At 40.5% G+C, this 1,034,161-nt stretch overlaps 2 protein-coding genes across 2 annotated transcripts; both read right to left on the reverse strand.

Annotated features, from left to right (window-relative positions):
• Positions 1-19,902: 19,902 nt before the first annotated feature.
• On the reverse strand, positions 19,903-927,647 carry LOC126249022 (uncharacterized). Its single transcript, XM_049950624.1, has 37 exons — positions 927,436-927,647; positions 854,208-854,278; positions 773,875-774,147; positions 696,604-696,667; positions 685,534-685,611; positions 677,156-677,233; positions 635,680-635,757; positions 610,781-610,858; positions 597,895-597,972; positions 569,522-569,599; positions 544,468-544,545; positions 532,447-532,524; positions 509,443-509,520; positions 494,797-494,874; positions 451,786-451,863; positions 430,674-430,751; positions 407,986-408,063; positions 385,072-385,149; positions 370,950-371,027; positions 368,408-368,485; positions 364,137-364,214; positions 353,546-353,623; positions 341,848-341,925; positions 339,406-339,483; positions 313,274-313,351; positions 311,607-311,681; positions 311,424-311,501; positions 281,375-281,617; positions 196,760-196,804; positions 194,691-194,897; positions 145,188-145,305; positions 128,896-128,980; positions 128,630-128,820; positions 74,912-74,967; positions 73,823-73,899; positions 49,124-49,225; positions 19,903-23,035 (listed from the first exon to the last, which is right to left on the reverse strand). The coding sequence occupies exons 1-37, from the start codon at positions 927,461-927,463 to the stop codon at positions 22,943-22,945; spliced, it is 3,444 nt and encodes a 1,147-aa protein (XP_049806581.1). The 5' UTR covers positions 927,464-927,647; the 3' UTR covers positions 19,903-22,942.
• LOC126249023 (uncharacterized) lies at positions 327,720-331,185 on the reverse strand. Its single transcript, XM_049950625.1, has 2 exons — positions 330,144-331,185; positions 327,720-328,139 (listed from the first exon to the last, which is right to left on the reverse strand). The coding sequence occupies exons 1-2, from the start codon at positions 330,421-330,423 to the stop codon at positions 327,985-327,987; spliced, it is 435 nt and encodes a 144-aa protein (XP_049806582.1). The 5' UTR covers positions 330,424-331,185; the 3' UTR covers positions 327,720-327,984.
• Positions 927,648-1,034,161: the final 106,514 nt, after the last annotated feature.

Below are 1,034,161 nucleotides of genomic sequence, written 5' to 3' on the forward strand. Positions count from 1 at the left end.
AGCATCCTCCAAAAACAGCATTAACTGCCCAGTATTGACCGACCAAGCACAGCAAGCATGGAACTCCATCCCACCAACTGACATCCAGCACCTGTACAACACAACGCATGCACATTTATTCTTGTATTCAACATTCTGGCTGTTATACTGGTTATGAAAGTACCAGCATTTCATTTTTTCAATGGCTTATCTCACACAATGTTAATCACTTAAATATGATACCTGCACAAATATATTCCTGAAATTTCATTACTCTACATTAATTATTTTTTAGTGTTGTGTTTTTCTTTACATGAATGTATTATCACAATCAGAGGAGAATGTTGTTGATATTGTCTAAACAAAAACATGCTGCCTCTGTTTGAACTTTTTTGATGTCCTCCATCAATTTTACCTGATATGGATCTCATACTGCTCAGAAATACTCCAGAAAAGGATGGAGAAGTGTAGTGTAGGATGGCTGTTTAGTAGATCTGTTGCATCTTCTAAGTGTTCTGCCAATAGATGAACTTTGGTTTGCTTTCTCCACAACATTATCAATGTGATTGTTCCAATTTAAGGTATTTATAACTATAATACCTATGTATTTTGTTGAATTTTCACAGAAATGTGTTGCAAATATAGTACGTGGTGTCCAAATTTGAACTTCATGTTAGTAAATGTTTAACAAACAAAGTAAACTAACAACAGTTCTACAACACATATACACTTAGGAAGTTTATTGTGAAGAAATACTCAAAATTTGAAAAGTAACACTAGCATTTAAATAGCACCTACTGTAAACTATGCAGCCTTATGTTTGTGCAGAAAGGAGCAAAGTATGCAGCCACAACATGTTTTGCCCACCTACCTTGTGAAAAATAGATGCTGGCAGGAAATTCAAATAGGTTTCAAACACATTTAAATAATTTCTACTTATAACTCTTCCAAGTCCATACATGAATCTCTGAACAGGTAAGATATGTGTATGTTTGACTCATATATATCAAATCTTATGATACGTTAAGATTAACATAAAACTCCAATTTCAAAAAAGATCAGCATCTAGTCATACTTTCACTGAGAAAATGTGTTGTTGTTGTTGTGGTCTTCAGTCCTGAGACTGGTTTGATGCAGCTCTCCATGCTACTCTATCCTGTGCAACCTTCTTCATCTCCCAGTACCTACTGCAACCTACACCCTTCTGAATCTGCTTAGTGTATTCATCTCTTGGTCTCCCTCTACGATTTTTACCCTCCACACTGCCCTCCAATACTAAATTGGTGATCCCTTGATGCCTCAGAACATGTCCTACCAAACAATCCCTTCTTCTAGTCAAGTTGTGCCATAAACTTCTCTTCTCCCCAATCCTATTCAATACCTCCTCAATAGCTATGTGATCTACCCATCTAATCTTCAGCATTCTTCTGTAGCACCACATTTCGAAAGCTTCTATTCTTTTCTTGTCCAAACTATTTATCGTCCATGTTTCACTTCCATACATGGCTACACTCCATACAAATACTTTCAGAAATGACTTCCTGACACTTAAATCTATACTCGATGTTAACAAATTTCTCTTCTTCAAAAACGCTTTCCTTGCCATTGCCAGTCTACATTTCATATCCTCTCTACTTTGACCATCATCGCTTATTTTGCTCCCCAAATATCAAAATTCATTTACTACTTTAAGTGGATCATTTCCAAATCTAATTCCTGCAGCATTACCCGATTTAATTCGACTACATTCCATTATCCTCATTTTGCTTTTGTTGATGTTCATCTTATATACTCCTTTCAAGACACTATCCATTCCGTTCAACTGCTCTTCCAAGTCCTTTGCTGTCTCTGACAGAATTACAATGTCATCGGCAAACCTCAAAATTTTTGTTTCTTCTCCATGGATTTTAATACCTACTCCGAATTTTTCTTTGGTTTCCTTCACTGCTTGCTCAATATACAGATTGAATAACATCGAGGAAAGGCTACATCCCTGTCTCACCCCATTCCCAACCACCGCTTCCCTTTCATTTCCCTCGACTCTTATACCAGCCATCTGGTTTCTGTGCATATTGTAAATAGCCTTTCACTCCCTGTATTTTACCCCTGCCACCTTCAGAATTTGAAAGAGAGTATTCCAGTCAACATCATCAAAAGCTTTCTCTAAGTCTACAAATGCTAGAAATGTAGGTTTGCATTTCCTTAATCTATCTTCTAAGATAAGTCGTAGGATCAGTATTGCCTCACGTGTTCCAATATTTCCACGGAATACAAACTGATCTTCCCCAAGGTCGGCTTCTACTAGTTTTTCCATTCATCTGTAAAGAATTTGCGTTAGTATTTCGCACCTGTGGCATATTAAACTGATAGTTCGGTAATTTTCACATCTATCAACACCTGCTTTATTTGGGATTGGAATTATTATATTCTTCTTGAAGTCTGAGGGTATTTCGCCTGTCTCATACATCTTGCTCACCAGATGGTAGAGTTTTGTCAGGACTGGCTCTCCCAAGGCTATCAGTAGTTCTAATGTAATTTGTCTACACCCGGGGCCTTGTTTTGACTCAGGTCTTTCAGTGCGCTGTCAGACTCTTTACGCAGTATCATATCTCCCATTTCGTCTTCATATACAAAGTCTTCTATTTCCATAATATTGTTCTCAAGTACATTGCCCTTGTATAGACCCTCTATATACTCCATCCACCTTTCTGCTTTCCCTTCTTTGCTTAGAACTGGGTTTCCATCTGAGCTCTTGATATTCATACAAGTGGTTCTCTTTTCTCCAAAGGTCTCTTTAATTTTCCTGTAGGCAGTATCTATCTTATCCCTAGTGAGATAAGCCTCTACATCCTTACATTTCTCCTCTAGCCATCCATGCTTAGCCATTTTGCACTTCCTGTCGATCTCATTTTTTAGACGTTTGTACTCCTTTTTGACAGCTTCATTTACCGCATTTTTATATTTTCTCCTTTCATCACTTAAATTCAGTAATTCTTCTGTTACCCAAGGAGTTCTACTAGCCCTCGTCTTTTTACCTACTTGATCCTCTGCTGCCTTCACTACTTCATCCCTGAGAGCTACCCATTCTTCTTCTACTGTACTTCTTTCCCCCATTCCCGTCATTTGTTCCCTTATGCTCTCCCTGAAACTCTGTACAACCTCTGGTTCTGTCAGTTTATCCAGGTCCCATCTCCATAAATTACCACCTTTTTGAAGTTTCTTCAGTTTTAGTCTACAGTTCATAACCAATAGATTGTGGTCAGAGTCCACATCTGCCCCTGGAAATGTCTTACAATTTAAAACCTGGTTCCTAAATCTCTGTCTTACCATTATATAATCTATCTGAAACCTTTTAGTATCTCCAGGCTTCTACCATGTATACAGCCTTCTTTTATGATTCTTGAACCAAGTGTTAGCTATGATTAAGTTGTCTACCAGCTGGCTTCCTCTTTCATTTCTTAGCCCCAATCCATATTCTCCCTTTTCCTACTACCGAATTCCAGTCACCCATGACTATTAAATTTTCGTCTCTGAATAATTTCTTTGATTTCATCATACATTTCTTCAATTTCTTCGTCATCTGCAGAGCTAGTTGGCATATAAACTTGTACTACTGTAGTAGACGTGGGCTTCATGTCTATCTTGGCCACAATAATGTGTTCACTATGCTGTTTGTAGTAGCTTATCCGCACTCCTATTTTTTTATTCATTACCCCTATTTGATTTTGTAATTATAATCCTGTATTCTCCTAACCAAAAGTCTTGTTGCACCTGCCACCGAACTTCACTAATTCCCTCTATATCTAACTTTAACCTATCCATTTCCCTTTTTAAATTTTCTAACCTACCTGCCCAATTAAGGGATCTGACATTCCACGCTCTGATCCGTAGAACGCCAGTTTTCTTTCTCCTGATAACGACATCCTCTTGAATAGTCCCAGCCCAGAGATCCAAGTGGGGGACTATTTTACCTCTGGAATATTTTACCCAAGAGGACGCCATCATCATTTATCCATACAGTAAAGCTGCATGCCCTTGGGAAAAATTACAGCTGTAGTTTCCCCTTGCTTTCAGCCGTTCGCAGTACCAGCACAGCAAGGCCGTTTTGGTTAGTGTTACAAGGCTAGATCAGTCAAACATCCAGACTGTTGCCCCTGCAACTACTGAAAAGGCTGCTGCCCCTCTTCAGGAACCACATGTTTGTCTGGCCTCTCAACAGATACCCCTCCGTTGTGGTTGCACCTACGGTACGGCTATCTGTATCGCTGAGGTGCGCAAGCCTCCCCACCAACGGCAAGGTCTATGGTTCATGGTGGTGATGGTGGGGGGGGGGGGGGAGGGGGGGGGGAATGTATGATTTTGTAAATATAATGATACATTCCACATCCTAGTGAGGCCACAGAATGTGCAAATAACTGAAATAAATTAAGCATAACACATCTACTGATACTCCATTTGCACTTTTATGTTCCTGTATTTATATTACATGTTAATCTATCATATATTTATGACAGTTCTTATATCTTGGTGGAAGATAACAAATGCATGTTCTTTCAGCTCCCCACGTTCACTGCTTAGACGATGTTTAACTGGATAGTACCTTTTCCAATTGTGGTTACATTTACCCAACTGCTGTTGAAATTATTGTTATAGCACTGATATTACTTTGGTCAGATATGATGCCTCTGGTAATCATTTGTACAAGCAGTCTCTTAGTAGAAGTGTTCAGATGCATCTGTCTGCAGCTCGTGGTCTAGTGGTTGTGTCACTGCCTCTGAAGCACGGGGTCCCAGATTCGATTCCCGGCCAAGTTGGGGATTTTCTCCGCCCAGGGACTGGGTGTTTGTGTTGTCCTCATCATTTCATCATCATCATCATTTGTGATAATGGCTCAATTGGATTGCGTAGAACATTGGAGTGTGAAAAAATTTGGACTTTGTACCGGCACCGATGACCGCTCAGTTGAACACCTCACAAACCAATCATCATCATTGTCATCAGATGCATACAAAAGCTTGTATGATTAACAACAGCTCTTATGATTTGAACAAGTGAGGGACAATGCATCAGTCACAACTGTGTGTGAATCCTCCTCCCCTCTGAGTGAAACATCAAGCTCTGCATTTATCCACAGTGGTGTGAAGAGACCAAGGCTCAAATATGGTAAACAGTTGCAAGCAATTGTCGGTTGGTGTAGTTACACAGAAATGAAGAGACTTCCACAGGATAGACTAGTGTGGGACCTGCATTTAACCAGTCTACAGACTGAAGACTCCAATGCAACACCACAAATAATAAACATTGAAAATACTGTAGCTATGAACTTTCACATATCCTACAAAAAGCATCAAAGTGCCCACTCCTTAAAAATAAACAACAGAACTGTAGCACCGATTGACAATGTGAACTTGGTGAAACAAGGAAAAAATTTAAGCATTTCCTGGTAATATAGAGAAGTTTCAAGTGGTCATAGAGGACTCTGTTGAAGATATTAGAAACTTTGATGTTTGTCCATAGTAATTTTATAGAAGGAAAATATAATCTTTCTGAAAAGTATTTCTGTATGTTTATGAAGGAATGTTAAGTCGCATTTTAAATAAATCAGTAAATACACTCTTCCCATTCACTGAAGAAAGCATACAACATTAAACAAACAGTTTTAAATGCATTAGATTTACTAATTTACCATTCTTTACTAATTTACCATTCTTTAAAATGTTGGTTACAAGAAAATAGGATTACATAGTTACAAGAAAGTAAGACAAAGTAGACCACTAAAATTCATTGCAACATTGAAAAGCAGCACCCTTTCTTCACACAGCAGTACACTGTTGGATAAAAAAATTTCAGCACCACGAATGAGTTGTGCGACATAAATTATGGTTGTTAGGCATGTTTCTACAACTAGAAGATGTCTGTTCAAATTTTCTAGTAGCACAACTATGAGTATCCAAATCAGCTCTGATTTGAATACATGCAGTAATGATTGTGAGCATTAGTTACCTTTGAGATTGGACGTGGTGAGTTGGATGTTAGTCAAGAATGCCTTTAACCCTTAACTACTATCGTCCATCTCTCAGACCGCTACAAATTTTTGTGTCGAGATATTTCTCACACCCCTGCAAAGCCAAATGGACTCTTCCGTGTACCTTCCTACTGGCTGTCAAGCTACACATGCCAGCATTCTTGCATTGTTGCTGCTCTCTGTTTCGTAATTATTAGCTTTGAGAGGTCTCACAGACGCATTTTTGTCGCATGTTACTGTTTCTTCATGGCGGGGAAAGCTGGGCCTTCTATGTGACATGTGTTATATGAGACACATGTGGATGTTCAAGACCACCCCATTGAATCTTCGGATGAAGACTTTGATGACAGCGATAATGACCGTGATTTTGAGATATTTAGTGATCATGACACTAATTCAGAGCAGGAAACTGAAAGTAATGAAGGTGTGATAGCTGATGACGATGGAGCTTACATTTTCGGTAAGAACAGATGTTTTTGATGGAGAAAAAAGCAGCCACCAGCTAACATAAGAACAAGGCAACACAACACTGTCTTGCAGCTTCCTGAACTGTGACAGATGGCAAAATGTCTTGGAGAAATCCCTGCTGTTTTGGAGGTATGGAAACTGTTCTTTACACCAGACATTCTAGACGAAATCATTCGATGGACAAATCTGAAAATGTTAGCTTAGAGCACAGTATGCTAATGATCACTTATCCTGTCTACAAGATGTTGATGTCATTGAATTGAAGGCTCTAATTGGTCTAATTGGTTTGTTAGTGTATTCAGCCATTTTCCAGTCGGGGAACGAGTCTGTTTACAGCTTGTTTGCAAACGATGGAACAGGCAGAGATTCTTTCAGATGCACTGGTAGCAAAGAAAGATTTCTGTTTTTATTGTCTGCATTACCATTTGACAATCCAGATGATTGGGTGGAAAGAAAGAAAATAGACAAATCAGCAGCAATTACACAAATCTTTTTGCGTTTCATTGAAAACAGTCAACTTTGCTACTCTGTAGGTGCAACAGTGTACGTAGATGAAATGCTTGTTCCTTTTTGTGGAAGGTGTGGGTTTAGAATGTACATGCCAAACAAACCGGCAAAGTATGGCTTGAAAGTTCAGTGTTTGTTGCTCATACAAATTACTTGTACAATGCATACATTTATTCTGGAATAGGCAGCGACGGTAACACCCTTCCCAGCCATGAGAAAGTTCACAGTGTTCCCACACAGGCTGTTCTTTGATTGGTGAAACCCATTGAAAACACAAGGAGAAATGTTACAGGTGACAACTGGTACTCATCAGTAGAACTAGTCAATGAACTTTCAAAAAAAAAAGGTCTCACATACATTGGTACGCTGAAAAAGAACAAAAAGGAGATCTCACAGAACTTCTTACCTAATAAGAAATGTGGTGTGAAGACATCTGTTAACGGTTTTACAGAAGAGATGACTCTGGTTTCCTTCATGCCCAAGAAGTCCAAAGCTGCAATACTGATATCTCCTATGCGCCATTCAGTAAACAATGATCCTGAATCAGGAAAACCTAAGATCATCCTGTCCCGACCAAAGGTGTGCAGCTTATTCGTCAAGTTGCCGGACGAGAAGAGGGCCTTTGGCCATTTCCTTCAAATTAGTGGATGTTGCTTGCGGTGTAAATTGTTATGTGGTACATCAATATTATCCAAAGGCAGAGGTAATGATGAGATTGGGCTTCACGAAGACTCTAGCAATAGACCTAGTTGAACCTCATAATTATGAAGCGCAGAATTTCTATTGGACGCTTGCCACGATAGCTGAGTAACACCATCAGCAGAATACTTCACTTACAAGATGAGCCTCAGACACCGAAAGAAGAATTCGGAGGTCAAAGTGTTTAAAATACTGCATTGTTTAAAAAAAAATCAAATTTCTACAAAGGCCACCTCTAAGAATTGTAATGAATGACAGGAAGTCAAGAAACTATATATATTCTGCAAAATTCTGGTTCGATATATAAAATATAAAAATGCGGCCGTGAGACCCCTCCATAGTAATTGTGTTCCTGTGAATGACCATAGCAGTTAAGGGTTAAGGCAACAAAAATGCCATTATCAACATCTCACTGAGTTTGAACAAGGTCATGTGACACAGCTACAAGAAGCTGTATGGCCACCTGGCACTACTGAGTGAAAAGACCGTCATGTTTGAAGTATGACTCTGTTGCAACATACTGCATCTGCAGCAGCAACTTGAGTATTGGTAGGCAACACAGTGACACAACGAACTGTTATAAATTGGTTACTTCAAGGACAGCTCTACGTCAGATAACCTGTAGTGTTCTTTCTGCTGACTCCAAACCACCACCATTTGGGGCTTCAGTGGTGTCAAGCAAGAGCTCATTGGAGGGCCAGATGGAGGTCTGTTGTGTTTTCTGATGAAAACTGGTTCTGCCTTGGTGCCAGTGATGGATGTGTGTTGGTTAGGAGGAGGACAGTTGAGAACCTGCACCCAACCTGTCTGCATGCTGGAGACACTGGACCTACACCTGGAATTATGGTACGGGATGTGATTTTGTATGACAGCAAGAGCTCACTTGTGGTTATCCCACACACCCTGAGTGCAAAACTGTACATCAGTCTGGTGATTCAACCTGTTATGTTGCCATTCATGAACAGTATTCCAAAGAGTATTTTCCAAAAGGATAATGCTTTCCCACATACTGCTGTTGTAAAACAGCACGCTTTACAGAGTGTCGACATGTTGCCTTGGCCTGTTCAATCACCAGATCTGTCTCCAAATGAGCACATATGGGACAACATCAAACAACAACTCCAGCATCATCCACAAACAGCATTAACCAGCACTGTATTGATTGACCAGGTGCAATAGACGTGTAACTCCAATGCACAAACTGACATCTGGCAATTGTATAATACAATGCATGCACATTTGCATGCTCAAATTCAACATTCTGGCAGTTAAATCAATTGAACCAACATTTCACATTTGCTGTGGCTTATATCGCACTTTCATTAATGTGTGATCTTGCAATTTTAATCACTTAAATATGTTACCTAGATGTATGTATTCCTGAAATTTCACCACTCTACATTCATTTTTTGTGATTTCTTCTGTCAGTGTGTATTTAACAAAACACTGAAGTTAAACCATAGTGTTATGGAAAGGACAGATTGCTATTCACCATACAGAGAAGATGTTAATTTGTAGACAAGCACAACGTCACAGACATCGTGACCGCAACTCAGTGTCTCCTCTGTATGGTGAGTCACAATCTGTCCTTTTCAAAATACTGAAATTGTATGCTGGTTTCATAGAGGCCCTTTCATCAGCGCCCTTTATCAGCTGTATATGATATAATCTTATTTGCAGGAAGATTGGTATATACAAAAGTACTGTCCATTTATAAGAATATTGATTAAAATGTAATCTCTAATTGTACAGCCATCTCATCCTTCCAAATACATTGATGAGCCAAAACATTATAACAGCCATCTTAATAGTGTGTTGATGCACCTTTCGCGTAGTCGTCTGTCTTCTGGTTTTGTTTTGAATGGCCAATGTCGGTTGGTCGCAGCCAGTGTACTCCCTGCCGCCGTTGGATAAGCAGCTGCCAGCAGAAAGTCGTATACTCCTAGCTCAATCATCTGTTACATAGTTTAATTCTTAATTTCTTTGCGTGTTTTTGGTACTTGCATTGTTTAATTCATAAATTTCGGGTGTATTATAGTATTTGAGAGTTGTAGCATCGCTTTTTAGTACCTGAATAGTGTAAATTCGTGCAGTCGTCTGTCTTCTATTCATAAATTTCGGGCATATTATAGTATTTGAGAGTTGTAGCATCACGTTTTAGTACCTGAATTGTGTAAAATCACGTAGTCTCCTTCCGCCGCTGAGCAGTGTGTCAGCAGTGCAGAAGTAGCAGCATTACTGCATTTACTAGGCAATCTTGTATTTTAATAACTGTTCAAATTTGATGTCAATTTGTTTTGCACAACAGTTTTTAGCATGGATATGGACTGCAACTGCTGTGTTCGGATGCAGGCTGAGTTGGCATCCCTTTGCTCCCAGCTTCAGGCAGTGTTGGCTTCGGTCACACAGCTTGAGGCTGTTGCCAATGGGCATCACTGTGGGCGTCCGGATGGGGGTTTGTTGGGGACGGCCAGCTCGTCCCACGCATCCCCCGATCAGACTATGACTGTGGGATACTGCCCACATTGAGGCTGATCCCTCACCTGTGGTAGAGTGGGAGGTCGTCTCGAGGTATGGCAGGGGGCGAAAGACATTCCAGAGGGCTGAACGGAAGGCCTCTCCAGTTCGTCCGACGAACCAGTTTCAGTCTCTGTCTCAGGCTGATACTGATCTTCAGCCGGACATGGCTGCTTGTCCTGTTCCAGAGGTTGCCCCTCAGTCTGCAAGATCTGGGCGGTCGCAGAGGGTGGGCTTACTGGTAGTTGGGAGCTGTAACGTCAGGCGCGTAATGGGGCCCCTTAGGGATATGGCAGCAAGAGAGGGGAAGAAAACCAATGTGCACTCCGTGTGCATACCGGGGGGAGTCATTCCAGATGTGGAAAGGGTCCTTCCGGATGCCATGAAGGGTACAGTGTGCACCCATCTGCAGGTGGTCGCTCATGTCGGCATCAATAATGTGTGTCGCAAATGGATTGGAGGAAATCCTCTCTGGCTTCCTGCGGCTATCAGATTTGGTGAAGACTGCCAGTCTCGCTAGCAGGATGAAAGCAGAGCTCACCATCTGCAGCATCATTGACCTTTGGTACAGAGCCGAGTGGAGGGTCTGAATCAGAGGCTGAGACGGTTATGCGACCGTGTGGGCTGCAGATTCCTCGACTTGCGCCATAGGGTGGTGGGGTTTCGGGTTCCGCTGGATAGGTCAAGAGTCCACTACACGCAGCAAGCAGCTACATGGGTAGCAGGGGTTGTGTGGCGTGGACTGGGCGGTTTTTTATGTTAGATGGCCTCGGGCAAGTACAGAAAGGGCAACAGCCTCAAAGGGTGTGTGGCAAAGTCAGGACAGGCGGGGACCAAGCAGCAATCGGTATTGTAATTGTAAACTGTCAAAGCTGCACTGGTAAACTACTGGAACTTCAAGCGCTGATAGAAAGCACCAAAGCTGAAATCATTATAGGTACAGAAAGCTGGCTGAAGCCAGAGATAAATTCTGCAGAAATTTTTACAAAGGTACAGACGGTGTTTAGAAAGGATTGATTGCATGCAACCGGTGGTGGTGTGTTTGTCACTGTTAGTAGTAGTTTATCCTGTAGTGAAGTAGAAGTGGATAGTTCCTGTGAATTATTATGGGTGGAGGTTACACCCAACAACCGAGCTAGGTTAATAATTGGCTCCTTTTACCGACCTCCCGACTCAGCAGCATTAGTGGCAGAACAACTGAGAGAAAATTTGGAATACATTTCACATAAATTTTCTCAGCATGTTATAGTCTTAGGTGGAGATTTCAATTTACCAGATGGACACTCAGATGTTTATGACGGGTGGTAGGGACAGAGCATCGAGTGACATTATACTGAGTGCACTATCCGAAAATTACCTCGAGCAATTAAACAGAGAACCGACTCATGGAGATGACATCTTGGACCTACTGATAACAAACAGACCCGAACTTTTCGACTCTGTAAGTGCAGAACAGGGAATCAGTGATCATAAGGCCATTGCAGCATCCCTGAATATGGAAGTTAATAGGAATAGAAAAAAACGGAGGAAGGTTTATCTGTTTAGCAAGAGTACTAGAAGGCAGATTTCAGACTACCTAACAGATCAAAACGAAAATTTCTGTTCCGACACTGACAATGTTGAGTGTTTATGGAAAAAGTTTAAGGCAATCGTAAAATGCGTTTTAAACAGGTACATGCCGAGTAAAACTGTGAGGGATGGGAAAAACCCACCGTGGTTCAAGAACAAAGTTAGGAAACTACTGCGAAAGCAAAGAGAGCTTCACTCCAAGTTTAAACGCAGCCAAAACCTCTCAGACAAACAGAAGCTAAACGATGTCAAAGTTAGCGTAAGGAGGGCTATGCGTGAAGCGTTCAGTGAATTCGAAAGTGAAATTCTATGTACCGACTTGACAGGAAATCCTGGGAAGTTCTGGTCTTATGTTAAATCAGTAAGTGGCTCGAAACAGCATATCCAGACACTCCAGGATGATGATGGCATTGAAACAGAGTATGACACGCGTAAAGCTGTTTCACAGAGGAAGACCACACTGCAGTTCCTTCTCTAAATCCTCGCACAAACGAAAAAATGGCTGACATCAAAATAAGTGTCCTAGGAATAGAAAAGCAACTGGAATCACTCAACAGAGGGAAGTCCACTGGACCTAACGGGATACCAATTCGATTCCACACAGAGTATGCGAAAGAACTTGCTCCCTTCTAACAGCCGTGTACCGCAAGTCTCTAGAGGAACAGAAGGTTCCAAATGATTGGAAAAGAGCACAGGTAGTCCCAGTCTTCAAGAAGGGTCGTCGAGCAGATGCGCAAAACTATAGACCTATATCTCTGACGTCGATCTGTTGTAGAATTTTAGAACATGTTTTTTGCTCAAGTATCATGTCGTTTTTGGAAACCCAGAATCTACTCTGTAGTAATCAACATGGATTCTGGAAACAGCGATCGTGTGAGACCCAACTCACTTTATTTGTCCATGAGACCCAGAAAATATTAGATACAGGCTCCCAGGTAGATGCTATTTTCCTTGACTTCCGGAAGGCATTCGATACAGTTCCGCACTGTCGCCTGATAAACAAAGTAAGAGCCTACGGAATATCAGACCAGCTGTGTGGCTGGATTGAAGAGTTTTTAGCAAACCGAACACAGCATGTTGTTATCAATGGAGAGACGTCTACAGACGTTAAAGTAACCTCTGGCGTGCCACAGGGGAGTGTTATGGGACCATTGCTTTTCACAATATATATACAGGGTGTTTCAAAAATGACCGGTATATTTGAAACGGCAATAAAAACTAAACGAGGAGCGATAGAAATACACCGTTTGTTGCAATATGCTTGGGACAACAGTACATTTTCAGGCGGACAAACTTTCGAAATTACAGTAGTTACAATTTTCAACAACAGATGGCGCTGCAAGTGATGTGAAAGATATAGAAGACAACGCAGTCTGTGGGTGCGCCATTCTGTACGTCGTCTTTCTGCTGTAAGCGTGTGCTGTTCACGACGTGCAAGTGTGCTGTAGACAACATGGTTTATTCCTTAGAACAGAGGATTTTTCTGGTGTTGGAATTCCACCGCCTAGAACACAGTGTTGTTGCAACAAGACGAAGTTTTCAACGGAGGTTTAATGTAACCAAAGGACCGAAAAGCGATACAATAAAGGATCTGTTTGAAAAATTTCAACGGAATGGGAACGTGACGGATGAACGTGCTGGAAAGGTAGGGCGACCGCGTACGGCAACCACAGAGGGCAACGCGCAGCTAGTGCAGCAGGTGATCCAACAGCGGCCTCGGGTTTCCGTTCGCCGTGTTGCAGCTGCGGTCCAAATGACGCCAACGTCCACGTATCGTCTCATGCGCCAGAGTTTACACCTCTATCCATACAAAATTCAAACGCAGCAACCCCTCAGCGCCGCTACCATTGCTGCACGAGAGACATTCGTTAACGATATAGTGCACAGGATTGATGACGGCGATATGCATGTGGGCAGCATTTGGTTTACTGACGAAGCTTATTTTTACCTGGACGGCTTCGTCAATAAACAGAACTGGCGCATATGGGGAACCGAAAAGCCCCATGTTGCAGTCCCATTGTCCCTGCATCCTCAAAAAGTACTGGTCTGGGCCGCCATTTCTTCCAAAGGAATCATTGGCCCATTTTTCAGATCCGAAACGATTACTGCATCACGCTATCTGGACATTCTTCGTGAATTTGTGGCGGTACAAACTGCCTTAGACAACACTGCGAACACCTCGTGGTTTATGCAAGATGGTGCCCGGCCACATCGCACGGCCGACGTCTTTAATTTCCTGAATGAATATTTCGATGATCGTGTGATTGCTTTGGGCTATCCGAAATATACAGGAGGTGGCGTGGATTGGCCTCCCTATTCGCCAGACATGATCCCCTGTGACTTCTTTCTGTGGGGACACTTGAAAGACCAGGTGTACCGCCAGAATCCAGAAACAATTGAACAGCTGAAGCAGTACATCTCATCTGCATGTGAAGCCATTCCGCCAGACATTGTCAAAGGTTTCGGGTAATTTCATTCAGAGACTACGCCATATTATTGCCACGCATGGTGGATATGTGGAAAATATCGTACTATAGAGTTTCCCAGACCGCAGCGCCATCTGTTGTTGAAAATTGTAACTACTGTAATTTCGAAAGTTTGTCTGAGTGAAAATGTACTGTTGTCCCAAGCATATTGCAACAAACGGTGTATTTCTATCGCTGCTCGTTTAGTTTTTATTGCCGTTTCAAATATACCGGTCATTTTTGAAACACCCTGTAAATGACCTAGTAGATAGTGTCGGAAGTTCCATGTGGATTTTCGCAGATGATGCTGTAGTATACAGATTAGTTGCAGCATTAGAAAATTGTAGCGAAATGCAGGAAGATCTGCAGCAGATAGGCACTTGGTGCAGGGAGTGGCAACTGACCCTTAACATAGACAAATGTAATGTATTGCAAATACATAGAAAGAAGGATCCTTTATTGTATGATTATATGATAGTGGAACAAACACTGGTAGCAGTTACTTGTGTACAATATCTGGGAGTATGCGTGCGGAATGATTTGAAGTGGAATGATCATATAAAATTAATTGTTGGTAAGGCGGGTACCAGGTTGAGATTCATTGGGAGAGTCCTTAGAAAATGTAGTCCATCAACAAAGGAGGTGGCTAACAAAACACTCGTTCGACCTACACTTGAGTATTGCTCATCAGTGTGGGATCCGTACCAGATTGGGTTGACAGAGGAGATAGAGAAGGTCCAAAGAAGAGTGGTACGTTTCGTCACAGGGTTATTTGGTAACCGTGATAGCATTACGGAGGTGTTTAGCAAACTCAAGTGGCAGACTCTGCAAGAGAGGCGCTCTGCATCACGGTGCAGCTTGCTCGCCAGGTTTCGAGAGGGTGCGTTTCTGGATGAGGTATCAAATATATTGCTTCCCCCTACTTATACCTCCCAAGGAGATCATGAATGTAAAATTAGAGAGATTCGAGCGCGCATGGAGGCTTTCAGACAGTCGTTCTTCCCGCGAACCATACGTGACTGGAACAGAAAAGGGAGGCAATGGCAGTGGCACGTAAAGTGCCCTCCGCCACTCACCGTTGGGTAGCCTGCAGAGTATAAATGTAGATGTAGATGTAGACAGCAGTGATTCATTGTGACTTGGATCTGTCAACTTCTGGGTAGGTTTACAGAGCTGTGTGGCACCATATGTCTATCTACAGAGCACACGATTCCTGTAAATCGCAGGCCAGTCATTTGTGGACCCAGAGCTGCTGTCCAATAGTAGATTAGATGTTTTCCACTGGTTTCAAATCAATTGAATCTGGTGGCCAACACATCAACATGAACCTACTGTCATGTCCTTCAAATCACTGTAACATGTGATATGAATAGTTATCGTGTTGGGTAATGTTATCACCATCGGGAAAACATTGACCATGAAGGGGAGAATGTGCTTCACAATAATGTTCACATAGTCTGCAGTTTTCATGGTGTCCATTTCTACCACAGATCCCATGGAAATCCAGCTGAATGCCCCTATAGCATAATACTTCTCCCACCGGCATGTGTCCAAGGCACAGTGCACATTTTGAATAGCCATTCATTCACAGACAGTGTACTAACACACAACCCTGCATAATGAGTAATGTGATTCATCCAATCAGGCTACACAGTTCCACTGATTGACAGTACAATCTCAATAAATCATAATTACTGATGTCATTGGTTTGACACAAGATCACACAGGGATGTTCGGCAGTGTGGGCTCAATGGTGTGTTCTGAAACTCGTACCTATACCAGTATTACACTCTGTCATCAGATCTGTTACAGGTCATCACAACCTATCCTGCTTTACAGAGAAGGCAAGCCTCTGATCTCCACATTCATTGCAAGGCACAGATGGCCAAAACTTTGTCATTTACACAGTCCTTTGTGAACATTTGACTGATGCTCAAAGCAGTAGTATGCAAACAGCTGACCAGCTTTGCTGCTTTAAGGATACTCATTCCCAATTGCCTGGACATAACAATCTGCCCTTTGTCAGGCCATCATTACTACAATGAGCTGCCATTCATCTCTGCTCTGTTTATCTATTTTCCTTTCCACATCACATGCCTGCAATGCCAATAGGTGACATTTGGTCCCGTGGTGGGGCAATGGTCATAATGTTTTAGGAAACCAGAGTAGGTGCCACTGTAATAAGTCATACAGTAGAGTCACAGATCTACTGTACTGCAGTAAAATTTCCACCTATGTCCTTACGAGAGGTGGGTCTCTCTTATCCTGGGTTCTGAGTGACCTGTCCCTCCTGTTTAACCTTCCTTGCCCTATCCCTCTCTCATCCCTAAGGTAGGAAATATTAGATCCAAAAGCTAGAATAGTGTGCCACTAACTTGATATGTGCTTACTGGCAATACTATGCATTTCACATCTTGATGGTAAGTAGCGAACAGCAATTCTGCTACATAATTTGTTATTTTTCTCAATTTGTTTGTTTTGTTTGCTACAATAGAACTACTACTATGACATTTCAGTCTTTGATCGCCCATTTTTTTACAGAACTATTGGTTCTGTCATAACTGAGTTATGACAGCGAACCAATAGTTCTGTACTGACAGGTTACTCTGTAACTGCAATACATGATCTGAAGATGGGCAGCTAGCCTGAAACCGGTCATTGAAAATAAAAAATAGTGATCAAAGACTGAAATGTCATATAGTTATTTAAAGGACAATCATGGCAATCCCAATAAGACAATCATGTCTAGTTTTGAAGGACTAATACTGTCCATGTTTTATACAAATCACTTGATCGATAATATAGGTGCAATTTCAGACATTCTGAAGATTTTGTTATCCATTACAAAGTGTTATCAAAAAAGGAAGCATTATGTCCAGCAACTATTAAGAAGTTTAAAATTGGTTCACAAGTTGGCAAGTGGCTATGAATGCACAATAATATAAAGGTACATTTTGACAAAACATAGAAATCATGAAAACTCCTAAAACTGTAAATCACAGAAAATACATAGATGATACAGTACTGCCTATTAAAGAAGGTACTATAGATATAATGCTTCAAAAGTTTACTCAGTAAAATAATATTCATAATGGAGCATGAGCACTACAAAACCATTATCTTGACTTGCAGGAATATAAACAATGAATGAATCTTTCTTCAAAGCTATTGAGTACATGTACACCTGTAAGGTTACATCATCCTGGCTGACTACATTAGGCTCATGAGTCAAGTTGCAGTGCTGACACAATGAAGTCAGCAAGGGCACTGTAACTATGCAAATGGAAGTTTGTGCATGTTTACTCTACAGTTTTGGTGGAGGATTTGTCCATTCTCTGTCTTGTTCACTTGCCCATCAATAACATAATTCCTCACCCATTTGGTGGTTTGTTATCTTTACTTCTGAAATTATTTATACTACAGCAAGTCAGGGTATTATTTTTGTTTTGATCATGCCCCACTGTGTAAACTTTTGAAGCCTTATAATTTTCTTCATCTTCCTTAATTAGCAGAAATGTATCATCTATATATCTTCTGTAATATACAGTTTTGTTCAGCTACCTCTACATAGCTGAATAATTTCTGTTCCATTTGATAAATGTAGATAGCAGCTGTAGTATCAAATATGCAGGATTCCATCGCTAGGTCATTAAATTATTATAAGTGTTAAAAATAAAAGTGAAGCAGTTATTATTTACGATAAGGTAGACAAATTCTGTAAATCTGGCAATCAGAATATGGGGGTCTATGGTACTTTTTCCGATAAACTATTGAGAATTACTGCTATGGGTTCTTGTATGGATATGGCTTCAAATAAAGTAAACAAAATGCACACTTTTAAAAGTTTATAATATTATCATTTTAATTGATAAACTGAAATGAGTTTCAGATTTTTTTATTCCACTTCCTTGAGGACCACTTGACTTAGGATCTGTTAAATTGATGCAATAATAAGCACAGTAATTAAAATATAAAATATGTATTCTTTATTTTGTTGCTCATCAAGTACAAGATACAAGAGGAGCTGAATTAGGCAAACAAGAATATAGATATGGCATGCACACACACACCCACACACACACACACACACTCTCTCTCTCTCTCTCTCTCTCTCTCTCTCTCTCTCTCTCTGTGTCTGAGCTGTGTTCACACTAAAAGTATCTTTGTGCTTGTATACGAACACCTTACTTGCAGCCTACCCTCCTTGATCAAAGACACAAACCATTTCCTGCACCAGCTACCAACAGTCTGTTTGTTTGTCATAGGTGTACCACTTGCTGAAGTCAGTGGCACCCTCATGTTCACTACCTCTGATTCAGTTGGAGTTCCGCATAAGTCATTGACTGGGTTTGAAACTGTTTAATGTCCAATTATGTAGCCAAAGCCCATCAGTTAATAAAGAAGTTGATTAAATGGCATGAAAGATTGAACTAATCTGTAACATGAGCTTCGTCTTGGCAATACTAATGATTGCTGAAGTCAGGACATAGTAAACTTTTTTTGTACAAGGATAGGCATTATGCAAAGCACTTGGGAAAACTAACAATCAGAAGGAATACTAGCAGCTGTCTTATGGATGAATAGGTAATGTGAGCAAACAAGTGACACTGATGTAATGCCAAACTTTTGGTGTTCAATAAGACAGCATGCATGTTTTCCATTTTTTAGTGTGGAAATATTTGTGTTATCCACACACGTTTTGTGCAACTATTTTCTACTGTTGAAACTCCTGGTTGGAATATCAACAATATTAGGAAAAGGATAGACTGTTATTCACCACAAAGATGATCTGCTGAGATGTAGACAGGCACAACTGAAAGACTGTTACACATTATAGCTTTTGGCCAAACCCTTCTTCAACAAAAGAAACACACATATTCACACAAGCAAGCACATCTCATGCACACATGAGTGCTATCATTGGCAGTGTTGACACAAACCATTTCCCACTCCAGCTATCCACAGCTTTCATCTACTTATCACATGGTGTACCACTTGCCAACATCAGTGGCACCTTGATATTAGCTACCTCTAATTCAGTTGCTGTTCAGCATAAGTCATTTCCTTTGAAGACTATGGCTGAAACTGCTTAACCCTCAACTGTCTTGTACTTTTTCATTATTTACGCAGTTTCAACAGACCTTCTCTCGAGTTTGATTGCAACCATCCCAAGTCCCATCAACCTTCCTAAAATATTTTATCTGTTCCTATGACTACATACTGAGTTGTTGTTTCTCTTCATCCATTCTTTCTTTTTCTTTCCAACACTCTTCCATTACTCCATTGCTCTTCTCTGCCATTTCTCTCACTTACTAAACATTATCTGCTAAATTTCATTTTTGTAAGTGAAAAACTCATAAGGAAACAACAAGCACTTGTAAATTAAAATGGTCATTCAACAGGTGTTATGTACGTAAATTGGGTACATCTCACCGAGAACCACAGAAAAAATGATTTTTGAATCTTGCACAATGATTTTAGCAGACACTGTCATTATTGTTCACAGCACCTGTCTAATTTGGAAGAAACCCTTTAAAGAAAGCAATGTTTGGTTCAGATATTAAATACATGTATTTCATTATGAAAATCCTTTAATACATCATTATACAACATCCAAAATTTATAAACATTTACATACAAAATTAATGACACAAATAACACATGCAATATTCATGCAATTCTTGATTTCCATAATTTCATAATTTATAAGTGAAAAATACAGTCTTCTTTTGATACTTCCCAGACCTGAATAAATTTCTGTATGAAATGAATTCTAGGTCTACTAAAACATACATAAAATAAACTTAAGAATATACTACATGAGATAATGAACATATTTCATACATTTTGATACTGCAGGTGACACAGAACATCAACCACATTTAAATATGAGCACATAATTTTGATACTACAGGTCACACAAAACATCAATCTCATTTAAATATGAGCACATTTTTGGCATCTCCTGAGTACTTAGAAATTAAAATCAGCTATTATTCTCACAGTCAATAAAACATGAACATATGTAATGTTCCACAAGACATGGAGAGAGGCTTGAAGTAAATACTGCATGGAGTCTTTGGTACAATAGCGAAGGTACTGTGGGAACAGTTACATCTCAGCTAAAGATGTTAATTTTGTGACACTTCTTTGTACATTAGAAATGTTTGACATAAGAGCTGTTACTGTGAATTGTGATTTGAAATAATATCATTTCCAGTTGTGAATTAACCTATAACTTCCCCAGCCAAACAATTATTAGTTCTGAATAAATGTTTGAATAAATGAGTGAATGATAATGTAACAAAATCAAAACTTCATCTTCATTTTACTGGAATTTAGACACAGAAATTTGTATCTCACATAACATCATTTTCTAATGAAATATTATGTGCAGACTGCTGATCAACATTAACAGCTATGTGACAAATGTATCTACAGCTCAACGGAATGCAATTTGATGCCAAGCTTGCAAGACTAAAAGCTTGTTCAGGTTTCACTCAGTTCAGACGTACTATGCACTAAGATAATATGAAGTGGAGGTTTTGAAATGGATTGAAGAACCAATAAACCCACAAATGCTGTACACAAGGACACAATATGTTTCAACTTTGAGCCTGTTGAAAGTGTTATCACATCACCTTTACAGTGTCATACAATCACTTAACCCAATCTGTGTTACCCACTCTCTCCAGGCATAGATCAACAGTAATAACTATCTATACACTAGAAGTTTTTTTTTCCTATCACCACAGAATTAAATTAGAAGCTCATCCAAACTTCCTGTACTGAATAAAAATAAATTCTTTTAATGTACTGGAGATAGAGTGTAATTACTCCCTCACTACCAGAGCAGATCTCCACCTAATTTCTGAACAGAATACAGCTGGAAAGTATAGAAAATTTCTGAAGAAACTTAGACTTTACCTGATTTTGGCTTGGAACATATGTTCATGTGTGATCAGTCTCATGACAAATACAAATATGAGAAAAAAAAAACAAGACAATGATGTGAGACAGATATGATTTGGAATCGTACACTGTAAACATAATTGTGATTATAATGGCACATGTCTGTAATCACAAGAATAGTTGCTCATGTCTGCAACAAAGCAACCAGTGCACAGGGAGCAAGTAAACCTCAAAAACTATGTGTCAAGTGTTGTAGGGAGTCTGACATTACAAAATTCTATTGGGCAAAGCACACTGTGTACACATGCAGCTGCTTCCAGTTTTAATGAGTCTTAAGTTTTTAAATTAAACTTTCAAAGTCTTTGAGAACTAGTCTCTTAGGAAAGTAATTGAAATAAATCTCTTGTAGGGTACAAGCCAATTTTCAACTACAAGTATAAAAATGAATGGTCACAATGATAGCAAACATTCAGCTGTCACCCTCTTTCACCTTTTTCTTCAAATCCCCAATTAGCCATATCCTGCTGTTTACATAATGCATAGGACAGTTACATGAAAGTGAGCACTGTAGAAGTCAATGGAAGTTGCAGTCCATAAATTTTGTATTATGGCATTAGATATACTGTCTCACAGAGATTTAGTGCAATACAATCCCTATGAAATTACCTGAGCTTGATATTTGAACAAGCAAATTACAATTTAAGTTTTCTGACAGGTGTGAAAATTATTACAGTATTTGTTTTTGTGTACCAATGGTAAATGGGCAAAGAAGGAAGCAAAAGAGCAACAACACCAAATGTTTGTGATAGCAATGAAATTAAATATTTGTGAGTTAACAGTACCAAATATTCCCAATGAAACAAGTGCAACATTTTCAATGTTGTCATTACAAATAGTAACTAAATACACTGAGGCAGTTATGTTACTTTGATGTTAGTCACAATAAAGTAGTATTGGAATTTACAATCTGTTCAATATCAAAATGTGTTTCAAAGCAAATAACAGAAAAAGAACACTTTGTTTTAGGTACATATCAAAGATGAAGTATTTAATCCATCAGCAAAGCCACTGCTTCAGTTGAAAATCTTCAGTTTTTCTTTTAAGTGAGCCACGTAAGTTGTAACAGACTAGTATCTCCCTTCTTTCCATAAGTACCACAATAATATATAAAATGCCAACTTATGGATATCAAACACACTTGTCTTGCCTAACACTCTTGTCTTGTCTCGCACCACTATAAAATCTTGAGGATAAAATAGCTCTAACTCAAGGTATTACAATCAAATTGTCCTTCCCTCTCCCACATGGTAATATCTGCTCAGGATGACCACATCATTTATTAAACAGAAATTGGTATCATTGACTTAACACCCATTACACTTGTTACTAAAGTTTTCTGGCAATGAGCAAACAGCAGATCACAATGAACCACTTCATAGATATCTAACACTTCTTGATACTACTAACATTGTGGACAATACATTAAAGATGCATGTGTCAGCACTCTCCATTCACCAACAATGCATTTTCACTTGTAGAACAGTCAGTCAACACATATAACACTCATTTTACACATATAGCACCCAATACATCAAGTAATATCAACTATATTTATGGTACACAGTGGCTGCAAACTAATATGGAATGTTGTATAATGGCTAAGCAGGTTTTCTAACAATTGACAGTTTCACTCAGACTCAACAAAATTTCAGTAACCTTCAAATTTAGATCAAAGAAAAGCACATTGACACAACATTTAGAATTTTAAAAAACACAGTAAGATATTCATAGACACTATGTCTTAATCAGTGGATTTCTTTTCATTGTGATCTTCATCGCTCGTATGTTTTCCTTTTGCTGTTTTACTTGGGGAATCTTCTGCCAGTTGGTCATACTGGGGATAAAAAATTGCAATTAATGTAGAAAAGACAAAAAATATTGCTGCTACTTAAAACAGTCAACTGGTAAAAATAACATCAGGAAATGGCATTAAATACAGAAACTTAGCTCCAAATTTGCATCTTATGCAGGCACATGTTAAAGATTATACATAAACTTGAAAATGATTAGTACAAGTTTTGTTCTAAAGTTAATCACAGCAAAATGAAGTTATTTGTGTATTGAACTGCAGGATTACAGAATATTTCTATGGGTAAAATATTAGGCATGCACAGATAGTAAGTAAAAATTGGAGCTCACATATTTTGATTACACAATTCACACAATATTGCAGAGAACACTATACATGTTCCAACACAAAAGAAAGTGTAACTGCTACCAGCTTAAATGAAAGCCACCATACAGTTACACATTGTTACACTAAAATTAGTGTTATAAATATATGCTTGAATCTGCAAAAACAGTGAAAAAATCATTACATACATATATAGTTTTGAAATAACTGTCATGCTCTTCGTATGCTATATACAGTTTATTCACTGACATTTTTCAAATGCAGAACGTTGAACTTGGCAGATCCTGGACATACTTCGAAGCTCTTAACAAAAAAATGGTTCAAATGGCTCTGAGCACTATGGGACTTAACAGCTATGGTCATCAGTCCCCTAGAACTTACAACTACTTCAACCTAACTAACCTAAGGACATCACACAACACCCAGTCATCACGAGGCAGAGAAAATCCCTGACCCCACCGGGAATCGAACCCGGGAACCCGGGCGCGGGAAGCGAGAACACTACAGCACGACCACGAGCTGCGGACGAAGCTCTCAACAACCTAGTACAATACAGTTTACTTATTAATTAGAAGAAGAAAAATGCAGAAGTTGGCGAGACTACACTTATGAGGAGCAGTCAAATGAAAATGAGGCAGATGGAAAAAGGTAAGTAAACTGTTTATTATTTGAAAAGTAGTCACCATAACTGTTAATGCATTTATCACATAGTGAGGCAAAATGGTCAATGCCTTCATGTAAAAATGTTTGCAATTGCCTACAGAATGATGAGCATGTCTAGGTGGGCAACACTTCATCTGAAGTAAGGCGATGGCCATAAAAGCCTATCTTTAGGGCTCCAAAAATATGGAAATTTCATGACGAGAGATCACAGCTGTATGGAGGATGTGTAAGGACTTCCCAGAGAAACTTCCGCAGCATAACTGAAATAACCTTTACAACATGTGGGTAGCCCTTAAGCTGCCAAAGTTGTTTTGATTACACTGCAGAAGTTTCACTGGGGAGCCCTTACATAGCCTCCATACAGATGCAATACCTCACCATGCAACTTCCATATTTTTGGAGCCCTGAAGATTGACATTCATGTCTGTCAACTTCAGACGAAGCGGTGCACACCTGGGTACAATCATGGTTCTGTAGGCAACTGCAAACATTTATCCATGAAGGCATTGACCATCTTACTGCACAATAGGATAAATTCATTAAAAGTTATTGTGATTACTTTTGAAATAATATACATGTTACTTACTTGTTTCCATCTTTTTTGTTTTCATTCGACTTCCACTTATACAGAAGGAGAAAACCATGACACACTGGATAGTCCACTGGTGTGTCTCCGAACTGATACCTAGATCTAACAGGCTGCTCAGGTGTTTTCTCAGTAGTATTAAAGAAATATTAGTGGTAACAAGAATGGGCCAAATAGACTTATGGCTAGTCTTTGGTGATGACGTCCTAGGCTTCAATGTTTTTTACTTCTTCTCATGTAGAACTGTGTAAAAAAAAGTCTTGCTTTCAAGTCTGCATGTACCACTTTTATCATGAGCAAGTAACTGAGAGCCAGTAATTCCCTGGGATTTTCCTTTCATAGGGGTCAACCAACAATTGGCAAGCATATGGTATAATGGTGTCACAGGCAGAGAAATCACAGATGCATATATTTGATGATTTATGGTCTGATGTAATGGCGTTGAGCTTCAAGTAACCATATACTTGTGGCACTGACCTTATCTCCGGTCTTTTTGTGATGTTCACACAGCATTCCTCACCATATAATATTTAAATTACCACAATACATGAAAGGCAATTCAGGACAATACTGAAAGCTTGAGGTATAATGCAAATTGGACGGGGCAAGAGATAAATATGTTTTATTCAATGATGAAATCTAATCATTTTGTTTAATGAATATTGTGCAAATGTATACTCTTACAAATCTATTTTGATTCACAGATTATTAATGAATGAAGGAAATGACTCACTGAAAGGTAGAAGCACTGCGTCATCGATAAGTATCCAAACAAAAGGTACAGAGCTTTGCTAGCTTTTGGAATGAACTGCCTTTTTTGAGCTTGAAGGAAAAACATGCAGTCAAACACATACACACACACTCACTCTCATGCACATGTCTGTCTCCCTATATTGCGCTCAGTCGACTGCTAGCTCTTGCCTGGCCCATGGTGAGTGTCCTCTGGTGAGGTGGGGGTGCAGGGTGGGGTTAGGTAGGGGTGCAGTGTGGGGTGGGGTAAGGATTGGATAGAAGTAGGGGGGAGGGAAGAGGTTGGGGGGAAGTGTCTAAGGGTTTGTAGGAGGATGGGAATCCATCTGTGGGCTAGCTGGGAGTGCAGGTAGAGGGGGCATGTGGCAGATGGCTGGGCACGTGATTTCACAGACTAGGGCATGACATAGAAGCACTCATTCTGAAAGCTAGCAAAGCTCTACAGCTTTTGTTTGTGTACCTATAGATGAAGCAGCACTTCTGCCCTTCAGTGAGTCATCTCCTTTATTCCTAAATAGCTCATAATCTCAACCAGAACTTTCCATACATTATTATACTGCCTAGTGGCTCTCCTCAATCCAAACCTCATGTTGTCCATCCTTTGTTACTGTCTCCTTTATCTAGCTCCCACTCTATTGTCTGTCCCTTTCTTTCTCTTATGTTTCTGCCCTCTCACCTTTATGACACACTCCATAATGGCCCCAACACGTGTGGTCACATGCGACTTTTGTTACACCCTGTTTCTACGGCTGCATCTGTTATAACAGCCATGCATGCAACTCCATGTGCCATGTGACTCCCAACAGCATAACACAGTTCTAGCAACACAAAATTCTTCCCTCCTTCACATATTGCTCCCAATTTGCCTGTCCTTGTCTTCTTTTTATCTCTTATGTGTGATGATAAATCATGGGCAATCAAATTTATTGTGTGTGCATGACGATATATCAAGCACGATAAGATATACTTCAGTCACAATACTACCCTCTGCCCCCATCACAATTCCTTTCACTCCTTACACCCGCCAACATGATTCAGCTCCCCCTGAAATCACCTGACACCTTTATTAGCCATTTCCAATGCCAACTTCTTTCCCCAGTTAACCGCCCCCCCCCCTCCTCCACAATGGGAACCTGCTCTATTTATTTGCATCAGTTCGAAAAATTTCTCTATCTGTAGCCAAAACCCTGTCCCACATCCTGTTCCTTAAATGCTGCCTAAGCCATGGAATCTCCCCCCCACCCCAATGGCCTAACCATAAAAATCTCTATTTCTGGATCCCACCCCTCCTTCCACAATAACCTTCACCTTTTCAGATTCCGCCAGCCCCTTTCCCTCACAAACGTGGTTCTACAAAAACACGTCTCTGTGGCACAGGCATAACTGAGCCACCTCTATTCCCTCAGCAAAATACTGGTACAATGCAATCCCAACTATATACACCTCATCACCCAAATTGAGATCCTTACACTTTAACACCAAGAAGAACATTCCAAACACCCCTCCACAAGTTATCCATCCTGCTGACATCCTACTCCCACCTTGGGGCACCACTATTCAACCCCAAACCTGCCCACAGTATTCCTCATCAACCCTTCATAGCACCTAGACCCTGCCCGGCTGACCTTTTCAACCTCCCACATCCTCCAAAACCCCTACAAACACTCCACAAAATTCAGAGCCAAAACATTCTGAGAACACTGTTGTTAACTTCTCCACCAAAATCCTCACTTCACAGAAGTTTCAGTCCTATCCAAAGGCTTCACAGTCAGCCTTACTCCCAGTTTTAACCATGTTGAACTTGTGAAAGACCTACTCTCCTTCTCCCGCTCCCTACAGTGGAAACACTTCTTTTCCACAAACCAATCCAGCAAAAACCAATTCAATCCCAACATTGAACCCTGACTGCCCCACTTCATAACACATCCAACTGTGACCCTCCAATATGCCTGACTAACAATCCCCGAGTCACCTTCCAGGAATTCGTAACTTCCAACTTGACCTCACCATCCTTGCCCAGGTTCCTCCCTAAGAACAGCAACCTTTCAGCAGAAGAAAGGACTGCCCTACACAACTTAAAAATGGATGCTGACCTGATTATCCTCCCAGCAGACAAAGATTTCACCACTGTTGTCATGAACCAGTGTAACTACCTGGCAGAGGGCCTCTGCCAGTTGTCCGACACATCCACCTACAAACTCTGCCAGAGTGACCCCATCCCAGAAGTCCAACATAACCTCCAATCAGTTCTGAAATCCTTAGGCCTTTCCCACAACCTCTCCTCAGAAACCATCTCCCTACTCACCTCAATAACAGACCAAACACCCACCTACACGCTCCCCAAAATTCACAAATCTAACAATCCTGGGTGCCTCATTGTGGCAGGTTACAGTGCCCCCACTGAAAGAATCTCACCCCTTGTTGACCAAAATCTGCAACTGATTGTCCAAACCCTAGCCTCCCACATGGAAGATACCAGCACTGGCTCTCCACCATCCCCACACTCTTACCTCCCAGGTCCCTACTCGTCACTGTTGATGCGACCTCCTTATATACCAAATCCTTTATGCCCATGGCCTTGCAGTGATTAAACACTCTCTCTCCCAATGCCCTGCAGATTCCAAATCCACCACTTTATTCCTAGTACACTTGAACAACTACATCCTAATCCATAACTACTTTCCCTTGAAGGTAACGCATACAAGCAAATTTGTGGCACAGCCATGGGCACCCACATGGCACCCCATGGGCCACCTAGAGGAAACATTCCTAACTTCCCAAAACCCCTGGTCTGGTTCAGGTTTATTGATGACATCTTTATAATCTGGACCCAGGGCAAGGACACCTGATACTCATTCCTCCACAATCTCAATACCTTTTCTCCCATCCACTTCACCTGGTCCTCCACCACCCATCATGCCATCTTCCTAGATGTCAATCTCCTCCTCTCAGATGGCTCCATCCACACCTCGGTCCACATCAAACCCGTCAATCACCAACAGTACCTGCAACTTGACAGCTGCCACCACTTCCACACCCAAAAAATCCCTCAGATATAGCCTGGCCACCCATGGCCGATGAATCTGCAGTGATGAGAGCTCCCTCGCCCAGTATGCTGAAGGCCTCGCAAAGGTCTTTGCAGATAAGCAATATCCTCCAGACCTAATTCATAAACAGTTCTCCCACACCATATCCCTCCCACACACCTGATTCTCATATCCATTCCAAGAACCAACCACAAAGAAGCACCCTTCTTGTTACCCAATACCAACTGGGACTGGAACAACTGAACCATCTCCTGGTCAGGCCTTTGATTACCTATCATGCCTGAAACTACCAAGAAACTTCCGTCCCCTCCCAAAGTGGAGTTCCATCACCCACCCAACTTCCACAACATCCTAGACCATCGCTACACCACTCCCACCCCCAGTCCCTGCCACAGGGATCCTACCCTTGTGTAACACCCAGATGCAGGACCTACTCAGACCACCCACTCCAGTTCTGTCACATGCTTATCCTAACCCTGTCAGAGGCCAGGCCACCTTTGAAAGCAGCCATGTTATATAACAGCTCTGCTGCAACCACTGTACAGTGTTCTACATTGGTATGACAACCAATCAGCTGTCAACTAGAATGAATGCCCACTGCCAAATTGTCACAATAAGCAAGGTGGACCCAGTGGCACAACATGCAGCAGAGCACAAAATGTGAGATCTCAATGGCTTCTTCACAACCTCTGCCATCTGGATGTCCCCCACCACCACCAGCTTCTTTTATCTCTCTCTCTGTGTGTGTGTGTGTGTGTGTGTGTGTGTGTGTGTGTGTGTGTACACCATCCCCTGCACCAGCAACCCCACCCAATTCACGTCAGGTAGTTGCGTGCTGCTATCTCATGCCCTAGACTGTAACCGTGTGCCTATCCGTCAGCCACCTGCCCCCTCTATCTGCACCCCAGCTGTGCCACAGATGGCTCCCCACTCTCACACCAGCTTCCCCCCAAATCCTTCTCTGCCTCCCACCTCTTTCCATCTCTCACCTCACCCTATCCCACACCCTCAGCTCATCCCAGTACACTCATTGTGAGCCAGGCAAGACCTGGGAGTCAACTGAGCACAATTTAGGGAGACAGGCATGTGCATGTGAGTGAGTGTGTGTGCTCATGTGCATGTTTTTCCTTCAAGCTTGAAAAAGGTAGTTCATTCCAAAAGCTAGCAAAGCTCTGTACCTTTTGTTTGTGTACCTTTTGATGATGCAGTGCTTCTGGCTTCGGTGAGCTGTCTCCTTCATTCTTAAATAATTCATAATTCTCAACCAGAACTTTCCATGTGTTATCATTTCACTTTGCAGATAATCAAAATTTTTAAAAACATTCTAAATGGTATAGGGCATACTTAAAATCTAAATAACTATTTCCAAATTTCAGTAAATATTCACACAGAGGTACCCAATATTTTAAAGTGCCATTAAATCTGCTGTAAAATATACTGCTACGATATCAGTAATATAACAAATACACTGATAGGTCAGTTAAACAGGAAATTATGCATAGTTGGCAAGATGTATGAGACAGACAAAATACCCTCACACTTCAAGAAGAATATAATAATTCCAATATCAAAGAAAGTAGGTGTGAAAAATACTGAACTATCAGTTTAGTAAGTCATGGCTGCAAAATACTAACAAGAATTCTTTACAGATGAATGAAAAAACTGGTAGAAGCTGACCTTTGGGAAGATCAGATTGGATTCTGTAGAAATGTTGAAACACATGAGGCAGTACTGACACTATGAGTTATCTTAGAAGGTAGATTACGGAACGGCAAACCTAGATTTCTTGCATTTGTAGACTTGGAGAAAGCTTTTGATAATGTTGACTGGAATACTCTCTTCGAAGTTCTGAAGGTGGCAGGGGCCAAAGACAGGGAGCGAAAGGCTATTTACAATTTGTACAGAAACCAGATGGCAGTTATAAGAGTCAAGGGGCATGAAAGGGAAGCAGTGGTTGGGAAGGTAGTGAGATAGGGTTGTAGCCTGTCTCCGATGTTATTCAATCTACATAGTGAGCAAGCAGTAAAGGAAACAAAAGAAAAATTTGGAATACAAATTAAAATCCATGGAGAAGAAATAAAAACTTTGAGGTTCGCCGATGACATTGTAATTCTGTCAGAGACAGCAAAGGAACTGGAACAGCAGTTGAACAGAATTGACAGTGTCTTGATAGAAGAATATAAGATGAACATCAACAAAAGCAAAACGAGGATAATGGAATGTAGTCAAATTAAATCAAGTGATGCTGAGAGAATTATATTAGGAAATGAGACACTTAAAGTAGTAGATGAGTTTTGCTATTTGGGGAGCAAAATAACTGATGATGGTCGAAGTAGAGAGGATATAAAATGTAGACTGGCAATGGCAAGGAAAGCGTTTCTGAAGAAGAGAAATTTGTTAACATTGACTATAGATTTAAGTGTCAGGAAGTCATTTCTGAAAGTATGTGTATGGAGTGTAGCCATGTATGGAAGTGAAATGTGGATGATACACAGTTTAGACAAGAAGAGAATAGAAGCTTTCAAAATGTGGTACTACAGAAGAATGCTGAAGATTAAATGGGTAGATCACGTAACTAATAAGGAGGTACTGCATAGAATTGGGGAGAAGTGGAATTTGTGGCACGAATTGACTATAAGATGGGATCGGTTGGTAGGACATGTTCTGAGGCATCAAGGGATCATCAATTTAGTATTGGAGGGAAGCATGAAGGGTAAAAATCATAGAGGGAGATCAAGAGATGAATACAGTAAACAGATTCAGAAGGATGTAGGTTGCAGAAGTTACTCAGAGATGAAGAAGCTTGCACAGTATAGAGTAGCTTGGAGAGCTGCGTCAAACCAGTCCCTGGACTGAAGACCACTACAACAACAACAACAACAACAACAACAATTAATAATTTCATGAAGTTCATTCTAATTTTCATTATGGCTCTCATTCATATAAACAGAGGGATTCACACTGTGTGACCGTGTATGTTTCTAAATTTTTGACCAACAACATTTTCTATAAATTAAAATCACATTACTTCTTGTAGTTCATCATAAACAGTAAAATCCAATATTGACAAATTTCAAAGCATAATGCAGTTTTCAAAATAAGTTTGTTCTTACACTTGTCTATAAGTAGTCAGATGTCAACCAAAACTGCCAGTCCATGGTTTGGAAGTACACGAGTAATGTCTATGATCATGTGTGCTTTCAGTGTTGGCTCATGCCACATACATGTCCATTCTGTACATGAAGATTTGCATACCGGTCAATGCAGAACTCAAAAACTGTAATTTTTAATTACTTTTAAGTGAATTTTGTTACTTGAATGAATTAATAATTTCATTGAAATGTATTGAATCAACAAGTACTCTGTAATGTAATTGTCATCAGGTTGTGTGACCATTGAGAATGGTGAATCTCATTAGTGACTGACATAATTGAACTACTACCATGTGATCTTCTTCTATAAACCCACGCAAGATAGTGTTAATTGTGAGCTTTGATGGTTTTGCATAAATGTGAACTGTTTATTTTGTACCACAATATAACAAGTAACTTCACCATTGTAATTGTGGGCCCTGTTTTGGGATAGTTGTGCGAATATTTTTTTGTAATATAAAACAGATCACCAAAATTAATGACTGAACTTTGAAAAGCATAAAATGTGTGTGGTGAGGTTATCTAAAATATGGTGTTGTGTACATTGTTATGCAAACACCATCTGACACTCATTTAAACTTTCAGCTTTGAGGTGATCAAGATTGGTGCTACTTCATGTGACTATGAAATGCAAGTCAGTACCGCCTCAAAGTGTAGTGGGATTTGTATCTTCTGAATATACTAGCAAATTAGTTATTTAACAAATTTTAGAATGAGGTTTTTTTAAACATGCATGACACATTCAAACTAATGTTGAATATTGTTATTTTCCTGAGATTGCCTGTTTTGTCATAAAGTGTGATTACACGTACTGAATTAAGTAGTTGATCTTGAATGTCAGAAGACTGGCCACCAAAAGTTTTCATTGAACTTGAGTTTAATTGTGCTTTCCCACAGGTATTTATTTATTTATTTATTCCATGTGATCTGATGATACACAGTGTGTTGCAGATGTCGGAAAATATCAGTTAGCATTGTTAACATATATTAACATAGGCCTATAGTATCCTAATGTATTATATTGCTCAATGTTTTCAATTTAACACAAGTAGCAAGATTACTGTTCTAAGTATTCATTTACAGAGTAAAAACAGTGACACAACAAATATGACTTCACAGCTTTGCTAAATTTTATGTTGTCTTCGATGGACTTAATACTAGTGGGAAGATTGTTGAACAGTTGGAGGCCCATGTGGAAAGCTCCCTTTTTACACAATTTGTGTTTGTACGTATAACATGCAGATTTGCGTTTTCCTGCTGTTGTGTTCATGTATTTCATTATTTTTTACGACTCTGGTGTCAGTTGGCACTATGTGGTTTCTGAAAAATTTTTGAGTCTCAAGAATGTAGAGGCAAGGCAGTGTAAAGATTTCCAACTTTCTGAAGATGGGTTTGCAGGAGTCTCTGGGTTTGCTCCCAGTAATAATCCTCATTGCTCTCTTCAAGATTCTGAATGTGCTCAGAGCAGTTGGAGAATTTGCCCAGAATATTACACCATATTTTAGGTGGGATTGTATGTAAGCGTAGTACGCAATGGTTAATGTTTTCAGGCTAGCACATGATTTCAGTACACTCAATGCATAACAGCCAATACAAATCCTGGCACTTACCTTTCCTGTATGTGTATTCCATTTCAGGTTATCTTGAACCCACAGACCCAGGAATTTGAAAACAGTGTCAGTATCTATTGGCTGGTTATTTACAGTGACAAATGGCTGAGAGGAATTTGCATTTTGTGTTGTGTGAAAGTTCATGGAAGCTGTCTTTTTGGTGTTGATAGTTAATCTGTTGAATTTAGCCCAGTTGCTGAGTTGTTCAGTGGCCAAGTTCACAGCTTTTTGCACAGCCTCTGTATTCTCCCCTTTGAGAAGTACATTTGTGTCATCAGCAAATACTATTATTTTGTGTGCATCAACAGTCAGGCTCAAGTCATTAATATACAGGAAGAAAAGTAGGGGTCCCAATACTGAGCCCTGTGAAACACCTTGTTTTACAGTTTTATTACTTGATAGTATTTCGGTTACTGAGTTGCTTTGTCTATTAGTGTATTTCATGCTGACTCTCTGCATCCGATTGGTTAGGAATGTAGCAATCCAATTGTTTGCAATTCCTCTGTTACCATATGCACAACAGCTTTGTTAATAGTCCAATTGTGGTGAAGCACAAAACATGAGACATAGCTCAGCTTTCCTTGGAGTTGGGTGTGGGTTTGGCGAACCTTGGGGACCCGAGATTGGAGGTGGTGAGTGCTGCCAGTCTTCAGGAACTTATAAGCTATAGGTATGGTTCAGGGATCTTTACATTATGGAACATTGCACTTCACAGGGAATGGCCAGACAATTAGGAGTGTTAAAACTGCTATTTAGAAAAATATTAATTTTGAGAGAGGGTTGTTTAGGTTTGAGTTATTACAGAGTTACTTTGGATCACCTGCTCCATCTCAGTTGCATTGGCGCTGTGCAGCTGATGCAGATCCCTTGCCTTTCCTCACATGATATGCTGCAACTCATTAATGAAGAGCAACAGGTGGAATCTACATTGATCAGCCAGTACATTATGACCCCTGCCCACTGCAACATTGGATGCCACCTGGTGATGATGTGGGCACAACATGGTAACAAAGGTATGTAAGCAGAGCAGACATGGATGGGGGATCACACTAGTGAAGATATGGCCTGAAAAAGGAGAAATCCATTGACATAAGCAACTTTGACAAAGGGCAGATTATTATTATGCAGAGCCTGTGAACGATTATCTGAAAAATGGCAAAAGTTGGTCAACTGTTCACATGCTACTGTCATGAGCATCTACGGAAAGAGGTAGAAGGACAGCAAAACTATCACTAGGCTCTAAATCATTGAGTGTCCACGACTCCTCACAGAACATGGGGTTCAGAGGCTTGTCTGCTCTATAAAGTAGTACAGATGGCAATCTGTGGCATCTCTGCTGAAAGAGCACACTGCTGGTGTCTGCACAAGTGTTTCGGAGCACACCATTCATCGTACATTGTTGAACACGGAGCTCCGCAGCAGACCATACCCATGTGTTCCCATGTTGATCCAAAGCCATCACCAATTAACACTGCAATGGGCACAGGACCATTGGGATTTGCCCATAGCTCGATGGAGATGTGTCGGCTCTACTGGCGAATACCTTTTTTGGTACACTACGTCGATGGTCATTTGCACAAAAGCCGTCATTGAGGTGAATGGTGGCTTAAAATGTGCAGTATGCCACGAGTGAAAGCTGATGGGAGCAGTATTACGCTATGGGAGACATTCTACTGCACTTGCATGGGACCTGTGGTAGTAATTGGAGAGATGCTGATAGCTGGGTCCACTTGCATCCCTTCACGCTTGACGTCTTCCCCGACAGTGATGTCATCTTTCAGCAGTCTAATTGTCCATGTCTCAGAGTGAGAACCATGCTACAGTGGTTTGAGGAGAATTATACTGAACTCAAGATGATGTCTTGGTGACCAAATCTGCTTGATGTAAATCCTATGGAACCCATCTGTGTCACTATCTGGCACCTTTGCAGTACACCCAAATCAGCAGTCCATTATTTACACAAATTTCATGACCTGTACATAGACACCTAATGATACATACCTCCACAAACCTACCAACAAACTGTTGGATTGCTGATACACAGAATCAGTGTTGTATTTCATCCCAATGATGGACAAATAAACTATTAAGCAGGTGGTCATGATGCTTTGGCTCATCAATGTATGCTTATGCTCATGCTCATGATTTCCAGAAGGCATTTGACATGGTGCCCCACTGCAGATGGATAATGAAGGTCCAAGCATACACATGGGGTTCCCAAACATGAGAATAGCTTCTTAAGTAACAGAACCCAGTACACTGTCCTTTATGGTCAGTGTTCATCATTGAGAAATATATTGTCAGGAGTATCCAGGGATGTGTGATAAAGCCACTCTTATCCTCCACATACATAAATGATCTTGTGAACAGTGTCAGTATCAATCTGAGGCTGTTTGCTGATGACACTGTGGTGTACAGGATGGTGTTGTCATTGAGTGACTGCAGGAGGATATGAGGTGACCTGGACGAAATTTCTAGTTGGCAGGAAATGGAAACTTGCTCTAAATCTAGATAAGTTTAAGTTAACACAGATGAGTAGGAAAAAGAATCTGATGATGTTTGAATGCAGCATTGGTAGTGTGCTGCTTGACAAATTCACATTTACTAAATATCAATATGTAACATTGCAAAGTGACATGAAATGGAACGAGCACTTGTGGGTGGTAGTAGGGAAGTGAATGGTTGACTTTGGTTCATTCGTAGACGTTTAGGGAAGTGTGGCTCATCTTTAAAGGAGACTGCATATAGAACACTTGTGTGACCCATACTTGAGTACTGCTTGAGTGTTTGGGATTTCCAGTAGGTCAGATTAAAGGCAGACATTGAAGTAATTCAGAGGAAGCCCGCCAGACTTGTTACTGGTAGATTAGATCTACACACAAATATTACATAGATGCTTTGTGAACTGAAATGGGAATGCATAGAATGAAGACAATGTTCTTTTTATAGAACACTATTGGGAAATATGAAATACAGAAGTAAAAACTCCAACAGTCCAGATTAATAATTGTAATTTTATTTTTAAAAAAATAAAATAAAATTATAATTAGCAATCTTTGCTGTTGAAGTTGGTACTTCTGTATTTCATATTACTTTAGATCACCCACATACTCACATGATGTTGACCGTGTATGAACCACTTACTGCAGAAAGGCAACATGTACACATTTCCTACTTTTACAGTACAGACAAAAAACTAAATAAAACCTGTTTGATTCAGTTTGTCTCCTGGCATGTATTTCTTGTTTCTTGATGGAGATATACTTTCTTATTATATATGTGTAAAAGTCAAGTATGACATAAGGCAAAAGAGGGGTATGGCTTTGTTGATGTTGGGCAAATTCCCTTTCTGCAGTACATTGGATTTTCAAATTAATTTTAGGATTCAGTTACTTGTTTTAAAATAGAATTGTACATAGCCAGACACGTGTTATTGTGCAAATAGATTTCCTTTTTGTGGTAAACAATGCATTGAATTGCTCAGAACCAAAATCAAGAAAAAACAGAAAGTTATAAATTTTGGACTAGTTATCTTTCTGCAGTAAGGATTCATGTACTATTGAAAAAGATGAGAGAATCTGCATTTGAAGCTGACTGCAGAACAAGTCTAGTGCTCCCAATGTATGTTCTGCCTAAGGGCCATGAAGATAACATAAGACAAATTAGGACTCGTATGGAGGCATACAAACATTCATTTTTCCCTCACACTGTTTGCAAGTGGAACAGGAAAGGAAACGACTAGCAGTGGTACAAAGTATACTCCACTATGCACCATATGGTGACTTGTAAACTATTTATGTAGATGTAGACAGATTCTTATTTCCCTCATTAGGAACTAACTGCCGGCTGCGGTGGTCTAGCGGTTCTGGCGCTGCAGTCCGGAACCGCGGGACTGCTATGGTCGCAGGTTCGAATCCTGCCTCGGGCATGGGTGTGTGTGATGTCCTTAGGTTAGTTAGGTTTAAGTAGTTCTAAGTTCTAGGGGACTTATGACCTAAGATGTTGAGTCCCATAGTGCTCAGAGCCATTTTTTAGGAACTAACTCCAAGAAGTAATGAAAGTGCCTCAATTTCAGCCATATGTCTGTGATGTGTAGGTCAGGCAGCTTGCAGGAAGTTGAATGGTTACTGTTTTCACAGCTCATCTGAGTATCAAAATGAGCAAAGCAAGCAATAGCAGTGTTGAGTTTTGAGACTAAGTAACACTGTAAATCTCACCACAACAATGGGAGAATTTACCCCCGTGTTTAGCACCACGGGCAGTAGAAGATCATTGGCAGAGTCATTGGAAAGTGGTGATAGTGAATGACTGTATGGCTTGATCATGACAATTTGACTTTGAAGTGATTCATCTGTGGATCATAAGAAAGTTTGCAGAATGAAATGGTTCACGGTTCAATTAAATTACTAATCAGACAGCTCAGTAGAAAGCAGTGGTATGTGGTCTTCTGCGAATTTTCTCCTAGTGGCGAAAGTTAACAGTAACAAAAAATGGTTATTACCATTCAGAAATGTCATATAAGACAATCAAATCAGTCTCCCTATTCATACCACGTTCTGCTTTAGAACAAGAAAGAAAGAAGAGATCTATGAGATGGCAAGCATCACTCCACCAAGGGACAGGTTACTAGAATGAGGACCCGAATCTGTGGCCGCTCATTAGACCTCACAGGTGATATGGTCCACCATCTCCTGGACATAGTCCTGTTATTGAAAGATGGCCTGCTGACTGTATCACAACCAATGTGCTCTTTGTACCAACCATCTTCGCAGTCTCCTGTTGACCACCATCTGAGTCAGCAGACAAATCCACACTGGAAAGTGGTCACTGGAATGCAAATCTGTGGCCACTTCCCACTTAACTGAGTCTGGAAAAGCTGTGGAACAAAAACAAAGGTCAATGGCTGAAATGACCTTGTAGCTGTAGAAAAGTGTGTCATCTGACCACAGTTCAAAAGGCACATATTCTCCGACTGGACAAGGCACTCGATAGTTCGACACATGGAGCAAGTCATAGCTGAGCACCACAGCATACTGTGTGCACTGAAGTCTTCCACGAGGAGAAATCAGCGGGGCAGTGCCAAGAAGATTTCTGTCAGTACATCTGCTTTTAGTGGATCATGATGTGGAAGATACCAAGAACAGAGAGTGATTTTAAGTAGTCTGAGAACTTCCGCTGCAACTGCTTGTATGACCACGGTAAGTGGGACAGGAGAGGCGTCTATTAATCTGTTATTGTCGAAAACAGCTACTCCACCCATAGTGCTGTCTCCAGTAACATCGTGCCTCCTGTAGGGCTGGTAGCCCCTTAATACAGGTCTGTCAGTGAGTTTAAAATGAGTTCTGGGCCACGAGCTGTAATTTTCCAAATGTGACTGGCATATGTTTAAGTTCCACTGTGACACAGAAATCCCTGTGGCAGCCAATTGTTAGCAGTGGTGGTCCTTGTCCTTGTCCTTGTCCTTCTCCCTCAGTGGTGGTGATTTAACCAAGAGGTCAGAGAGAACAATAGACAGCTCTCAGCTCTCTGGTTCCTCCACGTGGATATTGATATCCTCAATAGTAAAATCACTATGAAAAGGAAGAGCGCTCACAAATCTGAAGGTGTAGCTGCCAGTTTCTTTGATTTCAAATGACTATTTTTGTGACATTTTCCTAACTGATGGGAGGAGTTGCTTGCATGGGTAGAGAGGATGGCTCACTGGGTTTCTGATGGAGTGCAGTGGAATATGGCTGAGGTTCCAAGTCCATCTTCCATCGCTTCCGAATGATTTCGTATTCCCGTATGGCTTGTTCCTCACAGGTAAACTGACAAATACATGTGCTCATACTTCAATTTGTGGTTTGGGTGTATGTGGAGGCATCACACTTGGCAACTGGCATCTTAAGGGCCAATGCAAAAGAAGTAGCAAACACCGCAGGTGGCATAGCTTTGAAAGCAGTTTTGGCATCACCATGGGGTATGTGTCTCATAACTTTCAAATCCTGACTTTTTCATGCCTTGTTATAAACCCCATACTTCCTGCTTCATAATGGGCGAAATACAGAGCAGCTTATACATTTTGGAGGAAGTGTAAAAGAATAGCCTTACTTGCGAGCTGAGCTTCCACAATTTCCACTTGTAGCCCTCCCATTACATGCCATAGTGGCATGACCCAATCTCTGACATTTGAAGTATTGCATTGGGTTGGGAACAAATGGTCAAACTTTGAGATGGATATGGCCAGAAAGAATATGTTAAGGTAATTCTGGAGTGTTGAATGCTAGAATAAATGTTGCAGTTTTTTCCAAGTTCCATTGACCCTCCTCATATAGTGTTGTACTTCCAAGGCATCCCTATTTTTCCATTCTTCACATAACTCCTCAGGGTCCATCTCCATTATATCATAACAAGTAACCATGCCTTTACAGAAGTTATGGGTGTTGTGCAATTCAGCCACAGCATGATAGTTACCTAGGACCAGTTTCAACTAGAAGTGTTCCATTACAAAGTCATGTAACACATTTTAAGGGCCCTCCAATGCCTTGTGAATATAGAAAGAGGAGACCTTATCAAACATTCCATTTGCTCTCTTGATTGCAATGAAAAGGTTTTGGTAGACTAGTGCCCTGTTACTATAAATCTGACACTTCTTGGGTTGACTGACCAAATGAGCTCTCTTTGTTAGGTGGGTACACCTGTCCCATCAGGAATAGGTATTAATTTAAGTTGCTCCATAGTGATTCCATGAGCTGCTAGGGAAACAAATGTCACTCAGAGAGAGCCCCCCATTCCTGAGCAAGCCTTATACAACTGAGGGTTGGCAGGTGCCTCACAGGTTGCCTGTTGGATATTGGTTTATCTCAACAGCCATTCACCTTATCAGCATTTAGCACACTTTGAGGTTAAGAGATTTTTTTTTTTTTTTTTTAAAAAAAGTATGTACCTTTATCACAGTCCAGGTGATGAAGCCAAAGCCCCCATTCTCTGGAACATACAATGTTCCACCGCTGTGCCTAGCAATGATCCTTGAAGTATGCTCAGAGTTTATCGTAGAGGACATCTGGCAGCACTGGTCAGTCCCAAATTTGGGACACCTGGGATCACTATACCCTTACCCAACCATTGCTGGCAGATCTCCCTGGGAAAAACACAGCCTCCTATTTACAAAGTTATGGGACACTCTTCATCAGGCCCCTCCACTGAGGCCCATCCAGCTTGGAAGACCCTGCAAGTAGCTGTGCTATCACCGGCACAGCCCTCAGTGTCACTAAGGCACACAAATCGTCCCACCTGGCACTAAAGGTGCCTATGAAAAAGCGGTGTCCCCCAGGAGGGGGTATCAAAAGACGCAATTGGCAAGAAATGTATGATGCAGAAAAGTAGAATGACAAAAATAACTGATTTGTACAAGCCATAACTTTTAACGATATTTCTTTTCCATTAAAACATTGCAAACAGAAATGGAGTATTTGTAAGCAACCAGTTTGAGTAACTAAGGACATTAAAACACCATGCAGAAGAGAAATGAGATTGTACCATAATATGCAGAGCAGAACTTCAATATGGACAATATGGAGTGAATAAATGCAGTTTCAAGGCAACCTCAAAGAAAGCAGACTAGAATGTTGTTTATAATGTAAAAGATCTCAATTCTATGTTTACTGTATTTCTACATGGATACCTATCAATCTTTAACAGCTGCATTCATCAGGAAACAGTAAAATATGGCTCCAATAAGACATCAAAAAAAGAAATAGAGGTATACACAAGGGATTAGTATACAACGCACAAGGAAAAGGAAATTGTATGAAATGGTTAGGATAAGCAATTTCTATTTATATTCTTACTGTCTTGTTCCACATGCAAGTAGTTTGCTCACACATACTAATCTATGGAGTATTTGCACCATAACTGAAGAAAGTAAAAATAATAATGGAAGCAATAAAGGAAACAATTCAGCATACCATTGAAACACCCCCCCCCCCCCCCCGTCCAACCTCCCACACACACACACACACACACACACACACACACACACACACACACACACACTGAACCTGGGTGAGGAATTGTGCTGAGTGGAGTTGGTGAAAGGAGGCAAACAGGGGAAGGCATGAGTGGAGAGAAGGATGGCTGACATAGGGAGGCATCATGAGTACAGGACAGGCACATGACACATGTGATCTTACCCTGGTGCAGGTCAGGAATTTGCGTATGGCACACAATGAAGTGCAGGAGTGATTGTACAGAGGATAAGGGAGAATGGGGGATTGGGAGAATGAGTGCAGAATGAGTGATGTGGGAGGGATGGAGGTGGGTGTGGGTAATGGAATGTGGCCACTAGAAAGTGAGGAAGGTGTGGGTGAGGGAATGTGCCAACTAGAAAGAGAGGAAACTTATTTTCCTTATTTCTTCACCCATATCACATGAAATAAATATGGGAACAATGTGTCTGGTTAAGGTTCGCCGATGATATCTTCATGACCCTGACTGAGGGGCAAGACACTATCGTCATTCATCCACAGTCTCAATATAACCTTCCCTCAAATCCAATTCACCTGGTACTTCTCAGCCCAATGTACCACCTTCCTTGACACTGACTTTCATCTCTCTGTGGGCTCTGTAGAAACATCTAACATTATCATGTGCATTAACCACCAACAGTATTTCCATTTTGATACCTGCCGCCCCTTCAACATTTAAAAGTCCATCCCATAGTGTCTGGCCACCTATGGATGGTGCATCTGTAGTGATTACTAAAGCTGTCACATATAGGTTTTACCCTATCAATACAGCCTGCAAACAGATTTCCCATACCATATCCACACTTACCTCTAATGCATCCAATATAAAAAAATATCCTGGTCCATTCTTATGGCATACCTGCTCCCAACATCTTGCCATACCCCTTTGGAATGACCAGGTATAAGACTTTCCCCACCCAAGTAACCAGCATATTAAATTCCAGTTCCATCACATGTATATTCTATTCTATCAGAGACAAAGTCACTTGTGAAAGTAGTCATATTGTATATCAGCTTTGTTGTGACTTCTGCACAGCCTTTTACACTGAAGAACCAAGAAACTGGTACACCTGCCTAACATTATCTAGGGCCCCTCAACTAATGTATGAAGTAATGCTGGAGGGAACTGACATCATGAATCCTGCACTGCTGTCCATAAATCTGTAAGAGTACGAGTGGGCAGAGATCTCTTCTGAACAGCACGTTGCAAGGCATCCAAGACATGCTCAGTAATGTTTATGTCTGGGGAGTTTGGTGGCCAGCAGAAGTGTTTAAACTCAGAAGAGTGTAACGGCAGCCTTCTGAATGTGTGGGGTGTCACATTGTCCTGCTGGAACTGCCTAAGTCCGTCGGAATGCACAATGGACACAAATGAATGCAGGTGATCAGGCAGGATGCTTATGTATGTATCACGTGTCAGAGTCATGTCCAGACCTATCAGGGGTCATATATCACTCCAACTGAACATGCCCCACACCATTACAGAGCCTCCATCAGCTTGAACAGTCCGCTACTGACACGCAGGGCCCAGGGACACATGAAGTTGTCTCCATACCCGTACATGTCCATCCGCTCGATACAATGTGAAACAAGACTCATCCGACCAGGCAACATGTTTCCAGTCATCAATAGTCCAATGTCAGAGTTGATGGACCCAAGTGAGGTGTAAAGCTTTGTGTTGTGCAGTCATCAAGGGTACAGAGTGGGCCTTCAGCTCCGAAAGCCCATATCGATGATGTTTCGTTGAATGGTTCACATACTGACACTTGTTGATGGGCCAGCACTGAAATCTGCAGCAATTTGTGGAAGGGTTACGCTTCTGTCATGTTGAACAATTCTCTTCAGTCATCATTGGTCCCATTTTTGCAGCATATTTTTCCAGCTGCAGCAATGTCAGAGATTTCACAGTACACTTGTGAAATAGTCTTATGGGAAAATCCCCACTTCATTGCTACCTCAGAGATGCTGTGTCCCATCACTTGTGTGCAGACAATAACAACAAGTTCAAACTCTCTTATGTCTTGATAACCTGCCATTGTAGCAGCAGTAACTGATCTAACAACAGTGCCAGACACTTGTTGTCCTATATGGGCATTGCTGACCACAGTGTCATATTCTGCCTTTTTACATATCTATGTGTTTGAATATGCATGCATATACCAGTTCCTTTGGCACTTCAGTGTATATGTGAATACCACTAACCTACCACTGACCCGAACAAATGGCTTCTGCCAAATTGTGGCCAAGAGCAGAGCTGACTACCCAGTGGTGCTCTATTTCAATGGCTATCCATCTGGATCCTCCCTTCCAATACCAGTTTCTCTGAACTCGCAACTGTTCTTTGAACACATCCCCCAAATCCATTAACCCTCTCAGACTCAATCTCTGCTAGCCCTGGTCCCAGATCCAGCTCTATCCCTCCCCCACACTCTCCCTCTGCACATTTGGATTATTCTACACTCATATTCTCCCCTACACAGCCTCTCTCTCCCTTCCTCTGTTCTGTTTCACTCTCCCAGTCCACTCCTCAACATCATTGTGTGCAACAACACCATAGCAAGGTGACAGGTGCCAAATTCTTACCCTATGTGTTTGCTGCCTCTCACTCCCACCTGTCAGCTACCCTTTCCTCTAGCTCTTCCCCCTCCTCCCAAACCTCTTACCCACTCACTCATCCTACCTTGTACAACTGCTCACCCAGCAGAGCTACAGTGTAAGTGTCATGAAGTTAACCAGGGCCATGTATCCGTGCAGTATATACATGTGTATATATGTTGATTCTGTTAGCTCTGAAGGAGGATCTGTCTGAAAGCTCAACAAAGTTTTTGGTCTCTCTATGTGGCAATTAAGCACACAACTCCTCAAGTCTACAGTGAGTTGTTATCTTTGCTATTTCTGTTAAAGACTTTTCCTTGCCATAATGAAAATTAATATAAAGCAATCAGTGTTCGTATCAGAATTGCACAAAGTTAAAAATGGTAGAAACATTTTGTGTGACACTTGGTACAGGAAACCACAACTGGTAAAATATGAAGTTCAGAGTAGAATAAATAGGATATATAGGTTATATACAAATGGTGGTGGCATATTTAATACCTTTAAGAACTCAGTAATATGAGATAAATACAGCATCAGAAAGAGGGATAATCAGGATGAAGATCAAATGTCAAAGTTAGGTTGAAAACAGAAATCACATTTCTGTCATCTGCCTAGCATAAGTGTTATAGTGGTACAATGCTTCACAGAAAATCTGAGAAACATTGCATATAAATTCACTGATCATGCCATAGTGATAAACAGAGATTTCAGTCTCTCATCTATAGACTAGAAAATACTTGCACATAGTACCAGTTGTCAGGATAAAAATTCTTGTAACATTGTACTAAACATATATCCTTTAAATTACATTGAGCGATTGCTTATACAACTCATAAGGAATGGCAACTGCTATAGCTAGACTATTAGATTCTGTGCCTGTAAATACAGAAGTCAGTGACTATAATGCTATTATGGCAGTGCACATCTCTTGTGTAGAATAAAACGTTAAGAAATCAAAGAAGACACCTCTACTTAAAACAGATGGCAAAAATGATTAGAAACTATCTCAACAGGCAATGGCAAATATTCAGATCTGAAAAGAAGAATGTGGATATGAAACAGAGAGCTACATGGCATACTCAGATTAGATTACTTGTTTCATAAGAGAGGTCCTCACAAATATAGATGATATCAGAAAGAATACTACTTAAAATAACCTTAACTACTGTAGCCAAACAATACCAAACTGGGGGAAAGGTGGGCTATATGTTTGCCTTATTACTGTCATGAAGTTGTGCAGAAGTCTTATAGTACAAAGCAGTAATGTTATGTGATATTATTAGAGAGCTCATCAGTAGAGTAGGAGAATTTGGCCACCAATAAATCTTACAGACTCTTCTTAATCTGTTTTTATGGAGAATTGAAGTTTTTATGGTTGTTGGGAAGTTATTGAAAATGCATGTTTCCGGATACTGGATACATTTTTGAACCAAAGTAAGTGCCTTTGAGCCAGTTGAAAAATTAGACATTTAAACCAAATGCCATACATATACAGAGAAGCAGTAGTTATTATATCCAATTCTTTGAACAGTTTTTTGCAATATGTACTTCAAATTACCCCTGTTATAGTTACACAATTACTGCTGTGTTGTTTCTCGCATTTCTAATGTGACATAAGTTTTAAAAGAGCAAATTTAAGATGTATACAACTAGTTTGAGGAGCATTATATATGTGGATCAAGTTGGGAAGGTAGAGATTTAAGAACTACAAAAATATGGAAAGGATCAATTGGTATTCACCGTGTAGAGGAGGTTGTTGAATGGCAGGCACATTTAAAAAGACTCCTATATACTATTCAGCTATTGGACTTAGTCAATCAGATGTAGACAAAACAAAAAACATGCAATTCATACAAGTACAGCTCACAGACACAAGTCAACTAAGAACTGGCAATGAAGCTTGGTATCTGTGACATCAGCTTATGACACATCATTCACTTCAACAGTGGACAGTTGTGGACACTTACTAACAAGGAGAGATCCCCAGTAGTGGGATCAACTTTTTGAAACTGTCTGTACAGTCATGTAGGTTAAGATCCCAGGTATCGCACATCCCAGCTGTACACCCTGATGGGCCCTTATTTGTGAGTAATTGACAAAAAAAATCAGAATTTTGTCTAACACTCAATAGCATTGAAGAGATAAATTGTGTAGTGTGGTTGCATGGTGAATGGTAAGAATAGTAGCTTAACATGAGTCTTTTGGTTTGAATCTCACTACATACAGTAATTTTTTTTATTTTTAAATCTTTATCAAATGCCTTTGATCATCATTTGTAATCACTTAACAGATTTAAATGTAATTTTTTTATTTCTATTCCTTTGTCACATCATTTGACTCATAATATAACTTCTTCGTTTGCTCTCATTTTTCTTCTTATCATTCTTTTTCTGCTTAAAATATTTCTTCATTTGTCTTTAATTAATTTTGTGTATTCATTTTTGTTTTATCATCCTGCTTTATTCCATTCATTATATCTATTACTCATTTTGTTTGAATTTCGTTACTTACAAATCATTCTTTTATTTAAATCTTCATCTGTGCTACTTTGTCCACAGTGCAATAGCTATTTACGTTATGTTTTAAATGTTTGTATGATGATAACAATGCATAAAAATGGTACATCTGGTAATGAAAAATACATTTTTCTCACCACTGCACAGCCAACATAAATAGAGTATTTGGATTTTTTTTTAACTGATGGATCATAATTTTCAAATAATTGAATATTATAACAGATAATTATAATTAAATACATATTCACAAAAATTCCAGTTAGAGAAAGAATGATATAAAGAAAACATTTAAAAACTTAAAAAAAGTTCATATGGTGTTTAAAACAATGTGCAAAGGAATAGAAATAAAAAATTACATTTTACTAATTAACTGTACAAAAATAATGATCAGAGTCATTTTGATAAAGATTTAAAAATAAAAAAATTATTGCATCTATTGAGATTTGAACACACACAACTTCTTGCATGAAACTGTTATTGTACCCATTACACCACACAACCATACAATGTAATTTGACATTTTTAATGTTACTGAGCATAACACAAAGTTCACTAAACAGAACCAGAAGCTCCCCCCCCCCCCCCCCCCCCAACACCACACCCACACAAATCTGCAGTCTTTGATAGCAATATGCACATATATAGGTCGCAGTAGTATCACATACACAAGGTACAAAAGGGCAAGGCATTGGCAGAGCAGTACTTTTACTCAACCGAGTCTTGTGAAAATGTTTCTGATGTGATTATGGCCACATGACAGGAATTAATGGACTTTGAAAACAGAATGGAAATTCGAGCTAGATGTATGGGACATTCCATTTTAGAAATCATTAGAGAATTCTGTGCTGGTGTAAGCTGTCACCTACACACCACTTGGCAAAGATGTAGCATGAAGTAGGCGCTCGATCAATCATGCCTTTCACAAGAGAGGCCAGAGACAGACTCGCAAGCAACATGCCGCCAACGACCTCCCAACACCACAAGTATTTAGGCTGCTGCCACTGACCAGAGGGCCTCATTCAGTAACTAGCGCAGTCACTAGCTCAGTCAATCCAGTCTCTGATGGACTAACTCACTGTCACTCACATTCAAGTTTGTAGAGTGGGCTTAAGCTATGACAGTACATAGCGGGACCAAATTAGTTGTAGCCATGGACTCAAGTTGTCAGCAAGGCACTACACAAGTTGGTAGTGGTTCCATAATGGTATGGGCTGTGTTTCCATTGAATGGACTGGGTCCTCTGGTCCAATTGAACCAATGATTGGCTGGAAATGGCTATGTCCAGATAACTGGAGACCCTTTGCAGCCATTCACGTACTTCATGTTCCCAGACAATGATGCATCACATCAACTGGACACAATTTTTCATGATTGGTTTGAAGAACATTCTGGACAATTCAAGCGAATGATTTGGCCACCCAGATCATCCATCATAAATCGCATCAAACATTTACGGGACATAATTGAAAGGTCGGTTCACACACATAATACTGCACTGGCATCACTTTTGCAGTTGAGGTACTGAAATAAAAAATGAGACTTGTCACCATTTTTGGGGTGTATGATTTATTACTTCAGTTGTTATTTTCACACAATTCTGCATTTGTTGGTTCTAAACCAGTGTTGAAATTTTGTTTCATGCAGAAAGAGGACTTGCCACAGAGACAAGTCCCTATATTGGATGAAAGAACTTGAGACATGATGGCAGCACTATCATGTGATGCAGTAAACAGCTCTGAGTATTCAAAATGACTTCAGCGATGGAACCATTAGTTGAGTCCAGAGATGATTTACATGAATTTAGAAGGAAGACACACATAGCAGGAACTGATGTGTTTTATTTGTGGCAGCCATTGTTATTTATATGTGGAATTCATAGATTTTCTGATAACATAGCATTCATCTATACATACAATGAAGGAACTGCAAAGAAGGATCCTAATACAGTTGTTTCTCTCTTTATGGATTTCATAACGAAAGATTTGGCCACTAGTAGGAAAACCCTGCATGCATTTTCAGATGCCTGTACAGGAAAGAACAGGAGTTGCACAATGGTTCAATTTTGGTACACTTTAGTTCATAGTGGTAGATTTTCAAGTGTTTTCCACATGTTCTGAACCCAGGGACATTCATACTATTGCTTGTGACAGGAATTACTAAAAAGGAAATAGGACATAGTGTATATTCCCCACCATTGATTCATAGTACTACAGAAAGAAAGGAAACATATGCATGTTGAACTGTGCACACAAGTTGCATTTCTTGAATATCAGAAATGTATAGATTCATTTTTTAAGAGGTCTGTAACTGTGAAAGGAGAAAAATGGACTGTTACACAATATAAAACATTTGAGTACACCGTTCAGTCAAAACGCATCTCTCTTTCACCCAGTAGCGGTGGAATAGTGAAGTATTCTGGTTAAGACTGGGATAGTCCCTCATTTGCATAATGTGCTGAAAGTATATATGGACATCACTCCTCCAAAACCTGAGAAACTACAAGATGTTTCACGCGTGATTTATATTATCCCTTTGCAGTTTTGAGAGTATTTTGATATTTTAAAGAAATGTGTCATCAATAAGGTGACTGGTGGAGAGGAATACAATGAATCTGGAAGTGACATTTGGTACAATGATAAAGAGTGACAAGTTTATTAACATATGTGTGTGTCAAAATAAACAGGATTGTTTAATAAGTAAAAACTGTGGAATTAACTCTTCTGTATTACAAGCAAGGGTGGTAACAAGAATGCTAACATCCATTATATTGTCTATTTCGAGATGTATTGTTCAATTATGAATGTTTATACAAATATAAGAGTGTGTATGAACATGTTCAGATGATAAAAAACATACTCACCAAATACTTATGTCTGTTGTGGGTTCTCATACTAGGATAATATTCTGGTAGAGGTGCTCCATCATAATAGCGTGGATACTGAGGCTCCACAGAATCATCAACCTATGGTAAAAGATGATGCATATGAACTGCCATTTCAGCAACAAGTTGTTCAACATCCTGCTTCACATAAGATGATACAGTTACAGAGGTGACATTATCTACAACTTGAGTGATGCAACTTAGTTAATCCTTTATCAGATTATTCATAGTTAATATTCACTAAAAGGAAAAATTTAAAATACAGAAAAAAATCATTGAAGTTCATAATGCTTAAGTGAAAAAATCATTAAAACTCAATGACTGAGACTTCTAAAGGGAACTTCTTTAAAGAAAACACAAAAAAATGTGATAGCAGTCAATCAAGCTTTTATCTACATCTGAAAAATTAACACAACAAAGTACAGCATATCAAAAATGCATTACACAAAGTACCAAAAGGACATGCTATGAACATTCTGGAAGAATTAGAGTTATATACTATGGGTGTTTGGAAATTCTGTGCAAAAATAAAAACTACTTACGTGTTTGGGGTAAACCTTTTATAATTTTTCAACATAGTCTCATTCTAAACTTATACATTTCATCCAGTGCTGTTCTAATTTGTTGATCCCTTCTGAATAATAGGAATTGTCCAAGTCTGCAAAATAGCTATTAGTTGCTGCAATAATCAGACATTTCTTCAAATTGGGGAACAAACAGTAGTCTAAGGGAGCCAAGTCTGGAGAATAGGGGGGATGTGAAATGAGTTGGAATCCTATTTCCATTAATTTTGTGACCACAACTGCTGAGGTGTGTGCTGGTTCATTGTTGTGATGGAAAAGGATTTTTTTGTGGTCCAATTGCCTGTCTTTTTTCTTGAAGCTCGGTTGTCAAACAGTCCAATAATGATGAATAATATTCACCTGTAATAGTTTTACCCTTTTCCAGGTAGTCGATGAGGATTACCCCTTGCAAATCCCAAAAGACAGTCGCCATAACCTTTCCAGCCGAAGGAATGTTTTCGCCTTTTTTGTTGCAGATTCTCCTTTGGTAACCCATTGTTTAGATTGTTGTTTGGTCTCAGGAGTATAGTAATGTATCCATGTTGCATCCACAGTAACAAAACAACACTTAAAATCCTGTGGACTTCTCCTGAAATGATTCTTGCAACACTTCACACGATTCCATTTTTGGTCAAGCGTCAGCAATCATGGAACCCATCTTGCGGATAGCTTTCTCATGTCCAAATGTTTATACCAAATATTATTTACTCATTCATTTGAGATGCTCACAGCAGTAGCAATCTCACGCACCTTAACTCTTCTGTCATCCATCACCATATCATGGATTTTATCAATGATTTCTGGAGTCGTAACCTCCACAGGGCGTCCAGAACGTTCAGCATCACTTGTGCCCATATGGGCACTCCAAAAATGTTGAAATCACTTATAAACTGTTCTAATCAAAGGTGCAGAGTCACTGTAATGTTTATCAAGCATCTCTTAAGTCTCCTAAGGCATTTTGCCTTTCATAAAGTAATGTTTAATCACCGCACGAAATTCTTTTTGGACAATCATTTGACTTCCTTGATTCACACAAATGCCAAACACAAAGAAACTTGGTGTGTGTTCTTTGCAAAGATGCTACTAACTAGGCATGACCTCGATACGATCCAGTGGTGCCATCTCTTGGACTTTGCATGGACTTTTCAAACACCCCTCGAATACTCACGTGAAAAATCATCCAAATGACATTCTCAATGAACAAACTGATTTTAAACATAAAAATTATTTACAAAATTTTATTGATATTTTGGAAAATGAGACCAGATATAAACACACAGTAAACAAAAATGAAAGATAGCCATAGATACAAATCATAACAAAATTATAATACCAATGAAATACAACCATTATCACTGGCTGGCAAAAATTATACTGTAAACATAAAGCATCAATGGGAACAAATTGTCAATCTAGCTGTCTAAAAAATTCTATGCAAACAGAAATTACAAGACTTATAACAGTCTAGCAACAAACAGACAGTCAACAGTTTACTCACTGATGCAACATGGGCATCTATTCTGATATTTGTAAGTATATACATAAGCTGAGCCTTATGTACAACTTTTATAAACGTAAGTTGACCCACCAACTGTAACATCTACGGGCTTACTTGAGAATGGCACTATAGCTGAAACAAGTTTGTAGTATGGAAGAAGCACTACTAATTAAACTATATGCAGCTTGCTATACTATGGGCCCAACCAAAAAGAAAATAATTTGAATAGGATGGTGAGGTCCGTATCTGCAACACTAGAAGAAATATGACATTTATTATTCATGATTAAAACTGTCAGTGACTCAGCAAGGTGTGCAATATGCATTTACAAAAATTTTTGATCATTTTTCCAATAACATAAAATGTCTTAACAGGCAGAAAAGCAAGTTTTAAACCTAGCTTAAAACCATTTCTTGTTGACAACTCATTCTATTCAACAGGTGAATTTTTATCTAAAACTGACAGCCTGTACAAAAATTAACTCAAAAAAATAATTTTAAGTGTATTTGCATGAGTAGGGCTGAAAATAATATCTTCATTAATGCTGACACTTATCATGTATACATATACTGTAAATTGACTCATACCACAAAATTTTGATTAAAATAATCATTCAAACGAGCTATGGAACATGTAACTCACTGACTAACTTACTAACATGTAAATAGGAAACACATACAAGCTGTTATAAACAGCACAGCAAACTCATTATCATAAGAAAGACAGACAGAAGGACAATATTGACCATAACAGTACAGGTATGCATGGTGTGGCAGCTGAGAGCATCCACTATAAATGTATTCATAATGAGTAAATATATTGAGGTACAGTTCCACTTAGTTGTAGTGAGCAATGTTAGGAATTCCCTGACATATAGAAGTAATTTTTAACATTTATAACTGTGAAATTATGACAAAAACTTTCTTTATTTTTTAATGAAACTATATACTTTTTTCTGTTGTATTAAAACATTCAGAGAGGGTTTCAATGACATGGCACATGTAGAACCTGTTATTCTTTGTCAATACAGGTACTGTTTTTTGGAAACTTCACTTCTTTTATTTTTATCATATTTAATTGCTTCTTCTTTTTCTTCTGCCTTTGTCCCACATTGGCGCAGGGTCAGCATTGTTATATATGAATGTGGTGTGGTTAATTCTGCCAGTACATCGTCTCCTACCTTCCAAACTTGCTTTGAGGATGGGTGGTGAGTCATGCTTGGGTAGTTCAGTTGGTAGAGCACTTGCCCACGAAAGACAAAGGTGCCGAGTTCGAGTCTTGGTCCGGCACACAGTTTTAATCTGCCAGAAAGTTTCATATCAGCACACACTCCACTGCAGAGTGAAAATGTCATTGTGAAAACAACCCCCCCAGGCTGTGGCTAAGCCATGTCTCTGCAATATCCTTTCTTCCAGGAGTACTAGTTCTGCATGGTTCACAGAAGAGCTTCTGTGAAATTTTGAAGGTAGGAGATGAGGTACTGGTGGAATTAAAGCTGTGAGGATGGGTGGTGACTCGTGCTTGGGTAGCTCAGTTGGTAGAGCACTTGCTCTCCCGAGTTCGAGTCTCGATCCAGCATGCAGTTTTAATCTGCCAGGAAGTTTCGTTTTCATTATGTGCATTGGTTTTATTTTTATTTACTTATTTATTTATTTTTGGCAGAGGCTATTAGAGCAGTGCCTGCTGTTGAAAAGAAGGTATGACCTACACGTCAGGTAGTGTGAGCCTTGACAGAAGAAATGATGTTAATCATGTCACTACTGTTCAATTTGAGAAGAACACCTGGCTCTTACTGAAGAGGTGGCAAACCTATAATTAATAAAAATAACTTTTTACAGGCATTTTAGATACAGTGCATTCGTTTTATGGCTAGATGAATATCAAAGCTGGCAGCCAGACCTAGATAGGATAGATAGATAAAGATCTCCTGGCTTAATCATAAATGCACAACTACATCATGATTGTTATTCTCAGGACCAATCAATCAGACAGTTGGGTCATAACATTCAAATTTTAGAGTTTATGTTAAAGGACATAGCCGTTCCAAATCCCAACACCTCTCTAGTACACTGCTTGAAAACAATGTGGATGTGGCGGTGATTCGAGAGACACACATATGTGCTGAGGATAGCCTATAATTGAGAGGACATATAGCTAGTTACAAAGTCCTGGGAGCTATGTATCATCAGATCTATGGCTGTGTTACTTATTTATGCACCAATATTGAAAATACGCACCTGATATCTGCGAACTGTGTGCAAAATATTGAGAATATCTCTGTTGAAGTTGAAGGTGCTGGTATAACAAATGTCTATAAGCCTCTAGCAGATAACTGGACAGCTCAGGTTCTTCCCCTTTTCCTGGCATCCAAAAATACACACTGAAGAGCCAAAGAAACTGGTACACCTGGCTAATATTGTCTAGGACCCTCACAAGCATGCAGAAGTGCCGCATCACAGTGTGGGATGGACTCGACTGACGTCTGAAGTAGTGCTGGAGGGAACTGACACCAAGAGTTCTGCACCACTGTCCATAAACCTGTGAAGAGTACAAGGGAGTATAGATCTCTTCTGAACAGCACGTTGCAAGGCATCCCACATATGCTGGATAATGTTAATGTCTGGGAAGTTTGGTGGTCATGGAAGTGTTTAAAATCAGAAGAGTGTTCCTGCAGCCACTCTGTAGCAAATCTGTATGTGTGGGGTGTCCCTTTGTCCTGCTAGAATAGCCCAAGTTCTTTGGAATGTACAATGGACATAAATGGATACAGATGATCAGACAGGATGCTTATGTATGTGCCAACTGTCAGAGTCATATCTAGATATATCAGGAGTCGCATATCACTCCAACTGCATGCACACCCCCCACACCATTACAGAGCCTCCACCAGCTTGAACAATCCCCTGCTGACATGCAGGGTCCATGGATTCATGAGGTTGTCTCCATACCCGTACACATACATCCGCTTGATATAATTTGAAAGTAGACTTGTCCAACCGGGCAACATGTTTCCAGTCGTCAACAGTCCAATGTCAGTGTTGAGGGGCCCAGGCGAGGAAAGGTATAAAGCTTAATGTTGTGCAGTCATTGGGAATACACGAATGGGCCTTCAGCTCCAAAAGCCCATGTCAATGATGTTTCATTGAATGGTTCACAAACTGACACTTGTTGATAGATCAGCATTGAAATCTGCAGCAATTTGCTGAAGGGTTGCAGTCCTGTCACATTAAACATTTCTCTTCAGTCAACATTGGTCCCATTCTTGCAGGATCTTTCTCCAGCCACAGCAATATCAGAGACCTGATGTTTTACCGGGTTCCTGATATTCATGGTAGACTTGTGAAATGGTCATATGGGAAAATCTCCAGTTTATTGCTACCTCAGAGATACTGTGCTGTGTCCCATCACTCGTGCACCAACTATAACACCACGTTCAAACTCACTTAAATCTTGATAACCTGCCATTAGAGCACAGTAACCAATCTAACAACTAAACCAGACACTTGTTGTCTTATACAGGTGTTGCCGACCACAGTGCCATATTCTGAAAGTTTACATATCTCTGTATTTGAGTTTGCATGCCTATACCAGTTTCTTTTGTGCTTCAGGGTATTTTGGTAATTTCAGTACTCATCAGAGTGATTGGAACTACAATGATAAAGATGAAAATGGTAAGGACCTTATAAACTGAGCTAAACATAACAACCTTAACCTAGTTTTTTACTCAAAGGACAAGGGGACATTTAAATCTGCAGCTTGGAAGAAGGATTCCAAACCTAATTTATGTTTTGTAAGTCATAATTCCCAGCGACAACCTCTCAATACATTAAGGATGGTCCTTGGAGGCATTCCAAATAGCCAACACTGTTCTGCAATTCTTGCTGTAGGAGTTCAAATACCTGTAATTAGATCAAACCCTACACCAAGGTGGAACTGCATGAAAGCTATCTGGGCTAAATTCTTCAAAGAACTTGATAAAATGATCAGATGGAGTGTCCCATTAAGCAAAAAATATGAGATTTGATGAAGTAGTTTCAGCAACAGCAAAAAAGTGCATGCCTAAGTGATTCCAGAAAGAATATATTTCAGACTGGAGTAACAGAGACCTATATCGGCCCTATTTAATGATCAATGATTGTGACACTGTCAAAGAATTGTTAAAACATCTTGGTGGAGCTCATAAAAATAGTGGGGAAAAGAAACAGAGAATATGGATTTTCAAAGGTCAAGCAGAGAGACATGAGTACCTGAAGAAAACTAGTAGAAAGTTGATAGCCTACCTGCGAAGTTTCTGAAGCAACACCAGACCAGATTTCAAATAGAATAACTTCACTCTCCACAGCACGCTAATATAAGACACATACATGAATTGTTATGAAAGAGCTTATCAATCTGAAGCAATATGGTACACAATAAATCAGAATAACCCAGCCCCTTATAAGAGGTCAAATCAGCACACACAGAAATGAGAAAAGGGAAAGCTCCAGGATTGGATGGGATACATCCATATTAGGTCATCAGTTGTGGAAACAAGACACATAAAAGACGTATGGGCTTCTTCACCAATACTATGCTATTGGGTACAATACCAAGAGTCTTCAAAAGAACAAAATCCATAGCTACACTGAAGCCTGATAAACCAGCAAATAAATGTTTTGATGTTATTGTGAGGCCTCTTTTGTTGTTTGCAATTTTGGTGATACATTGTGGCTACATCTATTTGTTTATTCTTGAATGCCACACAGCATGTTTGTTGGTGCTATATGTCATGATTTCTCCTAAATATATACTTTACATATGATTTTGATTTTTTGTGTCCTTTTTTGTGATGGATGACTCGGTTAAAAAAATGACAGTTTTTTCAAAGGATATACTGAACCTCATTTTCTTCACTATTTCCTGTGGTGATTTAACTTTTTGCTCTGATTCATAAGTGTTGTTGGACATCTGTATAGTCAGGCAGTTAAATTTAATCTTATCTTTAGACATTCCAGCTTCGATGTTCTTCTGGTTAACCTTGTACCATTCTCCCATCATGTATCATAATATACAGTTAAACAGAAGTGGTGACAAGCAGCCTCCCTGTCTTACAACTGCCTTTATGAAGTGTAGCTCCAAAAATTCTTCTCTTAACTTGGCTTTCAATTTTGTCTTGTTTAAAATAAGTTTTATTAATTTGATTAATTTAAGGTGAGGTCGAAAATTTCTTAAGATTTTCATGGACACAGTCATGCCATCTTAAAAGTTACAATGGTTATTGCGAAAGGCTTGTTTTGTTTCTTGTGATATGCTGTCACTAATTTTAAGGTGGTAATCTTTTCTGCTCAGCTTCTCAATAGTCTGAAGTCCCCCCATCCCTCTCGCCTGGCAGGCACCTACTTCCGGCTGTAACAGTGTTTTACTCTGTAATATCAAACTCAGAAAAAATTTTGCATGTAAGGGAGTTATACCTTAGTAATTACCTATATTTCTCTTCATCTCCTTTTTTTGTGGAGTGGGGTGGATTACAGCCATGATGCAATATATATGGACTGTTTCTGTTACAATATTATGAAAAGGATAGTTATTCAATTTTTTGTACAGCCATGTCTAGGGGTGTCCAAACTGTAGCACTGGCATATTTCCATGTTTCTATGAAAACTTGTTTGTCTTTTCCACACACTTTATAAGTTTTCAGCTCCTTAACACTGCTTCCACACCTTGGGATTTCTTTCTTTCTCTTTTTTTTTTGGGGGGGGGGGGGCATGGAGGGGGAGGGAGTTTATGTTTTCATGGTTGGCCTTTATTAGCATGTTAATGTCAATACACAAATTTTAAAAAGTTCCCGGTGTTCTTTGCAGTTCAAAAGTTTATCAAATGTTTTTGTCATTATTGCAGCACTTTTCTTATTACTGTATGCCATTTTTTTGTCCTCACTTTGTAGCATTGATGCAGGGACTTTATTTTTGTATTTATATTTCAAAGGGTTTGTATTAGTTTCCACTATTAACTTGATCACCTATTTTTGATATTCTCTCTTGATTCACCTAATAATTTGGGTGAAATTTTTCAGGCAGTTTTGAGGTTGCCACTCCTGGTGACTTTCTTCGTGAATTTTGTCTCTTTCTGAGGTCTATCAGCAAGTACTTAACATGAGTCTATGGAGATTAAATTTTCAACTTGTTTCATAATTGGTAAAGTTCTTTTAAACTGTCCATTAATTTTATGGTTTGTGTAATTTCTCAACAACTATTATTTCTGATTAATTGGTGTGATCATAATTCCTCTCATCTTCTTTGGTTTTCAGTTTTTCCTTCTTTATAGGTGGGAAACTAATTTTGATCTTGACATCATAGATTTTTCTGTGAAAGGATGTGTCCATGTATATTTGCTCCACTTGTCATCTTCCTTTATCTGGTCAGGGCGTTTCAAAGTTTTAAGTTTGTTTGGTCTGCTTTGAATTATTTGGGTTTGGAGATGAGATATTGCTGTCTACAGAGTTCAACAAGTCTCTGGGCATTCCTGCTGGTGTATTTCTGTGGAGCCTATTTCCAGATTATATCTCAATGTCTTGTGTTTTCTTTCTGGAGTTGCATACTGAAATCCTCTAATAGTAACTTAACCATGTTTTATTTAAAGAGACATTGTGTACTTCAGTACATTTCACAACTTTTCTACTTCTTTCATGGTTTTTGTTAGAAAATTTCTCTCTTTACCTCAGGCATGGGCATTTATGATGTTACAAATTTTGTTTACTCACCAAGTGGTGGCAGAACACACAAATAAAAGACTGTTGTAATTGGCAAGTTTTTGGAGCCAGTCACTCCTTCTTCAGGCAGAAGGGTTGAAGGGGAAGCAAGAGGGGTGAAGGAAAAGGACTGTAGAGGTCTAGCAAAAGTGGCAGATTTTGGGAAAGTCACCCAGAACTGCAGGCGAGGGGAGACTTACTGTATGGGATGAGAAGAAAAGACTGACTGTCGGGGACTGCATCGGATGAGATTTGAAAACCTGAGAGCTTAAAGGTAGAAGACAGGGTAATATGCAGACAGAGATTACTGCTTAAACATCATGCATGACTTAATAAGAGTGAAAAGCTAAGTGCATTGTACATAAAAGAGGTAGGAGGGGGGCAGTGAAAATAGACGGAAAGGACAATGAAAGATGTAGAAAACTAAAATGGAGAGAAGCAAAGGGTAGTTACAGTGAAGAAATGCTGATACAGAAGAAGTAATGTAAATTAAGGCCAGGTGGGTGGCTAAAACCAAAAACATGCTGTAGTGCTAGTTCCCACCTGCGGAGTTCTGAGAAACTGAAGTCCAAGGTAAGAATCCAGATGGTGCATGTGGTAAAACAGGTGCCGAGGTCACAAATGTCATGCTGTAGAGCATTCTTTACAATAGGATATTGTGAGTTGCCAGTATACACCCTCTGCCTATGCCCATTGATCCTAATTGATAATTTGATGGTAGTCATTCCGATGTAGCATGCTGTACAGTGTTTACATAACAGCTGGTACATGAGATGTGTCGTTTTGCCAGTGGCTCTCCCTTTGATAGTATATGTTTTGCCATTTATAGGGCTATTATAGGCAGTGGTAGGAGAGTGCATATGGCAAGTCTTGCAGCAGGGACCATCACAGGGGTAGGAGCCATAGGGTAGGGAGATGGGTGCAGAAGGAGCATAGGGCCTGACAAGAATATTGCGGAGATTGGGAAGGTGATGGAAAGCTATTCTAGGTGTGGTGGGCAAAAGTTCCAACAGAATGGATTTAATTTCAGGGCATGATTTTAGGAAGTCATGGCCCTGTCAAAGTAGGTGATTAACACATTCCAGACCAGGATAATACTGACTCACCAATGGCATCCTCTGAAGCTGTTTTGTGGTGGGATCAGGATAGGATGTGATGGCCCGGGAAATGTGCTTTTTAACTAGGTTTGTGGGGTCACAATGTGCAGTGAAGGCTGAGGTGAGAATGGTGGTATATTGCTGTATAGAGTCTGCATCCGAACAAATATGTTTGTCTCAGATGCCCAGACTGTATGGGAGGGAACGTCTGACACGGAAAGAATGGCAACTGTCAAAATGTAAATACTGTTGTTTGTTGGTAGGTTTAACGTGGATGGAAGCATGTAGATGGCCTTTGGCGAGGACAATATAACATCAAGGAAAGTGGCACAAGATTCAGAATAGGACCATGTGAAATTTAATTGGGAGAAGGTATTCAGAGATTCCAAGAATTTTAACAGGTCAGCCTCACCATGAGTCCATATGGTAAAGATGTCATCAATGTATCTAAACCAAACTAAGGGCTGAAGACTTATGGATCCCAGGAAAGCCCCCTCCAAGCGACCCATGAAAAGGTTGGCATAGAAAGAAGCCATCCTGTCCCCATGACCATACACAAGATCTGTTTGTATGTCTGCCCCTCAAAGGTGAAGTAGTTGTTGGTAAGTGCAAAGTTGATTAAGGTAAGTAGGAAGGATGTCATAGGTTTGGAATCAGGTGGCACTTACCGAGGAAATGTTCAGCAGCAGACAGACCATGTACGTGGGAGATATTGGTTTAGAGGGAGTTGGCATCAATGGTGACATGCAAGGAGTGTGGTGGGAGTGAGACGGGCACAGATTTCAGATGATCTAGGAAATGGTTGGTATCTTTGATGTAGGAGAGGAGTCTTTGTACTACTGCCAACAAACAACAGTACTTACATTTTGACAGTTGCCATCCTTTCATGTTCCCTCCAATACAATCTTGGCATCTGAGGCAAATCTTATTTGCTCGGATGCAGACTCCTTACAGCGATACACCACCATTCTCACCTCAGCCTTCACAGCATGTCATGACCCCACCAAACTAGTTAAAAGGCAGATTTTTTGGGCCATCATATCCAATCCTGGTAGTGCTGATCCCAGCACAAAACAGCTTCCGAGCATGCCATTGGTGACTCAGTATTATCCTGGTCTGGAATGTGTTAATTACCTAAATCGACAGAGCCATTACTTAATAAAATCATGCTCTGAAATGAGATCCATTCTGTTGGAAATTTTGCCCACCACACCTAGAATATGAAACTTCCTGGCAGATTAAAACTGTGTGCCCGACCGAGACTCAAACTCGGGACCTTTGCCTTTTGCGGGCAAGTGCTCTACCAACTGAGCTACCGAAGCACGACTCATGCCCGGTACTCACAGCTTTACTTCTGCCAGTATCTCATCTCCGCTGCAGAGTGAATATCTCATTCTGGAGACACCTAGAATAGCTTTCCATCACCATCCCAATCTCTGCAATATTCTTGTCAGGCCCTATGCTCCTTCTGCACCCATCTCCCTACCCTATGGCCCCTACCCCTGTGACCATCCCCACTGCAAGAATTGCCCTATGCACCCTCCTACAACCACCTATAATAGCCCTAGAACTGGCAAAACATGTACTACCAAAGGGAGAGCCACCTGCGAAACGACACGTCATATGCACTCTATTATGTAAACATTGTACAGCCTGCTACAATGGAATGACTACCACCAAATTATCAATTAGGAACAATGGGCATAGGCAGAGGGTGTATACTAACAACACACAATACCGTGTTGCAAAGCATGCTCTACAGCATGACATCTGTGACCTCAGCGCCTGTTTCACCATATGCACCATCTGGATTCTTCTCCCAGACACCAGTTTTTCAGAACTCCGCAGGTGGGAACTAGCACTACAGCATGTCCTTGCCGCCACTTGGTGAGTAGATTTTTATCTATCCAATTAAATAATTTAGTCAATAATTGATTGTTTTCATTGTTAAAAATTTTGTTTGTAGTTTTTAAGGTTAAGGGTGAAATTCCTGATGGAATGGCTTGGAAGTCGATTATAGAATGTATTATTTTTACATTCATAGTAAACTCCATTTAAAATTGGGTGTTTTGCATCACAACCATTTGACCAGGTTGCCTGTGAAACACTGTATCCTCAAAATTTGAATGGCTCCTCTGTGATAATTCTCATCTTCTGAAGCCCCCCAATAAAAAATATTTTGGTTCATCAAATTCAGTGGTACAGTTCTTGAGGTTTTCAGTTCTTAGCAGAGAATTAATATTGTGTGTGGCTGGTTAATGATGGGCGACTGTGAATGCTCCGATTCATTGCTGCCTTCTAGGCATATACAAAAGGGTCAGTTACTTAAAAAGATAGACAGGTAAACAGTAAAATATGCCCAAGTTTTAGAGAAGTCAAAAGAAAATGAACTTTCAAATGGAACAAAACAACAGTTAAGGAGAAACTGAGCATTCCAAACAAATGATAATAGGCCATGTTAGAGTTCGCTGAAATAAGCAAAACAATTTGAAAAAAAATCTTTGACAGGAAGTAAGAAGGTACAACAAAAATTAGTTGAGAGAAAAAATGCAAACAATACTGGTCAATCATACGCTTATCTTGCATATACATCTCATTTTAACAATTAACATTGCAGATTACACAGTAACTAATATCAGGAATAAAAATTGTACAAACATTCAAAGATTTCTATAGACAATGGATTAGTTCAACAGATAGATTTAAAAAAGATAGTAATCACGAAAATAATGACATACAAGAAGCTATGCCAGATGTAGCATGCAATATATTCTATGTACAAAGGAAGGAAAAATGCCAACAGAAAATGGTATTTCAATAGAAATAATTAAACCCACAAGAAAAAACAATACAAAAGGAACCTGGAAAATAACTTTACACTATGCCTGCAGAGGAAGTTATTTCCCCAAAAACTTCCTGGCAGATTAAAACTGTGTGTCGAACTGAGACAAGAACTTCAGACCTTTCTCTTTTGTGGACAAGTGCTCTAACAACTGAGCTACCCAAGCACAACTCACAACCAACTCTCAGAGCTTGACTTCTGCCAGTATCTCATCTGCTACCAATGTTTTAATTGTTCTACTTCACATGAAATAAGAGAGACACCAAACCTGAAAAACAATAGGCCTGTCATTCTCCCCTTCATAGCATATGGGACATTCTCTAGACTTACAACTACCACACAGAAAAAACAATTGAATTCTAATAAAGCAAGAGAACAAATTGTGTTTAGAAGTAGTTATAGCATGAGGGCTTGCTCAAAATATGAACAAAATTACAGAACAGAGCAATGAGTGTGAATTCCCATTCTGCATGGGATGCATAGATTATGAGAACGCTTTTGGCTCAGTTTCAACAAAATCTGTACTATCAGCATTTGAGAAATAAGGCATCAATTCAATTACTATTACTTGACAAAAAGAGTCATAGTCCTAGGCATAGTGGGAAATGACTCAATCACTTGCCTAAGCACAGCCACATCCCAGGTTAAAGTAGTGTGTGTCATTACCTCACAGTGGAGCACAGAAAGTGACTGCAGGGGAACGCCTCTGTGGACAGTCGTGGGTTCTCACTGTTACAGCCGTTACATTTATTAATGGTGAGAAGGATGAAAAAAGTGAATAACATGTAATGCAGGGAAAATGTTACAGTGGAGTAAGCTGATTAATGCAAATTGCTATCGGAAGGGTAATATGCTGAGCAGAGTGGTAAGTATCAACCCTAAAGAAGAAGCAAACTGCACACAATAAATATCTCATTCATATAGTTAAATCTGTAATTAGGCAGCAATTTCAGCTATGTTATGAATATTACATGGAAATACCAACTCTGTGAAAACTTCATAGCATTTGTCATGCAGAAGTGGACTTTGAGTTGCAAAGGATCTCTGAGAAAAATTGCTGTCTATGAGGCCTTGTTTCAAAAAGTGCCAGAATCAACAAACTGTGGAAACAAGCTGAAACAGTTTCAAAAAAGGCATTCTACATTAGATTTTTATGAAAACATTTAAATTAAAGTGTCCAGTGGTTTATTTAGACAAAATGTGTATTTTTATGTATTATACTGAATGAGTAATGGGAAGGTGATAGTGCCTGAGGAGTAATTATTGTGCTAAGAAGGAAATTGGCATACAGACTTGATGTGCATGACAGCATTCCACTGGTAAGAATACGGGAGTGTACTCTATTAATACCTCCTTCATCTATTTCTCGAGCATAAATATAACTGTGCTGTTGCCATGCCCAGGCACTTCAGTTTAGTTTTCTTGGTAGCTATTAGTGGAAATAAATTTCAAAAATGAATGGAAGAATTAAACAGAGCAAGTTCTGAAGTAGGCCTGCAAAGCAATATAGAACAAAACACAGGCAATGACTTCTTGTGTCTAGAGCAGCTTAATACAGCGACTACATGGATGAAAATTTTCAATTAGTGTGAATTCCCAGTTTTAACTAATGGCAGTCAGACCTAGACTTTCAGTGTGAGAACAGTTCAAAAACTGAACACAGCTCAGTGATCCATGATGGAATTAATTGTATCAAAAGGACATAATATCACTTGAAAAAACCACTCAACTGGAAGGTAATAACACAAAGTGTGGTAAAGACAACCTACAATCTTACCAGAACCATAATAAACAAAAATCACATGGAGGTAGAGATGTGGGAGCATGTGGGAACAGATTACCAAAAAACACATGCACACCAGAAAGTCCAGGGGGAAACCTACAAGCTGCCAGCAGAATGCCCCCTCCATTGTCAAAAGTAGGAGGAGGGTAAAGACCAGCAAGATGAAATCTGCAACAAAACTGTATTGGCTATTTTCAGGCTGTCCAGATGAACAGGCATCATGAAACAGCAAAAGAAGAGAGGCATCACAGATACACAAGAATGCCTAGAATTAAGCACCAGAGGAAGAAACAAATGTTCGAAACTGGAAGTCAGTGAAGACACTCAAAACAAAACTGAGAGACAGAAATTATGGGCAGAAGGAGTAATCTTCTGTCCCTTCCCGTTTTGCAAATGACTGTTAAACAGATAATGATGTTGAAACCGCTATGGAATGTAAAAGGCTGAAAATCCATACTCAGTATTTTACCAGACAAAATGATGTTGAGCAGTGATATTCCTATTTTTGCAAAACCTTTCTCCAAGAAACATGGAATACAAACAGTTTCTATATCACAAATGCACTGGCTAAAGCTGAGATGGAAGGGAGACCATCAGTAGGAGTGACTAAAACCCAGCCTTAGGTCAAGCAAAGCATGCAGAGATAAAAGACTATCATAATACAGTTGAACAACCCCAAATCATAGGAATCTATATAAGACCCCAATGTTCAGCACATGAAGTGGTAGAAATCATTGGACCAGAATGGCTCAAGAGACCCCAACCTACTGGCAAGAGAACCAAACTGCTGAATAGACAGGTCGAACAACAAAACAAAGGTCCTTATGGAGCTCACAGAAGAGGACGGCTTTACCCACATCAAACGGAGCACAGAATAAAACCTACACCTCACAAAATGCTTACAGTGCCATGAATCTTATATTTTACTGAGGAAATGAGATAATGCCCCAAAGCTTAACAACCACCACAGATTCTCCCAGCATGCATATAAGGAAACACCTCCTAGTAAGGACATAATTTCAGATCATGACAACAAAGAGAGAGAGACAAAATGAACAGCAGTGGGCTCCAAGAAAAATCACCCCCAACCTACCAGCATAGAACATAAGTGACGGAAAAATAGTAACCACAATAGAAAGACGCAACACTAATGATGCACTGCAGAGATTAACTGAATCCCTGATGCAGTCTTAGAAAAACTGAATAAGCTGAGAAAGAAAAACATGAGCAACGAAAATCTGTGATGAAGCTATATACTTACAAGAACAATATATAGCTCACTGCTGAAAAATAAAAGAAACAACAATATACCCTCATGAAAGAAGAATTACTACAGGAAGAAGAAGCGAAGCCCTGGAACCAGGGAAGCCAAAGACTACAAGCATCTTCATGACAACACTTCATAAACCTACTCAAGAAGCAGAGCTGGCATTATCAGCTTGAGGGAAACAGTCTTTACCTGAAAACAAAATAACAACAGAAGCTGAAGTCTGATGAGTAACTGAAAGAAGCAAACCAAAAATGTAGTCAGTTCAAACAATAACATGTATGAGCTAATGAAAGGAACAATGCTATATGCTGTGAAACTCTGGACAGCACTATTCAACAAGTGCCTAGAAATCGTGGACATCCCTAAAACATGGAGAGAATTAACAGTTAAAGTTATGTACAAAGGAAAAGGATAACAGAACTCACCAGATTCATGTAGACCAGGGATCCCCAAACTATTTTGGACAAGTGACCCCTTTTCCAAAATGAACTGTTACCTCAGACCCCCATGGCCAAATTACCTACTTTTAAGATCAACCCCCTTATTCATAATGGTCCGCTAACTTAAAACAGCTGCTACAGAGTGTTATTTTTCATTCTGACTTAGGTCAATGGAGGAAGACAGAGTGAGAATTAGCAATGCTTTAAGTTAGCAGACTATTATGAATAAGGGGGCCTATCTTTAGTTTTTTCCTATTGATACAAATTACCTAAGTACTAAGGTACCAATTGGAAAACTTTGCACTTGGTTAAGTGAGTAAAGTTGACTTCATTTTCTCATCAAAATTTAACAAAATAAAAAGACATACAATTCAGTAAATATCAAGTTTAGTTTATAATGATTATTACAAATTAAGTACTTAAAGAATCTTAAGTAGGTAGGAAATTATATTAAAAAAAGTATTAATTCTCAAAGAGAAAATAAAACATTCAGTGTGATGGATGAATCTGGTGACTATCTACCAATCTAGATACATCTGGTTCAATATTGGTGAGTTGCAGCCTTAAATCTCCACGTTCGTTGATTTTCAAACAGTTTCTTTGTTTCGTCAAAATGTTTGTTACCACACTGAAGCTTTTTTCAAGTAGGTATGATGATGGAAAAGCGATAAGCTATTTTTCAGCAGTGTTCCACAATGTAGGATACTGTGTTTCAATGTTGTGTTGCAACCAGAACTTCTGATAGCCTTGGTTGAACTTCTGCTTAAGCTCTTCATCTGTGCTGATGGTAATCAACTCTTGTGTTAATTTAATAGGGGTCGATTTTTAGACCTCTCCGACCCCCAAAATCAGTTTTCGTTTATGTCGACCCCTAGGAAACCGATATCGACCCCAAGGGGTCAATATCGACCACTTTGGGAATCCCTGATGTAGACAGATTGCCTCTGAATATGCATCACTCAAGATATGGACAGCAAACTTGAAAATATCCATGACAACACAATGACTGCAACACCCTGGGAACAGCACAGCTTCATTCCTGGAAGGTCAACCACCCAAGCAGTGGACATGTTCTCCAGTTCATAGTCGAAGCCCTGTCTGAACCTAAAGGATGTGTAGATGCAGTCTTTGTTGAGTGTAAACAAGCTTTTTATGGGATAAACAGGAGTAGAGTATTGAAAAAATTAGAAACAATACTAGGTACAGAAAGTCAGATCCTCGAGTTCATAGCAAGCCTCCCCCAAGAAAACAAAGTCACAATTCAGATGGATTAATTCAGGCCCAAGGAATCCAGTGAACAAATGTAGTACTGCAGGGAGACCCTACCAGTCCTACTGTATTCAATATAATTACCCATGAAGTGATCTCAAGGATACAGTCAGAAGAAGTGAGAAGGTGGCTGTATGCTGCTGATATGGTTCTGTCATCAGAAAGAAGAGAGTCCCTGCAAGAAGACACTAACAATCTGGAAAAATTGTCCCAAGAGAATGACCTGGTTATAAATAAAGATAAGATAAAATGAATGAAATTCAGGAAAGGTGGAGGCCTGGCAAACAAAGGCAAATTTACATGTTGGGAACAAGATCTGGAAATAGACAAAAGCTAGGAATTACACTGTGGATGACAGATCAAACATTTTCCAAGCACACTGAAGCAGAGTAGTAAGAGCAACAAAGGCAACTATTGAGTCCACTACCTGTAAGAACAGCAGTGAGATTATTCAACAGAAAGGTTGTGCTGAATGCATCATATGGCATGCAGCTTATACAAAGACACCTCATGTAATGAAATATTGAATGGCTATAAAGAAACACAAGTCAGCATACCTGAAAAGAATACTGTGTGTCTCAAAATACACTCAGAACAGAGTAACCTACATCTTGGCAGACACAGCCTACTTCACTGAAGACCTGATGGTGGCTCATAACCAGATATCAACCTCAGGAAGCACCAGACGACTGGAAGACATGAGGCAAAAAAACAAGAGATACACATCATGGACTCCTCAACTCTCCAGCAATGATAAACAGTGAATGGAAGGAAGTCACCTTCCAGCTGTACCACCTGTACATGAGGGTGGCAGTCCAAATACGCTCATCCAAAGCATATCATAACCCCACTGATAGTTGACAGTGCACCACACACAGAAGATATTGCAATACATATCACATCATTGAGAGTAAACAAAAAACTTTGTCACCATTTCACTATGCAAATGTTGATAATTTTAGTTAACTAATAAATCCTTTTACACATTTTATTTAATAAAATATTAATTTTAAAAGGGTGTTCATGAAAATTTGCAACATTTAAAAAACTGTCTAACTGAAATTCAGTCAACATCAAAGGCAGGTCAAACCATTGCAGAAGCAACAAGAATTGTAAAACACCTGAATGATGATAATTTCAAGATATGGTTAGGGCATATTCCTCAGATTATATCTCATACTGAAATAATTTACAACCAAATGCAATCTTGAGAAATTACTGCATTTAAATCTGAGTCATCTAGCATCAAAACTGGCCAGGACACTGTAGGCATATTTCTCATGAAAATCCTCTAGAGACAACACAATGAGGATCAAAAACATTTTTTTGAAATCTGCTTCATAAGTAACCCATTTTTTGGTTAACTTAAAAGTTTTGACTTGGCCATATTTGTTGCAAATTTACATAATCCCTCTCTTTTTTATAAAAATGTATTCTTTTTATATCCCAAAATATTGTGAAAAAGCAGTTAAATTAAAATAAAGTGACATTGTAATTACTCTTGTTTATAGCAATAAAAAAAAGTTTTTAAATTGGATAATAACATATCAGGGAGATGGGAATATGAAACAGGATTTCTCTCACTAAAAGTTTGTAGTTCACTTAGATCTTGAATACAATAAAAAGAAAATGATCTGCACATAACCAAGTATGTTAATAGAATCATTATTATGACAGACCTCTTCACACTTACTGAGTTATATTGTTGTCCTCAGTTTGCTCTCATTTAGATTACAATACAAGGAATTTCACATGAACCACTAATGCAAATTTCAGAGACTTTTCTGAAACTCTCATAACTAGTGCAAGCTATTCCACTTGATGATGACTTTTTATAGAACTGCAATGACAAGATCTTCCTAGATTGGACCAAAACATTTCTTGCAGGAGATTTTTTACATCTTTTGTTTTAGAGACAGAATGAGTAATGCCTTTGATCACCATGTGAGGTGCCATTTGAGCCAGTGGTTTTCATTTTTTACACAGACTTTGGTACTTCCCAATATCATTACTGTAAAATACCTCACATTTTACATGGACAGAATTTCGTGCCTTCTCTGTTTTCTTCTTAATAATTATTTTGGTCACAGCTAATGGAATATGCCATTGAGAAGGAGGCTTCAATATATCAGCAGCCTGTGATTTCCAATCATTCAACTCACAAGCCACACCCAGATGAAAAGCAGATAATATCTGTTCATATTCATCAGAGTAAGAAGACCATGAACACAGTAATTAGTGCAAAAGATTGGTGTTACCCAACAAACAAATGAAATATTATGACTTCAAAGAATATAGAAAAGAAGGATTTGTTTTGTCTACTGAAATGGTCACATTGTTGCATAATATAACAACACAAAATTACAGACAAAAATCCTATAACGCGAAGCTCGTTGCTTGTTCCTCGACTGACGGGTTATGAATTCACTGCCTGTAAAACTTGGCCCATTCTGTTGCACAACCAGGAATTCAGCACTCTGTAATATGAAGACATGGCCGATTTTTAAGCATATTCTTTTTTTCAGTTGACAGTGAGACACTTCTGCATTAAACTGATAACTTAAGCTCATTTTCAAAATTTTGTGACTTGGCCGGTTTGTTACTAGGTGCCTCAGTTACTGAATATATAACAAATTTCAAAACAGCTATTTCTGAATTACAAAATTCAAGGTACTTTGAGAATCCTTCAAAGCCATGGATGGCAGTAGCTAAAGAACAGTGTGACTGTTCAGAGGTTGCACAAAAATATGGAAACACTATGAGAATTGCATGCTTGAACATAAATGATGATGTTAGCCAAGCCTGCAGGCTGCACTGTTGTATTTGACCATGAATGGCACCTGCACAAAGTCCTTAACCTGTTGAAAGTGTCAGTTGTGGTCAAAACACTGCTCTGTGTAATTTTGAGTGCATTATGTTAGAGCTAAGTGATTTGAATGTGGGAAAATTGTTGTTGCTTGTATGGCGGGTGCTTACATAACCAAGGTAGCAAAAATTTTTGGTGTTTCAAGAGGCACTGTGCCAGAATATCTATACCACATAGTGAAAATTAAACTCTGCCCAAACAGGCCATGAAGGTCCAATGGTACCGACCGGCCACCATTTCATCCCCAGCCCACAGGTATCACTGGATGCAGGTATGGAGAGGGGCATTGTGGGAAACTGGAAGAACATCAGCTGCTAAGTCACAACATGAATGAAAGTGTGTGTTGGGTGGTCATGATGGGCAGTCATTGAAGATGGTTCTGACAAAAAATAAGATGGTGACAGCTGCAAAATTCACTGCAGAACTGAATGTCACATTGCGAACCCTGTTAGCATTAAAAAAAACATGAAGGGAGCTCCACAAGCTGAGACTTGTAGGGCAAGTTGGAATTTCAAAATCAGTGATGAAAACGCTGTAATAGTAAAATATGATGGCAAAGCCATAAAACCTGGACTACTAAGCAGTGGAAGAATGTCATTTGCTTGGATGAGTCTTGTTACACTGTAATGTCCAACCAAGTTTGTCCCAAGAATGAAACATGGCGTGGGCTCTGTGATGATTCGGACAGCCATATCATGATATTCAATGGGCTCTATGGAAATTCTGCAAGGTCACATTACTGTCAAGGATTATGTAACCATTTTGAGTGATCAGACCCAAGTTTGGTCCCCAGTGGTGATACTGTGTTTCAAAATGACAGAGTTCCCATCCACACAACTTGTATCGTCCAGGACTGATTTTGAGAGTATGAGCATAAATTGTCGCATCTCCCCTGGCCACTACAGTTGCCAGATATCACTATTATTGAGCCTTCGTGATTTACTTTGGAGAGAAGTGTGTGTGATGAGTATCTGCCTGGAGAACAGTCACACAAACTTGTCACTCAAAACCACACAGGACCTGTATTTACACATTCTGAGGTGACTGGAAGATGTTTTGAATGCCAACAAGTTTCCTACACTGTATGAGGCATGGTAATGTGTTGCGTTTGTGGTGTTCCCATCTTTTGCACAAACCCTATGTTGATGTAATGGGCAGATATTATTTCACTAAACACTTAGTACCGGCTAAATTGTTCTACATTAAATGCTTCATTAGTTTTAAGAATTAACATCATACAAAAGAGAGTGTACTGGCCACTGAAGTGCAGCCCATGATTGACACTGAAAAGCTTGAAGCTGAACTAAAAGTATTCTAGTGTATGGTTGATATTCATGAATATTGCAAAATTATTGAGCTGCTGAAATTTATCTTCAAAAATAATCTAAATGATGTTCTGAGTGAAGTTATGAAACCGATAAAAATCCTTTTGACAGTTAACATGACTAGATCTGAGGCAGAATGCTGCTTCTCAACTGTTATGCCAACATCTTCCTAGTGACCTCTCAGCCTGTGGGTAGACAGGCTAGCTTGCTGCCTATTCAGTTCTGATGTGAGGAGCGCAAAAACACTTGCACTATAGTGAGTGTGTTTACCACATACCAGGCCTTTGCTGCCTGATCTCCATATGTGAAAAGAAGTGGCGCTTTTTCATAACAACACCAGGGCATGCCTGTATAAATAATGGTCACCCCAGCCATGCAGTATCTATTGTCTATTGCTACTTACACCAGGAATGTCACCATGTCAGCAGTAGACACAATGTGGGTCATCCAGTCTCACCTAAAACTAGCTGCCACTAGTCTTATGGGCCACACCTAGAAATAATGTCACTGGGGTCTGAACTTTTACCTTCCAGCTGGGACCTGGTACAGGTGGGCATCAACTGACTTCTCGGCTCTTACAAGGCATCTTTGGTTCACTACCCATGCTGTGATGCCTCCTGCACCCAACAAACTGAGAGCTTCTAGCTGGCTGCTGCATTCATGCCTAACAGTGTGGCTGGTCTGCTTATGAGAGTGCTGCTGCTTTGCACCTGATGTCTGCAGGTCTGACGTAGCCATATGCCCACTGAGGCACTCGCACTGCTCCTTCACTGGTGACCATCTACTGCTGCTGTGCACTAAGCTGGACAAGCACCACTGCCTGGGGTCATTGCACACCACTGGGAAATTTTCTGCTTCAACTGTATGAATTCTGTTGAATAAATATGCTGCTGTTACCACTGCACTTATGATTCCACAATGGCCAAGGAACTGGTTCTTTGTATTTGCCACCCACTCAACCTTCCTGACCCATAATATAACACTGAAAAGAGTAAAGACTTTTTCTGAGAAGCCCAGTGGATTCTGAAAGACTAAATACACTTTCAATGGGCACTGTCATCCAAAGGTCAAGGGGAAAAATACTGATCTTGTCATGCAAATTAAAATAAGAAGAATGGATTTCATTTTGAAATGAATAGATCAAGCTTTGACTACAACAATTTAGGTTAATGTTATTTTCTTTTTGTTCTTCTAGGATTTTATCAAGTTTCTGAGTAAATTGAGTTTTTATACATGTTTCTTTTCACACAATTATAAACCAAAAGGGTAAAAATAATTTTCTGGAGAAACACCCCCATTTATTTTAGCTATGAGCCACCACTGAATAGGAATATAGTATTAGTAGCCTAAGTATTAGTACTAGTAGTGGTGGTGGTGGTGGTGGTGGTGGTGGAGATAATCATTAATCAAGTGATAGAACAAACAACAGAAGGGTGACAAAACTAAATGTAAAACACATACAACCTAAGAAAATCTACTGCTCTTTTTCTCAAAAATGACACCTGACTGTGGATCGGTTGGTTCAAATGGCTCTGAGCACTATGGGACTCAACTGCTGAGGTCATTAGTCCCCTAGAACTTAGAACTAGTTAAACCTAACTAACCTAAGGACATCACAAACATCCATGCCCGAGGCAGGATTCGAACCTGCGACCGTAGCGGTCTTGCGGTTCCAGACTGCAGCGCCTTTAACCGCACGGCCACTTCGGCCGGCTGTGGATCGGAAAATGAAGTCATAGAAAACAGCACATCAATTAGCACGAAGGTAATAAATAAAATGTTAGCTATGTAATTGCAAAGTAAAGAATTACAATACATTTAATATGAAAAATAAAGTAAATTTATGTTAAAATTCAGCATGTAACAAACCCATTACTGTAAATGTAATATTGTCATTATATAATTCAAAACTGGAAACATCATAGTCCATCACCATTTTCCAGAAACTAGACTGTAATACAGCAATGAAAGAAAGAATAAATGAATGAGGGAACTAACACAGATAAGGACGTCTTCCTGCATATGAAAACCACTGGCAAAATTACAACTGTCTGTCTTCAGTAATAGTTATTCTGTTCCGCATCCACAGTAGTAAGCTTCAGTGAATTAACACAATGATATCATCAGATACAAATTGGGGCAAGTCTAGAATGAACAGATAAATTGTTGTAACCTGAATGTAATGGGGCTGAAAAAGAATGTAAATGACACCAGTATGAAATAACTTGTGACATCAAGTACTCAGGAAAATGGAATGGCTGCCCAGAGCTTACCATCAGAAGGGAAAATTCATTATTGCTAATATACACATTTAGAAGAACAGAAAACTATTCACAGCTTTTAGAACTGTTTGTTCCTTCCTTAGGGAGACAAGGTAAGGAAATATAAAAACAAAGCAGCCACGTATATACAGCTACATGAATTACAAACAAACCATTTATATCAAAACGCAAAATTACAACTGTCTGTCTTCAGTAATAGTTATTCTGTTCCGCATCCACAGTAGTAAACTTCAGTGAATTAACACAATGATATCATCAGATACAAATTGGGGCAAGTCTAGAATGAACAGATAACCTGAATGTAATGGGGCTGAAAAAGAATGTAAATGACACCAGTATGAAATAACTTGTGACATCAAGTACTCATGAAAATGGAATGGCTGCCCAGAGCTTACCATCAGAAGGGAAAATTCATTATTGCTAATATACACATTTAGAAGAACAGAAAACTATTCACAGCTTTTAGAACTGTTTGTTCCTTCCTTAGGGAGACAAGGTAAGGAAATATAAAAACAAAGCAGCCACGTATATACAGCTACATGAATTACAAACAAACCATTTATATCAAAACAACTTATAAAGCAATTGAAAGAATACAATGAAGAGGATGTAAAAGAGTTTATGTACAAATTAAGCATGGTTGCACATATCATACTATTAATTACAGCCTGCTTTGGTTTTATATTATATGTTATTGTATTATAAGTCTTGCTTACTTCTTCATTTTCCTGTTGGTAATGCTGTGGATGCCGATCATGTCTCTCTTTCTTCTTGGAGCTGCCAGGAGATAACCCTACAAAAAATAGCATTTCCCACTTTTTATTGAATCCATCAGCAACAGGCACAATCAATAGCTATTACATACTAAATTCAAAATGTATTTATGAAAATCAATGTAGTCACTAATAAGACAAAACATAGAAATTCAAACTCATATGGAGGCTTACCGATATTTGTCCTTCTGATATTATTTGTAACTGGAACAAGAAAAGAGCTAAAAATCAGAATGTTAACAGAATTACCCTCCCCAACACATCAAATGTTGGCCTGAGAAGTACAGATGCACATGTAATACTGGGAGTAAACAAATAAAAATATGCCAGACAGCAAAATGTGTTGCTGAAAGTTTCAAGCTTAAAAGTAGCATCTTTATGTGTTGCAACATGTACAAACCTAAAATACAAGACTTTCTTTCCCCTTTGCACATAAGGCTCTAGAATTCTAACAAAAATGAAATCACACTCTTGTCTCTTAAACTCATACAGTGATACAAGTTCAAATCAATGTGTATTATAATGTTGTTGTATGGTATTATCTTTACTCATAGTTAGATCTCCCTACACATTCTAAAACTAATGAAATGTGGGTTGCAATCAAAGGTTGTGGCTGAGGAATACTTCACCATGTGACAGCCACATTTCTGAAAACGTGAAGTAAGGGATTCACTAATGTGAGGCATACCACTCTAAAAGTTGAGTTCTTTTAGCAAATCAGAAACTTGAAAAAAATGTCTCACAACTTATGAAGAATTATTATTTCAAAAATAATCTTCATCAACACTTCATTCCACTGACCCATTTTCAACTGATTGTCTGTAGCAACTATAATCAGATGTACAGAAGGAAGTACGAAAGTAATTAAGTAAGTATGTAAATAAATAAATAATGTGTACTACCACATTAATTTTCCAACAGATAATTTTCAATGATGTGTAGCAGTAGAAAGAGATTCTTATGAAAGTTTTTGGATCAACTGCTTATTAACTTAACTTGAAATCACCATCATGTACACGAGTAATAGCATACCTCTTGCTTTCTTGGCATGCTTCCTGGAATCTGGTTCGACATGTCCCCATGTTCCCCTGGTGACAACAAATATTAATTAATATCTTTGAATGATGCTTTAGCATTTAAATCACAAAAAGGCATATAACAATGACATACTTATGAAGATGTAATAAGAAATGGAATCACGATAATTAATCCTTAGTAGATAAAAATGTGGAGAATGAAGGACAGAGTCATTTGACACTGCCCTTTAGCCAGAATACAAAACACACATGACATAAAACTGAAATAGACATATTACAGGCAACATAAAAAGGTGTGTCCTCTCAAAAGAGTAGAAAACCATGGGTCAAAGGGCAATGTCCTGCAGGAAGATTGATCAGTCACATTTTGTCCCATCGTTGTGAATGGAAAGAGGTGCACCGAGATTGGACAGTTGGTTTCAATGACTGCAGTTTGTTGTGCATCACTTTAGGTCACTTTCTATCAGAAGATTACCTACTGGTTAAACAATGAGTCGGCAGCTTGTGGACAGACATTTTCATGCACTGTATTCCTGACGAGTTTCTTTGGCTATTAATATACATTGGATGTCATGCTCTTGCCGATCAAGCAAAAAAAAAAAAAAAGTCTTTGAAATGCGTCACAGGTAGTCATGCACACCAAGTCATCTTAACCTGTGTACATCAATGATATAATAATTCCACAAAATTCAAACCTAAATTGGTTCAAATGGCTCTGAGCACTATGGGACTTAACTGCTGAGGAAATTACCTAGTACATTATGCTGACGATATCTCTTTCATAAGCTGTGGCTTTACAAAACACTTGGCAGTGCAAAATAATACAAAGAACATTAGCCTCATCACAGAATATCTCACAAAAAAAAATGGACTAAATAAGGGCAAGACAATTCTGATGGAGTTTCTGCTAAATAATATATCAAGACAAGTGGATGTTGAGCCAGGGCTATCAGTTGAAACAATTGATAAACATAAATTCCTGAGTGTTATAGTAGATGAACATCTTACATGGAAGGAGCACATCAGTTATATATGTACAAAAATCTCCTGTAAAACCTACCTGCTAAAATGCCTTTCTAGTATAACAGCACCACCTGTCTTAAGACATCTCTATTTTCAGGACTGTACTACAGTTCAATTCTTTTATCTTGGCGGCTCGCGACGCGAGAGATTGCTGCATTGCCAGTTGCAAACGACGCACATGCCAAGAGAAGCAGCGCCATCTGACTGCTTTGTCACACTTATCATTCGATTTCCCAAAAACTATTTGGCCCAAAAATTTGATTTTTACACATCTTCTTGACTGATACCTGTTGTTGTTGTTGTGGTCTTCAGTCCTGAGACTGGTTTGATGCAGCTCTCCATGCTACTCTATCCTGTGCAAGCTTCTTCGTCTCCCAGTACCTACTGCAGTCTACATCCTTCTGAATCTGCTTAGTGTATTAATCTCTTGGTCTCCCTCTACGATTTTTACCCTCCACTCTGCCGTCCAGTACTAAATTGGTGATCCCTTGATGCCTCAGAACATGTCCTACCAACTGATCCCTTCTTCTAGTCAAGTTGTGCCACCAACTCCTCTTCTCCCCAATTCTATTCAATACCTCATCATTAGTTATGTTATCTACCCATCTACTGCTTGCTCAATATACAGATTGAATAGCATCCACTGCTTCCCTTTCATGTCCCTCGACTCTTATAACTGCCATCTGATTTCTGTACAAATTGTAAATAGCCTTTCGCTCCCTGTATTTTACCCCTGCCACCTTCAGAATTTGAAAGAGAGTATTCCAGTCAACATTGTCAAAAGCTTTCTCTAAGTCTACAAATGCTACAAACGTAGGTTTGCCTTTCCTTAATCTTTCTTCTAAGATAAGTCGTAGGATCAGTATTGCCTCACGTGTTCCAACATTTCTACGGAATCCAAACTAATCTTCCCTGAGGTCGGCTTCTACCAGCTTTTCCATTCGTCTGTAAACAATTCACGTTAGTATTTTGCAGCTGTGACTTATTAAACTGATAGTTCGGTAATTTTCACATCTGTCAACACGTGCTTTCTTTGGGATTGGAATTATTATATTCTTCTTGAAGTCTGAGGGAATTTCGCCTGTCTCATACATCTTGCTCACCAGATGGTAGAGTTTTGTCAGGACTGGCTCTCCCAATGCTATCAGTAGTTCTAATGTAATTTGTCTACACCCGGGGCCTTGTTTTGACTCAGGTCTTTCAGTGCGCTGTCTGACTTTTCACGCAGTATCATATCTCCCATTTCATCTTCATATACAAAGTCTTCTATTTCCATGATACTGTTCTCAAGTACATTGCCCTTGTATAGACCCTCTATATACTCCATCCACCTTTCTGCTTTCCCTTCTTCGCTTAGAACTGGGTTTCCATCTGAGCTCTTGATATTCATACAAGTGGTTCTCTTTTCTCCAAAGGTCTCTTTAACTTTCCTGTAGGCAGTATCTATCTTATCCCTAGTGAGATAAGCTTCTACATCCTTACATTTGTCCTCTAGCCATCCCTGCTTAGCCATTTTGCACATCCTGTCGATCTCATTTTTGAGACGTTTGTACTCCTTTTTGCCAGCTTCATTTACCGCATTTTTATATTTTCTCCTTTCATCAATTAAATTCAGTATTTCTTCTGTTACCCAAGGAGTTCTACTAGCCCTCGTCTTTTTACCTACTTGATCCTCTGCTGCCTTCACTACTTCATCCCTGAGAGCTACCCATTCTTCTTCTACTGTATTTCTTTCCCCCATTCCTGTCAATTGTTCCCTTATGTTCTCCCTGAAACTCTGTACAACCTCTGGTTCTTTCAGTCTATCCAGGTCCAATCTCCTTAAATTCCCACCTTTTTGCAGTTTCTTCAGTTTTAATATACCGTTCATAACCAATAGATTGTGGTCAGAGTCCACATCTGCCACTGGAAATGTCTTACAATTTAAAATATGGTTCCTAAATCTCTGTCTAACCATTATATAATCTATCTGAAACCTTTTAGTATCTCCAGGCTTCTTCCATGTATACAACCTTCTTTCATGATTCTTGAACCAAGTGTTAGCTGTGATTAAGTTATGCTCTGTGCAAAATTCTATCAGGCGGCTTCCTCTTTCATTTCTAGCCCCAATCATATTCACCTACTATGTTTCCTTCTCTTCCTTTTCCTACTGTTGAATTCCAGTCACCCATGACTATTAAATTTTCATCTCCCTTCACTACCTGAATAATTTCTTTTCTACTCAATTAATTGTCATTTTACAACGCCCTCCGCTCCTGACTTCTATCCTGACGAACAATCTCATCATACATTTCATCAATTTCTTTATCATCTGCAGAGCTAGTTGGCATATAAACTTGTACTACTGTAGTAGGTTTGGACTTTGTGTCTATCTCAGCCACAATAATGCATTTACTATGCTGTTTGTAGTAGTTTACCTGCACTCCTATTTTCCTATTCATTATTAAACCTACTCCTGCATTACCCCTATTTGATTTTGTATTTATAACCCTGTATTCACCTGGCCAAAAGTCTTGTTCCTCCTGCCACCAAACTTCACTAATTCCCATTATATCTAACTTTAACATATCCATTTCCCTTTTTAAATTTTCTAACCTACTTGCCCGATTAAGGGATCTGACATTCCACGCTCCGATCCGTAGAATGCCAGTTTTCTTTCTCCTGATAACGACATCCTCTTCAGTAGTCCCCGCCCGGAGATCCGAATGGGGGACTATTTTACCTCCAGAATATTTTACCCAAGAGGACGCCATCATCATTTAATCATACAGTAAAGCTGCATGCCCTCGGGAAAAATTACGGCCGTAGTTTCCCCTTGCTTTCAGCCGTTTGCAGCACCAGCACAGCAAGGCCGTTTTGGTTATTGTTACAAGGCCAGATCAGTCAATCATCCAGACTGTTGCCCTTGCAACTACTGAAAAGGCTGCTGCCCCTCTTCAGGAACCACACGTTTGTCTGGCCTCTCAACAGATACCCCTCCGTTGTGGTTGCACCTACGGTACGGCTATCTGTATCGTTGAGGCACATTAGCCTCCCCACCAATGGCAAGGTCCATGGTTCATGGGAGGGGGGACTGCTACCTTCCACCCCCCCCCCCCCACCCCTCCCCCCCCATAAATGACTTAATTTTGTTTCGATGTTCAGTGCAGTTATGGTGCAGCATTAAATGTAATAAGTCATTGCACGAAATTTTGAGGAGTTTGCAGAGGTAAAAGTCCACAGTGTATCCTTTCCATATGGTCGATTTTACTTGCCACAATGTTGAGAATTAAATGTGGGGAAGATACCTAAGTTTCATATAAAATTTACTGTATAACAATATCTCATTTAATTTAAGCACCAGATAGGTGTGGTATTTAATATTGAGAAATATTCCATCTTTTGCGACTGTAATAAAACTTTTATTTATACCAGAGTCATTTCGCTTTTTTCTAAAGCATTCTGATTAAAACAAAGTTGGCAAAGTACATAAAACTGAATTGTGGACGTAATAAAACATAGAAAATAAAATATATTGTCAGTGAAGCACAGTGCACAAACAATTTGTGTTTGTCACAACAGAGAGCAAATACTTGCCAAAACATAGGTAGACGAAAACATTGAATATGATGTTGTCTAAGCAGTGAAGCAAAGAATCGCATCAGACAATCAAGTAGCTCGGCAACGTACTAGCCGAAATTCTGCTCCAAATAATACTTTTAATACTGTCGCAAAAGAATATATCTCAATATGGATAGTAAAACAGCGACTGCAGAAGAGAAGATATACAAACAAAACAGCTAACATGAATATTGTATGTATGCCTTTTCATTGTTTTTAATTCCTGTGAAAAGAAATATTGGAGGACCAAATTAGAAAAACCAAAAACTTATTGTGATTATAATGAAGAGACAAAGCTCTAGAAATTTACAAAATTACATTCAAATGAATAAAATTGATGACGTAAGACACTTCGATATTGTTTTTAAATAAAGAAAATATTAAGCGTCGAACGAGGTTTGAACTCTGAACCTTGCACTTAGCAGCCAAACACCTTAACCATTATGCTAATGCAGCTCATCATTCAACCAAACTCCTGGAGGAGTATAAAACATCACGCAAAATACTAACAAACACTGTTGGTAGGACTATGAATTACTGACGTTTTGTCGAAGTACAATAGGAAATAAACAATTATCACCATTCTTTATTGTAAAAAAGCAGTTCATGAGAATGATACAAACACCTTTCCTTGCTTCCAGAATGAAATTTTCACTCTGCAGTGGAGTGTGCGCTGATATGAAACATCCTGGCAGATTAAAACTGTGTGCCGGACCGAGACTCAAACTCGGGACCTTTGCCTTTCGCAGGCAAGTGCTCTATCAACTGAGCTACCCAAGCATGACTCACGCCCGGTCCTCACAGCCTTACTTCTGCCAGTACCTCGTCTCCTACCTTCCAAACTTTACAGAAGCTCTCCTGCGAAACTTGCAGAACTATCACTCCTGAAAGAAAGGATATTGTGGAGACATGGCTTAGCCACAGCCTGGGGTAGCTCAGTTGATAGAGCACTTGCCCGCGAATGGCAAAGGTCCTGAGTTCGAGTCTCGGTCCGGCACACAGTTTTAATCTGCCAGGAAGTTTCATATCAGCGCACACTCCGCTGCAGGTTGAAAATTTCATTCTGGAAACAAGCCTCTATTATAAGACCAGAATTAAGTACTGAATAAGTATAGACAAATTATTTGAAATATATTGCTATAAGCGCAATATAAAAGTAACTGTGATTAATTTAATACAGACGTTACAACAACAACCATAATAGCTCATGGTAGCTTGAGGTCTAGGTGTGAACTGTTTATATAGAGCAATTAGCACAAGGAAGGATTTCAGTAGTATGAAGTATATCAATAACATTTACCGCAATACAGTGTCTGATTGACATAATATCAGGGTATATTGGAATAACAAAATTCCTTTCTTAAATTTTCTTTTTATTTAAAGTTTCTTCAAAATTAAAATTATTATAAAATTATAAAAAAATGTATTGTATGCCAGTTGTACTAATTATTTCCTATATAGTCACAATAGTCATAAGGCAAGTTTAATGTGGAAAATATATCACCAATGAATAAGCTTACAGAAGATCATTTGAAGTCTAAGTGATAAGAATACAGAAACAATGCATGAAGCGTATGACATAATGTATGCAGATAACAAAGGAGAACCACTAAAATATTTCATTCTTAAAATATCATATACAAATCACAATATTATGGACCATCATACGCTCTAGGTGATAATGTAACATGGTGTTCGAAGTCTTGGTGTAATAAGCATTTCATATAACACGAGATATTAAGTAATGACTAAGTGTATACAAATAATTTACAATGTAGTGATATAAGTACAATATCAAAGTAACTGTGATTACACTCTATGCTGTCATTTTGAAATACTGTACAACATCAAGGTCTAGGTGCCATTAGCACGAGGCAGGGGCACCAGTAATGTGAAGTATATTGATAACATGTACAGCACTACAATGTTCAGTTGTCATAATACCAGAAAGGGGAAAACATAATATGCAAGAAAATATATATTATGACACAAGGTGTCAGTGCTGACATAACATGGTGCTCAAAGTCAAAGTTAAGGACTTTTTTAAAAATTAAAATTTCTTATAAAATGTATTGTGTATCAATTGCATTATAACTATCATGAATATGTAGGCAATACATAATACAATTAATATATAACACATTCTTTTATAATATTATATGAATTTTAACTAAAAAAAAAAATTCCTTAACTTAGACTTTGGGCACCATGTTATATTAGCACCGACATTTTGTGTCATACTATATACTTTTCTTACATATTATGTATTTCTCTTTCCTAGCAATAAATCAAATGAACACTGTAGTGCTGTGTATGCTATCACAATGGTGTCCTTCCCTGTGCTAATAGCACTCAGACCTCGAGCTCCCATGGCCTTGTATGGTGTTTAGCATCTGTACAGAATGTTATCACAGTTACTTTGATATTGTACTTACTTCACTAGATTGCAAATTATTTGTATACACTTATGCCAGAAGAAGGAGCCACAGGTTACAAAAGTTTGCAAATTTACTTTAACTTTATGTGTGTTTGTGTGTGTGTGTTCTCCTGCCACCGCTTGGTGAATAGACTTTTTTCCCTCTCCATTTACATGTGATTTGTATGTAGTATTTTAAGAATGCAATATTTGAGTTGTCACCCTCACTACCTACATACATTATGACATGTATTCATGCACTTTGCCTGTACTCTTAACATTTATGCTTCAAGTGATCTTCTGTAACCTTATTTTCCACTCCTTGTACTTGCCTTATAATGATTTGACTATATAGGCAGTAGGTAGTACAACTGATATACAAAAAGTTATTTTCTAATTTTATAAGAAATGTAATTTTTTAAGTAATTTTTTTTTGCCAACTCCTTAGATGTAGCTTCTTCTTTACGCATTATAATTTAGGATTGTATTTCTGTATGTTTATTTCTACAGTGCCACCTCCTGGTAGTTCATAGCATCTCTGCTTTGTCTTGTAACCCTCAGTCTGCTTTCATCTGTTGTGTTAACATGAGCTTGTGCAGGCGGTGCAATATTTGTGATATTTTATGTAAATCTTGTTTTATAATTGACATGATGATGCACCATTTTCTGCATATGATACTGCGTGAAGAGTTTGACAGAGCACTGAAAGACCTGAGTCAAAACAAGGCCCCTGGAGTAGACAACATTCCATTAGAACTACTGACAGCCTTGGGAGAGCCAGTCCTGACAAAACTCTACCATCTGGTGAGCAAGATGTATGAGACAGGCAAAATACCCTCAGACTTCAAGAAGAATGACTGTTCACAGCATTCATTACTGGACAACAACATCGTTCTTCCATTTTCTGATGGGCTGCACATGAAATTTTTTACAGATCTATTAGGACTGACATTAAGATAATGTGTGAAAAGTTATTGTCATGATATTATCCTCAGCATCATGAATCTACATAAAGTGAATTTTCTGTAAGGTTAAGCTCACTACACCACACTGACTGGGTTGATGCGGCCTGCTACGAATTCCTCTTCTGTGCTAACCTCTTTACCTCAAAGTAGCACTTGCAGCCTACGTCCTCAATTATTTGCTGGATGTATTACAATCTCTGTCTTCCTCTACAGTTTTTGCCCTCTACAGCTCCCTCTAGTACAATGGAAGTCATTCCCTCATGTCGTAACAGATGTCCTATCATCCTGACCCTTCTCCTTACCAGTATTTTCCACATATTCCTTTCCTCTCTGATTCTGCACAGAACCTCCTCATTCCTTACCTTATCTGTCCACCTAATTTTGAACATCTGTCTGTAGCACCACATTTCAAATGCTTCTATTCTCTTCTGTTCCAGTTTTCCCACAGTCCATTTTTCACCAAAATACAACACTGTACTTTGCACGTACATTCTCAGAAATTTCTTCCTCAAATTAAGGCTGATTTTTACTGTCATTCTAACCATAAAGGTGGAGGAGTGGCTATCTACCTGAGAACAAATAACTTAGTAGAATCTTATGAAAATATCACTTGGGTAAAAGAGTATTCCACTGATTTGCACTGTGAAATTGTAGCAATTAAGTTAAAATTCTTGTCTGTTGTATACTTTATCTTAGCATTGCGTAGATCACCAAATGGAAATTTTGAATTATTTCTTAATCCCCTTGATACAGTATATGTAAATTAATGTCCAAACAAGAACATATAAATTTTGTATTATTAGGGGATATAAATGTCAACACGTTACAAGATTCCCAAGAAAGTAAATGCTTCAAAGACTGCATCTATTCTTATGGCGCAAAAGATCTGTTGGGAGACATACCCACTAGAATCACTCCAGCTAGTATAAGCTCTATAGACCATGTTATTACTAATTGTGAAAATATTACCACAGCTCTGTTGTAAATGGTCACATCTCTGACCATCTAGGCCAACTATTAGTGCTAAAGGGAGATCCATGTATAAAACCAAAGAAAATTTATGAATACAGAAGAAATCTCTCTGTTATCAACATTGCCAAACTGAGAGAGAGCCTTGGTCATGAATCTTGGCAGCTAGTATTTCAAGCCGAAGGAGTGAATAATAATTGGGATGCCTTTATAGATACATTATCTTATCATCTAAATAATACTGTTCCCATCTGAAAGATAAATATTAATAAGAATAAGGCAAGACAGTCAAGACCCATTGAATTTGATAATTCTACCAAAGAACAGAAAGAAAACATGGAAGAAATGTATATGATACAAAGGGAGACCAAAAACAATGAGCACAGGGATAAATACAAACAATACAAGTACCAGTTTTGCAAGCAAGTCAAAAGATTGAAGGCTGAACAGATTAACTTGAAAATACAAAATTCAAATTGTATCTCCAAGACCTGCTGGTCAATAGTAAATGAAATAAGAGACAATAAAACAAAACTAAAAGGTAATATCAACATACAGATATCTAATAACAATATTGATGTCACCAATCCTCAACAGATCAGTAACACTTTTAATGACGATTTCATAGATATCATAGAATCTGACTTTTGTACCACAGATAAAGTACCTGCTGGAAGTCTTGCTGAGGGAAATTCTGAAGCTAATCAACTCCATGAACTTGTAATCAAGGATATTTTGCAGCTCATCAGAGAATGTAAAAACAAAAAATCCACTGGCTGGGATGAAATTTCTCCATTTTTACTTAAACAGTGCGAAAAAAATCTTGCATATCCTTTGGTGCATCTAATAAATAGTGTCTTAAAAGAAGGAGTGTTTGCTGACACACTAAAATTAGCCATTGTTAAACCTTTCTACAAAAAAGGTGATAAACAACTAGTAGAAAATTACAGACCACTCGCTTTAACTTCCGTTTGAAATATATGTTAGAACATTATAATAAGCACAACATCCTGGGAGATTTTCAGCATGGTTTCAGAAGTGGTCATAACACCATGACTGCAACACTTCAATTTACGTTGAAAGCTCTTGACAAAATTGATGAAGACATGCAAGTAGCTGAAGTTTTCCTAGACCTATCAAAGGCTTTTGATAGGGTTGATCATAAGGTACTTCTGACAAAACTGACCAGAGGTGGCATAAGTGGAAAACTCCTCATCACATCATATTAAAAAAAAAAAAAAAAAAAAAAAAAAAAAAAAAAAAAAACAGAAGACAGTGTACCTCAATCTCACACAATAATGGAGAAACATTAAAAAGTTATACATCAAGGGTCAGGAATATTAAATATGGTGTGCCTCTTGGATCGATAATTGGTCCCTTCCTTTTTATATGTTACGTTAATGACTTCACAAAGATAGTAAAAAATGACACCTTCATTACAATGTATGCAGATGATACTTCAGGCCTTTGTTGGGGAATTGATATTCTTAATCTTGGCATAGAGGTAAAAAAAAATTATAGATATTCCAAAGGAAAAGTTTGAAAATGACAATCTAAAAGTCAACTTACAAAAAAGAGTTGTAATCCCCTTCAATGTCGGTGATTTGCAAACTTGTATTGATTCTCAAGATAGTAATATTTTAGGGAAAATCTGCAGTGAGTGTAAATTCCTAGGTATATGCATAGATGGCAAACTACTATGGACACAACAAATTGACAATGTATGTGCAAGGCTATCATCTAGCCTAAATGTTTTAAGAAGAATAGCTCCATATGTCAATACCCAAACAATGAGGATACCGTATTTTGGTTTAATACATCCATTTCTAGCATATGGCCTTGCAATGTGGAGTGGGGCTTCCAAAACTCATGTAGATCAAGTATTTAAACTCCAGAAAAGAGCCTTGAGAATAGTAAGCAAAAAAGATGCTAGAACATCATGTAAGGGTTTGTTTATAGAATTTCAAATTCTATCTATTCTATGTATATGTTTGAAACAACAGCATTAACTGTAGAAGATAAGAAATATACATATCGTAATGCAGAAATTCATGATCACAATAGTAGACAAGTACAATATTACCATATAATACACACAAGACTGAAAAACTGCAAACAGTCCATATATTAATGGAGCAAAATACTGCAATGCACTGCCAAATGAACTGAAGGTAATAACTGGAGAGACATTCAAAAAACATCTAAAATCGTGACTCATTGAGCACTGCTTCTATAGCCTACTGTAGAAACTAAAATCTAAAGTACTATTATGTCAAAAATTTAGACTACATTCTTAAGTTCCTATTATGAAGTAAAATTAGATTGTACATTGTTGTATTGTACTACCAATTGCTATTCATCTAATTACGTTTCACGCAAATACATTACAAATTGCAAATGATATCTGATATTAGTAGACTTCCCTTGGCCAGGAATGCCCTTTTTGCCATTGCTAGTCTGCTTTTGATGTCCTCCTTGCTCCGTTCACCATTGGTTATTTTACTGCCTAGGTAGCAGAATTCCTTAACTTCATCTACTTCGTGACCATCAGTCCTGATGGTAAGCTTCTTGCTGTTCTCTTTCCTGCTACTTCTCATTACCTTCATCTTTCTTCAATCTACTCTCAGTCCATAATCTGTACTCATTACACTGTTCATTCCATTCAGCAGATCATGTGGTTCTTCTTCACTTTCGCTCAGGATAGCAATGTCATCAGCAAATTGTGCCACTGATATCCTTTGCCCTTGAATTTTAATTCCACTCCTGAACCTTTCTTTTATTTCCATCATTGCTTCCTCGATGTACAGATTGAACAGTAGGCGCAAAAGGCGACATCCTTGTCTTACACCCTTTTTAATATGAGCACATTGTTCTTGGTCATCCACTCTTATTATTCCCTCTTGGCTGTTGTAAATATTGTATATGGCCTGTCTCTCCCTGTAGCTTACCCCTATTTTTCTCAGAATTGTGAACATCTTGAACCATTTTACATTATCAAATGCTTTTTCCAGGTCAGCAAATCCTGTGAACGCATCTCGGTTTTTCTTTAGTCTTGCTTCCATTATTAACAGCAATGTCAAAATTGCCTCTCTCATGCCTTTACCTTTCCTAAAGCCAAACTGATCATCATCTAGCACATGACCAAATTTCTTTCCCATTCTACTGTATATTACTCTTGAAAGCAATTTCGATGCACGAGCTGTTAAGTTGATTGTGCGGTAATTCTTGCACTTGTCAGCTCTTGCCTTCTTCAGAATTGTGTGGATGATGCTTTTCCGAAAGCCAGACTTATACATTCTACACACGAATGTGAACAGCCATTTTGTTGCCACTTCCCCCAATTATTTTAGAAATTCTGATCTTCAGTCCTCCAAAGCTCTTTTAAATTCTGATTCTAATACTGGATCCCCTATCTCTTCTAAATCGAGTTGTGTTTCTTCTTCTATCATATCAGACAAATCTTCCCCCTCATAGAGGCTTTCAATGTATTTTTTCCACCTAACCACTCTCTCCTCTGCATTAAAAGTGGAATTCCCATTGCACTCTTAGTGTTATCAGCCTTGCTTTCAATATCACTGAAGGTTGTTGTGACTTTCCTGTACGTTGAGTCTGTCCTTCCTACAATCATTTCTTTTTCAATGTCTTCACTTTTTTCCTACAGCAATTTCATCTTAGCTTCCCTGTAGTTACAATTTATTTCCTTCCTCAGCGACTTGTATTTCTTTATTCCTGAGTTTTCCAGAAAGTTTTTCTACTTCCTCCTTTTGTCGATCAATTGAAGTATTTCTTCTGTTACCCATGGTTTCTTCACAGTTACCTTCTTTGTACCAATGTTTTAGTTCCCAACTTCTGTGATGGCCCTTTTTAGAGATGTCCATTCCTCTTCAACTACACTGCCTACTGAGCTATTCCTTATTGCTGTATCTATAGCCTTAGAGAACCTCAACCGTATCTCATCATTCCTTAGTACTGCCGTATCCCACTTCTTTGTGTATTGATTCTTCCTGACTGATGTCTTAAACTTCAGCCTACTCTTCATCACTAGCATATTGTGGTCTGAGTCTATGTCTGCTCCTGGGTATGCCTTATAATCCAATATCTGATTTTGGAATCTCTGTCTGACCATGATGTAATCTAACTGAAATCTTCCCACATCACCCAGCCTTTTCCAAGTATACCTACTCCTCTTGTGATTCTTGAACAGAGTATTCACTGTTAGTAGCTGAAACTTGTTAAAGAACTCAATTAGTCTTTCTCCTCTCTCATTCCTTGTCCCAAGCCCACATTCTCCTGTACCCTTTTCTTCTACTCCTTCCCCTACAACTGCATTCCAGTCTCCCATGACTATTAGATTTTCATATACCTTTACATACTATATTACCCTTTCAATATCCTCATACACTTTCTCTATGTCTTCATCTTCAGCTTGTGACATCGACATGTATACCTGAACTACTGTTGTCGGTGTTGGTTTGCTGTCAATTCTGATAAGAACAACCCCATCACTGAACTGTTCACAGTAACACACTCTCTGCCCTACCTTCCTATTCATAATGAATCCTACTCCCGTTATATCATTTTCTGCTGCTGTTGATATTACCCTATACTCATCTGACCAGAAATCCTTGTCTTCTTTCCACTCCACTTCACTGACCCCGACTATATCTAGATTGAGCCCTTGCATTTCCCTTTTCAGATTTTCTAGTTTCCCCACCATGTTCAAGCTTCTAACATTAGACACCCCCACTCTTAGAATGTTATATGTCCATTGATTATTCAATCTTTTTCTCATGGTAACCTCCCCGTTGGCAGTCCCCTCCTGGAGATCCAAATGGGGGCCTATTCCAGAATCTTTTTCAAATGGAGAGATCATCATAACACTTTTTCAGTTACAGGCCACATGTCCTTCAGATACACATTATGTGTCTTTAATGCAGTGGTTTCCACTGCCTTCTGCATTCCCATGCCATTGATCATTGCTGATTCTTCTGCCTTTAGGGGCAGTTTCCCACCCCTAAGACAAGTATCACAGGAAGAATTAATAAATACAATGCCCATTCATGAAATAGACAGGTTGCCATTAAAATTGTAACACCATGAAGACAGCATGCAATGAATATTAAATTATCATGAAGTATACTACATGGTTGGATATGCAAATGTTTACCTTTTCAGTGCAACCACACAAATTAGGTAGGACAAACATCATTTATATTTTGTGTATAAGGAAAGATTATGCATCACTCTCTTATTAAGAAACTGCATTCAAATGTCTGTCATTTGTGAGAAGATCATGTTACGCCTCAAGTAGGGAGGCGAAATGTCCACCAGCACATGTCATAATTCAACAGCAGCAAGATTATGGCCTGTTGAGACTGTAGTTTGATGTTTCACAATATTGTTGATTGTGATCCCATGCATGTATGGAATCTTTGGGTTCAGGAGAGCCATAGTCAACACCATGGAGCTTCTCAGTGGCTGCACATTGCTAATGCCTGAGAGGGCAGACAATGTTTATTCCACCCTGCAGGATGATGCAGCCAGGTCTCATACACTGAGTCAGGAAATGGGTTCATTTGCAGCATGACTAGTATCTGTATGAGGCTCCCTATGATGCCTGGGGCACCGCTGACTGCAAGCACAGTGACCACTGATAAGGCTTTCCCTGACACAGTAACAGAGAGAGGGGTGCTGAAAGTGGTATGCCCAACATCACTGGACACAGGAATGGGAATACATCATCCTTTCAAACTAATTCCTGCTTTGTGTACAGTATCACGTGTGGAAGCTTGACTGAGAGTGAACCCTAACAGATAGCATCCCTCATTAGTGGTATGAGGTGCCATTGGGTACACAACATAATCACATCTGGATTGCACAGCTGGTAATTTGTAAAGCAGCTGTGTCTTATCCTTGATGTCTCCGTTTTCAAGAAGATAACGCAATACCACATTTTGATGGTGCTATCATCACCTGTCTCAATGCAGAGGGGGTTCAACAGCTGTCTTGGCCAGTATATTCTCCAGATCTTTCACCCATTGAAAACGCCTGATCACGAGTTGTCAAACTGGAAGAGCACCACTTTTCAGTCACTGTGTTAGATTGATTAAAGTCTGGATTGGAGTTGAAGCAGCACATAATGATGTAATCATATCTGCCATCCTAGAGTAGTTTGATTCGATGTCCAGCCTGGATAGAGGTATTGTTGATGCCAGATGTTGCAGCTCTGGGTACCAAATTTCACATCCTGCACACCTCCAAATCACCTACAAATTTAATCATGTATTTTCCCAACTATACTGGATATGTGCAATAAATAAAATTTTGTTTCACAAGCTGTGACAGCATCGCAAAAAAACACAGTGACCCGTATATGTAATAAGTTTCCTTTAATTTATGTCTATGGTCACAATCTTTTCTGTTTAACAGATTACCAGTTTTGGTCTTTAATGACCACCATCAGATCTGCAGCAAAAATGGAAAAAAATATAAATACACTCGCAAACTGTATACAGCTTAAGAACAATACATAGAGCATATTGAAAAGTAGTACTGACAAAATTTACATTTGTGCGCTTTAAATATGAAGAGGCATACCTGCCTCATAAAAACAAAGTCCTAATGTACTGCAGCCATAGTGGCATCATCAAATGTTAAATGTGGAATCAGCACCAGCATCGTCAAATACATATAAATCACATCACATGCACGAGTCATGTTGTCAGTAAAACTACTGTTTAAAACAAGCTGCTGTACAGTAGCCACAAGATGTTTGTGCAGTAAGTTGACCATATGTCGCTAATGTCAGCATACACTAGTTTTCAATAATTAATTGGAACAGCGAAAATAAGAGGGTGGGGGGGGGGGGGGGGGTGGTCTGTCGTAAGCCAGACATGGCACTAGTTTCACAAGCTGTGACATTGTCGCGAATAAACACAGTGACCTGTATATGTAATAAGTTTCCTTTAATTTACATCTATGGTCACAATCTTTTCTGTTTAACAGATTACCGGTTTCGGTCTTTTATGACCATCATCAGATCTGCAGCAAAAATTTTCGCTGTTTCAATTAATTATTGAAAACTAGTGTCTGCCAACATTAGCGACATCTGGTCAACTTACTACACAAACATCTTGTGGCTACTGTACGGCAGCTTGTTTTAAACAGTAGTTTTACTGACAACATGACTCGTGCATTTGATGTGATTTATATGTATTTGACGATGCTGGTGCTGATTTAACATTTAACGATGCCACTATGGCTGCAGTACATTAGGACTTCATATTTAAAGTGCACAAATGTAAATTTTGTCAGTACTGCTTTTCAATATGCTCTGTGTATTGTTCTTAAGCTGTATACAGTTTGCAAGTGTATTTATATCTTTTCCCATTTTTGCTGCAGATCTGATGATGGTCATTAAAGACCAAAACCGGTAATCTGTTAAACAGAAAAGATTGTGACCATAGACGTAAATTAAAGGAAACTTATAAAATTTTGTTATTTGCTATATTTCCTGGTGCTGCAATTTTAATGGCCGGCAGTGTAGATGATTTGTGCAACAGCACATATGAATGTATATTATCATCTAAACAAGGTTGCAAAATAATTTCAATGCTCATACAATACTGAAGTGAAGTACTCAACATTAAGCACTTCTAAGAGTCATCACCACAGACAATAGATCACAATTCAGATTTAGTAATTTCACAGAATCCAGGAGAAATAACGGTACCCAGCACTTCCTTAGCCTGTTGATCCACCTACAGTTAAGTGTAGAGGCTGAGGAAATGCTCACAATTTCAACATTCATATGAACGCCATGTGTGAGGAGTCATCTGGCAGAACTGACACTATTTCTTAACACTACTGGGCAGTGCCAGTCAATGGGGGCAGTCCGTATGAAAGCTCCCTGTCTAGTACCATGGGATGCTTCTGCACATCCTGCATCTACAGCTGCAGACAGCCACTACTTGACATCCTGGTTTCTACCATCTAAGCACTCATGTCTTGATGTGCACAATCTGGTGTCAACCAGGTTTAGACCTGTTGCAGTTGGAACAGGGTGGAGGTCAAAACAACAGGTGGTTGGGTCACCCACCATCGTAACCAACTGCCTATGTAGTTGACAGTTTACCGTTAGTACCTTCTACCACATGAAGCTCTCCACTGCACACACATGCTGCACCAAGAAGATCCAAGCACTCAATGTCCTAGTAGAAAACTATACAACCCATAGCCACAAGTGGCTACCCTGAACAATTGCAAGCACAGTGCTCCCTACTTATATCAGACCATGAGTACCAACCGATTCAGTCCTCTTTAGTTTTTGGGTCTCAAAAGGTTTCCACTGTCTACCAGTAGAGCCCAACCAGAGCAGCCCCATGAAACACTATTCTTAACCATTAGAACCCAGTACATTGTGCTTCATGGCAACTGTTCTTCAGAGATGAGGATATCGTCAGAAGTGTGACAGCGACATGTGATAGGACTGCTCTTGTTCTCTCAGTTCATAAATGACCTGGCCGATAGGATGAGCAGTAATTTGCAGCTGTTTTCTGATGATGCAGTAATGAGTAGAAAAGTGTTGTTAAGTGATTGTAGGAGGATACAAGGTGACTTAGGCAGAATTTCTGCTTTGTTTGATGATTGGTAGCTTGCTCTAAATGTAGAAAAATGTAACTTAATGCAGATGAGTAGAAAAAACAATCCTGTAATGACGAAATACAGCATTGGTGGTGTGCTGCTTGACACAGTCATTTCAATTGAATATCTGTGTTGCAAAGCAATAGGAAATTCATAAGCAGTGGGGAAGGTCAATGGTTGACTTTAGTTTATTGGGAGAATGCTAGGAGAGTGGGTTCAGTCTTGAAACTGCTTGAGTGTGTGTGATCCCCACCAGGTTAGATTAAAGGAAGCGGTTCAGAGCTGTGGCACTAGATTTGTTACTGATAGGCTCAATCGACATGCAAGTATTATGGTTTGTGGACTAAGATGGGAATTCCTAGAGGGAAAGAGATGGTTCTTTTTGAGAAACACTATAGAGAAAATTTAAAGAACTGGAATTTGTGGCTGACTGCAGAACAGTTCTGCTGCTGCCAGTGTACATTTCCCATATGGACAGTTAGACAATAGTAGTAGCAGTATAAGGTACCATCCACAATGTGCCATATGGTGGTTTGTGGAGTATGTATGTAGATGTAGCTGTAGACTTGATGGCTTATCTCAAAGAGAACTCTGTGAACTGCCGGTGTCCGAGCTGATGGAAACTACCCCAGATGTTGAGATGGTAGCCTTGTCACCACCTTATACAGAATATCAGAAATTGAAATGCATAGCTCAAGAGCATGAAAACTGAGCTTCCTGTGGCATTTCACAGTTGTTAGAGCTGACACAGCAAAATCCAGTAGCATCTCTGATAGGTCAACTGCTCCCACACATTACAATTTATTGAGGTATTCAATGGCCTCCCATCAGTCTTTCTGGCAGCATTTCTCTAGTGTTAATGGGGATCAACGTCCACACTTCTCTCATCACACAATCTGTTGACATAAACTGAATCCCACCTCCCTTCAGCTTCTCCTGCAATTTTGGCATGATCCTACAAATTTCAGTGTGTGTGAAGTTAAAGAAATAATTCAGCACTTCAATATCGGTTGTCAACACAAAACAGTAGTTTATCATTATTAATGCATGGCCACTTTTCCCAGTATTACTGAACCAGATTTCTGCTTTTGTTCCTGTATATAGAATAAAATACAAGACATAACTAGTCCACTGTTGCAAAGTACAATTTTTTAAAAACTTACAAATAAACTTTGTTTATGTGGAATAAACTGCTTTAAAGATAATCATCCTTGCAACAGGATCCTTTCCTCAACTAGGAACTCTATTCACATGACTTAGCCCTTTCATGTTGACAAGCCATACTGGCACTTGCCTTCTTGTTTACTCTTCATTTGGTGGCTCTGTACATAATAAGTTTGGTGTAACACAGGCGATTTTCTGTCACATAAGGAAAAGCAATGCTGGCACACTGTTCTATAACCAGTTTTAATATGAACTGGGCCATTCTTAGTTTATGCTGAAACTTTCACAAATGTTAGTGAACTACCTACAATAGGCAAGAATCTTTCTACACAAAATATTAAGAAACTTGTTCATCACAGCTGAACTGATTCAGATGTTTGGCCAGATCATGTGTCACAGTATCTGAGCTGTAGTGTTTGCTGTAATAATTGGTCTGTCACCCTCTGGAAAAACCCCTAAAATATGCCTAGTATTTGCATACCAAATTTTATCTTCCGCCCTTAGACATTCACCTATTACAGTTGTAATATTAGAACACTAAGCATGCCCAAGATTCACACTTCGACAACTAAGAATCTAATACACTAGTTACTTCATAAAATAAATCATGTATGTAAATAATAGGTATATTTTAGGAGTTTTCCCAGAGGGCGACACACCAATTAATACAACAAACACTACAGCTCAGATAATGTGACACATGATCTGGCCAAACATCCGTTCAGTTGTGATGGTAGTAGGAAGTACATATGCAGTGTGAAGCAACTTGCAACACCGATGAACAATATGTTGTAAAATTTTTAAAGCATAAGATTTGATGATGACAGCATAGCTCTGTCAAAGTAAAATGTTTTTTTAGTAATCCTGGCTTGTGAAGTTTCCTTTGGTTATGAGACAGTACTAGACTGAATCATAGTGGCTTGGCCCACGTGACATGCTGTGCATGCCCCTGGCAGTGATCATCAATGCTATGTCTAGTGCCTCTGAGTTGTGACTGTTGTTGGTCCGTGTGTGTGTGTGTGTGTGTGTGTGTGTGTGAGAGAGAGAGAGAGAGAGAGAGAGAGAGAGAGAGAGAGAGAGATGGGCTGGGATGCTGCAAGTGTCTGAAACAAGAAAGTTCAAAAGTTGCGCCCCTTTATAGTAACAAAATTGCCTCACCCCCTACCCCAGTCAATACTATTTAACATGAAGCAATATAATTAGGTTATCAGTAGATAGTTTTCTACCCGTATATTCTGATCAGTTTCAAAATTTTCATTTCACATGTGGTCTATAGGCATAGTTATTTGCATTACATCCACGCCTAATGCAAATTACACAAGAAAGGTATAATAAATAGAAAAAAATGTCAAACTCTATCACACAAAGATGTCAGCTAATTTCTGTCTCAGAATTCAGTACTGAAATGCAAAGTTTAGTGTGGTTGAATACAGGTAATTCCCATCACTATTTAACCTTCCAATGAATGACCAACAACAATCACATCTCAGAGGCACTAGGCATAGTATTGATGATTTTCTACACACAGTCAGGTGGCTTGCGTAGTATGGATGTAGATGTAGATGTAGATGATGGCCACCAGGGGCATGCACAACATGCCACATAGGCCAAACGACTATGATTCAGTCTGGTACAGACTCATAACTGAAGAAAACTTCACAAGCCAAGATTGCTAAAAAGAGCAGTTATCTTCCACAGAGCTATGCTGTCATCATCAAATATTATGCTTTAACATTTTTACAACATACTGTCCATCAGTTTTGCAAGGCACTTCACACTGCATATGTACTTCCACTACCATGAAGATCACTACAAACTGGCACCTCAACTTGCAATACTGATGGACAATATGTTGTAAAAAAATTTAAAGCATAAGATACAACAATGTCAGCATAGATCTATTGAAAGTGGGCATCCAATGAAATGCTTTTTTTTAGTGATCTTGGTTTGTGAAGTTTTTTTCAGTTATCATACATTACAGATCACCCCCAAACTGACAATGTCAGGAATATGTAACTAGTACAGTCTGTTGCATGAGCTACTATCAATCACACCATTCTGCTTATTTGATTTCAGTCCCGCATTGTGCCTCAACTTTCTTGTTCTTGTTATTGGCTTTTATTCAGTCTTCTGCTCTTGATAAATATGGCTTGTTTATGGATTATCCTTTCACACAGGCAGCAGACAGAAAAGTGGTGATAGATCATACTTTATTGTGCTTTTGGTAACATGTTCACACCTGGTGCCAATATTATTGATCCCAAGTTTCTGGAATTTGGGCAGCAACAGCTCTAACAACAACAGCAACAATCTGCAGCTCATGAGGATTGGTACCAGCAACAGCTGTCACTGTAACATCATCACTACCCAGAACAATGGCAGGAACATCAAGAAGAGCATGTTGTTCTCATGCAGCTCCTGTCTCAGCTGCCTTTTCAATGCATATTCAGAGAACTGGGAAGCTTAATTCTGTCATTTTGAACCATATTGTTTTGCTTACAGAATTTCTTGAAGAATCAAAGTACTGTGGTCTCTACTTCTAGTAGTTCTTTATATCAAGAGGTGCAGAAATTGCAAGCACCCTTGGACCTAAGTGCTTTGTCTTTCACTGATTTCTGCACTGTGTTAACTGAATACTATAGTTATCAGACACCCCTTGTTGTGGCTTGTAATGTAATTAACTGTTGGAGATAAAGTTTATCGCATGTGAAAAGTACAATGCCCACAGTAAAGAGTTACGGTAATTTCATTATGTTGCCAGAAAATGTGTTTAATTTATTTAATTATGAATATTGTCTTTTATGATGAGTAATGGATTAGTTTGAGATGTTAAATGCTGTATATTTATATGTATTTATTTATATGTATCTTTGGAGTTTATTAAGGTCAGCAGACCAAAGAATCTAGAATGCAGGAATGTCTGCAACTTCCGGGCACATGTTGGCTTGCCCGCCAGTTCTTTGTTGGTATTGGAGGGAGATGGACGTGTTTATGTGACAAGTGCAGTATAATGGATTTAGAATATCAATGTTCATAGTGAAAATGGTGTAGTTACTAACAAAAAGTACGAATAAATATAATTTTTAGCAGAAAGTATTTCAGATCCGGTAGTGTTTATTTCAAACAGGAAGAAAACCCAGGCCATTCTTGTTGGAATGATTATTTTGCAGACAAAACTTTGAGAACCCCTAGACAAACAAGATCTGCAGTGTGTAATCTTTCAGCAGCTGCTTATAAATAAGTCTTGCTGAAATTGTGCTGGAACTACTTGTATTATTCTCATTCAAAAACACATGGTGAGAGTGTGATCCTACCACAATATACCACGCAAGATTCCACAATTTTTCAGTTATCTAAGAAACGAGATAGGTAACAACCAGTACAGGCTAGGCTAAAGTTTAGTCAGTGTCATAAACAATATGGATAGTCTTATACTGCATGGGCTGCTGACTTGCAAGGCCTTGCACTTAGGCGTATTTCACGTGTCAGAAGTGTAAGGTTTAGTATGTGGAATCACTGATTCTGAATGGGATTGTGCACTTTGCCTCCAGGGAGATCACAGCAAAAGCTTTTGTCACATCTGACCAGAATCTTTGTGAAGTGCTTGACATTGTTAAATCTTTAGAGGTGCAGAAACTGCAGATTTCACAAATGAAATTCATGTTTCAAAAGTAGTTAGTTGTCATTGCAAACAAAGGCTAGCTGATGATTCTAATTCACCATCATCTAATTACCTCATTTTGCATCTAAGTCCATAGTCATCTGGGTTGCCAGTGTCTCGTGAGAGACTTAAATAAATTGATCATTCTGCTCCCTCTCTCAGTGTCAAGTGACTCTTTTTTTTTTAATGTTAACTGGGTAGGTCAGAAACACCCTCCTTCCTTTACCAGTTTTAGCTTCAAAGTAGCAGACCAAGTCAATTTAGTGTCTGAAATGGTGCTTTATTCTGACCTTGACACTCCCTGTGATTCATATAAAGAGACTTTTGAACCAACACTCATGTGAGGATCTAATTTTACTGCTCACGTCTCTATGAAGTCTTTAACTGAGATAAAATTTTGTAGAACTCACATGGTACTGTTTTTGGTTAAAGAAGCTGTTCAAACAGAACTCACATGGCTTCTGGACCAAGGTATCATATACCCAGTTTCAACCAGCCAATGGGTGATGCCTAGGGTTGCCTTAAGAACCTAATAGGCCTTTGTGCATTTGTGACAATTTTAAGTCCACCATAAATGCCTAGTCTAACAATGATCTCTTCTATTCCTCGTCTGGAAGATGTGTTAATTAAACTGGCCAAAAAACACAACTTTTCAAAGACAGATCTAAAGGAAGTGTATCAACATCAAGTCAGCTGCTAGTCTTAAATGTGCAATTAGGTACCACCACTTACTGTTTGGAGTTGCTAGTGCGCCCACTCTTTTTCAAAAACATATAGAATGAGTGATTCAAGGTAATCCAAGCTGTGTTAATTATTTTGATGATATCCTTTTTATGATGTCAGGACACGTGGAGTGCAGCAGAAACCTCAGATTGCTTTTCAAATGGCTCCAGGAACAGGGCTTAAGTTTTCAGCTGGAAAAGTGCAGTTTCTTTGCTGTCAGCATCAATTAGCTGAGGCACATTTTAAGCCACAAGGGTATCACACCCATGTGTGACCATTCCGACATAACCACTAATATGCCAACCCCTACTAACCTTAAAAGGTTGCAATTGTTCCTGGATAAAATCACATACTATGCCAAGTGTATTCCTGAAGCAGTGCAAATCACAGCCCCCCTAAATCAGCTACATAGGAAGGACATCAAATCTGTGTGGTCACCTGCCTCTCAACAGGCTTTTCAGCACCTTAGGATGGTCTCAAGGCAGGGCCATGTCTGATGCCATACACACCAGGACTGCCGTTGACGCTCACAACAGGCATGTCCCAGTACAGAATTTTGGTACACTGATGTGCCAAAGAAACTGGTACACCTGCCTATATTGTGCAGGGCCCCTACAAGTACACTGAAGTGCCACAATGCAATGTGGCATGGACTCAACTAATGCCTGAAGTAGTGCTGGAGGGAACTGACACCATGAATCCTGCAGGGCTGTCCATAAATCCATAAGAGTACTAGGGGGTGGAGATCTCTTCTGAACAGCAAATTCCAAGGCATCCCATTCATGCTCAATAATGTTAATGTCTGGGGAGTTTGATGGCCAGCAGAAGCGTTTAAACTCAGAAGGGTGTTCCTGTAGCCACTCTGTAGCAGTCCTGGATGTGTGGGGTGTCGCACTGTCCTGTTGGAATTGCCCAAGTCCATCAGAACACACAATGGACATCAATAAATGCAGGTGAACAGACAGGATGCTTATGTATGTATCACCTGTCAGAGTCATATTTGCAGGTGATCAGACAGGATGCTTAATTATGTATCACCTATCAGAGTAATATCTAGGCGTATCAGCTGCCCCATTTCACTCCAATTGCACATGCCCCACATCACTACAGAGCCTCCACCAACTTGAACAGTCCCCTGCTGACATGCAGGATCCACAAATTCATGAGGTTGTCTCCATACCCGTACATGTCCATCCGCTCGATACAATTTGAAATGAGACTCGTCCGACCAGGGAACATGTTTCCAGTCATCAACAGTCCAATGTCGGTGTTGACAGGCCCGTTCTTGCAGGATCTTTTTCCAGCCACAGTGAAGTTGGAGATTTGATGTTTTACCAGATTCCTGGTATTCATGGTACATACGTGAAATGGTCATATGGGTAAATCCCCACTTCATCACTACCTCGGAGATGCTCATGCACTGACTATAACACCACATACAAACTCACTAAAATCTTGATAATCTGTCATTGTAGTGGCAGTAATTGATCTAACCACTGTGCCAAACACTTGTTGTCTTATGTAGGCATTGCCAATTGCAGTGCCGTATTCTGCCTGCTTACATATCTCTGTATTTGAATACACATGCCTATACCAGTTCCACTTCAGTGTACTTTTTTGTACCAAGTTGTAAGATGGTTCTGAATGGCCAATTGTTGTTCAGGCATAATTCTGTGCTCCCTGACAAGCCAGCACAGTGTATGCAGCACTAGGTGCTGTTTTAAGCAGGTACCAGTATGAAAAACACTTTTTGCCTCTGCCTAACACACTGACACAGACTTCTTGGCCCCAATGAGGAATTCTGTTACAAGGAAACTGTTTGTTTTGTCTTGGACCAACACTTAAAAAAGTCCTTAATAAATTCCCACTTTTTAATTCCACAATACAAGACCATGGAAAGTTTTGTCTGCAGCACAGAAGGGACAGCCAGAGTATGTTCCCAGCTAGGCCAAAACAGTCTTTCACAATTATTTCATATTGCACGAATGGCTCACCAGAATGAAGGGCACCCTTACACTGGCCACAGAGTGCCCTCCAGCATCCTCTATCTTCACACTGGGAGATGGCGCACATGAAGGTGTGGCCTAGCTGTATGCCCACTAGCCCGCTGTTGATACCAACATTGAATGCATGTGCTGTTCCTGTCGTGCCTGCTATATCGATCAGGCAGCCCCCACACAGTGTTTCTCACCATGGTCCTGCCATTATCACCCTTGGGAGAGGGTCCATATTGATTTTGCCAAGCCATTTCTGGGTGCTATGTGGCTGATGACAGTGGGCACCCTCTCGAACTTCTGTTGTGTAGCACAGATGCCATCCACTACCAGCCCTGCAACCATCCATGCTCTCTCAATGATATTCACCATAGAAGGAGTGACATGCACCCTTCTGTTGGATAATGAGCCCAAATTTACATCACTGCAGTTCCAGTCCTTCTGTAACCATAGCAACATCAAACACCTGACCACTAACCCCTTTAACCCTGCCTCCAACACAGAGCCGGAGCATGTGATCTGCAGGTTCAAAACATAGATGTGGTAGGCCTTGCAGATGTTGTCCACTGAGGAAGCTCAGCACACATTTTCTCTGTACATATTGATCCACCTCCATTAGTAGGGTCAGTCCAGCCAAAATACTGCACGAGCTCCGGCATCACACCCTGTTAGAACTCCTGCACTCCATGCAATGTGCCCAACCTGAGTACAGGTTTGCACAGGGGGTGACAGTTGTCTGACATCATGGCCAGGAACACCTGACTGACCCGCCACTGTCATCAACTTCGGCCATGACCACAGTAGTCGCAATTGTTGCCCCTGTCCCATGTGTTGCCACCAATGCCCAGGTTGAACACTAGAGTTGCCCCCAGCTGTGCTTCTCATCCTCACCCAGCACCCCAATATGACCTCTGCCCCTGCACTACCACTGGTCAGAATGTCAGTGAGGAGTCATGGTGTGGGTGCTTAGAGTGGTGGAACTGCTCCCTCCACCTGCCCTGACCTTTTCTCATCCTTGTTATGCCTACAAAGTCTGCTGCCCAAGGCATACTGCAGCCTCTGCTGTTCTCATCACTCAGGCTGCATGGGGTGACTGGCCCCCAATCCATAGTTCTGGATCTATTGGCTGGGTGTTCTGCCACTCCCCCCTCTCCATCACCTCTTTCTGCCAGAATTAGTATCAGCCCAGAGAGCCTACTTCAAGAGAGAAGGATTTAATATTCCCTCCGAGAGCCGATAACAATCGCAGCTCAGAAGCACTGCAAATTGCAACTGATGATCACCACCAGAGTTGTGTGAAGTATGGCACATGGATGAAGACGCTCTCAGTAACAGGGCTAATCAGGGAGCAATAACTGAGTCTAGTACAGTCAGGCGCATGAGGGGCTATCAATCACATGATTCTGCTTATTGGATTTTGATCCTGTACTGTGCCTGGACTTTATTGTTCTTGTTATTTGCTTTCATTCAGTATTATGCTCTCAAACTTGGCTTTCTTTATGGATTACACATTTTTATGGGGTGGAAACAAAACTTAACTGTGTTCCAAAACTACTGTCTCTGTAAAAATACATTCAATAAGCATACAATTGGCATCATCATTCATCCATATCAGCATTTTTGCCTTTTTTAAATGAGTATGCTGTCACAAACTAGAAAATACATACCTCCAGACAGACATCCCTAATTTAAGTGAGAAGTAGTTGAGTGTCAACAACAGAAACAGTAACACATGAGATCCACACATCAGTGAAGATGTTTGAAGGTAATAGTTAACATCTAGATAGTACCACAACAATGAACTTGGATATCAAAAGGACCCAAAATATAAAAATATGAATGAAATTTAGCAAGTGTCCAGTTAGTAGATATTAAAAAATATCCATTATCCGATATCCATAATGCTAAGAAGGAAAACAATGAAGCAGGCTGAAAATAGAGAAAACCACTGACTATGAGGAGGGACAGACTGGTACAGCCCAGAACCAGGGACTGAGAATCTCAGAAATGGAGAAGCTGGTTGGCTGTTCGCATGTTGCTATAGTGAGCACCTGTGGACAGTGGTTGTAGGACACTGGAATCGCAAGTAGGCAACAAGGTGTTGGACGTCCATGCCTCATCGAAAAGTGCCAAGATCAGAGGCTTGTCCACTCCATAAAGGAGGATAGAGAGTGGTCTGTGGTAAGCCTGACAGTTGGGTACAATATAGAGTACAAATGCTGCAGAGCACACCGTTCAGTGCACACTGTTGAAAGTGGGGCTCTGCAGCCCCTATGTGTTCCCATGTTGATCCGACAACATTATCAATTACAATTTCAGTAGGCATGGGATCATTGACACTAGACTATGGATAAATTGAAACAAGTCATCTAGTCAGATGAATCACATTTGTTGTTACAACATGTCAACGATCTGTCCAGATATACTGTCTTCCAGACAAACAGCTGCCCAAAATATGAATCACACCACAGCAGGTAAATGTCTTCACTGAAAGGCCAAAATCATGTTACATTGAATTGATGTGCATGATAGTGAACTTGCACTAATGTCGTGGCCACCAAATTCACCTCATCTGAACCTGATGGAACACATCTGGTGCACTACAGCATACCATGTCAGCACCCCCTAACAAACAGCCCATAGATTATGGGAACTGCATGACCTGTGCATAGACATCTGACACCACATGCCTCTGGCAACCTATAAAGGAGTTGTCAAATCCGCACCATGTAGAGTCACTGCTGTATTATGATCCAAAGATGGATCAACACTCTATTAAGTAGGTGGTCACAATATTTAGGTTCATCAGAACATACTCAATCAGTGAGTGCGCAGTGCATTGTACACAATATTTCATGCCAGTCTTATTAATTTTCTGTGCCATTACACTTACAGAGGGATGGAAGAATGACTCATCCTGATACAATCTATTTTTCACTTGCGCTCTCCCTATGGGATATGCAGTGGATGCAGCAGAATTGTTGCAGCCTTTCATGAACACATTTTGTAAATGGTTTTGGAAAAATAACATTGCCCTTCTTCTATAGCTACCTGAGTATTTCTGTTACACCTTTGTATGAGCTAACCTGAGCTGTCACAGCCCTAGTAGTGCATCTTTGAATTCATTTGATTTCTATCATGCCTAAATGACGACAATCCTAAATGTTGGAGATGTACACTAGAATAGGTCACACCAGAATATCGTATGGAACTTCTTTTACACATGAACCTCACTTTCACAGAATCTTCCCAATAAATCAGATTCTTTGATTCACTATCCTAATATCAGTTTCACATGTTCATCCCAGTCCATCTCTCTTGTCTTGTACTTGAAGAATATTAGGCTTTAACATCCCACTGACAACAACATTATTACAGATGCACCTCAAGCTTGGGAAGCATGTGGCTAGGGAAGAAAACCACCTACATTCTTTCAAAGGAACCATCCTGGCATTTCCCTTAAGTGGTTCTGTTAAACTACAGAACACTTAAAATGGGATGAACCAAAGTCCTCCTGAATGTGAGACTGGTGTTTTAATCACTGAGCCCCTGGCTCAGTTTATTTTGTAATTGAGTAACACTGGGATCTTTCACATTATTATGAGAATCATCTTGTATTTCCCCACATTTAAAGAGGGATGCCATTCACCAAATTTGAATTCTGACTAACTCATTCAGCACGTCCTTACTGTTATCCAGTGACGATATTCTCCTGTAAACAACAGTATCATCGGAGAAAGTTATGAGTAGCTGCTGACCCTATACAATGAACCAATGTGAACATCAATGGTCTTATTATGCTTGCCCTGCACACATCTAATGCTATTATCACTTCTATGACACATTCACAATCTGATATATGTACTGGGAAATGTCACTTGATATTTCTCTGAAAAATCCAACATCCATGAAGATCATAATAGCTCTGATAGTACTTGACAACAAGATGCAGTATCAAATTTTTTCAGAAGTACATGAGTACAAACTACCCATTCACCTTCATTCTACTATGTGGAAGGTGAATGGTTTTTCCAGGAAATGATCGGATTCTATGACAAAGCATTTCTTAGAGAAACATTGTAGGGTACATTAGCTTGGCAGCAGGGCCAGAAAGCAGAGCTTTCCACCACAATGTGAGCTGCTGTCTGTAAGGCTCCATGTACACAACATGGTGAAACATTTCTTTTTATGTGTAAATAAATGTAAGCCCCAAAACTAAAGTAATTTATGTAAAACAATGTAAGAAACCACGTATTTTTGTATTAATTCCATGTATTGTCTTTAAATTGTCTTATAATGTAAAATGATAATTACTTCTTAAATGTGAGAGAGCATACAGATGTTAAAATTAATGAAAGAGAGCAACTGTATTTTTTAATCAGCAACTAATTCATCAGACACAGTGCAAGTGGCAACAACAACCAAGTTTTATGCAATCAGCCACACTGGAGAGGTGCGCAGTGAAGTCTCTGAAACATTGTTCCACACAAGAGGCTTCCAGAACAGGAAGAGATTGAGGAAAAATGACAGTAAAGTTGCCTTCAGTTTTCTACTCGTATATAACCACAAGTGGCATCTGGCTTGCTCTCTCTTGATATCTCTCTCTCTCTCCTGAGGCATGCTCTCTATTGGTGTCTTCGCTCTTGTTGATCGCTTTCTCTCATTGATTGCCCTCTCAAATGATTTTGTAACAGGCAGTTGTACTCGAAAGATATTTTCAATGGGTGTAAAGTATTTATCTATGTAAAAGTATTGCCAATATATGAATAACTGGTACTGTTTACCAATGTTTCATGTCAACAATATTAACCTCGCCTGCCAACTTTTCTACATTTCAGCTACGAGAACTGCAAAAGTGCCAACTTACCATTTGCTGGCTGATGCTGAACATCATTGATGTTTCTGGGCAGCACTTCTGTGCATAACGCATAATATTAACAATCAGCATACAGGCAACAAATGATGTGCATGGTCAGTCCACTCCACAGTATCAAAGCAGGTTAGACAAAATCTTGAATTATTAATTTTCTCTCTCTTAGTGGTAAATTTGTCTGTACCATGTGATAATTAAAACTTGGCTGCTTCTGTTAATTAATGGCACTCCAGTTAATTTCCTCCCATCAAAATTTATTTTTCAGTTACCACTAAGGTGTGCCACACAAAATAGAGAAAAATTTCTTTTTTAAAATAATAATTCAACTGGCACCCAGGGCCAGAACTAAAATTCATGAATGTACTAATCTTTTGTTTTTATTTCATTTTTCATGAATCAACTGCACCAGTGGAAATAGACGTTGAAGCGGAAAATAGATTCCTGTAGTAGATGATGTGTTTCACCTCCACTCCATGCTGCAGTTGTGCATAAAAGGTACGGTCGCCTGCATGTTGCCATCACAGTATATTTCAATAGTTTTGCCGTGCATAGTCACATCATTCTGTGGTCAGTAGAATCATTTTATTGTGCTTTCAGCATACAATAGTGCAGCTATTGTTGCACTGTGCCATAGAATTAGAGCTATCGCTAGCTAAGCTGGGCGCCAGCTGCAAGCAAATTTTCATGTGTTATGTTAAAGTTATCTTGTTATTCTGCCAGTTAGGTAATTTCATTGTTGTGTCTATACAGTTTTGTTTTGTTATTCAGGTTAGATAAAAGGAGGGTTCCATTTCTAGCCATAGTTGTTTGTGAAATGACGAAAATTGGTAAATTCGCAAACATGGACCCTGTACAAGAAACTACTAATGAAAATGTAGCTGATGTTAGCAATGTTGCATCTGACACAGTAGTAATTGAAACTGAGCCAGATAATACAGCAGTTGGTATGACTGAGCAGTCTCAATCTGCAGGGGGTGCCAAACAAAGCCTTGCACCCGCTGTAGACACTATTGCAGCTTTATTACACAGAATCAGGCACTTGATGAACAAACATGATGAAGTGCAAGCTGCAAAAGAAAGAGAATGTGAGAAAGCACAAGCTGCTAGGGAAAGAGAACATGATAAAGCACTCATTAAACAAACCACAGAACAAAACACGGAATGTGATTAAATGCGAGCGGCGAAAGAAAGAGAACACAATGAAATGGAAGCTGCAAGAGAAAGAACGCCATGAAGCACTAGCAGTGAAATTGAATGCTGGCTTCAAAAGTATTAAGAAAGAAGTCTCAGCAATGCAAAATATCACTGAAGACCTGGCTGAAACAGTAACTAAATTAATGGGTGATGTCAGTGCTGTGCAAACTGCACAGAAAACCATTGAAGAGACAATAGAATCAGTGCAAATGGTGCAAAAGTAGATGGAAGAGTCCATTACACAATTAGCACAGGTAGTAAATAGTTTATCTCTCAAACCAGATCCAGCTGCTATTGCCAAAATAACTGAGCAAAGTGAGAATATAAATGAAGAATACAAATGTCTAAAAAATGAGATCAACAGGAAGTGTAAAATGTTTAAGCAGGGATGGCTAGAGGACAAATGTAAAGATTTAGAGGTATATATCACTAGTGGTAAGACAGATACTGTCTACAGGAAAATTAAAGAGACCTGTAGAGAAAAGAGAACCTCTTGCATGAATATCAAGAGCTCAGATGGAAAACCAAGCAAAGAAGGGAAATCAGAAAGGTGGAAGGAGTACATAAAGGGTCTATACAAGGCCAATGTATGTATATTATAAAAAAGGAAGAGGATGTAGATGAAGATGAAATGGGAGGTATGACACTGCATGAAGAATTTGATAGAGTACTGAAAGACCTATGGCAAAACAAGGTCCCAGGAGTAGACAACGTTCCATTAGAACTACTGATAGCATTGGGAGAGCCAGCCCTGACAAAATTCTATCATCTGGTGAGCAAGATGTATGAGACAGGTAAAATACTCTCAGACTTCAAGAAGAATGTAATAATTCCAATCCCAAAGAAAGCAGATGCTGACATCAGTTTAATAAGTCACAGCTGCAAAACGCTAACACAAATTCCTTACAGCCAAATGGAAGAACTGGTAGAAGCCAACCTCGGGGAAGATCAGTCTGGATTCCATACAAATGTTGGAACACATGAGGCAATACTGACCCTATGGCTTATCTTAGAAGATAGACTAAGAAAAGGCAAACCTATGTTTCTATCATTTGTAGACTTGGAGAAAGCTTTTGACAATGTTGACTGGAATACTCTGTTTCAAATTCTGAAGGTGTAAGGGGTCAAATACAGGGGGCGAAAGGCTATTTACAATTTGTACAGAAAACAGATGGCAGTTATAAGAGCCGAGGGGCATCAAGGGAAAGCAGTGGTTGGGAAGGGAGTGAGACAGGGTTGTAGCCTATCTTCAATGTTATTTGAGATTTGCCAATGACATTGTAATTCTGTCAGAGACATCAAAGGACCTGGAAGAGCAGTTGAATGGAATGGACACTGTCTTGAAAGGATGATATAAGATGAACGTCAACAAAAGCAAAATGAGGATATGCAATGTAGTCTAATTAAATCAGGTTACGCTGAGGGAATTAGATCAGGAAATGAGACACTTAAAGTTGTAGATGGGTTTTGCTATTTGGGGAGCAAAATAACTGATGATGGTCAAAGTAGAGAGGATATAAAATTTCCACTGGCAACGGCAAGGAATGCTTTTCCAAAGAAGAGAAGTTTCTTAACATTGAGTATAGATTTAAGTGTCAGGAAGTCTTTTCTGAAAGTATGTATATGGAGTGAAGCCATGTATGGAAGTGAAACATGGACAATAAATAGTTTAGACAAGAAGAGAATAGAAGCTTTTGAAATGGTTGAGAGAAAAAGGCAAAATGATAGGTGATCTGATTAAATCCAGTGTAAAGAGCATGATAGCCAGTGCTAGCAGTGAAGAAGTTGCAGAATTAAATAAAACTAAGAAAATAATAGCTACCAGGATAGAGCAGCTTAAGCAGGTTCGACTAACAAAATACCAAAGTGGCACGAAGAAACCATGACACAAATGTAGAAAGTTCATCATGTTGGGGAAAAATTACCGCAACAATCACATAGTGTACCGCAGCCTGACGTACACATGTGTGAAGGGTATGAATCTGATCTGGAAAGTGCAGGATCAGTCTATGAAGAGTATCAGAGAGAGCACCCCCACATACAACAATCACCTAGGGTGATGGGGGCAACAATGATTTGATGGGTATTTTACTGAATGAGAGTCTATTAAAATACCAGCAGTTTCAAATATTCATACCAGATAAGAATCCAGTGCACCCAGTTGTATTTACCCAGTCACTTAGGAACATGATTCCCCCTGTGGGCAACAGGAGATGTGCTCCAGCTGTTAAAGGCAAAATTACAATAATTAATTACTGTTCCAGACAAGGACTTAGAACATTTCCTTTTGGTCCTGGACAATACTGATTTGATACAAGAGGATGCAAGAAGTAGCAACCAGTACCAAGAAACATGGAATGACAGACATAATGGACATGGCAACAATCGCCATAACACCAGTGGTTCACACCATAATGGTTGTGCATCGCATTGCAGCACAAAAACAATTGTATGTGCAAAGATCATGCAAGAATAACAACAGACACCACCCTGAGTACAATAACGGGAATAAGGGAAATGGTTATAGAAACAATAACAACAATCTGGTGAGCAAGATGTATGAGACAGGCGAAATACCCTCAGACTTCAAGAAGAATATAATAATTCCAATCCCAAAGAAAGCAGGTGTTGACAGATGTGAAAATTACCGAACTATCAGTTTAATAAGTCACAGCTGCAAAATACTAATGCAAATTCTTTACAGACGAATGGAAAAACTGGTAGAAGCGGACCTCGGGGAAGATCAGTTTGGATTCCGGAGAAATGTTGGAACACGTGAGGCAATACTAACCTTATGACTTATCTTAGAAGAAAGATTAAGAAAAGGCAAACCTACGTTTCTAGCATTTGTAGACTTAGAGAAAGCTTTTGACAATGTTAACTGGAATACTCTCTTTCAAATTCTGAAGGTGGCAGGGGTAAAATACAGGGAGCGAAAGGCTATTTACAATTTGTACAGAAACCAGATGGCAGTTGTAAGAGTCGAGGAGCATGAAATGGAAGCAGTGGTTGGGAAAGGAGTGAGACAGGGTTGTAGCCTCTCCCCGATGTTATTCAATCTGTATATTGAGCAAGCAGTAAAGGAAACAAAAGAAAAATTCAGAGTAGGCATTAAAATGCATGGAGAAGAAGTAAAAACTTTGAGGTTCGCCGATGACATTGTAATTGTGTCAGAGACAGCAAAAGACTTGGAAGAGCAGTTGAACGGAATGGACAGTGTCTTGAAAGGATGAACATCAACAAAAGCAAAACGAGGATAATGGAATGTAGTCAAATTAAATCGGGTGATGCTGAGGGAATTAGATTAGGAAATGAGACACTTAAAGTAGTAAAGGAGTTTTGCTATTTCGGGAGTAAAATAACTGATGATGGTCGAAGTAGAGAGGATATAAAATGTAGACTGGCAATGGCAAGGAAAGTGTTTCTGAAGAAGAGAAATTTGTTAACATTGAGTATAGATTTAAGTGTCAGGAAGTCGTTTCTGAAAGTATTTGTATGGAGTGTAGCCATGTATGGAAGTGAAACATGGACGGTAAATAGTGTGGACAAGAAGAGAATAGAAGCTTTCAAAATGTGGTGCTACAGAAGAATGCTGAAGATAAGGTGGGTAGATCACGTAACTAATGAGGAGGTATTGAATAGGATTGGGGAGAAGAGAAGTTTGTGGCACAACTTGACTAGAAGAAGGGATCGGTTGGTAGGACATGTTTTGAGGCATCAAGGTATCACAAATTTAGCATTGGAGGGCAGCGTGGAGGGTAAAAATCGTAGAGGGAGACGAAGAGATGAATACACTAAGCAGATTCAGAAGGATGTAGGTTGCAGTAGGTACTGGGAGATGAAGAATCTTGCACAGGATAGAGTAGCATGGAGAGCTGCATCAAACCAGTCTCAAGACTGAAGACCACAACAACAACAACAACAACAACAACAACAACCAGAACCATAATTATCAGGGCAATGTACCACATCGAACATGCATGCCAAAAATCAAAATGATGACCGAGCTGACAGACAAGAAGTCCACACAGTTGAGGTGGCAGAGGTGCCAACCTCAACTACGACGCCATCAACAAACTAAGTGCAGCTGAGCTGTGCTCCCTGATGGCAGCTGCGGGACAGACTGGGGACAGAAATGTTCTAAGAGTATGTGTGTATGCTCCAGTACAATGATGACCACGTCATGAGGCAGGGGTTGTTTACAGACAATGGAATGCCTTCTGAACAGAATTGTGAATTTGTACAGGCTGCTGTGCAAGCCGTAGCAGAAAGTAGTAGTAGTAGTAGTAGTAGTAGTAGTAGTAGCTTTATTCATCCATAGATCTCTTTTTATAAGGATATAGGACATGTCAAAGTATTTAAAAGTTTAAAACAATTTAAAATACGCTAATTCGTATACACATACTTTTCCAGACTTCTAGTAGGAGACAATCATTAGATTTACTCATGGTATACAATAATTTTTTTTATAAATAACTTATTAAATAATGTAATGCCACACTGTTCACTCATATCTCACTATCAGTCATTGCACCACCAGGCACTTAGTTTTCTCTGTATCAGTGACCAGCTTAGTGGTGGCTGCTACTCCAAGAATATGATTACGAGATTGTGCATATAAGTGGTGGAGAGAACATTGTAGCAAAGGTGCTCTCTTGTTTACCACAAGGTTTACCTGAGTATTCAGACTTAGTGGAACAAATGTCCAATTTCAAAATTATGTTGATGGAAGAACCTTTACACCACCAGTACTATTTAGAAATGTGTAGGAACATGGCTAATTTACACGATACAGATGACAGGTAGGTCCAAGTGAAGCGTACGCTTGCCGAGCAGCCGCACCACAAATTGTCACAATACTTTACAGTCCATAATAACGTGCTTTTCCACCATCAACACAAGCAGCCAGAGTCATGGTGTGTGTGCATACCGGACAGGTATAAGGAACATGCGATATGGTAGACCCATATCACATGGCGGCACTTTGGGGTGAAGAAGTGTAAGAGAAAAATTCAGCAGCACTGTTACATATCAAACCTGCAATAGTGTGTGCATAAATTACTTCATGCCTGTAGAGGTTGTCAGAAAAGTAAGCCTTCTAATCTTTCCAATAAAATAGCAATGCATCCAATTATCACTAATAAACCAGGAGAGGTGGTGGCCATTGTTATCTCCGGTCCCAACCCCCAGGTGAGGGGAGGTGTCAAATACATTGACACCTTGTATGACCTCTTCTCAAAATATATATGTTTGTATGCCACTAAGTCAGCAACAGCAGTGCCCATCATTAAACAAATCTGGGAAGATTTCTTTCCCAGGTTCGGGAAGCCAGATGCTATTCTATCCAATAATGCACCAGATTTCAATGGCAAGAGATGGAGAAACTTCTTAAAGGAAAATGGTCTCTGCCAGATATTAATAATCAATTTCCATTCAGAATCAAATCCCATGAAAGGATTTTCCAGGAATTCAATAGGTTCATTCGAACATACAGACCGAATGAATAAACCAAATGGGTGCGATTGGTTTCACCATTCGAGCAGGTGGTAAACAATCTTCCCCACATGATGACACAACTTACGCCAGCATGTATTATATTCAATACTAAAAAGAGGAATGAATGGGTCAATCCTCTGCCAAAATATTCTGATGCTGAATTATCCAGAGGGGAATGAATCAGTCGAGCACATTGCTATTAATGCTGCGGCACAGACTAGGAAGTGTACTTATGACAGGAAGCTTGGCAAAGTGCAAGAGTATAAAGTCAGAGACCATATCCTCCTGAGATCGTATCCAAAATCTTCTTTACATCGACGGCAGAAGTATGCATTCCTCATGAAGGCAGTTATTTGCTTGCCTACCTAGAATTTAGGAAAATCAACAGCTTATATCATCAAAATGATCTCAAGAAATATGTACAATGATGAACAGAATTCAAATTTATCTATGTAAACAAGGGCATGCAGCATTTTGTATTATTTTCATTATTATTATTATCTATGCTATCTTATGGATTTCGTATTAATATCTTTATTAACATAGACAGAATATGGACTATATAAGGAACAAACAGAGACTATAAAGTTGTACATAAACAAAAGAACCAGATTTGACTAATTAATGAGAAAGCACAGTAGTGCATACAATGTACACATTAGTCTAATGCAGATACGTATTTCTATGTTTTCTCTTTGTATGTATATTTTATACTTATTCCTCCATCAATAACTGTCATTCAGACACTGTCACTAATGAACTGAACAAAGACAGCATCTTCAGTGCTTACAGAAAATAAATGTGAACTGAAATGAACTGAGAAATGTTGCCAGTAAAGTAAACTGTCAAAACAGCTCTATGACTATACAGTCGTGTTACTGACTCCTATTAATGTTTCATTTTACTAGGATTAAAGAACCTTTGCTGAGTTATTTAATGAATGTTTTATTAGAAGGTTTCTTATTGATATATTTGCTTCACGAATAGAATATTCTCATATTTGCCACCAGAAATGTGCAACAGAACTAATAAAATGCACAGATCTATGTAAATATTAGCTCTAAGTTTTTGAACTCACAGTTAGTAAACATTTAGTTAATTTTGGCTCATTTTTCTTTTTACTGATGTTTGTTTATTACATATATCTAAATTTGTTTTTCTGTGAATACAATTCATGACACAGACAACACTGTAGTAAAGGAGTATTAACAGCCATTTATGTGCCTTGCTGTAAGCATAATTTTGTCAGACCACGAGATGAACCATTTATACTAGATGAAACACAGGCTTGACATATGTGGCTTTGAGACTGTTTAATTTTGCAAACATGAACTTCAGGTTTAGCTTACCTTTTTTTGGGAATCTCTCATGTTTTGTTCTCTGCAGTCATTTTTCCTTTGCCGTGAATAGGAATTTCACCTGTACTAGTCAACATGGAATAGTCATGGCCTCATATATGTGTTGACAATGATCTTGCACATATGAGCCACTCAGTAGCAATGTTAAAACAGACCACTGGAGTAAATTCTATAGCAACACGATATTTCTATGCAGACATGGTTTCAATGTAAACAAGTTTAATATGCATATTTTTGTAAATAGTTAGATATTCAGTATATGAATAATTGTTATTGTTTACCAATGTTTCATTTCAACAACATTAACTTTGTCTGCCAACTTTTCTATGTTTCAGTTAGGTGAACTGCAAGATTGCCGACATATCATTTGCTGGCTGCTGGAGAACATCACTGATGTTCGAATTTGTAGTGGCCACTTGGACATACCTGAGATCTGTTGAGCCAGTCTGTAAATGCAGTTTGGAGGCAGCACTTCTGTGCATAACACATAATATTAATGATCAGCATATGGCCAACAAACGATGTGCATGGTCAGTCCACTCCATGATATCAAAGCAGGTTATATAAAATCTTGAATTATTAATTTTCTCTCTATCAGTGGTAAATTTATCTGTGCTGTGTGATAATTTAAACTTGGCTGCTTCTTTTAATTAATGACACTCCAGTTAACTATCTCTTATCAAAATTTATTTTTCATTTACCACTAAAGAGCGACACACAAAAGAGAAAACTTTCTTTTTTAAAATAATATTTCAATGGGAGGGGCTCATTAAATAAGATGAAACTATGGGGTAATCTGGTATGAACATTGTGGAGTTGAGATAGGCCAGTGGATTTCTCCTTGGAAGAATGAAGGAAGAATGTGATGGAGCCAATCTCCTTGACAGTGCAGAGTTTATTAGAGGGCACCGTAGCTTGCCAGATGTTGTTCCATCTCTGAGTTAGTAGAGATTTTATCTGCACCCACAAATCTGTGGCTGAGGTCATCACAGTGAATGCTGGGTGAGTAATTTCTTCTCTAGCCAATGGTCAGCCAATGCATTACCCAGGATATGCACATGACTTGAGATGCAGAGAGAGACAACTGGCCAGGTGGTATGACTAAGGTCAGGGAGAAGACTGAGAACAGCAGATCACAAGGTGAGAAGAGTAACATCGAACAACGGCCAGGACACTACTCATTGTGTCAATACAAATTAAAATGCAGTTGAGGGAGATCTGTTTAATAAAACATCACACTATATTAACAGCTATCAGATCAGCTCCACCATAAAAACACCACATGTCCCCAGCAAAGAATGTTGTTCCTGAGCAGCATGAGAAGTAAAAGCATCCTTTTCATGATTTTAGGGTAGTCAGTGTAAATGACGGTAGCACCCTGATACTCCAGAAGAACTGAGAAGAACATATCGTGGTGGTAACTTAAACTTTAGCTCCTTGAAAAAGATCGGTCCTAAGTCATGGTCTGGGTACCAACTAAAGAGGAGTGCACAAGAATATTCTCCAAGAGAGGTGGCGGAGAGGTTGGTAGGCAGATGTCGCCACAAGGGGTTGTCACCCACTGTATGAAAATGAAATCAATAAGTTGGTAATCAAGAAATTATTGTGTGGTAATAGCATAAGAAAGCAAGGGTTGGTATGGTAAGTTCCTCACTTTGGCAAGGAGATAATAATGATGATCAATAATTTCAAGGCTGAAGCTGCCACACAGAAGTAGACCTGGCAACCACAGTTCAGTTGTGATGGGACTAGGGCCTGGTATATATGGAACAGAGTAGCATGAACCACACTCCAAGAAGTATGAGTGACGGAGCAGAGAACATTCAACTGTCATATACACCTAGTCTTTAATAATATAAATATGAAGCAGTCATGTCAGCTTTTATCAAAGAAGAGCCTCAAAAATCAGAACTGCACAATATCTTAGTGCTAGGTGCCCAGGTAGAGGCTGGGTTATGAAACCATTGTAAAGAGCAGGAGTAGAGGCCCTTTGAACATGCCATTCAGCCAAAGCTACAGTCTGGGAGTTAAATCAAATACAAAAGACATCAACTTACAGCACAGGGTAATCACTGGACCGAAAGAGGTCACTAGCACATCAGTCGTCAAAAGCGAGGATGTAACACTCATCATGGAGCCCTGACAGATGTCTTTCTCTTGTAGCCATGGGGATAAGACGAATATATCAAATTCATCAACTCTAACTCAGAATTATTAGAGGGATAAAAGCCAACAAATAAAAACTGAAAGGGAACCACAAAAGCCGCAGTCATGGTATGTAAGGAATGTAATGGTGCCAAGTGGTGTTGTATTTCTAATGTAGGTCAAGAAAGACTCCAATGACATGTTGGTGTTTGCAAAAAACCTGTCAAATTGCTGTTCCCAACATAACTAGATGATCAGTTATGTATCATATCTCCCAGAAAGTACACCGATAGGGGGAAAAAGACCCTGTGATTCACATTCAGATGTTGAAACATCTGATTATGAATCGAATCAGGGATTGTGGTATTATCATGAGATGAGTCAGTGAAACATTCATTATATAATTCAGAGTTATGGAGGGTACAGGGCAGACAGCATAGTCAGTTTGTCTTTTATATGTTTGAAAGGTAACCGGGTACGAAAAGGGCACCAACTTTATAGCAATGTGTGTCATGAGGTGTTCAGCAAAAACAGAGACATGGATAGAACCACCATGATGAAGCAAACCTGAAAATTTTTTTGCCCTGTTGTGGCCCAATAGACCATGCAGCTTAGCCCACATCTGAGATGAAGAGGCATACGTTCTCAAAGAGGAGACATAGTGTTCCAGCATTCCTTCTTACTGTGTTTAATCAGTTAGCAAGCCATTACAAGGAGCCTCTTAACACAGATGAGAGTGGTCTGCGAAAAATGTCATTTGAGACTGAGTAGTTGTTGGCAGATTGGGGGAGGGCTCCAGAAAGGATGATGGCAGTTCCAATGGAGCAGGTGATTGCAGTGGAGATGTCCCGAACAATTTCATTTACACAAGTGACGCAAAGGTGACAGCAGAGGTATAACACAGCCAGTTGGCAATCAGAGATCCACCAACATGACAATTGGTCCATTAGATGGTAACAAGAAAGTGACAGAATGAGGGGAAAGTGATTGCTGTCACAAAGATCATGGTATAGCAACCACTGTTGCAAAGTCACAAGCCTGGGGGAAGATATCATAAAATTAATAGCTGCAAAAGGTTTGTGAACAGCACTTAAGTGGGTAATGGTACCATGATTGAGACATGTATCACGGAACAGGACATTAGATACTTCATTTACAGTAGGTAACATATCCCTTGCAGTTTCACTGAATTACCATGTTAAGGTCATCCTGGTGGTCATCCTGGTTAACCAAGAAGGACCAAAAGGACTGGTCACACTCCAGGACGACCATCTGTCACATTTGGGGTGGAATATCTACACCTACATGATTACACTGCAGTTCATACTTAAGTGTTTGGCAGAGGGTTCATGGAACCACTTTCAGCCTATTTCTCAACTATTCCACACTCTAGTAGCACATGGGAAAAATAAACACCTAAATCTTACTGTGCAAACTCTACTTTCTCTTATTTTATTATGATGATCATTCCTCCCTGTGCAGGTGGGAGTCAACAAAATATTTTCTATATTTGGAGGTCAAAGTTTGTGACTGGAATTCTGTGAAAAGATCTCACCACAACAAAAAAGCCATTGTTTTAATGACTGTCACCCCAACTTGCATATCCATAACACTCTCCTCTCTATTTTGCAGTAATACACAATGAACTGCTCTTCTTTGGACTTTTTCAATGTCCTCTGTCAATGCTATATGACAGAGATCTCAATCCATACAACAATACCCCAGAAAAGGACAGATAGTAGATTTGTTGCATCTTCTAAACATTTTTTCAAATAAAGTACAGTCTTTGGCTCATTTTGTCCACAACATTTTTTTATGTGATGGTTACAGTTTAAATTGTTCATAGTTGCAATCCCTAGATATTTATTAAAATTTTTGAAAACATTTATCATAACAGACTCAGTTGCAAACAGCCACACTTTCACTAGTTTCAGTCATGTTTAACAATCATCTCCATATCTGATTACTCAACAGTTGTGGAAAATCAAAATTCTTCAAAAGGAAAATATTTAAAGCTGTAAAAAAAGATGACACAGAATGTATACTACAGTACTGTTCCCTTTATTTTACAGCTTTGTCTATTTTCCTTTTAAAGAATTTTGAGTTTTCACAACTCATGATTAACCAAAACTGAAGATGACCATTCATTGTGACTGAAACTGGTTATCAACTGTGAATCTTTGCAACTGAGACTGTCATAACAAATATTTTGAAAATTTAAACAGTCGTATAATGTCACATGACAATATGTCATATAATGCAAACATCTGAAGAATTACAGCACAAGCACTTGTGTATCCTGTCACTGAATACTGTTCTCCTCTTTGGAGTAGAAGTAGCCAAGTCAACAACAGATACCCATCTGAATGATGTGATGATGAACATGAAAGGAACTCTTGAATCACACCAACTCCATGAATTTCAGTACTCACCAATATTGCCCCTCCAAATCTCCAACAACAACAACAAGCAGCAATGCATGAATGAATGGAACTCAAAAGATCCAGAGACTTACTAATACATAAAACATAAACAAAACTTACCACACATTCAATTAAAATCTAGAGAATTAATTTGGATTAACACTGGCCAACTCACCCACGAAAGCTATAATCTAACAAGTGAATGGAGAAATCAGTGGATGTCCTTCCATGGTCATAAGAAGTTGGGCAACATAGATCTGACCATCCAACTCCTGAGTATGAACCAAGTAAGAACAGTATGGAGCTCCCTCAACCATATCACAACAGGTTACGACATGACCAAAGCAACGCAACACAAGTCGGGAATAATCAATGATGACCAATGCAACTGCAGAGCATCGGAACCAACACTGAAGCACATTTTGTATGACTGCCCAAAAAGAAAATTCATGGGCACATGGAAAAACTTCATAGATACAACACCTGTATTCTTGTGGGGGCTGTCATACACTTTACTGTTGAGGATCAATTGCCACTTTTTGCCAATGCAGATATTATGGGTAAATCATGTTGCAATTAGTTTTATGACTTTACTGGAAGTTAATTGATGGCATCATCTGCAAACACTGTAAGAGGGTTGTTCAGTTTCCCTCTAAGATGCTTATATAGATTAGGTGCAGCAGAGGGGCCTGCCTTTAACACCTCCTTGGTGCACCCTAGAATCACTTCTGTTCAATTAGATGACTTCTCATCAATCACTACAAACTGTGATCTTTCTGACAGGGAATCACAAACCCAGTCACAACTGAGATGATACTCAATAGGCACATCCTTTTATTAGAAGCTGCTTGTGAGGAATACTGTGAAAAGCCTTCTGTAAATTTATAAATATCAAACCAACTTAAGATCCCCTGTCAGTAGCACTCATTACTTCATGTGAATAAAGAGATGGTTTTGTTTCACAAGAATGATATTTTCTGAATGTGTCAATACACTGATTTTTAAAAACACAGTACATGTTCTAACAATACTGACGAACATAGGTTCTGAATCTGTTGACAATGGGGGAATCTGGTGTCGCCAGTCACTGGAATAGCCTCTCTCCCAAGATTTCTTCTTTTTCTTAACTAATACAGAAGAACAGGACTCTTGTGAGTGCAGATGCATTGTGAGGGTAGGAGTTGATGAGATGTGGACAGCCAGGGAAGGGGGCGGGGGGGGGGGGGGGGCTGCAATTTGTGGCTCCTTTAGCCACGTACAGGTATCAGGTAGCTGGTCTGTAGATATCCAGGGAGAGGGTTCCCTATCTCCCACCACTAACTGCCAGAAGAAGTTGCTGTTCCTCCTGTACGGTGCAAGGTGTCCCGTACCTAAAAGATGGTGCTCCAGGAATCACATGAGGCCAGGGCGTATCTCACCCATGGACTAATTTACTTGCATGACACCAGAAGTTGATGATGAGGGAAATGAGAAAGTAAATACTCAAGGAACTGTCAATGACCTGGCCACAATAGCAACAAAGATCCATACCATTAGAAATGGATATAAGTGCTCATAATTTTTCAGGGCTTCAAAATATGTGTTATCAGAGACCTTAAGTTAGTGGACTTTACATTTCTTAATTAAGATAACACACTTTGGGGATTCAGAAGAGTAATGGGGAATCCACAGTCTCCACAAATTTGATTGTTCACATGATGGGTAGATGGACACCTGAAGTGCTGGCATTTAAAGCAATATGTCGCTGAGGAGAAATACAGTACCACATCACAATGGTAGGTCATGATTAAACAGAGATCAAACCCAGATGTGGGGACCAAATATGAGCTAACATAAATGTGTGTTTCAAAATAAACAGTAATCCATGTACTATATACAAGTTAGGTTGTCACCAAGGAATCTGTGCTATAGACCAAGCCTGAGAAAAGATATAGTCAGAGAGTAACATTGTAGCACAGGAAAGAAAGAAGTGCTGCAGTAGCTCAGGACCCCATGTTCAACATGCACATACTTACAAATGAGTTGTGAGTAACCTGAGGCAGGACCTGTTTTGGTAGAATATTTCAACAAAAATGCTGCTCATAGTCTCCCTCTCACAGTCATACATAATAATATAGAGTCAATAATGATAAAACTCGAGATGGTGGAGCATATACATGTAGGATATAGTCATCACTCTTGTGCAGCATCCATGGATGCTATGAAAAGAGGCAGAGGGTGCAGTAAAAACTAGTACGTGGTTACATCCGTCATTTACCATGCAGTTAATACTGAGTATGTACATGTAATGTACATATGTGGAAACACTGATAGCACTGATGGACAAAACCATCACCTACCTGAAGAAAACATGCTGGCATTCACTTAAATTCCAAACATCATTTTTTGAGATGTTTATCTATGAGGGATTGCTGGAAAGTAGCGCCTAGGAATTTTTTATATGAAAATTCTTAAGACTATTTTAATAAAACAAATGTTATTAACATTCTACATCTTTATTCTTCATGCATACATATTTATTTCTCAACACAGTAACCCTAACAATGAACAGAGTTCTCTTGACAAGAGACCAGTTTGTTGATATCGTCACAGTAGAATATTTGAGTGTGACTTTGTTGACAGAGCCAAAACCTCACCTCTGTTTGCACCACTTCACAACTATCAAAGTGAAGTTCTCAAAGGTGTTCTTTAAGTTTTGGAAACATATGAAAATTGTATGGGGCCAAGTCATGATGGGTGGAGGATGAGGGATGACAGTGAACCTATGGTGTCTGATTGTTGCAGATGTTGCAGTGCTCATGTGTGATCTGGCATTGTCATGCTGAAGAAGTGTGAGGTGTGGACAAACTCTTCAAATTCAAAACTTGATTGTAGCACACCGTTTCTCAGGCAATAATGTAGTGAAGTTACAGAACACCATTTTACATGCTAAAACTCAGAGCCCTCTAGTGGCAGAGGTCTGCAAATATGTAGACATGAGGAATAAAGGGGTAGAAGGTTAATAACATTCATTTTATTTAAAAAGCTTAAAGAGTTTTTAAATAAAAAATTCAGAGGCATTAACCCTCATGTTGAAGAGCTTACATGACTCCAGGAATATATCTACAAAAAGGCTGCTAAAACAAATTGCTATTTGGATTCCATTTCACACCAGTCACTGAACTAAGAATCATGCAGTGCTCAATTCTTATCTTCTAGAGGATTGTTCACATTAGTGTTTCAGTGAACAGATAAAGTTTGTTCTTGCTCCAGGAACTTAGTGTGAAAACATTTACTGCAAGCATATGTGCTCTGCCATTTGGCAATATACATCTGTGTGATAAATTGCAAGGAAAATCCCAACAGTGGAACTAAACATCGAGCTCATGATGGAGAAGAAGAAAATAATGTGTCCTAACAACATCAGAGATTTTACTCATATTTATAATGGCCATGAAGACTGGTAGACTTCTATGAACAACCTTCATGCTCATACAAGTATTTCAGTTGTCACAGTAGGTGGTGATTTCACAAAATAAGATGACATTTTTCCATTACAATGGACTTGTCCTGTGCACAGATATCTCTAACAGCAATCAATTCAGCAAATGAAGTGGTCAACTCAACCTCTTGACCTCAGTCACATAGGGCATTTCTAGAACTGTTTCAACCCCCCCACCCCCACCCCCCACCCCCCTCCAACCCCTCATTTTTATTTGATTGAAAGTTGCTACAAATCTCTCCTTTGCTTTTGTTTCTTAACATATTCCGATTCAAAACTTTCTGAACTTAATATGTTTGCAAGTGTGGGTATGTGGCTCACAGTTTTGAATCAGTATTCACTCTACAGTCTACAGCATGCTATCTGACAGACATGCAAGTAGAATTTCAGTTTAAATTGATGACAGTGCAATATTATATTTCTGTGTGGCACACATGCAGGGGAATGGCTCCAAAATTGTAGCCAAACTCTTCATATTTCCTTTCCAATTTTACTCATAATTGGAATAAAAGTGTTCTCAGAATTGGAGATAATGGATTTACTGGTATTTCAAAATAAAAGCGTTTTCATTGGAATTTTTAAAATTTTGTTTTTAGATATTTGCCATAAATTTTGCACTATTCCATGAAACTGGAATTGTGTACCAACAGTTTTACGGTTAAGAGAAAAAATTAAAAGCAATATTACAAGTGTTCTATTCTGAATTCCATTCTTATAGCAAGATAAAACAATGCAGAACCATTTTAAATATAATTATTTTATTACAAAAATATTCAAACTTAACAAAATAGAAACATCAGTTTCTCAGAACAGAGTTTGTCAAAACGTGGTGGGCCACACGAAAGATTACTCTTAGTTCATACGAAAAGTTTAATCATGAGAAAATTTTGGTTTAATTGCAACCAATGTAGATAATGCTGTCTTGAACAAGTACATTGTAATATTTGCAACATTATTTGTTACAGTAGCTGCAGCCTGTGATGGTGCTGCATATTAATGGTAGTGTTTCCTTGTGGCTGATTGATATGTCGGTGAAGAGGTACTGAGAATATGAGAGGATATGGCACATATTTGTCTCACCAGACACTAAATCAGTGATTAGTGTGTCATAGATGATCACAATCTCATGAAAAAACAAGATATTCACTTTTGCAACTATAACTGAAGCACTCAAAAGGGAGGATGAATTACACAACATTTTACCCTCAAAATTCTGTATAGAAACTCAGTTTCTATTTCAGCATGACTAAGTGTCCCTTGCACAATGACAAACACATGAACTCAGTTTTCAGCTATTTCAGTTACATTGTGCATTTCCCCCAAAATACTTACAATTTATGTAATCTTTCACAAATAACATCTGACTATAAAAATACTGATGCTCAAATCTACCAGGTAAATTTTTTAAGAATTGGACAGATTTTTCACATGTCATTTACTTCAAATTGTTTGTAGTGAATCACACCCAGAAAGTACCTTGCATACGCACTCATTTACATCTTATGTGAGAACCATGCCATCCCATCACCCACCATTCCAGAGAGGCATACTACGTGCACATGCCTGCACACCCACAAACCCACCCATGCCCATGCCCCCACCCACGCCCACAGACATGCGTGTTTGCATGCAATCTTGATAGACATTTCACCTATTTATCATACAGCACATGAAATGCTAATCCCTACCTAGTTTTTCACTGAATCAGTCTTATGTGATAAAAACTTTGGTAAGAACTTTGTACTCTGTTGAATATTTCAGCACTGTTGGTTAATCTGGGGACATTGTCAAACATTGTAGGCAAGAATGATTTTCTCCACTTCCTACACCAGAGATCAGAAATACCAAATTCAAAACCTGAAGTTTAGTGAATGGCACAATTGATCTCAATGTGACCCTAAGACTTTTGAAGTCTGACTATTCAATAGTTTTATCAACATGTTGAGTGTTTTCTGAGCTTGAAGTATAATTGCGAACTGTTACTTCGCCATCTCATGCAGTACCTTTTTGAAGCTTGACTAATCATCACAAACTTAGATCACAATTAAACTTGAATATAACCCCTGTTCACCCTCGTCAGAAATTAGTCGGTGCCCATGTAAGCTAAACTGTCCTTTGGGTTAAGTCTGATGAACATTCCACACTGCTTATCAGGACAAATAGATATCATTTTATGCACTGTACTGACACCATCAAGTACAGAACATGACTAGTTTTGGCAAAGATGGAAAAATAACAACACACAGTAATCATGAACTGACTGAAAGCCAGATTTTGTCAATCATGGTTACATTGCTCTGTATGATACCTAGCCTCTATTCAACACTGATGCATTCTGCCTGTACTAGTCCCCCCACAAACAGAAGCACTTCACACACACACACACACACACACACACACACACACACACTGATCTGGCCTTGTAACATTAGCCAAAATTACCTTTCTGTGCTGGTGCTGCAAATGACTGAAAGCACGGAGAAACTACAGTCATAATTTTTCCCGAGCCCGTGCAGCTCTACTGTATGGTTAAATAATGATGGGTTGCTCTTGGGTAAAATATTTCGCAGGTAGAATAGTCCTCCATTCAAATCTCCAGGAGGGGACTACTGAGAAGGATGTTGTCATCAGGAGAAACAAAACTGGCACTTTACCGATCAAAACATGGAGTATTATGTCCCTTAATCATGCAAGTAAGTTAGAAAATTTAAAAAGGGAAATGGATAGGTTGAAGTTAGATATAGTGGGAATTAGTGAAGTTTGGTGGCAAGAGGAACAGGACTACTGGTCAGGTGAATACAGGGCTATAAATACAAAATCAATTACGTGTAATGCAGGAGTAGGTTTAATAATGAATAACAAAATAGGAATGGTGGTAAGCTACTACGAACAAAACAGTGGATGGCATAATTGGTCTAAATGTGACTCTACGACTGCCACCTGTTGAATTTTGATTCTTCAATGGTTTTATCAACATGTTGAGTGCTTTCAGGGATTGAAGAATAATTGCAAGTGAAGACAGACAAAAAACCAACACCAATGACAGTAATACAAGTTTATATGCCAACTACCTTTGCAGATGATGAAGAGACTGAAGAAATGTATCATGAAATAAAAGGACTGGGGGAAAGGAATGAAAGAGGAAGCCACCTGATAGAATCTTACACAGAACATAATTTAATCATCACAAACACTTGGTTTAAGAATCATGACAGAAGGTTATATACCTGGAAGAGATCTTGAGACACCAGAAGGTTTCAGATTGATTACATAATGGTAAGACGAGAGATTTCAGTAACAGATTTTAAATTGTGAGAGATTTCCAGGGGCAGATGTGGACTATGACCACAATTTATTGGTTATGAACTATAGATTATAGCTGAAAAAAATGAAAAAGGAAATTAAGGAGATGGGACATAAATTGACAGAACTACAGTTGTTGAAAGTTTCAGAGGGAGTACTAGGCAACGGATGACTGGAACAGGGGAAAGGAGAACTAGAAGATGAATGGGTAGCTTTAAGAGATGAAATAGTAAAGGCAGCAGAGGATCAAATAGGTAAAAAGAGCAGGTCAAGTAGAAATCCTTGGCTGTTTATTGATGAAAGGAGAAAATTTAAGAATGCAGCAAATTAAGTAGGTGAAAGGGAATACAAATGTCTAAAAAATGAGGTTGACAGGAAGTGTTAAATGGATATGCAGGAATGACTATGGGACTAATATAAGGACTTAGAAGAATATTTCACTAGAGGAAAGTTAGATACTGCCTACAGGGAAATTAAAAGAGGCCTTTGGAGAAAAGAGAAGCAGTGGTATGAATATCAGGGTTCACATGGAAAACCAGTCATAACCAAAGAAGGTAAAGCTGAAAGGTGGAAGAAGTATATAGAGGCTCTATATATGGGAGATGAACTTGAAAGCGACATTATACAAAGGGAAGAGTGAGGAGAATTTGACAGACCACTGAAAGACCTAAGTTCAAACAAAGCCACCTGGTATGCAAGATGTATGAGACAGGTGAAATACCATGAGATTTCTAGAAGAATGTAATTATTGCAAATTCAAAGACAACAGGTTCCAACAGGTGTGAAAATTACTGAACTATCAGTTTAATAACTCATGACTGCAAAATACTAACACAAACTCTTTACAGAAGAATGAAAAAACTGATAGAAGCCAACCTTGGGGAAGATCAGTTGGATTTTGGAGAAAAGATCAGTTGGATTTTGGAGAAATATAGCAACACACAAAGTGATACTGACTCCACACCTTCTGTAGAGGATAGATTAAGGGAAGGCAAACATATGTTTATAGTATCTTTAACATCGCAGCACGTCATCAACAGTTGGTTAAAATATTAAAAAACTAAAAACCCGCCGCGATTGCGAAAAAAGTGCCTAGTGTTAAGTGTTGACCCAGGTTTTGGCGTAGATAACTACACCTTCTTCAGTACAACAATAAAACCCACAAGTGCCTAAGAAGACCTTTGTCAATGATTAAAGGAACACCATAGCTATACATTTCTAAACGAAAAAGAAAGGGAAAACACAAACAGTACATATGTACAAAGCCAAAACCACTATTTAACTTAATGGTGTATGCTCCACCTCACACCAGCCTATGTTCGATGGGCCATGACTCACCATAAACTGCAGCTACAAACGGTCGCTTGCTTACAAGCCTGACCCACTATCTATGCACATGCGCAAGACAAGGGAAGTTACTTGAATGCGCATGTGCATACGAATACGAGAAAGTTTATACATGGGTCGGGGCTAAATAACCCATGTATTCCCAAGCGTGGATCAACGTATATCAAAAAATTAAATGGATAGAACAAGAGACGAGATAATTAGGGGATAAAACCTAAAAATAACCGCACACGGTTGCTTATGCTAGTAAAGAAACTTATATATGAAGCTACCTATGACAACAGGAGGAACTCTTAAAAACTATACCAAAAGCCAGTACTTAGTCTGGGGAGGGCGGAGAGGGGGGGGGGGGGCTGAGGGGACGTAATCTAAAGACGTCGTGGTAATAAAGATATAGGGATAAAACATGAGGTGTTCAACGGGCTAAAATCACCTTCATTGTAAAAGGAAAATGAGGATAAAAATAAAGAAGATGAACAGCTTGACCAACCGCACTCGCCAATCAGTGTGTGCATGTGATAATCACCAGATCATCAGATTTGCAAGTAGGAAGAACAAAGTATAGGTGCAAAACCTTCAAAAAATTTTCTATTTCTTAGCAGTAGTTGGTCATTGAGGATATTGTCTTTAACATGTTGCAGATGCTTAAAGATCTACATTTCTTCCAAAACATCCAGTTTTAAGCACTTAACCTCGGCATGAAGTAACTTGATATTAACTGGAGGGCTCGGTGCATGAGCCGTTTGCACAAGGTGTTCCAAATAAGTAGAGCCCTTAGTACCGTCACCGCTTTTAGTAGGAATATGCTCTTTATACCTGAGACTCAGAGCTCGCCCCATTTGTCCAATGTAAAATTTTGGACAATCCCCGCATGTAATTTTATATACTCCTGATTGGGAAAGTTTATCGCTCTTAATCTGCAAGGAGTGAATTAAATTCCTATGTAAACTATTATTAGTAGAATATGTGACTCTGAAATTATGGGCTCTGAGAAAACGCCCCAATTTGTAACTTATATTGCCTATGTAAGGGATAGATATCACTGCCACCTGTTTGTCATCTAATGCATCCCCTAGGGTCGAAGACATAATATTATTTTCATTTATTTTTTTGTTATACATCTGTCTTACCAACTGAGGCCTATAGCCATTATTTATAGCAATATTCTCAAGTGTGACCAGTTCAGTTTCTACTGCATCTGGTGCAAGAGGGATAGCTGTAACTCGATGAATATTAGAATGAAAAAAGGGCATCTTATGGGCGTATGGATGGGCTAAGTCTGCAGGTATAATATTGTCGGAAAACGTGTTTTTCCAGAAAATATTAAATTCAATGCGGTTGTCAACCACATTTAAAGTGCGGTCCAAAAAATTTAATGACCTAGTATCAGATTCTCGCTCAATTGTTAAACTGATATTATGGTGAAGCTTCATGACATCATTAGGGGCAGATCAGAAGTGCAGATTAGGGTACAATGGGGAAGGAAATCAGCTGTGCCCTTTCAAAGGAACCATCCCGGCAGTTTCCTAAAGTGATCTAGGGAAATCATGGAAAACAAACCAGGATTGCCGGATATAGGTTTGAACTATGATCCTCCTGAATGCAGGTCCAGTGTGCTAACCACTGTGCCGCCACACTCGGTTGCTCCTATATTCTGCTTTTATTCCCTCAATGGGATGGCACCATATTGCTCTCTCATGTAAGGCAAATTTTAGCTCTGCAGTCCCATTATTCCAGATTAGAGGCTACAGACAGTTTACCTAAGCAGGCTTATTTCAGATTTTACTAACGGACACTCACTCAGGGAATATGGCACCAGTGTTGCTGTGCACACTCATCTAGCACCCCTGCACCTCATTTCTACATCTAGAGTACCCTTCTGCTGAATAAAATTAGTAAACAAACTGGATCTTTCCTGCTTCAAACAAGTAATACGACTGATACACAATGTAGGATCCTTTATTGTATGATTATATGATAGCGGAACAAACACTGGTAGCAGTTACTTCTGTAAAATATCTGGGAGTATGCGTGCGGGACGATTTGAAGTGGAATGATCATATAAAATTAATTGTTGGTAAGGCGGGTACCAGGTTGAGATTCATTGGGAGAGTCCTTAGAAAATGTAGTCCATCAACAAAAGAGGTGGCTTACAAAACACTCGTTCGACCTATACTTGAGTATTGCTCAACAGTGTGGGATCCGTACCAGATCGAGTTGACAGAGGAGATAGAGAAGATCCAAAGAAGAGCGGCGTGTTTTGTCACAGGGTTATTTGGTAACCGTGATAGCATTACGGAGATGTTTAGCAAACTCAAGTGGCAGACTCTGCAAGAGAGGTGCTCTGCATCACGGTGCAGCTTGTTCGCCAGGTTTCGAGAGGGTGCGTTTCTGGATGAGGTATCAAATATATTGCTTCCCCCTACTTATACCTCCCGAGGAGATCACGAATGTAAAATTAGAGAGATTCGAGCGTGCATGGAGGCTTTCAGACAGTCGTTCTTCCCTCGAACCATACACGACTGGAACAGAAAAGGGAGGTAATGACAGTGGCACGTAAAGTGCCCTCCGCCACACACCGTTGGGTGGCTTGCAGAGTATAAATGTAGATGTAGATGTAGATGTAGTCATCTTCTTACTTCTTTTTGGCCACAGTATATGCAGAGAGGGAGAAATAATAATACGTCACATTTCATCTGGATCACAATTAAATCAAGTTGTGAGAAGGGACTAAGCAGACCACTGAATGTGGAATCTCAAATGCTAAATTTGTACTACATCAAGTTGTGAGAAGCGACTAAGCAGACCTTTGAATGTGGAATCTCACACACTAAATTTAGACTAAAGAAATTTTTGATTCACTTATTAACTGTCCAAGAGGAAATAGAGCCCAGTTTGATTCAGACCCATACAACAACTACAGAGTACTTCATACCTCCCAAAAGAGTGGCTGTGCCCATAGGTATCGAATTCTCTTTCTTCTTGTTCTATATACCGGTGCCTGGAATGGCTACTTCTGTGCCTTCTTCTTGGAATCTTTGACTTATGTAGGATTGCTGTTATGTCAATTCCTTCATCTATGGGAAATAATCTGCACAGCTCCTTCCCAACATAGGGTTCAATTTCCTGAAACAAACAGAAATCTTAAGAAGGTTGAAATGCAACTTGTTAACACAAAAAATTTGAAAATAGTTTACAAACCTGCCCATCTCTGCTTATTCTAACAGGTTTATCTTCATTCCATGGGTTGCACAAATGGTTTGTTTCTACGAACAGAAGGCTTTTCCTACAAAAAAGAGAAGAAACATATAAACAGGGTTACAGGATCATTGATTTACATCAACCATAAAATTTTATTTTCCTGCAAGCTGTATACTATTAAACATCTACATTGTTTCAGAAAGTGCCCGGCTCTTCAGCTTCTGTTCTCACAGGAAACTGCAATTAGGACCAATGAAGATGGCTAGTGAAATTATGTCACATGAAGATCAAAAATGTTTCAGTTGACAAAGTAGAGGGCAAAGCCTATTCTATAAGTCATTTACTGCATTATTTACCTTTGGCAATGATTTGTACCTGTGAAAATACCAAGTTGTATTGTTGTTCAGGAACCGTATTTAACTGTAGGTTCAGATAACTGGGTATGTTGATTACCTAGTACAGCATTGCAGGTTACAGATAGTTTCACCTTTAAATATTCACATAAATACACTATTTGTGTCTCAGTTGTATATAGCAAAGAGTTATTGTCATGAAACAGTTGCTACAAATAAACTATGTATGCAAAATAGCTGTCTCTCATCACTACTGTGTGACTGGACTTCCCTGATAAATTTGAAACACATTTTCTATGCACATCAGTATAACCCTCAGCAAGAATGATACAACAATATTAAATATTTTACTAACATAGTAATAACTGTATCATTGTCACCAACTGTAATATACAGTTAAGCTAATAAACTTAATACCTGGAAGTAATCACTCTGATTATGTATAATAACTTTTCAAAAATGTGAGTGTCATACTACACATATCAATGCATATAAGCAAAGTAATGTAAGCACCACTATCCCAACTTTAGAGAAGACAATAAAAACTGAATATGTCTCCAGGTCAACAAATAATTACTGATGCTCTTTTCTAATATCCACAGTGACATATTTGAAGTAACTGAACAAATCATTTGATGTAAAAGATTAAATTCACTAAAACTGCTGAAATAAATGGTGCTTACAATTTTATTAGATAACACTGGAATCAATAGCCAGTGATGCTTAAGGTATGCTTTACTGGAGCGTAATTAGATAGTTAGTTTCATGTTCCATGGATGATTTGCATGATAAATCATAATGATGTGGAATGAGTCATTTTATGTTCACATCAGAACTTAATTTATAAATATGGCTACATGCTGATCATTAATAAGAGTTTTTAATATTAATTATATTAATAATATAATTGTATTATTATTATTATTATTATTATTATTATTATTAAAAATGCATATGTGAGTTAGTAGTTCCTACTAACCACCTTTTACACATTACACCAATGGAAATTCTTCTGCGGAATAAAAGGAGTAGTCAAGGAGAAACAGTTCAGTTTGTTTTCAAATTTTACTTTGCTGTCTGTCAGACATTTTATATCACTGGGTAAGTGATCCAGAATTTTTGTTGCAGCACTGTACATGCCTTTCAGTGCTAAAGACAAGCTTAATGTGGAGTAATGAATGTAATTTTTCCTTCTGGTATTGTAATTACGTACATCATTGTTCCTCCTGAACTGCTCTGGATTATTTGCTACAAACTTCATGAGGGAATAAGTCTACTGTGAAGCAGTACTCATTATGCCCCAACTACTAAATCTGTGTCATTTACCAGCCATGACTGGACAGACTGCATCAAGATCAATTACACATATACATTTAAAAAACTATTCACAAAATTAAGACATTTATACTTAATAGAAACAATATTTGTTTGTAGATTCACTTTGATCACTATTAAAAGAATTCACCAATGGAGTACAATGGACGTTCTCTCAGGTCCTGTGCTACACTCCTTCTGAATGTTCCTAGTGGCAGGGAATCCTTAAACAGACATGTAGAAGATGATTGTGGGACAGCACCACATAAATTTCAAATGACATTACTGAAAGAAAATTATGCAAACGATATCAACTTACTGATTTGTGTCTCCCAAGATTTTAAATGATTCTAAGTGCAGATGTGACTAAACTAAGTTTTTTAGAAGTTCCAAAATGTGTTTTTTCCATTTTAAATTCGCATTAGTATGGACACCTAAGAATTTTGAAGTTTCAACCCCATTTATTATTTCTTACTGTGTGTTACACTTATAATTGGTGTAATACCCTTAGATGTGCAGAACTGAATAAGTTCTCTCTTTTAAAAATTGAGGATGAGTCCATTTGCAGAAAACCAGTCAATGACACTTTTAAGAGCCTTGTTTGCCATTTCTTCTGTTACTGTGTGTAGTCTTTGATTGATTACAATACTAGTGTCACCTGAAAAAAGAATTAATTCAGCTTCTTGTATGTTAGACAGAAGATCATTTGCATATATGAAAAACAATGGTGGACCTACGATTGAGCCTTGGGGAATCTCATATGTGATTTCTCCCCAGTCAGAATAATGTCCTCAGACTACATTGGTTTCTGCAGTCTTTTGGTTAGATATGTCATTATTCATTGGTTGACTATACCATCACTCTCATAAAACGTCACTTTATCTAGCAGAATGTTGTAATTTAAACATTCAAATACCTCAGATAGGTCACAGAAAGTACCAACTGACACTACTTCATTATTTAAGGATTGTAAAATTTGATGAGTGAACATGTAATTGGCCTCAGAAACCAAAATTGTCATTTGCTGACGATGTTACTGTTGCTAAGGTGAGATACTATTCTACAATACACCACCTTCTCAGATATTTCAGAAAATGAAGTCAGTAGTGAAACATGTCAGTAGTTATTGACATCTCTCGTATCACCTTTCTTAAAGAAAGGTCTGACAGTGGTGTATTTCACTCTCCCTCGAAAAATGGCTTAAGTTGGAGATGCAGTACATAATTCAGACAAGGCAGGTCTTACTACGTGGGAACAAATCTTTATTACTATGTTGGAAACACCATCAAATCCAGATGAGCTTTTATTCTTGAGAGAATTTATAATTTTCTTAATTTCAGAAGGAGAAGTTGGTGATACATTCATATGACTGAATTTTATAAGAGTTGCTGTTTCAACACACTCCTGCCATTTTTGTCTTGAACTGTTTTTCCTTATACTTTCCACCATATTTACGAAATGATTATCAAATATATTTGCTACCTGTGACTCATCATTATAGCCCTTGTGTTTGTTATCCTGTTCTGTGGCTATCCTGTTCTGTGGCTATCCTGTTCTGTGGCTGCTTATCCTGTCTTTCATTTCACTACATTCCAACATTTGATATAGCCTTAAGCGTGTTGTCAGAATTTCTCAATTATGTGCATGTTCCTTGATTTTTAATACCTTTTCTTAGTAATTTTGAGTAATTTTTATAGTGTGCAACTACTGCAGAATCTCTACTTGTTCTTGCCAACTGATATATTTTCATTTCATTTCACAAGATACTTTCATCCCTCTAGTGATCCTTCTTTTTTTTAAAACATAGTTGTTTAATGTCCTTTCCGATTACCTTACGCTGAAAGCTATTTTCATATAATGATCTGAATTTATCATATAACAGATCAAATTTTAAGTTAGCATTTGTTTAATTACAGATTTCATCCTGGTCATCTCTTGTAAACTACTCTTAAAAATATTTGTCATGGAGTCATTACTTATTCTAACTGATTTCTAATGAGGAGTATGAATACCGTAAGGCACTATGTTATTTTTCCTAAGTGACCATTCATCAAGATCAGAGGGAGCATTGTAAATGTAAATGTCGTGGGACTAGGGGAAATTGGAATTCTTGAAGAGTAACTTTTCTTCACTCTTAATACTTTTACACCATCCAAAAATACATTCCACTGACCATTTACGTAACTGTTTTTCATAAACGCTGATTTACAGTTTTTGCTCACTGAGGTCAAATTAATGGTTAAAATATGCAATGGTGTCCCAGTACATTTAAATTTCGTTTAGGCAATGACTTTTCCTTTCGTGGTTTGGATTACAGTTGTTTGTTCAGAAACAGACATATCTTCTTCTATAGGCAGAGGTACTGAGGAGTTTGATACACATTTAGATTCTGTTTCAGATGAAGCCCAGTCATCAAAATAAGTAAGACAAAGAGGACTTTGTATGGTTCAGGTTCATACCTTGCCAGGAAGATATCCATTAGCCATTGAGATGGTGCTTAAATTATCTTCTTAGAGGTAAATGAATCAACTGAAGAGTGAATGGAATCTGTAGTCATGTACATATGACCAACAATGAGATACTTTAGGTCAATTTGTTTTATATATTTAGATGTTTTCAGAAATACTTGTAACATGACAAGGAACTGCTTGATTTAGTTCTGAACAGTGCAGTTGTCACAATAAAGAGAAATAGTTTCAATTTGTGCCATATCTTGTGGGATCTTATTTTTACATGTATGCCAACCCCAAATTTTTGGTTTTACTTTGTGAGTACTCACAGCATTTTTAAACGTATGCCTTAAATTAATCTGGTTAATGTTTAAAGTTTTCAACAAAAACTCCTGACACACCCTTTCTTCTGTCCCATGCACTATTAACTTCATATCCTATTGTATTACTTCTTCAAGGCACTGCAGTTTTTGTTCTCTTTCTTCTAATTTTTCCCTATGTCATGCAATTTAACAGCCAATTTTTCTTTAATTTATAAGTTTTAAATTTACAGTACTCACTAAACAACAATAATTGCTCATCATTACTAACTGATAAGCAATCATTTTGACATCTTTTTCCATAGCAAGGATCTGGTTTCATCGGTTTTCCTTTCCCCACTGTACGTTTCTTTTTTCACCTGTCCTTTGTTTAGATTCTTTTTTTTTTTTTTTAATTTGGACTTACCCATATTATTAACAATGTCTTGCTTACCTCTACCTTCTGCTTCTTCACATTCTCACAAATTTGTTGCTGGACAGACTATGATATGTTGATCCTCAAGTAAACTTGATAAACAACAATCCGGAAGTCGAAAACATTTTGAATAATCATTTTTTAAATGTTGTAGAGAAAATAGGATCTAAATGTTCATTAGAAGAAGCAAGGCAGTTAATGGAAGAGGCCTTACCCACACCATTTGATACAATTGAAATTCCACCCACCTCTCCTTCTGAAATTAGGAAGATAATAAACTCTCTCAAGAATAAAAGCTCACATGGAATTGATGGCATTTCCAGCAGGATAATAAAAGCTTGTTCCCAAGAAATAAGTGGGATTCTTAGCCACATATGTAATAGCTGTCTGAAGCAGGGTATTTTCCCAGATAGACTGAAGTATGCCATTGTTAAACCACTGCATAAAAAAGGGGATACGTCTGATAACAACTACCGCCCAATCTCTCTTCTGACTGCCTTATCCAAAATTCTTGAAAAAGTAATGTATTGTAGAGTAGCTTCACACCTTTGTAAAAATAAAGTTTTAACAAAATGTCAGTTTGGTTTCCAGAAGGGTTTTTCAATGGAAAATGCTATATATACTTTCACTAATGAAATATTAAATGCTCTGAGTAACTGGAAGTCACCCGTTGGGATTTTTTGTGATCTATCAAAGGCTTTTCATTGTGTAAATCTTTGAATACTTCTAGATAAGCTCAAGTACTGTGGTATGAATGGGACAGTGCTCAAATGGTTGAAATCATACCTAACTGGAAGAGTGCAGAAAGTTGAAATAAGCAGTTCACATAATATGCAAAAAACTGGTGATTTCTCAAACTGGGGAACAATCAAGAATGGGGTGCCGCAAGGTTCAGTCTTGGGTCCACTGCTGTTCTTAATATATATTAATGACTTGCCATTCTATATTCACGAAGATGCAAAGCTGGTACTTTTTGCCTATTATACAAGTATAGCTATCACTTACCTAATAGCATCAAAAGTCTGACAGATAGCCATATAGCATTTAAAAGGAAATTAAAAGAATTTCTTAATGGCAACTCCTTCTACTCATTAGATGAATTTTTGGATATAGTAAGTGGGTAATTTCCTCACCCCAACCCAAAAAAAAAAAAAAAAAAAAAAAAATTAAAAATATTAAGTGTCATGTTATATTTTGTGTAATGTAATATCTTGTATAGACACCTTTTATTAACCTGACACGTTCCACATCATTACGAAATGTCGTATTCATGATCTATGGAACAAGTACTAATCTAATCTAATCTAATCTAATCTAATCTAATCTTTAATCTCTAATCTAATCTAATCTGTATTTCTTTATAGCTGGGTTGTAATACTGTTTGTATGCCACAGTTTTCTTCTCCATCATCACTCAATGGTTTCCAGGTAGGATCATCAATACCATACTCTGAAGCACTTGTATCTTCTTCGCTATTGCCCAAAATTACTGATGCAACAGCTGGAATGTGTTGATCGCCTTGTACTTCTTACAGGAAAGCTCAAGTGTTGTAATTTGAGTACCACCATTGTTTTCTTTTTTTCCATCACTACTAGACAGCTTCAGTGTTCGACTACCAACTGTTTCTGGTTTCCCATTGACAACCATAGTACTTAATATAATATTCAGCAATTCATTATCTGGCATCAAAATGAAAGATACATTCTATTCTAAATTTTTATCATCACAGCTGTTTCCACTTGCACTAATACTTTCATTATGTGCATTCTTATTCTATGAACACGGTTTACTTTCAGAATGTGGTATCATTAGTTCTGATGCCACAGTGTAGGTTGTCACTAAGAGAGCGGAAGATCTTCGCCAACCACAGCGCCCTCTAGCCAACACTGTGGAGCTCTACAAGCTCTGCTCGACTTTCGGCAGTTCTTCATGAGCAGACGGCCTGGACACTTCACTTCAGCTTCGCTTGGAATAGAGACTTTGCACTACTTACGACGTGTCTAAGGCTTCACACCTACATGCTCATCTGTACAAAGTTGTGTGTGTGTGTGTGTGTGTGTGTGTGTGTGTGTCTCTCTCTCTCTCTCTCTCTCTCTCTCTCTCTCTCTCTCTCTCTACTACTACTACTTTACTTGCAGTACCGACGTGTTTTACCTCACCTGCTCCTACTCGCTCATTCATTCAGCCAACCTTTAAGATTTCAGACCCACGTGCCCCCTTCCAGGTGGGATACAAAAATATTGGTGATGAGTATTGCTGACGAGGATTCAAAAAAAATTTTTTTTCTCTCGTCTTATGTGTTCCCCCGCCCCCTCCCCCCCCCCCCCCCCCCCCTTTCATTACTGCTTTAGCTTTGTCCATTTCCCAGTGTGACAGCGTGTATGTGTGTTTCCACCTTTCACTATAAGACTTTTAGTTGTATCAATGATGGCTTCACCACAGGAACAGGTTTCACTGTCTGATCTTGCACGGTTTCAGGCTCAGCAAATGATGCAGCTGCTTGCTGCTGCAAATGGATTGGTCACACTACAAACTGCAGCTACTATGGCACCTTCGACGCCACCACCTCTATCGCCGATGACGCCTCCAATGCCGCCATTTCGTGCCTTCAATCCTGACGTAGAGTGCCGGCCAGAATACATCGCCCAGCTCAAGGCACACTTCGCAGCATACAACATACCAGGTACAGAGCAGCTTGCCTTCTTCATTGCCAACGCAGGTGTTGTGTTATGCTGTGTGCTCGTAAAATTGTTTCCCACCACCCACCCAGAGACTAAAACTTATGCAGAAGTGATTGATGCTTTGAACTCCCACTTCCATGACAGTGTAAATGTGGTAGCTGCATGCTACAAATTCTTTTGTCTCTAGCGTGGTCCTACTCAGTCAAATAAATCATGGTTAGGTGACCTTCAGGGACTAACATCCAATTGCGACATTAATTGCTCCTGTGGTGCTCATATGCGGATATCACTATTAGAGACACTATTGCGCAGAATGTGGCAGACCACCGCATCTGCAAGCAAATCTTACGGTTTAAAAAGCCGTCTTTGCAGGAAATAGTGGACTTGCTAGACAGACAAGATACATTAGACATGACTACCTCTGTGTTCGATGTGACCCCGGGAGTGTGTACTGTTAGTGAGGTGCAACACGTGCCCTCCTGCCCTGGCCCGGCACAGCGGGCCATGCCACGCTGCTCACATGCAAGTAAACAAGTTTCAAGCCTGGCACCCACTAAGAAACTGAAATCATGTCCGAACTGTTTTTGTGCTCACCCACAGGACAGTTGCCCATCCCATCAAGCGCAGTATTATTTTTGTAATAAGAAAGGACATGTGCAAGCTGTGTGTAGCAAGAGAAACTCTCCTTCCCAGCCTGTCTCCCATTCGCGTGACTCGCGTGGGTGTCACCACAAATGGGAACCACTGTGATCATGATTCACATCAGCCTATGTGTGTTAATGGCATTTATACTAAACCTTCGGCTTCATGTGCTTCTACAGCTCGTCGTGTGAATAAACAAGTTTTGCCTGACACTTCCTCTCGCATTCAGCACAATGTGAGGAAACTTTCTCTGACTTTGAACATTTGTGGATGTTCTGTTTGCATGCAGCTGGACACTGGTGTGTCTGTTTCTTTACTGAACAGATCAACATATGACTTGCTTGGTACGCTCCTGCTTTGTCGTTCACATTCCACACTAACTGCATTTACTAGACAGGAAATCTCTGTGCTCAGCGTGTGTAGTTTGCAAGCCATGTATGGTGCAATGACATGTACAGTGTCTTTCCATGTGCTCCACTCTACTGATGCCATGAACATTTTTGGCATGGACACATTTGAACTTTTTGGCCTCGCAATTAAGGACAATATACTGTGCATCAACGCTAGTGACCATGCCGACAGTGTTGCCCCACTATGCAATGATTTTGCTGAACCCTTTTCTGATGGCCTTGGTTATGCCACAGACTATGCAGCACATGTTGTAGTTAAAGACAATGCCATGCCTATTTTCCGGAGCACACGCCCGGTACCGCACGCACTGCGCGACACCATAGCAACTGAACTTAAGCATTTGCAAGACAGTGGTGTCATTGAACCAGTTTCTGCTTCACAATGGGCTTCGCCTATAGTGTGTGTGAAAAAACCGAATGGTCATCTCTGTATTTGTGCTGACCTTAAGTCTACAGTAAATCCCCAGACAGTGGTCGCTATGTTCCCTTACCACGTACTGAAGACATTTTTGATAAGCTTGTTGTGGGAAAATTCTTTTCCATGACTGACTTGCAGGATGCCTACTTTCAAATTCCACTCGACAGACAGTCGCAGCACTATTTTGTGATCAACACTCAACTTGGATTGTTCAAGTTTCGCCACCTTCCGTTCGGCTGTACTTCAGCTCCTGCTATTTTTCAGTCTTACTTGCAGCAATTGTGTGTGCCACTGCCCCTGGTTGTTCCAATCATCTGGACAATATAGTTGTATCAGGTCACACCCCTGACAAACATTTGCAGAATTTGTGTGCCTTATTTACTGTACTTTTGCAGACAGGACTCAAGTGTAACAGAGACAAGTGCAGATTTTTTGAAATTGAGATTCAGTATTTAGGACATATGATTAACAGACAGGGTATCCACCCCTCGCCATCACATCTCAGTGGGATTAGAGACTTGCCAGCACCCAGGAACTTGAAAGAACTACAGTCTGTGTAGGGCTAAATTACATATTATATTCAGTTTATACCAAATGCAGCACACCTTGCAGCACCTTTGCATCGCCTTAGGCATAAGAACGTTCCTTTTATTTGGTCTTCGGAATATGAGGCTGCTTTTCACAAGCTCAAATCTGCTTTGTTGAGTGATCGTTGTTTGATTCCTTTTGATCCCTCCAAACCAGTTGTTTTGGCTGTCAATGCATCTTCTCACAACATCAGGGCGGTTCTCATGCACCGCATTAATTCTATCAATTGCCCGATTGCTTTTGCATCTAAGTTGCTCAATTCTACCCTGCAAAACTATCCTCAAATTGAGAAAGAAGCTTTAGCTATTGTCTATGGAGTGGCCAAGTTTCATGATTTTTTGTACAGTCACAAGTTCTATTTGGTCACCAACCATAAGCCTTTGATGTCGTTGTTTCACCCGTCGAAGCCAGTTCCAGCCCGTACTGCACAAAAGTTGAAAAGTTGCAATGTCTGTCTTTGATTTTGTCTAACTACAATTATGAAGTTTTGTTTTGGCCTACAGCCCAGCATGATAATGCCGATGCTTTGCCTCGTCTACCTATCGGCCCTGACAAAGTGTTTGATTCTTCCGAATTGTCATGCATGTTAAATGATTCACAAGATAAGGAATTAGCTGATGATTTTCCAGTGGATTTTTGTCGCATTGCTTCTGCGACAGCTGCTGATGCTTCTTTGCAGATTCTTTTGCAGTATATTCGTACTCACTTGCCTCCATCTGCAATGCAGATTAGGGTTCCCCTTGTTCAACATTACTTTGCGCAACGTCACAACTTGTCCGTACACCACAGTGTTTCTTTTTAAGAACTGACAATGATCAATCTCGTGTGGTTGTACCTCATTCGCTGCAGTTGGAAACAGTTTGATTACTGCACACTGGTCACTGGGGTATAGAGCGGATGAAGCAATTAGTGTGTCGTCACTGCACTTGGGCTGACATTGATAAACAAATTGAGAATTTGCTTGCTAATTGTTGCTCTTGTGTGGAGCAGGAATCTGCTCCCCGCCAGTGCTTCTTTGTGCGGCCAACTCCTACTGCACCTTGGCAGCACTTTCATATTGATTTTGAGGGTCCTTTCCGGGACATCCGCTGGTTCATAGTTATTGATGCATACAGCAACTTACCATTTGTTGTGCCTATGTCTTCTACTACATCTGCCCATACTATTCAGGCTTTGATGTCTATTTTTTGCATTGAGGGCCTTCCTGAAGTTATTGTCTCCAACAATGGCCCCAATTTGTGTCCTCCAAGTTTGAAGCATTCTGTGCTGCTAATGGCATTCGCTATCTGACCTCAGCCTCGTTCCGCCCCCAGTTGAACGGTGAGGCTGAACGCTTTGTGCGTATGCTTACATTGCAGATGAGCAAGTTGAACCCCATGCACTCTCGCTAGCACGCGCTATGGACTTTCCTTGCTTCCTATCACTCCCAGCCATGCAGCACCCTTTCCCCAGCAGAATTGGTACATGGCCATGCCCATCGGTCACTCATGCAGCTATTTCACCCGCCGCTGCACACTCTCACTGCTTTGCCTCGTTCTGGCTTGGCGCCGCAAAATTTTGTGTTCTATCACGTTTTCTCTGCCTGGCAGCACTGGGAGCAGGGGTGCATTCTTTGCCAGCTTGGCCGCACCTTGTTTTTAATTACTGGTCCCTTCAGCACTGTCAAGTGACAGTGGAACCAGATCCGTTTGTGCCGCCCTCATTTTCTGCCACTGGTTCTTTTCCGGCAGAATTGGAGGCCTTGCAGCTTCCACTGCCTCAGCCCACAGCTCCACCAATGGCGCCTCCACCGCTCGCACCTCCGCCGCTCGCGCCTCCGCCGCGGGCGCTCTTGCTGCCGCCGCGAGCACTCGTGCCTCTGTCAGTCCAGTCTCCTGAGCTGGGCGAGTGCCTTTCATTACCATCATGGCCCCACACCCGGCCACCGCCGTTGCTGTGTTCCTTCGTGGTGCCAGTACCAATGGACACTGAGGCTGTAGTCGTGCCACTGCCGCCGCCGCCCATGGAGGTTGTTGCTCCGCCTCCTCATTCGACCATACCCAGTGGCGGTGCACATCCCTGGGAGGTTTTCAGTGGGGCGTTTTCCTCGCCCCCTCACAAGCAATTCGAGGATACGGTTGGGCAGCATGCCCCAACAGATCTGCTGTCCGCCCCCTCAGTTGTGCTGCCCCTGGGTCCCTCCACCCGCCATCGGAAGCCCTATTCCACAGCGGTGTGCCGTTTCAGGGGTGGAGGGATGTGGTATCGATAGTTCTGATGCCACAGCATAGGTTGGCACTATGAGAGCGGAAAATCTTCACTGACCACAGTGCCCTCTAGCCGATGCTGTGGAGCTCTACGAGCACCTACCGACTTTCGGCAGTTCTTCAAGAGCAGACGGCCAGCACACTTTGCTTCGGCTTCACTTGGAATAGAGACTTTGCACTACTTACGATGGGTCTACTTGACTTTCACACCACCCCTTTTTAACATCTCTGATGCTCTAGACATGTTGACTGACTGACTATTACGCAATCCCAACAACATACAAATTTAGATTTGGCAAAAATGAGTACCAAGAGTGCCACCTCAATTCAGACTGTCAATGTACCAATATTTCTGGCACATTTGTGGTGGTTATGATATAGTAGTTCAGTTAGTTATGATATTCCACGTTACTGTCAAGGTACATATAACATTTTTACTGGGTGTTCTTATCTAACATGATGGTGGAGATGACAGTTCAAGTTCAAACCAGTAGTAGTAGGAAAATCAAGATCTAGGCTGTTGAAACTTTTAACAATCAATGCTCAATGTCCAGCGATTCATCGTATATGCCATAACTGATTTTCACAAAAAATGTCACTTATAGTACTTTGACTTGCAGGAGACAACATTCAAAGGTGTTATAATTGGCTGAGTATATCAGTTCAAGCAAAGAAAGGGCATATTATGTGCAACAGGCCCATGCCTAATAAAGCAGAGTGTTGTTCAAACCAGCATTAAGGTTGAGGGAAGCTTTACTTTTAATCTTTGACATTTCAAGATCAATATCCTTGTCTCTTACATAATTTGATACCACAGTTTTAATTAGCAAATGTAAATGGGAACATTCTTGTTTCACTAGTTAAGAAGGGCATAACTGGCAGTAAAATAACAATTTTAAAATAATAAGTGATTTAACGGCAATTTTCAGTTTTTTCGTAGGTTGCTTCACTAAGCTGTCCAAAACAAGTGAACAGTAACAGTACTATAGAACTTCTATTTTTTTTAGCACAATCATAAGACTGTCCATATTGAGGGGAAACCAACAACTGGGCATCCAACTGTGTTTATTGTCACTAATTTTAGACACCTTACAGTAACAATTTCATTCTGAATACGACTTCATTCAGAGTAAGGACTGAGTGGAAAGACTACCATGCACCCTTTGGGTTAGATGCCTAGTGGAAGATTAATGCTGAACTTTCTTTAGAACACAAGCAGTACAACAGATGTGACCAATGATCTAGACTGAGCAGGGAAAGATAACAAGTAGAAAGAGGGGAGGGGGGATGATGATGATGATAGAGGAAGATGCAGAATGAAAAGTGTGGTTATAAAAGAAGAAACCAGCTAAATGTACTAGCAAAATGGGACCAAGGCTAATAAAGAAATAACTCTTAAAAAAGGAATACAGAAAATGTAAAACAGGCTATGTACACACTACGACTAAATAAGTTGTTTTACACTCATTGACAGTTTGGCAGTAGTTATTTGTGTCAGACAAAATCTAGTTGGTTGTCATTTCTGTATAGAATGATTTCAGGAACTAATAGAGAATTCATTTCTTTTGCATGTCAACAGTTTTCTGATGATTTAGCTGTTAACACACATCTTTCTTCCAGCATACAGGGTGGTTTATTGATAGTGACCGGGCCAAATATCTCACGAAATAAGCATCAAATGAAAAACTTCAAAGAACGAAACTCGTCTAGCTTGAAGGGGGAAACCAGATGGCGCTATGGTTGGCCCACAATATGGTGCTGCCGTAGGTCAAACAGATATCAACTGCGTTTTTTAAATAGGAAACCCCATTTTTATTACATATTTGTGTAGTATGTAAAGAAATATGAATGTTTTAGTTGGACCACTTTTTTCGCTTTGTGATAAATGGCGCTGTAATAGTCACAAACATATAAGTATGTGGTATCACGTAACATTCCGCCAGTGCAGACGGTATTTGCTTCATGATACATTACCCGTGTTAAAATGGACCATTTACCAATTGTGGAAAAGGCCGATAATGTGTTGATGTATGGCTATTGTGATCAAAATGCCCAAAGGGCATGTGCTACGTATGCTGCTCAGTATAATGGACGACATCATCCAAGTGTCCAGACCGTTCGCCGGATAGTTACGTTATTTAAGGAAACAGGAAGTGTTTAGCCACATGTGAAATGTCAGCCATGGCCTGCAACAAATGATGATGCCCAAGTAGGTGTTTTAGCTGCTGTCGTGGCTAATCCGCACATCAGTAGTAGACAAAATTCCGTGAAAATCAGGAATCTCAAAAACGTCGGTGTTGAGAATGCTACATCAACATCAATTGCACCCGTACCATATTTCTATGCAGCAGGAATTGCATGGAGACGACTTTGAACATTGTGTACAGTTCTGCCACTGGGCACAAGGGAAATTACGGGACAATGACAGATTTTTTGCACACGTTCTATTTAGCAACGAAGCATCATTCACCAACAGCGGTAATGTAAACCAGCATAATATACACTATTGGGCAATGGAAAATCCATGATGGCTGCGACAAGTGGAACATCAGCGACCTTGGCAGGTTAATGTATGGTGCGGCATTATGGGAGGAAGGATAATTGGCCCCCTTTTTATCGATGTCAATCTAAATATGGTGCAATGTATGCTGATTTCCTATGTAATGTTCTACCAATGTTACTACAAGATGTTTCACTGCATGACAGAATGGCGATGAACTTCCAACATGATGGATGTCCGGCACATAGCTCGCATGAGGTTGAAGCGGTATTGAATAGCATATTTCATGACAGGTGGATTGGTCGTCGAAGCACCATACCATTGCCCGCACATTCACCGGATCTGACATCCCCGGATTTTTTTCTGTGGGGAAAGTTGAAGGATATTTGCTATCGTGATCCACCGACAACGCCTGAAACATGTGTCAGCGGATTGTCAATGCATGTGCGAACATTACGGAAGGTGAACTACTCGCTGTTGAGAGGAATGTCGTTATACGTATTGGCAAATGCATTAAAGTTGCCGGACATCATTTTGAGCATTTATTGCATTAACGTGGTATTTACAGGTAATCACACTGTAACAGCATGTGTTCTCAGAGATGATAAGTTCAAAAAGGTACATGTTTCACATTGGAACAACTGAAATAAAATGTTCAAATGTACCTATGTTCTGTATTTTAATTTAAAAAACCTACCTGTTACCAACTGTTTGTCTAAAATTGTAAGCCATATGTTTTTGACTATTATAGCACCATCTATCACAAAGCGAAAAAAGTGGTCCAACTAAAACATTCATATTTCTTTACGTACTACGCGAATATGTAATAAAAAATGGGGGTTCCTATTTTAAAAAATGCAGTTAATATGCATTTGACCTATGGCAGCGCCATCTAGCGGGACAACCATAGCTCCATCTGGTTTCCCCCTTCAAGCTAGACAAGTTTCGGTCTTTGTAGTTTTTTCGTTTGGCGCTTATTTCATGAGATATTTGGCCCGGTAATGATCAATGGACCACCCTGTATATATGATATATCGTACTAAAAAATCATTGAGGATATCACACACAGACGTCTGTACATATAATAATGAAGTGAAGAGGGAAGTGGTGTATATTGGTCACACATGCTCTGAAAGATCACTTTTCAGATACACGCAGGTACATAGTTAGATGAGTAAAATACACTCCTTTCTAATGCACACCATTTTAATCTAACTCTCAGAGCTACATATTCATCATGGCAAAAGAGACATTACTTATTCCATAACACTAGTTGTTTAATTTTTGACTCCAACATGGAAGTTTTGGATCTCATGAAGAAAGAACCTGCTTTCCATGATATGGATTGTACATCAAACATTTATCTTCCTTTCATCTAGTCACTACTTTTGTCCCAGTTGGTGTTGTTTAACCAGGTAACGTTCTTCTTTTTAAAATAGTTATTTAGTTTGTTGGAACTCATGATATCTACCTGCCAAATTACCATATGTTTTAGAAGGTTTAATATTTACAACAGCATCAACAGTCTAGTCACTTAGAGGCTGATGCAGTTCATTGAGTTAGGCAATACCATTAAAAAATGAAAAATAAATAAATGTGGGGGGAGGGGGGGGGACACTGCAGCAAATAATGACAAAGGTAGCACATGTGTGTATGTGGCATTCTGTCTGCCAATAGTCTTGCTGAATTGGAAACACTGGTTTTCACCCAATCACCTAATGTAAGCAACATTGTGCCTTATTCATACTTGGATGGCAGGGCATGCCAGATGTCATTGGCTCATGAACAAACAAATTACCAAATTGGCATCTCACTAAAAAAACTTGCACCAGACTGTTGGCATCCTCTCTCTCTCTCTCTCTCTCTCTCTCTCTCTCTCTCACACACACACACACACACTCATATGCACACAGACAAATGCATATATAAATTTAGGAGTAGTGTATATCACTCACCTGCACAGCCAGTCGATTTTGAACACACCTCCAAGTGATGCTGCTGGTATTTGTGGAGGTAGCATCCAGGATACAGGCAGAATATCCCACTGAGATTCACGTTTGAGTCTTGCAAATCCTGAATTAAAACAGATGAAACAAACATACAGAATATTTTCTTTTTGTACCTCTACTAAGGAGATCAAACAGTTAAAGGCTATGATGGGGTACACTGTTTAAAACAGCCTTAACATAGTTCATACTTTTATTTCGGTATTGATTTCCTGGACTTTTCATGACTAAATAAATAAATAAATAAACTTCCCCTAACCTTCAACTCTCAATACACACATTTTCAGTCACTTTCTAAGGACTTTTTTTTAAAACTTTTATTTATCAGCCTCCACAATCCCCACAGCCATCTGACACCCTTCTTTCTATAAGTTCTTGGGGAGTTACATTTTTCATATAGTTTATTTGAAACTGTAGCCTACAGAACTCAAACACAGAACTAACAGTAAGACGTACATCAGTTTTATATCACATATATAGTACTAAATTACTAAAAGTAATAACATAAATTTCAGTATCTGTAACAACAAACAAGACTGAAACATGCAAACATCACTGCACCCACAAAAATTCATTATTGTTGTTTTTTCTCCTCCAGAATTTTAATTTTTGATTTTATGTTTTCTTCTTTTATTAAAGCTTTAAGATTGTTCACTTTCCTCATCTTCTGAAGTTTCTTTACTTCTACTGATAACTTTTTCTTTTCCTCTTCTTTTTCAGATTTTCTTGATTCTTGGAGGTTTTCCTCATATCTTCTGTGGGCAGCTCTAAACATTGTCAACATTGCTTGGGTAATGTATATTGTGAATGCTCTGATGGAATCTTATTACATTTCCTACTGTCCTATGGATAACTAAATGTTGTTCACATTAGTTTTCAACAACTACATTCTTATTTATAGAAAAAAAACAACTCCCAACTCTTGCATTCCCATGTGAAAAGACTAAACTCAGTTTCATAGCTTGCCAAAGCTCCTGGTATTTTTAGCACATGAAACATGAATAAAAGTCATCTAGTCTTGAAGACAAATTTGCATTTTCCCAAATAAGTTTTCAAATTTAGTCCAGTATAGGCTTCACTGTAGTCCTACTACTATTCTGGATTTTGGATTTTTCAACAATGCTGTCACAGATTCTGTTAGCAACGTATAATCATTCTAGTACAATGTTAACCCTCAATTATCCTTGGTCTGTTCATTAAAAATTCTATTAGGCTCTAATAATGTTAAACACTGTGCAGCTCCGTAATTGATTGTGTATTTTTCTAATAACTTTTCAGTCTGCTTTGACACTCCATTCATTTGAATATGAGAATAATTTCCTTTTACTTCTTCAAGAAACCTTTTCATTTGAAAATCAATATCTATATATTTTACATCATGTAAGTTTGTCTTTTGGTTTATTTTTAAGAAGAATTTGTAAATCTGAAAATGAATAGGGAACACATGGGTCAGAAGTTTGAAACTATCTTAAAACTGATTCATGTTCTTAAGGAATAGTATTGGAAGATTATGGTTTACATTTAATCTAAATTTCTTATGTTTGTGGTGAAATATTTCTTAATGGTTTGGTAACTAAGACTTTTTCTTGAATCAATCAATGACATAATATCATTCACAACTGGCAAAACTATCAACAAATGACAAATTTCCAACAATCAAGTAGTACAGTGTTTTAAAAGAAACCTTGTTTTCCCATTTAATTATGTTTCATGTGGCAGGTAGGAAAGTCACTGATAATACAATACACATTTTGGAAAAAAATCATCCCCATCCCACTCTGCAGTTTGCAGAGCAGACTTTCTCGCTTCATTCACAATATGTAGCCCACAAACTCCAATGTTAATGAGCTTTTTTCCATCAGTATTCTCTTCCATCATGGTCTCCTCTAACCTACTCAAAAGACTTAAGATTCACATTAGGTCAGTCCAAAAAAAGCAGAAGAATTATATTTTTTTCCTTATCTAATGGTCAGATTCATACAATATAACTTCAATGTAAATCTTGTGCAGTAGCTCCACCTAAAACCACACTGTTAAACTACTCTGTATGAACTCTGCTTCTACTAACATCAAGAAACTTCATGACTCTTCAAAACATAAGACAATCACAATGATACAGCTTATTTTTAAGATCATCAGGGAAATTGAGAGTGTGACAATAGTTTACAATATATTTGCACTTTGTTGCACCCACTGTGAATTCAGTAGCAACTACACTGTTTGGAAACATCAGTTTGGATGCCTTGCCAACATCTCAACACAAATTTCATGAAAATTTCAAAGTCCATATTGCTTCAGTTTTTGTAACATCACCCCTCATAAAACATGATTCAACTGACTGTTGGGTAGGTTTTTGTCATTAACACACTGACTATCTAAAGTTTGTTTGAAACATCAGTACTTGCTTGTAATTGACTGTGTGGGTGGATTTCTAGTTTGCTGTTACTAGTAACATTTCCTCTTTCTCTTGGGAAATTTGTAGATTTACAGAAAAAAGTTTTTAACAGAAGGTTGATCCTCTGTTAAGGAAAATCATATGATCTACTCTTCTAGTATGATATATTACAAGTCACATTCCATGTTGGATAAATAAAAAGATATTTTCCTTTTGTCACAGTAACCTTGTATATTGGTTGGTCCTTTCCTTAACTAATAAATTAAGGGTTTGTTTCAGAATCTAATTACTCTTCATTGAAAATTGTTTCCTTTGTTGACATTTTGATAACACACCCAAAGAAAAAAATGATTAAAATTTAATAATTACAAGTTTAGAAAAGTATGCCAGACTGGGGCTTAATATGATATTTGTAGAGGGCTTAATACTATATTCATAGATCTATTAACAATTCATACCATACCTCAATTTCATGCATGCAAACAATCAAATTTAAAACATTCCTGGACTTCTATGAAAAACTAGCTGTTTCCATTATGGTCGTAAGTTGTGTTCCAAAAACGAGCAGCATAGAGACAGAAGTGATGACACTTTCTGCAGGACCTGACCATCATTTTGCAGGATAATGCTCAAGCATGTACAGTGCAAGATGTTACTGATTGTTTGCCTGATGGGGCTGCTAAGTGCTATACCACCTACTGCAATCCCCTGACTTAAGCCCTCATGAGTTCAACTTGATTTCTAAACTGAAGGAAACACTTCAAGGCATTCGCTTCAGAACTGCTGCAAATTTGTCAGGCAATAGACTGCACTGCTCCAACTGTCAACACAACTGGCACTTATATGAGTATCCTACGACTTCCACATCACTGGCAACAGGTTATACACAATGCTGGTGACTACTTTGAAGGTCAGTAAAGCTTTGAAACATGTATCTATTTTGTATGAGCTGTTAATAAACAGTTGCCACGATTAAAGTTCCAACCCTCGTACAGGTATTGCATGCAGAAGCAGCACCTTAAAAGCTACCCATGGCAGATATCTGTGGCAGGAAATATACCATCTGTATCCATCCCATGCTGACATTGCTAAAGTGTACATCAAGATGGACCATCAGATTCACTGTGACTAAAATGGAGCAAGAAAATGAAGACTTGTATGCACTACAGATCTTATTGGGTGACACTCCTGGAAATGAACTCGCTGGCAAAACAGCTATATAAGTAACCACAGGAGAAAAAGCTGAACTTGGAGTATCAGTCACAGACCTACGATTGCAACTGAGACACCAAATTTTGAAAACCACATGGCTAGGGGTCCACATGAATGTTAGGGTGACTCCTAAGCTGTGGAGATCAATTAATATGCCTCAGATGTTAGTGACCAAAACATCTGTGTGGTAGCACTGATATATTCCTTGTAAGCAGCTGATGAATTTGCTATAAGTGAGGTGGTCCTTTGTAGAGAGAGTTTTAATGTATTGGAAAGCGCGAGATTTAGCTATCAACTCTGCAGTGAATATACTGAAGGCACTCAGCAGAGAATGCTTTTCATGCCACCCTGTGTATGCACAGACCTAACCAACTGTGTCACTGACTTTCGATTCACCTATGTAGATGCATCTTGAAGATGGGTAGTGGTGGAGAACCGAACAGTGTAAGTATACAAGAATTGCTGAGTCTTCATTTTCATCAGGGGTCTCAGAAGAGGTGCATCCCAATCACAGGACTGGGCATACCCCACGGGGAGTGCCACGAGCAACCTCCTTGTACACAGACAGGAGGGGAAAATTGGACATCCTTGCACAGAGCTTCCAATGGTACCCCATTTGGCTACCAATTTTTGGGTGATTTACTAGCAATATGAACTGCTGGTTGTGAAACAGGCTGAAGTAACATGGCTGGGTGGGCATCTGACGAATTGTGACAATAAAGGACACCAAGAGTTTCTGGTGTCTTTCTTTCATTTTGAGATACCAGCTTCCATGAGGAAACTGTCTATGACACTTGTATGACAGGCTCCAATCTCCAAACATACAACACTGTGGTGCGCAAAATCTAACAAATTCAGTACTGACTGTGCTACCTGTCTGTCAGCAACACATCCATAGTCCATGGGAGGCAGGGGGAGGGGGGGGGGGATAAGATCAAAGCTTTGTAGAAGTGCAGAAGAACTGTATGGTCTGCTCTCCAGGAGGCATTGCTCATATATCTTTGAGTACTAAGTTTCCTCATGTAATTTGCCTTTAGCTACTATGACTGTGGTAGCTATTTAAAAAAAAACATACTATTGAATAAAAGGACCAAAAATTTGAAATTTTCATCAACTTTAAGCAACTAGTTACCTAGGTTATGTTCTGTATGAGTATACACAGTCCTGAGTCAACAAAACTGTATGACATGAGTTTTTGGGGGAGAAAACTGATACCCATGCTTCAGGGCCCAGGCTGCCTGAAGTTGGCACTATGATGTGAACCATCTTCTCTCCCTCACTCCTTTTCAAGTTTTGTTCCAAAACGAAAACTACACCTTTTCATTACCACCTTGACTGGTTAATGGCCTAATACACTGACTCAGACACATACCAAATGTATTCCATATCAGAGAAAATATTAATCTGGTTTCACATTAACTCTGTTATTTAAAAGGAGTGATTTCAGGAGTCCACATCTTGCCAGAGATCCAACAGCTGTTGAAGAGAAAACAATGCATTTTCAGGTGATGAGCGCACGGAAGAACTCCTAACATATTTGCACATTTGTGTTTAAATATTTGCTGTATATTTTTTGTTAGTAACTTTAGTGAGCAAAATGTCTATTACCCACTTGCAGATTGAAGGTACAATATAAGCAGACTGTAGTAGTTTTTTTAAAGTGTTGCAAGATCAGATATCATTTCTTGCTTTTCTTGGTATTGTGGTCTTCCATCTGAAGATATGTTTGATGCAGCACTGCAAGCTGCTCTATCATGTGCAATCTTCTTCATCTCTGAACAACTGTTGCAACCGACATCAATTTTAATCTACTTACTGTACTCGCCTCTTGTGTCCCACTACGAGTTCCGCCCCCCCCCCCCCTCCCCCTCTTTCCATCCAGTACTAAACTGATTTTTACATCTACATCTACATCTACATGGATACTCTGCAAAGCACATTTAAGTGCCTGGCAGAGGGTTCATTGAACCACCTTCACAATTCTCTATTATTCCAATCTCGTATAGCACGTGGAAGGAACGAACAACTATATCTTTCCGTACAAGCTCTGATTTCCCTTGTTTTATCATGGTCATCATGGTGTCAACAAAATATTTTCACATTGGGAGGGGAATGTTGGTGATGGGAGTTTTGTGAGAATATTCCACCACAATGAAAAACTCCTTTGTTTTAATGATGTTCAACACAAATCCTGTATCATTTCAGTGACACTTTCTCCCCTATTTCGTGATAATACAAAATGTGCTGCCCTTCTTTGAAATTTTTCAATGTACTCCATCAATCCTATATGGTATGGATCCTACACCATGCAGCAGTATTCTAAAAGAGGACAGACGAGCGTGTGTAGGTAATGTTCTTAGTAGATCTGTTACATTTTCTATGTGTCCTGCCAATAAAACGCAGTCTTTGGTTAGCCTTCCCCACAACGTTTTCTGTGTGTTCCTTCCAATTTAAATTGTTCATAATTGTAATTCCTAGGTATTTAGTTGATTTATGGCCTTTAGATTTGACTGTTTTATCGTCTAACTGAAATTTAACGGATTCCTTTTAGCACTCACATGGATGACCTCACACTTATTGTTATTTAGAGTCAACTGCCAATTTTTTCAGCATACAGATATCTTTTCTAAATTGTTTTGCAATTTATCACTCGATAAATGACAGCGTCATCTGCAAACAACCTAAGAGGGCTGCTCAGATTGTCTCCCAAATTGTTTATACAGATAAGGAATAGGAAAGGGCCTATAATACTACATTGGGGAACACCAGAAGTCACTTCTGTTTTACTTGATGACTTTCTATCAGTTACTATGAACTGTGACCTCTCTGACAGGAAATCATGAATCCAGTCACATAATTGAGATGATATTCCATAAGCACGCAATTTCAGTACAAGCTGCTTGTGTGGTACAGCATCAAAAGCCTTCAGAAATCCATAAATATGGAAACAATCTGAAATCCCTTGTCAATAGCACTCAACACTTCATGTGAGTAAAGAGCTAGTTGTGTTTCACAAGAACAATGTTTTCTAAATCCATGTTGACAGTGTGTCAATAGACCATTTTATTCGAGGTAATTCATAATGTTTGAACACAATATATGTTCCAAAACCCTGCTGCAGACTGACATTAATGATATGGTCCTGTAATTTACTGGATTTAACCTACTACCTTTCTGGAATATTGGTGTGAACTGTGCAACTTTCCAGTCTTTTTGTATGAATCTTTCCTCAAGCAAACAGTTGTATATGATTGTTAAGTATGGAGCTATTGCATCAGCATACTCTGAAAGGAACCTAATTGGTATACCATCTGAACCACAAGACTTGCTTTTATCTACATCTGCAGCTACATGGTCACTCTGCAATTCACACCTAAGTGCCTGGCAGAGGGTTGTTCGAACCATTTTCATACTACTTCCCTACCACTCCACTCTCGAATGGCATGTGGGGAAAAAGGAACACCTAAATCTTTCCATTTGAGCTCTGATTTCTCTTATTTTATTGATGATGTCCCATACTCCGAGAAGCGTTGTGGACGATGCGGGAGACCTGCAGCGCCGTACTAGGCAAGATCCTAGTGGAGGTGGTTTGCCATTGCCTTCCTCCGACCATAATGGGGATGGATGATGATGATGATGATAATGAAGACGACACAACAACACCCAGTCGTCTCGAGGCAGGAAAAATCCCTGACCCAGCAAGGAATCGAACCTGGGACCCCATGCGCAGGAAGCGAAAACGCTACTGCAAGACCACGAGCTGCAGGCCTTATTTCATTATGATGATAATTTCTCCATACGTAGCTGGGTGTCAACAAAATATTTTCACATTCGGAAGAGAAAGTTGGTGATTGAAATTTCATAGATAGACCTCACCACAAAGAAAACCGCCTTTGTTTCAGTGACTGCCACCCCAACTTGCATGTCGTATCAGTGACACTCTCACCCCTATTGTGCGATAACATGAGATGAGCTGCCCTCCTTTGCACTTTTTTGATTTCCTCCATCAATCCTACCTGGTAAGGATCCCACAACATGCAGCAATATTCCAGCAGAGGATGGACAAGTGTAATGTAGGCTGTCTCTTTAGTGGGTTTGTTGCATCTTCTAAGTGTTCTGCCAACAAAGCGCAGCCTTTGTTTTGCCTTCCCCTCAACATTATCTATGTGGTCTTTCCAATTCAAGTTGCTCGTAATTGTAATTCCTAGGTATTTAGTCGAATTGACAGCCATTAGATTTGTGCAATTTATCATATACCCAAAATTTATCAGATTTCTTTTAGTAGCTATGTGGATGACATCACACTTTTCTTTGTTTAGTGGCAATTACCACTTTTCGCACCATACAGAAAATTTCTCTAGATCATTTTGTAATTGGAATTGATCATCTGATGATTTTACTAGTTGGTAAATTACAGCATCATCTGCAAACAATCTAATGGGGCTGCTCAGATTATCACCTAGATCATTTATGTAAATCAGGAACAGCAGAGGGCCTATGACACTACCATGCGAAACACCAGAAATCACTTCTGTTCTACTCAATGATTTACCGTCTATCACTATGAACTGTGACCTCTCTGAGAGAAAATAATGAATCCAGTCACACAACTGGGACGATACTCCATATGCACACAATTTGATTAATAGTTGCTTGTGAGGAATGGTATCAAAAGCCTTCTGGAAATCTAGGAATATGGAATCGATCTGAGATCCCTTGTCAACAACACTCATTACTTCATGGGAACAAAGAGCTAGCTGTGTTGCACAAGTATGATATTTTCTGAATCCATGTTGATTAAGTATCAATAAGTCATTTTCTTCAAGGTGATTCATAATGTTCGAGTACAGAATATGCTCCAAAATCCTACTACTGCAAATTGAAGTCAGTGATATGGGTCTGTAATTCAATGGGTTACTCCTATTTCCTTTCTTGAATATTGGTGTGACCTGTGCTACTTTTCAGTCTTTAGGAACAGACCCTTCATCAAGTGAGCAGTTGTATATGATTACTAAGAAAGGCGCTATTGTGTCTGCATACTCTGAAAGGAACCTGATTGGTATACCATCTGGGCCAGAAGACTTGCCTTTCTTAAGTGATTTGAGTTGTTTCGCAACACCCAAGATATCTAATTTTATGTCACTCATGCTAACAGCTGTTCTGGTTTCAAATTATGGAATATTTACTTTGTCTTCTTTTGTGAAGGAATTACGGGAAAACTATATTTAGTAACTTCCTGGCAGATTAAAACTGTGTGCCCGACCGAGACTCGAACTCGCGACCTTTGCCTTTCGCGGGCAAGTGCTCTACCAGCTGAGCTACCGAAGCACGACTCACGCCCAGTACTCACAGCTTTACTTCTGCCAGTATCTCGTCTCCTACCATCCAAATCTTACAGAAGCTCTCCTGTGAACCTTGCAGAACTAGCACTCCTGAAAGAAAGGATACTGCGGAGACATGGCTTAGCCACAGCCTGGGGGATGTTTCCAGAATTTAGTAACTCTGCTTTAGTGGCACCATCATCGGTAACATTTCCATCGCTATCACGCAGTGAGAGTATTGATTGTTTTTTGCCACTGGTGTACTTTACATACGACCAGAATCTCTTTGGACTTTCTACCATATTTTGAGATAATGTTTCATTGTGGAAACTATTAAAAGCATTTTGCATTGACATCTGCACTAAATTTTGAGGTTCTGTGAAATTTAGCCACTCTTGGGGAATTTGCGTTCTTCTGAATTTGGCATGCTTTTTTTGTTGCTTCTGCATCAGTGTTCTGACATGTTTTGTGTACCATGGTGGATCAGTCCCATCTCTTATTAACTTATTTAAATTGCTTCACTACTCTGAGGATATTTACTTCAACGTTACTCATGTTGGCAGCTGTTATTGATTTGAATTCTGGAATATTTTCTTCATCGTCTTTTGTGAAGGTGTTTTGGAAGGCTATGTTTAGTAACTCTGCTTTGGCAGCACTGTCTTTGATAATATCTCTACTGCAATCATGCAGAGAAGGCATTCATTGTGTCTTGCCGCTAGCATACTTTACATACGTCCAGAATATCTTTGGATTTTCTGCCTGGTTTTGAGATAAAGTTTCGTTGTGGAAACTATTGTAAGCATCTCGCAATGAAGTCCACGATAAATTTCGAGCTTCTGTAAAAGGTCGACAATCTTGGGGATTTTGAGTCTATTTAAATTAGGCATGTTTGTTTCGTTATTTCTGCAACAGTATTCTGAACCATTTTGTGTGCCAAGGACGATCAGCTCCATCGTTTGTTAGTTTATTTGGTATAAATATCTTAACTGCTGCTGATACTATCTCTTTGAATTCAAGCCACATCTGGTCTATACTTATATTGTTAATTTGGAAGGAGTTAAGATTGTCTCTAAGGAAGACATCAAGTGCATATTTAACTGCTTTTTTGAATAGGTATATTTTTCATTTATTTTTGGAGGATTTGGGAGTTATAATATTCAGTCTCACTAAATAACCCTGTGTTCACTAATCCCTGTATCCGTTTTCATGTCTCAGAATGTGCCTTATTAACTGATCCCTTCTTTTAATCAAGTTATGCAACAAATTTCTTTTCTCCTAAATTCTCTTTAGTAGTTCCTGATTAGTCACATGATCTGCACATTTAATCTTCGGCCTACTTCTACAGAGCCACACTCGAGGTTTCTGTTCTCTTTTTGTCTGAACTGCTTATCATCCATGTTTCATTTCGATAAAAGGTTATACTCCAGAAAAATAACTTCAGAAGAGACTTCCTAACACTTAAATCTATATTTGATGTTGACAAATTTCTCATCAGAAATTCTTTCCTTGCCATTCCCAGTCTACATTTTATATCCTCTCTACTTTGGAAATCACCACTTTTTTACTGCATAAATAGCAAAATTCATCTATTACTCTTAAGGTCTCATTTCCTAATCTAATTCCCTCAGAATACTCCGATTTAGTTCACGTACTTCTCATTACCCTTCTTTCGCTTTTATTGATGTTCATCTTACATCCTCCTTTCAAAACACCATCCATTCCACTCAAGTGCTCTTCCAAATCCTTTTCTGCCTCTACCAAAATTAAAATGTCATCAGTAAACATACAAGTTTTTATTTCTTCTCCTTGTAATTCTTTCTCCAAAGTTTTTTCTGGTTTCCTTTCCTCTTCATCTGGGATAGGCTACAACCCTGGCTCACTCCCTTCTCAATCTCTACTTCCCTTTCATGCCCCTCAGCTCACATAACTGGCATCTGGTTTCTATACAATTTATATACACCAAGGTGGCAAAAGTCATGGTATACCCCTAATACTGTGTTGGACCTCCTTTTGCCTGGCATAGTGCAGAAACTCAATGTGGTATCGACTCAACAGGTCACTGGAAGCCCACTGCAGAAATATTGAGCCGTGCTGCCTCTACATGTTACTGGTGCAGAATTTTGTGCATGAACTACCTCTTGATTATGTCCCATAAGTGTTCAATGGGATTCATGTTGGATGATCACATTGGCCAAATCATTCACTCAAATTGTCAAGAATGTTTTTCAAACCAATCACAAACAATTGTGGACCAGTGACATGGTGCACTGTCATCCATAAAAATTCCATCATTGTTTGGGAACATGAAGTCCCAGAATTGCTACAAACAGTCTCCAAATAACAGAACATGATCACTTCCAGTCAATGATCAGTGCAGTTGGACCAGAGGACCCTGTCCATTTCATGTAAATGGAGCCCACACCATTATGTAGCCACCATCAACTTGCACAGTGCCTTGACAGCTAGTGTCCATAATTTCATGGGATCTGTGCCACACTCGAACACTACCATCACTCTTACCAACTGAAATTGGGACTCACCTGACCAAGCCATTGTTTTCCAGTCATCTAGGGTCCAACTAATATGGACACAAGCCCACGAGAGGTGCTGCAGGCAATATCATGCTGTTAGCAAAGGCATTCACATCAGCTGTTCACTGCCATAGCCCACTAATGCTAAATTTCGCAGCACTATCCTACCGTACATGTTTGCTGAACATTTCACATTAATTTCTGTGGTTATTTCATGCAGTTTTGCTTATCTGTCAGCACTGATAACTCTATGCAGATGACACTGCTCTCAGTCATTAAGTGAAGGCTGTTGGCCATTGTATTGCCCATGGTGAAAGGTAACACCCAAAATTTGGTACTCTCAGCACACTCTTGACACAGTGGACCTCAGAATATTGAATTCCCGAACGATTTCCAAATTTGAATGTCCCACGTGTCTAGCTCCAACTATTATTCTGCATTCAAAGTCTGTTAATTCCCATCGTGTGGCCATAATCACATCGGAAATCTTTTCATATGAATCACTTGAGTAGACATGACAACTCTGCCAATACACAGCACTTTTATACCTAGTGTATGTGATATTACAACCATCAGTATATGTGCATATTGCTATCCCATGATGTTTGTCACCTCAGTGCATAACCTTTTGCTCTTTGTGTTTTACCCCTGCTACCTTCACAATTTCAAAGAGTGTATTCCAATCAACATTGTAAAAATGTTTTAAGTCTACAAATGCTATAAACATAGGTTTGCCTTTCTTTAACCTATGACTAAAGTAAGTTGAACTATCAGTACTGTTGTCTTGCATGTTCCCACATTTCTTCAGAATCCAAACTGATCTTTCCCAAGGTCAGCTTCTGCCCATTTTTCCATTCTTCTGTAAAAATTACATGTCAATATTTTGAATCGCATCTTATTAAACTGATAGTTCAGTAATATAATCACAACTGTCAGCACCTGCTTTCTCTGGAACCGAAATTATTATGTTTATCTTGAATTTTGAGGGTATGTCCCCTTGCTCATATATATTTCATACCAGGATGAAAAGTTTTGCAAGGCTGACTCTCCCAAGGATATCAGTATTTCTATGGTGATGTTGTCTGCTGCTGCTGCTGCTGCTGCTGTTGTTGTTGTCCTCAGTGTGACGACTGGTTTGATGCAGCTCTCCACACTACTCTATCCTGTCCAAGCCTCTTCATCTCCAAATAACTATTGCAACCTACATTCTTCTGAATCCACTTACTGTATTCATCTCTTGGTCTCCCTCTACAACTTTGACCCACCACACTTTCCTCCAATGCTAAACTGGTGATCCCTTGATGCCTCAGAATGTGACCTAGCAACTGATCCCTTCTTTTGGTCAAGTTGTGCCACAAATTTCTTGTCTCCCCAATTCTGTTCAGTACCTCCTCATTAGTTACATGCTCTGCCAATCAAATCTTCAACATTCTTCTGTAGCACCACATTTCAAAAACTTCTATTCTCATCTTGTCTAAACTGTTTATCACCCATCTTTCACTTCCACACATAGCTACACTTCACCCAAATACTTTCAGGAAAGACTTCCTAATATTTAAATCTATATTTGATGTTAAATTTCTCTTCTTCAGAAATGTTTTCCTTATCATCACCAGTCTACATTTTATATCTTCTCTATTTCAGCCATCACCACTTTTGCTGCTCAAATAGCTACTACTACTTTAAGTGTCTCGTTTCATAATCTAATTCCCTCAGTATCACCTGATTTAATTTGATTACATTCCATTATCCTTGTTTTGCTTTTGTTGATGTTCAAGTCAAATCCTCCTTTCAAGACAATGACCATTCTCTTCAACTACTCTTCCAAGTCCTTTGCTGTATCCGACAGAATTACAACATCATTGGAAAACTTTAAAGTTTTGATTTCTTTTCCCTGCACTTTAATGCCTACTCCAAATTTTTCTTTGGTTTTATTTACTGCTTGTTCAATGTACAGAGTGAATAACAGCAGGCACAGGCTACAGCCTTGTCTCACTCCCAACTACTGCTTCTCTTTCATGCCCCTCGACTCTTATAACTAATGTCTGGTTTCTGTGCACGTTCTAAATGGCCTTTTTACCCCTGCTACTTCAGAATTTTGAAGACAGTATTCCAGTCAACATTTTCAAAAGCTTTCTCTAAATCTACAAATGCATAAATGTGGGATTGTCTTTCTTTAAAAACGCTTCTAAGATAAGTTGTAGCGTCAGTATTGCCTTGCATGTTCCTACATTTCTCCAGAATCAAAACTGATCTTCCACGAGGTAGCTTCTACCAGTTTTTGCATTCTTCTGTAAAGAATTTATGTTAATATTCTGCAACCATGACTTATTAATTTTCACACTTGTCAGCAACAGCTTTCTTTGGAATTGGAATTATTACATTCTTCTTGAAGTCTGACAGTATTTCACCTGTCTCATACATCTCACACACCAGATGGAAGAGTTTTATCATGGCTGGCTCTCCCAAGGCTATCAGTAATTCTGATGGAATATCATCTACTCCTGGGTCCTTGTTTTGACTTTGATCTTTCAGAGGTCCGTCAAATTTCTCCTGCAGTATCATATCTCCCATCTCATCTTCATCTATGCCCATTTCTTCCCCTTCTGCTCTTAAGTTCATGGAACTGTGGGATCAGCTGCAAGCAAAACAACCGCCAACATCTGATCAAAAAGTACACTTAAGCCTTCAGGCAACTCTAGGCATGTCCATTACCCATGATGAAACTCATTCACTTCTATCACAACCTGATGCGATAAATAGTTTTCTCACTGTTAATTTCATACTTCCATTCTTGAGGAAGACATCTACAAATATCATCACATTTTTGGAAAATGTGTGTGATGTTGGCCACTTGTGTTCTTGTCCTGATAAGTTTCAGCTGAATATTGCATGTCTAAAGTTGGCTGGAGATGCAATATCCTATGTGGAATCAGTAGAATCACTATGGAACTCCAGTAGCTTAGATGCATTGACCAAGAGGTTTTCTGACAATTTTGTCAATAAAAGGGGTATGAGATTTTGCCATGACGAATTGCCCACTGTTTGTCAGTGGCCCACGGAAGGTTTTGAGCCAAACACATCCAGTCATATTTATGTCCTGGAATTGGACAAAAGGAGTAATAATGTGCTTATTGAAGGAGCAGATATGAGAGCTGTGGACATGTTCATTTACGAGATAAATTCACAAATTGGCAGAGAAATAAAGTATTGTCACTTTTGTCTTTACAAAATGCTGTGCACTACGCACTACTCTCACAATAATGATTCCCATTGTGTACTGAAAGCAGAGACCAGTTTTAGGCATTGTAATCACTGCAGGCACACAGTCAATAGTTGGTGTACTCCTTGCTGTTCTCACTATAGAGAGACTGACAACATAAGTGCCAATTCCAACCACTCACAGAATAGGGGAAACAGAGGCCACAGAGGATTTTGATTGGATTAAGATATGGGAAGGGAGTTAACACAGCTACCTCTCCAAGCTGTCATTAAAATTTGTTAATCCCATCTGATTTGATTTAATTATGGAGACAATACAGTAACGGCCTTAGCCTCCTGTTGCCCACACCAAACTAAGTTTATTGTGCAGTTTCTCTCCATATCATTCTAGTGAAGTCAGACAGTACCCTTGAAGAGAAGTATGAGACCCTTAACTAGGTCTTTGTTAGACACAGTCTCTTGAGGAATTAGTGACCCAAATATTGTGTGTCATGTGGCCTTCAGTTCATCGCATTACAATGTTAAATGTGGTGTGGTTTCATTCCCCACAACACACTGTGTGCAGGTGTTTCTGAAATACCTATGGCCAGTCATCAGACATACAATGAGTTTAATTTGCTTTTTGTTCCAGCTCAAGATTGCAGAACTTGTTTAAAACATGGTTTCAACACCATCAGCTTGCCATATTTTTGTTTCTGGATTTTAGTCTGATATTATATGTGCTTCCTCCTGATCAGCTATGTTGTTGACATTTTACCATCGCCCTAGTGATGGTTAAGACAGGTTCCAGTCCCCAGCCAGCCTATCTCCTTGTTCACTCCCGCCAGTTCCTGAGAGACTTTGACAGTTGATCTTGTAGCTAGGTCTGATAAAGATTTCAGAGCTACCTGGCTGTCTCAATGAATGCAGATTCTATTATCCTAATAGCACTGCTATAGATTCTCCTCTGCGCACACACTGACATTAGATATCTCCTCCTGGAATATGGCAACCAGCTTCCCTACACATACCGCACTCTCTAGTCTGTGCTGTATGCAGTATACCCCAGCCTGAGCATCTTTGTCTGTTCTTCACCCATCAGTAAACAAGGTCCTCATGAAGGGTATCATGGTTCAGTCTTCTACTGTTCCCTACTTTCAACAGTTACTTTGAAAGGTTTGTTGAAGCAGCTGGAAGATTTTGTATAGTTAGCCGGTATTACTCCAACCATTCCTACATTGATCACATTTATTATATTAGTGTGGGAGTCTGGAGTGCTAAAGGTTTCCAGTTTTTTTCCCATGTTTAACCATTGTAATCCAACAGTGTACTGGAGACATGTCCACCATGGTCTCCAGACCAGCATTGTGTGTGTCAGGCTAATCTCTGCACTTTTCTTAGCAGCCACCTTTTGTTCTACTTCATTCCACCATAGTGTAACTGCACAAATTATCATAGGTCTAATTACAGAGTTCTACATACAGTATAGCTCCTGCAGCTTGGATCCCAGTTTTTGCTATAGGCCCTTCTAGTGCTCATGAGAACACATTTCCTTGAAACTTGTCTTTTTTATGTGAGGAATCCATGTTAGTTTCACATCCAGGGTTACTCCTAGTTACTTCATTATCATCTCTACTGGTAGAATTTCAATGTTCATAGCACATTGTGCTATTGTCTAGCAGAAATTGCAAATTTTCTAAGTATTACCATGACACTTGTGTACCCTTGGATATAGTAATCTCTAGCATTTAACTCCTTAATGAGCTCATAACCGGTAGGTTACACAGTAGTGGAGATAAAACCGCTCCTTTCAAACACCCTCTGGTACTGTTGATCACAGTTTACATATCCATCATCGTGGCTTTTACCTTTTGTCTGCTCAGAATAGTTTTAAATCACCTGCATACAGTTGTCTTAAATCATGCAGAGGAACCTCAGTTAGCCTCCTTTCGCTAACATGCACATTAACCAGTTTTTCTAAGATCTTTAAAAGAAAGAAGAACAGACAAACTGCTCTAATATCCTTAGCATCGATATGATCAGTTCTTCATGGTTTCAGAATGAGAACAATCTTTGCTAACCTCTATGCGTTAGGAATGACTCCTATTGCTAGACTAACTCCAAACAGACCACACAGGAGTCTGATTAATCTCTATCCTTCTTGATGCAATTCAGTCAGGAATTTAATCTCTATCCTTCTTGATGCAATTCAGCCACAAAAATTCCTTCTAGGTCTGGTTGCTTGAACAGTTAAATCATTCCCACTGCCCAAAGTATTTTCTTTGAGTCAAGATCTGGCAGATTCACAGTTCTCCCATTGGTTACCTGTAAACCAATACCTCACAGGGACTGAATCTTGGTCTGTACCATCTGCCAGAGTGCACTGAGGGAAGTCAGACTTGAGGAGCAGGGCCACCGTCTCTTGCGCTGTCCTTGTGTATCCACCTTCTTCTTTCCTTTGCATACTTCCTGGATTTGATGGTATTCTTGGGAGGATTTTGTGAAGTCTTGCCCTGACACCTGTACCATCCAGTCCTCACAGAATACCTACCACGATGCTTGTTTCACTCACTCAACATGTTCTGATCAGTGCCCTTTCACTTACTTAATACATTCTGATCAGTGCCCATAAAAATTATGGGCACATTGTGATTGCCCTAAATGTCAGTGTTTGAAGTATCTCTGAGTGTGGCTTTTCGGATTGTAACCTCACGATGCATTATTTCTTAACAGTGATAGCTTGAAGTCAGTTGTTTGCTCTTTTAGAACTTTGGAGAGCTGCTAGATGAATTTTTCTGCTTTAACATGTGCTACGGGACTTGATAAACATATTACAGGTGTGACCAGTTCCCGCACAATCATTGTCGCAGTGTTCTTCCATAGGTGTTTTGATCGCAAAAATTTGTCATAAAATGGGAACAGTTTTACTGATGAAGCTGCTTGAAGAATCTGGTTCTGAAATTGACAATGATGGTTTTGAAATCGATGTCAGTTTTTCTGAAACAGATGGTACTCTCCTTTGCTCCTTCATCTTAAAAGCAGGAGCCAAACAAAAAAGCTGAAAAAGTTTACAACTGCTGGGGGACTACAGCAGTCACTGTGGCCTGACTGGAATGTGTTAACAGCAAAATTGTATTTGGCAAGGGCCTCCTAATATTTTTACCCATTGTTCTTTCCGAGTTGAACAGTCTTCTTGATTACTTCTTTTGCAACTCAAAAATTATTGTTACAATGAGGTATATTCCTGCTTGTGCATTTCTTGGTGACTGGATAATTTTCTAAGCATGAGGCCCATATGGCAGAAGCCACTTCATCTGCCATTTCCTCTAAATCTGCTAGATTTCTTATCAGTGTTTTAATTTCTTATAAGTGTGAGTTTAGGTCTTTCCTGTATGAGTCCTAGTCTGTTTGCCAAGGATTCCTGCAGACCATGGTTTGTTTAGCACCCATTTGAACCCCAATTTAGTATATATGTGGTCGGATAAGGGTGACTCCATTGCCACATGCTATTGTTGGCATTACTGCCCATTAAGATGGACCCAAAAGTTGTGTAAACTACTTCTTCCCTTCTTCTATTCCTGAAGGTAGGTTCCTTATCCCTATTCAGTATCTCTATATTGCTCTCCAATAAGTATTCAAGTAGGTACTCACCTATGCTGTTGGTGTCGCTGCTTCCCCACACCAGGTTGTGGGCACTGGCATCACAGCCAAACAGGGCTGTTCATTTAGCTGCAAGCAGTTGTTTATCAGTCTCCTAACTTCCTGGGAAGGAGGAGCACTGTCTGTTAATCCTGTTAGTCTCCAGAGTTAACTGAGGTGGCAAATGTGATTGTCAAAGACAACATAGAATGAAAACCAGTAAACATTTTAATAGTAGCCTTTGGCAATAAGGAGGTATTACAGCTGTCTTCCTGTTGCATCAGTTGACTGGTTACAGAAACTATATTAGTCCACTGGGGTCATGCCATGTCAGAATGGTGATCAGTGAAAGGAAGCATAAATTTGATATGGAAGTACTATGAAAAAGAGAACAGGATTCCATTTCCTGCACCATTTTATGGTAATTGTACACTTTCAGTCACAAGCTTTCTAACACAGTAATTAGTGTACTGATTTGGTAGTGATGACACAGTAAAATCATGAGTAGTCCTCAGAAAAAGTACTGTTCCTGAATTTTATGCCAAACTGCATACCTTAGTGTAGGAAGTATACACTCCTGAAATTAGCCTTGGTGCAACCGGGAGAGGTCTCTGGATGACAACTGATCTCCCTGTTCAATCAGCTCACTGCTAGATCACCTCCAGGTACATGGCAAGAAAGAGAGAGAGAGAGAGAATTTGCTAAGCCAAAAGTATTAACCCTCCAGCAATGGGTGATGCACATGTGTGCATTCAGCTACTTCCATACAATTTCCCATAGCACACTGTAATGATGTCGGACATAATTTCTGGGCTATTTGGGCATCAGAGTTCATTATTTTCCCATTGAATCTTAATACAATTCTTATAACTATCCTAATTATTGAATATACCTGGCCCCAACAGTAACTAATGAACAGTATCAAATGGAAGAAATAGTATCCAGGAAATTTCAACAACTCACAATTGTGTTAGAAGACACAGAGAGCAGTCTGTGAAGAATCAGAAAAGGCTGCTGAACAGAAGATGTATACAGCATTCCAACTATTAAAAGAAAAAAAAATGACACTGAGAGCGAAGTTAATGCATTTGCCAGAGATGGGCAGGAACTTGTCATATCTGGTGTTGTAAGAATTTGCATGGCTGTTTGAGGGAAGACAGTATTTACTGGCCACAGATATAACACAGCATGAAATTCCACCTGGGGATGTGTATGAACTGATAGCTCATAAACCTTACCATATTCCCTATCATTTACAGTCAAGTCATAAAAGAAAGTATTCAACAGTAGTCAGACTGGGAATTATTCAACATTCTTCTAGCCCATGGGCACTGCCCATTGTCACAGTAACCATGAAAAATATCACTGGAGAAAAATACTTACATTAACGCAGCCAGGTAACATCATTGATAATCACCGATATTTTGACAGCCATTTTCAAGGCAAAACTGCAGTGAGAAAGTGATGTGGACAGAATTTAAAAACTCTCTCTCTCTCTCTCTCTCTCTCTCTCTCTCTCTCTCTCTCTCTGTCTCTCTCTCTCTCTTTCCCCTCCCTCCCCCTCCCCATCTCTCTCTTTCTTTCTCCCCCTCTCTCTGTAAACACTTGTATCATCACAAAATAAAGATGACCAATGTCAGGAGTTATTGATAGTGAAATAGCAGGAATCCTGTCTGTTATCTTTCTGGAGATTCTCTGCAAACTGAGGTTTTAAATTACTTTGCAAAGTGCTTTCTTGCTGCAGTTCTGTCTTTAAAATGGAAGGGTGTGCTCCTACTGAAATATCAGGGGTGGATGTTGACAACATCCCTTACCTGAAACTCTGCAAGTTACCGGAGCATTGCATATGCTGCAAGAAACTGATGTCTCACATTACCAACTCTGTACTGAGACATGAACAGTAAAGTGCACATGATACTGGACATGTGCCCACTACCCCATGTCAATGAAACACTAACACTTGGGAAATTGCAAGCATTATACCACACAAGATACATGGTCAGGTAACCATCAAGTACCCACCGCTCCTCAGAAGAGACCCAAGAAGATATTTGTTCTGCCTTCTGGGCTATACGAATCCCTCAGAATGCCTTCCGGACTAAGAAAGGCACCTGATACTTTCCAGCAATTCATCTTCTCTTGGTCAATTAAGGAACATGTAAAATAGTTACGAAGCATTCTGTTGTATTTAGAAATAGCTAACCTGAACCTAAAATTAAAGACAATATCAAACTGCACTGCCTGTGTTGTTCAGAAGTACGATGCAATATTCTTTTGGAGATGCATGCATATCCAAAGGATTGGTTGATTGGTTTGGGGGAGGAAACCAAACAGCAAGGTCATCAGTCCCATCGGATTACCGAAGGATGGGGAAGGAAGTTGGCCGTGCCCTTTCAAAGGAACCATCTCAGCATTTGCCCGAAGCAATTTCGAGAAATCAAGGAAAACATAAATCAGGATGGCAGACATGGGTTTGAACCATCGTCCTCATGAATCAGAGTCCACTACGCTATCTTCTACATGTCTGAAGGAACAGGCACTGTGGTGACTACAGCCATTATGAAATACATTAAATGTGTCTGCAGTTGCAAATATGGACAACCATCTACTGTGCAATGGAATGATGACAATGAAAATTTGTACTGGACTGGGAATCGAACTCGAATTTCCTGCTTACTGCTAGTAGACACCTTACCATTAGGTTATCCGAGTATGACTCACATCCAAACCCAAACTCCCATATGTCACCAACCATGTGTCTACGACCTGCAACCATACACTCATTGTGTTTATTCTGGTTCAGGGAAGACATTTTAAAAGAAAATCATGCAAGCATGCATGTCTGGAGGAACAGTTCATTGTACTTCTGAACAACAGAGGCACTGCAATATTATCACTCAGGACACCTCACTGTGGCCAGTTACTGTGCCCCCACTGTGAGACTCTCTGCTCTCTTAGACCAACACCTTCAGCCTATTACATGCAACCTACCCTTCTATATAAAAGATACAAATCATTTCCTCCACCAACTCTCCACATTTCCTGTTCCTTTACCACACTGTGCCCTCCTTGTCACTTTTGATGCCACCTCCCTTTATATTACCATCATTAATGCCCATGACCTTCCCGCTTCTGAACACTACCTTTCCCAACTCCCAACGGAATCCAAACCAGCAACCTCCTCCATAGTCACCATGATCACCATGATCAACCATAACCTCACCCACAATTACTTCTCCTTTGAAAGGATTACCTGCAAACAAATCCAGGGTACAGCTATGGGCACCCAATCATGCGACCTACAAGCTAAGCTGCAACCACTATGCTGCATTCTATGTGGGCATGACAACCAACAAGCTGTCTGCCCATATGAATGGCCACTGACAAACTGTGGCCAAGAAACAGCTGGGCCACCCAATAGCTGAGCACGCTGCCCAACATGACATTCTTCATTTCAATGACTGCTTCACAGACTGTGCCTTCTGGATCCTTCCAGCTTTTCTGAGTTGTGCAGGTGGGAACTCTCCCTGTAATATATCCTACATTCCAGTAATGCTCCAGGCCTCACCCTTCATTACTCATTGTCCTTACCTGTCTAGCCCCTTCCCTGTTCTCATTCCAGCACCACACAACTCTCTATTCCACCAATGCACCCTCAGTCCTTTTACTTCTCTCCTTTTCGCTGCCCCTCTCCCTCTTCTTCTAACCTTCCGATTGCACCTAGCTGCCCTACCCTCTCTCCACCTCATAACTGTATGTTACCACAAGCAGTACTTTACTGTCCCCCATCCCTACCCTGCTATCCCTCCCACTCCCTGCCCCAGCATGATCCTTACCCCCACCACACAGCTGCCTCTTCCATCATGCGCTGCTGCACGCAGTCTGGCTTCAGTTACCAGAGACTGTGGTCATGTGGGTGTGAGTTGCATTTTGTGCTGCTGCACGCAGTCTGGCTTCAGTTACCAGAGACTGTGGTCATGTGTGTGTGTGTGTGTGTGTGTGTGTGTGTGTGTGTGTGTTGGATATTTTTGATAAAGGCCTTGTTGGCTGAAAGCTCACTGTCTATCTGCACCTCAGCACCTCCACTATATGGTGAGTAGCAACTATCCTTTTCATAATATTGTTACATTTATGTGTAATTTGCACACTCACTCTGAAGCAATTATGATTCCCAACCCCAATTACATTGCATTTTTATGTTTTATGATTATTTTGCCTCAGGGAACTTCAGTTTAGCTTTGTTAAAGTTTAATTTTGGCTGGTTCCCAGCCAAATCTTGTTGCGTATGTTTATTTATACCTAAATTTGTAATTTCAACATGCTATTTTTAAACAATCTTGTTGATTGTCCTTAATACGCATGCCATTTAGACAATTTACACCAGTTCAACAGAGGCCTTAGATCTCACTATGATCACACCTTTTAGTAACTAATGGGATTAATTGGCTGTCTTCTGTAACTCAAGCTTTAATAACTTTAAAAAAAGGATTTTTCCACCTCAATTAGATCTTTACTTGCAACTTACCAGTTTAATTTCTGCTTACTGTTCCACACTGAATTTTTATATCATAAAATCATTTTCATTAAACGTTTATATAGTAAGTGTGCTCACTTATGTTGCCCTCATTCTTAGTACTTGATTTAGCTGTAATGAGTTTTTAGGAATTGACCACATTGATCTGAATGCTCCGTTTTATGCTATGGTTATGAGTAAATAGACTGACATTTTCTTTTTTGCATTTTATAGTCATTTAATTGAATGTTTATGTTATGGTAGTTATAATGTTTCATAATACTTATGATATAGGCAATTGATTGGCACTGTTAGTGCAGTTTTATGCTAGTATCTTGACTTTCTTTTGTATGGCCTTCAATGTTTAAATTTATGAGTAAAATTAACTGACAGAATTTAAACAATATATGACTTGTTAAGTTTTGCCTCATTACCCAATGTCCATACTGATTTGTAATGTTTTCCCCAATACTCTCTCTGATGGTAACTACACAATTGTTGCAGGAGACTAACTGTACCTGTTGCACATGTTACTCAACTGCTGTGCATGTCTGACACCCATTACTTCATGTGTCCAGCAACCACCAGAGCATCCTCTGGTCATTGTTCAGGTCAGTCAAATAGAAAAACAAATATTGTTGGAAACAATTTTTGTAGCAAACCTAGCTGGCAAATTTACCTAATAAGGCTTGCTACCCCATGCTACAAGCCCCCAAAATGGGTCATCACCTGCAACTACACCTGGACTTACAGAAAGGGGAAGGAATGCACAGATCACCTAGCCAGACTAGGGGGTATTATGAATTTTTATTGTTATTTCAAAATTTTTCTCACTTAAATTTTATTCTGTAACATAAAGTAAATTGAGTAAAATTCACTGTGGCTTACATGCCGGGCAGTATTGCCACTTCAGCAGAGGTTGTTCATTCCTAGAAAACTTGCTGAGCAACAAGATGCTATGTACCACTTTCAATGGCCACTAGAGAGTGAGGAAGAGAAATTGCGTTGGGTACCTGTCATTGCTAGAACATCGTACTAAGACAGGACGTTCTTTCTTGTTCTCACTTTCAGCTAGCTATGAAGTGAACCATATCCTCTTTCTCCTTATTTTTCAGACTTTGTTCTGACAGCAAAACTAAGTCTTTTCATGACCACCTTGACTGACTAACAGCCTCACAGACCACATCAAGCATGCCCAAATGTATTCTGGATCAAATAAGATATTGATCTGGTTTAAGATTTAATTATTTTATTTATAAGAACTCCCTTCAGATGCCTAAATCTTCTTCTGTCCTGGCCAGGACCCACTCTGATTGGCACAACAGCATAGATTGCAATGGCAAAGAGGGTAATGCTCAAAACTGATCCCTAAGGGACTCCATTTTCTTGTTATATTGGTTGCTGAGGGCTGAAACTATCTAGGTCCAGAACAGTTGGATCAGTAGGAAATTCTGTACATAAATGGGTAAGCAACCCTTGATACACCACTCGTGCAGTGAATATGGGCTGTGATAGGGCCAGGTGACGTTGTACAAACCCCGCAGGTAAAAGAAGGTGGTGATCTGGCTTTGGCAATGTGTGAAAACATTGTGCACTGCAGAGTCCAGATGTACAAAATGGTCTGTAGTAGATCAGAGTGCCAGAATGCCACTTTGAAATTGTGATAAATGTCCTCTGGCCTCCAGGCTACAGACCACTCTCTCAAAAAAGTTACACAATCCATTCAGTGAACAGATTGGTTGTTAATTAATGAAAATTTGTGGGTATTTCCTGGTTTCAGGATATGAATGTTAATATTCATCTGCCATTAGTAGGAAAATTCTCCTTCTCCGCAAATATGATTAAAGAACCTGAGGATTTGTTTTACATTGTCAGTGCTAAAAGTTTAAGCATTTTTGGTTGAGGCTTTATTGGGTCCATGGGCTGTTTCTCGACACTCTGCTATAGTGCCACACAGACCCCATTCACTAAATGCCACAGTTTATGATTCGAGGTCTGGCACGCATCTGGGTAAGTAGTTTCACTCCATCAAGCATTTATCAGTGAGGAAATTTGGATGGTAGTTACTAAATGAATACACTTGGTCAAAGTGTGCCGCAAAACATTCAGTAATGACTGAGGGATCAGTAAAAACTGAAAGAGATACCACGAACTAGAATACCACAAGTGCATGCCCTTGCTGTGAGGAGTTCAATTGGCTGTAGTGTGCAAGAAAGACAGCAAATACATTCTGCACAGCTTGGCAGAAGTTGCTGATGATAACAGACACAACCTGTCCTAATGACATACCCGCTCGCATGGCTTGCATAGCAGCACCTTGGCACAGTTTCCTGGCAGGAAGGGCCCAAATAACAGGGTACTGTTGCTTCTGCAATGTGTATAGTCACATTAACAGTATCTTGTACAACTACTTTGATAGTCTTCTCTTGATTGGCTTTAAAAGTTGCTTTGGATGTGACAGCTTGCCAGCTGGCTTTCCAAAGTGACCAATGTGGTTTCTGGTCCACTGGTTGGTGGTTTTAGAAAGAGAAAGTGATAGGAAAGTGGTCACTGTCACAGAGGTCACCACTGACATTCCACTGTATCAAGGGTGAAATGCTCAGGTTGCAGAATGTAATATGGAGAGTCTGTTCTCTGGGTCATACTGAAATGTGTTGCAGTTATAGAGCTAAGTAGGCTTACTCTGAGTCCTGAAATTAACTGTTCTGTTACTTCTACCCAGGGATTTTTGCTGTCCCAAAGAGGACTGTCAGCATTAAAACCCTCTTGTAGGTGAGAGGGTGGAGGTGGCAGTTTCGCTAGCTCCAGCAGCTCAAGATATGGTGTGTATCTGTCTAGGGTAGACAGATATTACATACTGTTAACCTAACTCATTGTTTGATTGTAAAAAGGTTCCAATACCATAAACATCTTAAAACATTATTTTAATGGTTTTCTGAGCATTTTAAAAGTGTGAATACAATGGTTTTTGCTTCAATCACAGCAAACGTTCTCTTATACCACATCTCAAAATCTGCAGTTCTGATTTTTTTTTTCATCAGAGGTACTAGTATGGGGTACTGGTGTATATCTACACCACAAGTGGACATGGACTGCCACAGTTTCTACTGCAGTGTCAAGAGACATGTGTTCACTGAAACTGTCCACAGACATGAGCATGCACACTCCTCTGGATGCCCTCTTAGTAATAATGTGATGTTTTTTAGAGTAGCATTTGTAATTTTAATGTTAGGGAGTTGAGTTTCTGGGAACCATATCTCCGTAACTGCCATGCTAACTGCAGGGTAAGTAGTCAACAGGTGATGGAATTTGGCCAGGAGTAAAGGCACCTATTACAATCTCATTGAAGGACTGAGCAAAGTGGTGCAGTGGCTAGCACACTAGACTCACATTCGGGAGGGCGATGGTCCAAACCTGCGTCTGGCCAACCAGATTTAGGTTTCCTGTGATTTTCCTGAATCCCTCCAAGCAAATGCTGGGATAGTTCCTTTGAAAGGGCATGGCCAATTTCCTTCCCCATCCTTGACACAACCTGAGCTTGTGCTCCATCTCTAATGACCTGGATGTCAACAGGACATAAAACCCAATCTTCCTTCTAGTTTCATTGGAGGTACATCAGGTTGGGATCTGGAAAGGCAGCAGAGGGGAAATGGGAGTACGGATTACTTTGCTGTTGATTCATGCCCCACCTGAATGTGTGTTTCTACGTCTGTGTTCATAGGCTCGACCTCGAGGGAGGGTGTTAGGAGGGGAGGTGTGCAATGGTACAGAACAGCATAAACTGGTTGCACTTTTGATTTTTCCTTTTTCGTCTGCGAGGATTTTCCACTCTTAACATCTGGGATGAAAGTGAGAGCTTTTTTCTATGACCTGCAGCCTATGGCTCTTTCAGTCAGTGGTTGGGATTGGACTGTTTGTCTATTCTGTTCTGGGTGAGGGCACTTTGGAAGGTGCCTTCTTCCCTGGTGTGCTGGAGGAAAATAAGATGTTGTGGTTACCATTGGTGCTGTGGTTTTTGGGGGCTCTAGGGAGTTGATGTCCTCTCCCTCAACTGAAAAAAATGGCTTTCTACATGTGTTTAGAATCAGATACTAGTGTTTGAGACCCATCATCATTGTTCTAGGTGGGTTTTTTGTCACAGTGTTTGTAAAGTTTGACATCATATCGAATAGATGGATTCATTCAAACTTTTTCACAACATCTTGTTATGACAGGCAGTCAGGAGTTTTACAATCATTGATTTCTTCTCCCTCTTAAAAACTGGACATTTTGGTGAATAAAGTTTATGCATGTAGGGGGTTGTTCAGAAAGTCTGCCCTCATGTGTTGTCTTTCCACACATCCCATAGATAGGTTCATTAGTTCAGTGGGAAGATCACACTCGGTCTTCAGGCCACGAGTGGCCTACCGGGACCATCAGACTGCCGTGTCATCCTCGGCGGAGGATGCGGATAGGAGGGGCGTGGGGTCAGCACACCGCTCTCCCAGTTGTAAGATAGCATTCTTGACTGAAGCCACTACTATTTGGTACAGTAGCTTCTCAATTGGCATCATGAGGCTGAGTGCACCCTGAAAAATGGCAACAGCACATGGCGGCCTGGATGGTGACCCATCCAAGTGCCGGCCACGTCCGGCAGCGCTCAACTTCAGCAATCTCATGGGAACCAGTCTATCCACTGCGGCAAGGCCGTTGCCTCAGTGGGAAGATACCGATCCAAATCTTAGGCACCTACAAGTATCCCTTAGATTGAAGAAAATAGCTTTTTAGATCACACCTATAAACCATGACCTTTACTTTCTCAGACAAACCATTCACATCGCTGGCTAGGCTAATGGTTCTAAAGTCCATCCTATCACAAATAGGTCCTCCCCAAGGGACACTGCCTTATAGCACCATGGACCATGCATGCAGAGTGGTTTGCATGTTCTTGTTCAACTGAGGGCTATGATGGTGGTAGTGCAGCTACTGGTGGGGTCTCCCAAGCTGGACAGGTCTCACTGGATGAACCTGATGAAGCATGTCCCACACTGCTCCATTGCTTCCTATAGTGCTTTCCCCAAACCAAGGTGTGATGAAATCTGCAATGAGGGATGTGTGACACACAGGAAGATGTGTCATAAGCAGAGCCTATGGGATACTGGGTGATCTCCCTGAGTAATTAGCCTTAGTGTAGGGCCCTGCTGGTGTTGACCTGATGTATCCACAATTATAATGAGACCAAAACAGAGAACACAGACACAAATTTTAAAAACTGTGGAACTTGATGATACCTCAAATAGTCAGACATTGGGTGTGGAACTGACTGAAGCTGTTTCTGCAAATGGATCGAGAGACAGGCCAGTCCAAGAGGTGGAAAAAGTCACTGAGTAGTTGGACAAGATCAAGATCAGACCCTTGTCTGGGGCATGGAGGTGGAAACATCTAAGAGAAAGATAAAAGGAAGGGAAAGAATGGCTTCCTAAGGACAAGTTAAGAGAATTAAAAGATATTTAAGACTTCCAAGAAAAGAGTGTCTCAGAGTGAAGGGGCTAAACAGATCTCTCCCATTTCAAGACAGGGAATAAGAGAATGAGGGAGGAGTCTGTTACTCTCTTTTCCATGAATAGCCAGACCCAGAAAAAGTCAAGGCGGGAAACAGAGAAACAGACTCATAGTATTGCAGACTCAGTTTTTAGGATGGTTGTAATCTCTAACATGGATATCTGCTTGTTAACATCTCCTTACAGCAGGAGAAGCTAGTTCAAATAGCCCTCTTTGAAAAGATTGGGGAAGATGTGAGCAAGTCATGCCCCAAAATCAAGAGGGTCTACCTGGATAAACGTGTATAATCCTTGTTTGTGAGGGCATGTCAACAATAGAGTGGCTGAAGGAGATCATGCACAAGATAACTCCATGGAGGGAGGTGACGCTGCTGGTCAATACACTAAAGGAACTCTTCAAGACCATGAAGATATCAATCTGGATACCTAAGCAACTAAAATCTGTTATCAAAGCACCCTGTTTGAGAAAGTATGAATGCAGAAACAGAAAGTCTCAACATGTGATTGGAACATAAATAACCAGAAGACTGCATCTAATGGCCAAACCCTTGTGGGGGAAATCTATGAAAAATCCCTGAAGGCAATGCAAGGTAGGACATAGAATAGTATTATTTAGAGTTGTAGCATCTTACTATCAAGGTGATTAAGGATCAGAAGCAACAATAGTGACAAGCTGGTGGATGGAAGTGTTCCAGATTATCTTGCAAAACATTAAGGGGGCAACTGCCACATCAAGTCACCTTCTGAGAAGATAGGAGGTGGACATGGCCCTAATCCAGGAGCCCTATTTATATTCAATGGGGTCTCAGAGGAACTACAGATAAACTTATTTACACAACAAATCTAAAAACACCCAGAATGTGAATTTATGTTAAGAATGGTCTACCGACACACAGTCAACGTGGATTTAGAAAAAAAAATCGTTCTTGAGGATTAGAGCTAGCTATTTAATCATACTAAGTGCTGAGTACTATTGATAAGGGATTTCAAATTGATTTCATATTTCTAGATTTTCAGAAAGCTTTCTGGTGTTCCACAAGGTAGTGTTATAGGTCCTCTGCTGTTCATTATCTATAAAAATGATTTAGGAGACAATCTGAGCAGCCATCTTATTTCTTTGCAGATGATGCTGTTATTTTATCATCTAGTAAATTCACCATTAGAAGATCAAAACAAATTGCAAAACAATTTAGAAAAGATAAATGTCTGGTGCAAAAATTGACAATTGACCCTAAATAATGAAAAGTGTGATATCAACCACATGAGTGCTAAAAGGAATCCTTTAAACTTGAGTTAAATGATAAATCAGCCAAATCTAAAGGATGCAATTTCAACTAAATACCTGGGAATTACATTTATGAACAACTTAAATTGGAAACTAAGCATAGAAAATGTTCTGGGGAACACTGCATTTCATTGGCAGAGCACTTAGAAAATGCAACAGATCTACTAAAGAGACTGCCTACACTATGCTTGTCCATCCTCTTTTGGAGTACTGCTGTGTAGTCTGGGATCCTTACCAGATACAATTAACAGAGTGCATCGAGACAGTTCAAAGAAGAGCAGCATGAAACTTCCTGGCAGATTAAAACTGTGTGCCGGACCGAGACTCGAACTCGGGACCTTTGCCTTTCGTGGGCAAGTGCTCTACCGACTGAGCTACCCAAGCACGACTCACGCCCCGTCCTCACAGCTTTAATTCTGCCAGTACCTCGTCTCCTACCTTCCAAAGCTGTGAGGATGGGGCGTGAGCCATGCTTGGGTAGCTCAGTCGGTAGAGCACTTGCCCACGAAAGGCAAAGGTCCCAAGTTCGAGTCTCGGTCTGGCACACAGTTTTAATCTGCCAGGAAGTTTCATATCAGCGCACACTCCGCTGTAGAGTGAAAATTTCATTCTAAGAGCAGCATGCTTTGTGCTATCGGGAAATAGGGGAGAGAGTGTCACTGACATGATACAGGATTTGGGGTGGACATCATTAAAACAAAGGTGTTTTTCATTGTGGTGGAATCTTCTCATGAAATTTCAATCACAAACTTTCTCCTCCGAATGTGAAAATACTTTGTTGACACCAACCTACATGGGGAGAATCAAACATCATAATAAAAAAAGGGAAATTGGAGCTCGCACGGAAAGACATAGGTGTTTGTTTTTTCTGAGCACTGTTTGAGATTGGAATAACAGAGAATTATTGTGAAGGTGGTGCAATGAAACCTCTGCCAGGCATTTAAGTGTGATTTGCAGAGTATCCATGCAGATGTAGATGTAGATGCTGAACTTCTGTTCCAGGGATTTAATGACAATCAGAATGAAACAGTGTGAGGAAGGAAGCATGGGGGAATTTCTACTAGCCTCAGCTTAACTTCCTTAAGAGGACAGTGCTCCTCCTTCCGAGGAAGTGAAGAAACTGGTAGACAGTTGCTTGCAGTAGAATGAGCAACTGCTGATTGGCTGTGATGCCACTGCCGCAAACTGATGGGGCAAGCGGCAACACCAGCTTCTAGTGGTACAGCCTGTCAATTCATGGTTAAAGCTGCAGAAGATCATGCTGTAAGGACCACATCTGAACAGACAAAAGGCCACCATGATGGATTTGAAAATGGTGATCAACACCAACAGAGGGTCTCCACAAGATCACTTTTAGTCCCAACTACTGTGAAATTTAGTGATGAATGGGCTCATCAAGGAGTTAAATGCTAGAGATTACCTTTACCAAGGATACGAAGATGACTTAGTCATAGTAACACTTGACAAATTTGCAAGTATCCTTACAATAATGGCGCAATGTGCTCTGAACATTGTGCAAAACTGGGTGCAGGAAAACTGTTGTGGTATTGTTCATGAGAAAGTATATCCAGGCAACAGCACATGGCGGCCTGGATGGTGACCCATCCAAGTGCCAGCCACACCCGACAGCTCTTTCACAAAATTCTACCAATAGAGGGAGTAGTGAAAGACCTAGTGGTAACCCTGGATGAAAAACTAACACAGGCCCTTAACATAAAGAATATATGTTAAAAGGCAAAGGGTGCTCTCATGTGCACAATCTCTGTAATAAGACATATGGCAATTTACAAGGCTACACTATAGTACAATAAAGGAAAATACAAGTTGACCGCAGAGAAGCTTTGGAAGGTGCAGAGACTTGTTTGCGTAACTATAACAGGCATAATTAGAAGCACATCAACTGCTCAGGTGGATACAATGCTGGAGATGCATCCATTATATCTTTCAGTTACAATAGAGGCAGTGGCAGAGGCATGCAGTTTGAAAACTGGAAACCTTTAGGATACCCAGAATCCTACGCTAATATAATGAATACAGTAAATATAGCAATAGTTGTGGAAATGCTGACTGACTATAGAACTACATAGGTCCTACAAGAATTGTAGGATCTTCATTCATTCAGACATCTAAACAGCTATGAAATCCCTGTCAGCTCTTACAAGGCGATCAAAAATTGTTGCAAAATGTCATCAATTCATTGTGAGGCTATGGGAAAGCAACCTCCTGTGGGTCCCTGGTCACTCAGGAATAATTAGCAATGAATAAGCAGATAGGCTGGCTATGGCAGGGGTGGTGACTCAATTTTTTGGATAATAATCTGTCTTAACCATCACTATGGTGATGGTAAAATCTAAACTACGTAGCTAGATGAGGAGGCAGCACATTTAATATTGGAATAAAATCCACAAACAAAATCATGGGAAGCTAATCATGCTTAAACCACGCTTTAAAAGTAGTTGTGCTATCTTGAATTTGAAGAGAAGGCAGATTATATCAGGGGGGATCAAAAAGTTTCTGGTTGAAGGTCATACAGTCCAGAACCAGTGTGCCAATTAGACAAAATCAGTGTGGGTATAGAGGAAATTATCCCACTGATGCACCAGGTAGAAGATAGCCATTTGGTAAGACACCATGTCCCGTTACGTGAAAAAGTCTGTAACTGCCCACTGCACATCCTTGTCTGACAGCAATCATTGATCCTTCAACGTCTTTTCTAAGGGAACAAAGGAGTAATAATCATATGTTGAGAGATCAAGACTACATGGCAGATGCTTGAGTGTCTCCCATTTGAGATGGCATAACTTCTGTATTATGACATTTGTGATATGGGGTGTGTGTTATAATGAAGCAGCTGCACTCCTTGTCATAGTTTTCCCCAATGTTTCATCATAATTGCACACTGTACTTTCTCTAGCATTGTGCAATACCATTCCCCAAAGAGGAGACCTAGGTTCCTTGAAATCAATAATCAATGGACCCTGGTAAACACAGATCATGGTATCACCTTCGCAGCAAATGACTACCTCTTAAACTTCTTGGGATGAATAAACAATGGACGATGTCACTGCACTGTCAATGCTTTCAACTCCAATTCCCACTAGTGGCACCAATTTTCTTCACCTGCAACAATGCGCTCAAGGAATGTGTTGCCTTCAACATCAAAATGCATCAGATGCTTCAGGCAAACAGCCATTCAGTTTGCCTTTTGTTCATTGTTCAACATGTGGGTATACACTGGCTGCAAATTTACAGCAGCCAAACTCCGGTCAGGAAACGTGTTGCACACTATCGAAGTTGATGTCAAGATCCATTGCTAGTACACAAATAGTTATTCACTAGTCTGCCCTTATCGCATCAGCAACTGCCTGCTTGCTGTCGATAATGGATGAAACTGGCCTCCCAAGTCAACTGGTTTCTTGTGTCAAATTGTGACCAGCACGGAAATCGGTGCACCATTCCACAACAGTGGTTTTCAGTAGACATGCTGCCCCATGCACATTCTCCACTCTCTGATGGATATTTACCAGTGTTTACCCTTCTGCAACCAAGAAAAGAATAACAGCATGTTGGTCCTTTTTGGATGCATTTGATAATAACATCACCATAGTTCCCATTTCCAAATTTTCCACACGCATTTCAGAAAGACACATATGCCACACTAATCCCTTGCCTACATGTCGGTGCTTATACACTCACACTGGAGTCCTGCTGGGTTGCATATACATTGCAACAACACCCACAAACGAAAAATTTTTGATTGCCTTTATACTAATGGTAGGGCTAATGACTGGAAAGATCTGCACACAGAGAATCTACATAAAGAAGCCCTAAGTGAAAACCATACGGTGTGGGGGGGATGAAACTATATCACATTTAATCTTCCAGTGTGAAGCATTGTAGACCAAAAGAGACAAAATATTTGTGTCTAACAAAGACCTAGCGAATGGTCTCTTACTATTATTCAAGGCTACTAGCTCACTTTACTACAACAGGGAGAGAAACTGTACAATAAGCTTCATTTTGATGTGGTCAACAGGGGGGCTAAAACCACTGTTGTTTTGTCTCCCTGCTTAAATCAAACCAATCTGTAGGTATTTGCTAAATGTGATGATAAAATGTACTTGTGTCACTCCACTTTAGTACACAGTTTTTCGTCTGTTTGTAACATTTGTTTCCAGTAGAAGATGAAACCCAGAATATTGTTGAGTTTGTTAGGATGGGGGATTGTAACTGGTATATTCCCAAGCATGTCACAAACCTAAAGTGCCTGTGATTGATTAGCATTTGAAGTTTTGATCCACAGAAATCCACTTCTCTTTTTGTCTATAGCAGCTACTACTCCAAACCTATCCTTAACATTTTCAACAACAAAAATGACTCCCATGTTTTCTTGCCTGGTCTCATCCCATAGTGTGGCCAAAGATGCAAATGCCTTAGGGTTTTAAGTATCTGCATTGAAATCTTGTTTCCTGTCTGCTGAGATGGCTGTGTTGGCAAAGACCCACGCATGGGTCCATTTCATTGTGGATCTTCTGCGCTAAGGTCCATCACTCAGATTGCTGGACCTTCCCATGGGTGCCACCCCACCACAGAAGAGGCTACCTTGTGTAGTAGCAGTTGTTCGAAGTCCTGGTGCTGCAGACCAGATAGGCACCTACTCTAAGCACATGTGGGAAGTTTTCAACATGGCCATCAGCAGTGCAATTCCTCTATTGTCAGGGGACTACAACTGCGAGGGTGTTTGAATGTATTGGCTACCACATTACAATGTTGGATTTTGAGTTCAAACATAAATCCAGTTAATAGTAGGCATACGGGATCACAGTGTATGTGGATAGATTATGCACAATATGCCATTGCCCAAATGGCTCACACTTCTCTAAAATTTAGAAAAGTGGAGGTCATACCCTGAAAAGGGATCATTATTAATCAGGAAAAGAGGGTTGAGAGAGAGGTTATAATGTAAGCTACTACTGACCATTGTCCTGGTGACAGATGAGCCATCAATGTGAAAGCCTCTTATGACAGGAAGAAGTTACTGTGGCTCTATTGTAGCCTCCAACAATGCACGGTGGCTAGGGCTACAAGAAAAAGGGTAACGATCAACACTGGGCCCTGAGTGACTCTTATCTTGGACCCGTGAAGATACGAGAGATGTGTATAAAGCCAGGCAATATCATATGTTTTATGCAAATTAAAAGGAACTGTGATAAGGTGTTGGTGCTTGGTAAGAGGCTGCCAGATTGTGGTTTCCAATCAGACCAGGTGGTGAGCAGTGACCATCCCTCTCAGAAGCCACAGTTATACACTACTGGACATTAAAACGGCTACACCATGAAGAAATGCAGATGATAAACAGGTATTCATTGGACAAATATATTATACTAGAACTGACATGTGATTACATTTTCACACAATTTGGGTGCATAGATCCTGAGAAATCAGTACCCAGAACAACCACCTCTGGCTGTAATAATGGCCTTGATATGCCTGGGCATTGATTCAAACAGAGCTTGGATGGCGTGTACAGGTACAGCTCGCTATGCAGCTTCAACTCGATACCACAGTTCATCAAGAGTAGTGCCTGGCGTATTGTGATGAGCCAGTTGCTCGGCCACCATTGACCAGATGTTTTCAGTTGGTGAGAGATCTGTAGAATGTGCTGGCCAGGGCAGGAGTCGAACACTTTCTGTATCCAGAAATGCCCGTACAGGACCTGCAACATGCAGTCATGCATTATCCTGCTGAAATGTAGGGTTTCGCAGGGATCGAATGAAGGGTAGAGCCACGGGTCATAACACATCTGAAATGTAATGTCCACTGTTCAAAGTGCCGTCAATGCGAACAAGAGGTAGCCAAGACATGTAACTAATGGCACCGCATATCATCACACCAGGTGATATGCCAGTATGGCGATGATGAATACATGCTTCCAATGTGTGTTCACCGCGATGTTGCCAAACACGGATGCGACCATCACAATGCTGTAAACGGAACCTGGATTCATCCGAAAAATGATGTTTTGCCATTCCTGCACCCAGGTTCGTCATTGAGTACACTATCGCAGGCACTCCTGTCTGTGATGCAGCATCAAGGGTAACCGCAGCCACAGTCTCTGGGCTGATAGTCCATGCTGCTGCAAATGTCATTGAACTGTTCATGCAGATGGTTGTTGTCTTGTGAACGTCCCCATCTGTTGAATCAGGGATCGAGACATGACTGCAGGATACGTTACAGCCATGCGGATAAGATGCCTGTCATCTTGACTGCTAGTGATATGAGGCCGTTGGGATCCAGCACGGCATTCCATATTACCCTCCTGAACCCACCGATTCCATATTCTGCTAACAGTCATTGGATCTCGACCAACGCAAGCAGCAATGTCGCGATATGATAAACCGCAATCGCAATAGGCTACAATCCGACCTTTATCAAAGTCGGAAACGCGATGGTACGCATTTCTCCTCGTTACACGAGGCATCACAACAACGTTTCACCAGGCAACGCCGGTCAACTGCTGTTTGTGTATGAGAAATTGGTTGGAAACTTTCCTCATGTCAGCACATCGTAGGTGTCGCCACCAGTGCCAACCTTGTGTGAATGCTCTGAAAAGCTAATCATTTGCATATCACAGCATCTTCTTCCTGTCAGTTAAATTTCGCATATGTAGCACATCATCTTCACGGTGTAGCAATTTTAATGGCCAGTAGTGTAGGTGGGCTGAAGGTCTTGTGTTTCAATGGCACAGCACAACTGATGGGCGAACATGCTCTTGAGCAATCTCCATAGTATGTTAGTGCAACTGATTGATCTATAACTGTCAAAGGAAGGTAGTTTTTTGTGTGGCTTAGAAATTGTGAAGATGGAACAGTCTTGTCACTTCTTAGGGAAGTCTCCTATGCCAGATACAATTAAAAACTATGTAATATGTAGTGTGTATGATCAATAGCCATGTGTGTAATCATTTGATTGTGGATTGAATGTGTGAAGATAAAAAGTAGATGTTGACATTGCTGCTCCTTAGTGATGGCATACTGTAGGGAAGCAGCCTACTCACGCCATAGTAAATTCACATCAGTCTTTCCATTGTGTGCCAGCCAGTCCGCTGTAACTAGCTCTGACGTCATAAATGTTGCGCAATACTTTAAAAATCAAATAAATAACCTAAAATGTTTCTAGCATGTCAGGAGTAATACTAAATTAATATGTGTTGAATATCAGTTCGATAACTTTAGCGATTTTCGAAATTGGGACGTTTTTCTGTAAAAATCATTGGCGCAACAGAAAAGAGCTAGAGACTTATAAATTTATAATTAGATTCATTTTTCATAATTATTTAATAAAAACAGTACTTTGAATTTCACAAATTAAAATTTTAGTGGAAATTCATGATTTTCTGGTTTTCGTCTTAAAACTTAAGGAAGCAAGATAGATTAAGTAGGCTAATAAATAAGGCTAGGATGTTTATATTTAAGTAGAATGGAGATCCGCTATCACCATAAGGATGTGAGAAGTTTCATTTGAATACCTATAAAACTATAGCGATAGCATATCTCCAAAGGGCCAGTTCAGAGCTCATCTACTGCGTGCAGTGTAATTAAATTAATTCTCTCGCCCAAAATATTTAACTTAGCCACGTCAAAATTTTATTATAATTACTTACCTGTGTGCTGAATGCTCATTTAAATTAAGAGCTTCATCGGCCATCAGCAAAAGAAGCTATGATTTATTCGGTAACTTAAAGTGGTGCATTACTAGCCCAGCGGCTAGTCAGGAGAGCCGATTTGATCAGGCGTTCCCTTAGCCGTCCGCACCGCGGCTTTATATATAAGAATGCTGCGTGAGGAAGGAAGGCCCCAGTTCTCTCCAGATGCTGAATAGCACGCCGTATGTGTCGGGAGTCGCGTCACGTCGGTATCATTGCTACAAACAGCCTCGGATGCCGTATTAAGTTACTCGAGATACGCGTAACATGAAATCATTTTCGAGTGAAGTGTTAATTCTGGGTTAACTTTAGTTATCGATCTTCTGTTTGCGTATTGTCGTATTTTCACGTGCCGTCGCGGGACAAACATTCTACCATTAGTTAGCGTGGCGTTTGATGAACCTAATCATCAAATTATGACGAGCATTCATTTAAATATTTAACTTGGACAGTTATAGTGGCATCAGTGCATTAGACTCTGAACTGCTCGGTTAGTTACATGGTGTGGATTCTTTTGTTTTTCATCTGTGACTTTCAGAATATACTCAACTATTTTAGAAAATCGTTTTTGATTATAAATCCCATACAATCTCCTAATTCATCAGAGCTATAAGCTGTAACTATAAGTGTATTCTCAGATGAAGTGGGCACTAGGAATTCTAATTACAGGCTTCACGTTTTGCTAATCACTTTCTGGTTGCCAATATTGTAGTTAGAGAGCCAGTGTTGAGAACGGCGAAAGACAGCATAAATAATAGGAACATTTTTAATAACAATAATTCCACTCGCCGCCGCACATAGGGTTAATCGGCCGGGAAATGCAGTGCTTCTACATTCAAACAAACATTTATGCAACAGTTAAACAACTGACTATATCCGTCGCCCCATAATACACACTTCTTCTTAGGGACAAGAGTACGGTAACTGATCAAGAGTCTTATATTCCTGTATTTTCCTCTCCTTTGTATAAATAAAGCACATAGGCTACGAGAAAGGGTATTTAACTCAGTTCATAGTACATTCACATGGTGCTGCATTGTGTAGGAGGCAATCACACTTGCCACAGGTGGGTCCTCAATTGTATTGAGTCAACATGCAGTCTGAGTGAAAGTAAATAAGTCACTGCATAGGTAGTGGTACATAAGTGTTTACATGACAATGATAGACCATAATGTTCACTTTCTCTAGGACTTTGGTTCCTTAAAATTCTATGATGTAAACTCCTGTGTCTGTGTGTCTACTTGGGTGACTTTTGGCCCTTTCTGCATTGGTAGTCAAACAGTGTCATCCTCCCTCCAACTCAAGGTTGGTACATAATTCCTCACCTGATTGCAGGTTAGAATCATGGTGCAAAATAATAACCAGAATCATGTTAAGACTTTTGTGCGCATGTGTATAAAAGGGGGGGGGGGGGGGGGGGGGGAATAACTGGAATACCACCTTACTACCTAGTGAGGTATAGGGCACTAAGTATGTCACTGAATGGGGAGGGAGGAGGGAGGAGGGGGGAGGGGGAGGGGGGAGGGGGAGGGGGAGGGGGGAGGGGTGGGGAGGGTGGAGGGGAGGGGGGAGGGGGAGGGGGAGAGGAGGGAGAAAGTGAGAGTGAGAAAGAGGGACAGAGAGAGAGAGAGAGAGAGACAGGAGGAAGAGGAGGAGGCTGGCAAAGCTTATAGGTGACAGTGTAGTGGGTGGTGGTGGTGGTGGTGGTGGTGGTGGGATCACTCATGGAAAAATTCCTGTAGTAGTTGGCAAGAAGGAGGAGGTATTCAGACAGTTATACTTTGTGTATATGCAACAGATTTGACTAACTGTCAGAGTTGAATGGAGAGGAGCCTCCTGTAGCTGCAGATATAGGTAACATGCAGCAGTCCTTAGTAGTTACGAGGCCTAGGTCAGTTGCAAAGTCTAACAGAAAATAGAAGGTTCTTCTGCTAGGTAGTTCGCACAGTAGAGGTGTGGGCCAGCAGTTGTAGGAAGTGTTGGGGAGTGAGCATCAGGTCACCAGCATTGTGAAGCCTAGTGCAGGGTTGGTTCAAGTGACTGACAGCACAAGTGAGTTACGTAGGAATTTTATGGAGTATCAGGTAGTGACAGTGGGTGAAGCAGGGAACAGTCTTGATAGGGACGGGGAATATGATGTAGGTGGTGACCTGGTAAAGATAGCTACTCAAACTGGCGGCACTAATGTGCAAGTCATGCAACTGTTTCAGTGTCATGATCAGCCTCATCTTGATATGACTGTTAGGAGCATTAACACAAGGCTGGAGAGGGCACTGATGGCAGAGGGTATGGGTCATGTTTCAGTGGTGCCAGTTGGGTCTATCAGTAGATCGGGTTTCATTAGGTATGGCCTAACCCCAGTAGGTATGGGAAGGGGAGGCTGGCAAAGCTTATAGATGACAGTGTGGTGGGTGGTGGTGGGATCCCTCACGGAAAAATTCCTGTAGTCGTTGGTGTTAGAGTTGCACCTTTTTTAGACTGAAGTCAGTTGATACGTGTACCTGCTTAAAGGAAGTCCCTCTAACTAAGGGCTCACCTTCAGAGGATGTCATGTTTCCACGCAGACAATGAATTAGCATATTTCATCAAAATATAATAGGTATTAGAGATAAAGTTAGTGAACTGCTCATAGATGTTGACTCTGAAATTATTGGTGTGTCGTAGCACCACTTAAATAATTTGACTATTCAGAGGCTTCCTTTACAGGATACAGATTGGCTGGATGTTTTTCAAGGAGTTCCTTGTCGGGTGGGGGAGTGGCCATGTACGTAAAACAGTATTCCATTTGAGTCCATAGATGTATCATGGCACTGCACTGAACAGATATTTGAACGTTGTGCAGGAGCAGTTGAAATTAGTGAAACTAAACTTCTAATTGTTGTTTACAGGTCCCCTAACTCTGACTTCAGAGCATTTCTGCTCAAGCTAGAGTGTGTTCTGGATTCACTTTATATGAAGTACCAGAAATTATTTGTATGTGGTGACTTCAATATTGTATATATGGTGCAAGAAAAAGGATGTTGGTAGATCTCCTAAATTCATATGATCTGATGCAGACTGTGTTTTTTCCATAGACAATATTTTTATTCATTATTCATTACTAGATGGGCATTCTGTTAGTAAATGGGTAAATGGCCTTTCAGACCATGATGCACAAATGTTAACACTAAAAGGCTTTTGTACTCAAACAAATGTCACATACAATTGCAAACTATGTAGGAAAGTTAATCCAATAGCAATAGAGAGTGTTTTACACCTTGTCAAGGAACAAGATTGGCAGGATGTTTACAGTGCTGATAACAGAGATGATAAATATAATGCTTTCCTTAACACATTTCTTGTGCTCTTTGAGAGTTTATTTCCATTAGAACCTTCTAAACAAGGTACTAGCAGTAATAGACAGCCTGGTTGGCTGACTAGTGGGATAAGGATATCATGTAGAACAAAGTGGGAATTACATCATAATGTTAGAAGTAGTCACAACCAAGCTACAGTAGCCCATTACAAACAGTACTGTAAGGTGCTTAAAATGTTACTAGGAAGGCAAAGAGTACATGGTATACAAATAGAATAGCTAACTCACAGGATACAATTAAAACCATATGGTCAGTTGTGAAGGAAGTGTCTGGTCAGCAGCACGAGGTCGACGATATAAAGTCAGTTTGTGGTAAAAATATTTCTTTTACTGATAAATCAGATATATGTACAGTATTTAACAACCATTTCTGAGCAGTGCTGGTGAATTAAATAAAAATTTAGTTTCTGCAGGAAATCATCTAACTTTCCTGGGAAATGCCTTTCTGAGATTGATGTCTGAAATATGCCTCTGTGATAGAGACAAGGGGAGATTGAGTCAACAATTAAATCACTGAAGACTAAGGACTCTCATGGTTATGATGGAGTGCCTAGCAGAATATCAAAGTGCTGTGCTGCACATGTTAGCCCTGTATTTAGCCGTATTTGTAATTTTTCCTTTAGGAATGGTCAGTTTCCTGAACAATTAAAGTACTCAACAGTAAAGCTGCTTTATACAAATGGAGAAAGGAATAATGTAGACACTTTTAGACCTATTTCTATGCCATAAGTTTTTGCTAAAGTTATTGAAAAGGCTGTGTCTGTAAGGATAATTGATCATTTTATATCACACGATTTGCTTTCAAATGTACAGTTTGGCTTCAGAATTCATTCCGCAACTGAAAATGCTATCTATATTCTATTTTCTCCATGAGGTACTGGATGGGTTAAACAAAAGGTTTGAACACTAGGCATATTTTTTTTATTTAAGTAAGGTGTTTGATTATGTTGATCACAAAATATTGCTCCAAAAGTTGGACCATTATGGAATGCAGGTAGTAGCTCACAATTGGTTCACCTCTTACTTTAGCAACAGACAGCAAAAGGTCATTATTCAAGATGTTGAGAATAGCTGTGATGTAGGGTCTGAGTGGGGTATGGTCAAGTGGGGGTGCCCCAGGGATCAGTGCTGGGGCCACTCCTGTTCCTTATTTATATAAAGGACATGCTTTTTAATATTACAGGTAACTCTAAAATATTTCTGTTTGTTGATGACACTAGCTTGGTGGTAAAGAATGTTGTGTGCAACACTGGCTCGGTTTCAAATAGTGCAGTTTATGAACTAAGTTCATGGCTTCTAAAAAATAAACGAACACTAAATCACAGTAAGACTCAGTTTTTACAGTTTCTAATACAAAATTCAACAAAACCCGACATTTTAATTTCACATAATGGGCATATGATTAGTAAAACTGAACAGTTCAAATTTCTACATATTCAGATACATAGTAAACTGTCGTGGAAAGCCCACGTTCAGGATCTTGTTCAAAGTCATAATGCTGCTATTTTTACTATTCGAACGGTATCTGAAGTGAGTGATCATTTGACACAAAAATTAGTCTACTTTGCTTATTTTCATTCACTTATGATGTTGGGTAATATATTTTGTAGTAACACTTCCAATTCTAAAAGATATTTTTGGCTCAGAAACAGGCGGTTTGGGCAGTAAATGGTGTAAGTTCATGAACCTCTTGTCAACCCCTGTTCACGAGTCTGGGTATTTTGACATTGGCCTCTCAATATAGAATATATTCCTTACTGTCATTTCTTGCTAACAATATTAGCTTATTTCCAAGACTAAGCAGCTTTCACTAAGTTAATACTCGGCAAAAATCAAACCTGCATTTGGATCAGACATCCTTAACTCTTGTGGAGAAAGGTGTGCAGTATACTGCTATATCCATCTCCAATAAGCTACCATTCGAATTTAAAAATCTTGGCAGTAATCCACGTGCTTTCAAATCAAAACTGAGGAGTTTCCTCACGGGTCACTCCTTCTATTTTGTTGAGGAGTTCTTTGAAAAATTAAGCTGATTCTTGTTGCATTGTTGATTGCGTTTACTTAAACTTATTGATTGACCTTTTTTGGGTTCATAAACATTTTATTTTTATCTGTTATTACTTTTATGTTGTAATTTCATGTACTGACACATTCCATGACCTTGGAGATTTGCTCCTCAATTTGGTCCTATGGAACTTGATTTAAATAAATAGAGAGAGAGAGAGAGAGAGAGAGAGAGAGAAAGAGAGAGAGAGTAACCATTAACAAGGAACAAAAGGGGGCAGATCAGGCATTGAGTAAACAACCTTGTAACACTAGTGAGCCATGTGAGCATGCCTTATGGCTGGAGACTTTCACATGAACCCATCAGATCAGGAAATTCTACTATGAATACCTAACTCATGTTGATAATTTGCAAAAAGATGTAGTTGTTGCCTCAACATAGGAAACTGCACAAGCCTGTCCAGTGTAAACATTACTTCTGTTCTCACACTGTTCTATTCAGTTTTCAGCTGTCCTGTAAAGAGGGAAAGCCCATGGTGGTCAGCCCTCTGCTCGTCTAGTCACCTTTGATCTTCTATGAAGCAGCAAAACCTATCTGGGAGGACTTAGGTGATTTGATCTGCAGCACTGACTACCAAGTCAAGACTGATGGGGAGTTGTTGCCATCACCAGTTGGTAGGTTTCCTGGAGGCATAACTAGTAGGGCCTGAGAGCAGTTCATCATCCATCATCGCGAGAGTGTTCTGCTGCTGCTGTCCATCTTTGTTCCCGTAGCAGACCTCGATGCTGCTAATCTCACTCTTATTGGAAGGAAACAGCACTTCTCTACACAACTTCATGTATTCCAAGCAGAGCTGCTAAAAACTTACTCTGCATGGTGTGTACAACAGGGTAGTGGATGTCATGTCCATCATCTCCTGGAAGCTGTGTGCAGCCTCACTTGGTGTGGGCATGACTTCACACTAAATCAGGTGAGGTCACCGGCTCCAATCTGTTATGATAGTTGAGTCGACATGCCACCCAACTGCAAGCCTTGTGCTGACCAGCATACTGCACAGCAGGACACCTCCACTTGTCCTACCAGCACTGGTGCCTTAATGTTGATATCTCAATTGTTGCATGTTGTCGATAATAAATGTTTTATGTTGTAATACTCTTTTAATAATGCCTTCAGGCATCAGAACTGTTGGCATACAATGGCATTAAATGTCAGAGGTGTGTTCAGCTCCAGGATTTCCACTGCTGCATCGCCTAGCAGTCCAGCACTACAGTTTGGTGAGTGTGCAGAGAGTGTTTGTGTGTGTGTGTGTGTGTGTGTGTGTGTGTGTGTGGAAGGGGGGGGGGGGTTGGGCAGAGGAGAGTGGCAGGAGTGCATGCACATGTTTCTGTTTGACCACAAGGGTAATGATAGGTCAATGGGTTTTTCATCAGATGTCTAGTTGCACATGTACACACAAGATGAAGGACATGGACGCAGATGCTGTTCAAAGATAGTGTGTGTCAATCTGTACCATGAGGAATGGGTGAAGCATTTTCATTTGAGCATCGGGCTCATTGTATTGCAGTATGGATTAGTGATGTTCATGAATAGCCATTTGGGCAGAATGTTAGACTGTAATAAGTTTTTATAACAGAGTATTTAAATGCCTGCAATGTTGGTTCAGTTTTTTCTGTTTGTTGAGTGACTGTTAGAGTGTCAACTGTATCACTGTCAATTCCACAGGGGGCTAGCCGAAAGGAAACACTGCAATTTAATCAGTTGAAGTATCAAATTTACAGGTGAACAATGCAAATATGTTTAAGCAAGTACAGGCTAAGAATACAGATGTAGCAGCTTTAGAGTAGAAAAGGAGAGGAAGTGAGATTGGCATTCTGCCATTCCAGAGGGAGTGGAGAAGAGATAGGAGGAAAAATCTGAATGCTAGGTTTGAGGAAAATACTGATTATTTCTGTTCAGCAGTAAAGAATGCTAGGACTATTAAGAAGCAGGAGGATTATGGCTAAAAGGTGCTTCTGTGGGAGTAGACAGTCCGAACATGCGTCAGGAATCGAAAGTTGTGGAAGCTTCAGTAAGTTTACTTGACACACAGAGTACTGGCATTGTGGAAGTTACAGAAAGTAATGTAAAAGTATCAGTTTCAATATATTGTGCAACTGTAGAGATGAAGTGGCTGTACTACCAGATGGAGTGAATGTGTGCTGTAATGAAGTAAATAAGTGTGTGATTAGCACCAAGCATGATAGTGATTTACATGCAGTAGTAGTCTATATACCACTGGATGATAATTGTTATTGTTTTGAGGTTGTGGAGCCTGGACCAGATGTAGAGGGAAGCACATGTGCCATTGACTTTAGTGTCATGCAGAGGAAAGCTGCAGACAGTGATTTTATTGTAGATACAATGGGCACGGAATGGACAGTGTCTTGAAAGGAGGATATAAGATGAACACCAACAAAAGCAAAACAAGGATAATGGAATTTAGTTGAATTAAGTCGGGTGATGCTGAGGAAATTAGATTAGGAAATGAGACACTTAAAGTAGTAAAGTAGTTTTGCTATTTGGGGGGCAAAATAACTGATGATGGTCGAAGTAGAGATGATATAAAATGTAGACTGGCAGTGGCAAGGAAAGCGTTTCTGAAAAAGATAAATTTGTTAACATCGAGTACAGATTTAAGTGTCAGGAAGTCGTTTCTGAAAGTATTTGTATGGAGTGTAGCCATGTATGGAAGTGAAACATGGACGATAAGTAGTTTGGACAAGAAGAGAATAGAAGCTTTCAAAATGTGGTGCTACAGAAGAATGCTGAAGATTAGATGGGTAGATCACATAACTAATGAGGAGATATTGAATAGAATTGGGGAGAAGAGGAGTTTGTGGCATAACTTGACTAGAAGAAGGGATCGGTTGGTAGGACATGTTCTGAGACATCAAGGGATCACCAATTTAGTATTGGAGGGCAGCGTGGAGGGTAAAAATCGTAGAGGGAGACCAAGAGATGAATACACTCAGCAGATTCAGAAGGATGTAGGTTGCAGTAGGTACTGGGAGATGAACAAACTTGCACAGGATAGAGTAGCATGGAGAGCTGCATCAAACCAGTCTCAGGACTGAAGACCACAACAACAACAACTATGGAGAATGCAATGGAAGCTATTGATGATGTTAGTTCTGTTGCAGATGAGTAAAAAGTACAGATACTTTTATTTCTGTAGGTCACAGATTTGTTGCCACTTGTGGTGGCACTGCCTTCTCCAAATGGAGGAGGGAGGAAGAGGAGGAGAACAATGCTTCTAAGGTAAAAGATCGAGCCCATAAGACTGAATCCTATCATGAATGTTTGCCTGGGGAGCACTGTTATAGGTAATGAGGGTAAGAAGAAACATCATGTGTTCATTCTTAAAAGCACAGTCAAACTCAGAGAGAAATTGTTTTAGCCAAAGGAGACAATCATAAGTTTTACACTTTCACAAGAATCTATTATCCCAAAAGCAGAACCATATAAACTGTGTATGGTAACACTAAGATTCAGTGCAGATGGTAAATTGCCGAGGAGCACAAGAAAGTTTACTGTTGAAGGAAATGTACAACAACCTGTAACTAGTTGTAAAGGAAATAGTTGGAACTACTACTGACCAGCGTATTTTATGTGGTAATACTGTAAGCAGCTTTTGTCTAAGCATAGTTTTAAAGATGGTTGTTTTAAGAAAGCAAAGGAAAACTTCTATTTCAAAGACAAAGTTCCAAATGATGTACCAAGATAGTGGTTTAAGAAATCACCTGACAGATGAAGGAAGATGCTGAACATAAGGAAACACTAAAGGAAAAATTTGCTGATGAGAAAGAGTTTTGTAATTTTATTGTGCTAGTTCTTTACGTGATTATTTAATAGAGTAATAACTATGTGTGGAAACAAGAGAAGTTGACTGATTTACTGAAGTAGTTAACAAATAATTAGAGTCATGAATTACTAGTTAAAAGTGGATGAGTGCATGAGTTTGTGAATTGTATGTTTGTGGGTGGTATGTGAAAAATGATTGTATTTGTGTATAAATGGTAATTTTGGATAAAAGTGTTTTCTTAAGAATATGAGTTCCCTGAAGTGAGTTTAAGAAAATAAGGTTTCAGAATTAAAAGCATAACTGAGGAACCATGTGGTTCAAACTATAGAGAATGAGAGAGGAACTAAACCAGTAACATTGTATAAATTGTACTCTGTGCATGTATGTCACAACTGTTTCATAGGCTCCTGAGAGAAATCTGAGGCAGATTTCTTAAAGGCTGGTGGAATGTTCCACAAGAATAGTATACTTGGTGCATCTAGAAATATTTCAAAGACCTACCTTTGCAACCAAGAATCAGAGGAAAGTGGATCAACAGCCATGCAGAATTCCAGCAAGAAAGGATTGCCAACACAGCAGTGAATACAGAAGCTGTTGTGACACCCTGAATGAGCTGGGCACTCAAGCCAGCAACATAGCAAAATGACCTCATAGGGACAGACAGATATTTTCATAATCATGACTGCATAAAGTCTCGCAAGAAAGCTTAGTCAAATGCAAGAGTAACTATTTAGTATACTGACATTGCAGAGAGAGTGTCGGAAAGGTGAAGTTGTGAAATCGTGAAGCAAAGAAGAGAGCTGAAGAGCTGACCAGCAGGACAAATAATGTCATTGCTACCACACTCCAGCAGAGCACATCAGCCTGTCCTGCATAAATATTACTTCTGTTCTGATAGCTATGGCTGCCACTATCTGGAAAGCTTTCTGGAGGCCGAACTAACAGGATATTGGAGCAGACTGTCATCTGTCATTGCACGAGTGTGCTGCTGCTACCGCCCGCCTTCATTCCTGTGGCAGACTTCGATAATGCCATTCTCACTCCTATCAGGAGGCAAAAGCACTTCTCTGTGTGACCTCATGTACCCTGAGCAGAGCTGGTACAGACCTAACCTGTGTGCTGTCTATGACAGGGTCATGGGTGCCCTGTCCATCATCTCCTGGAAACTGTGTGCAGCCCCACTTGGTGTGGACAAAGCTGCATTCCAAAGTGAATGAGGTCACCAGCCTTGTGATATCATGGTAGCTGAGACAATGCACCACTCAACTGTGTGCTGAGTGCTCATTGGCATATCCCATGACGGAATGCTGCTACCGGCCCTCTCCATGCAAGCTGAGTGAAAGTTGATATCTCAACTGCTATATTTTGAGTACAATAAATGCTTTAACTTGTTATACTGCTTTAATAATGCCTTTGTGTACCAGACAGGTATCCACCCTCCAAAACTTCACTGTGGTTTATGTACTTGGGTGGTCAACCACTGACCTTCTGACCTTGAGACACCACCCACCATAGTGTCCTAGCCCCAGAACTGAAGGCGACAGCAACTCTACAAGCAACCAGTAACTCATATGCATGCCAATATAAGTAAAAAACAAGGTTGTGTGTACCACATACATAGTGTTTCTTAGTAGTTTTGTAAATCATTTGAAAAGTGGAATCTTTACTCATCTAACAAGTAACCCATCAAACAGATAAGCTGAGATTCTACAGCAATACTTACATCCTATTCTGCTTTGCATGAATTAAATGTGACACATGGATGTTGTTATGTGACACAAAAAGAACCATTTTTGATCAAACCTTGTACCTTTGAATGAGTACTCTGAAACTTAAGTAACAAGCCACCTTGAACAGAATCCAATTGGTACTGAAACTTAGAAGTTTTTCCTTTATTATATTGCTCCACTGCAAATCCCTGAATACAGTCTTAATCATACCTTAAGTGTGTATCACAACTCTGTCTCAAATCTTCATGGGCAATTTGTGTAAATTTACATTTGATACATTCCTATGTATACAGGGTGGTCAGAAACAGTTTGAAAACCTTGTAAGGGTGATGCAAGATAGGTTGTGCTGAGAAATAATCATTAAGAAAAAAATTGATACATTTCACTGTTTCTGAGTTAGTTAGCATTGAATTTAGTCAATCAGGCCATTGTGTGCACAAATTCAAGCGGTCTGCCAGATACATTTAGTGTTAGTTGTTCGTATAGCATAGATGATAGCACGGGAGACTGCTCAGCCTTTAGCTTGGGTTCAGTCCTTACTACCATCCCATGTCCCATTTTTGTATTACTCTCTTGTTTGGTTTTGGGAAACCAAACAAAGAACACATTTGGTGATCTGATAAAAAAAATGTCGTGTGACTAGGGCCTCCTGTTGGGTAGACCGTTCACCGGGTGCAAGTCATTCGATTTGACACTGTCTTTCATGAGCTCCTTGAATTTACATGTGCTGAATGGCTATCTTCAATGCTAATCAACTCAGAAATGATGCAATGTATCACAATTTTTTCTTAACAGTTATTTCTCAGAACAACCTATATTGTAACACCCTAGCAAGCTTTTCTGACCATTTCCAATCACCCTGTAGAAATCCATACATACCAATACACAAGATTAAGCTGCTAAACAAATAACTTTGATTGCAAATGGTGCCATATTTCCTTGCAATCAGTTTGCACTAGTTCCAGTCACACTGTCACTTCCTTAGCACTTCAAGTTTCATTTAGTTTGATTTTGCCCAAAGCTATACATGCAAAAATATGTAATATCTCTCATTTTAAAGTATCCTGGCATCAAATAAAGTCCAACAATCAAAGCTGAATGTACTTGATCATGGATTTAGAAAGACAAACATCTTCAATGCAGCAAAAATACAAACAAAACTATAGAACTTATTATTACCTGCAAACCTTCCACTCCCCTTAATTGAAAATATAAGAAACACATTAGAATTTTCCTGGAAGGCTTCATTCAATTTGACTTCATTTTGTGGTAAAGTTGACCACACTCCCTTTTCTTTTGATAATGTTATATTTTCAACACAGCTGCTCTTCATAACAAAAAATCTTGCATCATGTAAAAGGTAATTCAATTTCCTCATGTAGTCATCTAGAACAGAAAAATAACCTAAGGTACTATCTTAATTACAATACAGAGGTAGAAATTACAAAATAAACAAGCTATCCTTCAGTTGTTATTTTAAAATGTTTTACACAGCAGATATTGCATCAAAATTTTCAAGAAAACTACTGTCATCATTAAAAAATCTCAGCTGAGGAAAGGAATTCTTTCAACAACTGTTGAGCATGACATGGAAGTGACTAGGCAGAAGGCAATCACGGAAAAAATTAAGAAATTACTGGCAATTGCAGCAGTTTTTTATTCTATAAATATCTTCCTCAGCTGTGGATATGCACTTGATCAAATATTTTGATCCACATCAAAGTTGAAAAGTGCACATTAAAAACACATTACCAGAGTGTATCATTTCCTTAGGTCCTAAATTACACAACTGTAGTTTACAAACTAATTAGTTGTTTTTTCAAAATCTGAAAATGAGAATATCAACACAATATATAGTTCAGAAAATAGCCTTGTGGAATTTCTCTCTCTCTCTCTCTCTCTCTCTCTCTCTCTCTCTATCTGTCTGTCTGTTTGGGAAAAACACTCTTTTAATTCACAATTTTAAAAATAAATTTGTGTATGTATGTTTGTGTGGAGGGGGGTTTCATGTATGTCAAATGAGATTTTTTCTCAGTAATTTTTTCATTGCAATATCATAAATAGTTATCCTCAGACCTTTAAACAAAGCCTATATATTAAATAGTCATGGTAGGTTAAAATGGATAGCAGTTGGGAATCTCCAATCAAGCCATCTGGGAGCAACTCTCTTACTGGCACATTCCTTAACTTGACAGTACAGCTCTCCTTCAGTTCCAAACACTGTAGACATTCTGTTGATAAGCCAGCATTTAAAGTACCTCTGAGTGGGAAAATATTGTGAAGAGACTAGATTACACACATTTTTGGGGCTGTTTACAGATTCACGTCTTTTAATTCTGAAAGGCCGCAGTGAAGCTCGGAATGAAAAGAAAAAGATCGTTGCAGGTCAAAGCTGTGAATCTATTCTTCAGTTGTGCCCAAGTGACTTAAATGCAAGAGCACCTCCATTGGAAGCTACTGTTAGGTTCTCAGATTAGAATGAAGTTTAACAAGACCTAACAATTTGCCAGGAGTATAAGATTTTAGTATATTAACAGCCCTGAGGCTTTTGGAGAGTCAGCCTCTTCAAAGTAACCTCTAGCCTTACAGATTAAGCAGATGAGCTTGATAAAGATCTCAAGAAGTAGTGATAAGCTGAATCAGTGAATTGGTCAATGAAGAATGGCAGATGGCTCAAATGGAATTTGAAAGATAGGAGCCCAGATTTGACTCATAGTCCAGCACACAGTATGCAGCTTACACAAGTAGTCAACAGAGTATGAATATCACCAAAAGTATAAAATTTCAACTAATAGATAACTTATTCAGTGACTTACTAGTTTCATGTCTTTCATTTCAAACATTGTAGATGGAATATAGTCAAACACAGCAAGCTGTAGAAATATTGACACAATGTTCACAGTAACTGCATTCTTCAACAAGGTAAAAAGGTTAACAGACTGAGATAGTCATGCATTAAAATTGAAAACTGGTCATGTATTAAGACTGAAAACTGGATGCATACTTACCATAATATTTTGAGTTTCAACTAATAGACAACTTATTCAGTGACTTACTAGTTTCATGTCTTTCATTTCAAACATTGTAGATGGAATATAGTCAAACACAGTTAGCTGTAGAAATATTGACACAATGTTCACAGTAACTGCATTCTTCAACAAGGTTAAAAGGTTAACAGACTGAGATAGTCATGCATTAAAATTGAAAACTGGTCATGTATTAAGACTGAAAACTGGATGCATACTTACCATAATATTTTGACTTTCTTGATCTCGAAAGCATGAACTGTGGGTCTAAAATCATAAGATAAATCAAATGAATGAGAGAAAAGCCCCAACAATTCTGTAACTACTACACAATATTTGAATATTAAGAGAGAGAGATACTTATACAGTGTGAACCAGAACTCCATCAAAATAATTTTGGAGGTTGGTCTGGGATAATTTGGTATGAGGAACCTGTGATTTCTGATGGATCATTAAAGACTAATTGCATTTTGTTTGTTATTCCCATTTAGCTTTCCATCTGTGCTGCATTGAAGACATCCATTCAACAGTGCAAATGTCAGTGGCACAGAGTGTGTGTCTTGTTTGGACACAAATGTGTTTCAATCACTCAAAGTACTGTTACAACATTAATACCCAGTTCAGCCTTTTCCCTCAAGCTTCAATTCAGTACTGATCAGTTCTGCCTCAGCTGTGTTTTTCTGCCAGTGTAAGTTGCATATTAATTGTGATACACAGCAGTATGAATAGATCTTCTGATGAAGAATTTGCCAACATGCACCTCATATACGGGTTAACTGAATGCAGTGAAAGAGCAGCATGACAATACTATGCTGAGCTCTTCCCTCAGCAACAGCCACTACTTCATAGTACATTTGTATCTGTCTGAGTGTTGTTGCACTTTACTGTGTTTTTTGTTGTACATTTTGGAAATTGCATATTACAAGCTTTTTCTCTACTGTCAACATATTTTCACAGAGAAAAAGGTAATTGGGATGACTAAATGAATAAATCATAAGTATCTTGTATAATAATTTATTACTCTGCAAAGAGCCTTGGACAGATAATATCCTTGAACAACTTCAGAAATTTTGTTGGTGGAGTTCAGGTTCAGCTTGCATTCAAGGAAACACAGAATGCAGTCTGAGGTTTCTATTATGTTAATATTATTCCATAAAAATTTATAAAGGAGATTATACTTGTATCCAGTTGACTACATATGGCTTCATGGCTGTAATGCCTGAAATAAAAGTAATTCAATAAACTCTCAGACCTCACTTCCACTATGTGCTTTTTTCCACACTTTGAAACAAAGACACCAGCTACTCTGAACATGCACTTTCCATAATACATGTTTTATTTCCACATGATTCTGGAGAGAGGGAGGGGAGGGGAGGGGAGAGAGGAGGAGGGGGAGAGGGGGAGAGAGAGAGAGAGAGAGAGAGAGAGAGAGAGAGAGAGAGAGAGAGAGAGATATGTAATTCTGTGACATAACTGCGGTAACAGAATGCTACTGCAGTTACAAAATAGTTAAAAAATGTAGCAATAGATGGTGCTGTAAGCATCATAATTTAATAGTGGTCAACTACAAATGACAAATGAATCATACAGCAATGCCTAAGGTGTACTTTTCACACTAAACAAACTGTGGTTTTTAATTGTCCTGTGGCTAAAAACTGCATTAAAAGCATCACTAACATCAGTTTTTAAGTGTCCTGAGGCCAAAAAATGCATAAAAAGCATCACTCAGAATCAAATCAGATTACTAATTTCCATGTGACTGGCACAAAACATGTTCAATATACAGTCCACCAGTTTCTGCAACAAGTTGAAATTGAGAAACAGCATGTTCCACAACTGATCAAAGTGTTTAGATGGTCATGTTCAGCACGTGTTGCGCAGTGGTGCCTCCAATGCAGCTAAGTATGCAATCGGAACACTGGACACAACATCTTTCAGATAGCCCCACAGCCAGAAGTCACACGGATTAAGATCAGATGATTGGGATGGCCAGGCAGTAGGGAAATGGCGATTGATAATTCCAGCATTTCTGAAATGGTGCTTCAGCAACTGCTTAACTGGATTTGCGATGTGTGGAGGAGCGCCATCTTCCATAAAAATGATACCAGTCACACATACATGTTGTTGGAGAGCTGGAATGACGTGGTTGCACAGAAGACACTCATAGCACTTACCAGTGATGGTAAGGGTAACAGGACAGGAAGCACCTGTCTCTTTGGAAAAAATATGGCCCTATGATAAATGATGTCATAAGCCCGCACCACACAGTGACCTTTTCAGGATGAAGTGTCACTGGCTGATTTGTGTGTGGATTTTCTGTTTCCCATATTTGACAATTCTGTGTACTGACATATCCTGTCAGATGGAAGTGGGCTTCATCTGTCCACAAAATCTTTCACAGCCAATCATTTTCCACTTCCACATGAGCAAGAACTTCTATAGCAAAGGTCTCTCTTGCTGGCAGGTCAACAGGAAGCAACTCGTGCACATGGGTAATTTTGAATGGATACTAAAGAAAGATATTTCATAGGATTTTACGCACCATGCTCATGGGTATGTCCAATGTTCGGGCAGTTCTCCGTGCGCTACACATTTACACACCACCACTCATCTCCTCCTGCATTGCTGTGGCCACTGCTTCCACTGACCCCGAATCAATTCGTTTCCTCCCTCTACCAGGTTGCACAACAAAAGAACCAATCTTTTCGAATTTCTGAATCATTTTCTTCAGACCCATGGCAGTCATCAGACCAATGCCTTTTTACAAACCCTTCAGTGTCCAAAATTTCTGCAGAGCGATGTGTGCACAGTCATCATTCTTGTAACACAGCTTTACAAGCAGAGCATGATCCTGCGTTGAGACAGTCGTGGTGAACGTCGCAGATGCGAAAGGAGGAAAAGCCATGAACCCAGCATGTTTATACCAACTTCAATGGGGCGTGCACATGACAGGTGTTTTCATTTACATATTCTGACACATATGGCGCTATCTATTGATCAATTTTCACACAATTTTTTTTCTTCTGCGATAGGTTTTCCCCCTTCTCCGATAGTATTCCATTGCAATTTGATGTCATTCTGGCCAGTGGTGTTATTTCTACAGTGTTTTGAAGGTTTAACTTCAATTATAATCACCCGGTACATCTACATGTACATTTACATAGACACTCCGCAGTCTATCATACGGCGCATTGCGGAGGGTACCCTGTACCAATACTAGTCATTTCCTTTCCTGTTCCACTCACAAACAGAGTGAAGGAAAATGGTTACCTATATGCCTCTGTACTAGACCTAATTTTTTGTATCTTATCTTCATGGTCTGTACACGCAATATGTGTAGGTGGCAGAAGAATCATTCTGTAGTCAGCTTCAAAAGCTGGTTCTCTAAATTTTCTCAACAGTGTTCCTTGAAAAAAATGTTGCCTTCCATCCAGGGATTCCCATTTGAATTACCAAAGCATCTCCATAACACTTATGTATTGTTCGAATGTACTGGTAACAAATCAAGCAGCCTGTCCCTAAACTGCTACAGTGTCTCCAATTAATCCAACCTGGTGCAGATCCCAAACACTTGAGCAGTACTCACTAATTGGTCACACTAGCATCATATATGCAGTCCCCTTTACAAATTAATCGCACTTTGCTAAAAATCTCCCAATAAACCGAAGTCAGCCACTCACCTTCCCTATCACAATCCTCACATGCTTGTTCCATTTCATGTTGCTTTGCAATGTTACACACAGATATTTGAATGATGTAACTGTGTCATGCAGACACCACTACTCCTGTCTCCAAACATTACATGTTTGTTTTTCCTACTCATCTGCATTACCTTGCATTTTCCTACATTAGAGCAAGCTGCCATTCATCACACCAACTAGTTGTTTTTTCTAAGTCATCTTATATCCTCTTACAGTCTCCCAACTCTGATACCTTGCCATACATTACAGTTTCATCAGCAAAGATCCACAAAGTGCTGCCCACCTGGTTTGACAAACCATTTACGTATGTAGAGAATAGTAGCAGACCTATCACACTTCCCTGGAGCACTCCTGGCGATATCCTTGTCTTTGATTAATACTCCCTGTCAAAAACAAAAATACCGGGTTATATAACTTAAGAAGTATTCAAGCCACTCACATATCTGTAAACCTATTCCATATACTCATAATTTCTTTAATAGCCTGCAGTGGGCACCATTTAAATGCTTTCCAGAAATCAAGAAATATGGAATCTGCATGTTGCCCTTCATCCTTAGATTGCAGTACATCATGCGAGAAAAAGGCAGGCTGAGTTTCACACGAGTTATGGTCTAAAACCATGCTGATCTGTGGACATAAGATTCTTGGTCTCAGGAAAATTTATTATATTCAAACTGAGAATGTGTTCAAGGATTCTGCAGCAAATAGATGTTAGCGATAGTGGTCTGTAATTCTGTGGGGCCATTCTTTTGCCCTTCTTATATGCAGGAGTCACTTGTGCTTTTTTGCATTCACTTGGGACTTTACACTGGGCGAGAGATTCATGATAATGCAAGCTAGATAAGTGTCTGCTGTTGTAAGAGTACTCTTTGAGAAACTGAATTGAGGTTCCATCCAGTACTAGTGACTTATTTGTTTTCAACTCTTTCAGTTGTTTCTCTACACCAAGGATGCTTATTACTAGGCTGTCCATAAGGTAGTCTGTTCAATGGTCAAATGTCTGGTTTGTTTGTATGATTTTCCTGCACGAATAATTTCTTAAACGCGAAATTTAAAACTTCAGCATTTGTTTTCTTATCTTCAACTGCCACACCACACTAGTCAACAAGTGTCTGGATGGAGGCCTTAGACTGCCTTAGAAATTTTACCTAAGACCTGAATTTTCTCAGGTTCTCTGCCAGATCTTTTGCTAAGGTATGACAGTGGTAGTAGCTGTATGCTTCACACATAGATATTTTCACAGATGCAGAGATCTCTACTAACCTTTGCTTGTCATCATTTGTGCATTCTATTATGAACTGAGAGCGTAACAGCCTCTGCTTTCCCGACATTTTCCTAATCTCATGCCGGCCGGTGTGGCCGAGCAGTTCTAGGCACTACAGTCTGGAACCGTGTGACCAGTACGGTCACAAGTTCGAATCCTGCCGCGGGCATGGATGTGTGTGGTGTCCTTAGGTTAGTTAGGTTTATGTAGTTCTAAGTTCTAGGGGACAGATGACTTCAGCAGTTGAGTCCCATAGTGCTCAGAGCAATGTGAACCATTTTTGAAACTAATCTGATTATTAAACCATGGTAGGCCTTTCCCATCCTCAATTCACTTACTACGCACATAATTCTCCAGACCATGATTTACAGTCTGCTAAAACTTTGCCTCTAATTCCTCTATGTCCACCTCACTGCAACTAAGTGGTGTCAGTTGAGTGTCTAAGTGAGATGCTAATAAGCGCTTACCTGCTCTTTTTAGTAAAACCACTCTCCTAGCCTTCTTAACTGATTTATTACCTTTTATAACCATTGTTGCTATAATGACATCATGACCACTAATCCTTGTTTCTACACTGAAGTTATTGATAAGGTCCAGGTCCGTAGCTACAAGGTCTAAGATATTTCCACCGTGTGTGGGCCGCCGAACTAGCTGCTCGAGACAGTTTTCAGAAAACATGTCCAAAAGTACTTTACATGGCCATCTGTCTATATCCCCTGCAATGAATCCATAGACATCCCAGTCTATGCCTAGTAGGTTTAAGTCGTCTCCAAGTAGTATTGCACGATCTGGGTATTAATCGCTACTGACCATAGACTTTCTTTAAATGACTCCAGAACTGCAACAGCAGAATTGAGTGGCTGGTAAAAACATCCAACCAATAACTTGGGTTCCACCTAAATCTGTTATACGTGACCAGATAACTTCACTGTCACGCTCAACTTTGACATCAGTGGAGAGAATATTTTTGTCAGCTGCTATGGCCTCAGATCTGTCTTTCCAATATACATTACATGGCTCAAAACTTCCTGGCAGATTAAAACTGTGTGCCCGACCGAGACTCGAACTCGGGACCTTTGCCTTTCGCGGGCAAGTGCTCTACCAACTGAGCTACCGAAGCACAACTCACGCCCGGTACTCACAGCTTTACTTCTGCCAGTATCTCGTCTCCTAAAGTTTGGAAGGTAGGAGACGAGATACTGGCAGAAGTAAAGCTGTGAGTACCGGGCGTGAGCCGTGCTTCGGTAGCTCAGTTGGTACAGCACTTGCCCGTGAAAGGCAAAGGTCCCGAGTTCGAGTCTCGGTCGGGCACACAGTTTTAATCTGCCAGGAAGTTTCATATCAGCGCACACTCCGCTGCAGAGTGAAACCCGCGAAAGGCAAAGGTCCGAGTTCGAGTCTCGGTCGGGCACACAGTTTTAATCTGCCAGGAAGTTTCATATCAGCGCACACTTCGCTGCAGAGTGAAAATCTCACTCTGGAAACATCCCCCAGGCTGTGGCTAAGCCATGTCTCCGCTATATCCTTTCTTTCAGGAGTGCAAGTTCTGCAAGGTTCGCAGGAGAGCTTCTGTAAAGTTTGGAAGGTAGGAGACGAGATACTGGCAGAAGTAAAGCTGTGAGTACCGGGCGTGAGTCGTGCTTCAGTAGCTCAGTTGGTAGAGCACTTGCCCGCGAAAGGCAAAGGTCCGAGTTCGAGTCTCGGTCGGGCACACAGTTTTTATCTGCCAGGAAGTTTCATATCAGCGCACACTTCGCTGCAGAGTGAAAATCTCACTCTGGAAACATCCCCCAGGCTGTGGCTAAGCCATGTCTCCGCTATATCCTTTCTTTCAGGAGTGCAAGTTCTGCAAGGTTCGCAGGAGAGCTTCTGTAAAGTTTGGAAGGTAGGAGACGAGATACTGGCAGATGTAAAGCTGTGAGTACCGGGCGTGAGTCGTGCTTCAGTAGCTCAGTTGGTAGAGCACTTGCCCACGAAAGGCAAAGGTCCGAGTTCGAGTCTCGGTCGGGCACACAGTTTTAATCTGCCAGGAAGTTTCATATCAGCGCACACTTCGCTGCAGAGTGAAAATCTCACTCTGGAAACATCCCCCAGGCTGTGGCTAAGCCATGTCTCCGTTATATCCTTTCTTTCAGGAGTGCTAGTTCTGCAAGGTTCACAGGAGAGCTTCTGTAAAGTTTGGAAGGTAGGAGACGAGATACTGGCAGAAGTAAAGCTGTGAGTACCGGGCATGAGTCGTGCTTGGGTAGCTCAGTTGGTAGAGCACTTGCCCACGAAAGGCAAAGGTCCCGAGTTTGAGTCTCCGTCAGGCACACAGTTTTAATCTGCCAGGAAGTTTCATATCAGCGCACACTCCGCTGCAGAGTGAAAATCTCATTCTGATTACATGACTCGCTAAATATCTAAGACATTTCCACTTCAGGTTTGAGACAGCTCTTGGTCCAGAGAATAATTTGGGTGTGAAAACTTTCCTGGAGGGCAGTAAATTCAGGAACTTAGTTAGGAATACTTTGACAATGTACTGATAAAATTTTGGCAGTCTAAATGTCTTTATTCTGAATATCGACTGACTTCCCTTGCTGCATATTGACTGGTGAGTGTTCATCACTGTATCTGAAACTACCACTTAGCCTAAAGAATCCTCTTGTGCATTCCACAAGCATTCCACTACCCAAGTGTGTAGTGCACCCTGACCTATCAAGGGGAGTTCTACAAATTCCCAACCAATAATGCAGGTTTGGAAACATGCAGCCAATACCACCACAGAGTTGACAAATCCTTTGACTGAGATCCTCCACTCAGCTCCAAACCAAAGGACAAGCAACACATGAGGTATCCCATGCAATGTGTCAGACTCTCTTACACTTCTACACCCGGAGGTAGCAGACTGGAGGTCGCTGATCATAGCCAAAAGTGCATTCAGCTGTTCGTGAACTGCAGCCAGTTTCTCCTGCATCTGCACACAGCATGCACACATCCTACCCATCCTAGCAAGACTAACTGAAACTTTAAAAGCAAACAGAATCCTAGACATGAAACTTGCTGCCCTCCTGATGTGTCACCAATGGATGCAGATGCCTTGATGACCAATATACATGGCTTTTCATAAGAAATAAAAACTGTGTGACAGACTGCCTGAACTTACACTTACAAAATGCAAGCTTATATCTCTTAAACAGAAAAATACATATGAAATTTAAGAACTACATTATGAGGAAAAAACAAGAAAATAATGCAACTACAGATGCCATATATGCAATGCAATGCTTTTTGCCTTACTGCAATGAGATTTTAATTTGAGAAAATGACTATTTATGTTCCAGTTTGAGATTATTTTTAATTTACCCACAAGATACTATCATTACTAAAAATGACTTTGAATATAGAGGAAAGTTGCTCATTATGGGAGGGTTCAATATTGTGAGGAAGCTAGAACCTGACTAAAGTAAGCACTCAGCTCTGTTGGGAGGTATCAGAACTTTGTGTTCACAATGTTCAAGGTGTACAGCAGTCACAATAAGACAATTATGGAGCGGGATTTTGTAAAGAGCCCTTGATTTTAAAAGTTTTGTGTTTCAAGTGTTTTGAGTAGGTGTACTTGTAGGATTTTAATATCTGAAGTTGAGTAGCTGTTGCAACAATATCCATAAGTCTACATTCTTCACACTGCACCCTTTCATTCACTATAATGAACTGTCCTTCAAACCCAGCAGCATAACAATGTGGCTAGGATTCTAGCATAAGATGGCTTATTCCTAACATGCGATACCGTGGGTATCCTAATATGTGACACTAACACTGCATCTCATATTAGGATAATTTCATGTTGCCACCCTAGTACATTCTATCTCATATTAGGGTAATTTCATCTTGCCACTCTAATAGCTGGATTCAGACTGATGCTTTCACTAAATGAGTTGACATTTTTGTGAAGCCATCTGAAGGTGATCCTGTTGTGCTAATACTCGATGGAAATCATCTCTCATCTTCGTGACACACAAATCAAGGGAAAACTGTTCACCTTGTGTGATTATTACCCCATTCCACATGTAAAATACAGTCCCTTGTGTGGAATTCATGTGATCATTTAAAACACATTGTCTCCGAGAAATAGAAGCCTGGTGGGCAAATAACCCAAGTCAAGTAGCCATCTCATCTTTTATTATGAAGTTACTTGAAGTGGCCTACTTGAAAGCAGTAACAAAGGAAAATGCTATAAAAGACTTCTGGAAAACTGGACATACTAGATTCTAACAATAGAGTAAATGTGAGTCCAACTGGTATCTGGCCAGCTCCCAAAATGAAGTTACCTCAAGAGCCACCTTATCTAGTAAAATGAGCAGATTCTGACACTGTTAAGTAACTAACATAATCTAATGTATGCAACAATTCAAAAAGATAAAACCTGTAGAGGAATCATAGGAGGCAGAAGCAAGATTTCTTCTTGACAAGGAAAAAGAGGTAAAAGCAGGAAACAGTCTTCCAGTCATTTGTAGTCGGTTACAAATTTAATTGAGGACAATGACAGGAAGTGCAAAATGGCTAAGCAGGGATGGCTAGAGGACAAATGTAAGGATGTAGAGGCTTGTCTCACTAGGGGTAAGATAGATACTGCCTACAGGAAAATTAAAGACACCTTTGGAGAGAAGAGAACCACTTGTATGAATATCAAGAGCTCAGATGGCAACCCAGTTCTAAGCAAAGAAGGGAAGGCAGAAAGGTGGAAGGAGTATATAGAGGGTTTATACAAGGGCGATGTACACCTCATCCCAGTCTAACTCTTGCAAGCTTTCCTTAAAATTTTAAAGTGTTAAATCGTTAATGGAACACACTATTTTGGAGGACTGGTTTTCATTACTGTATGGAGCTATATCATATACTGTAACTAGATGTGCATCCTGATCAGACAGACCATTCTTAACAGGAAAAGTTTTTATTTGATTGAATTTATCTTGGTCTATGAAAACGTTATCTATCAGTGCGCTGATTTCCTGTACCACCCGAGTAGGAAAATCAATAACTGATATCAAATTGAAAGAACCAAGTAATACTTCAAGGTCAAGCTTTCTATCTGACTCTCAGAAAATCTACGTTGAAATCACCACAAACAATAATTTGCTTTCCTTTGTCTGACAGGTAGCACAACAAAGAATCCAAATTTTTCAAAAATAGTCAAAAATTTCCCAATTGGGACCTATACATGGCAACAATTATTAAAGTACGTTTATTTAATTTAAGCTCACATGCACATGCTTCTATGTGTTGCTCTACGCAAATTTTCTTATTTTTCAATTTTCCACACTATGACTGATTTTAACATATATGGCAACTCCTCCTCTATCCATAGTGTCTCTATTTACATGTGTTGAAAGTTTATATCCACCTGCATTTACCATTTCCATACCTGTGACTATATGATGTTCAAACAGGCATAGTACATCTATTCCACCCTCAGTTTCTAAATCTTCTCTACAAACATGAAGCTCATCTACTTTGTTTTTTAATCCCCTGATACTGTGCTTTTATGTGAATCTTGTGACATACTAACATTAATTTTCACTGTACTGTTATGAGAATTTTGTGATATTTTCACATCACTAGTACCTGCCTGTCTGAGGTTTTCATTAAGCTTAATTTCAATCAATGTAGGATGATTGGATATTGATCTTAGCCTAAAAGAGTACTCCCATGAGTTTCAGTGCCCTTCCCCCCCCTCCCTCCCCCCCAAAGATCTTGCTACCATCCCACCCAGTTTACCTTCCCTTTCCTATTGAGATGCAGACAATGTCTTGTGAAGTCCCACCTACTAATATCATCAACAGGAACCAAACTTACGCATGACAAAGTAGCCGCCCGAAGCAGCTGATCTTGCTCCATATTGACCCTTCCGACAGAGGTGTTCAATTGGGGCCGGTCATACCGCATGAAAACAGGAACCAAGCCAACATTTGTATGGTTCGTTGCAGATGCTATTTTTACCAGGTCACACTCAATATTGCCACCTCATTGTTAGCTTTGTCGTGTCAGTGTGTCAGTCGTGAACTAAGTTTCGGTGCCCCTGGGCGTTCGTCGCGTATTGAGTGTATTTGTGGTCATATTTGGTGATATAATTATTAGTGGAATAAATAATGTCTGACGTACCCTCAATAGCAGTGACTAAGAGGAAAATATGTGAAGAGAAAAGAAGTTTCCAAGAAATATGGGAGGAAGAGTTTTGCTTTATAAGTGGACACAAAGAATGTACTGCTACTTGCTGAATATGCTGGGATACGATTGTGGGACTGAAGAGATACAATTTATTTCGCCACTACAAAAGTAAGTACAATTAATTTACAGTAGCTTTTCCTCTGAATGCAATTGAAAGAAAGGAAAAAATTGCTCATCCAAAATCTACCATTCGTCGTCAACAAAATGTTATGTTAGCAGTAGTTGGGCAAAGACAAGAGCACCATACCAAGTATGTAATATTCTGGCAAAAGATATGAGAGCTTTTACTGATACTGAATTAGTGAAGCAGTGTATGATGACTGTTTCTGAAACTTTGTTTCACAATTTCTCCAACAGTAAACAAATATCAGCTAAAATAAATAAGCTCACACTTTCAGAATCTACCTGTCCACATCGTATAGAAAATATTTCATATGTTTGAGGCAGTAATTAATAAAGTCAAACTATGCAAATACTTCAGTCTTGTATGTGATTCCAGTACAGATTTAGCTTCGATGGCTGAGTTTTCATTATATGTGCGTTACTGCACAAATGATGTGGCAATAAAGGAAGATTTTTTAGCAATTATAACCATGAAAGGCCACACAAAAGGATGTGATTTTGTGGATGCAGTTAAAGAATTTGTAAAAAAATGACTTATCTATTTAAAAATCTTTTTCCCTGCATTGCAGAATTTCAGTGTCATAAACATGTTGTCGGCCACTGCATATCAAAGTTATTTGGCGAAGGAGCCACATACATCAAACAGTTGCGAGTGGTTTGTTTCCGAAAGTACTATTTCATTTTAACAGGTGCTAATGTTTACAGTTTCTGAAAAACGATAAATGATATATATCCAAATCCAGTAAAGAATAAATGGTTTGCAGCTGTCGGCTGTACCTGCCTCCTTCGTCAAATGAAAAATATACTGGAAGAATTGTAAGTATGAATTTTATACACTACTATGCCCACCAATTCAACCTCAGTGTAGAGCGCTGTGCAACACAACCCAAAAAACTTGGCTTGGCAATTTACAGGATTCTCAGCTTCCTTCTTAAAGTCAGAGCAGAGAACTGCCGTACTATATAATGTTATGAAGAAAGTTATCCAATGAAATGGAGCCAGCAGATGGAATTTTAGAATGTGATATGTGAACACCTATTTAAATATAACAAAGAAATAGCTCAGTCCCTTGGGATCATCGAGGATAATGATGGCAATAAATATTCAACAACCAGGAAAGCACCTGGACTTCGGAAACTTCTCAACAACGACCAACAGTTCCTCTCTTTTGGCCTGAGTTTTTCAATAAGGTCTTCCCATACTGCGACATTTTGTTTGAACAGCTGCAACTTACAAATGTTGATGCTGTGAGAGCTCTCAGTGGACATGGACATATTTGTATGGGTGCACGACAGCAAGGTCTTTAGCGCCCCCGCGAAAACAGTTTGAGATGAGTGTCAGTAAAATACACAAAACAGGAAGATAAAACAGCACGAAAAACGCAGGAAACAAAAGTTGGAAAACTATGTGCGTACCCGCACAGAACCACGGCACAAAGTATTGCGTCAGTAGTAAAACATTAACGACACAGGAAGAAAGTGGTATAAGGAGCTAAAACAATATAGCAGATGGCTGTGGCTGGCTGACAACAAGAATAAAAAAAGGAGAAGCCGCCACTCTGCAACACACTAAAACACCCACCCTAAAAGTTTAGGCTGGAGTCCACACACATCACAAAACTTTAAAACCTTAGTCACACTCGTCTCATCATCAGCTAAAATAGAGGGCAGATATAAACCAATATTTGCTTCTGCCCTTGCATCACGATATAAAATGCACTGCGTTAAAATATGACGGATAGAGATGTGCACGCCGCAAGCATCACAAAATGGGGGATCCTCTCGCCATAGTAAAAGCTATGTGTGAGAGCGCAGTGCCAAATTCTAAAACGCGTGAGGGTCACTTCATCTCGCCTGAGCAACTGGCAGGAGGATCGCCACAGCCGCATTGTTGACTTCACCAATTGTAGCTTATTAGCCGTCACCGACAGCCATTCCTTATCCCACAACTGCATGCACTTCCTGTGTAGTGCAGAAACGACAACCTGCAAGGGAATAGGACACTGTGCCACATCCTGTCCTCTGCAGGCCTCCTTGGCAGCCCGATCGGCCTGTTCATTTCCCCATACCCCTGTATGATCTGGCACCCAGCAGAATGAAACCTACTTACCCTGCCATTGGAGCAAGTACAGTTGGTCATATATCAGCCGCGCCAACTCCTCAGCTTGCTGTTGGAGCAAGTACAGTTGCTCATATATCAGCCGTACCAACTCCTCAGCTGGGTACAGGTTCTGTAATAACTGTAAGGCACTAAGAGAATCTGAGCAAATGAGAAATTGTTTGCCCCAAATACGACGCATCTGCTCCAGTGCCTTGAGGATCGCGCGGTGCTCTGCTGAGAAAACGGTATACTCGTCAGGAAGGCGAATCCTGGTGACATGGTCGTGGGACACGAAAGAGCAGCCAAGGGAATTCCCTGTTTGGAGTCATCAGTGTACACTACTGTGAAACCGTGATGCATATCTAAAATGTTAAAAAACAGAGATTGAAATGTAAAATCTGACGTACGATCTTCTCTAAAATTAGTCAAGTCTAAAATACGCCTGGGTCTCTGAAGAAGCCAAAGTGGAAATCTGCTCCCACCGCGATGTAAAACATGAAGACCGACCACACCGATTTCTAGAAGGCAATCCTGTGCATGAATCCCATAGGGCCTCGTTGCCTTTTGACAGTTACAAAAAAGCCTTTCCAGTGGAGGCTGAGCAATGGTACGGTAGGCGGGTGTGTATGGTGTGGACAGTGCCTGGCGCACCGTAAGTGGCTGTCGCCTGTCGTGAATTGACGGTTCCCCAGCCTCTGCACAGAGGCTTGGGATACAGCTTGTTCTGAATGCTCCAGTGGCCAACCGAAACCCTTCGTGGTGCGCCACGTCCAACATCTTTAAATAAGAGTTCCAACGTCTTTAAATAAGAGCATGTCGCAGACCCATTCACAGTTGACCCCCAAAACATCCGAGATCGCGCAAATGCCCTGTAAAACCAGAGCAGACAAGTCCTGTCTGCTCCCAATGTACTGGGGCTAAGACATTTTAAAATACTTAAAGCCTTAAGTGACCTTCTTTCAGGTCCTTAAGATGTGGTAACCACTTAAGCTTAGAGTCAAATATGAGGCCCATAACCTCACGGTGTCTTTAAAAGTAAGGACAGTGTCCCTCATCCTACGCTCAGGAAAGTTTAAAATGGAACAAGAACGGTTAAAAAACAAACAGACTTCTTGGTGGAAAACTTAAAACCGCTCTTCTGCACCCATTCATCCAAACATCGAAGAGTTAGTTGCAACTGACGTGTTGTTGTTGCGAGGCTTGAAGAAAAGCAAACCACAGGGAAGTCATCCACAAACACAGAGCACTGGACAGCACTTTTCATTATGGACGTAATGCTATTAATAGGTATGGTAAAGACAGTCACACTTAAAACGCTACCTTGAGGGACACCGTTCTCCTGCTCAAAGTGATCAGACAGGACGTCACCGACTCGGTATCTACAATATCGTGGCGAGAGGAAGGACTGAATAAAAATGGGAAGACAACCACGAAAACCCCATTTGTGAAGCTGCTCCAGGATAAGACGCCTCCAAGTAGTATCGTAGGCCTTCTCGGTGTCAAAAAATATACCTAGAAGGTGATGCCGGCGTAGGAAAGCCTGTTGTATAGACGTCTCCAGGAGGGCAAGGTTATCAAAGGTGGAGCGATACCTCCTGAACCCACACTGAAAGCGACTAAGAAGTTGCCTGGATTCTAAGATCCACATGCAGCTGGTGAGGGCAACACTATGATAACTACTTGGGCATGTACGGTCTTTCCCAGGTTTTAAAAGAGGAATTAAAATTGCCTCACGTCACGAGTCAGGAAAGTGACATGATGACCATATAGCATTAAAAACTGCGAAGAGGATATTTGTTTCACCTTCTGAGGTGTTGAAACATACTGTAATGGATCCTGTCGTGACCAGGGGATGTGTCAGGAGTCGCAGACAATGCAGAATCGAGCTCACACATGGAAAATGAGCAGCTGCAATCTCCAACAGAGGTTAACCAGAAGTCCAAACTACTTCTCCCAGCAACCGCTCTATGGCGCTGGAAACCTGGATCCTGACTGGCTGTTGCAGTAACTGTGGCAAAATACGCCGCCGTAGTCTGAGGGAATGTCTCGCGGATTGGTTTGGAGAGTGCTGTTCTCCATTATAGCAGCCAGGGGTCACCTGCCTCCCTTCCAGAAATTCTCATGATGGTCTCCCACACAACAGAACTTTTGGTGGAATGATTAAATGGTGTTCAGGAACTGTTGCCACGACCTCTTCTTCCTCTCTCGAGTAATTCGGCGACACTTTGCCCTCGCCACCCGAAAGGCTGCAAGATTCTCTGCAGTTGGCCGATGCTTGAACCTTCACAGAGCCGCACACCTGGTCCTGATTGCAGAGTGGCACTCGGCACTCCACCAAGGGACAATTTGCCTCTTCTGTTGTCCTGTGGAGTGTGGAATGCATGCTGCAGCGGCGTGGTGGATCATTTTGTTAATATGATCCACCCATACCTCGACAATTGAACTGGGCCAACTAGCTATAAAGTGTCCAGTTGGCTCTACTGAGCACCCATTTTGGTGGTTTCCTTTTGGATTCCACCACATCTGGAAGGTGAATCCAGATTGGGAAGTGATCACTTCCGTGCAAGACATCGACCACTTCCCATTGAGTAGTGTGAGCAAGAGCTGGAGAGGAAAGCGAGAGATCCATGGCAGAGAACGACCCAGTTGCTGGGCAGAAGTTTCCTGCATTTAGCAAGTATATGCATGATGACGCAAGAAGCCTCTCAATTGCTTTACCCCTGGGGCAGGTAGTGCAGAGCCCCAAAGCAGATTGTGTGCATTAAATGCACCACTCAGGATGAAGGGGAGGAGTAGCTGTGTAATAGGGTTGGTTAGGGCCTCTTCATCAAGTGAATCATGGTAGTCGGTACTGACGAAAATACCTACATCCCCTCTAGCTCTCTCTCCACTCAGATCATCATTTTTGTGGCGTACATAGCCTCATAGCTTAGGGGTATAGGATTGATGGAAATGAGTCTCCTGGAGGTACAGACATAGTGGTCTACCCTGACATAAGAGACGGAGTTCCTCCTCATGCATCCTGAACCCCTGAAAGTTCCACTGCAGGACAGGAGCGATTTCATCGACGTGGTTTTAATTTACCCCTATCTTTGCACTGTGGAGGTGAAGCACTTATAGAGCGAGGTGGAGTGGAGGGGTTGCCTGGAGCCAAGACATCTAACTCTATGATGTCCTCCTCATCACTCAGACATGAAAGAATGATATCTGATGGCGCTCAGGACAACGTTTGATCCAAACATCGAGAACCTTTCTTTCCCTGCGCACTGTCTCTTCGAGGATGAGGGGAAAAGGGGGCGTTATGCCTTGGCATGTACACATGCAAGTATATGTGCTGGTGGTGGATGGTTGTACACTGGACGACGTCAACGTCGAAGGGTCGAACATAGGAACAGATTTCTGCGCCATGGAAGCATAAGAAGTGGTAAAGACAGGTGGTTTCGTCGCCTTATATTCCTTTTTGGCTTCAGCGTAGGGGAACCATTAGGTGACTTTTAGTTCTTGAATTTTTCGTGCCTCTGCAAAAACAGGGCAGTCTCACCTCCAGACTGGGCAACTCCCAGAGCAGTTAACGCAGAATGCTGAAGATGAACAGCCAACCCAAGCTTCATGGGCTGCATTTCGACATTTCCCACAGGTCGCTCCATCCCCATAACTCAGTATTGTGTGACCAAAACGCTGGCATTTGTAGCACCACATACAGTTAGGTACACAAGGCTTAACCCTAAGTCAGAGGAAACCTGCAATGATGTGGTCAGGCAACGTTGGAGAATTAAATGCAGTTCAACAGTTACATCATAGTCACCCAATTTTTCAGTCTTTGTAAGTAGTTCAAACTGGTCTTCCTTGATAGTCTCGACCAGCAGGGAACTATTCCACAGCCGCTTAATAGACTTCAGGTTTCCTGCAAGTCCTTCCCAGTCTTTATGGATATAGAAGGGGGCCACTTTTTCAAACGTCCCCTCCTTCCTCTTAGTGACCAAAAACACGTTTTGATATATCACTTCTTGAGCCCTATTATTATAAATCAACTGATGCAGATTACCAGGAGGGCTATCCTCCCTCATTCGTTTGGAGAATTGGGTGTGAATACTCCCAGGCGGTACACCCTTCCAGTGGGAGGAGAAGATGATTTCGAGAGTTCCGTCTTGGTCCCACGAGCGGCTAGGGAAACAAGGGTCCACTCAGAAAGAACCTCGCGTGCCTGAGTAAGCCTTACACAACTGAGGTGCGGCAGGTTCTCCCGAGGTTGCCTGCTAACGACTGTTCCGCCTCAACAGCCATGCATCTTTATCACTCGCAGCACACCCTGAGATTGAGGGGTTTTTATTTATAGAGGTTTTTACCACCCTCGCGATCCGGGCAGTCAAGCCAAGATTCCCATTCCCTGTGATACACAACGTTCCGCTGCTGCACCATACAGTGGTCACTGAAGCATGCCCAGAGCTTACGGTAGAGATTGGCGGCGCTTACCAATCCCCTGTTCACGAATACCGCGATCGCCAAGCCGTACTCAGCGAACGAATGCTGAGCCCCTGAGGGCACGAAAACTCTCTAGAACGTCTCTGATTTCAAGTCAGGGATACAAGTGACGAGAAATTCTCTTGACCGCAGTCATCACTGGAATAATAGGAGTAGAAATGAAGAGATTCCGGCCCAAAACCTTTTCGTTTCGTAGACTTCCATAAAACTGTTGCAATGGAATTCTTTGACCTTATTACGGCTAACACTGACGAGAGTTTCGCATTTAGCAATCACTTGTCAGTAGCTATATTATTCCAGCCCAGTTGGTTTCTAAAACAAAAACTGTTATTGCCTAAAAAAAAAAAAAATCCTGACCACGGTTAAATTATTTGATTTAAGCGAAAGTGAACTGCGACAGCAATTGAGAGTCATATAAAGTAGAAGTGATTTCCAAACTGCAAACGAAGATTTAACATATCTGAACTGTTCAAATGGCTCTGAGCACTATGGGACTTAACAGCTATGGTCATCAGTCCCCTAGAACTTAGAACTACTTAAACCTAACTAACCTAAGGACATCACACAAAACCCAGCCATCACGAGGCAGAGAAAATCCCTCATCTGAACTGTATCTGCGACAATAACTTAGAAACTGCTTTTTCAGATTCGGAGAAATTTTTGCGAATTATTTGTAGAATACCTGTGATAACAGCGGAAAGCGACAGTGTTCCTCAACACTGAAAAAAATGAAGACTTTCAACTGAAATACAATGAAAGAAGACAGACTTGGTGTGTTAGTTATTTACTCTATAGAAAACCACTTTTGAATGAGCATAATTTTAATGAACTTGTAATTGACCACTTTGCTGGCAGGAAGGAGAGGAGAGTAGACTTCATCCACAAACCTATTAATTAGGGTAAGAACGTTGTTTTAATTTTATATAATAAATTACTCTCTTGCCTACAAAAAATATTAAAAACTGCATACCTGTGCGTAAATTATTATATTCGGGTACCAGAGTACATGCATTATTTGGACAGTTTACGTGTACTGAGCGTGTTTGCAGATATGTATACTGCATTATTTAGGAGCAGTTTGCTGTAGTGTACTGATATTAGGAGTTGTTTGCGCGTCTGTGGGCTGTGCAACATGACCCCAGGCACATCTGGGTGGGTGATTTGTGATAAATATAATCCATGCCTAAATAAGTTGTTCGAAAATAAATAGAGTACAGTCATTCGTTGCTCTCCCCAGCAGCACAGAGCAGGCTGAGTCGTTTTCCCTCACAATCTTGGTTTACGTCAGGAAATGGACGACAGCATCCTCATGGAGAACACACTGTTTGCCGCCATCATGAATAACTGTACTTGTGTCATCAGTTGGTGTCACTGTGGCATCCTCTGACGGCGAGGAAATGTACTAAGTCACTTGGGATCTGGAGCTTGTGGTGAACCCACTAGGTGACGCCATCTTAGATTACGGTACTTGCGTCACTACAGCGTCCTCTCGTGGCATCGTTATGGGCTCAGTGGCGAATACACTTAGTGGTGGTGCTGTCTCTAATTGTTTAAATAAAGGCTGGTGTATGATTTCGACAGTTGAGGATTAGCAAGCAGAGTCTTTTACATGGATTATTATTTTGACAATTTAGGAGTTGTTTGGCTATCTGGACGTAAATGCTCTGCATTGTTTTTGAGTGGTTTGCATGTCTGTAGGCTATGCAATGTGTTATTTTTGATGGTTTACAATTAGCAAGAGTGTGTTATGTTGGAGTAGTTTGCAGGTCTGTATGATGTGGGGCATGTCAGAGCGTGTGTTTCTTGATAGATATAATCCACCCATAAATAAATTGATCCCAATTAAATAAAGTACACTCCTTCCTCTCTCCATCAGCCTAGTGCGGGCTGAGTCGTTCTCCACCCGCCCCTAGGAAGAGGTGGCGGCCTGGTGACTTAGGTTAGTGATGGTGGTGCGCTTCGTTTGCAACAACTTTCTTATGTTGGTAGTGAAAGCACAAGTGATCTTTCTTTACTGCCAGAACTCAAACTTGGCACCGGTTCCTAGCAGGATGTGGCAGTCAGGTGGCTGAGGTTAGTACAAGTGTCCTTTCTTTCCCACAATTTTCTTACGTAGAGTCACATGACTATTGGTGCAGCGTTCTAGGGCTGGGGGAGTGCTAGGTCATGACTGATCGCCTCGCTGATAGTGAGAAAATGTGGAACTTTTAATTTCATCATTGAAGATTGAAATTGTAAATTGAATTATTGAAAGTGATTAAAATTGAAATGCAATTAATTAGTTATCTAATTGATAGGTTAGATGCACGATGTGAGTGTTAGCATATTTACAGAAGACTATGTCCAGCGCGTTTATGGAGGGGCAGCCGAGGGTGTGTGACGTAAGCAGTTAGACGCCCGCGGGTCGGTGGCACGGCACGTGTCCGGTTATAACGCGCGCACGAGAGAGAGCAGACGATCTTGTGTCATCATGCGACATCATGGTAGCGTCCTCTGGTGGTCACGATATGAACTAAGCCACTTGAGCTCTGGAGCTCGTGGTGGATGCATCAAGTGCACCCATCTTCAATAACGATACTTGGATCATTATCTGACGTGAGGAGAGCGCCCTCTGGCGGCACCGATATGAACTAAGCCAGTTGGAGTCCAGACCCAGTGGAGAACATATCTGCTTGAAATTGGTTAAATAATAAAGACAAGTCCGTTTTTACCGCCATTATCGTAGTTGTGCCGCATTATCATGTTGGAATTTGAACTTAGCGCGATTTTATTGGGGAGGGGGTTAGGTTAGTGGAGGTAGACCAAGTGTCCAATCTTAAACCACATGGTGGATACACTGGGCGCAGCCATCTTGATTGATGTCACGGTTGCCATCTTGGATGACATCACAGTGATGTTATCTGGTGGCGAACGATATAAACTAGGCCAGTTGGGCTCTAAAGCTCGTGGAGAACACACATGCTTGAAATTGGTTAAATAATAAAGACAAGTCCATTTTTCCCGCCATTTTTCTTGGTGTGATGCATTATTCTGTTGGAATTTGAACTTCCCGCCATTTTTCTGGGCGAGCGGGGCGTTCACTTTCCCGCTAAAATTCAACCCTCACGCCAAAACCGCCATCTTGAATGACGTCACAGGTGCCATCTTAGATGATACCATTGCCGCCATCTTGAATGACGGCATCGCAGCCATCTTGGATAATGGTACTTGGTGGGGTGGTATGCAGGTTGTTCCGATACTGATATCCACATATACAGATAGCGACAGTTTCGCGTCACAAGGTATAAAAGGGCGGTGCATTGGCGGAGCCATCTTTTGATGTACGTGAAAAGGTTTCCGACGTGATTATTTCCGCACAACGGAAATTAATAGACTTTAAATGTGGATATTAGTTGGAGCTAGACGCAAGGGACATTCCATTTCGGAAAAAGTTAGGGAATTCAATATTGCAAGATTCACAGTCTCAAGAGTGTGCTGAGAATACCAAATTTCAGGCATTACTCGGACCACGGGCAATGCAGTGCCCGACAGCCTTGGCTTAAAGACCAACAGCAATGCCGTTTGCTTTGAGTTGTCATTGCTAACAAATAAACAACACCGCGTGAAATAACCACAGACATCGCTGTAGGATGTACACCAATTGTATCTGTTAGGGCAGTACTGCGAAATTTGGCGTTAATGGCTATGGCAGCAGACAACCGATACGAGTGCCTTTGCTAACAGCAACACAACATCTGCAGTTGGCATCTCTTGGGCTCATGACCATATCTGTTGGAACCTAGACGACTGGAAAACCGTGGCCTGGCCAGATGAACTCCGATTTCAATTGGTAAGAGGAGATGGTAGGTTTCCAGTGTGACAAAGACGCCACGAAGCTATGGATCCAGGTTGTCAACAAGGCACTGTGCAAGGTGGTGGTGGCGGCTCAATAAAGGTTTAGGCTGTGTTCACATGGAATAGACTGGGTTCTTTCGTCCAACTGAACCGATCACTGACTGTAAATAGTTATGTTCTGTGTTTTGGGGTCAATCTGCAGCAATTCATGGACATCATGTTCCCAAACAAGGATGGAATTTTCATGGATGACAATGTGGTGTGTCACTGGGCCACGGTCGTTTGTTGTCGGTTTGAAAGACATTCTCGATAATTCGAGGGAATGATTTGGCCATTCAGATCGTCCGACAAATATCCCAATTGAGCATTTATGGGACATCATAGGGAGGTCAGTTCGTGCACAACATCCTGCACTGGTGACTCTTCCACAGTTATGGCTCCACATTTCAGAAGGGGACTTCCATCGACTTACTGAGTCCATGCTATGCCGAGTTGCTCCACGGTGCTGGGAAAAAGAGGCCCGACATTATATTAAGAGGTAGCCCATTACTTTTGTCACCTCAGTGTGAACTGCCTATTTCCCTATATACAGCAGTGTAATTTTAGCACTAAATTTGTTATTTGGGGACTGGTAGAACTTTTGGATTGCAACATTTTGCTATTTCACAATTGAGCTATGGCTTGGTTCAAATGGCTCTGAGCACTATGCGACTTAACTTCTGAGGTCATTAGTCGCCTAGAACTTAGAACTAATTAAACCTAACTAACCTAAGGACATCACACCCATCCATGCCCGAGGCAGGATTCGAACCTGCGACCGTAGCGTTCGCTCGGTTCCAGACTGTAGCGCCTAGAACCGCACGGCCACTCCGGCCGGCAATTGAGCTATCAACATCATTACAAATAACATGAAATTAAAATCATTGCATAAAAATACTACTGGATTTACCTGCGTTTTCCAAAAACCGCGTTGATCAACAAAAATATCGCCCAAGCGGCGATGGTTGCATGTGATTAAAAAATTTGTTCAAAATTCTCTCATTAGTAGCCCAAATATTAAAATATCGTCCAGTTTCGTCTCCCGGGCGGTGCTTAATTATGAAAACCGGTACCGAATATACGGAACGATGGAGAAAGGGTCTGTAGAGAGCGAAAGGGGTACGGTTCGTTCGTCTCTAAAATGTTTTTTCAGGGGGAGTACGTCCGAGCCTAATGCGCCCTGCATCTCCCCCCCCCCCCCCAACCCCGTTTACGTGCTGATCCATTCACGCTCTTGTAATACTGTATTAACTGAAGCTTTTTTAAATTTGTTATGATTATCATTAAACTGTAATGTTTTTAAGTTGTAGAAACAAAGATATAAAAATGTTTTCGTTACTTTTGTAATAGTACTTATTTTGATTTCGGGAATAGTTATTTCTTTCTCGGGCAGACAATATTTAATTATAATGTTGGTTTGCGCAAGATTTCGCCAAGATGCATGGTTCAGGGATATTTAAACTGGAAGGCAGATAGCGATCGTCATTTTTTACAACGTATGTGTGCAAATGGATGGCTCACTTGTGGAACAGCGATATATCATGTCTTCAAATTTTACTACGAGAGCGATGCTCTACTGTGAAATATCTTATTTGTAATATCCTCAGAACAATGAGTCCAACCGTCACAACTCTAACGTATTTGTAAATAAACGTCATACAAACACCAAAGGATGTCATATATCGGAGAGGAGTTTATTAGCATCAAAGACTGTAAAGCCACATTATCAGGGATAAATGCGATACTATCATCGATATAAACTAACTTATTTATAACTTCGCATAGATTAGAAGTCATGTAAACAATCCGTGAATCAACGTTAAGATTCCAAAATTGTAGCGCACAGTGTTCTTGTATTCAGCCTTATTTTATAAACAAATAGTTGGACTCCGTAGCCGAGAGCTCAACACGACAGTCTCTTATGTGGAGGACCCAGGTTGTATTCACGGCACTGCCCGGGATTTTTACTTGGTGGTAACTGGACCGAGGTGCACTCAGCCTCGTGGCGCCAACACAGGAGCTACCCGACTGAGAGGTAGCGCCTCCAAGATCGGAACGGTAACAACGGCCAGGAGTGCGGTGTTCTCACCCCATGCCAGTGCATTTCGCATCCGATGATGAATGACTGGGAATGACACGGCTGTCGGTCGACTATTGCGTGTTCTTCAGGGTCTGATCGCCAGTTGGTTACCATAAGTTCAAGCTGACTGTTGAAATAATCTTTTAAAATGATCATCTTTATAAAAGTGTCTGATCACTTAAGGAAACTGAAGAATTTTAAGGATATTAAAGATACTTTGATAAAATCAGAGACTGAATTGAGGAAATTAGGATGCTTTCATGACAGAATTGTGACTTGATTTCAGATAGGTCGAAAATTTAAATGCAAGTTTGTAGTTGGAGAATGATAGGTAATTGTCAAAAGAGGTTTGAGCCCGTTAGTAATAGTGTTCCTCGAAATGAATATCGTGTTCCCTCGATGGATTTCCAGTTGTCGTAGCTGGCGAGTGTAATCCGACTACTAAAAAAAAAAGAAAAGAATGCAAAATGACTCTCAGGTTAGGGCGCCACGGAATCATTCTTGACAAGAGTTTATTTTTCTTTTCTTTTTTCTTCGTTGCGGCGATATCTTTTAACGAAATTTCAATCCCCCACCTACACAGGGCAAGACAGGCTCTCAAAATTTGTTTCGTTAACGAAAGTATGATATAGCATCGCATTGATAAAAGGGGAACTGTCATAGTGTACAAAACAGCTATGTTCCCTTGAATTGTGGATTGTTGTTGTCGAATGTAAAATGATCGTGTTTTTTCTGACTTGTGAGCCAATGGCCTGATAGGCTGTATTATCTAATGTTATTTCACGTGCATGACAGTTTATTTACAGACACTGAACGCGAAAGACGCTCTCAGGTCATGTAATTCGTCCATCAAGCTGAAAGAAATTCTTTTCTGTGTTTAAATTATCGCCTTTTCTTTACTCTGGTGATGGTTTCGAGATAACGAGGCCATTCTGCGGTGATCGGTAATTTTCGCAGCAAAATAGTCGAAGGTTTTTTTTCCTGGTTTTCCGCAGGATGGACATGTCTTGCTGATCATTTGAGACGCTACGGTCGCAGGTTCTAGTCCTGCCTCGGGCATGGGTGTGTGTGATGTCCTTAGGTCAGTTGGGTTTAAGTAGTTCAAAATTCTGGGGGACTGATGACCTCAGATGTTAAGTCCCGTAGTGCTCAGAGCCATTTGAACCATTTTGATCATTCGTGATTGGTGACACCGCACTTTGCTGGATGTCACCAAATAATGAGATATGAATCGTATCTTGCAGTCCAACATGAAAGCTACACCGATTTTACTCATAAAACTAAAAGAAAATGGACTTCGTCTATTTTCCTAGAAAGAGGACATTTAACTACGCAGCAATTGTGTTTTCCTTTTTTAATAGATGTTTGATTATAGATGCATTCACATCAAATACAATTGTTCTCCAACACAGAACGGCGGTCGGGATAGCGCTCATTTATCACGGTTTTGTTCTGAGGAATGCCGGCGTCGCGCCCTGTACTGAAGGCACTGAGGTGTGAGGCTGCGGTCGCTTCAGGCGGAAGGCGCTTCCTGTTTTGCAAACAGTCGACTTCTGAAAAAGTCATCTGCAGCGTTCTCCAGAGGGGCGGGGTTGTGCTAAGGGGCGCCGCCTCAAGGCATGCCGCGTATCGCGAGTGATCACGGAGGGCCAAGGGCGGCCAGCGGCCGCAGAGGGTTGGCAGAAAAACAGCGAACGGCGAGCAGCGGAGGCACAGAAAGACTGCGAGATGCTCGGCGGAGCGGCTGACCGTTCTCATCTCTGTCCAACACCTGCATCCCATCAGTTGAACATACACTCCTGGAAATTGAAATAAGAACACCGTGAATTCATTGTCCCAGGAAGGGGAAACTTTATTGACACATTCCTGGGGTCAGATACATCACATGATCACACTGACATAACCACAGGCACATAGACACAGGCAACAGAGCATGCACAATGTCGGCACTAGTACAGTGTATATCCACCTTTCGCAGCAATGCAGGCTGCTATTCTCCCATGGAGACGATCGTAGAGATGCTGGATGTAGTCCTGTGGAACGGCTTGCCATGCCATTTCCACCTGGCGCCTCAGTTGGACCAGCGTTAGTGCTGGACGTGCAGACCGCGTGAGACGACGCTTCATCCAGTCCCAAACATGCTCAATGGGGGACAGATCCGGAGATCTTGCTGGCCAGGGTAGTTGACTTACACCTTCTAGAGCACGTTGGGTGGCACGGGATACATGCGGACGTGCATTGTCCTGTTGGAACAGCAAGTTCCCTTGCCGGTCTAGGAATGGTAGAACGATGGGTTCGATGACGGTTTGGATGTACCGTGCACTATTCAGTGTCCCCTCGACGATCACCAGTGGTGTACGGCCAGTGTAGGAGATCGCTCCCCACACCATGATGCCGGGTGTTGGCCTTGTGTGCCTCGGTCGTATGCAGTCCTGATTGTGGCGCTCACCTGCACCTGCACGTCTCCATTCGTCCCTCCATTCACGCCTGTCGTGACACCACTGGAGGCGGGCTGCACGATGTTGGGGCGTGAGCGGAAGACGGCCTAACGGTGTGCGGGACCGTAGCCCAGCTTCATGGAGACGGTTGCGAATGGTCCTCGCCGATACCCCAGGAGCAACAGTGTCCCTAATTTGCTGGGAAGTGGCGGTGCGGTCCCCTACGGCACTGCGTAGGATCCTACGGTCTTGGCGTGCATCCGTGCGTCGCTGCGGTCCGGTCCCAGGTCGACGGGCACGTGCACCTTCCGCCGACCACTGGCGACAACATCGATGTACTGTGGAGACCTCACGCCCCACGTGTTGAGCAATTCGGCGGTACGTCCACCCGGCCTCCCGCATGCCCACTATACGCCCTCGCTCAAAGTCCGTGAACTGCACATACGGTTCACGTCCACGCTGTCGCGGCATGCTACCAGTGTTAACGACTGCGATGTAGCTCCGCATGCCACGGCAAACTGGCTGACACTGACGGCGGCGGTGCACAAATGCTGCGCAGCTAGCGCCATTCGACGGCCAACACCGCGGTTCCTGGTGTGTCCGCTGTGCCGTGCGTGTGATCATTGCTTGTACAGCCCTCTCGCAGTGTCCGGAGCAAGTATGGTGGGTCTGACACACCGGTGTCAATGTGTTCTTTTTTCCATTTCCAGGAGTGTATTTCTAGTCAGAAAGAATAAAGGTAGTACCTTACTAATATATTGAAAAATCCGCCTCAGTTGCGAAAATCTTCTGGTCTTTACTAGGTTTCAGCTAGAATAATCTAGCCTCCTTCAGAAGCACAAAATTACTATAACATGCCATAGTAAGGCACAGTCAACATTAAAAATTAAGACCTATAGTACCGTGGTGGTGGTTTAACGTCCCGTCGACAACGAGGTCATTAGAGACGGAGCGCAAGCTCGGGTTAGGGAAGGATTGGGAAGGAAATCGGCCGTGCCCTTTTCAAAGGAACCATCCCGGCATTTGCCTGAAACGATTTAGGGAAATCACGGAAAACCTAAATCAGGATGGCCGGAGACGGGATTGAACCGTCGTCCTCCCGAATGCGAGTCCAGTGTGCTAACCACTGCGGCACCTCGCTCGGTAGTACCGTGGTACCGTGTCGAATTAAAACTACTTAACTGAAGTCCAGCCCCGGCATCACTTCACCACGCGGTCGTTTGGCAGCAGCAACTACGTTGGCACTGACCTTTGCACACGGAATTGCTCTGAGCACATAGCAACTCGTGCGTGTGCGCATACGGAGAATCAAGGCTGTATATCATTGGCTGTCTGTATATAACGTGTTGGGAGCTGATAATCGTAATTGTAAGCAAACTAAGCACTATGTAGATGAAGTTCCTATGTGTATTACCTATACGCAAATTGTATTAAATGGTAGGAAATTTACTTGGTTGGGTATATAAAGTTTAAGGATTACCTTTACGACTTTAAGCTTCTAGCCGAAACATAGGTAAAGACCAGAAATTTTTCGCAACTGAGGCGGATTTTTCAATATATTAGTCTATCACAGTTGTTGACGGGGCTGCAATACGCTAAAAATTCTTATAGTACCTTACATCCCAGTCTTTTTTCCCGCTAGCTTGTAGGTGTAGGGTAAAGTTTGAGTATGTCTGTAGCTAGTTTCGAATGGTATTGCGAAATTTTGTCCCAGCAGGATAACACCAGTTGTATGGTATCGTCAATTTATGATTAATTACATAATTATGACCAATCTTTACTTCAGTTTCCCGACCGAAATAAATAAAGTACAGTAACCTAACCTTCATCTCCTGTATCTGGACAGTTTCAGTGTTTTGGGGGATGCACTTGGGCTTTCCATCTAGGAGGACCAGGTATCAAGTCTCGTTAAGGGCACGGCCAATTTTAATTTCCCGTCAATTCCCGGGTAGGGTGGGACGTCAGCACAGCCCTGGGCCAAAGAAATTCCCGCCAAAATTCCCACCAATATGGTAGGTTTCCAGAATGAGATTTTCACTCTGCAGCGGGGTGTGCGCTGATATGAAACTTCATGGCAGCTTAAAACTGTGTTGGACCGAGACTCGAACTCGGGACCTTTGCCTTTCGCGGGCAAGTGCTCTACCAACTGAGCTACCCAAGCACGACTCACGCCCCGTCCTCACAGCTTTACTTATGCCAGTATCTCGTCTCCTACCTTCCAAACTTTACAGAAGCTCTCCTGCGATCCCTGCAGAACTAGCACTCCTGAAAGAAAGGATATTGCGGAGACATGGCTTAGCCACAGCCTGGGGGAGGGGGCGTGAGTCGTGCTTCAATAGCTGAGATGGTAGAGCACTTGCCCGCTAAAGGCAAAGGTCCCGAGTTCGAGTCTCGGTCCGGCACACAGTTTTAATCTGCCAGGAAGTTTCATATCAGTGCAAACTCCGCTGCAGAGTGAAAATCTCATTCTGGAAACATCCCCAGGCTGTGGCTAACCCATGTCTCCGCAATATCCTTTCACATACTTGCCACAGTCCCACAGCATCTACAACTCACAATTATTTGTAGTTGCCCAAGATTTTCGTAGTATACACCAGTGGAAAATGATAATTTATAGAGCAACAGTATCTGGTAGTTGTGTTAAACGTTTGTAAACAATGAACAACTTACACTACAACAATTTGGTAGTAGTCAAGCAGACACATATACAAGATGCAGCATCGGTTATGGTTTGCCAACAACTGTGCTCGTTAGATGATTCTGCTTTATGTACGCAAATGAGAATACAACAAAAGGTAAGTCTGGTCTTCATGATCTGAGGCGTAGAGTACCGTGTTTTATAAGATTCACCAAGTGAAACAAGCTACTCAAAAAGTAACAAATCTGAGGTAACATGTAGAGGACTTTAGTGTTATTCTGTCGTATAATGGCAGCATAACAATTAATTGGAAGTTTTATGGGAAATTACGAGTTGTGACTAAAGGCCTATGACAAACAAACAGCTGTGACCCGTGCTGACAGCCCTCGGCGTCTCACGTGGCCCGCTCCACAACAATTCTGGCAGGGCGTGGCCACTGGCCGCTTTAGCCAGTCACAAGATATCAGATCGAGATAGCGTGTGCTACCGCTAGCTCCGTCCACTACCAAACCCACGTGTCGCTCCCGACTGCCGAGGAATGAAGATCAATAGTAATCCATTACCGAGATGACACAAAATAAGACTCGCCCGAACTGTGAGCTACCCTGTAAAACTAATTATCCTAGAACAAACCCCTGGATATACTACAGCCCCCTGTCATTATCAACACTGTAATCTGTATTAGAAATTTTCTGTTGTTGGGATTGCTTTGCTTGCTTTTCATTGGGTTGTTCAGCGTTGACTGTGGTCACCAATCCTCATTTTTTGTGTACAACACATAAAACTCATTGCTAAATTTAAAACTTCGATGAACAATTTCAGATCAACTAATGTGTGCCTAGAGTATGGGCAGTGGATTCATTTACTCTAGTGGCGAAAATGACTGTCAATTGCTGTTAGGTCCCTAAATGCTCGACAATTTTCGTTAGATTCAGGGTGCTTTTTTGCCATTTACGACAGGAGTAAGTAGCAGAGATCCATATGTCAGCGAAGCAAGCCGCTATGATATGCCCTTTCATGCTCCATCGGGCAGGTGGTAAACACACTGCAACAATAGGCGGAAGGGTCCAGGCAGGAGGAGGGAGCATTATGGTCTGGGAAATGTTTTCTTGGCATTCCTTGGGTGATCTCGTCATTCTGGAAGGCACAGTGGATCAATGCAGGTATGCACCTATCCTTGGCGGCCATGTCCACCTTTACATGCAGCTTGTTTTTCCTCAGCACGATGGCATCTACCGTCACGATAATGCAATGTGTCACATTGCTCACAGTGTACACACGTAGCTCAAACAGCACCAGGAAGAGTTTAACGTACTCTCCTCGCCACCAAACTCTCCTGATTTAAACCCAATCGAGAATCTGTGGAACCACCTCGTTGAGCTGTTTGCACCACGAATCTTCAGCCGAGAAATCTAGCGTATCTGGCCCCAGCACTGGAACAGGCATGGCTCCACATCACTCTCGGTATCTTCCAGAATCTCACTGAATCTTTTCCCACACATCTTGCAGCGGTCCACCCTGCAAAAGGTGGTTATTTCGGCTTTTGACAGATGGTCATATTAATGTGACTGTAGAGGGTAACTGCACAATGACGAGCTAACTGCTCATGTCCCTGCTCCAGTTACTTTGCAATGCATGATATGCTTATATATTTCATTTGTGTCATTTTAAATGGTATGAGCCTCTGCTTTACTATTTTGAGTTACACTGGTGAGCCAAAACATTATGACCACTGCCCACCGCAATGTTAGATGCTACCTGGTGCCGTTGCGGACACGTCATGTGGTAACAAAAGCATGCAAGCAAAGCATACGCGGACAGAGAATCACCCTAACGAAGATGTGGACTGAAAAAGGGGAATCAATTGAGATAAGCTACTTGACAAATGGCAGATTATTGTTATTATTATTATGCAGAGCCTCAGAACGAGTATCTCGAAAACGGCGAAGCTGGTCGAATGTTCATGTGCTACTGTCATAAGCATCTACAGAAAGAGGTAGAAGGACAGTGAAACTACCACTAGGTTCAAATGGTTCAAATGGCTCTGAGCACTATGGGACTTAACATCTTAGGTCATCAGTCCCCTAGAACTTAGAACTACTTAAACCTAACTAACCTAAGGACATCACACACATCCATGCCCGAGGCAGGATTCGAACCTGCGACCGTAGCAGTCCCGCGGTTCCAGACTGCAGCGCCTAGAACCGCACGACCAACGCGGCCGGCCTAGGCGCTAAATGGTTGGACATTCACGACTCTTCACAGAACGTGGGGTGCGGAGGCTTGTCTGCTGTGTAAAGTAGAATAGATGATGATATCTGGCAACTCTGCCCAAAGAGTGCAATACTAGTGCACGTACATGTTTTTCAGAGCACACAGTTCATCGTATATGGTGAACATGCAGCTCCGCAGCAGACCACCCTAACGTATTCACATGTTGACCCGACGACGTCGTCAATTACGATTGCAGTGGGCACGGGACCATCAGTATTCGATCGTAGATCAATGGAAACATTTCAGCTCTTCGGGTGAATTAAATTTTTGCTACACTAGGTCGCTGGTCTTCTCCAAAAACGGCATCATCGAGGTGAATGGCAGTAGGGGGACAAGTGTGGTATCGCCCCACATTGCAGCTCACCTATATCAGGGGCAAGTATACATCCAGCGGCAAATCTATTGTTCTCTTTAGATTGACAGGTCCTTAACCTATTGTTCTACTAAAGGTTTATGTCCCGCTGGGGACAATCTGTCCTTCTGATTGACAGGTCGTTAACCTATTGTTCACTTAAGTGGTTTTCCATGCCACCTCTCCCCCACAACCTTGCACATCTCTCTGGGAACCCCCTGTCGCCCTCTCCCACTTTTGATATCAGTTTGATTGGCTAATTAATTAAATGGATCAATTAATTAACCCCACCTCTCTATGAAAGCCCAGTCTTGTCTTCCCCTCCCCTCCCCCAGCTGGAGATTGCTGGGAAAAAGACTCAGTTGAGTCATTATTTGATTCGAAACAAATTGCAGTGTATGGAATAGCGTCCAAACAATTTACACAATGTGTGGAATATTGTTTAAATAAACAATTGATGGGATATGAGACCATGTATGGAATATAGTTTATTTATTTATGTAAAGAATCTGGCGGAATATCGATTGCAGTGTATGGAATATTGTTTAACAACTTTAAACAATGTACAAAATATTGTTTATTTAAACAATTTATGGGATACAAGGTGATATATGGAATATTTAATCAACTGCGATGATTTTTAATTCAGATTACGTAAGGAGGCCGGCCACTGGTGGCCGAGCGGTTCTGGCGCTACAGTCTGGAACCGCGCGACCGCTACGGTCGCAGGTTCGAATCCTGCCTCGGGCATGGATGTGTGTGTTGTCCTTAGGTTAGTTAGGTTTAAGTAGTTCTAAGTTCTAGGGGACTTATGACCTCAGCAGTTGAGTCCCATAGTGCTCAGAGCCATTTTTTTACGTAAGGAAACACATATTTCCACTGTCACAGACCACTTAAAAGTACACAACTGGCCATTCAAATGCTACACCACGAAGATGACGTGCTACAGACGCGAAATTTAACCGACAGGAAGAAGATGTTGTGACATGCAAATGATTAGCTTTTCAGAGCATTCACACAAGGTTCGCGCCGGTGGTGACACCTACAACGTGCTGACATCAGGAAACTTTCCAACCGATTTCTCATACACAAACAGCAGTTGACCGGCGTTGCCTGGTGAAACGTTGTTGTGATGCCTCGTGTAAGGAGGAGAGATGCGTACCATCACGTTTCCGACTTTGATAAAGGTCGGATTGTAGCCTATCGCGATTGCGGTTTATCGTATCGCGACATTGATGCCAGCGTTGGCCGAGATCCAATGACTGTTAGCAGAATATGGAATCGGTGGGTTCAGGAGGGTAATACGGAACGCCGTGCTGGATCCCAACGGCCTCGTATCACTAGCAGTCGAGATGACAGGCATCTTATCCGCATGGCTGTAACGGTTCGTGCAGCCACGTCTCGATCCCTGAGTCAACAGATGGGGACGTTTGCAAGACAACAACCATCTGCACGAACAGTTCGACGTCGTTTGCAGCAGCATGGACTATCAGCTCGGAGACCATGGCTGCGGTTACCCTTGACGCTGCATCACAGACAGGAGCGCCTGCGATGGTGTACTCAACGACGAACCATGGTGCACGAATGGCGAAACGTCATTTCCTCGGATGAATCCAGGTTCTGTTTACAGCATCATGATGGTCGCATCTGTGTTTGGCGACATCGCGGTGAATGCACATTGCAAGCGTGTATTCGTCATCGCCGTACTGGCGTATCACCTGGCGTGATGGTATGGGTACCATTGGTTACACGTCTCGGTCACCTCTTGTTCGCATTGACGGCACTTTGAACAGTGGACGTTACATTTCAGATGTGTTACGACCCGTGGCTCTACCCTTCATTCGATCCCTGCGAAACCCTACATTTCAGCAGGATAATGCACGACCGCATGTTGCAGGTCCTGTACTGGCCTTTCTGGATACAGAAAATGTTCGACTGTTGCCCTGGCCAGTACTTTCTCCAGATCTCTCACCAATTGAAAGCGTCTGGTCAATGGTGGCAGAGCAACTGGCTCATCACAATACGCCAGTAACTACTCTTGATGAACTGTGGTATCGTGTTGAAGCTGCATGGGCAGCTGTACCTGTACACGCCATCCACGCTCTGTTTGATCCAATGCCCAGGCGTATCAAGGCCGTTATTACGGCCAGAGGTGGTTATTCTGGGTACTGATTTCTCAGGATCGATGCACCCAAATTGCGTGAAAATGTAATCACATGTCAGTTCTAGTATAATATATTTGTCCAATGAGTACCCGTTTATCATCTGCATTTCTTCTTGGTGTGGCAATTTTAATGGCCAGTAGTGTATCTGAGAAACTTCTCGCACCTCGCCACGCGAGCTGGTGGCAGTGGCGGTAACCATTCGCTATTGATACCGGAGCAACTCGTGACGCCATCACCGCCCGCCCCCCTTCCCACCTGAGCGCATCATCTCAAGTGGTCTGTATGCATAAACCAACCTGTCAGATACCTGCGCAAAGGCCTTCCATCCAAAGCAAATACTTGGTTGGGAACCGATCCTGAAGTACTGCTGAAGCTAATAATTGATTTCCAATCACATGATTCTGACTGTAGGGGATATAATGCGAACACAGTAGCTACTTCACACACACAAATTGACTATCTCATGAAGCTTGTAGCAGGCTGACTCGAAATACACTTTTAAAAAGATCGCTGCACACACACACACACACACACACACACACACACACACACAGAGAGAGAGAGAGAGAGAGAGAGAGAGAGAGAGAGAGAGAGCTGTAGTTTGCTTTGCAGATGATTTAGGAACTAGCATGGGATATTTCATTCCACCATGGGGTCTAAACTGCCCCAGCCTTTCTGGCGCACTTTCTTGTGCTGCATTTAACGACTGCTTCAGGAGTTATTAAATCTGGTGCAGAGTATCACATCTTGAAGACGTCACAAATGTTGCTTCAGATGATATGCCAAGGGAAATAGTAATTAAGTCGTTAATATAGTGGTTACATAATTTGCTTCACACAGTTTACAACTACTCGGAATAAAAAATATCAACAATGCACATTAGTTTGAATGCATAAACAACGGCGTTATGTTTTTGACTACAAATGTTATTAAATAATCCAAACCTATTGTTATCTGACGTCACGATTATACGTGGTGATATATGAAATGATAGTTGGAATTTCAAATTTCGACGTCATTTTTTGTCGACAGCTACAAGACGGTTGGAATAGACTGTTTAACGTGGATGACCACCAAATGTAGAGTAAAAAATTTATATGTATATATCGGATCACAACCCCCATTTTACTCAAAAGTTATTGGCAAACGCCTTATAGATTTTTATAAAGTGTACTTAGCTACAGAGCGTTGTATTACCTGGTGGTGTGACTGCAGTATACAACTACAGAATGGATCCTTTGTTTGATCCTGCACAGGACGGTTTAGGTGTTTTTAACCCGGACAAACAGTATTTACAATGTGCTTCTCTGTACTTTCTTATCAGTCACAATCTTGCAGGGTCAGCTAACAAACAGTTGTTGAATGGCAACATTCTATAGCATCTCTATTGAGGTAATCGTCATACATGCAAGATGACTGCTGTCTTTGATGCTTTCCTGGAAATGGATCTCTGTTAAAGGACGATAGGAGGTAGAGGAAGTGATCAACTGAGAGGGAGAGAGAAAAATGTTGCTGCATGTAATTTATCACGCACTTAACCATTTTTTCCGCTGTTCTATTGGTGTGCCGCAGTTGTATGTTATAACCTGCGATAGACTTGTATACAGCAGCCAGTTTTGTGTGAGACTTAGAGCACTATCTACATGTGATCGTTAACAGCAAACCTCTCCAAACCAAAATCACCAGAGGACTTCCAGTTCATGTGTGATGAAACATGTCCATCGATGGGAAACCTGTTTCGGTACCCTCCTAGAGACGAACGAAGATCTACGCAAAGTAGGCCATTTCTCTGCCACATCTTGGACGTAAATTGAGTCTTCAGTTTCATATAGGTACGAAACGACTGTTACTATACTTCTCATGTTCGTCCTATCCTAACTGCATTCAAGTGGATCATTGGGGAAAGGGCAAGTCTTAGGACTTTCTGGTAGGTGGGTGTATAAGAAGCGCATATATTCTCGCAGAAAATCAAACAGCACATAGGTATGTCAGCAACATGACCACATAAATATGGAAAACTGTGGAAAAATATGGAAGGTGACATAAAATCGGTAAAATTCGAGGAAAACGTGGTATAATCACGAAAAATTGATGTGAGATAAGTAAAAGTTCACGGAAAGTCCATGAAATACGTAAAATCGTGAAGACCTAGTAAAATTACGGAATAGAGACAAATACCATGAAAAGAGTACTGCGAAAAATCAATAAAACTGCGAGCTCTGGAGGAGAAGGGTACTGATGCTACATATACACACCTTAATAGTGGAGAGAGGAGGCATTCTAGAGACATGACGTCAACACGAAACAGCAATATTATCCCGCACATGAGCAATACAGCCTAACATCGGACCATGACGTCTGTGTGCAACAGGAAGGTTACCAGGGGCAGTGGTAAACTGTAGTAAGACTGTTACACCTCCCCTGGCTACTGATCGTAGTGTTTATTTACTCCTTAAGATGTCACTGTTTCTTCGTATGCATTTTCGGCTGTCAGCGATCACTTTATAGGGCTATTGTGAACATATCAATTTCAGAACCGTAATCGCGCATGAACTTCATAAACAGCAGGTATCATACATCTCTGGAAACCTTTATAGTTTTGTGTTACAAAGAATCAATGTTTTCTTTGGAGTGCAAGGCAGTTATTTTTTCATTTACAGTTTGTCACCATGGTTTATCGTAGAGAAACTTGCAAGGAGAATGAATGTCAGGCACTGAAGATATAATTCTTACATTGGAATATTAACGGCGTTGCGTTCCACACGGCTAATAGGTCGGGAGCAGCACTGCTGTAGTGTTAATAGCAAGTTTTAAGTGCAGAACCATGTAGCCATAGGAGTGCATGTGTTTATGTTCCCTCTGATCAATACCTTCTTGGTACTGACCTCGGACACTAGAACAATACTTCTGAACTGATAGCGCAGTTGATTTACGTAAAATGCTTCAAACTCTGTCTGGAACTCCATCATGCATTAACACACGTTTATTCTTCATAACCATCTGTTGTATCACCACATCACTCTCATATCTCGGTAAACATTTTTGGAATACAGTGATCAATTAATTGTTATATTTTGATTAAAATTCAGTCTTGATCACGCTATATCTGTTTTAATGGGTAACCGGTTTCGGTTTTCTCTATAAAACCATCCTGAGACCCATTGGCTCCCTTGGGTTGGTAGGTGGAGCTCTCCTTGTTGCTGTGCAGTCAACAGTTGACTGCACAGCAACAAGGAGAGCTCCACCTACCAACCCAAGGGAGCCAATGGGTCTCAGGATGGTTTTATAGAGAAAACCGAAACCGGTTACCCATTAAAACAGATATAGCGTGATCAAGACTGAATTTTAATCAAAATATAACTCTCATATCTACTATACACCGTTAACAGGTGCTAACCTCCTCGACATGTGCAAATATCGAGAGGTCTTGTTCACCCGGATGTGTGCTGTGAGTAAGATTGGTGAGGAACAGCAGTTACCAATTCGGCTTGCTCTGTTCCTTCACGACACGCGGAATGTAGCGATCTACTTCTGGTCAGCTGCAAATTAAACCGGTGACAATGTTGCAGGGAATGATGGTCAAAGAGAACGTGAGGAGGTCTTTTAATCTCTAACTTTATCCTAAGAAAGCGAGAATGCTCTGTGACTGCCACCCATATAGGGAAAGATGATAAATCGTAACGTAAATTACACCCTATGATCGAAGTGCTAGAAATATGTAGATCGCTGACTGGTATACTTTGGTCTATATGTTTGAGAATTAATAATGAATGGACGTACTGCACAGTCATCTATCTAAATTCGCAATAGTACTCGTAAAGTAGTGCAGGGTTTAGTGATGATACAGAAACTGGGAAGCATGCTGCCTTGTCATTGGTCAGCACTGAAATTACAGAAAAAAACTCGTAAAATTTCTAGAATTGATCGCTCTATCAACTGTGGCACTTATTACATCGACAGTGTCTTTTCCATCCCATCCGTCCACCGGTATGCTGTTCATTACACACAATGATTGATTGGTTGATTGACATTACTTGTTTGAGATGGAGAGTCTTGGTGGGGACAAGACCTTCCGGGGATATCCAGCACCAAAACAGTGATCACGTGCATGACTGCAATATAAGGAATCAATTGAAACAGAACAACGAGTCATCTGCTACCCCGTCACGGTGAGAGATGAGTTTAAATGTAGAGGTCATCAATCGCGTTTGTACAGTTGTTTGGAAACGCTACGCAATGGCGCGAAGCTCTTTCAGTTTCCTTATGTTGTGGTTGTTTTTTATTTCAATCATCCAGCGTGTGTGCTGTGGGAGCAGCAGCAACATGATCTACACCATGCGATGTCCAGTTTTCTGTGACAGCCAATGGATCAAAACATGTTAATGTGAGTTTAGAAACTGACACAGGCCTCGCGTCATGGTAGAAAAAAAGAAAATGTATGGCGGTGTTCAAAGCTGCAGTAATACACTTCTTGGACAAGTAACACCAGAAAAAACAATGTATCAGACAAGGAAACAGGGACCCTCTCTTGCGACTGATAGTCTGTGGGGTTTTGGCCTCCTACAGTACAGGCTATGAAACTTTACACTGGTCTGTGTAAGTGACCTCAATCAATGGCCACCTTCTCCAATGGATCAATACCTGCATATTTAATAGGATCGCCGCATATACTCGATGCCAGCACACAGACGGTATTTGTTTTCGATACATCGTAAGAGAGAGAGAGAGAGAGAGAGAGAGAGAGAGAGAGAGAGATGCGGTAAAATCTTAACGAGTTTTCTGTTGCATGTGGTTAGCGCAGCTTTCACAGTTCGTAGTTTTTCTCTGTTGGATGGTACAAAATAACGATGATAGAGAGAATTTTTGAGTGACAAACGTGAATGCACCCTGAGGGGCACAGATGTCGTTTGGACTGTAGTATCTTTAAGTAGTTTAGAGGCACGCAGCAATACAGTAGCAAAATCCTCGTCCACCTTTCACTGCCTGTACTGTCTTTTGTGCTACCTCATGTTGCAGGTGAAAGCTTCATTCTGGCGCTGGCCTTACACATTGTACAACATTGGCAAAGCTACGACAAAATGTCAAAATTTCCACCGAGTGGTCAGTAAAGACAGTCCTGTCGCATTTCCTCAGCTCAACCTATTTCTCCATCGGATGCCGAAGGTGGTAGATACAGCGCATTCCGACTTAAATTGGGACAACCACATGGACGAAGTTGCAGGAAGGACAGGCAAAGGCTGACGAACAGTTACAAAAACGCAGAGGGACTGTCTAAAGCCATACCGGAGTTTTGCTGAAGCAAATAGGTTCAAAAAAGGTGACTCGTTTCGAGATATAAGAGTGGCATGAATATGATTCACCAGTGGTTGGCTCTGAGCACTATGGGACTTAACAGCTATGGTCATCAGTCCCATAGAACTTAGAACTACTTAAACCTAACTAACCTAAGGACAACACACAACACCCAGTCATCACGAGGCGATTCACCAGTGGCTGTAATCATTAAAACATATATCCATAGGATCCACACAATTATGTGGTTGACTGGACAGACTTGATTCCAAATCGCAGATAGCATTTCTACTAGAAAGCATAACGCTATCAGCGACTCTTGTTTGTGCCTGTAGAAAAAAAGACCGGTTTCTATGAAGGGTGACGGTAACATAGTCGTTGTCATGATGTTTTTAATAGAGTGCTACTCACACGAAATGAATGTTGTTGGTGGTAGAGTCCTTCTGTGGTCAGCTTCAGATGTCGGTTCTCAATAGCGTTTCTCTAAAAGATCATCGTCTGCCCTCCAGGGATTCCCATTTGAACTACCTGTTGAGCGTAATCCGACTACTGGAAAAGAAAAATTACTCGCCATGCAAAGTGATTCTTCTGATCAATTTAATAGCTTTAGCTTATCAATTTACTATCAGTTACATGCCACCTGTCAGATGGAGGCGATGACTAGGGCACCACGGATATGATTACTGACTTGGCGTTTTTTTCGTTGCGAAGTTACCTTTTAATGATGTTTGAATCTCTCGCCTACACAGGGAGAGACGATCATCATAATAAAATCAAATGTATTATCGAATTTATAAAGTGATATATAGCATAAACTTTATATTTACAACTTCCCTGTGCTGCTACCATAAGAAAGAGTCCGAAAGTGAGGAGGCGTCCTGTGATAGTGGTAGATTTGAGCAGTCCATCATGAGCCAAAAATGAGTTTAATATTCTAGTCCAGTGGTGCAGGATTTGACGGATAAGAAAAGGTGTTTTTTCTAGAAAAGGTGTTTTTTCTGCACGATGAAAGAAAACTTAGAGGGAATATAGCCTATGCCATAGTTATGAACAGGATTTTCACAGGAAGTAACGATACTTACGCGATTTAAAACGCACGTATTGTCCAATTTCTTCTATCTTCGAAAATAGCTCGTATAAACAGGAGGAATCTATATTTCACGTGATAAATTAGAGGTTTATGGTCAACACCATCGCTATTTCAGATTGGGTAAAGTGGATTTTTTTAAACTGGTGGGTCTATGTCGGGATGAAATTGTTTAGAACTACCGTATACGTGCAAGCGGCAGCTGCTTGTTTCACAGTGCACCACAAGTGGCTGCAGCGACAGTCACGACGAGTCGGCAAACGGGAGTAACTTATTAGCTCCGCCTGGGCTGGGTACAAAGGATGCAGCGACCTGTCTGAACTTACCCATGGCAGCAAGACTTGGTGAAGTGACAAGTGTGTTGGATCAACACCGACTCAAAGGAAGGCCTCGGCGCTTGGTGACGTCACGTCAGCTAGGCGCGGCGAACGCCAGGTCTGTTGCAGGCAGAAACGTCTGGGCGTGCTTATCACTATAAATCTCTTATTTTTGGACAAAATGCTGGTATTGTTTTGGATTCTTCAGTTTTATTTAGATGAGATCCTCTTACTATCGTAAAGCTACAAATGAAGATCATGGTGCTGTATTACTGAATCCTGGCGAAACAAACGTAGGTCAATATGAGAAGATGATTTGCCCCATCGCAAGCTTCGGAAATTTTACATTCAAGTAACTATATTTACTTGATGCATTTTGCTATCGAAACTTACCCCAACCCCATTACAATAAACTCGTTTCTTTTATTTATTTATTTATTTTCGTTTGACATCGTCACTGGAAATGTGAACTAATTTACATGTGTAAATGTCCAACTGTTGCCAGTCATTAGATTACAGTCGTTTTCAACGAAAGGAATTCTAAACAGGAAGCAAAACAGTTTCACACATCGAAAATACTACTGACCTTAAACTTATTTAAACATGCACATCAGAAAAGATAAATATTCCCCTCTTGCAACTGAAAGGAGAAACTTTATAAGATAAAAAAATTTTATTTGATAAAACAAGTATCTCTCTTTTGCCTCTTCTTCTGTCCCCCACCCCATCCCCCAACGTGTACAATCGCAAGATATTTCATTAACATTCAGTGCTCCTCACCCCATAGTCAACCAAGATACCTAAAAAAGAGAACCGATATGTTCACAGTTTCTTGTAAAAGCAACCCAGTACAAACCTAACTTCCTCAGATTTACAAATAAGGTAAAGAAGCACGAATTCTGCTGCTGCTGGACCATGAAGTTGTTTTTTATGTCAATCCTTAAAACAGGTGGAAATTTAAGTACAGGAGTACACTATTTGTTAAGAAGTGTAATGAGTTGCACAATTAATTGATTGTAGAAATCTCTCAGAACAATGTGTGTCAGTCAACTACGGCCAATAGCTTCACATTTTCCTGTGTCAGAGAGGGAGGCACCACCATTATGAGTATACCTGCAACAGACCTGGCGTTCGCCGTGCCTAGCTGACGTGACGTCACCAACAAGCGCCGAGGCCTTCCTTTGAGTCGGTGTTAGTTGGATGCGCGCGACAGAAGCAGACGTATTTGTGTGTGTGTGTGTGTGTGTGTGTGTGTGTGAAGATTCAAAAAGATGCGCTGGGGGTATTGATAATATTCGAATTCCTACCACTCCAGTTATCCCTTGATGTCCTACAGCCGGCCGGAGTGGCCGTGCGGTTCTGGGCGCTACAGTCTGGAACCGAGCGACTGTAACGGTCGCAGGTTCGAATCCTGCCTCGGGTATGGATGTGTGTGATGTCCTTAGGTTAGTTAGATTTAATTAGTTCTAAGTTCTAGGCGACTGATGACCTCAGAAGTTAAGTCGCATAGTGCTCAGAGCCATTTGAACCATTTGATGTCCTACAGGGCGGGGGATGGTGAACTCTTGCAAACACGTGAGTGCACGACTGTGACTGCAACTGCTGCAGTACTTCCCTCTGGTCCCTGAACGTCGGCGTTGGTGGTGTACGAGGCGACGTGCGCACTGTATGTGAATCTCTGAAGGTGAGGCATGAGATGTGCGAGTGTTGCAGCGATCTTCGAAATCTGTCTACAGCAACTACCGCTATGGACTGGGTCGTGGTTTAAGTGTGTCGTGTTTAGTGCTCCTGAATACATCACCGTGGACTCTGTCTTGCATAGGTATTTGTTGCTGTTGTTGTTGTTGTTGTTACTATTATCCCCTCACGTGGTATACCCTCTCCTCCCTCCTTCTTCGTTCTGCTGTAGCGGAGAGAACCAGTCAACATAGGAATTCTATAGCGCTTTAAAAAAGAAAATACACTTAGCAGACCTATAGTGGTCCAGAATTCTACAACCGTTACAGTATAAATTCCAGTTATCATTCCATACATCATCACCAGTTCCAGTCATGACGTCAAATAATAATAGGTTTGGAGCATTTAATGAAATTAGTCGTTAAAAACATAGCCCCGTTGTTTATGCATGCAAACTACTGTGCAGTGTTGATCTTTTTTATTCCAAGTACATCTACATCCATACTCCGCAAGCCACCTGACGGTGTGTGGCGGAGGGTACCTTGAGTACCTCTATCGGTTCACCCTTCTATTCGAGTCTTGTATTGTTCTGATTTTATCCTCATGGTCTCTTCGCGAGATATACATAGGAGGGAACAATATACTGCTTGACTCCTCGGTGAAGGTATGTTCTCGAAACTTCAACAAAAGCCCGTATCGAGCTACTGAGCGTCTCTCTTGCAGAGTCTTCCACTGGAGTTTATCTATCATTTCCGTAACGCTTTCACGATTACTAAATGATCCTGTAACGAAGCGCGCTGCTCTCTGTTGGATCCTCTCTATCTCTTCTATCAACCCTATCTGGTACGGATCCCACACCGGTGAGCACTATTCAAGCAGTGGGCGAACAAGTGTACTGTAACCTACTTCCTTTGTTTACGGGCCGGTCAGTGTGGCCGTGCGGTTCTAGGCGCTTCAGTCTGGAACAGCGCGGCTGCTACGGTCGCAGGTTCGAATCCTGCCTCGGGCATGGATGTATGTGGTGTCCTTAGGCTAGTTAGGTTTAAGTAGTTCTAAGTTCTAGGGGACTGATGACCTCAGATGTTAAGTCCCATAGCTCAGAGCCATTTGAACCTTTTTCTTGTTTTTGTTTTGTGACTGCATTTCCTTAGGATTCTTCCAACGAATCTCAGTCTGGCATCTGAATTACCGACGATTAATTTTATATGGTCATTCCATTTTAGATCACTCCTAATGCCTACTCCCAGATAATTTATGGAATTAACTGCTTCCAGTTGCTGACCTGCTATATTGTAACTAACTGATAAAGGATCTCTCTGTCTATGTATTCGCACCACATTACAATTGTCTCCATCGAGATTCAATAACCATTCCCTGCACCATGCGTCAATTCGTTGCAGATCCTCCTGCATTTCAGTACAATTTTCCATGCTACAACCTGTCGATATGCTACAGCATCATTGGCAAAAGTTTTAAACTGTGTGAAGCAAATTGTTGAAACGCTTTACTGACGGTTTAATTAATATTTCCTGTGGCATGTCTTCTGAAGCAACATTTGTGACATCTTCAAGATGTGATACTCAGCACCAGATTTAATGAGCCATTTGAACCATTTGATTCATGCATACAGACCACTTGAGATGGCGGAGCGGGGTGCTGGCGACAGGAGTTTCTCAGGTAACAATATCAAAGGGTTGCCGCCACCCAAAGCTTTTGTTTAGGGATTAGCACGGTACTTCACGTAGCTGTGGAACCGCCGACAGCGGTGCGGCGAGCCCACTAGCGCGTGGTGTGGCCGCCGATGGACACGTCGCTTCACGGGGGGCCCGTGCGCGTGGCGAGACGTGAGAAAGTTTTTCAGACATGCTTAAGTGGTCTGTAACAGTGTAAACACGTTTCCTTACATGATCGTAATGAAAAACCGTCGCCATTATTTAAATATTTCATACATAACCTATTGTTTAAATAAACAATATTAGACACACTGTCTGATTTGCTTAAACAATATTCCATTCACTCTAATCGATTTCCCACAAAATTCTTTATATAAATAAATAAACAAGATATTTTCATAACCAGTCTTGTATCCCATATTTTGTTTAAATAAACAATATTCCACACATTGTGTAAATTGTTTAAACAATATTCCATACGCTGCAATCGGTTTCCCACCAAATCTGCAATCAACTGAGTCTTTTTCCTACCAATTTCTCGGTGGGGGAGGGGAGGGGGATAGTGGGGGTTTCCCAGAGGGGTAGGGGTTAATTAATTAATCGATTTAATTAATTAGTCAATCAAATTGATATCAAAAGTGTGCCTGTAACAGCGAGGGGAGTCCCAAGGGAGGTGCGGGAGGAGGAGGAGGAGGAGGAGGAGAAGGAAGTGAAGGATCGGCAGAGTAGGGGGAAAGGGAACATGGAAAACCACTTAACCGAACAATATGTTAAGGACTTGCCAATCAAAAGAGAATAATAGGTTTACCACTGAATGTATACTTGCCCCTCACACAGAAACCCGCAATGTGGACGGTGCCGTCCTTGTCCCCCTACTAACGGTGGCTCAAAATGTGTAGCGCACCATCGATGCAGGCTGGTGGGAGCAGTACTATGCTATGGGAGACATTCGTCTGCACTTGCATGGGACCTGTGATAGGAATCGAAGACACGCAGAAAACTGCGAACTACCTGCATCCCTTTATGCTTGATGTCTTCCCCGATGCCGATATCATCATTCAGCAGTATAATTCTCCATGTCTCGGAACTAGAACGGTGCTACAGTGGTTTGGGGAGCATTACAGTGAACTCACGTTGATGTCCTGGCGCCAAAATTCGCATGATGTAATTCGTATGTTGCCCATCTGGGTCATTATTGGGCAACATCAACACATATGCAAATAGCAGCCCGTAATTTATGCAAATTACATGACCTGTGCATAGATAACTAATGCCACATACCTCCACAAACCTACCAACAAATTACCAGGTCCCTGATGTGCAATCCGCAGCTCGTGGTCGTGCGGTAGCGTTCTCGCTTCCCACGCCCGGGTTCCCGGGTTCGATTCCCGGCGGGGTCAGGGATTTTCTCTGCCTCGTGATGACTGGGTGTTGTGTGCTGCCCTTAGGTTAGTTAGGTGTAAGTAGTTCTAAGTTCTAGGGAACTGATGACCATAGATGTTAAGTCCCATAGTGCTCAGAGCCATTTGAACCATTTTGAACCTGATGTGCAGAATCAGTGATGTATTTCTTTCCAAAGACAGACAAACAAGCTATTCAGCGGGTGGTCATAATGTTTTGGCTCATCACTGTATTATTCTACATTTTGCCACACAATAGAAATAAGGCTATGACTCCATTTCCACTGAGGCTAGCCAAGACTAGTTCTGTAAGAATATTGCGAAAGTACTTTAAATGAAATTCTACGTTTAAGTTTGGGGTTTATAGAAACTATTACATATACTGTTAGTAAGTTCAGGGTATTGGTATGTGTTACACTACTGGCCATTACAATTGCTACACCAAGAAGAAATGCAGATGATAAACGGGTACTGATTGGACAAATATATTTTACTAGAAGTGACATATGATTACATTTTCACGCAATTTTGGTGCATCGATCCTGAGAAATCAGTACCCAGAACAACCACCGCTGGCTGTAATAACGGCCTTGATACGCCTGGGCATTGAGTCAAGCAGAGCTTGGATGGCGTGTACAGGTACGGCTGCCCATGCAGCTACAATACGATACCACAGTTCATCAAGAGTAGTGATTGGCGTATTGTGACGAGCCAGTTGCTCGGCCACCATTCACCAGACGTTTTCAATTGGTGAGAGATCCGGAGAAAGTGCTGGCCTGGGCAGCAGTCGAACATTTTCTGTATCCAGAAAGGCCAGTACAGGTCCTGCAACATGCGGTCGTGCATTATCCTGCTGAAATGTAGGGTTTCGCAGGGATCGAATGAAGGGTAGAGCCACGGGTCGTAACACATCTGAAATGTAACGTCCACTGTTCAAAGTGCCGTCAATGCGAACAAGAGGTGACCGAGACGTGTAACCAATGGCACCCATACCATCACGCCGGGTGATACGCCAGTATGGAGATGACGAATACACGCTTCCAATGTGTGTTCAACGCGATGTCGCCAAACACGGATGCGACCGTCATGATGCTGTAAACAGAACCTGGATTCATCCGAAAAAATGACGTTTTGCTATTCGTGCACCCAGGTTCGTCGTTGAGTACACTATCGCAGGCGCTCCTGTCTGTGATGCAGCGTCAAGGGTAACCGCAGCCATGGTCTCCGAGCTGATAGACCGTGCTGCTGCAAACGTCGTCGAACTGTTCGTGCAGATGGTTGTTGTCTTGCAAACGTCCCCATCTGTTGACTCAGGGATCGAGACGTGGCTGCACGATCCGTTACAGCCATGCGGATAAGATGCCTGTCATCTCGACTGCTAGTGATACGAGGCCGTTGGGATCCAGCACGGCGTTCCGTATTACCCTCCTGAACCCACCGATTCCATATTCTGCTAACAGTCATTGGAATATCAACCAACGCGAGAGCAATGTCGCGATACGATAAACCGCAATCGAGATAGGCAACAATCCGACCTTTATCAAAGTCGGAAGCATGATGGTACGCATTTCTCCTCGTTACACGAGGCATCACAACAACGTTTCACCAGGCAACGCCGGTCAACTGCTGTTTGTGTATTAGAATTCGGTTGGAAAGTTTCCTGATGTCAGCACGTTGTAGGTGTCACCACCGGCGCGAACCTTGTGTGAATGCGCTGAAAAGCTAATCATTTGCATATCACAACATCTTCTTCCTGTCGGTTAAATTTCGCGTCTGTAGCACGTCATCTTCGTGGTGTAGCAAATTTAATTTCCAGTACTGTATATAGAGTCATATTGAAGATTAAGGACTAGTTATCTGGTATGATGCATAAGCAGTGTACACCATTTCTCGTGTGTTTAATTTTAACAGCGGATAATTTACACTTAAAATACTTTGATGTGCTAATATTCTTTCTAACACTCCTTTTAGTTCTTTCTTTTATGGATAACCCGATGATTGTGATTTAATATCCCTTGGCAAAATTTATTTTGTGTATTAAATCGATACATGTTATCTTTCCATCGTGTTTTGGTAGCGTGAACTAGACTACATGTACTATGGTCGAGTAACATTTTCCTGTTTTCTCAACTGTAGTTACGCTAATCAGATCAAGACCTGGCAGTAGTTACTCATACTACAAAAATCTAATGTTTGAGTAGCCATTATGTTGATACTACCCCGGAGCTATGAATAAACATACGAGTGGATCCATGGATGCACCGTTTTGCTGTCAGGCCATCTTATGATGCTAGCACGTGAACATGGGGACTGCGTTAGCCACTTTTGTCCTGGTTACCCGCTAGCTAGTTTGCGTAGTTCTTACCCAAGGGAACAGGGACGAACGGGGACAACTTCTCAATGACATGGTTTATTAAGCTATTGACAAGGAACCAAATACAGTCGCCTGTATTGCCAGTGTAGCCCCGGTGCTATCGTAGTCGAACGTCGTTGCAGTTATTTTTTTAGCTCCCTACGTCATTTTTTACTCTGCTACTGTGTCATGGAGCCTATTCTGTTTTTATTCTTCTTTTGAGGGGAGACTAGTCTGGGCTAATCTCGACTACGTCACTCCAACATTACCAGTTCTATGTTACTTTTCCAGCCATTACCACTGAGGTATTGCCCCTCCCATTGCACTGTGTCCCTTTTTAACTATTCTCCGAAGATTTATCGTGAATTGTGAACTTCATCTCAAGTGATTAGTTAAGCAAGGAGTCAATGTTAGTTTCAAGCAATAACGCTTCAGTATATCGATGATCAATCGACTGTTGGATAAAATTTCTTGCAGCCACACACCCACTTGGGCTCTTACCATTTTAGGCTTCATTACGCCTTGATACAATCATGATATGATGAGAGACGTAACATTCATCTCGAAACAAGCTCATGTGATCCCTTTTGTTCCTCTGTGTGGTTAAATATACGGGCACATAGTAACTGCGATACATTACATCTCGTTTTTCTATTTCTGCACTTCTATTTTTTGAACTAATATTGTCATGTTTTGCCAGCTGTTCTTTTCATCTGATTTAATTAGTACTGGCGTGGACTAATAAGGTCCCCGAGTAGTTGCAAGACTAGATTCCTTTTCAAAAAAATTCTGTGACTAACCCATCATAACCATGTACATCTCATCTCTGTTGTGAACACCTGTATCCATATCCAGTTTGTCACATAGTGGGCTACCCGGTGTGGTGCGCAATGCGCTGGTCTGCTTAGGACGTTACGAGTTTGGACAGCTGATCCCAATTACCTTCCTAGCTTATATCTTTATGCACCCTTCGATATATTCCAATATGAATCTAGTAGTAACATGTTTCATACACTTAAACAATGTATTCATTACTAATCGTCGCCATCCTTTTCATAACTGAACAACAAACTTATGAACCTGTGCGAACAGTATGCTTACGTTAGGAATTATTAGTTCCTGCCAATATTCTGTAAATTCTGTTAATCGATCAGTTCGGCCCCAACTCAATAAAATCTCAGTATCCTGTTACACTCGCCTCCACCTGGGTGCTGAGTACCGTGACTTGCAAGCAAAAATGACAAGATAATATCTCTGTCCAGTCCTGTTTGTATGCTGACTTCATTCCCCTTTATTATATTTCGGACATTGTTCGATCTGTAAATATCCAGTTGATTATTTGAGTGTGGAGCCAATTCAACAAAATGGTTCAAATGGCTCTGAGCACTATGGGACTCAACTGCTGTGGTCATAAGTCCCCTAGAACTTAGAACTACTTAAACCTAACTAACCTGAGGACAGCACACAACACCCAGCCATCACGAGGCAGAGAAAATCCCTGACCCCGCCGGGAATCGAACCCGGGAACCCGGGCGTGGGAAGCGAGAACGCTACCGCACGACCACGAGATGCGGGCCCAATTCAACAGACTGTCATGAATCGCTTTACTTGTTAACCGCAACAACCCACGGGTAACTACCAACATTTTATCTACTGTTCTAAGATATTTCGGGATTGCAGCCGGTCGTCGTTAACTTCGTTCCACGATATTTCTACTGGACACCTATCAATCATCTTCAGGTGAGCCATCGAAGGTAGGCGTCCAGGTGAAATATCGTGGAATGAAGTTTACGACGACCAGCTGCAATCCCGAAATTTCTTCGAACATTTTCGCCGGGAAAATCTTCAATTTCATATTTTATCTACTATCAGATGCCTCTTGTGGATCATATTACCATACTGTCCGAGACACATTTTAGTTGAAGGAGATTCTGTTGACTCCCAGTTTTGCACCAAAATAAGCTAATCCATGTGATCCACTCTTGTCACTCCGCACTAGTGCTGTGGATTGTGAAATTGTATTGTTTGAGAGGAAACTGCGGCATCCCTCTGCTCTCGCATTGGCGTCGTCATGCGCGAACCATGGTTCACATCTGTCGGGAACAGCTTCCTGTATTCAGTACCCTGGCTAACTGCAGTACAGTGGACTTTTATTCAACAGTGTAATCACACTCACTGTTAGATTATCTGCTCATTTAACTTGCACACAAAAAGTATTTTAAAATCTTTTCTGCTCTATGTGCCTGAAACATGTCAGTCAGTCTCGGTTGGACCTTCAGCGAGAAAGTCCGCCTTCTGTTGCTGCTGAGGATAAGTCGAGTACATTGTTTGTTTGTGAATTATATTTACCAGCTTCAAACAGGAGCATCTTATTTTCAGTTATCTGTGTGGATACTACTCTCTTAATTTCTTGTATGACTGTGGGCTTACGAGGCACAGTAGAGCGTTCTAATAACTGTATAGTGTACAGTTTAGCCGTCTTTGCTATGGATAGAGACTGTGACTTCAGACATGAGCTGAGTTGGTGACCCTTCGTGCACAACTCCACGCGGTGTTGACTTTGGTCACACTGCTCGAAACTGTTGCCAACGGGCATCACTGTCGGAGGCCAGACGTGGGGACCCAGGGCACATGCAGCACAACCCACGGATCCCCCAATTGGTCCACCATACCAAGGAGAGGCAGACAACGAAAGACTTTCTGGGGCCTACTCGGAGGGCCATCCCGGTTCGTCTGATGAAAAAGTTTCGAGTGCTATCTGTGGCTAATGAAGTCATTAACCAGATGAAGCCGCTTGCCCTGTTCCAGAGGAAGCCGCTCACCCTGCAAGGTCTCGGCATTCACAGACTTGTAGTTGGGAGCTCCAGCATTACACACATAATGTCGTCCCTTAGGGAAACGGCTCCCAGGGAGGGGGGTGGATACTGGGAGGAGTCATTCCAAATGTCGCAAGGCTGCTTCATGCCATATAGAGCACAGGTTGCAGCCAACTGCAGGCGGTGGCTCATGTCGGAAATAATGATGTGTGTTGCTTTGGATCGGAAGAGATTCTCTCTGGTTCCGGGTGGCTAGTTGAAGTAATAAGTACCGCCAGTCTTGTTGCGAACTGGAAGTGAAGGTCACAATCTGTAGGATCATCGACAAAACCGACTGTGGTCCTTTGGTACAGAGCTGAGTGGACGGTCTGAATCTAAGGCTCAGGCGGTTTTGCGACCGTGTAGACTGCAGATTCCTCGACTTGCGCCATAGTTTGGTGGATTTCCGGCTTCCACTTAATAGGTCAGGGGTTTACTACACACAAGATGCGGCTACACAAATAGCGAGGGCTGTGTGGAGAGGACAAAGAGGTTTTTTAGGTTACAGGGTATCGGGGAACTACAGAAAGGACGTCAGTCTAAAAGGGTGCAAGACAAACACAGGAAATCGGACATAGAAGCAATCGGTATTATAGTTGTAAATTGTTATAACTGTGTTGGAAAAGAACCAGAACTCCAAGCGCTAATAGGAAGCACTGAAGGTCAAATCGTTATAGGTACAAAAACCTGGCTAAAGCTGGAAATAAGTTCAACCGAAATTTTTACAAAGGACCAAACCGTGGCCGGCCGCGGTGGTCTAGCGGTTCTAGGCGCGCAGTCCGGAACCGCGGGACTGCTACGGTCGCAGGTTCGAATCCTGCCTCGGGCATGGATGTGTGTGATGTCCTTAGGTTAGTTAGGTTCAAGTAGTTCTAAGTTCTAGGGGACTGATGACCACAGAAGTTACGTCCCATAGTGCTCAGAGCCATTTGAACCTAACCGTGTTCAGAAAGTATAGATTAAATACAGTTTGTGGTGGAGTGTTAATTGCTGTCACAAGTAGTTAACCTTGTGGTGAAATCGAAGTAGATAGTTCCTATGAGTTAATATCGGCGGAGGTTATACTTGACAACCGGAATAAATTAATAACTGCCTTCTTTTACCGGCCCTCCGACTCAAATGATACAGTTGCTGAACAGTTCAAAGAAAACTTGAGTCTCATGTCAAATAGGTAGCACACTCTTACAGTTATAGTAGATGGTGACTCCAATCTACCCTGGATATGTTGTCGAAAACACATGTTTAAAGTTGGAGGTAGGCATATAATGTCGTTCGAAACCTTTCTGCATGCATTCTCAGAAAATGATTTTGAACAATTAGTTCAGGAGCCCACTCGAATGCAAATGGTTGCGAAAACATACTTGACCGTTATTTTTCTTTTGAGTCATCAGTCTTGTGACTGGTTTGATGCGGCCCACCATATATTCCTTTCCTGAGCCAACCTCTGCATCTCACAGTAGCACTTGCAATCTACGTCCTCAATTATTTGCTGGATTTATTCCAATTTCTGTTTTTCTCTACAATTTCTACCCTCTACAGCTCCCTCTAGTACCATGGAAGTTATTCCATGATATCTTAACACATGTCCTACAAACCTGTCCCTTCTTCTGGTCAGTGTTATCCATATATTTCTCTCCTCGACAGTTCTCCGCATAACCCCTTCCTTACCTTAACTATAGACCTTATTTTCAACATTCTTCTGTAATACCACATATCAAATGCTTCCATTCTCTTCTGTTCCGGTTTTCCCATAGTCCATATTTCACTATCACACAATGCTGTGATCCAAACGTACATTTTCAGAAATTTCCTCCTCAAATTAAAGCTTATGTTTGATACTAGGAGACTTCTCTTGGCCAGGAATGCCCTTCTGCCACTGCTAATCTGTTTTGGTGTCCTCCTTGATGGTCTGTCAAGGATTATTTTGCTGCCTATGTAGCAGAATTCCTTAACTTCATTTTCTTTGTGCTCACCAATGCCGATGTTAAGTTTCGTGCTGTTCTCATTTCTGCTACTTCTCATTACTTTCGTCTTTCTTCGATTTACTCCCAATCCACATTCTGTGCTCTTTAGACTGTTCATTCCGTTCAGCAGATTTTATAATTATTCTTCACTTTCACTGAGGATTGACAAAATGATCGTATGGGGTTCCCAGGCGGGAGGTTCGGCCGCCGAGTGCGTCTTACTGAGTGCGACGCCATATTGGGCGACAATGGGGATGAAATGATGATGAGGACAGCGCAACACCCAGTCTCTGAGGGGAGAAAATCTCCCACTCCAGCCGCGAATCGAACCCGGGCCCTCGTGCGTGGCATTCCAACGCGCTGACCATTCAGCTAATGCGGCAGACTTTCACTGAGGATAGCAATGTCATCAACGAATCTAACCACTGATATCCCTTCACCTTGATTTTTAAATCCTCTTAGCAGCAAACAATCCTGAGCAGGTACGAAGCATGATGACGGATACAGGGATAAGTGACCACAAGGTTGTTGTAGTGAGACTGAATAATGTTACATCTAAACCCACCAAAAATAAACGCAAAATACATCTATTAAAAAAAGCAGGTAACAAATCGCTTGAGGCCTTCCTAAGAGACAGTCTCCATTCCTTCCCACCTGAATATGTAAGCGTAGACCAGATTTGGTTTAAATTCTAAGAAACAGTATCGACAGCTATTGAGAGACACATACCAAATAAATTAATAAGAGATGGTACTTAGCCCCCATGGTACACTAAACAGGTAACAATACTCTAGCAGAAGCAACGAAGAAAACATGTCAAAATCCAGAGAACGCAAAACCCTCACGACTGGTGAAGTTTTACAGAAGCTCTAAATGTATCGCGAACTTCAATGCGAGATGCTTTTCATACTTTCCTTAACGAAACTCTGTCTCAAAATCTGACGCGAAATTCAGAGAGATTCTGGTCGTATGTAAAGTTTACTAGCCGATAGACACACCCAATACCTCCACTGTGCTATAAGAATTGTGACGTTTTTGATGACAGTGCTACTAAGGCAGACATACTAAATACAGTTTTCTGTAATTCCTGTACCAAAGAAGACGAAGTAGATATTCCAGAATTCGAACCAAGAGCAGCTGCCAACGTGAGTAACTTGAAAGTAGATACCCTCGGTGTAACAAAGCAGCTTAAATCACTAAATAAAGACACGGCCTCCGGTCCTGTTTGAATACCAGTCAGGCTGCTCCCAGAGTATAATGATACAATAGCTTCATATTTGGCAATCATATACACCCGTTGAAAGATCCGTACCTAAAGGCTGTAAAGTTACACAAGTCACACCAATAAACAAGAAATGAAATAAAAGTAATCCTGTAAGTTACAGACTCATATTGCCAACGTTGATTTGCAGTAGGATTTTGGAACTTGTACTGTGGTCGAATATTATGAGTTATATCGTAGAAAACAATTTCTTGACAAACAGCCAACACAAATTCAGAAAATATCGCTCTTGTGATACACAACTAGCTCTTTATTTTCATGAAGTAATGAGTGCTATTGACAGGGGATGTCAAATTGATTTTAAATTTCCATAAGACTTTTGACACCGTACCTCGTAAGCGACTTCCAATCAAATTGCTTACCTATGGACTATCGTCTCAGTTGTGCGACTGGGTTCGTTGTTTCCTGTCAGAAAGATCATAGTTTGTAGTAACTGACGGTAAGTCATCGAGTAAAACAGAAGTAGGCCTAATATCTGGCGTTCCCCACTGAAGTGTTAGAGACCCTCTGCTGTTCCTGTTCTACATGAACGATTTAGGAGACAATCTGAGTAGCACTCTTATATTGTTTACATATGGTACTGTCTTTCACCGTCTTATAAAGTCATCAGATGATCAAAACAGATTGCAGTACGTTTTAGGTAAGCTGTCTTTATGGTGGGAAGAGTGGTAATTAACTCTAAATAATGAAAAGTGTGAGATCATGGAGATGAGTGCCAAAAGGAATCCGCTATATTTCAATTACACGATAAATCACACAAATATAAAGGCTGTAAATTCAACTAAATACTTAGGGATTACAATTACGAATAACTTAAGCTGGGATGATTATGTTGTGTGGACAGCAAACCAAAGACTACGATTTATTGGCAGAACACTTAAAAATGCAAAAATGCAAAAGGCTACTAAAGAGACTGCCTGCACTACGCTTGTACATCCTCTTCTGGAGTATTGTGTACGGCGTGGGATCTGTATCAGATAGGATCAACAGAGGACATCGCGAAAGTTCAAAAAAGAGCAGTTAGTTTCGTACTGTTGCGAAATAGGGAAGAGAGCGCCACGAATATGATACATGAATTGGGGTTACTATAATTCAAGCAAAGGCGTTTTTCGTTGCGGCAGGTTCCTCTCATGAAATTTCAATCACCAACTTGCTCCTCTGAGTGTGAAAATATTTTGTTGGCGCCCACCTTCATAGGGCGGAATGATCATCGTAACAAAATAAGAGAAATCAGAGCTTGCACTGAAATACACTCCTGGAAATGGAAAAAAGAACACATTGACACCGGTGTGTCAGACCCACCATACTTGCTCCGGACACTGCGAGAGGGCTGTACAAGCAATGATCACACGCACGGCACAGCGGACACACCAGGAACCGCGGTGTTGGCCGTCGAATGGCGCTAGCTGCGCAGCATTTGTGCACCGCCGCCGTCAGTGTCAGCCAGTTTGCCGTGGCATACGGAGCTCCATCGCAGTCTTTAACACTGGTAGCATGCCGCGACAGCGTGGACGTGAACCGTATGTGCAGTTGACGGACTTTGAGCGAGGGCGTATAGTGGGCATGCGGGAGGCCGGGTGGACGTACCGCCGAATTGCTCAACACGTGGGGCGTGAGGTCTCCACAGTACATCGATGTTGTCGCCAGTGGTCGGCGGAAGGTGCACGTGCCCGTCGACCTGGGACCGGACCGCAGCGACGCACGGATGCACGCCAAGATCGTAGGATCCTACGCAGTGCCGTAGGGGACCGCACCGCCACTTCCCAGCAAATTAGGGACACTGTTGCTCCTGGGGTATCGGCGAGGACCATTCGCAACCGTCTCCATGAAGCTGGGCTACGGTCCCGCACACCGTTAGGCCGTCTTCCGCTCACGCTCCAACATCGTGCAGCCCGCCTCCAGTGGTGTCGCGACAGGCGTGAATGGAGGGACGAATGGAGACGTGTCGTCTTCAGCGAGGAGAGTCGCTTCTGCCTTGGTGCCAATGATGGTCGTATGCGTGTTTGGCGCCGTGCAGGTGAGCGCCACAATCAGGACTGCATACGACCGAGGCACACAGGGCCAACACCCGGCATCATGGTGTGGGGAGCGATCTCCTACACTGGCCGTACACCACTGGTGATCGTCGAGGGGACACTGAATAGTGCACGGTACATCCAAACCGTCATCGAACCCATCGTTCTACCATTCCTAGACCGGCAAGGGAACTTGCTGTTCCAACAGGACAATGCACGTCCGCATGTATCCCGTGCCACCCAACGTGCTCTAGAAGGTGTAAGTCAACTACCCTGGCCAGCAAGATCTCCGGATCTGTCCCCCATTGAGCATGTTTGGGACTGGATGAAGCGTCGTCTCACGCGGTCTGCACGTCCAGCACGAACGCTGGTCCAACTGAGGCGCCAGGTGGAAATGGCATGGCAAGCCGTTCCACAGGACTACATCCAGCATCTCTACGATCGTCTCCATGGGAGAATAGCAGCCTGCATTGCTGCGAAAGGTGGATATACACTGTACTAGTGCCGACATTGTGCATGCTCTGTTGCCTGTGTCTATGTGCCTGTGGTTCTGTCAGTGTGATCATGTGATGTATCTGACCCCAGGAATGTGTCAATAAAGTTTCCCCTTCCTGGGACAATGAATTCACGGTGTTCTTATTTCAATTTCCAGGAGTGTATTTAACTGTTCGTTTTTTCTGCGCGCTATTCGAGATTGGAACGGTAGAGAAACAGCTTGAAGGTGGTTCGACGAAACCTCTGCCAGGCACTTAATTGTGAATTGCAGAGTAATCATGTAAATAAAGATGTAGGTGTAGAAACACCTTTCGTGCTTCCACAATCTGACAGCTTGCCTATACTACCAAGTAACTCAGAAGGCTCAACTTCTGCAATCCACTGATGAGTTGTTAGCTTGGGATCTGGGCCAAATAACCCTTGATCGTGCCACCGCGCACATCGCTCAGTAGAATACGCAAGAATACCGGCAAGAGTGGTTATCCCCAGTGTCGTATCTGTTCCATGAACTCTATTTATCCTTATAGTAGTTATATGGACCATCTGTAACCAAGGATACGGTAAGCGAATTAAATCGACAAAACCAGCAGTGCTCGAGCAGCAGCCGTGGGGTGATTATCATACTTACAGGCATTCTGGAAGATAGTGATTTCCAGGCGTGGTCCTCGTTTATGGCTAAGCATTGGGCAGAAAACTACCATTCTGCAATTTATTCTACATAGATTTATGAAATTCTGTAACTTGTAAGTAAAGTTCAATAAAAATTAAGCGTTAGTGAAAAATTTTAGTGTGGTTTTAGGAGAGACAGGTCAACTAGTGATCACCTATTCACTCTCCGACAGATAACTGAGAAAGCATGAGAACATAATGCTGACATCCACATGACGGCTCAACAGAAAAGTTTTATTTCAAGTATAGATAGTGTTGAGGATCAGTGGACAAAGTTCAAAACCATCGTACAATATGCATTAGATGAGTATGTGCCAAGCAAGGTCGTAAGAGATGGAAAAGACCCACCGTGGTACAACAACCGAGTTAGAAAACTGCTACGGAAGCAAAGGGAACTTCACAGCAAACATAAACATAGCCAAAGCCTTGCAGACAAACAAAAATTACGCGAAACGAAATGTAGTGTGAGGAGGGCTATGAGGCGTTCACTGAATTTGAAAGTAAAGTTCTATGTACTGACTTGGCAGAAAATCCTACGAAATTCTGGTCTTATGTCAAAGCGGTAGGTGGATCAAAACAAAATGTCCAGACACTCTGTGACCAAAATGATAGTGAAACAGAGAATGACAGACTAAAGGCCGAAATACTAAATGTATTTTTCCAAAGCTGTTTCACAGAGGAAGACTGCACTGTAGTTCCTTCTCTAGATTGTCGCACAGATGACAAAATGGTAGATATCGAAATAGACAACAGAGGGATAGAGAAACAATTAAAATCGCTCAAAAGAGGAAAGGCCGCTGGGCCTGATGGGATACCAGTTCGATTTTACACAGAGTACGCGAAGGAACTTGCCCCCTTCTTGCAGCGCTGTACCGTAGGTCTATAGAAGAGCGTAGCGTTCCAAAAGATTGGAAAAGGACACAGGACATCGCCGTTTTCAAGAAGGGACGTCGAACACATGTGCGGAACTATAGACCTATATCTTTAACGTCGATCAGTTGTAGAATTTTGAAACATGTATTATGTTCGAGTATAATGACTTTTCTGGAGACTAGAAATCTACTCTGTGGTAATCAGCATGGGTTTCGAAAAAAAACGATCGTGTGAAACCCAGCTCGCGCTGTTCGTCCACGAAACTCAGAGGGCCACAGACACGGATTCCTGGGTAGATGCCGTGTTTCTTGACTTCCGCAAGGCGTTTGATACAGTTCCCCACAGTCGTTTAATGAACAAAGTAAGAGCATATGGACTATCAGACCAATTGTGTGACTGGACTGAAGAGTTCCTAGATAACAGAACGCAGCATGTCATTCTCAATGGAGAGAAGTTTTCCGAAGTAAGAGTGATTTCAGGTGTGCCGCAGGGGAGTGTCGTAGGACCATTGCTATTCACAATATATATAAATGACCTTGTGGATAACATCGGAAGTTCACCGAGGCTTTTTACCGATGATGCTGTAGTATATCGAGAGGTTGTAACAATGGAAAATTGTACTGAAATGCAGGAGGATCTGCAACGAATTGACGCATGGTGCAGGGAATGGCAATTGAATCTCAATGTAGACAAGTGTAATGTGCTGCGAATACATAGAAAGAAAGATCCTTTATCATTTAGCTACAATATAGCAGGTCAGCAACTGGAAGCAGTTAGTTTCATAAATTAACTGGGAGTAGGCATTAGGAGTGATTTAAAATGGAATGACCATATAAAATTAATCGTCGGTAAAGCAGATGCCAGACTGAGATTCATTGGAAGAATCCTAAGGAAATGCAATCCGAAAACAAAGGAAGTAGGTTACAGTACACTTGTTCGCCCACTGCTTGAATACTGCTCACCGGTGTGGGATCCGTACCAGATAGGGTTGATAGAAGAGATAGAGAAAATCCAACGGAGAGCAGCACACTTCGCTACAGGATCATTTAGTAATCACGAAACTGGTACGGAGATGATAGATGAACTCCAGTGGAAGACTCTGCAAGAGAGACGCTCAATAGCTCGGTACGGGCTTTTGTTGAAGTTTCGAGAACATACCTTCACCGAGGAGTCAAGCAGTATATTGCTCCCTCCTACGTATATCTCGCGAAGAGACCATGAGGATAAAATCAGAGAGATCAGAGCCCACACAGAGGCATACCGACAAGCTTTCTTTCCACGAACAATACGAGACTGGAATAGAAGGGAGAACCGATAGAGGTACTCAAGGTACCCTCCGCCACACACAGTCAGGTGGCTTGCGGAGTATGGTTCAAATGGCTCTGAGCACTATGGGACTCAACTGCTGTGGTCATCAGTCCCCTAGAACTTAGAACTACTTAAACCTAACTAACCTAAGGACATCACACACATCCATGCCCGAGGCAGGATTCGAACCTGCGACCGTAGCAGTCCCACGGTTCCGGACTGCGCGCCTAGAACCGCGAGACCACTGCGGCCAGCCTTGCGGAGTATGGATGTAGATGTAGATGTAGATCATAGAATACATTAAGGCACAGTCTAATAATTGAGCATACAATCCTCATGTAAACATTAGTCTGTCCAAGGGCCCAACACTGGCTTATATAAGACTGTGTGACTCAGGTTGCAGTGCTTGCTGTGCTCTCTGTGCCAATACAAGGTGACCTCTTTAGACCGGCCATGGAGGCACGCATTGTTTGATTACACTCTCTCAATCTGTAGCGTTACAACACTCCTTCCCCCTTGGGAGCTTGCGGAGAATGGATGTAGATCTATTTGTTGACTTCAAAAAAGCTTACGATAGCATACACAGGAGCACAATAACCAGGGTTCTAGAAGAGTTTAAATTTCCTGGAAAGTTAATATGCCTAGTACAGATGTGCTTGGAGGAATCCTACTGAAAAGTAAAGACCAACACAGGAGTGTCAAAGGAGTTTCAAGTCAGAACATGCCTTAAACAAGGACATGCTTTATCCCCAATACTTTTCAATCTGGTTTTAGAAAAGACAGATAGAGAACACCAAAAAGTAAACCCAGTAGGAGTCAAGATGGGTAGGAATAAAATACATCATCTTGCTTATGCGGGTGATATTGTCCTAATCAGTGGAAACAAAGAAGAACTACAATTCATGACATGTTCCTACAGAAACATTGCAAGGAAAGCAGGATTAGAAATTAATGAGAGTACATGGTCGTGAGCAAGGTACCCAATGATGGTAGTCCACTGACAGTTGATGACCTCACTTTTAAAAGAGTAGACGCCTTCAAATATTTGGGAAGCATCATCAATCAACAGAATAAAATGAAAATTGAAATTAAAGCGAGGATAGCAGCAGCGAATAAAGCTTATTTTGGCCTACGAGATGTGTTATCCAATAGAGCTGTTTCCAGAAGCTTCAAACTTAGGCTATATTAGAGTGTAATTCTGGCAGTAGCTCTATATGGGCTAGAAAGCTTCACATTTAGAAAAGCAGATGAACAAAAATTATTAGCTTCTGAAAGGAAAATATTAAGGAAAATTTTTGGATCCAAGAGAGACACAGATATACAGGAGTGGAGAATACTTAAAAACCATGGACTGAAGGAGCTATATCAACAGGCTGATATTGGTCAAAGGATGAAGAGGAGGAGAGTGATGTGGGCGGACATCTAATTAGGATGGAGGGGGAACAACTACCTAAAGTAGCATATTCCGGATCCATAGGGGGCAGAACGAAGTGAGGAACGCCACGAACCAGATGGAAGGGTGACATCAACGAGGATACGGTGGCAATGGGCCTGAGTAAAGGAGAATGGACTACAAAAGCCAGGAACAGAGAGCACTGGAAGATGACTGTAGAGAACGCATATGGTGTCCAAGGCCCAAGTGACAGTTAAGAAGAAGAAGAAGGATAAATGAGATATATATTAACGTTATTCGGAATTTGACGTGTAAATAAAATAAATAAAATAAACAAATGAGTCGGAGGCTGTATAGTGAAAACAGCTCAAGGGATCATAATGACATTTCCTATGGGAGAATGTGTGATCCCTACAAGGCGCTGAGGTCCCAAACTCGCCGTTGGAGGGTCATTGACGCACACCCACATGAGGTGCACGCTTCGACCATCCACTGCACTCAGTGCTGAAAACAGATAAATGGAGGCTTCAAAAGAAAAGCAAAGGAGTTAAGTCTGTTTCCTTAAAGTTAGCGGAGGAGTGCAGGGAATGGAAATTCATCGAAGAATGGCACAAGTGTACGAAATGCACTGCATGTCCGTTGCAAGGATCAAGGAGTGGCGTAAGTAATTCAAAGCAGTATGAATGACATCGGTTGATGATGCACAATCTGGAACGCAATGCCGCATTACTGATACCGTTGTCCAGAATGTGAATGGAGTTACTATTGAATGGCAGCGAGTTATGGTGGCAGCCACTAACCCAGAGGTCGGGCTGAACATGGGAGTGTAACAGATATTCAGTACTGTCTATTCATGTGTGCCAGTCTTCGGTGAATTTCCGTTTCTCAGACTCTTTATGCTGTCAGGAAATGAACCACACCCCTTTCCTCTTCTTCTGAAACCTACGTTTCTCTCTTTCAAGCAATACTGTGTGCAGAGGTCATCGGCATGTGCACGAGCTCGCCCTATGTCATGTCGGTAGTATTGGGACAAAGTATATACCACCGCACTCTGCATTGTTGCCAGATGTATCCAAGATGGCGGCGATGACGTCATCCAAGATGGCGGTGCGTAGACTTGGCAACAGCACATGAGGTTATCCAGGATGATGGCCACGACGTCATTCAAAATGGCGGATTTTGGCGGGAAGTTTGAATTTTGGGGGGAAGGTGCCATGCCTCCTCTACTCCACTCCCGCAGAAAAATGGTGGGAAGTTCAAATTCCAACAGGATACTGCATCACACCACTGTTATCTCTACTAAGCTAAGAAAATCGTGGGAAGATAGCTCACTTGGTCTACCTCCACTAACCTAAGTCCTCAGACTGCCACTTCTTCCTATGAACTGGGGCCAAGTTTGAATTTTGGCGGTAAACAAACATCAATTCGCATATCTCTGCTAAACTAAGAAAATGGCGTGAAAGAAAGGAGACTTGGACTAACCTCAGTCACCCAACCACCACCTCCTCCTAAGGATTTGTCGGAAAACGACTTGGGCATAAGTCTTTATTTAAACAATTCCATGCAGTACAGCTATCCGGTGTGTTCACCATGAAGTCCGGCCTTCAACTGACTTAGTACACAGTGCCACCACCAGAGGGCGCTCTCATCTCTGACATAATCCAAGATGGCGGCATACACTATGTTCACCAAGAGCTCCAGACTCCAACTAACTTATTACACAGCACCGGCACCAGAGGGCGCTGTCGTCTGTGACATCATCTGATGATGCGACAACCATTATTCAAGATGGCGACATACATTGTGTTCACCACGAGGCCTAGTACATATTGACAACACCAGAGAGCACTACTGTGGACTTGGAATGAATTTTCGCGAATGCCACACCCACCTGGACATGGAAGGAAATAGTTAAAGTCCCCACCATGATCCTCAACCGACAGCAACGTCCCCTTACCAACCTATGTTGTTGGGCTAATGTGTACTAATTTGTACAGTGCATGACGTAATGAAAGCTGTTGGGCGGAAATAGTGGGAAAATACGACTCTGCCTATGATAGACATAAGTTTTTATTTTGCAAGCAGTGTCTCCACCACGAAATCTAGACTCCAACTGACCTAGTACACATTACTGCTACCAGAGGGTACTGTCATCCCTCTTGTGACCTAATGCCAGTGGTGGTCTGTAGGACGAAAATGGCATGAAAATGACTCAGGCTGCGCTGGGTTGCTGGGGAGAGTAAGGAAGGAGTGCACTCTATTTATTTTGGAACATTTTATTTAAGGATGTAGTATATTTATCACACTGACACAAAACACTCATCCTGATGTGCTTGAGGTCACAATACACAGAATGCAGACATGCAAACAACTCCTAATCTTCCAAATAATATCAGCACAGACATGTAGACTCCTCCTAAATAATGCAGTACACAGATGTGCAGACACGAAATCAACTTGTAAACTGTGCAAGAAACGCACAGTGCAGCTTACAGACCTGATCGCAAAATACTACAACAAAACACGTACAAACACAGTCCATGCCGCAGCCGTCAGCTGTCAAACTACACACAGGTGCCGTCAGACATGAGGTGGCGACACCCCTTTCGTACTTGACACTAGAGAAATTCCTATTGCAATACCTGTTCACCTAGACACCAGTGCTGACGTGATCGGGCAGGGACGTGTGTACTGTCACAGTCACGAGCTACTGCTGGACCCAGGTGAAAGTTGCATCTATTTTCGAGTATACAGCCACTGTTATACTGACATCACAGAACTCCAAGGCGCATCCCCCTTATGGGAGACATCTCCGGACATAATTTGTATTTACTATTAATGACAGAGTAGTATAGGGCACATTGGTCCTAGTGCGACATGACACACCCGTTTAACGCAGCTTAACAGCCCAGTGTGACTGCCACCTCGCCGCAAAACGTCCACGTGGTGACTCGCCATCTAAAACATTCTCAATCTTATACTCATATCACGTGACTGTCTGCCTGTGTCTGTATATGTGCGGATTGGTGTGTGTGTGTGTGTGTGTGTGTGTGTGTGTGTGTGTGTGTGTGTGTGTATATATATATATATACCTGTCCCTTTTTCCCCCTAAGGTAAGTCTTTCCGCTCCAGGATTGGAATGGCTCCTTACCCTCTCCCTTAAAATCCACATCCTTTCGTCTTTCCCTCTCCTTCCCTCTTTCCTGATGAAGCAACCGTGGGTTGCAAAAGCTTGAAATTTGTGTGTGTGTTTGTGTGTTTTTTATTGTGTCTATCTACCAGTGCTTTCTTGTTCGGTAAGTCACAGAATCTTTGTTTTTTTAATATATTTTTCCCATGTGGAATGTTTCTTTCTATTATATATATATGTATATCAGTGCAGTAATGTGTTCATTGTAATTATAGTAGTTCTATTGCATGTTTATTACCTTATAAACAGAAAAAAAATTATTTTAAATTCAGTGCATTAGTGTTTGTAAAATGATTCTGTCATATAGTGTTCACTAAAAAAAATGACGATCATTCCACTTGGGACCTGTGGAATGGTACATTAGCTTATTTGTTTGAGTTGGAAATATTTGTGATCTATTATTGTTCTTCTGACATGTTCTACATCCTGGAGGACCTCCTCCCTACGGATCAATTGGAATGAAAGTAAATCTAATCTAATCTAAATCCCAGTATTGATTCCATGAAATGAGCTGTTGGTTTGAAAAAGATATATATTATTAATGACAAATTTAATGTATGAATAAATGTACTGGAAAGCAGTAGTTATTATCTTTAGTTCACTAAACAGGCCTCTAAAGGATGCTCTTTAGTCCATACCATAAATAATTCTCATTACATGTTTCTGGACCCAGAAAATTTCAGCTTGGCTAGATGAGTTACCCCAAAAATAATACCATATGACATTGTGGAAATGTTATGCTATGAATGAAAGATGCAACACTATTAATAACATCCTTTCCTTATTTGAATACCATTTTTCCACCAAAGCTAACCCATATTAGGCCAAAGTCTACAAAGAATCCATGGATTATTCAAAGAATAAAGGTATCTTGTAAAACAAAGAGGAAACTATACCAGTAAGTCAGAAACAATTCTGTTGTTGATGTTATAGCTCATTATAAGAGTTACTGCATCATATTACATATAGTAACATAAGACTAAAAGAAAAGTATTTTGAGAAAGTGATAATCACATCAGATAACAAAATGTAATACTATCTGGAATACAGTGATGGAGGAGACTCGTAGAACCAGACATGAAGAGGAGTAGATGGCATTAACAGTAAATTATACATTGTAACAGATGTGCAAGCAGTGTTGCAAAACTGTTTAACAGGTATTCAGGATGAGATTTTCACTCTGCAGCGGAGGTATTTCTTAACTGTTATTGAAAAGATGGGGTTGTCAGGTTCAGTAGATGCTACCACTGAATATCTCTCACACCAGTCATTACAAATAACTTAAGTAATATGAATATGACCCTTAATACACCAGTAGATGTAATGTCCTCCATAAAATGTTTACAATCAAAAAATTCTAGTGGTTATGATAAAATACCAACAAAGTTGATTAATCAGTTTAGTAAGGTACTAACTTATCAGCAACCTGGACAATTATGGAAAATGTAATAAACAATCAGTTTCTTAATCATCTGACAGCAAAACATATATTATCAAAATCACAGTTCAGATTTCTAATGGGTTCTGATAATGAGAAGGCTGTCTACACATACAGCAAGAATGTACTTAATTCACCAGGCAATAAATTACAGACCATTGATATAATTTGCGATCTGTCAAAGGCTTTCAACTCTGTAAATCACAACATCCTTTTCACTAAACTGCAATAATACAGATTAACAAGAAATGAAGCAAAATGCTTCAAATCATATTTCTCTGATAGGAAGCAAAGTGTGTCAATAGAAAAAAAGAGTCCAGCATTAAGATATCAGGCATCATTGAAGTGGAAACAAATTACAGGTGAGGGCTGGTACTTTTTCTTGTGCATATCAATCACCTTTCATTAGTAACATTACCAAATGCCAAGTTTGTGTTGTTTGAAGATGATACAAACATTGCAATAAATAGCACACACACACACACACACACACACACACACACACACAGTGGGAGAAAACATGATGACAAGCAGATAGATGATGTTGACAGTCTTAAATTTTTGCAATTACAGCTTGATATTAAATTCAAAAGAGAGGAGCATACCACAGAACTGCTGAAGCACCTTAACAAATCTGTATTTGCAATGTTGCTGTTGTCAGAGGTGTGTGATATAAAAACAAAAAAGCTAGCATACTTTGCTTATTTTCTTCCAATAATGTCACACAGGATCATTTTTTTGGCCGACTCATCTAGGCAAGCAAAATTAGTTTTGAGTCTAAAAGTGTGTAATATAAATTATTTGTGGTGTGAACTTAACAGCACCCTGCTGAGGCCTGTTCAGACAGGTAAGGATACTAACTACTCCTTCCTGATATGTTTATTCCGTAATGAAATTTGGCATAAAGATATGTCTCTTTTTTTCTAACCAACAGTCCATTTTATGGAGTCAATACTAGCAATAAGAATAATCTTCACAGAGATTTAAAGTTACTTACTTTGGTCAAGAAGGGAGTGTCCATTATTCAGGAACACACATTTTCAATAACTTTCCACTGCCATAAATAGTTTAACTACCAATAAAGTCCAGTTTAAGAGGAGCCTAAAGGATTTATTGATGGCCAACTTCTTTGACTCCGTGGATGAATTTCTTGGTAGAACCAACTAAAGTCTGTACGTTACTAATAATATCAAATAATACAAGTATTAGTACAATCTGACTTCTGTACAAATTTAGTGCAGTAATGTGATCACTGCAGACAAGTGATGTAAAATGATTTTTCTCTTATTTTGATGATGTATGGGTACAATAGCCTAAGAATTATCATAATCACCTCTATGTATAGAACATTTTGTGACAAGTTGTTTATTATCTTTTAAATGAAATTATGTTTAAGATTTTTTAAAATTTATTCCACACCGATGAGGTATATTTCATTTGAGATCTATGTGAAGTACATTAGCATATTCAATTTCCTTTGTAAATATTTATTGTGTATTCTTGTTTTTCTGATATACAGGTTTATTAAATGATTTACCCATTTTCAAATCTTCGTATTTATTCGAGTACAAATCCAAAATGAACAAGCTTTATACCAATGAACAGAGGAAGTTTCAAAGCTTTTTCACAATGTTTGATATCATTTTAATAATTTGTAATTAATTAGTTCTTAAACATTATTTAATAATTATAAATGTGATAAATGTTATAAATGTTCAATGTGGTCACCACCGGTTGCATAACAAACATCGATGTGGTAGCTAAACTCGTCCCACACGAGCGAAAGCATATCTGCTGTTACTGAGTGCACGGCAGTGGTGTTCTGGTTCCACAGATCATTCAGAGTGGTTTGCAGAAGTGGGACATAAACAGCTTCCTTCATATAACCCCATAATAAATAGCTGAAGGGTGTGAGAGCAGGAGATATTGGCGGCCAGAAGTGCAGAGCCAGATCCTCAAGTCCCCTGCAGCCAATCCAGTGCTGAGGAAGGTAGTCACTCAAAAAGCCTTGTACAACAAGGTGCCAGTGGGGCAGAGCTCCATCCTGTTGGAAAATGAAGTCCTGGGAATCTTCCATAACTTTTGGAAAAGCCATTGTTTCAATATGTCCTGGTACGTGATTTGCGTTACTGTTCTTTCAGCAAAGAAAAATGGTCCATAAACCTTTGTATGGGATACGACACAGAAACCGTTGATTCTCAGTGAGCCTCTTCTGTATTGCAGTGGTGAATGTGGATTTCTCAAACCCTATATATGAATGTTGTGCCTGTTGACTTCTCCACTAAGATGGAATGTCGCTACAGTGCTAAAAATTACACACTGTAGAAATGCGTCATCCTCCATCTTTGCTAGCACATAATCAAAAAATGCAAGACACTTCTCTTTTTCATTGAGGTCGAGAGCCTGTACAAGTTGTAATCTATTGATACATAATCGGCACGGTCTCAGAAAACATCGTTCTTGTGTAACCCAGCTAGCTCTTTATTCGCACGAAGTAATGGCCGCTATCGACAGGGGATCTCGAGTTGATTCCGTATTTCTAGATTTCCGGAAAGCTTTGGACACCGTTCCTCACAAGCGACTTCTAATCGAGCTGCGGGCCTATGGGGTATCGTCTCAGTTGTGCGACTGGATTCGTGATTTCCTGTCAGGAAGGTCGCAGTTCGTAGTAATAGACGGCAAATCATCGAGTAAAACTGAAGTGATATCAGGTGTTCCCCAGGGAAGCGTCCTGGGTCCTCTGCTGTTCCTGATCTATATAAATGACCTGGGTGACAATCTGAGCAGTTCTCTTAGGTTGTTCGCAGATGATGCTGTAATTTACCTTCTAGTAAGATCATCTGAAGACCAGTATCAGTTGCAAAGTGATTTAGAAAAGATTGCTGTATGGTGTGGCAGGTGGCAGTTGACGCTAAATAACGAAAAGTGTGAGGTGATCCACATGAGTTCCAAAAGAAATCCGTTGGAATTCGATTACTCGATAAATAGTACAATTCTCAAGGCTGTCAATTCAACTAAGTACCTGGGTGTTAAAATTACGAACAACTTCAGTTGGAAAGACCACATAGATAATATTGTGGGGAAGGCTAGCCAAAGGTTGCATTTCATTGGCAGGACACTTAGAAGATGCAACAAGTCCACTAAAGAGACAGCTTACACTACACTCGTTCGTCCTCTGTTAGATATTGCTGCACGGTGTGGGATCCTTACCAGGTGGGATTGACGGAGGACATCGAAAGGGTGCAAAAAAGGGCAGCTCATTTTGTATTATCACGTAGTAGGGGAGAGAGTGTGGCAGATATGATACGCGAATTGGGATGGAAGTCATTACAGCAAAGACGTTTTTCGTTGCGGCGAGATCTATTTACGAAATTTCAGTCACCAACTTTCTCTTCTGAATGTGAAAATATTTTGTTGAGCCCAACCTACATAGGTAGGAATGATCATCAAAATAAAATAAGAGAAATCAGAGCTCAAACAGAAAGGTTTAGGTGTTCGTTTTTCCCGCGCGCTGTTTGGGACTGGAATGGTAGAGAGATAGTATGATTGTGGTTCGACGAACCCTCTGCCAAGCACTTAAATGTGAATTGCAGAGTAGTCATGTAGATGTAATTGGTAAGGCTTGTACAGTAAACACTATCTCAGAACTTTACACACAGTTTGTTGGGGTATTCCAAGTTCTCGACTGGCTCTGTTGGTAAACTTACTGGGACATTGCACCAAACTTTCTTCAATTCATCGGACATCATCCTCTGACACACGCAGTCGGCCTGTGCTTTTTCCTTTGCACGCACTCCCAGTTTGTTTCCATTGCTTAAACCAATGGCTAATGCTTTTTCGAGTTGGTGGTTGAATACCAAATTTAGTACGAAATGCCCACTGCATTGCAATTTGTAACTCAATTTTCATGAACTCAAGAATGCAGAAAACCTTGTTGTCCACAGTTGCCCTCTCACTCACAACTGACAGTGAACGGAACGAAGGCCATATTGAAGCGCAATCTCTACCAGCCATTTCTGAAACAATCACTGTCCACCCACCACCTACCAAAAACTTTGAAACTTCCTCTTTTCATTGGTATAAAGCTTGTTCATTTTGGATTTTTACTTGAATACATACAAATTTTTGAAAACAGCTCCATCTTTTAGAATAACCCTGTATTCTACATCCTGGAGGATCCCCTCACTATGGTTCCATTGGAATGAAGAGTACATGTAATCTAATCTAACCTCATTAACAGTCACTGTCTGTTCAAAACTAACAAATGACATCTGCACAATGGGCTACATGAATCTACAGTCAGAAGTTACTAAAATGTAAGGCTCCCATGCCAGCAGGCCCAGGTTCAATTCCCGGCTACGTCGGAGATTTTCTCAGCTCAGGGATTGGGTGTTGTGTTGTCCTCATCATTGGCAGGCAAGTTGCCCAATGTGGCATTGACTGAAATAAGACTTTCACTTGATGGCAGAACTTCCCCAGATGGGGACTCCCGGCCAATGAAGCCATACGCTCATTAACATTTTTACCTCTTAAATACAAAACACACAAGGAATTTTGGAATTTAACTATGAAACCGCAAAGAAATTGTGAAACATAAATGTTAATTTTTTTAAAATCTTTATTAGCCAAGACTGCATATGCGAAAATCAATAACTAGTTTCCAGTCATCTTCAGATCTGAAAGACACTGAAATGGAAGGTTACAAGACAGGAATTGCATTCAACATTATGGTGTATACAAAATCTTTTAAGAAAATTATACAACAGTACATACCAGAATATAAAGAGCCATGTCTATGATATAAGGACATTTTGTCAATAACTGGCTGTTAACAACACTAGACACAAATATCTTCTCCAGTTCAAGCATTGTGTGACAAGATTGCAGAAACAGAACACACAAGTGAGAGCAGTTATGAGATAAGTGCAGTTCTTACAAATTCAGGAAGGTGCTGAAAAGGTGATATAGCCCGTGCTTCCCGGGTACTTTCTAAGTCAGAGATGAAGTCCCCTACAATTGAGAAGTAGTGCCTTGCAGTTGTTTAAGACATCAACAAGATTTGGCCATACTTATTTGGTAAACCATTCAACACTGTGAAAGACCACTGTTCTTTATGCTGGCTGACTAGCCAGAAGGATCTGTCAGGTTGACTGGTAAATAGACTGTGAGACTTCATTAGAATGATGTCATGGTGGGATATAAAAGTGGACACAAACACCTGGATGCCAACTGCATTTCAAAAATCCTTTAGCAGAATACAACAGTGTGGGTGAAACCTCAGCAATCACTGCATTAAATGCACTGCTGAATACCATAAAAGTCTTGAAGGAGAATAAACCGACAATAAGAAACTTCTAATTAACAGGTGAAACAATGTGTGAGAGAAACTATGATCCAATGGGGCAGAAAGAGTTGATCATCATGCTACATCATACAAAGCCAGCTACCCTGAAGTACTTCCACAACACTACAACATCTAAAAACGTGAGATTGAATAAGACCCTGGACAGAATGAAATGCAGGTATCATTAGTCAGGTCCATATTGATTGTTTAGACACTTGTGAGGCACTGTAAGGAATGTCAGTGATGGAAGCATGTGGTGTAATGAGCTCTGGGGCACCTGACACCAATTCTCCCGGCAGCTGTGCCATTTCACTCAATTATGTTTCTGAAGTTGATAAATGGGAATCAATGGATACTAATCTGCACTGATTGTCTCAACCCCTATCCTGTCAACAAAGCTGTGCAGCTCCAAAAATTGCAAAGTTTTGTTGTAGAACACCCCATTTTGAAGCACAGAGAACACCATATGATGATCTCTTAATCATAAAAAAGTTTTTAATTGAGACAAGCATCAGAGATAACTTCACATTGCAACATCATCCACAGGATGAAAACTGCCTTCAACACACAGGTGAATGGTGTCACTGAATACTTCAATAAGACATTGGCAAATATGTTCTCAATGTACGCTGATGTTGAGCAGAGAGATTTGGATACAACATTGCCTGCCATGACATTTGCACATAATACAGTGAAGCAAGATGCTACGGGCTTCACTCTTGTCTTTCTGCTCCACAACCCCAAGGCTGAAACAACAATGGATACACTGTTCTAGTTTCAACTGGATGCTGGATGATACTCAGGATGATTATGTAAAACACCTCATTACCAGGACTGAAGAAGCAAGACAGTTGGCTTGCATACAGATGCCCAGCAGGATGATTGAGGGCCTATAGTGCCATGCACCAACCAGTGAGGTATAGAATGGGAGACATGGTACCGATTTTTATGCCTGGGTGGAAAGTGGGAGTATTGGAACAGTTACTCAAATGCTACTTTGGGGTATTCAATGTTCTATCTGATGCTGGGGGAGGCTGAGCCAGATCAGAATGTACCTTCTGCCAGGATAGTGGCTGCTCCTTCAGCAAGGTCCAGAGAGGCATGTGGGGGTAGAAGTTTGTTAGTTATTCGGAGCTCCAATGTTAGGCGGGTCATGGAGCCCCTCAGGAACATAGTGCCTAGGGCAGGGAAGAAGTCAAATGTTCACTCGGGATGCTTGCCGGGGGCCTTGTCCAGGATGTGGAAGAGGCTCTTCTGGTGGCTATCGAGCGTGCAGGGTGCAGCCAGCTGCAGATTGTTGCACATGTCGGCACCAACGATGCCTGTTGTTGGGGTTCCGATGAAATCCTTGGGTCCTTTCGACAGCCGGCGAAGGCGGCCTCCATCTCTCGAGGAGTGGAAGCCAAGCTGACGATCTGCAGCATCGTACCCAGGGTGGACTGGGGTCCTCTGGTTTGGAGTCGAGTGGAGAATCTAAACCAGAGGCTACATTGACTCTGTGACGAAAATGGTTGTAGATTCCTCGACCTACGCTATGGGGTGGAAGGTTGTAGGATGCCCCTCGATAGATCAGGGGTGCACTACACACAGGAAGCAGCTACATGGGTAGCACAGTACTTGAGGCATACACATGAGGGTTTTTTAGATTAGGTTCCCCTCGATAGATCAGGGGTGCATTACACACAGGAATCAGCTACATGGGTAGCACAGTACGTGATGCATGCACATGAAGGTTTTTTAGATTAGGTTCCTCCCCATGGGAAACAAACCGTTGGCCTGAAAAATAACGAGTTCGTGTCACTGATGTGGGTGTGCCAGCTGCAAAAATTGTTAGTTAACCTAAACAGGTCATTCCAAAGGATTTAAATATGCTTAATCTCATGTTAGTACATTGTCAAAGTGTCTGTAGCAATATCCCTGAGTTACCCTCCGTAATAAACAGTAGCAATGCCAATACTGTATTAGGTACCGAAAGCTGGTTGAAATCAGGCATAAAAAGCAGTGAAATTTTGAACTCGGATTGGACAATGTTTAGGAAGGATAGGTCTCATGCTATGGGAGGTGGTGTGTTCATTGCAGTTAAAAGCTGTTTAAATGCAGTTGAGATCAATACTGGGTCGAACTGTGAAATAGTCTGGATTATGCTGTCAATCAGACAAGGACTGACCATTCTATTAGAATGTTTTTATAGACCACCAGCATTTGCAACAAATGTCGCGGAACATTTCAGGGAAAGTCTTGAGTACATAGGAAGTAAATATCCAAATTATCCATTAGTTATAGGTGGAGACTTTAATCTGGCATCCATTGACTGGGAAAATTACATGTTTATTACAGGGGGCAGAAGCAAAGATTCATGTGAAGTTATTCTAGGAGTGCTCTCAACATACAACCTTGAGCAATTGGTTAGAAAACCAACTCATGATGGGAACATATTAGATATCTTGGCGACAAACAGACCTGACCTTTTTGAGGAAGTTAAGCTAGAAGAAGGTACTAGCGACCATAATGTCATTGTGGCTTCTATGTCAGTGGAAGTTGCAAAAATAAATAAATAAATAAATTAAATTAAATTAAATAAAAACAACCGAAGAAACAGTGTAGAGTTTTCTTGTTCGAGAAAATAAAAGTGTCATTAATGAACATCTTCATAGTCATCTCCAAGCATTCACCACGGGACACAAAGATATTGAGCATCTTTGGTTGGAACTTAAAGGTATTGTCCACTGTGTGCTAGAGAAGTATGTGCCTAGCAAAAATATAGGAGAGGGAAAGGATCCACCTTGGTACAACAAACATATTAGAAAGTTGCTGAGAAAGCAGAGAATTTTGCACAGTTGTTTTAAATGTAGTCACTGCCCCGCTGACAAACAGAATTTACGTGTAATGAAAGCAGCTGTCAGAAGGGCAATGAGAGATTCTTTTAATGAATTTGAAAGCAATATTTTATCTGTAGATTCTTAAAAAAAAAAAAAAAGTCATACGTGCAATCTATGAATGCTACAAATAATTCAATACCTTCTCTTACTGACAGTATGGGTAATATAATGGATGATGATAAACAGAAGGCCAAAATTCTAAATCTAGCTTTCAAAAACTCATTTACAGTAGAGGACAGCAGCACCATCCCCCTTTCAATTATCAAACAAATGCAAGGATGGCTGACATAGTGTTTAGTGTATCTGGGATTGTAAAACAGTTAAGATCCTTATATGCCAGGAAGGCATCTGGCCCAGACGGTATCCCCGTAAGATTGTATGTTGACTATGCTACAATTATAGCACCATTCTTATCCATCATCGACCAGAGATCATTGGAACAGTGGAAAGTTCCATGGGACTGTAAGAAGGCCCAGGTCATAGCAATCTATAAAAAGGGTAGAAAATCGGATGCACATAATTACCGGCCAATTTCACTGACGTCGATTTGTTGTAGAATCATGGAACATATTTTGTGTTCAGACATAATGACCTTTCTAGACTCTGAGAAGCTCATCTGCAGAAACCAGCATGGTTTTAGGAAACAGCGGTCATGCGAGACACAGCTGGCCCTCTTTGTGCATGATATACAATAGTCTCCAGATACCGGCTCCCAGGTTGATGCCATATTTCTCGACTTTCGAAAGGCATTCGACTCAGTTCTGCACTGTTGCTTGTTCCAAAAAGTGCACGCTTATGGTCTATCCAATGACGTATGCAGTTGGATAGAAAGTTTTCTAACAGACAGGGAGCAGTATGTTATTCTGAACAGGGTGACTTCAACAGTAGCAAGCGTAACTTCAGGTGTGCCTCAGGGTAGCATAATGGGTCTGCTGCTTTTTACGATTTACATAAACAATCTGGTTGATGGTACTGACAGTGGCATTAGACTGTTTTCCAATGATGCTATAGTCTACAGGAAAGTAGTATCACACGAAAGTTGTGAACAAATCAATGAGGATTTACAGAAAATAAAGGTATTGTGTAATGACTGGCAGTTATCTCGCAATATTAGTGAGCGTAACCTACTGTGTATAACAAGTCGAAAATCCCCATTAATGTACGAGTACAAAATAAATGCCCAGACTTTGGATGCGGTAACATCCGTCAGGTATCTGGGTGTGACTATTCAAAATGATCTCAAATGGAATGATCCGATTACACAAGTTACTGGTAAGGCAAACTCTAGATTGTAGTTTATTGGTAGAACCTGAAGTGATGCAGTCCTTCAACAAAGGAAATAGCTTACAATATGTTAGTCTGTCCAGTCTTGGAGTACTGTTCGTCTGTATGGGACCCTTACCAGTTGGGTATGATTCAAGAGATTGAGAAGGTCCAAAGAAGTGTGGCAAGATTCGTGACTGATTCATTCAGCCATTGCGAGAGCATTACAAATCTCATAGAAAGTTTGAAGTGGGACACGCTTGCAGATAGACGGTGCACTAAACGGAAGGGGCTGCTCACTAAATTCCAAAACCCGATCTTTGCTGAGGATGTAGAGAATATATTATTACCACCAACTTTCAACTCGCGCAATGATCACCATTCAAAGATAAGGGAAATTAGAACTCATACTGAGGTGTTCAGACAGTCGTTTTTCCCTCGCGCGATCCATGAGTAGAACAGATGGGGGAAATATGACTTTGGCGCGAATTGTGCCCTCCGCCACACACCGCTTGGTGGCTAGCAGAGTATATACGTAGATGTAGAAGTAATTGAGGATTATGTCCCTACACCAAAAGACTTTGTCCAGCAAATTTTCATCTCTCTTTCTTCTAGTGCCTTCCTCCAATCCTCCAGCTTTTCCTCAAGTCTGTCAATGCTCTGTTCACAAAGAACCACATCATCCGCAAACATCGTACTCCACGGCACTTCCTTCTACACATCTTTCACCAGCACATCCATAATCAGGTCAAAGAGGTAGGGACTAAGCGCAGACCCTTGATGTAAACCTACTTTTACTGGAAACTCCTTTGTCATGCCCACACTACTTCTCACCTGTGTCACTGCTCCTCTGTACATTTCCTTCACTAACCTCACATACTTCTCTGGCATGCACTGTTCTCTCATGCTTCTCCATATTTCGTCCCTTGGGACTCTTCATATGCTTTCTCCAAATCAATGAAAGCCATATGTAGATCGGCTTGTAGCTCCCTGTGTCTCTCCGCTATCCGCCTTAAAGCATGCATTGAATCAGTCATTCCTCTTCCAGGCACGAACCCAAACTGTTCTTCACACACCACAGTCTCCTTGCGTAGTCTTGCTTCTGTAACTCTTTCCCAAATTTTCATTGTGTGTGCCATCAGTTTAATACCTGTATAGTTACTGCAGTCCTGCACATCACCTTTCCCCTTAAATATTGGGATCAGTACACTAGTTCTCCACTCGTCTGGCATCTCCTCCTGTCACCAAATCTTCTTCACTAAATCCCAAAGAAGCTCAATTCCCCTTTCGCCGAGACACTTCCATACCTCAATGGGGATCTGGTCTGGGCCAACTGCCTTCCCATTTTTCATCTTTTCAACTGCTCGTTCAACTTCATCTTTACTTATATCCATAATTAATCCTTCATTTGCCCCTCCTTCCTCTGTTTACACTCTTACATTTTCTTCATTCAGCAATTTCTCAAAATAATTCAACCACCTTTGGATTATTTTTCCATGGTCATGCAGAATTATTCCTGTTTCATCTTTCATTTGTTTTATTGCTGTTAGATCCTTAGAAGCTTTATCTCTTGATTTGCCTATCTGTATCAGTTGTCTCATATCCTGATTTTTCTGTAGTTGTTCGTATGCCTCCCTTACTGATTCAGCTTTAGCCACGGCTTGTTTTGCCTCCTTCTTTGCACTTTTGTATGCTTGCCCATCCTCCGCACTTCCAGACATATCCCACTTCCTCTTAGTGTCTTTCTTTTCCTTGACAACCTTCTGCACCTCTTCATTCCACCACCATGCTTCCTTATCTTTTGCCAACTGCTTCACGTAATGAAATTTTTTCCATATTTCTAGATTTTCCGAAGGCTTTTGATATTGTCCCTTACAAGCAGCTTCTAATCAAATTGCAGGCCTATGGAGTATCATCTCAACTGTACAACTGGTTTCATTATTTTCTATCAGAAATGTCAAAGTTCGTAGTAACTGATGGAAAGTTAGAGAAAAACAGAAGGGACACCTAGCATTCCCCAAAGAAGTGTTAAAGCCCCTTTGCTGCTCCTCAGCCACATAAATGATTTTGGAGGCCATCTTAGAAGCCCTCTTAGATTGTTTTCAGATGGTACTGTCAGTTTTCATCTAATAAAGGCATCATAAGATCAAAACAATTGCAAAATATTTTAGACTAGATATCTTTATGGTGTGAAAAGTTGCAGTTGATCCCAAATAATGAAAAGTATGAGGTCATCAACATGAGTAGTAAAAGGATTCCATTACATGACAGTTACACTATGACACACACAAACCTAAGGGTTGTCAAATACCTGGAGATTAGAATTACAAACAACTTGCATTGTAATGATCACACAGATAATGCTGAGGGTAAGGCAAACCAAAGACTGAATTTTATTGGCAAAACACTTAGAAGATGTATAACATCAACTAAAGAGAGTGCCCATATTACACTTGTCCATCCTCTGCTAGGATGTTGCTGGGCAGAATGGGGTCCTTACCAGATAGGATTGATGGAGGAAATCGAAAAAGTCAAAAGAAGAGCAGCTCATTCTATATTACCACAAAATTGAGGAGCGAGTGTTATGGATATGATACACAAGTTGGGGTGGCAATCATTAAAAAAAGACATTATTCATTATAGTCAGCACTTTTAACAAGAATTCAATCATCAACTTTCTCCTTTGTATGTGAAAATATTCTGTTAATACTGAGCTACATAGGGAGTAATGATCACTGAAATAAAATAAGAGTATCAGAGCTCACAGAAAGATTTAATTGTTTGTTTCTCCCATAGACTGTTCAAGGATGGAACAGTAGAGAAATAATGCAAAATTGTTTTGATGAATACTCTGCCAGAAACTTATGTACTGCAGTCCACAGACACAGATCAACAGTAAGGGCTGCTCATTCAAGAAAACTGAAGACTGTTTGATGATCCTGATGTTTCGATGTGAGGGGCTACTTTCAATGCTTACCATCGTGTAGAGGGTGTGACAATATGATCTGAATGAGAGGATCTCCCAACACTGCCATACAGAGGACTACTAACAAGCTCTAGATCTAGGAGATTGTAGTCAGCTCCATGGAGAATGTATGAAACAGTGAGGAGAGGGAAAGGTGCTGATATCTGTGCTGCATGCAATGAGGAATAGTGGCTAGCATCGCTGGCTGGTGTGTTGCGTGGCAATAGTTTGAATCTGATCATTGACAAAAAATTGTTATTTACTATACATCAGTTCTAAAATGTGAGGAGCTCCCAACACTGCCATACAGAAGACTACTGACAAGATCTAGATCTAGGAGATTGTAGTCAGCTCCATGGAGAATGAAACAGTGAGGAGAGGGAAAGGTGCTGATATCTGTGCTGCATGCAATGTGGAATGGTGGCTAGCATCGCTGGCTGGTGTGTTGCATGGCAATAGTCTGAATCTGATCATTGACAAAAAATTGTTATTTACTATACATCAGTTCTAAAACATTCTCTAAATTTCTTATGTTTGTAATATTTGCAAATTCTGGAATATACAATGTTTGTATAAATAGCACTACTCTCCATCCAGAAGACAGTTCTATTCTGTCTATATGTTTGTGTTGACAATAAACACACTTTCAGTGCTGTGTGTTCTACTTCACTGAAGACCCTGCTTTTAGATTTAGACATGATTGTGGTAGTGATGTGACAATATAAAATCATATGAGGTAATACAGTGAAAGTAAGCAAAATAAATGAGCCCTCACATTTCAGAGTCAACAACAGTGGAGGTCATTCTTATAGTGAAGATTGGAGCAGCTCAGTTTTGGCATAATTTCTTGAACATGATACTTCCTGGAAAGCTTTTGGCTTACCTGTAGTCCCAAGAACTTAAAATGGTCAACTTCACTGACTAGCTACCTTGCAACAATAAACATTTGTTTTTGTATGAGTTCCATGTCAGAAAATGTATTCATAGCATGTTGTTGGAGTTAAGCAGTAATTTGAAACTTCCTGGTAGATTAAAACTGCGTGCAAGACCAGGATGCAAACCTAGGAAGTTTGCCTTTTGCAAGCGAGTGCTCTGCTGACTGAGCTATCTAAGAATTATTCATAACCTGCATTCACAACTTTACTTCTGCCAACACCTTGTTTCCTACCTTCCAAACTCCACAGAAGTTCTCCTGTCTAATTTGTGGGAGTAGCACTCCTGCAAGAAAGGATATTGTAGGGAAATAGCTTATCACAGTCTAGGCAACTGTTTCCAGTGAAGTGTGCACCAATTTGAAACTTCCTACCAGAACAAAAGTTTCCTCAAGGCTGTAGCTATGCTATTTCTCTGCAGTATCTTTCCTTCCTACAAGGTATGCAGGAGAACTTCTGTGAAGTTTGGAAGGTAGGAGAAGAGGTACTAGTGGAAGCAAAACTGTCAAGGCAGGTCACAAGTCACCTTGGTAGGTAGAGCACTTGCCCACAAAAGGCATGGGTCCCAGGGTCATGTCCCAGTCCTGCAAACAGTTTTAACCTGCCAGAAAATTTCAAATTGGCACACATTCCGCTCCAGAGTGAAAATTCAATCTGGAAGCACTAATCTCTTCTCTGCAAGAAACATGCTGGTGTTACCGACCATCCTATTCAGTAGATCATTTACATTATGCAAGTATATGTTATGAACCACAAGTCTTTTCCTGAATATGATAGGTGTTATGTAAATGATGCATTGCTCCTAGTAAATGAGAATGAAAAAACTACACTGTCACTATGAAAGAACAGTGAAAAACTTAACAAAAAGTCAATAAAATCTGCTCAGGAAGACCAAACAAACACCAAAAATTATCTTTTAACTTTCCAAATAAGCATATTCAATAACATAAATACAATGAGAATTTATGAAAAATGATATGAGGAACTTCTACACTACCCTCAAAAATTCACTTTTTTTCTGCTTCAGTGTCAGTAAAAGCCTCATTTACATCTGTTCTTTCACAAGTGCAATTGCAGTGCAGTTTATGTCTGAAATGGTGCAGTTGTTAATTCTATGTTTTTCTTGAGTACCACTGCAAGAGATGCTCTAAACATAAGGAGCTGAAGATACTTCTGCCTGCTTTGACTCAGTGTACAGCACAGACTTAGTCACCTTCAGTTCCTAGATTTTCTTCTCTACCACTAATCAAGCAAAGTGGCACAGCAGTTAGCACATTGGGCTTGCATTCAGGAGGGCTATGCTCTAAGTCACTGTGCAGCCATCCAGTTTTAGGTTTTCCATGATTTCTCTAAATTGCTTAAGGCAAATGCCAGGATGGTTCCTTTGAAAGGGCATAACAAATTTCCTGCCCCTTGATTGCCTAATCTGAGATTGTGCTCAGTCTCTAATGACATCATTGTCAATGGGAGGTTAAACCTAATCCTTCTTTCCTTCTTCCAATAAGATACAGCATTACCTGCTCCACAGCGAGTGTCTTCCAGAGCAGCTAGCACAAAGTCAAGAGGCAGTGCACTTTTTTACTTCAGCAAGAGCACCATTATGCAAGTTTTAATGTAATTCTATTATACCCTCTTTGCTTGCCACCTCATAGATCTCTTCTTTCTTTCTTTTCAAAGTCAAATTGTTATGACCAACCCATACAATCATTCACACTATCACCACTTTCCAATGACTCTGCCAACGATCTCCTACTGCCCGTGGAGCTAAACACAAGGGAAAATTCACCCATTGTTGTGTTGAGATTGAAAGTGTTACTTATCCTCAAAACACAACACTGATATTGCTTGCTTTGCTCATATTGATACTCAGATGAGCTGTGAAAACAGTAACCATTCAACTCCTTGCAAGCTGCCTGACCACTACACATCACAGACGTATGTCTGAAATTGAGACACTTTCATTGCTTCTTGGAGTTAGTTCTTAGGGAATGAGGGGAATAAGAATCTGTCTACACCTACATAATTAGTTCACAAGTCACCATATGGTGCATGGTGGAGTGTACTTTGTACCACTACTAGTCCTTTCCTTTCCTGTTCCACTTTCAAACAGTGTGAGGAAAAAACGAATGTCTGTATGCCTCCACACAAGTCCTAATTTATCTTATGTTATCTTCATGGCCCTTAGGCAGAACATACATCAGGAGCAGTAGAATTGTTCTGCAGTCAGCTTCAAATGCAGGTTCTCTCATCTTTTTCAATAATATATGAATCCTTACTGCAGAAAGATAACTAATCCAAAATTTATAAATTTCTTTTTTTTTTTTTATTTTGGTTATGAGAAATTCAATGCATTGTTTACCACAAAAAGGAAATCTATATGCACAATAACATGAGTCTGGCTATGTAAATTCTATTTTAAAACAATTAACTGAATCCTAAAACTAATTTTAAAATCCCATGTACTACAGAAAGGGAATTTGTCCAACACCAACAAAGTCATTCTCCTCTTTCGACTTATGTCATACTTGACTTTTACGCATATATAATAAGCAAGTATATCCCCATCAAGAAACAAGAAATACGTGCTAAGAGACAATCTGAATCAAACTGGTTTTATTCAGTTTTTTGTCTGTACTGTAAAAGTAGGAAATGTGTACATGTTGCCTTTCTGCAGTAACTGGTTCATAGACGGTCGACATCATGCGAGTATGGGGGTGATCTAAAGTAATATGAAATACAGAAGTACCAACTTTAACAGCAAAGATTGCTAATTATAATTTTCTTATTTTTTTTTATAAAATTACAATCAGCAATCTTGCCTGTTGGAGTTTTTACTTCTTTATTTCATATTTCTCAAAAGTGTTTCACAAAAACATTGTCTTCATTCTATGGATTCCAATTTGAGTTCACAAAGCATCTATGTAATACTTGTGTGTTGATATAATCTGCCAGTAACAAGTCTGGCAGGTTTCCTCTGAATTGCTTCAGTGTCTTCCTTTAATCTGACCTGCTGGAGATCCCAAACACTCGAGCAGTACTCAAGTATGGGTCACGTGAGTGTTCTATACGCAGTCTCCTTTACAGATGAGCCACACTTCCCTAAACTTCTACCAATGAACTGAAGTCAACCATTCACTTCCCTACTACCGCCCTCGAGTGCTCATTCTATTTCATGTCACTTTGCAATGTTACACCTTGATATTCAGTAAACGTGAATTTGTCAAGCAGCACACTACCAACGTTGCATTCAAACATCATCAGATTGTTTTTCCTACTCATCTGTATTAACTTAAATTTTTCTACATTGAGGGCAAGTTGCCATTTCCCCCCCAACTAGAAATTTTGTACAAGTCACCTCGTATCCTCCTGCAGTCACTCAATGACATCATCATCCTGTACACCACAGGGTCATCACCACATTTAGATACATAGAGGATAAGAGTGGCTCTAGCAGACTTACCTGGATACTCCTGACAATAAATTTTTCAATGATGAACACTGACCATAAAGGACAGTGTACTAGTTCTGTTACTTAAGAAGCCATTCACATGTTTTGGAACCCCATGTGTACATTTAGACCTTAATTATCTATCTGCAGTGGGGCACCATGTCAAACGCCTTCTGGAAATCCATGAACATACACTGATGAGCCAAAACATCATGACCACTTGCTTAATAGTTTGTTTGTCCATCTTTGGAATGAAATACACCAATGATTCCATGTATCAGCAATCCAACAGTTAATTGGTAGGTTTGTGGAGGTATGTAGCATTAGGTGTCTATGTACAGGTCACGAGATTCATGTAAATAATGGACTGTTGATTAGGGTATACTGTAATAGTGCCCAATAGTGACACAGATGGGTTCCATACAATTTATATCAAGCAAATTTTACCGCTGAAAGCTGACATCGTTGTCGGGGAAGACATCAAGCATGAAGCGATGCAAGTGACTCGCAGATATCAGCAGATCTTCAATTACTACCACAGGTCCCACGCAAGTGCAGGAGAATGTCTCCCATAGTGTAATACCGAGTAGTTCGCCTTCCGTAATGTTCGCACATGCATTGACAATGCGCTGACACATGTTGTCAGGCATTGTTGGTGGATCACGATAGCAAATATCCTTCAACTTTCCCCAAGAAAGAAATCCGGGGATGTCAGATCTGGTGAATGTGTGGGCCATGGTATGGTGCTTCAACGACAAATCCACCTGTCATGAAATATGCTATTCAATACCACTTCAACCACACGTGAGCTATGTGCCAGGCATCCATCATGTTGGAAGTACATCATCATTCTGTCATGCAGTGAAACATCTTGTAGTAACATTCATAGAAAATTATGTAGGAAATCAGCATACATTGCACCATTTAGGTTGCCATCGATAAAATGGGGGCCAATTATCCTTCCTCCCATAATGCCGCACCATACATTAGCCCACCAAGGTCGCTGATGTTCCGCTTGTCGCAGCCATCATGGATTTTCTGTTGCCCAATAGTGCATATTACGATGGTTTACGTTACCGCTGTTGGTGAATGATGCTTCGTCGCTAAATAGAACGCGTGCAAAATAATCTGTCATCATCCCGTAATTCCCCTTGTGCCCAGTGGCAGAACTGTACATGACATTCAAAGTCGTTGCCATGCAATTCCTGGTGTATAGAAATATGGTACGGGTGCAATCGATGTTGATGTAGCATTCTCAACACCAACATTTTTGAGATTCCCGATTCTCGCGCAATTTGTCTGCTACTGATGTGTGGATTAACCGCGACAGCAGCTAAAACGCCTACTTGGGCAACATCATTTGTTGCAGGTCATGGTTGACATTTCACATGTGGCTGAACACTTCCTGTTTCCTAAAATAACGTAACTATCCGGCGAACGGTCCGGACACTTGGGATGATGTCATCCAAGAAAAATAGCACACGCCCGTTGAGCATTTTGATCACAATAGCCATACATCAACACGATATCGACCTTTTCCACAATTGGTAAACGGTCTATTTCAACACGGGTAATGTATCATGAAGCAAATACCATCCACACTGGCAGAATGTTATGTGATACCACGTACTTATACATTTGTGACTATTACAGAGCCATCTATCAAGAAGCAGAAAAAGTGGTCCAACTAAAACATTCATATTTCTTTATGTACTACACGAATATGTAATAAAATAATCAAAAAGTATGATGCCAACAGTAAAGAGTAAGGTAAATTCATTATGTTGCCAGAAAATGTGTTTTATTTATTTAATTATGAAAATGTTCTTTTATGATAAATAATGGACTTGTTTAAGATTTAACATCTTAAACAAGATGAGGTGTGTGTGTGTGTGTGTGTGTGTGTGTGTGTGTGTGTGTGTGTGTGTGTGTTTTAGCATTTAAAATCTTAAACAAGTTCATTATTTATCATAAAAGAACATATTCATAATTAAATAAATAAAACACCTTCTCTGGCAACATAAGGAAATTACGTTACACTTTACTGTTGGCATTGTACTTTTCACTTCAGATATACCATATCTCCAATGGTTGATTACATTACAATAATTAAGAAGTTTCTCTGCCATGAAGTTATGGAAGAATCAATCAACAGAAGGAAATAAGATAATCACATCAGAGCAAGTGATATTTCCTTAAAGTATTAACAGATGAGGTATCTACTAGTTATCACCAACTACTTTCTCAATTCCTTCTTCTTGTTTCCACCAACTCTTCTACAGCTTTGTTTGCCTTTCGTACAGTACTTTTCAGATGTCTACCCTGTAATCTCTTCCACTTTTTCATGTTTATCACTTTTCATTTTTTGTGTCATATTTAATTTTCTTTTGTTTTTGAATACCTGAACCCATAACCCGTGCTGTATCTATTACTGCTTCTTCTGGTACTACTTTTCAGAATTTCTCTTCCCCATAACTGTAATACAGTGCCTACTGTCTCAGCACAGCAATGCTCCCACATCTCTGGCTTTCAAATCTAGTCTGTTATCGTAAAGTTTTAGTGTCTATTTAATGCTAATTCATTACATCTCTTTCAACCTGTGGTCCTGAGAGACTCTTTGGCGTATTTACTAAGTTTCTAAAATGTCTTCTTTCTTCAGTTTGCTCTGTTATCTTCAAAACATATAACCTACATGTTTAAACATGACAACACAGAAACTTTTGCTCATTTATTGAGCTGCTGTCTTCACTTTCTCTGTTTTCTAATTTCCAAGTTTTTATTTGAAACTGAGAAAATGAAGTTGCACAGTGATCATAGAATCATGAAAAAATGAAGATAAATGTTCAAGTGATCTACCACAAATTATAGGTGCACTGACCTCAGACAACTTACTCTCACATGGATATGCACTCTATTATAAAAAAAATGTAATTTTTTTCAGAGATGTATATATTAAATATGGAAGACTGCTGCAAATGTTCTCTAATTTCAATACAAACATATATAATTACCATTTCATTATACAAACCTGCATGTTTTGCACCTCTCAATTCCTTGATGTGCTTTTTTGCTGGTCTCTTCCCTGAATTTGAGTGTGATTCTGCACCAGAGCTTGAATAGTTCATTTCATAATTACTCAAGTCTTCCTCAATATACTCGTCACTATTGTTTAATTCCTCCTGAAACTCCTCTTCCAATATGTTGTCTTCAGTGACATTAATATGTTCCTCTGTGTTGCTTCTCCTACTTTTCTCAACTGCCCAATCATCTTCTGGACAAGAAAGAAATATTAATTACAACTAATTACTCACTGACAGCACAGAAATAAAAATTATAATGTAATAATATCATACTGGTTAGACCACAAGCACTGACAATATGGCTCCTTCATTCAGAAGTCACTGGCATACATTATCATCACATAACAACAGTGTCATATTAGTTTTATGATATTAAAAATAGCATCAAGCACTGTTGTTTTATCAATGATGGAACTTGTTGAACTCTATGGCTGTTATTTGATGAGTGGTCATTGATGAAGCATCCTAGAAGCCAGAAACACTTTTAAAAAGGTATTATTTTATAGCCATTACCAGTTTTGGGCCCTCGTGCCCATCATCAGATGGCTACATTTGTCTTAATATAGTATTATATTCGTCAGTAGCATGCCTCCACTCCTGAACTATGTAAGAATAATTCTGAAGTTAGTGCTACTTTATACACTGTGTGGATGACTTTAATACTGTAGAAAAATATTCTAACGTTTAACAACTGATAACATAAAAAAGTGAAAGAGTTGTATACACTTCTATTTGTCATGCTTGATCATCATTTTGTCAATCTTTTCCTTCTTTTGCATTCCTGGGAGGATTCACATATTCACTGGCTGACCAAAAACTGAAGCACTCAATATAAATGGTCAGATTTAAATGAAGCTTTGTACATGTACACACCAGCAGTAGGCATGTACATGATTATATTTTCAGTTCTCTGTGACAAGTAGAACATCTACTAGCGTGTATTACTGTTGTTAAGGTTTACTGTTGCTACTAGGACTGATATTCTACATATGGGGCATGGACAGCATTGGATGTTGAATGATCACTGTGTAAATACAGAGATCCTGTATATTCATGTGAGACAAAATTTCCAGCACTAGACAGTGCTTGAAAGGAGCCTCATTGTGAGTCTCTATGCGGCTGGCTGGTCGAACTGTGCAATATGCAGATTTTTGGGGCATTCAGATGTGACAGTGGATTGGACTGCATGGGAATGTGATGGAAAGTATACTCATTGTCAGAGGTCTATTCAACCACATCTGATGACCACAAGGGAGGATTGCCATTGATTCCCTGTAACATTCTGCCTCATCCCACAGAATTGGTTGGATACTAATGATATCTGGACTGGGGAATTACATCAACATCTACATCTATATTCTGCAAACCACTGTGAAGTACATGGCGGAGGGGATTTCTCCCATTCCACTCATGTATGGACCATGGGAAAAATGATTGTTCAAATGTCTCTGTGCATTTCTTAATTAATTTAATACTGTCCTCAAGACCCCTTTGGGAGTAATATGCAGAGGATTGTAGTACATTTCTAGAGTCGTCATTTAAAACGGGTACTTAAAACTTTGTTAGCATACTTTCTCAGGACAAGAGTTTGTGAGTTCACTTTTTTCAGCATCACAGTGACACTTTCCCATGGGACAAACAAACCTGTGACCATTCATGCTGCCCTTCTCTGTATACGTTTAATATCCCACACTAGTGTCATTTGGTAGGTGTCCCAAACACTTGAGCTATATACACTCCTGGAAATTGAAAAATAGAACACTGTGAATTCATTGTCCCAGGAAGGGGAAACTTTATTGACACATTCCTGGGGTCAGATACATCACATGATCACACTGACAGAACCACAGGCACATAGACACAGGCAACAGAGCATGCACAATGTCGGCACTAGTACAGTGTATATCCACCTTTCGCAGCAATGCAGGCTGCTATTCTCCCATGGAGACGATCGTAGAGATGCTGGATGTAGTCCTGTGGAACGGCTTGCCATGCCATTTCCACCTGGCGCCTCAGATGGACCAGCGTTCGTGCCGGACATGTAGACCGCGTGAGACGACGCTTCATCCAGTCCCAAACATGCTCAATGGGGGACAGATCCGGAGATCTTGCTGGCCAGGGTAGTTGACTTACACCTTCTAGAGCACGTTGGGTGGCACGGGATACATGCGGACGTGCATTGTCCTGTTGGAACAGCAAGTTCCCTAGCTGGTCTAGGAATGGTAGAACGATGGGTTCGATGACGGTTTGGATGTACCGTGCACTATTCAGTGTCCCCTCGACGATCACCAGTGGTGTACGGCCAGTGTAGGAGATCGCTCCCCATACCATGATGCCGGGTGTTGGCCCTGTGTGCCTCGGTCGTATGCAGTCCTGATTGTGGCGCTCACCTGCACGGCGCCAAACACGCATACGACCATCATTGGCACCAAGGCAGAAGCGACTCTCATCGCTGAAGATGACACGTCTCCATTCGTCCCTCCATTCACGCCTGTCGCGACACCACTGGAGGCGGGCTGCAAGATGTTGGGGCGTGAGCGGAAGACGGCCTAATGGTGTGCGGGACCGTAGCCCAGCTTCATGGAGACGGTTGCGAATTGTCCTCGCCGATACCCCAGGAGCAACAGTGTCCCTAATTTGCTGGGAAGTGGCGGTGCGGTCCCCTACGGCACTGCGTAGGATCCTACGGTCTTGGCGTGCATCCGTGCGTCGCTGTGGTCCGGTCCCAGGTCAATGGGCACGTGCACCTTCCGCCGACCACTGGCGACAACATCGATGTACTGTGGAGACCTCACGCCCCACGTGTTGAGCAATTCGGCGGTACGTCCCCCCGGCCTCCCGCATGCCCACTATACGCCCTCGCTCAAAGTCCGTCAACTGCACATACGGTTCACGTCCACGCTGTCGCGGCATGCTACCAGTGTTAAAGACTGCGATGGAGCTCCGTATGCCACGGCAAACTGGCTGACACTGACGGCGGCGGTGCACAAATGCTGCGCAGCTAGCGCCATTCGACGGCCAACACCGCGGTTCCTGGTGTGTCCGCTGTGCCGTGCGTGTGATCATTGCTTGTACAGCCCTCTCGCAGTGTCCGGAGCAAGTATGGTGGGTCTGACACACCAGTGTCAATGTGTTCTTTTTTCCATTTCCAGGAGTGTACTACGATGGGCTGCATGAGTAATTTGCACGCAATCTCCTTTGTAGACTAATTGCATTTACCTAGTATTCTACCAATAATCTGAAGTCTGCTATCTGCTTTACCCATGTCTGAGCCTATGTAATCATTCCACTTCACGTTGTACGAGTTTACAGATTCCAACTGTGACTCACTAATACTATATTCATAGGACACTATGTGTCTTTTTTTCATTTTGTAAAGTGTACAATTTTTCAATCTTGAAATTTAAAGCAAGCTGCCAATCACTGGACCACTCTGAAGTCTTACCAATATCTTACTGAATATATGTACAGCTTTGCTCACTCTGTACTTAATTGTAGATAACTGCATAATTTGTGGAAATTCTGAGATTATTATTAATATTGTCCACAAGATCATTAATATACAACATGAACAGCAAGGGACACAACACACTTCCCTGGAGTACACCTGAAGTCACTTCTACATCTGTAGAAGACTATTTATCCAAGATAACGTGCTGTGTCCTCCCTTCCAAGAAATCCTCAATCCCATCACAAATTTCATCTGATACCCCTTATGATAGTATGTGTGACTGTTTGATAACAAGCACAGGTGTGGTACTGAGTCAAATGCTTTTCAAAAATCAAAAAATACTGCATGTACCTGACTGCACTGATCAATGGCTCTCAGGATCTCACATGAGAAAAGTGCGAGTTGGATTTCACATGATCTGTGTTTTTGAAACCTGTGCTGGTTGGCATGGACCTCATTATGTTTGAGATCAGAATGTGTTTTAAGATTCTACAACATATGGCTGTGAAAGATATCTACAGTAGATTATAGTTAACAGAGGTGCTAACTTGGGTGCGAATTGGGTACAGAATCTAATAGAGATTCCACCGGGCCCTGGGGCTTTGTTCAATTTTAACAATTTCAGCTGTTTCTCAGTGCCACTGACACTATTTCACTCACCTTTTCAGGGATGCCAGACTTTAGTTGGGGGCAATACTCCTGGGTTTTCCTTTGTAAAGAAAAATTTGAAAACAAATTTAAGGATTTCTGCTTTTGCTTTGCTATTCTGAACAGTTCCAGTCTCATCCACGAGTCACTGGAGACTAACTTTCGTGCCCCTAACAGCCTTTATGCATGACTGTCCCCCGTGTGGGTTGCTGTCAAGACCACAAAACACAAATGGTGGTGTCTGGACTGGTGCCGTGACCAGGAAGCACAGATGAATGGCATTGCATTGTGTTCAGTGATGACTCAGAGTTCTGCACTACCCACGATGACCACGAATGGCGAGTGTGGCAGCTACCTGGAGAGAGCTCGCATTTTTCCAATGTTTTGGAGAGGGACAACTATTTTACTCCTGACATCATGGTGTGGGGATCCATCAGGTACAGTTTCAGGTCGTGACTGGTAGTGGTTGATGGAACTGACAGCACAGTGGTACATCACAGTCATCCCGCTTCCTCACATGTTATCCCTCATGCAACAGTATCGTGGTGCCATTTTTCAACTGAACAATGCTCATCCACACATGGCACATGTCTGTGTCATTTGTCTGCACGATGTTGAGGTACTCTTGTGGCCAGCAAGATCCCAAGATCTGATCTCGATAGAATGCGAGGAGGACCAGCTCAGATGTCAACTCCATTCCAGTGCCAGTATCCAGAATATCAAGGACCAGTTACACTGATCAGCCAGAACATTATGATCACCTACATAATAGCCAGTACATCCTACATTGGCACAGATAACAGTGGCAATGCATCATGGCATGGAAGCAATGTGGCCTTGGTAGGTCACTGGAGGGAGTTGGCACCACATCTGCACACACACACAAGCCACCTAATTCCCACAAATTCCAGGCAGGGGAGCGACGAGCTCTGATGCCATGTTCATTTACATCACAGAAATGTTCAATTGGGTTCAGATCTGGCAAGTTTGGGGGGGGGGGGGGGGGCAGCACATCAATCGTCAATTGGAACTCATCATTGTGTCCCTCAAATCACTCTATAACACTCCTGGTCTTTGGCACATTATTTTGCTGAAAAATGCCACTGCCATCGAGAAACATGATGATCATGAAAGGATCTACACAGTCTGCAACCAATGTATGATAGTCCTAGGTCATCATGGTGCATTGCACGAGCTCCACTGAACCCACGGATGCCCATGTCATTGTTCCCCAAAGCATAATGGAGCCACTGCCACCTTGGCTCTATCCTGTCAAGGAGCTGTTCCCCTAGAGGATGATGGATTTGCGCCCTCCCATCAGTATGATGAAGACAGTATTGGGATTCATTAGACCATGCAACACATTTTCACTGTGCCAACATCCAGTGTTGACGGTTATGTTCCAATTTACATCATAGTTTCCAATGTCATGGTGTTAACATTGTCACATGCATGGGTCACTGGCTGTGGAGGCCCATCGTTAGGAGTGTTCAGTGCACTGTGTGTTCAGACACACATGTACTCTGCCCAGCATTAAAGTATGATGTTATTTCCGGCACAGCTCACCGCCTGTCCTGTTTTACCAGTCTGCCCAGCCTACAATGTCTGACATCTGTAATGAGGGGTGGTCGCCCAACCCCACGATGTCTGGATGAGGCTTCGCCTCTGTTTTGCTATGTGTTGAACACGCTCACCACAGCACTCCTCAAAAAAACAACAAGTCGTGCAGTTTCTGAAATGCTCATGCTGTGGTGCTGGGCCATCACCATCTGCCCTCGGTCAAACTCAGATAGACTGCATGCCTTCCCCATTCTACACACAGATAGCATGCTCACTGATATTACACACACCATGTGTGTGTGTGTGTGTGTGTGTGTGTGTGTGTGTGTGTGTGTGTGACACTAGCAGTCATTCCTCGCCAGATGACACTGCTATCACCTGGGTGGGTTTATATCAATAGTAAGTCAGTGCTCATAATGTTATGGCTGGTCAGTGCATAATGAAACAGTTGTGGGCATTTGATCCTCAGGAGAGGATACAATGGTTTTATGACACAGTTACCAAATGATTCACTGCATTCATCCAGGCCAGAGGGGGTGTGAAATCATTCTGATAACTGGGCTGATACTGCTGAGTTCTTTCTAAATTTGACTTGATTTTGTAATCACTGCAATAATGTCATACTCTCTCAACCTTTGAAGTTTCATTTCATTTTCTTCTTCCCTTCTGGGTGCTTCATTTTTTTAATTACACTGTGTATATCACCCACATAACTGTGGCACAGAAACACATCATGAACTTATCCAGGTCAGTTGCCGCATGTGCTTTACACACAATTTTTCTGTTTATAATCCAAACATAATCTGTTAAGCAAAGATATCATTCATTTTCCTGCAAGCAAAGATCTCAGATGCCTAAAGTAAACAATGACTATGTGTAGATGCACCTTATTAGTAACAGACAGGATACTTAACATATAAGAATGGACATATTATTTAGTGAATAGAGGACTAGTTGTCTTACAGAGATTTTATGTGGTACGAGGGTTGAATGAAAAGTAATGCCTCCACCTGCATTAATTGGGTTTGGATGGGAATATTTTAATAAATCAAATGCAGAAATAATCCTTAGAATGTGATCTTTAGTTACCAATATTCACTTTTCCATATAATCACCAGCCAACTGGATACATTTCTGCCAACGATGAACAAGTTTTCTGAAGCCACCACACAAGAAGTCAACACTCTGTTTCCACAACCACAGTCTCACAGTACTCTCAATGTCTTCGTCAGAAGCATAATGATGTCCCCGAAGATCATCTCTCATTATCGGGAACAGATGGAAGTCAGACAGTGCTAAAACTGGACTGTATGGAAGATGTCGTACTGTGGTGAGATTCAGTCTCTGAAGTTCTGCTGTGGTGGCACATGAAGTGTGTGGTTTGGCATTGTCATGCTGCAGGAAAACATTTCCCTTTTCCTTTCGGAACCTTGTTAGCCATAGTTTCACAGTTCACAGCATTGTGATGTAATGCTCTGAATTTGTTGTTGTTCCACGATCAAGGAAATAGATATGGATAACACCATATGCATCCCAGAACACTGTGGCTATGATTTTTCCAGCTGAGGGCTGCATCTTGAATCTCTTCTTCCGGGGCGAGTCTTTGTGTCGATATTCCGTAGACAGACATTTCATCTCCGGGTTGTAATGGTGCACCCGCATTTTGTCTCCTGTCACAACTGAATGGAGGAAGGCATCACCTTCATTCTCATAATGCAAGGGGAGTTCCTGGCAAAATTCAAGTCTGTGTGCTTTCATTTCAGGGGTCAGCATCCAGGGTACCCATCATGCACACGTCTTCCAATAGCCAAGCAAAGCAATAATGTGACCCACATGTTCTTGTGAAATGCTGATTGTGATTGCAATTTCTCTCTGAGTGATACGACGATCATCCTGAATCAATCTGTCAACATTTTCCTTGTGAAGCTCGGTGGTTGCTGTCACAGGATGCCCAACTCTTTGTTTGTCCATTCTCTGATGAATCTCCTTTGGGGCGACACCTGCTGTCAAGAATTCAATGACTGCATGTTGCTTAAGTCGCATTGACCTATCTGTAGAGAAGAGGCTACAGAACAGGCCAGTACCTGCCACATACCAATGCTGCCAACTGTTGAAGAGTTACAAAGGTGGAGGCATTACTTTTCAGTCATCACCTGTAATTTACAGTGTATAGGTTCCTGGTCTCAACCCTAAAAATGATCTTAGCATAATAATTATAAAGAGAAAACTGTTTAATTTTCTTAACAAAGACTGCCAGAAATTAGTTTTATCTTGAAAAACCATTTCATAATTTATTCAAGTTAAAAGATATCTAAATTTTTCTGTTTCATACTACACTAAGAGAATCAGATCCTCATGAAAAGTCAATCAATAATCAAAGTAACTTTATTCTGACAGCGTTATTTAACAAACATTCAAGTAAATTATTAATTTTGTTCTTTAGCATTACACTGCTTACAAAGTGTGTAAATATGTTTTCATTTTATGTACTTGTGTTTATGGTGCACCTATATAAAGAAAGTATGGCTGGAGGTTAATTTCCTTCGTTACTCTGCTCAGCACCATAGTGTTGAAACCTTATAGAGCACACATAATCAAACACAGTGTGCCTCCACAGACAGCCTGAAGTCGCTTCACATCAGCACAGATGGTGCAGCAAGCACTGTGCCATGTACAAAAGTGACTTATATAAGCTGGCACACTGGGCCCTCAGCCAAACTAATGTTTACATGGCTATTGTATGCACAACTATTAGACTGTGCTTTAATGTATTATATAGTGATTGTTCTGATTCCTGTCGCATTCAGTGTATTTGTGTATCCTTTCAAACGGAAGTGGAATAACAGTTCATTGGTGGGAATTCTGAAACTGTTTCTACAACGTTAGAATATTTTGGCAACGAGTGTGCCAATATGTCAATCTCTTGTTGAACAGCAATGAGCTCTCACCAAGCAGCAGTGGACTCTTTTTGTGGCACTATATAATTTGGCAACATAGTTGATGCACCAGGGCTCACCACCTTTGATGCAACACCCAACATTTTCTCCATATGATGATTCTGCAGAAGACTGGGATGCATATGATATACACCTTGAGCAACATTTTAAGATTGTGGAATCGCTCACCCCAACATGTCTACAGATTTCTTTCTGTCATATATTTATCCCCATTTTTATCACCTTTTGTTTCATCTAGCTACTTGCCAGGAACCTGCCAGTCTCTCTTTTGATGAAATGAGTCAGTCGCTCTCTACATATCACTGCAAATGTACTCATGCTATTGTTGTTCGAGTCAAGTTCTACCATTCTCAAAAGTGGCCGCAATAGTTGTACAGAGCTTGGGCAGTGGAACTTCATGGGCTAAGCAGTCACTGTCAGTTTGTTACTGAAACTCACCAGGACTCATATGCTGATTCGGTGGTTCATGTTGCTACAATACTACACCTGGCCCCTGATGGGAAACTTTGTGAACATGCTTTAAAATGTGAAAATCCCTGTCTCACAGAGGTTTTGAACATTGCCCAATACTCTAAGTATCTAGGGCAGCAGGAAGTCAGATAGAAGTTTGGTGTGAAGCAGCTGTCATTGCTTCTTCTCCTTCTCAACTGCCATTAGTTAGCTTATGCAGGGAAAATGATGTCACAGCCATGCAACCTTGGTCTCCGTGCTGCATGGGGCAGCACAATGCTAAGCAGCAATAGCAGTCCGTGTCACAGTAGTGGCCATGTGCTCCTCTCCTACTGTGTCCTCATTGTTTTATTCAACATGAGTGGGCCACGTGCCCAAAGCACTGGCCGATGTGCAACCACTGGAAGAAAAGGGTACATATTGGATCTGTGTGTAACTCTCAACCTCCTTCATCAGATTTGAACATGGATGTGAATAGTGGTTCCCAAATGATGGTAGCCCCAGACAAACTCTATATAGAAGTATGTGTTGTGGACAAGACGTTAAAAATGCAAGTAGACATAGGTGCAGCAGTGACTTTGTTGAATTCTCAAACCTAGGTGGATCTCGGATCACCAGCATTGTCCGCTTTCTCTCATCAGTTGGTGAGTAACAACAAACAATAAATACCCACACTGGGACAATTTTCTACTCCCATAGTTTATAAAGCAGTTGTTTGGCCTTTGACCTTTCTAGTAGTCGATAAAGCCAAAATTGAAAAGTTATTTAGGTTAGATGCCTTCAAAATTTTTGGATTCTCTATTATTGATGAAGTGCATGTGGTATCAGTTCAAGTTCCATAGCAACAACTGCATGCTCTCTGCCTGGAATATTTCTCCTTTTTTTCAGAAGGTTTAGGGTGCGCTTCCGATTTCAGGGTTCACATCACATTGAAACTGATGGCATGTTCCCTTTTTTTTTCATCCCCCCCTCCTCCCCCCCAATCCCATAGCTTTATGGGAGCAAGTCAAATTAGAACTAGATTGACTGAAGTCTTTGGGTGTTACCACATTTGTCTCTTCTAGTGAATGGTCTACTTCATTGGTAACTGCTGTAAAACCTAACAGCAACCTTTGGCTCTGTAGTTATTTTAGGAAGTACGTATATTGACAGTCTCTAATTGATACCTATGCTATAGTCTGGCAGGAAGAACTCTTAGCAGGGCTTTCTGTGGGCCAATATTTTTTTCAAAATAGGCTTGTCAGAAGCCTACCTGTAACTTGCTGTGAATAATGATCCCAAATGTATCCTTTTAGTAAATACCCCTTCGGGTTATACTGATATCATTGGTATCCATTCAGCATGACTAACACTCCTGTCATTTTGGAACTCACGGCCTCCGTGCCGAAGAGCATGATGGGTGGATGATACTATCGTCTCAGGTTCCTCAACAGATGAACACTTGCAGGACCTTTAGGCTTTGTTCATGGTGCTGCACACCGCTGGGTTAAAATGTAACTTGTACAATTCGCAATTTTTTCAGCCTACTATTGTCTATCTTGGATTTGAAGTCTTGCATGCAGGTGTCAACCCTTTATGCCAGCATGTTGATGCCATTAAGGATTTGCCACATCCTACCAATGTCAAAGAGTTGCAGGCCTTTCTCGGAAAGATTCTGTGCTACCATAAATATCTTCCTGATGCAGCCACAGTGGCTCACTGACTCACTGCACAGCACACAAATGCAGATACAAATTTTGGTGGCTTTCATGGCCAATCTTGTCTTAATGTCAGGTTGTTTAACTTGTCCACCAACGTTGGCCACCTAAACCACCAGGCCAAGCAGCAGATCCCTTGTGTACATATTATGCTCTCCGCCACCACCTCTCAGTACTTGATGGTGTGTTACTGCTGGCTACTGAGGAGTTGGCATCCAGGGTTGTGATCCTGACCACAATGCAGTGGGACAACAGTTGCCTTCACTGCCTGGACCATTGGGGTGTTGCTCATACAGAATTGCTGACTTGTCACCATGTGTTTTGCCTGGTTGTTGACAATGAGATCACACATGTTGTGTCAGCCTGCATACAGTGTGCCACACATCAAGTGGCACCACTGGCATCTCTTTTCCCATGTAGACCCCCCCACACCCAGCACACATGGGTGCATATTCATGCCAATTTTGCGGGTCCATTCTTAACTCCTTTTGGTTTTTAGTAATTGATGCATTCTTAAAATTTCCATATGTGGTTTATTGTCTGTCCACATACACAGCAGCTATGGTCACAGCACTGCCGATTTTCAGACAAGAAACCTGTATTGGTTAGATCAACAACAATGCCTCAACATAACCACAAAATAAGTGTAACACAAACAGGCCATGTGTTAAAACAATGACAGTGTCTCTCAAACAGTCCACGGGTATACTGCCGGTTCATAGTGTACAACAGGCACAATATTTCAGCTATCACACATGTCGCCATTGTCAGGTGCGCTGACGAACTGAGCTCCTGAGGGCGGGCGGTCGAATTAAATCCCGTCCCCCCACAGGCCACTCTCTTCGCCGTCCGCGCCCGGGCGCCGGCAGTCACGAAGACATGTGCGTCGGATTCTGTCGGAGCGTCGATGTGCTTGCTACGTCCGCCCTGGTCGCCAGTTTGTGCTTTTTGCTGAGAGTCTTCTCAATTACATTCAATGCCAGTTCCCAAGCCTTGCTGAGATTGTAGCTGCAATCTCAGATGATAAGATCTTCCCTGGTGCGAATTTCGATAGCCTCCCTTATAACGCTGTCCCAATATTTAGAGGTCTGAGCCAGGATCTCGGTACGCTCATAATCCATCTCATGTTTCTCGGACGAACAGTGCTCTGCTACCACCGACTTATTTGGATATTTCAGTCGAGTGTGCCTTTGATGTTCTCGGCAATGATCATCGATGGTGCGTACTGTTTGTCCAATATAAGTCTTCCTACACTCACATGGAATTTGGTATATCCCGGCCTTCCTCAAACCGAGGTCATCTTTCACACTTCCCAGTAATGACTGTGTTTTATTGGGCGGGCAAAAGACGGTTTTAACTTAGTGTTTCTTTAATATATGGCTGATTTTCCCCAATAGTGTGCCATTGTACGGAATAAAGGCAATGGCTACCTCTTCTTCCGTGACTTCATTCCTCTCCACAGGTTGTGCTGTGGTGGTGGGATGGAGAGTGTATCTAATCTGCCATTCCGAGTACCCATTCTTTCGGAACACGGTTTTGAGGTGTTCCAATTCTTGGGGCAGATTCTCTGCATCTGAGATGCTTCGTACCCTGTGTACTAGTGTTTTGAGTACTCTATTCCTCTGAGAAGGGTGGTGGCAGTTGTCTGCACGTAGGTACAGGCCAGTGTGCGTTTTCTTCCTGTACACACCGTGGCTCAGGGAACCATCAGCTCTTCTCTTGACCATGACGTCCAGGAATGCTAATCTTCCTTCTGCTTCGGTCTCCATAGTGAATTTGATGTTTGGGTCTATGGAGTTTAGGTGTGTAAGGAAATCCAGGAGCTTGTCCTTACCATGGGGCCAGATGAAGAACATGTCATCGACATAATGGAAGAAAATTAGGTTTCCAATTGGATGACGCCAAGGCTTCCTCCTAGAAGTACTCCATGTACAAATTCGTGACCACCGGCAAGAGTGGGCTGCCCATTGCGACTCCATCCATTTTCTCATAGTATTCCCCACTAAACAGAAAGTACGTTGAGGTCAAGACATGCCTAAAGAGTTCGGTGGTCTTCTCGTCAAATTTCTACCCAATAAGCTCGACTGACTCTCATAGAGGCACATCGAAGCTCACTAAGATATCAGTGTCTTTCAGTCTGAAGTTGTCGAGACGTTTCACAAAATCCACAGAATTACCGATATGGTGAGAGCATTTACCAACATAGGGGCTAAGTAATTCAGCCAGATATTTTGCTAGCAAGTAAGTAGGTGCCCTAATGTTGCTGACAATTGGGCACATAGGTACCCCTCTTTGTGGACCTTAAGGAGCCCATAGTCTTGGTGGTACAGGTCCTTGACGTGACAATTTCTTGGCGTCTGAGCCACGATATCGGACAAACAGTACGCACCATCGAAGATCGTTGCTGAGAACATCAAAGGCACACTCAACTGAAATATCCAAATAAGTCAGCTGTAGCAGAGCACTGTTTGTCCGAGAAACACGAGATGGATTATGAGCGTAACAAGACCCTGGTTCAGACCTCTAAATATTGGGACAGCGTTATAAGGGAGGCTATCGAAATTCGCACCAGGGAAGATCTTATCAACCGAGATTGCGGCTACAATCTGAGCAAGGCTTGGGACCTGGCATTGAATGTAATTAAGAAGACTCTCAGCAAGAAGCACGAACTGGCGACCAGGGTGGACGTAGCAAGCACATCGACGCTACGACAGATTCCGATGCCCACGTCTTTGCGACCACCGGCGTGCGGGCGAGAACGGCGAAGAGAGCAGCCCGCGGGGGGAGGGGATTTAATTCAGCCGCCCGCCCTCAGGAGCTCAGTTCATCAGCGCACCTGATGATGGCGACATGCCTGATCGCCAAAATATTGTGCCCATTGGACACTATGAACTGGCAGTATACCCGTGGACTGTTCAAGCAACAAATACACTGGGAGAAACTGAAGAATCACAATGACAGTGTCTGTTCAATACTGTCACACAAACCGTATTGTTCTGCAAGAACTGTGTGGTTAGGTTTTTACTGCTCATAGATGTTCAATGGTAAACTATTGTAGCAGTATGCTGATGTTTGCCTGCAATCTATTAATGAGGGTTATCGAAAGTTAACTGTGAACTGGCCAGATTACTGTGTAATATTGTGTGTTGTGAACAGTGAAAGTAAAGAACTGTGAAATGCAACTGTGCAACTGTCGGCTACATCACTTACAGTAGTCAGTGTTGAACTCCTCCCCCCCCCCCTTTCCCCCCCACCGCCCACCCCCCATTTTTCAGTCAGTGTAAAAATGCAGTAAGTCAAAACCGAGGACTATCAACAAAGAAATAAAGCGTGGCAACGCCACAACATCACTGCATTAAGAACTTGGCTTACTTCACTGTAGCCTATACATACATGCAGAGCCATTGATTCAGCTGAATGTTGGAATGAGTCCACATTGGTAGACAGATAGAAGAATGCCACCATGGATGTGGGCACAGAACTCACTTCTCAGAAGCCAAATATGGTATCAGTTGAGAATAAGTGCACAAAAGGAAACAACAAAGAGGAGTGTGATAATAGTAATCCCCTAATGTTAAAATCAGCTAATAATAGTGAGGAGCAAAGATATAATTCATTAACTGAATGAAACAATCAATAATCTATATTGAGGGTTAAAGCAATGTGAGTGGGATGATAGAATGAAAGAGGTAATTAGAGAGAGAGGGAGAGAGAGGAAGGGGGAGGGGGATAGAATGAAAGGAAGGGTGGTTGTAAAATGATGACACTCATTCTGAAAGAAATAGTGTGTAGGAACATCGAAAGTGTTGTGCAAAGTAAGCTAGAAGCTAATAAAGTTGAAAATATATTTAATAAAGTAATGAACAGCACAGAAAGTATACAAGCAGAGGATGTAATTGACCGCACTACAAATTGAGTATATCTTGTCACTAAAGATAATTCATTCACTTAATGACCATACAGGCACCAAAACAAAAGATAACAGAGATAGAAGGTCAAAATACTGAAATCTCTCTTTTCAATCATCATACAAATGCCAAAATGGCAGATAATGAGATAACCATTAGTGGAATAGAAAAGCAACTACAATCGCTTAGTAGTGGAAAATCATCAGGACCAGACAGGATACCTATAAGATTCTATAAAGATTATGCAAAAGAACTTGCTCCCCGTCTAGCAGCAGTTTATTGAAGATTGCTGGAACAATGAAAGGTACCTAGTCACTGGAAAAACCTGCAGGTCATTCCCATTTTCGAGAAGGATTATAGGACAGATGCACATAATTATAGGCCTATATTATTGTCATTAATCTGTTGCAGAATTATGGAACATGTTTTATGTTCATGAACTGTGACGTTTTTGGAGAATGAAAATCTACTCTATAAAAATCAACACATATTCCGCAAACTGATATCTTGTGAAACTCAGCTCGCTCTGTTCCTCCACGAGGCCTGTAGCAGTGCAGATAACCAGCTTCATGCCATGTTCCTTGTCTTCAGGAAGGCATTTGACACCATCCTGCACTGCCATTTAGTGAAAAAAATGGGAGCTCACTGAGTATTGGACCAGATTTGCAACTCAATTTAAGACTTCTTTCCAGAGAGAGCTCAACACCTCACTCTTAATGGAACAAAATTGACTGGTATAAATGTAATTTCTGGAGTACCCCAAGGAAGTGTGATAGGACCATTCCTGTTTACAGTGTGCACAGGTGATCTAGTAGAAAGGGTCAGAAGCTCTTCAAGATTGTTTGCTGATGATATGGTTGTCTATAAGAAAGTAGCAATGCCAGAAGACAGTACCAATTTGAAGAATGATCTGCAGAGGAGTGATGAATGGTGCAGCTCTAGCAGTTGACCCTGAATATAAATAAATGGAACATAATAACATACATAGTAAATGGAATCCACTACTGCACAATTACACTATTGATGACAAATTACTCGAAACTGTATCCACTGAAAAATATCGAGGAGTAACTACCCACAGTGACCTTAAGTGGAATGACCATGTAAAGCAAATAGCAGGAAAAGCAGTTGTCACACAGATTCATAGCAAGAATCTTATGGAAATATAATTGATCCACATCGAAAATGGCACATGTTAGACTGAATCTTGAGCAATGTTCATTTATCTGGGATCTTCACTAGGTAGGAATGATAGAAGATATAGGAAAGATCCAATGAAGAGCAGCATATTTCATCACAGGATCATTTAGTCGACAAAAGAGCACTACAGAAATGCTTGACAAACTTCACTGGCAGAGGTTACAAGAGAGATGTTGTGCATCATGGAGTGGCTTATTACTGAAAGTTTGAGCGAGCACTCTTTGGTTAGAGTTGTACAACATATTACTTCCTCCTACATTTGTGTTTGTTATTGTGGTCTTCAGTCCAAAGCTCTCCATGCTATTCTATCATGAGTAAGCCTCTTCACCTTCAAATAATTACTGCAACCTACATCCTTCTGAATCTGCCTACTGTACTCATCTCATGGTCTCCCTCTATCATGTTTACCCCCACACTTCCCTCCAGCTGTAAATTGTCAGAATGTGTCCCTCCTTTTAGTCAGGTTCTACCACAAATTTGTTTTCTCACCAACTCTACTCAGTATCTCCTCATTAGCCACATGATCTACCCATCTAATCTTCAGCATTCTTTTGTACTACATGGTTAGACACTATACAAATATTTTCAGAAAAGACTTCCTACCTCTTAAATCTAAATTCAATGTTAACAAATGTCTTTTCTTCAAAAACGCTTTTCTTGCAGCAATTGCCAGTCTCCATTGCCATCAGTTCTTTTGCTGCCCAGGTAGCTAAACTCATCTACTATTTTAAGTGTCTTTACCTAGTCTAATTCCCTCAGCATCATCTAATTTAATTCGATGGCATTCCATTACTCATGTTTTGCTTTTGTTAGCGTTCATCTTATATCCCCCTTTCAAAACTATGTCCATTCTGTTCAACTGCTCTTCCAAATCCTTTGCTGTCTCTGAAAGAATTACAATGTCATTGGCAAACCTCAAAGTTTTCATTTCATCTCCATGAACTTTAATTCCTTCTCCAAATTTTTCTTTCATTTCCTTTATGGCTTGCTGAATGTACAGACTGAACAACATCAGGGATAGGCTACAAGCTTCTCTTTCTCTCCCTTCTCAACTGCTGCTTCCCTCTCGTACCCCTTGACCCCCATAACTGCTGTATGGTTTCTGTACAAGCTGTAAATAGCCTTTCACTACCTGTATTTTACCCCTGCTACCTCCAGAATTTCAGAGTGTCTATTACCATCAACAGTGTGAAAAGCTTTCTCCAGGTGAACAAATGCAATAAACTTAGGTTTGTTTTTCATTAGCCTATCCTCAAAAAGATGTCATAGGGTAAGTATTGCCTCATATTTTCCTACATTTCTCCAGAATCCAAGCTGATCTTCCCTGAGGCCTGCTGCTACCAGTTTTTCCATTCTTCTGTAAAGAATTCATGTCAGTATTTTGCTCAGTACAACAAAAGCATTAAAGAGTTTCTGCGGGTTAGTCAGGTACTACAGATTCTTCCTATGTGACTTTAGTGAAGTGGCAAAACCACTACATAAGTTGTTGAAAAAAGGTGTTAAGTATGAATGGGGCATTAAGCAAGAAGAGACATTCCAAAGGCTGCATAGCATCTCAGAAATACCTTGGTATCATTATTCGTTCTGGTATTTTCTAGGAGTTGTAGTACTTAGTATTATGTTTATATGTTGTTTGTGCACATACTGCTTGCTTTAAGTACACGAGGAAAGGCACGGATGATGATTGTTGTGGCAGAGTGTGTGGGAGGATGACCATAGTAAACACATGTGAAGTGTCGGAAATGACACACATTCATAGTAAATGGCCTCTTTGGTTAAGCAGAGGAAATAATGAAGAGTAATGATGGCTCTGTTACATTTGAATGCAATGAGGAAATAGCCACATTACCTATGTCACCTCCATGCAGAGATCAAAGATAGTGCAAGGCACTGCAAAACTCCCTTAGTGAGTAAGAAATTACTGTTGTGAATCACCTAAGTAAAATGTAAATAACAATTTTGTAAGATTGTGTGTTCTCTTTCATATTTATTATTGTAATGATAATATGTAATGTGATGTATTGATATGTTTATGTATACGTGGTGTGACGAAAAATAAACATAAATTTGGATGTGTGTATGTAACATAAAAAAAGAGAGAAAATATTTTGTTTTTGTTGTTTATTTGTATCTGTAATGTAAAAAAGGGAAAAGTTAATTACCCAATGATTTAAATTTATGTTCTATGTGGTGTATGTATTCATGAAAAATGAACTGATCTTTTAACAATGATTCTTCTATGTGTATGTATCCAGGGGAATACAAGTGCAGTGAAAAATGAAACAGTGTTTCATGTTGATGTTCACGTGTGTCAAAAATCGAAGTGAAATACAAACTTTACAAAATTCAAAATGTAAAGAGAACTAGACTCATTAACCAAGAATGTCTATAATGTCATTTTTAAAGCTAAGTTGTTTTTAACTACAACAGAAGCCAGATTACAAATTTATGGTCAAATAATTATCAACAAATTTTTCCCGTTGGGGGACATGTTGTATATTGACAACATAATAACTTATACATTGCTACATTTAAGGCTGTTGGGAGACATCATGGGTGCTCCAAGATGGGAAATCAAAGACACAATGCAGAGAGCAGGCAAAAGTGAAGTGGTAGCATTTAGTTTACTGGAGCTAAGTAGTAACACTAGAGCCCTGCAAATTGCAGAGGCTCTGCGCAACTGTCCCAGGGCACAAGTTTCACTTCAGAGAATTAACTGGTAACTCCACCACTGCCTAGATGCTGTTCTAAGGTGTCATAGTAGCAGATGTCCATGAAAGGGCACATCTTAGAAGAGGCAGCAAGCCTGATAATTGCTCCTGAGAACTGCAACATAAGAGGGATTACACATGTTAGAGTGCTACTACAGCAGTCCCCACTCACAAAAGGTGTGAGGGCAGAGCCAAGTGACATAAAACACTGTTGCTGCTGGCCATAATAGGAGTGGCAGTGGTGTTTAGCTTTCAGCTGAATACTGTTGCTACAAAGTAGTTTGCTGCTAGTGTTTGCTATTTCTATTAGCGCTCACCCCTGTGGATTCAGACACTGACTTTTGCCATCTTTGTGAACTAATGATCAAGCAGTTTGGTACTCTCCCCCCAACCTTCTTTGCTTTTTTTCTAATGTTTAGAATTAACCTTTAGTGTAGTAGTTAGTCTGATCGCTAACAAATAGCGTTAGTCAGACCCCTGAGTGCCACAAGTCTCCTGTTGCAAGCATCCAATCAAGTCCCAAAATCCACACCCCTCATAGGTGCCCTGTGACAGTGTTTGGCCCTGATCCAAGTCATCAGCTGTCTTCACTGGGAATTTATCTTTCTGCATTTGCTTCTCACCACTTAAAATTGCAGATGGACCTCAAACCCCTTGTCTTACCTCTACCCTGTGGTAGGTCATGACATACTTGAAAGAATATTATTTTCTTCATCCCAGGTAATTTTCCAGAGTCATATTGTTAATTTGAGAATAACTGTATGCTGTATTAATGTTCATGTAGTATTGATAATCTGACTTAACAAACCTATTAATTAAATGTATTCTGAGTACAGAAAAAGGTGATTACTTAATCTATAATTGCAGCCTGCTCTTATCTGGATTCTGAAATGTAACTGAAAAACTCTGGTGCTTAAAGATAAATCACAGTTTTACATATTTACTGGAATCAGTGGTTAATTTAAGTATTAAGATTTTGTGAGATTAACATAAATTGACAAAATTAAGAACTGATATAATTTTTCTTCGAATAAGTTCACTAATGTTTGTTGCAACATTATATAAACGAATTTGTGCTTGCTTGTGGCATTTTCTCACTAAAGTCAAGTTGAAAATTTTCAAGAAAAAAATCTGTTAGTTATTTTGAGTGCAGATACAAAAACAGTTTTCAATTTTAACCTTCAGAACATGTGCTCAAATTATTTAGCAAGTATTATGCTTCTTTCGGCTGAAAAGGGCACATGGTATGGTTTTACTGATTACATCCCAGTTTTCAATTCAAGCACTGTAGTTTAGCAGATCTAAATAGAGTAAAGTAACAAGTACTCTTTGTCTGTGAGTGGGGAAATGGAACAACCAACCACGCATCTGTTAAACACTTTGGAATACAACTACTGCCTTTATAGTGATCCAATCTCTCTTAGGTCAAAGTTAAACATTTCTTAAATTCAAAGTCATTTAAAAAAAGGTTTATTATAAATCAATAACTACAGTATCTAGGAATCATGATAATAATGTACGCGAGTGTGTGTGTGTGTGTGTGTGTGTGTGTGTGTGTGTGTGTGTGTGTGTTTTTTTCTTTCTTTTTAACCAAGAGCAAATGCATTTGCTTAGTGTAACTAAATCACATGAGTATAGAAGGTGTGACCAGACACATGAAAATTAAAGTCTCATTCAAAAAATGTTTGCGCAAACAGACATTTGTTTTGAATCTGTTTCTTGAAGTGAGTTGTCATTATCCTCATATTGTGTTTGTAATATAACTCAACCAGTCTCTGGCCATTCTTGTTATTGAATGTATGACTTGGATATTGTCCTATCTTTCCTCTTTCTATCTTTTCTCTAATTGAGAATTTAAATAAATCACTAAAATTTTAACACCTCCTTTAGCAATTTTGCTCAGGGTTTTCTCTAGTTCATCCCAGTGCTTACTGACTACTCCTTTGTCTCTCATTATCTTGGTTTATTGGTGCATATGCACTGATTATTGTGTAAGACTCATTAGCAAATTTGAGGCCCATTGTCATCAGTCCGATGTTATTGTTTGGAGTACATCTTGTTGACTGCAAAGACCGTTCCCAAGAGCAGAGATCCTTTGCCTATTTTCCTATCTGTTTTGATCCTGATTAATCTCTAGGCACCAAAGTCTATAGTGTTGTCAACCGTTATGTGGATTCTTTGATTCTCAATATCAGAATCGTTTCCTTGTGCAGCATCTTTTCTAATTAATGTACTTTCCTGCTCTGATTAGCATACTGATTTTCAGCATTCCTATGCATATCTATACTTTTGTGAAAAGTTAGCCACAGGTCTCCCACTCCCTATGTTTCGTGGTAGGCCAAACTCCACAGAATTTGACAGCCCAGCTTAGAGTGGGCACTGGTGCATTGGTTGCCACTGGGGTACTGATAGCATTTCTCTCATGATTCATGTCTACACTTGGGTTGTGAGCCCACTTTTCAATGGTATCTTGTAGACTGATTCAGTTGGAAAAGTTGGAGTGATGTGAGGCTTGAGAAAAACAAGTAGCAGAAATATAAGTTGGTGTAGAACTGTCATAAATTAACTGATTATAGGTTGAAACTGAGACTGTCTCATTATTTCCTTGAACAGTTGATTGGCAAGTTTTTTTATGACAGTTTGGTCACCAGCTTTTGAAGTCCATCACAACTGTATATTTGGTTACTGATATTGTAAATGCCTTTAATTTGTGACTGCTTATAATCAGGTGCTGATAATCTTCTGGTAGATAAATTTAATCACGTCTTCTTATGACTCATTTGACATTTCCAAATCCTCTGTCCCATTATATGAAGGAGTATCCATGAACAGAGAAATACTGAAAAATTGTGCAAAAACAATTGCTTTGTAAATGACATAAGGGAACTCTCAAAACTGTATGACTACGATTCTGCCCCAGACAACCATCCGGAAAAAAAAACATGAAGTTCCTGTATCTCAGGAGGCTTGTTTTGATGTAATTATAAATAAAGCAACAAACTTCATTTGGATCTTTCAAAGCTTGTCCTTCATGACATGCATAGAAATGTCGAGTATCACTTTTCACATCATCTGTCTCAAATCTGTAGAGCCATAACTGTTGGTAGTAAAACATTTCCTGCACAGGTATCACCAGAAGTGGCATATTCTGAATGTGATAAAAAACTATGGCACAAACAGCTTCTTCTTCTTCTTCTTCTTGGCATAAGGCTTAAAGTTTTAATTTCTTTTGAGTTTGGCACAAAACTTAAATGCTTTTCATTTGTGTATCATCATTTCTACTGCAGCAACTCACTTTGCATTATCATTGAGACTGTGATCTTTAGTTTTGTACTGAGTTGTTTGCATTCACCTCAAACATCAATCTGTGGCCTGCTGAAACTCAAAGTAAAATTTTCTTTGAAAAACTTCAAATAGAATTCATACTTATCTTTCTTCCTTTCTTCTCCATATTTCTTTGTGAAAAGGTGATACACAATCTTCATATTTAGAGAGGCATCAAGGTAGTATACTCCTTTGGAACTATAGAGAGAATTCTTTGTGGGGAATAATTCTATGTGACTTTTTATTTTGGCAATTATGCCAGGTGACAAGTATTGTCACCTACTGCTATGCTTGGCATGCAGATATTAAGGATACTGTCCAGAAATCAATAATTGATTCAGTCACTGAAGATGTGAATTAGTTATTGAAATGTAGATTTAAGAAAGCAGTCTTACAAACAGAAAGTCCTTCTCAGCCATTTCATACCCACACATCAAAAACAGTTTTGCATCACCCAGGTTCCCAGAACTCCTGGAGATAGATGTTGACTGTAGATATTGTATCACAGACACAGTCCCTTTGACTGTTCAGAGATGTCACTAAACCCACCCAAAGATGTAAACAATCATGCAAGAGCAGCAACTATTAGATGGAGGGGGTCCGACAGCTGATCAGTTCCAGTCATTCCACCAGGAAGGAGGTACACAGCTCATGTTGTCTGTAGTTCAACCAAGCCTAGATGGCCAATACCGTGTTTCTATCATGCGTGCATTGTTACTTTGTGCCAGAAAGGGCTCTCAACAAGAGAAGTATCATCTCGGAGTGAACCAAAGTGATGTTGTTCAGACACGGAGGAGATACAGAGAAACAGGAACTATTAATGACATGCCTCGCTCAGGCCGCCTAAGCGATACTACTGCAGTGGATGACCACTACCTATGGATTATGGCTCAGAGGAATCCTGACAGCAATGCCACCATGTTAAATAATGCTTTTCGTGCAGCCACAGGATGTCATGTTATGACCCAAACTGGGCGCAATAGGCTGCATGATGTGCAACTTCACTCCCAATGTCCATAGTGAGGTCCATCTTTGCAACCACGACACCATGCAGCGGGGTACAGATGGGCCCAACAATATTCTAAATGGACCACTCAGGACTGGCATCATGTTTTCTTCACTGATGAGTGTCGCATATGCCTTCAACCAGACAATTATCAGAGACGTTTTTGGAGGCAACCTGGTCAGGTTGAATGCCTTAGACATAATGTCCAGCGAGTGCAGCAAGGTGGAGGTTTCCTGATGTTTTGGGGTGGCAATATGTAGGGCCAACATACACCACTGGTGGTCATGGAAGATGCGATAACGGCTGTACGATACGTGAATGCCATCCTCCGACCAATAGTGCAACCATATCTGCAGCATATTGGGGAGGCATTTGTCTTCATGGATGACAATTCTCGCCCCCTTTGTGCACATCTTGTGAATGACTTCCTTCAGGATAACGACATCTCTCAACTAGAGTGGCCGGCATGTTCTCCAGAAATGAAACCTATCAAACATGCCTGGGATAGATTGAAAAGGGCTGTTTATGGACAATGTGACCCACCACCTACTCTGAGAGATCTATGCTGAATTGCCGTTGAGAAGTGGGACAATCTGGACCAACAGGCCTTAATGAACCTGTGGATAGTATGCCATGACAAATACAGGCATGCATCAATGCAAGAAGACGTGCTACTGAGTATTAGAGGTACCAGCATGTACAACAATCTGGACCACCACCTCTGAAGGTCTCACTGTATGATGATACAATGTGCAATGTGTGGTTTGCATGAGCAATAAAAAGTGTGGAAATGATGTTTATGTTGGTTGGTTGGTTTAAAAGAGGGGGTCCCTTATTCCTAATAAAACAATGCCACAAGTCTGAGAATAAAACAGACGAGACATATAACACAAAACACAAAAAAAGGAAGACCACAAGAACAAAGGAAAGGCAACGAACACTAAAAGGAACAAAAGAGGACAAGATAACAACAGGGAGATGCAAGAAACAATAAGAAGAGAGTAAAACAAGGAAGCATATTACAGTGGCTGGCCGACCACAGAAATAAAAAGTAAAAGCCAGCCACTCTGCAACACATTAAAACCACCACCCTAAAAGCAATAGGGTGGAGAACACAGACGGACAAAGGACATGCACTAAAACTCAGATTAAATGATAAAACCCACCCTCATGGATGAAACGTAAAACCAAATCAGCTGATGTGGCGTTGTCCGCTAAAATCAATGATAATGAGTCTGGCAACCGAAGATGAAGTCGCAGGGCAGCTGAAGATGGACAGAGCAGAAGAATATGGGCCACTGTCAACAGGGCACCAAACCGAGGTGGGTCTTCACAGCGCAAAAGGTTGTTATGGGCTGCCCAGGTATGGCCAATGTGGAGCCGGCAGAGAACCATGGAGTCCCTGTGAGAGGCCCTCATCGTGGTCTTCCACACATTTGTGAACCCCTTAATGGCTTGCATTTGTTGTGCGTACTAAGATTTTGCCATTCCATCTCCCAAAGCTGAAAAACCTTGCGGCGTAATAATGAATGCAGGTCAGTTGCGGGGATGCCTATCTACAGAAGTGATTTCCGTGTAGCCTGTTTGGCCAGCCAGTCAACAAGTTCATTTCCTGGGATTCCAACATGACCAGGGATCCAGACAAACACCACTGAACGACTGGACCGTTCCAGGGCATAGATAGACTCCTGGATGGACGCTACCAAAGGAGGAGTCAGTACATAAAAGAAAAGACTCCCCAGGGCATGAACAGAGATATTGAATTGCACGAGAAATGAACAGAGATATTGAATTGCACGAGAAATGGCCACCAGCTCTGCAGTTAATACACTGCAGCCATCGGGTAAGGAATGCTGTTCAATATGGCCACCATGAACGTAGGCAAAGCCAACGCGACCATTAGCCATCGAGCCATCAGAGTAAACCACTTCAGAGCCCTGGAACACGTCAAGAATCAAGAGGAAGTGACAGCGGAGAGCTGCAGGGTTAACAGAGTCCTTAGGGCCATGTGAAAGGTCCAGACAAAGCTGCGTCCGAGGTGTACACCATGGAGGTGTATGTGAATGGACCTTGAGGAGAGGTGGTACAGGTAAGGACTCCAGTTCAGACAGAAGCGATCACACACGAACCACAATCGTTAGCGCCAACCTGGGCTGCCGATACGGGAGATGGACTGCCGCGGGCAGGAAAAGGAGATGGTAATTCGGTTGCTCAGGAGAACTACGAATGTGTGCTATGTAAATGGTGAGCAGCTGTGCACGTCTGATTTGCAATGGAGGGACCCTAGTCTCCACCAGTATGCTGGTCACCGGACTCGTCCTAAAAGCTCCTGTTGCTAATCGAACACCACAGTTGTGCACAGGGTCGAGTAAATGCAATGCTGAGGGCGCTGCCGAACCATAAACCACACTCCCATAGTCAATTCAGGATTGGACAAGGGCTCTGTAGAGCCGCAGCAGTGTAGAGCGAACTGCACCCCAATTAGTGTTGCTCAGACAACGGAGGGCACTGAGGTGCTGCCAGCACTTCTGCTTAAGCTGACAAAGATGAGGAAAGCAAGTCAATCGAACATCAAAAACCAGTCCTAAGAATCGATATGTCTCCACTACAGTGAGTGGACCATCATGAACATAAAGTTCTGGGTGTGGATGAACGTTCCGATGCCAACAGAAGTCCATGACACACGACTTTGTGGCTGAAAACTGGAAGCTGTGGGCTAGAGCACATGACTGTGCCTTGTGAATGGCTCCCTATAGGTGACAATCAAGCAACACCAGTACTGGAGCAGCAGTACAGAAAGCAGAAGTCGTCTGCATACAGAGAAGGAGAGACGGAGGGCTCAACAGCTGCTGCTAGACCATTAATGGCCACTAAAAATAGAGAGACACTCAATACAGAGCCCTGTGATGCTCCATTCTCCTGGATATGGATGGAACTATGGGAGGCACTAACTTGGATGCGGAAAGTATGGAGCGACAGGAAGTGTGTGTGTGAAATCTTATGGGACTTAACTGTTAAGTTCATCAGTCCCTAAGCTTACACACTACTTCACCTAAATTATCCTAAGGACAAACACACACACTCATGCCTGAAGGAGGACTTGAACCTCCGCCGAGATCAGCCGCACAGTCCATGACTGCAGCACCTCAGACAACTCGGCTAATCCCATGCGGCTAACAAGAAGTTTTTGATAAAAATCAGGAGAAGGCCCCAGAGACACCACTCATATAAGGTGGAAAGGATACGATGTCACCAGGTCATGTCACACGCTTTTCGTAAATCAAAAAAGACAGCAACCAGGTGTTGGCATCAGTAAAAGGCTGTTCGGATGGCAGAATTGAGGGGCACAAGATTATCAGTGGCAGAGCATTCCTGGTGGAAGCCGCCCTGACATGGAGCCAGTAGACCACGTGACTCCAGGGACCCAACCGAACCGCCAACATACCATACATTCCAGCAACCTACAAAGAATGTTGGTGAGGCTGATAGGCCAATAGCTATCCACATAAAGCGGGTTTTTACCGGGTTTGACCACCGGGATGACGGTGCTCTCCCACCACTGCAACGGAAAGATGCCATCGCACCAGTTCCAGTTGAAGATGACGAAGAGATGTTGCTTGTAGTCAGATGAAAGATGTTTAATCATCTGGCTATGGATCCAACCAGGCCCAGGAGCTGTGTGGGAGCAATGCGCAAGGGCACTGAGGAGCTCCCACTCTGTAAATGGGGGGTTATAGAATTCACCGTGGCATGTGGTGAATGAGAGGACGTTCCCTTCCAGTCGCTGTTTGAGAGTGCAAAAGGCTGGGAGGTAATTCTCCAATGCACAGGCTTGAGCATAGTGCTCAGCAATCGCGTTTGCATTGGTAGATAACACATCATTTATGGTAACACTGGGAGCACCTGTTGGGGTCTGGTACCTGAAAAAACATTTGATCTTTGCTCAGACTTGGGAAGGTGACATAGGGCATCCAATGGTCGAGACGTATCTTTCTCAACGCTCCTGTTTCCATCGTTTGATAAATTGGCGAATGCAGGCATGGAGCCATTTAGAGGCTATGAGGTGCTCCAGGGAAGGGTGCCACTTATGCCACTGTAGAGCTCACTGACGCTCCTTATTTGCTTCAGCGACTTCCAGCGACCACCTACAGACTTCCTTATGCCTCGGGCACCCTAAAAAGCGAGGGATCACGTTTTCTGGTGCAGAAACAATTGTGCTAGTCACCTGTTCAACCATCACACTGATGTTACCGTGTGGGGGAATTCAGTGGTGACAGCAGAGGTGAAAGTTCCCCAGTCTGCCTTGCTCAAAGATCATCTGGGCAGGCATCCGTGTGCCAGACGCTGAGGCTGTGACAGGAAGATGGGGAAGTGGTCACTACCACACAGGTCGTCATGTGCTCTCTAGTGGATAGATGGGAGAAGTCCTGGGCTGCAAATTGATAAATCAATGGCCAAGTAACTACCATGAGCCACACTGAAATGTGTGGCGGCCCCAGTATTTAAGAGGCAGAGATCGAACTGAGACAGTAAAGTTTTGACATTTCTGCCTCAACCAGTAAGCACGGTGTCACCCCACAAGGGGTTATGGGCATTAAAATCTCCCAAAATTAGGAAAGGTTTAACGAGTTGATCAATCAGCGCAGCTAATACACTCAGGGGTACTGCACCATCTGGAGGAATACATACTCTGCAGACAGTTATTTCCTGCATTGTCCTTATTCTGACAGCTGCAGCTTCAAGAGGGGTTTGAAGAGGCACAGGGTCACTATAGACTGAGTTTAGGACATAAATGAAAACTCCACCTAACACTCGATTGTAGTCGCCACAGTTCCTGTAATCTCGACATGTGCTGCTGGAAGTACAGCGAGAAGACATATGGCCAAACTTCCAGCACTTAAAGCACCTCATTGGGGGATGGACATAGGGCTTTACATCACAGTGGCAGACCATCACCTTGACCTTCTCGGGCAATGTATCACACTTGAAGGACAAGATGAAGGCACTGTTGGCAACCTGATTATCCCTCGGACCCCGGTGGACATGCCAGACAAAATGTCTACCTTGTCACTCTAAATAAATGCGCAACTAATCGTCAGACTGCAAAAGAGGGTCCCTGTGAAATATGATACCTTGGACCATATTTTAGCTCTTATGGGGCGTCACGGTTACAGAAATGTCCCCCACTTTGTCACAGGCGAGTAATGCATGTGACTGGGCAGAGGATGCTGTCTTGATTAAGACTGACCCAGATCTCATTTTGGACAAGCCCTCCACCTCCCCAAACTTGTCCTCTAACTGCTCAACAAAAAACTGAGGCTTCATCGTCATGAAAGATTCCCCATCAGCTCTCGAACATACAAGGTACCAGGCTGAATAAGATCTGCTGCCATCCTTAGCCTGACGTTCCTCCCATGGTGTGGCCAGGAAGGGGAATGATTTGGGGTCATACTTCTGTGCATTGAATTGAGCTTCTGAACGCTTAGAGACTGCTGGTGTTTCACCACCAGCAAGAGATGATGGACTACGTTTCATCGCATGTCATCTACCCTGATGCCACCCACTCCGACCAGGGGCCCTCCCCACAGGTGCCACCCAGCTGCAGCAAAGGCCACCTGGCAGTATAGCCATTGCTGGGAGTCCTGATGCCCCAGGGGGATGGGCATCTACTTCTTGGCATACGTGGGGATTTGATGGCGCATGCATCAGCAGAGCGATCCCTGTGTGGTCAGGGGGGCTACAACCAACAGGGTATGTCGCAGCCCCACCACAAGGGACTGGCTACCATGCTATCAGGTGCAAAGAAGTCCATGGTCATCATCGATGCAGAAAGTGACACTGCATAGTGCATGGTAGAAAACGCACCCAGGAAGGTGTCCTCGCCCAAGAGATGGAGAATGGGCGGGACAGCAATGCGACGGCGAGAAAGTGGGCTAAAGGTCTCTATGCACAATGGATACAATGCCCCATGTAAGGTGCCATTCCCCAACTGGCTCACTCTTCAGGAAAATTTTGAAGAATGGATGTCAAACCCTACAGGGGACCATCACATAAAGGCCAAAATGTGTGAAACTTCATTTAGCCGCCTCTTATGACAGGCAGGAATACCATGGGCCTATTCTAACCCCTGGACCTGCAGGGGTGGATGTTTATGTTGATCTCTATTCCAATTTTCTGTACAGGTTCCAGAACTCTCAGAACTGAGGTGATGCAAAACTTTTGTTGATGTGTGTAAAATACGAGAATGTTGTGGTCCTATTTTTTTGCTTGGTTTCTCCTTTTAGATGATATCTAGCTACTTTGCAGCATTCCATTAGGCCAATCAAATACATATCTTGCTGGTCCTTAGAACCTCCTTGACACAAATTAGTCAAAATTGATACCTTTTCTGCTTGATTTATATTGAAGATGCCCTTCTTCTTGCACCGCACAAAAAGGAAAAAATAGACATTTAACTCATTAATTTTCTTTGTTAACATTTTACATCATTTAATGGTATAAAGAAAGAACTTAAGTTCAATCTGACCCAGCAGCTTTCTTCCCACCTTTCTCCTTTCAGTGACATACTGTTCTCCATGAAGGCGAGTTTGCTTTCTTGCAGTTTTCTCCCATGCTTCAGGATAATTTCATGTTTTCATGTATTTGCATTTCTCTCTTTATCTTCACTATTATCTGAACACTTACTACTAGACATTATGTAGGTATTTGATTATTATACAGGTACACACCTTAATGGTAACTACCGTTGCCTCTTTCAACTGAACAAACACCACTGATAACCTCCAACAAGGTTGCAGGTTTACAGGTATGTCTGTGCATGCCAAACTCTAGTGGCAAGAACAACATACGATATTGGGTAGAAGAAAATTGTAACTCCCAGAGTTGTATCATTCTTCCATTCAATAACATACAGCCTCATAAATGCACACACAATATATTAGTTATAGTTTGCTTCAACTCATCAGGAAGACCCGAATGTGATTTTGGCTATCTCAATTAAAAACTGACAATTTCAGTGCTGTACTGTTTCTCCACTCACTGATTAAATAGTGAACTACTTACAATCATCTAACAGAAGGATTTACCTGAAATTTCATCACCATCAAACCAGCCAAGAGATCTACGGTCATGTTCCAGATGAACTGGTTTTGTGTACTCCGCACCTGTGAACCATGTAATAATTTTCCATTAGTGTTTCTGATCTATTTACTAGCTGATTAAATATATCACAAGCAAAGAAGACAGCTTAAACGGTGAGTGCTATTTACCAAATATTTCGGCTTCATCAGACCAGCTATGAGATTTATACTGTCTTTTTGGCGTCTTTGGCGTGCAGAAAGTTTCTGTCAATAAAACAATACCTTAATAAACATAAAAAGTTGTGGGTAAACAATTTTTACATAAAAAATACAAACAAGAAGAATAATTGTAGGATTAGTATTTTATCCATCTGCAGCAATTGTAGTTGTATGTAATGAAATAATAAACAACCAGTTGCGTATAAGAAATCTAATGTCTTTACTGGCTTCAGACACTTAGTGCCCTTCTTTAGAAAGTTATTTCTATCATGTTATTTGCAAGTTTCAATAATAAAGTGCATACAGCAAAATGCCATGGTCATGCAGTTCACAGTATCTGCACAAACATGTATTTGCATGGAAATCTGGAAACTAGTTATTACATATTTATCTCAAAAAGTGAGAAACTCTCAGAGACTGGTGATAATTTGAAATAAAATCATCAAAATAACAAGGAACTTTCACACATGAACTTTGTAGTTGTAGAATTAATTAATGCAGGCTTCCAAGTTTCACATTTATTTTGTCCTAACATTTCCATTACGTAAAGAATCAAATGATCCAACTAACAAGTATAAATAATATGAGGTGCTAACCAAAATTTTCGAGACTGGTAGGGCCATCTGTTGAAAACCTCATCTTTGGACAAATGGTCACCATCAACTTCGAAGTAGTTCCCATCCGCACGTACACACCGGTCCCAGCACTTCTGCCACTGGTAAAACATTTTCTAGAAGTCCTGTTCTTTGAGGATGTTTATTACCGCCAGTGATGCTTCTTGAAACCTCTCTAGAGTGTCGAACTGATGGGCTTACAACTTGACTTTCAGTTTTAGGAATAGCGCGTACGGTGGGTGGGGTACAACTGGCATGTTGTTTTTTGCCAAAAAGGTCCTGGTGAGCAGGGATGTGCGACAGGGCGCATTGTCGTGATGCAGCAGCAAGTTCCCTTGATGCCAAAGTTTGGGCCGTCATCGCCGCACGTTTTGACAGAGCCATCGCAAAACATCACAGTAGTATGCGGAATTCACTGTTTGGTTGGGTGGAATGAATTCTTTGTGGACAATTCCCTTGGTATGAAAGAAAACGATGATCATGCTCTTCACTTTGCTCTCCACCTGTATCACTTTTTTTGGGTCTTGGAGAACCCGGGCTCTTCCACTGGGACGATTGTTGCTTTCTCTCTGGGTCAACTGTAAATGCAGTTGAATCACTGCAAGGATCTCCATAGCACTTTTCCCGAGATTCAAACAGAATCTGATACATACGTGCTGTTCTGCGTGCAGATCCATCGTAAAATCGCCACGCACCAAACACAGAGTATTACAGAAATCACTGTGGACACACAACACATCCTCCCAGCTGAATGCCACTCCGCACACTGACTCATCAGATATACAGCTCTCGCCACATAGCGGTGCAAAGATCTACTACTCCTACTTTCCAGATGTCCAGATGGCAGCGCCAGTCCCGAAAATTTTGAATTCCACCTTGTATTTGACTGAATTTGAGAAAAATGTTAGCTGTAGGCTATACAAACACAATTTCATGTATTATTCTGTCAGTATTTACAGAAATCAAATAAGTGAAATACTAATTTCAAACCATGGCTACAGCATAGGTGTAGTGAAAATGTACCTGATTCATGGTGATCTGTGGGCCACCTGCTGGGTTTAAGAAATTTCTTCTGTTTAAACGATTTACCATATGGTTCACCTGTTAGAAAATACAATATTTTTCAATGTAACTATGCAACTATCAAAAACATTCTTTTACTTTTGTAAACAAAGGAAATGGATAGAATGAAATATCGCAGCCATGTGAATGGCAGACATGAACATTACCTGGAAAAATTTATGTAAATTAGGATTATGAAACCCAAATCACCAAAATCAAAATCATCATCATCATCATCATCATGACAACAACATCAACAGTTCTATTTTGTTAAGTACTACCAAGTGCATTATCACAACTACAAATATGCATCAGAGTAGCTAACACTGTTTGTGGCTTTCCTGAAGATAAAATAGTGTACATGTTCCGGAGGTTATAGATGTTTTATTACTCCCTGTGTTCATTTCCTCCTTGTGTTTTCACAAATACTACAATCAACCATTTAATTGTACAGTGCCATCTTCTCCATAGGCCAGCCTTATTGACAGCAACTCCTACCTGTGAATGATCATACTAGAGGTACTGATGCCTCTCAACTTTGAAGTGTTTCAGTTGCATTCTAATATTGTACTGTCTCTCTCCCTCTGATTCATTTACTGTCTTTTATCACCTTGAAGCAGACTATGACCCCTGTTCTAGGGTTCAAGGGTTCAGAACGAAGTTTCCTACTCTGGTGCAAAAGTCTACAAAAGACTGTCAGTAGGTATTAGGCATAAAAATTAAACATTCCTAGTTATTTAAGAACAAAGTAAAAGAATGTTACATTGACCACTCCTCCTAAAACTTATCAGAATACTCGGACTCAAGAACGTAATTCTGAATAACTCAAATTATTGTATTACACAGATCTTGACTTTGCCAGTATATGGGCAGATGACAATTGGTTGTGTAAAGTTACATAAATCATTTGTTTAAAGTATTACATACTAACAGCAGCTAAGTAGTACAGAGAGAGCAGCAGTAGCTGTTTCTCTTCTGACATACCCACAGAAACTAATCTAGCAGTAATTACCATAATTATCAATTTGAGTAGATTAGGGATAACAATAATTTGTTATTGGTGTATGTAGTATCTGTTATAACGTCAAGTTGAACACATATATTTCAAACAACACAACACATATAAGTCACTGAGCAATTTGACAAAGCAAGACATGTGAGCACTGTAACATTCGAATGAGCACTGTGTCCAAGTCTAGCGGCCGCTGGCTGGCTGGCCGCTTAGGTGGCGCAGCTGCTGCATGGCTGGCAGACAGCGCCGCATGTAGAGGACGCACGTAATTGCGTGGCGGCACTTTGAATGATCGGCGAGTCACAACACTTTTTCCCCCTTTGAAATTTTTTCACTGGTCTTGATGGAGGTGGCCTGTAGAGTGCTAACGTCCATAGGCATTGTGTGACTGGCCGTAAAGTCTCGAGGAGGAGGCTTCCCGTACGGACGGAAGTGTCCCCGATGATAACGGGTCGAGATGACAGGAGATGTAGGGGTCGAATCTGCTAGGGCCCCGTGCGCCAATCTACCCGATGCGGCAAGTCCAGTTGATATAAGAGGAGACATGGGCGATGTGTCGGTGACCGTAGGAGAAGGAGGCAAGTAGATTTGCTCCAACAAATGATGGTCATCCGGTTCCTGCATGGGCACGTCTCATGGTGGCGTCCGTTCTTGTACTGGCACCGAGATGACAGTGAGAGGGCTGCATTGTGAGTAATGAGAGACGCCAAAATCCTGAGCATGTGGTAGAGCTGAAGGTGGTGTAGCGGCATTCGGAACAGGCATTGCCGGCACACAAGGCCGAAGCTGGTCCGAATGACGCACTGCAACACCCGTGTCCATCTGGATTTCATACAGACGTCGGCCACGGTGTCATAAGATGCGGCCCGGACTCCATTTTAGCCGCCTGCCGTATCCCTGTACTGAGACAAAGTCATCGGCAGTGAACCGGCCCAGCAAAGGCACCAACGGCCGTGAGGTGGAAGGCCGCAGAAGATGAAGTAGCGTGCGGGGCTGTCGGCCATGTAGGAGCTCAGCCGGGCTGTGGTCGCCCATGGGGTGAAATGGTAAGAAGCCAGAAACTGGAGAAGCGCATCATCAGCAGCAGAAGAATTCAGGAGTTTCCGCATCTGAGCCTTAAAGGTGCGGACCGGGTTTGATTGTGGATGGAACGGAGGGGCCGTGACATGCATAATGCCATGACGAGCACAAAAATCCGCAAATTCGGAAGAGGCAAATTGCGGACCATTATCAGTAACAAGTGTAGAGGGAAGGCCATCCAAAGAAAAAATGCGGGCGAGAGCACTTGTGGTTGCTGCGGTGGTAGGCGACGTTCAACGGACAATGAAAGGAAAGTTAGAGTAGGCATCAATTACGAGGAGCCAATAAGTACCTAAAAAAGGTCCCATGAAGTCAGCATGAATGCGCTCCCAGGGCATCTCAAGCGAAGGCCACGGTGACAAAGATGACTTCGGGGCGGCAGCCTGTAACGCACAAGGGCTGCAGGCAGCGACCATGTGTGCTATTTCAGAGTCGATGCCAGGCCAGCACACATGACGGCATGCCAGAGATTTTGTGCGAGACACACCCCAGTGCCCTTGGTGAAGGAGGCGCAAGACCGAAGCACGCAAAGATGCAGGTACCACACCACGCGGCGAAGCATTATCGGTGGAAAGGAGGATAACACCATCCCTAGCTGTGAGGCGGTAGCGCAAAGCGTGGTAGTTCCGCAACGGGTCAGAAGTCTTAGCGGACGGACGATCTGGCCAACCCTTCTGAATACAGTGTAAAACCTGGGAGAGGGTAGGATCAGAACCCATAGCCGCTGCCACCTGGTCCCCCATGATGGGGAATCCGTCCACAACCCGCTGCTTGGCAACATCCAGATGGAAACACAAAAGCTCGTCCTTATTGAATGCAAGATCAGGACCCATGGGAAGGCGAGACAGTACATCAGCATTCGCATGTTGCGCCGTCGGCCGGAAATGAATCTCATAATTGAAACGAGACAAGTAAAGAGCCCAACGCTGGAGGCGGTGTGCAGCCTTGTCGGGAAGTGACGATGATGGATGAAACAAGGAAACAAGCGGCTTGTGATCCATAACAAGATGAAATTTGGATCCATAGAGAAAAACACCAAACTTATGAAGAGCATAAATAATGGCCAAAGCTTATTTTTCAATTTGAGAATACTTTTGCTGGGCGTCCGTGAGCGTTTTGGAGGCATAAGCAATGGGTTGTTCAAAGCCGTCTGAAAAACAGTGCGTAAGGACTGCACCGACCCCGTATTGAGAGGCGTCTGTGGCAAGAACAAGATGTTGGCCAGGTCGATAAGTAGCCAGGCACGGGGCCTGTTTCAGCATAGACTTCAATTTCTGGAAAGCCGCATCACATGACGCAGACCAGTGAAAAGGCACGTTTTTATGCAACAGGCGATGCAAAGGCTGAGCCACCGAAGCAGCAGACGGTAAGAACTTGTGATAGTATGCTATTTTCCCAAGAAGGCCTGCAGTTTCTTAACAGATGTAGGGCGAGGAAGAGCATCGATCGCAGCGATAGTTTGCTGAAGCGGACGAATACCATCCCGAGAGAGTTGAAACCCCAAGTAGGTGATAGATGCCTGAAAAAATTGTGATTTCTGAAGATTACACTTAAGACCGGCAATCTGTAAGACATAAAAAAGTGTGCGGAGGTTCTGAAGATGTTCTTCAGTGGTGGAGCCAGTGACAACAATGTCATCCATGTAATTTATACACACAGGGACAGGGAGCAATAATTGTTCCAAGAATCACTGAAAGAGAGCAGGGGCGCAGGCAACCCCGAATGGCAATCGTTGGTATTGATAGAGGCCAAAAGGCATGTTAAGGACCAGAAACTGCTGGGAAGCAGCGTCGAGAGGAAGTTGATGATAAGCTTCTGACAGGTCAATTTTAGAAAAATACTGGCCTCCCGCAAGTTTAGTGAATAATTCTTCAGGTCGGGGCATAGGGTAAGTGTCGATGAGTCATTGCGCATTTACAGTGGCTTTAAAATCGCCACAGAGACAAATGTCACCATTGGGCTTAGCAACAACAACGACAGGAGAGGACCACTCACTGGAAGTGACAGGAAGCAAGACCCCTGAAGTAGTGAAACGATCCAGCTCCCGTTTTACCCTATCATGAAGGCCCACAGGAATGGGCCAAGCCCGAAAAAACTTAGGCCGAGCAGTGGGTTTTAGCGTGATATGAGCTTCAAAGTCGTTTGCACAGCCTAACCCAGGAGAAAAAAAAGAGACGAAAATGTCGTCGACAAGGAATCCAATTGAGCATAAGGAGTAGCATCAGAGACGATATTGACAGAGTCGTCTATGGAGAACCCAAAAACGTGAAAGGCATCGAAACCAAAAAGATTCTCTGCATTACTCTGGTCAACCACAAATATGGGAACCATGCTAACGATGGATTTGTAAGATACCTCAGGATTAAATTGTCCCAAGAGAGAAATCTTCTGTTTATTGTACGTCCGTAATTGCCGAGTGACAGGTGATAGGAGTGGAGAACCCAACTGAAGATACGTCTGAGAATTAATTATAGTGGCAGCAGAACCAGTATCCACCTGCATGCGAACATCCTGACCAAGGATTTGGACAGTGAGGAATAACTTCCCTGAAAGGGAAGAAGTGCAATTGACAGACAACACAGAATCAGAATCAGCGTCATGTTCATGAACATGATGTATGCGGTCGGATTTGCAAACGGAAGACACATGACCTTTCTTTTTGCAATTGTGACACACAGCCCAACGTTGGGGACAATCCTCACGTGAATGTTTCGTAAAACACCTCGGACATGAAGGAAGTTGCCGGGGGTTTTGCTGCAGTTTCTTAGAGGGTTGTTTACGGTTAGGCTGAGGCTGTGCGTGGGAGCGTACTGCGGCCACGTCGGCCGACAGGGACGCACCGCACGCGTCGTCAACAGCGCACAGAGGTTGTATTTCCCTGACGTCACCGCATGCCTCTATTTGCGCCCCAGCAGCGCGAGAAATTTCAAAAGACTGCGCAATGGACTTCATCTAGAGTCGGATTTGCCAACTGAAGGGCACATTGCCGAACTTCTTTGTTGGGTGCCGACTGGATAATAGCATCCCATACCATGGAATCGGCATAGGATTCTTTGTGAATTTCAGTAACAAATTAACACTTTCGACTGAGGCCGTGAAGTTCAGCAGCCCAACCGCAATAGGATTGATTCGGTTGTTTTTGACAACGATAAAAGGCAACACGAGAGGCTACCACATGCGTATGCTTTTGAAAATAGATGGACAGAAGTGAGCACATTTCAGCAAAGGACAAAGACGCAGGATCTTTCAAAGGAGCCAATTGCGACAACAACGCCGATACATTTGAGGTGAAATCCAGGAAAGGAACAGAGACTTACACGTTTGTTTGTCCGTGACATGAAATGCCAAGAAGTGCTGTCAAAGACGTTTTTCATAATCAGACCAGTCTTCCGCCGTCTCGTCGGAAGGAGGGAAAGGAGGTATAGACAACAATGAGAAATGCCCCGCATTTGACGCCGCGACGAAATCGCGAATCGCCGATGTTAGAAGCGTTTGCTGTTCAATGAGACCTTGCAATAGTTGCTCGACAGTAGCCATGGAAACCTGTGTGTCAACGATGAAAAGGAAAAATCCACTACCTCGTCGCCAATCGTTATAACGTCAGGTTGAACACATATATTTCAAACAACACAACACATATAAGCCACTGAGCAATTTGACAAAGCAAGACATGTGAGCACTGTAACATTCGAATGAGCACTGAGTCCAAGTCTAGCGGCCGCTGGCTGGCTGGCCGCTTAGGTGGTGCAGCTGCTGCATGGCTGGCAGACAGCGCTGCATGTCGAAGACGCGCGTAATTGCGCGGCGGTACTTTGAATGATCGGCGAGTCACAACAGTATCCCCGTGGGATCCAATGGTATGAAACACAGATGGGTACTGCAGGCTGCCACCTCTCCAGGCCACTGGCGACACCACGAAAGAGATGCCGGGTAAACTATATAATCACAAACATTCAAATCGTATTTGTTGTCAACTGAATCTCCGACAACTACAACAATAATATGTGGTACCACAGTCTCACTGTCGGCATTGTGAGAGGCACCACAATTAGTGCTGCAACTGTGGGTGTTCGTTCTCTTCCATACATCACGTGCTCACTGTTCATCAAGAAAGCTTCTGCTGGGTGGCTATAAAGGGTGCCATCCAACTGACCAGAGCTAGTTAGCACTGGGAGTTGCTCCAAGGCATAGTGCCGGCTATGATCACCAGCCCCTGAATCAAAGATTCCGGTGCTCAGTGCTGTCATATGCTCGGAGTAATGTATGAGTCTTCACTCCATGTCCTGTTCAAGTTTGCCGTACTGGCTGCAGACTTCTTTACTCCAAGCCGCATTCTAAGTTCTCCATACTGGCTCCTAATTCCTTCACTCCACCTCACGTCTGAGCCATTACTCCACAACTTTTCTGAGTCCTGCTTACTGGGACCACTGTTGGCTACAACCGTGGCTTGTCTATGCATAACCCAATGTCGCACCCTTTTCCATCTTCCGAGTCGTCAGTCAGTCTGATGGAGCCATTTCTGTGAGATGGCCATGTCTATCTCCAACATGCTATGAGTTTCTACTTCACCAGGACCTCTCTCCACAACCTCTCTTTTCAGCTCTACCACTCTCCACTGATGTGATTACATCAGCATCATCTTTGCAAGAAGTCTCTAAGTGCAATGTCAGTGACTATCAGTGGACTGGTACCAAGTAGCATGTATTCAAGTCCAAATAACTATTGTGTTGCATTCAGTTTACTTATATTTAAAGTTCATTTACTTTTTGGTAGCAGGATTGCAATATTTGGATTGTAGTCAGCAGTGGTTGCTTCTGCCTGTTGATTTATAACTTGACCTGCTTCACATCCCTGAAGGCTCTCCTTCATGTTGGGTTTTACAGAATATGATGAATGAATGAATGTGCTGTCACTCTTACAACAACACTTTAGAGAAGACAGATCATGCCAGCTGCTAACTGGTCAAAGCAGATGAAGAGCGTTTTGAAATCCAGTTTACATTGAATACTGACTATTGCTTTCTTTAAAAAAAGAAATGGGTTTTACAAAGTAAATTGAAACACTATACAGAAAAGAAATTTGTATGTCTGCTCTCTTTATGATTTCTATAAAGTGTTGAACCAGCTTTCAGTTAACCTTGAAAGTCAGTAACTCAACAAGCCAACAAAATAGTATGGTCACATTTAGATTAGAGATTAGATTAGATTAGTGCTTGTTCCATAGATCATAAATACGACACTTTATAATGATGTGGAACGTGTCAGGTTAATAAAAGGTGTCTACACAAGATATTACATTACACAAAATAATACATGACACTTTTTTTGTGGGGGTTGGGGAAATTACCCACTAACTATATCAAAAAATTCATCTAATGAGTAGAAGGAGTTGCCATTAAGAAATTCTTTTAATTTCCTTTTAAATGTTATATGGCTATCTGTCAGACTTTTGATGCTATCAGGTGAGTGACCAAAGACTTTTGTGGCAGCGTAATTTACCCCCTTCTGAGTCAAAGTTAGTTTTAGCCTTGAGTAGTGAAGATCATCCTTTCCCCGAGTGTTGTAGCCATGTACACTGCTATTACTTCTGAATTCGTTTGGATTGTTAATAACAAATTTCATAAGTGAATATATATTTTTTGTGAGGCTACAGATCTCTAGCTCTTTAAATAAGTGTCTACAGAATGATCTTGGATGAGCTCCACCAATTATTCTGATTACTTGCTTTTGTGCAATGAACACTCTTTTACTCAGTGATGAGTTACCCCACAATATGACGCCATACGAAAGCAGAGAATTGAAATGGGTGTGGTAAGCTAATTTACTGAGATGTATATCGCCAAAATTTGCAATGACCCTAATAGCATAAGTAGCTGAACTCAACAGTTTAAGCAGATGTTCAGTGTGTTTTTTCCAGTTCAACCCCTAATCATTGCATACACCTAGAAATTTTGAATATTCTACCTTAGCTACAGATTTCTGATCGAAGTCTATATTTATTAATGGTGTCATTCCATTTACTGTGTGGAACTGTATCTACTGTGTTTTGTCAAAGTTTAATGAGAGCCCATTTGCAGAGAACCACTAAATGATTTTCTGAAAAACATTGTTTACAATTTCACCAGTTAATTCTTGTCTGTTGGGTGTGATAACTATACTTGTATCATCGGCAAAAAGTACCAGCTTTGCATCTTCATGAATATAAAATGGCAAGTCATTAATATACAGGGTGTTACAAAAAGGTATGGCCAAACTTTCAGGAAACATTCCTCACACAGAAAGAAAGAAAATATGTTATGTGGACATGTGTCCAGAAACACTTACTTTCCATGTTAGAGCTCATTTTATTACTTCTCTTCAAATCACATTAATCATGGAATGGAAACACACAGCAACAGAACGTACCAGCATGACTTCAAACACTTTGTTACAGGAAATGTTTAAAATGTCCTCCGTTAGCGAGGATACATGCATCCACCCTCCGTCGCATGGAATCTCTGATGCGCTGATGCAGCCCTGGAGAATGGCATATTGTATCACAGCTGTCCACAATATGAGCACGAAGAGTCTATATTTGGTACCAGGGTTGCATAGACAAGAGCTTTCAAATGTCCCCATAAATGAAAGTCAAGAGGGTTGAGTTCAGGAGAGCGTGGAGGCCATGGAATTGGTCTGCCTCTACCAATCCATCGGTCACCGAATCTGTTGTTGAGAAGCGTACAACTACTTCGACTGAAATGTGCAGGAGCTCCATCATGCATGAACCACATGTTGTGTCGTACTTGAAAAGGCACATGTTCTAGCAGCACAGGTAGAGTATCCCGTATGAAATCATGATAACGTACTCCATTGAGCGTAGGTGGAAGAACATGGGGCCCGATCAAGACATCACCAACAATGCCTGCCCAATTGTTCACAGAAAATCTGTGTTGATGACATGATTGCACAATTGCGTGCGGATTCTCGTCAGCCCACACATGTTGATTGTGAAAATTTACAATTTGATCACGTTGGAATGAAGCCTCATCAGTAAACAGAACATTTGCACACTGAAATGAGGATTGACACAGTGTTGGATGAATCATTCACAGAAGTGTACCCGTGGAGGCCAATCAGCTGCTGATAGTGCCTGCAAATGCTGTACATGGTACGGAAACAACTGGTTCTTCCGTAGCACTGTACATACAGTGACGTGGTCAACATTACCTTGTACAGCAGCAACTTCTCTGATGCTGACATTAGGGTTATCATCAACTGCACGAAGAATTGCCTTGTCCATTGCAGGTGTCCTCGTCGTTCTAGGTCTTCCCCAGTCGCGAGTCATTGGCTGGAATGTTCCGCGCTCCCTAGGACATCGATCAATTGCTTCGAACGTCTTTCTGTCGGGACACCTTCATTCTGGAAATCTGTCTCGATATAAACGTACCACGCCACGGCTATTGCCCCGTGCTAATCCATACATCAAATGGGTATCTGCCAACTCCGCATTTGTAAACACTGCACTGACTGCAAAACCACGTTCGTGATGAACACTAACCTGTTGATGCTATGTACTGATGTGCTTGATGCTAGTACTGTAGAGCAATGAGTCGCATGTCAACACAAGCACCGAAGTCAACATTACCTTCCTTCAATTGGGCCAACTGGTGGTGAATTGAGGAAGTACAGTACATACTGACAAAACTAAACTGAGCTCTAACATGGAAATTAAGCGTTTCCGGACACATGTCCACATAACATCTTATCTTTATTTGTGTGTGAGGAATGTTTCCTGAAAATTTGGCCGTACCTTTTTGTAACACCCTGTATATTAAGAACAGCAGAGGACCCAAGACCAAACCTTGCAGCACGCCATTCTTGATTGTTCCCCAGTTTGAGATATCACCAGTTTTTTTGCATATTATGTGAACTGCTTATTTCAACTTTCTGCATTCCAGTTAGGTATGATTTAAACCATCTGAGCGCTGTCCCATTCATACCACAGTACTTGAGCTTATGTAGAAGTATTCCATGATTTACACAATCAAAAGCCTTTGAGAGATCACAAAAAATCCCAACAGGTGACTTCCGGTTACTCAGAGCATTCAATATTTCATTAGTGAAAGTATATATAGCATTTTCCATTGAAAAACCTTTCTGGAAACCAAACTGACATTTTGTTAAAACTTTATTTTTACAAAAGTGTGAAACTACTCTACAATACATTACTTTTTCAAGAATTCTGGATAACGCAGTCAGAAGAGAGATTGGGCAGTAGTTGTTCACATCAGACGTATCCCCTTTTTTATGCAGTGGTTTAACAATGGCATACTTCAGTCTATCTGGGAAAATACCCTACTTCAGAGAGCTATTACATATATGGCTAAGAATCCCACTTATCTCTTGGGAACAAGCTTTTATTATCCTGCTGAAAATGCCATTAATTCCATGTGAGCTTTTATTCTTGAGAGAGTTGATTATCTTCTTAATTTCAGAAGGAGAGGTGGGTGGAATTTCAATTGTATCAAATGGTGTGGGTAAGGCCTCTTCCATTAACTGATTTTCTTCTTCTAATGAACATTTAGATCCTATTTTCTCTACAACATTTAAAAAAGGATTATGCAAAATGTTTTCGACTTCCTGCTTCTTGTTTGTCAAGTTTCCATTCACTTTGATGGTAATGCCATCATCCTGTACTCTTGGTTGCCCTATCTCCCTTGTAATAATATTCCAAATTGTTTTGATTTTGTTATCAGAGGTATTAATCTCAGACATGATGCACATGCTTCTGGACTTTTTAATAACCTTTCTTAATGTAGCACAGTAGTTTTTATAATATTTGGCTGTTTCTGGGTCACTACTCTTTCTTATTGTTAGATACAGTTCCCTTTTGTGGTTACAAGATATTTTTATTCCTTTAGTAAGCCAAGGTTTTTTGCATGGTTTCTTATAATTAGATGTAACTACTTTCTTGGGGAAACAGTTTTCAAATTCTCTTACAAGTGTATCATGAAATAAGTTATATTTTAAATTAGCATCAGGTTCCTTGTAACCTCATCCCCGTCTAGCTGCTGAAGATTTTCTCTGAAATTTCTAATTGTTGAGTCATTAATGGAACTCAAAAATTAGAAATTTAAAAGCAATTAACAATAAACAAACTGACATTGCACTCTGAAAACTGATACCTTGTATCCTTCCTTCTTTTTGGAAACAACTGAGTATTAAAACACACATAGCAATACCCCTGATGCTTCTATTTTCCTACAGGTGTGAGTGGAATAAATTAATATGTATTTTCACATAAGCATACATTATCAAAACGAAAATGTACTGGAGTTTCATTACCTCTTATATGACTTACTACATCATTGAAACTATTATCTTCACCTTCACTTCACAGTGTGATAAATAACTCAATTAATGCGGAAACTTCTCTTTCACTATGACCAGTGTAATGAAATGATGCCACTCTGTGCAACTGCAGCACATGAACAACAATGCAACTGCAGCACATGAACAACAATGAATAACACAGTACAACTAAGCAATTTTTTGGTTTAAAGTGAAGTAAACAGATCTAACAGAGAACAGTACTTACAAATACAATGGAATGTAAGAAACCAATTTAAAACAAGTGTAGCATATGAAATTGAAAAGTGAAACATATATATATGAGCGTACCACCTAATTGCACAGTTTTCAAATATGCTATTATATTAAACTGTGTGAAAAACTTCGATTGTAAGTTATGGAGATTCTCTGAGCACCTCAACTATTTAGTGAGTCAATACCTTTACTTATTAAATTATTCATAATGTTGTTGCTAGTGTCCAGATTTACATGTACTACACATTCACACAGCATAGATGCACTATCATATCATCAAACATGCACAATAAGGAAGCAAAACAATAAAAATTTGTGGTATTCAGTTCTATATTGATTTTTACTATCTTAGAAAACAGCACACACTAATCAATTTCTCCTCCTTTTCTTCACTTAGGCTCATGCGTTTACCAGACAGAATATTTTTGTACACAGAAAATGATATTTCAATATCACAAGATGTGACAGTTGCATACTTAAGTGAAGAAATTTTGGATGATGTGGGGTCAAGTTGAGAGTCTCTTACACTTCAGCCACAAAATATTTTCTTGTCGACTTCATAAAATCCAACCTGGGAATTGTTCTGATAACTATGTTCATCTTAAAACCAGCAACACCCCCTTCTCCACAGGATGACTGCAAAGATTTTTTCAACATTACTGAAGCACAATTTGCAAAATTTGATTTGATGTAAATCTGGTCTTGCTTCAGATCTCTTGTATTGAATAACACAAGCTGCAATAGTGGTTTCCAAATTGTTCACAACCCAAAAATGGAGGGGGAAAAAAGATACAGGTTGTTGTAATTCAGGGCTTTGCAATACAGCGAAGACTTGTCAACTTCAGTAGATCTGTGCAAATTCATGGTCTCTTACTGACAACTTAATCAAAATTATCACAGTAAAAACATTCTGGTGGCAAAGCTAAATTTGGCAGTATGTTTCTAAATGCAGCAACATGTACAGGTGCTTCTCAGAAAAACTTCAATTGGGAAAACAGTCAGCAGTATCAACCCTGTGTATTTTGTGCATTCAATTACCTTGTCTGTATCAGTGTATTCACACTGTGAAATTTTAAAGTACCATTAGAACTACATGATGTATAACATGAGCCAAACATGTAACACACTTTAGGTTAGGATAAAATATAGTAACTGCTTTCCCATCTTTCATCACATATGTGGCAGCAACATATAACAACAATTGGGTCTTTCTTCAATTTAAATTTATTGGCGCAAATTATACTGACTTCCACCAACATCTACTGAGCTGAACTACGGCACTTGATCTCACTATGAAGTTTACAGACTGTAACAAATTCGCAAAATTACTCATATACTACACTTTTGATTTTCATATGAATAAAAATCAATAAAATATCATGCATATAATAGCAAAATACACACTCAGGCCACAAAAGTGATATAATATGCATTGCAAATCTCAATTCATGCCATCTTCATAATATGCATTTACACCATAAAATAGCTAAACTTGCAAAAATTCATGCAACATGTGTTTGCATGGAAACCCGGACTCTATTATTTACATACATACCCTGGAAACTGCAAAATTCTCACAGACTGGTGATAATTTGAAATATAATCATCTTAATAACAAGGGACTTTCGAACACAAATTGAGTAGTTACAGAATTAGTTAATGCTGGCTACCACACTTCGCATTCATTTCTTCCTAACATTTCCATCATGGAAAAAAAATCAAACTGAAACCACTAGCAAGGGAACTTCATAAACTCTACCTCATTTTTCTTGAGGAAAAACAAAAACACACACACACACATGAGCTAGATATCAACCCTAGCAATCAATCTCGTGAAAATTCAGGCCATTATGCTGATACTATGCAGGTATGGTCTTCTCGATGTACAGCTTATAAGAATTTTTGTGTGCGGGTTGTCTGTCACATGCTCCGGTACACTGCGGTTGCCTAATGCCCAAACACAATTTACTGTGCAATGAAGTGACAACGTCAAGTCCCCCAAAATGTGAATAGCTAGCGAAGTGAAAGAGGGAATAACAGTACGAAATGCAACCCATATGGTGTAACACTAAGTGTACTCCACTTTAATATTATCAGCTTTACACATCACAGAAAATAATGCACACTGATGATATTAAAAACTAAATTGCGCTACACTACATCTTGAAAAGCCTTCTCATTAGTGTCCACTGCAATTCTGAATTGCAATATAACAAGTTTCAAAACAAAGGGATCTTTGACACCAGCTACTTGTTAGAAATCACGCAGTTCGTCATAATGAATTTAGTGTCTAGGAAACCTGCATACTCAGTTCACTAGAGAAACAATCAAACAAGTCATATTAATGAGTTTTATTACAATAAGAAAATTACAATACTTAAATTTAGAAATTACACAGATGTGTTGCAAGCAAAGGGTGGCATAGAAAATAATCCATCTTCTTCAGTATAGATAATCTCAAGTTTGTGCTATATAGAGAGTATAAGTGAAAGGCCTAGTTTTGATACTGCTATAGAGGTTGCTAATCTTGAGGATGGTATTGAACTGGGCCATCTCCAGTCAATCACAGCACTTTTGTCCTCTTCACATAGGAGCCACTAGTGACACTTTGTCGTCCTGGAGAGAGGTCCAGTCAGTGTGCGATTGACTGACTTTTTGTCACAGCCTTATCAGCTTCGTCATTCATGACTGGCATGCTGGTGCTTGAATTTATGCCATAACATTCCCCCCCCCCCCCCCCCCCCCCCCCCCCAGTGACTGAACGTCGTTGTAGTATAGGGAGCATGACAGCAGGAGGGGATGCAGGAGCATGGATGCTCAGAGGGACCAGAAGCTCAGAGGGACCAGAAGCTCAGAGGGACCGGAAGCTGTGGCTGCAGGAGGGAATGTCAGACTTCCGGTCATACCCCACCATCCAGCCTTTGCTCTGGTGGAAATGTCCCTCAGAAAATGCCCAGAAGGATACGTGTCCACCTCCTGAGGCTCATACCCAGATGTCAAAGGCACTGTAGTGTCGGTGGGCCCAGTTCCATCAGTAGGACAAAAGGAGGTGGAGGAGGTGAAGGCCCTGTCTCCATGGTGTCATCCTGTAGTGTCGTGATGACACCCTCTGGCAGCTGCTGTGGCCACACTGTCCTCGGGATCCATAAATCTGGGGAAAGAGATACAGAAGGTTCACTGTGCACATGACTGTGTTGAATTTGATTGTGATGTTGGTGCTGTAATCCGTCTGGGTCTGAAACAAGATACATTCATGCGCCAAGTCAACGAAGGACCTCGCTTCATGCCCACCGTGTCTTGCCACTAAAAACCCTGAAAAACACAATTTCATGCAGCGTATAGTGATACTTGTGGCTTTCCTTTGGTGGTGGATGCTGAGGACGGTGGAGCAGGGTCTGATGGCAGCAGTTGTGAAGCAATTCTGCCGACAGTGATCCATCTCGTGGACGCGAATGATAGGAGGCGAGAATCAGATGCAATGCTCGATCCCTGGAGTGTGCGGTGCTAAGTTTGGCCTTCTGCTGCTATAATGTTCTGACAAAATGTTTCGTTTTGCTGTTTGACTGTGGATGGAACAGTGCACTAGTTAGATGCTGTATGCCATGCGTTCACAGAATGTTTCGAATTCATTTGACGTGAACTGAGGGCTGTTGTCCGACACCATGGCTTCATGCAAACCTTCAAGACAAAAATAGAGGACAATGCCTGAACTGCACTATGCGATGTTGTTGAGTTCATTGGCACAGCAAATGGAAATTTGCTATAAGAGTCTACCAAATCAACCAATGAATGTTCCAAAAAGGTCCCGCAAAGTCTATGTGCACACATTCCATGGTAATTGCAACTTAGGCCAAGAAGAGATTTTTTTGTGGTGGAGTGGACTGATTTTCCACACATGCGTGACACTGTGACATCATCTGTCCCATTTGGGTGCCCATACCCTGCCAAGTACAGTGTCGACATGCTACCTGTTTCATACGAACAATCCCCCAGTGTTGTTGGTTAAGTAACTGCGACACTTCTTTTTGCAAAGCTTTGGGGATCAACATACATGACTGTCCACTGTCATTTTGAACAAGAATCACATCTTGCTATGCCGATGTGACAAGTACTGGTGCACTACAGAGTACTTAATGCTATGCAATGAGCGAGGCCAAGATGTGTGAATGTATTTTAGCAATATGTTCAAATCTGAAGCAGCATCTGTGGCCTGTGCAATTTTCATATAGTTCAGAGGAAAGAATAGAAGCAATTCAGAATTCTGAGCATCGATGTGGCAACAAGATGCAGCAGAAGTGTCAAAGTCTGTATCAAGGTCAATCGGAAGACGTGAAAGTGCGTCTGCATTACCATATTGAGCTGTTGGACGATACACAATCTCGTACTGGTATTGAGAAAACAACAAAGCCCATCTTTGCAATTTTTGATCCTTGTAACGAGAATTATGTGAGTGGGCAGAATTCCTATGTTTGTTCTGTTGCAGAATTCTTATGTTTGTTGCGTTGCAAACATATGGATTGTACGTGACCTTTCTTGCCACAAGTATAACACTGTGCTTGTCTGGATGGACAGTCTTGGCATTTGTGCCCTGAATGGCACTGAGTGCATGACTTAATGCCATTCACCTGTTTGGAGAGCTGTTTACATGGCCCGACGCGCACTTGCTATTGCTGCCTATTAGGCCGGTCGAGAGCAAGGGACTACTCAATCCGACAAATTGGTGGCTGCTCAAATTTATCGGCCACTGTGGCACCTGAATCATACTGATCTAGAGTTTGCACAACGTGCTGAAATGATGGACCTGACTGTTTCAAAATCTGTTCTCTAAGTTTGACATCAGTTGCATTGTACCTGACCACTTCATATAAAATAACATCTGAATATAAAGCACCACATTTATTTGAATTTGCATTTCCTTGTCACACCCTGCAAATTGTTACCCACTCACGATAAGTTTGTTCTGATCATTTCTTGCAATGAAAGAATTGATTCCTAGCTGCCACCACATTCACTCATTGGTCATAATAGTTAGTTAGCGAATCTACAACCTGATCATAGGAATGTTCATGCGGAGTGGCGGTATGGAACAATTTCTGAATGAGGCGAAAGATGGCATTTCCTTCCATTGACAAAAAGTAATGTTGTTTCACAGTACCTGATACTTTGTGAGCAATGATGCGGGCTTCATACTGTTGCAACCACTCAAGCCATTCCTCTTCTTTTTCGTTAACCTGTAAAAAAGGTGGTATGGCATCTGGAGCTAAAGTTGTTGCCTGTTGCACCAAATTTGCTTGATTTGCCAGTAACTGCTGTACTGTGTTCAGAAGAGGTGTAATCTGCTGTGTCTGAAACTGAAACATGTGTGTCAGCTGCATTGGATGTATTGCTTGCATCTGAGGCACCTGAGCAGGGGGTGGGAGAGATGGGTTGGTCATTTTCGAAGAGGCAAATGCAATAAACAGACAATGCAAGCAATAAAAACAAGCACACAAGCAAAGCAAATTTCTGCAATACACCTGAAAACACTGAATAGAAAAAACACTGTTAAAACATGTAAACACACCTCTGCAAAGGAAAGACAAGGGAGAATTTAGGTGCCAGCAAAACACAGAAGCCCATGACAGAACAAAATTGTGGCACGCAGGCTCTGGTTTGTCACTATGGGATTTGTTCACCTCACAGCCAGATATGTAGGTCTAGGAAGCCTGCATACTCAGTTTGCTAGACAAACAATCAAAAAGTCATATTAATGAGTTTTATTACAATAAGAAAATTACAATACTTAACTTTGAAAATTACACAGGTGTGTTGCATGCAAAGGGCAACATACGAAATAATCACTCTTCTTCAGTATAGATAATCTCAAGTCTGTGCTACACAGAGAGTACAAGCAAAATGACTAGTGTCGACACTGCTATAGAAGTCGCTAATCTTGAAGCTGCTATTAAACTGGGCCATCACCAGTCAGATGCAGTGCTTATGTCCTCCTCACATAGGGGGCACTGCTGTAACATTGTCCAGGGTGTATACGTGACCAAGGAAAAAAAAAATCCTGGATTTTTCCCGGATTCCCCAGTTAAAAATACACTTTCTTCCAGGTGAAAATACACCTTTTCTGTGTAAAGTGACAGTATACGTTTCCTCATAACTGCAAAACTTATCAATCCTTTGAATTGTTATGGTTTTATGCACCAGTGTAGAACTTGCCAGCACTTTAGAAGACAAAATTCAATTAAAAAAAAATGTTTTGGAAAGATCTTTGATGTGCACCAACATGTACACTGCATATTTTCATATTACTAAAGTATAAATTTGAATTCCACCAAACACCAAATGTTACTTTCCAAAGCATTGAAATTGAGATTGCGATGTGATTTTGGAAGCCAGGTATAGCTCATGTCACGTGATCTCGACAGCTGATAACAACGGATATTTAGAGCATAGGACACATGATGTAGTCAGCCAATAGCAACATCACTGTTAAGTAGTGCAAACACAAAAATAGTAAAAGTTAATGGTTTAAATTAATATGCACAGTGTTACAACAAGAAAAAAAAAAGCTTTCACATATAATATTGGTCTCTAAGATTAATAAGCTGCAAGATAAGCTAAGTTTTCACATATAATGTTGATCTTTGTCACATGTGTTACATTTAAGATAAATCGCACAAATGATCCAGTAAAATTTTTAACAACGACATAAATGTTTGATCTTCTGGGCGCACAATTCTTCTAAATGGTCGTCCTCAAAGAGTTGATTTTAAATTGAGAGTCAAGCGCTCTGTGATTTAAGAAATTCATTGTACATTTTCGCACACAGTTCATCCTGCGTAAAAGGAAATTTACTTTGAAAGTAACGCTTTTCAAACAACCATTCGCAATATTTTCCCGCGACTTGTTAGAAACAGGTTCGTTTCAGCTGTCGCCAGAGAGCGCCAGGTAATAGGCATCACTACACTTGCACAACTACAATGACGCAGGAAGCTTGAATGTTTGTATGTGTAAAACATTGAAAGATCTTACATTATATCATAAAAGAAACAAGATATCAGAGGATACTCCAAGGAGCATCAGAATTTCATGAACCATGCTAGAATGCGTAATTTGACTTTAAAGTGCAGATTTGGACGTAAATTTTCTTGGAATACCAGTACTGTATTATCTTATGTTTGGTTCTTTATTATGGCATAATGCCACACATGTTAGAAGATGAAAACATGCACTTGAAATGCAGAGAACAGTTGAAACAAGCCAATAGTGTGGAATTAAACACTTCGTTTCAAATAAATTGACTGCCTCAGGGGAAAAGATTAATAAAAGCCAAATTTCTTTAGCAAACGAACAAAAATAACTTCACTGTTCTGCAAGGCAATTAATGCTTGACTGTCAGAAAGGTGGAAATAAAGTAAAATCTGAAACTAATAACATATTTTAGCCTTCCATAATTATGTGAATGTATTTTAATTCACTTGATAGCTTCTGGTCACAGAAATCTGTTTTGTTTTCATTTGACTTGAGAGCATTAAATGAAGAGGAAACAGCAAAATCACTAAACGCAAATACAGGTCACGTGGAGACTACCCACCTCCCCACTACAACTCAGACTGCTCTGTGCATTAGCACCAAATCTACACCACCTCACCACTGAGCATTTGAGGTACAACACCAAAAATTTTAAAAATTGACTATTCAAAAAAATATGTTCATTTTGTAGTCCACATCTTTCTGAAGTGTCTGACACATAAAACATATGTCTCTCAGGAAATGTAAGACATGTTATTTGGTCATAAGTGTACAGTGCCATGCCTCTTCACACAGCACTGTTCTATCACATGTCACTGTATTTCACTCTGTGAAATTCAAATGTGTAATATTTTGTAATGCATGCCATCAAACTAAATTCAGGACAGTGGAAATTAAAATGTCCTGTGGTGCCTCACCTGCTCCCAGTCAGCCAGTTTGACATCCTGCCCCTCTTAAAACAAACTCACAATTAATACTGGATGGGATTATTTGTAACTAGGAGAACAAGAACTCTTCAGAAAATTTGCACACTTTATTGCCTATCAGCCAACAACTTTCTATTCTGTGTAACATAAAATTAAATATACACTCCTGGAAATTGAAATAAGAACACCGTGAATTCATTGTCCCAGGAAGGGGAAACTTTATTGACACATTCCTCGGGTCAGATACATCACATGATCACACTGACAGAACCACAGGCACATAGACACAGGCAACAGAGCATGCACAATGTCGGCACTAGTACAGTGTATATCCACCTTTTGCAGCAATGCAGGCTGCTATTCTCCCATGGAGACGATCGTAGAGATGCTGGATGTAGTCCTGTGGAACGGCTTGCCATGCCATTTCCACCTGGCGCCTCAGTTGGACCAGCGTTCGTGCTGGACGTGCAGACCGCGTGAGACGACGCTTCATCCAGTCCCAAACATGCTCAATGGGGGACAGATCCGGAGAACTTGCTGGCCAGGGTAGTTGACTTACACCTTCTAGAGCACGTTGGGTGGCACGGGATACATGCGGACGTGCATTGTCCTGTTGGAACAGCAAGTTCCCTTGCCGGTCTAGGAATGGTAGAACGATGGGTTCGATGACGGTTTGGATGTACCGTGCACTATTCAGTGTCCCCTCGACGATCACCAGTGGTGTACGGCCAGTGTAGGAGATCGCTCCCCACACCATGATGCCGGGTGTTGGCCCTGTGTGCCTCGGTCGTATGCAGTCCTGATTGTGGCGCTCACCTGCACGGTGCCAAACACGCATACGACCATCATTGGCACCAAGGCAGAAGCGACTCTCATCGCTGAAGACGACACGTCTCCATTTGTCCCTCCATTCATGCCTGTCGTGACACCACTGGAGGCGGGCTGCACGATGTTGGGGCGTGAGCGGAAGACGGCCTAACGGTGTGCGGGACCGTAGCCCAGCTTCATGGAGACGGTTGCGAATGGTCCTCGCCGATACCCCAGGAGCAACAGTGTCCCTAATTTGCTGGGAAGTGGTGGTGCGGTCCCCTACGGCACTGCGTAGGATCCTACGGTCTTGGCGTGCATCCGTGCGTCGCTGCGGTCCGGTCCCAGGTCGACGGGCACGTGCACCTTCCGCCGACCACTGGCGACAACATCGATGTACTGTGGAGACCTCACGCCCCACGTGTTGAGCAATTCGGCGGTACGTCCACCCGGCCTCCCGCATGCCCACTATACGCCCTCGCTCAAAGTCCGTCAACTGCACATACGGTTCACGTCCACGCTGTCGCGGCATGCTACCAGTGTTAAAGACTGCGATGGAGCTCCGTATGCCACGGCAAACTGGCTGACACTGACGGCGGCGGTGCACAAATGCTGCGCAGCTAGCGCCATTCGACAGCCAACACCGCGGTTCCTGGTGTGTCCGCTGTGCCGTGCGTGTGATCATTGCTTGTACAGCCCTCTCGCAGTGTCCGGAGCAAGTATGGTGGGCCTGACACACCGGTGTCAATGTGTTCTTTTTTCCATTTCCAGGAGTGTAGGATACATAGAACCAGCAAAGACAAGCAAGACAGTACACATTTCTTCAATCTTTAAGTCCTGTCATTTTTTTTTCTATAATCTTGCTACAGCTTTACATGGTATGCTTTCCTTTCTGGGAAAGGATCTGTTACCTCATCAAAATTCGTCAAACGTTTTGCTACATGAAAAAACGAAATGTCATTCTCTAATACTGAATAAGCTGTTAATACAAGCAGTACCCAAGACTGGTGTGGTTTCTCAATCTCATTACATGAATTTTGTCACTGTCTGTTACATAAAATGAAATAGGGCTGCCAAATATTGCAGCAGATGTAACACACACCAAATAAATGAGATTGTTTTGGTGCAATTGGTCATTTTTATAATGCCTATTAGGCCTATTACAAGCAAAAATCTTTATGTTAGAAAATAGTTTCACAGTTCACTCACATGCTCTAGCTTCTCAAGCATGAGATGGAATAATAGTAGTACAAAATTTTTATATAAATTTGGAATAATTATATTCTTCCATAATTTGTGTGATGTCCCCATTTCATCTCCTTCATCATTCTAATTAACAATCTTGTCATCAATAATTCTATAACTTTCTTTCCAGTGTCAAAACTTATTCTCCAGTTCAGCATTATTACATGTTCGTACAATGTGTTTTCTGTGCTACTTCTAGAATAGAACTTAAGGGGCTGCTAGCCAGGGACTGTACAACTGCCCCTTACTAGTGTAGTGGTCTGGTCAAAAATCTTCTGTAAAAATTTCATTTTCTTGGATGCAATAAGAAGATAATACATAATCTTTCTTACTTGTTATTCCTGTTAGTTGTTTATTTCCATTCTGGTAGTCTGAATCTATGGATTTCACTAGTAATTATAACAATGTTGATCACTCGCAAACCCGGTCAACTACATAAACAGCGATTGGCATTGACCCATTTGGCTTTATTCTGCTCAGCTCATACAGCCCTGCCCCCTTTTGTCTGCAGGAAAGTTTATTTCTAGATGTGACACGGATTCCCCTGGCAGAGACATCATGTCCACTACGCATGCATTCAAAAATCAACTTATGATTCATTCAGAGATCAACTTAGATTGTGTTAAAAAATGTTCAAAAACCAACAGGGATGTGTTTCAAAGTCATATAAATAATCGATAGACCAACGTGTGCTGGATGCTAGGCACTTTGTGAAACAAGGTTTTTTTCCTAAAGGGTATGAATTTGGCAACCGCTCCCCACCCACACACAAAAAAAAAAAAAAAAAAAAAAAAAAAAAAAAAAAAAAATGCTGCTCGGGTACAATAACCCAGTTAGACCCCCACCCCCTAAATCTGGGCCTGTTACGCATGCGTGCATCTGGCAGCTTGGGAGCATCAGTAAATTTTTTTCCAAGTAGCATCTGGCTGCTTGCTGTGACTGCCTATACAGACACACTTCTGTAGCCAGAATCATGAGAAGGTACTACTCGTACACAACTCAACTGCGATGCGTACGAGCTTGCTTGTTGTGACATCATGCTCATCGGATACTACTTGTTGTTATCAAGCATTGCATAGTCTTACTAAAGCATTTGATACATTTTGCTGTAGAGGGACACTTGTAGGAGCACTGTGTTCTGTTGTTGTATATGGCGCATTTCCTTTACAACTTAAGGTTTTTTTTTTTTTTTTTCTCAGTATTATTCTGCAGTAGTGAAAAACAGTAAGCCCTTTGTTACAGTACTGGTTCTTACCAGTCAAAATTACAAAAATTTCACTGTAAACTAAAACAATGAAAAGTTCCTGGAATTCTAAAAATTTTCTCACAGCCTTCCCTGCTTTGTTGCTCTGGACGTAACAATGAACACAGCATGTGACCAGCATCAAAACAGTATTTCACTGGATGTTCACAGTATTCTGACCGGTTGCTGGTGTAACCACTTTGATACTAACAAGGGGAGGCCGCCAATTGTGAAATTCAGATTCGATTCATACTGCGCATAATAAAAGCTCATGGCCAGAGGTGTAATGTGGCAAAGCACCAAGATGCACTTCTCAGCCGTTGTCGAGAAAATCGACAGTTAAAAAGAAAGCGTTGCGATGAAATACTCTCTACGATTAACAATATTCTGCAGCGTCGTGGCGCAGCGGAAAGTGCTCGGATTCGTAAGCGGAAGGTCGCCTGATCGAATCTCGCGCCATGCAACTTTTTTTTATTATTTGTTTTTTGTACTTCAAATGTACACACACACACACACACACACACACACACACATATATATATATATATATATATATATATATATATATATATATATATATAATTTCCGGCAATCAGTTGCAACAATTGTGCATATAATAAGTTGTTGAAAGTCGGTTGTCGTGGAAAAATAATACTTGAAATAAAACACAATATCACAAATAATATTCAATTGGATACAATTTATTGTCAAGTTTGGTACACACTTGCACATAAGTAGCTGGAGTATCGCACGAACCTGAGTGATAGTTATCACAGAAACATGGAAAACAGAAAACAGCACGACATCGAGCACATCTGATAAACAATGCGTTTTCACAAGAACAATTGTTTCTTTAAATTATCTGTTGGGAAACACACCTGATTGACATTCTGAAAAATTGTTCTATCGTGTGTGTGCGTGTATATATACATTTGAATTTCAAAAAACAAATAATTAAAAAAATTGCATGGCGCGAGATTCGATCCGGCGACCTTCGGATTACAAACCCGAGCGCTTACCGCTGCACCATCACGCTGTGGAAAAATATTAATCGTAGAGAGTATTTTACCGCAACGCTTTCTTTTAACTGTCGATTTTCTCGACAACGGCTGAGAAGTGCATCTTGGTGCTTTGTCACATTACACCTCTGGCCATGAGCTTTTATTATGCGCAGTATGAATTGAATCTGAATTTCACAATTGGTGGCCTCCCCTTGTAAGCACACTGGAAGACTCACCTAAACACTGGTGTGTGTAACTACCTGTGAAGAAGCAACTGCATTTGCAGGATGGTGTTCCACTCACAGAAGTTTACATCGACACCCAGAAGTCGTACGGAGTTACTAAACCTATGGACAAATCCCTTGAACATGCAGAAGCCGCAAACATCTAGCGGTTAGCAGTATCTGGTGTCAAAGGGTGGTATTGTAAATATGGAAATGATGGTGTCTTCTACTCCGTGCCCTTCAAGAACTGACCTACTTTTGTGACCAGAAAATGAATCCACTATTAAAAGTGATCTGTTGTCCTCTCAGATGATTTTACAAAACACCTCTTCTCATCACTTCTGTAAGTGTTTCTTGTTCACTTCCCTACAAGATGAGGCAACAGTCACAAAATTGTCCATGTAAAACAAATTTTGTTTGATACGTGGCCCAAACAATTCAGTCATCTCTTTTAAAACAATAAACGAAGGTAACTGTACATGTACATCTGCAGGTATTGTTGGCGTTATTGTGTAGCTATGAGTCGTGTTACTGATTTACTGCACAACTGTGACAACATTTTTTGTCCCCTTTTTCACAAGAGTTTAACCAGATATCATTTCTAAATTAAATACTCTCTCATCCATATCGTAAACATTCTCTTTACAGACCACTTCCACAACATCTCTGGTGTCAGTGACAAATTTTTCATAGGTAATAGTTATGGCTGCCTCATTACCTAGGTTTTTGTCATCGTAATATAGTTTACCTTTCATGACAGAATACTGTATTTCTTTTGAGGATGAAAACCTACACAGGAGATGCCTTGAAATTACTTACACCAACCTCCACTGCATCTTGAACACACTACTGCTGTATGTTTATGTTGCGGACCACGAACTTATCGCTGTATGCATTGTTAAATTTATCTAAACAGATTGTATTTAATTTTGCAGGCTTTTGGTGATGAGTACCATAGTTTTCAATGTATATATTCCAAACAGGTTCCTTTTCTATTTTAACAATTTAAAACTCTTCAAGATGGTCTTGGAAGATGGATTCCCCTTATTTCCAACTTTCCAAAAAGCAACAGCCGGTTGCAAATACTTCACTTCTATAGACACAGGGAAAGTCATATTCGAAGATTTTACATTGTCAAAGCAGCCCTCACCATCATTGAAGTCCTTGATTGCATGCTCGATGAAGCAATGAAAGTGTTTGACAAATGTAACAGTGGCGAAATGGCAGCTTCCCCATTAATGCCATCTTCATACCCTTATACACATGCAGCCCAAGTCAATCCATTATTTTCTTCTATATTTAAAATGTCCTCATCCATACAATTGTCTATGAATGATATAAGGAAAAGCATAAAGTAAGCATCAGGTGCTCAGTTTACAGTGTATAGAAGTTCATCCAATAACCACAAATATCGATGCTTACAAATTACGACTTTCAAGATTTCTAGTTCTCTGATGTTTATATTAAACAGTTTAGCCATCATTCCATACTGCACCCAGAAGAGTCACATAAAAGCTTTCAAGTTTGCTGACATCATGAACACAAACCTCTTACTAAACTAGGTGCACACTACCTTGCATTAGGGCATTACATGACTACAGTGAAGCAGCATGTGTGACAAACAACCTAAGCACACAAACGTTTAAAAGCTGCATGTTGAGATGGCCATGCCTTCGTAGTATTTGCTTAATGGGCCAAAGTTCTGCACAAGATCAATTGCTAGGGCTGATACCCAGCTCATGTGCTTTTTCTCAAGAGAATACAGTGTCAAGTTGATGATGTTCCCTTGTAAGAAGTATAAATAATATTTCACTGCATTTGAGCAAAATAGTAGCTGCAATTGAGACAAAGCCCAGCTTACAGCATTACCCTGTCAATATTTACAGAAATCACTTACTGAAAAACTAATTGCAACCATGACTAAGGCATAGGTGTAGTGAATACATACCTGATTCATTGTGATATCTGCGCCACCTAGTAGGATTAACAAATTTCCTCAGTCTAGATAATTCAGCATATGGCTCAGCTGTTAAAAAATGCAACATTGGTCAGAGTAATTGCACAACTAGGAACACATTCTTTTCTTTTGTAGACCAAGGAAATGAAGAGAATGAAATATTGTAGTCATGTGACAGACAGAAATAAGCACTACCTGGTGATTTCTATGTAAATCAAGATTATGAACCCAAAGTCAAAATTACCACCACCACCACCATGACCATCATCATATACAAATATGCATCGTAGTGGCTAAAACTGTTTGTGGCTTTTCTGAAGATAAAGTAGTTCATCACTCAGGAAGGTTATAGATGCTGTGTTACTTAGAAATTTTGTACATTTCCTCCTCATGTTTTGGCAAATTCCACTAGGTTATGCTTCAGCAAAATATGTAAAAACTGTAACAATTAAGATCAATCAAGGCAATTATTGAATTTTGCATCCAGAATCTGTTTTTCACTTTGCAGGTGATTGTGCATAGTTTTGAAACTTCCTAGGAGACTTAACTGTGTGTAAGACTCCGTCTGAAGGCTAGCAGGGTTCCCTGCCTCCTTTGTGTGTCTATCAATGACTCAGCACCTGAACTATTTAGTGAGTTAATACCTTTAGTTATTAATTTGCTGACAATGTTATTACCAAGGCCCAGATTTTCATGCACTATTACATCATAAAACTTACATGCATTCATACAATACCATATTAGTAAACATGCACAATAACACAGCAAAACAATAAAAGTATGCAGTATCAGTTCTATATCTATTTCTACTTTCTTCTGAAACAGTACACAATCACCAATTTCTCCCACTTTTCTTCTCTTACACTCAAGCGTTTACCAACAGAACATTTAGTTACACATAAAATGACCTTTCTGTGTTACAAGAAGTGACAGGTGTATACCCAGGCGAAGAAATTATGAATGAAGTATGATTAAGATGAGAGCTTTTTTACATTTCTGCCACAAACTATTTTTTGTCATCTTCATAAGCTCAAAATCAGGATTTGATCTAATATCTTTGTGTCTTCTTAAAAGCTGCAACACCCACTGCTTCATACGATAATGGCAGATTCCACCTGTGGCTAAAAGCTTTGTTATTGCTGAAGAAAAATGTGCAAAATTTGATTTGATGTAAAGCTTGCCTTGCTTCAAATCTGTTTTCTTGACTATCACTTTCCCATCTTTATTGCAAATTGCATTAACGACTTCGAAAGTCTACAGCCTAAAAGTGACTGAAAAAACCTAGGTTGCAGTACATTAAGGATTTTCAACAGAATGAAGCAAAGAGATGTCAACTCCAATAGATCTGTAGGAATTCAATGTCTCTTACTGCCAACTTAATCAAAATTACCACACTAAAAGATGGCAGCATTTATCCTGGTACCCTATCTCGTTAAAGTAGGTTTCAATAGCAAAGCTAAATCTGAGAACGCATCACTAAATGCAGCAACATGGACAGGAGATTTTAAGAATACCTTCAATTGGAAATAAGGTAGGATATGCCTTAATTAATACTGTCAGCAATGTCAACCTTTCTAATTTGTGCACCTATTTATCTTGTTTGTATCAGCATATTCACAATGTGAAATTTTAGTCTACCATTTCAGCTACATGATGTAGTGCATGAACCCAACACGTAATGTACTTTAGGTTAGGATAAAATATTTTCATTGCTTTCCCAGCCTTCATCACATATGGGGCAGCATCACATAACAAATACAGGATTCGTTCTCAATTTATTGGCACAGAGTACACTGACTTCTACCGACATCTACCGAGCTGAAGTAGGGCACTTAAGCTGACTATGAAGTTCACAGACTGTAACATACTCGCACAATTACTCATGCTCTGCACTTTTGCCACAGCTCATATGAATAAATCAATAAAAGATTCTATCATGCATGTTATTAGAAAATATACACAAAGCTCACAAAAGTGATACAATAAACATTATAAATGTCTCATTTCATGGCAATCTTCAATCTTCAAGATATGCATTTATCTCCCAAATGGCCACACATGCAAAAATTCATACAACACGCATTTGCATGTAAATCTGGACTCTAGTTATTACAAATCTGCCTCAGAAAGTGAATAACTCTCACAGATGGGTGATGATCTGAAATAAAATCATCTAAATAACAAGGGACTTTCACACATGAACTTTGAAGTTAAAGAATTAATTGATGCTGGTGACCAAACTTTACATTCTTTTGTTTGTAATATTCTCATTATGAAAAAAGCAAATAAAGCAACTATGAAGTATAAATAATATTTGACTGAATTTGAGAAAAATGTAGTCTGAAGGCTATACAAAGCAAAGTTCACATCATTACTCCATCTGTATTTACTAACTGCAACTGTGACTACAGTGTAGATGTAGTGAAAATATACCTGATGCATTGTGATCTGTGGGCCACCTGCCGGGTTTAAAAAATTTTTCTTGTTTAGATGATTCAGCATATGGTTCACCTGTTACAAAATACAACATTGGTCAATGTAACTATGCAACTATCAAAAACACTCTATTACTTTTATAAACAATCAAATGAAGAAAATGAAATATCATAGCCATGTGAATGGCAGAAATGAGCACTACCAGAAGCAATTTATGTAAATTAGGATTATGGACCCCAAATAGTAGTAGTAGTAATAATAATAATAATAATAATAATAATACTGGAACAGAACCATTATAACAGATAAAAAAACACCACATAACAAACATGACATCATACTCACCAATAAAAAGAAGAAATTAACACAACTAATAAAAATATCCGTACCCAATACAGCAAATGTACAGAAGAAAACAGGAGAAAAAATTGAAAAATACACTCCTGGAAATGGAAAAAAGAACACATTGACACCGGTGTGTCAGACCCACCATACTTGCTCCGGACACTGCGAGAGGGCTGTACAAGCAATGATCACACGCACGGCACAGCGGACACACCAGGAACCGCGGTGTTGGCCGTCGAATGGCGCTAGCTGCGCAGCATTTGTGCACCGCCGCCGTCAGTGTCAGCCTGTTTGCCGTGGCATACGGAGCTCCATCGCAGTCTTTAACACTGGTAGCATGCCGCGACAGCGTGGACGTGAACCGTATGTGCAGTTGACGGACTTTGAGCGAGGGCGTATAGTGGGCATGCGGGAGGCCGGGTGGACGTACCGCCGAATTGCTCAACACGTGGGGCGTGAGGTCTCCACAGTACATCGATGTTGTCGCCAGTGGTCGGCGGAAGGTGCACGTGCCCGTCGACCTGGGACCGGACCGCAGCGACGCACGGATGCACGCCAAGACCGTAGGATCCTACGCAGTGCCGTAGGGGACCGCACCGCCACTTCCCAGCAAATTAGGGACACTGTTGCTCCTGGGGTATCGGCGAGGACCATTCGCAACCGTCTCCATGAAGCTGGGCTACGGTCCCGCACACCGTTAGGCCGTCTTCCGCTCACGCCCCAACATCGTGCAGCCCGCCTCCAGTGGTGTCGCGACAGGCGTGAATGGAGGGACGAATGGAGACGTGTCGTCTTCAGCGATGAGAGTCGCTTCTGCCTTGGTGCCAATGATGGTCGTATGCGTGTTTGGCGCCGTGAAGGTGAGCGCCACAATCAGGACTGCATACGACCGAGGCACACAGGGCCAACACCCGGCATCATGGTGTGGGGAGCGATCTCCTACACTGGCCGTACACCACTGGTGATCGTCGAGGGGACACTGAATAGTGCACGGTACATCCAAATCGTCATCGAACCCATCGTTCTACCATTCCTAGACCGGCAAGGGAACTTGCTGTTCCAACAGGACAATGCACGTCCGCATGTATCCCGTGCCACCAAACGTGCTCTAGAAGGTGTAAGTCAACTACCCTGGCCAGCAAGATCTCCGGATCTGTCCCCCATGGAGCATGTTTGGGACTGGATGAAGCGTCGTCTCACGCGGTCTGCACGTCCGGCACGAACGCTGGTCCAACTGAGGCGCCAGGTGGAAATGGCATGGCAAGCCGTTCCACAGGACTACATCCAGCATCTCTATGATCGTCTCCATGGGAGAATAGCAGCCTGCATTGCTGCGAAAGGTGGATATACACTGTACTAGTGCCGACATTGTGCATGCTCTGTTGCCTGTGTCTATGTGCCTGTGGTTCTGTCAGTGTGATCATGTGATGTATCTGACCCCAGGAATGTGTCAATAAAGTTTCCCCTTCCTGGGACAATGAATTCACGGTGTTCTTATTTCAATTTCCAGGAGTGTATATCCAACTGGCTGAGGAAGTCAAGGACATGTGACATCAGGATAAAGTTGACATCATACCAATTATACTATCATCTACAGGAGTCATACCACAAAATATCCACCAGTACATCAATGCAATACAGCTACATCCAAACTTATATATACAATTACAGAAATCTGTAATTATTGATACATGTTCAATTACCCGAAAGTTCCTAAATGCAATGTAACATATACCGTACAGTTAAAAGGAAGTCACGCTTGATCAAGGTCCGCGTCACTTTCCATTTTTGACCAGACATAACGTCTGAGAAAAGAAAGAATAATAATAATAATAATAATAATAATAATAATAATCATCATCATCATCGAGAGTAATAACAACAACAGATATATTCTGTTAAGAACTTCCATGCACATTATCACAATCACAAATATGCATCAAAGTAGCCAACACTGTTTGTGGGTTTCATGAAGATAAAATAGTGTACAAGTTGGAGAGGTTATGGATGTTTTGTTATTTAGAAACCACCCTTTGTTAATTTTCTCCTTACCTTTTGACAAATATTATAACCAACCATTTTATTCTGCAGTGCCATGTTCTCCACACGCATACTGGGGGAATCATCAACAGGTGAATAAGCCGCCTTGATAGAAACTTCTAGCTGTGGAGCATCTCTCTAACTAGAGGTACTGATGCCTTTCGTTTTTGAATGTTTTTAAGTACATTCAAAGACTGTACTGTCTCTCTACCTCTGAATGATCTTCTGTCTTGTATGACCTTAAAGGGGACTATGCCATCCAATTCTAAGGTTTAAGTCTTCTGAAGTAAGTTTCATATTCTCATGCAAAAGTCTAGAAAAGGTTGTCAATGGTTATCAGGCAAAAAACTGAACATTCCCAGTTATTTAAGAACAAAGTAAAAGAATGCTGCATTAATGACTATTCCAACAATTTATCAGAAAACTTGGACTCAAGAATGTAATTCTACATAACTTAAATAATTGTATTAGACAGATCTTGACATTGCCAGTATAGAGACAGCTGACAATCGTTAGTGTAAAGTTACATAAATGCTTTGTTTGATGTATTACATAGTAACAGGTCCCTAGTAGTATGGGGTGGTGACCTTCTCTGAGTAGCTGCTTCAATTCTAACATCAATATAGGAATTAATTTGACAGAATTATCATAATTATCAGTTTGAGTAGATTACAGCTAATCATACTTTGTTAGTTGGTATATATAGTATCCCCCTGGGATACACTAGTATGAAAAAGAGACATGTACTGCAAGCTGCCATCTATCCAGACCACTGGCAACACAATCGTAGATATGCAGCGTAAACCCTATAATACCAAACATTATCAAAGTGTGTTTGTTGTCAGCCGCATTTTTGACAACTGACACAGTAATACATGGTGCAGGTCTCACCACTGGAGGTGCAAGGGACACCGCAATTAGTGCTCTCCAGGCCATAGTGCCAATTGTTATTGCCCATCCCTCAATCAGGGCCCTTGTTGCCCAGTGCTGTCATATGCGCAGACATGTGAATGGGTCTTCACTCTTGTGTCCTGTGAGTGTTCATACTACTGGCTGCTGATGCCTTTGCTCTGAGCCATGCCCTGAATTCTCCATAATACCTTTACTCCACACTGCAGCCAAGATATTACTTGGCATCTCGTCCCAGTTCTCTATACTGCGCCCACCATCGGCCCCACCTGCGGCCCATCTGTGGTGTGCAACTTACTGTCACTCCCTACTCTGCTGGCTGTGTTATTGGCCCATGTAAGGGATCCATCTCAACCACGCAGCCATGTCTATCTCCTACTGTCTATGAGCTTCTGCCTCAATGGGACATCACTCCTGCACCATCTTCAAGCTCTAACAGTCTCCACCAATACTGCCACATCAACATCACCATCGTATGAAGTCCTCCAGTGCAATGTCAGTGGATTGGAACAAAGTGGTGTGCATTCACGACCAAATGACTATTTTGTTGTGTTCAGTTTGAGTATAAATAAAGCTCATTTATTTCGTGTTGACTGGGACACATTACTTGGTTTGTAGTCATCAGAGGTTGCTTTTGCCTGTTAATGTATAACTAGACCCATTTCACACCCCTGAAGGCTCTCCTCCATGTTGGGATTTACAGAACATGATATGTGAATGAACAAATGAATGCATGAACTGTCACTTTTGCATCATACGCACTTTAAAGATGACGTGCCAGCTGCTGGCTGACTGCTCAAGGCAGGTGGATGGAGATTTAAAATTCATTTGACATTAAGTATTGATGATTGCTTTTTTTAAAAACTGGATTGTACAAAGTAAATTGAAGCACTACAGGGTGTACATAAAGTCTGGGAACACTTTCAATTATTTATTGCACAAGAACTAAACATTGTACAGATGTCATACATATTGCATTTTGAAGAGATACTCTGAAAGTTTTTTTACCAACATTTGATATGAAAACCATGAGTGACCTGGCAGACGTCAATACCGTAATCAAATTCTTGCCATACCTGTCCCAGCATGGCATTGTCGACTGTTGCAGTCACTTCCCATGTTCTAACCTGGAGCTCTGCTACATTACATGGTAGAGGCAGTACATACACCCGATCTTTAATGTGTCCCCACAGAAAAAAGTCACACGGAGTGAGATCTGGTGATTGGGGAGGCTGTTTCATAAAATAGCTGTCCCCTTCTGTAGAACAGCCATCCATCAATGCGGCAACTCTGTTTTCAGGTACCCATGAACTTCATGATGAAAAATGGGTGGATCCCCATCCTGCTGCAAGATTGACAGAGAGTCTGATTGCATTTGAGGCATCAGCCATACCAGCAACATGTCCAAGTAGGAATATCCAGGGACAGTTCTCTCGGCAAAGAAGAATGGCCCATACAGTTTTCGATGTGACAAGGCACAAAAAACATTTATCTTTGGGGAATCACCATCAAATTCAGTGCATTTGTGTGTATTGTGGATGCTTTGTATCCAAATTTTGAAAATTATGCCTGTTCACTTTCCCACTGGTGTGTAAAGAGGCTTTGTTGCTAAAAATTAAGCGATCAACAATACCAAACCCATCCTCATTCAATTGTTGCAACTGCAAACAAAACTCAAAATGCTTGTCTTTGTCATCATCACTGAGCTTCTGCACTACCTCCAATTTGAATGGTTTCAGAGACAGCTTCTGTCACAGGACTTTCCACACTGCAAAAAAAAAAAACTGTTTATCACAGCGCACAGTGTCCTGTTATAGCATATGAAGCAATATACCCGACACAACAATATCCATACATTCTTGTATCAGATCATTTAAATCTGTAATGCTGAACTAGTCTCACTATCCACCATGGTATTAACTGCTGAACTCTTGCTTTGTACACCAATTTCTTGGTTTAAAGCTTGAAGTTGCATTAATCCTTTCACACAGCACCAAGAAGGCAGTGCCAGAAACAGACTTTCTCGCAGACTCTCCCTCCCCCCCCCCCCCCCCCACCCCTATTCATTGTTTAGGTCATGAATAAGCAATTAAACTCATGGGCATATAAATGTAACTCACACATATTTATTTTTACTGTTTTACAAGAACAGTTACTTATAGTTTCATCTACATAGGGCTACTTCTGGAAACAATTAAAATATATAAAGAGACATTACACTCTGAAAATTGATATCTTGCATCCTTCCTTCATTTTGAAGCCAACTGGTTTCTTAAAAAAATGCAGAAATATCTTTGATGCTTTTATTTTCCTCCAGGTATGGATGGAACAAATTAATATGAATTCTCATATATGCATGCATTACCAGAATAAAAAAGTACTGGAGCTTCATTATTACTTATATCACTGTCTACATTATTAAAACTATGATCTTCACCTTCACTCCCCAATACGCTAGATAGCTCATTTAATGCTGAAACCTCTCTTTCACTAATAACAATGTAAGACAAAGATGCCAATGTGTACACTGAAGCACATGAACAACCATGAATAACACAGTACTACAAAGCAGTTTTGGCATGGAGTGAGGTAAACACACCTAACGCAGAACAGTACTCATCAGGGCAAAGATATATAAGAAACCAATGTAAGACAAGTGTAGCATACGAAACTGAAAAGTGAAACCATATATATATGCGCATACCACCTGACGTGTAGCAACTGCCACCTGTATATACATGAGTGTAGAAGTGAAATGGTTAAATGCATGATTTACCTTCAACTACATATGTAAAAAATGTAACCATCAAGATCAATCAATACAATTATTAAATTTTGCCTCTGCAATCTATTTTTCACTCTGCAGATAAGTGTGCATGGGTTGGAAACTTCCTAGCAAATTAAACTGTGTGCCACACTGCCTATAAGCAAGTAGGTTTCTCTATCTTCTTTATGTGTCTATCAATTACTCAACACCTGAACTATTTAGTGAGTTAATACCTTTACTCATTAAATTACTCATAATGTTACTACTAGACCCCAGATTTTCATGCCCTATCAAACTGTGAAAAATGCATGTATTCACACAATATCATATCATTAAACATGCACAATAAGGTAGCAAAACAATAAAATATTCAATTCAATATTTATTTCTACTTTCTTCTAAAATGGTACACAGTAACCAATTTCTCCCACTTTTCCTCACTTACCTCCATGGGTTTACCAGACAGAAGATTTTTTACACAGAAAACGACTTTTCTGTGTCACAAGAAGTGACAGGAGCATCTTTATGTGAAAAAATTTTGGAGAAAGTCTGATCAAGGTGATAGTTTTTTTACACTTTTGCCACAAAATATTTTTTGTCAGCTTCATAAACTCAAAATCAGAATTTGGTCTGATAACTTTTATATCTTTAAAGCTGCAACACCCACATCTCCACACAATGATTGCAAGGATTTTTAACCTTTTCAGTAACTGTCTGAGACTCCACCTACAGCTTACAACTTTGTTATTGCCAAAGGAAAATATGCTAAATTTGGCTTGATGTAAATCTGGTCTTGCTTCAAAGCTGTTTTCTTGAACACCACTTGCAAATCTTTAATGCAAGCTGAAGTAAGGGCTTCGAAAGTGTACAGCCCGAAAATGAAGAAAAACACCTTGGAAGCAGTCTCTTAAGGCTTTTCAATACAATGAAACAAGGAGATGTCAACTTCAATAGATCTTTAGGGATTCTTGGTCTCTTACTAACAATTTAATCAAAATTATCACAATACTATATGGCAGCATTTATCCAGGTACCCCACCTGGTTAAAACAGGTTTTGGTGGCAAAGCTATATCTGGCAGTATATCTCTAAATCCAGCAACATGAACAGGTGTTTCAGAATACCTTTAATTGGAAAAACAATCAGCATATGACTTAATTAATGCTGTCGGCAATATTGACCCTCTGTGTTTTGGGCATCCATTTACACAGTTTGTATCACTGTATTCACACAGTGAAATTTTAGACTACCATTTTAGCTATAAGATGTAGAGCATGGGCTAAGCATATAACACACCTTAGGTTAGGATAAAATATTTTAATTGCTTTCCCATCCTTCATCACACAGGGGGCAGCAACATATAACAACAATAGGATCTTTTTTCAATTTAAATTTATTGCCACAAAATATAGACTTCTGCCGTCATCTACCAAGCAGAACTAGGGCAACTGATCTCATTATCAAGTTTACAGACTGTAACAAATTTGCAAAATTACTCATGTTCTGCACTTTTGGTTTTCCTATTTAAAAAAAACAATAAAAGAAGATGTCATGTATGTAATTGCAAAACCATGATAGGATATAATAAGCATTATAGTGTCTCAATTCATGCAATCTTCAAAGGATACATTTACACCCTCCCCAAAATGGTTAAACATGAAAAAATTCATGCAACATGTATCTGCATGGAAAACTAGACTCTAGCAATTACACATATATGCTGGAAACTGAAATACTGTCAGAGGCTGGTGATAATTTGAAATAAAATCATCTAAATAACATGGGACTTTCAAACACAAACTTTGTAACTATAGAATTAATTAATGCTGCCTGCCAAGCTTCACATTCATTTCTTCCTAACATTACCATCATGACAAAAATTCAAAATGATCCTACCAGCATAGGAACTTCATCAACTCTAGCTCATATTTTCTTGAGGGGGGGGGGGGAAAAACACACACACACACACACACACACACACACACACACACACACACACACACACACGCTAGATATCAACCCCAGCAATCAAACTCATGTGTAAATTCAGGCCATTATGCAGATACTATGCAGGTATGGTCCTCTCAATGTACAGCTTTTAAACATTTGTGGGCTCACATTGTTTGTCATGCGTCCCACTTCACTGTGGTCATGTAATGCCCAAATGCGATGTACTGCACAATAAAGTGACAGTGCCAAGTGCCCCAAAATGTGAAATGTGAATAGCAAGCGAAGTGAAGGAGGGAATAATACTATGAAATGCAACACATATAATGTAACTCTTACAAGTGTACTCCACTTTAATATTATCAGCTTTACATATCAAATAAAATAACATGCATCAATGATATTCAAAATTAAATTATGCTACACTACATGTTGAAAAACCGTCTCATTTGTTTCCACTGCAATTATAAATCACTGTATAAAAAGGTTAAAAACGAAGGGATCTTTGACACCGGCTACAAGTTACAAATTGCACACTTTGACACAATGAACATAGCACTTGACCAGACTCGAAAAAGTATTTCAGTGGATGTTCACTGTATTCTGATGGTCACTGGGGTAAGCACTTTGATACTACACATACTGGAAGATTGACCTAACCGCTGGTGAGCATAAGTGCCTGTGAAGATGCAGCTGCATTCGAAGGATGGTATTCCCCTCACAAAAGTTTACATCGGCACCCAGAAGTCATACCGAGTTGGTAAAGCTCTGGACAAACCCCTGGAACACCCAGAAGCCAAGTATGTCTAGCAGTTGGCAATACCTCATGCCAAATGGTGGTACTGTCAACACAGAAATGGCAGTATCTTCTACTCCAAGCACTGACCAACACTTGTGACCAGAAAATGAATCCACTATTAAAAGTGATCCATTATCCTCTCAGATGATTTTACAAAACACCGCTTCTTGCCACTTCTGTAAGTGTTCCTTGTCCACTTTCGTAAAAGATGAGGCAATAGTGACAAAATAGTCCATGTGAAACAAATTTTGTTTCATGCGTGGCCCAGAGGATTCAGTCCACTCTTTTAACAATAAACAGAGGTGACTGCAAGGGTCCATCTGCAGATATTGTTGGTATTATTGTGTAGCTATGAGTTGGCATTATTGTGTAGCTACGAGCCATGTTACTGGCAGACTGCACGACTGTGACAACATCTTCTGTTCCTTTTCTCGTAAGAGTTTGACCAGACATCATTTCTAAATTAAATACACTCTGATGCATATCATAAACATTCTGTTTACTGACCACTTCCACAACAGATCTGGAGTCAGTGACACATTTTTCATAGCTAATTATTATTACTGCCTCGTTCCATAGCGTTTTGTCATCGTAACATAGTTTACCTTTCATGACACAATATTCTATTTCTTTTGAGGGTGAAAACTTATGCAGGAGATGCCTTGGAATCACTTACACCAATCTCCACTGCATCTTGAACACCCTACTGCTGTATGTTTATGTTGCGGACCATGAACTTATCGCTATATGCATTGTTAAATTTATCTAAACAAATTTTTTCCAAACAGATTCCTTTTCCGTTTTAAAAATTTAAAACTCTTCTTGATGGTCTAGGAAGATGGATTCCCCTTATTTCCACCTTTCCAAAAAGTAACAGCCTGTTGCATATATTCCTCTGTTATGGAGAAGGTGAAACTGATATTCAATGACTTTACATTGCTAAAGCAGCCTCCACCATCATTGAAGTCCTTGATTGCATGCTGCAGCCCTGTTCAGGCAATGAAAAAGTTTGACAAATGTGACGGTGGTGAAATGGAAGCTTTATTATCACCATCGTGATCCTCTTGTATGCATCCACTGTACATCAATCCAATATTTTCTTGAATATCTAGCACATCTTCATCCGTGCAGTTGTCTATGATATTTGCAACAACATTTCAAGATATAAGGAAAAGCATAAAGAAAGCACCATGTGCTCATTTCATCCAATAACGACAAATATCGATGCTTACCGGTCACGACTTTCAAGAGTTCTAGTTCCTTGACATTTAATCATTGCAGTTTAGTTGTCATTCCATACTGCTCAGAAGGGTTGCACGACAGCCAGTAGGTTCACCAAGATGGTGAACACAAACCTCTTCCTAAACTAGGTGCACAGTATCTCACGTTAGGGCATTACATGACCACAGTGAAGCTGGGTGCATGACAAACAACCTATGCACATGAATGTTTTAAAGCTGCATGTTGAGACGGCCATGCCTGCATAGTATCTGCATAATGGGCCAAAGTTTTGCACGAGATCAGTTGCTACGGCAGATACCCAGCTCATGCACTTTTACTCAAGAAAATAGTGTCAAGTTGATGAAGTTCCCGTGTAAGAAGTATAAATAATACGGAAAACCCCTTTTTAACGAATCTCAGGGCACCGAAAAATTTGTCCCTTAAAAAGAGAGTTTTCCTTAAATAAGGGTTTAGGTCAAAATGCACTAAATAAGTGTTCCAGAATCAAAACTGGAACCTAGGTTATTTAGGCCATATAAATACTCCATAATCACAAACTCACCTTGTGCTGTATACAAAAATGCAGTGAACATGAAAATGTTTCTTGGCAAATTTAAAACTACTCGATATATTTATAATACTTTTTTTTTTAAATTTCAAGATATTTTGGATGTTAGGTTACATCAAAAGTCATCAACTAGTATCTTGATTTAAAAGGAGAAAATTTTATTTAGCTAATGGCACTCAATGAATTAGATTTCACAATAATGAATAAAACTGCTATACTGTCTTTATTTCTGAAAAAAATCTAGAAGAGTAGTCTGCTGCTTCCTTCCAGCACAGCATACTCCTAGAAGTTGTTGTTCCAGCTGGTTAATACTGTTAAGAACTGACTCATCCATAAAGAAGGATGAGAAATACCTTCTAACAGTCTCAAGTCCTTCCACAGCTGCAGAAAAACTTGGTGTTTGTGAGTCCACATCATCTTCATCATCATCATCATCATCGTCGTCGTCATCACCACCACTGTCACCACCAACTTTTCTTTGTTTGCTGGCCATATTACACGTACAAAAACACTATTGTAAGTAGACTACACAACTACAGTATACACTTAATGCTGTCACTTTATAGCGTCAGACATGACAGCTGGAGTGCGGTTGTGAGGAAGAATTGTGTTTTCAAATTACCAGTTTAACATTCACCAATCTTGATAACTTCACAACTATTGATACGAGACCAATATCTGAACGCTAACACAGACATCGATTTTAAGAATACATATGATCAAAGCCTAAAGTGACGATTTAATGTCCGAAAATAAGAAGTGCAGCTGCAGACCGTATTTTAATTTGAGAATTGTAACACACTTATTCCTTAAAAATAGTATTTAAAAGAAAGCACAATTCATTAGAACCGAATTTCAGGAACACTGTTTTTATGGCGTTATCACCGGGACCAACAAAAGTATTCCTTAAAAGTGGGATTTCCTTAAACGCAGATCCATTAATACGGGGTTTTACTGTATTTCACTGCATTTTAACAAAATTGTAGCTACAATGTAGACAAAGCAAAGCTTACAGCAATGTCCTGTCAATATTTACAGAAATCACTTACTGAAATACTAATTGCAACCATGACTAAAGCATAGGTGTAGTGAATACATACCTGATTCATTGTGATATCTGGGCCATCTGCTAGCTTTAAAAAATTTCTTCTGTCTAGATGATTCAGCATATGGCTCAGCTGTTAAAAAATACAACATTGGTCAGAGTAACTGCACAACTATGAACACATACTTTTCTTCTGTAGTCAAAGAAAATGAAGAGAATGAAATATCATAGCCATGTGAGTTACAGAAATAAGCACTACCTGGTGATTTTTATGTAAATCAGGATTATGAGCCCAAAGTCAAAATTACCACCATAAACACCACCATCATCATCATAAAAAAACAACAACAACAACAATAGTTCTACTCAGTTAAGTATTACCAAGTGCATTATCACAATTGCAAATATGCATCGAAGTAGCTAAAACTGTTTGTGGCTTTTCTGAAGATAAAGTAGTTCACCATCCAGGGAGGTTATAGATGATGTGTTACTTAGAAACTTTGTCCACTTCCTCCTTACATTTTTGCAAATTCTACTATGTTAGGCTTCAGCAAAATATGTGAAAACTGTAACAATTACGATCAATCAACAGCATTATTAAATTTTGCCTTCAGAATCTGTTTTTCACTCTGCAGGTGATTGTGCATAGTTTTGAAACTTCCTTGCAGACTGAACTGTGTGTTAGACTCCATCTGAAAGCTAGCAGGGTTCCCTGCCTCCTTTATGTATCTATCAATGACTCAGCACCTGAACTATTTAGTGAGTTAATACCTTTAGTTATTAATTTACTGACAATGTTATTACTAAAGCCCAGATTTTCATGCACTATTAAATCATAAAATTTGCATGCATTCATACAATATCATATCATTAAACATGCATAATAATGCAGCAAAACAATAAAAGTATGCAGTATCAGTTCTATATTTATTTCTACTTTCTTCTGAAACAGTACACAATCACCAATTTCTCCCACTTTTCTTCTCTTACACTCAAGCGTTTACCAACAGAACATTTAGTTACACATAAAATGACCTTTCTGTGTTACAAGAAGTGACAGGTGTATGCCTAAGTGAAGAAATTATGAATGAAGTATGATTAAGTTGAGAGTTTTTTTACATTTCTACCACAAACTATTTTTGTCATCTTCAAAGCTCAAAATCAGGATTTGATCTTTGTCGCCTTAAAAGCTGCAACACCCACTTCTTCACAGGGTAATGGCAGATTCCACCTGTGGCTAAGAACTTTGTTAATGCTGAAGGGAAATGCACAAAATTTGATTTGATGTAAAGCTTGTCTTGCTTCACATCTGTTTTCCTGAATACCCCTTCCACGTCTTTAATGCAAACTGCAATAGTGGCTTCAAAAGTCTACAGTCCAAAAAAGAAGGAAAAAACCTAGGATGCAGTAACTTAAGACTTTTCAACAGAATGAAGCAGATAGATGTCAACTTCGATAGATCTACATCTACATTTATACTCCGCAAGCCACCCAACGGTGTGTGGCAGAGGGCACTTTACGAGCCACTGTCATTACCTCCCTTTCCTGTTCCAGTCGCGTATGGTTCGTGGGAAGAACGACTGCCAGAAAGCTTCCGTGCACGCTCGAATCTCTCTAATTTTACATTCGTGATCTCCTTGGGAGTTATAAGTAGGGGGAAGCAATATATTCGATACCTCATCCAGAAATGCACCCTCTCAAAACCTAGACAGAGAGCTACACCACGATGCAGAGCGCCTCTCTTTCAGAGTCTGCCACTTGAGTTTGCTACACATCTCCGTAACGCTTACCAAATAACCCTGTGACGAAACATGCTGCTCTTGTTTGGATCTTCTCTATCTCCTCTGTCAACTCGACCTGGTATGGATGCCACACTGATGAGCAGTACTCAAGTATAGGTCAAATGAGTGTTTTCTAAGCCACCTCCTTTGTTGGTGGACCACATTTTCTAAGGACTCTCCCAATTAATCTCAACCTGGCACCCGCCTTACCAACAATTAATTTTATATGATTACTCCATTTCAAATCGTTCCGTACGCATACTCCCAGGTATTTTACAGAAGTAACTGCTACCAGTGTTTGTTCTGTTATCATATAATCATACAATAAAGGATCCTTCTTTCTATGTATTCGAAATACATTACATTTGTCTATGTTAAGGGTCAGTTGTCACTCCCTGCACCAAGTGCCTATCCGCTGCAGATCTTCCTCCATTTCGCTGCAATTTTCTAATGCTGCAACTGCTCTGTATACTACAGTATCATCAGCGAAAAGCCACATGGACCTTCCGACACTATCTGTAGGAATTCATGCTCCCTTACTGAAAGCTTAATCAAAATTATCACAGTAAAAGCTGGCAGCAGTACCGGGAGGTTATAATTAAATTTTCCCTGTTTAACATGTTATAGAATGGAAGCTAATTACCATATGAGTACCAAACTTGGTAGCGTTAATGTCCAGAGTATGGGATGCATAATTTCCATTTGTCACAGTGCCACCATCCGGATCCATCTATGGCCAACTGGTGCCGTGATCAGTAATCGTGTTTCATAGTTTCACACACCTGACCAGTCACAGTGCACTTGTTGACTTGAGCTTTGACAAATGGAGCAGGGAATTATTGGTGAACCTCTATTATCAAAATAGCAGTAATGCTACAGCTGTACTTTGAGAATATCGCTGAAAGAATTATGGAAGTGTCCTCTTTCTCTACGTGCTATGATGATGTAGTTTGAATCAACTGGAGAACTGGGTGTTGCTCTGGGAAGAGGCCAACAATGGGTTGCACTACAGTTGTTTGTTTGTTGGTTTTGTTTTGTTTTAGGGTGTAAAAACAAATGGGGTCATACACACCCAACTTTAGAACACGAAGACAAAGAAGAGTTAAAAAACAACTATATGTCAATCCCAATTGACATACAAGAAGACAGCTAAAAAGAGGGACGAAGAGAAAGGGCTGCAAAAGACACCATACAGAAACGGGAGGCCCAAAACTAAAAATTAAATGGCCTTCACCATATTGCTTTGATGGATAAAAAGTACAACAAGGTCGACAGCCTGCACATCATTTGCTAAAACGGCCGATAATTCAAACAGCAAACCCAAGTGGGAACATAAACAGTTAAAAAATGGGCATTCCATCAGGAAGTGGCAGACAGTTAAAAGTTGGGTGCAATGTGTACAAAGTGGTGGCGGAGTGCCACTTATCAAATGATGATGGCTAAAAAGGCAGTGCCCAATATGCAACTTAGTTTAAAATGACCTCCTCCTGAGGGCTGAGAGAAAGTTGTCCAAGCCACTGGGAGAGGTTAATTGTCAGGAACTTATTCCAATGAAGGGAGAACCAATGGCAATGCCAATGGGACACCACCTCCTGACAGATGGCAACTGAGGTATTATCAGAGGGAATATAAGAACCAGTGGGCTGACGTACGAGGATTGCAGGTTTGGCAGCAGCATCAGCAGCCTCATTTCCTGGCAGACTGATGTGACCAGGAACCCACATAAACATCACAGTGGCTCCATCAGGAGTGAGCAAGTGACAGTTTTCCTGGACCTGTTGCACTAAGGGATGGGTGATGTACAGCACACACAGACTTTGAAGGGTGCTGAGAGTTTCTGAGCAGAGGATGTACTATGTGGCCTGATAGAGGGCAAAGATCTCAGCTGTAAACACTGAGTAGTGTGCCAGGAGTCATTATCGAAAGATGTGGGCACCAATGACGAAGGCACACCTGACACCAAGGTCAGTGTGAGAGCCATCAGTGTACAAAAAAGGTACTATCGCGAAGTTCCATGCGAAGGTCATGAAACTGAAGACAATAGAGCGAGGCTGGAATAGTGTCCTCAGGAAGCAAATGAAGGCCTAGGTGAACATGGGACACTGCATAAATCCAAGGTGGTGAAGGGTTCACAGCTACTGGGAAAGTTGCAGGTAGTGTGAAGTTAAGCTGTTGAAGCAAGTGCTAAAAGCAGACTCCAGGAGGAAACAAAAAGTTCAAATGAGTGTGAATTCCTAAGGGACCAAACTGCTAAGGTCATCGGTCCCTAGGCTTACACACTACTTAAACTAACTCATGCTAAGAACAACACACACACCCATGCCTGAGGGAGGACTCAAACATCTGGTGGGAGGGGCCGTGCAATCCATGACATGGCGCCTCAAACTGCTCAGCCACTCTGTGCAGCCAGGAGATGACAGAAAAGGATGCACCCCATACTGGGGATCAAAGGAATCATTGAAGGAGGCGGCACAGGATGGGTGGCCACACATGGCATACAAATGGCATGCATACCTGCTGAGGAGAAATTCACAGTGTTAGGGCAGTGGTAGTTCAACAGCTTCAGCATACAGACTCTCAATTGGGCTGGTGTAAAAGGTGGCAGTGGCCAAATGGATGCCATGATGTTGGATAGTGTTCAGACGCGTAAGAGGGACGGACGTGCAGATGCATAAACAAAGCAGCCATAGTCCAGTTTCAAACGGACAAGGGACCATTGCAAACGGAGGAGGGTGGTTCAATCTGCACTCCAGGCAGTACCATTGAGGGCATGTAGGGCACTGAGGTACCGTGTACAGCAGGCTGCCAAGTAAGACACACAAGAGGACCAAGAGTGTTTCCTATCGAGCATGAGCCCCAGGAATTTTGTAGTTTCAATTAATGGAAAATCAACAGGCCCAACATGTAAAGATGGTGGGATAAAACAATTGCACCACCAGAAATTCATACAGAACAGCAATAGATGGCAAAATCATCAACAAAAAGGGAGCCGCAGATGCCCGGCGGGAGACAGGCCATGATAAGGTTAATGGCGATAGCAAAGACGACAATGCTCAGAACAGAACCCTTGGGCACACAGGTTTCCTGGGTAAAGGTGTCTGAGAAAGGGGAACACACATGCACCTCGAAAAAAATATTCCTGAAGGAAACAGAGCAGGCAGCCACGGAAGCCTCATGTGTAAAAAGTACAGAGGATAACAGTTCTCCAGCAGGTGTCATAGGCCTACTGCAAATCGAAAAACATGGCCACAGTCTGAGATTTCTGCAGAAAACCACTCATGACATGAGTGGGCAAAGTAACAAGATGGTTAACTGCAGAACGGCACGCTCAAAATCCACACTGTGCAGTCGTTAGTAAATTGCAAGACTCGAGCCATCATACGAGCCGGGCATGAATCATATGTTCCTCCACATTGCAACAACAGCTGGTGGGAGAGATGGGGTGGTAGCAAGAAGGAAGGTTTTTGTCCTTACCAGGCTTAGGTATGGGTATGACTGTGGCTTCATATCAACATCCAGGGAAATGTGCCCTCTGACAGATGCAGTTGTACGTATTAAGCAGAAAGTGCATGCCCGCAAGAGAAAAGTACTGCAACATATGAATGTGGGCAGCATCTGACCCAGGGGCGGAGGATCAGGATGAACTGAAAGCAAGGTCTAGCTCCCTCGTAGTAAAGGCGGCACTGTAGCACTCATGATTCTGAGAAGTGAAGGGTGTCGCCCGAGCCGCCTCCACTCGTTTCCGATGGAGGAAGGCAGGGTGACAGTGGGAAGAGCTCAAAATTTCTGCAAAATGGCAGCCCACAGTGTTGGAGATAGCAATATGGTCCACAATGACATCTTCTGCTACTGTCAGGCTGGAAATTGGCGAATGGATCTTGATACTAAAGAGCCGTCGGAGGTTGACCCACACAACAGAGGAAGGGCTGGAACTGTTAAAAGAACTAGTGAATGAAATGCAGCCAGCTTTTTTGCTATCCTGAAGAACATGATGTCACTGTGCACACATCTTTTTATAATGAATGCAGTGTGCCATCATAGGGTGATGGTTAAAAATACAGAGAGCATGTCTCCGTATGCGGATTGCATCGTGGCATGCCCCAGTCTACCAAGGGACTGGGACACAGCATGGTAAAGAGGAAGTGCAAGGAATGGAACATTCTGCAGCAGTAAGGATAATGTTTGTGAGATATTCCACCTGGTCATCACAACTGGGGAACTCTTGTTCTTTGAAGGTCGTCAGGAATGAGTAAAGCCACTAGGCAGCCTTAGTAAGCTGCCATTTTGGTATGCACACAGGTGGTGTAGAAGTCAGCAAATGGATAACACATGGGAAATGGTTGCTCAAGTAGGTGTCAGAAAGAACAGACCACTCAAGACAATGGGCAACGTGGGCAGTATAGGAGGATAGGTACAAATGGAAATAGGTGTGCGAGGAGTCGGAAAGAAATGTGGGTGCTCCAGTAGCTCCATGGTCGCTCGAATAGGTGTCAGAAAGAACGGACCACTCAAGACAATGGGCAAGCTGGGCAGTGCAGAAGGACAGGTTCAAATGGAAATAGGTATGTGAGGGGTCGGAAAGGAATGTGGGTGCTCCAGTGTTAAGGCAGAAGAGGTTGAGTTGATTAAGAAACTCAGTCAAGAGGGCACCACTCTGACAGGTTCTAGGAGAACCCCAAAGGGGATGATGCGCATTAAAGTTACTGAGTAGCAGAAATGGGAGAGGTAGCTGCCCAATAAGCTGAAGGAAGTCTGCCCTGGTGACACTGAATGACAAAGGGACATAAATGGTACAGAGGGAGAAAGTCAGGTGAGGAAGGAAAAGGCAAACTGCAACAGCTTGAAGATGGGTAGTCAGGGAGATAGGTTAACTATGAACATAACCCCATATGAGCAGCATGACACCCCCAGAGATGGAATTACAACCTCAGGGAGAAGGTCAAAATGAACTGGGAAGAAACATGAAATCTCAAAGTGGTCATGAGAACGCAATTTGGCTTCCTGAAGGCAGAGTACAAGGGGATGCTGCAAGGCTAAAAGCAGCCACAAATCCTCTTTGTGGGACTGAAGACCATGAACATTCCATTGGAGAAGAGTCATGATGAGGAAGAAATGAACAGGTGTCACCTTGGTGACTGCTGAGTGACTGCCTGCAAAGGCTCACTGCTACAGGGCACAGAAGCAGGAGGCTCCTGCTCCATGAAGTCCACAGAAGAATGGGCTTGCTCAGCTTATGCTGTCGGTCTGTGGAGTCCAACACTGAAAAATGGCTGGTGGTGCGCACCGGCAGCACGGAGGCCAGCCGGGCTAAAATATCACGTGGCAACACTGTCAAAAAGGATCTCCAAGTCGGCGAAGGAGAAGACCGTTTGCCTTTGTTCAACTTCTTCGAGCCTTTCCAGTTAGCAGACACTGACTCAGGTGTTGTTTGGCTTGATAGACGTAGGAAGTCTTCATGGGTGTACCCCTACTGTCCTTTCCAGCCTACTGGTTGTGTAGCTGGTGGCTTCGCCCCTAGAGGGAAGAGTTTGATGACTTGTTGCACAGCTGAATGGAGGGATGGTGATGCTACCTCGACACTGGGCAACTTCACAACCTCAGAGCTGAATTTGAGGTCACATGTCTGTGTGGCCATGTCCTTGATGGAGCGAGAGGTAACAAGAACAGAACTGTAAGTGCCAGATGGGGAGATGCAGGGTTTGTGACTAGCCAATAATTTACGAGTGACTGGTAAGGCACTTTTTCCTTTACCTGGATGTCCTGGACAGCCTGCTCATCAAGATACACAGGACAATCGTAAGAGGAGGTGGCATGGTCGCCAGTGCAGTTGATACAGTGGGGAGAAGGAGGCAGGCCTTCCACGGGTTACACATTTGGCTGGGTGTCGACAAGCTTTTCTAGTGTGGTTGAAATGACGACACTGGTAGCAGTGCATCGGGTTCGCAATGTACGGTCGGACTGTGATAATTTCATAGCCTGCTTTGGTCTCGGGATGGAAGCACGACTCTATCATTGGTGAGAAGAAGAGTGCAGGTGGGCACTAAGGAGGAATCTACCTTTTTCATCACCCAATGGACACAGCGACACCCTGGTCAGAGAGGTAAGATTGGATTTCAACCTCGAGCAGCCTAGTGCACATAACACCACGGGAAGAATTCAGAGTTCTATGGTCCTTGACATGAACAGGATAGTCGTGGAGAAGAGAGGTGGCAAGCAGTTGTCATGCTTGAGAATTAGAAGCAGTCTCCAAAAGCAAAGTGCCATTCAATAAACGAGAACAGGATTTCACAGGGCTGGCAATGGCATCAACACCTTTCTTAACAAAAAACGGAATGAGTGACCATCTTCAGTACATGAAACCACAAAGAACCATGGTGCAACTGGAAGGGTCTTTGAATCAGCAGCCTTATTCTGTTTATGTTTCATAGACACTGACTGTGAAGATGATGGGCTCATTGTGAGAAAATCCCCCACGATTGTCAGCATCTACGATAGTGTGCTCCTTCCATTTGGGGGACCCTTCATAAGAAGGTGCACCTGCCTTAGGTGATTGTTCACATCTCAGGTCACACCTCCCAAACACCTGACTGAGCGACCAATCAGCAATTTGGGAATGTAGCAGCTAAGGCAATCACTCCTCCCTGGGCCTGGCCTGTAATAGGGGGTATGTGCGAACCCTACCTGTCGACCCGGAGCTCGGAATTGCGCATTACCAAGTCATTTGTTACATGTCACAATGCATGGGCCAGCCATCAGGAGTGCACAGGGAAGAAGAAGAAGAAGAAGAAGAAAAGAAGAAGAAGAAGAAGAAGAAGAAGAAGAAACTCAAGTGCCAAAGTGCTGGAACAAGAGGAAACAAAGAAATGAAAAGGGAATGAAAAACAGTGGTGAGACTGTTCTTATCTCAGGGAATGCGGAACATTCCCAGTAACACCCCAGATGTGTTCCCCAAGGGAGGGGAAAAAGATTAGCAAGAGGATAGACATGCAGCATGGAAGGGAAAAGATGCTGCAAAGGCTGTGCCCCTGTGGTAGCCAAGCACGAACCCGCCGAAGAGTGGCGAAACCCCTGGGAGGACTATATGTGGTTGATGAAATCCTGTTCCTATGGCAGACAACACTGTGTGCAATTCCCAATTGGCAGGCAGTGTGTGTGCTGTGTCTCGAATGTTGAACATCCTGTGGTCCACTATATGGAAGGTGCTTCGAACCATTCTCAAATGACTTCTGTACAAGATCCATATCATGCAGCAGCTTGCATCACAGGAGCAGAACAATGTGTTGACTTTGCTCTCCACTTTCTCGACATTAACGAGGGCTTGCCCTGTACCATCCTATGGACAGACGAAGCTCATTTTTAATCTAACAGGTGAGGTGAACACACAGAATTGCCGAGTGTAAGGATCTTCACCTCCAGTCGCTGTGCATGAAGTTCTTCTGTATGGCGAATATGTCACCGTATGGTGTGGCTTCATTGCTACGTTCATCATTGGCCCATTCTTTTTTGAACAGGATGGCACTCAAGGACCAAAGACGAGCAGAGTGACAGGTCAGTGTTACTATGATATGCTTTGCCAGCATGTCATACCTGCCCTACAGGACAGAGATGCATTGAACTCAACACTTTTCATGCAAGATGGGGCCCCATCACACATCACTCATGTTGTTCACCTGCTTCTCCAAAACACATCTGGAAATGATCAAATTATCGACCGAATGTTTCCAAATGCTCGGATGTCACAATCACTTTATCTCTCATTCTGTGATTTCTGGTTGTGGGGCTACCTGAAGGACAGAGTTTACCACAGGAACATTCACACATATGCTAATCTGAAGCGTAGTATATCAGGAGAGGTAGCGAGCGTACCTACAGACATGTTTCGTTCTGCTGTGCATAATGCAATCCTGTGCTTTCAGACTCTTCTGGACACTGATGGACGCCATATACAGCCTCCTTTGTACCAGTAATGGTACTGGAATTTAATGATATGATGTACCATAGCAGCACATCAAAAGTGTTTCAACTGAACTGATTCTGCATTATTTCTCTTCCCCATGTCCTTGACATTAATGCTACCAAGTTTGGTACTCATATGCTAATTAGTAGCCGTGTTATGTGTTCAGTGTGGAAAGTTTAATTATAGCCACCTGGTATTTTAATTGATTTTACACCATATATCACATATGCACAAATACTGTATAACAATAATAGGGTCCTTTTTCAATTTGAATTTATTGGCACAAAGAATACTGACTCCTACAAACATCTACTGAGCTGAAGTAGAGCACTTAAGCTCTCTATGAAGTCCACAGATACTGTAACAAATTTGCACAATTACTCATGTTCTGCACTTTTTGCTTAGTTCATATGAGTAAATCAATAAAAGATGCTATCATGCATGTTACTGGAAAATAAACACAAAGGTAATGAAAGTGATATAATATGCATTATAAATGTTTCAATTCAAGCAGTCTTCAAAATATGCATTTACTGCTCAAATTGCCACACATGCAACATGCATTTGCATGCAAATTTGGACTCTTAGTTATCATAGATCTGCCTCAGAAAGTGAATAAGTCTCACAGACAACTGACAATTTGAAATAAAATCAACTAAAGAAAAAGGGGCTTTCAAACATATGATTTGTATTTATAGAATGAATTAATGCTGGTGACCAAACTTCACATTTATTACAAAAAGAAATCAAATGATCCCATGAAGAAGTATAAATAATATTTGACTGAATATGAGAAAAATGATAACTGGTGGTTATATGAAGCAAAGTTCAAGCACTACCCTGTCAATATTTATAGAAGGAAAACTAATTGCTACCAAGACTACAGAATAGATGTATTGAACATATACCAGATTCATCGTGATCCATGGGCCACTTGCCGGGTCTAAAAAATTTCTTGCATTTAAATGATTCAGCGTATGGTTCACCTGTTACAAAATACAGCATTCATCAATGTAATTGTGCAACTATCTTTTACTCTTGTAAAAGAATGGAAATGAAGAGAATGAATTATGATAGCCATGTGAGTTTCAGAAATGAACACAACTGAGTGTGTTTATGTACTGGGTGATCAAAAAGTCAGTATAAATTTGAAAACTCAATAAACCACAGAATAATGTAGATAGAGAGGTAAAAATTGCCACACATGCTTGGAATGACATGGGGTTTTCTTAGGGAAAAACTGTTTATCACTATGCCAAATCTTATTTGCCTTTGCCCAGTGATAGCAATATATTCATGACAACCAAATCCAAACATTCTGGTGGTACAGGATGTACCACATGGACCAAACGCATAATGCACTTTAGGTTATGATAAAATATTTTAATTGTTTTCTGGCCTTCATCACATACACGGCGATATTGTATATCGATAACAGGATCCTTTTTCAATTTGAATTTATTGGCACAAAGTACATTGACTTCTATCAACATTTACCAAGCTGAAGTAGAGCTAGTCAGCTCACTATCAAGTTTACAGACCAAAACATTCACAAAATTACTCATGTTTCGTACTTTTGGTGTAAGTCATATGAACAAATCAATAAACGATGCTACCATACACATTGTCACAAAATATACACTAAAGCCTAAAAGTGATATATTATGCAGTATAAAAGTCTCAATTCATGCCATCTTTAAAATATGCATTAACCCCCCAAATGAGCACAACATTCCAATATTCATGAAACATTCATTTGCAAGGAAATCTGCACTCCAGTTATTGTGAATATACCCCGAAAAGAGAATAATGTGTACAGACTGGTGATAATTTGAAATAATAGATGATTTAGCATATGGATCACCTGTTAGACAATACAAAATTAGTCATTGTAATTATGCAGCTATCAGGAGAATGAAATATCATAGCCACGTGAATTGCAGAAATGAATATACCAGGTGAAATTTATGTTAATAAGGATTATAAAAGTCAAATCATCAAAATCATCATCAGCATCAACATCATCATCATCATCATCATCATCATCAACAACAACAACAACAGTTCTATTAAGTTATGTACTACCTAGTGCATTATCACAATTACAAATGAGTATTGGAGTAGCTAATACTGTTGCAACTTTCCTGAAGAGAAAATAGTGTAAATGGTTTGGAGATTATAAATGTTTTGTTACTCAGAAGCCACACTGTGTTTGTTTACTCCCTATGTGTTGACCAATACTGTATCCAACCATTTAATTCTACAGTGCCATGTTCTCCACAAGCATATTGGAGGAAACATTAACAGGTGAGTAAGCCTTCTTGATACCAACTTCTAGCGGTGGAGCATATCTCACACTTGAAGTACTGATGGCTTTCACCTTTAAATGTTTTTCAGCTACATTCTAAATTGTACTGGCTCTCTTCTTCTGATTCAAGTTCTGTCTTGTATGACCTTTGAAACAAGTGTAGCATATGAAACTGAAAACTGAAACCGTATATGTATGGGCATACTACCTTATGTGCAGCTGTTGCCACTCATACATACACAGGTGTAGCAGTGAAATGGTTAAATGCTAGGTTTGCCTTCAATTACATACATAAAAAAAATTAACAATTAGGACCAATGAACACAGTTAAAAAATTTTGCTTTCAGTATCTATTTTTCACTCTCAAGAGGAGTGTGCACAGTTTTGAAACTTCCTAGTTGATTAAAATGTGTGGCAGACTTTGTCTGAAAGCTAGCACAGTTATCAATCTTCTTAATGTATCTATCAATGACTCAGCACCTGAACTATTTACTGAGATACCACCTTTACTCATTAGGTTAATTATAATGTTATTAATAGAGCCCAGATTTCCGTTAACTATCAAGTTATAAGACATGCATGAATTCATGCAGTATCATATCATTAAACATGAACAATAAGGTCAGTTCTATATTTATTTCTACTTTTTTCTAAAACAGTACACAATAACCAATTTCTCCAAATTTTCCTCACACTCATGCATTTACCAGAAAGAACATTTTAGTACACAGAAAATGAACTTTCTATGTCACAAGTAGTATCAGGTGCATACATAAATGAAGAAATGTTTTACATTTTTGCCACAAAATATTTTTTGACAGCTTCATAAACCCAAAACTAGAATTTTATCTAATAAATCTGTTATCTTACAAGCCGCAACACCCACTTCTCCACAGGATTTTTAACCTCTTCAATAACTGTCCGAGATGCCACCTGTGGCTTGCAACTTTGTTACTGTCAAAGGCAAATGCATAAAATTTCATTTGACATAAATCTGGTCTTGCTTCAAATCAGTTTACTTGAATATCGCTTTCCCATCTTTAATGCAAGCTGCATTACTGACTTCAAAAATATACAGAACAAAAATGAAGGAAAAAACATAGGCTGCAACTTAAGGCTTTTCAACAGAAGAAAGTAAGGCGTTATCAACTTCAATATATCTGTAGGAATCATGGTATCTTACTGATAACTTAATCAAAATTACCACATTGAAAGATAGCAGCATTTATCCAGGTACCCCACCTGGTTAAAATAGATTTCAGGGGCCAAGATAAATCTAGCAGCATATCTCTAAATCCAGCAACATGGACATGTGTCTTTAACAATACCTTCAAATGGACAAAAGACAGCTTATGACTTAATAATGTCAGCAGTTTCCAATTTTTGTGTTTTGGACATCTTTTTACCTTATTTGTATCTGCGTATTCACACTATCAAATTTCAGACTACCATTTCAGCTACATGATGTAGTGCATGGACCAACATGTAATGCACTTTAGGTTAGGATAAAACATTTTAATTGTTTTCCTGGGCTTCATTACATACAAGGCTGCATCGTATTACAAAAATAGGATTTTTTCAATCTACATTTATTGGCATGAAGTATATTGACTTCTACCATCATCTACTGAGCTGAAGTAGTGTACTTAAGCTCACTATAACTAACAGACTGTAATACATTTGCATGAGTACTCAAGTTCTGCACTTTTGACATACTTCATATGAATAAAACAATCAAAGATGCTATCATGCATGATACTGCCAAATATACACATAGGTCACAAAAGCGATATAACACACATTATAAATGTCTCAATTCATGCAATCTTCAAAATATTCATTTACTCCCCCCCCCCCCCCCCCCAAATCACCAGACATGCAAAAACTCATGGAACATGCACTTGCATGCAAATCCAGACTCTTGTTATTATATACGAGGGTTGGAACTTAAATAGTGGCAACTATTTATTCACAACCGATACAAAGGAGTTACATGTTTGCACCTGTTACTATCCTTCATAGTAGTCACCAGCATTGTGTAGAACCCATTGCCAGTTATGTGGAAGGTGTAGTATACTGTTAGCAGAGCCTAATCTGTTGATGGTATGAATGGAGCAGTGTAAAGTTATGGTGATTCTCGTGTACAACTGTGATGGTGTTATCCTAAAACATTACATTCCTCCATGTCAGACCATCAATGCACAGTATTACTGTTCATTTTTGGAGCATCACCTTCGACCAGCTTTGCAAAAGAAGTGGCAACACTTTCTGTGCAACCCACCCATCATTTTGCACGACAATGTGTGGGTACATACAGCGCAAGCTGAGGCTGCTCTGTTCATTCGATGGGACTGGGAAGTACTGTACCATCCACCGTACTCCCCAGACTTAAGTCCTTGTGACCTTGACTTGATTCTGAAGATGAAGGAACCACTTTGTGGCATTTACTTCAGAACTGTTCTAGAGATTCAACACGCAGTAGACAGCTCCATTCGCACCATCAACAGAACAGGCTCTGCTAATGGTATACTATGCCTTCCACATCGCTGGCAATGGGTTCTACACAATGCTGGTGACTGCTTTGAAGGACAGTAACAGGTGCAAACATGTAACTCTTTTGTATCGGTTGTGAATAAATAGTTGCCACTTTTTAGGTTATACATTCATTTCTTCCTAACATTTACATTATGAAAACATTCAAAAAATACCACTCAGATATATAAATAATATTTGACTGAATCTGAGAAAAATGTTAGCTGAAGGCTATACAAAGCAAAGTTCATAGCATTACTCTGTCAATGCTTACAGACATCACATAAGCCAAAAACTAATTGTAACCACGACTACAGCATAGGTGTAGTGAATATATACCTGATTCATCGTGATCCATGGGCCACCAGCTGGATTTGAAAAATTTCTTCTGTTTATATGGTTCATCATACGGTTCATCTGTTAGAAAATACATCTCTGGTCAATGTAACTATGCAACTATCAGAAACATTCTTTAACTTTTGCAAACAAAGGAAATGGAAAGAATGAAATATCATAGTCATGTGATTGACAGCATTGAACACCACATGGTGCAATTTGCTTAAATTAGGATTACGAACACCAAGTCTTGCCAGTCATCATCATAACAACAACAACAACTTATACTACTACTACTACTACTACTACTACAGTTCTATTCAGTTAAGTAGTACCAAAGGCATTGTCACTATTACAAACACGCATTGTAGTAGCTAACACTGTTTGTGGCTTCTCTGAAGATAAGAAAGTGCACAAGTTGCTACTTATAAACCTCTCTTTGTCCATTTTCTCCTTATGTTTTGAAAAATATTACAACCAACAATTTCATTCTACAGCGCCATGTTCTCCACATGCACACTGGGGGAATCATCAACAGGTGATTAAGCCATCTTGACAGCAAATTCTAGCAGTGGAGCATGTCTGATGCTAGAGATACTGATTTCTTTCTCCTCTGAATGTTTCTCAGTGACATTCAACCATTGTATGGTCTCTCTACCTCTGAATGATTTTCTGTCTTGTATGACCTTGAAGGGAACTATGCCATCCATTTCAAGGGTACAGAACAAAGTTTCATATTCTGGTACAAAAGTCTATAAAAGGTTGTCAGTGGATATGCGGCAATAAATTGAACATTCCCAATTATTTAAGACCAAAGTAAAAGAATGCCGCATTAATCACTAATCCTACAACTTATCAGAATACTCAGACTCAAGAAGGTAATTCTGCAAAACTCAAATAATTGTATTAGACAGATCTTGACTTTGCCAGTATATAGACTGACAATGGTCTGTGTAATGTTATACAAACGCTTTGACTGAAGTATTACATGGTAACAAGCCCTTAGTAGTATGGGGGGAGCTGCAGTGGCCTTTTCTGAAGTATCTGTTTTCCCTCTAACATACACATAGGAACTAATGTAGAAGTAATTACCATAATTATCAGTTTCAGTAGATTATGGCTAGTCATAGTTTGTTGTTAGCATATAAAGTATCCCCCTGGGAGCCACCAGTAAGAAGAAAGATATGTACTGCAAGCTGCTGCCTCTCCTGGCCACTGGCAGCACAATCGCAGATATGCAGGGTAAACTGTGTAGCAAACAAACTGTATCAAACCATATTTGTTGTCAACCACATCTCTGATAGCTGCCACAGTAATACATGGCACAAGTCTTGCCAATGGAAGTGCAAGAGGTACCGCAATTAGTGCTCCGGGGCATAGTGATAATAAAACTTAATTCCTCCTAACAGGCCATGAAGGCCCAATGGTACCAACCGACCGTCATGTCACCCTCAGCACACACATGTCACTGTATGTGGATATGGAGGGGCATGTACTCAGCACGCTACTTTCCGGCCGCATGTTAGTTTATGAGACCAGGCATAGCGCCGATAGTGATTGAAAGTTCCTGAATCAGGAATCTTCACGTCATGTCGTGTCTGTGTTTGCCACACTGGCTGCTGACGTCTTTGACTTGAGCCATGTTCCGAGTTCTCCATACTATCCACTGAAGCGTTCACTCTTCATCGCACTGAGCCATTGCTGCATGTCTCATCTGAATTCCTCATACTGTGCCCATACTTTGTATCAGCATATTAACACTGTGAAGTTTTATACTATAATTTCAGATACACAATGTAAAGCAAGGGCAAAACACCCTTTGGGTAGGATAAAATATTTTAATTGCTTTCCCAGTCCTCAACACGTATGCGGCAACATCGTATAACACCAATAGGATATTTTTTCAATTTAAATTTATTGCCACAAAGTATATTGACTTCTACCAAAATCTACCGAGGTGAGGTAGGGCTCTTGAGCTAACTATCAAGTTCACAGACTGAACAAATTTGCAAAATTACTTGTGTTCCGCACTTTTCGCATAATTCACATAAACATATCAATAAATGATGCTATCACACATATTATTGCAAAATATACACTAAAGCCACAAAATCAGTATAATATGCCTTTTCATACCATCTTAAAATATGCATTTACCTCCCAATTGGACACAACATGCAAATATCCATGCAACATTCATTTGCATGGTAATTTGCACATTAGTTATTACATATCTACCCCAGAATGTGAGTAACATTCACAGACTGGAGATAATTTGAAATGAAATCATCTAAATAACAATGGACTTTCACACATATGCTTTGTAGCTATAGAATTAATTAATGCTGGCTCCCAACCATCACACTCATTTCTTCCTACCATTTCCATTATGAAAAAAAATCAAATGATCACACTAAGAAGGATTTGTCTCAATTTGCCATACGAAGCAAGATTTACATAATTACCCCATCAATAGTTAAAGAAATCACATAACTGAAAAACTAATTGCAACCATGTTTACAGCATAGGTGTAGGGAATAAATACCTGATACATCGTGGTCTGTGGGCCACCTGCTGGGTTTAAAAAATTTCTTCTGTTTAGATGATTCAGGATATGGTTCACCTGTTAGAAAATACAACATTAGTCAATGTAACTATGCAACTATCAAAAATGTTCTTTTCCCTTTGCGAACAAAGGACATGAATAAAATGAAGTATCATAGCCATGTGAATAGCAGAAATGTACATCACCTTGTGAAATTTATGTAAAGAAGGATTATAAATGGCAAATCATCATCATCATAATCAGCACCCACCACCACAATCATAAAAGAGAAAAAACAACAACAGTTCTATTCTGTTATGTACTACCATGTGCATCATCACAATTACAAATATGCATCAGAGTAGGAACACTGTTTGTGGCTTTCCTTAAGATAGAATAGTGTAAAAGTTCAATGGGTTATAGAAGTTTTGTTACTCAAAAGCCTCCCTGTGTTTATTTCCTCCCTATGTTTTGACAAATACTAGAATCAACCAATTAATTCTACAGTGCTACACTCTCCACTTGCATGCTGGGGGAATCATCAATAGGTGAGTAAGCCTTCTTTACACAAACTTCTAGCTGTGAAGCACCTCTCACACTTAAGGTACTGAAGCCTTTCAACTTTGAATGTTTTTCAGCTGCATCCAAAATTCTAGTCTCTCTCTCTCTCTCCCTCTGATTCATTTTCTGACTTGTATGATCTTGAAGGAGACTTCAGAACAATGTTTCATGTTTGATGAAAAAGTCTATAAACATTATCAGTGGTTATTGGGCAAGTAATTAAACATTCCCAGTTATTTAAGAACAAAGTAAAAGAGTGCCACATTAATGACTAATCCTACAACTTATCAGAATACTCAGACTCACGAATGTAATGCCACATAACTCAAATAATTGTATCAGACAGATCTTGACTTTGCCAGATTATATGCAGCTGACAAATGGTCTGTGTAAAATTATACAAATGCTTTGACTGAATTATTACATAGTAACAAGTCCTTAGTAGTATGGAGGAAGTAGTTTACGGGACTGGCCATAGGGCTGATAGTGACTGGAAGTTGCTCTATAAAGGTTCTCATTGTCCAGTTCTGTCATACACACAGACTTGTGTATGAGTCTTCACTCCATGTTCCGTCAGTGTTCACCACACTGGCTGCTGACATATATGCCCTGAGCCATGTCCCAAGTTCTATATATTGTACAGTGATTTCTTTACTCTGCATCGTGATGAGGCATTGCTCCATGTCTAATCCGAGTTCTCCATACTGTGCCCACTATCACCCACAACTGCATCCCATCTGTGTACAACGCACTATCACTTACTCCTCTGCTGGCTGCGTTATTGTGTCATGTGGGGGAGCTATGTCTATCCGCAACACGCTATGAGCTTCGCCTCAATGGGACATCCCTCCTGGACCATCTTCAAGCTTTATTGCTGTCCACCAATACCGCCACATCAACATCACCATCATATGAAGTCCCCCAGTGCAATGTCAGTGAACTGGTACAAGTTAATGTGTATTCAAGTCCAAATGACTGTTTTGTTTTATTCAGTTTGAGTACAAATAAAGTTCATTTATTTCTTGCTGACTTGGACACATTACTTGGTTTGTAGTCACCAGTGGTTGCTTTTGCCTGTTTATGTATAACTAGACCCATTTCCCATCCCTGATGTATCTCCTTCAAGTTGGGATTTACAGAATATGATTTGTGAATGAATGAATGAATGAATGAATGCATGAACTGTCACTCATGCATCGTCGGAACTTTAAAGACGACATGCCAGCTGTTGGCTGACTGCTCAAGGCAGGTGGAGGGAGATTTGAAATTCATTTGACATTAAATACTGATGACTGCTTTTATTAAAACCTGGATTATACAAAGTAAATTGAAGCACTTTGTATGAAAGAAATTAGTATGTCTGCTGTCTTTATGATCTCTATCATGTCCTGAAGCAACCTTTCAGTTATACTTGAAAGCATATGAAAGATCCAGCAACTGAAGAAGCCAGCAAAAAGGTAGCAAAAGTATTTTGGATCAAGAGCTTCAGAGAATCCAAGATACAGAATGTATGGCTTGCAACTGGATGCAGTTAATGCCAAAAAGAAAGATAGCAGTAAAAATCAGTTATTAGAGGTTACAACAGCTTGACTCAATCAGGAACTGGTGAAGACATAACCTTGCATAGAACAAATGAGTGGTGTTTCTTCTCAGCAAACATCAAAAGAAAACAATATTGTGATGGTATGCAAGACTATTTGTGAAATGCACTTTCACAGATAGCATACGAGCACACTGGCTCAAATGAAGAACTGTACCAATTTCCTGGTGGTACACAGGCTGATGTAGTGAAATACAAATAGAAATAATATTTTTTGGAGTTTAGTCTTTTTATAATTTATGATATGTTTAGAGAATCTGTGATTGACCTCTTACGCTGATGGTGCAAGTATGAAAGCCAAAACCATTCAGTAATTAGACATAATTATAGTGAAAGTAGTTCCCAGTCATTTCTGCTGGATCCTGGAGGAGGGGGGGCGGGGCGGGGGGAATAATATATATATATTTATCACTATGCCCAATCTTATTTGCCTTTGTCCAGTGATAGCAATATATTCATCACAACCAAATCCAAAGATTCTGGTAGCATGGTCAGTTAAATCTATACTTTTCAACTATTCACCATGGAATTAACTGTTGAGTTCTTGCTTTTTACACCAATTTCTTTGTTTAAAACTTGAGGTTGCATTAACCCTTTCACTGTGGTGTGGAGAAAGTGGTGCCAGAAACAGACTTTCTCAGGGTCAAATTTTTTCTTTTTTCCTTTTCTATCTTTAAATCGTTAATAAGCAATTAAACACATGGCCATATGAATATAGCTCACATATTTATTTTTAAAGTTTGACCAAAATAATTACTTATAATTTCGTCTATGTACAGGTGCTTTTGGAAACAGTTAAAATATGCAAACTGACATTGCACTCTGAACATTGACTATGTTGCATCTTTCCTTCGTTTTGGAGCCAACTGGTTTATTGAAACACATGCAGCAATATCTTTGATGCTTTTATTTTCCTCTGGGTATAGGTGGAACAAATTAATATGAAATGTCATATTAGCACTCATGACCAGAATGAAAAAGTATTGGGGTCTCATTATCACTTATATCTCTGCATACATTATTGAAACTATGACCTTCATGTTCACTTTTCAGTGAGCTACATAACTTGATTAATGTGGAAACTTCTCTTTCATTATGGCCAACATAAGACAGATGCCATTCTGGACAACTGAAAGAGATGAACAACAATGAATAACACAGTAGTACAAAGCAGTTCTTTGGCTTGGATTGATGTAAGCAGACCTGTTTACCTTCAACTATAAATGTATAAAATGTAACACAATTTCTAAATTTTACTTTCAGACTCTACGTATTTACCTGATTATAAGACAAGGTTTTTTCTGTAATTCTTAATTCAAAAAAATATGCAGTCATCTTACATTCAGAGATTAAACTATTTCTGCTGAGGCCAACATTTTTACATCATTGAATAGATTTATATGGGACTCATCTTACATTTACAGATAAAGCTTTGGCTATTGAGGTTTTGTAAAAATTTATTTTGAGCAGTCTCAAAGGGTGGGGCATATCAGACAATACTTGCATTTGAGTAGACTCAAAATTTCCCTATACGCTGTTGTGCTTGATGCAGTATCGACCTAGCTTGAAGAATCATGTGATGTTTGAAGCGCAGTGCTGGTGCAAGGGATAGGCGAGGAACTATGAACTAGCCACTACAACAATCTAATGTTCTGCATAAAAACTGGCAATTTTGTGAAACACAGGAGGAAACAACATTAAATTCAATCAACTTACAAACTTTTGTTGTATTTGAACAGATGTGTAATAAAAGTTCTCATACATGTATGGATACCGCGCACACACACATTAATGCTGTTTTTTAAGAAAAGGTAACATTCAAAGGCAAAAATCTTATCCCTCAAAAACTGTTACTTGATCCTGAACCTGAGTTGATATTTTGTTTAGCTATGAGAAAGTTACCAAGAGGTTGCAAAATGAGAAATTCGGTCTCTGTACACATATTAGAATATAGTAGAAAATCATCATCAGCTTTTTGATCAGGTTATGAACAAGATTATGACATTCAGATGAAACAAGAAGGAAAATTAACTCACAATGAAATGTTTAACAAATGAAATAAATCATATTAAACAGTCGGTAACTGTTATCGTGAGAACAAATTACAGCAAAAAGACCCACTGTGGAGATAGTAAGAACAGACACCACTAGATTGCAGGATGAGTGAAAATTCTACAATTGGACTGACTAGTGATTACAGTCTTTTATTTGTGTATTAGTTGCTACTTTTCATATGATCTGCATCCTACAAGATATTTCCATCAAATGTTTATCTGTTGCTCAAGTACAGCAATACGGAAAGTTGGAGGATGAGCAGAACACAGCGCACCTGAGGACTATGATGAGTGTGTAGAGAGGAGTGTTGAGGAGACAGATATTGTGCCATGCAAACATCTACTACTTTTATAAACTGCAGCTTGCCTGAATCCATTTGCACTCGCAATTGAATTGACTTTAAAACTGAAGTAATACTCAACGATAACATACATTTTTGCAGGAGATAAAAAGTCTCAATGAGGACCAGTGACACACTTATGTGTTTCATGCAGCAGTGTTGTCAATGCTCACCATGAAGTGTGACAGGAATGATTGGGGGGGGGTGTCAGCTGCCGGTTCTACACAGTCAATCAGAGAGTGGTGGGCAGATGATATGTTTGGAAGCAAGTGTCATTGTAACATTTTCATGTCAGGATAGAAACAAAATGCTATGTGTGTTCAGGGAAAAAAAGAACAGCTGTGTTCTAGAATCCCACTGTAACCACCACCTGAGATATCAGAACATATTTGGAAGAAACAGCCAAATATTTGTAACAGTGGAGATATAAGATTCACAGCTGTCCTGTTAGGATGATGACAATTTTTATTATTATTATTATTTTTTTTTTTTTTTCTTTCCTTTCTCAGACGTTATGTCTGGTTAAAAATGGAAAGGGACGCGGACCTTGATCAAGCAAGATTTCCTTTTAACTGTATGGTATATATATGTTTGGATGTAGCTGTATTGCGTTGATGTACTGGTGGATATTTTGCGGTATGACTCCTGTAGTTGATAGTATAATTGGTATAATGTCAACTTTATCCTGATGCCACATGTCCAGGACTTCCTCAGCCAGTTGGATGTATTTTTCAATTTTTTCTCCTGTTATCTTCTGTATATTTGTTGTATTGGGTATGGATATTTCGATTAGTTGTGTTAATTTCTTCTTCTTATTGGTGCGTATGATGTCAGGTTTGTTATGTGGTGTTGTTTTATCTGTTATAATGGTTCTGTTCCAGTATAATTTGTATTCATCATTCTCCAGTACATTTTGTGGTGCATACTTGTATGTGGGGGCTAGTAGAAATCCTTGGGTAACAGAAGAAATATTGAATTTAATTGATGAAAGGAGAAAATATAAAAATGCAGTAAATGAAGCAGGCAAAAAGGAATACAAACGTCTCAAAAATGAGATCGACAGGAAGTGCAAAATGGCTAAGCAGGGATGGCTAGAGGACAAATGTAAGGTTGTAGAGGCTTTTCTTACTAGGGGTAAGATAGATACTGCCTACAGGAAAATTAAAGAGACCTTTGGAGAGAAGAGAACCACTTGTATGAATATCAAGAGCTCAGATGGCAACCCAGTTTTAAGCAAAGAAGGGAAGGCAGAAAGGTGGAAGGAGTATATAGAGGGTTTATACAAGGGCGATGTACTTGAGGACAATATTATGGAAATCGAAGAGGATGTAGATGAAGATGAAATGGGAGATAAGATACTGCGTGAAGAGTTTGACAGAGCACTGAAAGACCTGAGTCGAAACAAGGCCCCCGGAGTAGACAACATTCCATTGGAACTACTGGCGGCCTTGGGAGAGCCAGTCCTGACAAAACTCTACCATCTGGTGAGCAAGATGTATGAAACAGGCGAAATACCCTCAGACTTCAAGAAGAATATAATAATTCCAATCCCAAAGAAAGCAGGTGTTGACAGATGTGAGAATTACCGATCAATCAGTTTAATAAGCCACAGCTGCAAAATACTAACACGAATTCTTTACAGACGAATGGAAAAACTAGTAGAAGCCGACCTCGGGGAAGATCAGTTTGGATTCCGTAGAAATACTGGAACACGTGAAGCAATGCTGACCTTACGACTTATCTTAGAAGAAAGATTAAGGAAAGGCAAACCTACATTTCTAGCATTTGTAGACTTAGAGAAAGCTTTTGACAATGTTGACTGGAATACTCTCTTTCAAATTCTAAAGGTGGCAGGGGTAAAATACAGGGAGCGAAAGGCTATTTACAATTTGTACAGAAACCAGATGGCAGTTATAAGAGTCGAGGGACATGAAAGGGAAGCAGTGGTTGGGAAGGGAGTAAGACAGGGTTGTAGCCTCTCCCCGATGTTATTCAATCTGTATATTGAGCAAGCAGTAAAGGAAACAAAAGAAAAATTCGGAGTAGGTATTAAAATCCATGGAGAAGAAATAAAAACTTTGAGGTTCGCCGATGACATTGTAATTCTGTCAGAGACAGCAAAGGACTTGGAAGAGCAGTTGAACGGAATGGATGGTGTCTTGAAGGGAGGATATAAGATGAACATCAACAAAAGCAAAACGAGGATAATGGAATGTATTCCAATTAAGTCGGGTGATGTTGAGGGTATTAGATTAGGAAATGAGACACTTAAAGTAGTAAAGGAGTTTTGCTATTTGGGGAGCAAAATAACTGATGATGGTCGAAGTAGAGAGGATATAAAATGTAGACTGGCAATGGCAAGGAAAGCGTTTCTGAAGAAGAGAAATTTGTTAACATCGAGTATAGATTTAAGTGTCAGGAAGTCATTTCTGAAAGTATTTGTATGGAGTGTAGCCATGTATGGAAGTGAAACATGGACGGTAAATAGTTTGGACAAGAAGAGAATAGAAGCTTTCGAAATGTGGTGCTACAGAAGAATGCTGAAGATTAGATGGGTAGATCACATAACTAATGAGGAGGTACTGAATAGGATTGGGGAGAAGAGGAGTTTGTGGCACAACTTGCCCAGAAGAAGGGATCGGTTGGTAGGACATGTTCTGAGGCATCAAGGGATCACCAATTTAGTATTGGAGGGCAGCGTGGAGGGTAAAAATCGTAGGTGGAGACCAAGAGATGAATACACTAAGCAGATTCAGAAGGATGTAGGTTGCAGTAGGTACTGGGAGATGAAGAAGCTTGCACAGGATAGAGTAGCATGGAGAGCTGCATCAAACCAGTCTCAGGACTGAAGACCACAACAACAACAACAACAACAACTTGTATGTGGGAAGTGTTGTTTTATTGGTTTATGTTGTATGGTAAATTGTTGATGTATTATTTTTGCTACATTGTCATGTCTTCTGGTGTATTCTGTATTTGCTAGTATTGTACATCCGCTTGTGACGTGATGTACTGTTTCTATTTGTTGTTTGCAAAGTCTGCATTTATCTGTTGTGGTATTGGGATCTTTAATAATATGCTTGCTGTAATATCTGGTGTTTATTGTTTGATCCTGTATTGCAATCATGAATCCTTCCATCTCACTGTATATATTGCCTTTTCTTAGGCATGTGTTGGATGCGTCTTGATCGATATGTGGCTGTGTTAGATGATACGTCTGCTTGCCATGTAGTGTTTTCTTTTTACAATTTACTTTCTTTGTATCTGTTGATCTTATGTGATCTAAAGGGTTGTAGAAGTGGTTATGAAATTGGAATGGTGTAGCTGATGTATTTATATGAGTGATTGCTTTGTGTATTTCGCTGGTTTCTGCTCGTTCTATAAAGAATTTTTTTAAATTGTCTTCCTGTCCATACTGTAGTTTTTTTATGTCGATAAATCCCCTACCTCCTTCCTTTCTGCTTAATGTGAATCTTTCTGTTGCTGAATGTATGTGATGTATTCTATATTTGTGGCATTGTGGTTGTGTAAGTGTATTGAGTGCTTCTAGGTCAGTGTTACTCCACTTCACTACTCCAAATGAGTAGGTAAATATTGGTATAGCATAAGTATTTATAGCCTTTGTCGTGTTTCTTGCTGTCAATTCTGTTTTCAGTATTTTTGTTCGTCTTTGTCTCTATTTTTCTTTTAGTTCTTCTTTAATATTTGTATTATCTATTCATATTTTTTGTCTGTATCCTAGATATTTATAGGCATCTGTTTTTTCCATCACTTCTATGCAGTCGCTGTGGTTATCCACTATGTAATCTTCTTGTTTAGTGTGTTTTCCCTTGACTATGCTATTTTTCTTGCATTTGTCTGTTCCAAAAGCCATATTTACACTCCTGGAAATTGAAATAAGAACACCGTGAATTCATTGTCCCAGGAAGGGGAAACTTTATTGACACATTCCTCGGGTCAGATACATCACATGATCACACTGACAGAACCACAGGCACATAGACACAGGCAACAGAGCATGCACAATGTCGGCACTAGTACAGTGTATATCCACCTTTCGCAGCAATGCAGGCTGCTATTCTCCCATGGAGACGATCGTACAGATGCTGGATGTAGTCCTGTGGAACGGCTTGCCATGCCATTTCCACCTGGCGCCTCAGTTGGACCAGCGTTCGTGCCGGACATGCAGACCGCGTGAGACGACGCTTCATCCAGTCCCAAACATGCTCAATGGGGGACAGATCCGGAGATCTTGCTGGCCAGGGTAGTTGACTTACACCTTCTAGAGCACGTTGGGTGGCACAGGATACATGCGGACGTGCATTGTCCTGTTGGAACAGCAAGTTCCCTTGCCGGTCTAGGAATGGTAGAACGATGGGTTTGATGACGGTTTGGATGTACCGTGCACTATTCAGTGTCCCCTCGACGATCACCAGTGGTGTACGGCCAGTGTAGGAGATCGCTCCCCACACCATGATGCCGGGTGTTGGCCCTGTGTGCCTCGGTCGTATGCAGTCCTGATTGTGGCGCTCACCTGCACGGCGCCAAACACGCATACGACCATCATTGGCACCAAGGCAGAAGCGACTCTCATCGCTGAAGACGACACGTCTCCATTCGTCCCTCCATTCACGCCTGTCGCGACACCACTGGAGGCGGGCTGCACGATGTTGGGGCGTGAGCGGAAGACGGCCTAACGGTGTGCGGGACCGTAGCCCAGCTTCATGGAGACGGTTGCGAATGGTCCTCACCGATACCCCAGGAGCAACAGTGTCCCTAATTTGCTGGGAAGTGGCGGTGCGGTCCCCTACGGCACTGCGTAGGATCCTACGGTCTTGGCGTGCATCCGTGCGTCGCTGCGGTCCGGTCCCAGGTCGACGGGCACGTACACCTTCCGCCGACCACTGGCGACAACATCGATATACTGTGGAGACCTCGCGCCCCACGTGTTGAGCAATTCGGCGGTACGTCCACCCGGCCTCCCGCATGCCCACTATACGCCCTCGCTCAAAGTCCGTCAACTGCACATACGGTTCACGTCCACGCTGTCGCGGCATGCTACCAGTGTTAAAGACTGCGATGGAGCTCCGTATGCCATGGCAAACTGGCTGACACTGACGGCGGCGGTGCACAAATGCTGCGCAGCTAGTGCCATTCGACGGCCAACACCGCGGTTCCTGGTGTTTCCGCTGTGCCGTGCGTGTGATCATTGCTTGTACAGCCCTCTCACAGTGTCTGGAGCAAGTATGGTGGGTCTGACACACCGGTGTCAATGTGTTCTTTTTTCCATTTCCAGCAGTGTATATCATTGCTGAATACTTCTGTTATCTTTCGTAATTGGTTGAGTTGTTGATTTGTTGCTGCCAGTAGTTTTAGATCATCCATGTATAGCAAAAGTGTGATTTTGTGTTGGTGTGTTCCACTAATATTATATCCATAATTCGTATTATTTAGCATGTTGGATAGTGGGTTCAGAGCAAGCCAGAACCAGAAGGGACTTAATGAGTCTCCTTGGTATATTCCACACTAAATCTGTATTGGCTGTGATGTAATATTATTTGAATTTATTTGGATATTAAGTGTGGTTTCCCAATTATTCATTACTATGTTTAGGAACTGTATCAATTTACAATTTGCTGTGTATATTTCCAATATTTGTAGTAACCATGAGTGGGGTATACTATCAAAAGCTTTTTGGTAATCAATGTATGCGTAGTGTATTATTATTATTATTATTATCATTATTATTATTATTATTATTATTTCTACATGTGTTATCAAAATATCAACAATAAATAAATGGTATAAATATAGAATATGTGTACTGTTAACTTTTTACACAGAATAAAAGAATAAAAGTCTGTAATCTTCGTTAGTTGCATGTGTTCAGGGTTGTCTTACACTAAGCTAAATACAATATTTTTCACTCTGCAGACAAGTGTGTGTAGTTTTGAAAGTGCCTAGCAGATTAAACCATGTGCCACACTTTGAGTGAAGGAAAGGAGGGTTCTCTGTCTTCTCTATGTGGCTATCAATGACACAGCACCCCAATTATTTAATGAGTTAATACCTTTACTTATTAAATTACTCATAATTCTATTACTAGACCCCAGATTTTCACACCCTACCAAACTGTGAAACATGCATGTAGCCACACAATATATATCATTAAACATGCACAATAAAGCATCAAAACAACAAAAATATGCAGTATTCACTTCTATATTTACTTCTTATTTCTTCTAAAACAGTAAACAGTAACCAATTTCTCCCACTTTTCCTTGCTTACCTCCATGCATTTACCAGACAGAACATTTTTGACACAGAAAATGACATTTCTATGTCACAAGAAGTGACAGATGCATATTTAGGTGAAATAATTCTGGAACAAGTCAGATCAAGCTGGTACTTTTTTACACTTTTGCTACAATTTTTTATTTTTGTCAACTTCATGAACTAAAAATCAGGATATGATCTGATAACTTTGTTATCTTAAAAATGGCAACAACCACTTCAACACAGGATGATTGCAAATATTTTCAACCCTTTCAATAAGTGTCCGGAATTCCGCCTGAGGTTTGCAACTTTGTTATTGCCAAAAGAAAATGCACAAAATTTGATTTGACGTAAATTTCCTCTTGCTTCAAATCTGTTTTCTTGAAAATCACTTTCGTGTCTTTAATGCAAACTGCATTAGTCACCTCAAAAGTCTACAGCCCAAAAATGAAGCAAGAACCTCCTACACTGGCCTAAACCTGATAACTTCTGACTGCAGGTGTGCTACTTATATACTGTAAATTTGAATATATTCTCTTTATTTTACCTAATTTCCTGTTCCTACATGTAACAGCAGCCCTGGATGTCCACTTACAAGTCCTGACCAATTGACCTGCTGTATGGTGTCATTGTAAGCCATATGTAACAACCTTCCCCCCCCCCCCCCCCCCACAACACCACCGCCCACCCTCCAAACCATGTACACATCTGCAGAGCACGGGTGAAAAACATACATTTGACGGAACTTATGTGGACAGGTAAGAAAATACAAAGTATAGGATTCCAGATAGACCAGCAAGAGAATGCAGAGTATAGTTACAAAAATTTCCTTTTGTTTATTTAATTTCTACATGTCATACCAAAATGTCAAGAATAAATAAATTGGATGAATACAGAAAAAGCATAATGTTAACTTTTTAGACATATCCCTTTCATGAATAGGAGTTTGTAAATTTGATTAGTCAGAGTGAGTTAAAAAACAAATTTTTCCCAAGAAACCACTTATAAAGGGGGATTCTCATCTTATATTCAGGGTTGTCTTATACACGAGTAAATACCGTATTTTTCACTCTGCATGGGACTATGTGTAGTACTGAAACTTCCCATCTGATTAAACAATGTGCCAGATTTCCTCTGAAAGCTAGCAGGCACCTCTTTTATTCTTTATGTATCTATCAGTGACTCAACACCTAAATTATTTGGTGAGTTAATATCTTTACTTATTAAATTACTCATAATGTTATTACTAGAGCCCAGATTTTCATGCACTATCAAATGGTAAAACATGCATACATTCATGCACTGTCATATCATGAAATACGCATAATAAGGCAGATAAAGAATTAAAATATGTGACAGAAAATGCTGTCTCTATATCACAAGAAGTGACAGATGCATACTTGGGTGAAGAAATTTTGGACAACGTCTGATCAAATTGATAGTTTTTGTTACTTATTTTGCTGCAAAATATTTTTTTGTCTTCTTTGTAAACTCAAAATCTGGACATGATCTGATAACTTTGTATCCTAAAAACAGCAACACCCACTTCTCCACAGGATGACTACAAAGATTTTTAACCTTTACAATAACTGAAACTTTCTGGCAGATTAAAACTGTGTGCCGGACCAAGACTCGAACCCGGGAACTTTGCCTTTCGCGGGCAAGTGCTCTACCAATTGAACTACCCAAGCACGACAGTACCTCGTCTCCTACCTTCCAGACGTGGTACTGGCAGAAGTAAAGTTGTGAGGACAGGGTGTGAGTCGTGCTTGGGTAGCTCAGTTGGTAGAGCAATTGCCCGCGAAAATCAAAGGTCCCGACTTCGAGTCTCGGGCCGGCACACAGTTTTAATCTGCCAGGAAGTTTCATATCAGCGCACACTCCGCTGCAGAGTGAAAATCTCATTCTGTTTACAATAACTGCCCGGGGCTCCATCTGTGGATTGCCACTTTGGTATTTCCAACTTAAAATGCACACAATTTGATTTGATGTAAATATGGTCTTGCCCCATATCTGTTTCCTTGAATATCACTATCGTGTCTTTAATGCAAACTGCATTAGTCACCTCAAAAGTCTACAGCCCAAAAATGAAGCAAAAAACCTTCACTGCAGTACCTTAAGGCTTTTCAGTAGAAAGAAGCAAAGAGATGTCAACTTCAATAGATATGTAAGAATTCAATGTCTCTTACTGACAATGTAATCAAAATTACCACAGTAAAAGATGGCAGCATTAATCCAGGTACCCCACCTGGTTAAAAAAGGTTGTAGGGGCACAGCTAAATCTGGAAGAATATCTCTAAATCCAGCAACACGGACAAGTGCTTTTAAGAGTACCTTCAATTGGAAAAAGGGGCAGCATATAACTTAATGCTGTCAGCAGTTTCAAACCATTGTATTTTGTGCATCAATTTTCTTTGTTTGTATCATTGTTTGTAATAGTGTATTCACACAATCAAATTTTAGACTACCATTTCAGCTACATGATGTCGCACATGGGCCAACCATGTTAGACACTTCAAGTTATGATAAAAATATTTAATAGCTTTCCCAGCATTCATCACATATGGAGCAGCATTGTGAAATGACAATAATCATAATACCCTAATTTAATTTAATTATATTGGCACAAAGTATACCAACTTCTAGTGACAACTACTGAGCTAAAGTAGAGGACTTGAGCTCAGTATGAAGTTCACAAACTGCAACAATTCCGCAGAATTGCTTATGTTCTACACCTTGGCGTAGTTCATATGAATAAATCTATAAAAGACGGTGTCATGCATGTTACTTAAAAACATACACAAAGGTCAAAAAATGTGATATAACATGCATTACAAGTGCCCCAATTCATACCATCTTCAAAATATACATTTACCCAGCAAATGGCCACACATGCAAAAATTAATGCAACTTGTGTTTACACAGAACTCTGGACTCTAGTTATTATACACCTGCCTTGGAAAGTGAATAACTCTCACAGACTCATAATAATTTGAAATAAAATCATCTGAATAACCAGGAACTTTCACATGCGTGCTTTGTAGCTATAGAATTAATTAATGCTGACTCCCAAACTTCACATTCATTTCTTCCTAACAATTCCATTATGACAAAAATCAAACAATCCCATTAAGAAGTATAACTAATATTTGACTGAATCTGAGAAAAATTATAGCTGCACACTATACAAAGCACAGTTCACAGCATTACCTTGTCAATATTTACAGAAATCTCATAAGCGAAAAACTGATTGCGACCACAAGTACAGCCGGGGTATAGTGAATATATACCTGATTCGTTGTGGTCTCTGTGCCACCAGCTGGGTTTAATATATTTCTTCTGCCTAGCTGATTCAGCATATGGTTCACCTGTTAGAAAATACAACACTGATCAATGTAACTAAGCAGCTATCAAGAACATTTTGTAACTTGTGTAAACAAAGGAAAGGAAAAGAATGCAATATCATAGCCATGTGATTGGCAGAAATGAACAGTACCTGGTGCAAATTATATAAATTAGGATTATGAACATGAAATCATGATCATTATCATCATCATCATCTACTACAGGGTGATTGTAATTAAAGTTAAGCTTCCAAAATGCTGCAGAAATTACACCACTGGTCAGAATCACATCAAATTGCAATGGAATATTATCGGAGAAGAGGGAAAACATACAGCAGAAGGAAAAAAAAGTGTGAAAATTGATCAATAGATGGCACTGTATGCTACAATATGTCAATAAAAACACCTGTCATGTGCACAGCCCACTGAAGTTGGTACAAACACGACGGGTACATGGTTTTTCCTCCTTTCGTATGTGCGATGTTCGCCATGACTGTCTCAATGTAGGATCATGGCACACATCGTTCTGCGGAAGTTCCAGATTCTGAAGGGTTTGGAAAAATGCATTGGTCTAATGACTGCCGTGGGTCTGGTGGAGTGCAACATGGTAGAGGGAGGAAATGAATTGATTCGATGTCAGTGGAAGCAGTAGTCACAGCAATGCAGGTGGAGATGATTGGTGGTGTACAAACGTGTAGTGCAAGGAGAATTGCCCTAACACTAGACATACAAATGAGCATGGTACGTAATATCTTATGAAACAACCTTTTGTGCTATTCATTAGAAATTATCCATGTGCACGAGTTGCTTCCTGTTGACCGGCCAGGAAGAGAGACCATTTCTTTAGAATTTCTTGCTCACATGGAAGTGGACAATGATAGGTTGTGGAAGATTTTATGGACAGACAAAGCCCACTTACATCTGACAGGATACGTGAATACACAGAATTGTCGAATATGGGCAACGGAAAATCAACATGCAAATCAACTAGTCCCACTTCATCAAGAATGGTCACTGTGTGGTGAGGGTTTATGGCATGATTTACCACAGCGCCGTATTTTTTTGAAGTGACAAGAGCTTCGCGTCCTGTTCCCTGAACCATCACTGGTAAGCGCTAAGAGTGTCTTTTGTGCAATGATGCCATTCCAGCTCTACAAAAGTGTGGATGTGTGGATGGGATCATTTTTATGCTATATGGCACACCTCCGCACATTGCAAATCCAGTTAACCAGCTGCTGAAGAGTTATTTCAGAAATGCTAGAATTATCAGTTACCACTGCCCTACAGCCTGGCCGTCCCGATCATCTGATTTTCATCCGTGTGACTTCTACCTGTGGTGCTATCTGAAAGATGATGAGTTCAGTGTTCTGATTGCAAACTTAGCCACACTGAAGGCATGCATTGTGGATTACATCCTGAACATGATCCTCAGGAACACTTCCATCAGTTGTGGAACATGCTGTTTCTCAATTTGAACTTGTTGCAGAAATGGTGGACAGCATTTTGAACATGTTTTGTACCAGATACACAGAAATTAATAATCCAATTTGATTTTGATTGATGCTTTCCATGCAGTTTTTGGCCTCAGGACAATTGAAAACCGATTTTCCCCATCTTATATGATATGACCTTGCCATGGTGGATGGTCTTACATAACTAACAGTATCACACCTGTAGGGCCATGCACACTGAGTAGTACAGTTTGTTTAACGTCAAACGTATACCTTAGGCATTTTTGTATGATTCATTTGTCATTTGTAGTAGAGCATCATTAAATTATGATGCTTACAGTGCCATCTATTGCTACATTTTGTACTATTTATTTTTCTTCTGCCATATATTTTCCCCCTTCACCAATAATATTCTGTTGCAATTTGATGGCATTCTGACCAGTGGTGTTACTTCTGCAGCAGTTTGATTATAATAATCCTGTACTACATTTCTATTCAGTTAAGAGTGGTCTAGTGCATCATCACAATTACAAATACCCAGTGAAGTAGGTAACACTGTGGTTTTCATAAAGATGAAGTAGTGCACAAGTTGATGAGGCTATAGACTCTTTGTTAGTGAGACACTTCCCTTTGTCCATTTCTTCATGCTCTGACAAAGACTACATCAACCATTTAATTCTACAGCGCCATTTTCTACACACCATCCCATCTGTCTCTAGGGTACAAGGGTTCAGGAAAGTTTCGTATTCTGGTGAAAAAGTCTATAAAACATTATCAGTGGATATCAGGCAGGAAACTGAACATTCTCAGTTATTTAAGAACAAAGTAAAAGAATGTTGGATTAACCACTATTACTACAACTTATCAGAACACTTGCCCTCAAGAATGTGATCTGTACAATTCAAATAATTGTGTTAGATTGATCTTGATGTTGTCAGTATAAGGAAAGCTGACAAGGGTCTGTGTAAAATTAGATAAATGCCTTGTTTGAATTATTAAATAGTGACGGGTCCTTAGTACTATTAGGGGTAGAGATGGTAGTAGGAAAGGGGGGGGGGGGGGGGGTGTGAACTAATCTACAATTAATTACCATAACTGTACATGTGAACAGATTAGGTCTAGTCATAGTTTGCTGTCAGTATATGTAACAACCAGCATTGGATCCATCAGTATGAAACACACGTGTAATTGTAGGCTGCCACCTTTCCAGACTGCTGGTGACATAAAATCACAGATATGCAAGGTAAACTGTTTAACTACAACCATTAGCACACTGTATTTGTTGTCAACCACATCTCTGACAGCTGCCATAGTCATACATGTCACCAGTCTTGCCACTGGAGGAACAAGAGGCACTGCAATTAGTGCTCTTCGGGCCATAGCGCAGAGGGTGATTGCCACTCCCTCAATCACGGCTCTCATTGCCCAGTGCTGTCATACACACAGATTTGTGTACAAGTCTTCACCCTGAGTGCTGCCGGTGTTCACCACAGTAGCTGCTGATGTAATATTTCTGAGGGAAGGTATTTATCATGCAAATTTAACCCACCCCCTTTCTCTCTCTCTCTCTCTCTCTCTCTCTCTCTCTCTCTCTCTCTCTCTCTTCTCTCTCTTGCCATACATGGCAACCCTTGTGGGGAATATTTCTGAAGTTGAAGTGCTTTCAAATGAAGGGGCTAAATTTTATGCTTTTATTAAGAAGAACTGTGAACTGTACCCAATTAGTGAACTGTAAATGGCCAGAGAACTGCATGAGAACTGTGATAAATAGATAATGAACTGTGTTTGAATTGTTATTGAAGTTTTGTTGAACTATAATAATTGACGACACTAAATCAAATTTTTTGTTGCTATGAAAGTGATGTTAGTGTAAACCGTGAATAGGAAGTGCTGAAGTGCTATGAGAATAAAAGTTAATGTTGTGTGCATGGTCAATGGGATTACATTGTAAATCATCACTTAAAGATTCGTCATACTACAAAATGGTGCAGCGTGCATAGCAGCATGAGACATCCATGGACAACATGTGCAGTGACAGCACATAGTGATGAGTGCAGTTAGCAGTATGGGGCACATCTGATGTGGGTTTCAGCACTCAACAACAGTGGAACTGCAGCTAGGGGTGCAGCCAACAGCTGTGAGAATCAGCAATAATATGTCAAGGAAGAAAAGTAGAGTAAATTTAGTGCTTGCACATAGCATTGTAAGATTTGTTATTGGAACACCAGTATTAGTAAAATATCTGGGTAAAAGAAGTGAAATATAATCTTGGCAGTACAAAAGGAATTCATTCGCACAGCAGTAGGGACGATTTGGTGGGTCAGATACAAATAAATGGTAGTGAAATCAGATATGGGTTTAATTTTATGTCAAATTCAGTCAAAAATAATTTTAGTGAAAACATAGATTTAGACTTTGGTGTTAAATCTGAAATAGAGAATTAAAAAACCAATGATCTCACTGAGAATTTTGAAGCAGCCACAAATGATTTCAATGGTAATGTAGAATTAATTAATACTGAAGACAATAAAAATGTAGATTTAGTTTCAAACAATGACAATGTAAACCCAGGATGTGTAGTACTTAGTCAGAATGACGTGATTGATTGGAATGATGATATCAGAGAAAATGACTCTGACGTCAACATTACTAATGAGCCAACAGATGAGTTACACACATTAAGTTAGCATACAGCATCCGCTGACACCTTATCAATTCAATATGATTATCAGTATATGAAGTCTACACTAAAATTAATTTTGCAAAAATAAAAAGTAGAACAAAAGAAAACAGATAATGGATTAAAGGAAATTAATTTGGGAACAGCACAACTTAATACCAATATTGATGCACTGCAACAAAAGGTTATAAACATTGAAGTGAAAACTGAAGGATGCTGCAAGAAACTAGATTATGAAACACAAGAATGGCGTAAGAAATTAGAAGTTTGTAAGTCAGAAATTAATAAGTAGATTGACCATGAAATCAAGGATTTGCAGGATCAAAATGGAGAGACACAACCAGCAATTAATGACATTAGTAACACACAGCAAGAGCAAAGCAAATCCATCAAAGCATGTAGTGAGAAACATAGACTATACTCTAATAATTTATGAAGTATCAAAATTGACCATGAAATACTTCGTCGTAATATTTCACATGCAGAATCTTCTTGTAAAGGCAACACAAGTGTGATTCATGGAAAACTGAGATTAATACAGCAAAAAGCACTTCCTGAGATGCCATACAAAACAGAAAATGAAGGTAAACAAAAGTCCAAATTTGGTGTGAACAAGAAATAAAAAAAAAATATTGTTCATGTATGTGACATAGAAAATCACGCCAGTGTGTATAAATTGCATCATTTCTCTCGTAAGAGAACTATACACTCATTAGCCTTCATTAGACAGTTTGAGGGTACCTTGCCTGAAAACACAGCAGAACAACAAAAAATCAAACTCGTGATGAGTAGGTTTGAAGGAGAAGCAAAATCATGGGGAACAGGGGACAGCAACACATGTAAATCATATAAAGAATTTGTTGAAGCATTCTTGAATAAATACTGGTCTTGCAGCACACTAAACAGAGTGAGGGGTGAAGTAGTTGCACAAAAAAGGTTATGTGGTGAAAAAGGAGAAAGGTACTTGGGCTGGGACGGCAAAATTGGTACAGCTGATTCATGAAAGTATACGGGGTAGATCTCAGGCCACACATGGTCAAATACCTGTTGTCATAGGTAGGAAAAGTAGGTCTTCTGTAGGATAAATCCAGACAACAGGTTCCCCTGCCTGTAAAGTATCTCCAGGACTTTAAAAAATGCTGAAACTATCACTCACAAGGCAGATTTTAACACCTCAAATTTGATATACAAAAGATGTCACAAAGAAAAACAAACCATTGGAAAGAGTAACATGGGGCAATTCACAGACTTTACAATCCTTCATCAAAAGATGCAATCAATAAAAAATAAAATACAACTATTAGAAGTTGAGCTCCAATCTCTAAACTGCACAGTAATTTGTATTACGGAGCACTGGTGTAGAGACACAGAAATCCAACACGTAGTATTATCACTGTATGAAAAGGCAAATTCTTAATGCAGAACTATCTCAAGGGGTGGAGGAGATGCATTTATATCAGTAAAGGAACACAGTTCAAATCAAGACATGACCTCAATACAGTAAGGTAAGACAAGCTCTTTGAAATATCAGCTTTTGAATTAACAGGGCTTGATATCACCAAAACATTAATCATTTTGTGTGTATATAGATCTCCCAGTGGTAGTGTGGACACTTTTTTCAATTAGTTAACAGAAGTTCTAGATAAATTCTCAAGTATAAAGGTCAACATAATTCTGTGTGGGGACATCAACATCAACACAAATACCATAAATGAATCCAGCAGCACCTTCATAAACATCCTTGAGAGTTTTACCTTATCCCTATTGGTCAATAGTGCAACACAGGTTACGACGACAACTTAAACAGTAATTGACTACGTGGCCACAAATATGGAAAGGGAAATATAGGATGTAGCTGTAAAAGATCTCTGACTATTAGATCATCTCATCTCAGTCAAATAACAACAGTAAAATCAGGCATCAAATCATTCCCTAAACTACAAACCTACAAACGACATCCATCAGAAACCAAAATAAAAGATTTTTCAAAAGAACTAGAAAAACAAAGCTGGGATGAAATTATCTATATTCTCCACATTGTTCAAATTCAACTTTGAAAAGGCATTTCCAAAAGTATGCATATCTGTATCAGCATCTCGCAAAAGCAGGTATTAAGAAGTCCTTCCAAACACTTAAACACCTCAGTTCCATGAAAAAGATTCACAATGATCCAGAATTCTTAAATTTCTATCATAGATAAAAAATACCTATAGGAAGATGCTGATTGCTGCAAAAAAGTCATTTAATGACAAAATAATATACAATGCAGAGAATAAAAGCAAACCAGTCTGGGATGTTATCAAAAAGGAAACGGGGGGAGGCAAACAATCACAGACTAACATACTGTTAAGGGAGGGGGATAAGGTAATAAATGATCCACAGCTCTTAGCAAATTATTTAAACAAGCTTTGTTCACGTATTGCAGAGAAGTTACAGCAAAACTTCCCCAAAACAAATAAAACACCAGTAAATAATGTTGCACTAAATACAATGATGTTACTTCAAACACAAGATAATTAAGTCAATAAAATTGTTCAAAAAATAAAAAATAAAAAGTCAGTAGTCTTAGATGAAGTACCAATGTGTGTACTGAAACAATACATAGGGACTATAAAAGGCCCCTTAACAAAAATAATAATTGAATCCCTTCACATCAGCAACATTTCCAGAGCCGTTAAAACACGCAAGAGTTGTACCTCTGCTTAAGAAAGGTAATGCAGAATACATAGAAAATTACTGGCCCATTTCCCTGCTGTCAGAATTCTCAAAAATAATAGAAGCAATTATGAAAGACAGATAAATGAATTACCTGAATAAATACAATCTTTTAAGCAAATCACAGTTTGGTTTCCAAAGTGTAAAAAATACAGTCAGCCATAGTGGAATTCACAAAAGTTGTACTTGATGCTCTTGATAAAGACGAGTGTGTCACAGGCATATTTTTGTATCTTTCTAATGTGTTTAATACAGTCGATCACAAGATTCTATTAAATAAATTAAAAGCATTAGGAATAAGAGGGGTAGCTAACGACTGGTTTCGGTCATACCTAACAGATAGCGTACAAAGAGTAGAGGTAACACATACTTCAAATAGATCTAAACAGTTACTGAAACTCTTATCAGAATCAAAATACATTAATACAGGGGTTCCGAAAGGTAGCATATTAGAACCAATTCTGTTCCTGATATACATCAATGACTTTTCAAGAAGTGTTACTCATGGTGAAAAAATTCTCTTCACTGATGACAGCAAGATTATAGACACTGAGAAAACAAGAGAACTCCTTGCTGAGAAAGCAAATGAAAGTCTCAAGGAAGTTTATGATTGGTCAAGAAGATATTAAGTGACATTGAACATAAAGAAAACTAATGCCATGAACTTCAGTTTGAAGAGGAAAAATGACAATGTTAAATTAAATGTAGATGGCACCTCTATAGGCTGTGTAACAAATGCAAAATTTCTAGCAATACATACTGATTCTCAGTTGAAGTGATGTGAACACACAAAAGTACTTGCAAACAGAATGTTACCAGCGTGTTATACCCTTAGAATCCTATCATCAGTGTGTAACAAGCAGTGTCTTTTACTTAAATATTATAAATATGTACATTCAGTTCTTAGCTATGGCATTCTGTTTTTGGGGAACAAATGCACAAAATATGAACACAATTTTCTAACTCCAGAAACGAGCCATAAGGATAATAACCAAAAATACTTGTCAAGCTCATTGTAAAGATCTCTTCAAAACACTGGTGATTTTAACTGCTCCATGTGAATACAGTTATCAGTCAGCTGTACACATCAAAAATAACATCGGTAATTACTGCATAAACAGCTCTGTCTATGACCTTGCAACAGGAGATAGACTCAACTTACATTGAGAAGAAAGAATAAACATAAAACTCAAAACAGCATTTTATACCACGGAACAACACTGTACAATAAATTACTAAAAGAGATTAAAGAAATTTCAAAAATTCACTTATTTAAAAAGGCAGCTAAAAAGTACCTGTTATGCAATACATTTTATACATTGAAGATATACTTAGATAAAACAGAGTACGGGTCTTATAAAAAAAGTTATACAAATAAACAATACAGATAATAATAATAATAATTATTATTATTATTAGTAGTAGTAGTAGTAGTAGTAGTAGTAGAAGTAGGATTATAATGATTATAAAACATGCAACATTCCACATAACATCTTCACTTTATGTTTTTTTCCCTTCGTTTTTTCCTTTCTAGAAATCCTAACCCCCAAGCTATGCATAGCACAATCCTTACACCTCTTCCTCTGTCTGAACTCAACATCTCACTCATTATGGAGAGATGCTGAATCAGACTTCCAGGATAGCAAATGGGAAGTAGTGGTACAGAAAATGGCCCAGAGTTACCCAGTGTGTGTGTGTGTGTGTGTAGCGAAGGAAGTGCTATGAAACAATGTGTGCATAGTGTGTGCAGTGACTGATAGTGAAATATGAGTGAACAGTGTGGCATTACATTATTAAATAAGTTATTTGTAAGAAAGTATTGTATATCAGGAGTAAATCTAATGATTGCCTCTAACTAGAAGCCTGTAATTATATGTGTATATGAATTAGCTTATTTTAAATTGATCTAAACTTTAAATACTTTGACATGTCCTACATCCTTGTAAAAAGAGATCTACAGAGGAATAAAGCTGATACTACCACTACTTCTACTTCTACTACTACTAGTAAGATCCCGTGCTAATGTTCAATATCATCAAGATACCAATAAACACAGACTTGATAGTCACTTTCTCTCAGAGACTGCTATCAAGAAATGGTCAAAAGTATACTGCATTCGGCTATGGGAGACGAAGTTACCTGTTCACTTCTAAGAAGCATCTTATGGGGGTAGATAAGGTGGCTGCTTTTGAGAAAGTTGTGAATGAAGCACCTCACTCCATCACAGAAAAACCACCACAAAAAAATTTTAGATGAAATATCAGTCAATGACATGACATAATATTATGACTGCTAACCCTAAGGGGGCAATAAAGTATTGATAGGTAATTGATGGTTACCAGGTGTCCAAGTTAACTGTCTGTTTCCTCCTGTTAGTTCTTCCCCTTCTTTCATTCAGAACTATATCTGTCCTCTTTAACATTCTTCACTATTATGGTTACGATGAGAATATTTCTTTGTACTGAATGTGAAAACAAATTAACCAAGCAGAATAAACATCTGTACAGGGTGGCAAACAGTCAAGGAATATTTTAGGGAATTGATTTTAAAAATTTTATTTAGAAGTCCCCAGTCAAATCTGTACACGTTTTCTCCCACAGCAACTTCTGCTGTGCCTACGTGCCAAGTTGCCTGCCTTTCAGAACAAAGGCAGTCTGTCCACTTAAAGCTGCTGACAAGAGACACCCTCAGCACTCTGCTGAAACTGCTAGTGAATTCATGCCATCAGTTTTAGCTAATAGCATGCATGGGATACAGGCCATGTGTATGGATGCTGGAGCATTCTGCAGTGCACAAATCAGTTGTCTCAGTCTGTTGTGATCCAGATCGTGAGCAAAACAGACATCTTTCATGGCAGGCAATCCTCTGGCTCTGCATTTCATAACCGGCCACCAACATAACTTAACATGAACCGCCTCCTCGTCCACTGCCCATTTATTTAGTTGTTCGTCTTCATAGACTGGCCGAAACCTGGTAACTTCCTCCTTAGGCATGCTCTTTGTATACTATACATTTGAATATATTCTATTTAGTTACCTAATTTCCTGTTCTGTCATTTAACAGTAGCCCTGGATGCCCACTTGAAAGGCCTGATCATTCAACCTCCTGTACATCATAGTCATAAGCTGTATGTAACAACCTACTTCCCTCTCCTCCTCATGTACTTTGGTATCAGAAACATGATTCGTTCCCACAAATCGGTCCATAGGTCAGCTGTTTACTTTTTGTTCATGTTACATATTGTGTGGTCACTGTTCATATTTGATATTGTGTGGTCAGTCAGAACTCATGGCTGTTATTCTGCTGTGAGCCGAGTCTGGGTGCTGCAGTGCATCGGATACAATGCCATACCAGATACTACATCTGCACATACCAGTGTCTGGGGCAATGTGTACTGCCACCCTGTCGCAGCACACCGCTCCAAGATGTGCACACTGACTACACTGAGCTGCGTCTCAATGCACAAGTACATGTTGTGAGAATGGCGGCCCCATTTGACTGTCACTTCCATTGAACCTGTTTACTGTAGTAAATTTCTTACACATGATTTAAACTCTGTTGTTGTTGTTGTTGTTGCTGTTGAAGCATTTCATGCTTCGTTCTAGTGATGAGAAGTTTCTTAAGATATATTTTTGAGAGTTTTCTATTAATCTCCAGGGATGTGCAGATAGCACATTGTGTTTGATAACCACAGAGTCCACAGCTGTTCGTGACACTTTTTTCCATTTCATTTTCACACCATGAACCATTCTTTTTTTCCCTTCTGTTCTGTAGCCGCATTTCTGGGCTATCTGATGAAAGTAGGCTCCTATTCCTAGCTCCACAGATGTGAGGACCTTAAGGGCTCTATAGACCCTATGCCTCCAAACTGCACCTGCAAGGTTTCTGAAATCGTTGGCACACTAAATCTTTTTACCTTGATGGGCATTTGTTTTATTGAAAGACCAGGCACAGATGTAAAATCAGCGTCTACACATTGTAAGAAATGTGACAAACCATAGAGTCTAATGATCCTTGTACTGTCTATCAGTTTACTATTGGTATTAGGTGACTTGAGACGCCAAATGCACACACAGTCATAATTATACAATGAGCACTTGTGTTGCCAAATCTGATAGGATGCAGTGTGACATGCTGGATTGCGGAACGAAAGGAATGAACTTTTTCCGCCTTCTCTTTCTCTTGTTTCTGCATCTCTCTACTTTCTCTTTGCTGACCTTTTATTCCTTTTCTGTCCATGCCTTCTGTTTTTCATAAGTGATAGCTTCTCGTTTGGTTAACTCAATGCACGGAGCAAAAATTTATTAAGTTATGTACCGTAACAAGAGTTCTAATGAATGATGATGAAGAATTGATCTGTTGTACCCCTGTAAGTTGATAAGAGAGGGTATGATAACTTGTGGATGTTATCTCCCAGAGGGTAATGAATTTTTGTTGATATGAGGAGATGTAAGACATTGTTTTATTTAGCTTCCTTGTGAGCGGACAAGAGGTCCTGTCATTCATGTGATCAAAGGCAATTATGCATAGGGAAGAGTTCTTCTGCCAGTTGTTTCAAGGGATGTTCTTTCTGTTGTACAGATAATGTTTTGTTGTGGAAGCTGAGGAGGATAAAATAAATGCTAATTATGTTGCTAATTTTATGACAGAAGATGATTCAGTGATGTTAAATTGTCTCTTTTATGCTGCCACACCAACAGCTCAGTGCAGAACCATTAACCATGATTCATTTTACCATGCAGCCAGCTTCCAGTTGAGATAATGTTTTCAGAGTTGTTTAAATTGCAGGTTATGTTACCAGTGAACGATTACTAAACAGAGGCCACATGGTGCAAACACACGGACTGCCACAGCTGTCGCCTAGTGATAAGCCAATCACATCCCAGCACACTACCATTTATCTTACCCATCATCATCTTGTCTGTCATAATTAAGTCTAATTTTCATATTATGGTACGATTTATAAGTAACAAACTGCATAGCTTTTCAGTGACAATGTACTGAGAGTATTATATAGAGTATAAATATTAAGTGGTTGTCACATTGCAGTGGTACCAGTTGAGTCTAACAGCAGATTGGGTTTCACTAGACATGACCTGCACCTCAATAGGTTAGGGAACGGGAGGCTGGCAAAGCTTATAGGTGACAGTGTAGTGGGTGGTGGCAGGATTACTCATGGAAGAATGCTTGTAGTAGTTGGTGTTAGAGCTGCACCTTTTTTAGGTTGAAGTCAGCTCATAGGTATACCTGCTTAAAGGAAGTCCCTCTAGCATAGGAATCACCTTCAGAGAATCTCAGGTAGCCAAGTAGAGAAGAATTACGATATTTCATCAAAATATAAGAGGTATTAAAGATAAAGTTAGTGAACTGCTTATATATGTTGACTCTGAAATTATTGATATTTTGGAGCAACACTTAATTAATTTGACAATTCTGAGGCTTCCTTTACCAGGATACAGATTTGCTGGCTGTTTTTCAAGGAGTTCCTTGTGGGGTGGGGGAGTGGCTATGTACATAAAAAACAGTATTCCATTTGAATTCGTAGATGTATCATGGCACTGCACTGAACAGATATTTGAATGTTGTGCAGGGGCAGTTGAACTCAGAAAAACGTAACTTGTAATTGTTGTTGGTTATATGTCTGCTAACTCTGACTTCTGAGAATTTGGTCAAGCTACAGGTGGTTCTTGATTCACTTTATATGAAGTACCAGGAATTAGTTATATGTGGTGACTTCAATATTAATTTTGTATATGATGGTGTGAGAAAAAGGATATTGGTAGGTCTCATTCATATGAGATGATGCAGACTGTGGTCTTCCCAACCAGGGTGCAGGGGAACAGTAGCACAGCCATACACAATATTTTTATTCATTTTTCTTTACTAGATGGGCATTCTGTTAGTAAAAGGGTGAATGGCCTTTCAGACCATGATGCACAAATTATGACACTAAAAGGCTTTTGCATTCAAACAAACATTACAAATAATTACAAACCATGTAGGAAAGATACTCCAATGGTAAAAGAGAGTTTCTCAAACCTCGTTAAGGAACAAGAGTGACAGGGTGTTTCTAATGCCAATAACATAAATGACAAATGTAACACTTCCCTTAACACATTTCTCATGCTCTTTGAGAGCTGCTTTCAATTAGTGTGTTCTAAACATGGTATTAGAAGTAAAAGACAGCCTGGGTAGCTGACTAGTGGGATAAGGATATCATGTAGAACAAGGTGGGTTTTATATAAAAATGTTAGAAATAGTCACAAACAAGTAACAGTAGCTCATTACAAACAGTATTGTAAGGTGTTTAAAATGTTATTAGGAAGGCCAAGACTATGTGGCATGCAAATAGCATAGCTAATTCAGAGGATAAAATTAAAACCATATGTTCAGTTGTGAAGGAAATGTCCCTTCAGCAGCACAAGGTTGACAGTATAAACTCAGTTTTTAGAAAACATATTTCTGTTACTGGTAAGTCAGATATATGTACAGTGTTTAACAATCATTTTCTGACCACTGCTGTTGAATTAAATAAAAACATAACATCTCCAGGGAATCATATTACTCTCTCGGAAAATGCCTTTCTGAGACTAATGTCTGAAATACTGTTCTGTGATTTTGACAAGGCGGAGATTAGGTCAATAATTAAATCACCGAAGACTAAGGACTTTCATGGACATGATGGAATGCCTAGCAGAATATTAAAGTGCTGTGTTGCACATGTAAGCCCTGCACTTAGCAATATTTGTAATTTTTCCTTTAAGAATGGTCAGTTTCCTGAATGACTGCAGTTCTCGGTAGTAAAGAGACTTTATAAAAAGGGAGAAAGGGATAATGTAAACAATTTTAGACCTATTTCTATGCCATCAGCGTTCGCTTAGGTAATTGAAAAGGTTGTGTATGTAACAATAATTTATCATTTTATATCACATAATTTGCTATTAAATGTACAGTTTGGCTTTATAAGTGATTCACAATTGAAAATGCTGTATTCTCTTTTCTCTGTGAGGTACTGGATGGATTAAACAAAATATTTCAAAAGCTAGGCATCTTTTTTTATTTAACTAAGGCGTTTGATTGTGTTGATCGCAACATATTGCTCCAGAAGTGGGACCATTACGGAATACGGGGAGTAGCTCACACTTGGTACACCTCTCGCTTTAGCAACAGAGAGCAAAAGGCCTTTATTCACAGTGTTGAAAATGGCTGTCATGTGGGGCATAGTAAAATGGTGGGTTCCCCAGGGATCAGTGTTGGGGCCACTTGTGATCCTTATTTACACAAATAATATGCCCTTTAGTATTACAGGGAATTCTAAAATAATTTTGTTTGCTGATGACACTAGCTTTGTAGTAAAGGATGCTTTGTACAACCGTGGCTCAATATCAAATAGAGCAGTTCATGAGATAAATTCATGGCTTGTAGAAAATAAACTAACCCTAAATCACAGTAAGACTCACATTTACAGTTTCTAACACACAATCCAACAAAAACTAACGTTTTTATTTCACATAATGGGCATATGATTAGTGAAATTGAACAGTTCAGATTGCTTGGTGTTCAGATAGATCTTTTTCGAAGGCTTAATGTTGCCATTTTTACTTTTTGAACGGTATCTGAAATAAGGATCATTCAACATGAAAATTAGTCTAGGTTGCTAATTTTCATTTGTTGATGTCATATGGTATTATATTTTGTGGTAACTCTTCCCATTCTCAAAGGATATTTTTGGCTCATAAATGGATAGTGTGGGCAATAAGTGGTGTAAGTTCACAAAACTCTTGTTGACCCATGTTCACTAGTCTGCAATTCTGACATTGGCGTCTGATTGCTCTCAGCTTACTCCCAAGAAATAGCAGCTTTCAATCATTTAATATTAGGAAGAAATACAATCTGCATTTGTGTGCAGTATACTGCTACATCCATTTTCAATAATCTACCACAAGAATTCAAAAATCTTAGCAGTAAACCACACCCTTTCAAATCGTAACTGATGAGTTTTGTCATGGGTCACTCCTCCTATTCTGTCAAGAAGTTGCTTGAAAAATTAAACTGGTTCCTATTTTAAATTGTTGACTGCGTTTACTCAAACTTATGGCTTGACTTTTTGGGTTCATAAGTATTTTATTTTATCTGTTATTACTTTTCTGTTGTAATTTAATGTACTGACACATTCCATGACATTGGAGATTTGCTCCTCAATTTGGTCCCATGGAACTAGATGTATAAATAAATAAATAAGAGACCATTAATAATTTTTGAGGATGGCTCAGATGGACTCCCATTTGAATCATGTAGGAAGTTTATGTATTTCTAAAGAGTTTGAGGTGTTTAAAGGTACCCTCTATCATCTACTGTATAGATCTTTGTCATGTGGTGAATTTAAGTACTTTTGTTGTTCACCTTTGTTGTAGAATTTTGGTTCTTATACTATATTTCACTTTTAGATCTCGTTTATTGACAAAATTTTTGTTTTTTCTTTCAAATGAATGTATCAAGTTTACCATACTAAAGTTTTTCTAAAATGCTACTTATTACAAGTCTGCTTCATTGAATGTTACGTTTTGTTGTGAAATCTAGAATGTGGAGCCCCTCTTTGCAGTGTCTATTTTACTTATTTTTTTATTGTTAAAAGGAGAATTATACTTCAAATCTTCAACTGATATTCCATTGCTCTGCAGATGAGCTTAGTCCACAGTCAGTTCAAAAGCATTTATTTCCCTGTGTTCTTTCCAGGTGTCACTAAGAATTGAAAATAATTGCACTTTTTAATTCTTACATCCATTGAATTGACTGTTTTCCTTCAGTCTCTCTTTACAAATCTTTCCTGTCCTGTGTCCACACAAATCAACATTTACTTTTTCCTTACCTATGCCTTTTACCCAGAAAATGAAGTCCTGCAGTACTCTATCACAATCTCAAACAATTACGTATTAAAATTTCCGTTGGCTTGAGGTGACTGTTGTACATTTTATGCAGACAACTAATTCCTACAACCACTGGCCAGTGTTTTCTGAATTTTGTGTTTGCTGAAATTTAACACAGAGATGCACTCTGCCCCATATTTCTGTTTTAAATTTAAAACAAGTACAGTACTAATAATCTGAAATAACCTGCTATATTTATCATCATACAAACATTTAGATCACTTCAGTACAAATCTGGTGTCGCTCTGTGTGGATTATTACCGGAGTTTGATTGTCTGTTAGCGAGCACTGTCTTTCTCTATTTTTATGCACACTTAGTGTTATACTGCTGGTACACACCACCAGCTGTGCTTCAAAGAACATTTGCTTCTAGATCGCCACCTCCCCCTCACCCTTCTCACTCTTCCTCCTCCTTTGCGCCTACCTCTCTGCTGTTTCCCCTCCCACAAGACATGCACTACACAGCAGATAATACCCCACCCTAATAGAGAGAAGTGCCATTAAATTTTGTCATAGCCATACACACATAGCTCTCCCCTGCTGGATAACCCAAATATTCCTCTCCCATCAGTCGGAAGTTTGTTTAGGAACAATCCGGTTGATTCTGTCACACAGAACCACATTCTAGCTGAGAAGCTTTTCATACTTTATTAACTGATTATAAACTCACTGCAGTCTTTCCCTTCCTCATGTGAAGTTTTATGGATGGATGAGGATAGGGAATTATTTTTATTAGAGTTTGCCTCGTGTTTCTCCATGCCTACAACATTGTTCTACAAGCTTATTGTATGCCATGTGACAGTCCCATGATAATCTGAAAACAGTAAACTCTAAGATCAGTGGACAAGACAGATAGTTTTTCCAGAACGCTGTCATTTCAGAGGAAAAAATATGGTTGTAACCAATCCTCATTTTCAATTGACAATCAAACAAGTGCTGTTCTGGTCCTTTCCTTCAGTTTTTCAAGTTGTAATTTTAATTATAGAGAACAGTTTGTTGATAATTGTTGTTTGTAAAACACTGCAGTTGAGTGACACTACTGGGAAAAATATTATATCTATGTGTTACTCTGAGCATTATATCTTGTACTTTCTTTTGTATTTTGTATTTTTATGTACTTCTAATGGATATTAACGATTTATGAAAGATCTGGTCCCTCAAGTACTTTTGCCTTATGTTCTTTTTATAAATGTTATGAATGATTTGACACACATTGATGATTTTGTTTTGTGCTTCTTGTAATTAGATAAGCATTTAAAACTCTATGTGGTTTCTACAATTAATGAGTGTAAGTCAAAACTGTGTTATGACTACAAAACCCTTAAACACAGTTCACTCACCCCACAAATATTTAAGGTCATATCAGATCCTCATTTGGCAGCTGGACAATATTGTGTTCTATGTTGAGCACTAACTTATGAGAAATTTTAATTATAGCTACCCATTTTGAGACCTATATTATCACTCATACAAACAAGTCACCCTTCATACCACTACTTGGTCACATTTAAACCTTGTTAATTATCATTTGTCTCAGTTTTAACTAATTAAGTCACATGTAAAACTAAGTGATATACGTACACACTACTATCCCATGAGGTAATTTAAAATGGTTTTTAAATGAATAGGTATATCTTTCGTTTTGCTTTTCCAAGATTTTCACTATGATGTCGCTGCATTGGCCATTTCCCATCATGTATCCAAGTTAAGGCAGTCATAACTCATTAGATGGTCTGGCTAGTTAATGCTACAATTTGTTTCCATTCGAAACTACTGTGGAATTCTAATCTAGGTGTAATACTGGGTGATCAAAAAGTCAGTATAAATTTGAAAACTGAATAAATCACAGAATAATGTAGATAGAGAGGTACAAATTGACACACATGCTTGGAATGACATGGGGCTTTATTAGAACCAAAAAAATACGCAAGTTCAAAAAATGTCCGACAGACGGCGCTTCATCTTATCACAATAGCAATAATTAGAATAACAAAGTAAGACAAAGCAAAGATGATGTTCCTTACAGGAAATGCTCAATATGTCCACCATCATTCCTCAACAATTGCTGCAGTCAAGGAATAATGTTGTGAACAGCACTGTAAAGCATGTCTGCAGTTATGGTGAGGCATTGGCATCAGATGCTGTCTTTCAGCATTCCTAGAGATGTCGGTCGATCTCCATACACTTGCAACTTTAGGTAACCCCAAAGCCAATGATCCCACGGACTGAGGGCTGGGGACCTGGGAGGCCAAGCATGACGAAAGTGTCGACTAAGCACACGATCATCACCACATGATGCACGCAAGAAATCTTTCACGCGTCAAACAATATGGGGTGGAGCGCCATCCTGCATAAACATCGTACATCCCAGCAGGTGTTTATCACCCAGACTGGGGATGATGCGATTTTTTCCCCCCCTAATAAAACCCCCATGTCATTCCAAGCATGTGTGTCAATTTGTACATCTCTATCTACATTATTCCGTGATTTATTCAGTTTTCAAATTTATACTGACTTGTTGATCACCCGGTACTTCTCCCTCTCTCTCTCTCTCTCTCTTTCTCTCTCTCCCTGTATGCCTAAGTATGCCACAGTTCACAATGTTCTGAAGAACTGTTACTCTATGAGGTGATATAAGGTAATGTAAACTGAGTAGGTAGAATGTTATTAGAAATTCATTGGTTTTGATGCGCAGCATTTGCTATCCCCTAATTTCACCCATATCTCCAGGATTTTGTTGGTATAAAAAGAGGCTTTGTACTTCTCTATTTTAACATGAGTTAATGATATGAATATAATAGAGGGAAACATTCCACATGGGAAAAATATATCTAAAAACACAGATGATGTGACTTACCGAACGAAAGTGCTGGCAGGTCAATAGACACACAAACAAACACAAACATACACATGAAATTCAAGCTTTCGCAACAAACTGTTGCCCCATCAGGAAAGAGGGAAGGAGAGGGAAAGACGAAAGGATGTGGGTTTTAAGGGAGAGGGTAAGGAGTCATTCCAATCCCGGGAGCGGAAAGACTTACCTTAGGGGGAAAAAAGGGGTATACACTCGCTCACACACACATATCTATCCGCACATACACAGACACAAGCAGACATTCGTAAAGGCCAGCTTGTGTCTGTGTATGTGCGGATGGATATGTGTGTGCGCGCGAATGTATACCCCTTTTTTCCCCCTAAGGTAAGTCTTTCTGCTCCCGGGATTGGAATGACTCCTTACCCTCTCCCTTAATACCCACATCCTTTCGTCTTTCCCTATGCTTCCCTCTTTCCTGATGCAACAGTTTGTTGCGAAAGCTTGAATTTCATGTGTATGTTTGTGTTTGTTTGTGTGTCTATCGACCTGCCAGCACTTACGTTCGGTAAGTCACATCATCTGTGTTTTTAGATATATTAACATGAGTTAATATAGATAAGGTTTGGGTTATACAAGTTTTATGGTACACTATCTCTACGACTTAGTAAGTGACACCTCCATTTACTGAAATGTGTTAATGTTTTGTAGCCTGAGCAACTTTGTGCAACTACTAGCCACAAAAATAGTCAGACGACATAAGAAGTTTTTACTTAGGTTATTACCCTTTTTCAAATGCACTTGGTCCAGTTCTAACCCACACCACATGTTAATGTTCTGCAGTAAGCTGATTTATTATGTTTTTTACCCAAGTACTTTGATTATAACAGAATTAAGTATTCTGTCTTGTTGTTGTTGCATTTAATATTTTGGTATTAGTTCAACCATGTAGAAATGAGATTAATATTTTCCAGACAATACAAACAACTACACATTTTGGAGGGGGGGCGGGGGCTGTAAACCATTAACAGATCAGTGCTGATCCAGTTTGGGCAGCATCTGCTTTCTATCATGATGAGTTTACTACTGAAACACTAAATTAATAGTAGATTTTTTTTCTCCTCAACCTTACAGAAACCATGATAGTTCATTCCTCCTTTGTGAAGCTTTCTGGAATGATTTTAACTTCGTATATTTTAAGAACTGATAATCTGGACGATGATGATTTCATTTCTTACAGGAACTATTGAATTGCTGCCCAAAATATGAACAGTTAATATTTTACTGTTTTCTTAACTCACTAAATTCGATAAACTTGATTACATCTAAGTCTCCTGCCACTTACACTAAATGAAAACAATTGTAACAGCACCCTCCCACAGCATTAAGGCTCCCACTAGAGCAAACCGTCTTTCCAGCAGTGACTGACATCCTTTTGTAAACAATGTGAATCACCACTCCTCTGGAAGGGGTAAGCAATGTACAGGGTGGCAGCAAGTCAATGAATATTTTAAGCAAATGGTTTAAAAAATTTTATTTAGAAGACCCCAGTCAAATTTTTACAAGTTTGCTCCCAGAGCAACTTCCATAGTGCATACATGACACAAGTTGCCTGCCTTTCAGAACCAACACAGTTCCGTCCAGTTCATGCTGCTGCCAAGAGATGCCCTCAGCCCTCTGCTGAAACTGCTAGCAAATTCACACCACTTGGTTTTGGCAAACACTGTGGGTGGGATACAGGTCACATGTGTGGAGGCTGTAGCATTCTGCAGTGCAGAACACAGTTGCCTCACTCTCTTGTGATCCAGACCTCAAACAGAACTGACATCTTTAATAGCAGGCAAAGCCTCCAGTTCTACGTTTCATGATTGGCGATCAACGTAAGTTAACATGAACTGCCTCCCCTCCTGCTGCCCATTTCAATTAGTAGTTCACCCTCCTACACTGGCCTAAACCTGGTAACTTCCAACCCTAGGCATGCCCCTTGTATACTGTATATTTGAATATATTCTCTTTATTTTACCTAATATCCTGTTCTGTCATTTAATGGCAGCAATGGATGTCCACTTACGAGACCTGACCAAATGATCTGCTGTATGTTGAATTCATAAGCTATATGTAACAACCTTTTTCCCTCCCCATGCCCATGTACATATCCGCAGAGCTTAGGTGAAAAACAAAACAGACATTTGATGAAACATATGTGGACAGGCAAGAAAATACTAAGTATAGGATAACAGATACACCAGCAAGATAATGCAGAGTATAATTACAAAAATTTCCTTTTGTTTATTTAATTTCACCATATCGAATCAAAATGTCAACAATAAATAAATTTTATAAACACAGAATGGGCATAGTGTTAACTATTTAGACATATGGCTATCATGAATAATAGCTTGTAAATTTGATTAATCAGAGTGTGTTAAAAAACAAATTTTTCCCCAAGAAACTAATCATAAAGGGAGGGGGAGGGGGGCACTCATCTTATATTCAGGCTTGTCTTATACACGAGTAAATACCATATTTTTCACTCTGCATGGGAGTGTGTGTAGTATTGAAACTTCCTAGCTGATTAAACAATATGCCAGACTTCATCTGAAAGCTATCAGGCATCTCTTGTCTTCTTTTTGTGTCTATCGGTGACTCAGCACCTAAATTATTTGGTGAGTTAATTCCTTTACTTACTAAATTATTCATAATGTTATTACTAGAGCCCAGATTTTCATGCACTATCAAACCGTAAAACATGCATACATTCATGCAATGTCATATCATTAAATACGCATAATAAAGATAAAGAATTAAAATATGTCACAGAAAATGATGTTTCTAAGTCACAAGGAGTGACATATGCATACTTAGGTGTAGATATTTTGGACAAAGTCTGATCAAGTTGTTAGTTTTTTTTTACACATTTGCTACAAAATATTATTTGTCTTCTTTGTAAACTCAGAATCAGGATACGATCTGATAACTTTGTAATCTTAAAATCAGCAAAACGCACTTATCCACAGGATGATTGCAAAGATTTTTAACCTTTTCAATAAGGGTCTCGGATTCTGCCTGGGGCTCGCAACATTGTTATTTCCAAAGGAAAATGCACAAAATTTGATTTGATGTATCTCTAAATCCAGCAACACGGACAAGTGCTTTTAAGAGTACTTTCAAATGGAAAAAAAGGGCAGCATATGACTTATTGCTGTCAGCAGTTTCAAACCTTTGTATTTTGTGAATCAATTTTCCTTATTCATATCATTGTTTCTAACAGTGTATTCACACAATCAAATTTTAGACTAACGTTTCAGTTACATGATGTAGTCATGGGACAGATATGTTTGACACTTCAAGTTATGATAAATAAAATTAATAGCTTTTCCAGCCTTTATCACATATGGAGCAGCATTGTGCAACAACAACAACAACAATAATAATACCCATTTTTAATTTATTTTTATTGGTACACAGTATACTGACTTCTACCGACAACTACTGAGCTGAAGTAGGGGACTTGAGCTCACTATGCAGTTCACAAACTGCAACAAATTTGCAGAATTGCCTATGTTCTGCACCTTGGTGTGGTTCATATGAATAAATCAATAAAAGATGGTGTCATGCACGTTATTGCAAAAAGAGGACAAAAATGTGATATAAAATGTATTACAAGTGTCCCAATTCATACCACCTTCAAAATATATATTTACCCAGCAAATGGCCACACATGCAAAAATTCATGCAATTTGTGTTTACAAGGAAATCTGGACTCTAGTTACACACCTGCGTCAGAAAGTGAATAACTCTCACAGACTCATAATAATTTGAAATAAAATCATTTCAATAACCAGGAACTGTCACACGCGTGCTTTGTAGTTATAGAATTAATTAATGCTGACTCCAGAACTTCACATTCATTTCTTTTTACAAATTCCAAAAATGTGCATATGTTCAGATGTGTGTGAAGTCTTATGGGACTTAACTGCTAAGGTCATCAGTCCCTAAGCTTACACACTACTTAACCTAAAATATCCTAAGGACAAACACACACACCAATGTCCGAGGGAGGACTCGAACCTCCGCCTAACAATTCCATTATGACAAGTATCAATCAATCCCATTAAGAAGTATAACTAATATTTGAATGAATCTGAGAAAAATTATAGCTGCACACTATACAAAGCACAGTTCACAGCATTACCCTGTCAATATTTATAGAAATCACTTAAGTGAAAAACTAATCGCGACCATGACTACAGCATAGGTACAGTGAATATATACCTGATTCATTGTGGTCTCTGTGCCGCCAGCTGGGTTTAAAATATTTCTTCTGTCTAGTTGATTCAGCATATGGTTCACCTGTTACAAAATACAACACTGGTCAATGTAACTAAGCAGCTATCAGGAACATTTTGTAACATTTGTAAACAAAGGAAAGGAAAAAAATGCAATATCAGAGTCATGTGACTGGCAGAAATGAACACTACATGGTGCAATTTATATAAATTAGGATTATGAACACGAAATCATGACCATCATCATCATCATCTACTACAGGGTGATTATAATTTAGAGTTAAGCTTGCAAAACACTGTAGAAATTACACCATTGGTCAGAATGACATCAAATTGCAATGGAATATTATCGGAGAAGAGGGAAAAGGTAAAGCAGAAGAAACAAAATAGTGTGAAAATTGATCAATAGATGGCACTGTATGTCACAATATGTCAATGAAAACACCTGTCATGTGCATGACCCACTGAAATTGGTACAAACACGACGGGTACATGGTTTTTCCTCCTTTCACATGTGCGACGTTCACCATGACTGTCTCAATGCAGGATCGCATTCTGTTTCTATAGCTGCATTACAACAATGATGACTTTGCATACATTGCTCTGCAGAAGTTCCAGACCCTGGAGGGTTTGAACAAAGGCATTCGTTTGATGACTGCCATGGGTGTGGAGAAAATGATTCAGAAATTCGAAAAGACGGGTTCTTTTTGTGTGCAATGTGGTAGAGGGAGGAAATGAATTGATTCAACGTCAGTGGAAGCAGGGGTCACAGCAATGCAGGGGGAGACAACTGGTGGTGTACAAACATGTAGTGCATGGAAAATTGCCCAAAAACTGGACATACAAATGAGCATGGTGCGTAAAATCTTATGAAACATCCTTCTTTGCTATCCATTGGCAATTATCCATGTTCACAAGTTACTTCCTGTTGACCCACCAGCAAGAGAGACCTTTGCTTTAGTATTTCTTGCTCACATGGAAGTGGACAATGATTGGCAGAGGAATATTTTATGGAAAGATGAAGCCCACTTCACAAAATATGTGAATACACAGAATTGTCCAATATGGGCAACGGAAAATACACACGCAAATCAACCAGTACCACTTCATCCTGAAACGATCACTGTGTGGTGAGGGTTTACAGCATCATTACCATAGTGCCACATTTTTTGTGAAGTGACAGGAGCTTCAGGTCCCGTTCCCTGTACCATCAGTGGTAAGCGCTGTGTGTGTCTTTTGTGCAATGATGTCATTCCAGCTCTCCAACAGCGTGGATGTGTGGATGGGATCATGTTTATGATAGATGGCACACCTCCGCACATTTCAAATCCAGTTAACCAGCTGCTAAAGCACTATTACAGAAATGCTACAATTATCAGCCAAGCCGGTCACGGTGGTCTAGCGGTTCTAGGCACTCAGTCCGGAACCGCGTGACCGCTACGGTCACAGGTTCGAATCCTGCCTCGGGCGTGGATGTGTGTGATGTCCTTAGGTTAGTTAGGTTTAATTAGTTCTAAGTTCTAGGGGACTGATGACCTCAGAAGTTAAGTCCCATAGTGCTCAGAGCCATTTTGAATTATCAGCCACCATTTCTGTTGTATCCGCGGACCCAACCAACCAACCAACCAACTCGCACACATGTGCCCTGACCGTGACATTGCTGGCCACAGTACCTGTCACGGCCGTCGGTGTCTCAGGGCATTACCGCCAATGGAAGAGGATCGCCGTGGCTAAGCTTGGGTCCGCAGCACCCTCTGCCTTTTGCATATAAGGAGAGGAGCACTGGCCCCGAGATGGACAGTCTATTGTCGATTGCCTATTGCTAGCCTTTCGTGGAGTTTGTAGCGGAGCCACTGCAGTCTGATATTTGCTATTGTATTCGAATAGGCTCAGGACACAGATTACTCTTGGATATTACTTGGACTTGTATTGCTGGTACACGTTTCGTCAGAAATAAAGATAAGTTATCTTTTCATTCTAGTGGGCGCAATTCTTGTCATTAAATATTTCTCGGCCAACAGACATAGCTACATCCTCGTCACTACCCACGCTTTATACAATTTGTGGTGGCTGCCCCAAAACTACCACCGAGGACCTTGGGTTTGGGAGCCGTCACAAAAATTTCCCTACAGCCTAGCCATCCCAATCACTTGATTTTAATCTGTACGACTTCTGGCTGTGGGGCTATCTGCAAGATGTTGTGTTCAGTGTTCCGACTGCCAACTTCACTGTATTGAAGGCACGCATTGAGAAAACACATTATGAACGTGACACCGGAAACACTTCCATTAGTTGTGGAACATGCTGTTTCTCCATTTCAACTTCTTGCAGAAAACGGTGGACAGCATTTTGAACATATTTGGTACCAGACACACAGAAATTAATAATCCAATCTGATTTTGATTGATGCTTTCCATGCAGTTGTTGGCCTCAGGCAGTTAAAAACCGATATTTCCCATCTGATGTGACATGACCTTGGCATGATGGATGGGCTTACGTAACTAACAGTATCACACCTGTAGGCCAATGCACACTGAGTAGTACAGTTTGTTTAACGTCAAACGTACACCATAGGCATTGTTGTATGATTCATTTGTCATTTGTAGTAGAGACTCATTAAATTATGAAGCTTACAGTGCCATCTATTGGGTCTGCGTACTATGGGACTTAACTTCTAAGGTCATCAGTCCCCTAGAACTTAGAACTACTTAAACCTAACTAACCTAAGAGCATCACAGACATCCATGCCCAAGGCAGGACTCGAACCTGAGACCGTAGCGGTCGCGCGGTTCCAGACAGTAGCGCCTTTAACCGCTTGGCCACGCCGGCCGGCACAGTGTCATCTATTGCTACATTTTGTACTATTTATTTTTCTTCTGCCATATGTTTTCCCCCTTCTCCAATAATATTCTGTTGCAATTTGATGGCATTCTGACCAGTGGTGTTATTTCTGCAGCAGTTTGAAAATTTAAATTTAATTAGATTAATCCTGTACTACTACTACTACATTTTTATTCAGTTAAGTGTGGTCTAGTGCATCATCACAATTACAAATACCCAGTGAAGTTACCTACACTGTGGTTTTCATAAAGATGAAGTAGTGCACAGGTTGGTGGGGCTATAGACTCTTTGTTACTGAGAAACTTCCCTTTGTCCATTACTGCATGTTTCAACAAATACTACAACCACCATTTGATTGTACAGCGCCATCTTCTCCACGCTATGCCATGTGTCTCTAGGGTATAAGGGTTCAGGACAAAGTTTTGTATTCTTGTGAAAAAGTCTATGAACCTTTGTCAGTGTATATCACGCAGGAAACTGAACATTCTCAGTTATTTCAGAACAAAGTAAAAGAATGCTTGATTAACCACTATTCCTACAACTTACCAGAACACTTGGCCTCAAGAATGTGATTCTGTACAACTCCAATAATTGCATTAGATATATCTTGATGTTGTTAGTATAAAGAAAGCTGACAAGGGTCTGTGTAAAATTAGATAAATGCCTTGTTTGAATAATTAAATAGTTAGGGGTCCTTAGTACTATTAGGGGTAGAGATGGAAGGGGGATGAGGGCGGGGGGTGGGGTCTGTGAACTAATCTAGAAGTAATTACCATAACTGTGCATGTGAATAGATTGGGTCTGGTCATAGTTTGCTATCAGTATATATATATATATATATATATATATATATATATATATATATATATATATATATATATATATATATATATATATAGTTATAATAGAGGGAAACATTCCACATAGGAAAAAATATATCTAAAAACAAAGATAATGTGACTTACCAAATGAAAGTTGAAAGTGCTGGCAGGTCGACAGACACACAAACAAACACAAACATACACACAAAATTCAAGCTTTCGCAACAAACTGTTGCCTCATCAGGAAAGAGGGAAGGAGAGGGAAAGACAAAAGGATGTGGGTTTTAAGGGAGAGGGTAAGGAGTCATTCCAATCCCGGGAGCGGAAAGACTTACCTTAGGGGGAAAAAAGGACGGGTATACACTCGCACACACACACATATCCATCCACACATATACAGACACAAGCAGGCACTGTCTGCTTGTGTCTGTATATGTGTGGATGGATATGTGTGTGTGTGCGAGTGTATACCCGTCCTTTTTTCCCCCTAAGGTAAGTCTTTCCGCTCCCGGGATTGGAATGACTCCTTACCCTCTCCCTTAAAACCCACATCCTTTCGTCTTTCCCTCTCCTTCCCTCTTTCCTGATGAGGCAACAGTTTGTTGCGAAAGCTTGAATTTTGTGTGTATGTTTGTGTTTGTTTGTGTGTCTGTCGACCTGCCAGCACTTTCATTTGGTAAGTCACATTATCTTTGTTAGATAATGTGACTTACCAAATGAAAGTGCTGGCAGGATATGTAGATGTAGTATGAAGTGATTGATTGGAATGACGATATCAGAGAAAATGAATCTGACGTCAACATTACTAATGAGCCAACAGATGAGTTACGTACACTAAGTAATCATACAGCATCAGCTGACACCTTATCAATTCAATATGATTATCAGTATATGAAGTCTACACTAAAATTAATTTTGCAAGAACAAAAAGTAGAACAAAAGAAAACAGATAATGGATTAAAGGAAATTAATTTGGGAACAGCAAAACTTAATTCTAAGTTTGATGCACTGGAACAAAAGGTTATAAACTTTGAAGTGAAATCTGAAGGATGCTGCAAGAAACTAGATTATGAAACACAAGAATGGGGTGAGAAATTAGAAGTTTGTAAGTCAGAAATTAATATGTAGATTGACCATGAAATCAAGGATTTGCAGGATCAAAATGGAGTAACACAAAAAACAATTAATGACATTAGTAACATAAAGGAAGACCAAAGCAAATCCATCAAAGCATGTAATGAGAAACATAGAACATACTGTACGAATAAAGTATCAATAATGACCATGAATTAATTAGTCGTAATATTTCACATGCAGAATATTCTTGTAAAGGCAACACAAGTGTGATTCAGGGAAAACTGAGAAAAATAGAGCAAGCAGCACTTCCTGAGATGCAATAAAAAACAGAAAATGAAGGTACACAAAAGTCCAAATTTGGTATGAACAAGAAATAAAAAAACATATTGCTCATGTATGTGACATAGAAAATCAAGCAAATGTATATAAATTGCATCATTTCTCTTAAGGTAACTATACATCCAGTAGCTTTCATTAGACAGTTTGAGGGCATCTTGCCTGAAAACACAGCAGAACAACAAAAATGAAACTTGTGACAAGTAGATTTGAAGGAGAAGCAAAATCATGGGGAACAGGGGTCAGCAACACATGTAAAACATATAAGGAATTTGTTGAAGCATTATTGAATAAATACTGGTTTTGCAGCACACAAAACAGAGTGAGAGGTGAAGTAGTTGCGCAAAAAGGGTTACGTGGTGAAAAAGTCATTATACCACAAATTAATAGGAGTAAGGTACTAGGGCTGGGAAGGGAAAATTGGTACAGTTGATTCATGAAAGTATAGAGGGTGGATCTCTGGCCACACATGGTCAAATACCTGTTGTCACAGGTAGGAAAAGTAGGTAACAGCAAAAATTCCCTAAAACAAATGAAACACCAGTATATAATGTTGCACAACATGCAATGTTATTACTTCGAACCACAGATAATGGAGTCAAAAAAACTGTTCAAAAAATATAAAATAAAAACTCAGCAGGTTTAGATGAAGTACCAATGTGTGTACTGAAACAATGCATAGTGATTATACAAAACCCGTCAACCAATATAATAAATTATGCATATCCATTACGGATATTTTAGAACCGTGACTGTATATTGAATGTAAATAAGTTATACCAACTGCTACCAGTCACTTTTTTGAATAATAATGCTTTATTCCATAAACTGGTTTTCAAACCTTTTCAGGTTCATCTTCAGATGGTTTCGGGAGGATCCAGGAAGTTACATCATTACTGGTAGTAGCATAATACTGGGTGCTGGTTTGTGACAGTATATGCGGCTTTTTTCAGATATGTCTGCGTCCATTTTGATGTCCAGAGCACTTTCACACAAACTATATTATAATAAATGAATCCCTTTACATCAGGGACATTTCCAGATCAGTTAAAAACATGCAAGAGTTGTACCTCTGCTTAAGAAAGGTAATGCAGAATACATAGAAAATTACCAGCCCATTTCCCTAGTGTCATCATTCTCAAAAATAATAGAAGCGATTATGAAAGACAGAGTAATAAATTACCTGAATAAATACAATCTTTTAAGCAAATCACAGTTTGTTTTCACAAAAGGTGTACTTGATGCTCTTGATAAAGATGAGTATGTCACAGGCATATTTTTGGATCTTTCTAAAGCATTTGATACAGTCAACCACAAGATTCTATTACATAAATTAGAAGCATTAGGAATAAGAGGGTAGCTAATGAAGCTAATGACTGGTTTCGGTCATACCTACCAGATAGGATACAAAGAGTAGAGATAACACATACTTCAAATAGATCCAAACAGTTAGTAAAACTCTTATCAGAATCAAAATACATTAATTAATATAGGGGTTCAGCAAGGTAGCACATCAGGACCAATACTGTTCCTGATATACATCAATGACATTCCCAGTAGTGGTACTCATGTTGAAAAAATTCTCTTCACTAATTACAGCAATATTATAGTCACAGAGAAAACAAGAGAATTCCTTGCCGAGAAAGCACATGAAACTCCCAAGGAAGTTTATGATTGGTCAAGAAGATATTAAGTGACATTGAACATAAAGAAAACTAATGCCATGAACTTCAGTTTGAAGAGAAAAAATGACAATGTTAAATTAAATGTAGATGGCACCTCTATAGACTGTGTAACAAATGCAAAATTTCTAGGATTGAATATTGATTCTCAGCTGAAGGGGTGTGAACACAGAAAGGTACTTGCAAACTATCAGCATGTTATGCCCTTAAAATCCTATCATCAGTGTGTAACATGCAGTGTCTTTTACTTACATATTATTCATATGTACACTCAATTCTTAGCTATGGCATTCTGATTTTGGGGAGCAAATGCACAAAATATGAACACAATTTTCAAACTCCAGAAACGAGCCATAAGGACAATAACCAAAACTACTAGTTGAGCTCAATGTAAAGATCTGTTCAAAACAATGGGGATTTTAATTGCTCCATGTGAATATATTTATCAGTCAGTTTTATACGTCAAAAATAACATTGGTAATTACTGCACATACAGGTCTGTCCATGACCACGCAACAACAGATAGACTCAACTCACCTTCACCAAAAAAACATAAAACTCAAAATAGAATTTTTTTTACCAAAGAATAAAACTGTACAATAAATTACTGAAAGAGATTAAAGAAATTGCAAAAACACACTTCTTTAAAAAGGCAGCTAAAATGCACCTGTTATGCAATACATTTTATACATTGAAGGTTTACTTCGATAAAACAGAGTAGCGGTCTTACAAATAAATAATAATAATAATAATAATACATGCAACATTCCACATAAAACCATAACTTTATGTTTTTTCCAAACTTTTTCCTTTCCAGAAATACTTACCCCAAGCTATGCATAGCACACTACTAACAACTCTTCCTCTTTCTGAACTCATCATCTCACTCATTACGGATGGATGCTGACAAAGCGTTCCAGGATAGCAAATGGGAGGTTGTGGTACAGAAAATGGCCCAGAGATCACCAGTGTGTGTGTGTGTGTGTGTGTGTGTGTGTGTGTGTGTGTAGTGAGTGAAGTGTTATGAAACAACGCGTGTATGGTGTGTGCAGCGACTGATAGTGGGATATGAGTGAACAGTGTGGCACTGCATTATTAAATAAGTTATTTGTAAAAAAAGTATTGTACATCACGAGCAAACCTAATGATTGTCTCTAACTAGAAGTCTGTAAATATATGTGTACATGAATTAGCTTATTTTAAATTGATCTAAACTTGTAAATACTTTGACATGTCCTATATCCTTGTAATAAGAGATCTACAGATGAATAAAGCTGCTGCTGCTGCTGCTACTACTACTACTACTAGTACTACTACTAGTACTAAGATCCCATACTGAAGTTCAATGCCACCAAGATATCAATAAACACAGACTTGATAGTCAGTTCCTGTGAGAGACTGCTAGCAAAAAATTGTCAAAAGCATACTGCATTCGGCTATGCGAGACGAAGTTATCACTTCACTTCTAATAAGCATCATATGGGGATATATTAGGTGGTTGCTTTTGAGAAAGTTGTGAATGAAGCACCTCATTCCATCACAGGAATACCACAACAAAAAGTTTTACATGAAATATCAATCAATGACATGACAAAATATTATTACTACTACACCTCAGAGGGCAATGAAGTTCTTTGTATTGTTACATAATAGAAGGTTACCAGGTGTCCAAGTTAACTGACTGTTTCCTGGTGTTAGTTCTTCCCCTTCTTTCATTCAGAACTATATCTGTCCACTTTAACATTCTTCACTATTATAGTTAAGATGAGAATATTTCTTTGTACTGAGTGCGAAAACAAATTGATTTAAAAAATTTTATTTAGAAGTCCCCAGTCAAATCTATACAAGTTTTCTCCCACAGCAACTTCTGCTGTGCCTACGTGCCAAGTTGCCCGCCTTTCAGAACAAAGGCAGTCTGTCCACTTAAAGCTGCTGACAAGAGACACCCTCACACTCTGCTGAAACTGCTAGTGAATTCACACCATCAGTTTTAGCCAATACCATGCATGGGATACAGGCCATGTGTATGGATGCTGGAGCATTCTGCAGTGCAGATATCAGTTGTCTCAGTCTGTTGTGATCCAGATAATGAGCAAAACAGACCTCTTTCTTGGTAGGCAAGCCTTTGGCTTTGCGTTTCATAACCGGCCACCAACATAACTTAACATGAACCGCCTCCTCATCTTTTGCCCATTTATTTAATTGTTCGTCTTCTTAGACTGCCCTGAACCCGGTAACTTCCTCCCTAGGCATGCTCTTTGTATACTATACGTTTGAATATATTCTATTAAGTTACCTAATTTCCTGTTCTCTCATTTAACAGCAGTCCTGGATGCCCACTTGAAAGACCAGATCATTCAACCTGCTGCACTTTGGAGACATAAGCTGCATGTAATAACCTTCTTCCCTCTCCCTCCCCATGTACAATGGTATCAGAAACATGATTCATTCCCACTGTCTGGTCTATAGGGTGGCTGTTTACTTTTTGTTCATGTTAGATAGTGTGTGGTCTGCCAGAACTCACGGCTGTTATTCTGCTGTGAGTCAAGCCTGGGTGCTGCAGTGCATCGCATACAATGCCACACCAGATACTGCATCTGCACATACCAGCGTCTGGGGCAATGTGTACTGCCAACCTGCAGCAGCGCACCGCTCCAACATGTGCGCACTCACTACACTGAGCTGCGTCTCATTGCACAAGTACATGCTGTGAGCATGGCAGCCCCATTTGTATTTGACTTCCATTGAACCTGTTTACTGTATTAAATTTCTTATACATGTTTTAAACTCTGTTGTTGTTGTTGTTGAAGTATTTCATGCTAAGTTTTTCTGACGAGAAGTTTCTTAAGATATATTTTTGAGAGTTTTCGATTAATCTCCAGGGATGTGCAGATAGCACATTGTGTTTGGTAACCACAGAGTCCCCAGCTGTTCATGACACTTTTTTCCCTTTCATTTTCATGTCTTGATCAATTCTATTTTTTTTTTTTCTTCTTCTTCTTCTTCTTTTCTGTGAGCATCATTTCTCTGCTCTCTGATGAAAGTAGGCTCCTATTCCTTGCTCCGCAGATGTGAGCACCTCAAGGGCTCTATAGACCCTATGCCTCCAATCAGCACCTGCAAGGTTTCCGAAATCGTTGGCACACTAAATCTTTTTCCCTTGATGGGGATTTATTTTTATTGAAAGACCAGGGACAGACGTGAAATCAGCATCTATGCCTTGTAAGAAATGTGACAAACCATAGAGTCTAATGATCCTGGTATTGTCTATCAGTTTACACACACAGTCTTAATTATAAGATGAGCACATGTGTTGCCAAAGCCGATAGGATACAGTGTGACATGCTGGATTGCAGAATGAAAGGAATGAACTTTTTCTGCGTTCTGTTTCTCTTAATTCTGCATCTCTCTACTTTCTCTTTGCTGACCTTTTATTCCTTTTCTGTCCATGCCTTCTGTTTTTCGTATGAAGGTAGCTGCTTGTCTGGTTAAATCAATGCACGAAGCAAAAGTGTATTAAGTATGTACCATAACAAGAGTTCTAATGAATGATGATGAAGAATTGATCTGTTGTACCCCTGTACGTTGATAAGAGAGGATATGATAACTTGTGGCTGTTATCTCCCAGAGGGTAATGAACTTTTGTTGATATGATGAGATGTAAGACATTGTTTTATTTAGGTTACTTGTGAGCAGACAAGAGGTCCTGTCATTCATGTGGTTGAAGGCAATTATGTACAGAGAAGAGTTCTTCTGCCAGCTGTTTCAAGTGATGTTATTTCTGTTGTACAGATAATGTTTTGTTGTTGAAGCTGAGGAGGACAAAATAAATGCTAATTATGTTGCTAATTGTATGACAGAAGATGATTCAGTGATGTTAAATTGTTTATTTTATGCTCCCACACCAACAGCTCAGAGCAGAACCGTTAACCATGATTCATTTTACCATGCAGTCAGCTTCCGGTTGAGGTAATGTTTTCAGAGTCATTTAAATTGCAGGTTATGTTACCAGTGAACGCTTACTAAACAGAGACCACATGGTGCAAACCCATGGACTGCCACAGCTGTTGCCTTGTAATAAGCCAGCAACATCCCAGCACACTACCACTTTTCTCACCCTTCTTCATCTTGTTTGTCAAATTAAGTCTAATTTTCTTTTTTGTGTACAATTTATAAGTAACGAACTGACTAGGTTTTCAGTGACAATGTACTGAGAGTATTATATAGAGTATAAATATTATGTGGTTGTCACACTGCAGTGGTACCAGTTGAGTCTAACAGCAGATTGGGTTTCACTAGACATGACCTGCACCTCAATAGGTTAGGGAACGGGAGGCTGGCAAAGCTTATAGGTGACAGTGTAGTGGGTGGTTGTAGGAACACTCATGGAAAAATTCCTGTAGTATTTGGTGTTAGAGCTGCACCTTTCTTAGATTGAAGTCAGCTCATAGGTATACCTGATTAAAGGAAGTCCCTCTAGCATAGGAATCACCTTCAGAGAATCTCAGGTAGCCAAGTAGAGAAGAATTAGCATATTTCATCAAAACATAAGAGGTATTGAAGATAAAGTTAGTGAACTGCTTATATATGTTGACTGTGAAATTATTGGTATGTTGGAGCACCACTTAAATAATTTGACAATTCTGAGGCTTCCTTTACCAGGGTACAGATTCGCTGCCAGTTTTTCAAGGAGTTCCTTGTGGGGTGGGGGAGTGGCTATGTACGTTAAAAAACAGTATTCCATTTGAATTTGTAGATGTATCATGACACTGCACTGAACAGATATTTGAATGTTGTGCAGGGGCAGTTGAACTCAAAAAAGGAAACTTCTAATTTTTGTTGTTTATAGGTCTGCTAACTCTCACTTCTGAGAATTTCTGCTCAAGCTACAGATGATTCTTGATTCACTTTATACTAAGTACCAGAAATTAGTTATATATGGTGACTTCAACATTAATTTTGTATATAATGGTGCGAGAAAAAGGATGTTGGTAGATCTCATAAATTCATATGATCTGATGCAGACTGTGGTTTTCTCAACCAGGGTGCAGGGGAACAGTAGCACAGCCATACACAATATTTTTATTCATTCTTCATTACTGGATGGGCATTCTGTTAGTAAAAGGGTGCATGGCCTTTCAGACCATGATGCACAAATTATGACACTAAAAGGCTTTTGCACTCAAACAAACGTTACATGTAATTACAAATTAAGTAGGAAAGATACTCCAATGGTAAAAGAGTGTTTCTCAAACCTCGTTAAGGAACAAGAGTGGCAGGGTCTTTCTAATGCCGATTACATAGATGACAAATGAAACACTTTCCTTAACAGATTTCGCATGCCCTTTGAGAGCTGCTTTCCATTAGTGAGTTCTAAATGGGGTATTAGCAGTAGGTAGCCTGGATAGCTGACTAGCGGGATAAGGATATCATGTAGAACAAAGTGGGTTTTATACCAAAATGTTAGAAGTAGTCACAATCAAGCAACAGTAGCTCATTACAAACAGTATTGTAAGGTGCTTAAAATGTTATTAGGAAGACAAAGACTATGTGGTATGCAAATAGAATAGCTAATTCACAGGATAAAATTAAAACCATATGGTCAGTTGTGAAAGAAGTGTGTGGTCAGCAGCACAAGGTTGACAGTATGAAGTCAGTTTGTAGTAAATGTTAGCTCTGTACTTAGACATATTTGTAATTTTTCCTTTAAGAAATGTCAGTTTCCTGAATGACTGCAGTTCTCGGTAGTGAAGTCACTTCATAAAAAGGGAGAAAGGGATAAGGTAAACAATTTTGGACCTATTTCTATGCCATCAGTGTTTGCTTAGGTTATTGAAAAGGTTGTGTATGTAACGATAATTTATCATTTTATATCACATAATTTGCTATTAAATGTACAGTTTGGCTTTATAAGTGATTCACAATTGAAAATGATATATTCTCTTTTGTCTGTGAGGTAATGGATGGATTAAAGAAAAGGTTTCAAAAGCTACGCATCTTTTTTGATTTAACTAAGGCATTTGATTGTGTTGATAACAAAATAATGCTCCAGAAGTTGGACCATTACGTAATATGGGGAGTATCTCACAATTGGTTCACCTCTTGCTTTAGCAACACACACCAAAATGTCTTTATTCAGTGTTGAGAATGGCTGTGATGTGGGGCATGGTCAAATGGTGGGTGCCCCAGGGATCAGTGTTGGGGCCACTTCTGATCCTTATTTACACAAATAATATGCCCTTTAGTATTACAGGGAATTCTAAAATATTTCCGTTTGCTGATGGTACTAGCTTTGTAGTAAAGGATGCTGTGTACAACACTGGCTTGATATCAAATAGTGCAGTTTATGACATAAGTTCATGGCTTGTAGAAAATAAACCCTAAATCACAGTAAGACTCAGGTTTTACAGTTTCTAACACGCAATCCAACAAGAAAAAAGTTTTAATTTCACATAATGGGCATACGACTAGTGAAATTGAACAGTTCAAAATGCTAGGTGTTCAGATAGATAGTAAACTGTCGTGGAAAGCCCATGTTCATGATCTTATTCGAAGGCTAAATGCTACCATTTTTACTTTTTGAACGGTATCTGAAATAAGGATCATTCAACATGAAAATTAGTCTACATTGCTTATTTTCATTCGGTGATGTGATGTGGTATAATATTTTGTGATAACTCTTCTCATTCTCTAAGGATATTTTTGGCTCACAAATGGGTATTTCAGGCAATAAATGATGTAAGTTTATGAACCTCTTGTTGACCCCTGTTCACTAGTCTGGAAATACTGACATTAGCCTCTCAATATAAATATTCTTTGTTGTTGTCAGCTTATTCCCAAGACATAGCAGCCTTCACTCATTTAATACTAGGAAGAAATACAATCTGCATTTGGATTGCACTTTCGTGCAGAAAGGTGTGCAGCATACAGCTACATCCATTTTCAATAAGCTACCACAAGAATTCAAAAATCTTAGCAGTAAACCATACCCTTTCAGATCGAAACTGATGAGTTTTGTCATGGGTCACTCCTCCTATTCTGTCAAGATGTTGCTTGCAAAATTAAAATGTTTCCTATTTTAAATTGTTGACTGTGTTTACTCAAACTTATAGCTTGCCTTTTTGGTTCATAAATATTTCATTTTATCTGTTATTACTTTTCTGTTGTAATTTAATGTACTGACACATTACATGACCTTGGAGATTTGCTCCTCAATTTGGTCCTACGGAACTAGATGTATAAATAAACAAATAAGTGACCATTAATATTTTTTTTGAGGATGGCCCAGGTGCACTCGTATTTGTATTATGTAGGAAGTTTATGTATTTGTGAAGAGTTTTAGGTGTTTAAAGGTACCCTCTATCATCTAATGTATAGATCTTTGTCATGTGGTGAATTTAACTACTTTTGTTGTTCAACTTTGTTGTAGAATTTCGGTGATATATTACATTTCACTTGTAGATCTCTTTTATTGGCAAGATTTTTGTTTTTTCTTTACAAATCTTTCCTGTCCTGTGACCACAGAAGTCAACATTTACTTTTTCCTTACCTATGTGTTTTACCCAACATATCAAGTCCTGCAGTACTCTATCACATGCTCCAACAATTACGTATCAAAATTTCTGTTTGCTTGAGGTGACTTTGTTGTACATTTTATGCAGACAACTAACTCCTAAAACCACTGGCCAGTGTTTCCTGAATTTTGTGTTGGCTGAAATTCAACACAGAGATGCACTCTGCCCCATATTTCTGTTTTAAATTTAAAACAAGTACAGTACAAATAATCTGAAATAACCCACTATATTTTTTATCATACAAACATTTAGATCACTTCAGTACAAATCTGGTGTCACTCTGTGTGGATTATTACCGGAGTTTGATTGTCTGTTAGCGAGCACTGTCTTACTCTATTTTTATGCATACTTAGTGTTATGCTGCTGGTACACACCAGCAGTTCAGGTATACATGCCGACGTCGCAAGCTGAAGATGAACAGATAGAGAAAGTGTATGAGGATATTGAAAGGGTAATGCAGGATGTAAAGGGGGACGAAGATCTAATAGTCATGGGCGACTGGAATGCAGTTGTAGGGGAAGGAGTAGAAGAAAAGGTTACAGGAGAATATGGGCTTGGGACAAGGAATGAAAGAGGAGAAAGACTAATTGAGTTCTGTAACAAGTTTCAGCTAGTAATAGCGAATACCCTGTTCAAGAATCACAAGAGGAGGAGGTATACTTGGAAAAGGCCAGGAGATACGGGAAGATTTCAATTAGATTACATCATGGTCAGACAGAGATTCCGAAATCAGATACTGGATTGTAAGGTGTACCCAGGAGCAGATATAGACTCAGATCACAATGTAGTAGTGATGATTCTATTTGCATACCACATAGTCTTTGTCTTCCTAATAACATTTTAAGCACCTTACAATACTGTTTGTAATGAGCTACTGTTGCTTGATTGTGACTACTTCTAACATTTTGGTATAAAACCCACTTTGTTCTACTATACAGTATGAAGTCATCACTACTACAGTATGAAGTAGCTATAGATACAGCAATAAGGAATAGTGCAGTAGGCAGTTCAGTTGAAGAGGAATGGACATCTCTAAAAAGGGCCATCACAGAAGTTGGGAAGGAAAACATAGGTACAAAGAAGGTAGCTGCGAAGAAACCATGGGTAACAGAAGAAATACTTGAGTTGATTGATGAAAGGAGGAAGTACAAACATGTTCCGGGAAAATCAGGAATACAGAAATACAAGTCACTGAGGAATGAAATAAATAGGAGGTGCAGGGAAGCTAAGACGAAATGGCTGCAGGAAAAATGTGAAGACATCGAAAAAGATATGATTGTCGGAAGGACAGACTCAGCATACAGGAAAGTCCAAACAACCTTTGGTGACATTAAAAGCAACGGTGGTAACATTAAGAGTGCAATGGGAATTCCACTGTTAAATGCAGAGGAGAGAGCAGATAGGTGGAAACAATACATTGAAAGCCTCTATGAGGGTGAAGATTTGGCGGATGTGATAGAAGAAGAAACAGGAGTCGATTTAGAAGAGATAGGGGATCCAGTATTAGAATCGGAATTTAAAAGAGCTTTGGAGGACTTACAGTCAAATAAGGCTGAAGGGATCGATAACATTCCATCAGACTTTCTAAAATCATTGGGGGGAAGTGGCAACAAAACGACTATTCACGTTGGTGTGTAGAATATATGAGTCTGGCGAAATACCATCTGACTTTCGGAAAAGCATCATCCACACAATTCCGAAGACGGCAAGAGCTGACAAGTGCAAGAATTATCGCACAATCAGCTTAGCAGCTCATGCATCGAAGCTGCTTACAAGAATAATATACAGAAGAATGGAAAAGAAAATTGAGAATGCACTAGGTGACGATCAGTTTGGCTTTAGGAAAAGTAAAGGGACGAGAGAGGCAATTCTGACATTACGGCTAATAATGGAAGCAAGGCTAAAGAAAAATCAAGACACTTTCATAGGATTTGTCGTCCTGGAAAATGCGTTCGACAGTATAAAATGGTGCAAGCTGTTCGAGATTCTGAAAAAAGTAGGGGTAAGCTATAGGGAGAGACGGGTCATATAAAATATGTACAACAACCAAGAGGGAATAATAAGAGTGGACGATCAAGAACGAAGTGCTCGTATTAAGAAGGGTGTAAGACAAGGCTGTACCCTTTCACCCCTACTCTTCAATCTGTACATCGAGGAGGCAATGATGGAAATAAAATAAAGGTTCAGGAGTGGAATTAAAATACAAGGTGAAAGGATATCAATGATACGATTCGCTGATGACATTGCTACCCTGAGTGAAAGTGAAGAATTAAATTATCTGCTGAACGGAATGAACAGTCTAATGAGTACACAATATGGTTTGAGTGTAAATCGGAGAAAGACGAACGTAATGAGAAGTAGTAGAAATGAGAACAAAGAGAAACTTAACATCACGATTGATGGTCACGAAGTCAATGAAGTTAAGGAATTCTGCTACCTAGGCAGTAAAATAACCAATGACGGACGGAGCAAGGAGGACATCAAAAGCAGACTCGCTATGTCAAAAAAGGCATTTCTGGCCAAGAGAAGTCTACTAATATCAAATACCGGCCTTAATTTGAGGAAGAAATTCCTGAGGATGTACATCTGGAGTACAGCATTGTATGGTAGTGAAACATGGACTGTGGGAAAACCGGAACAGCAGAGAATCGAAGCATTTGAGATGTGCTGCTATAGACGAATGTTGAAAATTAGGTGGACTGATAAGGTAAGGAATGAGGAGGTTCTACGCAGAATCGGAGAGGAAAGGAATATGTGGAAAACACTGATAAGGAGATGGGACAGGATGATAGGACATCGGCTAAGACATGAGGGAATGGCTTCCATGGTACTAGAGGGAGCTGTAGAGGGCAAAAACTGTAGAGGAAGACAGAGATTGGAATATGTCAAGCAAATAATTGAGGATGTAGGTTGCAAGTGCTACTCTGAGATGAAGAGGCTAGCACAGGAAAGGAATTCGTGGCTGGCCGCATCAAACCAGTCAGTAGACTGATGACCCAAAAAAAAAAAAAAAAAAAAAAAAAAAAAACCACCAGCTGTGCTTCAAAGAACATTTGCTTCTAGATCGCCACCCCCCCCCCCCCCCTCGCCCTTCTCACTCTTCCTCCTCCTTTGCACCTACCTCTCTGCTCTTTCCCCTCCTGCAAGACATACGTTACACAGCAGATAATACCCCACTCCATCACCCTAATAGAGAGAAGTGCCATTAAATTTTGTCAATGCCACACACGCATAGCTCTCCTTCCCTGCAGGATAACCTACATGCTCTTCTCCCATCAGTCAGAAGTTTGTTTAGGAACAATGCATGTGCTTCTGTCACATAGAACCACATTCTAGCTGAGAATCTTTTCATACTTTATTAACTGCTTATAACCTCACTGCAGTAGTTCCCTTCTTCGTGTGAAGTGTTACGGATGTATGAGGATAATGTTAGCTGTTTCATCACTGTGCACAAACATTATAATTATCTCTATTGGAGTTTGCCTTGTGTTTCTCCATGCCTAGAACTTTGTTTTACATGCTTATTTTATGCCACATCACAGTTCCATGATATTCTGAAAACAGTAAACTCTAAGATCAGTGGACAAGACAGTTTTTCCAGAACTTTGTCATTTTAGAGGAAAAACTAAGGTTGTAACGAATCCTCATTTTCAATCGACAATCAAACAAGTGCTGTGCTGGTCTTTTCCTTCAGTTTTTCTAGTTGTAATTTTAATTATAGAGAACAGTTTGTTGACAATTGTTGTTTGTAAAACACTGCAGTTGAGTGATGCTACTGGGAAAAAAATTAAATCTATGTATTACTCTAAGCATTAGATCTTGTACTTTCTTGGTGTATTTTCATATTTCATCTCCTTAAATTAATGTCAATTAATAACTTTTCCTGTGTTTTTCTGCTAAAGGGATGTAGGGTCGTACCATGGTGTTGATGATTTAATGAGCAGTATTTTTACGTAATCCTAATGGATATTAATGATTTATCACAGATCTTTAAATATTTAAGGTCATACCAGATCCTCATTTGGCAGCTGGACAATATTTTGTTCTATGTTGAGTACTAACTTATGAGAAATTTTGATTATAGCTACCCATTTTGAGACCTATATTATCACTCAGACAAAAAAGTCACCCTTCAGACCACTACTTGGTCACATTTCAACCTGGTTAATTATCATTTGTCTCAGTTTTAACTAATTAATTCACATGTAAAACTAAGTGATATACGTACACACTACTATCCCATGAGGTAATTTAAAATGGTTTTTAAATGAATAGGTATATCTTTCGTTTTGCTTTTCTGAGATTTTCACTATGATGTGGCTGCATTGGCCATTTCCAATGATGTATCCAAGTTAAGGCAGTGATAACTCATTAGATGCTCTGGCTAGTTTATGCTACAATTTTTTTCCAGCCAAAACTACTCCAGAACTCTGATCTGGGTGTAACACTTATCTCTCTCTCTCTCCCCCCCCCCCTCTCTCCCTCTCTCTCTCTCTCTCTCTCTCTCTCTCTCTCTCTCTCTATGCCTAAGTATGACATAGTGGACCATGTTTTGAAGGACTGTTACTCTATGATGTGATACAAGGTAATGTAAATTGAGTAGGTAGAATGTTAATATTAGAAATTCATGGGTTTTGATGCACAGCCTTTGTTATCCCCTGATTTCACCCGTAACTCCAGGATTTTGTCAGTATAAAAAAAAGGCTTTGTACTTCACTACTTCAACATGAGTTAATATAGATAAGGTTTGGCTTATACAAGTTTTATGGTACACTATCTCTACAACTTAGTAAGTGACACCTCCATTTTACTGAAATATGTTAATGTTTCGTAGCCTGAGCAACTTTGTGCGACTACTAGCCGCAAAAATAGTTTGACGACATAGCAAGTTTTGAATTAAGTTATTACCCTTTTTCAAATGCACTTAGTCCAGTTCTAACCCACACCACATGTTAATGTTCTGCATTAAGCTGATTTATTATGTTTCTTACCCAAATACTTTGATTATAACAGAATTATGTATTCTGTCATGCTGTTGTTGCATTTAATATTATGGTATTAGTTCAACTATGAAGAAACGTAATTAATATTTTAAAGCAATACAAACAACTACACATTTTAGCAGGGGGGAGGGGGGGGGCTGTAAACCATTTAAAGATCAGTGCTGATCCAGTTTGGACAGCTTCTGCTTTCTATGACAATGAGTTTACTACTGAAACAGTAAATTAATAATAGATTTTTTTCTCCTCAACCTAACAGAAACCACAATAGTTCATTCCCCCTTGTGAAGCTTTCTGGAATGATTTTACTTCGTATATTTTAAGAACTGATAATCTGGACGATGATGATTTCAGTTATTACAGGAGCTATTGCATTGCCGCACAAAATCTGAACAGTTAATATTTTACTGTTTTCTTAACTCATGAAATTTGATAAACTTGACTACATCTAAGTCCCCTGCAACTTACACTAAATGAAAACAATTGTAACAGGACCCTCCCAAAGCATTAAGGCTCCCACTAGGGCAAACCGTCTTTCCAGCAGTGATTGACATCCTTTTGTAAACAATGTGAGTCACCACTCCTCTTGAACGGGTAAGCAATGTACAGGGTGGCAGTAAGTCAAGCAATATTTTAAGCAACTGGTTTATAAAATTTTATTTAGAAGACCCCAGTCAAATCCCTACAAGTTTGCTCCTAGAGCAACTTCCATAGTGCATACATGACACAAGTTGCCTGCCTTTCAGAACCAATGCAGTTCCTTCCAGTTCACGCTGCTGACAAGAGATGCCCTCAGCCCTCTGCTGAAACTGCTAGCGAATTCACATCAGCGTGGGTGGGATACAGGTTACATGTGTGGATGCTGGAGCATTCTGTAGCGCAGAACACAGTTGCCTCACTCTCTTGTGATCCAGACCTCAAGCAGAACATACTTCTTTCATGGCAGGCAAAGCCTCCAGTTCTACGTTTCATGATTGGCAATCAACGTAAGTTAACATGAACCACCTCCCCTTCTGCATCCCATTTCAATTAGAAGTTCAATCTCCTAAACTGGCCTAAACCTGGTAACTTCCAACCCTAGGCGTACCCCTTGTATACTGTAAATTTGAATATATTCTCTTTATTTTACCTAATTTCCTGTTCTGTCGTTTAACAGCAGCAATGGATGTCCACTTACAAGACCTGACCAAATGATCTGCTGTATGTTGTCGACGTAAGCCATATGTAACAACCTTTTCCCCTCCCCCTGCTCATGTACATACCTGCAGAGCACAGGTGAAATACAGACATTTGATGGAACATATGTGGACACGCAAGAAAATACAAAGTATAAGATTACAGATACACCAGCAAGATAATGCAGAGAATAATTACAAAAATTTCCTTTTGCTTATTATTTTCCCCATATTGTATCAAAATGTCAACAATAAATATATTGCATAAATACAGAATAGGCATAATGTTAACTATTTAGACATATCAGTTTCATGAATAAGAGTTTGTAAATTTGATTAGTCAGAGTGTGTTTATCCCAAGACACCACTCATAAAAAGGAGGGGGGGGGGGACTTATCTTATAGTCAGGCTTGTCTTATACACGAGTAAATACCATATTTTTCACTCTGCATGGGAGTGTGTGTAGTATTGAAACTTTCTAGCTGATTAAACAATGTGCCAGACTTCATCTGAAAGCTAGCAGGCATCTCTTGTCTTCTTTATGTGCCTATCAATGACTCAGCACCTAAATTATTAGGTGAGTTAATTCCTTTACTTATTAAATTACTCATAATATTATTACTAGAGCCCAGATTTTCAGGCACTATCAAATCGAAAAACATGCATACATTCATGCAATGTCATATCATTAAATACGCATAATAAGGCAGATAAAGAATTAAAATATGTCACAGAAAATGATGTTTCTATGTCACAAGAAGTGATAGATGCATATTTAGGTGAAGAAATTTTGGACAAAGTCTGATCAAGTTGATAGTTGTTTTACACTTTTGCTAGAAAATATTTCTCTCTTCTTTGAAAACTCAAAATCAGGATTTGATATGATAACTTTGTTATCTTAAAAACAACAACACCTACTTCTCCACAGAATGATTGCAAAGATCTTTAACCTTTACAATACCTGCTCGGGACTGCACGTGTGGCTTCCAACTTCGGTATTTTCAAAGAAAATGAACAAAATTTGATTTGACGTAAATGTGGTCTTGCCTCATATCTGTTTCCTTGAATTTCATTATCACGTATTTAATGCAAACTGCATTACTGATCTCAAAAACCTACAGCCCAAAAATGAAGCAAAAAACATACATTGCAGTACCTTAAGGCTTTTCAGTAGAATGAAGCAAAGAGATGCCAACTTCAAAACATCTGTAGGAATTCAATGTCTCTTACTGACAATGTAATCAAAATTACCACAGTAAAAGATGGCAGCATTAATCCAGGTACCCCACCTGGTTGAAAAAGGTTGTAGGTGCACAGCTAAATCTGGAAGAATATCTCTAAATCCAGCAACAAGGACAAGTGCTTTTAAGAGTACCTTCAATTGGGATAAAAGGGCAGCATATGACTTATTTCTGTCAGCAGTTTCAAACATTTGTATTTTGTGAATCAATTTTCCATGTTCGTATCACTGTTTGTAACAGTGTATTGACACAATCAAATTTTAGACTACCATTTCAGTTACATGATGTAGTGCATGGGCCAGCAATGTTAGACACTTCAAGTTATGATAAAAAAATTTAATAGCTTTCCCAGCCTTCATCACATATGGAGCAGCATTGCGCAGCAACAACAACAACAACAACAACAATAATAATAATAATAATAATAATAATATCCTTTTTAATTTAATTTTATTGGCACAAAGTATATTGACTTCTACCGACAACTACCGAGCAGAAGTAGGGCACTTGAGCTCACTATGAAGTTCACAATCTACAACATATTTGCAGAATTGCTTATGTACAGCATCTTGGCACAGTTACTATACACCTGCATCGGAAAGTGAATAACTCTCACAGACTCATAATAATTTGAAATAAAATCATCCGAACAACCAGGAACTTTCACACGCATACTTTATAGTTATAGAATTAATTAGTGCTGACACCCAAACTTCACATTCATCTCTTTCTACAATTCCATTATAACAAATATCAAACAATCCCATTGAGAAGTATAACTAATATTTGACTGGACCTCAGAAAAATTATAGCTGCACACTATACAAAGCACAGTTCACAGCATTACCCTGTCAATATTTATAGAAATCACATAAGCAAAAAACTAATTGCGGACATGACTACAGGATAAGTATAGTGAATATATACCTGATTCATTGTGGTCTCTGTGCCACCAGCTAGGTTTAAAATATTTCTTCTGTCTAGCTGATTCAGCATATGGTTCACCTGTTAGAAAATACAACACTGGTCAATGAAACTAAGCAGCTATCAAGAACATTTTCTAACTTTTGTAAATAAAGCAAAGGAAAATAATGCAATATCATAGACATGTGACTGGCAGAAATGAACACTACCTGGTGCAATTTATATAACTTATGATTATGAACACCAAATCATGATCATCATCAGCATCATCATCATCATCATCATCATCTACTACAGGGTGATTATAATTAGAGTTAAGCTTTCAAAACGCTGTAGAAATTACACCACTGGTCAAAATGACATTAAATCGCAATGGAATATTATCGGAGAAGTGGGAAAACGTATAGCAGAAGAAAAAAAATAGTGTGAAAATTGATCAATGGATGGCACTGTATGTCACAATACATCAATGAAAACACCTGTCATGTGCATGGCCCACTGTAGTTGGTATAAACACGACGGGTACAAGGTTATTCCTCCTTTCACAATTGCGACGTTCACCATGACTGTCTCAATGCAGGATTGCGCTCAGCTTCTATAGCTGAATTACAAGAATGATGACTGTGCACACATAGCTCTGTAGAAGTTTCAGACCATGAAGGGTTTGAAAAAAGGCATTGGTCTGATGATTGTCGTGAGTCTGGTGAAAATGATTCAGAAATTCAGAAAGATGGGTTCTTCTTGTGTGCAACATGGTAGAGGGAGGAAATGAATTGATTCGACGTCAGTGGAAGCAGCAGCCACAGCAATGCAGGAGGAGACAATTGGTGGTGTACAAACATGTAGTGCATGGAGAATTGCCCAAAAACTGAACATACAAATGAGCATGGTGCGTAAAATCTTATGAAACATCCTTCTTTGGTATCCATTGGTAATTATCCATGTCCACAAGTTGCTTCTTGTTGACCCGCCAGCAAGAGCATTTTGCATTAGAATTTCTTGCCCACATGGAAGTGGACAATGATTGGCTGTGGAAGATTTTATGGACAGATGAATTCCACTTCCATCTGACAAGATATGTGAATACACAGAATTGTCAAATATGGGCAGCGGAAAATCCACATGCAAATCAACCAGTAACACCTCATCCTGAAACGGTCACTGTGTGGTGAGGGGTTTACAGCATCATTTACCATAGCGCCAAATTTTTTCGAAGTGACGGGAGCTTCAGGTCCTGTTCCCTGTACCATCACTGGTAAGTGCTGTGAGTGTCTTTTGTGCAATGATGTCATTCCAGCTATCCAACAGCGTGGATCTGTGGATGGGATCATGTTTATGCAAGATGGCACCCCTCTGCACACTGCAAATTCAAACCAGCAGCTGAAGCACTATTACAGAAATGCTAGAATAATGTCACCATTTCCCTACAGCCTGGCCGTCCCAATCATGTGATTTTAATGTGTATGACTTCTGGCTGTGGGGCTATCTGAAACATGATATGTACAGTGTTCTGACTGCCAACTTCGCTGCACTGAAGGCACTCATTGTGGAACACATCCTGAACGTGACACCGGAAAAACTTCCATCAGTTGTGGAAAATGCTGTTTCAACTTCTTTTGAACATGTTTTATACCAGTCACACAACCCTATTTTTCCCATCTGATGTGATATGACTTTGCCATGGTGGATGTGCTTATGTAAATGAGAGTATTACACCTGTAGGGCCATACACAGTTTGTTTAACATCAAGCGTACACCTTAGGCATTGTTGTGTGATTCTTTTGTCATTTGTAGTAGAGAATCATTAAATTATGAAGCTTACAGTGCCATCTATTGCTACATTTGGTAACTGTTTATTTTTCTTCTGCCATATGTTTTCCCCTCTCTCCATTAATATTCTGTTGCAATTTGATGGCATTCTGAACAGTGGTGTTATTTCTGCAACAGTTTCAAAGTTTAAATTTAATTTGAATAATCCTGTAGTACTACTACATTTCTATTCAGTTAAGTGTGATCTAATGCATCATCACAATTACAAATACCCAGTGAAGTAGGTAACACTATGGTTTTCATGAAGATGAAGTAGTGCACAAATTGGTGAGGCATTAGATTCTTTGTTAGTGAGAAACTTCCCTTTGTCCATTTCTGCATGTTTCGACAAATATTACAACAACCATTTAATTCTACAGAGCCATCTTCTCTGCACTATGCCATCTGTCTCTAGGGTACAAGGGTTCAGGACAAAGTTTTGTATTCTGGTGAAAACGTCTATAAAACATTGTCAGTGGATATCAGGCAGGAAACTGAACATTCTCAGTTATTTCAGAACAAAGTAAAAGAATGCTTGATTAACCACTATTCCTACAACTTACCAGAACACTTGGCCTTAAGAATGTGACTCTGTATAACTCAGATAGTTGTGTTAGATTTATCTTGATGTTGTCAGTATAAAAAAAGCTGACAAGGGTCTGTGTATAGTTAGATAAATGCTTTGTTTGAATTATTAAATAGTAACAGGTCCTTAGTACTATTAGGGGTAGAGATGGTAGTAGGAAGGGGGGGGGGGGGGTGAACTAATCTACAATTAATTACCATAACTGTACATGTGAACAGATTAGGTCTAGTCATAGTTTGCTGTCAGTATATGTAACAACCAGCATTGGATCCATCAGTATGAAACACACATGTGTAATTGTAGGCTGCCACCTTTCCAGACTGCTGGTGACATAAAATCACAGATATGCAAGGTAAACTGTTTAACTACAACCATTAGCACACTGTATTTGTTGTCAACCACATCTCTGACAGCTGCCATAGTCATACATGTCACCAGTCTTGCCACTGGAGGACCAAGAGGCACTGCAATTAGTGCTCTTCGGGCCATAGCGCAGAGGGTGATTGCCACTCCCTCAATCACGGCTCTCATTGCCCAGTGCTGTCATACACACAGACTTGTGTACAAGTCTTCACTCAGAGTGCTGCCGGTGTTCACCACAGTAGCTCCTGATGTAATATTTCTGAGGGAAGGTATTTATCATGCAAATTTAACCCACCCCCTTTCGCTATCTCTCTCTCTCTCTCTCTCTCTTCTCTCTCTTGCCATACATGGCAACCCTTGTGGGTAATATTTCTGAAGTTGAAGTGTTTTCAAATGAAGGGGCTAAATTTTATGCATTTATTAACAAGAACTGTGAACTGTACCCAATTATCGAACTGTGGAAGGACTGTGTACATGTGAACTGTAAATGTCTAGAGAACTGTAAAAGAACTGTGATAAATAGGCTATGAACTGGGTTTGAATTGTTCTTGAACTTTTGTTGGACTATAATAATTGATGACACTAAATCAAATTTTTCGTTGCTATGAAAGTAATATTAGTGTAAACCAGGAATAGGAAGTGCTGAAGTGCTACGACAATAAAAGTTAATGTTGTGTACATGGCTGATGGGATTACATTGTAAATCATCCCTTAAACATTCGTCATGCTACAAGAAGGCACAGTGCCATAGCAGCATGAGACATCCATGGACAACATATGCAGTGGCAGCACATAGTGGGGAGTGCAGTTAGCAGAATAGGGCACATCTGATGTGTGTGTTGCAGCACACAACGACAGCAGAATTGCAGCTAGGGGTGCAGCCAACAGCTGTGAGAATAACAATAATACATCAAGGAAGAAAAGTAGAGTAAATTGTATGCTTGCACATAGCACTCTTAAGATTTGTAATTGGAACATCAGTATTAGTAAAATGTCTGGGTAAAATAATTGAGATGTGCTCTTGGCAGTAGAAAAGGAATTCAGTTGCACAGCAGTAGGGACGATTCAGTGGGTCAGATACAAATAAATGGTAGTGAAATCAAATATGGGTTTAATTTTATGTCCAATTCAGTCAAAAATAATTCATGTAAAAACAGATTCACAGATTAAATCTGAAATAGAGAATTAAAAAATCAATGATCTCACTGAGAATTTTGAAGTAGCCACAAATGATTTAAATGGCAATGTAGAATTAATTAATACTGAAGACAGTAAAAATGTAGATTTAGTGGCAAACAATGATAATGTAAACCCAGCATGTGTAGTACCTAGTCAGAATGAGGTGATTGATTGGAATGACAATATCAGATAAAATGACTCTGTTATCAACATTACTAATGAGCCAACAGCTGAGTTACATACATTACGCTGACACCTCATCAATTCAGTATTATCAATATATGATGTCTATGCGAAAATTAATTTTCAAAAACAAAATGTAGAACAAAAGAAAAAACATAATGGATTAAAGGAAATTAATGTGGGAACAGCACAACTTAATACTAAGTTTGATGCACTGGAACAAAAGGTTATAAACCTTGAAGTGAAAACTAAAGAATGCTGCAAGAAACTAGATTATGAAAAACAAGAATGGGGTAAGAAATTAGGAAGTTTGTAAGTCATAAATTAATAAGTACACTGACCATGAAATCAAGGATTTGCAGGATCAAAATGGAGTAACACAAACAACAATTAATGACATTAGTAACATAAAGCAAGAGCAAAGCAAATCTACCAAAGCATGTAATGAGAAACATAGAATATACTGTAATAATTTATAAAGTATCAATAATGACCATGAAATAATTAGTCATAATATTTCACATGCAGAATCTTCGTGTAAAGGCAACACAAGTGTGATTCAGTGAAAACTGAGAAAAACAGAGCAAAAAGCACTTCCTGAGATGTATTACAAAACATAAAATGAAGGTAAACAAAAGTCCAAATTTGGTTTGAACAAGAAATAAAAGAATGTATTGTTCATGTGACATAGAAAATCACAACAATGTGTATATATTGCACCATTTCTCTCATAAGAGAACTAGCCTTCATTAGACAGATTGAGGGCATCTTGCCTAAAAACACAGCAGAACAACAAAAAATCAAACTCGTGATGAGTAGGTTCCACGGTGAAGCAAAATCATGGGGAAAAGAATTCAGCAACATATGTAAATCATATAAAGAATTTGTTGAAGCATTATTGAATAAATACTGGTCTTTCTGCACACTAAACAGAGTGAGAGCTGAAGTAGTTGCACAAAAAAGGTTACATGGTGAAAAAGTCATTATCATACAAATTAATAGGGGTAAGTTACTAGGGCTGGGAAGAGGAAATTGGTACAGCTGATTCATGAAAGTATAGGGGCTGGATCTCCGGCCACACATGGTCAAATACCTGTTGAAATAGATAGGGAAAGTAGGTCTTTTGTAGGATAAATCCAGACAACAGGTTCCCCTGTCTAAAAAGTATCGCCAGCACTTTAAAAAATGCTGAAACTATCACTCACAAGACAGATTTTAACACCTCCAATATCACATACAAAAGATGTCACAAAGAAAAACAAACTATTGGAAAGAGTAATATGGGGCATTTCACAGACTTTACAATCCCCCATCAAAACATGCAATCAATAAAAAATAAAATAAAACTATTAGAAGTTGATATCACCAAAAAATTCATCATTTTGTGTGTGTATAGATCTCACGGTGGTAGTGTGGACACCTTTTTCAATAAGTTAACAGGAGTTCTAGACAAAATCTCAAGTACAAAGGTCAACTTAATTCTGTGTGGGGGCATTAATATCAACACTAATAACCTAAATGAATCCAGCAGCACCTTCATAAACATCCTTCAAACTTTTGGCATGTCCTGTTGGTCAATAGTGCAACAAGGTTACTATGACGGCTTCATCAGTAACTGACCATGTGGGCACAAATATGGACAGGGAAAAATGTGATGTAGCTGTAAAATATTTCAGACTATCATACCATCTCTGTCAAATAACAACAGTAAAATCAGCCATCGAATCATTCCCCAAACTACAAGCTTACAAACGACATCTATCAGAAATCAAAATAAAACATTTTTCAAAAGAACTAGAAAAACAAAGCTGGGATGAAGTGTATAAGGGAACCAATGTGGATATGAAATTCCACATTGTTTAAATTGAATTTTGGAAATGCATTTCAAAAATTATGCATGTCTGCATCAACATCTCACAAAAGCAGGTATTAAGAAGTTCACTTAAACACCTCAGTTCCATTAAAAAGATTCACAATGACCCAGAATTCTTACATTTCTATCACAGATACAAAAAGATCTATAGGAAGGTGCTGATTGCTGCAAAAAAGTCATTTAATGACAAAATAGTATACAATGCAGAGAATAAAAGCAAACCGGTCTGGGATGTTATAAAAAAGTAAACGGGGGGAGGCAAACAATCACAGAACAACGTACTGTTAAGAGAGGGGGATAAGGTAATAAATGATCCAAAACACTTCGCAAATTATGTAAACGAGCATTTTTCAAGTATTGCAGAGATGTTACAGCAAAAATTACCTTAAACAAATATAACACCAGTAAATAATGTTGCACTAAATTAAATGTTGTTACTTCAAACCACAGATAATGAAGTCAATAAAACTGTTCAAAAAATGAAAATAAAAAGTCATTACGCATAGACAAAGTACCAATGTGTGTACTGAAACAATGCATAGGGGCTATACAAGGCCCCTTAACAAATACACAACTGGCCAATAAAATTGCTACACCACGACGATGATGTGCTACAGAGGCAAAATTTAACCGACAGGAAGAAGATGCTGTGATATGCAAATGATTAGCTTTTCAGAGCATTCACGCAATGTTGGTGCCAGTGGCAACATCTACAACGAACTGACATGAGGAATGTTTCCAACCGATTTCTCATACACAAACAGCAGTTGACCATGATTGCCTGGTGAAACATTGTTGACATGCCTCGTGTAAGGAGGAGAAATGCCTACCATCACGTTTCCGACTATGATGAAGGTCGGATTGCAGTCTATCGCGATTGCGGTTTATCGTATCGTGATATTGCTGCTCGCGTTGGTGGAGATCCAATGACTGTTAGCAGGATATGGAATCAGTGGGTTCAGGAGGGTAATATGGAACGCTGTGCTGGATCCCAATGGCCTCGTATCACTACCAGCCGAGATGACAGGTATCTTATCCAAATGGTTGTAACGGTTCGTGCAGCCACATTTTGATCCTTGAGTCAACAGATGGGGATGTTTGCAAGACAATAAACATCTGCACGAACAGTTCGACGACGATGCAGCAGCATCGACTATCTGTTCGGAGGCCACGGCTGAGCTTACCATTGAAGCTGCATCACAGAAAGGAGCGCCTGAGATGGTGTACTCAATGCCAAACCTCGGTGCACGAATGGCAAAACGTCATTCTTTCGGATGAATCCAGGTTCTGTTTACAGCATAATTATGGTCACATCCTTGTTTGACGACATCGTGGTGAACGCACATTGGAAGCGTGTATTCGTCATCGCCTTACTGGCGTATTACCCGGTGTGATGGTATGGGGTGACATTAGTTACACGTCTCTGTAACCTCTTGTTCGCATTGACAGCACTTTGAACAGTGTACGATATATTTCAAATGTGTTACAACCCGTGGCTCTACCCTTCATTCGATTGCTGTGAAACCCTACATTTCAGCACGTTAATGCACGACCGCATGTTGCAGGTTCTGTGCAGGCCTTTCTGGATATGGAAATTGTTCAACTGCAGCCCTGGCCAGCACATTCTCCAGATCTCTCACCAATTGAAAACGTCTGGTCAATGGTGGCTGAGCAATTGGCTCGTCACAATACGCCAGTCACTACTCTTGATGAACTGTGGTATCGTGTTGAAGCTGCATGGGCAGATGTACCTGTACATGCCGTCCAAGCTCTGTTTCTACATCTACAGCTACATACATACTCCGCAATCCACCATATGGTACATGGCGGAGGGTACCTCGTACCACAACTAGCATCTTCTCTCCCTATTCCACTCCCAAACAGGACAAGGGAAAAATGACTGCCTATATGCCTCTGTATGGGCCCTATTCTCTCTTATCTTATCTTTGTGGTCTTTCTGCTAAATATAAGTTGGCGGCAGTAAAATTGTACTGCAGTCAACCTTAAATGCTGGGTCTCTAAATTTCCTCGGTAGCAGTTCACGAAAAGAACGCCCCTTTTCCTCTAGCAGCCCGCCTCTGAATTGCTTCTGTGTCCTCCCTCAATCCGACCTGATAGGGATCCCAAATGCTCGAGCAGTACTCAAGAATAAGTCATATTAGTGTTTTATAAGCGGTCTCCTTTACAGATGAACCACATCTTCCCAAAATTCTACCAATGAACCAAAGATAACTATCCTCCTTCCCCACAACTGCCATTACATGCTAGTCCCACTTCATATCGCTCTGCAATGTTACGCCCAAATATTTAATAGACGCGACTGTGTCAAGTGCTACACTACTAGCAGAGTATTCAAACATTACGGGATTCTTTTTCCTATTCATCTGCAGTAATTTACATTTATCTATATTTAGAGTTAGCTGCCATTCTTTATACCAATCACAAATCCTGCCCAAGTCATCTTGTATCCTCCTACAGTCACTCAACGACGACACCTTCCCACACACCACACCATCATCAGCAAACAGCCGCACATTGCTATCCATCCTATCCAAAAGATCATTTATGCAGATAGAAAACACCAGCGGACCTACCACACTTCCCTGGGGCACTTCAGATGATATCCTCACCTCCGATGAACACTCACCATCGAGGACAATGTACTGGGTTCTATTACTTAAGAAGTCTTCGAGCCACTCAAATATTTGAGAACCAATCCCGTATGCTCATACGTTAGTTAGGAGTCTGCAGTGGGGCACAGAGTCAATCGCTTTCCAGAAGTCAAGGAATATGGCATCCATCTGACACCCTTCCTCCATGGTTCGCAAGATATCATGTGAAAAAAGGGCGAGTGGCATTTCACAGCAGTGATGCTTTCTAAAGCAATGCTGATGCATGGACAGCAACCTCTCTGTCTCAAGGAAATTCATTATATTCGAACTGAGAATATGTTTGAGAATCCTGCAACAAACCGATGTTAACGATATTGGTCTGTACTTTAGAGGATCCGTCCTTCTACCCTTCTTATATACAGGGGTCACCTGCGCTTTTTTCCAGTTGCTCGGGACTTTACTTTGGGCAAGAGATTTGCGATAAATGCAAGCTAAGTAAGGAGCCAATGCAGTAGAGTACTCTCTGTGAAACCGAACAGGAATCCCATCACGACCTGACGATTTATTTATTTTCAACCCATTCAGCTGCTTCACAACCCCAGGGATGTCTTTCACTATGTCCTCCATACGGGAATCTGTATGAGACTCAAACGGTGGTATGTTTGTACGATCCTCCTGCGTGAAAGATTTCTCAAATGCTAAATTTAAAATTTCAGCTTTCGTTTTGCTGTCTTCCGTTGCCAGACCAGACTCATCAGTGAGTGACTGGATGGAAGCCTTCGACCCGCTTACCAATTTTATGTAAGACCAGAATTTTCTTGGGTTTTCAGCAAGATCTTTTGCTAAGATATGACGGTGGTAGTGGTTGTATGCTTTGCGCATCGCTCTTTTTACAGCAGCATGAATCTCTACTAACTTTTGCCTGTCCTCATTCTCCCTATCTTTCATGTACTGTGAGTGCAACTGTCTTTGCTTCCTGAGCATACTCCGAATTGCTCTGTTGAACCACGGTGGGTCTTTTCCGTCCATAACCCACTTTTTCGGCACATACTTTTCCAATGTGAGATTTACAATGTGTTTAAAATTTGCCCATAATTCTTCCACGTCCATAGTACCAGAAGTAAATGAAGTCGACCCATTTACTAAATGGGATGCTAACAACTGATTACCTGCTCTTTCTAGTAGGAAAACTCACCTAGCCTTCTTGACTGACTTTTTAACTTTCATAACCATAGTCGTAATGAAAACATCATGATCAATAATCCCGGTCTCAACACTGACACCGTCAATGAGCTCTAGTCTGTTCGTGGCTACCAGATCTAAAATATTTCCATTACGCGTTGTCTGTCGATTTAGCTGCTCAAGACAGTTTTCGGGTAATGTGTAAAAAGTAATTCACACGACGGCTTGTTTGTACCACCTGTAATGAATCCATAGACATCCCAATCTATACTAGGTAGGTTGAAGTCGCCTCCGACTAATATAGCATGATCCGGGTACTTCTGCAGTATAAAGTGTAGACTCCCTTTGAATGATTCTAGAACTGTCACAGTGGAAACTGGTAGCCAGTAATAACATCCAACGAATAACTTTATTTCTCCTATCCCTGTTACACATCCCAACCCTCACTAAATATTTCAGAACTTCCTATCTCAGGGTTCAGCCAGGTCTCAGTCCCGAGAATAATTTGTGTGCCACACGCTTCCTGGAGGGCAGTAAATTCAGAAACTTTATTCTGAACACCCTGAAATTTACTGCTAATACCTTGATACCTGAAGTGTCTTTACACTGAGCGCGTCCTGATTTCCCTGCCTGCACATCGACTGGTGAGTGTTCATCAGGACACCTTGCACTATTGCCTAGTCTAAAAAAAACCATGTGCATGTCACAAGTACTATGCTACCCGAGTTGACTCAATGCCCAGGCATATCAAGGCCATTATTATGGCCAGAGGAGGTTGTTCAAGGTACTGATTTCTAAGGATCTATGCACCCACATTGCGTGAAAATGTAATCACATGTCAGTTCTAGTATAATATATTTGTCCAATGAGTACCCGTTTATCATCTGCATTTCTTCTTGGTGTAGCAATTTTAATGGACAGTAGTGTTTAATAAATGAATCCCTTCACATCAGGGACATTTCCAGAGCAGTTATAACACGAAAAAGTTGTACCTCTGCTTAAGAAAGATATTGCAGAATTCATAGAAAATTACTGCCCCATTTCCCTGTTGTCAGCATTCTCAAAAATAATAGAAGAAATTACGAAATATGGATTAATAAATTACCTGAATAAATACAATCTTTTAAGCAAATCACAATTTGTTTTCCAAAGTGACAAAAATTAAAATTCAGCCATAAAAGAATTCACAAATGTTGTACTTGACGCTCTTGATAAAGATGAGTGTGTCAAAGGCAAATTTTTTGGACCTTTCTAAGGCGTTTGATACAGTCGATCCCAAGACTCTATTAAATAAATTAGAATCATTAGGAATAAGAGTGGTTGCTAATGCTGGTTTCGGTCATGCCTAACAGATAGGGTACAAAGAGTAGAGATAACACTTACTTCAAATAGATCGAAACATTTAGTAAAACACTTATCAGAATCAAAATACATTAATATAGAGGTTCCGCAAGGTAGCATATCAGGACCAATACTGTTCCTGATATACATCAATGACATTCCCAGTAGTGGTACTCATATTGAAAAAATTCTCTTCACTAATTACAGCAATATTGTAGTCACTGAGAAAACATGAGAACTCCTTGCTGAGAAAGCAAATGAAACTCTCAAGGAAGTCTATGATTGGTCAATAAGCAATAAAGTGTCATTGAACATAAAGAAAACTAATGCCATGAACTTCAGTTTGAAGAGGAAAAATGAGAATGTCAAATTAAATGTAGATGGCACCTCTATAGAATGTGTAACAAACGCAAAATTTCTAGGATTGAATATTGATTCTCAGTTGAAGGGGTGTGAACACACAAAGGAACTTCCAAACAGAATGTTCTCAGTGTGTTATGCCCGTAGAATGCCATCATCAGTGTGTAACATGCAGTGTCTTTTACTTACATGTTATTCATATGTACATTCAATTCTTAGCTACTGCATTGTATTTTTGGGGAACAAATGCACAAAATATGAACACAATTTTCAAACTCCAGAAATGAGCCATAAGGCCATAACCAAAACTACTAGTTGAGCTCACTGTAAAGATCTGTTCAAAACACTGGGGATTTTAGCTGCTCCATATGATTATATTTATCAGTCATTACTAAAAGAGATTAAAGAAACTGCAAAAACACACTTATTTAAAAAGGCAGCTAAAAAGTACCTGTTATGCAATACATTTATACATTGAAGGTTTACTTCAATACACCAGAGAAGGGGTCTTATAAAAATTGTTATACAAATAAATAAGTAGTAATAATAATAATAATAATAATAAAAATAATACATGCAACATTCCACATAAAACCTTCACTTTTTGTTTTTTCCCAACTTTTACCTTTCTAGAAATACTTACCAACAACCTATGCAGGGCACAATACCAACACCTCTTCCTCTTTCTGAATTCAACATCCCACTCATTATGGAGGGATGCTGACTCAGTTTTCCAGGATAGCAAATGGGAAGTTGTGGTACAGAAAATGGCCCAGAGATCACGTGTTTGTGTGTGTGTGTGTGTGTGTGTGTGTGTGTGTGTGTGTGTGTAGTGAGTGAAGTGTTATGAAATAATGTGTGTATAGTATGGGCAGTTACTGATAGTGAGATATGAGTGAACAGTGTGGCGTTACATAATTAAATCAGTTATTTGTAAAAAAAGTATTGTATACCAGGAGTAAATTTAATGATTGCCTCTAACTAGAAGCCTGTAAATATATGTGTATATGAATTAGCTTATTTTAAATTGATCTAAACTTTAAATACTTTGACATGTCCTACATCCTTGTAAAAAGAGATCTACAGAGGAATAAAGCTGATACTACCACTACTTCTACTTCTACTATTACTAAGATCCCATACTAATGTTCAATATCATCAAGATACCAATAAACACAGACTTGATAGTCACTTTCTCTCAAAGACTGCTAGCAAGAAATGGTCAAAAGTATACTGCATTCGGCTATGGGAGATGAAGTTATCTGTTCACTTCTAAGAAGCATCTTATGGGGTTAGATTAGGTGGTTGGTTTTGAGAAAGTTGTGAATGAAGCATCTCATTCCATCACAGGAATAACACAACAAAAAATTTTAGATGAAATATCAATCAATGACATGCAAAATATTATGACTACTAACCCTCAGGGGGCAATAAAGTTCTTTGTATTGATAGGTAATTGATGGTTACCAGGTGTCCAAGTTAAATGACTGTTTCCTGCTGTTAGTTCTTCCCCTTCCTTCATTCAGAACTATATCTGTCCTCTTTAAAATTCTTCAATATTATGGTTAAGATGAGAATTTTTTTTTTGTACTGAATGCGAAAACAAATTAACCAAGCAGAGTAAACATCTGTAGAAGGTAGGAGCCAGTCAAGGAATATTTTAGGGAATTGATTTTAAAAACATTAGTTAGAAGTCCCCAGTCAAATCTGTACAAGTTTTCTCACATAGCGACTTCTGCTGTGCCTATGTGCCAAGTTTCTTGGCTTTCAGAACAAAGGCCTTCTGTCCACTTAAAGCTGCTGACAAGAGACACCCTCAGCACTCTGCTGAAACTGCTAGTGAATTCATGCCATCAGTTTTAGCTAATAGCATGCATGGGATACAGGCCATGTGTATGGATGCTGGAGCATTCTGCAGTGCAGAAATCAGTTGCCTCAGTCTGTTGTGATCCAGATCTAGAGCAAAACAGACCTCTTTCTTGGTAGGCAAGCCTCTGGCTCTGCGTTTCATAACCGGCCACCAACATAACTTAACATGAACCGCCTCCTCATCCATTGCCAATTTATTTAGTTGTTCGTCTACTTAGACTGGCCTAAACCTGGTAACCTCCTCCCTAGGCATGCTCTTTGTATACTATACATTTGAATATATTCTATTTAGTTACCTAATTTCCTATTCTGTCATTTAACAGCAGCCCTGGATGTCCACTTGAAAGACCAGATCATTCAACCTGCTGTACAGTAGTCGTAAGCTGTACGTAACAACTTACATCCCTCTCCCTCCTCATGTACTTTGGTATCAGAAACATGATTCGTTCCCACCAATCAGTCCATAGGTCAGCTGTTTACTTTTTGTTCATGTTAGATATTGTGTGGTCTTTGTTCATATTTGATCTTGTGTGGTCAGTCAGAACTCATGGCTGTTATTCTGCTGTGAGCCGAGTCTGGGTGCTGCAGTGCATTGGATACAATGCCATACCAGATACTACATCTGCACATACCAGTGTCTGGGGCAATGTGTACTGCCACCCTGTCGCAGCACACCGCTCCAAGATGTGAGCACTGACTACACTGAGCTGCGTCTCAATGCACAAGTACATGTTGTGAGAATGGCGGCCCCATTTGACTGTCACTTCCATTAAACCTGTTTACTGTAGTAAATTTCTTACACATGATTTAAACTCTGTTGTTGTTGTTGTTGCTGTTGAAGCATTTCATGCGTCGTTCTAGTGATGAGAAGTTTCTTAAGATATATTTTTGAGAGTTTTCTATTAATCTCCAGGGATGTGCAGATAGCACATTGTGTTTGATAACCACAGAGTCCACAGCTGTTCGTGACACTTTTTTCCATTTCATTTTCACACCATGAACAATGCCATACCAGATACTGCATCTGCACATACCAGCATATGGAGCAATGTATACTGCCACCCTGTCACAGCACACCACTCCAAAATGTGCGCACTGACTACACTGACCTGCGTCTCATTGCGCAAGTACATGGTCTGAGCATGGCGGCCCCATTTGTCTTTCACTTCCATTGAACCTGTTTACTGTAGTAAATTTCTTATACATGTTTTAAACTCTGTTGTTGTTGTTGTTGTATTTCATACTCAGTTCTAGTGATAAGAAGTTTCTGAAGATATATTTTTGAGACTTTTCTATTAATCTCCAGGGATGTGCAAATAGTACATTGTGTTTGGTAACCACAGAGTCCCCAGCTGTTCATGACACTTTTTTCCATTTCATTTTCATCTCATGATCAATTCTATTTTTTTTTTTCTTCTTCTTCTTCTTTTCTGTAAGCATCATTTCTGTGCTCTCTGATGAATGTAGGCTCCTATTCCTTGCTCCACAGATTTGAGCACCGTAAGGGCTCTATAGACCCTATGCCTCCAAACTGCACCTGCAAGGTGTCCGAAATCATTGGCGCACTAAATCTTTTTACTTTGATGGGGATTTGTTTTCACTGAAAGATTTGGCACAGACGTGAAATCAGTGTCAAGGGCTTGTAAGAAATGTGACAAACCATAGAGTCTAATGATCCTTGTACTGTCTATCAGTTTACTATTGGTATTAGGCGACTTGAGGCCCCAAATGCACACACAGTCTTAATTATACAATTAGCACTTGTGTTGCCAAAGCCGATAGAATTTCTGTCCATACCTTCTGTTTTTCGTAAATGGGAGCTGCTTGTCTGGTTATCTCAACACACGAAGCAAAAATGTATTAAGTATGTACTGTAACAAGAGTTCTAATGAATGATAATGAAGAATTGATCTGTTGTGCCCCTGTAAGTTGATAAGAGAGGATATGGTAACTTGTGGCTGTTATCTCCTAGAGGGTAATGACTTTTTGTTGATGTGATGAGATGTAAGACATTGTTTTATTTAGGTTACTTGTGAGCAGACAAGAGGTCATGTCATTCATGTGGTTGAAGGCAATTATGTGCAGAGAAGAGTACTTCTGCCAGCTGTTTCAAGCGATGTTCTTTCTCTTGTACAGATAATGTTTTGTTGTGGAAGCTGAGGAGGATAAAATAAATGCTAATTATGTTGCTGAATGAATGACAGAAGATGATTCAGAGATGTTAAATTGTTTATTTTACACTGCCACACCAACAGGTCAGAGCAGAACCGTTATCCACGATTCATTTTACCATGCAGTCAGTTTCCAGTTGAGATAATGTTTTCAGATATTAAAGTACTGTGGTGCACATGTTAGCCCTGTACTTACCCATATTTGTAATTTTTCCTTTAAGAATGGTCAGTTTCCTGATAGACTGCTGTTCTCAGTAGTAAAGCCACATTATAAAAAGGGAGAAAGGGATAATGTAAACAATTTTAGACCTATTTCTATGCCATCAGTGTTTGCTTAGGTTATTGAAAAGGTTGTATATGTAAGGATAATTTATCATTTTATATCACATAATTTGCTATTAAATGTACAGTTTGGCTTTATAAGTGATTCACAATTGAAAACGCTATATTCCCTTTTCGCTGCGAGGTGCTGGATAGATTAAACAAAAGGTTTCAAAAGCTAGGCATCTTTTTTGATTTAACTAAGGCATTTGATTGTGATGATCACAAAATATTGCTCCAGAAGTTGGACCATTACGGAATATGGGGAGTAGCTCACAATTGGTTCACCTCTTGCTTTAGCAACAGACAGCAAAAGACCTTTATTCAGAATGTTGAGAATGGCTGTGATGTGGGGCATGGTCAAACGGTGGGTGCCCCAGGGATCAGTGTTGGGGCCCCTTCTGTTCCTTATTTATATAAATAATATGCCCTTTATTATTACAGGGAATTCTAAAATATTTCTGTTTGCTGATGACACTAGCTTCATAGTAAAGGATGCTGTGTGCAACACTGGCTTGATTTCAAATAGTGCAGTTCATGACATACGCTCATAGCCATTAGAAAATAAACTAACCCTAAATCATAGTAAGACTCAGTTTTTACAGTTTCTAACACACAGTCCAACAGAAACTAATGTTTTAATTTCACATAATGGGCATATGATTAGTGAAATTGAACAGTTCAAATATCTAGGTGTTCAGATAGATAGTAACTGTCATGGAAAGCCCATGTTCACGATCTTGTTCAAAGGCTAAATGCTGCGAATTTTGATTTTTGAACAGAATCTGAAATAAGGATCATTCAACATGAAAATTAGTCTACTTTGATTATTTTCATTCGCTGATGACATATGATATTATATTTTGTGGTAGCTCGTCCCATTCTCAAAGGATATTTTTGTCTCAGAAATGGATAGTTCGGGCAATAAGTGGGGCAAGTTCTCGAATCTCTTGTTGACCCCTGTTCACTAGTCTGGCAATTCTGACATTGGTGTCTCAATATATATATTCTTTACTGTTGTCAGTTTATTCTTAAGAAATAGCAGCTTTCACTCAGTTAATACTAGGAAGAAATACAATCTGCATTTGGATTGCACTTCTATAACTTTTGTGCAGAAAGGTGTGCAGTATACTGCTGCATCCACTTTCAGTAAGCTACCACAAGAATTCAAAAATCTTAGCAGTAATCCACACCCTTTCAAATTGAAACTGATGAGTTTTGTAATGGGTCACTCCTTCTATTCTGTCTAGAAGTTGCTTGAAAAATTAAACTGGTTCCTATTTTAAATTGTTGACTGCGTTTACTCAAACTTATGGCTTGACTTTTTGTGTTCATAAGTATTTCATTTCATCTGTTATTACTTTTCTGTTGTAATTTAATGTACTGACACATTCCATGACCTTGGAGATTCGCTAGACGTATCAATAAATAAATAAGTGACCATTAATATTTTTTTGAGGATGGCCCAGGTGCACTGCTATTTGTATTATGTAGGAAGTTTATGTATTTCTGAAGAATTTGAGGTGTTTAAAGGTACCCTCTATCATCTACTGTATAGATCTTTGTCATGTGGTGAATTTAAGTACTTTTGTTGTTCACCTTTGTTGTAGAATTTTGGTGTGATACTATATTTCACTTGTAGATCTCTTTTATTGACAAGATTTTTGTTTTTTTTCTCTTTCAAATGAATGTATCGAGTTTAACTTACTAAAATTTTTCTAAAATGCTAATTATTACAAGTCTGCTTCATTAAATGTTTTGTTTTGTTGTCAAATCTAGAATGTGGAGCCCCTCTTCGCGGTTATTTTTTATTGTTCACAGGACAATTACACTTCAAATCTTCATCTGATTTTTGCAACTGATATTCCATTGCTCTGCAGAAGAGCTAAGTCCACTGTCGGTTCAAAAGCATTTATTTCCCTGTTTTCTTTCAAGGTGTCACTAAGAACTGAAAGTAATTGCACTTTTTAATTCTTATGTCCATTGAATTGACTGTTTTCCTTCAGTCTCTCTTTACAAATCTTTCTTGTCCTGTGTCCACAGAAATCAACCTTTACTTTTTCCTTACCTATGTGTTTTACCCAGCATATTAAGTCCTGCAGTACTCTTATCACATGCTCCAACAATTACGTACCAAAATTTCTGTTCGCTTGAGGTGACTCTGTTGTACATTTTATGCAGACAACTAACTCCAAAAACCACTGGCCAAAGTTTCCTGACATTTTTTGTTTGCTGAAATTCAACACAGAGATGCACTCTGCCCCATATTGTTGATTTAAATTTAAAACAAGTACTGTACTAATAACCTGAATTAACCCACTAAATTTATCATCATACACAAATTAAGACCTCTTCAATACAAATCTGGTGTCGCTCAGTGTGGATTATTACCGGAGTTAGATTGTCTGTTAGCCAGCATTTTCTTTCCCTATTTTTACGCATACTTAGTGTTATACCACTGGTACACACCACCAGCTGTGCTTCAAAAAGCGTTTGCTTCTAGAGCGTGGCCTCCCCCTCACCCATCTCACTCATCCTCCTCCTTTGCGCCTTCCTCTCTGCTGTTCCCCATCCCGCAAGACGTACGTTACACAGCAGATAATACCCCACTCCATCACCGTAATAGAGAGAAGTGCCACTAAATTTTGTCTCAATGCCACACACGCATAGCTCTCCTTCCCTGCCGGATAACCCACATGCTCTTCTTCCATTAGTCGGAAGTTTGTTTACAAACAATACGTATGCATCTGTCAAACAGAACCACATTCTAGCTGAGAATCTTTTCATACTTTATTAACTGATTGTAAACTCACTGCAGTCTTTCCCTTCTTCATGTGAAGCGTTATGGATGTATGAGGATACTGTTAGCTGTTTCATCACTGTGCACAAACATTATAATTATCTCTATTGGGGTTTGCCTTGTGTTTCTCCATGCCTAGAACTTTGTTTTACATGCTTATTTTATGCCACATGACAGTCCCATGATATTTTGAAACCAGTAAACTCTAAGATCAGTGGACAAGACAACTTTGTCATTTTAGAGGAAAAAGTAAGGTTGTAACTGATCCTCATTTTCAAATGACAATCAAACAAGTGCCGTTCTGGTCTTTTCCTTCAGTTTTTCTGGTTGTAATTTTACTTATAGAGAACAGTTTGTTGATAATTGTTGTTTGTAAAACACTGCAGTTGAGAGACGATACTGGGAAAAATTATAAATCTGTGTGTTACTCTAAGCATTAGATCATGTACTTTCTTGGTGTACTTTAATATTTTATCTCCTTAAATCAATGTCAATTAATAACTTTTCCTGTGTTTTTCTGCTAAAGGGATTTACGGTCGTACCATGGTTTTGATGAGTTAATGAGCAGTATTTTTACGTAATCCTAATGGATATTAATGATTTATCACAAATCTGGTCCCTCAAGAACTTTTGCCTTATGTTCTTTTTATAAATGTGATGTATTGATGTGACACACATTGGTGATTTTATTTTGTGCTTCTGCTAATTATATTAGCATTTAAAGCACTATGTGGTTTCTACAATTAATGAGTGTAAGTCAAAACTGTGTTATGACTATGAAACTCTTACACAAAGTGCACTCACCCCACAAATATTTAATGTCATACCAGATCCTCATTTGGCAGCTGGACAATATTTTGTTCTATGTTGAGCACTAACTTATGAGAAATTTTGATTATAGCTACCCATTTTGTGACCTATATTATCACTCATACAAACAAGTCACCCTTCAGACCACTACTTGGTCACATTTCAACCTGGTTAATTATCATTTGTCTCAGCTTTAACTAATTAATTCACATGTAAAACTAAGTGATATACGTACACACTACTATCCCATGAGGTAATTTAAAATGGTTTTTAAATGAATAGGTATATGTTTCGCTTTGCTTTTCTGACATTTTCACTATGATGTGGCTGCATTGGCCATTTCCAATGATGTATCCATGTTAAAGCAGTGATAACTCATTAGATGCTCTGGCTAGTTTATGCTACAATTTTTTTCCAGTCGAAACTACTCCAGAACTCTGATCTTGGTGTAATACTTATCTCTCTCTCTCTCTCTCTCTCTCTCTCTCTCTCTCTCCCTCTCCCTCTCTCTCTCTCTCTATGCCTAAGTGTGCCATAGTGGACCATGTTTTGAAGGACTGTTACTCTATGATGTGATACAAGGTAATGTAAATTGAGTAGGTAGAATGTTAATATTAGAAATCCATGGGTTTTGATGCGCAGCCTTTGTTATCCCCTGATTTCACCCATAATTCCAGGATTTCGTCAGTATAGAAAAAGGCTTTGTACTTATCTATTTTAACATGGGTTAAGATAGATATGGTTTGGGTTATACAAGCTTTATGGTACCCCACCTCTACAACTTAGTAAGTGACACCTCCATTTTAATGAAATGGTTAATATTTTGTACTCTGAGAAACTTTGTTCAACTACTAGCCGCAAATATAGTCAGATGACATAGCAAGTTTTTACTTAGGTTATTACCCTTTTTCAAATGCACTTAGTCCAGTTATAACCCACACCACATGTTAATGTTCTGCAGTAAGCTGATTTATTTTGTTTTTTTAACCACATACTTTGATTATTACAGAATTAAGTCTTCTGTCATGTTGTTCTTGCATTTAATATTTTGGTTTTAGTTCAGCTATGTGGAAATGAGATTAATATTTTCCAGACAATACAAACAATTACACATTTTAGGGGGGGCCTGTAAACCATTAAAAGATCAGTGCTGATCCAGTTTGGGCAGCACCTGTTTTCTATAACAATGAGTTTACTACTGAAAATTGTAAATTAGTAATAGATTTTTTTCTCCTCAGCCTAACAGAAACCATGATAGTTCATTCCTCTTTTGTGAAACTTTCTAGCATGATTTTAACTTCGTATATTTTAAGAACTGATAATTTGGACGATGATGGTTTCAGTTATTACAGGAGCTATTGCATTGCCGCACAAAATCTAAAAAGTTAATATTTTACTGTTTTCTTAACTCATGAAATTTGATAAAAACTACATCTAAGTCCCCTGCCACTTACACTAAATGAAAACAATTGTAACAGGACATCAAATAATCCCATTAAGAAGTATAACTAATATTTGACTGAATTAGAGAAAAGTGATAGCTGCACACTATACAAAGCACAGTTCAAAACATTACCCTGTCAATATTCACAGAAAACACATAAGTGAAAAACTAATTGCAACCATGACTACAGCATAGGTATAGTGAATATATACCTGATTCATTGTGGTCTCTGTGCCGCCAGCTGGGTTTAAAATATTTCTTCTGTCTAGCTGATTCAACATATGGTTCACCTGTTAGAAAATACAACACTGGTCAATGTAACTAAGCAACTATCAAGAACATTTTCTAACTTTTGTAAACAAAGGAAAGGAAAAGAATGCAATATCATAGCCATGTGACTGGCAGAAATGAACACTACCTGGTGCAATTTATATAAATTAGGATTATGAATACCAAATCGTGAGCATCATCATCATCATCATCATCATCATCATCATCATCATCATCATCTACTACAATTTAAGCTTTCAAAACACTGTAGAAATTACACCACTGGTCAGAATGATGTCAAATTGCAATGGAATATTATCGGAGAAGAGGGAAAACGTATAGTAGAAGAAAAAAATAGTGTGTAAACTTATCAATAGATAGCGCTGTATGTCAGAATACGTTAATGAAAACACCTGTCATGTGCACGAGCCATTGATGGTTCAAATGCCTCTGACCAATATGGGACTTAGCATCTGAGGTCATCAGTCCCCTAGACTTAGAAGTACTGAAACCCAACTAACCTAAGGACATCATACACATCCATGCACGAGGCAGGATTCGAACCTGCGACCATAGTGGTTGTGCAGTTCCAAACTGAAGTGCCCAAAACTGCTCGGCCAAACCTGGCTGCACACCCAATGAAGTTTCTATGAAGATGATGGGTACATGGTTTTTCCTCCTTTTGCATGTGTGATGTTCACCATGACTGTCTCAATGCAATGAACTGATTCAACATCAGTGGAAGCATTGGCCACAGCGATGCAGAAGTAGATGATTGGTGGTGTACAAACATGTAGTGCATGGAGAATTGCCCAAACACTAGACATATAAATGAGCACGGTGCATAAAATCTTATGAAACATCCTACTTTGCTATTCATCAGAAATTGATCATGTGCACGAGTTTCTTCCTGTTGAGCTGCCAGCAAGAAAGACCTTTGCTTTAGAATATCTTGTTCACATGGAAGTGGACAATGATTGGCTGTGGAAGATTTTATGGACAGACGAATCCCACTTCCATCTGACAAGATATGTGAATACACAGAATTGTCGAATATGGACAACGGAAAATCCACACACAAATCAACCAGTACCACTTCATCCTGAAATGGTCACAGTGTGGTGAGGGTTTATGGCACCATTTATAGTAGAGCCATATTTTTTCGAAGTGACAGGACCTTCAGGTCCTGTTCCCTGTACCATCACTGGAAAGCGCTATGATTGAGCAATGATGTCATTCCAGCTCTCTAACAGCGTGGATGAGTGGATGGGATCATGTTTATGCAAGATAGCACACCTCAGCACATTGAAAATCCAGCTAAGCAGCTGCTGAAGCACTATTTCAGAAATACTAGAATTATCAGCCACCAGTTCCCAAAAGCCTGGCCGTCCCAATCACCTGATTTTAATCCGTATGACTTCTGGCTGTGGGGGAATCAGAAAGATCTTGTGTTCAGTGTTCTGATTGCAAACTTAGCTGCATTGAAGGCACGCATGGTGGAACACATTCTGAATGTGACACCGGAAAATTTCCATCAGTTGTGGAACATGCTGTTTCTCAATTTCAACTTCTTGCAGAAGATGGTGGACAGCATTTTGAACATGTTTTGTACCAGTCACACAGAAATTAATAATCCAATTTGATTTTGATTCATGCTTTCTTTCAAGTTTTTGCCTCAGAACAGTTAAAAACCGATTTTTCTCATCTGATGTGATATGACTTTGCCATGGTGGATGGGCTTACGTAGGCCCATGCACACTGAGTAGTACAGTTTGTTTTCTGTCAAACGAACACCTTATGCATTGTTGTGTGATTCATTTGTCATTTGTGGTAGAGCGTCATTAAATTATGATGCTTACAGTGCCATCTATTGCTACATTTTGTAACCATTTATTTTTCTTCTGCCATATGTTTTCCCCTCTCTCCAATAATATTCTGTTGCAATTTGATGGCGATCTGACCAGTAGTGGTATTTCTGCAGAAGTTTGAAAGTTTAACTTTAACTACAACAACCCTGTGCTACTACTACAGTTGTATTCAGTTAAGTATGATCAACTGATTCATCACAATTACAAATACCCAGTGAAGTTACCTACACTGTGGTTTCCATAGAGGTGAAGTAGTGCACAAGTTGATGAGGCTATAGACACTTAGTTTCTGAGAAACTTCCCTTTGTCCATTTCTGCATGTTTCGACAAATATTACAACAACCATTTAATTCTACAGAGCCATCTTCTCTGCACTATGCCATCTGTCTCTAGGGTACAAGGGCTCAGGACAAAGTTTTGTATTCTAGTGAAAAAGTCTATAAAACATTGTCAGTGGATATCAGGCAAGAAACTGAACATTCTAAGTTATTTCAGATCAAAGTAAAAGAATACTGGATTAACCACTATTCCTACAATTTACCAGAACACTTGGCCCCTAAAATGTGATTCTGTATAACTCAAACAATTGTGTTAGATATATCTTGAAGTTGTCAGTATAAAGAAAGCTGACAAGGGTCTGTGTAAAGTTAGATAAATGCTTTGTTTGAATTATTAAATAGTAATGGGTCCTTAGTACTCTTAAGGGTAGAGACAGAAGGGGGACAACGACGGCAGGGTGGGGGGGGGGGGGGGGGGGAGGTGTGAACTAATCTAGAAGTAATTACCATAACTGTACATGTGAATAGATTAGGTCTAGTCATAGTTTGCTGTCAGGATGTATAACTATCAGCATGGGGGTCCACCAGTATGAAACAGATGTGTACTTGTAGGCTGTCACCTTTCCAGGCTCCTGGTGACATAAAATCACAGATATGCAAGGTAAAATGTTTCATGACAACCATTAGCAAACTGTATTTGTTGTCAACCACATCTCTGACAGCTGCCACAGTCATACATGTCACCAGTCTTGCCACTGGAGGTGCAAGAGACACTGCAATTAGTGCTCTTTGGGCCATAGCACTGAGGGTGATTGCCACTCCCTCAGTCGCGACTCTCATTGCCCAGTGCTGTCATACACACAGACCTGTGTACAAGTCTTCACTCTGAGTGCTGTCCGTGTTCACCACAGTAGCTGCTGATGCAATATTTCTGAGGGAAGGTATTTATCATACAACTGTAACCCACCCCCTTTCGCTATCTCGCTATCTCTCTCTCTCTCTCTCTCTCTCTCTCTCTCTCTTCTCTCTCTTGCCATACATGGCAACCCTTGCGGGGAATATTTATGAAGTTGAAGTGCTTTCAAATGAGGAGGCTAACTTTTATGCTTTTATTAACAAGAACAGTACCCAATTAGCGAACTGTGGAAGGACTGTGTACACGTTAACTGTAAATGGCTAGAGAACTGCATAAGAACTGTGATAAATAGGCTATGAACTGTGTTTGAATTGTTTTTGAGGTTATGTTGAACTATAATAGTTGATGGCACTAAATCAAATTTTTTGTTGCTATGAAAGTAATGTTAGTGTAAATCAGAAATAGGAAGTGCTGAAGTGCTATGAGAATAAAAGTTAATGTTGTGTGCATGGTCAATGGGATTATATTGTAAATCATCACTTAAACATCCATCATGCTACAAAATGGTACAGTGTGCATAGCAGCATGAGACAATCATGGACATCATGTGCAGTCACAGCACATAGTGGTGAGTGCAGTTAGCATTATAGGGCACATCTGATGTGGCTGTTTCAGCACACAACAACAGCGGAATTGCAGCTAGGGGTGCAGCCAACAGCTGTGAGAATCTACAATAATACGTCAAGGAACAAAAGTAGAGTAAATTTTATGCTTGCAGATAGCAGTTTTAAGATTTGTAATTGGAACATCAGTAATAGTAAAATGTCTGGGTAAAAGAATTGAGATGTGCTCTTGGCAGTAGAAAACGAATTCAGTCGCACAGCAGTAGGGACGATTCGGTGGGTCAGATACAAATAAATGATAATGAAATCAGATATGGGTTTAATTTTATGTTAAATTGAGTCAAAAGTAATTCAAGTAAAAACATAGATTCACACTTTGGTGTTAAATCTGAAATAGAGAATTAAAAAAACCAATGATCTCACTGAGAATTTTGAAGTAGCCACAAATGATTTCAGTGTTAAATCTGAAATAGAGAATTAAAAAAACCAATGATCTCACTGAGAATTTTGAAGTAGCCACAAATGATTTCAATGGTAATGTAGAATTAATTAATACTGAAGACAGTAAAAATGTAGATTTAGTGGCAAACAATGATAATGTAAACCCAGGATGTGTAGTACCTAGTCAGAATGAAGTGATTGTTTAGAATGACGATATCAGAGAAAATGACACTGATGTCAACATTACTAATGAGCCAACAGATGAGTTACATGCATTAAGTTGTCATACAGCATCAGCTGACACTCTATCAATTCAGTAGGGATTCTTTGGTGTGACGTCATAAGCGCATGACTGCGTGTGAGTTCGCTGTCTAAGTTTTTATATATTTTTAGGTTTCAGATACATATTTTAACAGTTTTTGGATAATATTTGCTTTATAAGTGACTTATTAGTGGTTTCTTCATTCATATCTGCCTTTCTTGTGTTGTGACCTGATATTTGTGAGTGTTTCGTATCGAGCAACTTAACCTCTTGCCTGTGTTTACATTCCGTGCTGACCAGTTGCAGCTGTAGCGGCACAATGAAAGCTAAGTACTAATTAATTGTTTGTGTATAGTGGTTTATCTAGGAACTTTAGTAGTCTTCAACCGGTGTTCTTGGTGTTTTCTGGTGAAATAATTTCAAAAGAACTTTTTGAGAACTGTTTCCAGTTTCGTTACTGTGTCATTAGACGTTTGATTTTCTTTCTGTGTTAGTCTTTTGTTATATTCTCATTTGTTGTTGATTATACTGTTAATAATAGTAGTTACTTCCCTTGTAGTGTAAGTCTGTGATTATTGCAGTCAGTTTTTTAACATCTACTTATTGTAGTAGTGGAACTTAGATAAAGTAGTTTTCTTGTTTCAATAACTAAAATTTCACCATGAGGGAGAACTGTGGGCTTTGCCATAGGTTTGTGAGTAGTGGATCATGGTGTGAGACTTGTTCGAAGTATTTTCACTGGGGGGGAATGCAGTGGGGAAGCCAGTGGGCATTCTGGTGAGATCCTCTCCTGGAACTGCAGGTTATGTAGCAACAGTAAGTTGATAGAGGAGCAGGAGCATAAGATCTGTGCCCTTCAGGTGCAGTTGAAAAACGCACAGGAGGAGCTAGATAGGATGTGGAGGGAGAAGGGGGTTGGGGAATGGCTGTTGGCAAGAGATCTGCTAGGAGAAGGAGATTTTCAGATAGTTTTACTATTGGTGTTTGCAATAGATATGACCAACTGTCAGAGTCTAGTGGAGAGAAATCTCTAGTGGCTGTAGATGTAGGAAGTATGCAGCAGACCTCAGCAGTTACAGTGGCTAGGACAGTTGCAAAGCCGAAGAGAAAGAAGAAGGTTCCGTTGTTAGGTAGTTCTCATGGCAGAGGTGTAGGCCAGCAGTTGCAGGAAGTGTTGGGGAGTGAGTACCAGGTTGTAACGACAACTGTACATATAATAATGTTTTTCTTTATGAATTTCTCTAAATTAGTGTGAAAAATGGTTGATTTAATTTCTTGCTCTTTTCGTGTCATGTTAAAGAAACAGTGAGCAACTTTTGAAATGAATATTATTATTTATGTTAGATTTCAAATGATGTGATAATCAAAAGAAAGTGTACTTAATGTTAAAACTATTGTAAAATATGGAAATTGTAATTTAAACACTTGGTCCATACGTAGGTAATGCATTAGGATATGTGTAGTAGAAAACCTGTGGTGAATACCCTACCTGTAGGGGAGCGGGAAAAGGTGGAGGCAGGCGAGCGCGGGAAAACGCACACTGGGCGCGGTTCGGCACAACGGGCTCAGTAGTCAGTCGGAGGCGAGCAATAGTAAGAGTCGGAGTTGTGAATCGGTCAGAGGAACACGTACTGTACCGAGGCGGCTACCCAGGAAAAGTGGATTCCATTGAGCCTCGGATGCACCGATTCTGGCGACTACTTGGCATGGCTATATTCTGAGGCACAAAGTTGGAAAGATTACGACGCTAAGAAGATGGAAAGTGCCAATGTAGTGTGAGCCTTAGCCGTGCTTGTATGTGTGCCGTGCTGCCCGCTATCTCGCTGCCCGCCAACCGCCGCACCGACTTGCACAGGTCAAACATTTATTTCATCTTTAGAAGTGTATCTGTGTGGACCAGTGTCGAAACTGTTTCTAATTGTTCAATAATAATGTGACTTTTACCAGAATTGCTTTAGCCATGACTTATCCTGATCACTGACCTAGACAGGATCCTTACCTCGTATTGTGCAACCCGAGTATCCTGAACTGAAAATCTAAAATCAGTGTTAATAAGAATTATCAGTAGATCTCTCTATGCTATAAAGAAGTTTAAAAAGTCTATGTGTTATTGCAAAAGTTGGTAAAGAACAATAGTATGACTAACTTGGAAGAGAGTTTTCTTGAATTGAGTTAGCGATGTTATTTAATTAATTTGAGACAGAACTAACGACAGTTAAATTATTCAGAAGTAAGACAAAAGAGTAGTTATCCATAAATAGATAATTTTGAGTGTTAATTTGCCTTTTAGTACTTAACAGTTTCAGTATAACGACCATAACAGTTTCAGCCCCCCCCCCCCCCTTCTCTTGTCCATTCTTTCAAACCTTGAAATGTGCTGATCAGTTTTGACCAGTAAAGCTAAATTCTATGTTAATCCTAAGTGCATTAGTGTTGTTTTCCAATTTTAATAGTGACATTGTATGTGTGTTTTCAGAACTGCTTATTCTAGGAAAATCTATGCCCGATTTCAGTCTGATCAATATACAAAATGCAGTTCGTAGTAATCATTGATGTGTGGTGTTGTGTGAATTTAGCTCGTCCAAATTAGTACAAAAAGAGAAAGCTTTAGTTCAGTGGATTTTTCTGGTTCCAAACTTTGCCATATAACGCATCATTACTACGTGTTACTATGCTTGTACATGCACCCACTTGTACAAGGAAAAACTCACTCATTGCCTAAGTAGGCTGGCGACCGAATTATTAATTATAGGTAGCATCTACTGTGTATACTTCTGGTCCATGCGAACGAGCAATTATACTTTACATTTGCTTGATACATCACTGTAGTTATTGACTGAATACAAGTCCGATCTTGCTTCTATTAGGTACACGCGGTCAATTTATGTACTAAAATCCTTGTTTATAAGGTGAAGCCCGTGAACTTATTACAGTACAGGCTTTATACAGATAACGTACGGCCGATTAAGGGCGGTAGCGTTACACGTGGCTTCCCGGTGACAGGACATCCAGTTGTTGTCGATTACAAATTAACGTAAAGATCGAACAGTGGATGTTCAGTGGCACGAATAGCAATAAAAGTTAGTAAAATAAACTGCAGTGGGAGTCAAGTATAATAGTGTGGTATAGTTGGCATTTAATATGGACAGGAACGTGGGCAGGATAGATGCGCCAAGCGAAATGGAGAATGCGGCTGGCAGTAGCAGGAGTTTACGTGGCCAGATAACAGATGGCGTTAGCGGAAGACAATTGGCGTACATACAATACCATGAACACGTCAACGAACAGATTGAAATGTCGAGATCGTCTCGAATACAACAAGGGATAAAACAGGAAGTAGAGGGTGACTTTGTAGATGATAGTGGGTACGTCAACGAATCCACTGACATGTTTGATTCACCACAGATAAAGAAAGAACCGAAAGAAACTTCTGAAGTAGAACCGGAACACACGGATTCCGTAGAACAAAACAGTATAAAAATTTTAAGTATGAACGACTTATTTGAACAATTAACCAAACAAATCGCAGGACAGAGTGAGCAGCTCAAAATACAGAACGAGCAGCTTAAAACACATGTTGACGAACAACTTAAAACACAAAATGAGCAACTTCAAAAACAAGTCGGCAATCAGGTTAATCAGCTTAAAACGCACGTTGACGAGCAACTCAAAACACAAAATGAGCAGCTTAAAACACACGTGGATCGAATTGAAGCACAGGTTGAAGGACAGGCAATTAAAATTAGTAAACAAATAGAACAGGTAGAACAAAAAGTGGGTAATTTAAATTCTGTGGTAAATACTCTGAAACTTGAAGTTGATACCATTAACGAGAATATGGATACTATGCAGGGGGAAATTGTTAACATTAACAGTTGGTTCGATGTTGAAATTCTCAACATCCAAGAGAAAGTAGAACCTCTGGTTGAAACTAAGGTAGACGAAAAAGTTTTCGGTCTTAAAACTGAGATCGTAAACGAATGTCAACACGGAATTTCACAGTTGAAAAGGGCAGTTTCAGAAACTGAAAGGGATTTAGATAAAAAAGTAACCGGATGTGGTCAAAACTGTGAACAGAATACTACGAAAATTCAAGGCAGAATTTTCGATCTGGAGAGCAAAATTAAAGACAGGCCTGGTGTTGTCTGTAATGGCACACCGATTACGAAGCTGTTAGAAGGCGAGGAACGCTTTGATCCCGCCAAGAAACACAACGGATGGCATCCGTTAGATTTCATCAAAAATTGTGAGAGAATATTTCCTGAACACTTGTCTAATCAGGAAAAGATAAACGTTGTAATTAGCGCCTTAGCAGGTGACGCTAAGCGCTGGGGAATTAATTTGGACACCGAACGAATGACGTTCGAAGAATTTAGGCAAAGATTTACGGAAGAATATTGGTCTGAACAAAAGCAGGACCATTTGTGGCGGGAGTTCATCATGGCCAAACAGCATGATAACAGGGGCAGGAATTCCTTGAAAGAATTCTGCGAGCATTGGTACCGGAAATTGACGCATTTAAGAGGCAGAAGATTGGATTCAGAAATTATCTGGGAGCTATATAAAAAGCTTCCGGAGGATTCAAAGAGGTATGTAGGAAGCAATCATCGTAGCTTCCAAGCATTTCTCGAAAGAGTCGAAGACGAAGATCATTGGCGCGAAAGTCGTGCCAATTATCAAAATTTTGGTAACCGTAATAATCGTAATAATGACGAACGAAATGACGGCGATGGATTTCGCGTCAATATAATACAGAGAGGAAGAGGCAGAGGAAGAGGTAGAGGAAATAATTCAGGTCGCGGTAGAGGGTATACCGCGCAAAATAATAACGACGCGGGAAACTAATTTCCGCGAACGTTGCGGGCCAAACGGAAGCGGACAATACATACCGGCCCCGATTTGAGAAAAGATACCGGACCGACCGCAATGTAATGAGACAGGCTAGGGACAGGCACGGAACGACGCGACGTGTTGTGGCGAAACAAGCGTCAGGTGCGAGCCAGAGTGAGTCATCCCTGCCGCACAGAGCGCTACATGTTAACAGGCGAGTGGAGCATCAGAGGGCAACGGCCCAGCCTAGCGGAACATCTGTTAAGAAAGAAGCCGCTAGAAATACGGCAGCAGTAGATACGAACATAGCCGTCAGGGCTAATGAAAATTTTACGAGTGATAATTCCGTGGCAAAGGAAACGATACAGGAAACTGTGAATACACAGAGAGGTGCGGTTAGCAGTGTTTGCAATGAAATTAAAGGCGGGGATGAATTAGCCGAAGTAACTGATTGGCGTGTGCAGATCGACGATCTGTACAAGGGCCTAAAGCAATGTGAGTGGGAGGATTTTAAGAAGGAGTATGAGGCGAAGAAAGTAGTTAATAGGAGAGAAAATGATAGGGACGTCGATAAGGTGACGTGGCCCGAATTGGAAGGGGAGAGAATAAATAGCGCCGCGCAAAGTACGCGTGCCGCCAATAAAATGCAGATTAAGGATAGGAAGGATTTGGAGGATGAAATCCTCAGCATTGACGAAGAAATAACTTCTGCTAACAGTCCGCCAATAGTACAAGCTGCTACCGATAGGCACCGTGGAGAAGGGGCAGATGATTACCTGAAAGTAATTAAAGTCCACGAGGATTACACCGAATATGAAGTCACAGTGGATGTGAATAAAGCTGAGGATGAGGCCGTATTGCCAAAAGAGAAGATTGAGTTAAAATCCAAGCCTGACGACAATACAGAGGAGGAACTTAGTCCCTGTCTCAGAAAAGCTTTTATGTTAGAACCTGAAAGCGATCCGGAATGGTCGGATTCCGACGATAGTTCGGATGATGAAAGATACGCAAATACAGACGAAAATGAATGTACTAACTCTCCCTATTGTGCAAAAGTAGCGTACTTAAGTGAATCTGATGTTGAGGAAGAAGGTAGTGGTGATTCTAGTGAAGATGAATTTTTAGGTGTAGACGAAAGTAAATATACTTTTACTGAAAGAGGGTATGAGAAAATCAGTGAAAGTAAAGGGGATGCAATCAATGCCGATATTGTACCTAACGAGGACAACGTATCAAAACAAAATCCAGACGTTGAAACAGAACAGAGAAAGAAAGAACCACCAGATGACTCAGGGTTTATTTCGCAAAGAGTTCAGGTAATTAATAACTTTGAACTTCCGGAACCCAAGAAACCGCCAGATATATGCAAGGTGAATGTGAAAAGCATATCTTGGGACGATGTTATCGTCGACCCGGATTTGCTCAAGGAAGACTACGGTAATGAAAAACATTCGACGGTTAAACAAACTATAATACCAGTTGAAATTTATAACGTGAAATTGCAAGTACTTCTTGATACTGGGTCTCAGATAAGTGCAATTTCTCAGTCATTTTTCGAACACATTTGTGATAAGCCTGGGCTAGTAATTATGTCAGTGACAGGTGTAAAAATTGTTGGTGCAACTGGTAAGGCTAGTAAGCCGGTAAAGAACCAGATTTTGGTTGAATTTAGTATAAAAGGACAAAAATTTGAACACGATTTTTTGGTTGTGCCAGACTTGAGTGCTGAAATGATTTTGGGGATAGATTGGTTGGATAAAGAAAAGGCCAGGGAGTGATCAAAATTAATAGTATATTTGGCAATTTGGAATTAAATTTTGAGGAAAGTGGGAAAGTGTTTGATTCAGAAATCGATTCTTTGTTGTTGGAGATCGACCAAGGGAATGATGGGTTGACAAACAAGTACGAGGTGTACCATGTCCAGAGATTATTAAATGAGAGTGACAAGCAGGGGCATGAATTTATGGGAATGGTGGAAAATTTAGAGGGAATATCTCCCGAACAGAAAGCAGAATTGCTTGAAATTTTAGATAGTAACAGCCCCGTATTTTCGGACAAACCTGGCCTAGTTAAGAACTTTGAATACCAGATTGAGACAATAGAGCATAAACCTTTCTTCGTAAGACCGTTTTCGATACCCATATCAAAGAGGCAGGCTGTTCAAGTGGAAATAGATAAAATGATAGAGTGGGGGGTGATCGAACGAAGTAGCAGCGAGTATAATAGTCCCCTTATCATAGTGAACAAAAGGGATGGGGGAGTGAGAGTAGTTATCGACGCCAGGACCTTGAACAAAATTGTAAAGAAGGAAATAGACAGACCTGAAAATCTGGACGAAATGCTCCAAAAATTTTATAACATGAAGTATTTAACCAGTCTGGATATGACAGCCGGATACTGGCAAATCCCATTAAGTAAAGAATCCCGTAAATATACCGCTTTTCTATTTGCCGGGAAATGCTATCAGTATAAAGTAGTGCCATTTGGGCTTAGCACATCTGTGGCAGTATTTATTAGGGCACTGGACTTTGTGTTAGGGAGAGAACTGAGTTCCCGGCTAACCATTTATGTAGACGATTTACTGATTGCTACAGAAACATGGCAAGAGCATTGCGAGTTATTGCGGAAAGTTTTTGTTGCTCTACAAGCAGGGGGCATGACGCTTAAGTGGAAGAAATGTGAATTTGTAAAATCGGAAATAAAGTTTCTGGGGCACATTATTACTACAAACGGCATTGGAAAGGATCCGGAAAAGTTAAGTGCAATATCAGGATGCCCAGCTCCTAGAAATAGAAAACAGTTGAAAGCCTTTTTAGGTTTATGTGGATTCTATAGAAAATTCGTCACGGGACAAGCTTTTAATAGTCCTCATTTGAATAATCTACTTAAGAAAAATAGTGCTTTTGTGTGGACTGAAGGGTGTATGAGGGATTTCGAAAAATTGAAAAACGAACTTTTGAATGACAATATTTTGCATCACCCCATACTATCAGAACCTTTCCATATGAGTACTGACAGCAGTGCTTATGGAATTGGTATAGAAGTTTTCCAAGAAATCTGTGAAGGTAAAGAAATCGAACACAGGACTATCGGGTTTGCAAGTAGAACTCTAACAAAATACGAGAGAAACTACACTATTTCGGAAAAGGAAGCTTTAGCCATTATATGGGGGCTAAAGAAATTTAGAAATTATCTGTGGGGCCATAAGCTCATCATACATACTGACCACAAAGCTTTAACTTTTCTTAAAGATTGCCGTTTACTTAATGGTAGGCTAACTCGTTGGGCTTTATACCTACAACAATTTGATTACGATATTTGCTATGTTAAAGGTACTGAGAATTATGTGGCAGATGCCTTATCTCGATTGCCTAATGGTATGAGTGAAGTGCCAAATGAAAATGGTGAAGAGGGTGCTTTTCAGATAAGATATATGAAAGAGGTTTCAGGAAAGAGGAAAATTGAGCAGATATGTAAAAATATGAGATACCATCAGAATGAGGATTCAACCTGGAAATCAGTGAAGGTAAATTTTGACAGTGTGCAGTATCCTCAAATTAAGAAGTATTACAAAATCTTTAAAGGCATTTTATATAGGAGGAAAGATTTAGCCACTGAGGAATGGAGAGTATGTTGGCCACACCAGTTTGATACCGAGGTCATAGACTACTTTCATTTAGCATTGGGGCATAGTGGGCCAAAGAAGTGTTTGGATAAATTGAATAATGTAGTAGTGATTGTTGGTAGTGTTAGTAAGAAGGTAAAGGAACGAATTAAGTCGTGTGATGTCTGTCAAAAGGCCAAAGTGCCGAATAAACCTAATAGAGGTCCAATGCAAAGCACATTACCTGAAAACACCCTAGAATTGCTATCGGTAGATTTATATGGTCCCCTCCCAAAGACTTCGGGAAATTGTGCACATATTTTGGTGATTTTGGAAGTATTTTCAAAATTTGTGAAGTTATAACCCTTGAAAAAAGCGACAGCAAAAGCTGTATTTAGTAGGATGGTCGAATACTTCAGGACCATCGGGAAACCCAAAGCAGTACTATCTGACAATGGACCCCAGTTCATATCCAAAATTTGGAAAGAAGGAATGGAGAAAGTTGGGGTGGAGGTTAAATATATCTCAGCCTACCATCCTGCAAGCAACCCAGTTGAAAGGTACATGCGAGAAATCGGGAGATTGTGTAGAACATACTGCAGTCACAATCATAGAGCCTGGGGCAGATTTATATCGGATTTTGAGAATGTCATGAACACATTACATCATGAAACTACAGGATTTCCACCGGAAGAAATTTTGTTAGGCAGAAGTAGTAAAAGTTTAATTGAAGAAAAACTAGAGTTTCCACCTTGTACAAGTTTGGGATTGGATCAAAAGAAAGAATTGGTGATAAAAAGGTCAAAGCAAAAAGCTGAATATAGATCTAAAAGACACAATAAAAATTTAATAGTTTCAAAATTTAAAATTGGAGATTATGTTCTTTTAAAAACCCACGAAAAGTCTAGTGAACTAAACCATGAAATTTCAAAATTTAAATATATTTATAATGGACCATATATAATACAGAATATTCCACACGACAATGCTTACTACCTGATCTACCCAAAATCCAAAAGACCTTTAGGTGTAAGAAATATTGTGGACCTGAAACTGTATGTTCCTAGAAATGAGTGAGATAAGAATAATCAGAAAGCGACTGGCAATAAATGTGCTGTATCTTATGCTGAACCCAAGTTATTCTAAATGTAACTAATCTTTGTAAATGTCTGTATACCCTTGAAAGTGTGCTAATGTAGTTATGTGAGTTTCAGATTACCAATTGTACTGTAACTGTAAAAATGTATGGAGAAAAGGACTGAAATGAAAGGATGAATGCTATCAGCCAGATAAAAGATGGAACTGTCAACAATGAAAATGGGCAGTGTATGAACCAAAATATGAAGGACTGCCATATACCAATGAGAGCAGATAAATAATCGATGGAAAATTATAAATGTGATCCAGGAGATGAAGTGAAAAGGACTGCCCAAATCCGCATAATAGGCAGCAAATATGTGTAGTTAATTTTCTGTATATATATATGTGTGTGTGTGTTTTGTTTAGTAAGTAAGGAAATGGACTGCTATTCAAAGCAAGCAGCGACAAATTACATTATAGTGTATACAAAATATGCTATTGTTTTTGTAGTTTGTAATGTTTGTATTCCAGAATTTTAAATTATCTCATTGAAAAAAAAATGATTAAATTGCTAATTTAGTGATGTTATGATGGGAAGTTGGACTGTGCAAAAGACACTTGAGTAAATAACAAATAATTATTCTTGATGGGTTAAAAGAGTGTAAACTTATATACAGGGAGTAGGACATATGTAGTGTAAACCCTTTGGACATTTAAGTAAAGATTCAGAACCACTGTATAATTGTAAGATTAAGTGTTCCCATAAAATTTGGACTTAAGCAAAATTTTCTGGAAACAGGGGCATGTGTAACGACAACTGTACATATAATAATTTTTTTCTTTATGAATTTCTCTAAATTAGTGTGAAAAATGGTTGATTTAATTTCTTGCTCTTTTCGTGTCATGTTAAAGAAACAGTGAGCAACTTTTGAAATGAATATTATTATTTATGTTAGATTTCAAATGATGTGATAATCAAAAGAAAGTGTACTTAATGTTAAAACTATTGTAAAATATGGAAATTGTAATTTAAACACTTGGTCCATACGTAGGTAATGCATTAGGATATGTGTAGTAGAAAACCTGTGGTGAATACCCTACCTGTAGGGGAGTGGGAAAAGGTGGAGGCAGGCGAGCGCGGGAAAACGCACACTGGGCGCGGTTCGGCACAACGGGCTCAGTAGTCAGTCGGAGGCGAGCAATAGTAAGAGTCGGAGTTGTGAATCGGTCAGAGGAACACGTACTGTACCGAGGCGGCTACCCAGGAAAAGTGGATTCCATTGAGCCTCGGATGCACCGATTCTGGCGACTACTTGGCATGGCTATATTCTGAGGCACAAAGTTGGAAAGATTACGACGCTAAGAAGATGGAAAGTGCCAATGTAGTGTGAGCCTTAGCCGTGCTTGTATGTGTGCCGTGCTGCCCGCTATCTCGCTGCCCGCCAACCGCCGCACCGACTTGCACAGGTCAAACATTTATTTCATCTTTAGAAGTGTATCTGTGTGGACCAGTGTCGAAACTGTTTCTAATTGTTCAATAATAATGTGACTTTTACCAGAATTGCTTTAGCCATGACTTATCCTGATCACTGACCTAGACAGGATCCTTACCTCGTATTGTGCAACCCGAGTATCCTGAACTGAAAATCTAAAATCAGTGTTAATAAGAATTATCAGTAGATCTCTCTATGCTATAAAGAAGTTTAAAAAGTCTATGTGTTATTGCAAAAGTTGGTAAAGAACAATAGTATGACTAACTTGGAAGAGAGTTTTCTTGAATTGAGTTAGCGATGTTATTTAATTAATTTGAGACAGAACTAACGACAGTTAAATTATTCAGAAGTAAGACAAAAGAGTAGTTATCCATAAATAGATAATTTTGAGTGTTAATTTGCCTTTTAGTACTTAACAGTTTCAGTATAACGACCATAACAGTTTCAGGCCCCCCCCCCCCCCCCCTTCTCTTGTCCATTCTTTCAAACCTTGAAATGTGCTGATCAGTTTTGACCAGTAAAGCTAAATTCTATGTTAATCCTAAGTGCATTAGTGTTGTTTTCCAATTTTAATAGTGACATTGTATGTGTGTTTTCAGAACTGCTTATTCTAGGAAAATCTATGCCCGATTTCAGTCTGATCAATATACAAAATGCAGTTCGTAGTAATCATTGATGTGTGGTGTTGTGTGAATTTAGCTCGTCCAAATTAGTACAAAAAGAGAAAGCTTTAGTTCAGTGGATTTTTCTGGTTCCAAACTTTGCCATATAACGCATCATTACTACGTGTTACTATGCTTGTACATGCACCCACTTGTACAAGGAAAAACTCACTCATTGCCTAAGTAGGCTGGCGACCGAATTATTAATTATAGGTAGCATCTACTGTGTATACTTCTGGTCCATGCGAACGAGCGATTATACTTTACATTTGCTTGATACATCACTGTAGTTATTGACTGAATACAAGTCCGATCTTGCTTCTATTAGGTACACGCGGTCAATTTATGTACTAAAATCCTTGTTTATAAGGTGAAGCCCGTGAACTTATTACAGTACAGGCTTTATACAGATAACGTACGGCCGATTAAGGGCGGTAGCGTTACAAGGTCACCAGCATTGTGAAGCCTAATGCAGGATTGGCTCAGGTGACTGTTAACATAGGGGGTTATGTAGTGATTTTACTAAAGCGGATCAGGTGGTGATTGTGGGTGGGGCTGGTAATAGTATTGATAGGGATGGGAAGTATGACATAGATGGTGACATGGAAAAGATAGCCACTCAGACTGGCAACACGAATGTGCATTTCATGGATCTGTTTCAGCGTCACAATCAGCCTCATCTTAATACAGCTGTCAGGCGTAATAACATCAGACTTCGGGGTGTGCTGATGGCAGAAGGCATGGGTCACATTTCAGTGGTGTCGGTGGAGTCGATCAGCAGGACGGGTTTCACCAGACATGGCCTGCAGCTCAACAGGTATGGGAAGGGGAAGGTGGCAAAGCTTATAGGTGACAGCATAGGTGGGGGCAGTAGGATCACTTATGGGAAAATTCCTGCAGTAGTGGGTGTTAGAGCTGCACCTTTTTTAGATTGAAGTCAGCTGATAGGTATTCTTGTTTAAGGGAAGTCTCTCTAACAAAGGAACGACTTTCGACAAAGCTTAGGTATCTGAGTAACGGGGAATTACTATATTTCATCAAAATGTATAAGGTATTATAGATAAAGTTTGTGAACTGCTCATAGATGTTGACTCTGAAATTATTGGTATATCTGAACACTTCTTAAATAAGGAGATAATTCAGAGGCTTCCTTTACCAGAATACAGGTTGGCTGGCAGTTTTTCTAGGAGCTCTTTGCGGTGTGGGGGAGTAGCCATGTAAGAGGCTTTTTGGTTCACTTTATAGGAAATACAAAAAGTTAATTATATGTGGTGATTTCAATATTAATTGTATAAGTGATTGTGCAAGGAAAAGGATGCTGGTAGACCTCCTTAATTCATATAATCTTATGCAAACCGTATTATTTTCAACAAGAGTACAAGGGAACAGTAGAACAACCATAGAGAACGTTTTTGTTCATTCCTCATTACTAGAAGGGCATTCTGTTAGCAAAAAGGTGAATGGCCTTTCAGATCATGATGCACGAATTTTAACTCTAAAAGATTTTTGTGCTGCAACACATGTTAAATGTAGTTATCAACTGTTTAGGAAAGCTGATCCAGTTGCTGTAGAGACCTTTGTAAACCTTATCAAGGAACAGGAGTGGCAAGATGTTTACAGTGCTGATACAGTAGACAATAAATATAATGCTTTCCTCAAGACTTTCCTTGTGCTCTTTGAAAGTTGCTTTCCATTAGAACGTTCAAAACAGGGTACTAGCACAAACAGGGAGCCTGGGTGGCTGACTAGAGGGATAAGAATATCTTGTAGAACAAAGTGGCAATTATATCAAAATGTGAGAATCAGTCAAAATCTAAATGCAGCAGCCCATTACAAACAGTATTGTAAGGTGCTTAAAAATGTTATTAGGAAGGCAAAAAGTATGTGGTATGCAGATAGAATAGCTAAGTCTCAGGATAAAATTAAACAATATGGTCAGTTGTAAAGGAAGTAGCTGGTCTGCAGAGACAGGTCAAGAATATAGAATCAGTGCGTAGTGGGAATGTCAGTGTTACTGATAAGTCGCATATATGTACAGTATTTAATAATCACTTTCTGAATATAGCAGGTGAACTAAATAGAAACCCAGTTGCAACAGGGAATCATATAGTGCTCTTGGAAAAAAGTGTTCCGAGACTGTTACCTGAAATGTTCCTCCATGATACTGACAAAAGGGAGATTGAGTTAATAATTAAATCACTTAAGACCAAGAACTCTACATCTACATCTACATCCATACTCCGCAAGCCACCTGACGGTGTGTGGCGGAGGGTACCTTGAGTACCTCTATCGGTTCTCCCTTCTATTCAAGTCTCGTATTGTTCGCGGAAAGAAGGATTGTCGATATGCCTCTGTGTGGGCTCTAATCTCTCTGATTTTATCCTCATGGTCTCTTCGCGAGATATACGTAGGAGGGAGCAATATACTGCTTGACTCTTTGGTGAAGGCAGGTTCTCAAAACTTTGACAAAAGCCCCTACTGAGCTACTGAGTGTCTCTCCTGCAGAGTCTTCCACTGGAGTTTATCTATCATCTCCGTAACGCTTTCGCGATTACTAAATGATCCTGTAACGAAGCGTGCTGCTCTCCGTTGGATCTTCTCTATATCTTCTATCAACCCTATCTGGTACGGATCCCACACTGCTGAGCAGTATTCAAGCAGTGGGCGAACAACCGTACTGTAACCTACTTCCTTTGTTTTCAGATTGCATTTCCTTAGGATTCTTCCAATGAATCTCAGTCTGGCATCTGCTTTACCGACGATCAACATTATATGATCATTCCATTTTAAATCACTCCTAATGCGTACTCCCAGATAATTTATGGTATTAACTGTTTCCAGTTGCTGACCTGCTATTTTGCAGCTAAATGATAAAGGATCTATCATTCTGTGTATTCGCAGCACATTACACTTGTCTACATTGAGATTCAATTGCCATTCCCTGCACCATGCGTCAATTCGCTGCAGATCCTCCTGCATTTCAGTACAATTTTCCATTGTTACAACCTCTCGATACACCACAGCATCATCTGCAAAAAGCCTCAGTGAACTTCCGACGTCATCCACCAGGTCATTTATGTATATTGTGAATAGCAACGGTCCTATGACACTCACCTGCGGCACACCTGAAATCACTCTTACTTCGGAAGACTTCTCTCCATTGAGAATGACATGCTGTGTCCTGTTATCTAGGAACTCCTCAATCCAATCACACAATTGGTCTGATGGTCCATATGCTCTTACTTTGTTCATTAAACGACTGTGGGGAACTGTATCGAACGCCTTGCGGAAGTCAAGAAACACGGCATCTACCTGTGAACCCGTGTCTATGGCCCTCTGAGTCTCGTGGACGAATAGAGTGAGCTGGATTTCACATGACCGTCTTTTTTGAAACCCATGCTGATTCCTACAGAGTAGATTTCTAGTCTCCAGAAAAGTCATTATACCCGAACATAATATGCGTTCCAAAATTCTACAACTGATCGATGTTAGAGATATAGGTCTATAGTTCTCCACATCTGTTCAACATCCCTTCTTGAAAACGGGGATGACCTGTGCCCTTTTCCAATCCTTTGGAATGCTACGCTCTTCTAGAGACCTACGGTACACCGCTGCAAGAAGGGGGGCAAGTTCCTTCGCGTACTCTGTGCAAAATCGAACTGGTATCCCATCAGGTCCAGCGGCCTTTCCTCTTTTGAGCGATTTTAATTGTTTCTCTATCCCTCTGTCGTCTATTTCGATATCTACCATTTTGTCATCTGTGCGACAATCTAGAGAAGGAACTACAGTGCAGTCTTCCTCTGTGAAACAACTTTGGAAAAAGACATTTAGTACTTCGGCCTTTAGTCTGTCATCCTCTTTTTCAGTACCATTTTGGTCACAGAGTGTCTGGACATTTTCTTTTGATCCACCTACTGCTTTGACATAAGACCAAAATTTCTTAGGATTTTCTGCCAAGTCAGTACATAGAACTTTACTTTCGAATTCATTGAACGCCTCTTGCATAGCCCTCCTCACACTACATTTCGCTTCGCGTAATTTTTGTTTGTCTGCAAGGCTTTGGCTATGTTTATGTTTGCTGTGAAGTTCCCTTTGCTTCCGCAGCAGTTTTCTAACTCGGTTGTTGTACCACGGTGGCTCTTTTCCATCTCTTACGATCTTGCTTGGCACATACTCATCTAACACATAATGTACGATGGTTTTGAACTTTGTCCACTGATCCTCAACACTATCTGTACTTGAGACAAAATTTTTGTGTTGATCCAACAGGTACTCTGAAATCAGCTTTTTGTCACTTTTTCTAAACAGAAAAATCTTCCTACCCTTTTTAATATTTCTATTTATGGCTGAAATCATCGATGCCATAACCGCTTTATGATCGCTGATTCCCTGTTCTGCGTTAACTTTTTCAAATAGTTCGGGTCTGTTTGTCACCAGAAGGTCTAATATGTTATCGCCACAAGTCGGTTCTCTGTTTAACTGCTCAAGGTAGTTTTCAGATAAAGCACTTAAAAAAATTTCACTGGATTCTTTGTCCCTGCCACCCATTATGAACGTTTGAGTCTCCCAGTCTATATCTGGCAAATTAAAATCTCCACCCAGAACTATAACATGGTGGGGAAATCTACTCAAAATATTTTCCAAATTATCCTTCAGGTGCTCAGCCACAACAGCTGATGAGCCAGGGGGCCTATAGAGACATCCAATTACCATGTCTGAGCCTGCTTTAACCGTGACCTTCACCCAAATCATTTCACATTTCGGATCTCCGTCAATTTCCTTCGATACTATTGCACTTCTTATCGCTATAAACACGCCTCCCCCTTCACTGTCCAGCCTGTCTCTGTGGTATACATTCCAATCTGAGTTTAGGATTTCATTACTGTTTACGTCTGGTTTCAGCCAACTTTCTGTCCCTAGTACTATATGGGCGTTGTGACGGTTTATTAATGAGAGCAGTTCTGGGACCTTTCTATAGACGCTCCTGCAGTTTACTATTAGCACATTAATATTGTTATTCCCTGTTGCATTTTGCCTACTCCTACATTGCCGCGTCTCAGGAGGCGTCTTGTCGGGCCTAGGGAGGAGATTCTCTAACCTAAAAAAACCCCATGTGCACTCCACACGTACTCCGCTACCCTTGTAGCCGCTTCCGGCGTGTAGTGTACGCCTGACCTATTCAGGGGGACCCTACATTTCTCCACCCGATAGCGGAGGTCAAGAAATTTGCACCCCAGATCTCTGCAGAATCGTCTGAGCCTCTGGTTTAAGCCTTCCACTTGGCTCCAAACCAGAGGACCGCGATCCGTTCTGGAAACGATACTACAAATAGTTAGCTCTGATTCCACCCCGCGAGCGAGGCTTTCCGCCTTCACCAATTCCGCCAACCGCCTGTACGAACTGAGGATGACCTCTGAACCCAGACGGCAGGAGTCACTTGTGCCGACATGAGCAACAATTTGCAGTCGGGTGCACCCAGTGCTCTCTATCGCCGCCGGTAGGGCCTCCTCCACATCTCGGATGAGACCCCCCAGCAAGCAGACAGAGTGAACACTGGCCTTCTTCCCCGACCTTCCCGCTATTTCCCTAAGGGGCTCCATCATCCGCCTAACGTTGGAGCTCCCAATAACTAATAAACCCCTCCCCCTGTGTGCCTGCTCGGACCTTGCTGAAGGAGCAGCCACATGTCCACTCACAGGCAGAGTGGGCGATGCCACACAGCCAGCCTCCACATTGACCCTCCGCCTCATGCGCCGTGAACGCCGCGAACCAGCCCCTCCCCTTGGAGAGAGGGTGGCCCAACCATGCCCGGTACCCGCGAAGATGTCTCGACAGCAGGGACAGTGGGTGAAGCATGTAACACCTGGGGTGTACCTTGAGACGCACCAGAATCCCCACTGCCGCTACACTCCAAGGCAGCAGCCTGAAGACAGCTGACCACGGCCATTGACACGCTCAGCTGTTCGCGAACAGTGGCCAGCTCTTCCTGCGTCCGTACACAGCAGTCACACATCCGATCCATCCTAAGGAATCAATTTACTGAAGAGAGTTAATCAACCTTTAACTAGACTGCTAATTCACTAAAGGCGGCTGTTTATTGACTAAACTGTGGTTGCTAGCCACTTCTTGTAGAAAACAATGAAAATAGCACTACCTGTCTCTGGACTGTATTGAAAACAAACACTAGCACTGCTGGCACTATGGTTGACTAAAGGGACTCTCTCTGACTGTATTCAAAACAAACACGAAGTCTATGGAACTATTAATAGCACTCGACAATTAAAGCTTCCTAAAAGCAAAAACACACTGAAGAAGAAGTGACAAGTAAGAAAAATACAGTTAATACTTAAATTAAGGTAGCTCGCTGCACAGCAGACGTGAAGCGGACGGCAGTTACGACGACACTGACACTACTGGCACATGACGGGGTATCTAGCAGAATACTGAAGTATTGTTCTATGTATGTTATCCCAATACTTATCCATATCTGTAACTTTTCCTTTAGGAGTGGTCAGTTTCCTGACCGATTAAAGTACTCAGTAGTGAACCAACTTTATAAAAACGGAGACAGGGATAATGTTGACAATTTTAGACCTATCGGTGTTTGCTAAAGTTATCGAGAAGGTTGTATATACAAGGTTACTGGAGCATTTAAATTCACATAATTTGCTGCCAAATGTACAGTTTGGTTTTAGAAATGGTTTAACAACTGAAAATGCTATATTCTCTTTTCTCTATGAGGTTTTGGATGGATTAAATAAAAGGTTGTGAACACTAGGTGTTTTCTTTGACTTAATGATGGCTTTTGATTGTGTTGACCACAAACTATTACTGCAGAAGTTGGACCATTATGGAGTAAGGGGAGTGGCTTACAATTGGTTCGCCTCTACTTTAAGAACAGAAAGCAGAAGGTAATTCTCTGCAATATTGAGAGTGGTAGTGATGTTCAGTCCCAATGGGGCACTGTTAAGTGGGGTGTTTCCCAAGGGTCGGTGCTGGGGCCTCTGCTGTTTCTTATTTATATAAATGATATGCCTTCTAGTATTACAGGTGATTCAAAAATATTTCTGTTTGCTGGTGACACCAGCTTGGTAGTGAAGGATCTTGTGAGTAATATTGAAACAGTATCAAATAATGTAGTTCATGAAATAAGTTCATGGCTTGTGGAAAATAAATTGATGCTAAATCACAGTAAGACTCAGTTTTTACAGTTTCTAACTCACAATTCAACAAGAACCGATATTTTGATCAGACAGAATGGGCATATTATAAGCGAGACGGAACAGTTCAAGTTCCTAGGCGTTCGGATAGATAGTAAGCCCATGTTCAAGATCTTGTTCAGAAACTAAATGCTGCATTATTTACCATTAGAACAGTATCTGAAATAAGTGACAGTTCAACACGAAAAGTAGTCTACTTTGGATATTTTCATATGTTTATGGAATATGGTATTATTTTTTGGGGTAATTCTTCTGATTCAAAAAGGGTATTCTTGACTCAAAAACGGGCTGTTCGATATATATGTGATGTAACTTCGAGAACTTCTTGTCGACCCCTATTCAATAGTTTGCGAATTCTGACATAGCCCTCACAGTATATATTTTCTTTAATGTCATTTGTTGTTAGCAATATAAGTTTATTCAAAAGAGTTAGCAGCTTTCACTCAGTTAATACTAGGCAGAAATAAAATCCGCATGTGGAATGCACTTCCTTGACTCTTGTGCAGAAAGGAGTGCAGTATTCTGCTGCGTCCATTTTCAATAAGGTACCGCAAGAACTCAAAAATCTTAGCAGTAGCCCAAACACTTTTAAGTCTAAACTATTATGTCGAGGACCTCCAGGAAGAGCTGGAAAACTAAGCAAATCCCAGTGTTACATTGTTGATTTTCTTTATTTAAACTTACGACATGTCGCCTAAATATGTTTCATTATATCTGTTTCTAATATCGTGTTATAATTTCATCATTTATTGACATGTTCCAAGACCATAGAGACTTCTCCTTCAATTGGTCCCACGGAACAATAAATAAATAAATAAATATGATCATCAGTATATGATGTCTATGAAAAAATTAATTTTGCAAAAACAAAAAGTAGCACAAAAGAAAAAAGATAATGGATTAAAGGAAATTAATTCGGGAACATCACAACTTAATACTAAGTTTGATGCACTGGCACAAAAGATTATAAACCTTGAAGTGAAATCTGAAGGATGCTGCAAGAAACTAGAGTATGAAAAACAAGAATGGGGTAAGAAATTAGAAGTTTGTAAGTCAGAAATTAATAAGTAGATTGACCATGAAATCAAGGATTTGCAGGATCAAAATGGAGAGACACAACCAGCAATTAATGACATTAGTAACACACAGCAAGAGCAAAGCAAATCTACCAAAGCATGTAATGAGAAACATAGAATATACCGTAATAATTTATAAAGTATCAATAATCACCATTAAATACTTAGTCATAATATTTCACATGCAGAATCTTCTTGTTAAGGCAACACAAGTGTGATTCAGGAAAAACTGAGAAAAAAAGAGCAAAAAGCACTTCCTGAGATGCAATACAAAACAGAAAATGAAGTGAAAGAAAAGCGCAAATTTGGTGTGAACAAGAAATAAAAAAACGTATTGTTCATGTATGTGACATAGAAAATCACGCTAATGTGTATAAATTGCATCATTTCTCTCGTAAGGTAACTATACACCCAGTAGCTTTCATTAGACAGTTTGAGGGCATCTTGCCTGAAAACACAGCAGAACAACAAAAAATCAAACTCATGATGAGTAGGTTCGAAGGAGAAGCAAAATCATGGGGAACAGGATTCAGCAACATACGTAAATCATATAAAGAATTTGTTGAAGCATTATTGAATAAATACTGGTCTTGCTGCACACTTAACAGAGTGAGAGGTGAAGTAGTTGCACAAAAAAGGTTACGTGGTGAAAAAGTCATTATACTACAAAGTAATAGGAGTAAGGTACTAGGAGTCGGAAGGGAAAATTGGTACAGCTGATTCATGAAAGTATACGGGGTGGATCTCTGGCCACACTTGGTCAAATACCTGTTGTCATAGGTAGGAGAAGTAGGTCTTTTGTAGGATAAATCCAGACAACAGGTTCCCCTGCTAAAGAGTATCTTCAGCACTTTAAAAAATACTTAAACAATCACTCACAAGACAGATTTTAACACCTCCAATATCACATACAAAAGATGTCACAAAGAAAAACAAACTATTGGAAAGAGTAATATGGGGCATTTCACAGACTTTACAATCCCCCATCAAAACATGCAATCAATAAAACATAAAATAAAACTATTAGAATTTGATATCACCAAAAAATTAATCATTTTGTGAGTGTATAGATCTCCAAGTCGTAGTGTGGACACTTTTTTCAATAAGTTAACAGAAGTTCTAGATAAAGTCTCAAGTACAAAGGTCAATATAATTCTGTGTAGGGACATTAACATCAACACTAGTACCATAAATGAATCCAGCAGCACCTTCATAAACATCCTTCAAACTTTTGGCATGTCCCTATTGGTCAATAGTGAAACAAGGGTTACAATGACATCATCAGAAATCAAAATAAAAGATTTTTCAAAAGAACTAAGCTAGGACGAAGTGTATAAGGAAACCAATGGAATATGAAATTCTCTAAATTCTACACATTGTTTAAATTGGACTTTGACAAGGTAGTATGCATACGTATCAACATCTCACAAAAGCAGGTATTAAGAAGACCTCCCAAACACTTAAACACCTCAGTTCCATGAAAAAGATTCACAATGATCTAGAATTCTTAAATTTCTACCACAAATACAAAAAGACATATAGGAAGGTGCTGATTGCTGTAAAAAAGTCATTTAATGACAAAATAGTATACAATGCAGAGAATAAAAGCAAACCAGTCTGGGATGTTATAAAAAAGGGTATGGGGGGGGGGGTGGAGGCAAACAATCGCAGAAAAACGTACTGTTAAGGGAGGGGGATAAGGTAGTAAATGATCCACTTAGGAAATTATGTAAACAAGCATTTTTCAAGTATTGCAGAGAAGTTACAGAAAAATTCCCCAAAACAAATATAACACCAGTAAATAATATTGCACTAAATACTATGTTGTTACTTCGAACCACAGATAATGATGTCGATAAAACTGTTCAAACAAAAAAAAAAAAAACTCAGTAGGCTTAGATGAAGTACCTATGTGTGTACTGAAACAATGCATAGGGAATATATAAGGCCCCTTAACAAATATAATAAATGAATCCTTCACATCAGGGACATTTCCAGAGCAGTTAAAACACACAAGAGCTGTACCTCTGCTTAAGAAAGGTAATGCAGAATACATAGAAAACTACCAGCTCATTTCTCTGCTGTCATTATTCTCAAAAATAATAGAAGCAATTATGAAAGACAGATTAATGAATTACCTGAATAATACAATCTTTTAAGCAAGTCATAGTCTGTTTTCACAAAAGTTGTACTTGATGCTCTTGATAAAGATGAGTGTGTCACAGGCATATTTTTGGATCTTTCTAGTGGTAGCTAATGCTGGTTTCGGTCATACCTAACAGATAGGGTACAAATGGTAGAGGTAACACATACTTCAAATAGATGTAAACATGAAGTAAAATACTTATCGCAATCAAAAGAAATTAACATAGGGGTACCGCAAGGAAGTTTATGATTGGTCAGGAAGCAATAAAGTGACATTGATCATAAAGAAAACTAATGCCATAAATTTCAGTTTGAAGAGGAAAAATTAAATGTAGATGGCACCTCTATAGACTGTGTAACAAATGCAAAATTTTTAGGATTGAATATTGATTCTCAGTTGAAGTGGTGTGAACACACAAAGGCATTTGCAAACAGAATGTTATCAGCATGTTATGCCCTTAGAATCCTGTTATCAGTGTGTAACATGCAGTGTCTTTTACTTACATATTATTCATATGTACACTCAGTTCTTAGCTATGGCATTCTGTTTTTGGGGAAAAAACGCACAAAATAAGAACACTTTTCAACCTCAAGAAACAAGCCAAAGGCTTAATAACCAACAGTACTAGTCGAGCTCATTGTAAAGATCTGTTCAAAACACTGGGAATTTTAACTGCTCCATGTGAATACATTTATCAGTCATTTGTACACGTCAAAAATAACATTGGTAATTACTGCACAAACCGCTCTGTAGATGACCATGCAACAAAAGATAGACTCAAGTTATATTTACCAAAAAAAATTAACATAAAACTCAAAACAGAATTTTCTACCAAGGAATAAAACTGTACAATAAATTACTAAGAGAAATTAAATAAATTGCAAAAACACACTTATTTAAAAAGGCAGCTAAAAAGAACCTGTTATGCAATATGTTTAAGGTTTACTTCAATAAAACACAGTAGGGGTCTTAAAAAAATGTTTTACAAATAAATAATAATACATGCAAAATTCCACATAAAACCTTCACTTTATGTTTTTTTTCCAACTTTTTCCGTTCCAGAAATACTTACCCCCAACCTATGCAGAGCACAATACTAACACCTCTTCCTCTTTCTGAACTCAACATCCCACTCATTATGGAGGGATGCTGACTCAGTTTTCCAGGATAGCAAATGGGAAGTTGTGGTAAAGAAAATGGCCCAGAGATTGTGTGTGTGTGTGTGTGTGTGTGTGTGTGTGTGTGTGTGTGAAGTGTTATGAAATAATGTGTGTATAGTATGGGCAGTTACTGATAGTGAGATATGAGTGAACAGTGTGGCATTACATTTTTAAATAAGTTATTTGTAAAAAGTATTGTATATCAGGAGTAAATCTAATGATTGCCTCTAACTAGAAGCCTGTAAATACATGTGTATACGAATTAGCTTATTTTAAATTGATCTAAACTTTAAATGCTTTGACATTTCCTACATCCTTGTAAAAAGAGATCTACAGAGGAATAAAGCTGATACTACCACTACTTCTACTTCTACTACTACTAAGATCCCATACTAATGTTCAATATCATCAAGATACCAATAAACACAGACTTGATAGTCACTTTCTCTCAGAGACTGCTATCAAGAAATGGTCAAAAGTATACTGCATTCAGCTATGGGAGACGAAGTTATCTGTTCACTTCTAAGAAGCATCTTATGGGGGTAGATAAGGTGGTTGCTTTTGAGAAAGTTGTGAATGGAGCACCTCATTCCATCACAGGAATACCACCACAAAAAGTTTTAGATGAAATAACAATCAATGACATAAAAAAATATTATGACTACTACACCTTAACGGGGCAATGAAGTTCTTTGTATTGTTATGTAATTGATGGTTACCAGGTGTCCAAGTTAACTGACTGTTTCCTGCTATTAGTTCTTCCCCTTCTTTCATTCAGAACTATATCTGTCCTCTTTAACATTCTTCACTATAATGGTTATGATGAGAATATTTCTTTGTGCTGAATGCGAAAACAAATTAACCAAGCAAAATAAACATCTGTACAGGGTGGCAACCAGTCAGGGAATACTTTAGGGAATTGATTTTAAAAATTTTATTTAGAAGTCCCCAGTCAAATCTGTACAAGTTTTCTCCCACAGCAACTTCTGCTGTGCCTACGTGCCAAGTTGCCTACCTTTCGGAACAAAGGCACTCTGTCCACTTATAGCTGCTAACAAGAGACACCCTCAGCCCTCTGCTGAAACTGCTAGTGAATTCACGCCATCAGTGTTAGCCAATAGCATGCATGAGATACAGGCCATGTGTATCAATGCTGGAGCATTCTACAGTGCACAAATCAGTTGCCTCAGTCTGTTGTGATACAGACCTTGAGCAGAACAGACATCTTTCATGGCAGGCAGAGCCTCTGGCCCTGCGTTTCATGACCGGCCACCAACGTAACTTAACATGAACCACCTCCTCATCCATTGCTCATTTATTTAGTTGTTCGTCCTCTTAGACTGGCCTATACCTGGTAACTTCCTCCCAAGGCCTACTCTTTGTATACTACACATTTGAATATATTCTATTTAGTTACCTAATTTCCTGTTCCGTCATTTAACAGCATCCCTGGATGCCCAGTTGAAAGACCTGATCATTCAACCTGCTGTACATTGTAGTCGTAAGCTGTATGTAACAACCTTCTTCCCTCTCCCTCCCCATGTACAATGGTATCAGAATCTTGATTCGTTCCCACTGCTTGGTCTATAGGGCGGTTATATACTTTTTGTTCACGTTCTATATCGTGTGGTCAGTCATAAATCGCGGCTGTTATTCCGTTGTGAGCCGTGCCTGGGCGCTGCAGTTCATAGGATACAATGCCACAGGATATACTGCATCTGCACATACCAGCGTCTGGGGCAAAGTCTACTGCCAACCTGTCGTAGCTCACCACTCAACCATGTGCGTGCTGAGTACACTGAGCTGTATCTCATTGCGCAAGTACATGCTTTGAGCATAGCGGCCCCATTTGACTGTCGCTTCCATTGAACCTGTTTACTGTATTAAATTTCTTATACATGTTTTAAACTCTGTTGTTGTTGTTGTTGTTGTTGTTATTCAAGTATTTCATGCTTAGTTGTAGTGATGAGAAGTTTCTTAAGATATATTTTTGAGAGTTTTCGATTAATCTCCAGGGATGTGTAGATCGCACATTGTGTTTGGTAACCACAGAATCCCAAGCTGTTCATAACACTTTCTTTCATTTCATTTTCATGTCATGATCCATTCTATTTTGTTTCTTCTATCCTGATGCATCAATTCTGTGCTCTCTGATGAACGTAGGCTCCTATTCCTAGCTCCACAGATGTGAGCACCTTAAGGGTTCTATAGACCCTATGCCGCCAAACTGCACATGCAAGGTTTCCGAAATCGTTGCCGCACTACATCTTTTTACCTTGATGGGGATTTGTTTTTATTGAAAGGCTTGGCACGGACATGAAATCAGTGTCTAGGCCTTGTAAGAAATGTGAAAAACCATAGAGTCTAATGATCCTGGTATTGTGTATCAGTTTACTATTGGTATTAGGTGACTCGAGGCCCCATACAATGAGCACTTGTGTTGCCAAAGCCGATAGGATGCAGTGTGACATGCTGGATTGCGGAATGAAAGGACTGAACTTATTCTGCCTTCTCTTTCTCTTCTTTATGCATCTCTCTACACTGTCTTTGTTGACCTTTTATTCTTTTTCTGTCCATGCCTTCTGTTTTTTGCAAGTGGTAATTGCTTGTCTGGTTAACCCAATGCACGAAGGATATGACGACTTCTGGCTGTTATCTCCCAGAGGGCAGCGAACTATTGGTGATATGATGAGATGTAAGACATTGTTTTATTTAGGTTACTTGTGAGCAGACAAGAGGACTTGTCATTCATGTGATCAAAGGCAATTATGAACAGGGGAGGGTTCTTCTGACAGCTGTTTCAAGTGATGTTATTTCTGTTGTACAGATAATGTTTTGTTGTGGAAGCTAGGGAGGATACAATAAATCCTAATTATGTCGCTAATTGTAAGACAGAAAATGATTCAGTGATGTTAAATTGTCTATTTTATGCTAACACACCTACAGGTCAGAGCAGGACCGTTAACCATGATTCATTTTACCATGCAGTCAGCTTCCAATTGAGACAATGCTTTCAGAGTAATTTAAATTGCAGGCTGTGTTACCAGTGAACGCTTACTAAAGCAGAGACCACATGGTGCAAACCCATGGACTGCCACAGCTGTCGCCTTGTGATATGCCAGCTACATCCCACCACGCTACCACTTTTCTTATCCTTCTTCATCTTGTCTGTCATAATTAAGACTAATTTTCATATTATGGTATGATTTATAAGTAACAAACTGCATAGCTTTTCAGTGACAATGTACTGAGAGTATTATATAGAGCATAAATATTAAGTGGTTGTCACACTGCAGTGGTACCAGTTGAGTCTAACAGCGGATCGGGTTTCACTAGACATGACCTGCACCTCAATAGCTATGGGAAGGGGAAGTTGGAAAAGCTTATTGGTGACAGTGTAATGGGTGGTGGCAGGATCACTCATGGAAGAATTCCTGTAGAAGTTGGTGTTAGAGCTGCACCTTTTTTAGATTTAAGTGAGCTCATAGGTATAGCTGCTAAAAGGAAGTCCCTCTAACAAAGGAATCACCTTCAGAGAATCTCATGTATCCAAGTAGAGAAGAATTAGCATATTTCATCAAAATATAAGAGGTATTACAGATAAAGTTAGTGAACTGAAATGTTGACTGAAATTATTGGTATGTTGGAGCACCACTTAAATAATTTGACAATTCTGAGGCTTCCTTTACCAGGATACAGATTAGCTGGCTGTTTTTCATAGAGTTCCTTGTGGGATGGGGTAGTCGCTATGAACATAAAAAACAGTATTCCATTTGAATTCATAGACCTATCATGGCAGTGCACTGAACAGGTATTTGAATGTCATGCAGCGGCAGTTGAACTGAGTAAAACATAACTTCTAATAGTTGTTGTTTATAGGTATGCTAACTCTGACTTCTGAGAATTTCTGCTCAAGCTACAGGCGGTTCTTGATTCACTTTATATTAAGTACCAGAAATTAGTTATATGTGGTGACTTCAATATGAATTTTGTATATGAGGGTGTGAGAAAAAGGATGTTGTTAGATGTCATAAATTCATATGATCTGATGCAGACTCTGGTTTTCTCAATCAGGGTGCAGGGGAACAGTACCACAGCCATACACAATATTTTTATTCATTTTTCTTTACTAGATGGGCATCGTGTTAGTAAAAGGGAGAATGGCCTTTCAGACCATGATGCACAAATTATGACACTAAAAGGCTTTTGCACTCAAACAAATATTACATGTAATTACAAACTATGTTGGAAAGATACTCCAATGGTAAAAGACTGTTCCTCAAACCTCCTTAAGGAACAAGAGTGGCAGGGTGTTTCTAATGCCAATAACATAGATGACAAATGTAACACTTTCCTTAACACATTTCTCATGCTCTTTGAGAGCTGCTTTCCATTAGTGTGCTCTAAGCAGGCAGTAAAAGGCAGCCTGGGTAGCTGACTAGTGGGATAAGGATATCATGTAGAATAAAGTGGGAATTATATCAAAACGTTAGAAGTAGTCACAATCAAGCAACAGTAGTTCATTACAAACAGTATTGTAAGGTGCTTAAAATGTTATTACGAATGCAAAGAGTATTAGGAATGCAAATAGAATAGCTAATCCACAGAATAAAATTAAAACCATATGGTCAGTTGTGAAGGAAGTGTCCGGTCAGCAGCACAAGGTTGACAGTATAAACTCAGTTTATAAATAAAACCATAACATCTACAAGGAATCATATTACTCTCTTGGAAAATGCCTTTCTGAGACTAATGTCTGAAATACTGTCCTGTGATACTGGCAAGGAGGAGATTAGGTCAATAATTAAATCTCCAAAGACTAAGGACTTTCATGGATATGATGAAATTCCTAGCAGAATATTAAAGTACTGAGATGCACATGTTAGCCCTGTACTTAGACGTATTTGTAATTTTTTCTTTAAGAATGGTGAGTTTCCTGAATGACTGCAGTTCTCAGTAGTAAAGCCACATTATAAAAAAGGGAGAAAGGGATAATGTAAACAATTTTAGACCTATTTCTATGCCATCAGTGTTTGCTTAGGTTATTGAAAAGGTTGTGTATGTAAGGATAATTTATCATTTTATATCACATAATTTGCTATTAAATGTACAGTTTGGCTTTATAAGTGATTCACAATTTAAAATGCTATATTCCCTTTTCACTGCAAGGCACTGGATAGATTAAACAAAAGGTTTCAAAAGCTAGGCATCTTTTTTGAATTTACTAAGGCATTTGATTGTGTTGATCACAAAATATTGCTCCAGAAGTTGGACCATTACGGAATATGGACCATTACGGAATACGGGGAGTAGCTCACAATTCGTTCACTTCTTGCTTTAGCAACAGACAGCAAAAGACCTTTATTCAGAATGTTGAGAATGGCTGTGATGTGGGGCATGGTCAAACGGTGGGTGCCCCGGGGACCAGTGTAGGGGCCACTTCGGTTCCTTATTTATATAAATAATATGCCCTTTAGTATTACAGGGAATTCTAAAATATTTCTGTTTGCTGATGACACTAGCTTCGTAGTAAAGGATGCTGTGTGCAACACTGGCTTGATTTCAAATAGTGCAGTTCATGACATACGCTCATAGCCATTAGAAAATAAACTAACCCTAAATCATAGTAAGACTCAGTTTTTACAGTTTCTAACACACAGTCCAACAAAAACTAATGTTTTAATTTCACATAATGGGCATATGATGAGTGAAATTGAACAGTTTAAATATCTAGGTGTTCAGATGGATAGAAATCTGTCGTGGAAAGACCATGTTCATGATCTTGTTTGAAGGCTAAATGCTGCCATTTTTACTTTTTGAACAGTATCCGAAATCAGGATCGTTCAACATGAAAATTAGTCTACTTTGCTTATTTTCATTCACTGGTGTCATATGGTATTATACACTCCTGGAAATGGAAAAAAGAACACATTGACACCGGTGTGTCAGACCCACCATACTTGCTCCGGACACTGCGAGATGGCTGTACAAGCAATGATCACACGCACGGCACAGCGGACACACCAGGGACCGCGGTGTTGGCCGTCGAATGGCGCTAGCTGCGCAGCATTTGTGCACCGCCGCCGTCAGTGTCAGCCAGTTTGTCGTGGCATACGGAGCTCCATCGCAGTCTTTAACACTGGTAGCATGCCGCGACAGCGTGGACGTGAACCGTATGTGCAGTTGACGGACTTTGAGCGAGGGCGTATAGTGGGCATGCGGGAAGCCGGGTGGACGTACCGCCGAATTGCTCAACACGTGGGGCATGAGGTCTCCACAGTACATCGATGTTGTCGCCAGTGGTCGGCGGAAGGTGCACGTGCCCGTCGACCTGGGACCGGACCGCAGCGACGCACGGATGCACGCCAAGACCGTAAGATCCTACGCAGTGCCGTAGGGGACCGCACCGCCACTTTCCAGCAAATTAGGGACACTGTTGCTCCTGGGGTATCGGCGAGGACCATTCGCAACCGTCTCCATGAAGCTGGGCTACGGTCCCGCACACCGTTAGGCCGTCTTCCGCTCACGCCCCAACATCGTGCAGCCCGCCTCCAGTGGTGTCGCGACAGGCGTGAATGGAGGGACGAATGGAGACGTGTCGTCTTCAGCGATGAGAGTCGCTTCTGCCTTGGTGCCAATGATGGTCGTATGCGTGTTTGGCGCCATGCAGGTGAGCGCCACAATCAGGAATGCATACAACCGAGGCACACAGGGCCAACACCCGGCATCATGGTGTGGGGAGCGATCTCCTACACTGGCCGTACACCACTGGTGATCGTCGAGGGGACACTGAATAGTGCACAGTACATCCAAACCGTCATCGAACCCATCGTTCTACCATTCCTAGACCGGCAAGGGAACTTGCTGTTCCAACATGACAATGCACGTCCGCATGTATCCCGTGCCACCCAACGTGCTCTAGAAGGTGTAAGTCAACTACCCTGGCCAGCAAGATCTCCGGATCTGTCCCCCATTGAGCATGTTTGGGACTGGATGAAGCGTCGTCTCACGCGGTCTGCACGTCCAGCACGAACGCTGGTCCAACTGAGGCACCAGGTGGAAATGGCATGGCAAGCCGTTCCACAGGACTACATCCAGCATCTCTACGATCGTCTCCATGGGAGAATAGCAGCCTGCATTGCTGCGAAAGGTGGATATACACTGTACTAGTGCCGACATTGTGCATGCTCTGTTGCCTGTGTCTATGTGCCTGTGGTTCTGTCAGTGTGATCAGGTGATGTATCTGACCCCAGGAATGTGTCAATAAAGTTTCCCCTTCCTGGGACAATGAATTCACGGTGTTCTTATTTCAATTTCCAGGAGTGTATTTTGTGGTAACTCTTCCCATTCCCAAAGGATATTTTTGGGTAAGAAATGGATAGTTCGGGCAATAAGTGGTGTAAGTTCGCGAATCTCTTGTTGACCCCTGTTCACTAGTCTGGCAATTCTGACATTGGCCTCTCAATATATATATTATTTATTGTCGTCAGCTTATTCCCAAGAATTAGCAGCTTTCTCTCATTTAATACTAGGAAGAAATACAATCTGCATTTGGATTGCACTTCCTTAACTTTTGTGATACTACTTCATCCATTTTCTATAAGCTACCACAAGAATTAAAAAATCGTAGCTGTAATCGACACCCTTTCAAATTGAAACTGATGAGTTTTGTCATGGGTCACTCCTTCTATTCTGTCAAGAAGTTGCTTCAAAAATTAAACTGTTTCCTATTTTTAATTTCTGACTGTGTTTACTTAAACTTATGCCTTGACTTTTTGGGTTCATAGACATTTTATTTTATCTGTTATTACTTTTGTATTGTAATTTAATGTACTGATACATTCCATGGCCTTGGAGATTTGCTCCTCAATTCGGTCCTATGGAGCTAAATGTGTAAATAAACAAATAAGTGACAATTATTAATTTTTGAGGATGGCCCAGGTGCACTCCTATTTGTATTATTAGGAAGTTACATATTTCTGAAGAGTTAGAGGTGTTTAAAGGTACCCTCTATCATCTACTGTATAAATCTTTGTCATGTGGGGAATTTAACTACTTTTGTTGTTCAGCTTTGTTGTGGAATATTGGTATTGTACTATATTTCACTTGTAGATCTCTTTTATTGACAAGATTTTTGTTTTTTCTTTCAAATGGATATATCAAGTTTACCTTACTAAAGTTTTTCCAAAATGCTCCTTATTACAAGTCTGCTTCATTGAATGTTATGTTTTGTTGTCAAATCTAGAATGTGGAGCCCCTCTTTGTGGTGTCTATTATACTTAATTTTTATTGTTCAAAGGACAATTACATTGCAAACCTTCATCTGATTTTTGTAACTGATATTCCATTGCTCTGCAGATGAGCTAAGTCCACTGGACAATGTTGTGTTCTATGTTGAGCACTTACTTTTGAGAAATATTAATTATAGCTACCCATTTTGAGACCTATATTATTAGTCAGACAAACAAGTCACCCTTCAGACCACTACTTGGTCACATTTCAACCTGGTTAATTATCATTTGTCTCAGTTTTAACTAATTACTTCATGTGTAAAACTAAGTGATATATTTAAACGCTACCATCCCATGAGGTAATTTAAAATGGTTTTTAAATGAATAGGTATACCTTTCCTTTTGATTTTCTGAGAATTTCACTATGATGTGGCTACATTGGCCATTACCAATGATGTATCCAATTTAAGGCACTGATAACTCATTAGATGCTCTGGCTAGTTTATGCCAGGATTTTGTCGGTATAAAAAAGGCTTTGTACTTCTCTACTTCAACATGAATTTATATCAGTTTGCCACGAAGAAAAATGATCCTAATCCTACTCCTAATGATCCAACTCCCCAAGACACTATCCAAACTGAACCCTGACTGGAACAATTCCGTCCTCCGTCACACCTCCTCTTCCTCAAAATCACCCTCTCCAAACCTTCCAGGAATTTCTGACTTCCAGCCTTGCCTCTCAATCCTTCTTAAAAAACCTTAATCCTACTCCCAACATCACCACTGCTGAAGCCCAGGATATCCGTGATCTGAAGGCTGACCGATCCATCGTCATTCTTCCGGCGGACACGGGTTCCACGACCATGGTACTTGATCATCGGGAGTATGTGGCTCAGGGACTGCGTCAGCTTTCAGACAATACTACATACAAAGTTTGCCAAGGTAATCCCATTCCTGATGTCCAGGCAGAGCTTCAAGGAATCCTCAGAACCTTGGGCCCCCTGAAAAACCTTTCACCTGACTCCATCAACCTCCTGACCCCACCGACACCCCGCACCCCTACCTTCTACTTTCTTCCTAAAATTCACAAACCCAATCATCCCGGCCGCCCCATTGTAGCTGGTTACCAAGCCCCCACGAAACGTATCTCTGCCTACGTAGAACAACACCTTCAACTCATTACATGCAGTCTCCCATCCTTCATCAAAGACACCAACCACTTTCTTGAATGCCTCGAATCCTTACCCAATCTGTTACCCCCGCAAACCATCCTTGTAACCATTGATGCCACTTCCTTATACACAAATATTCCGCACGTCCAGAGCCTCGCTGTGATGGAGCACTTCCTTTCACGCCGATCACCTGCCACCCTACCTAAAACCTCTTTCCTCATTACCTTAGCCAGCTTCATCCTGACCCACAACTTCTTCACTTTCGAAGGCCAGACATACCAACAATTAAAGGGAACAGCCATGGGTACCAGGATGGCCCCCTCGTACGCCAACCTATTCATGGGTCACTTAGAGCAAGCCTTCTTGGTTACCCAGGCCTGACAACCCAAAGTTTGGTACCGATTTATTGATGACATCTTCATGATCTGGACTCACAGTGAAGAACTTCAGAATTTCCTCTCCAACCTCAACTCCTTTGGTTCCATCTGATTCACCTGGTCCTACTCCAAATCCCATGCCACTTTCCTTGACGTTGACCTCCATCTGTCCAATGGCCAGCTTCACACGTCCGTCCACATCAAACCCACCAACAAGCAACAATACCTCCATTATGACAGCTGCCACCCATCCAACATCAAACGGTCCCTTCCCTACAGCCTAGGTCTTCGTGACAAACGAACCATTACACTAACAACCTGAAAACAGATTCCGCAACTACGCTCCCGACCTGGTACAGAAGCAAATAACCAGAGCCACTTCCTCATCCCCTCAAACCCAGAACCTCCCACAGAAGAACCCCAAAAGTGCCCCACTTGTGACAGGATACTTTCCGGAACTAAATAAGACTCTGAATGTGGCTCTCCAGCAGGGATACGACTTCCTCAAATACTGCCCTGAAATGAGATCCATCCTTCATGAAATCGTTCCCACTCCACCAAGAGTGTCTTACCGCCGTCCACCTAACCTTCGTAACCTCTTAGTTCATCCCTATGAAATCCGAAAACCACCTTCCCTACCCTCTGGCTCCTATTCTTGTAACCGCCCCCAGTGTAAAACCTGTCCCATGCACCCTCCCACCACCTACTCCAGTCCTGTAACCCGGAGGTGTACACGATCAAAGGCAGAGCCACATGTGAAAGCACCCACGTGATTTACCAACTGACGTACCTACACTGTGAAGCTTTCTATGTGGGAATGACCAGCAACAAACTGTCCATTCACATGAATGGACACAGGCAGACAGTGTTTGTTGGTAATGAGGATCACCCTGTGGCTAAGCATGCCTTGGTGCACGGCCAGCACATCTTGGCACAGTGTTACTTCCGCCTCGACTGACATCTCTGCCCAAACTCTTTGCCTTTACAAATGTCTGCTTGTGTCTGTGTATGTGCGGATGGATATGTGTGTGCGTGCGAGTGTATACCTGTCCTTTTTTCCCCCTAAGGTAAGTCTTTCCACTCCCGGGATTAGAATGACTACTTACCCTCTCCCTTAAAACCCACATACTTTCATCTTTCCCTCTCCTTCCCTCTTTCCTGATGAAGAAACCATTGGTTGCGAAAGCTTGAATTTTGTGTGTATGTTTGTGTTTGTTTGTGTGTCTATCAACCTGCCAGCGCTTTCGTTTGGTAAGTCACATCATCTTTGTTTTGAGATATATTAACATGAGTTGATATAGATAAGGTTTGGGTTATACAAGTTTTATGGTACACTATCTCTACGACTTAGTAAGTGACACCTCCATTTTACTGAAATGTGTTAATATTTTGTACTCTGAGAAACTTTGTGCAACTACTAGCCACAAAAATAGTCAAACGACATAGCAAGTTTTTACTTAGGTTATTACACTTTTTCAAATGCACTTAGTCCAGTTTTAACCCACACCACATGTTAATGTTCTGCAGTAAGCTGATTTATTATGTTTTTTTAACCAAATACTTTGATTATTACAGAATTAAGTCTTCAGTCAGGTTGTTGTTGCATTTAATATTTTGATTTTAGTTCAGCTATGTGGAAACGAGTTTAATATTTTCCAGACAACACAAACAACTACACATTTTATGGGGTCCTATAAACCATCAAAAGATCAGTGCTGATTCAATTTGGACAGCGTCTGCTTTCTATGACAATTAGTTTACTACTGAAACAGTAAATTAATAATAGATTTTTTTTTTCCTCAACCTAACAGAAACCACGATAGTTCATTCCTCTTTGTGAAGCTCTCTGGAATGATTTTTAACTTCATATATTTTAAGAACTGATAATCTGGACGATGATGATTTCAGTTATTACAGGAGATATTGCATTGCCGCTCAAAATCTGAACAGTTAATATTTTACTGTTTTCTTAACTCATGAAATTCGATAAACTTGACTACATCTAAGTCCCCTGCCACTTACACTAAATGAAAACAATTGTAACAGGACCCTCCCACAGCATTAAGGCTCCCACTAGCGCAAACCGTCTTTCCAGCAGTGACTGCCATCCTTTTGTAACCAATGTGAGTCACCATTCCTCTTGAAGGGGTAAGCAATGTACAGGGTGGCAGCAAGTCAAGGAATATTTTAAGCAACTGGTTTATAAAATTTTATTCAGGACACCCCAGCCAAATCCTTACAAGTTTGCTCCTAGAGCAACTTCCATAGTGTATACATGACACAAGCTGCCTGCCTTTCAGAACCAACGCAGTTCCGTCCAGTTCACGCTGCTGACAAGAGATGCCCTCAGCCCTCTGCTGAAACTGCTAGCGAATTCACACCTTTGGTTTTGGCAAACAGCGTGCGTGGGATGCAGGTCATATGTGTGCATGCTGGAGCATTGTGCAGTGCAGAACACAGTTGCCTCACTATCTTGTGATACAGACCTCAAGCAGAACTGACATCTTTCATGGCAGGCAAAGCCTCCAGTTCTACGTTTCATGACTGGCCATTAATGTATGATAACATGAACCACCTCCCTTCTGCTGCCCATTTCAATTAGTCGTTCAACCTCCTAAACTCGCCTAAATCTGGTAACTTCCAACCCTAGGCGTGCACCTTGTATACTCTAAATTTGAATATATTCTCTTTATTTTACCTAATTTCCTGTTCTGTCATTTAACGGCAGCAATGGATGTCCACTTACAAGACCTGACGAAATGACCTGCTGTATGTTGTCGTCGTAAGCCACATGTAACAACTTTTCCCCCTCCCCCTGCTCATGTACACATCTGCGGAGCACAGGTGAAAAACAGACATTTGATGGAACATATGTGGACACGCAAGAAAATACAAAGTACAGGATTACAGATACACCAAGAAGAGAATGCAGAGTATAATTACAAAAATTTCCTTTTGTTTATTTAATTTCCCCATATCGTATCAAAATGTCAACAATAAATAAACTGCATAAAAACAGAATAGGCATAATGTTAACCATTTAGACATAATGTTAGCCATTTAGACAAATCCCTTTCATGAATAACAGTTTGCAAATTTGATTAGTCAGAGTGTGCTTTTCCCAAGAAACCACTCATAAATGGTGGGTTGGGGGGGGGGGGGGGGGGGGGGGAGCTCATCAAATATTCAGGATTGTCTTATACTTGAGTATATACCATACTTTTCACTCTGCATGGGAGTGTGTGTAGTATAGAAACTTCCTAGCTGATTAAACAATGTGCCAGACTTCATCTGAAAGCTCACAGGCATCTCTTATCTCTTTGTGTGTCCATCAGTGACACAACACCTAAATTATTTGGTGAGCTAATATCTTTACTTATTAAATTACTAATAATATTATTACTAGAGACCAGATTTTCATGCACTATCAATCGCATCCATTCATGCAATGTCACATCATTAAATACGATAATAAGGCAGAAATAGAATTGAAATATGTTACAGAAAATGATGTTTCTATGTCACAATAAGTGACAGATGCATACTTAGGTGAAGATATTTTGGACAACGTCTGATCAATTTGATAGTTTTTGTTACAATTTTGCTGCAACATATTTTTTGGTCTTCTTTGTAAACTCAAAATCAGGATATGATCTGATAACTTTGTTATCCTAAAAACAGCAACACCCAATTCTCCACAGGATGACTGCAAAGATTTTTAACCTTTACAATAACTGTCCAGGACTCCACCTGTGGCTTCTAACTTTGGTATTTCCAAATGAAAATGCACACAATTTGTTTTGATGTAAATATGGTCTTGCTTCATATCTGTTTCCTAGGATATCACTACCGCATCTTTAATGCAGATTGCATTATGACCTCAAAAGCCTACAGTCCAAAACTGATGCAAAAATCTTACATTGCAGTACCGTAAGTCCTTTCAGTAGAATGAAGCAAACAGATGTCAACTTCTGTAGATCTGTAGGAATTTTATGTCTCTTACTAACAACACCCAGGTACCCACCCGGTTAAAAAAGGTTGGGGGGGGGGGGGGCACAGCTAAAACTGGAAGAATATAGCTAAATCAAGCAACATGGGCAAGTGTATTCACACAATCAAATTTTAGACCACCTTTACAGTTACATGATGCAGATTAGAATAGATTAGATTAGATTTACTTTCATTCCAATTGATCCGTAGTGAGGAGGTCCTCCAGAATGTGGAACATGTCAGAAAAACAACAATACATGACACATATTTACAACTAAAACAAATAAGCTAATGTACCATTCCACAGGTCCCAAGTGGAATGATCGTCATTTTTTAATGTACACTAAGAGTCATTTTACAAATACTAATGCACTGAATTTAAAATAAAAAAGTTTTTTATTTATTTATAAGGTAATAAACGTAATACAACTACTGTAATACTTATTTAGAATGAACACATTACTGCACTGAAATGGTGCAGAAGTTAGATTATACTTACACACACACACACACACACACACACACACACACACACACACACACACACAAATTTTCAATGAACACATTACTGCACTGAAATTGTGCAGAAGTTATGTTGTACTTATATACAAATCAGTTGGTGTTACTAAGAAATTCATCAATGGAGTAGAAGGAGTTGGTCACCAATAAATCCTTTAGGCTTCTCTTAAACTGAATTTCATTGGTTGTTAAGCTTTTTATGGCTGCTGGCAAGTTATTGAAAATGTGTGTTCCTGAATAATGCACACCTTTTTGTACTAGACTAAGTGACTTTAAATCCTTGTGAAGATTATTCTTATTCCTTGTATTGAGCATGGGCCAGCAATGTTAGACACTTCAAGCTATGATAAAAATATTTAATAGCTTTCCCAGCCTTCATCACATATGGAGCAGCATTGCGCATCAACAACAACAACAACAACAACAACAATAATAATACCCTTTTATAATTTAATTTTACTGGCGCGAAGTATTTGGACTTCTACCGACAACTACCGAGCTGAAGTAGGGCACTTGAGCTCACTATGAAGTTCACAAACTGCAACAAAATCGCAGAATTGCTTACATTCTGCACCTTGGCGTAGTTCATACGAATAAATCAATAAAAGATGGTGTCATACACGTATACCATTTTCAAAATATACATTTACCCAGCAAATGGCCTTAAATGCAAAAATTCATGCAACTTGTGTTTATACGGAAATCTGGACTCTAGTTATTATACACCTGCCTTGGAAAGTGAATAACTCTCACAGTCTCATACTAATTTGAAATAAAATCATCTCAATAACCAGCAACTGTCACATGTGTGCTTTGTAGTTATAGAAGTAATTAATGCTGATTCCCGAAAGTAACATTCATTTCTTCCTAACAATTCCATTATCACAAATATCAAACAATCCCATTATGAAGTATAACTAATTTTTGACTGGATCTGAGAAAAATTATATCTGCACAGTAAACAAAGGACATTTCACAGCAGTACCCTGTCAATATTTATAGAAATCACATAAGCAAAAAACTAATTGCGAACATGACTACAGCATAGGTATAGTGAATATATACCTGATTCATTGTGGTCTCTGTGCCACCAGCTAGGTTTAAAATATTTCTTCTGTCTAGCTGATTCAGCGTATGGTTCACCTGTTAGAAAATACAACACTGATCAATGTAACTAAGCAGCTATCAAGAACATTTTGTAACTTTTGTAAACAAAGGAAAGGAAAAGAACGCAATATCATAGGCATGTGACTGGCAGAAATGAACACTACCTGGTGCAATTTATATAAATTAGGATTATGAACACCAAATCATCATCATCATCTACTACAGGGTGATTATCATTAAGAGTTAAACTTTCAAAATGCTGTAGAAATTACATCACTGGTCAGAATGACATTAAATCGCAATGGAATATTATCGTAGAAGAGGGAAAACGTATAGCAAAAGAAGAAAAATGCGTGAAAATTGATCAATAGATGGTGCTCTATGTCATAATACGTCAATGAAAACACCTGTCATGTGCACGACCCACTGAAGCTGGTATAAACATGATGGGTACATGGTTTTTCCTCCTTTCACATGTGCAACATTCACCATGACTGTCTCAATGCAGGATCACGCTCTGCTTCTATAGCTGTATTACAAGAATGATGACTGTGCACACATCGCTCTGCAGAAGTTCCGGACACTGAAGGGTTTGAAAAAAGGCATTGGTGTAATGACTGCCGTGGAAATGGAGAAAATGATTCAGAAATTCAAAAAGACGGGTTATTTTGCCATGCAACATGGTAGAGGGAGGAAATGAATTGATTCTACGTCAGTGGAAGCAGTGGTCACTCCAATGCAGGAGGAGACAATTGGTGGTGTACAAACATGTAGTGCATGGAGAATTGCCCAAACACTAGACATACAAATGAGCATGGTGCGTAAAATCTTATGAAACACCTTCTTTGCTATCCATTGGAAATTATCCATGTTCAAAAGTTGCTTCCGGTCGACCCGCCACCAAGAGAGACGTTTGCTTCAGATTTTCTTGCTCACATGGAAGTGGACAATGATTGGCTGTGGAAGATTATATGGACAGATGAAGCTCACTTCACATGATATGTGAATACAGAAAATTGTCAAATTTGGCAACGGAAAACCCACATGCAAATCAACCAGTACCACTTCATCCTGAAGCAGTCGCTGTGTGATGAGGGTTTACAGCATCATTTACCATAGCTCCATATTTTTTTGAAGTGACAGAAGCTTCAGGTCCTGTTCCCTGAACCATCACTGGTAAGTGCTGTGATTGTCTTTTGTGCAATGATGTCATTCCATCTCTCCAACAGCGCGGATGTAGAGATGCTATAAATGCTAGAATTATGAGTCACCATTTCCCTACAGCCTGGCCATCCCTATCAACTGATTATAATCTGCATGACTTCTGGGTGTGGGGATATCTGAAAGATATTGTGTTCATTGTTCTGACTGCCAACTTAGCTGCATTGAAAGCATGCATTGTGGAACACATCCTGAACATGACACCGCAAACACTTCCATCAGTTGTGGAACGTGCTGTTTCTCAGTTTCAACTTATTGCAGAAATCTGTGGACAGCATTTTGAACATGTTTTGTACCAGTCACACAGAAATTAATAATCCAATTTGATTTTGATTCATGCTTTCTTTGCAGTTTTTGCCTCAGAACAGTTAAAAACCGATTCTTCTCATCTGATGTGATATGACCTTGCCATGGTGGATGGGCTTACGTAGGCCCATGCACAATGAGTAGTACAGTTTGTTTTCTGTCAAACGTACACCTTATGCATTGCTGTGTGATTAATTTGTCATTTGTAGTAGAGCATCATTAAATTATGATGCTTATAGTGCCATCTATTGCTACATTTTGTAACCATTTATTTTTCTTCTGCCATATGTTTTCCCCTCTCTCCAATAATATTCTGTTGCAATTTGATGGCGATCTGACCAGTAGTGGTATTTCTGCAGCAGTTTGAAAGTTTAACTTTAATTACAACAATCCTGTACTACTACTACAGTTCTATTCAGTTAAGTATGATCAAGTGCATCATCACAATTACAAATACCCAGTGAGGTTACCTACACTGTGGTTTTCATAGAGGTGAAGTAGTGCACAAGTTGATGAGGCCATAGACTCTTTGTTTCTGAGAAACTTCCCTTTGTCCATTTCTGCATGTTTTGACAAATATTACAACAACCATTTAATTCTACTGTGCCATCTTCTCTGCACTATGCCATCTGTCTCTAGGGTACAAGGGCTCAGGACAAAGTTTTGTATTCTAGTGAAAAAGTCTATAAAACATTGTCAGTGGTTATCAGGCAGGAAAATGATCATTCTTAGTTATTTCAGAACAAAGTAAAAGAATGCTGCATTAACCACTATTCCTACAAGTTACCAGAACACTTGGCCTCAAGAATGTGATTCTGTATAACTCAAATAATTGTGTTAGATAGATCTTGATGTTGTCAGTATAAAGAAAGCTGACAAGGCTGATGGTGACAAAATCACAGGTATACAAGGTAAACTGTTTAACCACAAACATTAGCAAACTGTATTTGCTGTCAACCACTTCTCTGACAGCTGCTGAATTCATACATGTAATCAGTCTTGCCACTGGAGGTGCAAGCGGCACTGCAATTAGTGCTCTTCGGGCCAAAGCGCTGAGTGGGATTCCCACTCCCTCAATCATGGTTCTCATTGCCCAGTGCTGTCATACACACAGACTTGTGACCAAGTCTTCACTCTGAGAGCTGTCTGATACTTTTGAGGGAAGGTATTTATCATACAACTGTAACCCACCCCCTTTCTCTCTCTCTCTCTCTCTCTCTCTCTCTCTCTCTCTCTCTCTTTTGCCATTGTGGGGAATATTTCTGAAGTTTAAGTGCTTTCAAATGAGGAGGCTAACTTTTATGCTTTTAATAACAAGAACTGTATCCAATTAGCAAACTGTGGAAGGACTGTGTACATGTGAACTGTAAATGGCTAGAGAACTGCTTAAGAACTGTGATAAATAGGCGATTAACAGTGTTTGAATTGTTGTTAAGCTTTAAGAGAACTATAATAAATGATGAAACTAAATCAAATTTTTTGTTGCTATGAAAGTAATATTAGTGTAAATCAGAAATAGGAAGTTCTGAAGTGCTACGAGAATAATAGTAATGCTGTGTGCATGGTCAATGGGATTACATTGTCAATCATCTTTTAATGATTCGTCATGCTACAAGATGGAGCATCATGCATAGCAGCACTAGACATCCATGGAAAACATGTGCTGTGACAGCACATAGTGGTGAGTGTAGTTAGCAGCATAGGGCACACCTATGTAAAGGAGTTTTGCTATTTGGGGAGCAAAATAACTGATGATGGTCGAAGTAGAGAGGATATAAAATGTAGACTGGCAATGGCAAGGAAAGCGTTTCTGAAGAAGAGAAATTTGTTAACATCGAGTATAGATTTAAGTGTCAGGAAGTCGTTTCTGAAAGTATTTGTATGGAGTGTAGCCATGTATGGAAGTGAAACATGGACGGTAAATAGTTTGGACAAGAAGAGAATAGAAGCTTTCGAAATGTGGTGCTACAGAAGAATGCTGAAGATTAGATGGGTAGATCACATAACTAATGAGGAGGTACTGAGTAGGATTGGGGAGAAGAGGAGTTTGTGGCACAACTTGACCAGAAGAAGGGATCAGTTGGTAGGACATGTTCTGAGGCATCAAGGGATCACCAATTTAGTATTGGAGGGCAGCGTGGAGGGTAAAAATCGTAGGGGGAGACCAAGAGATGAATACACTAAGCAGATTCAGAAGGATGTAGGTTGCAGTAGGTACTGGGAGATGAAGAAGCTTGCGCAGGATAGAGTAGCATGGAGAGCTGCATCAAACCAGTCTCAGGACTGAAGACCACAACAACAACAACAGAAAATTACCGGCCCATTTCTCTACTCTCAGCATTCTCAAAAATAAAAGAAGTAATTATGAAAGACAGATTAATAAATTACCTGAATAATACAATCTTTTAAGCAAATCACAGTTTGGTTTCCATAGTGACAAAAATATGGAGTCAGCCATAGTAGAATTCACAAAAGTTGTACTTGATGCCCTTCATAAAGATGAGTGTGTCACAGGCATATTTTTGGATTTTTCTAAGGTGTTTGATACAATAGACCACAAGATTCTATTAAATAAATTAGAAGCATTGGGAATAAGAGGGGTAGCTAATGACTGGTATCGGTCATACCTAACAGATTGGGTACAAAGAGTAGAGGTAACACATACAAGTGACTCAAATAAAAATACTGTTGTAAATGAGGACATTCAGGAAAATACCTGTTCAGAATGTAAATTTCTGGGGATATATATAGATGACAGACTTTCATGGAATCAGCAAATTGATCATGTCTGTGGTAAAATAACATCTAGTCTGTATTTACTAAGGAGATTAGTTCAATATCTAGATATTGAAGCAATAAAAATAGTGTATTTTGGGTTGGTGTATCCCCATCTATCCTATGGAATTGTATTGTGGAGTGGGTGTAGCCAATACAATATAAGAAGAGTAATAAGAACTATGGCAAAAGTAAGACTCAGAACTTCTTGCAAAAACCTGTTTATTAATTTTAATATTATGACTATCTATGCAGTATATATGTTTCAATCAATACTATTAGTGAAAAAAGACAAAAAAGTGACAAACAGAAATATGAAAATCCATGATTACAGTACAAGACACAATTCAGACTTTCATATGGTGAGCAGAAGATTAAATCTAACACCAAATACCCCATTCATTAAGGGAAAAATATTTTATAATTCTCTGCCAAACAACCTGAAGTAGTTTTCAGGTAGAATTTTTAAAAATGAGTTAAAAAATGGCTTATATTGAAGTGCCCATACAGTATAGTGCTGACATGATTTGATCTCAGGAATGCTATGTTAATCTCAGGAATGCTATGTTAAATATACGTAAATGATCTTTTACTTAATAACATGTAATCTATATATATTGTGTATCAATAATCTAAATGTAATTATTGTAACATTGCCCATGCATGTTAAATACATGTTTCGATGGGTAAGATAAATAAATACTTCAAATAGATCCAAACATTTAGTAAAACTCTTATCAGAATCAAAATACATTAATACAGGGGTTCTGCAAGGTAGCATATTAGGACCAATTCTGTTCCTGATATACATCAATGACTTTCCCAGTAGTGTTACTCATGGTGAAAAAATTCTCTTCACTAATGACAGTAATATTATAGTCATTGAGAACACAAGAGAACTCCTTGCCGAGAAAGCAAATGAAACTCTCAAGGAAGTTTATGATTGGTCAATAAGTAATAAAGTGACATTGAACATAAAGAAAACTAATGCCATGAACTTCAGTTTGAAGAGGAAAAATGACAATGTTAAATTAAATGTATATGGCACCTCTATAGACTGTGTAACAAATGCAAAATATCTAGGATTGAATATTGATTCTCAGTTGAAGGGGTGTGAACACACAAAGGAACTTGCCAACAGAATATTATCAGAGTGTTATGCCCTTAGAATGCTATCATTGGTGTGTAACATGCAGTGTCTTTTACTTACATATTATTCATATGTACACTCAGTTCTTAGCTACGGCATTCTTTTTTGGGGGAACAAATGCACAAAATATGAACACAATTTTCAAACTCCAGAAACGAGCCATAAGGATAAAATACTAGTCGGCCTCATTGTAAAGATCTGTTCAAAACACTGAGGATTTCAACTGCTCCATGTGAATACATTTATCAGTCAGTTTTACACGTCAAAAATAACATTGGTAATTACTGCACAAACCGCTCTGTACATGACCAATCAACAAGAGATATACTCAACTTACATTTACCAAAAAAAATTAACATAAAACTCAAAACAGAATTTTCTACCAAGGAATAAAACTGTACAATAAACTACTAAAAGAGATTAAAGAAATTGCAAAAAGACACTTATTTAAAAAGGCAGCTAAAATGTACCTGTTATGCAATACATTTTACACATTGAAGGTTTACTTCTATAAAACAGAGTAGGGGTCTTATAAAAAAAAAGCTATACAAATAAATAATAATAATAATAATAATAATATATGTAACATTCCACATAAAACTTTCACTTTATGTTTTTTCCCAACTTTTTCCTTTCTAGAAATACTTATCCCCAAGCTACGCATAGCACAACGCTAACACCTCTTCCTCTTTCTAAACTCAACATCTCACTCATAATGGAGAGACGCTGAATTAGTTTTCCAGGGTAGCAAATGGGAAGTAGTGGTACAGAAAATGGCCCAGAGATCATCAGTGCGCGCGCGCGCGCGTGCGTGCGTGTGTGTGTGTGTGTGTGTGTGTGTGTGTGTAGTGAGATAAGTGTTATGAAACAACGTGTGTATAGTGTGTGCAGCGACTGATAGTGAGATGTAAGTGAACAGTGTGGCATTACATTATTAAATAAGTTATTTGTAAAAAAAAGTATTGTATAACAGGAGCAAATCTAATGATTGTCTCTAACTAGAAGTCTGTAAATATATGTGTATTTTAAATTGATCTAAACTTGTAAATGCTTTGACATGTCCTATATCCTTGTAACAAGAGATCTACAGATGAATAAAGCTGATACTACTACCACTACTACTACTACTACTACTAAGATCCCATATTAAAGTTCAATGGCATCAAGATATCAATAAACACGGACTTCAACCTGCTGTATATTGTTTGCGTAAGCTGTATGTAACAGCCTTCTTTCCACTCCCTACCCATGTACAATGCTATCAGAAACATGATTTGTTCCCACAATCTGGTCTATAGAGTGCCTGTTTACTTTTTGCTCATGTTTTACATTGTGTGGTCAGTCAGAACCCATGGCTGTTATTCCGCTGTGAGCTGAGACTGGGTGCTACAGTGCATCGGATACAATACCACACCAGATACTGCATCTGCACATACCAGCCTCAGGGCAAAGTCTACTGCCAGCCTGTCGCAGTTCACCACTCAACCATGTGAGTGCTGAGTACACTGAGCTGCTTCTCATTGCACAAGTACATGCTGTGAGCACAGGTGGCCCATTTGACTGTCGATTCCATTGAACCTATTTACTGTAGTAAGTTTCTTATACATGTTTTAAACTCTGTTGTTGTTGTTGAAGTATTTCATGCTTAGTTGTTGTGATGAGAAGTTTCTTAAGACACATTAATCTCCACGGATGTGCAGATAGCACATTGTGATCGGTAACAACAGAGTCCCCAGCTGATCATGACACTTTCTTTCATTTCATTATAATGTCATGATCCATTCTATTTACTTTCTTCTTTGCTGTAAGCACCATTTCTGTGCCTTCTGATGAAAGTAGACTACTATTCCTTGCTCCACAGATGTGAGCACCTTAAGGGCTCTATAGACTTTATGCCTCCAATGTGGTAACTCTTCTCATTCTCAAAGGATATTTTTGGCTCAGAATGGATAGTTCAGGAAATAAGAGGTGTAAGTTCACGAATCTCTTGTTGACTCCTGTTCGCTCATCTGACAATTCTGACATTGGCCTATCAATATATATATTCGTTATTGTCATCAGCTTATTCCCAAGAATTAGCAAATTTCACTCATTTAATACTAGGAAGAAATACAATCTGCATTTGGATTGCACTTCCTTAACTTTTGTGCAGAAAAGTGTGCAGTATACTGCTGCATCCATTTTCAAAAAGATACCACAACAATTCAAAAATCTTAGCAGTAATCCACACCCTTTCAAATTGAAACTGATGAGTTTTGTCATGGGTCATTCCTTCTATTCCGTCAAGAAGTTGCTTGAAAAATTAAACTGGTTCCTATTTTAAATTGCTGACTGCGTTTACTCAAACTTATGGCTTGACTTCTTGGGTTCATAAATATTTTATTTCATCTGTTATTACTTTTCTGTTGTAATTTAATGTATTGACACAACACATGACCTTTGAGATTTGCTCCTCAATTTGGTCCTACGGAACTAGACGTATAAATAAATAAATAACTGACCATTAATATTTTTTTGAGGATGGCCCAGGTGCACTCCTATTTGTATTATGTAGGAAGTTTATGCAATTCTGAAGAGTTTGAGGTGTTTAAAGGTACCCTCTATCATCTACTGTATAGATCTTTGAAATGTGGTGAATTTAACTACTTTTGTTGTTCAGCTTTGTTGTAGAATTTTATGTTATACTATATTTCACTTATATATCTCTTTTACTGACAAGATTTTTGTTTTTTCTTTCAAATGAATGTATCAAGTTTACCGTACTAAAATTTTTCTAAAATTCTACTTATTACAAGTCATATTCACTGAATGTTTCCTTTTGTTGTCAAATCTAGAATATGGAGCCCCTCTTTGCGGTGTCAATTATTCTTATTTTTTATTCTTCAAAGGACAATTACACTTCAAATCTTTATCTGATTTTTGTAACTGATATTCCATTGCTCTGCAGATGAGCTAAGTCCACTGTTGGTTTAAAAGCATCTATTTCCCTGTTTTCTTTCAAGGTGTCACTAAGATCTGACAATAATTGCACTTTTTAATTCTTATAACCATTGAATTGACTGTCTTGCTTCAGTCTTCCTTTACAAAACTTTCCTGTCCTGTGTCCACACAAACCAACATTTACTTTTTCCTTGCCTATGTGTTTTACCCAGCATATAAAGTCCTGCAGTACTCTTTCATATGCTCCAACAATTACGTATCAAAATTTCTGTTCACTTGAGATGACTCGGTTATAAATTTTATGCAGACAACTAACTCCTAAAACCACTGGCCAGTGTTTCCTGAATTTTGTGTTTGTTGAAATTCAGTACAGAGATTCACTGTGTCCCCATATTTCTGTTTTAAATTTACAGCAAGTACTGTACTAATAATCTGAATTAACCTGCTATATTTATCATCATACAAAAATGAAAATCTTTTCAGTACAAATATGGTCTCGCTCTGTGTGGATTATTACCAGAGTTTGATTGTCTGTTAGCCAGCATTGACTTCCTATATTTTTATGCATACTTAGTGTTATACTGCTGGTACACACCACCAGCTGCACTTCAAAAAAATGATTGCTTCTAGATTGCCACCTACCACTCACCCTTCTAACACTACCACCTCTTCAGCACCTACCTCTCTGCTGTTTCCAATCCCGCATGACATGTGTTACACTGCATATAATACCCCACTCCATCACCCTAATAGAGAGAAGTGCCATTAAATTTTGTCAAAGCCACACACATAGCTCTCCCCTGCCGGATAACCCACATATTCCTCTCCCATCAGTCGGAATTCTGATTAGGAACAATGCATTAGCTTCTGTCACAGAGAACCACATTCTAGCTGAGAATCTTTTCATACTTTATTAACTGATTATAAACTCACTGCCATCTTTCCCTTCTTCATGTGAAGTGGTACAGATGGATGAGGATACTGTTAGCTGTTACATCACCGTGCACAAACATTTTAATTACCTTTATTAGAGTTTGCCTTGTGTTTCTCCATGCCTACAACTTTGTTTTACATGCTTATTTTATGCCACATCACAGCCCCTTAATTTTCTGAAAACAGTAAACTCTAAGATCAGTGGACAAGACAGATAGTTTTTCCACAACTTTGTCATTTTAGAGGAAAAACTAAGGTTGTAACCGATCCTCATTTTCAAATGACAATCAAACAAGTGCTGTTCTGGTCTATTCCTTTAATTTTTCTAGTTGTAATTTTAATTATAAAGAACAGTTTGTTGATAATTGTTGTTTGTAAAACACTGCAGTTGAGTGACGCTACTGGGAAAAATATTAAATCTATGTGTTACTCTAAGCATCAGATCTTGTACTTTCTTGGTGTATTTTCAAATTTTATCTCCTTAAATTAATGTCAATTAATAACTTTTCCTGTGTTTTTCTGCTAAAGGGATTTAAGGTCATACCATGGTTTTAATGAGTTAATGAGCAGTATTTTTTCGTAATTCTAATGGATATTAATGATTTATCACAGATCTGTTCCCTTAAGTACTTTTGCCTTATGTTCTTTTAATAAATGTGATGTAATGATGTGACACACATTGATGATTTTATTTTGTGCTTCTGTTAATTAGATAAGCATTAAAAGCGCTATGTGGTTTCTACAATTAATGAGTGTAAGTCAAAACTGTGTTATGACTACAAAACCCTTACACAAAGTACACTCACACCACAAATATTTAAGGTCATACCAGATCCTCATTTGGCAGCTGGACAATATTGTGTTCTATGTTGACCACTAACTTATGAGAAATATTAATTATAACTACCCATTTTGAGACCTACATTATTAGTCACACAAACAAGTCTCCCTTCAGACCACTACTTGGTCACATTTCAAACCTTGTTAATTATGATTTGTCTCAGGTGTTTTTTTTTTTTTTTTTTTTTTTTTTTTTTTTTTTTTTTTTTATGAATAGGTATATATTTCCTTTTGCTTTTCTGAGATTTTCACAATTATGTGGCTGTATTGGCCATTTCCAATGACGTATCCAAGTTAAGGCAAACATAACTAATTAGATGGTCTGGCGAGTTTATGCTACAATTTTTTTCCAGTCGAAACAACTGTGGAATCCTGATCTAGGTGTAATAATTCTCTTTCTCTCTCTCTCTCTCTCTCTCTCTCTCTCTCTGTATGCTTAAGTATGCGATAGTGCACAATGCTTAGAAGGACTATTACTCTATGATGTGATACAAGGTAATGTAAATTGAGTAGGTAGAATGTTAATATTAGAAATTCATGGGTTTTGATGCGCAGCCTTTGCTATTCCCTGATTTCACCCGTAACTCCAGGATTTTGTCAGTATAAAAAAGGCTTTGTACTTCTCTACTTTAACATGAGTTAATATAGATAAGGTTTGGGTTATACAAGGTTTATGGTACCGCATCTCTACAACTTAGTAAGTGACACCTCCATTTTACTGAAATGTGTTAATATTTTGTACTCTGAGAAACTTTGTGCAACTACTAGCTGCAAAAATAGTCAGACGACATAGCAAGTTTTTACTTAGGTTAATACACTTTTTCAGATGCACTTAGTCCAGTTATAACCCACACCACGTGTTAATGTTCTGCAGTAAGCTGATTTATTATGTTTTTTACCCAAATACTTTGATTATTACAGAATTAAGTATTCTGTAATGAAGTTGTTGCATTTAATATTTTGGTATTAGTTCAACTATGGAGAAACGAGACTAATATTTTCCAGAAAATACAAACAACTACACATTTTAGGGGAGGGGGGGGGGGGGCTGTAAACCATTTAAAGATCAGTGCTGATCCAGTTTGGACAGCTTCTGCTTTCTATGACAATGAGTTTACTACTGAAACAGTAAATTAATAATAGATTTTTTTCTCCTCAACCTAAAAGAAACCACAATAGTTCATTCCTCCTTTGTGAAGCTTTCTTTAATGATTTTAACTTCATATATTTTAAGAACTGATAATCTGGACGATGATGATTTTAGTTATTACAGGAGCTATTGTATTGCCACGCAAAATCTGAACAGTTAATATTTTACTGTTTTCTTAACTCATGAAATTTGATAAACTTCACTACATCTAAGTCCCCTGCCACTTACACTAAAAGAAAACAATTGCAACAGGACCCTCCCACAGCATTAAGGCTCCCACTAGGGCAAACCGTCTTTTTAGCAGTGACTGACATCCTTTTGTAAACAATGTGAGTCACCACTCCTCTTGAACGGGTAAGCAATGTACAGGGTGGCAGTAAGTCAAGCAATATTTTAAGCAACTGGTTTATAAAATTTTATTTAGAAGACCCCAGTCAAATCCTTACAAGTTTGCTCCTAGAGCAACTTCCATAGTGCATACATGACACAAGTTGCCTGCCTTTCAGAACCAATGCAGTTCCATCCAGTTCACGCTGCTGACAAGAGATGCCCTCAGCCCTCTGCTGAAACTGCTAGCGAATTCACATCATTGGTTTTATCAAACAGCGTGGGTGGGATACAGGTTACATGTGTGGATGCTGGAGCATTCTGCAGTGCAGAACACAGTTGCCTCACTCTCTTGTGATCCAGACCTCAAGCAGAACATACCTCTTTCATGGCAGGCAAAGACTCCAGTTCTACGTTTCATGATTGGCCATCAACGTAAGTTAACATGAACCACCTCCCCTTCTGCTGCCCATTTCAATTAGAAGTTCAATCTCCTAAACTGGCGTAAACCTGGTAACTTCCAACCCTAGGCGTACCCCTTGTATACTGTAAATTTGAATATATTCTCTTTATTTTACCTAATATCCTGTTCTGTCATTTAACGGCAGCAATGAATGTCCACTTACAAGCCCTAACCAAATGGCCTTCTGTATGTTGTCATCGTAAGCCATATGTAACAACCTTTTCCACTCCCCCTGCCCATGTACATATCTGCAGAGCACAGGTGAAAAACAGACAATTGATGGAACATATGCAGACACGCAAGAAAATACAAAGTATAGGATTACAGATACCCCAGCAAGAGAATGCAGAGTATAATTACAAAAATTTCCTTTTGTTTATTTAATTTCTTCATATCATATATAAATGTCAACAATAAATAAATTGCATAAATACAGAATAGGAATAATGTTAACCATTTAGACATATCCCTTTCATGAATAATAGTTTGTAAATTTGATTAGTCAGAGTGTGCTTTTCCCAAGAAACCACTCATAAAAGGGGGGGGGGGGGGGGCCTCATCTTATATTCAGGGTTGTCTTATACTCAAGTATATACCATATTTTTCACTCTGCATGGGAGTGTGTGTAGTACAGAAACTTCCTAGCTGATTAAACAATGTGCCAGACTTCATCTGAAAGCTAGCAGGCATTTCTTGCCTTCTTTATGTGTCTATCAGTGACTCAGCACCTAAATTATTCGGTGAATTAATACCTTTACCTATTAAATTACTCATAATGTTATTACTAGAGCCCAGATTTTCATGCACTATCAAATCGTAATCCATGCATACATCCATGCAATATCATATCATTAAATATGCATAATAAGGCAGTTAAATAATTAAAATATGTGACAGAAAATGATGTTTCTATGTCACAAGGAGTACACATACATATTTCGGTGAAGAAATTTTGGATAAAGTCTGGTCAAGTTGATAGTTGTTTCACACTTTTTCATTTCATCATTTCATCATGTCATCATTTAAACAAAATATTTTTGTCTTCTTTGAAAACTCAAAATCAGGATATGATATGATAACTTTGTTATCTTAAAAACAACACCTACTTCTCCATAGAATGATTGCAAAGATCTTTAACCTTTACAATAACTGTCCGGGACTCCACCTGTTACTTGCAACTTTGGTATTTTCAAAGAAAATTAACGGAATTTTATTTGAAGTAAATGTGGTCTTGCCTCATATCTGTTTCCTTGAATATCTAATGCAAACTGCGTTAGTGACTTCAAAAACCTACAGCCCAAAAATGAAGCAAGAAACCTACACTGCCGTATGTTAAGGCTTTTCGGTTGAATGAAGCAAAGAGATCTCACTTCAAAATATCTGTAAGAATTCAATGTCTCTTACTGACAATGTAATCAAAATTACCACAGTAAAAGATGGCAGCGTTAATCCAGGTACCCCACCTGGTTAAAAAAGGTTGTAGCGGCACAGCTAAATCTGGAAGAATATCTCTAAATCCAGCAACATGGACAAGTGCTTTTAAGAGTACCTTCAATAGGAAAACAAGGGCAGCATATGACATATTGCTATCAACAGTTTAAAACCTTTCTATTTTGTGCATCAATTTTCCTTGTTTGTATCTTTGTTTGTAACAGTGTATTCACACAATCAAATTTTGGAGCACCTTCACAGTTACATGATGTAGCGCGTGGGCCAGCAATGTTAGACACTTCAAGGTATGATAAAAATATTTAATAGCTTTCCCAGCCTTCATCACATATGGAGCAGCATTACGCAACAACAACAACAACAATAATAATACCCTTTTTTAATTTAATTTATTGCCACAAAGTATATTGACTTCTACCGACAACTACCGAGCTGAAGTAGAGCACTTGAGCTCTCTATGAAGTTCACAAACTACAACATATTTGCAGAATTGCTTATGTACTGCATCTTGGCGCAGTTCATATGAATAAATCAATAAGAGATGGTGTCACACACATTATTGCAAAAAAAGGTCAAAAATGTGATATAACATGCATTACAAGTGTCCCAATTGATACCATCTTCAAAATATACATTTACCCAGCAAATGGCAACACATGCAAAGATTCAGGCAACTTGTGTTTACACAGAAATCTGGACTCTATTATACACCTGCCTCGGAAAGTGAATAACTCTCAGGGACTCATAATAATTTAAAATAAGATCATCTGAATAACCAGGAACTTTCACACACATACTTTATAGTTATAGAATTAATTAATGCTGACTCCCAAACTTCACATTCATTTCTTCCTAACAATTCCATTATCACAAATATCAAACAATCCCATTGAGAAGTATAACTAATATTTGACTGGATCTGAGAAAAATTATATCTGCACAGTACACAAAGCACAGTTCACAGCATTACCCTGCCCATATTTATAGAAATCACATAAGCAAAAAACTAATTGCGAACATGACTACAGCATAGGTATAGTGAATATATACCTGATTCATTGTGGTCTCTGTGCCACCAGCTAGGTTTAAAATATTTCCTCTGTCTAGCTGATTCAGCATATGGTTCACCTGTTAGAAAATACAACACTGGTCAATGTAATTAAGCAGCTATCAAGAACATTTTGTAACTTTTTTAAACAAAGGAAAGGAAAAGAACGCAATATCATAACCATGTGACTGGCAGAAATGAACACTACCTGGTGCAATTTATATAAATTAGGATTATGAACATAAAATCATGATGATGATGATCATCATCATCATCATCATTTACTACAAGTTAAGCTTTCAAAACACTGTAGAAATTACACCACTGGTCAGAATCACAACAAATCGCAATGGAATATTATCGGAGAAGAGGGAAAACGTATAGCAGAAGAAAAAAAATGTGTGAAAATTGATCAATGGATGGCACTGTATGTCACAATATGTCAATAAAAACACCTGTCATGTGCACGACCCACTGAAGTTGGTATAAACACGACGGGTACATGGTTGTTTCTCCTTTCACATGTGCGACATTAGCCATGACTGTCACAGTGCAGGATTGTGCTCAGCTTCTACAGCTGCATTAGAAGAATGTGCACACATTGCTCTGCAGAAGTTTCGGCCCTGAAGGGTTTGAAAAAAGGCATTGGCTGATGACTGCCATGGAAATGGAGAAAATGATTCAGAAAGTCGAAAAGACGGGTGATTTTGGTGTGCAACATGGTAGAGGGAGGAAATGAATTGATTCGACGTCAGTGGAAGCAGTGGTCACTCCAATGCAGGAGGAGACAATTGGTGGTGTACAAACGTATTGTGTATGGGGAATTGCCCAAACACTGCACATACAATTGAGCATGGTGCGTAAATCCTTATGAAACATCCTTCTTTGCAATTCATTGGAAAATATCCATGTTCACAAGTTGCTTCCTGTTGACCCGCCACCAAGAGAGACCTTTGCTTTAGATTTTCTTGCTCACATGAAAGTCGACAATGATTGGTTGTGGAAGTTTTTATGGACAGATGAAGCCCACTTCACAAGATATGTGAATAAACAGAATTGTCAAATTTGGGCAACGGAAAATCCACATGCAAATCAACCAGTACCACCTCATCCTGAAACAGTCATTGTGTGGTGAGGGTTTACAGCATCATTTACCATAGCTACATATTTTTTTGAAGTGACAGGAGCTTCAGGTCCTGCACCCTGTACCATCACTGGTAAGCGCTGTGAGTATCTTTTGTGCAATGATGTCATTCCAGCTATCCAACAGCGTGGATGTGTGGATGGGATCATGTTTATGCAAGATGGCACCCCTCTGCACACTGCAAATCCAGTTAACCAGCTGCTGAAGAACTATTACAGAAATGCTAGAATTATCAGCCACCATTTCCCTACAGCCTGGCCGTCCCAATCACCTGATTTTAATCTGTATGACTTCTGGCTGTGGGGCTATCTGAAATATGATGTGTTCAGTGTTCTGACTGCCAACTTCGCTGCACTGAAGGCACACATTGTGGAACACATCCAGAACGTGACACCGGAAACACTTCCATCAGTTGTGGAACATACTGTTTCTCAATTTCAACTTGTTGCAGAAAACGATGGACAGCATTTTGAACATGCTTTGTACCAGTCACACAGAAATTAATAATCCAATTTGATTTTGATTGATGCTTTACATGCAGTTTTTGCCTCAGGACAGTTAAAAATAAAAAACCAATTTTTCCCATCTGATGTGATATGACCTTGTGATGGTGGATGGGCTTACGTAACTAAGAGTATCACACCTGTAGGCCCATGCACACTGAGCAGTACAGTTTGTTTAACGTCAAGCGTACACCTTAGGCATTGTTGTGTGATTCATTTGTCATTTGCAGTAGAGAATCATTAAATTATGAAGCTTACAGTGCCATCTATTGCTACATTTTGTAGCATTTCATTTTTTTCTGCCATATGTTTTTTCCTCTCTCCAATAATATTCTCTTGCAATTTGATGGAATTCTGAACAGTGGTGTTATTTCTGCAGCAGTTTGAAAGTTTAAATTTAATTAGAATACTCCTGTACTACAACTACATTTCTATTCAATTAAGTGTGATCTAGTGCATCATCACAATTACAAATACCCAGTGAAGTAGGTAACACTGCGGTTTTCATAAAGATGACGTAGTGCACAAGTTGGTGAGGCTATAGACTCTTTGTTAGTGAGAAACTCCCCTTTGTCCATTACTACACATTTCAACAAATACTACAACAACTATTTAATTGTACAGCACCATCGTCTCCGCACTATGCTATCTGTCTCTACGGTACAAGGATTCAGGACAATGTTTCGTATTCTGGAGAAAAAGTCTATAAAACATTGTCAGTGGTTATCAGGCAGGAAACTGAACATTCTCAGTTATTTATGAACAAAGTATAAGAATGCTTTATTAACCACTATACCTACAACTTACCAGAACACTTGGCCTCAAGAATGTGATTCTGTATAACTCAAATAATTGCGTTAGACAGATCTTGATGTTGACTGTATGAAGAAAGCTGACAAGTGTCTGTGTAAAGTTAGATAAATGCTTTGTTTGAATTATTAAATAGTAACAGGTTCTTGGTACTATTAGGGGTAGAGATGGAAGGGTGATGAGGGAGTGGGGGGTGAACTATTCTATACCATAACTGTACATGTGAATAGATTAGGTCTAATCATAGTTTGATGTCAGTATATACAGGGTGATTCAAAAAGAATACCACAACTTTAGGAATTTAAAACTCTGCAACGACAAAAGGCAGAGCTAAGCACTATATGTCGGCGAATTAAGGGAGCTCTAAAGTTTCATTTAGTTGTACATTTGTTCGCTTGAGGCGCTGTTGACTAGGCGTCAGCGTCAGTTGATGCTAAGATGGCGACCGCTCAACAGAAAGCTTTTTGTGTTATTGAGTACGGCAGAGGTGAATCGACGACAGTTGTTCAGCGTGCATTTCGAACGAAGTATGGTGTTAAACCTCCTGATAGGTGGTGTATTAAACGTTGGTATAAACAGTTTACAGAGAATGGGTGTTTGTGCAAAGGGAAAAGTTCTGGACGGCCGAGAACGAGTGATGAAAATGTAGCACGCATCCAGCAAGCATTTGTTCGCAGCCCAGGAAAAGCGACTCACAGAGCTAGAAGAGAGCTGCAAATTCCACAATCAACTGTATGGAGAGTCCTACGAAAAAGGTTAGTTATGAAACCTTATCGTCTGAAATTGGTTCAAGCACTGTCTGCAGCTAATAAGATTAAAAGAATCGATTTCTGTGATTTTATCCTTGCTCAAATGGAAACAGATGAATCTTTCGTTTCAAAGATTGTGTTTAGTGATGAAGCAACTTTCCACACTAATGGGAAAGTCAACCATCACAATGTCTGTATATGGGGCACTGAGAATCCGCGGGAAACAACTCAGTATGAACGTGACTCGCCTAAGGTGAACGTTTTCTGTGCCATTTCAGCCAATAAAGTTTTTGGTCCCTTTTTCTTCAAAGGTGCTACTGTAACTGGACTACAGTATCTGGAGATGTTAGAGAATTGGCTGTTCCCTCAGCTCGAACAAGAAGCACAACAATTCATATTTCAGCAGGATGGAGCGCCACCACATTGGCACTTATCTGTCCGTAACTACCTGAACGTCAACTAGCCGGGGCGATGGATCGGCCGCCAGGCAGCCCGTGACAGAGCACTTCATCACTGGCCTCCAAGAAGCCCTGATCTTACCCCCTCCGATTTTTTCTTATGGGGGTATGTTAAGGATATGGTGTTTCGGCCACCTCTCCCAGCCACCATTGATGATTTGAAATGAGAAATAACAGCAGCTATCCAAACTGTTACGCCTGATATGCTACAGAGAGTGTGGAACGAGTTGGAGTATCGGGTTGATATTGCTCGTGTGTCTGGAGGGGGCCATATTGAACATCTCTGAACTTGTTTTTGAGTGAAAAAAACCTTTTCAAATACTCTTTGTAATGATGTATAACAGAAGGTTATATTATGTTTCTTTCATTAAATACACATTTTTAAAGTTGTGGTATTCTTTTTGAATCACCCTGTATAACTATCAGCATGGGCTCCACCAGTATGAAACACAGATGTGTACTTTTAGGTTGCCACCTTTCCAGGCTGCTGGCGACAAAATCACAGATATGCAAGGTAAACTGTTTAACCACAACCATTAGCAAACTGTATTTGTCATCAACCACATCTCTGACAGCTGCCAAATTCATACATGTCATCATCAGTCTTGCCACTGGTGGTGCAAGTGGCACTGCAATTAGTGCTCTTCGGGCCAAAGGGCTGAGTGGGATTGCCACTCCCTCAATCACGGCTCACATTGCACAGTGCTGTCATACACACAGACTTGTGTACAAGTCTTCACTCTTGAGTGCTGTCCATGTTCACCACAGTAGCTGCTGATGGGATATTTCTGAGGGAAGGTATTTATCATACAAATGTAACCCCCCCCCCCTCCCACTCCCACTCTCTCTCTCTCTCTCTCTCTCTCTCTCTCTCTCTCTCTCTCTCTTGCCATACATGGCAACCCTTGCGGGGAATATTGCTGAAGTTTAAGTGCTTTCAAATGAGGAGGCTAGATTTTAGGCTTTCATTAACAAGAACTGAACTGTACCCAATTAGCAAACTGCGGAAGGAAAGACTGTGTACATGTGAACTGTAAATGGCTAGAGAACTGCAAAAGAACTGTGACAAATAGGCTAAGAACTGTGTTTGAATTGTTGTTGAGCTTTTGTTGAACTATAATAATTGATGACACTAAATCAAATTTTTTGTTGCTATGAAAGTAATATTAGTGTAAATCAGGAGTAGGAAGTGCTGAAGTGCTACGAGAATAAAAGTTAATGTTGTGTGCATGGCCGATGGGATTACATTGTAAATCATCACTTAAAGATTCGTCATGCTACAAGATGGTGCAGCGTCCATAGCAGCACGAGACATCCATGGACAACACGTGCAGTGAGAGCACATAGTGGTGACTGCAGTTAGCAGAATAGGGCACAACTGATGTGTCTGTTTCAGCACACAACAACAGCGGAATTGCAGCTAGGGGTGCAGCCAAAAGCTGTGAGAATCAACAATAATATATAAAGGAAGAAAAGTAGAGTAAATTGTATGCTTGCACATAGCACTCTTAAGATTTGTAATTGGAACATCAGTATTAGTAAAATGTGTGGATAAAAGAATTGAGATATGCTCTTGGCAGTAGAAAACGAATTCAGTCACACAGCAGTAGGGATGATTCGGTGGGTCAGATACAAATAAATCATAGTGAAATCAGATATGGGTTTAATTTTATGTCCAATTCAGTCAAAAATAATTTTAGTAAAAACATAGATTCACATTTTGGTGTGTAATCTGAAATAGAGAATTAAAAAACCAATGATCTCACTGAGAATTTTGAAGTAGCCACAAATGATTTAAATGGTAATGTAGAATTAATTAATACTGAAGACAATAAAAATGTAGATTTAGCAGCAAAAAAATGTTAATGTGGACCCAGGATGTGTAGTACGTAGTCAGAATAAAGTGATTGATTGGAATGATGATATCAGAGAAAATGACTCCGACGTTAACATTACTAACGAGCCAACAGATGAGTTACATACATTAAGTTAGCATATAGCATCAGCTGACACCTCATCAATTCAGTACGATGATCAGTATATGATGTCTAAGTGAAAATTAATTTTCAAGAACAAAAAGGAATACAAAAGAAAACGGATAATAGATTAAAGGAAATTAATGTGGGAACAGCACAACGTAATACTAAGTTTGATGCACTGAACAAAAGGTTATAAACCTTGAAGTAAAAACTGAAGGATGCTGCAAGAAACTAGATTATGAAAAACAAGAATGGGGTAAGAAATTAAGTCAGAAATTAATATGTAGACTGACCATGAAATCAAGGATTTGTAGGATCAAAATGGAGAGACAGAACCAGCAATTAATGACATTAGTAACACACAGCAAGAGCAAAGCAAATCTACCAAAGCATGTAATGAGAAACGTAGAATATACTGTAATAATTTATAAAGTATCAATAATGACCATGAAATACTTAGTCGTAATAATTCACATGCAGAATCTTCTTGCAAAGGCAACACAAGTGTGATTCAGGGAAAACTGAGAAAAACAGAGCAAAAAGCACTTCCTGAGATGCAATGCAGAACAGAAAATGAAGGGAAACAAAAGTCCAAATTTGGTGTGAACAAGAAATAAAAAACGTATTGTTCATGTATGTGACATAGAAAATCATGCCAATGTGTATAAATTGCATCATTTCTCTCATAAGAGAACTATACACTCAGTAGCTTTCATTTGACAGTTTGAGGGCATCTTGCCTGAAAACACAGCAGAACAACAAAAAATCAAACTCGTGATGAGTAGGTTCGAAGGTGAAGCAAAATCATGGGGAACAGGATTCAGCAACATACGTAAATCATATAAAGAATTTGTTGAAGCATTACTGAATAAATACTGGTCTTGCTGCACACTACACAGAGTGAGAGGTGAAGTAGTTGCACAAAAAAGGTTACATGGTGAAAAAGTCATTATACTACAAAGTAATAGGAGTAAGGTACTAGGAGTCAGAAGGGAAAATTGATACAGCTGATTCATGAAAGTATACGGGGTGGATCTCTGGCCACACTTGGTCAAATACCTGTTGTCATAGGTAGGAAAAGTAGGTCTTTTGTAGGATAAATCCAGACAACAGCTTCCCCTGTCTACAAAGTATCGCCAGCACTTTAAAAAATGCTGAAACTATCACTCACAGGACAGATTTTAACATCTCCAATATCACATACAAAAGATGTCACAAAGAAAAACAAACCATTGGAAAGTGTAACATGGGGCATTTCACAGACTTTACAATCCTCCATCAAAAATGCAATCAATAAAACATAAAATAAATCTATTAGAAGTTGATATCACCAAAAAATTAAACATTTTGTGTGTGTATACATCTCCCGGTGGTAGTGTGGACACTTTTTTCAATAAGTTAACAGAAGTTCTAGAAAAAATCTCAAGTACAAAGGTCAACTTAATTCTGTGTGGGGGCATTAACATCAAAACTAATGCTATAAATGAATCCAGCAGCACCTTCATAAACATCCTTCAAACTTTTGGCATGTCCCTGTTGGTCACTAGTGCAACAAGGGTTACTATGACAGCTTCATCAGTAAATGTCCATGTGGGCACAAAAATGGACAGGGATAAATGTGATGTAGCTGTAAAATATTTCAGACTATCAGACCCTCTCGGTCAAATAACAACAGTAAAATCAGCCATCGAATCATTCGCCAAAGTACAAGCTTACAAACGACACCTATCAGAAATCAAAATAAAGTATTTTTAAAAGAACTAGAAAAACAAAGCTGGGGTGAAGTGTATAAGGAAACCAATGTGAATATGAAATTCTCTAAATTCTCCACATTGTTTAAATTGAATTTTAAAAATGTATTTCCGAAATTATGCATGTCAACATCTCACAAAAGCAGGTATTCAGAAGTCCTCCTAAACACTTAAACATATCAGTTCCATGAAAAAGATGCACAATAATACAGAATTCTTAAATTTCTATCACAGATACAAAAAGATCTATAGGAATGTGCTGCTTGCTGCAAAAAAGTCATTTAATGACAAAATAGTATACAATGCAGAGAATAAAAAGAAAACCATTCTGGGATGTTATAAAAAAGAAAACAGAGAGAGGCAAAAAGTCACAGAGTAACGTACTGTTAAGGGAGGGGGATAAGGTAATAAATGATCCACAACACTTAGCAAATTATGTAAATGAGCATTTTTCAAGTATTGCAGAGAAGTTACAGCAAACATTACCAAAAACAAATACAATACCAGTAAATAATGTTGCACTAAATTAAATGTTATTACTTCGAACCACAGATAATGAAGTCAATAAAACTGTTCAAAAAATAAAAATAAAAAGTCATTAGATGTACATGAAGTACCAAAGTGTGTACTCAAACAACGCATAGGGGCTATACAAGGCTCCTTAACTAATACACTACTGGCCATTAAAATTGCTACACCACGAAGATGACTTGCTACAGAGACGAAATTTAACCGACAGGAAGAAGATGCTGTGATATGCAAATGATAAGCTTTTCAGAGCATTCACACAAGGTTGGCACCGGTGGCGACACGTACAACGAGCTGACATGAGGAACATTTCTCATACACAAACAGCAGTTGACCATGGTTGCCTGGTGAAACGTTGTTGTCATGCCTCGTGTAAGGAGGAGAAATGCGTACCATCATGTTTCCAACTTTGATGAAGGTCGGATTGTAGCCTATCACGATTGCTGTTTATCGTATCGCGACATTGCTACTCACGTTGGTTGAGATCCAATGACTATTAGCAGAATATGGAATCAGTGGGTTTAGGAGTGTAATATGGAACACTGTGTTGGATCCCAATGACCTTGTATCACTAGCAGGCGAGATGATAGGCATCTCATGCAAATGGCTGTAACGGACCATGCAGCCACGTCTTGATCCTTGAGTCAACAGATGGGGATCTTTGCAAGACAATAACCATCTGCACGAACAGTTACACGATGTTTGCAGCAGCATCGACCTTGATGCTGCATCACAGAAAGGAGCGCCTGAGATGGTGTTCTCAATGCCAAACCTCGGTGCACGAATGGCAAAACGTCATTCTTTCGGATGAATCCAGGTTCTGTTTACAGCATCATGATGGTCGCATCCCTGTTTGCAGACGTCGTAGTGAACGCACATTGGAAGCGTGTATTTGTCGTTCCCTGTTTGCAGACATCGTAGTGAACGCACATTGGAAGCGTGTATTTGTCATTGCCATATTGGCGCATTACCCGGCGTGTTGGTATGGGGTGCCATTGGTTACACGTCTCTCTCACCTTTTGTTCACATTGACGGCACTTTGAACAGTGTTCGTTATATTTCAGATGTGTTACAACCCGTGGCTCTACCCTTCATTCGATCCCTGCGAAACCCTACATTTCAGCACATTAATGCACAACCGCACGTTGCAGGCTCTGTACTGGCGTTTCTGGATACAGAAAATGTTCGACTGCAGTTCTGGCCAGCACATTCCCCAGATCTCTCACCAATTGAAAATGTCTGGTCAATGGTGGCTGAGCAATTGGCTCGTCACAATACGCCAGTCACTACTCTTGAAGAATTGTGGTATTGTGTTGAAGCTACATGGGCAGCTGTACCTATACACACCATCCAAGCTCTGTTTCTACATCTACATCTACATACATACTCCGCAATCCACCATACGGTGCATGGCGGAGGGTACCTTGTACCATAACTAGCATCTTCTCTCCCTATTCCACTCTCAAACAGAACGAGGGAAAAATGACTGCCTACATGCCTCTGTATGAACCCTATTCCCTCTTATCTTATCTTTGTGGTCTTTCCACGAAATATAAGTTGGCGGCAGTAAAATAGTACTGCAGTCAGCCTCAAATGATGGTTCTCTAAATTTCCTCAGTGGCAATTCACAAAAAGAACGCCTCCTTTCCTCTAGAGCCTCCCACCCAAGTTCCTGAAGCATTTTGGTAACACTCGCATGATGATCAAACCTACCAGTAACAAATCTAGCAGCCCGCCTCTGAATTGCTACTATGTCCTCTCTCAATCCGATCTGATAGGGATCCCAAATGCTCGAGCAGTACTCAAGAATAGGTCGTATTAGTGTTTTATAAGCGGTCTCCTTTACAGATGAACTACATCTTCCCAAAATTCTACCAATGAACCAAAGACGACTATACGCCTTCCCCAGAACTGCCATTACATGCTTGTCCCACTTCATATTGCTTTGCAATGTTACGCCCAAGTGCTACACTACTAGTGGAGTATTCAAACATTACGGGATTCTTTTTCCTATTCATCTGCAATAATTTTCATTTATCTTTATTTAGAGTTAGCTGCCATTCTTCACACGAATCACAAATCCTGTGCAAATCATCTTGTATCCTCCTACAGTCACACAAAGACGACACCTTCCCATACACCACAGCATCATCAGCAAACAGCCGCACATTGCTATCCACCCTATCCAAAAGATCATTTATGTAGATAGAAAACAACAGCGGACCTACCACACTTCCCTGGGGCACTCCAGATGATACCCTCACCTCCGATGAACACACACCATCAAGGACAATGTACTGGGTTCTTATACTTAAGAAGTCTTTGAGCCACTCACATATTTGGGAACCAATCCCATATGCTCATACCTTAGTTAGGAGTGTGCAGTGGGGCACAGAGTCAAATGCTTTCCGGAAGTCAAGGAATATGGCATCCGTCTGATACCCTTCATCCATGGTTCGCAAGATATCATGTGAAAAAAGGGCGAGTTGCATTTCGCAGCAGTGATGCTTTCTAAAGCCATGCTGTTGCACGGACAACAACTTTTCTGCCTCAAGGAAATTCATTATATTCGAACTGAGAATATGTTTGAGAATCCTGCAACAAACCAATGTTAAGGATATTGGTCTGTAATTTTGAGGATCCCCCCTTCTACCCTTCTTATATACAAGCGTCACCTGCACTTGTTTCCAGTTGCTCGGGACTTTTTGTTGGCAAGAGATTTGCGATAAATGCAAGCGAAGTAACAAGCCAATGCAGTAGATTACTCTCTATAAAACCAAATTGGAATCCCATCAGGACCTGGTGATATACTTATTTTCAACCCATTCAGCTGCTTCACGACCCCAGGGATGTCTATCACTATGTCCTCCATACGGGAATCTGTACGAGACTCAACGCTGATGACCTCGACGTTGAGCGCCCATAAGCCCCCCCTCCCACACAACAAGACTCAAACGGTGGTATGTTTATATGATCCTCCTGCGTGAAAGATTTCTCAAATGCTAAATTTAAAATTTCAGCTTTCGTTTTGCTGTCTTCCATTGCTAGGCCAGACTGATCTGTGAGTGACTGGATGGAGGCCTTCGACCCGCTTACCGATTTTATGTAAGACCAGAATTTTCTTGGGTTTTCAGCAAGATCTTTTCCTAAGGTATGAAGGTGGTAGTGGTTGTATGCTTCACACATCGTTCTTTTTATAGTAGCCCGAATCTCTACTACCTTTTGCCTGTCCTCATTTTCCCAATCTTTCATGTACCGCGAGTGCAACTGTCTTTGCTTCCTGAGCATTCTCCGAATTGCTCTGTTGAACCATGGTGGGTCTTTTCCTTCCGTAACCCACTTCTTCGCCACATACTTGTCCAATGCGTAATTTACATTGTGTTAAAAATTTGCCCATAATTCTTCCATGTCCATCGTACTGGAAGTAAATGAAGTCGATTCATTTACTAAGTGGGATGCTAACAACTGATTATCTGCTCTTTCTAGTAAGAATACTCTCCTAGCCTTCTGCACCGACTTTTTAACTTTTGTAACCATAGTCGTAATAACAACATCATGATCACTAATCCCTGTCTCAACACTGACACTGTCGATGAGGTCTGGTCTGTTCGTGGCTACCAGATCTAAAATATTTCCATTACACGTTGGCTGTCGATTTAGCTGCTCAAGACAGTTTTTGGATAATGTGTTCAAAAGTAATTCACACGACGGCTTGTTTGTACCACCTGTAATGAATCCATAGACATCCCAATCTATACTAGGTAGGCTGAAGTCGCCTCCGACTAATATAGCATGATATGGGTACTTCTGCAATACAGAGTGTAGACTATCTTTGAATGATTCTAGAACTGTCACGGTGGAACCTGGTGGCCGGTAATAACACCCAACGAACAACTTTATTTCTCCTAGCCCTGTTACACATCCCAACCCTCACTAAATATTTCAGAATTCCTATCTCAGGGTTCAGCCAGGTCTCAGTCCCGAGAATAATTTGCATGCCACATGCTTCCTGGAGGGCAGTAAATTCAGGAACTTTATTCCGAACACTCTGAAAATTTAATGCTAATATCTTGTTAGCTGAAGTGTCTTTACACTGAGTGCATCCTGATGTCGCTGCCTGCACGTCAACTGGTGAGTGTTCATCAGGACACCTCACACTACTGCCTAGCCTAAAAAAACCCCATGTGCACACCACAAGTACTCTGCTACCCGAGTTGACTCAATGCCGAGGCGTATCAAGGCCGTTCTTACGGCCAGAGGTGGTTGTTCAGGGTACTGATTTCTCAGGATCTATGCATCCAAATTGTGTGAAAATGTAATCACATGTCAGTTCTAGTATAATATATTTGTCCAATGAGTACCCGTTTATCATCTACATTTCTTCCTGGTGTAGCAGTTTTAATGGACAGTAGTATTAAATAAATGAATCCCTTCACATCAGGGACATTTCCAGAGCAGTTATAACACGCAAGAGTTGTACCTCTGCTTAAGAAAGGAAATTCAGAATTCATAGAAAATTACTGGCCCATTTCCCTATTGTCAGCATTCTCGAAAAAAATAGAAGCAATTAAGAAAGTTGGATTAATAAATTACCTGAATAAATACAATCTTTTAAGCAAATCACAATTTGTTTTCCAAAGTGACAAAAATACGGATTCAGCCATAGTAGAATTCACAAAAGTTGTACTTGATGCTCTTGATAAAGATGAGTGTGTCACAGGCATTTTTTTGGATCTTTCTAAGGCGTTTGATACAGTCGATCACAAGATTCTATTAAATAAATTAGAATCATTAGGAATAAGAGGGGTAGCTAATGACTGGTTTCGGTCATACCTAACAGATAGGGTACAAAGAGCAGAGAGAACACATACTTCAAATAAATCTAAACAATTAGTGAAACTCTTATCAGAATCAAAATACATTAATACAGGTATTCTGCAAGGTAGCATATTAGGACCAATACTGTTCCTGATATACATCAATGACATCCCCAGTAGTGGTACTTATGTTGAAAAAATTCTCTTCACTAATGACAGCAATATTATAGTCACGGAGAAAACAAGAGAACTCCGTGCTGAGAAAGCAAATGAAACTCTCAAGGAAGTTTATGATTGGTCAATAAGTAATAAAGTGACATTGAACATAAAGAAAACTAATGCCATGAACTTCAGTTTGAAGAGGAAAAATGAGAATGTTAAATTAAATGTATATGGCACCTCTATAGACTGTCTAACACACGCAAAATTTCTAGGATTGAATATTGATTCTCAGTTGAAGGGGTGTGAACACACAAAGGAACTTGCAAACAGAATATTATCAGAGTGTTATGCCCTTAGAATGCTATCACTGGTGTGTAACATGCAGTGTCTTTTACTTACATATTATTCACATGTACACTCATTTCTAAGCTCCGGCATTCTGTTTTTGGGTAACAAATGCACAAAATATGAACACAAGTTTCAAACTCCAGAAACAAGCCATAAGGATAATAACCAAAACTAATAGTTGAGCTCATTGTAATGATCTATAGAAAACACTGGGGATATTAACCGCTCCATTTGAATATATTTATCAGTCAGTTATATACGTCAAAAATAGCATTGGTAATTACTTTAAAAACAGGTCTGTCCATGACCATGCAACAAGAGACTCAACTTACATTTACCAAGAAAAAAATTATCATAAAACTCAAAACAGAATTTTCTACCAAGGAATAAAACTGTTTAATAAATAACTAAAAGAGATTAAAGAAATTGCAAAAACACACTTATTTAAAAGGACAGCTAAAAACTATCTGTTATGCAATACATTTTATACACTGAAGGTTTACTTCAATAAAACAGAGTAGGGGTCTTATAAAAAATTGTTATACAAGTAAATAAGTAATAGTAATAATAATAATAATAATAATACATGCAACATTTCACATAAAACCATAACTTTATATTTTTTCCCCCAACTGCTTCCTTTCTAGAAATACTTACCCCAACCTATGCATAGCACAATACTAACACCTCTTCCTCTTTCCGAACTCATCATCTCACTCATTACGGATGGATGCTGACAAAGCTTTCCAGGATAGCAAATGGGAGGTTGTGGTACAGAAAATGGCCCAGAGATCACCAGTGTGTGTGTGTGTGTGTGTGTGTGTGTGTGTGTGTGTGAAGTGTTATGAAACAATGTGTGTGTAGTGAGATATGAGTGAGCAGTGTAGCATTAAATTACTTATGTTATTTGTAAAAAAAAATATTGTGGTACCAGGAGCAAATCTAATGATTGTCTCTAACTAGAAGTCTATAAATATATGTGTATACGAATTAGCTTATTTTAAATTGATCTAAACTTGTAAATACTTTGACATGTCCTATATCCTTGTAACAGGAGATCTACATATGAATAAAGCCACCGCTGCTGCTGCTGGTACTACTACTACTACTACTACTACTACTACTACTATGATCCCATACTAAAGTTCAATGGCATCAACATATCAATAAACATGGACGTGATAGTCAGTTTCTGTGAGAGACTGCTAGCAAAAAATGGTCAAAAGCATACTGCATTCGGCTATGGGAGACGAAGTTATCACTTCACTTCTAATAAGCATCATACGGGGGTAGATTAGGTGGTTGCATTTGAGAAAGTTGTGAATGAAGCACGTCATTCCATCACAGGAATACCACAACAAAAAATTTTAGATGAAATATCAATCAATGACATGACAAAATATTGTGACTACTAACCCTCAGGGGGCAATAACGTTCTTTGTATTGATAGGTAATTGATGGTTACAAGGTGTCCACGATAACTGACTGTTTCCTGCTGTTATTTCTTCCCCTTCCTTCATTCAGAACTATATCTGTCCTCTTTACCATTCTTCACTATTATGGTTAAGATAAGAATATTTCTTTGTACTGAATGCGAAAACAAATTAACCAAGCAGAGTAAACATCTGTACTGGGTGGCAGCCAGTACAGAGCAAACATCTGTACTGGGTGGCAGCCAGTCAAGGAATATTTTAGGGAATTGATTTTAACAATTTTATTTAGAAGTCCCCAGTCAAATCTGTACAAGTTGTCTCCCACAGCAACTTCTGCTGTGCCTATGTGCCAAGTTGCCTGCCTTTCAGAACAAAGGCAGTCTGTCCACTTAAAGCTGCTGACAAGAGACACCCTCAGCACTCTGCTGAAACTGCTAGTGAATTCACGCCATCAGTTTTAGCTAATAGCATGCATGGGATACACGCCATGTGTATGGATGCTGGAGCATTCTGCAGTGCACAAATCAGTTGCCTCAGTCTGTTGTGATCCAGACCTTGAGCAGAACAGACATCTTTCATGGTAGGCAAGCCTCTGGCTCTTCATTTCATAACCGGCCATGAACATTACTTAACATTAAATGCCTCCTCATCCATTGCCCATTTATTTAGTTGTTCACCCTCTTAGACTGGCCTAATCTTGGTAACTTCCTCCCTAGGCATGCTCTTAGGTATACTATACATTTGAATATATGCTATTTAGATACCTAATTTCCTATTCTGTCATGTAACAGCAGCCCTGGATGCCCACTTGAATGACCTGATCAGTCAACCTGCTGTACATTGTAGTTATAAGCTGTATGTAACAACCTTCTTCCATCTCCATCCATATGTACACTGGTATCAGAAACATGATTCGGTCCCATCGTCTGGTCTATAGGGCGGCTGTTTACTTTTAGTTCACATTTGGTATTGTGTGATCAGTCAAAACTCACGGCTGATATTCCACTGTGAGCCGAGGCTGGGTACTGCGGTGCATCGGATACAGTGCCTCACCAGATACTGCATCTCCACATACCAGGGTCTGCGGCAATGTCTACTGCCACCCTGTCACAGTGCACCACCCCAACATGTGAGCACTTACTAAACTGAGCTGCTTCTCATTGCACAAGTACATGCTGTGAGCATGGCAGCCCCATTTGACTGTCACTTCCATTGAACCTGTTTACTGTAGTAAATTTCTTATACTTGTTTTAAACTCTGTTGTTGTTGTTGTTGTTTTTGTTGTTGAAGTATTTCACACTTGGTTCTAGTGATGAGAAGTTTCTTAAGATATATTTTCGAGAGTTTTCTATTAATCTCCAGGGATGTGCAGACAGCACATTGTGTTTGGTAACCACAGAGTCCTCAGCTGTTCATGACACTTTTTTCCATTTCATTTTCATGTCATGATCAATCCTATATTTTTTTTTCCTTCTTTTCTGTGAGTATCATTTCTGTGCTCTCTGATGAAAGTAGGCTCCTATTCCTTGCTCCACAGATGTGAGCACCTTAAGGGCTCTATATACCCTATGCCTCCAAACTGCACCTGCAAGGTATCCGAAATCATAGGCGCACTAAATCTTTTTACCTTGATGGGGATTTGTTTTATTGAAAGACCAGGCACAGATGTAAAATCAGCATCTACATCTTGTAAGAAATGTGACAAACCATAGAGTCTAATGAATCTGGTATTGTCTATCAGTTTACTATTGGTATTAGGTGACTTGAGGCCCCAAATGCACACACAGTCTTAATTATACAATGAGCACTTGTGTTGCCAAAGCCAACAGGATGCAGTGTGACATGCTGGATTCCTGAACGAAAGGAATGAACTTTTTCTGCCTTCTCTTTCTCTTGTTTCTGCATCTCTGTACTTTCTCTTTGCTGACCTTTTATTCTTTTTCTGTCCATGCCTTCTGTTTTTCGTAAATGGTAGCTACTTGTCTGGTTAACTCAATGCACGAAGCAAAAATGTATTAAGTATGTACCATAAAAAGAGTTCTAATGAATGATGATGAAGAATTGATCTGTTGTACTCCTGTAAGTTGATAAGAGAGGATATGATAACTTGTGGCTGTTATCTCCCAGAGGGTAATGAACTTTTGTTGATATGATGAGATGTAAGACACTGTTTTATTTGGGTTACTTGTGAGCAGACAAGATTTCCTGTCATTCATGTTGTTGAAGGCAATTATGTACAGGGAAGAGTTCTTCTGCCAACTGTTTCAAGCGATGTTCTTTCTGTTGTACAGATAATGTTTTGTTGTGGAAGCTGAGGAGGATACAATAAATGATAATTACACTCCTGGAAATTGAAATAAGAACACTGTGAATTCATTGTCCCAGGAAGGGGAAACTTTATTGACACATTCCTGGGGTCAGATACATCACATGATCACACTGACAGAACCACAGGCACATAGACACAGGCAACAGAGCATGCACAATGTCGGCACTAGTACAGTGTATATCCACCTTTCGCAGCAATGCAGGCTGCTATTCTCCCATGGAGACGATCGTAGAGATGCTGGATGTAGTCCTGTGGAACGGCTTGCCATGCCATTTCCACCTGGCGCCTCAGTTGGACCAGCGTTCGTGCTGGACGTGCAGACCGCCTGAGACGACGCTTCATCCAGTCCCAAACATGCTCAATGGGGGACAGATCCGGAGATCTTGCTGGCCAGGGTAGTTGACTTACACCTTCTAGAGCACGTTGGGTGGCACGGGATACATGCGGACGTGCATTGTCCTGTTGGAACAGCAAGTTCCCTTGCCGGTCTAGGAATGGTAGAACGATGGGTTCGATGACGGTTTGGATGTACCGTGCACTATTCAGTGTCCCCTCGACGATCACCAGTGGTGTACGGCCAGTGTAGGAGATCGCTCCCCACACCATGATGCCGGGTGTTGGCCCTGTGTGCCTCGGTCGTATGCAGTCCTGATTGTGGCGCTCACCTGCACGGCACCAAACACGCATATGACCATCATTGGCACCAAGGCAGAAGCGACTCTCATCGCTGAAGACGACACGTCTCCATTCGTCCCTCCATTCACGCCTGTCGCGACACCACTGGAGGCGGGCTGCACGATGTTGGGGCGTGAGCGGAAGATGGCCTAACGGTGTGCGGGACCGTAGCCCAGCTTCATGGAGACGGTTGCGAATGGTCCTCGCCGATACCCCAGGACCAACAGTGTCCCTAATTTGCTGGGAAGTGGCGGTGCGGTCCCCTACGGCAGTGCGTAGGATCCTACGGTCTTGGCGTGCATCCGTGCGTCGCTGCGGTTCGGTCCCAGGTCGACGGGTACGTGCACCTTCCGCCGACCACTGGCGACAACATCGATGTACTGTGGAGACCTCATGCCCCACGTGTTGAGCAATTCGGCGGTACGTCCACCCGGCCTCCCGCATGCCCACTATACGCCCTCGCTCAAAGTCCGTCAACTGCACATACGGTTCACGCCCACGCTGTCGCGGCATGCTACCAGTGTTAAAGACTGCGATGGAGCTCCGTATGCCACGGCAAACTGGCTGACACTGACGGCGGCGGTGCACAAATGCTGCGCAGCTAGCGCCATTCGACGGCCAACACCGCGGTTCCTGGTGTGTCCGCTGTGCTGTGCGTGTGATCATTGCTTGTACAGCCCTCTCGCAGTGTCCGGAGCAAGTATGGTGGGTCTGACACACCGGTGTCAATGTGTTCTTTTTTCCATTTCCAGGAGTGTATGTTGCTAAATGTATGACAGAAGATGATTCAGTGATGTTAAATTGTCTATTTTATGCTGCTACACCAACAGGTCAGAACATAACCGTTAACCATCATTAATTTTACCATGCAGTCAGCTACCAGTTAAGATAAATGTTTTTGGAGTCATTTTAATTGCAGGTTATATTACCAGTGAACGCTTACTAATGCAGAGACCACATGCTGAAAACCCATGGACTGCCACAGCTGTGGTCTAGCGATAAGCCAGCCACATCACAGCACGCGCTACCACTTTTCTTACCCTTATTCACCTTGTCTGTCATAATTAAGTCTAATTTTCATATTTTTGTATGATTTATAAGTAACGAACTGGAAAGATTTTCAGTGACAATGTACTGAATTATATAGAGTATAAATATTAAGTGGTTGTCACATTGCAGTGGTACCAGTTGAGTCTAACAGCAGATCGGGTTTCACTAGACATGACCTACACCGAAGTTAGTGAACTGCTTATATATGTTGACTCTGAAATTATTGGTATGTTGGAGCACCACTTAAATAATTTGACAATTCTGAGGCTTCCTTTATCAGCATTGGCTATGTACGTAAAAAACAGTATTCCACTTGATTTCGTAGATGTATAACGGCACTGCACTGGACAGGTATTTGAATGTTGTGCAGGGGCAGTTGAACTCAGTAAAACGTAACTTCTAATTGTTGTTGTTTATAGGTCTGCTAACTCTGACTTCTGAGAATTTCTGCTGAAGCTACAGATGATTCTTGATTCACTTTATACTAAGTACCAGAAGTTAGTTATATATGGTGACTTCAACATTAATTTTGTATATCATGGTGCGGGCAAAAGGATGTTGATAGATCTCATAGATTCATATGATCTGATGCAGACTGTGGTTTTCCCAACCAGGGTGAAGGGGAACAGTACCACAGCCATACACAATATTTTTATTCATTCTTCATTACTGGATGGGCATTCTGTTAGTAAAAGGGTGAATGGCCTTACAGACCATGATGCACAAATTATGAAACTAAAACGCTTTTGCACTCAAACAAACATTACATATAATTACAAACTATGTAGGAAAGATACTCCAATGGTAAAAGAGTGTTTCTCAAACCTCGTTAAGGAAAAAAAGTGGCAAGGTGTTTCTAATGCCGATAACATAGATGAAAAATTTAACACTTTCCTAAACACATCTCTCATGCTATTTGAGAGCTGCTTTCAATTAGTGTGTTCTAAACATGGTATTAGAAGTAAAAGGCAGCATGGGTAGCTGACTAGTGGGATAAGGATATCATGTAGAACAAAGTGGGAATTATATAAAAATGTTAGAAGTAGTCACAATCAAGCAACAGTAGCTCATTACGAACAGTACTATAAGGTGCTAAAATGTTATTAAAAAGGCAAAGACTATATGGTATGCAAACAGCATAGCTAATTCACAGGATAAAATTAAAACCATATGGTCAGTTGTGAAGGAAGTGTCTGGTCAGCAGCACAAATTTGACAGTATAAACTCAGGTTTTAGTAAACATATTTCTGTCACTGGTAAGTCAGATATATGTACAGTGTTTAACAATCATTTTCTGACCACTGCTGGTGAATTAAATAAAAACATAACGTCTACAGGGAATCATATTACTCTCTTGGAAAATGCCTTTCTGAGACTAATGTCTGAAATACTGTCCTGTGATACTGACAAGGTGGAGATTAGGTCAATAATTAAATCTCCACCAAAGACTAAGGAGATGATGGAATGCCTAGCAGAATATTAAAGTACAGAGCTGCACATGTTAGCCCTGTACTTAGGCACATTTGTAATTTTTCCTTTAAGAATGGTCAGTTTCCTGAATGACTGCAGTTCTCAGTAGTAAAGCCACATTATAAAAAGGGATAAAGGGATAATGTAATCAATTTTAGACCTATTTCTATGCCATCAATGTTTGCTTAGGTTATTGAAAAGGTTGTGTATGTAAGGATAATTTATCATTTTATATCACATACTTTGCTATTAAATGTACAGTTTGGCTTTATAACCGATTCACAATTAAAAATGCTATATTCCCTTTTCGCTGTGAGGTGCTGGACAGATTAAACAAAAGGGTTCAAAAGCTACCGTTTTTACTCAAATTTAAGCCGCACTCGAATCTAACCCGCACATGAAAAATGAGACTCGAAATCAAGGGAAAAAAAATATCCGAATCTAATCCGCACCTGTAATTTGAGACTCGAAATTCAAGGGGAGAGAAAAGTTTTAAGCCGCACCTCCAAATCGAAACAAAGTTGGTCCGTTGTAATATGAGACACAATTTAGGTTGAATGAATGACGATACAGCTACAGTACTTTGGTTTGAGTCGTAAGCTTAGAAGTTAAGCTTTACCAGGTAGCCAGTGCTATACGTCTGTATTTATACGGGTACCCTTCCTTTTTCATGAGCTTCGTCTGGTTTGAATTGATTGCCCTTTTTTTTTTTTTTTTTTATCTGATAAGTGCCGTTCTTTTTGTTATAGGTGTTTACTAAGCTGAAAATGCATTACTGTACTGTGTCATGGATTATTTGTCACATTCTGATAATGAGTGTTTACCGCCTGTTGCCGCTCGCGGCATGGCTTGCTTTAGTGCGCGCTACCGCCGCTTACAATTTTAAAATTTAAAAAAAAAAAAAAAAGAGAGAGAGAGAGAGAAATCGTCTCACTAGCGAAACAATGGCAAGAGACTGCTACTTGTTGTTACTTACACTGCTGCTTTCTTTGGTAATGATCAACAAGAGCTAAATAATAAATAATAGACTGTGTATGATAGAAGATGTTCTGAACGAGAGTTAAGCGAAAATTTTTCTCCGTTTGAAAATCTTTGCAGACGCCTCTTTAGCACATTACATTCTGGACATAAATTAGAGTCATCATAGATTTAAAACTCTAGTCAATTGCCGTGCTTCATTTCTGACTGTATCACTATTAGGCATTAGAATAATACGGATATAAACATGACACGATATGTATATTCTTCCGCGTTTGCTGTTGTCTCACTCTAGTTTCGTATTTATTAGGCAGACAGGATTAAATGGGATAGCAGCAAACACGAAAGTATACATGGCAAAATGTTTATATTCGTATTATTCTTATGGTGAAGAGAATGCTTCATGTGATTCACAATTCAAGAAGTTCTTATTAGCAACCATCTCTTCTCAAAGGTAGGAAAAAATTCAGAACGTAGAGTTGGTCATATTGACAAACAACCCAGTCTTGCCAGTCGGATTTTCGTAGTACAATGAAATGCTGCTACATTCGAAGATGAACAATATGGAATTAGTATTTACTTCGTTGGATAATGTATGAGAATGCAGTGGTCGAAACTCGGGGCGGAGAAAAAAAAAGCTCATCTTCCACCTTTTTTTGTTTTAATTTATTTACTGACGCAGAGGTTTTGGCGCCAGTATTAACATTGTGCCTGCGAAACATGCCTGTGTAGCGCTATGTATATTCAATGGCAGAAGTTAGTTGTGGTAGCACCTACCAACATTTTTCGGAACTTCCGCTTACTTTGCACTCGATTCTAAGCCGCAGGCAGTTTTTTTGATTACAAAAACCGGAAAAAGACTGCAGCTTAGATTCGAGTAAATACGGTAGGCATCTTTTTTGATTTAACTAAAGCATTTGATTGTTTTGGTCACAAAACATTGCTCCAGAAGTTGGACCATTACGGAATACAGGGAGTAGCTCACAATTGGTTGTAGACTGCCATTTCAGTTACATGATGTAGCGCATGGGCCAGGAATGTTTGACACTTCAAGTTATGATAAAAAAAAATGTAGTAGCTTTCCCAGCCTCCATCACATATGGAGCAGCATTGTGCAACAACAACAATAATAATAATAATACCCTTTTATAATTTAATTTTACTAGCGCGAAGTATATTGACTTCTACCGACAACCACTGAGCTGAAGTAGGGCACGTGAGCTCACTATGAAGTTCACAAACTACAACAAATTCGCACAATTGCTTATGTTCTGCATCTTGGTGTAGTTCATATGGATAAATCAAAGATGGTGTCATAAACGTTATTGCAAAAAAAAAGGTCATAAATGTGATATAACATGCATTACAAGTGTACCAATACATACAATCTTCAAAATATACATTTATCCAGCAAATGGCCACACATGCAAAAATTCATGCAACTTGTGTTTACACAGAAATGTGAACTCTAGTTATTATACACCTGCCTCGGAAAGTGAATAACTCTCACAGACTCATAATAATTTGAAATAAAATCATCTCAATAACCACGAACTTTCAAACACATGCATTGTGGTTATAGAATTAATTAATGCTGACTCCCAAACTTCACATGCATTTCTTCATAACAAATCCATTGTGACAAATATCAAACAATCTCGTTAACAAGTATAACTAATATTTTACTGAATCTGAGACAAATTATAGGTTCACACTATAGAAAACACAGCTGACAGCAGTACCCTGTCAATATTTATAGAAATCACATAAGCAAAAAACTAAATGCGACCATGACTACAGCATAGGTATAGTGAATATATACCTGATTCATTGTGGTCTCTGTGCCACCAGCTGGGTTTAAAATATTTCTTCTGTCTAGCTGACTCAGCATATGGTTCACCTATTAGAAAATACAACACTGGTCAATGTAACTAAGCAGCTATCAAGAACATTTTCTAACAAGGAAAGGAAAATAATGCAATATCATAGCCATGTGACTGGCAGAAATGAACACTACCTGGTGCAATTTTTATAAATTAGGATTATGAACACCAAATCATGACCATCATCATCATCATCATCATCATCATCTAATACAGGGTGATTATAATTAGAGTTAAGCTTGCAAAACGCTGTAGAAATTACACCACTGGTCAGAATGACACCAAATTGCAATGGAATATTATCAGAGAAGAGGGAAAACGTATAGCAGATGGAAAAAATAGTGTGAAAATTGATCAACAGATGGTGCTGTATGTCACAATACATCAATGAAAACACCTGTCATGTGCATGGCCCACTGAAGTTGGTATAAACACGATGGGTACATGGTTTTTCCACCTTTCACATGTGCAACATTCGCCATGACTGTCTCAATGCAGGATCGCGCCCTGCTTCTATAGCTGTATTACAAGAATGATGACTGTGCACACATTCCTCTGCAGACAATCCGGACCCTGAAGGGTTTGAAAAAAGGCATTGGTCTGATGACTGTCATGGGTCTGGAGAAAATAATTCAGAAATTCAAAAAGACGGGTTCTTTTGATGTGCAACATGGTAGAGGGTGGAAATGAAATGATTCGATGTCCATGGAAGCAGTGCTCACAGCAATGCAGGAGGAGACAATTGGTGGTGTACAAACGTGTATTGCTTGGAGAAGTGCCCAAACACTGGGCATACAAATGAGCATGGTATGTAAAATCTGATGAAACATCCTTCTTTGCTATCCATTGGAAATAACACATGTGCACGAGTTGCTTCCAGTTGACCTGCCAGCAAGAGAGACATTTGCTTTAGAATTTCTTGTTCACATGGAAGTGGACAATGATTGGCTGTGGAAGATTTTATTGACAGATGAAGCCCACTTCACATAATATGTGAATACACAGAACTGTAGAATATGGGCAACGGAAAATCCACATGCAAATCAACCAGTACCTCTTCAGCCTGAAGCAGTCACTATGTGGTGAGGGATTACATCATTTACCATAGCGCCAAATTTTTTCGAAGTGACAGTAGCTTCAGGTCCTGTTCCCCGCACCATCACTGGTAGGCGTTATGAGCGCCTTTTGTGCAATGATGTCATTCCAGCTCCCCAACAGCGTGGATGTGTGGAATGGATCATGTTTATGCTAGATGGTATAGCTCCGCACATTGCAAATCTAGTTAACCAGCAGCTGAAGCACTATTACAGAAATGCTAGAATTATCAGCCACCAAATCCCTACAGCGTAGCCGTCTCGATCACCTGATTTTAATCTGTATGACTTCTGGCCTTGGGGATATATGAAAGATGTTGTGTTCAGTGTGCCGATAGCCAACTTCGCAGCATTGAAGGCATGCACTGTGGAGCACATCCTGAACGTGACACCCGAAACACTTCCATTAGTTATGCAACATTCTGTTTCTCAATTTCAACTAGTTGCAGAAAACGGTGAACAGCATTTTGAACATGTTTTGTACCAGACACACAGAAATTAATAATCCAATTTGATTTTGATTGAAATAAAATCTGCAATTGGGTTGCACTTCCTTAACTTTTGTGCGGAAAGGTGTGCAGTATACTACTGCATCCATTTTCAATTATCTACCACAAGAATTCAAAAACCTTAGCAGTAATCCACATCCTTTCAGATCAAAACTGATGAGTTTTGTCATGGGCCACTCCTTCTATTATGTCAAGAAGTTGCTTGAAAAATTAAACTGGTTCCTATTTTTAATTGCTGGCGGCGTTTACTCAAACTTATGGCTTGATTTTTTGGGTTAATAAACATTTTATTTTCTTTGTTATTACTTTTATGTTGTAATTTAATGTACTGACACATTACATGACCTTGGAGATTTGCTCCTCAATTTGGTCCTACGGAACTAGATGTGTAAATAAATAAATAAGTGACCATTAATAATTTTTGAGGATGGGCCAGGTGCACTCCTATTTGTATTATGTAGGAAGTTTATGTATTTCTGAAGTTTGAGGTGTTTAAAGGTAACCTCTATCATCTACTGTATAGATCTTTGTCATGTGATGAATTTAACTCCTTTTGTTGTTCAGCTTCTTAGTAGAATTTTGGTGTTATACTAAATTTCACTTGTAGATCTCTTTTATTGACAAGATTTTTATTTTTTCTTTCAAATGAATGTGTCAAGTTTACCTTACTAAAGTTTTTCTAAAAAGCTACTTATTACAAGTCTGCTTCATTGAATGTTTTGTTTTGTTGTCAAATCTAGAATGTGGAACCCTCTTTGCGGTGTCTATTATACTTATTTTTTATTCTTCAAAGGACAATTATACTTCAAATCTTCATCTGATTTTTGTAACTGATATTCCATTGCTCTGCAGATGAGCTAAGTCCACTGTCAGTTCAAAAGAATTTATTTCCCTGTTTTCTTTCAAGGTGTCAATGTTGTTGTTGTTGTGGTCTTCAGTTCTGAGACTGGTTTGATGCAGCTCTCCATGCTACTCTATCCTGTGCAAGCTTCTTCATCTCCCAGTACCTACTGCAACCTACATCCTTCTGAATCTGCTTAGTGTATTCATCTCTTGGTCTCACTCTACGATTTTTACCCTCCACGCTGCCCTCCAATACTAAATTGGTGATCCCTTGATGCCTCAGAACATGTCCTACCAACCAGTACCTTCTTCTGGTCAAGTTGTGCCACAAACTCCTCTTCTCCCCAATCCTATTCAGTACCTCCTCATTAGTTACGTGATCTACCCATCTAATCTTCAGCATTCTTCTGTAGCATCACATTTCGAAAGCTTCTATTCTCTTCTTGTCCAAACTATTTACCGTCCATGTTTCACTTCCATACATGGCTACACTCCATACAAATACTTTCAGAAATGACTTCCTGACACTTAAATCTATACTCGATGTTAACAAATTTCTCTTCTTTAGAAACGCTTTCCTTGCCATTGCCAGTCTACATTTTATATCCTCTCTACTTCGACCATCATCAGTTATTTTGCTCCCCAAATAGCAAACCTCCTTTACTACTTTAAGTGTCTCATGTCCTAGTCTAATACCCTCAGCATCACCCGACTTAATTCGACTAAATTCCATTATCCTCGTTTTGCTTTTGTTGATGTTCATCTTATATCCTCCCTTCAAGACACCATCCATTCCGTTCAACTGCTCTTCCAAGTCTTTTGCTGTCTCTGACAGAATTACAATGTCATCGGCGAACCTCAAAGTTTTTATTTCTTCTCCATGTATTTTAATACCTACTCCGAACTTTTCTTTTGTTTCCTTTACTGCTTGCTCAATATACAGATTGAATAACATCGGGTAGAGGCTACAACCCTGTCTTACTCCCTTCCCAACCACTGCTTCCCTTTCATGTCCCTCGACTCTTATAACTGCCATCTGGTTTCTGTACAAATTGTAAATAGCCTTTCGCTCCCTGTATTTTACCCCTGCCACCTTCAGAATTTGAAAGAGAGTATTCCAGTCAACATTGTCAAAAGCTTTCTCTAGGTCTACAAATGCTAGAAACGTAAGTTTGCCTTTCCTTAATCTTTCTTCTAAGATAAGTCGTAAGGTCAGTATTGCCTCACGTGTTCCAGTATTTCTACGGAATCCAAACTGATCTTCCCCGAGGTCGGCTTCTACTAGTTTTTCCATTCGTCTGTAAAGAATTCGTGTTAGTATTTTGCAGCTGTGGCTTATTAAACTGATAGTTCAGTAATTCTCACATCTGTGAACACCTGCTTTCTTTGGGATTGGAATTATTATATTCTTCTTGAAGTCTAAGGGTATTTCGCCTGTTTCATACATCTTGCTCACCAGATGGTAGAATTTTGTCAGGACTGGCTCTCCCAAGGCCGTCAGTATTTCCAATGGAATGTTGTCTACTCCGGGGGCCTTGTTTCGACTCAGGTCTTTCAGTGCTCTGTCAAACTCTTCACGCAGTATCATATCTCCCATTTCATCTTCATCTACATCCTCTTCCATTTCCATAATATTGTCCTCAAGTACATCGCCCTTGTATAGACCCTCTATATACTCCTTCCACCTTTCTGCTTTCCCTTCTTTGCTTAGAATTGGGTTTCCATCTGAGCTCTTGATGTTCATACAAGTGGTTCTCTTTTCTCCAAAGGTCTCTTTAATTTTCCTGTAGGCAGTATCTATCTTACCCCTAGTGAGATAAGCTTCTACATCCTTACATTTGTCCTCTAGCCATCCCTGCTTAGCCATTTTGCACTTCCTGTCAATCTCATTTTTGAGACATTTGTATTCCTTTTTGCCTGCTTCATTTACTGCATTTTTATATTTTCTTCTTTCATCAGTTAAATTCAATATTTCTTTTGTTACACAAGGATTTCCTCTAGCCCTCGTCTTTTTACCTACTTGATCCTCTGCTGCCTTCACTACTTCATCCCTCAAAGCTACCCATTCTTCTCCTACTGTATTTCTTTCCCCCATTCCTGTCAATTGTTCCCTTATGCTCTCCCTGAAACTCTGTACAACCTCTGGTTCTTTCAGTTTATCCAGGTCCCATCTCCTTAAATTCCCACCTTTTTGCAGTTTCTTCAGTTTTAATCTACAGGTCATAACCAATAGATTGTGGTCAGAGTCCACATCTGCCCCTGGAAATGTCTTACAATTTAAAACCTGGTTCCTAAATCTCTGTCTTACCATTATATAATCTATCTGATACCTTTTAGTATCTCCAGGGTTCTTCCATGTATACAACCTTCTATCATGATTCTTAAACCAAGTGTTAGCTATGATTAAGTTGTGCTCTGTGCAAAATTCTACTTGGCGGCTTCCTCTTTCATTTCTTAGCCCCAATCCATATTCTCCTACTACGTTTCCTTCTCTCCCTTTTCCTACACTCGAATTCCAGTCACCCATGACTATTAAATTTTCGTCTCCCTTCACTATCTGAATAATTTCTTTTATTTCATCATACATTTCTTCAATTTCTTCGTCATCTGCAGAGCTAGTTGGCATATAAACTTGTACTACTGTAGTAGGTGTGGGCTTCGTATCTATCTTGGCCACAATAATGCGTTCACTATGCTGTTTGTAGTAGCTTACCCACATTCCTATTTTCCTATTCATTATTAAACCTACTCCTGCATTACCCCTATTTGACTTTGTGTTTATAACCCTGTAGTCACCTGACCAGAAGTCTTGTTCCTCCTGCCACCGAACTTCACTTCCCACTATATCTAACTTTAACCTATCCATTTCCCTTCTCAAATTTTCTAACCTACCTGCCCGATTAAGGGATCTGACATTCCACGCTCCGATCTGTAGAACACCAGTTTTCTTTCTCCTGATAATGACATCCTCTTAAGTAGTCCCCACCCGGAGATCCGAATGGGGGACTATTTTACCTCCGGAATATTTTACCCAAGAGGACGCCATCATCATTTAATCATACAGTAGAGCTGCATGCCCTCGGGAAAAATTACGGCCGTAGTTTCCCCTTGCTTTCAGCCGTTCACAGTACCAGCACAGCAAGGCCGTTTTGGTTATTGTTACAAGGCCAGATCAGTCAATCATCCAGACTGTTGCCCTTGCAACTACTGAAAAGGCTGCTGCCCCTCTTCAGGAACCACACATTTGTCTGGCCTCTCAACAGATACCCCTCCGTTGTGCTTGTACCTGCGGTACGGCTATCTGTATCACTGAGGCACTTAAGCCTCCCCACCAACGGCAAGGTCCATGGTTCATTGGGGGGAAGGTGTCACTAAGAATTGAAAATAATTGCACTTTTTAATTCTTATATCCATTGAATTGACTGTGTTTCTTCAGTGTCTCTTTACAAAACTTTCCTGTCTTGTGTCCACACAAATCTACATTTACATTTTCCTTACCTATGTGTTTTATCCAGCATATAAAATCCTGCAGTACTCTATCACATGCTCCAACAATTACATATCAAAATTTCTGTTAGCTTGAGTTGACTCTGTTGCACATTTTATGCTGACAACTAATTCCTAAAACAACTGGCCTGTATTTTCTTAATTTTGTGTTCACTCAAAATCAATACAGAGATTCACTGTGTCCCCATATTTCTGTTTTAAATTTACAGCAAGTACTGTACTAATAATCTGAATTAACCTGCTATATTTATCATCATACAAAAATTAAAATCTTTTTCAGTACAAATATTGTCTCGCTCTGTGTGGATTATTACCGGAGTTTGATTGTCTGTTAGCCAGCATTGTCTTCATATATTTGTATGCATACTTAGTGTTATACTGCTGGTAAACATCATCAGCTGTGCTTCAAAGAACGTTTGCTTCTAGATCGCCACCTACACCTCACCCTTCTCACACTCTTCCTCGTCCTTTGCGCCTACCTCTCTGCTCTTTCCCCTCCCACAAGACATGCATTACACAGCAGATAATACCCCACTCCATCACCCTAATAGAGAGAAGTGCCATTAAATTTTGTCAAAGCCACGCACACACAGCTCTCCCCTGCCGGATAACCCACACATTCCTCTCCTGTCAGTCGGACGTTTGTTTAGGAGCAATGCATGTGATTCTGTCACACAGAACCACATTCTAGGTGTGAACCTTTACATATTTTACTAACTGATTATAAACTCACTGCAGTCTTTCCCTTCCTCATGTGAAGTGTTACGGATGGATGAGGATAGGGAATTATTTTTATTAGAGTTTGCCTTGTGTTTCTCCATGCCTACAGCGTTGTTTTACAAGCTTATTTTATGCCATGTGACAGTCCCATGATAATCTGAAAACAGTAAACTCTAAGATCAGTGGACAAGACAGATAGTTTTTCCACAACTTTGTCATTTTAGAGGAAAAACTAAGGTTGTAACGAATCCTCATTTTCAATTGATAATCAAGCAAGAGCTGTTCTGGTCTTTTCCTTCATTTTTTCAGGTTGTAATTTTAATTATGGAGAACAGTTTGTTGATAATTGTTGTTTGTAAAACACTGCAGTTGAGTGATGCTACTGGGAAAAATATTAAATCTATGAGTTACTCTAAGAATTAGATCTTGTACTTTCTTGGTGCATTTTCATATTTTTCTCCTTAAATTAAACTCAATAACTTTTCCTGTGTTCCTCTGCTAAAGGGATTTATGGTCATACCATGGTTTTGATGAGTTAATGAGCAGTATTTTTACGTACTTCTAATGGATACTAACGATTTATGACAGATCTGGTCCCTCAAGTACTTTTGCCTTATGTTCTTTTTATAAATGAGATGTAATGATTTGACACACATTGATGATTTTGTTTTGTGCTTCTGGTAATTAGATAAGCATTTAAAGCACTATGCGGTTTCTACAATTAATTAGTGTAAGTCAAACAATTAATAAGTGTAAGTCAAAACTGTGTTATGACTACGAAAACCTTACGCAAAGTGCACTCACCCCACAAATATTTAAGATCATACCAGATCCTCATTTGGCAGCTGGATAATATTGTGTTCTATGTTGAGCACTAACTTATGAGAAATAATAATTGTAGCTACCCATTTTGAGACCTATACTATTAGTCAGACAAGCCACCCTTCAGACCACTACTTGGTCACATTTCTACCTTGTTAATTATCATTTGTCTCAGTTTTAACTAATTAATTCACGAGTAAAACTAATTGATATACATACACACTAGTATCCCATGAGGTAATTTAAAACGGTTTTTAAATGAATAGGTATATATTTCCTTTTGCTTTTCTGAGATTTTCACTGTGATGCAGCAGCATTGGCCATTTTCAATGATGTATCGGAGTTAAGGCAGTGATAACTCATTAGATGGTCTGGCTAGTTTATGCTACAATTTTTTTCCAGTCGAAACTACTGTGGAATTCTAATCTGGCTGTAATACTTCTCTCTCTCTCTCTCTCTCTCTCTCTCTCTCTCTCTGTATGCCTAAGTATGCCAGTGTGCAAAATGTTTTGAAGGACTGTTACTCTATGCGGTGATGTAAGGTAACGTAAATTGAGTAGGTAGACTGATAAAATTAGAAATTTATCGGTTTTGATGCGCAGCCTTTGCAATCCCCTAGTTTCATCCATTACTCCAGGATGTTGTCAGTATAAAAAAAGGCTTTGTACCTCTCTATTTTAACATGAGTTAATATAGATAAAGTTTGGGTTATACATGTTTTATGGTACACTATCTCTACGACTTAGTAAGTGACATCTCCATTTATTGAAATGTGTTAATGTTTTGTAGCCTTAGCAACTTTGTGCAACTACTAGCTGCAAAAACTAGTCAGACGACATAAGAAGTTTTTACTTAGGTTATTACCTTTTTTCAAATGCACTTGGTCCAGTTCTAACCCACACCACGTGTTGATGTTCTGCAGTAAGCTGATTTATTATGTTTTTTAAACAAATACTTTGATTACTACAGGATGAAGTATTCTGTCATGTTGTTGTTGAATCTAATATTTTGGTATAAGTTCAGCTATGTAGAAACGACTTAATATTTTCCAGAAAATACAAATAACTTCGCATTTGGGGGGGGGGGGGGGGGGGCTGTAAACCATTTAAAGATCAGTGGCATCTGCTTTCTATGACAATGAGTTTACTACTGAAACAGTAAATTAATAATAGATTTTTTCCTCCTCAACCTAACAGAAACCACAATAGTTCATTCCTCCTTTGTGAAACTTTCTTTAATGATTTTAACTTTGTATATTTTAAGAACTGATAATCTGGACAATGATGATTTCATTTATTACAGGAGCTGTTCATTGTGGCACAAAATCTGAACAGTTAATATTTTACTGTTTTCTGATCTCATGAAATTTGATAAACTTCACTACTTCTAAGTCTCCTGCCACTTACACTAAATGAAAACAATTGTAACAGGACCCTCCCACAGCATTAAGGCTCCCACTAGTGCAAACCGTCTTTCCAGTAGTGACTGACATCCTTTTGTAAACAATGTGAGTCACCACTCCTCTTGAAGGGGTATGCAATGTACAAGATGGCAGTAAGTCAAGGAATATTTTAAGCAACTGGTTTAAAAAATTTTATTAAGAAGACCCCAGTCAAATCTTTACAAGTTTGCTCCCAAAGCAACTTCCGTAGTGCATACATGACACAAGTTGCCTGCCTTTCAGAACCAACGCAGTTCCGTCCAGTTCACGCTGCTGACAAGAGATGCCCACACCCCTCTGCTGAAACTGCTGGTGAATTCACACCATTGGTTTTGGCAAACAGTGTAGGTGGGATACAGGTAACATGTGTGGATCCTGGAGCATTCTGCAGTGCAGAACACAGTTGCCTCACTCTCTTGTGATCCAGACCTCAAACAGAACTGACATCTTTCATGGCAGGCAAAGCCACCAGTTCTACGTTTCATGATTGGCCATCAACGTAAGTTAACATGAACCATCTCCCCTTCTGCTGCCCATTTCAATTAGAAGTTCAATCTCCTAAACTGGCCTAAACCTGGTAACTTCCAACCCTAGGCGTGCCCCTTGTATACTGTAAATTTGAATATATTCTCTTTATTTTACCAAATATCCTGTTCTGTCATTTAACGGCAGCAATAGATATCCACTTACAATCCCTGACCAAATGACCTGCTGTATGTTGTTGTCGAAAGCCATATGTAACAACCTTTTCCCCTCCCCCTGCCCATGTACATATCTGCAGAGCACAGGTGAAAAACAGACATTTGATGGAACATATGTGGACAGGCAAGAAAATACAAAGTATAGGATTACAGATACACCAGCAAGAGAATGCAGAGTATAATTACAAATTTTCCTTTTGCTTATTATTTTCCCCATATCGTATCAAAGTGTCAACAATAAATAAATGTTATAAATACAGAATAGGCATAATGTTAACTATTTAGACATATGCCTATCACTAATAAGAGTTTGTAAATTTGATTAGTCAGAGTGTGTTAAAAAAACAAATTTTTCCCAAGAAACCATTCATAAAGGGGGGAAGGGAGTGCATCTTATATTCAGGGTTGTCTTATACACGAGTAAATACCATATTTTTCGCTCTGCATGGGAGTGTGTGTAGTATTGAAACTTCCTAGCTGATTAAACAATGTGCCAGACTTCATCTGAAACCTAGCAGGCATCTCTTGTCTTCTTTATGTGTCTATCGGTGACTCAGCAACTAAATTATTTGTTGAGCTAATATCTTTACTTAATAAATTACTAATAATATTATTACTAGAGCCCAGATTTTCATGCACTATCAAATCGTAAAACATGCATAAATTCATGCAATGTCATACCATTAAACATGCATAATAAGGCAGATAAAGAATTAAAATATGTGACAGAAAATGCTGTATCTATGTCACAAGAAGTGACAGATGCAAACTTAGGTGAAGAAATGTAGGACAAAGTATGGTCAAGTTTTTTTACACTTTTGCTAGAAAATATTATTTGTCTTTTTTGTAAACTCAGAATCAGGATATGATCTAATAACTTCGTTATCTTAAAATCAGCAACACCCACTTATCAACAGGATGATTGCAAAGATTTTTAACATTTTCAATAAGTGTCCGGGATTCCGGCTGTGGTCGCAACTTTGGTATTTCCAAAGGAAAATGCACAAAATTTGATTTGATGTAAATGTCGGCTTGCCTCATATCTGTTTCCTTGAATATCACTACCACGTCTCTAATGCAAACTGCGTTACTGACCTCAAAAACCTACAGCCCAAAAATGAAGTAAAAAACCTACACTGCAGTACCTTAAGTCTCTTCACTAGAATGAAGCAAAGGGATGTCACCTTCAATAGATCTGTAGGAATTCAGTGCCTCTTACTGACAACGTAATCAAAATCACCAAAGTAAAATATGGCAGCATTAATCCGGGTACAACCACCTGGTTAAAAAAGGTTGTAGGGGCACAGCTAAATCTGGAAAAAGATCTCTAAATCCAGCAACACGGACAAGTGCTTTTAGGAGTACCTTCAATTGGAAAAAAGGGCAGCATGTGACTTATTGCTGTCAGCAGTTTCAAACCTTTGTATTTTGTGAATCAATTATCCTTATTTGTATCATTGTTTGTAACAGTGTATTCACACAATCAAATTTTAGACCACCTTTAAAGTTACATGATGCAGCACATGGGCCAGCAATGTTAGACACTTCAAGTTATGATAAAAAAAATTAATAGCTTTTCCAGCCTTCATCACATATGGAGCAGCATTGTGCAACAACAACAATAAAAATAATACCCTTTTTTAATTTTATTTTATTAGCACAAAGTATTCTGACTTCTACCGACAACTACCGAGCTGAAGTAGGGCACTTGAGCTCACTATGAAGTTCACAAACTGCAACAAATTCGCACAATTGCTTATGTTCTGCACCTTGGCGTAATTCATATGAATAAATCTATAAAAGATGGTGTCATGCACGTTATTGCAAAACATACACAAAGGTCAAGAATGCGATATAACATGCACTACAAGTGTCCCAAATCATACCATCTTCAACATATACATTTAACCAGCAAATGGCCACACATGCAAAAATTCATGCAACTTGTGTTTACACGGGAATCTGGACTCTAGTTATTATATACCTGCCTAGGAAAGTGAATAACTCTCACAGACTCAAAATAATATGAAATAAAACCATATCAATAACCAGGAACTTTCACACACGTGCTTTGTAGTTATGGAATTAATTAATGCTGACTCCCAAACTTCACATTCATTTCTTCCTAACAATTCCATTATGACAAATATCAAACAATCCCATTAAGAAGTATAACTAATTTTTGACTAAATCTGACAAAAATTATAGCTGCACACTATACAAAGCACAGTTCACAGCGTTACCCTGTCAATATTTATAGAAATCAATTAAGTGAAAAACTAATTGCGACCACGACTACAGCATAGGTATAGTGAATATATACCAGATTCATTGTAGTCTCTGTACCACCAGCTGGGTTTAAAATATTTCCTCTGTCTAGCTGATTCAGCATATGGTTCACCTGTTAGAAAATACAACATTGGTCAATGTAACTTTGCAGATATCAAGAACATTTTGTAACTTTTGTAAACAAAGGAAAGGAAAGAACGCAATATCATAGCCATGTGACTGGCAGTAATGAACACTACCTGGTGGCAATTTATATAAATCAGGATTATGAACACCAAATCATCATCATCATCATCATCATCATCATCATCATCTACTACAGGGTGATTATATTTAGAGTTATGCTTTCAAAACGATGTAGAAATTACACCACTGGTCAGAATCACATCAAATTGCCATGGAATATTATCGGAGAAGGGGGAAAACATATAGCAGAAGAAGAAAAAATAGTATGAAACTTGATCAATAGATGGCGCTGTATGTCACAATACATCAATGAAAACACCTGTCATGTGCGCGACCCTCTGAAGTTGGTATAAACATGACGGGTACATGGTTTTTCCTCCTTTCAAATGTGCGACGTTTGCCATGACTGCCTCGCAGAAGTTCGGGACCCTGAAGTGTTTGAACAAAGGCATTGGTCTGATGACTGCCGTGGGTCTGGAAAAATGATTCAGAAATTTGAAAAGACGGGCCCTTTTTGTGTGCAACGTGGTAGAGGGAGGAAATGAATTGATTCTACGTCAGTGGAAGCAGTGGTCACAGCAATGGAGGAAGAGACAATTGGTGGTGTACAAATGTGTAGTGCATCGAGAATTGCCCAAAAACTGGACATACAAATGAGCATGGTAAGTAAAATCTTATGAAAAATCATTCTTTGCTATCCATTAGAAATTATCCAGTTGCTTCCTGTTGACCCACCAGCATGAGAGACCTTTGCTTTAGAATTTCTTGCTCACATGGAAGTGGACAATGATTGGCAGAGGAACATTTTATGGGCAGATGAAGCCCACTTCACAAGATATATGAATACAGAGAATTTTCAAACATGAGCAACGGAAAATCCACTTGCAAATCAACCAGTATCACTTCATCCTGAAACAGTCACTGTGTGGTGAGGGGTTACAGCATCAATTACCATAGTGTCAAATTTTTTTGAAGTGACAGGAGCTTCAGGTCCTGTTCCCTGTACCATCACTGGTAAGCGCTGTGAGTGTCTTTTGTGCAATGATGTCATTCCAGCTCTCCAACAGCGTGGATGTGTGGATGGGATCATGTTTATGCTAGATGGCTCACCTCCGCAAATTGCAAATCCAGTTAACCAGCTGCTGAAGCACTATTACAGAAATGCTAGAATTATCAGCCACCATTTCCATACAGCCTGGCCATCCTGAACACTTGATTTTAATCTATATGACTTCTGGCTGTGTGGCTATCTGAAATATGATGTGTTCAGTGTTCCGACTGCCAACTTCGCTGCACTGAAGGCACACATTGTGGAACACATCCTGAACGTGACACCGGAAACACTTCCATCAGTTGTGGAACATGCTGTTTCTCAAATTCAACTTGTTGCAGAAAACGGTGGACAGCATTTTGAACATGTTTTGTACCAGTCACACAGAAATTAATAATCCAATTTGATTTTGATTGATGATTTCCATGAAGTTTTTCGTCTCAGGACAGTTAAAAACCGATTTTTCCCATCTGACGTGATCTGACCTTGCCATGGTGGATGGGCTTATGTAATTAACAGTATCACACCTGTAAGCCCATGCACACTGAGTAGTACAGTTTGTTTAATGTCAAACGTACACCTTAGGCTTTGTTGTATGATTCATTTCTCATTTGTAGTAGAGAATCATTAAATTATGATGCTTAAAGTGCCATCTATTGCTACATTTTGTAACTGTTTATTTTTCTTCTGCCATATGTTTTCCCCCTTCTCCAATAATATTCTGTTGCAATTTGATGGCATTCTGACCAGTGGTATTATTTCTGCAGCAGTTTGAAAGTTTAAATTTAATTAGAATAATCCTGTACTACTACTGCATTTCTATTCAGTTAAGTGCGATCTAATGCATCATCACAATTACAAATACCCAGTGAAGTAGGTAACACTGTGGTTTTCATAAAGATGAAGTAGTGCACATGTTGGTGAGGCTATAGACTCTTTGTTAGTGAGAAACTTCCCGTTGTCCATTACTGCCCCTTTCAACAAATACTACAACAACTATTTAATTGTACAGCACCATCTTCTCCGCACTACGCCATCTGGCTCTAGGGTACAAGCTTTCAGGACAATGTTTTGTATTCTGGTGAAAAAGTCTATAAAACATTGTCAGTGGATATCAGGCAGGAAACTGAACATTCTCAGTTATTTATGAACAAAGTATAAGAATGCTTTATTAAACACTATTCCTACAACTTACCAGAACACTTGGCCTCAAGAATGTGTTTCTGTATACCTCAAATAATTGCGTTAGACAGATCTTGATGTTGACAGTATAAAGAAAGCTGACAAGGGTCTGTGTAAAGTTAGATAAATGCTTTGTTTTAATTATTAAATAGTAACGGGTCTTTAGTACTATTAGGGGTAGAGATGGAAGGGTGATGAGGGAGTGGGGGGTGAACTATTCTATACCATAACTGTACATGTGAATAGATTAGGTCTAGTCATAGTTTGCTATCAGTATATATAACTATCAGCATGGACCCCACCAGTATGAAACACAGATGTGTACTTTTAGGCTGCCACCTTTCCAGTCTGCTGGCAACAAAATCACAGATATGGATGGTAAACTGTTTAACCACAACCATTAGCAAACTGTATTTGGTGCCAACCACATTTCTGACAGCTGCCATAGTCATACATGTCACCAGTCTTGCCAATGGAGGTGCAAGGGGCACTGCAATTAGTGCTCTTCGGGCCATAGCACAGAGGGTGACTGCCACTCCCTCAATCACGGCTCTCATTGCCCAGTGCTGTCATACACACAGACTGGTGTACAAGTCTTCACTCTGAGTGCTGTCCGTGTTCACCACAGTAGCTGCTGATGGGATATTTCTGACGGAAGGTATTTATCATACAAATGTAACCCACCCCTTTTCCCTATCTCTCTCTCTCTCTCTCTCTCTCTCTCTCTCTCTCTCTCTCTCTCTCTTCTCTCTCTCTCTCTTGGCATACATGGCAACCTTTGCGGGGAATATTGCTGAAGTTGAATGAAGTTTAAGTGCTTTCAAATGAGGAGGCTAGCTTTTATGCTTTTTTTTTTTCTTTTTTTTTTTAGCAAGAACTGTGAACTTTACCCAATCAGCGAACTGTGGAAGGACTGTGTACATGTAAACTGTAAATGGCTAGAGAACAATAGATAATGAATTGTATTTGAATTGTTATTGAGCTTTTGTTGAACTATAATAATTTATGACACTACATCAAATTTTTTGTTGCTATGAAAGTGATGTTGGTGTAAATTAGGAATAGGAAGTGCTGAAGAGCTAAAAGAATAAAAGTTAATATTGTGTGCATGGCCGATGGGATTACATCGTAAATCATCACTTAAAGATTCGTCATGCTACAAGATGGCGCAGTGTCCATAGCAGCAGGACACATCCCTACACAACATGTACAGTGACAGCACATAGTGGTGAGTGCAATTAGCAGTATAGGGCACATCTGAAGTGTCTGTTTCAGCACACAACAAAAGTGGAATTGCAGCTAGGCGTGCAGCCAACAGCTGTGAGAATCAGCAATAATACGTCAAGGAAGAAAAGTAGAGTAAGTTTTATGCTTGCATTAGCAGTTTTAAGATTTGTAATTGGAACATCAGTAATAGTAAAATGTCTGGATAAAAGAATTGAGATGTGCTTTTGGCAGTAGAAAAGGAATTCAGTTGCACAGCAGTAGGGACGATTTGGCGGGTCAGATACAAATAAATGGTAGTGAAATCAGATATGGGTTTAATTTTATGTCAAATTCAGTCAAAAATAATTTTAGTAAAATCATAGATTCAGCCTTTGGTGTTAAATCTGAAATAGAGAATTAAAAAACCAATCATCTCACTGAGAATTTTGAAGCAGCCACAAATAATTTCAATAGTAATGTAGAATTAATTAATACTGAAGACAATAAAAATGTAGATTTAGTGGCAAACAAAGACAATGTAAACCCAGGATGTGTAGTACCTAGTCGGTTTCTTGCATGATTCTCGAACATATTCTCAGTTCGAATGTAATGAATTTCCTTGAGACAGAGAAGTTGCTGTCCATGCATCAGCATGGCTTTAGAAAGCATCGCTAATGTGAAATGCAACTCGCACTTTTTTCACATGATATCTTGCGAACCATGGATGAAGGGTATCAGACAGATCCCATATTCCTTGACTTCCGGAAAGCGTTTGACTCTGTGCCCCACTGCAGACTCCTAACTAAGGTACGAGCATATGGGATTGGTTCCCAAATATGTGAGTGGCTCGAAGACTTCTTAAGTAATAGAACCCAGTACATTGTCCTCGATGGTGGGTGTTCATTGGAGGTGAAGGTATCATCTAGAGTGCCCCAGGGAAGTGTGGTAGGTTTGCCGTTGTTTTCTATCTACATAAATGATCTCTTGGATAGGGTGGATAGCAATGTGCGGCTGTGTGCTGATGATGCTGTGGTGTACGGGAAGGTGTCGTCATTGAGTGACTGTAGGAGGATACAAGATGATTTGGACAGGATTTGTGATAGGTGTAAAGAATGGCAGCTAACTTTAAATATAGATAATTGTAAATTGTTGCAGATGAATAGGGAAAAGAGTCCCGTAATGTTTGATTGCTACACTAGTAGTGTAGCGCTTGACACAGTCACGTCGATTAAATATTTGGGCGTAACATTGCAGAGCGATATGAAATGGGACAAGCATGTAATGGCAGTTGTGGGGAAGGCGGATAGTCGTCTTCGGTTCATTGGTAGCATTTTGGGAAGATGTGGTTCATCTGTAAAGGAGACCGCTTATAAAACACTAATACGTCCTATTCTCGAGTACCGCTCGAGCGTTTGGGATCCCTATCAGGTCGGATTGAGGGGGGATATAGAAGCAACTCAGAGGCGGGCTGCTAGATTTGTTACAAGTTGGTTTGATCATCACATGAGTGTCATGGAAATGCTTCAGGAATTCGGGTGGGAGTCTCTGGAGGTAAGGAGGCATTCTTTTCATGAATTGCTACTGAGGAAATTTAGAAAACCAGCATTTGGGGTTGACTCCAGTACAATTTTACTGCCGCCCACTTATATTTAGCGGAAAGACCACAAAGATAAGGTAAGAGAGATTAGGGCTCGTACTGAGGCATATAGGCAGTCATTTTTCCCTCGTTCTGTTTGGGAGTGGAACAGGGAGAGAAGATGCTAGTTGTGGTACAAGGTACCCTCCGCCATGCACCGTATGGTGGATTCCGGAGTATGTATGTAGATGTAGATGTAGATGTAGATGTAGGTGTAGATGTCAAATGAAGTGATTGATTGGAATGACAATATAAGACAAAATGACTCTGACGTCAACATTACTAATGAGCCAACAGATGAGTTACATACATTAAGTTATCATACAGCATCAGCTGACACCTCATCAATTCAGTACGATGATCATTACATATGATGTCTATGCGAAAATTAATTTTGCAAGAACAAAAAGTAGCACAAAAGAAAACAGATAATGGATTAAAGGAAATTAATGTGAGAACAGCACAACGTAATACTAAGTTTGATGCACTGGAACAAAAGATAATAAACCTTGAAGTGAAAACTGAAGGATGCTGCAAGAAACTAGATTATGAAAAATAAGAATGGGGTAAGAAATCAGAAGTTTGTAAGTCAGAAATTAATATGTTGACTGACCATGAAATCAAGGAGTCGCAGGATCAAAATGGAGTAACACAAACAACAATTAATGACATTAGTAACATAAAGCAAGAGCAAAGCAAATCTACCAAAGCATGTAATGAGAAACGTAGAATATACTGTAATAATTTATAAAGTATCAATAATGACCATGAAATACTTAGTCGTAATATTTCACACGCAGAATCTTCTTGTAAAGGCAACACAAGTGTGATTCAGGGAAAACTGAGAAAAATAGAGCAAAAAGCACTTCCTGAGATACAATGCAGAACAGAAAATGAAGGGAAACAAAAGTCCAAATTTGGTGTGAACAAGAAATAAAAAAACGTATTGTTCATGTGACATAGAAAATGACGCCAATGTATATAAAAGGTAGCACCTTTGCTTGGGGTTGACTCAGTACTGGTCCTCACCACCCCAGGGATGAGCTGAGGAGGTATGCAAGACCTTTGCCTCTGAGGAAGCTACGTCCAAGACCGTCCGTGCGTGGTGAAGAGCCACATCCTACACGAGGTGACCCTGTTAACGCAGAACACGGCGGATCTATAGGAGAAAACCTTGAAAAAAAATCTGACATTCCAAATCCTCAATGCGTCTGTACTCGAGTCGAGCGGCAGCGAGGTCAGCGTCTGTCCATCTAGTAGGTGCGGCTGTATTATATGCTCCAGGAACTGACAATCCCTGGTTCTAAACACCCAGTGGAAACACTGGACCAAAACTTACAAGCTATCATGATTCGTGAGAGTAATGAGAGAATTACCCCAGGTGGTAACCAATCCACTCGTCGACAGACGACAACTGGGTTTTCGGATTCTGGGGAACCCGGGCCATCACGATCAGAGTACTCAAGCAAACTTCGTCCCAAGGTTCCCATTTACATTGGTACCTTTAACATTCAGACCCTAATTCAACCTGGAAAATTACACAACTTAGTAACAGAGCTAGACCAACAAAAAATTAAGATCTTAGCGTTACAAGAAACTAGATTCACGGATGAAAATACAATAGACTATGGAAACTATTGCATCTTCAAGAGCAAGACTGACAAACGAATTGCCAATGGTATGCCACTCCTGGGCGTGGCATTTGCGGTGCACAGAAATATATTAGGCTCAATTAGAGAGGTCTCTTCCATAAATAATCGCCTCATGACCATGCGTATCCAGTGCGCCAACAAGAAATACACATTGATAAATGTTCATGCACCCACAAACATAGACAACAAAAAACGCCAACTACAAACTGAAAAATTCTGGACTAAACTTGAAGATGTCATGGCCAAAATTCCCCGGGATGATATCAAAATCTTAATGGGAGATTTCAATGCACAAATTGGCAGAGAGAAAGAACACCAAAAAACTGTAGGAAAATATCCAGCACACAGATTCACCAACAGAAACGGACTGAGATTTATTGAACTATGCCAACAAAATAATCTAAAAATAATGTCTACATCTTTGAGAAAAAAACCTAGAAAACAAAATACCTGGAGGTCCCCCATACAAGAGATTGGCGAATATCAGATTGACCACATTGCCATCTCCTATTTCGTACAGAAAGAGATCCATGATGTCCAAGTCCGCAGAGGGGCGAACATTGACACAGACCACTACTTAACATGCATTAAAGTTAAATTCACCCCAAAAAAATTCTATCCGAAGAAAACACACATGATGAAATTTGACACACGAACAATCAAAGAAACCAATCTGAAGGAGGAGTGGGAAAAGGAACCAGCTGACTCTTGGGAAAAATTTCGAACAAAAATTACAAAGAAGGCAAAAGAACTGATCCCATTGAAAAAGAACACAAAACACCCCTGGTGGGACTCTGGATGTGAAAAAGCACTGGAAGAAAGAAAGAAAGCCTTTCTGAAGTATAACAGTAAAAAATCCCCAGAAAATCTAGATCATTTCCACAACACCAGAAGACAAGTGGCAAAAACAATCAGACAAGTCAAGAGGAAGTACCTCAAGGAACAGTGTGAGTCTATTGAAGAAAATTTCCGTAACTATAATGTACGAGACTTCTATAAGACCTTTGCTGGGAGTATCAATGGATATGGCTCAAGAAATCTATGTTTCAGAAAACCAGATGGAAAACTAGCGCTCACAAATCGGGAAAATTGTGAGGAGCTGGCAAGATACTTTTCCGGACTCCTCAATTGCCCTGAACCTTCTTCAAGATTCCCTCAAGAAACTGCTGTCTACACAAATCCAGAATCCCCACCACCTACACTAGAGGAGATCCAAAGACATATTCATAGACTGAAAAACAACAAGGCATCCGGAGAAGATAATATCACTGCAGAACTACTTAAAAATCTTGGACCAAATTCCCTCAAAGAACTCACTCAAATCATCACAGACATTTGGCAGACAGAAAAACTACCAGAAGATTGGAAATGCGCCCTAATTCATCCACTGCATAAAAAGGGAGACATGGCAGATATAAACAACTATCGAGGAATCTCCCTTCTCCAAGTCACTTATAAAATCCTCTCAGCTTGTCTTCTTCAACGAACACAAGAACAACTCGAACACAGTATTGGTGAATACCAAGCTGGCTTTCGCCCTCACCGATCCTGTGCAGAACAAATTTTCAATTTGAAGACAACACTAAAATACAAAGCAGTCAGAAACAGTCCGATCATTTGTTCCTTTGTTGATTTCGCAAAGGCTTATGATTCAATCGATAGGCAATCTCTCTTTATTATCCTTGAGGAGCTAGGACTCGATCCGCAAACCCTAAACCTTATCAAAGAAACGCTCACAAACACAACTTCTAAGATAAAATTCCTGGGTGAAATATCAGAGCCCTTCCTGATCAAAACCGGCGTCAGACAAGGTGACGGCTTGTCTCCACTCCTCTTCAACCTTGTCTTAGACAAAGTCATCCGAGAATGGGAAAAAGAACTGAAGAATCAAAATTACTGGAAGCCTATACAACTAGGAAGATCTAAAGATGGTATTAAAATTTCATGCTTGGCATTTGCAGATGACGTGGCCATTCTAGCAGAAAATGAGACCACAGCAATTAAACAGATAGACATTCTCAAAGAATGCGCCGAAAAAGTTGGGCTACAAATTTCCTTCCAAAAAACCAAATTCATCTGCTCAAAATTTGAAACTCAAAAACTGACTACAAAATATGGACAAATTGAGAGAGTTCCATTCTTTAAATACTTAGGCGAGGTCCTAGAACCCACAGGGGGAGAGAAAACTACACAAAAAGTTCAACTGCAAAAACTGAAAAGAGCATACTGGAAAACCCACAACATCTACAATAAAAAGTGTCTCTCCATTCACTCAAAAATACGACACTACAATACAGTAATCAAGCCCGAAGCACTATATGCCAGCAAAACACTCACACTCCATAGAAAAGGCAACCTGGAAGGCATCCTGAAAGAGGAACGCAAAATTATCAGAAAGATTCTTGGCCCAAAAAGAACTGAAGATGGATACAGGTTACAGTCTCGGAAAACTACAGAAAAATTATCTAACCTCGCCGCAGACATCCGGAAAAGAAGACTAAAATTTGACGGTCATATCCACAGACTCCCAACACCCAGACCCTCCCACAAAGATTTAATATACATTGAAAATTTGAAAACCATACCCCGGATACAAGAAACCAAAACAGATCTAGCAAATGCACAAATAAATTCTTCAGAAGTTATAAACAGAAATGTATACAGGCAAAAAATCAATAGTTGGAAAGTACAACCCGAGAATGAAGTTTGCAAGAGACAGGGGACAAAATGGACAGGGGAAAGAATGAGAGAAGTTTGGAGAATTAAAAAATTGAATCGGAAAAGCTTTGTGTGATCCGTATGGGTCCAATCGCACATAATAATAATAATTGCATCATTTCTCTCGTAAGGGAACTATACACCCAGTAGCCTCCATCAGACAGTTTGAGGGCATCTTGCCCGACAACACAGCAAAACAACAAAAATCAAACTCGTGACGAGTAGGTTCGAAGGAGAAGCAAAATCATGGGGAACAGGGGTCAGCAACACATGTAAATCGTATAAAGAATATGTTCAAGCATAAATGAATAAATACTGGTCTTGCAGCACACAAAACAGAGTGAGAGGTGAAGTAGTTGAACAAAAAGGTTATGTGGTGAAAAAGTCATTATACCACAAATTAATAGGAGTAAGGTACTAGGGCTGGGAAGGGACAGTTGGTACAGCTGATTCATCAGAGTATAGGGGGTGGATCTATGACCACACATTGTCAAATACCTGTTGTCACAGGTAGGAAAAGTAGATTACAGCAAAAATTTCGTAAAACAAATATAACACGAGTAAATAATGTGGCACTACATACAATGATATTTCTTCGAACCACAGATAATGAAACAAAAAAACTGTTCAAAAAATAAAAAATAAAAACTCATAGGTTAAGATGAAGTACCAGTGTGTGTACTGAAACAATGCATAGGGACTATACAAAGCCCCGTAACAAATATAATAAATGAATCCCTTTACATCAGGGGCATTTCCAGAGGAGTTAAAACACACAAGAGTTTTACCTCTGCTTAAGAAAGGTAATGCAGAATACATAGAAAATTGCCAGCCCATTTCCCTGCTGTCAGCATTATCAAAAATAATAGAAGCAATTACGAAAGACAGATTAATGAATTACCTGAATAAATACAATCTTGTAAGCAAATCATAGTTTGTTTTCACAAAAGTTGTACTTGATGCTCTTGATAAAGATGAGTGTGTCACAGGCATATTTTTGGATCTTTCTAAGGCATTTAATACAGTCGACCACAAGATTCTATTAAATAAATTACAAGCATTAGTAATAAGAGGGGTAGCTGATTACTGGTTTAGGTCATACCAAACACATAGGATACAAAGAGTAGAGATAACACATACTTCAAATAGATCTAAACAGTTAGTAAAACATTTATCAGAATCAAAATACATTAATATAGAGGTTCCGCAAGGTAGCATGTCAGGACCAATACTGTTCCTGATATACATCAATGACATTCCCAGTAGTGGTACTCATGTTGAAAAAATTCTCTTCACTAATGACAGCAATATTATAGTCACTGAGAAAACAAGAGAACTCCTTGCCGAGAAAGCAAATGAAGCTCTCAAGGAAGTTTATGAATGGTCAATAAGCAATAAAGTGACATTGAACATAAAGAAAACTAATGCCATGAATTTCAGTTTGAAGAGGAAAAATGAGAATGTTAAATTAAATGTAGATGGCACCTCCATAGACAGTGTAACAAACACAAAATTTCTAAGAATGAATACTGATTGTCCGTTGAAGTGGTGTGAACACACAAAGGTACTTGCAAACAGAATGTTATCAGCGTGTTATGCCCTTAGAATCCTATCATCACTGTGAAACATGCAGTGTCTTTTACTTACATATTATTCATATGTACACTCAATTCTTAGCTATGGCATTCTGTTTTTAGGGAACAAATGCACAAAATATGAACACAATTTCCAAACTCAAGAAACGACCCATAAGGATAATAACCAAAACTACTAGTTGAGCTCATTGTAATGATCTGTAGAAAACACTGGGCATTTTAACTGCTCCATGTGAATATATTTATCAGTCAGTTATATACGTCAAAAATAACATTGGTAATAACTGCACAAACAGGTCTGTCCATGACCACGCAACAACAGATAGACTCAACTCACCGTCACTTAAAAAAAACATAAAACTCAAAACAGAATTTTCTACCAATAGAACTGTGGCAATAAATTACTAAAAGAGAATAAAGAAATTGCAAACACACACTTATTTAAAAAGGCAGCTAAAATGTACCTGTTATGCAATACATTTTATACATTGAAGGTTTACTTCGATAAAACAGAGTAAAGGTCTTATAAAAAAAAATGTTATACAAATTAATAATAATAATACTTGCAAAATTCCACATAAAACCTTCACTTTATGTTTTTTTCCCAAATTGTTCCTTTCGAGAAATACTTACCCCCAAGCTATGCATAGCAAAATACTAACAACTCTTGCTCTTTCTGAACTCAACATCAAACTCATTATGGACGGATGCTGACCCAGTTTTTCAGGATAGCAAATGGGAGGTTGTGGTACAGAAAATGGCACAGAGATCACCGGTGTGTGTGTGTGTGTGTGTGTGTGTGTGTGTGTGTGTAGTGAGTTAAGTGTTATGAAATAATGCATGTATAGTGTGTGCAGTGACTGATAGTGAAATATGAGTGAACAGTGTGGCATTACATTATTAAATAAGTTATTTTTTAAAAAAGTATTGTATACCAGGAACAAATCTAATGATTGTCTCTAACTAGAAGTTTGTAAATATATGTGTATATGAATTAGCTTATTTTAAATTGATCTAAACCTGTAAATACTTTGTAAGCGTAGGCTTCCGCGGCCATTGTCTTCTTCAATAAAATTCTTCAGGGTATCAGACCGCATCGTCATAATTTAAAATGCGCCAACGTTTCGGCCAGCGTTGCAGCTAGCCTTCATCAGGGCCTTACGTTAACTGCTAAATGAACACACTTGGTTTCTTAAATAGCTGCACGAGAAAACCGTGTCGTTACTTGATTCCTAAAGGAAATGCGTGTTACGGACCAAGATCTGATGGTCAGTTTTGACGTCAAATCCCTATTCACGAATGTCCCAGTGTCAGATACTGTAAACATCCTAGAAGAACGCGTGGCACCTGATATATGTGAGCTTGTGCGCCACTGTCTGACGACCACCTATTTCAAGTGGAGAGGTCAATTTTATGAACAAACTGACGGTGTAGCTATGGGCTCACCCCTATCGCCTATCGCAGCAGAAATTTTCATGGAGGCATTTGAGGAAACAGCCCTCCAGTCCGCACCATTACGTCCAAATTGTTGGCTTCGCTATGTCGATAATACTTTCGTCATCTGGCCCCACGGTGAAGAGGAGTTACAGAACTTCCACAAGCACCTTAACCAACAGCATAGGAAAATTCAGTTTACAATGGAAACAGAGAAGAATGGGGTGCTGCCTTTTCTCGACGTGGAAGTTTATCGAAAACCTGATGGTAAACTTGGCCACAAAGTGTACAGGAAACCAACCAATACGGACAGGTACCTTCACGCCTCCTCCCACCATCACCCCACGCAGAAGAAGTCCGCCCTGCACACGCTAACGAAGAGAGCGTACAGGATAAGCGACGAAGAACATCTGAAGACAGAACTTGAATGCCTCAGGTCCATCTTCGGAACTAATGGCTATGGGAAGCAGATGATAGACAGCACCATGTCGACAAGGGAGAAGACTAATAGGGAAGAGGAGAAGGAGGCACAGAGCATTGCTGTGTTACCATATGTACAAGGGGTCACTGAACGTATTGGCAAAATTCTACGAAAAGCCGACATCAAACCAATTTTCCGAAGCAGAAACAAAATATCCGACATGCTCGGTTCTACCAAGGATGCAGTTGACAAACTACACACAGCTGGCGTGTATGAAATTGGTTGTGCGTGTGGATTAGTCTACATAGGTGAGACGGGACGTCCGATTAGCATAAGGCTCTCGGAACATGAAAGATATATCCGCCTGAAACAACACACTAAGTCAGCAGTGGCGGAACACCGAGACGAGTGCGGGAAACCAATATTTTTTCAAGAAGCCCGCGTCCTGGTGAAACAGCCTCTCACTTTCAAAAGAAAGATTAGAGAGGCGATAGAAATAGCCAAAAGACCCGTCAACATGAATAGAGAGGACGGGTACAAGCTTCCGAGGTCTTGGCTGCCTGCAATAGCAGGGCTACGGAGCGGCGGCAGAGCCGTGGCGGCCCATGCAGACACGCGGAGAGCCGCAGTAGTGGTCGCGAGTACACAAAGCAATGGCACGCCGCAGCCGGCTTCTGGACAGCATGGAAACAGTGTGACGTCACAGCCATCACCTGTTCGCTATTCGTCCGTCTCCTCCAATGGGGTGGATTAATATAAAGACCAATAGAAAACAGCTATTTCAGCCAATGACAGATAATAAAGGAAACACCAATAAAGCATACCTTTCACCCCTCCTCCTCCTCCTTTTACAGCCAATCAAGTAACGACACGGTTTTCTCGTGCAGCTATTTAAGGAACCAAGTGTGTTCATTTAGCAGTTAACGTAAGGCCCTGATGAAGGCTAGCTGCAACGCTGGCCGAAACATTGGCGCATTTTAAATTATGACGATGCGGTCTGTAAATACTTTTGTTATGTCCTATATCCTTGTAACAAGAGATCTACAGATGAATAACGCTGCTGCTGCTGCTACTACTACTACTAGTACTAAGATCCCATACTGAAGTTCAATGCCACCAAGATATCAATAAACACAGACTTGATAGTCAGTTTCTGTGAGAGACTGCTAGCAAAAAATGGTCAAAAGCATACTGCATTCGGCTATGGGAGATGAAGTTATCACTTCACTTCTAATAAGCATCATATGGGGGTGGATTAGGTGGTTGCATTAGAAAAAGTTGTGAATGAAACATCTCATTCCATCACAGGAACACCACCACAAAAAGTTTTAGAAGAAATATCAATCAATGACATGACAAAATATTATGACTACTACACCTCAGGGGGCAATGAATTTCTTTGTATTGTTATGTAATTGATGGTTACCAGGTGTCCAAGTTAACTGACTGTTTCCTGCTGTTAGTTCTTCCCCTTCATTCATTCAGAACTATATCTGTCCTCTTTACCATTCTTCACTATTATGGTTAAGATGAGAATATTTTCTTGTACTGAATGCGAAAACAAATTATCCAAGAAGATTAAACATCTGTACGGTGTGGCAGCCAGTCCAGGAATATTTAAGGGAATGGACTTAAAAAAAAATTATTTAGAAGTCCCCAGTCAAATCTGTACAAGTTGTCTCCCACAGGTTCAAATGGCTCTGAGCACTATGGGACTCAACATCTTAGGTCATAAGTCTGTCTCCCACAGGAACTTCTGCTGTGCCTACGTGCCAAGTTGCCTGCCTTTCAGAACAAAGGCAGTCTGTCCACTTAAAGCTGCTGACAAGATACATCCTCAGCACTCTGCTGAAACTGCTAGTGAATTCACGCCATCAGTTTTAACCAATAGAAAGCATGGGATACAGGCCATGTGTATGGATGCTGGAGCATTCTGCAGTGCAGCAATCAGTTGCCTCAGTCTGTTGTGATCCAGATCTTGAGAAAAACAGACATCTTTCTTGGTTGGCAAGCCTCTGGCTCTGCGTTTCATAACTGGCCACCAACATAACTTAACATGAACCACCTCCTCATCTGTTGCCCATTTATATAGTTGTTGGTCCTCTTAGACTGGCCTAAACCTGGTAACTTCCTCCCAAGGCATACTCTTTGTATACTACCTATTTGAATATATTCTATTTAGTTACCTAATTTCCTGTTCTGTCATTTAACAGCAGCCCTGTATTCCCACTTGAAAGACCTGATCATTCAACCTGCTGTACATTGTAGTCGTAAGCTGTATGTAACAACCTTCTTCCATCTCCCTCCCCATGTACACTGGTATAAGAAACATGATTCGTTCCCACCATCTGGTCTATAGGGCGGCTGTTTAGTTTTTGTTCATGTTTGATACTGTCTGGGCAGTGAGAACTCACGGCTGTTATTCCGCTGTGAGCCAGGCCTGGGTGCTGCACAGTGCATCGGATACAATGCCACACCAGATACTGCATCTGCACATACCAGCATCTGGGGCAATGTGTACTGCCACCCTGTCACAGTGCACTGCTCCATCATGTGCGCACTGACTAAACTGAGCTGCTTCTCATTGCACAAGTACATGTTGTGAGCATGGCAGCCCTATTTGCCTGTTGCTTCCATTGAACCTGTTTACTGTAGTAAATTTCTTATACATGTTTTAAACTCTGTTGTTGTTGTTGTTGTTGAAGTATTTCATGCTTAGTTCTAGTGATAAGAAGTTTCTTAAGATATATTTTTGAGAGTTTTCGATTAATCTCCAGGGATGTGCAGATAGCACATTGTGTTTGATAACCACAGAGTCCCCAGCCGTTCATGACACTTTTTTCCATTTCATTATCATGTCATGATCCACTCCATTTTTTTCCTTCTTTTATGTTAGCATCTTTTCTGTGCTCTCTGATGAAAGTAGGCTCCTATTCCTTGCTCCACAGATGTGAGCACCTTAAGGGCTCTATAGACCCTATGCCTCCAATCTGCACCTGCAAGGTTTCCGAAATCATTGGCACACTAAATCTTTTTACCTTGATGGGGATTTGTTTTTATTGAAAGACCAGGGACAGATGTGAAATCAGCGTCTAGGCCTTGTAAGAAATGTGACAAGCCATAGAGTCTAATGATCCTGGTATTGTCTATCAGTTTACTATTGGTATTAGATGACTTGAGACCCCAAATGCACACACAGTCATAATTATACAATGAGCACTTGTGTTGCCAAAGCTGATAGGATGCAGTGTGACATGCTGGGTTGCAGAACGAAAGGAATGAACTTTTTCTGATTTCTCTTGCTCTTGTTTCTGCATCTCTCTACTTTCTCTTTGCTGACCTTTTATTCTTTTTCTGTCCATGCCTTCTGTTTTTCGAAAGTGGTAACTGCACGTCTGGTTAAGTCAATGCACGAAGCAAAAATGTATTAATTTATGTATTGTAACAATAGTTCTAATGAATGCTGATGAAGAATTGATCTGAAACTTTGTGGCAGATTAAAACTGAGTGCCGGACTGAGACTTGAACTCGGGAGCACTTGCACGCAAAAGGCAAAGGTTCCGATTTCGAGTCTCGGTCTGGCACACAGTTTTAATCTGCCAGGAAGTTTCAATAGCGCACACTCCGCTGCAGTGTGAAAATCTCATTCAAGAATTGATCTGTTGTACACCTGTAAGTTGATAAGAGAGGATATGATAACTTGTGGCTGTTATCTCCCAGAGGGTAATGAACTTGTGTTGATATGATGAGATGTAAGACATTGTTTCATTTAGGTTACTTGTGAGCAGACAAGAGGTCCTGTCATTCATGTTGTTGAAGGCAATTATGTACAGGGAAGAGTTCTTCTGTCAGTTGTTTCAAGGGATGTTCTTTCTGTTGTACAGATAATGTTTTGTTGTGGAAGCTGAGGAGGATACAATAAATCCTAATTATGTTGCTAATTGTATGACAGAAGATGATTCAGAGATGTTAAATTGTCTATTTATTGCAGCCAGGCCTACAAGTCAGAGCAGAACCTTTAACCATGATTCATTTTACCATGTATTCAGCTTCCAGTAGAGATAATGTTTTCAGAGCCGTTTAAATTGCAGGTTATGTTAACAGTGAATGCTTACTAAAGCAGGGACCACATGGTGCAAACCCATGTACTGCCACAGCTGTCGCCTTGTGGTAAGCCATCCACATCCCAGCACACTACCACTTTTCTCACCCTTCTCCATCTTGTCTGTCATAATTAAGTCTAATTTTCATATTTTTGTACGATTTATAAGTGACAAACTGCATAGCCTTTCAGTGACAATGTACTGAGAGTATTATATAGAGTATAAATATTAAGTGGTTGTCACATTGCAGTGGTACCAGTTGAGTCTAACAGCAGATTGGGTTTCACTAGACATGACCTGCACCTCAATAGCTATGGGGAGGGGAGGCTGGCAAAGCTTATAGGTGATAGTGTAGTGGGTGGTGGCAGGATCACTCATGGAAAAATTCCTGTAGTAGTTGGTGTTAGAGCTGCACCTTTTTTAGATTGAGGTCAGCTCATAGGTATACCTGCTTAAAGGAAGTCCCTCTAGCAGAGGAATCACCTTCAGAGAATATCAGGTATCCAAGTAGAGAAGAATTAGCATATTTCATCAAAATATAAGAGGTATTAAAGTTAGTGAACTGCTTATATATGTTAACTGTGAAATTATTGGTATATTGGAGCACCACTTAAATAATTTGACAATTCTGAGGCTTCCTTTACCAGGATACAGATTCGCTGCCAGTTTTTCAAGGAGTTCCTTGTGGGGTGGGGCAGTAGCTATTTATGTAAAAAACAGTATTCCATTTCAATTCGTAGATGTATAACGGCACTTCACTGGACTGGTATTTGAATGTTGTGCAGGGGCAGTTGAACTCAGTAAAATGTAACTTCTAATTGTTGTTGTTTATAGGTCTGCTAACTCTGACTTCTGAGAATTTCTGCTCAAGCTACAGACGGTTGTTGATTCACTTTATATGAAGTACCAGAAATTAGTTATATGTGGTGACTTCAATATGAATTTTGTATATGATGGTGCGAGAAAAAGGATGTTGGTAGATCTCATAAATTCATATGATCTGATGCAGATTGTGGTTTTCTCAACCAGGGTGAAGGGGAACTGTAGCACAGCCATACAATTTATTTTTATTCATTCTTCGTTACTAGATGTGCATTCTGTTAGTATAAGGGTCAATATCATTTCAGACCATGATGCACAAATTATGACACTAAAACGCTTTTGCACTTAAACAAATGTTACATATAATTTCAAACTATGTAGGAAAGATACTCCAATGGTAAAAGAGTGTTTCTCAAACCTCGTTAAGGAACAAGAGTGGCAGGGTGTTTCTAATGCCGATAACATAGATGAAAAATTTAACACTTTCCTAAACACATCTCTCATGCTATTTGAGAGCTGCTGTCAATTAGTGTGTTCTAAACATGGTATTAGAAGTAAAAGGCAGCATGGGTAGCTGACTAGTGGGATAAGGATATCATGTAGAACAAAGTGGGAATTATATCAAAATGTTAGAAGTAGTCACAATCAAGCAACAGTAGCTCATTACAAGCAGTATTTTAAGGTGCTTAAAATGTTATTAGGAAGGCAAAGAGTGTGTGGTATGCAAATAGAATAGCTAACTCGCAAGATATAATTAAAACCATATGGCCAGTTGTGAAGGATGTGTCTAGTCAGAAGCACAAGGTTGACAGTATAAGGTCAGTTCGTAGTAAAAATATTTCTGTTACTGGTAAGTCAGATATATGTACAGTGTTTAACAATCATTTTCTGACCACTGCTGGTGAATTAAATAAAACCATAACATCTACAGGGAATCATATAACTCTCTTGAAAAATGCCTTTCCGAGACTAATGTCTAAAATACTGTCCTGTGATACGGACAAGGAGGAGATTAGGTCAATAATTAAATCTCCAAAGACTAAGGACTTTCATGGATATGATGGAATGCCTAGCAGAATATTAAAGTACTGTGCTACACATGTTAGCCCTGTACTTCTCCATATTTTTAATTTTTCCTTTAAGAATAGTCAGTTTCCTGAATGACTGCAGTTCTCAGTAGTATAGTCGCTTTATAAAAAGAGATAATGTAAACAATTTTAGACCTATTTCTATGCCATCAGTGTTTGCTTAGGTTATTGAAAAGGTTGTGTATGTAAGGATAATTTATCATTTTATATTACATAATTTGCTATTAAATGTACAGTTTGCCCTTATGTCTGATTCAAAATTGAAAATGATATATTCTCTTTTCTCTGTGAAGTAATGGATGGATTAAACAAAAGGTTTCAAAAGCTAGGCATCTTTTTTTTATTTAAATAAGGCGTTTGATTGTGTTGATCACAAAATATTGCTACAGAAGTTGGACCGTTACGGAATACGGGGAGTAGCTCACAATTGGTTCACCTCTTGCTTTAGCAACAGACAGCAAAAGGCCTTTATTCAGATTGTTGAGAATGGCTGTGATGTGGGGCATGGTCAAATGGTGGGTGTCCCAGGGATCAGTGTTGGGGCCATATCTGTATTACATAGAATTATAAAATATTTCTGTTTGCTGAGGACACTAGATTCATAGTAAAGGATGCTGTGTCCAACACTGGCTCGATTTCAAATAGTGCAGTTCATGACATAAGTTCATGGCTTGTAGAAAACAAACTAACCCTAAATCACAGTAAGAGTCAGTTTATACAGTTTCTAACACACAATCCAACAAAAACTAAAGTTTTATTTTCACATAATGGGCATATGATGAGTGAAATTGAACAGTTCAAATTGCTAGGTGTTCAGATAAGACAGTAAACTGTCGTGAAAACTCATGTTCACGATATTGTTGGAAGGCTACTTTTTGAACGGTATCTGAAATAAGGATCATTCAACATGGAAATTAGTCTACTTTGCTTATTTTCATTCGGTGATGTCATATGGTATCATATTTTGTGGTGACTCTTCTCATTCTCAAAGGATATTTTTGGCTCACAAATGGGTATCTCGGGCAATAAATGGTGTAAGTTTGTGAACCTCTTGTTGATCCCTGTTCACTAATCTGGCAATACTGATATTGGCCTCTCAATATGTATATTCTTTGATGTTGTCAGCTTATTCCCATGAAAGAGCAGCCTTCACTCATTTAATACTAGGAAGAAATACAATCTGCATTTGTATTGCACTTCCTTAACTTTTGTGCAGAAAGGTGTGCAGTATACTGCTGCATCCATTTTAAATAAGATACCACAACAATTCAAAAATCTTAGCAGTAATCCATACCCTTTCAAATCGAAATTGATGAGTTTTGTTATTGGTCACACCTTCTATTCTGTAAAGAAGTTCCTTGAAAAATTGAACTGGTTCCTATTTTAAATTGCTGACTGCATTTACTAAAACTTATGGCTTGTGTTTTTGGTTTATAAATATTTTATTTTATCTGTTATTACTATTATGTTGTAATTTAATTTACTGACACATTCAATGACCTTGGAGATTTGCTCCTCAATTTGGTCCTACGGAACTAGACGTATAAATAAATAAATAAGTGACCATTAATAATTTTTGAGGATGCCCCAGGTAGGAAGTTTGTGTATTTCTGAAGAGTTTGAGGTGTTTAAAGGTACCCTCTATCATCTACTGTATAGATCTTTGTCGTGTGCTGAATTTAACTACTTCTGTTGTTCAGCCTTGTTATAGAATATTGGTGTTATACTATATTTCACTTGTAGATCTCTTATATTGACAAGAGTTTTGTTTTTTCATTCAAATGAATGTATCAATTTACCGTACTAGAATTTTTCTAAAATTCTACTTATTACAGGTCTGCTTCATTGAATGTTTCGTTTTGTTGTCAAATCTAGAATGTGGAGCCCTCTTTGCGGTGTCTATTATACATATTTTTTATTCTTCAAAGGACAATTATACTTCAAATCTTCATCTGATTTTTGTAACTGATATTCCATTGCTCTGCAGATGAGCTAAGTCCACTGGCGGTTCAAAAGCATTTATTTCCCTGTTTTCTTTCAAGGTGTCACTAAGAATTGAAAATAATTGCACTTTTTAATTCTTATATCCATTGAATTGACTGTTTTCCTTCAGTCTCTCTTTACAAATCTTTACTGTCCTGTGTCCACAGAAATCAACTTTTACTTTTTCCTTACCTATGTGTTTTACCTAGTATATTAAGTCTTGCAGTACTCTATCACATACTCCAACAGTTACGTATCAAAATTTCTGTCGGATTGAGGTGACTGTTGTACGTTTTATACAGACAACTAATTCCTAAAACAATTGGCAAGTGATTTCTGAATTTTGTGTTTGCTGAAATTCACCAGAGAGATGCACTCTGCCCCATATTTCTGTTTTAGATTTAAAGCAAGTACTGTACTAATAATCTGAATTAACCTGATATATTTTTTATCATACAAACATTTAGATCACTTCAGTACAAATCTGGTGTCGCTCTGTATGGATGGTTACCAGAGTTTGATTGAGCCAGCATTGACTTTATCTATTTTCATGCATACTTAGTGTTATACTGCTAGTACACACCACCAGCTGTGCATCATAAAACATTTGCTTCTAGATTGCCACCTCCCCCTCACCCTTCTCACACTTCACCCTCCTTTGCACCTACCTCTCTGCTGTTTCCCCTCCCGCAAGACATGTGTTACACTGCAGATAATACCCCACTCCACCACCCTAATAGAGAGAAGTGCCATTAAATTTTGATAATGCCACACAAGCAAAAGTCTCCTTCCAGCCAGATAACCAACATGCTCTTCTCCCTTCAGTCTGAAGTCTCTTTAGGAACAAAGCGTGTGCCTCTGTCACACAGAACCACATTCTAGTAGCTGAGAATCTTTTCATACTTTATTAACTGATTATAAACTCACTGCAGTCTTTCCCTTCTTCATGTGAAGCGTTACAGATGGATGAGGATACTGTTAGATGTTACATCACTGTGCACAAACTTTTTCATTATCTTTATTGGAGTTTGCCTTGTGTTTCTCCATGCCTAGAACTTTGGTTTACATGCTTATTTTATGCCACATGACAGTCCCATGATATTCTGAAAATAGTAAACTCTAAGATCAGTAGACAAGACAGATAGTTTTTCCACAACTTTGTCATTTTAGAGGAAAAAGTAAGGTTGTAACCGATACTCATTTTCAATTGACAATCAAACAAGTGCTGTTCTGGTCTTTTCCTTCAATTTTTCTAGTTGTAATTTGAATTATAGAGAACAGTTTGTTGATAATTGGGGAAAATATAAAATATATGTGTTACTCTGAGCATTATATCTTGTACTTTCTTTTGTATTTTGTACTTTTATGTACTTCTAATGGATATTAACGATTTATGAAAGATCTGGTCCCTCAAGTACTTTTGCCTTATGTTCTTTTTATAAATGTTATGAATGATTTGACACACATTGCTGATTTTGTTTTGTGCTTCTTGTAATTAGATAAGCATTTAAAGCACTATGTGGTTTCTACAATTAATGAGTGTAAGTCAGAACCGTGATATGACTACGAAACCCTTACACAAAGTGCACTCATCCCACAAATATTTAAGGTCATACCAATCCTCATTTGGCAGCTGGACAATATTGTGTTCTAAGCTGAGCACTTACTTTTGAGAAATATTAATTATAGCTACCCATTTTGAGACCTATATTATTAGTCAGACAAACAAGTCACCCTTCAGACCACTACTTGGTCACATTTCAACCTGGTTAATTATCATTTGTCTCAGTTTTAACTAATTAATTCACATGTAAAACTAAGTGATATACGTACGCACTACTATCCCATGAGGTAATTTAGAATGATTTTGCTTTGCTGAGATTTTCACTATGATGTGGCTGCATTTGCCATTTCCAATGATGTATCCATGTTAAGGTAGTGGTGATTCAATAGATACTCTGGCTAGTTTATGCTACAATTTTTTTCCAGTCGAAACTACTGTGAAATTCTAGTTGTAACACTTCTCTCTCTCTCTCTCTCTCTCTCTCTCTCTCTCTCTCTCTCTCTCTCTCTCTCTGTATGCCTAACTATGCCATAGTGCACTATTTTTTGAAGGACTGTTACTCCATGAGCTGATAACAAGGTAATGTAAATTGAGTAGGTAGAATGTAAATTTTAGAAATTCATGGGTTTTGATGCGCAGCCTTTGCTATCCCCTGATTTCACCCATAACTCCAGGATTTTGTCGGTATAAAAAAAAAGGCTTTTTACTTCTCTATTTTAACATGAGTTAATAAAGATAAGGTTTGGTACACTATCTCTACAACTTAATGACACCTCCATTTTACTAAAATGTGTTATGTTTCGTAGCCTGAGCAACTTTGTGCAACTACTAGCCGCAAAAATTGTCAGACGACATAGCAAGTTTGTATTTAGGTTATTACCCTTCTTCAAATGCACTTATACCAGTTCTAACCAACACCACGCGTTCTGCAGTAAGCTGATTTATTATGTTTTTTACCCAAATACTTTGATTATTTCATAATTAAGTATTCTGTCATGTTGTTGTTACATTTAATATTTTTTTTTTCGAAAAGGGGGGGGGGGGGGCGCCAGTAAACCATTAAAAGGCTCCCACTAGGGCAAACCGTCTTTCCAGCAGTGACTGACATTCTTTTGTAAACAATGTGAATCACCACTCCTCTGGAAGGGGTAAGCAATGTACAGTTTGGCAGCAAGTCACGGAATATTTTAAGCAACTGGTTTAAAAAATTTTATTTAGAAGACCCCAGTCAAATCTTTACAAGTTTGCTCCCAAAGCAACTTCCGTAGGGCATACATGACACAAGTTGCCTGCCTTTCAGAACCAACGCAGTTCCATCCAGTTTGCGCTGCTGACAAGAGATGCCCTCACCCCTCGGCTGAAACTGCTAGCGAATTCACACCATTGGTTTTAGCAATCAGTGTGGGTGGGACACAGGTCACATGTGTGGACGTTGGAGCATTCTGCAGTGCAGAACACAGTTGCCTCACTCTCTTGTGATCCAGACCTCAAACAGAACTGACATCTTTCATGGCAGGCAAAGCCACCAGTTCTACGTTTCATGATTGGCCATCAGCGTAGGTTAACATGAAACACCTCCCCTTCTGCTGCCCATTTCAATTAGAAGTTCAAACTCCTAAACTGGCCTAAACCTGGTAACTTCCAACCCTAGGCGTGCCCCTTGTACACTGTAAATTTGAATGTATTCTCTTTATTTTACCTAATATCCTGTTCTGTCATTTAACGGCAGCAATGGAGGTCTACTTCCAATCCCTGACCAAATGATCTGCTGTATGTTGTCGTCGTAAGCCATATGTAACAACCTTTTCCCCTCCCCCTAGCTGAAGTACCGAGCTGAAGTAGGGCACTTGAGCTCACTATGAAGTTCACAAACTACAAAAAATTCGCACAATTGCTTATGCTCTGCACTTCCACATAGTTCATATGAATAACTCAATATAAGATGGTGTCACACACGTTAATGCAAAAAAAGGTCAAAAATGTGATATAACATGCATTACAAGTGTTCGAATTCATACCATCTTCTCAATATACATTTATCCAGTAAATGGCCACACATGAAAAAATTCATGCAATTTGTGTTTACATAGAAATCTGGACTCTAGTTATTATACACCTGCCTTCGAAAGTGAATAACTCTCACAGACTCATAATAATCTGAAATAAAATCATCTGAACAAGCAGGAACTTTCACATGCATACTTTATAGTTAATTAATGCTGACTAACAAAATTCACATTCATTTCTTCCTAACAATTCCAATATGACAACTATCAAACAATCCCATTGAGAAGTATAACCAATTTTTGACTGGATCTCAGAAAAATTATATCTGCACACTATGCAAAGCACAGTTGACAGCAGTACCCTGTCAATATTTCTAGAAATCACATAAGCGAAATACTAATTGCGAACATGACTGCAGCATAGGTATAGTGAATATATACCTGATTCATTGTGGTCTCTGTGCCACCAGCTGGGTTTAAAATATTTCTTCTGTCTAGCTGACTCAGCATATGGTTCACCTGTTAGAAAAGACAACACTGGTCAATGTAACTACGCAGATATCAAGAACATTTTCTAACTTTTGTAAACAAAGGAAAGGAAAAGAACGCAATATCATACCATGTGACTGGCAGAAATGAACACTACCTGGTACAATTTATATAAATTAGGATTATGAACACCAAATCATGACCATCATCATCATCATCATCATCTACTACAGCGTGATTATAATTAGAGTTAAGCTTTCAACACAGTAGAAATTCCAACATTGGTCAGAATGACATCAAATTGCAATGGAATATTATCGGAGAAGCAGAAGAAAAAAAAAAGTTTGAAAATTGATCAATGGATGGCACTGTATGTCGCAATATGTCAATGAAAACACCTGTCATGTAAACGACCCACTGAAGTTGGTATAAACACGACGGGTACATGGTTTTTCCTCCTTTCACATGTGCGACGTTCGCCATGGCTGTCTCAATGCAGGATTGCGCTCTGCTTCTACAGCTGTATTACAAGAATGATGACTGTGCACACATCATCCTGCAGAAGTTCCGGACCCTGAAGGGTTTAAAAAAGGCATTCACCTGATGATTGCCGTAAGTCATGTGAAAATGATTCAAAAATTAAAAAGGATTCTTTTGGTGTGCAACGTGGTAGAGGCAGGAAATCAATTTATTCGATGTCAGTGGAAGTAGTGGTCACAGCAATGGAGGAGGTGACAATTGGTGGTGTACAAACGTGTAGTGCATGGAGAATTGCCCAAAAACTGGACATACAAATGAGCATGGTAAGTAAAATCTTATGAAAAATCCTTCTTTGCTGTCCATTAGAAATTATCCAGTTGCTTCCTGTTGACCCACCAGCACGAGAGACCTTTGCTTTAGAATTTCTTGCTCACATGGAAGTGGACAATGATTGGCAGAGGAACATTTTATGGGCAGATGAAGCCCACTTCACAAGATATATGAATACACAGAATTTTCAAATATGAGCAACGGAAAATCCACATACAAATCAACCAGTATCACTTCATCCTGAAATGTTCACTGTGTGGTGAGGGGTTACAGCATCAATTACCATAGTGCCAAATTTTTTTGAAGTGACAGGAGCTTCAGGTCCTGTTCCCTGTACCATCACTGGTAAGCACTGTGAGTGTCTTTTGTGCAATGATGTCATTCCAGCTCTCCAACAGCGTGGATGTGTGGATGGGATCATGTTTATGCTAGATGGCTCACCTCCGCAAATAGCAAATCCAGTTAACCAGCTGCTGAAGCACTATTACAGAAATGCTAGAATTATCAGCTACCATTTCCCTACAGCCTGGCCATCCTGAACACTTGATTTTAATCTATATGACTTCTGGCTGTGTGGCTATCTGAAATATGTTATGTTCAGTGTTCCGACTGCCAACTTCGCTGTACTGAAGGCACACATTGTGGAACACATCCTGAACGTGACACCGGAAACACTTCCATCAGTTGTGGAACATGCTGTTTCTCAATTTCAACTTGTTGCAGAAAACGGTGGACAGCATTTTGAACATATTTTGTACCAGTCACACAGAAATTAATAATCCAATTTGATTTTGATTGATGATTTCCATGAAGTTTTTCGTCTCAGGACAGTTAAAAACCGATTTTTCCCATCTGACGTGATCTGACCATGCCATGGTGGATGGGCTTATGTAACTAACAGTATCACACCTATAAGCCCATGCACACTGAGTAGTACAGCTTGTTTAACATCAAACGTACACCTTAGGCATTGTTGTATGATTCATTTCTCATTTGTAGTAGAGAATCATTAAATTATGATGCTTAAAGTGCCATCTATTGCTACATTTTGTAACTGTTTATTTTTCTTCTGCCATATGTTTTCCCCCTTCTCCAATAATATTCTGTTGCAATTTGATGGCATCCTGACCAGTGGTGTTATTTCTGCAGCAGTTTGAAAGTTTAAATTTAATTAGAATAATCCTGTACTACTACTACATTTCTATTCAGTTAAGTGCGATCTAATGCATCATCACAATTACAAATACCCAGTGAAGTAGGTAACACTGTGGTTTTCATAAAGATGAAGTAGTGCACATGTTGGTGAGGCTATAGACTCTTTGTTAGTGAGAAACTTCCCTTTGTCCATTACTGCTCCTTTCAACAAATACTACAACAACTATTTAATTGTACAGCGCCATCTTCTCCGCACTATGCCATCTGTCTCTAGGGTACAAGAGTTCAGGACAATGTTTTGTATTCTGGTGAAAAAGTCTATAAAACATTGTCAGTGGATATCAGGCAGGAAACTGAACATTCTCAGTTATTTATGAACAAAGTATAAGAATGCTTTATTAACCATTATTCCTACAACTTCCCAGAACACTTGGCCTCAAGAATGTGATTCTGTATAACTCAAATAATTGCGTTAGACAGATCTTGATGCTGACAGTATAAAGAAAGCTGACAAGGGTCTGTGTAAAGTTTGATAAATGCTTTGTTTGAATTATTAAATAGTAACGGGTCCTTAGTACTATTAGGGGTAGAGATGGAAGGGTGATGAGGGAGTGGGGGGTGAACTATTCTATACCATAACTGTACATGTGAATAGATTAGGTCTAGTCATAGTTTGCTATCAGTATATATAACTATCAGCATGGACCCCACCAGTATGAAACACAGATGTGTACTTTTAGGCTGCCACCTTTCCAGTCTGCTGGCAACAAAATCACAGATATGGATGGTAAACTGTTTAACCACAACCATTAGCAAACTGTATTTGGTGCCAACCACATTTCTGACAGCTGCCATAGTCATACATGTCACCAGTCTTGCCAATGGAGGTGCAAGGGGCACTGCAATTAGTGCTCTTCGGGCCATAGCACAGAGGGTGACTGCCACTCCCTCAATCACGGCTCTCATTGCCCAGTGCTGTCATACACACAGACTGGTGTACAAGTCTTCACTCTGAGTGCTGCCAGTGGTCACCACAGTAGCTGCTCATGGAATATATCTGACGGAAGGTATTTATCATACAACTGTAACCCACCCCTTTTCCCTATCTGTCTCTCTCTCTCTCTCTCTCTCTCTCTCTGCGTGTGTCTCTTGCCATTCATGGCAACCCTTGCGTGGAATATTGCTGAAGTTGAAGTGCTTTCGAATGAGGAGGATAGCTTTTATGATTTCATTAACAAGAACTGTGAACTGTACCCAATTAGCAAACTGTGGAAGGAAGGACTGTGTACATGTGAAGTTAATGGCTAGAGAACTGCAAAAGAACTGTGATAAATAGGCTATGAACTGTGTTTGAATTGTTGCATAGCTTTTGTTGAATTATAAAAATCGATGACACTAAATCAAATTTTTTGTTGCTATGAAAGAAATATTAGTGTAAATCAGGAACAGGAAGTTCTGAAGTGCTACGAGAATAAAAGTTAATGTTGTGTGCATGGCCGATGGTATTGCATTGTAAATCATCACTTAAAGATTCGTCATGCTACAAGATGGCCAGCATCAATAGCAGCACAAGACATCCATGGACAACATGTACAGTGAAAGCACATAGTGGTGAGTGCAGTTAGCAGAATCGGGCACTTCTGATGTGTCTGTTTCAGCACACAACGACAGCGGAATTGCAGCTAGGGATGCAGCCAACAGCTGTGAGAATCAACAATAATACGTCAAGGAAGAAAAGTAGAGTTAATTGCGTGCTTGCACATAGCACTTTTAAGATTTGTTATTGGAACATCAGTAATAATAAAAAGTCTGGATAAAAGAATTGAGGTGTGCTCTTGGCAGTAGAAAAGGAATTCAGTCGCACAGCAGTAGGGACGAGACAGTGGGTCAGATACAAATAAATGATAGTGAAATCAGATATGGGTTTAATTTTATGTCAAATACAGTCAAAAATAATGTTAGTAAAAACATAGATTCAGACACTGGTGTTAAATCTGAAATAGAGAATTAAAAAACCAATTATCTCACTGAGAATTTTGAAGCAGCCACAAATGATTTCAATGGTAATGTAGAATTAATTGATACTGAAGACAATAAAAATGTAGATTTAGCAGCAAAAAATGTTAATGTAGACAGAGGATGTGTAGTACGTTGTCAGAATAAAGTGATTAATTGGAATGATGATATCAGAGAAAATGACTCTGACGTTATCATTACTAATGAGCCAACAGATGAGTTACATACATTAAGTTAGCATATGGCATCAGCTGACACCTCATCAATTCATTACGATGATCAGTATATGATGTCTATGTGAAAATTAATTTTCAAGAAGAAAAAGGAGTACAAAAGAAAACGGATAATAGATTAAAGGAAATTAATGTGGGAACAGCACAACTTAATACTAAGTTTGATGCACTGAACAAAAGGTTATAAACATTGAAGTGAAAACTGAAGGATGCTGCAAGAAACTAGATTATGAAAAACAAGAATGGGGTAAGAAATTAAGTCAGAAACTAATATGTAGATTGACAATGAAATTAAGGATTTGTATGATCAAAAAGGAGTAACACAAACAACAATTAATGACATTAGTAACATAAAGCAAAAGCAAAGCAAATCTACCAAAGCATGTAATGAGAAACATAGAATATACTGTAATAATTTATAAAGTATCAATAATGACCATGAAATAATTAGTCGTAATATTTCACATGCAGAATCTTCTTGTAAAGGCAACACAAGTGTGATTCAGTGAAAACTGAGAAAAATAGAGCAAAAAGCACTTCCTGAGATGCAAAACAAAACAAAAAATGAAGGTAAACAAAAGTCGAAATTTGGTGTGAACAAGAAATTCAAAAACGTATCATTCATGTATGTGACATAGAAAATCATGCCAATGTGTATAAATTGCATCATTTCTCTCATAAGAGAACTATACACTCAGTAGCCTTCATTAGACAGTTTGAGGGCATCTTGCCTGAAAACACAGGAGAACAAGAAAAACTCAAACTCGTGATGAGTAGGTTCGAAGGAGAAGCAAAATCATGGGGAACAGGGGTCAGCAACACATGTAAATCATATAAAGAATTTGTTGAAGCATTATTGAATAAATACTGGTCTTGCAGCACACTACACAGAGTGAGAGGTGAAGTAGTTGCACAAAAAAGGTTACATGGTGAAAAAGTCATTATACCACAAATTAATAGGAGTAAGGTACTAGGGCTGGGAAGGGAAAATTGGTACAGCTGATTCATGAAAGTGTAGGGGGTGGATCTCGGGCCACACATGGTCAAATACCTGTTGTCATAGGTAGGAAAAGGAGGTCTTTTTAGGATAAATCCAGACAACAGGTTCCCCTGCTAAAGAGTATCTTCAGCACTTCAAAAAATACTTAAACAATCACTCACAAGACAGATTTTAACACCTCCAATATCACATACAAAAGATGTCACAAAGAAAAACAAACCATAGGAAAGGGTAACATGGGGCATTTCACAGACTTAACAATCCTCCATAAAAACATGTAATCAATAAAACATAAAGTAAAACTATTAGAAGTTGATATCACCAAAAAATTAATCATTTTGTGTGTGTATTGTGTATAGATCTCCCAGTCGTAGTGTGGACACTTTTTTCAATAAGTTAACAGAAGTTCTAGACAAAGTCTCAAGTACAAAGGTCAACATAATTCTGTGTCGGGACATTAACATAAACACTAATACCATAAATGAATCCAGCTGCACCTTCATAAACATCCTTCAAACTTTTGGCATGTCCCTGTTGGTCAATAGTGCAACAAGGGTTACTATGATGGCTTCATCAGTAACTGACCATGTGGGCACAAATATGGACAGGGAAAATTGTGATGTAGCTGTAAAATATTTCAGACTATCAGACCATTTCTGTAAAATAACAACAGTAAAATCAGCCATTGAATCATTCCCCAAACTACAAGCTTACAAACAACATCTATCAGAAATCAAAATAAAAGATTTTTCAAAAGAACTAGAAAAACAAAGCTGGGATGAAGTTTATAAGGAAACCAATGTGAATATGAAATTCTCTAAATTCTCTACATTGTTTATATTGAATTTTTAAAATGCATTTCCAAAAGTATTCATGTCTGTATCAACATCTCACAAAAGCAGGTATTCAGAAGTCCTCCTAAACACTTAAACATTTCAGTTCCATGAAAATGATTCACAATAATCCAGAATTCTTAAATTTCTATCACAGACACAAAAAGATCTATAGGAAGGTGCTGATTGCTGCAAAAAAGTCATTTAATGACAAAATAGCATACAATGCAGAGAATAAAAGCAAACCAGTCTGGGATGTTATAAAAAAGGAAACAGGGGGAGGAAAACAATCACAGAAGAGCGTAGCGTAGCATTCCAAAGGATTGGAAATGGGCACATGTCATCCCAGTTTTCAAGAAGGGACGTTGAACAGATGTACAGAACTATAGACCTATATCTCTAACGTCGATCAGTTGTAGGATTTTGGAACACATATTATGTTCGAGTATAATGACTTTTCTGGAGACTAGAAATCTACTCTGTAGGAATCAGCATAGGTTTTGAAAAAGACGGTCGTGTGAAAACCAGCTCGCGCTATTCGTCCACGAGTCTCAGAGGGCCATAGACACGGGTTCTCAGGTAGATGCCGTGTTTCTTGACTTCCGCAAGGCGTTCGATACAGTTGCCCACAGTCATATAATGAACAAAGTAAGAGCATATGGACTATCAGACCAATTGTGTGATTGGATTGAAGACTTCCTGGATAACGTAACGCAGCATGTCATTCTCAATGGAGAGAAATCTTCCGAAGTAAGAGAGATTTCAGGTGTGCCGCAGGGGAGTGTCATAGGACCATTGCTATTCACAATATACATAAATGACCTTGTGGATAACATCGGAAGTTCACTGAGGCTTTTCACAGATGAAGTGTGGTTTATCGAGAGGTTGTAACAATGGAAAATTGTACTGAAGTGCAGGAGGATCAGCAGCGAATTGACGCATGGTGCAGGGAATGGCAATTGAATCTCAATGTAGACAAGTGTGATGTGCTGCGAATACATAGAAAGATAGTTCCCTTGTCATTTAGCTACAAAATACGAGTAACAGGTCAGCAACTGGAAGCAGTTAATTCCATAAATTATCTGGGAGTACACATTAGGAGTGATTTAAAATGGAATGATCATATAAAGTTGATCATCGGTAAAGCACATGCCAGACTGAGATTCATTCGAAGAATCCTAAGGAAATGCAATCCGAAATCAAAGGAAGTAGGTTACAGTACGCTTGTTCGCCCACTGCTTGAATACTGCTCAGCAGTGTGGGATCCGTACCAGATAGCGTTGATAGAAGAGATAGAGAAGATCCAACAGAGAGCAGCGCTTCATTACAGGATCATTTAGCAATCGCAAAAGTGTTACGGAGATGATAGATAAACTCCATAGGAAGACTCTGCAGGAGAGACGCTCAGCAGCTCGGTACGGGCTTTTGTTAAAGTTTCGAGAAAATACCTTCACTGAAGAGTCAAGCAGTATATTGCTCCCTCCTACGTATATCTTGCGAAGATACCATGAGGATAAAATCAGAGAGATTAGAGCCCACACAGAAGCATACCGACAATCTTTCTTTCCACGAACAATACGAGACTGGAATAGAAGGGAGAAACGATAGAGGTACTAAAGGTACCCTCTGCCACACACCGTCAGGTGGCTTGCAGAGTATGGATGTAGATGTAGATGTAGATGTAGAATAACATACTGTTAAGGGAGGGGGATAAGATAATAAAGGATCCACAACACTTAGCAAGTTATGTAAACGAGCATTTTTCAAGTATTACAGAGAAGTTACAGCAAAAATTACCTAAAACAAATATCACACCACTAAATAATGTTGCACTAAATTAAATGTTGTTACTTCAAACCACAGATAATGAAGTCAATATATCTGTTCAAAAAATAAAAATAAAAAGTCATTAGGCACAAATGAAGTACCAATGTGTGTACTGAAACAATGCATAGGGACTATACAAGGCCCCTTAACAAATACACTACTGGCCATTAAAATTGCTAAACCATGAAGATGACATGCTACAGACGCAAATTTTAACCAACAAGAAGAAGACGCTGTGATATGCAAATGATTAGCTTTTCAGAGCATTCACACAAGGTTGGCACCGGTGGCGACACCTACAATGTGCTGACGTGAGGAATGTTTCCAACCGATTTCTCTTACACAAACAGCAGTCGACCGGCGTTGCCTCGTGAAACATTGTTGTGATGCCTTGTGTAAGGAGGAGAAATGCCTACCATCATGTTTCCAACTTTGATGAAGGTTGGATTGTAGCCTATCGCGATTGCGGTTTATCGTATCGCGACATTGCTGCTCGTGTTGGTCGACATCCAATGACTATTAGCAGAATATGGAATCGATGGGTTCAGGAGGGTAATACGGAACACCGAGCTGGATCCCAAAGGCCTTGTATCACTAGCAGCCGAGATGACAGGCATCTTATACACATGGTTGTAACCGATTGTGCAGCCATGTCTCGATCCATGAGTCAACAGGTGGCAACGTTTGCAAGACAATAACCATCTGCACGAACAGTTCGACAACGTTTGCAGCAGCATCGACTATCTGCTCGGAGACCATGGCTGCGATTACCCTTGATGCTGCATCACAGACAGGAGCGCCTGTGATGGTGTACTCAATGACAAACATGGGTGCATGAATGGCAAAACATCATTTTTTCGGATGAAACCAGGTCCTTTTTACAGCATCATGATGGTCGCATCCGTGTTTGGCAACATCGTGGTGAACAGACATTCGAAGCGTGTTTTCGTCATCGCCATATTGGTGTATCACCCGGCTTGATGGTATGGGGTGCCATTGGTTACACGTCTCTATCACCTCTTGTTCGCATTGATGGCACTCTGATCAGTGTACGTTATATTTCAGATGTGTTATGACCCGTGGCTCTACCCTTCATTCAATCGCTGCGAAACCCTACATTTCAGCAGGTTAATGCACGATCGAATGTTGCAGGCCCTGTACAGGCCTTTCTGGATACAGAAAATGTTCGACTGTAGTCCTGGCCAGCACATTCTCCAGATCTCTCACCAATCGAAAACGTCTGGTCAATCGTGGTCGAGCAATTGGCTCATCACAACACGCCAGTCACTACTCTTGATGAACCGCGGTATAGTGTTGAAGCTGCATGGGCAGCTGTACCTGTACACACCATCCAAGCTCAGTTTCTACATCTACATCTACATACATACTCTGCAATCCACCATACGGTTCGTGGCGGAGGGTACCTCATACCACAACTAGCAGCTTCTCTCCCTATTCCACTCCCAAACAGAACGAGGAAAAAATGACTGCCTATATGACTCTGTACGAGCCCTAATCTCTCTTATCTTATCTTTGTGGTCTTTCCGCGAAATATAAGTTGGCAGCAGTAAAATTGTACTGTGTCAGCCTCAAATGCTGGTTCTCTAAATTTCCTCAGTAGCAATTCACAAAAAGAATGCCCCCTTTCCTCTAGAGCCTCCCACTAGAGTTCGTGAAGCATTTCCGTAACACTCGCATGATGATCAAACCTACCAGCAACAAATCTAGCAGCCCGCCTCTGAATTGCTTCTATGTCCTCCCTCAATCTGACCTGATAGGGATCCCAAACACTCAAGCAGTACTCAAGAATAGGTCGTATTAGTGTTTTATAAGTGGTCTCCTTTTCAGATGAACCACATCTTCCCAAAATTCTACCAATGAACCAAAGACAACTATCAGTCTTCCCCACAACTGCCATTACATGCTTGTCCCATTTCATATCGCTCTGCAATGTTACGCCCAAATATTTAAGCGACGTGACTGTGTCAAGTGCTACACTACTAGCGGAGTATTCAAACATTACGGGATTCTTTTTCCTATTCATCTGCAGTAATTTACATTTATCTATATTTAGAGTTAGCTGCCATTCTTTATACCAATCACAAATCCTGCCCAAGTCATCTTGTATCCTCCTACAGTCACTCAACGACGACACCTTCCCACACACCACACCATCATCAGCAAACAGCCGCACATTGCTATCCATCCTATCCAAAAGATTATTTATGCAGATAGAAAACACCAGCGGACCTACCACACTTCCCTGGGGCACTTCAGATGATATCCTCACCTCCGATGAACACTCACCATCGAGGACAATGTACTGGGTTCTATTACTTAAGAAGTCTTCGAGCCACTCAAATATTTGAGAACCAATCCCGTATGCTCATACGTTAGTTCGGAGTCTGCAGTGGGGCACAGAGTCAATCGCTTTCCAGAAGTCAAGGAATATGGCATCCGTCTGACACCCTTCCTCCATGGTTCGCAAGATATCATGTGAAAAAAGGGCGAGTGGCATTTCACAGCAGTGTTGCTTTCTAAAGCAATGCTGATGCATAGACAGCAACTTCTCTGTCTCAAGGAAATTCATTATATTCGAACTGAGAATATGTTTGAGAATCCTGCAACAAACCGATGTTAACGATATTGGTCTGTACTTTAGAGGATCCGTCCTTCTACCCTTCTTATATACAGGGGTCACCTGCGCTTTTTTCCAGTTGCTCGGGACTACGTTGGGCAAGAGATTTGTGATAAATGCAAGCTAAGTAAGGAGCCAATGCAGTAGAGTACTCTCTGTGAAACCGAACAGGAATCCCATCACGACCTGGCGATTTATTTATTTTCAACCCATTCAGCTGCTTCACAACCCCAGGGATGTCTATCACTATGTCCTCCATACGGGAATCTGTATGAGACTCAAACGGTGGTATGTTTGTACGATCCTCCTGCATGAAAGATTTCTCAAATGCTAAATTTAAAATTTCAGCTTTCGTTTTGCTGTCTTCCATTGCTAGGCCAGACTCATATGTGAGTGACTGTAAGGAGGCCTTCGACCCGCTTACCGATTTTATGTAAGACCAGAATTTTCTTGGGTTTTCAGCAAGATCTTTTCCATAGGTATGACGGTGGTAGTGGTTGTATGCTTCGCACATCATTCTTTTTACAGTAGCACGAATCTCTACTAACTTTTGCCTGTCCTCATTCTCCCGATCTTTCATGTATCACGAGTGCAACTGTCTTTGCTTCCTGAGCATTCTCCGAATTGCTCTGTTGAACTATGGTGGGTCTTTTCCTTCCGTAACCCACTTCTTCGCCACACACTTGTCCAATGCGTAATTTACATTGCGTTTAAAATTTGCCCATAATTCTTCCATGTCCATCGTACTGGAAGTAAATGAAGTCGATTCATTTACTAAGTGGGATGCTAACAACTGATTATCTGCTCTTTCTAGTAAGAATACTCTCCTAGCCTTCTTCACCGAATTTTTAACTTTCGTAACCATAGTCGTAATAACAACATCATGATCACTAATCCCTGTCTCAACACTGACACTGTCGATGAGGTCTGGTCTGTTCGTGGCTACCAGATCTAAAATATTTCCATTACGTGTTGGCTATCGATTTAGCTGCTCAAGACAGTTTGCGGATAATGTGTAAAAAGTAATTCACATGACGGCTTGTCTGTACCACCTGTAATGAATCCATAGACGTCCCAGTCTATACTAGGTAGGTTGAAGTCGCCTCCGACTAATATAGCATGATCCAAGTACTTCTGCAATACAGAGTTTAGACTCCCTTTGATTGATTCTAGAACTGTCACGGTGGAAACTGGTGGCCGGTAATAACACACAACGAATATCTTTACTTCTCCTACCCCTGTTAAATGTGTACAGATAACTTCACAATCACACTCTACTTCGACCTCAGTAGACACAATATTTTTGTCAACTGCAATGAAGACACCACCTCCTACGGTGTCTAATCTGTCTTTCCGATAAACGTTCCAACCCTCACTAAATATTTCAGAACTTCCTATCTCAGGGTTCAGCCAGGTCTCAGTCCAGAGAATAATTTCCATGCCACATGCTTCCTGGAGGGCAGTAAATTCAGGAACTTTATTCCGAACACTCTGAAAATTTAAAGCTAATATCTTGATAGCTGAAGTGTCTTTACACTGAGTGCGTCCTGATTTCCCTGCCTGCACGTCAACTGGTGAGTGTTCATAAGGACACTTCGCACTACTGCCTGGCCTAAAAAACCCCCATGTGCACACCACAAGTACTCTGCTACCCAAGTTGACTCAATGCCCAGGCGTATCTAGGCCGTTATTATGGCCAGAGGAGGTTGTTCAAGGTACTTATTTGTCAGGACCTATGCACTCAAATTATGTGAAAATGTAATTACGTCAGTTCTAGTATAATATATTTATCCAATGAATACCCGTTTATCATCTGCATTTCTTCTTGGTGTAGCAATTTTAAAGGCCAGTAGTGTATAATAAATGAATCCCTTTACATCAGGGACATTTCCAGAGCAGTTAAAAAATGCAAGAGTTGTACCTCTGGTTAAGAAAGGTAATGCAGAATTCATAGAAAATTACCAGCCCATTTCCCTGCTGTCAGCATTCTCAAAAAAATAGAAGCTATTACGAAAGACAGATCAATGAATTACCTGAATAAATACAATCTTTTAAGCAAATCACAGTTTTGTTTCCAAAGTGACAAAAATATGGATTCAGCCATAGTAGAATTTACAAAAGTTGTACTTGATGCTCTTGATAAAGATGAGTGTGTCAGAGACATATTTTTGGATCTTTCTAATGCATTTGATACAGTTGACCACAAGATTATCTTAAATAAATTAGAAGCATTAGGAATAAGAGGAGTAGCTAATGACTGGTTTCGGTCATACCTAACAGATAGGGTACAAAGAGCAGAGATAACACATACTTCAGATAAATCTAAACAGTTAGTGAAATTCTTATCAGAATCAAAATACATTAATATAGGGGTTCCGCTAGGTAGCATTTTAGAACCAATACTGTTCCTGATATACATCAATGACATTCCCAGTAGTGGTACTCATATTGAAAAAATTCAACGCAAAATTTCTAGGATTGAATACTGATTCTCAGTTGAAGGGGTGTGAAAAAACAAAGGTACTTGCAAACAGAATGTTATCAGCGTGTTATACCCTTAGAGTCCTATAATCGATGTGTAACATGCAGTGTCTTTTACTTACATATTATTCATATATACACTCAGTTCTTAGCTACAGCATTCTGTTTTTGGGGAACAAATGTACAAAATATGAACACAATTTTCAAACTCCAGAAATGAGCCATAGGGATAATAACCAAAACTACTACTTGAGCTAATTGTAGAGATCTGTTCAAAACACTGGGGATTTTAACTGTTACACGTGAATACATTTATCAGTCAGTTGTACACATCACAAATAACATTGGAAATTACTGCACAAACAGCTCTGCCCATGACCATGCAACAACAGACAGACTCAACTTACATTTAGAAGAAAAAATAAACATAAAACTCAAAACAGCATTTTCTAGCAAGGAATAACATTACACAATAAATTACTAAAAGGGATTAAAGAAAACAGAAAAATACACTTATTTAAATATTCAGCTAAAAAGTAACTGTTATGCAATACATTTTATACATTGAAAGTATACTTAGATAAAGCAGAGTAGGGTTTCATTAAAAATGTTATACAAATACATAATAATAATATTAATAATAATAAAAATGATTATAAAACATCCAACATTCCACATAACACCTTCACTTTTTTTCTCTCTTCTTTTTTCCTTTCTAAAAATATTTACCCCCAAACTATGCATAGCACAATCCTAACACCTCTTCCTCTTTCTGAACTCAACATCTCATTATGGAGGGATGCTGACTCAGCTTTCCTGGATAGCAAATGGGAAGTTGTGGTGCAGAAAATGGCCCAGAGATCACCAGTGTGTGTGTGTGTGTGTGTGTGTGTGTGTGTGTGTTGTGAGTGCAGTGTTATGAAACAATGTGTGTATAGTGTGTGCAGTGACTGAAGGTGAAATATGAGTAAACAGTGTGGCATTACATTATTAAATAAGTTATTTGTAAAAAAAAAAGGTATTGTATACCAGGAACAAATCTAATGATTGTCTCTGACTAGAAGTCTGTAAATATATGTATATATGAATTAGCTTACTTTAAATTCATCTAAACTTGTAAATACTTTGACATGTCCTATATCCTTGTAACAAGAGATCTACAGATGAATAAAGTTACTGCTGCTGCTGCTGCTGCTGCTACTACTTCTATTACTCCTACTATTACTAAGATCCCATACTGAAGTTCAATGGCATCAAGATATCAATAAACACAGATGTTATAGTCACTTTCTGTGAGAGACCGCTAACAAAAAATGGTCAAAAGCATACTGCATTCGGCTATGGGAGACGAAGTTATTAAGTTCACTTCTACAAAGCACCATATGGGGGTAGATTAGGTGGTTGCATTAGAAAAAGTTGTGAATGAATCACACCTCATTCCATCATAGGAATACCACCACAAAAAATTTTAGATGAAATATCAATCAATGACATGACAAAATATTATGACTACTACACCTCAGTGGGCAATGAAGTTCTTCGTATTGTTACGACTTTGATGGTTACCATGTGTCTAAGTTAACTGACTGTTTCCTGCTGTTAGTTCTTCCCCTTCATTGATTCAGAACTATATCTGTCCTCTTTACCATTCTTCACTGTTATGTTTAAGATGAGAATATTTTTTTGTACTGAATGCGAAAACAAATTATCCAAGAAGATTAAACATCTGTACAGTGTGGCAGCCAGTCCAGGAATATTTTAGGGAATGGATTTAAAAAATTTTATTTAGAAGTCCCCAGTCAAATCTGTACAAGTTTTCTCCCACAGCAACATCTGCTGTGCCTACGTGCCAAGTTGCCTGCCTTTCAGAACAAAGGCAGTCTGTCCACTTAAAGCTGCTGACAAGAGACACCCTCAGCACTCTGCTGAAACTGCTAGTGAATTCATGCCATCAGTGTTAGCCATAAGCAAGCATGGGATACAGGCCATGTGTATGGATGCTGGAGCATTCTGCAGTGCACAAATCAGTTGCCTCAGTCTGTTGAGATCCAGACCTTGAGCAGAACAGACATCTTTCTTGGTAGGCAAGCCTCTGGCTCTGCGTTTCATAACCGCCCACCAACATAACTTAACATGAACCGCCTCCTCATCTGTTGCCCATTTATTTAGTTGTTGGTCCTCTTAGACTGGTCTAAACCTGGTAACATCCTCCCTAGGCATGCTCTTTGTATACTACACATTTCAATATATTCTATTTACGAGGGCAGTTCAATAAGTAATGCAACACATTTTTTTTCTGAAACAGGGATTGTTTTATTCAGCATTGAAATACACCAGGTTATTCCCCAATCTTTTAGCTACACAACACTATTTTTCAACGTAATCTCCATTCAATGCTACGGCCTTACGCCAGCTTGAAATGAGGGCCTGTATGCCTGCACGGTACCATTCCACTGGTCGATGTCGGAGCCAACATCGTACTGCATCAATAACTTCTTCATCATCCGCGTAGTGCCTCCCATGGATTGTGTCCTTCATTGGGCCAAACATATGGAAATCCGACTGTGCGAGATCGGGGCTGCAGGGTGCATGAGGAAGAACAGTCCACTGAAGTTTTGTGAGCTCCTCTCAGGTGCAAAGACTTGTGTGAGGTCTTGCGTTGTCATGAAGAAGGAGAAGTTCGTTCAGATTTTTGTGCCTACGAACACGCTGAAGTCGTTTCTTCAATTTCTGAAGAGTAGCACAATACACTTCAGAGTTGATCGTTTGACCATGGGGAAGGACATCGAACAGAATAACCCCTTCAGCGTCCCAGAAGACTGTAACCATGACTTTACCGGCTGAGGGTATGGCTTTAAACTTTTTCTTGGTAGGGGAGTGGGTGTGGCGCCACTCCATTGATTGCCGTTTTGTTTCAGGTTCGAAGTGATGAACCCATGTTTCATCGCCTGTAACAATCTTTGACACGAAATTGTCACCCTCAGCCACATGACGAGCAAGCAATTCCGCACAGATGGTTCTCCTTTGCTCTTTATGGTGTTCGGTTAGACAACGAGGGACCCAGGGGGAACAAACCTTTGAATATCCCAACTGGTGAACAATTGTGACAGCACTACCAACAGAGATGTCAAGTTGAGCACTGAGTTGTTTGATGGTGATCCGTCAATCATCTCGAACGAGTGTGTTCGCACGCTCCGCCATTGCAGGAGTCACAGCTGTGCACGGCCGGCCCGCACGCGGGAGATCAGACAGTCTTGCTTGACCTTGCGGCGATGATGACACACGCTTTGCCCAACGACTCACCGTGCTTTTGTCCACTGCCAGATCACCGTAGACATTCTGCAAGCGCCTATGAATATCTGAGATGCCCTGGTTTTCCACCAAAAGAAACTCGATCACTGCCCGTTGTTTGCAACGCACATCCGTTACAGACGCCATTTTAACAGCTCCGTACAGTGCTGCCACCTGTCGGAAGTCAATGAAACTATACGAGACGAAGCGGGAATGTTTGAAAATATTCCACAAGAAATTTCCGGTTTTTTCAACCAAAATTGGCCGAAAAAAAATGTGTTGCATTACTTATTGAACTGCCCTCGTAGTTACCTAATTTTCTATTCTGTCATTTAACAGCAGCCCTGGATGCCCACTTGAAAGACCTGATCATTCAACCAGCTGCACATTGTAGTCGTAAGCTGTATGTAACAGCCTTCTTTCCACTCCCTACCCATGTACACTGGTATCAGAAACACGATTAGTTCCCACCAATCGGTCTACAGGACAGCTGTTTACTTTTTTTTAATTTTCGATATTGTGTGGTCAGTCAGGACTCACGGCTGTTATTCTGCTGTGAGCCGGGTCTGGGTGCTGCAGGGCATTGGATACAATGCCACACCAGATACTGCATCTGCACATCCCAGCATCTGGGGCAAAGTCTACTGCCACCTTGTCGCAGCACACAGCTCCAACATGTGAGCACAGACTAAACAGAGCTGCTTCTGATTGCAGGAGTACATGCTGTGAGCACGGCAGCCCCATTTCATTGTAGCTTCCATTGAACCTGTTTACTGTAGTAAATTTCTTACACGTGTTTTAAACTGTGTTGTTGTTGTTGAAGTATTTCATGCTTAGTTCTAGTGATGAGAAGTTTCTTAAGATATATTTTTGAGAGTTTTCGATTAATCTCCTGGGATGTGCAGATCACACATCATGTTTGGTAGCCACAGAGTCCACAGCTGTTCATGACACTTTTTTCCATTTCATTTTCACACCATGAACCATTCTTTTTTTTCCCTTCTGTTCTGTAGCCGCATTTCTGGGCTATCTGATGAAAGTAGGCTCCTATTCCTAGCTCCACAGATGTGAGGACCTTAAGGGCTCTATAGACCCTATGCCTCCAAACTGCACCTGCAAGGTTTCCGAAATCGTTGGCGCACTACATCTTTTTACCTTGATAAGGATTTGTTTTTATTGAAAGACCAGTCACAGACGTGAAATCAGTGTCTAGGCCTTGTAAGAAATGTGACAAACCATAGTGTCTAATGATCCTGGTATTACAAAATTGTTAACACTTTACTATTGGTATTAGGCGACTTGAGGCTCAATGCGCACACAGTCATAATTATACAATGAGCACTTGTGTGACATGCTGGATTCCGAAACGAAAGGTATGAACTTTTTCCGCCTTCTCTTTCTCTTGTTTCTGCATCTCTGTACTTTCTCTTTGCTGACCTTTTATTCTTTTTCTGTCCATGCCTTCTGTTTTTCGTAAATGGGAGCTCCTTGTCTGGTAAACTCAATGCACGAAGCAAAAATGTATAAAGTATGTACCATAACAAGAGTTCTAATGAATGATGACGAAGAATTGATCTGTTGTACTCCTGTAAGTTGATAAGAGAGGATATGATAACTTGTGGCTGTTATCTCCCAGAGGGTAATGAACTTTTGTTGATATGATGAGATGTAAGACATTGTTGTATTTAGGTTACTTGTGAGCAGACAACAGGTCCTGCCACTCATGTGGTCGAAGGCAGTTATGTACAGGGAAAAGTTCTTCTGCCAGCTGTTTCAAGTGATGTTATTTCTGTTGTACAGATAATGTTTTGTTGTGGAAGCTGAGTAGGATACAATAAATGCTAATAATGTTGCTAAATGTATGACTGAAGATGATTCAGTGACGTTAGATTGTCTATTTTATGCTGCCACACCTACAGGTCAGAGCAGAACCGTTAACCATGATTCATTTTACCATGCAGTTACCTTCCAGTTGAGATACTTTTTTCAGAGTCATTTAAATTGCAGGTTATGTTACCAGTGAAGGCTTACTAAAGCAGAGACCACATGGTGCAAACCCATGGACTGCCACAGCTGTCGCCTTGTGATAAGCCATCCACATCCCAGCACGCTACCACATTTCTCACCCTTCTTCATCTTGTCTGTCATAATTAAGTCTAATTTTCATATTTTCGCACAATTTATAAGTAATGAACTGCATAGGTTTTCAGTGACAATGTACTAAGACTACTACATACAGTATAAACATTAAGTGGTTGTCACATTGCAGTGGTACCAGTTGAGTCTAACAGCAGATCGGGTTTCACTAGACATGACCTGCACCTCAATAGGTATGGGAATGGGAGGCTGGCAAAGCTTATAGGTGACAGTGGGTGGTGGCAGGATCACTCATGGAAAAATTCCTGTAGTAGTTGGTGTTAGAGCTGCACCTTTTTTAGATTGAAGTCAGCTCATAGGTATACCTGTCTAAAGGAAGTCCCTCTAGCAAAGGAATCACCTTCAGAGAATCTCAGGTATCCGAGTAGAGAAGAATTAGCATATTTCATCAAAATATAAAAGATACTAAAGTTAGTGAACTGTGACTGTGTATGTGCGGATGGATATGTGTGTGTGTGCGAGTGTATACCTGTCCTTTTTTCCCCCTAAGGTAAGTCTTTCCGCTCCTGAGATTGGAATGACTCCTTACCCTCTCCCTTAAAACCCACATCCTTTCGTCTTTCCCTCTCCTTCCCTCTTTCCTGATGAAGCAACCATGGGTTGCGAAAGCTTGAATTTTGTGTGTGTGTTTGTGTTTGTTTGTGTCTCTATCAACATACTGTTGTGTACATAGTTCCGCATAGTCAGCGCGTACACAACTTTCCCACTAGAGCACGCCCTGCTAAGCGCAACAGCGCAGGCGCAGCGCTCATCCGTCTCCGCACTACGAAATGGCGCTGCCTTAGAGACAGACCAAATTCTGCTTCCGCCGATCCACGTATTAATATGTAACGCAGCCTATGAGATTGCTTCTAATGTAGAACCTTCTCTCCTCGTGGATCACACTCGCGCAGTGATACCTGAACGCGTGAGGTATTATAACGAGTGTACAGACCTCTGATTAGTCTGTCTGCATTTGTCTGCACCTGTCTGTACCAGTCTACATTAGTCTGTACCAGTCTATAGTCAAGTTTCAGTCTGCACATAATAAGATTTTCATATTCCTGTACATAGCCATGAAGAGAAATGTATAGACACCTTGTCAAGTATCAGAGATATGTGAGAATAAGATTAATGTACCAAGACCAAAGGAACTTCAGATTGTCGATTTTGGTCACCATCAATCTGCTACTCTACACATGCAAGTGCCATTTCTATCGCCTGACCTAATGGCAGAAGATAAACATGCCATGATAACACCACGTGACATATTGCTGACACTCTCCTACTTCGTCAGAGCGTCAAGTCAAATAATCTGATGGTGTGTGTACTGAAGGTCTTACAGTACGCACACCACACATACCAAAGCTTTCGTTTGGTAAGTTACATAATGTTTGTTTTTAGATATATTTTTCCCATGTGGAATGTATCCCTCTATATATATATATATATATATCCCTCTATTATATTCATATCATTAATTTGAACCCAACAATTACGTTTGTTATATATATATATATATATATATATATATATATATATATATATATATATGCTTCATCAGGAAAGAGGGAAGGAGAGGGAAAGACGAAGGGACGCGGGTTTTAAGGGAGAGGGTAAGGAGTCATTCGAATCTCGGGAGTGTAAAGACTTACCTTAGGGGGAAAAAGGGACAGGTATACACTAGCACACACACACACACATATCCATCCGCACATATACACACACAGGCAGACATATGTAAAGCCAAACAGGTGCTTTATTGCTGTCAGATAATTCCCAAGAATTAGCAGCTTTCACTCAGTTAATACTAGGAAGAAATACAATCTGCATTTGGATTGCACTTCCTTAACTTTTGTGATACTGCTGCATCCATTTTCAACAAGCTACCACAAGAATTCAAAAATCTTAGCAGTAATCCACACCCATTCAAATCGAAACTGATGAGTTTTGTCATGGGTCACACCTTCTATTCTGTCAAGAAGTTGCTTGAAAAATTAAACTGGTTCCTATTTTAAATTGCTGATTGCATTTACTCAAACTTATGACTTGACAATTTGGCTTCATATGGATTTTATTTCATCTGTTATTACTGTTATGTTGTAATTTAATATACTGACACATTACATGACCTTGGAGATTTGCTCCTCAATTTGGTCCTACAGAACTACATCTGTAAATAAATAAATAAGTGGCCATTAATAATTTTTGAGGATGGCCCAGGTGCACTCCTATTTGTATTATGTAGGAAGTTTATGTATTTCTGAAGAGTTTGAGGTGTTTAAAGGTACCCTATATTATCTACTGTATAGATCTTTGTCATGTGATGAATTTAACTACTTTTGTTGTTCAGCTTTGTTGTAGAATATTGGTGTTATACTATATTTCACTTGTAGATTTCTTTTATTGACAAGATTTTTGTTTTTTCTTTCAAATGAATGTATCAAGTTTACCTTACTAAAATTTTTCCAAAATGCTACTTATTACAAGTCTGCTTGATTGAATGTTACGTTTTGTTGTCAAATCTAGAATGTGGGGCCCCACTTTGCGGTGTCTATTATACCTATTTTTTATTGTTCAAAGGACAATTATACTTCAAATCTTCATCTGATTTTTGTAATTGATATTCCATTGCTCTGCAGATGAGCTAAGTCCACTGTCGGTTTCAAAGCATCTATTTCCCTGTTTTCTTTCAAAGTGTCACTAAGAACTGAAAATAATTGCACTTTTTAATTCTTACATCCATTGAATTGACTGTTTTCCTTCAGTCTCTCTTTACAAAACTTTCCTGTCCTGTGTCCACACAAATCAACATATACTTTTTGCTTACCTATGTGTTTCACCCAGCATATAAAGTCCTGCAGTACTCTTTCACATGCTCCAACAGCTACGTATCAAAATTTCTGTTCGCTTGAGGTGACTCTGTTGTACATTTTATGCAGACAACTAACTCCTAAAACCACTGGACAGTGTTTCCTGAATTTTGTGTTTGCTGAAATTCAACACAGAGACACACACTGCCCCATATTGCTGATTTAAATTTAAAACAAGTTCTGTACTAATAATCTGAATTAATCTGCTATATTTATCATCATACAAAAATTAAAATCTCTTCAGTACAAATCTGTGTGGATTATTACCCGAGTTTGATTGTCTGTTAGCCAGCATTGTCTTCCTATATTTTTATGCATACTTAGTGTTATACTCCTGGCACACACCACCAGCTGTGCTTCAAAAAATGATTGCTTCTAGATTGCCACCTACACCTCACCCTTCTCACTCTTCCTCCTCCTTTGCGCCTACCTCTCTGCTGTTTCCCCTCCCACAAGACATGCACTACACAGCAGATAATACCCCACCCTAATAGAGAGAAGTGCCATTAAATTTTGTCATAGCCACACACACATAGCTCTCCCCTGCTGGATAACCCAAATATTCCTCTCCCATCAGTCAGAAGTTTGTTTAGGAACAATCCGGTTGATTCTGTCACACAGAATCACATTCTAGCTGAGAATCTTTTCATACTTTATTAACTGATTATAAACTCACTGCAGTCTTTCCCTTCCTCATGTGAAGTTTTATGGATGGATGAGGATAGGGAATTATTTTTATTAGAATTTGCCTCGTGTTTCTCCATGCCTACAACATTGTTCTACAAGCTTATTGTATGCCATGTGACAGTCCCATGATAATCTGAAAACAGTAAACTCTAAGATCAGTGGACAAGACAGATAGTTTTCCCAGAACGTTGTCATTTCAGAGGAAAAAATATGGTTGTAACCAATCCTCATTTTCAATTGACAATCAAACAAGTGCTGTTCTGGTCCTTTCCTTCAGTTTTTCTAGTTGTAATTTTAATTATAGAGAACAGTTTGTTGATAATTGTTGTTTGTAAAACACTGCAGTTGAGTGACACTACTGGGAAAAATATTATATCTATGTGTTACTCTGAGCATTATATCTTGTACTTTCTTTTGTATTTTGTATTTTTATGTACTTCTAATGGATATTAACGATTTATGAAAGATCTGGTCCCTCAAGTACTTTTGCCTTATGTTCTTTTTATAAATGTTATGAATGATTTGACACACATTGATGATTTTGTTTTGTGCTTCTTGTAATTAGATAAGCATTTAAAACACTATGTGGTTTCTACAATTAATGAGTGTAAGTCAAAACTGTGTTATGACTACAAAACCCTTAAACACAGTTCACTCACCCCACAAATATTTAAGGTCATATCAGATCCTCATTTGGCAGCTGGACAATATTGTGTTCTATGTTGAGCACTAACTTATGAGAAATTTTAATTATAGCTACCCATTTTGAGACCTATATTATCACTCATACAAACAAGTCACCCTTCAGACCACTACTTGGTCACATTTCAACCTTGTTAATTATCATTTGTCTCAGTTTTAACTAATTAAGTCACATGTAAAACTAAGTGATATACGTACACACTACTATCCCATGAGGTAATTTAAAATGGTTTTTAAATGAATAGGTATATCTTTCGTTTTGCTTTTCCGAGATTTTCACTATGATGTCGCTGCATTGGCCATTTCCTATCATGTATCCAAGTTAAGGCAGTCATAACTCATTAGATGGTCTGGCTAGTTTATGGTACAATTTGTTTCCATTCGAAACTACTGTGGAATTCTAATCTAGGTGTAATACTGGGTGATCAAAAAGTCAGTATAAATTTGAAAACTGAATAAATCACAGAATAATGTAGATAGAGAGGTACAAATTGACACACATGCTTGGAATGACATGGGGCTTTATTAGAACCAAAAAAATACGAAAGTTCAAAAAATGTCCGAAAGACGGCGCTTCATCTGATCACAATAGCAATAATTAGAATAACAAAGTAAGACAAAGCAAAGATGATGTTCCTTACAGGAAATGCTCAATATGTCCACCATCATTCCTCAACAATTGCTGCAGTCAAGGAATAATGTTGTGAACAGCACTGTAAAGCATGTCTGCAGTTATGGTGAGGCATTGGCATCAGATGCTGTCTTTCAGCATTCCTAGAGATGTCGGTCGATCTCCATACACTTGCAACTTTAGGTAACCCCAAAGCCAATGATCCCACGGACTGAGGGCTGGGGACCTGGGAGGCCAAGCATGACGAAAGTGTCGACTAAGCACACGATCATCACCACATGATGCACGCAAGAAATCTTTCACGCGTCAAACAATATGGGGTGGAGCGCCATCCTGCATAAACATCGTACATCCCAGCAGGTGTTTATCACCCAGACTGGGGATGATGCGATTTTTTCCCCCCCTAATAAAACCCCCATGTCATTCCAAGCATGTGTGTCAATTTGTACATCTCTATCTACATTATTCCGTGATTTATTCAGTTTTCAAATTTATACTGACTTGTTGATCACCCGGTACTTCTCCCTCTCTCTCTCTCTCTCTCTCTCTTTCTCTCTCTCCCTGTATGCCTAAGTATGCCACAGTTCACAATGTTCTGAAGAACTGTTACTCTATGAGGTGATATAAGGTAATGTAAACTGAGTAGGTAGAATGTTATTAGAAATTCATTGGTTTTGATGCGCAGCATTTGCTATCCCCTAATTTCACCCATATCTCCAGGATTTTGTTGGTATAAAAAGAGGCTTTGTACTTCTCTATTTTAACATGAGTTAATGATATGAATATAATAGAGGGAAACATTCCACATGGGAAAAATATATCTAAAAACACAGATGATGTGACTTACCGAACGAAAGTGCTGGCAGGTCAATAGACACACAAACAAACACAAACATACACATGAAATTCAAGCTTTCGCAACAAACTGTTGCCCCATCAGGAAAGAGGGAAGGAGAGGGAAAGACGAAAGGATGTGGGTTTTAAGGGAGAGGGTAAGGAGTCATTCCAATCCCGGGAGCGGAAAGACTTACCTTAGGGGGAAAAAAGGGGTATACACTCGCTCACACACACATATCTATCCGCACATACACAGACACAAGCAGACATTTGTAAAGGCCAGCTTGTGTCTGTGTATGTGCGGATGGATATGTGTGTGCGCGCGAATGTATACCCCTTTTTTCCCCCTAAGGTAAGTCTTTCTGCTCCCGGGATTGGAATGACTCCTTACCCTCTCCCTTAATACCCACATCCTTTCGTCTTTCCCTATGCTTCCCTCTTTCCTGATGCAACAGTTTGTTGCGAAAGCTTGAATTTCATGTGTATGTTTGTGTTTGTTTGTGTGTCTATCGACCTGCCAGCACTTACGTTCGGTAAGTCACATCATCTGTGTTTTTAGATATATTAACATGAGTTAATATAGATAAGGTTTGGGTTATACAAGTTTTATGGTACACTATCTCTACGACTTAGTAAGTGACACCTCCATTTACTGAAATGTGTTAATGTTTTGTAGCCTGAGCAACTTTGTGCAACTACTAGCCACAAAAATAGTCAGACGACATAAGAAGTTTTTACTTAGGTTATTACCCTTTTTCAAATGCACTTGGTCCAGTTCTAACCCACACCACATGTTAATGTTCTGCAGTAAGCTGATTTATTATGTTTTTTACCCAAGTACTTTGATTATAACAGAATTAAGTATTCTGTCTTGTTGTTGTTGCATTTAATATTTTGGTATTAGTTCAACCATGTAGAAATGAGATTAATATTTTCCAGACAATACAAACAACTACACATTTTGGAGGGGGGGCGGGGGCTGTAAACCATTAACAGATCAGTGCTGATCCAGTTTGGGCAGCATCTGCTTTCTATCATGATGAGTTTACTACTGAAACACTAAATTAATAGTAGATTTTTTTTCTCCTCAACCTTACAGAAACCATGATAGTTCATTCCTCCTTTGTGGAGCTTTCTGGAATGATTTTAACTTCGTATATTTTAAGAACTGATAATCTGGACGATGATGATTTCATTTCTTACAGGAACTATTGAATTGCTGCCCAAAATATGAACAGTTAATATTTTACTGTTTTCTTAACTCACTAAATTCGATAAACTTGATTACATCTAAGTCTCCTGCCACTTACACTAAATGAAAACAATTGTAACAGCACCCTCCCACAGCATTAAGGCTCCCACTAGAGCAAACCGTCTTTCCAGCAGTGACTGACATCCTTTTGTAAACAATGTGAATCACCACTCCTCTGGAAGGGGTAAGCAATGTACAGGGTGGCAGCAAGTCAATGAATATTTTAAGCAAATGGTTTAAAAAATTTTATTTAGAAGACCCCAGTCAAATTTTTACAAGTTTGCTCCCAGAGCAACTTCCATAGTGCATACATGACACAAGTTGCCTGCCTTTCAGAACCAACACAGTTCCGTCCAGTTCATGCTGCTGCCAAGAGATGCCCTCAGCCCTCTGCTGAAACTGCTAGCAAATTCACACCACTTGGTTTTGGCAAACACTGTGGGTGGGATACAGGTCACATGTGTGGAGGCTGTAGCATTCTGCAGTGCAGAACACAGTTGCCTCACTCTCTTGTGATCCAGACCTCAAACAGAACTGACATCTTTAATAGCAGGCAAAGCCTCCAGTTCTACGTTTCATGATTGGCGATCAACGTAAGTTAACATGAACTGCCTCCCCTCCTGCTGCCCATTTCAATTAGTAGTTCACCCTCCTACACTGGCCTAAACCTGGTAACTTCCAACCCTAGGCATGCCCCTTGTATACTGTATATTTGAATATATTCTCTTTATTTTACCTAATATCCTGTTCTGTCATTTAATGGCAGCAATGGATGTCCACTTACGAGACCTGACCAAATGATCTGCTGTATGTTGAATTCATAAGCTATATGTAACAACCTTTTTCCCTCCCCATGCCCATGTACATATCCGCAGAGCACAGGTGAAAAACAAAACAGACATTTGATGAAACATATGTGGACAGGCAAGAAAATACTAAGTATAGGATAACAGATACACCAGCAAGATAATGCAGAGTATAATTACAAAAATTTCCTTTTGTTTATTTAATTTCACCATATCGAATCAAAATGTCAACAATAAATAAATTTTATAAACACAGAATGGGCATAGTGTTAACTATTTAGACATATGGCTATCATGAATAATAGCTTGTAAATTTGATTAATCAGAGTGTGTTAAAAAACAAATTTTTCCCCAAGAAACTAATCATAAAGGGAGGGGGAGGGGGGCACTCATCTTATATTCAGGCTTGTCTTATACACGAGTAAATACCATATTTTTCACTCTGCATGGGAGTGTGTGTAGTATTGAAACTTCCTAGCTGATTAAACAATATGCCAGACTTCATCTGAAAGCTATCAGGCATCTCTTGTCTTCTTTTTGTGTCTATCGGTGACTCAGCACCTAAATTATTTGGTGAGTTAATTCCTTTACTTACTAAATTATTCATAATGTTATTACTAGAGCCCAGATTTTCATGCACTATCAAACCGTAAAACATGCATACATTCATGCAATGTCATATCATTAAATACGCATAATAAAGATAAAGAATTAAAATATGTCACAGAAAATGATGTTTCTAAGTCACAAGGAGTGACATATGCATACTTAGGTGTAGATATTTTGGACAAAGTCTGATCAAGTTGTTAGTTTTTTTTTACACATTTGCTACAAAATATTATTTGTCTTCTTTGTAAACTCAGAATCAGGATACGATCTGATAACTTTGTAATCTTAAAATCAGCAAAACGCACTTATCCACAGGATGATTGCAAAGATTTTTAACCTTTTCAATAAGGGTCTCGGATTCTGCCTGGGGCTCGCAACATTGTTATTTCCAAAGGAAAATGCACAAAATTTGATTTGATGTATCTCTAAATCCAGCAACACGGACAAGTGCTTTTAAGAGTACTTTCAAATGGAAAAAAAGGGCAGCATATGACTTATTGCTGTCAGCAGTTTCAAACCTTTGTATTTTGTGAATCAATTTTCCTTATTCATATCATTGTTTCTAACAGTGTATTCACACAATCAAATTTTAGACTAACGTTTCAGTTACATGATGTAGTCATGGGACAGATATGTTTGACACTTCAAGTTATGATAAATAAAATTAATAGCTTTTCCAGCCTTTATCACATATGGAGCAGCATTGTGCAACAACAACAACAACAATAATAATACCCATTTTTAATTTATTTTTATTGGTACACAGTATACTGACTTCTACCGACAACTACTGAGCTGAAGTAGGGGACTTGAGCTCACTATGCAGTTCACAAACTGCAACAAATTTGCAGAATTGCCTATGTTCTGCACCTTGGTGTGGTTCATATGAATAAATCAATAAAAGATGGTGTCATGCACGTTATTGCAAAAAGAGGACAAAAATGTGATATAAAATGTATTACAAGTGTCCCAATTCATACCACCTTCAAAATATATATTTACCCAGCAAATGGCCACACATGCAAAAATTCATGCAATTTGTGTTTACAAGGAAATCTGGACTCTAGTTACACACCTGCGTCAGAAAGTGAATTACTCTCACAGACTCATAATAATTTGAAATAAAATCATTTCAATAACCAGGAACTGTCACACGCGTGCTTTGTAGTTATAGAATTAATTAATGCTGACTCCCGAACTTCACATTCATTTCTTTTTACAAATTCCAAAAATGTGACACACTACTTAACCTAAAATATCCTAAGGACAAACACACACACCCATGCCCGAGGGAGGACTCGAACCTCCGCCTAACAATTCCACTATGACAAGTATCAATCAATCCCATTAAGAAGTATAACTAATATTTGAATGAATCTGAGAAAAATTATAGCTGCACACTATACAAAGCACAGTTCACAGCATTACCCTGTCAATATTTATAGAAATCACTTAAGTGAAAAACTAATCGTGACCATGACTACAGCATAGGTACAGTGAATATATACCTGATTCATTGTGGTCTCTGTGCCGCCAGCTGGGTTTAAAATATTTCTTCTGTCTAGTTGATTCAGCATATGGTTCACCTGTTACAAAATACAACACTGGTGAATGTAACTAAGCAGCTATCAGGAACATTTTGTAACATTTGTAAACAAAGGAAAGGAAAAAAATGCAATATCAGAGTCATGTGACTGGCAGAAATGAACACTACATGGTGCAATTTATATAAATTAGGATTATGAACACAAAATCATGACCATCATCATCATCATCATCATCATCATCTACTACAGGGTGATTATAATTAGAGTTAAGCTTGCAAAACACTGTAGAAATTACACCATTGGTCAGAATGAAATGGCTCTGAGCACTATGGGACTCAACTGCTGAGGTCATTAGTCCCCTAGAACTTAGAACTAGTTAAACCTAACTAACCTAAGGACATCACAAACATCCATGCCCGAGGCAGGATTCGAACCTGCGACTGTAGCGGTCCTGCGATTCCAGACTGCAGCGCCTTTAACCGCACGGCCACTTCGGCCGGCTTGGTCAGAATGACATCAAATTGCAATGGAATATTATCGGAGAAGAGGGAAAAGGTAAAGCAGAAGAAAAAAAATAGTGTGAAAATTGATCAATAGATGGCACTGTATGTCACAATATGTCAATGAAAACACCTGTCATGTGCATGACCCACTGAAATTGGTACAAACACGATGGGTACATGGTTTTTCCTCCTTTCACATGTGCGATGTTCACCATGACTGTCTCAATGCAGGATCGCGTTCTGTTTCTATAGCTGCATTACAACAATGATGACTGTGCATACATTGCTCTGCAGAAGTTCCAGACCCTGGAGGGTTTGAACAAAGGCATTCGTTTGATGATTGCCATGGGTGTGGAGAAAATGATTCAGAAATTCGAAAAGATGGGTTCTTTTTGTGTGCAATGTGGTAGAGGGAGGAAATGAATTGATTCGACGTCAGTGGAAGCAGGGGTCACAGCAATGCAGGGGGAGACAATTGGTGGTGTACAAACATGTAGTGCATGGAAAATTGCCCAAAAACTGGACATACAAATGAGCATGGTGCGTAAAATCTTATGAAACATCCTTCTTTGCTATCCATTGGCAATTATCCATGTTCACAAGTTACTTCCTGTTGACCCACCAGCAAGAGAGACCTTTGCTTTAGTATTTCTTGCTCACATGGAAGTGGACAATGATTGGCAGAGGAATATTTTATGGAAAGATGAAGCCCACTTCACAAAATATGTGAATACACAGAATTGTCCAATATGGGCAACGGAAAATACACACGCAAATCAACCAGTACCACTTCATCCTGAAACGGTCACTGTGTGGTGAGGGTTTACAGCATCATTTACCATAGTGCCACATTTTTTGTGAAGTGACAGGAGCTTCAGGTCCCGTTCCCTGTACCATCACTGCTAAGCGCTGTGAGTGTCTTTTGTGCAATGATGTCATTCCAGCTCTCCAACAGCGTGGATGTGTGGATGGGATCATGTTTATGATAGATGGTACACCTCCGCACATTGCAAATCCAGTTAACCAGCTGCTAAAGCACTATTACAGAAATGCTAGAATTATCAGCCGAGCCGGCCGCGGTGGTCTAGCGGTTCTAGGCGCTCAGTCCGGAACCGCGTGACCGCTACGGTCGCAGGTTCGAATCCTGCCTTGGGCGTGGATGTGTGTGATGTCCTTAGGTTAGTTAGGTTTAATTAGTTCTAAGTTCTAGGGGACTGATGACCTCAGAAGTTAAGTCCCATAGTGCTCAGAGCCATTTTGAATTATCAGCCACCATTTCTGTTGTATCCGCGGACCCAACCAACCAACCAACCAACCAACCAACTCGCACACATGTGCCCTGACCGTGACATTGCTGGCCACAGTACCTGTCACGGCCATCAGTGTCTCAGGGCATTACCGCCAATGGAAGAGGTTCGCCGTGGCTAAGCTCGGGTCCGCAGCACCCTCTGCCTTTTGCATATAAGGAGAGGAGCACTGGCCACGAGATGGACAGTCTATTGTCGATTGCCTATTGCTAGCCTTTCGTGGAGTTTGTAGCGGAGCCACTGCAGTCTGATATTTGCTATTGTATTCGAATAGGCTCAGGACACAGATTACTCTTGGATATTACTTGGACTTGTATTGCTGGTACACGTTTCGTCAGAAATAAAGATAAGTTATCTTTTCATTCTAGTGGGCGCAATTCTTGTCATTAAATATTTCTCAGCCAACAGACATAGCTACATCCTCGTCACTACCAACGCTTTATACAATTTGTGGTGGCTGCCCCAAAACTACCACCGAGGACCTTGGGTTTGGCAGCCGTCACAAAAATTTCCCTACAGCCTAGCCATCCCAATCACTTGATTTTAATCTGTATGACTTCTGGCTGTGGGGCTATCTGCAAGATGTTGTGTTCAGTGTTCCGACTGCCAACTTCACTGTATTGAAGGCACACATTGAGAAAACACATTATGAACGTGACACCGGAAACACTTCCATTAGTTGTGGAACATGCTGTTTCTCCATTTCAACTTCTTGCAGAAAACGGTGGACAGCATTTTGAACATATTTGGTACCAGACACACAGAAATTAATAATCCAATCTGATTTTGATTGATGCTTTCCATGCAGTTGTTGGCCTCAGGCAGTTAAAAACCGATATTTCCCATCTGATGTGACATGACCTTGGCATGATGGATGGGCTTACGTAACTAACAGTATCACACCTGTAGGCCAATGCACACTGAGTAGTACAGTTTGTTTAACGTCAAACATACACCATAGGCATTGTTGTATGATTCATTTGTCATTTGTAGTAGAGAATCATTAAATTATGAAGCTTACAGTGCCATCTATTGGGTCTGCGTACTATGGGACTTAACTTCTAAGGTCATCAGTCCCCTAGAACTTAGAACTACTTAAACCTAACTAACCTAAGGACATCACAGACATCCATGCCCAAGGCAGGATTCGAACCTGAGACCAGAGCGGTCGCGCGGTTCCAGAAAGTAGCGCCTTTAACCGCTTGGCCACGCCGGCTGGCACAGTGCCATCTATTGCTACATTTTGTACTATTTATTTTTCTTCTGCCATATGTTTTCCCCCTTCTCCAATAATATTCTGTTGCAATTTGATGGCATTCTGACCAGTGGTGTTATTTCTGCAGCAGTTTGAAAGTTTAAATTTAATTAGAATAATCCTGTACTACTACTAAATTTTAATTCAGTTAAGTGTGGTCTAGTGCATCATCACAATTACAAATACCCAGTGAAGTTACCTACACTGTGGTTTTCATAAAGATGAAGTAGTGCACAGGTTGGTGGGGCTATAGACTCTTTGTTACTGAGAAACTTCCCTTTGTCCATTACTGCATGTTTCAACAAATACTACAACCACCATTTGATTGTACAGCGCCATCTTCTCCACACTATGCCATGTGTCTCTAGGGTATAAGGGTTCAGGACAAAGTTTTGTATTCTTGTGAAAAAGTCTATAAACCTTTGTCAGTGGATAGCACGTAGGAAACTGAACATTCTCAGTTATTTCAGAACAAAGTAAAAGAATGCTTGATTAACCACTATTCCTACAACTTACCAGAACACTTGGCCTCAAGAATGTGATTCTGTACAACTCAAATAATTGCATTAGATATATCTTGATGTTGTTAGTATAAAGAAAGCTGACAAGGGTCTGTGTAAAATTAGATAAATGCCTTGTTTGAATAATTAAATAGTAACGGGTCCTTAGTACTATTAGGGGTAGAGATGGAAGGGGGATGAGGGCGGGGGGTGGGGTCTGTGAACTAATCTAGAATAATTACCATAACTGTGCATGTGAATAGATTGGGTCTGGTCATAGTTTGCTATATATATATAAAAAAAAAAAACAAAGAGGATGTGACTTACCGAACGAAAGCGCTGGCAGGTCGATAGACACACAAACAAACACAAACACACACACAAACTTCAAGCTTTCGCAACAAACTGTTGCCTCATCAGGAAAGAGGTGAAGGAGAGGGAAAGACAAAAGGATGTGGGTTTTAAGGGAGAGGGTAAGGAGTCATTCCAATCCCGGGAGCGGAAAGACTTACCTTAGGGGGAAAAAAGGACAGGTATACACTCGCACACACGCACATATCCATCCGCACATATACAGACATAAGCAGACATATTTAAAGACCGATATGTCTGCTTATGTCTGTATGTGTGGATGGATATGTGCGTGTGTGCGAGTGTATACCTGTCCTTTTTTCCCCCTAAGGTAAGTCTTTCCGCTCCCGGGATTGGAATGACTCCTTACCCTCTCCCTTAAAACCCACATCCTTTCGTCTTTCCCTCTCCTTCCCTCTTTCCTGATGAGGCAACAGTTTGTTGCGAAAGCTTGAATTTTGTGTGTATGTTTGTGTTCGTTTGTGTGTCTGTCGACCTGCCAGCACTTTTATTTGGTAAGTCACATCATCTTTGTTTTAAAATATATATATATATATATATATATATATATATATATAGACACACACACTCCTGGAAATTGAAATAAGAACACCGTGAATTCATTGTCCCAGGAAGGGGAAACTTTATTCACACATTCCTGGCGTCAGATACATCACATGATCACACTGACAGAACCACAGGCACATAGACACAGGCAACAGAGCATGCACAATGTCGGCACTAGTACAGTGTATATCCACCTTTCGCAGCAATGCAGGCTGCTATTCTCCCATGGAGACGATCGTAGAGATGCTGGATGTAGTCCTGTGGAACGGCTTGCCATGCCATTTCCACCTGGCGCCTCAGTGGGACCAGCGTTCGTGCTGGATGTGCAGACCGCGTGAGACGACGCTTCATCCAGTCCCAAACATGCTCAATGGGGGACAGATCCGGAGATCTTGCTGGCCAGGGTAGTTGACATACACCTTCTAGAGCACGTTGGGTGGCACGGGATACATGCGGACGTGCATTGTCCTGTTGGAACAGCAAGTTCCCTTGCCGGTCTAGGAATGGTAGAACGATGGGTTCGATGACGGTTTGGATGTACCGTGCACTATTCAGTGTCCCCTCGACGATCACCAGTGGTGTACGGCCAGTGTAGGAGATCGCTCCCCACACCATGATGCCGGGTGTTGGCCCTGTGTGCCTCGGTCGTATGCAGTCCTGATTGTGGCGCTCACCTGCACGGCGCCAAACACGCATACGACCATCATTGGCACCAAGGCAGAAACGACTCTCATCGCTGAAGACGACACGTCTCCATTCGTCCCTCCATTCACGCCTGTCGCGACACCACTGGAGGCGGGCTGCACGATGTTGGGGCATGAGCGGAAGACGGCCTAATGGTGTGCGGGACCGTAGCCCAGCTTCATGGAGACGGTTGCGAATGGTCCTCGCCGATACCCCAGGAGCAACAGCGTCCCTAATTTGCTGGGAAGTGGCGGTGCGGTCCCCTACGGCACTGCGTAGGATCCTACGGTCTTGGCGTGCATCCGTGCGTCGCTGCGGTCCGGTCCCAGGTCGACGGGCACGTGCACCTTCCGCCGACCACTGGCGACAACATCGATGTACTGAGGAGACCTCACGCCCCACGTGTTGAGCAATTCGGCGGTACGTCCACCCGGCCTCCCGCATGCCCACTATACGCCCTCGCTCAAAGTCCGTCAACTGCACATACGGTTCACGTCCACGCTGTCGCGGCATGCTACCAGTGTTAAAGACTGCGATGGAGCTCCGTATGCCACGGCAAACTGGCTGACACTGACGGCGGCGGTGCACAAGTGCTGCGCAGCTAGCGCCATTCGACGGCCAACACCGCGGTTCCTGGTGTGTCCGCTGTGCCGTGCGTGTGATCATTGCTTGTACAGCCCTCTCGCAGTGTCCGGAGCAAGTATGGTGGGTCTGACACACCGGTGTCAATGTGTTCTTTTTTCCATTTCCAGGAATGTTTGTGCAGAAAGGTGTGCAGTATACTACTGCACCCATTTTCAGTAAGCTACCACAACAATTCAAAAATCTTAGCAGTAATCCATACCCTTTCAAATCGAAATTGAGTTTTGTTACGGGTCACACCTTCTATTCTGTAAAGAAGTTCCTTGAAAAATTTAACCGGTTCCTATTTTAAATTGCTGACTGCATTTACTAAAACGTATGGCTTGCCTTTTTGGTTTATAAATATTTTATTTTATCTGTTATTACTATTATGTTGTAATTTAATTTACTGACACATTCCATGACCTTGGAGATTTGCTCCTCAATTTGGTCCTACGGAACTAGACGTACAAATAAATAAATAAGTGACCATTAATAATTTTTGAGGATGCCTCAGGTGCACTCCTATTTGTATTCTGTAGGAAGTTTATGTACTTCTGAAGAGTTTGAGGTGTTTAAAGGTACCCTCTATCATCTACTGCATAGATCTTTGTCATGTGATGAATTTAACTCCTTTTGTTGTTCAGTTTCTTAGTAGAATTTTGGTGTTATACTATATTTCACTTGTAGATCTCTTTTATTGACAAGATTTTTATTTGTTCTTTCAAATGAATGTGTCAAGTTTACCTTACTAAAGTTTTTCCAAAATGCTACTTATTACAAGTCTGCTTCATTGAATGTTTCATTTTGTTGTCAAATCTAGAATGGTTGGACCCTCTTTGCAGCGTCTGTTATACTTGTTTTTAACTGATCAAAGGACAATCATATATCAAATCTTCAACTGATTTTTGTTACTGATATTTCATTTATTTCCTGTTTTCATTCAGGGTGTCACTAAGAATTGAAAATAATTGCACTTTTGAATCCTTATATCCATTGAATTGACTGTTTTCCTTCAGTCTCTCTTTACAAATCTTTCCTGTCCTGTGTCCACACAAATCAATATTTACTTTTTCTTTACCTATGTGTTTTACCCAGCATATAAAGTCCTGCAGTACTCTATCACAAGCTCCAACAATTACGTACCAAAATTTCTGTTGGCTTGAGGTGACTCTGTTGTACATTTTATGCAGACAACTAATTCCTAAAACAACTGGCCAGTGTTTTCTGAATTTTGTGTTTGCTGAAATTCAACACAGAGATGCACTCTGCTCCATATTTCTGTTTTAAATTTAAAACAAGTATTGTACTAATGATCTGAACTAACTCGTTAAATTTTTTATCATACAAAACTTAAGATCTCTTCAGTGCAAATCTGGTGTCGCTGGGTGCGGATTATTACCGGAGTTTGATTGTCTGTTAGCCAGCATTGTCTTCCTATATTTTTATGCATACTTAGCAGGTACACACAACCAGCTGGTCTTCTAGGAACGTTTGCTTCTAGATCTTCACCTCCCCCTCACCCTTCACTCTTCCTCCTCTTTTGCACCTACCTCTCTGATCTTTCCCCTCCCGCAAGACATGCGTTACACCATAGATAATACCCCACTCCATCACCCTAATAGAGAGAAGTGCCATTAAATTTTGTCAATGCCACACACGCATAGCTCTCCTTCCCTGCAGGATAACCAACATGCTCTTCTCCCATCAGTCGGAAGTTTGTTTAGGAACATTGCATGTGATTCTGTCACACAGAACCACATTCTAGCTGTGAACCTTTTCATATTTTATTAACTGATTATAAACTCACTGCAGTCATTCCCTTACTCATGTGAAGTGTTACAGATGGATGAGGATAGAGAATTATTTTTATTTGAGTTTGCAATGTGTTTCTCCATTCCTACAACGTTTTTTTACAAGCTTATTTTATGCCATGTGACAGTCCCATGATAATCTGAAAACAGTAATCTCTAAGATCAGTGGACAAGACAGATTGGTTTTCCACAAATTTGTCATTTTAGAGGAAAAAATAAGGTTGTAACCGATCCTCATTTTCGAATGACAATCAAACAAGTGCTGTTCTGGTCTTTTCCTTCAGTTTTTCTGGTTGTAATTTTAATTACAGAGAACAGTTTGTTGATAATTGTTGTTTGTAAAACACTGCAGTTGAGTGACACTACTGGGAAAAATATTAAATCTATGTGTTACTCTAAGCATTAGATCTTGTACTTTCTTGGTGTATTTTCATATTTTATCTCCTTAAATTAATGTCAATTAATAACCTTTCCTGTGGTTTTCTACTAAAGGGATTTAGGGTCGTACCATGGTTTTCACGAGTTAATGAGCAGTATTTTTAGGTAATTCTAATGGATATTAACGATTTATAACATATCTGGCCCCTGAAGTACTTTTGCCTTATGTTCTTTTTATAAATGTGATGTAATGATGTGACACACATTGATGATTTTATTTTGTGCTTCTGTTGATTAGATAAGCATTTAAAGCACTATGTGGTTTCTACAATTAATGAGTGTAAGTCAAAACTGTGTTATGACTACGAAACCCTTACACAAAGTGCACTCATCCCACAAATATTTAAGGTCATACCAGATCCTGATTTGGCAGCTGGATAACATTATGTTCTGTTGAGCACAACTTATAACCACTACTTGGTCACATTTCAACCTTGTCAATTATCATTTGTCTCAGTTTTAACTAATTAATTCACGTGTAGAACTAAGTGATATACGTACACACTACTATCCCATGAGGTAATTTAGAATGAGTTTTAAATGAATAGGTATATATTTCCTATTGCTTTTCTGAGATTTTCACTATGATGTGGCTGCATTTGCCATTTCCAATTATGTATCTATGTTAAGGTAGTGGTGACTTAATAGATGCACTGGCTAGTTTATGCTACAACTTTTTTCCAGTCAAAACTACTGTGGAGTTCTAGGTGTAACACTTCTCTCTCTCTCTCTCTCTCTCTCTCTCTCTCTCTCTCTCTCTCTGTATGCCTAAGTATGCCATAGTGCACTATGTTTTGAAGGACTGTTACTCTATGAGTTGATATAAAGTAATGTAAATTGAGTAGGTAGAATGTAAATATTAGAAATTCATGGGTTTTGATGCGCAGCCTTTGCTATCTCCTGATTTCATCCATACCTCCAGGATTTTGTCGGTGCAAAAAAAGACTTTTTACTTCTCTATTTTAACATGAGTTAATATAGACAAGGTTTGGTACACTATCTCTACGACTTAATGACACCTCCATTTTACTGAAATATGTTAATGTTTCGTAGCCTGAGCAACTCTGTGCAACTACTAGCCACAAAAATAGTCAGACGATATAGCAAGTTTTGACTTAGGTTATTAAACTTTTTCAAATGCACTTAGACCAGTTCTCACCCACACCACATGTTAATGTTCTGCAGTAAGCTAATTTATTATGTTTTTTACCCAAATACTTTGATTATTACAGAATTAAGTATTCTGTCATGATGTTGTTGCATTTAATATTGTGGTATTAATTCAACTAAGTAGAAACGAGATTAATATTTTCCAGACAATACAAATAACTACACATTTTAAGTTGGGGTCTGTAAACCATTAAAAGATCAGTGCTGATACAGTTTGGACAGCATCTGCTTTCTATGACAATGAGTTTACTACTGAAACACTAAATTCATAATAGATTTCTTTTTCTCCTCAACCTAACAGAAACCATGATAGTTCATTCCCCCTTTGTGAAGCTTCCTGGAATGATTTTAACTTCATATATTTTAAGAACTGATAATCTGGACGATGATGCTTTCAGTTATTACAGGAACTATTGAATTGCTGCCCAAAATATGAACAGTTAATATTTTACTGTTTTCTTAACTCACTAAATTCGATAAACTTGACTACATCTAAGTCTCCTGCCACTTACACTAAATGAAAACAATTGTAACAGGACCCTCCCACAGCATTAAGGCTCCCACTAGAGCAAACCGTCTTTCCAGCAGTGACTGACATCCTTTTGTAAACAATGTGAGTCACCACTCCTCTGGAAGGGGTAAGCAATGTACAGGGTGGCAGCAAGTCAAGGAATATTTTAAGCAAATGGTTTAAAAAATTTTATTTAGAAGACCCCAGTCAAATCTTTACAAGTTTGCTCCCAGAGCAACTTCCATAGTGCATACATGACACAAGTTGCCTGCGTTTCGGAACCAACGCAGTTCCTTCCAGTTCACGCCGCTGACAAGAGATGCCGTCAGCCCTCTGCTGAAACTGCTAGCGAATTCACACCATTGGTTTTGGCAAACAGCGTGCGTGGGATAGAGGTCACATGTGTGCATGCTGGAGCATTCTGCAGTGCAGAACACAGTTGCCTCACTCTCTTGTGATACATACCTCAAGCAGAACAGACGTCTTTCATGGCAGGCAAAGCCTCCAGTTCTACGTTTCATGACTGGCCATTAACGTATGTTAACATGAACCACCTCCCCTTCTGCTGCCCATTTCAATTAGAAGCTCAATCTCCTAAACTGGCCTAAACCTGGTAACTTCCAACACTAGGTGTGCTCCTTGTATACTCTAAATTTGAATATATTCTCTTCATTTTATCCATTTTCCTGTTCTGTTATTTAACAGCAGCAATATATGTCCACTTACAAGCCCTGACCAAATGACCAGCTGCATGTTGTCGTCATAAGCCATATGTAACAACCTTTCTCCCTCCCCCTGCCCATGTACATATCTGCAGAGCACAGGTGAAAAACAAAACAGACATTTGATGGAACATATGTGGACAGGCAAGAAAATACAAAGTATAGGATTACAGATACACCAAGAAGAGAATGCAGAGTATAATTACAAAAATTTCCTTTTGTTTATTTAATTTCCCCATATCGTATCAAAATGTCAACAATAAATAAATTGCATAAATACAGAATCGGCATAATGTTAACTATTTAGACATATCCCTTTCATGAATAAGAGTTTGTAAATTTGATTAGTCAGAGTGTGTTTTTCCCAAGAAACAACTCATAAAAGGGGGTGAGGTGGGGGGGTGGGGCTTATCTTATATTCAGGGTTGTCTTATACTCGAGTATATACCATATTTTTCACTCCGCATAGGAGTGTGGCTCAAAATGGCTCTGAGCACTATGGGACTCAACTGCTGAGGTCATTAGTCCATAGGAGTGTGTGTAGTACTGAAACTTCCTAGCCGATTCAACAACATGCCAGACTTCATCTGTATGCTAGCAGGCATCTTGTGTGTTCTTTATGTGTCTATCAGTGACTCAGCACCTAAATTATTTGGTGCATTAATATCTTTACTTATTAAATTACTCATAATGTTCTTACTAGAGCCCAGATTTTCATGCACTGTCAAATCGTAAAACATGCATACATTCATGCAATGTCATATCATTAAATACGCATAATAAGGCAGATAATGAATTACAAAGTGACAGAAAATTATGTTTCTATGTCACAAGGAGACACAGATGCATATTTAGGTGAAGAAATTTTGGACAAAGTTTGATGAAGTTAATAGTTTTTTTACACTTTTGCTACAAAATATTATTTGTCTTCTTTGTAAACTCAGAATCAGGATATGATCTGATAACTTTGTTATCTTAAAATCAGCAACACCCTCTTCTCCACAGAATGATTGCAAAGATTTTTTAACCCTTATCTGGGACTCTACCTGTGAATTGCAACTTTGGTATTTCCAAAGGAAAATGCACAAAATTTGATTTGATGTGAATCTGGTCTTGCCTCATATCTGTTTCCTTGAATATCAATATCATGTCTTTAATGTAAACTGCTGTTAGTGACCTCAAAAACCTATAACCCAAAAATGAAGCAAAAAACCTACATTGCAGTACCTTAAGGCTTTGCAGTAGAATGAAGCAAAGAGATGTCAACTTCAATAGATCTGTAGAAATTCAATGTCTCTTACTGACAACATAATAAAAATTACCACAGTAAAAGATGTCAGCATTAATCCAGGTACCCCACCTGGTTAAAAAAGGTTGTGAGGGCATGGATAATTCTGGCAGAATCTCTAAATCCAGCAACATGGACAAGTGCTTTTAAGAGTACCTTCAATTGGAAAAAAAAGGGCAGCATATGACTTAATGCTGTCAGCAGTTTCAAACCTTTGTATTTTGTGCATCAATTTTCCTTGTTAGTATCATTATTTGTAACAGTGTATTCACACAATCAAATTTTATACTACCATTTCAGTTACATGATGTAGTGCATGGGCCAGCCATGTTAGACACTTCAAGTTATGATAAAAATATTTAATAGCTTTCCCAGCCTTCATCACATATGGAGCAGCATTGTGAACAACAATAATAACGATAATAATAATAACAATAATAATACCCTTTTTTAATTTTATTTTATTGGCACAAAGTATATTGACTTCTACCGAACTGAAGTAGGGCACTTGAGCTCACTATGAAGTTCACGAACTGCAACAAATTTGCAGAATTGCTTATGTTCTTCACCTTGGTGTAGTTCATATCAATAAATCAATAAAAGATGGTGTCATGCACGTTATTGCAAAAAAAGGTCAAAAATGTGATGTAACGTGCATTAGAAGTGTCCCAAATCATACCATCTTCAAAATATACATTTACCCAGCAAATGGCCACACATGCAAAAATTCATGCAACTTGTGTTTACACGGAAATCTGGACTCTAGTTATTATACACCTGCCACAGAAAATCAGTAACTCTCACAGACTCATAATAATTTGAAATAAAATCATCTAAATAACCAGGAACTTTCATACACATGCTTTGTAGTTATAGAATTAATAAATGCTGATTTCGAAACTTCACAATCGTTTCTTCCTAACAATTCCATTATGACAAAAATCAAACAATCCCATTATGAGGTATAAATAATATTTGACTGAATTTGAGAAAAATGGTAGCTGCACACTATTCAAAGCACAGTTCACAGCGTTACCCTGTCAATATTTACAGAAATCACATAAGTGAAAAACGAATTGTGACCATGACTACAGCATAGATATAGTGAATATATACCTGATTCATTGTGGTCTCTGGGCCACCAGCTGGGTTTAAAATATTTCTTCTGTCTAGGTGATTCAGCATATGGTTCACCTGTTAGAAAATACAACATTGGTCAATGTAACTTTGCAGATATCAAGAACATTCTGTAACTTTTATAAACAAAGGAAAGGAAAAAAATGCAATATCATAGCCATGTGACTGGCAGAAATGAACACTACCTGGTACAATTTATATAAATTAGGATTATGTACATCACATCACCACCACCACCACCACCACCACCACCAACTACTACTACTACTACTACTACTACTACAATTCTATTCAGTTAAGTACTATCAAGTTCAACATCACAATTAAAAATTCACAGCTGAGTAGGCAACACTGTTTGTGGCTTTCCTACAAATAAAATAGCACACAAGTTGGTGAGGTTATAAATTCTTTATTATTTAGAAACTTCCCTTTGTCCATTTCCTCCTCATGTTATTACAAATATTACAACCAACCATTTAATTCTACAGTACCATCTTATCCACATGCATACTGGGGGAATCATCAACAGTTCACTAAGCCTCCTTGACAGGAACACCTGGCTGTGGAGCATCACTCATACTAGAGGTATGGATGCCTTTCAGTTTTGAATGTTTTTCAGCTACAACCGAAGACTGTCTTGTATGACCCTGAAAAGGACTATGCCATCTGTCTCTAGGGTGCAAGGTTTCAGAATAAAGTTTCATATTTTGGTGCAAAAGTCTATAAAACATTGTCAGTCAATATCAGGCAGGAAACTGAAGATTCTAAGTTATTCAGGTCAAAGTAAAAGAATGCTACATTAACCACTATTTTTACTACTTATCAAAATACTTTCCCTCAAGAATGTAATTCTGCATAACTCAAATAATTGTGTAAGACAGATCCTGACTTTGTCAGTATATAGAAAGCCGACAAGAGTTTGTGAGAAGTTAGATAAATGCTTTGTTTGAAGTATTATCTAGTAACAGGTCCTTAGTAGGATAAGGGGAGGGGGGAGCAAGGGTGAACTTTTCTGAAGTAATTATCACAGCTACAAATCTGAGTAGATTAGGCTGAGTCATAGTTTCCTGTTAGTAGACATGGTATCAGCATGGGATCCACGGGTACGAAACACAGATGTGTACTGCAGACTGCCACCTTTCCAGGCAGCTGGCAACAAATTTGCAGATATGCAATGTAAACTGTTCAAACACAAACATCATCAAACTGTATTTGTTGTCAACCACATCTCTGACAGCTGCCACAGTCATACGTGGCACCAGTCTTGCCATTGGAGGTGCAAGAGGCACCACAATTAGTGCTTTTCGGGCCATAGCTTTGAGTGTGATTGCCACTCCCTTAATCGGGGAATCAGGGCTCTCACTGCCCAGTGCTGTCATACATGTAGAATTGTGTACATGTTCTCACTCCGAGTGCTGTCCATGTTCACCATATTGGCTGTCGATTTCTTTGCTGCGAGCCATGTGCCGAGTTGTCTATACTGTCCACTAACGGCTTCACATTGCATTGCAGCCCAGCCATTGCTCGGTGTTTCATCCCAGTTCTCCATGCTGGCCCCATCATCAGCCACACCTGCAGCCCATCTGTGTGCAACATATTGTTGCTCCCTCCTCTGGCTGTGTCATCTGCCCACGTGAGGAAGACATCTCTCTGAGGTGGCCATGTGTATCTCCAACTGGCTATGAGCTTCTGCCTTAATGGGACCTCCCTTCTGGACCATCTTCAAGCTCTACCACTCTCCACCGATAGGGCCATATCGACGTCACCTTCGTACGAAGTCTTCTACTGCAATGGAAGTGACTGTCAGTGGACTGGTACCGAGTAGTGTATATTCAAGCCTGAATGACTGTTTTGTTGTATTCAGTTTGAACATAAATAAAGTTTATTTCGTTCTTCCTATCTGGAGCACATTGTTTGGCTTGTAGTCAGCAGTTGTTGCTGCTGCCTGCGAATCTATAACTAGGCCCATTTCACATCCCTGAAGGCTCTATTTTATATTGGGATTTAGAGAACATGATGGGTGAATGAATGGATGAACGCACTATCACTCATGTGTCAACACATTAGAGAAGAAAGAACAAACCAGCTGCCAACTGGTTGAGGCAAGTGGTGGGAGTTTTGAAATTTGGTTGACATTTAATACTGACAATTCCATTTTTTAAATTAGATTGTACAAAGTTAATTGAAATACTATATATAAAACAAAGTAGCTTGTCTGCTGTCTTTATTATTTCTACAATGTCTTGAAGCAACCTTTCAGTTATACTTGAAACTATATGAAAGAGCCAGTAACTCAAGAAGCCAGCAGAAAGGTAGCAAGAGTGTTTTGGATTAAGTGTTTCAGAGAAACCAGGGTGCAGAATGTATGGCTTCCCACTGGATTCAGTTACTGTCAAAAAGAAAGATAGCAATGCAATGCAGTTCTTATAGGCTAGAACAAATTGATTCAGTCACAAACCGGTCACAATGTAACCTTGCATAAAACAAATGGGTGGTGTTTTGTTCTCAGGAAACATCATCAAAAGAAACCCATACTGTGATACCATGCAAGACCATTTGTGAAATGCATTATCACAGACAGTACACAAGCACAATGGCTCAAATGAAGAACTGTACCAATTTCCTGGTGCTTCACAGGCTGATGAAATTTAATATCTGGATATGTTTTGTTTTTTATAATTTATGATAGGTTTAGAGAATTTGTCATGTACCTTTTATGCTGATGGTGCAAGTATGAAAGCCAAAACCACTCAGTAACTAGATCTAATTATAGTGAAAGTAGTTGCCAGATAATTCTGCTGGATCCTGAATTGAAATAAAAAGAAAAAAAAACTGTTTATTACTGTGCTCAATCTCATCTGCCTTTGTCCAGTGACAGCATATGAAGCAGCACAACCAAATCCAGACATTCTGGTAGCATGGTCATTCAAATCTGTATTGTTCAACTATTCACCATGGAATTAACTGCTGAACTCGTGTTTTACACCAATTGTTTTGTTTAAAACTTGAAGTTACATTAACCCTGTCACTGCAGTGTCACGAAAGCATGCCAGAAACAGACTTTCTGGCAGTCAACTTTTTTCTTTTTTCTTTGTGTCTCTTTATGTCAAAAATAAACAATTAAACTCTTGGGCATCTAAATGCAGCTCACACATATTTATTTTTGCAGTTTTACAAAAACAATTACTTACATTTTTTTTATGTATGATTACTTTTGGAAACTATTAATAATACACAAACCTGACATTGCGATTTGAACACTGATAGCTTGCATCCTTCCTTTGTTTTGGAGCTGAATGAGTATTTTTGATGCATTTATTTTCCTCCAGGTGCTGGTGAAACAAATTAATATGAATTGCCATCTAAGCACCCATTATCAGAATGGAAAAGTACTGAAGCTTTATTATAAGTTATATCACGGTCGGCATCATGGAAACTATGATCTGCATCCACACTTTCCAATGTGCTAAATAATTCGTTTAATGCTGAAACAACTCTTTCACTGCGAGCAATGTAAGAAGAAGATGCCATTCTGTACACTGAACCTCATGAACAAGAATGAATAACACAATAGTACAAAGCATTTTTTTTGGCTTGGAGTGAAGTAAACAGGCCTAACACAGAACAGCACTTATCAGGGCTAAGCAACATAAGAAACCAGTTTAAAACAAGTGTAGCATACAAAACTGAAAAGTGAAACCATATATATATGGGCATATCACCTGACATGTAGCATCTGCCACCTGTATATAGATGAGTGTAGCAGTGAATTGGTTAAATGCATGGTTTACCTTCAACTACATATGTAAAAAATGTAGCCATCAAGACCAATCAACACAATTATTAAATTTTGCCTTCAGAATCTGTTTTTCACTCTCCAGGGAAGTATGCATGGTTTTGAAACTTCCTAGCAGATTAAACTGTGTGCAAGACTTTGTTGGAAACCTAGCAAGGTTCTCTGCATTTTTTATGTATGTATCTATCAACGACTCAGCACCTCAACTATTTAGTGGGTTAATACCTTTACTCATAAAATTAGTCATAATGTTATTACTAGAGCCAATATTTTCATGCACTATCAAATCGTAAAACATGCATGCATTAATGCAGTACCATATCATTAAATGTGCACAATAAGGCAGAAAAAATGTGTTATTCAGTTCTATATTTATTTCTGCTTTCTTCTAAAACAGTACCAGTAACCAATTTCTCCCACTTTTCTTCATTTACTTTCATGCATTTACAAGACAGAGTATTTTCGTACACAGAAAATGAACTTTCTATGTCACAAGAAGTAACAGGTGCATACTTAAATGAAGAAACTTGGGACGAAGCCTGGTCAAGTTGATGGTTTTTTACACTTTTGTCACAAAATATTTTTTTACAGAATGATGACACAGATTTTTCAACCTCTTCAATAACTGTCCAAGAGTTCACAATGGCTTGCAACATTGTTATTGCCACAGGTATATGTGTAAAATTTGATGCGATTTAAATCTGTTCTTGCATCCTCTTTAGAGAAACCAGTTCAAAATTTAATTATTTATACAATACCAGTTCCTTGCTAACAGCTTATTACTGCCTCAAGATAACAGACTCATGGCACACATGCTGTTTTCCGTGCAGGGGTAACAACTACAGAAAACTGCAGGTTGGTGAACATTATTCAGAACTTATGCATTCCACACAGACCAGTGGAAGAAACTAGGCACCTCGCGTGTACTGCAATTTTAGTACAAATGAGATCAGTGACATCATCTGTGGTAACACAGAGGAGGAGGAGGAGGGAGGTATAAAGGAAGGAAATTTTTGAGGAAAGGGATTTATCATGCACATGTAAATTCATTCTCTCTCTCTCTCTCTCTCTCTCTCTCTCTCTCTCTCTCTCTCCCCCCCCCCCCCCCCTGTCCCTCACCAACATGGCAACCCTTGTGGGAAATATCTTTGAAGTCAAAGTGCTTTGGATTGATGAGGCTAGACTTTATTAACAAGAAATGTGAACTGTAACCAATCAGTGAGCTAAGGAGGGACCATGTACAAGTGAAACGTAAATGGCTAGAGAACTGCATAAGAACTGTGATAAATAGGCTATGAACTGTGTTTGAATTGTTTTTGAGCTTTTGTTGAACTATAATAATTGATGAAACTAAATCAAATTTTTTGTTGCTATGAAAGTAATGTTAGTGTAAATCAGGAATAGGAAGTGCTGAAGTGCTACGAGAATAAAAGTTAATGTTGTGTGCATGGTCAATGGGATTACACTGTAAACTGTCACTTAAAGATTCTTCATGGTACAAGATGGTGCAGCATGCAGAGTAGGATGAGACATCCATGGACAAAAAGTGCAGTGACAGCAAATAGTGATGAGTGCAGTTAGCAGTATAGGGCACATCTGTTGTGTCTGTTTCAGCACACAACAACAGTGGAATTGCAGCTAGGGGTGCAGTCAACAGCTGTGAGAATCGAATCAGCAACAGTATGTCAAGGAAGAAAAGTAGTGTAAATTTTCTGCCTGTGCAGTAGCCACCAGAAAGATCGCGGGAGGCACACATCGGCACAGCGCGTCACAGACAGTAGTTGCCGCAAGGAAAGTCCCGTCCACCAGAAGGCATGCGAGAATTCGGCCTCACCCTTGGCTGGCGGAACAACAACAACTCAGGCAGCACGGGCCTTGCCCAGTCAGTTCACATCGGGCATGCCTAGCAGACAGTTCCCGGTCTATGCTATGTGAAGTGCGACGGAAAACATGAACTGTGTTACTACACAATTGGCGACAAGTAGGGTCGTTCTTTCACGTGTTGCATCAGTGTTCCGGTTTCGCAGCTTATCCACGGTATGGAGGATTTAGTACGGGTTTTGGTTGAGCAGCAGACGGAGCTCATGGAAACCATGAAACAAGTGCTTCCGGCGTTCCTCTGCACGCAGTCTGCTCCAGCGCCATTCCCTCCTCTCTTTCCCCTGTATGACGAGATAGCGGAAGATTGGGACGCATATGAACATCACCTTTGGCAGCATTTCCAGGCGTTTCATATTGCCGATGCGGAGGTATGTCGTGCTCTTTTCTTGTCTTGGATATCTCCATTGCTGTATCAAGTTTTGCGGCAGCTAGCGCTGTTGCAGGGACCGTCGTCCTTGTCTTTTGACGCATTATGTTCATTGCTGTCTTCATATTATCGCCGCCGCATGGATGTTGTGGCGGCTCAGGTTGAGTACTATCAATGCAAGAAACAGCCCCATCAGTCTTACCGGGCATGGGCCGCTACCCTGCACGGTCTTAGTCGCAAGTGTCATTTTGTCGCGGAGCAGTCGCGAGAGTCGTATGCCCACATTATGGTGCGCGACGTCATTGTTCGTTTGGCCCCTGATAGGGAGGTCTGGCAACGGACCCTGCAGTTGGAAGACCCTTCCCTTGAGGAAGTCCTGTCCATTGCTCAATCGTATGAAGTCTCTCACGCTGCAGGTCAACAGTTGGAAGCGTGGTGCAACGTCGCGGCAGTTCAGGGCGGCACGGCCACATCCACTGCATCCGGGGTGGATGATGTGCGAGCGGTACAATCCGGCCATTACGGCCACTCCCGCACGGCACATAAACAGAGTTCCGGCCGCCGGCCCCTGTTACCGTCCTGTGCATTGTGCTATATCCGTCATGATCGGTCAGAGTGTCCCCAGCGTTGGGCCGTTTGTCGCAAATGTAATAAAAAAAGGACACATTGCTAAAGTTTGCCGCTCAGCCTCAAAAGAATCAAAGGAAGCAGGTACAGAGGACATGGACGTTGACATTCAGGAAGTTTCATCGGGCCAGGCTCCTGACACATCGGCACACAAACTCTTTATCAAGGTATCGGTTCGGTCGCGCCGATTACAACTGCAAGTAGATACAGGCGCAGCAGTTTCCTTGTTGAATGCACAAACTTACTCCGACCTTGGGTCACCCCCGTTGGCACCAGTTTACCATCGTCTATGCGGCTATGGTAAACAGTTCACTCCCCTACTGGGTCAATTCACTACCGACGTTACTTAAAAATCAGTCACTCGGCCTCTTACTTTTATTGTTGTCAGTGATGCGACCTCGGCTAACCTTTTTGGATTGGATGCCTTTCAAGCTTTCAGTTTTTCTATCGCAGACACCATACAGTTGGTCTCCGAAGACGTTCCCTATCAATCATTGGAATCTTTGATCTCTGACTTTAAGGATATCTTTGAGGAGGGCCTAGGGCATGTTTCAGACTTTGAAGCTCACTTAACGTTGAAGGCATCGGCTCGCCCACGTTTTCTACGTGTGAGGCAGATCCCCTTGGCTCTCCGCCCTCAGGTAAAAGAAGAGATAGACCGGCTGACAGCCCTCGGGGTCGTTCTTCCCATTTCTTCTAGTGTGTGGGTTTCGCCCCTGGTTATTGTCAGGAAGCCCTCAGGAAAATTACGTCTTTGTGGCGATTTAAAGGCCACCATTAATTCGCAATTGGTGGTGGACACCTATCCTTTGCCTCGTTCTGATGAATTGTTCTCGACAGTGGTGGGAAGCCAATATTTTTCAAAAATCGATCTTTCGGAGGCTTATCATCAGATACCACTTGATGAGGACTCCAAACGGCTGGCGGTTGTCAACACCCTGTTTGGCCTTTCCCAATACCAGCGGTTGGCCTTCAGAATATCCAGTGCCCCGGTGATCTTTCAGCGTTATCTTGAGCACATCACGTTGACAATCCCTCATTGTATTAATTACCTGGATGACATAATAGTCACAGGCCGCAGCACACAGAAACACTTGCACAACCTTCGAACTCTCTTTCTCAAATTCAGGTCCGTGGGCCTGTGTTGCAACCTGCGTAAGTCGAACTTCTTCCAACCATCCGTTAAGTATGTGGGCTACACCATCTCTCGACATGTCGTCCAGCCGCTAGGAAGTTTGGTCCAAGGTACCGTCGACCTTCTGCGGCCCACTTCGCTGAAAGAGTTACAAGCTTTTATAGGCAAGATTGCCTATTACCACCGGTTCATTCCCAGGGCTTCCACCATAGCCCGCCCCCTGTACTGCCTTCTGTGCAAGGGTGTTCCTTTTGATTGGTCGCCTGCATTTGAGCGAGCGTTCACCTCGTTGAAGGGCCTCCTCACGTCAGCGCCTTGTTTGTCCACTTTTGACCCCAATAAGCCATTGGTCCTGGCTACAGATGCTTCGCAGTATGGGGTGGGGGCGGTCCTGGCCCATTGCAATGCAGATGGCTCTGAGCAGCCACTGGCGTTTGCGTCTAAAACTCTTAGTCCTGTGCAGGCCCATTACTCGAAGGTGGGAAAAGAGGCATTGGACATTGTCTATGTTGTTACCAAGTTTCACCCTTTCTTGTATGGCACGAAGTTTCAGTTAATCACTGACCATAAGCCATGAATATCATTATTTGGCCCCGCCTCTCAGATTCCGGACAGGGCGGCCCACAGACTGCAGCGCGGGGCTTTGTTCCTCTCTGAGTACCATTATGACATTCATCTTTGCCCTACAAGACAGCATGCCAACGCCAACGCTCTTTCCCGTCTTCAGGTGGGCCTAGATCCTCAGTTCGATCGGGAGGAGATCATGTGTTTTCGTTTGGATGTGGCATCCCACCAAGCAGTTGATGGCTTCCCGATCACTAGTTCTAGAGTCACCATGGAAACGGCAGCTGACCCGGTTCTCCGGCAAGTAGTTCGCCTCGTTCAGCGGGGGTGGTCGTGCCGTCCTCCAGGACAGGCCTCGGACCCTCTTCGTAATTATTTTGTTCTATGAGACCACCCCTCAGTCTTCGAAGGAGTTCTCCTTCTGGCTACCGATGATACAGCTCCTTGTGTGGTTGTTCCTGCAAGTTTGCGAAGGGAGGTCCTCACGTTATTAATTGAGGGGCACTGGGGTGTTTCCCGTACTAAAACCTTGGCTCACAGACATGTGTACTGGCCTGGTATTGACAGAGAAATTGAGCACTTGGTGGCCGCCTGTTCCCAGTGTGCGAGCCAACAGGCATCTCCCAGATCAGCGTTCTCTTCATGGCCGCCTGCAATCAAGGCATGGGAACGTGTTCACATAGATTTTGCGGGCCCGTTTCTCAATGGATTTTGGCTCATTGTCATTGATGCTTATTCCCGGTTCCCATATGTGGTTCACTGCTCTTCAACCACTTCAGAAGTTGCAATCCAGGCACTCACAAAAATCTTTTCTGTGGAAGGTCTGCCAGTCACCCTGGTATCGGACAATGGACATCAGTTTATTTCGCAGACCTTCCAGGATTTTTGTTTGCTCTCCCGCCTTTCGTCCACAATCGAATGGGGAAGCCGAGCACATGGTGCGCACATTTAAGACACAGATGAAAAATTATGTGCACAAATTCCCTGCGGAGGAGGCGTTGACGTTTTTCCCGACGGCATACCGGACCACACTGATGGGAGAATGCAGCCCCACAGAGCTCCTCCACTGGCGCCAACCTAGGACTCTGCTGCACCTCCTCCGGCCTGGTCCTCACCAGTCTTCACAAACTGGGGTACCCGGCTTTCCACCGGGTATGTCGGTCTGGGCACGTGGGTTTGGTCGCAATCCACGTTGGATACCGGCAGTGGTCCTGCGCCACAATGGCCACCGACTCTATACGTTGAAGGTGGGGGACCGGGAGGTACATCGTCACCAAAATCAGCTACGTCCACATTTGGGCACCCACCCTCCGACCCCTCAGGCGCCAGCTTCCCCATTGCCAGCACCCGTGTTGTTTTCTCAGGGGACGCTACCACCCCTCCCACCTGTGACTCCGCCACACTGCGATGGTTCTCAGCCTGGGCGGCCTCCAGTAGCTCCAGCACTGGCGTCGCCATCGTTAGAGATGCCCCGGCGAGAGCCGGCCCCCCTCGCAGGTCCGGTTTCTCAGGAGGCTGATTCACCTGTGGTCGTGCCTTCCCCCTCGTCCCCGCCATTGGGTCTTGCCCCTCCCGAGATGGACCGGGATCTGGAGTTGAACGGCTTGTCACCCGTTCTGTCCCGGGCTCCGGTGGTAGGACGATGGGGGCCTCTTCGTGTGGGTCACTTCCAACCGTATTCGAAGGTTCCGGCTCGAGGGTTGGCAAATCCCCCCTGACTCCAGCCTTCCAATGGACATGTAGCCCATCAGTACTGCACGATGCTCCACCTTCCGATGCAGTGGATCACAGTGGCTTCATCCCCCGCCCCCCAGACCCCCGGAAGGAGGAGGAGTGCAGCAGCCACCAGAAAGATCGCGGGAGGCACACATCAGCACGCTGCGTCACGGACAGTAGTTGCCGCAAGGAAAGTCCCGTCCACCAGAGGGCATGCGAGAATTCGGCCGCACCCTCGGCCGGCGGAACAACATCAACTCAGGCAGCATGGACCGTGCCCAGTCAGTTCACATCGGGCATGCCTCGCAGACAGTTCCCGGTCTATGCTATGTGAAGTGCAACGGAAAACGTGAACCGTGTTACTACAGCCTGCATATAGCAGTCTAAGATCTGTAATTGGAACATCAGTAATAGTAAAATGTCTGGGAAAAAGAAATGAGATATGCTCCTGGCAGTACAAAAGGAATTCAGTCGCACAGCAGTAGTGATGATTTGGTGGGTCAGATAAAAATAAAAGGTGGTGAAATCAAATATGGGTTTAATTATAAGTCAAATTTAGTTGAAAATAATTGAAGTGAAAACACATATTCACATTTCGGTGGTGAACCCGAAACAATAAAATAAAAAACCAAAGATCTCACTGTGAATCCTGAAGTAGCCACGAATGATTTCACTGGGAATGTAGAGTTACCTAATACCGAAGACAGTAAAAATGTAGCTTTAATGGCAAACAATGATAACGTAAACCCAGGATGTGTAGTACCTAGTTAGAATGAAGTGATTGATTGGAATGACGATATCAGAGAAAATGACTCTGACATCGACATTACTAACAAGCCAACAGATGAGATACATACATTAAGTTATCATACAGTATCAGCTGACACTTTACCAATTCAGTATGATGATCAGTATATGAGGTCTCTACTAAAATTAATCTCGGCGGAACAAAAAAAAAAAAAAAAAAAAAAAAAAAAAAAAAAAAAAAAAACAGATAATGGGTTGAAGGAAGTTAATGGGGGAACAGCACAACTTAACACTAAGTTTGATGCACTGAAAGAAAAGGTTATAAATCTTGAAGTGAAAACTGGAGGATAAACTGAAGGATGCTGCAAGAAACTAGATTATGAAACACAAGAATGGGGTAAGAAATTAGAAGTTTGTAAGTCAGAAATTAATAAGTAGATTGACCATGAAATCAAGGATTTGCAGGATCAAAATGGAATAACACAAAACAACAATTAATGACATTAATAACATAAAGCAAGAGCAAAGCAAATCTATCAAAGCATGTAATGATAAATGTAGAATATACTGTGATAATTTATAAAGTATCAATAATGACCATGAAATACTTAGTCGTAATATTTCACATGCAGAATCTTCTTGTAAAGGCAACACAAGTGTGATTCAGTGAAAACTGAGAAAAATAGAGCAAAAAGCACTTCCTGAGATGCTATACAAAACAGAAAAGAAGATAAACAAAAGTCCAAATTTGGTGTGAACAAGAAATAAAAATACATATTGTTCATGCATGTGACAGAAAATCACCCCAATGTATATAAATTGCATCATTTCTCTCGTAAGGGAACTATACACCCAGTAGCCTTCATTAGACAGTTTGAGGGCATCATGCCTGAAAACACAGCAGAACAATAAAAAATCAAACTCGCGACGAGTAGGTTCGAAGGAGAAGCAAAATCATGGGGAACAGGGGTCAGCAACACATGTAAATCATATAAAGAATTTGTTGAAGCATTATTGAATAAATACTGGTCTTGCAGCACAGAAAACAGAGTGAGAGGTGATGTAGTTGCAGAAAAAAGCTTTCATGGTGAAAAAGTCATGATGCTACAAATGAATAGGAGTAAGGTACTAGAAGATCCCCTACTGAAGTTCAATGGCATCAAGATATCAATAAACACAGACTCGATAGTTACTTTCTGTCAGAGACTGAAAGCAAAAAATGGTCAAAAGCATACTGCATTCGACTATGGGAGACGAAGTTATCAGTTCACTTCTAAGAAGCATCATATGGGGGTAGATTATGTGGTTGTGCTTTTGAAAAAGTTGTGAATGAAGCACCTCATTCCATCATAGGAATACCACCACAAAAGAATTTTAGATGAAATATCAATCAATGACATGAAAAAATATTATGACTACTAAACCTCAGGGGGCAATAAGGTTCTTTGTATTGCTAGGTAACTGATGATTACCAGGTGTCTGAGTTAGCTGACTGTTTCCTGCTGTTAGTTCTTCCTCTTCTTTCATTCACAACTGTATCTGTCTCCTTTACCATTCTTCACTATCAAGGTTAGATTAGATTAGATTAGTTTTTCGTTCCATAGATCCGTGCTGAGGAGATCCTCATGGATGTGGAACATGTCAATTTTTTTTTAAGCTGAAATAACAATACTAATAGTATGAATATATACATCATTTGTTTCTATTAAAAAATTCGTCAATGGAGTAGAAGGAGTTGGCCACTAGTAAGTCTTTCAGGCTCCTTTTAAACTGATCTTTATTTGTAACTAAATTTTTTATGTTTACTGGCAAATTACTGAAGATGAGTGTTCCTGAGTAGTGGACCCCTTTTTGAACTAAAGTAAGTGCTTTTAAGTCCTTGTGCAGATCATTTTTGTTCCTGGTATTGTATGTATGAACTGAGCTGTTTGTTGGAAAAAGAGATATATTATTTAGGACAAATTTCATTAAGGAGTAAATATAGTGAGAGGCAGTAGTTAGTACACCCAGTTCTTTGAAGAGGTTTCTACATGACGCCCGTGAATTTACTCCACAAATAATACGTATTACATGGTTTTGGACTCTGAAAACTTACCCCAAAATATTATACCATATGGCATTATGGAATGAAAGTTTTTCACTTTTATGTCGCCTATGTCTGCTAACACTCGAATTGCAAATACAGATTTGTTAAGGCGTTTCCGCAGTTCTGTGGTGTGCTCTTCCCAACTGAATTTATTATCAAGTTGTAATCCCAGGAATTTAAGACTGTCAACCTCTTCTATCTGCTCTTCTTTGTATTTTATGCATATGCTGGGTGGAAACCTCTTACAGGTTCTGAATTGCATATAGTGAGTCTTTTTGAAGTTTAATGTCAGTGAGTTGGCTTTAAACCATTTATTAATATCCATGAAAATATCATTAGCAGATCTTTCTAGAACTACACCTGACATACTATTTATTGCAATACTTGTGTCATCTGCAAACAAAACGAACTCTGCTTCTGGCAGTGTAACTGATAAGAGATCATTAATGTACACAAGAAAAAGCAATGGCCCTAAGATGGATCCTTGTGGGACACCACATGTAATTTCTTCCCATTCTGATGATGACTGATGACTTAATTCACTAGTCCATTGCACTGACACCCTTTGTTTCCTGTTAGTGAGGTATGACTCAACCATTTTGCAGCACTGCCCATGACACCATAGAATTCTAATTTACTTAAAAGGATGTTGTGGTTCACACAATCAAATGCCTTTGACAAATCACAGAAAATACCTGCTACTTGTAATTTGTTATTTAATGAATTAAGTACATTTTCACTGTAGGTGTAAATAGCCTTCTTCTCGATATCAGAACCCTTCAGAAATCCAAACTGTGTTCTTGATAATACGTTATTTGTGGTCAGATGGTTGAGCAGCTGCCTGTACATTACTTTTTCTAAAATTTTTGAGAATGCTGGCTAAAGTGAAATCGGTCTGTAGTTTGATGATATCTCTTTATCCCCTTTCTTGAATAGAGGCATAACATCTGCATATTTTAGCCAGTCAGGAAATGTCCCAGTTATAATTGACTGGTTACACAAGTAACTTAGAATTGTACTAAACTCACAAGAACATGCCTTAATTAACTTTGTTGATATTTCATCGTACCCACTAGAATGCTTTGTTTTTAAAGATTTTATTATGGAAGTTATTTCTTTTGGTGAAGTGAGTGATATATTCATGTACTTGAAGCTATTTGTGAAGGCTAGTTTCAGATATTCAAGGGCATTACTTACTGATCCTGAAAGTCCCATTCTATCAGTAACGGATATAAAGTACTTGTTAAATAGATTTGCCACACTCTGCCCATCAGTTACTAATGTGTCATCTACCCTTAGTGCTATTTGCTCCTGTTCCTTTCTGGTTCTACCAGTCTGCTCTTTCACTATATCCCATATTGTTTTTATTTTGTTCCCTGACATTGCTATCTTCTTCTCGTAGTGCATTTGTTTAGACGTCTAAATTACTTTTTTTTAATGTTTTACAGTATTCCTTGTATTTAGCTAAATCATCAGCATTGGAGCTATTCTTGGTCGACAGATACATTTTCCTTTTTGTCTTACAGGAAATCTTTATTCCTTGTGTAATCCATGGTTTTATTATAGACTTCTGTTTAATTTGAGTAACTTTTAGAGGAAAACAGTATTCAAACATGGTACTGACATTGTTCATGAATGTGTTATATTTTTCATTCATGTCATGAGCACTATAAACATCTTTCCAGTTCATATCTTTGAGCAGTTTTCTAAAACACTCAATTTTTGGTTGATTGACTACTCTCCTGTACTCAGATTTAGCAGTCTTGATAATCTGCTTAGAATTTACATCTAAAACAAGGAGCAGCATGTCATGATCTGATAGTCCATTTATAACAGGTTTTATGATATGATTTTGTTCCTTTGATTTGTCTATAAAAATGTTATCAATGGCTGTCCTTGAGGATTTAGTGATCCTAGTTGGAAAGTTTACAGTGTGAGTTAGATTGAAAGACAACATTACTAGCTGCAGTGAATGTTTACTGGAAGATTGCATTAGAAAATCTGTATTAAAGTCACCAGCAATCAAAATTTCTTTGTTTCTTCCTGTTAAATAACCCAAAAGAGCTTCTAGATGATCTAAGAATAGATTATAATTTCCTGCAGGTGCTCGGTAAATAGTTATTATTATATATGATCTGTTATGGAACTCCACTTCTGTTGCACATGCTTCTAGATGCTGCTCTAAACAGAATTTATTAATGTCAATGTTCTTGAATTTATGGCAGCTTTTGATAAATGTGGCAACTCCTCCTCCATCCATATCTACTCTGCAGAAGTAGGAAGCTAGCTTAAATCCTGAAATGTCTAACATATCTATATCAGTGGTCACTTGATGTTCAGAAAGGCAGATTATGTCAATTTGGTTAGATGAATTCATTTCATCGATACAAATGAGTAGTTCATCAACTTTATTTCTAAGTCCCGGAATGGTCTGGTGTAATAAAGATAACTGATACTGCACTCTAATGGGATTGTAACTGCTTTGGCGAAGATGAACTGGCAGTTTCTGATTACTTTCTGTTAAACACTGTTTAAATGGAGGCTGTATGATAAAATCTGACTCCTGTTCATCTGTTTTCTCAAACTGAGTGTGTCTGCCAATCTCTCTTAAAACTCGTTTTCTTTCCCCCTTCCCTATCCTAAAAAAGGCATCCCTCTGACACCTGTGACCACTGGTATTTTACCACTTGTGCCAGTGTCCCCCCTTAAGTTTTCTGCAATCAACCCAGACAGTTTTCCCTTCCCTTTCCTATTGAGGTGAAGGCCATACCTAGTGTAGTCCCACCTATCGATAGCATCCACAGGAATCAAACCAATATGGGACCCTATATCTGTCCTAAGCAGCCACTCCAACTCCAAGTTCACCCTCCCCACGGAAGAGTTCAAATGAGGCCGATCATGGCGTCTCAACACAGACACAAATCCCACACTTGTATGCTTCGTTGCTGATGCTATCTTCACCAGGTCACTCTCTATGGAATATTCAGAGTCTCTGTCAATGCTATTTCCCGGACCATCCACTATAACCACGGCATCCTCCTTTGTAAAATCCTTGCATAAAGCACCTACATCCTCTGTTACCTGACCCAGATCTGCACTAGGCTTGAAAAAGTTTGTGACCTGGTACTCTGGACCTAGCTTTTCCTGCAGTAGTTGGCCAACACCTCTACCATGGGAACTACCTAACAACAGAACTTTCTTTCTCTTTACAAATTTCTCTACCTTTTTCAAGTCCTTGAAAGCTCGTTGTGCCCTTTCTACAGCTTCAGCTACATGAGGCTCATCCGATTCTGACTGAGGCAACAGGTCAAATCTATTTTCAAGATTTATGACAAAGCTGTCTGATGCTCTCCTTTGCCTGTTCCCCCTATTACCTGTTGCCACTTCCCACCTCTGTTCACCCTTCTCCCTCTTTAACCTGTCCAGATCCTCCCTTGCCTTGTCTAGGTCAGCTTGAAGAGCTGCAATTTTCCGTTCCTGTTCCAGTATTTTCCTATCTCTACTGCAGATCCTACAATACCACTGGTGAGCCTCATTTATGTCCCCATTTCCCACGCCACTACATTCACCCCAATGAAAGAAACTTCAGCACCCATCACACCATACCCTGGAACTAACGATCCTACGGCATGTCACACACTTCTCACTCATGGTAAAAACAGAAATCGTATAAGCTGATTTAAGTAGTGACTAAAACGTAAACAAAGGACCCTAGAAACTATTCATGCAGATATAAATAAATTGAAAGAGTACTGAATAAAAAAACTGGTGATTACATACAACTCACTGTTTACTTATGATACGCGTGCGTGAAATTAAGCCTAAAATCCGTGCTATAGGCGTGAGAAGGAAAATAAACTTCTTACCCCGTCTAATCTTCTTTAACACTTCACTAACACTTCCACTAATGTAACAACACTTATATTTATACCAACTGGAAACGTTTATCTATAAGTTTAATTCACTGCTTACTTACGATTCGCACGCATGAAATTAGGCCTAAGATTCGTGCTACAGGCGCGAGAAGAAAAATACGCTTCTTACCCCGTTTAATCTTATTTTATACTTCACTAACACTTCCACTAATTCAACAACACTTATATTATATTTATAACACCTTTACACGTTTAAAAATAGCTTAACAACAACGCATTTTATAATTATTTAGTGCAGCAAATAGTCGAAGAGTCCGCGTCGGCGCGGTTGAGACGAGAAAAGTTCTTTGCACTGAATGTGACAACAAAGAAACAAGCTATGACTAAAACAAAGTAACAAAGCAGAATAAACATCTGCAGAGCACAGATGAAAAACAGACATTTGACGGAATACATGTGGACTGTCCAGAATATACACTCCTGGAAATGGAAAAAAGAACACATTGACACCGGTGTGTCAGACCCACCATACTTGCTCCGGACACTGCGAGGGGGCTGTACAAGCAATGATCACATGCACGGCACAGCGGACACACCAGGAACTGCGGTGTTGGCAGTCAAATGGCACTAGCTGCGCAGCATTTGTGCACCGCCGCCGTCAGTGTCAGCCAGTTTGCCGTGGCATACGGAGCTCCATCGCAGTCTTTAACACTGGTAGCATGCCGCGACAGCGTGGACGTGAACCGTATGTGCAGTTGACGGACTTTGAGCGAGGGCGTATAGTGGGCATGCGGGAGGCCGGGTGGACGTACCGCCGAATTGCTCAACACGTGGGGCATGAGGTCTCCACAGTACATCGATGTTGTCGCCAGTGGTCGGCGGAAGGTGCACGTGCCCGTCGACCTGAGACCGGACCGCAGCGACGCACGGATGCGCGCCAAGACTGTAGGATCCTACGCAGTGCCGTAGGGGACCGCACCGCCACTTCCCAGCAAATTAGGGACACTGTTGCTCCTGGGGTATCGGCGAGGACCATTCGCAACCGTCTCCATGAAGCTGGACTACGGTCCCGCACACCGTTAGGCCGTCTTCCGCTCACGCCCCAACATCATGCAGCCCGCCTCCAGTGGTGTCGCGACAGGCGTGAATGGAGGGACAAATGGAGACGTGTCGTCTTCAGCGATGAGAGTCGCTTCTGCCTTGGTGCCAATGATGGTCGTATGCGTGTTTGGCGCCGTACAGGTGAGCGCCACAATCAGGACTGCATACGACCGAGGCACACAGGGCCAACACCCGGCATCATGGTGTGGGGAGCGATCTCCTACACTGGCCGTACACCACTGGTGATCGTCGAGGGGACACTGAATAGTGCACGGTACATCCAAACCGTCATCGAACCCATCGTTCTACCATTCCTAGACCGGCACGGGAACTTGCTGTTCCAACAGGACAATGCACGTCCGCATGTATCCCGTGCCACCCAACGTGCTCTAGAAGGTGTAAGTCAACTACCCTGGCCAGCAAGATCTCCGGATCTGTCCCCCATTGAGCATGTTTGGGACTGGATGAAGCGTCGTCTCACGCGGTCTGCACGTCCAGCACGAACGCTGGTCCAACTGAGGCGCCAGGTGGAAATGGCATGGCAAGCCGTTCCACAGGACTACATCCAGCATCTCTACGATCGTCTCCATGGGAGAATAGCAGCCTGCATTGCTGCGAAAGGTGGATATACACTGTACTAGTGCCGACATTGTGCATGCTCTGTTGCCTGTGTCTATGTGCCTGTGGTTCTGTCAGTGTGATCATGTGATGTATCTGACCCCAGGAATGTGTCAATAAAGTTTCCCCTTCCTGGGACAATGAATTCACGGTGTTCTTATTTCAATTTCCAGGAATGTACAAAGTATCGGATTACAGATCCACCAGCAAGAGAATGCAGTGTATAATTACAAAAAGGACACCAGTGCCCTATTAGTGCACTTTAGAAAAAATATTATAACATATGTAGTGAAACAATATTAAGAACAATGATTAACAGACCTATATGTTTGAAAATATTATAAGAATATTATATATAACACATGTGAAATAACACGTAAAAAATAAGCTGAAGGCTGCAGAAGAAGATGATGACAAATCACATAAGTGAATATTACAATGTACAGTAGAAGAAATTCTGGTGGCAAAATTAATAGAAATAACTGAATGTTGTCTTGAGAAGATGTAGAGATTGTGTCAAACTAGACATATCATAAACCATTAGTATGGACTGAAATGGCGAAGTAGTTTCCATTGTAATGAAGTATGATACACTGATAGGCTAGGATTAGTCCTGGAAAAGAGGTTTATGGTAAATGGAGAGTTATGGTTATTAGGTGACAGAAAAGTTGGCCAATTATTTGGAGAGAGAGAGAGAGAGAGAGAGAGAGGAGGTAAATGGAGAGTTACAGATTAAGTAACATAAAATTTTGCTAATTATGTAAATGGAGAGAGAAAGGGGAAGTATGGTTACTAGGTGATGGGAAATTTGGCTAATCATTTATGAAGAGTGAGGGAGGAAAGGCAAAAGCCAATGGCTAAGTCAGCCATTAAGTAGCATTTATGGGCGAAATGGCTTCCACAATCTATTTTATGAAGTACATGGGAATAGATACATTGTCAACAGGAGTCACAACACTGACATGGAAATCTCGCACAAAACATGACTGCAGTAAATAAGATTTAAATAGAGGGGCATGTAATACGAAGTATAGAGAGTATTGACATACACTGGTTTTAAATATGAAAGGAATATGGAATGAAGGTGTAGCTACAAAGAAAATAATGTGCCTCCACAGATTGCAAAGTCACATAATGCTCAAATATGAAAGTCAGTAGAAAATACATAATCATTACATGAATATAGTTCCACCAGTAAGGTTTGTAGAAACAATGACACTCAAATATAGAAGGAAAGATATCCCATACTATGGACTGAAGCAATGATTTGGTAAATTAGTGTTTGTGCATTATACTTGAAGCAAGATTCTACAAGGTTCTCTCAAAGTATCTGTGAATCACAATTGTAAGCCTCTGTATGTAAGATTTAAAGAATATAGCAAGAGACGTGGGGAAGCAGGGTGAGTTATTACTGAGGTGGTCAGTTAGTAACAGAGTGTGCAAGCAAGCACCAAGCTCTTAAGAATGCCAAGGGCAGTGCTGCAGCTGTATGTAAAGTGGCTACAGCTGTGATCAAAACTCTTGTGGCACAATGTAAACAGTGGCACTGTTTACAAACAGCCAAAATCAAAACAAAACACTACATAGCATGTATTTATATTTTAACAGTGTATGGAAGTATGTTTGTTTAAAAATTTGTTTAAAGGAAATTAATTTAAGGCAGTTTGTATCATTACATGGAATTGTACTAGAGCTGTACACTAAGGCTGGAGATGGGAGAATGGACTGACACTTGTTGAACTCAACACCAGTTGGGAAAGTCTGGAGTTTCACAATGCAAGACCACATCATGGACAAAGAATCATCAGTATGGGTTTCTGTCATGGGCTGTTAGCCTATGTTCTGGTAAAAATTGTGAGTGTAATCATATTTCATCTCCACATATTTGTGAAATTTATAGGTGTTGTGTTTGTTTTATTGGTAACCATGTGAAATTGACACCTTTATCACACATTCAAATACAAATAAGTGCAGAACGGCATTGTATTGACATAATAGTGAGGAAAGAGTGAAGCGTAAACAATGTTCCACTGAATTGAAAAGATGGCAATGCACCGATACCGGTATTAGTTGTGTGGCAGAGAAACATTTTATGACAAATAGTTCGTCAATTTAAAAAACAGCATTGTGCCAAAACTGAATAACAATGTAAATTCTTCATGAGAAGTATTTTTTTTTTTTTAATTTAGTGGATGCCAGTGCATCTACAGTAGCTTAACAGTAGTATAAATTTTTGCTATTGAAACTTGGCAAGGAGATAGTGGACTGCTATAGAGTATGGTATTCTAGCAGAAATGATCAACTGTAAGTTAAGAAAAGACTGCCAACAACATAAAGGTGCAGAATAATGATACTTTGAAAATATTTACTATTAAAAGAATAATATAATTGGTATAGAATTTGCTTACTGAAGACTAAAGATTTTGGGAATAAGGTTATACATAAATTTATTGACAGTAACAATTAGATTTTTCTCATCACAAAATTATTCAGTCTACGATTATATAAATTAATTAATAAATTCAGACTGAAAAAATAAAAAGCAGCTTCAAGTTTTGAAAAATAATAACAAATTACAAGTATAGTGGAATGGTATGGCTCTTGAAAGATAACTGAAAAATTTATAAAAAACTGAGTAAAAATTTGGTTATATACAAAATTGTTTGTTGTCTGCAAGAACATCTCAATTTTTGGAAATCTCAGAAGGAAGGGGATGTGTAATATTCAGCTACAAGAAGCTTCTTAGAGCAGAAGAGAAGGCAGCAGTGGGAAAACGACATAATGTAGTGTGAGGTACCAGTGACAAATGGTTGATTTGGTATAGGTATCACGAGAAAGACCACTTAAATTGTGGTCCTCCTCTATGACTGGCTGCTGCATTCAGAAGTAGCATGCCAAACTGATAAACTTCCGTTATTAATATTAGAAAAACTAAACAGTTATTTGCATTTCATATACAACCATCTCTCAATAATAGGCTATCATTCTATTACTTCAAAAGTGTTAATTACCAACAGAATAATAAACAATAGCTAAACAAAAAGGCAAATGAGGAACTTTGGAGATCTTTGGATTATGCCTAATTTGGATGATTTGTAAAGTGGTTTGGCTATAAGCTCAGAGCTGGTTCAGCAGTCTTGGTAGACAGACATGTTGTCTACCTTGGTCGGTATCAGTTAAGGACTTAATTACCAATCTCCAATTATTTGGACATGTAATTGTGAACAGTTTGATAGTAATTACGCTACTACTCAGTTCATTTTCTTTATTTTATATGAAAGTATGAAGAATAGAAATTATTTGTAATTCATAAAGTGGACAATAATTGTGCAGTTTCTCGTATTCTGCTAATAAAAAGTTAGTGCCATTCCATTTAAATAAATCAGTTCAATATTTAATTGTTTATAGAATAACAGTTCCTCACTAACAGTTTATTACAGCCTCAAGATAATGGATACACAACCAATGTACTGTTTTCTGTGCAGTGGTCAACAACCAAAGAAGACTGCAGATTGGCGAACATTCTTCAGAACTTGGGCATTTCACTTACGGTGATGGAAGCAACCAGGCACGTCACGTGTACTGCAATCTTAGTACAAATGGGATCAGTGACATGTCATCTGTGGTAACAAAGGGGAGGTATGAAGAAGGGAAATTTTTGAGCAATGGGATTTATCATAAACACGTAAATCCCTCTCACTATCTATATCTCTCTCCCTTTCACTTGCCATAAGAGGGTCCACTGTACAATGGGAAGATATGTACCCAAAATGCAAACACCAAAAACATCTTATGGGCTGTGGGGTGGACAGTGTCACGTCACACTGATAACACATAATCTGACCATCTCTGGGAGGGTATCAAACTCAAATGCCAGAATAAAGGTGCCGGTATCAATGTAATTGTCGTTGCAGCCTTTCACCATATGCCAAACAAAATGAACACCCCATTGTTCCAGATTGACCAAGAATTCCTCATCAGTTTGAGAATGAGATCTGTATGAAAAATGACTCCCTGAACCATATTCACGGAATGGTGAGGAGTAGTGGACACTGAGATGTTGCCAAGATTGTCACAGGCATGAAGGGCTGCAAAAATCACATCTTACTCAGTGAGTACACTTCACCAAACTTGTCTTTGATAGATACAATGAAAAATAAGTGCCTAGTGCCTGGTGCAGACCAGGTAGCAGGAAACAGGTTTCAACTCAAGCCAGTGCAGCCAGGGAAAGGAAGGTCAGAGCGTTACAAGAAGCAGTATTAAAAGATCCATTACCAACTAAAGAGACAACCATAGCGGAAAACCCAGCCTGAAGCCTAATGCATTTCATACACAAAGCATCTGCCCTGATACCGCCCACTCCAATCAGAGGCTTCCCCGTGGGCGTCGCCCAGACACAGCAAGGTTCATCAGGCATGGCTGCCATTGCTGGGAGTTCCAATGTTCCAAATTGACAAGCAACCTCTCCTAGTCACACACGGAGAGGTATTATCTCAGGTATCAGAAGTGTGATCCCTGTGTTGTCAGGAAGCTCAACCAAAAGGGTACATAATGACCCCACCACATGGACTGACCACTGTGCTTGCTATCTAGTGTTCAAGGACAATGGCATGGAGGAAAAGATGGAAGAAGTGATTAGGTCACACACCAAAGATGCTAAATAAGATGTTATCTACCATTTGGCCCACACTATGGAGACAACATTTAGAAGCACAGGTCAAACCACAAAGGAGGATCAAAAATGCTTAAAAGAAAAGGGGAAATGAAAAAGCAGGAGGAAGAAAATCCAGAAGTAATACCAGAAACGAGGATGACAGCCAGGCTGAAGCAAGCAATGGCAAAGAGAAGGGAAGAGGGAGCAGAGAGATAAGAGCAAGGGCAGGGAGGGAGGGCATGGGGAAGGGAATGCAGCCTGGGAAGGAAGAAAGGGCCACAATAGCTCGGGGAATCATGTACAGACTCAAAAGAGAGCCATGATACCCCTGAGGGGTGAATACAATGAAGCAAAGATATGTCAACTGCAACAAATGTAGGAAATCATAATCTCTTATTGACTAATTAATTAAAATTATCTCAGTAAGATATGGCAACATTTATCCAGGTGCCCCATTTGGTTAAAATAGGTTTTTGTGCAAAGCTAATCTGGCAGTATGCCTCTAAATGCAGCAACATGGACAGAAGCTTCCAAGAATACTTTCAATAAGAAAAAAAGTCAACATATGACTTAATTAACACAGTCAACATTATCAAACCAATGTATTTTGTGTGTCCATTTACCTAGTTTGTATCAGTGCATTCACACCATCAACATTCAGACTGCCATTTCAACTACACAACATAGTGAATGGGCCAAACATGTATACAGACATCCACCAAGCTGAACTGCAGCACTTGAACTCACTATCAAGTTTACAGACATAATATAAATGCATAATTACTCATGTTCCGCATATTTCATATGAAAAACCTCAATTTAAAAAAAGATATTATGCATGTAATATATACAACAAGGCCACACAAATGGTATAATATGCATTATAAATGTCTCAATTTGTGCAGTCTTTAAAATATGCATTTAACCCCCCCCCCCCCCAAAAAAAAAAAAAAAGAGGCCACAACATGCAAATATTCATGCAACATTCATTTGCATGGAAATCTCCACTCTAGTTATTATGTATCTACCCCAAAAGTCATTAATCCTTGGAGACTGGAGATAATTTGAAATAAAATCATCTAAATAACAAGGGAATATCAACAATGTAGAAAAGACAGACTGCTACTCACTGTAAAGAAGATTCATCAAGTTGCAGACAGGCACAATTAAAAGAAACTTACATCCAGCCATTGGCCACAGCCTTCATCAGTAAAAGAAAAAGAAAAAGAAACACACACACACACACACACACAGCAAGCACACCTCACTCACACACAACCGCCAGCTCCAGCACCTCCGGCAATCATGTGTGCATGAGGTATGCTTGCTTGTGTGTGTCTTTCTTTTACTGATGAAGGTTGTGAACAAAAGCTATATGTGAGCATCTTTTAATTGTGCCCATCTGAAACTTGACATGAATTCTTTACGGTAATAATAAGGGGCTTTCAGATGTGAACTTTGTAGTTAAAGACTCAATTAATGCTGGCTCCCAAACTTCACATTCATTTCTTCCTAACAGCCCCTTATGAAAAAGTCAAATGATCCCACTAAGAAGTATAAGTAACATCTGACTGAATTTGAGAAAAATGTTAGCTGGAGGATATACAAAGCAGAGTTCACAGCATTACCCGGTCATTATTTACAAAAAAAATCACGTAAGTGAAAAACTTATTGCAACCATGACTACAACATAGGTGTAGCGAATATATACCTGATCCATCGTGGTCCATGGGCCACCAGCTGGGTTTAAAATATTTCTTCTGTTTAAATGATTTAGCATATCGCTCACCTGTTAGAAAATGCAACATTGGTCAGTGTAACTATGCAAGTACCAACACATTCGTTTACTTTTGTAAACAACGGAAATGGAGAGAATGAAGTACCATAGCCATGTGAATGGCAGAAATGAACACTACCAGGTGAAATTTACATAAATAAGGATTATGAACCCGAAATCATCAAAATAATAATAATAATAATAATAATAATCATCATCAACAACAACAACACCAAACCCGACAACAACAGCTGTATTCTGTGAAGTACTACGAAGTGAATTACCACAATTAAAAATATGCATCAGTATAGCTAACATAGTTTGTCCCTTTCCTGAAGATAACATAGTGCGCAGGTTAAGGTTCTCATAGGTGCTTTGTTATGTAAATTTAAGTATTAACTGTGTTTTTCTTACTTGTCACTTCCTTTTCCGTGTGTTTTTGCTTTTAGGAAGCTTTAATTTTTGAGTACTAGTAATAGTGTTCCATAGATTTTGCGTTCGTTTTGAATACAGTCCAGAGACAGGTAGTGCTTATTTTCATTGTTGTCAACAAAAAGTGTCTAGTGACCACAGTTTAGTCAGCTATCAGCCGCCTTTAGTGAATTAGCAGTCTAGTTAAAAGTTGATTAACTCTCTACCGTAAATTTTTGATTTCTTAGGATGGACAGGATGTGTGACTGCTGTGTACGGACGCAGGAGGAACTGGTCACTGTTTGCGAACAGCTGAACATGCTGATGGTCGCGGTCAGCTGTGTTTAGGCTGCTGCCTCGGAGTGTAGTGGCAATGGGGAGTCTGGTGCATCGCATGGTACACACCAGGTGTTACATGCTTCACCCACGGTCCCTGCTGTCGAGCCATCTTCGCGGGTACCGGGCACGGTTGGGCCACCCTCTCCCCAAGGGGAGTGGCGGGTTCAGCAGCGTTTGTGACACACGAGGCGGAGGGTCAATGTGGAGGCTAGCCATGTGGCATCGTCTGCTCAGCCTGTGAGTGGACATGTGGCCGCTCCTTCAGCAAGGTCCGAGCAGGCACAAGGGGGGAGGCGTTTATTAGTGATTGGGAGCTCCAATGTTATGCGGGTGATGGAGCCCCTTAGGGAAACAGTGGAAAGGTTGGGGAAGAAGGCCAGTGTTCACTCTGTCTGCTCGCCGGGAGGAGGGGGGGGGGGGTCTCATCCAAGATGTTGAGGAGGCCCTGCCGGCAGCGACAGAGAGCACTGGGTGCACACAACTGCAAATTGTTGCTCATGTCGGCACCAATGACTTCTGCTGTCTGGGTTCAGAGGTCATCCTCAGTTCATACAGGCAGTTGGCGGAGTTGGTGAAGGCAGAAAGCCTTGCTCGTGGGGTGGAATCTGAACTAACTATTTTTAGTATCGTTCCCAGAACCGATCGTGGTCCTCTGGTTTGAAGCCGAGTGGAAGGCTTAAACCAGAGGCTCAGACGATTCTGCAGAGATCTGGGGTGCAAATTTCTCGACCTCTGCTATTGGGTGGAGAAATGTAGGGTCCACCTGAATAGGTCAGGCGTGCACTACACGCAGGAAATGGCTACAAGGGCAGCGGAGTATGTGTGGAGTGCACATGTGGGTTTTTTAGGTTAGAGAATTCCCTCCCTAGGCCCGACAAGACACCTCCTCAGACGCAACAAGGTAGTAGCAGGCAAAACGCAGCAGGGAGTAACAATATTAATGTGGTAATAGTAAACTGCAGGAGCTTCTATAGAAAGGTCCCAGAACTGCTCTCATTAATAAACGGTCAGAATGCCCACATAGTACTAGGGATGGAAAGTTGGCTGAAACCAGATGTAAACAGTAATGAAATTCTAAACTCAGATTGGAATGTATACTGTAGAGACAGGCTGGACAGTGAAAGGGGGAGGCGTGTTTATAGTGATAAAAAGTGCAATAGTATCGAAGGAATTTGATGGAGATCTGAAATGTGAAATAATTTGGGTGAAGGTCACGGTTAAAGCAGGTTCAAACATGGTAATTGGATGTCTCTATAGGCTCCCTGGCTCAGCAGCTGTTCTGGCAGACCACCTGAAGGAAAATTTGGAAAATATTTTGAGTAGATTTCCCGACCATGTTATAGTTCTGGGTGGAGATTTTAATTTACCAGATATAGACTGGGAGACTCAAACATTTATAATGGGTTGCAGGGCCAAAGAATCCAGTCAAATTTTTTAAGTGCATTATCTGAAAACTACCTTGCGCAGTTAAACACAGAACCGACTCGTGGTGATTACATATTAGACCTTCTGGTGACAAACAGACCCGAACTATTTGAAACAGTTAACGCAGAACAGGGAATCAGTGATCATAAAGCGGTTACTGCATCAATGACTTCAGCCATAAATAGAAATATTAAAAAAAGGTAGGAAGATTTTTCTGTTTAGCAAAAGTGACGAAAAGCAGATTTCAGAGTACTTGATGGCTCAACACTAAAATTTTGTCTCAAGTACAGATAGTGTTGGGGATCAGTGGACAAAGTTCAAAACCATCATACAATATGCATGAGATGAGTATGTGCCAATCAAGATCGTAAGAGATGGAAAAGAGCCACCGTGGTACAACAACTGAGTTAGAAAACTGCTACGGAAGCAAAGGGAACTTCACAGCAAACATAAACATAGCCAAAGCTTTGCAGACAAATAAAAATTACACGAAGCGAAATGTAGTGTGAGGAGGGCTATGTGAGAATCGTTCAATGAATTCCAAAGTAAAGTTCTATGTACTGACTTGGCAGAAAATCCTAAAAAATTTTGGTCTTATGTCAAAGCGGTAGGTGGATCAAAACAAAATGTCCAGACACTCTGTGACCAAAATGGTACTGAAACAGAGGATGACAGACTAAAGGCCGAAATACTAAATGTCTTTTTCCAAAGCTGTTTCACAGAGGAAGACTGCATTGTACTTCCTTCTCTAGATTGTCGCACAGATGACAAAATGGTAGATATCGAAATAGATGACGGAGGGACAGAAAAACAATGAAAAACGCTCAAAAGGGGAAAGGCCACTAGACCTGATGGGATACCAGTTCGATTTTACACAAAGTACGTGAAGGAACTTGCCCCCCTTCTTGCAGCGGTGTACCGTAGGTCTCTCGAAGAGTGTAACGTTCCAAAGGATTGGAAAAGGGCACAGGTCATCCCCGTTTTCAAGAAGGGACATTGAACAGGGTGCAGAACTATAGACCTGCATCTCTAACATCGATAAGTTGTAGAATTTTGGAACAGGTATTATGTTCAAGTATAATGACTTTTCTGGAGACTAGAAATCTACTCTGTAGGAATCAGCATGGGTTTCGAAAAAGACGATCGTGTGAAACCCAGCTCGCGCTATTCGTCCACAAGACTCAGAGGGCCATAGACACGGGTTCACAGGTAGATGCCGCCTTTCTTGACTTCCGCAATGCATTTCATACAGTTCCCCACAGTCGTTTAATGAACAAAGTAAGAGCATACAGACTATCAGACCAATTGTGTGATTGAATTGAAGAGTTCCTACATAACAAAATGCAGCATGTAATTCTCAATGGAGAGAAGTCTTCCGAAGTAAGAGTGATTTCAGGTGTGCCGCAGGGGAGTGTCGTAGGACCGTTGCTATTCACAATATATATAAATGACCTTGTGGATAACATTGGAAGTTCACCGAGGCTTTTTACAGATGATGCTGTAGTATATCGAGAGGTTGTGACAATGGAAAATTGTACTGAAATGCAGGAGGATCTGCAATGAATTGACGCATGGTGCAGGGAATGGCAATTGAATCTCAATGTAGACAAGTGTAATGTGCTGAGAATACATAGAAAGAAAGATCCTTTATCATTTAGGTACAATATAGCAGGTCAGCAACTGAAAGCTGTTAGTTCCATAAATTATCTTTGAGTAGGCATTAGGAGTGATTTAAAATCGAATGACCATATAAAATTAATCATCAGTAAAGCAGATGCCAGACTGAGATTCATTGGAAAAATCCTAAGGAAATGCAATCTGAAAACAAAGGAAGTAGGTTACAGTACACTTGTTCGCCCATTGCTTGAATACTTCTCACCGGTGTGGGATCCGTACCAGATAGGGTTGATAGAAGAGATAGAGAAGATCCAACGGAGAGCAGCGTGCTTTGTTACAGGATCATTTAGTAATCGCGAAAGCATTACGGAGATGATAGATAAACTCCAGTGGAAGACTCTGCAAGAGAGATGCTCAGTAGCTCTGTACGGGCTTTTGTTGAAGTTTCGAGAACATACGTTCACCGAGCAGTCAAGCAGTATATTGCTCCCTCGTACGTATATCTCGAGAAGAGACCATGAGGATAAAATCAGAGAGATTAGAGCCCACACAGAGGCATACCGACAATCTTTCTTTCCATGAACAATATGAGACTGGAATAGAAGGGAGAATCTATAGAGGTACTCAAAGTACTCTCCGCCACACACCATCAGGTGGCTTGCGGAGGATGCATGTGGATGTGATTGTAGGTGTAGAGAAACCTTTTTTCTGTTTCTACTTCTACCTTTATGTGCCAGAATACGTATGAAAGCTATCAAAATTGTCTATCTTCTTTATGTATCTATCAGAAACTCAGTACTTCAAATATTTAGTGAGTTAATAACTTTTCTCACTAAATTAATCATAATGTTATAACTAGTGCCCTGATTTTCATGTACTATCAAATCATAAAACATGCACACATTCATACAGTACCATACCATTAAACGTGCACAGTAAGACAGCAAACAAGTAAAAGTATGTGGTATTCAGTTCTATATTGACTTCTACTTTCTACTAAAACAGTACACAATAACCAGTTTCTCCCACTTTTCTTCAATTAGGCTCATGTGTTTACCAGACAGAACATTTTTGTACACAGAAAATGACCTTTCTATGTCACAAGAAGTGACAGGTGCATACTTATGTGAAGAAATTTTGGACGATGTCAGATCAAGTTAATAGTCTTTTACACTTTTGTTAAAAAATATTTTTTGTCAACTTCATAAATTCAAAATCAGGATTTGATATGAAAACTTTGTTTATCTCTAAAGCTGTAACACCCCCTGCTACACAGGATGATTGCAAAGATTCTTCAACCTCTTCAATAACTGTCAGGGATTGTACATGTGGCTTGCAACTTTCTTTTAGCTAAAGGAAAATGCATAAAATTTGATTTTACACTACTGCCCATTAAAATTGCTACACGACGAAGATGATGTGCTACAGACGTGAAATTTAACCGACAGGGAGAAGATGCTGTGATATGCAAATGATTAGCGTTTCAAAGCATTCACACAAGGTTGGCACCGGTGGCGACACCTATGACGTGCTGACACGAGGAAAGTTTCCAACCGATTTCTCATAGGCAAACAGCAGTTGACCGGCATTGCCTGGTGAAACGTTGTTGTGATGCCTCGTGTAAGGAGGAGAAATGCGTACCATCACATTTCCGACTTTCATAAAGGTCGGATTGTAGCCTATCACGATGGCGGTTTATCATATCGCGACATTGCTGCTTGCATTGGTCGAGATCCAATGACTGTTAGCAGAATATGGAATCGGTGGGTTCAGGAGGGTAATACGGAACACTGTGCTGGTTCCCAACGGCCTCGTATCACTAGCAGTCGAGATGATAGGCATCTTATCCACATGGCTTGAACAGATCTTGCAGCCACGTCTCGATCCTGAGTCAACAGATGGGAACATTTTCAAGACAACAACCATCAGCAGAATGGACTATCAGCATGGAGACCACGGCTGTGGTTACCCTTGACGCTGCATCACAGGCAGGAGCGCCTGCGATGGTGTACTCAATGACGAACCTGAGTACATGAATGGCAAAACGTCATTTTTTTGGATGAATCCAGGTTCTGTTTACAGGATCATGATGGTCACATCCATGTTTGGCAACATCGTGGTAAATGCACATTGGAAGCATGTAATCGTCATCACCATACTGGCATAGCACCCGGCGTAATGGTATTGGGTACCATTGGTTACACGTCTCGGTCACCTCTTGTTCGCATTGACGGCACTTTGAACAATGGATGTTACATTTCAAATGTGTTCTGACCCGTGGCTCTAACCTTCATTCGATCCCTGCGAAACCCTACATTTCAGCAGGATAATGCTGACCGCATGTTGCAGCTCCTGCATGGGCCTTTCTGGATACAGAAAATGTTTGACTGCTGCCCTTGCCAGCACTTTCTCCAGATCTCTCACCAATTGAAAGCATCTGGTCAATGGTGGCCGAGCAACAGGCTCGTCACAATACGCCAGTCACTACTGCTGATGAACTGTGGCATCGTGTTGAAGCTGCATGGGCAGCTGTACCTGAACACGCCATGCAAGCTCTGTTTGACTCAATGCACAGGTGTATCAAGGCCGTTATTATGGCCAGAGGTGGTTGTTCTGGCTACTGATTTCTCAGGATCTATGCACCCAAATTGCATGAAAATGTAATCACATGTCAGTTCTAGTATAACATATTTGTCCAATGAATACCCGTTTATCATCTGAATTTCTTCTTGGTGTAACAATTTTAATGGCCTGTAGTGTATGTAAATCAGGTCTTGCTTCAAATATGTTCTCTTGCATGCCACATCTGCATCTTTAATGTAAGCTGCAATAGTGGCCTCAAAACTGACTACAACCAAAAACTGGAGAGAAATGGAAACCTAAGTTGCACCAGCTTATGGTTTTTCAATAGAATGATGGTTTGTTGGTCAATCGAATAGAGGAGGGAGAGGGGACAAAACAGCGAGGTCATTGGTCCCACACACATGATCTGAAGCAACAGAAACTAAGGGAGGCACAACGCAAACAGCATAGTCCAGTTGATGGGAAACGAAAATGGACAAATAAAGGGCAAGAGGAACATCGGGATGGCAGGAAGAGTAAAGAATGGGAGGAGGGATTAGAGGAGGGGTGGGAGAATGAGAGTAGAGGGCACCTCAGGGGCACTACACATGACAGGGCACCAGCATCACTGCCGACCTATCTGTATCACCACACATACCATGATCCCAACACAACAGGGACAAAATCAGGGAAGAAGACACAAGAAAGGTGGAAAGAACGTCACAAAAGACCAGATAAAATGTAGGGAAAAACCTGGACAGTATGGAGGCAACGCCAAAGGTCTCCCAAATCAATGCCAACTGAGGAACTCCAATTCCAAAATTAAACTCAGGTGCCCAAATCTACGAGCACAAACCATTTTCATGATGAAAACTGAGAAGGGACATGGTCGTGTGAGGGTCATCTGCAAACAACTGTGACAAGAAACGTGTGAGGGCATGCCATGTGCGAAGGGTTATGGCTCACTACAGAGTAAAAAAAACCATGTGTCAACCTGGTATGGCCAATATAAAGATGGCACAGGATGACAGATTTTGACTGGGAGAGGCGAAAGGAAGAATTACATGAGATGGGAGATGCTAGACACTTCATCACATGTAGTCTATTAGACGGCGGTAAGAGAGGGGGGGGGGGGGGGGGGCAAGAGTCAACCCATCACTGAACAAAAAGGGATTTTAATGTGAAGCCTCAAATTCATCCCTGCAGGAGTCACAGAGAATGGGGATAGATGGTTGACCCCCTTCCTCCAACCAGTAAGACGATTGGCAAGCTTATTACCCTAGCTGAGAACCCGAAGGAAATAAACCGAACAGGCAGCAAAGTCAATATTGGAAACAACATCATGGATGGCAGACACCAATGGGTGGTGGAAAAAAACACAGTGTGACGGCCTGAAGGCCAGTCATTGAGTTCTTACATAACAAAACACAATTGACAGTGGACCGTTTAATAAAACTAAGTGCCTGATAGATGGCCATAAGTTCTGCTGTGAATTCCCCACACATGGCAGGCAAGAGATGGTGTTCTGTGCCATCAGAAGACATGAACTCATAGCCCATGTGATGGGCAGATTTAGAGCCATCGTTGTAAAAAACAATAGTATAACTGAATTCCCACAACAGCGGGTGGAACAAACAATGGAACACCACAAGAGTGACGGAGACTGATGAGATCCACCCATAGCCGGGGCTGAGGAACTAAACAAAGATGGTGGTCGCAAGAGAATTTGGATAACAGAAGAAACATGGAAGATGGAAATTGTGGCGGAGAGAAGAGCCCAACTGGTAAACCCAGCAGGTGGCCAACATCCCAAGGCCATGGAAAGTATAGAATAGAAGGGTGTGAGCAGAGAAAGAATAGACAGTGATGGCTTTGGAAACCAGGAGCTGGGACCACAAACCAAAATGGACTTGAGGGGGGGGGGGGGGGGGTTAATCCCAATGTCAACTAGGAGACTATCGACAGGGCAAGTGCAAAAGGCGCCAGTGGCCAAACAGATACCACAATTATGGATCAGGTCCAGGAGGAGCAGCATGGAATGGTCAGCTGAGCCTTAAACTCGACAGCCATAGTCCAGATGTGACATAACTAAGGCCAGATAAAGGTGAAGAAGAGTCGCACGATACTGGCCCCAAAAGGGGGCAACAAGAAAGTGAAGGACAGTAAGTTCATGGAGACAGCCAATCTTCAGATGGCGGATATGGGGCAATGAAGTAAGCTTGTTGTTAAAAAGAAGACCCAAGAAACAGAACTGAGGAACACAGTCAGGCATTGGGCACTGAGATATAGCTCCTGATGAGGATGGACCACAGTATGGCAACAGAAATGCTCTACCCATGATTTAAAGGGGGAGAATTGAAAACTGTCTATGTGTGTGCATGTAGAAGTGCACTGAATGGTACCCTGGAGCTGTCACCCTGCAGATGCGACTGAGTGGGAACTAGCCCACATACAGAAATTATTCAAATACAGAGTATTGGTGACAAATGGTCCGATTCAGGCTGCAAGTCTGTTAATAGCAATAAGAAAATGAAGGACACCTAATAATATGGAGCCCAGTGTAACACCATTCTCCTGGGTCTATGGAGAGCTGAGAATATTGTCAAACCTAATCTCAGAACGACTGGTGGGACAGGCACTGGCGAATAAAAATCGGGCGGGGGTCATCCCCGAAGACCCCACTCGTGCAACGAAAGTAAGATGTGATGGGTCCAAGCCATGTCGTAAGCCTTACAAAAATCAAAGAAAACTGCAAAAAGATCATGGCACTGAGAAAGGGTTTCGATTTCAAGCATATGATCGACTGGAGACCATCGCTCCTGAAAGCCACACGGGTAAGAAGATGAAAAGTCCCAAGATTGGAGGACCTAACTGAGCCAACAAGTCACATTGTGTTCCATTAATCTGCAGGGCACTTTGATCATACTGATCGGCTGATAACTATCCAGGGACGACAAATTCTAACCAGGCTTCAGGACAGGAAACACAATACTGTCCCTCGACTGAGAGGTGAAAACACCATGGAGCCAAATAGGGTTAGGCACTCAGAGGAGATACTGTTGTGGAGGACTGAGGTGTTGAAGCAATTGGTTCTGGATAGAATCAGGGCCAGGGGCTGTGTCACTGGAAGAGAAGAGGACCCGAAGATGTTCCCATTCAATAAAACGTTGATTGTAAGATTCCGCCTGACAACAGGTAAAACATAAGTGGGAAGCTTCAGCCCACTGTTTCTAGAGGAGGAAGGTGGCTGGATAGGAGGCTAATGCCTGATGCTGTCACAAAATAGGTCACAAGTTATTCCGCGAGAACTGATGGACCCATATAAAGGCCACCAGGTAGGCCAAGTCTTGGGACAGAAGACTGACACTGGCAACCTTGGAGGGTGCAGAGCATAGTCCACAGCCTTTAAGAAGGGACAGATGAATCATGGGAGAAGTCAGAGTGTTCCCAACACACTCACTTGCTATTTGATTAAGTAACAGGGTTTGGTGCAAAGAGATTTAAAGGTAATAAGACCCTCAGAGAACGGGTGCTGCTTAAGGGGTTGCAAGGCCTGACAGTGATTCCAGATGGCAATGTCAATGGTGCTCCATCATGGCACTGGCCAATGGCCAAAGGGGCCTGCTGAGTGGGGGATGGCAGTATCAGCGGCAAGAATAATTGTATCCGGCATGTCATGGACGAATTCATGAACACAACCTGACAAAGTAGGGATAAACATGACCTGGGAGATATATAGAAGCAAAATCAGCATGATGGAAAGCCCTACGAGGTAATATGTCCATCGGAAGGTGGGAAAGGAATGAGAGAATCAACAGGAATTCAGGCCTACCGCAGAGGTTATCATGTGGTGACCAGAGCAATGAAGGGAGAAGGGTAGGGGAAGTGAGCGAAATAACTATGGCAGAGAAAGTGCCATAAGCAGCACTGAAATGGGAACCATCATTACGAATACACAGGTCATGTTCTGCAAGAAACTGGTCTATAAGGAGACCTTCAACAGATGAAGATGCGCTGCCCCACAAGGGGTGATGGGCATTAAAGTCGCCAAGGAGGGAAGGAGGAGGTAGTTGCTGAATGAGGGAAATTAGGGCAGTGGCTGTAGGTGGCCTGTCAGGAGGTTGATAGAAATGGACCATGTGGGCTCACACCAGCAACAGCTCCCAATTCAGTAGAAATGGTGATCCTTGTACTAAAAACTTCCATACATACCAACATACAGACAACACCAGAAGCCCTCAAACAGTTCTGACAAAGCATGGAACCCACAAAGTGTCAATGAGTGAGCATCGGTAAAATGAGATTCTTGGAAAATGACACAAGATGCGAAGTAAAAGGAAATCAGGGATTCCAGCTCCAGAAGGTGGCAGTAATATAATTTACAATTCAATTGAATAACATGGAATGGGCATCTACATGGGAGGTGAGCACACCAAAACTATGCATGCCACTGTGTCGCCATCCCTCACCAACAAGACTGGCATGCGATCCAAAAGAGGTCTGACACAGGTTCTGAGGGAGGAGTCAGCATCTCAAGGGGCACTGGTGGGCCTTGTTCCATCACTTATGTTCCTTCTTCTTCTCTTTCATAGATTGAGGATGGCAGGACCCAGAGAGAGGCCAGACTGCAGTATCTGGAACCAAGAGAGAGTGGGCAACCTTGGAGTACATGGACTGTGGGTCCTGTGGCCGACTCGCGGTAGCATGCATCCAGTCTGGGGAATGCCAGGGGAGGGGACCTGGGAGGTGGCCTGGGAGGGGACCCCATCACTGGCAGGTGTCGAAGAAGGGGGACACTATTATGGCCGTATAGGGGGAGTGGCACCCAGAAGGGTGGGAGTAGGAGACACAGGGAAAGGGGAGAGGAGCACGAATGGGGTAAGGAGAAGGCAAGAGGCAGGAAGGACATAACAGAGACATAGTTAGAATTCACAGGCAGAGGGCGAAGATGGTAACATTTCTGATGAGCCTCAGTGTAGGATAAACAGTCATACGATTTATATTCCTGCATCTTTGTTTTCTTTTTATAGAAGTAACAGTCTGGTGAGCATGATTAGTGGCAGTGATGACAATTAATACACACAGATGACAGAACACAGGGCCTCTCCTCAATGAATGGTTGTCCACATTCACCACATAGAGCATCCGCTGTACAATGGGAAATCATGTGACCGAAATGCAAATGCTGGAAGCACCCCTGGTGTGCAGGGTTACAGTTTCATGCCGCACCAATAACACATAACCTTGACCATCTCTGGAGGGTAGCCCTCTCAAATTCAAAGGTAAAGATGCCGGTATCAATGTAATTGTCCCTATGTCCTTTCTGCACATGCCAAACGAAACAAATGCCCTACCATTCAAAACTGGCCAGGAGTTCACCTTCAGGATGACCCCCTGTACCATATTCAGAGACTGGTGAGGAATAGTGGACACTGGCAAAAAAACTGGAAAAGGAAAGGGGAAATGAAAGCGCAAGAGGAACAAAATCCAGAAGAAATATCCCAATGCAGGATGATAGCCCCGCCCACATAAGCAATGGCACCAAGAGCGGGAAACGAGGGGCAGAAGCAAAGGAGCAATGACATGAAGGAAGTGGTATGGGAAAGAGAATGTAGGCTGGGAAGGAAGAAAGGGTCACAATAGCTCGGGGCCCCACGTGCGCCACGCACAGACTCACAAAAGAGCAGCGATCCCCCTGAGGAGTCAATAGAATGAGGTAGAGAGATGTCAACTTCAATAAATATGTGGGAATTCATTGTCTCTTACTGATAGTTTAATCAAAATTATCCCAGTAAAATATGGCAGCATTAATCCAGGTAAACGATCAGGTTAAAATAGATTTTGGTAGCACAGCTAATCTGGCAGTATATCTCTAAATCCAGCAACAAGGAGAGGTGCTTTCAAGAATACCTTGACTCAGAAAAAATGTCAGCATTATCAAACCTTTGTATTTTGTAAAACCGTCTACCTTGTTTGTATCAGAATTTTAACATTGTCATATTTTAGATTTCAGTTTCAACTACGCGATGTAGTGCTGGGCCAAATATGTAACCAGCTTTAGTTTAGGATAAGATATTTTGATCACTTTCCCAGCCTTCTTTACACATGGAGAAGCATTGCATACAAACTATAGGATCCTTTTCATTTTTGAATTTATCGCCACAAAGTGTACTGACTTCTACCAACATTTACCAAGCGAACTAGGGCACTTGAGCTCACTACGAAGTTTACAGACTGCAACAAGTTCGGAAAATACTCACATTCTGCACTTTTCACGTATTTCATATGAAAAAACTCAACGAAAGAAGACATCATAAATGTAACATATAAAATAAGGCTGTAAAAGCAAAGTAATGTGCATTACAAATGTCTGAATTCATGCCATCTTTAAAATATACATTTACCCCCCAAATGGCCACAACATACAAATATTTATGCAACATGCATTTGCATGGAAACACCCAGACAGTGAATACATCTCTCAGATTGGTGATAATTTGAAATAAAATCATGTAAGTAACAAGGAACTTCCAGACATGAACTTTGTAGTTATACAATCAATTAATGCTGGCTCCCAACTTTCACTTTCATTTCATCCTAACATTTCCATTATGAAAAAATCAAATGATCGCACTAAGAAGTACAAGTAATATTTGACTGAACTTGCTATACAAAGCAAAGTTCACAGCATTACCCTGCCAATATTTACAGAAATCACAAAATAAGTAAAAAACTAATTGCAAGCATTACTACAGCATAGGTGTAGCGAATATGTACCTGATTCATTGCACTCTGTGGGCCTAAAATTTTTCTTCTGTTTAGATAATTTAGTATATGGTTCACCTGTTAGAAAAACATTGGCCACTGTAACTATGCAACTATCAACAACATTCTTTTACTTGTGTAAACACAGGAAATGAAGAGAATGAAATATCACAGCCTGTGCATAGCAGAAATAAACACCACCTCATGAAATTTATGTAAATAAGGATTATAACCCCAAATATCAAAATCATCATCAACAACAGCATCGACATCGACAAAAACAAAAACAACATCAACAACAGTTGTACTTTGTTAAGTACTACCAAGTGCATTATCTCAATTACAAATATGCACCTGTACAGCTAACACTATTTGTGGTTTTTCTGAAAATATGGTAGTGTACAAGTTGGGGAGGTTATAGATGCTTTGTTACTTAGAAGCCTCCCTGTGTCCACTTCATCCTCATGTTTTGACAAATACTACAACCAACCTTTTAATTCTACAGTGCCATGTTCTCAATGTCTATACTAGAGGAATCATCAACAGGTGAGTAAGCGTTCTTGACAGCAACTCCTTGCTGTTTGTCATCATTCATATTAGAAGTATTGATTCTTCTCACCTTTGAATATTTTTCAGCTACATTCTGAGACTGTACTGCCTACTTCTCCCCCAAATCATTTTCTGCCTTGTATGACCTTGAAGGAAACTACACCACCCATCTCTAGGGTTCAAAAATTAAGGACTGGAACCACAATAACATCCCTCCACTGAGAGGAGAAAACACCTTGAAAACAAACTGGGTTGGGCACCCAGAGAAGATATCGTTGTTGTGGAGGATTGAGGTGTTGAAGAAATTGGGTTGGATGAAATAAGGGCCAGGAGCTGAATCAGGAAGGGGACAGGACCAGAATATGTTCCCATTCAGTAAAACGTTCACTGCAGGATTCCACCTGACATGGTGCAAAACATGAGTGAGAAGCTTCAGAAAATTGTTTCTGGAGGAGGAAGGTAGTGGATAGGAGGCTGACGCCAATGCTGTCAGAAAATGTGTCGCAAGCTGTTCCATGAGAACTGATGGATACATATAAAGGCCGCCCAGAAGGGTGAGGCCTGTGACGGAAGACTGCCATTGGCTACCTTGGAGGATGTAGAGCATAGTCCACACCCATGACAAAGGGACAGATGAATCACAGAAGACATCAAAGTGTTCCCAACACAACCATTTGCTGTTTGATTAAGTAACAGGGTTTGGTGCAAAGACATTTAAAGGTAATTAAACCCTCAGAGGATGGGTGCTGCTAAGGCACTGCAAGGCCTGACAGTGGTCACAGATGGCAATGGCAATAACAATGGCTATGCTCCACCACAGGGTTGGCTGGCAGTGAGAGGGGCATACTGAGCAGGGGATGGCAGTGAAAGCAGCATGGATAATTGTATTGAGCATGTCACAGATAACTTCATCAGCACAACCACATAAAGAAGGAGTAAACACAACCTGGGAGGTATATAGAAGCAAATCAGCACGATGGAATGCCCAATGAATTATCAGGCCATTGGGAGGTGTGGAGGGAATGAGAGAATCAACACAAAGTGATCACTATCACAGAGGTATGGGAACCATCATTAAGAAGGCACAGGTCATGGTCTGCAAGAAACTGGTCTATGAGGAGATCCCAACTAGACAAAGATGCATTGCCCACAAGGGGTGATGGCCATTAAAATCCCCAAGGAGGAGGGAGGGAGAGGATGGATGCTGATTGAGGGGTGTTAGGGCAGCGCGTGTAGGTGGCCTGTCAGGAGAGTGATAGAAATTGACCAAATGGACCCAGACAGCAATGGCTTCCAATTTGGTACGAACGGGGATCTGTGTACTAAAAATGTCCACATGGACCAATGTGCAGACACCACTAGAAGCCCTCAAAGGACCCACCCGGTTCCAACAAAGCACAAAACACACAAAGGGTCATTGATTGAGCATCAGTAAAATGAGATTCCTGGAAAATGACACAAGCTGCAGAGTAAAAGGAAATAAGGGATTGCAGCTTCATAAGGTGACAGTAGTATCCATTACAATTCAGTTGAATAAGCATGGAATGGGCATCTACATGGGAGGTGAACACACTGAAACTGGGCATGCCACTGGGTCATCCCATCTCATGAACCAAACTGGGATGACATCCATAAAAAAAGTGGTCTGACAGAGGTTGTGAGAGAAGTAGGCTCCTCCAGGGGCACCAGAGAGCCTTGTCCCATAACATATGTTTCTTCTTGTCTTTCACGGGTCGAGGAGGGCAGGGCCCAGAGACATGGCAGGTTTCAGTGAGATATGGAACTGAGAGAGAGTGGGCAACCTTGGAGCACATGGATTGTGGGTCCTGTGAACAACTCGTGGTAACATGCATCCCGTCTGGGAAATGTCAGGGGAGGGGACCTGGGAGAGGTACCCGTCACTCGGAGGCACAAAAGAATGGGGACACTACTCTGGCCAGGTAGGGGTGTGGCACCTGGATGGCAGGGAGTGGGGGCCACAAGGGATGTGGGAGAGGAGAGAGGTATGGGACTTGGGTAAGGAGGAGGGGAAAAGGACATAACACAGACATAGTTAGATGTAACGGACACAGGGTGAAGATGGTCATATTTCTGATGAATCTTACTGTAGGATAGGCAATCATGGGACTTATACTTCTGTACCTTCATTTTCTTCTTATAAACTAAACTGTCCAGTGAGTGCGAAGAGTGCCAGCCGTGATAACTAATACACACAGATGATGGAACACAGGGCCTCCCCTCATGGAGTGGTCGTCCACATTCACCATATAGTGTGTCTGCTGTACAACGGGAACACATGTGCCCAAAATGGAAACAATGAAAACACCTCGTGGTGTGTGAGGTGTATGGCTTCACATCACACTGATAACACATAACCTTGACCATCTCTGAGATGGTATCCCCTCAGATGCCTGAATAAAGGTGCTGGAATCAGTGTAATAGTACCTATGGCTTTTCTGCACATGCCAAACAAAAGTAACACCCCGCCGTTCCAGATTGGCCTGGAGTTCCTCATCAGTTTGAAGGATGAAGTCCCTATGAAAAATGACTTCCTGCACCATATTCAAAGTTTGGTGAGTAGTAGTGGAGACCAGGATGTCGCCAAGATGATCACTGACATGAAAAGCCACAAACTGGGGGCAGAGGAAGTTTTGACTGACAGCCAACCCAATTGCATCTTATACTCAAAGATTCACTTCGTCTAATTTGTTACCAATAGTTTCCATGAAAAATACAGGCTTGGTGGCGGTGAAAGTGTCCCCATCAGCCCTGGTGCATACCAGATAACAGAGAATGGGTTTCACCTCAAGTCGGTGAGCCTGGCACTCCACTCTGGGTGTAGACAGGGAAGAGAAGGTCACAGGGCTATAAGAAGCAACATTAAAAGATCCAGTGCCAATTAAAGAGACAGCCATAGAGGAAAAGCCAGCCTGAAGCTTAATGCATTTCATTCATAAAGCATCCACCCTGATACCACCCCCTCCAATCAGTGCTCTCTCCCTGTCAACGTCACCCAGACACATCTAGATCCAGCCAGCATGGAGGTCATTGCCAGCAGTTCCGATGTTCCAGACTGACAAGCAGTCACTGCCGTGCATATGCGGGAGGTATAAGCTCAGGTATCAGAAATGTGATCCCTGTGTTGTTTGGGACCTCAAAACAGAATGGTAACATATAGAAGGAAAAGTCAAACCCCAAAGTGGGTAAAAATGCTGAAAAGGGAAGGGGAAATGAAAAAGCCAGAGGAACAAAATACAGGAGGAAAAAACCAGGATATAATGGCACCAAGAGCGGGAGACGAGGGGGCAGAAGCAAAGGAGCAAGGACAGGGATGAAGTGGCATGGGGAAAGAAAGAACACCATTAGCTCCAGGCCCCATGTGTACTATGCAGAAACTCACAAAAGAACTGCAATCCCCCTGAGGGGACAATAGATTGAAGCAAAGACATGTTAACTTCAATAAATTTGTGTGGAAATTCATGGTCTCTTATCGACAAATTAATCAAAACTATCACAGTAAAATATGGTAGCATTTATCCAGGTAACTGATCAGGTTAAAATAGGTTTTGGCGGCAAAGCTAATCTGGTAGATTATCTCTAAATTTAGCAACATGGACAGGTGCTTTCAAGAATATCTTCAATCAGAAAAAAGTGAACATATGGCTTTATTAATACTGTTACCATTCTCAAATCTTTGTATTTTTTGCACCCATTTACCTTGTTTCTATCAGCATTTTTAACTTTGTCATGTTTTAGACTGGTGTTTCAGACACGCAATGTAATGCACTGGCCAAACATTAGTCCGCTTTAGGTTAAGATTAAATATTTTGATTGCTTTCCCAGCTTTCTTTACATATGGAGCAGCACTGCATAATAACAAAGAGTACTGACTCCTACCAACATCTACCGAGCAAAGTAGGGCACTTGAGCTCACTATGAAGTTTATAGAGAATAACAAATTATCAAAATTACTCATGTTCTGCACTTTTCATGCATTTCATATGGAAACACTCAACAAAAGACAACAACATGTATGTAAATTATACAAATTCATTTGCGTGGAAATCTGCACTATAGTTATTACATATCTACCCAGAGAGTGAACACATCTCTCAGACTGGTAATAATTTGAAATAAAATAATCGAAGTAACAAGGGGCTGCCAGACACGAACTTTGTAGTTAAACAATTAATTAATGCTGGCTCCCAAACTTCACATTTGTATCTTCCTAACATTTCCATTATGAAAAAAAAATCAGATGAACCCACTAAGAAGTGTAAGTAATATTTAACTGAATTTGCCATAAAAATCAAAGTTCACTGCAGTACCCTGTCAATATTTACAAAAATCACATAAGTGAAAAACTAATTGCAACCATGACTACAGCATAGGTGTAGTAAATATATACCTGATTCCCTGTGCTCTGTGGACCACCAGCTGGTTTTCAAAAAATTCTTCTGCTTAGATGATTTAGCATATGGTTCACTTGTTAGAAAAACATTGTTCAACATAACTGTGCAACTATGAAAATCATTCTTTCACTTTTGTAAACAAAGAAAGTGCACAGAATGAACTATCACAGTCTCTGTGAAAGGCAGAAATGAACAATATCTGGTGAAATTTATGTCAATTTTGTGAATGACAGAAATGAGCATTACCTGCTCATTTTTATATACATTAGGATTATGAGCCCCAAATCATCAAAATACCACCACCACCACCACCACCACCACCACCTCCTCCTCCTCCACCTTCAACAACAACACCAACAACAGTTCTATTTTGGTAAGTACTACCAAGAGCATTATCTCAATAACAAATGTGTGTCTGAACAGCTAACACTGTTTGTGGTATTCTTGAATATATAGCAGTGTAAAATTTGGAGAGATCAAAGATGCTTTGTTACTTAGAAGCCTCCCTATGTCCATTTCCTCCTCATGTTTTGACAAATAATACAACCAAACTTTTAATTCTGCAGTGCCACGTTCTCAATGTGCATACCAGGACAACCATCAAAATGTGAGTAAGCCTTCTTGAAGGCAAGATCTAGCTGTGGATCAATACTCGTACTAGAAGTATTGATGCCTCTCACCTTTGAATGTTTATCAGCTTCATTCAAATTTTGTAGTTTCTCTCCCTCTGGATCATTTTCTGTCTTGTATGACCTTGAAGGAAACTATGCCAACCATCTCTAGGGTTCAAAGATTCAGAATGTAGTTTCATGTTCAGTTGCAAATGTCTGTAACAGGTTGACAGCAGATATAAGGTACGAAATTGGATATTCCCGGTTAATTAAGAACAAAGTAAAAGAAGGCTGCATTAACCACTCCCCCTACAACTTAACAGAATACTCGGGCTCAGGAATGTAATTCCGCATAGTTCAAACAACTGTATGAGACAGCTCTTGACTTTGTCTGTATGTAGACAGCTGACAATGATCTGTGTAAATTTACATAAATGCTTAGTTTGAAGTATTACATAGTAACAGGCCCTTAGGAGTATGGGGAGCAGTAGTGGTGGCCTTTTCTGAAGTAGCTGCTTTCCCCCCTACGAATATACAGAAAGTAATCTAGAAGTAATTACCATAATTAACAATTTGAGTAGACTAGGGATAGTCATAATTTGATGGTTGTATACATAGTAACCCCTGGGATCTAATGGTTTGGAACACAGAAAGGTACTCCAGGCTGCCACCTCTCCAGGCTACTGGTGACACCACCACAGAGATGCAGGGTAAACGGTATAACCACACACACTGAAACTGTGTTTGTTGGTAACTGCATCTCTGACAGCCTCCACATTAATAAGTGGTGCCAGTTGTACCATTGGAAGTGCAAAAGGCACCACAATTAGTGATGCAATAGCATGCACTAGTTCTCACTGATCACCGTGGAAGTATTCCTTTGTTGGGCAGCTATAAAGGACTGTGGCCAGCCTACCAGAGTCAGTTCACACAGCGAGTTGCTCCAGCCATAGAGTCTACTGTGATTATCAGTCCCTAAATTGGAGTTTCCATTGCCTAGTGATGTCATATGCTTGGAGTCATATACTTCATTCCATGTTCTATCCCAGTTTGCTGTATTGGCTTGGCAGCATCTTTGCTCCGAGTCATGTCTCACATTCTCCATACTGGTTGCTGATACCTTCAGTCTGCATTGCAACCGAGATGTCACTCTGCATCTCATCCAAGTCTCCATACTGGGCCTGTCATTGGCTGCACCCGTGACTCATCTGTGGGCAATCTACCACCACTCCTTCCTTCGTCGAATGTGTCATTGATCTGTCTGAGGGAGCATCTCTCAGAGGTGGTCATGTCTATCTCCAACCAGCTACAAGCTTGTGTCTCACCAGGGACTCTCATGGACCATCTTCAAACACTACCTCTCTCCACAGAAATGGCTGCATCAACATCACTTTTGTAAGAAGTCCCCTAGTGCAACATAAGTGAATATCAGTGGATTGCTACAAAATAACATGTATTCAAATTCGAAAGGTTGTTTTGTTGCATTGTTGTTGTTGTTGTGGTCTTCAGTCCTGAGACTGGTTTGATGCAGCTCTCCATGCTACTCTATCCTGTGCAAGCTTCTTCATCTCCCAGTACCTACTGCAACCTACATCCTTCTGAATCTGCTTAGTGTATTGATCTCTTGGTCTCCCTCTACGATTTTTACCCTCCACGCTGCCCTCCAATGCTAAATTTGTATGTGCTGTCACGCTGGCATCAATACTTCAGAGAAGGCAGATCATACTAGCTGACGACTAGTCGAGGCAAGTGAAGGGAGTTTTGAAATTCAATCAACATTTAATATTGAAGGCAGCTCTTTTACCTTTTAACTGAATCCTGGAAAGTAAATTGAAACACTATACATAAACAGAAACTTGTGTGAAACTTCCTGGCAGATTAAAACTGTGTGCCCGACCGAGACTCGAACTCGGGACCTTTGCCTTTCGCGGGCAAGTGCTCTACCAACTGAGCTACCGAAGCACGACTCACACCCAGTACTCACAGCTTTACTTCTGCCAGTATCTCGTCTCCCACCTTCCAAACTTTACAGAAGCTCTCCTGCGAAACTTGCAGAACTAGCACTCCTGAAAGAAAGGATATTGCGGAGACATGGCTTAGCCACAGCCTGGGGGATGTTTCCAGAATGACATTTTCACTCTGCAGCGGAGTGTGCGCTGATATGAAACTTCCTGGCAGATTAAAACTGTGTGCCCGACCGAGACTCGAACTCGGGCACACAGTTTTAATCTGCCAGGATGTTTCATATCAGTGCACACTCCGCTGCAGAGTGAAAATCTCATTCTAGAAACTTGTGTGTCTGTCGTCTTTATGGTTTTTGTAATGTCTTGAACCAGCCTCTCTGTTTTACTTTAAAGTGTATGAAAACACCAATAACTGAGTAAGCCAATAGGAAGGTAGGAGGGGTGATTCAGATCAAGAACAGCAGAGACCCCAAGCTACAATACGTATGACTTGTCACTGGATGCAGTTACTAGTGAAAAGGGAAAACAGCAGTATAATGCTGTTATTAAAGGATACAACATCTGGACTCAGTCATGAACTGTACGAGATAGAACCTTTATAGAACAAACGAGTGGTGTTTCTTCTCACTAAACTTCCAAAGGAAACCATAATGTGATGGTGTGCAAGACCATTTGTGAAATGCACTATCACAGACAGCAGAGGAGCACACTGGCTCAAATTAAGAACTATACCAATTTGTTGGTGACTCACAGACTAATATGGTAAAATACAAATGCAAATTAATATTTGTTGTTGTTTTGTTTTTATAATATACGATCTGCCTAGAAAATTTGTCATTGACATGTCATGCTAACGGTGCAAGTATGAAACCAACCTACTCAGTGACTAGGTCTAATTACCGTAAAAGTTGTTGCCAGACAAATCTGTTGGATCCCCAATTTAAAACAAAAAACTGTTTATCACTGCCCCCATTCTTATTTGCTTTAATCCAGTGATAGCACATGAGGCAACACAGCCACTGCAACCAAATACAAACATTCTTGTAGAATGGTCATTTAAATCCATACTGTTTAACAATCCACCATGGAATTAACTGCTGAACTCGTGTGTTTTACACCAATTTCTTTGCTGAAAACTTGAAGTTGCATTAATCCTTTCACTGCGGTGTTGAGGAACTTTTGCCAGAAACAGACTTTCTTGCAGTCATTTTTTTTCTTTTTTCTCTTTCTCTCTTTAAGTCAGAAAGAAGCAATTAAACTCATGAGTGTCTAAATATAACTTTTGAGTGAAGTAAACATACCTAAAAGAGAACAGTACTTGTAAGGGCAAAGCAATGTAGAAAACCAGTTTACATATTGACACCTACACAATTATTAAATTTTGCCTTCAGAATCTATTTTTCACTCTGCAGGGGTGTGTGCACTGTTTTAAAACTTCCTAGAAGATTAAACTGTGTGCCAGGACTTCACCTGAAAGGTGACATGGTTCTCTGTCTTTGTGTGTCTATCTATGACTCAGAACCTCGACTACATCTTCACTTATTAAATTCCTCACAACATTATTACTAGAGCCTAGATTTTCAGGCACCATCAAACCATAAAACATGCACACATTCATGCAATACTATATCATTAAACATGCAAAGTAAGTCAGTAAAACAATAAAAATATGCAGTATTCAGTTCTATATTTATTTCTACTTTCTTGTAAAACAGTACACAAGAACCAATTTCTGCCACTTTTCTTCACTTAGGCTCATGCATTTATCAGACAGAACATTTTTGTTTACAGAATATGACCTTTCTATGTCACAAGAAGTGATAGGTGCATAACTAACTGAAGGACAGAGTTCAAATGAAGTTGAGAGTTTTTTACACTTTTTTCACAAACTATCTTTTTTTATCAATGTCATAAACATAAAATCAGGATTTGACCTAATGACTTTCTTTACCTTAAAAGCTATAAAATTCACTTCTATACAGGATGATTGCAAACATTTTTCAACCTTTTCAATTCTTTACTACTGTAGTCTGTGCAGCTGTGTTATCCATACTGATATGGTGCTGTAATGGTTAGCACATCTGCCTATGGAAATGTAAAAAGACAGTCAAATGGATAAGGAATATATACTTTTCAAGAGTGAGAAATTGAATGGCACCACAACAGATGTCCTCAACACCTGATTTTATGATGAACAAAGACATATCAAACCTGGAAGAAAGCATAGAAAAAGAAGATGTCCATGATATCATTAAATCCAGCACAGCTGGATGATCACCCAAATCAGATGGGATCCCCTCTGAATTCTACCATACGTATTGGGATATTATTGGGGACACCTTCACCGAAGTCATGAATGACATGATCAGCCATCAAAAAAGGACACACAATCTTAATGCTCAAGAAAGGCACACCACAAAAAACAGAGGATTACAGATCTATCATGTTGTAAACACTTACTACAAAATAGCAGTGTGATGCAAGGCAGACAAGCAAGAAACAGTAATGAAGAAAATTATAAGCCCTCACAAGACATATGCCATGCCCAGAAGGACCATCTATGATGTCATAGCCGAATGTAGCAAACTCATAGACATTACAGAAGTGAATAAATCCGAGGCTGCCATCGTGTTGGTGGACTTCAATAAGGCCTTTGACAGAGTGAGTCACGACTATCTATACAAGATTCTAGAAAAACTTGGCCTCAGATACTTTCATCTGAATAATAAAGAATATACTGAACAGCACCACCTCCAGTGCATCAATAAACCACCGTAACACAAAACCGATACCAGTTCACAGGGCGGAAAGACAAGGCCGTTTTCTCTCTATGGCACTCTTTGGCATAGCTCCGGATCCCCTGCTGTGGAAAATCAACAGTACCATTGCCACAATCATACTGCATTGCACTACAGTTAAATGTAAAGTCTACACTGATGATGTAGGATTCTTCATAAAAGACAAGACAAACCTCCCAAAAATACAAGAAATGCTCCAAAATTTTGAACAAGTAGCAGGGGCAAAAATAAATCAGAAAAAGGCTGCACTAATACCCATTGGAAACGAGAAGATTAATGAAGGTAGCACGTGGTACTCAGTAGTTGAAACGCACACAGCTATACTCAAGTCCAATGAAAATGACGGCCCAAAACTGGCATTCAATTCTACAAAAATTAAGAGGACATTCAAAAGCAAATGGAAATAAGTCTCATCAACAAGCAACTATTATCAAAAGTGTGGTTTCTGGCCCAAGTGTCAAGTCCGCCAAAACACATAGTGAGAACCATAGAAGGGGCTGTACAGTGGGGGCTGTTACTGAATGGATTTAATAGTATAAAAATTTGATTTAATTTTTCACTTGATGTTTGTCAGTGCCTTCTGCCTGGCAGCTACTTGCAGTGTATCAGTCACATTGCACAAAACCGGACAGAACCACTTTCAAACTCACATGTTGAACCATCAGCAGCTAAACTCACGTGTTGCTGACAAAGTAATGCTACCGAACTGTGCATCTACAATTGGCTGTCCAATAGAGAGGGTTGGAGGTGGTAACGTGGGGGTGGAGAAGCGGCCAGCCGCCAGGAGTGGACACGCTGCCCGCTCTCTTCTGCTGGCAGCTTCCGACCCGACCAGACACTCTCCTCTCCTGCTCTCTTGGGCAGTTGCCCATTCAGTTTCGGTGGCTTCTCAAGGTGAGCCTTTCTTTCTTCATGCGTTAAATAACCATGTTCTTAAAACATGTTTGAATTCTTTATTTCAATGGGTGCCCATTGCTTTCCCTTCCTCACCAATCCTGACACTTTAAAATTGATGTCAGAATCACGATTCGTTCCACCGTTCGGTACATGGGGTGGCAGTTTACTTTTGGTTCATGTTTGACGTTGTGTGATCGGTCAGTATTCGCCACTGTTATTCCACTGCGAGCCGAGCCTGGATGCTGCAATGCATCAGCTACGGTGCCGCTCCAAATGCTGCATCCACACATACTAGCACCCAGGGCAAAGTCTACTGCCTGCCTCTTGCATTACGCCGCACCAACACATGTGCACTGAGTACAGCGAGCTGCGCCTCACAGCACATGTGCTTAGTTTGTGCACTCCAGCCTCAGTTGATGGTCCAACTGGCCCAACTTCTTGGTCACCGCCAGCTAACTCTGAACTGGGCGCGGAAGCACAAAAGGAAAACGCACGATTTGTCCTCGCCGATGCTGTGGCTCGCTGAGCACATGGGCACACTGTCCACGGTCGGCACAGCTTCCCTGGCGCTGCTGCCACCCACCTGCCACCCCACGTTGGCCGCCGGTCAGCTCCCCGCCACCATCTATGTTTGGGTCCTGGCCTCAACACCCAAGGCACGTGCTTTTAGCACCATGAAGCCAGCTGACCAACACTGCTGCTACGTGGGTACCGCATACGTACGACCCTTAGCTGCCATCCCACCAGCGCCGCCGCTTCTGCACGTCACAACGCAATGACTGTACTGTGAGTGTTGACATGTAGTGAGGCACTTATGGTCATTCTTCAGAGAAGAGATTGGTAAATTATAGTAAACAGATAAATTTTGCATCTTATGCAGTTATTGCCTGTTTTTGGAGGAGTCTTTACGTAGGACGATTTGAACTTTGACTTTTTGTGAGTCTGATTACTATGAGGTATGTTGAATGCGTATTTGTTCATAGATAAGCACTTCACCTGTTTGTTGGTCGGATAGTTAAAAACTTTTTTTAAGAATTTGTTTTGAGAGCTTTCGATTAATCACCAGGGATGTGCAGCTCGCACAATGTGTTTGGCAAACACAGAGTCTCCCAGATGTTCCTGGCATTTTCTTCCATTTTGTTTTTGTGTCATAACCAACTCTTTTTTTTTTTTCTTTCATCTTTCCTATAAGCATCATTTCTCCGTCCTATGATGAAAGTAGATTCCTTCTCCTTGCTCCACAGATGTGAGCGCTGTAAGGGCTATGTGCCGTCATACGACGTCTGCAAGGTTTCCAAAATCATTGGTGCACTAAATCTTTTTACCTCGATGGGTGTTTGTTTTTATTGAAAGACCAGACACAGATGCTAAATCACCATTTATGCCTTGTAAGAAAAGCGACAAACCATTGGATTCTGACGGTACTAGTGGCATCCATTGTTTACTACTGGTACTAGGAGACTTTAGGCCCCAAGTGCATGCACAGTCTTAATTACACGATTACCACTTGCGTTGCCGAAACCGAGAGGATGTTGTGTGACATGCCAGATTGCGAAATGAAAGGAATGAACTTTTTCTACCGTCTCTTTCTTTTCTTTCTCGTCTCTCTGCATCCTCTTTCCCAACCATTTATTCTTTTTCTGTTCATGCCTTCTGTTTTTCATAAGTGGTAGTTCCTTGATTGGTTAACTCAATGCACAAAGCTATGATGTATTATGTGATGTACCGTAATATGAGTTATAATGATGAAAGAGAATTGATCTGTTCTACCCCTGTAAGTTGATAAGAGAGGATAGATGACTTCCGCTGTTATCCCCAAGGGCAGCGAAGTTTTGCTGATATGAAGATATGTAATACGTTGTTTTATTGAGGTTATTTGTGAGCAGGCATGAGGTCCTGTGGTCATGCGGTTGAAGATGATTATGTAGAGGCAAGAGTTCCTGTGTGTGTTGTTGTAGGTGATGTTAAATGGTCTGTTTTATGCTACCACCCCAGAGATGAGAGCAGAACTATTAGCCATGATTCAATTTACCATGCAGTGAGTTTCCAGTTGATACAAAGCTTTGGAGTAGTTTAAATTGCATGTTATGTTGGATAGGCACAGCTGTTGCCTTGCAATAAGCCAGTCATGGCCCCAAATGCTACCACTTCTCTCCCTATGCTTCGTCTTGTTTGACATAATTAAGTCTAATTTTCATATGATTTATAAGTCATTTATTGTATAAGTTTTGAGTGACAATGTACGGAGAGTATTATATAGAGTATAAATATTAAGTGGTTGTAAGTAACAGTTACTATTTTGTATGAGAAGGATGAGCCAGGTGCACATCTACAGTATTTGTATTATGTGGGAAGTTTAGGTATTTTGAAGAATTTGAGGTGTTTAAAAATACCCTCTCTCAACTACTGTATAGGTCTTTGTGATGTGGTGAATTGATCTACTTGCATTATTCAGGTTTGTTGCAGTGTTTTGGTTTTGTACTATATTTCACTTGTAGATCTAATTTTATTGACAAGGATTTTGTTTTGCCTTCCGAAAGAATGCATCAAATTTACCTTACTAAAGTTTTTCTACAATGCTACTTTTTACAAGCGTACGTCGCTGAACGTTTCATTGTGTTGTCAAAACTAGAATGTGGAGCTCCTCCTTGCAGTGTCTATTCTATCTGTCTTTTATTGTTCAATGAATTGTGATACTTCAAAGTTTCATCTAACTTTTGGAACTAATGTTCCACTGCTTTGCAGATGAACGAAGTCCATTTTCGGTTCAGAAGTGATTATTTCCCTCTTTTCCTTCAAGCTGTCACTAAGAGTTAAAAATGATTACACGAGTTTAACTCTCATGTCTGCCAAATTGACTGTTTCCCTTCAGTCTCTCTTTACAAAACTTTCCTGACCTGTGCCCAATGAAATTAACATTTACTTTTTTGTTACCTGCATCTTGTGCATGGTATATTAAGTCCTGCAGTACTCTGTCATATGCTCCAGCCGTTACAAGTCAGAATTTTTGTCGTCTTGACGTGACTCTGTTGAAGTCTTTATGCAGACAACAAATTCCTAAACAGATGAATTTTTTGTTTGCTGAAAATCAACACAGATATGCACTCTGTCATCCAATATCTGTTTAAGAATTAATGAACGTATTGTACTAACAATCTTAACTGAGCCTTCTTAAACATTGTTTACTGTGCCCCCACGCATTTGGTTTTGCCCTATAACCATTAGTATCTCTTCATGTACAAATTTGGTGATGCTCTGTGTGGATCATTACTGGTGTTTGACCGTCTGTTAGCCAGCATTGTCTTTCTCTGTTTTTATGCATATTTGCATTATACCACCAGTACACACTGCCAGCTGAGCTTCAAAGCATGTTTGCTTCAAGATTGCCTTAGCACATACACCTGTGCTGTGCCAAGTGCTGAAAGTGCCACTGCCACTTCCCCTTTGCCCCTCTCGCCCTTTCTCATTCCTTGTGCTCACCTCTGCGCTCTTTCCCCTCCCGCAAGATGTACGTTACGCCATAGATAATACCGCCTCCATCACCCTACTAGAGAGAAGTGCCATTAAAGTTCGTTGATGTCACACAAGCATATCTCTCCTTCCCCACTGGACAAGCCATGTGCTCTTCTACCGTCAATCAAGGTTTGTTTACAAACAGTGCATGCGCTTCTGTCACACAGAACCACATTCTAGATGTGAATCTTTTCATACTTAATGAACTGATTATAAACTCACTGCATTCTTTCCCTTTTTTATCTGAAGTTTTATGAATAGGATGAGGATATTTTTAGCTGTTTTGTCACCGTGGACACACATTTTAATTATCTTTTCTAGAGTTTTGCCTGTGTGTTTCTCCATGCCTGTAACTGTTTTTACAAGCTTATTTTATGTCATATGACAGTTCCCTAATAATCTGAAAACTGTAAAAGCTAAGAACAGTTGATGGGACATATATTTTTCTTGAACTTCGCCGTTTTAGAGGAAGCGATAAGGTTGTAACCAGTCCTCATTTCCAATTGACAATCAAACAAGGGCTGTTCTGGTCTTTTATTCTGTTTTTCTAGTTGTAATTTTACTATAGAGAACAGTTTGTTAATAATTACTGTAACAGGTTTGTAAAACATTGTGGATGAGTGATACTACTAGGAAAAATATTGAAACTGTGTGACGACTGAGAAGTTCTCAACCATTCAGACCACAACTTTGTCACATTTCAACCTTGGTAATTTTCATTTGCCCCACTTTTAACTAATTAATTTACATGACAAATTAAGTGATGTACATAAGGAATATTACCCTGTGAGGTAATTTAAATGTGTAGCCTTTGCTATCTCCTGATTTCATTCTTAATTCGAGTGTTTTGTCAGTATAAGAAAAAGCTTTGTACTCTTTATTTTAACATGGGTTAATATAGATAAGGCTTGTATTATATGTGTTTTATGGTACTCCATATCTTGGACTTTGTAGGTGAATCCTCCATTTTACTGAAATGTTTTAATATTTCATGGCCTGAGTAACTTTGTGCAACTACTACCCTCAAAAATAGTCAGATGACATAGCAAGATTTTACTAAGGTTATTACTCTTCTTCAAATGTACTTAATCCAATTCTAACCAAGCCAGGTGTTAATGCTCTGCAGTAAGTCAATTTATGATATTTCTTACTCAAATACTTTTATTACCATAGAATTAAATATTTTGTTATAATCGTGGATTTTCCATTGTATTTTGTTATACTAATGATTACAGTTATTACAGAAGACATTGTATTTCTGCACAAAATTTGAACAATTAATACTTTATTATTTTCTTAACTCATGAAATTTGATAAACTTGACTGCATGTAAGTCCCCTCCCACTTACATACACACCAAATGAAATATTGTAATAGATCGCTCCAATAGTATTAAGGGCAAACCATCTTCCTGGGGAGTGACTGACGCCATTTAGTAGACAATGTTTGTCACTACTTCTCTGGAAGTGGTAAGGAATGTACATGGTGGCAGCCAGACAAGGAATATTTTAGGGAACTGGTTTAAAAAATTTTATTTCAAAGGCCCAGTCAAATCTTTACAAGTTCACTCCTAGAGCAACTTATGCTGTGCCTATGTAACACAAGTTGCCTGACTTTCAAAACCGAGGCAGTTCTGTCCAGTTAAAGCTGCTGACAAGTGATGCCCTGAGACCTCTGCTGAAACTGCTAGTGAATTCATGCCGTTGGTTTTAGTCAACAGCGTGGGTGGGATACAGGTCACGTGTATTTATGCTGGAGTGTTCTGCAGTGCAAAACACAGTTCCCTTTCTCTCTTGTAACCCAAACCTTAAGCAGAACAGATATCTTTTCAGAAGGCAGAGCCTCTGGTTCTGCTTTTCATGACTGACCACCAACATAAGTTAACATGAACCACTTCTCCTTCCGTTGCCCATTACAATTAATTGTTCAACCTCCTAGACTGGTCTAAACCTGGTAACTTCTGACCCTAGGCGCGCCCCTTGTATGGCATGCACTGAAAAATATTCTCCTTATTGTACTTAATTTCCTGTTCTGTCATTTAATGGCAGAACCTGGATGACCACTCTCAAGTCCTAACTGCTCGACCTCCTGCACACTGTCATCACGAGGCATATGTAACAACCTTCTCCCCCCTTCCCTGACCATATACAGTACACTAGTGTCAGAAGTGGTCGCTCATCTATTCGTTCCAACCTCAACCATTACTTTGTACCTCCCTCCTCCAGGGCTGTGTACCTTACACATTGTGGTTAGCACCCGCAGAGTGCCCAGCTGATCGGTTTATTCTTTCACTTTTCGCTTTCATAAATGGATCACCTTTCTATCTCTTTCATCTATGCATCACTGACACATCGCAACGAGGCTCACCTTCATCTGCACCCTGGTTGGCAGCCAATGCTACTCAAGACATATTGCCTCCCCCCAGAGGGAGGGGGATGAAAAAACCCTGCGACTAGTGGATATATCACCACTGAATCATTCTTATTCTGAAACCTGTTACCTGAACTTGTTCCTGATTATACCCAATTCCTTATTCTTTAACATGAGCACCCTTCCAGTTCGTCACAAGTGGGTCGCTTGGCATAAATGGCCAATATGTCAGGCTATCCTGGCATTGCGATCGCAACATAATTTTCTCATTGGACAAATCCCTTTTCCTTCTAAGCCACAACATCCATTACTAAAGCTTCCGATTCAGCAAATCACTTACGAAACCACTAATTATCGCGAATTCTTCCTACATGTCAATTGCAGGCATTTATTAATGCAATCCCACATTTTTGCACTCCTGCTTATCAGGATGACGAGTAAGCCTCTTTTCAGCATGACCATACCCCCTCCTGCCCTCACTACCCCATTGCTACTAACTTATACCCCCGCAGTTCTTTGGAATTGCCAGTTTAGATTGCCCAGTGACACAGTGCCCACGAGTCTGGCAACCATTGACTTTTCACCCACCACTACAACCTCAGGTAATTACTTACTACTTTTTCATCCACTGTAATACTTTGCTTTCCTAACATAACTACCAGCTGAAGCTAACCAGATTATTTCGTTGCTATAGGCAACAGTATTTTATACACCATACCCAGTAACAGCCACTAACGTGTGTTACGAGTACCATCAAGCAATCCAGCCCTACCATGTGCTACTCAATGGGACCGGTTTACTATTTAATATCTCTCACTGTGATATCACTATCCCCACACCGAGAGGTGTTTGCATATTTGTCTTACACCCATGATGTGCGACTTCCTCCTCTCCTGTTGTATTTACGAGAGCAACCGATGGTACTACCGTCGCCTGACAATTGGCCATCTCCCCCCAATCACTCACATTCCCAGCTGGTCCAATCTTTAACCAACCTCGTAAACAAAGAGTAAGGGCAGATTACGCTAGACCGTGCCACTGCGCATATCACGGATTGGCACAACCACCAGTATCTCAGTCGTATAGTTATTCCCACTTCTGTATGTACTCCTTTACTAATCATCCTCATTGGTTTATGGCCATGGGTAGCTTTTAGAAAAGGACTTTTTGCATGACTTTGGTCACCCCTTCCTGCTGTCCCTGGGGAAACTCCCTTCCCCCCTTGTGATCTGTGCATCGCACCCCCAGGAACCCCCCCACTTATACACTCCGACAAAAGTTGCAGTACGCCACAGCACACCACTGCCCGCTGCAGCCAGTGATCTTCGCCGCTGCCAGCACCAACAGTTGATCACCACACCTCACACTTCCATTCGCAGCACCCCACACTACCGCTACACCATCAGCTGTCATCCAAATTGTGTCATGCAAGATCTAATTACAAAATTATTGTCATTCTTTCAATGCAAATTAAAACAAATAAAATATGTAGTGTCAAAATTATGTAAGGGTGTCCTCCGCAGAAGCCCCATAGTAACTGTCAATTTCCCCTCCCCTCCCCCCCAATCTATGGTTCACTCATGTGGAGGGGAGAAGGGTGTACAGAGGGGGCATTACTGAATGAATTTAAAAGTATAAAAATTTGATTTTATTTTTCATTTGATGTTTGTCAGTGCCTTCTGCCTGGCAGCTAGTTGCAGTGTATCAGTCACGTTGCACAAAACCAGGCAATCACTTTGAAACTCATGTGTTGAACCATCAGCAGCTAAACTCACGTGTTGCTGACAAAGTAACGCATCCGAACTGCACGTCTACAATTTGGCTGTCCAATAGGGAGGGTTGGAGGTGGTAACGTGGGAGTGGAGCTGCGGCCAGCCGCCGAGAGCGGACACGCCGTCCACTCTCTTCTGCTGGCAGCTTCCGACCCGACCAGACGCTCTCCTCTCCTGCTCTCTTGGGCAGTCGCCCATTCAGTTTCAGTGGCTTCTCTAAGCCTACCTTCCTTTCTTAATGCATTAATTAACCATGCTCTTAAAACATGTTTGACTGCTTCACCTCAATGGGTGCCCTCTGCTTTCCCTTCCTCGCCAATCCTGACACTTTAACAGGGCAATAACTACCTTCTATAGAGTTATGAAATCTTTAAAGTGCAGCGCACCACATGCACACTGGATGTACGTGAAGGGGGAGTGGGCCTTATCGACCTACAAAGGAAATATGCAGTGCTTCTGATCCACTGTTTGAGTGTCACAGCAGAAAAAATTCGAACTGCTTGACAGCTGCTTTGTTAAATGCATATTGGCCAGAGCCAGAGAAAGAGCCAGTAAACCTAACAAAGATTCCCTTCAAACTAAAATACTTAAAGGAATTTACTTTCTAAAAGGATACATACTAGAAACAGATGATAACCCATGCATAAGAACAACAAACATACACGAATAAATTAAACCTGTGATAAAAATATTACTATGCTAAAATGCACCTGATCAAAACACTAAATTCTACTCTGAAATCTCATGCCTTATTATCATGCTAAACATGAAGTGATTGATTTAAACTACCCTTCAATATGTGTTTCCCCATATTCCCTTTACTTAGGTATTACTGTATGCAGATCTGAGAGGAGAAGCATGATGCAACAAAACTGAAATAAAAAACCAAACTTCAAATGGAAAAAAGTGTGGCAAAACTTGGATGAAATTGCCTTTAAATACCAAAGTAAAAGCCACCTGGTATAAGGTAAAAAATAACATCATTAGCACAAATGTAAAACTGGCAGCAATCAACCTTAGACAAATTTGAAAATGCATTAATTGTGACTCCAGTGAGACCTTAGTATATCCCTTCCAATTCAGGAACACAGCAATAATATGACACGCATGCAAAGAAATGCTTGCGCTCATCAGCAGAACCACTCCAGCAAATGTAAACTTAGAGCTACTAACCGCACCAGACAAAACCTTTCCCCAAACAAAAAAAAAGCTAAGCACTATATGGCTTTTAGGCCACACTGTATATTCAATAATCGAATTAAAGCACACAGTGAACATAGAATACCTGTGATACTTATGGGAGGAAAATAAAAAGGCCATGGTCTCCAAAAGATACAGATCAGAATTCATGAACTTTCTGAAAATAGCCCTCGATGCAGCCTTCAAGAAAGCCACTCAGCCTGCATGACGTTGCTGCCTCCCCCACCACTCGCAGACGGGAGACCAGCTGAGGAGAGGAAGGTTGCAGCCCGTGGCCGCCACCGTCACGCCAGCCCCCAGCCACGCCCCACTTGCACAGCGCCCTCTCCTACAAAATGTCTAGAATGCAGTGATTCAGTGTAATATGATGTTTGTTTTTGTGTTAGTGCCATCCATTGTTGTCGCCAGTGCCAATGAATAGTGAATAGCAGACATGGGAGAAAACAAAATGAGAAATTAATATTCCCTCACTGCCAAAAGTGTCTCATATTTTCTCCGAAAAGTTTAGTGCTTTATTAATTGCCACATGTATAAATGAAACCTGTGTTAATAAAATATTGCTATTTCAAAATGCACCCATACAAAAAAACTAAATTCTACTCAGAAACCTCATGCCTAATCATGCTAAATATTCCCTTTATTTATGTATTGCTATGCCTCATAGTCTCCCTACCTACCGTATTTACTCGAATCTAAGTCGCATTCGAATCTAAGCCACACCTGAAACATGAGACTCGAAATCAAGGGAAAAAAAATTTTCACGAATCTAAGCCACATCTGAAATTTGAGACTCGAAATTCAAGGGAGAGAAAAGTTTTAGGCCGCACCTCCAAATCGAAACAAAGTTGGTCCATTGTAATGAGAGACACAATTTAGGTAGAATGAATGACAATACAGCTACAGTAGTTTGGTTCGAGTCGTAAGCTTAGCAGTTAAGCTTTACCAGGTAGTCATTGCTATGTGTCAGGTGCTCCATCCATATTTATACGGGAACCCTTCCTTTTTCACGTGCTTCGTCTGGTTTGAATCGATTGCTTATTTTTCTTTGATCTGATAAGTGCCGTTCTATTTGTTATAGGTGTTTACGTCACTCTAAGCTGAAAATGCATTACTGTGCTGTGTCATGCATTGTTTGTCGCATTCTGATAATGTGTGTTTACGACCTGTCGCTGCTCGCGGCATGGCTTGCTTTTGTGCGCGCTACCGCCACTTACGATAAAAAAAAAAAGAGAGGAATTGTCACATTAGCGAAACAATGGCAAGAGACTGCTATTTGTTGTTACTTACACTGCTGCTTTCTTTGATAATGATCAACAAGAACCAAATAATAGACTGCGTATGATAGAAGATGTTCTGAACGAGAGTTTAGCTAAAATTTTTCGCCGTTTGATAATCTTTGCAGACGCCTCTTTTCTTCATTACATTCTGCACAGAAATTAGAGTCATCTTAGATTTAAAAATCTAGTCAGTTGCTGTGCTTCATTTCTGACTGTATCGCTATTACGCATAAGAATAATATGAATATAATCATGATATGATATGTATATTCTTCCACGTTTGCTGTTGTCTCACACAAGTTTTGTAGTTTATTAGGCAGACAGGATTTAAATGAGATAGCAGCAAAAACGAAAGAATACATGGCAAAATGTTTATATTCGTATTATTCTTATGGTGAAGAGAATACTGCATGTGATTCACAATTCATAAAAGTTCCTATTAGCAACCATCTCTTCTCACAGGTAGGAAAAAATTCAGAACATAGAGTTGGGCATATTGACAAACATCCCAAACAGTCTTGCCAGTCGGATTTTCATAGTACATCGAACTGCTGCTACATTCGAAGATGAACAATACGGAATTTGTATATAATTCATTGAATAATGTATGAAAATGCAGTGGTCAAAACTCAGGGCAGAGAAAAAAGCTCGTCTTCCACTTTTTTTTTTTTTTTTTTTTTTTTTTTTTTTTTTTTTTTTTACTGACTCAGAGGTTTTGGCGCCAGTATTTATCTTTGTGCCTGCAAAGCATGCCTGCATAGTGCTACATATATTCGAAGGCTGAAGTTAGTTGTGGTGGGCACCTACCAACATTTTTCAGAACTTCCGCTTACTTTGGACTCGATTCGAAGCCGCAGGCAGTTTTTTGGATTACAAAAACCGGAAAAAAAGTGCGGCTTAGATTTGAGTAAATACGGTACTCTTACTGTTAAAATTGTAAGCCATATTATGCCCATAAAGTGTTTTTACTTGCATTGCCCCAATGGTAAATGTTGGTGTCACCTTCTCCACATAAAATATGGGCCCCCAAACTATGAAGTGAAGTCTATGAAAGATTAATATATCCTAAACTCCACTGCAAACTAACAGCAACAGTGTAGATGTCAACCTACTCTCATAAATTTGCATCCTATAAAAAGTTGTACGCGAGGAACATAAAATTATTGATTTGTTGACGGTAATCACCACATAAAAACTCGTACATACTGAGGAGAGAAGTCAACTACCCTAACTTGAAAACTTCAGAAAAAGCCTGTAACCATTCCAAAAACAGACAAAAGGAAAAATATCCTAAGTCCAAAACCAAAATGAACTCTCAACACTAAAAAGATATTCAAAGAAATATAATAAAAGAGGAAAGTGAATAAAATGTTCTTGGATTTCAAGCCATGTCAAGTGGTTAACTGCACATGAACATTCAGCACAGATCTTGTCTGCCATTGTCAAGTGGTTGACTGTCTCGTGAATGCCACTGATATGCTTATAGAGCTGTGCCACTGCCAGTGACATCACTTGTGCCCAGTCTTGCAGCATATATGGCAATGTTTTGGTTGTGTGGCTGTCACACCTCTTTAACTTCCCAACCACAGGGTCTCAAGGCCGTACTCAGCTGCAACCCACCGTCTTTATTGAGGACACTGTCCGATATTTTGATCTCTATTGCTTCATTTATTACACTATCCCAGAAGTCGTTGGTCTCTTTAGTAACAGAAATATCATTGAATGCAATTCAGTGTCCATTTGCCAGTGCACGCTCTGCTACAGTAGATTTTTTGGGATAGCGTAGGTGGAAACACCTTTCATGTTCTGTGCAGGACTGTTCAATAGCACAAAAAGCCTGACTGACATAAAACTGCCCTCACCCACATGGTATTTTGCATATTCCAGGTGTTCTGAGGTGCCGGGAGCCTGAAGACTGTATCAGTTTTATGCTTTTTCAGGAGCCAGTTAATCTTCCCTGTTATATTGTGTGGATGTGGGCAGTTTTATGTGGGCCAGACTGTCCGCACTATTGAACTGTGCCACACACAACATGAAAGGTGTTTCCACCTATGCCATCCCAAAAAATCAGCTGCACTGGAAAACAGACACTGAATTGCATTTGATGATTCTTCTGTTATTAAACAGACCAACGGCTTCTGGGATAGTGCAATAAATGAAGCAATAGAGATCAAAATATCAGACAATGTCCTCAATAAAGATGGTGGATTGTAGCTGAGTACGGCCTCGGACCCTGTGATTGGGGAGACGATGAGGGCACAACAGTCACGCAACCAAAACATTGCCATATATGGTGCAAGACTGCACACCAGTGATGTCACTGACAGTGGCATAGCTATATAAGCACAACAGCAGCATTCACAAGACAGCCATCCACTTTCAATGGCAGAGAAAATCTCTGCTGAAAGCTCGTGGGCAGTTAACCACTTGACACAGCTTGAAACCCAAAAACATTTTATTAATGGATATCACCACAAAAGCATGCATATGTATGTAAGAGGAAAGTTTTAAAAGGAAAAACTGTGAAAAACTGAAACAATATATTATGTAACATTTCTCAATAATGTGTGTTGTTTGCATGTATATACTAAAATTAATAAAGTTGCAAAAGTTGGCTTGATGTAAGTCTGGTCTTGCTTCTAATCTGTTTTCTTGAATACTACTTCTGCGTCTTTAATGCAAGTTGCATTAGTGGCTTCAAAAGTGACTACAACCCAAAAATGGATGATAAAAAAAGACCTAAGTCGCAGTAACTTAAGAATTTTCAATTAAATGAAGCAAGGAGATGTAAACTTCAATAGATCTGTGGGAATTCATGATCTCTTGTTGACAAATTAATAAAAATTATAACAGTAAAAGATGACAGCATTTATCCAGGTACGCCATCTCGATAAAATAGGTTTTTGTGGCAAAGTTAAATCTAGCACTATACCAGGTGTTCCATTGATTGTGACCACACCAAATATCTCACGAAATAAGCGGTAAACGAAAAAACTACAAAGAACGAAACTTGTCTAGCTTGAAGGGGGAAACCAGATGGCACTGCCATTGGTCAAACAGATATCAACTATGTTTTTTAAATAGGAACCCCCATTTTTTATTACATATTCGTGTAGTATGTAAAAAAATATGAATGTATTATTTGGACCACTTTTTTTCGCTTTGTGATAGATGGCGCTGTAATAGTCACAAACATATGGCTCACAATTTTAGATGAACAGTTGGTAACAGGTAGGTTTCTTAAATTAAAATACAGAACATAGGTACGTTTGAACATTTTATTTCAGTTGTTCCAATGTGATACATGTACCTTTGTGAACTTATCATTTCTGAGAATACATGCTGTTACAGAGTGATTACCTGTAAATACCACATTAATGCAATAAATGCTCAAAATGATGTCCGTCAATCTCAATGCATTTGACAATATGTGTACCGACATTCCTCTCAACAGCGAGTAGTTCGCCTTCTGTAATGTTCACACATGCATTGACAATGCGCTGACGCATGTTGTCAGGCGTTATTGGTGGATCACTATAGCAAATATCCTTCAACTTTCCCCACAGAAAGAAATCCGGGGACGTCACATCCGGTGAACGCGCGGGCCGTGGTATGGTGCTTCAACGACCAATCCACCTGTCATGAAATATGCTATTCAATACCACTTCAACCACACGTGAGCTATGTGCTGGACATCCATCATGTTGGAAGTACATCGCCATTCTGTCATGCAGTGAAACATTTTGTAGTAACATCGGTAGAACATTACGTAGGAAATCAGCATACATTGCACCATTTAGATTGCCATTGATAAAATGGGGGCCAACTATCCTTCCTCCCATAATGTTGCACCATACATTAACCCGCCAAGGTCACTGATGTTCCACTTGTCGCAGCCATCGTGGATTTTCCATTGCCCAATAGTGCATATTATGCCAGTTTACGTTACCGCAGTTGGTGAATGATGCTTCATCGCTAAATAGAATGCGTGCAGAAAATCTGTCATCATCCAGTAATTTCTCTTGTGCCCAGTGGCAGAACTGTACACGACGTTCAAAGTTGTCGCCATGCACTTGCTGGTGCATAGAAATATGGTACGGATGCAATCGATGTTGATGTATCGCTCTCAACACCGACGATTTTGAGATTCTCGATTCTCGCACAATTTGTCTGCTACTGACGTGCGGATAAGCCATGACAGCAGCTGAAACACCTACTTGAGCATCATCATTTGTTGCAGGTCGTGGTTGATGTTTCACATGTGGCTGAACACTTCCTGTTTCCTTAAATAACGTTACTATCCGGCAAATGGTCTGGACACTTGGATGCTGTAGTCCAGGATACCGAGCAGCATACATAGCGTACACCCGTTGGGCAGTTTGATCACAATAGCCATACATCAACATGATATCGACCTTTTCCGCAATTGGTAAACAGTCCATTTTAACACGGGTAATGTATCACGAAACAAACACCGTCTGCACTGGCAGAATGTTACGTGATACCATGTACTTATACGTTTGTGACTATTACAGTGCCATCTATCACAAAGCAAAAAAAGTGGTCCAGCTAAAACATTGATATTTCTTTACTTACTACATGAATATGTAATAAAAAATGGGGGTTCCTATTTTAAAAAACACAGTTGATATCCTTTTGACCTACGGCAGCACCATCTTTGGGCCAACCACAGCGCCATCTGGTTTCCCCCTTCAAGCTAGATGAGTTTCGTTCTTTGTAGTTTTTTCATTTGATGCTAATTTTGTGAGATATTTGGCCCAGTCACTATCAATGGACCACCCTGCATATCTAAATGCACCAACATGGACAGGTGCTTTCAAGAACGCCTTCAGTCAGAAAAAAAGTCAACATATGTCTGAGTTAATGCTGTCAGCATTATCAAACCTTTGTATTTTGTGCATCATTTACTTTGTTTGTGGAGCATATCAGCGTATTCACACTGTCATATTTTAGGCTACTATTTCAGCTACACAATGTAGCACATGGACCAAACATGTAATGTGCTTTAGGTTAGGACAAAATATTTTAATTGCTTTCCTGGGCTTCATCACATACGGGGCAGCATCACATAACAACAATATGATCCTTTTTCTATTTAAATTTATTGGCACAAAGTATACTGACTTCTACTGACATCTACTGAGTTGAACTTGGGCACTTGAACTCACTATGAAGTTTACAGACTGTAACATATCCACAAAGTTACTCATGTTCTGCACTTTTAGTGTAATTCATATAAAAAAAAATTCAATGAAAGATGCTGTCATGCATGTTATTGCAAAATATACACTCAGGCCATGAAAGCGATACAATATATGTTATACACTGATCAGCCAGAAATATGATGACCACCTATCTAATAGCCAATTTGTCCACCTTTCTCATGGATAACAGTGGCTACACATCATGGCATGGAAGCAAGAGGCCTTGGTAGATCCCTGAAGGGCATTGGCACCACATCTGCACACCCAAATCACCTACTTCCCATAAATTCCAGGGGAAGGGGCAATGAGCTCAGACGTCATGTTCAATCACATCTCAGTTGCGTTCCATCAGGCTCAGATCTGGAGAGTTGGGGGGCCAACACATCAACTGGAACTTGCCACTGGATTCTTAGAACCACTCTATTACACTCCTGGCCTTGTGACACAGCACATTATCTTGTCAAAAAATGTCACTGCCATAATGAAACACGATCATCATGAAGGAGTGTACTCCTTGGCCATCTTAGTGCCTTGCACAAGCTCCACTGGACTTATGTTCCACAGAGAATAATGGAGCCACCGCCAGCTTGCCTCTGTCCCACAGCACAAGTGTCAAACAGCTGGTCCCTTGGAAGAAGACGGATTCGCACCCTCCCATTGGTGTGATGGAGAAGGTATTGGGATTCATCAGACCATGCCATGCTCTGCCACTGCACCAATGTACAGTGCTAAAGGTCTCGTACCCAGTTTGGTCATAGTTGCTGATGTCACGATGTTAACATTGGCACATGGTGAGTTGTCTGTTTCGGAACTCATCATTAGGAGTGTTCAGTTCACTGTGCATTCAGACACACTTGTATTCTGCCCAGCATTAAACTCTGATGTTAGTTCAGTCACAGTACTCCGCCTGTATTGATTTACCTGGTCTGCCCAGCCTACATCTGTAATGAGGGCTGGCCGCCCAATCCCATGACGTCTGAAAGTGATTTCACCTCGGCTCCTCGAACACCCGACAAGGCATGCAGTGTCTGAAATGCTTGGGCCAAGCCTCCAGGTCATCACATTCTCCCCTTCGTCAATCTCAATTACACTGCATGCCTTCCCCATTCTACACCAAGACAGCGTGCTCACTGATACTGCATGCACTTTGCACGTGTCTGACTAACAGTCATGCCTCGCCAAGTGGCAATACTATCGCCTGGATGGGTTTATATCGATTGTAGGTCAGTGGTCATACTGTGGTGGCTGATCAGCATAAATGTCTCAGTTCACACTATCTTCAAAATATGAATTTACCCCCCAAATGTCCACAACATGCAAATATTCATGCAACATGGATTTGCATGGAAATCTAGACTCTAGTTATTACATTCCCACTTCAGAAAGTGAAAAATTCACACATACTGGTGAAAAATCATCTAAATAACAAGAGACTTTCAAACATGCACTTTGTAGTTATAGAATTAATTAATGCTGGCTCACAAACTTTACAGTCATTTCTTCCAAACACTTCCATTATGGAAAAAAATGCAAATGATCCTACAAACAAGGATAAATAATATTTCACTGAATCTGAGAAAAATGTTAGCTCCATGGTATACAAAGCAAAGTCCACAGCATTATCCTGTCAATATTTACAGAAATCACATACATGAAAAACTAACTGCAACCATGATTACAGCATAGGTGTATTGAATATATACCTGTTTCATTGTGATCCATGGGCCACCTGCTGCGTTTAAAAAATTTCTTCTCCTTAAGTGATTCTGCATGTGGTTCATCTGTTAGAGAATACAACACTGGTCAATGTAACTATGCAATTATCAAAAACATTGTTTTACTTTTGTAAACAAAGGAAATGAAGAGAATGAAATATCATAGCCATGTGAATTGCAGAAATGAACATTATCAGGTGCAGCTTATGTAAATTAGGATAATAAAACCCAAATCATCAAAACAATAATAATAACAATCATCATCATCAACAACAACAATGCTGTTCTGATAAGTACTGCCAAATGCATTAACATAAAAAACAGACATGTACTGCAAGCTGCCACCTCTCCAGGCTGCTGGCAACACAATCACATATATGCAGGGCAACATCAAATATAAGCAAACCATGTTTGTCATCAGCCCCATCTCAGATATCTGCCACAGTAATATATGGCAAGAGCCTCGCCACTAGAGGTGTGAGTGGCACTGCATCTAGTGCTGCAATCATGGGAACTGGTTCTCTTCTACAGATCTTGCATGCTGACCATCGTGGAGGTATTCTTCTGCTGAGCTGAGCAGCTTTAAAGGACATCGCTCAGCCACCAGAGTCAGTCTGCACCGGGAGTTATTCCAGGTCACAGAGCCAACTGTTATTTCCAGTCCTTCAATCAGTGCTCCCTCTGCCCAGTGCTGCATACACTTGGACTCGAGTAAGAATCTTCACTCCATATCCTGTCCAAATTCCCCATATTGGTTGCTGAAGTCTTTGCTCCAAAACTTTACTTTGCATCCTGTCCTAGCTGTCGCTCTGCATCTCGTCCAAGTTCACCATAATTGGCCCTCCACCAAATGCACCTTCCACTTCAGGGAGCCATGTCTCTGAAACGGCCACATCTACCTTCAACCAGCTATGAGCTTCTACCTCATTGGGGCCCCCTCCTGGACCCTCTTCAATCTCACTACTCTCCACCAATATGGCTGCATCAATGTCACCTTTGTAAGAAGTTTCTTAGTACAAAGTAAGTCACTGTGAGTGGATACCAAATAGCATGCATTTAAGTCTGAATGATTGTTTTGTTTCTTATATTCAGTTTGAGTATAAAATAAAGTTCATTTTTATTTCTTGCTAGCTGGGGCACATTATTTGGTTTGTCATTAGTAGTGGTTGTTTCTGCCTGTTAATGTATAAGTTGATTTTTCTCACATCCCTGAAGGCTCTCCTGCATGATGGGATTTAGAGAACATGATATGTGAATGAATGATTGAATAGATGCACTGTCAGGCTTGCATCTACATCTAAACCTACATACATACCCCGCAAGCCAGGGTACAGTGCATGGTGGAGGGTACCCTGTTCCACAACTAGTTGTTTCCTTTCCTGTTCCACTCGCAGATAGAGCAAGGGAAAAAAACTACTGTCCATATGCCACTGTATGATCCCTAATTTCTCATATCTCATCTTCATCGTCCCAACGTGAAATGTATGTAGGCAGCAGTACGATTATTCCGCAGTCAGCTTCAAATGCTGGTTCTCTAAACTTTCTCTGCAGTGTTCTTCAAAATGAATGTCTTCTTCCCTCCAGGGATTCCCACTTGAGCTCCGGAAGCATATCTGTAGCACTTGCATGCTGATCGAACCTACTGGTAATAAATCTAGCAACTCGCCTCTGAATTGCTTCAATGTCTTCTTTCAATCCAACTTGGTGCTGATCCCAAACACTAGAGCAGTACTCAAGAACAGGTCACATTGGTGTCCTATCTGCAATCTCCTTCAAGGATGAACTACACTTTCGTAAGCTACTCCCAATAAATCAAAGTTGACCATTCACCTTCACTACCACAGTCCTCACATGCTCATTCCATTTCATATCGCTTTGCAACATTACACCCAGATATTTAAATGATGTGACTGTGTCAAGCAGGACACTACTAATGCTGTATCCAAAAATTACAATTGTTTTTCCTACTCATCCACACTTACTTACATTTTTCTACATTATGAGCCAGTTGCCAATCATCACATGAAATTTTGTTTAGGTCATCTTGCATCAACCTACAGTCACTTATCTTTGACACCTTTCTCTACACCACAACATCATCAGCGAACAACTGCAGATTGCTGCCCACTCTGTCTGCCAGATCATTTTTGTATATACAATATAGCAGTGGTCCTATCACACTTCCCTGGGGAACTCCTGACATTACCCCCGTCTCTGACGAACACTTGCCATCGAGGACAACATACTGGGTTCTATTACTTAAGAAGTCTTCGAGCCAGTCACATATCCGGGAGCCTATTCTGTATGCACATACCTGCATCAACACTTTAGGGAAGACAGAACGTGCCAGCTGCTGACTGGTTGAGGCAAGTTGCAGGAGTTTTGAAATTTAGTTGACATTAAATAGTGATGATTCCTTTTTTTTAACTGGATTGTACAAAGTAAGGTTAGTTGGTTGGTTTAAAGGTGGGAGAAGGGACCAAACTACAAGGTCATTGGTCCCTTGTTCCTAATAAAACAATGCCACAAGTGTGAGAATAAAACGGACGAAACATATAACACAAAACGGAAAGAAAGGAAAAGCCCCAAGAATGAAGGAAAGGCAATGAATACTAAAAGGAACAAAAGAGGACAAGAAAACAACAGAGAGATGCTAGAAACGGAAAGGAGTAAAACATGACAGCAGATTACAGTGGCTGGCCAGCCACGAGAATAAAAAGGGAAAGCCAGTCACTCTGCAACACATTAAAACCTCCACCCTAAAAGCACTAGGGTGGAGGACACAGAGGTACAAAGAACATGTGCTACAGCCTACATAGAAGAATAAAACCCACTCCCACAGATAAAACATAAAACTAAAGCTGCTGTGGATCCATTGTTGCCCAACAAAGAAGGCAGGGTGCTGTGAAAGTTAAAAGTCTGCCACACAGTGGCTAAAAGTGGGCAGTCCAGCAAGAGGTGGATGACTGTCACTTGGGAGCCACAGCAACACTGACTGTCACTTGGGAGCCACAGCAACACTGAGGTGGGTCCTTGTAATGGAGTAGGTAACCATGCGTTAGCCACGCATGGCCAATGCGGAGCCGGCAGAGGACAACTGATTCCCAGCGAGAGGCCTGAATGGAAGACTTCCACACATTTAATGTCTCCTTAATGACACACAGTTTGTTGTGCATGCTGTTACGCCATTCCGTCTGCCAAAGCTGGAAAACCCTGTGGTGTAAGACAGAACGCAGGTCAGCTTCAGAGTTGCCTATCTCCAGAAGCAGTTTCCGCATCGCCTGTTTGGCCAGCCTGTCGGCATGTTCGTTGCCGGAGATTCCGATGTGTCCTGGAGTCCACACAAACACACAGAACGGTGGGACTGTTTGTTGTACAAAGTAAATTGAAGCACTATATATAAAAGAAATTAGCATGTCTGTTGTCTTTATGATTTCTATAATGTCTTTCAGTTATTCTTGAAAGTATATGAAAGAGCCAATAACTCAAGAAGCTAGCAGAAAGGTAGCAAGAGTAGTTTGGATCAAGAGTTGCAGAGAAGCCAAGGTATAGAATGTATGGCTTGCCACTGGATGCAGTTACTAGCAAAAAGGAAGACAGTAGTATAATGCTGTTATTAAAGGATACATCAGCTGGACTCAAGCACAAACTGGTCAAAGTTTAACCTTGTATAGAACAAATGGGTGGTGTTTCTTCTCAATAAACAACCAACGAAAAGTATACTGTGATAGCACACAAGACTATTTGTGAAATACACTATCACAGGCCGCAGACGAGCACACTGGTTCAAATGAAATTTGCTGGTGCTTCACAGGATAATGTGGTAAAATACAAATGAAAATTAATATTTGTTGGTATTTTGCTTTTTTTATAACTCATGGTATACTTAGGAAATTTGTCATCATCCTGTTATCCTGATAGTGCAGAAAGCACCAGTAACTAGGTGTAAGTATATTGAAAGTAGTTGCCAGATAAGTCTGATGGCTTCCCCTCCCCCCCCCCCCCCCCTTTCCTGGCTCTACAACCCTTAATAGGCCTTGGCCTGCTCTAGGACATAATTCCACTCCTCCCTGTCCAGCATCTTGCATCTCCATCCTCTGACAATTTTTAAATTATCTTTTATGTCATCCAAGCACAAAGTCTTTGTCTTCCCTGCTTCTTTGTCCCACTGGGTTTTGCAAGAAGCGCTATTTTTGTTCGATCCTCATGTTCTATGTGAAAAACAAGACTGATTCATTTCAGGCAGTTTATTTTAATGAACTTTACGATTTCAAGACCTTTCTATAATCTGTAAAGTGCAAAATTATAACATCTGTGCCATGCTCCACCTTCATTAATTGCCCCATAGATTTTGCGTAACACCTTTCGTTCAAAATATCCCATTAGCTTTTCACATTATTGTGTCTGTGTCCAGGTTTCTGAGCTGTATATTAATAATGGACGTATGAAAGTCTTATACAGCTAACACTTTGCTCTTCTGAACAAATTTCTGGACTTATGTCATGGGGCCATCCCATAATAGCTAGGTGGATTCACCACTTTATTTTCATGCTAATATCATTCTGTGGTGTTCCCAATGTTCCCAGATAGACAAATTCACTAACAGATTCTATTTATTTGCATGTATTTGGTTTTACTGATGTTCACTTCCAGTCCCATTTCTATTGCTGTCACCACCAATGCCATGTATGTTTCTTTATCAGCTATCTTGCAATACTATTCACATCATCTGAATAGGCCAGAAGCTGCACCACTCTATTGTATATTGTGCCTAATGCATTGATTTGAGCTGTCCTTATTACCTTCTCTAGTGCTCTGTTAAAAACGATACATGAGAGTGCATCCCCTTGCCTCAGTCCACAGTTAGTTTCACAACTTGGTGTTAACTTTCTTGCATCCATACTTTACATATATTTTTTTCCTTATTCAAACTTAGGCATCTAAAATGTTGTGGTATGCTCAGTTCATTCATGGCTTCAATAAGCTAATTTCTTTTAATGGTGTCAAATGCTGCTTTAAAATCGACAAATATATGATATATTTCTATATTGTTTCCCCTCATTCTTTCTAATATCTGCCTCAGGGTGGGTAAATGGTCAACAGTTGATTTACCTGATCTAAAGCCTGTATGATATCTCCCAACTGCTTTTCCTGTAAAAGGTTGCCAGACAATTCTGCTGGGTCCTGAATTTAAAAATCTTATGCACCTTTGTCCAGTGATAGCCTATGAAGCAATATAGTCAATGCAATCATAATCAGAACATTCTTTCAACATGGTCATTTAAATCTGTATTGCTTCATTGATCACCATGGAATTAACTATTGAATTCGTGCATTTTGCACCAATTTCTTTATTTAAAACTTGAAGTTGCATTAATCCTTTCCCTCCAACACTGGGAAAGCAAACAGACTTTCTACGAGTCAATTTTTTTCTTTTTCTCTTTTTAATTCAGAAATGAGCAATTAAATTCATGGGCAGCTGAATATCACACACACATATTTATTTTCATAGTTTTACAAAACATTACTTACAATTTCTTGGATGTGTGATTACTTTTGGAAACAATTAATAATACACAAAAACAGATATTGCACTCTGAGGACCAATATCTTGTATTCTTCCCTTTTTTTGCACCAACTGAGTATTAAAAAGCCCATAGCAATACTTTGATGCTTTTATTTCCCATCAAGTATTGGTGGAACAGATGAATATAAACAGGCATTATCAGAACAAAAAAGTACTCAAACTTCATTATCACTCATACCACTGTCTACATCATTGAAACTATGATCTTCATCTTCACTTTCTAGTGTGTTAAGTAACTCATTTAATGCAGAACTTCTCTTTCAATATGCCCAACATAAGACAAAGAAGGCATTCTGTACACTGAATCACTTGAAGAACAATGAACGACACAGTAAAACAAAGCAGTTTTTTCTTTTCTTTTCTCTCTCTCTTCTTCTTCAATTCCCCACCCCCCCCCCTCCCCCCTCTTAGAATGAAGCAAAAAGACCTAACATCAAACAGTACTTATAAGGGCAAGCCAATATGAGAAACCACTTTAAGACAAGTATAGCACATGAAATTGAAAAGTGAAACCATATATTTATGGGTGTACCACCCAATGCATAGCAATTGCCACTCGTATATACATGGGTGAAGCAGGGAAATGGTTAAATGCTAGGTTTACCTTCAACTACATATGTAAATATATATATAATTAAGAGTAAGGAACACAATTTTTAAATTTTGCATTCAGAATCTGTTTTTCACTCTGCAGGAGAGCGCACAGGGTTTTGAAACTTACTTGCAGATTAAACTGTGTGCCAGACTTCGTTGGAAAGCTAACAAGGTTCGCTGTCTTTTTTTATGTATCTATCTACAACCTAGCACCTCTGCTGTTTAGTGGGTTAATACCTTTACTCCTGAAATTAGATGTTATTACTAGAACCAAATTTTTCATGCACTATTAAATTGTATTGGATGCGTGCATTCATCCACTACCATATCATTAAAATGCACAAGGTAACAAAAAATAAATAAACAAATAAAAATATGCAGTATTCAGTTCTATATTTATTTCTACTTTCTTCTAAATTAGTGCACAATAACCAATCCTCCCACTTTTCTTTACTTAGGCTCATGCGTTTACCACACAGAACATTTTTGTCCACAGAAAATAGCATTTCTATGTCATAAGTAGTGAGAAGTGCATACTTAAGTGAAGAAATTTTGGATGAAATCAGATCAAGGTGACAGTCTTTTACACTTCTTCCACAAAATATTTTTCTATAACTTCATAAAATCAAAACCAGAATTTGATGTGACAACTTTGTTTATCTTAAAAGCTGCAACACACACTTCTCCACAGTATGACTGCAAAGATTTTTCAACCTATTCATAACTGTGTGTGATTCCTCCTGCAGATTACAACTTCATTATTGTCAAAGGAAAATGCACAAATATTGATTTCTGAACGTGTTTTCTTAAATTCTAGTTCTGCATCTTTAACACAAGCTGCACTGGTGGATTCTAAAGTATCTACAACCCAAAAATAGAGAGGAAAAAAAAAAGATCTAGGTTGCAGTAACTTTATGGCTTCTCAATAGAATACACAATAGAGATGTCAGTATCATAGATCTGTGGCACTTCATGGTTTCTCATCGACAAATTAATCAAAATTATCATGTAAAATAGGTTTGGTGTCAAAGCTAAACCTGGGAGTATATTTCTAAATGCAGCAACATGGACAGGTGCTTTTAAGAATACCTTCAACTGGAAAAAAAGTCAGCATATTACTTAATTAATGCTGTCAGTAGTATCAAATGTGCACCCATTTACCCTGTTTTTATTAGCATATTCACACTGTCAAATTTTAGACTATCATTTCAGCTACACGAAGTACATAGGCAAAACATGTAATGTGGTTTAGACCAGGATAAAATATTTTAAATGCTTTCCTGGTGTCTGTCACACATGGGGCACCAGCATTGTATAACAACAACAGGATATTTTTTCGATTTAAATTTAAGGGCATGAAGTACACTGACTTTTACCAATGTCTACAGTGTTGAACTATGGCACTTGAGCTCACTATTAAGTTCACAGATTGTAACAAATTCACAAAATTACTCATGTTCTGCACTTTAGGTGTAATTCATGCAAATAAATCAATGAAAGAGGATATCAATATGTTATTGCAAAATATAAACAAAGGCCACAAAAGCAATGTAATATGCATTATAAACATTAATGAACATAAAGAGTCCCGACAACAAGAAACCTTTATTTTTGTGATTAATAGTTTCGGTCAGTTACTGAACATCGTCAGACACCATATGATGTTGGTAGGCAGTTTCAGCAAACAGAGCAGATTGTATGAAGTCTGAAGATGCTCAATAACTGACCGAAACTGTTTGCCACAAAAATAAAGGATTCTTGTGGTTGAGACTGTTTATGTCCATTTTAAAGAACTAAGAAAAACAGTTTTTCTCCATGAGAAATGCTCTCAAAGTTTCATTATAAATGTCTATCCATGTAATCTTCAAAATATGCCTTTAAACTCCAAATGGCCACATATACAAAAATTCACGCAACATTCATTTGCATGGAAATCTGGATAATTTGAAATACAATCATCTAAATAACAAGGGACTTTCAAACATAAACTTTGTATGTATAGAATTAATTAATGCTGGCTCCCAAATTTCACATTCATTTTTTTCCTAACAGTTTCATTAAAAAAAGAATCAAATGATCCCACTAAGAAAGACAAATAATATGTAACTGAATTTGAGAAAAAAATCACATAAGTGAAAAACTAATTGCAAATCATGACTACAACATAGATGTACTGAATATGTACCATATTCACTGTGATCTGTGGGCCACCTGTCGGGTTCAACATATTCCTTCTGTTTAGATGGTTCAGCACATGGTTCACCTGTTAGAAAAAACAACAGTGGTCAATGTAACTATGCAGATATCAACTATCAACAACATTTTTTTACTTTTGTAAACAAACAAATATCATAGCCTTTGTGAATGGCAGAAATGAACAATACCTGTCGAAATTTACGTAAATTATGATTATGAACCCTAAAATCATCACCACCATCATCATAAAAAACAGCAACATTCCTATTCTGTTAAGTACTGTCATGTGCATTATCACAATTACAAATATGCATCAGAGCATATGTGGCTTTCCTGAAGATAAAATAGTGTACAAGTTGGGAAGGTTATAGATGCTTTGTTACTTAGAAGCCTTCCTGTGTCCATTTCCTTCTCATCTTTTGACAGATACTAGGTCCAACCATTTAATTCTGCAGTGCCTTGTTCTCAACATACATACTGGAGGAATCATCAACAGGTGAGTAAGCCTTCTTGACAGCAATTCCTAGCTATATATCATCATTCATATGCTTCTCACATTTGAATGTTTTTCAGCTACATTCTAAGACTGTACAGCCTACTTCTTCCCTGAATCATTTTCTGTCTTGTATGACCTTGAAGGAAACTACGTCATCCATTTCTAGGGTTCAAAGGTTCAAAATGAAGTTTTGTATTCTGGTGCAAATGAAGTAAAAGAATGCCACATTAATCACTACACCTAAAACTTAACATAATACTCGGACTCAAGAATGTAATTCAAAGCTCTAATAACTGTATCAGAGAGATCTTGATGTTGCTAGTATGCAGACAGCTGACAAAGGTCTGTGTAAAGTTATACATCTGCTTTGTTTGAAATATTGCATAGTAACAGGTCCTTAGTAATATGGGGGGGAGGAGGGGGGGGGGAGGAATGAACTTATCTGAAGTAGCTGTTTTTTTTCTTACATACATACAGAAATTAATCTAGAAGTAATTACCATAATTATCAGTATGAGTAATTAGGGATAGACATAATTTTTTGTTAGTATATATAGTACCCACCTGTGATCCACCTGTATGGATCACAGACTTGCTGCACACAGCCACCTCTCCAGGTCACTGGAAACACCACCACACAGATGCAGGGTAAATTGTATAACCACAAATATTAGCAAACCATGTTTGTTGTCAGCCCCATCTCTGAGAATCACCAGCCTCTCCACTGAAGGTGGTAGAGTCACTGCAATTTGTGTTGCAATCACGGGCACTTGCTCTCTTCCACAGAGCATGTGCTCGCTAATCATCATGGAAGTATTCTTCTGTTGGGGGACTTTAAAGGCTATCTTCACTCAATGTCCTGTCCGAGTTTCCCGTATTGGCTGCTGATGTCTTTGGTCTGAGCCTTGTTCTCTATACTGGCTGTTGATGCCCCCATTCCACACTACGTCCAAGCCATTGCTCTGCATCTCTTCAGAGTTCTCTATACTGGGCTCACAATCAGCTGCACCCATGGCCTGTCTGTGTGCAACCCACTGTCACTCCTTCCTCCACTTGCTGTGTCATCAGTCCGTCTGAGGGAGCCATCTGTCTGAGGCATTGATGTTCATCTTGAGTGGCCACAAGCTTCTGCCTCACCAGGACCTCCCTCCTGGACAACCTTCAAGCTCTACCGCTATCCACCAATGTGGATGCACCAGCATCACCTGCATAAGAAGTCTCCTAGTGCTACGTCAGTGACTATTGGTCGATGGGTATTAAGCAGCATTTTTTTATTTTTTATTTTTTTTATATTGAGTATAAAATGAAGCCCATTTACTTCTTGGTAGCTGGGGCACATTACTTGGTTTGCGCTCAGCAGTGGTTGCCTCTGCCTGCTAATGTACAACTTGACCTGTTTCACATCCCTGAAGGCTCTCCTGCATGAGGGGATTTACAGAACATCATTTGTGAATGGATGAATGAATCAATGATTGCATGCATGCACTATCACTCTTGCATCAACACTTTAGAGAAGACAGAACATGTGAGCTGCCAGTTGGTTCAGGCAGGTGGAGGGAGTTTCGAAATTCAATTGCCATTAAATACTGAAGACCACTGCACCCTCCCTTTTTTTCCAAAAATTGGCTAGTACAAAGTAAATTGAAACACTTGTATATAAAAGGCATGTGCATGTCTGCCATCTTTATGATTTCTATAATTCTTGAACCAGCATTTAAGTCATACATAGAAGTACAAGAAAACATCAATAACTGAATAAGCTAACAGGGAGATAGCAGGAATGTTTTGGGTAAAGTGTTGCAGAGAATGCAAAGAAAAGAATGTACTGCTTATCACTGGATGAAGTAACAGGTGACAAGGAAAGATAGCAATATAATGCAGTTAATAACACATACAACAGCCTGACTGAATCAGGAACTGATCAAGATGTAACCTTGTATAGAACAAATGGGTGGTGTTTCTTCTCACAAAACTTCAATAGAAAACCATATTGTGATGGTATGCAAGACTGTTTGTGTAATGTGCTATCACAGACAACAGATGGGCACACTGGCTCATATGAAGAACTGTACCAATTTGCTGGTGGTTCACATGGTAATGTGGTAAAAAACAATGGAAAATTAATGTTTGCTGATGTTTTATTTTTTTATAATTTATGGTATGTTTAGAAAATTTGTCACTGACCTGTTCTGTTAATGGTACAAGTATGAAAGACAAACCACTCAGTAACTAGGTCTAATTATAGTGAAAGTAGTCACCAGACAATTCTGCTGGATTCTAAATTTTCAAACGCTATTTCTCACTGTGCCTTATCTTTTTTGTCATTTTCCAGTGACAGCATCCATACTGTTTAACTATTCACCAAGGAATTAGCTGTTGAATTCAGCTGTTTTACTTCGATTTCTGTGTGTGAACCTGGAAGTTTCATTAACCCTTTCAATGTGGCATTGGGAAAATGGTGACAGAAACAGACATTCAAACAGTCGATTTTTTATTTTTTCTTCTTCTCTCTTCAAGTCACAAATAAGCATTTAGACTCATGGCTGTCTAAATATAACTCTCACATATTTACTTTTAACTGTTTTACAAAAAGCAATTACTTAGAATTTCTTCAATGTATGATTACTTTTGAAAACTGATAATAGTACACAAACTAACATACCACTTTGAACGCTAATATCTTTTGTGCTTCCTTCTTTTTGGAGCCAATTGATTATTGCTTTTATTTTCCTCCAGGAATTGGTGGAACAAATGAATATGAATTATCATGTAAGCACACATTATCAGAATGAACAAGTACTGGAGCTTCACTATCATTTATATCACTGTTTATGTCATTGAAACTATGATCTTTATAGTCTCTATGCTCAATGACTCATTTACCATTGAAATTTCTCTTTCACTGTGATCAATGTAAGACAAAGATGCCATCCTGTACACTGGTCCATGTGAATAACAATGAATGACACAGTACAACACAGCAGTGTTTTGGCTTGGAGTGAAGTAAACAGACCTAATAAAGAACAGAACTTATCAGGGAAAATCAGTATAGAAAACCAATTTAAAACAAGTGTAGCATATGAAACTGAAAATGAAACCTGATGTGTAAAAGGCATGAGAGAGGTAATGGTGGAGGTAAAGCTGCAAGGGCAAGTCATGTGTTGTGACCAGATGGCTCACGCTAAAAAGCTCAATTATGGACAAAGGATTTGGGAATATCACCAGATATCAAAATAAAGAGATATAAAAAGCTAAAACGCAACCTAAAATGTAAAATAAATTTTGAGAATGGATTTAGAAAACTCATTTCTTTGCTTTCATCAAAATATTTGAATATTACATTTTACTGGCCACCAAGTTTCAATTTTGGACAATTATGGGAATAATCATTACAATATTTTCTTCTTTGCTTCTATCTTGCCCAGTGGTTTTGAAAAACAAACTGCTTCTTTATTTTAAAGATGTAACAGACACAGATGAAAGCTGTATCTGACAGAGTAAATGGCAATTAATGCTATTTTTAATCTCAGATCCTGACTGAAAGGGAGGAATTCAGTTTAAGCAATTCTGCACGGCAAGCCTCAGGTGCACGCACTGGTTGTGATCGTGTATGGAAGTGCATTAATTAAAAAAGTGGGCTTAATTCCATATTTGATGATAATCTACATCATCTACATCTACATGATTACTCTGCTATTCACAATAAAGTGCCTGGCAGGCAACCGTATCAAACTGGACAGCAATGGCTCACTCAGAAGGAACTGTGAAATATTTGAGATTGTAACTGCAGTGTGTATAGTGACTAAGGAACATAGGGAGAGTTTACTTGAGCCTAAAGAGCAATAAATTCAGTGTTCATTTAAACTTTGTGTAATTTGAAGAGAGACTTTGCCTCATTTTAGTTTCGATGGGGCATGTGTCAGTAGATGCATGGTTAGAAACTTTAATAATCTGATGTATGTACCTTGGGCATAAGCCTGTCCTCCAGTTATATTCTCAGAATTCAAGTCCAATGCCTATTAATTCTGACAGCAAAATACCAAACTGTATATAAACATAACTGCGAAATGCTTACAAGTGGTGACTGTGACAGGACCAAAATGTTTAAATTTTTGTCTAGAACCTAGACAATACACTGCATTTTTGTTTTTGTACAAAAGCCACTGACAGCAGCATAGAATGTTGTCATTTAGAATGAATGTGCATGCATCAGGTTTCATCAGGATACCTGACCAAGTATTCGGTGAAAATTTGTTGAAGATCACATTAAGTATAAATGACATTCTTGTAACAAGTGAAACTTGCGAAAAACTTTTAAAGAGAGTTGTGAACTTGTCAGAGTGATGCTTAGTTTTCTAAATGTCAGAATTTGGGCATCAAGAGAGAAACTTTTTGGGGCATATTTGTATTATTGAACCAGAAGAACTTAAACATAATCCAGACAGGCTGGAAGCAATAAGGAAATTCCCTGTACTGATAAACAGGAAACAGTTGAAGAGATACTTCGGTCTCTGAGGATTCTAACATTGCTTTGCCTGGATGATAAAATATTGAACAGGAAGGCATACACAGACTGTTGAAAAAGAACAATGCATGGCCTTTGATGGTGAAATTTATGGAAGGTATCGCAAGAATTAAAGACAAATTGTATACTGCATCAATACTGTCGCACCCTGATATGGCTAAAATATTTTATCTGGGCTGAGAAACATTGGATTATCATCAGCTGTACCAAAAAGAAGAAGACCAGCATGGAGTAATCATAACAGCAGCCTTTGGTAGTCACATGTTGACATAGTATGAACAAAAACATCCAGTAACCAAAACAAGGTGTTAACTGCACTGTTTCGCTTTGCAAAGTTCCAATATTATCTTGCAGAACACAAATCAATTGTTGTAATAGACCATAAGGCTATTTCATTCATGTTCACTTGTAAACTGTCATGGAGGATTGACTAGGAGGACACTTGCATTGCAAGACTTTGATTTCAAGGTACAGTATGTGTCAGGCATACAACAGCTGGTACCACAATGCACTGTCAAATCTGCTGCCTAGCAGAACAATGAGAAGAATGGCGAGAAACATAAGAAGAGAACAAAACAAGGGCAGCATACTGGTAGTAATTAAATGAATATATAGTTGCATGAGCCAGGAGAAAATTTGAGAATTTTATCTTCTGGATAATGGTGTTTTGTATTGCACCACAAATTTGAGTAATGCAGAGTGGAGAGAGCAAATTCCAGATCCAGGTGTAGAGATGATAGTGTGGTAAACACACCTTACTTGTGGACATCTCAGCCCAAAGAAATGCACAGAAAAAATCTAACACAGTTGCTGGTTTTTCAAAATGGCGATATAGTTAAAGAATTTACTTAAAAGCTGTGGGGTACGCCAGGAAAAAAAGTTAAGAATAAAGTTTTAAGCACACAGTATTATGTGCAGAATGAAAAGAAAGAATGGTTGTTGCTTTTCAAGGAGTGATACTAAACCCCATGCAGGTGTGACAAGTCTTAGTAACTAAGAAACTTTTCTTTTGTTTCATATGCTTGTATCTGTTACAAGGATAAGATCTGTTACAGGGATAAGATCGCTGAGAAGATGGCAAAAGAACAATTCATCAATGTGTGTGCACCTAAATGTGCTATTAGCGATAGTGACACTCCGTTCACAAGCAAAGAGTGGATAGAGATGTTGGAGAAATAAAGTGTGAAGCCTGTGAAGGTTTCCCAACATCATCCTGCATATAATGCTCCTGAACAGGTCATGAAATAAATAACCAGACTACGTTGAGTATATTGTCGTAAAAGACACAGCAGATGGGGTATGTAAATTTGTACATTTGAAGATATTATCAACAATGTTCAACATGACTCAACAGGTTATGCTCAAGTGTAAATATTTTTACAAAGAACACTCAACAGCCTGATCAGGGATACAATGCAGAAAGTACTGAAAGATGACATCACATGGAATGAAAAGACTGAGCAAGCACAACAAATGTTAGTTCACGAGGTGGATGATGATGATGATGATGATGATGATGATGATGATAATAATAATGATGATGATTGGTTTGTGGGGCACTCAACTGTGCGGTTATCAGCGCCCGTACAAATTCCCAACCTTTGCTCAGCCCAACCTCACCACTTTCATGAATGATGATGAAACGATGAGGACATCACAGACACCCAGTCATCTCAAGGCAGGTGAAAATCCCTGACCCCATGAAGAGGCAGAGGAAAGAGACAGTATGACAGACTTGTCCAGTCCATAGTGTACAAGGTAGGGGACTTGGTCAGATCACATATGCAATGAAAGCAGGATGATACGAGACCAAGAAGTCTCACCATATATAAAGAACCATTTAAGATAGTGGAATTAAATAAAGAATTCAAGTATGAGCTGAAAGTATACTGATATTGAAGGTGATACAATAGCGAGAATGTAAAGAAATGTTATGCAAATGGGCTACAACTGCCAGAGGAGCATGATGAATAAAATGTTAACACTTATTTGTTATATAGGTAACCATCAGAAATGACCACCAATCAGTTGGGGCAGCAGGTGGTGAGTATGGTGTAACTACCTTGTTGGGTATAAATGTTGTCAACAAAAAGTAATTCAAGGTAAAGGTCTTTACAAAATATGAATTTTTTACATTGTAGATGAAATAAATGTTCCTGAAATTAAGTGGATGTAACTCAGCTTGTTCAAAATAATAAATGTTGACCAGGACTTATTGTCATTTCATTTCTTCGCTGCAGTTGACGTTTCCTGTAAGTTTCTTAAGTGGAAATGGGCCAGAGAACACAATGGTTCTCAAAAAACATGAAAAGTCATTTACTGTTTCAGGCATACAGTTTATTACTGTCACAAAGTGCTGCTTAAGATCTTACATCATACTGCCCCCCCCCCCCCCCCCCCATGATTTCTCGTAAGCTTATGTACCCTGGTTGTGTGTAAATTTGCTAATTATAATCACAGAAGCTGTTGACGATTACAAAAAAAATGTTATCATCTGGTGATTACAATTGAAATGCATGGAATGTTATACAAAGACAATTACATATCTCTTGTTTTCATGAAAAATAAGTAAACTGATAAGAACAAATGATGCTAATTACATTTATGTCAATTAGACTGAAACGGCATTTATCCTGGGCTACTATCGTGTTTCCTGTTTCAAATACAAGTACATTATTTTTTAGTGTGAACAGAATTTCAGTATATAATACAGCAGCCCAAATAAAATCTTTGTTCACATTGATAATAAGGTTTTGTTTTATGAATTACAGTAATTACAAGGTAGTTAGATGTCGTGTTGGTAAATAGCACAGCAAGCTAACAGTATGATAAACAGAACTGTTACAGGTTTCAAACATAATTATAGTATATTTGGTATCTCTCTTGTTACTCAGTTGTTTGTACATGAAAAGTCCTAATTGCAATCAAACAAACTGACAATACATGTTCCTATGAATGGACGTAATATTAGTGAGTACTTCAATATGAAGTTGTTGAAAATTATGTTACACAGCTCAAAAAGTTAAATTACTTTTATGGGTCCCACATAATGACATAACAGTTAATCATGCAATCCAAATTACCTTCAAAATCATATGAAAAAATGAGTTGTGACATTTCATGAACCAGACACTGGTGGCCAGTGCAGTCATTCAATTTGTAAGTCTTGCAACAGTGTACCACAGCAGACTGAGTTTTCAGAACCTTGTATTGTTTGTTTTTTCACACATATGTTGAATCAAGTAATAAGGCTACCTCTGAAGCAACAGACACAATAGCATATGGCACAAATACAAATTTCTGTTTAACATTACAAAAATAATATGAAAAATCTTCATAGAAAGTTTGTTAATATTAATTTTTGATAAATATTTTGATGTCTGACTTTTCTATCAGTATCGTGCTAGTATTTTTAAGGACTGATTAATTTGAGAAAGTTAACTGACACTTGTGAATTTTTGAAAGTTATCTTTTCTTCTTAAATAATTTTTGTGTCATAATGAAACAACTGTAATAATAATTATTGTGTTTTCTGTCATAGAGAATGAATGCATCACTAAGAGTGTGCTTTGTAATATCAGTATTTTATGGGTATTAATTTAAATTAAGAGGGTGTCATTTCCGTTTTATATAAAATTCCTGGGACCTCCTTTCAGAATTGTAGGACTTTTAATCTTTTTTTATCAAAATTTTGGGGTTTTCATTAATTATGGGCACTTGTTTTTCCCAAAAAAATCCTCATTTTTTCTTATATTTTGGAAACAATTAGCAGGGGGTAAGTGTATTAATTAATTAATTACTGAGATTAATTTCATATTTAATGATAAGATATTTAATAGATGGTCACTGTACTAAATTGAATAGCAATGGTCAACTTAAAAGAAACTGTGAAATATGTGAGATTGTAACTGGAGAAAGTAGGAACATTTTACTTGAGCCTAACGAACAATAATTCAGAGTTGATTTAAACTGTGTTACAATTTGAAGCAATGCTTTCCATTATTTTAGTCTTTTGGTGAGGAATTTTAGACACAGATATAGTAAGAGTTTCAATATGGAATGTATAGGTAAGTACATGGTTAGAGACTTTAATAGGTTGACCCTGGGCATAAGCCTGTCCTCCAACGCTGTCTTTAAAATTCAAGCCTGATATCTATTAATTTTTACAGAAAAATATCATACTTTTTATAAACAAAACTGGTGGATGCTTACACTAAATTTATTAGCTGAAGTAATGGAGATCTCTTTGCCAAGTATTTGCAGGATAGCAGCAATTGATTTGATGAAATAATCACCACTTTCATGTAAATACATAAAGGTGGGATCTGGAAAACTTGACATAGGGCATAGCAAGGGATTCAGAAGGTGAAGTCACACACTGCTGAATCAACACAGACAGGTTGGCATCATGTTAAAACCAAGTATAGTCGGCCGGCCGAAGTGGCCGTGCGGTTAAAGGCGCTGCAGTCTGGAACCGCAAGACCGCTACGGTCGCAGGTTCGAATCCTGCCTCGGGCACGGATGTTTGTGATGTCCTTAGGTTAGTTAGGTTTAACTAGTTCTAAGTTCTAGGGGACTAATGACCTCAGCAGTTGAGTCCCATAGTGCTCAGAGCCATTTGAACCAACCAAGTATAGTCCTGTCCTAGACATCATGCGAAGAAAGTGTGGAAATGAACAATATTATTTGAGAGCTAAATGTGTGTCTACCTAACTTTTCCAAAAGTAATAAAGAACCTCTGATTCAGAATTCAGAAGCACATGAAGGATATAGACCTGAGACTTTGTTGGTGTCAAGACACCTTTTTTTCCCTAGATTTCACAACCTGAAATAAAAAGGATGAACATTAGTAAAACTGACCAACTGTAGGAATGGATACTTGACTAGAAATGGAGGAAGAAAGGTCCTTTGAACATGTGTCCAAAAATACATTGTTGCCACGTTAGATGGCACTGATGGATGACAGTTCCTCTGACGATATGCCGTGTGTTTCTTATGTATTGCGGTCAGTGTGATTGACACAGCATATTGTAAGCAGCAGAACGTTCTGGTATTCATGTTGAGAACACGCCAAGACGGTGTTTGTGTATGGTCAAGCAGATGGAAACAGTCAAGAAGCAGCATGGCTACTCTGAAACAAGTACCCTCACAAGCGCCTACCAAATAACACAACATTTTAAGCCCATTTTGGGTGTTTGTGTGATCACGGGTCCTTTCAGATAAGCAAACATGCAGGGTTGCAGAGGACTGTGCGTACGCCAGATTTGGAGGACAGGGTTCAACAGGACTTTGAAATGAACCCTAGTACAAGCTCCAGGCAAGTTGCCTGTCAACAGTGTGTAAGCCAAAGTATGATTATGTGCATCCTGCATGACAACTGCTACTATCCCTATCACCTGCAATGATGGCAAGGACTCGGCAGTGAATTTCCCTCTATGGGAAGGATTCTGTCAATGGTTTTTGCATCAGACCATCATAGTTATGGGATTCTGTCATTATTCCTCTTTACCATATGCTGAGTCAGTCACATAGCCTGCAACACACAAGGTACACACGACACATGGTTAGAGGCACTGTCATTTGTCACATGTTCATAGGACCTTTTTTCCTCCATTTACAATCAGGAATTCATCACTGCAGTTTGTCAGTTTTATTAATGTTCACCCTGTATAGTGAACATTGCTCCCTCTGCACCAAGTATTTCATGTATGCATTATACACTGGGGAGGATACACAGATGGCATGCTAAATGTATACTGTGCATGTTGACTTAGATAAAAACCCAATATTCCACAAACAAATTAAGAAACTGAATCATAAAACTCACACTTTTCTGTTGATTTTTTCATGTCACTACATTTTATCTGGCAGTTGTGGATACAAAGCAAACTGTGATAGAGAAAGTACTGTACCTGTCTTTCACTAAAACAATTGTCATGTCACATAAAGCTAGTTTTTTTCAAAAATAATACAACTGAAAATGCAAAGGCATATACACATATGAGGTACTTTTAATATCTAGTGAAACAGTATACTCACAAAGTGTTGAAACTTGTTCTGGCTTGTTAAGTAAACCATCTCCCCTTGGAACAGGAGCCAACACCTACAATGAGAAATAAATTAACTAACAATATGTCGGTGTTCAGCTGAACATGAAACAGGGAACACTTTCCTGATAGGCTGTAAATTATTATTTACGTGGTCATAACCCAGCTTCCAGCTTCTTAGGGAACTGTCATATTAAAACTGAATATCACAAATACAGATAAAATCACATGTAGCTCACAAGGATATTACTCATAGAGATATCTGTATGAGTAATTTCTGTGTACATCCCATGACAATGTATCTGTGTTTGCAGCATTCAGCTGTAACCTGACAATGGCCTAAGAAACTGGAAACTACATAACTGAGTAATAAGTATAAGTATTTTTAAATAAAGGATTAAAATCATGCTAATAATAATGTCATAGCCAGTTCCCTCCAATGTGTTTATTGTTAGGTGTTTGATACAGCAAGGCCATGGTCATAAGGGATGTTGGTGTATGGGCAGGCGGCATCAACAGTGACGAATAGGGATCCAGGAGATAAAAGGGTGAGGATGGTGGAAAGTCGATGAAGGAAGTGGTTAGCATCTTTAATGTGGGAGATTCTGATCACCTCTCATCCTGTCCTGAAATGAGGGACATCCTACCCAAGATCCTACCCACCCTTTCTAAAGTGATGTTCCATTGCCCACGCAACCTACACAACATCCTAGTCCATTCCTATGTCACTCCAACTCTCAACTCCTTGCCACAGGGATATATCCCTGTGGCAGACCAAGATGCAAGACCTGCCCTATCCACTCCCCAGCACTCCTACTCCAATCCTGTCACAGGCTTATCTTACCCCATCAGGGGATGGACCAGCTGTGAAAGCACCCACGTCATATACTAACTCTGTTGCAAACACTGTACATCCTTTAATGTTGGTATGACTACCAACCAGCTGTCCACCAGGATGAATGACCACTGACAAGCTGTTGTCAAGAACAAAGTTGAGCACCCAATGGCACAACATGTAGCTGAACACAACATGCTCAATTTCAATGGCTGCTTCATGACCTGAGCCATCTGGATCCTTTCCTCCACCAGCAGCTTCTCTCAAATTCACAGATGGGAGTTATCCTTACAACACATCCTCTGCTCCTGTAATTGGCCTGGCCCCAATCTCAGGTAACCCATTGTTCCCACACCCTTCACCCAATAGTTTCCCCTTCCTCTGTCCTGTCACCCTCTCCCAATTCACGTCACCTTCAATGTGCGCTGCTTCCTACAGGCCACTAGTCATACCAGTTCATATACCCGCAACCCCTCTCTCCCATGTTCCTAGCCAGCAAACCAGCCACCTCGTCCGAACTACTAGCCACCCACCCCCAGTCCATCTCCCTGCCCCCCAACACCCTGTCCCACTACCCCCTCCCCCTGCCACCAACCAGTCCACCTGCTGCAGAACAGCATTAGTACTGTCAGTCTAGCTGACTCCAAGTAGGGTTGTGTGTGTGTGTGTGTGTGTGTGTGTGTGTGTGTGTGTTTTAACTCTAGCTCATCAAAGGATAACTCTGAAAGCTTTCCTTCATTTATGTGTACCTATCAATAGCTCGATGCATCTGCTTTTTGGTGAGTTGTCTCCTTTAGTCCAAAAGTATTTACATTCTGCAAAAACTTCCCTAATCAATTTTTGGTCCCGAGACAGTCAGTCCATGCCCAAGTTTCAGACGAGAAACCTGTAATGGTTAGATCAACAACAACGATTCAACTTAACTGTGAAATAAGTGTAACACAATTAGGTCGTGTGTTAAAACAATGACAGTGTCTGTTCAATTTATCTGAAAGGCTGTGAAATGTGCGGTTAGTCTTTCACTGCTCATAGATGTTCAACAGTAAACTATTGTAGCAGTATGCTGACATTTGCTTGCAACCTATTAATGAGACTTATCAAAAGTTAAACCAAAGTGCACTGGCCATATAACTGTGTATTATTGGAGCGTTGTGAACAGTGAAAGTAAAGAACTGTGAAATGCAAATGATCACCTGTCGGCTACATGATTTAAAGTAGTCAGTGTTGAACTTCTACCCTCCAATTTTTAGTCAGTGTAGCAACGCAGTATGTCGACACTGAGGCCAATGGTAGATGAAATAAGGCAGGTGAACATCGCATATGGTGCCCCGGGTGAGGACTATTGTATGTGGGCACAATAAACTAGGACTCGCGAACTTTGAGCAGTGAACTCAAGACCGGTTTACAGTGCAGTGGTGCAACAGCCAATCAGCACTTGGGTTTTATGGCCACAGTAGGACAGCAGCAAACCAGCGAGCGAGTTCTATAAAAGCAGCCATTGAGTACAGGAGCACCCAAGCAGCACGCAGGTGGACACAGCTGACCGGGATAAACAAGACACCTCGCCAAGACAATTACAAATTACAACAGCCGTGCAGATGACAAGTCAAGATGACAGCAGCAGCAGCAGCAGGAGACGAGTGATTTAAAATAAGGTAATTTAATAGCAAAAGCTGTTTTGTATTAAGTGATACATAATGAGTGGCCTTAATGAACTAGGCAGGGTGAAGGAGGACAATGGGCAACAGGGAAGTGACGTGACAAACAATTGATAACAAAGATGTGGAGGTTAAGTTTTTACATGAACATAAAGACTTAATGGGGACTGGTTCTATAGATGATAGTAGTTATAAATCAGACATGAATGTAACTTTGAATGATGGGGATGAAAGTCTTATTGTAGATGGAATGATAAAAGCATCATATTCATTGTATCGTGAGGTAAGCGAAATGGAAGAAAACAGTACATAAGTGGATGAGATAGTTAAGGTTAAGGAGGAGGAATCTAGTAGAGAAAGTCAGCAAGGGCAAATGTTTATGGCAGATGGAAATGTGGAAGCAATGTTAAGGCAAATTACGAGTAGTATGTGTACGAAAGAAGATATTAGCGATATGAAAGTAGACATTAATAGTATTGAAACTGACATGACTAGCTTAAAAGATGAACTGGAGAAAGAAATTATAAAGGAAATTACGGTAGGTGGGACTAGTCTTTCAGAAAGGGAAAGATTGTGATGAAAAGATAAGGAAAGTAGTACAGAATACTAATGAGAAATTAACATTAATGAGCAGTAAATGTGTAGAAGAGAGAAATAAACTTTGTGATGACTAGAGTAGAGGGTGGAGGCTTACAAAAAACAGTGTAAAGATGAAGTCAAAGCTGCCAGGAAATTTTGTGCTGAAAACAGAGTTAAACTTGAGAACCAAATCGATCAGATTAAAAAGATTTAGAAACGGAGGTAGAAACAAAGTGTGCAGTACTGGTAGAGGAAAAACTGGTAAAAGTAAATAAAAATTGGCTGAAGTAGAGAAAAAGATGGAAGTGGTACAAAATCAAAGTCATAGAGTATGTAGTGTCCCAAACAGTTCTTTTATTTGTTAGTTGTAAGAAATTTAATAATTTTGTGCCATATGGGGAAGTGCATCCACCGGATTTCATTAGAGAAATTAATGATTTGACTGAAACATGGAATGGTCTCTGGGCGGGAACTACTCAGGAGGACGTTGTTATCAGGAGAAAGAAAACTCGCGTTCTACGGATCGGAGCGTGGAATGTCAGATCCCTTAATCGGGCAGGTAGGCTAGAAAATTTAAAAATGGAAATGCATAGGTTAAAGTTAGATATAGTGGGAATTAGTGAAGTTTGGTGGCAGGAGGAACAATACTTTTGGTCAGGTGAATACAGGGTTATAAATACAAAATCAAATAGGGGTAATGCAGGAGTAGGTTTAATAATGAATAAAAAAATAGGAGTACGGGTAAGCTACTACAAACAGCATAGTGAACGCATTATTGTGGCCAAGATAGACACCAAGCCCACGCCTACTACAGTAGTACAAGTTTATATGCCAACTAGCTCTGCAGATGACGAAGAAATTGATGAAATGTATGAGGAGATAAAAGAAATTATTCAAATAGTGAAGGGAGACGAAAATTTAATAGTCATGGGTGACTGGAATTCAAGCGTAGTAAAAGGGAGAGAAGGAAACATAGTAGGTGAATATGGATTGGGGCTAAGAAATGAAAGAGAAAGCCGTCTGGTAGAATTTTGCGCAGAGCATAACTTAATCATAGCTAACACTTGGTTTAAGGATCATGAAAGAAGGTTGTATACATGGAAGAACCCTGGAGATACTAGAAAGTATCAGATAGATTATATAATGGTAAGACAGAAATTTAGGAACCAGGTTTTAAATTAAGACATTTCCAGGGGCAGATGTGGACTCTGACCACAATCTATTGGTTATGACCTGTAGACTACAACTGAAGAAACTGCAAAAAGGTGGGAATTTAAGAAGATGGGACGTCGATAAAATGACTAAACCAGAGGTTGTACAGAGTTTTAGGGACAGCATAAGGGAACAGTTGACAGGAATGGGGGAAAGAAATACAGTAGAAGAAGAATGGGTAGCTTTGAGGGATGAAGTAGTGAAGGCAGCAGAGGAACAAGTAGGTAAAAAGATGAGGGCTAGTAGAAATCCCTGGGTAACAGAAGATATATTGAATTTAATTGATGAAAGGAGAAAATATAAAAATGCAGTAAATGAAGCAGGCAAAAAGGAATACAAACGTCTAAAAAATGAGATTGACAGGAAGTGCAAAATGGCTAAGCAGGGATGGCTAGAGGACAAATGTAAGGATGTAGAGGCTTATCTCACTAGGGGTAAGATAGATACTGCGTATAGGAAAATTAAAGAGACCTTTGGAGAAAAGAGAACGACTTGTATGAATATCAAGAGCTCAGATGGAAACCCAGTTCTAAGCAAAGAAGGGAAAGCAGAAAGGTGGAAGGAGTATGTAGAGGGTCTATACAAGGGCGAGGTACTTGAGGGCAATATTATGGAAATGGAAGAGGATGTAGATGAAGATGAAATGGGAGATACGATACTGCGTGAAGAGTTTGACAGAGCACTGAAAGACCTGGGTCGAAACAAGGCCCCTGGAGTAGACAACATTCCATTAGAACTACTGACAGCCTTGGGAGAGCCAGTCCTGACAAAACTCTACCATCTGGTGAGCAAGATGTATGAGACAGGCGAAATACCCTCAGACTTCAAGAAGAATATAATAATTCCAATCCCAAAGAAAGCAAGTGTTGACAGATGTGAAAATTACCGAACTATCAGTTTAATAACTCACAGCTGCAAAATACTAATGCAAATTCTTTACAGACGAATGGAAAAACTGATAGAAGCCGACCTCGGGGGAGATCAGTTTGGATTCCGTAGAAATGTTGGAACACGTGAGGCAATACTGACTCTACGACTTATCTTAGAAGAAAGATTAAGGAAAGGCAAACCTACGTTTCTAGCATTTGTAGACTTAGAGAAAGCTTTTGAGAATGTTGATTGGAATACTCTCTTTCAAATTCTGAAGGTGACAGGGGTAAAATACAGGGAGCGAAAGGCTATTTACAATTTGTACAGAAAGCAGATGGCAGTTATAAGAGTTGAGGGGTATGAAAGGGAAGCAGTGGTTGGGAAGGGAGTGAGACAGGGTTGTAGCCTATCCCCGATGTTATTCAATCTGTATATTGAGCAAGCAATAAAGGAAACAAAAGAAAAGTATGGAGTAGGAATTAAAATCCATGGAGAAGAAATAAAAACTTTGAGGTTCGCCGATGACATTGTAGTTCTGTCAGAGACAGCAAAGGACTTGGAAGTGCAGTTGAACGGAATGGACAGTGTCTTGAAAGGAGGGTATACGATGAACATCAACAAAAGCAAAACTAGGATAATGGAATGTAGTCTAATTAAGTCGGGTGATGCTGAGGGAATTAAATTAGGAAATACGTTAAACTTAGATCAAATGATAAAACCCACCCTCATGAATAAAAGATAAAACTAAATCAGCTGAAGAGGCATTGTCAGATACAATTAGTGGCAAGAAGTTCGGTAAACAAAGATTTCGTTACAGGGCAGTCAAAGTAGGACAGTGTACCAGGATATGGGCCACTACCAAGCAGGTGTCACACCGACACTGAGGCAGGTCTTCAAGGTGCAGCAGGTAGCTGTGGGTTGCCCAAGCATGGCCAATGTAGAGCCGGCTGAGAACCACAGATTCCCTGCAAGAGGCCTTCATCGAGGACTTCCACACAGTCTTAGTCTCCTTAATGACACACAGTTTGTTGTGTGTACTGAGACTACGTGATTCCGTCTCCCAAAGCTGAAAAACCTTGCGGCGTAATAACGGACGCAGGTCAGTTATAGGGACGCCAACCTCCAGAAGCAGTTGCTGTGTTACCTGTTTGGCCAGCCTGTCAGTATGTTCATTTCTTGGAATTCCGACATGACCTGGGGTCAGGACAAACACCACTGAACGACAAAAGCATTCCAGGGCATAGAGGGCCTCCTGCAGCCATCTGGAAAGGAGTGCTGTCCAATATGGCCTCCATGAACATATGCAAACCAACGTGACCATCAGCCATCGAGCCATCAGTGTAAACCACTTCATGCCCCCAGTACATGTCAAGAATCAAGAGGAACTGACAGCCGGGGGTCACAGGGTTAACTGAGTCCTTATGGGCATTTGAAAGTCCAAGGCAAAGCTTCAGCATAGGGTTACACAATGGAGGTTGTACGTGAATGGACCTCAAGTAGAGGTGGTAAAGGGAAGGACTCCAGATCAGACAAAAGGAACCAAATGCAACCAGAGGGCCGTCGACACAGGAGATGAACTGCCAGTGTTGGGAAAAGGAGATGGTAATCAGGATGCTCAGGAGAGCTATGAATGTGTGCAACATAACTGGTGAGCAGCTGAGCACGTCTGGGACTCCAGCCGCCACCAGTACGCTGGTCACCAGACTCGTCCTAAGAGCTTCTGTCACTAGTCTAACGCCGCAGTGGTGCACTGGGTCAAGTAAATGCAACACTAAGGGTGCCCCAAACCATAAATCACACTCCCATAGTCAAGGCGGGATTGAACAAGGGCTCTGTAGAGCTGCAGCAGCGTGGAGCGATCAGCACCACAGTTGGTATTGCTCAGGCAGCAGAGGGCATTGAGGTGCTGCCAGCACTTCCGCTTAAGCTGACAAAGATGAGGAAGCTAAGTCAATTGTGCATCAAAAACCAGTCTTAAGAATCGGTATATATCCACTACAGTGAGTGGATCATCATTAAGGTAAAAGCTGAAGTTCTGGTTACGTATGAACAGTATGACGCTGACAGAAGTGCACAACTCACGATTTCTGGAAGCTGTGGGCTAGAGCCCATTACTGTGCTTTGTCGTTGGCTCCCTGTAGGCACTGCTCAGCAACAACAGTACTGGAGGAGCAGTACAAAATGCAGAAGTCATCTGCATACAGAGGAGGTGAGACAGACGGCCCTACAGCTGCTGCTAGAACGTTAATGGCCATTAAAAATAGAGACACACTCAATACAGAGTACTGTGGCAGGGGGAGGGCTCCATTCTCCAGGATATGGATGGAACTATGGGAGGCACCAACTTGGACACAGAAAGTATGGAGTGACGTGACAGGCAATTTTTGATAAAAATCGAGAGCGGGCACTCACACAATGTGGCAAGGATATGATGTCGCCAGGTCGTGTCATAAGCTTTTCGTAGATCAAAAAAGTCAGTTACCAGTGATGGCGACTGGAAAAGGCTGTTTGGATGGCAGATTCAAGGGACACAAGATTATCAGTGGTAGAGCAAACCTGGCGGAAACCGCCCTGGCATGGAGCCAGTAGACCACGTGACTCCAGAACCCAACACAAATGTCAGCTCACCATACATTCTAGCAGCTTACAAATAACACTGGTGAGGCTGATGGGCTGATAGCTATCCACATCAAGTGGGTTTTTACCTGGTTTGAGCACGGGAATAATGGTACTCTCCCGCCATTGCGATGGAAAGATGCCACTGTACCAGATCCAGTTGAAGGTAATGAGGAGATGTCACTTGTATTCGGACGAGAGATGTTTAATCATCTGACTGTGGATTCAACCTGGTCCAGGAGCTGTGACAGGGCAGTGTGCAAGGGCGTTGAGGAGCTCCCACTCTGTAAATGGGGCGTTATAGGATTCATTTTGGCGTAAGGCGAAAGAGAGGACTTTCCCTTCCCTCCGCCATTTGCGGGGTGTGGAAGGTTGTGGGGTAATTTTCCGACACAGAGGTGCGAGCATAGCGCTCAGCAAAGTACTCGGCAATTGTGTTTGTCGGTAGATAACACGCCATCAACATTAACACCAGGGACATCTGTTGGGGTCTGGTACCCAAAAACACATCTGATGTTCATCCAGACTTGGGAGGGTGACATATGGCACCCAATGGATAGGACGTACCTCTGGCAACACTCCTGTTTCAGTCTTTTTATAAGCTGGCAAACGCAGGCATGGTGCCGTTTAAAGGCTATTAGGTGCTCTAGAGAAGGGTGCCACTTATGTTGCTATAGAGCCCGCCTACACTTTTTAACGGCCTCATCAATTTCTGGTGACCACCAATGTACTGTCTTCGAATAGGGACAAGGAATCGCAATTTCTGCCACAGAAACAATCGTCCTGGTGACACACTCAACCATCAGGTCGATGTTACTGTGTGGGGGAGATTCAAAGGTGACCACCAAGGTGAAAGCTTCCCAGTTAGCCTTGTATAAAGCCAATCTGGGTAGGCATCCGTGGACATGATGCTGGGGCAGTGACAGGAAGATGGGGAAGTGGTCACTACCACATAAGTCATTGTGGGCTCCCTAGTGGACAGATGGGAGAAGGCCTGAGCTGCAAAGTGATAAATCAATGGCCGAGTAACTACCATGAGCCACAATGAAATGTGTGAGGACCCCAGTATTTAAGAGGCAGAGGTTGAATTGAGACAGCTAAGTTTCAACATCTCTACCCCAGCCAGTAATCACAGTGCACCCCACAACAGGTTATGGGCGTTAAAATCTCCCAAAAGTAGGAAAGGTTTAAGGAATTGATCAATCAGTGCAGCCAATACATTCAGGGCTACTGCACCATCTGGACGAAGATCTACATTGCAGACAGTTATTTGCTGTGTCATCCTTATCCTGACAGCCACAGTTTCAAGAGGGGTTTGGAGGGGCACAGTTTCACTACATACTGAGTTCAGGACATAGGCACAAACTCCACCTGACACTCGATTATAGTCACTATGGTTCCTTTAATATCCCTTATCGCTGTGGAGGGCAGGGGTCTGCATTGCTAGGAACCAGGTTTCCTGGAGCACAATGCAGAAAGCAGGTGTAACATTTAACAGCTGCCATGGCTCTGCCAGGTGGTGGAAAAAACCACCGCAATTTCACTGGAGGATGACATCATCATAAGGCTGGGAAGGTACGGAACATTCAATGAGGCAGTTTATGCCTCAGGGTCACCTGCTGCCACAGACTTAGTTCCTGAGCAGTCTATATCCATTGTGTCTGAGGATCCGGTGAGAACTAGGTCCTCATTGGACGCCAGAATCTCCACATCATCCTCAGATGCAGAGCTTGTAGGTAGCGGTCGTGTGGGTGCCACCACAGCTTCCTTGGTCTTGGAGGTCTTCTTTTTGAATTTATCTTGCTGATCCTTGGGTTTTGCTGGCTGGGAGGGCTTCACTGATTCAGTCTCCAGGAATGAGGTGGATCGTGAAGCCGTATGACCAGCTCCTTTTGGGCACTTCAGCCACTGGCGGGTATCATCTTTCCCACTAGTAGATAACTGGGAAGGGAGGGACTCAAGGGACTACTTCCTAGTGAGAGGAGCCAAAGGAGACTTGTGCTTCTCCAGCTGAGAAGTGTCAGTGCTCCCGAGGTAGGTGGTGCAAGAGCAACAGGGAGGAAAGTGCCCCCCACCATCAAGGGGGCAGGTGTTGTCTTGCAGCTCTGAGACCTGACTGGAGTAGGCAGAACAGAAGGAGCTGGAACCATTGTTGTAGCGGTGGTGAAGGCGGATGTCATATGAACAGGATGTAGCCTGTCATATTTTCTCTTAGTCACAGTGAAGGTCAGTCAGTCCAGGGTGTCGTATTCAAATATTTTCCTTTCCTTCTGTAAAATCCTGCAGTCTGGCGAGCAAGGCAAATAGTGCTCTCCACAACTGACACAGATGGGAGGCAGGGCACATGGAGTAGTGGGATGTGATGGACGTCGACAATCTCGGCAAGTGATGCTGGAAGTATAGCAGGAGGACATATGCCCGAACTTCCAGCACTTAAAGCACCACATTGGGGGAGGGTTATATCGTTTCACATCACAATGGTAAACCATCACTGTGACCTTTTTGGGTAATGTGTCACCCTCAAAGGCCAAGATGAAGGTACCAGCGGCAGCATGATTATCCCTCGGAATGCACTGGACAAAATGAACACCTCATCGCTCTAAGTTGGCGCCCAGTCATCATCAGACTGTAAAAGAAGGTTCCTGTGGACGATAATACCCTGGACCATATTTAAGCTCTTATGGGTGTGATGGAAACAGAAACATCCCCCAGCTTCTCACAGGCGAGTAATGCCCGTGACTGGGCAGAGGATGCTGTTTTTATCAAGACTGACCCACAGCACATTTTGGACAAGCCCTGAACCTCCCAAAACTTGTCCTCTAAATGCTCCACAAAAAACTTACGCTTCATGGACATGAAAGATTCCCCATCAACTCTCGTACGTACGAGGTACCAGGGTGAATAAGCTTCAGTGCCATCCTTAGACTGGCATTCCTCCCATGGTGTGGCCAGGGAGGGGAACGATTTGGGATCGTATTTCTTTGCACTCGAGTTAGACCTCGATTGCTTAGAGACTGCTGGTGGTGGACCACCAGCAAGAGATGACGTACTATGCTTCATGGCATGTCATCCGTCCTGATGTCACCCACTCTGACCAGGGGCCCTCCCCATGAGCACCACCCAGCCGCAGCAAAGACCACATGGCAGGATCGCTGTTGCTGGTAGTCCCAACGCCCCAAGGTGACAGACATCTACTCCTTGGCATACATGGGGAGTTAATGGTGCAGGCATCAGCAGAGCAATCCATGTGTAGACGGAGGGCTACAACCAACAGGGTACATGGTGGCCCCATCACAATGGATTGTTTACCATGCTGGACATCAGGTGCAAACGAGCAAAGAAGTCCATTATCGTCATCAGCGCAGAAAGCAATACTGCACAGTGGATGGAGGGAAACACACCCAGGAGGGTGACCTCACCCAATAGCTGGAAATCAGTGGAAGGGCAAATCCACGTCGACAAAGAATGTGAGAGGTCTCAGCACATGATACACCATGTAAGCCGCCCTTCCCCAATTGGCTCACTCTTTGGGAAAATTTAGAAGAATGGATCTCAAACCCTACAGGGGACCATCACATAAAGGCCGAAACGTGTGAGACTCCTTTTTGTCACCTCTTATGATAGGCAGGAATAGCTCGGGCCTATTCTAACCCCTGGACCTGCAGAGGGTGAGTGAATTTTGAGTAGGAGATACATTTGACTCTAGGAAGGGTACTGTGAAAGGCTTCTGTCAGCTTTGGGTAAAAAAACTGGAATATTTGGACATTGAGCTATTTTTTTAGAAACCAAGTTGTCTCAGAAAGTTTGAGAATTGCTTGTACCTGCCCGTAGGGGTAATACACTCCTGGAAATGGAGAAAGGAACACATTGACACCGGTGTGTCAGACGAACCATACTTGATCCGGACACTGCGAGAGGGCTGTACAAGCAATGATCACACGCACGGCACAGCGGACACACCAGGAACCGCGGTGTTGGCCGTCGAATGGCGCTAGCTGCGCAGCATTTGTGCACCGCCACCGTCAGTGTCAGCCAGTTTGCCGTGGCATACGGAGCTCCATCGCAGTCTTTAACACTGGTAGCATGCCGCGACAGCGTGGACGTGAACCGTATGTGCAGTTGACGGACTTTGAGCGAGGGCGTATAGTGGGCATGCGGGAGGCCGGGTGGACGTACCGCCGAATTGCTCAACACATGGGGCGTGAGGTCTCCACAGTACATCGATGTTGTCGCCAGTGGTCGGCGGAAGGTGCACGTGCCCGTCGACCTGGGACCGGACCGCAGCGACGCACGGATGCACGCCAAGACCGTAGGATCCTACGTAGTGCCGTAGGGGACCGCACCGCCACTTCCCAGCAAATTAGGGACACTGTTGCTCCTGGGGTATCGGCGAGGACCATTCGCAACCGTCTCCATGAAGCTGGGCTACGGTCCCGCACACCGTTAGGCCGTCTTCCGCTCACGCCCCAACATCGTGCAGCCCGCCTCCAGTGGTGTCGCGACAGGCGTGAATGGAGGGACGAATGGAGACGTGTCGTCTTCAGCGATGAGAGTCGCTTCTGCCTTGGTGCCAATGATGGTCGTATGCGTGTTTGGCGCCGTGCAGGTGAGCGCCACAATCAGGACTGCATACGACCGAGGCACACAGGGCCAACACCCGGCATCATGGTGTGGGGAGCGATCTCCTACACTGGCCGCCCACCACTGGTGATCGTCGAGGGGACACTGAATAGTGCACGGTACATCCAAACCGTCATCGAACCCATCGTTCTACCATTCCTAGACCGGCAAGGGAACTTGCTGTTTCAACAGGACAATGCACGTCCGCATGTATCCCGTGCCACCCAACGTGCTCTAGAAGGTGTAAGTCAACTACCCTGGCCAGCAAGATCTCCGGATCTGTCCCCCATTGAGCATGTTTGGGACTGGATGAAGCGTCGTCTTACGCGGTCTGCACGTCCAGCACGAACGCTGGTCCAACTGAGGCGCCAGGTGGAAATGGCATGGCAAGCCGTTCCACAGGACTACATCCAGCATCTCTACGATCGTCTCCATGGGAGAATAGCAGCCTGCATTGCTGCGAAAGGTGGATATACACTGTACTAGTGCCGACATTGTGCATGCTCTGTTGCCTGTGTCTATGTGCCTGTGGTTCTGTCAGTGTGATCATGTGATGTATCTGACCCCAGGAATGTGTCAATAAAGTTTCCCCTTCCTGGGACAATGAATTCACGGTGTTCTTATTTCAATTTCCAGGAGTGTATTACTGAGTTGTTGAATTATGTTGATAAAGTGGAGAGGGTGAAGCCATCAGTGCAAGATCGTAGGAGGATTTTTTATGACAATAATCAATGGGGAGAGAATTTCAGGTAAATGGGATGAACAGCACCAATTATAGTAGAAATCCAAGGAATGGTTGGGTGGAGGTTAGCCAGAATGGGCACAGAAATGGTAGGCGAAATTCAAGTAAAAGAAATGGAGGAGATGATTTTAATTCTGGATCAAGCCATTTAAACTAGATAATGCTCCAGGTTTGGTTCATGCTACAGCAAGTAGTGATGAAGAGCAATGTGTATATAAATGTGCTGTAATCACAGGTAAGAGTAATGTAAATGATAGTATTAACACGAGTGTAATTTCTAATTCTAGTGAGATGTTGAATAAGTGTGTTGTTGTTGCTCAGGATGTCCACAGTGTCAAAATGGATGGTAAATTTTTAAGAGAACATAAGGAATTCAGGTGTTTTGCTTTGTGGTCTAATGCTGGAAAAAAGGATCAACTAACTAGCCAAGTATTTGAGGACATTGAAAGTGACAGTGGGTCTAATTCTGGCAGTAGTGGTAATTATGATAGCAGTGACGAATCCAGTAGTGATGAGGATGAAGTATTTCAATTTATAATTGATAATGATGGTAAAGTGTTAAGTAAAGAAAGAATAAAGGAAGATAACATTAGGCCTAATGAAGAATTAGAGCTTGAGAGTAGTAATGAGGAAGAGGACCATGCTATCTGTCATTTGACGGTGTCTGAGAATTATTTTGGTAAGCAGGGTGATAGTTTTCCAGGGAAAGGATTAATGAGGATTTGTTGTATCAAGATCACATGGTAAGTAAAATGGAAGTGTGGCGTCCTATAATAACAGCAAGTGTACAAGGGATACATGTTAAGTGTTTACTGGACAGTGGTAGTGATTTGAATGGCATTTCACAGGCAATTTTTGAATCTATTAAGAACACAGAGGGTATAGTAGTGATGCATGTTTCTGGAATAAAAATTATTGGTGCTACTGGTAAGCTATCAAAGAGTGTGAAACAAGAGGTACTACTAACTGTGAAATTGGCAGGACAGCTGTTGGAGTGCAATTTCTTGGTAATTCAAAATCTCAGCATTGATGTAATATTTGGGATTAATTTCTTGTGCAAATGGTGTGTAAATATTGATTTTGCTATTGGTAAGTTTAGTTTTAAGTGCAACAGAAGTAGGAATGAAGTATCAGTCCTGGAAAGTATGGACAAGTGTGTGCAAACTGAATTAGGTTTGCCATTAAGAGTTTTTATTACTGAGGAGATTACTGAGAAAGAAGAGGAGGAGAAAGTAAGGCTGGAAGAAATAGAGAGTGTTGAGGATATTGAAGGTATTTCAAATAGTCAAAGGGAAGAATTAAAAGGTATTCTCCTGATCAACTGTAAGGCATTTTCAGACAGGCCAGGTTTGCTAAAAGATTTTGAGTGCAAATTAAAGTTTAAGGATCACCAACCATATTTCAAGAAACCTTATATTATTCCATTTTCAAAAAAGGAGGCGGTGAGAAAAGAAATTCAAAAGATGGTCTCATGGGGGATTATTGAAAGGTCAACTAGCAGGTATAATAACCCACTTGTGGTTGTAAAGAAGAAGAATGGTGGTGTCAGGATGGTTCTGGATGCCAGAAAGTTGAATGAAATTGTAATAGGGGAGAGTGACAGACCAGCTAACACAGATGAAATTTTACAAAAGTTCCATGGATGTAAATTTCTGACTTCTTTTGATGTGACTTGTCGCTACTGGAATATCAGTTTGGCCAAGGAATCTAGGCCATGTACAGCATTTTTACTTGAAGTAAGCATTACCAATACTGAGTGGTGCAATTTGGTCTGTGTGTGTGTGTGTGTGTGTGTGTGTGTGTGTGTGTGTAGCTGGTCTGTCACTCTCCCCTATTACAATTTCATTCAACTTTCTGGCATTCAGAACCATCCTGACACCACCATTCTTCTTCTTCTTCTTTTTTTACCAGAGCTACTGACAAGGTGCTAGGCGAGTTATTAACCAATGAAATCGTGGTCTATGTAGATGATATCCTCGTAGCAAGTGCAGAATAGTTCAAGCACTGTAAGATTCTGAATGAAGTACTTCGAGCTATGTACAGGAGAGATATGAAACTAAAATTAAGTAAATCTGACTTTGTAAAGAAGGAAATTTCATTTTTGGGTCACAGGAGTAACGAGGAAAGTATACAACCTGGTACAGAAAAGCTTGCTGCTATTGCAGATTTCTCACCCCCAAAGAACAAGAAGGATCTTAAAGCTATGTTTGGCTTCTACCGAACATTCGTATCAGATCAGTCATTTAACCATCCTTGGCTTGGTAATTTGTTGATAAAGGATGTGGGGTGGAATTGGATGGAGGAGTGTGAAGAGGCATTTCAGAGATTGAAAAAAGAATTAGTAAATAGTAAGATGTTACAACATCCAGATTTTTCACTACCTTTCTGTATGAGTACTGATGCAAGTTTTTGTGGTTTAGGGGTAGAAATTTTCCAATTAGTATGTACTGAGATGGGGGTTGAACACAAAACTATTGCTTTTGCTCGCAGAACATTATAGCCACATGAAAAGAACTATTATATTTCAGAATTAGAGGCTTTGGCAATTATTTTTGGATTTCAAAAGTTTGAGTACTATTTGCTTGGACATAAGACCATAGTGTATACAGATCATAAGGCTTTGAATTACCTTCAGAAGTGTAGACTGAAACACGCCAGGTTAACTAGATGGGCTTTGTATTTGCAACAATTTGATTTAGAGGTAAGGTATGTAAAAGGAAAAGACAATATTTTGGCAGATGCATTATCTAGGATGCTAGCAGGGAAAAAGGATACTGACAGTAGTGAGAACTGTGAAGGACAAGTAAGGTTGTTTTATTTGCAAGGAGTGAAGGATGAGAAGCTTATTAGCAAAATTTGCAAGCAAATGAGAAGGGAGCAGAATGATGATCCAAATTTAAGGTTGGCTAAGCAGTATTAAAATTCAGTCAATATGCCAAAGGCAAAACAGTACTATACTATACATAAAGGGTGGTTGTTTAGGAGGAAAAATTTGAATGATCAGGAGTGGAAGTTTTGCTTTCCTGACCAAATTGTCAATAAATTGATTGACTACTTGCATGAGAGTTATGGACATTATGGGACCAGGAAAATAGTAGCTAAGATACAGGAGATAGTAATATTTAACAACTTCTGGAGAACGGTTAAGCAGAGACTAGAAAGGTGTGATAAATGTCAGAGAGTAAAGACAACTGGTGCGCCATCAAAAGGCTTAATGCATTCTGTCCTTCCTAGCGAACCTAAGGAGCTTATAGTAGTTGGCCTTCTGAGAGTGTAGCCTGCACCTACAGGAGGTTGTAAATATATTTTTGTCATTTAGGACACATTCTCAAAATATGTAAAGCTGTTTCCAATTAAGAGGGCAAATACTAGTACTATGATTGAGAAGTTGACATCTGTTTACTTTTGCAATGTAGGTATACCAAAATAACTTTTGTCTGACAATGGTCCACAATTTGTTTCAGAGAGGTTTGAACACTGTATGGCAATACATAAGATAAAACACATAAATATTTCTACCTATTTTCCACAAAGTAATATGAGTGAAAAGGTTATGAAGGAGATTAATAGACTGTGCAGGACTTATTGTAGTAAGAAACACACTGTTCTGGTGGGTCATATTAGACATTTTGAAAACATTATCAACAACTTATGGAATTAATCAACAGGATATGCCCTGTGAGCTTATGTTCAGCGAGAGACCCAGCAACATCATCAGATGGTTGGTTGGTTGGTTTGGGGGATTAAAGGGACCAGACTTCTACGGTCATCGGCCCCTTTTTCCAAAACGAGAAAACACCCACTCAGAATAAAAACGAATAATGGAGACAACAACAGACGACACAGGACAAGAAAGACACAGACAGAGATCAGACAAAACGAATTAAAATCACACAGAATGTGACAGTGGTTGGCCGACCATAGAGATAAAAAAGGAAAAGCCAACCACCGAGAAACACACTAAAACACAGTCTAAAATTGTAGGCCAAAGGCCAGACTCAAAACAAAAAGGACATAACAAACAGATTAAGTGATAAAAGCCCCTTGCCCGAATAAAACGCAAAACCAAGCCTGCCATAGCAAAGTCATCAGTTAAAAGGGCAGGGAGCGTGTCAGGCAGCACGAACGTCTGCCTGAGCACCAAATGTGGACCACAGACAAAACGGATCCGCAGCAACATAGAGGTGGGTCCTCACGGCGCAATAAGTGGCCGTGCGTCAGCCGAGTGTGCCCAATGCGCAGCCGGCAGAGGACAACAGACTCCTTGCGAGAGACCCGTATGGATGACCGCCACACAGTTGTTGTCTCCTTGATAGCACGGAGTTTATTGGGTGTGGTCAGATCGCGCCATTCAGCGTCCCATAGTTCGAAAATTTTGTGGCGTAAGATTGCCTGTAAATCAGTCGCCGGGAGGCCAATGTCCAGAGATGGTTTACTGGTGGCCTCTTTCGCCAGGCGGTCTACATGTTCATTGTTGGGTATCCCAACATGGCCTGGGGTCCACACAAATACCACAGAGCGGCCGCAATGGGCAAGAGCATGGAGGGAGTCCTGGACAGTCATCACCAGAAGAGAGCGAGGAAACACTGGTCGATAGGTCTTAAACTGCTCAGGGAGTCGCTACAGATAACGAAGGACTCACCTGAGCAGGAGCGGATATACTCTAGGGCACGAAAGATGGCGACTAGCTCAGCAGTCAAAACGCTGCAGCCAGCCGGCAAGGAACGTTGTTTGTAATGGTCCCCTAGAGTTAGAGCATAACCAACACGACCAGCAACCATCGAACCGTCAGTGTAAAACACGCCAGAGCCCTGATACGTGGCTAGGATGGAATAAAAGCGGCAGCGGAAGGCCTCCGGAGGGACTGAGCCCTTCGGGCCCTGTGCCAATTCGAGCCGATGGCTAGGGCGGGGCACACACCATGGGGGTGTATGCAGGGGGCCTGGAAAAGAGGTGGAAGAGGGAAAACCCCAAGCCCAGAGAGAAGCTCTCTGACGTGGACTGCGATCGCACAACCTGACCAGGCCCGACGTTCTGGGAGATGGACGACCGATTGTGGGAACAGAAGACGATAGTTAGGATGCCCGGGCAAGCTACAAACATACGTAGCATAAGCGGCCAGTAAACATTGGCGCCGTAGCCTCAGTGGAGGGACACCTTCCTCCACAAGTATGCTGTCCACAGGGTTGGTCCGGAAAGAACCAGTGGCAAACTGCCTATTGGCTTCTGTCTCGGGTTCTTCGGCCGACGTTCATCTAATGATTTTTCTGACGTTTCGCCAGCACGAGTGGGTGGCATTGTCAAAGCTTCACCCTCCATTGCCGGTGGTGAACTGGAGGCGAGCTCGCGGCCGCAGACTATATGTACCTGGCGCGCCAACGTCCAGCGCCAGCGCCAGGTACATATAGTCTGCGGCCGCGAGCTCGCCTCCAGTTCACCACCGGCAATGGAGGGTGAAGCTTTGACAATGCCAGCCACTCGTGCTGGCGAAACGTCAGAAAAATCATTAGATGAACGTCGGCCGAAGAACCCGAGACAGAAGCCAATAGGCAGTTTGTCAACAAGTGGCCACGAAAGCCTTAACAATTTTGAACCAGTGGCAAGTCAGATCTTGCTGTGAAGAATTGGGTCCAGCACACTCAACGCAGATGGGGATGCTGAACCATAAGTCAGGCTCCCATAATCCAGACGGGACTGGATTAATGTCTGGTAGAGCCGTAAGAGGGTAGAGTGGTCGGCGCCCCAACTGGTGTGGCTCAAGCATCGCAGAGCATTAAGATGCCGCCAACACATCTGCTTAAGCTGCCGAATATGTGGGAGCCAAGTTAACCGGGCATCAAAAACCTCACCCAAAAAGCAATGTGTCTCCACCACAGCAAGAAGTTCGCCGGCAAGATAAAGCTGCGGCTCAGGGTGAACTGTTTGTCGCCGGCAGAAATGCATAACGCAGGTCTTGGCAGCCGAAAAACTGGAAGCCATGCCCGACAGCCCAAGACTGCGCCTTACGGATAGTGCCCTGCAGCTGACATTCTGCAGCTGCAATGCCAATGGAGCTATAGTAGAGGCAGAAGTCGTCATCATACAAGGACGCTGAGACAGACGTTCCCACCGCCGCAGCGAGCCCGTTAATTGCAATTAAAAACAGGCAGACACTTCAAACAGATCCCTGTGGCACCCCGTTCTCCTGAACTCGGGAGGAACTACGGAAGGCCGCAACTTGCACGCGGAAGGTTCGATGCAACAGAAAATTGCGGATGAAAATCGGCAGTGTACCCCGAAGACCCCAACCATGAAGCATCGAGAGGATGTGCTGGTGCCATGTCGTATCATACGCCTTCCGCATGTCAAAAAAGACAGCGACGAGGTGCCGACGACAGGCAAAGGCTGTACGGATGGCTGACTCCAGGCTCACCATATTGTCGGCGGCAGAGCGGCCTTTACGGAACCCACCCTGAGACGGAGATAGAAGGCCCCGAGACTCGAGTACCCAACTCTACCGCCGGCTCACCATGCGTTCGAGCAACTTGCACAGAATGTTGGTGAGGCTAATGGAGCGGTAGCTGTCCACCTCCAGTGGGTTCTTGCCAGGTTTCAAAACAGGGATAACAATACTTTCCCACCATTGCGACAGAAACTCACCTTCGACCCAGACACGGTTGTAAAGGTCGAGGAGGCGTTGCTGGCAGTCCACTGAAAGATGTTTCAGCATCTGACAGTGGATGCGATCTGGCCCAGGGCAAGCGGCTAGGTCACTGTGAAATTCCCACTCACTGAATGGTACATTGTAGGATTCAGGACGGGTGGTGTGATATGAAAGGCTCCGACATTCCATCCGCTCTTTAATGGAGCAGAAAGCCAGTGGGTAATTCGCAGAAGCTGAACTCAGAGCAAAATGCTCTGCCAAGCAGTTTGCAATTACGTCGGAGTCAGTACAAACTGCTCCATTCACTGAGAGCGCAGGGACGCTGACAGGGGTCTGATAGCCATAGAGGCGTCTAATCTTGGTCCAGACCTTCAATGGAGAGACATGGAGGCCAATGGTGGTAACATACCGTTCCCAGCACTCCTGCTTGCTTTGGCGGATAAGGTGGTGGGCCCGTGCACGCAGCCTTTTGAAGGTGATGAGGTGTTCTATGGAGGGATGTTGCTTGTGACGCTGGAGCGCCCGCCGGCGATCTTTAATCACCTCAGCAATCTGAGGCGACCACCAAGGCACAGTCCTCCGCCAAGGGGACCCAGACGAACGGGGAATGGCAGATTCTGCGGCAGTAACGATGCCAGTGGTGACCGAACGAACCACCGCATCAATGGCATCATTAGAAAGAGGCTCAATAGCGGCAATGGAGGAGAACAAGTCCCAGTCAGCCTTATTCATAGCCCATCTGCTAGGGCGCCCAGAAGAGTGACGCTGTGGCAGTGACAGAAAGATCGGAAAGTGGTCACTACCACAGAGGTTGTCATGCACACTCCATTGGACAGACGGTAAGAGGCTAGGGCTACAGATCGAAAGGTCGATGGCGGAGTACGTGCCGTGAGCCACACTGAAATGTGTGAAGGCACCATCATTTAAAATGGAAAGGTCGAGCTGTGTCGATACATTCTCAATGGTGGTGCCTCGACCTGTTGCCACTGACCCACCCCACAGAGGGTTATGGGTGTTGAAGTCGCCCAGTAACAGGAAAGGTGGTGGCAACTGGGCTATCGGCGCAGCCAGGACATGCTGTGGGACATCACCATCCGGTGGAAGATCAAGACTGCAGACAGTAACAGCCTGTGGCGTCCACACCCGAACAGCGACAGCCTCTAAAGGTGTTTGCAGAGGGACTGACTCACTGTGAAGGGAGTGAAGGACATAGATGCAGACGCCACCGGATACACTTTCATAATCTGCCCGGTTCCTATAATAACCCCGATAGCCACGGAGGGCGGGGGTTCGCATTGCCGGAAATCAAGTTTCTTGTAGAGCAATACAGACGAAAGGGTGAAGGCTGATAAGTTGTCGGAGCTCAACAAGATGGTTGAATAAACCACTGCAGTTCCACTGAAGGATGATATTGTCCATGGCTGACAAAGGCGTGAAGGGACTGGGGAGGCAGATTACGCCGCTGGGTCACCTGCTGCCACCGATTGAGCACCTGTGCAAGTGCTATCCATGGTGTCTGAGGAACCGGCAAGATCAAGGTCCTCAGAGGACGCCAGGATCTCGACCTCATCCTCAGACGCAGAGCTCGAAGGGTGGGGTGGGGTCGGTGCCACCCCAAGTTCTTTGGCCTCAGAGGTCTTTCTCTTGGACTTCCCTCGCTGAACCTTCAGTTTCACACACTGGGAGAGCTTCACCGATTCAGTCTCCGGGACTGAGGAGGATCCCAAAGCCCTACGACCAGCCACTGGTGGGAACTTATGCCACTGTCTAGCGTCAGCGTTCCCGCTGGTGGAAGCCTGGGAAGGGAGGGACCCAAGGGACCCCTTACGAGCGAGTGTAGCCAAAGAAGTTGGACGCTTCTCCGGCTGAGAAGTGGGGACGGACGTCCCCAATGGGTGGGAGGGTGTTGCTCCTGAGGTAGGTGGCACAGGAGCACCAGGGAGGGGGCAGGAGGAGTTGTACTGCTCGTCAATCCGGCCGAGTTTCTCGGAACTGATGGGGCTAGCACAGTTGTTGCAGCAGCGGCGTAGGAAGATGTCATTCTCACAGGATGTAGTTGGTCATATTTCCTTTTGGCCTCAGTATACGTCAGTCGGTCCAGGGTCTTATATTCCATGATTTTGCGCTCTTTCTGGAAGATCCTGCAGTCTGGCGAGCAAGGTGAATAATGCTCTCCGCAGTTGACACAGATGGAAGGCGGGGTACATGGAGTATCGGGATGTGACGGGCGTCCGCAATCTCGACATGTGAGGCTGGAAGTGCAGCGGGAAGACATATGGCAGAACTTCCAGCACTTAAAGCACCGAATCGGGGGAGGGATATAGGGCTTGACGTCACATCGGTAGACCATCACCTTGACCTTCTCCGGTAATGTATCACCCTCGAAGGCCAAGATAAAGGCACCGGTAGCAATCTGATTATCCTTCGGACCCCAATGAACGCGCCGAACGAAATGTACACCTCGGCGCTCTAAATTGGCGTGCAGCTCATCATCAGACTGCAAAAGAAGGTCCCTATGGTAAATAACTCCCTGGACCATATTTAAACTCTTATGGGGTGTGATCATAACGGCAACAGCCCCCAACTTGTCACAAGCAAGTAACCATCGTGACTGGGCAGAAGATGCCGTTTGTATCAGTACTGACCCAGAGCGCATTTTGGACAAGCCCTCCACCTCCCCAAACTTGTCCTCTAAATGCTTGACGAAGAACTGAGGCTTTTTGGATATAAAAGACTCCCCATCAGCTCTCGTACAAACTAAGAATTGGGGCGAATAACTGCTACTGCCATCCTGAGACTTACGCTCCTCCCACGGAGTGGTCAGGGAGGGGAACGTTTTTGGATCATACTTCTGAGCATTAAATTGAGCCTGAGAATGCTTAGAGACTGCTGGCGGCTGTCCACCAGCGAGAGATGATGTACCATGCTTCATTGCGGGTCATCTGCCCTGATGCCACCTACTCTGACCAAGGGCCCTCCCCACGGGCGCCACCCAGCCTCAGCAAGGGCCACCTGGTAGGATGGCCATTGCCGGGAGTCCCGATACCCCAGGAGGATAGGCATCTACTCCTTGGCATACGTGGGGAGATAATGGTGCAGGCATTTGCAGATCGATCCCTGTGTTGTCAGGTGGCTACAACCAACAGGGTACATGGCGGCCCAACCACAATGGACTGGCTACCGTGTTGGATCTTAGGTGCTAGAATGTCCAAGGTTGCCATCTCAGCAAAAAGCAACACTGCACAGTGCATAGTTGTAATCTCACCCAGTAACGTATCCTCCCCCAAGAGGTGGAAAACGAGCGGGACAGCATTGCGACGGCGAGAAAGCCGGCTAAAGGTCTCATTGCACGACGGATACAGTGCACCATGTAAGGTGCCCCTCCCCACTTGGCTTGCTCTTCAGAAGAATTTAGAAAGATGGAGGTCAAACTCAAGAGGGGACCATCACATAAGACCGAAACGTTTGAGACTCCTTTTAGTCGCCTCTTACGAAAGGCAGGAATACCACGTGCCTATTCTTACCCCCGGACCCGCAGGGGGGAACATCATCAGAAAAGAAGTGGATTTCCCTCAGGTAGGTGAATCAGCCCAGGATGAAAAGGTCAGATTGGCAAAAGAGGTGATGAAAAAGTAGCAGGAAGGAAGAGAAGGCATGACAAAGGAGTGAAGTCAACTAGTTTCAGAATATGTGACCTTGTCCTCGTTAAAACTCGAGGAAAAATCTAGCAAAGTAAATGATGAGATAAAGAAATTTTTGCATGTGTATCATGGTTCTTTCAGAGTAGTACACATTGCATGTAACAACTCTTATGAATTGGTTTAGACAAAGACTAACAGGAGTTTTGTATTAAAGAATATTATTGACCTGAAACCATATGTATCACTAATTAGATGTATGAATATCGATCCACGACAGTTTAAAACGTTTCTGAGCTTTGGTAGTATTGATTTTCTTAGGAAAATGGGAGTGTGCGTTGAACCAGAAATAAGACCTACAAGCAAGGAGGGGTTTGAACATTCTGTGTTGGATTCATTATGTGGTGATAATGCTTACCCCAGCTGTCTGTCTCATTTTTCATGTTTCCTGAGGCAGTCAAACTCTTCTCCTATCCTATCTGTAGTTTATAAGTGAATCAGAAACATTCTTTCTTTGACTGTCACGTGATTTGGTATAGCAGCATACTTTAGTATAGCAATATTTTAGAAAATATTTCTCTAGTGTGTTCATTCATTCATAGCCCGCCCCGATAGCTGAATGGTCAGCGTGACGGGCTGCTGTCCTAAGGGGCCCAGGTTCGATTCCCGGCTGGGTCGGGGATTTTCTCCGCTCAGGGACTGGGTGTTGTGTTGTCTTCATCATCATTTCATCCCCATTTGGCATGTAGGCCACCCAATGTGGCGTCAAATGCAATAAGACCTGCACCAAGACAACCGGACCTGCCCCACAAGGGGCCTCCCAGCCAATGACGCCAAACGCTCATTTCCATTCATTCATTCATTCATATCATTTTTGCCCTTATGGACAGTGTTTGAACTCAAATATCTCATGATGACACAATTTTCACTTCTTTTCTCTCTTCCTTTTCTCTTCCCAAATTCTCTTCATCCTTTGACTGTGCTCTTGTTTCCTTTGTTCTGTCCATAATGCTCCTATCTTCCTCTTCTCATTTACCATAAATTTTATGTTCCTAATTTTGTTCCTGAATTCCTTTCTGTCTTTTCTCATATGTTTGTTGATCCCCAGCTGCCTTATGTCTTCCTCTATTTCACGACACCAATTTGTTTTAAGGCTTGAATGTTTTACTACATCAAAGATTCTCTTTGTAAGTCTGGTGTTGTCCATTCTCTGTATGTGTCTGTATAAATTCAGTCAGCTTTTTCTGATCATGTCTGTGAGTCTATCAGTGTGTTGGTATAACTCATTGGTAGGTTTTTTCATCCATATGCCACCTTTGTGTATTGGTCCGAATATTTTCCTGAGAATTTTGTGTTCAATTTTTTCTGCCAATATAATGCCTGATGCTCCAATTGTGGTTGTTTCTGATGCATATAGTGCTTCCGATAATACAACTGTTTTGTAGTGTCTAATTTTGGCCTGTCTTGACATACTTTTCTTATCATAATGTGACCATGTTAGTTTGTATGCTTTCTGGAGTATTTCTGTTTGTTCTATGTTGGATGCCTTGTTTGATCCTCCTATTTGTATGTATTCCCCTAAATATTTAAATTTTTAGACTCTTTTTACGGATCCATACATTGTTTGCATTTTGTCATTCCATGTATTGAGTCTTCTCATACGATATCTGTAGACCTGTTTTGGCAGCTATTTCATGTAGGTGTCCCAGTGCTTCCTTTGCCTCCTGTGTGTTATTACTAAGTATGGCTATGTCATCTGCAAATGACATATATTTTATGATTGTTCTTGTTTCACGTGTTCTTCCTAGCTGTATTCCTTTAACTTGTTCTTCCCATTGTTTGACAATTTTGTCTAAGACTAGTTAAACAAGAGTGGTGAAAACCCATCTCCTTGTCGGACATCTGTGTGTATCTGGAAGGGTTCCGAAATTTCTCCCATGAACTTAATCTTCGAGGTGGTGTCTGTGAGCATCTATTGTATAATTTCTCTGGTTTTTCTGTCGAAGCCATATTCTCACAGTATGTCAAAGAGCATTTGTCAGTCTATGGAGTCGTATGCTTTTTTAAAGTCAACAAAGGGCACTACAGTGTTTCTTGTCTATCTGACTTCAAAAGTGTTCTCAAGTTCCAGATATGTTCTGTGCCTGATCTCCCTCTGCTGAAGCCTGCCTGGTATTCTGTTATTTGTGGATCTGCTTGTGGTTCTAGTCTGTTTAATAACACCTTTGAGAGAAATTTGTATGTGACTGGTACTAGAGAAATACCTCTGTGATTATTTGGATCTGACTTATCACTCTTTTTGTGTAGGGGATGGATCAAAGCACATGTCCATTCCTCTGGCAATTTCTCTGTGACCCAAATTTCTGAGACAATCTTACAAATTTGCCTGGTGATGTTTTCATCTTAGAGCTTCAAGATCTCGGCAGTAATACCATCTTCTCCTGCTGCTCTGTTATTTTTCATTTATTTGATTATTCTCTATATCTCTTCTATTGTGCGTGGATTAGAATCTGAGTTGGCTGGGCCTTTTGGAAGGTTAATTTTTCTATGGGTTTCTTGCAAATTCTGAAGTTCATCAAAGTATTGTTTGAGGATTTTGCAATTCTCTTTCGTGTTTGTTTCGAGGGTGCCATCTGTTCTTCGGAAGCAGAGGCTAGGAGGTTGATAACCCTTCATATTTTCTTTGAATGTTCTGTAAAAACTTCTAGTGTTATTTCTCTTGAAATCTTCATCAATTTCTTTCAACCTGTTGTTGTCATATGCCCGTTTTTCTATTCTGATTTCCTTTGTTGATTGTTTCTGAATCTCGTGAAATTCCTTCCATGTTTCTGATGTTCTGTTACTGCTGAATTTCTTCCATGCCTGTGTTCTTCTTTCAGTGGCTAGATCACAATTCGCATTCCACCATCTATGTTTTCATTTCCTAGGAGGTTGCCCTCATCACACTGCCTTCTGAACTGTTTTCGCAAAGTCTTTCCAAGTGTCTGTTGAATGCCTATTAATCTCTTCAACAACTTTGTCCCTGTTTAGCTTCAAGTATTCCGGATCAGGTTTGACTACGTATTTTGTTTCGTGCTGTTTTTTCTTTCTTGGGATTATCCTAATCTTAACTTGTCATAAATAATGATCAGACTCGAAAAATCCCTTACGTGTTCTGACATTTAGAATTTCCCGCGTTCATTTGGTGGAAATGGCCATATGATCAATCTGGAAGTCTCCCCACATGGTGTTGGGTGCTTTACACGTTTTAAGTTTTCATCTTGGCTTTTGAAATTGCGTCAACATAACTTTGAGGTTGAAATTTTGACAATATTTTATGAGGTGTTCTCCATTTTTGTTTGTACGAATGTGTGCCGAGTGCGGACCTATGATTTGTTTGTACTTTCTTTCTTTACCTAATTGCGCATTAAAATCCACCATTAAAATTGTCTCATGCCTTTCTGGAATGTTGTTGGTTACTTCTTCCATGTCTTCCCAGAAGTTTTCAACTTTTTGTGGCTTTTTTTCTATTATGGTCATTTGTTGGTGCATGAGCATTGATAACTGTGTATGCTTTATTACCTGATTTGAAGCAGAGTGTGGAAATATGTTCTGATATGGAACTGAAGCCTATGATGTTATCCATGACTGATTTATGTACAGCAAATCCTGTACCAAACAATGATGACATGTCTGTTCTGACAGCAGGTTTCCCTTTGTAGATCCTGTAATTTTCTGTATTGAAATGGTTTTCATCTCTGAAGCGCGTCTCTTGAATGGTGAGAATTTTGATATGAAAATTTTCTAGTATGTCTGTGAGTTGTTTTAGTTTTCCAAGTTTGAGTAGTGTGTTTGTATTGAGAGTGCCAATGTAGTGTTTGCAAAGAGATCTTGAAAAGCTCCGATTCTTTTCCTCATGATGTTACTGGTCCCCCAGAATCTAATGACCAGGAAACTCCAGTGCATTGACTAGGGCCTGGGGTAGTGGATTAATTTCCTTTTGTTCCATCATGATCACTTCAAGTTGAGTTTAGTTGCAGTGATCTTCGAAAAAGACCACAATGATTGCAGACTTGATTGTTGAGATCAAGCCATATTTCACAGCCACATCAACTAGGTTTCTCTAGTGTTATATACTTAATATTGTGTTAGTTATAAGTAAGGGAGTAAGAGGATGGAAGAAAGTAAACTGGTACCATGGTTAAAGAATTTATGTCAATCAATGAGGTAAGGTAAACAGAAAATGAAAGGTGTCCACAAATGTGGGGGATAATTAACATCTGATGTAATCAGCTCATGAGTATAGCAGCAGAGGCAATATGCAGTAAAAACCATCTTGACTATTAGGTATTAATATTAATTGTGGTATAATAGAAGTGTTTGTGTCCAATTCCATCAGTATATGGAGATAACTATCTACCTATATAACTGTGTCATGGTACGGCCTTTTATAACATCAAGGAATTACAACTTTAACAATAGTTGACTGGAGTAACATGTGGAAAGAATAAGAAAGATCTGTGTGTATATCACCCTTCAGGCTAGAATCTCAAGCAATTTAATGGAACACAGTGAAATAATAGTTTTTCTAAGTGATAATTTTGTCTGATCACTGATGAGAGTTAAGTGTGCCTTAGCATAAGGATCTATTACTGTGCAGTGTTTCTTCAGTTGAATCAATTTTGCATTGGATAAGTAGAGCAGGTGTTTATTTACTAGTTAATGAAGTAATAATGAAATAATAAAACAATGAAACAATGCAACATGTTAGAGTCTTAAGGGTTAGGGAGCCTGTCCCCTGCAGTAGAGATATTTTTTTCGATAATGTACTCCACTGGCTAACAAGGTAAGAAGGATCTACATGTATATGGTTACTCTGCAATTCACACTTAATTGCCTGGCAGAGGGTTCATCGAACCATTTTCATACTACTTCTCTACCATTCGACTCTCAAGTGGTGCGTGGGAAAAAGGAACACCTAAATCTTTCTGTTCGAGCTCCGATTTCTCTTATTTTATTATGATGATCATTTCTCCCTATGTAGGTGCGTGTCAACAAAATATTTTCACATTCGGAAGAGAAAGTTGATGATTGAAATTTCGTAAATAGATCGCGCTGCAAAGAAGACCGCCTTTGTTTCAGTGACTGCCACACCAACTCGCGTATCATATCAGTAACACTCTCACCCCTATTGTGTGATAACACAAAACGAGCTGCCCTTCTTTGCACTTTTTTGATGTCCTCCATCAATCCTACCTGGTAATGATCCCACACCGCACAGCAATATTCCAGCAGAGGACAGACAAGTGTAATGTAGGCTGTCTCTCTAGTGGGTTTGTCGCATCTTCTAAGTGTTCTACCGACAAAGCGCAGTCTTTGTTTCGCCTTCCCCACAATATTATCTATGTGGTCCTTCCAATTTAAGTTGCTCATAATTGTCAAATTGACAGCCCTTAGATTTGTGTCATTTATCACATACCCAAAATTTATCGGATTTCTTTTAGTACCCACGTGGATGACCTTGCATTTTTCTTTGTTTAGTACTAATTGCCATTTTTCGCACCATACAGAAATTCTCTCTAGATCATTTTGTAATTTGAATTGATCATCTGATGATTTTACTAGGCAGTAAATTACAGCGCCATCTGCAAACAAACTAAGGGGGCTGCTAAGATTATCACCTAGATCATTTATATAAATCAGGAACAGCAGAGGGCCTAGACACTACCTTGCGGAGCGCCAGATATCACTTCTGTTCTGCTCGATGATTTACCGTCTATCACTACGAACTGTGACCTCTCTGAGAGGAAATCACGAATCTAGTCACGCAACTGAGACGATACTCCATATTAACGGAATTTGATTAGTAGTTGCTTGTGAGGAACGATATTAAAAGCCTTCTGGAAATCTAGGAATATGGAATCAATCTGAGATCTCTTGTCGACAGCACTCATTACTTCATGGGAATAAAGAGCTAGCTTTGTTGGACAATAATGATATTTTCTGAATATTTGTTGGTTATATATCAGTAAGTCATTTTCTTCAAGTGATTCATAACGTTCGAGTACAGTATATGCTTCAAAATGCTACTGCAAATTGAGGTCAGTGATATGGGTGACGAATACATTAAAAAACAATACTCGACCAAATTTCTTGGCCTGACACTAGATGCAGAGTTAAACTGGTCTGATCATGTGAATGATATTTGCAAAAAGCTATGTACTACTATATATGTCCTAAGAAAACTGACACCTTTTTGTAACATCACCACTCAGGCAAATATATTTTGCACTATTTGAATCCCATCTAAGTTATGGGATAGAGGTATGGGTATCCAGCCGTAAAGGTAATATGAAAAGTGTACTTACCTTACAAAAGAAGGCACTTAGAATTATGGGAAAGAAATGTGCCAGGGAGTCCTGCAGAAATTTGTTTAAAGAATTTAAAATACTAACTGTTCATAACCTGTATGTGCTGAAGATAATCATTATGGCAGTAAACAGTAACAAAACAGTTAATAAAGAAATACACGATCACAACACTAGAGGTAGAGAGAGACCCCACATCATCTCTCATAGAACAAAACTTTATGAGAAAAGCCCTCACTATGCAGGCACAAAACTACTGAATTTCTTCCATCCTAATATCTCCAAATTGCCCATTACAAAACTAAAAATGAAATTAAAATTATGGCTACTAAACAATCCTGTATATTCAATAGATGAGTTTCTAGATTTAGTACACTCGTATGATGGAAGACCATCTATCTAAAAATATTTTTATGTATAGTCCATATATGTAACTCTGTTCTCTCAACTCAATTTAGAAAAAGTTGTGTAGATAAAAGTGCCAGCCAATAATATGTAACCCTAGTAAATAAGGCTCTGACTTATCCAGAGGACTGGAACAAAAAAACCTTTTTTTTTTGTAATCAGTTGATGTTGGATCAAAATAAATAAATAAAATAAATAAATTTCTTTCTTGAATATTGCTGTGACCAGTGTTACATTCCAGTCTTTAGGAACAGACCTTTCGTCAAGTGAGCAGATGTATATGATTGCTAATGAAGGCACTATTGTGTCTGCATCAGGGTGTATACGTGGACAAGGAAAAAACATTCCCGGATTTTTCCCGGTTAAAAATACGTTTTCTCCCGGGTGACAGTATACTTTCCATTATCAATCCATTGAATGGTTACGGTTTTATACCCGGGCGTAAAATATCCCGGCACTTTAAAAAACGAAACTTAGGGAAAAAGACAAGTTTTGGAAACATCTTTGATGTGCAGCAACATGTACGCTGCGTATTTTCGTATTACGAAAGTATACACTGTAATTCCACTAAATACTGCAGTTACTTTCCGAATCATTGAAATCGAGATTTCGATGCGGTTTTGTAGGCCGTTCGTAGTTCATGTCACGTGATCTCGCCAGCCGATGACAGCGGATATTCAGAGCATAGGACACGTGATGTAGTCAGCCAACAGCAACATCACTGGTAAGTAGCACGAACAGGGAAAGTTAATAGTTTAAATTAATATACATAGTGTCGCTACAAGAAAAGCAAAGCTTTCACATATAATATTGGTCTCAAGCTACAAGAGAAGCTAAGCTTTCGCATATACTGTTGATCTTTTTGGCGCTTGTTTTACTTGAAGATATTATCACACAAATGTGCCAGTAAAATTTTTAATGACATAAATGTCTGATCTTCAGGGTTCGAAATTCTGCTAAATGGCTCATCATCAAAATGTTGATTTTTTAAATCTAAATGGCTCGTCATCAAAGAGTTGATTTTTAAATGAGTCAAACGCTCTGTGATTTAATAAATTCATGGTACATTCTTGCACATATTTCAAGATAAAAGGATATTTACTTTGGAAGTAACGCTTTTCAAACCACTATTCGCAATATTTTCCCGCGAACTGTTGGAAATAGGTTCGTTTCAGCTGTTCCCAGAGAGCGCAGACAACAGGTGACACCACGCTTGGGTAGCGATCATGACGTAGGGAGCCCGTATGTACGTACGTGTAAAACATTGAAGCCGGCCGAAGTGGCCGTGCGGTTAAAGGCGCTGCAGTCTGGAACCGCAAGATCGCTACGGTCGCAGGTTCGAATCCTGCCTCGGGCATGGATGTTTGTGATGTCCTTAGGTTAGTTAGGTTTAACTAGTTCTAAGTTCTAGGGGACTAATGACCTCAGCAGTTGAGTCCCATAGTGCTCAGAGCCATTTGAACCAAAACATTGAAAGATCATACATTATGTCATAAAAGAAACAAGAGGATACTCAAAGAGCGTCGGAATTTCGCGAACCATACTAAAATGTGCACATTTAAAGTGCATACTTAAAGGGCACACTCGCATGTCCATTTTCCCAATGAAGGGGACCTCGACCTGATATTAAGCTTTTCAGTATGGTTTTCGGGATGTAAATTTTCTTGGAGCACCAGTGCTGTATTATATCATGTTTGGTTCTTTAGTAAGGTATAATGCAATACGTGCTAGAAAATGAAAACGTGCACTTTAAATGCAGCGAACAGTTGAAACTAGCCAGTACTGTGGAATTAAACATTTCGTTTCAAATGCATTGACTGCCTCTGCGAAAAAGGTTAATAAAAGTCATATTTCTTTAGCAAACAGACAAAAATCACTGTTCCGCAAGGCGATTAATGCTTGACTGTCAGAAAGGTGGAAATAAAATAAATTCTGAAACTAATGACATATTTCAGCCTTTCGTAATTATGTGAATGTGTTTTAATTCACTTGATAGCTCCCGGCCACAGATATCCGTTTAGTTTTCATTTGACGTGAGAGTAAACGAAGGGGAAACAGCAAAATCACTAAATGTGAACTCGGGTCACATGGAGACTACCCACTATAACTCAGACTGCTCTGCGCATCAGCCCCGGATCTAAGACATTTGCGAACCGGGTCAATACTAAAAAAATCGAATTTTCAAAATATGTTCATCTTGTAGCGCACATCTTTCTGAAAAGTCTGAAACATAAAGCATATGTATTCGAGGAAATGTAAGACATATTGAAACTTCCTGGCAGATTAAAACTGTGTGCCCGACCGAGACTCGAAAACTCGGGACCTTCGCCTTTCGCGGCAAGTGCTCGACCGTCTGAGCTACCAAAGCACGACTCACGCCCGGTCCTCACAGCTTTACTTCTGCCAGTATCTCGTCTCCTACCTTTACAGAAGCAAGGTTCGCAGAAGAGCTTCTGTAAAGTTTGGAAGGTAGGAGACGAGATACTGGCTGAAGTAAAGCTGTGAGGACCGGGCGTGAGTCGTGCTTCGGTGGCTCAGATGGTAGAGCACTTGCCCGCGAAAGGCAAAGGACCCGATTTCGAGTCTCGGTCGGGCACACAGTTTTAATCTGCCAGGAAGTTTCATATCAGCGCACACTCCGCTGCAGAGTGAAAATCTCATTCTGTAAGACATATTATTTGGTCTTAAGTACGCAAAAGAGCAGTGCCACGCCCCTTCATAAAGCATTTTTCTACCGCACGTCCAAACTATATTCAGGCGAGTGGAAATTCAAATGTCCTGTGGTGCCTCTCCTGTTCCCAGTCGGCCGGTTTGACAGCCTGCCCCTCTTAAAAAAAAAATATCGCAATTAATAGCGGATAGGATTATTTGTAATCGAGAGAACAAGAACTCTTCAGAAAATCTGAACTCTTTATTTCCTATTAGTTAATAACATGCTGTTTTGTGTGACATAAAATTAAATATAGAGTATATAAAACCAATACTGACAAGAGATAAGCAAGAAATTACACATTTCTTCAAACCTTAGCTCCTAGCGTTTTTTTTTTTTTTTCTCTCTAATCTTGCTACAGCTTTACATGGCGTGCTTTCCTTTCTGTGAAAGAATCTATTACCTCATCAAAGTTCGTCAAACGTTTTGCTACATGAAAAATCGAAATGTTATCTAATACTGAAAACGACGTTAATACAAATAATACCCAAGACTGGTGTGGTTTCTCGATCTGATTACGTCTATTTTGTCACTGTCTGCAAGATAAAACAAAATAGGCCCTTCTAATATGGCAGCAATTTGGAAAAACACCAAATAAATGAAACTGTTTTGGCACAAATCGCCATTTTTATAACACGGCGGAATACAATCCACGAAGTACCAATATCAAATGCCTATTAGGCCTACTACATACAAGCAAAAAGGTTTATGTTAGGAAATAGTTTCACATTTCATTCATACGCACCAGCTTCTCAAGCATGAGATCGAAAAGTAGTATTCCGAAATTTTTATATAAATTTGGAATCGTCTTATTTTTCCATAATTTGTGTGATGTCCCAGTTTCTTCTCCTTCCCCGTTCTAACAAACAATCTTGTCATCGCCAATTCTGTAGCTATTGCTGCCATTGTCAAAATTTGTTCGCCGATTAACTTCACTAACCCTGTCAGAATCACAGGTTTAGTTATCCCACGATTATTTTCCGGTTGGACGTTATTACGTGTTCGAACAAAACGTTTTCCGCGTTATTTCCAGAATAGAACTTATGCGTCTGCTAGTCTGGGATTGTACAACTGGTCCTTACTAGTGTAGCGATCTGGCCAAAAATTTTCTGTCAAAATTTCATTTTCTTGGATACACCGAGAGGATAATACGTAATCTTTCTCACCTGTTATTCCTGTAAGGCGTTTATTTCCATTCTGGTAGTCTGAACCTATGGATTTCTCTAGTAATTATAACAATGCTGATCATTCGCAAACCCAATCAACCACATAATCAGAGAGCAATTGGCATTCATCCGTTTACTCCCTCAGCTCATATTGCCCCGCCCCCTTTTGTCTGCGGGAAGTTTATTTCTAGATGCGACGAGGATTCTCCTGACAGAGACATCACGTACACTATGCATGCATGCATTATGATTCATTCAGAAATCAACTTAAAATGTGTTCAAAAACCAACAGGAAAGCGTTTCAAAATCATATGAATAATCGATAGACAAACGTGCGCTGGATGCTAGGCGCTTTGTGGAACAAGTTTTTTTTTTCCCTCAAGAATATGAATTTGGCGCCCATTTTTTCCGGTAGCATCTAGCTGCTTACTGCGACTGCTTGCACAGCCAACAGTCACATTCCTGTAGCCAGAAGCGGGAGAATCTACTACTCAAACGTGACTCAACTGCGCATGCGCATGAGCCCGCGCGTAACTGCTAAAACAAATCGAATGTAAACAGTTGCGACTTCACGCTCATTGGAGACAATTTGTTGTTATGAAGCACTACAAGTCTTCCTAAAGCCTTTGACACATTTTCAATTGGCAGACGCTTGCATGAGTACTGGGTGTCGTTGTTGTATATGGCGCATTTCCTTTGCAAATAAGTTATTTTCGTTTTTTCCCCTCTTTTATGTTTTATTGTTGAAGAATTAATTCTGCAGTAGCGGGATACAGTAATATCCTTTGTTAGAGATCGGTTCTTACCAGTCAAAATTACAAAAAATTAACTAAAAACTCAAACAATGAAAAATTCCCGGAATTCTACAAATATCCCGGGTTTTTCCCGGTTTTCTCCCGGATGAAAAAATTCCCGGGTTTTTCCCGGATCTCCCGGGTCGTATACAACCTGCTGCATACTCTGAAAGGAACCTGATTGGTATACCATCTAGACCGGAAGACTTGCCTTTCTTAAGTGATTTGAGTTGTTTCGCAACACCGAAGATATCTACTTTTATGTCACTCACGCTAACAGCTCTTCTGGTTTCGAATTCTGGAATATTTACTTCGTCTTCTTTCATGAAGGAATTACGGAAAACTGTATTTAGTAACTCCGCTTAAGTGGCACCATCATTGGTAACATTTCCATGGCTATCCCGCAGTGACGGTATTGACTTTTTTTTTTTTTTTTTTTTTTGCCACTGGTGTACTTTACATACAACCAGAATCTCCTTGGGTTTTCTACCATATTTTGATACAATATTTCATTGTGAAAACTATTAAAAGCATCTCGCACTAAATTTTGAGCTTCTGTGAAACTTAGCCAGTCTTGGGGATTTTGCGTTCTTCTGAATTTACATGCTTTTTTCATTGCTTGTGCAACAGTGTTCTGACGTGTTTTGTGTACCATGGTGGATCAGTCCCGTCTCTTATTAACTTATGTGGTATGAATCTATCTATTGCTGTCGATACTGTATCTTTGAATTTGAGCCATATCTGGTCTACACTTACAAATTAGCTTGGAAGGAATGGAGACTCTCTCTTAGGAAGGCATCAAGTGAATATTTATCTGCTGTTTTAAATAGATATATTTTGCATTTATATTTAATGGTATTGGTTGATATGGTTTTGAGCCTCGCTACAATGACCTTGTGTTCACTAATCCCTGTATCCATCATGACGATCTCTATTAGATCAGGATTATTTGTGGCTAAGAGGTCAAGTGTGTTTTCGCAACTATTTACAATTTGTGTGGGCTCATGAATTAATTATCCAAAGTAATTCTCAGAAAAAGCATTTAGTACGATTTTGAAAGATATTTTCTGTTTACTACCAGCTTTGAACATGTATTTTCGCCAAAAAAAATGGGGGTTGACTGAAGTCTCCATCAATTATACCTGTATGAGTGGGGTACGTATTTGTAATGAGATTCAGGCTTTCTTTGAAGCGTTCAGTCATTATATCATCTGAGTCGGGGGCTCAGTAGAAGGAGCCAATTATTATTTTAGTACGGCTGTTGAGTATAACCTCTACCCATAGTAATTCGCAGGAACTATCTATTTCAACTTCACTACAAGTTAAACTACTACCAACAGACACAAACACACCACCACATACTTTATTTAATCTATGCTTTCTGAACAGGGTTTTGCATCTCTGTAAAAATTTCGGCACAATTTATCTCCGACTTTAGCCAGCTTTCTGTTCCTATAATGATTTCAGCTGCAGTGCTTTCTATCAGCACTTGAAGCTCTGGTACTTTTCCAACACAGCTATGACAATTTACAACTACAATAATGACTGTTGCTTGGTCGATTCTCATCGTTTCTTTGCCCTATACCCTTTGAGACTGGAGCCCATTTTGATCTTTCCCAAGACGGTCTAACCTAAAAAACCGCCCAGTCCACCCCACGCAGCCCCTGCTCCCTGTGTAGGTGCCTCCTGTGTGTAGTGGACACCTGACCCATTTAGTGGAACCCAAAACCCCACCACACTATGGTTGGTTGGTTGGTTTAAAGAGAGAGAAGGGACCAAACTACGAGGTCATCAGTCCCTTGTTCCTAATAAAACAATGCCACAAGGGTGAGAATAAAATGGACGAAACATATAACACAAAACGTAAAGAAAGGAAAAGCCACAAGAACGAAGGGAAGGCAACAAATACTAAAAGGAACAAAAGAGGACAAGAAAACAACAGAGAGACGCTAGAAACAGAAAGGAGTAAAACATGAAAGCAGTTTGCAGTGGCTGGCCAACCAGAAGAATAAAAAGGGAAAGCCAGCCACTCTGCAACACATTAAAATCTCCACCCTAAAAGCAGTAGGTGGAGGACACAGAGGGACAAAGGACATGCGCTAAAACCTACACAGAAGTATAAGACCCACAATCACAGATAAAACGTAAAACTAAAGTTGCTGTGGATGCATTGTTGCCCAACAAAGAAGGCAGGTTGCTGGGAAAGTTAAAAGTCTGCAACAGAGTGGCTAAAAGTGGGTAGTCCAGCAAGATGTGGACGACTGTCATTTGGGAGCCACAGCGACAGTGAGGTGGGTCCTCGTGACGGAGTAGGTAACCATGCATTAGCCACGTATCGCCAATGCGGAACTGGCAGAGGACAACTGAGTCCCAGCGAGAGGCCTGCATGGAAGACTTCCACACATTCATAGTCTCCTTAATGACACGCAGTTTGTTGTGCCTGCTGTTATGCCATTCCATCTCCCAAAGCGGTGTAAGACAGCCAGCTTCAGAGATGCCTATCTCCAGAAGCGGTTTCCGCGTCGCCGGTATGGCCAGCCTGTCGGCAGGTTCGTTGCTGGGGATTCAGACGTGTCCTGGGGTCCACACAAATGCCGCGGAAAGGCGGGACTGTTCCAGGGCATAGATGGACTCCTGAATGTATTCTACCAGAGGGTGGCGAGGGTAGCACTGCTCGATAGCTCGTAGGCTGCTCAATGAGTCAGTACAAAGGAGAAATGACTCGCCAGGGCAAGAGCGGATGTACTCAAGAGCATGAGATATGGCCGCCAGCTCTGCAGTCAAAACACTGCAGCCAACTGGCATAAGTCATCTGCATACAGAGAAGGTGAGAAAGAGGGCCCGACAGCCGCTGCTAGACCATTAATGGCCACTAAAAATAGAGAGACACTCAATACAGAGCCCTGCAGGACTCCATTCTCCTGGGTATGGATGGAACTATGGGAGTCACCCACTTGGACACGGAAAGTACAGAGTGACAGGAAGTTTTGGATAAAAATCAGGAGTGGACCCTGGAGACACCACTCATACAATGTGGCAAGGATATGATGTTGCCAAGTCGTGTTGTATGCTATATGTAAGTCAAAAAAGACAGCAATCAGGTGTTGCCATCTGGAAAAGGCTGTTCGGATGGCAGACTCGATGGACACAAGATTATGAGTGGTAGAGCGACCCTGGCGGAAGCCGCCCTAACATGAAGCCAGTAAACCACGTGACTCCAGGACCCAACCCAACCACCGACATACCATATGTTGCAGCTTACAAAGAACGTTGGTGAGGCTGATGGGCCGATAGCTATCCACATCAAGTGGGTTTTTACTGGGTTTGAGCACCGGATTGATGGTGCTCTCCCGCCATTGCGATGGAAAGATGCCATCACACCAGATCCGGTTGAAGATGATGAGAAGATGTCGCTTGTAGCCAGATGAGAGATGTTTAATCATCTGGCTGTGGAAGCGATCAGACCCAGGAGCTGTGTTGGGGCAATGTGCAAGGGCACTGAGGAGCGTCCACTCTGTAAATGGGGCATTATAGGATTCACTGCAGCATGTAGTGAATGAGAGGACGTTCCCTTCCAGCCGCCGTTTGAGTGTGCTAAAGGCTGGGGGGGGGGGGGGGGGGGTAATTCGCCGACACACAGGCTCGAGCAAAGTGCTCAGCAGTCACGTCGGCATCAGTACATAACTCGCCATTTATGGTAACACCGGGGACAGCTGTCAGGGCCCGATACCCGAAAAGATGTTTGACCTTTGCCCAGACTTGGGAAGGTGACATATGGCACCCAATGGTGGAGATGTATCTCTCCCAACACTCCTTCTTCTGTTGTTTGATAAGGTAGCGAACACGGCACAGAGCCGTTTAAAAACTATGAGGTGCTCCAGGGAAGGGTGCCACTTATGCCGCTGCAGAGCTCACCGACACTCCTTAATTGCTTCAGCGACTTCCAGCGACCACCAAGGGACTGCCTTATGCCTCGGGTACCCTAAAGAGCGAGGGATCCTGTTTTCTGTCGCAGAAACAATTGTGCTAGTCACCTGCTCGGCCATCACATCGATGTTACCGTGTGGGGGAGATTCAGCGGTGACAGCAGACGTGCAAGTTCCCCAGTCTACCTTGTTCAAAGCATATCTGGGCAGGCGTCCATGTGTCTGACGCTGGGTCAGTGACCGGAAGATGGGGAAGTGGTCACCACCACACAGGTCGTCATGTGATCTCCAGTGGATAGATGGGAGAAGTCCTGGGCTACAAATTGATAAATCAATGGCCGAGTAACTACCATGAGCCACATTGAAATGTGTGGTGGCCCCAGTATTTAAGAGGCAGAGGTCGAATTGTGTCAGTAAAGTTTCGACATCTCCGCCTCAGACAGTAAGCATGGTACCATCCAACAAGGGGTTATGGGCATTAAAATCTCCCAGAATTAGCAAAGCTTTTTGGAGTTGACCAATCAGTGCAGCTAATACATTCAGGGTACTGAACCATCTGGAGGAAGATACGAGGTGTGGCTAGAAAAAAACCGGACTAGTACTGGTGAAACAATAAAACGAATGCAATAAGGCTGAGAGTCGCGTGGCCTGTCACGTGACTCTCGCTCCGCCTACTGCTCGAGTTTCATCTGCCTCCTGCACTCAGTCTGCCCATGGCGTCTGTTTTAAGTAGTTGACGTTTTTGTCTGTGCGTCGGAAAATGTTGAGTGTACAGAAAGAACAGCGTGTTAACATCAAATTTTGTTTCAAACTAGGAAAATCTGCAAGTGAAACGTTTGTAATGTTACAACAAGTGTACGGCGATGATTGTTTATCGCGAACACAAGTGTTTGAGTGGTTTAAACGATTTAAAGATGGCCGCGAAGACACCAGTGATGACACTCGCACTGGCAGACCATTGTCAGCAAAAACTGATGCAAACATTGAAAAAATCGGTAAACTTGTTCGACAAGATCGCCGTTTAACAATCAGAGCAGTGTCTGAGTTAACAGGAGTTGACAAGGGGAACAAACACACAAAATATGAACACAATTATATTGCTCAGGCAATAAATCGGTGGCAGCAGGTGACTCTGAGATGTTAACATCCTCTTTGAATGTTCCATGTCTTCCCAGTCTCACGATGTCATTCTCCAGTGGAATTGCGTCGGTTTTTCCCACCGCGTTGCTGAGATACAGCAACTGTTAAGCTTTACACCTACTATCTGCATTGCCCTCCAGGAAACCTGGTTCCCAGCAATGCGGACCCCTGCCCTCGGTGGCTATAAGGGATATTACAGGAACTGTAGTGACTATAGTCTAGTGTCAGGTGGAGTTTGCGTTTATGTCCTAAAGTCGGTCGGTAGTGAACATGCGCCAGTTCAAACCCATCTTGAAGCTGTGCCTGTCAGAATAAGGACGCCGCAGGAAATAACTGTCTTCAATGTATACGAGGTGTGGCTAGAAAAAAACCGGACTAGTACTGGTGAAACAATAAAACGAATGCAATAAGGCTGAAAGTCGCGTGGCCTGTCACGTGACTCTCGCTCCGCCTACTGCTCGAGTTTCATCTACCTCCTGCACTCAGTCTGCCCGTGGCGTCTGTTTTAAGTAGTTGACGTTTTGTCTGTGCGTCGGAAAATGTTGAGTGTACAGAAAGAACAGCGTGTTAACATCAAATTTTGTTTCAAACTAGGAAAATCTGCAAGTGAAACGTTTGTAATGTTACAACAAGTGTACGGCGATGATTGTTTATCGCGAACACAAGTGTTTGAGTGGTTTAAACGATTTAAAGATGGCCGCGAAGACACCAGTGATGACACTCGCACTGGCAGACCATTGTCAGCAAAAACTGATGCAAACATTGAAAAAATCGGTAAACTTGTTCGACACTTTCCTTGTCAACTCCTGTTAACTCAGACACTGCTCTGATTGTTAAACGGCGATCTTGTCGAACAAGTTTACCGATTTTTTCAATGTTTGCATCAGTTTTTGCTGACAATGGTCTGCCAGTGCGAGTGTCATCACTGGTGTCTTCGCGGCCATCTTTAAATCGTTTAAACCACTCAAACACTTGTGTTCGCGATAAACAATCATCGCCGTACACTTGTTGTAACATTACAAACGTTTCACTTGCAGATTTTCCTAGTTTGAAACAAAATTTGATGTTAACACGCTGTTCTTTCTGTACACTCAACATTTTCCGACGCACAGACAAAACGTCAACTACTTAAAACAGACGCCACGGGCAGACTGAGTGCAGGAGGCAGATGAAACTCGAGCAGTAGGCGGAGCGAGAGTCACGTGACAGGCCACGCGACTTTCAGCCTTATTGCATTCGTTTTATTGTTTCACCAGTACTAGTCCGGTTTTTTTCTAGCCACACCTCGTATACATTGAAGACAGTTATTTCCTGCGGCGTCCTTATTCTGACAGGCACAGCTTCAAGATGGGTTTGAACTGGCGCATGTTCACTACCGACCGACTTTAGGACATAAACGCAAACTCCACCTGACACTAGACTATAGTCACTACAGTTCCTGTAATATCCCTTATAGCCACCGAGGGCAGGGGTCCGCATTGCTGGGAACCAGGTTTCCTGGAGGGCAATGCAGATAGTAGGTGTAAAGCTTAACAGTTGCTGTATCTCAGCAACGCGGTGGGAAAAACCGACGCAATTCCACTGGAGAATGACATCGTGAGACTGGGAAGGCATGGAACATTCAAAGAGGATGTTAACATCTCAGAGTCACCTGCTGCCACCGATTTATTGCCTGAGCAGTCTACATCCATTGTGTCTGAGGGTCTGGCGAGATCTAGGTCCCCAACAGACGCCAAAATCTCCACCCCATCCTCAGCCGCAGGCTTGTAGGTAGCGGTGGTGTGGGTGCCACCGCAATTTCCTTGGTCTTAGGGGTTTTCCTTTTGGATTTCTCTCGCTGCTCTTTGGGTTTCCGTAGCTGGGAGGACTTCACTGGCTCAGTCTCCGGGACTGAGGATGAGCGTGAAGCTGTACTACAAACTGCTTTGGGGCTCTTCAGCCACTGGCGGGTGTCTTCCTTCCCACTAGAAGAAACCTGGGAAGGGAGTGACCAAAGCGATCCCTTCCTATCGAGAAAAGCCGAAGAAGACTTACGCTTCTCTGGCTTAGAAGTGGGGACTGATGTCCCCGATGGTTTGGGGGGTGTTTCTCCTGAAGTAGGTGGTGCAGGAGCAACAGGGAGGGAAATGCCCCCCACCATCAAGGGGGCAGGTGTAATCTTCTGGCTCTGAGAAGTGACCTGGGTTGGCGGAGCTGATGGTGCCAGAACTGTTGTAGCGGCGGCGTAAGACGATGTCATATGCACAGGATGCAGGCGTTCAAATTGTTCAAATTTTCTCTTAGCCTCAGTGTAGATCAGCCTGTTCAGGGTATTGCACACCATGATTTTCCTTTCTTTCTGGAGAATCCTGCAATCAGGCGAGCAAGGCGAATGGTGCTCTCCACAGTTGACACTGATGGGAGGCGGGGCACATGGAGTATTGGGATGTGATGGGTGTCCACAATCACAGCATGTGACGTACAGCAGGTATACATATGGCCAAACTTATAGCACTTAAGGCACCACATCGAGGGAGGGATATAGGGCTTTACATCACAACGGTAGACCATCACCCTCAAAGGCCAAGATGACGGCACCGGTGGCAACCTGATTATCCTTAATACCCCGGTGGACACGTCGGATGAAATGTACACCTCGCTGCTCTAAATTGGCGTGCAGCTTATCGTCGGACTGCAAAAGAAGATCTCTGTGAAATATGATACCCTGGACCATATTTAAGCTCTTATGGGGCGTGATGGTTACAGAAACATCCCCCAGCTTGTCACAAGCAACTAACGCCCGTGACTGGGCAGAGGATGCTGTTTTGATTAAGACTGACGCAGATATCATTTTGGACAAGCCCTCCACCTCCCTGAACTTGCCCTCTATACGCTCAACAAGAAACTGAGGCTTCATCGTCATGAAAGATTCCCCATCAGCTCTCGAACATAGAAGGTACCGGGGCAAATACGTTCTGCTGCCCTCCTTAGCCTGACATTCCTCCCATGGTGTGGCCAGGGAGGGGAATGATTTGGGGTCGTGCTTCTGTACGCTGAATTGCGCTCGTGATCCCTTAGCCTGCTGGTGTTTCACCACCAGCAAGAGATGATGGACTACGCTTCATGGCGTGTCAACCACCCTGATGCCACCCACTCTGACCAGGGGCCCTCTGCACGGGCACCACCCAGCTGCAGCAAAGGACACTTGGCAGGATGGCCATTTCCGGGAGTCCCAATGCCCCATGGGGATGGGATGTTCTTGTCACATGATGTTCAGAGAGGCAGATTATATCAGCTGGGTTTGAGGACTCTAATTCATCTATGCAGATAATAAATTCATTAATTTTATTTCTCAGTCCTCGAATATTTTGATGCAATAAAGATAGCTGACATTTCACATTGAGTAGAGTTGAAATATCTGCTGACTGTTGAAAATTCTTAACCAATAGCTGTTTATGCTGATGTAATAAGCTAGAATTATGTTCTTTGATTTCTTTCTCAAACTGAAGGTTTGTCTCAGTCCTAACCTCTCTTAGAATTTGGTTTCTTTCTGTCCTCCCTACCCTAAAAAAAGGTCTTTACTGAACCCTATAACCACTGGTATTTCATCACTCATGACAGTGCCTCCCCCTTTAACTTGCCTCAATGCTGCAGCCTTATGTTGGCAGGATGGACAGTCATATTAAAAATTCAGCTCATTTCATTGACAAGTTAAAGGAAACGAGCATGGGCCCAGATGATATCCTCGTCAGTTTTGACGTTGAGTCGTTATTTACCAGGATTCCGGTAAACGAAGATATCTTATGCATGGTGGATATTTTTCCTACCGATATTGTGGCATTATTCCGACACTGCCTCACCACAACCTACTTTCAATACGATAATAACTTTTATGAACAGATTGACGGGGTGGCTATGGGCAGTCCTCTCAGTCCTGCTGTGGCTAACTTATTTATGGAGACTTTTGAACAACGGGCGTTGCAGACTGCCAGTAAGAGACCAGCCAGATGGTATCGCTATGTCGATGACATGTTCGTAGTATGGACACATGGAGCAGAGGAGTTGGATGCCTTCCAGACACATTTAAACAGCATTAATCCGAAAATCCAATTCACTATGGAGACGGTAAGGAATGGGCAATTGAATTTCCTGGATGTGTCTGTGATTAAACAACTGGATGGAACGTTGGGCCATAATGTGTATAGAAAGCCCACACACACTGATCGTTATCTACATAAAGATTCAAACCACCACCCTAGACAAAAAAGAGGTGTAATGAAAACTTTGGTAGACAGGGCGTACAAGCTTTGTGAACCTGTTTATTTAAAAGATGAAATTGAACATGTACGGTCAACTTTCCTGAAGAAGGGCTATTCTAGCAAGGATATAGATCGAGCACTTCGCTCTACGCAGAGAATCAGGAGCAACGACGAACAACAGTCGCCCAAGGGCAAAGTTTTTCTTCCGCTCATTAGTAAGGTCACAGATCGCATTGGGAAAGTTTTAGGCAAGTATTGGGTGGAAACTATTTTCAGACCCACTAGGAAAATTAAAGAATTTTTAAGGTCAGCGAAAGATGCACGATACCCTTTGGCTACACCGGGGGTATATAAAATTCCTTGTAGTTGTGGACAGGTTTACATCGGTACCACAAAGAGAAGTGTGAACGCCCGTCTTGTTGAACATAAGAGGAATTGCCGCCTGGGTCACACGGATAAATCGGCCGTAGTGGAACATGTTGACCAGGAAGGTGATCATGAAATAAAATTCAGCGAGACGAGCATTATATCAAAAACCTCGCATTATTATGCACGCTTGTATAGAGAGGCTATCGAGATTGATAAACATCGTAATAATTATAACAGGAAAGACGAAGGTGTTAAACTGGATAAAATTTGGATGTCAGCGTTGCACCGCGTGACGATTGATTACTTTCAATTGAGAATGTTGGCATTACCAGAGACAATCTCATAGCCGACGCCACATGATCGACAGTGGCGCCCTCTGTAGTGCCTATATAATCAGCACTTCCTTGAGTTCTCTTCGCAGTACGCCGCTTTACCTCTGAGGATGTCTCCTGCAGTCGGAGACGAAACATCAGGAGAGAGTTTTATACTTCGACCACGGCCTATCAGCCCGGAAGTTTTAAGTGAAGACAATACCAGCCATGAAAGCTTAAATTGTATGACCCTAATTATCTCGTTTTTATTATTTTCCCTCAGACTTAAGGGGACCACACCCATGTTAATTTAGGCAAGGTTGTGACCCATTTCTGAAAAACTATTTGATGCAGGACCTTAATATTTTTACTGTATGTTACATGATGCTAATAGAGTCAACTGTACTAAAATCTACCTTATCCATTTTATAGTTTTTAAGAAATACTTCCCCCTAGTGAGGGAATATTAATGAATGTAGTACCAGAGGTGGCTTTTTATGTAATTCAGAGTCTCTGAAAATTTCATTCATTTATCTATGATAGTTTCTGATATAATGGGGCATATGTACTGAAAATTTTAGTTTGCGGGAAATTGACTTTAAAGAAAAAACTTTTGAAATTTGTTACTTACAGTTAATTAAAACTGTCCTGCTGCATATGATGGCCCTTCTTTTGCCTCTAGCAGGTCTTCCAGTTTCTTTTTCACCTACCTGGATGTTTGTCTTGCTTTCTTGGCCATATTAGATGCAGACCTGTCTGCATCAGCTATCCTCATTTTATTGCAGTGTTGCAGCCCAGAGATGATATTTTCACCAGGATTAATTCCCAGCTTTTTCAGTACCCAACACTTTCCAATATTACCACAACTGAATGTAATAACAGCGTCATGAACTCCTAGTTTCATTGTATGCATGCCTAAAAATACAGCTTTAGGAGGGCGGTTCCAAAATATGCTGTTGAAACATTTATTTGGGTTCTGTGTCTGCCCATGCAGACATTTGCTTAGAATGTCAAGATGAGCCAAGTCTCTTAAAATAGGTTCAATTGCTGTAATAACAGCTGCAGGAAGAGAATGCTAGTGAGAATAAGATTCTTCAGTTGCCTGAGTCCTATTGTATTTGCACCACTAATTTTCTCCTGATGGACACAATCCATGACATGGCTTATCATCAGTAGAGGACGTATGGAAGAATATGATCCAAACATCTCTCTTTATTGCCTCCAGATTTTCTTTATTTTTCCTAACTGCCTGCCCATAGTATACCTGCAAGTTTTCTATTTCAGTTTTAGCTAACCGACCCTGTCCGGTCAACAATTTTCCATCTTCTAATTTTTTCCTCTCATATCAACAGTTAGTTTTCTCAGCCTTGTTCCCAAATGTTTTTGAACATGACCTACACGTTCTATTTTGTTAACAATGGCAACTCCATATGGCTTAGAGTTCACCACATTGTTGTATGCCTTACTGTCACCATCGCCCAAATATTTGGTGTACCGTACGCCTCTTGTTTCTACGGAGCGATGAAATATTTGTTGCACTCCATGACCTTCCATACCACCACTTGTTTCTCTAAAATTAGCCACACAGTTGTGTTCTTTATGTTCATTGACTTTATAACATTTGCAATATTTAGACATTATCTCCACATCTAACACTTTACCGGTGTCTACACTTGTGGCAGTCACTACTCCATTCAGAGAAGTATGTCCTCTTTTCTGCCAGCTTCCATCGAGTGCAACTGTAATATCCGAACATCCATCATTTTCTTCCACTGCTTCCCTAGCAGCTAGTTTCATGCTTTCCTCGCTGACCTCACATACAGCTTTCTCTAATATTGCAGTCAGTTTTTCAAATTTATTTGGTGGTTGATGTACGTTCATCACTGAACAAAATGTTCTCCATGCAGCCATGCCCTTGCCAATGGATCGTAGGCATAAACTAATCTAGTATTGATGTTATAAGGGCCACTTGCATCTGGTTTTGAAGAACTCATAAACGAAATAACAGCTGAGCATTTAGTGCAAATTAAATCCAAAGCAATTGCCAGGCCTTTTCTCCCACTGGCATACTCACAAATTTTCACACACTGTGACTCACCACACTGTCTACATTGTACAAATTTAGAATTTACATCTGATAATATTCTCAAATTTATAATCATGTTACTGCAGCCCTTATCACTTACAGTAAATTCATTGTTAACTCTCTTGAAATGGCGAGAGCTTCTTTGATGATGCACTTGTTGAAGATTTACAATTAGAAACATCGTTGCCAGGTGACATAACCTCTTGTACACAAAGCTTTCTAAACTTGTTTCCTCTGAATTGTCATTTCTTGAAAATGCCTTTACGTTTCGTCATCTTCAATAAACACAACAAAACACATGTAAACAAGCACTGCAAACCTAAGTATAACAACTAAACAACTACTTGCAATCACACTTGAGCAAAACTAACCACATGTTTGAAAGAGTGTTGTTTACAAACAGCAGAAACAAAAGAATACTGACCGTTGCATTCCAAGGATAGCCAACACACTCGGGAGTAAAAAAAAAAAAATAAAATAAAATAAAAAAAACCTAATGTGCAATGTAGGGGATATAAAGATCTAAAATATATGCAGAAAAGTGGGTGACAGGAAAGTGGGCGTGGCACATAAACACACGTGGTAGGAGAATGCTCTTTAAATGCACAAAAAAAAAAAAAATTCTGCAAAATCCTTTTCAGAGTACTTCATAAAACCTTAATCTATCGAAATATGATGAAAACCGAAAATCAATTTTTTTCGACCTGAACAAAGGTGTGGTCCCCTTAAAATCCTGAGTGTACTCAGGTACAATAAGAACAGACCTTCGAAAAACAAAACCCCACTTATATCCACTTCAATAGTGATAGTCATGTATTCCACCACCAGAAAGCAACTGCCCCTACATTTGTAGCCTGGCTGTAGTGTTTTGGTTGGGGTAGTTGGAACTAGACATCGTCTTTACTGTGTGCAGCTTTGGATACTAAAAAACACCTGTGTTCAGCATCTTCTGACTTCGACACTGAATTAGAGGATCAGACAGTGAAGAAACTGTCATGTTACTTCATGAAAGCTGATTCATGAAAGTACAGGGGTGGATCTCAGGCCCGCATGGTCAAATACCTGTTGTCATAGGTAGGAAAAATAGGTCTTTTTTAGAATGAATCCAGACAACAGGTTCCCCTGCCTAAAGAGTATCTCCAGCACTTTAAAAAATACTGAAACAATCACAGATTTTAACACCTCAAATATCGCATATACCAGATGTCACAAACAAAAACAAATCATTGTAAAGAGTAACATGTGGCGTTTCACAGACTTCACAATCCTCCATCAAAACATGCAATCAATAAAAAATAAAATACAACTATTAGAAGTTGAGCTCCAATCTTTAAACTGCACAGTTGTTTGTATTACTGAGCACTGGTGTAGAGACACAGAAATCCAAAATGTAGTATTATCATTGTATGAAAAGGCAAACTCTTACTGTAGAACTACTTCAAGGGGTGGAGGATCATGCATTTATATCAGAAAAGGAACACAGTTCAAATCAAGACATGACCTCAGTACCGTAACTGAAGAGAAACACTATGAAATATCAGCTATTGAATTAACAGGGCTTGATATCACCAAAAAATTAATCATTTTGTGTGTGTATAAATCTCCCAGTCGTAGTGCGGACACTTTTTTCAATAAGTTAACAGAAGTTCTAGATAAATTCTCAAGTATAAAGGCCAACATAATTCTGCATGGGGACATTAGCATCAACACAAACATCATAAATGAATCCAGCAGCACTTTCATAAACATCCTTCAAACTTTTGTCATGTCCCTATTGGTCAATAGTGCAACAAGGGTTACCACGATGACTTCATCAGTAATTGACCATGTGGCCACAAATACGGACAGGGAAAAATGTGATTTAGCTGTAAAATATTTGAGACTATCAGACCATTTCTGTCAAATAACAACAGTGAAGTAAGGCATCGAATCATTCCCTAAACTACAAGCCTACAAACGACATCTATCAGAAATCAAAATAAAAGATTTTCCAAATGAACTTGAAAAACAAAGCTGGGATGAAGTGTATAAGGAAACCATTGTGAATATGAAATTCTCTAAATTTTCCACATTGTTTAGATTAAACATTGAAAAGGCATTTCCAAAGTATGCATGTCTGTATCTACATCTCACAAAAACAGATGGATAACAGCAGGTATTAAGAAGTCCTCCCAAACACTTAAACACCTTAGTTCCATGAAAAAGATTTGCAATGATCCAAAATTCTTAAATGGCTATCATAGATACAAAAAGATCTATAGGAAGGTGCTGATTGCTGCAAAAACGTCATTTAATGACAAAATAGTATATAATACAGAGAATAAAGTCAAAGCTGTCTGGGATGTTACAAAAAAGGAAATGGGGAGAGGCAAACAATCGCAGAATAACATACTGCTAAGGGAGGGGGATAAGGTAATAAATGATCCACATCACTTAGCAAATTACACTCCTGGAAATTGAAATAAGAACACCGTGAAGTCATTGTCCCAGGAAGGGGAAACTTTATTGACACATTCCTGGGGTCAGATACATCACATGATCACACTGACAGAACCACAGGCACATAGACACAGGCAACAGAGCATGCACAATGTCGGCACTAGTACAGTGTATATCCACCTTTCGCAGCAATGCAGGCTGCTATTCTCCCATGGAGACGATCGTAGAGATGCTGGATGTAGTCCTGTGGAACGTCTTGCCATGCCATTTCCACCTGGCGCCTCAGTTGGACCAGCGTTCGTGCTGGACGTGCAGACCGCGTGAGACGACGCTTCATCCAGTCCCAAACATGCTCAATGGGGGACAGATCCGGAGATCTTGCTGGCCAGGGTAGTTGACTTACACCTTCTAGAGCACGTTGGGTGGCACGGGATACATGCGGACGTGCATTGTCCTGTTGAAACAGCAAGTTCCCTTGCCGGTCTAGGAATGGTAGAACGATGGGTTCGATGACGGTTTGGATGTACCGTGCACTATTCAGTGTCCCCTCGACGATCACCAGTGGTGGGCGGCCAGTGTAGGAGATCGCTCCCCACACCATGATGCCGGGTGTTGGCCCTGTGTGCCTCGGTCGTATGCAGTCCTGATTGTGGCGCTCACCTGCACGGCGCCAAACACGCATACGACCATCATTGGCACCAAGGCAGAAGCGACTCTCATCGCTGAAGACGACACGTCTCCATTCGTCCCTCCATTCACGCCTGTCGCGACACCACTGGAGGCGGGCTGCACGATGTTGGGGCGTGAGCGGAAGACGGCCTAACGGTGTGCGGGACCGTAGCCCAGCTTCATGGAGACGGTTGCGAATGGTCCTCGCCGATACCCCAGGAGCAACAGTGTCCCTAATTTGCTGGGAAGTGGCGGTGCGGTCCCCTACGGCACTGCGTAGGATCCTACGGTCTTGGCGTGCATCCGTGCGTCGCTGCGGTCCGGTCCCAGGTCGACGGGCACGTGCACCTTCCGCCGACCACTGGCGACAACATCGATGTACTGTGGAGACCTCACGCCCCACGTGTTGAGCAATTCGGCGGTACGTCCACCCGGCCTCCCGCATGCCCACTATACGCCCTCGCTCAAAGTCCGTCAACTGCACATACGGTTCACGTCCACGCTGTCGCGGCATGCTACCAGTGTTAAAGACTGCGATGGAGCTCCGTATGCCACGGCAAACTGGCTGACACTGACGGCGGCGGTGCACAAATGCTGCGCAGCTAGCGCCATTCGACGGCCAACACCGCGGTTCCTGGTGTGTACGCTGTGCCGTGCGTGTGATCATTGCTTGTACAGCCCTCTCGCAGTGTCCGGATCAAGTATGGTGGGTCTGACACACCGGTGTCAATGTGTTCTTTTTTCCATTTCCAGGAGTGTATATAAACGAGTATTTTTCAAGTATTGCAGAGAAGTTACGGCAAAAATTCCCCAAAACAAATATAACACCAGTAAATAATGTTGCACTAAATACAATGATGTTACTTCGAACCACAGATAATGAAGTCAGTAAAACAATTCAAAAACTAAAAAATAAAAAGTCAGTAGGCTTAGATGAAGTACCAATGTGTGTACTGAAACAACGCATAGGGACTATACAAGGCCCCTTAACAAATATAATAAATGAATCCTTCACATCAGGGACATTTCCATAGCAGTTAAAACAGGCAACAGTTGGACCTTTGCTTAAGAAAGGTAATGCAGAAGACATAGAAAATTACCAGCCCATTTCCCTGCTGTCAGCATTCTCAAAAATAATAGAAGCAATTATGAAAGACAGATTAATGAATTACCTGAATAAATACAGTCTTTTAAGCGAATCACAGTTTGTTTTCCAAAGTGGCAAAAATACGGATTCAGCCATAGTAGAATTCACAAAAGTTGTACTTGATGCTCTTGATAAAGATGGGTGTGTCACAGGCATATTTTTGGACCTTTCTAAGGTGTTTGATACAGTCGATCACAAGACTCTATTAAATAAATTAGAATCATTAGGAATAAGAGTGGTAGCTAATGCTGGTTTCGGTCATACCTAACAGATAGGGTACAAAGAGTACAGATAACACATACTTCAAATAGATCGAAACATTTAGTAAAACACTTATCAGAATCAAAATAAATGAATATAGGGGTACCGCAAGGTAGCATATTAGGACCAATACTGTTCCTGATATACACCAATGACTTTCCCAGTAGTGTTACTCATGGTGAAAAGTTCTCTTCACTAATGACAGCAATATTATAGTCACTGAGAAAACAAGAGAACTCCTTGCAGAGAAGGCAAATGGAACTCTCAAGGAAGTTTATGATTGGTCAATAAGCAGTAAAATGACATTGAACATAAAGAAAACTAACCCATGAATTTCAGTTTGAAGAGGATGAATGTTAAATTAAATGTAGATGGCATGTCTATAGACTGTGTAACAAATACAAAATTTCTAGGAATGAATATTGATTCTCAGTTGAAGTGGTGTGAACACACAAAGGTACTTGCAAACAGAATGTTATCAGTGTGTTATGCCCTTACAATCCTATAATCGGTGTGTAACATGCAGTGTCTTTTACTTACATATTATTCATATGTACACTCAATTCTTAGCTATGGCATTCTTTTTTGGGGAACAAACACACAAAATATGAACACAATTTTCAAACTCCAGGAAAGAGCCATAAGAATAATAACCAAAAATACTAGTCGAGCTCATTGTAAAGATCTGTTCAAAACACTGGAGATTTTAATTGCTCCATGTGAACACATTTATCAGTCAATTGTACACATCAAAAATAACATTGGTAATTACTGCACAAACAGCTCTGTCCCTGACCATGCAACAAGAGATAGACTCAACTTACATTTACCAAAAAAATACACATAAAACTCAAAACAGCATTTTCTACCAAGGAAGAAAACTGTACAATAAATTACTAAAAGAGATTAAAGAAATTGCAAAAATACACTTATTTAAAAATGCAGCTAAAAAGTACCTGTTATGCAATACATATTACACATTGAAGGATTACTTAGCGAAAACAGAGTAGGGGTTTGATAAAAAAAATGTTATACAAATATATAATAATGATTATAAAATATCCAACAGTTCACATAACACCTAAACTTAATGCTTTTTTTCCCTTCTTTTTCTCCTTTCTAGAAATACTTACCTCCAAGCTATGCGTAGCACAATACTAACACCTCTTCCTCTTTCTGAGTTCAACATCTCACTCATTATTGAGGGTTGCTGACTCAGTGCTCCAGGATTGCAAATGGGAAGTTGAAGTACAGAAAATGGCCCAGCGATCACCAGTGTGTGTGTGTGTGTGTGTGTGTGTGTGTGTGTGTTTAGTGAGTGAAGTGTTATGAAACAATGTGTGTATAGTGTATGCAGTGACTGCTAGTGAGATATGAGTGAACAGTGTGGCATTACATTATTAAATAAGTTATTTGTAAAAAAAGTATTGTATACCAAGAGTAAATCTAATGATTGTCTGTTGCTAGAAGTCTGTAAATAAATATGTATACGAATTAGCTTATTTTAAATTGATCTAAATTTGTAAATACTTTGACATGTCCTATATCCTTGTGAAAAGAGATCTACGGATCAATAAAGCTGCTACTACTACTACAAATACTACTACAACAACTACTACTAGAGACTGAAAATGACAGTAGTGAGTCAGCTGAGGGATGTGTGCTCGCCAGAGGTACGAGATAAATACATCCACTGTGCTCCACCCAGCTCCTCCAAGATTTATGTGCACAGGAAACTGTTGCGAAATACAGGGTGATTATAATTCAAGTTAAACTTTCAAACTGCTGTAGAAATAACACCACTGGTCAGAATGGCATCAAATTGCAACGGAATATTATCAGAGAAGGGGAAAAACATATGGCAGAAGAAAAATAAATAGTTACAAAATATATCAATAGATGGTGCTGTACGCATCATAATTTAATAGCGGTCGACTACAAATGACAAATGAATCATACAACAATGCCTAAGGTGTACATCTGACATTAAACAAACTGTACTACGCAGTACACATGGGTGTACAGCTGTGATACTGTTGGTTACGTAAGCCCAAACACCACGACAAGGTAATAACACATTGGATGGGAAAAATTGGTTTTTAATTGTACTGAGGCCGAAAACCACATATAAAGCAAAACGCACATCGGTTTTTAATTGCCCTGAGGCCAAAAACTGCATAAAAAGCATCAATCACATCGGTTTTTAATCCACACTGTTGGAGAGATAGAATGACGTGGTTGTGCAAAAGACACTTATAGCGCTTACCAGTCATGGTGCATGGAACAGGACTGGAAGCACCTGTCCCTTCGAAAAAATATAGCCTTACGATAAATGATGGGGTAAACCCGCACCACACTGTGACCTTTTCAGGATGAGGTGGTACTGGTTGACTTGTGTGTGTGTTTTCCATAGCCTATGTTCAACAATTCTGTGTATTGACATATCCTGCCAGATGGAAGTGGACTTTGTCTGTCCACAAAATCTTCCATGGCCAATCATTGTCCATTTCCACGTGAGGAAGAAATTCTAAAGCAAAGGCCTCTCTTGCTGTCAGGTCAACAGGAAGCAACTCGTGCACATGGGTAATTTTGAATGTATAGCAAAGAAGGGCACTTCGTAGGATTTTACGCACCACGCTCATGGGTATGTCCAATGTTCGGGCAATTCTCCGTGCACTACATGTTTGCACACCACCAATCATCTCCTCCTACTTTGCTGTGGCCACTGTTTCCACTGAGTTGAAACAATTTGTTTCCTCCCTCTGCCACGTTGCACACAAAAAGAACCCACCTTTTCGAATTCCCAAATCATTTTCTCTAGCCCAATGGCAGTCACCGGACCAACACCTGTTTTTCAAATCCTTCAGTGTCCTAAACTTCTGCAGAGTGATGTGTGCACAGTCATCATTCTCTTAATACAGCTATACAAGCAGAACGTGATCCTGCATTGAGACAGCTATGGCGAACAGAGTAGACACGAAAGGAGGAAAAGCCGTGTACCCGGCATATTTATACCAACTTCAATGGGTCGTGCACATGACATGTGTTTTTGTTTACATATTTTGACACATACAGCGCCATCTATTGATCAATTTTCACACTATTTTTTTTATGCTATATGTTTTCCCTCTTCTCTGATAACATTCCATAGGAATTTGATGTCATTCTGACCAGTGGTGTTATTTCTACAGCATGTTGAAAGTTTAACTTTAATTGTAATCGCCCTGTACATGATTGGATTACATAGTTACACAGAAACTAAAAAAGGATTTCAAGTGTCAGGATATTTTAGTCAAAGTCCAGTACATGAGTATAGTTGGAATTTTATTATTGGTGATCTTCAAAATTTTGTAACTCTTTATTTTGAGTTTTGAAAGCTACATATATATATATAATTTCATTTGTTGTGGAATGTTTTTCACTAGTAAAAAAATATTTTTGAAACATAATTTGAAAAAAAAAGATCAATATGTTAAGGGGTTCAAGAAATAGCGTAACACTGTTTGATTATCTTCAATGTGACTAGCATGGTTTTGTAAAACGAATTTCATAATAATTCTTAGCCGGCCGGTGTGGCCGTGCGGTTTAGACGCTTCAGTCTGGAACCGCGTGACCGCTACGGTCGCAGGTTCGAATCCTGCCTCGGGCATGGATGTGTGTGATGTCCTTAGGTTAGTTAGGTTTAATTAGTTCTAAGTTCTAGGCGACTGATGACCTCAGAAGTTAAGTCGCATAGTGCTCAGAACCATTTGAACCATTTGAATAATTCTTCAGGTGCTTAGATATTCTCATTTTGATTTTGAGGTATATACAGGGTGAGTCACCTAATATTACCGCTGGATGTATTTCGTAAACCACATCAAATACTGACGAATCGATTCCACAGACCGAACGTGAGGAGAGGGGCTAGTGTAATTGGTTAATACAAACCATAAAAAAAATGCACGGAAGTATGTTTTTTAACACAAACCTACGTTTTTTTTAAATAGAACCCCGTTAGTTTTGTTAGCACATCTGAACATATAAACAAATACGTAATCAGTGTCGTTTGTTGCATTGTAAAATGTTAATTACATCCGGAGATATTGTAAGCTAAAGTTGATGCTTGAGTACCACTCCTCCGCTGTTCGATCGTGTGTATCGGAGAGCACCGAATTACGTAGGGATCCAAAGGGAACGGTGATGGACCTAAGGTACAGAAGAGACTGGAACAGCACATTACGTCCACATGCTAACACCTTTTTATTGGTCTTTTTCACTGACGCACATGTACATTACCATGAGGGGTGAGGTACACGTACACACGTGGTTTCCGTTACCAATTACGGAGTGGAGTAGAGTGTGTCCTGACATGTCAGGCCAATAGATGTTCAATGTGGTGGCCATCATTTGCTGCACACAATTGCAATCTCTGGCATAATGAATGTCGTACACGCCGCAGTACATCTGGAGTAATGTCGCCGCAGGCTGCCACAATACGTTGTTTCATATCCTCTGGGGTTGTAGGCACATCACGGTACACATTCTCCTTTAACGTACCCCACAGAAAGAAGTCCAGAGGTGTAAGATCAGGAGAATGGGCTGGCCAATTTATGTGTCCTCCACGTCCTATGAAACGCCCGTCGAAGATCCTGTCAAGGGTCAACCTAGTGTTAATTGCGGAATGTGCAGGTGCACCATCATGCTGATACCACATACGTCGACGCGTTTCCAGTGGGACATTTTCGAGCAACGTTGGCAGATCATTCTGTAGAAACGCGATGTATGTTGCAGCTGTTTGGGCCCCTGCAATGATGTGATGACCAATGAGGTGATCGCCAATGATTCCTCACCATACATTTACAGTCCACGGTCGCTGTCGCTCTACCTGTCTGAGCCAGCGAGGATTGTCCACGGACCAGTAATGTATATTTCGTAGATTCACTGCCCCGTGGTTTGTGAAACCCGCTTCATCGGTAAACAGGTAGAACTGCAACGCATTCTCTGTTAATGCCCATTGACAGAATTGCACTCGATGATTAAAGTCATCACCATGTAATTGCTGATGTAGCGACACATGAAACGGGTGAAAGCAGTGACGATGCAGTATGCGCATGACACTACTTTGATTCAGTCCACCGGCTCTCGCAATGTCCTGTGTACTCATGTGTGGGTTCATGGCAACAGCAGCTAACACACCAACTGCACCCGCTTCTCCTGTGGCTCTGAGCACTATGGGACTCAACTGCTGTGGTCGTAAGTCCCCTAGAACTTAGAACTACTTAAACCTAACTAACCTAAGGACATCACACACATCCATGCCCGAGGCAGGATTCGAACCTGCGACCGTAGTGGTCGTGCGGTTCCAGACTGTAGCGCCTTTAACCGCTCGGCCACTCCGGCCGGCGCTTCTCCTGTGACGGGCCTGTTATGGACCCGTTATGGACCCTGTTATGGACAGCTACGACCATACCTGTTGCATACAGTTGGCGGTAGATGTTTTGCAATGTGCTGCACGTTGGATGCACCCTGCAGGCTTCAGCTGCATTTCATCGACACTCGCCATAGATGAGTATCATCTCCGCCTTTTCAGAGTTCGAATACACCATGGTCACAGTTCCTACAACACTACACTATCACAGACGTCTGGTAACACGGTGTACTACAGTTGGTCTGCGTGCGGAGACGAATGCAGAATAACAATAGCAGCAAGCGCTACATGCGGACACTGCGACAGCTACACCAAACCACAACAGTGCACTACAGCCACACTCGTAAACACGGTCGTCATCGTAAACATGTCCCTGCAGATGCTGCTCGCCGACCGTGGCCCATGTTTGTTACAACATGCCACCTGACCTTGGAGGTTTGAAGCGTCAACTTTAAGTTACAATACCTCCGGATGTAATTAACATTTTACAATGCAACAAACGGCACTGATTACGTATTTGTTTATATGTTCAGATGTGGTTCCATTTAAAAAAAACGTAGGTTTGTGTTAAAAAAAATACTTCCGTGCATTTTTGTATGGTTTGTATTAAACAATTACACTAGCCCCTCTCCTCACGTTCGGTCTGTTGAATCGGTTCGTCAGTATTTGATGTGATTTACGAAATATATCCAGCGGTAACGTTAGGTGACTCACCCTGTATATTGCTGCAGTGTATGGATATGAGAATATTGTTAAATTAATACTGAGTGTATGTATGTGTGAGACTGACATGTTACACACTCATATTACTTACTATTTTTTGCACTGAATTATGTGCTCTCAAACAACGTTTCAAAATGTTGGGGAGACGTGTCCACCTCCCCCCTCACCTTCTTTTGCATTCAGTACCTTGCAAACAGGAGGACTCCAGTAGTCACTCTGTTGTACAGTACATCGCATTTGGGCATTAGGTGGCAAAGCTGCAGTCGGGTGGAGCTTATGACGAACAACTGGTGCATGAAAAAGTTTAAACACTGTTTTTTAGAAGGTCATAACTGGATACTATCAGAAATATGGCCCATATTTTCATATGGGATCAATAGCTGGAGCTCATATCTTGCAAGTGTGCTTTTTACTCTCCTTACAATATGGGAACAAGTTGGTGATGTTTCCTTATGATTGGCCACACAAGTTCTGTCTACCTCTAGACATCACCAGAGTGTATCACAAAGATAAACTTGCTTCTATTGCGGGTTACACTGCAACTGTGTGTGTGTGTGTGTGTGTGTGTGTGTGTGTGTGTGTGTAAGGCAAGACAAGCTAATCTAAACTAGCTCTATGTAGAGTGGAGAGGAGCATATTACAGAGATTTACAGGACAATTTCTATGGAATCCCTTCTGACAATATTAAGAATTTGCTCTTTGGGCCTAGTAATCAGCAAGAAGGGAACTCAATACTGGTTAGAAAGATACGTCAGAGAAAAAATGGCAGGGATGTAGGTTTAATGAGCAAACACTAAGCAGGATATCACTTTGAGCACAACAGAAGAATGGTTGAAAGACTGGGAGGTAGGAACAACAGAATGACATAGCTATGAGATTTTTTCCAAACTATTCAAATGAAGAACCTTCTATGTTAAAGGGGTATGATAAATTGGCTTGCTGGACAAGGGTCTTACCCAACATATCTTAACACAATAGGATGTCAACTTAATGGTGATTGTGACTGGAGAATTTCGAACACCAGACCATCCTGTTCAGTTCTGTAGCCTTTTTAGAGAAATTGTCCAGTACAGAAGAGCTGAAACGGAATGAAACAGTACATATCATCATACAGGATGAATCAAAGTGGCATAAGTTAAACAAAATAGCCAAAAAGGTATCCAGGAGAGAGCTGGGGATTAATCTTCAAAGACAAGATAGGAATAACACAAAAGTAGTAAACATAAGAGAAGATTATGATGTGGCACGGTGATACGTGTGGGGAGTGCCCAGAGTTACTTCTATGCACCCCATAGCAAGCATTCATGGCATGCAGCTGTACAGTGACCAAATAAACCAGAAGATTGACCTTAGTGTAGTCATGGAGGCAAATTCAGAGCCAGAGAACATATGAAGTCAATAGCAGCACGAGGTGGAACACATTTCAGTGGAAACTTTTAAAGAGCTGTAGAAGTTGCTGGATTTAAACTATTCGGCCTGGTCATTGCCTTTGGGGGCCCAGAAACACTATTGCTAGTGCTGGAGGCCATAAACCTGACAGTATCTATCACTGAAGTGAATGCAGTTATGGAAGGACCAAGATCTTAATTAGTAATAAATAAGTATTCACTATATTAACAAATTTAGTTCATTAGTGCCATGATCTTAGTAATGTATTATTTGTGTTAAAGTAGATTCTTTTTATTAATGTATTTAAAAAGAAGTTTTGTGTTAAATTATTAATCAACATCATATATGAGCATAATGATTTGTTTATCTCTGGTTTTTTTTTTTTTTTTTTTTTTTTTTTTTTTTTTTTTTTTTTTTGCACAACACTCGAACTTTTACTCTTAGGTGTTTTTAGAAGTTTCTTGGTCAAGTGACTTCTTGTGTAAACAGTGCCTTAAGATTCAGAAATAAATCTAAGTATTTGAAAACCAAAGTCACCACTTTTTGTCGGCACCTGATCTTTATTGAGAATACGCAAGTTTTTTTTTCCTTGTGCAAAAAGTGACAGATACAGTTTTCTTTGAACTCGTATTTGAGAGTGTGTTTTTGGTTTTAGAGTTGAAATGGAACTGGTAAAACATATCAAGCTGTTGAATAGTGAAACTGATTGGCCAATGTGGAAGAGGAAAATATGAGATCTAATTGACTATCATGAAGGAGCGTTAGATGTAACTGATGGCAAGTCAGTAAAACCTGAGCCACTGTCTGAAGATGCTAATGATGCAGCAATAAAGGATCATAAAACCAAGTCAGATTTTTATCATAAAGCATACAGTTATGCCAAGTCGATGACAAGTGCAGTTACAGACACTGTGTATCAGAAGAGCAGGGACAAATAAACATCTCATGAAGCATGGCAGGCATTGAAGCAGAATTTCAAAGCATCATCATAGGACCAGCTGTTCAAGATTTGTTCAGATTTCTTCGCATTTAATTGGACTCGGGGAGAAGACATCTCCACACACATAGCAACTAGTGTGAGTGATTATAAACTGTATTATACCTATGCCGAGTAAGCCAGAAAAGTAGTATATCATGAAAAAGTAAACCAAACTGTTCTTATCTTTGCAATTAACGGCACAGCAACTGGAAATATTTTTGGTGTTGTGTACATAGTTCCACGTAGTCAGTGCGTACACAACTTTCCCACTAGAGAGCGCCCCGCTAAGCACAACAGCGCAGGCACAGCACTCGTCCGTCTCCACACTACGAGATGGCGCTGCCTTAGATACACACCAAATTCTGCTTCCGCCGATCCGCATATTAATATGTAACGCAGCCAATGAGATTGGTGCTAACAGAGAACCTTTTCTCCTCGTGGATCACACTCGCGCAGTAATACCTGAACGCGCGAGGTATTATAACGAGTGTACAGACCTCCGATTACTCAGTCTGCATTAGTCTGCACCAGTCTGTATGAGTCTGCATTTGTCTGCATTAGTCTGTACCAGTCTATAGTAAAGTTTCAGTCTGCGCCTAATGTGTTGTTGTTGTGGTCTTCAGTCCTGAGACTGGTTTGATGCAGCTCTCCATGCTACTCTATCCTGTGCAAGCTTCTTCATCTCTCAGTACCTACTGCAACCTACATCCTTCTGAATCTGCTTAGTGTATTGATCTCTTGGTCTCCCTCTACGATTTTTACCCTCCACGCTGCCCTCCAATGCTAAATTTGTGATCCCTTGATGCCTCAAAACATGTCCTACCAACCGATCCCTTCTTCTAGTCAAGTTGTGCCACAAACATCTCTTCTCCCCAATCCTATTCAATACCTCCTCATTAGTTACGTGATCTACCCACCTTATCTTCAGCATTCTTCTGTAGCACCACATTTCGAAAGCTTCTATTCTCTTCTTGTCCAAACTGGTTATCGTCCATGTTTCACTTCCATACATGGCTACATTCCATACAAATACTTTCAGAAACGACTTCCTGACACTTAAATCTATACTCGATGTTAACAAATTTCTCTTCTTCAGAAACGATTTCCTTGCCATTGCCAGTCTACATTTTATATCCTCTCTACTTCGACCATCATCAGTTATTTTACTCCCTAAGTAGCAAAACTCCTTTACTACTTTAAGTGTCTCATTTCCTAATCTAATCCCCTCAGCATCACCCGATTTAATTTGGCTACATTCCATTATCCTCGTTTTGCTTTTGTTTATGTTCATCTTATATCCTCCTTTCAAGACACTGTCCATTCCGTTCAACTGCTCTTCCAAGTCCTTTGCTGTCTCTGACAGAATTACAATGTCATCGGCGAACCTCAAAGTTTTTACTTCTTCTCCATGAATTTTTATACCTACTCCGAATTTTTCTTTTGTTTCCTTTACTGCTTGCTCAATATACAGATTGAATAACATCGGGGAGAGGCTACAACCCTGTCTCACTCCTTTCCCAACCACTGCTTCCCTTTCATGCCCCTCGACTCTTATAACTGCCATCTGGTTTCTGTACAAATTGTAAATAGCCTTTCGATCCCTGTATTTTACCCCTGCCACCTTCAGAATTTGAAAGAGAGTATTCCAGTTAACGTTGTCAAAAGCTTTCTCTAAGTCTACAAATGCTAGAAACGTAGGTTTGCCTTTTCTTAATCTTTCTTCTAAGATAAGTCGTAAGGTTAGTATTGCCTCACGTGTTCCAACATTTCTACGGAATCCAAACTGATCTTCCCCGAGGTCCGCTTCTACCAGTTTTTCCATTCGTCTGTAAAGAATTCGCGTTAGTATTTTGCAGCTGTGACTTATTAAACTGATAGTTCGGTAATTTTCACATCTGTCAACACCTGCTTTCTTTGGGATTGGAATTATTATATTCTTCTTGAAGTCTGTGGGTATTTCGCCTGTCTCATACATCTTGCTCACCAGATGGTAGAGTTTTGTCAGGACTGGCTCTCCCAAGGCCATCAGTAGTTCTAATGGAATGTTGTCTACTCCCGGGGCCTTGTTTCGACTCAGGTCTTTCAGTGCTCTGTCAAACTCTTCACGCAGTATCTTATCTCCCATTTCATCTTCATCTACATCCTCTTCCATTTCCATAATATTGTCCTCAAGTACATCGCCCTTGTATAAACCCTCTATATACTCCTTCCACCTTTCTGCCTTCCCTTCTTTGCTTAGAACTGGGTTGCCATCTGAGCTCTTGATATTCATACAAGTGGTTCTCTTCTCTCCAAAGGTCTCTTTAATTTTCCTGTAGGCAGTATCTATCTTACCCCTAGTGAGACAAGCCTCTACGTTCTTACATTTGTCCTCTAGCCATCCCTGCTTAGCCATTTTGCACTTTCTGTCGATCTCATTTTTGAGACGTTTGTATTCCCTTTTGCCTGTTTCATTTACTGCATTTTCTCCTTTCATCAATTAAATTCAATATTTCTTCTGTTACCCAAGGATTTCTATTAGCCCTCGTCTTTTTACCTACTTGATCGTCTGCTGCCTTCACTACTTCATCCCTCAGAGCTACCCATTCTTCTTCTACTGTATTTCTTTCCCCCATTCCTGTCAATTGTTCCCTTATGCTCTCCCTGAAACTCTCTACAACCTCTGGTTCTTTCAGTTTATCCAGGTCCCATCTCCTTAAATTCCCACCTTTTTGCAGTTTCTTCAGTTTCAATCTGCAGTTCATAACCAATAGATTGTGGTCAGAATCCACATCTGCCCCTGGAAATGTCTTACAATTTAAAACCTGGTTCCTAAATCTCTGTCTTACCATTATATAATCTATCTGATACCTATTAGTATCTCCAGGATTCTTCCAGGTATACAACCTTCTTTTATGATTCTTGAACCAAGTGTTAGCTATGATTAAGTTATGCTCTGTGCAAAATTCTACAAGGCGGCTTCCTCTTTCATTTCTTCCCCCCAATCCATATTCACCTACTATGTTTCCTTCTCTTCCTTTTCCTACTGACGAATTCCAGTCACCCATGACTATTAAATTTTCGTCTCCCTTCACTACCTGAATAATTTCTTTTATCTCGTCATACATTTCATCAATTTCTTCATCATGTGCAGAGCTAGTTGGCATATAAACTTGTACTACTGTAGTAGGCATGGGCTTTGTGTCTATCTTGGCCACAATAATGCGTTCACTATGCTGTTTGTAGTAGCTAACCCGCACTCCTAATTTTTTATTCATTATTAAACCTACTCCTGCATTACCCCTATTTGATTTTGTATTTATAACCCTGTAATCACCTGACCAAAAGTCTTGTTCCTCCTGCCACCGAACTTCACTAATTCCCACTATATCTAACTTAAACCTATCCATTTCCCTTTTTAAATTTTCTAACCTACCTGCCCGATTAAGGGATCTGACATTCCACGCTCCGATCCGTAGAATGCCAGTTTTCTTTCTCCTGATAACGACGTCCTCTTGAGTAGTCCCCGCCCGGAGATCCGAATGGGGGACTATTTTACCTCCGGAATATTTTACCCAAGAGGACGCCATCATCATTTAATCATACAGTAAAGCTGCATGTAAAGCTGCATGTCCTCGGGAATAATTACGGCTGTAGTTTCCCCTTGCTTTCAGCCGTTCGCAGTACCAGCACAGCGAGGCCGTTTTGGTTAATGTTACAAGGCCAGATCAGTCAATCATCCAGACTGTTGCCCCTGCAACTACTGAAAAGGCTGCTGCCCCTCTTCAGGAACCACATGTTTGTCTGGCCTCTCAACAGATACCCCTCCGTTGTGGTTGCACCTACAGTACGGCCATCTGTATCGCTGAGGCACGCAAGCCTCCCCACCAACGTCAAGGTCCATGGTTCATGGGGGAAGCTGCGCCTAATAAGATTACCATATTCCTGTACATAGCCATGAAGATAAATGTATAGACACTTTTGTCAAGTATCAGAGATATGTGAGAATAAGATTAATGTACCAAGACCAGAGGAACTTCAGATTCTCAATTGTAAATAGCATCCAGAATCAAGTTACGTAAGGTTTATGCTTGTTACTATTTTAATAAATGCGTGTGAAAATTAATCAAGTTCTGTTTAATGTTGGTCACCGTCAATCTGCTACTCTAAGCGTGCAAGTGGCATTTCTATCGTCTGACCTAATGGCAGAAGATAAACATGCCACGATAAGACCACGAGACATATTGCTGACACTCGCCTACTTCGTTAGAGCGACAAGTCAAATAATCTGATGGTGTGTGTACCGAAGGTCTTACAGTACGCACACCACATTGGCGATGAGGTACTAAGGAAACAGATGATTTCAGCACAATTACGGATGACCACGTGTGAGCTTAAAATAAAATGGAATTACAGTGTACTTATGGAAGATGCATACTTGACTGTTAACCCGCTCTCTTGCAGCTAAAATAGCATTATTGCAGTAATCTAGTCGCACTTGGATTTTTCAGGTAACCATGGACCTCACGGCGCAGATCATCGATCTCATGACACAAATACAACAGACGCAACAGGCGTTGCTTACAAGTGTGGAACCTTTGGAGTCGCAGCCTGCCGTAGCATCTCCGCTACAAATTAAACTTCCGCCACCACCTTTCGCAGTTTACAACAGCAAGGAAGAAGCGTGGCCGGACTATGCAGCACGCCTGGAACAGCACTTCCTCACACACCAGATATCAGGCGATGTAGAAAAAAGATCTTATTTTTTGGCAAATTGGGGTGCAGCTATCTACAACCTTCTCTTAAAACTATGTCCGACTTGTGAACCGACAAATTTGTCATTCCCAGCTATTAAAGACTTGCTCGAAAAATACTTTGACAAGCAAACGCACGTCGCTGCTGCAAGGCATAAATTTTACTTATGCAAGAAAAAGGCACAGCAGACGTACATGGAATGGATTACACAATTGCAAGGATTAACTAGGAACTGCAAATTTATTTGTAAAAACGAAACGTGTAAAAAATCCTATGCAGATTCTTTAATACGTGATATGCTCATAATGCATTCACCAGACAAGAAATTAAGGAAAGAGCTCCTTAGTTTAATCAATGCGTCTATGCAAGATTGTTTACCAATCATTCGAGCACACGAACAAAGCCAAGCTTCTGTGAGTGTGGTACAAGACGACAGCTGTGACGTGTTCGCGACACAGGCACGCGACATGGGGCAATGCGGCCCGCGTACCCAAGGCCGTAAACAGAACAGCAAGGCTAGGCTCACGTGATCTAAGAACGGATCACACACCCAAACTCAATGACTAAAGTTGAAATCATGTCTTAAATGTGAAATCAATCATCACAAGGGCAATTGTTACTATCGTAACGCACATTGTGACTTTTGCAAACGTAAAGGGCACAAATCAGAAGTGTGTAATAAGAAAAGTGTACAGTCTAGAAATAAGTTTAGCAATAAGAAAGTGCTTCATTTTAAGAAGTATACCTCCAATGCATGTGACGATATGAATAGGCAAGACTATATTCAGGTTTCAAAAGTTAAACATAAAGTTAATGCTATTGTACAACACAAGAACAAGTCTTTGTATGTCACATTACTGATGAACAAAATACCTATCAAATTCCAGATTGACAGAGGATCATCAATCTCTATCGTGAATCTGCACACGCATAAACGACTAGGTTCTCCTAAATTGCAGCATTTTGACAGCTCACTGTACAGCTACAGTAATGAACAAATTCCAGTCAAAGGTGCACTGACGACGGAAGTAACTTACAAACAGTTTACCAAGACAGCTACTTTAGCAGTAGTTAACACCCATAAGGCATCAAACTTGCTGGGTCTGGATCTCTCTAACGAATTAGGCTTCACAATCCATGAAGCGAAACAGGTCACACATGAAGTTCCGAAAGGAAAATTACAAACAGTGTTGCAGAAGTACGAAGATATTTTTTCCTCCGGGACAGGCAGTGTAACTGATTACCAGGCACACATTACGCTGACACCGAATGCAGTGCCGAAGTTTTGCAAAGCTAGAACTGTCCCTTGCGCAATGAAAGAACGCGTAAAACAAGAACTTGACCGTTTGGAAGGCAATGGTATTATCGAACCAGTCACATGTAGCGCCTGGGCAACACCAATCGTTGTAATAGAAAAGCCAAATGGATCATTACGTATCTGTGGAGATTTCAAGACTACTGTCAATTCACAGTGCATTATAGATATATACCCGATTCCGAAACCGGAAGACGGAAGAACTGATGTATCAACTAGCAGAGGGTGTGTATTTCGCTAAACTGGATTTAAAGGAAGCATATCTGCAGATCCCTTTAGACAAAGATACACAAAAGTTTATGGTCATAAATACTCCATTTGGATTGTACAGTTACTAGCGCTTACCATTTGGTATCGCTAGCGCACCACGCCTCTTTCAACGTTACTTGGAGCAATTAATTAGAAACTGTCCTAACGCAGTTAACTATCTCGATGACATAATCGTCTCGGGGAAAATCTCCACAAGATTTACTAGATAACCTGGAAGAACTGTTCAAGGTTCTCAGAAAGGCCAATCTCAGGTGCAACAAGGACAAATATATATTTTTTGTCAAGAAAATTCAGTATTTAGGACATATATTGTCAAATAACGGAATCAGTCCGACACCACAGCATATAGAAGCAATACAGAAATTGCCAGCTGCAAAAGACTTAAAGTAGCTAAAAGCTTTATTAGGCCAAATTAATTATTACCGGAAATTCATACCGAAAGCAGCTGAAATTTCTGAACCATTGCACAGATTGCTTTGCAAAGGAGTCGTGTGGAATTGATCCCAAGAATGCCAGCACGCATTCGACAAACTGAAACAAAGTTTAGTAGACGCAAAATGTCTTACGACATATGACCCCCAAAAGTTGATCACTATTGCAGTGGACTCGTCAGATTACGGGACCGGTGCAGTCATGTCCCATAAAAATCAAGGAATTGAACGACCGATTGCATACGCATCGAAAACTTTAAACTCAAGTCAACGAAACTATAGCCAAGTACAAAAAGAAGCACTATCAATTATCTTTGCCGTGAAGAAGTTTCATGACTACATATACGGAAGAAAATTTATTCTGCTCACAGACCATAAGCCATTGGTGACAATATTCGGACCACATAATAGTGTATCCACTAAGACAGTACAGTGTTTACGACGTTGGGCATTGCTACTGTCTAATTACAACTACGACATCTTCTATAGATCGACGGCACAACATGCCAATGCCGATGTACTTTCACGTCTACCTGCAGGTCAAGATGAACATTTTGACCAATCAGAGGACGTATGTTTTCAGATAGACGTAATCAGTGAGGACGTAGTGGAAAATTTCCCCGTCAGTGCCACCTTAATAGCTAAGTTAGTGACCAAAGATCCAGTGTTAAAGCAGTATATTCTTACGGAATGGCCAACCGATAAGAACATGTTAGCTCAGCCAGAAGTGAAATCTTATTGGAACATGAGACATGCTCTCACAGTGCACAAAGGCGTCATATTAGTTCACAGTGAAACGGGAAAAACGAGAGTAGTTATACCCAAATCTCTCAGGACTAAAGTGCTAACAATGTTACACCAATGTCACTGGGGCATAGTACGCACGAAACGCATGGCCAGAGAACATTGCTACTGGAAGAGCATTGATAAAGATATTGAAACAATTCTTTCTAACTGTAAATTATGTTAGACGCATCAATCAGCTCCACCAAGACAATATTTTCAGTGGCCACAGGCAACAGAACCTTGGTCAAGATTGCATATTGATTATGCAGGTCCTTTTCTTGGAACTTCTTGGTTAATTGTCATTGATGCATTTTCCAAATTCCCTTTTGTACTACAAATGTGTACAACTTCTTCAGCGAACGATTCGTACGAACATTCAAGGCACACATGACAAAGTTGGTGCAACAGTCCAACAAAGAGAATTCCTTATTAATGTTTCTGTCACAATACAGAGCTACTCCGCACAAGGCGCAGTCACCAGCAGAAAAACTGCATGGGTGACAACACAGGACTTTGATGTCTCTCCTAAAACCCACAATGCATCCAGGAAATGATCAACGAACGTCGAAAGGACGACGATTCCACGTAAACGACAGTCCTCATAACTGTCTACAGTTGAGGAAAACTTACTTGGTCACAAGGAATGATTGTAGAATGCATTGGAAATGTCATGTATAGAATAAGAACGCAAAGCGGCATAGTTATTCGCCATACTAATCAATTACAGCAGCAAAGACAGCAGTCGCATATAGGCAGAACTCCTAGGCTGTTTCATTTTGCAGACTCAGAAGCAGAGGTCAACCCCGAGCAGCTTGCAGAATTCCAGACGCCGTCACCGGCAGCCGCCGTCACCGCCGCCGCTGCCGCCGTCGCCGCCGCAGCCAATGCAGACACCGCCGCCGACGCCGACACAGCACCTTCAGTGGAAGCCGAATACACCAGCCGTCCACAGCCGACATCCCCAGAGAAGATGGACGTCAAAGAAAAATTAAGATTTAAGCTATGACCAATGTACCGATGTTGAAATGCAATTATGTAACAAAATTTTTGCTTCTCCGGTTCCCTGTTCTGTAGGTTTTGAGTGGGTTTTCCTAGCCGACCGCGGGCGAATGCCACGGGGAGCAACATGTGTGCACTCACAGACATACGCACGCCGGAAAGCACGGAAGCAGAAAAAAAAGGCTTTTCAAGCAAACTTCAAAAGCTTTTTTTCTTCCCCCAGAAGGGAAGCACTCGTCCGTCTCCGCACTACGCAGTAATACCTGAATGCGCGAGTGGACAGACCTCTGATTAGTCAGTCTGCATTAGTCTGCACCAGTCTGTACAAGTCTGCATTTGTCTGCATTAGTCTGTACCAGTCTGCATTTGTCTGCATTAGTCTGTACCAGTCTATAGTCAAGTTTCAGTATGCGCCTATTCCTGTACATAGCCATGAAGATAAATGTATAGACACTTTTGTCAAGTATCAGAGATATGTGAGAATAAGATTAATGAAGCAAGACCAAAGGAACTTCAAATTGTCAATTGTAAATAGCATCCAGAATCAAGTTACATAAGGTTCATGCTGGTTACTATTTTAATAAATGCGTGTGAAAATTAATCAAGTTCTGTTTGAAGGTGGTCACCGTCAATCTGCTACTCTAAGCATGCAAGTGGCATTTCTATTGTCTGACCTAACGGCAGAAGATAAACACACCACGATAAGACCACGAGACATATTGCTGACACTTGCCTACTTCGTTAGAGCGACAAGTCAAATAATCTGATGGTGTGTGTACCGAAGGTCTTACAGTACGCACACCACATTTGGGCAGTATCAATTGGTGGTTTTTAATTTGTTCATACAGGACTAAATCTATGTTGTTTGTGAAACAACTCCTTATTAAAAATTTCTGAAAGAGTACTGACAAGGCTATCAAACAAACACGTAAAAATGAGTTGTTAAAGAAATCAAAAGAATGTCTACATGCGTGTATAGTAAACAGCTGCCACAGACAGTGAATGGATGCATTTCATCATACAATTCTGTACACAGTGTTCATAATTTAAGACTGAAGATAACACGTTACTGAATAGTGGAGGCATTCAGAAGTTAACAAGCTCACAAAATAGAATATAACATTTGCTAGCTTTCGGATGAATCCTTTTTCAGGCTAGAGCACCCATATATCAGCACATGAGCACATGCTGCTGCCACACCTCCACATGGGACAGAAGGTGTTAAGGCTGTGGAGGAATGAGGATAGGATGTCTTGGTCCCTCAGTCCAGACTGTGAAGCTATCATCAATGAACCTGAACCAGACAATGGATTTGGGGTTTTGAGAGACTAGTGAGGTTTCCTCTGGATGGCTCATAATCAGATAGGCATAAGAGAGCGCCATGCATTTTGTTTTGTTTTAGGGCACAAAAACAACTAGTGTCATACGCACCCACGGCAGAACTGTGAAACACAATGACAAAGAGAGGAGTTAAAATTGACTATAAGTCAATCCCAATCAATGAAAGATAAGACAGCTAAAAATAGGGATATGGAGGAAGAACCATAAAATACACCACAGATAAACGGAGGTCCAGAACTAAAAATTAAATTGTCTTTGCCATACTGCTACAACAGATAAAATGTAAAACGTGGTTGACAGCCTATGCATCGTTCACTAAAATGGCCGATAACTCAGACAGCAAAGCCAAACAGGAATGTCAACAGTTAAAAAACGAGCATTCCATCAGGAAATGGCAGACAGTTAAAAGTTGGGCACAAAGTGGTGGGGGAGCACCACTTAACAAATGGTAATGGCAAAAACGCAGTGCCCAATACACAACCTAGTTAAAATGACCACCTCGTGGTGGGAGGAGGGGGGGCGAGACAAGGTTGTCCAAGCGACTGGGAGATGCTTAATAACCCTGAGCTTATTCTCATGAAGGGAGGACTAGCGGCGATGGCAAAGTGAGACCCTTTCCAGACAGATGGCTACACAGAGACTATCAGAGGGAATATACGAACTAGTGGGCTGAGGTACGAGGACTGCAGCCTTGGCAGCAGCACCAGTAACCTCATTCCCTGTCAGACTGACATGATCAGGAACGCACATAAACATCACAATGGCTCCATAAAGAGTGAGCAAGTGACAGTTTTCCTGGACTTGTTGCACTAAGGGATGGACGGTGTACAGCACAGAGGCTTTGAAGGGTGCTGAGAGAGTCTAAGCAGATGACAAAATTGGAAAGCCTGTGTCAATGAATGTACTCCGTGGTCTGATATAGGGCGAAGAGCTATGCTGTAAATAATGAGCAGTGTGCCAGAAGCCGATGCTGAAAAATGTTGGCACCAGCGATGAAGGCACACCCAACATCAAGGTCAGTCCAAGAGCCATCAGTGTACACAAAAGTACTATCACAAAGTTCCATGCGAAGGGGATAGAGCAAGGCTGGTGTATTGTCCTCAGTAAGCGAATGAAGGTCAAGTTGAACATGGGCTGCCACACGAAGCCAAGGTGGTGAAGGATTCACAGCCACTGGGAAAGATGCAAGGAGCATTAAGTTAATCTTTCGGAGCATGAGTCGAAAGCGAACTTCAGGAGGTAAGAGGGAAGAGGGATGCGCCTCATACTGGCAATCAAAGGAGGTGGCCACACATGGCACACAAATGGCATGCATATCTGCTGAGGAAAAAGTCATGGCAGTAGGACAGCAGTGGTTCGGCAGCTTCTGCATACAGACTCTCAACTGCATTAATGTAAAAGGTGCCACTGGCCAAATGGATGCCATGATGGTGGATAGTATTGAGACGGTGCAAGAGGGATGGATGTGCAGATGCATAAACGTAACACCCATAGTCTAATTTTGAATGGACAAGGGACCGGTACAAACGGAGGAGGGTGGTTCGATCTGCACTCCAGTAAGTACCATTGAGAACATCTAGGACACTGAGTGACTGCGTGCAGTGGGCTGCCAGGTAAGAGACATGGGAGGACCACGCAAGTTTCCTATAGATCATGAGCCCCAGGAATTTCGTAGTTTGAATAAACAGAAGAGCAAAAGGCCCAAGATGTAAAGATGTTGGGAGAAACCACTTGTGCTACCAGAAATTCATACAAACGGTTTTCTCAGTGGAAAAATGAAAGCCGCTGCCGATGCTCCATGAGTAAAGATGATGGAGACATTGCTGAGGATGCCACTCAATGAGACAGGTCTGTGGAGAGCTGCAATAGATGCAGAAATTGTCAACAAGAAGGGAGCCAGAGATGTCCAACGGGAGACTGGGTTAATGGCAGTAGCTCAGGAGGGAACTCTGAGGCACACCATTTTCACAGATAAAGGTGTCTGACAAGGCAGAACCCATATGTACCTTGAAAACTGTCTTTCAAAAAATTCCTGAAGAAAACAGTGCATGTTGCCATGGAAGCTCCACGTGCAGAGAGTACGGAGGATACCAGTCTTCCAGCAGGTGTCATAGGCTTTCTCCAAATCAAAAAACATGGCTACAATATGGGATTCCTGCAGAAAATTATTTGACATGGGTGGACAAAGTGACGAGATGGTTAATTGCAGAACAGTGCGTCAGAAATCCACACTGTGCAGTGGTTAATCAACTGGCTGGGCATGAATCACCTCGCAAACACAGCTGGTGAGAGAGATGGGGCAGTGGCTAGAAGGAAGGTATTGGTCCTTACCTGGCTTAGGTATGGGTATGACAGTGGCTTCACACCAGCTTCTGTGAAATGTACCCTCTGCCCAGATGCGGTTGTACACATTAAGCAGAAAGTGCTTGCCCGTAAGAGAAAGGTGCTGCAACATCTGAATGTTAACATCTTCTGGCCCCGGGGCAGAGGATTGGCACGAAGTGAGGTGACATTGTAACATTCACAATTCTGAGAAGAGTAGGGTATTGCCGGAGACTCTCCTGCTTGTTTCCAAAGGAGAAAGGCAGAGTGATAGTGGAAGGAGCTTGAAATTTCCACAAAATGGTGGCCCAAGGTGTTGGAGATAGCAATAGGGTCCACAATGACATCATCTGCTACTGTCAGGCCGGAAACTGGGAAATAGATCTTGGTCCCAGAGAGCTGTTGTAGGCTGGCCCACATGATGGAAGAGGGAGAGGAATGTTAAAAGAACTAGCCAATGAAATCCAGCTAGCTTTTTGCTATCCCGAAGAAAGCAAGGACACTGGGCATGCACCTGTTTATAATGAATGCAGTTTGCCATCATAGGATGACAGTTAAAAACGCAGAGAGCACATCTCCATTCACGAATTGTGTTGCAACACATCTCAGTCCACCAAGGGACCAGGAGTGCTATACGGGTGTTCATGGCTGTGCTACAGATTTGTTTGTCTCTCTTTCCCTCAAAGGAGAAGTAAGTGTGTGTGAGGATGTAATTGGTTAGATGTACAGGGAGTTAAGGTGGTAAGTTTGGAGTCTGAAAGACATTGGGATAGGAAGTGTTTGATAGTAACAAATCCACAGGCATGGGGTGATTTAGAGGGAGGTGGCATCAACAGTGATGAGTAAGCACCCAGGTGTTAATGCCATACTTTCACAAAATGCAAGTTATTATACAAAAACAACCAAATGTGAAAATTATTTCATCACCAGTATGATATTTTCTGTCATTTTCTTCCAAAAAACTGTGCCAGTAATGACTTGTTTTAAAGAGATCTTCAATGTACTGGTGCTTTGAAACAGCACATATTCTTACAACTAAGTTATAATATATAACCCACCATATATGGAATTCAACTAATAATGAAAAAATACAATATGGTATCTCCCACGTTCTGCTTGTGGTGTAGAATGCACTCTTCCATTTCATTGGCCGCATTCCTCTCCATGAAAAATCTGTCTTCTTATTCAGTTTTTCACACTATGGAATGCTTGACCAGCTCCTTGCTCATGAACACTTTCTCATCACATGTGATGACAGTTTAAGGATTTGAGTCGGTATTGGAGGTTATGCTGGACTTCAGGGTTGGAATCCCTACAGCAGGTCTTGTAGGAGCAGGAGTCAGATAGTTGGTAGATGCCTTCTGTCAGGATTCATCACTCTTCACTGCAGAGTGAAAATCTCATTCTGGAAACATCCCCCAGGCTGTGGCTAAGCCATGTCTCCGCAATATCCTTTCTTTCAGGAGTGCTAGTTCTGCAGGGTTCGCAGGAGAGCTTCTGTAAAGTTCTGAAGGTAGAAGATGAGATATTGGCAGAAGTGAAGCTGTGAGGATGGGACATGAGTCGTGCTTGGGTAGCTCAGATGGTAGAGCACTTGCCCGCGAAAGGCAAAGGTCCCGAGTTCGAGTCTCGGTCCGGCACACAGTTTTAATCTGCCAGGAAGTTTCAACAGTATTTTTGGTTTGTTTAGTTGGTGTATGATTGGCTATGTCTGGGGGGAGGTTTGAAGGATGTTACAGATGGAAAAGGTTAGAAAGGCAGGGTCTGGATGCTATGATGGATTGACAGGGGGTTCACTGGGAGTAGAATAGGCGTTGACGAGTAATGGTGCTCCCTGTAGAGATTAGGATATCAATAAATTTGATAATTTTTGGAGGTGGTGTCTGGAGTGCTCTTCCAGATCTTGGAGAGCATGGGTTTTGATTTGGGAGATATGGTGTAGATGATTAGGCCTGCATAGTAACAGCATGTTGTGTAGGGAGTAGGGCTGGTCCAGGGATGCCTATGCCATGGATGTTTGTTTCTGTAGGAGCAGGTGTGAAATCAGTCATATCATACACCAGCTGTGATTTCTGTACAGCATTTTATTTGAGCATAACCACCAACCACCTGTCCATATGAATTAATGGCCACTGCCAAACTGTATCCAAAAGCAAAGTTGACCACCCGGTAGCAGAACATGCTGCTAAGCACAGCACGCTTGACCTGAATGGCTACTTCAAAACCTACACCATCTAGATCCTTCTCCCCAGCTCCAGCTTTTCTGAACAACATAGAAGGGAAAGTTGACCACCCGATAGCAGAACATGCTGCTAAGCACAGCATGCTTGACCTGAATGGCTACTTCAAAACCTACACCATCTAGGTCCTTCCCCCCAGCCCCAGCTTTTCTGAACTACATAGAAGGGAATTATTATTCCAACACAGTTTTCATTTCTGTAATCATCCTGGCCTCTATCTCCACTAACCCTTTGCACCTACTCCCTCTTCCCCACAGTCTCCCTCCTCTAATCTGTGACCCCCTCCCAACCCACTTTTATCATCAATCAATCAATCAGTCAGTCATCATGCACTGCATGAACTCAGTAGCTCTGGTGACCTTGTGTTGCATTTCTATCTAATCAATCTGCTGCCTCTCACTTCCATACTCTTTATGTTGCACACATGCTGTCTCCCTCCACATCGTCAGACTCCCTCCCCAACCCTTCCTCTCACTATCAGCCTCTTTTCTCCCTCATCCACTCCACCTGGAACAACCCTTCATGTCAGTTACCTGCTGAACTGTAGTCCCAGAATGGTGTATTTAACCAGCACAATGTAGTTTTAAGTGTGTGTGTGTGTGTGTGTGTGTGTGTGTGTGTGTGTGTGTGTGTGTGTGTGTGTGTGTTTTCGTGTGGAGGGGTGGGGGGTGGGTTATGCATGTATATGTGTATTCTATCTCAAAAAATGGTTAATCCAAAAGCTATCAAAGTTTGTTTGTCTGTTTTTGTGTGTGTGTGTGTGTGTGTGTGTGTGTGTGTGTGTGCTGTCACTGACTCAATGCTTCCACTATTCGATGAGTTGTTACTTTTACTCTTAAATTATTTACATTCTACCAGAACTTTCTAAACCATATTAAGTGTGAACACCTTTGGTTATTTGCCCTTTTATATTTTGCAACTTTTCTTGCTGTCTTCTTTTTCCTTTGAGTTCTTCTCCGCTAAAACATCAACTTTCTTTTCTACAACTGCGTTTCTTTGTCTCATCTTTGACCTGATTTTCAGTGTATCTTTCCCTTGTCCTTGAACTTTCCCCCACCCCACCTAACTCTTCTAACTTCATGTTTTAAATATCATCTGTTGCTGTTACTTCCCTTGTAAGTTACTTTCTCATCCTATCTAATTGCATCTTATTTCAGTCAAGCTCACTGATAATTTTATTACTTAATCCCTCGTATCACATTGCGCTTAGTGTGTCATCTAGACGAAACATTGACTCTAGTTCCCAAATCTGGCTCCACATGTTCATGTCTACATCTGTTATGCTGTGAAGTACAAGTATTTTTCTGTCTTTACTGGAGTGTACTCATTTCGTGTATCCTCCTCTTTAAAAGTCCAGTTTACATGAACAATTTGAATTTCATCAATTTCAATTGCTTACTAAGTCTAAATCCATGTTAATCTGTAAGAGGTGCTATCCAAAATTTTCGGGACTGGTGCTGCCATCTGTTGAAAACTTTACCTTTGGACAAATGGTCACCATCACACTCAAAGTAGTTCCCATCCGCACGTACACACCGGTCCCAGCACTTCTGCCACTGCTCAAACATTTTCTGGAAGTCCTGTTCTTTGAGGGTGTTTATCACCACCAGCGATGCTTCTTCAATCCTCTCTAGAGCGTCAAACCGACGGCCTTTCAACTTAGTTTCAGTTTTGGGAATATCACAAAGTCGCAAGGTGCCAAATCTGGCAAGTACGGTGGGTGGGGTACAACCGCCATGTTGTTTTTTGCCAAAAATTTCCTGGTGAGCAAGAATGTGTGACAGGGCACGTTGTCATGGTGCAGCAGCCAGTTCCCTTGAAGCCAAAGTACGGGCCGTCGTCACCACGTTTTCACGGAGCCGTCACAAAATGTCACAGTAGTACGCGGAATTCATTGTTCGGTTGGGTGGGACGAATTCTTTGTGCACAATTCCCTTGGTATCAAATAAAATGATGGTCATGCTTTTCACTTTGCTCTTCACCTGTCTCACTTTTTTGGGTCTGGGAGAGCCCGAGCTCTTCCACTGGGACTATTGTTGCTTTGTCTCCGGGTCATAAGCGTAAATCCAGCTCTCGTCGCCAGTGATAACCCATGACAAGAAGGTCGGATCATCAGATGCGGTCTGACGAAGGTCTGTGCACACTTCAACATGCTGTGCCTTCTGATCGGCAGTCTAGATCCTTGGAACAAATTTTGCAGCGACACGATGCACGCTCAATTCATCAGTCAACATTCGTTGACATGTCCCATAACCAGTACCTACTTCATCTGCAAGGTCTTGAACGGTTCAACATCGATTCACACGAACCAATTGTTGAAGTTTGGCAACAATGTCTGGCGTTGTGTGGCTAACGGGCCTTCCAGTGTGAGCATCATGTTAAACATCTGTACGGCCGGCCCTGGACCAAGCATGCACCTCAGACACAAGCATACGGCTCATGCTCTGTCCCCCAAACTCTTGTTGAATAATTGCAAGGGTCTCCGTAGTACTTTTCCCGAGATTCACACAGAAATTGATACTCACGCGTTGTTCTGTTCGCGGATCCATCCTAAAATTGCCACACATCAAACACAGAGTATTACGGAAATCACTGTGGACACACGACACATCCTCCCATCTGAATGCCACTCCGCACACTGACTCATCCGATATGCAGCTCTCGCCACCTAGCAGTGCAAATATATACTACTCCTACTTTCCAGATGGCAGCGCCAGTCCCGAAAATTTTGGATTCCACCCTGTATGTTTGTTATAGAACATATAGATTTTTAATTAGTTCTGTATAGTGAACTTTCATATCATAATTTTAAACATTAAAAAAGTGAATTCAAAATAAAAGTGCAGCATAGACAAACAGAATATAATGAAGTTCCACAATTAGGTGTATTTCATCATATTTACCGCTGACTTCAGTCTACGACCAACTGATGGACCAGGCTGCAGATCACATTCTTCTGTCTCAGTACTCTCTGCGCTTTTGCTCTCGCTGCTAGGTTCATTATACACTCTCTTAATGGCAATCTCATTTCTAATATACTGGATTGATGAACTGCACTCAGCGGACCTATTTTTCTTTACAGATATTTCTTCTGCGTGTTTTTTGAACACCCTTTCATTTGTATAAATTTTTTCTCCTTTAACATGTGCATCAGTCCTGAGCTTCTTTGAATGAGCCTGTGGAAATAAATATTCAAGTGATACAATAAAACAGTGTTAAAAAGTGAAAAATGACAAAGTAAGTCACAGCAGTGGAAAATTCTCTCTCTCACACACACACACACACACACACACACACACACTTTCAGTACTATGACGCCCAATTGGTCCACAGCACGGGGGAGAAAGAGTTACACTGTGTGCATCATCTCTTAAGAGGAAAAAACGAGACTTGATTAAAAAAATTAAAGATATGTTAACATAAAACGTTAACAGAAAGATATGTGACTACACTGCTTCCAGTGAAGATACTTGAATACTGTGAACTGTACATTTTGGTGAACAAACATATCAAACAATCATTATCAAGAAATTTTGTTTGTTGCTGTAACATAAAACCACAGATTACTCATAATATGACAAAATAACTGATTGTAACCCAAATTGAGGTTGAGTCCTAACCGAAAAATTAAGCTAGAAACACAATATCTACATCTACATATACAGTCTGGAGAACACTGTTTAGTAGCTGACAAATGATGGTTCTTAATGCACCACTTACTCCTTCCCATTCTATTCCCTTATAGAGCAAGGGAATAATTATTACTTAAATATATGTCTGTCAACTATAATTAGACTAATCTCATCTCTGCAGTCCTGCTGGGTCACGTTTGCTTCAAATTATTAATTGTAGTAATGTACTTAATAAGTCTGTGAAATAGAAAAAAGAAATAACTTTACATACATGTCTTCAGATTTATTACTTCGACAAAATTTTAACATTTTGTATAAATTTCTGATTTAACTCATTGTTGTGACTCGCCGATCATTCAAAGTGCCGCCGCGCAATTACGCGCGTCCTCTACATGTGGCGCTGTCTGCCAGTCACGCAGCAGCCGCGCCACCTAAGTGGCCAGCCAGCCAGCGGCCGCTAGACTTGGACTCAGTGCTCATTTGAATGTTAACGTGTTCACATTTCTTGCTTTGTCAACTTGCTCGGTGACTTACATGTGTTGTGTCGTTTTGAAATATGTGTTCAACTTGACGTTATAAAAATTGGTGACGGGGATGGGATTTTTCCTTTTCATCGTTGACCCACAGGTTTCCATGGCTACTTTAGAGCAACTATTGCAAGGTCTCATTGAACAGCAAACGCTCCTCACATTTTGTTTTTTTTCATTTTGTTCGTTATTAATCGTTGTGTTTAGTCGTTGCAGACGTCGCAAGACATCCTGTTAAAGTTCGGTGGTTGATCCTTCCGCTCAGTTTTTTATTACAGAGGCCAACCGGCTCTCTGACCGAACACGCTGAGCTACCGTGCCGGCATCACATCGGCAATTCGCGATTTCGTCGCGGCATCCAATGCGGGCCGTTTCTCGTCGTTGTCTGTACCTCCTTTTCATCCTTACGACGAGACAGCGGAAGACTGGTCTGATTACGAAAAACGTCTTCGACAGCACTTCTTGGCATTTCATGTCGCGGATGAACAAACATGTAAGTCTCTGTTCCTTTCATGGATTTCACGTCCAATGTATCGATTGTTGTCGCAACTGGCTCCTTTGAAATCCTGCGTCTTTGTCCTTTGCTGAAATGTGCTCACTTCTGTCAGTATATTTTCATAAGCGAACGCATGTGGTAGCCTCTCTTGTTGCCTTTTATCGTTGTCAAAAACAACCGAATCAATCCTATCGCGCTTGGGCGGCTGAGCTTCACGGCCTCAGTCGAAAGCGTCAATTTGTTACTGATGTTCACAAAGAATCCTACGCAGATTCCATGGTACGGGATGCTATTATCCGGTTGGCGCCCGACAAAGAAGAGAGGCAACGTGCCCTTCAGTTGGCAAATCCGACTCTAGATGAAGTCCTCTCCATCGCGCAGTCTTTTGAAATTTCTAGCGCCGCTGGAGCGCAAATAGAGGCGTGGGGTGACGTCGGGGACATACAACCTGTGTGCGCTGTTCACGACGCGTGCGGCGTGTCCGCGCCGGCCGACGTGGCCGCCGTACGCTCCCAAGCGCAGCCTCGACCTAACCGTAAACAACCCTCTCAGAAACTGCAGCGAAACCCGCGGCAACTTCCTTCATGTCCGCGGTGTTTTACGAAACATTCACGCGAGGATTGTCCCCAACGTTGGGCGGTGTGTCACAATTGCAAAAAGAAAGGTCATGTGTCTTCCGTTTGCAAATCCGACCGCATACATGATGTTCATGACCGTGACTCTGCTTCTGCGTTGTCTGTCAATTGTACTTCTTCCCTTTCAGGGAAGTTATTCTTCACAGTCCAAATCCTTGGTCGGAATGTTCGCATGCAGGTGGATACTGGTTCTGCTGCCACTATCATTAATTCTCAGACGTATCTTCAGTTGGGTTCTCCACTCGTATCACCTGTTACTCGGCAATTACGGAAGTACAATAAACAGAAGATTTCTCTCTTGGAACAATTTAATGCTGAGGTATCTTACAAATCCGTCGTTCGCACTGTTCCCATATTTGTGGTCGACCAGAGTAACGCAGAAAATCTTTTTGGTTTAGATGCCTTTCGCGTTTTTGGGTTCTCCGTAGCTGACTCTGTCAATATCGTCTCTGATGCTATTCCTTATGCTCAATTGGGTTCCTTGTCGACGAAATTTTCGTCCCTTTTTTCTCCTGGGTTAGGCCGTGCAAACGACTTTGAAGCTCATATCACGCTCAAACCCACTGCTCGGCCTAAGTTTTTTTCGGGCTCGGCCCATTCCTGTGGCCCTTCGTGATCGGGTAAAACGGGAGCTGGATCGTCTCACTACTTCAGGGGTCTTGCTTCCTGTCACTTCCAGTGAGTGGTCCTCTCCTGACGTTGTTGCTAGGCCCAATGGTGATATTCGTCCCTGTGGCGATTTAAAAGCCACTGTAAACGCACAATGCCTCATCGACACTTAACCTATGCTCCGACCTGAAGAAGTGTTCACTGAATTTGCGGGTGGCCAGTATTTTTCTAAAATTGACCTGTCAGAAGCTTATCATCAACTTCCTCTCGACGCTGCTTCCCAGCAGTTTCTGGTCCTTAACACGCCTTTCGGCCTCTATCAATACCAACGATTGCCATTCGGGGTTGCCAGCGCCCCTGCTCTCTTTCTGCGATTCTTGGAACAATTACTACTCCCTGACTCTCGGTGTATCAATTACATGGATGACAGTGTTGTCACTGGCTCCACCACTGAAGAACATCTTCAAAATCTCCGCACACTTTTTCATGTCTTACAGACTGCCGGTCTTAAGTGTAATCTTCAGAAATCACAATTTTTTCAGGCATCTATCACCTACTTGGGGTTTCAGCTCTCTCGGGATGGTATTCGTCCGCTTCAGCAAACTGTCACTGCGATCGATGCCCTTCCTCGCCCTACATCTGTTAAGGAGCTGCAGGCCTTCTTGGGGAAAATAGCATACTATCACAAGTTTTTACCGTCTGCTGCTTCGGTGGCGCAGCCGTTGCATCGCCTGTTACATAAATCGTGCCTTTTCACTGGTCCGCGTCATGCGATGCTGCTTTCCAGAAATTGAAGACTATGTTGAAACAGGCCCCGTGCCTGGCTACTTATCGACCTGACCAACGTCTTGTTCTTGCCACGGACGCCTCTCAATACGGGGTCGGTGCAGTCCTTGCGCACCGTTTTTCTGACGGTTCTGAACAACCCATTGCTTATGCCTCCAAGCGCTCACGGATGCCCAACAAAAGTATTCTCAAATTGAAATTGAAGCAGAAGCTCTGGCCATTATTTATGCTCTTCATACGTTTGGTGTTTTTCTCTATGGATCCAAATTTCATCTTGTTACGGATCACAAACCATTTGTTTCCTTGGTTATCACTGTTAGCATTCAACCGCGATTCTTATACATATAAACAACGCGTTTCAAGAGACAATGATCTCATCATCAGGTTGTAAAGTCTGTCATGAAATTAAACGGACTAAAAAGACAAAATACCATCACAAATAGTTGGGAAGTCCATAGAGTATAACAGAATTAAAAGTATATTGGACTGTGGGTCCTCGTTTTACATTGAAGTTGTTGACACAAGTCGATGGCCGTCCCATAGCTACCAAGTATGCTGTTGCACTGTGCCGGCTCGGGAGCTGTAGTGGACTGACGTGCCTAGGTGTTGTGGCGTGGTTACAGCCGTGTGCTTGACGGTAACGCTATGCTATTGGGCGCCTTATTTCCTTATTGCATTGGTCTGCCATCGTTAGCCTCTCGCAACTCCGTCAGTGACATGCTACAAGTTTAAAGTCGCATACCTACCCTAAAATAATTCTAAAAACCCGCTAAAAAAGCTCATTTCTTTAAAATTCTTGTGCATTTAGAATATTGCTTTGTTTCTTTTCATGGATAGCTATCTCGAATTCCTCTAGTAAATAAAGTTTCCTCCCTTTCTTTTCTACATGCAATATTTCTACATTATCTTCTATGCTATTAAGGGGATGGCCTGTTTCATATATATGGTTCGGAACAGCTGATTTGTCATAATTTCCTAACCTGGACGCATCTTTGTTCTTTATACCGGATCGCGAATGATCTTCCTGTCTGCCCTATATATTTTGCATCACAAGTTCTGCACTGAATCTTATAAATTCCCGATCTTTCAAACTTATTTCTCTTCTCGCCAATATCGTGCTTAGGCTATACCTCACTAGGTTATTAGTCTGAAAAGCTATTTTAACATCGTATGGCTTAAAAATATTTGCTATCTTTTGTGAGACTGTTCCGTAGGATGGCATCGTGATAATTTTCACTTTCTCTCCATCAGGTTTTTTTCTTTTTGCGCTTATTACTTTTCCGTAACAGTTTTTTAACCATATCTATTTTGTAACCCTTATTCATCGCTATTCTCTTAACGGTATTAATTTCAGTATCCCTATCTTTATCGCTCATAGGTATATTGACTGCCCTATGCACGAGACTACGGAAAGCAGCTTCTTTATAAGCCTGCGGATGGCAGGAATCATTCGGGACCACGGCATCAGTCGTAGTTTTTCTGTAAACGGAGAACGCATGTTTGTTGCCCTGCTTTTTTATATTCAGGTCTAGGAACTGTAAACAATTGTCAGTTACATACTCCACGGTAAATTCTATTTTATTATGTGCGTCGTTGAACTTTTTTTACTATTTCCTCAATGTCCACACGGGAACCATCGACAAGTAACAGACTGTCGTCAACATAACGTTTGTAATAAACAATTTTATCCATAATGTTATCGTCAGAATTTAGAACTTTATCTTCAAGATCGTTGATAAAAATGTCCGCCATAGTTCCTTAAGTACTGGACCCCATAACTAACCCATCGTCCTGAATATAAAATTTGTTATTAAACGTAAAATAATTAAAACTTGTGATGAGCTGTAGGAGTTCAATAAATTCAATTGTCTCTTACGTTGAAATTTTACCGTATTTAAGGAAATTTCTCTTAATGATGTCTATAGTTTTGTTAACTGGAACACTGGAGTATAAGTTCTTAACATACACGGGCGTACAATTTCCCGGCACTTTAGAAAATGAAACTCAGGGGAAAAGACACGTTTTGGAAATATCTTTGATATACAGCAACATGTACGCTGCGTATTTTCGTATTACGAAAATATACACTGGAATTCCACCACAACATCGCATGTTACTTTCCGAATCATTGAAATCGAGATTTCGATGCGCTTTTGTAAAAAGCCGTTCGTAGCTCATGTCACGTGATCTCGCCAGCCGATGACAGCAGATATTAAGAGCATAAGACACGTGATGTAGTCAGCCAACAGCAACATCACTGTTGAGTAGCACGAACGCACGAACAGGGAAAGTTAATAGTTTAAATTAATATACATAGTGTCGCTACAAGAAAAGCAAAGCTTTCATATATAATATTGGTCTCAAGCTACAAGAGAAGCTAAGCTTTCGCATATACTGTTGATCTTTTTGGCGCTTGTTTTACTTGAAGATATTATCACACAAATGTGCCAGTAAAATTTTTAATGACATAAATGTCTGATCTTCAGGGTTCGAAATTCTGCTAAATGGCTCATCATCAAAATGTTGATTTTTTAAATCTAAATGGCTCGTCATCAAAGAGTTGATTTTTAAATGAGTCAAACACTCTGTGATTTAATAAATTCATGGTACATTCTTGCACATATTTCAAGATAAAAGGATATTTACTTTGGAAGTAACGCTTTTCAAACCACTATTCGCAATATTTTCCCGCGAACTGTTGGAAATAGGTTCGTTTCAGCTGTTCCCAGAGAGCGCAGACAACAGGTGACACCACGCTTGGGTAGCGATCATGACGTAGGGAGCCCGTATGTACGTACGTGTAAAACATTGAAAGATCATACATTATGTCATAAAAGAAACAAGAGGATACTCAAAGAGCGTCGGAATTTCGCGAACCATACTAAAATGTGCACATTTAAAGTGCATACTTAAAGGGCACACTCGCATGTCCATTTTCCCAACGAAGGGGACCTCGACCTGATATTAAGCTTTTCAGTGTGGTTTTCGGGATGTAAATTTTCTTGGAGCACCAGTGCTGTATTATATCATGTTTGGTTCTTTAGTAAGGTATAATGCAATACGTGCTAGAAAATGAAAACGTGCACTTTAAATGCAGCGAACAGTTGAAACTAGCCAGTACTGTGGAATTAAACACTTCGTTTCAAATGCATTGACTGCCTCTGCGGAAAAGGTTAATAAAAGTCATATTTCTTTAGCAAACGGACAAAAATCACTGTTCCGCAAGGCGATTAATGCTTGACTGTCAGAAAGGTGGAAATAAAATAAATTCTGAAACTAATGACATATTTTAGCCTTTCGTAATTATGTGAATGTGTTTTAATTCACTTGATAGCTCCCGGCCACAGATATCCGTTTTGTTTTCATTTGACGTGAGAGTAAACGAAGGGGAAACAGCAAAATCACTAAATGTGAACTCGGGTCACATGGAGACTACCCACTATAACTCAGACTGCTCTGCGCATCAGCCCCGGATCTAAGACATTTGCGAACCGGGTCAATAATAAAAAAAAAATCGAATTTTCAAAATATGTTCATCTTGTAGCGCACATCTTTCTGAAAAGCCTGAAACATAAAACATATGTATTCGAGGAAATGTAAAACATATTATTTGGTCTAAGTATGTCAAAGTGCAGTTCTCTTCATAAAGCATTTTTCTATCGCCCGACCAAACTACATTCAGGAGAGTGGAAATTGAAATGTCCTGTGGTGCCTCTGCTGCTCCCAGTCGGCCGGTTTGACAGCCTGGCCGCAAAAAAAAAAAAAAAAAAAAACACCTCGCAATTAACAGCGGATGGGATTATTTGTAATCGAGAGAACAAGAACTCTTCAGAAAATCTGAACTCTTTATTGCCTATTAGTTAATAACTTGCTGTTTTGTGCGACATAAAATGAAATATAGGATATATAAAAACAATACTGACGAGAGATAAGCAAGAAATTACACATTTCTTCAAACCTTAGCTCCTAGCGTTTTTTTTCTCTCTAATCTTGCTACAGCTTTACATGGTGTGCTTTCCCTTCTGCGAAAGAATCTGTTACCTCATCAAAGTTAGTCAAACGTTTTGCTACACGAAAAATCGAAATGTCGTTATCTAATACTGAAAAAGCTGTTAATACAATAATACCCAAGACTGTGTGGTTTCTCGATCTGATTACGTCTATTTTGTCACTGTCTGCTAAATAAAACAAAATAGGCCTTTCTAATATGACAGCAGTTTTGTAACACACCAAATAAACGAGACTGTTTTGGCACAAATGGACAGTTTTATAACACGACAGAATATAACCCACGAAGTACCAATATCAAATGCCTATTAGGCCTACTACATACAAGCAAAAAGGTTTATGTTAGGAAATAGTTTCACATTTCATTCATACGCACCAGCTTCTCAAGCATGAGATCGAAAAGTAGTATTCCGAAACTTTTATATAAATTTGGAATCGTCTTATTTTTCCATAATTTGTGTCATGTCCCCGTTTCTTCTCCTACCCCGTTCTAACAAACAATCTTGTCATCACCAATTCTGTAGCTATTCCTGCCACTGTCAAAATCTGTTTGCCGATTAACTTCACTAGTCCTGCCAGAATCACGAGTTTAGTTATCCCACGATTATTTTCCGGTTAGGCGTTATTACGTGTTCGAACAACACGTTTTCCGCGTTACTTCCAGAATAGAACTTACGCGGCTGCTAGCCAGGGACTGTACTACTGGTGATTACTAGTGTAGCGATCTGGCCAAAAATTTTCTGTCAAAATTTCATTTTCTTGGACACACCGAGAAGATAATACGTAATATTTCTTACCTGTTATTCCTGTCAGTCGTTTATTTCCATTCTGGTAGTCAGAATCTATGGATTTCGCTAGTAATTATAACAATGCTGATCATTCGCAAACCAAATCAGCCACATAATCAGACAGCGATTGGCACTCATCCGTTCGGCTTCACTCCCTCAGCTCGTATTGCCCCGCCCCCTTTTGTCTGCGGAAAGTTTATTTCTAGATGCGACGAGGATTCTCCTGACAGAGACATCACGTACACTATGCATGCATGCATTATGATTCATTCAGAAATCAACTTAAAATGTGTTCAAAAACCAACAGGAAAGCGTTTCAAAATCATATGAATAATCGATAGACAAACGTGCGCTGGATGCTAGGCGCTTTGTGAAACAAGGTTTTTTTTTCCCTCAAGAATATGAATTTGGCGCCCCCTTTTCCCGGTAGCATCTAGCTGCTTGCTGCGACTGCTTCCACAGCCAACAGCCACATTCCTGTAGCCAGAAGTGGGAGAATCTACTACTCAAACATGACCCAACTGCACATGCGCATGAGCCCGCGCGTAACTGCTAAAAGAAATCGAATATAAACAGTTGCGACTTCACGCACATTGGAGGCAACTTGTTGTTATGAAGCACCGCATAGTCTTCCTTTGACAAATTTTCAATTGGCAGACGCTTGCATGAGCAGTGTGTGTCGTTGTTGTATATGACGCATTTCCTTTTGCAATTTAAGTTATTTTCGTCTTTTTTCTCTCGTTTATGTTTTATTGTTGAAGTATTATTCTGCAGTAGCGAGATACAGTAATATCCTTTTTTAGAGTATCGGTTCTTACCAGTCAAAATTACAAAAATTTAACTGACAACTAAAACAATGAAAAATTCCAGGAATTCTAAAAATATCCCGGGTTTTTCCCGGTTTTCTCCCGGATGAAAAAATGCCCGGGTTTTTCCCGGATCTCCCGGGTCGTATACACCCTGTTCATTTACGCAAGATGGATTTGCCGGCCCCAAAAATCTGCCGCCCCGAGCGATGGCACAGTTCGCCCCTCCCACCCCCTCCCGCATGAAGCATCGGGCTGCCACAGAGAAGCTGTACTGAAATTCAAATCCTTAAAATCGAATGTCAATGTATTTAGCCAGATTTCCAAAGAAAAACTGACACAAATGAAAGAAAACCTAGGTTGTTTACTAAGAATCAAATCTTCCCTCCGTTATTTAGCAGTGCAGGGGCTTGCAATACGTGGGCATACTGATGAAACAAGTAACTTTGACACTTTATTACGCCTTCGATGTGAAGATAACGAGGTACTTTTAGTATGGCTCCAGCGCGAAACATACAAATGGACATCCCATGATGTGCAAAACGATATTTTGGCCATTTTAAGTCATACACTTCTTAGAAAATTATTGGAGGATATCAAGAGTGCAGAGTATTTTGCAATAATAGCAGACGAAACAAGAGACATAGCCACCAAAGAGCAATTTAGTATCTGTATAAGATTTGTAGATGCTTCGCTAGAGATAGAATATTCTTTACGGCTATACTCAATACAAAGTACAACAGCTAAGGCTCTGTTTGATATTATTATCGACATTTTAAGACGATTTGATTTGCCTACATCTAATTGTAGGGGCCAATGCTTTGACGGTTCAGCTAACATGGCCGGATTATATAATGGTGTCAAGGCAAAGTTTATCGAAATGGAGAAGAGAGCTATGTTTGTGCACTGCCTTGCACACTGTTTAAATCTACCACTACACGACACTATGAAAGCAGTTCCAGAATGTCGAAATGCATTGAATGTTATGAAGGACTTAATACTTTTGTGAGAGATTCGCCTAAAATATTAGATCTTTTTGGTCACCTGAAGGCAGATGCCTCTACAAATATAAAACCACTCTGTCCTACAAGGTGGGCCGTAAGTTACTTGGCAATGTCTTCAGTATTGTCCAACTACACAGAACGTAAGGAATTTTTTTTCTAAATGTTTCAAGAAATGACAATTCACACATTGGGGTAAAAGCAAACGGCTTTTTGACTAATATGCAGACATATGATTTCTTTTTCACGTTACCACTTTTAGTAAAACTGATTGGTCACATTGATACCGTAAACATAGCACTACAGAGGCAATCCCTACACTTAGAGGAGGCCAATAAGATGATTTACACTATTGTAACTTCTATTAAATTTATGAGAAACAATTTTGAATCATTCTGGGGTGAAGTAACTTCAAAATGTCAAGATATGGATGTTGATTCCCCAAAATTACCCCGCAGAATAAAAGTCCCTAAGAAATACGATGACTCCATCAATTCATCTGTAGACACATTCACTGAAGTATGTCACAAATATAGAAGATCGTATTATGAAACAATGGATACATCCATCAACTTATTGGAATCACGGTTCAAAACTCATTCATTCATGTTTGTAAATCAAATTGAACAATTTCTTCTTGGTGATAAACACTCATTCGATATTTTATCTTTCTACGATTAGATATAGACAAACAACGCTTCCTTCTCCACCGGAGCATGTTGCATGAGAGTATCCAAAGTAGTGATTCTGCGAATATTAGTTCGATGGATGACATAGTGAACCGGAAAACCACCTGTTTGACCTACTTCCTGAACTAATGAAATTCATACGTGTAGTGCTGACGATTCCGGTAACGTCCTGCACCGCTGAGCGATCGTTTTCTTGTCTGCGGAGGGTGAAAACGTATCTTCGTTCTGTAATGATGCAGGATCGTCTTAAGGGGCTCCGGAAAGGCTCAAAATCATGAAAAGTTCAATTTTTACTTTTTTGCGTTTTCTGAAACTGCAGACTATTACCTTTTAATAGATATATAATTTATTCAATTCCGAAGACTACAACTATTTTTAAATTTTTTTTGAAATGTGTTCTACATGGGCGTGACCCACTGTGGCGCTGTTAAACTGCTGTCAAATGGTGTTATTATTAACGTCCGTGTTCATCAGGTACATTTTAGTGATGTGAGATAAAGTACGTGTTGTGGCTAACCTGTGATGGTTCAATATGTATCGCTGGTGTTATTGTCGATTGTTTCATGTTTATTTACTCTGTCGTTATCTCGAAAATATTCGTAATTAATTCTGTTTCTTGAGTCTCTGTTTTGTTGAAGTATAATAATGAGTAAAAGTAAAGTTATTAGAAATCCTCTGAAGGCTTTTAAGAAAAGGAGAAATGTTGGAAAGCCAAAGGTATGTGTTATTACTGTAAACAATAAAGACGATAACCAAGTGAGTGAACCTAACCTCTCAAGTACACCTGCCAATAGCAGTCAAAGTGGGAAAGAAAATACTTCACAGAAGAAGCTTGGTTCAATGAGTGAAAACTATGAATGTTTTATGGGCGAATCGGATGTGAATGAAATATTTGATATGTCGGTTCTCAAAGGAATTTTTTCAAACTGTGTAAGATGTATTCATTGTAGTGAAGTTGGTCTGGAACTCTCCATAATAAAGCACGTAGGACTTGCTAGTGAAATACAACTGAAATGTGATAAGTGTTCATACATGACCACCTTTTGGAACAGTGTTGCAGTAACTGCAACTGAAGACAATGGTAGCAAAATCTACGAACACAACATTAGATTTGTTTATTCCTTGCGTTCAGTTGGTAAGGGTGCTACTGCAGGTGCAATTTTCTGTGGCATCATGAATTTTCCAAATCCCCCAACCAAGTTTACGACCTATAATAAATTAATAGGGTCTAAAGTAGAAGATGTCTGTATAGAATCTATGAAGAACGCTGTGGAAGAGGCAGTAATGGAAAATAATGGTAACAGAGATTTGACTGCAGCGTTCGATGGTACCTGGCATAAACGGGGACACACATCTCTTCATGGTGTAGTATCTGCCACCAGTATGTATACAGGGAAAGTTTTAGATGTAGCAGTAATATCAAAGTATTGTAGATGTCCACAAAAATATAAAGGTACACATGAAAATAATTGCAAAGCTAAATGAGGTGGCGCAGTGGTTGGCACACTGGACTCGCATTCGGGAGAACGACGGTTCAATCCCGTCTCCGGCCATCCTGATTTAGGTTTTCCGTGATTTCCCTAAATCGTTTCAGGCAAATGCCGGGATGGTTCCTTTGAAAGGGCACGGGCGATTTGTTTCCCAATCCTTCCCTAACCCGAGCTTGCGCTCCGTCTCTAATGACCTCGTTGTCGACGGGACGTTAAACACTAACCACCACCACCGCAAAGATAACTATAGTGGCAGTAGTGGAGGAATGGAAGTGGCTGGTGTTGCCAGTATATTCCAGCGTTCTGAGGCGTGTGATAAAGTGCGATATGTTAATTACCTTGGTGACGGTGATTCTAAAAGTTTCAAACATGTTCAAGGACTGAAGCCCTATGGTCATGATGTTGTAGTGCAGAAATTTGAATGTATTGGACACGTACAGAAGCGAATGGGAACAAGACTTTGGCGGCTGAAAGCTTCGTACAAAAAACAAAAACTCAGTGATGGTAAAGGGTTGGATGGGAAGGGAAGGTTAACTGACAGTGTAATTGACAAAATACAGAACTATTATGGAATGGCTATTAGGCAAAATACACAAAGTGTCGACGAAATGAAGAAGGCTGTTTGGGCTCTTTTTTTCATACTTCTTCAACCGATGAAAATCCCCAACATAGCTTGTGTCCCAAAGAAGAAGACAGTTGGTGTAAATATAACAAAGGATTGCTAACTGGTGAAGTGTACACTCATAAGCATAGTCTGCCTAATGCAATAATGGAGGTGATAAAACCTACACTCCTGGAAATTGAAATAAGAACACCGTGAATTCATTGTCCCAGGAAGGGGAAACTTTATTGACACATTCCTGGGGTCAGATACATCACATGATCACACTGACAGAACCACAGGCACATAGACATAGGCAACAGAGCATGCACAATGTCGGCACTAGTACAGTGTATATCCACCTTTCGCAGCAATGCAGGCTGCTATTCTCCCATGGAGACGATCGTAGAGATGCTGGATGTAGTCCTGTGGAACGGCTTGCCATGCCATTTCCACCTGGCGCCTCAGTTGGACCAGCGTTCGTGCTGGACGTGCAGACCGCGTGAGACGACGCTTCATCCAGTCCCAAACATGCTCAATGGGGGACAGATCCGGAGATCTTGCTGGCCAGGGTAGTTGACTTACACCTTCTAGAGCACGTTGGGTGGCACGGGATGCATGCGGACGTGCATTGTCCTGTTGGAACAGCAAGTTCCCTTGCCGGTCTAGGAATGGTAGAACGATGGGTTCGATGACGGTTTGGATGTATCGTGCACTATTCAGTGTCCCCTCGACGATCACCAGTGGTGGACGGCCAGTGTAGGAGATCGCTCCCCACACCATGATGCCGGGTGTTGGCCCTGTGTGCCTCGGTCGTATGCAGTCCTGATTGTGGCGCTCACCTGCACGGCGCCAAACACGCATACGACCATCATTGGCACCAAGGCAGAAGCGACTCTCATCGCTGAAGACGACACGTCTCCATTCGTCCCTCCATTCACGCCTGTCGCGACACCACTGGAGGCGGGCTGCACGATGTTGGGGCGTGAGCGGAAGACGGCCTAACGGTGTGCGGGACCGTAGCCCAGCTTCATGGAGACGGTTGCGAATGGTCCTCGCCGATACCCCAGGAGCAACAGTGTCCCTAATTTGCTGGGAAGTGGCGGTGCGGTCCCCTACGGCACTGCGTAGGATCCTACGGTCTTGGCGTGCATCCGTGCGTCGCTGCGGTCCGGTCCCAGGTCGACGGGCACGTGCACCTTCCGCCGACCACTGGCGACAACATCGATGTACTGTGGAGACCTCACGCCCCACGTGTTGAGCAATTCGGCGGTACGTCCACCCGGCCTCCCGCATGCCCACTATACGCCCTCGCTCAAAGTCCGTCAACTGCACATACGGTTCACGTCCACGCTGTCGCGGCATGCTACCAGTGTTAAAGACTGCGATGGAGCTCCGTATGCCACGGCAAACTGGCTGACACTGACGGCGGCGGTGCACAAATGCTGCGCAGCTAGCGCCATTCGACGGCCAACACCGCGGTTCCTGGTGTGTCCGCTGTGCCGTGCGTGTGATCATTGCTTGTACAGCCCTCTCGCAGTGTCCGGAGCAAGTATGGTGGGTCTGACACACCGGTGTCAATGTGTTCTTTTTTCCATTTCCAGGAGTGTATTTTCAGAGACTTAGCAGCACCTGAACTGTTGAAAAAGTATATTCACGGAAAAACTCAAAACCCCAATTAAAGTGTAAATAGTGTTATATGGTCGAGAATCCCCAAGACTGTATTTGTTGGAATAGAAACACTTCACTTTGGTGTGTATGATGCTGTTGCGACTTTCAATGATGGCAACATTGTAAGGTGCAAGGTATTTAGAAATATGGGAATGAAGATAGGTTCTAACATGGTACGAGCGATGCTTGCGAAGGATCACCTTCGGGCTGCAGACAGGGCTGTAAAGAGTCTAAAAATACAAGCAAGAGTAAACAGGAGGAGGAACAAGAGGAAGCTGGAGGAGGAGTTTGCAGAGTATGAAGATAATCCATCCTATGGACCTGGAATGCACTAAAAAGTTAATCCAATCTTTGTCGCTCGATTCCCAAAACTTTTATTTTCTCATACTAATTACATGTTTTCTATGGATCTTCCAAACATATTTGTTTCAAACTTTCAGTAAATGTTACACAGTACCTTCTGCATAATTTAACACAGCCTTTTTCCAAAAAACTGTATATTTTTGAATATATAAATAAAAAATTGCAAAAAATGTTGTGAATTTTCATTACAATTGAAAAAAATCATCTTTTTGTAAAATCCCTGTGTTAAGTTGTAGCCCATATTCCAATAAATAATCTGTAAAAAGTTCAACTTCCTACCTCAAATACTTTGTGAGGAAAGATGTAATTTATAAGCGTTATTTTAACATTGCAAGTATAGGGCGTTCCGGAGCCCCTTAATGCCATCGCCCTTCTCAACGCCCATAGAGATGAATCGATGAAACTCGACCTTGACGCCATATATGACGAGTTCATATGCAGGAATGATCTGAGTAGGAGTACATTTGCCATCAAAAGTTAAGGTATGTTTCTTCAACTTTATTTATGTATTGCCGACCGTGTGGCCACGTGGTTCTAGGCGCTGCAGTCCGGAAACGCGCGACTGCTACGGTCGCAGGTTCGAATCCTGCCTCGGGCATGGATGTGTGTGATGTCCTTACGTTAGTTAGGTTTAAGTAGTTGTAAGTTCTAGGGGACTGATGACCTCATAAGTTAAGTCCCATAGTGCTCAGAGCCATTTGAACCATTTATTTATTTGTTTTGTACCACTACTGATCTATACTCCGACTGAAATGACATTGTGATTGACGTTTCAGCGAGTCGAGGGGTAGGGGCTAGTCGCCAGCCAATCGTAGTTTGCATGATTTTCAGCTGTTTGCATTTTTCATTATCCTCACAATCTTTTTTGTTTGTTGTTATGCTGTGAGGGGAACTTCCCAAGAATATGATGTCATAACTCAAAAGGGAAAGTATGCGTGCATAATACACCTCTCTCCTTCAGCACTTGTGTTGTTCCATATAATTCTCATTGCATAGGTCATTTTAAATAGCTTAGAATTTAAGAATGTGATGTGGGAATTCCATTTCAGATTGTCTTGTAAGTAAACAAAGTAATTTTGTTTCAGTGACAATTTTTTGGCTTTCCAAAGAAGTATTTGGTTTTAATGGATTTTTAATTTTGCTGTGAGTGGAATTGTACAATGGCGGATTTCTTCTTTTTTTGAAGGGTTAATCAGTAGCTTATTCCTCACAAACCACTCTGAAATCTTTTCATTTGTGATTTCAGCATACAGCCTAAGAGCCTTTTTATTTCCACTTTGAATCAATACACTGGTGTCATCTGGAAATAGGACTGGTTTGGAGTGTCGAACATGTACAGGATGGCGCACGAAATGTGTTACCATTTTATTTTTAAGATAAATTTTATTGTCAATACAATCTGAAAGGAACATATACTACAATGAAGAGGCTTCCAGGAAGATTTGTTCTAACTCAACACATGCTCAATATGTCCACCATTTCGTTACCGAATTTCCTTCAAACGAACACTGAAGTTAGTTATTACCCTACGGCACATGTCTTCCGTAAGTTCACTGCAAGCTTGAAGAATAACTCTTCTGAGCTCCATTAAATCACGTGGACGTTTCAGAAAAAAATTTCCTTTAGGTACCCCCAAAGAAGAAAGTCACATCGATTGAGGTCTGGACTATTGGGGGGGCCAATTTTGTCCGTCATTGAAGCGACCTGGAAATCTGAGTGCAATGATCCGCATGTCGAAATGCTCGTGTAAAAACTCCAACACAGTGTTTGCAGTATGTGGCCTTGCTCCATCTTGCATGAATCACTGTGTGTTGAAGGGCAAGGCAGTAGCAAGAAGCCGTGGAATGAAGCTATTGCGAAGCATGCTCAAATAACGCTAGCTGTTCAGTTTCTTCAAAGAAAAATGGTCCAATAAGTCCGTGAGTGGAAATTGCTGCCCACGCTGTAATCCTCGGAGCATAATGTTGTCGTTCATGAAGCACTTGTGGGTTTTCAGTGGCCCAAAAGCGTACTTTTTGTTTGTTAACCACACCGTCTAAATGAAAATGCCCCTTTTCTGAAAACCAAAATTTGTTGAGAGTTTCTTCCCTATCCTCCGCCCACTGAGCGAACAGTAGTCTCTGCTGCTTGTGTTCTTCAGCGGCTTCTGTGCACAGGTCATCTTGTATGGGTACATATGGAGGTCATTTTTAAGAATGCGTTGAACGGAGCGTCTGGATATTCCCAGTTGCACTGCTGCCTTTCTACACGATTTCCCTGGACTTCTCTGTACAGCAACTCGTACCGCTTCAATATTCTCCGGCGAACAAACAGGCTTAGGCCGAGGTCGCGTCGCTTCCAATACTGTTCCTTCCTGTACAAATACATCGTACAACCTGTGGATGGTCTTTTTTGCAAGGGACCCATCGTGTGCTAAACTGTTGTCGAAAACGCCTCTGAGTCACAACAAGGCTTTTCGTTTCATGAAAAAATAAAAATTGACGATCGTTGCTGTGTCGTCAGTCTTCCATTGTCAGTCATTGCTGCTTACTAGTCTGCTAGCGGCAGTATCGTGAATTACACGCCATTTCGTAACTCATTTGTTTTTCCAAGCTCTGCTGGCACTGCTGTAGAGATCCCAGAGGGATATCTAATATACGTCGTAAATTGTGAAAGAAACAATTGGTAACACAAACGCAAAGTTATCTGTCAAATGTAGTACCTAATAAAATGATTCTTGCCGCCCCACGCCCCCCCCCCCCCCCCTACAGAAAAAAAAAATATTTTCAAGTCGGCGCCTCTGCAAACGTGTATATTTTGTAATGGATGCCATCAAACTATTTCGGGACAGTAGAAATTAAAATGTCCTGTAGTACCTCTCTTGCTCCCAGTCGGCAGGTTTGACATCCTGCTTTTTTTTAATTAAAAAAAAACCTCGCAATTAATAATGGATAGGATTATTTGTAACCAGGAGAACAAGAACTCTTCAGAAAATCTGGACTCTTTATTGCCTATTAGATAAAACCTTGATCTTCTGTGTAACATAAAATTAAATATAGGATACCTAAAACCAGTAAAGGCAAGAGACGGGCAAGACAGTACACATTTCTTCAAATCTTAGGTCCTAGCGATTTTTCTCCGTAATCTTGCTACACCTTTACATGGTGTGCTTTCCTTTCTGCGAAAGAACTATTACCTTATCAAAGTTCGTCAAACGTTTTGCTACATGAAAAATTGAAATGTCGTTGTCTAATACTGAAAAAGCTGTTAATACAAATAGTACCCAGACTGGTGTGGTTTCTCGATCTGATTACGTCTATTTGGTCACTGTGTGCTGGATAAAACAATTTAGGCCTTTCTAATATTGCAGCAACTGTAACACACACCAAATAAGCGAGACTGTTTTGGCAATAATGATAATTTTTATAATACGACAGAATATAATTCACGAAGTACCAATACGAAATACCTATTTGGCCCACTACGAGCAAAAAGCTTTACGTTAGGAAATAGTTTCACATTTCATTCATACGCTTCAGTTTCTCATGGAAGAGACCGAAAAATAGAACAACTAAATTTTTGTATAAATTTGGAATCGTCATATTCTTCCATAATATGTGTGATGTCCCCCTTTCTTCTCCTTCCTTGTTCTAACAAACTAATCCTGTAACTATTCCTACCTCTGTCAAAACTCATTCTCCAGTTAACTTTACCAATCCAGCCACAATCACCGGTTCAGTTGTTGTTGTTGTTTTCAGTCCTGAGACTGGTTTGATGCAGCTCTCCATGATACTCTATCCTGTGCAAGCTTCTTCATCTCCCAGTACCTACTGTAACCTACATCCTTCTGAATCTGCTTAGTGTATTGATCTCTTGGTCTCCCTCTACGATTTTTACCCTCCACGCTGCCCTCCAATACTAAACTGGTGATCCCTTGATGCCTCAGAACATGTCCTACCAACCGATCCCTTCTTCTAGTCAAGTTGTGCCACAAGCTCCTCTTCTCCCCAATTCTATTCAATACCTCCTCATTAGTTATTTGATCTACCCATCTAATCTTCAGCATTCTTCTGTAGCACCACATTTCGAAAGCTTCTATTCTCTTCTTGTCTAAACTATTTATCGTCCATGTTTCACTTCCATACATGGCTACACTCCATACAAATACTTTCAGAAACGACTTCCTGACACTTAAATCAATACTCGATATTAACAAATTTCTCTTCTTCAGAAATGCTTTCCTTGCCATTCCCAGTCTACATTTTATATCCTCTCTACTTCGACCATCATCAGTTATTTTGCTCCCCAAATAGCAAAACTCCTTTACTACTTTAAGTGTCTCATTTCCTAATCTAATACCCTCAGCATCACCCAACTTAATTCGACTACATTCCATTACCCTCGTTTTGCTTTTGTTGTTGTTCATCTTGTATCCTCCCTTCAAGACACTGTCCATTCCGTTCAACTGCCCTACTAAGTCCTTTGCTGTCTCTGACAGAATTACAATGTCATCGACGAAACTCAAAGATTTTACTTCTTCTCCATGGATTTTAATACCTGCTCCGAACTTTTCTTTCGTTTCCTCTACTGCTTGCTCAATATACAGATTGAATAGCATCGGGGAGAGGCTACAACCCTGTTTCACTCTCTTCCCAACCACTGCTTCCCTTTCATGCCCCTCGACTCTTATAACTGCCATCTGCTTTCTGTACAAATTGTAAATAGCCTTTCGCTCCCTATATTTTACCCCTGCCACCTTCAGAATTTGAAAGAGAGTATTCCAGTCAACATTGTCAAAAGCTTTCTCTAAGTCTACAAATGCTAGAAACGTAGGTTTGCCTTTCCTTAATCTAGCTTCTAAGATAAGTCGTAGGGTCAGTATTGCCTCACGTGTTCCAATATTTCTACGGAATCCAAACTGATCTTCCCCGAGGTCGGCTTCTACCAGTTTTTCCATTCGTCTGTAAAGTATTCGCGTTAGCATTTTGCAGCTGTGACTTATTAAATTGATAGTCGGTAATTTTCACATCTGTCAACACCTGCTTTCTTTGGGATTGGAATTATTATATTCTTCTTGAAGTCTGGGGGAATTTCGCCTGTCTCACATCTTGCTCACCAGATGGTAGAGTTTTGTCAGGACTGGCTCTCCCAAGGCTCTCAGTAGTTCTAATGGAATGTTGTCTACTCCCGGGGCCTTGTTTTGACTCAGATCTTTCAGTGCTCTGTCAAACTCTTCACGCAGTGCCATATCTCCCATTTCATCTTCATCTACCTCCTCTTCCATTTCCATAATATTGTCCTCAAGAACATTGCCCCTGTATAGACCCTCTATATACTCCTTCCACCTTTCTGCTTTCCCTTCTTTGCTTAGAACTGGGTTTCCATCTGAGCTCTTGACATTCATACAAGTGGTTCTCTTTTCTCCAAAGGTCTCTTTAATTTTCCTGTAGGCAGTATCTATCTTACCCCTCATGAGACAAGCCTCTACATCCTTACATTTGTCCTCTAGCCATCCCGCTTAGCCATTTTGCACTTCCTGTCGATCTCATTTTTTTAGACGTTTGTATTCCTTTTTGCCTGCTTCACTTGCTTCACTTGCTGCATTTTTGTATTTTCGCCCTTCATCAATTAAATTCAGTATCTCTTCTGTTACCCAAGGATTTCTACTAGCCCTCGCCTTTTTACCTACTTGATCCTCTGCTGCCTTCACTATTTCATCCCTCAAAGCTACCCATTCTTCTCCTACTGTATTTCTTTCCCCCATTCGTGTCAATTGTTCCCTTATGCTCTCCCTGAAACTCTGTACAACCTCAGGTTTAGTCAGTGTATCCAGGTCCCATCTCCTTAAATTCCCACCTTTTTGCAGTTTCTTCAGTTTTAATCTACAGTTCATAACCAATAGATTGTGGTCAGAGTCCACATCTGCCCCTAGAAATGTCTTACAATTTAAAATCTGGTTTCTAAATCTCTGTATTACCATTATATAATCTATCTGAAACCTTTTAGTATCTCCAGGGTTCTTCCATGTATACAACCTTCTTTCATGATTCTTGAACCAAGTGTTAGCTATGATTAAGTTATGCTCTGTGCGAAATTCTACCAGGCAGCTTCCTCTTTCATTTCTCAGTCCCAATCCATATTCACATACCTACTACGTTCCCTTCTCTTCATTTTCCTACTGTCGAATTCCAGTCACCTATGACTATTAAATTTTCATCTCCCTTCACTACCTGAATAACTTCTTTTATCTCATCATACATTTCATCAACTTCATCATCTGCAGAGCTAATTGGCATATAAACTTGTACTACTGTAGTAGACGTGGGCTTGGTGTCTATCTTGGCCACAATAATGCGTTCACTATGCTGTTTGTAGTAGCTTACCCGCACTCCTACTTTTTTATTCATTATTAAACCTACTCCTGCATTACCCCTATTTGATTTTGTATTTATAACCCTGTAATCACCTGACCAAAAGTCTTGTTCCTCCTGCCACCGAACTTCACTAATTCCCACTATGTCTAACTTAAACCTATCCATTTCCCTTTTTAAATTTTCTAACCTACCTGCCCGATTAAGGGATCTGACATTCCATGCTCCGATCCGTAGAACGCGAGTTTTCTTTCTCCTGATAACGATGTCCTCTTGAGTAGTACCCGCCCGGAGATCCGAATGGGGGACTATTTTACCTCCGGAATATTTTACCCAAGAGGACACCATCATCATTTAATCATACAGCAAAGCTGGATGCCCTCGGGAAAATTTACAGCTGTAGTTTCCCCTTGTTTTCAGCCGTTCGCAGTACCAAAACAGCAAGGCCGCTTTGGTTAGTGTTACAGGGCCAGATCAGTCAATCATCCAAACTGTTGCATCTGCAACTACTGAAGAAGCTGCTGCCCCTCTTCAGGAACCACACATTTGTCTGGCCTCTCAACAGATACCCATCCATTGTGGTTGCACCTACGGTACGGCTATCTGTATCGTTGAGGCACGCAAGCCTCCCCACCAACGGAAAGGTTCATGGTTCATGGGGGGGGGAACTGGTTTAGTTATCCAGTGATTATTCTCCTGTTAGCTATTATTACGTGTTCGTACAATGCGTTTTCCGCGCTGCTCCCAGAACGGAACTTAAGCGGCTGCCAGCCGGGGACTCCAACAGGCCCTGTCTAGAGTAGCGATCTGGCCAAAAATTTTCTTTCAAAATTTCACTTTCTTGGATACACCGACAAGATAATATGTAATCTTTCTTACCTGTTATTCCTGTTAGTCGTTTATTTCCACTCTGGTAGTCTGAATCTATGGATTTCGCTAGGAATTAAAACAACGCTGAACATTCGCAAACCGAATCAACAACATAAACAAGCACCAGTTGGCATTCACCAGTTCGGCTTTATTCCACTCAGCTCGTATAGCCCCGTCCCGTTTTGTCTGCAGGAAAGTTTATTTCTAGATGTGACGAGGATTCCCCTGGCAGAGACATCACGTACACTATGCACACATTCAAAAATCAACATATAATTCATTCAGAAATCAACTTAGAATGTGTTCAAAAACCAGCAGGGGTGCGTTTCAAAATCATATGAATAATCGATAGACCGACATGCGCTGGATGCTAGGTGCTTTGTGAAACAAGGTTTTTTCCTTTTAAGAATATGAATTTGTCCCCCTCCCCCCGAAATTGCCACCTGGTTCAGATACCCCAGTTTGCCCCCACCCCTCACTTGATCCGGTCCTGTTGCGCTCGCATGAATCTGGCAACTTGGGCGCGCCAGTAAAATTTTTCCGAGTAGCGTGTGGCTGGTTGCTGCTACTGCTGCTTAAACAGCCAACAGCCACATTTCTGTAGCAACAAGCGGGAGAAGGAACTATTCATACGCAACTGAACTGCGCGTGTGCATGAGCACACTCGTAACTGATTAAATGAGTCTAATGTAAACATTTGTGACGTCACGGTCATCAGAGGCAATTTTTTGTTGTTAAGCATTGCATTGCCTTCTGAAAGCTTTTGACACATTTTTCTGTTCGCAGACGCTTGTACGAGCACTGTGTTTTTTATATGGCGAATTTCCTCTGCAATTTAAGTTTTATTTTCGTTTTTCTTTCTCTCGTTCATGTTTTAATGCTGCAGTATTATTTTGCAGTAGCTGGACACAGTAATATCCTTCGTCAGAGTATCGGTTCTTACCAGTCAAAATTACAAAAAATTTAACTGGAAACTAAAACAACGAAAAATTCCCGGCTATTTCCCGGTTTTCTCCCGGATGAAAAATTCTCGGCTTTTTCCTGGATCTCCCGGTTGTCCCGGGTCGTATACACCCTGACACTGTTTGCCTCTGTTGGGTTGTAGAAAGTCTTTGTGGGAGTATTTCTTCTGACCTTTCTGGCCTCTGGTTGTGCGTCAGGTGATTTCGACGCATAAGGCAAAAATTTGGTGGCTTGTTGCAGATCTGGAGGACGAGATGGAGACGGGGATTCTACCATGACACTGCATGATTTTACAACTGCGGTGCTGAATTTGAGGTCGCATGTCTGCATGACCACGTCCCTTGTAGAGCGAGATGTAGCAAGAATGGTACTATAAGTGCCAGATGGTAAAATGCAGGGTTTCCAAATAGCCAACAAATTCTGAGTGACATGGTAAAGTACTTGTTCCTTCACCCAGATCTCCTAGATGGTCCGCTCATCGAGGTACATGGGACAATCTCGGGAGGAGGCTGCATGGTTGCCATTGCAATTGATACATCCGGGAGGAGGTGGACAATCGCCGTCATGAGCATCCCTACCACACATTACATTTTTGGCTGGGTGTCGATAGGACATTCGAGTGTGGTTGTAACGATAACACTGGTACAAACGCATCATGTACAATCAGCCTTTGATCAGTTCATAGCCTGCTTTAATCTTTTATGGAAGCACTACTCTATCAATTGTGAGAAAAAGAGCGCATGCAGGCACTGAGGATCCATCTACCTTTTTCATCACCTGCTGAACTGCAATGACATCCTGATCAGAGAGGTAACTTTCGATTTCTGCCTCAGTCAGGCCATCGAGCAGCCTGGTGTAAATAACAGCACATGTAGAATTCAGTGTTCAATGGGCCTCAACGTGAACAGGATAGCCATGGAGGAGCGAAGCTGTAAGCAGTTGTTCTGCTTGAGAATCACAAGTAGTCTCCAAAAGCAAAGTGCCATTGTGTGAATGAGAGCACTACTTCAGAGGGCCTGGAATTGCACCAACACCTTTCTGAATAATAAATGGATTAACTGTAGCAAAGGACTGACCGTCTTTAGTATGTGAAACCATGAGGAACCAAAGTGCAGCTAGGAGGGTCTTTGAAACGTTAGCCTCATTCCACTACCGTTTAGGAGGCATAATCTGTGAAGAGGATGTTTGGCTCATTACGAGAAAATCCTCATGAGTGCCAGCATCTCCCATGGTGCGCTCCTTCCAGCTTGGAGCCCCCCCCCCCCCTCAGAGGGGGGCTCACCCACCTTATGTGACTGTTCAACACCACAGGTTACACCTCCCACACTTCTGACAGAGGGACCGATTAGCAATTTGGGAAGGTAACAGCTCAGGCAATCACCCCTCTCTGGGCCTGGCCTGTACCAGGGGTACATGTGAACCCCACCGGTCAAACCAGGGCTACGAATTACGCGTCATCCAAACACATGTTACATGAAAGATGTGTGTGCTGGCCTTCAGAAGTGCACTTGGAGGAGGAAGAAAGAGAGGAACCTTAAATGCCAAAGGAGAGGAAGGATAGAAGAAGGGGAATGAAGAAAGAAACAAAGAACAAAAAGACAGTGGAGGAAGTGTTCTGATGTCAGGCTACTGAAAATGCAGGACACGTTACCAAAAATATCCCCGACATGTTCGCCAAGGGAGTGGAAAAATAATAGCAAGAGGATAGACATGCAGCATGGAAGGGAAAAGATGCTGCAAAGGCTGGGGCCGCATGGTAGCCAAGCACGAACTTGCCAAAGAGTGGTGAGCCCTGTGGGGAGGAGAGTGAGTTTGCTCCACAATAATGCATGTCCACATGTCACCAAGGGCACACAAAGTGTAATGGCCAAGTTCAAGAGAAGAGCTTGAGCAACAGCCCTGCAGCCCAGGCATGTCACTCTGTGACTTCAATCTGCTACAAAAACATCTCAAAGAGAAGCATTTCAACTCAGATGATGAACTGAAGGACACAGTGGAGGTCTGGCTGCTGTCACAGCCACAGGAATTCTGAAAACAGGGAATTCTTTGGTTTATGAAACAGTGGGATAGTTGTGCTCAAGCCTCTGGTGATTACTTTTGAATAAAGACTTGAATTATACCCACAGTGTTGTTTCATATCTTTTCTTTTAAACACCAACTATATGTAGTGAATGTGTCTCTGCTTTCGCAGCTACAGCCTACGACGACTGTTGAACTACAGTGGGTCTTTGTCATCCCTCGTAACTCTGACCAACACACACTTTGCCAAGGTATACTGCACATTAACATTAAATTTTGCTTATTTTTACTCAATGTTTGAGGTCTAAGAAAAATGTCGATTGCCCGGTAATCTGAATTGTGTTTCTTATCTTGCTGAGTAAAGGTACCTCCTTCCTTACCAACTGCCTTAATCATTTCTATCTACTATTCCATAGCTGTTATACTGAAATCTCCCCTCTAGTACTACAGCAGGATTAGGAAATTTACATGTGACCTGTACAAATATTCTTTGAAATGTTCTGTCACTACATCTCCTAAGGCGGGGAGTGTATAAAAGAAACTGATTACTTCAGTATCCAACAGTGATTCACATTCCCCGCCCAGCCCATGTATCAATATGGAGTACAGGCCAAAGATACTTAGGCTACATATTCCAGCCACATGCTCGCTCCTGCGTGAGGTGCCACTGCAGCTGCATGCGTAACACTGGTGCTATGCGCTGATGTGAGACTACCTGTAAATACTGTGGCCACACGCTTTCCAGTCAGTCTTGCTAGTTCACTGAAGTCTCATATGCACCATTCGTTAGGAGAGTGTTTTAACCTTGATTGTATTAAATTCTGATTCAGACTGCTCCCTCAACTGTATGTGTATACTATACAATGACTTTTCTACACTCTCAACCTTGTTTTGGGCTAGCAATTTCAGTTCATGAACTTGCTGCCATCAATATCAGGAACAGTCCTCTTGTTCCACTGGTCTAAGTGTTATCAACAGTGTGAGAGGTTGTAAACAGTATTCGGCCTACACAGAGTATGTGGTGGTGGTGAGGACCTTCTCACTCTGTAACTATTCCAGTGAAGCACAAATCCAGAGTTTTTAAAGTTAACTTCTGCAAAACCAACAAGTCTGCAGATGTCCCCTCATCCATCCCTTCGTTTTGATGAGGCAAACGGGAGTTGGGAGTTCCCTTTAGATTTTTTTGTTCTTCACTAGAAGGCAAGTCAAATAACTGACCCAAAATGTTAGAATGTACTCTTACTGTCTTCTAGCAGTGAACTGTACAAAGTGGTGGAAAAGATATGACTGCTCTCTGACCTGAGTATTTAAGATTTGCTGGTGTTTGTGGTCTGCTGACCAACTACTACTGTCACAAAATTCACATAGTTGTAACTAGGCTCAAATTTAATCAATGTATTAAGCAACATAAGCAGTCTTATGCAGGATGGGCTGCTGCCTTGCAAGGCTTAGCATGCAGGAGTGATTTTTGCCTGTAAATAGCATGGCACATCATATGTGGAATCATTAATTCATGATACTGTTATACATATCACTACTACTACAGAAGTTAGTGTGAAGGCTTTAGAGTCACCTAATCCAACACTGGGTAATGTGCTAAAATTTGCCACACCTGATGAAGGAATGGCATCAGCACAAACAATGTTTGACAATATTTCTTAATTTGACTTTCTTAGTAATCGTAGTAGTAGAAGCTGCAATTGTGTTCTATGATCAGCTGATAACATCCTGTCAATCATCCAGTTTACAGAGCACCTGATCATCCAGTAGACTGTAGACACGGGATTCAGTAATTAGCATGGTAGTCAGTGAACCCCCACCCTCACTGTTGATAGATGCACAAAAATGTAACTGCTTTGTTTTGAAGTGGCATGTCCCAAAGTGAGCAGAGGTTCATGCAGCAGTTTTCTTCCCATCATCATTAAAGGGTCCCAGAAAAGTTCATGCCATCAAATCAGGTCCAGATTGCAGCCCATGGCATTAACAGTATCACTGTCCTTTCCATGACATCACCTGTTTTGCATGCCACAAATGAAGGCATCTCCTGATGTCTATTACAGCTAGTGTACAAAAACAACAGCACCTGTCAGCACGCTATCTTGCCAGTGCCCATAGCAGCATCAGATAGGATGCAGAAGCTCATGTTGCAACTGGAAATTAATGGAGCAGTGGCGGGGCTCAATTTTGACATAGGGGAGGCCATGTCTCTGTTTAATGTGGACACATACCATGACATTGGCTCCCTACAGCTGCAGTATTCTCAGCACAGAATGGTAAGATACACCATGACCAGCTGGTCCCATTGCGTGGTCAGATTACAGTCCAAGCAATGTATAAAAATGTGTAGCTTGGCAGCTAATCCTGCTAGCAGTCCACTTTCTGGTGAAAATTAACATTTCTGGCTTAGACAATTGTGTGATTTTTGGTTTCCAACTTAAGACCAAGTGAATCTAGTTTCAACTACGATATCATTCACAGAACTTGATACCTTATGTGTGTAATACACTGATCAGCCAAAACATTATGACCACCACCCACTGCGATGTTGGATGCCACCTGGTGGCATTGCGGGCATGTGAATGGTAATGAAAATATGTAAGTGGAGCAGACAAAGACGGGGAATCACCCTAGTGATGTGGGCTGTAAATGGGGAAACCACCGAGATACATGGCTTTGACAAAGGGCAGTTTATTATCATGCAGAGCCTGTGAATGAGTATCTCAAAAACAGTGAAGCTGGTCAAATGCTCACATCCTACTGTCACGTGCATCTCTGGAAATTAGGTAGGAGAACAGTGAAACTACCAATAGGCACTAAATGGTTGGACATCCATCAATCTTCACAGAACATGGGGTTCAGAGGTTTGTTCTGTAAGGTGATATGTGGAAACTGTTGAAAGAGTTTTAGAGCACACTGTTCACTGGACATTTTTGAACATGGAGTTCTGCAACAGACCACCCCTATGTGTTCACATGTTGACCCAACGACATCATCAATTCTGACTGCATTGAGCACAGGACCATCAGGATTCAACTGTCAGTCAATGGAAATGTGTTGGCTCTTTGGGTGAATCACACTTTTGCTACACTATGTTGCTGGTCATCTCCATAAACGCTGTTGTCGAGGTGAATGGTGGCTCGAAACATGCAGCATGCCATGGACACAGGCTAGTGGGAGCAGTGTTATGCTGTGGAAGACATTCTCCTGCACTTCCATGGGACCTGTGCTAGTAATTGAAGACATGTTGACAGCTGCGAACCAACTGGATCCCTTCATGTTTGATGTCTTCCCCGATGGCGATATCTTTCAGCAGTGTAATTTTCCATGTCTTGGAGCCAGAACCATACTACAGTGGGTTGAGAAGCATTATAGAAAACTCATGTTGATGTCTCGGTGAACACATTCACCTGATGTAAACAATATGGAACCCACCTGCGTCACTATCAAGTGCCATCACTACATACGCAACTCAGCGGCCTGTTATTTATGCAGATTACATGACCTGTGCGTAGCTATCTAATGCCACATACCTCCACAAACCTACCAACAAACTACCAGATCCGTGATATGCAGAATCAGTGATGTATTTCATTCCAAAGATGGACAAACAAGCTTTTAAGCAGTTAGGTGGTCATCATGATTAAGCAACGGTTTGCACCTGTTTGTGCCACCGGAAGTGAAGCCCACCTATCTTTAAAGCAATTAACAGTACCCAAGTTTCATAGAGCATGTCCAGTGTCTTTTGCCATGAGTGATCAAGTTAAAGCAGAACTAGCTAGATTGGAAAGTATGGGAGTAATATCCCCAGTATTGTCTATAGCCAGTGAGCAACACCCATGGTCATAGTTAAGAAGTCAAAATGATGACTTACGATTTGTGGTGACTACATCTACCATTAACGCTCATGCAAATTTCGATCTTTATCCAATTCATAGAACAGAGGAATTGTTGGCAAAATTGGCTGGGGGCCATTACTTTTCAAAAGACAGATCTCTCTGTCTACTTTCAGTTGTCTGTAGCTGATCAGAAAAAACAGTTTTAATGATTAATATGCCATCTGGCATGCATCATTTTAACAGATTGCCATTTGGGGTCACAAGCACTCCTGCGATATTTCAGAGATACCTCGAGCAACTAATCAAAGGTATTCCTAGTTGTCACTTATTTATATGACTTGTGCCACATAGGGGCAGCACATGCACAATCTACAGATGATGCCTGCGCACTTCCAAGCTCATGGTCTGCATTCTTGCCTTGGCAAATGTGGTTTCTTTGAGCCCAGTGTAAAGTCCTACAAAGTGATAAGAGTCCACTACATAAAGGGGATGGTTATCAGGAAGTTGTGCATGTTGGTGAACTGTACAATGACGAAAGAAGTGTATGACAAGTCTTGGCAACTAAAAGCTGAAAGCCATACGTGAGGGCCCATGACTGCCCATTTTGTATGATTCCCTGCAGTTGATATTCAACCACATCAATAGTACATCAGCAAACGGAAATGCAAAAGTCATCAGCACATAAGAAGGGTGATACTGAGGACCCCACAGCTGCTGTGATACCATTAATGGCCATTAAAAAGAGTGGAATGCTCAGCACAAAGTCCTGTGGGACCCCATTCTCCTGGATATGGGGGGGGGGGGGGGGGGGGAACTGTGTGAAGCACTGACTAATTCTGAAGGTGTGGAATGAAGTTCTGTAAAAAATGTAGTGAGGATGTGATGTCGCCAAGTGGTGTCACAGGCTTTCATCAGATCAAAAAAGATGGCAATAAGCTGATGGCGGTGGGAAAAGGGCCATTTGGGAAGCTGATGGCGGTGGGAAAAGGGCCATTTGGATGGCAGATTCCGGGTGTACCACGTTGCCATTGGTGGAGCAACCTTGGCAAAAGCCATCCTGGAGCCAGAAGGCCCCAAGAGTCAAGAAGCGAACGAAACTGCCAGCTCACCATATGTTGAGCAGCTTGAACAAAATGTTGGCGAGGCTAATCGGATGATACCTATCCATATCTAACAGATACTTGCCATTGTGACGGAAATTTGTCATCACTCCAGATGCAGTTAAGAGGGCAAGGACGTGGTTCTGGTAATCCATTGATAGATGTTTAAGCATTTGGGGATGGATGCGGTCTGGTTCAGGGCACTGAGAAATTTCCACTCACTGAATGGAGCATTACATGGCACAAGGTGGCATGCAGTAAAACATAGGTGTCGTCGTTCTACCCACTGTTTTTGGGTGAAAGACACGGTGATAATTCTCAGCTGCCACACGCCATCATGTGGCTTGCGGAGTATGGATGTAGATACAGATGCAGAGGTTCAAGAATAATGCCCAGCAAAATTTTCAGTGATTGCGTCCATTTGTGGAACTCCCAGGTATACCTGCAGGGATCTGATATCCATAAAGATGCCTGATCTTAGTCCAGACCTGGGAAGAAGAGGTTTATGTTCCAGTGGTGGAGACATATCATTCCCAACATTCCTCCTCCTGTAGTTTGATTAATTGATGGACCTGGGCATGGAGTCATTTGAATGCAATGAGGTGCTCCAGGGATGAGTGCTGCTTATGATATCAGAAGGCCTGTCTACAGTCTCTAATGGCCGCTGTGATTTCCGGCAAACCACCAAGACATTGTCTCCTGCCGGGGGCATCCTGAGGAACAAGGGACTGCCAATTCAGCAGCAGAAACAATAGTAGTAAAAATGTTGTGAATCCCCGCAGCAATGATGCCATATGAAAGGCGAAAGCGTCCCAGTCAGCATTTGTAAGAGCCCATCCGGGGCAAGTGTCTGGGGCAAGCGTCCAGGGCAAGTGACGCCAGGAGACGGATAGGAAGAGTGGAAAGTGGTTACTACTACACAAGTCATAGTGAGCTATCCCGTGGATAGAAAGTAGAAGGCCAGAACTGCAAATGGAGAGATCAATGGCTGAGTATGTGCCATGTGCCACAGTGAAATGAGTGGGAGCACCTGTATTTAGGAGGCAAAGGTTGAGATGAGTTAGGGGATTCTCGGTAGAATTACCATGCCCAGTAATCTTGGTTCCACGCCACAAAGGGTTATGGGCGATGAGACCACCCAAAAGAAGGAATGGTGGGGGGAGTTGAGGAATTGGTGCAGCCAGTACAAGTTGTTTGTGGTATATCACCATATGGAGGAAGTCAGATATTGCAGATGGTAATTTCCTGCGTTGACCTCATCCTGACAGCCACAGTTTCTAAAGGTGTTTGAAGGGGCACAGGTTTGGAATATACAGAGGTAAGGATATACACACATACTCCAACTGACACCCTGTTACAGTCATTAAACTTTTTGTAAGGCTCCCAATAGCCACGAAAGGTGATGACCCACATTACTGGAAACCAGGTTTCATGAAGGGCAACGCAGAAAGCAGGTGTAATGCTTAAGAGTTGTTGTAGCTCAACCAGGTAGTGGAAAAAAAAGGCACTGTTATTCCACCGGAGGCTGACACTTTCTGTGGTCTGGGAAGGCACAAAAGGATCAAGGAGGCAGTTTACATCTCAGGGTCACCTGCTACCACTGGGTGAATACTCGTATCTATTTCCAATGTGGCTGAGTCATCAGTAAGATCAAGGTCCTTGGGGATACTAAAATTGTCACCTCATCCTCAGACATGGATCTGGCAGGTAGTGGTGGTGTGGGGGCCCAAGCGTCTCGCGTTTCTTAACGGTCTTATTCTTGGATTGTCTGCCATCTCACTGCTCTTTAATGGCTTGCTGGAAGGGCTTCTCTGAAGTAGCTTCAGGCATAGATGAAGAGCACACAGCTTGTGGTTCTTTCAATCACAAGCTGGTGTCAAACTTCCGCATGGGGAAGGGGGAGGGAGGGAGGGGGGGAGACCTTGGAAGATAGTCCCAAGGAACTCCTTCCATGCGAGAGAAGTTAGAGAAGGTTGTTGCTCTTACAGCTGGGGGAGGGGACTGATGTCCCCGGCTTTTGTGAGGGTATTGCTCCCAAAGTAGATGTTTTGGGAGCAATGGAAGAACAGGTGCCCCCAACCACCAAAAAGGAGAGGGGGGAGGGGGGTGTAGTCAGGCAGCCCTAAGGTCCTACTGTAGAAGGCTTAGCTAATGGGACTACTGTCGCCAGCAAGGGTGACATAGTTGTAATTGCACCATAAGATGATACCATCTGAACAGGGTTCAACATTTCATATTGTCACATAGAAGAAGGTGTGAGTAGATGAATGATGAACACCAAATTCACTTTATGAAGGTTTATTCAGCACTTGCACATACAAGAAAGTGGAGGGAACTGCCTCCGGCCAAAACACATATCGTATATATACAGCTACAGAACATTCCAGTACAATGATTCTTGCCATTTGTGGATACTTCTAGAATGTACTCAAAGTGAATGTAGAAACTAAAATTTCACAGTTCAGGTGAGTTTTCAACTCACGACTCTCCATGCAACAGCCTAGTATCGTAACCATTACACTATGGCGACTGTGCTACTCAGCTTCTTCTGTGACATTGCTCCCTCCTTAAAAGAATAGCGACTCGGTGTTACGTTCTCCTAGTCCAGGAACGAGTCATTGGTCCTGCATACTCCGACTCCTGATGACTGATGTTCGCCCTGGCGGTGATGATCTTAGAACTTCCTTTGCTGCTAGGCACTTCGTCACCTTTCCGCTTGTTGCCTATCACTGGAGCTTCGAATTTACCCTGGGTTGCAAGATCCTTATAGGGCTGCATTCAAAGGATGTGGACTGTATCTCTGATCCTTCATCGTCTTGTGTTGGGGTCAAAATCTTCAACTTCATAAGTAACATCAGACAACTCTCTTACAACCTTGTAAGGTCCAAAGTAGCGCCAGAGGAGCTTCTCAGAGACACCAATCTTCTGAACAGGTGTGAAGATCCAGACGAGGTCACCAGACTGGTAGACAACAGGGTGGCGGTTTGCGTCATACATTTGGCGATCATTTTCTTGAGCCTACAGCATGCGGAGTCGAGCTAACTGCCAAGCTTCCTCAGCTCTGGTTAACACCTGGCCGATGTAGTCGTCGTCCACATCATCAGGATGTAACAAAGACACAGTGTCCATCGTCGTCGTCACCTCATGCCCCACGAAAAATGGTGTAAATCCTGTGGTGTCTTGTTTGGCGGTGTTGTAGTCAAACGTCACGAAAGGTAGCACCTCATCCCAGTTGCTCTGCTGAACATTCACGAACATTGATAGCATGTCGGCCACGGTCTTATTAAGGCGTACGCCCATTACTTTGCGGATGATAGGCAGTCGTCATGTGTTGAGTAATGATGCACTGACGGTTTGTCTCGGTCATAAGATTCGATTGAAAAAATTCCCTCAAACTGTAATTAATGACCTTGGGGCACCATGTTTTAATTCAATGTCTTCTACGATGAATTTGGCTACCTCGAATGCATCCGTTGTTTTCACGGCTTTTGTAATGGTGTAGCATGCCAGATAATCAGTGAAAACAATAATCCATCTATTGTCACAAGCAGATGTAGGAAATCGTCTGAGGTCAATCCCGACATGCTGGAAAGGCGTTTCAGCTGGTGGAATTGGTATGAGTTGGCCAGGTGGTTTCTGAGCAACTGCCTTTCTCCTCTGGCACACTCAACGGTGCGACACATAGTGACAGACACTCTTAAATAAAACGGGCCAGAAAAATCTCTAGCGCATCCTATCATATGTCTTAATAAATCCTAAATGTCCGGCCTCAGGTGTGTCATGGAATTTCTGTAGAACATCTAAGTGCATGTGTTTAGCAATCACTGGTAGCCAGCTCTTTCCAAACGGATCAAAGTTTTTCTTGCAAAGTAATCCATTGAATACCTTAAATTGTCCTTTCACATCCTCTGACTAATTTAAGGCAAGCATAACTTGAGATATCTTGGCGTTCCCCTCCTGCTCAGCAGAGAGATCCTGGAGTGCAGCGAGACAGCCACTATCTTCATCAAAGTCTTGATGATCTTGCACATGGTTTGTTGAGAGACAGTCGGCATCTAGGTGTTTTCTTCCACTTTCGTACACTATGGTAATGTCATACTCTTGAAGACGTAGTGCCTACCTGGCGAGTCGTCCTGTTGGATCCTTAAGACCTGTCAACCAACAAAGTGAATGATGGTCTGTAACAACTGTGAATGGATAGAGATACTGTCGAACTTTGCACATGGCCCAGATCACAGCAAGACATTCCCTTTCTGTAGTTGAGTAGTTTCTCTTGGCTTTTGTAAGTGTGTGAGAAGCATAGGCTATAACCTTCTCTTTTCCATCTGAAATCTGCACCAGAACAGCTCCAGTCCCATACCCACTGGCATCTGTGTGTAGTTCTGCAGGTGCTCTCTCATCATACAGACCCAAGTACAGGGTCAGTCATCAGAGCTTTTCACAGCACATCGAAAGAATCTTGTGGAGCACCATCCCAGATAGATTTAGCATCGGCTTTTAACAACTCTGAGTGGCCTGGCTTTGATACAAAAATCTTTGATAAAACAACGGTAATAAGAACACAATCCAAGGAAGCTTCTCACATCCCAAATACTTTTAGGACTAGGAAATTCCGTTATAGCTCTCACCTTTTCTGGGTCTGGCCGTACATCTTCGTTCGACACAAGGTGCCCAAGTATTTTGATTACTTTTGCTCCAAAGAGACACTTTCTTAGATTAAGTTTCAGTCTGCCTTGTTGGAGACACTTAAGAACAGCCTTCACTCTTTTTATATGTTCATCAAATGTCTCTGAGAACACTATAATGTCATCTAAATAACAAAGACACATTGTCCACTTCAGGTGACTTAGAAGATTATCCATCATCCGTTCAAAAGTTTATGGTGCATTACACATACCAAAAGGCATTACCTTAAACTCATACTGGCCCTCAGGGGTGATGAATGCAGTTTTCTCACGATCAGCCTCATCTACTTCGATTTACCAGTATCCCGAGTACATGTCCATGGTTGAGAAAAACTTAGCCCCCTTCTGACAATCTAGTGTATCGCCAATTTGTAAACGTCCTTTTTAGTTATCTTAAGCTTCCTGTAATCAACACAAAAGCGCCAACTGCCATCCTTCTCTCTGACGAGAACCACAGGTGACGATCATGGGCTCTGCGAAGGCTGAATGATGTCATTCTTCATCATTTTTTCTATCTCGTCCCGAATTAATCGACTTTCCGTTGCTGACACACGGTATGCTCTCTGGCTTATTGATTGATGGTCTCCAGTGCTAATCCTGTTCTTCGCCGTCGATTTGTCTAATTTGCTCTTCACATGTGGATTGAAGCATTCAGAGAACTCTTGAAGAATGGCAAGTAGCTGCTTCTGTTGTTCCTTAGTGAGATCTGGTGATAGTCGAGCTAGAAGATCTTGTCTCATAGTGGTAGCGCTAATTTCGCCCACAGAATCGGCATGGGAGGTTTCTATGACGCTCAGCTGTTCGGCAATTAACGGCTCAGTGTTTGCTACGCACACGTGTCTCGGAAAGATCTGCGGTTCTCGGCGACAGTTAACTATCCACAATTCACCGAATCCGTTCTTAAACGAGACGACAGAGGCTGGGATGACCAACTTATTCTTCAGTGGTATGCTTCTCTTACATTCCACTACAAGATCCATGGGTTGATGTATGGCATGACACATGACAGTTACCTTTCTAGTGCTGACTGCAGGAATGATCACTTCATCCGGCACACACCGTTTCCACACACTCTGATGCGCATCTTCCTGGCCAGTGTCTCATCTCGTCTAGCATAATCTTCAAGCGACCGTAATCTATAATTGCCTGAGAAGCTCTCAAATAGTCCCATCCGAGAATGACGTCAAGACTACACTCTTGTAAGACAATGAATGGCACATCTTCCTGTAGGTTTTGCATATTTCCCATTAGCCACCTTCAGCAGACATGTTTTGTTGTTGACAAATACGGTTTTCTGCAACCGGCGACGGTACTTGTCCGAAATGACTGGATATGATGCTCCTGAGCCCACAAGAGCTTGGGCTGGTCGGCCATCCATGAGGATATCAACGTAGTTTCCTATCATTTTTTTAGTAATTTTTTTCTCTTCGGTGGCCTCATCTCCAAGGAAGGTCACACCCTTTAGTTTTCCAGGTTGCGGCGGCTAGGTGATCGGCTGGACCTTCTAAACGGCGATGGAGACCTTGAGCGGCATATTGGGGAGTGTCCTCTCCAGCGGCTAGCTTGCGGCGATGGTGACCTACGTCGTCCTGCACCCACACATTCTTTTTAATCTTCATCATCCTGGAGTTGGCGTCGCCTAAGATCGGTCTGTTGTCTTCTAGCATGGGCGTCATCAAAAATCCGCCGCCTTTCTCAACAATAGTGCACCACATGTCCTGGTCATCCGCAGTGGAAATGAACTGGTTGGTTATCCTGGATCCTCCAGACGTCAGTCTTCCTTGGTGCCCAAACACACCCATCATGAGATGTGCAACTGTACCTTCCTCCTTCATTCTAGGATCGGCAATTTTACAAAGCTCCAGAACGTCTTGAATGTAGGATGCTTTCGTTTCTCCTGGATGTTGTCCCCTGCACTGGAATACTTCCCAGCATGTGAACTACTACTTCTTGTTCTCATACCATTGCTTGGCAGTGCACTCCAAGAAGAAAAATACGTTAACCAAATACACGGTGCAATCCCATTTGTTAAATTTGGCTATACGCTCATATACCTTCAGCCACTTGTTTGTATCTTGGCCATCGTCACCAGAGAACCCGGAAGGATGTCTCATGAGGTGGCACACAGTTGCTGTCATCGTAACATCCTCTTCTTCTTCTGTCTCCGATAAATTGCGATCTGTTGAACATGGCTCGAACTCGGGTTTCTTGCCACCTAAACGGCGGCTCTGTCGTGGCCTGATGGGAGCCACTGTCTCGTCAATAATGTGCGCTATCGCAAGTTCCAATACCCAGCGTCTCCACCAGAATAATGTCACATAGAAGGCAGTGTAATTAGATGAATGACGAACACAAACTTCACTTAACGAAGGTTTATTCAGCACTTGCACATACAAGAGCGCGGAGCGAACTGCCTCCGGCCAGAACACAAACGGTAAATATACAGCTACAGAACATTCCAGTACAATGATTCTTGCCATTTGTGGATACTTCTAGAACGTACTCGAATCGAATATAGAAATTAAAATTTCACAGTTCACGTGAGTTTTGAACTCACGACCCTCCATGCAACAGCTTAGTATCATAACCTCTATACTACGGCGACTGTGCTACTCAGCTTCCTCTGCGGCAATATTTCTGTTTATCCTCTTGGTAAGTTTTCCTGTCCAGGGTCTTGTAACCCATAATTTTCCTCTCCTTTTGGAGTACCGCGCAGTCCAGTGAGCTGGGGGAGTGGTGCTCTCCACAGCTGATACAGGTAGGAGGAGGGCACAAAGAGTATTCACATGCAGTGGACGTTCGCTGTCTCTACATGTGGCGCTGGAATTGCACTGGGAAGACATGTGCCCGAATTTTCAGCACTTATATCACCACATAGAGGGAGGGATGTATGGTTTTACATCACATCGGTAGACCATCACCTTGATCTTTTCAGGTAACGAATCACCTGCAAAGGCCAAGACAAAGGCACAGATGTCAACTGTATTATCTTTTGGTCCTCTATATAGATGTGCTGGATGAAATGAACACACTATCACTCACAAAATTGGCACATAGCTCATCGTCGGACTGCAGCAGGTCTTGATGGAAAATAATGCCCTGTGCCACGTTTAGGGTTTTATAGGGGGTGACTGAAAAGTGTGAGGCAATGGGCGAGTTGTGGCACCCTGAAAATATTCTAGGTTCAGAGTTGGCGTGGCCGCGCTGGGGCCTCTCGGTGGGCCGTGGCTTGTCGGCGGCCGCGTGGTGCCGAATGTTAGCTGGAGTCCAGGTCGACCGCATGGCTGGGAATTCCGTGGCGATGCTGTGTCAATGAAGGAGACATGCCGGGAGTGCCAAATACGGCGGACTTCATGAAACCTTAATGGCAGACATTTCACAGTTCGTATAGAAATTAATAGTAGCCAGATGAATCATGATACTTCAAAAAGAAACATGTACATTGCCGTTATTTGCCCGATGATTCTGATGGTGTAATCGGATTTTTAATATCTTTATTAGTTTAAAGTTTAGTATCTGACAATAAATTACACAGGTAGGTTAATACCCAGCAATGAATTTCCAAAATCTAAACGGTTCATCTGATTTTGTCGATCGACATGTCTTTAGAGAGCTATTAGTGTAAACCTAAACTGGTATAAATTACAGGAATGTAACTGGAATAGTACATGTGTTATTGAAGGTCAAAGTGGCCTATTACTATCGATCGCGTCAGGCCATAAGTACTCCACAGTTGCACGAAAAAACGGTAGCAGCATGCTTATTAATATATTTATTCATCTATGTATTTGTTTATATCTGATATATACTATTCATGAAGAAATTACTGTGTTTTAGAAAGCACAGAGACATTAGGTTACTAGCTTACCTCTGTTCTATTCCTTTGATATATGTTTATTTAATTTGTTTATGTATTTAATAATGTGTGTTAGAGCGTGTTTATGGTCCAGCCGTAGGAATATTTATTTGATTTCAAGTTATTTAAATGTGAATCCAGTATTTTTAATGTGCTTCATTATGTTTGTGAGTGTGCGTTGGCTTGGAGACAGAGCGGGAGTGCTCTAACCAATCACAGCGATTGTTTCAAGAGAGGACAGGGGAGTTATGGACAGTACGTGAGAGGACAGCAGAGTCCTGGACAGTACGGCACAACGGACGCAGGAAAGACTTGGAGAGTGGAGCAGTCTGCGCGTGGTCAAGGGAGATAGAAATATTTCGGAGTGCCGACTTCTGCTCTTGTGCGATTTCCGTCGCTTCTGCAGTGAAGACGTAGTATACGTTTGGAAGTGAATATCTTGCAAGCTATGTTGTTGTTCATAATTAATTATGTGAAGTAGGAATCTATTGTTTCCCTGTTATTCAACTTATATTTATTTAACTGCTGGACCATCAACACCAATAAGTGTTTGCAGTAATAAACAGCATTCTTAAAGGTACTTCTGTTATCGTACTCATCATTTAAAGTCATTAAAAATAGTACCTGCAGATTTCATTTAATTGCAATTTTTCATTTATAAATGTTAAATTCAAAATTCACAATTGCCGAGTGATAGGAACCTTCGACCATTCGATTTATATGCATATTCATATTGTATGCTATAGACTCAGCAGTATTTGGCTTGTAATGCAGCAACTATGTATCCCAGCCCCTAGACAAGGAAACCAGCCAAAACTTTTAATATTTCAACTTTGAGTTGGAGGGTCCGTAGTTGTGGGCCACCACATCACATTTCATTTTATAATATAAAAGCCCACAAATCCGCCATTGCTGGTCCCAAGCCCAGATCCTCATCTTACAAGTGATGAGTGAGGAGGAGGGGGAGGAGTAACAACCTCGTAAAAAAACCTGGGTCCATCTGGCTCCGGATGGTAGCACCCTTTGAGGGCCCCTGCCTAGGGTTACGGGTGAAAACCGGTCAACGGTCTCATAGGCGGATGAGGAATTTTTAACTCCCAACGGCTGAGAGAGCGGAGGAACCAAAAATCTATAACTGCAAGCGTCTGTACCCAGATTGGGCGGCTTGTGGGCAGCGGCTGTTTCAAGAAAACCTTCTAACGCTAACAACGTTAGTCGTATTCCTGGTAGGTTACGCAAGTAATCTCCCCAACTTTGAAGAATTTCAACAGTTATAATCTTAACGCATGATGGAAATGTCTTTCAATAACGAAACTACCCCAGGTGGCCAATCCACCGTCGGCAACGACGCAAGTAGACCCAATGGATTCTGGGGAGTCTGCAACACCATGCAAATCCAACAAGATTAAACCCAGAAAAATCTTAAACATAGCAACTCTCAACATAAACTCCCTTCTCAAAGTGGGAAAACTTAAGCACCTTACAGACCAGTTACACACGGAAGACATACAAATTGTGGCGCTACAAGAAACTCGCTTCACTGATGAAAACACATTTGAATCAAACAAATTCAGAATATTTAAAGGAAAACCTGGAAAAATTGTAATGAAGAAATGCCCTCAGCTTGGCACAGCTTTTGCTGTAAACACAAAAATTCTGAACTTTGTCGAACATTTTTGGTCAACATCATCGAGAACATCTTTCCTCACTTTTCGATGTGCAAATAAAAAATACACATTAATCAATGTTCACGCTCCCACAAAGATAAAAATAATGCTAAAAATAGGGAAGAAACAGATGAATTCTGGGAAAACCTTAAGGATCATATATCAGAAATCCCAGAAAACAATGCAAAAATACTTCTAGGAGATTTTAACGCTCAGATTGGAAAAGAATAGAAATTCCGCGATATTGTCGGCAACTTTCCCGCACACAAACGAACCAACAAAAATGGAGAAAGGTTAATTATGCTCTGTAAGCAGTTTAAACTCAAGCTAATGTCAACACGTTTTAAACATCTTCCCAGAAAACAAAAAACCTGGGTATCTCCGATAAAGAGTATCGGAGAATTTCAAATAGATCACGTTGCCATCTCCTCCAAATGTGAAAAAGAAATATTGAACACACGTGTCCGAAAATCTCTAAACCTCGACTCCGATCACTATCTCACGAAAATAAAAACTAAACTGATCCCAAAAAACAAACAGAAAAGCAGAAACGGTGAATATAAAAACAGAAATAAAATTCTGATCTTACAACCCTGAGAAATTACAACCGTAAGTCCAACTCTAACCTCAAGGATTTTCAGAAAAAACTAAAGACATTGTCCCCTTCACAAAACCTCCAAGAATTTCAGAACAACTTGATTGAGGCAACAGAAACAACCTTTCCAAAAAAGAGCAAACCGAGACACCCGTGGTGGGACAGCAACTGTAATGAAGTTCTGCATGAAAGACTTAAAGCCTGGAAAAAGTGGAACTCACATAAAACTGAAAACAACTTTGATGAATTTAAGCAAGCCAGAAAGAATGCCTCGAAAACTATTCGCAACACCAAGAGACAATATGAAAAACAACAACTGGACTCAATCGAAGAGAATTTCAAGAAATGCAACACGGCAGCTTGGTACAAAACATTCAACCAGAAACTCCGAGGATACCAGCCCCCTTGCCTAAACCTTATGAGAAATAATAAGACTCTCGCCACCAACAATACTGAAAACTGTGAAATCCTGGCTGAATATTTTGAGACACTCCTAAACTGCCAAACACCCATCCAGACTCTCAGTTTTACGCAACCAGAAACATTACCAACACATTCAACACCTCCGACACGAGAGGAAATCACAAACATAATCAAAAATCTCAAAAACAGGAAAGCATGTGGAGAAGACACAATTACAGCAGAAATGCTCAAGCTTGGGGGAGAAACATCAGTAGAATCACTACACAAAGAACTTGAACAAGTATGGGAAACCAAGAAAATCCCAAGTCACTGGAAAACTGCCCTAATTCACCCTTTGTTTAAAAAAGGTGACAAAAGGGATGTTAACAACTATCGTGGAATATCGCTTCTCCCAGTCCCATACAAAATTCTATCAAAAGAGCTGCTCAATCGTGTATCACCAATTATAGAGGGAAAACTTGGAGAATATCAAGCTGGCTTCAGACCAGGAAGATCCTGCGCCGAACAAATTTTTAACCTCAAAACAACAATGAACTACACTCCTGGAAATGGAAAACAGAACACATTGACACCGGTGTGTCAGACCCACCATACTTGCTCCGGACACTGCGAGAGGGCTGTACAAGCAATGATCACACGCACGGCACAGCGGACACACCAGGAACCGCGGTGTTGGCCGTCGAATGGCGCTAGCTGCGCAGCATTTGTGCACCGCCGCCGTCAGTGTCAGCCAGTCTGCCGTGGCATACGGAGCTCCATCGCAGTCTTTAACACTGGTAGCATGCCGCGACAGCGTGGACGTGAACCGTATGTGCAGTTGACGGACTTTGAGCGAGGGCGTATAGTGGGCATGCGGGAGGCCGGGTGGACGTACCGCCGAATTGCTCAACACGTGAGGCGTGAGGTCTCCACAGTACATCGATGTTGTCGCCAGTGGTCGGCGGAAGGTGCACGTGCCCGTCGACCTGGGACCGGACCGCAGCGACGCACGGATGCACGCCAAGACCGTAGGATCCTACGCAGTGCCGTAGGGGACCGCACCGCCACTTCCCAGCAAATTAGGGACACTTGCTCCTGGGGTATCGGCGAGGACCATTCGCAACCGTCTCCATGAAGCTGGGCTACGGTCCCGCACACCGTTAGGCCGTCTTCCGCTCACGCCCCAACATCGTGCAGCCCGCCTCCAGTGGTGTCGCGACAGGCGTGAATGGAGGGACGAATGGAGACGTGTCGTCTTCAGCGATGAGAGTCGCTTCTGCCTTGGTGCCAATGATGGTCGTATGCGTGTTTGGCGCCGTGCAGGTGAGCGCCACAATCAGGACTGCATACGACCGAGGCACACAGGGCCAACACCCGGCATCATGGTGTGGGGAGCGATCTCCTACACTGGCCGTACACCACTGGTGATCGTCGAGGGGACACTGAATAGTGCACGGTACATCCAAACCGTCATCGAACCCATCGTTCTACCATTCCTAGACCGGCAAGGGAACTTGCTGTTCCAACAGGACAATGCACGTCCGCATGTATCCCGTGCCACCCAACGTGCTCTAGAAGGTGTAAGTCAACTACCCTGGCCAGCAAGATCTCCGGATCTGTCCCCCATTGAGAATGTTTGGGACTGGATGAAGCGTCGTCTCACGCGGTCTGCACGTCCAGCACGAACGCTGGTCCAACTGAGGCGCCAGGTGGAAATGGCATGGCAAGCCGTTCCACAGGACTACATCCAGCATCTCTACGATCGTCTCCATGGGAGAATAGCAGCCTGCATTGCTGCGAAAGGTGGATATACACTGTACTAGTGCCGACATTGTGCATGCTCTGTTGCCTGTGTCTATGTGCCTGTGGTTCTGTCAGTGTGATCATGTGATGTATCTGACCCCAGGAATGTGTCAATAAAGTTTCCCCTTCCTGGGACAATGAATTCACGGTGTTCTTATTTCAATTTCCAGGAGTGTATTTATCTACAAGGAGCAAGAAATATTTCATAACATTCATTGATTTCAAAAAAGCTTATGACTCAATCGATAGGGACACACTCATCAAAACACTTCGAGAATATGAAATAGATGAAACAACAATCACCATAATCAAAGAAACATTAACAAATACAACATCAAAAGTAAAATTTCAAGGAGAAATTTCACGGCATTTCGAGGTCAAAACCGGCGTCAGACAAGGAGATGCGCTGTCCCCGGTACTCTTCATCTGTGTTCTGGATAAAGTCATAGCAGAATGGAGAAAACTCACGCAAAAACATGGTGTTGAGAAAGTCGAAATTGGAGGGAAGTGCTACAAAGCCATTGAAACCAACTGTTTTGCCTTCGCTGACGATCTCGCCTGTTTAGCTTACACACAAAAAGACACAATAAAACAAATAGAATTACTTAAAGAAACTGCTGAAAAAGCAGGCTTGCAAATTTCATTTGAAGAGACAGAAATCATTACAAATATCAAAATCCACCAAAGAAAATAACTACGAAATACGGGAAAATACAGGTATCTAAACATTTTAAATATCTTGGTGAACTAATTCAGCCTGTGGCAAAAGGTCATCCAGCCTGCAGGGCTAGAATACAAAAACTAGAGACAGCAACTCACTACTGCAGACAAATGTATTCAAAAAAATGTATATCCAAAAACATTAAACTCAGACACTACCAGACTGTCATTAGACCGCAGATACTATATGCATCAGAAACACTGGCAAATTTTACATACGCAGAACAGATAGAAAATCGTGAAAGAAGAATTGTGAGGACAATTCTTGGACACAGGACAATAACAGATGATCAAGGCAAGCCTGTATACAGACTAAAAAGCAACAAAGAAGTGTATACAAAGTGCAGCAAAATTACAGACGAAATTAGAAAAAGAAGATGCTCCTTTTATGCTCACATCATGAGGATGAACCCGAATAGGCTTACAAAACAAATATTTTCGTACATCGCAAATCTAAAAAATAAAAATTTATGGTTTATCAACACAGAAAGAGATCTAAAAGAAATGGACATAGATCAGGAAACAATATTTAACAGAAACCTTTTTAGAAAAAAACTGAATTCGTTCACGGGTTTCGGTGTGAAAATTAAGAAGACTTGTGGAACTAAATGGTCTGAAGAGAGAAAAACCGCCTTCAGCGCAAGAATGAAAGAAGTGTGGACTGGGAGAAAGAAGACTTCCCAGAAGCGCAAGAAATAACTGTTTTCACGGTCTTTAACGGCCAAATTTGTATAATAATAATAATAATAATAATAATAATAATAATAATAAAAGCCCACTAAAGGAAATATCGCCCAGCTTGTAACAGCCAAGTAATGTCCATGACTGGGCTGGGAATGCTGTCTGAATCAGAACTGACCCATTTCTCATTTCGGACAGTGCATCCAGTTCCCAAAACTTGTCCTCCAGGTTTTCACCATAAAATAGAGGCTTTGTAACCAGAAAGGGGTCTCCATCTGTTCTGCTGCAGATAAAATACCAAGGCAAATAGGACTCTCTTTTTCCATAACCCTTGTTCCTCCCATGGTGTATCTAAGTAGGGAAACAACTTGGGATCATACGTCTCTGCATTGTAGTCTACCTTTCCCTTTCTAGAGACGTCTGGGGCCATTCAGTTACCAGCAAAAGACGATTTTGTCCGCTTCATTGCGAGTCATCTGTCCTGATGCCACCCGCTCTGACTAGGGACTCTCCCCATAGGTTCCACCCAGGCTCAGCAAAAGCCACATGGCAGGATGGCCATTGCCAGGTGGTCTGATGCCCCAGGTAGACGGACATCAACTCCTTGACATGTGTGGGCAGTTATCAGCTCAGACATCAGCAGTGTGATCTCTGTGTTGTTAGGAGGTTGCAAACGAGTGGGTGTATGATGGCCCCTCCACAATGGACTGGCTACTGTGCTGGATATTGGGTGCAAAGCAGTCCTGTATTGTCACAGGGTGAAAGAGAACAATGGATGTAGATGATGCACTCCATAACGCGTCCATCCCAAATACCTGGATTACGGTGGAGTTGCAGAGCCATGACAGTAGTAAGTGCAGGAGGTCTCAGCACACAATGGATATGTGATCCACCACATAAGGCACCCTTCCACAAATGGTTTGCACTTCTGAAAAATTTTGAATGTGGGGGTCAAACGCTAAAAGGGGACCATCACTTAGTAGGCTGAGGAGTAGGAAACTTCTTTTAGTTGCCTCTTACGACAGGTAGGAATAGGTTGGGGTTTTCTAGCTCCTGAACCTGCAGGGAGATTTATTTTAGGTTCATTGTACTCCCACACTATTCAAAATAAAAGAACAAAACAAATTTTATTCTTTAAATTATTAACTTGTCTAAACAGTCAACCAGAAATATTTACCAATTTCTTGTTTTTTAGAAGTTAATTTTTTCTCCTAATAATTTAAGAACGTATGACGTGCTCCAGCTTAAAACATTAAATCCATTGTTGAATAATGTGGTTCACTGAGTAAGCAAGCACTATATTACTATTCATGCACAATTTTGTTTTTGTAGTTTTCATAGTGGATGAGAATGATTCTTATGTATGCAAAAATGTTTATTACGGGAAACTGAAATTTAAGATTTGCATGTCATTTTCTTCTCAATGATAACATGTAAAAACATTCCAACTCCATAATGTTGTTGATTCTGAGTGTCTTTTTCATCTTCTTTATATTGTTTCTTTTCTTTGTTAGCCTGGTCTCCTTAGTCATGTTTTCAGCAGCTTGTTCAGCTGCAGCAACTCATTGTCTCTCCACTTGTAGCAACCCTCTTTTCATGTTGTCTCCAGTTTTGATACCTAGTCTGCTCATTGTTTGAATCTGCTTGCCACTCCACTAGTAAAACATGTTATGATATCAATCACACCAATCTGAGAGGCTGACAAGCCAACAAAAACAGTTTTTGATGAGTGTTCCCAATTGCAAATACTGAAGCTTTCATTCAGATTCTGTGTTTTGCCATGTAAAAATTTTCCCATAAATTTATAATCTCTAAGGTCTCTACATTTTGGCTCTAGTTCTGCCACAACATTTTCTGACATGGGGTGTGCATGTATACGTTCTTGTCCATTTGCTTCATACCTATCACACTTGCACCATGAAGTGTTTCCTTTTGGGTACAGACCATACTGTGGATGCTCATCAGTGGATACCCTGTGAAACAGAGCTGCCCAAACTGTTTTTCTCATCTCACTTATATTTTCACTGTTTCTCCTGATGGCTAAGCCATAATGTCTGCAAGGTTTTCTATTTCTGATTTGGTGTGTGTGTTGTCCACCAACTGCTTTGTCATCACAGAGTTGTTTTTTTTCTCTCCCTTCCTGTCATGACCTTGCAAAGTTTCCAAAGTCTTGCCCCTATTCTCTTCTGCTCAGTCCTATAGATTCGATTTTCTGAATTTCAGTTTCACCATATGATTTAGCAGCCACAACACTATTGAAGCCTTTAGAGTCACCATCACTAAGGTAGTGAGTGTACTGCACACCATGTCTAGCAACTGACCTACTAAATATAGACTGCTGCCTTGCTTTCCATACCACCACTGAAACCATTGAAGTTTTTGTCACATTTGTATTAATTTACCTTGTTGGCACAGCCTTGGCAGTGTTTTGTCCAAATTTCTAGTCCAGCACCTTGCCTGTAGCTACAGAAGCAACAGTGACAACTCCATTCAGTGATGTACGGGCTCTTTTCTGCCAGGAACTGTCCAATGCAGCAACAATATCTGCATAGATATTTCACTGACTTCCATTAGAACATTATGCAAAAATTTATAATACATCTAAAATTTGACAGGTGGCAGTGGGAGATTTAACATAACACAGAATATCTAGGCTGCTTTCCTCCCCTTCCCAATACACCTCACGGCATAAGCAAGGCGAATATTCACTTCACTATGTTCTGTGCATGTTACAGGATATGTTATTGTACATTTCATTACTTTATACACTTGACATTCCACTACAATTTTGCTGGATATTCACAACACCACCATCTTGTTCATTTTCAATTAGGTATTTTAACTTTTGTTTTCAAGCATTGCCCAGCGAACTTTCAGGCCTACCCTCACTTCACTTAAGCGTAACAATTTCTTCATTTTTATGTTTATTACTGTAAAATTTAAGACGACAATTAAACTTCTTAATTTTTGGCATTTTATGAGGTAAAATGGTTGAAATACAGAGTCACAACAACTAGTTTGCAAAATGAATACAAGCAAAAAATGTACATAAATTCAAGTAATCTACTTGTATCGACAGAAAGATTCACTGCAATAAATTGTTGCTCACAGTACAGTTGATATGTTCTTCAATGACATTACTAAAACAAGTTGCTATCGAAATAGCAGTACCAAAATTAAATAAGTGTAGGCAAGGTTGTGTGTTTCACAGTAGTGTGACAGCTAAGCATTCATGTGCTGCATCTGTTTTGAAAAGGCATTTAAACACAAAAAAGACATGGTACTATCCATAATGTGCATATTTTTAAAATCAGGAAGAACACAGAATTTTATGAAATAAAAAAATTCATTTTTTGGGCCCTCGTAATGTCCAGGTCCCCTTAAGTGAAGAAAGGCACATGCCCACACAGTATCATGTGGACACAATCACTTAATTTATCAACTCCTAAGAAACTCAATTAACTAAAGCTGTTCCTGGAAAAAATCAATTATTACATGAAATTTACTCCCAATGCAGTCCTCATTTCCTGTCCAATTAATCAACTGTGTAAAAAAGATGTTGCATCTGTATGGTCATAGGCATGGCAGAAAGCTTTTTTGACACTTAAAAAGTGCCTTGTGTCAACATCTTGTTTAGCAATGTTCTATCTTGGTAAATGATTAACACTTGCCACTGATGCACCAGATTGTGGCAATGGTACCATGCTGTTCCACAATTACAACAGCAGCACAGAAAGGTCCACTGCATTTGCAGCAAAACATTAAATGCAGCACAGAAGAAATGTTTGCAAATTGAGAAAGGGGCACTGGATATTATATATGGGATCAGGAAGTTTCTGTATATCTCCATGGCACCAAGTTTCACCTGATGATCAATCACAAGCCCCTCATTTTGCTGTTTGGTCCTCATTAAAAACTTCCCCATAAACGAGAACAGCAGCTTCAATCATGAACATTGGTGCTCCTGAGTAACTATGTCTACAAAATCCATTCTTGGCCCACCAGGCAGCACTCAAATGTGGAATCTGACAGACACGGAGTGCTGCAGTTTGCCTTACACTTAAATTATCAACCTGCCCTCAATTAATTCCTGGTTGTGGAATGCGAAGTTGCAGTGGAAGCAGACTATGACCCATTACTTCCCCAGGTGTGTTCTGCTGTGTAGTGGGGTTGGCCAGAGCGCCTGCCTACGGACACCAACTGGGAATGGTGCACCTATTTTTCATTATAGTGCAGGCTTAATCACACTGTGTCATATTGTTGCTTATGGACAATTCTGGATGATGAGTGGTGGTTGCTCCCACACTCGACCACACACATACTTAAGTTCCTACACAGTGCACATTGGGGAATGTGCAGAATGGAGGCAATAGTACAGCATCATGTGTACTGTCCTGCAGTTCATTCTGCCAGAGAACAAACTGTTCAGAATTGCCTGGCCAGTGTCCATAATCAATCAGCTCAAGCACAATGTTCAAACCCTTGACTAGGTCCTAATCCCCTCTGGCAAAGAGTACATGTTGATTTTGCCAGAACATTCTGGGGTGCAATGTGGTTGCTAGTTGTTGACACCCTCTCTAACTTTCCAAACATGGCACATCTGGTTACCACCACCACCACCACCACCACCACCACAGCAGCAGCAGCAAACCCCCCCTCCCCCCTCCCTTGCCCTGAGCTGTAAATTCCCAGGACAAGCTTGGCCAACAGCCTGGCTGCTCCCACTACAAGCTCCATCCTTATGTTAGGTGTTGCCAGGGGGTCGACAATGACTTGCGACTGAAGCCAATGGAGGTGGAACCACTTTCATCCTCTAATCCTCTCCCTGTTATTCATATCTCCAATGCGGCTGGCAGCCACTCCCCTTTAGGCAGGACTCATCTGTGCCCCAGAATCCATCAATCAGCCAGAAATCCTATTATTTGCTTTGGCATCCAACCAAGCCAATCGCACCGAGTAACTACCACAGGAGTCTTTGGTGGGAATTCTGACATTTCTTTCCCCATTTCCCCAACAACGCTGGCACAGACCAAGCCATTAATCCCTACATGCCAATTAAAACGTGGGAGGGGTTCAGTATCTGACAGTCATTCAGATTACTGAATCACTCGACTATCAATATTATTTACATACTACGGCCACAGCTTGTTCCCCCATGAGGTGCTGCCACAGCCCCAAGTGTGTCATGTGGTGTCATCCACTGACAGAGTACCTAGAAATACCACATCCAGACACTTTCCAGTTAGACTTGTTAGTTCATTGAGGCCTTAGATATGAGCCATTGATTAGTAGTGGTTTGACCTTGCCTGTATTATGTTTTGATTCAAAGTGATCCCTTGACTGTGTGCACTTACGAAGACTTTGCTATGCTCTCAACTTTGTTTTTGGGTAGCCGTTTCACTTCATGAACTCCACTGTCAATAAACTCAGGAACTGCTTGTTTGTTCCACAGGTCTCTGCCGTAAGTCTACAGATTGGAATACTGTTATACATTCCTCCAGAAATATTGTTGAAGCCTTCAGCACATTCCTCAAAATCATTTCTGAAATCTTCCATACATGCTGTCCACTGGTTAAAAAAAAAAGTCAGGAAACCTAGCCACTCAACTTTACAGAAGTGGTTTTCACCTCAGTTACAAAAACTGAGACTACTGGTAATTACTTGTCATGATAAGGTCAAAAAGGGAGCAGCAGATAAAGAAATTTACAAAAACCTGAAAAGAAAATAACAGATCTGAAATTAAAATAGTCAAGTTTAAGGCAAATCGTGATTTCATAAAAAAAAAAAAGCACATAATAAATGTAAGGCTGCATGGAAAGTAATAACAGCAGAGCTAGGTATGGATATAAACTATAAAGACAACACAAATGCTGCTAACATCATTGCTGATGACTTCAGTCATTTTTTTGTCAACTCTGCCAAACTTAGCCTCTCAACTCAGGGCAACCAGAATTCCAATTCTACACATCCACCTATTTCTGACCCCACATCTGGCAGAAACTTTCAACAAAACATTACAAACGTAGTGTCAGCTTGTAAATGGGGAGAAGTACAAGTAATTGATATAATTAAAGCAACCTCTAAATTACGATACTCTAGATCTGCAGATGTTTATGACTTGTCAAACTTTGTAATTAAAAGAATTGTAAATCTCATATCATATCCTCTGTGCATACTGATAAACTGGATGCTCTCTGGTGGACACTTGCCAGAATGTCTCAAAAAATACAGTTGTCATACCATTTTACGAAAAGGGTGAAAAGTCATGTATCAATAATTATAGACCAATTTCACTTGTGCCTATTCTCTCTCAAATAATAGAATATTGCATACTGCAGCAAATATGCATACACCTATCAGACAATAAAATATTAAATGATTCTCAGTATGGATTTAGGTCAAACTTATCAACAGTCAAAGCAGTTGAAAACCTTATCTCTGCATACTAAGCTCATTCGAGTCAGAATTATCTGCTGAATCCATTCAAATTGACTTGAGTAACACTTTTGACTCAGTCAACCACAAATTATTATTAGATAAACTGTGTTGCTATGGAATCAAACACTTGGAACTCTCACTAATTGAATCATACCTCAGCAATAGAAAACGAATTGTAAAGTATAATGGCCAAAAGTCACAGACTGTAAGTATAAAACGAGGTGTTCCTCAGGGCTCAGTGTTGACTCTCTACTATTTATATTATTTGTAAATGACTTTCCGAGTAACTTACCCTGTAAATCTATCCTCTACGCTGGTAACACAACATTAGCTAATTCCGGAAAGGATATAAACAAATTGAAGGAGGGAAGTGAAGAGTGTCTCAAAATATCTAATATCTGGTTTAAAGCTAATGAGTTAACTATGAACCATGAAAAGGCTGTCAAGATAATCTTCAGTCTATCAAACAGTAACACTGAGTTATCATCTGTTAAACTACTAGGAATACACACTGACTCGAAATTAACGTGAGACATACATACAGATTAAGTATGTTGAAAGTTATCACGAGTTATCTACCTACTAGCCAAATTACACACATGTGTTACACAAGATTTATTACTCCATTCATACTATGCCTTCTTTCACTGCCATCTGCAATATGGCATTTTTTATGGGGTAACTCCCCAGGAGCCAGAAAAATTTTCACTTGGCAGAAAAAAGCAATTAAATGTCTTTATGGAATCACTGACAACAAGACCTCATGTAGACTTTATTTTAAAGACTTAAAAATTCTCACAGTCCCATCTCGTTACATATATTGTTGCCTATTAAACATAAAAGAAAACTTAAACCACTGCACTATAAGGAAATCTGTTCATCAACACAATACGTGACAAAAAAATATGATTCATATACCCACAACCAAGCTTAAGAAAACCCAGTCTAGCTATGAATACGTAGGCATAAAACTATTCAACACTTTACTCGTACAGGCTCAATTGGTTTCACTGGATATTTCAAAACTAAAACCAAAGTGTGGATGAAGGAAAATACTTTCTATAGTATAGAAGAATTTCAGAATAGTTGTAAAGATGACCTAATATATTGAAAAATTAAGGCTTACTGTTACGTATAGATATGGGTGTTGAGGCAGCTATAAGCTAATAGGGTACAACACTGCTGTATTGTTTACCATGTAATATTTTGTTATATGAAACATAATGTACAAATAGCTATAATTCTTCTGACAACATCGATTGCATGTTAATGCTGATAAATTAAGGCTTACTGCTATATATAGATATGGGTGTAGAGGCAGTTATACGCTAATAGGGTAGAACATTGTTATATTTTTACCAAGTAATATTTTGTTACGTAAAACATAAAGTACAAATAGCTGTAATTCTTCTGATGACATCGATTGCATGTTAATTCTGAAAGATAGATAAAATAAATAAATAATCACCAGTGTAAGTGATAATAAATTGTGTTCTACCTACACAGAGTAGGACAGAATAATTATCATGTTTGACCCAACTTTAGCACTTCACCCAAATTATTTCCTATTCAGAATCTGTTCAAACCCCCATTAGCTATTGCTGAATTAAAATGTAAAAAAATTATTGTTATGCAGTTCTAACTTCAGCCAGTGTTTTTTCCAAGCACTATGTGGACATCAGAATACAACAGAATAGAATAAAACAGAATCATCATTGTCACATGAAATGCCAGGTATAATCATTTCATCATAACATTGGTAATTTGCCAAAGAGCACAGCTATACACAGATACATACAAAAAGAAGCATATATATTAAAAGAATGTGCACGCACGCACGCACGCATGCACACACACAGATTACAACATAAAAATCTAAATAGGCGCTAAAAATATTCCTCTTTCTTAAAATCTTTCACACTTCACAAACAGGCACTATTCCCATGACCTATTCTGCAAATAGATTTCCTGTGCCATATCCCTATACACCGCCATTCCCCCGCCAACCCCCCCCCCCCCCCCCTCCAAGAACCAGCTACAAAGTAGTGCCCCCTTTGTCATCCAGTACCACCCCAGACTGGAACAACTGAACTACATCCTTCACCTGGGCTTTGATTATCTATCATCATGCCCTGAAATAAGGAATATCTTACCCAATATCCTTCCCATCCCTCCTAAAGTGGTGTTGCCTCTCTCACCCAACCTCCACAATATCCTAGTCATCCTTATGACACTCACAATCCCCAGTTGCAAGACCTGCGCAATCCACACACCCAGCTCTTCCTATTCCAGGCCTGTAAGAGGCTATTTCCTACCCCATCAGAGGCCTGGTCTCCTGTGAAAGCAGCATATCATATACCAGCTCTGCTGCAATCATTGCACAGTTTTTTTTTTTTATATTGGTATGACGACCAAACAGATGGCCACCGTCAAACCATGGCCAAGAGCATACTGGATCACCCTGTAGCACAACATGCAGCTGAACATAACATGCTTGATTTTAATGGCTGCTTCACAAGCCACACCATCTGGATCCTCCCCTTCACCACTAGCTTTTCTGAACTGTGCAGACAGGAGATATCCTTACAACATATTCTCCACTCTCAAAATTATCCTGGCTTCATTCTACGATAAACCTACTGTCCCCACACCCTTTGGCCAACACTTTCTGCCCCTTCTGTCCTATAACCTCCTCCTAATTCAAGTCCCCTGTACATGTCATTGTACATGGTCTCTGCCAACGCACCTACCAGTCTTTTCCCCTCTCCGCTCCTCTCCTCTCTTCTCTTCTCCTCTCCTTTTCCGTTTCTGTTTCCACTTCCCATTTGCTGTCCCTCCCCTCAGCCTCACATGCACACACAGCATCCTGACACTGCCCCTGGCAACCTTGTCCTGCCACTTTCCAGTCGCTGCATATTCTGCCACATAGTGCTCTTTTCTCCCCCCACCCCTACTCTGCTCTCTCTCCGCTTTTCCTGTCCCACTCTCAATTGCTGCTTTCATTCAACGTAACAGTTGCAGTCCACCAACAGCAGCCAGAGATAGCAGTCATGTGTGCATGAAGTGTCGCTGCCTGTATGAATGTGATATGTGTGTGTGTGTGTGTGTGTGTGTGTGTGTGTGTGTGTTTTTCCTTTCTTTTCTAAAGAAGGCTTTGGTTGAAAGCTTAGCATGTAACAGTCTCTTTGTTGTGCCTGTGTGCAACTCAGTGTGTCATCGTTTTGGTGAGTAACAATCTGTCCTTTTCAAAATTGTTGATATTCCAACATGTTCTTTCCACTGTTTAGTATTTTATATATGAACCATTAAGATTCAGATTCTTTATTAGCTACTCACCACATTTAGTGAAGTGGGCTGTACATTGATATACAATAGCAATCACTATATTAATTACTGTTCACATTGCATGTATAAATAATTTATTCTATATTAACCTGTTGTACAGAACTGTATTCCTAGTCCTGAAACTCAATTTCTACACTACTAATATCAGAGAATTCTCGTCAGTTGTACAATGGATTGTTTACTAACCATTTATACAACTTACTTTTAAATATATTGAAAAGTGTATTCATTGCAGAATATAGAAATTTATTAAAAAATTTCAAACAGTTCACTTTGTGAGAGTTGCCTGCTTTTGTCAGACTATGTCTAGGAATGTCAATACTCATCTTATTTCTGGTGTCATGACAGTGTACGTTCTTTCTGGTGTCAAACTCTGCTATGTTGTCTTTTCCACATGTCAATGATGCATACATATAAAGCTTTATCACTGTGATTATTTTGGTCTTAGTGAATAAAGGGTGGCAGTGTTGCCTTGGACCAACCTTACACGTTGTCCTTAGCACCTCTTTTTGAATCAATAATACACCATTGACGTGACATGAATGATCCCATAACAACAGCCCATGGGATATGTGAGATTGAAAAAGTCTGAAGTAAGCTATCTAAAGATGTTCATTTCTCACTATATCAGATAATTTCCATTTGAGATAGGACATCCTCGATATCTTTCTACAGACATGATTAACATGGGTTGCCAGTTTCGTTTGGATTCAACATGTATTCCAAGCAGTTTTACAGATTTTGCTTCTATGTCTTTACCTAGTCCCAGCAGCAGGTGTTGAGTTTTCTCTTGATTGCACAGTCGTTTATTATATGTGAACTAGTTTAGTGTTAAGGAGAGTGTGTCCTGTGATTTCCGTCACAATCTTAACCTATCTTGATATGTGGTGATTAAAGTTGTGTCATCCACATAGCAGATAACAGACTGAAGACCTACATCATGGAGCAGGTCATTAATTGCAACAATGAAGAAGAACAGTTCAAGGACAGAGCCCTGAGGCACACCAGATGTGGCTTTCTTCAGGGAAGAATGCTTATTTTGAATTGACACAAACTGACTCCTGTTATTTAGATAAGAATTAATTATTTCTAATGCTGTATTATTTATACCATTATACAGTAGTTTGGCTAGTAAGATGTCATAGGGGACACAGTCAACAGCTTTACTGAAATTGCATAGCTCAAAGAGACCATATTCTTATTTCCAAAAGCAGCTAATGTCTGATAAGGACAATTTCAAGGACTGCAGAAGTGATTTTTTTCCTCACTGAAACTATGCTGACTACTAAAAAGAAGGTTCTATTTTTGGAAGTAGTTAGCAAGCTGTATGTGAAAAGTTGCTTCAAATGTTTTGGAATAGAGTGTAGTACAGACACTGGCCTGTAGTTCTCAGGGAAATGCTTTTCCCTTTTTTTGTATGTAAGTATAACTTTTGAAATTTGGGGCTGGTCACAGAAAACTCCAAATTCAAGGCATTTATTCATAATAAAAGCAAGTGGTTTGCAAATAAGGTGTATTGCCCTTTTTATTGTGTAGTTAGATAGCCAGTACCAGTCCATGCTTTTCGAGTTAGCAAATTTTGAAACAGTATCTATGGGTGTGACAAGATCCCAATAGAATTAATGTGCTCTAGGAAACTGATCAGCAAGTACATCCATTGCTGATGTGTCTGACTGGTTAATTTTAGATCTTAATTCCTCTATTATAGTAGTAAAGTATTTAATGAGCTCTTCTGGCTCAAGCAGAATGTCTTTAGTTTGTGTACAAGTGGATTCTTGTGTTATATCCCAGGCAGCTTTACATTCGTTCGAAGTTCCTCCTATTTCATTTTCATAGGCAACTTGTTTGGCAAGTTTAACTTCGGCTTTAGAATGTTTTTCTTACATTTCGGGTAAACTTTAAAAAATGTCATACTGCTCTGTGCAACGTTAGCAATTAATTTTATACATCTTGTACAGTTAAAGTACTTTTCCCCTGAAACTAACCAGGTCATCAGTGTACCATTTAAGCTTTTTATCCTTTTTGTTTGGTTTGGAACTGTTTCTTTTTTGTGGTGAGCAAGAGTAAGAGTAATCACTATATGTCTTCAAGAAATTAGAGAGAGTTTCAACAGTTGATTTATGTACATCACATTCATAAACAAAGTGCTAAATTGTGTCTCTAAGGCAGTCTTTGAATAACTTAATACATTCCTCTTTCTGACCACATGTCACACTTGGCTACTTATTTGTAGTCACATTATCATTCTCTGGCTGTGCAGAGTGGTATGTGGTGAGTAGTGGATCACAAGCTGCAAAATATTCATCTGCTATGCTAACAGTGTACAGGTCTCTTGAGAAATTAGTTATAGTATGTCCAAACACGCATTCCAAGTGTTGGACTATTGTTAGTACACTCACTGTTGAAATCACCACATACTGCTACATTAGTATTGAGCTTTACAATTTTTGCCATCATTTGTTCAAATTTCTCAAAACATAAATTAGCATCACTATTTGGAGATCTACACAAACTAACAATTATGATATTCTGTTCAATCAGTCTTATATAAATAAATTCTCCATTTAATTCTCAGAGGAGCATGAGACTACATCTATTTTAGAAAATTTTATGTTTTGTTTAATTGGTTGGTTGGTTTGTGGGGGTTAAAGGGACCAGACTGCTACGGTCATCGGTCCCTTTTGTTTAATAAATATTGCAAGGCCCCCCCCCCCTCACATTTTCCCCCCCATTTCTCCACATTATAGATGCCAAAATGTACTCATTACATATGAAAACAATCTACTTCATTTTGTGTAAGACACTGTTCTGAGATGCACGATATATCACTTTTTTTATCTTACAAAAATGTTTCAACTCTGATAATACATTCATAATACTGCAAATGTTGACTTGCATGAGGGTAAGTTGCAATGTTTCCTGTAGCTTGAACACACTGAGGTGGTCTGCTTTTTCACAATCACAAAAGTTATGCCACATCTAACAACTGATATAAAATACACATGATCAACAGTTTTCTTAACAGCTGAGCCAGTTACATTATTTAGAACTTTCATTGCATACACAAAACTATTTAATTGTTAACTAAACAATCCAAATGATTAGTCAATGACAAGTCTTTGGACATGTTAACTCAAAGAAATTTAATAGAGTATGCGGTGATCAGCTCTTTGCCCTCATAATTTAACTACAATATATATTCAGCAGTTTGTTTCATCCTGAAATGCACAATGTGTGTTTTTGCAAGGTTCAGTTTCATAGTGTTATTATTTGTCCACATTCATGAAGAGTTTACATGGTATTCAATGCCAGTTCTACATTCTTTATATGGCAAATTACCACTATGTATAGAACTGTTTCTGAATGTATCTTCGATGGCATGTCATTTGCATAATACAGGAACAATAATGAGCGTAGTATCGATTCCTTGGTTACACCTGCTTTTATCTCCTTCCTACTGGAACAGATGCTCTCAACTTTCTGATGTATATTTGCAGCCATTTTGTAAAGCAGTAGTTGATTGTTTACAGTGTCAAGTGCTTTAGTTAAGTCACAAAAGATACTGGGTACACATAGTTTGTTACCAAGGCATTTGCTTATTTTAATGATTTGTTCATTAATATTGTGCATAGTACTTCACCCATTCCTAAACCAATACTGATTATTCAAAATAATGTTATGAATTATGTTACACTTTCCTGATTTGTTACAGGCTGTTGACTCCTATATTTTTGAAAAACATCCTTACTATTGATACCAGTTAGACATTTATTATCTCATCCTGTCTGCCCCTTTTATGGATTTGTCTAACTTCTGAATATTTCAGCATGTCAGGGGATGATTTATTACATGGCAGAACTGGGGTGGAATATCATGATAACCTGCCTTAATTATTTTTGTTGCAATCTCATTCCAGCCCAAAGATTTAAGATTTTTTAGGGATTTAATAATGCTAGGCACTCAGTGACAGGGAACATATGAATTTAAATTCTCCAGATATGTGCTGCATTATGTTGGGATATATGTGGCAATGAGAGAACTCATTCAATTCATTTGAGTTACAAAGTACCCGCTGAATTCTTCACAGATCTGTTTGGAGATTTTAAAGGTTTCCCCACCTAATTTAGGGTTAAAGTGAGTAGTTTTCTCAGAACTTATTTCACTATTGACTATCTTACATACAGTTTTTGATTTGTTTATGGCATATGAGATGAATTTACTGTTTGCCAGTTGTTTCATTTAACAACTGCCACATTCATTGGCATTTGCTTACATACATGAGAAATTCCTGATCACAGTTGTTATTTCTTTCCAAGCACAGTTTCCACCTTCTAATGCTAGAAAACTTGATGTGTTTAGCTACCCATGAATGTGTATTACTGGATTTGTCAGATACTATTATAAAGGGGAAACATACACTGAATATAATCATGAATTCTGATACAAATGCATAATAGTTAGTGTTAACTGAACACTGGTTGCTGAATGACCAAGTAGTTTCATTCAGTTTCATGACGAATATATTCACATTTTGTTGATTAAAGTTCCTGACTCTTTACACTGTGTGCTTTTATCTAAATTTGGCACCGAGACAAAAAGGACTGAATGGTCAGATAGCCCCAAAACTAAATTAAATTTTCTGTAGCACCATACTTGATACTGCCCCTGGAAATGTTTTTCAGTGTGAAATCTAGTTTCTGATATCTTTGTCTTATCATTATGCAATCTTTCTGAAACTTTATAGTATCTTCAGGTCTCTTCCACATATATAGCCCTCTTTCATTATTCTTACTAAAACTAATGTTGGCAATGTTTAAACTGTGCTCTGTGCAAAATTCTATCTGGCAGTAGTCCCGCAGACCATTTTCTCCTACTATTTTTCTCTATCCTCCTGTATCTACTATCAAATCCCAGTTCCTCATCACAATTCAATTTTTGTGTTCCTTAACTAGCTGAATAATTTATTCTAGCTCATCATAATTTCTTTCGAACTCTTGATATTTGTGGAATTAGTAGACACATAAATTTATACTACTTTGATATATATTGGCTTTTTGCTTGTTTTGGCTATGGCAATCCAGTCACTATGTTGTTTTCAACAGCTTACCTGCATTCTCATATTTTTTATTCATTATTAGAGCAACTTTTGTGTTCTCCCTGATTAATTTTGTGCTGATAACCCTACACTTGCCTGACCACCACATTTCACTAATTCCAACTACATGTAACTTCTCCCTATCCACTTCTTGTTCGAAATTACCTAACTTGCCTATCCAATTAAGGGATCTAAAATTCCACATTTTGACCCATACAATGCCAGTTTTGTTTTCCTGATAAATCCTCCTGAGTAGTTCCCAGCTAGAGATCCTAATGGGGGTTATTTGACATCTGGAACATTTTACCCACAAGGATACCATCACGACCAAACCATACAGAGCTACATGTTCTGAAGAAATACAATGGAGGTAGTTTCTCATTCGTTTCAGGCATTTGCATTACCAATATAGCTAGATCAAATTTACTTGTGGTACTTGGCCAAATCATCCAGACTGTTGTCCCTGCAACCACTGAAATGGCTGTTACCCCTCTCCAGGAATAATTAGTTAGTCTGGTCTCTCTGCTGATACCCCTTCAACACTCTAATGTGGTTGCACCTACAGTACAGCTACTTGTATCTTTGAAACATGCAAGTCACCCAATCATAGCACAATACGCATTGATTGTTTGTATTAGTCACCTAATGTAAGAAAACTCTCATTATATCCTACATAATATCCTAACATCAGTACATACATAAATTAACTGCCTACTAGTATTACATTTCCCCCTGAATTTTTTTAAACAAGAAGGACTATCAAGGAGGTTCATGAAGGCATTCAGGGTTATTATCAAGTATACTACCCAAAAGTGGTTTTAAATGTCTGTATTATAAGAGAACCTCTATCTCGGAATGTTTTGTTGAGCATCTTAGAATATACTCTGCAATTATTATTTCCAGTGTTAATAACTGCGAATCATGATCTGACAGGCAAATCCTAGTTATTTTTACAATGGACCCATACTTACAAGGTAAGCGATTGTTTTTCTCCATCTCCAATGAGGTGAGGGTTGGGTCCACAGCTGAAATTTGGAAACTTCTTCCATTCCAACAGCTACTTTGATTTTTCTTATAGCACCATCAGTTTCAAAAATTATAATTTCTTTGTAAAGTGCATACCGTCATATCTTTACCACAGTGATGTCCAACATTAAGCAAGAAATCACTTTCAAGGATACTTCAGCAGGAAACCAGTACCAACTACCCACAAGCAGGTGACAGCCCTAGTAAGGTAAATTATTATCTGTCACTTTGACACCTTTCTTCCCACAATACAGGATCCATTTCCTTAGCAGCAAGGTCACCATGTGTAGTGCTGCACTGAACTGCTACAAATACTGTGCAGGCCTTCTTGGCTGCTGTATCCAACAATTCATGCCCTGAATTCCCATACGCCCTGGTAACCAGTAGAACATCACCTCCTTCCTTTCTTTTTTAGTTGAAGCAGGGTATCTTTGATGTGCTGAAGTGCTTTCTTTACTGGGTACATGCACTGGATTAGGCTGTTCCAGGTCACACAGTTGGGCAGGCATGTGCACAGTTGGGCAGGGATGGGAAAGTGGCTAACATGTAGGCAGTCCTGCAGCCGTGCTGTAACATACATGAGCGTACTCCACTGGCCACATGCTTTGGTCAGGGGTGGCCAAGCAGCTTGTGCATGCATGGAAAATTTTCAATTGGGCAATCTGGCAGGTAGCCTACACTATCTGCCACTGTCCATCTGTGTGCTGAGGGGCAGCACGGGTGCCCTCACCCCACAGGGCAGCATTGGAACAGGCTGCACTAGATAGCTGGCACTGCACTCAGGGAGTCAGAGAAGAGGTGAAATTTTGTAGCTCGAGTATGCCTCATCTACTTCAATGCCTTCAACATTGCTCATACACTTGCATTGTACACAATAAATTCATTTGGTAAGCATACCTTGAGGACAAAAATGGGGTAAAACACAGAGCAGACCACATCTTCCTCCTCCTTAGACCTATCATTGTAGACTAGCATATATTTGCAGTGCTGTTTTAAAATTTTATAAAATATAGTTTTAAACATTTAATCTGGATTATTGTCTGTCTCTCTTGTAGTCTGCTGATTGTGAAATAATACAGAGACTCAACAACAGCCAGGGTGTAAAACAATATCAAAAATGCTGTCAGCTGTAAGTTCATCTCCAATTTACCTTATACGCTAACAGCTTCAGCAGTATAATACACTTTCATCAGGCCTTCTCTATTAGATAGTAGCTGCATTTTCCAATGACAAATATATGTACGTCATATTTGAAAATAACCAGTCTTTGCACCAGCTTATACATGCATGACATTAGCACATGACAACACCTCAAACCAACATACTTTATACACAAGGACACCATCACATCATCATTAAACCACATAAAGCACCGTGTTCTCTAGAAATACAGTGAAGTTAGTTTCCGCTTCATTTCAGGCATTCACAGTACCAACACTTCTAGGTCAAATTTACTGATGCTACATAGCCAAATCAATCATTCAGACTGTTGCCTCTGATATGTGTTTGAAGGTGGTGGTGTGTGCTAATGTTACACGTACATGAGCTGGTGCAAATACTTGTTATTTTCACATATGATACACATATGTGAGTCATTGGAACATCCAGCATCTATTTAGTATAGAGTGCCTGATGATGGTGTATTACATTGCCAAAACCCGTAGCCTATAAAAAAATTGGAGATGGATGTACAGCTGATGGTGTTCTTGATATTTCTACATATACATCAGCTGTATCCTACTATTCAGCAAAGCAAGAATGAATGCCTCTAAGACAGCCATAGTGAGTGATAACTCCAACCCTGGGGAAAGACTGATACTCCATTTACCCCCAAGTGTTATGAGCTCTTTGCAATTTTGTCATATGATGACATGATGGAGACCGTGGCTGTTGTTTGAAGACAAATGTTGATGGTGTTAGGACAGCAACCTGCCACAAATTTACTTTCAGTTACTTTATTCAAAGGGCACCGTTACCGGTTTCGAATTGTTGTGATTCATCCTAAGACGGTTTACACGATTTCTTTATGACATGTTATGTGTTTTTTACAGATTAATTTTCCTAAAATATAAATAATACATAATTATAAACACGCCACGCACAGGTGGTTGCGTTATAGATTTTTGTTGCATGTGACTTATGTGAAATGTCAGTTTGGAGTGTTTGTTTCCATAACATTCATCCAACAAATGTAAATGCATTCCCACTGCATTCTTATTGTTACACACATAAATTGTTCTCACTAAACACTTTAGATTTCTCACTGAGAAGATTTCTACCATGTACCACATGTTTTGATACAAACAAAGAGCTTGCAAACATATGAGTATCATAGATGCTATGATATATCTTAACATTTGACGATGATGTCCTATGTTTGGAAAGGATCATATATTCATATACGCAACTGTAATGCCTTTTGCACTAGTACAGAAACATTGAATTTTTGAGTTGATCTTTTTAAATTAATTATAATTTTTTTTATAGAACCGTATAGGTAAAATAGTATATTATTTAATTACATTTAGCATCATGAGAATTATAGTAACATATAAATTTGCTACCTGATCTACAGATAGGTGTACTAATATTATTTGCTTTTGAGGCTGGAAAGTAATTTTTGGAAATTTTTCAGGAAAGGGGTGTTAGCTAACACTGTTTGTTCGTTAAGGATATAGTCTGGGGTGCTGTTTTTGTGTGTGTGTATTTCTAATGCTTCTAATATATTCATAGAGGTTCCTTTTTCTGCTAGATGCAAAATTTTTAAGTTGTCCTCAATGTTTCCCACTGAATGGTTTTCTTCAGCAATATGGGCTGCAAATGCTGATTTGTTCAAGTTACCAAGTCTTAAAGCATCAATATGTTCTTTGTATCTAATTCCAAAACTTCTGCCTGTCTGTCCAATGTAGAATTTTGGGCAATGTATCACATTTGAGTTTGTATATTCCTGATTTACGGTAGGGACCCTTGGAGGTATTTACATCATGGATTACTTTTTGTTGTAATTTATTGTTTGTGGAAAAGCTGATTGTGATATTTTTCTTCTTTTTCAGTATTGGCAACTCATCTTGCCACCCCCGCCAACAAAAAATGGCATATTTCAGAACGATGCTACACCAAATTAAAAAAGTACCAATGAGTGACACAGACCAACAAAATGAAATCAATATAATTAAAACAGTTGCTCATAATAATGGATATAAACCCACAATAATAGAAAAACTCCACAACAAAATGCAGACAAAAACCACAGATCCACTTCACAGCAGTCACTTCAAGCCAAATCAGTGTGCCACTGAAGGCAAAACTAAATATGCTACTCTCCCATACATAGGCCCACTTTCATACCAAATAGCAAACTTATTTAAAAAGAAGAAAAATATCACAATTAGCTTTTCCACAAACAATAAATTACAACTAAAAGTAATCCATGATGTAAATACCTCCAAGAGTCCCTACCATAAATCAGGAATATACAAACTCATATGTGATACATGCCCAAAATTCTACATCGGACAGACAGGCAGAAGTTTTGGAATTAGATACAAAGAACATATTGATGCTTTAAGACTTGGTAACTTGAACAAATCAGCATTTGCAGTCCATATTGCTGAAGAAAACCATTCAGTGGGAAACATTGAGGACAACTTAAAAATTTTGCATCTAGCAGAAAAAGGAACCTCTGACTATATTAGAAGAATTAGAAATACACACACACAAAAACAGCACCCCAGACTATATCTTTAACAAACAGAGTTAGCTAACACCCCTTTCCTGAAAAATTTCCAAAAATTACTTTCCAGCCTCAAAAGCAAATAATATTAGTACACCTATCTGTAGATCAAGTAGCAAATTTATATGTTACTATAATTCTCATGATGCTAAATGTAATTAAATAATATACTATTTTACCTACACAGTTCTATAAAAAAATTATAATTAATTTAAAAATATCAACTCAAAAATTCAATGTTTCTGTACTAGTGTAAAAGGCATTACAGTTGCGTATATGAATATATGATCCTTTCCGAACATAGGACATCATCGTCAAATGTTAAGATATATCATAGCATCTGTGATACTCATATGTTTGTAAGCTCTTTGTATGTATCAAAACATGTGGTGCATGGTAGAAATCTTCTCAGTGACAAATCTAAAGTGTTTAGTGAGAAAAATTTGTGTGTGCAACAATAAGAATGCAGTGGAAATGCATTTACATCTGTTGGACGAATGTTATGGAAACAAACACTCCAAACCGATGTTTCACGCAAGTCACATGCGACGAAAATCTATAACGCAACCATCTGTGTGTGGCGTGTTTATAATTATGTATTATTTATATTTTAGGAAATTAATCTGTAAAAAACACACAACATGTCATAAAGAAAGCGTGTGAAGCGTCTGAGGATGAATCACAACGATTCGAAACCGGCAACGGTGCCCTTTGAATAAAGTAACTGAAAGTAAATTTGTGGCTGGTTGCTGTGCTAACACCATCAACAGTTGTGAGCTCTGTTTTCACCAGGATTGTAAATGGCTTCATTGCTCATATGTAATTTTCAAAAATCAGTTGCATGGACAGTCACTCAGCCAGGAAAAATACTGCTGACTGTAGATCGGCCAAGAACCTATATGCCTGATGATGCACGAGGAGTTACTGCTGGATGGATAATTCAAGCTCAGTCACTTCAGCACACAGGGTGGTCTGTAAGAATCTGTGGCCAGTTTTATCCCCTCACAGGGGATGACATCAAAGACCTTCAATCACGAATGCCTCACTGATCCATACAACTGGCAGCCACAATGCAAACTACACTCATGCTCATAAATAAAGGAAATGCTGATGCATGGTGAAACAACGCTCTGGTGGGCGGTTTGTGGGTTTAAATCACCTTGGGGTATGACCATGTTGTGCATCTGACCTGCGGTCATCGCAAGGTGGCGTTGGCAGCAGTCCACATACGCAGAGGTGTGTTGGTGCATGTCAGAGTATGGTGCAGCGAGTAAGTGTGCAGACATTTTCAGATGTGCTAATGGTGACTGTGTGTTGAAAATGGATCAAAGAACACACATTGATGACGTTTTGAGGGGTAGAATACTAGGGTGACTGTATGCTGGTCAAACACAGCAGGTCGTAGCACGGGCCCTCTGTGCCACTAAGTGTGATCAAGATTATGGCAATGATTCCAGTAGACAGGAAACGTGTTCAGGCACTACAGTATGGGACGTCCATAGTGTACAACACCACAAGAAGAGCGATATCTCACCATCAGCACCCACAGACAGCCATGGAGTACTGCACGTAGTCTTGCTTGGGATCTTACTGCAGCCACTGGAACAGTTGTCTCCAGACACACATTCTACAGATGACTGAACAGACATGGTTTATTCACCCGAAGACCTGCAAGGTACATTCTACTGACCCCGGAGAGCCTGTAAGGCATGGTGTCAAGAACACAGTACAAGGTCATTGGAACAGTGGTACCAGGTTATGTTCACGGACAAGTCCAGGTATAGTCTGAACAGTGATTCTCACCGGGTTTTCATCTGGCGTGAACCAGGAACCAGATGCCAACCCCTTACTTGAAAGGTACCTGTATGGAGGTCGTGGTTTGATGGTGTGGGGTGGGATTATGATTGGTGCATGTACACCCCTGCATGTCTGACAGAGGAACTGTAACAGGTCAGGTGTATCGGGACGTCATTTTGCACCAGTATGTCCGCCTTTCCATGGGTGCAGTGGGCCCCACCTTCCTCCTGATGGATGATTGCGCATGGCCCCACCTGTTGCCATCGTGGAGGAGTACCTTGAAATAGAAGATATCAGGTGAATGGAGTGGCCTGCCTGTTCTCCAGACCTAAACCCCATCGAGCACGTCTGGGATGCTCTCAGTCAATATATCGCTGCAAGTCTTCAAACCCCTACAACACTTCAGGCGCTCCGACAGGCACTAGTGGAAGAAAGGGAGGCTATACCCCAGCAGCTGCTCGATCACCTGATTCAGAGTATACCAACCCATTGTGCAGCCTGTGTACGTGTGCATGGTGATCATATCCCATATTGATGTTGGTGTAGATGCGCAACAAATTTTGCAGCACATGTGTTTTGGGACGGTTTTCTCAACTTATCACCAATAGGGTGGACTTACAGATCTGTGTCGTGTGTGTTCCCTATGTGCCTATGCTTTTAGTGCCAGTTTTGTCAAGTGCCACGTGTGTGGCACCACATTCTGCAATAATCCTCAATTTATGAGCATCAGTGTGGATCACACAAAAACGTATGGAACTGGGGTAGGAGCATACTTTGGTTGTGGCACTTTAAAATGTTAAGCACGTTGAGAGGTCATACTTTCAGGTCTCTCAGGTACAGTAGAAAGAGATTTTTTAAAATTTCTTTTTAATTAAAAACAATGCCCAAAAACCTCTTCAAATCTCTCTCACTCACAATGGCATCCCTCACTATCAATGCGGGATGGCTACATAATCGTTGTGAACAATGGAAGTCCACATACACTGTATTCTCAGCTGAGAACTCAAAACTTGTGCCAGTAGTCCAGTCCTTCATTCTCTTTAGTATAAGTGACAACTTACATGTTGCTGTTACTAGGTTGGATGATTGGAAAAATACAGTAACATTGTTCACTAATAAAGAGCACTGCACTGGCACCTTCAGAGACTCAGCACACATCCTTGTAAACATCCTTCTCCTGCTCAAACTAGTCCAATACCAATTCTCGAACTAAGGATGTGAAATATCTTTGTAAAAGGAACGACTGTAGGAAGATGTGTAGCTGTCCCCTGAAGCACCTTTGATGGAGCTGTCTAACAATGCTTCCAAGTGGTGTTTCAGGCCTTCCCTAGATCAAGAAAGATTCTGACAAGTTAAGAACTCACAATGGAAGTGACTAAGGATCTACTTAGATTCAAGAACTGAGATAAGATGGTGATTCACCACATACTCCAATGTCTTTCCTATGCAGTTTGTGAGATATCCAGTTTCGGAAGGAGAATTAGCAATGTATTGCTCCACAAGTTGGAGAAGTCTCCCATTTCCCACATGCATTTGAAGAGTGCAAGGATGATTTATTTTGCATTCACTGGGACTTGTTGCAACATGGCATTGTGCAGTTTATTGTGACCAAATGCTGTGTCACAAGCCACAAACAATGGTGCACCCAGCTCGTGCATGGAGAACATCGGTTGTAAGCTTCCTCAGTCGAAAGTCCCAGTTATCTCTCTCAGTAATAATCCTATGACAACAGATCCTGGATGGTTGTAGCCATCACTTTTGTGAAGTAGTGCAACACTGCATGAGCTGTTTTCAGGGATGGTCAGGAGAAAACCATTACACATTATAGCAGTTATTAGCCACCTCCCATCTCTCTCAAAAATACTCCTGGTGGTCTGCCCTACTAAGGTAGACTTTGTGGAATGATTTACAGAATGTAGGAATTCTTGCTATGATCTCTTTTTGTTCACCTTAATTATTCAGTGCCATTTCGCCCACACTACCTGAAAGGCCACAAAGTTCTCTGCAGCCTGTTGGCCTTTTAAAGTGTTGTAGGGGTTCATGCCTGCACATTGTTTTCTTTTGAATGGGTTTCCTGAAGACATGGATTTCCCTGTGATACCATTCTCAGCTCCTCCGTTTGTGTGTGTGTGTGTGTGTGTGTGTGTGTGTGTGTGTGTGTGTGTGTGTGTCACTGTAAAATGGAAGTCATTTCATCAGTGAGGTCTGTCTACACCTCCCTGTTTTCCTTTAACTTCATCTGGAGATTTGAACAATCAGCAGGTTACCAAGACACATTTTGATTCCATCAGACAGACATCCAATTCCATCACTTCAGTAGGTGAGTCATCATCAGACTCTTCTGGCAAAATGAGTATGAAGTAGTCTGACAGCATTGGAGCTACCTTTCTAAACTTTTGATTTTTTCTTCTTCTCTGTTTGGCTTGCAACTGCGATGTTGGCATGGTGTACTACCAGTAGCAATCTTTGTTAAATTTTCAGTTTGGATGTTAGTAATTTCTATATACTGGACCATTATATTTAAATTTGTTTGCTGTTGTGTAAGTGTGGCTTTGCAGGTATACTTGCAAGCAGCATAGGTACTGCTATTACTTGTTTTAGTTTGAATGGAGATGCCAACTTTTGGTGCTGTTTTCTTTAACCCTGAAGTGAAGGATTTTGCAAAGTGGAAGGCATAAGCATCTTGTATACTTTTTTGCTTCTGTATAGCCCATCCACTTTATTACCTTCATTTCTTGCATTTTTTCCTTCCTGGAACATGAAGCTTTTGCAGCTCCAGGCCGCATGATTTCCTGAGCAATTCACACATACAGAGCAGTGAGCACTTGATTCAGTCATGACTGGCTGCTGCACCACATCGACCACATACTATTTCACCTTTACATAGCACGGTCGTATGTCTACGGTGTTGATATTTATTGACATACATGGGATTTGGAATAAACGGCCACACTTTAAGACACAAGAAACCCACCTACACACACACACACACACACACACACACACACACACAAATGGTTAATCAAAATCACAACAAAAAAAATTCATTTTTTTCCAGCTCACCATTTTACCCACTTCAGCTTTTCCCTCACCCTAGTAAACACCACTCCTGCTTTATCACCATTCCTTTTGTAGTTCACTTACATCAGTTGACATTTCATGGAATGGCACAACATTTCTGCACAGTGTGCTTTTCAACAATAGCAGCATATTCCCCAAGCTTCTCAAACTTAAGCAAACATATTGCCTGCCAGCAAGTTGACATTTTGATTAGGTGAGTGCCATTTCTGAGTCTGCAAGAAGACAGTCTGTTGTTACTGCCTCTAATGCTATCTGAATGTAAGATGAGGACAGCTTCTCAAATGTCCCTTCCTCTCTTTTTATTACCAGAAGTATATTTTGCAGCAAATGTGATCCGCTACTCTTCAAATATTTCATTTAACTCACTATGTTCTCTCAGGCTAGTTACCTGAGTTCTCCTTGATGGTTGGGCATGAATACTGATCAGTGGTCCATATAATCTACTAGGAATGTTTTTTTTAAGAAGTAATACACCCCATGGGCATCCCAGGAGCAAGTAGCAAGTAGGCAGGTAAGTAATGGCTAATGCAGACAAAACCCTGCTTGCTTGGGCAAGTCTTATACAATCTGGCACAGTAGGTTCTCAAGAAGTTCCACTGCCACACCACATAGTGGTCACTAATGCATGCCCAGGGCTTACAGTTACAGACAGACAATTGACAGCACTCAAGAGTCTACAGTTCACAAACCCCTGGTTCGCCGAGCCCAGCCATCAAAGACTGAGGAGCTCACCATTTGGCAGGAGGGTGTCGCTGAATGTCAATGTTGCAGCAAACATTACTCCATCCCCCCCTCCCCCCCCCCCCCTCCAGAAGGTGCTGAGGTAGTCAGGATAGGGTTAGGGTCTCTTGGCCCTGGGTGGAATCATGTGGATACAAACAAACCTGGTTTATGATGTTGGGTGTCTAGCAAAACACATTTTATGGTTCAGGTTCTCTGTGACATCTTCATGATATGGACTCAGGGCCAACACACACCCTCATTCGTCCATAGACTCAACACCTTCTCTCCCACCTACCCTCTTTCAGTCCAGTTTGCCACCTACCTGGATGTTGACCTCCTGATTTCTGATGGCTACTTAAAAATCTCTGTCCATACCAAGCTCACTAATAAACAGTAGAACATGCATTTTGATAACTGTCATCCCTCCAGCAGTAAAACGTCTCTGGCATAACGTCTGGCCATATGTTGGAAAGCACATCTGTAATGAAGAACAATCCTTTGGCCAGCATGCTGGACGTCTTACGGCGGCATTCACAAACAGGCATTCCCCTTAACTTAGGTCACAAATATATTTCCCTTGCCATATCCACACAAGCCTACTCCTTCAATCACACTAATGAACGAGCTGCAAAAAGGCACCTCCACCCCCTGCCATCATAATCGCACAGTATCATTCTGGACTGAAACATTTTATTCCTGTCCTTCGCCAGGGCTTGAACTACTTATCATCATTTCCAGAACTGAGGAACATCCTATTCACTAACCTTCCCACATACTCAATCTATGAAATATCGTAGTCCATTCTTATGCCACAGATGCAAGACCTGCTCGATGCACTTACCCAGGATGTCCTTTTCTATTAATGTCAAACACATATCCTATCTTATCAGCAGCAGGACCAAGTTTGAAAGCAGTCATATCATACACCATCTCTGTTGTAGCTACTGCATAGCATTTTGTGGGGATTTGGCCACCAGCTAGCTGTCCATCCAACCATATGGCCATTCCTAAATCAGTCAAGAGCAGAGTTGACTACCCAGTGTGTAACAACAACAACTCTGTCCTATTGTACATATAATATTTTTTCTTCTGATTTTTTGATAAACTTGTGTAATTGATGTTCTGACTTCATTTCTTTTTTGTTTCATGCCATTATGTTAAGAAAACTGCAAATAAGTTTCAATGTGAAATTTAATGTTAATGTCAAATGTCTAGCACTATTGTAATAGAATTGAACTGTAACAAATGTTGAAACTGTTGTTAAGATGTTTAAAATTGTAACTGTGCGTCTGGTCCATACGTAGGCAATGTGTTAGGATATGTAGAATGCAAAACCTCAGGTGAATACCCGGCCTGTCAGGGAGCGGTAAAAGGTGTATGGCGTGGGAAAACGCACGCGTGCACTGCACGGCACAACGGTCTCAGCAGTAGTAGTTGGAGTTTAGCACTGGTTTGAGCAACACCTTCTGGAGCGAGGCGGCTCTCCTGGAAGCCGTAGTTTCACTGAGCCTCGGGTATGCCATTCCAATGCCCACACAGTATGGCAAAATTCCATAGGCACTAAATGGAAAAGTATTGCGACACTAAGAAGAATTAAAGTGCCGATACGTCAAGAGCCATAGCTGTGGTTGCATGTGTGCTCTGTGCCTCACCATCTCGCCGCCCGCCAACCGCCGCATCGATACTAGCAGGTTGAAACTTTTAGTACTGTATTCGTATGGATCAGAGAGTGAACCGTGCAATAATAACCTAAATTTTACCAGAACTTTCCCATCATTTAATTATCCTCACAACTAACCTAGACAGGGTCCTTTCCAAATGTTGTGCAATCCGAGTGTCCCGAAATGAAAATTTAAAATTTGTGTTAATAATAATTATTTGCAGACCTAGCTATGTTAGAATGGTGTTTAAAGAAATGTTTCGTTAATGAACCAGTAAATAAATAACGAAAGTCTAACAACGTTGAAAGATAACTTTAATATTGATATAGTAATGAAGTTTAATTATTTCGAGACAGATATAAAGGTAATTAAATGAGCAGTAAATAAGATGAAAAGAGTAGTAACTTATACACTGGAAATCTTGAATGCATAATAAATTCAATAATTTTTTTTTTTTTTTTTATACAGTGATCATAACAGTTTCAGGCCCCCCCCCCCTTTTTTTCATTTGAATTCTGAAGTGTTCTAAATTGGTTTGACCAGCAAAAGTTAAAGTCAAAATTTATCAGTGTTTTATCTTTATCAAAACTGACATTTTGTGTGTGGCACGAAAGTGATATTTCTAGGGTAACCTATGCCCGATTTTAATCAGATTAATAGACAGTATAAAGTTTTGTAGTATACATTATAGTGTAGTGTTATGTATTCATGGTTTTTTCCATATCAGTACAGAACGTGAAACTATCAGTTCAATAGATTTTCTGGTTCTAAAATTCTACTATATTATGCAGTGTTACTACTTGTTGTTTTGCATGAATATATACCAACTTGTACAGGGAAGAAACTCAGTTAGTGCCTAATTCGGCTGGCGACCATATTATTAACAAATTGGTAGCATCTTCCGAGTTGTTTTTGGTCCATCCTGACGTGTAATTGCATTTCGAACTTACTTGACGTATCATTGTTATTACAGAGTGGATGTAAGTCCGATTTGCCAACATTCAGGTACACGCGGTCGATATGTATACGAAAATCCTTTCTCATAAGGTGAACCCCGCTTACTTACCTTAGCACAGGCTTTAACGAGTACTGTGTCACACGGAGGTTACAAGTGGTGGCACATGCTGCTGACCACAACATTCTCTACTTCAATGGCTGTACCACAACCCATGCAATCTACATCCTTTCATTGAACACCAGCTTCTCTAAGTTATGCAATGGGAACTATCCATCGTTGCACATTCTTCAATCTTATGTATATCATAAGGCTAAAACTGATGTGTCTCCTGTACAGCATGATCGGATGATCTGTATATGTATGTTATGAGATGAATAAAATACAAGTATAAGGCTTGTAATCCTCCTGGCCTTAGCCTCTGTTAGATCCTATCCCACACCAGTCTTCACTCCTGCCTCCATAATCACCACTTCACTCATTCTATGTTCACACTCTCCTCTTTGCAGTCTCCCACTAATTCTTTTATATCTCCCCCTCCAAGTCCACAACTCTATGTCATTATGTGCCACACACAATTCCCCTTCCTGCACCAGAATGAATTCATCGGTGTCACAGTCTTACCCTGTACTTTTGCTGCATCTCCCTAGCAACTATCAGCCAGCTGTACCTTCAACCCTCCCCTCACTCTCCACCTTCTTTCTGCCCTCACCTGCACCCTACATAACCCTTTCACCTCAGCCAAGCTGCAGTACTCAACTGGACAATCCACTCATTAAGTCACTTGTGTGTGTGTGGGGGGGGGGGGGGGGGGGGGGCACAAACGCGCACACTTGTATGTTTGAGGGGGCACTCAACATCATGGTCATCAGCGCCCTGACGAAAAGTCAACATGCAAATCTAATGAGTGGGGACGAAGGCTGTCCCCACATGCAGAACACTTTATAACATATTAAAATCTGCCGCCCTTCCCCACCAATTTAGGGATGAGGCCTGACAGTTCACAAAATTACACCACTCTTTTAACACTCTTATTGGTATCTGCAAGGATGGCGGGCAGATCTCCAGTGAGACCAAGGGCTGCCCTAATATCAGTATACAGGACACATGTAGCCACAATATGCTGAACTGGAAGCAGCACACCACAAACTTCACAGGATGGTCGATCCTCCCACCAGAGGAGGAAGCCATGTGTGAAAGGGCTATGCCTGATGTGTAGTCTGGTAAGCAAAACCTCCTACCAGCGACGTGGCTGACAAAGTCCACCAAGCTTTTGTGGTTGATTTGAGTGACCGCAGTTTGTTGTCTGTCACATGCAACCATTGAGCCTCCCACTGACGCATGATGCATCTATCAGAAAATGAGATAATGGCGTGCAATGGGATGGGACATTGATGGACAGCACCATCCCAACATGCTTCCTTAGCAGCTTTGTCAGCCATGTCGTTAACTTGTATCCCCATATGGCCATGTACCCAGCAAAATATCGCCTCCTTGCCACAGTGTTGGAGCCGCTGTAAGGAGTCATGGATGAGCCAAATCAGCCAGTCTACTGGATACATTTGGCGAAGTGCTTGCAGTGCACTAAGAGAGTCGGAACAGACAAGAAAACCCATACGGTGATGTCTGTGAACCCTCTCCAGTGCCATCAGAATTCCCTATAACTCTGAATCATAATTAGTAAATTGTTCTGGAAGACAAACTTTAAAAACCCTGAATGAGATTTAAAAACCCTGAATGAGATTTTCACTGTGCAGCGGAGTGTGCGCTGATATGAAACTTCCTGGCAGATTAAAACTGTGTGCCCAACCGAGACTCGATCTCGGGACCTTTGCCTTTCGCAAGCAAGTGCTCTACCATCTGAGCTACCGAAGCACGACTCACACCTGGTACTCACAGCTTTACTTCTGCCAGTATCTCGTCTCCTACCGTCCAAACTTTACAGAAGCTCTCCTGCGAACCTTGCAGAACTAGCACTCCTGAAAGAAAAACCCTATAAGGGAAAACAGTAAAACAACTGAGAGCATTCTCCTGCTGGGATCCACCTGTATAAATAACGATAAAACCATGGAATGTACTTAAAACAGATGAAAACAAAGTCATAAAAACCAAATCTGGAGTACAACTTTTCTTGTACTGTGTCAAGCTTAAAATCATTTTGGGCCTCTGAAGACACCAAGGCGGCAGTGCATTCCGTCCCTGGGTGTGTATTTTCATGCCCAAGAGATCCAGATCTTTGAGAAAGTCTGTAGTACACATACCAAATGGCTTGGTGGCTTGGGGCCAATTCCTGAACAGTCGTTCAAAGGTGAGTTGGATCACTGAACTAAATACCAATGACTGAGGTGACACAGAGATTTTCAGTGCCTGTCGAGCCAAAAGGATATGTCGCCGCATCCAGAGTGATGGTTCACCAGCCTCTACACACAAACTTTGAACTGGGCTGGTCCGAAAGGCTCCGGTCGATATCTGAATGCCCTCATGGTGGACAGCATCTAACATCCGGATGTAGGAAGGATGGGCCGATCCATAGACCACGCAGCCATAGTCTAAGTGTGATCAAACAAATGCCCTATAAAACTGCAGGAAGTGGGACCTGTCAGCTCCCCATGTTTTGCCGCCAAGGCATTTCAAAATGTTCAACGACCAGTGTCTTGAAAACTTAAAATACAGTCCCCCATTGTAAGCACTGGTTGGTTAAAACTTCAACGAGCACGGAACACTGAAACACCTAAAATGAAAAAAGGCCTATGGAGTATGTTCACACTCTCCTCTCCGCAGTGTCCCACTACTACTTTTTTACCTCCCCCTCCACGTCCACTAAATTTGTGCTTGCTTGTTCTTCTGCTGGTGAAGGTGTTAGTTCGCTCCCAGCATTATAAACACTTGTCAGCACAACACAGAAACAGTATCCATACTTTTGCACATTGTTAATATGTTCTGTTATGTGTTTTCCTGTGCCACAAGAAACTGGCAGACTGCACTTTCAGAACAGAAAACATACTGACGAACTCTAGGGAACCATGTGACCTACTTACAAAATCATGTACCAAAAAGTCTGAAGGCTGAAACCTGAGAAAATCTTAGATCTAGAACAGACACTTAGATGGCGACACCTTGACCTCACTCAGAAAGTACTGACGTTTTGTCATTGTCATGGTTTTCAGTCCAAACACTCACTCATACAAGGGTATCTTCAGAAAAGAGTCCCTAACCCTTAAATCTATATCTGCTGTTAACAAATTTCTCCTCTTCAGAAACACATTTCTTCCCAATACCAGTATACATTTTATATCTACTCTTCTTCAGCCATGAGTTCTTTTGTTGCCCAAGAAGCTAAACTCACCTACCACTTTTAGAGCTTTTCCTAATCTAATTCCCTCAGCCTCACCGGATTTAATTCAACTACATTCCATTACTAATGTTTTGTTAAGTGTTCATCTTGTATCCTCCTTTCAAGACAGTGTTCATTCTGTTCAACTGCAAAGTCCTTTGCTGTCTCTGACAGAATTACATTTTCACTGGCAAACCTCAATGTTTTAATTTTGTCTCCATAAACTGTAATTACTTTTCCATGTCATTATGTGCCGCATACAATTCCCCCTTCCTGCACCTGAATGAGCTCATCGGTGCCACAGTCTTACCCTGTACATTTGCAGCATCTCCCTTCCAACTGTCAGCTGACCTTACCTTCAAACCTCCCTCTCCACCTCCTTTCTTACTTACACATAGTGTAAGTAATAAAACAAATATAATGTCAGAAGAAGACAATAGTAGAATCATTCATAACCCAAATGTACTACTCAGCAAAACAAACTGGTAACGTAGCCATGGTGGTAACTCCATCATGTTTACACCCCAGAAGCAAGGAGGCGAAGGTAGCAATAGCATACACTCCACTACTCTTACAAGAGGCTCACTGTCACACAATATGTGTCTTTACATGCCACTGAATGAAGGGCACATTTAGAATAAGAATGGAAACAGCACATACAGTATATTTCTACTTTGTTGCTAATCCATAAAGCTACCTCCCCTGGTGTTGTTGCTATTTTCACAGCCACATCAGTTTGTTGTCTGCCATTTGTCATGAATGATAATGTTCCCATCTATACTAATTGATTTCATTATAATTTCAGTTTCCTCGTCTGTCAAAGTATCTCCCCTCCAGTAATCACCAGACACTTTTTTCAGATAATAGACAATTTTCTAGTCTTCTAACATCACAACAGTAAAAGTTAAAATAAAAGCAGAGCAAGCAAAGTGGCTAGCACTTTCGGGTAGTACTGCAATGGTCTCGAGTTCAATTTCTGGTAACCACTTCAAATTTATTTTGGTGAAAAGGTCCGGAAGGAAGTTAACTCAGCCTTATGAGGGCAACAGGAAAGATACTTTAATATAAAAACAGCCAAACTGACGCACAAGTCATTCAAGTAGAATTATATCAAAAGGCTTGCATTAGGCAGCATGGCACACGACATGTATTTATTAGCAGCAAAAGCATCTGCCTTTACTTTTTCAGGTTAGCGAGCAAGATGCTTGTTCTCTGCAAGATTCCAGACCAGTTATATAGGATTTAGGTTTAGATGGTATGGTTCAAGTAGGCAGGGAACCATTTTCTTGCAAAATTTTGTCACTGGGATAAAGAGGAGTAAGTTGTTGATCCATAATTAATGCCTGAAGTTCGACTTTCCTTGTCTCTACATGTTTTTAACTTTTTCCTATGTATTTCTACATGAGAGTATAAACTGCAGAAATTTTGTCTAACAATACATTTATCTGCATAATCAATGTAATATTCAATGGGTGTATTTTACTTGTTCTGTTTTGGGGCAGATACTTGAATCTTGCTCCACTCTGATGATGCTTTTGTTGCTAATAAGTAAACAGTGTGTCACCTTGCCTGGTAAAAGCCTTTCAACATAACACTTCTTTGATGACTTGTACTTCAATTTTGCTGCTTTTATATTCCAGTAGCTTTTCAATTGGCCTCACAAGGTTGTTAGGAATCGAACCCATGACCTCAGCATTACTAGCCAAAAATGCTAACCGTAAGACCACGAGGTCAGTTTTATTTTATCTGCTGTTAAATTAACATTTACTGTTATGAAATTGGAAGACTTCATTCCATTATCAATAAAATTACGTTAACAGAAAGTTATCATGACTTCCCACGAAGGCATATTCCACAACAGCTTTCGTCATCACTTTTCATGCTCTTACTGTGAACTAAGAATGTGCACTACTTTGAATTGGAATGCGACTGTAACTAGGCACGTGACCAAGTTATTTCCTGCTATACCTGGATTACCACTTTGTCTTGGTAAATAATGCAATACAAGAATGCGTAGATGGAAATTGATGTGTATATTTCATGCCACAAAAACGTTCTTAATGATTGAGATGAAGCTTGTAAGACAAAATCCACATTGCATTCATTCAACTATACCTTTGTTAGTCAACCCTGTCTCTGCCGCCCACTAGTGTGTGTTGCAGCTTTCATGTTGAGCGATATGCGATAGGGGTTTTAAAAACCTTTACATTTTGTTTTCATAAAATTTTGACAAAGAATATGGTAAGTAATTATTGCTACATGCTTTCTTTATAAAATTTACAAAGTTAAGATACTTCCCTACTTTATTAACCACCATTATTGTGGAAGCGGTGGATGGCTAGAAAATTTTACTTCTGGTAGAGGAAGAAAAGTGGGTGGTAAGTAAAAAAGGTTGACAACCCCTGAGCTTCAAAAACTTAACTTAAAACTCATAAATGAACTTTATCAGCAAATGAGGATCAAGAGACCAAATACATGTAAAGATCCCCTGTCATTCTTGGTGATTTGGACTTTTTTAGCTGTGTCAGGTGTTTTGGGAGGTACAGTGTATTTAAATTTTCATAACCCGCTACAAAGCAACTATATCCTTTGCTTCTTGTGCCATATCTGGACTTTGTTAATTTTCACCATTGTCTGTAGTGTCCTATCATTAAATTGTGTGACCGGTGTGAGTTAATAGTTTCCTTCAGGCTTCAGCCTACAAGTGTAAAAAATTTCTTGAAGAAAACATTTTTCTTCAAAAGTCAGTTTCTTATTGAAAATACTATTTCATTTGTGAAATTAATTAATTAATTAATTAATTAATTAATTAATTGCAAAAGTAAAAAAATGTTTATTTCAAATGAGAAACAGCCTCACTGAGGAAACTGACTTCTTTCAGGAAATGGTCTAACTCTCTCAGTACCACCAGTGGCCTTTCTGTGTTGTTTCTTCTTCTTCTTCTTCTTCTTCTTCTTCTGTGTGCATCCACCTCCCATTGCTTCTTCCTCAAACTCTTCAACCAAGCCTGGATTGCAATAGAATAATCCTTGCTCATCAAGGCTATTTTTGGAAATGATAAAACAGATTTTAACTGATATATATGGAGATAGTATCTGTTCTTTCGGACTTGTCCGAAAGAACAGATACCACCTCCATATATAGTTAAGACCAACCAGCCACTGACCTCCTCCTCCTGTGCAGATGCACACGCATTGCCTGAACTCTTATGGGACTCAGTCAGATTGTCTGCCACGAGTAATGAGTGTAGCGGACAGGGGCACTAAGAATGTAGTGTGAGGACATTAAGTTGAGAATGTGGGCCTCACGGGGAGCATGCAGGGGATAAATCCCTGCAGTTGCACTATCCTCTGGGCCCTTGGTGGCTCAGATGGATAGAGCATCTGCCATGTAAGCAGGAAATCCCGGGTTTGAGTCCTGGATGAGGCACACATTTTTAACTGTCCCCGTTGACGCCTGTCGACAGTGTATGGTCTTGATTTAATTATCATTTCTTTTAACTGGTATGTTCCAATTTCAAAGCACTCCAGTATCTAAAGAAATTGTGGCTTGGAAAATGTTTTGAGTTTTATAAAGAGGTTATCAAAGGTACAGATGAATATTTTTGCATACCTTTGAGAACTGAATATCAGAGATGGAGTCTACTCAATGGAAAAAAATATTTGCCACAGTGTTTTTAACTGAGAGTCTAGATTCTCTTCCTAACATAATGTAAACAAATTATTATGTGCTGAAGAAACCTCATGCACTTCCATTTTTAGGCCTGAAGTTATCTTAATAATAAGTATGATGTCTCACACTGCAAATTCCCTTCAGGACATATAAATTTGTCAAGTAGTAAGAAAAGTTTAAGCATTGTAATTTAAATATACTGGTGCTGTTTTTCACTCAAATTTTGACCTATTCACTAACCAAGTTGGCACAGCAAAATCTTGATATTTCTTCTTCTCGACTCAAGTGCTCCGCACGTTGACAAGCAACTTTTCCAGTTCTACAGTCCCATGAATAAGACACCCAATACTTTCTTGTAAGTTTTCATCATTTTAATACTTTGTGCACAGTGTTAAAAACATCAACACACAATTATCAATTAGTTACCTTTTTACAAACATTATTGTACGTCTTGCAATTTCATTGGCTCCTCAGTACCTTAGCCAGCAGTTAATTCTGTGCTGTCAAACATACATCCTGTAAGCAATGCTATTACAGTTTTTGAATATTACTATTTCCAGTTCTTTTACTTTCTACTACTGGAACACTTTTAGAAAACCCAAACTTCAGACACTTCATGGACACAGTCAACCTTTATTCGGTATCTGAAATAATACATTGCTAACATGGAAATGAAATTTTCATTGCTCACAGTTTATTTAAACATAGTTATCATACATATGCTCACCTGATACTCTTCCCATTCTATGCATCTCTTAATGCCTCTCAAGTCAGCCAAAGATACCTCTGCCACTCTCACTGAAATAAACAAAAAATAAAAAATGCAATTAATTTAATGAGTAAAAATCTGTAATCAAACAATGGAAAATCTAGGGTAGAATTACAACAATACAAATTAGGATATATTGCAACTAACAACATGGAGAAGGATTTGAGCAACAGATAGGCACACTTAAAAGTAAAGTACTCTAACAATCAAAGTCATTCTTCGGATAGAGGGGGGGAAAAAAAAACAAAAAAAACACACACACACACACAGTTGGGCCTGGCTGCTGAGGCCCAACTGCAGTTTCGTATGAGAACCTGGAGATGACAAAAATGCTGTTAATACTTCTTAATGACTAAATACTGAGTTGCACAAAAGACGACACTAAAATTTCCAAAAATTTGGTAAAAAATTGTGGTTATAGCCACATTCGAGACTGGCAATATTCAAAACAATCCTAATTTTCCTTGTTACATCACTTTTTGAAGACAAATCTTACAAATAGTCAGTGAAAAGATTGAGCCATTTGTGATTCCAGAACAAGTTGATTTTTATGCTAGGGAAGAATGGCATACCTCCATTCAATCTGATCCAATATACTGAAAACAAGTATTAAAGAAAACAGATTACCATGGTTGATTTAATACATCTCACAGCGCATTTCAATACTGTAAATCACCATCTTCCATAACAAAAGCCTGTAATTTCAAAAAAGATTATTTCTTGACAACTGCTGTGACAAACATTTTTCACAACTGTAGATTCTTCATGGAACTCTTAAGATAGGGAGCAGATGGGAGAAACACAAAAATGCAGTCTCAAGAGAGTACGTTAGAGCTACCTATGTTTCTATTTAACCCATGGGAATGTGCAGCCTGTGAGGTCTCCTTTGTTTCATTTTTGATTATTGTCTGTTGATACAAAGGCCACAGGAGGGGGACAAGTCTGCTGATATCTTCTGCAGGTTGTGTAATGACTGTCCTTTCTGCATTCAGCGTTTAATCGACAGGACACTGCCACAAAGACCTTTCACGTCTGATGCGGGTTCCCAGGTAATTCCACTACTATCTCTTCTCTCTATACTCTTTTCCTGTCAGAGCTGATGAGATAAATGTGTGAGATAATGTATTTTTCCTCAGTGACTGTTCATTTGAGGTACCAAAACTTATAATAATGTAAAAAATTTCAAGTTCTATGGGGGTCAAAGTGAGTTCCATAGCTGTGATGTCTTCTACAGGTAAAAATGGCACAGTGAAAACTGTACAATTTGAATGATTCCAATCATATATGAAGTCTTCACGGGTTGTCAGCCAAGTAGCATCGTCGTTGCATATCAACGTTTTGACGGAATGCGTCTCAGTCATCTTGTGGCAAAGTGTCGGGATATCATCGGTCGCGGGCAGATGTCTCTTATTGGACCACTATCCACTTCCCACCATCAGCCAATTACGCGCCTGCGGAATCGCCCGATGCGCCTGGAGCGGCCGGTGAAGACTTCATATATGAAATTCACCAAGAAAGCCTGCTCTCACAGATTCCAATCATGTTGAAGAAGTTTGTCGTCTTCTGTTAGAGGAAACAGAAGATGATCCTGATCTAATTCTGAGTAATGAAGATGAAGTGTCGAGAAGTAATCATTGAGGACGAGAAGTAGATTCAGAAACAGACCAGACTGAGGATTCAAATGGTCAAGAGGATTCAATGCTGAATCATCCACATGGTGGAGACAACAATTGTTTCATCACTTTCAAGAAAAGGGGGATCAAATTATTGACAAGTGGCAATGGCAGAAAACCCCATTGCGACAGAAAAATGGAAAACAAAACACATTGAGTGGTACAATACGGGCTGCCACAAGTTCTGCTCATAAAGCAAGAACTCCTTTACAAGTGTGGGAGCAATTTTTTGATGTTTCAATGATGCAGGTTATTGTGAAACACACACATCAGTTCTCTGAACAATATTGATGTGCAAAATAGCAGCATGAAAAAGATGACCATTTTACAAAGGTGACAGAGATCAAGGCTCTAATCAGGCTGTTATATCTGAGTGGAAGACTTCAAGCACACCACCTCAACACGTTAGATTTATGAAATACCAAATGCCATGGTGTTGAAATTTTCAGTTTGGTGATGAGCAGGAAGTGATTCCTGTTTCTGCTCACATGTTTATGTTTTGATTACAGATTGACAAGAGGGAAGTGACAGAAACACAACTGTTTGCTGCATTCATGAACTTTTCCAAAATTTCAGCAGAAACTGTCAGAAAAGTTACTCTCCAGGAGCTGACATAACAATTGATGAAAAACTAGAAGGTTTCCAGGGAAGATGTCCCTTTGTGCAATGTATACCATTGAAACCTTGGAAGTATGGAATAAAAATTTAGGCATTGTTTGACAGTGACCATTTTCTATGCTGGCAAATGACCAGAAGGATCACCATTTGATGTCAGCAACTCACCTGCTGACATTGTTAGAAGATGTTCTTTGCCTCTGCACATCACAGGTCACATCATAATGATGAACAATTGGCCCATCAGCTGAGACACAGGCAGGACAAATGGTGTTTAAAAATGTCATTACTGTCGCAACACTGAAGAAGGGGAGAAAAAAAAAAAAAGTACAAATTCCAGTAGCTTTCAAGACTCACAGACCACGATGTACAATCAAGCATATTTGGCTTTCGCACTAAAGCCACTTTGGTTTCTTATATCCTGAAAATCGAAAAAAAAGTGGTACTCATTTCTATCATGCATAATGATGATGCTATTGATACTGAATGGGTGAAAACAAAAAACCCGAAATTATTACACACTACAACAAACACAAAGGTGGAGTTGACACTAATGACCAGCAGTGTGAAACATTCAGTGTTAACAGGAGTACCAGAAGACTGCCAATGGTTGCTTTTTATTCTATGCTAAATATGGCTGGAGTCACGCAGCAGCCTTGTCTTAAAAGACAGTCCCACAGAGCATGACTGTACACCTCCTTTTTTTTAGAGAAAACAACATTACAGACGAAGCAAAGTTAGAAAGCACATTAAGTGGAAACTGCAGCAGTCTAATTCATTCAGATAATTGTGAAACCCTAGGTCATGTAGAGAAAATAAATGAATACAGAAGGTTCTGTGAAAGTAGAATACCATTATGCAGCAGTGACAGTTTCCTCCTCCTTCATATAAATGTACAATCTCTTAGATGTAAAATCAATGAATTACAATACTGGCTCGATAAAATCAACTGCAGTGTTCTATGCATCAATGAACACTGGATGAAAGACACTGAAATAGACTTGTGTGTTCCTCTTGGATATTCGTTAGTTACAAGCTACTGCAGAAAAAGTATTACACATGGTGGGGTCTCAATATATGTCAAAAGTGACCTTGAATTGCATTACTCAGTTGTAGACCTTAGTAGAATATGCCTTGAAGCTACAATAGAAGTTGCCGGTGTGGTAATGCATGAACAGAAAACTGCAATTGGTGGTGGTGGTGGTGGTGGTTAGTGTTTAACGTCCCGTCGACAACGAGGTCATTAGAGACTGAGTGCAAACTCGGGTTAGGGAAGGATTGGGAAGGAAATCGGCCGTGCCCTTTCAAAGGAACCATCCCGGCATTTGCCTGAAACGATTTAGGGAAATCACGGAAAACCTAAATCAGGATGGCCGGAGACGGGATTGAACCGTCGTCCTCCCGAATGCGAGTCCAGTGTGCTAACCACTGCGCCACCTCGCTCAGTAGAAAACTGTAATTGTAATTGTCTCAATCTATCGAATCCCAGGCTCTGATGAGATAGTATTTATAGAAAAAATTAATACTTTAATATTGTTGTTGCCAAAATATAAACAGCATAGAATTGTAATTGTAGATGATATTAACAAAGATATAAGGGCAAAGAGAAAAAATGTAATTCATATGATTAACACTCTGAAGTCATTAAACTATTACTGTCTCAGTGAAAAACCCACTAGACTGAACGCATGCCTTGATAACATAATTAGCAATGTACAAAGAGACTCCATACAATGTGATGTGATAGAATTAGGAATATTAGATCATGCAGGGCTATGGCTTCAAATAGAAAAAGTCAGCCTTCAGTACTACAGAGAGAGAAGTGACATATAGAATTCTAGGTGAATCCAATGTAAACAAAATGATAAACCAGTTAAAAGAAATGGATTGGACTCATGTAATGGATAACAAGAAAACAATTAATAAATGTTTTTCAATTTTCCTGACAGATCAAGCATATAGTAGAAATGACATGCCCCTTGGTAACCAAAAGGCACCAGAGTAATATTACTCATAACCAACAAAATACTAACAAGTGGTACACCCCACAACTTAACAAACTCAGAATACTACTGATGATTATGAAAGACAAATCTCATAACAGTGATAGGGACAAGGAAAATTACACTAAAATGAGACACCTTTACAGATTAGAAATAAAAAATGCTAAGTGCTGTGCAAATGATGAATATATTTTAAATTCTAAAAATAAATGTAAAGCTGCCTGGACTGTCATTAAAAGGGAAATAAATAATACCAATAAAGAAAGGAGTATCCCTATTGACTGCAATATTCTCAAAGAATATTTTGTAAATAGTGTCACCACCCCACCCATCAATTCTGCCTCTGATGCAGAAGCATTGCTCACTTGTGCAAAACAGACAAGAAGTGAGAAGTTCACTTGGACCTGAATCACATTAAATGATATTCATAAGTCAATAAACAAATTAAGTAACTCCAAAACAGAAGATTATTATGGACTCAGTAATCTCATTATTAAATGTATAGCAAAAGAAATTTAAATGCCACTTCTCTCACTATCAGAGTACTTGATGAAGGAATATTCCCCAACTGTCTTAAGCTCACAGTTACATTGCCTGTGTATAAAAAAGGTGAAAGAAACCTCCCAAATAACTACAGACCCATTTCAATAGTACCAATCATATCCAAGTTAGTAGAAAATTGTGTGCATAAGCAGATATACAGGTATTTTGAAACCAACAAAATTTTAAATGAACAACAGTTTGGCTTCAGGCCACACCTATCAACTGTAAAAGCAGTAGAAGCTTTGGTAAGCAATGTTTATGAAGGGTATGAAAAAAGGGTATCAATGTCTGGAACACTTATTGACCTAAGCAAAGCTTTTGACTCAGTGTCACATGACATACTCATCAAAAAGTTAAAATACTATGGCATTGAAGATGACACACTCCGACTATTCAGATCTTATATAAGCAATAGGTTACAACTTGTATATGCAAATAAGCAAAGGTCAGAAATACTCCCTATAGAAAGAGGAATACCCCAAGGCTCTGTTCTTGGACCTTTTCTGTTCATTGTCTATGTTAATGACTTCTCGAATTACATACCGTGTAAGAACATACTATATGCTGACGATATGACATTAATAAGTACAGGAGAGAACTTACAGAGTGTACTGGACAAAAATAGAGAAATGATGCAAATGGCTAATTACTGGTGTCAGGCTAACCAGCTGTGCATAAATCAAACAAAAACAGAAGAAATAATTTTTAATCTCAAAGTAACTAAAAATGAAAACAAAACAGTGAAATTACTTGGACTAATCATAGACTAAAAGCTCTCATGGGAAGGACACACCAATTATTTATGTAGTAAACTAGCACGAGTACTTTTCTTATTGTATAAATTAAGAAACAGTGTGAGCAAGCAATTGCTACTCCACTCATACTATGCTTTTTTTCATTCCCAACTGCAATATGGAATATTGCTTTGGGGTAACTCCCCAGGGGTTGAATGTATTTTCAGATGGCAGAAGAAAGCATCAGGCACATGGAGGGGTTAGCACCCAGAGAGTCCTGCAGAAATTATTTTAAATCTCTTGGCGTAATGACAGTGCCAAGCATGTACATATATAACTGTTTAATATATGCCAGAGAAAATCTGAAAAAATTGAACATGAGATGTGATGTGCATGCACACAGTACAAGAAACAGTCACCTGCTGGACTTGCCTTCCACAAGACTTGCTGTAGTCCATAATAACTATAAGTATTTAAGCATAAAATTTTTCACTAAGTTACCATGCTCAGCTCGTACAGTACCACTAAATAAATATAAGAATACATTGCAAACCTGGCCAAAAAACAACGAATTCTATACAACTGAAGAGTTCTTAGAAACTAATCATCAAAATATATGTTTTACCTAAGTTATGAAGAAAATGTTGTGATGATATATAAGCTAGTTATTTACTGTGATTCTTTTCTTATGTGTGTATTTAATTACTGTATAAAACATTGTTTTACATAATGCTGAAGAAAAGGTCTTTAGTTCCTTTTCTCCCCTTTCTGTAACTATTTGAATATCGTACTGAAACTAAAACCCTCTGTAAACTTTTACGAAGCCAATTGTATGAAAAATACTGAAAGGCTAATAAAAATATTCTATTCTATTCTATTCTATTCTATTCCATTCTCACCAGAAATAACATAAAACTTAAGAGAAGGCAATGTTTTTTTAAGAAACGTGGTGAGGAGTTGGTGAAATACCAGCTACATAGACATGCAGTGAATTGAAGGGGTATTCCTTTTCCCCTTCAGCCAAAAAAGATGTCTTTCTATAAAAATGGCAAATGAAACAATAACAAAGTCAAGGTGCAGAGACTGACATCACCAATAGTTACAGCTGAATGTACTCCAAGCAACTCAAAGACCAGTTGTAAAACCAAAGAATTTGCAGAAATATTCGCTAGAAACCAAGCCACAGAATATACTGAGGCTATAATAAGAGAATATGTAGGTGACCTAGAAATAAATCCAAGCCCTGATGAAGCTACAACAGGATCTAATCAGCAAGAACAATATATGTTGCCAATAATTGGGAAGAGAGCAGACACTTCAAATTCTGTAATTTCCACAAAAAAATGCATGCAATGCAAGCTTACAAAAAAAGGGTAAGTCAAGTAGATTCAGTTGCAAATTTTTTTACACCTATTCATGCCTTGAACATTTGATTGTCATCTGTGAAAGATGTGCTAAAACTGCGCATGTAAGTCTGATTTATTGCCAAATATTTTCTGATTTCTCTTCTGTAACCTCTGGTGTATGTTTCCAGTGAGTTATCTGTCCTTTCCAGACTTTACACATGTAATTTACAACACAAGCTACTACAATAGGAAACAATTATATTTTACCCTATGGGAACTTTAACTTTGTAGTAAAATTTGTAACAAAAGGTAAACTCTTACTTGTATCTTCGAAAATATGTCATTTTTATAATTTTGAATAATAAAGATATATATTTAATTCATTATAATAAGTTGTAACTTAGTTACTGAGCCCCAAATATCAATAAAATATACCAATGGGATAAACTGCACAAAAGACATGTCAGGTCTTTGCGTGTATCCAAGTAAATTTCAGATTGAGAGTTCTGGAGGGTTAAATATCTATCCAAAGTATCAACCTCACAGCCTCAGGACACTAAATTTTGTCTATGCTGACAGCTAATGTCAACTACTATGAGATAAGTGAGACTGTAGAGGTAATAACCGATACAAACCAAACACACTGCAAAAACAAATGTGTATGTTCCCTCTTAGGAATAAGAGGGGCACAGGGGAACTTAAACTCAAGTTGAACCCATTTTAGGAAAGAACAACACCAGAACACCTCTAAACTCCTAAATACCTTGATAGCACTTTGTATTATGCAGCATTGTTTGAACACCACTCTTCAATTGAGTGCCAGTAATAACTAGCACTGTGGACAGTGTTGTAATTTGGGAATAACACCGATGGGGAGACAGACTAGGTGGAGAACTGCCACAAGGGATATACACAAAACTGAAATAAAACATGCATCAAAATAAAATTGACTGATTAGTACAAAATCAGTAAAGATGTAGTGACATGGTGTTGTATCAGTGCCAACTGTTCTCATATGTTGAACCTGCAAGTCAGCCAGCTTTCCCCTTTCTGTCAAAATGTAGACCACGTCTCATAAAATCCCTGTTGCTAATTGCACTGACAGACACTAAATCAGTTTGGTCCACTACCTGATATATGGAGTTGATCAATTACATTGACCTGATTCAGAGTCACTCAACTGATGCTGATTGTAATGCCTAAAACAGGAACAAACTCAGTAATTGTATTGCTTCTTGCTAAAATTATCTTTGAAATTTCTATGTTTGTCAGTACTGCTTCCTCCATCACATGCTATCACGACATAACTTTTAGGAAGTCCTCACACAAAGATGGTAGGTTCTCAACCACTTGGCGAAATGGCGGAAGTCATTTGTGATCTGATAATAGTTACCTAATTCTTCTTGCAACAGCTAGCCTACACCTCTTCCAGAACTGTCACTTAACATCCTGGGCTTTCTTCCTCTTTCTCTGACACAGTTCGTGTCCTATTGATATCTAGTTGAGCCTTGGATACACCTGAGACACTTCCATATCTCACTAGCAAAACTGTTTTTTGTGTCACTGACAAAACTGAGATATTGCTTTTTCCTGTAGCCCCTGTTATGTGCAACCAGTTCTGACTTTTCTATACCACTGTCTCTCATTTTAATCTTTCTTGTTTTTACACAGCCCTGTTCAGCTCAACTAGTGAGTCACTAATTTCTCCTTACTATTTTCGAGTTCAGTGCCCTGATTGGCTAACTTCAATGTTAAACAACTTGGGAATGGCACAACGTATTGAATTTTTTTCTTAACAACCTCCCCTGCAATACCCTTACAAGCTTTCTGACCACCCTGTATATTGCAGTTTTCTTTTAAAAGGCATAACCTGATTTTTCCAAGCAGTTTCTTGATAAAATGCTTGTTCTTTTCCAATGTAATCTGTAAGGCTCTTTGCAGCTCTTCATCTGATAGTTTACATGTTCTTCCAGTGGCTGATTTGGGATTTAATTTAAAAAGTATTAAATTTTTTTAGTATGTTCAACTTATCAGGTCTTCTTTGTTATGGAAAAGAAAGAGCTGGTTGACAAGGATGCATAAATAAAAGGTTTACTTCTCCTCTTTAATTTCTTGATAGCACACACGTCATCTACCATTTGTTGTCATAGGCATAGGCAGCAAGTCCTGTAATATGTACAAAAGCATGCCATCTGCACTGGACCCACTTGAATTTTATGAACATCAAAATGTGTAAAAACAGAAACAATTTTTGCTTTATCTTTGGCTTTGTTAATAGGAATAAATGGTAGAGACTTCTATGTGTTTGTGACTGCTTTGGCCTTATAAAATCTTCTTGCCAAGTTCCTTTTTTATTCAGCATGCTTATCATTTGTCATGTAGGAAAAGTCACTGGCATGTGTGTTTTACTCCATTCAAACAATTAGCAGAAGAAAGTTAATATTTGATCGAGTTTGATTCCACAACTGATTAATATGAATGTTAAGAAAACCATCTCCATTTTTATTTTGGGTCATTTATTAAGCCACTGGTTTCACTCTATAGGAACTTTCTCTGGTAAAAAGTGTCAACAATGTGCAAGTTTCATCATTTAAAACGCTAATTATCCAACACAATGTTGAAAGGCACATGTCGGAATGTGACAAAAACAATATTCCACTTAGTTGGTTGTGCTTGGTATTTGTATTCCAACATGTGCCTTTCAGTGTTTGAATACACTGAATAAAACAGTATACACTTCAGGTCTGTAGATGAAATAGTTTTCGAGATATGGCAATTTTAAAGTTCCAAAATGTGGCATAATGAGAGCGCATGGTTTAAAGGAGAGTGAATTAAACGTTTTCCATTAAATGGGTGGAGAAGTAGCAATATATGTAGACAGCAAAGCATGGGACTGCACTCCAAAAAAAATCTCAAATCACACAGATTTTTGCTTTGAAGTAGCAGCAGTACAAATAAAGTTCATGGGGAAAGTAGCTTTCTGCAGCCTCCCCTGCCTGGCATAAACACCTTGTGCGGTTCACCTGTTCGATACATATAATTCCAATTACACAAGACTGTGAATCGTCATATCACAGGGTATACGGCATACATCAGATGGGTGTATATAGACTCAACCATCTACCACAGGAGGCATTGTCACATTGAATTTTGATCTATATGTAGTAAGAAGCCTTAAACCATGAGCACCCATTTTGCTTTGTCTAATAAGAAGCAGAAAGTGCAGTTTTCAGAAGAAGGAGAATGAGAGACAGTTCACACACTAATTGCTTGTGATTTTGCCTGTTGTGTTGCACATATTGGTGCATGGGAACAGGCAGCCCTTGATCATAGTTGCTTCAGTAGACGTATAAAAGACATGTACAAATTTTGTCATCTGTACTGGATGAATGCCAGATAAGTCATACATGGAGTAAATTTCACGAGAAATATTTTTCATAGATACTATGTGTCAGAACAAAGACATTAATTACAGCAAGGATTGAAGTTAATATTTAACTGAAGAATCCATAACAGTTGCTATCCTAAAGCATCATGTGTATTGTCATCTGAATAGTATATGACTGAAAACTATAAATGTGCAAAGTCTCTCCGATACAGAAGAAACTGAAATGTAAAGTGTCTCTGAAATTGTAAATTATGAACTATTATAGCTCTCTTTTCAACATCTGAACAGTAAAGTCTCATGGTATATGAGTATGATGGAATAAAAGATATCACACCTTGTAAAAGGAAAAATATATTTATTTATTTATTATACAACTCCTGTACATAGTAAACATACATTTGTTACTTTGTGAACTGTGTGTGTGTACATCAAATGCTGCAACAGGGAGCTCGTCTGCATGCTTACTCTTCGGTGCTGGTGTGGATATAGTGGAAACTCTAAATCTGGACACAGTTCGCCACGTTGACTATTTCCACTCCAGCGTATTGGGATCTGCATCAGGGAGCTTGTTGCTGTGCTGATTTGAGAGAGAAGAATGGTCTAATGCTTATAATTGAGTGTGTAAGTCAGTTTCTTCAGCCTCGGAGTTAGTTTTTTTGTTTTGTTTTAAGGCGCAAAAACAACTAGGGCCATACATGCCCAAGTCGGAACTGTAGAAAATGAAGACACAGAAAGAAGTTAATAACGACTGCACGTTAAACCCAATCGACGGAAAAGAAGACAGCTAAAAACAGGGATGTGGATAAATGACTATAAAATACGCCATAAACAAATTGAGGTTCTGAACTAAAAATTAAATATCCTTAACCATATTGCTGCAATGGATATAAAGTAAAATTCAGTCAAGAGCGTGCACGTTGATTGCCAAAACAATCCATATGGCGGACCGTCAAAGGTTGAGTGCAATGAGCACAAAGTGTGGGGGAGCACCACTTGACAAATGGTGATGGCTAAAAAGATGGTGCCCGATATGCAACTTAGCTAAAATGATCTCCTAATGGCAAGAGTGCCGAGAGGAGGTCTTCCGAACCGGTGGGAGAGGCTTAGTAGCCCAAAGCTCATTCTCACGAAGGGAGGTCCAATGGTGATGGCAAAGTGATACCATCTCCTGGCAGACAGCAACACAGAAATCATCACAGGGAACGAAAGAATTAGTGGGCCGAGGTACCAGGACTGCAGCCTCGGCAGTAGCATCAGTGGCCTCGTTTCCTGTCGAATCGATGTGACGAGGAACCCACATAAACGTCACAGTGGCTCCATCAAGAGTGAGCAGCAAGTGACAGCTTTCCTGGACCCGTTCCATTAAGGGATGGACGGTGTACAGCACACAGAGGCTTTGAAGGGCACTGAGAGTTGGAGCAGATTACACAATCGAAAAACCTGTGTCACCAGATGTACCGATTGGCCCGATACAGGGCGAAGAGCTCTGCTGTAAATACTGAGCACTGTTGTGGTAGATGATTCCAAAAAATGTCTGTGCCAATGACAAAGGCACACCCGACACCACAGTCAGTCCGAGATCCATCAGTGTACACAAAGATACTACTGCAAAGTTCTGTGCGAAGGTTGTGAAACTGCAGGTGATAGAGTGAGGCTGGAATAGTGTCCTACGGAAGCGAATGAAGGCCGAGGCGAACATGGGCTACCGCATTAAGCCGAGGTCGTGAAGGATTAACACCCACTGGGGAAGTGGCAGGTAGCGAGAAAGTTAAGCTGCCAGAGCAAGAGCCGAAAGTGAACTCCAGGAGGTAACAGAGAACAGGGACGTGATAATAGGTGCCTGTGAGTGATAGATCTCTTATGACACTCCCTGATAATGATCAGCCTACAACTATGGAGTTGGAGGCCGAAGTAGTAAGTCCACTTGATGGCTAGTAAGCCTGAATTCTGAGGATGAGAGGTGAGGGGTGGACGACTGCAATGTCACAGAAATTGGAACAATTATTTTGGACTGCACCCATGTTCCTCGGTCAGCCATCTTCGATTCTAACATCGAAGATGTCACGGATTCTAAACTTAGAACCGTGCAGGTTTGTACCTGTAGAGTGGTCTCACAGAAATACATTCATTCAGCCTGTTCAGTGGTTTACTGTGTTGGAATGTCACAGGTGAGTAACATGCTAGAAATTTATAGCAGAGACTACTTCTGAAGTTTTCTGATAAATCTGAAATATTTCAGATGAAGTCTGGACTGCGGAATTTATACGAAGCAGGAAATGGATCAGTGGAGACTGCACCTGACCTCATAAATGTTACAGCAGAAAACACTGTATCAAAATGCCTCCAAACTGTGCCAAAATGTCCGACAGAGTACACCCCAACTGTAGCAAAATGCTTCTCACACTACAGCTCCCAGCACCAGCACCACCACCACCACCACCACCACCACCACCACCACCACCCACAAAACACTCTCGCCAACACACGAGCATTTCATACTTTTCAGTGCTAGTTGGGGGTCTGTGAGTTCCACCTGTGCAATGAAGTATTATATTAGGGTCGTAAAGTTTACCAATGTATTCTTGATGACCAATAAGCCTGGACACTATGGGTGAGTGGCAGATAGAATGCTGTAAACGTTAGACATCTTATGTACAATGTAAACCACTTATAAATTAAATGAAGAATCATTTATGAATGCAGGGTACTACTACTACTACTACTACTACTACAACTACAACCACCATTAGTATGGTACTAGGCCTATGCCAACTGAGACAAAGTGACCCACGTGTCTGTATGAACTATTATAGCACATTTTCCTGCTATGTAAGCTCTATGAATACATTTCTCTAACCATTTGCTTGACAGTTATTTTGTGTGTGTGTGTGTGTGTGTGTGTGTGTGTGTGTGTGTGTGTGTGTGTGTGATGAGACTATGATGAACTAGTGTTCTGTTCATGACATTAAGGCAGTGTACTGTTTAAGTTTGGGCATAAAATGCTAAGATTTCCAGATAATTGAAAGGCATATCATAATGTATGTGAGAGATGTAGTAAGGCCAAACATGTGAGATTGAGTGAAATATAGCGTTTTACAGTGTCCTTTGGCTTCGCATCTGCCCCCATAGCTGAGTGGTCAGTGCAGTGGAATGCCAAGTAAGGGGTCGGGGTTCGATTCCCTGCTGGGTTGGACATTTACCATGCTCAGGGACTGGGTGTTGTTTCGTCTTCATCATCATTTCATCCTCATCAATATGCAACTCACCAAAGTGGCTTTAACTAAAGAGACTTGCACTAGGATACCAGTCTACCTGACGAGAGGCCTAGCCACACTCATTTAGTTTTTTTCATTGGCTTCATAAAGTATGCGAGAAGTAGATGGATGACTTACATTTGTTGAAAACATTAACAGCCCATTTACAAATAGCTTCAGTATTTGTCGTAAATGTGTGTGGAAATTTCCGTTTTCTAATTGTCAGTACCGAATTTGTCAAAGCGAAATTCTGTGTTGTTGGTACAATAATGGTTTTAAAAGCACAAGACTACATCCGGAAGAGGCTTCTCACTTCTTTAGCTGGAAACTTCGATACATCATTCATTCATTTCACCATAAAATTGATGTAACAATCCAATGACTTGCTATATGTGTGTCACCATTTAGAAAGCCTATGGAGACATCTGATGTTACGTTATGGCAAGAACAGTTCTGGTGTGATTTTCTGGCGTGCTGACGTCACTGATGACGGCATCAATCACCCACGGGATTCCCCCACACCGTACCCCTCCTGACAAAGGCCAATTCCTCTATGAATAAAAGCGCGGGAAATTCAAAATTTTGGCGGGATTTTTTTTTTAATGAAACAGTCCAACTGCGCTGTTCTGTTGCCAAAAAAAGAAGCGTTGTTGTCCTAAGTATAAATTGGTGGGAAATTCAAAATGGTGCATTGACATGCTCGCTGACTTGGAATAATGGGACAGCCTCAATGACGTCTGAAACCGCGACATGGAAGTGTGCACCAGCATAACTATGACATCAGAAACCAAGGATTCTGACGTGGAATGCAAGATGGCGATTGAATATGGTGACTGGAGCGTACTGGCACAACATTATGTTATCACAATTCAGCTCAGACCTGTCAGACTATTTTATGACAGTGTGGAAGTCTAGCATACTGGTTCACACTTAAGATACTAATGGTGTGGCTCTATTATAGCGTCAGAACCCAAGATGGGTGAGCTGGACTACAAGATGTCGATCGAACATGGTGACCAGGGCATGCTCGGATAGGCTCTCTGTCGTCAGAATCTGAGTTATGGAATACTGGCACTATGGCGTCAGAGACAATAGACGTTTGTGTAGGGCCATGCTTATCTGCTGACCTGATCAACATGTTTCCACTAGCTGCTATTCGCTCAGAGGCGTATGGTCACTGTTTCTCCTAATTATAAGCTAGAGTCTCTCCACCTGCATCTTTCTTTAAGCAAACACCAGGAGGGCCAAACCTTCCAGACACGACTCGCTTCGACTTATTCCCCATAAGTTAAAGGCCAAACTGTACACCATTTAGTAGGAACACTTGAGTCTATATTTAAGCAAGTAACTCTTCAGGGACAGCTTCCTTTCCTCGGTTAAGAAGTCCACCTCAACCCCGTCTGCGACATACCTGGCATGAGCCAAGTCGCCATGGAGTCGTGCTGCCATGCACCAGTGACAGCTCCATTCAGAGAGAAACCATAAACATACTACTAATTCAATAACTTAACGTGAAATAGACTATAGAAGTTCTGATTCCTAATACGAGTATGCTGTCTGACAACACTACAGCTGCATTTCTATTTCTCGTGATGACGTCAGGAAACACGAAAAATGCAGAAACCATAGCTGTACTTTAAGCTGAATGACAGGAAGTCAAACTGCACATAAGCTGGAGTATATCCCACTTATGCATACATTCTGCACGTAAATTAAAAAATTTAGAGATGTACATCCGTCGGCATTGTGGTGGACACGTGTGCAGTGATCCTGAACCCAAAGACAATAATTTGAGGTACATTGCTTGTAAAATTCATGACAAAAAATATGGGGGGGGGGGGGGGGATGGATGGATTTTGGCTATTTACCAAAATAAACATAACCAGCCATTACGCAACCGTCAAACATGCGAACTTACATGCACTACAGCAGCCGCCACGAAAATAGGCACCTCAAGGTCATCTCACCAACTTAGGCATTGCCAGCCAGTTGCAATTTCTAATGTTAGTAAAACTTCAGAAAAAACATTAGTACCTCTATTTTTAATATAGAATATGATGATGTTCTTTTCAAACGAAAATTCTTTCCGGCTGTTATGAAAAAAAGTAAAAACTAACAATACATGAAATGTTGAACAAAAATACGTTTTTTCTTCAACCTGTTGATAAAACATTACCGCTAGCATATTTGCACCGAAAGATTACATGAAAATTGTAAAAGTTTATTGTTGCATGTGACATATTTTATCAGAAAAGCATAAAAGTATTCCGCAATAAAAGTAAACTACGTTAAGATATGTGAGATTGTTTCGTCTGTGTAATGAAAACTGTCATCGCTGATGAATGTGTGTTCTGTTGGACCTTGAAAAAAAAAAAAAAAAAAAAAAAAAAAAAAAAAAAAAAAAGAGAGAGAGAGAAAAAAAAACCTTCCAACCACAAAGTTGCTAAGAACATTATACAATTAATCATTATTGTACCGTGTCAATTTGAATGCATTTTATTTGCGAGAGACTCCGCACGCTACAGCGCGAAGTACCAGTGTGCCGCAGCAAGTATTTTTTTGTTCCCACGACTCGCCTTAGGAAGTCCGAGAACATTACCTGCATCTCCAAAAGTTTCTTTTTGCAGCTTTTACTCACCCTTCATCGCTGCACCCATCTCCCACAACGCCGATATACGCTATACCAAAGTACCTGTAGGTAGTTTTAGGCCACTACTTCCGTTGAAGTCGAGAAGAACAGGTTTTGTGAAACCCAAATTTTATCTAAGTATACTACAAGACTATTGTCATCAGCACGCAATAAGTGCACTGTACACAAAACGGCATTCTTACTGCTGCAATGTTTCTGTATTCCATTGAAAAGTTCCGTCCAGCATTACACTTTCTGAATAAATACCAGGTGAGCGGAGTAGACAAAGATTGGAGGTCTATGAGCCACAATAATTAATTTTTTCATCTACATCCATACTCCGCAAGCCACCTGACGGTGTGTGGCGGAGGGTACCTTGAGTACCTCTCTCGGTTCTCCCTTCTACTCCAGTCTCGTATTGCTCGTGGAAAGAAGGATTGTCGGTATGCCTCTGTGTGGGCTCTAATCTCTCTGACTTTAACCTCATGGTCTCTTCGCGAGATATACATAGGAGGGAGCAATATACTGCTTGACTCTTCGGTGAAGGTATGTTCTCGAAACTTCAACAAAAAGCCCGTACCGAGCTACTGAGCGTCTCTCCTGCAGAGTCTTCCACTGGAGTTTATCTATCATCTCCGTAACGCTTTCGCGATTACTAAATGATCCTGTAACGAAGCGCGCTGCTCTCCACTGGATCTTCTCTATCTCTTCTATCAACCCTATCTGGTACGGATCCCACACTGCTGAGCAGTATTCAAGCAGCGGGCGAACAAGCGTACTGTAACCTACTTCCATTGTTTTCGGATTACATTTCCTTAGGATTCTTCCAATGAATCTCAGTCTGGCATCTGCTTTACCGACGATCAACTTTATATGATCATTCCATTTTAAATCACTCCTAATGCGTATTCCCAAATAATTTATGGAATTAACTGCTTCCAGTTGCTGACCTGCTATTTTGTAGCTAAATGATAAGGGATCTTTCTTTCTATGTATTCGCAGCACATTACACTTGTCTACATTGAGATTCAATTGCCATTCCCTGCACCATACGTCAATTCGCTGCAGATCCTCCTGATTTCAGTACAATTTTCCATTGTTACAACCTCTCGATATATCATAGCATCATCCGCAAAAGGCTTCAGTGAACTTCCGATGTCATCCCACAAGGTCATTTATGAATATTGTGAATAGCAACGGTCCTACGACACTCCCCTGCGGTACACCTGAAATCACTTACTTCGGATGACTTCTCTAATTGAGAATGACATGCTGCGTTCTGTTATCTAGGAACTCTTCAATCCAATCACACAATTGGTCTGATAGTCCACATGCTCTTACTTTGTTAATTAAACTGGGATCGTTGTTGTTCTTGTTGTGGTCTTCAGTCCTGAGACTGCTTTGATGCAGCTCTCCATGCTACTCTATCCTGTGCAAGCTTTTTCATCTCCCAGTACCTACTGCAACCTACATCCTTCTGAATCTGCTTAGTGTATTCATTTCTTGGTCTCCCTCTACGATTTTTACCCTCCACACTGCCCTCCAATACTAAATTGGTGATCCCTTGATGCCTCAGAACATGTCCTACCAACCGATCCCTTCTTCTGGTCAAGTTGTGCCACAAACTTCTCTTCTCCCCAATCCTATTCAATACTTCCTCATTAGTTATGTGATCTACTCATCTAATCTGCAGCATTCTTCTGTAGCACCACATTTCGAAACTTCTATTCTCTTCTTGTCTAAACTATTTATCGTCCACGTTTCACTTCGATACGTGGCTACACTCCATACAAATACTTTCAGAGACGGCTTCCTGACACTTAAATCTACACTCGATGTTAACAAATTTCTCTTCTTCAGAAACGCTTTCCTTGCCATTTCCAGTCTACATTTTATATCCTCTCTACTTCGACCATCATCAGTTATTTTGCTCCCCAAATAGCAAAACTCCTTTACTACTTTAAGCATCACCCGACTTAATTAGACTACATTCCATTATCCTTGTTTTGCTTTTGTTGATGTTCATCTTATATCCTCCTTTCAAGACACTGTCCATTCCATTCAACTGCTCTTCCAAGTCCTTTGCTGTCTCTGACAGAATTACAATGTCATCGGCGAACCTCAAAGTTTTTATTTCTTCTCCATGAATTTTAATACCTACTCCGAATTTTTCTTTTGTTTCCTTTACTGCTTGCTCAATATACAGATTGAATAACATCGGGGAGAGGCTACAACCCTGTCTCACTCCTTTCCCAACCACTGCTTCCATTTCATGCTCCTCGACTCTTACAACTGCCATCTGCTTTCTGTACAAATTGTAAATAGCCTTTCGCTCCCTGTATTTTACCCCTGTCACCTTCAGAATTTGAAAGAGAGTATTCCAATCAACATTCTCAAAAGCTTTCTCTAAGTCTACAAATGCTAGAAACGTAGGTTTACCTTTCCTTAATCTTTCTTCTAAGATAAGTCGTAAGGTCAGTATTGCCTCACGTGTTCCAGTGTTTCTACGGAATCCAAACTGATCTTCCCCGAGGTTGGCTTCTACTAGTTTTTCCATTCGTCTGTAAAGAATTCGTGTTACTATTTTGCAGCTGTGACTTATTAAACTGATAGTTCGGTAATTTTCACATCTGTCAACACCTGCTTTCTTTGGGATTGGAATTATTATATTCTTCTTGAAGTCTGAGGGTATTTCGCCTGTTTCATACATCTTGCTCACCAGATGGTAGAGTTTTGTCAGAACTGGCTCTCCCAACGCCGTCAGTAGTTCCAATGGAATGTTGTCTACTCCGGGGGCCTTGTTTCGACTCAGGTCTTTCAGTGCTCTGTCAAACTCTTCACGCAGTATCGTATCTCCCATTTCATCTTCATCTACATCCTCTTCCATTTCCATAATATTGTTCTCAAGTACATCGCCCTTGTATAGACCCTCTATATACTCCTACCACCTTTCTGCTTTCCCTTCTTTGCTTAGAACTGGGTTGCCATCTGAGCTCTTGATGTTCATACAAGTGGTTCTCTTATCTCCAAAGGTCTCTTTAATTTTCCTGTAGGCAGTATCTATCTTACCCCTAGTGAGATAGGCCTCTACATCCTTACATTTGTCCTCTAGCCATCCCTGCTTAGCCATTTTGCACTTCCTGTCGATCTAATTTTTGAGACTTTTGTATTCCTTTTTGCCTGCTTCATTTACTGCATTTTTATATTTTCTCCTTTCATCAATTAAATTCAATATTTCTTCTGTTACCCAAGGATTTCTACTAGCCCTCGTCTTTTTACCTACTTGATCCTCTGCTGCCTTCACTATTTCATCCCTCAAAGCTACTCATTCTTCTTCTACTGTATTTCTTTCCCCCATTCCTGTCAATTGTTCCCTTATGCTCTCCCTGAAACTCTGTACAACCTCTGGTTCTTTCAGTTTATCCAGGTCCCTATCTCCTTAAATTCCCACCTTTTTGCAGTTTCTTCAGTTTTAGTCTACAGGTCATAACCAATAGATTGTGGTCAGAGTCCACATCTGCCCCTGGAAATGTCTTACAATTTAAAACCTGGGTCCTAAATCTCTGTCTTACCATTATATAATCTATCTGATACCTTTTAGTATCTCACTGCATTTTTTCGAGCCTTTGGATACTCTACTCTGTTGTACTATCTGAACACACTGCTATGAACTGACTTTTCGTCAACATCGTCAATTTCCGTAGATCTCAGTTTTCATTTACATTCATTTTTTGGAGAATCTAAACACATGCTCACATCTAGAGTTAAAATGGAATACAATAGATTCCGAAATGCCATAAGGTTTGTCGTTTTTATGAACTTATGCATAATTTATATTATTCTTGGTTTCTTCGCGTTGGACAGGTAAAAAACTTTAGTAAACTTCTATACGATGATTCTAGATTGTTTTCCAATTCCTTTTTCGCCCTTTACGCACACCGACTGGAGTAAGACTACACGTACGCCCTGGCTTCTGCATTCCGCTCACTATCAAACACATGTCAAAGCAACATCCCATGGAAGACTGGAACCGCACATGAACACACTAAACCGCATGGGAACAATGAACATTGAACATTCAGTTGGCGCCGACCTACCGTACTGTTCTAACGGTGGGGCAACAAAGTTATGAGGCGGGCGAATCACAGTGCTCAGCGCCTGTGGACTGCAAGCAGCGTGAGTGGCCTCGAGGTGTCTATTTTCGTGACCGCCACTCACTCAATGCATGTAGCAGCAATATTTGAAATGAAACCTGAATGCACTTATTTACAAATCGAATCGTAGCCATCAACATTATGCCAGGAAAGTACGAGAATAGTGACCGAAATCATACTTCTACACCACACTTCAATACTAAAAACTGAACTACTTTCACAACAGAGTGCAGCGCCAACTGATGGCAGATGACTGTAGCTACGCCAACGACATAACACAGAAAGCTACCTCCCCTTGATGAAAGGTGGTTCGTTTGAGCAGCAGAAAGCGCCAGAAAATAGGAGTTACTCACAGCTAAGATGACGCCGGATGACCGTGCTTGGTGTCTGCTCTACACGTACGCTTTTCTATTTGGAATTTCGTGCGTGGTGGGGCAACACGTGGCCATGTGCAGCACTGCGGCATGTTGTTGAGAGGACGTACGGAGTAGTACTTGGAGCAAGTGTTTTATAATATCCTACCCAGATAAGAACTGCGTATAAGGAAGCAGTCCTTGGCATAATATTCAATTCAAAACTAGACTCTACTGCTCAAAGTGCCCTAACATACTACTATGTGGTGGCTTTCGCAGTTTTTTTTATTAATTTATTCGTACTCTGCAATATTGCTATGTTGCAGGTTTAAATCTACACAGTACTGCAAAAACCTACTACGAAGGAATACATTTTTCTTGCAAAAATAAAAAGTTTGTGTAGCTTACAACAGAACAACGGACAAATTATTCAATGACTATTTCAAACTGTATAAAAAATAAACAAGTTATCTGTGAGGCCAAGAAACAGAACAACTAGCAGTTTATATTCTACTGTACGAATAAATATAAAGCCATGTGGAGAGTTAAAACGAGAAAACAGTGTGCTGTCAGTCTACAATTTACCATGGAATGGCATTCCATGAATTTAAAATGTAAACAACACAAATTAACAAATAACGTCAAGCCTTGAGGGAGTACTAGACAAGTGTGTTATGATCGAATAACATTGTGTTTCACAGAAGGCAGATTTGTAAAATTCTGATAAAGCTGTCAATATATTTTAAATAAAATATTTAATTCGATACTACTGACCAAATTTGCCTGCTTCGTCAGATTCAAGTGAATATTTACATATGTTCATACGTACATAGCATTAAGAGATCTTACAATGTCGTAAAAGAAAAAGCATCGGAATCTTGTAAACAATACTAAAATGCTTAATTCGGCTTAAAGTGCACATTCGTATGTCCAGATACACACTGAACTACCTGGCACTCAGCTTTTCTGTGCTGTTTTCGGGATGCCAATTTTCTTGGGGTACCAGTGCTGTACTATCTCATGTTTGGCTCTTTATTATGGTGTAATGCTATACGTGCCAGAAAATGAAAATGAGCACTTGAAATTGAACGAACAGTTGAAACTAGCCAATAGTGTGGAATGAAACACTTCGTCTCAAATAAATAGACTGCCTCGGCCGACAAGATTAATAGAAGCAAATTTCTCTAGCAAATCGACAAAAACAACTTCATTAGTCTACAAGATAATTAATGGTTGACCTTTAATAACATGGAAATAATATAAAATCAGAAAACAAACTACTAACTTATTTTAGCCGTTGATTATGGGGATGTATATTAATTCCCTTGATGGCTCCTGGTCACAGAAATCTATTTTTTCATTTGTCGTGGGAGCTGTAAACGAAGAGTGAACAGCAATATCACGAAAGATATACATGGGTCACGTGGAGAATGATCGTCCACTACAATTCAGACTGTCCTCCGCATGCGCGAATCTGGCAGCTTGGGAGCGCCAGAAAAATTTTTCCGGGTAGCATCTGGCTACTTGCTATTACTGCTCGTATGGCTAACAGCCACACTTCAAGTAGCGCAAACGAACCTAAGAATATGAACGCTACACCCCGAGAGCGCTGTCAGTGATCTAACTGGGTATCGCGCAGCTATGTCCAGCATAGGAGAAACCGGCACGAAGCGACACGTCAACATAAACACGTGCGAGGCCAACGAAACACACGATTCCCGGCGCTCAACTGCAGTACCACCTGGACCGTTGACACTTCACAAATCGCGTCCCAACCACACCGGACTGCGATAACAATACAGAACAGTGCCCCACTTCACACCAGTTAGGAAGACATCGAAACAATCATAATCGTCACTTACGAGAGTAATTGGCTTTACCCTTCTTAACCGCGGCATTTCAATACAAAAAACTGTTGCCAGTATCAGACGCTAGGCCGCATAATGTCCTCTCGAAATGGTCTAGAGACTAGAGGCGAATAAAACCCTTACTCATCTTTGTAACGGACGAACATGATGCTACTGGCGTAGCTGTGAATCACGAGGTAGGGCATGGAGTGAGGCCGGTTGGTGCCCTTCGAAGTTTGTGCTGCTGGGAGACCGCGCGCCTGCTTCTTACGCAACTGCCAGTCAGCAGCAGTTTAAGATATACTCCATATGCGCTGCATAAGGACTTGCAGAGTATAATGGCATCAGACGTTCCCACAGGATTTATAAGTCGGACGACGAAATACCGAGAGCCAAGTGGTATCGTTTTTATATACCGGGTGATCAAAAAGTCACTATAAATCTGAAAACTGAATAAATCACGGAATAATGTAGATAGAGAGGTACAAATTGACACACATGCTTGGAATGACATGGAGTTTTATTAGAACCAAAAAAATACAAACGTTCAAAAAATGTCCGACAGATGGCGCTTCATCTGATCAGAATAGCAATAATTAGCATAACAAAGTAAGACAAAGCAAAGATGATGTTCTTTAAGGGAAAGGCTCAATATGACCACCATCATTCCTCAACAATAGTTGTAGTCGAGGAATAATGTTGTGAACAGCACTGTAAAGCATGTCCGGAGTTATGGTGAGGCATTGGCGTCGGATGTTGTCTTTCAGCATCCCTAGAGATGTCGGTCCATCACGATACACTTGCGACTTCAGGTAACCCCAAAGCCAATAATCGCACGGACTGAGGTCTGGGGACCTGGGAGGCCAAGCATGACTAAAGTGGCGGCTGAGCACACGATCACCACCACCAAACGACGAGCGCAAGAGATCTTTCACGCGCCTAGCAATACTTTCTTTCTTTTGTTCTAATAAAACCCGATGTCATTCCAAGCATGTGTGTCAATTTTTACCTCTCTATCTACATTATTCCGTGGTTTATTAAGTTTTCAAATTTATACTGACTTTTTGATCACCCGGTACATCAGAAAGTCATTTAATTTTCACGTCAGTTTCACAACACTGAATTTTGTTGTGCTTGTCCGCCTCTTTCCAGTGTCTCAGTTCTGTGTTACATGGATTTAACAAGTTCTTGATAGGATGAAAGGGAAGGAATACAAGTAGTAGTTTGTATATCAGACACCTCCACTGGATTTCTACGTCGGATGTCGAAATATCGAGAGCAAACCGGTATCGTTCCTACATAAATCACGAAACAGACGAGATTTACCGTCAGACATGACTATGACAGTGAGAGAGACAGCGTCAATGTTGCAAACCATTTATCTTACATAGGGTTGACAATGTAGTTACAGAGCTCCAAACAAAATGACAAAACTTTTTAAGATTTTTACATCAAATACAACATCGATTCTGTTTGACACAAGCCATTTATACGTTTCTGGAGGCGCATAAGGCCAGCTGTTTATGAAATTCAGGTCATATTACGGTTCGGTATTAATAGCATGTTCATATCCAAGATTACTAACAAGGGAACCTCCCCATCGCAGCCCCCTCAGATTTAGTTATAAGTTGGCACAGTGGATAGGCCTTGAAAAACTGAACACAGATCAATCGAGAAAACAGGAAGAAGTTGTGTGGAACTATGAAAAAATAAGAAAAATATACAAACTGAGTAGTCCATGCGAAGATACGCAACATCAAGGAGAACGTGAACTTAGGAGCGCCGTGGTCCCGTGGTTAGCGTGAGCAGCTGCGGAGCGAGAATTTCTTGGTTCAAGTCTTCCCCTGAGCGAAAATTTTAATTTTTTTATTTTCAGACAATTATCAAAGTTCAGGCACTCACACATAATCAACTTCGCTCTCCAAAATTCCAGGACATGTTCAGATTTGCTTGGACATATGCAGGATTTGACGGTCTACACACGGAAAAATTTGAAAGCGTTAAAAATATATGTTTTGACAGAGCACAGGGAAAACTGCGCGACTGTGAAACTGTTGCATTCATTTGTTGCAGTTTATGTGACAAACTCTTATGTTTCCATCACTTTTTTGGGAGTGATTATCACATCCATAAGAAAACCTAAATCGGGCAAGGTAGATGAATCTTTTTACCCATTCGCCAAGTGTACAAGTTAGGTGGATCGACAACATATTCCTGTCATGTGACACACATGCCGTCACCAGTGTCGTATAGAATATATCAGACGTGTTTTCCTGTGGAGGAATCGGTTGACATATGACCTTGGGTTCAAATGTTTTCGGTTCCCATTGGAGAGGCACGTCCTTTCGTATACTAATCGCACGGTTTTGTGGTGCGGTCGCAAAACACAGACACTAAACTAATTACAGTGAACAGAGACGTCAATGAACGAACGGACAGATCATAACTTTGCCAAAATAAAGAAAAACTTTTTACTCGAGGGAAGACTTGAACCAAGGACCTCTCCTTCCGCAGCTGCTCACGCTAACCACGGGACCATGGCGCTCCTGAGCTCACCTTGTCCTTGATGTTGCCTATGTTCGCATTGACTACTCAGTTTGTATATTTTTCTTATTTTTTCATAGTTCTACACAACTTCTTCCTGTTTTCTCGATTGATCAGTGTTCAGTTTTTCAAGGCCTATCCACTGTGCCAACTTATAACGAAATCTGAGGGGGGTGCGATGGGGAGGTTCCCTTGTAAGTAGGTTGGGCCAATGCGTTCGGCAACGATCAGGCACTTTCGTGTGACGTCACTGTCGTGAAACGTTAGCTGCGCAAGACGTATTCTCACCTTCTTCGTATGGCACTATTCCGCTTAAGCCAACATTTAATTTACGAAAATATAACGGTTCGATAGAAGCTTATCTATACAGCGACTTAATGCTACCAGCTACTGCGACTATGAAACTCTTATATTTTCTTCCTGTTACTGGCAAAAATAAGACTATAGATTTGTGGCTCCAGCTGAATTTATATTGCACAATTCAATTTTTTCTGATACATAACCCACAAACTGGTATCTTTCAGTCAGTTGTAAACACAAGAGCTTTTAGATTAGTTAAGAGATTTTGGGCATCACACTCGGCAGTAGTGTGTAATGTCTTTTTCCTGCGGATATTAAATAGCAAGGAGACGCTTTAAGTCCAGTTACTTGACAAATTACTACACATGGTTATACAATGGCTAGAGGCTTAATCACCTCACTGTCAACAATTTTAAGAATAAGGTGCTCAAAAATGTTATTAGGAAGACAGAGTATGTGGTATGCAAATAGAATAGCTAATTCACAGGATAAAATTAAAATCATACGGTCAGCTGTGACTGAAGTGTCTGGTCAACAGCACAAAGTCGACGATATAAAGTCAGTTCACAGTAAAAACATTTCTGTTATTGATAAAGAACATATATGTGCAGCATTTAACATTCGTTTTCAGTGCATTGCTGGTGAATTAAATAAAAATTTAGTTTCTACAGAGAATCATATAACTTTCTTGGCAAATGCCTTTCTGAGGTTGATGTCTGAAATACTCCTCTGTGATACAGACAAGGGGGAGACTAAGTCAATAATTAAATCGCTGAAGACTCATGGTTATGATGGAGTGCCTAGCGGAATATTAAAGTACTGTGCTGCACATGTTAGCCCCGTATTTAGCCATATCTGTAATTTTTCCTTTAGGAATAGTCAGTTTCCTGAATGATTAAAGTATTCAGTAGTAAAGCTGCTTCATAAAAAGGGAGAAAGGGATAATTTAGATAATTTTAGACCTATGTCTCTGCCATCAGTATTTGCTAAAGTTATTGAAAATGCTGTGTATGTAAGGATAATTTATCATTTTATGTCACACGATTTGGTATCAAATGTACAGTTCGGCTTTAGAAGTCATTTAACAACTGAAAATACTATATTCTCTTCTCTCTGTGAGGTACTGGATGGGTTGAAAAAAAGGTTTTGAATGTTAGGCATAGTTTTTGATTTAACTAAGGTGTTTGTGTTGATCATGAAGTACTGCTCCAGAAGTTGGACCGTTACAGAATACGGGGAGTAGATCACAATCCGTTCGCCTCTTACTTTAGCAACAGACATCAAAAGGTCATTATTTACAATGTTGAGAACGGCTGTGATATGGGGTATGGTCAAGTGGGGGGTTGCTCCAGGGATCAGTGTTGGGGACACTCCTTTTCCTTATTTATATAAATGATATGCCCTCTTGCATTACAGGTAACTCTGAAATATTTCTGTTTGCTGATGACACTAGCTTGGTGGTAAAGGACGTTGTGAGCAAAATTGGCTCGGTTTCAAATAGTGCAGTTCATGACCCAAGTCCATGGTGTGTAGAAAATAAACTAACACTAAATCACAGTATGACTTAGTTTCTAACACACAATTCAACAAAACCTGACATTTTAATTTCACAGAATGGGCAAATGATTAGTGAAACTGAACAGTTCAAATTTCTAGGTGTTCAGTTAGATAGTAAATTGTCGTGGAAAGGCAATGTTCAGGATCTTGTTCAAAGACTCAATGCTGACATTTTTACTATTCGAACGGTATTTGAAGTGAGTGATCTTTCGACGCGATAATTAGTCTATTAGCTTATTCCCAATAATAAGCAGTTTTCACTCAGTTAATACTAAGCAGAAATCAAACCTGCTTTTGGATCAAACTTCCTTAACTCTTGCACAGAAAGGTGTGCAGTATACTGCTGTATTCATTTTCAATAAGCTACCACTCAAATTCAAAAATCTTAGCAGTAATCCACGCCCTTTGAAATCGAAACTGATGAGTTTCCTCATGGGTCACTCCTATTTTATCGAGGAGTTACTTGAAAAATTAAGCTGATTCTAGTTGTGTTGTTGATTGTGTTTACTTAAACTAATAGATCGACTTTCTTCAGGTTCATAAACATTTTATTTTTATCTGTTATTACTTTTATGTTGTAATTTCATGTACTGACACGTTTCATGACCTTTGAGATTTGCTCATCAATTTGGTCCTACGGAACCTGACGGGTAAATAAAATAAATATTGTTTACCAACTTGAAGAATTCTGCAGTGTCTTTTTCTTCAGGCATTACAAAAGACATTGCCTCTGATACAACAGTTTTTTTAAGTGGCCAGTACACTAACAACGTATGTTGACTGTAAACGTTAAGCTATCTCACACCACTGCAAGTTATGAATGACACATTTTCATTTGACTGATTTATTTGTGAATAAATAAAAACAGAATTCAAAAGGAAAAAAGTTTGTTAGAATACCATCAACAAGCGAACAATTGCGAAAAAAGTTTGATTATACAGTTGCATGCAACGATTAAATAATAATCATTTATTGAACACTTGCTAGAATCCCTATTTGAATAACACTACACTCACTTAAAAGATTAAAATTCCTATTTAAGGAAGTTATTCAATATTTTTGTATACAATTCTCTCCTCTCTCTACAAGCTAAAATTGAATGAAATCTCATATACCTATCATATCTATGATGATGTCTCCCATAATGGCTCACTTATGACTTCAATTGAAATAATACTTTGCATGTTACTAAAATGAATGTCAGAGAGGGAGGTATCACAAACTGTTTACTAAACTCCCACAGCTAAACACCCTTTAAGCAAAAGACAAAATAGAAAAGAGTTGGCAAGCAAGATGAAAATGCTGTCGATCTCTTCCGGAAACTCTCAGCTGATGAGTAATACATTTAGGGGCAGGTTTATTTCTCCATTATTTTTCAACAAACATCATTTTACTGCGCGTTTAGTTATTGCTTTTCGCTATTTAATGAAAAACCATCATCAAAAATGTGAAACTTCCTGGCAGATTAAAACTGTGTGCTGAACCAAGACTCAAACTTGGGATCATTTGCCTTTCACAGGTAAGTGATGTACTAAGTGGACTACGCAGGCATGACCCACAATTCATCCTTACAGCTTTACTTTCAAACTCCACAGATGCTCTACTACCAAACTTGCAGAACTAGCACCTGTGGAAGAAAAGGTATTGCACAGGCATGACTTAGACGGAGACTGGGGAATATTCCCAGAATGACATTTTCACTCTGCAGCAGTGTGTGCACTGATCTGAAACTTCCTGGATGATTAAAACTGTGTGCTGGACTGAGACTCAAACATTGAGGCAAGTGCTCTATCGCCAGCGAAAGACAAAGGTCCTGAGTTTGAGCACTGGTCTGGTACACAATTTTAATATCTGCCAGGAAGTTTCATATCAGTGCACACACTGGTGCAGGGTGCAAAAGCTTCACCATTTAAGGTACTTCCGCAAATACCCAAACATGTTTCATTTCATCACTGAGTTGTTGAAGCACATGTGGAATTCCTTCCACACTTTCCCATTTTACCCCCCCCCCCCCCATCTGATACAATACTAACTACGACAAATCCCACTTTCTGAGCCTCTTTGATGATACTGACCAACAAATCCCAATTCATCGAAGTATCAAAACTATAACATATAAGCTGCTTCCATGTTCCAAATAAGTCATTTGGAAGAACCTGTACTAGGCTATGTGGTCCAAATATGGTCTCTCTTTCTTGGTCATAGCATTTGCAACTGTCCACATTCACTTCAGCAAAGCTTAACACACAGCCTCTCTGCTTCACTTAAGCTTGTTGCTTGCTTACTCAATCACAACCCATCAGTCAAAATCCAGGAACACAGGGAAAATAATTAGATATCCATTTTTTATGTAGAAAATCCCAATAATGGGATACTCATTACGTTTTTCAAATAGACATAAGCTTTTCTGGACAGAGCGCACAGAAGTGAGGCTTCGCTTGTATCTTCCCGACTTCAATGGGTACTCTTCTACGGTTACATGTGACATTTAGTTTTGTGTGTGTGTGCAAATAGTTTTTCTAAAACTTTTTCTTTCATCATCACTTTAGCACTTTGTAGATACTGAAGGCTTTGGTATTGCTTCCTTTGTCTGCTTAATGCATGAGCCAGAAATTTATTATTCGTTCTCATTGTACTTTTTCAGCTACTAAACACTGATTTTTTTTCTCTTCATTTCATCATTGCTATGGCGCTTTTCTGTTTCTGCACTTTGATCCACTTTTTTCCTTCGGTGTGCCAGTGAAGTTAACTGCATGTTTACGTGTTTCACGATCTTTCCTTCAGTCATTTCTTTGTTGGATAGAAAATGAAGCAGCAGCAACAGCTTCAGTAAGATGAAATGTAGGAAGTGCAGTCGTCTAAGATCTTTAACTGAAATTTCATTAACTTTGCTTGGAGATCCCACAAAGAATCGTTTTCATTAAAATGTACACTACAGGTAGTAGCATTTTTAATGTTAATAGTATCACTTCTACAAAGCTGAACCCACCGGGCACATATTTCAGGACCTTTGGGAAATTTTTGATAGGCAATACTACTCCCTTTAGTCTTCTGATCATAATTTTCACACACATCCACATTAACGTCAAGCAGAAAGAATAAACTCTGGAGAATACAAAAATAAAAAAACACCACAAAACTTACTTGCTTCTACATGTAAGAGTGCGCATGAACTGAGCAGAGTTTTTCAGTGGTGATGTAATAAACAGTATGGTGAAAAATCTCTTCTCTACACACACACACACACACACACACACACACACACACACTATGGGCACCCCACACCTGGTTCATATCATCCCATACAAAATGATTGTCAGCAATGGTAAATTTATGTGCTGAAACAGAGATGACTTACAAGAGTAATAATCTGTTCCCTTCTTATCCCTGACATTCCAACACAAAGAAGTCACCACTGCCATATGTTAGATGACAGTGCCCCCTGTATTTAACACAGGCCAGAAATCAGGAACCCTAACTCTGTGTTTCAACAAGTAGTAGTAGTAGTAGTAGTAGTAGTAGTAGTAATGGTGGTGGTGGTGGTGGTGGTGGTGGTGGTGGCAGCAGTAGTCATGGTGGTGGTGGTGGTGGTGGTGGTGGTGGTGGTGGTGGCAGTCGATTCAAGAGATTTAAACAGAAGGCTCCATGGCGAAATCAGATTGCAATGGGTTCCCAACAAACTGTAGGATTTTCTGCAAGCTGTACCACAGTGACTCTCACATTCTTTTGATGGGTGGCAGTATAACTTTTTAACTTAACACCGGTTTTTGTTGTCGAGACATCACGGTGTGATTGAAATTTGACATCGATGTAGACAAAATGTTACACTCAAACCATCATTCCTATAAACAGAATGTGATCTAATGTCCAGGATGGCATTGCACTTTTAAGTGATTTCTCACATAAAATATGAGTAACCTCCTGGCAGATTAAAACTGTGTGCCAGACGGACAAACTCAGGACCTCTGCCTTTCACAGGCAAGTGCTCTACCGACTGAGCTACCCAAGCACGACTCACGCCTTGTCCTCACAGCTTGGCTTCCGCCAGTACCTCATCATTCTGATAAATTATAAGGGTTTGACATTAAAACATAGGACAGCTAAGATCACTCACCTGTCAGGTCCAGGCTTACTACCGATCAAGAATGAGTCTGCTATTTATTTCTAGCGTGTGGATATCCAGGGAGAGATTCAGTCTATGGCGAAGATAGGTTACACTGTTCTTTGATGATACAGTCAAGTCACTATCATAACATGAAATGCACGATGAGAATGAGGAGTTAGGTGTGTGTAGATGTGCACTGTACCCAAGTCTGGTAGTGTTACTACTATAAACACAAAATCCATACAAGCAGAGTTCACAGACAGTCTTTCTAATTCTATTAGTGCTCCTGTTTGTTTGCGTAAAAACATGCTGCATTTAAATAATATAAAAACTGTTATTTGGAAAGTGTTGCAGAGTAACGAGTAGGGTTGATGTAGAAAAAAAAAAAAAATGAATGAACTATGTTTTTTTAATCATGCTTATTTATTTTCCACTCTTCACAAAGTACAAAACATATTAACAACATATAAAAGTTGTATATATTATATAATAATTTTACAAGTTGCATAATGTTTTATTGCATCATACACGCAATCCATCAGACTTAATATTTCAGATGTTGGAGAGAGGGCCTTAGTAGTTTATACATCTGCTATGTCAGAGAGAGATATTATAGTCCAGTTGCTGCTGCTATGTCAAAGAGACTCAGCACATTTTACATTATATGAGATTTTTACCCTGAAAGGTCTAAGAGTTATAGTTTATGGTACAGCTTCTCACAGTTTCTCCCAACATATGACCATTATTATGTACCTTCTTTTCACATTCCTACAGCAGTGGGAAGAGCCTGTGATACATTCAGCTGTCAGAAAGGTAGATTTCCGATGAGGTGGTGAATATATATTTGAAATTCTAAGACAATAGGCATAGGTTATGGGAAAAAGAATGATAATAAAACAACATGTAGAAGAACATATTGGAATGTAAGTTTAAGAGCGAAATGGTTGGATTGACGATGGGTAATACAAACTTACAGCTGATCTTGTACACTGAAGAATTACTGAGATATTACAGACAACTGTCCATTAAGAGCACCAATTTTAATGTCAACCAACCCCAACTTACACTGTTTGTTCATGGGTCTTCTAGATGCTTTCTTGCTGTCATATGGAGTACACTGTAAACTGCTGCTAGCTGGCAGTCGTATAAGGAGCTAGTGCATGTGCTCCCGGCAGTGCCAACTTCGAAGGACACCAACTGCCCACGATTCTCACTGTGCCTCGCAATTTGTAGCACCACAATGCCTGTAATGTCATGCTTGACCATTGCATGGAAGAGTAAAGGTTCTATTTGCCTGTAGTCTCTGGATCATGTCAACAGGATGTGTTGTGGTCTAGCATATGTTATTGGTGACAGTTTTTTGTATTGAAATGCTGCAGATAAGAAGGTTGTGGGTCATTATTCTTGTGTCATGTATTTTTTTCCACCATCTATATTTACCACACTTTTGATGGTTGCAATTCTGTTTTAATGTCTTTGTAATTCTTGTGAAGTGGGGTGCTGTTCTGTACTGTAACCACAGCCTGCTGTGGTTGGCGTACAATTGTGAGTTGTTGGCAGTGAGCTGTCAATGGTTCCAAGTGGAACTGCAGCAGCCCAGTAATCTGTGAGCTGTGAGAATCAAGCACTTATGGTGACGTGTCACTTCATGCAGATTTGTCCGTGCTAGACATAGCTGCACAATACCCTGTTAGGTCTTTGCTTGCACTCTCATGGTGTAGCATTCATTTTCCTTTCACCAGAGGGAGGTAGTGGTCTGCGCTGTTTCACTGGCATAGCTACAGTCTCCTGTCAGTAGTTGGTCTTGCACTCTGCTGTGAAGTAGACCAGTTTTGCAGCTTGAAGTGTGGTGCAGAATTTTAGGCCCCGCCTCTATTCCTGTAGAAAGTATCTTACTTTCCCATCATTTGCATTTGCCATGTTTTGATGGCTATTGCATTTGCCATGTTTTGATGGCTACAATTCGATTTGTAAATAAACGTACACATGTTTCATTCTCAAATGTTGCTGCTGCTACACACACACACACACACACACACACACACACACACACACACACACTCTACAAATATAGTACCTCTAATTATTGTTTTTGGCTCCAGGACCACTGCACCAGTGTCCACCACCAAGAGGCCAAAGGTGCATCTCTAGATTTAATTCCATTAGAACGTATGTATATGTGGGTTATAGGTTATTTAAACTTAACGCGCATTTAGATTCGTTGTCAATCGGGTTAAAGTACAAATGTGGTTCCTGCAGTTTTGTCACACAGCATACTAAGGTTGAGAATCTGAACTTCTATAGTATATTTCACATTAGGTTATTGAATTGGTATTATGTATGTGGGTGTTTTTTTTTTTTTTTTTTTCCAGAATGGAGCTGTCTCCAGTGCACGGCAGCATGAATCCCAGATGACTTTGCTCTTAGTGGGCACATTGCAGGCAGGGTGGAGGTGGGCTTCTGTGCAGATTGGGGTGGAGATGGGCTTCTCAACAGCGGAAAGAGAGTTAACCCTGAAAAGTTACTTGCTTAAATAAAGACTCATATTCCTCTTAAATGATGTTAGTCTAGGCTTTAAGTTATTGGGAATAAGTCATGGAGAGGGGGGGGGGGGGGGGGGAGATCATGTCTGTAAGGTCTGTCCCTCCCAATTTTTGTTTAACTAAAGATGCATGTGGAGAGACTCCAACAAAGTCAGGAGAAGCAGTGACCATATGCCCTGACAGAATAGTAGCTGGGGAAAGCGAGTCTAGTAGGTCATCACACAGGCCTGGCCCCACACAAACATCCTTTTTTTTTTTTTTTTTTTTTTTGTGGTTTTAGGGCGCACAACTTCAACGGTCATTAGCGCCCAGACTACGTTAGGAATGCACCGCGAGTCACAAGTTTAAAACAGAAACGAAACAGAAAACACGATAAAAGACAGACTGACAGGCATAGGATTAAAAAAGAAAACAGCATAATCAAATGTCCTTTGAGAGGGTTGTCAAATTGATAAAATGAAGAACACGAGCAGCTGCTCGTGGGTCATCCGCTAAAATGGCTTCTACAGTACAGGGCAGGCCAAGATCAAGACGCAGGGTGTTAAAATCCAGACAGGACGTTAAAATGTGGCGGACCGTCAGCAATTGCCCACATGGGCAGAACGGCGCCGGCGCAGCCGTCAGCAGATGGCGATGGCTGAACCGGCAGTGTCCAATTCGTAACCGGGCCAAAACTACCTCCTCCCGCCGAGAAGGGCGTGAGGAGGACGTCCAAGCCACGGGAAGAGGTTTTAAGGCCCGAAGCTTGTTGTCTGTAAGTGCAGCCCAATCGGAATGCCACAACGATAAAATGCGCCGACAAATTACCCTGCTACAATCTGACGAAGGGACACAACAAGAAGCTGTCCGAGGCTGGAGGACCGCAGCCTTGGCCGCGGCATCTGCAGCTTCGTTCCCGGGGATACCGACATGGCCAGGAACCCACATAAAGCTATCCGGAGAACTGACGCCCACCAGCTGCTGAAGAGAGCGTTGGATCCGGTGCACGAAAGGGTGAACCGGGTACGGATCACTGAGGCTCTGGATAGCGCTCAGGGAATCGGAGCAGATGATATATCCAGAATGTCGGTGGCGGCAGATGTAAAGAACAGCCTGGTAGAGGGCAAAGAGCTCAGCTGTGAAGACCGAACAATGGCCATGGAGCCGGTATTTGAAACTTTGTGCCCCGACAATAAAAGAACACCCGACCCCGTCATTGGTCTTAGAGCCATCTGTATAAATGAAGGTCATATTAATGAACTTCGAATGAAGTTCGACAAAACGGGAGTGGTAGACCGAACCGGGGGTAACCTCCTTCGGGAGCGAGCAAAGGTCAAGGTGGACGCGAACCTGAGCCTGGAGCCAAGGTGGCGTGTGGCTCTCGCCCACTCGAAAGGTTGCAGGGAGTGAAAAATTAAGGTGTTGAAGGAGGCGACGAAAGCGAATTCCAGGGGGTAGCAGGGCAGAGACATACAACCCGTATTGACTGTCGAGAGAGTCATCAAAAAAGGAACGATAAGACGGGTGGTCGGGCATTGCCAGTAGCCGACAGGCATACCGACAAAGCAGTATATCGCGCCGGTAGGTAAGTGGCAACTCACCAGTGTCAGCATGAAGACTCTTGACGGGACTAGTATAAAACGCTCTGATCGCAAGTCTTAAACCCCGATGTTGTATGGAGTTGAGGCGGCGTAAGATGGATGGCCGTGCAGAGGAGTATACGAAGCTCCCATAATCCAGCTTGGAGCGGACGATCGACCGATATAGGCGAAGTAGGACGGTTCGATCCGCTCCCCACGACATACCACTGAGAACACGGAGGACATTTAGAGAACGGGTACAACGGGCAGCCAAATATGACACATGTGGAGACCAACTAAGTTTCCTGTCAAATGTAAGACCTAAAAATTTTGTTGTCTCCACGAATGGGAGAGCAACGGGACCGAGTCTTAAGGACGGTGGGAGAAACTCTTTGTAGCGCCAGAAGTTAATACAGACCGTCTTCTCGGCAGAAAAACGGAAGCAATTGGCGACACTCCAGGAGTAAAGACGGTCAAGAGAACGCTGAAGACAGCGCTCCAGGAGACACGTACGCTGCGCGCTGCAATAGATGGTAAAATCGTCCACGAAAAGGGAGCCTGATACATCAGCTGGGAGGCAATCCATTATTGGATTGATCGCTATAGCGAAGAGAGCGACGCTCAAAACTGAGCCCTGTGGCACCCCATTCTCCTGGCGAAAGGTGTCTGACAGGACAGAACCCACACGTACCCTGAACTGTCGATCCATTAAAAAGGAACGAATAAAAAGAGGGAGGCGACCGCGAAGGCCCCATGTATGCATGGTGCGGAGAATGCCCGCCCTCCAACAGGTGTCGTAAGCCTTCTCCAAATCAAAGAACACAGCCGCGGTCGGGCGCTTCCGCAAGAAGTTATTCATAATGAAGGTCGACAAGGTAACCAGATGGTCAACAGCAGAGCAGCGCCTACGAAATCCACATTGTACATTGGTAAGTAGGCGTCGAGACTCGAGCAGCCAAACCAATCGAGAGTTAACCATTCGCTCCATCACTTTACAGACACAGCTGGTAAGTGAGATGGGTCGATAACTGGAAGGCAAGTGCTTGTCCTTCCCCGGCTTAGGAATCGGGACAACAATAGACTCGCGCCAGCATGCGGGAACATGTCCCTCAATCCAGATGCGATTGTAAGTACGAAGAAGAAAATCTTTACCCGCAGGAGAAAGGTTCTTCAGCATCTGAATATGAATAGAATCAGGCCCTGGAGCGGAGGACCGTGATCGGCCAAGTGCGTTTTCGAGTTCCCGCATGGTGAATGGGGCATTATAACTTTCACGATTCGAGGAGCGGAAGTTAGGTGGCCTAGCCTCCTCTGCCTGTTTGCGGGGGAGGAAGGCAGGGTGGTAATGAGCTGAGCTCGAACCCTCTGCGAAAAAGCGGCCGAAGGCATTGGAGACAGCCTCAGGGGCCACAAGGACGTCATTCGCGACCGTCAAGCCAGAAACTGGTGAGTGGACCTTAGTGCCAGATAGCCGGCGCAGGCTACCCCAGACAACAGAAGAAGGAGTAAAACTGTTGAAGGTGCTTGTGAAAGCAGCCCAGCTGGCTTTCTTGCTTTCTTTAATAATACGACGACACTGTGCACGTAATCGCTTATAATTGATAGAATTCGCCACTGTAGGCTGGCGTTTAAAGGTGCGTAAAGCACGTCGACGAGCACGTAAAGCGTCTCTACATGCTGCGGTCCACCAGGGGACCGGTACGCGACGTGGAGAAGAAGTAGGGTGAGGGATGGAATATTCAGCAGCAGTGAGAATGACTTCCGTGAGGTGTGCGACCTGACTATCGCAGCTTGTGAATGTTTGATCCTGAAAGGTCGCCCTGGAAGAGAAGAACCCCCAGTCTGCTTTGGAGATGTTCCAACTAGATGAGCACGGAGAGGGGGTATGCTGCAGGAGATGGATAACACACGGGAAGTGGTCGCTCGAATATGTATCAGAAAGTGCATACCACTCGAACTGGCGTGCAAGTTGGGGAGTACATATAGAGAGGTCTAAATGGGAATAGGTGTGAGATGTGTCCGAAAGAAAAGTAGGGGCGCCAGTATTGAGGCAGACAAGATTGAGCTGGTTGAAAAGGTCTGCTAACAGGGAGCCCCTCGGGCAGGATGCTGGAGAGCCCCAAAGGGGATGGTGGGCATTGAAGTCTCCAGTTAACAAAAATGGTGCAGGTAGCTGAGCAATAAGTTGCATCATGTCTGCCCTGGTAACGGCAGATGACGATGGAGTGTAAACGGTACAAATGGAAAATGTAAAAGTGGGGAGAGTAATGCGGATGGCAACTGCCTGCAGGCCGGTGTGCAACGTGATGGGATCGTAGTAAATATCATCCCGGACCAGCAACATAACCCCTCCATGAGCTGGGATACCTACCACAGGGGGTAGGTCAAAACGCACAGAGGTGTAGTGTGCCAAGGCAATTTGATCGCAAGGGTGTAGCTTCGTTTCCTGGAGGGCGACGACGAGCAGACGGTGCAAGCGGAGCAGCAACTTCAAGTCCTCTCGGTTGGAGCGAATGCTGCGAATATTCCAGTGAATAAGTGCCATCGTAAGAAAAGAAAAAGGAAGATGAAAGAAGGGGTCACCTCGAAGGCCGCTGAGGGCCTGGCTTCGAGCGAGCACTGCCGCCGCTATCAGTAGGCGGACAGTCATCGTCCATTGGGTCTATAGGTTCATCGGCCATCTTGGAAAGATGGCCGGGAGGGGGAGCTTCCTCCGCTGGTGAACGGCCAGATGTTCGGCTACCAGCGGTGCGGCGAGGCGAAACGGATGACGGCCTGGGGCGGCAACCGCTGGGTGGCGCAGGAGAAGAAATGTGCCGTGGCGGAGAAGGAGAACTGTGCTTCCTATTTGCCTTCTTGGAAGGTCGTTTGGTGGAAGTACCGGTCGAAGGCTGGGAGTTCGAGGTACGTAGGAAGTCTGCACGGGACGGTTCCTTCTTGAAGGCCCGCGCATCTGACTTCTGGGTCTTCGTCTTAGCAGAAGCTGATGAAGGGGCTGGTGCCTGTGGGGTGATGGGAGGAAGAGGAGACGTCGACCGCGCGATCTTAGCACTGGCCGAACGGACGACCGTGGTGCTGAAGGTCAGATCGCATGTCTGGGTTGCCACCTCCCTGGTAGTCCGAGGAGAGGCGAGGACAGTACTGTATTTCCCCACTGGGAGCAGCGTGGGCTTCCTACTAGCCAATAGCTTGCGAGCAGCCGAGGTAGACACTTTCTCTTTGACCCGAATTTCTTGGATACAGCGTTCTTCCTTATAGACAGGACAGTCGCGGGAGGATGCGGCATGGTCACCCTGACAGTTCACACAACGAGGAGACGGAGGTGGACAGTCACCCTCATGGGCATCCCTGCCACCAGTGACACATTTAGCCGCATTGGAACAAGACTGTCGAGTGTGACTGAAACGCTGACACTGGTAGCAGCGCGTAGGTGTCGGGACATAGGGGTGAACAGAAATAACCTCGTAGCCCGCCTTGATGCGCGATGGCAGCTTAACACTATCAAAGGTCAAGAAAAGTGTCCGGGTCGGTACAAGGTCATTGTTGACCTTTTTCATGACCCTATGGACAGCCGTCACGCCCTGCTCAGCGAGGAAAGATTGAATCTCCTCGTCAGTCAAGCCGTCGAGGGATCTAGTATAGACCACACCACGAGACGAATTCAAAGTTCGGTGAGCCTCCACCCGGACAGGGAACGTGTACAGGAGTGTGGCCCGAAGCAGTTTTTGTGCCTGAAAGGCGCTCTCAGTTTCGAGTAATAAGGTACCGTTACGCAACCTGGTACAAGATTTAACAGATCCGGCTATGGCATCTACGCCCTTCTGGATAACGAAAGGGTTGACAGAGGAAAAATCCTTTCCGTCCTCAGATCGAGAAACGACGAGGAACTGTGGGGCAGGCGGTAGTACTTTTGTCACTGGTAGCTGGTCATGTTTCCGTTTTTGGGCAGAAGTCGAGAGAGATGGAGTGGAATCCATTGCGGAGGAATCCCCCATGATTGCCAGCGTCTCCGATGGCGCGCTCCTTCCTTGTGGGGACCCTCTCAGAGGGCACTCCCGCCTTAGGTGAATGTTTACACCTCAGGTCACACCTCCCGAGAAACGGACGGAGGGACCAATCGGCATGGTCAGAAGGTATCAGCTCAGGCAATCACCCCTCCCCGGGCCTGGCCTTTACCAGGGGGTACGCGCGTGCCTTACATGTCTACCCAGGGCGGGGAATTACGCGTTACCCCGTCACCGGCTACGCGTGCGAACGCGTGGGTCGGCCTTCAGGCGCGCACAGGGAGGAAGGAAGAAGAGGAAAAAGGAGAGAGAGAGAGAGAGAGAGAGAGAGAGAGAGAGAGAGAGAGAGAGAGAGAGAGAGAGAGAGGACAGACTGTCTCAAACACCGAGGCGGAGACCAGAGAAGGCAAGGAGAAGAAGGCAATGAGAAGGCAAGGAGAAGAAGGCAATGAGAAGGCAAGGAGAAGAAGGCAATGAGAGGGCAAGGAGATTTTGCAGGGGAAAGTGTAAGGAAGACAGTGAGGTGGAGAAGAGCAAAGAAAGGAACCAACCAAAGGAAGGAAGAAACGAGAAGTGAAAAAGCAAAATGACCGCAAATAGAGGTCGTGGAACCGTCCGTCTCCGGACGCAGGCGCTAACTACCCCCTTGAGGGGGAGGGACTCCTTTTAGTCGCCTCTTACGACAGGCAGGAATACCTCGGGCCTATTCTAATCCCCGGACCCGCAGGGGGAGATCGCCATCTTGTATTCCAACTCACCCATAGTGACACTATTTCCAAAGAGGGCAAACAGATGTCCAATGTTGAAACTCCAACAAATAGCAACCTTCTCACCCCTCTCTGTAGCTATCTCAAACTCAAGAAACGTGAATCTGCTGCTCAAGCATGAGAAGTTTGTCTCGCTGGCTTTACCTCATTATTAGCAGAGGTCAAAACCTCAAATCTGTTCACTGGAAGTATCAGTCTAGCTTTTCTTATTTCTCCACACGACCTTTCCTTCAAAACAGGTCCAGATCACAGGTCCAGGACTCACAAATCACTGAAGTGACAGTTCACTATAGAATACAGTACTTGGTAGTCAAGTATCCATCAGGTCATTCCATGTCAATTCAACGCATATCTCAACCTGAGCCCTCTGATTTCTTTCAAATTTGGTGCATTCAATGACCCAGATAAGAGAGGGGGAGGGGGGGAAATAAAAAAATTGAAAAAAATTGCATATGTGTATTACACCTGTGAAGAAAGTTACAGGTCTGGAAAGTGGAATTTGTGCTAAATTTACATGCGTATGTCACAACATAAATGACTGTAATTCTGGTTTTAATTCAGTTACAGCAATGAGAATGGTACCATTGGAAAGCTGACGGATAGACCTTTACATTGATATGTCACATGGCAGGTTTCTGAGAATTTTCATACTAAAGGTCATTGACCTTGACCTTGAATAACTCAAAACATCCCATCTTCAATATTTTGAAAAAAATATATTTAATTGCTCCAGTATGTTACTATAAATATGGTAAATATCAAGATGGTACACCAAACGCATCATACACAAAAAATTATTTTGTCAACTTAAGTACACCAGACAGCTTTGTGGTGAATGTGAAGAATAAGTTTGACCTGTTGCTTCAGTTAGAAGCTGATGAGCCTCAGACAGAGGTAGGTGTAGAGAGGGCACAACAAACTTTCAGTAGAAAATTGAATAAGAATGTAGGGAAGTCAGCAAAGAGAAAGAAAGTTTTGTTATTAGGTAGTTCACTTGCCAGAAGTGTAGGCCAACTTTTGCAGGACCAGTTAGGATCAGAACACCAGGTCACAATTTTTTTTAAACCAAGTGCTGGTCTGGGTCGGGTGAGAGAGGATTTAGGTTCACTCTAAAGATTTTACCAAGGAAGACACCGTGGTTATTCTGTGTGGGCCGGGCAATAGAATTGACAGAGATCCTGGGTAAAATATACAGTGTGACCTGGCAAAGATTGCATCAGCAACGAGACATACCGGTGTTGAGTTTGTGTCTGTTCTGAGACGCCACGACTGACCTCATTTAAACTCTTCTGTCGGGAGAGTTAATTTGGAGTTGGAACGGCTGCTTGGGTCGGGTGTTGGTTCACATATTGGTTTGGTTCCTGTTGATTCTCTCAGTAGGTGGGATTATACTAGACATGGCCTACACCTTAACAGGAAATGGAAGGGTAAACTGGCTAGGCTAACAGCAAGAAATGTAAGGGGGAGAGGCACTGCCATGAGTGGTAATATACCAGTGGTCATAGGTGTTGGAGCAGCACCTTTTTTAGGATAGGTAGGACAGAACGAAGTCAAGTTCTGAGAGAAGTAAAGATTGAAACAAACTTTCAGTTTGATAAAGAAATCAAACAGCATAATCCTGGCACACTGGATCAGCGAACACAGCTGTTGGTTAAAAATTTACAGCAATCAGCAGAAATTTTATTTCCACCCGATTTCATCTCAGTAAATGTGAAATGCCAACTATCTTTAGTGCTTCAAAATATTCGAGGGCTTAGAAGTAAAATTAATGAACTACTTATGTGCATTGATGAATTAGAGTCATCGAACCCAGCTGATATAATCTGCCTCTCAGAACATCATGTGACCACTGGTATACATATGTTAAACCTTACAGAATTTAAGTTAGCCTCCTACTTCTGTGGACAAAAGATGGAGAAAGGAGGAGTTGCCACATTTGTTAAAAACAGTTTTAAATTTAAGAATACTGACATTAATAAATTTTGCTTAGAGCAGCACTTAGAAGCATGTGCAATAGAGATAGAATTTCATAATAGGTCCTTTATAATAGTAGCCATTTACAGAGCACCTTCAGGAAATTTCAACCTGTTTATAAATGGTCTTTAAGATTTATTATCTCATCTAAAATCAAAAAACCAAAGAACTAGTGGTTGCTGGTGATTTTAATATAAATGTCCTGAAAAAAACTGCCAGTGAACAGTTATTGAAATCAGTTACATTGTCATTCAATTTAATTTCTACTGTAAATTTCCCAACTAGGGTATACAAATATTCTAAGACTGCCATTGATAATATCTTTACAGACAATTCTAGGCAACTAATCAACATTACAAAACCAGTAGTAAATGGGCTATCTGACCATGACATGCAACACCTAACATTAAATTTTGAAAATTTTCCGGGTAAAACATCTATCAGAAGTGAGTACGGAAGGCCAATAAAACAGTGAAAAACTGAGAAATTTTGGAGATTGCTCAAAGAAATTAATTGGATGGATGTTTACAGCATCCAAGACACAAATGGAATAGATAAAACATTTATTAATAAAGTTATCACCTTATTTGAAAATTGTTTTCCCCTGAAGGTAACTCAAACTAAGCAGAAGTCTAATAAGAAACCATGGATCACACAAGGGATAAAGATATCATGTGAGGCAAAAAGGAACACCTTTGATACTAGCATTATAGCTCATTACATAAATTACTGCAAAATATTGAAGAAGGTTATCCACAAATCTAAACACCTGCATTATGTGAAGAAGATAAATACATCCAGCAATAAAATAAAAACAATGTGAGATATAATTAAGTCAGACAGGTAGGACCAGAAATGAGGAGGAACTAATAGCTCTAAAAATAAATGAAGCATTGGTAACACATGCATGTTGTGTTGCAAACCATTTAAACAAATATTTTGTCTCTTACTGATAGCATGGGGTCATCAGGTTCAGTAAATAATGCAATTGAATATCTTAGACCAATGAACACAAGCACTCTCAGTAAAATGGAACCGACACTTCACCCAAAGAAATAGTATCCATGATAAAGGCCTTGAAATCAAAGCATTCTAGTGGTTATGATAACACAGCACCAAAGTTAATAAAAGAGTGTTCATGTGAGCTTAGTCATATTTTAAGTTATGTGTATAATCAATCACTTATCACAGGAACATTCCCAGACTGGCTTAAATATGCTGAAGTTCTACCTCTGCACAAGAAAGGGGACAAAGAAATGCTGTCAAATTACTGACCGATCTCACTTTTGGCAGCTCTTTCAAAAATCTTTGAAAAGGTTATGTTCAAGCACCTACTTAATAAGCACCTTCGTGTAAATAGCATACTGTCAAAGTCACATTTCGGGTTTCTTAATGGTTCTGATACTGAGAGGGCTATTTACACTTACAGTGAAAATGTCCTTCATTCATTGGACAACAAATTAGAGGCAACTGGCATATTCTGTGACCTGTCAAAGGCGTTCAACTGTGTGAATCACAGCATTCTTTTAAGTAAATTAAAATATTATGGCATCACTGGTAGTGCTGCAAAGTGGTTTCAGTCAGATCTTACTAATAGAAAACAAAGGTTGTCATTATGTAACACTTCAGCAGTAGGCAATCGGACATCATCTGACTGGGAAGAAATTACATGTGGTGTTCCTCAAGGTTCCATACCAGGTCCACTACTTTTTCTCGTGTATATTAATGACCTGTCATCTGTTACATTACCAGATGCCAAGTTTGTCTTATTTGCAGATGATACAAACATTGCAATAAATAGTAAATCAAACATAAATTTAGAAAGGGCAGCTAATCAAATTTTTACTGACATTAATAAGGGGTTCATAGCCAACTCACTATCACTGAACTTTAAAAAGACCCACTACATGCAGTTCAGAACTTCCAAGAGATTTCCTTCTGGTGTGTGCATAAAACATGATGACATGGAAATAGGAGAAGTTGACAGTGTAAAATTCTTGGGATTACAACCTGATGATAAATTCAGTTGGGAGCAACATACTAACGAACTGCTAAAACACCTAAACAAGTCTGTGTTTGCAATGCAAATTATGTCAGACATAGGAGATATAAATATAAAAAAAACTGGCATATTTTGCCTATTTTCACTCCATTATATCATATGGTATCATATTTTGGGGTAACTCCACAAACAGAGAAAAAAATTTTTAGAGTACAGAAGTGCATAATAAGAGTAATGAGTGGTGTAAATCCAAGAACATCATGTCGAAACCTATTCAAAGAATTGGGCATGTTAACCACAGCTTCTCAGTATATTGATTCCTTAATGAAGTTTGTTGTAAATAATACATCTCTTTCTCCAACTAACTGCTTAGTACACAGTATCAATACTAGGAATAAGAACAATATACATAAATATTTAAAATCTCTTACTCTTGTCCAGAAAGTAGTCTAGTATTCAGCAACGCATATTTTCAAGAAGTTACCAGCAACCATTAAGAGTTTAGTTTCAGACAAGGCACAATTTGAACATAATTTACAAGAATTTTTGGTGGCCAACTCCTCCTATTCTAAATCTAATCTAATCTAATCTCATCAACACAGCTATGTATCCAGTTTTTTTCTATAACACTAGCCAATAGCAGTTACTTTTATTCAGACCAGTTCTTTAATATTTCTAGCTGTTAACAGCCAATCAGAGACACTTATTTCAACCAATCAACATTAACCTGTTTTAGTGAACAGCCAATCAGAAAGACTTATTTCAACTAGTCACCATTAGTCCACTGATCTCTATATATTATCCAAATTTTGTTTCGCATGTTTTATGGCTGTGGCTTGTTTAACAAAGTGCAATGTAAATGTGTCAAAGTAATATTTAGTAAAAAATGGATTTCAAGTCAAAATTGTATTCAATCTGTTTAGGGAAGAAGGTCATGCAAGAGTGCAGAAGAATTTAAGGAATGCTCTGGAGTGGATGATAAATATCCTAATGTATTGTAAGGTGGAAAAATTTGCAGTAAATGTGAAAAAAAAATGCAAAACCCAACAATCACAGCAGATGTTCCCTCAGTTGTGCCAGGTACATCCAGAGAAGATATAAGTGAAGATAAAGTAGCATTAGATCTGGCACTCAATTTAAATATTAGCCTTCAGTAGTTCAGTGAATCTCCTGTGAAGAAAAAGAGGCTTCAGAGTGAGAAAAAGTACCCAAAGGAAAAACTGAAAAAAAAAGACTGTGTTGGAGAATACTTATGTGGCACAACCGGAAAAAGAAGAGTGAAAATTGAGAAAGTGAAATTTTCAGCCAATGCTAACTGTACCTCCAAAGAGTTGGCATATAAGGAAAACTAAGAAAGAATTTTTTTGCTTCAGATTACATGGTACGGAGATCAAACCAGTTAGTAGCAGAATATGGTACATTAGTGACACCAAATCCAAAGCCAGGTAAGACATTGTGTGAGAAAACTGTTCAGTGCGTGCGTGTTTTTTACTGTGATCATGTAGTGAGCCGTATGATGCCAGGAAGAAAAAGACTGTCTGTGAAAGAAAATGGAATTACAGTACATAAACAAAAGCAGCTAGTGTTTCACAACCCTAAGGAACTGTGTGCATATTTCAAAGATAAATACCTAGATATAAATATTGGATACTCCAAATTTTGTGAAAAATGACTGAAGGTTGTAAAATTAAAGCACTAATAAAGGGTGAAGAATACACATTACCATCATACAAGCACTGTGTAGCATTTTTTTACGTGTAATCCTGCACTACCAGCATGTTTCTTAGGTTCATGTCCCTATTGTCCAGGCATGACAAGACTCATTATCTGTATGGTTTGTTTGCTAAGAACTGCATTGACGAAATTGCTTATAAGTGTTGGTTAACTACAGGCAGGGTAGTTCTACAGGCTATAACAAAGTCAACAGATGATTTCATTGAGGCATTTGCATCGAGGTTATAACAGCTCCTACCGCACTCATTTATCTCCCAGCAGCGGTCACATTTCTGTAAAATCACTACAGAAGGTCTCAAAGTAAATGAGTTTCATGTTCTTTGTGACTGCAGAAAATTACTCCTTCACCATTCAGGATGAGGTACAAGGATTCCACTCCAATAATTCACAGGTTACAATTCATCCATTTTTAGCTTCCTACAGAGACTCAAGCACTAATGAAATATGACATGTATCACACATGGAAATATCTGACTGCCTTCAGCATGATACAGTATGTGTTTATTCTTTCCACATATTTCACCAATTTCTTAAAATGTCAGTTTTCATTACTTTTTGGATAGATGTGCTGCCCAATACAAAAACAGAAAGAACTTTATGAATCTGTCCTACCATCAAGAAGATTTTGATGTTACAGCAGAATGGCATTTTCTTGCTACAGCGCATGGTAAAGAACCTAGTGATGGGGTAGCAGGGACTGTAAAGAGATTATCAAGACTTGCCAGTCTCACGCGACCTTACGAAAATCATATTCTGGCATCACGACAGTTGTTTGAGTGGTGCAAGGAAAATATTTCTTCATGTGTCTTCCATTATATAATGGTTACCCATCATAATGAAGATATGGCCAAGCTGAAACAACGTTTCAAAAATACAAGGACAATTCCAGGTACCCATAAGCTTCATTGTGTAATACCTGTTAACAAAGGTTTAGTCAAGACAAAGACATATTCTGCTTCTTTAGTGAGTAGAGAAGAGTCAGTGATTGCTATGGTGAATGAAATGCTGTTAACAAATATACATGGATTTGTTGCCTGTATGTATGACAGTCATTGGTGGGTTGCATATGTCTTACAAACATGTGAAGAAACAGATGAAGTAAACATCAACTTCTTGCATCCACATGGACCATCTCCGTCATTTGTGTTTCCTGCCAAACCAGACACTTGTGTCATCAGAAAATGTGACATTATCACAAGAGTGGATCCAGTGACACAAACTGGAAGGACATACACTCTCCCTGCATCAGATCTGGCAAACATTTAACAATTTAGTTGGAGAATTGTGAGGAGAGATCTAATAACTTTTCATTGCCTTTCCATTACAACTGTAATGTAAATAATGTAATGTAATGTAATGTAAATAATTCATAATACCACTATAATAATGTAAACCGTATTTTTGTACAATATTACTTTTGGATTGTACTTTATCATAATTTGTGTTTCATGTGTGTGCGTTACCTTCATTTCAGTAGTGTACTGATGCTGACAAAATAATTTTTTGTGCATGATGCTTTTGGTGTGCCATTTTGATATTGACCATATTTATAGTAACATACTGGAGCAATTAAATATATATTAATTTTTTTTTAATTAAAGATGCGGTGTGTTTTGAGATATCCAAGGTGAAAGGTCAAGGTCAAGGTCAATGACATTTAGTATGAACATTCTCAGAAACTTGCGATGTAGCATATTAATGTAAAGGTCTATTCGTTAGCTTTCCAATGGTACCATTTTCATTGCTGTAACTGAATTAGAACCAGAATTACAGTCATTTATGTTGTGACAGACTCATGTAAATTTTGCACTAATTCCAAACTTTACATACCTATAACTTTCTTCACAGTTGTAACACAGACCTGTAAAGTGATATTTTTTCCATCTCTTATCTGGGTCATTGAATGCACCAAATTTGAAAGAAATCTGAGGTGATCAGGTTGAAAATCTAACTTTACTGCGTTGAACATACATGGAATGACCCCATCAGAACATACTACAGAGGTCTACATGATCTTCACAGTTGCAGGAGAAAGGCCTGTTCCGCAACTGGCACTCTCTCAACTGGAAGATGCTTGTCAACCACTGCCAACAGGTCTTCCAGCTTTTGGCAGACGACTAGTCAATCATGTTCCTGCAACGATCACAATCCCTAGCTGTACCTATTGATGAAAGTGCATAATCTACTTAAAGTTTATGGGATGAAAAACATGCAGTTAACTTTGTAGAGTGGTATCACCCAAACTAGGCTAATCCACTGAATACAGTAATCCCAAAAGCACAATTGTATAAAGCTGAACGAAGAGACTATTGCCAATACTGTACTCATAATGTTACTCACTAAATTTCGAAATGCATGCCTATCAATATTAAGGCATTACACACAACATAAAATGAAAAGGATTCAAGGCAAAAGCTAATTTAAGACTGCAGGAATTGGAAATCTGGGATTAACAAACATTCGATACTGTTCACCAACTCACAACCACATGGTTACCTTTCAACCTAACATAAATCCCATGTCACACTACAAAGCAGTAAGTCACCACAACTAACATTCCAAACATTAATACAGATGCAAAAAAAAAAAAAAAAAAAAAAAAAAAAAAAAAAAAAAAAAAAAAATCCTTTTAAGAAGAACAGTGACTGACTCATTATGAACTTTTGTTTATTTTTGGCACAATGATTGTATCATAAGAAGTGATTGCGTCACAAATATACAGAAGTTAACAAAGAACTACTGTCAATGATTTGTTCTCTTTCTGTTTGTGCAAGTACATAAGACTCCATGCCATCTTTGTATCACACAATGAAGCCGACATCCTGCACCAGTACATTCAGTTGAACCTAAAGCTGCACTGTTAAAATACAAATTACAAAATACAAACCCAAGGAAACAAAATGAGTCTCGGTGGCTGTTAACAATGTTTATCATGCAGATAAGAAAAATAACATCTTTTACAACTGAATGTAACAAAAGACAGAAATTTTCTTATCTTTGTAATTGAAGTAACAACTAAAAAGATATATGAATTTAGTAATTGTTCTCGAAAGAAGAGATGCCACTGATGACCGTGCAGTTTCTCTAGAATAAATGATAATTAACTGAAACCCTCAGCTGCCAACAGGTGTTGTTGATATACCTCGATGGGGACAGCTGAAAATGTGTGCCCGGATCGGGACTCGAACCTGGGATCTCCTGCTTACATGGCAGATGCTCTATCCATCTGAGCCACCAAGGACACGAATAGTGCGACTGCAGGAACTTATCCTAATATCTATTAGGTACATCACGTATACAGATTGTGGACAGTTGGGAATGTGGGTCTCACGGGAAGCGTGCAAGGGGTAAGTCCCTGCAGTTGCACTATTCATCTGTGTCCTCGGTGGCTCAGATGGATAGAGCGTCTGCCATGTAAGCAGGAGATCTGCGGGTTCGAGTCCCGATCAGGGCACACATTTTCAGCTGTCGCCATTGAGGTATCTCAACAACACCTGTCGGCAGCTGAGGATTTCAATTAATTATCATTTAACGGAAACAGAATTTATCGAAATACAGGGTGACACAGAAAAACGGGAACATTTCCAGAATCCAATAAAACTAGGATTGATGAAGGAAAGAAATTGCATTCATAGTAGTTGGAACCTTACAACTTTGCCATTTATGAAACATTGAGGGCATAAACTCTTGTACAAATACATTCGTGAAATCTGCTATTGAGATTCCTCATTGACCACTGCAACATCTCAGCTGGGATACTGTTAATTGCATCCAGAATTCTCTGTTTTAACTCATCCAGGGTTCTTGGTCGAGTTGCTCTTGAGGTACTGCCACAAGGAAAAGAAAAGAAAGAAAAAGAAAACAGATAGATCTTGTGATCTAGGAGGCCAGGGGATGTTACCGAATCATGATATCACATGGTTGTGAAACAATTCTCACACATATGCAACTGGCTGCTGTGCAGAGTGTTATGTCACTCCGCCCTGCTGAAACCAGGCTTCTTGAACATTTGGGAAGTTGTTCAGTGCAGCTGTAATGAAAGTTTGTAACATCTCCATGTAATGATTGGCATTGAGAGTTATTGTATTTCCCTGTTCATTTGCGAAAAAATACGGCCCGATAATCCGATGTGATGAACCACCACACCATACTGTCACTTTACTAGCGTGTAAAGGGCGCTCATGAAAGTCATTAGGATTTGTGTTTGCCCAGTAATGGTAGTTTTGTTTATTCACATAACCTGTGAGATGAAAATGTGCCTCGTCTGACATCCACAATTTTTTTAGAAATTCATCATCACTGTTTGTTTCTGTTATCATTTGTTGACAGAATCCTAATCATAAACGGTAATCATTGTCCTTCAATTGTAGCACCATCTGTAGTTTGTATGGATGACATTTTAAATCAAGATGAAGAATTCTGCGAACACTCCCAGGACATTCCAACCATTGCTGCTTTCTTACGAATTGAACATCATCGGCTCCATAATACAGACTCGCTTTCAAAATCAATGTTTGCACAAGAACACACACTTCTTAGTCATCCTGTTGGTTTCTTCTTGAAGGCACATCCAGTCTCTTCGAAGTTATTAATCTAACATGTTATGGTGTGTTTCAACGGTACGGCATCATGACATCCTAAATTATAAAAATGTCTAAACTCCCTCTGCGCTGCTACCAATAACGATCATGAAAGCAGACCAGTCATAGCCCTAACTAACGAGGGAAACTAGTGAGCTGGGCCAACTCTAGCAGGATTTGGTCCAGTAACAAAAATCTGCAACAAGTAATTAATACACAAACGAAAGTTCACTCAAACAGCAATACAATTAAAGACAAACAAAAGTTAACAGTGTTTCATCAGAACATAAGAGGCCTATACTGCAAGCTCAGTTCACAGCAAATATAGAAGACACAAAAGGTATAAACAGTGCCCACATTCTGTGTCTAACAGAACACCACATCACTGCTGGTATTGAAGTGGTCCCTATTCCCAACTATGTTTTGGCAACGTCTTATTGCAGGAACTATATGGACAAAGGAGGAGAAGCTGTATATGTAAAAAACAATGTCTTGTTCACGGCAATAGATGTACAAAGATTCTGCTTTGAGCTACATTTTGAAGTATGTGCTATAGAGGTGCCAGACACTGTCTCCTGATTAACAGTTGTGGCAGTTTACAGGGCACCATCTGGTAATTTTAAAGTGTTTGTTAAACAATTAAATACTCTTTTGTTGTACTTAAGTAGAAAAAATAGGGGCATGGTAGTTGCTGGGGATTTTAACATAGATTTCTTGGTTAATTCTCCCTGCAAGGTGGAGTTTGAAAATCTCATGTGCACGTACAACCTTGTTCCCGTGGTTAGCTCGCCCACCAGAACCACAACCTCTTCCAGTACTCTTTTTGATAACGTTTTTGTTGATCAGAGTAAAGTCAACCATATTAATATTGAAATGGTTATAAATGGTCTGTCTGACCATGACGGACAACGAGTTACTTTCAACAGCTTGGGAATTCCTCTGAGTGACACCTCACTTAGATGGAAAACAGTAAGGAAAATAAGTGAGGAAGCTATTCAAACGTTCAGATCATATCTTCAGCATACTGACTGGACACCTGTTTATCTAGCAGAAACTGCTAATTCACAATACAATTTATTCACAAATGAGATAGCAGGTACCTTTGAAAGTGTATTTCCAAAAAATTCATACAGAGTCCAACCTGCTAGGTCTGCAAAAAAAAAAACCATGGCTCACTAAGGGCACCATAGCTTCCTGTCAGAGAAAAAGACAACTCTACATAGCATCAAAGACTTCTAACAACCCTGCTCAGCTAAAACATTATAAACTCTACTGTAAAATTCTTGCTAAAGTAATTAAAAACTCTAAAAGTATGTGTATAGCATCTGAAATTACTAATTCTGAAAATAAAATTAAAACAATCTGGAATGTGATAAAGAGAGAAACAGGGACTGTAAACTACACCAAAGACAAAAATATTGTTTTAACTGTTGACAACTCAGAGATAACTAATAGTGAGGAAATTGCTGAAATCTTTAACCAACATTTTTTAACTGTCCCAACACAGATAAGTTGCCATGGTTCTGTAGATAAAGCTGCCTGTATAATGAAAAATAATTTTCCAGAACCTTTCAGTCAAGTGTGCTTCCCATTACTGCCAATGAAATAAAAAAAATCATACAGTCTTTGAAAAATAAACATTCTGCTGGTATTGACGATATTTCAAGCAAGCTGTTGAAGGCTTGCTGTAGTGAAGTGACCGAAGTTTTGTCTCACATCTGCAACACATCCATGCAACAAGGAGTGTTTCCAGACAGAATGAAATACTCTGTTGTCAGGCCTCTGTACAAAGCAGGGGATGCCAGAAATGTGTCAAACTATCGCCCTATCTCTCTATTAACAACATTTTCAAAAGTCCTAGAAAAAGCTCTGTACAACAGGATTGTGGCACACCTTGGTGACCTGAACATCATTAACAGTCAGCAGTTTGGTTTTCAAAAAGGAGTTTCAATAGATAACGCAATTTTCTCATTTACAAATGATGTTCTAGAGTCTATAAACAGCAAGAGGCTACCAATTGGTGTCTTATGCGACCTACCAAAGGCGTTCGACTGTGTAGATCACCAGATACTCTTCAAGAAGGCCTGTCATTATGGAATTACAGGACCTGCAGGGGACTGGTTAAAATCGTACCTCGAAAATAGGAAGCAGAAGATTATTCTAGATGTTTCAGATAGTGTATCACAATATATAGTGGACTATGAGTGGGGAATTGTGCAGCATGGAGTGCCACAGGGATCAGTGCTTGGGCCCTTGCTGTTCCTCATATATGTTAATGACCTGCCTTTATCCATCAATAAGCAGTGTAAATTTACAATGTTCGCTGATGATACGAGCATTGTGGTGGATAATGTGTCAACTACTGACTTAGAATCCGAGGTCAATGATATCCTTAAAGAAGTTCTGGGTTGGTTTAGTATTAACTCCCTTTCAATAAACCTGAAAAAAAAAACAATTTTATCCAGTTCCAGACAACCCACAAAAACCCAAAAGAAATAGTTATCACACAGAATGATCAGATGATAAAGCAAGTGTACTTATCAAAATTCCTAGGCATATACGTGGACAGTAGGCTGAACTGGGAACATCACGTTCTACAAACACTAAAACGGCTGACGGCGGCAACATTTGCTTTACGAATTTTGTCACGCTTCAATGACATTACCATCTCAAAGTCAGCTTACTTTGGCTATTTTCATTCAGTCATGTGTTATGGCATCATCTTCTGGGGCAATACACCTGCCGCAAAGAAAATCCTCACAGCACAAAAAAGAGCAATAAGAATCATTTGTGGTGTACCCCCACGAACCTCATGTCAAAATCTTTTTAAACGACTTGAAATACTGACAGCAACATCTCAGTACATATATTCACTGATGTGCTTCATAATAAATAACCCCACTCTGTATGAAACGAATTGCCTACATCATGAACGTAACACCAGAAGAAAAGAGGATTTCCACTGTGAGTTAAAGAACTTGACACTTATTCAGAAAGGGGTAAAGTACGCTGGAACGAAAATTTTCAATTCCCTACCCAACAGCATCAAAAGTATAAGGAGTAGTACATCAGTATTTAAACGTAGCTTGAAAAATTATTTACTTGAGACCTCACTTTATTCACTAGAGGAATTCTTTCAGAGAAATAAGTAAAACCCAGATTGGAAAGATGTTTTTAAATTTTTTGACACTGTTTACTGTTAAACTAATGTAATAATGCCCTAATGTAAAAATTCCTGTTTTTCTCATTTCCATTTTTGGGTCACTTTTAAACCCAAAGTGGGAAGTTATGATTACTGTTCAAGGTTAAAATAAATGCAATAATGCCCTAAATATGAAACTGCTATCTTCACATTTATGTTTACTAGTTTTTAAGCTAATAAGTATGACTTTTGTGCACTGTTATTGATACAATAACAATGTCTTTATTCTATGTATTTTATTATGTACATTGACACGTTCCACATCTGAGTGACTTGCTCACATGTACAGATCTATGGAACAAGTATAAAAAATAAATAAATAAAATAAATAATATAAAACATTTCTATGGCTATCGCGTGGTGTTGTTCATTCCACTGATCCACAATTACTGAAATGACTGACTGACTGTTTGCTTGCTAACTGTCATGGACCTGCAGTGCTGCCACCTGCCCACGGCTGCCACTACTCATTTCAAACATTCCCATTACTCTGCGTAACCCTGTATGAACAACACTAGCAATGGGTGTGCGCGCCGTTTCAAAACAAATGAATCAAATTCTGTGTGATAAGAACAATATTGAGACTAGAACCACATCAAAGGTCAAAGCAGTGGTTGGAAGCCCATAGCCTTGCAGCAAGAGAAGCATCCTTATTTCCAAAAAGGTAAGGGCAGTGTTTTCTACGATATAAAACAGGCATTTAAAGAAGTTGATGTAGTCCTTAATATAAGGAGCAGTCAAATGAAAATGAGATAGATGGGGAAAAAGTAGGTAAACTGTTTATTATTTCAAAAGTAATCACTATACCTGTTAACACATTTACCTCACTGTAAGATAAGACAGTCAATGCCTTCACAGAAAACGGTTTGTAACTGCCTATGGAGCCAAGATTGTACCCACACATTGCCAAGGCTGATTCAATTACAGTGCAGATGGTATGATGGAAAGCCATTGCACATCCTCCATACAGTCCCAATCTCTTCCCATGTGGTTTCCATATTTTTGGAGACCTGAAGAAAGACATCTGTAGCCATCAATTTTCCTTAGACAAATTAGTGCATGGCTGGGTACTATCACGGTTCCATAGACAATTGTAAACATTTTTCCATGAATGTTTTGACTGTCTTGGTTAGAGTGGTATAAATGTATTAATAGTTATGGTGATTACTTTTGAAATAATACACAGTTTACTTACTTTTTGCAATATCTCATTTTCATTTGACTTCCCCTTATAGTACATCCAAAGAAAAATCATCAGAATCTGATGGAGTCAGTGTAGACAAGATCAAAGCAACTGGCCCACTAAGAATATAGTCACTTCGTAGAGTACCAGGTGCAATATGGAATAATGGGGAAATTCCAGACAATTGTAAAATACATTTAAATTTTTTTGTCTTCAAAAATGGAAGCTGAAAGAAATGTAGCAATTATACAGGAATCACATTACTACACGAGTACAGGAATAGCAGTATAGTTTCAGAAAATACAGTGCAACTACAGACCTTATAAATTGCACTCACAATGTAACTAGAAAAGCACTAAGGAAAGAAAACAGACTTAACACTTGTATTTTTAGATCTTGAGAAAGTATCTGATAACCCAAGGAAGAGCATCTGGGACAGTCTAAGAAAGAAAACTGTACCCTCAAGGCTAATTCAGAAAGTTAAATTGCTTTACTAAGGCAGCTGCATTGGCATACAGATAAATTTGATTGGTTCCAACTAAAGGAGTACAACTTCCCCACTACCTTTTATTATTGTCTTGGAGGAAGTTATGAAAGGAACAAAGCAGAACAATAATAAGGACATAAACACATCTGGATTTGCAGATGATATAGTAATTTGCGGCAATACAACAAAACAAATCCTGGCGAGGAGGGTGTGGTGGTGATGGTGATGGCACACATCTAGAATAGGCAACTAAAAACACATGGATTAACAATATATAAATCAAAATTGGTTGCAATGTCAATCAACAGGCTGAACAAGAAAGGATAAATAAGGCTGGAACATACACAGCTGGAAAAAGGATAAAAGTACAAATATCTTGGGTGCATCACTTCAAGCGATAACAGGATACAGCACGAGATCAATAACCAAACGTAAAAAAAAAAGCAGCAGCAGCAGCTCAGTTCAACCATCTGAGTTTGAAATCTACTCTGGAATGAACAAGTCCCCTCGAGAACAAAACAGATTCTCTTTTGTCATACTTTATCACCATAATATTGCACAGCTTAGAAATCTGCACTGCAAAAAAAAAAAAAAAAAAAAAAAAAAGGGGGGGGGGGGTCAACAATAAACTGCAAGCCACAGAAATACTTATGAACTATGGTCCAGAAAAATAGGAAGAATAGGATAAGAAATGAAAAAAAATTAAGGGAAGGAGTGTGCATGTGCACATCCCTGACAAGGGCCCATTTGAGATGGTTTTCCCATGTCAAACGAAGTTACGCAGAAAGGATAGCAAAACAGTGGCTACACACAAATGTGATTGATTGGTAGAAGAGTGGTAGGATGACCAATGGAGAGGGGGCTAGACCAAGTAGAGGAGGATACAGAAACAAGAGGAATCTGCTATGATACAGTCCTGAAAGAAGAATGGCACCAGGACAGACTGAAGTGGGGGGCACTCAAAAACCACACCCAGGTAACTGGAGTGGAACACTGATGATGGTAATGTGAATATGAAATAAAGATTGTGTAACAGGCTGGTCTGTAGTGCAGCCTGATAACTACAGTCACACAATATTTATTTCTGTTATGAGAAGTATAACATGCATGTTTTATATATGTCATTTATATTTTAGCTGTGAGTATTTCTCACTTGTTGTATGCATTTGCATGTTTTACGCTTTATGTCAATTTTTTTTTTCGATTATGAAAATAGTGGTAAATCCTTTACCACTGTATTTTTCAAATTGTGATTAATCATATGTATACTGTTATATCTATAGGTTGTGCAGCGAAATGACAACATATAAATTCTATTTTCTATGTAAATGGATTGACAAGTCCTACATTATCATCTTTGTAAGAAGATATTATAAATCAATACAGTGCAATAAAAACTAGAAATTCCTCAGATATTACAAAGATGCTAACCCACATAATGTGTCACACCACACAGACACAAAATTTTGTATTATGGTGTATCAAAGTTCACTGGTATTCAGCAGTCAAATGCTTACAATGTTTACAACTATTCGTGTCTGGTATAAAGCTAAGATCAGGATTGCTTCCGTATTACTGACATATCAGGATCTATAAATCAACAGACTCCTGCAGTCAGATTTGTTTCCGATAATATATAGAAAAATGGCAAAATGATTACATGTAAAATATTGGGGACTGTAGTGGACTGCCACATGGAACCACAGAACTCAAAACGTATTTCGTCAGGATCCTATGCGTCCTTCATTAAGGAGACACACAACCACCTACCCATTGCCAAGACAGTGCCTCAAAATCTCAAGCAGAAGCCTCTGCTAAAAGTCTTGTAGTACCTGACTTAACTACCAATAATGTTCATAGCTTAACATTATACACTGATACATATTTAAACAATATTGCAGCGCATAAAACAAGTTAATTCAACAGCCATCTTCTGCTAATACTACCTGAAGGTATTTCTGCATAGCTAGTCACTAAGGTGAATCGTACTCAACATGTCCCCCAACCAAATTTTAAAAAAATGCTCTTCCTTCATATTGTAAAGAATATTGCATAGTCTCCAGTGCTCGTTTCCTGGAAATTTTCTGTTACTTCAAGAGAACACACAAGAAGTGGAGAACAAAAATTTAAAAAATTGAGTGGTTTGGGACCATCCTTTGATATAACTACACAAGTGAAGGTGAAGGAAGGCAGTAATGAGGACTATGGTTGGGAAATGGCAGTTGGTAGGAAAGATAGCAGGTAGTGGACATAGTCCGACAGCCTTGTTTGCCTTTTAGCAACAGGTTCCAGCTGCCATAGTTGAGAGGTTATGTTGGCCAGTTGGGTGGTTTAAAATGGGGGGGGGGGGGGGGGGGGAAGGGACCAAATTGCAATGTCATCAATTCCTTGTCCCTTTTTCCCTGTAAAATAATTGCACAAGGGAAAGAAGAAAAGAAACGAGATGTAGAACAATAACAGGAGAAAGGCAGAACCAGATGAACAACAGGACAACCAACACTACTATGGACAAAATAGGAAAAGAAAACCACAGAGAGAAGCAAGAAACAGGTAGAAGGGGTAAAAACAAGAGAGTAGATGACCATGACCGGCTGACCACGAGAATAAAAAGGAAAAGCCAGCCACTCTTCAACACATTAAAACATCCACCCTAAAAGCATTAGAATGAACACAAAGGAACAAAGGAAATGCGCTAAAACTTGTATAGAATGATAAAACCCACTGCCATGGATAAAACATAAAACTAAAGTAGCTGATGAGGCATTGTCAGCTAAAATTAATGGCAACGAGCCCGGTAACTGAACAGTCCGTCGCAGGGCAGCCAAAGGAGGGCAGCTCACCAATATATGGGCCACTGTCAGCTGGGCACCGCACAGACACAGGTGGGTCATCACAGCACAGGAGGTAGCCGTGTGTCACCCAAGTGTGGCCAATGCGGAGCTGGCAGAGAACCACAGAGTCCCTGCGAGAGGCCCGCATGGAGGACTGCCACACATTCGTAGTCTCCTTAATTGCAAGCAGTTTGTTGTGCGTGCTGAGGTAATGCCATTTCGTCTCCCAAAGCTGCAAAACCTTGCGCCGCAACACTGAACGCAGGTCAGTTGCAGAGAAGCTTATCTCCATAAGCGGTTACCACATAGTCTGTTTGGCCAGCCTGTTGGCAAGTTCATTGCCTGGGATTCCGATGTGACCTGGTGTCCAGTTAAAAACCACTGAACAACTGGACCATTCCAGGGCTCAGAAGGACTCCCGGATGGTCGCTACCAAAGGATGATGAGGGTAGCACTGGTCAATAGCTTGTAGGCTGCTCAAGGAGTCAGTACACAGAAGAAACGACTCCCCAGGGCATGAATGGATGTGCTCAAGAGCACGAGATATAGCCACCAGCTCGGCAGTGAAAACACTGCAGCCATCGGGCAAGGAATGCTGTTCAATATGTCCTATATCGACATACACGAATTCGGCATGACCACCAGCCATCGAGCTGTTGGTGTAAACCACTTTGTGGCCTCTGTACATGTCAAGAATCAAGAATCAAGAGGAAGGGGCAGCGGAGAGCCGCAGGGTTAACCGAGTCCTTAGAGCCATGTGAAAGATCCAGACGAAGCTGCGGCTTACGTGTAACACATGGAGGTGTACATGAATGGACCTCAAGTATAGGTGGTAAAGGCAAGGACTCCAGTTCGGAAAAAAGGGATCGGACACGAACTGCAATTGGAAGCCCTGATCAGAGTCGCCGATGCGGGAGATGAACTGCCATGGGTGGGAAAACGTGGTGGTGATTCGGATGCTCAGGAGAATTACGAATGTGTGCAACATAACTGGCCAGCTGTTGTGCACACCTAACCTGCAATGGAGGGACTCCGGCCTCCACAAGGACCCTGGTCACCGGACTTGTCCTAAAAGCTCTTGTTGCTAGACGAATGCCACAGTCGTGCAATGGGTCGAGTAATCGCAACGCTGAGGGCACTGCCGAACCATAAACCAGACTCCCATTGTCCAGGCGGGATTCAGCAAGGGCTCTCTAGAGCTGCAGCAGAGTAGACCCAGTTGGTGTTGCCCAGGCAGCAGAAGGCATTGAGGTACTGCCAGCACTTCCACTTAAGCAGATGGAGGTGGGGAAGCCAAGTCAATACGGTGTCAGAAACAAGTCCTAAGAATTAGTACGTCTCTGCTACAGTGAGTGTATCATCATTACGGTAAAGTTCTGGTTCTGGATGAATGGTACAATGCCGACAGAAGTGGATAATACACGACTTTGTAGCCGAAAACTGGTAACCGGTGGCTAGAGCCCACGACTGCGCCTAGTGGATGGTTCACTGTAGGCGCTGCTCAGCAGCACCAGTACTGATAGATCAGTACAAAATGCAGAAGTTGTCTGCATACAGAGAAGGTGAGACAGACAGCCCTACAACTGCTGCTAGACCATTAAAGGCCACTAAAAATAGTGATACACTCAATATAGAGCCCTGCGGGAACCCATTCTGCTGGATGTGGGGCGGGTGGGGGGAGGGGGGGGGGGGGGCTATGGGAGGCACCAACTTTAACACGGAAAGTGTCGAGTGACAGGAAATTTTGGATAAAAATTGGGACCGGGCCTTGGAGACCCCACCTGTATAATGTGGCAAGGATACGTCGTCGCCAGGTGGTGTCATACACTTTGCATACATAAAAAAAGACGACAACCAACTGTTGGCGTCTGGAAAATGCTGTTCGGATGGCAGACTCGAGGGACACAAGATTATCAGTGGTAGAGCGCCCCTGTCAGAAACCGCCCTGACATGGAGCCAGTACGCCACGTGACTCCAGGACCCGACCCAACCCAACCCAACCCAACCACTGACACACCATACGTTCCAGCAGCTTATAACGAACGTAGGCGAGGCTGATGGGCCGATAGCTATCCACATGAAGCGGGTTTTAATGGGTTTCAGCACCAGAATGATGGTGCTTTCCCGCCACTGTGATGGGAAGACGCCATCGCACCAGATCTGGTTGAAGATGACGAGGAGACGGCAGTTGTAGTCAGATGAGAGATGTTTAATCATCTGACTGTGGATCCAATCCGGCCTAGGAGCTGTGTCAGGGCAATGTGCAAGTGCGCTAAGGAACTCCCACTCCGTAAATGGGGCATTATAGGGCTGACTGTGGCATGTAGTGAACGAGAGGACTTTCCTTTCCATCCGCTGTTTGAGGGTGCGAAAGGCTGGGGGGTAGTTCTCCGTCGCAGAAGCTCCAGCATACCGCTCAGCAAAGTGCTCGACAATTGCGTTTGCATCAGCACACAGCACGCCATTGATGGTAACACCAGGGACACCTGTTGTGGTCTGGTACCCAAAAAGACATCTGATCTTCGACCAGACTTGGGAAGGTGATGTACGGCACCCAATGGTCAACACATACCTCTCCCAAGACTCCTGTTTCCATTTTTTTATAAGATGGCATAGAGCTGCTTAAATGCTATCAGATGCTCTAGTGAAGGGTGCCGCTTATGTCACTATAGAGCTCACCGACGCTCTGTAACTGCCTCAGCAACTTCCGACGACCACCAAGGGACCAGATTCACAGGGGGGGAGGGGGGAACCCTAATGAGTGAGGGATCGCGTTTTCTGCCGCAGAAACGATTGCCATAGTCACCTGCTCAACTATCACACCATGTTACCAGGTGTGGGAGAGTCAACAGTGACATCAGAGGTGAAAGCTTCCCAGTCCTCCTTGTTTAAAGCCCATCTGGGCAGGCATCCGTGGGCCTGATGCCGAGGCAGTGACAGGAAGATGGGGAAGTGGTCACTGCCACACAGGTTGTCATATGTGCTCTCCAGTGGACAGATGGGAGAAGTCCTGGGCTGCATATTGATAAATCAATGGCGAAGCAATTACACTGAGCCACACTGAAATGTGTGGTGGTCCCAGGATTGAAGAGGCAGAGGTCAAACTGAGACAGTAAAGTTCCGACATCTCTGCCTCTGCCAGTAAGCACGATGTCGCCCCACAAGGGGTTATGGGCATTAAAATCTCCCAAATGAAGGAAAGATTTACGGAGTTGGTCAATCAGTGCAGTTAATACACTCATGGATACTGCACCATCTGGAGGAACATATACACTGCAGGCAGTTATTTCCTGTGTCGTCCTTATTCTGACAGCCACAGTTTCAAGAGGGGTTTGAAGGGGGCACAGGTTCACTACAGACTGAGTTTAGGACATAAACACAAACTCCACCTGACACTTTATTATAATCCGTACAATTCCTGTAGTATCCCTTATAGCCATGGAGGGCAGGGGTTCGCATTGCTCGGAACCAGGTTTCCTGGAGGGAATGCAGAAAGCAGGTGTAAAGCTTAACAGTTGCCGTAGCTCAGACAGGTGGTTGAAAAAACCGCCTCAATTCCACTGGAGGATGACATCACCATGAGACTGAGAAGGCGTGGAATATTGAATGAGGCAGTTTATGCCTCAGGGTCACTCTCCACCTCATCCGCAGATGCAGAGCTTGTAGGTAGCAGTGTTATGGGTGCTACCGCAATTCCCCTGGTCTTGGGGACCTTCTTTTTGGATTTCTCTCACTGCTCCATAGGTTTCCCTGACTGGGAGGACTTCACTGATTCAGTCTCTGGGACTGAGAATGAGCGTGAAGCCCTACAACCAGCTGCTTTTGGGCTCTTCAGCCACTGGTCGGTGTCTTCTTTCCCACTATCAGAAACCTGGGAAGGGAGTGACCCAAGGGACCCCTTCCTAGCGAGAGGAGCCGAATAAGACTTACGCTCCTCCGGGTCAGAAGTGGGGACTGATATCCCTGATGCTTGTGGGGGTGTTGCTCCTGAAGTAGGTGGTGCGGGAGCAACGGGGAGGGAAATGCCCCCCACCGTCAAAGGGGCAGGTGTAGTTTTCTGGTTCTGAGAGGTGACAGGAATGCGAGGAACTGATAGAGCGACAACTGTTATAGCGGCGGCGTAAGAGCAGGTCTTTGCCACAGGATGTAGGTGCTCAAATTTCCTGGTAGCCTCAGTGTAGGTCATTCGGTCCAGGGTCTTATATTCCATGATTTTCCTCTCTTTCTGTAAAATCCTGCAGCCTGGCGAGCAAGGTGAATGATCCCAGAATGACATTTGCACTCTGCAGCGGAGTGTGCGCTGATATGAAACTTCCTGGCAGATTAAAACTGTGTGCTGGACTGAGACTCGAACTCGGGACCTTTGCCTTTTGCGGGCAAGTGCTCTACCACCTGAGCTATCCAAGCATGTCTCACGCCCCGTCCTCAAAGCTTTGGAAGACATATGGCTGTACTTTCAGCACGTAGAGCATCGCATCGGGGGAGGGATATATGGCTTGACGTCACAGCACTAGACCATCACCTTGACCTTCTCGGGCAATGTGTCGTCCTTGAAGGCCTAGATAAAGGCACCAGTGGCAATCTGATTATCCCTTGGAACCTGATGGACACGCCAGAGGAAATGAACACCTCGTCATTCTAAATTGGTGTGCAGCTCATCGTGAAACTGCAAAAGAAGGTCCCTGTGGAATGTAATACCCTGGACCATATTTAAGCTCTTATGGGGCATGATGGTAACAGATACCTCCCTCAACTTGTCACAAGCGAGTAATGCCCATGACTGGGCGGAGGGTGCTGTTTTTATCAAGAATGACCCACAGCACATTTTGGATAAGCCCTGCACCTCCCCAAACTTGTCCTCCAACTGCTCCACAAAAAACTGAGGCTTCATGGACATGAAAGATTCCCCATCAACTCTCGTACATATGAGGTACCGGGGCGAATAAACTTCACTACCAGCCTTAGCCTGGCATTCCTCTCATGGTGGGGCCAAGGAGAGGAACAATTTGGGGTCATATTTCTTAACACTGAAGTTATACTTTGCCCGCTTAGAGACTACTGGCGGTGGACCACCACCAAGAGATGACCTACTATGCTTCATGGTGTGTCATACGCCCTGATGCCACCCACTCCGATCAGGGGCCCTCCCCAAGGGCGCCACCCAGCCTCAGCAAGGGCCACCTGGCAGGATGGCCATTGCCGGGAGTCCCGATGCCCCAGGTAGAGCGGCATCTACTCTGTGGCATACGTCGGGAGCTAACAGTGCAGTCATCAGCAGAGCGATCCCTGTGTTGTCAGGGGGCTACAACCAACAGGGTACATGGTGGCCCCACCACAACTGACTGGCTACTGCACTGGATATGAGGCGCTAAGAAGTCCACGGTCATCGTCAGTGCAGAAAGCAACACTGCATATTGCATGGTGGAAAATGCACCCAGGAAGGTGTCCTTGCCCAGGAGATGGAGAATGAGCAGGACTGCAATGCAATGATGAGAAAGTGGGCTAAATATCTCAATGCACCACTAACACAATGCACCATGTAAGACGCCTTCCCCAATTGGCTCGCTCTTCAGGAAAATTTAGAAAGATGGAGGTCAAATCTGACAGGGGACCATCATATAAAGGCTGAAATGTGTAAGACTCCTTTTAGTAGCCTCTTACGACAGGCAGGAATACCTTGGGCCTATTCTAACCCCCAGACCCGCAGGGGGTTAGGGGTTAGGAGACTCAGGGTGGTATAGGAGTAGGAAATGTGCAGCAGAGTCTGCCCATGAATAGGAAGGATAGGGGCAGGAGTCAAGAAACAGCTTGGATACAGACAGTCTACAATGCATATTGTGATCTGAGCAAGAATTTCCCTAGCTTGGATAGGGACAGTCTACAATGCATATGTTGATCTGAGCAAGAGTCTTCCTAACAGATGGCACCAATGTGAGCATGTCTGAGCTGTTCCAGTGGCGTGAAACTGCCTTGCCTTAACAATGCTGTATGGCGAGTCAAGGTGGAGCTGTAGATGGCGTTGATTACTGACCGGACACACAATGCACTGGTACTGGTCGGAACTACTGGAAGATGGAACTGCACTAGGCAAGGTCAGCACATCAACAGGACTGGGAAAGGGAGGCAGGTGCAGTTAGTGAGACTATAGCCATGTGGGTGTGGGGCCAAACACAGTCAAATACTTAGTGTCATGGGTAGGAGGACTACACATTTTTTAAGATAAATCATGACAACAGGCTCTCCTACTTTAAAAGTATCTCAACTAGTTACGAGATTTTTTCCATGTGTTCACAGAAGGTAGAACATACTACACCAGAGTGCACAAACACCACAAAAATTTGCTTGGAATTATCTATTCTTCATCATAATGTACAGTCTATTAAAAATAAAAGTACATCAAATTAAGTTGAATTACAGTCTTTGAACAACATGGTAGTAAGCATTACAGAGCACTGGTGTAGACAGAATGAAATGCAGCATATAGAGCTGTCATCATATGACAGTGCAAGAGAACTACCTTAAAAGGAAGGTGGATCATGCATTTATATGAGAGGTGACAATTTTAAAGCTAGAGGAAACTGCTCACAATTAGTGTAGATAAACATTGTGAACTGGCAGCCATTGAGATAACAAAGATTGCAATCAATAAGAAGATATTCATTCTGTGTGAGTCCTGATGATCAAGCGGTAATGTGAACACTTTGTGCAACAAATTAATGGAAGCCCAGGGAAGACTCAGTCCAAACTAACATTCTAATATGTGAAGACATCAATATTGATACATGTTTGGAGGGTGAGATTAATAATAAACTTCCTAAACATTTTGCACACTTTTCGTATGGCACAAACATTAAAACACTGCTATTAGGGCGTCAGAAAGTTTGGCATCAATCTTAGACTATGTATATACAGATATCAACAGGGAATGCCATGAAGTATTTACAAGAGATCTGCATTTCTGATCATTACTATCAGAAAATAAAGCCAGTAAAAGGCTTGGTAAAAACCAGAAAAATTGTAGGCCATCAAAAGTATCTTCTCTGAAGGTAAAATATGTGCTTTATTTTACAGCATTAAGCAAACCGCACATGATGTGTACATGGAAAACAATGCAGATGCTAAGTTCTCTTAATTGTGCACACTGCTTAATGTTTGAGGGGACATTTCCGAAAGCAGCAGCATCTGTAAAAGCATCAGCAGTGAAGGAAAATAGAAGGATAACTGCAGATATTATGAAGTCCTTCCATATGCACAAAATTTCCAGGTTTTTTTTTATTTTTTATTTATATTAATACAAAAACGACTACACTAATCCACAGTTCCTGGATTACATTCACTGGTATAAAAAAATATACAGGAGGGTACCATTTGCTGAAAATATCAAACTTATATATATGTCACTTGTTTTATGAAGAAGTTGTAACAAAATGTTTCTAAAAAGGCAAAAAGCATGAACAACAAGTTACGAAGCAAGCAAAATGACAATGTTTCCCCACGACAGAGATTGAAGTCAGGAGGACAATACCAAAATTTAACTATAAGAAATGAGGCACACATAGCTGCAGTTCCATTCTCTGCTCTGTAGGAATGCCCTTTAAGAAACATAACAAAAGGAGTCCTTTCGTACAGATATTTTTAGAGTACCTACGGCACACACAAGCTGCACCATTACTAAAGAAAGGTAATGCTGGGAGTACTGAAAACTACAGGCAAGTTTCACCACTGTCTATACATTCTCAAAAATAGTTGAGTCAATGGTGAAAGACAGACTAACAAGTTACATGAATATGTACCACCTTTTTCATGAAACACTATTTGGTTTCTGAAGTGTGAGAAGTATGATATCAATTGACACTGGTGACTATAAAATACTGCTGAACAAGCCAGAAGCATCCAATGTAATGGGAATAGCAAGTAAGTGGTTTCAGTCTTATTTGCGAAAAACCATTTCAAAAGTTAGAAATAGCTCACACATCTGTCAAAGATAAATTTTACATAAAACAACTGTCTTTCAAGAAGCATATAACATCAGGTGTTCTTCAGGGTAGCGTATTGGGTCCAATATGGTTCTGAAAGCAAATGAAACTCTCAATGATGAGACTGGGCAGCATGCAATAAATTAACACTGAAAATAAAGATAAACAGTACGTACTTCATCATAAATAGGGAAAACAACTAAGTCACATTAAGCACAGATTGTGGAAAAAAATACTAAGTTTTTAGTTATGAATATTGACTGTCAATCAACAAGGAATGAACACAAAAAGATGCTGTCAAAAAGTTATCAGCAAGTTTTGTTCTTAGTTTGTAACAGTCAATGTTTCAAGGCAACATACTATTCATACATACACTCAGTTCTTAGCTATGGTATTCTTTTCTGAGGAACAAAGGCACAAAACATGAGTACAACTGTTCAAGTGCAGGAAAGGGCCATAAGAATAACAACTAGAAGCAATAATCAACACTCACTATAAAGAACTAATTTAAAAAATTTAGTATTCTTGCTGCAGCAAGTGAGTACACCTACCAATCTAATGTGCATATCAGGGAAAACATTAGTAAGTATTTCACCAATAGTTCTGCGCATAATCATGGGACACGAGCCAGTTTGGACTTATACAGGGTGTTACAAAAAGGAACGACCAAACTTTCAGGAAACATTCCTCACACACAAATAAAGAAAAGATGTTATGTGGACATGTGTCCGGAAACGCTTAATTTCCATGTTAGAGCTCATTTTGGTTTCGTCAGTATGTACTGTACTTCCCCGACTCACAGCCAGTTGGCCCAATTGAAGGAAGGTAATGTTAACTTCGGTGCTTGTGTCGACATGCGACTCATTGCTGTACAGTACTAGCATCAAGCACATCAGTACGTAGCATCAACAGGTTAGTGTTCATCACGAACGTGGTTTTGCATTCAGTGCAATGTTTACAAATGCGGAGTTGGCAGATGCCCATATGATGTATGGATTAGCACTGGGCAATAGCCGTGGCGCAGTACGTTTGTATCGAGATAGATTTCCAGAACGAAGGTGTCCCGACAGGAAGACGTTCGAAGCAATTGATCGGCGTCTTAGGGAGCACGGAACATTCCAGCCTATGACTCGCGACTCGAGAAGACCTAGAACGACGAGGACACCTGCAATGGACGAGGCAATTCTTCGTGCAGTTGACGATAACCCTAATGTCAGCATCAGAGAAGTTGCTAATGTACAAGGTAACGTTGATCACGTCACTGTATGGAGAGTGCTACGTGAGAACCAGTTGTTTCCGTACCATGTACAGCGTGTGCAGGCACTATCAGCAGCTGATTGCCCTCCACGGCTACACTTCTACGAATGGTTCATCCAACAATGTGTCAATCCTCATTTCAGCGCAAATGTTTTCTTTATGGATGAGGCTTCATTCCAACGTGATCAAATTGTAAATTTTCACAATCAACATGTGTGGGCTGACGAGAATCCGCACGCAATTGTGCAATCACGTCATCAACACAGATTTTCTGTGAACGTTGGGGCAGGCATTGTTGGTGATGTCTTGATTGGGCCCCATGTTCTTCCACCTACGCTCAATGGAGCACGTTATCATGATTTCATACGGGATACTCTACCTGTGGTGCTAGAACATGTGCCTTTACAAGTACGGTACAACATGTGGTTCATGCACGATGGAGCTCCTGCACATTTCAGTTGAAGTGTTCGTACGCTTCTCAACAACAGGTTCGGTGACCGATGGATTGGTAGAGGTGGACCAATTCCATGGCCTCCACGCTCTCCTGACCTCAACCCTCTTGACTTTCATTCATGGGGGCATTTGAAAGCTCTTGTCAACGCAACCCCGGTACCAAATGTAGAGACTCCTCGTGCTCGTATTTTGGACGGCTGTGATACAATACACCATTCTCCAGGGCTGCATCAGTGCATCAGGGATTCCATGCAACAGGGGGTGGATGCATGTATCCTCACTAATGGAGGACATTTTGAACATTTCCTGTAACAAAGTGTTTGAAGTCATGCTGGTACGTTCTGTTGCTGTGTGTTTCCATTCCATGATTAATGTGATTTGATGAGAAGAAATAAAATGAGCTCTAACAAGGAAAGTAAGCGTTTCCGAACACATGTCCACATAACATATTTTCTTTCTTTGTGTGAGGAATGTTTCCTGAAAGTTTGGCCATACCTTTTTGTAACACCCTGTATGCACCAACAAAAAAAACTTAAAACAGCATTTTATATCTGGAAATAAAGTTTTATAATTCCACAAGGAGGTGAAAATGATTACCGAAATACATTTTCTTAAAAAGGCTACTAAAATGTTCATAAGAAATGCGGAATATATAATAAAATATTACTTAGAAGACTCTAGAGTAGTAGTCAAAAATGAAAGGGGATAACCACACCACCATGTCAAATTTCAATGCTTTCAAAAAGAAAATCACATGCCAAGATCTACACTAACAAGCAAAAACATTATGACCACCTTCTTAATAGCTTACTTGTCTGTTTTTGGAATGATACACATCACTGCATGTCAGGGATCTGGCAGTTTTTTGTGGACGTATGTAGCATTAGATTTCTACGCATAGCTCATGTAATTCACATAAATAGTAGGCTCCTGATTTGGGAACACAGTATGATGGTGCCCGATGTTGACCAAGATGGGTTCCATAGGATTTACATCAGGCGAATTTGGTTGCTGAACATCGATATGAGTTTACTACAATGCTCATCAAACCACTGTAGAACAGTTCTGGATCTGAGATACAGACAGTTATACTGATGAAAGATGACACGTCCGTCAGTGAAGATATCAAGCATGAAGGGCTGCAGATGGTTTGCAACTGTCAGTGTGACTTGGATTACTATGAGAGGTCTCACACAAGCACAAGAGAATGGCTCCCACAGCATAAACTGCTCCCACCAGCCCGTGCCTGTGGCGTGCTGCCGATTTTGAGTCACTGTTCACCTCAATGACGGCATTTGTAGAGACAATCATCGACCTAGTGTAGCAAAAATGTGATTCACCCAAATAGCTGACATGTTTCCCTTGGTTGACACTTCCAATCCTGACGGTCCCATGTCCACTGCTATCTTAACTGATGATGTCATTGGGTAAACATGTGAACATGTAGGTGGTGGTTTACTGTGGAGCTTCATGTTCAACAATGTACGATGAACAGTGTGCTTCAAAGCATTTGTGCATGCACCACCATTGTGTTCTTTTTGCATAAAAGCAACAGATCACTACCTATCCTACTTTACAGACCAGATAAGCCTCCAAACCCCATGTTCTGTGGAGAGTCATGATGGACATCCAACCATGTAACGCCTAGTAGTAGTTTCACTATCCTACCTCTTTCCGTAGATGTTCACAACAGTAGCATGTGAACATTCGACCAGCTTCACTGTTTTCAAGATATTTGTTCACAAGTTCTGCGTAATAATAATCTGTCCTTTGTCAAAGTCACTTATCTCAATGGATTTCCCCATTAGCAGCCATATCTTCACTAGGGTGATCTCCCATCTGTGTCTGCTCCGCTTACATGTTTTTGTTACCGTGTCATGTGCTCGCAATGCCACTAGGCAGCATCCAACATTGCAGTGGGCACAGGTAATAATGTTGTGGCATATCAGTGTATAGTGCAAGATAATAATGTCTTGTCATTCTCCCGAGTTTGACATCTCACTACTCATGGGAGGGGTGGAGAATCCTGACTCAGTTTCCTTCCAGTGGAGCGAGATGAGGACAGGACAACATTCGTGGGGAACAGTGGGTTGTTTATTGTCAGCTTCAGAGGTCTACTCGACATGAATGATGAGACTATGATTCTATATCCTGTTACTACATTAGAGGTATGAAACGCTATAAATATGTTAAAAATTATAATTTCATGATGGTATTCCAGACAAAGTAATAAAGCACAGTGCAAGATACACAGATTTCCAACTTGCTGACATCATTACTATACCATTAGCACAGAAGTCTTCCCAGACAAACTAAAACATAGATCATCAAGACAGTATACAAATAAGACGATCAGTCTGGTGTTGTCAATTACCGACCTACATCACTGTTATTTGTATTTTTAAATGTAATTGAAAGAGTAATGCATGAAAGACTCATTTCCTTAATAAAAATCGAATATTAGTTAATGGAAACAACAGTTTTAGGAAAAAGAGATCAACTAAAACAGCAATCTATAACTTTAAAACTGATCGTAGCTTCCATAGACAAAAATGGATTAAACTGTGGCCTGTTTTTGGGTCTATCTAAGGTGGTCGATTTCAATGACTATAATTTATTACTCCAAAAACTACACTACGTGATCAAAAGTATCCAGACACCTGGCTGAAAATGACTCACAAGTTAGTGGCACCCTCTATCAGTAATGCCGGAATTCAATATGGTGTTGGCCCACCCTTAGCCTTGATGACAGCTTCCACTCACACAGGCAAACGTTCAATCGGGTGCTGGAAGGTTTCTTGGGGAATGGCAGCCCATTCTTCATGGAGTGCAGCACTGAGGAGAGGGATCTATGTCGGTCGGTGAGGTCTTGTACAAGTCGGCGTTCCGAAACATCCCAACAGTGTTCTATGGGATTCAGGTCAGGCCTGTGCAGGACAGTCCATTACTGGGATGTTATTGTTGTGTAACCACTCCGCCAAAGGCCATGCATTATGAACAGGTGCTCAATCATTTTGAAAGATGCAATTGCCATCCCCGAATTGCTCTTCAACAGTGGGAAGCAAGAAGGTGCTTAAAATATCAATGTAGGCCTGTGGTGGGGTGGTGCCACGCAAAACACCAAGAGGTGCAAGCTTCTTCCATGAAAAACACGACCACACCATAGCACCACTGCCTCTGAAAGTTACTGTTGGCATTACACATGCTGGCATATGACGTTCACCAAGCATTCGCCACACCCACACCCTGCCATCGGATCACCACATTGTGAACGGTGATTCGTCACTCCACACAATGTTTTTCCACTGTTCAATCGCCCAACGTTTATGCTCCTTGCACCAAGCGAGGCGTTGTTTGGCTTATGACCAGCCGCTCTAAAATGAAATCCAAGTTTTATCACCTCCTGCCTAACTGTCATAGTACTTGCAATGGATCCTGATGCAGTATGGACTTCCTATGTGATGGTCTGGACAGATGTCTGCCTTTACGCTTTTGTGGTGTACGTGTCCCTTCACGAAACAGTGGACCAAGGAGTGTGGAAATCTCACGTACAGACATATGACAAGTGACACCCAATCATCTGACCATGTTCAAAGTCTGCGAGTTCCACAGACTGCCCCATTCTGCTCTCTCGCAATCTCTAATAACTACTGAGGTCGCTGATATGGCGTACCTGGCAGCATAATGCACCTAATATGAAAAACTTATGTTTTTGTGGGTGTCCAGATACTTTTGGTCACATGGTGTATAATGCTATGGGATTCGTGGAGTAGCATACAATTTGTTCAGATCCTATCTATGTAACAGGTATCAAACTGTAGAAATACATCTGTGCAAAGTTCACTCATCAGCAGACCAAATAGTGAGGTATGGGGTGCCACAGATCTCAGTACTGGGACCATTGCTGTTCTTAATATTTATACATGACATGCCAAGCCATATATTAGCAGCAGATACAGTACTGGTTGCTGGTGACCCTAGCATGTTTGTTAAAGCAATGAATGAAGCTGATCTACAGGAGAGTGTCACAGTAGCTGCAGAAAAAGCAAACAAATGATTTATGGGTAACAAAACGGTTTCAATAAACTTCAGACATACATCAAACAAAGTAGTGTTTGGGGATTTTAAGATAGAGCAAACCACGCATACTAAACTTTATTGAGTGAGGCTAGATGAAAATGTAATGTGGGACAAAAACTCAGAAAGATTAAACAAAAAATTGAGTCAGTATTGTTATGTTCTTATACGGCTGAAAAATTCCTGTAGTAATGATACAGCTGTAGTCCGTACTTATCACTCATACATAGGATGTTAAGATATGGCATCATATTTTGGGGGAATACCAGTCTAATTCACACAAAAGCCATGTCTCAAAAATGGGCTCTCTATGACCCTAAAATTATTTTTAGTGAATTACGAAAGGAAATTAAAACAGTATCAAAGTTTCACATACTAAAGGGAAAAATATAAAGACCCACGCAAATAAATGCTAATTAGCAAGAGTTTTTATAGTGTCAAGTAATACTTTAATCATCAGCATGCAAAACAGTGCAGCTTACTTTATTTATCATAGTGACCTGAAGCGCTCATTTGAAAAAAAATAAAAAAAATTATATTCATTTATTACTCTGATTCTGTATATTATGACATGTGTATGGTTTCATGTTAAGCATAAGAATATTTTATCAACTAAGATAGAACTGTAAAGCGTTCCATGTCCTATTGTCTAGGAATAATCATCTACAACAAATCCTACATCATTTTATATTTATGAGATACATGGATGCTAAATAAATGAAAGAAAGGAACATCGTACAATAGGGACCAAATGAGTAAGACAGTCCAGACGTTAAGACACTGGCGTCATACTCAGAAGAATGGATTTGCTCTGTCCGGTCATTCTCACTTAGATTTTCCTTAACATTTTTTGCCAACTGTTGGGGCAGGTCCTTTGTCAAGTCCAAGGCTAACCACCTTTCATTCCCTATTAAAAGCATAATTACATATTCGGTATATTTTGAGCTAGCCTATTTATTTTCATTGTATTTTGACGACAAATCTAGTATCATAGCAAGATGATTCGTGGGGTAATAAATGAATAATATACTTTCAGTTTCATTCAAAACAGAGGATAAAATCTACCCTGCTGATTACATAAAAAAAGAATATGGATTCGCTTCACTGGATTACCTTACCGATTTACAAAACCGACACAAGACACTAGAAAGTTATTCTCTTATACGTAAACGCATGATTTTATTTCCTAAATGGCCAATACACTGACAATGTATGTCAAATGCAAAATTTAAGTCAACTGATATTTACAATATATGAACGCTGCAAAAAAGAAATGTTAGATTACTGCTGACAACTAAACAATTGTGCAGAAAATTGTAATTATATTGTTGCATGAAACGATTAAATAATTTGCATTTATTGATCGCTGTTGCTACCATCCCTATTTGAACGATACCGCTACGGCCTTTTAACAGACTATAATTCCTGTTAAAGAAACTTATTCGGTACTTTTTTTCTGTATACAGCGCTCTCCTCTCCCTACAAACTAAAATCGAATGAAATGTCATATACCTTTCGCGCCTTTGTTGTTGTCTCCCATAACGGCTCCCTTACGACTTTATCCGTAATAATACTTTCTGTGTTAGTAAAATGAATGTCAAACTAGTGGATGTATCACAAACTGTTTCGTAAATTCCCTCCTTACAACCTCCATGCAAAACAAAACTCCAATCAATACAATGACACACTCGCTACTACTGTTACAATGTTACATGGTCGGCATCGCTGCAGCAAAGCACATAAATATGCGTGAGGAAAAAAGTTGTAATCAAAACTTTTACTGCCGAAGGAAATAAAAATTCCAAAATTGGTTTCGAATTTCAGCAGTTGTTTTAAATGTTTTCACGAAGACAATGATGGATGCTATAGAAAGTATTTTTTTTCTAATTACCGTACTTGATATGCGACGTTTTTATTTATTTTTTTATTTTACGTCTTGAATCTTTGAAGTACATATATTATATCCGAGATGTTGGACAAAATTTCATTAAATTAAACATGGTTGCATCGAATATAATTTGCTAGGGTAATTTTTATGATGTTTGCACAATCATACTTTACAACAGAAAAAAATTTACATGGGCATTATACATAATTTTGTTTGGTTCAGTGGGACACGTTGAACGTTTAATACAATGCAATGCAATAAAAAACACTTAATGCAATTTGGCACTTTTGCTCCCATTTTTACAATGCTTGTATATACATATTTCCAGGAGAGAGCTTCTTGGCATCAGATGTGCAACATATTTACAAAATTTATTTTGCGAGATACTATGATACCGAGTAAAAACAGTTTTCTAGAAAATACAGAGTTACAGATTTTACAACAGAAATTATTAACATGGGCATTTTACATAATTTTCTTTTGTTAAGTATTATATGCTTAAATATTATACAATGCAATGCAATAAATATACTTAATGCAATTTGGCACTTTCGCGCTCTCATTTTACAATACTTATATGTAGACATATTCCATGAGAGAGCTTCTTGTCATCAGATGTGCAGTACATATACAAATTCAGTTTTCAAGATACTGTGATACTGAGTAAAAACAGTCTTCTAGAAGATATAACGTTACAGATTTTTTTAAAGAAATGTATTTTGTTAGCGGCCTTTAAGTGGTTTAGCAGCCTATTAAACAACTGTGATCATGAGTGATATATACCTTTCTTGTACAGGGTGGTATAACAATGATTTCTGTGTATGTCACTACCTGACCATGTATGGTATTCATATACAGTTTTATTTTTATTAAATACACTTTCCTTTTGTAGCAAGCTCTTTTTTTTCATACATACCATGTATATAGATACATGGTAGATGTAGGATCTAGGGGTCTTTAAAGAATGGTTTACATGATTTTCAGCTGTTTGCCTTTTCCATTATCCTCACAATTTTATTTGTTCCCAGAAAGCTGTTACGCTGCGATGTAATTTCCCCAGAATATGATGCCATATCTCAACAGCGAATGTATGTGAGCGTAATACATCGCTCCAGCTGTTTCATTACTTGTGTTGTTCCAAATAATTGTCATTGCATAGGTCACTTAGGATAGTTTAGAATTTAATGATTCCATTTAAGATTGTATTCTACGTAAATGGCCCAAAAGTTGTTTCAGTGAAAATGTTAATTTTTTGGTTTTCCATAAATATATTTGATTTTAATGGATTTTTGTTTTGCTATGTGTGGAAGTGTATGACAACTGTTTTTTGAGGGTTTATTAGTAGCTTATTCCTCACAAACCATTCTGATAATTTTTCATTTGTGACTTTAGCTTACAGACGAAGAACTTTTTCATTTTCACCTTTAATCGATATACTGGTGTTTTGGAGAGTTGAACATGTTGAGGGAAATCATTTATGAAAACTAAAAAGAAAAAGGGACTTAAAATTGGGCCTTGTGGTGGACACGGGTTGATGTGGAAGGTGTTGGGTGATAAGCTTGGAGTTCGTTTTTTCCACATGATTTAGCTCTGTTATCTGAGAGGGGTTTCCTAAGTATGATTTCAGCCACTCGCTTGGCAGGTCTTGTTACACCATAGCACTCTTTCTTAGAGGAACTTCATGATCTATTAGATCAAAGGCTTTAGTTAAATTTAGGAAAATCCGTGCAACATTTCTGCGATTATCTACTGCATTTAAAATACGATTTATGAGGGTGAATGTGGCTGTTTCAGTACTGCACTGTGGCCTGTAGCCATGCTGAAGTCCTGAGATAATATTGTTTTTGTTAAAAAAGTCAGTTAATTGTGACAGAACTAATTTTTTGATTGATTTTTGAAAAAGTCTCACAGGAGTGACATAGATCTATAGTAGTCCATTTGCTGCCGATCGCCCTTTTTGTAAAGGGGTACAACTTTCGAAATTTTTAGCTGCAGCAAGAAGATACCACTAGACAGCGCAGAATTGGAGATATCTAGCAGGGGCGTGAGTATCTGTCCTGCCGATATCTTTATAATATAGTCTGGCATATCATCACTCTTGGCTGAATATTTATTTTTTAGTCACTTAATGGCGTGTAACAGTTCTTCCCTGCTTACTGGTAGAAGGAACAAGGATGCATTGTTTACACCTATTTCTGAAAGTTCCTCTAACATTTTGTTTGATGTTTTTCCCATTTGTTCCTTCACTAGTTCACCATCAATTTTGGTATGGTAAGTATTGAAATGGTTAGCAACTAATTTTGGATCAGTGATCTCTTGGTCAGCCTGAAACACTTCAATACTTTGGTGTGTTGTCACTTTCCCAATAAGTCTCTGTACTGTGTTCGATGTAGTTGTAGTTTTGTTTGATAACTCAGTTTGTCGTTTTCTCTTAATTTTGCCTTCTTTATGACATGACGCAGAATTAACTTGTATTTTTTGAAGTAATTGGCAAATTAAGTGCTGCTATCTGTTTTGATCGTGCAAAAAGTTCTCGTTTTCTATTACATGATACTTTGATCCGTGATGTGTTCCATGTTTTGGATCTGCTGAAACCCTTAAAAATTATTTTCTTCTTTGAAAATGTCATTTAAAAACAATGCCTGAAAATTTCCAGGAAGTTATCCAGTTTTTTATCTATATTATAACTGTTATAGATTTTCTCCAATGAGTGGGCGCTTAGCATATGTTTGAAGTGTTCAGTATTTTGCTTAGTGTATTTCCTTTTGTAGATAACACTTCCGTCTCTAGGTGAGACATTACCTCCACATACAGTCACTAACTGTGCGCCTAGGAATGTTAGACACCGTAACAGAAAACCAGTTAATTGTTTGGTATCTCGACACAATTTAAACATTGTCTAGTTTCTTGACTGATTTTTATTTGGTCTAATTTAATTACATTGTGTACAGAATGTGTACATGTAACATAGGACAAGTCAGTTTAAACCGATGTCTTAAAATATTTAGCCTACATATTACAATTTAAAAAAATGTAAATATGATAACACTATGTCTGATATTTTTCAAATGGTTGCATGGATTACATGTGGGTGCCATTTTCCCAACTATAAAAAAGTGTTTGAATTTGGAAACGTAGAAAGTGAACGCATTTCCTCACATTTGAATGAGCAACAAATTTTTAATAACAGGTCATAATTTTAACGAGAATGACACCTTTCATATGATTGAGTTTAAAAAAATGTATATATTACGATAAGTACTATTCTAATCATGGTTTACGAAACAATACATACAGATGACCTTGGAATGATTGACGCAAATGAATTTATGACACAGTCTTCAAGAAATTCTATTTTGTGTTCTTCCGTAGTCACAGTAGTGACCCAGGTAAATCCCCAGTGACATTTGCAATTTGAGGGCTGTCTTTCCATCATAGGAATGTCAGAATGCTCTTCCAGAATATAATATTCTTTGCTAGAACTCGAGTCACGAATATCTTCTTTGTTCTCAGCTTCTCTCCAATTGCACCAGAATTCAAGTTTTTCACTTCTGATCCTGGCATCGCTAAAATGTAATGAAATTACAAATTATTTCCCATATTTATAGATTACAAAATAATGATTAGTCAATATAATAAACACATTCTAGCAAACAAAGATGAAAAAGGCACAAAGACAAAAAACTGTATTTCAAAAATACTAACATAATTGGTCATGTGGATTACAAGAGCAGTTCCTGAGGCTCACCATGCACGACCAGTGCCCACATAAAACTAAAAGGTCTGTCCAACATTCTGTATTAAATTACAGAGAGGCTTGAAGCATAGTCGCTGCACAACTTTTTCTGCAAGTGTGTTATATATTTAATACATGCGACAACTGCAGGGTTAATATTATTTTCATACACTCTTTCACACAGGTGATTTCAGTACATATTTTAAAGTAAACAATATTTTCCACAGTATTGACATACAGGTTTTTCTACACAATAAAATACCTTTTACACTAAATGATCCTTAAGAAGTTTCTAGGATGTCTTTTCACTCTACTGATCTATCACTGTGTCGAATAGACTCTTAAGAAAACATTTTAGCCGTTGTACACCTGTGTGCCAAGGACCTTTTACTCTATCTCACAGTTGGCCTTATTATCTTGTGTTGTATCAATAACATCTGCATATTTTTCTAATAATATATTGTCATTTATTAATGAAATAATTTTCTGTCTATGTACATAGATGGAAATGTCAGCATCGCTAGATATGGTAGGCAGTTCAGCATGAGTTAATTTGTGTTTTATTTAGGATGGTCCTAGTGGCCTTTTTAACAGTACGAAAACTCATTTTGTATTATTGCTGCTGCAGTTTCCACAAACAGCAATTCCATGAAGAAAGCATGCCTAAAAAAATCACACTACACTGCACACAGAAGTTGTTTGTTGGCCTAATATGAAAGGTGTTTCACAATAAATATTACAGTGCCCAATTTAGTGCAAATATTGTCTGAATATTGTCTGCATTGAGTTGTAAGGTATATAATTAAAATATTCTGTATGAACCACTGCAGTGTCTTATTTGTTGAAATAAATGTGCTTTTTTCAACTATTTCCACATATTTTTCTACACTTACTAATGTCATGTCATCAGCATACAGTATTCAGAATGAGATTTTCACTTTGCAGCGGAGTGTACACTGATATGAAACTTCCTGGCAGATTAAAACTGTGTGCCCAACCGAGACTCGAAGGTCCCGAGTTCGAGTCTCGGTCGGGCACACAGTTTTAATCTGCCAGGAAGTAGCATACAGTATTATTAGTACCTTTTCACTGACTTCAATATCGTTTATAAAGAAGGTCTTTTTGTTCTGTCATTGCATCTACAAAAGTGCGTGTTATTTTTTTTCACTAGACACATTTTCCTTTACTGAGGTAAAGCATCATCAGTGGTCTGTAATTAAGTTATTTGCATTTAGATTTGCTTTAAGATCGGAAAAAAGTTCGTTAATAATATTTTAGTTTGTACTTACGAAGATTGTAGCTTGATTTCTCAATTACATCGGGAAATGCCGCCTGCTAGCACATCGTTAATGTTTTTCTTCTGTAGCTATAATTTGGCTTTTATTAAGCAACTAAAATGAACTGTTTTATTCAATACCATTATCTAGTTTCAACTGTTCACTCAGTTTCAGGTGCTCATTTTCATTTCTTTGTGTATACAGCAGTAACAGATTACATGTTATGTCATAATGAAAAACCAACATGAGCTAATACTCCAAGAGAAGTGGCATCCTGAAAATCACACCGAAAGGCTTAAGATCATGTACTTCATCGTGAATCTAGACATGTGTGTAGGCACTTAAACCAAATTACGCTTTTTACTGTTGTTTACGAAATTCTAATGTCCCTTCAGCATTCTCTGAAGTCTTGTTTCTTTGATACAGTGTTGAGACATCCAACATAGAAACATACTTAAAAGTTCGCTTTAAGATGACTAAGCAGGTGAATTTGGTCAGTAGTATGGTCTATGGAATAAAATAATTTGTTTGTAATATATTGACAGCTTTAGCAGAATAAATGGTTTCTTTCAATCATTTTCCTTCAGTAACACACAATGTTTTTCGATCACAAGAGGCGTTTCGACACCTCTCTGGTACCTTATCTAGACTTCATGTTATTTCTTTATTTGTGTTTCCTGCTGCATCAAGGAATTCAATAATAAAACTTGCTAATATAAAAAGTACAGGCAACATTTTTCCACACTCTGAGGGGGTATTTGGTGGCTATTATATAAGTGCAAGGATAGCATTCATGATTTTTTTGTCATTAGTCTTTTAACTGGTTAGACACGGCATGCCACGAATTCCTCTCCTATGCCGACCTTTTCATCTCAGAGTAGCATTTGCAACCAGTGTGCTCAGGTCATGAAGTTAACCATGATGTACAAGGATAAAGAAGTAGCTTGTTTCTTAACTATAAACAACCATAGATTGAAAGTAATGCGTTTATACACTAACGTCGCATTTCCTGATTTTAAATACTTTAAGTCACACATAAATGACGTCCTTTTGACAGATATTTGAAGTATTAATGTATTTAAGTATAGCATTTTCTTAATATGCAAATTGCATACAAAAACTGTCAAACATGGCATCTTAATTTTGAGACTATAGAATCAATCATGGCATAAAAATTAAATTGGGGTTTCAACTAGCGCCACAGACGACCAAACAACCGAATTCCAAGCAGAAGTGGCACAAGAAGTGCTTGAGCAGCCCAAACACTGAGCAAGGGTTTCCTAAACTCTACATGAGCAGTAACGCCTGTTTTCTTGTGCTTGAAAGTAGCTTTCTGTAAGCTGCTCAAATGAACCCAGTGAGCTCAATGAACGTTTGATAAATGAACAGTCAATCTAGCAAACCAAAAATCGCATACAAATGGAAGCAGAAAATGTTATAGGGCAATTCACACTGGCCATCACGACACTGACACATTACAGCACCGTCACATAAGGGTGTATTCACACTGTCCATTACATTATGGCCCTTCAAATCAATTGGAGTCACGTGATATCAGCTCTAATGGCTTTCCTCAACTATTACTTTTTGCGGGAATAGCAGTCTTTGCAAGACGATTTTCAACTGTTTTTACAAGCAAAGTGCATATACACAGCACAGTTGCTTATACACATGGATGGTGGAGTGCATATTTGTACGAAAATGATATTATTCGACTCAAATGGTTTGCAAGTTGCAAGGCTAGCTTGTGTATTAGAGAAGGAAGATAGAAGTGCACAACAGTGTAAAAAAGAATATGGGTCTGGAAAACGTAATCACATGCCACAGAAAGGGAATTTTACACACTATACAAGGAGCTCGAGAAAGAGGAATGTGCATTTTATATTTTAGAATGTCGAAGTATCAGCTTTTTCAATTGTTACATTAAACTGCACCCATAATTACTGAAAGGAACCCAGAGTTACGAGCTGCCATCAGTTTGTTTAAAGTTAAGTTTAGATGCTTGTTAGCAATACCTTTCCCTTCAAGATTTAAAGCTTCGTTTCAAGATTCAAAGGTTTTCTTTGCCACTTGTATCTAGTTTTTTTAATAGTTCCAGTGCGTTATTTGTGCAGGGGTTAGCTACTGAAACCACAGAAATATTGGCAACTAATGCCTACAAAACTGTTTCACACACAATCCAGAGAGCTACTTAAGAATAAATAAGCCTGACACAAACACATATTTAAACAAAAAACTAGCAATGTCTAAAGGTTTCAGTCTATTTCTCGATGAAACACTACAAATATACGACAATGTTAAAATAAAAAATTTCACCTATTAATCAGTCTGATTCTACACAAAGTACTCTTTTCACTTCAAGTTCCAGCCATACTACAATCTATTTCAGTGTAAAATATTAAGTATGGTACCAGTATGTATAAAAATCCACTTTATAAATGTAACAGAGTGCAAGTAATTTAGTATGCTCATGTCGTACAGTTCAGAGAGCTACCTGACTGTTTCAACTAATCTTTCATCATTTCTTATAAATTTTAATGAAAGAAATAACGAAACAAAACAATTTATAGCAAATAAAGAAACATTAGACAACTGATTTCAACAATGGGAACCATGACGCCACGAAATACTGAGACCTGCGCATGACGATTTATTAGTAAGAAATGTGCTTGGGATCATGTGACCAATAATGAACAGATGACATCGACCATCAAAACTTTCTTCCCAAGAAACCTGACAGTACCATCACATGACATGATGGGAACAGACGGCCAATGTGGATACCATCATTTGAATGTACTGCAGAATGTACGAGACACAATGTGACATGATAGCCAGTGTGAACTGGTCTTATCTCAGCATATGAACATGATGTGGATAAGACATACAGGTATGAGGAACTGAGTGTGGCCTATTATTTGCAATAAGATTATACAACGCTTGCAACCTAACGTTTCAGAGATTCCAGAGTCTAGCGGAATCACAGAACAGGGTCGCCATGTGTAATGTTGATGCATTGAGTTGTTCTGAAAGCGGTGCTGATATTCAAGACAATAAAGGTGGGTTAAAAGCTGTGAGCTATCTGGGGAAGTTAACTTTGCATTACTGAGCAACTGTTTCACCAGGTATCCAGTCTAGCTTACCAAATTCCCAACCAGACTAATATTAATTATAATCTTTTAATAGTCATCATACAACAACCGGATATATATATATATATATATATATATATATATATATATATATATATATATATATCTGTGTGTGTGTGTGTGTGTGTGTGTGTGTGTGTGTGTGTGTGTGTGTGTGTATAATTTAAATAAAAAGAAATAAATCAGTTTATATTTAGAGATTTATTTTAACATTGACCATTGTACAATTAAAAATTCAGCATATTAAACTTGATTCAAAACTAAACTGGTGCATTATTTGGGATTGTGAAAATGTGAGTTTGTAATCTTACGGAACACATCAAACATGGAGCCAAGATTTGGAGACTGCATACAGTGCAGCATTCTTAAAATAACACACGAAGAACGTTGAAACATATGCAAGAGGAAATTAGCCACAACCAATCAATTCAATTTTCACCCAAAGAAGTTACGTTTGTAGCGCAATCCTGTCCATCATGAAATTACCACACAATGGTATACTAAATTCATACTAACCCTCTGTGAAATCTTCCCAAAAAGAATAGCTGAGGGCTACTTTGATGCTTACACTACATGTTTCACATGGTCAGCTTGGTTTACACAAAGAGTTTAACTCCACAATAATTTTGATAATTAAAATAAATTACATCAAAACGCAATTTACAAAAGAAAAACCTCAAACTGGTTACTATCATCTTACTATTAAACTGATGGGTCAAACAATTGTATAAGCACGTGGTACTGGTCTCACAAAGTACACCCCATGTGGGTTGAACATAAAGAAAAGTTGCTATATTGAAAAATCTAGTCAAGACGAGACGTTATAATTACACGCACATTCGCATTTAAGATTGATTATCTTAGTTAGAGTTACGGATCATCAACACGTAGTTCCACTTCACTTACAAAGTAGTGACAAGGCAACTACTGGAAGATATTCTGAACTTCACAATCCAATTACACTGCATTGCAATTTAAGATAACATATTTTAGACCAAAACCTGAAAGAAAGGTGATTAAATTTTCAGTTAAGCTGAACTTACGAAATCCATTGTCCTACGGACTTAGCAGAGACGCACTTAGCCAGAGATCTTACCACTTCAGATGCTCGGCACGGAAAGACTGGCGTGGGCCCCTACCGAGGGTGCTTCACAGATACAAACGGAAGTGACCAAAGAGGCAGCTTCTGATACCAACATGACAAGGGACGGACAGGACCATACTAAGAATAGGAACCTCTTTGCTTTTAGAAAGCGTAGCTAACTGTTCCGACGTTGGTCCTACTGTTCTGTAGTAGACTGGCTTGTCTGCTACCATCGAGCATGCAACTAGAAATACATTTGCTCATTCATCCTTTCACACAGAAGGGAAGGGGGATGACAGTATCTTATCATATAAAGTATATAAAAGAAAGCGGATGAGTTGTGTAAATTTGCGTATTATTTTCTATGACATGAAAACGAACACAGGCACATAATCAGAGCATTAATAAGTGTGCAGAATATATATATCAGAATCAAAGCAGTTCAATTGATACATACAAACACACAAAAATATATTACATAATGATATTACAGAGAGGTATCCTATTGCTCCCTCCACAAGGGTTCCTGGGGAGACAATCGAAAATGGCACATGAATGAAAAACATGGCACTCATGCACACACACAAACTGTGACCGGTGGGACTGAAGAACAGTAAAATGCCAGAGTGGAATGGCCTCACACTTAGCGCATGATGTGGCAGAAGTGTCGGCAGACATCTCTGGCATTCCCTCTTGTCTCGAGGCAGCACCTGTGGTGTCTGGGCAGCAACCAGCATCTTATGGACTGCAGCTGGACCCTTGATGTCATCCTGCTCAGGACTACAGTCAGGTGACAGTGTTGCATTTGACATGCGACTCCCACCCCCACCCTCCGGCGTAGAAGTCCATCCACCATTAGCGGAACGTGGGGCAGGCCTGCTCTTCATGTTCACCTCTGCATCAGAAAGCGCGTCAGCCAGCATGGGACATTGGGTTAGCTCGGCACCCCACTGAGTCAGTTAAGCTCGGCACGCACATTGACTGTGGTGTCTCGCGACTTGCTTGTCCCTTGATTTGCGGCCTGGCCACTAGGGGGTTGCTGCCGGCGTTGGGTGGCATCCCGCTGTCTGTGCTGGCTTGTGACATGCCGCCTCCACTGGTGCTGAGTGACGTGGCACGTCAGCTGGGCCGCTACCGCTACCGCTGAGTCATTAAGGCTGGCCACTCTGTTCTCCTTTCGCTGGCTGGCGTGGGTCGTGACGTCCAGTCTACCGTGTTGGTTAAGGAGTCTGTACAATCCTTAAGTGTGGTCAAGTGCCATGTTCTTTCACAATGTCATTACATTGATATAATCAATTTACAGAAAAGAAAATAATTATGAATACAATTTTTTTTGCTTTACATATTTATTTGTATATTTATTTTATTACTAAGTACTCAAATCTAAAATTAAATTTAATGACTGCAGGGTCCTGTTAACATTGTATGGACGTAAATTATGTGGTGTGAGGTGTCTTTGTTTGTGTGTGCACGTGTTTTTGTTAGTTTTTGGTTAGTTCTACTCCTATCATGCACTCTAATTTTACGCTAGCACTACCTCTATACCTCCACCAAACGTGCAGACTTCTCCCAATACTACATACTAACTTATTGTATTACCGTATGCCTTTGCTAATTTCATGTATTTTATTCCTTGCATACTCCTCTTTTATTTTTCCATGTCCAGCTGAAATCTTTGAAGTGGCATTTTATTACTGTGTACACGTAATTTTATATAGTACAAGGATGCCTCCTGTCTCCTCTGTCAGGATTGCTGCTGCAGAAATGAAACAAAATCATTATGCATTATATATATATTTCTAATTTAAGTCTCATCCATGGTCCATCATTTCGTTTCTGCTTCCTATTTCCGGGTCTGGGGTTCGCCACTCTGCCGTGACTAGCACTTGTCCGTGTTGATTCCCCATGCACAATATTTCGCCGACGGCGCTCACATGGCACTGGCAAAATTCCACCACGACGCAGACATATCACACCGAGTCTTAGCGCCAACACGCGCCAAAGTGTGGACCGCTATCACTGTACGAAACACATACGAAGATCGAGACCCACATGCTCATAACACACTGAGTCTTACAGTCGACACGCGCCAAAAGCGTGGACCGCTAACACCATATGAAACACATCTGAAAGTCGAGACGCACATGGTCTATGGCACGATTTACCGTCTTGACACCATGAAAAACATAAAGTGACGTACATTCGTCCCTTGGGCAGTGTACAAGAAACCTCGAAAAAGTAAACAGAAACAATTTCATCGACCATGGTGATAATTGTGAGGGCTCTTCTACGAGGACGCTATGACAGAGTATGATGCTCAATTGCGGAAATCGGATAACAATTGTGAGGTCCAAAGAAATAATAGCAGTACTCAGTTGTTTGGAGTACTCAGTGTCGCAAAATGCCTGGTTTGGTACGCCACAGAAAATGACAATTGTTGATGACATAACTTGCAACGTAATTGTAATTCAATCTGCCACCTGCCAGTGAATGTTGGCGTGAAGATGTCACAAATACGCAATTCATTTGACCACGTTGAACAAGGACTCATGCTGAAAACTACTGGAAATGAAAAACAAACAAAGTGACACCGAAATAGAACAAATGGAAAATTACGCGAGTTGGGATGGAAGTCATTAAAGTAAAGATGTTTTTCGTCGCGGCGAGATCTATTTACGAAATTTTAGTCACCAACTTTCTCTTCCGAATGCGAAAATATTTTGTTGAGCCCAACCTACATAGGTAGGAATGATCATCAAAATGAAATAAGAGAGATCAGAGCTCGAACAGAAAGGTTTAGGTGTTCGTTTTTCCCACGCGCTGTTCGGGAGTGGAATGGTAGAGAGATAGTATGATTATGGTTCGATGAACCCTCTGCCAAGCACTTAAATGTGAATTGCAGAGTAATCATGTAGATGTAGATGTAGAAACGCAATACCAACATTAAATTACGTTAAACAGTTCATCCATGGAGACTGTTTACATACTGCACCTTCTCTTCCCGTTGAAGTTATCTTGTATTTTAGTACTCTAACAGGCTGATAGCCGGGGTGGCGCAATAGGCGCTACAGTCTGGAACCTCGCGACGGCTACGGTCGCAGGTTCGAATCCTGCCTCGGGCATGGATGTGTGTGATGTCCTTAGGTTAGTTAGATTTAAGTAGTTCTAAGTACTGATGACCTCAGAAGTTAAGTCCCAGAGTGCTCAGAGCCATTTGAACCATTTATTGAACCTAGAATCCTGTTGATCCTGGTTCGAGTTCTGTAGCTCTCTCCAGTTTCCGTTTCGTCGGTAATTGTTATTCTTATGATTATAATTTCCTCGTCGTCTTTTATTTTCGCATGACAGCTAGTTATTCCCACTGAAGTTTGAATTTTGGTTTCGATTCGATCGGTATTTTCTCCCATTTCGTCCATCGTCATTCCTCTCTAGCAAATCTCGCCAGTTACGGTCATTTGTTTTACTTCTTTAAAGCGAGTTGTGAACTTCATTCCTGTACTGGAGTTCGCACAGCGCACTCTTGAAAGCTTCGACTGAATCGCTGCATCTACCGATGAGCAGTTGCTGGTGATGTAAAGGTAATTTAATGTAGCAGTGCTTTATAATTTCCTTGGGACTATACGGTTGATCGAAGAATCGGTTCTTCTTGACCAGGGATTCGGAGAATTTGACAGGACTGCGGAGCCCTGACGCTTCTAAGTCCTTTCCTAACATGATCTCCTGTTTTATCCTCTCCTGTGTGTCTTGCGACCAATATGTGCTAGGGAATGCGTCCTTCAATTCTTGGTAGGAGCTACAACTCTCCGCAACTCAGCCCATATGTTCGGCAATCGACCCTTCTAAAAAACCACATATAAACTGGAGTTTGTAGCCCGCATCTCGTGGTCGTGCGGTAGCGTTCTCGCTTCACACGCCCGGGTTCCCGGGTTCGATTCCCGGCGGGGTCAGGGATTTTCTCTGCCTCGTGATGGCTGGGTGTTGTGTGCTGTCGTTAGGTTAGTTAGGTTTAAGTAGTTCTAAGTTCTAGGGGGCTGATGACCATAGATGTTAAGTCCCATAGTGCTCAGAGCCATTTGAACCATTTGGAGTTTGTACTTCAGTGGCCAAGATTCTGGTAGCCCGTTGTGCCATCCCGGTCTTTGGATGTAATGCGTTATTTGCCTCCTCGTAGACTTCAAAATTCTGGATGGTCAAGAAAAGTTTATGGTCGAAAGGTTCGACGTATCCGCCGTACCAATTTTCCCTCTCGTCTGCAGCGCTTAATTCCATGTATCAGTGCCCAAACGATCCTCATGCACTGCTATGGTATGCCCTCGTGTTGTCAGATTCACGTAATAACGTTTCTGACCTCCGTAGACGTGTACAATTGCTTTTTGGCTCGGTCTCTGACATGCTGCATGTTGCCGTCGGAGCATTTTCTATTACGCGTTCCGCCGCGGCAGGAGCATATTCCTGCTGCCTTTACCCATGTGCAGGGTGTGTGTCCTGATACAGCGGTTCGGAGAGTCGCAAAACATTTTCTTCGCTTCTCTGATGCTCTCGATGGCTCTCTACCGGACGAGATTGTGTTTGTAATTGCGCGACCTGTTCATGTACGTGCCGAACGTCCTTAGCCAACTCGATTTGTCGCGCGGCGACTCGGGTTTGCTGCTCTTTAAATTCAGAGATTTCGGCCTGTTTGATTTGTATTTGTTCGATTCGCTTCACAGCCTCACTCATTTTTTTCTGGGTTTCTTGAACTATTTTTTTGCTTTGCTTTTGGAGAGTTGCAAGTGCCTTTTTTGTCTTACACACCTCAGTTCTCTCCAGTTTAACTTGTTCTTTGACCGCTGATGCGTCCTTTCGTGCTACTTGCGCTACCAATCGCGCTGTTTCGGCATCGCACTTCGCCTGGTCCGCGACGTCAACCGCGTTTCTACGGTCGTTTTCTTTACATTCTCTAGCTCTTGTTGGATTCCTGCGATCTCTTTCTTGACTCCATCTATACCGTCTGTGACGGTTCTTATGACTAATTTGTGTCTTTCCTCCTCTTCCATCCGTCTCTTTTTCGCTGCCTCTTGCCTCTTCCTTTCTGCCCCTTGCATGAATTGCATGAGAGCCTCAAACTGAGATCCACCACTAACACTTGCAAGACTAGATGAAAGAGATTCCATCACTCTGCGACGTTTCGTTCGTGAGTCTGATCTGCCAGTCTCACTGACGGTGCGTCTCGTACCAGCAGCAACCGAGGCGGCCGATGGAAGTGCTTCACAGGCCTATTTGCAGTATCGGAAAACACGAACAATTGTGAATTTTTGTTACGTGTGGCTCTGCACACAATGCCTAGTTTTCGACTCCACTGTGTAGACATGTTCCTTCAGACCGTAACCCCCAGCCCAGCATTTCGCTGGCGCCGCTGCTGCTAGCTCAGCATTGTTCTGCTGGAGACCTGTCTCAAGGAGGGGCTGCCCTGTCTGCCCTATGTGGCTGTGGACCTGTCCGGCAAGATTTACTCAGGGATGGTCTCACCACGAATTGCTTTCAACTCCCAACATGCCGTTTCTACGAACAAAGTACCATAAAAATACTTCATGATTTTAGCGCCCTACCAGGCTCCATCAATGTCTACTCAGGCTGTTAACTTTCTAGAGTCTCTTTCAAGGTGCGTAAGGTTGTAACAAAATCTTTAATAATTTTCTCCATACAAAAAAACTATAAATTTTGAAAAGAACGTAAACTGTACCAGAACAGAATTCACAGAGAAGTAAAGAAACAAAAATATAGAATTATACAGCCTATGACTGTTATTAGCCACTGTATTTCATAAACTCATTTTGCATATTCTTTCCACCTGCTTTCTATGATGTAAGGCTAACCATGCACATTCTTGACCAGACAGGAAAATTTAAGCAAATTTGATGCATTGTTACAAGATAATAAGACGACTGCATGAAATTCTTTGCAGAATATCCTCATAAATTTCTTGGAACATTTTCAGGCCTAGAACTATATGGACCTAGTGAAGCATCTCCCATCATTGTGCCATCAAATTGGGTGTCATATGTCTGTAAAAATACAAGTGTTACACTCCCTTGTAGACTTCTCTCCAGAAAATTGTGGCATAGTCAGCGATGCAGTGGGGAACATTTCCACCAATTGACATGTACGATGGAAAAATGATATCGAGGCCACTGAAACAAGTCCATGCTTCCTGGTTATTGTTGGACAATTGCTAGAGATCCTCCAAATCCGCAATACAAGCAAAAGGCAAATTCAACACAGTATTCTCCAAACTGTCTTACTCTTCACACATGCAGAAATTAAACTTTTTTCGTGCTTTGGAAACGTAACTTAACTGTACACTGCGTAATCAGGCATTACCTGTGACTTGTAGAAATTGCAAGATGTATAGCAACTTAGACACCAGTGACCTAGTTTAACATGTAGAGAAAGCACTAAAGCCCCAGCGGAATCTCTCAATGGAATATATTGAACATTCTTTTTTCCTGGTTAGAAAAATTTACAGTGTAGTCCTTTTTACCTAGTGGGAAGCCTTATCTCAGCTGTCCCACATGCGCAGAATACTACAATGTTTTGTGTAGCCAAGCTGCAAGCCAAGAAGTATGGCTAGAAATTTGAAGTTAGCACAAATATTCCAATTGTATTCACTATAATTTATTGTTCTCAACAGTCTATCCATGTTGACATTTGGCTCCTTCCTGTGCACTGCATAACCGATTCGAATTGACAAGTAGATAGAAAAGTGGGTGACCAGCACACATTTTATGCATGGACGAATTTTCTATCTACAATCAGCTGAATTTGAAATCAATTTTAAGTACACCATTGTCATTTTGATGAAAATAAAATAATGAACTGTATCTTACAAACGAAATCAAATAACACATTAATAAAAATGTAAATTTTAACCCAATATAAAAATAAATATATAATCAGAAAGGACTTAAATTTTTAATGAATATGAAAATGTGTGAAAATGAGTTAATAATCAACTTTTAAAAGAACAAAAAACCTGTATATGAAAAAATTTAACATTTATGAGAATAAAGTTTAAAATTATAAACATGTTTTTTCATTTTTAGTTTTCCAATAATTTTTATAAAGAAAAATTAAAAAATCAATTAATATTCTTGTTAACATAGAGTATAGATTTAAGTGTCAGGAAACTTTTCCTGGAAGTATTTGTATGGAATGTAGCCATGTATGGAAGTGAAACATGGACGATGGGAATAGTTTGGACAAGAAGAGAATAGAAGCTTTCGAAATGTGGTGCTACAGAATAATTATGAAGATTAGATGGGTACATCATGTAACTAATGTAGCAGTACTGAATAGAATTGGGGAGAAGAAGAATTTGTGGCACAACTTGACTAGGAGAAGGGATCGGTTGATAGGACATGTTCTGAGGCATCAAGGGATCACCAATTTAGTACTGGAGGGCAGTGTGGAGGGTAAAAATCGTAGATGGAGGTTAAGAGATGAATACACTAAGTAGATTCAGAAGGATGTAGGTTGCAGATGGTACTCAGAGATGAAGAAGCTTGCACAGGATAGAGTAGCATGGCTGCATTAACCAGTCTCTGGACTATGGACCACAACAACAACATTCTATTTTGAATATCGTAAATGAAACTTATTTTCCAAAAAAAATTATGTAAGCTAAGGTATCAATAGCAATTTTCTCATTTAAACTAGCACATTATTTCATAGTTGCTTTTTCCGTTACTGTAATATTTCTTCATTGAGTCACATTCATAACATAAATCTGATAATTCGCAATAAAATTATATGGATTGATATCAGTAATTCCTTCTAATTGTGTTACTCATTTAAAATCACAAAAAGAATTCTAAGCTTTGAAAAATTGTTTGGTGGGTCTAAATTCTACATTTATTGAGGAAAAATTTCATTTCTCTAATTTTTAAATAAATACTCTGTAATTTAAGATTATCAAATAATGTAGAATCAAGTAGTTGATTATTTCTTCTTTTTGTTCGAAAAAACAACAGAAATAAAGTAATGCATGTCAAACTCTACTGTATTATAATGATCTGTGATACCTATTTCAAAATTATTTTTACTACTCAATCCGCTGACTGCTACAATTTGTAATTGAGAGAAAGATATTTGTATTTTAAGATTTTTTCCTCTTTCTTGTTATAATTTAAGTTCAAATTAGGGTCCTGCTTAACAATAGGTACTTTAATTTCCATATTTTCAATAAGGGGTTTTCCTTCATTTGGTAATGTATCTTTTATTTCGACTCCAGCATCATTTTTATCTCACCATCTAAGCACAACATCATTTGAACTTGAAGTAAAAGTGAAAACAACAGTTAAACCTCCTCCCCATATAGCTTCTACATAATCTTTAAAAAATTCTTCTATAGAAAATTTTCCAGAAAGAGCAACTAAAATTTAATAAAACTGCTGAAGAAATAAAAAGAAATTCTATTCTTAATAAATATAATTTACTTTTTTATAGTTACAAAATCAAATAATTTTGCAACATAATCATCAATTAATTTTTATTAGATTTTCCATCATATGTAGGATAATCTGATGTATAGTTTCAACGATTTTAAAAATCATATATCACTGAGCATGATTAGCAAAATACAACCACCACAAATATTTATATTAATCTCTGCACCTTAATATGAATATATAAATAATTTTTAATGTTCACATTCACTGGTAAAGAATATATTTATAAAGGTTAAGATTTATTAACACTAATATTAGAATATAACATTATTTTTAAATACGCAAATATTATGAGGTTTATCAAAATCAGACCATTTAGCAAAAACTTTAATACCTATTTTTTTTATACATTTTTGACATCTGGATACTTAATTTTTTGTGGTTCTTCTTCATAAAACGTTTGTTTAACTTCTTCTTGATTAAAATCTGTCATTTGTATATGCTTGGATTAGAATAAATAGCACTTTCAATATCAAATATTTCTCCTGACGAATTAACCTTGCAGCATTTTTCAAAGATTCCTTTTAATATACTTATTCTTACTTCTTCACCTCTTTCATATTTAGGTTTAGTATGTCCAAAATTTATTGCATAAACAGTTGCAATAATTTTTTCAATTCCTTTGCTTACTTTTCTTTCATCACATTTATTGTTGACTGTTTTGTATCATTATACTGTTCAAGTAATTTAGAAACCAAATCAATCGATTTATAATTTCTTTGTAAGTTAAATTTTTCCACATTTTTCCTTTAATGTTCTAATAAATTTTCTACAAAAGTTGCCTTTAATTCAGTAAAAGCTGAATATAGATTAATTTTGTATTTTTATAAGTTCTTGAAAACATTTATTATAAATTTTTACCATTATCTGTTTGTAAGTTTCATGGAGATCTTTGCTTTAAAATTTTTCCGATGTTTCTGAAATTCTTTTGTAGCTTTATCTTTAACTGGAATAACTGAAGCAATTTTGAAAAAAACGATTATAGCTAGTAAATACTTGCAACCTTTATTTATTTTTGAAATTCCTTTTAATCTGCGTGAATCCATTTCTACTAACTCCACTTTCCAAAAATCATCTATACTGAAATAAATATTTCTTTTTTTTTTAATTTTTCTAATTCGTTTATATAGTTAGTAATTATTTCTTCATGAATAGTATTATGTTGTAAAGTATTACCCATACGTTTTGTAACAAATTAACCTTCTTACTCTTACAAATTGAGCAAATTCCTAAAATTACTTGCCTTCCATTTTTTGTTGTTGTTCTACTTGAATGAGGTGTTGCCCTAATTGTTTTCGTTTGAAACAACAAATCATGATTCTCGAAAAGGTGGTTAAGGTTATTCATTTACAAAACATCAAATTTCAACAAATAAAATTATTTTCACATCTACGAGAACAGGTTTAACTTTATTTTTTTTAATTTTACAGTTAGAAATATAATTTATGCAATATTTTCATTAATTGCTTAGCAGTAATTATTTCGTAAGGATGATCAAACACACTTGATGAAATATCAAAATTACTAAATGAAAAATCTTAACTATATTTTCACGAGTGACAACAACTTTTCTACAGGTAAGTACATATCAGAATTATGTGTTTCTAGTTCATTTCTAGCTATAAATGAAAATTCCATATTACATTTTAACCATTAACCTCGTCTAAAGAATAATTCATTGTTAAATTGATATTATTTAATTAATTTTTTGATAATCTTCTATAGAACTATCATTAACTATTTCTTTTATTGAAAGTTGTGAAAATAATTTTCAAATTCCTTTTATAAATATTGTTTGGTAACAGAATCATAACCACTAATTGGATCACTCACTTCAACTAGTCATTCTGAAACCGTTTAATTAAATTTTGGAAAGAGCTGCAAACCAAAGATTTATTTATCCTTTTACCTATTTTTCGATTTATGTGAAAATATCTCCCTCAGAAAGAGTGGACCCTCAAAAGGCATTATTTTACATATGTAAGAAAATATTAATAATAGAAAAATAATTGCGAGGTCAGGGTACTCACTTGTTACACCAGATGATGGTCAATTGCCTTAGGTGAAGCCCAGTGGCTCTTGCCATACATAAAATTGATATAAAAACCAGAAACATAATGTGCCATGAGTTAAGACATCAGCCAGATTACACTCAGCAAACATCAGAATTAATACACAAATGTATTCACCCACTGGTAAAGGCTCTTGTCTACATAAAATTGCAACAGAAGTCTAGAGAATGAAATATATGACCCCACGAGAGACGAAAGGCCAACTGTTCAGTGGTACAGGCTCAAGCAATAAGGGAAAATCAGGATGCATCAGGCACTAAATATATGTACAGAAGAACTATGTATTGCTTGTGTTAAGTAACATCATTTTACATTAAAGTGAGAATGAAATTTTCTTTTACAAGGTTGTTAATAATGCAAAAATTTTACATATATACAGTACATATTAAACCCCTGATATATTTACTGGCAGAGTTATACAGTACATTTAATTCAGTGTGCAGAAGCTAGAGTTCTATTTACAAAAGACCACTGTTACAAATACATAGGGAAGGAAGAGCAAATGTGGGCTAGAACAACATCAATAAAAAATAAACCTCCACTTAACATTACAGAACCTCAAGCGATAGGGAAAAATTGGAATGCAGTGGGCAATATATGCATGCAAGTAAGCACTGTGCCTTGCTGGTGTTAAGTAATGTAATTTTACATTGAAGCAAAATGACAATCTCTTACAGAAGGTCAGTAATAAATGCAATAATTTTGGAGGTATATATTACATATAAAATTATCTGCAAGCCATTTATGTGGCAGAGTGATACAGCATGTAAACTTAGCATGCAGAAGATAACAATTCTATTACCAAAAGTTTCTCATATTACAAAAAGGTGGAGATGAGAATAAAATGGTTGAAGCTACACCACAACCTAAAAAATGAGAACCTTCTGCTTAGCTATATGGTGGCTTACATGGGAAAAAATGTAACCATATTACAAAATACTGTATTTTTGAAATACTAACTGTAGGAATATGTGCTAAAAAGACCATGAGAAATGAAACCCAATGATATGAAATGAAAGTAGTTTAACAGTAGAAATAAAGTATTTTGAGGAAAACAGCACATATGCCATGTTTAGCGAAGATTGATAAACGTGTATTATGCGACTATCAGCAGCAGTTTAAAGCCATCAAGGAAGCTCTTACTCGCGAGTTGCAATGAACTGTTCAAAATATTACCATCTCTCTTAGAAAAATGTTTATAATTTTCAAGTTCTTTTAATAAATCGAATTTCCATCCCTTTCTTTCCTTAAGTAATGTTACAGTTTCTTGTAATTCCCTCAGACAATGATCTGAAACAAGTAAATGTTCAGCAAAAGAAGCATTACAAAGATTTACCCCTTTCTTACCCATGAGGTGCTCCTTATATCTGGCTTTAATAGTAGCTGGGGTAGTTGAGAGACCGCTGACTTTGTGAAAGTATCTTCTTCAGTTTTGAAGTTAATCACTACATTTTTGTTTCAGCTACGTATTTGTAACAGTAAATAGCACTCTAGCTTGTGCACTCTCAGTTATATATACAGTATAACTCTGTCAGCAAATGTATTAGAGATTTTATATGAATGTAGACCTGTAAATTTTTTGCATAATTAGTTACCTTTTAGAAGAAATTTTCATTCTTACTTTAATTTCACACAAGGAAGGTATAGTTCTTGTGCGAATGTATTTAGCCCCCTCTACACCCCAATTTTCCCTTATCGCTTGAGTCTGTACCTTTGAACAGCTGACCTTTCTCTCTAGTGAGGTGAATACTTATGTTATGAGAATATTTCATTGTTTGGATTTATGCTCTAATTTTATGTAGACAACAGCCTTTACAGAGGGTGAATACGTTGGTGTAACTATTCTGATGTATGCTGAACGTAATCTGGCTGTTGTCTTAAGCCATGGCATATAATGTTTCTGGTTTCTATATTAACTTTATATAAGATAAGAGCCGCTCCGCATCAGCTAATGTAATTTACCACCATGTGATGTAACATGTGAGTACACTTAACTCACAAATATTTTTCTATTGTTAATATTTTGTTCAGTAAAAATAGTTTGTAACTGTTTATATACATTTTTAGGGCCCACTGCTTCTGAAGATGATATTCTCATAATTAACAAAAATTAGATCGAGGGCGCAACAGCTGGTTGGCTGAGTTTTTCAACCTCTTCAAATTCATATAGTTGCTCAATTGCAGAAATATTAATATTAAATGTTCTATTCTTAGATCTGTTTCATTTTACTATTTTCTAATTCATGTTTATTAATTTTTGTATTACTTTCTGATTCTATTTCTCCTAATTCAAGTTTAATAAGTTTTCTATTAATTTTTTTATTCCATTTTTAATTTGCATTTAAATAAATAAATTACCTTTGAACTACTTTGTTTTTTATTTTTTTAATTCGAGTTTATTAATTCTTTATTAATGTTTGATTATATTTCTCCTAATTCATGTTTATTAATTTATGACTGTTTCTAATTTGTGTTTAATTAAGTTTTTTATTTTATGACCTATTTCATGTTTTGTTGTTTCTAATTCATGTCTGTTACTCTTTGATTCTAATCGTTTATTAAATTTTGATTCAATTACTCCTAATACCTCTTTATGCATTTATGTAAAAATTTTTTTATCTAATTCTTCATGGATTATCTTTTTTTTAACTTCAAAGGTGTCCATTTTTTAAATTTAAAAGTACATTAAATTTTGTGACAGCTAAGCAGTCTTAGGGCTGTGACCATAGTTATCAGATAATAGATATAACCCCAATAATCATAAATGACCATAAACAAATTAGTCAAAATTTTGTATTCTTTCAACATTGTAATATAAATAATTTATTCCCAAAATTTAATTATTTTTGATTCATTTCCACCAAATGAATTAAAAGTTTTTGAATTATCTGCTTTATAATAACAAATCCGACATTCTCAGAACTGTCTATATTAACTGTACCACTTTACAATATTTTTGATTTATTGGGTGACTCATCAATCAGATAAACGCCTATAAAACTTTAATTTTTAATTCCTTACCAAGATTTTCTATATAAGAATTCGTTAAGAGGTTAATTATTTTATTATTTTATGAAATTGTTTTATTCAAGTACCTTCCATTTCCATTGGTAAGTTATGTCTTTTTTGTTCTTCACATTAAATATGTTTTGTTTTATTTATGATTGTGTTTGCTACTGTACTGGCTTCTGTACTAGCGGCAGTTAAATATGAAAATGTGGCCAATAGCAATTGTTAAAATCCATCAACATATTTTGTAAAACTAGTACACGTATTTCTCTTCTTCTATAAGATGTTCAAATATATCTTTCATAACAGGCAAATCTTAAGTAATAAATTAATTGCCACCAGTTTTTCATTTTTTTGTGCTTCAGTTAAGAAATTATGAATACTATTCAATTGTTCATTATTTAGTTTGATGTTAATTGTTTTTGTTTAGTTTTACTACTCAGCAGCAAAGTATTATCAATTGTATTACTAATTGTTTATTTAGATTAAAGTTATATATAATTTTCATTAAAAAATTTATAAAAACATTTATTTGGATTAAAATAAAAAAATTCCAATCAAAAATCTGTAAAAACATTTTATTGAATATAATTAAATTTCTTCAAATTGTGATTTAATAATTTAGAAAACACTTCACGTAATATATTTAAAATTCTCCAGATTTGGGCTGAAAAATTTATAAATCGCCAAACATTATCATCAATTCCCATTCCTAATTTTCGTTTTACATGCATTAATCCTTTAACTGCAGTTGCTGGTGGTTTTGTCCAAATGAAGCATCTTCAGGGGACAATTTTATTCAATTAATAGAAGTTATTCAACTGCTTCATGTGTTTTTATTAAAGTTTATTTTCTCCATATGGTATATAATGTATTTTACAAGCTATATCTGCTGGATTTACTGTTTTATCACTTCTATCTAATCTTTTTCTAATTTTGTTCCTGGAAGACAATAGTTACAACCAGCAAGATCAATTTCAACAGATTATTTCTTCTTTATTTATTAACAGATTATTTATTATTTAAAGTATATAATTTCAAGTTTTTCTGAGTATCAAAATGTGTGAAGCACATTATTCAAAAGTCTAATTAAATATCATATGTCTTTTTGGTTATTAATAATAAAATCATTAAATTTACTTGTTAACATTTATGTTTTTCCAACTCCATTATTATAATAATTTTTATTTCGATCTCTATGAATTACTGATAATATATTAATTAATCAACAAACATAATTCATCCAAATACATTCGAACGGTTTTTCTGTTAATTATTTAATAAAACCTTGACCAATTTTTTCATCTGAATCTATATGAAGGGGTCGGAGAGATATAGTCATAAGCCACATCGAACTAGTTTTGAGATACAGCGAGTTTAAAGTTCCACGGAGGTCTCAAAATGTTTAATACAAAATAGAAACTTTATTTCTACTGCAAACACTTGCTTAATACTTGCGAGGCATGTTGTTAAATAGTCAACTCTATGCATGCTATAAAATATTAATTTTAGAATGATTCTAATTAAGATGTAGTCAATGGTGGCTTATGACTATATCTCCCAAAAAATTGTTTAAAACATAAAGTATGAATTTGTAAGGAATTATTTTAACTACTCTTACACAGCAAGCAGAATATATAATTTTTACACATTAATATATACAGATCAGGTATCTGAGATGTATAAATTACTTTTTCATTGATACAGTTACATCAAGGAAGTTCCTCTACCTCATCATTGTACACATTATTTCCAGTACATGACCGAAAGAAATTTTTATTTGCTTCAGGTATGTATGGCATAAGAGACAGTACATCATCAATTTTTTTCTGGTTAATTGGTAGTGGCTTTCTGTACTTTATTGGCAGCTGATATGGATTTGGTTCGACTAGCCTTCCTTTCTTTTTGACATGAATATCCACTGACATGAAAGCTCCTATGTCTCAATAAGAGTGCTTTACACTTAGCTTGAAGGGATCTTCAGACTCAAACTTAAATTGAGTAGCTTCACTGAAATGGTGGGGATCTCCAGACGTGGATTCTGTACGCTTTGAGATCAATGTCTTCAGGCTTTCCAAACTTCTGAAGTCTTCTCTTTCCATTTTAGTTACAATGAAATGTTTTGGACTCGCACATTTTATTACTTCTGCCCATTCATCTGGAGTGTACACTATTGGACGTCTGTTTCTTGCATACCGTTCAATGCGACCAAAATCACTATTGCAAGGTAGCATGGTGCGACCTACCACAGGGAAGTAATGCTGGACAGAATCAAATCTTTTGGTAGCAACAAGGGACCTTTCCAAAGCAATAATAGTCCAATTCTTTGTCTGACCCTTGCAGTTGTCTGTGATTATGTGGAGATGTTTTGTCTGAGGATTAGTTATCTCCAAGTACTTCAATAAGCAGCTCCCAACCTCATCTGAACCCCGTCCTCCATCTTCCTCGCTCCACAGAAACATATAACCCTTATTTGAGCCACAGTCATGGATACCATATGTCCATATCTTCCTCTTGTAAAATGCTGGACCAACTGTTAGTTTAGGTGTGGGGAACGTTTGCTGCATAAACCATTGCTATCACATGATGCTCTTTCGAATTTTCTTTAGCCAGAGCAGTTAAAGACGCAATCATATTTTGTTCTCTGTCAGCTTTTTTGAGATGCAGTTCATATTATTGTTTCTTTTCTGTGACTTCTTCTGCACATAATTCTGGGTTATTTATTGCAATCAGAAATCCATCACATTTTGAACAGGTGTCTCTTTTTGGTAATTTGAAGCCTATGTTAAATTCAGATACGAAAATGTCTCTGAATTTACTTTCAGATACTGCAGGAACCTGCTTTTCCTTGCAGTATTCTGAGTATTTATCTCGAAATAAGGAAGCAGTTGTGAGATCACAATCCAAATACACTTTATTGGGGTTCTGTTGCCTACTGTAATGATATATTTCGGTATGGCGTTGAGAAATTCTCTAACACTTTGTACCGCTTCGTCTTGAAATTTATGTGGGTAGTTTCCATGTTTTCCTGAAAGAAAAAAAAGATTAGCTTACATCCTCTTCCTAATAGAAATATTTGTATAGTACTCAGTTTGAGTACATCCCTAACTTATAGCACAGAGTTACATACATACCTCTTCCATCTTCTTTTGGCACTGCAAATCCATGCTTCATTTGATGTTGCAAATTCCTCACTCTTCATGCATGTATCTGTAAGCCATGAACCCTTAGGGAACCTTCCTTGCAGATCATGACTTCTATTCCGCATACCCTCACATTATAAGAAAATGTAACATCCCTGGATGATATTTTCTTGGAAGCCATTTTTGGATAGCTCTGAAAGAAATTATGACAAATATAACAAAATGAAATAAATAGGCAAAATATTAAACCTTTTTATTTAAATAGTGAACAAACCTCCGCTTTTTCGGTTTCATTTTCATACAGCTCATCAGGTAAGTATTCTGGGCATTAAAGTTTCCTATGTCCCAAAATGAATGAAAAATGTTTTCTTCCTCTCCAAGCAGTTTTGTGAAGCATTTATTTAAACAAGTACAGGGACTTCCTATAGTAGCAGCCTGAACAGTCTTGTGGGTTATTAAAGACTTATACTGCTAACCAGCATTTCGTCGACGTTTTGCTTTATTTTTCTTCCACTGATCAATATTTCGCTTTCTTTTCCGTGAAGGTTTTGGTTTTTCGGGTGATTCTTCATTTATTCTACTTATTTCAAGCTATAATATGAAGAGCAAAATAGTCTAAGAATTTGTGTGAGATATAGTCATAAGCCACACAAAACATTAAATTTCGCTAAAATCACATTAATGATAAAATATTTTTTACACATCTTTTGCCTATGAAACTACATTATTGCACCATTAAGCAGTAATATAAATGTGCCCATCAAGTTTCATCATTAACACACAGGATGGCTGTCAAATGCGTTGGCAATGTTGAGAGAAACAAAGTCACAAGCCACAGAAAATTAATCGCCAGAAATAAACCGTTTTATATACTTACCGAAACATCATCTGAGCTGGAACTGCTGGTCGATGGATGCCAAGATTCATCACTGACAGGATCCAAAGGGTAAAGCTCTTCACTTACACTACTGTCTGTGTCAAATATGCGTTGAAGACCCGAAGACGCTTCAGACGTTCCTGACCCACCTGCCATCTTGCCGTGGCTTGTGACTATGTATCTTCTGAAACTACTACCAGATGGCACAGCATAGAACTGCACTCCATCATAGCCTGCCATCTGTTGCAGTAAAATGGAACTTTTTCAACACATTGTGAAGAAGACATTGTTAAGAATGCCGCAACATGAAAAACTCAATTTCGTGAAAGTTGTGGCTTATGACTATATCTCTCTGAGCCCTTCAAATCTACTAGGTGTTTTTAAATAAAAATCGACAACTTCTTTTATCAAATATTTTAATTGATTACCTTTCCTTGATTTTACTGTACATGGATTATTATTATCATAGTATAATGCACCTGAATTGTATAATCCACTGAAGGGCCAAAGAAGCTGATATAAGCATTCATATTCAAATACAGAGATATGTAAACAGTTAGAGTATGGCACTGAGATCTACAACGCCAATGTAAGACAACTAGTGTCTGCTGCAGTTGTTAGATCAGTTACTGCTGCTACAATGGCAGGTTATCATGATGTGAGTGAGTTTGAATGTGGTGTAATAGTCAGCACACGAGCGATAGGACATAGCATCTCTGACGTAATGATTAAGTGGGGATTTTTCTGAATGACAATTTCACGAGAGCCTTTACATGTTTTATCAACAACTGTTAATTTATCATGATCAAGTTTTTCTGGCAATTTCCCAACAAATTTAAAATTTGTATCTTCACTATGATTGATATATTCTAGCATTCTTTACTTACATTTATTTTTTTATATTTGCCACCTGTTCATCATCATTTAACTTTTTTCTATCTATAATCTCTTATTCATACTTATTCAATCAATCTTGTATTTGTCGTTGGTTTAAAGTACGAAAATATATCATATTCTTTGACTGATGGTATATCATTAAATTTATCTAAATAATGTTGTTGTTGATGATAAGAAACATTTTGGTTTTGAACTCTATTTTCTTCAATAGTTTTCATACATTATCTCCATCTTTTTTAGTTATGTATATAAGAGGTTGTTGTTCTATTTTATATTATTCATATTCAGTTGTAGGATGTGTTTTTCATTTTTTAAATTCTTCTCTTAATTTTTCTTTTATCTTTCTATTTTGTTTAGCTTTTTTAGCAACCTCTGGCTCACATTTTGTAAACAATTAATGCAGATAAAAATTGATGTTATGTTTTGTAAGATTTTATGTTTAAGGATTGTTAATAACAATAACGATTTCTTCTTTAACATTTTATATTTAACGATTAGGTTGTTTAAAAATCTTTTACGTATTTTGTTTTCTTTATGTTGTTAAAAAATAATTTATTCGATTTCTGTAATTCCTTTCATTATTTTTGCTGTCACATAATTTGTAATATATCCATATTTATCATTATCACATCGTTTAGTAGATATTGCTATAGATCATGAAATTTTATATTGCAGCTGACAAATTCATGATATATGTGATTTAAATTCGTATCATCTTGTCTATAAAGATTTAAACAATTAAAATTATCTCTAAATAATTGTTGTTATGGTTTTTAACATGGCTGTCAATCAGTGACTGTTGTATAATACAAAATTTTGAAAAACACAGCCCTCAGTTGTGAACACAATTAATTTGTGACGTAGATTTCTGTGTCACAAGGGACACCTTCTTCAGACAAAATTAAAAGTAAATGTTACAGCATAACGTAGCAAAAAATACGAAAGCTGCGGTGGTAACTATTGGCGTTCAAGTACCAATCAGTGTGTGTTGGTTTCCAGTACACTGAATGACCAAGCTGGCCTCCTGCCTTACACTCAACCAAAACATCCAAGAATGATAGCTTGATGTGCTTCTCTCGACAGTAAATTTAATGTTGGGATGAACACCATTCATATGATCGACGAACTGCTGTAGTGTATCTTCACCACTTGGTCATTCAGTGTACTGGAAACCAACACACACTTATTGGTACTTGAACGCCAATAGTTTCCACCACTCTGTAGACAAGAAAGCTGTCCTAAACACGTTAGTTGATAGAGCCAAGATTATCTCTGACGACGACCACCTACAGCCTGAATTGCAGAACTTAACACGTGTTTTCGGGGAAATGGATACAACAAAAGAGACATCGCAAACGCTTTGAAGTGTCGCCGTCGAAAGACACCTAGTGAATAAGTAGAAGAGGCCAAACGGACTGTATTCCTGTCATACTGTGAAGCAACTAGCAGTAAGTTAGGAAGTCTGCTGCAGAAACATGGGCTAAGACCAGTGTTCCGGCCCGCCCCCAAGATACGAGAGATGTTGCGCCCTGTTAAAGACGACATTGCCCTTAAGAGTGTCCGGTGTGTATGTTGTACCCTGTGAACGTGGGAGCACGTATATTGCACAAACAATTCGCATGGTTGCGGAATGTTGTACTGAACACAAGCGCCATATAAAACAAAGGGAGCTTGACGAGTCGGCCATAGCGGAGCACTGCCTAGAAAACGGACATAAAATACAGTTCGAAAATACAAAAGTGTTGGCTGATGCGTCTACATATTGGGACTCTGTTATAAAGAAGGCGGCCGAGATTCGTTTAAACAACAACAATTTCAATAGAGACCAAAGATACACACTCAGCAGGGCATGGGGGCGGGCGTTGGACATCTAAAGAAAGCAAAGATGGATGCGCGACGCGGGATTGGCAGTTTCAAACGTGGCGCCTGCCCCTGGCGCCTCCTGACGTCACCGTTGCTGCCACGGGCAATAGCTCCGCTAGCTCCCCGGGTCGACTTACGCGCGCGCTACATTGGATGGATCTCATTGCCTGCTGATGATGTCATCATGCCTATATAAGCGACAAACCGTAGCAGCACCAGCACATGAAGAGGTTGGAATCCCATCGTGTTCACTGCACGTTTTCTTGCGAATATGCGCGTAGATTTTTCGTAACTTTCACGAGTATTCTCTACAGCGTTGTGTTGTCGTTTCAGATGACGTGATTCGTCACTGCCTTCTTAGGTGTTATTTTTGGTGTGCGTCTATTTCGGCATTGTAGTAGATACTACCCTGGCTATGCCGTTACAGCCAGGGTTTCTTATGGATACCACCCAGCCCTCGAGGCTGCGGCAAGGCAACTTGTCCGCAGCCCTGCGTGGCGTTGTGGTGCCTATCAAGCTTCATGCTGCCGGTGGCGCCCATACTGCCATTTCCCAATGGGCTAAGGATCACGTGCGGCGGGCCGGCCGCCAAAAATCTCCGGTCACCACCAGCACTGGAACCGATCAAAGTGTGCCTCTCTCGCACCCCCGTATGAGGGGCCACCGATCCTGGTTGTCGTCGTCTGACGATTCACCTGGTCGCCTTGTGATTGACCTCTCCCCCAACGGCTCTCCTTCCTTGTCGACTCGGTCCCCTGCTCTACCTCACCTCCACCTGGACGCCCCTCTTCGGGTTGCTTCATCCGCTTCCTATCACCGCCCGCCTTCTGAGGCCGTTACCCCTGTCCGACTACATTGTCACCATACATCCTGCAGCTCGTCCGCACATGCTCATCACAGTGGCGATGGCTCCAGCTCAGGTGCCACCCTTCCAGGGGAAGCCGCACCTGCTTCAGCCAAGGACGTGGGTCCTGCTGCTGATCTCTCCTCTCAGGCTGTGCCATCAGCCGTACCAACGCTCCACCAATTTGCCGCCCCACCGAGTGCTTCTGCGTCTACTCCGTCAACCAGACCAGATGGGCCATCTGAAGACTTCACTACTGTCAGCCCGCACCATCACAGAAACTCTAAATGCGCTCGTCACGGTGGCAGTGGTTCCGCATCTGCCACGCCCTCTCAAGGGGAAGCTGCGCCCAATGATGGCATGGACGTGGGTCCATCTCCTGGTCCCACCGACTGCACAACCGAAGAAAGAAAAATCCCTCAAATTGTGTTATACCATCCAAAGAATTACCTAAAGCTGAACGCTGAACTGCAATGCCTCATCGGTGGCCAGTTGCGGGCTGTCTTTCAGAAGGACCATGTCCAGTACCTTCTTGATAGCAATGAAGATTACCTAGCTGACCTTCACTTCGTCAAATCAAGGGAAATGCTTTACTATACTCACCACTTTTCTGGCGACAGGAAGACAAAAATTGCCATTAAAGATTTGCCCACTGAAGTTGCAGAAGTGGATGTCAGGAGCGAACTGCTCCATCTCAACTTCACGGACCCTTTGGTCCATCAATACAGCAAGAGGGACCCTGAGATCCGCAGGTTAATCCCATTGCCCACACATGTGGTCTCCCTCTCTAGTAGGGATGATATTGAAAGGGTCTACCAAATCCGGTATCTTCAGAGCACTAAAGCGCGCATTGAGTCCTATGAAGGCCGCACCAAACCTCCATTTGCTGTAGATGCCAGCACTTGTGCCACACTACTAATTACTGTTCCTTACCATTGCGCTGTGTCAAGTGTGCAGGTCCGCATGCGTCAGAGATGTGCACCCTCCCAGCCTTGGAGAAGCCCACCTGTGCCAGATGTCAGGGCACTTCTCATGAAACCCATCACCTGGCCTCCTGGAAGGCATGCCCTGTGTATCAAAAGGTGCTTAAGTCTTCCCGCCCTCCCAGGATGCAACCTCGGTCGAATTGGCCACCTCCATCCCCATGAGACCTCACCCATTTCCCCCTCGTCCATGGCCAAACTGAGGTTCCTCCAATGGGGGATGTTCTTCCTCTTCCTGCAATTGCACCACAGGAACCCCCTTCGGCTCTGTCACATACGCCCGCCTTTGCAGTTGTGGCTCGGTCTCCTGCTCCTCGACCATCTCCTGTGGCGGCCGCTAACGATCACCAAACAAAACGACCAGCTGCAGCATTCAGACACCCACCTGTTGAACTGGCTCAACCTGTCGGGGTGGTATCTCTTCCACCAGCGCCAACTCCCGCGCCTCCTCGTCGCAGGGTCCAGCAACCCACCCTGGAAATACCTCCACCTGAGGAGGGGGATACATCCTTTCAGGACGACATGCGAGAAATCCTGCAAGTCGTCTGCTTTTTCACGAAGCCTCGGATCAGGGGGATTATTCGTGATACAGCTAAACAATCCGTCCAGGTCATCGCCCTGGTTGAAGGGCTCAGCCGGATCTTATTATAATGGTGGTTCGTCCACTACACGACCACCATCCCCCTAGGGATCTCGTTGTCTGCATCCTTAATGCCAATGGTATCAAATGGATGAAGACTGAACTCAACACCTTCATACATGACTACCACCTGGATATTCTCCTTATTACTGAAACACACCTTAAGCCGACCGCCGAGTTTCGACCACACAACATGTTCTGCTATTGGACTGACCGGCTCAATCACCATGGTAGAGGCACAGCCGTGTTCCTCCACAGGAAGTAATACCATGACTCTAGGGACGAGTGTCGCATGAAGCAGCTCCAACAGGAGTTCGGTCGCCGCTTAACGGATTCGAAGTCAGAACAGTGGGAGGTTAGGGTGTCCGCCTTTCTCCTCCAGCATAAATCAGACTGGGCTGTCGTCCGAGCCCTGCATCGTACTACCTTGCAGACCCACCACCACATCCATTCCCGCTGGTCTCACGTATGATATCCTCCGTGTGGTGGAAACCGTGGCTGATGCCTTTGAGGCCCAAACTCAGCTGCTCGTCCTGGACCCCACGCCTGATGAACCCCAGGATGACCAAGATATCCTGAGGGCTGTAGCTGCCTTCCAGCGCAGACTACCACTTGTAGCCCCTCGCCTTACATCCACAGCAGAATTGCTCTGAATCCTCCAGAGGAAACAAGGTAATTCGGCTCCCAGCCTGGATGGTATCAGCAACGAACATCTCTGTCGGCTACCGCAAACCCCTAGTCCTTTTCACCAGGATATTGAACTGTTGTCTTCAGAATGGCCTTTTCCCTCCACAGTGGAAGCAGGCAAAGCTTATTGCGATACCAAAGCCTTCTAAAGACCCTACGGTACCTACCAAAAACAGGCCCATAAGCCTTTTGAACACCATGGCGAAGGTCCTGGAGTCTCTCATACTCCACCACATTTCACAGCCTCTGGCCACAGCCAGGACGATCCGTCCCAAACAGTTTGTGTTTACATCACACCTGTCTGCTGAACTGGAAGCACGGAGCACATCAGCAAGGGTTTTAATTCCAGCATGTCAACAGCAGCGGTCTTCTTGGATGTGCAGAATGCTTATGATAAGATTTGGCAGGACAACCTAGTGTAGAAGATGCTGACGGAAACGCTCATCCTTGACATCTAAATTAAGATCGTGGATGATTTGCTTCACCAGAGGACCTTCCTCGTTGCTCAAAGGGAAAAGCGCTGCAGTGTACGCCACATGTCAATGGGTACCCCTCATGGCTCTGTGCTGTGCCTCTTCTTTTTAATATCTATGTCAATGACATGCCCGTCCTCCGTCACTGCCATTTGGCGCAATACACCGATGACATGGCACTTTATACGACCGGCCGCAATCCTGATCAACCTATTGCTCGCCTCCAAAGGCAAGTGGATGCAACAGTCTCCTGGTGTCACTCCAATAAAATGGCCCTCAATGCTGACAAAACCATGGCTGTGTATTTCACTAAACGGCGCCCTATACTCCAAAACAACATCTCAATTGGGGGCGTCCGGGTCCCGTGGGCCCAAGCTACCAAGTATCTTGGGGTCTGGTTGGATAAGAAACTTTTCTCCCACGCCACGCAGAATACGTTACCTATAAAGGGTTGAAGTTCACAAAGGCCTTGTACCTGCTCTTCACCAGCTGAGAGCTGAATTTAGATACCAAGCTCCGGCTGTATCATTCTGTTGTCCTACCCTCACTAACGTATGATTCCTCTGTGTGAGCCACGATTAGTAAGTCCCGGATGCTGACACTCCAGCGCCTACAGAATAAAGTTCTCAGGTGGAGTCTTCCCGCCCCTCTGCTCACCAGGATTGTCACTCTGGATTAGGAGACAAATAAAGCCCTTCTCAAGAGGACCATTCGCTGTAAGGCTCGCCAACTATACAGTGAAGTGGACGCCCTCCATGACACGGTCGCAGGACTCCAAACCATCGGCACCACAGTTCCACGGCGCTGGCACCGACATCCCGCTCCTCTCACCATCCTGGAGGATTCGGATTCGGGCTATGACGGACGATAGACCCAACACGACCACGTTTTTCTGTCCGTTTTCGTACAGTCACTAGCAGTGGCCTGTTCTCGTCCAGCCACTTTTTTCCTTCAGCATAGAGTTGGCGAATTACTGCACCCCTCTGTACTTCCACCGTCGGAGGGTGGCACGGAACTTAAAGTTCCACCGCCACACCTTAAAGTGCTATGCTCGGCTGTTATTCAGCTGTTGCTTTGCGTCCCCTCTCACTTGTCCAACGCGACAGTTGGAACGGATCTGAACCAGTGACGCTGTGTATTAGTAAACTGCCCCCCCCCCAAAAAAAAAAATTACCGGCAGTCAGCGAACTCCTCACGACGATGGCGGAGATGGTCATCCAAAGCTCAAGGTCTTTATTCGAACTGACACGGCTGGAAAACCGAGAACGTTTTATTCTTCATCGAATCTGTGTGCTACAGTGCAATTACAACCTGCTTTTAGTTACACCCTACACATCTTGCAGTCGCACCCATTTCTACAGTTTTCCACAAGTGTTCATTCCAATTTAAGTCGAAGACTGAGCAGAAGTCAGAGAAAGACATATCCACCACCTTATACAACCCGTGTAGCAACAGAAGGACCTGAGTTACTGGAACAGGACCGTGTTTTGAACATTCGGTGGAAATGCGCGCAATGTGGTACGTCCCCAAACTAGATACAAGTACTACAGATCAATGTCCATTCAAATCAATCAGCCCAACACGCTATCATCGCTATCCCCCAACATAAAAAACTACGCACTATAAAAGCTCATACTATTTACAAGTCCTCTAAGCATCGACGTGGATGCAATGAAGCATAACTGCGGCGGACCTCCAGCGCTGAGGAACACATTTCACAATACTTCCCCATAATAGCGCAGGATGCAGCCATCCAAGCATTCGTAATGGCGCTCCCAATCCTCACCTCAACTTCTACTGCTACTGCAGATGCCTATGTGGACACGATCCTATTAAATATATACAGGCAATGCAGAGGCCACTTTAAAGTCTGATCACCAATACTCGAGGCGAATGATCGTACGAGACGTTCCATTTTGTCCTGTTTAGTTGTTTCAAACACTGTTTTCTAACACACTTTCGTACAACGCTAAACATTTCCTTTTTTGTTTCTGCTACTACTTCCAAGCCTGTGTCAGGTTCTAAGCTGACATTAAGACGCTATGATCCACGGCCTCTCACAGAAAACTAGACATCGCACAGTTGAAACATCCCCTTATAAAAATTATACATGACTGTGCTTAAACTGACACACAATGTTTTTAGCGCAACGCAATCTGACTTTCAAAAACCCCTACAAAAGAATGGGCCTGACTAACATTAACCTATACCTTTCACAAATCACTTACCTCACCAAAAATCTTCGTTACTCGAACTACCGCAATACAGCGAGCACCACTACTGCCAGCTAAATAAAAGATTCAAACTACGGAAGGCACTAACTACTGATAGGCATAGTTAGCAAATGAAAGATTTTAATAGAGAACAAACAATGTATTTACCTTAATAGTCATAATTGACATCCAGTCTTACAAATTTCAAAACTCCGCCATCTCTCTCCCCACATCCACCACTGCTGGCGGCTCCCCTCCAACTGCGCAACGCTACGCGCTGTTAACATCCAGCTGCCGCTGCCCAACACTACAATGGCAGACAACAATGCAAACTAGCCACAGACTGCACACAGCACAGCCAGTGATTTTCATACAGAGCGCTACGTAACGTTGCCAATAAGAAAACATAAACAGCCTACTTACATAGCCCCCATGCTCCCCACAAAAAAGTTTTACAAATTGTTTTGGGCACTGGCCAATACAGATTTGAAAAAATTTTTCATAATTACAGTAAGAAAGATATCAAATGCACACATTTCTTGATACAATGTTGGTCAAAAGCTAAAATTTTTTCACAGTCCATAAAGACAGTCCTGATCATTCATCACAGTAAAATTGCAGTGTTTTTTTGTTGTCAAAGTCTGAGCAGTAAAAGAAAATGCACACGGAAGTAGCGGATTTCCATGCAGTCTTGAAGAAGTAGTGCTGTCCTTCCAACGGAAAGACAGTGTTGACTCTTGACATGCAGATAGGTAATGGGCCACAAAAGAGGAAACCCACAGCAGAGTCAGTCGAAGTTTTGAAGAATATTGGTAGGTAGGTCATCACAGAGCAGACCCACTGCAGTCCTGGTAGAGATTATGGTATTGGTGGGCCACCAGAGGTGCAGACCCACTGCAGTCCTTGTAGAAATAATAGTATTGGTGAGTCATCAAAGGTGTAGACCCACTGTAGTCCTTGTAGAGACGGCCAGCAGCCATCTGCTGCGACTGTGCAGGTGCAAAATCACCATCGAAGAGTCTTGCGGACAATATAGCAAATCCATAAACCACCACTTGTGCACTCACAAAGTTTTTTGGAATTGTCCTTAGAATCAGCAACGCTGTTAACCAGTCCCTTGCTGAATTATTAACACACGTGTAAACACTATCAGTCCATACTTCTCACATATTGTCCATATACTATGACCAACAGAAACGTGTGTAGTGAAATGTAACTTACAAGTTACTTAATTTGATGAACTGGTGTCAATTACAATTTCATAACATAAGAATACAATAACAAAGGTACAAAATACATCATTAAAGAACATAACAATACAGATAACATTTGTGGTAATGCAGGCTTTACAGAAGAATCGAAATAACATATACATCAGTGTTACAGGAATTATGATATAAGTAAATACATAAAAGATCAGAATAACTTTTGAAACATCAACTTCACACATGAGCATTAAAACAGAACAGAATAAATAATGTCTAAACATCTTAACAAAGAAAATAACATATTATCAGAAAAATTCTACAACATAACTCTTATTAGCTAAACACATTAAGACAGGAAAAACACAAATTCACATAGTGTAATAACACAAAAATACAGGACAGGGTTTGTTTTCAGTGTGACATTTGGTACTGCAGTCCACCCCAAAACTTAATTCCATATATCTTTCCTCTTATTTCAACATTTGTTTCCACCAAAAAAAAATCTATCCAAGCTTGTTTTCTGTATTCTGTTGACATCCTCTTTCAAAAATAGTTTTTCTCCACTGTACACTACTTTTTTGGCCAAACCATTTTCTTATAGCTTCTCAATGCATTTCTTCCAATTCATCATAACTCATTCTCTTATATAGTCTACCCCCTCTTAAGCTAACTTAAATCTACTGAGCTCAGATGCTAAACTAAGGGACAAGGCAATGCAGCAGCACAAAACAATTAACACAAACAGCAATGACAAATAAAATGGAAATTTGCAAAGCAAGCTACAGTAAATCTAAATTACCAAGCGGTGCAACATTACAACTAATATGAGCCAATGTGCAGCAACAAGAAAAATAAATCAGTAGTAAAACTAGCTTAACAGAGTAATACAAAGAGAAATTTAGTAGCACTATGCCTGGCAAACAGCATAAGCAAATGCAATAAATTATATCTAAACATGACCGAGCTCAAGCAGAAAAATATTACAGTAAAGAGAACAATGCAGATAAGGGAAATGTCTATTCACATCTTAATATCTATATCATTAAAGTGGTGCACCACAACTTATTCTACAAAATAAATTACCAAGTACTTGAAAAGAAAATTATGAATGCAGTTCCTGTGAAGGTAAATGTCTTTTTGTGCTCCCTCATTTTTTTGAAAAAAATATTATTTACTCGATCTGTAGACAGAAAATATTTATATTAGTACATCTATAAAATTTTATTTTAACCAATGCTGCAGTGCAGCTAGAAACTAGATATTAAACAAAATGAGTAAATAAATACATAAAGCAAGCCATATGGCATTTCTCTCAATTAGCAAGACAAAAGCCATGAAATGTTTCTCATCGTTTCATTAGGCATTTTAGTAAATATCATAAATTAAGAGCTCCACAGTATAATCATATGTTTTCAAGTTCGACCGTGTCGTTTTTTGCGATGCTTTCTACAAAGGAATGTCAATAGCGAGTATAATGGCCTCTTTTCTTTTTTTTTTACCTGTGCCTCTGAAAGGCGCTCACTAATGACTTCTTTCCAGGCGACTGTCGCCCATCTGGGTGCCCACGACACATTACGTGCAGGTGGTCACTTAACTTTCTTACGGAAATATTTACGACAGCAGTTTCCACTACAGTGACAGTCTCATGCAAAAATATTTCACAGGTCAGGAATTTGCGTTACAAGTGTGTAGAAACAAAATCCTATTGATATAACAGAGTCCAAAAAATTTTCGTCGGCATTGTAATACATTCACGCATTTACATACATTTCATAACTCTTAAAGTACGATTCTTGGTTTCCAACAACCTGTTTCACAAACCAGAGTCCCTAACCACTACTCATTATTCCTTACCTTATTCGTCGACACTTCTTCAATATTTCATCATAACAGATACGTAGCATACTCAAATAACTCATATAGCATCAGCTTATTGATCATAAACATACCGTAACAGCATAATACACATAGTCATCGTAATAATAACATCATAACACCTCAGTCAACTCTCAAAATCGTCGTAGCTTCCTCCAATAATTTCAAAACCTAAAAAAAATTCTCTGCTCATGTCAAAAGTGTCATCTGCCTCAAACCTACTTTAAAAATCGTGATCCCATACCAAATATCTCATTCAAAGCTCTCATAACATCACAATGGGTCCGAAAAAATATGAACAGTTCACAAAGTACAGACAAAATACAATTTCGTAACTGTGAAGTTACCCAACTGTGTAATTGCGTAAACATGTGTCACTGATGTAGTAAAAAAAGTTTATCTCTCAGTTAAATGATCAGATAGCTGTGTAATTTGTGTGTTAGAGAAATATGGTACCGATGTGTAAAGTTGTATAAGCAAATACCATATTAGCTAGGGCTCCTTGTACTTACCAAACACATGGTACACAAAGTAAGCATGTACCCCCCTGAGGATTAATGTAATTATACCCTCAGGTGTTACAGATTACAGCAGTGGAATGAAATATATCACGGAAAACCTTTGTATCATTGTACTTCAAATATCTTCAAAAATAAATGTTTTAAGTACAAAATTAATCACTCAAATACGTGTACTGTAGCGCTAAACTGTGCGTCTTGTTGTAAGATAATTCTGCAGAACTGTCGTAGTTATCGTCCTCTGTAAGCAAAATTCTGCTGAAGTCAATGTACTCACCTCCTCATAAACAAAAGTGAAATGCTTTGCGTATAGATATCTTAGTTATTACGCTTATTGCCGTGATGAAGAAAGTACTGTGCTGTGATATATTGTTGTCCTACGAAAAAGGCTGTGTCATTGTAGCTATACCACAGAAGTTACTACTAAAACATGTTTTACTGTCCAGAATAATACAGAAAAACTCTGCAGATATAAAACAGATACAGTGCAAAAACAACAATGTAAATTGTATCACATATTAGTAGTGTTGTGACAATCATGTAGCTATCAAATAAATCAAATGCTAAGTCATCTTTAATCTCACCGAATGTACTTCAAATAAAGAGTATCTTTTCAAGTAAACCAAAATGTTGCATTAAAATCTCATTACCAGTATTTGTTATAAGTATGTAAGCCTGATAGTCGTTAAGTAATCGTGCAACTAACAAGTAAGAATGTACAAATAACAACACTGTGTCGTCTGTTCACTATAACAATGCATTCGTAATTTCTGTTTAAATAAGTTCTCTTGGTTCTTGACTGGATATTTAACTTCAAACATTGTTGCATGTTAACAGATTCTAAGTCTCACAAAGCATACTAGTAATGTAAAGTGAAAAATTTTATAGCAAAGACTAAGTTAAAAAAACAGATTATCTCTCAATAAACGGTTTTACATGTGAAATGTGGTGCAATCCCTTACTCTTCCTAGTACGCAGAGTTTCAACTTCAAAGTAATTATCATGTTGTATACGTCGGTAAAGAATGCTGGAATTTTTCTCAAGGTTAGCGTCTATGTTATTTTTCTCTGAGCCAGCCAGCGCACGGGGCTGCCTGCGGTGCGAGTCATTGTCTGTCCTTTTGTTGGCGCGCGCCGTTATTGGGATTAGGAGACCGAACTTCTACAAATTCACCTTGACGAGAAGGCCCTGCCCTGTTTGAAGCTCGCCAGTTCTGATGGAATTCAGGTCTGTTGTTTTGTCGGTAGTTTACATAGTTTCTTGTTTGTCGGTCATGTGGTGGAGAATTTCTCCCGGAATCGTAACTGCGCGCTGAACTGTTGCGTCTGAAGTTATTCTGTCTCCCTTGATAATAATTGTTTTTGTTCCCATATTGTCTGTTTCTATGGTAATCTGTGTCGTATTCATTACTACGGAAATGCGATCTTTCTCTACAACTATTATTACTCTGCCAGTGGTTCTCATATGGGTGGTGTCTGTTTTGGTCACGATTTGCGCTGTGAGAATAACCTTGTCGTGTCCAGTTATTATTTCTTTCATCGTGGAATTGCGACGGATGTGACCTGTAATTGTTGTGTTCCTGTTTTCGCGATCCGTGATTGTCAGTGTCAATTTCTAATTCTTGTAAGAGTCCCTGAAATGCTTCAATGTCGTCTTTGCAACGTCCTGCCAAAATAATATGTCGTAAATGTTCAGGCAATTTGATTAAGCAAATGTGGATGAGTTCTGAGGGGCTGTATGGGTTTGACAGGTACTGATTCTTGTGCAACATGTCTTCAAAATATTTCACAAGACTGGAAAATTCAGATTGTTCGAAATGTTTCATCATTATGAGGCTATGTTTTACTCGGTCTTGTGTAGCTTGAGACCAATATGCTGAGAGGAAGGCATGGTAAAATTCTCCTTCACTGTGACAATCGTGAATGACCGATCGCATTCTTACAGCTGGTTCATTCTCTAAATAGCCACACATAAATTCTAATCTGTGTTCTAACGACCAGTTTGGAGGAAAACAATGAGAGAATTGATGGAGCCATGCTTGTGGATGAATGTCGTTGCCAGAATTCTTAAATGTTTTGAATTTACATGTAGTAATGAACAGCTTATAATCAAAGTCATCATGTCGGCGAGTCGCATATCGGTCATTGTTACGTCGTTTCGGCGGTTCCATTTCAAAATTCGATGCACCTTGCCAATTTCTTTCATAATTTCCGAAATGCGCTGTGTTATTATTTTGTGGCTGTTCCGTATTTCTATGTCCCTCTTCCCGTATTGGGGTGCGAGTGTCCTCTGAAATACGTAATTCTTGTATTACTTGTGCCAACTGATCTTGCACTTCCCGGATTTCTCTTTTGTACTGTGTATTGATTTGATTTTGATTTTGTTTGAATTTTCTAATTTCTTCATACTCTTCAGTGTCAGTGAAGGCTACAGGTGTTGTGTCATTCAGATCATCATCTACATTTGTAGATAAGTTAGTGAACTGATCTGAAAGTTCGGCTACTTTATCCGATAGTGAAATTATTTCCTCTGTATGTTTTTCTGAACCAAGTTTCAGAGTGTCCATTTGTGTTGAAATCGTATCTACTGTGTCCTTTAAGTTTTCCTGAGTTTTTGCAAGTTGCGTAACCGTATCGGTAGATGCAACTGAGTCAGTTTTAGATTGCTAGGTCTCATGATTTTCATTAACAATAATTTGCAGTTCTTTTATGGCTGCTTCGGTATTCTGTAATGCATTTTCATGCCGCGAAAAAATAGGTTGAAAATGCTCACAAATTTGTGTTTTTACGTCATTACAGGCTTTTTGACATTTCGATTCAATGTTATGTAACCCAGTAGTTAAATCTTCACGTGTTTGTTCAAGAGTTTGTTCCAATGAGTCTAACTTTTGAAGGTGTTGCTGTGTTTGTCTCTGGTGTTGTTCCATTGTGTCTAACTTTTGAAGATTTTATTCCATTGTGTCTAACTGTTGCTGTGTTTGTCTCTGGTGTTGTTCCATTGTGTCTAACTTTTGAAGATTTTGTTCCATTGTGTCTAACTGTTGCTGTGTTTGTCTCTGATTTTGTTTCATTTGCTGCATTAATTGCAATAATAATGTATTAGTGTCTGGAATCTGTTCCTCTATGCTTTTCGGCAGTGCATTTGCACCGGCAACATTTACATTTTGACGAGCAGAAAATGTGTCTTGACTTATTTGAAAAAACGGTGAGGACCCAAAACCTGAGTCTACAGTATTTGCAATATTGTGTTCTGTCATTTCGTATTCCTGAGGCGAGCTGTTGCCGACCGATCGATCGATAATGCTTCCCTGTTCACTAATTGTTCCACTGTCTACGCCATTATTTGCCGCCCGCTCCATTTCCCTATGCACACAATTACCAAATTACCACTTTGAATGTCTGTTAATTCATTACACAGTGGTGCTGATAAGCTACGCTCGTCGTCACTATTATTTCTCAGTTTACTTTGTAGCCTAGTGTTACTTTTTTCACACGCCATTATTGTCAGAATATTTCACACGAGCCGGCCGCGGTGGCCGTGCGGTTCTGGCGCTGCAGTCCGGAACCGCGGGACTGCTACGGTCGCAGGTTCGAATCCTGCCTCGGGCATGGGTGTGTGTGATGTCCTTAGGTTAGTTAGGTTTAAGTAGTTCTAAGTTCTAGGGGACTTATGACCTAAGATGTTGAGTCCCATAGTGCTCAGAGCCATTTGAACCATTTCACACGATAACACAGAAAAGCACAACTTGAAGAGCAAAAATAAGAGAACACATTAACATAGCACTGAAAATAATATCTAGTTAATTGCAGCTGCGAAATACTTGGTGCAAATCTACATGCATGCCACAACTGTTTTACTGTACAACAATGAAAAACTACAACTACAAAGGAAATTCTCTCTATGATTACGCGCTAGCAATAAACAATAGCTACACTAATTACACAAACTACAAGAAAAAAATCAGAAGATTCCAGTGAGGTATCCTCGGCTAAGGGTCGACATATGAAACGTCCCCTTAGAAAAATTATACATGACTGTGCTTAAACTGACATACAATGTTTTTAGCGCAACGCAATCTGACTTTCAAAAACCCCTACAAAAGAATGGCCCTGACTAACATTAACCTATACCTTTCACAGATCACTTACCTCACCAAAAATCTTCGTTACTCGAACTACCGCAATACAGCGAGCGCCACTACTGCCAGCTAAATAAAAGATTCAAACTACGGAAGGCACTAACTACTGATAGGCATAGTTAGCAAATGAAAGATTTTAATAGAGAACAAACAATGTATTTACCTTAATAGTCATAATTGACATCCAGTCTTACAAATTTCAAAACTCCGCCATCTCTCTCCCCACATCCACCACTGCTGGCGGCTCCCCTCCAACTGCGCAACGCTACGCGCTGTTAACATCCAGCTGCCGCTGCCCAACACTACAATGGCAGACAACAATGCAAACTAGCCACAGACTGCACACAGCACAGCCAGTGATTTTCATACAGAGCGCTACGTAACGTTGCCAATAAGAAAACATAAACAGCCTACTTACACAGTGTAAATCGTATTCTTACGGCGGATAGAATAACACTGGATGATTTTAAATAAAAGACAGTTACAAGGTAAGGAAACTAGAAGAGTTTGGCTGCGTTGTGGAGATCTTCCAAACTACAGTCCAAAACGGATTCACGACCTCTACATTTAAACTCCTATGTCTCAGTGACGGAATAGATGACGGCTCCGTGTTCCATTTCGAGTGATTCCTCATTTTACACTCATGTACGCTATCACTGTTTCACTGCTAGCAACTCCCTGAAGTTGGCACCCATACACAAAACTTTTTCCCCAACTCAAAGAAGCGTTGTCAGTCAATCATTATGTGGTAACCAACAGCGCGCTAGTGCACGGATGGGATGGAAAAGACACCGCCGATGTACTGTAATATTAAGCAACACACTTGATAGTGCAAAGAATTTTACAGTAACTCCAACACAGGCCAATCATGTGAGAGCATGTTTCCACAATTTCAGTATCAAAGCTAAACCATTCCTTCTCTACTTTGCGAGTATCATTGCGAACATGGATAGATGACTACTCAGTACGCCCATTCACAGTTAATTCTCCAACAAATAAATCATCAAAGTATACCAGACAGCGCTCTACATATTTCTAAGACCTCGAGCATAGTACTTAATTTACTATCCATCTCCCTGCGTATGGGAGTCACAGAGCATTCTCCCCGTCTTAGGGTAAAAGCCCATCCTCACACAGTCATTTACCAACCCGCCCTGCAGCGCCGTTAGAGAATTAATCTCCAATCGATCAGAAGAAGACCGCTATACTTCACGTCGTGTGAATGATAAGAGCTTTCCGAGTCCTAACCCGTCCAAGTGCACGAGATTTCTTGAGATGTAATCGTGTCGAGGAGCTTAGCACTTCTTATCGATGTATAGCAACAGATTTCAGAGCGCTGTAATGTAATAGCATAAAATTAAGAAGAACAAGAAAAAAACTTATTTACACACGCGATGTTCAGTGTATAGAAACTGTGAAGAAGGATGTATGTCTGATAAGCCGGAAACGTATTCGATCTAAGATTATTGACCGTTTTTAAGTGCAGAACGTTGTAGTCTTAGGAGTGCGTGCGTTTATATTCTCTCTCTTACCAATACCTTCCAGGTACAGATCCTAGACTCTAGAGCAATAATTCAGAGTTAATAGCTTCGTTTATTTAGGTAAAAATGTGTTGGAGAATTAACTGTGAATGGGCGTACTGAGTAGTCATCTACCCATGTTCGCAATGATACTCGCAAAGTAGAGAAGGAATGGTTTATTTAGGTAGAAATGTGTTGGAGAATTAAATGTGAATGGGCGTACTGAGTAGTCATCTATCCATGTTCGCAATGATACTCGCAAAGTAGAGAAGGAATGGTTTAGCTATGATACTGAAATTGGGGAAACATGCTCTCACATGATTGGCCTTTGTTGGAGTTACTGTAAAATTCTTTGCACTATCAAGTGTGTTGCTTAATATTACAGTACATTGGTGGTTTTTTTTTCATCCCATCCATGCATTGGTGAGCTGTTGGTTACCACATGATTGACTGACAACGCGTCTTTGAGTTGGGGAAAAAGTTTTGTGGATGGGTAACGACTTCAGGGTGTTGCTGGCAGTGAAACAGTGATAGCGTACATGAGTGTAAAATGAGGAATCACTCGAAATGGAACGTGAAGCCATCATCTGTTCCGTCAATGTGACATATGAGTATATATGTGAAGGTCGTGAATCCGTTTTGGAATGTAGTTTGGAAGCTCTCCACAACGCAGCCAAACTCTTCTAGTTTCCTTATCTTGTAACTATCTTTTATTTAAAATGATCCAGTGTTATGCTATCCGCCGTAAGAATATGGTTTACACTGTGCGATGTCTAGTTTTCTGTGAGAGGCCGTGAATCAGAGCGTCTTAATGTCAGTTTAGAACCTGACACAGGCTTGGAAGTCGTGGCAGCAAAAAAAAAAAAAAAAAAAAAAAGGAAATGCTTAGCGTTGTACGAAAGTGTGTTAGAAAACAGTGTTTGAAACAACTAAACAGGACAAGATGGAGCGTCTCATACGATCATTCGCCTAGAGTATAGGTGATCACATTTTAAAGTGGCCTCTGCATTGCCTATATATATTTAATAGGATCGTGTCCACATAGGCATTTGTAGTAGCAGTAGTAGTTTGAAGTGAGGATTGGGAGCACCGTTACGAATGCTTGGATGGCTGCACTCTGCGCTATTATGGGGAAGTATTGTGAAATGTGTTTCTCAGCGTTGGAGGACCGCCGCAGTGCTTCATTGCATCCACATCGATGCCTAGATGACTTGTAGATAGCATGAGCTTTTATAGTGCGTAATTTTTCTATGTTGGGGGGGGGGGGATAGAGAATAGTTATCTACATCTACATGGATACTCTGCAAATCACATTTAAGTGCCTGGCAGACGATTCATCGAACCACCTTCACAATTCTCTATTATTCCAATCTCGTATAGCGCGTGGAAAGAATGAACACCTATATCTTTCCGTACGAGCTCTGATTTCCCTTATTTTATCGTGGTCATCGTTCCGCCCTATGTAGGTCGGTGTCAATAAAATATTTTCGCATTCGGAGGACAAAGTTGGTGATTGGAATTTTGTGAGAAGATTCCGTTGCAACGAAAAACACCTTTCTTTTAATGATTTCCAGCCCAAATCCTGTATCATTTCTGTGACACTCTCTCCCATATTTGGCGATAATACAACACATGTTGCCTTTCTTTGAACTTTTTCGATGTATTCCGTCAGTCCCACCTGGTAAGGATCCCACACCGCGCAGCGGTATTCTAAAAGAGGACGGACAAGCGTAGTGTATGCAGTCTCCTTAGTAGGTCTGTTACATTTTCTAAGTGTCCTGCCAATAAAACGCAGCCTTTGGTTAGCCTTCCCGACAACATTTTCTATGTGTTCTTTCCAATTTAAGTTGTTCGTAATTGTAATACCCAGGTATTTAGTTGAATTTACGGCTTTTAAATTAGACTGATTTATTGTGTAACCGAAGTTAAACGAGTTCCTTTTAGCACTCATGTGGATGACCTCACACTTTTCGTTATTTAGGGTCAACTGCCACTTTTCGCACCATTCAGATATTTTTTCTAAATCGTTTTGCAGTTTGATTTGATCTTCTGATGATGATATTAGTCGATAAACGACGGCGTCATCTGCAAACAACCGAAGACGGCTGCTTAGATTGTCTTCCAAATTGTTTGTATAGATAAGGAACAGCAAAGGGCTTATAACACTACCTTGGGGAACGCCTGAAATAACTTCTGTTTTGCTCGATGACTTTCCATCAATTATTACGAACTGTGACCTCTCTGACAGGAAATCGCAAATCCAGTCACATAATTGAGACGATATTCCATAAGCACGCAATTTTACTACCAGCCGCTTGTGTGGTACAGTGTCAAAAGCCTTCCGGAAATCCAGGAATACGGAATCGATCTGAAATCCCTTGTCAATAGCACTCACTCAGCACTTCATGTGAATAAAGAGCTGGTTGTGTTTCACAGGAACGATGTTTTCTAAACCGATGTTGACTGTGTGTCAATAGACCGTTTCCTTCGAGGTAATTCATAATGTTTGAACACAATATATCTTCTAAAATCCTGATGCATATTGACGTTAACGATATGGGCCTGTAATTTAGTGGATTACTCCTACTACCTTTCTTGAATATTGGTGTTACCTGTGCAACTTTCCAGTCTTTGGGTACGGATCTTTCGTCGAGCGAACGGTTGTAAATGATTTTTATGGAGTTAATGCATCAGCATACTCCGAAAGGAACCTAATTGGTATACAGTCTGGACCAGAAGACTTGCTTTTATTAAGTGATTTGAGTTGCTTCACTACTCCGAGGATATTTACTTCTACGTTACTCATGTTGGCAGCTGTTCTCGATGAGAATTCTGGAATATTTACTTCGTCTTCTCTTGTGAAGGCATTTCGGAAGGTTGTGTTTAATAAATCTGCTTTGGCAGCACTGTCTTCGATAGTATCTCCATTGTTATAGCGCAGAGAAGGCATTGATTGTTTCTTACCGCTAACATACTTCACATACGACCAGAATCTCTTTGGATTTTCTGCCAGGTTTAGAGACAAAGTTTCGTTTTTGAAACTGTATAAGGCGTCTCGCATTGAACTCCGCGCTAAGTTTCGAGCTTCTGTAAAGGATCGCCAATCTCGGGGATTTTGCGTCTGTTTAAATTTGGCATGTTTGTTTCGTTGTTTCTGCAACAGTATTCTAACGCGTTTTGTGTACCAAGGAGTATGAGATCTGTCGTTTGTTAGTTTATTTGGTATAAACCTCTCAATTGCTGCCGATACTATTTATATGAATATAAGCCACATCTGCTCTTCACTTACTATATTAATTTGGAATGAGTGGAGATTGTCTCTCAGGAAGGCGTCAAGTGAATTTTTATCTGCTTTTTTGAATAGGTATATTTTTCGCTTATTTTTCGAGGATTTGGGGATTACAATATTCAATCTCGCTACGACAACTCTGTGTTCACTAATCCCTATATCGGTTTTGATGCTGGTTATTAACTCAGAATTATTTGTTGCTAGCCGGCCGACGTGGCCGAGCGGTTCTAGGCGCTTCAGTCTGGAACCGCGTGACCGCTACGGTCGCGGGTTCGAATCCTGCCTCGGGCATGGATGTGTGTGATGTCCTTAGGTTAGTCAGGTTTAAGTAGTTCTAAGTTCTAGGGGACTGATGACCTGAAAAGTTAAGTCCCATAGTGCTCAGAGCCATTTGAACAATTTTTTAAAAGATATCGCACAACGAAGAAAAACACCTGATTACCTCTCCAACTCAAGAATACCCTAGCTATCGCTTACTCCCGCCAGGAAGCACATCATGGATATCAGATTGATAGGCTAATTAATGAATTGATCGCGAGAGTCACTTTTATGGCGAGTAATTTTTTTCAGCAGTCAGATTACACTCACCAGGTAGTTCAAATCGGAATGCCTGGAGGGAAGACGATGTTCTTTTCAAGGAACTCTACTGAGAACCAACATTTGAGGCTGACAGCAGAAGGATGCAGGCAACATACATTTCACGTAAGATCTGCACTATTAAAAACACGATCACAACGACTGTGTTACCGTCACCCTGCGTAAAAAGCAGTCCTGATTCTACAGGCACACACGAGAGTCGATGATCGTGTTATCCTTTCTGGTGGAAATGCTGTCTGCGATTTGAAATCTATTCTGTCCATTCAACTACATACTTGCATTGGATCCTATAGAGACGTCTTAGAATGATTACAGCCACTGGTGAATCATATACATGCCATTCTCATGTCTCGAAACGAGTCACTTTTTCGAACGTGTGTGTTAGGGATCTCATACAGCACGTCTCCAGCGTGCTTGTTTAGACAGTGCCTCTGCATGTTGTACCTGTTCCTCAGTCCCCACCCCGTCCTCCCTGGAGCTTTGTCCACGTGATCGTTCCAATTTAAATCAGAACCGAATGGAGGTCGAAGAAAGATATATGTAATACCTTCTGCATCCCATGGAGAAACAGGGTGAGCTGAGTTGATACGACAGCACCGTGTTTTGATCAGTCGGTGGATAGGGGTACATGTTGTTGTAGCTCCATCAACCATGTAAAATGTCTAAGGCCAGCGAGAAACAAAACTTCCTCCTGCAACATGATGCAATAGAAAAGACGGTACGAGCAGTTATGGTGGTGTTACTTATTGGGAAAATTAGGAAGCCACCACATCATACAGGGACTGGAAGAAGGATGAGGATTTTCGTACTGCATTGCGGTGTATCTCCAAACTACATACAGGTACTGCAGTCCAAAGGAGATCTGGGTTTCTCAGGGTGTATTCATGTCTTCGCCCAAACATCTTTTCCCGCCTCATTAGTTTGTACCATCCAACAGAGAAAAACTACCAACTATAAAAACTCCACTAGTAACTCCCAGAAGAGAACTCAATAATATATTACCGTATCTCTGTCTTCTGATATATCGAAAACAAATACTGTCTGAATGCTGACATCAAGCATATGTGGCGATCCCATTACATATACAGGTACTGGTCCATTATAGCTTGTGGCCTGTGGTTCAAATGGTTCAAATGGTTCTGAGCACTATGGGACTCAACTGCTGAGGTCATTAGTCCCCTAGAACTTAGAACTAGTTAAACCTAACTAACCTAAGGACATCACAAACATCCATGCCCGAGGCAGGATTCGAACCTGCAACCGTAGCGGTCTTGCAGTTCCAGACTGCAGCGCCTTTAACCGCACGGCCACTTCGGCCGGCTTGTGGCCTGTGATCGAAGTCACTTCCACAGACCAGTGTAAAGTTTCGTCACCTTTACTGTATGAGATCTATAACCCCGTATACTATCGATTGCAAGAGAGAGCGCTTGTGTTGTAGTTTGATACATTTACTTGTTTGCTGTAGGACATGCAAGCAGTCCATGGCTACAGCTTGTACACCACCATCATTTTGTTTACTCCACCACGACTTTGAGGTCTGTTTCAGGTGCTAAACTGACATTAAAACACTTACACTGAAGTGCCAAAGAAACTGGTATAAGCACGCATACTCAAATACAGAGATATATAAACAGGCAGAATACAGCACTGCAATTGGCAAAACCTATATAAGACAACAAGTGTCTGGCGCTGTTCTTACATCGGTTACTGCTGGAATGGCAGGTTATCAAGATTTTAGTTAGTTTGAACGTGGTGTTACAGCCAGCGCTTGAGCGATGGGACACAGTATTTCCGAGGCAGTGATAAAGTGGGGAATTTCCCTTGCGACTACTTCACAAGTGTACTGTGAACATCAGGAATCCAGTTAAACACAAATCTCTGACATCGCTGCATCTAGAAAAAGATCCTGCAAGAATGGGACCAATGAAGGCTGAAGAGAATCGTTCAACGTGACAGAAGTGCAACCCTTGCGCAAATTGCTGCAGATTTCAATGCTAGGACATGAACAAGTGTGTGAACAAGTGTGTGAACCATTCAACGAAACATAATATAAACAGTCTTTCAGAGCTGAAGGCCCACTCGTGTACCCTTGATGACTGCATGACACAAAGCTTCATGTCTCGCCTGGACCCGTCCTCAAGTCATATTGCCTGGTTGGATGAGTGTCATCTCAAATTATATCAAGCGGATGGACGTGTATGGGTATGGAGACAACCTCATGAATCCATGGACCCTGCATGTCAACAGGAGACTGTTCAAGCTGGTGGAGGCTCTGTAATAGCGTGGGGCCTGTGTAGTTGGAGTGATATGGGGCCCCTTATACATCTAGCTACGACTCTGACAGGTGACATGTACGTAAGCATCCTGTCTGATCACGTGCATCCATTCATGTCCACTGTGCATTCCGACGGACTTGGGAAATTCCAGCAGGACAATGCGACACCCCACACGTCCAGATTTGCTACAGTGGCTCTGGGAACACATTTCTGAGTTTGAACACTTCCACTGGCCACCATTCTCCCCAGATATGAACATTACTGAGCATGGCTGGGATGCCTTGCAATGTGCTGTTCAGAAGAGACCTCCACCCCCTCGTACTCTTACTGTTTTATGGACAGCACTGCAGGAATCATGGCGTCAATTCCCTCCAGCACTACTTCAGACATTAGTTGAATCTATGCCACATCGTGTTGCGGCACTTCTGGGTGCTCGCGGGGGCCCTTCACGATATTAGACAGGTGTACCAGTTTCTTTGGCTCTTCAGTATATATCCATTGGCCCTCACTGGAAAGATGGACATCGCATGGCGTCAATTATGCTGCTACTGCTCTCACAACAGATAGGTTGGCTGAAATAAAAGACTGAGGTTGTGTTTCTTATCGACAAAAATGTGGAGCACATCGTGACATATGGAAACTGGAAGAGCTTGCAGCATTTGGGGTGTTTCCAAACGGTTGCCTGAAGATGACTGATGAATTCTACATTTAAACTTATCTTCCACAGCAACGTGGAAGCACATGTCTAGGTGTTCTGTTTATATTGATGTCTCATGTTGCAGCCATGTACACAATCATTGTTTCATGCAAGCCATTCCCAGAAGGTGCTGCTCCCACAAAGACTCTCTTCATCTCAAACAAGTAGCATTAATCAATCATTATGTGGTAATTAACAGTGTACCATCGGATGGATGGGGTGGTAAAGATACTGTCAATATGGCATGATCTACTGGAAGAAGCACCACAGTTGATAGTGCAATCAATTTTACCAATTTTATCAGTTTTCCTGGTATTTCAACAATGACCAATGACGCCACAGCATGCTTTCCGATTTCTGTCTCATCGCTAAACCACCCCGTCACTGCTTCGCGTGCACCATATAGTAGATTTCGAATGTAAATAGATGACTGTGTAGTACGTCCATTCATGGTTAATACTCCAACATATACACCAAAGTATACCAAACAGCGCTCTATACTAATTTACATATTTCTAGCATTTCGATCATAGTGTGTAATTTACGATTACGATTTCCCATCTTTCCCAATTTGGATGGGAGTCACAGAGCATTCTCACATTCTTAAGACAAAGTTGGAGATTGAAAGATGCCCCCACATTGTCTTCGACCAACCCTACCTGCGACAATGTCCTCGATTCAATTTGCAGCTGGTCAGAAGTAGGAGAGTACAGCAAATGTCTCTACACCACTACCAGCAGAGGGCTTCCGATGCATGTGTGATGAATCACGTTCCTCGATGGAAAACCTATTTCAATACCCTCTTCTAGACGAAGGAAAATGTGTGTGGCGTACGCCATTTCTCTGTCACATCTTGGACATAAATTGAGGCCTCAGTTTCATATGGGTACAAGGCGACTGTTACTATACTTTTCATCTTCATCCTATCCGAAATGCATGCATGTGAATCATCAAGGAGAGGTCAAAGCTTAGGATTTTCTTAGTAGGTTGATGTATAAGATGCGCACATATTCTCGTAGAACATCAAACAGCATATGGGTATGTCAGCAATATGACCATATACATATGGAAAACTGTGGAAAAAATATGAAAAATGACAAAAAATCGGTAAAATTCAACGAAACCGTGGTATTATTACGAAAAATTGAAGTGAAAAATGTAAAAATTGAGGGAAATATCATAAAATATGTAAAATTGGAAAACCTAGTCAAGTTGTGGAAACTGACTGAGAACACATATGCCATGAAATGAATACTGATCAAAATAAATAGTGGAACGAGGAGGCATTCTAGAGACATGCTGTCAAGGCGAAATGGAGATATTGTCCCGCACGTGAGCAAACAACCTAAATTGAACCAAGACTTCTGGGTGCAAGAGGAAGGTTACCAAGGGTAGTGGTAAACTGCGATCGGACTGTTACATCTACTGTGGCTACTGATTGTGGTGTTCATTTCCTCCTAAGATGTCACTGCTTCATCGTAAAAAATTTCGGGTGCCGACGATCATTGGGAACAATACGTTTGACCCTGAATGTATGCTTGCCTCTGATATAGGCGACCCACAATATGGGGTGATGCTATCCTTACCCCACTACTTTCGCTGTCATCTTTCTCTGTATTTTCAGCTTCTTCTCCTGATTGATTTTCTCCTCCTGAATGCTTTCTGAATCCATGTCCAATGAATTTTCATCTTCACCTCCCATTACAGCCTGTTGACCTACTTCACCACTCACATTTTTCTCCTCATGTTGACTTATTTCATCTAATGAGGATCCAATACTGTCATCACTATCTGCGTAAACAATATCATCTTCATCTAGCTGTTCGCCACTTGAGACCTCTCCTACCTTACCCTTTCGTTTAGGCTCGCTTGTTTTCTTTGCTTTTTGGGTATTTTCAGACGTTTCTGGCAGTCCATCAAGTGTTATGCACGTGCTAGGTGCCACATAAACTTCTTTGTGCCTCTCGGTTTGTGGTCTACTGATTTCCTCTCTTCTCCCTCAAAGTTCATCAAGAAACGCTCCACTACCACTTCGCATGTGATCAGTCATTGACCCCATTACATTATCACACAGTTTACTCAACACCACTGAACGATTCAGAGGATAGATACCACAAGCCTTGAACACGGCGCACATATTGGCAGCAATGTTTGGCTCAAGGACAACCATCATTTTTTTTCAGAAGACATGGGAAAACTGTCTTAGGAAGATTCATCATTTTTCTCTCTTCAGAAGTTTCCTTCCGATTATTGAGCACTCTTCGTTACACCCCTTTCACTGGACAAACAAAAGCGACGACCTGTGGCTGGAGATGATGTGTAGAGTGAGGTGGCAATGCAATAAATTCAATATTGTTTTCATAGCATTAGGTTAGAACATGGAAACTGATGTGAGAGCTCAAATTATCACTCATCAGTACTTTGATGTTACGCTTCATTTATTTATTTGTTTTTTTTAGAAATTCAAGGAGCAAAAACACAAACCAATCCTCAAACATAACAGTTTCAAACCACCTGCCCTTTGAGCGGTTGAAACAGGTTCCAGGTGATTGCCCTCCATACATGTACAACACATTCCATCTGCCTTGTATGTAACGTACACAGAAGCCGTCTACCCTTCAGCATTTCCACAGATCATGATGGAAATCGCAACCTTTGTGGCATTTTTTACGATATCGGTATGCTTTGCGCCCCTTTTTACAATGACTTTACAAGCCCCAGGATCATTCTGTAGATTGAACTCATCATAGTTCCAAATGTTTGCTTTTGGAACATCCTTTACCTGTCGTTCCAAATTGTCAAAAAACGAATTAATCGATGTCTCATCCACAGCAGCTTGATAACGTGTTGTACTCTAAACCACTCGATTACCGAGTTCGTTTTTGTTTCGTTTGGGGAAAGCTGTGCACAAATCCCTTCTTGGCATGTTACCTTTGAATACTGGCATAAGCCGATCTATTCGTGTCAAATAGCTTTTTATCAGCAAGTGTGATTCGAATAATGATATGGGAAAGCCATATGTTTACAAGAATATCGAATGAGGAACAATCACCCTCTCTTCACTGGCAGAAAATAATGTTTGTGCCCCTGAAGTTTTAGTAACACCCCTTTTTACTTCGATGTTAAGGGTGTTGCGATGTATGCCGTACCTACAACACTACGATGTATAACAATCATTTCTGTCGATGGTAATAGGTACCTGCTAGCAAATATTAAGATAATAACAAGGGCTTCATTAAAAAAATTAAATTAAAATGTCATCTGAACTCACTTTTTAGCAGCTTCCCTGATGGAAATCATCCTATTTCATATTTCCTCCAATGTTAGTATGGGGTCTTGGCCACTAATTGCTAATAGGTTGCCCAAGGGATGCAGCTTCTCGGAATGCTATACAACAATTCAAACAAATAACATTAGTAGTTTTATTTCTAGAAAGCACATTGACAATACTTAGGGTGCCCAAGGGATGCAGCTTCTCGGAATGCTATACAACAATTCGAACAAATAACATTAGTAGTTTTATTTCTAGAAAGCACATTGACAATACTTAACTTTGGAGGTTTACATGTAGTAGTCGCAAACGAGGGGCCACAAGCAAATATAATTTAGAGTCCTTGATATGTGAACTATTCAGGCAAGTTGACATACGTCACTGATAACTAACGTCTGCGATCCGGTGCCGATCTGAGCGGCCGAAGCTAGCAGGAGATTCGCTTATATTCGCTTCTTCCAGATGTCGCTCTTGGCGCGGTGCGGTCAATTTCCGTGCACCATTGGCCGCCATTTCCTCACTGCCTTCTCTGCTCTTGCGTTCCGAATCTTCGTTTTGGCGCTTGTGGTTAAGCCAGAACATTCCTCCCCCTCAAAGTGACGGACCGTCGTCGTGTACGGAGTGCGACCACGGCGGGGGATGCAGGAGCGTGGACGCTCTGATGGACCAGAAGCTGTGGCTGCAAGGAACGTCGAGCTTCTGGCTGTACCCCGCCATCCGGACTGTGCTCTGGCGGAAATGTCCCCTGGAAAACAACCAGAAGGGTACGCGTCTACCTCCTGTTGCCATGAACCAGATGAAGAAGGCAGCGACTACTACGGTGTGGGTGGGTCCAGCTCCATCGGTACGACGAGAGGAGGCGGAGCAGGCGAAGGCTCCGTCTCGATGGGGTCGTCCCACGGTGCCGTGATCACACCCTCTGGCGGCTGCAGTGGCCGTGCTGCCATCTGGACTCGTGAATCTGGGGAAGAGAGACTGAAAGATCATCGTGTACAGGACAGGCGAAGTTGATTTTGATGGCGGCGCTGCAAGCCATCTGGACCTGAAACAAGATAGATTCGAGCACCAAGTCGACGCACGATCTCGCCTCGCGCCCGCCGTCTGCTGCCCGCATCTCGTGGTCGTGCGGTAGCGTTCTCGCTTCCCACGCCCGGGTTCCCGGGTTCGATTCCCGGCGGGGTCAGGGATTTTCTCTGCCTCGTGATGGCTGCGTGTTGTGTGCTGTCCTTAGGTTAGTTAGGTTTAAGTAGTTCTAAGTTCTAGGGGATTTATGACCACAGCAGTTGAGTCCCACAGTGCTCAGAGCCATTTGAACCGCCGTCTGCTGCCGCTAAAAATCCTGTAAAAGATAATGTCATGCGGCGCGAAGCGATACTTGCGGCCTTCTTGCGGTGCCGGATGCTGCGGAGGGTGGAGCAGGTGGAGCAGTGTGCGATGGTGGCGGCCGTGAAGCAGTTCCGCCGGCGATGGTCCATCTCGTGGGTGCGAACGATACGAGGCGAGAAACAGTTGCAATGCTTCATCCCTGCTGTGTGCGGTGAGAAGTTTGTCCATCTGCTGCTTGAAGGTTTTGACAAAACGCCGTTCTGACAAAGCGCCGACTGACTGTGCATGGAACGGTGCACTTGTTAGATGCAATATGCCATTGCGTTCACAAAATGTTTCAAACTCATGGGATGTGAACTGAGGTCTGTTGTCTGACACTATTACTTCAGGTAATCCTTCTAGGAAAAAAATAGATGCCGGCCGGAGTGGCCAAGCGGTTCTGGGCGCTACAGTCTGGAACCGCGCGACCGCTACGGTCGCAGGTTCGAATCCTGCCTCGGGCATGGATGTGTGTGATGTCCTTAGTTTAGTTAGGTTTACGTAGTTCTAAGTGGTGGTGGTGGTTGTTGGGATGTTTAAGGGGGACTAAACAGCTAAGGTCATCAGTCCCCAGTTCTAAGTTCTAGGGGACTGATGACCTGAGAAGTTAAGTCCCATACTGCTCAGAGCCATTCGAACCATTTTTGAAAAAAAAATAGATGACAACACCTGAAGTGTGCTACGTGACATAGCTGAGTTCATTGGCACAGCAAAAGGAAACTTACTATATGAGTCAACCACTAATATCCAGCGAGTGTTCCAAAAAGGTCCTGCGAAGTCGATATGCACACGTTGCCATGGCGATTGCGACTTAGGCCAAGCAGTGAATTTTTGTGGGAGAGCAGACTGATTTTCCGCACATGCATGACACTGCGACGTCATCTGTTCTATTTGGGCGTCCATACCCTGCCAAGTAAAGTGTCGAGGCGCTAACAGTTTCGTACAAACAATCCCCGAGTGTCCGTGGTGAAGTAACTGCAACTCTTCTTTTTGGAAAGCTTTAGGGATCAACACACGTAACTGTCCACTGTCACTCTGAACAAGAATGACACCTTCCTGTACAGACCACTCCGACGTGCAGAGTATCGGCGCGCTACAGAATTCTTTAAGCTATTCACGGAGTGGGGCCAAGATGTGCGATTTGAGCAAAACGTTCAAATCTGGATCAACTTCCATGGCGTGTGCAATTTTCTTATAGTTTAGCGGAAAAGACTGAAGCAATTCAGAATCCTGTGCTTCGATGTGGCAACAAGATGAGCAGAAGAGTCAAAAGTCCGTATCAAGGCCAATCGGAAGGCGTGAAAGAGCGTTCGCATTACCATGTTGAGCTGTTGGACGATACACAACCTCGTAGTGGTATTGAGACAACAACAAAGCCCATCTTTGCAATTTTTGGGCAGTTCGTACAGGAATCGCTTTCGTCGGATGAAACAATGACTGCAAAGGCTTGTGACCCGTTACTAAGTAGAATTTTCTGCCATATAAAAAGTGGTGGAATTTTGTGACACCATACACAATAGTTAAAGCGTCTTTTTCAATTTGCGAATAGTTACACTGAGCTGTGGACAACAATTTTGATGCGAAGGCAATAGGTCTGTCTTTTTCATCATTTCTGTGCGAAAGCACTGCGCCGATTCCATAAGAGGAAGCGTCAACTTGCAATACTACCGGTTTTTCAGGATCAAAGTGAACTAAGCATCGATCATTGTGCAGTGCACCTTTAAGTTTTTGAAAAGCAACTTGGCTCTCATCTGTCCAAAAGAAGGGGACATTCTTGCGACGCAAGCGATGCAATGGAGCTGCGATTTGCGTAGCATTCGGCATGAACCGAATACAATAGCTCATTTTCCCTACAACTGACTGCAATTCTGTCATATTGCGAGGAACTGGCAAGTCACGTATGGCTAACAAATGCGACTGAAGAGGATGTACACTTTGACTGTTTATGACATGGCCAACATACTGCAGCCATGTGCTGTTGCCATTTTTCGGGGTGCACTCAGCCTCGTGGTGCCAATTGAGGAGCTACTCGACCGAATAGTAGCGGCTCCAGTCACAGACGACCATCGTAACGACCGGGAGAGCGGTGTGCTGACCACACGCCCCTCCTATCCACATCATCAGTGAGGATGACACGGCGGTCGGATGGTCCCGATGGGCCACTTGTGGCCTGAAGACGGAGTGCAAGATACTGCATCTCAGGTTTTAAAAAAATCACACGTTTCCAGTCTACACTTATGTCCTGCACCACATAACACACGAAACAAAGCACGTAAGTTTGCAATATGTTCTTCAGGTGTACGACCTGCGACCATAATATCGTTCAAATAGTTTGAACGGTTTGGCACTTATGCCGTCAGCTGTCCAAAATACGGTTGAAAAATGGCGGGTGCGGAAGTACTGCCAAAAGGCAAACGCGAATATTAAACAACCTCAAATGATTATTTTCTATACACACTTTTTGAGATTTTTCATCGAGCGGTATTTGAAGATACGCGTCGCGCAAATCAGTGTTTGAAAAGTGGGGTCCAGCGCCCAATTTGTCCATGAGATACTCTGGGCGTGGCAATAGATAAGTATCAATGTTTGTGGGTTGACTGTAGACTTAAAGTTAACACAGAGGAGCAAAACCAGCGGACTTGCCAATTGACTAGCTGATATGGGCGCAATAACTCCGCTATCGTGCAATTCTTTAAGTTCAGCAGCGACTTTGTCCCCTAAAGCAAAATTTCGGCTGAGCATTGTTTTTCGGCGTAACATATACAACAAAATTGTCAGCTTTGCGCAAACCTGCAGAAAAGAGTTCCGGGAATTCTTTTAGCAAGCTAGCTACACTGTCTTTTACATTGAATGCAGACACTGACAACACATTGTCCTGAATGTTTTAAGCCAAGCAAGTCAAAAGAATCAAGTCCAAATATGTTCCCACATTCACGTGAATGTAGCACTGTAAAAGTCACTGTTCGCGTATGCGAGCGATATATAGCAGGCAAAGTACATGTTCCGAGAACGGGAATGTTTTGTCCATTATAAGCCGTCAGTTGCGTGCTAGTTGAGACAGGCGTGGGGAGCCTAACAGTTCATGTGTGTGACGATTGAGCAACGTGACAGAGGCACCCGTGTCCAATTGAAATTTCACACGTTTCCTACAAATAAGTAACTGAACAAAACGTTTGTTTGACTGACGTATCACTGACAAAACGGCACGCTTGCCAGTGGCAGAATTGGAATATACTGCATTAATGACATGGGCCTTGCGACGAGAGTTTTGTGAGTGGACTGAATTCCTATGTTTGTTCCGTTGTAAACATACGGATTGCACATGTCCTTTCCTACGACACGCGTAATACTGAGCGTGTCGGGAGGGGCAGTCTTGGCGTTTGTGCCGTGGATAGCAGCGAGGACAAGACTTAATTCTGTTCGCCTGTGTAGCCGCCTGTTAGCGAACTGCGCACGCGGCGTTGAAGGTTAGCTAGCGCAAGCCGCCGGTGCGAAATGGGGCGATCACAACGAAGGGACTCAACGCGACAATGGCTGGCTGCTCAAATGTATGAGCCGACAAGGCACCGGAATCGTATCGATCTAGAATCTGCACTACCTGCTGAAATGACGGATCGGACTGTTTCTAAATTTGTTCTCTGATTTTGACATCCAGTGCATTGTACACGATCGCATCACGCAACATTACATCTGAATATAAAGCACCGCAAGCACTTTTGAATTTGCATTTTGTTGTCATACCTTGCAAATCTGTTACCCACTCGCGATTAGTTTGCTCTGGCCGTTTTTTGCAGTTAAAGAATTGATACCTAGCTGCTACCACATTCACCTGTTGAGCATAATAGTTTGTTAGTGATGTCACTATTTGGTCGTACGACAGTTCACTCTGCGGCGGCGCGGTTCTTTCCGTCCCTTTACGACAAACCTGCACCTACCTGTGAACATTGTCTCAGCAGATCATCAGTAGGAAAGCCGAGCGAAACCTACTGAACTTCGATGTGAACCAGGCTGCAATTGAAGTCACTAATCTACGTTTCGGGAGAAAGTTTTCACACGAAATGAAAGTTTAGAAATTTTGTCCTCAATTAATATATTCTGTAACTTAGGTGAACAAGTATCACTGCCAAGCACGTGCTAGCCTTAACACAGTCACTCACAATCCCTTTCACTCACGTTAGCAAGTTTATGGTGTTGCATTTCCCGAAAACGTAATAGCTGCAAAAATACTGATTGTTTTTGATTGAGAATGCTCGCCAAATATTAAGTCTGTCGGTACCAAATGCAGTCACAGTTTTTAGCCACCGACCCGCTCAATTCGTCACGCGGAATATATGTCTTTTCTTCTCACAAAATTCACTTAAAAATTCCGAAATTTCTACACGCCCATCAGAATAATTATGCCGTCACTTTACCATTCTTTTGATGTATGTAACACTGCTAGATCCGGCAACTTATCGTTTCCATCGGAACTACTACTGCACACGTCCGAACTGTTTCATGGCTAGGCTCCGACACTTCTCTAGAATACTCTAAATCTCCTCTACCAGCAGAGAAAGGCGCGCGAAGAATATTGCTTTACCATTGGTCAGTTTGCTCAACAACCAATAGCAAAACAACACTTTCCCGCGTCAGTCCGCGCTTTTCATCAATAACTAATCGCAAAATAGTAAACCTAACGACTGCACTTTTTACCGACGTAATTATCTAATATGCTGAAGTTTTGCTTATGCGTAAAGTTATTTACTATTGTTATTTATACCTGAATTAACTTTCCCTTTACCATAAACTTATTTTACAAATCTATTCTACAAAACCCCTTTGTCCATATCCATACTTCTTCGAAATGTTCCCACACTAAATCCTACTACATAACTCGTTAAACAATTATCTTCATATTAACCTTAAACCACACTCACGCATCATTCATACTGCTAAAACACATTTATAACATTTTACATACACAAAAAGACAAAATAACACTTTATGAAAATACTAGAACAGTTTATAAAAAACATTCTATTACTTTAGAGCACTCTAGTGGGCACAATCGAAACTAAATCAGTCCCCTATCCAATATTGTCCTCTATCGGCTGATACATAAACTAGTGCGCGTCCAGTCTCGCGTCACCATCTGTCACTATTCAGCTCTGAGACACATCTCCCACTTAACCGCCTCCAAGGCAGGATCGTTATAAGGCGCTTCGCCTAAACTCGGAGTGGCGTTAACATTGTAGGTAAGCAAATGTGCCTCCAACTGTTCTAACCACTTGAGCCATTCTTCGTCTTATTCACTAAATTGCCGAAAAGGTGGCATAGCAGCTGTTGTAGGCGGTGCTTGTTCTGTCGGGCGCTCCCATGATGATGACGTCACTTTTGCTTTTAAATGTAGTACAGCTGTAAACACCTAGCACTGCGCTATTCTTCTGTATGCGTGCCTATCGGTTTCATGTGCGCCTTTCTCTGCTGGTAGAGGAGATTTAGAGTATTCTAGAGAAGTGTCGGAGCCTAGCCATGAAAAAGTTCGGACGTGTGCAGTAGTAGTTCCGATGGAAACGATAAGTTGCCGGATCTAGCAGTGTTACATACATCAAAAGAATGGTAAAGTGACGGCATAATTATTCCGATGGGTGTGTAGAAATTTCGGAATTTTTAAGTGAATTTTGTGAGAAGAAAAGACATATATTCCGCGTGACGAATTGAGCGGGTCGGTGGCTAAAAACTGTGACTGCATTTGGTACCGACAGACTTAATATTTGGCGAGCATTCTCAATCAAAAACAATCAGTATTTTTGCAGCTATTACGTTTTCGGGAAATGCAACACCATAAACTTGCTAACGTGAGTGAAAGGGATTGTGAGTGACTGTGTTAAGGCTAGCACGTGCTTGGCAGTGATACTTGTTCACCTAAGTTACAGAATATATTAATTGAGGACAAAATTTCTAAACTTTCATTTCGTGTGAAAACTTTCTCCCGAAACGTAGATTAGTGACTTCAATTGCAGCCTGGTTCACATCCTCACTTATAACTAGCGTCCGCGATCTGAGCGGCCAAGGCTGGCAGGATCGTCACTTATATTCGCTTCTTCCAGATGTCGCTCTAGACGTGGTGCGGTCTAGAGAGCCTGTAGAGGGCTCTCTAGGTGCGGTCCAGTTCCGCTCACCATTGGCCGTCGCTTCCTCACCGCCTTCTCTTCCCACGCCCGGATTCGATTCCCGGCGGGGTCAGGGATTTTCTCTGCCTCGTGATGACTGGGTGTTGTGTGCTGTCCTTAGGTTAGTTAGGTTTAAGTAGTTCTAGGGGACTGATGACCATAGGTGTTAAGTCCCATAGTGCTCAGAGCCATTTGAACTATTTTTGAACCGCCTTCTCTGCTCTTGGATTCCGCATCTTCGTTCTGGCGCTTGTGGTTACGCCGGAACAGTTAGGCGTAACTGTTTATATGTCCAACTACGATACCGCCGTCCTCCGACATTTTTCGTATATGTATGACCCATACCTATAAATAACAAAGGAACAATGGGCAAAAGATTTGTGGCACACACTCACCCCTATGAGTGCTGTCTTCTCAGAACTTCGTGTGTTATGCAGAAATATTCAATTTATAGAAACGTCCCTACCCAATTATCTTCCACAATAGTTATAGAATTGATGTACAGGGTGATTATAATTAAAGTTAAACTTTCAAACCGCTGTGGAAATAACACCGCTGGTCAGAATGATGTCAAATTGCAACAGAATACTATTGGAGAAGGGGGAAAACGTATGACAGAAGAAAAATAAATAGATACAAAATGTAGCAATAGATGGCGCTGTAAGCATCGTAATTTAATAGTAGTCGACAACAAATGACAAATGAATCATACAATAATACCTAAAGTGTATGTTTTATGTGCACGGGTGTACACGTGTGGTAGCGTGTTGGCATACCTTCGCAATGCACTAAAAACAGCGTGGTTATGAATGAAACTGCTTTGCGGTAGAAAAATATGTTTTAGGAAGTTAGAAATGGGTACAGGGGCCTCGAGACGTGCATTGCCTAGGATCCCGACATGGTTAATCCAGCCCTGGTAGCATCATCTGTGCAGCAAGCTCAAATGCATCGATGACTGCATGACAATCAAGAACAGTCCATTCCCTCGAGACATCAATGTGTTCGGCAACAACAGTGTATCCATTGTCGACATGCTTTGGGGGTGATACGGTGAAGTTAACATCTCAAGACCTGAGGTAAAGTGTATATTTAAAGCGTCCAAGTGTCACGAACGTGCGTGGTCTGTCAACTCAATACGGATCGCCATGGAGAGAACACCTAACGCTACTGTGTTATTTTTCTGTATGTGTCTATCGGTTTCAAGTGCAGTGGCACGCACAGTACAACATGGGTTCGGTACAGGATCGCAGTAGAACTCGTAGGTGGACCCACCATGTGTTACATCCAGGATAGAGTTTGGAGATGGATCTACCACACATTACGACCGGGATAGGGTTCAAAAGTGGAGCCACCACACGATACAGTGGGGTAGGGTTCGAAAGTGAATACACCACACGCTAGGTACGTTTCGAAGGTTAAACCACCCGCGATACATCGAGACGGCGTCTGAAGGTGGATTCACCAACGGTAAGTCTGGAGTAGGATCTGGAGACCCCGCACATGAAACGGATAGGCACGCATACAGAAGAATAGCGCAGTGCTAGGTGTTTACAGCTGTACTACATTTAAAAGCAAATTTAAAATACGTGACCAAAAGTGACGTCATCATCATGGGAGCAGAAGTGTCAATATCTCGGATCTTTAGAGTAGTCTATATATAAGGAAAGCTTTGAAAGCAGGTCTCTCTTAACATATTGGATGTCTGAGGGTGTTAGGAAGGTATATCACTTGGTCGACCTGTTTGTTTTGTACAATACTTGTAACATTTGAAGAATGGAGATACTAACACATTCATCTCCAGAATCAGCATTGTTATGCAGTTCAACGTATGATGTGCAGGAGATTTGGTTAGCTCACCCTAAATGTAGAACATACGATGCGAGGCTGGTATCTGTCAAAGACTGGTCTTTAGCTATTAAGCAGCGTTCTGACAAACTAAGTGAAGCTGAATTTTTTTATATCGGTGACGGAGATTAAATTGTGTCTTTCCATCGTGGTGGTGGGTTGAAATATTCGGACTAAATGAATAGCCAATGGGCTGAACATGCTGTGTGGTTTTCCAAGTGCTTGCTTGTGCTTCTTGCGAGGGATAGGGATTTTGAGGATAATATTTGTCAGAAGAGAGATGCAAAAATTGCTGCAAAGTTTGCAGATAATAGCGAAACTTTGTATTACAATAAACCTCAAAATTACAATTATATCTATAAATGGAAGCTGCTATTAATATACCACACATACCATGGACGAACGGAAATTCCTCTGTGTCCGCATTTGAGAGGGTGTGCCCCACTCATTATCACCAAACTCCCACATAACCAAACCACCACATGATTAAATAATGGTTAGTTTGCACCGGTACTGAACAAGAAGATAACGAAACACAGTCAGTTTCATCAAACTACATAGGTATGTATAGGTGTTTCTATTGTTATTATGTGAATAATTACTGAGAGTCTTACAGTATCTCCTCCATTCCATATTTGGGAGCCACTAAAATTCAACTGGACTATTTGAATATATAGGGGAACATCGCTCCTCAGAAGACGCTGTCATTGGTTGACATAGTCTGGAAAAACACTACAAGAGCTATTGTAAATTTTGCCAACGTTTAAGTTCCTGCTTGCATCGGGGATGGTGGGGATGAACCCTTGGTGGAAATGGCGAGCTACTAGCCTCGGTCGTGAGCCTTGTCGGCGAAAAACTCGAGACAGAAGCCAAGAGACAAAATCCTCCACCCAGTCAGATCGTTTGCCGTGTGTAGTAAGTGAAAAGAAAAGAAAAAGAGCCGCTGGACACTTGTACTGAGGTCTTGCACCCAGCTACCACTCATCTATAATGTAGCCAAACTGCTTTAATATCCTCCCAGCCGATCTCTCGATCGCTAATTTGAGCGTTATTACACTATCGTTTTCCATTGTTCTATTTAATAGTGGATCAGGGTGGGATTCGTCGAAACCAGCGTTACTACTACTACTACTACTACTAAGCACGATCGACACGGGAAATGTAACTGATAGTGTGTTCATTCCCGAATTAAAAGACGTATATAATCAACCAATTTCCTAAGAGACAGAACGTTAGCTTTCCGTCTTAGAAAGTACTTCGTTCTAGTTGCTTTATAAGCGACACATCCATAGTGTCGAACAACTCGGCCACCTCCTATGACACCTGGTTAAAAATTTGCTATGGAGATATAAGAGGGCCAGCAGTTACCCTTTCTAGATGCGGTGGTTACAAGTAATGATATCTGCGCAATTTGTTAAATCATCAACACAGTCAGAAAAGCTTATAAACTTGGTTCTGTCTGCGTAGTTTTAACCCTTTACCTGTAAACAACTAGAAGATTCTTAACACTCGCTCCAATAAAGACGATGTAAGCGTTGCTTTCAGGAGAAAGATATTTTCTTATTCTAGGACATTGTTCTCCACAATACCGTTTACATAGATGTTGCCGAATTAGGACTAGTACCCACAAACAGTGTTATACCGAAACTCTTCAGAAAAAGAAGCAATATGTCGAGCAGACTTAAGCCATCCCCCATTAAACGAATTGCCTCCCCTTTAAGCGCACGCAAAAGAAAACAGGAAATGGATGAGATCGATGTCAAGAAACCAAAACTTGAGTATTTAGTGAAAACAACTGCCATAAAGGAGAAATATAAAACCGCAATTGGAAAAAGAAGAAGCTATTGCAGATGTACAAGCAAGGTTTACATGTTGCTTTAAACATAGTGTATGGAGAAGCCTAGCTCCAACTGAGGAATACAGGAAATAATCATTTACTATTAATAGTAGTAGGTGGTTATAATTTGGATTACTTACCGAAAATGACGGATTCGAGTATGTTTATTACATTAAAGCACACACGAAAAATCTGTTTGTAAAGATCCGTCTGGGTCTTCTTAAAAAAGAATGACAATATTTTACCTAAAAGTGATGGGTTACACATTGTGCAGCTGGCAACAGAACGGCCGCTGCTCGTTTTTCTCACATGATTCTATGCAGTGTCCGCTAGAGAGCAAATCGCGCATCTAGAAGCTGTAAAGAAGTCTTTTTGGTAAACTTCGATTATACATAGTGAACCAAAACTCCACCGATAATATTTCGGAGGCTGTTCAGGTATGTTGGTTGGTTTGTTTGGGGAAAGTCATCGGCCCCGTCGGATTAGGAAAGGATGGGGAAGGAAGTCAGCCGTGCCCTTTCAGGTATGTTTTCTGAGTGTTTTGGTATTAGGGACTTGTGGCCTCCTGTGGCTTCTTGCAGAGTAGTAATGGAGCGGTTTCGTCTCGCGTTATAAGGGATTGTATAGGGTGAGTCAAAAAGGACTTTACAAATGGTTCAAATGGCTCTGAGCACTATGGGACTCAACTGCTGAGGTCATAAGTCCCCTAGAACTACTTAAACCTAACTAACCTAAGGACAACACACACATCCATGCCCGAGGCAGGATTCGAACCTGCGACCGTAGCGGTCGCGCGGTTCCAGACTGTAGCGCCAGAACCGCTCGGCCACCAGCGGCCGGCGGACTTTACAAATTGGAAATTTGTGGTAAGGTCTTATGGGACCAAACTGCTGAGGTCATCGGTCCCTAAGCTCACACACTACTTAATCTAACTTAAACTAACTTACGCTCAGGGCAACACTCACACTCATGCCCGAGGGAGGACTCGAACCTCCGACGGGGGCAGCCGCGCGGACCGTGAAAAGGCGCGTAGACCGCGCAGAAGGACTTTACAACTTTGGAATGATATAGAAATTTATTGAGACAACTTACAGAATCAGTAGATGAACCATTTTGTAGCAAATAACCTCAAGTCTGATTCGCGTAGTGCATCAGTGTCTCATTTCCCCACAGAAGTTCGACGTTTCCTCTATGATCGCTACCTAGGTCGGTGGATTGACTAATCGCACAGCCACCTCGCTCCCCAGACTCGACAGCGCTGAATTTCTTTCTCTGTGGCTGCATTAAAGACCGTGTGTATATTCCTCCGCTTGCCAAACAATTTAGCCGACCCCATAAATCGAATCTACGCAGACGTCGCAGAAGTTACGCCCGATATGCTGCAACGAGTGTGGGAAGAAATTGACTACGTGAGAGATGTTTGTCACATCACAAATGGTAGTCACATCTAACCAAAATGACACTTGACACTTTAATGTGAAACTTGATCTTGTTTGTCACAAAATGACACATCTGCCGATTCTGTAAGTTATCTCAGTACATTTCTATATTATTCCAAAGTTGTAAAGTGCTTTTTGACTCACCCTGTATTGATACTTATTTGTACTCTCTCCCAGCACTTACATATCGCTCCAAATTGTAATACCACCACACGTAAGATGATGTGGTTAGGCCGAGACAGATATTCGTGTCATGCCTCTATACCTTATGTAAGGTTAGATGACTATTAAATGCATAGGTTCTGAGTATAGTTTTAATGGTAATGGTTTATATTCATAGAGCTTTAGGTGTAAATTTAATTTCTCACATAGAACTATACTGGCACTTGTTCCATGTTGTCCTGTCAGATCATTTCGCGACGTTAAAGGCGATACTGTTGTGTTACTGAGTTTGCGAGACACTTCCTCCTACGTTGGCCAGGTTTTTGTTTGGACTTACAGCTAGAATCAGCCACTGAGATTATGAGACGTGTTGATAGCATCGAACATCGTATGCGAATTTGGAATCGTAATTATAATATGAGGTCTGAACAATCGTTTAAAGTGTGACGTCCGGGCGGTTGAATGACGGTCAATATGGAACGATGGTTGGAGAATGTGGAATTATGGTCATCAGCAAATGCATTAAACATGACGACAGAAAGTAGAGTCGATATAGCGAGGTAAAGATTCCTGTTCGTCGGCCACGACTTGCGGTGTGGCGCTGCGTAGTGCAGCCGGCGGTCTTGGGCCCTAGCAGATGAGTGGACATTTCCGGATTAAGAACGGGCCGGCTCTGAGCCTCCCGAACCGCTCATGCGGTGTGCGAGGGTCCTGTTGACCCACGAATGTGTTTCCGCCATCACCGACATTCAGGCATAACAATTACAGAATGTCTTCAATAAAATTCTTCAGGGTATCAGACCGCATCGTCATAATTTAAAATGCGCCAACGTTTCGGCCAGCGTTGCAGCTAGCCTTCATCAGGGCCTTACGTTAACTGCTAAATGAACACACGTGGTTCCTTAAATAGCTGCACGAGAAAACCGTGTCGTTACTTGATTGGCTGTAAAAGGAGGAGGAGGAGGGGTGAAAGGTATGCTTTATTGGTGTTTCCTTTATTATCTGACATTGGCTGAAATAGCTGTTTTCTATTGGTCTTTATATTAATCCACCCCATTGGAGGAGACGGACGAATAGCGAACAGGTGATGGCTGTGACGTCACACTGTTTCCATGCTGTCCAGAAGCCGGCTGCGGCGTGCCATTGCTTTGTGTACTCGCGACCACTACTGCGGCTCTCCGCGTGTCTGCATGGGTCGCCACGGCTCTGCCGCCGCTCCGTAGCCCTGCTATTGCAGGCAGCCAAGACCTCGGAAGCTTGTACCCGTCCTCTCTATTCATGTTGGCGGGTCTTTTGGCTATTTCTATCGCCTCTCTAATCTTTCTTTTGAAAGTGAGAGGCTGTTTCGCCAGGACGCGGGCTTCTTGAAAAAATATTGGTTTCCCGCACTCGTCTCGGTGTTCCGCCACTGCTGACTTAGTGTGTTGTTTCAGGCGGATATATCTTTCATGTTCCGAGAGCCTTATGCTAATCGGACGTCCCGTCTCACCTATGTAGACTAATCCACACGCACAACCAATTTCATACACGCCAGCTGTGTGTAGTTTGTCAACTGCATCCTTGGTAGAACCGAGCATGTCGGATATTTTGTTTCTGCTTCGGAAAATTGGTTTGATGTCGGCTTTTCGTAGAATTTTGCCAATACGTTCGGTGACCCCTTGTACATATGGTAACACAGCAATGCTCTGTGCCTCCTTCTCCTCTTCCCTATTAGTCTTCTCCCTTGTCGACATGGTGCTGTCTATCATCTGCTTCCCATAGCCATTAGTTCCGAAGATGGACCTGAGGCGTTCAAGTTCTGTCTTCAGATGTTCTTCGTCGCTTATCCTGTACGCTCTCTTCGTTAGCGTGTGCAGGGCGGACTTCTTCTGCGTGGGGTGATGGTGGGAGGAGGCGTGAAGGTACCTGTCCGTATTGGTTGGTTTCCTGTACACTTTGTGGCCAAGTTTACCATCAGGTTTTCGATAAACTTCCACGTCGAGAAAAGGCAGCACCCCATTCTTCTCTGTTTCCATTGTAAACTGAATTTTCCTATGCTGTTGGTTAAGGTGCTTGTGGAAGTTCTGTAACTCCTCTTCACCGTGGGGCCAGATGACGAAAGTATCATCGACATAGCGAAGCCAACAATTTGGACGTAATGGTGCAGACTGGAGGGCTGTTTCCTCAAATGCCTCCATGAAAATTGGTCTGATACCCTGAAGAATTTTATTGAAGAAGACAACGGCCGCGGAAGCCTACGCTTACACTTACAGAATGGTTTGATCTACAAAGTGCTCTGTCCATGAATCGAGTCTTCAGTTTCATAAGTGCAGTGATTATAAGTCAGTGACAGGGGTTTGTGAGGTACTGTAAACCCTGTGTACATGTTTCCTTGATAGTATGTGTGTGTGTGTGTGTGTGTGTGTGTGTGTGTGTGTGTGTGTGGAGGAGCAGGCTGTGTTCTGTGCATGGAGTTAGTGCAACATGGTGTGAAGGATTGTGGGTTTAAGTTCTATGATCATTTCTCTCTACTTAGTATGGACTCCAAACAGTAGAACAATACTTCAGGATTCATATCACAAGTGATTTACGTAAAATATTTCAAACTCCTGTGTAGAGCTCCATCATGCGTAAACCATATGTTTCTTCTTCTTCATCTCCTTCTTAACCGTCTTTTGTATCACCGCAACACTCTCAAATGTCTCAGTCTCATATCTACTATATACCAGTAGGGACTGCTAACTTCCTCAGTGCCGGCCGGAGTGGCCGTGCGGTTCTAGGCGCTACAGTCTGGAGCCGAGCGACCGCTACGGTCGCAGGTTCGAATCCTGCCTCGGGCATGGATGTGTGTGATGTCCTTAGGTTGGTTAGGTTTAATTAGTTCTAAGTTCTAGGCGACTGATGACCACAGAAGTTAAGTCGCATAGTGCTCAGAGCCATTTGAACTTCCTCAGCGTGCACACGTCTACACATCATGTGTACTTGGATGGGTGCCGTGAGTAAGACTGGTACGGAATTGTCTTCGTAGAACAGTAGTTACTGTATTGAAATGAGATTAGCAGTCTATACCACTAGCGTCGGTCGCTTGTGCAAGTTTCAAAACATGTGCTATGCTCTTTCCGAGCGCAAAATATTGATTACGTTGAACTCAGCTCGCTCTGTTCAATCGTGAGACGTCGAATGTAGAGGTTAGCCCTCCTACTTCTGGTCACTTCCAAATTAAATCAGAGGCAATATTGCAGGGACGGATGGCCATGGAGAGAGAATGTCTAGGATTTTTCTCAGTATCCTTAGGAGATAGTTTCAACGAAGAAATAGAGGACAGAGTGCTGCTAATGTAGTTCATAGTTTTACTCTGTTGGATGTTACAGAATAACGAGGAGACAGAGATGTGCATTGTAGCTTACTGTCGAATGTAAAACTGGCTTTTTTTTTTCATGCACTAAAGACACTGTTCCGTATCTATGAGTCATGTGTCTGATGTGCATGTAATACCTACATGCATGACAATACTTCCACAGACACTAATTTTGAACACTCTCAAAATATGTCAATTTGTCCATCAGACTGACAGAAATCGGTTGTACCTGTTCTCGCGGAACAACCACGACTGCTTTATTATCATCACGATTGTGTTTTATATAAAGCTGATAGTGTATAAGAGGTAGGTTGACATTAGATACGACTGTTACACTGAAAGTTTCTGTCACACAACAGCTTATAACACAGATGTTTCAGAGCTTAAAATTTGACCGGAAATGACATTCTGTAGTTGTCATGTCAGCATAGTGGAAGTTTTCTGTGAGTTATCGACTTTACACACGATAGACAAGTAGAACAGGTGTGTGGTAGGTTAACACATATATGACGGGTGAGGGGGCGTACTGGGGTGGGTGTGGGTGCAGGCGGTGTTGTGTGAAGACAGCTGTAAGATAACACCCTCGGAAGTAGTGTGTTTGTAGAGTGGTATTGTTGTGTAGGGCATAAAGCAATGCCCCTTTCCTGGTGGTGTTACAAAGAATCAGTGCTTTATTTGGTGTACAAGATAGTTGTTTTATCACCTTAAAGTTTGTCGTCAAAATGTGTGAGCGAAAAACTTGCAGGATGAATGTATGTCAGACGCTGGAGGGGGCTGCTGTAGGATAATAAATAAAGAGACCACCTGATCTGCCCGCAGACCAGTCAGTACAGGTGAGTGAGTGTGGAATGCTGCGTTCCCACGGATTCCGAACGCCCTCAGCGAACTAGGTCAGTTGAGCCCCATTCACCAAGGTGAGCACTCTGGGGAAAGCTGCAGAAGGACCATCAGGTGTTGTGTGAGGTTCCCATACATCGTTATTGTCAATAAAATGTCGGCAGTGGACCACCCAAATTGTGACTCTTTGTCCTACATGCACATACCCGTCTGAGAACCGACACAGCTGCAGACTTGGTCATCGAAAAAAGTGGAGGCGGCTGTAGACGGTTTCCTGTCAATTTCGAGCGGAATTGTAGACTAAAGTCGTCGGCACACGGACCGTGCATCCGAACGTTGAGCGTTGAGAGTGCCGAGTTTCTGACGTCATAGCATGGAATAGCACGTTCGGGAGTCTTTCCGAACGTGCAGAGTAATATCTGGCATGCCAGATATTCTGAGCGTGCGTCTGAGCGTTGACCAATGAGATGGCACAACGCCACCTGCGTCACTCGCACGCCGTCTCCCTTCAGTACAGAGTTGTGTGGCGCCATATTGGCATTCGTTTCAAGCCTATATGTGCCGTTTCTGAGCACCAGCAAATTGAGAATCACTGGAAAACCCGTTGTTAACTGTGTGATTCGTTCCAATAAAATAATGAGAACTATCATATTCGTGGCAAAAGAATTATTGTAAGTTGCGTATTATGAGAGTAGGCTATTTGAAGGCAGCGACACACTGAAGATCCACCCAAACCGCGTTGTTCTTGGTACAATTTCTTATAATTAAATTTCACTTAGTAACATATCTACGATTAAGGTTTCCAGCAAGGAGTAACATACTATTATTAGAAGTAAGGGGTGTGTTGTTGGCTTAGCGTAATGAATTAAAACACGATTTTGTAGCGAGTTGTTTATCGGAGCGATGGTTCGCGTCTTAATACTTCCAATTTTTTTTACTAACATTCCCGTTTTTATTAGCTTCCTATACTTCATTATTAGTTCAATATAAGTATATACTATAATATTTGATGTTATGTAAATATAAGTTCACCTTTTTTTGAGGGGAGACTTTATTCGATTGTCTTAATCTACTAGACAGCTTGCGCTACTCGTATAAAGATATTTTGCTCCTTTTTCTTTTACGCTTCGTAATACATACGTTGCAAAGATTCTGCTACTGGGTAGGAACAGTGATCAACTAAGACTGACCTTGGGGTTTTTACTAATATGTGGGAATGATGAAATAATAAAGATTATTTATTATTCTTATGCGGAGAAGTATTCCAAATTTGTACTGCACTGCTTGTAATGCAGCTTTTATAAGCCCGTGTCCTTATTGATTGGACATGGTACTTTCCTTTTCGTGGACGATGGAAATGTGCGTTTTAATAGAGCTAACGTGGGAATTTTACGCGGGCCCGTTGAGTATACAGTGTGATTTACGAACTACACTCCTGGAAATTGAAATAAGAACACCGTGAATTCATTGTCCCAGGAAGGGGAAACTTTATTGACACATTCCTGGGGTCAGATACATCACATGATCACACTGACAGAACCACAGGCACATAGACACAGGCAACAGAGCATGCACAATGTCGGCACTAGTACAGTGTATATCCACCTTTCGCAGCAATGCAGGCTGCTATTCTCCCATGGAGACGATCGTAGAAATGCTGGATGTAGTCCTGTGGAACGGCTTGCCATGCCATTTCCACCTGGCGCCTCAGTTGGACCAGCGTTCGTGCTGGACGTGCAGACCGCGTGAGACGACGCTTCATCCAGTCCCAAACATGCTCAATGGGGGACAGATCCGGAGATCTTGCTGGCCAGGGTAGTTGACTTACACCTTCTAGAGCACGTTGGGTGGCACGGGATACATACGGACGTGCATTGTCCTGTTGGAACAGCAAGTTCCCTTGCCGGTCTAGGAATGGTAGCACGATGGGTTCGATGACGGTTTGGATGTACCGTGCACTATTCAGTGCCCCCTCGACGATCACCAGTGATGTACGGCCAGTGTAGGAGATCGCTCCCCACACCATGATGCCGGGTGTTGGTTCTGTGTGCCTCGGTCGTATGCAGTCCTGATTGTGGCGCTCACCTGCACGGCGCCAAACACGCATACGACCATCATTGGCACCAAGGCAGAAGCGACTCTCATCGCTGAAGACGACTCGTCTCCATTCGTCCCTCCATTCACGCCTGTCGCGACACCACTGGAGGCGGGCTGCACGATGTTGGGGCGTGAGCGGAAGACGGCCTAACGGTGTGCGGGACCGTAGCCCAGCTTCATGGAGACGGTTGCGAATGGTCCTCGCCGATACCCCAGGAGCAACAGTGTCCCTAATTTGCTGGGAAGTGGCGGTGCGGTCCCCTACTGCACTGCGTAGGATGCTACGGTCTTGGCGTGCATCCGTGCGTCGCTGCGGTCCGGTCCCAGGTCGACGGGCACGTGCACCTTCCGCCGACCACTGGCGACAACATCGATGTACTGTGGAGACCTCACGCCCCACGTGTTGAGCAATTCGGCGGTACGTCCACCCGGCCTCCCGCATGCCCACTATACGCCCTCGCTCAAAGTCCGTCAACTGCACATACGGTTCACGTCCACGCTGTCGCGGCATGCTACCAGTGTTAAAGACTGCGATGGAGCTCCGTATGCCACGGCAAACTGGCTGACACTGACGGCGGCGGTGCACAAATGCTGCGCAGCTAGCGCCATTCGACGGCCAACACCGCGGTTCCTGGTGTGTCCGCTGTGCCGTGCGTGTGATCATTGCTTGTACAGCCCTCTCGCAGTGTCCGGAGCAAGTATGGTGGGTCTGACACACCGGTGTCAATGTGTTCTTTTTTCCATTTCCAGGAGTGTAGAAACATCCCTCAACTGCCGCTGGAGTGCGTTGCGATCGCCTGTACCACGTGGGATCCCACGTACCGTATGCACAACTCGCCTCGTTCCTGAGCGTTCAGCAGCACGTTGAACTTCGCACGCTAAACGTTAACGTTCGACAGCACGACCCGTGTGCCGACGGCTTAAGGCGCACAGCAAGATGAACATATACTTAAGCATGCGCAGTCGGAAAAAGTAGGGGGCAGTGGCAGTGGAAAGGACAGTCCAGCAAGATAACACCCTCAAAAATAAATAAAGTAAATAAATACCTTACATCCTCTCTCCAGTAGCTCAGCACAGATTGAGTCTTTTCCCCCGCAATTCATAAGTGGGGGAGTGGAGGAGGGGAGGGCTGGGGGAGAACACCGTGGTCTACCGGTTTGTGGATCATGTGTTACAACAGGTAGCAGCCATTTGAGAGAGAGCAGGGGTGGTTTCCTGGGTGTCGAATATCAAAAGACATCTACTTCTGGTCCGCTGTCGCTGGGCTGTGAGATAAAAGCGAGTTACCGGCCTGGGGCTTCTGGCTGACCAGGCGGCGACGTTCGCGGCGCAGTCTGGGAGGCTCTTATACAGAAGTAACCAATACAGTAACAGAAACGTACAGTCAGTGCTTATGTCAGCGGTGCAAGGGTTATGGACAGTGCGTGGAGAAGGGTGCTCCAGCTCTCAAATGTCGGTGCATACAAGACACGGACACGTTTAACGCTACTATGTATTTGTGGCAGAAATTTAATTACCTGATTTGCAAAATGTATATGTGATTCTGATGTGCGTGTGTTTCATCATGATCGGTTGTTTACGAGTGGTGGTTTTTTAACTACAATTTTGGTGCGTAATTAGAGCAGTGAGGCATTTTCCGTTAGTTGTGCTGGAGTGTATTGAACCATGATCTCTGTGTGTTTGAAACACTAGAGCTGTAGGGTATTTGTCACTTCACTTTCCCAGAAAATTTTTCCAGCGGCAGTAGTAGGACAGTTACGAATGGTATTGTGAACTAGGGACACACAGAAATGTCTCGTTACAAAGAATCAATCTCTTCTTTGGTGTACAAGGTAGTTGTTTTATCACCTTCAAATTTGTCGCCATGCTGCGTCGGAGAGAAAATTGCAGGGTGCATGTCAGACGCTGTAGGACAACGCCCAGAGACAGGTACTGGAGGAATGTTGCGTTCGAAACTTTTCGGGCCAGCAGCGGTGGCGCACGGACCTTAAGGGACGCGTGGCAGCGTCTGGCGAGATGCACTTGACGCTACTGGAGCTGACTTCGAAAACAATGTTCAGCTGCGTTCCCAAGCTGCTACTACAAAGCTAAGCCAATAGCCTCCACCTGAATTTGTCTAGTGGCATACATTTGTTATTATGCGCACATTCATTCAAAATGAATGAGCATCCATGTTTGGAACAGTTGGTAATAGATATATGTTGTACTGACAGTCAACTCCAATGTGAGAATAAAGACAGACAAATTCAGGTTCCCAGCGTGATGTTCCTGCCTGGTACGGAAAATATGAAAATGGTAGATACTAGCAAATGTAGGCAGAGAAAAGATACTTTGCCGAACTTGTTAAGTAAGGCATGACGAAGAAAATTGTATGAGAGGCTGATTGACTCATGCCTTTCAAAGTAAGTTGCCTTTCAAAGTACACTACTGGCCATTAAAAGTGCTACATCACGAAGGTGATGTGCTACAGACGCGAAATTTAACCGTCAGGAAGAAGATGCTGTGATATGCAAATGATTAGCTTTTCAGAGCATTCACACAAGGTTGGCGCCGGTGGCGACACCTACAACGTGCTGACACGAGGAAAGTTCCCAACCGATTTCTCATACACAAACAGCAGTTGACCGGCGTTGCCTGGTGAAACGTTGTTGTGATGCCTCGTGTAAGGAGGAGAAATGCGTATCATCACGTTTCCGACTTTGATAAGGGTCGGATTGTAGCCTTTCGCGATTGCGGTTTATCGTATCGCGACATTGCTGCTCGCGTTTGTCGAGATCCAATGACTCTTAGCAGAATATGGAATCGGTGGGTTCAGGAGGGTAATACGGATCGCCGTGCTGGATCCCAACGGCCTCGTATCGCTAGCAGTCGAGATGACAGGCATCTTATTCGCATGGCTGTAACGGATCGTGCAGCCATGTCTCGATCCCTGAGGCAACAGATGGGGACGTTTGCAAGGCAACAACCATCTGCACTAACAGTTCGACGACGTTTGCAGCAGCGTGGACTATCAGCTCGGAGACCATGGCTGCGGTTACCCTTGACGCTGCATTACAGACAGGAGCGCCTGCGATGGTATACTGAACGACGAACCTGAGTGAGTGCACGAATGATAAAACGTCATTTTTTCGGATGAATCCAGGTTCTGTTTACAGCATCATGATGGTCGCATCCGTGTTTCGCGACATCGCAGCGTGTATTCGTCATCACCATACTGGCACATCACCTGGCGTGATGGTATGGGGTGCCATTGGTTACACGTCTCGGTCGCCTCTTGTTCGCATTGACGGCACTTTGAACAGTGCACGTTACATTTCAGATGTGTTACGACCCGTGGTTCTACCCTTCATTCGATCGCTGCGGAACCCTGCATTTCAGCAGGATAATGCACCACCGCATGTTGCAGGTCCTGTACGGGCCTTTCTGGATACAGAAAATGTTCGACTGCTGCCCTGGCCAGCACATCCTCCACATTCTCCAGATCTCTCACCAACTGAAAACGTCTGGTCAATGGTGGCCGAGCAACTGGCTCGCCACAATACGCCAGTCACTACTCTTGATGAACTGTGGTATCGTGTTGAAGCTACATGGGCAGCTGTACATGTACACGTCATCCAAACTCTGTTTGACTCAATGCCCAGGCGTATCAAGGCCGTTATTACGGCCAGAGGTGGTTGTTCTGGGTACTGATTTCTCAGGATCTATGTACCCAAATTGCGTGAAAATGTAATCACATTTCAGTTCTAGTATAATATATTTGTACAATGAATACCCGTTTATCATCTGCATTTCATCTTGGTGTAGCACTTTTAATGGCCAGTAGTGTAACACCTTCACTTTATGTTTTTTTCATTCTTTTTTCCTTTCTATGTATAGTACAATAATAACACCTCTTCCTCTTTCTGAACTCAACATCTCACTCATTATGGAGGGATGCTGACTCAGTTTTTCACGATGGTACACATATGGCCCAGATATCACCAGTGTGTGTGTGTGTGTGTGTGTGTAGTGAGTGAAGTGTTATGAAACAATGTGTGTATAGTGTGTGCAGTGACTGATAGTGACATATGAGTGAACAGTGTGACATTACATTATTTAATAAGTTATTTGTAAAAAAAGTATTATATACCACAAGTAAATCTAATGATTGTCTCTAACTAGATGGCTGTAAATATATGTGTATGCGAATTAGCTTATTTTAAATTGATCTAAATTTGTAAAAATTGCTACTACTGCTGCTGCTGCTGTTACTAACATCAATGTTCTAAAACTTGTTATAGCTGTATTATTTAATATGGTTCATCACGTGCTATAACCAAAACTTTATAGCATTAATATAACAGATAATTAATCTACTACAAATAAGGAAGTTTTTGTTCCAAATTTAGTTTTCATTAAATTACTCGAAAACTATTAGAGGTAGCTTAATGGGGTCACGTAGTTATTACTTTTAAGTTGAGCTGAAGCTTCATACTAATTTTCACATTCTAACTGTAATATTTAGTGCCTACCATTTTTCTTAAGAAAGTCGATTCTGACCAAAATATTGCTTTAATCACGTTGAGACTTGAACCAGTTAATTTTGACATACATCTGCATATTATGACCAATTTCTGGATTCCTAGCGTTATTATTTAGCACCACTTACTTTTTTTCTTGAAAAGATGTATTTAGGTAAAAACATTGACCTAATCAATTTGATACTTGACAGTTTAAACAATATTACACTGAAGCATATGTTGACAAAGTTTGAAAAAGCAACTTCAACTTTTAATTTCATTCTTAATTATTGTGCAATACTTGCATGCTACGCACAGACGCGTTATGGTGACGTGGCGCTACTAGCAGTGAACTGGCGCGAGTCCCGGCACTCTCGCTCGCCTCTGCATCTCTCAAACGATACAGTGCATGTTTCGCCACAATCTGCACATGTCTTTACAAAATTACTGAATGACATGCCAGTTCCTATATATGCCTGGCGAATTAGATTAGATTAGATTAGATTAGTTTTTCGTTCCATAGATCCGTGCTGAGGAGATCCTCGTGGATGTGGAACATGTCAATTTTTTTTTATAAAAAGCTGAAATAACAATACTAATAATATGAATATATACAATACATCATTTGTCTCTATTAGAAAATTCGTCAATGGAGTAGAAGAAGTTGGCCACTAGTAAGTCTTTCAGGCTCCTTTTAAACTGATCTTTATTTGTAACTAAATTTTTCATGTTTACTGGCAAATTATTGAAGATGAGTGTTTCTGAGTAGTGGACCCCTTTTTGAACTAAAGTAAGTGCTTTTAAGTCCTTGTGAAGATCATTTTTGTTCCTGGTATTGTATGTATGAACTGAGCTGTTTGTTGGAAAAAGAGATATATTATTTAGGACAAATTTCATTAATGAGTAAATATACTGAGAGGCAGTAGTTAGTATACCCAGTTCTTTGAAGAGGTTTCTACAGGACGTCCGTGAATTTACTCCACAAATAATACGTATTACACGCTTTTGGACTCTGAAAACTTTTGTTTGATTTGTAGAGTTACCCCAAAATATTACACCATATGACATTATGGAATGGAAATAGGCAAAGTATGCAAGCTTTTTCATTTTTATGTCGCCTATGTCTGCTAACACTCGAATTGCAAATACAGATTTGTTAAGGCGTTTCTGCAGTTCTGTGGTGTGCTCTTCCCAACTGAAATTATTATCAAGTTGTAATGTGTTTTAGATCCAGGTTGTCTTGTCTGAAGGCTATAATGAGATTTGCATTATCCCTCACCAACTGTTTTAGGATTCTGGAATATGTCTGACTCAAATAAAATACGTCAATACCCATATGATGGCCAAAACAGAAATATCGTAGAATTTGATCTTGGTTTTCCACAGCAACATAATCAAATATGAACACTGTGTTTGACTTTACATTTTCTGGTGAGGGAATTTGACTGCGTTAAGTGAAGGTTGTGTATGTCGCACCATCGGCACCCTGCAGTATCTTTTGCAGTAGCTGGTACCTGGGTTGAAACAGAGTTTCTGAAAATGCACAGGCATGCTCAAAACGGACTTCACCCAAGTGTGTTAGTAGTGACACTAGAACATTTGTCTTGCTACAGTTGGATGGATCTACAGGAATTGCTCTTATGTTATCTGGGAGGAGTATTCCATTCTTCTTTTTCTTCCAGTCTTCTTTTGCACCATCACAGCACCAGTCACTTACAACAAAATTCTGACTCTTCACCCACCCAGCCATGATACTGACTACATAAGGTTTTCGTGTGCAACGGGCTTTTACAGAAAAAATGAACACTTGTAATAATAATAGTATGTGTAGCCACTAGAGCACAATCATCTTACTGAGTGAGCTACAATGGCTACACTTTACAGTATATAATGATGGCGTAGTTAAATAAGAAAAACAAGAAACATTTGCAATTATATCCATTTTATTTACATTTAAGCAATGACACATAGGCTGCATTGCATCAGCAACAACAACAAAAACAACTCACTCATTTTTTACAGTATTTCCCAAACAAGTGTTTCTCGTATGCAGTATAAATTCAGCATGTACTTCTCTCAAACTCATGGAAGTTCCTTTAGCTTCTTCTTTTGACACCGTATTGATGCACTGTTCCATGTCATCTCCATGCACACTGTACACACAGAGATAGTTCATGATGTCTTTAAACACAGTTTGAAGACGCAGCAGCCCGCAGTTTAGTCTTTCCAGCAAAAGGGATAGCACCATCCATAGATCGAACAAGTTGGTACCAGTGGAGTGTTGCATATAAATGTCTCGACCTCCACATCTCAGCATGAGTGTCAGGCCGTTGTACAATGATGTTGTAGAAAGCGACAGACCCGCACAGTAAATGTCCGGAGGTGGAGAATACTGGAAGGTCATATGCTGGTTGATGTAATGTTCTGCACAACACAGTTCATCCCATTCCAGCTCCATAAACCGCACTGTAACACTTCTTGATGCGTTTACAATCTCTAACACAACACGCCAGTCAATGTCCATTGATGCTTCTATATCGATAATTAAGTGATTTGAACCACTAGCTAATAAATTTTAAGTTGAAGTGAAAAGCAGTAGAGCAGTGGGTGGAACTGGCAGCTCCTCATCCACCACATCAACACACTGTCCTTGCAATAGCTCCAGAATGTTCGTGGATGGTGCATATGTTGGAGACCAGTACTGACCGGCAGTGTGCGGTATAGGGCCCCAGCACATTTCTTCTGAGAATCGGGGACTTCCTGGGTGTCTAAATCAATGAGCGAGATGAATAATAGCAGCTCATTATCCTTTCCAGCATGCTGGTCAGGTGCGCTACAGGACCCCGTGGTGGTGATACCGCTGCTGATCCTGACAGGTCAGAGTTCACAGCAAGTCCCGATGAGCTGATGGTGGCTGCTGTTGGTTCAGACGCCCCAGAGGCCGCCGAACAAAGAAGAAGAAGAAGAAACAATAAGAATCCACAGAAAATGCTATGTAGTTGAACAAAGAAAGGAAACTTGACAAAGAAGAAGAAGAGGAAGAGGAGGGAGGAGGAGAAGGAACTGTAGTAGTAGCAGCAACGACATGTAATGAGCACTTACTTCTACGCTTCTTCTGCAGTGGAGAAAAAGATGAGAGTCTCGACTGCTGGTGGTGATTCATGGTTCTTCTTCTTCCAGAGACTGAATGCGACTAGGGGTGGTGAGCTATCACGTCCGCCTTATGTCCCCTACATCACGATCACGTGACCAGAAATTAATTATTGTTGTCTTCAGCTGTATTTCTAGATCAATTCTTAGTTAGGCGTTTTCCTTCAAAGGAATTCTTGCATGTGTCAGTATTCTGCAAGAGTTTACCAGTTAATGCTGCTTATGGTTCGGTCCCACCACAACCCGTGGTCTGTGCAGGCCTGGCAGTAGGGCACTACGGACGAGAGAGAGAGAGAGAGAGAGAGAGAGAGAGAGAGCGAGTGAGTGAGTGTGTGAGTGTTTGTGTGTGTGTGTGTGTGTGTGTGTGTGTGTGAGAGAGAGAGAGAGAGAGAGAGAGAGTACATGTTTTGACTGGAATTTGTTGGGTACCAATTATCAAATGGTTGCTGCCACCTGATGCTTCTGTTCAGGGATTAGCGTGACATCTGGTCTGTCAGTCGTGAGGCCCGAGTGGACACGTCTTGGACACAGGTGCATGGCATTGCTGCTGACGAACACGTTGTTTCGTGGGGTCTCCAGAGCACCCTGACTCTGGGCAGTCTGCACGGGTGGTGCTCTGTTCGGGCCAGTGGACGGTGCATGCTCCATGATCAAAAGGTTTTTAACAGTTTAATTACTTGTTATGAGTGTTTCATTCCTTGTGCAATCAGAATAAAAAAAGCAATTGATTTAATTACTTCTCTACAAGACCAGCATCTTCCCAAACAGCAGAGAATGGTGAGCAAGAGAGATCCAATTCCGGCAAACTGAATTTTTTTATAAATTAACAATATACCTTCTGCTATGTAATTGAATTTCCTATCATGAGATCCTTCCTCTCCAGCACAGAGCCGCCAACTTCCAGGCAGACAGGGGTAGGAGGGAAGGGGGTGTTGGGGGATTTACCAGAGGGGGAGGGGTTAATCAATTGATCAATTTAATTAAGTAGTCAATCAAACTGATAGAGTACGAGGGGGCTATTCGAATAACTCAAGCCAGAAAGTGTACGTGTATCAGTGAGGGGGAGGGGGAGGGTTGGAGGTGTCCTGAGGAGTTGGGAAGAGGAGAAGGAGGAGGACAGGTGGGGGAGATTTCTCAGAAGGACACATTGTCCCAGTGGGTCATAATCCACTTAGCAGAACAACAACAGGTTAAGGACCTGTCAATTAAAAGAGAACTATAGGTTTGCCCCTGACTGCACTGACAAAATGCCCTGGTGCGCACTTTGTCCCCCGACTCGCTATTATTAACGATTGAATTGTTCCTTGTGTAGGTACATGGTGAAAGACCCCCAGGATATCGTAAGGTTAAAATTTATCAAAAACAAAAATTGAAACACCGATCGATCATAAGCATCGGCAACGACATTAATCGTGAATCTGCGGTAACGAACAGACAAATGAAAAAAGAAACATCATTCATTTTTCCTTGTAAATGATTTTGTCTTTTCAGTCTCTCGTATGTAGAAGTTTCTGTTAAGATGTGCGGCTCAGAGTATGACGGGCTACGAGTGTTTTGTATCATATATGTTGCGAAATACGAGAAGATTTGATATCAGTATTAAGTATTTTTTGTTGAAGTGAAGTGCAACCAAGTAAGGAAGATTTTCTTATTTTTGACATGCACTGATGTCCTTGAAGTCTGCTGCCAGCATCTACAACTGAAATTTAAGAGAGGAAGTCCGATTAACCAAAATTCGTACGAGCAATTGTAATATACTTTAAATTAATTTTTTCCATTCATATGTATTATTTTTTATTATAACAAATCCTGCCTAAATACAGTGCTACAGAATGCTTTTAATGGAGAGTATATATGCATCAACTGTCCACAAGTTCATGATCTTTTCACTGCGCCGAAAGAACTCGCCACTTATGCAAAGAAAAGTGGTTTTCTTAATCCTCTTGATAGATCACTGAAAAAATCCAACGATACCCGCTGGAATACTCGGCTGAAAGTGCTAGGACTGGTATGAAGCCAATATTTTCCCGTATGAAAAAAGCTATCTGAGAAGGGACAAATAGCTTAAAATCAAGGAATCAATATCACGATGATGGAACAACCAATTTTTCTTCTCACAGTAGTAGAATGGCAATGAGGACATCAGGGTGTTGTGTTACTGTGGGTTGCCTACATCAGGGCAAGTATGCACTCGGGGGCAAACCTACTGTTCTGTTTTGATTCACAGGCAATGACCCCCTGTTGATAATCAATCCTTTTGATTAGTATGTCGTTAACCTATTGTTCTCCAACCATCCCCCCACTCCACCTCTCAAGTCCTCAGGAAACCTCCAACCCACCCCCTCCCCCTCACTGATACAGGTATTCTTTCAGGCCTGAGTTATTCCAATAGCCCCCCCTCACTCTTATCAATTTTTTGATTACTTAATTAAATTGATCAATTAATTTACCCCTTCCTCTCTGGTAAATCCCACAACCCCCGCTCCCCTACCTGGAAACTGGCGACTCTGAGTAGAGAGGAAGGATCACATGATAGGAAATTCAATTACATAACAGAGGGTATATTATTTATTTAAAAAAAATTCAGTTTGCAGTGGGTGGATCTCTCTTGCTCACCATTCTCTGCTGTTTGGAAATATGCAGGCTTAGTAAAGAAGTAATTACATTGATCACTTTTTTTATTCGAAGCGCACAAGGAATACCATAATGAAACACCCACATCACATGTAATTATGCTGTTAAAAATCGTTCGATCGCGAAGCATGCACTGTCTAATATCCCCTGTCCACCGGACTGTGTCCAAAGCCTGCTCGTGTCACCACAAACTCAACTCGCTCAGGGTTCTGCAAAGCTACGCGCCACGCACCTGTCCAGGAGTGAACGCTCAGACTCCGCAACTGCCAGACCAGATGTCATGATAATCCTCGAACAAAAGCATCAGAGAAATTCCCGTCAAAACATGTGCTCTTTCTCCATTCCTCCTTCTGTAACGGCTGTGCGGTTCTAGGCGCTACAGTCTGGAGCCGAGTTCGAATCCTGCCTCGGGCATGGATGTGTGTGATGTCCTTAGGTTAGTTAGGTTTAATTTGTTCTAAGTTCTAGGCGACTGCTGACCTCAGAAGTTAAGTCGCATAGTGCTCAGAGCCATTTGAACCTTCTGTAACGTGTCACCGCCACACCTGCACACGCCATCGCTCCCGGTTGGACCGAACCACAAACAAAGCAGCGTTTACCCAGTAAACTCCTGCGGATCGCTGAAGCATGTGGGGCACCTTCCTTCTAAGGCAAATTCCTGAGTGAGAATGGATTCCACCATGGGCTCTAAGCTGCGATCCGTGCTGGAAAGAAAGTGTCTCATGACAAGAAATTCAATTATATAACATAGGATATAATGTTTATTTATAAAATTCAATTTGGAGGGGCTGGATGTCACTTTTATTTGGTGGGAAAAGGTCGCATCCCGCAACTACATGTCCTAATTATGTAATTACTCTGCAGTAGAGTGAAGGTATCTTCTTATTGGAAAATTTCCATATGTGTGCTCACCTTGACATGCAGGGATCGACTGAGCTAGTACACTGTGCCACCACCAGAGTACGTTCCACCCCTCCTTATCTCTCGCCCCCTCCCTCCCCACCCCACCCAGAAAAAAGTGGTAGGAAAAAGACTCACTTTGTGCTGGAGAAGAAGGATCTCACGACACAAAATTTAAATTGAAGTCAATAATATACTCATACATATTCTTTATTTAATCACTTTGCAGGAGACGGCGTTTCCCCACTTGGGTAGACATCATGACTACACCCCCCCCCCACCCTTGTCCCCCATGACATAATAACAGTAATCACAAGGCAATTGGAACGATGTGTCATATAGTAGCCACAGTTTGGGGATCCAGCATGTATGTCTATCATCAGGGTGCCGCCAATAAAGTGAAAACAACCAAATGTTCTAATTACAGATCATGTTACTAAATACCACCGACCATGGACCCAATATTAGTCTCTTTTGATCTCATGGTCCCCAAACAAAGCATCAAGTGGCAGCATTCTGTTGATCAGCAAATTCCAGACCCGATTTCTGTCTCTGTCACTCCCAAGAAGCCACTCTATGCTTGTCTGTGGGAACCAGCGTCTCCAAACACGAACGTGGAGGTTTCATTTCTCATCAGAATACTGTATTGGTATTGGATAATGCTGGAGACAAAGTGAAATCTGACGCAATTTCGATATTGAAAATAGAGTGAAATAATCCATTTGCACTGTCCTGTTTAATTAATTGTTTAATAATTTTCTTGAGTCAAATAGGCCGCTTACAACACTCACTTCCACCTTACAATGGTCCTTCTTCGTAATAAAACATATTTTCAACATTTGAGTATAAAACGAGAACATTATGCAAATCAAGTAATGAAATTTCCGTCACAAATAGGTCGTGAAGCTAAATATACCCGAGGTCTTGTACGCGCCCATCTCCACCACAACGTTTTCACTAAACATTTCTGGTGACACAAAAAAAGAAGTGCACGCCGTCAGCTGACTGCAGGGCAGCCACCGGTTGCACCAGCTGGGAGAGAGGGACCCACACCTGCGCTAGTCATGCCTGCCCGCATCAAATGCACGCGTGCACGCAGTACAACTTTTGGAAACAATGAATTGAAGGGGTCAGAGAGATATAGTCATAAGCCACATTCAACTAGTTTTGAGATAGAGTGACATTAAAGTTTCATGGAAGTATAGAAATGTTGAAGACAAAATAGACACTTCCTTCTAATACACTGCAAACCTTGTGTAAGATACATATCTTCTTTCTGTTATGTAATATTAATTTGAGAGTAATTTTAATTATGATGTGGTCGAAAATGCCTTATGACTGTGTCTCCCTGAAAATAATTTAGAACACAAAATACGTTTTTAACGTTTTATTTTGAAAATTGTGTAACAATTTGTAATTTTTAACAATTTTTGCACTTTCACACACACACATATACAACAGATAAGTCAGTCTAATACTTTATTTTACACTGTAAATGTGAAATCAAAGCGGGCCGGTGTGGCCGAGCGGTTCTAGGCGCTTCAGTCTGGAACCGTGCGACCGCTACAGTCGCATGTTCGAATCCTGCCTTGGGCATGGATGCGTGTGATGTCCTTAGGCTCAAATGGCTCTGAGCACTATGGGACTTAAGATGTCCTTAGGTTAGTTAGTATTATGTAGTTCGAAGTTCTAGGGGACTGATGACCTCAGATGTTAAGTCCCATAGTGCTCAGTGCCATTTGAACCATTTTTGTGAAATCAAGGAAGTTCTTCTGCGTCATCAACGTTCGCGTTATTTCCAGTACATGACCGAAAAAGCTTTGATATGCTGCAGGTATGTATGCCGTAAGAGACAGTATGTCATCAATGTATTTCTGATTAATTTGAAGTGGCTTTCTATATTTTATTGACAGTTGAAATAGATGTGGTTCAGCAGGTCTTCCTTTCCTCTTGCTACATAGATCCACTGACATGAAGGTTCCTATATCTTAGTAGCAGTGCTTCACACTTAACGTGAAGGGTTCTTTGTACTCAAACTTAAATTGAGTCACTTCACTAAAACGAATGGGATCTCCAGATCTAGATAGAGTGGGTATCGAGATTAATGACTTCAGATCGCCCAAGATTTTGAAGTCTTGTCTGTGCATTTTCGTCACAATGAAATTTTTTGGACTAGCAGATTTGACTACTTCTGCCCAGTCATCTGGCATGTAAACTACTGGACGTCTGTTTCTTACATAAATTTCAATGCAACCCAAATCGTGATTGCAAGGAAGTCTAGTATGACCTACCACGGGGAAATAATGCTGCTCAGATTCAAATCTTTTAGTCGCAACGATAGTTCTTTCCAGGGTATTAAGAGACCAATTCTTTGCCTGGCTCTTACAGTTATCTGTGAATATGTGGAGATTTTTGTCTTGAGTGTCAGTTATCTACATGTATTTTAATAAACAGCTCCAAATTCCATCTAAACCCCTTCCTCTGTCCTTCTCACTCCACAGAAACATATATCATTTATTTGACCCACAATCGTGGATACCGTAGTTATACTTCCACATTTTTTACTTGTAGAATGCTGGGCCAACTGTTAGTTTTGGTGTGGGAAACGTATAGTCAGAGAAGTTAAAGAGACGATCATATTTTGCCCGCTATCAGCCTTTCTTAGATGAAACTCGTGTTGTTTTTTCCTTTGCGAAACTTCTTCCGCACATAATTCTGTATTACTCGTTGCTGTTAGGAAGACATCACAAGTTGAACAAGTGACGTTTTTCGGCAGTCTGAAGCCTATGTTAAATTCGATCACAAAAAATGCCCTGAATTTGCTTTGTGATACAATAGGGACACCCTTTTCCTTGGAGTATTCAGAGATATTTGTCCCGAAATGAGGACTCAATTGTGAGATCACGTCCAAAATATACTTTGTTGCGGTTCTGCTGCCTGCTGTAGTGGCTGTTATATTTTGGTATAGCATTGAGGAAGTCTCTGACACGTTGCACTGCTTCATCTTGAAATTTATGTGGATGATTGCCATGATTGCCTGAAATAAAAGAGCACATGAGTTGATACACTACTTTGTGTTATTATTATAATTCAACATTATTTTATTTGGTTAAAATGGATACCTTATAATAAAATGTAATATACAAACCTCTTCCATATTCTTTTGGAACTGCGCAACCCAACTATATTCACTGTTGCAAATTCCTCACTCTTCTTGTGTGGTTCTGTAAACCAGGAACCCTGAGGAAAGCTTGCTTGCAAATCATGACTTCCATTCCATTTACTTTCACATTGTATAAAAATGTCACAGCTCTAGATGAAATTAGCCGTGTAGTCTTTTTTGCATAGCTGTGAAAGAAAGAAATGTGAAGCAGAACAAAGTAAACTAAATTTGTGACAATTGGTCCATTCATGTTTCAAAAACGGAAACAAACCTTCGCTTTTTTGGTACTATTTTCATACAACACATGAGGTAAGTATTCTGGGCATTAAAGTTTCCTATGTCCCAAAACGAGTGAAAAGTATTTTTTTTCTTCTCCGAGTGGTTTCGTATAACACTTATTTGAACAACTACAGGAATTTCCCAAAGGTGTTGCCTGAACAGTCTTGTTGGTTTTAGAAGACATATACTGCTGACCCACGTTATGTCGACGTTTGGCCTTAATTTTCTTCCACTCATCAATACTACGCTTTCTTTTTCTTGAAGAGGTTGGTTTCTGGGGTAATACTTCATTTGCTCTACTTACTTCAAGCTGTAATATGCATAGAAAAATAGTCACAGAACTTTCGTGAGATATAGTCACAAGCCACACAAATCATTATATACCGCTGAAATGGAACTGAAAATGGCTCTTAGCACTATGGGACTTAATATCTGAGGTCATCAGTCCTCTAGAACTTAGAGCTACTTAAACATAACTAACCTAAGGACATCACACACATGCATGCCCGAGGCAGGATTCGAACCTGCGACTGTAGCGGTCGCGCGGTTCCAGACTGAACCGCCCAGAACCGCTCAGCCACACCGGCTGGCGAAATGGCATTGATAATAAAAATATTCTTACAAGTTTGTAGCCATATAAACTATATTATTACCGCAATCAGCGGTCATTAAAATTAGGCTCTAAAGGTTTCTCATTAACACAAAACACGACGATCAGCTGTGAGAGCGATGTTGCGAGAAACAAAGTCACAAGCCACTGAAAAATGGTCACCAATGAAAAATATTTTTGTATACTTAACGAAAGATCTTCTGTGCTACTACTGTTGCTTGATGGGCACCAAGACTCATCATCATCACTGTAAAAAGAAACAGAATTCTGATTTACACTACTGTCAGTGCCATAGACGCCTAGAATATGCGAAGCACCTTCAGATGTACGTGAGTGTAGCTTGTGATTACGTATCTTCCGAAAAAGACACCAGGTAGCAGAGTATATAACTGCACTACGTTATCACCTGCCACCTGTTGGAGAAAGACGGAACTTCTTCAATCCAAGATGAGGAGGGAATTGTTAAGAATGTCGTAGCGTGAATATCTGAATTCCGATAAAAGTGTGGCTTATGACTATATCTCTGCGACCCCTTCAACTGATCAGTCACGAATTTGACGTTGAGATTGCGTTTTTGAAAGTAGTATAGACTTGAAACTTCCTGGCAGATTAAAACTGTGTGCCGGACCGAGACTCGAACTCGGGACCTTTGCCTTTCGCGGGCAAGTGCTCTACCTACTGAGCTACCCAAGCACGACTCACGCCCCGTACTCACACCTTTACTTCTGCCTGTACCTCGTCTCCTACCTTCCAAACTTTACAGAAGCTCTCCTGCGAACCTTGCAGAACAAGCACTCCTGAAAGAAAGGATTTTCATTCTGGAGCGGAGTGTGCGCAGATATGAAACTTCCTGGCAGATTAAAACTGTGTGCCGGACCGAGACTCGAACTCGGGACCTTTGCCTTTCGCGGGCAACTGCTCTACCAACCTTTTTTTTTTTTTTTTTTTTTTTTAATCTCATTTTGTTCGCTTTTGTTCGTTGAATCTGCTTGGGGCGGACGTCGTAGGACATCCATTTAAGTTCGTTGTTGATCGATTAACTCAGTTTTTTTATTACAGAGGGCAGCTAACCCTCTGACCGAACACGCTGAGCTTCCGTGCCGGCGTACTCACAGCTTTACTTCTGTCAGTACCTCGTCTCCTACCTTCCAAACTTTGCAGAAGCTCTCCTGCAAACCTTGCAGAACTAGCACTCCTGAAAGAAAGGATATTGCGGAGACATGGCTTAGCCACAGCCTGGGGGATGTTTCCTTAATGAGGTTTTCACTCTGCAGCGGAATGTGCGCTGATATAAAACTTCCGGGCAGATTAAAACTGTGTGCCGGACCGAGACTCGAACTCGGGACCTTTGCCTTTTGCGGGCAAGTGCTGTACCAATATTGCTCTCCGCAATATCCTTTCTTTCAGGAGTGCTAGTTCTGCAAGGTTCGCAGGCGAGCTTCTGCAAAGTTTGGAAGGTAGGAGACGAGGTACTGGCAGACGTAAAGCTGTGAGTAGGGGGCGTGAGTCGTGCTTGGGTAGCTCAGTTGGTAGAGCACTTGCCCGCGAAAGCCAAGGTCCCGAGTTCGAGTCTCGGTCCGGCACACAGTTTTAATCTGCCAGGGAGTTTCATATCAGCGCACACTCCGCTGCAGAGTGAAAATCTCATTCTGGATACTATAGACTTCCCAAATTTACTCTCTCCGCTACATTCAGAAGGTGGGAGGACGGTTCTGTTCTGCTGTATGATACAATATATACAACAGCAAATACTACAGCAAGACGGAGTCCACTGTGAGGTACTGAGAAGCACTAAACACGACACAAACCACGATCCAGTCTGTAGCAGTAAGCTGTCAGGGCTAGATGTCGGAGACAGCTGGAAACACTCACACATAACCACGCACTCCTGTCCAAAGGACCGCACGGGGCGCCCCCTGTCCTCATGTACACAGCCAGCGCCACGCAAAGAGGTCAGTGAAAATTTCCGCCGCGACAGCAGTCGCAGTCACGGACGCGCGTGTGTGACAGAGTGCACCACCCCCTGTGGTTGAGGACATCCGGGGATGACTGGAGTAGTAGGAATTCGGATGTTATCAGTATTTCCAGCCTAAACGTCCATCATTTTGAACCGTCTTTCACAAACACGTCCGCTTCTCTCGCGTTCACCCAGCACACTAGTCTCTTTGCCAGCCCTCGCTGCCATGGGCAAGATCAGTCGGGTAGGCGGATTCTTTGCACGACTCAGAGGCTGAGCTAATCCAGTACATCCGGTTGCTGACTCCTTGTGACTGCCCTTGTAGGCAGCCGCGTTGCACTGCGAAACAAGAAATTGCAGTCCTCCCATTTATACCAATTATTTACGAAGATAGAACAAATCGGACAACACCCGCGTTTTCACATAGCTAAAGTGTCGTTACTTGTTGTGAAAATCCCATACAGGACAATGGCATGGATTACAGGGTGTTACAAAAAGGTACGGCCAAACTTTCAGTAAACATTCCTCACACACAAATAAAGAAATGATGTTATATGGACATGTGTCCGGAAACGCTTAATTTCTATGTTAGAGCTCATTTTAGTTTCGTCAGTATGTACTGTACTTCCTCGATTCACCGACAGTTGGCCCAATCGAAGGAAGGTAATGTTGACTTCGGTGCTTGTGTTGACATGCGACTCATTGCTCTACAGTACTAGCATCAAGCACATCAGTACGTAGCATCAACAGGTTAGTGTTCATCACGCACGTGGTTTTGCATTCAGTGCAATGTTTACAAATGCGGAGTTGGCAGATGCCCATATGATGTATGGATTAGCACTGGGCAATAGCCGTGGCGCGGTACGTTTGTATCGAGACAGATTTCCAGAACGAAGGTGTCCCGACAGGAAGACGTTCGAAGCAATTGATCGGCGTCTTAGGGAGCACGGAACATTCCAGCCTATGACTCGCTACTGGGGAAGACCTAGAACGACGAGGACACCTGCAATGTACGAGGCAATTCTTCGTGCAGTTGACGATAACCCTAATGTCAGCGTCAGAGAAGTTGTTGCTGTACAAGGTAACGTTGACCATGTCACTGTATGGAGAGTGCTACGGGAGAACCAGTTGTTTCCGTACCATGTACAGCGTGTGCAGGCACTATCAGCAGCTGATTGGCTTCCACGAGTACACTTCTGCGAATGGTTCATCCAACAATGTGTCAATCCTCATTTCAGTGCAAATGTTCACTTTACGGATGAGGCTTCATTCCAACGTGATCAAATTGTAAATTTTCACAATCAACATGTGTGGGCTGACGAGAATCCGCACGCAATTGAGCAATCACGTCATCAACACAGATTTTCTGTTTACGTTGGGGCAGGTATTGTTGGTGATGTCTTGATTGGGCCCCATGTTCTTCCACCTACGCTCAATGGAGCACGTTATCATGATTTCATACGGGATACTCTACCTGTGCTGCTAGAACATGTGCCTTTACAAGTACGACACAACATGTAGTTCATGCACGATGGAGCTCCTGCACATTTCAGTCGAAGTGTTCGTACGCTGCTCAACAACAGATTCGGTGACAGATGGATAGGTAGAGGCGGACCAATTCCATGGCCTCCACGCTCTCCTGACCTCAACCCTCTTGACTTTCATTTATGAGGGCATTTGAAAGCTCTTGTCTACGCAACCCCGGTACCAAATGTAGAGACTCTTCGTGCTCGTATTGTGGACGGCTGTGATACAATACGCCATTCTCAAGAGCTGCATCAGCGCATCAGGGATTCCATGCGACGGAGGGTGGATGCATGTATCCTCGCTAACGGAGGTCATTTTGAACATTTTCCTGTAACAAAGTGTTTGAAGTCACGCTGGTACGTTCTGTTGCTTTGTGTTTCATTCCATGATTATGTGATTTGAAGAGAAGTAATAAAATGACCTCTAACATGGAAAGTAAGCGTTTCCGGACACATGTCCACATAACATATTTTCTTTCTTTGTGTGTGAGGAATGTTTCCTGAAAGTTTGGCCGTACCTTTTTGTAACACGCTGTATATTCCATCTACGTATTCCCTCATCAAGTGTAAAAAAATCTCTCTCCTGATCTGTCACGTCATACACCACAGGACTAGAATATTAAAATCACTTTTAGCTCATGACGGCATGCCAAGATCTACTATTGTCACAGGACGCCCCCCTCACTTTCGAACTCTCTCTTAAGGTAACAAAATGCCTCGTCACATACGAAGTCTCTCACGGTAACAGCACAGGGAAGTTGTAAATATAAGTTTGATACTAGGTATCACTTTATAAATTCAGTAACACATCTGATTTTATTACGATGGTTTTCTGTCCCTGTATAGGAGGGTGATTGAAATATCGTTAAAAGATGTCACTGCAAAAAAGAAAACACCCACACACCAAGTGAAAGATCACACGATTGTTGCCTTAGCCATTGTATACACCCGGCAGGTGGCATGTCACGGACATCAAATTGATAGGCTAATTAATTAAATTTATCACGTGAGTCTCTTTGCATGGCGAGTAATTTTTCTTTTCCAGTTGTCTGATTACACTCACTGAATAGTTGAAATGGGAATCCCTGAAGAGAAGACGATGTTCTTTCGAAGGAACACTACTGAGAACAGAAATTTGAAGCTGACCACAGAAGGATTCTACCGCCGGCAACATTTATTACGCATAAAGACCACGCTACTAAAAACACGATCACAACGACTATGTCACCGTCACCCTGTATAAAGAGCGGTCTTGGTCGTATAGGCACACATAAGAGTTTCTGGTACTGTAACGTTTTCTGGTAGAAATTCTGTATGCGATCTGGAATCAAGTCGTTCCATCGAACCACACACTTGCGTTGGATCCTATGGAGATGTCTTTTAATGATTGCAGCCACAAGTGAATCATATTCGTGGCACTCTCATATCTGGAAACGAATCACCTTTTCCCAAGCTATGTGCTACAGTAAGAATCCAACGTGGTTTCAGATAGTTCCTACGCATCTTCTGACTGCTCCTCAGTCGCTGCCCCGCTATGTGATCGTTCCAGTTTAATCGGAACTGAGCAGAAGTCGGAGAGCGCTGTATCTACCACCTGCTGCAACCCGTGTAGAAAGAGTCAATGCGACCGGACTGTGGTTTGATCACTCGATGGAAATGGGAACATGTTGTTGTAGCTCTGCCAACCGTGTACAATGTATGAGGTCAGCGAAAAACGAAGCCTGCTCTTGCAACATGAGGTAGTATAACAAGATGTACAAACATTCACGGTGGTGTTTCTTATCGGGAAAATTAGAAAGACTCCACGTCATACAGGTACTGCAGTCCGCAGCAATTCTGCGTCCCTCAGGGTCCATCCACGTCTATCACCCAAACATTCTATCATTGTTATTCTGTACCATCCAACGGAGAAAAATTACGAACTACAAAAGCTCCGCTAACGTCATACGACAGAGAACTCGATAAGATTTTTACCGCATCTCTCTCTTCCGATATATCGAAAACAAAATTCCGTCTGCTTGACGGTATCAAGCGTATGTGGTGATCCATTGGGCCAGGTGGCCAATGATCAAAGTCACTTGCATATACCAGTGTAAAGTTTCATCATCGCCTGTACTGTAAAAGGACCATATCCAACAGATTATCAATTGCAAGAGATGGTCCCTGTTTGTTGTGTTTGATACATTGTTTCTATTTTAAATAAAAGACTGTCACAACATATGGAAACTGGAAGAGTTGTGGAGCGTTTCCAAACTGCTGCCCGAAGGTGACTGACGGCCTCTACATTTAAACTCATCTTTCTTAGTGATGAAATACCTGACAGCTCAGTGTTCTGTTTCCATTAATTCCTCATATTGCAGTCATGTACACGATCACTGTTTTGGTGCTAGCCATCTCCTCCACCAAGACTCTTTCTCCATTTCAAAAAAGCAATGTCAGTCAGTCATAATGTGGTAATCAACAGCTTACCAGCGAACGGATGGGACGGAGAAGACACCGTCGATGTTCTGTAATAAGCATCACAGTTGATAGTGTGACCAATTTTAGCAATTTTTGCTGTAATTTCAACATCGGCCAATGACGCTACAGCATGCTTCCCAGTTGCTGTACAAACGCTAAACCACCCCTCCTCTACTTTGCGAGTACCATTGTGAATGTAGACAGATGACTCTGCAATACGTCCGTTCATTGTTAATTCTCGAACATATACATCAAAGTATACCAGACAGCGATCAACACATTTCTAGCATTACGTGACACAGACATACAGAATACAGAGCAATCCCGCTGCAACTGTAGAATATGTGTTTGGAGGTGACTAGGCGCATTCGAGTACAGTGCTATACTATTCCGTCCTTTTTGAAAAATAGTTCATTTGCGCTAGCTGTTGGCAAGTGCACTACAAGTAATTTTAGAATACGGAATGAGAAGTGATGTCACGATGGCATGGGTAGAACTGACATAAAATCGGTAAAATTACGAAAAATGACCAAAAAATACATATAAATTGAGGGAAAAAATGTCGAAGTGCGGTGAAATTGAGTGGATACTTGCATGTCTTCTGCTTGGTGCAGCACAATTCCTGTACATGGGAACAAGTATGCAACAGCAAGAGGAATACGAGAAGACGTTGACATGGAAGCTCTGGGAACCAGAGAAACAGTCATTTTTTTCATCGGGGCAACATTCTACTGTAAGTCTATTGAGGTAATAGTGATACATGTCTTCATGGAAAAAAGAGAACCATCTGTCTCTAAACTTCCTTGCATCTTCTTCAAAGGATGACCGAGAGTGGATGGAGTGATTGGTTGAGATGGAGTTGTAACGAGGTATGATTTAATGGTAGACTGATGATGCAGCCTAGAAAGAGAGGGAGATGTTGCTGCAGGTCATTTGACCATTTTCTTCATTGTTCTGTCGGGATGCATCAGCTGTGTGACATAACGTGCGTTTGCTCGTATACTACTGGATGTTCTGTTGTGACTTACAGCACTCTCTACTTGCGATCGTTAACAGCAAACCTCTCAGTCATATGAGGACTTCCTTCTGATGTGTTATGAAACATGTCCATCCTGTTTCGACATATTCCTCTAGACGAACGAAGACTTATGTGATGTATTCCATTCCCCTGACGCACCTTGGGGATAAAATCGAGACTTCAGTTTCGTAACTATGGTGATTCTAAGTAAGTGACAGGTGTTTGTGAGGTACTGAAATCCCCGGGTATATATCTGCTTGACAGATGTCATGTTTACGGAACCAGTGGCAGTTGACGTCTAACGTCACATGTCAAACACCGCTCCTGTCCAGTCCACGGGTGTACTGCCAGTCCATAGTGTCCAACGGGCATAACATTTCGCCGATCAGACATGTCACCATCGTCAGGTCGGTGGAGTCTAAGCCGGAAGGCTATTCCGGTATAAGGTGTCCTTACTTCTTGTTTTATGTCCTGTCAGTCTGCTGGGACGGTGTTCTGAACGTGCTGGCAACTCATTGGTCGCGAAGCAGGTGGGGCCATCTGGTTGCGTTAAGACGCTGTACCCGCTGACCCAGTGCTCGAAGGAGCAGATTTTTGGACCGCGCGTTCTTCTCGTAAAAGAGCCGTGCAGCCTGACGGAACCTGTCTCGAACAGTTGGAACGTTGGAGACTCGGTTAAGGGTATACGGAACGCCCTATGCTTACAATGTTAAATTGAGCTAAAAGTTCGGAACATTTTCTCATTTGTTATTTGGACGATACTCTTGATTTTTTTCACAGAACGCAGAGATATGTTCTGCTTTTCTGCTGAATTATTAATTTTGAAAAAAATAATGTATAGTTTTTCAGGTATTTTATTTTTTGTAAATGTTAAAAAAAGTTATACATTTTAACAAGTATTTTAAAATTTACATCCATTAATACAAAATAATTCCACATATCTTTTAATTCAGATATATTAGAAGGTCTTAAGGAACAACTACAGAAAATTTCATCTTTCTACTATAAATAGGCCCTGAGAAAATGTACCTTATACACAAAAAAACTAAAGTTACGGGAAATTAGCTTCAAAGTTTTTACTTCAGTACAAGCCTGCTCCATAGCTTGTATCATCAGAATCGTCCAACAGCTTCCTCTTGGTGGCTCTGCTATGCTGTCTAGCCGTCTTTGAATATACTTTTATGGCATTATCTGAAGACCTGAGCCGTTCCTTGTCCAAACAAAGCATAGCTGCGGCAGTTCGTAGTCCTACACAGAGCCCCAACTTCTGCAGAACTTTGCACTTTGTTATATTGCCCTGATTGAATGATGAAACAGCATCATAAACGCCAAATTGAAGTGTATTTATACCCACAAACACAGTTTTAGGTAGTCTATTCCATATCACATGGTTCACACACTTATTTGGATTTTGAGTCCGGCCATGAAGACATTTCTTTAGTAGACTACTATCTGCGAGGTCTCGGAATATTGGTTTTATTTCATCCATTATGGCAGGCGGCAGGTGATGAGGGTGATTGTATTGTTTCTTAGTTACCTTGCCTCTGTTGTACTTGGACCAACTATCCTTTTGGACATAGCCCATGTTGGGGATTCTCATTGTTTGAAGCTGTATGAAAAAACAGAGCCCAGACTGCTCTTCTCATTAATTCTGCATCTGCTGTATTCTGTCTTATTGCTAGACCATAGTACTTCTGGATATGATCTATTGTAGCATCTGTCAGTCTATTTTTCCCATCTAAAGTTTTTCCATCGCTCAATTTCTTGCCTTTCATGCTAGCCTTGAGCCGTCGAAGTCTTGATCCCAGCCGGCCGCGGTGGCCGTGCGGTTCTGGCGCTGCAGTCCGGAACCGCGGGACTGCTACGGTCGCAGGTTCGAATCCTGCCTCGGGCATGGGTGTGTGTGATGTCCTTAGGTTAGTTAGGTTTAAGTAGTTCTAAGTTCTAGGGGACTTATGACCTAAGATGTTGAGTCCCATAGTGCTCAGAGCCATTTGAACCATCTTGATCCCATCCTTTTCTGAACATGGCCAACACACTCCAGTTTGGAAATTTTCACATCGTTACCATAGGGTCTCAGTTCCTCAATTTCTTTGAAAGCCTTTGAGTCACCATCTCCAAGATAATTTATGTATCTAACGTTGTACCATTTTACTGAGCGTTGATGAATACTTCTTACACCAGCAACTTCCATACCACCACTTGACCCATAGTAATTTGCCATGTTTAGTTTTCATTTTCTCCTTGCATCTGCAATGCTTGGAAAGTATTGCCACATCAACTACCTTACCAGTGTCCACACTTGTAGCTGTTACTACACCATTCAGAGATGTGTGGCCTCTCTTCTGCCAGCTTCCATCAAAACTATGGACAAGTCTCTGCTATTATTATTTTCAACAACTGCTTCCTCAACAGCATCTTTCATGTTTTCCTGTGCCACATCTTCTACAGCAGAGCCTATTGCAATTATGTGTTTGTTAAATTTTGAAGGTGTAGGAGGGAGGTTCATCACACCACACAACATGGCACCTGCAGCCCTACCCTTTCCTATACACCGTAATCCATAAACCAGTCTAATGTTTATATCGTATAGTTTACCTGTATCTGCAGTAACATGTGAGGAATTGAAGAAAGTAACACTGTGTTTGCAATAACTGCATATCAACTCTAATTCACAAGCAAGTCCTACATGTAAGTTTGTTTTCAATGAAACAACACATTTTCCACATTGTTTGCAGTACACATTGTTCTCCAAAACGTCTGATAATAAAGAGACGTTAATTACCTCATATTTTGTAGTCCCAGCATTTAGTTTCTTGTATTCTTCTTCAATTCCAGCTAGTTTTCTTCTTGAAGCACTTTCCGGTGTAGTGGCAGCAGCATCACTCAATGTATCACTATCAGTGTTGAGGTTAGTCGCTACTGGGACATCAGATACTGATGAAGATGAATCAGACGAATTTTTAGTACACTTTACTTTCTTGCGCCAATGTACACGCTTTCTAAATACCTTCAGACTAGGTCTTGGCATGTTGAAGGAAAGAAAACTCAATGACTTCTCCACATACGACTTTTACAACAATGACATGGATGTACTCACAAAGGAAACAATACAAATGGTGCAGTATCTATTGTCAACTGTCTAGCAGTGTAGCCAACAGAAAAGCTAACTTTCTTGTGCTCAATTATATCTCGGCAAGGCTGTCTATATCAGGTATATTTCGCGTCTCATATACAAGGTGCGGAACATCGTGTGTCGAAATTATTTTAAAAAATTATGTAAAATAGTTCTATTCACGTCATCCAAATATTTTATACATGGTATTAAACGGGAGAGCCTAAATTTTTCGAAAATGCATTTACCCAAAAATCGATTTTTTCATCGAAAAACTCATTCCGTATACCCTTAAGGTCGTCCGACGGGAAGTCCAGAGGGAGGTGCAAAGGCCAGATGTAGAATCCGGTTCTGAAGTCTCTGGAGTCGGTCGACGTCGGTCGCTGCAGCAAAGCCCCAAACCACAGCGGCGTAGTCGATGAGTGTAAGATAAAGCGCAACATCCAGTTCTGGTGGGAGCGCAGGTGTCGGATTCAGGAAGTGGTAGAGTTGAGTCATTCTACCCCTGACCTTTTTGACGATGTCGCCGATATGGTGTCTCCATGTGAGCCCTCTATCCAGTGTCACACCCAGGTACTTGGCTGTATTGCCCCAAGGTACGGCTGTTCCCCTGATGGTGATCTGCGGTAGGTCGGCTGGGATATGCTTCTTGGTGTTGAGGAGTGCTTGCGTTTTAGCACCATTGAAGCCTGTATCACACATAGTCGATGTTTTAATGAAATAGTTGTTTCATTTTACACTTTGTCACCATAGTTTATCATAGAGAAACTTGCAAGGAGAATGTATGTCATGCGCTGGAAATATATTTCTTACATTAGAATATTAACAGCATTGCATTCCACATGACTAATAGGTCGGAAACACCGCTCTAACGTTATAGTGTGTTTGAAGTGCAGAACCGTGTAGCCTTAGGAGTGCATGTGTTTATGTTCTCTCTTACCAATATCTTCTTGGTACTGACGCCATGCACTAGAACAATACTTTAGAATTGATAGTCCAATTGATTTACGTAAAATGTTTCAAATTCCGTCCGCCTGGAGGTCATAAAAACTACCTTTTCCTTCTTATTGTTAACTGTCTGCTATTACATCACAATGCTTTCATATCTACTACTATACACCCATAAGGGGAAGAAATCACGGAGGAAGAGATAGCCACTGCCTATATACTGTATACTGTATACTGCCTCCCTGCTGCACTGTCATCGATTTAATCTGCACCTAACCAGAAGTATTCCTCTACATTCTGCGTCTTGTGAAGGAATAGAGTGAGCAGAGTCCGTAACCGCTGTTCTGCACCCATCCAAGAGCCCAAGATTTCTCCAGATGCGTTCATGGTTCAAATGGCTCTGAGCACTATGGGACTTAACATCTGAGGTCTTCAGTCCCCTAGAACTTACAACTACTTAAACCTAACTAACCTAAGGACATCACACACATCCGTGCCCGAGGCTGGATTCGAACCTGCGACCGCAGCAGTCGCGCGGTTCCGGACTGAAACGCCTAGAACCGCTCGCCCACAGCGGAGCACTATCGGGGAAAATAGGACTGTATTCCGTAAAAACGGGTACTCGGAATGGCAGATCAGACGCAGTCTCCACCCCACCTTTACAGTAAAGAGTGTGGAGACAATGCAAGGAGGTCTTTCAGACTCTTACTTTATGCTAAGAATGCGAGAATACCCTGTGATTCCCATCCGCATAGAGAAACATCATAAATTACGCCGAAGTGCTAGAAATATGTAGATCGCTGTCTGGTATACTTTGATGTATATGTTCGAGAATTAACAATGAAAAGACGTACTGCAAAGTCATCTATCTACATCCGCAAAGGTATTTGCAAAGTAGAGGACGGACGGTTTGGCGTTGATACAGAAGTTGGGAAGCACGCTGCCGCGTCATTGGTCGTGTTGAAATTACGGTAAAATTGCTAAAACTGATCACACTATCAACTGTGATGCTTATTACAGAACACCGACGGTGTCTTTTCCATCCCAACTGTTGACTGGTACATTGTTAATTACCACATAATGAATGACTGACATCGCCTGTTTGAGATGGAAAAAATGGCTCTCAGCACTATGGGACTCAACTGCTGTGGTCATCAGTCCCCTAGAACTTAGAACTACTTAAACCTAACTAACCTAAGGACATCACACACATCCATGCCCGAGGCACGATTCGAACCTGCGACCGTAGTGGCCACACGGTTCCAGACTGTAGCGCCAGAACCGCACGGCCACTCCGGCCTGCTGTTTGAGATGGAGAAAGATCCTTGGTGGAGTAGATGGCTAGCACCTAAACAGTGATCGCGTACATGACTGCAATACGAGGAATCAATCGAAACGGAACACTGAGCCATAAGCTCTTCCGTCACTGTGAAAGATGAGTTTAAATGTAGAGACCATCAATCACCTTCAGACAGCTGCAAAACTCTTCCAGTTTTCATATGATGTGACTTTTATTTAAAATCATCCAGTGTGTGTGCTGTTGTAGCAACAGCAACACTGTGCGACAACTAGTTTTCTGTGAGAGGCAATGGATCAGAACGTGTTAATGTAATTTTAGAACCTGTCACAGATCTCGAAGTCTTGGCATAAAAAACAAGAGGTATGGCAATGTACAAAGTGTGTTACAGCAGAAAAAAACAATGGATTGGGTGAATAGTCCCTGACAGGTGCAGATCTGCTTCAGACTCCAGTCCCTGTATGATGTGGTCTTCCTAATTTTCCTGATAACAAACTCTACCGTGACTGTTTGTACTGTCTTTTATACCACCTCCTGCTGCTAGAGCAGCCTTCGTTGGGCGCTGACCTTACGCATTGTACATGGTTGGCGGAGATAGAACATGTTCCCATTTCCCCCGAGTGGTCAAAACACGGTCCTGACGCATTAACTCAGCTCACTCCGTTTTTACACGGGTTGCAGCAGGCGGTAGATATAGCTCTCTCCGACGTCTGCTCAGTTCCGATTAAATTGGATCGATCATATGCGCAAAGCTGCAGGGTTGGCGGGGCAGCGATTGAGGAGCAGTTAGAAGATGCATAGGGACTATCTAAAACCGCTTTGGACTCTTACTGTAGCACATACGTTCGAAAAAGGTGAATCGTTTCCAGATATAAGAATGCCACGAATATGATTCACTTGTGGCTGCAATCATTAAAAGACATTACCAGAGACTCTTATGTGTGCCTATACGACCAAGACCGCTCTTTATGCATGGTGACGGTGACATAGTCGTGATCGTGTTTTTAATAGCGTGGTCTTTATGCGTAATGTATGTTGCCGGCGGTAGAATCCTTCTGTGGTCAGCTTCAAATGTCGGTTCTCAGTAGCGTTCCTCGGAAAGAACATCGTCTTCCGTCCAGGGATTCCCATTTCAACTACCCGGTGAGTGTAATCCGACTACTGGAAAAGAAAAATTACTCGCCATGCAAAGAGACTCACGTGATAAATTTAATTAATTAGCCTATCAATTTGATGTCCGTGACATGCCACCTGCCGGGTGTATACAATGGCTAAGGCAACAATCGTGTGATATTTCACTTGGTGTTGTTTTTTTTTTTCAGTGATATCTTTTAACGATATTTCAATCGTTCTCCTATACAGGGAGAGACAACCATCGTAATAAAATCACATGTGATACCGAATTTATAAAGTGATACCTAGTATAAAACTTATATTTACAACTTCTCTGTGCTGTTACCGTAAGAGACTTCGCACGAGACGAGACATTTTGTTACCTGAAGAGAGAGTTCAAAAGTGAGGGGGCGTCCTGTGACAGTGATAGATCTTGGCATGCTGTCATGAGCCAAAAATGCGTTTAATATTCTAGTCCTGTGATGCATGACGTGACAGACCAGGAGAGAGATTTTTTTACACTTGCTGAGGGAATACGTAGGTGGAATATAATCCATGCCATTGTCCTGTATGGGATTTTCACAAGTAACGACACTTTAGCTATGTGAAAACGCTTGTATTGTCCGATTTGTTCTATCTTCGAAAATAACGCTTATAAACGTGAGGACTCTACATTTCGCATGAGAAATTCGAGGTGTATGGTCAACAACATCGCTGCCTATGATTTGGTAAAGTAGATTTTTTTAAGTGGTGGGTCTATGTGGGGGTGGGATTGTTTAGAATTACTGTATACTCCAAGCAGCAATTTTCTTGTTTCACAGTGCACCGCAGCTGCCAGAAAGGGCGGTCACAAGGAGTCGGCAACCGGAAGTTCTGGATTAGCGCAACCTTTGACGTGTACAAAGAATGCACCTACCTATCCGATCTTGTCCGCGGCGCGAGGGCTGGCGAAGTGACCAGTGTTCCGGGTGAAAGCGGCAGAAGCGGATGTGTGTGTGTTACGTGAGAGAAGATTCAAAATGACAGGCGTTTGCGCTGGACATACTGGTAACTTCCGAATTCCTACCACTCCATTAATCCCCGGATGCCCTCCAAGGCCTGGGGTATTGCGCTCTGTCATACACACGCATCCCTGGCTGCGACTGCGTCCGCGGCGTAAATTTTCGCTGACCTCTTTACTTTAGCGCTGGCGGTGTACATGAAGCTCGGGGGCGCCACATGTAGACCTAGGAACAGGATTGCGCTTCTAGCCCTGACAGTTTAATGCTACGGACGGGCTCGTGGTTTAAGTGTGTGGTGTTTAGTGCTTCTCAATACATCGCAGTGGACTCTGTCTTAGCCGGCCGGTGTGGCCGTGCGGTTAAAGGCGCTTCAGTCTGGAACCGCGTGACCGCTACGGTCACAGGTTCGAATCCTGCCTCGGGCATGGATGTGTGTGATGTCCTTAGGTTAGTTAGGTTTAATTAGTTCTAAGTTCTAGGCGACTGATGACCTCAGAAGTTAAGTCGCATAGTGCTCAGAGCAATTTGAAGCCATTTGACTGTCTTACTGTGGTATTCGTTGTTGTCTCTATTCTATAACGCAGCAGAACCTTCCGCCCGCCTTCTGAGAGAATCAATTAAGGGAGTCTATAGTACTTTTAAAGACCCAATCACAACGTCAAATTCCCGATTGATCAATTTATTGTTTACAATCGTTGTACTGCGTGCACGCATACTTTCGGTGTGGGCGTGCATAGCCAGCGCAGGTATGGGACTGCAGTCAGCTGACGGCGCGCGCTTCGTGATCGCTGGCTTTTGTGATCGTCAGAATCTTTTTTTTTTTTCCCACTAGATATGTTTAGTGGAAGTGTTGTGGTGGAGGCGGGCGCGTACAAGATCTCGGAAATATTTAGCGCTACGATCTATTTGTGACGGAAATTTTATTAGTTGATTTGCATAATGTTACCGTCTTATACCCAAAGTTGAAAATATGTTTTAATAGAAGAAGAATCATTGTAAGGTGGAAGCGAGTGTTTTAAGCGATCTATTTGACTCCTGTAAATTGTTAAACAATTAAACTGATAGGGTAGTGCAAATGGATTGTTTCACTCTGTTTTCGATATAGAAATTGCTTCAGCTTCCCCTTTGTCTCCAGCCTTAGTCAATAAGAATACAGTATTCTGAGGAGAGATGAAACGTCTATGTTTGTGTTTGGAGAAGTTGGTTCACACAGACAAGCATGGAGTAGCTTCTAGGGAGCGACAAAAACAGGAAGCCAGTCTGGAATTTGGTGATCATCAGAATGCTGCCACTTGATGTTTTGTTTTGGGGCCGTGAGATCAAAGGAGGCCGATATCCAGTCTATGGTCAGTGGTATTTACTAACGTGATCTGTAATTAGGACTTTTTTGGAGGCACCCTGACAATTGACACACATGTGAGAGAGCCAAAACGGTGGCTACTATATCACACTTCATTCTATTCCCTTGTGATTACAGTTATTATCATGGGGGGCAAGGGTGGGGGGGGGGGTGCAGTCGCAATGTCTGCACAAGCGAGGAAACCCTGTCTGCTGCAAAAGTAATTAAATAAAGAATATGCATCAATACATTCTTGAATTTGATTTGAATTTTGTGTCGTGAGAGCCGCGCGGGATTAGCCGAGCGGTCTTAGGCGCTACAGTCATGGACTGTGTGGCTGGTCCTGGCGGAGGTTCGAGTCCTCCCACGGGCATGGGTGTGTGTGTGTTTGTCCTTAGGATAATTTAGGTTAAGTAGTGTGTAAGCTTAGGGACTGATGACCTCAGCAGTTAAGTCCTATAAGATTTCACACACACATTTTTTTGTGTCGTGAGATCCTTCTTCTCCAGCACAGAGTGAGTCTTTTTCCTACCACAGTTTTCTGGGTGGGGTTGGATGGGAGGGGGCGAGTGGTAGTGGGATGGAACACCCTCTGGTGGTGGCACTGTGTACTAGCTCAGTTGATCCCTGCGCGTCAAGGTGAATGCACACATGAAAGTTTTCGAATAAGCCAACACCTTCAATCTGTCACAGTGTACGTACTTAATTAGGACACGTAGTTACTGCATGTGAGCTTTTCCCACCAAATAAAAATGACATCCAATGAAAATTGAATTTTATAAATTAACAGTATATCCTATGCTATATAATTGAATTTCTTTTCGTGAGCTACTACTGCGGCGTTGCTGGGTTAAAACTCGTGTAACTACTTACTGCTTCTTTCGTTGTACTGTCAACCACAAAAGTTCCACCTACCTCAGTACAGCGTCTGGTCACCAACCCGCTTCTCTGCAATGTAGATACTGTTCTGATGATGTTAAAAGCACCATTGAAGAAACACATCGTTAATACTTACGTTAGCACGGTCCGCATTAACTCTGTAGCTAAATGTCGTGTAAATAACTTATAACAATTTTCGGGTGGAGGGCGATTGTTTCATCTCTTAGAAAAATGTCAAAATTCGGAAAATAGTTCTTTATTTGCTTTAGATGCCAAATCAGATAGGTGCCTTCAGCCCGCATTTAAAACTAACAGCTAATATCACTGTCCTTATCTCACAGCTTGTACCATCTAGTACACACGCAACATAACCAGAAATGTACCAAAGTTCAACCCTAATTGTTACGCGATTTTCACAGTTCCTACTCATCTACAATATGAGTTTTACATTCGGTCCTTCTCAGTGGATTTCTTTAAAAGAAGTTGCTCGCCAACTATTCCGTAAACGATTACGAAACATGCCACGCGGAATTCTTCACAAAGGCCGAGAGTTCACACGCGTTTCT

Source organism: Schistocerca nitens, chromosome 3, assembly GCF_023898315.1.
Source record: "Schistocerca nitens isolate TAMUIC-IGC-003100 chromosome 3, iqSchNite1.1, whole genome shotgun sequence".
Lineage (NCBI taxonomy): Eukaryota > Metazoa > Arthropoda > Insecta > Orthoptera > Acrididae > Schistocerca > Schistocerca nitens.

What these genes read in the sequence shown, in the direction of transcription:
- LOC126249023 (XM_049950625.1), bottom strand. Translation starts at nt 330,423, where the DNA reads ATGACCAACCCATCTCTCCCACCCCCTGCTCAGGTGCCTCAGATGCAA. An exon ending in CATTGCTCACAAAGTATCAG is followed by an intron (nt 328,140 to 330,143) that starts GTACTGTGAAAC and finishes CTCTTTCCCCAG; the next exon opens with ATTTATGGATCCCGAGGACA.
- LOC126249022 (XM_049950624.1), bottom strand. Translation starts at nt 927,463, where the DNA reads ATGGGAGACAACAACAAAGGCGCGAAAG. An exon ending in CAGAGACCACAATGAATCAG is followed by an intron (nt 509,521 to 532,446) that starts GTATATATTCAC and finishes ATTTTCTAACAG; the next exon opens with GTGAACCATATGCTGAATCA. An exon ending in TGATGGTGATGAAATTTCAG is followed by an intron (nt 281,618 to 311,423) that starts GTAAATCCTTCT and finishes TTTCTTGTCCAG; the next exon opens with AAGATGATTGGGCAGTTGAG.